The 1,153,433-nt window shown below is 43.4% G+C and overlaps 2 protein-coding genes across 3 annotated transcripts; one reads left to right on the forward strand and one right to left on the reverse strand.

Moving 5' to 3' along the window:
• Positions 1-193,379: 193,379 nt before the first annotated feature.
• LOC141264704 (uncharacterized) lies at positions 193,380-199,076 on the reverse strand. Its single transcript, XM_073676969.1, has 3 exons — positions 199,018-199,076; positions 198,178-198,279; positions 193,380-194,559 (listed from the first exon to the last, which is right to left on the reverse strand). The coding sequence occupies exons 1-3, from the start codon at positions 199,074-199,076 to the stop codon at positions 193,380-193,382; spliced, it is 1,341 nt and encodes a 446-aa protein (XP_073533070.1).
• Positions 199,077-309,645: 110,569 nt separating this feature from the next.
• On the forward strand, positions 309,646-807,259 carry LOC141264476 (uncharacterized). Of its 2 annotated transcripts, XM_073676751.1 has the most exons (26): positions 309,646-309,744; positions 331,914-332,093; positions 366,398-366,481; positions 369,145-369,312; positions 373,063-373,146; positions 375,735-375,902; positions 394,099-394,341; positions 395,503-395,733; positions 426,211-426,441; positions 428,282-428,404; positions 431,067-431,351; positions 460,689-460,935; positions 470,516-470,705; positions 476,032-476,185; positions 501,510-501,677; positions 515,334-515,501; positions 518,688-518,855; positions 522,721-522,852; positions 580,843-580,980; positions 616,633-616,695; positions 627,975-628,084; positions 682,235-682,309; positions 732,650-732,743; positions 736,904-736,965; positions 779,951-780,053; positions 806,164-807,259. In XM_073676751.1, exons 2-26 carry the CDS (start codon positions 331,932-331,934, stop codon positions 806,551-806,553), a joined length of 4,041 nt encoding a protein of 1,346 aa, XP_073532852.1. In that variant the 5' UTR covers positions 309,646-309,744; positions 331,914-331,931; the 3' UTR covers positions 806,554-807,259. The 2 variants fall into 2 exon arrangements, with proteins under 2 accessions (XP_073532852.1, XP_073532853.1); XM_073676752.1 differs by lacking the exons at positions 732,650-732,743; positions 736,904-736,965.
• The last annotated feature ends 346,174 nt before the right edge of the window (positions 807,260-1,153,433 follow it).

The raw sequence follows: 1,153,433 nt of genomic DNA on the forward strand, positions 1-1,153,433 counted from the left end.
AATTAAAAAGCTTAGAGCTGCCTCCACCACACGGGGGCTCGCTCGACCCACCAGCGGACAGGCACCAGTATTGGGAGAGGGGGGCTGGCCGTCAAGGTCCACCGCGGCTCTGGCACAAACCCGGCGACACGGAGGTGGCACGGGCAGGAACGGACTGGCCGTGTCAGCTTCTCACTTTTTGGATTTTAGAAGGGCATTACATGCCTATATCTGTGTCTCCCCCTCCTTTTACTCCTCCACCTCTTTTCTTTTCGCATGACTATATGTACTTGTCACTTTTCCATGTGTTAGTTATGTCTTCTGAGCAGTTTGTCAGCTTTTGGACACCTTTGAACGTGTTTTCTATGTGTTTCTATGTGTTTTTGTTTGCCTGCCATTGGTTTTAACGGTGTTCGAAGGTGTTCGACGAACCGAACCGAACTCGAACACTACGGGGGTGGCTCAACACTACTCCTAAGTTCCCTATACATAGGAACGCTCAGTTCACTTTGTCTCCTGGAGAACAAAACTATTGTGTGTTGGAAATTGATTTATAATGGATTCAAAGATGCAACATTGCTCCCCCAACATTATCTGTTGGGATAAACTTCAGGAAACCTGATATACATTGTCGGTTAATCTCGCCTATATTGTCAGATTCAGCCGACTTTAGCCTAATGTGTATGGGACACTTAAAAGTTTGAGCATTTGGAGACTGCAGACCAAAAGCTTTGGTATTCCTTGGCATGATGAAGTTATATCTGTTACTCACCTGTTCTGACTCCAGGGTCAGAGCTTTGTTTTTTCTCCCACCACCTTCTTTTGTAGAAGTCCACACCAGCTTTCTTAACTAACCCTGCAAACTACTATGATATCATCACCCTAGTCTTTTTAAGGCTGAGTCATGCAGGAGCCAGATGCCTGGATGTTAAGTAGCAATATCCACAGTTGCCTCAAGTTTGTCAGGAGATCGCTTCTAATTCACCTGGCTCAGCTCAAACCAGGTGTGTATAATTTCCTTTGTTAATCCTAAATCAATGCTATAACTAGAGATGAGCGTTGTTCTACTCGAACTGTTCGCCAATCTCAAATTCGAGCTGTTTTGGGCGGTGTTCGAGCCGTTCGGCGAACACGAACAATTTGAGAAAAATTCGGCTGTTCGAGGTTATGTTCGATAACTGTTCGTGCACCAAAATCATAACTGGATTTTTTCTCAGTAATGATGAAAATTAATGTTAATACGCAGTTTGAGTGTACAGCGGGGTGGGGGGAGGGGCAGGGGATGGATCTCTGCAGGAACAATGAAGATCTCCATTTTTTTTTCTCTTTCCTGCATTTGCAGTGGGGAGGTGCAATCTGTCAGCCTATCAGCAGCGCACACACGGAGCGAAGTGCTTTTTTTCACACAAACAAGGACATGTGTCATTGGCAGTGTATGTCACATGTCCTTGCCCTATAAGACCAAGCCATTTTCCCCGTCGCCACCATTTTCTCACTGCTGCAGCTGCGTGTTAGACGGCACCGCTGTTGCTGTGTGCGCTATACCTTGTTAATTTCAAGCCAATTTTCGCACAAATCTACAGATAGCTTGGGAGTAGGGAATAGTTGTGATTGCAGTCCTTTTAAGGACTAGGTTACAGCATTTCCTACGACTTTTATCAGGCAGGTCTGTGCTCTTAAATAGGTAGATTGTGGGAGTAAAGACTAATTGTAATTGGAGTCCTTTTCAGGACTAGGTTACATCAGTTCCTATCAGTTTTTGCCAGGCAGGTCTGTGCCAGTGCTGTGCAAGTTTTTTTCACAGCATTTGGCTGAATCTAGCAAAGCTAATCCTTTTTGGCCTATTGCAGAGTGTGTTAGTCAGTGGAGTAGCCTATCTGTGTTGCAAGATATACCACCTGTGTATAGAATACCAATTTTTTTACTGCACCTAGTGAAGTAAAATCTTTTGGGCATAGCATCATTCTATTAGTCCATCTATATTGACCTCCATCAGGTTGCAAATTGAATATAATTTTTTTCTGCATCTAGCTCTGAAAAAATATTGGGCTTCTAGCTGTGTGTGGGACTTGTTCTATTAATCAATCTATACAGACCTCCATCAGGTTGCAAACTGAATATATTTTTTTCTGCATCTACCTCTGAAAAAATATTGGGCTTCTAGCTGTGTGTGGGACTTGTTCTATTAATCCATCTATACAGACCTCCATCAGGATGCAAACTGAATATATTTTTTTCTGCATCTACCTCTGAAAAAATATTGGGCTTCTAGCTGTGTATGGGACTTGTTGTATTAGTCCATCTATACTGACCTCCATCAGGTTGCAAACTGAATATATTTTTTTCTGCATCTACCTCTGAAAAAATATTGGGCTTCTAGCTGTGTGTGGGACTTGTTGTATTAGTCCATCTATACTGACCTCCATCAGGTTGCAAACTGAATATATTTTTTTCTGCATCTACCTCTGAAAAAATATTGGGCTTCTAGCTGTGTGTGGGACTTGTTCTATTAATCCATATATACAGACCTCCATCAGGTTGCAAACTGAATATATTTTTGTCTGCATCTAGCTCTAAAAAAATATTTGGGCTTCTAGCTGTGTGTGGGACTTGTTCTATTAGTCCATCTCTACTGACCTCCATCAGGTTGCAAACTGAATATAATTTTTTTCTGCATCTACCTCTGAAAAAATATTTGGGCTTCTAGCTGTGTGTGGGACTTGTTCTATTAGTCCATCTATACTGACCTCCATAAGGTTGCAAACTGAATATAATTTTTTTCTGCATCTACCTCTGAAAAAATATTTGGCCTTCTAGCTGTGTGTGGGACTTGTTCTATTAGTCCATCTATACTGACCTCCATCAGGTTGCAAATTGAATATAATTTTTTTCTACATCTAGCTCTGAAAAAATGTTTGGCCTTCTAGCAGTGTGTGGGACTTGTTCTATTAGTACATCTATACTGACCTCCATCAGGTTGCAAATTCAAAATAATTTTTTGTCTGCATCTACCTCTGAAAAAATATTTGGCCTTCTAGCAGTGTGTGGGACTTGTTCTATTAGTCCATCTATACTGACCTCCATCAGGTTGCAAACTGAATATAATTTTTTTCTGCATCTACCTCTGAAAAAATATTTGGGCTTCTAGCTGTGTGTGGGACTTGTTCTATTAGTCCATCTATACTGACCTTCATAAGGTTGCAAACTGAATATAATTTTTTTCTGCATCTACCTCTGAAAAAATATTTGGCCTTCTAGCTGTGTGTGGGACTTGTTCTATTAGTCCATCTATACTGACCTCCATCAGGTTGCAAATTGAATATAATATTTTTCTGCATCTAGCTCTGAAAAAATGTTTGGCCTTTTAGCAGTGTGTGGGACTTGTTCTATTAGTCCATCTATACTGACCTCCATCAGGTTGCAAACTGAATATAATTTTTATCTGCATCTACCTCTGAAAAAATATTTGGGCTTCTAGCTGTGTGTGGGACTTGTTCTATTAGTCCATCTATACTGACCTCCATAAGGTTGCAAACTGAATATAATTTTTTTCTGCATCTACCTCTGAAAAAATATTTGGCCTTCTAGCTGTGTGTGGGACTTGTTCTATTAGTCCATCTATACTGACCTCCATAAGGTTGCAAACTGAATATAATTTTTTTCTGCATCTAGCACTGAAAAAATATTTGGCCTTCTAGCAGTGTGTGGGACTTGTTCTATTAGTCATCTATACTGACCTCCATCAGGTTGCAAATTCAAAATAATTTTTTGTCTGCATCTACCTCTGAAAAAATATTTGGCCTTCTAGCAGTGTGTGGGACTTGTTCTATTAGTCCATCTATACTGACCTCCATCAGGTTGCAAATTGAATATAATTTTTTTCTGCATCTAACTCTGAAAAAATATTTGGCCTTCTAGCAGTGTGTGGGTCTCATTGTATTAGGCCATCTATACCAAGTTCCACCAGCTTTTCAATTAATAATAATTTTTCGCTGCATCTAGCCCTGAAAATAATTTTTCTTCCCAATAGTGGTAGCAATAGAAATATGGGGCGCGCTCCTGGTTTACAAAAATATACGCTTCATAACAAAAAACACCAGCTTAGCGCACTGCATTAATAAGATGGCATCATCGTCTCTCCCAGTGCTAGGCCTACTACCCAGGCTAGCATTCCTGTGCCTAAAACACAATGTATAGGTCCGCGCTAGCCACTATGCTGAGGGGTCTAAAGCTGCTGCTAACGCTTTATAACAATTCAATTGGCAGATTTTCACAGAGCTCTTCCACAATGCCCACCCATCGGGACAACAGTTGCCCACCTTCCCTATGGGATCTAGTGGCGAATAGTTGATGCCATTAATCAGAGCGTCAGTTGCCCCGTCGACGTGGCAAGCATACGGTAAGGCATGGGAAGAGTGGACACGACTAGTAGCAGGCAGACGGGTTGACCAATGTGAACAAGCCAGATCACAAGTCACCATAGAATTTCTCCACCAGCTAATGATGAGGGGCATATCAGGGGCGTCAGCGCAGCGGTGTCTGACCGGAGTAGCATTTCACTTCCAACTACTGAATTGGGGAGATGTGACAAAGATTCATCATCAGACAATCCATAAAAGGGTGGAAAAGGGGTCAGCCAAGTCAGGAATGTAGACGTCCCGTCCCGTGTCACTAAAACTGATTTCTCACATCATATCCCTAACACCATTAACATGACACTCACAATTTGAAGCAACACTACTGTCTACTGCATTTGTGATCGCCTTCTTCGGGGCGCTATGCATAAGCGAATTAGTCCCTCAATCCAAAATTAGCACCAGTGGAGGCTTATTACACCAGGACGTAGTCATAGGCAATAATGCAATACGTCTACGCATACACAAATCGAAAATGGTTCCAGCGGGCAGGGGCACTTGGGTACTTCTACAACCCACAAACGGTACACTGAGTCGGGTAACAATAGTAAAACCATATCTAACCATCAGATCACAAAGTAATTTGTTCCTATCACACATTGATGGGACGCCATTATCAAGATACCAGTTCCAAGCTATATTTAATAAATGAATAACATCGGCAGGGAACCACCCCATAGATTACGGGACACACTCATTCCGCATAGGCGCGGCCACAGAAGCAGCAAGAGCAGGACTGTCAGAAACGGAAGTTCAGAGGATAGAGAGATGGTGATCCACGTGTTTGGCAAGATACATAAGACCGGACTTGTTATCCTAATGTGGTTTGTTTCTTTTACAGGTGACGCTAAGCCAACAGTGTGGGTGATAGGCCACTCGTATATATATTGGGCAGATTAAAGGGCGAAAGTCCGCCCAGGCGGGAGGAAATTAGAGTTTCATAACACATATTTCAACTGGAGAGGTATTAGAGGCCTGCTATGGCCACAGGTACTAATGGAGGTAATCAAGGTAGGGAGAGAGGCAAGATGTCTGGTCATCTTAGTTATACAGGCCGGGGGAAACAACCTAGGTCATCACAAGAGCGCATAACTAATGGCAATAATGAAACTAGACACTGAGTGCTTCAGAGAATTTTTCACAAAACTAGCTATAGTATGGTCAGAGATTGTGCCGATAGCGGTATGGCAAGGTGCGCGAGACATCACGGCCATCGAACGGACAAGGCGGGTAATAAATATTCGGATGGCAAAATTTAGAAGAGACAGAGGCGGTGTAGTGGTACGACACCGACAACTGGAAGGAGATAAAGCAGGCCTCATACGGCCCGACGGTGTTCACTTAATGGATATTGGACTGGACATATTCCTGTCAGGACTCCAGGACGGAGTGGAACAAGCGTTAAGAGAGATGGGTGGGGGTCAGAGTCCTGCATACGAGTACGCAGGATCCTCCGTGGCCTGGAAATAGAAAGGACATGTTGGAGAGTTACACTTGTTGGCCAAGTTGCCGGAGTGGAGACCCAGGGCATGCTACAACAAGCTGAATTATTTTAGAAATAAAATGTCTTTCTAATGGAATGAGTATAAAGAGTTAATAAAGCTGTGACCGATCCTCACGCATCCAGTTGTAAGAGTTACATTATTGTATTGTCAAGGAAAGGGGGGCGGTAAGGGGGCTGAGCGTCTGGGTTTGGTTGGGGGTCCCCACAGTCTGCCTAGGCTAGATGCATTTAAAAATTCTTATTAGATACACAGGCGGTGCAGCTTGCTTCGCAGCTGGGCTACTACGCCCAAAGTATTGCCTAGGCTAGATGCAGTTAAAAATTCTACGCTGACTAGCAGACACTGAAGATTTGGAGCAGACCTCTGAGTAAACAGCTCTTCAGACTCAATCATCTGTGTTACCCCAAGCCATAGTGTATGTAGTTTCTTACAGTTAAAAGGGGGGGGGGAGCGACCCAACCCACCTGGAATTGACGATGCCAACGTCACGTTAGACACAGCAAGGGGACTCCAAAAAGAGTTTCCATTTTTTCCCAAAATTGTGGCACAGACACCACTTAACCCTAGAACGCATACCTGGGGCCTCGCAGTCCCGCCCTGTTAATTGTTTTCTATTTTCTGCAAGATTACTTTAGTTAGAATTTTGAAACTCTAGGTATTCTTCATGTATATAGTTGTTTGTCATTTGAGTTTGAGTTATTCAATGTTATTTGCACACGGGCCTAAAAGGCCCCAGGTATATGAAAGTGTAGATTTTTATGGTCATGCGTTCTAGGGTTAAGTGGCATCAATTGCCCCACAGTTGCTTAAAACGGTTGGTGAGGTGATATTACCAAATCCTCAAGCTTTAGCCTCCCAAGGATAACACAGGATTAGAAAAGTCCTTGCGAATCCATGATTTGTTCATCTTTATGAACGTGAGTCTGTCTACATTCTCAGTGGACAGTCACGTGCGCTTATCTGTCAGCACACCATCAGCAGCGCTGAACACACGTTCAGAGAGAACACTGGCTGCAGGGCATGACAAGATCTCCAAGGCGTGAGTGGCGAGCTCCGGCCATTTTTCCAGATTGGAATACCAAAATGAGCAAGGGTCCAGTGACACAGTCATGGCTTCGATGTTCACTTGGAGATACTCCTGCACCATCCTCTCTAGGCATTGACTATGTGTCAGACTTCTTGTCTCCTGTGGCCTTGCAAAGGATGGTCTAAAAAAGTGGTGAAACGATTTCACAAAATTGCTGTTACCAGCAGATACTGTGTTACTGTTACGGTTTGAGTGATGAAGACTCGACAGTCCCGCGGTTGGCAAGTTAGAACTGTGAGATTCACTTCGTGCACCACTGGTGTTTTGTGGAAAAGCACATGTAAGATTCTGCAACAGCGTCTGCAGATACTCCTGCATGCGTCAATCCCTTTTTATGGCAGGAATTATTTCGGCAAATTTACTTTTGTACCGGGGATCTAAGAGTGTGGCAACCCAGTAGTCGAGATTACTTCGAATTCTGCAATCTGAGGGTCATGTTGCAGGTAGTGCAGCAAGAAGGCACTCATGTGTCTTGCGCATCCAGGAGGACCAAGTCCTTGTTGTGTTGGTAGCGAGGTAAGAATCATGCTCTTTCCTCTGCCCTCTCCCCCCAACCTCGCACAACAGAAATGTGATCAAGGTCTCCCTCATCTGATGAGTCTTCCATGCCCATCGCCAGTTCATCCTCCACTTCTTCCTCGGCTCCTGCACCTTCCTCAACAGTTTGGCTGCTACCATGCGCCCTGTTTAATCCCTCTCCCCCACCCTCCCATGCCTGCCTCCTTGGTGCTGCCAACCGTCTGGACCTTGGAGATGTTATCCCTTCCGCATACGACTCCTCCTCTACTTCCTCCACCTCCTCTTGTCCGACCACCTGACTCTGAATTCTGTTTAATGTGTGCTCCAGCATGTAAATCACCGGAATAGTTATGCTGATAATGGCATCGTCGTCAGCACTAAACATCTTCGTCGCATTTCAAAACTGTGCAGAAAGGTGTGTGGCGCCCCTGAGGGTGCAGTCACCACAGAGTTACTGCATCTCACCCAGAGGTGTGGTATCTCACCCTCAGGTAAGGAAGTCGTATGGCTCGGGACCCTAACACCTGCATCCAACACATACCCGCAGTGGGGTTAGGGCGAGATTGCTCCTAAGGGAGAGCACAGTCCCAGGTCCCTAGCTGGTGGGAGGATCCTATGTAGTGGGTGCTTAGGGGAGCAGCTTAGGGGAGCACATGACAGGGAGAGTATAAATAGGAAGCCATCTTAGAAAGAGCAAGCCAGTCAGAGGAGGAAAAGTGACAGGAGCAGAGGCTCGGCATGAGCTCTGCTCCGGAGGCGGGCCTAGCCTGGGAGGCCCAGGACTGAAGGAGAGAAGAGAGGAGTGGGAGCAGGAAGGCTCCAGGAACCGAAGGGACCCTAGGGCTACGGGCCGTGCAGAAGGCCACCTGTACTCCCGCTGCTACCAGGATGTAGAGGGGTCAGGCCAGATAAGGGGTACCGGTCCCTCAACTAGAGGAGAAACAGCAAGGCTCAACTAGAAACCGGAGGCTACAGCATTTCATGTACTGCAGGCAAAAGTCCACACCAGTCTCACTAAGAAGGTAGCCACATAGGACCCAGGGGACGGAACACAAGTCGCCCGCCAAGGCCCGAGGATACCGGATAGAAGTGTCACTGGGTGTGAGGTGCAGGGAGAAGGCCAGAGAAAGGACACACAGAAGGGGGTCCTGCTAAGTACTCCGGAGCTATCTGGGGGTGGACTGAGCCCCTCACTGAGTACGCACAGCACGACGGGTGAGATAGCTCTGGTACCTGTAATCTGGACTGCAACAACTGTGAGTAAAGATCTTGGGACTGCATCACACGGACTCTGTGTTCATTACTGACTCCCTGCACTACAACCACCATCATCCACCCACACTGCCCTGAAGCTACACTCTTCCTGTGGTGAGTAATAATACCATTGCAGCAAAACCACCAGCTTCAAAGGACTGTTCCGCAGTGGCGGCCCCTTTGGCCGCACTCCACAGGTGGCGTAGTCGGACATTATAATATCCATATATACAAATTACCGTTGGATTGACCGCCCTGGGTCACGGACCGGGTCACCGCCACAGTGACTACAACCCCCAGCGTCTACCGGCCCGGCTCCGGGTACCCCACGGCCCAGGGGGCGCGTCAACTTCATAGGTCCCTGATCTGAGACCACTCCTGCTGTGTGATTTGCCCCACCTCTGGATCTCGTTGGCCCAGGCTATACGTCAGAAACTATTGCACCAGGGCTTGTCGGTGCTGCCACAGTCGCTGCAACATGTGCAGAGTTGAATTCCACCGTGTCAGCACATCGCATTTCAGCCGGTGAACTGGCAGGCCCAACGACTTCTGTAGAGATGTAAGTCGTTGAGCTGCGGGATGCGAACAGCGGAAGTGAGCACACAGCGACCGTGCCCTCTGCAGAAGGCCATCTAGTCCGGGATAGTGGGCTAACAATTTATGGACAACCAGGTTCAACACGTGAGCCATACAAGGCACGTGTGTGACATTGCCCCGGCGATGCAGCATTGTCGCACACGGCCTTCCCTGGTTGCAGGTCCAGTGGAGACAACCATTCATGAAACTGGGTCTCCAGAGCTGACCACAAGTCCTCAGCTGTGTGACTCACATTTCCCAGACATTTCAAAGTAAACACTGATGCCGTTGAGCCCTGCTGCCAGCATAGTAAGGAGGTGCGCAGTTAGAAAGCAGGTGGCATTACCAGACAGGCTTTGGGTGCAGGTGGAGGACCGAGAGGTGGTTGAGGAGGCAGAAGCAGTGGAGGAACTTCTAGATAAAGAGGATTGACGTACAACTCGCGGGGACGGCAAGACTTGGACAGCAGCCCCTTGTCCTGCTGTCACCATAGTTACCCAGTGCCCTGTCAGCGACATGTAACGCCCCTGTCCATGCCTACTCGTCCAAGTGTCTGTGGTGAAATGCACCCTGTCACACACAGAGTTTCTCAAAGAAGCGGTGATGTTGTGTGCGACATGCTGGTGGAGCGCAGGCACACCTTACTTTGAGAAGTAGTGCCGACTGGGCATCTGGTACTGGGGCACTGCGACGGACATAAGGTCTCAAAAATCCACTGTGTCCTCCAGGCGGAAAGGCAGCATTTCTGTAGCCAACAGCTTGCAGATGGTGAAATTCAACCTCTTAGCTTTCTCATGGCTAGGAGGAAATGGTCTTTTACTTGTCCACATCTGAGGGACCGAGGGCTAGCTGTTGTGCTTTGACGGGGTTGAGTAGGGTGTCCCTGGCAAACTGCCGGTCTGTGAGGAAGATGCAGGCGGACATGTTAGGTTGCCTTGATCCAAAGGTGGTGCTCTCGATGTCAGAGAGCTCTCAACACCAGCAGGTGTTTCCACTTCCCAATGAACTGACGACCTGCCAATCACACTGGCTGTTGCAGGTAAAGAGGTGGCAGGTCTGCGTCCAAAAACATGTGTGACTGCTGTCTCCCCAGTCACAGAGGATGAAGAGGCCGCGGATGCACAAGATGGGGCAGACGGTGGTTGGCCCAGCCTGCTAGGCCGCATTGTAGCACAGTGAGCTTCCCACTGCAACTTATGCTTCATATCCATGTGATGGTACATGCATGAAGTACTCAAACTATGGATTTTTTGGCCTCTACTTAGCTTTTGGTGACAAATATTACAGATAACACGAGTTGGGTCATCCTTATCGATCTGAATAAATGCCCAGGCTATGCAAGGCTTAGAGCCCATGCGACCTGAAGAGCCACTACGACTTGTGGTCAGAGGCGGAGTTGTGGTTGAGGATGCAGTTGTTGACGTGCTTCCAGTACTCCGTCTCTGTCCAGGAAGGCGCAACCTAACCTCGTCGTCAATAGCATCTGTGACGCCCCGCTGCGCTTGGTATCACAGATCCTAGAAGAGTGTATTGATGGAATCCTCCACAAGAGGCCCCCATAAACATTCACACATCTCCACCTTCCACCTCAGACCAGCAGAGGGAGCCCGTTAGGGATATAAATAGGGAAGGTGGAGCTAGGCAGTTCAGTTCCTCTGAAGAGTTCCTGCAGTAGAGAAGCCTAAGAGAGGTCAGTCTGCAGTGGAGCTCAGTCTAGTCTAGAGAACTCAGTTAATAGTTCAGCAGTGGAGCACGAGGCTCCTGCTAGCTAGATTCAGGGAGCCCAGATAGAGCTTAAGGTGTGCCGGCGTCATAAGATCGGTGAAGCGCGGCAAGCTGCCGTTAGTGTGTATAGCCTATTGAGGGCCCGAGTAGGCCGAAGGCGAGTGGCGAGTTAGTACATAAGGGGCAGAGGAGCTTAACCAGCTCACCCCGAAGCATTTACCGGACACAGGATCCGAGCTTACCGGGATCTCTATGACCCAGTAAGGCATAACCGGAATCCCTGGAGAACTACAAGTCCCAGGATCGCTAAGGTGCTGATACGTAACAGAGCCAGGAGACGCTTAGGCCCCGCATACTGGGAGCGTGAACTTCAAGAGAAGGCCCTACCACAAGGTCAGCCAGCGCAGGACAGAGACAAAGTTAGGCCTAGCTCCAGGCAGGTCAGAAACTTACTGCGCAGAGGCAAGAAACAGGAGGCCCTACACCCGCTCATTGGGGAGGATCCTGATATGCACCCTTCACCCTACAGTGCTCCAGGATGTGCCTGAATTTCCTCCAGTAAAAGGTACTGAAGTGACTACCGTGTCGGTTTCCGTTCTTGCTCTGACCCAGCTGGGTCTCGCCTGTCCTGCATTCCCCCTGCATACGCTGCCCTGAGACCTAGCTCCACCTGTGGGGAGCTATACCATCGAGCTGCCTTATCACGGGCCTCAGTGGACTGCTGCAGCGCTGGTGCTTCTCACCAGATACCACAGGTGGTGTCACAAACTCTTATAAAATTAACAATTATCCACCCTTTTAACCCCTTAAGCCCCGCGGGTGGTTTGCACCTTAATGACCGGGCCAATTTTTACAATTCTGACCACTGTCATTTTATGAGGTAATTACTCTGGAACGCTTCAACGGATCCCCCTGATTCTGAGATTGTTTTTTCGTGACATATTGTACTTCATGATTGTGGAAAAATTTCTTCGATATCACTTGCGTTTATTTGTGAAAAAAACGGAAATTTGGCGAAAATTTTGAAAATTTTGCAATTTTCAAAATTTGAATTTTTAAGCCCTGAAATCAGAGCGATATGTCACACAAAAGAGTTAATAAATAACATTTCCCACATGTCTACTTTACATCAGCACAATTTTGGAACAAAATTTTTTTTTGTTAGGGAGCTATAAGGGTTAAAATTTGACCAGCGATTTCTCATTTTTCCAACAAAATTTACAAAACCATTTTTTTAGGGACCACATCACATTTGAAGTCACTTTGAGAGGTCTTTATGACAGAAAATACCCAAAAGTGACACCATTCTAAAAACTGCATCCCTCAAGGTGCTCAAAACCACATTCAAGAACTTTATTAACCCTTCAGGTGCTTCATAGGAATTTTTTGAATGTGGAAGAAAAAAATGAACATTTAACTTTTTTCACAAAACTGTTACTTTTGACCCAATTTTTTTTATTTTCACAGGGGTAACAAGAAAAAATGGACCGCAAAATTTGTTGTGCAAGTTCCCCTGGGCATGCAGATACCCAATATTTGGGGAAAAAACACTGTTTGGGCGCACTGTAGGGCTCGGAAGGGAAGGAGCGCCATTTGACTTTTTGATTGTAAAATTTGCTTGAATAATTAGCGGACACCATGTTGCGTTTAGAGAGCCCCTGTGTGCCCAAACATTGGAGCTCCCCCACAAGTGACCCCATTTTGGAAACTAGACCCCCCAAGGCACCTATCTTGATGCATAGTGAGCAGTTGCAACCCCCAGGTCCTTAACAAATTGATTCGTAAAAATGAAAAAGTGAAAAAAAAAAACACTTTTTCATTGTTACGAATCAATTTGTGAAGCACCTGGGGGTTCCAACTGCTCACTATGCATCTAGATAGGTGCCTTGGGGGGTCTAGTTTCCAAAATGGGGTCACTTGTGGGGGAGCTCCAATGTTTGGGCACACAGGGACTCTCTAAATGCAACATGGTATCCGCTAACAAATTGAATGGAAAATCGGCTCAAATTGTTAGCGGACACCACATTGCGTTTGGAGAGCCCCTCTGTGCCCAAACTTTGGAGCTCCCCCACAAGTGACCCCATTTTGGAAACTAGACCCCCCAAGGCACCTTTCTAGATGCATAGTGAGCACTTGGAACCCCCAGGTGCTTCACAAATTGATTCGTAATAATGAAAAAGTGAAAAAAAAAACACTTTTTCATTTTTACGAATCAATTTGTGAAGCACCTAGGGGTTCCAAGTGCTCACTATGCATCTAGGTAGGTGCCTTGGGGGGTCTAGTTTCCAAAATGGGGTCACTTGTGGGGGAGCTCCAATGTTTGGGCACACAGGGACTCTCCAAATGCAACATGATATCCGCTAACAATTTGAGCCGACAATTTGTTAGCGGATATCATGTTGCATTTGGAGAGTCCCTGTGTGCCCAAACATTGGAGCTCCCCCACAAGTGACCCCATTTTGGAAACTAAACCCCCCAAGGCACCTATCTAGATTCATAGTGAGCACTTGGAACCCCAGGTGCTTCACAAATTGATTCATAAAAATGAAAAAGTGTTTTTTTTTTCACTTTTTCATTATTACGAATCAATTTGTGAAGCACCTTTGGGTTCCAAGTGCTCACTATGCATCTAGAAAGGTGCCTTGGGGGGTCTAGTTTCCAAAATGGGGTCACTTGTGGGGGAGCTCCAAAGTTTGGGCACAGAGGGGCTCTCCAAACGCAATGTGGTGTCCGCTAACAATTTGAGCCGATTTTCCATTCAATTTGTTAGCGGATACCATGTTGCATTTAGAGAGTCCCTGCGTGCCCAATCATTGGAGCTCCCCCACAAGTGACCCCATTTTGGAAACTAAACCCCCCAAGGCACCTATCTAGATTCACAGTGAGCACTTGGAACCCCAGGTGCTTCACAAATTGATTCATAAAAATGAAAAAGTGTTTTTTTTTTTCACTTTTTCATTTTTACGAATCAATTTGTGAAGCACCTGGGGATTCCAAGTGCTCACTATGCATCTAGATAGGTGCCTTGGGGGGTCTAGTTTCCAAAATGGGGTCACTTGTGGGGGAGCTCCAATGTTTGGGCACACAGGGACTCTCCAAATGCAACATGATATCCGCTAACAATTTGAGCCGACAATTTGTTAGCGGATATCATGTTGCATTTGGAGAGTCCCTGTGTGCCCAAACATTGGAGCTCCCCCACAAGTGACCCCATTTTGGAAACTAAACCCCCCAAGGCACCTATCTAGATTCATAGTGAGCACTTGGAACCCCAGGTGCTTCACAAATTGATTCATAAAAATGAAAAAGTGTTTTTTTTTTCACTTTTTCATTATTACGAATCAATTTGTGAAGCACCTTTGGGTTCCAAGTGCTCACTATGCATCTAGAAAGGTGCCTTGGGGGGTCTAGTTTCCAAAATGGGGTCACTTGTGGGGGAGCTCCAAAGTTTGGGCACAGAGGGGCTCTCCAAACGCAATGTGGTGTCCGCTAACAATTTGAGCCGATTTTCCATTCAATTTGTTAGCGGATACCATGTTGCATTTAGAGAGTCCCTGCGTGCCCAATCATTGGAGCTCCCCCACAAGTGACCCCATTTTGGAAACTAAACCCCCCAAGGCACCTATCTAGATTCACAGTGAGCACTTGGAACCCCAGGTGCTTCACAAATTGATTCATAAAAATGAAAAAGTGTTTTTTTTTTTCACTTTTTCATTTTTACGAATCAATTTGTGAAGCACCTGGGGATTCCAAGTGCTCACTATGCATCTAGATAGGTGCCTTGGGGGGTCTAGTTTCCAAAATGGGGTCACTTGTGGGGGAGCTCCAATGTTTGGGCACACAGGGACTCTCCAAATGCAACATGATATCCGCTAACAATTTGAGCCGACAATTTGTTAGCGGATATCATGTTGCATTTGGAGAGTCCCTGTGTGCCCAAACATTGGAGCTCCCCCACAAGTGACCCCATTTTGGAAACTAAACCCCCCAAGGCACCTATCTAGATTCATAGTGAGCACTTGGAACCCCAGGTGCTTCACAAATTGATTCATAAAAATGAAAAAGTGTTTTTTTTTTCACTTTTTCATTATTACGAATCAATTTGTGAAGCACCTTTGGGTTCCAAGTGCTCACTATGCATCTAGAAAGGTGCCTTGGGGGGTCTAGTTTCCAAAATGGGGTCACTTGTGGGGGAGCTCCAAAGTTTGGGCACAGAGGGGCTCTCCAAACGCAATGTGGTGTCCGCTAACAATTTGAGCCGATTTTCCATTCAATTTGTTAGCGGATACCATGTTGCATTTAGAGAGTCCCTGCGTGCCCAATCATTGGAGCTCCCCCACAAGTGACCCCATTTTGGAAACTAAACCCCCCAAGGCACCTATCTAGATTCATAGTGAGCACTTGGAACCCCAGGTGCTTCACAAATTGATTCATAAAAATGGAAAAGTGTTTTTTTTTTTTCACTTTTTCATTTTTACGAATCAATTTGTGAAGCACCTGGGGATTCCAAGTGCTCACTATGCATCTAGATAGGTGCCTTGGGGGGTCTAGTTTCCAAAATGGGGTCACTTGTGGGGGAGCTCCAATGTTTGGGCACACAGGGGCTCTCCAAACGCAACATGGCGTCCGCTAACAATTTGAGCCGATTTTCCATTCAATTTGTTAGCGGACACCATGTCGCGTTTGGAGAGCCCGTGATGTGCATAAACAGTGGAGCTCCCCCACAAGTGTCCAAACTATACCCCTCAAGGATTTTATTAAGGTGTATAGTGAACATTTTGAACCCAGAGGTACGGCACAGAATTTGTTTACATTAGGTCATCATATTGAATAAGTTGTCATTATTCTTGAGCGCAAGTGCTCGCTACTTGAGTTTGCATCGGGTACTCAGGTATGCACCATGTACAGCGTGTGCTCGAGTGACATGCTCGAGTCCCTGCTCCGCATGTTTCACGGTTATTAGACACCCAAAAAAAAACATGCGGGGATCGCTCGTGCATGGCAGGCAATCCCCGTAAAGTTTTTTGGCCGCGAAGCATATGGGGCAGAGACTCGAGCATGTCACTCAAATACCCACGATACTCAATGCATACCAGAGCACCCGATGCAAACTCAAGTAGCGAGCACTTGCTCTCAACACTAGTCGCCATATCGTCATCTTTTTTTCTTACTTTTGAAAAAAATCCCAACCCCAGCCCTAACCCTAGCACAACCCTAGCCCCAGCACAACCCTAGCCCCAGCACAACCCTAGCCCCAGCACAACCCTAGCCCCAAACCCAGCCCTAACCCTAGCCCAATCCTAACCCAAGAGTTTATTTTTGACGCCGTTCCTTGTGCGGTATAAGTGATTAGACGACTTTATTCTACGGGTCGGTGTGATTACAGCAATGCCAGAATCATATGGGGTTTTTATGACTGACAGCTGTCACACACTAAAAGACGCATTTTTTGTAAAATCTAGTTTTTGCATCGCCATATTTTGAGAGCTATAATTTTTCCAGATTTTGGCAGACAGTCATGTGACGGCTCGTTTTTTGCGGGATGACTTGACGTTGTTATTGGTGCCATTTTCAGGCACGTGACATTTTTTGATCGCTTTCTATTTCGATTTTTGGAAGGCAGAATAAACAAAAACCAACAATTCAGGAATTGTTTTTTTTTTTTTTTTCTATTCTGTTCCGCGTGTGGTAAAATTGATGAGGTAGCTTTATTCTTTGGGTCAGTACGTTTACAGCGGTACCACATTTGTATCATTTTTCTATGTTTTGGCGCTTATACACAATAAAAGCTATTTTATAGAAAAAAATATTTTTTAGTATCGCTTTATTCTGAGAGCTATAACTTTTTTATTTTTCGGCTGATGGAGCTGTATGGCAGCTTGTTTTTTGCGGGACGAGATGACGTTTTCAGCGGTATCATTTTTATTTATATGCGTCTTTTTGATCGCGTGTTATTCCACTTTTTGTTTGGCGGTATGGTGATAAAGCATTGTTTTTTGCTTCGTTTTTTTTTTACCGTGTTCACTGAAGGGGTTAACTAGTGGGACAGTTTTATAGGTCAGGTTGTTCCGGACGCGGCGATACCAAATATGTGTACTTTTATTGTTTTTCTTTTATTTTTTTTATAATAATATTTATTGATGGGTACATTATATTTTTATTTTTGGTGTATTATTTTTTTTATTTTTTTATAATATTTTTGCACATTTTTTTTTTTTTTTTTCCACTTTCACACAGTTTATACACTTTATTACTTTGTCCCACTCTGGGACTTTCACTTTTTTTTTTCTGATCGCCTGCATAGCATAGGGATGGAGCACCATCCCTATGCCATGAAGGCTGTCAGAAGTGCACAGTGTGAAGATTGCTTGGAGATGCACTGCGCATGTCCAAGCAATCTTCCTGCTCTCTGGTGACCCGGATGTTGTCATGACGACATCGGGTCGTCATGGCAACACCCGGGAAGCCTTTGCAGACTGCGCTGGAAGCCGGAAGAGGAGGTGAGTATCGGCGATCACCTCCCCTTGCCCCCGCAATGCCGCGATCGACTTCGATCGACTTCGATCGCAGCATCGCGGGGGTTAATGTGCTGGGAACGGTGCAGGACCGCTCCCTGCACATAGTACCGGGTGTCAGCTGTGACAATCAGCTGACACCCGGCGGCGATCGCGCCCGCACAGCCTGTGTGCGCGCGCGATCGCGATGACGTACTAATACGGGTCTGGCTCTAAAGTCCCAGGGCACAGACGCCTATTAGTACGTCAGATGTCATTAAGGGGTTAAAGAGTGACCCCAGGGTACGGGCCAGGGAGCCGACCACCGCGACATCCCAAAGGCCAGGCAAAGGCCCGGGTGACCTCATCGACTGGCTGACTGTGGGTTGACAGTAAGTGGGATCTCCAACCTTGTCATCATCACCCTGTGTGTTATCACACCCGTCGTCCTCAAAGCCAACCTCTTCCTGCCCTGACCGAAAAGTGAAGTTGTCGCTCCAATCAGGTATTTGAGTCTCATCATCGTCTTCATCATTGTCTCCACCAACAGGAGTTACAGTTTGTGAACGAGGGTCTACATTATGCTCAGAACCTTCTTCATCTGGTCCTGGATCCGACTTATAAAGATTCTGGGCATCAGTGCAGATCATTTCCTCGTCTGGATTAACAGAAGCTCTGGAGCAGACCTCCGTTTCCCAGGCTATAGTATGAGTAAACAGCTGTGCAGACTCAACCATCTGTGTTACCCCATACTCAGACGGGCAGCTGGAGACTTGGGAGCTGTGAGGAAGCAAGTGCGATTGGGGTGACACCTCTGAGGACTGGAGTATTTGTGATGTTGAAGTTGAGGTGGAGGAGAGCCCACTTGAAGGAGCACTTGATATCCGCTGAAGCACCTGCTGTTTTTGTGCCTCATCTGGAATATGTAGCGATGGGCGTGTCCGTAACAAAGGGATCGTATCACATTGTCCACGAAAAGAAGTCGACATGTTAGTTTGGCTGGAAGATGGTCTTTCTTCTGCAGATGTTACTCCCCCCCGCGGGGGGCTCGACCCACCAGCGGACAGGCACCAGTATTAGGAGAGGGGGGCTGGCCATCAGGGTCCACCGCGGCTCTGGCACAAACCCGGCGACACGGAGGTGGCACGGGCAGGAACGGACTGGCCGTGTCGGCTTCTCACTTTTTGGATTTTAGAAGGGCATGACATGCCTATATCTGTGTCTCCCCCTCCTTTTACTCCTCCACCTCTTTTATTTTCGCATGACTATATGTACTTGTAACTTTTCCATGTGTTAGTTATGTCTTCTGAGCAGTTTGTCAGCTTTTGGACACCTTTGAAGGTGTTTTCTATGTGTTTCTATGTGTTTTTGTTTGCCTGCCATTGGTTTTAACGGTGTTCGAAGGTGTTCGACAAACAGTTCGACGAACAGTTCGGCGAACACACGGGTGTTCGATGAACCGAACCGAACTCGAACACTACGGGGGTGGCTCAACACTAGCTATAACCAACATTATTCCCAAACTCCGTCCAGCTTACCAAGTGTTGTCTACATCTACCACTCAGTAAACAATTAAGCAACTTATTGTATTGTATTGTAACTGTTCTCTGTGCTGTTCATACCTAACTTCTGCAATTAAGGTAAAACATCTCTTCAAGTGAGTCTCCAGTTTGCTTATACTTCACTGCTATTCTGCTATGAACTATTTCCTTTGCTACAAGTCCAAGTTTGGACTTATCAATACTATTAACTATAGTCCTGCTGGAACATACTATATTTTCTACTCTGTTATTCCTGTGATTAACTGCATCCTTGCTGGAATATACCAAATTGCATATGCATCTCTGCATTCTTGGGATTAATTGCATCTCTTCAGAAAGATGACTGTTTTCTATACACTTACTGTTCATACAGGTATCTGAATAACTGGTTCAGTTTTATCTGATACTGTCTGCTCCACTTGCTTTTCTGCCATTCTGTATATGCTGCTGCCCTGGTCCTGACTGATCTACATATCATCTGCTAAGACCTGCTCTTCTGCATCATTAAACACAAAAAGCAAAGCCACAGTAAGAAGAATTAAAATTTTCCCAAGATTCAAGAAAAAAAAATCTGAAACTTGGATCAGGCTACAAAATGTACAGTGGGTACAGAAAGTATTCAGACCCCTTTACATTTTTCACTCTTTGTTTCGTTGCAGCCATTTGGTAAATTCTAAAAAGTTTATTTTTTTCTCATTAAAGTACACTCTGCACCACATATTGACTGAAAAAAACAGCCATTTTCAGGTCTCTCCAGAGATGCTCAATTGGGTTTAGGTCAGGGCTCTGGCTGGGCCAGTCAAGAATGGTCACAGAGTTGTTCTGAAGCCACTCCTTTGTTATTTTAGCTGTGTGCTTAGCGTCATTGTCTTGTTGGAAGGTGAACCTTTGGTCAAGTCTGAGGTCCAGAGCACTCTAGAAGAGGTTTTCATCCAGGATATCTCTGTACTTGGCTGCATTCATGTTTCCTTTAATTGCAATCAGTCGTTCTGTCCCTGCAGCTGAAAAACACCCCCAGAGCATGATGATGCCATGTTTCACTGTTGGGACTGCACTGGGCAGAAGATGAGCAGTGCCTGGTTTTCTCTACATATACCGCTTAGAATTATCACCAAAATGTTCTATCTTCGTCTCATCAGACCAGAGAATCTTATTTCTCACAGTCTGGGAGTCCTTCATGTGTTTTTGAGCAAACGCTATACGGGCTGTCATATGTCTTGCACTGAGGAGACGCTTCCGTCGGGCCACTCTGCCATAAAGGCCCAACTGGTGGAGGGCTGCAGTGATAGTTGACTTTGTGGAACTTTTTCCCATCTCCCTACTACATCTCTGGAGCTCAGCCACAGTGATCTTGGGGTTCTTCTTTACCTCTCTCACGAAGGCTCTTTTCCCACGATTGCTCAGTTTGGCTGGATGGCCAGGTGAAGGAAGACTTCTGGTGGTCCCAAACTTCTTCCATTTAAGGATTATGGAGGCCACTGTGCTCTTAGGAACCTTGAGTAATGCAGAAATTCATTTGTAACCTTGGCCAGATCTGTGCCTTACCACAATTCTGTCTCTGAGCTCCTTGGGCAGTTCCTTTGAGCTCATGATGCTCATTTGGTCTGACATGCACTGTGAGCTGTGAGGTCTTATATAGACAGGTGTGTGCCTTTCCAAATCAAGTCCTATCAGTTTAATTGAACACAGCTGGACTCTAATGAAGAAGTAGAACCATCTCAAGGAGGATCACAAGGAAATGGACAGCATGTGACTTAAATATGAGTGTCTGAGCAAAGGGTCTGAATACTTATGACCATGTGATATTTCAGTTTTTCATTTTTAATAAATTTTCAAAAATGTCTTCATTTCTGTTTTTTTTCAGTCAAGATGGGGTGCAGAGTGTAAATTAATGAGAAAAAACATGAACTTTTTAGAATTTACCAAATGGCTGCAATGAAACAAAGAGTGAAAAATTTAAAGGGGTCTGAATAGTTTCCATACCAACTGTATATCAGAAGGTCTGAAAATGAGTAATTACCTAGCATTTGCTATTTCATTGCCCTTTTTAGGGAGGAGGATTTGCTTAAATCTAAACGAAAATTACACCAAATCTAGACATTTTACTATGCAGTTCTGTTTTAGCATACCCATTTAAGTTTGCCAATTGTAGACACATGCATGCCACACCGATATCATGGGAGTGCTGTTGTGGCAATAGACTTTTTGGCCATCATGAGTACCCTACCTAGCATTTCTAGTTGATGCCATATTTTTGCAGGGTTGGATAAGTGTGGTTATACTTTTTTTTGTAAACTTTAGAATTGTGTCCAAAATGTATGGTAAACAAAAAAATTCCAAGTGCAGTGATATTGTAAAAAAATGAAATTCTGACATTGTTTTTTGGGAACTGTTTTTACCATGTACTGTACATTGTTTAGTAAAAATGACTTTACAATATGATTCTCCTCATATTTTATTGGTACCATTTTGGGATAGGTATGACATTTTGATCACTTTGATCAGCATGTTTTGTGTGGTATTATAGCGACCAAAAAAAGGTAATTTGGGGGGTTCTTGATGTTTCTCCGTTTACGGTTATTACCGATTGGTTTAGTTATTTTTATATTTTGATAAATCAGACTTTTCTGAACATGGTGATACCACGTATGTGTATTTTTTATTTATTTATTTTTTAATGGGGAAAAGGAAGGGTGATTTGATCTTTCTTGTGTTTTTTTTCCATATTTTTTAAAACATTGTTTTTTCACTGTACTTGTTAGTCCTCATAGAGGCTTGAACCTGTGATCATCTGATCGCTTGTGCTATATACAGCAATGTCATGGCATTGATGTATATAGTAAAAATCATGGTCTCCTTTGAAACCCGGCTACAGGCTGGGTTTAGTTGTCACCACTAGTGATGAGCGAACGTGCTCGCCACTGTTCGGTACTCGCCCGAGCATCTCACTGCTCGAGATGCTTGGCGCTCTGCGAGTATTTCCTGGTTGCTCGGGCAAGAGCTCTGGTCCCCTCCCTGCATGTTTGGCGCTCTTTAGAGAGCCAATGAACATTCAGGGATTGCCTGCCACACACTGTATTGTCATAGCCATGTTGGTTGTGGCATTACAGTGATTGGATGGCCGCCCAGCGTCATCAGGTCTATATCAGACCTGGGCCGCCATGCTCGTCACAGTCTACCCCGAAATCAGGTAGAGTAGGGAGACGTGCTGCTGAGCCAAGGAGAGATTTGCTTCTTTATTAGTTAGTGTAGGTATGCTACCATACCTATATATAAATTCATCTGAACTAACAGTCCTTCTGAGGACTAATCCAGCTGCATCTATTCCGTGGTGACAGCAGGAGTTAGGCAGGCAGTGTATGTGGCAGACTGCAGTGCATATAGTGCAAGACCGTCCATTGAACGTCCTGTTAGTCTAGGTATTCCACAACATATATATATATATATATATATCAGAGCTAGGCAGGCAGGCAGTGTATGTGGCAGAGTGCAGTGCATACAGCACAAGAGACTCCATTCCAGTTCTATCTGCTGCTGATGTTACAGATATTTCTAGAAATAGCCCCAGGTATCAAAGGCCAGGGATATTTTTTTTTTTATCTTAATCCTGATTATTTGCTTAAGCAATCCAGAGAACACCGTTTTTCTGCTCCATTTGCTTATTGCCACTGCAGAATACAGCCAGCTCCTTTCCGTATTACAGCGGTAAAAATCGAGAAATTTGTAGTGTACGTGGAAAATATTGGCCTCCATTTAAATTTTGTTGCAGTATGTTAGTAAAGTTATTGACACCAGGTCGCTGTGAAAATAGTAATTTACAGGCCAGCTATTTAAAACTGTGGTTTTCCGTCACACGTATCACATACAAGTTCGATCTAAATTCAGACATTTCTAGACTCCATTTAAATTTTGTTGCAGTGTGTTAGTGAAGTTATTGACCCCAGGTTGCTGTGAAAAATAGTAATTTAGAGGCAAGCTATTTAAAACTGTGTTTTTTTGGCACATTATTTTTATTATTACATATCACTGCGGTTCAAATCAAGCCATTTGTAGTGAACGTGGAAAATATTGTCCTCCATTTAAAATGGGCAAGGCGCGTGAAAAGGGACAGGGAAGTGGTCATGATGGTAATGGTGCATGCAGAGGACAAGGCCGAGGCCGTGGGCAAGCTGAAATTGTGCCACAACAAACACCGCTCGACCTTCCTGTCCCAATTAATAGGGGAGCGCAGAACACCACTATTTAACACAGAGCAGTGTGAAAAGGTTATTGGTTGGATAGCAGATAATGTTTCCAGTCACTTAGCCACCACCACCCTTTTATCCACACAGTCAAGTCTCAGTAGCCATGAGTCTGGACCGCATATTCCTCACCCTGAACCTCCTTCCTCCCACCATGCCAAGTGCTCAGAGACAACTGATCCCACACTTGGACACTCCGAACAGCTGTTCACTTTTCCATTTATAGATTCGGGCCTCTCGCCCGGTCCACTTGAAGTGGGGCAAGAGGAGATCGCATGTAGCAAGGCCCAAATATTTGTGCAGCCACGGTCACATGAAGGCGATGGTGGGAAACTGTCACAAGAGGTGGATGATGATGAGACACAATTGCCAGAAAGTCAGGAAGAGAACCAGGGTGCGGAAGTGGAAGATGAGGTGGTGGACGATGAAGTCACTGACCCAACATGGCAAGGTGACCTGCACAGCAAGGACAACAGCACACGGGGGGGGGCGTAGTACCACAAGAGGCAAGAACAAGCAGTGTGGTGGCTGCAGACAGAAGGCGGGCAACCGTTCCCTGTAACATCAACACGACGGAATTTGCCAGTACAACTGTTGGGTCTTCCCGAGTCTGGTTGTTTTTTAAAGACTCTACCGATAACCCCAAAAAGTCCATTTGCACCACCTGCCAGGCCAGCATCAGCAGGGGTTGCAAAACTACCAGCCTGACCACCACCAGCATGATCAGGCACATGGCAACAAAGTACCCGACTAAGTGGGCCGAACCCCAGGGTCCAGCAACAGTGTCTGATGGTGACACCACTGCTTGTTCCGCTATTGTGCGTACACGCCAATCCCCTGTCCATGGCGCATGCCAAGATGCCTCCAGCCCTGCACCTGTCGTTGAACACTCTCAACTAGCACCATCAGCAAGCACGTCCACGTCTTTTTCCCAGCACAGCGTTCAGTTGTCCCTACCCGAGTCCTTGGAACACAAGCGCAAATACGCAGCTAACGCCCCACAGGCCACACTACTAAATTCACACATTTCGCAAATGCTTGCGCTTGAAATGTTGCCTTTTAGGCTCGTGGAGACGGAAGCTTTCTGCGACCTGATGGCGGTGGCCCGGGCTGGCTCCAGGTTTTTGTGGGCCCTGGGCGAAAGAGCCTCAGTGGCACCCTTTAGCTCATACCACGATTCATGATGCACAGATATGGCGGAGAAATATAGGTATACAATACAGGGCACGCGGCCATGTCTTGAAAGTGACAGCCCTGGGCCTGATTGGTGGAGCAGCAGCACACTGACCACACACTGCTGCTGCTGCATGAAGCAGAGCTAGGCTTGAACAGCACCAGCGGACCTGCACAGATCCCGGGGAAGCGGCCCGGGCCCCGATAACGAGTGGGCCCCCTGATGGTCCAGGGCCCCGGCACTTGCCCGGGTATGCCGGGTGCTGACGCCGGCCCTGGCGGCGGCCGTCCCTCGGTACTCGGTCCCCAGCCGCCACTATTTCTTCCGGTGTGCCATCCCCGCATTACACAAGCACGTGTCCCACAATATTAGTTGTTCCATCAACAATGCAGGTACTGGGAAAGTTCACCTAACCACAGACACGTGAACAAGTGCTTGTGGGCAGAAACGGTACATCTCACTGATGGCACACTGAGTTAACATAGTGGAAGCCGGGACCTAGTCGGACTTGGGATGGAACACATCCTCCCGACGCGAGGATTGTGGGCCCTGGGTCAATCAGGGTTGCCCCCACATTCTACAGCTCCTGCACCTTCTCCTCCTCCTCTTCAGCATTCATCTCCGAAATGACCACATCAGTCGCAAGCTGGAAGCACTGCAGCACTGCCTCGGCCAAGCGGCAACAGGCTAATATGACAAACCACACAACGCTGAAGAGTTGTAGACAGCTCTGAAAGAGCAGGCAGATCTCTGGCTGACACCACTGAACCTACATCCAGGCATGGTCGTGTGTGACAATGGCCAGAATCTGTTGGCGGCTCTGAGGCGAGGCGAGCTCACACACGTACCATGCCTGGCCCATGTGCTTAACCTCGTGGTTCAGCAGTTTCTCAAAACCTACCCGGATCTGTCGGATCTGCTTGTCAAAGTACGCCACCTGTGTGCCCATTTTAGAAAATTAGCTACAGCTTCCGCCACCCTTGCTGTGCTTCAGCAGCATTTGCCGCTTTCGGCTCATTGACTGGTGTGTGATGACCCCACGTGTTGGAACTCTACATTGCAGATGTTGGGAAGGATTTGTGAGCAGAAGAGGGCAGTTGTTGACTACCTGCATGAACAAGGCGGTCGGTATTCAGGTCAGACTCCACACATAAAACCTCAGGAGTGGACATAGATGTCAGTGTTGGAATATGTTTAATGCAACAACTTCATTCCTGTGTATGTAAGTGTTCTATTGCTAGGTTTGTGTATTGTCTATAAAGTTAAAAAAAAAATCATAGAGGCTCACACACAGAAAAGACCATGTGACTGTATCCAGTTTCCTGTGTCTGTGCAGGAGAGGAGAAGCAGCCTGCTGATGCTGCACAGAGACACTTAAGATATGTATATTCCTGATTCCACAAAGCCTATCATATCTGTACCTGTTTACAGCTAATTAAACCTTTGTTCTGTTGTCAACACGCTTTGAGAGTATCCTAAATGATCCGCTGCCAACAGGTTATGGGATCAGCGTGACACACAACCCCAGCGTGACACAGAACCCTAGCGTGACACAGAACTCCAGCATGACACAGAACCCCAGGATTGACACAGAAGAGTAATACAGCAACAGAAGCCCAAAGCAAAAGCAGCACAGAGCAACAGAGAAGATGTCCACAAGCAGGGATCACTGCAAGTTCTCAGTGCAAAGTCTCACCAATCAGAATTATCAATCTTGGACATTTAAGGTGAAAATGCTGCTCATAAGAGAAGGTACGTGGAAATATACGCAGGAACAAGTGCCTCATCCATTACCAGATGATTGGCTAGAGAAGGATCAGAGAGCACAATGCACTATCTCCCTCAGTGTAGATGATGATCTGATTGTGCATATATGCAAATGTGCAACTGCAAAAGAGATGTGGGATGAATTACAGAAAGTACATGAAAGACTAAATCTCAGCATTAAGCTTTATCTCATGAGAAAACTGTATCAGTCTAAGCTAAGTAATGGGCAGAATATGCAGGACTATATAGGAAACACCCTAGAGATTGTGGAGTGTCTCAGGGGCATTGGAGAAGAAATTAAAGACTTTCATGTTGCTGCACTACTATTAAGTGGTCTTCCAGAAAGTTATGACACACTTGTCACTGCACTAGATGCACGGCCAGATGATGAGCTCACACGAGAATATGTCAAAGGCAAGCTTGTAGATGAATTCAAGCGAAAAACACACAATGTAAGCAACAGTAATGAATCTAAAGGAAAAACAGAATTAAAGACACAGGACTTTACTAAAAATAAGAGCAATCTAAGGGAAACTCGTGAATGTTTTGTCTGTATAAAGCAGACTGCAGAATTTGGAAAGCAAGAATGAGTCAGCTTAAAAAGCAGAACAGTGATCAAAACAGGTGAAAACAGCTGTAGAGTAGTGATGAGCGAGCACTAAAATGCTCGGGTGCTCGAAGCTTGGGTCGACAACATTGGAATACTCGGGTGCTCGACCCGAGCAACGAGCCCAATGTAAGTCTATGGGAAACTCGAGTATTTTTCTGGTGCCCCCCCCCCCGGCGGTCTGCAGAATGTCAAAAATTGCCCAAATCGATGGGAACAGTACTAAATTAAACATCAGGCAGGCAGAATATATAGGCAGACAGGCAGGCAGGGTATATAGGAGGGTACATGAAAAACATAGCAGGGCACTCAGAACACACTAGTGTCCTCCGATTTTCATGCACCCGTCTCTTTAAAAAAGCCGGCCGGCAATTGATCAGTGGCATACACCGGTACTCGACAATTTAGAACAGAAAGAATAGAGCATCACACATAGATTAGATAGATAGAAACATTTCAGTCACATATATAATAAGTACAGTGACAGTGTTGGTTACTGTACTTGTCATTTAGTGTTAAAATAAAGGATTTATTAAAAAAAAAATTGGCGTGGGGTTCCCCATAATTTTAGTCTCTAGCGGAGGTTAAGCAGACAGCTGGGCCAGATGCTTGAAGCCTGGGAAGGGGGTAATACCCACGGAGCTTCCCAGGCTACTAATATCAGCCCCCAGCTGAATACCTAGCCTTTACTAGCTTTTAAAATGCCTGTGCTCCGCAGTGTCTCTGAAGGATGGCATGCTGGATGGTAGCGTTCTGCTACCATCCAGCCTGCCATCTCAATGCCATCCCAGTGTGGCAGAATTCTCCTGCTCAAGGAGACATGCATGAGGTGAGCTGAGTTCATTGGACATGAACTCAGCTTATCTGGATGCCGTCACAGCCAGACACTGAGGAGCTTCACTGAGGAGCTAGTGAATTACGGGGAACCCCACGCCAATTTTTTTTTTTAATAAATCCTTTATTTTAACACTAAATGACAAGTACAGTAACCAACATTGTCACTGTACTTATTATATATGTGACTGACATGTTTCTATCTAATCTATGTGTGATGCTCTATTCTTTCTGTTCTAAATTGTGGGGTACCGATGTATGCCGCTGATGAATTGCCTGCTTTTCATGTTTCACTGTGAGCACTGTTCCCATCGATTTGGGCAATCACTGTAATGCCACAACCACCATAGCTGTGGCATTACAGTGAGTGGCAGACAATCCCTGCATGATTGGTGCTTTAAATAGCGCTAAACATGCAGGATGGGGACCCGAGCTCCCGCCCGAGCATCGCGCAAGTACTCGGCGAGCTCCCAGAATCTCGAGTACTGAGATGTTAGGGCGAGTACCGAGCATGCTCGCTCATCACTACTGTAGAGGAAAAATCTGCATGTGTTGAAACTGCATTTAATACCAGTACAGGCTCATCTGCAAAGCATATATGGTGTATAGATTCTGGTGCTAGCAGCCATATGACAAATAGCAAGGATTTCTTCACTCTTCTTGATGAAAAGGTCCGAAAAGGTCATCTTAGCTAATGGTCAATATATGACTTCAGAAGGAGTAGGAGACGGCTACCTCCACTGTCCAGTTTCCTCAGCACAAAGCAGAAATGTGGCACCCCAGGTGTCCGGTTGCCACAGTGGCATTGCCTCCCTCACAAGAGGTGATGCCATGCCTGGAAGCAAGCAGGGGTCCCCTAGTCAGGTATACTAGCATGCAACACTTTCCTGGCTCCAGTCCTGCAAGGGGAGCTCCTCCCCTTAGCAACTGGGATCTGGATACGGGGTTAGTGAGAGGAGTTGAAGACAGGACAGCGAAGAGGAAAGACCTGGGGAGTGGAACTGCACGGCAGCTCACCCCAGAGAGGAACCGGACACTGGAGTCTGAGGTTGTGGGGCACTGAAGGCCCAGCAACAGAAACCGGAGGGCAGAAGAGTGCAGGTCTCCTGACCCCATCAGACGCCCGGAGGCTCCGCAGCACATAGGGCCCAGCACCGCCACGTGGGAGCGACACTCCAGGAAGGCCCGAGCTGCCTGCCATACGGGTGAGCACAAAGACGTTTTACTCAGAGACGAGGGCCACAGCACAGCTATAAGCAGCAGGGCCAAAGAGATTAGCGCAAAGGGAAGGCCTCCAACTTCACCTGGCAAGGAGGATTCCTCACTTGCTTCCCTGCCACCTGGACCTCTACTACAAGCTAGTACTCGTGCCCCGGTCTGCCTAACCACCGCAAGTAAAGATAAGAGGAAACCGCCATTAAGTTGTGGACTGGTTATTATCTGTGCCATCCCCTGCACTACACTGCATAGAAAGATCTATAACATCACCATTTCCTGCCCTGGAGCTAAGCCCTGCCAGTGAAGAGCTGTCCCAACTCTGCTGCGTCACCATCAGCTCCAGAGGACCTGCACCACAGCGGCAGCACCATATAGCCGCGTACCACAGGTGGCGTCACGAACATTAAACTATAAAAACTGTAATCTCCTTTTATTGACCGCCCTGGGTCACGGACTGGGTCACTGCCACTGTGACATCCCCTGCACCGACCGGCCTGGCACCGAGTACCCCACGGCCCAGGGGGCGCGTCAACTTGGCGTCACAAACAGGATTCACGAAGCCCGGTATAACCGGGTACTGTGCGCCATAGACTTTACTGAACGGTGTGATCATGTCATTTGCCGTCCGCCAAGGGGAAGCGAGAGGCTCCGATCCAGAACCGCTGGGTAAGCGATACCTCCTGCCTGCAGAGCAGCATACTGGTACGTCAGCAGAAACCCAGGACCTGGCTTAGGTTCACTAGGGGGGGAGGAAGAGGCCCAACCTGGGAGAGGATTCAGCCGCAGGCTGCTGTATATAGTAGGGGCAGCGTGGTTGCCCCAGTACTCAGGGGAGTCGCACACCCTGACCGACTTTGAGGAGAGGCTGCGCAGTTTGTTTAAAGTGTACCCCCTGTCTGAGGAGCAAAAATTCAGCATCCTCATAGGCCAGCTAATTGGTGCAGCCCAGAGAGAGGTGAAGTCCTGGCCTGGCAGGGACAAAGGCACTGTTAAGGAAATACTGGCCCGGTTGAAAGATACCTTTGACACCAGCACCGCAGCAGAGATTAAAATGAAGTTCTATGGGTACAAACAAAGGGTGCAGGACAGTGTGCGGGACTATGCTCTAATCCTGCAGGAGGCGCTGCGGGCCATTCAACAGGTAGACCCCGACAGTGTGCGAGACAAGGACAGATTGCTGACTGAGCAGTTTATTGAGGGGCTACTGTCCTACGCTCACCGGACCCAGCTGCGCATTATGGCTCTGCAAAACCCTGATCTGGACTTTGCACAATTTAAAGACCGAGCCATCCGGGTGCTATGAGAACCAACCCCAGGTGGCACTGCACCCCTCCAGCGCCCAGCTATCACCTACCACCAGGAGGTGGTGTAATTTTCCCCAGCACGTGTGGAGGCTGACGCGCAGACCCTAGATAGTTACATAGTTACATAGTTACATTGTTAGTAAAGCCGAATAAAGACTTGCGTCCATCAAGTTCGACCTGTTAGTTCTGTAATTGCTAAAGTTGATCCAGAGGAGGGCAAAAACCCCAAATGATTTAGCCAATCTTCACCTGAGGAAAAATTCCCTCCCGACTCTGAAACCAGCAGTCAGAATAAATCCCTGTATCAACCTACTATTTTATTCTATTTTTAAGTATATGCAGAAATCTGCCTGGTATCTAGAAATGCATCCAGTCCCCGCTTGAACTGGTTTAGTGAATCCGACATTACCGTCTCCTCACTCAGTGAATTCCATATTCTCACTGCTCTTACCGTAAAGAACCCCTTCCTATGCTGGTGCTGAAACCTTTTCTCTTCCAGTCTTAGTGAATGCCCTCTTGTTACCGTAATATCCCTCCTTTTGAACAAATCCCGGGCAAGGTCTCTATACTGTCCCCTAACATATTTGTACACATTTATTATGTCCCCCCTCAACCTTCTCTTTTCCAGGCTGAATAGTCCTAGTTTTGCCAACCTCTCTGGGTATTGCAGTCCCTCCATTCCCCTTATTAATTTTGTTGCCCTCCTTTGTACCTTTTCAAGCTCATTTATATCCTTTCTATATATTGGGGCCCATAACTGAGCACAGTATTCCAAGTGTGGTCTGACCAGTGCTTTGTACAGTGGAAGAACAATGTTCTCATCCTTTGCAGCTATACCTCTTCTGATACATCCCATTACCCTGTTTGCCCTTACAGCAGCCGCCTGACTTTGGGCACTCCAATTTAGTTTGCTATCAATCAAGATGCCCAAGTCCTTCTCCATCTCTGAATTCCCCAATGGTTTCCCATTCAGTGAGTACTGGTGACTTCCATTTTTCCTTCCCATATGTATGACCTTACATTTCTCCTCGTTAAACCTCATTTGCCATTTAATGCTCCACCTACCCAACTTATCCAAATCCCTCTGTAGGTCTTCACTATCCTCTTTTGTATTAATTGTTTTACATAACTTTGTGTCATCTGCAAATATTGATATTTTACTATTTATCCCGTTGACTATGTCGTTAATAAAGATATTAAATAACATTGGGCCTAGTACAGACCCCTGTGGTACCCCACTAGTGACGCTTACCCAATCTGAGTATATTCCATTTATAACCACCCTCTGCCTTCTATCCTTTAGCCAGTTAGCTACCCACTTGCAGACATTTTCCCCCAGCCCCATCATTCTCATTTTGTATACCAACCTATTATGTGGCACGCTATCGAACGCTTTTGAGAAGTCGAGATACACGACATCCACTGGTTCCCCCTGATCTACTCGAGAGCTAACCTCCTCGTAGAAGTCAATCAGGTTTGTTTGGCAGGAGCGATTCCTCATGAATCCATGTTGGTTTGGGGTTAATAGATTATTAGCATCAAGATGCTCCATGATTGCCTCATTAATAAAGCCTTCAAAAATTTTGCCCACAACGGACGTCAGACTCACCGGCCGATAGTTTCCGGCGTCACTTTTCGCTCCCTTTTTGAATATTGGCACTACATTCGCCTGTCGCCAATCAAGTGGCACAGACCCAGTCTCAACAGAGTCCTTAAATATAAGATATAACGGTCTGTCTATCACATTACTTAGTTCCCTTAGTACCCGTGGGTGTATGCCATCAGGTCCTGGTGATTTGTTTATTTTAATGTTACTGAGGCGTTTCTGTACCCCAGCTTGGGTTAGATTAGTCATACTTAGTGGAGGATTAAGTTTGTCACTTCTCATTTCGCCTGTTAGTTCTTTTTCCTTTGTGAAAGTTGACGAAAAAAATTTATTTAATAGATTAGCTTTATCCTCATCTTTCTCTATGATTTTGCCTTCATCACTTTTTATCGGTCCAATATTATTCGATTTAATCCTTTTACTATTTATATACGTAAAGAACAGTTTGGGATTTGATCTACTTTCCCTAGCAATACGTCTCTCTGTTTCCTCCTTCGCTATTTTTATTTGTTTTTTACAGGTTCTCGTTTTTTCCTTGTAACACATTAGTGCCTCCTTACTGTTTTCCTGTTTTAATCTCTTGAATGCCTCTTTTTTGCTATTTAACGCCCCTTTTACGTTCTTGTTCAACCATATTGGTTTCCTCTTATTACTGGGCCTTTTATTCCCATACGGTATATACCTCTCGCACTGAGTATTCAGAATTCTTTTGAAGGTTTCCCATTTACTATTCGTATTTCCTTGATTAAGAACTTTGTCCCAGTCTATAAGTTGAAGGTTTTCTTTCAGCTGATCAAACTTCGCCCTCCTAAAGTTTAATGTTTTTGTTGTTCCCTTATTGATAACCCTACTGAAGGGCATTTTGAAATTGATAATATTATGATCGCTATTACCTAGGTACCCCCCTATCTGTACCTCAGTTATTCTATCAGGCCTATTAGTCAATATTAAGTCCAACACGGCCTTCCCTCTCGTTGGTTCCTGCACTAGTTGGGAGAGATAATTATCCTTGATATTTGTCAAGAACCTTTTTCCTTTCTGCGATCTACAGGTTTCTGTTTCCCAGTCAGTATCCGGGTAGTTGAAGTCCCCCATTACAATCACCTCATTATGTTTTGCTACTTTGTCTATTTGTCCTAATAGCAGTTTCTCATTCCCTCTGTTATATTAGGTGGCTTATAGCAGACCCCCAGTAATATTTTATTATTATTTTTTGCCCCCTCTATCTCTACCCACATGGACTCGACCCCCTCTTCTCCCTCTCCTATATCTTCCCTTAGTCTGGGCTTTAGACGTGACCTTACATATAAGCAGACTGCTCCGCCCTTCCCCTGTTTCCGGTCCCTTCTAAATAAACTATAATCTGTTAAATTTACCGCCCAGTCATAGCTATCGTCTAGCCAAGTCTCTGTTATACCTACGATGTCATACCTCTCCTCCGATATAAGCGCCCGCAGCTCATCTGCCTTATTGGTCAGGCTTCTTGCGTTGGTCAGCATGCAAGATAAAACTTTGGGGTTATTTAGCATCCTATTCTTCTCTAATGATCTAACTGTACTATAATGACCCCTCTGCAGACCTACGCCTTCAAGTCCGGGAGCTGACCAAAAGTATGGCTTCACTAACCAAAACCATGCAGGCCATGCAAGTGTCTCCAAAGGAAAGGATCCAGCTGGCTTCTAGTCCAGATGACGTCCCGTGGCGATGACAGAGAAGAATTCCACCGACCAGAGGGAGCAACAGCAATCGCTACGACCAGGACGGACAACCCATCTGCCGCCGCTGTCAAACGGCGGGGCACTACACAAGATTCTGTAATTTAAATGAGCAACCCCTGGGGCAGAGGCCCAACCCCCAGGAGAGCAGTAAGATGACCAGGCCCACAAAGCTGGCGAGACAAGTACGTGGGAGGACGACCGGTCCTATCTGTCGTGCTTGATGGCATCCCGATGAACGCACTGCTGGACACTGGGTCCCAGGTGACAACGATGCCATATATCCTTTATAAACAATACTGGACTGATTCAGACATTACCCACCATCCAGATGAACATCTTAGCATCTATGCCAGCAATGGTCAGCCCTTGCCTCAGGTGGGGTATAAAGAGGTGACCATAAAAGTTGGCCGAGTAGAATTGCCATCACAAGGAATGATTATTGTTGATATTGATCACCGAGAAAGTCATCCTATGATAACTATAGGCACCAATGTGATAGAGAATTGTCTTGGGGAAATTATTCTTTTGTTGCAACAGGTCGCAGAGACTGCCAGTTCCAGTCATCAGCAAGTTCTGCAGAAGGAAATCAGAGCCCTCATGAAAAGACAACAGGTAGAGCTGTCTGGAGGAGAAGTTGGCAGTGTCAGAATGAGTGATCCATTCCCCATTTCAATGCTCCCTAGGAGTGAAATGTTAATATGGTGTCGGGCAGCAATCGGCCTCAGGGGTCAAGATTATCAGGCCCTGGTAGAACCTGTGCACTCTGATAGTAGGCCCACTGTAATGGGTCTGGGAGGTGGAACCTCTGAGCAACTATACAAAGGGGCAGTCCTTGTAAGGAAGCGGGTGGCTCCCAGGGAAGGCGGGCAGGTAGTCACGGCAAGTGACAGGGACAGTCTCTGGGTAGAAGGGCAGGAGGTAACGGCAAGTGACGGGGACAGTCTCTGGGTAGAAGGGCAGGAGGTCACGGCAAGTGAAGGGGACAGTCTCTTGACAGGCGGATGGTCACGGCAAGTGACAGCAGGATAAGAGTCTCTAGACCGGCAGGTGGTCACGGCAAATGACAGCAGGGAAAGAGTCTCTAGATAGGCTAGCAGGCAGGTAGCAGGTGAGCGCTCCCAGGTGAGCGGGCAAGAGTCTCTGGACAGGCAGGTGGTCACGGCAAGTGACGGCAGAGCTTCCAGGAAGGCTAGCAGGCAGGTAGCAGGTGAGCACTCCCAGGTGAGCGGGCGAGAGTCTCTGGACAGGCAGGTGGTCACGGCAAGTGACGGCAGAGCCTCCAGGTAGTCTAGCAGGCAGGTAGCAGGTGAGCGCTCCCAGGTGAGCGGGCAAGAGTCTCTGGACAGGCAGGTGGTCACAGCAAGGGACGGCAGAGCCTCCAGGTAGGCTAGCAGGCAGGTAGCAGGTGAGCGCTCCCAGGTGAGCGGGCGGGCAGATCCATAGACAGACTGACAGGTGTTGGAAGGCAGACTGTCGGACCGCAGGAATGCAAGCAGATAGACAGGAATCAGGTAGGTATCAAGCAGAGATCTGGCAGGTAACTGGCAGGTATCTGGTAACAGGACCTGAGGGCTGAAGCAGAGTTGAAAGGCTTTGCAACAACATTGCTCGGGCACCTCCATTTTGGAGGAGGTGCCTTATATATGGTGAAGTCCTCCGGCCATTGGCCGGGGACTCCTTAGGACGACGCGCGCGGCCCCTTTAAGAGAGGGGGAGCGCGCACGCCCTAAGCATAGAGGCCGGGAAGCAGCGCGCGCTGCCAGCAGAGCGGGAGGAAGCCGCCGGGCACGGAGCGGAGAGATGAGGGGAACGGCGTCCCTGCCTAGCAGGAGGCAGGGACGCCGATGCTACACCCACCATCTTGCCAGCCAGGGGGGTAGTCGATGTCCGCAAGGGGAGAGTACCGATACGCATCCTGAATTGTGGGGAGAAAGAGGTCCATTTACCTTGGTATGCTACCCTTGCTAAGCTATTCACTGTCAGTAACAAAGCAATAAAGACAATGGAACCCTTGCCTCCTTCCTAACCGGCGGAGGATAATGGCTCCAAGGGGCCGATGGAGGATTGGTGTCAGAAGCTACAAGTGGGCACTGACTCCACCCCTTTGCACCAAAAGCATGGAGTATGGAGTATACCGGGTGGTTCAAGAATATGAGCGAGTCTTCAGCAAACACCCACTAGATTTTGAGCAGGTAAAAAGGGTGCAACATCATATCCCCACAGGAGATCATCCGCCTATTAAAGAGAGGTACCGGCCTGTACCCCAAGCTCACTATTAATGTACCAAAGAAATGTTATGGGAGATGAAGGAGGCTGGGGTGATCAGAGATAGTTGTAGCCCCTGGGCAGCTCCATTAGTTTTTGTCAGAAAGAAAGATGTTTCAATGAGGATGTGTGTTGATTACAGGCAGATTAACTGCATTACACATAAGGACGCCTACCCATTACCCAGAATTGAAGAATCATTAGCAGCATTGAGATCAGCTAACTATTTCTCCACTTTGGATCTCACCAGTGGGTACTGTCAGGTTCCTGTGGCAGAGGCGGACAGAGAAAAGACCGCGTTTACAATACCAATGGGCCTCAGCGAGTTCAACTGCATGCCATTCGGGCTCTGCAACGCCCGAGGAACCTTACAGCGGTTAATAGAGTGTTGCCTAGGACACAAAAACTTCGAAACCGTCCTGCTGTACCTAGACGACGTAATCGTCTTTTCAAAAATATACGAAGACCACCTGGAGCACCTGGCCGAGGTGTTCGAAGCCCTATCTTGTTATGGCCTGAAGGTAAAGCCGTCCAAGTGCCACCTGTTGAAGCCCAAGGTGCAGTACCTAGGTCATGTGGCAAGCGCCGAAGGTGTAGCACCAGACCCTGAAAAAGTCACTGTGATCAAGGACTGGCCAAGACCCTCCACTATCAAGGAACTGCGGCAGTTCCTCGGGCTGGTAGGCTACTGCAGGAGATTCATCAAGGGTTTCACAAAGATAGCGGCACCCCGTGCAGGACCTCTTAGTGGGCCAGTCCAAGAAGGCCAAGAACCCGAAACCTCCGTTCAAATGGGGTAAACCAGAAGACGAATCTTTCACTCGACTGAAAATGTCTCTTACTGGAGATGAAGTCCTAGCCTACCCCGACTATGGCCAACCCTTTATACTCCATACGGATGCCAGCAACGTGGGATTGGGAGTGGTGCTGTCCCAGGTACGGCAGAGCAGAGAGAGAGTGATTTCCTACGCCAGCAGGAAGCTCAATCCTACAGAAAGGAACCCCGACAACTATAGTTCCTTTAAGTTGGAGTTTTTAGCCACAGTCTGGGCTGTAACAGAGTGCTTCAAACACTACCTCACCTCCTCCAGATTTATAGTCTTCACAGACAACAACCCGCTGACGCACCTGGAGACTGCGAAGCTTGGTGCCCTAGAGCAACGATGGATGGCCCGACTGTCTAACCACGAGTTTACCATCAAGTATCGGGCGGGACATAAAAACACCAATGCTGATGCGCTTCCCAGGATGCCCAACTTGCCAGATGGGGGAGAAGACCCAGAAGAGCTGGAGGAGATAGAACTACACGCTTTCCATCGCCATGGGGTGACCCTGTGCTCCCACTGTGTGAGGGACAAGCGCTCTGCCAACAGAGAGGCCACATTCAACCCATTGCCCCACCATGGATGGGCAGAGACGCAGGATAGCGACCCGGCTGTCCGCCTGATAAAGGAGTTGCTGACACAAGTTGACTCGTACCCTGATCCAGATGCTCCACAGGAGGTCCAACAGTTATGGAAGGAGAAGAGCAAACTTTTCATCTACGAGGGAAAGCTTTGTCGAAGAAGCATCAACTCCCGGACACACAAACTGGTCTGGCAGGTGGTGGTCCCGAGGCGGGATGTGCCAATGGTCTTAGAAGCGTACCACGATGGAGCAGGACACAGAAGTTGGAAGTCCTGCTACGTGAGCGATTCTACTGGGTTGGCATGAGGAAAGCAATCGAGAGATGGCGTCGAGAATGTAGTCCATGCACCCTGAGATGGAAAGACCATGACAGCCAGATGGCTCCCCTGAAGCCCATAATCACCAAACAACCACTTGAACTGGTAGCCTTGGACCACGTGAAGCTAGCCCCAAGCCGGTCAGGCTATGTCTACGCTCTCACCATAGTATACCACTATTCCAGGTTCTTGGTAGTAGTGCCAGTGAAAGATCAGATGGCTCAGACGGCAGCCAAAGCGTTTCAACAACACTGTTGTCACCCGCACGGTTACCCTGAACGAGTGCTGACCGACCAAGGTCCAGCCTTTGAAGCAGAAGTGTTCCAGGAATTCTGTAACTTGTACGGCTGCAAGAAAATAAGGACTACGCCGTATCATCCCCAGACCAATGAGTTGTGCAAGAAAATGAACCAGGTGGTAATAGACCTGTTGAAGACGTTGCCCCTTGAAGAACGTAGCCTGTGGCCAGAGAAGTTACTAGTTTTGGTGGACCTATATAACCACATCCCGGTGAACTCCACCAACTGTACACCCACTTACCTGATGAGAGCAAGATCTGGCAAGTTACCCATTGACTTAGACATGGGAGTCTTAACACCAGAGACAACATCACCAGATGCAGATTGCGATACATAGCGCCAGCAACAATACCGCAAGGTGAAAGAATGTGTGGAGAGAAGTTTGTCCCAGGTGAGACAGAAGCAGGAGAAAACTTACAATCAGCATGCACCTGCAGTTCCCTTATCACCTGGAGAACAGGTACTCAAGAGGAAGAGACGAGTCCATAAATTAGATGACCAGTGGCAGGTTGAGCCATACACCATCCTACCCTTGAATTTTGATAACACCAAAGTGTGCCTCATCAGTAAAGATGGAGGGGAAACTTCAGTGGCAGTCTCAAGAGACCACCTGAAGATATGCTCTGAACAGTTGAATCACAAAGAAGAAGACCAAGACAGCCCTCAGCCCATAGAAAAAGTGGAGGAAACGGTCCAGACAGTCCTTGGAGCATTTCCCCAGTCTTGGACGCAGGTGAACAGAGCAATTGTGGTACTGGTCTTGACCTTTCTCCAAGCGGCCTCACCAGAAGCTGCAGAGGCTCCAGAACAGCAGAGAGACCAATCGGCCCCAGAAACAAATGCCTCATCAACAGCAGATCAGGAGAATCTACCCTCTGCTAGCAGTGAACCTGTCGTACCCAGGGTGAGCCAAAGAATTCGTAGGAGATTACCCAGCCTACCGGTTTTACCTCAGACTACCCGTAGTGTAGTTAACACTGAACCCACCACACCAGGGGTAGACACTAGGGACCAGGGTAGGTCAGTGACAACAAATCTACTACGTAGATCGACCCGAAGTACTAAAGGTCAGCTCCCTGCCCACTGGAGGAACTAAAGTGTATGTTATATATAGTTGTAACCGTTAAATAATCTTGGATATATATAGTTGTTAAATTTATGGACAATCGGACCACAGGACTAGGTGTGGTCAGGACAATATTGAAATTAGTTAATAAGTGGCCTTGAAAATAAACAACAGGTGTGGCCGAACACCGGGCCCAATGACAGAGTGCCCTGAAGCCAAGCCCAGGGACGATACACAAAGTGGGTTGATGCGGTTCCCACCAGCCAAATTTCAATTATCCAGAAAAAGACAATCCCCGGATTGTGACGTAAAGACTAAGCGCCGCAGTGACTGCTATAAATTTTTGGTTGGGTTTTTTGGAATTTTTGACTTTGTAAACTATTTGTAATGTGAATTGTTATTATTGTTGACTGTTAATTCAAAAAAAGTATCCTCAGTCCGGGAGTACTGAATTTAACTAGGGGGGAATGTGGCACCCCAGGGGTCCGGTTGCCACAGTGGCATTGCTTCCCTCACAAGAAGTGAGGCCATACCTGGAAGCAAGCAGGGGTCCCCTAGTCAGGTTTACTAGCATGCAACACTTTCCTGGCTCCAGACCAGCAAGGGGAGCTCCTCCCCTTAGCAACTGGCATCTGGAGGCGGGGTTAGTGAGAGTTAGTAAGAGGAGTTGGAGACAGGACAGTGAAGAGGAAAGACCTGGGGAGTGGAGCTGCACGGCAGCTCACCCCAGAGAGGAACCGGACACTGGAGTCCGAGGTTGTGGGGCACTGAAGGCCCAGCAGCAGAAACCGGAGGGCACAAGACTGCAGGTCTCCTGGCCCCATCAGATGCCCGGAGCCTCTGCAGCACATAGGGCCCAGCACCGCCACGTGGGAGCGACACTCCAAGAAGGCTAGAGCTGCCTGCCATACGGGTGAGCACAAAGACGTTTTACTCAGGGACGAGGGCTACAGCACAGCTATAAGCAGCAGGGCAAAAGAGATTAGCGCAAAGGGAAGGCCTCCAACTTCACCTGGCGAGGTGGATTCCCGACTTGCTTCCCTGCCACCCGGACCTCTACTACAAGCTAGTACCGTACACCGGTCTGCCTAACCACCGCAAGTAAAGATTAAGTTGTGGACTGGTTATCATCCGCACCATCCCCTGCACTACACTAAACAGCAACATCTATAACATCACCATTTCCTGCCCTGGAGATAAGCTCTGCCTGTGGAGAGCTGTCCCAACTCTGCTGCGTCACCATCAGCTCCAGAGGATCTGCACCGCAGCGGCAGCTCCATATAGCTGCATACCACAGGTGGCGTCACGAACATTAAACTATAAAAACTATAATCCCCTTTTATTGACCGCCCTTGGTCACGGACAGGGTCACTGCCACTGTGACATCCCCTGCACCGACCGGCCCGGCACCGAGTACCCCACGGCCCAGGGGGCGCGTCAGAAAGATTCCAGTAAATGATGTTCTCTATGTTCCCAGTCTTGAAAGCAATGTTCTGTCAGTAAAGAAGCTTACACAAAAAGGGAATGTAGTTACTTTTAAAGATAACAACTGCATTATATCAAAGAAGGGTAACACTTTTGCAGAAGGAAAAATCCAAAATGAACTTTATCAGCTAAAATGCAAAGAAAGAGTGTACAGTGCTAGACAAGATCTGCATAAGAACTGTATCCATATATGGCACAGACGTCTTGGGCACAGAGACCCATAAGCAATAAGGAAGCTAGGTCAACTTGCAAATGGAGTGGAAATCAAGCAATGTAGTCAAATGATGAAGTGCACTAGCTGTCTTAAAGGGAAAATGTCCAGAAAATCCTTTCCTAAAGTAAGCACGACTAGATCTGCACAGCCACTGGATTTGATACACACAAATGTTTGCAGTACAATGAGTGTTCAAACTCCAAGCAAGAAGAGATATTTTCTCACATTTATTGATGACTACTCCAGATATACAGTCACCTACCTGCTTCACAGTAAGGATGGAGTTCCACAAAAACTTGAAGAATATCTTGCCGTAGTATATAACAAATTTGAAAGAATGCCAAAAGCCCTGCGTGGAGATAATGGGACTGAATATACAAGTGGTAAAGTGCAAACCATTTTGAAAAAGAATGGAATTGTGTTCCAGACTACCATTCCATACAACCCAGAACAGAATGGTATTGCAGTGAGAAAGAACCGCACTCTCTGTGAAAGTGGAAGAAGTATGTTGTTTGATGCGAATCTACCTACAACGTATTGTGGAGAAGCCATCACGACAGCTTGCTATCTTCAAAACAGACTGCCAGGTAAAGCCACAAATAAAACTCCATATGAGCTATGGAACTGTTAGAAGCCTAACCTGAAGCACCTAAGGATATTTGTAAGCAAAATGTTTGTGTATGTTCCCAAAGAAAAATGTGGGAGTCACATGCAAAGCAAGGAGTCCTGGTGGGCTATAGCGAAACTCAAAAGGGATACAGAATCTTGCACCCAGAGACCAACACAGTAACAATCAGCAGAGACGTAGTGATTGATGAGAACTCAGTTACACTCAAATTCCATGAAGTTACACCAGTTATTCAAGCCAAGAAACAAGAACAGGAATCTCAATCACCACACCCAGACACTGAAAAAGAAAACACTGAAGTCTGGATAAGCTCTGAAGCCAGCAAGGAAGAAACAGAAGAACCAAGTCAACCTCCAGTCAGGAGATCAGAAAGACCAAACAAAGGTATCCCAGCTAGACGCTTTTCTTATATGGTCAGAACACTTCCTGAGCCACAGCCACAGTCATGGCAAGAGATGAAAAAAACTGCCTGTCCGCGAGAAGCAGAAGTAGATAAATGCCGCTAATGAATAGATGGAGTCCCTTCACCAACTCCAGACATGGGAGCTTACAGAGCTACCACAAGAAAAAAAAGCTATCGGATGTAAGTGGGTCTTCAAAAACAAATATGACTCAAAAGGTAAAGTTCACCGGTTTAGGACAAGATGTTAGCTGATGGTATGACAAAACCATTGCCAAGAACCAAGTTTGAGGACTTCAGAACCACAATGGGGCTAACAGGATAAGTAGTTGTTGAGTGGGGGTGTTGGAATATGTTTAATGCAACAACTCCATTCCTGTGTATGTAAGTGTTCTATTGCTAGGTTTGTGTATTGTCTATAAAGTTTAAAAAAAAAACCTCATAGAGGCTCACACACAGAAAAGACCATGTGACTGTATCCAGTTTCTTGTGTCTGCGCATGAGAGGAGAAGCAGCCTGCTGATGCTGCACAGAGACACTTAAGATATGTATATTCCTGATTCCACAAAGCCTATCATATCTGTACCTGTTTATAGCTAATTAAAGCTTTGTTCTGTTGTCAACACGCCTTGAGAGTATCCTAAATAATCCACTGCCAAAAGTCAGACATATGTACCATCCTCCAAAACTTTGAGGACTCCACCAAGATGGTAAGCGGCGATGACACCATGAAGATGATGAGGTAGTACCTTGCCGACGGTATCAATGTCCTCCGTGATTCGTGTGCCTTATAATTATTGGGTATCCAAGCTGGACACGTGGCATGAAATGACTCTCTACGCCTTGGAGGTCCTGGCCTGCCCTGCCGCTAGCGTTTTGTCACATCGGGGTTTTTAGTGCCGCCGGTGGAATTCTAACTGACACACGCATCCGCATGTCAACTGAAAATGCTGACAGGCTGACTCTTATAAAAATGAACAAGGGCTGGATTGGGTCAGACTTCTCAAAACCTCCAAATGATAGCAGCATAACATAAACTCAAATTCAGTGTCTTTTTTTGGGGAGGTCTAACTCTATTCCCATGCACCTCTGTCTTCACACCCAGACATCGGTATACACTTCCTGATTTTGTCTATTTCCTCTTGTCCTCCTCCTTCTCCGCATCCTCATCCTGCACTAGTTATCACCACCATATGTACCATATCAACAAATCTACATCTCTTGCTAGGGGCATTGGAGTTCCTCCAAATTTTTGACAGCCATTGCTTTACTGCATAGGCAAACACTATGGGAGACGCACTTCCTAATAATGGGAACATGGTTTTTAGGAGGCTCTCTGACCTCTTCGTCTCTTGCAAAAGGCATTGGAGTGCCTCCAAATTTTTGGCAACCTTTGTAGTCACTGCATAGTCAGACACTATGAGAGACCCACTTTCTGATAATGGGAGCATTATTTTTAAGAGTCTCTCTGACCTCTACATCTCTTGCAAGGGGCATTGGAGTTCCTCCAAATTTTTGACAGCCGTTGCTTCACTGCATAGGCAAACACTATGGGAGACCCACTTCCTAATAATGGGAACATTGTTTTTAGGAGGCTCTCTGACCTCTTCATCTCTTGCAAGGGGCATTGGAGTTCCTCCAAATTTTTGGCAGCCCTTGCAGTCACTGCATACGCAATAACAGTATAGGAGACCCACTTGTTAATAATGGGAACAACAAAGCATAGCCGGCTGATGGCTCTCTAAGAATTGCGAGAGCCTACTGCTGACTCTTTTAGAATAGTAAGGGCCGCCTGATGGCCATATAAAAATAGTCTTTGTGACTTTCAGAGTCTCTCCATCATAAATGAAACAGGATGTGTCTGATGATGTGTCTCACACCACATGGCCAGATAAGGTTGTAATATGTTAAGATGAAATTTCCCAGTGAACGCATTTGTCTTATCAATGCAAAAGTGCAAAAACGCATAAAAAACGTTATGTGTGAACATAGCCCAAGGTGTGGAAGATCATCTTTGTTTTTGGTTATTTATTTTGCATTATATACAAGTCATTACCCTGGAAAAGATGTTCCCTAACATATTTCCCAACAAGACCCAACAAGAAGGGGGGCACTGCTAGACCTAATATTAACCAATAGGCCAGACCACATATCAAATATGCGAGTTGGGGGGTCACTTGGGTAATAGTGATCACAAAATAATATGTTTTCGTGTAACCTTTAATAAGATGTGTAGTAGAGGGGTTACAAGGACACTAAACTTCAGGAAAGCAAATTTCCAACGGTTGAGAGATGATCTTAGTGAAATAAACTGGGACGATATCCTGAGACATAAAGCTACACAAAGCAAATGGGAGACATTTATTAACATGCTGAATAGGACCTGTGCACAATATATACCCTATGGGAATAAACATGCTAGAAATAGGAGGAAACCACTATGGCTAAATAGAGCTGTAAGGGGCACAATAAGTGACAAAAGAAAGCATTTAGAGAACTAAAGCAAGTAGGTAGTGATGAAGCATTAAATAAATATAGAAAATTAAATAAATTCTGTAAAAACCAAATCAAGGCAGCAAAAATTGAGGCAGAGAGACTCATTGCCAGAGAAAGTAAAAATAATCCCAAAATATTCTTTAACTACATAAATAGTAAAAAATTAAAAAATGATAGTGTTGGCCCCCTTAAAAATAGTCTGGGTGAAATGGTGGATGAGGATGAGGAAAAAGTCAATATGCAAAATGATTTTTTTTCAACCGTGTTTGCACAAGAAAATCGCATGACAGAAAACATGATTAGTGATAACAAAAATTCTCCATTAAATGTCACTTGCTTAACTCAGCAGGAAATACAGCGGCGTCTAAAAATCACTAAAGTTGACAAAACCCCGGACCCGGATAGGATACACCCGCGAGTACTGCAGGAATTAAGTAACGTCATAGATAGACCATTATTTTTAATCTTTAAAGATTCCATAATAACAGGGTCTGTACCACAGGACTGGCATATAGCAAATGTGGTGCCAATATTCAAAAAGGGGACAAGAACTGAACTTTGAAATTATAGGCCAGTAAGCTTAACCTCTACTGTGGGTAAAATCCTGCTTGAAGCTCATCAAGAGAATGCCAAGAGTGTGCAAAGCAGTCATCAAAGCAAAAGGTGGCTACTTTGAAGAACCTAGAATATAAGACATATTTTCAGTTGTTTCACACTTTTTTGTTAAGTATATCATTCCACATATGTTAATTCATAGTTTTGATGCCTTCTGTGTGAATGTACAATTTTCATAGTCATGAAAATACAGAAAAATCTTTAAATGAGAAGGTGTGTCCAAACTTTTGGTCTGTACAGTATATTCATACATGTAAATGAGATCTTTTCTGACGCATCTTTTCTTCCAAGCAAAAGAAGCCCAACTTTTCCAACCTCTCATCATATGAGAGACCTTCCATCCCTTTTAAAAATCTAGTTGCCCGCCTTTGAACTGACTCTAACTTTTGAATATCCTTTTCAAAATGTGGATGTCACGGTTCCACCCCTCACTGTGTCTTGGACGCAGTTACAGACAGCTCAGCCGTCCGATCTTGTACAGGGTGGTGCTGGAGCTGTCAGTACTGTGATTGACAACTCGACCATCCAATCTGGTACAGGGGCGTGCAATAGCTGTCAGTGCGGTGATTCACAGCTCGGCTGTCCAACCTGAGACTGGGAGGCACTGGCTATCTTCAGGTGTTCATTATTCCAGTTGAATGTCTGGCTACTTAACTGAGCTGTTTACCCCAGATCTCTGCCGACATACAGCACAGACCAAAAGTTTGGACACACCTTCTCATTTAAAGATTTTTCTGTATTTTCATGACTATGAAGATTGTGCATTCACACTGAAGGCATCAAAACTATGAATTAACACATGTGGAATTATAAACTTAACAAAAAAGTGTGAAACAACTGAAAATATGTCTTATATTCTTGGTTCTTCAAATTAGCCACCTTTTGCTTTGATGACTGCTTTGCACACTCTTGGCATTCTCTTCATGAGCTTCAAGAGGTAGTCACCGGAAATGGTTTTCACTTCACAGGTGTGCCCTGTCAGGTTTAATAAGTGGGATTTCTTGCCTTATAAATGGGGTTGGGACCTGCTCTGTGGCCTCCCTTCTAACACTCTCGCACCCCTCCAATCCATCCTAAACTCTGCTGCCCGACTAATCCACCTGTCCACCCGCTATTCCCCGGCCTCTCCTCTCTGTCAAACTCTTCATTGGCTCCCCATTGCCCAGAGACTCCAGTTCAAAACCCTAACCATGACATACAAAGCCATTCACAACCTGTCTACTCCATATATCTCTGACCTAGTCTCCCGCTACATACCCGTACGCAACCTCCGATCCTCACAAGATCTCCTTCTCTACTCCCCTCTAATCTCCTTCTCCCACAATCGCATACAAGATTTCTCCCGTGCTTCCCCCCTACTCTGGAACTCTCTACCCAAACACATCAGACTCTCGTCGACCGTGGAAACCTTCAAAAAGAGCCTGAAGACCCACCTCTTCCGACAAGCCTACAACCTGCAGTAACCACCACTCCACCAATACCGCTGCATGACCAGCTCTACCCTCACCTACTGTATCCTCACCCATCCCTTGTAGACTGTGAGCCCTCACGGGAAGGGTCCTCGCTCCTCCTGTACCAGTCGCCGTCACATTGTGTTCAAGATTATTGTAATTGTTCTTGTATGTATACCCCTTGTTCACATGTAAAGTGCCATGGAAAAAATGGCACTACAATAATAAATAATAAGAAGAAGAAGAATCAGTTGTGTTGTGCAGAAGTCTGGTGGATACACAGCTGATAGTCCTACTGAATAGACTGTTAGAATTTGTATTATGGCAAGAAAAAAGCAGCTAAGTAAAGAAAAACGAGTGGCCATCATTACTTTAAGAAATGAAGGTCAGTCAGTCCGAAAAATTGGGAAACCTTTGAAAGTGTCCCCAAGTGCAGTTGCAAAAACCATCAAGCGCTGGACTGCAGAGTGTAGGCAAAAGGGCCAACAAGTGCTAAGCATCTCTGGGAACTCCTTCAAGATTGTTGGAAGACCCTTTCCGGTGACTACCTCTTGAAGCTCATCAAGAGAATGCCCAGAGTGTGCAAAGCAGTCATCAAAGCAAAAGGTGGCTACTTTGAAGAACCTAGAATATAAAACATATTTTTTTCTGTCTTTTGCAATGCTCTCTGCAGAGAATTAAAGAGGAGGCATTGCAGCCAGAGTATGATGAGATGGATCAAGAAGCCGTAACAGGCGATTACACACAGCCCAGCCTCATCTCATCACAACGTGCATTGGGGGACAATGAGGGAGAGGAGGAGGAGGAAGAACAGGAGCTGGTATCATGCGCTGTAGACGGTAGTACCTGTACAACTGTCATACCGTCGGTTCAGCGTGGGTGGCCTGAGGACAGGGGGGAGAAGGAGGAGGAGGAGAGCCTGGTCAGTCGTCTTCTTGGTGAGGACACGGAAGTCTTGCCCGTTACCAGTCTGGCACGCATGGCTGACTTTATGTTACCCTGCCTTAACCGTGACCCTCGCATTACCAAAATGTTGGGTGACAGTCATTACTGGTTGGTGACACTTTTAGACCCCCGCTACAAGGAGAACTTTCACTCTCTTATTCCTGAGGTTGAGAGGTCTACAAAAATGGGGCAGTACCAGAAGGCCCTTGCTGCAGAACTGTTAAAAAAATTCCCATCTGAACACGCTAGCGGCAGAGGTCACAGTTCGTTGCCCAACCAAGCCGTACAGGCGAGAGAGATGCAACTCCAATCCACCAGAGGCAGGGGAACACTGTCAAAGTTCTGGGACAGTTTTCTGAGACCCGCCCAGCTTACAAGTCCTGAGGCGCGGGGTACTCTCACAAGGAGTGGAAAGTTTTTCAAAAGATGGTGAGGGAGTACCTTGCCGACCATACCAGCATCCTCCGTGATTCCTCTGTGCTTTCAATTATTGGGTATCCAAGCTGGACACTTGGAATGAACTCTCTCTGTACGCCTTGGAGGTCCTGGCCTGCCCTGCCGCTAGTGTGTTATCGGAGCGTGTTTTTAGTGCCGCTGGGGGAATTATAACTGATAAATGCACTCGCCTGTCAACTGACAATGCTGACAAGCTGACCCTTATCAAAATGAACAGGGGATGGATTGGGCCAGACTTCTCATCACCACCAAATGACAGCAGATTAACATAAAGTCAAATCCACTGTGTTATTTCGGGAGGTGTATTCCCGTGCACCGCTTCACACCCACACATGGGTATACGCTTCCTCATTTCGGCTGTATTTTGCTCTTCTTCTTATCCTCAGCCTCCACCACTACTATACCACCAGGGTGACCATGGTCCATGTTGTCAGCATTGCAAGTTCCTCCGTCCTAATTTTTGGCAGTTATTGCTTGGAAGGCATAGGCCTAATAATGGGAATAATGTTTTTAATATGCTGTACTGCATGGCTCTTGTAAGGGGCATGAAAACCATCTTGTTAAACCACTCTGAACTCCACAGCTCTTCCAAGGGGCATTAAAACTGTCTTGTTAAGCTACTGTGACCTCCACCACTCTTCCAAGGGGCATTAAAACCGTTTTGTTAAGCTACTGTGACCTCCACCACTCTTCCAAGGGGCATTAAAACCGTCTTGTTAAGCTACTGTGACCTCCACCACTCTTCCAAGGGGCATTGATATTGTCTTTTTATTCCACTGCGACCTCCACCACTCTTCCAAGGGGCATTAAAACTGTCTTGTTAAGCTACTGTGACCTCCACGTCTCTTCCAAGGGGCATTAAAACCATCTTGTTAAGCTACTGTGACCTCCACCACTCTTCCAAGGGGCATTAAAACCGTCTTGTTAAGCTACTGTGACCTCCACCACTCTTCCAAGGGGCAATGATATTGTCTTTTTATTCCCCTGCGACCTCCACCACTCTTCCAAGGGGCATTAAAACTGTCTTGTTAAGCTACTGTGACCTCCACGTCTCTTCCAAGGGGCATTAAAACCGACTTATTAAACCACTCTGAACTCCACAGCTCTTTCAAGGGGCATTAAAACCGTCTTGTTAAGCTACTGTGACCTCCACCACTCTTCCAAGGGGCATTGATATTGTCTTTTTATTCCACTGCGACCTCCACCACTCTTCCAAGGGGCATTAAAACTGTCTTGTTAAGCTACTGTGACCTCCACTACTCTTCCAAGGGGCATTAATACCATCTTGTTAAGCTACTGTGACCTACACCACTCTTCCAAGGGGCATTGATATTGTCTTTTTATTCCACTGCAACCTCCACCACTCTTCCAAGGGCATTAAAACTGACTTGTTAAGCTACTGTGATCTCCACCACTCTTCCAAGGGGCATTAAAACCGTCTTGTTAAGCTACTGTGACCTCCACCACTCTTCCAAGGGGCATTAAAACTGTCTTGTTAAGCTACTGTGACCTCCACCACTCTTCCAAGGGGCATTGATATTGTCTTTTTATTCCACTGCGACCTCCACCACTCTTCAAAGGGGCATTAAAACTGTGTTGTTAAGCTACTGTGACCTCCACGTCTCTTCCAAGGGGCATTTAAACCATCTTGCTAATCCACTCTGAACTCCACAGCTCTTCCAAGGGGAATTAAAACGGTCTTGTTAAGCTACTATGACCTCCACCACTCTTCCAATTGGCATTGATATTGTCTTTTTATACCACTGCGACCTTCACCACTCTTCCAAGGGGCATTGATATTGTCTTTTTATTCCACTGCGACCTCCACCACTTTTCCAAGGGGCATTGATATTGTCTTTTTATTCCACTGCGACCTCCACCACTCTTCCAAGGGGCATTAAAACTGTCTTGTTAAGCTACTGTGACCTCCACCACTCTTCCAAGGGGCATTGATATTGTCTTTTTATTCCACTGCGACCTCCACCACTCTTCCAAGTAGCATTAAAACTGTCTTGTTAAGCTATTGTGACCTCTACGTCTCTTCTAAGGGGCATTAAAACCGTCTTGTTAAACCACTCTGAACTCCACAGCTCTTCCAAGGGGCATTGAAATGTTGTTTTTAATTACCTCTAACCTCCACAACTCTTCCAACGTGCATTGCGTTTCCTCCTAATTTTAGTCAGCTTTTGCTTTTCAATGCATAGGCGAACACTAACGGAGACCCACTCCCCAATAATGGGTAGAAGGTTTTTAGTATGCTGTAGTCCACATCTGTTTCAAGGGGCATTGCAGTTCCTCATAATTTTTGGAAAGCCTTCCATTCACTGCTTAGGCCAACAGTGTACAGAAGACCCAGTTGCTATAAATGGAAAAAACAGTTTAGTTAAGGCCCTCTGACCTTCCTGTCACTTCCAAGCGGCATTGGAGTGCCTCGAAATTTTTAGTAGGCATTGCACTCACTGTATGCCCTATAACTGTGTACCTGAACTGCTCCTTTTGGTACAGAAACATATCCTACAAGACATGTGTGGTTAACTGGCCTGATATTGATGTGAATGGTCCCTGTTCCTCCTGCTCTTTCTCCTTTGCCACCACCTCATCCATCATTCATCACCTGAAGCTTTGTTTTAACGGGAGTCATAGAACTGGGATAGTAGCAGGAAAACACCCAGCAATCCTCTGAGGAGGTAGGATATGCGCCAAAACGCCGACCACCTCAGGCCTAGCAGCTACTACATACATGTACTTGCATTCCAAGGAACAGAAAGCTAAGGAGATGGATGGCCTCATGATCATGAATAATTTACTCGTTGTGTAGGAGGCCAACCACTGCTGCTGTCTACCTTCTGAACTTTGTGTTGAAGCCTGATTGACCCAGGACCCGCAATCCTCTATGTCTGGAGGACGTGTTGCATCCCAGTGTCCAACTGTGTCCCGGCTTCCACAATACTAGCCCAGTGTGAAGCCATCAGTCAGATGGACCATCCCTGGCCACATTCACTTGTCCATGTGTTTGTGGTTAGGTTGTCCTTAAAATAGGGGTGGTTGGGGACCGTTTATGGACACCCGGCCGCCCCCAGGCGGCTGGGGACCGTGCTTGGGCACCCGGCCGCGGGGCGGCTGGGGACCGAGTATGGACACCCGGCCACCCCCTGGCGGCTGGGGACCAAGCGTGTACACCCGGCCGCCAGGCGGCTGGGGACTGAGTATGGATACCAGGCCGCCGACGCAGCCATGAAGTGGTGGCCAGATTCCGCCTCCACATGCCTAAAAGGCCCAATTTCAAGTGCAAGCAAGCAGTATGGTATTGCAGCCTGGGGGTGGGTGGGTGGCAGGCTGCATACTTGTGCTTGCATTGCAAGGAATGGGGGAGGTACAATTGAACACTGCCCTAGGACAAGGACTTGCACAGGGATAGTTGCAAGTCTGCATCTTCTGATGCGGCAAGGATCACTTCTGATGGGCACACTTTTAGACAGTGACCTGGGTGTCAGAGATGCTTCCAGGGGTCTTCCCCATGCTGTTCCCATGTCTTTTCAGCACTGTATGCATGTGTCACACAGCACATGGCCAGATAAGGTTGTAAAATGTTAAAATTACCTTTCCCGGTGAATGCATTTGTCACGGTTGAAAGCAATACAAAAGTGCAAAAATGCATAAAAAATGCTACTTGTGAACATAGCCCAAGGTGTGGAGGAGTATTTTTGTTTTTGGTTATTTATTTTACCTTATACACAAGTCTTTGCCCTGGAAAGGAAGTTCCTTAACATATTTCACAGGAAAACCGTTTCAGTTTCGTTTTTGAATGTTTAATTGTGAGCCCATAAAAGTGGCTTAATACCTCTGACCACGTTGTTGACAGCAGTGACCTGGGGGTCAGAAATGCTTCCTGGGGAGATCCCCATGCTGTCCCCATGTTGTTATGATCTGCTACAGGGACTAAGGAAAGACAGGAGAACTGTCCCTACAATAGAACTAAACTAGATCCCTACGATGTAACGGGTGTAGCGCCGGCGTCCCTGCCCTCTGCTAGGCAGGGACGCTGTTCCCCTCACCCCTCTGCTCCGAGCCCGGCGTCCTCCTCCCGCTCTGCTGGCAGCGCGCGCTCCTTCCCGGCCACTGTGCTTAGGGCGCGCGCGCGCTCCCTCCCTCTTAAAGGGGCCGCGCGCGCCGTCCTAAGGAGTCCCCGGCCAATGGCCGGAGGACTTCACCATATATAAGGCACCTCCTCCAAAATGGAGATGCCCGAGCAATGTTGTTGCACTGTTCACTACTCTGCTTCAGCCCTCAGGTCCCGTTGCCAGTTACCTGCCAGTTACCTGCCAGAAACCTGCCAGTTTGCTGTCTGTTTCCTGCCTGACATTCCTCCTACCTGCTTGCTAGCCTGAGGTCCGACGGTCTGCCTTCCTACCCCGGTCAGTCTGTCTATGGACCAGCTTGCCCGCTCATCTGGGAGCGCTCATCTGCTACCTGTCTGTTTGCCTACCTGGAGGCTCCGCCGTCACATGCTGTGACCACCTGCTTATCCAGAGACTCTCGCCTGCTCACCTGGGAGCACTCATCTGCATCCGCCTGTTAGCCTACCTGGAGGCTCCGCCGTCACATGCTGTGACCACCTGCTTTTCCAGAGACTCTCGCCTGCTCACCTGGGAGCACTCATCTGTCATCCGCCTGCTAGCCTACCTGGAGGCTCAGCCGTCACAGGTCGTACCTACCCTATACCCATAGACTGTCCCGGTCACTTGCTGTGACCTCCTGCCCGTTCACCCAGAGACTGTCCCGGTCACTTGCTGTGACCTCCTGCCCGTTCACCCAGAGACTGCCCCGGTCACTTGCTGTGACCTCCTGCCCGTTTACCCAGAGACTGTCCCGGTCACTTGCCGTGACCACCTGCCCGTTTACCCAGAGACTGTCCCGGTCACCTGCTGTGACTACCTGCCCGTCTTCCCTGGTCACCACCCGCTTCCTTACAAGGACCGCCCCCTTGTATAGTAGCTCAGAGGTTCCGCCTCCCAGACCCGTTACAGTTTGCTCGGGCCATGGAACCCGATGGTACCCAAGCTCCCTCGCTCTCGGACCTATGTCATGAACTGTCCCGTCAGAGGTCCCAACAGGAGTCCATCCTGGGTCACCTACGGAATGTCAACTCACGCCTGGACACTCTGACTGCTCCACCAGCAACCACCACTAGAGTCATGACTCGCAACCCGGCAGCGCCGCTGCCCACCAATACCATGGTATCCTGCTCCGGACCCCGGCTTTCTGCACCTCCTCGCTTCGGAGGCGACTCCGCTCAGGCTCGGGGCTTCATAAACCAGTGCACCCTGCACTTTGAACTCCTGTCCCACCAGTTTAATTCCGACCGGGCCAAAGTAGCCTTCATCATGTCCCATCTCACGGGGGAGGCACTGGCTTGGCTGAATCCTCTATGGGAGAGAGGAGACCCCCTGGTGTCCGACTTGCCTACCTTTCTCACGGCTTTCCGGAAAGTCTTCGACGAACCTAGACGGAAGACCTCATCCGCATCATCTCTGCTACGCCTCCGTCAGGGAAGTCTCACGTGGGCCAATATGCCATACGGTTCCGTACCCTTGCCTCGGAGCTGGCCTGGGATAACGACGCTCTGGTATCTGTCTTCTGGGAGGGTCTGTCCGGCCGTATTAAAGATGAACTCGCCGGTCGGGACATTCCTACCACTCTCGATGATTTAATAACTCTTGCCACCCGGATTGACCTATGGTTCCAGGAGCGTGCCAAAGAGGTCACCCGTGAGAGGAGGTTTCCACATCTAGCTCCTTCCTTCCAGAAACCCGTCACTCCCTCCGTGTCTCCCCAGGAACACCCTCCTGAGCCTATGCAGGTCGACCAGACCAAGATGGTCAAAACCCGTCAGGACTTACGCCGTGCCGAGGGGAGCTGCTTCTACTGTGGCAGTAAGGAGCACCGGATCCGTACCTGCCCGGAGAGGTCGGGAAACGCCTGTGTCTAGGTTCGCTCAGAGAGGTCGACCTAGACAAGTATAAATCCTCTCCATCTCTGCTGCTGTCAGTCTCAATCGTCTGCGGGGAGAACCGTTATTTCGAACTAGCCCAACTTGACTCTGGAGCAGCCGGGAATCTTATTTCACAGTCCCTGGTAGAGAAATACCGCATCCTCACCAAACCTCTGGCTGTACCCTTGTCTGTTGCTGCCGTGGATGGGGGCCTCTTACCACGTCCCATCCAACTCATCACCGAATCCATTACTCTACAGGTGGGAATGCTGCATTCTGAGAGTATCTCCTTTCATGTTCTGCCTGGACTCTCTCACGCCCTCTTGCTAGGCCTACCTTGGCTCCAGAGACATGCACCCGTGCTTGACTGGCAGACCGGAGAAGTCCTTCGCTGGGGGCAGGACTGTCATAAGTCTTGTCTGGTTCCCGTTCGTCCTTCTCCTACCCCAGCTAATCTACCTGGACTTCCGATTCCTTATTGGTCATATGCTGATGTCTTTAATAAAAAGGAGGCAGAGACACTACCCCCTCATAGACCATACGACTGCCCTATCGACCTGTTACCCGGTACTACTCCTCCCCGTGGGCGTATTTACCCATTGTCCGCTGCTGAGACCCGGTCTATGTCCGAGTATATTGAGGAGAATTTGGTCCGGGGATTTATCCGGAAATCTACCTCCCGGCGGGAGCAGACTTCTTCTTTGTTAAAAAGAAGGACGGCTCTCTCCGTCCCTGCATAGACTATAGAGGCCTAAACCAGATCACGGTGAAGAATAAGTACCCCCTTCCGCTCATTCCGGAATTATTTGATCGTCTGAGGGGGGCTAGAATCTTCACCAAACTGGACCTTCGTGGGGCGTACAACCTGGTCCGTATCCGTCAGGGGGATGAATGGAAGACGGCATTCAACACCCGGCACGGCCACTACGAATATCTGGTAATGCCCTTCGGTCTCTGTAACGCTCCCGCCATCTTTCAAGAGTTGGTCAATGACATCTTCCGGGACCTTCTCTACTCCTGCGTGGTGGTGTACCTGGACGACATCTTGGTCTTCTCTCCGGATCTCCAGACTCACCGGAGGGATGTTCGTCAGGTCCTGCTCAGGCTCAGGCAGAACCACCTCTTCGCTAAATATGAGAAGTGCCTCTTTGAGCAGACCTCGCTTCCGTTTTTGGGCTACATAATTTCTCAGACCGGCCTACGAATGGATCCTGAGAAAACTGTCTGCCATCGAGAAGTGGCCTCGACCGGAGGGGTTGAAGGCCATTCATCGGTTCCTGGGCTTCGCCAACTACTACCGCCTCTTCATACCGCACTTCTCTTCCCGGACTGCCCCAATTTCTGCGCTCACCCGTAAGGGCACTAATCCCAGAGAGTGGCCGCCCGAAGCAGAGGAGGCCTTTCTTTCCTTAAAACAGGCCTTCTCTTCCGCCCCGGTGCTGCATCGCCCTGATGGCAACAAGCAGTTCTTCCTGGAGGTTGAAGCCTCCTCCTCTGGAGCCGGAGCGGTACTTACCCAAAAATCGTCCTCCGGGAGAATGGTAACTTGTGGCTTCTTCTCCAAACTCTTCTCCTCTTCTGAGCGCAACTATTCCATAGGAGATCGAGAGTTATTGGCCATCAAGCTGGCATTGGAGGAGTGGCGTTACCTGCTCGAAGGGGCTCTTCGCCCGGTAATAATTTACACTGACCACAAGAACTTGGCTTACCTCCAGCATGCCCAGAGACTTAACCCGCGCCAAGCCCGGTGGTCCTTGTTTTTTGCTCGCTTTGATTTTGTTCTTCATTTTCGCCCGGCTGACAAAAACATCAAGGCGGATGCCTTATCCCGATCCTTTATGGTGTCTGATCTCGAGGAAGAACCGAAACACATCATCGATCCCGCCAGAGTAATGCAGGTGGCTCCCGTGAGTGTAAATTGTCTCCCTCCCGGTAAGACGTTCGTATCAGTACCTGATCGGGAGAAGATCCTACACTGGGGTCACTCGTCTAAACTAGCTGGCCACGCCGGTCAGAAAAAGACCCTCCAGCTTATTACCCGGCACTACTGGTGGCCTACCCTGCACAAGGACGTAATAGACTTTGTTTCTGCCTGTGTGTCCTGCGCCCGCAACAAGGTTCCGAGACATGTGCCAGACGGTCGCCTCCTTCCGCTCCCAGTACCTGCTGCCCCCTGGCAGCATATAGCAATGGACTTTATAACTGATCTCCCCGTCTCTGCCGGTTGTACGGTCATTTGGGTGGTCGCTGACCACTTTTCCAAGATGGCTCATTTCGTTCCCCTGCCAGGCCTCCCGTCTGCACCCGAGCTGGCTAAAGACTTTATTCGCCACATCTTCCGTCTTCATGGACTGCCCCTCCACATAGTGTCGGATCGTGGGGTACAGTTCACCTCACGCTTCTGGAGAGCCACTTGTAAACTGCTAGATGTCACCCTGGACTTCTCCTCCGCTTACCACCCACAGTCTAATGGGCAAGTGGAGCGGATCAATCAGAACCTGACCAGTTACCTCCGGCACTTCGTTAATGCCCACCATTCAGACTGGGTGGATCTCCTGCCATCGGCCGAATTTTCTTACAACAATCACGAGAGCGAATCTTCCTCCAAATCCCCGTTTTTTGTTGTCTTCGGTCAGCATCCTCGGATCCCATTTCCCGTCTCCACCTCGGTGGACAATCCGGCTGCGGAATCTCTTGTTAACAAATTTTCCTCCATATGGGAGAGCACCCGGTCCGCACTCCTTCTGTCATCCGAGCGTATGAAAAGACATGCTGACAAAAAACGTCTGGATCCTCCTCAATTCCGTCCAGGGGATAAGGTCTGGCTCTCGTCCAAATATGTCCGGCTCAAGATTCCTTCCTATAAGTTAGGGCCTCGGTTCATCGGTCCTCTGGAGGTCATCAGCCAGATCAACCCGGTGGCCTATAAATTGAAACTCCCAGCCAACTTGCGGATCCCTAACTCCTTCCATGTATCTCTCCTCAAACCTGTGGTACTTAACTCTTTTTCCAAGTCTACAGGTACGCCTCCTGCTCCGGTTTCCGCTGAAAAAGAATTTGAGGTAGAGAACATTCTGGCCACCAAAAGGGTAAGAGGGAAGACCTTTTTTCTGGTAGATTGGAAGGGGTTTGGTCCTGAAGAGAGAACGTGGGAGCCCCGGGAGAACATCCATGCCCCTCTCATCCTAGCTAAATTTCTCTCTGGCCTAAAAAAGGGGGGGCCTAAAGGGGGGGGTACTGTAGCGCCGGCGTCCCTGCCCTCTGCTAGGCAGAGACGCTGTTCCCCTCACCCCTCTGCTCCGAGCCCGGCGTCCTCCTCCCGCTCTGCTGGCAGCGCGCGCTCCTTCCTGGCCACTGTGCTTAGGGCGCGCGCGCGCACGCTCCCTCCCTCTTAAAGGGGCCGCGCGCACCGTCCTAAGGAGTCCCCGGCCAATGTTGTTGCACTGTTCACTACTCTGCTTCAGCCCTCAGGTCCCGTTGCCAGTTGCCTGCCAGTTACCTGCCAGAAACCTGCCAGTTTGCTGTCTGTTTCCTGCCTGACATTCCTCCTACCTGCTTGCTAGCCTGAGGTCCGACGGTCTGCCTTCCTACCCCGGTCAGTCTGTCTATGGACCAGCTTGCCCGCTCACCTGGGAGCGCTCATCTGCTACCTGTCTGTTTACCTACCTGGAGGCTCCGCCGTCACATGCTGTGACCACCTGCTTATCCAGAGACTCTCGCCTGCTCACCTGGGAGCACTCATCTGCATCCGCCTGTTAGCCTACCTGGAGGCTCCGCCGTCACATGCTGTGACCACCTGCTTTTCCAGAGACTCTCGCCTGCTCACCTGGGAGCACTCATCTGTCATCCGCCTGCTAGCCTACCTGGAGGCTCAGCCGTCACAGGTCGTACCTACCCTATACCCAGAGACTGTCCCGGTCACTTGCTGTGACCTCCTGCCCGTTCACCCAGAGACTGTCCCGGTCACTTGCTGTGACCTCCTGCCCGTTCACCCAGAGACTGCCCCGGTCACTTGCTGTGACCTCCTGCCCGTTTACCCAGAGACTGTCCCGGTCACTTGCCGTGACCACCTGCCCGTTTACCCAGAGACTGTCCCGGTCACCTGCTGTGACTACCTGCCCGTCTTCCCTTGTCACCACCCGCTTCCTTAAAAGGACCGCCCCCTTGTATAGGAGCTCAGAGGTTCCGCCTCCCAGACCCGTTACAACGGGGAACCTGATCCTGCGATCAGACCCGCTAAAGTCCACGGCTAGTCTGAACGAAGACCTATAGATGTGAGGGAGGGATCCCTACAAGAACTAGGGACTGGGATAAGTTGGACACCTCCTAGCAGAAATAGTAGAAGTCAAAGACAAACACACAACAAAAAGCATAGAGGTCAGAAGACCTAGCAAAACTAACAGAGAACGGCAACAGAGCACCAATCTAGCTCAAGAGTAGTAAATACAATGAAGTCCAGCAAGACCAGGAAGGCGGAGCCGGATTAAATAGGCAAAAATGGTCATGTGACCAGCAAACTAAAAAAAAACTAACAGGAGAGTTCTAACAGTACCCCCTCTTCTAAGAGGATCCTCCGGATCCCCTAGGCCCAGGCTTACCAGGAAACCTCCTGTGAAACGCTCTGACAAGTCTGGAAGCAGAAACATCATCCGCCCTCACCCATGAGTTATCCTCAGGTCCGAAACCCTTCCAAGCGACGAGATACTGCAAACTCCCTCTATACCGTCTAGAATTTAGGATGCGGGAAATTTCATATTCCCCGTCCTCCACCACCGGAGGAACAGTGGCAGAGACGTCACCATCAGACACATCAGCTTTTTTCAACAGAGAAACATGAAACACCGGGTTAATCTTCCAGGACGTAGGAACCTCCAACCTAACAGCAGATTGGTTAACTATCTGAAGCACCTTAAAGGGCCCTACGAACTTGGGACCCAATTTTTTAGAAGGAATCCTCAATCGCAGATTCTTAGAGGACAACCAAACCATGTCACCAACAGCAAACAAAACCTCTTGCCGTTTCCTATCAAAGTACCTCTTAGATTTTTTGTTAGCCTCCTGAAGATTACCACGCACATCCGTCCAAACTCTCTCCAAATCACCGGAAAAACTCTCCTCCTCAGGCACAGCCGAAACCAATTTGGAGAATGACCCAAAAGACGGATGTCTCCCAGAACAACAAAAAAAAGGCGAACACCCAGCAGAAGAGGATGTATGGTTGTTAAGAGCAAATTCAGCAAGTGGCAGAAACTCAGACCACCCCTCTTGATTGTCTGCCACAAAACAACGCAAGAACTGCTCAACATCCTGGTTCTTCCTTTCTGTCTGGCCATTAGACTCAGGATGATATCCAGATGAAAACGACAAATGAACTCCCAACCTGTCACAAAAGGCACTCCAAAAACGAGCCACGAACTGAGGTCCCCTATCAGAAACAATGTCAGTAGGAACACAATGTAGTCTGACAATTTCCTTGACAAAGGCCTTAGCGAGTGTCTTAGTGCAAGGCAGTTTGATGAAGGGAACCAAGTGACACATCTTGCTAAAACGGTCCACGACCACCCAGATGACCGTGAAACCTTCAGAGGGGGGAAGGTCAGTAATAAAGTCCATAGCCAGATGTGTCCAAGGTGCACTAGGAACCTCCAGAGGGCAAAGCAACCCCGCAGCAGGAGCATGCAAAGACTTGGATCTAGCACACACAGTACATTGGCGCACCCACTTAATGACTTCTTTCTGCCATCCAGGCCACCAAAAACTGCGACCCACAAGTCTCTTGGTCTCAGAAATTCCTGGATGACCTGTCAACCGAGACTCATGACACTCAACAAACAAATCTCTCCTAAAGGTCCTAGGCACAAACAACCTCCCATGGGGAGTGTTAGATGGGGCATTCTCCTGAGCTTTAAGAATCTCATCCTCCAAAACGGAGTCCAAAGCAGCAATCACAACACCTTCTTGTAAAATGCTCTCCTCTTCCTCCTCAACACCGAACATGGGAGAAAAGCTGCGAGACAAAGCATCCGCTTTAACATTCTTGGTACCCGGGATGTAAGTAACGGAAAAATTAAACCGCGAGAAAAAAAGTGCCCACCTAGCCTGACGGGCATTCAAGCGCTTGGCAGCATCAAGATAGACCAGATTTTTATGATCAGTGAAAACCTGAATGGGAAATTCAGCACCTTCCAAGAGGTGACGCCAGTGTTCAAATGCGAGTTTAATCGCCAGCAATTCCCCATTACCAATATCGTAATTAAGTTCAGTCTCAGAAAATTTTTTTCAAAAAAGGCACAGGGATGTACTCCATCCTTGTTTTACTGAGACAACACCGCACCGACCCCCACCGAAGAAGCATCAACCTCAACCAAAAACGGCTTAGTCACATCAGGCTGCATAAGGATGGGAGCAGAGGTGAACCTCTCCTTTAGAAACACAAAAGCTTCAATGGCCTCAGAAGTCCACTGAACCGCATTAGCAGCTTTCCTGGTGAGATCGGTCAGCGGTTTGACAATAATAGAAAATTTTTTTATGAATTTTCTGTAATAATTGGCGAAACCCAAAAACCTCTGTATCGATTTCAAACCAATAGGCCTAGGCCATTCCTGCACAGCTTGAACTTTAACCGGGTCCATCTCAAAACCTTCACTGGAGATAATGTAGCCCAAAAAACGAATTCTCTGTACAGCGAACTCACATTTCTCCAGCTTAGCAAAAAGCGAATTGTCCATTAATAACTGTAATACCTCATGTACGCTCCGCCAATGAGACTCCAGATCAGGCGAATAAATCAGAATGTCATCCAAATACACAACCACATTTTTGCCGATTAAAGGTCTAAGGATGTCATTAATAAGATTCTGAAAAAATGCTGGAGCATTGGTAAGACCAAAAGGCATAACCAGATTCTCAAAATGACCCACAGGAGTGTTAAAAGTAGTGTTGAGCCACCCCCGTAGTGTTCGGGTTCGGTTCGGTTCGTCGAACACCGGGATGTTCGAGGAACTGTTCGTCGAACTGTTCGTCGAACACCTTAGAACACCGTCGAACACCGTTAAAACCAATGGCAGGCAAACAAAAACACATAGAAACACATAGAAAACACCTGCAAAGGTGTCCAAAAGCTGACAAACTGCTCAGAAGACACTCTGTTTAAAAAAGCCGGCCGGCAAATTCAGCAGCGGCATACACCGGTACCCGACAATTTAGACAAGAAGGAATAGAGCATCACACATAGATTAGATAGATAGAAACATGTCAGTCACACATATAAGAAGCACAGTGACAGTGTTGGTTACTGCATTTGTCATTTAGTGTAAAGGATTTATTAAAAAAAATATTAGTGTTTTCATGCACCGTCTCTTTAAAAAAGCCGGCCGGCAATTCAGCATCTGTACCCGACAATTTAGAACAGAAAGAATAGAGCTTCACACATAGATTAGATAGATAGAAACATGTCAGTCACATATATATGAAGTACAGTGACAGTGTTGCTTACTGTACTTGTCATTTAGTGTAAAGGATTTATCAAAAAAAATAATAGTGTTTTCATGCACTGTCTCTTTAAAAAAGCCGGCCGGCAATTCAGCAGCGGTACCCGACAATTTAGAACAGAAAGAATAGAGCATCACACATAGATTAGATAGATAGAAACATGTCAGTCACATATATATGAAGTACAGTGATAGTGTTGGTTACTGTACTTGTCATTTAGTATTAAAATAAAGGATTTATTATTAAAAAAATTGGCGTGGGGTTCCCCTTAATTTTAGGCTCTAGCGGAGGTTAAGCAGACGGCTGGGGCAGATGTTTGAAGCCTGGGAAGGGGGTAATACCCACGGAGCTTCCCAGGCTACTAATATCAGCCCCCAGCTGAATACATAGCCTTTACTAGCTATTAAAATGGGGGACCCCCCCAAAAAAATGACGTGGGGTCCCCCCTAATTTAATAGCTAGCAAAGGCTAGGCAGACAGCTGGGGGCTGATATTAATAGCCCAGGAAGGGAGCCATGAATATTGGCCCCCTCCCAGGCTAGAAACACCAGCCCTCAGCCGCCCCAGAAATGGCGCATTCATAGGATGCGCCAATTCTGGCACTTAGCCTCGCTCTTCCACGCTGCCCTGGTGCGGTGGCAGGGGGTAATAGGGTTGGGGTTGATGTCAGCTTATAATGCCAGCTGACATCAAGCCCAGGTTAGTAATGGAGAGGCGTCTATAAGACACCCCCATTACTAACCCCATAGTCAAAGTTAAAAAAAACACAAACACCCAGAATAAAGTCCTTTAATTGAAATAAAGACACAATCCTTTATTGTTCTAAATTAAACCATACTTACCATCACGCCCATTCCAGCTGAAGCCAACGATCTCCTGCAATAAAAGAAAAATAATAAAGCAACCTCATCCTTACCTTTCCATGGTTCCCACGACAGCTTCAGCTCTGCTACATCGAGATGACAGGCTGGACCGCAGCAGAACGCTGCCATCCAGCCTCTCATCCCGCAGACACTGAGAAGCGCAGGCTTGCTTGCGCTGCTCAGCGTCTCTCTGTGACGACATCCAGATGAGCCGAGTTCATGTCCAATGAACTCGGCTCACCTCATGCACGTCACTGACAGCGTGGGAAAATTCTCACGCTGAAGCGGTGAGTGCAGGAGAATTTTCCCACGCTGTCAGTGACGTGCAGGAGGTGAGCTGAGTTCATTGGACATGAACTCGGCTCATCTGGATGTCGTCACAGAGAGACGCTGAGCAGCGCAAGCAAGCCTGCGCTTCTCAGTGTCTGCGGGATGACAGGCTGGATGGCAGCGTTCTGCTGCGGTCCAGCCTGTCATCTCGATGTAGCAGAGCTGAAGCTGTCGTGGGAACCATGGAAAGGTAAGGATGAGGTTGCTTTATTATTTTTCTTTTATTGCAGGAGATCGTTGGCTTCAGCTGGAATGGGTGTGATGGTAAGTATGGTTTAATTTAGAACAATAAAGAATTGTGTCTTTATTTCAATTAAAGGACTTTATTCTGGGTGTTGTGTTTTTTTTAAATACTTTACTAGAAATTCATGGCGGTCATGTCTAATACTGGCGTGACCCCATGAATTTTGGGCTTGGGGCCAGCTGATAATACCAAGCTGGCCCTAACCCCTTTATTACCCAGTGAGCCACCGCACCAGGGCCCTGGATGAGTTGGGTACAGCGCCAGAAGATGGCGCTTCTATGAACGCGCCATTTTCCGGGGTGGCTGCGGACTGCAATTTGTAGCGGGGGGGGGCCCAGAAAGCTTGGGCCTCCCTGCGCTGCAGATTCCAGCCCCCAGCTGCCTAGTTGTACCTGGCTGGACACAAAAATAGGGCGAAGCCCCACGTACTTTTTTTTTAATTATTTCATGAATTTCATGAAATAATTAAGAAAAAAAGGCCTTCCCTATATTGTTGTGTCCGGCCAGGTACAAATAGGCAGCTCGTGGTTGGGGGCAGCCCGTTCCTGCCTGCTGTACCTGGCTGGACACAAATATAGTGCGAAGCTCCACTTCAATTTTTTTAAATTATTTCAGGAAATTCATGAAATAATTTAAAAAAAATTGACGTGGGGCTTCGCACTATATTTGTGTCCAGCCAGGTACAGCAGGCAGGAACGGGCTGCCCCCAACCACCAGCTGCCTATTTGTACCTGGCCGGACACAACAATATAGGGAGGGCCTTTTTTTCTTAATTATTTCATGAAATTCATGAAATAATTAAAAAAAAAGTACGTGGGGCTTCGCCCTATTTTTGTGTCCAGCCAGGTACAACTAGGCAGCTGGGGGCTGGAATCTGCAGCGCAGGGAGACCCAAGCTTTCTGGGCCCCCCCCCGCTACAAATTGCAGTCCGCAGCCACCCCGGAAAATGGCGCGTTCATAGAAGCGCCATCTTCTGGCGCTGTACCCAACTCATCCAGGGCCCTGGTGCGGTGGCTCACTGGGTAATAAAGGGGTTAGGGCCAGCTTGGCATTATCAGCTGGCCCTAAGCCCGAAATTCATGAGGTCACGCCAATATTAGACATGACCACCATGAATTTCTAGTAAAGTATTTAAAAAAAACACAACACCCAGAAAAAAGTCCTTTAATTGAAATAAACACACAATTCTTTATTGTTCTAAATTAAACCATACTTACCATCACGCCCATTCCAGCTGAAGCCAACGATCTCCTGAAATAAAAGAAAAATAATAAAGCAACATCATCCTTACCTTTCCATGGTTCCCATGACAGCTTCAGCTCTGCTACATCGAGATGACTGGCTGGACCGCAGCAGAACGCTGCCATCCAGCCTCTCATCCCGCAGACACTGAGAAGCGCAGGCTTGCTTGCGCTCCACAGTGTCTCTCTGTGAGGACATCCAGATGAGCCGAGTTAATGTCCAATGAACTCGGCTCACCTCATGCACGTCACTGACAGCGTGGGAAAATTCTCCTGCACTCAGCGCTTCAGCGTGGGAGAATTCTCACACTGAAGCGCTGAGTGCAGGAGAATTCTCCCACGCTGTCAGTGACGTGCAGGAGGTGAGCTGAGTTCATTGGACATGAGCTCACCTTATGCACGTCACTGACAGCGTGGGAAAATTCTCCTGCACTCAGCGCTTCAGCGTGGGAGAATTCTCACGCTGAAGCGCTGAGTGCAGGAGAATTCTCCCACGCTGTCAGTGAAGTGCAGGAGGTGAGCTGAGTTCATTGGACATGAGCTCACCTTATGCACGTCACTGACAGCGTGGGAGAATTCTCCTGCACTCACCGCTTCAGCGTGAGAATTTTCCCACGCTGTCAGTGACGTGCATGAGGTGAGCCGAGTTCATTGGACATGAACTCGGCTCATCTGGATGTCGTCACAGAGAGACGCTGAGCAGCGCAAGCAAGCCTGCGCTTCTCAGTGTCTGCGGGATGAGAGGCTGGATGGCAGCGTTCTGCTGCGGTCCAGCCTGTCATCTCGATGTAGCAGAGCTGAAGCTGTCGTGGGAACCATGGAAAGGTAAGGATGAGGTTGCTTTATTATTTTTCTTTTATTGCAGGAGATCGTTGGCTTCAGCTGGAATGGGCGTGATGGTAAGTATGGTTTAATTTAGAACAATAAAGGATTGTGTCTTTATTTCAATTAAAGGACTTTATTCTGGGTGTTTGTGTTTTTTTTAACTTTGACTATGGGGTTAGTAATGGGGGTGTCTTATAGACGCCTCTCCATTACTAACCTGGGCTTGATGTCAGCTGGCATTATAAGCTGACATCAACCCCAACCCTATTACCCCCTGCCACCGCACCAGGGCAGCGTGGAAGAGCGAGGCTAAGTGCCAGAATTGGCGCATCCTATGAATGCGCCATTTCTGGGGCGGCTGACGGCTGGTGTTTCTAGCCTGGGAGGGGGCCAATATTCATGGCTCCCTTCCTGGGCTATTAATATCAGCCCCCAGCTGTCTGCCTAGCCTTTGCTAGCTATTAAATTAGGGGGGACCCCACGTCATTTTTTTTGGGGTGTCCCCTATTTTAATAGCTAGTAAAGGCTATGTATTCAGCTGGGGGCTGATATTAGTAGCCTGGGAAGCTCCGTGGGTATTACCCCCTTCCCAGGCTTCAAACATCTGCCCCAGCCGTCTGCTTAACCTCCGCTAGAGCCTAAAATTAAGGGGAACCCCACGCCAATTTTTTTAATAATAAATCCTTTATTTTAATACTAAATGACAAGTACAGTAACCAACACTATCACTGTACTTCATATATATGTGACTGACATGTTTCTATCTATCTAATCTATGTGTGAAGCTCTATTCTGTCTGTTATAAATTGTCGGGTACCGCTGCTGAATTGCCGGCCGGCTTTTTTAAAGAGACAGTGCATGAAAACACTATTATTTTTTTTGATAAATCCTTTACGCTAAATGACAAGTACAGTAAGCAACACTTTCACTGTACTTCGTATATATGTGGCTGACATGTTTCTATCTATCTAATCTATGTGTGATGCTCTATTCTTTCGGTTCTAAATTGTCGGGTACAGGTGTATGCCGCTGCTGAATTGCCGGCTTTTCATGTTTCACTGTTGGCACTGTTCCCATCGATTTGGGCAACCACTGTAATGCCACAACCACCATGGCTGTGGCATTACAGTGAGTGGCAGACAATCCCTGCATGATTGGTGCTCTAAATAGCGCCAGACATGCAGGACACGCTTTTGGTGCACGAACAGTTATCGAACATAACCTCGAACAGCCGAATTTTTTGCAAATCGTTCGGGTTCGTGGAACAACTCGAACACCGCCCAAAACAGCTCGAATTTGAGATTGGCGAACAGTTCTAGTCGAACACCGCTCATCTCTAGTTAAAAGCAGTCTTCCATTCATCACCCTCCTTCATGCGCAACAAATTGTATGCCCCCCGGAGATCAATTTTAGAGAACCACTTGGCCCCCACTAACTGGTTAAATAAATCAGGAATCAATGGCAGTGGGTAAGGATTGCGTACAGTAATTTTATTAATCTCACGAAAGTCCAGACAAGGACGTAAACCGCCATCTTTTTTTTTTACAAAAAAAAATCCAACAGCCACAGGAGACTTGGAAGGCCTAATGTGACCGGCGGCCAAGCTTATCTGTATGTATTCCTCCAAAGCCTTTCTCTCAGGAATAGTAAGATTAAATAAACGACTTTTAGGAAGAGTCGCTCCAGGGACAAATTGAATGGTACAATCATAGTCTCTATGGGGAGGCAAAATTTGTGACTCCTCCTCAGAAAAAACTCTCCAAAAATCCTGAATAGGTACAGGCAATTCCCCTTTATCCACAGCAGCAATACGTCCGTTACAACACTTGTCATAACACTTAGGGCTCCAGGACTTAATTTCATTGGTAGACCAATCCAGTACAGGATTGTGCAATTTTAAGCAGGGTAACCCCAATATTACTGGAGAAGGCAAATTATCCAATACCACCAAATCCAAATTTTCTTGGTGAATACCATTAATAGTGAGGGGAAATTCACAGACCTTATGAGTAACACTCTTCAAGGGAGAGCCATCAACAGAAACCACAGCAATAGGGGATGACAAAGTTTTAGGTTCTAATCTAAGTTTTTCCAAGAATCCCCCATCAATCACATTCAGAGTAGAACCACAATCCACAAATACCCGAAATTCAATTAATTCATCCTGAGCAGCAGTAGTGGCAGATAGGAATACTCCCTTAGAATTTAAACAGGCAATACGGGCATAACTGACCATTTTTTTTTCTTTCTTCAAACGAAGCACACAGTTCTTAATAAAATGACCAGAATTTCCGCAATAGAAGCACAAGCCTTCAGAAAGCCTGCGATCTTTTTCCTGAGAGCGGGGTGTCATCGCTCCAATCTCCATCGGCTCTCCATTGCCAGCACAGACCCTCTCAAGACTCGGAGCTGACATAGCAGAGGATTTGCTCTCATTAACCCTTGCACGCAGTCTCCTGTCCACCCGTATAGCTAATTGCATAGCCTCCTGCAAGTTTCCAGGTGTGGGATAAGCAATCAGTAAATTCTTAACCCTTTCACCTAGCCCTGCAAGAAACAAGCTTTTCAAAGCTGAATCGTTCCACCCCACCTGGGCAGACCACCGACGGAAGTGAGAACAATATTTTTCCACATTACCTGATCCCTGCCTCAAACGTCTTAATTCAGACTCAGCAGATGAGACACGATCAGGATCATCATACAACAAACCCAAAGCAGAAAAAAAACTATCCACTGATCTAAAGCACGGATCACTAGGTTGGAGAGAGAAGGCCCATCCCTGAGGATCTTTGCGCAAAAGTGACATTATGAACCCTATGCGCTGTGATTCATCACTAGAGGATCCGGGTCTCAAACGAAAATACAATAAACAAGCATTTCTAAAAGAAAAAAATCTTGTTGTTCGCCAAAAAATAAATCAGGCAGACGTACCTTTGGTTCCACAAAATGTGCTCCAGAACAGCTACTCACGTGTTGTTGGAGCTTGGCCACCTCCAGAGAGAGTCCCTGCAAGCGTTGAGCCAAATCTTGAACCGACACCATGATGGAAAACTGGAGGTCTTTCCTTAGAGAAATTATTTTTTTTCATTTAGGGCTGGACTTACTGTTATGATCTGCTACAGGGACTAAGGAAAGACAGGAGAACTGTCCCTACAATAGAACTAATCTAGATCCCTACGATGTAACGGGGAACCTGATCCTGCGATCAGACCCGCTAAAGTCCTCGGCTAGTCTGAACGAAGACCTATAGATGTGAGGGAGGGATCCCTACAAGAACTAGGGACTGGGATAAGTTGGACACCTCCTAGCAGAAATAGTAGCAGTCAAAGACAAACACACAACAAAAAGCATAGAGGTCAGAAGACCTAGCAAAACTAACAGAGAACGGCAACAGAGCACCAAGCTAGCTCAAGAGTAGTAAATACAATGAAGTCCAGCAAGACCAGGAAGGCGGAGCCGGATTAAATAGGCAAAAATGGTCATGTGACCATCAAACTAAAAAAAACCTAACAGGAGAGTTCTAACACATGTCATTTGAACACTATCGTTTTGGGCACTTTTTAGGCTTTCTACAGACTGCCGGGGGTGCCGCCGCAAAAATGCTCGGGTCTCCCATAGACTAACATTGGGCTCGTTGCTCGGGTCGAACACCCAAGTATCACACTGAGCTCGGCCCGAGCTTTAAGCACCCGAGCATTTTAGTGCTCGCTCAACACTAGTCTCTACTAATAACCAACTGAATTTATTTTTTGGTGTTCACTAATGCCTTTGGTTATGTATTATCATTCAGTATATTACAAAGTCTTGGTTGAAAAATTATCCTCATAAAAATATAAAAATCAATACAAACTAAAAATTTTCTTCTATTTATTATCATCATATACACATGTTGTAGATTAACGTCACATTTTAGAGCAATACTTAATATATAGTCACTAGAGTTGGCTAATCATCTCTTTACAATGACAGAAATTGTATTTATCAACTGGTCCAATTGTGACCTATATCATCTTGGCATTGATTTGCATCATAAAAAGAAGTGTGCTACAAAAATAATTGCGCCTTCTGCCCTTTGGTGATGGTAATAGGCTAAGAGGGTATGTAATCTGGTAATTAGCTTGTCAATATATGGCATTTGTTAACCGTGCAGTGTTCAGAATTGACCAATGTGTAAACAACGTCTGTGTGGTTGAGCAACAAAACTAAACTTACAAAGAAATATCTAGATATTGCAGATCATTTTTTTCATAACTGTATATGTAACAGAAGTATGCTTTTCTGCAGTATATTTAATCAATTTGTATTTTATTAATGTTTTTGAATATCATATATATATATATATATATATATATATATATATATATATATATATACAGTATATATATATGAGTACTGTAAAAAAAAATAGGCAAGTGTGAAAAAAATTAAGATACAGCAAGGACCAGGTGAGTGACAGTGAGGAGCAGAGGGGCCAGAGATGTGAGCGATATTGTGAGTTTAGGTTTTTTTATTTTTACATCTGACCTTTATTATGCTCTGGGTTTTGGAGTCTCTAGAGCCTATTAATGGATATAAAATTCACAGAGACTAACATGGAAATCCCTGCCAACAGGCAATTTGAATTTTGCCCAATCTGCTCATCTCTAGAACTGGTCTTAAAATCCTTCCAAAATTTATGGGCACCAACAACTGCTTCTGTAATATCATTCCTGATGTCTTTCCACCTTTGATTGTCTTATCACATCCCTGAATGCTCCTGGTCAGCAAAGAGTCAAAACTTCTGCTTTTATAGAGGTGGTTTCAATTGTTGATGAACAATTAACCTTTTCCTGACTGGGGAATTTCTCAGTTTTTGTGCTTTTGTCTTTTCCTCTCCTTTTTCTAACAGCCAGAATTTTTACTTGTCCGCTCATATAGACTTAAGGGCTTGTTTATTGTGGGACAAGATGTAGTTTTGAATAATCCTATTCCAACAAGCAGTGAAATTGGGCAAAAAAAAAATATTTTACAATTGTTTTTTGGATTCTATTTTTCTTATACGTTTTATTTTTTAAGTTGTGAAAAAATTCAGAAAATCATAAAAAAAAAACATTTATAATGCCATTATCCGAGATCCCTAACTTTTTAATTTTTTCATTGATCCTGCTGACCTGACATATGACGTAATACTATGTCATTTGTCGGGAAGGGTTTAATCAAGGTCACTTGATTGGCAGCACCCTTATTCTACTTACTATTTAAAATGTACATAAGGCTATGTGACCACGATGCAGAAATGCTCCGTTTTTTTTCCTGAGCATTTCTGCATCTCCCTGGCAGAAAAAATGCATGTGGATTGTACATGCGGATTGTACATGCGGATTGTACATACGTTTTCCTGCCAGGGACATGCGGATGTGAAGCGTTCTTCACATGCATTTCTGCATGCGCGTTGTCAAGCGCTTTCCAAGCGATTTTAGCATCACTTGGAAAGTGCTTGACAACTTGGTCACACTATATAAATCCATGCAACCGGCATGGATTTATATAGTGTGACCGTAAAGAATGGTAAAAAAGAAAAAATAAATCTATACTTACCTTCCGATGGCCCCCGCAGTCTTGCTTCGCTCCGTCCTCCCTTGCCGGCAGCTCGCAGTGCACTACACTGAAGGACCTGCTGTCACATGACTAAATGACGTCAGCGCAGGTCCTTCAGTCCACCGCGATCTGACGGCAAGCGAAGACAAGGAGACAGGGGGCCATCAGAAGGTAAGCATAATGTTTATTTTTTATTTTATTATTTTTTTTACAGGTTCTATGGTACCCGGGTCCGGAGGAGAGTCTCCTCTCCTCTAGACCTGGGTACCATCCCCACATTGGAACGCATGGATTCCGCATGTACAAATGCAGTGATGTGGAATCAAAGCATTCCAATGCAAGTCAATGGCGGCGAAAACGCAGCACTTCCGCAAAATAATTGGTAGTGTTGCGTTTTTTTCCACAATGATAATCCGCAACGGAAATTTCCGCAGCATGTGAACAGCACATGCGGATTATCATTGGGGAACATGGCAGGCCTTCTACCAAGCATTTTTTAAGCGTTTCTGCAGCGGAAGTGCCGCTGCGGAAACGCTTAAAAAACGCATCGTGGGCACACAGCCTAATTTTTCACACACCGCTACTGACATTTGGCCTAGTTTTTGCAATATAAGTCACCATATTTCTCTATGTAAAATAATAACATCCTGAACTCACTTCAAGTGCTATTAACAAACAAAGCAGCACACTGCAACGCTAAGTATGCGAACATGAAATATATGAAATTTGAATAGCATTACTGCTGTAGAAAAATAGAAATAAAATAGAAATCTTAGCGCATAAATTGGCCAATTCATGTTTACCTGGTAGCCACGGTAAGGCCTTTCTCAAAAATACCAGGACCCTTTCAATGTGATCTCCTCTCTAAGTGACTATGTCTGCTTGTGTGTGGGATAATAGAATCCTGTTGTAATTAAAATCGCCTGCGGCATAGAGGCGGTGTGCTCAGTCAAAGCTTATTCAGTACAGACCAAAAGTTTGGACACACCTTCTCATTTAAAGATTTTTCTGTATTTTCATGACTGTGAAAACTGTACATTCACACTGAAGGCATCAACACTATGAATTAACACATGTGGAGTTATATACTCAACAAAAAAGTGTGAAACAACTGAAAATATGTCTTATATTCTAGGTTCTTCAAAGTAGCCACCTTTTGCTTTGATGACTGCTTTGCACACTCTTGGCATTCTCTCGATGAGCTTCAAGAGGTAGTCACCGGAAATGGTTTTCACTTCACAGGTGTGCCCTGTCAGGTTTAATAAGTGGGATTTCTTGGCTTATAAATGGGGTTGGGACCATCAGTTGTGTTGTGCAGAAGTCTGGTGGATACACAGCTGATAGTCCTACTGAATAGACTGTTAGAATTTGTATTATGGCAAGAAAAAAGCAGCTAAGTAAAGAAAAACAAGTGGCCATCATTACTTTAAGAAATGAAGGTCAGTTAGTGTGAAAAATTGGAAAACTTTGAAAGTGTCCCCAAGTGCAGTTGCAAAAACCATCAAGCACTACAAAGAAACTGGCTCACATGAGGACCGCCCCAGGAAAGGAAGACCAAGAGTCAACTCTGCTTGTGAGGATAAGTTTATCCGCGTCACCAGGCTCAGAAATCGCAGGTTAACAGCAGCTCAGATTAGAGACCAGGTCAATGCCACACAGAGTTCTAGCAGCAGACAAATGTCTTCAACAACTGTTAAGAGGAGACTTTGTGCAGCAGGCCTTCATGGTAAAATAGCTGCTAGGAAACCACTGCTAAGGACAGGCAACAAGCAGAAGAGACGTGTTTGGGCTAAAGAACACAAGGAATGGACATTAGACCAGTGGAAATCTGTGCTTTGGTCTGATGAGTCCAAATTTGAGATCTTTGGTTCCAACCACCGTGTCTTTGTGAGACTCAGAAAAGGTGAACGGATGGACTCTCCATTCCTGGTTCCCACCGTGAAGCATGGAGGAAGAGGTGTGATGGTGTGGGGGTGCTTTGCTGGTGACACTCTTGGGGATTCATTAAAAATTGAAGGCATACTGAACCAGCATGGCTACCACAGCATCTTGCAGCGGCATGCTATTCCATCCGGTTTGCGTTTAGTTGGACCATCATTTATTTTTCAACAGGACAATGACCCCAAACACACCTCCAGGTTGTGTAAGGGCTATTTGCCCAAGAGGGAGAGTGATGGGGTGCTACGCCAGATGACCTGGCCTCCACAGACGCCAGATGACCTGGCCTCCACAGTCACCTGACCTGAACCCAATCGAGATGGTTTGGGGTGAGCTGGACCGCAGAGTGTAAGCAAAAGGGCCAACAAGTGCTAAGCACTGGGAACTCCTTCAAGATTGCTGGAAGACCATTTCTGATGACTACCTCTTGAAGGTCATCAAGAGAATGCCAAGAGTGTGCAAAGCAGTCATCAAAGCAAAAGGTGCCTACTTTGAAGAACCTAGAATATAAGACATATTTTCAGTTGTTTCACACGTTTTTGTTAAGTATATAATTCCACATGTGTTAATTCATAGTTTTGATGCCTTCAGTGTGAATGTACAATTTTCATAGTCATGAAAATACAGAAAAATCTTTAAATGAGAAGGTGTGTCCAAACTTTTGGTCTGTACTGTACATAGAAACAGAAAAAAACTGTCCGGCACTTCCAAAACAAGAAATAGGTGTGAACAGGTGCTTACTAGGAGCAGCCATCTCCATATACAATTAACAAACAAAGCAGCACACTGTAACGCTAAGTATGCGAACATGAAATATATGAAATATGAATAGCATTACTGCTGTAGAAAAATAGAAATAAATGAGAAATCTTAGCGCATAAATTGGCCAATTTTCTGTTTCTGTTCACTTCAAGTGCTGGCGCCATATCCTGAGACAAACCATTCCGAGTAGTTGACCACCCCCTTTAATGAACTGGGACTAAATCATTAACTTTTTTGTAATGAGGAAGACAGACTAGCAATTTTACTTAGAGAGTAATGGTGCTTTCAAGTAACTTTTCAGAAAAAGGTGTACATTGTGTGTACATTAGGAATACCACCATTTCTTGCCATTATGTGACGTACATTCTGTATCCACACCAGTTTTAATTGTTATATGCAATTTACTGTTCGCTGGGGGAAGGAGATAGCTGCTGTGATTTCTCCCGTAGATGGCACAGCACAGGGAGGGTAATATCTGCTCTTCATTCACTCTTTAGCTCACAGAGACAAGCTGAAGCAATATGGAGGATATTTCAGCAGAGCTGAGCTGTATTTATCTGAATCAAGCTCTGATGTGCCCTAAAATGCTTGTAACAGAGCTATGCATGATGTTTTTCTGTCTGTTCCCATCTCTGCTCCTCATTCAATTCTCACCCCTCTACATATAGGATAATTGACTGTGTCATATGACACCTGCAGTCTTTCTACTATGAGCAAGATGGACTTGAGATGATTTTTCATAGTGGATGGCAAGTTCAAGAGGTATGGTGGGGGTGGAAGAAGTGGGGAAGGAAATTGATTTCTCAGATAAGATACTTACAAAGTTTTTATTGTAATTGCCTGTAATATTATGTTATGCAAAGTTTGTTGAAAGTACAATAGTTGCATTTTAACCTTTATTTTTCGAACTGGCTTATAATTATAGGATGCCTTTTATGATGTTATTGAATTATAAAACAAATAGATATTTATGACATAATAATTTTTTTTGTATAGTTGGCTTATATTTCTTTTTAGTTTCTATACAAAACAAACTCCATTCTCCCGGCCAGAGCCCATCTAGTGGGCATGGCTTTGCTCCATACACTTATATTGAGTGAGACCGCGCCCCATCTAGTGATGCTGCCATCCAGTGGGTGTTGGTGGGTGGACTAGAGGGCACGGCCTCACTCCATACAAGTGTATGAAAAGCGAGGCCTCGCCCCATGGCAGGGAGTATGTATAACGCATACATCCCCTCCGGTCCCGGGTCAGAAACCGGTGAATCCCTGAAGTGCACAGTGCTTGCGCAGGGAGGATTCATAAGTCTGCAGTCACACAGAGTAACTGCAGACTTATCGATTTGGACCGTAAAACCCCTTTAATATAATGTGCATTTTAAAGCAGTATTGCACATCATATTGCAGTATTGTGCCAAAGCCAGTCTTGGTTCTTGAATTAGATTTACTTAGAGTGGGCTTCTTTTCTGTGAGTTGTGCTTTTTAATTGTGCCATTTAATGCATCATATCATATATTTAAAACAAAATAATTAAAAAATAGTGGTGGAATAAAAATACAGTGGGTACAGAAAGTATTCAGACCCCTTTAAATTTTTCACTCTTTGTTTCATTGCAGCCACTTGGTAAATTCTAAAAAGTTCATTTTTTTTCTCATTAAAGTACATTATGCACCCCATCTTAACTGAAAAAACACAGAAATGCAGAAATTTTTGCAAATGTATTAAAAAACAAAAGTTTTTCACACCTGGAATTGGGGATCCTCTGCCATTCTTCCTTGCACATCCTCTCCAGTTCCGTCAGGTTGGATGGTCAATGTTGGTGGACAGCCATTTTCATGTGTCTCCAGAGATGCTCAATTGGGTTTAGGTCAGGGCTCTGGCTGGGCCAGTCAAGAATGGTCACAGAGTTGTTCTGAAACCACTGCTTTGTTATTTTACCTGTGTGCTTAGGGTCATTGTCTTGTTGGAAGGTCAACCTTCGGCCAAGTCTGAGGTCCAGAGCACTCTGGAAGAGGTTTTCATCCAGGATATCTCTGTACTTGGCTGAATTCATGTTTCCTTCAACTGCAACCAGTCGTCCTGTCCCTGCAGCTGAAAAACACCCCCATAGCATGATGCTGCCACCACGCGGGATTGTATTGGGCAGGTGATGAGCAGTGCCTGCTTTTCTCCACACATACCACTTAGAATTATCACCAGAAAGTTCTATCGTCGTCTCATCAGACCAGAGAATCTTATTGCTCATAGTCTGGGAGTCCTTCATGTGTTTTTGAGCAAACTCTATGCAGGCTTTCATATGTCTTGCACTGAGGAGAGGCTTCCGTCGGGCCACTCTGCCATAAAGGCCCGACTGGTGGAGGGCTGCAGTGATAGTTGACTTTGTGGAACTTTCTCCTATCTCTCTACTGCATCTCTGGAGCTCAGCCACAGTGATCTTGGGGTTCTTCTTTACCTCTCTCACCAAGGCTCTTATCCTACGATTGCTCAGTTTGGCTGGATGGCCTGGTCTATGAAGACTTCTGGTGGTCCCAAACTTCTTCCATTTAAGGATTATGAAGGCCACTGTGCTCTTAGGAACCTTGAGTAATGCAGAAATTCTTTTGTAACCTTGGCCAGATTTGTGCCTTGCCACAATTCTGTCTCTGAGCTTCTTGGGCAGTTCCTTTGAGCTCATGATTCTCATTTGGTCTGAAATGCACTGTGAGCTGTAAGGTCTTATATAGACAGGTGTGTGTCTTTCCAAATCAAGTCCTATCAGTATAATTAAACACAAATGGACTCCAATGAAGGAGTAGAACCCTCTCAAAGAGGATCACAAGGAAATGGACAGCATGTGACTTAAATATGAGTGTCTGAGCAAAGGGTCTGAATACTTATGACCATGTGATATTTCAGTTTTTATTTTTTAATAAATTTGCAAAAAATTCTATATTTCTGTTTCTTCTCAATCAAGATGGGGTGCAGAGTGTACTTTAATGAGAAAAAAAATGAACTTTTTAGAATTTACCAAAAGGCTGCAATGAAACAAAGAGTGAAAAATTTAAAGGGGTCTGAATACTTTGGGGTTTTGTTTTTAAATTATGTCATTCACAATGGAGCTTTATTATTACTTCATTGATTTATATTGTCATCGTGCGGACATCTGCAACCTACAAATCTTTTGTACTAACATTAGTTATCTGATTATTGCCTCTCAGATGTATATTTTTTTAGACTGCTCTTTATCCTGCATGATTGCACTTTAATATTGGCATATAACTTACATCAGATTTCTTTTGAGATATCTCAAATATTATATCTTACTGACTCTGCATTTACTACCATGGTGTGGGCATTTGCTGTTTTTCAGTTTTTTATACTGACATACCATCATGATTATCATATATTCCTTCACAAGAACTTTAGAGTGACTGCACCCTACTATTTTACAAAGGACCCAGTGTGGTTGGGTCATGCCCCTGCTTGGATCTATTTGCTATTGCTCTTTTTCTCATATGTGTTTGTTATTAGGGTGAAATAGGGTCATCAAGGGAGAGCCGACGTGGAGCGGGAACACCAAACCGTATCGCTAGGGTGCTAAACGTCCACTGTCGGGTAGGGTTTCAGCATTGGAGGGAAACCTAGGGCATTTTTTTGCATGTTTCTTATATGTTGCCTCCCCTTGACCCATACTTCATTGCACTGGCACACTTTTTTAATGGTTTTTGTCCATCTATATTGATTAATTCTCTTAATGATATCTAATAAAAGTTACATTTTATATTGGGGTTGTTTTTGCTGTTATTGTCTGTTTTTGATTATACCCTAGTCTTTGTATTTTTCCTTTGGCATCAGGTTTTCTTTTGTGCAGCATAAGTGTAATGACAACTTTATTCACTGTGTCAGTGGGATTCCACCAAAACTAGTTTTATATAGATTTTTAATGTTTTGCTTTTTTAGCAGATTTTTCTGTGCAACAGAAGCAAAACATAAACAATCTATATACATTTGGTCTCATTGTAAATATTTTATTGCACTTACACTACATTACATTCACATTTCAACAGGTTTTGGGAATAAAAAAATGTATTGGGAGTGCTTTGTTAATTTTCAAATATAATAAAACATAAATAAAGCTATATGAATTTGGTATCGACAAAGTAAAACTGACCCACAGAATGAAGATAACATCTTATTTGTGCAGCATGGATAAACAAGGCAAACTTTAAAATATAAACTATTTTAGAATTGCTGTTTTTTTCTATGCCTGCCTATAAAAAGTTAATAAAAGTTGGCTAATAAGTTATATATGCACCCCGAAATGGTGCCACTGATAAATTCAACTCATCCCATAAAAAAAATTGCTCTTACAGTTAGATAAAATTAAAAATAAAAATATTACTGCTCTTTTAATGAGACAGTGAACTAAAGAAAAAGCTTTGTCTTGTAGACCCAAATTTGGTCAATTCTGGATGGGTTAAGTTTGTAGATGATAAATTATGTTTTTCTTTTTTCCTCACAACTATGTAGCTATTTATTTTATTAGCTGAACTACTTTCCTAGAGGCAGTCATATTGGAGGCAGCTTTCTTTCTGCATTGTCTGCAGATAAAATGATAGGAAAAAGACTTCCCCCTCCCCTCAAAGAAGAGATGGGACATGCATAAAGAGTTACATGGTATTTTTGTATTTAATATTAATAATAAATGTTGAAACTCTGCCTTGTCTGGGGCTCCAGAGGTACAACTGTCATTACTCATCCTCTAATGATAACGTGATGACTCCGCTCATTCTGTCCTAATCTACACAGTAAGGCTGACAAATAATCTACAGAAAATAGGAAGCATAAAACTACTGTTTATTCTTGCAGCCAGTGTAAAAACTAATATTTCAACATTTCTTTTCTATGACTAATGAGATGAAGAAATTAAAAAGTAAACCATCAAAAATGTTTTGAATAATAACTAGTATTAAATAATATGTCATTTTTCTGATGTTACATTCCCTTGAGAACACATGCGAAACATTTTGTCCACAGGTACAGTATAATTATCCTTTGAAAATAAGCAATTTTTTATTCCAGTGCTGTATAAAAGCATGATCTCCTTCCCAGATGTTTTTGTACACCCCATGCCATCTCTATTAGGCTGTCTATAGGAGCTGTTAACAAGGGCTGGCTAAATATTTCATACCACATTTAGAAAAAATATGCTCAACGTTTTCCTTTTTGAATTATTCGATTAACTTTGCTACAGAATAATGCATTCCATAAATTAATTTTCAAGATTACCTCATTCTTTTCATCTAGATTTTAAGAGCCCTTCATTTCAGATTAGAAATAGTGATAAAATCATTGCTTACTGAGGCAGATAGTCTATGAATCTAGCTATGCACATTAGGAAGATGTTACACACAGCATACTTTTAATAATGATCATTTAGAAGATAATTTTAGCATCCACACAAGGGAAAAATGGATTTTAGATGAGTTCTTGTATGACCATATGTGGTATTAGTCAGTGTGAGGTATTGCTAGCGAGCTCGTTGCTTTCAAAAATCAAAGTTAAATGGTTCATCTATCATCTGAATTTGTGTCTGGGCGACTTGTCTGAACATCAGTATGATTTATGGGTTGAATTGTAGAAGTCAACCATGCATGTTTCTTAGTTTATCGTTTTATGCTGTCTTCAATTAAATGTCTATAAACATAGTGATGGCTTTATGACGTTGTCCATCAATAAGGCCTTTCACATTTTGCATAAGAATATGTAAAACAGATACATAATGACCTTTTGACTTTTATGTCCCTCGTTACAGATGCAATACTGCATTGTGATTGAAGTTATCTTATTGGGAGTATTCAACAGTGTATTTTTCATTCATATGACCATAGTTAAGTTATATAATTTAAATATATATATTTATACACACACACTCTTCCATTACCTATTTTATTACAGCACCCATATACATCTGTCTATCTACTGTACTTATATCATTTATAAGATAAATCTGTGCCAGATTAGCAGGATATTAACTGATATTATATATACATATCTATATATACAGTCACGGCCGAAAGTTTTGTCACCCTTGAAATTCTTCCAGAAAATGTAGTATTTCTCCCAGAAAATTATTGCAATTACACATGTTTTGTTAAACACATGTTTATTTCCTTTGTGTGTATTGGAACAACAAAAAAAAGAAAAAAAAAAGCAAACTGGACATAATTTCACACAAACCCCACAAAAATGGGCTGGACATAATTGACGACACCTTTCCAAAATTGTGGGTAAACAACTTTTTTTCAAGCGTGTGATGCTCATTCAAACTCACCTGTGGCAAGTAACAGGTGTGGGCAACATTTTTGGGCATAACTGTGTATGTATATATATATATATATATATATATACATATACATTATATATTTATATATATACAGTACAGACCAAAAGTTTGGACACACCTCATTTAAAGATTTTTCTGTATTTTCATGACTATGAAAATTGTACATTCACACTGAAGGTATCAAAACTATGAATTAACACATGTGGAATTATATACTTAACAAAAAAGTGTGAAACAACTGAAAATATGTCTTATATTCTAGGTTCTTCAAAGTAGCCACCTTTTGCTTTGATGACTGCTTTGCACACTCTTGGCATTCTCTTGATGAGCTTCAAGAGGTAGTCACCGGAAATGGTTTTCACTTCACATGTGTACCCTGTCAGGTTTAATAAGTGGGATTTCTTGCCTTATAAATGGGGTTGGGACCATCAGTTGTGTTGTGCAGAAGTCTGGTGGATACACAGCTGATAATCCTACTAAATAGACTGTTAGAAATTGTATTATGGCAAGAAAAAAGCAGCTAAGTAAAGAAAAACGAGTGGCCATCATTACTTTAACAAATGAAGGTCAGTCAGTGCGAAAAATTGGGAAAAGTTTGAAAGTGTCCCCAAATGCAGTTGCACAAACAATCAAGCGCTACAAAGAAACTGGCTCACATGAGGACTGCCCCAGGAAAGGAAGACCAAGAGTCACCTCTGCTTCTGAGGATAAGTTTATCCGAGTCACCAGCCTCAGAAATCGCAGGTTAACAGCAACTCAGATTAGAGACCAGGTCATTGCCACACAGAGTTCTAGCAGCAGACACATCTCTACAACAACTGTTAAGAGGAGACTTTGTGCAGCAGGCCTTCAGGGTAAAATAGCTGTTAGGAAACCACTGCTAAGGGCAGGCAACAAGCAGAAGAGACTCGTTTGGGCTAAAGAACACAAGGAATGGACATTAGACCAGTGGAAATCTGTGCTTTGGTCTGATGAGTCCAAATTTGAGATCTTTGGTTCCAACCACCGTGTCTTTGTGGAACGCAGAAAAGGTGAACGGATGGACTCTACATGCCTGGTTCCCACCGTGAAGCATGGAGGAGGAGGTGTGATGGTGTGGGGGTGCTTTGCTGGTGACACTGTTGGGGATTTATTCAAAATTGAAGGCATACAGAACCAGCATGGATACCACAGCATCTTGCAGCGGCAGGCTATTCCATCCGGTTTGTGTTTAGTTGGACCATCATTTATTTTTCAACAGGTCAATGACCCCAAACACACCTCCAGGCTGTGTAAGGGCTATTTGACCAAGAAGGAGAGTGATGGGGTGCTACGCCAGATGACCTGGCCTCCACAGTCACCAGACCTGAACCCAATCGAGATGGATTGGGGTGAGCTGGACCGCAGAGTGAAGGCAAAAGGGCCAACAAGTGCTAAGAATCTCTGGGAACTCCTTCAAGATTGTTGGAAGACCATTTCCGGTGACTACCTCTTGAAGCTCATCAAGAGAATGCCAAGAATGTGAAAAGCAGTCATCAAAGCAAAAGGTGGCTACTTTGAAGAACCTAGAATATAAGACATATTTTCAGTTGTTTCACACTTTTTTGTTAAGTATATAATTCCACATGTGTTAATTCATAGTTTTGATGCCTTCAGTGTGAATGTACAATTTTCATAGTCATGAAAATACAGAAAAATCTTTAAATGAGAAGGTGTGTCCAAACTTTTGGTCTATACTGTATATATGTATATATATATATGTTTATATATATATATATGTGTGTACTGATCTTTGCTTTTTTCAACGGAGAAAAAAAAAGCCTCCATAGTTGTCAGTTTATGGCCAGTGGAGGGCAGCATCATTTTTACTGCTTAAAACAGGGGTCATTGTCCAGTCAAGGTCAGCAAGCTTTTGGAGCATTGGCCCAGAGAATTAGAGATGTGAGATAGGCAGCATATGTCTGGATATGTGCACAAAATGACATGAAAATAAATCTAGGTATGGCTTCAAGAGCCCAGCATTTTTAAATATCTTCTTGGCCAAGCAGGATTATTCTCATATCTATCTATCTATCTATCTATCTATCTATCTATCTATCTATCTATCTATCTATCTATCTAATGCTTCTGTATTTTTATTTTTTGTATATTATGCAGTCAAAGCAGCTTGCCCCTGTTCACACTTGCTTTATTCTGTTCGGAGGTGCTGGTCAGTTTTTTATTTTGTTATATACTATTGGAGGTGGTGACTGCCTCCATATTTGTCTAATCACTCCTCCTATCAGCCTAAGGCTGTTTTTAATTGGTGCTGGATCCTACCTGACCTTTTAATTTGTAGGCGCATTACCCAAAAGAGGCTTGTTTCATAAATATTAGGTTTAGGGTCCTATCAAACAAAAGTCGCCTTGTTGTGGCTCATGGGCTCTCATGAATTAGCCAATTTCTGCTCTAAATATCTTCATTTTTATATTTATATTCTATGTAGCAGAAATGCAGTCCAAATTTTATATATTCAATATATATGCATACATCTAAGCACTTACAGAGGCTGTATTATTTGATTTGTATCTATCTATCTATCTATCTATCTATCTACAGTATCTATCTATCTATCTAGAAACAAAATAATCTGATCAGCATCTCTTAACAGAAAAGCAAGTGTGAACAGGTGTAAGCTGCTTGTGACTGTACATATACTGTATACACTACCGTTCAAAAGTTTGGGGTCACCCAGACAATTTTGTGTTTTCCAGGAAAACGCATACTTTTATTTATCAAATGAGTTGCAAAATGAATAGAAAATATAGTCCAGACATTGACAAGGTTAGAAATATTGATTTTTATTTGAAAGAATAATTTTCTCATTCAAATTTTGCTTTCCTCAAAGAATGCTCCCTTTGCAGCAATTCCAGCATTGCAGACCTTTGGCATTCTAGCTGTTAATTTGCTGAGGTAATCTTGAGAAATTTCACCCCATGCTTCCTGAACCCCTCACACAAGTTGGATTGGCTTGATGGGCACTTTTTGCATACCGTACGGTCAAGCTGCTCCCACAACAGCTCAATGGGGTTCAGATCTGGTGACTGCGCTGGCCACTCTATTACAGATAGAATACCAGTGCCTGCTTCTTCCCTAAATAGTTCATGCATAATTTGGAGGTGTGCTTTGGGTCATTGTCCTGTTGTAGGATGAAATTGGCTCCAATCAAGCGCTGTCCACATGGTATGGCATCGCGTTGCAAAATGGAGCGATAGCCTTCCTTATTCAAAATCCCATTTACCTTGTACAAATCTCCCACTTTACCAGCACCAAAGCAACCCCAGACCATCACATTACCTCCACCATGCTTGACAGATGGCATCAGGCACTCTTCTAGCATCTTTTCAGTTGTTCTGCGTCTCACAAATGTTCTTCTGTGTGATCCAAACACCTCAAACTTTGATTCGTCTGTCCATAAAACTTTTTTCCAATCTTCCTCTGTCCAATGTCTGTTTTCTATTGCCCATATTAATCTATTCCTTTTATTAGCCAGTCTCAGATTTGGCTTTTTCTTTGCCACTTTGCCCTGAAGGCCAGCATCATGGAGTCGCCTCTTCACTGTAGACGTTGACACTGGCGTTTTGCGTGTACTATTTAATGAAACTGCCAGTTGAGGAGCTGTGAGGCGTCGATTTCTCAAACTAGAGACTCTAATGTACTTGTCTTGTTGCTCAGTTGTGCAGCGGGGCCTCCCACTTCTCTTTCTACTCTGGTTAGAGCCTGTTTGTGCTCTCCTCTGAAGGGAGTAGTACACACCGTTGTAGGAAATCTTCAGTTTCTTGCAATTTCTCGCATGGAATAGCCTTCATTTCTAAGAACAAGAATAGACTGTCGAGTTTCACATGAAAGTTCTCTTTTTCTGGCCATTTTGAGAGTTTCATAGAACAAACAAATGTAATGCTCCAGATTCTCAACTAGCTCAAAGGATAGTCAATTTTATAGCTTTTCAAATCAGCCAAACCGTTTTCAGCTGGGCTAACATACTTGTGTAAGGGTTTTCTAGGGTTTTTTAAACATCCATTTGCCTTCTTACACAGTTAGCAAACCCAATGTACCATTAAAACACTGGAGTGGTGGTTGTTGGAAATGGGCCTCTATGCACCTATGTAGATATTGCAATAAAAACAAGACATTTGCAGCTAGAATAGTCATTTACCACATTAACAATGTATAGAGTGTATTTCTGATTCATTTAATGTTAGCTTCATTGAAAAAAATGTGCTTTTCTTTAAAAAATAATGACATTTCTAAATGAACCCAAACTTTTGAATGGTAGTGTATATGCGACGATATATGCAAACATTGAATATGTAGAATTTAAACTGCATTACTACTATATAAAATATACCTAGAAAAATAAGGCCTAAACTACAGAAGGAGCTGAAAGGAGCGATATACTGCAGGTGGGAACTACATATAGATTGGATGAAAGGAGTGATATACTGCAGAATGGGACCATGTATAGGGAGGTGGAGTAGAATGATGTACTGCTGGATTGGAATATATATAGAGGGATTGAAAAGAGTTATATACTGCATGATGGAACTGTGTATTGAGGGGCTCAGAGGAGTGATATACTGCAGTTTAGTGCACCATCACACCTACTTGTTTTTAATCAGTCTCCACGCTTCTCTGACTCCTGTAAAGAAAGATCTGTAAATTAACAAATATGTGGGTTGAGATTGATGCAAAGCTATGTTTTGCCATGCCAAGGGTGCACTCAGAGCCTGTGCTTGGTTTGAACAGTCATTTTGTGCTGACAAACTCCTTGTAATCATTTCACTCTAAAGCTACATACAACTGATTACCTTAATTCCACAAAGGCAGACCACAATTTAAAGAGATTTTCCAACTGAAGGAAAGTGCACACCAAATAGAGAAGTAAAGTAATAAACAGAGCAAGTTCTCAGCCTACCCTGAACTCAGTATTTTGGCTGGAGCTGTGACAAAACATCGACATTGTACAGTACATTACTGCTGCAGCCAATCACTGAACTCAGTGGATTGTGCTGTCTACTATGACAATCAAAGAGCTTGCCAACATGTACTCCTTTCCCAGGATACCAGCCAGCTCTGACAGTCTATAGAGTTGGTCTGTAACCTAGGCAATGAGCAGTAAACAAGAGAATAAAAAGAACTGTTCTTGAGAACAATATTGCTTGTTTTTCCAAGCACTTTGCAATTTTTATCATTTATAATAAGAAGAAAACACATTTAAAGGTTTCCACTACTCGGACAACCCATTCTCCATCTTCAAGTTTCCCCTTGTAAAATGATAACACTTATACTCACCTCCAGTGCCAGTGCCATTCCAGTGCTATTGGCACTGGTTCTCTGGAGATTCTCATGATATTGCTATGTCATGTGATCTCTGAGGCCAGTCAGGGCTTCTTCACTTTCCCTGTCTTCAGATGTATCACATACATCTGGAGGAATTGAGAGAACAGCAGTTCACATTTCCCCCGGATGTATGTGATTTGTCCGAAGCAGGGAGAGGGAAGAAGCCCTGATTGGCCGTAGGGATGGTGTAACATGACAATGCAGTGACAGTACCGACACCGCTGGAATGGCCCTGGAGGTAATTATATAGTGTTATTATTTTACTAGGGGGCAAACATAGGGATTCAGAAGGGGTTGTCTGAGTAGTGGACAACTTCTTTTATGATCAGTATGGTGGTATTATTCATCCTATCCCCACACACTCATCTGGGTCTTCCATGCATCATTTTTTCTTTGCAAGAAGTCACCTGGTATAGCCCAATAATCAGGAGAAAAGAGGCATAAAATGCATTTTGGAATTACATTTAAATTAGGGTAAATTGTTTGTTAGGAAGGGTCATATTCACAATAGAGACTGCTTAATTATCTATCACTCTATATATCACATCTATTTTTCAATCTAATGATCTATCTAACATTTAGTATCTATCATATCTATTTTTCTATCTATTTCACATCTAGTATCTGTCTAATATCTATACATTTACCGAACTGTCTCATATCTATATCCACATATCTATATCAAATCCATAATCAATTAATCTATCCATCTATCTATCTGTTATAATAGTGTAGCAACTCACTCAGGAAAATAGGTAACACACTAAAAACTGCAACTGACCCTGCCAGGTCCTGTACAGACTAGAGATTCTGACCCCGCAGTCCCTAGTGGTTCCTGCTTAAGCTGAGAAAGCCCTAACCACAGATTAGACAATGGCAACCCAGACCTATGCTGCCTGAAAAGCTGTCGAGCGCTTCACTTTCCTCCTAAAGAACCAGAGGGCTGAGCAGAGTGCAAATTACCTACAGAAGGGAAAGTGTGCTAAAATAGAAAGAGATCCCAAAGTGAGTAAAACAAACCACGAAATACAAAATAAAGGATTAAGAACATACTGTTAAATAATATGCCGACTACTTCCTAAAAAGAAACAGAAGATAGGTGCAGGGTAAAGAACATAAACAGCAGAGAGATAAGCCCTAGCTGGTCTTTCACTGACTGGCTTAAACTACAGCAGTATGGCTGGACATCCAAATGAGACTATCATCAGCAATAAATACCAGCAGAGGGAAAGTATATAAAGCCACACCTGAAAGGTGATAGGGCAGACAAATGAGTAAATGAAAACATCTGTTGTCCTAAAATGACAGAAGCAAGGCTAACAAACACTAAACAACCAGAGAAAAGGTGTATCTTGTTTCGTTACAAATGTGGTAGTTTTTCAAGTCAAAAAGCTTGAAAAAGCTCCACATTTGGAACGAAACGTCGCCTTAATCAAATGGGTCAATAAACCACTGATACTTCTATATCTGGAGTGCTGCCTTCATTTTTTTGGGATATGCATTGAGGTTTGGTTTTGCCTGGTAGGCTTTGCACCCATCTATAAAAAATCATTTTGCCTTGCAGGTGCTGCACCTACAGGTCCTTCTCACAAAATTAGAATATCATCAAAAAGTAAATTTATTTCAGTTCTTCAACACAAAAAGTGAAACTCGTATATTATATAGAGTCATTACAAACATATTGATCTATTTCAAGTGTTTATTTCTGTTAATGTTGATGATTATGGCTTACAGCCAATGAAAACACAAAAGTCATTTTCTCAGTAAATTAGAATACTTTATAACAACAGCTTTAAAAATGTTTTTAAAATCCGAAATGTTGGCCTACTGAAATGTATGTTCAGTAAATGCATTCAATACTTGGTCGGGGCTCCTTTTGCATCAATTACTGCATCAATGCGGCATGGCATGAAGGCGATCAGCCTGTGGCACTGCTGAGGTGTTATGGAAGCCCAGGTTGCTTTGATAGCAGCCTTCAGCTCATCTGCATTGTTGGGTCTGGTGTTGCTCATCTTCCTCTTGACAATACCCCATAGATTCTCTATGGGGTTAAGGTCAGGCGAGTTTGCTGGCCAATCAAGCACAGTGATGCTGTTGCTTTTAAACCAGGTATTGGTACTTTTGGCAGTGGGGACAGGTGCCAAGTCCTGCTGGAGAATGAAATTTCCATCTCCAAAAAGCTTGTCGGCAGAGGGAAACATGAAGTGCTCTAAAATTTACTGATTGACGGTTGCGCTGACTTTGGTCTTGATAAAACACAGTGGACCTACACCAGCAAATGACATGGCTCCCCAAACCATCACTGATTGTGGAATCTTCACACTAGACCTCAAGCAGCTTGGATTGTGGCCTCTCCACTCTTCCTCCAGACTCTGGGACCTTGATTTCCAATTGAAATGCAAAATTTACTTTCATCTGAAAACAACACCTTGGACCACTGAGCAACAGTCCAGGTCTTTTTCTCCTTGGCCTAGGTAAGACTCTTATGGCATTGTATTTTGGTCATGAGTGGCTTGACACAAGGAATGCAACATTTGTAGACCATGTCCTGGATATGTCTGTGTGTGGTGGCTCTTGAAGCAATGACTCCAGCAGCAGTCCACTCCTTGTGAATATCCCCAAAATTTTTCTTTTCCTTTTCTTAACAATCCTTTCAAGGCTGCTGTTATCCCGGGTGGTTGTGCACCTTTTTGTACCACACTTTTTCCTTCCAATCAACTGTCCATTAATATGTTTGGATACAGGACTCTGTGAACAGCCAGCTTCTTTAGCAATGACCTTAACTTCCTTGCAGAGTGTGTCAATGACTGCCTTTTGGACATCTGGCAAGTCAGCAGTCTTCCCCATGATTGTGGAGCCTACTGAAACATACTAAGGGACCTTTTTAAATGCTTTGGAAGTCTTTGCAGGTGTTTTTTGTTAATTATTCTAATTTACTGAGATAATGATTTCTGTGTTTTCATTGGCTGTAAGCCATAATCATTAACATTAACAGAAATATACACTTGAAATAGACTCTGTTTGTAATGACTCTACATAGTATCTGAGTTTCACTTTCTGAATTGAAGAACTGAAATAAATTAACTTTTTGATGATATTCTAATTTTGTTAGAAGCACCTGTATATATCTTTATCTATCTATCTATCTATCTATCTATCTATCTATCTATTTGTCTGTCTGTCTATCCATCTATCTCAGACAAGCTATATGTATTAAGCTGCACTGAAGTACAATTTATATTTCTGTACAGTATTCCACTATACAATATGTATCTTGTCCAAATTTTCACCAGCTTATTTTTCATGAGCGAGACAGGGAGTGTATATATTAATATACAAAGTGTGTCTGTGTATTTAGACAAAATTAGTCTGGTAAAGTAATGTGGAAGTTAAAAGGAAAATAAATCATTCTGGTGGAAGAATATACAGTTGGAAACACACAGGCTTTCATTTTCTTCTGGGACATTGAAGAATGGTATGCTCAGCCTTCATATTTCTAAATGTATAGTGTGTTCATATGGAGGATGAATCATTTTCTGCATGGCTGTGTCATAATATGGCTTCCAGTGGCTGCGCCTTTATCGAGACAGAATTAATATTTGAAATACTTAGATTTGCCGCTTGCATACACAAAAAAGTGACATTATCACAGAAATTGACCCCACGAATCCTTGTCGTTCCAGTATTTAAAGATTTATGCAGAATTTTTAAGGAATTTTCCATTGACATCTAAACAATAAAATCCAATTCATTTCACATTGTTATAATTCAACTACTATGTTGTTTTAAAAATAAAATCCAGATTGTACCATGTGATACATCCTAAAATAATATATATACGGAAAACGCCCAATGTAAAATCCTATGTCTTGCACAGAGTTATGTAAGTGATATGCATTATTAATATACATTGTATACAAGTCGGTTATGCAATATTCTCCGTCATATTCAAAACAGATGTAGAATGTAGCTCATAATTTATGGATTGGGTTTACAAAATGAGAAAGTAGAATAAAATAGAAAATAATAAGTACAAAAAGAAAACAATGAAATTATTCTGAGATTTTTCTTGTGTTTAAAATCAAAATTTGTAATTATAAATGACTTTTTTATTAAAGGGAAATTTTTTTGTAAAAAAAAACAAAAAAAAACAAAGCTCCTGTCAAGTTTCTAGATATTTGATAGTGCTGCCTATAGAAACATACTCCCATAATGTACAACCGGGAAGATTTTCCATTCTAGTCTGAAGGAAGCTCAGTGACTGCCTTATTTTCATGCCATTTTCAAAAGAAACTTAGACTTTTACACTTTTCAACACAAAATACACAAAATATTCTAGTTCAACATAATAAAAATGCATAGGCCCATTGAATGTATCAACTCAAAAAATCATAATGAAAAAGGACAACCAAGAGTCCACACAGTACCATGGACTCTTGGTTCTCATTTTTCATTACTTTTCAACACAGGTCATCTAATATATATTGACAAACATATACAAAAGGATATTACTTTAGATACATCTGCCTAACAAAAATCTATGTACCGATTAAATCTATATGCCAAAAAGAATAAACACATTGCATTTCTGATATTATTTTATAAATACTCATTTTTGTTTAGGTTTTTTTTCAGCAACCAATTATTATTAATACATGTATTTATTAGTGTTGAGCGAGCACTAAAATGCTCGGGTGCTCGAAGCTCGGGCCGAGCTCACCGTGATACTCGGGTGCTCGAAGCTCGGGTCGAGCTCGCCATGATACTCGGGTGCTCGACCCGAGCAACGAGCCCAATGTTAGTCTATGGGAGACCCGAGCATTTTTGCGGCGGCACCCCCGGCAGTCTGTAGAAAGCCTAAAAAGTGCCCAAAACGATAGTGACAGTGTTCAAATGACATGGGGACAGCATGGGGATCGCCCCATAAAGCATTTCTGACCCCCAGATCACTGCTGTCAACAACGTGGTCAGAGCTATTAAGCCACATTTACGGGCTCACAATAAAACGTTCAAAAACTAAACTGAAACTGTTTTCCTGTGAGATATGTTAAGGAACATCCTTTCCAGGGTAAAGACTTGTGTATAAGGTAAAATAAATAACCAAAAACAAAAATACTCCTCCACACCTTGGGCTTTGTTCACAAGTAGCATGTTTTATGCGTTTTTGCACTTTTGTATTGCTTTCAACCGTGACAAATGCATTCACCGGGAAATGTCATTTTAACATTTTACAATCTTATCTGGCCATGTGCTGTGTGACACATGCATACAGTGCTGAAAAGACATGCCAGGTGTCCATAAACGGTTCCCAGCCACCCCTATTTCTCCTGGGAACTTCCCCCACACTTTTCTTAGCCTGGTCTGCTTTAGGACAGCATTGGACGAGCCCACCAGAGAACCAGACTCCTCCGGTGGGCCCTGGCTTCTCCATCAGGGGAGTTGAGAGTGCCAAGGTGAGGCGCATGATGATGATGATAGAAGTTAGCATCTGCTTTGTTTCCTTGGAATGCAAGCGTAAGTGTGCAACCTGCCACCCACCCACACCCAGGCTGCAATTCCATACTGTTAGCTTGCTTGCACCCGAAATTGGGCCTTTTAGGCATGTGGAGGCAGACGCCGACCACGATGTCATGGCTGCGTCGGCGGCCTGGTATCCATACTCAGTCCCGAGCCGCTCGGTGGCCGGTGTCCACGCTCGGTCCCCAGCCGCCAGCGGGCGGCCTGGTGTCCATACTCGGTCCCCAGCCCGCCGCGGCCGGGTGCCCACACACGGTCCCCAGCCGCCTGGGGGCGGCCGGGTGTCTATAAGTGGTCCCCAGCCACCCCTATTTCTCCTGGGAACTTCCCCCACACTTTTCTTAGCCTGGCTTGCTTTAGGGCAGCATTGGACGAGCCCACCAGAGAACCAGACTCCTCCAGTGGGCCCTGGCTTCTCCATCAGGTGAGTTGAGAGTGCCAAGGTGAGGAGCATGATGATGATGATAGAAGTTAGCATCTGCTTTGTTTTCTTGGAATGCAAGCGTAAGAGTGCAACCTGCCACCCACCCACCCACACCCAGGCTGCAATACCATACTGCTAGCTTGCTTGCACTTGAAATTGGGCCTTTTAGGCTTGTGGAGGCAGACGCCGGCCACCATGTCATGGCTGCGTCGGCGGCCTGGTATCCATACTCAGTCCCCAGCCGCCCAGCGGCCGGTGTCCACACTCGGTCCCCAGCCACCAGGGGGCGGCCGGGTGTCCATACTCGGTCCCCAGCCACCCCTATTGGAAGGACAGCTTAACCAAAAACACGTGGACGAGTGAATGTGGCCAGGGATGGTCCATCTGACTGACGCCTTCACACTGGGTTAATATTGTGGAAGCCGGGACACAGTTGGACACTGGGATGCAACACGTCCTCCAGACATAGAGGATTGAGGGTCCTGGGTCAACACAAAGTTCAGAAGGTAGACAGCAGCAGTGGTCGGCCTCCTACACAACGAGTAAATTATTCATAATCATGAGGCCATCCATCTAGCTTTCTGTTCCTTGGAATGCAAGCGCATGTATGTAGTAGCGTCTAGGCCTGAGGTGGTCAGCGTTTTGGCGCATATCCTACCTCCTCCGAGGATTGCTGGATGTTTTCCTGCTACTATCCCAGTTCTATGACTCCCGTTAAAACAAAGCTTCAGGTGATGAATGATGGATGAGGTGGTGGCAAAGGAGAAATAGCAGGAGGAACAGGGACCATTCACATCAATATCAGGCCAGTCAACCACACATGTCTTGTAGGATATGTTTCTGTACCAAAAGGAGCGGTTCGGCTACACAGTTATAGGGCATACAGTGAGTGCAATGCCTACCAAAAATTTCGAGGCACTCCAATGCCCCTTAGAAGTGACATGGAGGTCAGAGGGCATTAACTAAACCATTTTTTCTATTTATAGCAACTGGGTCTCCTGTACACTGTTGGCCTAAGCAGTGAATGGAAGGCTTCCCAAAAATTATGAGGAACTGCAATGCCCCTTGGAACAGATGTGGATTACAGCGTGCTGAAAAAGCTTCTACCCATTATTGGGGAGTGGGTCTCCCTTAGTGTTCGCCTATGCATTGAAAAGCAAAAGCTGACTAAAATTAGAAGGAAATGCAATGCCCTTTGGAAAAGTGGTGGGGGTCGCAGTAGCTTAACAAGACGGTTTTAATGCCCCTTGGAAGTAGGGTGGAGTTCGCAGTGGAATAAAAAGACAATATCAATGCCCCTTGGAAGAGTGGCGAAGGTCGCAGTAGCTTAAAAAGACGGTTTTAATGCCCCTTGGAAGAATGGTGGAGGTCGCAGTAGCTTAACAAGACTGTTTTAATGCTCCTTGGAAAAGTGGTGGAGGTCGCAGTAGCTTAACAAGATGGCTTTAATGCCCATTGGAAGAGACGTGGAGGTTGCAGTAGCTTAACAAGATGGTTTTAATGACCCTTGGAAAAGTGGTGGAGGTCGCTGTAGCTTAACAAGATGGTTTTAATGCCCCTTGGAAGAGACGTGGAGGTCGCAGTAGCTTAACAAGATGATTTTAATGCCCCTTTCAAGAGCCATGCAGTACAGCATATTAAAAACATTATTCTCATTATTGGGGAGTGGGTCTCCCATAGTCTTTGCCTATGCCTTCCAAGCAAAAGCTGCCAAAAATTAGGACGGAGGAACTTGCAATGCTGGCAACAAGGACCACGGTCACCCTGGTGGTATAGTGGTGGTGGAGGCTGAGGATAAGGAGAAGAGCAAAAAACAGCCGAAATGAGGAAGCATATACCCATGTGTGGGTGTGAAGCCGTTCATGGGAATACACCTCCTGAAATAACACAGTGGATTTGACTTTATGTTACTCTGCTGTCATTTGGTGGTGATGAGAAGTCTGGCCCAATCCAGCCCTTGTTCATTTTGATAAGGGTCAGCTTGTCAGAATTGTCAGTTGACAGGCGAGTGCGCTTATCAGTTATAATTCTTCCAGCGGCACTAAAAACACGCTCCGATAACACGCTAGTGGCAGGGCTGGCCAAGACCTCCAAGACGTACAGAGTGAGTTCATTCCAAGTGTCCAGCTTGGATACCCAATAATTAAAAGGCACAGAGGAATCACGGAGGATGCTGGTACGGTCGGCAAGGTACTCCCTCACCATCTTTTGAAACTTTCCACTCCTTGTGAGAGTACCCCGCGCCTCAGGGCCTGTAAGCTGGGTGGGTATCAGAAAACTGTCCCAGAATGTTGACAGTGTTCCCCTGCCTCTGCTGGATTGGAGTTTCGTCTCTCTCACCTGTACACCTTGGTTGGTGAACGAACTGTGAACTCTGCCGCTAGCGTGTTCATATTGGAATTTTTTTAACAGTTCTGCAGCAAGGGCCTTCTGGTACTGCCACATTTTTGTAGACCTCTCAACCTCAGGAATAAGAGAGTGAAAGTTCTCCTTGTAGTGGGGGTCTAAAACTGTCACCAACCAGTAATGACTGTCACCCAACATTTTGACAACGCGAGGGTCACGGTTAAGCGGGCGTAACATAAAGTCAGCTACGCGTGCCAGACTAGTAACGGGCAAGACTTCCGTGTCCTCACCAAGATAACAACTGACCATGCTCTCCTCCTCCTCCCCCCTGTCCTCAGGCCACCCACGCTGAACCGACTGTATGACAGTTATACAGGTACTACCGTCAACAGCGCATGATACCAGCTCCTGTTCTTCCTCCTCCTCCTCTCCCTCATTGTCCCCCAATGCACATTGGGATGAGATGAGGCTGGGCTGTGTGTAATCGCCTGCTATGGCTTCTTGATCCATCTCATCATACTCTGGCTGCAATGCCTCCTCTTTAATTCTCTGCAGAGAGCGTTGCAAAAGACAGACCAGTGGGATGCTGACGCTAATGATGGCGTCATCACCATTCACCATCTTGGTGGACTCCTCAAAGTTTGTCAGAATGGTACATATGTCAGACATCCAGGTCCACTCCTGAGGTCTTATGTGTGGTGTTATGAACGGCTACAAGCACTAAGGAAAGATAGGAAAACTGTCCCTACAATAGAACTAAGCTGATTCCCTACGATGCAGCGGGGGACCTGTTCCTTGTGAACAGACCCGCCTAAGTCCTCGGCTAGTCTGACGCAGACCTATAGATATAAGGGAGGGGTCCCTACAAGAACTAAGGACTGGGATATAGTTGGACACCTCCTAGCAGAAATTGTAGCAGAGCATAGACAAACAAACAAAAAGTACTAGTAGTCCAAGGACCAAGCAAACTACAGAGTTAGGTACAAGGCACCTGGCTAGTTTAAGAGTAACTGTAACACTGAAGTCCAGCAAGGCCAGAAGGGCGGAGCTGGATTATATAGGCAGAAAGTTATGTGACCAACGAAATAGAAAAATACTAACAGGAGGGTTCTAACAGTACCCCCTCTTCTATGAGGATCCTCTGGATCCTCCAGGCCCAGGTCTATCAGGAAACCTCCTGTGAAACGCTCCGACAAGTCTAGGAGCTGAGACATCATCCGTCCTTAACCAGGAGTTATCCTCGGGACCGAAACCTTTCCAAGCGACGAGATACTGCAATCTCCCTCTATGCCGTCTAGAATTAAGAATGCGAGAAATTTCATATTCACCGTCTTCCACCACCGGAGGAACAGAGACAGTGGCGTACCTATCAGAAACATCAGCTTTTTTCAATAAGGAAACATGAAACACCGGATTAATCTTCCAGGAGGTTGGAACATCCAACCTAACAGCAGATTGGTTAACTACCTGAAGCACCATAAACGGCCCTACAAACTTCGGGCCCAATTTCTTAGAAGGAACCCTCAACCGCAGATTCTTAGAGGACAACCAAACCATGTCACCAACCATAAAAAAAACCTCTTGGAGTTTCCTGTCAAAGTACCTCTTGGATTTTTTGTTCGCCTCTTGAAGGTTACAACGTACATCAGTTAAAACTCTCTCCAAATCACAGGAAAAATTCTCCTCCTCCGGCACAGCCGATACCAATTTGGAGAATGACCCAAACGATGGATGTCTCCCAGTACAACAAAAAAAAGGAGAACACCCAGCAGAAGAGGATGTATGGTTGTTAAGAGCAAATTCAGCCAGTGGCAGAAACTCAGACCACCCCTCTTGATTATCAGCCACAAAACAAAGCAAAAACTGTTCAACATCCAGGTTCTTTCTTTCTGTCTGTCCATTAGACTCAGGATGATATCCAGATGAAAATGACAAATGAACTCCCAACCTGTCACAAAAGGCACGCCAAAAACGAGCCACGAACTGAGGTCCCCTATCGGAAACAATGTCTGTAGGAACGCCATGGAGCCTGACAATTTCCTTAACAAAAGCCTTAGCAAGAGTCTTAGCGCAGGGCAGTTTGATGAAAGGAACCAAGTGACACATTTTGCTAAAACGGTCCACGACCACCCAGATGACAGTGAAACCCTCAGAGGCAGGAAGGTCAGTAATAAAATCCATAGCAAGATGCGTCCAAGGTGCACTAGGAACCTCCAGAGGGCAAAGCAACCCCGCAGTAGGAGCATGTGAAGACTTAGATCTAGCACACACAGTACATTGACGCACCCACTTAATGATTTCCTTCTGCCACCCAGGCCACCAAAAACTGCGACCGACAAGTCTCTTAGTCTCCAAAATTCCTGGATAACCTGCCAACCAAGACTCATGACACTCCACAAACAAATCTCTCCTAAAGTTCCTAGGCACAAACAACCTCCCATGGGGAGTGTTAGATGGGGCATCCTCCTGGGCTTTCAGAATCCCATCTTACAAAATGGAGTCCAATGCTGCTATCACAACACCTTCCTGTAAAATGCTCTCCTCCTCCTCGGTACCACCCATGGGAGAAAAACTGCGAGATAAAGCATCAGCTTTTACATTCTTGGTACCCGGGATGTAAGTAACAGAAAAATTAAACCGCAAAAAAAAAAGTGCCCACCTAGCCTGACGGGCATTCAAGCGCTTGGCAGCATCCAGATAGATCAGATTCTTATGATCAGTGAAAACCTGAATGGGAAATTTAGCACCTTCCAAGAGATGACGCCAATGTTCAAATGCGAGTTTAATCGCCAGCAATTCCCGATTACCGATATCGTAATTAAGTTTGGTCTCAGAAAATTTTTTTGAAAAAAAAGCACAGGGATGTACTCCATCCTTGTTTTCCTGAGACAAAACAGGACCGACCCCCTCCGACGAAGCATCATCCTCGACCAAAAAAGGCTTGGTCTCATCAGGCTGCATAAGGATGGGGGCAGAACTGAACCTCTCCTTGAGATACACAAAAGCTTCAATGGCCTCAGTAGTCTACTGGATCGTATTCGCACCTTTCCTGGTGAGATCGGTCAGCGGCTTAACAATTATAGAAAAATTCTTAATGAATTTTCTGTAATAATTGGCGAAACCCAAAAATCCCTGTATCGATTTCAAACCAATAGGCCTAGGCCATTCCTGCACCGCCTGAACCTTCACCGGGTCCATTTCAAAGCCCTCGCTGGAGATAATGTAGTCCAAAAAACTAATTCTCTGCACAGCGAACTCACATTTCTCCAGCTTAGCAAAAAGTGAATTGTCACTTAACAACCGCAATACCTCACGTACGCTCTGCCAATGAGACTCCAAATCCGGCGAATAAATCAAAATGTCATCCAAATACACCACCACATTCTTACCGATCAACGGTCTTAGGATGTCATTAATAAGGTTCTGAAAAAACGTTAGTGCGTTGGTAAGAGCAAAAGGCATAACCAGATTCTCAAAATGACCCACCAGAGTGTTAAAAGCAGTTTTCCACTCATCACCTTCCATCATACGTAACAAATTGTATGCCCCCCGGAGATCAATTTTAGAGAACCACTTGGCCCCCACTAACTGGTTGAACAAGTCAGGAATTAATGGCAGTGGGTAGGAATTGCGTACTGTAATTTTATTAATTTCGCAAAAATCCAGACATGGACGTAAACCGCCGTCCTTTTATTTTACAAAAAAAAATCCAACAGCCACAGGTGACTTAGAAGGTCTAATGTGACCGACGGCCAAGCTTGTCTGTATGTATTCCTCCAAGGCCTTTCTCTCAGGGATAGTAAGATTAAATAAGCGACTCTTGGGAAGAGTAGCTCCAGGGACAAAGTCAATAGTACAATCATAGTCCCTATGAGGAGGCAAAACTTGCGACTCCTCCTCAGAAAAAACCTTCCAAAAATCCTGAATAGGTACAGGTAATTCCCCTCTTTGCACAGCAGCAATGCGACTGTTACAACATTTATCATAACACTTAGGACTCCAAGACTTAATTCCATTGGTAGACCAGTCCAGTACAGAATTGTGCAATTTTAACCAAGGTAACACCAAAACCACTGGAGAAGGCAAATTATTTAATACCACCAAATCCAAATTCTCTTGGTGAATACCATTAATGGTGAGGGGAAATTCAAAAACCTTGTGAGTCATACATTTCAAGGGAGAGCCATCAACAGCAACCACAGAAATAGGAGATGACAAAAGTTTGGATTCTAATTTAAATATTTCCAAAAATCCCGTTTCAATGACATTGAGTGTAGAACCACAATCCACAAATACCCGAAATTCAATCAACTCATCCTGAAATGAGGTGCTTCCAGAAAGAAATACTCCTTTTGAGTTTAAACAAGCTATACGGGCGTAACTGACCTCTTTTTTTTTTTCTTTGTTCAAACGAAGCACACAGTTCTTAATAAAGTGGTCAGATTTACCGCGATAAAAACATAATCCCTTAGCAAACCTGCAGTCTTTTTCCTGAGAGTGGGGTGACATCGCCCCAATCTCCATCGGTTCTCCACCTTCCGAGCAGACCCTCTGAAAACTAGGAGCTGCCATAGCAGTAGATTTCTCTTCATTAATCCTAGCACGCAGTCTCCTGTCCACAAGTATAGCTAATTGCATTGCCTCCTGCAAGCTTCCAGGTTTTGGGAAGGCAAATAGCAGATCCTTAACCCTTTCACCTAGACCAGCAAGAAACAGACATTTTAATGCCGAGTCATTCCATTCCACTTCAGCCGACCATCTTCTGAATTATCTACAATAATTTTCCACATCACCTGATCCCTGCTTCAAACGTCTTAATTCAGTTTCAGCAGATGAGACTCGATCAGGATCATCATACAATAACCAGATAGCAGAAAAAAAATCTTCCACAGATCTAAAACAAGGATCATTAGGTTGTAGAGAAAAGGCCCATCCCTGTGGTTCTTTGCGCAAAAGTGACATTATAAACCCAATGCGCTGTGATTCATTCCCTGAGGATCTGGGTCTTAAACTAAAATATTATAAACAAGTGTTTTTAAAGGAAAAAAAATCTTGCTGTTTACCATAAAAAAAATCTGGCAGTCCTACCTTCGGTTCGACAAAATGCGCTCCAGAACAGCTACTCACGTGTTGCTGGAGCTCGGCTACCTCCAAAGACAGTCCCTGCAGGCGTTGAGCCAACTCCTGAACCGACACCATGCTGATATCTGGATTTCTTTCCTTAGAGTGTTTTATTTTTTGGGCTGGACTTACTGTTATGAACTGCTACAAGCACTAAGGAAAGATAGGAAAACTGTCCCTACAATAGGACTAAGCTGATTCCCTACGATGCAGCGGGGGACCTGTTCCTTGTGAACAGACCCGCCTAAGTCCTCGGCTAGTCTGAACGCAGACCTATAGATATATGGGAGGGGTCCCTACAAGAACTAAGGACTGGGATATAGTTGGACACCTCCTAGCAGAAATTATAGCAGAGCAAAGACAAAAAAACAAAAAGTACTAGTAGTTCAAGGACCAAGCAAACTACAGAGTTAGGTACAAGGCACCTGGCTAGCTTAAGAGTAAATGTAACACTGAAGTCCAGCAAGGTGAGAAGGGCGGAGCTGGATTATATAGGCAGAAAGTCATGTGACCAACGATATAGAAAAAAAACTAACAGGAGGGTTCTAACATGTGGAATCTGACCTGAATATCGATGGCCTTGTTGCAGCTGGTACTCCACAACTGCTCTCTTCTGCTCACAAATCCTTTGCAACATGTGGAGGGTAGAGTTCCAACGTGTGGGGACATCACACACCAGTCGGTGTGCCGGAAGCTGCAAATGCTGCTGCAACACAGCAAGGGTGGCGGAAGCTGTAGCCGTCTTCCGAAAATGAGCTGACAGGCAGCGTACTTTGACGAGCAGATCTGGCAACTCGGGGTACAATTTAAGAAACCGCTGAACCACGAGGTTAAGCACATGAGCCAGGCATGGTACGTGTGTGATCTCGCCTCGCCTCAGAGCCGCCACCAGGTTACGGCCATTGTCACACACGACCATGCCTAGATGTAGGTTCAGCGGTCTCAGCCACAGATCTGCCTGCTCTTTCACAGCTGTCCACAACTCACAAGCAGTGTGAGGTTTATCACCTAAGCTTATGAGTTTCATCACAGCCTGGTGCCACTTGGCTGAGGCAGTACTGCAGTGCTTCCAGCTTGTAACTGACATGGTGATATCTGAGATGGAGGCTGAACATGAGGAGGAGGAGGAGGATGATGCGCAGGAGCTGTACACTGTGGGGGCAACTCTGACTGACATAGGGCCCGCAATCCTCAGTGTGGGGAGGATGTGTTCCGTCCCAAGGTCCGACTGGGTCCCGGCTTCCACTATGTTTACCCAGTGTGCTGTCAGGGAGATATACCGTCCCTGGCCACAAGCACTTGTCCACATGTCCGTTGTCAGGTGGACTCTCCCAGTAACTGCGTTGTTGAGGGCACGGCAGATGTTTTGGGACACGAGTTTGTGTAGTGCGGGGATGGCACACCGGGCAATATAGTGTCGGCTGGGGACAGAGTACCGAGGGACGGCCACCGCCATAAGGTTGCGGAAGGATTCCGTCTCCACCAGCCTAAAAGGCAGCATTTCCAACGCAAGCAGTCGTGAAATGTGCGAATTTAGGACTGTGGCTTGTGGGGCGTTGGCCATGATTTTGCGCTTTCGGTCAAAGGTCTGGGATATGGACAATTGAACGCTGCGGTGGGACGTGGACGTTAATGCTGTTTCTTGAGAAACTGCCTTAACAAGTGAAGACTGAGAGGAGGGGGCATCTTTGCATGCAGTATGGACAGGGGATGGCCTTGCACACACAACAGGGGGTTCTCTTACATGCACTACAGCGGAAGAAGCAGTGGTGACACCCGCTGACACTGGTCATGGACCCTGGGGTTCGCCCCACAAAGTCGGGTGCTTTGCTGCCATGTGCCTGATCATGCTGGTGGTGGTCAGGCTGGTAGTTTTGTCACCCCTTCTGATGCTGGCATGGCAGGTGGTACAAATGGCCTTTTTTGGGTTATCAGTTGAGTCTTTAAAAAAATTCCAGACTCGGGAAGACCTACCAGTTGTCCCTCGTGTTGGTGTTACGGGGAACTGTTGCCCGCCTTCTGTGTGCGGCCACCACAATGCTTCTTCCTGCCTGTTTGGGTACTCTGCCTCCCTCCCCCTGTGTGCTGCTGTCCTCGCTCTGCGTGTCCTCCTGCCACGTTGGGTCAGTTACTAGATCATCCACCACCTCCTCCTCTTCCACTTGTGCACCACGATCCTCCTCCTTACTTCCTGGCAACTGTGTCTCGTCATCGTCCACCTCTTGTGACAAATTGCCAGCTTCGACTTCCTGTGGCCGTGGCTGTTCAAATATTTGGGCATCACTACATGGGTTCTCCTCTTCCACCACTTCAAGCGGAGCAGGCGAGGGGCACAAATTTGGAAATGGACCAGTGAACAGCTCTTCAGAGTTTCCAGGTGTGGGATCAGTTGCTGTCTGACGACACTAGGCATGGTGGGAGGAAGGAGCATCAGGGTGAAGAGGACTATGCGGTCGAGACTCACGGCTACTAAAACTTGACCGTGTGGAAGACAGACCGGAGGTGGTGGTGCCCAGGTAACTGGAAGTATTATCTGCTATCCAATTAATAACCTGTTCACACTGATCAGTTCGCAATACTGGTGTTGTAGTGTGCTTCCCTAGTAATTCGGTCAAGAAGTGAGAGCGAGAAGATGTGGCTGTTTGTTGTGGCACATTTTCACCTTGGCCACGGCCCCGTCCTCTACACGCACCATCACCAGAACGTCCAGTTCAACGTCCCTTGCCATGCGCCTTGCCCATTGTAAATGAAGTAAAATAGCTTACACTCGCACTATCAATGGAAAAAGGGTAATAAAAAGAAGATTAGAACCGTGGAAGAGGAAACCCACAGTTCTATTTCTCTGGCCTACACCAGACTCTTTTAAACAGATATACTTGTGTCTGAACAGTCAGGGAGACACTCTTACAGTTTTTTTTTTACGGAAAAAATGCCAAAAGCAGGATAATACTGAGATTTGATTAGCCAAACTGATTGGTCGTCGTTTCATACTACAGATGGACAATGACCCAAAACATAAAGCCAAAGCAACCCAGGAGTTTATTAAAGCAAAGAAGTGGAATATTCTTGAATGGCCAAGTCAGTCACCTGATCTCAACCCAATTGATCATGCATTTCACTTGTTAAAGACTAAACTTCAGACAGAAAGGCCCACAAACAAACAGCAACTGAAAACCACCGCAGCGAAGGCCTGGCAGAGCATCAAAAAGGAGCGTCTGGTGATGTCCATGAGTTCAAGACTTCAGGCAGTTATTGCCAACAAAGGGTTTTCAACCAAGTACTAGAAATGAACATTTTATTTACAATTATTTAATCTGTCCAATTACTTTTGGTCCCTTTAAAAACAGGGTGGCACATGTTAAGGAGCTGAAACTCCTAAACCCTTCATCCAATTTTAATGTGGATACCCTCAAATGAAAGCTGAAAGTCTGAACTTCAACTGCATCTGAGTTGTTTTGTTTAAAATTCATTGTGGTAATGTCTAGAACCAAAATTAGAAAAATGTTGTCTCTGTCCAAATATATATGGACCTAACTGTATATTTGTGTCTGAACAGTCAGGGAGACACTATTACTGTTTTTTTTACGGAAAAATTGCCAAAAGCAGGATAATACAGAGATTTGAACCGTGGAACTGCAAAACCACAGTTCTATTTCTCTGGCCTACACCAGACTCTTTTAAACAGATATATTTGTGTCTGAACAGTCAGGGAGACACTACTACTATTTTTTTTTACGGAAAAAATGCCAAAATTAGGATAATACAGAGATTTGACCCGTGGACCTGCAAAACCACAGTTCTATTTCTCTGGCCTACACCAGACTCTTTTAAACAGATATATTTGTGTCTGAACAGTCAGGGAGACACTATTACTGTTTTTTTTACGGAAAAAATGCCAAAAGCAGGATAATACAGAGATTTGACCCGTGGAACTGCAAAACCACAGTTCTAGTTATCTGGCCTACACCAGACTCTTTTAAACAGATATATTTGTGTCTGAACAGTCAGGGAGACACTATTACTGTTTTTTTTACGGAAAAAATGCCAAAAGCAGGATAATACAAAGATTTGAACCGTGGAACTGCAAAACCACAGTTCTAGTTATCTGGCCTAAACCAGACTCTTTTAAACAGATATACTGGTGTCTGAACAGTCAGGGAGACACTCAATTTTTTTTTTGGGGGGGGGGGGATACCAAAAGGTTAATAAGACGCGTTTTTGTACAGTCTGACTGAAGAAAAAGAAAATGCAGGATTTAGATGAAAAAAAAAGGATTTTTCCTGGCCCCTGAGACCGCGGGGTAAGTCTAGCAATTTGACTAACAGGAGCACACAGGACTGTAATGCAGCATTTGCTGGTATAACCACTGCATCTCCTATACAACCTGCCTGCCTGCCTGATATCTGGGATGGATATTAGTCCTGAGAAGGACTGTTTGTTTTATTTGGCAGGCTTTAGAGAGCCTACACTACCTATTTCGCACTATATATCTCTCCCTAACTCAGCAGCAGTCTCCCTACACTGTCTGATCCGGAGCGACTGTGTCCAAGATGGCGGTGCCTGGTTTTAAATACTCGAGGTGACGCTGTGCGGCCAGCCAATCACTGTAATGCCCCCAAACAACAAGGCAGCGGCATTACAGTGACTGGCTGGCAATCCCTGCATGTTCATTGGCTCTGTAAAGAGCGCCAAACATGCAGGGCGGAGACCCGAGCTCCCACCCAAGTAACCCGGAAATGCTCGGTGCTCGCCGAACATCCCGAGTAGTGAGATGCTCGGGCGAGTACCGAGCAGTGTCGAGCATGCTCGCTCAACACTAGTATTTATGGCAAATATTCTATAGGCTAATATTAGCACTGATGGTGAGATGTCTTGCCACAGGAAACACCTTTCATATAGGAGTCCAAGACACCTAGCAAGTGTCAAAAGAATGTGCAGTAGTAATATATGGTATCTATATAGCTGCCCTTACAGGATTTCGATTAAAAAAGCACTCATCCCATCAATGCTTTTATCCTCTTAATATAGTGCAATCATCATATTATACAGCGCTGTGAACTTACAATTGCTTGTTTTACCTTTCTACCCAGTTAATTCTTCTATTTTCCTTTAGTTTTATGACATCACATGGTTAAAAACAGACTGGCTGAATCCTTCTAAGTCTCTTTTTCCTTCATGAGTCATAATCAAAACTACAATTCTACATCACTGCAAAATCCATGGCAGGGGGGAGAAGCAGAGCAGCTGGGACAGGAATTGAAGAAGGGGATTACTTCTGCAGGGAAAAGAGACTTATTGTTTCTACAAGAAGGATTAAGCTTGTCTATTTTTAATCATGTGATGTCATAATGAAAAATGTGACACTAGTCACTACTCATGGACAAGCCGTGAGGTTTGGTAGTCAACAGGTCCAGGTTCAGATACCAAGAGGGCTCATCATAAACCAAGGTGAATGGCAAAGGCATAGTCAGGTCACAGTCTGAGGTCAAAATTCCAGGAATTTAGCAGATCAAGACAAAGGGGCCAGGCAAACGGATGGTCAAAGATGAGGTCCAAGGTCAGGCAACAAAGATCAAAATACAGGAACACAGAATACAGAGCAAGCACACACCACTTGAGCTAAGTTTCAACTGGCAGTAATTGGAGGCAGAGAGCCAGCTAAATAGCCATGTAATTACTCCAAACAGGAGACACAAGGAGGAAGCCCTGTCACGCCCTGACCTTGATTGGATGGCTGAACTGCCACTCAACAAAATGACAGTTCAGCCTGCCCCAGCCTCTGATTGGATGGCTGAGCTGTCCATCACCATACTGTCATTCACTGCGTCCAGGCACACTGAATCATGACAAAAAAATGAGTAATTGTACACAGTGCTATATAATATGATGATTACAATATATAAAGAGGATAAAAACTTTGATTTGAGTGCTCCTTTAAGGATCATAGAGGGGTGTCCCAAGCAAGAGAACCCCCCTATGTTGTCCATATACTCTAATAGGCTATGTGGACAATGGCTGTTTACTAAAACATCTTTAGTCACCCAATGAATAACCATAAAATTACCTTGAGCAGAGAAGTATCTTAAAAGGGGTTGTCTAATCTTGTCTAAACTTCTTTCTTTATTAGTACATGGAGATGAGCGAACCCAAACTTAAAGTTCTGGGATCGTACAGGACATTTAGTGACCGGTGATAAATGCCGAACACTGACTTCTCCCAGAAGTCCTTTGCAAAGTTTGGAGTTCCTGGGAAAGTCCATTGCAGAAAGAGAGAGAGAAGAAAATGTTTTCTAGATCCAGGTTTGGGATTCCATTGTTTTCAATGGGGTTCAGGTTCTGGTTCAAGTTTGGGTATAGTTCTGGTACCCGCAGCAAACTTTAGACTAAAGTTTGGGTTGAGTACCAGAGCTCGAACTTCCACGGGTCAGCTCATCCCTAGTAGCATAGTTGCTCACTCTTCCACTGCCTCCCGGTCTCTTACTTGTCACGGGCAGTGCCCTCCTAAAGAGTAACAGTTCTGACCAGTGGTTTGATTCTGCTGCTGGTTTTAACAGCTCTCCCATGGCTGCAAGCAGAGTCACAGTATCGGAGGAGAAGAGGATCACTGAAGAAAGCTGGATCTAGAAATCCCATCAATTTCAGATCTGCACTTTAAAGCTGTATAGCAAACAGCTTGCAAGTGTGCGCTTATTGCTTATTGCTGTCTCCTCTGATACACTGCAGAGGTGGCTGGTAACCTAAGTAAGGAGCAGTAAACTATACAATTAAAAATCCTTCCATTCTTGAAAATGGAGAGGATTTTTCATAAGAGGAAAATTTTCAAAGTTATTTGTTTTTACAAGTATTTTGCAATTTTATCCATTTTGATAAGCTGAAACAACTTTGTTAAGACACACGTGGGATATACTGGAAAAACAAGCCCAATACATGACCAAAATAATATTTTGATAATGTTTTAGTGCCAGATATCACTGGACACCTTAAGGAGTCTTGTGGTGCCCATGCCTCAATTAGTTATTAAGCACGTGGTTTTATGTTATAGCTGTGACAACATGAACAAATTAGTACATGGGCTCACCATGTTTTGCTTTGCATAGTTGGCAAAAAAAAGGAGTTTCACTCCAACATACCACATTAGGTCCAAAATTGGCTGTAACGAACCTAATATAAAGCAAAGCAATGTATCATAATGAAAAAAATAAATCCATGGCCGTCTGACTACTAACGACAGATCACATTTAGCATCCCGGTCTACACAAATGCTGAGCCAAGCGTCCAGCATCACAAATCCAAAGGGCATTTTCATACCATTGGTGATGATGACTATCATCAGCTGTTCCCCAGACTAGGAGAATTGTGGGAAAGCTCACTGAACATTTAATGTACTTTCCCAACTAACTCCTAAAATCAAAATGAGGAGTAGGGGGCCACTTTTCTGTCCTCAGCTCCAACAACCTGGACTTGTTCTAGCTTTTATTCTCAACAAAATGCAAAAAAATACCTTTTTTCGTTGCACACATTCTTCAGATGCCTTAAATATGAACAGAAATATATCATTTTAATATATATATGTCCTGTTACTATAAATATAATGTTATCAAAATATTGATATAGTTATTGCAACTCACGGAACACCAACATATTCTATAGCTCTGTACAGTCTCTGTTTTCACTAGGGCTCATAATCTAAAACACCTTTGTCAAAAATCATTTTCACACCAGGGATAGTGTCATTGGAAGCCATTTAACCTACAGTACACAATCAGTTTATTTTGCAGTATGGGAGAAAACCAAGCAATCCAGAGAAAACCCACCTGACCTACCAAACCAGACATACTAATTGCCCTATACCCAAGACTATTTGCAATATACCGTATTTTGCAGATTATAAGACGCACCGGTTTATACGATGCACCCCAAATTTTGGGGAGGAAAATAGGAAAAAATAATTTTTGTAATAAAATAGTGTGTGTTATAATCCGCTTTTGCGGTAGATTACCTGGGGGGCTGCGGCAGTAGAAGAGCAGGGCTCCAGGTGGCAGAGTTGCTGCTGGCGGCGGCAGGAGATGCTGCGGAGGTAGGAGATGCTGCAGGCTCCAGGCTGGTAGGATGGGGTGTTTGGCGGTGCAGGGGCTCCAATGACATTTTATGACAGCCCGGATTTTTTTTAAGCCATTTCTTGTGTAAAAGTAGCAAAACATAAAAAAACTGTACAAATTTGATATTTTCGTGATTGCATCAACCTGCTAAATAAATCTAAAATGTCAATTATACCTAAAGGTGGGTTGTATTAAAAAAAAAAAAAAAAAAAATTAATAAATACATTGGTAAATGCCAATGTATATATATATATATATATATATATATATATATATATGTTGTGACAGAGTCACTGGTGTGATGTACGAGGGAAGTTATGTGTCAATCAGGTTGCTAGCCTGTGTGAACTAAAACCTGAAAAAATTTCTGCCAGCATGTTATATGCTGAGGGTTAACTCACTAAAGGGTGTGTGGTTTTATGTGAATGGCAGAGAGGGTGGGAAGCCATTCACACAGCCTTCCCTCAGGGTGTGGCTGAGCAAGGTTTAAATGCTCAGTCACTATTTTTTTTTCTGTTGTGGAGTTTGGAGAGGTAAGGACTCCAGACTGGAAGGCCACAGCTCAGAGAGGTGCTGAAGGCTGGGACTGCAACCTGTGTGGGCGAGCCCCACACTGCTATGATCTGTGCTATCATTTATCTTTTGTTGTTTTGCCTGTAAGGCTGTGTTTATTTTCGCTGAAGCTGCAGGGCTTTATGCCAGATAATAAAGCCTGCAGAAAAAACACGGTTCCTGAGTCTACTTCTGGAAACTGCCGAGTAAGGCGTCTTGTCACAATGTGTGTGTATATACAGTACAGACCAAAAGTTTGGACACACCTTCTCATTTAAAGATTTTTCTGTATTTTCATGACTATGAAAATTGTACATTCACACTGAAGGCATCAAAACTATGAATTAACACATGTGGAATTATATACTTAACAAAAAAGTGTGAAACAACTGAAAATATGTCTTATATTCTAGGTTCTTCAAAGTAGCCACCTTTGGCTTTGATGACTGCTTTGCACACTCTTGGCATTCTCTTGATGAGCTTCAAGAGGTAGTCACCGGAAATGGTCTTCCAACCATCTTGAAGGAGTTCCCAGAGATGCTTAGCACTTGTTGGCCCTTTTGCCTTCACTCTGCGGTCCAGCTCACCCCAAACCATCTCGATTGGGTTTAGGTCTGGTGACTGTGGAGGCCAGTTCATCTGGCGTAGCACCCCATCACTCTTCCTCTTGGTCAAATAGCCCTTACACAGCCTGGAGGTGTGTTTGGGGTCATTGTCCTGTTGAAAAATAAATGATGGTCCAACTAAACGCAAACCGGATGGAATAGCATGTCGCTGCAAGTTGCTGTGGTAGCCATGCTGGTTCAGTATGCCTTCAATTTTGAATAAATCCCCAACAGTGTCACCAGCAAAGCACCCCTACACCATCACACCTCCTCCTCCATGCTTCACGGTGGGAACCAGGCATGTAGAGTACATCCATTCACCTCTTCTGTGTCGCACAAAGACACGGTGGTTGGAACCAAAGATCTCAAATTTGGACTCATCAGACCAAAGCACAGATTTCCACTGGTCTAATGTCCATTCCTTGTGTTCTTTAGACAAAACAAGTCTCTTCTGCTTGATGCCTGTCCTTAGCAGTGGTTTCCTAGCAGCTATTTTACCATGAAGGCCTGCTGCACAAAGTCTCCTCTTAACAGTTGTTGAAGAGATATGTCTGCTGCTAGAACTCTGTGTGGCATTGACCTGGTCTCTAATCTGAGCTGCTGTTAACCTGCGATTTCTGAGGCTGGTTACTCAGATAAACTTATCCTCAGAAGCAGAGGTGACTCTTGGTCTTCCTTTCCTGGGGCGGTCCACATGTGAGCCAGTTTCTTTGTAGCGCTTGATGGTTTTTGCAACTGCACTTGGGGACTCTTTCAAAGTTTTCCCAATTTTTCGGACTGACACCTTCATTTCTTAAAGTAATGATGGCCACTCGTTTTTCTTTACTTAGCTGCTTTTTCTTGCCATAATACAAATTTTAACAGTCTATTCAGTAGGACTATCAGCTGTGTATCCACCAGACTTCTGCACAACACAACTGATGGTCCCAACTCCATTTATAAGGCAAGAAATCCCACTTATTAAACCTGACAGGTCACACCTGTGAAGTGAAAACCATTTCCGGTGACTACCTCTTGAAGCTCATCAAGAGAATGCCAAGAGTGTGCAAAGCAGTCATCAAAGCAAAAGGTGGCTATTTTGAAGAACCTAGAATATAAGACATATTTTCAGTTGTTTCACACTTTTTTGTTAAGTATATAATTCCACATGTGTTAATTCATAGGTTTGATGCCTTCAGTGTGAATGTACAGCTTTCATAGTCATGAAAATACAGAAAAATGTTTAAATGAGAAGGTGTGTCCAGACTTTTATATATATATATACAGTGCCTACAAGTAGTATTCAACCCCCTGCAGATTTAGCTGGTTGACACATGCGGAATTTACTTGGCATTGTGACATTTGTACTGTAGATCAGCCTAGAAGTGGGAAATGCACTGCAGTCAATTTTTTTTTTTTTTTTAAAACGTAAAAAGTTAATTCAGAGTGTCATTTATTATTCAACCCCTCAAACCACAAGAATTCTGTTTGGTCCCCCTAAAGTATTAAGAAGTAGTTCAGGCACCAAGAATAATGAGCTTCACATGTGTGGATTAAAGATCTCTTTTGCCAGCCTTTTCTGACTATTTAAGACCCTCCCCAAACTTGTGAACAGCACTCAGACATGGTCAACATGGGAAAGACAAAGGAGCATTCCAAGGCCATCAGAGACAAGATCGTGGAGGGTCACAAGGCTGGCAAGGGGTACAAAACCCTTTCCAAGGACTTGGGCCTACCTGTCTCCACTGTTGGGAGCATCATCCGTAAGTGGAAGGCTTATGGAACTACTGTTAGCCTTCCACGGCCAGGACAGCCTTTGAAAGTGTCCTCCCGTGCCGAGGCCAGGCTTGTCCGAAGAGTCAAGGCTAACCCAAGGACAACAAGGAAGGAGCTCCGGGAAGATCTCATGGCAGTGGGGACATTGGTTTCAGTCAATACCATAAGTAACGTACTCCACCGCAATGGTCTCCGTTCCAGACGAGCCCGTAAGGTACCTTTACTTTCAAAGCGTCATGTCAAGGCTCGTCTACAGTTTGCTCATGATCACTTGGAGGACTCTGAGACAGACTGGTTCAAGGTTCTATGGTCTGATGAGACCAAGATCGAGATCTTTGGTTCCAACCACACACGTGACGTTTGGAGACTGGATGGCACTGCATACTACCCCAAGAATACCATCCCTACAGTCAAGCATGGTGGTGGCAGCATCATGCTGTGGGGCTGTTTCTCTGCCAAGGGGCCTGGCCATCTGGTCCGCATCCATGGGAAGATGGATAGCACGGCCTACCTGGAGATTTTGGCCAAGAACCTCCGCTCCTCCATCAAGGATCTTAAGATGGGTCGTAATTTCATCTTCCAACAAGACAACGACCCAAAGCACACAGCCAAGAAAACCAAGACCTGGTTCAATAGGGAAAAAGTCAAGGTGTTTGAGTGGCCTAGTCAGTCTCCTGACCTTAACCCAATTGAAAACTTGTGGAAGGAGTTCAAGAATAAAGTCCACATGAGACACCCAAAGAACCTAGATAACTTGGAGAAGATCTGCATGGAGGAGTGGGCCAAGATAACTCCACAGACCTGTGCCGGCCTGATCAGGTCTTATAACAGACGATTATTAGCTGTAATTGCAAACAAGGGTTATTCCACAAAATATTAAACATAGGGGTTGTATAATAATTGACCCACACTTTTATGTTTAGAAGGGATCGAAGAAATCGGAAAGGGGGTGGAGTCTGTCTATATGTAAAGACGTGTCTAAAGCCTACAATACGGGAGGATGTATGGGAGGGAAATGAGGAGGTCGAGTCCTTATGGGTGGAGATACATGGGGCAAAAAACAATAATAAAATTATCATAGGAGTCTGTTATAAACCACCAAATATAGCAGAAGCCACGGAAAGTCTATTAATGAGACAAATAGACGAAGTAGCAAAAAATAACGAGGTGATTATTATGAGGGACTTCAACTACCCCGATATAGACTGGAAAACCGAAAGCTGTAGATCTCAGAAAGGAAACAGGTTTCTGTCAATTATCAAAGACAATTATTTGTCACAACTTGTGCAGGAACCAACTAGAGGGACGGGCCTTTTAGACTTAATATTAACTAACAGGCCAGACAGAATAACTGAGGTGCAGGTCGGGGGGCACCTGGGAAATAGTGACCACAACATTATACAATTCCACATGTGCTTCAGTAGGGTGCCCAGCAAGGGAGTCACAAAAACACTGAACTTCAGGAGGGCAAAGTTTGATCAGCTAAGAGATGCCCTTCACCTTATAGACTGGGATAGTATCTTCAGTAATAGGAGCACGGATAGAAAATGGGAAATTTTCAAAACAGTCCTACATAGTCACTGTAGAAGGTACATACCTTATGGGAATAAAAGGGCTAGGAATAGGAGGAAGCCAATGTGGCTAAATAAGGAAGTCAAGAGGGCAATGAAAAACAAAAAAAGGGCTTTCGGTAAACTTAAACAAGAAGGCAGCGAGGAAGCGCTAATAACTTATAGGGAAAAAAACAAAATCTGTAAGAAACAAATAAGAATAGCAAAAGTGGAGACAGAGAGACTAATTGCCAAAGAAAGTAAAACGAATCCCAAACTGTTCTTTAACTATATAAACAGTAAAAGGATTAAAACTGATGGAGTTGGCCCATTGAAAAATAACCTGGGTAAAATCATAGAGGGCGATGAGGGTAAAGCAAACCTACTCAATAGCTTCTTCTCCACTGTTTTCACAAAAGAAAACAATTTATCGGAGGAAATGTAAAGTGATAAAGTAAACCCTCCGCTAAATATCACCCACCTAACCCAGGAGGAAGTTCAGAAACGCCTAAATAATATCAAAATAGACAAGTCACCAGGCACAGATGGCATACACCCCCGGGTACTAAAAGAATTAAGTAATGTGATAGACAGACCGCTGTATCTTATATTCAAGCACTCTTTATGGACAGGGACTGCCCCACTAGACTGGCGCCAAGCAAATGTGGTACCAATATTCAAAAAGGGGTCTAAAAGTGACCCTGGGAACTATAGACCAGTCTGCTTAACGTCTGTTGTGGGTAAATTGTTTGAAGGATTTCTTAGAGATGCTATTGTAGAATATCTTAATGATAATAACTGTCTAACTCCATATCAACATGGATTCATGAGTAGTGTTGAGCCACCCCCGTAGTGTTCGAGTTCGGTTCGGTTCGTCGAACACCCGTGTGTTCGCCGAACTGTTCGTCGAACTGTTCGTCGAACACCTTCGAACACCGTTAAAACCAATGGCAGGCAAACAAAAACACATAGAAACACATAGAAAACACCTTCAAAGGTGTCCAAAAGCTGACAAACTGCTCAGAAGACACAACTAACACATGGAAAAGTGACAAGTACATATAGTCATGCGAAAAGAAAAGAGGTGGAGGAGTAAAAGGAGGGGGAGACACAGATATAGGCATGTCATGCCCTTCTAAAATCCAAAAAGTGAGAAGCCGAGACGGCCAGTCCGCTCCTGCCCGTGCCACCTCCGTGTCGCCGGGTTTGTGCCAGAGCCGCGGTGAACCCTGACGGCCAGCCCCCCTCTCCCAATACTGGTGCCTGTCCGCTGGTGGGTCGAGAGAGCCCCCCTGTGGTGGAGGCAGCTCTAAGCTTTTTAATTTAAATTGTCCCTCTAATTTGAATGAATACACTTTAAATCCATTTACAAGGATCTATTGGAGGGCAAGTCTCATGCCAGCAGCCGCGTAATTCCAGCTCCAGTAGCGTCCACTAAAGCTGCTGCAGTTAAAAAGCTTTCATAAGGATCGAGCTCGGCTGTCCACCGCAAGGCATCCTAGTGCCAGTCCCAGCCCCTATGCCTTGGGGTGCCTCCTGATGCTCTTCACTAAGTATCCCGTGGTCCCGAAGCATTTCCTTTGAAAAAATTAAGTGTCCAAACTACAGGTGGTGTAGCTTGCTTAACAGCCGGGATAATCCGCTGACTAGCAGACACTGCTACTAGGCACAAAGTATTTCCTGGGCTAGATGCAGTTAAAAATTTGTAAGTAGATACTCTCGTTGGATGCTGAGAAAGCATTCCATAGAGTCTCCTGGCACGCCATATATGATTCTCTTAAAAAGCTTGGGGTAGGGGTCTAGGGGACCCTTTTATAGCCAAAATCACGGCCCTGTATCACAATACGTCACCTAGGCTGAAGATAAATGGAACTGTAGCACCGAGGGCTCGGTTGCTACAGACGTATTGCACCTCACCCAGAGGTGTGATATCTCACTCTCAGATAAGGATGGAGTGTGGATCAGGACCCGACACCTGCATGCATTACACCACATTGCCGTGGGGCAGGGCGACCAATATGCCCCTGAGATGGGCACGACAGTCCCTGTCCCTGGCTGGAGTGGGGGGAGGGAACACTGAGGAAGGGGAACCCTGCAGTGCAGGAGCAGGGAGGAAGCAGTTCCTGGGTGCATTGAGAAGGGAGTATAAAAGGTGGGCACCATCTTAGTTCAGTGCAGAGAAGTCTGAGCAGAAGTGGCAGGGAGCAGGGGCTCTGCATGAGCTCTGCTCCGGAGGCGGGCCTAGTAACCGAGGTCCAGGCCTGCAAGAGGGAGAAGGAAGGAAGAGGAGCGGAGAAGGCTCCAGGAACGAGGAATGAAGGGATCCCAGGGGTGCGGACGGGCGAGTCGCCACCGCACGCCCGAATCCACCTGCGTGGAGGGGTCAGGCCAAAGGGGGAGACCGGTCCCCGAACTAGTGGAGGCAGGAAACGACCCTCAGCTAGAAACCGGAGGCTCTGACATTTTATGTGGCGCAGCCCCTTGCTCCACCCGCTAGGAAGGCACCACATAGGGTCAGGGAAACTGGCGCCAAGTTTACCAAGAGGAGGCCCGAGGCAGCCGGACAGAAGTGTTGGTAAGAAAGGCCAGACAAAGGACACACAAAGGGGGTCCTGTGAAGCGCTCCAAAGTTATCTGGGAGTTGTCTGAGCCCCTCACCTGGTGAGCACAGTACGACGTGGGCAGCCGTTACCTGCAGACGTGGTCTGGATAATAAGAACTGTGAGTAAAGGCCCTGAACTGCATCACTGACTCCGTGTCGTTACTGCTGCTGCCCTGCACCATCACCCCCATCCTCCGCATACACTGGCCTGAGGCTATACTCCTCCCTTGGGGAGTTATGCTACGCTCTGCTGCACCCACAACACCAGCCTTAGCGGTCTGCCCTGTAGCGGCGGTTCACTCTGACCGCAATCCACGGGTGGCGTAGTCAGACATTTAAACATCAAAACCACATAAATAGTTCCGCCACTGGTTTGACCGCCCTGAGCCACGGAACCGGATCGCCGCCACGAAGACTACAACCACCAGCATCCACCAAAAAGGGTCCGGCTCCGGGTGTCCCAAGGCCCAGGGGGTGCGTCAGAACATTTTCATCACCTTTCACAATCACCAATGGGACAAGGCAGGGATGTCCTCTGTCCCCTCTCTTATACATCCTAGTGACGGAGCACCTGCTCTCATCAATTCGCCATAACCCCAATATTAGGTGGATTGAGGTGGGAGGCACCGAGTACAAGTGCTCTCTATTTGCTGATGATGTCCTAGTATATATCACTCAATCACATATATCCATCCCTGCTGTTATGGCTGAAATAGATCACTTTGTTACATGGTAAAATTTTAAAATCAATGCAGCGAAGTCTGAGGCCCTCGATGTCTCCCTCCCTAAATCCATATAGGATTCCATCCAGTCCAACTTTCCCTTTGCCTGGCCCTCACAGGGTATCAAATACTTAGGAATTCCTATTCATAGAGACCTCTCCCATCTATGTTATCTTAATTTTGGGCCCTTTATTGAACAATTCCATACAGACCACGGTTGGCAAGTTGGAACTGTGAGATTCACTACGTGCACCACTGGTATTTTGTGGAAAAGCACATGTAAGATTCTGCAACAGTCTCTGCTGATACTCCTGCATGCGTGCATCCCTTTCTATGGCAGGAATAATTTCTGCAAATTTACTTTTGTACCGGGGATCTAACAGTGTGGCAACCCAGTAGTCAGGATTATTTCTAATTCTCACAATTCGAGGGTCATGTTGCAGGTAGTGCAGCAAGAAGGCACTCATGTGTGTTGCGCATCCAGGAGCACCAAGTCCCTGTTGTGTTGGTGGCGAGGTAACAATCATGCTTCCTTCCTCTGTCCTCTCCCCCCAACCTCGCACAACAGAAATGTGATCAAGGTCTCCCTCATCTGATGAGTCTTCCATCAGTTCGTCCTCCACTTCTTCCTGGGCTCCTGCACCTTCCTCACTAGTTTGGCTGCTACCATGCGCCCTGGTAAAATCATCTCCCCCACCCTCACATGCCTGCCGCCCTGGTGCTGCCGACCGTCTGGACCTTGCAGATGTTAGCCCTTCCGCATACAACTCCTCCTCCTCTACTTTCTCCACCTCCTCTTGTGCCACCACCTGACTCCGAATTCTGTTTAACATGTGCTCCATCATGTAAATCACCGGAATAGTCATGCTGATAATGGCATCGTCAGCACTAAACATCTTCGTCGCCATTTCAAAACTGTGCAGAAGGGTGCATAGGTCCCTGATCTGAGACCACTCCTCCAGCGTGATTTGCCCCACCTCTGAATCTCGTTGGCCCAGGCTATACGTCAGAACGTATTGCACCAGGGCTTGTCGGTGCTGCCACAGTCGCTGCAACATGTGCAGAGTTGAATTCCACCGGGTAGGCACATCGCATTTTAGCCGGTGAAGTGGCAGGCCCAACGACTTCTGTAGAGATGTAAGTCGCTGAGCTGCGGGATGCGAACGGCGGAAGTGAGCACACAGCGACCGTGCCCTCTGCAGAAGGCCATCTAGTCTGGGATAGTGGGCTAAAAATTGCTGGACAACCAGGTTCAACACGTGAGCCATACAAGGCACGTGTGTGACATTGCCCCGGCGAAGGGCCGCACCCAGGTTTGCAGCATTGTCGCACACGGCCTTCCCTGGTTTCAGGTCCAGTGGAGACAACCATTCATGAAATTGGTTCTCCAGAGCTGACCACAACTCCTCAGCTGTGTGACTCACATTTCCCAGACATTTCAATGTAAAAACCGCCTGATGACGTTGAGCCCTACTGCCAGCATAGTAAGGAGGTGTGCAGGATCCCTTCTGCGCAGTTAGAAAGCTTGTGGCATGACCAGACAGGCTTTGGGTGCAGGTGGAAGACCGAGAGGAGGTTGAGGAGGCAGAAGCAGTGGAGGAAAAATGACATAAAGAGGATTGACGCACAACTCGTGGGGACGGCAAGACTTGGACAGCAGCCCCTTGTCCTGCTGTCACCATAGTTACCCAGTGCCCAGTCAGCGACATGTAACGCCCCTGTCCATGCCTACTCGTCCAAGTGTCTGTGGTGAAATGCACCCTGTCACACACAGAGTTTCTCAAAGAAGCGGTGATGTTGTGTGCGACATGCTGGTGGAGCGCAGGCACACCTTTCTTTGAGAAGTAGTGCCGACTGGGCATCTGGTACTGGGGCACTGCGACGGACATAAGGTCTCGAAAATCCTCTGTGTCCACCAGGCGGAAAGGCAGCATTTCTGTAGCCAAGAGCTTGCAGATGGTGAAATTCAACCTCTTAGCTTTCTCATGGCTAGGAGGAAATGGTCTTTTACTTGTCCACATCTGAGGGACCGAGGGCTGGCTATTGTGCTTAGACGGGGTTGATAAGGGTGTCCCCGGCAAACTGCCGGTCTGTGAGGAAGATGCAGGCGGACATGTTAGGTTGCCTTGATCCAAAGGTGGTGCTATCGATGTCGGACAGCGCTCAAGACCAGCTGGTGTTACCACCTCCAAAGAAAATGATGACCTGCCAATCACGCTGGCTGTTGCGGGTAAAGAGGTGGCAGGTCTGCGCCCCAAAACAGGTGTGACTGCTGTCCCCCCAGTCACAGAGGATGAAGAGGCCGCGGATGCACAAGATATGGCAGACGGTGGTTGGCCCGGCCGGCTAGACCGCATTGTAGCACACTGAGCTTCCCACTGCAACTTATGCTTCATGTCCATGTGCCGGTTCATGCATGAAGTACTCAAACTATGTATTTTTTGGCCTCTACTTAGCTTTTGCTGACAAATGTTACAGATAACACGAGTTGGGTCATCTTTATTGATCTGAAAAAATGCCCAGGCTATGCAAGGCTTAGCACCCATGCGACCTGAAGAGCCACCACGACTTGTGGTGAGAGGCAGAGTTGTGTTTGAGGATGCAGTTGTTGACGTGCTTCCAGTACTACGTCTCTGTCCAGGAAGGCGCAACCTGACCTCGTCGTCACTAGCATCTTCCTCCACCTCCTCTGCTGACCTCACCTCTTGGCTGACTGTGGGTTGACAGTAAGTGGGATCTCCGACCTCATCATCATCACCCTGTGCGTTATCACACCCGTCGTCCTCAGAGCCAACCTGTTCCTGCCCTGACAAAAAACTAAAGTTGTCGCTCCAATCAGGTATTTGAGTCTTATCATCGTCTTCCTCATTGTCTCCACCAACAGGAGTTACAGTTTGGGAATGAGGGTCTACATTATGGTCAGAACCTTCTGCGTCTGGTCCTGGATCCGACTCATAAAGATTCTGGGCATCAGTGCAGATCATTTCCTCATCTGGATTCACAGAAGCGCTGGAGTCGACCTCTGATTCCCAGGCTATAGTATGAGTAAACAGCTCTGCAGACTCAACCATCTGTTCTACCTCATACTCAGACGGGCAGCTGGAGATTTGGGAGCTGTGAGGAAGCAAGTGCGATTTGGGTGACACCTTTGAGGACTGGAGTATTTGTGATGTTGAAGTTGATGTGGAGGAGAGCCCACTTAAAGGAGCACTTGATATCCGTTGAAGCACCTGCTGTTTTTGTGCCTCATCTGGAATTTGTAGCGATTGGCGTGGCCGTAAGAAAGGGATCTTATCACATTGTCCGCTAAAAGAAGTAGACATTTTAGTTTGGCTGGAAGATGGTCTTTCTTCTGCACCTACCCCACGGACACAACCTTTTTTCCCCTTCCCAACACGCCTATACCCCTTTCCACCAGCAGCAGGCCTTTTTCCACTCATTTTGGTGGTTAACTAATTCACAACTCTGGAGTTGTTTGCACAAAAAAACAATGGATGGTAACCGAGCAGAGCTGAGTGGCCAAACTGTGGTATTAGGCCAAAACTATTGGCTGGGTTAGATGCAGAAAAAAATTATTTTTAATTTGCAACCTGATGGAGGTCAGTATAGATGGATCAATAGACCAAGTCCCACACACCGCTAGAAGCCCAAATATTTTTTCAGAGCTAGATGCAGAAAATTTTTTTATTCAATTTGCAACCTGATGGAGGTCAGTATAGATGGACTAATAGACCAAGTCCCACACACTGCTAGAAGCCCAAATATTTTTTCAGAGCTAGATGCAGAAAAAAATTATTTTTAATTTGCAACCTGATGGAGGTCAGTATAGATGGACTAATAGACCAAGTCCCACACACTGCTAGAAGCCCAAATATTTTTTCAGAGCTAGATGCAGAAAAAAATTATTTTTAATTTGCAACCTGATGGAGGTCAGTATAGATGGACTAATAGAACAAGTCCCACACGCTGCTAGAAGCCCAAATATTTTTTCAGAGATAAATGAAGAAAAAAATTATTTTTAATTTGCAACCTGATGGAGGTCAGTATAGATGGACTAATAGACCAAGTCCCACACACTGCTAGAAGCCCAAATATTTTTTCAGAGCTAGATGCAGAAAAAAATTATTTTTAATTTGCAACCTGATGGAGGTCAGTATAGATGGACTAATAGACCAAGTCCCACACACCGCTAGAAGCCCAAATATTTTTTCAGAGCTAGATGCAGAAAAAAATTATATTCAATTTGCAACCTGCTGGAGGTCAGTATAGAAGGACTAATAGAACAAGTCCCACACACTGCTAGAAGCCCAAATATTTTTTCAGAGCTAAATGAAGAAAAAAATTATTTTTAATTTGCAACCTGATGGAGGTCAGTATAGATGGACTAATAGACCAAGTCCCACACACTGCTAGAAGCCCAAATATTTTTTCAGAGCTAGATGCAGAAAAAAATTATATTCAGTTTGCAACCTGATGGAGGTCAGTATAGATGGACTAATAGAATGATGCTATGCCCAAAAGATTTTACTTCACTAGGTGCAGTAAAAAAATTGGTATTCTATACACAGGTGGTATATCTTGCAACACAGATAGGCTACTCCACTGACTAACACACTCTGCAATAGGCCAAAAAGGATTAGCTTTGCTAGATTCAGCCAAATGCTGTGAAAAAAACTTGCACAGCACTGGCACAGACCTGCCTGGCAAAAACTGATAGGAACTGATGTAACCTAGTCCTGAAAAGGACTCCAATTACAATTAGTCTTTACTCCCACAATCTATCTATTTAAGAGCACAGACCTGCCTGATAAAAGTCGTAGGAAATGCTGTAACCTAGTCCTTAAAAGGACTGCAATCACAACTATTCCCTACTCCCAAGCTATCTGTATATTTGTGCGAAAATTGGCTTGAAATTAACAAGGTATAGCGCGCACAGCAACAGCGGTGCCGTCTAACACGCAGCTGCAGCAGTGAGAAAATGGTGGCGACGGGGAAAATGGCTTGGTCTTATAGGGCAAGGACATGTGACATACACTGCCAATCACACATGCCCTTGCTTGTGTGAAAAAAAGCACTTCGCTCCGTGTGTGCGCTGCTGATAGGCTGACAGATTGCACCTCCCCACTGCAAATGCGGGAAAGAGAAAAAAAAATGGAGATCTTCATTGTTCCTGCAGAGATCCATCCCCTGCCCCTCCCCCCGCCCCGCTGTACACTCAAACTGCGTATTAACATTAATTTTCATCATTACTGAGAAAAAATCCAGTTATGATTTTGGTGCACGAACAGTTATCGAACATAACCTCGAACAGCCGAATTTTTCTCAAATTGTTCGTGTTCGCCGACCGGCTCGAACACCGCCCAAAACAGCTCGAATTTGAGATTGGCGAACAGTTCGAGTAGAACAACGCTCATCTCTATTCATGAGTAGTGTTGAGCCACCTCCGTAGTGTTCGAGTTCGGTTCGGTTCGTCGAACACCCGTGTGTTCGCCGAACTGTTCGTCGAACTGTTCGTCGAACACCTTCGAACACCGTTAAAACCAATGGCAGGCAAACAAAAACACATAGAAACACATAGAAAACACCTTCAAAGGTGTCCAAAAGCTGACAAACTGCTCAGAAGACACAACTAACACATGGAAAAGTGACAAGTACATATAGTCATGCGAAAAGAAAAGAGGTGGAGGAGTAAAAGGAGGGGGAGACACAGATATAGGCATGTCATGCCCTTCTAAAATCCAAAAAGTGAGAAGCCGAGACGGCCAGTCCGCTCCTGCCCGTGCCACCTCCGTGTCGCCGGGTTTGTGCCAGAGCCGCGGTGAACCCTGACGGCCAGCCCCCCTCTCCCAATACTGGTGCCTGTCCGCTGGTGGGTCGAGAGAGCCCCCCTGTGGTGGAGGCAGCTCTAAGCTTTTTAATTTAAATTGTCCCTCTAATTTGAATGAATACACTTTAAATCCATTTACAAGGATCTATTGGAGGGCAAGTCTCATGCCAGCAGCCGCGTAATTCCAGCTCCAGTAGCGTCCACTAAAGCTGCTGCAGTTAAAAAGCTTTTATAAGGATCGAGCTCGGCTGTCCACCGCAAGGCATCCTAGTGCCAGTCCCAGCCCCTATGCCTTGGGGTGCCTCCTGATGCTCTTCACTAAGTATCCCGTGGTCCCGAAGCATTTCCTTTGAAAAAATTAAGTGTCCAAACTACAGGTGGTGTAGCTTGCTTAACAGCCAGGATAATCCGCTGACTAGCAGACACTGCTACTAGGCACAAAGTATTTCCTGGGCTAGATGCAGTTAAAAATTTGTAAGTAGATACTCTCGTTGGATGCTGAGAAAGCATTCCATAGAGTCTCCTGGCACGCCATATATGATTCTCTTAAAAAGCTTGGGGTAGGGGTCTAGGGGACCCTTTTATAGCCAAAATCACGGCCCTGTATCACAATACATCACCTAGGCTGAAGATAAATGGAACTGTAGCACCGAGGGCTCGGTTGCTACAGACGTATTGCACCTCACCCAGAGGTGTGATATCTCACTCTCAGATAAGGATGGAGTGTGGATCAGGACCCGACACCTGCATGCATTACACCACATTGCCGTGGGGCAGGGCGACCAATATGCCCCTGAGATGGGCACGACAGTCCCTGTCCCTGGCTGGAGTGGGGGGAGGGAACACTGAGGAAGGGGAACCCTGCAGTGCAGGAGCAGGGAGGAAGCAGTTCCTGGGTGCATTGAGAAGGGAGTATAAAAGGTGGGCACCATCTTAGTTCAGTGCAGAGAAGTCTGAGCAGAAGTGGCAGGGAGCAGGGGCTCTGCATGAGCTCTGCTCCGGAGGCGGGCCTAGTAACAGAGGCCCAGGCCTGCAAGAGGGAGAAGGAAGGAAGAGGAGCGGAGAAGGCTCCAGGAACGAGGAATGAAGGGATCCCAGGGGTGCGGACGGGCGAGTCGCCACCGCATGCCCGAATCCACCTGCGTGGAGGGGTCAGGCCAAAGGGGGAGACCGGTCCCCGAACTAGTGGAGGCAGGAAACGACCCTCAGCTAGAAACCGGAGGCTCTGACATTTTATGTGGCGCAGCCCCTTGCTCCACCCGCTAGGAAGGCACCACATAGGGTCAGGGAAACTGGCGCCAAGTTTACCAAGAGGAGGCCCGAGGCAGCCGGACAGAAGTGTTGGTAAGAAAGGCCAGACAAAGGACACACAAAGGGGGTCCTGTGAAGCGCTCCAAAGTTATCTGGGAGTTGTCTGAGCCCCTCACCTGGTGAGCACAGTACGACGTGGGCAGCCGTTACCTGCAGACGTGGTCTGGATAATAAGAACTGTGAGTAAAGGCCCTGAACTGCATCACTGACTCCGTGTCGTTACTGCTGCTGCCCTGCACCATCACCCCCATCCTCCGCATACACTGCCCTGAGGCTATACTCCTCCCGTGGGGAGTTATGCTACGCTCTGCTGCACCCACAACACCAGCCTTAGCGGTCTGCCCTGTAGCGGCGGTTCACTCTAACCGCAATCCACGGGTGGCGTAGTCGGACATTTAAACATCAAAACCACATAAATAGTTCCGCCACTGGTTTGACCGCCCTGAGCCACGGAACCGGATCGCCGCCACGAAGACTACAACCACCAGCATCCACCAAAAAGGGTCCGGCTCCGGGTGTCCCAAGGCCCAGGGGGTGCGTCAGAACATTTTCATCACCTTTCACAATCACCAATGGGACAAGGCAGGGATGTCCTCTGTCCCCTCTCTTATACATCCTAGTGACGGAGCACCTGCTCTCATCAATTCGCCATAACCCCAATATTAGGTGGATTGAGGTGGGAGGCACCGAGTACAAGTGCTCTCTATTTGCTGATGATGTCCTAGTATATATCACTCAATCACATATATCCATCCCTGCTGTTATGGCTGAAATAGATCACTTTGTTACATGGTAAAATTTTAAAATCAATGCAGCGAAGTCTGAGGCCCTCGATGTCTCCCTCCCTAAATCCATATAGGATTCCATCCAGTCCAACTTTCCCTTTACCTGGCCCTCACAGGGTATCAAATACTTAGGAATTCCTATTCATAGAGACCTCTCCCATCTATGTTATCTTAATTTTGGGCCCTTTATTGAACAATTCCATACAGACCACGGTTGGCAAGTTGGAATTGTGAGATTCACTACGTGCACCACTGGTATTTTGTGGAAAAGCACATGTAAGATTCTGCAACAGTCTCTGCTGATACTCCTGCATGCGTGCATCCCTTTCTATGGCAGGAATAATTTCTGCAAATTTACTTTTGTACCGGGGATCTAACAGTGTGGCAACCCAGTAGTCAGGATTATTTCTAATTCTCACAATTCGAGGGTCATGTTGCAGGTAGTGCAGCAAGAAGGCACTCATGTGTGTTGCGCATCCAGGAGCACCAAGTCCCTGTTGTGTTGGTGGCGAGGTAACAATCATGCTTCCTTCCTCTGTCCTCTCCCCCCAACCTCGCACAACAGAAATGTGATCAAGGTCTCCCTCATCTGATGAGTCTTCCATCAGTTCATCCTCCACTTCTTCCTGGGCTCCTGCACCTTCCTCACTAGTTTGGCTGCTACCATGCGCCCTGGTAAAATCATCTCCCCCACCCTCACATGCCTGCCGCCCTGGTGCTGCCGACCGTCTGGACCTTGCAGATGTTAGCCCTTCCGCATACAACTCCTCCTCCTCTACTTCCTCCACCTCCTCTTGTGCCACCACCTGACTCCGAATTCTGTTTAACATGTGCTCCAGCATGTAAATCACCGGAATAGTCATGCTGATAATGGCATCGTCAGCACTAAACATCTTCGTCGCCATTTCAAAACTGTGCAGAAGGGTGCATAGGTCCCTGATCTGAGACCACTCCTCCAGCGTGATTTGCCCCACCTCTGAATCTCGTTGGCCCAGGCTATACGTCAGAACGTATTGCACCAGGGCTTGTCGGTGCTGCCACAGTCGCTGCAACATGTGCAGAGTTGAATTCCACCGGGTAGGCACATCGCATTTTAGCCGGTGAAGTGGCAGGCCCAACGACTTCTGTAGAGATGTAAGTCGCTGAGCTGCGGGATGCGAACGGCGGAAGTGAGCACACAGCGACCGTGCCCTCTGCAGAAGGCCATCTAGTCTGGGATAGTGGGCTAAAAATTGCTGGACAACCAGGTTCAACACGTGAGCCATACAAGGCACGTGTGTGACATTGCCCCGGCGAAGGGCCGCACCCAGGTTTGCAGCATTGTCGCACACGGCCTTCCCTGGTTTCAGGTCCAGTGGAGACAACCATTCATGAAATTGGTTCTCCAGAGCTGACCACAACTCCTCAGCTGTGTGACTCACATTTCCCAGACATTTCAATGTAAAAACCGCCTGATGACGTTGAGCCCTACTGCCAGCATAGTAAGGAGGCGTGCAGGATCCCTTCTGCGCAGTTAGAAAGCTTGTGGCATGACCAGACAGGCTTTGGGTGCAGGTGGAAGACCGAGAGGAGGTTGAGGAGGCAGAAGCAGTGGAGGAAAAATGACATAAAGAGGATTGACGCACAACTCGTGGGGATGGCAAGACTTGGACAGCAGCCCCTTGTCCTGCTGTCACCATAGTTACCCAGTGCCCAGTCAGCGACATGTAACGCCCCTGTCCATGCCTACTCGTCCAAGTGTCTGTGGTAAAATGCACCCTGTCACACACAGAGTTTCTCAAAGAAGCGGTGATGTTGTGTGCGACATGCTGGTGGAGCGCAGGCACACCTTTCTTTGAGAAGTAGTGCCGACTGGGCATCTGGTACTGGGGCACTGCGACGGACATAAGGTCTCGAAAATCCTCTGTGTCCACCAGGCGGAAAGGCAGCATTTCTGTAGCCAAGAGCTTGCAGATGGTGAAATTCAACCTCTTAGCTTTCTCATGGCTAGGAGGAAATGGTCTTTTACTTGTCCACATCTGAGGGACCGAGGGCTGGCTATTGTGCTTAGACGGGGTTGATAAGGGTGTCCCCGGCAAACTGCCGGTCTGTGAGGAAGATGCAGGCGGACATGTTAGGTTGCCTTGATCCAAAGGTGGTGCTATCGATGTCGGACAGCGCTCAAGACCAGCTGGTGTTACCACCTCCAAAGAAAATGATGACCTGCCAATCACGCTGGCTGTTGCGGGTAAAGAGGTGGCAGGTCTGCGCCCCAAAACAGGTGTGACTGCTGTCCCCCCAGTCACAGAGGATGAAGAGGCCGCGGATGCACAAGATATGGCAGACGGTGGTTGGCCCGGCCGGCTAGACCGCATTGTAGCACACTGAGCTTCCCACTGCAACTTATGCTTCATGTCCATGTGCCGGTTCATGCATGAAGTACTCAAACTATGTATTTTTTGGCCTCTACTTAGCTTTTGCTGACAAATGTTACAGATAACACGAGTTGGGTCATCTTTATCGATCTGAAAAAATGCCCAGGCTATGCAAGGCTTAGCACCCATGCGACCTGAAGAGCCACCACGACTTGTGGTGAGAGGCAGAGTTGTGTTTGAGGATGTGTTTGCTGACCTCACCTCTTGGCTGACTGTGGGTTGACAGTAAGTGGGATCTCCGACCTCATCATCATCACCCTGTGCGTTATCACACCCGTCGTCCTCAGAGCCAACCTGTTCCTGCCCTGACAAAAAACTAAAGTTGTCGCTCCAATCAGGTATTTGAGTCTTATCATCGTCTTCCTCATTGTCTCCACCAACAGGAGTTACAGTTTGGGAATGAGGGTCTACATTATGGTCAGAACCTTCTGCGTCTGGTCCTGGATCCGACTCATAAAGATTCTGGGCATCAGTGCAGATCATTTCCTCGTCTGGATTCACAGAAGCGCTGGAGTCGACCTCTGATTCCCAGGCTATAGTATGAGTAAACAGCTCTGCAGACTCAACCATCTGTTCTACCTCATACTCAGACGGGCAGCTGGAGATTTGGGAGCTGTGAGGAAGCAAGTGCGATTTGGGTGACACCTTTGAGGACTGGAGTATTTGTGATGTTGAAGTTGATGTGGAGGAGAGCCCAGTTAAAGGAGCACTTGATATCCGTTGAAGCACCTGCTGTTTTTGTGCCTCATCTGGAATTTGTAGCGATTGGCGTGGCCGTAAGAAAGGGATCTTATCACATTGTCCGCTAAAAGAAGTAGACATTTTAGTTTGGCTGGAAGATGGTCTTTCTTCTGCACCTACCCCACGGACACAACCTTTTTTCCCCTTCCCAACACGCCTATACCCCTTTCCACCAGCAGCAGGCCTTTTTCCACTCATTTTGGTGGTTAACTAATTCACAACTCTGGAGTTGTTTGCACAAAAAAACAATGGATGGTAACCGAGCAGAGCTGAGTGGCCAAACTGTGGTATTAGGCCAAAACTATTGGCTGGGTTAGATGCAGAAAAAAAATATTTTTAATTTGCAACCTGATGGAGGTCAGTATAGATGGACTAATAGACCAAGTCCCACACACCGCTAGAAGCCCAAATATTTTTTCAGAGCTAGATGCAGAAAATTTTTTTATTCAATTTGCAACCTGATGGAGGTCAGTATAGATGGACTAATAGACCAAGTCCCACAGACTGCTAGAAGCCCAAATATTTTTTCAGAGCTAGATGCAGAAAAAAATTATTTTTAATTTGCAACCTGATGGAGGTCAGTATAGATGGACTAATAGACCAAGTCCCACACACTGCTAGAAGCCCAAATACTTTTTCAGAGCTAGATGCAGAAAAAAATTATTTTTAATTTGCAACCTGATGGAGGTCAGTATAGATGGACTAATAGAACAAGTCCCACACGCTGCTAGAAGCCCAAATATTTTTTCAGAGATAAATGAAGAAAAAAATTATTTTTAATTTGCAACCTGATGGAGGTCAGTATAGATGGACTAATAGACTAAGTCCCACACACTGCTAGAAGCCCAAATATTTTTTCAGAGCTAGATGCAGAAAAAAATTATTTTTAATTTGCAACCTGATGGAGGTCAGTATAGATGGACTAATAGACCAAGTCCCACACACCGCTAGAAGCCCAAATATTTTTTCAGAGCTAGATGCAGAAAAAAATTATATTCAATTTGCAACCTGCTGGAGGTCAGTATAGAAGGACTAATAGAACAAGTCCCACACACTGCTAGAAGCCCAAATATTTTTTCAGAGCTAAATGAAGAAAAAAATTATTTTTAATTTGCAACCTGATGGAGGTCAGTATAGATGGACTAATAGACCAAGTCCCACACACTGCTAGAAGCCCAAATATTTTTTCAGAGCTAGATGCAGAAAAAAATTATATTCAGTTTGCAACCTGATGGAGGTCAGTATAGATGGACTAATAGAATGATGCTATGCCCAAAAGATTTTACTTCACTAGGTGCAGTAAAAAAATTGGTATTCTATACACAGGTGGTATATCTTGCAACACAGATAGGCTACTCCACTGACTAACACACTCTGCAATAGGCCAAAAAGGATTAGCTTTGCTAGATTCAGCCAAATGCTGTGAAAAAAACTTGCACAGCACTGGCACAGACCTGCCTGGCAAAAACTGATAGGAACTGATGTAACCTAGTCCTGAAAAGGACTCCAATTACAATTAGTCTTTACTCCCACAATCTATCTATTTAAGAGCACAGACCTGCCTGATAAAAGTCGTAGGAAATGCTGTAACCTAGTCCTTAAAAGGACTGCAATCACAACTATTCCCTACTCCCAAGCTATCTGTATATTTGTGCGAAAATTGGCTTGAAATTAACAAGGTATAGCGCACACAGCAACAGCGGTGCCGTCTAACACGCAGCTGCAGCAGTGAGAAAATGGTGGCGACGGGGAAAATGGCTTGGTCTTATAGGGCAAGGACATGTGACATACACTGCCAATCACACATGCCCTTGCTTGTGTGAAAAAAAGCACTTCGCTCCGTGTGTGCGCTGCTGATAGGCTGACAGATTGCACCTCCCCACTGCAAATGCGGGAAAGAGAAAAAAAAATGGAGATCTTCATTGTTCCTGCAGAGATCCATCCCCTGCCCCTCCCCCCGCCCCGCTGTACACTCAAACTGCGTATTAACATTAATTTTCATCATTACTGAGAAAAAATCCAGTTATGATTTTGGTGCACGAACAGTTATCGAACATAACCTCGAACAGCCGAATTTTTCTCAAATTGTTCGTGTTCGCCGACCGGCTCGAACACCGCCCAAAACAGCTCGAATTTGAGATTGGCGAACAGTTCGAGTAGAACAACGCTCATCTCTATTCATGAGAGATCGCTCCTGCCAAACAAACCTGATTGCCTTCTACGAGGAGGTGAGCTCACAGCTGGACCGGGGAGAGTCAGTGGATGTTGTATACCTTGACTTCTCCAAAGCGTTTGATACCGTGCCACACAAAAGGTTGGTATATAAAATGAGAATGCTTGGTCTGGGGGATAATGTGTGCAAGTGGGTAAATAGCTGGCTGAGTGATAGAAAGCAGAGGGTGGTTATCAATGGAGTAAGCTCAGGGTGTGTCAGGGTTACTAGCGGGGTGCCTCAAGGGTCTGTCTTGGGCCCTATATTATTTAATATATTTATTAATGATCTAGTGGAAGGGTTGCATAGTAAAATAGCAATATTTGCAGATGATACTAAACTTTGTAAAGTAGTTAACACAGATGAGGATAGGGCACAGCTACAGGAGGATTTAGATAAATTGGGGAGTTGGGCCAAAAAATGGCAAATGGGGTTCAATGCCAATAAATGTAAGGTCATGCACATGGGAAAGAAAAACAGCAGTCACCCATACATATTAAATGGGAAAACGTTGGGGAAATCTGACATGGAGAAGGACCTGGGCGTCTTGGTTAATAGCAAATTAAATTGGAGTGCCCAGTGTCAGGCAGCAGCTGCGAAGGCAAATAGAGTCATGGCATGCATCAGAAGAGGAATAGGGGCATATGATGAGAACATTGTTCTTCCTCTGTATAAAGCGCTGGTAAGGCCGCACTTAGAATATTGTGCACAGTTCTGGGCTCCGGTGCTCAGGAAAGACATATTGGAGCTAGAGAGGGTACAAAGGAGGGCGACTAAGGTAATAAAGGGAATGGAGGGACTAGAATACCCAGAGAGGTTGTCAAAATTAGGCCTATTTACGTTGGAAAAGAGAAGGCTTAGGGGAGACCTCATAAACATGTATAAATACATCAGTGGGCAGTACAGAGATCTCTCCCATGACCTGTTTATACCAAGGATGGTGACAAAGACGAGGGGGCACACTATGCGTCTGGAGGAAAGGAGGTTCCTGCACCAGCATAGAAGGGGATTCTTTACGGTCAGAGCCGTGAGACTCTGGAACTCTCTGGGAGAGGAAGTGGTGATGTCCAACTCACTTAATGAGTTCAAGAGAGGCCTGGACGCCTTTCTTGAGAACAATAAAATTACATCTTATGCTTAGTGATAGTTAATTAATCCAGATTGGTGTCGGGAAGTGAATTTTTTCCTCAATGATGTCAATTGGCCTATACCGCATGTTTTTTTTTTTTTTGTTTTGTTTTTTTGTTGCCTTCCCCTGGATCAACGCTGCGGAATAGCTGCAGTGCACAAGAAATAGGCTGAACTGGATGGACGCTTGTCTTTTTTCGGCCTTATAAACTATGTAACTATGTAACTATGTAACTATGTTTAAAATTTAATAAAATTCAACTGAGCAACATAACTTTTTGGTTTGTAAGATTTATGCTTCTGTTCATAAAACCTACTCTCGTTTGCAGTTTGAAGGCTCTAATTTATTTGCATCTTATCAAACCAACTAAATCTGCAGGGGGTTGAATACTACTTGTAGGCACTGTATATATATATATATATATATATATATATATATATATATATATATATATATATATATAAATACTTTATTTGAATAAACACTCCCCCACACTTTCTCTGGTTCACCTATTTATTTGAAAAAAAAACTTATTCAGGTCCAACGTAGTCCAGGGAATCCGATGTAGTCCACAAATGCAAACCTGAAAAACATAAAACGAGAGAAAGAAAAACAAGACACTGTCCCTCGTTCACCAATTTATTATAAAAAAAAAGTTCTGACATAGGTCTGACGTAGTCCAGCGCTTCTCAAGACGTTCCCCGAACCCAGCCCCGGCGACTGTGACATCACAGCTCTTCATAGTCTCCAGGTACTGACATCACTGCCCCTTTATAAATCACTGGTGAGGCCACATCTGTAATATGGGATCCAGTTTGGGCTCCACATTTTAAAAAGGATATTCAGAAGTTAGAGTCAGATCAAAGGCGGGCAACTAGATTATTACAAGGGATGAAAGGCCTCTTATATATGAGAGGATGAAAAAGTTGGGCTTGTTTAGCTTAGAAAAACGACGCCTTAGAGGGGATCTCATTTACATGTATAAATATATGTGTGGTCAGTACAAAGGACTGGCACATGACTTATTCCTTCCAAAGACCATACTAAGGACCAGGGGGCACTCATTACAGGTGGAAGAAAGGCAATTCCGGCACCTAGACAGGAAAGGGTTCTTTACAGTCAGAGCAGTCAGACTGTGGAATGCCGACCATAAGAGATAGTGATGGCCGACACTTTCAAAAAAGGGCTGGATGACTTCCTCGATACACATAACATTGTGAGTTACTGTTAAATTAGACAAAATGTTACACCTATAGTACTACATTTAGTATGGTAATAGTAATTACATACTGTATTTTTTGGACTATAAGACGCACCGGACCATAAGACGCACCTAGGTTTTAGAGGATGAAAATAGGGGAAAAAATAGTAAGCAAAAGATGTGGTCATGATGCAATGATGCACTGCAATGGGGTGGTGGCTGCTGACACTTTTATAGGGGTAATGTCCCCCAATTCTATACTAATATCCCCCATCCTGGTATATATGCCCCCCCATCCTAATATATAGATATGTCCCTATCCAGGTATACATGTCCCCCAATCCAATTATGTATGGATCCCATCCTAATCCTGGTATGCATGGCCCCCTCATCCCCATACTGGTATGCATGGCCCCTCATCCCCATCCTGGTATATATGACCCCCTCATCCCCATCCTGGTATGCATGGTCCCCTTATCTCTATCCTGGTATGCATGGTCCCCTCAAACCAATCCTGGTATGCATGGTTCCATTATTCCTATCCTGGTATATATGGCCCCCTCATCCCCTTCCTGGTATATATGGCCCCCTCCTCCCCATCCTGGCATACATGGCCCACTCATCCCCATCCTGGAATGCATGGCCCCTTTATTCCCATCCTGGTATATATGGCCCCCTCCTCCCCATACTAGTATGCATGGCCCCCTCACCCCTATCCTGGTATACATGGTCTCCTTATCCCCATCCTGGCATGCATGGCCCCCCATCCCCATCCTGGTAAGCATGGTCCCCCATCCTGGTATCAATGGCCCCCCATCCTCATCCTGGTATCCATGCCCCCCCATCCTCATCCTGGTAAGCATGGCACCCCCGTCACTGCACACATGAAAAAAATAAACAATTCTACTCACCTTCCTTCCCTCTGGTCCAGCGCTGCGTCCTGTTCTGCTGTAGCAGCAGATCTCAACCTGTGAGCAGCGCATGATGTCACTGTCATGTGCTTCCACTCGGAGAGATCAGCTGCCGGAATATTCACTCCTCTCCACGTCGCGACTATGGGCGTGGAGAGGAGTGAATATTCATGTTCTTTAATAGCGCGCACACTGTCAGTCTCAGCCATGGCTCCTGCTGTGGCCTGGCTATCACGTGCGTCCACTGTTAAAGAGAATGAATATTCACTCCTCTCCACTCCCATGAGCATGGAGAGGAGTGAATATTCATTTTCTTTAGCAGCGGGCACAAGAGATAGCTGGAGCAGCCGGCTACTACCGGTGACCCCCTGCTCAGCCTCCAAAATTTTGGAGGAAAAAAGTGTGTCTTATAGTCCGAAAAATACGGTAACTACACTGTGTGCAGAATTATTAGGCAAATGAGTATTTTAATCACATGATACTTTTTATACATGTTGTCCTACTCCAAGCTGCATAGGCTTGAGAGCCAACTACCAATTAAGTAAATCTGGTGATATGCATCTCTGTAATGAGGAGGGGGGTGTTGACTAATGACATCAACACCCTATATAAGGTGTGCTTAATTATTAGACAACTTCCTTTCCTTTGGCAAAATGGGTTAGAAGAGAAATTTGACGGGCTCTGAAAAGTCCAAAATTGTGAGATGTCTTGCAGAGGGAGGCAGCAGTCTTGAAATTTCCAAACTTTTGAAGCGTGATCACCGAACAATCAAGCGTTTCATGGCAAATAGCCAACTGGGTCGCAAGAAGCGTGTTGGACAAAAAAGGCGCAAAATAACTGCCCATGAATTGAAGAAAATCAAGCATGAAACTGCCAAGATGCCATTCGCCACCAGTTTTGTCATATTTCAGAGCTGCAACATTACTGGAGTATCAAAAACCACAAGGTGTGCGATACTCAGGGACATGGCCAAGGTAAGGAAGGCTGAAAAACAACCACCTTTGAACAAGAAACATAAGATAAAACGTCAAGAATGGGCCAAGAAATATCTTAATATGTAAAGAGAGGAGAGAACAAGGCGCAATGGGTGACTCAGTATTGCAATTTGTAGAGGGGTGTGGGGATGGCTACTAACCTTATGAAGTTGTGCACCTCTGCACAACCCCAGTGTAAAGCTCCACAAGCTCCGCTCTGTTGGTGGCTGTCATCTATTTCCAGCGGCGTTCACAGATCCTGATCTCTTGGTGGTATATCACGTGGTCAGGTTAGTAGCATGTAATGCCGAGATAGACGCCCAGCTTCACCAACACCCCCGGCAGCGTTCCGGAGGGGTTAAGGCAGCGCAGCTTGGAAAACCAGGGTAGTAATTTTAATTAAATTGCTCCCACAGGTGAAAAAACAATAGATTAAAGGCAGCTCTACCGCACCCCAACAGGGGGAAAAGGACAATCAGTGAATATGAATAGCGGTACCAGAGCGCCAATAACAGGGCAAAAATATTAAAAGGACTGATTTATTAATACACACACAACGCGTTTCGGTGGACACAGCCACCTTCATCACGTGTCTGATGAAGGTGGCTGTGTCCACCGAAACGCGTTGTGTGTGTATTAATAAATCAGTCCTTTTAATATTTTTGCCCTGTTATTGGCGCTCTGGTACCGCTATTCATATTCAAAGAAATATCTTAAGACTGATTTTTCAAAGGTTTTATGGACTGATGAAATGAGAGTGACTCTTGATGGGCCAGATGGATGGGCCAGAGGCTGGATCAGTAAAGGGCAGAGAGCTCCACTCCGACTCAGATGCCAGCAAGGTGGAGGTGGGGTACTGGTATGGGCTGGTATCATCAAAGGTGAACTTGTGGGACTTTTTCGGGTTGAGGATGGAGTAAAGCTCAACTCCCAGACCTACTGCCAGTTTCTGGAAGACAACTTCTTCAAGCAGTAGTACAGGAAGAAGTCGGTATCGTTCAAGAGAAACATGATTTTCATGCAGGACAATGCTCCATCACATGCATCCAACTACTCCACAGCGTGGCTGGCCAGTAAAGGTCTAAAAGAAGAAAAAATAATGACATGGCCCCCTTGTTCACCTGATCTGAACCCCATAGAGAACCTGTGGTCCATCATAAAATGTGAGATCTACAGGGAGGGAAAACAGTACACCTCTCGGAACAGTGTCTGAGAGGCTGTGGTGGCTGCTGCACGCAATGTTGATCGAAAACAGATCAAGCAACTGACAGAATCTATGGATGGAAGACTGTTGAGTGTCATCATAAAGAGAGGTGGCTATATTGAACACTATTTTTTTTTGTTTTTGTTTTTGCATGTCAGAAATGTTTATTTCTAAATTTTGTGCACTGATATTGGTTTACCTGGTGAAAATAAACAAGTGAGATGGGATTATATTTGGTTTTTATTAAGTTGCCTAATAATTCTGCACAGTAATAGTTACATGCACAAACAGATATCTTCCTAAGATAGCCAAATCTTAAAAAAAAACACTCCAACTTCCAAATATATTAAGCTTGGATATTTATGAGTCTTTTGGGTTGATTGAGAACATAGTTGTTGATCAATAATAAAAATAATCCTCTAAAATACAACTTGCCTAATAATTCTGCACACAGTGTAGTATCATAATTAGGTTTGATCCAGGGTTCTAGGCCTGATCGCAGTTTCTCAAGGTCAAGAAGGAATTTTTCCCCGTGACACAAATTGGCTGAATGTGTCCTGGGGTTTTTGCCTTCTCCTAGAATAACAGATTTAGCCATAGGGATTTGAGTAATACCATTATTAGAATCACAAGAGTAATACAAAATATAAAACTAATTAAAAAATTACAAACGGGTACATTTTTAATTGTAATAGTGCAGCAATAATAAAAATGGTAATACATTTGTGAGGCCAAGTCCCATTAAGTTAGTAAATTAGTGTAGTGTTAGTGTAGGGAGTATAATTGGGAGGAGGAAGGTTAAACTTGATGGACCTAGGTCTTTATTCAACCTACGTTACTATATTATGTTACTATGTTACTATTTTACTGCACACCAGAGTCGCCGGCTGCGATCAGCAAGACCCGGTGACTATGAATAGCGTGTGGCGTCTGTTTTTATGGCTCTCAGAATATGGTGACCCAAAAGCAAATTTTTTTTTTTGAAAGTGTGTATTATCTGTACAAAAGTAGTACAAAATAAATAAAACCATAGAAATTTGGTATTGCCATAATCGTGCTGACTCACCAAGTAACGTTAAGACTTATTTGTGCAGTATGGTAAATAGTGTAAAATTTAAAGTGCAAACTAACGGAGCAAAATTGCTGTTTAGTTTATATTCCTTCCCATAAAAAGTTAATAAAAGTTTGTTAAGCTCTATGTATCCTAAAATGATGCCACTGACAAACACAACTCATCCTTAAAAAAACAAGCATTCGCATATGTCGAAAGAAAAATTAAAAAGTTATTGCTCCTGGAATGCTACAATAAAAAAGTGGGAAAAAAATGGTCTGGCCAAAACTGGCTTTGATGCCAATGGGTTAAGAAACATTAGAGGACGTCAACCTCTTTGCATTTTGGACTTCAGTTTTTCACACTGAACCATCTGCATCTATGACAAATTAATTTCTGTCTTGGATCCTTCACTAATATAATTGTTCTAACACAAGTGTTAAAAGGCAACAGATCTTACAAAAATCAATTCTAAAAGAAATATTGTTGCATGCTAATAAGTGGTTTAATGCATTGAATTACTGAGGATTAATTTAATTCTGTAGATAAGTGACACCAAGGCAATTCACAACACAGCAGCCATGTTTTACATTATCTCTTGCAATCTATATTCTCGCTTTTTTAATCTTTAATAATTGTGGGCAGAAGTTTAAAACTGTTTGTATGCTATTATATTTTCTACTTTTATTAAACATTGAGCTTTTTTCAAATAGAATTGATTTTTTTATTATTCAAAACATATAGCAGCAAATTCATCAAGACTAGCATTTTATACGAGTTTTTCAGAAGTCCGCTGAAGTGAAAGGCGCCCAATGCACTTAGAGCCACACGATTTTTAGATATACGTAATGGAAAAGATAAGACATACATAAAAATGCAAATTGTCTCTTCAGAGAGGAAGAGGACTAGAACTCTACTGCCACCTACACCTATTCACTTGGCACTGACGAAGGGCCGTACCCCGAAACACAGTGTATGTAAATTGAGTTTCTGGTCTTGACTTTTTATCCTTCGTCATATGTAAAGGGTCACTATTAGCTTCTAGGATTGCTACTTCCTGTAGGTGGCACTAGAGTTCTAGTCCTCTTCCTCTCTGAAGAGACAATTTGCATATTTCGCAGAGGAGCACTGCGGCTTTAAAAGTCTCCTCACCTGACGTGCTTAACACGTCACTCTCCGCAAGGAGAAATATTACCCCTAGATACTTTAAAAAAACACATGGATATTGATGATAATTCAGCGATGGATTATGATTTTATCCTCTGATTTTCTTTGAGAATACCTCAGTAGGGACTCACGGTTTGTTTTGTTTTTTTAGCCCTGTTAAATGCTTTATGTAGTACATTACTTGGGTAACCTCTTGTTGAGAATCTCCGAAAGAGTTTATTACTTTCCTGACCAAATGTTTCTGCATCCGAACAATTCCGCCATGAACGACGGTATTGACTTACTGGGATACCTGCTTTCAGTGCTGGCGGATGCCAACTGCTCCAATGTAAGAAAGATTATTGATAGCAGTTGGCTTCCGGTAGATATTGGTATGTACCATACCCTTTGGATTGATTGATATTGTAAGATCAAGGAAATTTATCTCACTGCCTATTAATGGATTAAATTAAGTATTGCTGAATACCTATAAGGCTAGTTTGGATATAAATAGATATCTATTGTGATCCAAATAGTTTTCTATATATGTACCTGTATGACCAGTCTGGCTGTATATATAAGCAGTTTTTTCTTGCTACGTATAATTCCTCATACTAATTTCTTGATAAATAAGCCCTCATAATAAAGTGCATAGTGTCTATCGAGTGTGATTATATTAAGGACTCACTATTGGTGGTGATTTATTCTGAAGAATGACATATTAAATTAATATGCAGTCGATTTACAACTGGCATAATATAAGCATTAGCACTTTAAAAGTTCTGGGTCATATAACCCATTGTTGAGTTATCATCAATATCCAGTACCATGTGTTTTTAAAGTGTGTGTTATCTTTTCCATTACGTATATCTAAAAATCGAATTAAAAGTTATGTTTTAGATTTAGGTCTTTATTAAGGGATCTCTATTCGCCTTTGACAATTTGTACATTAAGTAAACCCTAAGCTGACCTCTGAACAGAATTTTTGTGTGTTTCACTTCTGTATTTTTCACCCACTCCTGGTTTTGGCTTACAAATGTTAAGGTAAAAAACTCCTCAAATACTCAACGTATGAACGTGGCCTTATGTAGGCTGTCGGTCATGCACATGAAGGCATGATTACAAGATCCTAGGCATGACTAGCCCAGGGAAGAGATACTGCACCAGAATAGTCCTGCAAAAGAGACACTGCACCAAATTAGTCCTGTCTCATTAGCCTATTCAATGATGCAAAATAAAACTTTATTCATCAAATATTTCAATGTTAATAAAGACATGAAACACCTTATATGAATAAAGAAATCTGCACCTATACTGCTATTGCAGCAGTTAGGGAGAGATCCACGGCAATGATGTATCAGAAACTGGCTATATGATTTCAGCCATATAAGTTTAACTCTAAAATGCTGCGACATTTCAGAGAAGAGCATAATTTAATAGCTGCCTACAACCAAGCCATAAGGGAAACTAGTCAGACAAGCAGATCCCCAATGGCTTCTCCCCACCTGGTGCCCTGGAGTGACAGGTCTCTCAGTATACACGCATGCAGGGAGAGACCTATCACTCAAGGGGAGTGGGAGGAGAGAAGCTGCAGGGACCCACCTGTCCAACTAGTCTCCTGTGCAGCTTGGTCCCCGGTAGCTACTGAACTATGTTTTTCTCTGACATGCTGCAGCATTTCATATTTAGATATACTGTATGTCTGAAATGATGCCAGCGTATGATACATGCTGCCTGCTGGGTCCTTGAAAATCTCATGTATGCATGCGACGTTCATCCAACCTGGCAGGGCATAATGCAACCAGGTGTATGTACCCGGCTTCATTGGGGCACTACCAGAGAATGTCAAGCGCATGCATGAGATTTGCAAAGAGCTGGTGGTGATGCTGCTCTTGCAAATCATGTTACGCCCACAGAAGCATGGTAATATGATTTGTGGGATGATTAGTCTGGGGGAGCACAATGCCCCCTTGACTACACACCCACTATTCTGTATATCCAGGGCCAAGTTGTAAAAATTATTTTAGGGAAATTTATTAAGCATGAAGCAACAAAAAGGTGCTTGTTTAAATCAATAATAGTGAAATAAAGTCGGTGCGGTGCGTTGGCAGACATGGGGAAGCTGTCAGGTTCCCTTTAACACATATGGGCAGTTAGAACATTCATCATATGTGTCATAGTATAAATAGGAATGGCTAGTTGTGTTTCAGGTACTAAGCAGATACCAGAGCCATATTACAAAATGGTGATTAGAGAAGATCGAATCATTTAGGTGTGAGTCGAATTCGAAGGTAATGACTGTTTATTTAAAATACTAAATAAAATTCACTAAAATTCAGAAATGTATCTGCCACTGTCCATCTTACATCCTTACACAACAAACCAATGCAGTGCCTCATTGCTGGTATTGTCTTTTTGGCCCAGTACCTACCTAACATTTAATTTGTCTTTTTTGGGAAAGGGATTGAAATCTGTTGAGACAACTGTGTATGTCTTTTTTTTGCTCAAGCATTTTACTAGTTCAATTTGACAACTGTACCCGTCCCGCCGCACCTGTACTGTGGTCTGCTGCACATTTATGGTTTCTGTACATGTACTTACCTACCTATCATTTCTTATTTCATGCTTTTTAGCAAGGGTTGAATAATTGTTGTTGAAAAGATCATCAAAAGTTAATTATCATGTTGAATAAAATTTTTGGTGAAAGAAAATGTGGCAATGGATGGGGTAGTGTAAAAGGAAAAAAAAACATACCACAGCTGAGAATGTGGGATCTGCTAACAGCAGCAGAAGTTCCACTATTACCACTGGCAACAGTCCTCTGGGCACTAGTACTATCAAACGCAGATCACAGTTAATCTTCTTTATGTATTAGTGGGGAGGATGTGGAGGATGTTAAGGTATATAAGGCACATTACTTGTCTCAGTCACAGCAGGATGAGGTTACTTGTTAAATCATACCATCAGTTTGAGTCTAGAAACCTAAATCTAATTTTTGGGAAAAATTTGCGAAACCTGGTGAATTTGAATTTCAGATTTGATTTGCTAGGCATATAGTGTACTGTGTATGGGAGCCTCCTGACCCTCCCTGATACATAATGTCAGGGGTTATAAGGGCCGTTTTGTTCTTCAGGAAATAAGCCACTGCCAGAGTTGCTAAAACGCTAAACATTCATGTATATGAGTCGGGAGAAATAGCTGATGTATGAATGAGTGTATAGCCATCAGCTATTACATGTGTATGGTCAGCTTTAGGGTCATAAACATCATATTAGTGAGGGTGTGACACCCGGAACCTTCACCTACCAGTTGTTGCTGCTCCAGCTGCGACAAGATGTAAACAGTGTATGGAGCTGGAACAGCACAGCTTAATATTCTGGGCAATGGCCATTCTTGGATACTGCAAATCAGCTTCAATTCACTTTCGGTGCCAGGTGTTGGATCCCAGCAGATCTAATATTATTGATTACCTATCCTAATTATAAATAATCAATGTCTATATAGTAGACAATCTCTTTAATTAGTATTAGTTTTATTTATAGAGATTGATCATATTCTGTACAATAAGGTACAAAACAAATATAAGCACAAATATCAATGAAAAAAAAAACTATCAAAAGATAAGATACATTAGGAGAGCTCTATCCAAACAAGTAGAAATTAGGAATTGACACTTATATGTACGTTTTTCACTTGTTTCCTATAATGTTTGGAAAAAAAAATGGAATGATAGTATAAGACCTGCACAAACCTCCAAGCCGTAATGTGTTTTCTAAGACAATGGAGAAGAAAATGAGTTGTCAAAGCACTAATTTCTTGATGTTCAGTGTGAAAACAAACTGATTTGATTAAAACAAATTTCAGCTTCACATTGGCCATGAATCAATAAAAATGACTTAATTGCAAAGCATTGAGATGACAAGGTAATAACTGAACTAGCCAGTATTGTATGAGCAAGACTTTCAGGTGCAGAGAGATGGAATTAGTGCAATAAAGACGTATAAATTAATCAATAGCATTCTGGAATGTATTTTCCATCTGGATAGAAGTGGGAATTTTGTTGTCGTTATTTCGGCCATTTTATCTTCTTAAATGAAAAGCTTGGTCAAAAAGCCATATGCTTTTTGATAAATTAGTGAATATCAGTATAACACAGCTTTGTACTTTGTGAATGGCAGAATAAGCTGTTTAGGTAGCAGAAAGAAAGCCTAAAAAGGAAAGTGGATCCTGTGGAAGAGGACGAAGGCCTTGTGGTTCCTGCTCAGTGTGACAAAAGATGTCTATAACTAGAACATATTTGCTACACTGTTAAAGGGAAATGTCACGTGAAAAACTGCTATTAACCTGCAAATATAGAGTTAATATGCAGGTTAATAGCATTCTAAACCTGCCTGGCGCCTGCACTGAGAGCCTCGCTGCCAGGAGAAAATTAACTTTATTTCTCCCAGTAGCATTCAGGTTAAGTCACGGCGGCGGCATGGGTTCAGTCACCACGCCCCTAGCACTGACTGACAGCCAGCCCTAATGCTGAGCAAGGAGACAGTCAGTGCTCGGGACATGGTTACAGCCGCCGCTCTCTATACACAAAGCAGTGACTGTACCAGCGCCGGCACCACCCCTGAGACTGAAACACAAACACTACCGAGAGAAATAAAGCTAATTTCCTCCCAGCAACAGGGTCTAAGTGCCGGCGCAAGACAGGTTCAGAATGCTATTAACTTGCAGATTAACCCCACCATCAGCAGGTAGATAGTGTTTTTTCCATGTGACAGGTTCCCTTTAAGTTGGCAAAAATTTGGGAAAAATTGTCAGATAAGCCTGGGAAAATCCTAAGGAAAAGATCAGAACCAGCGCGGGAAAGTTCCTTCTGAGGAGTCTTGCAGCTTGGAAAGGACATTGTATATTGCTTAACTGATTTGCAGTAAGACCCAGAGACTTTATATCCCAGCTTGAGCAGACACTAATCAATGTTCCTAAATCACCAAGTTTCTGCCATCTTGTAAACAGACTGTTATTACCTATTTTTCCTTGCAGTTGAATATTGAACTTAAAAAGTGAAACTTTTAGAGCATTTGTAATATACATATCTCTATTTGCCTCATTTGATTCTTAACCAAAAAGTCATTATTTTTCCAAACTCCAGTACAAATTATTATGGATGCACAGGTGGCCACAAAGGTATGATTAAACTATTTGTAACCTCCATCTATTATTTCAGAATGTGTATTAACTAGTGTTGAGCCACCCCCGTAGTGTTCGGGTTCGGTTCGGTTCGTCGAACACCGGGATGTTCGAGGAACTGTTCGTCGAACACCTTAGAACACCGTCGAACACGGTTAAAACCAATGGCAGGCAAACAAAAACACATAGAAACACATAGAAAACACCTTCAAAGGTGTCCAAAAGCTGACAAACTGCTCAGAAGACACTCTCTTTAAAAAAGCCAGCCGGCAATTCAGCAGCGGCATACACCGGTACCCGACAATATAGACTAGAAGGAATAGAGCATCACACATAGATTAGATAGATAGAAACATGTCAGTCACATATATAAGAAGTACAGTGACAGTGTTGGTTACTGTACTTGTCATTTAGTGTTAAAGGATTTATTAAAAAAAAATATTAGTGTTTTCATGCACCGTCTCTTTAAAAAAGCCGGCCGGCAATTCAGCATCGGTAACCGACAATTTTAAAAAGAAAGAATAGAGCATCAAACATAGATTAGATAGATAGAAACATGTCAGTCACATTTATAAGAAGTACAGTGATAGTGTTGATTACTGTACTTGTCATTTAGTGTTAAAATAAAGGATTTATTAAAAAAAATTTGACGTGGGGTTCCCCGTAATTTTAGTCTCTAGCAGAGGTTAAGCAGACGGCTGGGGCAGATGTTTGAAGCCTGGGAAGGGGGTAATACCCATGGAGCTTCCCAGGCTACTAATATCAGCCCCCAGCTGAATACCTAGCCTTTACTAGCTAGTAAAATGGGGGACCCCCAAAAAAATGACGTGGGGTCCCCCCTATTTTAATAGCTAGCAAAGGCTAGGCAGACAGCTGGGGGCTGATATTAATAGCCCAGGAAGGGTGCCATGAATATGACGCGCCCCCTGGGCCTGTGCTGTGCAGAGGATACCCGGAGCGAGGCCTTCTGTAAGATGCTGGGGGTTGTAGTCTCCGTGTGGCGGCGACCCGGTCCGTGCCCAGGGCGGTCAAACCAGTGGCAGTCTATTGGTATTGTAATTGTCCGACTACTCCACCCGTGGATTGCGGTCAGTGGAGACCGCCGCTGCACTGCAGACCGCTGAGGCTGATGTTATATGCGCAGCCAGGAATGGGATAACTCCCCATGGGAGAAGCATTGCCTCAGGGCAGCTAGTGTGGATGATGGGAGTGATGGTGGGAGCGTCCCAGTACTGATGGTGCTGGTGCGGCGATGAAACACAGAGACTTGTAATTGCAGTTTCCAATGCTTTGCTCACAGTTGTTATTCTGGTCACTTGTGCACATGAGGGACCGCCGGAGCCGTGCTGCGTTCACCAGGCAAGGGACTCGACCAACTCCCAGGCAATTCCAGAGCGTGGCACAGGGCTCCCTTCCTTTCCTTTCTCTGGCCATCCCCACCAGTGACCCACCTTTGTCCAGCTCCCTCGGGCCTTCTCTTGGCGGAACCTATCTCCGGTTTCCCTGACCCTATGCGGTATGCTTTCCTGGTGGATGTAGTGAGGGGTCGCACCAAGATGTGGTAACAACCTCCGGTCTTTGGCTGTGGAATCTGTTGCCTCCACCAATTTGGGTTCCGGTACGCTGCTCTGCCAACCCTTTACCCTGTATCTCCTGGGCATATGGGGTTCCTTCTGTCCTCGTGTCTCTGGGCCTTTTTCTGTGTTCCTTGCTTCCTTTCTCCTCTGTTCCAGTTCCTTTCTTATTTTCCTTTCCGTTCCTTCTCCTCTCTCTTTCTGCTGTTTCTGGCCTCCACTCCAGGCCTGCCTCTGTAGCTGGGCCCAGACTGAGCCACAGCTCCCTGTCAGCCCTCTCTGGCTGAACTCCTCTCTGAACTGAACACTGTCCTAAGATGGTGCCCACCTTATATACCTCCCTCTATGTGTGAGCCCAGGTGACTAGCAACCAATGGGCTCCTACCTATGCCCAGAGACCCACCCCTATCTGCTCCTACACCACTGGGTTTTCCTCCCCCTCCCCACTCCAGCCAGGGACAGATGCTGTCGTGCCTGCACTTCTGTCTAGTGGGAGCACCGTTGAGCTGTCCCTCGGAAATGGGGTGTGTGTGGTGCATGCAGCTAAACGAGTCCTGGTCCACACTCCATCCTTACCCGGGAGTGGAATATCACACCTCTGGTTTGAGGTGCAATACCCCTGTAGCAGCTGAGCCCTCGGGGTGCTACATTCCCCCCTGGTAAAGCACAGCACGTCCTCGGGCTGGAAAAGAATAAAACAATTTTCAACATACAAAATTTTTTTAGAATGCATTCGCATATAAGACATTTAACCAAAACTCATCCCTTTATGGGAGGTACTCTTTTCTTTCCAACGTTACTGGTATAAAACATTTTACTAATGCCACCGGAACTCTTTTATAAAATACTATATAAAACTTTGGCATTATTATTTTAGCAGCATATTAAACTTTTCAATTTAAGACATTTTCAAGTAATACATTTTCAAACAGATTCTTGAACTCTGGCCGCTGTGCAACTTGCGACCAGGAAAAGGTGCAACAGTCCATTTAATCCGCCTTGAGGTAGACGTTGCGGTTTTTGTATAAAACCAGTAGGGGGCGCTTTAAGAAGCGCAACTATTTACAAGGGGTTGGCCGCTCTCAGTCCTCGGCCAGTGGGGATAGGGGAATGGCTGCTCACAGTCCTCAGCCTGGTTAGGGATTAGGGGCACACATGTACAACAGTTTCAGCAACAGTTCTCATACCCCGACGGGTAACTATATACATTTCCACTTTACCGTTCACTGGTAACGGTGTCCTCTTTGCTCTTCTGGGTAGTCTTCAGGTCCGTCCGGACCCTCTGGGTAGACCATGTCTGGGCAGTACCGCAGTTCCTCCTCCGTTAGACGGTGGACATGGAGGGCGTACAGTCCCTTTGCGCCCTTGTGCCGAGTGTAGGTGACCACGTCGCCGGGGTACAGGTCACGGCCGTGATGTCCCTCTGGCAAGTGGCTTTCGACGTCCCTTCTTGTGACGAAGACGTCGATGTCAGCCTCCGGGTCTCTTATGAAGCCCCAGCCGTGCTCCAGCTGGAACTTTACTACGGTCCCGGTGGCTCGGGGACCGCGGGTGGCTTGGGAGTCCTGTCGGGCCCTCCTCTTCTGTTCCGCGCTCCTGGCCTGGAGTCGCTCCTCCCTGATGCGCCTCTGCCACCGCTCCCTTTCATAGGTGGCCAGCTGCTGACGGCAGCAGTCCAGGCGCTGGGCTGCTTCCGCCCGGGTCTCCTGGGTGAACCCCATGAGATTCTCGCCGGTGGGGTACCATGCAAACTGGGCATCCTCCGGCGGGGGTGGAGCGATGTTGGCAGGCTCCGGGGCTGGGATCAGAGGCTCGCTCAGGGGTTGTTCTCTCCGGAGACGGGGGTTGGCAAACTCCGGTGGCCACTCACAGGGCAGCCCGTCCGGGCTGGTATGGTGGGAGTACAGGTCCTCACCCAGGGGTGGCACCGCGGGCTTCGAACGGGTGGCAGCGCCCGGGGGCACTCGGCCTTGCGACCAGGCCGGTGGTCGCTTGTTGGTCGCGCCCAGGGGTGGCACCGCCAAGGTAGGGGGCGCTGGTGAGGCAGCGGCGCCCGGGTGCGCTGGGCCTTGCGTCCTGGCCTGTGATGTCTCCCGCTTTACGGCGCCCGGGTTCAGAGGGCACAGCGCGGGGCGGGGCGTGACGGTGACGTTTGCAGCCTGAGGCCTAGCTGGCGGCGGTGGAGGCATGAGGTCAGGTACGGTCCCCGGGGCTTCGGGTCCCGCAGTGGAGGGTGAGAGCAGGCTGGTGTTCCCAGGGCTTGGGGTGGTGGCGTCCCCATTACCTGCCTCGGTCTCCGTGGCCTCCTCCGTGACGTCGTCTGCAGCTGCCGGTCCCTCTTCTCCGCGCCCAGCGGTAAGCGCGCTGCCCGGTCCCGGCGGGGTCCTCCGCTGGCTGCCTTCGTGCTGCCGGGCCATCTCCTCCCTCCACCCGGTAAACACATCCCGCTGCGCCCGGACCATCCTCCTGTTTAGATCTTCCAGCGCTGCACGTGCATTGTCCAGGTCCCTGGGCAGCTGGGCTAGCAACTCAGTCAGGCTGCAGGGTGGCTCAGCTTGCAGCAGGCTGCGGGCCAGGGTGCTGGTGGAGTTCTCTGCTCCCTCCATCTCCGGGTGCAGCAGGTCAAGACTGATCCAGGCCGCGCCCGGCCCCTCAGTTTTCTTTCCTATCCGCCCCCATGGGGGGTGGTCTTGGAGGCATCTGCTGACAATCACCTTTAGGGGCAGCCCCCCCACGTTGATGGACATCTCCACTGCTGCATTCATGGCTGGTGGGGGCGGGCTCCTTCTTTGGCGCCATTCTGGGACCTGGCCCACGATGGGAGGTGGCTTCCTGCTGTCTTTTGGTGCGCACATAATGGCGTCCGCTCTGCCAGGGCAGGAAAAATGGATGAAGATGGCGGGAAATGGTCCAAGATGGCGTCTGATGGCGGGAATCGGCTCCGGATGGCGGGAAACGACTCCGGTCGGCGGGAAACTTCTGGAAATGGCGGGAGACTTCTTTTCAAGGTACATGTACAATCTTCTTCAGGCACGCAATACCCGCTTGTGGCGGGTTGGTAAAGATCCTGCCGACTACGCCAAAAGTTGACGCGCCCTCTGGGCCTGTGCTGTGCAGGGGATACCCGGAGACGGGCCTTCTGTAAAATGCTGGGGGTTGTAGTCTCCGTGTGGTGGCGAACCGGTCCGTGCCCAGGGCGGTCAAACCAGTGGCAGTCTATTGGTATTGTAATTGTCCGACTACGCCACCCGTGGATTGCGGTCAGTGGGGACCGCCGCTGCGCTGCAGACCACTGAGGCTGATGTTATATGCGCAGCCAGGAATGGGATTACTCCCCACGGGAGAAGCATTGCCTCAGGGCAGCTAGTGTGGATGATGGGAGTGATGGTGGGAGTGTCCCAGTACTGATGGTGCTGGTGTGGCGATGAAACACAGAGACTTGTAATTGCAGTTTCAATGCTTTACTCACAGTTGTTATTCTGGTCACTTGTGCACATGAGGGACCGCCGGAGCCGTGCTGCGTTCACCAGGCAAGGGACTCGACCAACTCCCAGGCAATTCCAGAGCGTGGCACAGGGCTCCCTTCCTTTCCTTTCTCTGGCCGTCCCCACCAGTGATCCACCTTTGTCCAGCTCCCTTGGGCCTTCTCTTGGCGGAACCTATCTCCGGTTTCCCTGACCCTATGCGATATGCTTTCCTGGTGGATGTTGTGAGGGCTCGCACCAAGATGTGGTAACAACCTCCGGTCTTTGGCTGAGGAATCTGTTGCCACCACCAACTTGGGTTCCGGTACCCTGCTCTGCCAACCCTTCACCCTGTATTTCCTGGGCATATGGGGTTCCTTGTGTCCTCTTGTCTCTGGGCCTTTCTCTGTGTTCCTTGCTTCCTTTCTCCTCTGTTCCAGTTCCTTTCTTACTTTCCTTTCCGTTCCTTCTCCTCTCTCTTTCTGCTGTTTCTGGCCTCCACTCCAGGCCTGCCTCTGGAGCTGGGCCCAGACTGAGCCACAGCTCCCTGTCAGCCCTCTCTGGCTGAACTCCTCTCTGAACTGAACACTGTCCTAAGATGGTGCCCACCTTATATACCTCCCTCTATGTGTGAGCCCAGGTGACTAGCAACCAATGGGCTCCTACCTATGCCCAGAGACCCACCCCTATCTGCTCCTACACCACTGGGTTTTCCTCCCCCTCCCCACTCCAGCCAGGGACAGATGCTGTCATGCCTGCACTTCTGTCTAGTGGGAGCACCGTTGAGCTGTCCCTCGGAAATGGGGTGTGTGTGGTGCATGCAGCTAAACGAGTCCTGGTCCATACTCCATCCATACCAGAGAGTGGAATATCACACCTCTGGTTTAAGGTGCAATACCCCTGTAGCAGCCGAGCCCTCGGGGTGCTACAAATATTGGCCCCCTCCCAGGCTAGAAACACCAGCCGTCAGCCGCCCCAGAAATGGCGCATCCATAGGATGCCAATTTTTTTTTTAATAAATCCTTTATTTTAACACTAAATGACAAGTACAGTAATCAACACTATCACTGTACTTCTTATATATGTGACTGACATGTTTCTATCTATCTAATCTATGTGTGATGCTCTATTCTTTCTGTTATAAATTGTCGGGTACCGATGCTGAATTGCCAACCGGCTTTTTTAAAGAGACGGTGCATGAAAACACTAATATTTTTTTTAATAAATCCTTTACACTAAATGACAAGTACAGTAACCTACACTGTCACTGCACTTCTTATATATGTGACTGATATGTTTCTATCTATCTAATCTATGTGTGATACTCTATTCTTTCGGTTCTAAATTGTCGGGTACCAGTGTATGCTGCTGCTGAATTGCCGGCTTTTCATGTTTCACTGTGAGCACTGTTCCCATCGATTTGGGCAACCACTGTAATGCCACAACCACCATGGCTGTGACATTACAGTGAGTGGCAGACAATCCCTGCATGATTGGTGCTCTAAATAGCGCCAGACATGCAGGACACGCTTTTGGTGCACGAACAGTTATCGAACATAACCTCGAACAGCCAAATTTTTTGCAAATCGTTCGCGTTCGTCGAACGACTCGAACACAGCCCAAAACAGCTCGAATTTGAGATTGGCGAACAGTTCTAGTCGAACACCGCTCATCTCTAGTATTAACCTCCTTTTTCCTGTATCTACCTTCACACAGGTTTTCTTCCTAATTTTTTTTTTTTGCTTTTGAAAAATGACTAAAAGGTTCCTAATTCATTTAAGACCTAACAAACGAGTGGCTACACAGCATTCATGTAAGAAAAACAGGTCTATTCTAGACCCCTAAGTAACGAACACATTTTGGCTGAAAGAACCAATAGCATTTTTTTTCTTTTGTTAGTCCTTTCTTATCCATATATACAGTACAGACCAAAAGTTTGGACACACCTTCTCATTTAAAGATTTTTCTGTATTTTCATGACTTTGAAAATTGTACATTCACACTGAAGGCATCAAAACTATGAATTAACACATGTGGAATTATATACTTAACAAAAAAGTGTGAAACAACTGAAAATATGTCTTATATTCTAGGTTCTTCAAAGTAGCCACCTTTTGCTTTGATGACTGCTTTGCACACTCTTGGCATCCTCTTGATGAGCTTCTAGAGGTAGTCACCGGAAATGGTTTTCACTTCACAGGTGTGCCCTGTCAGGTTTAATAAGTGGGATTTCTTGCCTTATAAATGGGGTTGGGACCATCAGTTGTGTTGTGCAGAAGTCTGGTGGATACACAGCTGATAGTCCTACTGAATAGACTGTTAGAATTTTTATTATGGCAAGAAACAAGCAGCTAAGTAAAGAAAAACGAGTGGCCATCATTACTTTAAGAAATGAAGGTCAGTCAGTCCGAAAAATTGGGAAAACTTTGAAAGTGTCCCCAAGTGCAGTTGCAAAAACCATCAAGCGCTACAAAGAAACTGGCTCACATGAGGACCGCCCCATGAAAGGAAGACCAAGAGTCACCTCTGCTTTTGAGGATAAGTTTATCCGAGTCACCAGCCTCAGAAATCACAGGTTAACAGCAGCTCAGATTAGAGACCAGGTCAATGCCACACAGAGTTCTAGCAGCTGTGAGTGACTTACCCAGTGACTCGAGATGGAAAACGACTCTACCGTACATACTGTACTCCACTGGGAAGCGGTGGTCTGTGATGGTCCAGGTACTGACCACCACTATACAAGGTATGATAATCCGTAAGATGTTGTAAGACATCATAGACACAGGCCATTATGGGGAGGCCTGGTTGTCAACACAGCCCGCTCTTAGATGCTTCAGCAGTGTGAGAGATTGTGCCGGGAAAGATTTTTTTTTGGCAAATCATGAAACAGATCTTAAAATATTCAAATTCACGTGAAACCATGAATTTAAAATCAAAACTTGATCCTATGCTGATCGATCCAATCATTCATAGTTCATTCTAATAAACTCATTGCACAACCCTTTATAACTATGAATTAATAAGGAACCATGCTCGTAATTGTGCGGACATTGATGTTTGCTTTCTCAGCATAAGTTGGGCATATCATAATTGATTATCAGTCCAGATTACCAATGCATCTCATGTCCTGTTGTTCTCATTTGGGTAAATCATTAGTCTTCTCAATGATTAAATAACATAAAATAATTTACATATGCAATACACAGAGAATAAAAACAATTGCTAATGCAAGAACAATACCTTGAAATAACGTTTTGAAATATATTTGGCACACCATAGAGACCTGGCTTATTAATCACCCTTTGTGGTTGTAGTCCAATTTACTTGTCAGAAATAATGCCTCTATGGTTGTGCCTTTTAACTAATGTGTGTAGATCATGGCAGCCTGCCTTACAATATATTGCTGAGGCAGACATTCGAATCATGTTACTCCATTTTCTTTATAAATCATTTTTATGTGGCACAATGCCATACTAACTGAAAAGTACACTTAATATAAACGTGCCTAAAAGTCCTAAAGCAATTATGTTAGCATATTTCACATGGGCTGGTGTATTTGGATATAAATGCTAGTCACATTTTAATAAAATCTGAAACATATTTTTATCATTTTTAACTTATTAGGCTCTCCTTAAAGTTTTGCTTTTAATATCAAATAACAGTTGTGTTTACCATCTTCTTTGGATGTTTATTGACTTGGCAATGTTTATGCGCTCAATGGGTGTTAAAAATGCAAGGGAGACAGGTTTATTCCATTTTGAAACTTTTACCATAAGCTGGAATTATCTTTTACACATTTGGGGAGTCGTAAAGATTGTCAAATGGAACCAACACATTAAAAAAAGTTCTTAAAGAACCATTATTCCAAGATGTTTATATTAGAGACTTATAGTTGGTAAAATTCATGAAATCTTTATGAAATATTGAATATGCCGCCTCTCAATTCATTTTTACCCTAAACTTCCTACTTTTGCCATGATGATATAGGTGGCGCTGAAAAATGTCCTTATACAGAAAATTTCTACTTCTACTCTCAACAAATAATTCAAGAATATTATAAAGCAAATTAATTTTTTTTTTTTGCAAAATTACAGTACTCATCTGTGAACCAGAAAGTCAGAGGTCCCAAGTTCCAATTCACAAATGCAAAATGTCGACCACGGATAGTGCAGAGGAAAGTCAGGAAAACCGGAGCGCTATCAAATGGGATAGACAATCTAGTAGAAAAATGAAAAAGCAAATTATTACAATAAAAATATACAAGCATTTCGAAACTGATCAAGTTTCTTCTTCAAGTATGAACAAAATGGAGATGCAAAATATGTAACAATGTTCTCACTTACAGCATGCCTTTTATTAAATTGGTATATTTCTTTGTAGCAAAAAGGAGGCTGGGCCCCCTCAGGCACCATGGCCAAAATATCACTACTTACCCTACACACTCTATAACTACACAGAATCTTTGAGTAATGTTACTACATTACCAGATCTTGCCATCAGTCAGCAAATTTACTGGAATTAACACGTTTGTATTATATAAAAAAATTCCTGGGAAGAAAGAGGGGGAAAACGGGAGCGTAATATTAAAAGTGTAACATCAAAGTAGGGTGTGAGCGATTAAACTCACCTCATGGAGTTGTGCAAGCGGGCACAACTCTGAAAGGTACCTGTCTCCAATATGGATCCTTGATGGTGGTTTGCTGCCAGTGTGGATGCCATGGAAGATTCTTGGCAATGGTTCCAACGTGGGGGGGTAGAACAAAGAAACAGAAGACCAGGCTATAAGTCGCTTTCACTCAGATGCATCAAAGATCCAGAGGTATAGATGGATTGAGATTTTTCTATTTTAAAAACCTAGCAAAAAGTTGCTAGATAAAATATGACAAATTTAAAAAACTTAATAAAACAAACACAACGCGTTTCAGCTGACTAGCCTTCATCAGGTGTAAATCTGTTATGATCCATACAGCCTATTTATACCTTTTCATTAGTATTGGTGGGAGGGGGATGGGAGCAGAGGGGCATACATATTATTACGCCTCACTGATCACGCCCGCACAGCTGACACCCGGTATTCTGTGCGAGGAGCAGTCCCACACCGCTCCTGGCACATTAACCCCGGAAATACTGTGATCAAAGTTGATCACAGCATTTCCAGAGCAGGCAGAGATAACAGAGACGCTCTTACCTTGGATGACGCTGCCAGAGCAGGGTCCTGATCATTTTCATGGTGACCTGATGTCGTCATGACGACATCCGGGCCACCAGGCATCAGGAAGTTAGTTAGATCATGCACAGTGCACGATCTATCTAACTTGTGCCAGTGCAGAGCTGACAACCTGCATAGCACAAGGATGCTGCTGCATCACTATGCTATACAAGGGATCAGCCTGCAAAAAATGAAAGTCCCATAATGGGACAAAGTGTAAAAGTGTCAGAAAGTAATAAAAAGTGAAAAAGAAATTGTAAAAATATTTTTTTTTAAAAATGAAAAAATAATCCCCAAAAAATAAAAATACACTATACCCATAAATAAATATTATTATGAGAAAAAAAAGGAAAAAAAATAGACATAATTTGTATTGCCGCATCCGGAACGACCTGACTTATAAAACTGTCACACTAGTTAACCCCTTTAGTGAACACGGTAGAAAAATAAAATAAAAAACAAAGCAAAAAATGATGCTTTATCATCATACCGCCGAACAAAAAATGGAATAAAATGCGATCAAAAAGAAGAATGTAAATAAAAATGGTACTGCTGAAAATGTCTTGTCCCGCAAAAAACAAGCCACCATACAGCTCCATCAGCCATAAAATAAAAAAGTTATAGCTCTCAGAATAAAGCGATACAAAAAAATATTTTTTCTATAAAATTGTTTTTATTGTGTAAAAGCGCCAAAACATAAAAAAACGTTATAAATGTTGTATCGCTGTAAACATACTGACGTGAAGAATGAAGCTGCCTTATCAATTTCACCACACGTGGAACGGCATAAAAAAACAAAAAACAATTCCTGTTTTGTTGGTGTTAGTTTATTCTGCCTCCCAAAAATCGGAATAGAAAGCGATCAAAAATGTCACATGCCCGAAAATGTTACCAATAAAAATATCAACTTTTCCCGCAAAAAATAAGCCCTTACCTGATGCCGAAATATGGAAAAATAATTGCAAAAACTAGTTTTTGCAAAAAAAAAGCATCTTTTAGTGTGTGACAGCTGCCAAACCTAAAAACCCGGTATGAATCTGGTATCGCTGTACCCAAAGAAAAAATTTGTCTAATCACTTATACAGCATGAAGAACGGCATAAAAAAGAAACTCTAGGATTAGTGTTACGGTTAGAATTAGGGTTGTGTTAGGGTTAGGGTTGTGTTAAGGTTGTGTTATGGTTAGTATTAGGATTAGGGTTAGGGTTGTATTAGGGTTGGGGTTAGGGTTGTGTTGAGATTGGGATTTTTTCCAGAGTAAAGAAAAAAAATGACGATATGGCGACTAGTGTTAAGCACAAGTGCTCGCTACTTGAGCTTGCATCGGGTGCTCGGGTATGCACTGAGTATCGCATATGCTCGAGTGACAAGCTCAAGTCTATGCCCCATATGTTTAGCGGCTGTTATACAGCCAAAAAAAACACGCAGGGATTGCCTTCCATGCACGGCATGTTTATTCATTAGGTGTCTAACAACCATGAAACATGCGGGGCGGGGACTCGAACATGTCACTCGAGCACCAACAATTCTTGGTGCATACCCGAGTACCCAATGCAAACCCAAGTAGCCAGCGCTCAAGACTAGTGACAATTTATTCAGCATGATGACTTAATGTTATCAAATTCTGTGTCATACCTTTGGGTTCAAAATGTTCACTATACCCCTTGATAAAATCCTTGAGGGATCTATTTTCCAAAATGGGGTCACTTGGGGGGGTCTCCACTGTTTAGGTGCATCAGAAGCTCTCCAAACGTGACATGGCGTCCTCTCTCGATTCCAGCCAATTTTGCTTTCAAAAAGTCACACAGTGCTCCTTCCCTTCTGAACCGTGCCGTGCACCCAAACAGTGCTTATTCCCCACATATGGGGTATCTACGTACTGAGGAGAAATTGCACAACAGTTTTTGGGGTCCATTTTCCCCTCTTACCCTTAATTGGGGTTAAAAGATCATTTTTGTGGAAAAAGTTCGATTTTTTTATTTTCACATCTCTACATTATAAACTTCTTTGAGCACCTGGGGGTTCAAGGTGCTCACCATACATCTAGATAAGTTCCCTGAGGCATCTAGTTTCTAAATGGTGTCATTTGTGTGGGGTTTCCACTGTTTAGGCACATCAGGGGTTCCCCACACGCGACATGGCATATGCTAATTATTCAAGCAAATTTTAGATTCAAAAAGTTAAATGGTGCTCCTTCCCAAACCAGCCGTGCACCCAAACAGTGGTTTTCCTCCACATATGGGTATCAGTGTGCTCAGGAGTAATTTCACAACACATTTTTTGGTCCATTTTTTCCTGTTACCCTTGCGCAAATAAAAAAATTGGGTCTAAAGTAACATTTTTGTGAACAAAAGTTAAATGTTCATTGCTTTCTTCCACATTCCAAAAATTCCTGTGAAGCACTTGAAGGGTTAATAAACTTCTTGAATGTGGTTGTGAGCACTTTGAGGGGTGCAGTTTTTAGAATGGTGTTACTTTTGGGTATTTTCTGTCATAAAGGCCCCTCAAAGTCACTTCAAATGTGATGTGGTCCCTAAAAAAAATGGTTTGTAAATTTTGTTGGAAAAATGAGAAATCGCTTATCAAAATTTAACCCTTATAACTTCCTAACAAAAAAAAAATTTTGGTCCCAAAACTGTGCTGATGTAAAGTAGACATGTGGGAAATGTTATTTATTAACTATTTTGTGTGACATAGCTCTCTGATTTAAGGGCATGAAAATTCAAAGTTTGAAAATTGCAAAATCTTCAAAATTTTCACCAAATTTCTGATTTTTTCACAAAGTAACGCAAGTCATATCAAAGAAATTTTACCATGATGTACAATATGTCACCAAAAACATTCTCAGAATCAGTAGGATCCGTTGAAGCGCTCCAGAGATATTACCTCATAAAGTGACAGTGATCAGAATTGTAAAAATTGACCTGGTCATTAATGTGCAAACCACCTTCGGGGGTAAAAGAGTTAAGTTTTTTAAATTTGTCATATGTTATCTAGCAACTTTTTGCTAGGTTTTTAAACTGAAAGATCTCAATCTATTAATACCTCTGGATTCTAGATGCATCTGAGTGGAAGCACCTTTTAGCCTGGTCTTCTGTTTCTTTGTTCTACCCCCCACATTTGTATTATATGGAAAACAAAAAAAGGATCAATTCTAAGCAAACATTTTGACTTTGATACCTTTATCATTTGAAGAAGATATTATGTTTTGAATATACATACATGTGGAAAATGAAAAGTAAAAAAATAAACTATATTTCGTAACAGTGTCCACACTTTGTAAACAAAATGTTTTATGTTTGTGTCAATACTTTCCTAGACCCATAACTTCTTTTTCAGTCAATTGATCTATGTGAGAGCTTTTTAAGGAGCATACAGTAGTTTTTAATGATATAATTTTGAAATAGATATACCATTTTGACTGCTTCCTTATTGCATTTTTTGAGGAGTTGTGGCAAAAAACTGCAATTCTGGAGTTTTGTTTTTTTTCACTTAACAGCGTTTACCAATTAGTTTAATTAATTAATTAATGTTATATTAAGATAGAGCGGACACGGCTATACCAAATATGTTTATTTTTAGTGATGAGTGAGCACTAAAATGCTCGGGTACTCATTGCTCGGGTCGAGCAAATTGGAATACTTGGGTGCTCGACCCGAGCAACGAGCCCAATATAAGTCTATGGGAAACTCGAGCATTTTTCAGGCGGCTCCCCCCGGCGGTCTGCAGAGGGCCTAAAAATTGCCCAAATTGATGGAAACAGTGCTCAAATGACATGGGAACAGCATGGGGAAGACCCCTGGAAGCATCTCTGACTCCCAGATCACTGCTGTCAACAACGTGGTCAGAGTATTACGCCACTTTAATGGACTCACATTAAAACATGCAAAACTGAAACCAAAATGGATTTTCCTGAGAAATATGTTAAGGAACATCCTTTCCAGGGTAATGACTTGTATATAAGGCAAAATAAATAACCAAAAACAAAATTATTCCTCCACACCTTGGGCTATGTTCACACGTAGCGTTTTTGATGCGTTTTTGCACTCTTGCATAGCTTTCAACCAAGACAAATGCATTCACCAGGAAATGTCATTTTAACATTTTACAACCTTATCTGGCCATGTTGTGTGTGACGTATCATCAGACTCATGCATACAGTGCTGACAAGACAGGGGAACAGCATGGGGAAGACCTCTGGAAGCATCTTTGACTCCCAGGTCACTGCCTAAAAGTGTGCCCATCATAAGTGATCCTTGGCGCATGCGAAGATGCCTCCCGCCATGCACATGTCGTTGCAGACTTGCAACAATCACCGTCCACGTCGTTGTCCCAGTGTAGTGTTCAGTTGTCCCTACCCCATTCCTTGGAATGCAAGGGCAAGTATGCAGCCAGCCATCCACCCACCCACAGGCTGCAATACTATACTGCCAAATTTTTGATAGCGGCTTGCACTTGAAATGTGGCCTTTTAGGCTCATGGAGGCGGAAGCTTTTCATAACCTTATGCCGGCAGCAGCATGTCCAATTCACATTAAAAAAAACAGCCATAGAGTGTCCAGGAACCTTCCCCCACACTTTCCTTAGCCAGGGCTGCTTCTCGGCAGGGTTGGACAGGCCCACCAGAAAACCGGAGACTCCTCCGGTGGGCCCTGGCTTCTCCTTCAGGAGAGTTCATAGTGCCGAGGTGAGGCCATGATGATGATAGAGGCCACCATCTGCTTAGTTTTCTGTTATTTGGAATGCAAGCACAAGTATGCAGCCAGCCACCCACCCACAGGCTGCAATACTAAACTGCCAGATTTCTGGACAGCTGCTTGCACTTGAAATGGGGCATTTTAGGCTCGTGGAGGAGGAAGATTTTCACAGCCTTATGCCGGCGGCGGCTGGGTGTCAATACTCAGTCCCCAGCTGTCACTATTTCTCCCGGTATCGTCTCCGCCTTCCACAAGCACGGGTCCCACAACATTACCCGTGCCCTCCCCAGTGAACTTACTGGGAAGGACCGCCTACCCACAAACACGTGGTCAAGTGAATGTGGCCAGGGACGGTACGGAGCCAGTCCACAGCTTTTTTGCTGACTTGTATTTCACCACAGCCATATACTTTAGCTTGGTGTAGGAAGCCTTCCCCAATTTCCTTCTCAGGAATTTTATTTGGTAGACTGAGTGGCTGCCCAAATACATTAGTTTCTCACAAAGGAGCTGAAGATAGAGAGGCAGTAGGTGCAAGTTTCTCGAGCCTGTTAGATATCAGAGGGTGAACAGCAGCACATTGGATTAGTGGTTAGCACTGAAGCTTTGCAGCGCTGGGATCCTGGGTTCAAATCCCAGCAAGGACAACATCTGCAAGGATTTTGTATGTTCTCCCCGTGTTTGCGTGGGTTTCCACCTCAGCAAAAAAGCAGCCATAGAGTGTCCGGGAACCTTCCCACACACTTTTCTTTGCCAGGACTGCTTCTCGTCAGGGTTGGACGGTCCCTGGCTTCTACATCAGGAGAGTCCATGATAGCGCTAACTTTGCAGCAGCTATGGGGCTCTTGAGCGGGGGAGAAAGGTGAGCCCTCAGAATAAAATCCTCTGATGGGCCCAATGTTTTTCAATCTGGAACAGCTTCTCAGTGGGAGTTGTATTTCACCACAGCCATATTCTTTAGTCCGGTGAAAGGACTGGCATAGAGGGAAACTCCGGCTGTCATTTCTCCGTCACCAGGTTCCGCCCATTGTCACACATGACCATGCCTGGCTGTATGTTCAGCGGTGAGAGCCACAGATCAACCTGCTGTGTTACAGCTTTCAACAACTCTACAGCGCTGGGCGGTTTGTCACCTAAGCATTAAGCATGTTATCTTCAGCACAGTCTGTTGCCGCTTGGCCAAGGCAGTGCTGCAGTGCTTTCAGCTTGTGACTGATGTGGTCATTTCGGAGATGAAGGAGGAGGTGCAGGAGCTGAACAATGTGATTACATTGAGGTTACATTGGCGACTCTGTTTTTATACTAAAGAAAGATCCTACTGTTTTTTACGTTAATTTTTAAGGCAAATGCATTCACCGGGAAATGTCATTTTAACATTTTACAACCTTATCTGGCAATGTGGTGTGTGGCACATCATCAGACACATCCTGTTTCATTGATCATGGAGGGACTCTGAAAGTCACATAGAGCAGGATCACAGTAACAAGTACGACATGTTCCCATTAGAAAGGAGAGAGTCTGCTATACAGTTATAGAGTATGCAGTGAGTCTAACGGCTGACCAAATTTTGAAAAATACCCACTAAGAATTTAAAGACACATAGAGCAGGGCCACAGTAATGACAAATTCCCATTAGAAAGGAGAGAGTCTCCCATAGTGTTGGCCTATGCAGTGAATGCAAGGGCTGCCAAAAATTTGGAGGCACTTCAATGCCCCTTGGAAGAGACGTGGAGGAGGGCCTCATAAAAAAATGTTCCCATTAGAAAGGTGCGGGCCTCCTATACTTGTAATGCCCATGCAGTAAGTGTATGGGCTGACAAACATTTACCCCTGGGGGATATACATGAATATACTGTATAAAAAAAATTTTTTACGGGCATCATAAACACCCTTTAAAAATTTATGTGGGTGTTGCATCACGGACCACGGTCACCCTGGTGATATGGTGGTGGAGGATGAGGAGAAGGAGGAGGACAAGAGCAAATAGCCAAAATCAGGAAGCGTATACCTATGTGTGGGTGTGAAAAGGTGCATGGGAATACACCTCCCAAGAAAAGACACTGGATTTGCGTTTATGTTACGCTGCTATCATTCGGTGGTGTTGAGAAGTCTGGCCCAATCGAGCCCTTGTTCATTTTTATAAGAGTCAGCCTGTCAGCATTTTCAGTTGACAGGCGGATGCGCTTATCAGTTATAATTCCACCAGTGGCACTAAAAACCTGCTCTGATAAACCACTGGCGGCAGGGCAGGCCAGGACCTCCAAGGCATAGAGAGCCAGTTCATTCCACATATCCAGCTTGGATACCCAATAATTATGAGGCACAGAGGAATCACGGAGGACGTTGGTACGGTCGGCAAGGTACTCCCTCAGCATCTTCCAAAACTTTGCACTCCTTGTGAGAGTACCCCGCGCCTCAGGGCCTGTGCGATGGGAGGGTCTGAGAAAACTCTCCCAGAACTTTGACAGTGTTCCCCTGCCTCTGTTGGATTGAAGTTTTGTCTCTCTAGCCTGTACTCCTTGGTTGTCCAACGAAGTGTGCCCTCTGCCGCCAGCGTTTTCAGATGGGAATTTTTTTAATAGTTCCGCAACAAGGGCCTTCTGGAACAGCCACATTTTGGTAGACCTGTCCGCCTCAGGAATAAGACATGTAAAGTTCTCCTTGTAGCATGGGTCTAGAAGTGTCACCAACCAGTAATGACTGTCACCCAAAATTTTGAGAATGCGAGGGTCATGGGAAAGGCAGCATAACATAAACTCAGCCATGCGTGCCAGACTACTAATGTAACATCCCTGGCGGTGTGCTGGCATGGCTTACCACCTCCCACCATGCAAGACCACCATCTTACCTATCAATCCAGGCTGCACACTTTGCTCCAGTACCTGCTGTGTCTCTTGTCTAATTGCTTAGGGCGGCGGCGAGGCTACTGCCTGATTCTTATAGTTATTGTGTGTGCACTCCTAATGCCTCCCCAGCCTATTGCTGTGAGTCACTGGATACTTAAACCCCCTCCACCCAGTAGGGGGTGCCTGAGCAACACTTTTCTTCAGTGTGTTCCTTGCAACTGAGTTGCCAGGTCCTGTCCTGTATCTTCATAGAATCATAGAATTATAGAATGGTAGAGTTGGAGGGGACCTCCTGGGTCATCTGGTCCAACCCCCTGCTCAAAGCAGGATTCACTAAATCATCTCAGACAGATATCTGTGACTTCTAGTCTTTCTCCGCCACCCTGGGGGCTGAGTTCCCAGGCTCATTCCTGTATCTTGTTCCTGTTTCAGTTCCTGTCTGGACTCTGTCCTAGCCCGTTACCTGTTTGTCTCTATGTCTGAACCTTCCCTTTTCCTGCAGTGTCTGAACCTGCATCTAACTCCAACTCGTTGTCTCTGAACTTCTGTTTGTGAGTTTTGTGTACACTTGCTACTTCATTGTAAGCACCTTGTGTGTATCTGGTTCTGCTTGTTCACCGCACCTGCGGTTTCGCTCTGCTCTGCTTGTTCACCGCACCTGCAGTTTCGCTCTGCTCTGCTTGTTCACCGCACCTGCGGTTTCGCTCTGCTCTGCTTGTTCACCGCACCTGTGGTTTTGCTCTGCTTTGCTTGTTCACCGCACCTGCTTTTTTGCTCTGCTCTGCTTGTCCACCGCACCTGCGGTATCGCTCCGCTCTGCTTGTCCACCGCACCTGCGGTTTCGCTCCGCTCTGCTTGCCCACCACACCGGCGGTTTCGCTTTGCTCCGCTCTGCTTGTTCACCGCACCGGCGGTTATGCTCTGCTCTGCTTGCTCACCGCACCTGCGGTTTCGCTCTGCTCAGCTTGTTCACCGCACCTGCGGTTTTGCACTGCTCAGCTTGTTCACCGCACCTGCAGGTTTTGCTCTGCTCTGCTTGTTTACCACACCTGCGGGTTTTGCTCTGCTCTGCTTGCCTACCGCACCTGAGGGTTTTGCTCTGCTCTGCTTGTTTACCGCACCTGCGGGTTTTGCTCTGCTCTGCTTGTCTACCACATCTGCGGGTTTTGCTCTGCTCTGCTTGTCTACAGCATCTGCGGGTTTCGCTCTGCTCTGCTTGTCTATCGCATCTGCGGGTTTCGCTCTGCTCTGCTTGTCTACCGCACCCGCGGGCTTTGCTCTGCTCTGTTTGTCTACCTCACCTGCGGGTTTTGCTCTGCTCTGCTTGTCTACCGCACCTGCGGGTTTTGCTCTGCTCTGCTTGTCTACCGCACCTGCGGGTTTTGCTCTGCTCTGCTTGTCTACCGCATCTGCGGGTCTTGCTCTGCTCTGCTTGTCTACCACACCTGCGGGTTTTGCTCTGCTCTGCTTGTCTACCGCACCTGCGGGCTTTGCTCTGCTCTGCTTGTCTACCGCATCTGCGGGTTTTGTTCTGCTCTGCTTGTCTACCGCACCTGTGGGTTTTGCTCTGCTCTACTTGTCTACCGCACCTGCGGGTTTTGCTCTGCTCTGCTTGTTTACCGCACCTGTGGGTTTTGCTCTGCTCTGCTTGTCTACCACATCTGCGGGTTTCGCTCTGCTCTGCTTGTCTATCGCATCTGCGGGTTTCGCTCTGCTCTGCTTGTCTACCGCACCTGCGGGCTTTGCTCTGCTCTGCTTGTCTACCGCACCTGCGGGTTTTGTTTTGCTCTGCTTGTCTACCGCATTTGCGGGTTTTGCTCTGCTCTGCTTGTCTACCACATCTGCGGGTCTTGCTCTGCTCTGCTTGTCTACTGCACCTGCGAGTTTTGCTCTGCTCTGCATGTCTACCGCACCTGCGGGTTTTGCTCTGCTCTGCTTGTTTACCGCACCTGCGGGTTTTGCTCTGCTCTGCTTGTCTACCGCATCTGCAGGTTTTTGCTCTGCTCTGCTTGTCTACCGCACCTGCGGCTCCATTCCTGTGTCCCAGTCTGTACTGGTCCCTATCCTGCCTGTGTTACTACCTGCCAGTACCCGCCTGTCTGCATGCCAGCCGTGCCTGCCAGTGCCCTCCTGTCTGCAGGCCAGAAGTGCATGCCAGAGTCCACCTGTCTGCATACCAGGCGTGCCTGCCAATACCCACCTGTCTGCATACCAGCTGTGCCTGCCAGTACCCACCTGTCTGTATGCCAGCATAACCTGCCTTTTCCCGCATTCCCCGGTGGGGGTCAACAGCTGTGACCAAGGTCTGACCTGGAGTAGCACCTGGTCCCTCTACTCGGTTCCTCCCTGGTTCACGGAGTCGACTGAGCTGCCGTGTGACCTTGGTCGGACCAAGTTGATACTTAGTTACGCCCCTCCAGGCACTCCTCGGTTCATGGTCCAGTGGGATCATTAATCATGCTCATGGCAGTCAGTCTGGGTGTGTGTATAACTACTAACAGGCAAGACTTTCGTGTTTTCACCAAGAGGATGACTGACCATGCTCTCCTCCTCCTCCTCTTTATCCTCTGGCCATCCACGCTGAACAGACAGTATGACAGCTGTGCAGGTAGTACCGTCTATAGTGCATGAAACTAGCTCCTGAACTTCTTCCTCCTCCTCTTCCTCATTGTCACCAAATCCACGTTGGGATGAGATGAGGCTTGGCTGTGTGTAATCACCCTGTATGGTTCCTTGTTCCATCTCATCGTTCTCCGCCTGCAATGCATCCTCTTTGATTGTGAGCAGAGAGCGTTTCAGAAGACAGAGAAGTGGGATGGTGATGCTAATTATGGCGTCATCGCCGCTCACCATCTTGCTGGAGTCCTCAAAGTTTTGGAGGATGGTACATATGTCTGACATCCATGTCCACTCCAGAGGTCTTATGTGTGGAGTCTGAACTCAATACCGACGGCCTTGCTGATGCTGGTACTCGACAACTGCCCTCTTCTGTTCACAAATCTTCCCAACATCTGCAGTGTAGAGTTCCAACGCGTGGGAACATCACACACCAGTCTGTGAGCCGGAAGCTGCAAACGCTGCTGAAACACGGCAAGGGCGGCAGAAGCTGTAGCTGACTTTCTAAAATGGGCACACAGGTGCCATACTTTAACAAGCAGATCCGGCAGCTCCGGGTAGGATTTGAGAAACCGCTGAACCACGAGGTTAAGCACATGGGCCAGGCATGGTACGTGTGTGAGCTCGCCTCGCCTCAGAACCGCCACCAGGTTCCGACCATTGTCACACATGACCATGCTTGGCTGTAGGTTCAGGGATGTGAGCCACAGATCTGCCTGCTCATTCAGAGCTGTCCACAACTCTTCAGCATTGTGCGGTTTGTCACCTAAGCATATTAGCTTCAGCACAGTCTGTTGCCGCATGGCCGAGGCAGTGCTGCAGTGCTTCCAGCTTGTGACTGATGTGGAAGAAGATGGAGGCTGAAGTGGAGGAGGAGGCTGAGGAGGATGAGGTGCAGGAGCTGTATCCGTGGGTGCAACCCTGATTGACCTAGGGCCCGCAATCCTTGGCGTCGGGAGGACATGTTCCGTCCCAGGGTCTGACTGGGTCCGGGCTTCCACTATGTTAACCCAGTGTGCTGTCAGCGAGATGTACCGTCCCTGCCCACAAGCACTTGTCCACGTGTCCGTAGTTAGGTGGACTTTACCGGTAACTGCGTTGTTGAGGGCACGGCTAAAGTTTTGGGACAATACTTGTGTAATGCGGGGATGGCACACCGGGAGAAATAGAGGCGGCTGGGGACCGAGTACCGAGGGACGGCCGCCGCCATTAGGTTGCGGAATGCTTCCATTTCCACGAGCCTAAAAGGCAACATTTCGAATGCAAGCAGTCGTGAAATGTGAGAATTTAGTAGTGTGGCCTGTAGGGCGTTGGCTGCATATTTGCGCTTGCGTTCCAAGGACTGGGGTATGGACAACTTAACGCTGCGCTGGGACAAGGACATGGACGTGCTTCCTGATGCTGCTACTTGAGAGTGTGCAACAACGGGTGCAGGGCAGGAGGCATCTTCGCATGCACCATGGACAGGGGATTGGCTTGCATGCACAACAGCGGAAGAAGCAATGGTGCCACCCGCAGACACTGTTCGTGGACCCTGGGGTTTGGCCCACAAAGTTAGGTGCTTTGCTGCCATGTGCCTGATCATGCTGGTGGTGGTCAGGCTGGTAATTTTGCCAACCCTGCTGATGCTGGCCTGGCAGGTGGTCAAATGGCCTTTTTGGGGTTATCGGCAGAGTCTTTAAAAAACAACCAGACTCAGGAAGACCTAACAGTTTTACTGGCAACTTCCTTCGTGTTGGTGTTACGGGGAACGGTTGCCTGCCTTCTGTCTGCGGCTACCACACTGCTTCTTCCTGCTTGTTGGGGTGCTCTGCCTCCCTCCCCCTGTGTGCTGCTGTCCTCGCTCTGCATGTCCTCCTGCCAGGTTGGGTCAGTTACTATATCATCCACCACCTCGTCTTCCACTTCCACACCCTAGTCCTCCTCCTGACTTTCTGGCAATCGTGTCTCATCATCGTCCACCTTTTTTTAAACTTTTCCACCGTCGCCTTCATGTGACCGTGGCTGCTCAAATATTTGGGCATCGCTACACGCGATCTCCTCTTGCCCCGCTTCAAGTGGACCGGGCTACAGGCCCGAATCTATAAATGGAAAAGTGAACAGCTCTTCAGAGTGTCCAAGTGTGGACTCAGTTGTCTCCAGGCACTCGGCATCGTGGGAAGAAGGAGGATCAGGGTGAGGAATATGCGGTCCATACTCACGGCTACTGAGACTTGATCGTGAGGAAGACAGGGTGGTGGTGGCTAAGTGACTGGAAGCATTATCCGCTATCCAACCAACAACCTTTTGACACTGCTCTGGGTTCAATAGTGGTGTGCTGCGGTCCCCGAGGAATTGAGACAGGAAGGTCCGGCGAGAAGATGTGGGTGTTTGTTGTGGCACAATTACAGCTTGCCCACGGCCTTGTCCTCAACCTCTGCATGCACTATCACCATCACGTCCAGTTCCCCATCCCTTGCCACGTGCCTTGCCCATTTTAAATGGAGGACAGTATCTTCCACGCTCACTACAAATGACTGAGTTTGGAGGGAACTTGTATGTGATCTGTGTGACGGAGAAAACAGAGTTTTAAATACCTTGGCTGTAGGTAAGTAGTTTGAACAGCAAACTGGTGTGAATTGCTTCACTGACACACTAAAGGAAATTTTTAATGGAGGCCAAAAATGGCAGTATTTTCTGACAACGTATATGTGATCCGTGTGACGGAGAAAACAGAGTTTTAAATACCTGGCCTGTAGGTAAGTAGCTTGAACAGAAAACTGGTGTGAATTGCTTCACTGACACACTGAAAGAAATTTTTAATGGAGGCCAGAAATGGCAGTATTTTCTGACAATGTATATGTGATCTGTGTGATGCAGAAAACAGAGTTTTAAATACCGGGCCTGTAGGTAAGTAGTTTTAACAGCAAACTGGTGTGAATTGCTTCACTGAGACACTAAAGGAAATTTTTAATGGAGGCCAGAAATGACAGTATTTTCTGACAACGTATATGTGATCCGTGTGACGGAGAAAACAAATACTTGGCCTGTAGGTAAGTTGTTTGAACAGAAAACTGGTGTGAATTGCTTCACTGACATACTAAAGGAATTTTTTAAGGAGGCCAGGAATGGCTGTATTTTCTGACAACGTATATGTGATCCGTGTGACGGAGAAAACAGAGTTTTAAATACCTGGCCTGTAGGTAAGTAGTTTGAACAGCAAACTGGTGTGAATTGCTTCACTGACACACTGAAAGAAATTTTTAATGGAGGCCACAAATGGCAATATTTTCTGACAACGTGTATGTGATCCGTTTGACGGAGAAAACACAGTTTTAAATAGCTGGATTTCTAGCGCTGTAATATGGAAAGGACCTGGCTGTATTCTGCAGTGCCAACAAGCAAATGGCACAGAAAAATGGTGTTCTCTGGATTGCTTTTTAAGCAAATAATGAAGATTAAGATCCAAAAAAAAATTATTCCTGGCCCCTGAGACCTGGGCCTTTTTATAGAAATATCTAACAGCAGCAGAAGGCAGAATTGGAATGGAGCCTCTTGTGCTGTATGCACTGCAGTCTGCTATATACCCTGCCTTCCTGCCTATATACACTGCCTGCCTGATATCTCTGCAGATGGATTAGTTAGTCCTCAAAGTTTGTTAAGATGGATATGTGTAATGTACGGTTTTTCTCTCTACACTACCTAATACACAAGCAAATCTCTCCCTGACGCAGCAGCACCTCTCCCTGCTCTGCCTGATTCCGGAGTGACTGTGACGAGCACGGCGGTGCCAGGTTTGATATAGACCTGATGACACTGTGCGGCCAACCAATCACTGTAATGCCACAACCAACATCGCTACGGCATTACAGTGAGTGGCACGCAATCCTTGCATGTTGATTGGCGCTCAAAAGGGCACCAAACATGCAGAGAGGGGACCGGAGCTCCCACCGAGCAACCCCGGAAAAACTCGGCGAGCGCCGAGCATCTCGAGCAGTGAGATGCTCGGGCGAGCACCGAGCAGTAGCGAGCATGCTCGCTCATCACTATTTTTTTTTTTTTTCTTTGATATCTTTATTTTATAGAAGAAGTGGGGACTGATGCAAATTTTTATGTTTTTTTATTTTTTATATTATTTAAAACTTTTAACATTCTTTTTAGTCCTCTTAGGGGACTTGAACCTGCCATCGTCCGATATACTATTTTTTTGGCCTGGAAAACTTAAAATGAACCTGTCAGGCCTGATTATGCTATTATGGAATAAAAAAGCTTTTACAAAGAACACCAGATAGAATTCGAAACGCGTCACTTTTTCTTCCACTCACCGTCTTTCTGTTATATTTTAAGAATATCCCAATTAGGAGAATATTTTCACTTTCGTCCAGGAGCTGAAGCAAGCAACTTTTCTTTCCCATTTTTACACATATAGCCTGAATGTGGTTCCGAGCATACTAGACTCTTATGACACAGTGGTGAGCTGGCTTTTTTCTCCATTTTTATATGGCTCTGATAATAGTATTAACCTGCAGATATGGGGTTAATCTGCAGGCTACTAGTGTTATGAAGGTGCCCTGGAGCAGTTCGAAGGTGCAGCACCCAGGAGAAAGTTATCTTTATTTCTCCCGGGAGCCACTGGCTTTCAGTCATACAGGCATGCCTGGAGCAATTACAGTCATCACTTACAGCACTGAGATATAAGCACTCCCTGACACTTACTGACAGTCGGCTCAGCAGTGCATCAGTACAGAATGGGCTGCCAGTCAGTGCCAGGGCATGGTTATATCTCCTTGCTGTAAGCACTGGCTATAATTGCTCCAGGCATGCCTACATGACTGAAAGCCAGCGACTCCCGGGAGAAAGAAAGGTATAATCAGTATTGCTGCCAGGCACCTTCATAACATTATTAACCTGCTTATTAATCCACTATATGCAGATTAATAGCATTATTGGACCTGACGGGTTCCCTATAACCAATAACCTCATATATTTTGGTAAGTTCATAACTAGTGTTGAGCGAGCACTAAAATGCTCGGGGGCTCGAAGCTCGGGCCGAGCTCACCGTGATACTCGGGTGCTCGACCCGAGCAACGAGCCCAATGTTAGTCTATGGGATACCCGAGCATTTTTGCAGTCTGTAGAAAGCCTAAAAAGTGCCAAAAACGATAGTGACAGTGCTCAATGACATGGGGACTGCATGGGGATCGCCCCAGGAAGCATTTCTGACACTGTCAACAAGGTGGTCAGAGGTATTAAGCCACTTTTACGGGCTCACAATAAAACGTTCAAAAACGAAACTGAAACTGCTTTCCTGTGAAATATGTTAAGGAACATCCTTTTCAGGGTAAAGACTTGTGTATAAGGTAAAATAAATAACCAAAAACAAAAATACTCCTCCACACCTTGGGCTATGTTCAAAAGTAGCATTTTTCATGCGTTTTTGCACTTTTGTATTGCTTTCAACCGTGACAAATGCATTCACCGGGAAATGTCATTTTAACATTTTACAACCTTATCTGGCCATGTGCTGTGTGACACATGCATACAGTGCTGAAAAGCCATGAGAACAGCATGGGGAAGACCCCTGGAAGCATCTCTGACACCCAGGTCACTGCCTAAAAGTGTGCCCATCAGAAGTGATCCTTGCCGCATCAGAAGATGCAGACTTTCAACTATCCCCGTGCAAGTTCTTGTCCCAGGGCAGTGTTCAATTGTACCTCCCACATTCCTTGCAATGCAAGCGCAAGTATGCAGCCTGCCACCCACCCACCCCCAGGCTGCAATACCATACTGCTTGCTTGCTTGCACTTGAAATTGGACTTTTTAGGCATGTGGAGGCGGAATCTGGCCACCATGTCATGACTGCGTCGGCGGCCTGGTATCCATATTCAGTCCCCAGCCTCCGGGTGGCCGGGTGTCCACGCTTGGTCCCCAGCCACCAGGGGGCGGCCGGGTGTCCATACTCGGTCCCCAGCCGCCCCTATTTGTCTCGGTGCACCTTATACACAAGCACGCATACCAAAACATTACCTATGCCCTCCCCAGTGCATTTAGTGGGAAGGACAGCCTAGCCACAAACACGTGGACAAGTGAATGTGGCCAAGGATGGTCCATCTCACTGATGCCTTCACACTGGGTTAATATTGTGGAAGCTGGGACACAGTTGGACACTGGGATGCAACACGTCCTCCAGACATAGAGGATTGCGTGTCCTGGGTCAATCAGGCTTCAACACAAAGTTCAGAAGGTATACAGCAGCAGTGGTTGGCCTCCTACACAACGAGTAAATTATTCATGATCATGAGGCCATCCATCTCCTTAGCTTTCTGTTCCTTGGAATGCAAGCGCATGTATGTAGTAGCGTCTAGGCCTGAGGTGGTCAGCGTTTTGGCGCATATCCTATCTCCTCCGAGGATTGCTGGATGTTTTCCTGCTACTATCCCAGTTCTATGACTCCCGTTAAAACAAAGCTTCATGTGATGAATGATGGATGAGGTGGTGGCAAAGGAGAAAGAGCAGGAGGAACAGGGACCATTCACATCAATATCAGGCCAGTCAACCACACATGTCTTGTAGGATATGTTTCTGTACCAAAAAGCTGCACAGTTATAGGGCATACAGTGACTGCAATGCCTACCAAAAAATTTCGAGGCACTCCAATGCCCCTTGGAAGTGACAGAGGGCCCTAACTAAACTGTTTTTTCCATTTATAGGTCTCCTGTACACGGTTGGCCTAAGCAGTAAATGGAAGGCTTTCCAAAAATTATGAGGAACTGCCATGCCCCTTGAAACAGAGGTGGATTACAGCGTACTAAAAACCTTCTACCCATTATTGGGGAGTGGGTCTCCCTTATTGTTCGCCTATGCATTGAAAAGCAAAAGCTGACTAAAATTAGGAGGAAATGCAATGCCCGTTGGAAGAGTCGTGGAGGTTAGAGGTAATTAAAAACAACATTTCAATGCCCCTTGGAAGAGCTGTGGAGTTCAGAGTGGTTTAACAAGACGGTTTTAATGCCCCTTGGAAAAGACCTGGAGTTCAGAGTGGTTTAACAAGAAGGTTTTAATGCCCCTTGGAAGAGACGTGGAGGTCACAGTGGAATAAAAAGACAATATAAATGCCCCTTGGAAGAGTGGTGGAGGTCGCAGTGGAATAAAAAGACAATATCAATGCCCCTTAGAAGAGACATAGAGGTCACAGTAGCTTAACAGATGGTTTTAATGCCCCTTGGAAGAAACGTGGATGTCCCAGTGGAATAAAAAGACAATGCCAGTGACCCATGGAAGAGACATGGAGGTCACAGTAGCTTAACAAGACAATTTTAATGCCCTTACAAGAGCCATGCAGTACAGCATATTAAAAACATTATTCCCATTATTGGGGAGTGGGTCTCCCATAGTCTTTGCCTATGCCTTCCAAGGAAAAGCTGCCAAAAATTAGGACGGAGGAACTTGCAATGCTGGCAACACGGACCATGGTCACCCTGGTGGTATAGTGGTGGTGGAGGCTGAGGATTAGGAGAAGAGCAAAAAACAGCCAAAATGAAGAAGCATATACCCATGTGTGGGTGTGAAACGCTGCATGGGAATACACCTCCTGAAATAACACAGTGGATTTGACTTTTTTATTACTCTGCTGTCATTTGGTGGTGATGAGAAGTCTGGCCCAATCCAGCCCTTGTTCATTTTGATAAGGGTCAGCTTGTCAGCATTGTCAGTTGACAGGCGAGTGCGCTTATCAGTTATAATTCCCCCAGCGGCACTAAAAACACGCTCCGATAACACGTTAGCGGCAGGGCAGGCCAGAGCCTCCAAGGCGTACAGAGCGAGTTCATTCCAAGTGTCCAGCTTGGAGACCCAATAATTAAAAGGCACAGAGGAATCACGGAGGATGCTGGTACAGTGGGAAAGGTACTCCCTCACCATCTTTTGAAACTTTCCACTCCTTGTGAGAGTACCCCGCGCCTCAGGGCCTGTAAGCTGGGCGGGTCTCAGAAAACTGTCCCAGAACGTTGACAGTGTTCCCCTGCCTGTGCTGGATTGGAGTTGTGTCTCTCTCGCCTGTACGCCTTAGTTGGGCAACGAACTGTAACCTCTGCCGCTAGAGTGTTCAGATGGGAATTTTTTTAAAAGTTCTGCAGCAAGGGCCTTCTGGTACTGCCCCATTTTTGTAGACCTCTCCACCTCAGGAATAAGAGAGTGAAAATTCTCCTTGTAGCAGGGGTCTAAAAGTGTCACCATCCAGTAATGACTGCTATCCAACATTTTGACAACGCGAGGGTCACGGTTAAGGCAGCGTAACATAAAGTCAGCCATGCGTGCCAGACTGGTAACGGGCAAGACTTCCGTGTCCTCACCAAGATGATGACTGACCATGCTCTCCTCCTCCTCCTCCTCCCTGTCCTCAGGCCACCCACGCTGAACCGACGGTATGACAGTTGTACAGGTACTACCGTCAACAACGCATGATACCAGCTCCTGTTCCTCCTCCTCCTCTCCCTCATTGTCCCCCAATGCACGTTGGGATGAGATGAGGCTGGGCTGTGTGTAATCGCCCGCTATGGCTTCTTGATCCATCTCATCATACTCTGGCTGCAATGCCTCCTCTTTAATTCTCTGCAGAGAGCGTTGCAAAAGACAGACAAGTGGGATGCTGACATTAATGATGGCGTCATCGCCACTCACCATCTTGGTGGACTCCTCAAAGTTTGTCAGGATGGTACATATGTCAGACATCCAGGTCCACTCCTGAGGTCTTATGTGTGGAGTCTGACCTGAATATCGACGGCCTTGTTGCAGCTGCTACTCCACAACTGCTCTCTTCTGCTCACAAATCCTTTGCAACATGTGGAGGGTAGAGTTCCAACGTGTGGGGACCTCACACACCAGTCGGTGTGCCGGAAGTTGCAAACGCTGCTGCAACACAGTAAGGGTGGCGGAAGCTGTAGCCGACTTCCGAAAATGAGCTGACAGGTGGCGTACTTTGACAAGCAGATCGGGCAACTCGGGGAACGATTTAAGAAACCGCTGAACCATGAGGTTAAGCACATGAGCCAGGCATGGTACGTGTGTGATCTCACCTTGCCTCAAAGCCACCACCAGGTTACGGCCATTGTCACACACGACCATGCCTGGATGTAGGTTCAGCGGTCTCAGCCACAGATCTGCCTGCTCTTTCACAGCTGTCCACAACTCACAAGCAGTGTGAGGTTTATCACCTAAGCTTATGAGTTTCAGCACAGCCTGTTGCCGCTTGGCTGAGGCAGTACTGCAGTGCTTCCAGCTTGTAACTGATGTAGTGATATCTGAGATGGAGGCTGAACATGAGGAGGAGGAGGATGATGTGTAGGAGCTGTACACTGTGGGAGCAACCCTGACTGACATAGGGCCTGCAATCCTCGGTGGGAAGATGTGTTCCGTCCCAAGGTCCGACTGGGTCCCGGCTTCCACTATGTTTACCCAGTGTGCCAACAGGGAGATGTACCATCCCTGGCCACAAGCACTTGTCCACATGTCCGTTGTCAGGAGGACTCTCCCAGTAACTGCGTTGTTGAGGGCACGGCAGATGTTTTGGGACACGTGCTTGTGTAGTGCGGGGATGGCACACCGGGCAAAATAGTGACGGCTGGGGACCGAGTACCGAGGGACGGCCACCGCCATGAGGTTGCGGAAGGATTCCGTCTCCACCAGCCTAAAAGGCAGCATTTCCAACGCAAGCAGTCGTGAAATGTGCGAATTTAGGACTGTGGCCTGTGGGGCGTTGGATGCGAATTTGCCCTTTCGTTCAAAGCTCTAGGATATAATAATAATAATAATAGTTTTTATTTTTATAGCGCCAACATATTCCGCAGCACTTTACAAATTTTAGGGGGGACATATACAGACTGTACAGAATAACCATATCTCATATTGAAAGGAGTGAGGGCCCTGCTCGCAAGCTTACAGTCTATGAGGAAATGGGGGAGACACAAAAGGTAAAAAGTACATATATTGTATAATGCAGCCTTGATATACTAAATAGGATAAATAATACATGGACTGGCCGCCTGCCAGTATGTGTACCGTCCTGACAGAGGCTATTGAGTGCATGGTTGGTATGAACCTGAAGTTGAAGAAGAATTTAATATGGGGGAAAACTGGGACGGACAGAGTGTGTTTAGGCGATACGCCAGTCTAAAGAAATGTGTTTTTAGAGTTTGCTTGAAACTGTGGGTATTGGGAATTAATCGAACTGTCCTGGGTAGTGCATTCCAAAGAATTGGCGCAGCACGCGAGAAATCTTGGAGACGGGAGTGGGAAGTTCGGATTATGGAGGATTTTAGTTTTAAGTCATTTGCAGAACGGAGGGCACGTGTAGGGTGGTAGACTGAGACAAGGGAGGAGATATAGGGGGGTACTGAAGCATGGAGCGCTTTGCGGGGAAGCGTGATAAGATTAAATTGAACTCTAAATTGGATGGGCAACCAACGCAATGACTGGCACAGGGAAGAGGCATCGGTGTAGCGGTTGGCGAGGAATATGATCCTGGCTGCTGCGTTAAGGACGGATTGGAGAGGGGAGAGTTTAGTAAGAGGGAGACCAATTAGTTGAGCATTGCAATAGTCAAGACGAGAATGAATAAGAGCTACAGTAAGAGTTTTTGCTGAGTCAAAGGAGAGAAAAGTCCTGATTCTTGAGATCTTTTTGAGGTGTAGATGACATGAACGAGCGAGTGATTTGATGTGAGGAGTGAAAGAAAGATCTGAATCAAAAATGACCCCAAGACAGCGGGCTTGTTGCTGGGGAGTAATGGTTGAGCCACAAATGGAAATGGCAATATCGGGCACAGGTAGGTTAGTGAAGGGAGGAAAGACGAGTAGTTCAGTTTTTGACAGATTCAGTTTTAGGTAGAGGGAGGACATAATGTTAGACACAGCAGTAAGACAATCACTGGTCTTTTGTAGTAATGCAGGGGTGATTTCCGGAGCAGAGGTGTATAATTGGGTGTCATCAGCATAGAGATGGTACTGAAAACCGAATGTACTGATTGTTTGTCCAATAGGAGCGGTGTATAAGGAGAAAAGAAGGGGGCCTTGGACTGATCCTTGAGGAACCCCGACAATGGACAATTGAACGCTGCCGTGGGACGTGGACGTGGATGTTGATGCTGTTTCTTGAGAAACTGCCATAACAAGTGAAGACTGAGAGGAGGGGGCATCTTTGCATGCAGTATGGACAGGGGATTGCCTTGCACGCACAACAGGGGATTCTCTTACACGCACAACAGCGGAAGAAGCAGTGGTGACACCCGCTGACACTGGTCGTGGACCCTGGGGTTCACCCCATAAAGTCGGGTGCTTTGCTGACATGTGCCTGATCATACTGGTGGTGGTAAGGCTGGTAGTTTTGTCACCCCTGCTAATGCTGGCCTGTCAGGTGGTACAAATGGCCTTTTAAGGGTTATCAGCAGAGTCTTTAAAAAAATTCCAGACTCTGGAAGACCTACCGGTTGTACTGGCAATGTCCCTCGTGTTGGTGTTATGGGGAACGGTTGCCCGCCTTCTATCTGCGGCCACTACACTGCTTCTTCCTGCCTGTTGGGGTACTCTGCCTTCCCTCCCCCCTGTGTTCTGCTGGCCTTGCTCTGCGTGTCCTTCTGCCACATTGGGTCAATTACTAGATCATCCACCACCTCCTCCTCTTCCACTTCCGCACCACGCTCCTCCTCCTCACTTCGTGGCAATTGTGTCTCGTCATCGTCCACCTCTTGTGACAAATTGCCAGTGTCGCCTTCCTGTGGACGTGGCTGTTCAAATATTTGGCCATCTCTACATGGGATCTCCTCTTCCACCACTTCAAGCGGAGCATGCGAGGGGCACAAATATGGAAATGGACCAGTGAACAGTTCTCCAGAGTGTCCAACTGTGGGATCAGTTGCTGTCTGACGACACTCGGCATGGTGCGAGGAAGGAACATCAGGGTGAGGAGGAGTATGTAGTTGAGACTCACGGCTACTAACACTTGACCGTGTGGAAGACAGACCGGAGGTGGTGGTGCCCAGGTGAGTGGAAGTATTATCTGTTATCCAATTAATAACCTGTTCACACTGATCAGTTCGCAATAGTGGTGCTGTTGTGTGCTTCCCTAGTAATTCGGTCAAGACCTGGGAGCGAGAAGATGTGGCTGTTGGTAGTGGCACATTTTCACCTTGGCCACGGCCCCGTCCTCTGCACGCACCATCACCAGAACGTCCAGTTCCACATTCCTTGCCATGCGCCTTGCCCATTGTAAATGAAGTAAAATAGCTTACACTCGCATTATCAATGGCAAAAGGGTAATAAAAAGGAGATTTGAACCGTGGAAGAGGAAAACCACAGTTCTAGTTATCTGGCCTACACCAGACTCTTTTAAACAGATATATTTGTGTCTGAACAGTCAGCGAGACACTCAAAATGTTTTTTTTTATTGAAAAAAAGGCAAAAAAGAGGATAATACAGAGATTTGAACCATGGAAGAGGAAAACCACAGTTCTAGTTATCTGGCCTACACCAGAATCTTTTAAACAGATATATTTGTGTCTGAACAGTCAGCGAGACACTCAAAATGTTTTTTTTTTATGCAAAAAGGTGGATTACACCCTGATTTGAACCGTGGAAGAGGAAAACCACAGTTCTAGTTATCTGGCCTACACCAGAATCTTTTAAACAGATATATTTGTGTCTGAACAGTCAGCGAGACACTCAAAATGATTTTTTTTTATGAAAAAAGGTGGATTACACCCTGATTTAAACCGTGGAAGAGGAAAACCACAGTTCTAGTTATCTGGCCTACACCAGAATCTTTTAAACAGATATATTTGTGTCTGAACAGTCAGCGAGACACTCAAAATGATTTTTTTTTATGCAAAAAGGTGGATTACACCCTGATTTGAACCGTGGAAGAGGAAAACCACAGTTCTAGTTATCTGGCCTACACCAGAATCTTTTAAACAGATATATTTGTGTCTGAACAGTCAGCGAGACACTCAAAATGATTTTTTTTTATGCAAAAAGGTGGATTACACCCTGATTTGAACCGTGGAAGAGGAAAACCACAGTTCTAGTTATCTGGCCTACACCAGAATCTTTTAAACAGATATATTTGAGTCTGAACAGTCAGCGAGACACTCAAAATGTTTTTTTTATGGAAAAAAGGCAAAAAAGTGGATAATACAGAGATTTGAACCATGGAACTGCAAAACCACAGTTCTAGTTATCTGGCCTACACCAGACTCTTTTAAACAGATATATTTGTGTCTGAACACTCACAGACACACTCAATTTTTTTTTTGTTTTGGGGGGGGGGGATACCAAAAGGTTAATAAGATGGATATTTGTACAGTCTGACTGAGGAAACAAAAAAAAAAAGAGGATTTAGACGAAGACAAAAAAAAGGATTTTTCCTGGCCCCTGAGACCTGGGGCTAAGTCTAGCAATTTGAAAAGCAGCACACAGGACTGTAATGCAGTGTTTGTTGGCATAACCACTGCGTCTCCTATATAACCTGCCTGCCTGCCTGATATCTGGGATGGATATTAGTCCTGAGAGGGACTGTTTGTTTGATTTTGCAGGCTTTAGAGACCCTACCCTACCATTTTCGCAGTATAAATCTCTCCCTAGCTCAGCAGCACTCTCCCTAAACCGTCTGATCCGGAGCGACTGTGTCCAAGATGGCGGCGCCCGGTTTTAAATACTCGAGGTGATGCTGTGCGGCCAGCCAATCACTGTAATGCCCACAACCAACATGGCTGCGGCATTACAGTGACTGTCTGGCAATCCCTGCATGTTCATTGGCTCTGTAAAGAGCGCCAAACGTGCAGGGCGGAGACCCGAGCTCCCACCCGAGTAACCCGGAAATGCTTGGTGCTGGCCGAACATCCCGAGTAGTGAGATGTTCGGGCGAGTACCGAGCAGTGTCGAGCATGCTCGCTCAACACTATTCATAACTAAAAAAAATAAGTTTTTTCATATATGTAAGTTTTTTCATACTGTAAAATAACTGTAGATTGGGAATAGAAAAAATATCCACATTTATTATCATTTCTTGTTTCATTGTATAGACTAAAAAGAACCAGAAAAGAAACCAAAATGAATTGTGTGTTTTACCTTGAAAGAGACGTTAATTACAGGTTATCAGAGATAGAATTTTTTACCATTTAATTCTGCTCCATTGCTCTAATTCAATCTTATATGGTTACATAAACATCTGTCCTCGGAGGAGTAGTCATGGATAGGAAAATGATCACAAATGACCTCAGCAAAAAATCCCAAGGTCATCTTACTACAACTTAGACACATGTCTCTGAAATAATTGTACACTTGATATGCTTATACACTTACCAGACATATGCAAGTTTATAGTCTATGCATATGAACCATTTCAGACATAGCCTGTAAATGCTGAATAGAGGAAATGTGTATCTTTTATTAGGCAGCAGATGAACATAGCCCAGAATTTTCCATGAAGCTACTAAACTGTTAGTTATTAATACTGCAAAAAAAATAAAAGATTGTGCTCTGCGCAGCAGATACTGTATATAGAGCCATGAACTTTAGCAAAAGATTACTCTGGTTAATCACTTCATTCTTATCCATGTACTTACATACATGTTGTTTAATAATTTGTTCAAATACCAGGAAAGATCTTTGAACAAATTATTAAACAACATGTATGTAAGTACATGGATAAGAATGAAGTGATTAACCAGAGTCAGCATGGGTTTGTAACTAACAAGTCATGTCAGACTAACTTAATTTCCTTCTATGACAGAATCACTGACTGGGTGGATCAGGGAAATGCTGTAGATATTGTATATCTTGACTTCAGCAAAGCATTTGACAAAGTATCTCACACCATCCTTATTGAAAAAATGACCAAGTATGCAATGGACCAGGCAACTGTTAGGTGGATTCATAACTGGCTTAGTGATCGGACTCAAAGGGTGGTTGTAAATGGCTTCACATCCAGCTGGATGAATGTCTCAAGTGGGGTACCACAGGGCTCTGTCCTGGGACCTGTATTGTTCAACATCTTCATCAATGATTTAGAAGAAGGAATTGAGGGTAAGCTGATTAAATTTGCTGATGACACAAAGCTAGGAGGGATAGCTAATACTAGAGAAGAGAGAGAGAGGATTCAAAAAGACCTAAATAAACTGGAGCAGTGGGCTGCAACCAACAGAATGTTTTTTAAAAGGGAAAAATGCAAAGTACTATATCTGGGCAATAAAAATGAAAAAAGCATATACAGAATGGGAGGAATAGAGTTAAGCAACAGTACATGTGAAAAAGACTTAGGTATACTAATAGATCATAGACTGAACATGAGTCAACAGTGTGATGCAGCAGCAAAAAAGGCAAATACAATTCTGGGATGTATTAACAGAAGCATACAGTGTAGATCACGTGAAGTCATTATCGGTCTTTACTCCTCTTTGGTCAGACCTCATCTGGAATACTGTGTACAATTTTGGGCACCACATTTTAAAAAAGACATAGACAAACTGGAACAAGTTCAGAAAAGAGCGACCAGAATGGTGACTGGTCTGCAAACCATGTCCTATGAGGAACGGTTGCAGGATTTGGGAATGTTTACCTTGCAAAAAAGAAGACTGAGAGGAGACTTAATAGCTGTCTACAAATATGTCAAGGGCTGTCACATTGTAGAAGGATCATCTTTATTCTCATTTGCACAAGGAAAGACTAGAAGCAATGGGATGAAACTAAATGGGAGGAGACACAGATTAGATATTAGAAAAAACTTTTTGACAGTTAGGGTGATTAATGAGTGGAACAGGCTGCCATGAGAGGTGGTGAGTTCCCCTTCAATGGACGTCTTCAAACAGAGGCTGGACAGACATCTGTCTGAGATGATTTAGTGAATCCTGCTTTGAGCAGGGGGTTGGACCAGATGACCCAGGAGGTCCCTTCCAACTCTACCATTCTATGATTCTATGATTCTATGATTAATGGTGGACAACTGACCAAGTTTGCAGACGTGAACATTAGACTGGTCCTATACACTAACCCTAAATACATGTAAAGATCTATAGAGATTATACAGCAAAAAATAGAAAATACATTTACACTGGCATGTAAAAGTTTTGGCACCCCTGGTCAAAATTACTGTTATAGTGTGCAGTTAAGCAAGTTGAAGATGAAATGATCTCTAAAAGGCCTAACGTTAAAGATGACACATTTCCTTTGTAATTTAGGCAAATATATATATAATATCATTTTAAAAATTACAAAAAGGAAAATAGGCCGATGCAAAAGTTTGGGTACTCTGCATGGTTAGTAACTGGTACCTATTGATAGTGAACAATCCATAACCCTAACAGTCTAATTAAGGACTGAAACTCTGATCAAAGTTATCTGAGCACACAAATCTCCATGGGTGCCCAAACTTTTGCATCAGCCCATTTTCCTTTTTGTAATTTTTAAAATGAAAAATATGAAAATATATATATATTTTTTTGCCTAAAATACAAAGGAAATGTGTCATCTTTAACTTTAGGCCTTTTAGAGATCATTTCAACTTGCTTAACTTTCTGTCTTCAAGGCTGAAGACTCCTGTAGGTTTACAGCTCACACAATGTCCACATTCAGACGCAGGCTGCTCAATGGCCTCACTGCATTGAAATGTCTGTGCCAGCTTGCTCTGTGTGCAGGGGAGAAGAAGACTTTGTCGCTTGGATCGGGTGAGTATTAACTTAATTTTTTGTGGTGGGTAGCACAAAAGTGAAATTATTACTTTTGGAGTGGCTATCATTACTTTTTAAGGGGGCAGTAAGGGGGTGTAATGGGGACACTCAAGAATACAGATGAGCGGATCTTTTGAAAATCAAATTCACTGACTTCGATGAATTTTCTCAAAAAATTAGATTTTTAGAATTTTTAGAAATTTAGAATTTGCAAAAATCTCAGTACTGGAAAGCTTGTATTTGCTTGAAAAATACACGTGGGAGAGAGCGAGAGAGAACCTCGCTGACTATAAAAGCTTACAATATAAAAGTGAGAGAAAGAGAGCGAGAGGACCCCGTTGACCACAAGAGCTGACACTCTACAGGAGAGAGGACCCTGCGGATCATAAGAGCTTACACTCTACAGGAAGAATGAGACTTTACCAGTATCCAGTGACACTGCAGATGTAAAATGACTTTGCCATACAAACTGTGCTCCACTGGGAACCACCCAGGTACCAGTGTACAAGGTGTGATCATCCTCTAGATGTCATAGCTACAGGGCATTATGGGGAGGCTTGCACAGCAACGCTAAATTACGTTAGCTCGCTCTCTGATGCTTCAACAGTGTGAGAACTAGTTCCGGCAGGTTTTTTTTCTTTGATCCATGGATCGAATCTCAGAATGTTTGAATTTGCGTGAAATCTCAAAATTTAGGAAATTTGATTTGAAAGTACTTCTGGGTTAGGGATTGCCCTAGCAAGCCCATGCTACAGCACTGGCTGCAACTTTATTTAGTGTCTACAGTATATAGGTACTGTAAAAAGCCAACTATATTTAACAGATAGAGGGGTTCAAAACTGCTGCAAAAAATCAATGTAAAGGACATTTTATATATATTTTAGGCTTGTAATTTCCTTTCTGGCCTGGTTTTCTTTGTAGCCCTCCGCCAGTCCAGACATGGGCTAATTCTGTTATGATCTGCAACAAGTACTAAGGAAAGAAAGGGGAAAGCTATCCCTACAGTAAGACTAAGCTGAATCCCTATGATGTAGCGGGCTGCCTGTTCCTTGTGAACAGACTCGCCTTAGTCCTCGGCTAGTCTGAACGGAGACCTATAGCATAAAGGGAAGGGGTCCCTAAAAGAACTAAGGACTGGAACAAAAATGGGACACCTCCTGAACAGAGAAGGTTGTTGCAGAACACAAAAAGATAAACTGACAAAAAGGTACTAGAGGTCCCAGAAGGACCAAGCGCACTGACAGAGATAGGCACAGAAGCACCTGGCTAGCAAAACAGTCAAACTACACTGAAGTCCAGCGCAGCCAAAAGGGCGGAGCTGGAATATATAGGCAGATGGTCACGTGACCGCAAAACACAAGATGGAAAAAACAAACAGGAGGGTTCTAACAAATTCACTATGGAGTTTAGAAAGGAGTCTAGTGTGTACACTTTAGATATAGTAAAACTGTCTGACGGGACAAGAAGTGTCTGTTCACAAAGCTCAGTTATTAAGGACTACTAGTCTCCAACTGGTGCTACTGGTGTTAGGTAACAACCTATTTGGGTGTTTTTTTTTGAGTGCTTGGTAGTAGGTCACCTGTACATTCAGGGAAGCTGATGTCCAGTTAGTGCTCACCAAAGCCGGGGGTAATGTGTGCTTTGTATCTGGGTGTAACGTTTTGCATTCATTTTGCACACTAGCATTACAGAAAAGAAGATGCCCTGTTCGAACAAAACTTCTGTGTCACATCTCTGTCTCCGTTCATCCCATTTTGCATACTGCCAAGCAACTAATCCTCTATATTAGATGTAAACATAGACTAAAGTAAAGCAACCTTCAACAAAACATCAAAGTTTTAGAGATAAAAATACGAAAAAAGAAATACTAAATAAATTAGATGAAGCATGGATCACTATTGACATTATACCTTAGAAAAATAAGAAGATATACTCTGATTGTCCATGTGAAGGCTCTCTGGATAAAACTACTTAGGCTGGTCATTGATAGTGTGGCAAAAACCATGAATGTATACATCACTCTGCAGAGAAAGGGAGGTATTACCATAAAACTGTGAGGCCATTGGTTCCATGCGGAATTTGCAATGTGAAAACCTTGCTTTATGGGGGTATTGTAGTGGAAATAATAAGCAGTTCTTATATACAGTTTTTGGATCCAGAGGTATAATGGCCAAATGTAGGATACCATTTTAGAAAATATTTATCCAATAAAGTCTAATATTGTAAGTCTGCTGGTACAAGTACATAAGGAAGCGCTTTGTCTCCCAACATCTATAATATAACCGGGGATGCATATCTCTGCCTGAAGCCTCGATAGACTGCGCATGCGTGAAGCGCAGTCTGGCTCCAGACAGAAGCAGGCATCCAGCCGTTACAGGTAAGAGGAGGTGTATGGTTCCGGAGATCGCGGTATGCGTAGGCACTGAACGCATACCACGATCTCCGGCGCCATACTTACATACTTACCTGACCGGAGGAGCGTTGCCGCGGCGCCTCTCTTCGCCGGAGACCGGGGCAGGAGTGAGGCGTCGGATCGGCACATGCGCATAGCGCTATCCGGTGCCATTTTACTGAAGACACATTTACAGTGTGTCTTCATCAAAATGGCGCCAGACAGCGCGGTGCTCTGGCGCTGCACTCCTCCCCCGACCACCGGCAGAACAGGATGCAGCAGCGCTGGCGCACAGAGAAGAAAAGTGAGTATAACTGTTTAGTTTTTTTGTATGTGTGTACAGTGTGAAAGGAATGAGGGGGCCACACATACCAGGATTGTGGGGTGAGGGGACCATGCATATACCAGGATTGTGGGGTGAGGGTCCATGCATACCCAGATTTGGGGGTGAGGGATACCACGCATACCAGGTTTGGGGGGTGAGAAGTACCACACATACCAGGATTGGGGGGTGAGGGGACCATGCATACCAGGATTGGGGGATGAGGGGTACCACACATACCAGGATTGGTGGGCGAGGGGACCATGCATACAAGGATTGGGGGGTGAGGGGTATCACACATACCAGGACTGGGGGGTGAGGGGACCATGCATACCAGGATTAGGGGTACCATACATACCATTATTGAGGGATGAGGGGCCCATGCATACCAGGAATGGGGGGTGAGGGGACCATGCATACCAGGATTGGGGATGAGGGGTGCCATGCATACCAGGATTGGGGATGAGGGTTGCCATGCATACCAAGATTGGGGATGAGGGGTGCCATGCATACCGGGATTGGGGATGAGGGGTGCCATGTATACCGGGATTGGGGATGAGGGGTGCCATGCATACCAGGATTGGGGATGAGGGGTGCCATGCATACCAGGATTGGGGATGAGGGGTGCCATGCATACCGGGATTGGGGATGAGGGGTGCCATGCATACCAGGATTGGGGATGAGGGGTGCCATGCATACCGGGATTGGGGACAAGGGGTGCCATGCATACCGGGATTTGGGATGAGGGGTGCCATGCATACCGTAATTGGGGACGAGGGGTGCCATGCATACCGGGATTGGGGACGAGGGGTGCCATGCATACCGGGATTGGGGATGAGGGGTGCCCTGCATACCAGGATTGGGGATGAGGGGTGCCATGCATACCAGGATTCGGATGAGGGGCCATGCATACCAGGATAGGGATAAGTAGTGCCATGCATACCAGGATTCGGATGAGGGGCCATGCATACCAGGATGGGGATGAGGGATGGGGTACCATGCATACCAGGATTGGGGATGAGCGGTGCCATGCATACCAGGATTGGGGATAAGGGGTGCCATGCATACAGGATTGGGCATGATTGGTGCCACGCATACCAGGATTGGGGATGAGGGGTGCCATGCATACCAGGATTGGGGATGAGGGCTGCCATGCATACCAGGATTGGGGGTGAGAGGTGCCATGCATACCAGTATTGGGGGTGAGGGGAGCCATGCATACCAGGATTGGGGGTGAGGGGTGCCATGTATACCTGGATAGGATGGTGGGGGCAGGATGGGGGCAGCACAAATACCAGGGGAGGAGCAGCACATACCAGCATGGGAGACCATATAGCAATAAAAATGCTCGCCACCTGGGCGTAGAACGGGTTCAATAGCTAGTGGTAATATAAGACTTATAATTTCCTTATATATTACCTTACGTGCCATATTAGCAAATTCTTTCTTTATTTCTAAATGAAGTAACAGAATGATGCTGAATTTGCCTTTTCCCACCTATTTGCATCCGGGAGCCAATTTCTTCAGAAAAGTCATGAGACAGATAAAAGATGAAGAATATATAACAAAGTCAGTTATTCTGGGAAAATGCATGCATAATATAGTGGCAACCTGAATATACCATGGAATAATGTTAATTCTTAGTGATGTACAGGTCCTTTTGTTCATTTCACTGATGAAAGTTTGCTGAAATAATTCATAGCTCACTCAAGGTAAGGAAAAATAATATGATCTGCACAACTTAGAAAAACTTATAGTGAAAGGAAATCAATTAGTGCATATCAGTCACAGTCGAATGTGAATCTGCAAGTATCTCCTTTATTTCAACTTTTGGAAGACTCTCATAAAGACTACCGTATTTCTCTTAAGATTAAAACAAAGTGCCAAAAAGTATAAGTTCTGGACCTGTTTCTTCTTGTAAACTTCTCCTACATGGCAAATCTTCCACTTTATATTTATATTTTTAAAATAATTAGAAAACCATTTATCATTTCCTTTATGCTTCCCAAATGCTTGCTACTTTGTGTTAATATATCACATAAAATCCCAATAAAATACATTTAATTTTGTGGGTGTAATGTGAAAAAATGTGAAAAAGTTCATAGGGTATGAAACTTTTTCAAGGCACTGTAGATATGTACATAGGCTGCTACCTTACTGCTGTACAATTAGACACATTTGACTTATATTGGTTGTCCCCAGGACCGGCTATTGGGGTATGTAGGACTGACATCAAATAGCTGGGTATACCAACAAAGCCCCACTTAGTTTCAAATGAGCACTTAGTGGGGTACTTAAAATATAACTTTTAATAGATCAATTAGTTAAAATATCAAGTATCAAATATATAACAAAGGAGAATCAAAAAAGACAGACAGCATATCTTGGAGTATCTTGTATCTTGGAGTGTTTCAGATCTGGCTAATTAATAGAGGTGCACCTCATGTTTTTATATGCTGTCTGTCTTTTTTGATTCTTCTTTGTTAGATATTTTATCTAATTGATCTATTAAAAGCTATATTTTAAGTACACTAGTAACTGCTATATCATATGTAAGACTGTCCTTGTGAAAAAGGTGACCACAGAAACCCAGGACCTTTAGGGTTGTAATCTTAAAATTAAAGAGATTGTCCGCTACTGCACAACACCAGGATCTGGACTCATATGCAATAAAAAAAACAATGCATACTCATCTCCTGAATGGCATCATTCCAGAGATGTCGGTGCTACTGTTCCTGGAGGAAGAAGACATTGGTGTGAACAGCATGAACAGCATCAATATTAGCTGAGATGGGTCCAGTCACTGGTACCTGTAGAAGTAGAGTTGAGTATGTATTTGCACCAGGATTCAAAGATCTTAGCTAGAAAGTAATTGCTGATTATTTGATACAAGGCAAAAATTTTCATGAGAGATGATTAGACAGCTGGGTGAAGTGGATGATAAGGCAAACTCCTGCAAAACACGTGTTAACTAGAAAGCTTAAAGGGGTTGTCCACTACTTTCACATTGATGCCTTATCCATGGGATAGGGCATCAATGTATGATCTGCCAGGGTCCCGCATAAGGCATCCCCGCTGATCAGCTGTTATCAGTGCCGGCGGCTGCCGGCCGGAAGTGCTTACCTGCGGTGCTTGGCCATCAAGTTGTAATGGACAGCGCTTGCTACTGCACATCCGCCTCCTATTCAATTCGATGGGAGGCGGATGTGCAGTACCCCGTGGCGGCCACTACAGATGGACGGCCAAGCACCGCAGGCAAGCGCTTCCGGCCGGCGGCCACCTGCACCGCTAACAGCTGATCGGCAGGAGTGTCGGGTGCAAGACCTACGGATAGGGCATCAATGTGAAAGTAGTGGAAAACTTCTTTAAAGCTCTGCTTTCTGAAAAGGCCTTGGGTGATGATGCTGGAGGTGTTTTCCGATTTACCAAAGAAACGCAGTTGGCCATAGGGAAAACAAACAATACCTGGTACTTAAGCCATGACAGGTGAGTAATAGTACCCCTCCTTTTATGACCCCTCCCATCAGACACTACAACAGAAAAAAGAGGATACTTGGCATGAAATCTGCTGTGTAAGTTTGGAACATTAATAACATTTATGGCAACTACATCTCTCTCCCAGACAGTATCCCTTCTGGTCTATCTAGTAGAAAATATTGCCATGCCCCTTCTTGCATTCCAGAATATGGTTGATCTCGTACTTTTTGTCAGAATCATGGAAAAGCAGGGGCTGTCTTGACAATTGGCGAAAATATATTGAAGACTAGAGGACATAGAAAGAAGATATGAACAGTATTTGGAATTTTTTAGAGTAGGAGGTAATTTCATATAGAAAGTGACCAAATTGGTTTTCTGGATAATCTTGGATTTACTGAAAAACTTAAGAGCCAGCTTCCTGCAATGAGTCTTTAAAAAGATTTTTTGGTGGAAAGCCAAACCTTATCAGCAGCACTCTTCTTTGCTTGAATTGAATCTCAGTCAAGATGTTATGAATGTCCTGAGAGATACTTTTTACAGCAGGAAGTTGACTTTTTTTTATACAATTGGCAGAGGAAGACGAGGCTCTCAACATTACACTGTGACAAGGGGAGGTTTCTCAGAAGACCTTGAAACTGAATTACTCAGCCCAAGGAAGAAAATCCAGCCAGTTATCTTGATTAGAATTATAGAAAAGATGTAAAAATATTGTTCCAAAGACTGATTGATCCTGTTAGTTTGCCTTTTACTTTGGGGATGAAAGGAAGAGAAGAAAAAAAATTATTTGAAGAACACTTGGGTGAACTATAGGTCAGATGGATGTACTAGTAATAGAACAAAATGACCCAGAAGATAGTGAACCCTTGTGCCTCAGGAACACCTGTAATAATATCCATGTTAGTCTGAGTCCAACGTTCTTGTGGAATAGGTAGAGACTGAAGAGAAACGAGAGTAGCTTGATGTGAACATTTTAACTATGCACAATGAAGACAAGATGTCAAAAACTTTTGAGATGAGAGGACATCCTTTAGAAGGAGAATTGATAGAAGAAGAAATAAAAGCAAAAATAACTTTAAATTCAATTATATGTCAGGGTGCATCTTCAGAGGCATCACATGGATCAAAGGATCTGGAAAGGGCACTGGCCTGTGTCTTTTCCGGGCTGTATGATAGGTGACAATGAAGTCAAACTTTAAGAAGAATAGCGCCAATCAAGCTTGATGAGGATTAAGCATCTGAGCTAACTGAAGATGCACCAGATTTTAATGATCTCTACAGATGTTCACCGGAAACTTGTAACCCTCTAGTAGATATTGCCAGAGTTAACTTTATGTCAAAGAGTTCTCAATTACCAATAGAGTAATTCCTTTTAACTAAAAATAATTTCTTGAAGAAGAAACTGCAGTTATGATTTCTAGATTCAGAATAATTTTGTGAAAAAACTCCCAAAACCAGAGAACTCCACTTTGTTACGCTTGCGCCCGGACTGACTGGTGTGAGCATGATTAGTGATCCCACTGTACCATGAAACGAGGAGTGCCTGGAGGGGCGTAACTAAGTATCAACCCGGTCCGACCAAAGTCGCACGGTGGCTCAGTCGACTCCGTGAACCAGGGAGGAACCGAGCAGAGGGACCAGGTGCTACTCCAGGTCAGACCCCGGTCATAGCTGTTGACCCACAATGGGGAATGCAGGAACAGGCAGGTTAGCTGGTATGCAGACAGGTGGGTACTGGCAGGCACGGCTGGTATGATGGCAGGTGGGTACTTAGCAGGCACTGCTGGTATGTAGGCAGGTGGGTACTGACAGGCACGGCTGGAATGCAGACAGGTGGGTGCTGACAGGCATGGCTGGAATGCAGACAGGCAGATACTGGCCGGTATGAACTCAGGCTGGATAGGGACCAGTACAGACTGGGATACAGGAACAGAGCCGCAGGTGCGGTTGACTAGCAGAGCAAAACCACAGGAGCGGTGAACAAGCAGAGCGGAGCAAAACCGCAGGAGCGGTGAACAAGCAGAGCGGAGCAAAACCGCAGGAGCAGTGAACAAGCAGAGCGGAGCAAAACCGCAGGTGCGGTGAGCAAGCAGAGCGGAGCAAAACCGCAGGTGCGGAGAACAAGCAGAGTGGAGCAAAACCGCAGGAGCGGTGAACAAGCAGAGAGGAGCAAAACTGCAGGTGCGGTGAGCAATCAGAGCGGAGCAAAAACGCAGGTGCGGTGAACAAGCAGAGCGGAGCAAAACCGCAGGTGCGGAGAACAAGCAGACCGAAGCAAAACTGCCAGTGCGGAGAACAAGCAGAGCGGAGCAAAACCGCAGGTGCAGTGAACAAGCAGAGCGGCACAACCGCAGGTGCGGTGAACAAGCAGAGCGGAGCAAAACCGCAGGTGCGGTGAACAAGCAGAGCGGAGCAAAACTGCAGGTGTGGTGAGCAAGCAGAGGGGAGCAAAACCGCAGGTGCGGTGAGAAAGCAGAGCGGAGCAAAACCGCAGGTTCAGTGAACAAGCAGAGCGGAGCAAAACCGCAGGTACAGTGAACAAGCAGAGCGGAGCAAAACTGCAGGTGCGGTAAACAAGCGAAGCAGAGCGGAACCGCCGGAACGGTAAACAAGCAGAGCAGAACAGAACTGCAGGTGCGGTAAACAAGCGGAACAGAGCGGAACCGCCGGAGCGGTGAACAAGCAGAGCAGAACAGAGCCGCAGGTGCGGTAAACAAGCGGAGCAGAGCGGAACCGCCGGAGCGGTGAACAAGCAGAGCAGAAGGTGAAGGCAGACAGGACAGGGCTCTGTCCACATAGAACAGACTGGAAAATACAGGAAGATGGTTAGAACACAGGAAGTAGATACGGAGGCAGGGAAAGTTGACAAGCAGAACCAGATACACACAAGGTACTTACAATGAAGTAGCGAGTGGACACAAAACTCACAAACAGAAGTACAGAGACAACGAGTTGGAGTTAGGTGCAGGTTCAGACACTGCAGGCAAAGGGAAGGTACGGACATAGAGAGAAACAAGTAACGAGCTAGGACACTGTTCAGACAGGAACTGAACCAGGAACAAGATACAGGAACGAGCCTGGGAACTCAGCCCCCAGGGTGGCAGAAACAGACTAGAAGTCAGAGATACAGGTAGCGGCCCTGGGTACTCAGCCCCCAGGGTGGCGGAAACAGACTAGAAGTCACAGGTACAGGAAAAGGCCCTGGGTACTCAGCCCCCAGGGTGGCGGACAGACTAGAGTCAGGACAGGACCTGGCACCTCAGTTGCAAAAGACAAACTGAGTGAAAGTGTTGTTCAGGCACCTCCTACTGGGTGGAGGGGGTTTAAGTATCCAGTGACTCACAGCAATAGGCTGGGGACGCATTAGGACTGTGCACACAGTAGCTATAAGAAACAAGCAGAAAGCCGCGCTGACGCCCTAAGCAATCAGACAAGAGACATGGACACAGCAGGTACTGGAGCAAAGAGTGCAGCATGGACTGACAGGTAAGATTGCGGTCTTGCATGGTGGTGCACCATGCAAGCACGCCACCAGGGATGTTACACGCTTCAAGGAAGAACATCCTGTTAACATCATGCTTGTACAGTAAAGGAGCAGTGAAAAAGACAAGACTCAAGTTGCTTAAAGGCTTAAACTGTGGAATCTAACCAGTTCCAAGAATTACCACCTTTCTGAATGAGGGTCTTAACGGAAGCTACCACAAGAGTAATTTTTAATAAACTGGCAGTAATACTTAGTAAAGCCTTAGAATCTTTGTAGAACTTTAAGACTAACAGCTTTACAGAGCTCTGTCAGTGGTCTCCCGGGAGCTCTAAAAATGGTTATCACAAACAGACAAGACAAGCCATTCCATTTACCAGATCCTAGGGATTGCCCTGGTCTTCAGCCTTTAGCATCTGTATAAGGATCTCGACTTACACAGGGCTCGCTGGGTTAAAGCCATGGAGTCAGTTGCTTGGTGATGGAGCAGGCTGACAAAAGTGATCAGGTAGATGGAGGCAGAAACAAAATGGCAGTCAAACTGCAAAATCAAAAGGCAAAAGAGTGTTCAGTTAAAGGGGCCATGGTGACAAAGCAGGAATACAAACAAGCTAAACAGGAGCTGAAGGCACAGTGCTGAACCAGAGCAGATAAATTCAGTGAGAGTCAGAGATCAAGAGTTTATATAGGAGACAGCTACACCAAGATCTGACAGAAAGGGGCAATCTAAACAGCCAGAAATTAACTCCCTGACTGAGCAGCACCAAACATCCTAGGAATTAAACAGGACTTCTGCTTTGATGTCCCAGGTCACCCACAACAAAGATGCAATGCCACCCAGCAACCAAAGTGGAAACAGAGCAGAAGGAAACTGGCCAGCATGTTATACTGGGCTATGGCTGATCAGGTATAACTGAAGCTTTCTCTTGGTCCATATACAGACTTCTAGAAGAGGCAATTCATGATGCTCAAAGAGACATTTCTCCAGCTTGACACGAAGATAATTTTGATGCAGTCTCTTGAAAACGAAGCAGACATGGAGATGGTGTGTGTTCAGATCTCTGGAGAAGATTAGAATGTCATTCAGATAAACTAATACATACTGAGAGAGGACACTACAAAAGATTTCATTAATGAAATGCTGGAATACAGTTGGTGTACAGCATAAGCCAAAATGCATGAGAAGATATTCATAATGACCATCATGGGTGTTTAACGCAATTTTCCATGTCTTCTCCTTAATTTATGCAGATTAGGTAGAGTAGCAGGCTTCCCGCATATCTCATTTGGTGAAGATGAAACAACCCTTAATCCGATCAAACAACTCTGAAATGAGGGGCAAAAGATAATGGTCTTTCAGAGTGATTTTATTTATGCATGGTCTCAGAGACACGTCTTACATTACAAAGAAAAAGTCTTCACCAGCTGGAGAGATAGACCTCCAGATGAACCCACTCTACGATATTCCTATTAATGTAAGAGGACATTGCTTCAGTCTCAGGAAGAGATAGAGGATAGACTCTGCCACTCAGTGTCTCGGTACATTCAAGAAAAAGTATGGCCTATTCAAATGTTCAATGTGGATGTAGTGTTTTGGCTTTCTGCTTAGAAAAGACATCTGCAAACAAGATGATCTCCAATGGGCAATAACCAGAGCATGTAGCACTAGCCATGGGAGTCTCTAGAGAAAAAGTGCATCAAAAAGTGGCAAAACTAAAAAAGGAGTGTCCTCAACTTGCAGCGCTCCAACCAGAAGACTTCGCCTTCTCTGTCCAAAATTGGATAGGGTCACCAGGAATCGTGGAGTCAATCATGGATATCAGTTCCAGAGCAAGGAAAAAAAAAACATTTTCATTGTGCATCTGTACAACCCACTCCTTTTTTCTTCTTCTTGTGTTGGGTAGTAAAAACCCTTACTTCCCTGTACCAAGCAGAACCAGATCAATTTTCATATTTGCAGACCTTGAACATTTATTTGCAGAGGTAAAAGTTTCTTAACAGACTGTGTAGTTGGCAGAGTGTGAAATGTATGGCATTACAGTCCATACATGCTTTACAATGACTTTTTACCTTAGATAACAAAATAGGATCTACAGGAACAAACGGTATGGAGGACAACCCAGTTATTTCTGCAATTTTTAAGTCACTTTATAATTACTGCTTCTTGCTATTGACAAGGCACCGGATTGATTTTGGTCTGGGTTTCATTTTCCCTGAATTACAGTTTTTCAGTCCAAGTGTAAGCTACACTATAAATGTTGTAAAATGAAAAAAAGTATGTTTACAACTCAGACATTTAAAAGCAAATTTGTTTTCCCATGTAGAAGTTTGTTAGGGAATGTGTATTCTTTATAGAACACGTAGCACTTAGTTACGTTTGAGATGTGATGTGAATATAACACAATATATTGCATCTGGACCCAGAATTCGTAATTTAAAGATTCTTGGCATTCTCCTTCTCTTTATGAAATACCCAACATATTTCTGTTAACTACTTAGAAAATATTTTTTTAATACTTATTTTTATGTAAACCATTTCTGAGATCTATGCAATCTGTCAGACTTGTAGTTTAAACAAAGTAGAATGCACATGCTCTGCATAGATATTGTTTAACTAAAGAAGTGGTTTTATAAAGAATCATAAAATTAAGTTTCACCCATTGTGCAAAAGGAGGCCCAACCTTATGGGGCTAAAACCACCAAATAAAGAGCAAGTATACAGTCCAGCAAGTACTGGAATTAATAAGTATTTTAGTTCTCGTTGCTTGTGGTATGTATCACCAACGTATTCCACGGCACTGTACAAAAGTTGTGAAGGTGTGGCATGCCACAGAGATAATGGCAGGAGGATGCAAGAGTTCCAATACAGTAAGATGTAGACTTTCCTTAATCAGCAGACACAGGATCATCATCCTAAGGCCACGGCCCCACTATCAGTATTTGGTCAGTATTAGGTCAGTATTTTTTCTCTGGAGTGGGAGACAAAACCAGGTGAGGAACAATCAGAGAAAAGGTATAATAGAAACAAGTCACCAATTCTGTATTTATCACCCACTCCTGGTTTTGGCTCCCAATCCTGAGAAAAAATACTGACCGAATACTGACCAAATACGGATAGTGGGGCTGTGGCCTTAGAGGCTGCATTTATAAGACTCTCATCCAGACCTGGGTACCATTGTACCTGTAAAAAAAAGAATAAAATAATAAAAAAGTTTATATTTACCTGTCCGGCGGCCCCTGCAGCGCTTCTCCTTCCAGGACCTGAGATGACGTCGCGGTCATGTGACAGCAGGCTGTCTCGCGATGTGCCGGCAACCCGGAAGAAGCCAGGACGAGCGCGACAGCACACGCGGCGGGGCATCAGGGGTAAGTATAGCTTTATTTTTTTATTTTTACAGTCACACTATATAAATCCATGCCGTTTGCATGGATTTATATAGTGTGACCTAGTTGTCAAGCACTTTCCAAGTGATGCTATTGCCTGGAAAGTGCTTGTCAGTCCGCATGCGGAAACACATGCGTTAACGCATGTGGATACGCATGTGAATCCGCATGTATTTAGCATGTATTCTGCAGGAAAAACGCATGCACAATCTGCATGCGTTTTTTCTGCCAGGGAGATGCAGAAATGCTGCAGAAATTTTCTGCTTCATTTCTGCATCGTGGGCACATAGCCTAAGGCTGGGTTCATACAGAGTTTTTTTGGAGGTGGTAAAATTTGATACATTTTTTAAGAGGAATCCATTTCAGGGAGCACTGCTTTTTTGTTTTGTTTTTGAAGATATTTTTCTTTTCCTGAAGTATTATATAAAGCATTTTTGAAGCATTTTTCCCACACAATGTTTTGCAGCTTTTTGACTTGACCTTGTTAAATTTGGAGCAGATTCCATGAAGAATCCGCCTCAAAGAAGCGACATGTCACTTTTTTTTTTCCAAGTTTTTTGGAAACCTTGTCAAAAAAGCCTAAAAAAAAACTTGCCATATGAACAGCAAAAATAGATTTTCCATTGATATGAATTGGATCTGAATTCAAAGAGTATTTGAAGTTGTTATTTATATGGATTTTGGAGTGATCCCCTATACAATCATCCCAAAAAAAACTTCTGGGTGAACCAAGCCTTTTTATATTTGCAATATACAGATGCATATGGCCACAGTCTTTCAGTATGAGGGCAATTAATATTTAGAAAATTTGTATAGTCCGTCGGATAGGAAACGCACATAAAAGGCATGCATTGAAATCACTTTAAAAACCCTGGAAATGTATTGGGTTTTTAAACTAGCCAAAAATAAAGCTGGAAAAAAAATCTGTGTAATGCTAACTCACACTAAACAACCTGGGTACAAAGTAAAGAGGACCTGTTACAACTCCTGACTATTACCAAATACCTTTTGTTTCCTGTATAATCACATGATTTGGGGGGGACAACCCACATCATGAAGTGCATCATGAAATGCATCACCCTCTTCCACCTCGTGACCGTATGAGATCAGTCACAGACCTCTGATTGGCCTGAACGCCGTATGAAGTGACAGAAGCAACGGCAGACCACCAAGGAGAACCAGTACAGTTGCGGAGGAAACTAATTGGGTGAGGAAAAGTGAGTATAATATTTTTGTATTTTTTTTTAACCCCTTCTACCCCAATCAAATTTTGGTAGATTGACTCATTTATACTCCGCATACCTGGGATTTCACAAAAACATTTGCCATGCTTCATCGCATTACCTATTCTGAAGCGGTACTCCCCTAGAAGCATTTATTTTAGGGGATATATCTGACATAATGCATTAGACAACACACATGGAGACCAGTATAGAGTCAAAGGGATTTTGCCACACAGTCTTCTGTACATTATTGCTGCATGCATAATGTTTTAATGTTCAACTTTTAATGGAGTTTTCTTCCATTTCTCAATTTGGCGATGCAGTGGGAGAAATTTATCAACCTAAATGCACCAGAATTTTGGTAAAAAAAAAACTGTCTTTATGACCTGCACCATACTTATGTGTATGTGCACATGATCCTTTTTTGGCAGCGCTTTGAACGCAGCATACTTGTGCTGCATCCAAAGCGCTGCACGCAGGTGAAGCCGCATGTGTTCATTGAATACATGCAGCTTCACTACATCCTATCCTTTGCACTATAGAATTTCTCTTGCGGAGACCAGCGTCTCGGCAAAAGAAATTGACATGCTGCGGTCTGTGAAGACGCACCGCATGTCTGTCTCCGTTGGTGAGACGCAGGAGAACGGGAATGCATTGTGGGCATGGGATTTGTATAAATTCCATCCACTATGCTGTAACATCTGGCCACTGCAGATTGCACGCAGCACAAGTGCGCTGCGTGCAATCCGCAGCGTTTACTTACCGTGTGCACATACCCTTAGACACTTTTTACTCCTTGCATGATAAGGGGGCATGACAAAAGAGGGAACTTATTGAAAAAGGGGCGATACAATGCACTAAGAAATGGTCCTGAATTGTGGCGCACATTTCTGGTACAAAGTAAACCAACTAAAAATGGCGTAAATTTAGACTTGACAGTGGGTACCTGTGAGTCATGGGGTTATTAGTAACCTTTTACTATAATTTTCCGTCCCCTTTTAAAATAAACACACCACACATTTTATGTTGTATTAAATTGGCCACAGCAGCCGTTTATTAACATATAAATACAAACATTATAAACCTCATCCTAGAGGGGTGGTCCTCGAAGCCCCAAACTATTTTAAACCAAGAAACCAATTGTGTCTTTTGTCTCAGGCCAGATTGCGTATTACCTCCAGCCGCTAAGCACCTGCTCGGAGGCACCAATTCAAACAGCCTGGCCAATGAAACATGCCCCAAACCACAGGCCCTCTGATCCACTCCTATGGGATCAACCACCCGAGACCACTGAATACGATGTAAGGGGGGTCCAGAACTTCCCGAGGTCCCACCCCCACTGATCCACAATTAACCATGATCACCAACTTCAAGGACCCCCCATGCCATGAGCACAAATATTCTGACACCTCAAATATTTGTGTCCCTCCATACTCTTAAACCTTTTCCTATGCCCTCCTGAATTGCCAGGCACCACATATTCGTACCGATTGTGTTTAAGTGCACCCCATCCCTCCTCCAAAATTCCCCTTCTCCAGACTCAAGTTCTATATGGCGTATAGCCAAAGCCCCATTTCTTACCATGAAACGCGTCTCCGCCCTATTTACTTTTATCCGGGCTCTATCGATTCCGTCATTTGATCGGGCCCCTCGCCAGACTTGTCGTGGAACAATGTTGGACCAAATTACCAAAACCTTTGGAAACATTGCCCACAATCTCAGTATATCAAATTTGATGTCTTTTATGAGTTCCCTACAAGACCTCTTACCAAGGTCATTGCACCCTAAATGTAGCACCAGCAAATCAGGGACCCGATCAAGCCTCACAAAGTGATGGAATTCAGCCAGGAGTTGCTGCCACACCATTCCCCATTTCCCAATCCACGGTAGAATGGCTTTGTCATCCAAGAATCCTAACTGACGGCCGGCCGGCCTCACCGCTGCCCGTAGTGCAACCCAGAAGACAAAAGAATGGCCCATGATCCATACGAGCTGGGGACCTTCCTCTGTGAAGTCAAACATAATACAAATCTAAGAAACGGTAACATCTAACAAGAACTCGGAACATTCTCTTGATTACAACAAAGCCGGGCGTATATAAGACCTAAACCGTATGGATTCCCATTGTCCGATCTTCTTGACTAACTCGTCACCCAGCCCCCTCCTTGCTGCCTCAGTGGCTGCCCCAATCCTGAAAGAGTGACCGCCATACTCTTTTGGCAAGATACTGCCAGCCTCAAGACACTTTTTTAGCACTGCTAAAAACTCGTAGCCAGATAAAAAGGAGCCATCCTCATGAACCAACAACGGTGATTTGTGCCCCCCTGGACCCAAACCAAATTCTCTCACACAGAGTACCAGACACATGTCAGACCCCGCCACTGCGAACAGCACCACTTTACACCCTTTCTTGAATTGATCCATCTTTGAAAGCCGAATGAATACCTCTATTCTATCTAAATATAAATTCACGTCCTCTTTTGAGAGACCCCCACTGACGAATCTTGATGGGCTAACCAACTCACCCAAATGTAAGGACCAGAAAAAAGCCAGAGAAAAAGCTAGCCGAAATAGTCCGATCTCCCATGGGGACTTACATACTGACGCGAGAAGCTCCCCCAATGTTAACAATAGTCCATATGAAATGGGCTGCCTCCAATCTCTCACCTTCCAACCCTTCCGCCAACCTTTTAGTGCTTGGCGAACCAATATTGCTTTAGTTACATCTGGAAGACCCCTTATTTTAAAGCTAAAGGCCAAACCTGCCATGAAATTATTTATTTTTGGCACCGACCAACCTTCCTCCCAGCAATGACCAACCAATAATAATAATAGGCTGTCGCTCTCTAAAGGGTCTCCCATAGCAAATTTCCATCCCTCCCACAACTGCCAAGCGACCTCATATGATGACCAGGTCCTCGTAGATGATGATTGACTGATCAGATTCCTTACAGCTCGAAGGGAAGATTCCATAGTTCTGGAGGGCATACCAAACCTGTCGATGACGCCTGAGGTGCCAGCAGCCGGAACTGATCCCACTGCGAATGAGAAATAGCATTGACGATCCGATTTAAATGAACCAACTTGAACTCCGCCACTATCCACATGTTCAACGATAAACTCATTAGCACCAGCCTTTGCAATACTTTCACCACCAATGGCGATGCGGCCAACAGAGAATTGATAGCAGACACTAACCCTTGGTTCTCGCAGGAAAAACAGATTTTTTTGTTCTGAAAATACTCTCCCAATAGAGCTAAAGAGACCACGATGGGGAAAAGGTTGATCAATGTATGATTACCCAACAGATTCCGGTCACGATATGTCGCTGGCCATTTCTCGTCAATCCAACTGCCTCGGAAAAAGATGGCAAAACCACGCTGTCCCGACACATCCATGAACAATTCCAATTCGCTGGCATTCACTACCGGAGCAATCCAAACCGACTTGCCATTATATGTCTCCAAAAACCAAGCCCAAACTCCCAAGTCGTCCCGCAACTCTTTACCCAACCTAATGAAGTGATGAGGTGATTTTGCTCCTGCCGTCGCTAATGACAAACGCCTACAAAATGCCCTGCCCATTGGCATAATACGGCATGCAAAATTCAATCTCCCGAAAATAGACTGTAATTCACGCAATGTAATTTTATGCAGCTTTCTAACTCTGGATACCTCTTCCAACAAATCAACTACCTTATCAACGGGTAGCCTACACTCCATTTTGACTGTATCAATTAAAATCCAGAGAAAACTCAAAGACGTCACCAGACCCACGGTCTTTTCAACTGCCAAAGGCACTCCAAACTTCTTAGCCACGCTCTCCATTGTATGCAACAACACAGAACAGACTGGAGAATTAGCAGGACCAACATACAAAAAATCAACCAAATAATGGATGCAGGAATTTAGACCAGAAACATCCCTAAAGACCCATTCGAGAAAGGTGCTAAAAGTTTCAAAGTGCGCACAGGACAGCGAGCAACCCATTGGGAGACACCGGTCTACAAAAAAGCTGCCGTACCTAGAGCAACCCAATAGGTGCATGCTTTCCGGGTGTACTGGTCACAGTCTAAAAGCCGCCTCTATGTCAGTCTTTGCCAAAAAATGCCCCTTTACCAAAAAACTGGACCCAACTAACTGCCATGTCGAAGGAAGTATAACTCACCGAACACAAATCTGGATCAATACAATCATTCACCGATGTGCCCTTTGGAAAGGAGAGGTGATGAATTAGCCTGTATTTACCCGGTTCCTTTTTTGGGACGATGCCTAATGGAGACACCCGCTAGTTCTTTATGGGCTTTGAAACTAAAGGACCAGCCATTCTCCCTAAAGCTACCTCTTTTGCCAATTTTTCTGCAACAACCTCAGGAAACTGTAACGCGGATTTAAATTTTTTTGCATTAAATTGAACTTCGCTATCAGTAAACAGTATCCTAAAACCAACTTCCAAACCTTCTTCTATTAGCGAGTCCGCCGCCCTGTCCGTGTATCTACTTAGGAATAGCTGCATCTCTGCCAGTTGTACCGGTGTCACCCCTCTTTTCACTACCCTCCTTGCTTCTGAACTTTCCTCCTCTGAAACATTTGGATGCGCTATGGCTGCCACCGCATGAGGAGCAGTCGTGTTTAAATTTACATTTATTTCCGAATTTACAAGATCCTTCATTGAAGAGAAAACATAACCCTTTTTGAACAGCTGCTGAGTGTCCCATCTGGCCGAGACCGCCGCTGCTCCCGAGAAACGACTGATTAGTTTGCCCACTTCTACTCGGCGCTGTTACCCTCAGCCATAAGGCAATATCCTTATGGTCCCAATGGATACTGGATCGCACAGCTTTCCTCTGACGAAATTGTTCATCATAACGTAGCCACCCTTGTCCCCCATACACCCTATATGCCTTCCCGATTGCATCCATGTAACAAAAAAGCCCCAAACAATTTTCTGGAGCTTTTTCGCCTATAACACTGGCTAGTATCGCAAACTCTTGTAACCAGTTCGTAAAGGTCCGTGGTATCAGACGGTACCTTCGTTTTTTTTCATCCTCTTTTTTGGAATCATCCTTTCTAGCCCTGTCTAGGTTAAAACGTTCCAATGGAAGTAACGAGAATATTTTTACATATTCCCCCTTCCATATTTTTTCCTTCCTCTCGGGCTTCAAATGTGCCCCAAAGGCCCCTCAAAACAAACATATACTTCCCCTTTTGCCATATCGTCTAGCCTTACATTGTCATCTTTATCCTTGTCGCCCTCGCCCCCCACAGCCTGTGTTGTTCCCGATACCCCCATGCTAGATTCACTCGTTGACAAATTTCCTCCCCCTGCGCCCACTGTATTAGAGCCCCTCAAAAACTCCATGTTACTGCAGCCCATCCCGCTATGTCCCAACTGGGCCAACTGAAAATTACCCAGCCACGCAGGGGTAGGCGACACTATGCCCTGCGACGCATTCGTCCCCACCCCCAGTAGTAAAGCTAAATCCCTTAAACCCTGCATCAGCATACCAATACCCCCGCCAACCCCCCCAGAAATGTCCTGACTGTTAAACGCTAAAGAAGGTAACGGGGGCCTGAAAGGAAAAATTAGCGACAACTCACCTGGCTGTCTAGGTGCTGTGAACCCAGCAGCCGTTGATCCTGAATCCTGATGCTGACGACCTCCATCCGATCCTTGTTGGCCACAGTGTGTCGTGAGAGGGAGACTTGAAGGGCCAGCTTGCTGCCCCGCTAACATCTCTGATCCTGACCCCACATCTTGCGGGGAGTGAGCCGACCAATGGCTGCCACCAGCCTGGCTAATGCCATGAACAGCCGTTATGACAGATATGGGGACTGGGCCAGCACTGTGCTGCCCGTATGCTGATGCCACCTCTGCATGTCCGCTGCTGCCTGTCCCCCCGTCAGCAGAGCCAGCCGCCTGCAGCCCGCATATAACATTCTGATTGACGGCCGCCGCGGCCGCATTGTGGGGGGAGCCAGCATTGTGGGCGCAGCTGGCCAGATCCTGATCGTCACCGCTCCCACACTGAGAGGCCCTCAGGTTAGGCCCCCGTCCTCTCGCTCTCCTCACCTTGTTGCGCCGAGCAGGCCCCTGCCACGGCCTGGGGTCTGCCGCACCTGGTCCCGCTGACTTTCTGCCTCGCGATGTAGAATAGGAGGCCAATACCTCCTCCTGTTGCAGGTCCCGGCATGTAGGTGGATTCCTCCCAGAGCGGGAAGTACGGGCCGCAGTAGTGCGGGCCCTACTCCCGAACGGAGGGTCCCAAGAGGGGCTCCTGACTCGACGCCGGACCCTGGGGGTTTCCTCAGGACTAAGGTGTGCCAGAGGCCTAGTCCTCTGCAGCCGGCGTGGTTCAGGAGCTGGTGAGGCATTACCAGCTCCAGTACCCCCAAGCAGGCTTTGAACTGATGCCTGCAGCCCATCAATGGCTTCCATACTGCTAAAGATAGTGTGAATGGGATGATGGCAACCTAAAATGGCTGCCAAATCCCAAATGGCCGTCCCTTATATAACCCACTCCTCCCCTACATGTGCCCCTGCCCCCAAAATACCCTCCCCTACATTCTACACCAACCAAATTAAATATAATTATCTTGCCCAAACAATAGTCACACTTCACCTCAGCAAGCCCTCCCCCCTTTATCCCGCACTAACCCTGTCATGCCGTCCTCCCTCTGAAGCCAGGGGCTGAGTACGGCCTTTCTAGACAGTCTTAGAATTAGATTTACTGAACCACATGAAGCATTGTGATAAAGCTGGCACATTTTAAGACTGTCTAATCTAATGTAAGTTTGCAGTCTCTAAGAACTAGGGTGCATTCAGACGTCCTTGCCAATCGGTCCGAGGGCGGACCGCTGATGCACGGACTGACCATGGCTCTCCCGACTGGAGCGTAATAGCCTCACTTATTTCGATGAGTCTGTAATGCTTATGTCGGGAGAGCCGCAGCCAGTCCATGGACGTCTGAATGAACCTTTAGAGAGTATTGATAAATATTCTTCAGTGTCTCTAATGAAACCATATAAATTATCTCAGTGTAAAATTCATGGGAAGAAAAGCATAAAACCTGTTCATTAAACATTTAGTTTGTAAAATGAACACATTTACAAAATAAAGAGGTCCTGATACCGCACACATCTTAGTATTTATCTTCCTGCTTTCATGATGAATCAAAAGAAACAGTAGTTTTCTGTTACATCTGTTGCCTGGTGTAACACTAGCCATGCAGATCTACTGTACAATGTGTTCTGTACTGAATTGCTTTGTTAATTCTGGGACTTGATGTTCATGTCCCGCTTCACCAAAACCATCATGTTACATTGCTTTTAGTTTAGTCTCCGATAAAGCAATGTACCTGGCTATAGATCAATTTTGTGTCTCATTAGTTAAACATGGACTAAGCAGACTGTTTACCAGTAGCACGTTGATGATACATCAAAACATTCTGGATCATCAACAATGTAGGCTTTTTTTCAGGCAAAAGTTCAATTTTAAGTTTTCACTGAAGAAATGTCTACAAAACCGAGAAAATAATTTGCATACAGTTGACCCAGCCAGAAAACAATAAACAGATTATAGAAATTAAAAGCACTATCTGACATTGCAACATCATAGCTCCTAACCGTCCCGGTTTCCATGGGACTGTCCCACTTTGAGGGCTCAGTCCCGTGTCCCGTCACAGCTCAGCTGTTTTCCCAGCTTCTATACTTACCTCTCTCCCAAGTTCTCATCTCTCTGTAGCTCCTCCTTCTCGGGGGTGGTGCCAATCATCTCTTCTTAGTGAATAAATTAAACATTCACCTGCTCTCACTCCTGTTATTGGTTTCACCCAGAAAATGAACTCACAATCACAGTGTCACAACGTGCTTCCCAACACTCGTAGGCTATGTGCTTTAACCACTGAGCTACATCCGATAATGATAAAAATATATATTTCAATGAATCCAGAAGCAGAGTATACATCTCCATAGAAATACATTGTATATATAACAATATATTTTTATGGTGGCTGTATACTGAGGTGAAGAAAAATATTTATCTTGGTCCTATAAGGCTATAAGCCCACGCTCCGTAATGGTAGCATTTTGGATACTGCTCACCAGCTTTGCATCCAAAATGCTGCGTTCTACATTAGAAGCACAGTGGATGGATTTATTGAAATCCCATGCCCACTGTGCTTCTATTTGACGCTGCGTACACTTGCCAGCGGCGCGGATTTACAAACCACAGCATGTCAGTTTCTGTTGCAGAGACGCTGGTCTCCACTATGAAATTTCTACAATAAAATGTCATTAGATGCAGTAACTCCACATGGTTCAGTGAACACATGCGGATTTACCTGTGTGCTTATAACGCAGCGTTTTGGATGCAGCGAGAGTGCGCTGCATCCAAAGCGCTGCTGTTCCTGATTGTGGTAATGTAGCCTAAAAGTATTAAAAATGATAAGCAATTAAAACTTTTTTTTTTTTTTTTAGTGTTTACTCTGGTCTTGAATAGTGATGAGCGAGCACTAAAATGCTCGGGTACTCGTTGCTCTGGTCGAGCAAATTGGAATACTCGGGTGCTCGACCCGAGCAACGAGCCCAATGTAAGTCTATGGGAAACTCGAGCATTTTTAAGGCGGTTCCCCCCCGGCGGTCTGCAGAGGGCCTAAAAATTGCCCAAATCGATGGGAACAGTGCTCAAATGACATGGGAACAGCATGGGGAAGACCCCTGGAAGCATCTCTGACTCCCAGATCACTGCTGTCAACAACGTGGTTAGGGTATTACGCGACTTTTACGGACTCACAATAAAACATACAAAAACGAAACCAAAATGGATTATCCTGAGAAATATGTTAAGGAACATCCTTTCCAGGGTAATGACTTGTATATAAGGCAAAATAAATAACCAAAACCAAAAATACTCCTCCACACCTTGGGCTATGTTCACACGTAGCGTTTTTGATGCGTTTTTGCACTTTTGCATTGCTTTCAACAAAGACAAATGCATTCACTGGTAAGTGTCATTTTAACATTTTACAACCTTATCTGGCCATGTGGTGTGTGACACATCATTAGACACATGCATACAGTGCTGAAAAGACATGGGAACAGCATGGGGAAGACCCCTGGAAGCCTCTTTGACTCTCAGGTCACTGCCTAAAAGTGTGCCCATCATAAGTGATCCTTGGCGCATGCGAAGATGCCTCCTGCCATGCACCTGTCGTTGCAGACTTGCAACAATCACCGTCCACGTCCTTGTCCCAGTGCAGCATTCAGTTGCCGCTACCCCATTCCTTGGAATGCAAGCGCAAGTATGCAGCCAGCCACCCACCCACAGTCTGCAATACTATACTGCCAAATTTTTGACAGCTGCTTGCATTTGAAATGTGGCCTTTTAGGCTCATGGAGGCGGAAGCTTTTCATAACCTCATGCTGGCGGCGGCCGGGTGTCCATACTCGGTCCCCAGCCGCCAATGTTTCTCCAGGTATCAACTCCGCCTTCCACAAGCACGGGTCCCACAACATTACCCGTGCCCTCCCCAGTGCACTTACTGGGAGGGACCGCCTAACCACAAACGTGGACAGGTGAATGTGGCCAGGGACAATATGGAGCCAGACCACAGCTTTTTTTGCTGAGTTGTATTTCACCGCAGCCATATTCTTTAGCTTGGTGAAAGAACTTGGGAAACCATATCTACCCAGCTGTCATTTCTCCAAGGAAGTCCTCTAAAGTTGCTTTCACTTGAAATGTGGCCTTTTAGGCTCATGGAGGCGGAAGCTTTTCATAACCTCATGCCGGCGGCGGCCGGGTGTCCATACTTGGTCCCCAGCCGCCACTATTTCTCCCGGTATCATCTCCGCCTTCCACAAGCACGAGTCCCACAACATTACCCGTGCCCTCCCCAGTGCACTTACTGGGAAGGACCGCCTAACCACAAACACATGGACAGGTGAATATGGCCAGGGACGGTACGGAGCCAGTCCACAGCTTTTTTTGCTGAGAGTTGTATTTAGCTTGGTGAAAGGACTGGCATAGAGGGAAACCGTATCTACTCCGGCTGTCATTTGTCCATCACCAGGTTCCGCCCATTGTCACACATGACCATGCCTGGCTGTATGTTCAGCGGTGAGAGCCACAAATCAGGCTGCAGTGTTACAGCTTTCAACAACTCTGCAGTGCTGGGTGGTTTGTCAATTAAGCATTAAGCATGTTATCTTCAGAACAGCCTGTTGCCACTTAGCCAAGGCAGTGCTGCAGTGCTGTCAGCTTGTGATTGATGTGGTCATTTCGGAGATGGAGGAGGAGGTGCAGGAGCTGAACAATGGTGACGGTGTTTTTTATACTAAAGAAAGATCCTATTGTTTTGTTTTTTTTACGTTATATTTTTAAGACAAATGCATTCACCGGGAAATGTCATTTTAACATTTTACAACCTTATCTGGCAATGTGGTGTGTGATACATCATCAGACACATCCTGTTTTATTTATGATGGAGGGACTCTGAAAGTCATAAAACCTATTTTTATAGGGACATCAGACTGCCCTTACTATTCTTAAAAGGCCAGCAGTCGGCCCTCACTATTGTTAGAGAGCCACCAGCCGGCTATGCTTTGTTGTTCCCATTATTAACAAGTGGGTCTCCTATACTGTTATTGAAACAGTGACTGCAAGGGCTGCCACAAATTTGGACACAACCCAATACCCCTTTGAAGAGACATAGAGGAGGGTCTCAGTAAAAAAATGTTCCCATTATAAAGGAGCGGGTCTCCTATAGTGGTAATGCCCATGCTGTGATGGCAAGGGCTACCAAAATATGGGAAAAACCCCACTAAGAATTTAAAGACACATAGAGCAGGGCCACAGTAACAAGTACAACATGTTCTTATTAGAAAGGAGAGGGTCTGCTATACAGTTATAGGGTATGCAGTGAGTCCAACAGCTGACCAATTTTAGGAAAAACCCCACTAAGAATTTAAAGACACACAGAGCAGGGCCACAGTAACAAGTACGATATGTTCCCATTAGAAACGAGAGGGTCTGCTACCCAGTTATAGGGTATGCAGTGAGTCCAACGGCTGAACAATTTTAGGAAAAACCCCACTAACAATTTAAAGAGACATAAAGCAGGGCCACAGTAACGACAAATTCCCATTAGAAAGGAGAGAGTCTCCCATAGTGTTGGCCTATGCAGTGAATGCAAGGGCTGCCAAATATTTGGAGGCACTTCAATGCCCCTTGGAAGAGACGTGGAGGAGGGCCTCATAAAAAAATGTTCCCATTAGAAAGGAGCGGGCCTCCTATACTTTTAATGCCCATGCACAAGTGTATGGGCTGACAAACATTTACCCCTGGGAGGTATACATGAACATACTGTATAAAAAAATTTTTTTACGGGCATCATAAGCACCCTTTAAAAAAATTATTTGGGTGTTGCATCACGGACCACAGTCACCCTGGTGATATGGTGGTGGAGGATGAGGAGAAGGAGGACAAGAGCAAAAAGCCGAAATCAGGATGCGTATACCCATGTCTGGGTGTGAAAAGGTGCATGGGAATACACCTCCCAAGAAAAGACACTGGATTTGATTTTATGTTACGCTGATATCATTCGGTGGTGTTGAGAAGTCTGGCCCAATCCAGCCCTTGTTCATTTTTATAAGAGTCAGCCTGTCAGCATTTTCAGTTGACAGGTGGATGCGCTTATCAGTTATAATTCCACCAGCGGCAATAAAAACCCGCTCTGATAAAATGCTGGCGGCAGGGCAGGCCAGGACCTCCAAGGCATAGATAGCCAGTTCATTCCACGTATCCAGCTTGGATACCCAATAATTATAAGGCACAGCGGAGTCACGGAGGACATCGGTACGGTCGGCAAGGTGCTCCCTCAGCATCTTCCCAAACTTTGCACTCCTTGTGAGAGTACCCCGCGCCTTAGGGCCTGTGCGATGGGAGGGTCTGAGAAAACTCTCCCAGAACTTTGACAGTGTTCCCCTGCCTCTGCTAGATTGAAGTTGTGTGTCTCTCGCCTGTACTCCTTGGTGGTCCAACGAAGTGTGCCCTCTGCCGCCAGCGTTTTCAGATGGGAAATTTTTTAATAGTTCCGCAACGAGGACCTTCTGGTACTGCCCCATTTTTGTAGACAGGTCCACCTCAGGAATAAGAGTTATAAAGTTCTCCTTGTATCATGGGTCTAGAAGTGTCACCAACCAGTAATGACTGTCACCCAAAATTTTGAGAACGCGAGGGTCATGGGAAAGGCAGCGTAACATAAACTCAGCCATGCGTGCCAGACTACTAACAGGCAAGACTTCCGTGTCCTCACCAAGAGGATGACTGACCATGCTCTCCTCCTCCTCCTCCTCCTCTCGGTCCTCTGGCCATCCACGCTGAACAGACGGTATGACAGCTGTGCAGGTAGTACCATCTATAGTGCATGAAACTAGCTCCTGTCCTTCCTCCTCCTCCTCCTCCTGTTCCTCATTGTCACCCAATCCACGATGGGATGAGATGAGGCTTGGCTGTGTGTAATCACCATGTATGGTTCCTTGCTCCATCTCATCGTTCTCCGCCTGCAATGCATCCTATTTGATTGTGAGCAGAGAGCGTTTCAGAAGACAGAGAAGCGGGATGGTGACGCTAATTATGGCGTCATCGCTGCTCACCATCTTGGTGGAGTCCTCAAAGTTTTGGAGGATGGTACATATGTCTGACATCCATGTCCACTCCGGAGGTCTTATGTGTGGAGTCTGAACTGAAAACCCACGGCCTTGTTGATGCTGGTACTCAACAACTGCCCTCTTCTGCTCACAAATCCTTCCCAACATCTGCAGTGTAGAGTTACAACGCGTGGGGACATCACACACCAGTCTGTGAGCCAGAAGCTGCAAACGCTGCTGAAACACGGCAGGGGCGGCGGAAGCTGTAGCTGACATTCTAAAATGGGCACACAGGCGACGTACTTTAACAAGCAGATCCGGCAGCTCCGGGTAGGATTTGAGAAACCGCTGAACCACGAGGTTATGCACATGGGCCAGGCATGGTACGTGTGTGAGCTCGCCTCGCCTCAGAGCTGCCACCAGGTTCCGCCCATTGTCACACACGACCATGCCTGGCTGTAGGTTCAGCGGTGTGAGCCACAGATCCGCCTGCTCTTTCAGAGCTGTCCACAACTCTTCAGCATTGTGCGGTTTGTCACCTAAGCATATTAGCTTCAGCACAGCCTGTTGCCGCTTGGCTGAAGCAGTGCTGCAGTGCTTCCAGTTTGTGACTGATGTGGTCATTTCGAAGATGGAGGCTGAAGAGGAGGAGGAGGCTGAGGAGGATGAGGTGCAGGAGCTGTAGACCGTAAGGGCAACCCTGATTGACCCAGGGCCCGCAATCCTTGGCGTCGGGAGGACGTGTTCCGTCCCAAGGTCCAACTGGGTCCCGGCTTCCACTATGTTAACCCAGTGTGCCATCAGCGAGATGTATCATCCCTGCCCACAAGCACTTGTCCATGTGTTCGTGGTTAGGTGGACTTTCCCGGTAACTGCGTTGTTGAGGGCACGGCTAATGTTTTGGGACACGTGCTTGTGTAATGCGGGGACGGCACACCGGGAGAAATAGTGGCAGCTGGGGTCCGAGTACCGAGGGACAGCCGCCACCATCAGGTTGCGGAATGCTTCCGTCTCCACGAGCCTAAAAGGCAACATTTCGAGCGCAAGCAGTCGTGAAATGTGAGAATTTAGTAGTGTGGCCTGTGGGGCGTTGGCTGCCTATTTGTGCTTGCGTTCCAAGGACTGGGGTATGGACAACTGAACGCTGCGCTGGGACAAGGACATGGACGTGCTTCCTGATGCTGCTACTTGAGAGTGTGCAACGACAGGTGCAGGGCAGGAGGCATCTTCGCATGCACCATGGACAGGGGATTGGCTTGCATGCACAACAGCGGAAGAAGCAATGGTGCCACTTGCAGACACTGTTCCTGGACCCTGGGGTTCGGCCCACAAAGTCTGGTGCTTTGCTGCCATGTGCCTGATCATGCTGGTGGTGGTCAGGCTGGTCGTTTTGCCAACCCTGCTGATGCTGGCCTGGCAGGTGGTGCAAGTGGCCTTTTTGGGGTTATCGGCAGATCCTTTAAAAAACAACCAGACTCGGGAAGACCTAACAGTGGTACTGGCAACTTCCTTCGTGTTGGTGTTACGGAGAATGGTTGCCTGCCTTCTGTCTGCGGCCACCACACTGCTTCTTCTTGCCTGTGGCGGTGCTCTGCCTTCCTCCCTCTGTGTGCTGCTGTCCTCGCTCTGCATGTCCTCCTGCCAGGTTGGGTCAGTTACTATATCATCCACCACCTCGTCTTCCACTTCCGCACCCTGGTCCTCCTTCTGACTTTCTGGCAATTGTGTCTCATCATTGTCCACCTCTTATTACACTTTCCCACCGTCGCCTTTGTGGGACTGTGGCTGCTTAAATATTTGGGCATCGCTACACGTGATCTCCTCTTGCCCCGCTTCAAGTGGACCGGGCGAGAGGCCCGAATCTATAAATGGAAAAGTGAACAGCTCTTCAGAGTGTCCAAGTGTGGGATCAGTTGTCTCTGGGTACTCAGCATGGTGGGGGGAAGGAGGATCAGGGTGAGGAATATGCGGTCCAGACTCACGGCTACTGAAACTTGACTGTGTGGAAGACAGTGTGGTGGTGGTGGTGGCTAAGTGACTGGAAGCATTATCCGCTATCCAACCAACAACCTTTTGACACTCCTCTGAGTTTAATAGTGGTGTGCTGTGGTCCCCTAGAAATTGGAACAGGAAGGTCAGGAGAGAAGATGTGGGTGTTTGTTGAGACACAATTTCAGCTTGCTCACGGCCTTGTCGTCAGCCTCTGCATGCACCATTACAGATACTGATGGTAATCATCATGTCCAGTTCCCCGTCCCTTGCCACGTGCCTTGCCCATTTTAAATGGAGGACAGTATCTTCCACGCTCACTACAAATGACTGAGTTTGGAGCCAACTTATATGTGATCCGTGTGACGGAGAAAACATAGTTTTAAATACTTGGCCTGTAGGTAATTAGTTTTAACAGCAAACTGCTGTGAATTGCTTCACTGACACACTGAAAGAAATTTTTAATGGAGGCCAGAAATGGCAGTATTTTCTGACAATGTATATGTGATCCGTTTGACTGTGAAAACACAGTTTTAAATAGCTGGATTTTTAGCGCTGTAATATGGAAAGGACCTGGCTGTATTCTGCAGTGCCAACAAGCAAATGGCGCAGAAAAACGGTGTTCTCTGGATTGCTTTTTAAGCAAATAATGAGGATTAAGATCCAAAGAAAAGTATTTCTGGCCCCTGAGACCTGGGCCTTTGTATAGAAATATCTAACAGCAGCAGAAGGCAGAATTGGATGGTCGGGCGAGCACCTAGCAGTAGCAAGCATGCTCGCTCATCACTAGTTTTGAACTTATAAGCTTCATATTAAAGATAGATGGGAGTTTGAGAGTATTGAGCCACAAACTCTAGTGATGTAATGAAGATTTCATGTACTTGATCTCTACTGCATAGGCTGATAGTTTTGATAGGAATACACTGCTGTATACAATGTATGTATTTTTATTCTACAAGGAAAATCAGGGTATGTGCCCACAATGCGTACCAGCCTGTGGGCCCAACTCTCCATAGTAGCTGCCGGCAGCTTCCGCTCAATATGCAAATGAGCGGTGCCATTTGTTTTTCCACATGCAGACTTTCCTCATAGAGGTTAGGTCTATGGGGAAAGCCCACATGCGGACCCGAAAGAGAAATTGACAAGTTGCGGGTCTGAAAGACGCACCACATGTCAGTTTCCGAGGGTGATCCGCAGGTGCACAGAGACGCATAGTGGATGTGGGATTTCTAGAAATCCATCCACTATGCTGTAACATCTGGCTGCTGCTGCGAGTTTGACGCTGCATGTTTAATGCTGTATAAGTCCGCAGCATCAAACCCGCAGCGGCTCCGGATTGTGTGCACATACCCTAAGAGATTTTTTCATCTTATAAAATTACTAAAAAAAATAACAATGAAAAACACTTGATAATGAAAAAAAAGTTATTTTTAATGCATTTATTTTTACAGTTCGGTTCGGTTCGGCGAAAACCCGTATGTTCGCCGAACTGTTCGTCGAACTGTTCGTCGAACACCTTCGAACACCGTTAAAACCAATGGCAGGCAAACAAAAACACATAGAAACACATAGAAAAAACATAGAAAACACTTCAAAGGTGTCCAAAAGCTGACAAACTGCTCAGAAGACACAACTAACACATGGAAAAGTGACAAGTACATATAGTCATGCGAAAAGAAAAGAGGTGGAGGAGTAAAAGGAGGGGGAGACACAGATATAGGCATGTCATACCCTTCTAAAACCAAAAAAGTGCGAAGCCGACACGGCCAGTCCGTTCCTGCCCGTGCGACCTCCGTGTCGCCGGGTTTGTGCCAGAGCTGCGGTAGACCCTGACGGCCAGCCCCCCTCTCCCAATACTGGTGCCTGTCCGCTGGTGGGTCGAGACAGCCCCCCTGCGGTGGAGGCAGGTCTAATCTTTTTAATTTAAATTGTCTCTCTAATTTGAATGAGTACACTTTAAATCCTTTTACAAGGATCTATTGGAGGGCAAGTCTCATGCCAGCAGCTGCGGTAATTCCAGTTCCAGTACCGCCCACTAAAGCTGCTGCAGTTAAAAAGCTTTTTTAAGGATCGAGCTTGGCGGTCCACCGCAAGGCGTCCTACCGCCAGTCCGAGCCCCTGTGCCTTGGGGTGCCTCCCCGATGCTCTTCACTGAGTGTCCCGGGGGGCCGAACCATTTCCTTTGAAAAAATTAAGTGTCCAAACTACAGGTGGTGTAGCTTGCTTAACAGCTGGGTTAATCCGCTGACTAGCAGACACTGCTACTAGGCCCAAAGTATTGCTTGGGCTAGATGCAGTTAAAAATTTGTAATTAGATACTCTCGTTGGATGCTGAGAAAGCATTCCATAGAGTCTCCTGGCACGCCATATATTATTCTCTTAAAAAGCTTGGGGTAGGGGACCCTTTTATAGTCAAAATCATGGCCCTGTATCGCAATCCGTCAGCTACGCTGAAGATAAATGGAACATTATCATCACCTTTCATAATCACCAATTGGACAAAGCAGGGATGTCCTCTGTCCCCTCTCTTATACATCCTAGTGATGGAGCACCTGCTCTCATCAATTCACGATAACCCCAATATTAGGGGGATTGAGGTGGGAGACACCGAGTACAAGTGCTCTGTATTTGCTGACGATGTCCTAGTATATATCACTCAACCACATATATCCATCACTGCTGTTATGGCTGAAATAGATCACTTTGGTACATGGTCAAATTTTAAAATCAATGCAGCGAAGTCTGAGGCCCTTGATGTCTCCCTCCCCAAATCCATACAGGATTCCATCCAGTCCAACTTTCCCTTTGCCTGGCCCTCACAGGGTATCAAATACTTAGGAATTCGTTTTCATAGAGACCTCTCCCATCTATTTTATCTTAATTTTGGGGCCTTTATTGAACAACTCTATAGAGATCTTACTTCTTGGACGGTGAAGGATTTTTCCTGGTTCGGCAGAATAAATATACTAAAAATGAACGTCCTATCTAAACTCTTATACCTCTTCCAAACCATTCCCGTGGTAATTCCCTCAAATTTTTGGAAAAGACTACGCAGTAGCTTTTGCAAATTTATCTGGGCAAGTGGGCGTCCACGCATTCGGGGGGATGTTCTGATCAGACACAAACAAAAGGGGGGCCTTAGCCTTCCGGATTGTAGAAGGTATTACATGGCAGCAGTACACGCTAGAATCCTGGACTTCTTCCATCATACGGAGGGGAAATTGTGGGTCAAAATAGCTCAATCCATTTGTCCTAACGCTCTTACCACTCTCCCATAGTGCGCCCATTTAATTGTCCCCTCTCTTGGCCTCATGTCATATAGTACTTATGCCACTGCTTTGGCTTTGAGATCCCAAAAAAAAAAGCCCCCTTAAATACACGTGTACCAGTGGGTTTAAACATCAGACATGATTTGATGTATCATTATGAATGATCATTTATAGATTATTATTTGTTATATATATGTTCCCTTTTTCTTCCTTTCTTTTTCTTTTGGATTATTTACATTTATATGCATTGTTTCTATGCTATACGATTTTAACATGGTATGTGTGTTTAAATTTCTGATTAACTCAGCCTTGAACAGGTGCATAGCAGGACATGACATATAAATACCACTTCCTTGCTGTTTTTTTGCTATGCAATGATTAAGAACCTTTAGTTCGAAACGCGTTTGCTGTTCTTCTCCAAGGTGGACTTTTAAAATATTTTTTGTATGACCCAATAAAAAGTGGATTTTAGAAGAATGGTTCAGCTGGATCTTCCTGGTTCCTCATGTTCGTCTGGTAGCACTCCTGGCTCCGTGCTGTTGATCTTCTAGGTGGGTGAGCTGATTTTTATCTTTCTTTTTCTGCCATGTGGCGATTGGTCATCCACTTTCGCTGCCCCTTACTCAACGAATTCACAAACATCTCCCGTCAGTTTGGGTCCCATTATGCCCAACCAAAAACATAGGCCCCACAACTAAAAAAAATCGTTCTTAGGCATCGAAATCGACATCACAGCAAGGTTGTTCCGCCTCCCATGGGAAAAAATACCAAAACATTACACCTGATCTAGGTTTTTTGTGCAGTATGGAAAGTAACACTACAGCAGATGCAAGTATTACTAGGTCTCCTTGTGTTTGCGAGCCGAGTGATGCCAGTCGGAAGAATTATTTTCTCTTCATTTATCGCCCGCAACAAAAGGGGCATCTAAACCGAGTCATACAATCAGAATCAGCAGGCAGCTACGGGCGGACTTAGAGGTGTGGAAAACCTTCTTGTAATCATTCAATGGTCACACGTTATTTATGTCAGCAGAACAGTCCAACATTCAACTAAGATTATTCACCGGGGCGGCATAATCAGGCGGATATGCAGCGATAGTAAATAACCAATGGTACACAAGCTTATGGCCTCCGTATTGGGCAGAACAAGTGCTGACAAAAAAACAGACAGTCCTGGAACTGTTTCCAATAGTGGTAGCAATAGAAATATGGGGCGCGCGCCTGGCTAACAAAAATATACTCTTCATAACAAAAAACACCAGCCTAGCGCACTTCATTAATAATATGGCATCATCGTCTCTCCCAGTGTTAGGCCTACTACGCCGGCTAGCATTCCTGTGCCTAAAACACAATGTATGGGTCCGCGCTAGCCACGATGCTGAGGGGTCTAACGCTGCTGCTAACGCTTTATCACAATTCATTTGGCTGATTTTCACAGAGCTCCTCCCCAACGCCCACCCATCGGGCAACAGTTGCCCAGCCTCCCTATGGGATCTAGTGGAGAATAGTTGATGCCATTAATCAGAGCGTCAGTTGCCCAATCGATGTGCAAGCATACGGTAAGGCATGGGAACAGTGGACACGACTAGTAGCAGGCAGACGGGTTGACCAATGTGAACAAGCCAGATTACAAGTCACCATAGAATTTCTCCACCAGCTAATGATGAGGGGCATACCAGGGGCGTCAGCGCAGCGGTGGCTGACCGGAGTAGCATTTCACTTCCAACTACTGAATTGGGGACATGTGATAAAGAGATTCATCATCAGAAAATCCATAAAAGGGTGGAAAAGGGGTCAGCCAAGTCAGGAGTGTAGACGTCCTGTTCCGTGTCACTAAAACTGATTTCTCACATTATATCCCTAACACCATTAACATGATACTCACAATTCGAAGCAACACTACTGTCTACTGTACTAGACACTGAGTGCTTCAGAGAATTTTTCACAAAAATAGTCAGAGATTGTGCCGAGCGCGGTATGGCAAGGTGCCCGAGACATCACGGCCATCGAAAGGACAAGGTGGCCATTAAATATTTGGATGCCAACATTTATTAATGACAGAGGCGGACAACTGGAAGGAGATAAAGCAGGCCTCATACGGCCCGACTGTGTTCACTTAATGGATATTGGACTGGACATATTCCTGTCAGGACTCCAGGACGGAGTGGAACAAGCGTTAATAGTGATGGATGGGGGTCAGAGTCCGGCATACGAGTACGCAGGATCCTCCTTGGCCTGGAAATTGAAAGGACATGTTGGAGAGTTACACTTGTTGGTCAACTTGCCGTTGTGGAGACTGGAGACACAGGGCATGCAGCAACAAGCTGAATTATTTTAGAAATAAAATGCCTTTCTAATGTAATGAGTATAAACAGTTAATAAAGCTGTGACCGATCCTCACCCATCCAGTCGTAAGAGTTACATGATTGTATTGTCAATGAAAGGGGGGCGGTAGGGGGCTGAGAGTCTGGGTTTGGTTGGGGGTCACCACAGTCTACCTAGGCTAGATGCAGTTAAAAATCATTATTAGATACACAGGCGGTGCAGCTTGCTTCGCAGCTGGGTTACTACGCTGACTAGCAGACACTGAAGCTTTGGAGCAGACCTCTGAGTAAACAGCTCTTCAGACTCAACCATCTGTGTTACCACAAGCCATAGTGTATGTCGTTTCTTACGGTTAAAAGGGGGGGGGAGACCCAACCCACCTGTAATTGACGATGCCAACGTCATGTAAAACACAGCAAGGGGACTCCAAAAAGAGTCTCAGTTTTTTTCAAAAATTTGAGTCACAGACACCACTTAAGTGGCATCAATTGCCCCAGAGTTGCTTAAAACGGTTGGTGAGGTGATTTTAACAAATCCTCAAGCTTTTACTCTCCCCAGGATGACAAAGGGGTAGAAAAGTCATTGCGGATCCATGATTTGTTCATCTTTATGAACGTGAGTCTGTCTACATTGTCAGTGGACAGCCTCGTGCGCTTATCTGTCAGCACACCACCAGCAGCGCTGAACACACGTTCAGAGAGAACAAGAATTATTATTAATTTGAAAGCTGGTGGAGCTTAGCATACATGGCCTAATAGAATGAGTATCACACACTGCTACTATGCCCAAAATTATTTTCCAGACAAGATGCAGCTAAAAATTATTATTAATTTGAAAGCTGGTGGAGCTTAGTATAGATGGCCTAATAGAATGAGTACCACACACTGCTACAGGCCCAAAATTATTTTCCAGGCAAGATGCAGCTAAAAATTATTAGTAATTTGAAAGCTGGTGGAGCTTAGTATAGATGGCCTAATAGAATGAGTACCACACACTGCTACAGGCCCAAAATTATTTTCCAGGCAAGATGCAGCTAAAAATTCTTAGTAATTTGAAAGCTGGTGGAGCTTAGTATAGATGGCCTAATAGAATGAGTACCACACACTGCTACAGGCCCAAAATAATTTTCCGGGCTAGATGCAGCTAAAAATTATTATTAATTTGAAAGCTTAAAATGGTTGGTGAGGTGATTTTAACAAATCCTCAAGCTTTTACTCTCCCCAGGATGACACAGGGGTAGAAAATTCCTTGCGGATTAATGATTTGTTCATCTTTATGAACGTGAGTCTGTCTACATTGTCAGTGGACAGCCGCGTGTGCTTATCTGTCAGCACACCACCAGCAGCGCTGAACACACGTTCAGAGAGAACGATGGCTGCAGGGCATGACAAGATCTCCAAGGCGTGAGTGGCGAGCTCCGGCCATTTATCCAGATTGGAAGCCCAAAAAGAGCAAGGGTCCAGTGACACAGTCATGGCTTCGATGTTCACTTGGAGATAGTCCTGTACCATCGTCTCTAGGCGTTGACAATCTGTCTGACTTCTTGTCTCCTCTGGCCTTGCAAAGGATGGGCTAAAAAAGTGGTGAAAGGATTCCGCAAAATTGCTGTTACCAGCAGATACTGTGTTTCTGTTATGGTTTGAGTGCTGAAGACTCGACAGTCCCACGGTTAGCAAGTTAGAACTGTGAGATTCACTACGTGCACCACTGGTGTTTTGTGGAAAAGCACATGTAGGATTCTGCAACAGTCTCTGCTGATACTCCTGCATGTGTGAATCCCTTTCTATGGCAGGAATTATTTCGGCAAATTTTCTTTTGTACCGGGGATCTAAGAGTGTGGCTACCCAGTAGTCAGGATTATTTCGAATTCTGACAATTCGAGGGTCATGTTGCAGGTAGTGCAGCAAGAAGGCACTCATGTGTCTTGCGCATCCAGGAGCACCAAGTCCCTGTTGTGTTGGTGGCGAGGTAAGAATCATGCTTCCTTCCTCTGCTCTCTCCCCCCAACCTTGCACAACATAAATGTGATCAAGGTCTCCCTCATCTGATGAGTCTTCCATGCCCATCGCCAGTTCGTCCTCCACTTCTTCCTGGGCTCCTGCACATTCCTCACTAGTTTGGCTGCTACCATGCGCCCTGGTTAATCCCTCTCCCCCACCCTCCCATGCCTGCCGCCTTGGTGCTGCCGACCGCCTGGACCTTGCAGATGTTAGACCTTCCGCATACAACTCCTCTTCCTCTACTTCCTCCACCTCCTCTTTTCCCACCACCTGACTCAGAATTCTGTTTAACATGTGCTCCAGCATGTAAATCACCGGAATAGTCATGCTGATAATGGCATCGTCAGCACTAAACATCTTCGTCGCTATTTCAAAACTGTGCAGAAGGGTGCATAGGTCCCTGATCTGAGACCACTCCTCCAGCGTGATTTGCCCCACCTCTGGATCTCGTTGGCCCAGGCTTTAAGTCAGAACGTATTGCAACAGGGCTTGTCGGTGCTGCCACAGTTGCTGCAACATGTGCAGAGTTGAATTCCACCGTGTTGGCACATCGCATTTTAGAGGGTGAAGTGGCAGGCCCAACAACTTCTGTAGAGATGTAAGTCGCTGAGCTGCGCGATGCGAACGGCGGAAGTGAGCACACAGCGACCGTGCCCTCTGCAGAAGGCCATCTAGTCCGGGATAGTGGGCTAAAAATTGCTGGACAACCAGGTTCAACACGTGAGCCATACAAGGCACGTGTGTGACATTGCCCCGGCGAAGGGCCGCACCCAGGTTTGCAGCATTGTCGCACACGGCCTTCCCTGGTTGCAGGTCCAGTGGAGACAACCATTCATGAAACTGGTTCTCCAGAGCTGACCACAACTCCTCAGCTGTGTGACTCACATTTCCCAGACATTTCAAAGTAAAAACCGCCTGATGACATTGAGCCCTGCTGCCAGCATAGTAAGGAGGTGTGCAGGGTCCTTTCTGCGCAGTTAGAAAGCGGGTGGCATGACAAGACAGGCTTTGGGTGCAGGTGGAGGACCGAGAGGAGGTTGAGGAGGCAGAAGCTGTGGAGGAACTTCAAGATAAAGAGGATTGACGCACAACTCATGGGGCGGCAAGACTTGGACAGCAGCCCCTTGTCCTGCTGTCACCATAGTTACCCAGTGCCCAGTCAGCGACATGTAACGCCTCTGTCCATGCCTACTCGTCCAAGTGTCTGTGGTGAAATGCACCCTGTCACACACAGAGTTTCTCAAAGAAGCGGTGATGTTGTGTGTGACATGCTGGTGGAGCGCAGGCACACCTTTCTTTGAGAAGTAGTGCCGACTGGGCATCTGGTACTGGGGCACTGCGACGGACATAAGGTCTCGAAAATCCTCTGTGTCCACCAGGCGGAAAGGCAGCATTTCTGTAGCCAAGAGCTTGCAGATGGTGAAATTCAACCTCTTAGCTTTCTCATGGCTAGTAGGAAATGGTCTTTTACTTGTCCACATCTGAGGGAACGAGGACTGGCTGTTGTGCTTAGACGGGGTTGGGTAGGGTGTCCCCGGAAAACTGACGGTCTGTGAGAAAGATGCAGGCGGAAAAGTTAGGTTGCCTTGATCCAAAGGTGGTGCTCTCGATGTCGGAGAGCGCTCAACACCAGCTGGTGTTTCCACTTCCAAATGAAATGATGACCTGCCAATCACACTGGCTGTTGCGGGTAAAGAGGTGGTAGGTCTGCGTCTCAAAACAGGTGTGACTGCTGTCCCCCCAGTCACAGAGGATGAAGAGGCTGCGGATGCACAAGATGGGGCAGACGGTGGTTGGCCCGCTAGGCCGCATTGTAGCACAGTGAGCTTCCCACTGCAACTTATGCTTCATATCCATGTGACGGTTCATGCATGAAGTATTCAAACTATGAATTTTTTGGCCTCTACTTAGCTTTTGGTGACAAATGTTACAGATAACACGAGTTGTGTCATCCTTATATATCTGAAAAAATGCCCAGGCTATGCAAGGCTTAGAACCCATGCAACCTAAAGAACCACCACGACTTGTCGTCAGAGGCAGAGTTGTGTTTGAGGATGTAGTTGTTGACGTGCTTCCAGTTCTACGTCTCTGTCCAGGAAGGTGCAACCTGACCTCGTCATCACTAGCATCCTCCTCCACCTTCTCTGCTGACCTCATCGACTGGCTGACTGTGGGTTGACAGTAAGTGGCATCTGCAACCTCTTCATCATCACCCTGTGTGTTCTCACACCCGTCGTCCTCAGAGCCAACCTCTTCCTGCCCTGACAAAAAACTAAAGTTGTCGCTCCAATCAGGTATTTGAGTCTCATCAACGTCTTCCTCATTGTCTCCACCAACAGGAGTTACAGTTTGGGAACGAGGGTCTACATTATGGTCAGAACCTTCTGCGTCTGGTCCTGGATCCGACTCATAAAGATTCTGGACATCAGTGCAGATCATTTCCTCGTCTGGATTCACAGAAGCTCTGGAGCCGACCTCTGATTCCCAGGCTATAGTATGAGTAAACAGCTCTGCAGACTCAACCATCTGTTCTACCCCATACTCAGACGGGCAGCTGGAGACTTGGGAGCTGTGAGGAAGCAAGTGCGATTGGAGTGACACCTCTGAGGACTGGAGTATTTGTGATGTTGAAGTTGAGGTGGAGGAGAGCCCACTTAAAGGAGCACTTGATGTCTGTTGAAGCACGTGCTGTTTTTGTGCCTCATCTGTAATTTGTAGTGATGGGCATGGCCATAAGAAAGGGATCGTATCACATTGTCCACTAAAAGAAGTAGACATCTTAGTTTGGCTGGAAGATGGTCTTTCTTCTGCAGATGTTACTGTTGCTTTAACACCTACCCCACGGACACAACCTTTTTTTCCCTTCCCAACACGCCTATTCCCCTTTCTACCAGCAGCAGGCCTTTTGCCACTCATTTTGGTGGTTAACTAATTGACAACTCTGGAGTTGTTTGCACAAAAAACGATGGATGGAAACCGAGCAGAGCTGAGTGGCCAAATTGTGGTACTAGCCCAAAAGGATTGGCTGGGTTAGAAGCAGTAAAACAATGCGCGGTCTCTTTAAGAGAGGGGGAGAGCGCGCGCGCCCTAAGCACACTGCCGGGGAAGGAGCGCGTGCTGGAAGCAGCGGGGAGAGAAGCGCTGGAGGACGCTGCGCCAGAAGCGGGGAGGTGAGAGGGACGGCGTCTCGGCCTAGCAAGGGGCAGAGACGTCGATGCTACAGTACTAGTGTTGAGCCACCCCCGTAGTGTTCGAGTTCGGTTCGGTTCGTCAAACACCCGTGTGTTCGCCGAACTGTTCGTCGAACTGTTCGTCGAACACCTTCGAACACCGTTAAAACCAATGGCAGGCAAACAAAAACACATAGAAACACATAGAAAACACCTTCAAAGGTGTCCAAAAGCTGACAAACTGCTCAGAAGACATAACTAACACATGGAAAAGTGACAAGTACATATAGTCATGCGAAAAGAAAAGAGGTGGAGGAGTAAAAGGAGGGGGAGACACAGATATAGGCATGTCATGCCCTTCTAAAATCCAAAAAGTGAGAAGCCGACACGGCCAGTTCGTTCCTGCCCGTGCCACCTCCGTGTCGCCGGGTTTGTGCCAGAGCCGCGGTGGACCCTGACGGCCAGCCCCCCTCTCCCAATACTGGTGCCTGTCCGCTGGTGGGTCGAGCCCCCCCGCAGTGGGGGGGGGGTAACATCTGCAGAAGAAAGACCATCTTCCATCCAAGCTAAGATGTCGACTTCTTTTCGTGGACAATGTGATACGATCCCTTTCTTACGGACACGCCCATCGCTACAAATTCCAGATGAGGCACAAAAACAGCAGGTGCTTCAGCAGATATCAAGTGCTCCTTCAAGTGGGCTCTCCTCCACCTCAATTTCAACATCACAAATATTCCAGTCCTCAGAGGTGTCACCCCAATCGCACTTGCTTCCTCACAGCTCCCAAGTCTCCAGCTGCCCATCTGAGTATGGGGTAACACAGATGGTTGATTCTGCAGAGCTGTTTACTCATACTATAGCCTGGGAAACGTAAGTCTGCTCCAGAGCTTCTGTTAATCCAGACGAGGAAATGATCTGCACTGATGCCCAGAATCTTTATAAGTCGGATCCAGGACCAGATGAAGAAGGTTCTGAGCATAATGTAGACCCTCGTTCCCAAACTGTCACTCCTGTTGACGGAGACAATCATGAAGACGATGATGAGACTCAAACACCTGATTGGAGCGACAACTTGACTTTTCGGTCAGGGCAGGAAGAGGTTGGCTTTGAGGACGACGGGTGTGATAACACACAGGGTGATGATGACGAGGTTGGAGATCCCACTTACTGTCAACCCACAGTCAGCCAGTCGATGAGGTCAACGGAGGAGGTGGAGGAGGATGTGACTAGCCCAGGGGATGGGGATGACTCAGTACCCGGGCCTTTGCCTGGCCTTGGGGATGTCGCGGTGGTCGGCTCCCTGGCCCGTACCCTGGGGTCACTCTTTAAAAGAGTGGATAATTGTTAATTTTATAAGAGTTTGTGATGCCACCTGTGGTATCTGGTGAGAAGCACCAGCGCTACAGCAGTCCACTGAGACCCGTGATAAGGCTGCTCGATGGTATAGCTCCCCACAGGTGGAGCTAGGTCTCAGGGCAGCGTATGCAGGGGGAATGCAGGACAGGCGAGACCCAGCTGGGTCAGAGCAAGAACGGGAACGGACACGATAGTCACTTCAGTACCTTTTACTGGAGGAAATACAGGCACATCCCGGAGCACTGTAGGGTGAAGGGTGAATATCAGGATCCTCCCCAATGAGCGGGTGTAGGGCCTCCTGTTTCTTGCCTCTGCGTAGTAAGTTTCTGACCTGCCTGGAGCTAGGCTTAACTTTGTCTCTGTCCTGCGCTGGCTGACCTTGTGGTAGGGCCTTCTCTTGGAGTTCACGCTCCCACTATGCGGGGCCTAAGCGTCTCCTGGCTCTGTTACGTATCAGCACCTTAGCCATCCTGGGACTTGTAGTTCTCCAGGGATTCCGGTTATGCCTTACTGAATCTAGTTAGCAGGAGCCTCGTGCTCCACTGCTGAACTATTAACTGAGTTCTCTAGACTAGACTGAGCTCCACTGCAGACTGACCTCTCTTAGGCTTCTCTACTGCAGCAACTCTTCAGAGGAACTGAACTGCCTAGCTCCACCTTCCCTATTTATATCCCTAACGGGCTCCCTCTGCTGGTCTGAGGTGGAAGGTGGAGATGTGTGAATGTTTATGGGGGCCTCTTGTGGAGGATTCCATCAATACACTCTTCTAGGATATGTGATACCAAGCACAGCGGGGCGTCACAGATGCTATTGACGACGAGGTTAGGTTGCTCCTTCTTGGACACAGATGGAGTACTGGAAGCACGTCAACAACTGCATCCTCAACCACAACTCTGCTTCTGACCACAAGTCGTAGTGGCTCTTCAGGTCGCATGGGCTCTAAGCCTTGCATAGCCTGGGCATTTATTCAGAATGATAAGGATGACCCAACTCGTGTTATCTGTAATATTTGTAACCAAAACATAAGTAGAGGCCAAAAAATCCATAGTTTGAGTACTTCATGCATGAACCGGCACATTGATATGAAGCATAAGTTGCAGTGGGAAGCTCACTGTGCTACAATGCGGCCTAGCAGGCTGGGCCAACCACCGTCTGCCCCATCTTGTGCATCCGCGGCCTCTTCATCCTCTGTGACTGGGGGGACAGCAGTCACACATGTTTTTGGACGCAGACCTGCCACCTCTTTACCTGCAACAGCCAGTGTGATTGGCAGGTCATCAGTTCAATGGGAAGTGGAAACACCTGCTGGTGTTGAGCGCTCTCTGACATCGAGAGCACCAGCTTTGGATCAAGGCAATCTAACATGTCCGCCTGCATCTTCCTCACAGACCGGCAGTTTGCCGGGGACATCCTACTCAACCCCGTCTAAGCACAACAGCCAGCCCTCGGTCCCTCAGATGTGGAAAAGTAAAAGACCATTTCCTCCAAGCCATGAGAAAGCTAAGAGGTTGAATTTCACCATCTGCAAGCTCTTGGCTACAGAAATGCTGCCTTTCCGCCTGGAGGACACAGTGGATTTTCGAGACCTTATGTCCGTCTCAGTGCCCCAGTACCAGATGCTCAGTCGGCACTACTTCTCAAAGAAAGGTGTGCCTGCGCTCCACCAGCATGTCGCACACAACATCACCGCTTCTTTGAGAAACTCTGTGTGTGACAGGGTGCATTTCACCACAGACACTTGGACGAGTAGGCATGGACAGGGGCGTTACATGTCGCTGACAGGGCACTGGGTAACTATGGTGACAGCAGGACAAGGGGCTGCTGTCCAAGTCTTACCGTCCCCACGAGTTGTGCGTCAATCCTCTTTATCTCGAAGTTCCTCCACTGCTTCTGCCTCCTCAACCTCCTCTCGGTCCTCCACCTGCACCCAAAGCCTGTCTGGTAATGCCACCTGCATTCTAACTGCGCAGAAGGAATCCTGCACACCTCCTTACTATGCTGGCAGCAGGGCTCAAGGCATCAGTGTTTACTTTGAAATGTCTGGGAAATGTGAGTCACACAGCTGAGGAGTTGTGGTCAGCTCTGGAGACCCAGTTTCATGAATGGTTGTCTCCACTGGACCTGCAACCAGGGAAGGCCGTGTGCGACAATGCTGCATCGCCGGGGCAATGTCACACACGTGCCTTGTATGGCTCACGTGTTGAACCTAGTTGTCCATAAATTGTTAGCCCACTATCCCGGACTAGATGGCCTTCTGCAGGGGGCACGGTCGCTGTGTGCTCACTTCCGCCGTTCGCATCCCGCAGCTCAATGACTTACATCTCTACAGAAGTCGTTGGGCCTGCCAGTTCACCGACTGAAATGCGATGTGCCGACACGGTGGAATTCAACTCTGACCATGTTGCAGCGACTGTGGCAGCACCGACAAGCCCTGTTGCAATACGTTCTGACGTATAGCCTGGGCCAACGAGATCCAGAGGTGGGGCAAATCACACTGCAGGAGTGGTCTCAGATCAGGGACCTATGAAGTTGACGCGCCCCCTGGGCCGTGGGGTACCCTGAGCCGGGCCGGTAGACGCTGGGGGTTGTAGTCACTGTGGCGGTGACCCGGTCCGTGATCCAGGGCGGTCAATCCAAGGGTAATTTGTATATATGGGTTTTATAATGTCCAACTACGCCACCTCTGGAGTGGGGCAAAAGGGGCCGCCGCTGCGGAACAGTCCTCTGAAGCTGGTGGTTTTGCAGCAATGGTATTATTACTCACCACAGGAAGAGTGTAGCTTGAGGGCAGTGTGGGTGGATGATGGTGGTTGTAGTGCAGGGAGTCAGTAATGAACACAGAGTCCGTGTGATGCAGTCCCAAGATCTTTACTCACAGTTGTTGCAGTCCAGATTACAGGTACCAGAGCAATCTCACCCGTCGTGCTGTGCGTACTCAGTGAGGGGCTCAGTCCACCCCCAGATAGCTCCGGAGTACTTAGCAGGACCCCCTTCTGTGTGTCCTTTCTCTGGCCTTCTACCTGCACCTCACACCCAGTGACACTTCTATCCGGTATCCTCGGGCCTTGGCGGGCGACTTGTGTTCCATCCCCTGGGTCCTATGTGGCTACCTTCTTAGTGAGACTGGTGTGGACTTTTACCTGCAGTACATGAAATGCTGCAGCCTCCGGTTTCTAGTTGAGCCTTGCTGTTTCTCCGCTAGTTGAGGGACCGGTTCCCCTTATCTGGTCTGACCCCTCTACCTCCTGGTAGCAGCAGGAGTACGGGTGGCCTTCTGCACGGCCCATAGCCCTAGGGTCCCTTCGGTTCCTGGAGCCTTCCTGCTCCCACTCCTCTCTTCTCTCCTTCAGTCCTGGGCTTCCCAGGCTAGGCCCGCCTCTGGAGCAGAGCTCATGCCGAGCCTCTGCTCCTGTCACTTTTCCTCCTCTGACTGGCTTGCTCTTTCTAAGATAGCTTCCTATTTATACTCTCCCTGTCATGTGCTCCGCTAAGCTGCTCCCCTAAGCACCCACTACATAGGACCCTTCCACAAGCTAGGGACCTGGGACTGTGCTCTCCCTTAGGAGCAATCTTGCCCTACCCCCACTGCGGGTATGTGTTGGATGCAGGTGTTAGGGTCCCGAGCCATATGCCTTCCTTACCTGAGGGTGAGATACCACACCTCTGGGTGAGATGCAGTAACTCTGTGGCGACTGAACCCTCAGGGGCGCCACACACCCTTCTGCACAGTTTTGAAATGGCGACGAAGATGTTTAGTGCTGACGACGATGCCATTATCAGCATGACTATTCCGGTGATTTACATGCTGGAGCACACACTAAACAGAATTCAGAGTCAGGTGGTGGGACAAGAGGAGGTGGAGGAAGTAGAGGAGGAGTCGTATGCGGAAGGGATAACATCTCCAAGGTCCAGACGGTTGGCAGCACCAAGGCGGCAGGCATGGGAGGGTGGGGGAGAGGGATTAACCAGGGCACATGGTAGCAGCCAAACTGTTGAGGAAGGTGCAGGAGCCGAGGAAGAAGTGGAGGACGAACTGGCGATGGGCATGGAAGACTCATCAGATGAGGGAGACCTTGATCACATTTCTGTTGTGCGAGGTTGAAGGGAGAGGGCAGAGGAAGGAAGCATGATTCTTACCTCGCTACCAACACAACAAGGACTTGGTCCTCCTGGATGCGCAAGACTCATGAGTGCCTTCTTGCTGCACTACCTGCAACATGACCCTCAGATTGTCAGAATTCGAAGTAATCCCGACTACTGGGTTGCCACACTCTTAGATCCCCGGTACAAAAGTAAATTTGCCGAAATAATTCCTGCCATAAAAAGGGATTGACGCATGCAGGAGTATCTGCAGACGCTGTTGCAGAATCTTACATGTGCTTTTCCACAAAACACCAGTGGTGCACGTAGTGAATCTCACAGTTCTAACTTGCCAACCGTGGGACTGTCGAGTCTTCATCACTCAAACCGTAACAGTAACACAGTATCTGCTGGTAACATCAATTTTGTGGAATCGTTTCACCACTTTTTTAGACCATCCTTTGCAAGGCCACAGGAGACAAGAAGTCTGACACATAGTCAACGCCTAGAGAGGATGGTGTAGGACTATCTCCAAGTGAACATCGAAGCCATGACTGTGTCACTGGACCCTTGCTCATTTTGGTATTCCAATCTGGAAAAATGGCCGGAGCTCGCCACTCACGCCTTGGAGATCTTGTCATGCCCTGCAGCCAGTGTTCTCTCTGAACGTGTGTTCAGCGCTGCTGGTGGTGTGCTGACAGATAAGCGCACGCGTCTGTCCACTGAGAATGTAGACAGACTCACGTTCATAAAGATGAACAAATCATGGGTTCGCAAGGACTTTTCTACCCCTGTGTTATCCTTGGGAGACTAAAACCTTGAGGATTTGGTAAAATCACCTCACCAACCGTTTTAAGCAACTGTGGGGCAATTGATGCCACTTAACCCTAGAACGCATGACCATAAAAATCTACACTTTCATATACCTGGGGCCTTTTAGGCTCGTGTGCAAATAACATGGAATAACTCAAACTCAAATGACAAACAACTATATACATGAAGAATACCTAGAGTTTCAAAATTCTAACTAAAGTAATCTTGCAGAAAATAGAAAAAAATTAACAGGGCGGGCCTGCGAGGCCCCAGGTATACGTTCTAGGGTTAAGTGGTGTCTGTGCCACAATTTTGGGAAAAAATGGAGACTCTTTTTGGAGTCCCCTTGCTGTGTCTTACGTGACGTTGGCATCGTCAATTCCAGGTGGGTTGGGTCGCTCCCCCGCTTTTTAACTGTAAGAAACTAGATACACTATGGCTTGGGGTAACACAGATGGTTGAGTCTGAAGAGCTCAGAGGTCTGCTCCAAATCTTCAGTGTCTGCTAGTCAGCATAGAATTTTTAACTGCATCTAGCCTAGGCAATACTTTGGGCGTAGTAGCCCAGCTGCGAAGCAAGCTGCACCACCTGTGTATCTAATAAGAATTTTTAAATGCATCTAGCCTAGGCAGACTGTGGGGACCCCCAACCAAACCCAGACGCTCAGCCCCCCTACCGCCCCCCTTTCCTTGACAATACAATAATGTAACTCTTACAACTGGATGGGTGAGGATCGGTCACAGCTTTATTAACTCTTTATACTCATTCCATTAGAAAGGCATTTTATTTCTAAAATAATTCAGCTTGTTGCAGCATGCCCTGGGTCTCCACTCCGGCAAGTTGGCCAACAAGTGTAACTCTCCAACATGTCCTTTCTATTTCCAGGCCACGGAGGATCCTGCGTACTCGTATGCAGGACTCTGACCCCCACCCATCACTCTTAACGCTTGTTCCACTCCGTCCTGGAGTCCTGACAGGAATATGTCCAGTTCAATATTCATTAAGTGAACAACGTCGGGCCGTATGAGGCCTGCTTTATCTCCTTCCAGTTGTCGGTGTTGTACCACTACACCGCCTCTGTCTCTTCTAAATTTTGCCATCCGAATATTTATTACCCGCCTTGTCCGTTCGATGGCCGTGATGTCTCGCGCACCTTGCCATACCGCTATCGGCACAATCTCTGACCATACTATCGCTAGTTTTGTGAAAAATTCTCTGAAGCGCTCAGTGTCTAGTTTCATTATTGCCATTAGTTATGCACTGTTATGATGACCTAGGTTGTTTCCCCGGGCCTGTATAACTAAGATGACCGGACATCTTGCCTCTCTCCCTACCTTGATTACCTCCATTAGTACCTGTGGCCATAGCAGGCCTCTAATACCTCTCTAGTTGAAATATGTGTTATGAAACTCTAATTTCCTCCCGCCTGGGCAGACTTTCGCCCTTTTTTCTGCCCAATACATATACGAGTGGCCTATCACCCACACTGTTGGCTTAGCGTCACCTGTAAAAGAAACAAACCACGTTAGGATAACAAGTCCGGTCTTATGTATCTTGCCAAACACGTGGATCGCCATCTCCCTATCCTCTGAACTTCCGTTTCTGACAGTCCTGCTCTTGCTGCTTCCGTGGCAGCGCCTATGCGGAATGAGTGTGTCCCGTAATCTTTGGGGTGGTTCCCTGCCGATGTTATGCATTTATTAAATATAGCTTGGAACTGGTATCTTGATAATGGCATTCCATCAATGTGTGATAGGAAGAAATTACTTTGTGATCTGATGGTTAGATATGTTTTTACTATTGTTACCCAACTCAGTGTACCGTTTGTGGGTTGTAGAAGTACCCAAGTGCCCCTGCCCGCTGGAACCGTTTTCGATTTGTGTATGCGTAGACGTATTGCATTATTGGCTATGACTACGTCCTGGTGTAATAAGCCTCCACTGGTGGTAATTTTGGATTGAGGGACTAATTCGCTTATGCATAGAGCCCCGAAGAAGGCGATCACAAATGCAGTAGACAGTAGTGTTGCTTCAAATTTTGAGTGTCATGTTAATGGTGTTAGGGATATGATGTGAGAAATCAGTTTTAGTGACACGGGACGGGACGTCTACACTCCTGACTTGGCTGACCCCTTTTCCACCCTTTTATGGATTGTCTGATGATGAACCTTTGTCACATCTCCCCAATTCAGTAGTTGGAAGTGAAATGCTACTCCGGTCAGACACCGCTGCGCTGACGCCCCTGATATGCCCCTCATAATTAGCTGGTGGAGAAATTATATGGTGACTTGTGATCTGGCTTGTTCACATTGGTCAACCCGTCTGTCTGCTACTAGTCGTGTTCACTCTTCCCATGCCTTACCGTATGCTTGCCACGTCGACGGGGCAACTGACGCTCTGATTAATGGCATCAACTATTCGCCACTAGATCCCATAGGGAAGGTGGGCAACTGTTGCCCGATGGGTGGGCGTTGTGGAAGAGCTCTGTGAAAATCTGCCAATTGAATTATTATAAAGCGTTAGCAGCAGCTTTAGACCCCTCAGCATAGTGGCTAGCGCGGACCCATACATTGTGTTTTAGGCACAGGAATGCTAGCCTGGGTAGTAGGCCTAGCACTGGGGGAGACGATGATGCCATTTTATTAATGCAGTGCGCTAGGCTGGTGTTTTTTGTTATGAAGCGTATATTTTTGTAAGCCAGGCGCGCGCCCCATATTTCTATTGCTACCACTATTGGGAAGAAAAATTATTTTCAGGGCTAGATGCAGCTAAAAATTATTATTAATTTAAAAGCTGGTGGAGCTTGGTATAGATGGACTAATACAATGAGTCCCACACACTGCTAGAAGGCCAAATATTTTTTCAGAGCTAGATGCAGATAAAAATTATTTTTCATTTGCAACCTGATGGAGGTCAGTATAGATGGACTAATAGACCAAGTCCCACACACAGCTTGAAGGCCAAATATTTTTTCAGAGCTAGATGCAGATAAAAATTATTTTTAATTTGCAACCTGATGGAGGTCAGTATAGATGGAGAAATAGAGAAAGTCCCACACACTGCTAGAAGGCCAAATATTTTTTCAGAGCTAGATGCAGACAAAAAAATATTTTGAATTTGCAACCTGATGGAGGTCAGTATAGATGGACTAATAGAGAAAGTCCCACACACTGCTAGAAGGCCAAATATTTTTTCAGAGCTGGATGCAGATAAAAATTATTTTTAATTTGCAACCTGATGGAGGTCAGTATAGATGGACTAATAGAGAAAGTCCCACACACTGCTAGAAGGCCAAATATTTTTTCAGAGCTGGATGCAGATAAAAATTATTTTTAATTTGCAACCTGATGGAGGTCAGTATAGATGGACTAATAGAGAAAGTCCCACACACTGCTAGAAGGCCAAATATTTTTTCAGAGCTAGATGCAGACAAAAAATTATTTTCAGTTTGCAACCTGATGGAGGTCAATATAGATGGACTAATAGCAGGGCTGGCTCCAGGTTTTTCTGGGCCCCGGGCAAAAGAGTCTCAGTGGGCCCCTTTAACACATACCACGATTCATGATGCAGAGATACGGCGGAGAAATATATATATATATATAGTACAATGCAAAGATTTCACTTCTTACATTACATGAGTGATATCTATTGTAAATTCTACAATAGCTCAGAAACCGGCGAGTCGCTCCACACAGAATACTGGCCCCCATATAAGGCTCCATACGGAATACTGGCCCCCATATAACGCTTCATACGGAATACTGGCCCCCATATAAGGCACCATACGGAATACTGGCCCCCATATAAGGCCCCATACGGAATACTGGCCCCCATATAAGGCTCCATACGGAATACTGGCCCCCATACGGAAAACTGGCCCCCATATAAGGCTCCATACGGAATACTGGCCCCCATATAAGGCCCCATACGGAATACTGGCCCCCATATAAGGCTCCATGCGGAATACTGACCCCCATATAAGGCTCCATACGGAATACTGGCCCCCATATAAGGCTCCATACGGAATACTGGCCCCCATTTAAGGCTCCATACGGAATACTGGCCCCCATATAAGGCTCTATACGGAATACTGGCCCCCATATAAGGTTCCATACGGAATACTGGCCCCCATATAAGGCTCCATACGGAATACTGGCCTCCATATAAGGCTCCATACGGAATACTGGCCCCCATATAACGCTCCATACAGGATACTGGTCCCCTTATAAAGCTCCATACAGGATACTGGCCCCCATATAACGCTCCATACAGGATACTGGTCCCCTTATAAAACTCCATACAGGATACTGGCCCCCATATAACGCTCCATACAGGATACCGGTCCCCTATATAACGCTCCATACAGGATACCGGTCCCCTTATAATGCTCCATACAGGATGCTGGCCCCCATATAATGCTGCATGCAGGCTGTTACCCCCCACATAATGCCCCATACAGGCTGTCCCCCCCCTTATAATGCTCCATGCAGGCTGTTACCCCCCACATAATGCCCCATACAGCCCTCCCCCCTTTTAATGCTCCATGCAGGCTGTTCCCCCCCACATAATGCACTGTGCAGGCTGCCCCCCCCCCTTTATAATGCCCCATGCAGGCTGTTCCCCACCTTATAATGCCCCATGCAGGATGTCACCCCCCCCTCTTTATAATGCCCCATGCAGGATGTCCCCCCCTCTCTTTATAATGCCCCATGCAGGATGCCTCCCCCCTCTTTATAATGCCCCATGCAGGATGTCCCCCCCTCTCTTTATAATGCCCCATGCAGAATGTCCCCCCCTCTCTTTATAATGCCCCATGCAGGATGTCCCCCCTCTCTTTATAATGCCCCATGCAGGATGTCCCCACCTCTCTTTATAATGCCCCATGCAGGATGTCACCATCCCCCTCTTTATAATGCCCCATGCAGGATGCCCCCCCCTCTTTATAATGCCCCATGCAGGATGCCCCCCCCTCTCTTTATAATGCCCCATGCAGGATGCCCCCCCTCTCTTTATAATGCCCCATGCAGGATGTCCCCCCCTCTCTTTATAATGCCCCATGCAGGATGCCCCCCCTCTCTTTATAATGCCCCATGCAGGATGTCCCCCCCTCTCTTTATAATGCCCCATGTAGGATGCCCCCCTCTTTATAATGCCCCATGCAGGATGCCCCCCCCTCTCTTTATAATGCCCCATGCAGGATGCCCCCTCCCTCTCTTTATAATGCCCCATACAGGATGTCCCCCCCTCTCTTTATAATGCCCCATGCAGGATGCCCCCCCCCTCTCTTTATAATGCCCCATGCAGGATGCCACCCCCCTCTCTTTATAATGCCCCATGCAGGATGTCCCCCCCTCTCTTTATAATGCCCCATGCAGGATGCCCCCCCTCTTTATAATGCCCCATGCAGGATGCCCCCCCCTCTCTTTATAATGCCCCATGCAGGATGCCCCCCCTCTTTATAATGCCCCATGCAGGATGTCCCCCCCTCTCTTTATAATGCCCCATGCAGGATGTCCCCCCCTCTCTTTATAATGCCCCATGCAGGATGTCACCCCCCCTCTTTATAATGCCCCATGCAGGATGTCACCCCCCCTCTCTTTATAATGCCCCATGCAGGATGCCCCCCCTCTTTATAATACCCCATGCAGGATGTCCCCCCCTCTCTTTATAATGCCCCATGCTGGATGTCCCCCCCTCTCTTTATAATGCCCCATGCAAGATGTGCCCCCCCTCTTTATAATGCCCCATGCAGGATGTCCCCCCCCTCTTTATACTGCCCCATGCCTCCATACATTAAAAAAAAAAAATCAAATACTCACCTCCCTTCTCCTCACCTGCTGCCCACTGCCCGCTGCTCGGGTCCGAACTCCAGTGTTGTCGGCGGTGTCCCGCTCAGCGCTCCCTGTGACGACTCAGGGGAGGGCGCGGTGTAAAGACGTCACCGCGCCCTCTGACCTAAGACGTCACAGGGAGCGCAGAGCAGGAAGACAGCGGATCTGCGGAGGCACGGGGAGAGGTAAGTATCCAGCTGCCGGGGCCCTGAGCAAGCGGCGGAGAAGGGCGGGCGCTGACACCGCTCTCCTCCGCCCATAGCCCAGCGGGGTGCGCGACCGCTAGTGGGCCCCTCTGCCTGCTCAGGGCCCCGGCATTTGCCCGGGTGCGCAGGGTGCTGACGCTGGCCCTGACTAATAGAACAAGTCCCACACACAGCTAGAAGCCCAAATATTTTTTCAGAGGTAGATGCAGAAAAAAATTATATTCAGTTTGCAACCTGATGGAGGTCAGTATAGATGGACTAATAGAGAAAGTCCCACACACTGCTAGAAGGCCAAATATTTTTTCAGAGCTAGATGCAGACAAAAAATTATTTTTAATTTGCAACCTGATGGAGGTCAGTATAGATGGACTAATAGAGAAAGTCCCACACACAGCTAGAAGCCCAAATATTTTTTCAGAGGTAGATGCAGAAAAAAATTATATTCAGTTTGCAACCCGATGGAGGTCTGTATAGATGGATTAATAGAACAAGTCCCACACACTGCTAGAAGGCCAAATATTTTTTCAGAGCTAGATGCAGAAAAAAATTATATTCAGTTTGCAACCTGATGGAGGTCAGTATAGATGGACTAATAGAACAAGTCCCACACACAGCTAGAAGCCCAAATATTTTTTCAGAGGTAGATGCAGAAAAAAATTATATTCAGTTTGCAACCTGATGGAGGTCTGTATAGATGGATTAATAGAACAAGTCCCACACACTGCTAGAAGGCCAAATATTTTTTCACAGCTAGATGCAGAAAAAAATTATATTCAGTTTGCAACCTGATGGAGGTCAGTATAGATGGACTAATAGAACAAGTCCCACACACAGCTAGAAGCCCAAATATTTTTTCAGAGGTAGATGCAGATAAAAATTATTTTTAATTTGCAACCTGATGGAGGTCAGTATAGATGGACTAATAGAACAAGTCCCACACACAGCTAGAAGCCCAAATATTTTTTCAGAGGTAGATGCAGAAAAAAATTATATTCAGTTTGCAACCTGATGGAGGTCTGTATAGATGGATTAATAGAACAAGTCCCACACACAGCTAGAAGCCCAATATTTTTTCAGAGGTAGATGCAGAAAAAAAATATATTCAGTTTGCAACCTGATGGAGGTCAGTATAGATGGACTAATAGAGAAAGTCCCACACACTGCTAGAAGGCCAAATATTTTTTCAGAGCTAGATGCAGAAAAAAAATATATTCAGTTTGCAACCTGATGGAGGTCAGTATAGATGGACTAATAGAACAAGTCCCACACACTGCTAGAAGCCCAAATATTTTTTCAGAGCTAGATGCAGAAAAAAATTATATTCACTTTGCAACCTGATGGAGGTCAGTATAGATGGACTAATAGAATGATGCTATGCCCAAAAGATTTTACTTCACTAGGTGCAGTAAAAAAATTGGTATTCTATACACAGGTGGTATATCTTGCAACACAGATAGGCTACTCCACTGACTAACACACTCTGCAATAGGCCAAAAAGGATTAGCTTTGCTAGATTCAGCCAAATGCTGTGAAAAAAACTTGCACAGCACTGGCACAGACCTGCCTGGCAAAAACTGATAGGAACTGATGTAACCTAGTCCTGAAAAGGACTGCAATTACAATTAGTCTTTACTCCCACAATCTATCTATTTAAGAGCACAGACCTGCCTGATAAAAGTCGTAGGAAATGCTGTAACCTAGTCCTTAAAAGGACTGCAATCACAACTATTCCCTACTCCCAAGCTATCTGTAGATTTGTGCGAAAATTGGCTTGAAATTAACAAGGTATAGCGCACACAGCAACAGCGGTGCCGTCTAACACGCAGCTGCAGCAGTGAGAAAATGGTGGCGACGGGGAAAATGGCTTGGTCTTATAGAGCAAGGACATGTGACATACACTGCCAATGACACATGCCCTTGCTTGTGTGAAAAAAGCACTTCGCTCCGTGTGTGCGCTGCTGATAGGCTGACAGATTGCACCTCCCCACTGCAAATGCGGGAAAGAGAAAAAAAAATGGAGATCTTCATTATTCCTGCAGAGATCCATACCCTGCCCCTCCCCCCACCCCGCTGTACACTCAAACTGCGTATTAACATTAATTTTCATCATTACTGAGAAAAAATCCAGTTATGATTTTGGTGCACGAACAGTTATCGAACATAACCTCGAACAGCCGAATTTTTCTCAAATCGTTCGTGTTCGCCGAACGGCTCGAACACCGCCCAAAACAGCTCGAATTTGAGATTGGCGAACAGTTCGAGTAGAACAACGCTCATCTCTATACAGTACCCCCCCTTTAGGCCCCCTCTTTTTTAGGCCAGAAAGAAATTTTTCAAGGAGAAGTGGGGCGTTGATGTTCTCCCTGGGTTCCCAAGTTCTCTCCTCAGGACCAAACCCCTTCCAATCTACCAGAAAAAAGGTCTTTCCTCTTACCCTCTTGGTGGCCAGAATACTCTCTACCTCAAAGACGTCTTCAGCGGAAACCGGAGCAGGGGGAGTACCTGGATTGTTGGAAAAAGAGTTAAAGACAACGGGTTTGAGGAGAGATATGTGGAAGGAGTTGGGAATCCGTAAGGTGGCCGGGAGTTTCAATTTGTAGGCCACTGGATTAATTTGCCTGAGGATTTCGAATGGGCCGATGAAGCGAGGACCTAACTTGTAGGAGGGTATCTTGAGCCGTACATGTTTGGAGGAGAGCCAAACCTTGTCTCCCGGATGGAATTGAGGCGGATCCAGACGTCTCTTATCAGCATATCTCTTCATCCGCTCGGAGGACTGAAGAAGTGCGGACCTAGTACTCTCCCAAATGGTAGAAAACTCGCTGACAAGAGACTGCGCGGCGGGGGTGCTGGCCATAGACAATAAAGAACGGGGATTTGGAAGAGGATTCGCTCTCGTGGTTATTGTAAGAGAATTCAGCCCAAGTGAGGTGGTCCACCCAATCAGAATGGTGGGCATTAACAAAGTGCCGGAGATAAATGGTAAGGATCTGATTGATCCGCTCCACTTGACCATTGGACTGAGGGTGGTAAGCGGAGGAGAAGTCCAGGGTGACGTCCAGCAGTTTACATGTGGCTCTCCAGAAGCGTGAGGTGAACTGAACCCCTCGATCCGACACGATGTGGAGGGGTAGGCCATGGAGACGGAAGATATGGCGGATAAAGTCCTTAGCCAGCTCAGGTGCAGACGGAAGACCAGGCAGGGGAATGAAGTGGGCCATTTTAGAAAAGAGGTCCGCGACCACCCAAATGACAGTACACCCGGCAGAGACAGGAAGATCGGTAATGAAGTCCATAGCGATGTGTTGCCACGGGGAAACAGGTATGGGAAGCGGCAGGAGATGACCAGCTGGTAAGTGTCTGGGAACTTTGTTGCGGCCACAAGATGAACAGGCAGAGATGAAGTCTACCACATCCTTACGCAGGGTAGACGACCAGTAATGCCGGGAAATGAGTAGGAAGGTCTTTTTTTGGCCGGCATGGCCAGCTAGTTTAGAAGAATGACCCCAGCGAAGAACCTTCTCACGGTCAGGAGGCGCCACGAATGTCTTGCCAGGTGGAAGACGAGTCAAATTCAAGGGGGCCACATTCATCACCTTGGAGGGGTCGATAATGTGCATAGGCTCCTCCTCTTGGTCGGAGGACAGGAAGGATCGGGACAAGGCATCAGCTTTGACATTCTTGTCCGCTGGGCGGGAATGAAGGATGAAATCGAAGCGGGCAAAAAACAAAGACCACCGGGCCTGACGTGGATTAAGTCTCTGGGCATTTTGGAGATATGCCAGGTTTTTGTGATCCGTGTAGATGATCACCGGGTATAGAGCCCCTTCAAGCAGGTAACGCCACTCCTCCAGCGCCAATTTAACGGCTAACAGTTCTCGGTCTCCTATGGAGTAATTGCACTCAGAGGAGGAGAAGATTTTAGAGAAAAAGCCGCAGGTTACCATTCTCCCGGATGAAGACTTTTGGGTGATCACCGCTCCGGCTCCAGAGGAGGAAGCATCAACCTCCAGGTAGAACTGTTTGTTGCAGTCCGGACGGTGCAGCACAGGGGCAGAGGAGAAGGCTTGCTTCAGGGAAAGGAAGGCCTCCTCAGCTTCGGGTGGCCATACCTTGGGATTTGCTCCCTTACGGGTGAGCGCAGATATGGGCGCAGTCCGAGACGAGAAGTGAGGAATGAAGAGACGATAGTAATTAGCGAAGCCCAGGAATCGCTGTATCGCCTTCAAGCCCTCCGGACGGGGCCACTTTAGGACAGCAGAGAGCTTCTCGGGATCCATTTGCAAGCCTGTCTGGGAGATAACATAGCCCAGGAATGGAAGAGAGGTCTGCTCAAAAAGGCACTTCTCGTATTTAGCATAGAGGTGGTTCTGCCTGAGCCTAAGCAGGACCTGACGAACATCACTCCGGTGTGTGGGAAGATCCGGAGAGAAGACCAAGATGTCGTTCAGGTATACCACCACGCAGGAGTAAAGAAGGTCACGGAAGATGTCGTTGACCAGTTCTTGGAAGACGGCGGGAGCATTGCAGAGACCGAAGGGCATCACACCGTACTCATAGTGTCCGTCCCGGGTATTAAATGCCGTTTTCCACTCGTCTCCCTGACGGTTACAGACCAGGTTATACGCTCCACGTAGATCCAGCTTGGAAAAGATCCTGGCACCTTTAAGGCGATCAAATAACTCAGAGATGAGCGGAAGGGGGTATTTATTTTTAACCGTGATCTGATTGAGTCCTCTATAGTCAATACAGGGGCGTAGCGAGCCATCTTTTTTTTTGACAAAGAAGAATCCGGCTCCAGCCGGGGAAGTAGACTTCCAGATGAATCCCCTGGCCAGATTCTCCTCTATGTACTCAGACATGGCCCGGGTTTCAGCCGCAGACAACGGATAAATATGCCCACGGGGTGGAGTGGCGCCAGGTACCAGGTCAATCGGGCAATCATATGGTCTATGAGGTGGCAATGTCTCTGCTTCCTTTTTACCGAAGACGTCAGCATAGGGCCAGTAAGGAGCCGGAAGACCGGGTAAATTAGCTGGGGTAGGTGGAGGACGAACCGGACGAACTGGAACCAGGCAGGTCTTATGGCAGACCGGCCCCCACCGGAGTACTTCACCGGAATGCCTGTTCAACACGGGTTCATGTGTCTGGAGCCAAGGTAGTCCTAGCAATAGGGAGTGGGAGAGTCCGGGCAACACATGGAAGGAGATTACCTCAGAGTGCAGCATTCCCACCTGCAGGGTTATGGGTTCCGTGACGAGCAGGATGGTCACCGGAAGGAGTCTTCCATCCACGGAGTCGACTGACAAAGGTTCAGCCAGAGGCTTGGTGGGAATACGGCATTTCTCAACCAGGAACTGGGAGATGAGGTTTCCAGCGGATCCAGAATCCAGGTGGGCGAGTTCAAAATGACGGTTCTCTCCCCAGGAGATAGATACAGACAAAGTCAGGGTTGGAGAGGACTTATTTTTGTCTAGGGCAACCTCTCCGAGTGGTCCTAGACACTGGAGTTTCCCGGCCTCTCCGGGCAGGAACGAATCAGGTGCTCCTTACTGCCACAATAGAAGCAGCTCCCCTCGGCTTGGCGTGACTCTTGGCGAGATTTGACCATCTTGGTCTGGTCGATCTGCATGGGCTTGGGTGAGTGCGCCCGGGGAGTGACAGAAGAGGAGACAGGTTTCTGGAAAGTAGGAGCTAGGCGGGGAAACCTTCTCTCACGGGTGGTCTCTTTGGTGCATTCTTGAAACCGGATGTCAATCCGGGTAGCCAGCGACACCAGGTCATCCAGGGTGGTAGGAATGTCCCGACTGGCGAGCTCATCTTTAATCCGACCGGAAAGACCCTCCCAGAAGACGGACACCAGGGCCTCATTATCCCAGGCAAGCTCAGAAGCGAGGGTGCGGAACCGTATGGCATATTGGCCCACAGTGAGACTCCCTTGGCAGAGACGTAGCAAAGAGGAGGCAGATGAGGTCTTTCGTCCCGGTTCATCGAAGACTCTCCGGAAAGCAGTGAGGAAAGACGACAGGTTGGACACCAGGGGGTCCCCTCTCTCCCACAGGGGGTTAAGCCATGCCAGTGCCTCCCCAGTGAGATGGGACATGATGAATGCCACTTTGGCCCGGTCGGAGATAAACTGGTGAGCCAAGAGTTCAAAGTGCAGGGTGCACTGGTTTATGAAGCCCCGAGCTTGAGCGGGGTCGCCTCCGAACCGAGGAGGTGCAGAAAGCTGGGGTCCGGGGCAGGATACCATGGTATTGGTGGGCAGTGGTGCTGCCGGGGTGCGAGTCGTGACACTAGCGGTGGTTGCTGGTGGAGCAGTCAGTGTGTCCAGGCGGGAGTTGACATTCCGCAGGTGGTTCAGGATGGACTCCTGCTGGGATCTCTGATGGGAGACTTCATGATATAGGTCAGAGAGCAAGGGAGCTTGGGTGCCACCGGGTTCCATGGCCCGAGCAAACTGTTACGGGTCCGGGAGGTGGAACCTCTGAGCTGCAATACAAGAGGGAAGTCCTTGTAAGGAAGCGGGTGACTTCCAGGGAGGCAAGCAGGCAGCCACAATAAGTGACGGGGACAGTCTCTGGGTAGACAGGCAGGTGGTCACAGCAAGTGACGGGGACAGTCTCTGGGTAGACAGGCAGGTGGTCACAGCAAGTGATGGGGACAGTCTCAGGGTAGACAGGCAGGTTGTCACGGCAAGTGACGGGGAAAGTCTCTGGGTAGACAGGCGAGGCGGATACCTGACAGGTAACTGGCGGGAGCTCCCAGGTGAGCGAGCTGACGGAGACAGCAGGTAACAGGCAGGTAACTGGTGGACGCTCCCAGTTGAGAGGTCAGACAGACGAGGCAGGTGACAGGCAGGTAACAGGCAGGTAACTGGTGGACGCTCCCAGGTGAGCGGTCTGACAGACGAGGCAGGTGACAGGCAGGTAACAAGCAGGTAACTAGTAGACGCTCCCAGGTGAGCGGTCTGGTGGACAAGGCAAGTAACAGGCTGGCAGGCAGGATGAGAAGTCAGGCTAGCAGCAGAACCTGAGGGCTGAAGCACAGGTGAGACACAGTGCAAACAACATTGCTCGGGCACCTCCATTTTGGAGGAGGTGCCTTATATATGGGAGGTCCAACGGCAATTGGCCGGGGACTCCTTAGGACGGCGCGCGCGGTCCCTTTAAGAGAGGGGGAGAGCGCGCGCCCTAAGCACACTGCCGGAAGCAGCGGGGAGAGAAGCGCTGGAGGACGCCGCGCCAGAAGCGGGGAGGTGAGAGGGACGGCATCTCTGCCTAGCAAGGGGCAGAGACGCCGATGCTACACCACACACTGCTACAGGCCCAAAATTATTTTCCAGGCAAGATGCAGCTAAAAATTATTAGTAATTTGAAAGCTGGTGGAGCTTAGTATAGATGGCCTAATAGAATGAGTACCATACACTGCTACTATGCCCAAAATTATTTTCCAGGCAAGATACAGCTAAAAATTATTAGTAATTTGAAAGCTGGTGGAGCTTAGTATAGATGGCCTTATAGAATGAGTTCCACACACTGCTACTATGCCCAAAATTATTTTCCAGGCAAGATGCAGCTAAAAATTATTAGTAATTTGAAAGCTGGTGGAGCTTAGTATAGATAGCCTAATAGAATGAGTACCACACACTGCTACTATTCCCAAAATTATTTTCCAGGCAAGATGCAGCTAAAAATTCTTAGTAATTTGAAAGCTGGTGGAGCTTAGTATAGATGGCCTAATAGAATGAGTACCACACACTGCTAATATGCCCAAAAGGTTTTACTTGGCTAGGTGCAGTAAAAAATTTGTATTACATACACAGGTGGTGTAGCTTGCAACACAGATAGGCTACTCCACTGACTAACACACACTGCAAGTTGCCCAAAAGGATTAGCTTAGCTAGATTTAGCCAAATGTTGTGAAAAACACTTGCACAGCACTAATACGGACAAGCCTGTCAAAAAGTGATAGGAACTGATGTAACCTAGCCCTCAAAAGGGCTGGAATTACAACTAGTCACTACTCCCAACCTATCTGTCTATTTAAGAGCACAGACCTGCCTGATAAAAGTGCTAGGAACTGCTGTAACCTAGCCCTCAAAAGGGCTGCAATTACAAACTAGTCCCTACTCCCTAAACCGTTCTGTCTATTTAAGGGAAAATTCGCTTGCAATTCACAGTTACACAGTATAGCGCTAACAGCAGCAGCAGTGCCGTCTAACACTCAGCTGCAGCAGTGAGAAAATGGTGGCGACAGGGAAAATGGCTGGGTCTTATATGGCAAGGACATGTGACATGCACAGTCAATGACACATGCCCTTGCTTGTGTGAAAAAAAGCACTTTGCTCCGTGTGTGCGCTGCTGATTGGCTGACAGACTGCACCTCCCCACTGTAAATGCGGGAAAGAGAAAAAAAAATGGAGATCTTCATTATTTCTGCAGAGATCCATCCCATGCCCCTCCCCCCGCCCCGCTGTACACTCAAACTGTGCATTAACATTGATTATCAGCATTACTGTGAAAAATTCAGTTACGATTTTGGTGCACGAACAGTTATCGAACATAACCTCGAACAGCCGGATTTTTTTCAAATCGTTCGGGTTCGTCGAACGGCTCGAACACCGCCCAAAACAGCTCGAATTTGAGATTGGCGAACAGTTCGATTCGAACACCGCTCATCTCTAATCTCTAGTCCCAACTGTCCCGGATATAGCGGACAGTCCTGGATTTGGGTCTACGCCCTGCAGTCTCAGGCGTCTGCTGAATGCAATTACCCAAGGTTTAGCTTTCCTTAACATACTTACCTCAGCTCCAGAGCTTCCACCTCCAGGCCCACCAGGCCTATCTGCTCCTACACCACTGGGTATTCCACCCCCTCCCCACTCCAGCCAGGAACAGATGCTGTCGTGCCTGCACTCTTGTCTAGTGGGAGCACCGTTGAGCTGTTCCTCGGAAATGGGGTGTGTGTGGTGCATGCAGCTTACTGAGCCCTAGTCCACACTCCATCCTTACCCGGGAGTGGAATATCACACCTCTGGTTTGAGGTGCAATACCCCTGTAGCAGCCGAGCCCTCGGGGTGCTACACATGCACAAGTGCTCTTTGATCTTCCCTTAGCAGGACAAAGTACTGCAATGCGCATGTGCCGGGACCGACCCAAAAGCACAGGTTTTCAGAAGTAAAGCCAGTTCATGCTCATTACAGCACTTGGAGAACACTGTGTGAATGACGTACGACACATCATCCACATGAAGAAGGACGGCGTTTGCAACCAGGGATGAGGCGCCAGAGAAAGAACACAGATGCCTATAAGACAGAACCGTGCTGTATGAGGGCATTATAAAAGATAATTTGGGGGCTGTGCAGAGGGGGTTGGAAACTCATATATTAATAATAATAATCTTTATTTTTATATAGCGCCAACATATTCCACAGCGCTTTACAGACATCATCATCACTGTCCCCATTGGGGCTCACAATCTAAATCTAAATCAGTATGTCTTTGGAGAGTGGGAGGAAACCAAAGAACCCGGAGGAAACCCACACAAACACGGGGAGAACATACAAACTCCTTCCTAGACATAGACTACATCTTCCTAGAATACTGTCAAACAGGGGATAAAGATGGTGGCAGTACTTTATATTGGAAAAACCTGATGACAGGTTCCCTTTAAGACATGATGTTATTATTTATCAAAATATTTTTTTCCATTGATTATGAGATTATTTTGCCAGCACATATACAGGTGCCATTTTTTTTTTTTAATTCTATGCATAAATTTTATATATTCCTGAGGTCTTTTAGGCACATGACTCTCTGAAGGGTTCCTTATGTGGGTGTCATAGTAAGGGGTTGGGTCACCGTTTCCTGACTTTACCCACTTTCTACAAGTATGTGCAAGTTACCACACATCAGTTCATCCTGCTAAATGTCTTCCAAATGGCATGGTGTGGGATCATAAGAAGGAACACTTTCACTGAGAAAAGAAAATGCAAGCAAGATGGCTGCCAAACATGAAAAAGTAGAAAACAAAGAAATGTTAATCTTTGTGACTGGACCAATTTTTGGTTTTGAGCTTTCATTTGCCTCCCCTTCTTCCAAGACCCTTAAAGGGGTTGTCGACTACTTTATATCCCCCCATGCATGCATCCCCCCAGGGCCCCTTAGACTTCTTGTAAATACCTTCTGTTGCTGATAATGCCTGTGAGCGGCGCTATCACTGGCCGCTCACAGGCATCACGCTGATGTCACGACAAGTGCTGGCAGCAGCCGGGGGTCACGATCTTCCTGGTTCCACGGTGGATGCCAGGCTGTGGTTACCCCCCACATCACACCCAGAATCCACCGTGCCCTCTGCCTCTCCCCATTCATTGGGAAAGCACGTGGTGGATGCCGGGTGTGACGTGGGGGGTAACCCCACCCACAATCCAGCAGCCACCGTGGGGACCCCAGTGCTGAGTCACGCCTCACTTGCCGTGACGTCAGCGTGGGGTCACGTGATGCCTGTGAGTGGCCATCGATAGCGCCGCTCACAGGCATTATCAGCAACAGAAGGTATTTACAAGTCTTAGGGGCCCCGGGGGATACATTGGAGGGGGGAAATAAAGTAGTGGACAACTTCTTTAACTTTTGTTTTTCATTGAGATAGCCACGAGGGCTTGTTTTTTGAGAGATAAGATGAAGTTTTGACTAATATACTTTTATTTACCATACAATTTACTTAAATAAATTGGGGTCTATGCAACCCTTTAATTGCTTTTTATTTATTTATTTATTTTTCGGGTGGGAGTTAAGATGGCCAAAAAAATAAAATTCAAGCATTTCAATTTTTTACACTTTGAAAGATTATATGTTTAAAATTGCAGCAATGCCAGATATGCTTATTTTGTAATTTCTGTATTTTCAGAATGAAAAGAGAGAGTGAGTCCAATTTTTTTTTTTTTAAGATTTTTTTTTAACATTTTAAACCATTTTGTTTCTTTTTTTAAAATTTTATATCCCCTTTACCTGACAGTAAGTTGTGAGGCTTGGACAGGGGCTTCTTCTACTAGCCCCTTGCTGCTATGGTAGCCCAACAGAACCCCAGTTTGCTGACACTCCTTTCCCCAACTTGCTTCACCGGCCAGCTGCTGCTATGTTGTGGACACCATCTGAGTGGCTCTGAAACCAGGGAGAAATCCCTGTACAAGGGTAAAAGGGTGAATACCAGAGTTGTCCTTCGGACCTGTAGTCTTGTGCAAAGTCTGTCTGTATCCAATATTAGTTGAAGAATTCATAACAATGTGACGTTGGTAGCTTGTATATGCGATTTTTAATATACTACTGAATATTTACTGTATATGTGTCCTTGCTTCCTAATCTATCCTCACATATATTCCATGTATTCATATATGATACATACTGTATGTCCATGTCTATGTCTAATAGTGCTTAATATGTTTCTGCTCCAAGTGATTGTTGTGATATCACATATAGGAAAGTGCAAAGCAATTTTACCTTCTTTTCTGCTTGAAACATACATACAATATAGATTCTTTACCTCCAGGGACAGGGCGCCAATGAAGCGCTGCTTTGTCTCATCTGGAAATATTGTGGCTGAGTCAGGTTTTTCGTGTTAGTTGAATAAAGGGGTAAATAACGGTATTTAGTGGAGCAGTTAATGTGTTAGTAGGATGGACATCGCTCCGTGCCTTAGACCATTAATGTTTCAGTGCATTGAAGTGCAGACTATATAGTCTACTGTGCTCGGCGTTTCTTTTGCACCTTTTTCGTCTTTAATGAGTAACGACAGATATCTAGTGCTCTTCTTGTTGGTCCATTACAATGACACTTCTGAGCTTCTCCCAGGAGGACAGTGCGGAATGTGATGAATTCTGGCTTTACCCACTTATTGATCAGCTGTCTGAAGACATTTCAGTGAGGGAAATGTATACACTACTTAGGAACAATAATCCAGAGATGGGTCTAGTCCTGTAAACTAAATAAAATACCTTACATGGTTCTACAAATCATCCAGTAATCCAGCTGTGCTTTAAACAGCAAACCGAGCTGTGGGCAGAGTTAATAGATGTTTCAGTTCTGTTAGCCTCTATTTTACCATTTTCTTTTTAATTGTCAGCCAATGTGAGAACTTTTTTTTCAGGATCTGTATTTTCTTTGCTTTTAGACCTTACATAGCGTCGCTGCGCTCAAAAAATAAACATTTTACTTGTAGATTTTCTGCAATTTGGTTTAACTTTTTTTTTTTAGGAAAAAGAAATTGCGATCCAGCACTTTGTTTAGTGAGTTAAAAATCTTGCAGCCTTTATTTCTAACATGTTAAAAGATCCATATAGACAGACAGCCAACTGGGTCTTTTAAGATGTTCACAAAACAGGCTGGAAGATTTTAACTCTCTAAATGAAGTGCTGGGTCACATTTCTTCCTCCACCGTTGTATTATAGTCCACCAGGATGGATCCATTCAGGTGTGTTGTGGTGAGCTGGTAATTGCTTTTTACCGAACTTTTTTTTTGTTTGTTACAGAAGTTCCAAGTAAAGTATGTAAAGTATTGATTATAATTAATGGTATTTATTATACTTGTTAACATTGTGCAGCATGTAAAACAATCTGTTGAATAGGAAGTGTCAGCAATGCAATAAAAACTCCCTGTAAGGCCACGTTCACACGGTCAGTATTTGGTCAGTATTTTACCTCAGTATTTGTAAGCCAAAACCAGGAGTAGGTAAAAAATATAGAAGTGGTGACTTGTTTCTATTATACTTTTCCTCTGATTGTTCCAGTTCTGGTTTTGACTTAAAAATACTGAGGCAAAAAACTGACCAAATCCTGAACGTGTGAATGTGTCCTAAGGCTGGTGGCTGCTGTCACACATCAGGTTTTTTTTTTTTGCACAGATGTGAAAAACAGTACCATGTTTTTTTCAGTGTGCTGAACCCATTTTTGGTCTGTGTTTCAGTTTTTACAAGCCTTGTTGCATCAGTTTTTTCTCATATGAATAAGATAATTTCTTAACGTCTTATAAACATGAAGCAGTAAATCGTGGGGCCATTGACTTGAATTGGTGAGTTTGATCTGCAACACGGATCAAAGCAGGACATGTTTGTTTTTTCTTTGTGGACAATTGGTCTGCAAAAAAATGTACATGTGCAAAGGGACATTGTAAGGAGTCCATGATTTATCAGTAAAAATAACGGCTAACACATGTACCAAAAAACTGATGTGTGAAACAGGTATCACCTATCATAGAACAGGTGATAACTTGCTGATTGCTAGGGGTGCGATTCTTGGGATTCACTGTGGAGCCCCTGTGTAAGTGGAGGTGCTGTCAAACATGCCCACAACAGCTCCATTCATTGTCTACGGGACTGCCAGAGAGAGCAGAATACAGGGTTTGGATTTCTTCACCAGTATCATTAAGAATGTATACAGCTGTGGTAGTTGCACTACTCACATGAAGAACAGCAGTGCTTTATTTTGGGGATTTTGGGGGGAGCCCCAGAAATCAGCAAGTTATTACCTGTCCTAAGTTAAGAGAACTTTAAAACTTAATACAACACCATTAAAGCATATCTGCAACTAGTCTGTAAGGAAACAAAACACTGTGGAACCAGAACAGTGAAGAAACGTAGAAGAGGGGACGAGATTACCCAGGACGCCGGGTCAAGTGTCATCAGAGAAATCAGCTCAGGAAATAAACAGCACATGCGCAAAGTCTCAGGTGATTTTGGCGCCAAGGATAGAGATGAGAGAAGCTGCGGCAGTGTACGGAGCTCCTGTCGGGAAGAGAAGTGCCGCGCATTCGCCCAGCTTAGATGTCAACTGTCAAGCCCTGAAGACCCGAGTGACACCAGTCTAGGTTCCCAGCCCAGTTGTTGACGGTCAAGCCCCAAAGACCCGAGTGACACCAGTCAAGGTTCCCAGCCTAGATGTCGAAGGTCAAGCTCCGAAGACTCAAGCGACTCCAGTCAAGGTTCCTCACCCCAGTGATGTCGGTCAATAGGACGGGAGCAGGTTACGGTTTTCAGATATGCGCGCCTGGGACAGAACATCGTAGAAGTTCTGGAGGTGTCTGATTGGTGATTCATGGTCCGGCCGTTAACTCTGGCAGAGAAATACAGTTCTGGGCACAAATAGATGGAGAGACAATAGTCCAACGGGGACCAGCAGACGCCAGAGCGGCATCGCAAAAGTGGATAACGGGTGACGGGGGAAACGGGCAGTGATTTGTGGCAGGAGCAGAGTACAACCAAGGCTTTCAAAGACTGCCCCTTGCCCGGTATAGTGAATGACAATCTAGTTCCCCTCCCCCTCAGTACTTCACTGTAAACTACCAGCCCCTGAATTCTAGTATATTCTGATAATTTATTCTGTTATGTGATTTCCTGCTTATTTTACTGTCAAACATTGCAAAGAAATTGTTACCATATAACATGTGTTTTACAATTAACATTAGCTTGTTAAATAAAAGAAATATACTGTTGTTCCGCCTGTGCCTCCGCTGTTGCATTCTGTTACCGGCATAAAAATTTCAAAGAGGCATTCAACGTGTATCTATTATATATTGTATATATTTTTAGAAATATTTTATACATAATGATCTTAAAGTCTGATTTATGTGGCTGTGTACATACAACACTACATATAGCAGGTCTATGGGGTCTACGATACCCCTGTATTCCAAACAAAAGTTCACAGAAGTTATTTTTATCAGGTCCTATTCATACTCGTCCCTGTCCAATCTGGAAAATTGCAATCTAATTTTTCTCTATAAGGTAAAACCACATTGATGCCAATATCATGGGACACCAATTAACATATCAATCACTCCACAAGTGAGTCGATGTGTTCAAGGTTGTAGTTAAAGTATTTCATTAACTAAAATCGTACAATTGTTACTTTCATCTACAGATCTCTTTTTTATATGAAGGAGATGCTGAGGACTTTAAGATTTAACATCAAACAAGGCCATCTGCTTGAAGAGACAACATAACTGCCCTGTCTGGCGCTGAATTTCCCACTACAAGTTGCTAATTTTAGTGACAATGAATGAAGTTGTCACTTTAAAGAATAACTATATACTTCTTCAAAGTGCCACTAGAGCTGTTTTTTAACACAAAAATGACAGGTCGTATGTTACTTGTGGTACTGTGAGCAACCTGTGTGGCATAAATGTGCGACCATGGCGTGCAGCGTCTCCGGACTTATGTTCCATTGAGCACATCTGGGACATCATTGATCGGCAATTGCAAAGGCAGCTGCCAGCAGTGGATCTTGATGATTTGCTTCCCAAATGCATTCAGCATGACAGAATATCCCTCAGACAACCATTAATATCCTCACTGATAGCGACCACTGTGTGTAAGTGCGGTGATTTCTGCACATGACGCTCATACTCAATACTGAAAATATTGAGATGTTTTGAAGATTTTATTTCTATTTTTTCACCATTTACATATCATTAACATGTCTATCTATCCTATAATCTCTTTCATGACTTTTCCTTCTTGATGTTGTAATTTCAATATTGAGGAGTATAGATGACAATTATTTTTATATTTATTGTATGGCAAATTGATATCAGGCACTATAGTTTCGCTTTACATCTGTGCTTCTAGATTCCATTATTCTGTTCTATCATAGAAGCAGAATAACTAAGTTAACTAAGTGCTTTTTTGTATGCACTTTTATTTGCTGGTAGTAGAGTAATGTTTGCCATATTAGACAATATGATGCACATTTGTAAAGACAGACATTTCTATGTTCATAAATGGTAGAAGACATTCACAACATGGCCATGTAAAAATTTAATTTATTGAGGTTTTTTATCTGTGACTTAATTTTTCTAGACCAGATAGTCATAAAATCAAGGCACTTTGGCTTACTTTCCTGTTGTGATGTTACTTTATTATTAAGCTCTGTAGGGAGGTTCACCTGCATCCCTATAAGACTCAGCCTCCGTTGCAGACTGACAAAGACTGGAGTAACATTTGTGGTGTAAAAAACACCGCCTTTTATTCAGAATTTGACTGGCAGGTTTTTATGCTAGTTTTCTGGTGTAAAAGCTTTATAGATTCACCTCCTATACTGTATGTTGAATATTGCACTATTTTGTCTGGTAAAATGCCTGACACCCTGGAGGAAACCTAATGAACCCCATTATAGTCAATGTGGTCAGTCGTGACCCACTGGTATAATTTCCGTTGATGGATTTCTCGCTGCCTTTAATTTCGTTCTTCTGCTTCTATGATGGAGCAGAACAATGGAATTAAGCAGCCATTTATGAACAGAGCCTACTTTGCTTGATATACATTTGCCATAAATAAAATATAGAAATAATTGTGATATACAGTAATTAATCCTTAGTAAGTGATGTCATCATTTAATCCATCCACTTCTCCCACTAAAATTATTTGTAGTGGGAAATGCAGCGCAAGACAAGGCAGTAATGTTGTCTCTGCAGGATTAACTTCAGCAAGCAGATGGCCTTATTTGCTGTTAATGGGGTTATCCGGGACTACTTTATTTTTTTACTATGGGCCAAAGAACTAACAGGCAGGTAGTTGCTAACTGTTAGACACCTGTCCTGGATCTGGGTTTTGTCCCCCTCAGCCCAGTCCGCTGAACTCAGTTGTGTTCCATGTTGGGCTTTGCAGGTGGCCCGGCGTGCTCCCATGTGATTGTCTGCTTTAGCTCATATAAGGGCGGCACGGTGGCGCAGTGGTTAGCATTGCAGCTCTGGGGTCCTGGGTTCAAATCCCACCAAGGACAACATCTGCAAGGAGTTTGTATGTTTTCCCCATGTTTGCGTGGGTTTCCTCCGGGTTCTCCAGTTTCCTCCCACACTCCAAAAGACATACTGATAGGGAACCTAGATTGTGAGCCCCGATGTGGACAGCAACGATAATGTATGTAAAGCGCTGTGGAATATGTTAGCGCTATATAAATATAAAGATTATTATTATTATATAAGGCCTACCAAGACACACTGCTGTGTATTGGTATTAAGACTTTTAGTATTCCTGAGTCCTATCTGCCTGCAACTTCCAGTACTTCTGCTACCTGCTTCCCAGTCTCCCGTCTGATGAGGCCTCCAGTATTTCTATTACCCATGTCCTTCAAGTCTCACCTGTCTTCTGCACCAATGCCCGTGGCCCGTGTGCCCACCCGGACCTTGGGCTTGAAAAATCCAAAAACGAAAAAGTAGGATATGAGTAAGAACTACGCTAGTTCAAAACGCTTAATCTTTTCTCTAATTTTTTATGCCCCTTATTCTAATTCCCCTTTAATATGTTTTTAATTTTTTTTCATTAAATTTGAAGCTTTAACATTCTACACTTTTTCTTTTGGGATTGCGGGATTTTTCCTATTGCTCTTGAAGAATCCACCTCACCAGGCGAGCCAAAATACTAACTATCTGCCTGTTCTGCCCGGCGCTGGCTCAGAGCAGTCATGGAGTGCTCCTGTCAGTGATTGTGCTGCTTAAAGTCAACAGAGCAGCTCTTGCTCTTCCGGGCTGCTTCATCAACAGGGCATGACTGCTGACATTATGCTGACTGACAGCTGACTTCCTGCAGTTAGGCAGCGGGGAGCCGGCTATCAACCAGCATGACATTGGCAGTCACACCCTGTCAACAGAGCAGAGTGGAAGACAAGCAGCTGTGCTACTGATATGACATCAGCGGAAGCCACAGAATCACCTCCAGTAGCCGGCAGAGATTGGCGGTGGGCAAGTTAGTTTTTAGGCCCATAATAAAAAAATAAAATAGTCCCTGATAACCCATTTAAATCTTCAAGTTATCAGCATCTCCTTTATATAAAAAAATTAGAAAAATCCAGATACACTAGTTTTGAAGATAGTGGTACTACTATAGCTAGAAAAATGGTTAGGTACAACTGTTCTCCCAAAACATCAATACAGCATGTCTACTAAAAGGCCTTATTTTTGAGAAGTAATGCTCTGGAAGTGAGAATGATACTTCTGCATTTTACATTTTTTTGCTACATTGCACTTCAGTTATAGCCATATATTACACATATGTTGGCATTATATTGTACCAAACTGGCATTTTAGTGCCTACTTGCCAACAGTAAATAAAAACTAAGATGCAATGTATTCCTAGATCACCCTGAAAAAAAATAAGAATGAATGTCAAAATGATGGTAACATATTTTGTGGGCTACTTACTCTGGCCTTGCCTGAAGTATTGTAGATGTATCATTGTTTTGCTAAAGTACAGTTCGGTCTATGTTTCTCCACATTTCTTATGGGAAGAATCCCTTATTACTCACCTGAGACAATATTAGCTGCACAAACTATTTCTCTTCCAGATTTCATTCTCAGATGCAGCTCTACCTAAAGATATAGTGCTTTGCAGCTAGAGAGATCAGTTGCTGGAGAAAAGGACCAGTTTATTGTACTGGGATTTTACTGATAGCGAAATTAAAGGAAAAGATCACAATTGTTTTTATTAGAGTGGTAACTATGCAAGCATTATTTTTGTTAATTATATCTATAGGATTGCAGTGGAGTGGAGAATCCTATGCAGGTTCAGACCTCACTTTCGCTAGGCCACCTAACCACTGTAATGTTATAAATCCAGCACTGTATCCTTCTACTTCCACATTCTCACTCTGTTCCTCATTGCATGGGGTTGCCATGCTGACTCTAACAGCACCTCGGACATCACACTCCCAGGCCTTATAAGCCAGCTCAGGTGGCAGAGCGCCGCTTGAGTATTGAGGCAGATGACGTACATGCTGGAGCTTTGAACTGAATTTTCCTGTCAGGATTGTCATTGCATTTGAATCTGCAGCATGTCAATTCTTTGTGCGTTTCTGTAGTGTTTTTAACCCATAAACTTGAATTGAGTCAGTCAAATCTGCAGCAAAAACACAGGTATAAATATATCTGCGGATTTTCTGCGGATGTTTGCTGCATATTTGATTGACTCAATTCAAGTCAATGAGTCAACAACGCGGCAAAAACGCACAAAGAATTGCCCGTGGGAGACTACTCCTCCCATCATCCAACGGCAGCTCCAGCTCACAATATTGGGAGCAGGCGCGGCTGAAAGGAGAAGTAGTAGTCTCCTCAGCCAGAGTCTGTGCGCAGTGTAAAAAAAAAAAATAAAGTAAATCAATATTAAAATAAAAAACACCTTATTCTCACCTGTCCGCCGTACCCCAAGTGTCCCACGGCGATTCGATCACCCGGCAGCCGGCAATACACTGACGGGAGCGTGATCACTCTCGGCAATGTATAGCGCAGAACTACTGAGACTGAGTTCACCAGAGTTCATTAGCTGAAGAATTTTATCACCAACACTGATGCAGTAAGTGACGTCACCGGAGCTCTCAACTGATCATCAGCTGATTGAAGTCTAGTAACCTCAGTCCTGCAGCACAGCATTATACACGGACAGTGATTACACTCCTGTCAGTGTATACAGTGCTGTCTTCAACAACAGTGACATCAGTGATTGCTGATGTGGCTACTGTGACCCGGATCAATGTGGGACACTGCATTACATCATCACAGCGGACAAGTGAGGGATATAGTTGTTTTTTTATTTTTGGTTTCTTGCAGGGGACGAGGGCAACAGGGATTAGGCATTAGGTGAGTATACAGTGGGTTTTTTTTATAAATAAAAGATTAAAACTGTGTGGAATTTTATTTAAAATAAAAGACTTTATTCTGGCTGCGTCTTTATTTCAAAAAAGTCAAAAACCTTACTACGGGGTTAGTAATGGGAGCGTCTTATAGACGCCTCTCCATTACTAACCTGAGCTTCATGTCAGCTGCCAATACAAGGCTGACAGGAATCCCGACCCTATTACCCCACTTGCCACTTCCCAGTGGCAAGAGCAGAGGCTAAGCACCAGATTTGGAGCATTTTATGGGTGCGCCAGTTCTGGGGTCGATGAGAGCTGATATTATTAGCCTCTAAAGGGGCTAGTATCCATGACCCCTTCCCTGGCTATTATATCAGCTCACAGCTGTTTGCCTAGCCTTTCCTGGTAAGATTTTATAGGGGGCACTACGTTAATTTTTTTCTGGGGTCCCCCCGTAATCTAGCCAGTAAAGGCTAAGCAAACGGCTGTAACATCTGGCCACTGCAGGTTTGACGCTGCATAAACACGCATCTTCAAACCCGCAGCATTTCTTGATCATGGGCACATAACCAAACTCACCTGCAGCATGTCAATTTCTGTAGCAGAGACACTAGTCTGCGCTGCAGATTTTGACTGATTGAAATGGCATTACATGAGGTGGATCTGCATGTACTGACAAAACAAGTGCAGCATTAGAACACAGCGTTTGGATGAAGCAAAAATTTGCTGCATCCAAAGCGCAGCTGGTTGCTGATCATGGGGACGTAGCAGCTAACCAAACAGCTGTGAGCTGTTATTAATAGCCAGGGAACATGTTGGCCTAATGAGCCGTTCCTAGGCTAAAAATTGCATCTCTCAGCTGCCCCAGAAATTACATGAATGGGAATTAATGCTAATGGATTTAGGGTTTACGGGATTAGGTGTCGCTGACACCAAGTCCTTTGTTTAGTGATGAAGAGGTGTTAACCGAACACCCTCATTACTAAAAAAAACCTGTAACTAAAGAGTTAATACTGCTGCTAACTCTGCATTGGATTCCTTAGCAAACTCAGCTCTGCTATATCACTAAGTCTACTTTGCCATTTAGTTATTCAAGTCACCTCTGCTCCACTGGTTCCTCATTGCTGAATCTCAACTCTGCTTCATCGGATCCTGTGATTCGTGTTTGCTCCTCCTATTGTGGTTCTGTACAGCTTCCTTTATTCTTTATGGATTTCCCTGCTGCACCAGCGTCAGCTCTCCGTGTTGAATAAAGACTGCTAATCTGGACCAAGGGCTTTGAAGATCCAAATCACTAGGTGAGACATAACAGCTACTCTCATAGTTATTGCCATTGCCAACAAGTACTATATGGAAGCAGGTTGATTTAGTTATACAGTGAAGAAACAATCCGGCACTAATGAGTTGCAGAAAAATAATATCAGATTTATTAGTAAAGCAATCCAAAAACAGTGATGTCACTGTTTTTGGATTGCTTTGCTAATAAATCTGATATTTTTCTACAACTCGAGTGCAGATTCTTTTTTCACTGAGTATATGAAGTAGTATCCTATCTTGGCACGGTATTTTTATACAGAGTGATGTACATCCTATCTATTGATTTAGGCTATGTCCCCACTATCAGTATTTGGTCAGTATTTTTCCTCAGTATTTGTAAGCCAAAACCAGGATGGGGTCAAAAATGCAGAATTGGTGCACTTGTTTCTATTATACTTTTTCTCTGATTGTTCCTCATCTGGTTTCGGCTTACAAATACTGAGGAAAAATGCTGACCAAATACTGAGAGTAGGACCATAGCCTTAGTTGTATAGTCATGCTGGACTGGAAATTTAGCTTTGTTGGCTTACAGAGTTTTAATCCTGGGTTACAATCCAACCAAGGGGATCATTTGAATGGAGTTTAATTTTCACATAGGTTTCATTCATCTGGGTACTTCAGTTTTGCTCCCACACTCCAAAAATACCAAGAGGTTACAGAGCATGCTATGAAATTGGCCCTAGTGTGTGTACCCTAAAAATAAGGAAAGTAGATTGTAACCATTTACATCAGTCCCTGATAGAACTCACAATTTCCTATGGGCACTGTGGAATATATTTGTAACTCTGCTGCCAGTGTCCCCGCATGGTTCCCCTTTCCTCTCCATGCAGGGATGCAGACATACTCACCACCCCTGCTGTGCAGTGTGTCTCTCGGCATGCTACCTGCTTCCTGGTTCTCTGGTTCATGGCAGCACACCTAATGCTTGCACTGGCCTGTTCTTAAAGGACCAGCGCATGCACCTGCTAAGATGCCACCAGCCAATAGTTGGGAGGCATCTTGTTTAAAAGGCACCCTCCCCAATAGGGAGGTGCTGAAGCAACATGTTTCATTAGTGTGTTAGTGGTGTCCTGAACCTGTAGTCCTTGGTCCTTGCGTGGCCAGTCCTGGATCTATAATTCCTGGTCCTAGTGCGGCCAGTACCTGAGCCAGTATCCGAGACTCGTGAGTCTGAACATTTGTCTATCCGAGTATTCAGTGTATCCGGACTGCTAAAATCAGTCTTCGAAACAGCCCTGCCTGAGACTCTGTGTCAGTAAAAGTTATGCAGAGGATCCTGAACCTAATAGTCTGAACGGAGCCCGAGTCCGTGTTCATGTCTGTAACCATTCTGCCAGTGGATTCAGAAAGTTGTGGTCTGAACAGAACCCCAGTCCTATCCGTGTCTGCGTACCTGACCCCCCTGGGGTCAGCAGCTACAGTAACCGGGAACTGCCTAGGAGTGGTAACTGGTGGCTACCTGTAGCTCAAGCCTGACTCCACCATCAGAAGCTCCAGTGAACACCAGGTTGCCGCTTAGCTACGCCACTCCTACACAAGCCTGGCCCCTTTCACAGTGTGTCCTTGAAGCATGTGCACCACCCGCGTGCATAACAATATTGCTGACATATAAAGCATGGGAAGGATAGAAGTAAGTGTGCCCCATCTTTTTTATGCTTTCACAATTTAGCATGCAACTACTATGTATAATTTGTATACTACCGAAAACATTTTTACCCCTCAGTAAAACCCACTTAAAAACTAAAGATATCCATTTAATCTTGGGCTAGTCACAATTCAACTAACTATAAGTTATGTATCAGCTGTAAATTTATCTTAATAGATGCAAGAGAGAAAAAATTGTTGTTTAGTTATAAGCTTTATTTTTTAGATCCATTATAAGTTTTCATTGCAAGGTCAAACGATAGCTTTGGCACACATATATTGTAACTTTGTGTTCAGTGTTTCAATGTTTTACAAACAGCAGTTCCATCAATCATTCTGACAGACTTGTCCAGTTTCAGAGGGTAGATTAAATTGTCACCGTATTATATAAATAGGTGAATAGCACCTCTTGCAAATTATAAAAATGAAAGAGTTCTACTTGTTCTGGTTTCAAAGACAAAAGGCTTTCAATCAGCCTCCTTGTTTTGGCTCTCCTTATAATTATTTTTGCAGTAATTGCAAGACAGGTAATAAAAAATCCTTAGTATGCAAAAAATAAGCCATAAAACTCGTATTACAAAAAAAAGGAAAAAAGGATTTTATACAACCCCTGGCAAAAATTATGGAATCACCAGGCTTGGAGGATGTTCATTCTCATGTTTAATGTTGTTGAAAAAAAGCAGATCACAGACATGGCACAAAACTAAAGTCATTTCAAATGGCAACTTTATGCCTTTAAGAAACACAAAGAAATCAAGATAAAAAATGTGGTACTCAGTAAGGCTAATTTTTTTCAGACCAAGCAGAGGGAAACAATTATGGAATCACTCAATTCTGAGGAAAAAATTATGGAATCATAAAAAAACAAACACACAAAAGAACACTCCAATACATCACTAGTATTTTGTTGCACCACCTCTGGCTTTAATAACAGCTTGCAGTCTCTGAGGCATGGACTTAATGAGTGACAAACAGTACTCTTCATCAATCTGGCTCCAACTTTCTCTGATTGCTGTTTCCAGATCAGCTTTGCAGATTGGAGCCTTGTCATGGACCATTTTCTTCAACTTCCCCAAAGATTTTCAATTGGATTGAGATCCAGACTATTTGCAGGCCATGACATTGACCTTATGCGTCTTCCTCCACAGTCACCAGACCTGAACCCAATCGAGATGGTTTGGGGTGAGCTGGACCGCAGAGTGAAGGCAAAAGGGCCAACAAGTGCTAAGCATCTCTGGGAACTCCTTCAAGATTGTTGGAAAATCATTTCCGGTGACTACCTCTTGAAGCTCATCAAGAGAATGCCAACAGTGTGCAAAGCAGTGATCAAAGCAAAAGGTGGCTACTTTGAAGAACCTAGAATATAAGACATATTTTCAGTTGTTTCACACTTTTTTGTTAAGTATATAATTCCACATGTGTTAATTCATAGTTTTGATGCCTTCAGTGTGAATGTACAATTTTCAAAGTCATGAAAATACAGAAAGATCTTTAAATGAGAAGGTGTGTCCAAACTTTTGGTCTGTACTGTATATATATATATATATATTTTTTTTTTTAGAATGTTTCTTCATATTGTACAAATTATGATATGTTGTGTTTATACATTCATTTTAAACCCCTCAAGGATGGGGCTACATTAATCCCTTGCCTCTGCAGCCAATTTAAATTTTTGCACTTTGTTTTTTATTCCCGTTCTTCCAAAAGCCATAACTTTTTTGCTTCTCTATCAACATAGCTGTATAAGGGTTTGATTTTGCAGGACAAGTTGTAGTTTTGATTGACACCATCCATTTTGACATACAATGTACTGAAAAATGGGAAAAAAATCCAAATGGGTTGAAATGGTGAAAAAAAATGCAAAAATTGGTTTGGGGTTTTGTTTTTACATCATACATTATTTGGTAAAATGACCTGGTAACATGATTCTCCAGGTTATCACAATTGCTTGTTTAGTTGTTTTTTTATTTAAGTAGTAAAAAAACATTCAGAAGTTTGTAAAAAAAAATTCTAGTTTGTGTCACCATTTTCAGAGACCCTTAACATTTTTATTTTTCCATCTATGGAGCTGTGTGAGGTCTTGTATTTTGTGTTGCGAGCAGGTGATTTTATTGATACCAATTTGAGATATATAAACCATTTTAATCACTTTTTTTTTGCATTTTTAGAGAGTTGTGGTGGCCTCCAAAAACCACAATTCTAGCATATTGATTTTATCTTGACGTCTACAATATGGGTTAATTAATTTTAGATTTTGATAGACTGGACATTTACAGATGCGGCAAAACCAAATACAAATATTTTGGGGGTTTTTGCTAAACTTTTAAAGGACGAAAACGGGAGTGAGATTGTTTCATTTTTTTTTTCATTTAATGTATTATTTAGAGAGTTTTTCTATGGAATAAGAATGTTTGGTGTTACTATACTGATTATGGTCTATGCTGATGATGATTTGATAAGTGGTAATACTGTACTATCCTACTGAAAGTGCTGTATATCATTAATAAGTTTCCAATTTCTTCTTGTATTCTCTCTATTATATTTTATTTGAAAGATCAAATAAAAATGATAGTTAAAAAATATTAATTTATTTTTTTACATTTTTTAACCTTGCCTGTTAGTCATCTTTGGGAACTTGAACCTGTGATCGATCACTTATACTGTATACTGTAATAGCACAGTTTTGCAGAATACAGTAAATATAAAAATATATATACAGGAGTATCAAAGGTGGTAGTGATGGGAGCCTTCAACAGGACTTCGGCTGCCATGGTAAGTAATTACATCAATTAAATGCCTTTGTTAAAGATTGATAGTGTCATCTAAATGGTTAACAACTCAGCTCCAGCCTTTGGTGTTAGACACAGTTGCTGGCTAAGATATGTGTGGTGAGAGTTCGTTTCCTGAGCCCTTTCTTCACACAGACACCACCCCCCCTACTGATGTACATGGGTTAAAGACGCAGGTTTTTTTATCTCCCAATTTATCTTTCCATGGACAAAGCTTATTTTGGCAGGATGAGTTGAATCTTATTGTAATAGCATAATTGCAGGGTACATATAAAATAATTACTGTAATTAATTTTGGGGTTTTTTGGGGGGGAGGGGAAGATATAAGAAAAACAACAGTTTTGCTATGTTTTGAAATATTATTTGCATGGGGCTCACAATATACTACATACTGTACATTATCTTTTTATACAGAACTTTTTATAATAGATTTTAACTTTATTCTACAAGTTTTTACAATAATACCTAATTAATACACATTTTTGTGTTTTACTACCTTTGCACAATACAAAATACTTAAAAAAGAACTATTTGTTTTTTTTTGTGTAACTGTATAGTAACACCCATAGCATTTTATTTTCACTGGTACCATTTTAGGGTTTATGACTTTTTGATGACATTTCCCTGGTTTGGAGAAGACAGATGAACTTAAAGCAAAAAGTCTATCATTGCCTTTACAACATTGATGAATGATAAATACTGTGTAAGGCCCCCTTCACACTTCCTGGTGTTTCCGGTACTGGAAAACCCAGTCCTCGTGAGATCCGTGGTCCATGTCCGTGTTTCATCCATATGTATGTGTGTGCTATCCATGTGACATCCCTGTGCTGTCAGTATTCGTGTGTCCGTGTGCTGTCAGGGTGCTTTCTCTGTGACATATGTGAAATGAAATGCCGCATAGAAATTAAAGAGTGTTATGTATTACAGATGTTCAAAGATAGAGATAGATAGCGACGAGGAACATAGAGGATAGATAGATGATGGATAGAGACAGAGAGCAAGAGATAGCCGGCAAGGTATTTACTGTATTTTTCGGACTATAAAACACACTTTTTTCCTCCAAAATTTTGGAGGAAAGTGGGGGTGCGTCTTATAGTCCGAATGTACTATACTTTTGCTGTGGATGACGGGGGGTATGGAGGGAGCGGCAGCGGCAGAGGAGCGGGGCACAGGAGGCAGGAGCCAGATGTTGCAGCCAACACTGTGCCCGCTGCTAAATAAAATGAATATTCACTGCTCCCCACGCCCATGGGAGTGGAGAGGAGAGAATATTCATGCTCTTTAATAGTGGGCACACGCGATCGCCCAGCCGCGGCAGAAGCTGCAGCTACAGTGTGCATCCGCTATTAAGGAGAATGAATAGTCACTACCCCCCACGCCCCTACTCCCATGGGGAGCAGTGACTATTCCGGCAGCTCATCTCCACGTGTGAGGGCGCATGGCAGTGATGTCATGCGCTGCTCACATGGTGAGATCAGCTGCTGGCAGCAGAACAATACGTACCACTGGAGCAGAGGGAAGGTGAGTACAACCCTTTATTTTTTTGTGTGCAGAGTGATGGGGGTGCCATGCATACCAGAATGAGGGGTGCCATGCATACCAGGATGAGGGGTGCCATGCATACCAGGATGAGGGATGAGGGGAGCCATGCATACCAGGATGAGGGATGAAGGGAGCCATGCATACCAGGATGAGGGATGAGGGGTGCCATGCATACCAGGATGAGGGGTGCCATGCATATGAGGATGAGGTGTACCATGCATACCAGGATGAAGGGTGCCATGCATACCAGGATGAGTGGTGCCATGCATACCAGGATGAGGGGTGCCATGCATACCAGGATGGGGATGAGGGGTGCCATGGATACCAGGATGGGGATGGGGGCCATGTATAACAGGAAGGTGGGCCATATATACCAGGATGGGGGATATTAGCACAGAATTGGGGGACATTACTCCTTTAACAGTGTCAGCTGCAGACCCCCTCCCTCATAACAGTTCATCATGACCACATTTTTTGCTTAATTTTTTTTCTATTTTCCTCCCCAAAACCTAGGTGCGTCTTATGGTCCGGTGTGTCTTATAGTCCGAAAAATACGGTAATAAGCTCTGTGGAGCTATTCTGGCAGCTTTCTAGGAATTAATGTAAAAAAATGACGTGGGGTATTTTGAATAACCAGCTAAGGCAAAGCAGACAGCTACGGGCTGATATTAGTAGTCTGGGAAGAGCCATGGATATCCGTGTCATCAGTGTGCATATGTGTGGCACACATTTCCTCCGTGCTGACAGAAAAAACGTATGGTATATATGCAATGTTCTAACTTCCATATTCTATATTTCATTTTATGATGCCTACTGTTATTGCCAAAATTAAAAAAAAAATACAGAATACTTAAATCTGTAAGAATGATCTACCCTCAAACTGTTTATATGCTCATGTTGCCGTCGTTTTGCTGTTATACACTGTGTGCACAGTTATTAGGGAACTTGTATTTGTACAGTGGACAAATTTTAGACTTTATCGACAGTGCTGTCAGTCAGTCCAAAAGGTCAATAAACTTTAAACCTGAATATTTGAAAAAAATCAAAGTAACTTTTTTGTCTTTCTTTGGAGAATATATATTTGTGCAGAATTAATGGTCAACTATTAGTGTGCAGAATTATTATGCAAATAAATAAAAAAACTAAACATTTTCCCATCTCAATTATTTATTTTCATCCTTTAAAGTCAGAATAATAACCAAACAACTCAAAATGTCCAAAAATACATTTCTGACATTTAAAAATAATATCAGTAACCAATATAACCTCTCTTCTTCTCAGTTACAGTCATAAACTCCATCCATGGAGTCTGTTGGTTTCTTGATCTATTGACAATCAACTTTTTGGGCAGCACCAACCACAGCCTCCCAGACACTGTTCATAGAGGTGACTGTTTTCCTTCATCATAAATCTCCCATTTAAGAAAGGTCCACAAGTTCTCAATAGGGTTTACGCCAGGTGTGGAAGGGGTCATGTCATTATTCTTTCATCTTTAAGGCCTATACTGGCAGCCGAACAGTGAAAACTTTAATGCTGTGATGGAATATTTTCCAGCATAAAAATCATGGCTTCTTGAAAGATGCAGACTTTTTCCTGTACCACTGCTCTAAGAAAATGTCTTCTAAAAACTGGCAGTAGGTTGGAGAGTTGAATTTGAGTCCATCTTCAACCCGAACAGGTTCAACTAGCTCATCTTTAATACCAGTCCATAGCAGTACCCCACCTCTGCCTTGCTGACATCTCAAAGTGTAGGTCTGTGCCCATAACTGATCCAGCTACGGGCCCATCATATGGTCTGTCAAGAGACACTCTCATTTCAACAGTCTATAAAACCTTTGAAAAATATGTTTTCAGATATTTCTGGACCAGTCTTGACATTTCCACTTCTTCGTCTTGCTCAGTGGTGGTCAGATTTCCGCCTTCCTTAACTCTCCCATGTCTCTGAGCACTGAGCACCTTGTACTTCTGTGTCTCCAGGGAGGTTGGAGTTCTGGAAGATGACAGCACTAGAGCATAACAGCTTCCTGGTCGCTTCACATTTGATTCTTCCCAAATCTTTGGAGGTTAATGTGGGTCTTTTTTTCTCAACATGTTTTTTGCGACCCTGTTGACTATTTGTAGAAAAATTTTTGGTGGTTCTGTGACCACGCCCCAATATCTTAGCGATATTAATTTTGATGCATATTTGTAACAGTTTTTGACTTTTCTTTGTAGCCTAAAGCCTCCCATACACTTTAGATAGCTGTCTGCTGCACAATGGCTATTTTGCCCAACTCTCCCATATATAAGAGTATTCGCTCTGCTAAATGCTCTTGCGTTCTTTATGAGAGACCTGCTGCCAGACATCTCTGGCGGTAGCTTATCGCTTAAAGAACTGATAATCCAAAGTACGATATGCCGGATCCTTGTCTCCCCAACAATATTTTGTCTGGGGCCCTTCTTACACATTAGACAGTTGTCTGAACCTCTTGATACCACCGAGCTTGGCCAACGTTAGCCTGCTGTGTATGGGGGCCTTAAGAGCAAATTTGAGCATAAAAAACTGTATAGGCAGACTAAGTTCTGTAAAGTGAATACAGTCTGTCATTTATCTAACCACAATGTACTGTGACATTTTTAGAAAAAAAAATATCCTTATGCAATGTCAATCCCGATCAATCTTTCTTGACGCTACGCAAAAATAAAATACATATTTTTCAAGTTAATTGTTAATCACAATAACAAGCTCAAGTAAAACAACAGGGAAATACAGTGCCTACAAGTAGTATTCAACCCCCTGCAGATTTAGCTGGTTTGATAAGATGCAAATAAGTTAGAGCCTTCAAACTGCAAACGAGAGTAGGTTTTATGAACAGAAGCATAAATCTTACAAACCAAAAAGTTATGTTGCTCAGTTGAATTTTATTAAATTTTAAACATAAAAGTGTGGGTCAATTATTATTCAACCCCTATGTTTAATATTTTGTGGAATAACCCTTGTTTGTAATTACAGCTAATAATCGTCTTTTATAAGACCTGATCAGGCCGGCACAGGTCTGTGGAGTTATCTTGGCCCACTCCTCCATGTAGATCTTCTCCAAGTTATCTAGGTTCTTTGGGTGTCTCATGTGGACTTTATTCTTGAGCTCCTTCCACAAGTTTTCAATTGGGTTAAGGTCAGGAGACTGACTAGGCCACTCCAACACCTTGACTTTTTCCCTCTTGAACCAGGCCTTGGTTTTCTTGGCTGTGTGCTTTGGGTCGTTGTCTTGTTGGAAGATGAAATTACGACCCATCTTAAGATCCTTGATGGAGGAGCGGAGGTTCTTGGCCAAAATCTCCAGGTAGGCCGTGCTATCCATCTTCCCATGGATGCGGACCAGATGGCCAGGCCCCTTGGCAGAGAAACAGCCCCACAGCATGATGCTGCCACCACCATGCTTGACTGTAGGGATGGTATTCTTGGGGTTGTATGCAGTGCCATCCAGTCTCCAAACGTCACGTGTGTGGTTGGCACCAAAGATCTCGATCTTGGTCTCATCAGACCATAGAACCTTGAACCAGTCTGTCTCAGAGTCCTCCAAGTGATCATGAGCAAACTGTAGACGAGCCTTGACATGACGCTTTGAAAGTAAAGGTACCTTACGGGCTCGTCTGGAACGGAGACCATTGCGGTGGAGTACGTTACTTATGGTATTGACTGAAACCAATGTCCCCACTGCCATGAGATCTTCCCGGAGCTCCTTCCTTGTTGTCCTTGGGTTAGCCTTGACTCTTCGGACAAGCCTGGCCTCGGCACGGGAGGACACTTTCAAAGGCTGTCCAGGCCGTGAAAGGCTAACAGTAGTTCCATAAGCCTTCCACTTACGGATGATGCTCCCAACAGTGGAGACAGGTAGGCCCAACTCCTTGGAAAGGGTTTTGTACCCCTTGCCAGCCTTGTGACCCTCCACGATCTTGTCTCTGATGGCCTTGGAATGCTCCTTTGTCTTTCCCATGTTGACCATGTCTGAGTGCTGTTCACAAGTTTGGGGAGGGTCTTAAATAGTCAGAAAAGGCTGGCAAAAGAGATCTTTAATCCACACATGTGAAGCTCATTATTCTTGGTGCCTGAACTACTTCTTAATACTTTAGGGGGACCAAACAGAATTCTTGTGGTTTGAGGGGTTGAATAATAAATGACACTCTGAATTAACTTTTAACGTTTTAAAAAAAAAAAAAAAAAAAAAAAATTTGCTGCAGTGCATTTCCCACTTCCAGGCTGATCTACAGTACAAATGTCACAATGCCAAGTTAATTCCGTATGTGTCAACCAGCTAAATCTGCAGGGGGTTGAATACTACTTGTAGGCACTGTAGCTCTGTACTTTTTTCCCCCACTTTACAGAATCTATATGATTATTTCTAGCCAACCGATGAATTATATTCTATTGATTTAGTCTGTTTCATGATGTCTCTGCTCTGCTTTTCATGTTATCTAGGCAAGCTGGGTGCAGCAAATCTCTAATTCTATATTCTTTTGTTGAAAGATTTTGAAACTGGAGCAGGCAATAATTGAACAGAGAAAGGAAATGAAACAACTCCAACATCTTTAGCAAGACACGCTGGAAAAAAATGGCCGATTACAGGCAAAAATTGAAACCCACATGATAACAGCTCAGAGTGAACAAGATGTACTTTTAAAAGAGGTGAATACTTTATTCTGTTAGTGACATGTCTTGAATTGTGATTGATTGCTTTTTGTCCTTTTGTGAAATTCATATGTTGGAATATAACAAAAATTTGTTCTAATGCTTTAAGATGTTGTGGCCTTGCGGATCTTATATAGGAAAAGAATACTGTAAAGTAAAAGTTCAGAAATGTAATATCTCAAGAAATGTTGAAAAAAACGCAAAACTATTATTTCCTTAAACCTCAGCTTATAGAGAGACATTTTGACTGTAGTTAAGCAGCTCTTTCAATATTTATCATGTCAGAAACTTTAGGGTTAAAAGATACCACAATATATTTTCTCTTTTATTGTACTTACTGTTTTACAATGTTTAATATTTGCTGACAGTGAAGGTAATTAAAATAAATACATTGAGGTGATGTTCTGAGAAATAAGGGAACTTCTCGGAGCAGTACAAAAAAACAGAAACAAAATTAATTTTTGATTTCCCATAGGTCTAGTCTTGATGCTTACTTGCTCCCCAATGGTCTGTACTTCCTCATTCACACTCACAAAGGTGACCTGCCAGAGCTAGCGATTGGTTGAGTGGGCATTTGCACGATTTCCTGGTTATTGAGGATGGCACAGGGAAGCACAAACTTGCATGGACTAAGTACAGTGGGGAAAATAAGTATTTGATACACTGTCGATTTTGCAAATTTTCCCACCCACAAAGAATGGAGAGGTCTGTAATTGTTATCATAGGTACACTTCATCTGTGAGAGACAGAATCTTAAAAAAAATCCAGAAAATCACATTGTATGGTTTTAACATAATTAATTTGCATTTTATTGTATGAAATAAGTATTTGATACAATAGAAAAAAAGAACTTAAATATTTGGTACAGAAACCTTTGTTTGCAATTATAGAGGTCAGATGTTTCCTGTAGTTCTTGACCAAGTTTGCACACACTGCAGCAGGGATTTTGGCCCACTGCTCCATACAGATCTTCTCCAGATCTTTCAGGTTTCGGGGCTGTCGCTGGGCAACATTGAGTTTCAGCTCCCTCCAAAGATTTTCTATTGGGTTTAGGTCTGTAGACTTGCTAGGCCACTCCAGGACCTTGAAATGCTTCTTACGTAGCCACTCATTAGTTGCCCTGGCTGTGTGTTTTGGGTCATTGTCATTCAGGAAGACCCAGCCACGACCCATCTTCAATGTTCTTACTGAGCGAAGGAGGTTGTTGGCCAAAATCTCACAATACATGACCCCATCCATCCTCCTTTCAATATAGTGCAGTCGCCCTGTCCCCTTTGCAGAAAAGCACCCCCAAGGTATGATGTTTCCCCCACCATGCTTCATGGTTGGGACAATGTTCTTCGGGTTGTACTCATTCCTTCTTCTTCCTCCAAACACGGCGAGTGGAGTGGATACCAAAAAGTTATATTTTGGTCTCATCTGACCACATGACTTTCTCCCATGCCTCCTTTGGATCATCCAGATGGTATTGGTGTACTTCAACTGGGCCTGGACATGTGCTGGTATGAGCAGGGAGACCTTGCGTGCCCTGAAGGATTTAAATCCATGACAGCGTAGTGTGTGACCGGTAATGTTTGAGGCTGTGGTCGCATCTCTCTTCAGGTCATTGACCAGGTCCTCCCGTGTAGTTCTGGGCTGATTCCAGACCTTTCTCAGAATCATCCTTACCCCACGAAGTGAGATCTTGCATGGAGCCCCAGACTGACGAAGATTGACAATTGTGTTTCTAACATTTTCTAATAATTGTGCCAACAGTTGTTACCTTCTCACCAAGCTGCTTGCCTATTGTCCTGTAGCCCATCCCAGCCTTGTGCAGGTCTACAATTTTGTCCGTGGTGTCCTTAGCTCTTAGGTCTTGGCCATGGTGGAGAGGTTAGAGAGAGTGATAGATTGAGTATGTGCACAGGTGTCTTTTATACAGGTAACGAGTTCAAACAGGTGAAATTAATACAGGAAACAAGTGCAGAGTAGGAGGGCTTCTTAAAGAAAAACTAACAGGTCTGTGAGAGTCAGAATTCTTTCTGGTTGGTAGGTGATCAAATACTTATTTCATGCAATAAAATGCAATTTAATTATTTAAAAATCATACAATGTGATTTTCTGTTTTTTATTTTTAGATTCTGTCTCTCACAGTTGCAGTGTACCTAAGATAAAAATTATAGACCTCTCCATTTTTAGTAGGTGGGAAAACTTGCAAAATCTGTAGTGTATAAAATTCTTATTTTCCCCACTATAAGTGCTAGGACCAGCCCTGCAGGTGATTAGGAAGGGTGATTATTATTTAATATTTTTTTTACCACTCAAATATCTTTAAAGGGGTTTTCTGGTCTAAAATGAAAAGTCTGCAGTCACTCTGTGTGACTGCAGACTTGTGAATCCTCCCAATGCATGCACTGTGCGCTGCGAGGATTCTCCATTGTCTGCCCTGGGAACTGCGGTTAAGTACACGATATGCATACTCCCGGGTGCGACTGTCTAATGGGCACATCCTCGCTCAATAGCAGTGTTTTGAACAAGGTCACACCCACTAAACAGGTTCTGCCCAAGAGAATGCATATCGCATACTTCACCACCATTGCCAGGGCATACAATGGCGAATCCTCACAGCGCACAGGGAGGATTCACAAGTCTGCAGTCACACAGAGATTATGACCGGACAACCCCTTTAAGCTATAATTTTTAATCCCAGGAACATCCTTTTAAGGCCACATTCAGACATGGAAGATTTGTAGCGCAGACTTCCAACCTAAAATCTGTAATAAATTACACTACAGTTCATGTAAATGGCGTTTTCAAAACTGAATAAGTGGAGAATTTAAGTGGGTTGTCCCCTTTTGGAAAACTGTGGGCTAAAATCTGCAGTAGTTATGAAAAAAGTAACTAATTGAGTAATACTTACCCTCCCAAGGTCCAGTACCAGCTCTCTACTCGCTGACCCAATCTCTGTTTTCTGTCTGCAGCCCAGAGATCACATAAACAGTGCTGTTGGATATTAACACAATCTTACCAGCTTCTGCCATCATCTTCACAAGGTCTTTTGCTTTTGTCCTTGGGTTGATAATGCACATGTCGGACCAAAGCAAGTTCATCTCTGGGACACAGAACCCGTCTCCTTCCTGAGTGGTATGATGGCTGTACATTCCCATGTTGTTTGTACTTGCAAATAATTGTTTGTACAGATGAACGAGGCACCTTCAGGTATCTTGAAATTGTACCCAAAGATGAGACAGACTTGTGAAGTCCATAATTGTCTTCCTTATATCTTGGCTGATTTCTTTAGACTTTCCCATGATGCTACACAAAGAAGCAGTGTATTTCAGGTGTGCATTAAAATACATCCACATGTGCGCCTCTAATTAACTCAGATGTTGCCAAAAAAACTATCCGAAGCTTCCAAACACATGACATCATCATATGGGCAGTCCAGAATTGTTTAACCACTTTACAACCCAAGGTGGTTTGCACGTTAATGATCAGGCCAATTTTTACAATTCTGACCAGTGTCACTTTATGAGGTAATTACTCTGGAACGCTTCAACGGATGCCCCTGATTCTGAGAATGTTTTTTCGTGACATATTGTACTTCATGATTGTGGTAAAATTTCTTTGATATCACTTGCGTTTATTTGTGAAAAAAATTGAAAATTTTGAAAATTTTGCAATTTTCAAAATTTGAATTTTTATGCCCTTAAATCAGAGAGATATGTCACAAAAAAAAGGTAATAAATAACATTTCCACATGTCTACTTTACATCAGCACAATTTTGGAACCAAATTTTTTCCTTATTAGGGAACTATAAGGGTTAAAAGTTGACCAGCGATTTCTCATTTTTCCCACAAAATTTACAAAACCATTTTTTTAGGGACCACATCACATTTGAAGTCACTTTGATGGGTCTTTATGACAGAAAATACCCAAAAGTGACACCATTCTAAAAACTGCACCCCTCAAGATGCTCAAAACCACATTCAAGAACTTTATTAACCCTTCACGTGCTTCACAGGAATTTTTGGAATGTGGAAGAAAAAAATGAACATTTAACTTTTTTCACAAAAATGTTATTTAGACTCAATTTTTTTTTATTTTCGCAGGGGTAACAGGAAAAATGGACCCCAAAATTTGTTGTGCAATTTCCTCTGAACACGCTGATACACCATATGTGGGGAATAATCACTGTTTGGGCGCACGGCAGGGCTCGGAAGGGAAGGAGCGCCATTTGACTTTTTGCATGTAAAATTTGCTTGAATAATTAGCGGATGCCATGTTGCGTTTGGAGAGCCCCTGATATGCCTAAACAGTGGAAACCCCCCACAAGTGACACCATCTTGGAAACTAGACCCCACAGGGAACTTATCTAGATGTGTGGTGAGCACCTTGAACCCCCAGGTGCTTCACAGAAGTTTATAACATTGAGCCATAAAAATACAATTTTCACATTTTTCCAACAAAAATGTTTTCAGCCCCCAATTTTGCATTTTCATAAGGGTAACAGGAGAAATTGCACCATGCAGTTTGTTGTACAATTTCTCCTGAGTAAGCAGATACCTCATATGTGGGGGAAAACCATTGTTTGGGCACACGGCAGGGTTCGGAAGGGAAGGAGTGCCATTTGACTTTTTGATTGTAAAATTTGCTTGGATAATTAGCAGACGCCATGTTGCGTTTGGAGAGCCCTTGATGTGCCTAAACAGTAGAAACCCCCCACAAGTGACACCATTCTGGAAACTAGACCCCTCAGGGAACTTATCTAGATGTGTGGTGAGCACCCTCAACCCCCAAGTGTTTTAAAGAAGTTTATAACTAGTGTTGAGCCACCCCCGTAGTGTTCGAGTTCGGTTCGGTTCGTCGAACACCCGTGTGTTCGCCGAACTGTTCGTCGAACACCTTCGAACACCGTTAAAACCAATGGCAGGCAAACAAAAACACATAGAAACACATAGAAAACACCTTCAAAGGTGTCCAAAAGCTGACAAACTGCTCAGAAGACACAACTAACACATGGAAAAGTGACAAGTACATATAGTCATGCGAAAAGAAAAGAGGTGGAGGAGTAAAAGGAGGGGGAGACACAAATATAGGCATGTCATGCCCCTCTAAAATCCAAAAAGTGAGAAGCCGACACGTTCAGTCCGCTCCTGCCCGTGCCACCTCCGTGTCGCCGGGTTTGTGCCAGAGCCGCGGTGAACCCTGATGGCCAGCCCCCCTCTCCCAATACTGGTGCCTGTCCGCTGGTGGGTCGAGCGAGCCCCCCTGTGGTGGAGGCAGCTCTAAGCTTTTTAATTTAAATTGTCTCTCTAATTTGAATGAATACACTTTAAATCCATTTACAAGGATCTATTGGAGGGCAAGTCTCATGCCAGCAGCCGCGTAATTCCAGCTCCAGTAGCGTCCACTAAAGCTGCTGCAGTTAAAAAGCTTTTATAAGGATCGAGCTCGGCTGTCCACCGCAAGGCATCCTACTGCCAGTCCCAGCCCCTATGCCTTGGGGTGCCTCCTGATGCTCTTCACTGAGTATCCCGTGGTCCCGAAGCATTTCCTTTGAAAAAATTAAGTGTCCAAACTACAGGTGGTGTAGCTTGCTTAACAGCCGGGATAATCCGCTGACTAGCAGACACTGCTACTAGGCACAAAGTATTTCCTGGGCTAGATGCAGTTAAAAATTTGTAATTAGATACTCTCGTTGGATGCTGAGAAAGCATTCCATAGAGTCTCCTGGCACGCCATATATGATTCTCTTAAAAAGCTTGGGGTAGGGGTCTAGGGGACCCTTTTATAGCCAAAATCACGGCCCTGTATCACAATACGTCACCTAGGCTGAAGATAAATGGAACTGTAGCACCCTGAGGGCTCGGTTGCTACAGAGGTATTGCACCTCACCCAGAGGTGTGATATCTCACTCTCAGGTAAGGATGGAGTGTGGATCAGGACCCGACACCTGCATGCATTACACCACATTGCCGTGGGGCAGGGCGACCAATATGCCTCTGAGATGGGCACGACAGTCCCTGTCCCTGGCTGGAGTGGGGGGAGGGAACACTGAGGAAGGGGAACCCTGTAGTGCAGGAGCAGGGAGGAAGCAGTTCCTGAGTGCATTGAGAAGGGAGTATAAAAGGTGGGCACCATCTTAGTTCAGTGCAGAGAAGTCTGAGCAGAAGTGGCAGGGAGCAGGGGCTCTGCATGAGCTCTGCTCCGGAGGCGGGCCTAGTAACAGAGGCCCAGGCCTGGAAGAGGGAGAAGGAAGGAAGAGGAGCGGAGAAGGCTCCAGGAACGAGGAATGAAGGGATCCCAGGGGTGCGGACAGGCGAGTCGCCACCGCACGCCCGAATCCACCTGCGTGGAGGGGTCAGGCCAAAGGGGGAGACCGGTCCCCGAAACTAGTGGCGGCAGGAAACAACCCTCAGCTAGAAACCGGAGGCTCTGACATTTTATGTGGCGCAGCCCCTCGCTACACCCGCTAGGAACGCACCACATAGGGTCAGGGAAACTGGCGCCAAGTTTACCAAGAGGAGGCCCGAGGCAGCCGGACAGAAGGGTTGGTAAGAAAGGCCAGACAAAGGACACACAAAGGGGGTCCTGTGAAGTGCTCCAAAGTTATCTGGGAGTTGTCTGAGCCCCTCACCTGGTGAGCACAGTACGACGTGGGCAGCCGTTACCTGCAGACGTGGTCTGGATAATAAGAACTTTGAGTAAAGGCCCTGGACTGCATCACTGACTCCGTGTCGTTACTGCTGCTGCCCTGCACCATCACCCCCATCCTCCGCATACACTGCCCTGAGGCTATACTCCTCCCGTGGGGAGTTATGCTACGCTCTGCTGCACCCACAACATCAGCCTCAGCGGTCTGCCCTGCAGTGGCGGTTCACTCTGACCGCAATCCACAGGTGGCGTAGTCGGACATTTAAACATCAAAACCACATAAATAGTTCCGCCACTGGTTTGACCACCCTGAGCCACGGAACCGGGTCGCCGCCACGAAGACTACAACCACCAGCATCCACCAAAAAGGGTCCGGCTCCGGGTGTCCCAAGGCCCAGGGGGTGCATCAGAACATTTTCATCACCTTTCACAATCACCAATGGGACAAGGCAGGGATGTCCTCTGTCCTCGCTCTTATACATCCTAGTGACGGAGCACCTGCTCTCATCAATTCGGCATAACCCCAATATTAGGTGGATTGAGGTGGGAGGCACCGAGTACAAGTGCTCTCTATTTGCTGATGATGTCCTAGTATATATCACTCAATCACATATATCCATCCATGCTGTTATGGCTGAAATAGATCACTTTGTTACATGGTCAAATTTTAAAATCAATGCAGCGAAGTCTGAGGCCCTCGATGTCTCCCTCCCCAAATCCATATAGGATTCCATCCAGTCCAACTTTCCCTTTGCCTGGCCCTCACAGGGTATCAAATACTTAGGAATTCCTATTCATAGAGACCTCTCCCATCTATGTTATCTTAATTTTGGGCCCTTTATTGAACAACTCCATACAGACCACGGTTGGCAAGTTAGAACTGTAAGATTCACTACGTGAACCACTGGTGTTTTGTGGAAAAGCACATGTACACTGTGTTCCAAATTATTATGCAAAAAGTGTTTAGGAGTGATAAGGGAAGAATTTGTTTGTTTGTCAGTTAAACTCATTGATGGTGATGTGTGTCAGGACTCTTTATATCACTGTAAGCAATTGCAGACACCTGTGCTAATTAGTTTGGCAGGTGTGTCCAATGAAAGGCAAGACTACTTAAGAAGGCTGTCTCACATTATTAAGCAGCCTACATTTTCTGCCAAAATGGGAAAGAAAAATGATGTGTCGGCTGCTGAGAAGCAACAAATTGTGGAGTGTTTAGGTCAAGGCATGACTAAAATCAACATTGTGCGATGATCAGGATGAAGTGTCTTGGCAATCAAGAAGTATGTAGCTGATTCACAGTACACACGTGTGCGTGCTGATAAGGGCAAATTGAGGACTCTTTCCTACAGGCAATTACGTCAGGTTAAAAGAGCAGCGGCAAAAAAGCCTTGTCATAGCAGCAGACAAGTTTTTGAAGCTGCTGGTGCCTCCAACGTCCCCCGAACAACAAGATGCAGGGTCCTTCAGAGGTTTGCAGCTGTGCATACGCCATCCTGTCGACCTCCTCTATCCACTTCACACAAGCAGAAACGGCTCCAGTGGGCTAAACCTTACATGAAGACTGATTTCAAAACTGTTTTGTTCACGGATGAGTGCCGTGCAGCGCTCGATGGTCCAGATGGATGGAGTGGAGGATGGCTGGTTGATGGACACCCCACGCAAACACGGCTACAGCGCCAACAAGGAGGAGGTGGAGTAATGTTTTGGGCTGGAATCATGGGGAGAGAGATTGTCGGCCCCTTTAGGATCCCTGAAGGCGCTAAAGATGAACTCCATAATGTATGTGGATTTTCTCAAACAGCACTTCCTGCCATGGTTCAAGAAGAAGAACCGTGTATTTCACAGCAAGATCATTTTTTTGCATGATAATGCACAATCTCATGCTGCACATAAAACATCTGCATCTCTGGCTGATATGGGCATAAAAGGGGACAAACTTATGGTGTGACCCCCATGCTCCCCTGACCTCTACCCCATTCAGAACCTCTGGAGCATCATCAAAAGGAGTGTCTATGATGGCGGGAGGCAGTTCACATCTAAGCAACACCTCTGGGAGGGTATTCTGTCCTCATGCAAAACAATTGAAGCAGAAACCATCCAAAACCTGACAAATTCAATGGACGAGAGAGTTCAGAAGCTCCTTTCGAACAAGGGGTCCTATGTGAAAATGTAACATCACCTAGAATAAAGTTTTGAGTTTAAAACTGTTTGATTTCAGTTTCTAATAACCTGCTAATGCTTATAATTTCAAAAATGACCATTTTTTTGGTCTTTATTAAAATGAAAAGGTTGATCGAAAAGTTTGGGGGATCTAAGAGTGTGGCAACCCAGTAGTCATGATTACTTCGAATTCTGACAATATGAGGGTCATGTTGCAGGTAGTGCAGCAAGAAGGCACTTATGTGTCTTGCGCATCTCGGAGCCCCAAAATTATTTTCCGGGCTAGATGCAGCTAAAAATTATTATTAATTTTAAATCTGGTGGAGCTTAGTATAGATGGCCTAATAGGATCAGTGCTGCACACTGCTACAAAGCCCAAATTATTTTCCAGCCAAGATACAGATAAACATGATTAGTAATTTTAAATCTGGTGGAGCTTATTATAGATGGCCTAATAGAATCAGTGCTGCACACTGCTACAAAGCCCAAATTATTTTCCAGCCAAGATACAGATAAACATGATTAGTAATTTGAAAGCTTAAAACGGTTGGTAGGGTGATTTTAACCAATCATCAAGCTTTTACTCTCCCCAGGATGACACAGGGGTAGAAAAGTCGTTTCGGATCCATGATTTGTTCATCTTTATGAACGTGAGTCTGTCTACATTATCAGTGGAGAGCCACATGCGCTTATCTGTCAGCACACCACCAGCAGCGCTGAACACACGTTCAGACAGAACGCTGGCTGCGGGGCATGACAAGATCTCCAAGGCGTAAGTGGCTAGCTCCGGCCATTTATCCAGATTGGAAGCCCAAAAAGAGCAAGGGTCCAGTGACACAGTCATGGTTTCAATGTTTACTTGGAGATACTCCTGTACCATCGTCTCTAGGCGTTGACTATATGTCAGACTTCTTGTCTCCTGTGGCCTTGCAAAGGATGGGCTAAAAAAGTGGTGAAATGATTCCGCAAAATTGATGTTACCAGCAGATACTGTGGTTCTGTTACGGTTTGAGTGCTGAACACTTGACGGTGCCACGGTTGGCAAGTTGGAACTGTGAGATTCACTACGTGCACCACTGGAGTTTTGTGGAAAAGCACATGTAAGATTCTGCAACAGTCTCTGCTGATACTCCTGCATGCGTTCATCCCTTTCTATGGCAGGAATAATTTCGGCAAATTTACTTTTGTACCGGGGATCTAACAGTGTGGCAACCCAGTAGTCAGGATTATTTCTAATTCTCACAATTCGAGGGTCATGTTGCAGGTAGTGCAGCAAGAAGGCACTCATGTGTGTTGCGCATCCAGGAGCACCAAGTCCCTGTTGTGTTGGTGGCGAGGTAACAATCATGCTTCCTTCCTCTTTCCTCTCCCCCCAACCTCGCACAACAGAAATGTGATCAAGGTCTCCCTCATCTGATGAGTCTTCCATCAGTTCGTCCTCCACTTCTTCCTGGGCTCCTGCACCTTCCTCACTAGTTTGGCTGCTACCATGCGCCCTGGTAAAACCATCTCCCCCACCCTCACATGCCTGCCGCCTTGGTGCTGCTGACCGTCTGGACCTTGCAGATGTTAGCCCTTCCGCATACAACTCCTCCTCCTCTACTTCCTCCACCTCCTCTTGTGCCACCACCTGACTCCGAATTCTGTTTAACATGTGCTCCAGCATGTAAATCACCGGAATAGTCATGCTGATAATGGCATCGTCAGCACTAAACATCTTCGTCGCCATTTCAAAACAGTGCAGAAGGGTGCATAGGTCCCTGATCTGAGACCACTCCTCCAGCGTGATTTGCCCCACCTCTGGATCTCGTTGGCCCAGGCTATACGTCAGAACGTATTGCACCAGGGCTTGTCGGTGCTGCCACAGTCGCTGCAACATGTGCAGAGTTGAATTCCACCGGGTAGGCACATCGCATTTTAGCCGGTGAAGTGGCAGGCCCAACGACTTCTGTAGAGATGTAAGTCGCTGAGCTGCGGGATGCGAACGGCGGAAGTGAGCACACAGCGACCGTGCCCTCTGCAGAAGGCCATCTAGTCTGGGATAGTGGGCTAAAAATTGCTGGACAACCAGGTTCAACACGTGAGCCATACAAGGCACGTGTGTGACATTGCCCCGGCGAAGGGCCGCACCCAGGTTTGCAGCATTGTCGCACACGGCCTTCCCTGGTTTCAGGTCCAGTGGAGACAACCATTCATGAAATTGGTTCTCCAGAGCTGACCACAACTCCTCAGCTGTGTGACTCACATTTCCCAGACATTTCAAAGTAAAAACCGCCTGATGACGTTGAGCCCTACTGCCAGCATAGTAAGGAGGTGTGCAGGATCCCTTCTGCGCAGTTAGAAAGCTTGTGGCATGACTAGACAGGCTTTGGGTGCAGGTGGAAGACCGAGAGGAGGTTGAGGAGGCAGAAGCAGTGGAGGAACTTTGACATAAAGAGGATTGACGCACAACTCGTGGGGACGGCAAGACTTGGACAGCAGCCCCTTGTCCTGCTGTCACCATAGTTACCCAGTGCCCAGTCAGCGACACGTAACGCCCCTGTCCATGCCTACTTGTCCAAGTGTCTGTGGTGAAATGCACACTGTCACACACAGAGTTTCTCAAAGAAGCGGTGATGTTGTGTGCGACATGCTGGTGGAGCGCAGGCACACCTTTCTTTGAGAAGTAGTGCCGACTGGGCATCTGGTACTGGGGCACTGCGATGGACATAAGGTCTCGAAAATCCTCTGTGTCCACCAGGCGGAAAGGCAGCATTTCTGTAGCCAAGAGCTGGCAGATGGTGAAATTTAACCTCTTAGCTTTCTCATGGCTAGGAGGAAATGGTCTTTTACTTGTCCACATCTGAGGGACCGAGGGCTGGCTATTGTGCTTAGACGGGGTTGATAAGGGTGTCCCCGGCAAACTGCCGGTCTGTGAGGAAGATGCAGGCGGACATGTTAGGTTGTCTTGATCCAAAGGTGGTGCTATCGATGTCGGACAGCGCTCAACACCAGCTGGTGTTACCACCTCCAAAGAAAATGATGACCTGCCAATCACACTTGCTGTTGCGGGTAAAGAGGTGGCAGGTCTGCGCCCCAAAACAGGTGTGACTGCTGTCCCCCCAGTCACAGAGGATGAAGAGGCCGCGGATGCACAAGATATGGCAGACGGTGGTTGGCCCGGCCGGCTAGGCCGCATTGTAGCACACTGAGCTTCCCACTGCAACTTATGCTTCATGTCCATGTGCCGGTTCATGCATGAAGTACTCAAACTATGTATTTTTTGGCCTCTACTTAGCTTTTGCTGACAAATGTTACAGATAACACGAGTTGGGTCATCTTTATCGATCTGAAAAAATGCCCAGGCTATGCAAGGCTTAGCACCCATGCGACCTGAAGAGCCACCACGACTTGTGGTGAGAGGCAGAGTTGTGTTTGAGGATGCAGTTGTTGACGTGCTTCCAGTACTACGTCTCTGTCCAGGAAGGCGCAACCTGACCTCGTCGTCACTAGCATCTTCCTCCACCTCCTCTGCTGACCTCATCTCTTGGCTGACTGTGGGTTGACAGTAAGTGGGATCTCCAACCTCATCATCATCACCCTGTGCGTTATCACACCCGTCGTCCTCAGAGCCAACCTGTTCCTGCCCTGACAAAAAACTAAAGTTGTCGCTCCAATCAGGTATTTGAGTCTCATCATCGTCTACCTCATTGTCTCCACCAACAGGAGTTACAGTTTGGGAATGAGGGTCTACATTATGGTCAGAACCTTCTGCATCTGGTCCTGGATCCGACTCATAAAGATTCTGGGCATCAGTGCAGTTCATTTCCTCGTCTGGATTCACAGAAGCGCTGGAGTCGACCTCTGATTCCCAGGCTATAGTATGAGTAAACAGCTCTGCAGACTCAACCATCTGTTCTACCTCATACTCAGACGGGCAGCTGGAGATTTGGGAGCTGTGAGGAAGCAAGTGCGATTGGGGTGACACCTTTGAGGACTGGAGTATTTGTGATGTTGAAGTTGATGTGAAGGAGAGCCCACTTAAAGGAGCACTTGATATCCGTTGAAGCACCTGCTGTTTTTGTACCTCATCTGGAATTTGTAGAGATTGGCGTGGCCGTAAGAAAGGGATCTTATCACATTGTCCGCTAAAAGAAGTAGACATTTTAGTTTGGCTGGAAGATGGTCTTTCTTCTGCAGATGTTACTGTTACTTTAACACCTACCCCACGGACACAACCTTTTTTCCCCTTCCCAACACGCCTATTCCCCTTTCCACAAGCAGCAGGCCTTTTTCCACTCATTTTGGTGGTTAACTAATTCACAACTCTGGAATTGTTTGCACAAAAAAACAATGGATGGGAACCGAGCAGAGCTGAGTGGCCAAACTGTGGTATTAGGCCAAAACTATTGGCTGGGTTAGATGGAGAAAAAAATTATATTCGATTTGCAACCTGATGGAGGTCAGTATAGATGGACTAATAGAACAAGTCCCACACACAGCTAGAAGCCCAAATATTTTTTCAGAGGTAGATGCAGAAAAAAAATATATTCAGTTTGCAACCTGATGGAGGTCAGTATAGATGGACTAATAGAGAAAGTCCCACACACTGCTAGAAGGCCAAATATTTTTTCAGAGCTAGATGCAGACAAAAAATTATTTTGAATTTGCAACCTGATGGAGGTCAGTATAGGTGGACTAATAGAACAAGTCCCACACACTGCTAGAAGGCCAAATATTTTTTTCAGAGCTAGATGCAGAAAAAAATTATATTCAGTTTGCAACCTGATGGAGGTCAGTATAGATGGACTAATAGAACAAGTCCCACACACAGCTAGAAGCCCAAATATTTTTTCAGAGGTAGATGCAGAAAAAAATTATATTCAGTTTGCAACCTGATGGAGGTCTGTATAGATGGATTAATAGAACAAGTCCCACACACAGCTAGAAGCCCAATATTTTTTCAGAGGTAGATGCAGAAAAAAAATTATTTTTAATTTGCAACCTGATGGAGGTCAGTATAGATGGACTAATAGAGAAAGTCCCACACACTGCTAGAAGGCCAAATATTTTTTCAGAGCTAGATGCAGATAAAAATTATTTTTAATTTGCAACCTGATGGAGGTCAGTATAGATGGACTAATAGAGAAAGTCCCACACACTGCTAGAAGGCCAAATATTTTTTCAGAGCTAGATGCAGATAAAAATTATTTTTAATTTGCAACCTGATGGAAGTCAGTATAGATGGACTAATAGAGAAAGTCCCACACACTGCTAGAAGGCCAAATATTTTTTCAGAGCTAGATGCAGATAAAAATTATTTTTAATTTGCAACCTGATGGAGGTCAGTATAGATGGACTAATAGAGAAAGTCCCACACACTGCTAGAAGGCCAAATATTTTTTCAGAGCTAGATGCAGATAAAAATTATTTTTAATTTGCAACCTGATGGAGGTCAGTATAGATGGACTAATAGAGAAAGTCCCACACACTGCTAGAAGGCCAAATATTTTTTCAGAGCTAGATGCAGAAAAAAATTATATTCAGTTTGCAACCTGATGGAGGTCAGTATAGATGGACTAATAGAACAAGTCCCACACACAGCTAGAAGCCCAAATATTTTTTCAGAGGTAGATGCAGATAAAAATTATTTTTAATTTGCAACCTGATGGAGGTCAGTATAGATGGACTAATAGAGAAAGTCCCACACACTACTAGAAGGCCAACTATTTTTTCAGAGCTAGATGCAGAAAAAAATTATATTCAGCTTTCAACCTGATGGAGGTCTGTATAGATGGATTAATAGAACAAGTCCCACACACAGCTAGAAGCCCAATATTTTTTCAGAGCTAGATGCAGAAAAAAATTATATTCAATTTGCAACCTGATGGAGGTCAGTATAGATGGACTAATAGAATGATGCTATGCCCAAAAGATTTTACTTCACTAGGTGCAGTAAAAAAATTGGTATTCTATACACAGGTGGTATATCTTGCAACACAGATAGGCTACTCCACTGACTAACACACTCTGCAATAGGCCAAAAAGGATTAGCTTTGCTAGATTCAGCCAAATGCTGTGAAAAAAACTTGCACAGCACTGGCACAGACCTGCCTGGCAAAAACTGATAGGAACTGATGTAACCTAGTCCTGAAAAGGACTGCAATTACAATTAGTCTTTACTCCCACAATCTATCTATTTAAGAGCACAGACCTGCCTGATAACAGTCGTAGGAAATGCTGTAACCTAGTCCTTAAAAGGACTGCAATCACAACTATTCCCTACTCCCAAGCTATCTGTAGATTTGTGCGAAAATTGGCTTGAAATTAACAAGGTATAGCGCACACAGCAACAGCGGTGCCGTCTAACACGCAGCTGCAGCAGTGAGAAAATGGTGGCGACGGGGAAAATGGCTTGGTCTTATAGGGCAAGGACATGTGACATACACTGCCAATGACACATGCCCTTGCATGTGTGAAAAACAGCAGTTCGCTCCGTGTGTGCGCTGCTGATAGGCTGACAGACTGCACCTCCCCACTGCAAATGCGGGAAAGAGAAAAAAAAATGGAGATCTTCATTATTCCTGCAGAGATCCATACCCTGCCCCTCCCCCCACCCCTCTGTACACTCAAACTGCGTATTAACATTAATTTTCATCATTACTGAGAAAAAATCCAGTTATGATTTTGGTGCACGAACAGTTATCGAACATAACCTCGAACAGCCGAATTTTTCTCAAATCGTTCGTGTTCGCCGAACGGCTCGAACACCGCCCAAAACAGCTCGAATTTGAGATTGGCGAACAGTTCGAGTAGAACAACGCTCATCTCTATTTATAACATGGAGCCGTGAAAATAAAAAAATCTAACTTTTTCCACAAAAATTATGTTTTAGCCCCAATTTTTTTATTTTCACAAGGGTAAGAGGAGAAAATGGACCCCAAAAACTTTTGTGCAATTTCTTCTGAGTACGCCAATACTGCATATGTGGGGAAAATACAGTGTTTGGGCGCACGGCAGAGTTCAGAAGGGAAGGAGCACTGTGTGACTTTTTGAACGCAAAATTGGCTGGAATCGAGAGCGGACGCCATGTCGCGTTTGGAGAGCCCCTGATGTGCCTAAATAGTGGAAGCCCCCCACAAGTGACCCCATTTTGGAAACTACACCCCTCAAGGATTTTATCAAGGGGTATAGTGAACATTTTGAACCCAGAGGTACGACACAATTTGATAACATTAAGTCATCATATTGAATAAGTTGTCATTAGTCTTGAGCGTAAGTGCTCGCTACTTGAGTTTGCATCGGGTACTCAGGTATGCACCATGTATCGTGGGTACTCGAGTGACATGCTCGAGTCCCTGCCCGCATGTTTCACGGTTATTAGACACCCAAAAAAAACATGCGGGGATCGCTCGTGCATGGCAGGCAATCCCCGCAAGGTTTTATTGGCCGTGAAGCATATGGGGCGGAGACTCGAGCATGTCACTCGAGCACCCGCGATTAGTGTTGAGCCACCCCCGTAGTGTTCGAGTTCGGTTCGGTTCGTCGAACACCCGTGTGTTCGCCGAACTGTTCGTCGAACTGTTCGTCGAACACCTTCGAACACCGTTAAAACCAATGGCAGGCAAACAAAAACACATAGAAACACATAGAAAACACCTTCAAAGGTGTCCAAAAGCTGACAAACTGCTCAGAAGTCATAACTAACACATGGAAAAGTGACAAGTACATATAGTCATGCGAAAATAAAAGAGGTGGAGGAGTAAAAGGAGGGGGAGACACAGATATAGGCATGTCATGCCCTTCTAAAATCCAAAAAGTGAGAAGCCAACACGGCCAGTCCGCTCCTGCCCGTGCCACCTCCGTGTCGCCGGGTTTGTGCCAGAGCCGCAGTGAACCCTGACGGCCAGCCCCCCTCTCCCAATACTGGTGCCTGTCCGCTGGTGGGTCGAGCGAGCCCCCCTGTGGTGGAGGCAGCTCTAAGCTTTTTAATTTAAATTGTCTCTCTAATTTGAATGAATACACTTTAAATCCATTTACAAGGATCTATTGGAGGGCAAGTCTCATGCCAGCAGCCGCGGTAATTTCAGCTCCTGTAGCGTCCACTAAAGCTGCTGCAGTTAAAAAGCTTTTATATGGATCGAGCTCGGCTGTCCACCGCAAGGCATCCTACTGCCAGTCCCAGCCCCTATGCCTTGGGGTGCCTCCTGATGCTCTTCACTAAGTATCCCATGGTCCCGAAGCATTTCCTTTGAAAAAATTAAGTGTCTAAACTACAGGTGGTGTAGCTTGCTTAACAGCCGGGATAATCCGCTGACTAGCAGACACTGCTACTAGGCACAAAGTATTTCCTGGGCAAGATGCAGTTAAAAATTTGTAATTAGATACTCTCGTTGGATGCTGAGAAAGCATTCCATAGAGTCTCCTGGCACGCCATATATGATTCTCTTAAAAAGCTTGGGGTAGGGGTCTAGGGGACCCTTTTATAGCCAAAATCACGGCCCTGTATCGCAATACGTCACCTAGGCTGAAGATAAATGGAACTGTAGCACCCTGAGGGCTCGGTTGCTACAGACGTATTGCACCTCACCCAGAGGTGTGATATCTCACTCTCAGGTAAGGATGGAGTGTGGATCAGGACCCGACACCTGCATGCATTACACCACATTGCCGTGGGGCAGGGCGACCAATATGCCTCTGAGATGGGCACGACAGTCCCTGTCCCTGGCTGGAGTGGGGGGAGGGAACACTGAGGAAGGGGAACCCTGTAGTGCAGGAGCAGGGAGGAAGCAGTTCCTGGGTGCATTGAGAAGGGAGTATAAAAGGTGGGCACCATCTTAGTTCAGTGCAGAGAAGTCTGAGCAGAAGTGGCAGGGAGCAGGGGCTCTGCATGAGCTCTGCTCCGGAGGCGGGCCTAGTAACAGAGGCCCAGGCCTGGAAGAGGGAGAAGGAAGGAAGAGGAGCGGAGAAGGCTCCAGGAACGAGGAATGAAGGGATCCCAGGGGTGCGGACGGGCGAGTCGCCACCGCACGCCCGAATCCACCTGCGTGGAGGGGTCAGGCCAAAGGGGGAGACCGGTCCCCGAACTAGTGGAGGCAGGAAACGACCCTCAGCTAGAAACCGGAGGCTCTGACATTTTATGTGGCGCAGCCCCTCGCTACACCCGCTAGGAAGGCACCACATAGGGTCAGGGAAACTGGCGCCAAGTTTACCAAGAGGAGGCCCGAGGCAGCCGGACAGAAGTGTTGGTAAGAAAGGCCAGACAAAGGACACACAAAGGGGGTCCTGTGAAGTGCTCCAAAGTTATCTGGGAGTTGTCTGAGCCCCTCGCCTGGTGAGCACAGTACGACGTGGGCAGCCGTTACCTGCAGACGTGGTCTGGATAATAAGAACTGTGAGTAAAGGCCCTGGACTGCATCACTGACTCCGTGTCGTTACTGCTGCTGCCCTGCACCATCACCCCCATCCTCCGCATACACTGCCCTGAGGCTATACTCCTCCCGTGGGGAGTTATGCTACGCTCTGCTGCACCCACAACACCAGCCTCAGCGGTCTGCCCTGTAGCGGCGGTTCACTCTGACCGCAATACACGGGTGGCGTAGTCGGACATTTAAACATCAAAACCACATAAATAGTTCCGCCACTGGTTTGACCGCCCTGAGCCACGGAACCGGGTCACCGCCACGAAGACTACAACCACCAGCATCCACCAAAAAGGGTCCGGCTCCGGGTGTCCCAAGGCCCAGGGGGTGCGTCAGAACATTTTCATCACCTTTCACAATCACCAATGGGACAAGGCAGGGATGTCCTCTGTTCCCTCTCTTATACATCCTAGTGACGGAGCACCTGCTCTCATCAATTCGCCATAACCCCAATATTAGGTGGATTGAGGTGGGAGGCACCGAGTACAAGTGCTCTCTATTTGCTGATGATGTCCTAGTATATATCACTCAATCACATATATCCATCCCTGCTGTTATGGCTGAAATAGATCACTTTGTTACATGGTAAAATTTTAAAATCAATGCAGCGAAGTCTGAGGCCCTCGATGTCTCCCTCCCCAAATCCATATAGGATTCCATCCAGTCCACCTTTCCCTTTGCCTGGCCCTCACAGGGTATCAAATACTTAGGAATTCCTATTCATAGAGACCTCTCCCATCTATGTTATCTTAATTTTGGGCCCTTTATTGAACAATTTCATACAGACCACGGTTGGCAAGTTAGAACTGTAAGATTCACTACGTGAACCACTGGTGTTTTGTGGAAAAGCACATGTACACTGCGTTCCAAATTATTATGCAAAAAGTGTTTAGGAGTGATAAGGGAAGAATTTGTTTGTTTGTCAGTTAAACTCATTGATGGTGATGTGTGTCAGGGCTCTTTATATCACTGTAAGCAATTGCAGACACCTGTGCTAATTAGTTTGGCAGGTGTGTCCAATGAAAGGCAAGACTACTTAAGAAGGCTCTCTCACATTATTAAGCAGCCTACATTTTCTGCCAAAATGGGAAAGAAAAAGGATGTGTCGGCTGCTGAGAAGCAACAAATTGTGGAGTGTTTAGGTCAAGGCATGACTACAATCAACATTGTGCGATGATCAGGATGAAGTGTCTTGGCAATCAAGAAGTATGTAGCTGATTCACAGTACACACGTGTGCGTGCTGATAAGGGCAAATTGAGGACTCTTTCCTACAGGCAATTACGTCAGGTTAAAAGAGCAGCGGCAAGAAAGCCTTGTCATAGCAGCAGACAAGTTTTTGAAGCTGCTGGTACCTCCAACGTCCCCCGAAAAAACAAGATGCAGGGTCCTTCAGAGGTTTGCAGCTGTGCATACGCCATCCTGTCGACCTCCTCTATCCACTTCACACAAGCAGAAACGGCTCCAGTGGGCCAAACATTACATGAAGATTGATTTCAAAACTGTTTTGTTCACGGATGAGTGCCGTGCAGCGCTCGATGGTCCAGATGGATGGAGTGGAGGATGGCTGGTTGATGGACACCCCACGCAAACACGGCTACAGCGCCAACAAGGAGGAGGTGGAGTAATGTTTTGGGCTGGAATCATGGGGAGAGAGATTGCCGGCCCCTTTAGGATCCCTGAAGGCGCTAAAGATGAACTCCATAATGTATGTGGATTTTCTCAAACAGCACTTCCTGCCATGGTTCAAGAAGAAGAACCGTGTATTTCACAGCAAGATCATTTTTCTGCATGATAATGCACCATCTCATGCTGCACATAAAACATCTGCATCTCTGGCTGATATGGGCATAAAAGGGGACAAACTTATGGTGTGACCCCCATGCTCCCCTGACCTCTACCCCATTCAGAACCTTTGGAGCATCATTAAAAGGAGTGTCTATGATGGCGGGAGGCAGTTCACATCTAAGCAACAGCTCTGGGAGGGTATTCTGTCCTCATGCAAAACAATTGAAGCAGAAACCATCCAAAACCTGACAAATTCAATGGACGAGAGAGTTCAGAAGCTCCTTTCGAACAAGGGGTCCTATGTGAAAATGTAACATCACCTACAATAAAGTTTTGAGTTGAAAACTGTTTGATTTCAGTTTCTAACAACCTGCTAATGCTTATAATTTCAAAAATGACCATTTTTTTGGTCTTTATTAAAATGAAAAGGTTGATCGAAAAGTTTGGGGGATCTAAGAGTGTGGCAACCCAGTAGTCATGATTACTTCGAATTCTGACAATATGAGGGTCATGCTGCAGGTAGTGCAACAAGAAGGCACTTATGTGTCTTGCGCATCTCGGAGCCCCAAAATTATTTTCCGGGCTAGATGCAGCTAAAAATTATTTTTAATTTTAAATCTGGTGGAGCTTATTATAGATGGCCTAATAGGATCAGTGCTGCACACTGCTACAAAGCCCAAATTATTTTCCAGTCAAGATACAGATAAACATGATTAGTAATTTGAAAGCTTAAAACGGTTGGTAGGGTGATTTTAACCAATCATCAAGCTTTTACTCTCCCCAGGATGACACAGGGGTAGAAAAGTCGTTTCGGATCCATGATTTGTTCATCTTTATGAACGTGAGTCTGTCTACATTATCAGTGGAGAGCCGCGTGCGCTTATCTGTCAGCACACCTCCAGCAGCGCTGAACACACGTTCAGACAGAACGCTGGCTGCGGGGCATGACAAGATCTCCAAGGCGTAAGTGGCTAGCTCCGGCCATTTATCCAGATTGGAAGCCCAAAAAGAGCAAGGGTCCAGTGACACAGTCGTGGCTTCAATGTTTACTTGGAGATACTCCTGTACCATCGTCTCTAGGCGTTGACTATTTGTCAGACTTCTTGTCTCCTGTGGCCTTGCAAAGGATGGGCTAAAAAAGTGGTGAAATGATTCCGCAAAATTGATGTTACCAGCAGATACTGTGGTTCTGTTACGGTTTGAGTGCTGAACACTTGACGGTCCCACGGTTGGCAAGTTGGAACTGTGAGATTCACTACGTGCACCACTGGTATTTTGTGGAAAAGCACATGTAAGATTCTGCAACAGTCTCTGCTGATACTCCTGCATGCGTGCATCCCTTTCTATGGCAGGAATAATTTCTGCAAATTTACTTTTGTACCGGGGATCTAACAGTGTGGCAACCCAGTAGTCAGGATTATTTCTAATTCTCACAATTCGAGGGCCATGTTGCAGGTAGTGCAGCAAGAATGCACTCATGTGTGTTGCGCATCCAGGAGCACCAAGTCCCTGTTGTGTTGGTGGCGAGGTAACAATCATGCTTCCTTCCTCTGTCCTCTCCCCCCAACCTCGCACAACAGAAATGTGATCAAGGTCTCCCTCATCTGATGAGTCTTCCATCAGTTCGTCCTCCACTTCTTCCTGGGCTCCTGCACCTTCCTCACTAGTTTGGCTGCTACCATGCGCCCTGGTAAAACCATCTCCCCCACCCTCACATGCCTGCCGCCTTGGTGCTGCCGACCGTCTGGACCTTGCAGATGTTAGCCCTTCCGCATACAACTCCTCCTCCTCTACTTCCTCCACCTCCTCTTGTGCCACCACCTGACTCCGAATTCTGTTTAACATGTGCTCCAGCATGTAAATCACCGGAATAGTCATGCTGATAATGGCATTGTCAGCACTAAACATCTTCGTCGCCATTTCAAAACTGTGCAGAAGGGTGCATAGGTCCCTGATCTGAGACCACTCCTCCAGCGTGATTTGCCCCACCTCTGAATCTCGTTGGCCCAGGCTATACGTCAGAACGTATTGCACCAGGGCTTGTCGGTGCTGCCACAGTCGCTGCAACATGTGCAGAGTTGAATTCCACTGGGTAGGCACATCGCATTTTAGCCGGTGAAGTGGCAGGCCCAACGACTTCTGTAGAGATGTAAGTCGCTGAGCTGCGGGATGCGAACGGCGGAAGTGAGCACACAGCGACCGTGCCCTCTGCAGAAGGCCATCTAGTCTGGGATAGTGGGCTAAAAATTGCTGGACAACCAGGTTCAACACGTGAGCCATACAAGGCACGTGTGTGACATTGCCCCGGCGAAGGGCCGCACCCAGGTTTGCAGCATTGTCGCACACGGCCTTCCCTGGTTTCAGGTCCAGTGGAGACAACCATTCATGAAATTGGTTCTCCAGAGCTGACCACAACTCCTCAGCTGTGTAACTCACATTTCCCAGACATTTCAAAGTAAAAACCGCCTGATGACGTTGAGCCCTACTGCCAGCATAGTAAGGAGGTGTGCAGGATCCCTTCTGCGCAGTTAGAAAGCTTGTGGCATGACTAGACAGGCTTTGGGTGCAGGTGGAAGACCGAGAGGAGGTTGAGGAGGCAGAAGCAGTGGAGGAACTTTGACATAAAGAGGATTGACGCACAACTCGTGGGGACGGCAAGACTTGGACAGCAGCCCCTTGTCCTGCTGTCACCATAGTTACCCAGTGCCCAGTCAGCGACATGTAACGCCCCTGTCCATGCCTACTCGTCCAAGTGTCTTTCTCATGGCTAGGAGGAAATGGTCTTTTACTTGTCCACATCTGAGGGACCGAGGGCTGGCTATTGTGCTTAGACGGGGTTGATAAGGGTGTCCCCGGCAAACTGCCGGTCTGTGAGGAAGATGCAGGCGGACATGTTAGGTTGCCTTGATCCAAAGGTGGTGCTATCGATGTCGGACAGCGCTCAACACCAGCTGGTGTTACCACCTCCAAAGAAAATGATGACCTGCCAATCACGCTGGCTGTTGCGGGTAAAGAGGTGGCAGGTCTGCGCCCCAAAACAGGTGTGACTGCTGTCCCCCCAGTCACAGAGGATGAAGAGGCCGCGGATGCACAAGATATGGCAGACGGTGGTTGGCCCGGCCGGCTAGGCCGCATTGTAGCACACTGAGCTTCCCACTGCAACTTATGCTTCATGTCCATGTGCCGGTTCATGCATGAAGTACTCAAACTATGTATTTTTTGGCCTCTACTTAGCTTTTGCTGACAAATGTTACAGATAACACGAGTTGGGTCATCTTTATCAATCTGAAAAAATGCCCAGGCTATGCAAGGCTTAGCACCCATGCGACCTGAAGAGCCACCACGACTTGTGGTGAGAGGCAGAGTTGTGTTTGAGGATGCAGTTGTTGACGTGCTTCCAGTACTACGTCTCTGTCCAGGAAGGTGCAACCTGACCTCGTCGTCACTAGCATCTTCCTCCACCTCCTCTGCTGACCTCATCTCTTGGCTGACTGTGGGTTGACAGTAAGTGGGATCTCCAACCTCATCATCATCACCCTGTGTGTTATCACACCCGTCGTCCTCAGAGCCAACCTGTTCCTGCCCTGACAAAAAACTAAAGTTGTCGCTCCAATCAGGTATTTGAGTCTTATCATCGTCTTCCTCATTGTCTCCACCAACAGGAGTTACAGTTTGGGAATGAGGGTCTACATTATGGTCAGAACCTTCTGCATCTGGTCCTGGATCCGACTCATAAAGATTCTGGGCATCAGTGCAGATCATTTCCTCGTCTGGATTCACAGAAGCGCTGGAGTCGACCTCTGATTCCCAGGCTATAGTATGAGTAAACAGCTCTGCAGACTCAACCATCTGTTCTACCTCATACTCAGACGGGCAGCTGGAGATTTGGGAGCTGTGAGGAAGCAAGTGCGATTTGGGTGACACCTTTGAGGACTGGAGTATTTGTGATGTTGAAGTTGATGTGGAGGAGAGCCCACTTAAAGGAGCACTTGATATCCGTTGAAGCACCTGCTGTTTTTGTGCCTCATCTGGAATTTGTAGCGATTGGCGTGGCCGTAAGAAAGGGATCTTATCACATTGTCCGCTAAAAGAAGTAGACATTTTAGTTTGGCTGGAAGATGGTCTTTCTTCTGCAGATGTTACTGTTGCTTTAACACCTACCCCACGGACACAACCTTTTTTCCCCTTCCCAACACGCCTATTCCCCTTTCCACCAGCAGCAGGCCTTTTTCCACTCATTTTGGTGGTTAACTAATTCACAACTCTGGAGTTGTTTGCACAAAAAAACAATGGATGGTAACCGAGCAGAGCTGAGTGGCCAAACTGTGGTATTAGGCCAAAACTATTGGCTCGGTTAGATGCAGAAAAAAATTATATTCAATTTGCAACCTGATGGAGGTCAGTATAGATGGACTAATACAACAAGTCCCACACACAGCTAGAAGCCCAATATTTTTTCAGAGGTAGATGCAGAAAAAAATATATTCAGTTTGCAACCTGATGGAGGTCAGTATAGATGGACTAATACAACAAGTCCCACACACAGCTAGAAGCCCAAATATTTTTTCAGAGGTACTGTAGATGCAGATAAAAATTATTTTGAATTTGCAACCTGATGGAGGTCAGTATAGATGGACTAATAGAGAAAGTCCGACACACTGCTAGAAGGCCAAATATTTTTTCAGAGCTAGATGCAGAAAAAAATTATATTCAGTTTGCAACCTGATGGAGGTCTGTATAGATGGATTAATAGAACAAGACCCACACAAAGCTAGAAGCCCAATATTTTTTCAGAGGTAGATGCAGAAAAAAATATATTCAGTTTGCAACCTGATGGAGGTCAGTATAGATGGACTAATACAACAAGTCCCACACACAGCTAGAAGCCCAAATATTTTTTCAGAGGTACTGTAGATGCAGATAAAAATTATTTTGAATTTGCAACCTGATGGAGGTCAGTATAGATGGACTAATAGAGAAAGTCCGACACACTGCTAGAAGGCCAAATATTTTTTCAGAGCTAGATGCAGAAAAAAATTATATTCAGTTTGCAACCTGATGGAGGTCTGTATAGATGGATTAATAGAACAAGACCCACACACAGCTAGAAGCCCAATATTTTTTCAGAGGTAGATGCAGAAAAAAATATATTCAGTTTGCAACCTGATGGAGGTCAGTATAGATGGACTAATACAACAAGTCCCACACACAGCTAGAAGCCCAAATATTTTTTCAGAGGTACTGTAGATGCAGATAAAAATTATTTTGAATTTGCAACCTGATGGAGGTCAGTATAGATGGACTAATAGAGAAAGTCCGACACACTGCTAGAAGGCCAAATATTTTTTCAGAGGTACTGTAGATGCAGATAAAAATTATTTTTAATTTGCAACCTGATGGAGGTAAGTATAGATGGACTAATAGAGAAAGTCCGACACACTACTAGAAGGCCAAATATTTTTTCAGAGCTAGATGCAGAAAAAAATTATATTCAGTTTGCAACTTGATGGAGGTCAGTATACATGGACTAATACAACAAGTCCCACACACAGCTAGAAGCCCAATATTTTTTCAGAGGTAGATGCAGAAAAAAATATATTCAGTTTGCAACCTGATGGAGGTCAGTATAGATGGACTAATACAACAAGTCCCACACACAGCTAGAAGCCCAATATTTTTTCAGAGGTAGATGCAGAAAAAAATATATTCAGTTTGCAACCTGATGGAGGTCAGTATAGATGGACTAATACAACAAGTCCCACACACAGCTAGAAGCCCAATTATTTTTTCAGAGGTACTGTAGATGCAGATAAAAATTATTTTGAATTTGCAACCTGATGGAGGTCAGTATAGATGGACTAATAGAGAAAGTCCGACACACTGCTAGAAGGCCAAATATTTTTTCAGAGCTAGATGCAGAAAAAAATTAGATTCAGTTTGCAACCTGATGGAGGTCAGTATAGATGGACTAATAGAATGATGCTATGCCCAAAAGATTTTACTTCACTAGGTGCAGTAAAAAAATTGGTATTCTATACACAGGTGGTATATCTTGCAACACAGATAGGCTACTCCACTGACTAACACACTCTGCAATAGGCCAAAAAGGATTAGCTTTGCTAGATTCAGCCAAATGCTGTGAAAAAAACTTGCACAGCACTGGCACAGACCTGCCTGGCAAAAACTGATAGGAACTGATGTAACCTAGTCCTGAAAAGGACTCCAATTACAATTAGTCTTTACTCCCACAACCTATCTATTTAAGAGCACAGACCTGCCTGATAAAAGTCGTAGGAAATGCTGTAACCTAGTCCTTAAAAGGACTGCAATCACAACTATTCCCTACTCCCAAGCTATCTGTATATTTGTGCGAAAATTGGCTTGAAATTAACAAGGTATAGCGCACACAGCAACAGCGGTGCCGTCTAACACGCAGCTGCAGCAGTGAGAAAATGGTGGCGACGGGGAAAATGGCTTGGTCTTATAGGGCAAGGACATGTGACATACACTGCCAATGACACATGCCCTTGCTTGTGTGAAAAAAAGCACTTCGCTCCGTGTGTGCACTGCTGATAGGCTGACAGATTGCACCTCCCCACTGTAAATGCGGGAAAGAGAAAAAAAAATGGAGATCTTCATTGTTCCTGCAGAGATCCATCCCCTGCCCCTCCCCCCACCCCGCTGTACACTCAAACTGCGTATTAACATTAATTTTCATCATTACTGAGAAAAAATCCAGTTATGATTTTGGTGCACGAACAGTTATCGAACATAACCTCGAACAGCCGAATTTTTCTCAAATTGTTCGTGTTCGCCGAACGGCTCGAACACCGCCCAAAACAGCTCGAATTTGAGATTGGCGAACAGTTCGAGTAGAACAACGCTCATCTCTACCCGCGATACTCAGTGCATACCAGAGCACCCGATGCAAACTCAAGTAGCGAGCACTTGCACTCAACACTAGTCGCCATATTGTCATCTTTTTTTTTTTACTTTTGAAAAAAATCCCAACTCTAACCCTAGCCCAACCCTAACCCCAACCCCAACCCTAACCCCAACCCCAACCCTAACCATACCCTAACCCCAACCCTAGAGTTTATTTTTTACGCCGTTCCTCGTGCGGTATAAGTGATTAGATGACTTTATTCTTCGGGTCGGTGCAATTATAGCGATACCAGAATCATATCGGGTTTTTATGATTGACAGCTGTCATACACTAAAAGACGCATTTTTTTGTAAAATCTAGTTTTTGCATCGCCATATTTTGAGAGCTATAATTTTTCCATATTTTGGCCGACAGAGTCATGTGATGGCTTGTTTTTTGTGGGATGAGTTGACGTTTTTATTGGTGCAATTTTCAGGCATGTAACATTTTTTGATCGCTTTCTATTCTGATTTTTGGGAGGCAGAATAAACAAAAACCAACAATTCAGGAACTGATTTTTTTTTACATTTTTTTTATGCTGTTCTGCGTGTGGTAAAATTTATAAGGCAGCTTTATTTTTCAGGTCAGTACGTTTACAGCGGTACCACTTTTATATCGTTTTTCTATGTTTTACACAATAAAAGCTATTTCATATAAAAAATTATTTTTTTGCATCGCTTTATTCTGAGAGCTATAACTTTTTTATTTTTTGGCTGATGGAGCTGTATGGCAGCTTGTTTTTGCAGGACAAGATGATGTTTTCAGTGGTACCATTTTTATTCATATTCGTCTTTTTGATCACGTGTTATTCCATTTTTTGTTTGGCGGTATGATGATAAAGCATTGTTTTTTATTTATTTTTTTTACCTTGTTCACTAAAGGGGTTAACTAGTGGGACCGTTTTATAGGTCAGGTCGTTCCGGATGCAGCGATACCAAATATGTGTACTTTTATTGCTTTGGGTTTTTTTTTCATAATAATATTTATTGATGGGTACATTATATTTTTATTTTTGGTGGATTATTTTTTTTCATTTTTTTACAAATTTTTTTTTTTTTTTCACTTTGACACTTTTTTTACTTTTATTCTTTGTGCCACTATGGGACTTTCACTTTTTTTATTCTGATCGCTGTATAGCACAGGAATGCAGCACCATCCCTGTGCTATACAGGCTGTCAGTGCTGCAGATGCAGAAGATATTTTGGTCATGCACTGCGCATGACCAAAATATCCTCCTGCTGTCTGGTGACCCGGATGTTGTCATGATGACATCGGGTCGTCATGGCAACATCCGGGAAGCCGCGGCAGACAGAGCTGGAGGCCGACAGGAGAGGTAAGTATCCCGATCACCTCCCCTTGCCACTGCAATTCTGCGATCGACTTCGATCACAGCATTGCGGGGGTTAATGTGCCGCTCCCTGCACATAGCACCGGGTGTAAGCTGTGACAATCAGCTGACACCCGGCGGCGATAGCGCCCGCACAGCCTGTGTGTGGGCATGATCGCAAAGACGTATTAATATGCATCAAGCTCTTAAAGCCCAGGGCTCAGATACATATTAATACATCTTGGACTTTAAAGGGGTTAAAGGCATAGTCTATAACATCCTTCAACATGTCTTTTTATTTCACAAGAGAAAGAATGGACTTTTGAGAAGATTTACTTTTTGACTTTTTTGTCCACAGTCTTATAAAAGTCCAATGACCTTAAAGTGACTTTGTCGATTTTACTACTGAAACTAGTGTTATAGCTCCTAGTATATGTCACGGTGTAGGGGAATGCTGGTGAGGAAATGACAGATACGGGCAGAGTGAGCAGGGAAAACTAGTCTGTCCCTAGACTGGGAACCCTGACCCCGAAGGTATCTCTGATGGTGAGAAGGTTCGGGTCTCCACCCTAAGCACTAACTCCTCCACAAGCCCTGCGCTAATCCCCCTCACCTCCCTCCACTGAAAAGGTACAGCAACTTCAAAGGAAAGGACTTCAGCGGCACCAACAAACAGGTCAGCACAGCATAGCTTCCAGGTATAGCGTGAAACACTATCAGCAGCACCACCTGGTGGAAGGAGAGGCTACTCAAAGGCAAGGGGGAGGAGACTCACACATTAACTCACATCCACCAGGACAGGGCAATAGAACTGACATGCAGTACTAGGGGAAATAACACAGTTAAAGTTACAACAGCATCTAGAATAGACCGCAGATACTTAGCGCTAGGCAGCGCGTGACAATATAGCAATAAAAAGTATTTTTGTATTTCCCACTTCCAGGCTAATTTACATGTGATTTCAAAGCTAGTTTTCTAGGCGCTAGCTCATCACATTACAAAGAGACAGGCATAGTGTTTATTGTTTCACTGGTAGGTATACAGCCATGCCATTAGTTTCACTAGAAAAAAGTCTTTTGAAATATTTCTGTCCATTTTTATTCCTGTACTCCTTTCAAAAACAAGAAAAAAATGATAAAAAAGGTCAGGACAGCCGTAGAAATTTCCATAGCTGTACTTCGAGAAGCCTGCTAGGTCCTTACTTAGTAATACCTCCCTGCAAACTCTTGAACATTTTGCAAAAAAAAAACTAAAAAATGCCTGAATTGTAGTTTTTCTGATGATGCAACTCTCCCCTAAGAATGCAATGAAAAGTGTTCAAAACATTGAATACAGCCCAAAATAGTATCAATATAAATGACGGCCTGCAAAAAACAAACCCTCACACAACTCCATCAAAGGAAGAAAAAAAAATTGATTGTAGAAAAGGGTGACCCAGTTCAGTTTTGTTTTCAAAGGTCAAAGTTCTGATTTTTTTTTAACCAGTTCAAGACCGTGCCATTTATCCCTGTTCACCAGGCACATTTTAGTTTTTTTATTTCTACGTACGGTTTTTAGCGCTATAAAATTTTTCCTTGTTTGGATATTCAAGTAAATTTTGTGCTGTTTTTTTTCGTGACACAAGGCTTCATTTTCATGTCACTGTCATATTCTGTCTTATTTTTGTCTGACATTGGTGGAAAAATAAAAGGAAATAAGTGTCTGCTTTTTCCCATTTTTTTATGACCACAAAGGATTACTAAAATACTTTTAAAAATGTGTTCCCCATTCTGTAACAAATATTTTTAGAGATCGGACAATTTTTTTTGACTAGTAACAGTAGTTTGGATTTTTATTTATTTTACACATTGAAAAAACAAGCCTTAAAATAACATTTAGGCATCTACTCAATATATCAAATGTAAAAAAAACATATATATCTAAGGCTAAATACACAATTTCTTAACTTCACTATACATTTTATGGTCTCCCAAGCAGAAGACTACGTACTTCGTCTCCAACAGCCTGATTTTGCTTTTGCTAATAACATGGTGAAGTCTGCTATTGATTCTTAAGGAGTACCACTTGACACAGAAGTTGCTTTATATTTTCAAGGTCTTTATATCTAATTCTTGAAGAAAACTATGTAATAGGACTGGTAATAGAGTACAGAATGACCTAAAGTAATTAATATATTTTTTTCATTTTTCAAGGTGAATGAGGGTTGGGTGAGGTGTGGGGTGCACACAAAATATCATTCATTTACATTTACTACGGGTCCTTCTACTAAGTACTGGAGACTCGTCAAGGAAAAAAGGTGATTGTTAAAGATGATATTAACACAGAGCTGTGTAAAGCATGTAAGAAAGTTAAGTGTTTTCTTGGGAAAATGCAGTTCAAGGTATGTTTAATTAAGTAAAGCCGAGAGCAGAAGAACAAATGCAAGGCCAGTGATAATGGACTCCGTGGAATATTGTGGGACTGAAAAGCAGCTTTTCCTATTGTTACATGGTAGTAATGCATATAGAGGTTCGCCTGGAATTCTTTTGAAGACTGTAACATTGCATGTTAAGTAAAACAATCTGACTAGTAAAAATATTTGCAGTCTTATAGCCTTGTTCTACTTCCATCATGCACCCAACACGTGGAGAATTATTTTTCAACGACAGTGGGCCAAGCAATTATTCCATAGAAACCTAAGTATTTGTAGTTATTTTATAAATCCAAGGCCAGGAGATATTCATTTAGTAAAATATTCTGTTTTAATGGTCCCAATCTCTGCTTCTATTATATTAAATGTTAATGTGTTCTGTAATTTTTAATGTATCCCTTCCATTTCCCAAAGTAAAACGCTGGTCTTGATGAATCAGATCCTATGATTTTCTTGGCATTTTTCGTCGTATTATTTATTCTAGAACTATATGTCAGTTGGCAGTCAATAGGGAATCATGAAACACAGCACAATCATTGCATTTTTTTGTGGCTTTTTATGCACTTTTTTAATGTTTTTGGAAAACGCAACATGCTTTAGATATGTTTTTCTATAGATTTTTGTATAATAAAAAGAAAAAAGCCTAATAAAGTGTGTGACCAAAACAAGCCACTAAAAAACTTTTTTTCCTAAATGCATGAAATTCGTTCACTTCCTTAAGGGTCTGTTCACATTAGATGTACTTGCGGTAGAATTTCCACAAAAAAATCTTGGAATATCCGCAGAAATTCTTTGGAAATTGCTGTCACTTCTACTGCACAAATTCTGAAATATATCATAGATTTCACCCTGACATTGCAGAAGATAGTGTCCGTGATGTATACCCGCAGTATAAATTGACAGACTACGGATGTCAAATCCACAGTGATGGCCACAATGTTGGAAATGTAAAACACTGCGGATTTTCGGCCTGGATTATTCAACTGCATATCCAAATCATGTGAACATACTGTTAAGGATATGTTCACATAAGCGTATTTTCAGCCCATGTATGCAGTGGACTGCACACAGATAAATTATATCCTATGTATTAGTGCAGATTATTTGTTCACCATACTAAAGCATATAAATAAAGGTGCTGTCAGATTACCGTATAAATTGGAGCGAAATCAGAACGTAATGCTCGGACGGGTCAGCGGCTCTCCTAACGTGAGTGTGACAGCTTCATGCATTTCTATGCAGTTGCTACTCTCAGGTCGGGAGAGCCACCAGCCAGTCCCTGCACTGCTTTACCATCTTCTATCAGGGTGTTGCTCACAGGTAATTATGCAAAACAGCCTAAAGACACGCCCTCTGAGTATATGAGCCACGCCCCCTCGTAAATACCATAAAAATTAAGACCAAATAAAAAGGCCCATATTTCTGGAACTGTATGGTGGATTTAAAATAAAATAAAATGGCACAATCAGAGATGCAGCAAGAATAAAATAAGAGCTAAAACTACACACTTTTGGCCTGGTAATAGGACTTCTTTAAAGGGAACACTAAGTTAGGTTACTGTGAGGCAGAATAAATCCATACCTTTGTTTTATCAATCCTTAATACCATTGCAGAGAAATCCCTACTCCAATATATATGCTAATGAGCAATGAGTGCAGGGGGCGTGGCCCTGCACTTCCAACTCTCTAGCCCTCTTGCTCATTCCTCGACCTCCACTTACCTCCTGTGACTGACAGGCCATTCTTTTTTCGTGACCTGCTACTCCATCCTAAATATTGCGCAAATGCCATCATTCCTGGGGATGGTGGATGCGCAGATTGATAATCCGCTGCCCCTTTCAGTGCAGTTGCACCAACCCATTTCTCAGTATAGAAAGTCGAAGATCCAGTAATGATGGAATTTCCAATAAAACATCACTTATGTCATATTGATGTAAAAACGTAACAAAAGAACGGGAGCCTCTGATCATGCCAACATGTTTCGTAATTAAGACTTAGTCATGGCTGGGTTGCACTCTATTTTCTCCACATTTGTGACTTCATATCTTTCCAAGGTTGAAGATCAGTTTGTGTATCTTTATGCCCCTAAACACATAATATTTACTTTTAAAATATACAGAAAATTCCAACAAAAAACACAGTAAAAAATATATATCTAATAAAAGCAACAATACACATACAAAACTCTTACTAGTAGTTCACATTCCCATAAATTATTCTTTAGACCAGTTAAGAAACATTATTCATATTGCTTCTTATAAAACTGACCTAATTCCTATAGTGAGGTGGCACATCTAATTAACGTTATTCTCACAGTCATGTGGTGTAGGTCTATATGTGTCTGTTCACACTTTAGAGACTCCACCACAAATAATCCAGCAGTTGAAAAATGGATTGCTGCAGATGGATAGAAGAATGCGTCTTTCACACGTCCACACGTACTGGAGACACTGACACACGTAGACCCATTCAAATCTATGGGTCTGCGCACATGTCAATGTGTTTCCATGGACCATGAGTCCGTGAGCTCCACACTCTGACATGTCCATTTTTGGAAGACAGCACGGATCATACGAACCCATTCAAGTCAATAGGTCCATGTAAACACGTGCCGCACATGGATGGCATCCGTGTGACAAGTACTGGTGCTTCGGAATCTGCAGTACAGTTAGCGCTGCTCCCAATCGCTGGGTGCTGAATGCTGCCCTCATCATGGTTCCCTGCCGGTGCTGCAATCAGCACCCACAGGGACAAAGATGAGAACACTAGTGTCTGCTCCAGCAGTGCACACCTGTAAAAATAAGATTAAAATAAAAAATCCTTATACTCACCTGTCCGAAGTGTCCCCCGCTGTAATCCATGCGACCGATCAGCAGAGGAGCTGGGGAGAATGACTCCTGCAGCGAGCGGCCACGGAGCTGCACTCAGTGAGTGACAGGACACCGCTCCTGAACTCAGCACAGTGCAGCAACCAGCTCGCTGCATCGGCTCATTCTCCCCAGCTCATCTGCTGATCGGTCGCATGGATTACAGCGGGGGACACTTAGGACAAGTGAGTATAAGGATTTTTTATTTCATTCTTATTTTTACAGGTGGACACTGCGAGAGCAGACAGTACTACTCGCATCATTGTCCCTGCTGGTGCTGATCGCAGAACCGGCAGGGAACCATGATCAGGGCAGTGTTCAGCACCCAGCGCTTGGGAACAGCGCTAACTGTACACTGATTCCCAAGTGCCGGTATGTGTGATCCTGATGCGGCACACGGGCGGCACATGGTTGCCACATGTGAGACGCACACAGATACATGGACACACGGGGCACGGATATCTCCGGTACCGGAAATATACGGATGTGTGAAACCTGCCTTAGGCCTCATTCACACATCAGTATTTGGTCAGTATTTTGCATCAGTGTTTGTATGCAAAAGCCAGGAGTGGATGTTACAGAGAAAAACTATAATTGAAAGATTGACACCTGTTCAGAGTTTTGGAGACACTCCTGGTTTTAGCATACAAATACTGATCAAATACTGATGAAATACTGATTTGTGATTAAAGTCTTACACAGCACAGTCATGTGACTCCAATATGTCGAACATCACTGCTTTATATGAATGCAGTACAAAGAATGGAAGGGAAGAAAATTCCACTTATATCTAACAACGTAGACCCATTCACTTAGCATTAGGCCAGTTTTACTAGCAACATGTTTTTCTTGTACATAAAAAATGGACAGTTTTTTTCCCCAATTTGCTAGATCCTTTTTTTGGTCTGTGCATCAATTTTTACAATTCTTGTGGTATCCTTTTTTTTTTGGAATGAAGCAAAAAAAAAACGTACTTCTCCTAGCCACTAAATAGTAAAATATAGACCTGTGTGCTGTTTTTTCTATCATGAGAACATTGGCTTGACTTGACGAGGCTGATCTGGAACACAGATCAAAGTAGGACATGTTTCTATTTTTTTTTTTTGAACAATTGGTCCACAAAAAATACAACAAAAATAAAATAAAATAAAAATAAGAACCAGAGAGGGAAGGAAAAAGGAAGAAATGAAACAAAATGCAAAATAAGAAACAGTAAGACAAGTACCTTATTTTGTGGACTATAAGATGCACCAGACCATAAGACGCACCCCAAATTTTGGGGAGGAAAATAGGGTTTTCTCAATGATGAGCCGAGATCCCAGACCTGTCCGCACCTGCCAGGAATGCTTAAGAAACAAGCATTCCTCACATGTGTTAAAGCCGTCAAACAGTCGCAAATCATGCACACAGGAGTGATTCAAACATATCACCGAGCACGCTGAGGATGCTCGGTACTCACCGAAGCATACTCGCCGAAATGGTTAACCGAACATAATCGCTCAACACTAGTTACTTCACACAGCAAGCAGAGGATAAGGAGCTCACTGCACGGCCTGGATTGGTGAGTAAGTTGGTGTCCCTGCATGGTGGGGGATGGGAAGCCATGCAGGCATACTGGCAGTGATGTTACAACATTCATGAGCTGATGGATTGCGTCTACTCATAGCAGTTGAAATTAACTGCGTGACACAGAAATGATGTGTTACGGGTCAAGGTGACATAAATCTGCCAGATATGGGGCATAAAAAAGACCCTGTCTGAGACAGGAAGTGTGGCATAAGTAAAATAACCAGAAATGGGGCACACATAGAACGGAAGAAAAAAAAAATGTATGTGACAGAGTGAATGAGAAAGAAAAAAAGCGACAGAGGGAAAAGATAAAAGGAAAATAGCACAAATAGCTATTATAGAATGAAAACCATATCAGAACGGGATATTATGCAACAATCATAGTATAGGTTGTATTAGAGAGAATAGTAAAGTACATTAACAAAGTTAATCGAATCACCATATACTGTAAGTAACCATAATAATATAATTCATACAGTAATTTAACAAACGTGAAAATATCAGAATAGTGGGAATTATTACTAAACCCTCCTAATAAGAAAATGTAACTAGTTGTATTAATTTTAGTAATAACTACAATAGTTATAATAGACAAATGTGAATATGTGACAATGATAATGACAGTGACCCATATTGGAATAAGAAACACACGCTACTGTCAAGACAGAATCACACCCCATTACAATAACTCCAATAGTTATATTAGACTAGATCGAAGAAGAAGAAGATGGAAACAATAATTGAATGCATCAAAAGTACAGGCACATGTCAATATTAGTTTAGAAGGTCACTTTCACAGTTAAGACCCTACAGAGAAAGGGTTTGTAGTCAATGAATCCAAAAGGATTCTCATAATTTCAGTTCAGCAATCCTGGTGCCAGCACGTCTTGAAGGCATGACTTGTTCCAGCACTTGGAAATGTAATGAATTTATATGATGATTATTAGAAATAAAATGATGACGAATAAGAAGTTCAACCAATTTATGTCTAATGATGCCATAATGTTTCGAGATGCAGTCTCTTATACGCTGGGTGGTCTCGCCAACATATTATACGCTGGGTGGTATCGCCAACATAAATGAGACCACAAGGGCATCTTATGGCATATACCCTAAATGAAGAATCAAATGTAAAGAATTTTTTGTGTGGTATATTGGTCCCATATATGGGTGTACAATTCAATCGCCCTTAAGAGCATTAGAACATTGACTACAGCTAAGACATGGGAAAGTACCATTCTAGACTGAAAATTTTTTTGTTTGCGTAATGGAGATTTCAAAGAGCGTATGTCAGCCCTAACTAGCCTATCCTGAAGTTTCTCACCCCATAACAGGTTAAGAAAGGAAGTTTGAACTTAGAAGTATGTGAATAATATATAGAGAAGATGAGTATTGTTCACGTAAAAGTCCATGTATTTTAGGCATCAGAGAGTGATATGTGTTAATGAATGGTAAATGGGGCATCGAATTATGTTGACTATTGGGATTAGAATGACTTCCTAATCCAAAAGCTCAGGAGGATAGTCTCCATTTTGAAAATGGGCAGACATCTATGTTCAGTCTAATGCAGAGATATGAAACTTAAACACACAGAGGGCCAAAACGAAAAACTTGGAAAAAGTCGTGGGCTAACCAGTGTACAGTATAATGGGCCCCATATAGACCTCCATACAGAATAATGGGCCCGACAAAGTCCTCCATACAGAATAATGTGCCCCACAAAGTCCTCCATACAGAATGTGCTCCACATAGTCCTCTACACAGAAAAATGGTCCCACACAGTCCTCCATACAGAATTATGTGCCCCACATAGTGCTCTATACAGAATAATGGCCCCACATAGTCCTCCATACATAATAATAGGCCCCACATAGTCCTCCATACAGAATAATGGCCCCACATAGTCCTCCATACAGAATAATGGCACCACATAGTCCTCCATACAGAATAATAGGCCCCATATAGTCCTCCATACAGAATAATGGGCCTCACTTAGTCCTCCATACAGAATAATGGGCCCCACATAGTCCTCCATACAGAATAATGGGCCCCACATTGTCCTCTATACAGAATAATGGCCCCACATAGGGGTGGCGATTCTGGTGTCGTGGGCCAAATTTAACCACTCTGCAGGCCAGATTTGACCCACGGGCCAGAGTTTGACATGTGTAGTCTAATGCATATAGTAGAACTGCCACTAATAATGCGAATTATCCTATGAAATTGTGATGGTGGAAATGCTGCTTTCGTGGCCTGAGGGCGATTGCCGCTGTACATTAATAGACTATTACGATCAGTGGGTTTATTATATAAGTCAGTGGATATATGTCCAGCTGCATCTTTTAATACCAAAACGTTAAGACATTTGATTTGTGTTGAAAATGTATGGAAAGTCTGTAAATCTCCATCCCAAATACAAAAAATGTGTTCAATATATCACAACCAAACAATAGCATGTGAGAACAGAAAACCCCTTAGTGACCGGACCAATTTTTTGAAATCTGACCAGTGTCACTTTATGTAGTAATAACTCTGGAATGCTTCTACATATCCCATTGATTTTAAGATTGTATTTTTTTTGTGACACATGATACTTTATAATAATGGTAAATTTAGGTTGATATGTTTTGCATTTATTTATAAAAATATCAGAAATTTGACAAAAATGTTTTAAATTGCAATTTTCAAACTTTGAATGACTATCCCTTAAATCCTAATAGTCATACCACACAAAACATTAATAAATAACATTTCCCTCATGTCTGCTTTACATCAACTTCATTTGTAAAGTGTTGTTTTATTTTGTCAGCATTTTAGAAGGTTTAAAAATGTAGCAGTAATTTTTCATTTTTTCAAGGAAATTTACAAAACTTATTTTTATAGGGACCTGTTCAGTTTTGAAGTGATTTTGGGCATCCTATATGTTGGAAACCACACAAAAGTGATATCATTTTAAAAACCGCACCCTTCAACCTTTTTTTTAAATTGCTTTCAGGTAGTTCATTAACCCTTCTAGTTCTTTTCAGGAAGTAATGGAAAGTGGCATGACAAGAATGAAAGTTTATTTTTACCGCCTAAATTTTGATAACTTCTGTACAGGCCACTATAGCCAGCAGACTCTAAGGCCGTTATTTGGCCATGAAGTGTATTGGCAAACATCAAGACCACACAATCAAGATCTCAGGGTTAAGGTTAAAGAGGAAGCCCCCACACTCAGTTAACCATTTAGATTCTGTAGTTACTATTGACAGCAGAATCTAAGGGGTTTAAAGTCCATGGCTGGTGCCAACACTGATCGTGTCTTATGCAGCAAGTTGTCAGCTATAGTGTACAGGTGACAGTTACAGGATTGTCACCTGTCGGGGAACGCTAGTCTCTTATATAGCAGGTCAGTAAAAAGACGTCTATTGGTCACTAAGGGGCTAAGAGTTTTACTTTTCAAGTCTGATAGTTATGATGCAGAGAAGGTGGCTGTCAACTGTTCCTCTATAGCATTAACCTGTTTCTTGATGTCATTAACACTATCACCGATGCAAGTTTCCTTTTGTACTGATTTACTCCATTTAATACTGCATGAAAAATACTTTGTGTTTAGTGACAATTTTTATCTTCAAAAGAATGGGACTGTTATAGGGTCGAATATGCCCCCCACTCCTCATGTGAATTGTTTCATGCCCAATTTTGAGGAAGACTGCGTATGTCCCCCACTATTCTCACATGCTGTTTGGTTACGAAATATTGACAACATTTTTTGTATTTGGGATGGAGATTTTATTTTTTTTCCATCAATTAACTCTAGTGATCCTGACATACAGTTCACTCTTCACACTGAAAAAACACAAATCAATTTCCTTGATGTTTTGATACAAAAAAAGCCACTGGACATATAGCTACTGATTTATATTAAAAAAAACTAATCGTAATAGCCTATTGATGTACAGCACATTAACACATATCACCCTATGGTGTTATTTATTTGCCTGTGTGGATTGGATGGGTTGTACACATCTGGTGAGAATTTCATGTCAATAGCACCTTTAGAAATATACACTACCGTTCAAAAGTTTGGGGTCACCCAGACAATTTTGTGTTTTCCATGAAAACTCATACTTTTATTTATCAAATGAGTTGCAAAATGATTAGAAAATATAGTACAGACATTGACAAGGTTAGAAATAATGATTTTTATTAGAAAGAATAATTTTCTCCTTCAAACTTTGCTTTCGTCACAGAATGCTCCCTTTGCAGCAATTCCAGCATTGCAGACCTTTGGCATTCTAGCTGTTAATTTGCTGAGGTAATCTTGAGAAATTTCACCCCATGCTTCCTGAAGCCCCTCCCACAAGTTGGATTGGCTTGATGAGCATTTTTTGCATACCATACGGTCAAGCTGCTCCCACAACAGCTCAATGGCGTTGAGATCTGGTGACTGCGCTGGCCACTCCATTACAGATAGAATATTAGCTGCCTGCTTCTTCGCTAAATAGTTCATGCATAATTTGGAGGTATGTTTTGGGTCATTGTCCTGTTGTAGGATGAAATTGGCTCCAATCAAGCGCTGTCCACAGGGTATGGCATGGCATTGCAAAATGGAGTGATAGCCTTCCTAATTCAAAATCCCATTTACCTTGTACAAATCTCCCACTTTACCAGCACCAAAGCAACCCCAGACCATCACATTACCTCCACCATGCTTGACAGATGGCGTCAGGCACTCTTCCAGCATCTTTTCAGTTGTTCTGCGTCTCACAAATGTTCTTTTGTGTGATCCAAATACCTCAAATTTTGATTCGTCTGTCCATAAAACTTTTTTCTAATCATCCTCTGTCCAATGTCTGTTGCACATATTAATCTTTTCCTTTTATTAGCCAGTTTGCCCTGAAGGCCAACATCCCGGAGTCGCCTCTTCACTGTAGACGTTGACACTGGCATTTTGCGTGTACTATTTAATGAAGCTGCCAGTTGAGGAGCTGTGAGGCGTCGATTTCTCAAACGATAGAGACTCTAATGTGCTAGTCTTGTTGCTCAGTTGTGCAGCGGGGCCTCCCACTTCTCTTTCTACTCTGGTTAGAGCCTGTTTGTGCTCTCCTCTGAAGGGATTAGTACACACCGTTGTAGGAAATCTTCAGTTTCTTGGCAATTTCTCGCACGGAATAGACTTCATTTCTAAGAACAAGAATAGACTGTCGAGTTTCACATGAAAGTTCTCTTTTTCTGGCCATTTTGAGAGTTTCATAGAACAAACAAATGTAATGCTTCAGATTCTTAACTAGCTCAAAGGAAGGTCAATTTTATAGCTTCTCAAATCAGCCAAACCATTTTCAGCTGGGCTAACATACTTGTGTAAGGGTTTTCTAGGGTTTTCTAAACATCCATTAGCCTTCTTACACAGTTAGCAAACACAATGTACCATTAAAACACTGGAGTGGTGGTTGTTGGAAATGGGCCTCTATACACCTATGTAGATAATGCAATAAAAACAAGACATTTGCAGCTAAAATAATCATTTACCACATTATCAATGTATAGAGTGTATTTCTGATTCATTTAATGTTAGCTTCATTGAAAAAAAAAGTGCTTTTCTTTAAAAAATAATGACATTTCTAAATTACCTTTTGAACGGTAGTGTATCTACTTAGAAAATTGGTGACGTGTTTACTACTAATTTCACCTGCTGTATATATTTTGTACGCTGTGAACAAGAGATCGTTAAATTCTCCGTACAGTATACTGCAATATGATCAAATGATCGCATGTTCAAGCCTTCTAAGAGGATTACAAAAAGTAATAAAAAAAAGTTTTTAGAAATGTAAAAAAAAAAATTACAATAAAAACCCATATTAGTCCTTTTCACAATAGAAAAAACAAAGAAAATATTTGTTATCGCAAAGTTAGATCTATCAAAATGTAACATTTTTTAATCTGTATGGTAAACGATGTAAAGCAAAAACTAATTTATACGCCAAACTTGTTTAACGGTTACTGCATCTTACCCAAAGAAATGCAATGAAAAGCTATAAACTCATTGTATATACCATAAAATGATAACTGTATATATATATATATTGTAGCGCCGGCGTCCCTGCGTGCCTCCACCTCCCTCACCTGGCTAACTCACTCACCGCTCCAGCCGCCCGTCTCCGGTCTCTGCTCCCGAGTGCCAGGGCCTGCGCACTCCTGGCAGATCTCCAGGGAGCAGCGTGCACTCTCGTATTGTGTCCCCAGCCAATAGCTGAGAGACACTTACTACTTAAGGCACCTCCATCTGTTGGGAGGTGCCAGAGAAACATTCTAGTTAGTGTGTTTCTCTAGCCTGCCTGATGGTAGGTCCCCCCTGTCTGATATTGTTACAATGTTTGCTAACCGGCATTCTGAGCCACACAGTTTGTAAATGTATCAACTGGCAGTCCTGTCTGCTATCCTTTGCCGCATGATCTGTACCTGTACTAAGTGGCCGTCCTGTCTGCTATCCTGACCCACACAATCTGTACCTGTACCAAGTGACCATCTTCCTATTAATTTTGCTGGAAAGAGTGGTGGCAGCACTCTGCACCACTATGAGAGATCACTCACCACTATGTGGAAGCTCTTTTGGTGTTTTTAAGCACTTTTGCAATTTTTAAGCACGGAGTCACTTATTTTCTATATAATACCCGTGCCCTCCCAAATGCCTAACATACTCCCCTGATGACTTCTCCGAAAGGAGAAAGAAACGCATCGGGAGGGTTTTTATGGGACTAAGTTGAGGATATACTTGGGTCCTGCCCTTGCAAGGGCAGGAGCCATTACCAGGGCACGACAGGGTAGAATAATCCAGGAAAAGAACTTATGAACATAGACGACTATCCCTGAGAAATGCATACCAGTGAAATGGGTGAGATCCACACATTTTCCATTTTTGTTATTTTTGACCACTTGTTTATGATAAAGTATGTTATCTAACCATCAGGACATTACATGTGAAGAGATATGACAGATATGACATTTATGAATATGAGTTTATTGTGTAAAATTTGCTGGAATAATTAACGGACTTCATATCGCATTTGGAGAGCCTCTGATGTGCCTAAACAGTGAAGACCCCCCACAAGTGACACCATTTTGGAAACTGGATCCCTCAGGGAACTTATCTAGATGTGTGGTGAGCACATTAAAAACCCCAAGTGCTTCACAGAAGTTTATAACATTGAGACGTGAAAATAAAAAAATCATATTTTTCCCACAAGAATATTTTTTTAGCCCTAAATTTTGCGTTTTCACAAGGGTAACAGGAGAAAATGGACCTTGTTGTGTAATTTCTCCTGAGTTCGCAGATACCCCATATGTGGTCGAAAACTACTTTTGAGGCATAGTGCAAAGCTCAGAAGGGAAGAAGTGCCACATTGGAGTTCAGATTTTGCTGGACTGGTTTGAGGGTGCCATGTCACATTGGTAGAGCCCCTGAGGTGCCAGAACAGCAGAAACCCCATATAAGTGACCCCATTTTACAAACTACACCTCTCATTGAATTCATCTAGGGGATCATATTGACACCACAGGTGTGTCACAGCATTTTATACCATTGGGCAGTGAAGAAACAATAATTACATTTTACAACCAAAATGTTTTAGCCCCAGATTTTAAATTTTCCCACTGGGAAATGGGTAAAAATGGCCCCAAACGTTGTCCCACAATTTCCGCTGACTGTAGAAATATCCATAAGTGGCTGTGCAGTACTGCTTAGCCATATGGCGAGACTCAAGAGACACAGAGCGCTTTTTGGCTCCTGAAGCGCAGATTTTCCAAGAATAGTTTGCGGACTCCATATAAAGAGCCCTTATGTGCTAGAAGAGCAGAATATCTCTCAAGTGACCCCATTTTGGAAATTATACCCCTATGGGAATTTATCTACAGGTGTAGTGAAGATTTAGACTTCATAGGTGTTTTCCAGAAACAAGCTGCAGTGGATGTTGCTAAGTGAAAATTGCAAACTGCCATTGTAATGACCAGTACATTGTAGTGACCAGTACATTATACCCAGCTCATGCTTCTGGAGACATGCACCCGTAAATTAGGCGAGCTCTCATCGGTACAGGAATGCCAAAAGTGTGGACGCTAACTGCGATTTAGGCACATTGGGTCCTCAGAAGGGAGGGGGACATTTGGATTTGGGAGCGCAGAATTTGCTGGATTTCTTTTGGAGGGCAAGGAGCCATTTTGTTTTTCCAGAGCCTTTGTGCTACCAGTAACACGGAAGCCCCATATATTTCCATTAACAGTTGACAGACCTGAGTGGGGACTTGCTTTTTTTGTGAATGGAGTTGAAGCTTTTATTGGGAACATTTTACATAACATTTTGGATCACATTTATCCTGCACTCAATGCTGAGCACTTATATCGAGGTTTCCATCTAAATCTCTTACTGACGTGATTCAGATGAAACCCCGCAAGGAATCCATTTACTATAATGAGGCAGAGAAAGCAGAGTACTCTGGACTCCATCTTGCCTCTGTTCAGCATCGTCCTTCTTTTCAGTAGTTCACAAGACTGTGGCCGAAGACACTTTCATGCATGCCGAATAAAAAAACGGACACCGCCGGATCACATGCCAGACGATGTCCACAGTGTCTCCATCTGCCTTATTATATGGAATCTTCAGCCTGGGTTTTTGTCTGAATCACGATTTCAGAGAAGTAAAAGAAACCCTGATATAACGGCTCAGCACAGAGCACAGGATAAATGTGAGCTGAGCCTTACTGCTATCTTTGGGAGGCAGAGTGAACAAATCAACAGAAGGTGAAGAATTAGTTTTATTTATTTATTGCGCCGTTCCTCGTGCTGTTTAAGTGATTAGGCGACTTTATTCTTCGGGTCAGTGCTATTGCAGCAATACCAGATTTATATTTTTATGATTGGCACACACTAAAAGACACTTTTTATTGTAAAACAAGTTTTTACATCGTCATATTTTGATAGCTATAATTTTTCCATATTTCTGCCGACAGAGTTGTGTCATGGCTTGTTTTTTTGCGGGACGAGTTGACATTTTTATTGGTACCATTTTCGGGCAAATGACATCTTTTGATCGCTTACTATTCTGTGTTTTGGGAGGCAGAATGAACAAAAACCAGCAATTTAGGAATTGTTTTTTGGGGATTTTTTTTATGGTGTTCCGTGTTTGGTAAAATTGATAACGCAGCTTTATTCTTCGGGTCAGTACGATTACAGCGATACCACATTTATATAGTGTTTTTATGTTTTGGCTTTTACAACAATAAAAACTATTTTAAAGACAAAATTATTATTTTTTCATCCCTTTATTCTGAGAGCTGTCACTTTTTTATTTTTCTGCTGCTGGAGCTGTAGGGTGGCTTGATTTTTTGCGGGACAAGATGACATTTTCAGTGGTACCATTTTTATTTATATATGTCTTTTTGATTATGTTTTATTCCACTTTTTGTTCAATGGTATGATGATGAAGCATAGTTTTTTTTCATAATTTTTTTTACGATGTTCAATGAGGGGGTTAACTAGTGTAAAAGTTTTATAGGTCAGGTCGTTACTGATGCGGCGATACCAAATATGTGTACTTTTTTGTTTCTTTTTTTTTAACACAAATAAATGTATTTATTGGATTAATATTTTTCTTTTTTTTGTCCTTTATTTTGTGATTTTTTTTTAAATACTTTATAATTTTTTTAAACTTTTTTAAAAGTTTTTTTTACATTGTCACACTATGGGACATCAACTTTCTCTGTCCTCATCGCTGATCTAATACTCTGCAGTGCAGAGCATCAGATCAGCGTCTGAAAGGCAGGAAGAAGGCGTCTCAGCTCCTGCTCTCTGAGCAGGTGCTGAGTGGCCACCTTCCTGCGGGACCCTGAAGGACCCCACAGTCATCTTGGGACTGGGGGTCACCATGGAGACCATCAGCTCAATGCGATTGCATTGCATTGTGCTGATGGGAGCAGACAGGGAGCTTACTCCCTCTGTGATGCTCCTCTATGTCGCTGTCACTATTGATCGTGAATGTTACTGTGAGGTGTCAGCTCTCGTATAGAGCAGACACCTGCACACAATTGTGTGAGCCCCCGCGATTGTGAAGCAGTATACATATGACAGTTTGCGGGAATGCAATTCCCACAGCGCTGTATATATACAGCTCATGTTGGGAAGGGGTTAATGGCCTTTCCCTCTCCAATACCACAGACCACACCTGAGCCAACCAGCTGCCTTTTATAGGACCTGCAAGCCCCAGACTGGAATGTGTGGTAGGGACCATTCCCACCCAGGCTCTTTTGGTCGCTCCTAAATCCAGGACCCAAAATCCAGTCCACTAAAAATCCTCTCATTAACTTACTGTTACTAGACAAATGACTTCCAGGACTTATATCACCGAGGCCAGGCACCGCAGTGACACATTGCTGCCATCCAGGACTTTACCTTCTGCTTTCCTACAAAATATCTATATACAGGTGCATCTCACTAAATTAATATATCATCAAAAAGTTAATTTATTTAAGCTCTTCAATACAAAAAGTGAAACTCATATATTACATAGAGTCATTACAAACAGAGTGATCTATTTCAAGTGTTTATTTCTGTTAATGTTGATGATTATGGCTTACAGCCAATGAAAACACAAAAGCCATTATCTCAGTAAATTAGAATACTTTATAACAACAGCTTGAATTTTTTTTTTTAAATCTGAAATGTTGGCCTACTGAATTGTATGTTCAGTAAATGCACTCAATACTTGGTCGGGGCTCCTTTTCCATCAATTACTGCATCAATGCGGCGTGGCATGGAGGCAATCAGTCTGTGACACTGCTGAGGTGTTATGGAAGCCCAGGTTGCTTTGATAGCAGCCTTCAGCTTGTCTGCATTGTTGGGTCTGGTGTCTCTCATCTTCCTCATGACAATACCCCATAGATTCTCTCGAGTTTGCTGGCCAATCAAGCACAGTGATACTGTTGTTTTTAAACTAGGTATTTTATTACTTTTGGCAGTGGGGACAGGTGCCAAGTTCTGCTGGAGAATGAAATTTCCATCTCCAAAAAAGCTTGTCGGCAGAGAGAAGCATGAATTGCTCTAAAATTCCCTGGTAGACGGCTGCGTTGACTTTGATCTTGATAAAACACAGTGGACCTACACTAGCAGATGACATGGCTCCCCAAACCATCACTGGTTGTGGAAACTTCACACTAGACCTCAAGCAGCTTGGATTGTGTGCCTCTTCACTCTTCCTCCAGACTCTGGGACCTTGATTTCCAAATGAAAATTGGAACTCTGGGACCCTGTGGAGTGTGTCAATGACTGCCTTCTGGACATCTGTCAAGTCAGCAGTCTTCCCCATGATTGTGGAGCCTACTGAAACAGACTAAGGGACCTTTTTAAACGTGTAGGAAGCCTTCACAGGTGTTTTTTTGTTAATTATTCTAATTTACTGAGATAATGACGTTTGTGTTTTCATTGGCTGTAAGCCATAATCATCAACATTAATAAAAATAAACACTTGAAATAGATCACTCTGTTTGTAATGACTCTATATGAGTTTCACTTTTTGTATTGAAGAACTAAAATAAATTAACTTTTTGATGATATTCTAATTTAGTGAGATGCACCTGTGTGTGCATCTCACTGACCAATTTATTTATTTTTTGTACAAAGTTCTCATTTTTTAACGACTAACATAATATGTATATACACTGCTCAAAAAAAATAAAGGGAACACTTAAACAACAGAATATAACTCCAAGTAAATCAAACTTCTGGGAAATCAAACTGTCCACTTAGGAAGCAACACGGATTGACAATCAATTTCACATGCTGTTGTGCAAATGGAATAGACAATAGATGGAAATTATTGCCAATTATCAAGACACCCTCAATAAAGGAGTGGTTCTGCAGGTGGGGACAACAGACCAAATCTCAGTACCAATGCTTTCTGGCTGATGTTTTGGTCACTTTTGAATGTTGGTTGTGCTTTCACACTCGTGGTAGCATGAGACGGATTCTACAACCCACAGAAGTTGCTCAGGTAGTGCAGCTCATCCAGGATGGCACATTAATGCGAGCTGTGGCAAGACGGTTTGCTGTGTCTGTCAGCGTAGTGTCCAGAGGCTGGAGGCGCTACCAGGAGACAGGCCAGTACACCAGGAGACGTGGAGGGGGACGTAGGAGGGCAACAACCCAGCAGCAGGACCGCTACCTCCGCCTTTGTGCAAGGAGGAACAGGAGGAGCACTGCCAGAGCCCTACAAAATTACCTCCAACAGGCCACAAATGTGCATGTGTCTGCACAAACAGTTAGAAACTGACTCCATGAGGGTGGTATGAGGGCCCGACGTCCACAGATGGGGGTTGTGCTCACAGCCCAACACCGTGCAGGACGCTTGGAATTTGCCACAGAACACCAGGATTGGCAAAGTCGCCACTGGCGCCCTGTGCTCTTCACAGATGAAAGCAGGTTCACACTGAGCACATGTGACAGATGTGACAGAGTCTGGAGACGCTGTGGAGAGCGATCTGCTGCCTGCAACATCCTTCAGCATGACCGGTTTGGCAGCGGGTCAGTAATGGTGTGCGGTGGCATTTCTTTGGAGGGCCGCACAGCCCTCCAGAGGTAGCCTGACTGCCATTAGGTACCGAGATGAGATCCTCATACCCCTTGTGAGACAATATGCTGGTGCGGTTTGCCCTGAGTTCCTCCTAATGCAGGACAATCCAGACCTCATGTGGCTGGAGTGTGTCAGCAGTTCCTGCAAGATGAAGGCATTGAAGCTATGGACTGGCCCGCCCGTTCCCCAGACCTGAATCCGATTGAGCACATCTGGGACATCATGTCTCGCTCCATCCACCAACGTCACGTTGCACCACAGACTGTCCAGGAGTTGGCGGATGCTTTAGTCCAGGTCTGGGAGGAGATTCCACAGGAGACCATCCGCAACCTCATCAGGAGCATGCCCAGGCGTTGTAGGGAGGTCATACAGGCACGTGGAGGCCACACACAATACTGAGCCTCATTTTGACTTGTTTTAAGGACATTACATCAAAGTTGGATCAGCCTGTAGTGTGTTTTTCCACTTTAATTTTGGGGGTGACTCCAAATCCCGGCCTCCATTGGTTAATAAATTTGATTTCCATTAATGATTTTTGTGTGATTTTGTTGTCAGCACATTCAACTTTGTACAGAACAAAGTATTCAATGAGAATATTTCATTCATTCAGATCTAGGATGTGTTATTTGAGTGTTCCCTTTATTTTTTGAGCAGTGTATATATTATACATATACATTATACATACACAAACTTGGAATCACTATAATTGTATCAACCTGAGAAAAAAAATGTTGCCAGCCCATTTTTATCTTGCACTAAAAGCAGTAACAACAAAACAAAAATGGAGGGAGTGTTTTTTTCATCATTTCACCGCACTTTTACAGTACATTAGATGGTAAAATGAATGATGTGTTGTTAAAAACTGCAACTCACTTTACGAGCGCGTTCACACAGGAAGGTATATATCGGAGGGATGCTGTGCGGTATTTTAGCAGCTAGCACTCAGACCAATGTTGCGCTATGGGGCAGTGCTGCTGAGCAGTTTTTTTTCTCACACCTATTAGCATGAGAAATAATTCCTTGGAATATATATTTCAAGCCTTTGTTTGTTCTTTTACTTCTAAAACAATAAAGAATAATCATAAAAGAATAAAGTTCATATAAAGAGCCGGTGATATCGGATCCAGAGCGCTGTAGTGAGGCTGTCACCAGCTATCTGCGTCCAGCACCACGCTCCCTGCTCCGGGACCTGTGCGCACAGTGTGACCAGCGCTGACTGCACATCTCCAGCACTGCGGCTTCTCACGTGTCCTCTCCTTCCCCCTCGTTCTAAACAAAGTATCAAACAATGAATTAGTTTCCACAAACAAGTGACAACCGTCCTCACACTGCGTGTAGCCAATCACGGAGCTTCTTACACAGGAGACAGTAGGGGGAACGGATGTTATCTGCACGCTAATTGGCTAGTTTCTCCCTGGAGCTGTGTGTGGGCGGGATGTGAAGTTCAGAGCGGCTTTCTGGGCTCATTGAGCGGTTACCGAGCATCTGTGCACCTGCAAGGTAACTGTGTATATATATATATGTATAATAGTATACCTGACACCCTGTATATATCTATACCAGCATATCTGACACCCTGTATATATGTGTAGTCTTGTAACTGAGCACCTGGCACCTTGTATATATCTATAAAACCTGACAGCCTGTATATATGTATAATATAGTAACTGAGCACCTGGCACCCTATATATATATATATATATATATATATATATATATATATATAATGTATATACAATATTATAATACCTGTGCACCAGACGCCCTGTATATATATTTATATATGTATTATATTATATACCTGTGCACCAGACGCCCTGTATATATATTTATATATATATATATATTATATAATATACCTGTGCACCAGACACCTTGTGTGTGTATCTATAATATACGGTATGTATAATATTATATCCGTGCACCAGACACCCTGTATATATGTATAATATAGTACCTGTGCACCAGACACCCTGTATAATGAAGATCCTCACCAAAATCCACAATTTTTATAAAAATCTGCCATCCCTGGTCCAGAGATTGTGAGACTTTTGAATTAGTGCTCATATCATTTTATCGTCTTTGCAAAGGGGACATTGCTCATTGCCTTTTAAAATTTTGCTGCTAGTGGCTATAGACAGATGAGTCTTGGGTAGGATGAGTTAGCCAGGCTAGAGACTTTCCTTCTAAGGACTCATTCAGATGTCCTTAATTTTTATTGTACATAAAAACGCAATCCTTTGTCCATCAATGTTTGGTCATTGTTAGTTTTTCCCATAAGCATACCTCTCAGCTTTTGAAGAACAGAAAGAGGAATAGATTATGCTGCGCACTATGTGTCAGATTTTGTTCACGCCCCTGGCTACTTTTTTGGTCATTCATTCACAGTCGGAGCTGCCAGAACTTTCTAATCTATATGTAGCTTCACTATACACCATCTTGCTTTTTTTTTATGTGAGTAAGGCCGTGTTCACACAGTGCAGAAATACTGTGTTCTTTGTTTTCTGCAGATGTCCGCTCCAAACTACACAATAACAAACTTTCCCCTTTATTTGATGTGTTTTTGGTGCAGATGTGAAGCCTCATTTTTAATGTGTTTTTTTTTATAGTACAGAAAAGCTTTGATTCTGCACTTAAAAAAAGTGTCTGCAGTTTTTTACATGTGTTATATTTAGGCTCCACATAGAAGACAAGAGAGAGAGAAAAAAAGACACCAAAAACGCACAGTTCAGCAGCGTCTTTAGACGCCCCCTGTGCGCAGTTCTCATGAAATCACATCCATTGCTTGGACAGTTAAACTCAACAGAATTTTTGTGCAAAACTAGCAGCAGAAAATACGCAGCATTTACGCTACATTAGAACAAGGTCTAAATTTCCAAGCAAAGTGTACGTGAGTCCATGAAATCTTCACCCTCTGTGCGTCTAAACTAAATTTAGACTCTGAGGTTTTGGTGCATTTTTTCTCTATAGGCTTCTGAAAAAAAAAAAAAACTTGAAAAATAATATAACGCTGTTGCCTTTTTAAACACAGAATCAAAGTTTTTCTGTACTATTAAGGGTTGAGTATTTAATTGCAGAAATTTCTGCCAAGTTTCTGCATCTCTAGGAGTTTGTTAGCAGCAAAAATTAAGTGGAAAAAAACGCACATTTTTGGTGTGTTTTTGCATGCGTTTTTATGCGTTTTTGTACAGCAATGAATGCTTTTTGGAGCTAAATAAAGATATTTGAAAAAAGAAACGTGAGACATCGCTTTAACCTTTGGATTAACGTCAGACTTGGGGTGAATATATTGGGTTAATTTAAAAGATTAAAGAATGTGTTTGTTTTATTTCAAATATAATGTTTTATTCTCAGTGTGTGTGTGTTTAACTCTTTACTTACAAGTTTATAAGTGTCTGGCTGACACCTTTACATTATTAAACCTAGGGCTTGGTGTCAGCAACAGCTGCTGACACCAACCCCTAATCCCATTACCCCAATGCCACTGCACCAGGCCATGGGGAAGAGCCTGGGTTAAGTGCCAGAATTCTCACTTCAAATATGAAGTGCCATTTCTGGGGCAGATAGGACTGGAAGGGGCCTAGGCCAACATGTCCTCTGGCTATTAATAACAGCTCACAGCTGTTTGGTTAGCCCTTACTGGTTAGATTACAGGGGGAAACCCAGAAGAAATTGGTGTAGGGTCTCCCTATAAAATCGAACTAGCAAAGGCTAAACAGACAGCTGCGGCTGATATTTATAGTCAGGGAAGGGGCCATGGATACTAGCACCCTCCAAGGATAATAACATCAGCCCTTAGTCGTCCCAGAAATTGTGCATTATTAAGATGCACCATATCTGGTGTTTAGCCTCGGCTCTTCGCACTTGCCCTGGTGCAGTGGCAAGTGGGGGTAATATGGTTGGGGTTCATGTCACCCTTATATTAGCAGCTGACATGAATCTCAGGGGTTAGTAATGGAGAGGCGTCTATAAGACACCCCCATTACTAACCCCATAGTAAAAGTTTGGAAATAAACACACAGCATGTAAAAAAATCCTTTATTTGAAATAAAAGTACACATGGTTTTACTCATTTATTTAAAAATAAAAAACACAGTTATACTCACATAACGCCTAATCCCAGAAGCTAATGTCCCCTGTAAAAAAAAACAGAAAATAAAAAAGCTAATTTATACTCGTCTAACACCTAATCCCAGAAGCCATTGTCACTTGTCAATCTCTGACTGCGGCATTTAATATCGCCGTGCCGTAAGGATGTCACGCTCATCAGCACCTGTGCCAGCGGTCGGCGTTCATAGCAAGTTAGCATTTCGGCTACACACAGGCGATCAGATAATCACAGGTTCTAGTCTCCCATGGAGACTATTGAAGCATGTGAAAAGTAAAATATTTTTTTTTGAAATATTAAAAAATATAAAAGTTTAAATCGCCCTTCTTTCGCCCTATGCAAAATAAACCAATACAAAAAAAAAAGAAATATAAACATATTTGGTATCGCCGCGTTCAGAATCATCAGATCTATTAAAATATAAAAAGAATTAATCTGATCATTAAATGGCGTAACGAGAAAAAAATCAAAACACCAGAATTACTTTTTTTTGGTCGCTGCAACATTGCAATAAAATGAAATAACGGGCAATCAAAACATCTACCCCAAAATGGTATCAATAAAAACATCAACTCGGTGCGCAAAAAATAAGCTCTCACCCAGCCCCAGATCCCGAAAAATGGAGAAGCTACAGGTCTCGGAAAATGGTGACTTTTTTTTTTTTTTTTTTAAAGCAAATTTTGGATTTTTTTTTCTACCACTGAAATAAAAAAGAACCTATACATGTTTGGTATCTATGAGCTCGTAATGACCTGGAAAATCATAATGGCAGGTCAATTTTAGTATTTAGTGAGCACTTTTTTTTTCAATTTCAGCGCACTTGGAATTTTTTTCCCGTTTTCCAGTATACGATATGGAAAAATCAATGGTGTCTTTCAAAAGTACAACTTGTCCCGCAAAAAATAAGCCCTCACATGGCCATATTTACAGAACAATAAAAAAGTTATGGCTCTGGGAAGAAGGGGAGTAAAAGACGAAAGAGCAAAAACGGAAAATGGCCCGGGGGTGAAGGGGTTAAAGCACCACTCCAGTGTTTTTTTTTTCTATTTCAGCGCTGGAGTGGTGCCACTAATGTAAAGTCCCTGACCCTAGTATTATGCTTACCAGCTGCCGTCATTAGCTTTTTTTGGTGCCGCCACCTTGTGACCGCAACTGCTGATTGACTGGAAGTCAGAGGTAACGGTCACAAGCTCTCAATATAAGTCTATGAGCGCCTCATTCTGGCTCTCATAGACTTACATTGAATTGTGACATCCGACTCGCCCGACAAACATTGGAGCAATCCGGCAAGTCACAAACTGCTGGAGACAGACCAAAGTGGCTTCAAAAAAAGATGAAGACACCGGCTGGTAAGTATAATGCTGGGGGCAGGGAACTTAGATTAGTAGCACCACTCCAGCTCTGCAATAAAAATAAAACGCTGGAGTAAATGGTGCTGTCACTGATGAAAAAATAAATAATTACAAAGTTTCTCCTATATATTAGAATGTTAAAACTTATATATTGTGGTATAGCGACAAGCTCGGTGGTATACGGAGGTAAACACGGGATACTGTCTCTTTAAATTTTTGGATTAGTTTATTCAGCAGGCATAAACTACCCGGTAGTCCATAAAGAAAAAAAAACAGCCCATTCTGCTCAAGAGACAAAAACAAAATGCAAAACTTGCAAAAGAGTATGTATCTTGGCCAAGGTCTGGCCACTCATGATTAGCCACACACAGGTTCAGCACAGCACGTGCTAGCTCCACTCTGGAGCAGGTTTCCCCAGTTACTGACCACACCTGAATATCAGGGCTGGCTATTTAAAGCCCAGACTCTCCCTGGATTGGAGATAGGGTGGATAACGTCCTGCCCTGCACTTCGTTATCCACTAAAAGCATGCCCTTGTAAACATGGTCCTGTTAACTCTCTCTGCACCGAATGTGCAGGAGACACTTCCATGTTTTCAAATCACTGAAGCGAAGAGTCTCAGTGACACATATCTCCCTTCCGACACACTACCAGTGACTTTTTCACATATTCCCCCCCCTCTGCCCAAAGTTGGGGGTTTTGGCACCTTCACTCGCTAGAAAGGGAAATCTGGACAGGGCATCAGCATTAGCATGCAGTTTCCCGGGCCTGTGCTCTACCAAAAAACTAAAGTCTTGGAGGGCCAGGAGCCATCTGTTCACCCGGGAATTTTTCCCCATCGGTTCTCTCATCCATCTCAGGAGGGCATGGTCTGAGACCAGTCTGAATTTGCGGCCTAACAGGTGGTACCTAAGGGTATCGTCCACCCACTTGACGGCCAGGCTCTCCTTTTCCACAATCGCATAATTCTTATCGCTGGCCGCCGACAGTTTTCTGCTCAGGTACAGAATTAGTTGTTCCTCCCTATTTACCTTCTGCGATAAGACTGCTCCTATTCCGACATATGATGCATCTGTCTGGAGCACAAACTCTTTACGGAAGTCAGGCGCTATCAAGACGGGCTGGTTACATAGGGCACGTTTCAGCTCCTGGAACGCTATCTCTGCCTCATAAGACCACTTAGCCATCGCCGTCTTTGTACCTCTAAGTAGGTTGGTCAGGGGTGCCGCTATTGTGGCGAAATTCGGAATAAAGCGCCGATAATACCCCACAATACCCAGAAAGGCCCGTACCTGTTTCTTGGAGGCCAGTTGCAGGCAATTCTGAATTGCCTCCACCTTGTTCATTTGCGGTGAGTCATTGGTGTGATATACGAGGGGAGGTATGTGTCACTCAAGTTGCTAGCCTATGTGAAATGAAACCTACAAAATTTCTGCCAGCATGTTTTATGCTGGGGGTTAACTCTCTTAAAGGGTGTGTTTTTTGTGAATGGCAAAGAGGGTGGGAAGCCATTCACACTACCTCCCCTCAGGGTGTGGCTGAACAAGGTTTAAATGCTCAGTCACTATTTTTCCTTTCTGTAGTGTGTGTTCTGGAGAGTGAAGTCTCCAGGCTGTGATGGGCTGAAGCCAGAGAGCAACACTGGAGGACTGGTGTTGCTGAGACTTCACTGTGCTACCTGGAGCTGGCAAATCCTTGCTGGCTAAAGGACTCTGTTATACTTTATCTTTTGTTTTCCTGTTAACTCCACGAGGGACTGTTGATTTTTATGGTACGCTGCTGGAGTTTATGCCACACAATAAACCTGCAGGAAGTTTACCCAAACCGTGTGTCCTGTGTCTGCCTCTGGAGAGCCGAGCAAGTCGCTTTACCACAGTTGGTGTGAGCGTGCTGGTAAGATTCCAGGAACACATGTACCTTCCATAGAGAACGGTGGATGTCCTGGGTGAAGGCCGTCAGCCAGCCAGAGATGTCCGGCAACATGAAGGAGCTTATTAAGCATTTAGTCCAGAGCCAGCAGCAGCAACATCAGCAGCAGCAACATTAGCAGCACCTGCAACAATTACAGCAACACCAGGAGCTACAGCAGCAGCAGATCTTGCAGCAGCAAGCTCAACAGGAGACGACCAAACTGTTACTACAACAGACTCAGTTGCAGCAAAAGGCGCAGCAGCAAGAGCAGATACAGCTTCTGGCAGATGCCATCCAGGGTAGAGCAACCGCCCCACCCCCAGGGCCGACTGATGACTCACAAGTCCAGAAGGCGGTAAGACGGGCCATGCAGAAGATGACCCCTGGGGATGATGTAGAAGCCTTTCTGACAGTCTTTGAGAGGGTGGCTGATCGGGAGAGACTTCCACCACAACAGTGGTCAGATGTTCTGGCGCCATATTTGTCGGGTGAACCCCGAAAGGCATATTATGACTTGGCACTGCAGGATGCCAAGAGATATGCCAAACTAAAGACAGAGATCTTGGCACGCCTAGGAGTAAATAAGGTGGTGAGAACCCAACGAGTCCACTACTGGGCGTATGCCTGTGACAAACCCCCTCGCTCGCAGATGTTTTACCTACTGCATCTCGCTCAGAAGTGGTTACAGCCAGAGTCCTCTACTCCAGCCCAGATGATAGAGCGGGTAGTGATTGATAGATTCATGCACTCACTTCCCAAGTTGGTACAGACTTGGGTTGCCCAGGGCGATCCCCAGAACGCAGATGACTTCATTGGCCTGATAGAGAGGTACCAGGTGGTTGAGAAATCCGGGAAACCGGATATAGTTACTTCCCCGTACTGGGATACCCAAAAGAAGGCAGGTTCACCACGGAAGGGGTTTAGAGCCACCACTGGGGGGTGTTCCACTTCCACAGAAGGTGCCGCAAGGACTGTTGTTAAGGATATAGTCTGTTGGCGGTGTCACAACCCTGGATACATAGCCCTCCGGTGTCATGTGTCCCTTGAGCCCATGGACTGCAGCCTCAGCAGACTGTGTTCCTATTATGCTTATCCAGCCTGCAGTGTGGACTGTCGACCGGTGAGGGGCCACAGGCATGTACCGTGTCCATTAATGGAGTAAAGGTGCTTGGACTGTTAGATTCTGGGAGTCTGGTGACCTTAGAGCTATCCTTCACCAACAGGTAGTCCTTTCCAAAACTGTTTGCGTTCGGTGCATCAATGAGGACGCCAAGGACTACCCCGTGGCCATAGTGACAGTGGAAACAGACTGTGGTGCCCAGTCCAACGAGGTCGGGGTGGTTAAGGACCTGATACATCCCGTCATACTGGGCCATCATTTTTTTTTTTTTGGGACTTTTGAGGAAAGGATACAGGATTAAGTAGCGTGGGCAAAAGCCAGGTTCCTGGAGAAGAACCCCCGATGAAGTCTCAAGTGGATGAGTTCCCACTGTGCGTCCTTGCCAGCTATGAGGGCGAGACGGTGACCGAGGAGGCCAACCTCCCTGAGTTAGATGGGACCTGACCTTAAAGGGGGCGTTTGACCAGGTTACTGTATGTAATGGGGTTGCCCAAGAGCTGGGGGCCGACACCAGGTTCCCCCACTTTGCAATTCAGGGATAGTTGTTATATTGGGTGGCCAAACTAAGTGGCGGTGAGATAGTGAAACTGCTGCTAATGCCAGGGCCATACAGACGGAGTGTACTATATATGGCCCATTCACATGTTCTGCGGGTACACCTAGGAGAGGATATTAAGAAGGTTTTATTGGTCAGGGTGTTATCGAGAAATGCTGAACTATTGTAGGTCCTTCCCCACCTGCCAAATAACTGCTCCTTCTTCCCACTTCCGTAGTCCATTAGTTCCACTACCAGTGATAGAGGTCCCTTTTGAGAGGATTGCTATGGACCAAGTAGAGCCCTTAGTCAAATCAGCCCGAGGTCACGAATACATTCTGGTGATCATGGACTATGCGACCCAGTTTCCAGAAGCGGTACCGCTAAGGAACTCTTCGAGCAAATGCATAACCGGGGAACTGGTCCATATATTTGCCAGGACTGGTCTGCCGAAGGAAATCCTAACGGATCAAGGGACCCCGTTCATGAGAAAGGTAATGAAGGAGCTGTGCAAGGTCCTCCAGATTACCCAGCTGCGAACCTCTGTTTACCATCTTCAGACAGACGGCCTAATAGAGCGGTTTAATAAGACCCTGAAAGCGATGCTCAAGAAAGTCATAGAGAAGGATGGACGTGACTGGCACTACCTGCTGCCGTTCCTGCTCTTCTCAGTAAGGGAGGTTCCACAAGCCTCTACCAGCTTTTCTCCGTTTGAGCTGCTGTATGGACGGCATCCGCGAGGGCTCCTGGATATTGCTTAAGAAACCTGGGAAGCCGAGGTTACGCTACACCGGAGCATCAATGAACATGTCACCCGGATGCAGGAAAGAATAGCAAAAATGATGCCGATCATGAAGGCTCACCTCCTCCAGGCGTAGAAAGCCCAGGCCAGGGTCTATAACCGAATGGCAAGGCTGAGGCAGTTTCAGCCCGGGGACCGTGTGTTGGTGCTAATCACAGTTGAGAGCAAGTTCCTGGCCAAATGGCAAGGTCCATACAAGGTGGTGGAGAAAGTCAGCGAAGTTAATTACAAAGTCCACCAGCCTGGCCGAAGAAAGCCGCACCAAGTATACCATGTGAACTTGCTCAAGCCGTGGAGGGTCCGGGACCCTGTGGAAACTCCTTGCCTGGGAGCTGCTTCCGAAGGCTAGGTGGAAGAGGTCGCTATAGCAAAGACTCTATCATCGGCCCAGAAGCAACAGTGTCGAGAACTACTACAGCGGTATCGGGAGCTGTTCTCAGAGTTGCTGGGGCATATTCAGGTGGTAGAGCATGACGTGCTAACAGAGCCACATGTGTGAGTGAATCTGAAGCCATACCGGCCGAGGTGAAGAGGAGGTTAGACCTCGGTGTGATAGAGGATTCAAAGAGTGGGTGGTTGAGTCCAATCGTCCTCATGCCAAAACCCAACAGAGCGTGTAGGTTTTGTAATGACTACTGCCGGGTGAATGAGGCGTCCAAGTGTGATGCGTACCTGATGCCCCGTGGCGACGAACTCATCGAGAGGCTTGGACCGGCGAGGTACATCACCACGCTTGACCTGACGAAGGGCTAGTTGCAGATCCCCATGTCCCAGACGGCCAAGGAGAAGACGGCTTTCTCGACACTTGATGGGTGCTTTCAATACACTCGGATGCCGTTCGGACTACAGGGGACCCCAGCCACCTTCCCGAGGGCTATGGATCGAATCCTAGCCCCACATAAGAAGTATGCCACAGCCTACCTTTTACGACATTGGGTATTTTGCTTGTCTTTGGTTTTTCTCTGTCTAGTGGCCTTATGTGAACATGCATTTACATTTTGCATGCACATCAATTTACATTTCAGTTCAGACTCCCAGGTTTTTTATTTGTAGTTTAGTGTGCTTCAGTGCATATATGGGTGTGGCTGCCCTTTGTCTGAGCTGAAAGGTTCATTCTGCCTCTCCTCTCAGGTCCATGCTTCTACTAGGAGTTCAGTCTCTCTGCCCTTTTCCATATGTATGTCACTTGACAAATGGTAAGGTTTTAATATTAGAGTTAGGACTGTCCCATAAGGGTTGCCATGACGTTGCGGGATGGCTTTTACATTATTTTGATCAAAATTTATGTTAACTAAATACCCTTTATTATTTATCATTATTTTTATGCACTGTGCGATTTATCCATTTACAGTACTTCCAGGTATTTGGGTATTTTGCTTGTCTTTGGTTTTTCTCTACCTTTACGACATTGTAGTCTATAGCCCAGACTGGGCTAGTCATCTACCTAAACTACAGATGCGCTAAGGAAGGCAGGATTTACTATAAATCTGAGATAATGTGCTGTCGGAAAAGAGGAGGCCAAGTACTTGGGCTATGTCTTCGGAAAAGGCAAAATAAAACCACAAGTCAATAAAGTGGAGGCAATCCAGACCTGGCCGCAACCCCACTCCAAGAAGCAAGTAAGAGCGAGAATGGTGGGATATTACCGGCGGTTTATACCAAATTTTACCATCATGGTCGCGCCACTTACGGATCTCCTAAAAGGCACCAGATCAACCATGGTGAAATGGATGGAGGAAACAGGGACTGCGTTTCAACAGTTGAAGTTAGCACTGTGTAAGCTGCCGGTCCTGGTCGCACCAGACTTTAAAAAAGTTTGTGGTCCAGATAGATGCTTCAGAGGTTGGTCTAGGAGCCGTACTCTCTCGAGATAAATGGGGGAAAAACATCCCATTCTCTATCTGAGCCGGAAGCTTTCGTCCTGCGAGAAGAACTCGCAATTGTAGAAAAAGAGTGTTTAGCCATAAAGTGGGCCATAGATGCCCTAGGATATTACCTACTAGGCCGGAAGTTTAAGCTGGTGTTAGACCATGCCTGCCCCATTATGATGGTTGAGGGAAAAGAGGGTTAAAAATGCCAGGTTAACTAGATGGTTCCTAGGTCTTCAAGACTTTAACTTTCACGTGGAGCATAGTCCCAGGAAGTTACACGGGAACGCTGATGCCCTTTCTAGAATTTCCTGTCTGGTATCGGACGCTGCCTAAACCCCTGGCTTTGGGCAGAGGGGGGCAATATGTGACAGAGTTACTGGTGTGATATTCGAGGGGAGGTATGTGTCACTCAGGTTGCTAGCCTGTGACCTGTGCCACTGAGGTTGCTAACCTACAAGATTTCTGCCAGAATGTTATATGCTAGCGGTTAACTCACTTAAAGGGTGTGTTTTTTTGTGAATGGTAAAGAGGGTGGGAAGCCATTCACACTACTTCCCCTCAGGGTGTGGCTGAGCAAGGTTTAAATGCTCAGTCACTATTTTTCCTCTCTGTAGTGTGTGTTTTGGAGAGTGCTGAGACTTCACTGTGCTACCAGGAGCTGGTAAATCCTCGCTGGCTAAAGGACTCTGTTATACTTTATCTTTTGTTTTCCCGTTAACCCCATGAGGGACTGTTGATTTTTATGGGACGCTACTGGAGTTTATGGCACACAATAAACCTGCAGGAAGTTTACCCGTGTGTCCTGTGTATGCTTCTGGAGAGTCGAGCAAGTCGCTTTACCACAGCGGTTAAATTTCGCTTCTTCCAACCACGTAGCCCAAGTATTTTGCCTCTTCCTTTCCTATGGCGCATTTTCTTTGGTTTATGGTAAATCTGGCATTTCTCAATGCATCCAATACTGCCTGGACCTTCTGCAGGTGGGTTCCTCAATCTGGGCTGAAAATCATGATGTCGTCCAAGTACGTGGCAGCGTATTGTTTATGTGAGCCCAGAATTCGGTCCATGGCCCTCTGGAAGGTAGCTGGGGCACCCTGTAATCTGAACGGCATCCTGGTGTATTGAAAACACCCATCGGGTGTAGAGAAGGCCGTGTTCTCCTTGGCCCCTGGGCCAGGCGAATCTGCCAGTACCCTTTTGTTAGGTCCAGCGTAGTGATGTACCTGGCAGACCTCTCAATAAGCTCATCGACCCGGAACATCGGGTAGGCATCAAACTTGGACACATCGTTTAGCTTCCTGTTATCATTACAGAACTGCCATTCTCCGTCCGGCTTGGGCACAAGAACAATCGGGCTGGACCAGCCGCTCTTCAATTCCTCAATTAACGCCCAGGCTCAACATTCTCCTCACCTCCTTGGAGATCACCTCGCAGCGGTCTTCGGGAATTCGATACAGCCTTTGGTTCACCTGTACATGCGGTTCCGTCAGGATCTCATGCTCCATAACTTGCGTACATCCGAGCAATTCTGAGAATAGGTCTTGGTTTGTCTGTAAGAGTTCTCGGCACTGTTGTTTCTGGGCCGGTGACCGTGTCTCTGCTACTGTAACGTCCCCGACCCTGGCTTCAGGATTTGCCTCTAGAGATGGAGCTTCCACTGGTTCCCTGTCTCGCCACGGCTTCAGTAAGTTGATGTAGTAGATCTGGTGCAGCTTCCTTCTACCCGGCTGGTGGACTTTGTAGTTGACTTCACTCAGCTTCTCAACTATTTCATACGGTCCTTGCCACTTAGCCAGGAACTTACTTTCGACCGTGGGCACCAACACCAACACCCGATCTCCAGGGCTGAATTGTCTCAGCCTTGCGGCCCGATTGTAGACCCTCGCCTGAGCTTCTTGTACCTATAGAAGGCTCTCCTTCACGATTGGCATTACCCTTTCGATCCGGTTCTGCATTTGGTCCACATACTCGATGACACTCCGGTGGGGTGTAACCTCTGCTTCCCAGGTCTCCTTTGCAATGTCCAGAAGTCTCCGAGGGTGTCGTCTTTAAGGTCTTGTTGAAATGTTCTACCAGTCTGTCCGTCTGTGTGTGGTATACAGACTTTCAGAGTTGTGTAATTTGGAGAGCCTTACACAATTCTCTCATCACCTTCGACATAAACGGAGTTCCCTGGTCCTTCAGGATCTCCTTTGGCAGACCTGTCCAGGAGAAAATATGTACCAGCTCTCTGGTGATACTTCTGGCAGAGGAATTTCTTAATGGTACCCTTTCGGGATATTGCGTTGCATAGTCCAATACAACCAGAATGTATTAGTGGCCCCAGGCAGACTTCACCAGGGGCCTGTCAAGGTCCATGGCGATCCGGTGAAATGGGTCCTCTATGATAGGTAACAGCACTAGGGGGCTGCGTAAATGGGACACGGGAGCCATTAGCTGACAGGTGGGACAGGATCGGCAGTAGTTCACAATCTTCCGTTGACATCCAGGCCAGTAGAACCTCTGTAGGACCTGCTCCCAAGTCTTATCTACTACTAGATGCCCACCCAAGATGTGAGAATGGGCCAGGCCTAACACTCTACGCCTATAGAGCAGTTGGTGGTGCCGGGACCCTATCACTTCCCATTTTGGGTTAGTGACCCTGTAAAGAAGCTCCCCATTAAGTGAAAAATATGGAAACCTGTTGTCAGCCCCAGCTCCTGAGCAACCCCATTGATCAGACACAATGTCAAATGCAGACTTCAAAGTGAGATCCTGCATCTGCGCAGTAACAAAGTTCCCCCGAGACACCCCCAAGTCTGGAACCTCGTCCTCCGGGGTCACCCCCTCATCTTTGTCCCCCACAAGAACACACAGGGGAAAGTCATCTACCTCTGACTGCGACAGTGATGCATCATGGGGTGACCGGCTCACACACTTGGTACCCCTGCTTTCCGCCATGAGTCCCAAAACAGACTGAAGTCCCGCCCTATTATCACCAGGTGGAACAGTTTCCTAACTACCCGAACCACATGGGACTCAGCTCCACAGTCAGTGTTTATTGTCACTCTGGCAATAGGATAATCCTTTGCGTCCCCTTGTATGCACCGCACACCCACGTTTCTCTCGATAAATTGGTGTGGGAGCGTGGCCCTTATGAGAGTCACCAAGCTCCCGGAGTCCAGGAGTCCTGCTACCAGTACCCCATTAACGGTCACAGGACATGACTGTGGCCCCTCACCGGACTGATAGTCCACACTGCAGACGGGGTAGGCATAGTAGGAACAGCGACGTCCCAGGCTACAGTCCATTTGTTCAGAGGGCAGCAGGCAGCTTCATGTCCTGGACCATGACACCGCCACCAAATAATCTCTCCCGAGGGGACCTTGGCCACCACTGCCCCCGCCCCTTTGGTCCTTGGACGCGCCACCCCCTTTTGGGCGTCAGCCCCCGACTGGGACCCCCAAAATGGAGTGGGCTGCTTTCCCACGGAAACCTCGACCAGTCCGACCAGTTCATCAGCTTTTCCGGAATCACCATGGGCAACCAAGTCTGTACCAACCTCGGTAAGGATTGCACGAATCGATCCATCACTACTCGCTCTATGTTCTATGGCGGGGTAGAAGATTACAGTTGCAGCCATTTTTGCACCAGGTGCAACAGGTCAAACGTTTGGGAGCGTGGCGGTTTCTCGCGGTGATGCACCCGGCGGTGGACGCGCTGTGCCCTGACAGTCATTGTTACCCCCAATCGTGCCAAAATTTCAGTCTATAATTTGGCATACTCTTTGGCATCCTGCAAGGCTAAGATTTACTTAGTTCCTTTTCAGGAAGGTTACTGTGCGTACCCACCTGGAATAATGTTGTGAGCACATATCCTAACCCCCTCCAATTATGTTACCTGTGTCTGTTTATGAGAAGCAGTTTGAGATGTGGCAGGTTCTTTTCTTTTCCTCAGTGCGCTGCTTTTTAGATTCTATTTACTAATCTATTTGCTTTAAATGACGCATCACTTAGTAATCTCTGAGAGTTCCTTTACATTAATACACATTTCCTGTGTCTTATTATTGCAAATAAAGCTGTGTTATTTTGGTCCTTTCAGCTTGTAAATGAAGCCTTTTTCTTCAGTCGCTGTAATTACATTTTAAAGATAAACCGCAGCTTTTTAACATGCTGTCATTTGTAAATTAATGTACTGCTTAAACTCCACAGAGACAGGCAGATGATTGCTAAGGTGTCTTGGTAATGAGCGCTTATAGTTGCTATTTAGTTTTTCTTTTCTTTATTTTTCATAGGAATTTATAAAGTTTAGAAATGTTAATATAAATATATTTTATGATCTATCAATCTAAGGCCCCTATTTATCAAGAAATCTGGCTACAGTAAATTTATCACTAACAATTATTGGCCTTATATGAAGAAGTTGTAACTTTGGTTTACCGACTCAACAGCCCGGTGATAGGTGAACATCGCTGTGTGACCTCCTATCATGTTACATTTCTAATTTTACTATTCATCTAGTACTATTTGTATAAGTCATTGATAAGCCAATTTCTTAAGAGTATCAAACGATTCCCATAAGTGTTTCATAGATAAAGGGGACAGGTCAGAATTTTTACCCCCCCCCCCCCAATCATTTATATGACTCTGTACGTGTAGCTTTTTAAAAGATAAGCCAGTCTATCCCTATAGGACCCCAAAGTGCTTCTCTAGCAGTGAGTAATCGCTTTTTGAAGTTGTCTCGAAGTGCACTGGGGCATAACGAGTCACTTCTTGCTTCTGAACCTTGTGCTGTATTTCTTTACCTAGCATGAATCTCCCTTGACTGACAGGTCAGTAGCCATGTACCAGAACATACAATTTGTCAATCAGCCAGGGGACGGTGCTGCTAGGTAGGGAAATATAGTGTTAGGCTGAGAAGCTAGAAGTGCATTGTCACTTCCCGATGTTCTAAGGGGCTACACATTCGTATTAAAGCAAAAAAAAAACAACCTATAGTATTATGATCTGGAAATGATTTTACAATGCTTAGCAATGACTAAGAGCAGCATTACTGGAAAAACACATTGGAAAGTAGGATTTTTAAATATGTATTAAATAAAGTTTTTGAATTTTTAAGTTTACCCCTGGTGCTGAATATTACGCCTTTTAATTCACTCCTCCCTTGAATTGTCATCAATCTGTGCACCCTCCTAGTATCTTCTCAGCTGTTGGCACAAGAGGACAATTTGTTACTGGTGATCTGACTGCTTCACTTTTTTTTATGTTTATAATAAAACGCTGGCATATTGCAGCTGCTTCATGTCCACTCTGAGTGGCTTTACCCAAAAGAAAAGATTAGTTATCAATCTGTATCAGGGAGAACACTGGAGAGATCACTCAGATCCCACCACTACCACCAATTTGTCAGGGGACGCAACTACGGTGCCTCCAATCGTCAGGACAATTATGCAATTGACTGACGAGTGATGGATGAGGCCGTGGCGGTTTTTCCTACTAGGCCAGTTTTTGGGGAACTCCTAGTGAGCGTATGGTATATACATCTCTGATTCAACCCCATGGAACATATATATACAGTGGGGAAAAAAAGTATTTAGTCAGCCACCAATTGTGCAAGTTCTCCCACTTAAAAAGATGAGAGGCCTGTAATTGACATCATAGGTAGACCTCAACGATGAGAGACAAAATGAGAAAACAAATCCTGAAAATCAATTGTCTGATTTGGAAAGAATTTTTTTTCAAATTTTGGTGGAAAATAAGTATTTGATCACTTACAAACAAGCAAGATTTCTGGCTCTCACAGACCTGTAACTTCTTCTTTAAGAGGCTCCTCTGTCGTCCACTCATTACCTGTAGTACTGGCACCTGTTTGAACTTGTTATCATTATAAAAGACACCTGTCCGCAACCTCAAACAGTCACACTCCAAACTCCACTATGGTGAAGACTAAAGAGGTGTCAAAGTACACCAGAAACAAAATTATAGCCCTGCACCAGGCTGGGAAGACTGAATCTGCAATAGGCAAGCAGCTTGGAGTGAAGAAATGAACTGTGGGAGCAATAATTACAAAATGGAAGACATACAAGACCACTGATAATCTCCCTCGATCTGGGGCTCCACACAAGATCTCACCCTGTGGGGTCAAAATGATCTCAAGAACGGTGAGCAAAAATCCCAGAACCACACGGGGGGACCTAGTGAATAACCTGTAGAGAACTGGGACCAACGTTACACAGGCTACCATCAGTAACACACTACGCCGCCAGGAATTCAGATCCTGCAGTGCCAGACGTGTCCCCCTGCTTAAGCCATTACATGTCCGGACCCATCTAAAGTTTGCTAGAGTGCATTTGGATGATCCAAAAGAGTATTGGGAGAATGTCATATGGTCAGATGAAACCAAAGTAGAACTGTTTGGTAGAAAACAATTCGGCGTGTTTGGAGGAGAAAGAATGCTGAATTGCATCCAAAGAACACCATACCTTCTGTGAAGCATGGGGGTGCCAACATCATGCTTTGGGGCTCTTTCTCTGCCAAGGGACCAGGACGACTGATCTGTGTACATGAAAGAATGAATGGGGCCATGTATCGTGAGATTTTGAGTGCAAACCTCCTTTCATCAGCCAGGGCATTGAAGATGAAACGTGGCTGGGTCTTTCACCATGACATTGATGCCAAGCACACCGCCAGGGCAACGAAGGACTGGCTTTGTAAGAAGCATTTCAAGGTCCTGGAGTGGCCTAGCCAGTCTCAAGATCTAAACCCTATAGAAAACCTTTGGAGGGAGTTGAAAATCCGTGTTGCCCAGCGACAGCCCGAAACATCACTGCCCTAGAGGAGATCTGCATGGAGAAATGGGCCAACATACCAGCAACAGTGTGTGCCAACCTTGTGAAGACTTACAGAAAACGTTTGACCTCTGACATTGCCAGCAAAGGATATATAACAAAATATTGAGATGAACTTTTGTAATTGACCAAATACTTATTTTCCACCAAAATTTGAATTTTTTTTTTTCCAAATCAGACAATGTGATTTTCAGGATTTGTTTTCTCATTTTGTATCTCATAGTTGAAGTCTACCTATTATGTCAATTACTGGCCTCTCTCATCTTTTTAAGTGGGAGAAATTGCACAATTTCCCCACTGTATATGTGTGTGTGTGTATATACAGTACAGACCAAAAGTTTGGACACACCTTCTCATTTAAAGATTTTTCTGTATTTTCATGACTATGAAAATTGTACATTCACACTGAAGGTATCAAAACTATGAATTAACACATGTGGAGTTAAGTACAGTTATATGAAAAAGTTTGGGCACCCCTATTAATCTTAAGCTTAATGTTTTATAAACATTGGTGTTTTTGGAACAGCTATTTCAGTTTGATATATGTAATAACTGTTGGACACAGTAATGTTTCTGCCTTGAAATGAGGTTTATTGTACTAACAGAAAATGTGCAATCTGCATTCAAACAAAATTTGACAGGTGCATAAGTATGGGCACCCTTATCATTTTCTTGTTTTAAATACTCCTACCTACTTTTTACTGACTTACTAAAGCACTTTTTTTGGTTTTGTAACCTCATTGAGCTTTGAACTTCATAGCCAGGTGTATGCAATCATGAGAAAAGCTACTTAAAGTGGCCACTTGCAAGTTGTTCTCCTATTTGAATCTCCTCTGAAGAGTGGCATCATGGGCTCCTCAAAACAACTGTCAAATGATCTGAAAACAAAGATTATTCAACATAGTTGTTCAGGGAAAGGATACAAAAAGCTGTCTCAGAGATTTAACCTGTCAGTTTCCACTGTGAGGAACATAGTAAGGAAATGGAAGAACACAGGGACAGTTCTTGTTAAGGCCAGAAGTGGCAGGCCAAGAAAAACATCAGAAAGGCAGAGAAGAAGAATGGTGAGATCAGTCAAGGACAGTCCTCAGACCACCTCCAGAGAGCTGCAGCATCAACTTCTTGCAGATGGTGTCACTGTGCATCGGTCACCTATACAACGCACTTTGCACAAGGAGAAGCTGTATGGGAGAGTGATGCGAAAGAAGCCGTTTCTGCAAGCACGCCACAAACAGAATCGGCTGAGGTATGCAAAAGCACATTTGGAGACGCCAATTTCTTTTTGGAAGAAGGTCCTGTGGACTGATGAAACCAAGATTGAGTTGTTTGGTCTTACAAAAAGGCATTATTCATGGCGTCAAAAAAACACAGCATTCCAAGAAAAACACTTGCTACCCACAGTAAAATTTGGTGGAGGTTCCATCATGCTTTGGGGCTGTGTGGCCAATGCCGGCACCGGGAATCTTGTTAAAGTTGAGGGACGCATGGATTCCACTCAGTATCAGCAGATTCTTGACAATAATGTTCAAGAATCAGTGATAAAGTTGAAGTTACGCAGGGGATGGATCTTTCAGCAAGACAATGATCCAAAACACCGCTCCAAATCTACTCAGGCATTCATGCAGAGGAACAATTACAATGTTCTGGAATGGCCATCCCAGTCCCCAGACCTGAATATCATTGAACATCTGTGGGATCATTTGAAGAGGGCTGTCCATGCTCGGCGACCATCAAACTTAACTGAACTGGAATTGTTTTGTAAAGAGGAATGGTCAAAAATACCTTCATCCAGGATCCAGGAACTCATTAAAAGCTACAGGAAGCGACTAGAGGCTGTTATTTTTGCAAAAGGAGGATCTACTAAATATTAATGTCACTTTTCTGGTGAGGTGCCCATACTTATGCACCTGTCAAATTTTGTTTGAATGCAGATTGCACATTTTCTGTTAGTACAATAAACCTCATTTCAAGGCAGAAACATTACTGTGTCCAACAGTTATTACATATATCAAACTGAAATAGCTGTTGCAAAAACACCAATTTTAAGAAAACATTAAGCTTAAGATTAATAGGGGTGCCCAAACTTTTTCATATAACTGTATATATATATGTATACACCCCAATACCATCACTGCACTGTCAACTCCACAATAACAAAAGGAACTACTAGCTGCCACCACTAATCTTTTATACAGGTCGATTGGTCACCTGTTACAGGTAGCATAAGGCTTCAGGGGTGCGGTTTACAGGGCAAGAGGAACGGAGTTATTAAATTTTTACATTTTAAATATTTCATTTGGAAAAGTAGGCAGTGTTTATAAAAAATATACAACGATGATACAAAAAGGGAACAAAACAATATGGTATATACAATCACATGGGATAAAATGGATAACAAAAGAAAAAGTACTAAACCTGTTTCACGGAAATGGCTCAGAGCTTAGCAGAGGGAGCACTGACAAAATAAATAATTCCAAACTCTGCTTCTTATTAGATCAAGGTTACGCCTACATACCTTCCCTTGGTAAGCTCATATGGGGGCTAGTCTGGTCGTGCGATGTGCTAGGTCTTTTAGAAGTTTATGAAATCCCTAACTTTCAGGATATCTTCACCCCTTCAGGTCCCAGGCTGGAGATATTGTCATGTTTCTTATCACCGGTTTACCTTTCCATAATGGTGAAACATGACATGGATAGCATCATCCATCTGATTAATGATATTAAGTTGGATGTGTTCAGCAGGCCTTACAGTGATGAGAGTGAATGGGAATGTTCCTCCCTTCGCTTCCACGCCAAAAATCTAGCTGCCATAAATATCGGATTAATGCGAACCCCAATATTCATCACTGATCACTGGCTCCAGTGTCTGAGGCAAGTTCTTTCAATAGAGAAAGCTCTTGCCTCAGAAGTGTTCTCTCTTCCTCTGAGTATGCATATTGTAGTCTTGTTGGCTGCCTCTCAACAGATCCCCTGTCATAATTACCTGTTCATGGCAGGAGGTCCTATTTCAATGGAGGTTGAAGTGTCAGCTCTTTCTCAATTACCCAGTTATAATTAATCCCATATGTTCAATGTGAGGGTGATATGTCCCCTCTGTGGAGATGTCTTTATGGATTTTGCAATTTTTCTCCACGACACTCTGCATGTGTATGAAGGGCTCCAGCACATGATTGTATTAAAGGGGTTGGACACTACTTGGATAACTCCTTCTTAAATGCCCGAGGCCTCCAAATTAAATAAAAAAAGCTTATACTCACTTCCTGCATTGGCACCATTTCAGTGATGTTGGCATTGGGTCTAATGGTGCTCACATGACATTGTTATGTAGCAATTACTATTCAGTCAAATTGGACATGTGCTATGTGGAATACTGATGAGCAGCAGGCAATCAGTGACCGCTGATTAGCTGCAGTGCTCACGTGACATAACAATGTCGCGCAATCTTCGGAAGACCCAGCGCCGGCATTGCTGGAATTGTCGGTATGGGAAGGGAGTATGAGCTTTTCTTATTTTACTCAGGAGACTCGGGCATTTAATAATAGGTTGTCTAAGTAGTAGGCAACCCCCTTTAAAACTTATATAAAGTGTAATACAGCAGCCATAGATGTCTTTTAATCCTTACTCTACTGTATGAAATGGTGGCATACATGTTTTTTTCGCTTTGGTTTCCATGTAACACCTAGAGAGAAAACGATGTGCCACAGGGAGCCCTGCTAGTAAAGAGCTATATACAAAATCTCATGTCTCCAAATCTCATAGTGCAGCTGTTTGGTAAGTTTTTTTAACATTTTTACAAGAATTGAGAGTAAGTTGTAGGTAGTTTAAATTTTCCACACACCCTATATGAAGAAGCATGCCCTGCTCATTAAGACTTCTGGACCACAAGGGACCAAAGGGCTGACATTTAGTGACAGTGAATGAAGCAATGTTTTGCACCAATCGTTCAAGGTAGGAGTGGAGGCCAGATATACTTATAATATGACTGGTATAACCTCTTCTAGAATGTATATGCCTTTTTTTTTTATCTTTCTTATGTTCTAACATTTCTTTTTTTGTAAAATATTAAACCCTCCTTCAAAAGATGCATTTTTGTTTGATGTCCTGATATTGATTAATCCTATTGGGGCATATGGATACCATAGATGTAGATGAGTTTGAGGAAGAACAATACATTGTTAATCCAGTTTCTAAAAATATAGGAATAAGTTAAAACGACCGGAATTTTTAACGTTATTCCTTAGACTGCGTAGATTCTCTAGTGGATCTCCCGGTCTTTGTATAAAAGTAGCCAGCAGTCAACTGCTACAGCTGATAAGTGGCCACTGGGACCATGTGTCCTACTTACTGACATCATAGCTTAGCCCTGGGCCTTGATGCCAGTAAACGGTTTCATATGACCGCTGTGGCCACCAAATGGCTGTAGTAAGGCTAAAGTAGAGGAAGGGAAGACCACAGAGCGCCTGCAGGAGATTAAAGAAATAATGACTTTTATCTGTTTAATAACATTTGCTGCTGTTTTTATTTTCTTTTAGAATATAGGAATCGGATTAACATAATTTGCAGCACTATTTTATAAAATGTATCTACACCAGTTCTTGATTAATACAAATAGAATTCAGAAATTACCTTGATTAGGTGGTCTGCGGTGCTAGGGTCCTATCTGCTAGAAGGCTTGGACTTCATAGTGTCGCTTGTTCCTTAACATCATTTTATGAAGTATAGTAGTTGGTTCAATTAATTTGTGTTTGGAACCCCTTCAAGCCACTTTTTATTTAGCTTGAAGGGGTTCCAAATGGAAAGATGTCTGCACAAGTAAACACAAATGTGGAAAACAACAAGGAGTCTTGCTTACAGGATGAGTCAAATGGTTCTAGTTTGTAATTAATGTGAAACAGAAGCTATAACCTCATATTCCAGCTACATTTTAGGCAAACACACAGACAGCCATCGTACATTCCAGCAGTACACTACTCGTCCATGCTCGGGGTTAGTTTGCATGGCTCCCATTTTCTGTAGCTATGTTCAGATGTTCTGTCAGACACATGGCTTTGTTAGAATCCCAATACCACAAACTAATTACGATTCTTTTTAGAAACATCTGTTTATAACGTCTTTCACTTCAGTGTATCTGACATCAATATGTTCCAGCTTAGCAGCACTGGCATCATGATGAATGGGCTAAACTTGGAAGTTGGAATCCTGAAGTCTGAATTGCATAAAAAGACCAGAGAGATGCAGGACCTGGAAGCCCAAATCCAACAGCAGAAAGAGAGTCTACACAGGGCGAGTGACAAACTGAAGGACACAAAAAGAGCTGCTGCAAACAAGGTAATTGGTGCAAGCACAGTGTTTTTGCTCTCTGAAAAGGTGAAATGGATCCCCTTCATGACCCTGTCCTTCCAGCCAGAACATGTTCTACAACTTGAATTTGGGGTTCAAAAAAGGCTTGCATTATCTAATATTACAACTTGTCCCCATGTAGACAGCTTTGGCACTCTCGTTGTCCAATGTTTAAAGGTTACCTATCATTTACAAAAGATAGTTATATATTCTATGGACAGCAAGGTGTTGCTGATTGGTAAAGTTCTGTGCTCTGAGACTGTCACCGATTGCTCAAAACACCACTTTGAAGTTTGCAACTCCTGCAGGAGTGGTGCACAGGCTCAGTAGGAAATGTAATCTTAGCTGCTTTGGTCTGGCATCCAGTCCTGTCTTCTATGCCCTACCAGGGCAGTATTATCGTACTTTTGTGGTCTGCATTCCCAGCCTTGGGATTCTTGGCGCCTTTTGAGCTTACTAGGCCCCTAGACATCATAATGTGCCTCGCTCTAGTAAGCGCATGAGGCACTCTGGATGCCAAGATTGCTACTGAGCCCTTAAACCCCTCTGTGCACCCAGTCTTGCATGAGCTGTACACTTCACAGCAGTATTTTGAGTGACTGAAAGGCTCAGGAGCTAGACCCCCATAAATTAGCAGCACTTTGCAAGCCATATGAAAAGTTTTTGCAAATTAGAAATACCCTTAATATCATTTATTGTGCATATATTTCGCTGAATATTAAGAAAAGTAATCATTGCATAGTGCCTTGAAAAAGTATTCATACCCCATGAACTTGACCACATTTTTTCACATTACCCCAACAAACTTATTGTATTGGGATTTTATGTGATATACCAACATGAATTGCCTTCTTTTCATGTTTCACTGTGAGCACTGTTCCCATCGATTTGGGCAATCACTGTAATGCCACAACCACCATGGCTGTGGCATTACAGTGAGTGGCAGACAATCCCTGCATGATTGGTGCTCTAAAGATCACTAGCCGGGAGAGCCACGGCCAGTCCGTGCATTGCAGTCCGAGATCAGACCAAAATCCATGGATGTGTGCATGAGCCCACAATGTTCTAATTGCTGTCTCCATTCTACGGAAGTTGAAGGTTAATCAAATATGCTAATTAATATTCTCAGTGCACCCTTGGCATTACCAAGATGCTGCTTGCACCTTTCCGCCCTCTGGTTTTGTATGAATCACCTCCCCCACTGGTTATTGCTGGCGTTGGCATGCCTGGAGCAAGTGCTGTCTTCATAGAAAGTGCTTGACATATGAATCTCACTCATGAAATTTTCTGCTATAACTAGAAGATTTAGCTTATATTTGGAGCAAAGGTCCCTAAACATTACCATTAGTTAGGAAAGACTTATCTTGAAGGTTTTTTCAGATAAAGTTTATACTTTTAAAAAGGTTTTCCAGTGTCCGGTTCTCCAGCGCTGTGTAAAAATAATAAAATCGTGTTATACTCACTCTCTTCGGGTCCAGCACTGGCTCTCTGCCCTTGTTTCATTCTCCGTAACATCAGTGCAGATGTGCGCTATACTTGTGACTTCACCGCTGCAGTCAAAGCAGAGTTTGGAGCAGTGGAACAGAGCCAGCTGTGGACCCAGGGAGGGTGAGTACCATCTCAGTCACACATTACATGGGTGAACCAGCTCTAGTGCTCCTTTCCCACTTGTCATTAGGTCTTCAGATTTATCGTTTGGTTTATTTAGATTTGTTGAATTTTTTTTTTTTTGCTCCTTTTTTTTTGATGGACCCATTGACTTGCAGCCAGGTGCGATCTAAATTGGGCATGCTGCATTTTTTTTTTTTCCTTGGACGTGCTCAGTTCGAGGAAAAAAAATCAGACATGTATGGCCCCATAGAATAACATTGATCTGAGTGCAATCCGATCCGAAAATACGGCTGTCTGCACGAGCCTTTATGCAGGTCTTCCATGATATTACAGATGTGCTAAATGAATCGATTTTAGTCACTGTGCAATCAATAGATTTTGTGAGACATATTGTACTCGTCACTTTACTTGCAATCTCACTCACCTTAGACATCTGCTCACGTTTTAGGGCCTTCTTTAGGCATTTAGCTTTAATCTTTTCATATTTGCTAGACTTGGATACGTCGTTGGATTAAAAATCAGGACATCGGCACAATCCTCATTTTAGGTTTATTTTATTATGTTAATTGTTTGCTGTTGTTGATTCTTACTTGATGGAAGAGACAAGAAACAAGTGATCCTTTTTTCGGTAGATGCACACTTTCCGGTTTACCGGGCTTGTCTTGACCCTCACCTTACTTGTTGACTCTTCCAGGAAGTTAGGAGAGCATTGAGAAAGATGAGTACACAGTGTACTGCTTCAGAGCATTGCTTCTTGATTTCTTCCCCGCTCACAGGACATTTTTAGATGTGAAGAATATTTTTCTTTCAAAGTCATATAACCAATTTTCACTGCAGTGTTATTTCTTGGAATTAGGGAAGTTTAGTTCAATTTGCAAGACTACAGTGCCTCTGAGTAATTTGGAGATGTGATACAAAACCTCTGTTGCATGTGATCTTTCCATGACCCCCCTTTACCAAGAACTTTTTACACACCGCCACTGCCAAGGAGGGGGTGATGAGTTTCTCCAGTTTGCAACAAATTAGATCTGCTCTTTGCTATGTCTTTTGAGTAGATAGTTACCATAATTGCACTTAAATTGGTTTCAGAAAAAAACAGATGTTACCTTTATAAAATCATTTTCATTTGTCGGACTGTAATTTGAAAAAAAAAAAAAAAAAAAAAAAACTTGATGTTCTTATTTTTCTTTCCTGGCTTCTGTCCAGATGAAGAATGAAATTGACAGAGACACAACTCTTAACCAAAATTGCTTGTGCTGATATATGTATCTGTGCATATCATATGCTATCTTTATACTGGCACCCTGTGGTCGTTAAATCCTGACTTGGCATTCATGCAAAATACAGTAGTTACGTACATAAAGGGAATCTGTCACCAGATTTTTGCTACCTAATCTGAGAGCAGAATAATGTCAGGGGGCAGAGACCATGATTTTGCGATGTGTCACATACAGGGCTGCATAGCGTCGTTTTTATATAATCACTGTTTGATCAGCCCGAGATTATTACTCGGACTACTTTGCTTGCAACCAGGTAACCAGATAATCCAAACATGCCCCTACCACTGATTGACAGTTTTCTGCCTATGCATAGTGTACACAGAAAGCTGCCAATCAGTGGTGTGGGTGGAGTTATACAGAGGTCAGCATTCAGAGAACTGCTAGATCTGCAGCAGAGAGAACTGTTTTTAATCAGAACGTCAGCACCCAGTAAAGTAAGTGACACATCGCTGGAATCAGGGCCTCTGCCCCTACTTCAGGCTGCTCTCAGATGAGGAAGCAAAAACCTGATCACAGATTCTCTTTAAAGGAGTTGTCACATCTCATACTTATGGATGTAAGTGATTTGATAGATATGGATCCCAATGACACTCAAATCTATCTTGAAAAACGGAATACATCATGCATCACTGTCAATCGAGAGGTGACTACTAGTGTTGAGTGAATGTGCTCGGAAAATGTGCTATCCGAGCACATGTGTTATCCGAGTATCTTCAGCGTGCTCTGCTAAAATATTTGCCTCCCTGCGGCTGCATATTTGGCGGTGGTAGACAGACACGACACATGCAGGGATTGCCTGTTTGTTATGCAATCCCCGCATGTGTTGCATCTGTCTAGGGCCGCAAAGCGTGCAGCCGCAGGGAGGCAAACATATTAGCAGAGCGCGCCGAAGATACTTAGATAACACACAAGCATGCTCGGATAGCACGATATCCGAGCATGCTCGCTCAGTACTAGTGACCACACATCCACAGCTCTCTCCATTCATTTGTGTGGGAGTTCTGAAATTGTCCAAGCGCTGATCTCCATCTTGGCAGACCATGTACATTTTAAGGCATATCTATGCCATGATGGGATGAGACTAACCTTTATACCCTTAATTACCAGGCCTGAAGGAACCTTAATGTCTGCCAATTATTTTTTTTATTTTCATTTTTGCTGCTCCGCTGTTAACAGCCGTAATTTTTTAAATATTTTCTGAGTTTTGTCAGAATGAGGCTGTCTTTTACACAGTACAAATTGTATTTTTTTATCCCTATTGTGAGATACATAAAAATTGCTATGTAATTTATATAAAAAAAATTTGCAAAGCAAATATAGAAAAATCAAGTTTTAATTTTGTTTTATATTTTATACTTTTCAAATATCACACCAAATAATCTACTGAATTAATTCTCCAGGTTATTTTGGTTGTGTGGATACCAAATATGTGTAGTTTGTCATTTTAAAATGTATTTTATATGAGAAAAAAAATCACATTTTTTTTCTACTTTTTTTTTTTGCAGCGGGGACTTTATATTTTTTCAAAATATTATTATTTCACTGGGATGACTGATCTGAATATGCTAAGACCCAGCACCTCTGCTATTTGGGATAGAGACATCATGCAATCATGTGATCACCAGGTCCTACAGAAGTATCAGCGGTGTTGATTCTTCTACTTACTACATAGCACTCATTGAGCGCCAGGTAGATTGCAAAGGAGAAAACAGGGAAGAAAACTGCTTTTTGCCTTTTCCCCAGGGTCTGCAGTTGTGTCTGGCCGTTTTGGACATCACCTCCTCCTGCCAGATTGCAGGAGCTTTAATCCTGAGTCTTAAATTTTTGGCATAAAACTATCCGAACTCATCTAAATAAATCCTGATTGCTCATTGGATTTATACTATTGCAGGTATGCTGGTGAATGTGACCTGCAATGATCCATTGACAGGAAAGTGGGAAAAAAACAGGAACTGTGCAAACGTTATATTGAACCCTTTGATCAATTCTACATGAAGATCTTCCTTTTGATCTTTAAAGTGGCTTTTTGGTTAACCAACAGTTTCTCCAGTGTTCTGCCATAGTTTGTATTTGTATAGTTTGTCAAAATCCAGTGTTTACTAGATTTCAGAAAGATTTCTTTACTTGTTTATTCAATCCCGCTGAGATGTTCATGTCCTGAGAGCAGATCACACCTTCTCTAAACTGCACTGCCCACAAAGCCTCGTGCTCCTGCACTGCCCACAAAGCCTCGTGCTCCTGCACTGCCCACAAAGCCTCGTGCTCCTGCACTGCCCACAAAGCCTCGTGCTCCTGCACTGCCCACAAAGCCTCGTGCTCCTGCACTGCCCACAAAGCCTCGTGCTCCTGCACTGCCCACAAAGCCGCGTGCTCCTGCACTGCCCACAAAGCCGCGTGCTCCTGCACTGCCCACAAAGCCTCGTGCTCCTGCACTGCCCACAAAGCCTCGTGCTCCTGCACTGCCCACAAAGCCTCGTGCTCCTGCACTGCCCACAAAGCCTCGTGCTCCTGCACTGCCCACAAAGCCGCGTGCTCCAGCACTGCCCACAAAGCCTCGTGCTCCTGCACTGCCCACAAAGCCTCGTGCTCCTGCACTGCCCACAAAGCCTCGTGCTCCTGCACTGCCCACAAAGCCTCGTGCTCCTGCACTGCCCACAAAGCCTCGTGCTCCTGCACTGCCCACAAAGCCTCGTGCTCCTGCACTGCCCACAAAGCCTCGTGCTCCTGCACCGCCCACAAAGCCTCCTGCTCCTGCACTGCCCACAAAGCCGCGTGCTCCTGCACTGCCCACAAAGCCGCGTGCTCCTGCACTGCCCACAAAGCCGCGTGCTCCTGCACTGCCCACAAAGCCGCGTGCTCCTGCACTGCCCACAAAGCCTCGTGCTCCTGCACTGCCCACAAAGCCGCGTGCTCCTGCACTGCCCACAAAGCCGCGTGCTCCTGCACTGCCCACAAAGCCTCGTGCTCCTGCACTGCCCACAAAGCCTCGTGCTCCTGCACTGCCCACAAAGCCTCGTGCTCCTGCACTGCCCACAAAGCCTCGTGCTCCTGCACTGCCCACAAAGCCTCGTGCTCCTGCACTGCCCACAAAGCCGCGTGCTCCTGCACTGCCCACAAAGCCTCGTGCTCCTGCACTGCCCACAAAGCCGCGTGCTCCTGCACTGCCCACAAAGCCTCGTGCTCCTGCACTGCCCACAAAGCCGCGTGCTCCTGCACTGCCCACAAAGCCTCGTGCTCCTGCACCGCCCACAAAGCCTCGTGCTCCTGCACTGCCCACAAAGCCGCGTGCTCCTGCACTGCCCACAAAGCCTCGTGCTCCTGCACTGCCCACAAAGCCGCGTGCTCCTGCACTGCCCACAAAGCCTCGTGCTCCTGCACTGCCCACAAAGCCGCGTGCTCCTGCACTGCCCACAAAGCCGCGTGCTCCTGCACTGCCCACAAAGCCTCGTGCTCCTGCACTGCCCACAAAGCCTCGTGCTCCTGCACTGCCCACAAAGCCTCGTGCTCCTGCACTGCCCACAAAGCCTCGTGCTCCTGCACTGCCCACAAAGCCTCGTGCTCCTGCACTGCCCACAAAGCCGCGTGCTCCTGCACTGCCCACAAAGCCGCGTGCTCCTGCACTGCCCACAAAGCCGCGTGCTCCTGCACTGCCCACAAAGCCTCGTGCTCCTGCACTGCCCACAAAGCCTCGTGCTCCTGCTCTGCCCACAAAGCCGCGTGCTCCTGCACTGCCCACAAAGCCTCGTGCTCCTGCACTACCCACAAAGCCGCGTGCTCCTGCACTGCCCACGTGCACATGCTCATGTGACTCTTCCTTCCATGATTGGTTGAGCGGCATCCAGCGTGACTCTCGTCTCCTCTTCTGATGCTTCATATCATAATGGTGCCAATTATTTGGCTGATTTACATGCTTTTGATTTTAATGCTGTGATTTCTAAACCTTTTTAGAAGCTTTTATAGAGATAATATAATGATCACAATTCCGTGTAATACTAGGCTCTATATTCTAAGATAGATCATTTGTGCATCATCTTCTTGCACATAATTGATGTAGTAGGAGAATAGATTTGGGGTCGCTGAGTCAGAAGCTTTCCTAGTGATATGAGATGACTGCTTACTTATGTACCCGCGTAACTGTGACTAGCTTGGGGAGGACTGGGCATGTGCAGCGCTATGCACATTTGCAGGCTTTGCGGCTGGAAGAGAAACACACTGCACATGCTCGATGTAGCATCGGCGTCCCTCTCACCGCCGCGCTCTCTGCCTGGCGTTCTCCAGCGCTCCTCTTCCTGCTGCTGCCGGCGCGCGCAACTTCCCGGGCACTGTGCTTAGGGCATCTCTTAAAGGGGCCGTGCGCGCCGCCCTAAGGAGTCCCCGGAAAATTACCGGCGGTCCTCCCATATATAAGGCACCTCCTCCAAAATGGAGGTGCCCGAGCAATAGTTGATGAACAGTGTACTTACCTCTGCTTCAGCCCTCAGGTCCCGCTGCTAGCCTGACTGCTAGTCCTGCTCGCCAGCCTGACTACAAGTCCAGTCCGCCAGCCTGACTACTCTCCTGCCCGACAGTCTGTCTTCCGTTCAGTCCGCCAGTCTGTCTATGGGCTTTGCCCGCCTGCTTACCTGGAAGCACCTGCCCGCTACCTGCCGTGCCTACCTGGGGGCTCCTGCTTGCTACCTGCCGTGCCTACCTGGAGGCTCCTGCTGTCACTTTCTGTGACCACCTGTCAGCCTACCTGGAGGCTCCTGCCCGTCACTTGCCATGACCACCTGACAGCCTACCTAGAGGCTCCTGCCTGTCACCTGCCATAACCACCTGACAGCCTACCTAGAGGCTCCCACCTGTCACCTGCCGTGTCTGCCAGTCCATCCACCAGGACCACTCGTCAGCCTGCCTGCTGTGTCCATCTGCAATACCGGTCAGTCCCTGCCATCTGTACCGTGGGAGTCACCTGCTCCCTTACAATGTCGTCCCCAGAGTAGCACCTGGTCCCTCTGCTCGGATCCTCCCTGGTCAAGGAGTCGATTGAGCCGCTGTACGCTCCTAGTTGATACCTACAGTACAGACCAAAAGTTTGGACACGCCTTCTCATTTAAAGATTTTTCTGTATTTTCATGACTATGAAAATTGTACATTCACACTGAAGGCATCAAAACTATGAATTAACACATGTGGAATTATATACTTAACAAAAAAGTGTGAAACAACTGAAAATATGTCTTATATTCTAGGTTCTTCAAAGTAGCCACATTTTGCTTTGATGACTGCTTTGCACACTCTTGGCATTCTCTTGATGAGCTTCAAGAGGTAGTCACCGGAAATGGTTTTCACTTCACAGGTGTGCCCTGTCAGGTTTAATAAGTGGGATTTCTTGCCTTATAAATGGGGTTGGGACCATCAGTTGTGTTGTGCAGAAGTCTGGTGGATACACAGCTGATAGTCCTACTGAATGGACTGTTAGAATTTGTATTATGGCAAGAAAAAAGCAACTAAGTAAAGAAAAACGAGTGGCCATCATTACTTTAAGAAATGAAGGTCAGTTAGTGCGAAAAATTGGGAAAACTTAGAAAGTGTCCCCAAGTGCAGTTGCAAAAAACCATCAAGCGCTACAAAGAAACTGGCTCACATGAGGAAAGCCCCATGAAAGGAAGACCACCTCTGCTTCTGAGGATAAGTTTATCCGAGGCACCAACCTCAGAAATCGCAGGTTAACAGCAGGTCAGATTAGAGACCAGGTCAATGCCACACAGAGTTCTAGCAGCAGACACATCTCTACAACAACTGTTAAGAGGAGACTTTGTGCAGCAGGCCTTCATGGTAAAATAGCTACTAGGAAACCACTGCTAAGGACAGGCAACAAGCAGAAGAGACTTGTTTGGGCTAAAGAACACAAGGAATGGACATTAGACCAGTTGAAATCTGTGCTTTGGTCTGATGAGTCCAAATTTGAGATCTTTGGTTCCAACCACCGTGTCTTTGTGCGACGCACAAAAGGTGAACGGATGGACTCTACATGCCTGGTTCCCACCGTGAAGCATGGAGGAGGAGGTGTGATGGTGTGGGGGTGCTTTGCTGGTGACACTGTTGGGGATTTATTCAAAATTGAAGGCATACTGAACCAGCATGGCTACCACAGCATCTTGCAGCGGCATGTTATTCCATCCGGTTTGCGTTTAGTTGGACCATCATTTATTTTTCAACAGGACAATGACCCCAAACACACCTCCAGGCTGTGTAATGGCTATTTGACCAAGAAGTAGAGTGATGGGGTGCTACGCCAGATGACCTGGCCTCCATAGTCACCAGACCTGAACCCAATCGAGATGGTTTGGGGTGAGTTGGACCGCAGAGTGAAGGCAAAAGGTCTAACAAGTGCTAAGCATCTCTGGGAACTCCTTCAAGATTGTTGGAAGACCATTTCCGGTGACTTCCTCTTGAAGCTCATCAAGAGAACGCCAAGAGTGTGCAAAGCAGTCATCAAAGCAAAAGGTGGCTACTTTAAAGAACCTAGAATATAAGACATATTTTCAGTTGTTTCACACTTTTTTGTTAAGTATATAATTCCACATGTGTTAATTCATAGTTTTGATGCCTTCAGTGTGAATGTACAATTTTCATAGTCATGAAAATACAGAAATATCTTTAAATGAGAAGGTGTGTCCAAACTTTTGGTCTGTACTGTAGTTACGCCCCTCTGGGTCCCTCCTTGCACCGCAGCACAGAGGTGCCACCACCCGGATCCGTAACATTCGACAAGCAAGAGCTTTTTGCCTACAGGGTTCATCCAGTAAGGCTATGTGCCCACGATGCAGAAATGCTGCATATTTTTTACGCTTCTCCCTGGCAGGAAAAACGCATGCGGTTTTTACATGCGGTTTTCCCGCCAGGTAGAAGCGTTTGTGAAGCGCCTTTGCATGCATTTCTGCATGCGGGTTATCAAGCGCTTTTCCAAGCGATTTTAGCATCACTTGGAAAAGTGCTTGACAACTTGTTCACACTATATAAATCCATGCAACCGGCATGGGTTTATAGTAGTGTGACCAAGTTAGTTAAAGAAAAGGATAAGAATGGTGAAAAATAAAAAAAAAATAAAGTTTATACACACCTTCCGATGTCTTCCCGGTGTTTTGTCTCCTCCGTCCAGTATCTTGCACTGCTCGCGGTGGTGTGAAGGACCTGCGGTGACGTCATTGAGCCATGTGATGGGTCACATGACTCAGTGACGTCATGGCAGGTCCTTCACAATAACGCGAACATTGCAAGACACTGGACGGAGCAGACAAAACACCGGGAAGACATCAGAAGGTGAGTATAAACTTTATTTTTTATTTTAAATTCTTTTTTTTTACAAGTTCTATGGTACCCAGGTCTGGATGAGAGTCTCCTCTCCTCCAGACTTGGGTACTATCCGCACATAGAAACGCATAATATCCGTGTGTACAATTGTACTGACACGGATATTATGCGTTTCAATGCAAGTCAATGGCAGCGATGACGCTGCGTGTCCTCAAAATTAATGGACATGCTGCGGATTGAAAAATCCGCAACATGGGCATTGAAAGTGCGGCTTGTCATTGGGGACCATGGGGGGCGGATTACCAAGCGTTTCCCAAGCGTTTATGTTGCGGAAATTTGCAGCATAAACGCTTGTAAAACGCTACGTGGGCACACAGCCTAAAAACAGATGAAAAACAAATGGCCAGATGGACAAATTAGATATTGTATAATAAGGCAAAGTATGCAAAATATCTGATTTACATTATATTATGTTGTTGTAGAACATTACCCTAAAAATTAACGCTGTTGTGAAATTCACCATACTTTCATGGCTGATATGAGCAATACACTGTGTGCAGAATTATTAGGCAAATGAGTATTTTGATCACATTATACTTTTTATACATGTTGTCCTACTCCAAGCTGCGTAGGCTTGAGAGCCAACTACCAATTAAGTAAATCTGGTGATGTGCCTCTCTGTAATGAGGAGGGGTGTTTACTAATGACATCAACACCCTATATAAGGTGTGCTTAATTATTAGGCAACTTCCTTTCCTTTGGCAAAATGGGTCAGAAGAGAGATTTGACGGGCTCTGAAAAGTCCAAAATTGTGAGATGTCTTGCAGAGAGATGCAGGAGTCTTGAAATTTCCAAACTTTTGAAGCGTGATCACCGAACAATCAAGCGTTTCATGACAAATAGCCAACAGGGTCGCAAGAAGCGTGTTGGCCAAAAAAGGCGCAAAATAACTGCCCATGAACTGAGGAAAATCAAGCGTGAAGCTGCCAAGATGCCATTCGCCACCAGTTTTGCCATATTTCAGAGCTGCAACGTTACTGGAGTATCAAAAAACACAAGGTGTGCGATACTCAGGGACATGGCCAAGGTTAGGAAGGCTGAAAAACAGCCACCTTTGAACAAGAAACATAAGAGAAAACGTCAAGAATGGGCCATGAAATATCTTAAGACTGATTTTTCAAAGGTTTCATGGACTGATGAAATGAGAGTTACTCTTGATGGGCCAGATGGATGGGCCAGAGGCTGGATCAGTAAAGGGCAGAGAGCTCTACTCCGACTCAGACGCCAGCAAGGTGGAGGTGGGGTACTGGTATGGGCTGGTATCATCAAAGATGAACTTGTGGGACCTTTGCGGGGTGAGGATGGAGTGAAGCTCAACTCCCAGACCTACTGCCTGTTTCTGGAAGACAACTTCTTCAAGCAGTGGTACAGGAAGACGTCGGTATAGTTCAAGAAAAACATGATTTTCATGCAGGACAGTGCTCCATCACATGCATCCAACTACTCCACAGCGTGGCTGGCCAGTAATGGTCTAAAAGAAGAAAAAATAATGACATGGCCCCCTTGTTCACCTGATCTGAACCCCATAGAGAACCTGTGGCCCATCATAAAATGTGAGATCTACAGGGAGGGAAAACAGTACACCTCTTGGAACAGTGTCTGGGAGGCTGTGGTGGCTGCTGCACGCAATGTTGATCGAAAACAGATCAAGAAACTGACAGAATCTATGGATGGAAGACTGTTGAGTGTCATCATAAAGATAGGTGGCTATATTGATCACTAATTTTTTTGGTTTTTGTTTTTGCATGTCAGAAATGTTTATTTCTAAATTTTGTGCACTGATATTGGTTTACCTGGTGAAAATAAACAAGTGAGATGGGATTATATTTGGTTATTATTAAGTTGCCTAATAATTCTGCACAGTAATAATTACCTGTTATGATCTGCTACAAGGACTAAGGAAAGATAGGAAAACTGTCCCTACATTAGGACTATGCTGATTCCCTACGATGCAGCGGGCAACTTGTTCCTTGTGAACAGACCCGCCTTCGTCCTCAGCTAGTCTGAACGCAGACCTATAGATATAAGGGAGGGGTCCCTAAAAGTACTAAGGACTGGGACAAAATTGGACACCTCCTTGCAGAAGTGGTAGCGGAGCAAAAAGACAAACAGACAAAAATACTTAGAAGTCCAAGGACCAAGCAAACTATAGAGATAGGTACAAAGCACCTGGCTAGATTAAGAGTCAAAGTAAAACTGAAGTCTAGCAAAGCCAGAAGGGCAGAGCTGGAATAAATAGGCAGCAGGTCACGTGACCACAAAATAGAAAAAAACTAACATGAGGGTTCTAACAGTACCCCCTCTTCTATGAGGATCCTCTGGATCCTCCAGGCCCAGGTCTATCAGGAAACCTCCTGGGAAACGCTCTGATAAGTCTAGGAGCAGAGACATCATCTGCCCTTACCCAGGAGTTATCCTCAGGACCAAAACCTTTCCAAGCGACGAGATACTGCAATCTCCCTCTATGCCTTCTGGAATTCAGGATACGAGAAATTTCATATTCACCGTCTTCCACCACCGGAGGAACAGTGACAGTGGCATCCCTATCCGATACATCAGATTTTTTCAACAAGGAAACATGAAACACCGGATTAATCTTCCAGGAGGAGGGAACCTCCAACCTAACAGCAGACTGGTTAACCACCTGAAGCACCTTAAATGGTCCCACAAACTTCGGACCCAATTTCTTAGAAGGAATCCTCAACCGCAGATTCTTTGAGGACAACCAAACCATGTCACCAACCGTAAACAAAACCTCTTGACGTTTCCTGTTAAAATACTTCTTAGACTTTTTGTTAGCCTCTTGAAGGTTACAACGTACATCAGTCCAAGCTCTCTCCAAATCACCGGAAAAATTCTCCTCCTCCGGCACCGCCGACACCAGTTTGGAGAACGAACCAAACGACGGATGTCTCCCAGTACAACAAAAAAACGAAGAACACCTAGCAGAAGAGTATGTATGGTTGTTAAGAGCAAATTCAGCAAGTGGCTGAAACTCAGACCACCCCTCTTGATTGTCTGCCACAAAACAACGCAAAAACTGCTCAACATCCTGGTTCTTTCTTTCTGTCTGTCCATTAGACTCAGGATGATACCCAGATGAAAATGACAAATGGACTCCCAACCTGTCACAAAAGGCACGCCAAAAAAGAGCCACAAACTGAGGTCCCCTATCAGAAACAATGTCGGTGGGAACGCCATGGAGTCTGACAATTTCCTTGACAAAAGCCTTAGCGAGTGTCTTAGCGCAGGGTAGTTTAATGAAAGGAACCAAGTGACACATCTTGCTAAAACGGTCCACGACCACCCAGATGACAGTGAAACCCTCGGACACGGGAAGGTCAGTAATAAAATCCATTGCAAGATGCGTCCAAGGTGCACTAGGGACCTCCAGAGGGCAAAGCAACCCCGCAGCAGAAGCATGTGAAGCCTTTGATCTAGCACACACTGTACATTGATGCACCCATTTAATGATTTCCTTCTGCCACCCAGGCCACCAAAAACTGCACCCTACCAGTCTCTTAGTCTCAGAAATTCCTGGATGACCTGCCAACCGAGACTCATGATACTCCACAAACAACTCTCTCCTAAAGGTTCTAGGTACAAACAACCTCCCATGGGGAGTGTTAGATGGGGCATCCTCCTGGGCTTTCAGAATCCCATCTTCCAAAATGGAGTCCAGTGCTGCTATTACAACTCCTTCCTGTAAAATGCTCTCCTCCTCCTCGGTACCAACCATGGGAGAAAAGCTGCGAGATAAAGCATCAGCTTTAACATTCTTAGTACCCGGGATGTAAGTAACAGAAAAATTAAACCGCAAAAAAAAAGTGCCCACCTAGCCTGACGGGCATTCAAGCGCTTGGCAGCATCTAGATAGATCAGATTCTTATGATCAGTGAAAACCTGAATGGGAAATTTAGCACCTTCCAAGAAATGACGCCAATGTTCCAATGCGAGTTTGATAGCCAGCAATTCCCGATTGCCAACATCGTAATTAAGTTCGGTTTCAGAAATTTTTTTCGAAAAAAAGCTCAGGGATGAACCCCATCCTTGTTCTCCTGAGACAAAACCGCACCGACCCCCACCGAAGAAGCATTAACCTCGACCAAAAAAGGCTTGGTCTCATCAGGCTGCATAAGGATGGGGGCAGAACTGAACCTCTCCTTGAGATACACAAAAGCTTCAATGGCCTTGGTAGTCCACTGGACCGTATTTGCACCTGTCCTGGTGAGATCAGACAGCGGTTTAACAATTATAGAAAAATTCTTAATGAATTTTCTGTAATAATTGGCGAAACCCAAAAATCTCTGTATAGATTTTAAACCAATAGGCCTAGGCCATTCCTGCACAGCCTGAACCTTCACCGGGTCCATCTCAAAGCCCTCGCTGGAGATAATGTAGCCCAAAAAACTAATTCTCTGCATAGCGAACTCGCATTTCTCCAGCTTAGCAAAAAGTGAATTGTCACTTAATAACTGCAATACCTCACGTACGCTCTGCCAATGAGACTCCAGATCTGGCGAATAAATCAAAATGTCATCCAAATACACCACCACATTCTTACCAATCAAAGGTCTCAGGATGTCATTAATAAGGTTCTGAAAAAACGCTGGTGCATTGGTAAGACCAAAAGGCATGACCAGATTCTCAAAATGACCCACCGGAGTGTTAAAAGCAGTCTTCCATTCATCACCCTCCTTCATTCGCAACAAATTGTATGCCCCCCGGAGATCAATTTTAGAGAACCACTTGGCCCCCACTAGCTGGTTAAACAAGTCAGGAATTAACGGCAGTGGGTAGGAATTGCGTACGGTAATTTTATTAATTTCGCGAAAGTCCAGACATGGACGTAAACCGCCGTCTTTTTTTTTACAAATAAAATCCAACAGCCACAGGTGACTTAGAAGGTCTAATGTGACCAGCAGCAAAGCTCGTCTGTATGTATTCCTCCAAGGCTTTTCTTTCAGGAATAGTAAGATTAAATAAGCGACTCTTGGGAAGAGTAGCTTCAGGAACAAACTCAATGGTGCAATCATAGTCCCTATGAGGAGGTAGAATTTGCGACTCCTCCTCTGAAAAAACCTTCCAGAAATCCTGAATAGGTACAGGTAATTCCCCTCTTTCCACAGCAGCAATGCGACCGTTACAACATTTATCATAACACTTAGGACTCCATGACTTAATCTCATTAGTAGACCAGTCCAGTAAAGGATTGTGCCGTTTTAACCAAGGCAAACCTAACACTACTGGAGAAGGTAAATTATTTAATACCACTAAATCCAAATTCTCTTGGTGAATACCATTAATAGTGAGGGGAAATTCAAAAACCTTGTGAGTAACACATTCCAAAGGAGTGTTATCAACAGCAACCACAGAAATGGGAGATGACAAAGTTTTAGGTTCCAATTTAAGTTTTTCCAAAAATCCCTTATCAATCACATTCAGTGTAGAACCACAATCCACAAATACCTGAAATTCAATCAACTCCTCCTGCAAAGTAGTACTCCCAGAAAGAAATACTCCCTTAGTGTTTAAACAAGCAATACGGGCGTAACTGACCTTTTTTTTTCTTTGCTTAACAGAAGCTCACATTTCTTAACAAAATGGTCAGATTTACCACAATAAAAACACAATCCCTTGGAAAACCTGCGGTCTTTTTCCTGAGAGCGGAGTGACATCACCCCAATCTCCATCGGTTCTCCGTCGTCCGAGCAGACCCTCTGATGACTAGGAGCTGCCATAGCAGGAGTTTTCTCCTCATTAACCCTGGCACGCAGTCTCCTGTCCACCCCTATAGCTAATTGCATGGCTTCTTGCAATTTTCCAGGTGCAGGGAAAGCAATCAGCAGATCCTTAACCCTTTCACTTAGACCAGCAAGAAACAAACATTTTAACGCCGAATCATTCCATCTCACTTCAGAAGACCACCTTCTGAAGTGTGTACAATAATTTTCAACATCACCTGACCCCTGCTTTAAACGTCTCAGTTGTGTCTCAGCAGAAGAGACTCAATCAGGATCATCATACAACAACCCCATAGCAGAAAAAAAATCTTCCACTGATCTAAAACACGGATCACTAGGTTGGAGAGAAAAGGCCCATCCCTGCGGTTCCTTTGCAAAAGTGACATGATAAACCCAATGCGCTGTGATTCATTCCCAGAAGACCTGGGTCTCAAACGAAAATATAATAAACAAGCATTTTTAAAGGAAAAAAAATCTTGTTGTTTACCATAAAAAAAAATCAAGCAGTCCTACCTTTGGTTCAACAAAATGCGCTCCTGGACAGCTACTCACGTGTTGCTGGAGCTCGGCCACCTCAAGAGACAATCCCTGTAGGCGTTGAGCCAATTCCTGAACAGACACCATGCTGATCTCTGGATCTCTTTCCCCAGGATTTTTTCCTTTTTCCTTTGGTTTTAGGCTGGACTTACTGTTATGATCTGCTACAAGGACTAAGGAAAGATGGGAAAACTGTCCCTACAATAGGACTAAGCTGATTCCCTACGATGCAGCGGGCAACCTGTTCCTTGTGAACAGACCCGCCTTCGTCCTCAGCTAGTCTGAACGCAGACCTATAGATATAAGGGAGGGGTCCCTAAAAGTACTAAGGACTGGGACAAAATTGGACACCTCCTTGCAGAAGTGGTAGCGGAGCAAAAAGACAAACAGACAAAAATACTTAGAAGTCCAAGGACCAAGCAAACTATAGAGATAGGTACAAAGCACCTGGCTAGATTAAGAGTCAAAGTAAAACTGAAGTCCAGCAAAGCCAGAAGGGCGGAGCTGAAATAAATAGGCAGCAGGTCACGTGACCACAAAATAGAAAAAAACTAACAGGAGGGTTCTAACATTACCTGCACAAACAGATATCCTCCTAAGATAGCCAAATCTAAAAAACCCCACTCCAACTTCCAAAAATATTAAGCTTGGATATTTATGAGTCTTTTGGGTTGATTGAGAACATAGTTGTTGATCAATAATAAAAATAGTCCTCTAAAATACAACTTGCCTAATAATTCTGCACACAATGTAGCTGAATGGAGTGGGTTCAGAAGCGGAGCCCTCTCAATACAGTGCGGATGCTGGCTGTATTATACAGTCAGCATCGGAGAGTAACTGCTGCGTTTGGAACTAGCTCTGATTGCAATAGTTTAACCTCTTAGCTGCCTGTACCAATTTGTGGCAGTATCATTTAAGAGATTAGGAAAGGGGGATAGGGGTTACAAGTTCAAGTCCATAAAAGGGAGTAATTAAAAATGTAGAAAAGCATAAAAAACCTCCACAATTACAAATGTGTAAATCATCCTCCTTTTTCCCAAATGTAAATAGCGAAATCTGAAATATGTAATTTTTTTAAGTATTTATCGCCGCTTCTGTAAATGGCCAAAAAAGTACAATATCAAATTATTTATCCCATGAAGTGAATGCCAAAATGGGAAAAAAATGCTGTTGTTTTTTTTTTTTTATTACTTTGGTTTCCCAAAGGAATGGATAAAAAAGGATCATGAAGTGTTTTGCATCCCAAAATAGTATTGATAAAAATTACTTGTCCCATTATATAACAAGGCCCGATACAACTCTATCTTCTGAACAATAGAAAACATTATGGCTTTCAAAATAAGGTGACTGACGCAGATTAGTTTTTTTAACCATACTGACCAGCAGAATATATATTTTTTCTTTTCTTATTTTTCCGTATATTATATGGCAAAATGAATGCCGTTATTCAAAACTACAACTTGATCGGACTGACTGACGTAGGTGTGATTAGTGATCTCACTGGACCATGAACCGAGGAGTGCCTGGAATGGCGCAACTAAGTATCAACTCGGTCCGACCAAGGTCACACGGCGGCTCAGTCGACTCTGTGAACCGGGGAGGAACCGAGCAGAGGGACCAGGTGCTACTCCAGGTCAGACCCGGTCACAGTTGTTGACCCACACCAGGGAATGCAGGAACAGGCAGGTTTAGGCTGGCATACAGACAGGTGGGTACTTGCTGGCATGGCTGGAATGAAGACAAGTGGGTATTGGCAGGCACGGCTGGTAGGCAGACAGGAGGGGACTGGCAGGCACGACTGGCATGCAGACAGGTGGGCACTGGCAGGCACGGCTGGCATGCAGACAGGTGGGCACTGGCAGGCACGGCTGGCATGCAGACAGGTGGGCACTGGCAGGCACGGCTGGTATGCGGACAGGCGGGTGCTGGCAGGTAGGAACGCAGGCAGGATAGGGACCAGTACAGACAGGGACACCGGAACGGAGCCGCAGGTGCGGTGGACAGCAGAGCAGAGCGAAACCGCAGATGCAGTGAACAAGCAGAGCAGAGCAGAACCGCCGGAGCGGTGAATAAGCAGAGTGGAGCTGAAACGCAGGTGTGGGGAACAAGCAGAGCGGAGCAAAACCGCAGGTGTGGTGAACAAGCAGAGCGGAGCAAAACCACAGGTGTGGTGAACATGCAGAGCAGAGCAAAACCGCCGGTGCGGTGAACGAGCAGAGCGGAACTGCAGGTGCGGTGAACGAGCAGAGCGGAACCGCAGGTGCGGTGAACGAGCAGAGCGGAACCGCAGGTGCGGTGAAGAAGCAGAGCGGAACCGCTGGTGCGGTGAAGAAGCAGAGCGGAACCGCTGGTGCGGTGAAGAAGCAGAGCGGAACCGCTGGTGCGGTGAAGAAGCAGAGCGGAACCGCTGGTGCGGTGAAGAAGCAGAGCGGAACCTCAGATGTGGTGAAGAAGCAGGGCGGAACCTCAGGTGCGGTGAAGAAGCAGAGCGGAACCGCAGGTGCGGTGAAGAAGCAGAGCGGAACCGCAGGTGCGGTGAAGAAGCAGAGCGGAACCGCAGGTGCGGTGAAGAAGCAGAGCGGAACCGAGCAGAAGGTGCAGGCAGACAGGACAGGGCTCTGTTCACATGGAACAGACTGGAAAATACAGGAAGATGGTTAGAACACAGGAGGTAGATACGGAGGAAGGGAAAGGGGACAAGCAGAACCAGATACACACAAGGTACTTACAATGAAGTAGCGAGTGGACACAAAACTCACAAACAGAAGAACAGAGACAACGAGTTGGAGTTAGGTGCAGGTTCAGACACTGCAGGAAAAGGGAAGGTTCGGACATAGAGACAAACAGGTAACGGGCTAGGACCCTGTCAGACAGGAACTGAACCGGGAACAAGGTACAGGAACGAGCCTGGGAACTCAGCCCCCAGGGTGGCGGAAACAAACTGGAAGTCAGAGATACAGGTAGAGACCCTGGGTACTCAGCCCCCAGGGTGGCGGAAACAGACTAGAGTCAGGACAGGACCTGGCAACTCACAGTTGCACAGAACACACTGTAAGAAAGTGTTGCTCAGGCACCTCCTACTGGGTGGAGGGGGTTTAAGTATCCAGAGACTCACAGCAATAGGCTGGGGACGCATTAGGACTACACACACTGTAGCTTTAAGAACCAGGAAGCAACAGCGCCGCCGTCCTAAGCCAGCAGACAAGAGACATACAAACAGCAGGTACTGGAGCAAAGTATGCAGCCTGGCCTGATAGGTAAGATTGCAGTCTTGCATGGTTGTAGATAGTAAGCCATGCAAGCACGCCGCCAGGGATGTTACATCTGGAAAGGCAAGGAGGAAAAAAACAAAAGTGTAAAAAATGAAAAATCTTCCTCCAAGGGGTTAACAGAGACGTGATTGTTTTCACCAGATGATCCAGTTATCAAATGATCGTTGTGACCTCCGACATCCAAAACTTTATGGTGCAATCCACCTTTATAGGCGGAGTATTCTTTTAAAGAATATGGTGCATCTACGGGTGTATGACGATTTCTCAAAAATTGAGGCTCAGTATTTGTGTGAAAATTTCAACAGTTTGTGATTAATGATGAGCGCAAGTGCTCGTTACTCGAGTTTGCCTAGGGTGCTCGCGTATGGACCGAGTATGACGGGTGCTCGAGTGACATGTTTGAGTCTCCGCGACTGCATATTTTGCGGCTGTTAAACAGCCACAAAACATGCTTGGATTGCCTGACAATCCCCGCATGCTTTGGGGCTGTCTAACAGCTGCGAAACATGCAGCCACAGGAACTCGAACATGTCGCTCGATTACCTGTGATACTCGGTACATACGCGAGTACCCTAGGCAAACTTGAGTTGCGAGCACTTGCACTCGTCACTATTTTTGATGTGAGAAACCAAAAGATCTTACAATATACAACATGTATGACTTACATATTAGCAAACAGGGTGGATGCTATCAATAATGGATATAAATAGCCAGTAACTTGATTACCCTTCTTACGCTGAGTGCAGATCTTCTCTCTGCTTATTACCGGTTCCACTTACCTGCCTCTCGTGAAATTTGTGACTTTATAGTTTGTGTTCTAAATCCTTTTTCTGGATGAAAGAGACCCATTGGGAAAAGGCTGTTCAGTCTCACAGAAGAGGAGAGCGCTGGAATATGAGGGTTTGCGGCTTGTGGTTGTAAGCAATACAAGTAATTGTCTTGTGGTTTACAAGTCTGACATTACCTTCCTATACATAGGATAGTAACACATCTGCTTAGGCAGACTCTCATGAATCTACTGCCTCAAGGACGGAGACAAATCTAAGTTTGTCTAGGAAATTAACATGTATATATCCATCTTTACTTTCCTGGCATGATGTCCTTTTACTTAATCACTGTTTAATCATGTTCACTTACAGATGCAGTAACAGAGCTCTTCATTGATCTTTTGTGCTCCTTTTCCCATACAGTTTGTATAGCCAGGTAACAATTTATACTGAAAGCCAATGAGCCTGGTCGGAAACGAAGAACATTTTCCCCTAAGCATAAATAATGTAACAACTAAGTGATACACTTATGTATACCCTTTCAATATTCATGCAAGTCCTTATTCACACTAGCATCATGCCTGTGTCATAGATCTGCTTTCATTCAAGTACAGACAAGTCGTGACAGATCACATTGATTTATAATGAGGTTTGTTAGACTACTCTTGGGATTTTTGATGGCAAGAATATGGCTGCTTATTAGGCTATGCCTTTCTTCAAAAATGCCATAAAACTGATGGAATTGTGAAAATACCGTAGTTATTTTTCAGCATGGTTCCCTAGGTCAGACCCCCAATGATCATACATTGATAACCTAGCCTAAGGAAGGGCTTGAATATTTAAAGAGGTAACCGTTGTTTTAATTGCTATTTTGTAAATGCATACGATTTCTAAAATAAATCTTACATTTTTATAATTTTTGTTCAGAAATCAAATAAGAAACTTTGTAATATATCTTATCAGAGAAATCTGCTTCTTTCTCTGCCAGGACTGATATTTATTTTTCAAAATTCTCAATTCTCAGGTAAAATCTGTATTCAGTGAAGACAGATTGTTATATTACTGAGATAGGAGATGGCAGTTGGTTTATGTAAGATTCCATGTAAAAAGGAGGAGGGATGAGCTCTGCATCTTATTCCTCCCTTCTCCTCTTTCCCATCAATATAGAAGCAGCTGCCATCTACTTTCTCAGTAATGTAAAAACCTGCCTTCATTGGATAGAGATTTTACCTGAGAATTGATGTACAATACAAAGTTATATTGTGGTACCGCGTTAGCCAGAAAAATCGATGTAAATACTTTTATGCCCAAAAATGACAAAAGTATTTTAGGAGTGATACCTTTAATGGAAAACCAGAATTAGTTTCTATTGTAACATAGAAACTCACATTTCACTATTTGCAATCACTTAATGTGATTAAACATTTATATTGAATGTAATCTCAGGCCCACTGGTGTTACAATATTCACTTTATATTTTGCACGGATTTTTTTATGGAACAACCGCTGCCATAGTAAAACATATATTTACACAGAATTGTAATCTGATATATCCTCTTTTTTCACGTTTCATTTACTTCAACGTAAAACTTCAATGCAATTATAGATTTTTTTTCTGGTTCGCCATTAAAGGTATCACTCCTAAAATAATTTTGTCATTTTTGGGCATAAAAGTATTTACATTGACCTGAGAATTGAGAATTTTGAAAATGAATGATCAGTCCTGGAGGAGGAAAGAAGTAGATTTCTCTGATAAGATATATTACAAAGTTGCTTATTTTCATGTGTACTATTGATATATAAAATATAAAAATTAAAACGATGGTTACACTTTGTATCTTAAAGAGAACCTGTCGCTTCATTTTTAGCTATTACACTGACCCCAGTATGCGGTTAGTGATGCAATGTGCCTCACTAACAAGTTTTTGCCCAAGAAAAGCTCCCAGTATTAGGTTTAAAAAAAGCACTTTATATCATTAGGGGATCCCCTCACTTGCCTTTTCTTTTAGTCATAGGGGTGGCGACTTTATCTTTTCAGTCACAGACTTTTGAAATAACGCGCACCCACAGCATTGCATTTCATTGCCTTGACTGGCCCGAAGTCCTGGCAACCACGCAGTATATCCCGCGAGTGCGTACTACTCATCCGCTCCCCGGGCATGCCCACTGACTGAGTGTACAGCCCCAGCTTCATGTCAGCTGTGCGCATGCGCTCAGAGTGGAGGAGGAACACAGTGACGCACATAGCGTGCACGCTCACACGTCATGTAGCCACTGGCACAGAGTGGCTCCGGCGCATGCGCACAGCTGACAATGAAGCTGGGGCTGTTCACCCAGAGTCAGTGTGCATGCCCAGGGAGCGGATGGGCAGTGCGCACTCGCGGGATTTGATATGTGGTATGTGAGGGGATCCCCTAATGATATAAAGTGTTTTTTTAAACCTAATACTGGGGAGCTTTTCTTTGGCAAAAACTTGTTATAACCGCACACTGGGGCCAGTATGCTGAAAACAAGGGGACAGGTTCCCTTTATAGGACCGCTTTAAGGAACCAAATAATGACCATGATTGGCACATACATCTACACTGTTAAAGTCCAATAATTTTACTTGTATATTTATACTGTGCTCAGTCTGCACTTAATACTTTAGCTTTCTTATGTACAAGATTGTTTATAATAACATTTTAAAGAGTATTAGCCTTTACCTTTCATTAGTACCTCAATCATTTTAAGAGCAGAGAGGGCAGAGTCATTCCATCTGTAACGTTGGCTAAACTGTTCATTTACATGTGGATTGAGAACAAAATTACAGAGTCTGTTTGAAAGCTGAAATTACACAGTAAATTGTCTTGAAGCTTGTAAATCTTTTCATATTCTTTTACAAATACTCGGGCTCCATGAAAGGCCATAATTTCAGATTTGCAGGATATCACCTTTGTTATTGAAGGATATTCTTGTTCCAGGAGATGACATAAGGCTCATCTATCTATTTTGTAATGTTTTCTGGGGAGCAGCAATCTTCCAACTTAGTTTCTATTGTAACATGGAAACTCACATTTCACTATTTGCATATCATTACTTAATGTGATTTAAACATTTATATTCAATGTAATCTCAGGCCCACTGGTGTTACAATATTCACTTTATATTTTGCAGGGACTTTTCATGGACATCCGCTGCCATAGTAAAACATATATTTACACAGAATTGTAATCTGATATATTATCTTTTTTCACGTTTCATTTACTTCAACGTAAAACTTCAATGCAAAACACACATACTATTTTCCACTGAAATAGATAAATGTGGGTCAAAATAGTGCCAAAAAAATCCCATCAAATACAATGTTTTTTTTTTTACCTTTGTCGAAATATGGCAGTTGACAAAACCATGGATAGCAGTGAAATGAGCTGATATGTCTCCTTTTTAATTATAAAGTTTTTTTTGTTTATGTCCCTTTAACCTCCATTGGGAATGTGATTTTTTTTGCAAAAATTGCCAGTAAATTGTTAACACAGGGGCTGATTTCTAAGGGTGGTAGACCCCGTTCTCATGAGCAAGATGTCTTCTACAAAGAGTTGTGCATTTCTACTTTTTTTCGAAGAGATCTAGTAAGAAGAAATGGCTGGTCAGATTAGGCAATAAGGGCTTGTGCGCACGACCATAAAAATTGGACAAGTGCTATCCGTCGTTTGGCGGATGGCACCTATCCCCATGTTATTCAATGGTGCCATGCACATGTCCGATTTTTTTTCCTCAGGCAAAAAAAGTCGATCCAAGGAAAAAAATGACAGCACGCACAAGTTACATTCAATTATCGGATGGTACTGGGCCATTCATATCTGAGTCCATGGAAAAAAATCGGATAACACTCTGATTAGACTTTGATCAGAGTATTATTATCTTAATCATACCGATTTTCTCGAATGAAAGAAAAACGGTCGTGTGACCTTTGTCTATCCTACCCTAGCCTACATCTGGATCATACTTGTGAATAAAAGTGTCTAGAGGAATAAATTGGCAGAGATTTGATACTATACATCTAATTTAATTAGTGTAGTCTACTTCTATGTCCTATAGTGTTCCATAAAAGACTAGCTGTTCTAGAGAAGTAATATAGATGTGCTCCTGAGGCACTCGCAAACATGAAGGGAGATGTCCATCAATAACGTTATTTGTCTCCAAAGGAGACAACATGCTGGTATTTTAGTGTGCTCTGTTTCGAGCAAACCCTACATACACTCCCAATACACACTGACTTTTACACAAGCTGATAATTGACCGAACAGTTATTCCAAAAAGTTTTCATTTCCTGATCATGTAAACTAGACTGTGATCAGCCGATGATCAGTTTGTTCAAGCATCGTGTGATGGAATCTTTTTATGTGACCTAAAAAATAATCATTGTCGAGAGCACATGTCCCTTGTGCAAACGGGTGATGTGATGTGAACAGTATACAAGTAAGCAATCATAACAACTATTATTTGTTCCCATACAGTCTGCAAGGATACAACATGTTTTATTGCTGATTGGCACCAGTTATGGACTGAAATCTGCCCTGTAAAAAAAACAAAAACCTTCTTACAGTAGAATGCACTCATTCTTTTTAAATTTTTTACAAAGGCCTTTTCTAGGAGTCTATCAGGATAAAATGATTGCTCAAATCAAGCAGAGGTGCTTGATGCACCCTTGGCTTGGCCTAGCAGTTCAGTGGACTTTCCACCTACTTGTTTTCCATCTATCTCCATCCCGGTCTTCGTTGTTGGACAGCTCTGGCTTTACATGAGTCAGAGAAAGGTGGAGATAGAAAATAAGTACGTGGAATTGGACAGTTCACATTTCCATATGCAGTGTTTGTGCCATTGCATCTTTATACATAGCCATATTAGGCTGCTAAGTGCTGTAAGTCCTTGTTCAGGTCATTAGTGCTCGTCAAACTTCCTCGTACACTTGTTTACGCGACATAGAAGTGACAGCGAGTGTGACAAGGGTAAAGAAAGCATCTGAATTAGGAAAAAAATGAAGGTTTCTAAGTGAAGACTTCTGACTATACATACAAGTGCGGGTAAATAACAGGTCCCAATGGAGTCTTTGTAATAAAGTGAATTTCCTTTGAAACCTACCTAGGCTACAATAAGGTCATTTAACGAAAGGCACAATTTTATAAAAACACTGGTTTAGACATCATTATTTATAAAGTCTGCAAAATAGTTTCAAAACTTAATTTTGGATGAAATCGCTGTAATTACTGGGCTGGTGGTTCAAGCAAATTATTATGTATAATGGAAAACGTGTTTAAAGAAATGTGCAGGCTGTAATTAAATGATAGGGTTTCATAAATGCCTGTACTTTTCGTGTTGAGTAAGCAGGGCGTGCTGTACAAATAACTTTCCTACTTTCTTTTTTTTTTTGTCTTGTTTTATATTTATTTGCTATACAAGAATGTTTAACCCTTTAACGCCTCCAGGTCTCGCGAGCGGTGAAGTGGTTAACCAGGTACACGATCCCGTTAACGTGCTACACTTTGAAAAGAAAACATAACTAATAGTTTCTGTAAAGATCACACGTCTCTCCAACATCTGTTTTGAGTCTACTATGAAAACTGTGTCTCTGATCTCATGTGTTGAACTTCTGTATCTTTGCCACTGTCTATTTCCTGCGAAAAAATACACTGAACAATAATAGCTTTTGTTCTTAACCTTCCAACCGCTGGAGCAGCTGAACAAATAGCTTCCATGCTTTCATTTGAAATAATTTATTCCACGTATATGTTTGCGCAAAGTCATTTCATTTATTGAATGTTTCATCATTTAAAAATCAAATTGTGGGATTGAAACTACTGAAAACTGCCATCTAATGGTTTCCTGATGCTTAACTCTCTTAGTAGCATTTTCTTGGAAATACATCATCCCGACTCGAGCCATAGAAAGTGTCCTCGGCACTTAGCAACTTTAATGTATTGTGCAAAAAAACACAATTTAACCACTGTTTACTTTTTCCGTGTTTCCTTCTCTGTCAGTGTTAATTATCGCTGACATTCATTTTGCTTTATAGTCGTCGCCGCTGCCAGATTTCGACAGAAATACCAACGTAGACATTTCATTGTATTAGAATGTGAAGTTCGAAATGACATGCAGTTGGATAAACATTTTTCAGGTTTTGAAATACTGGAATAAAATAGGGATTAGTGGAATGATCTGCAATGATCTTTTCTTCGTTCTGCTTTAAATAAGCAGAAAGCAGCTGACAGGCACATAATAACAATGGTGGCCATGTTCACTCCTTCTGCACTTCTGTTTAATGGAAGTCTCTTCTTTTTGGGGTGCTCTAAGCTGTTCAGACAAGGGGATGACTGTTTTACAGCGTGGTGTAGTAATTCAACTAGCTGGAAATCCAGGTTAAGGTCATTAATTGAAATGCTTCTTAATGTAGTTATGAGAATGGATAGTGATGCCACTTTTCTTGTTCTGTGGACATTTTAGGCTTCATTTATTTAAATTACCCGGTTTATACCTCACTAGAAGCATCATAGACCATAGTTCTCAGCCATAATTTGCAATTTCTTTTATTTTCCTATAAATAACAATAAATATAGCTGGTACTTTCTTCGGGACAAACTGGGCAACCAAGTTTCCGCTGAAATTCAAAACTAAAGGAAGAAGTTCTCCAATCCATAAAGTTTAGGCTGTTCACCAGGAGTTTTTTGAGGCATTCAGAAGTGCCCAGTTTTTTAAGTGGAAACCACTTCAAGAAATGCTTCTTTTTGGGGTAGTTATTGGATGAGTTTTTCTTTTCCTGAAGAGTTTTTTTTTGCAGCCTTTTGATTTTACAATGCCTAGTTTGGAGCTGATTGCATCAGGATTCCCTTCAGAAAAGTGACATGCAGTTTTTTTTTCACTAGGTGCTTTTCAAAACCTCAGAATACTTCTCATATTAATGTCAAAGGAATAAATAGGAAAAGTTTTCTAAATATTTTTGAAGTGATGTTTGAAGATTTTGGAGTGGATCTGCTCCAAAAACGTATTTAAAGACTGAGTGAGAAATTAGCCTTACATGGATTATCCAAATTTGACATGAGATGCAAGTTAACAAAAAAAAAGGGATTCACACCTCCTCTTTCTCCCGGACATCCATCTTTAACACTCGGGTGGGACCTCCCGGATTTTGTGAGCCGTGAAAACAGTAGTATGGTACGTGACTGCTATGGCCACTAAATGATTGCAGTGGTCACATGCTAGTCGCTTGTAAACAAAGACGGTGAGGACCGCCGTCAGAAAAAAACTTTCAGTGGTGAATCAAAATAAACCTTTGCTCGAGGTTTGTCACCAGTTTTGTTTTACTTTAGTTAGCAGTTCAAGGGTATCACATATTTAAGATTGTCTTTGTTTTATCTTCTTATATTTTTGGCCCTTAATGGACAGTTTTATTCATTGATATCCAGACAGTTGAAGTGTGCCTTCCACCGCCGCTTCCCCTCCCCCCGGTAAGCTACTGTAAATTTAGACTAGAAGGCAGACTCCCATTTTATTTAAAAAAAATGTTTTTCCTATCCAAAATTTGGGGTGTATCTTATTGTCCGGTGTGTCTTATAGTCCGTAAAATAAGGTAGGCCTTTTCATTTATTTTCTAGTCTTTTTGAAAAGGGCGGTGATCACTGGGTAACAATGCTGAACAGCCTAAAGACATGTCTTCAGAGAATTATGGGAGCACCGCCCTCTTAGAAAATAATATAAAAGTAGCACTAAATAAAAAGGCTTCAATCTTGGCAGAAGTATGGCAGACTTTAAAAAACAAACCAACAGATTACTTAAGGGAGCAGTGGGACGACTAAAACAAGAGCAGAAACTGGCCACTTCTGACCTCGTGACAAGTCTTCTAAAAAAAACAGAGTTGATCAAAAATCCTTTTATGATAGGTTGAAGGGGTTGTTCACTATTATTAATAATTGGCCATTCTATTTTTATGTTGAAAATAAGTATCTTTGTAGTTACTGTCTGTGAGCGCACTATCGCTGGCCGCTCACAGGCATCAGGTGACCCCCCGCTGCTGCCGGCTTTGACATCCGCTGATGTCACGTCAAGTTCCGGCTGCAGCCGAGGGTCTCTCTCTTCTGTGTTCCGCCGGTGGCTGCTGGGCTGTGGGTGGGGTTACCCCGCACATCACACCCGGCATCCACCGCGCGTTTTCCCTCTCCTGATGCATTCAGAAAGCGCGCGGCGGATGCTAGGTGTGACGTGCGGGGTAACCCCACCCACAACCCAGCATCCACCATTGGGACCGCGTCACTGATGTTACGCCTCACTTGACATGACATCAGCGGCAGGTCACATGATGCTTGTGAGCGGCCAGCGATAGCGCTGCTCACAGGCAGTAACTGCAATGCAAGGTATGTACAAAGATCCTTATTTTAAGCATAAAAATATATTGGACAAATATTAAAAGTAGTGGACAACCCATTTACCGGTAATTGCTATTTGGTTAGAACATCTTATGAGTAAGTAAATGAATAAATAAGTTATATTTCTTCCTAAACCTTTTATAAATAGTTATTATATCTTGTAAAACTGTATTTTAACCTCTTACGGATTCAGTCAATTTTCGTGCATTAACACGGGCGTATGAGAGATTGCTTTTTGTGGGATGAGGCGTATTTTTGAATGACACCATTTATATTAGCTTAATAAAGTAAAGTAAAATGGCAAAAAAAATTCCAAATGTAGTGAAATTGTTCCCCCCCCCCCCCCAAAAAAATGCAATTCTGTCATTGTTTTTTGGGTTTTATTTTTATTATGCAATAAAAATTACCTGGAAACATGATTTTTCACTTCAGTACAATTACGGAGTTACCAAACGCATATGGCTATTTTACTTTTTATTGGTTTAAAAAAACCTGAATTTTGTTGAAAAAAAAAAAATGTCGTTTGTGTCATTTTTTGAGGCCCATAACATTTTTGTATAGTACTATCAATGGTGCCACCAGGGGGCTTGTTTTTTTGTGTGATGAGTTGAGTTGATGTTTTTATTTTTACAATTTTGGGGTGCATATTGTGTTTTGATTACTAAATCTGGTATTTTTTAATTTTTCCTCTTTAAAGCATTTACTGATCGGATTAATTAATTTTATATTTTGATAAATATGGCTTTTCTGGACACATTGACACCAACTATGTACATATATAAATTTTTTATTCTTTACATTTTTTATTGATAACTGGGGAAAAGGGCATGATTTGACATTTGTATATTTTTTTAAAACTTTTTTCTACTTTTTACTTTTTTTGTTGGTCCCCTTAGGGAGCTTGAACTTGCAATTATTTGATCACTTGTACTATATACAGCACTACTATAATATTGCTTTATATAGTAAAATTGGCAGTCTTCTATGATGCTCATGGATGTCACAACAGAGATCACATGATAGGAACGGGGGGCCTTCAGCTGGTGCCAAGCAGTCATAGGAACCCATCGACTCCCTGCGATTGTGTTGCTTGGGGGCCAATTGGCACCTGAACAAATCCTTAGGTTGGAGCACAGCACTTAACTGCCGGTGTCAGCGATTGACAGTGGCATTTAAGATTTTAACTGGAGCAGTCCGCAGGCACACCGATCACTGCTGTTAGGAACACATCTGCCCTGTGTGGTGTGGGCTCGGCTTCTGAGCACGTTCCATAGTCCCTGACATGCTTCATGACGTGTATATCATGGAGTGTGAAGGAGTTGCGCTTATATTTAGCTGACGTATTACTATTTGCCTGCAGTTCTTTTCAACCAGATATAACATTAATTGTTTAAAGATATTGTATAATAATATAAAAATAAACTAAATCATATCGAGCTATGGCAAAGCAGCTTATTAGAGGCAGTTCATAATTTTTGGGTATGTGACAAATTAGTAAATATTTAACAATTATAGTGGTTCTGTTGGCTAAATTTCCTGCTCCATTTATGGTCCGCATACTGTTTTTCAGATAGTCCAAATTGTCTCTTCAGAGAGGAAGAGGACTAGAACTCTAGTGTCACCTATAGGAAGTAGCTATCCTAAAAGTCAATATTGACGAGCCTTGTCACATGACTTGGGATAAAAGCCAAAACCAGAATCTCAATTTGCAGACGTTGTGTTTCGGGGTACTGCCCCTCGTCAGTGCAAAGTGTGAGATCTGGTTTGGCTGAGTGAGAGGCGTCTGACTGGGATCCAAGGGGTAACATTTCTACTTGCGGAGAGTGACATGTCAAGCCTGACATGCCAAGGTGAGGAGACTTTTAAGCCGTAATGCTCATTCACTCCTATTAGCTTAAAGTGAGCCTTTCACCAGTTGAGTATGTTAATCTGGCAACATCCTGGAAGAGTAGATGCGGGGCTGAATAAAATGTAGTTTTTAATTTTTAATTTCTCCTTTCTGCTGTAGAAATATTAGCTTGTAAAATTTAATTATAATTTATGGTACACTGTAACTTTTTTCCCTTTATGACGTTGACCAATCATCAGCATGAGACATCATGCAGGGGAAAAAAGATCATGCTCCCAGTTGGTTAGAAAAACATTCTGTCTCTTGTGTGATGTAATGACATACAACTTTGCTCTCACCCTGATCACCAGCTTTCATCTGATGGCAGCTAATGTGCAAGAAGAGATGTACAGCTTAGCCGAGTGTCATAACAAACAGCTATTGCAGCTATAAGCAGCTCTCCTCTCACAGTGTTGTCAGCTCCCCAAACTGACTGCTGTAATATGAAAGCTGGTGGTGTTAGTAATCATCCTCAGGTCTGTTTTCTCACTCCACCTTCCCCCCACACTGCCTGCCGTTAACTTAGTTATATGTGTTTATAATAACACCCAGGTCTGCTGTACCCTACTTTCCAAAGACTGACTGCTGTAAGATGAATGCTGGAGGTGTTTGTAATGATACTCAGGTCTGCTTTCCCCCTCCACCTCACCCCACAACTGGCTGCCGTGAAATTAAAGTTATATGTGTTTGTAATAACACCCCACACTGAATGCCATGAGAAAGCCGGAGGTGTTTAAGACTCCCAGCTCTGCTCTACTCTATACAGTAGCTGAACAGAGATCAGGGTTGTTTTCTATTACATATCTCACACGAGAAAGCATGTTCTACTGACCTTCTGGGGATGTTCTTATTTTCCCCTACATGACGCCTCCTGCTTATTATTGGTCAACATCATGCAAGGAAAGAATTGCATGCCCCTCAGAGACGAATCTTTGCTAATGTCCTGTAGGGTTTATCATAAATTTGCCTTTCAAGTTTAGATTCTAATATCTCCGCAACGGAGAGGAGGAACCAAATAATAAAAATTGCTTCTGCAGTCACTATTTCATTATGTGGAAAGTTTAGGAAAAATAAAACATCCTCTCTAAGGGCACAGTTTTGTGTCATTTGACTGATCGCAGTGTGGAAGTGTATGAGTAGTATGCTGTACTAACATAATGCCGTATACACAGCTGAGAGATTCACTGACAGATCCACAATATTACAAAACTGGACTATTGTGAGAAAAACGAAAAAAAAAAAGTATTCAGCTTTTGCTGAACACTTTTTCAGCTGCAGTAGGGACACTGAGGAACTGTCAGTCAGGCTAGATGGGTGGAGATTGACTTTCAGAAAGGAATATATAGCTATTCTAACCAGAAAATTCAAAGTTAGCACACCAGTCTTATCCGGTCTAAGAGATCTATTTCAAATCTTGTGACAGATCAGATGGTGACCACATGCACTCCAGTATAACATGTCAGAGGTCTGGATACTGGATGATCTTTGCCCTGTAGACTTGTAAGTTAAAAAATATATTGATTTCAGTCAATTCCTTTAAAATAACATCTCACATGGAAGATAATTTTATAGGGGAGGTCCAGACAAATCTTAACCAGATCTGGATCCATGCTTCAATCATTGGTTGCCAGCAACCTTACATCTGATCCAGTATTTTTATATTGATTATCCTTGGGATATTGATTATCCTTGGTCTGACACCTGGAATCCCCACTGATCAGCTGTTATCACCTGTGGCAGCCGGATGTAATCCGTGTACGGAGTGGAGCACTGCAAATCCCTACACTGTTTAGTGGCCACTACAATATGCTGCATATCAGCTCCTATTAAAAATGTGAGCAACACAAACCATCTGCTATCATTTGTCCTTTTTGCATCCTTTATGCCTTTAGCAGTCACAACTATCCTAACCCATGCTTGCCGCTTACCTAGGGCTTTAGCCCATTATATGGACTATTTTGTCTTTGTAAGTAAATGTCCGGTTTGCTGCACTCTGCTGTTGGCTTTACTCTGTATTTTTAGATCACCCCCATCCCAAGCCACATTGCAGAGAGATGTGCCAAGAGCCTGTATATTCTCCTATATTTCAGGACCAATATGTTCCAGCATTAGACATATGGCATGACATGACACATTTAATATAGATGCCAGGTACTATTGCAATACTTTTTTTTTCAAGTCTTTTGTTCTGTTTATGCCATTTTCCTAAATAAGACCTGCAAAAAATAAATACATGAGCTCTAATTTGAAACAAGAAAATAACCATTTTTTCCCCACAAAAAAGAAATATTAACTAGACTAAGAAAAATAATGTAGTGGGCTCTACCTAATAAAGGGCACCTTGCATGAATGCCACTAAGTGCCTGCATCGCGGCCGCTGGTGTATTCGCCTCTTGCGTCGTGCGGTTTCAGTGGTGTCATTTTTAGTATACTAGTTAATAAACTTTTAGTTAAGTCTGTTATCTATGTCCTTGCTGCCTTTGTTTTTTGCATTGTGCATGTTACTATTGCGCTGTTATTTTCAAGGTGTTAGATTCTTTTCAATGTTAAACAAAGGCCGGGAGCTTGTTCCAGGCATTCCTTCTAACTAATATATAATTGGAATATATATTTTTGAAGGCAGTGACCTTGGCTGTTTGTAATGGCATCTAAAGCAATTATGTCGCTGATCGTGATGGAGAAAGATGGCAGGGAGCAGACAGAATTGCATGAATTAGTGTAAACAGCGAACGTTGCTAAGCAGTATTAGATGACAGTTAGCTTTTTAATGAGGGAAGACACACAGTAATTAAATGTTGACATACAATTATGAAAAATATCAGATAACAAATCAGCGCCGCAATAAGAGAATAGGAACCGACATTTCTGGCAAGAGGAAAAAAAACTGTCCCGTGCTCCGTCATCTGAAACTGTTTTTTATGAGCACAGGGTGAAGGTCAAGGAGGTATCTTAACTCCATCAATCCTTTGGACAGTTACAAATGACCTTTCACTTTCCATAAGACATTCAATATTCTGAATTGGAGAGATACATTTTTCTGTGTTTAGAAAATGATGAAATTGAAATCCTTCATATCGCGCAAGGTGCAGCAAATGTTGAAATCACATGAATGCCTCATTCACCCCAACGTGCATTCGTGCTCGCTCCCCATTAACATGGAGCCAATCACTTAACGCTCGCTATATATTTCCGTACCAATATGGCCGGAGTGCCCTCGCTCTGAAACCGTAAGTGTGTTCAAAGATCATGTGAAAAATGACTGTAAAATTGCACCTCGAGCAGCTGTTATTAGAGCCCGTCTGCGGCGGTAGAAATAACGGGTTTGACATTGCTCTATATTTCCTACTCTACCTTTAGTAATTTGGAGAGTAGAGAACTTGTCGTCGGCGCTGTTCAAGTTGTTTCCATTGAAATGTTTTCTATAACTGTTTCTCCTTAGATACACAACAAAGAAAGCAAATGTGAGGCCCTACAGAAGGAACTATTAAAAGCTCAAAACCAGTACTCTGCATGTTATGATGAGGTAATCAATTTTAATTGCCTGTTTTGTATTAACCTTTGCTTTTTATTTCCTTATTCCTTGGCAGTGTAAGTACCTAAAATATACATCTATAATTAGGGATCCTGTTGTGATTGTTTATGGTTTCTGTTACCTTTTGTAATGTCTACATGATGTGTGCCAAGTAGAAAAACCATTTTCCCTTCTGCTTCCAAACAGCCAAAAATGCATATTTTCTGTTTATAATAATGTGAGCGTAAGCACTAGAGAAACATGTATATGATACAGGAATCCAACCTGCTGGGCTACAAGTTTGATTTTTAACAATGGGGAGTTGAAAGTGTAAATGTAGACAGTCTAAACATGCACCAAATTAAGTGGCTCATGCTGGATGATAAATTTGATGCATATTTAGACTGTCTAGTGATTAATATAAAAATAGTAGACATCCCCTTTAAATTTCCTTTGTGATGGCTCTACAGAGAAATTGAGCAATTGCTGCAAAATTTTCACCCCTCCCTAAATTACAGCTGATCATCGGGGACAATCCCATAGGCCAAATTCACAACATGTTTTTTTCCAAGTTCATGACTGCTTTGAGGGCTTTTCGACCTACAAAAATTCCGGCCTTAAAGGTGTTTTCTCAAGTTTAAAAGTTATCCCCTGTCCACAGTATAGGTGATAACATTCCTATCGGTGGGGTCACCATTCCCAAGAACTGTGACTCTGACGAGCCCTGGTTGAATAAGGCGGTGGTCGATCATGCACACTACCTCTCCATTCATTCTAATGCTTTGCTCGGCAACCTTCGGTGGTCCCATTAATAATGAATGGAGAGGCATGGATAGGGGATAACTTTTGAACTTAAGAAAACATTTTTAAGACCAGATTTTTGTACGTCGAAAAGCTCTCAAAGCCGTCATTAACTTGGAAAATCTTGAAGGGAATCTGTGATCAGTAGTATTTCTTCATACCAGAATAAATGTCATCTAGGCCTTGGAAATACAAGGTAATAGATACTTGTATGGCCCCAAAGCCATACAATCCCATACTGAATATATATGCTAATGAGAGTCGAAGTGCATTTTTCATTACTTCCGATTTGCGCCACCTTCGTCCCCTTGAATTACAGCTTTGCCCTGTGTTGCATTAGTTTGACCAGTGGAGAGTAGAGCTGTCACTCAAGGAGAGGAATGGTGGCACCTTCTGGAAATTAATGAAGGAGACTGATGCACTTGCTGTTCATCGGCCCACCCTCCAATCCACTCCTACCCCTCTTTAGCATATGCTCTTACAATAACATTTCTCAGCCCCAGAGCAGGGCTTTGGGGCCATACAAGTAGCCATTACCTTGTATTTTCATGTCTAAAGTTGATGACGGCCCCATGTTCTGTTTGGGTAGGTCTAATGTTGACGACGGCCCTATGTTCTGTTTGGGTAGGTCTAATGTTGATGACGGCCCCATGTTCTGTTTGGGTAGGTCTAATGTTGACGACGGCCCTATGTTCTGTTTGGGTAGGTCTAAAGTTGACGACGGCCCTATGTTCTGTTTGGGTAGGTCTAAAGTTGACGACGGCCCTATGTTCTGTTTGGGTAGGTCTAATGTTGACGACGGCCCTATGTTCTGTTTGGGTAGGTCTAATGTTGACGACGGCCCTATGTTCTGTTTGGGTAGGTCTAATGTTGACGACGGCCCTATGTTCTGTTTGGGTAGGTCTAAAGTTGACGACGGCCCTATGTTCTGTTTGGGTAGGTCTAATGTTGACGACGGCCCTATGTTCTGTTTGGGTAGGTCTAATGTTGACGACGGCCCTATGTTCTGTTTGGGTAGGTCTAATGTTGACGACGGCCCTATGTTCTGTTTGGGTAGGTCTAAAGTTGACGACGGCCCTATGTTCTGTTTGGGTAGGTCTAAAGTTGACGACGGCCCTATGTTCTGTTTGGGTAGGTCTAATGTTGACGACGGCCCTATGTTCTGTTTGGGTAGGTCTAAAGTTGATTCTCTTTATATCTGCAAGTACAAATCACCTCTAGAGAATATAAGAAAGTTGATTAGATTTGATTTCCAAAATAACATTGTTCTTTTCTAAACCATTGAATTTCAATACTGCATATTCGCCCTACAGACCCCTCAACAGACTACATATACAAGCTGGCATAAAACAACCCATGTCCTGCCAATGAAGGCGCCCATTATCATTAGAAATTCCCTGCTGATGTAATCTCAAAGGATCAATGTAAATGGGTAATTCCAGTGATATCTGGAATAAATGGGAACGTTATTACTTTGAGCAAACAATATATTCAAGTCATTCTCCTTAAATAAATGATGCTATATGAGAATTATACAGAGGTTTAGTCAATGGGAAGAATTAAAAGAGCCTGCGCAGAACACAACACAGACGGCTCTGTATGATTATAAAACGATTGAAATAAAATCAAGTATTTCCTTTGTAAAAGCTGCTTACATCTATGGCCCAAGCAAACAGCTGTCAAAAATGCCATTTCTTTTCAAGTCTTTAGGAGTCTATGTACTTGCATGTTGTGAATATTCAAGATACAAGCAGCTTTTTGCTCAAATTAGATGCAATTCCTTCAGAGGATTAGGCTCCACTTTAGGGAACATAATGTGAAGATGGGACAGCAATATTTGAAATGAACCTTGCATTTATCTGTTTTACATCCAGTTGCTCCACCGGGACAAACTTCTACATAAACTTAAGGAAGAACATATTCAGCTGACAGAGCAAATCATGCAGCAGTCCCAGGACATTTCCAAGATGAGTGAAGAAAGGAAGAGACTGGAGCTAAAGCTGGCAGTTGTCACAGAGAGACATAAAACTGCACAACAAGAGGTGTGTGTCTGTGTGTGTTACAATACATTACCCCCTCCTCTCTTGTCAATTACAACTTTACAGTATATAACAAGGCATGTCATTTGTAACCTGTGTTCTTCACAAATAGCAACAGCGAATGCGTCATTACTTTTAAAAGTAATGCAACTCATTTTTCTTTCATGATCTGTTTGCAGCGTCTGTCAAGTCTTTACTGTGTTTAGTGCTAGATTTAGTTGGAGAAAAAAAACAAAGTTGTGACAGGTATTTGTAATGTGAAAAAAACCCAAAGGATATAAATTAGCAAATACTATTGGACTTTGTTCTTACTGTGAACATCTTCCAGTGCTTCCTTGAGCTACCTCATTACTGCAGCTAAAATACTGCTCATCAACACATAACCGATGCATATTATTGGTGATGACGTCATCTGCATCCCTAAGCATCAGCTGCCAGTGTATATGCTTCTTATTTTAGTGCCATTTTTATTCATTTTTGGATTTGTGTGTTATTCAGACTAATTAGCATTTTTCCGATATATCATTCCAAATAGTACATCCTAATTAACAAGGAATCAAGGATACTACCTTAGAGGGAATGTGTCATAAGAAAAATACTTTTTTATTTTAAACATATTTTTAAAAAGTAAGTCAAGTGTATTTTCTAACAAATAAAGTTGCACTCTGTTATCCTATAGCATGCAACCATAAAATATATGAAATTGTAATTGCATTACTGCTCTAGAAAATAGGAAAAAAACTAACATATTTAGCAGATAAATTGGCCAATTCATGTGTGCCTTGCAGCCAATCCCAAGGCGATCCCCTTTGCTGAGAACTTAACATGTACCTCTCCTGGGCTGCTAGCATGTAATTATGGGTAGGTAGAATCCTGCTGTGACTAAAACCTCTGTAGGCTGATAGGTGGAGTGTTCAGTCAGAGAGCCTATGCATACAAATATCAAAGACTGACCGTCACTTTAAAACAGAGAACAGGTGTGTACAGGTGCATACTAAGAGTATCCACCTCCATATATAACTAACAAAGTTGCACTATATACTTCTATAGCATGCAAGCATGAAATATATGAAATTATAATTGCATTACTGCTTTAGAAAATAGGAAATAAAACAAAAGCTACTTAGTACATAAATTGGCAATTCATGAGTGCCCAGCAGCCAACGACAAGGCGATCCTCTTTGCTGGGAACCTAACATAACATGTGCCTCTCCTGGGCTGCTGGCCCACAGTTATATGGGTAGGTAGGATCCCGCTGTGATTAAAACCGCCATAGGCTGATGGGTGGAGTGCTCGGTCTATTTTTTTATTATTTCATTTTCCCACAGGCATTGCACAGTTAATCATTTTTGTAATATACTTTATTACCTTTTTTCGTTTTCTTCTCTCCCCAACACATTGCTGGTGTGCTGTTTCAATCCCAATTCATGCACCTTCAGAGGCTCTTTTTAACTACTGCTCAGCAATATCTATACAAACAATCTGTGTACAGGACATTCCCTGTCTGAGTGTGGGGTTGGGAGCAGAGAGGCTCAGAAAGGGAAGTCCTGCTCACATGTAGTTTGAATATAGGGTAAAAATCTTGCTGAGCAGCATTTGAAAGGAGCTTCTGAAGGAGCAGGAGCTGGACATTCAAACAGCAGAGTGGCATAGTGGTTGGGAGAGAAGGAAGCAAAATTAGGTGATGAGTTGTATTAAAAATAAATCTGAATTTTCCAATGCCTTAAGGATAATTGCATTAAAAATAAGGCTTATTGACTCTCTAATGATTTTAACATGATTTTGTGAAAAATCTTATTTTTTATGCTATTATCTGTTTTAATTTTTTTTTAAATTTAGCAATTTGCAATCTGGTCACTGAGCCTCATAGTAGGCCGACATTGTTCTGTAAACATTATTTTCAGTAATTATCTTATTATCATCATAAGAAAGATAAAAAATGTAGGTTATAGATCACACATATATATTAGGCGATGGTATCACCTCCTTCCTCTCCCTGAATTATGACCTCTGCACAGGTGACGGAGCATGAGTAGAAACTCTGCCAAGGATCAAGACCATGTATTGTCTTTTTCAAGAAAGATGACTAGTAGTGTTGAGCGAGTATGTTCTATTAACCCTTTCGCCGAGTTTGCTCGGGCCGAGCTCCGAGTATTTACAGCTGCTCGGTGATATGGTTGAATCGCTCCCGTGTGCATGATTTGCAACTGTTTGATAGCTTTATTACATGTGAGGAATGTCTATTTCTTACACATTCCTCCCATGTAATAAAGCTGCCAAACAGTTGCAAATCATACACATGGGAGCGATTTAACCTTATCACCGAGCAGCTGTAAATACTTGGAGCTCGGCCCGAGCGTACTCGGACAGAACATACTCGCTCAACCCTAATGACTAGTCATTTCTCAAAGAGGATATGTGAGGTTTCTTAACATGTCAGTTTTAGTAAATACCTTTAATATAGATTTTCTTATAACTGTGCATTGTCCTGTTCCTGTTATTCTATCTAGTATTTTTTTTTAAAAATTGCCAACTGGGTGTCACAAGTTGTGGGTTTTTCCTTACACAGACTGATAGTATACAATCAGTCCTGATTGTAGAGACCCACCCATTGAATAGTAACACCCATTTATCTTTTTTTTTTCTAAAATGGCACAACGCATATTTTCAACAAAAGATACTTTAATCATTGTAATTTTGCGGTGTTACTAAAAGAGACATGTTAGACAAGCTAATAAAAAAGCAATCTATCCACAGTTTTAGCCATTTTTTGGGCAAGGATTTTAACAATGATATTGAAAAAAATATAATAAAATGTGTCCCTCAGAGTAGTATACTACATATCCTAGATTTCTGACTACTGATTGAATTAACACGCTGCAGGGTAAAGGGAACCTGTAAGCAAGTTTTTAGACCCCAAAGTAATATCACACACAATAAGGTACCTATAATGATGATTACTTCTATACCTTCCTGGCCCAGGAATGACAGCTCTGGCGCGGGATCTCTGGAAGGGAAGCAGGTCACAGACACTGAGATCTCAGGAAGGAAGCAGGTCACAGACACTGAGATCTCGCGCAATCGGAAAGTTGTAAATGCAAGCCAAGCTCTTTTACATAAGAATTTGCTGATGGATTATGAAACAACAGAGATATTAACTTATCTTATAAAGATATGGAAGTAATCATCATTACAGGTACTTTACGATGATGACGATACTTTGGGGTCTAAAAACCTGCTAGCAGGTTCCATTTAAGTTTTATGAAAAAAGGCAAAGGAGGGTACTAGTCATGCTTGGCCTGGCCACTCTCCATTTTTGTAACTATTATATGTAGAGAAACATTAGGATCAGATACAAAAAAAATACATGGCTTATCTATTTGCTCCCAAGAGACGAGCCCCCTTTCCTAGTAGATATGTCATTTGTATGGGTAGACATCTGCGGTGTCTTCTGTTTATCCTTGAAGAGCTCGTTGGTACGTGAAGGGGTTAAACTGGACAGTTTTAGTTCCTACAGCACTTTACAGGTTTGTCTGTAGTCCTGTAACGTGGTATTGCCCTTTGTGTGGAATATCTAAGGAATCGTGCATTGAAAGGAACCAGCAAGGAAAAGAGATGACACAAAGAGGTTGAGAGCACAATGCCTTGTCTTGCTCAAGTTAGTTTTGAATGAAGTTAGTTATTCATTCCGGTGTCCTAACTCTCGCTTATTCTCCATCTGTATTTAATTTTGATATTCTTTTTTTTTTTTAGGTTAATAACAGAGATCAAATCATTTTACAACTTAAAACAGACTTGAAAACATCACAGGAGAAATATTTTGGCACTCAAGAAGAAGTAAGTACTCTGAGAGTTTAGACTGAAACGTCTGTTCACAGATCATTCCTCAGTATCCGTAGCTGTTGGTAAGATGGAAATGCTCAGCTCCTTCTCTACCATTTCCTCTGTGCATGGCGCACTTAAATGTACAGTCCCCGAGATATTGGAATTAAAGGTTTAGTCCTTCGGAGGGGGCTTTGCTGTCATTGTTGACCTTTGTGTTGCCCATCGCACTATGTGCAACAATAAACAATTTCAGATTCATAGAAGGAAGTTGGGGTATACACAAGTCACTTGGTTTAATTCAGTGAGAGGCAAGCGCTGACCTTGTTGCATAGTAACAATCTAAATGATGAATATGTGCTGTCACAATGGGACGGCGCTGCTTATTATTGAAAATCTTCTATTAAATTAATGAAAATTATGCAATCTGGATTTTTAGTGGGTTTTGTAGCAGTGTAACCCTGAATTTATTACACCAGGTAGAGCACACCTCAGAAAACATTTAGTTCAGTAGCCACAATTTAGTATATTTACTGGCTTTAGATTTTCCTTTTGACTCTTATATTCTGGCTATGCTAAAAATGAAATAAAGATTTCTTTCAAAAGAGAAATTATTTATTTTTCCCTTTATTAGCAACCAATCAATATATGACATTAGGCGTCTGCTTTCTACCTCTGACCACGTAGAACAGTAGGGTACAGGGTCGCCTTAGAAATTGGTAATGCAATTAATGATTCCCATTTAGGCATTGCAGAGCAGATGTACCATAAAGTCCGACTGTGTGTTTTCTGTAGGGCAGGGTTCCCCAACTCCAGTCCTCAAGGCCCACCAACAGGTCATGTTTTCAGGATTTCCTTAGTGTTGCTCAGGTGATGGAATTATTGCCTGTACAATACTAAGGAAATCCTGAAAACATGACCTGTTGGTGGGCCTTGAGGACTGGAGTTGGGGAACCCTGCTCTAGGGCTCTTGGAGATTCAAGGCCCAGTTCTTAATGGTCCCATCCTCTTTGATATTAGGTAGTAAGACCAACTGGATAGAGGGTTTCCCTTTCCAGAGGAATTGCATTGCTAATTAAAAGGGTCATTCAAGACCAAGATATTGGTTATCCCTCTTCAAGATAGGTAATCGCTATCAGATCAATAAGGATCCAATACACAGCACCCCCATAACGGACCTGCTACCAGCACCTACGCAGTGTACAAAAGGAAGGTTCACAGCACAAATGGTTGTTTTTTTTAAGATACTTTGGAGTTCTGCAAACCTTCCTCTGTATGCTTTTACCATCCCTGGGACTGAGAGAGAATCGTTTTGCACTTATCTATTACCATCTGCCAAAAGTTGTGCTGCTAATCTTCATCCACATTGAAACTACTCAGTGTACAGAAGAGGACACCACTGCTCTGTACACTGTATAGTGGTTGTTCTTGGGTACTGCAACTCAGCTCCCATTCACTTCAGTACTCAAGAACAACCACTACGCAGTGTATTGAGCTAAATTGTTCTGGCTCTGTACACACTGTATAATTCTGGCAGCTACACAAGATAGTTAGTGCTTATTGGAAGGGGTGACAGGTGTCATAAACCCATAGATCAAAGAATAGGTCATCAGAATATCCATCTTAAAGCCTCGAATGAGTGGTTGGAAAATTTACTCAAGGGTCATTAGGGATGAATGGAGGAATGTTATAAACACTCACCCCTTCTGTTCTGGCATAATTCAACACCTAAGCCTAATTTGACCTTGCTATATGGCCCCCTTTATGTGCATTATTGCTCTTGTTTTGACTAATACTGTGTCATGAGATGGTGAATAACGTAACTGCTTCCAAGATGTCTTTCTTCTCCTTTACGAAACTGATGTTTTTGTCATTCATGCTTCTATCCAAGTACATCACCATTTGAAGGTATTGGGTGGTGAAACCTAGATATCACCTATCTACAGGATGGATGATGGCTTATTGATCAGTGGGAGTCCAATATCTTGAACCTGCAGTTATCGTCTGTACAGAGAATTTTTATACCCATTACAATGGAGTAGCAGTGTTCATGCTCACTCCCTATTGCGTGCGCGCTGATTTTTTCGGCAGCCACATAGAGAATGAATGGAGCAGTGGTGAGGCATGCGCACAGCCGCTCCATTCTAATGAGGATATACGAGTAAGTGCCTCCTCTGGCAAAATGGGTATTTTTATCCCCATCTATGCAACCGAGCATGCGCTCTGCCGCTTCATTCTAATGGGGATATGTGTTACCTTAGGGATAAAAATTCCCTATTTTGCCAATTAGTGCAACCAGGCAACTTCTTTAGGCTATATTCAACCTTGTGTCGGGGCCCCTGTTAGGAGGCTCCGTGTCAAGTCCTATTATTTTTATCAGAAGAAAAACAGAGAGTGCTATTTTTCCCATTAAAATAATTACAATGGAGTTTGTGTGGTTCTCTTTTTGTCCCTCATAGAATAGATCAGTTTCATTCTGAAGTTGTCATTTGCTATTTCTATAATTTAAACATTAAAACAAAACTTCGAACTTCAGTGTGAACTTAGCCTAAGAGACAAAAACATTTTTACATTTTTTTCTGTTTATTTTTTTTATTTCTTAGTTGAGTCTCCAAGAAGTTGAAGTTTCAAGGCTTCAGCAAAGGATTAAATCTCTACAAAGTGAATCTCGGGAATTGTGGGAAAAAAACAATGATCAGGAGGATAGACTGAACCAAGCTGAAAAGGCAAAGCAGCTGCTCTCTCACGAACAGGAGATCCATCTTGGCCAGGTAAATAGACCATATTTCATAAGAGGTTAATCAACAGATATTATATAAGATCTCTGCATAAGAGATCCAACAATTTTCTATGTTGTGTCAAGCAGATCTAGAAAGATGATCATGCTTAATTATTCAGTAATGGTAGATACTTGAACATTAAATTGCTTAACACTGAAACTTCTCATTTACACAGTTTATGCCCTTTAATGGGGGGAAAAAAATCTAATTGTTCCATCAACTGTACAGTTTTCCTTTTAAGCAGACGCCCCATTCATCAAGTTAAATAATAACATTGTGTGAGTGAAGTTGACAGGTTGGCAGATTGCTTTATGGAATTCAAGTTGAGCATTTACTCTTCCCAGATCTCTGCATGTTCTTGATTTTAGAAGTAGACGTGGGATCAAAAGCCATATATACATTCAAGCACGTTTTATAGTGTGATGAGATAATCTCTAAATTAGTAACTCCACGTGCTCCACTTACTGAACAGTTTAAACAAAGGCATATGATGAAAGGCCCACCTCCACCTCTATTGTTATCATGGGGCCAGTCTTCTCCTGTGAATATTCTGAATGTTACTATATTGGGGCTATACTGTGAGCTATAGTCATTCAATTCTTATTGTGGATCTGATGCTAAGACTAAGACCGGAGTCAAACGTCCGAGTATGGACTGTGATGCACAACCCAGCCACGGGTCTACCGAGCCAAACTCGACAGGCTCATGTATGCCTATGAGGCTGAGAAAAAAGGCGTAGGCATCAGCTCACCGGTGTAGGAGAGATTCCATTATGGGTGCGGTGCAAGAATAGCTCCAGTCCGGTTACTGGGTGAAATTAAACAGTAGGAAATAGAAAGAATCCACAGAATCAAGATAAAGATAAAACTTACATTTATTGAATCCATGACTGTGATTAAGAGCTTCTGCTCGAAACTCGTAAACCCGTTGTCTTCTGATGTATCACACCATGATTTTATATACACCCTGGTTTTAAACTTTTTTCAATAAATGAAAGTTTTATCTTTACCTCGATTCTGCCCTTGCAGGATCTCCTCAATTTTCTAATGCCTACGAGGCTGTCGAGTTCAGATCATGAGACCGTGGCTAGCCTGTGAATAGTGTTCCATTATTTGACCTTGAAACATGGATGTGCGTATTCAGGCCAAGGCTAAAGCTACACGGCAACTCGTGGCCACAAAATATTAAGATCTCAAATGTGACCAAGGAAGAAGATACTGATGTTTTGGAATTTGGTTACATAAAAATCCAGCTGGGTTGTATTACTGGAAACTGTAGGACCATGGCAACTTTCAAGTCGCAATGTAACAACATTCATTATTATTAGTTGAAATTTGGTAACTAGACCATGTGAACTTGTCTCTCCACTACAAGTCACAGTGTAACCTTAGCCTCATTGCTTACTAATTAATGCCTCTGATTAAATGGTGTTTAAAGGGAATTTGTCACCATGTTTTTGCAACCCCATCTAAGAGCAGCATAATGTAGGAACAGACACCCTAATTTCAGTGATGTCACTTACTGGGCTGCCTAGTGTAGTTTTCATAAAATCACTGTTTTATCTGCTGTACTAGTTCTGTGAGTGCTGATCTCTGTATAACCCCACCCACAACACTACACTGTTCAAAGGCAGAAAGCTGCCAATCAGTGGTGGGGGTGGGGTAATACATAGCTCATGAATATGGAGGACTACATGGCAGTAGGTTTAGTAGTCCACTAGTGATAATCTCCTGCTGATAAAACTGTGATTTTGTTAGAACTACATCAAGCAGCCCAGTAAGTGACACATCGCTGGAATCAAGGTCTCTTTCGCTACATTATGCTTCCCTTAGATTAGTTGGCAAAAACCTGGTGACAGATTCCTGTTTTTAGAACGATCGAGCCCCTCCCAAACTATATATATGGTCATATTGCTCTCAAAAATATAATGATAAATATCTTTAAAAGATAATGTGTTGCTGATTTCCAAAATGTTGAAATACTCAACACCCTTTGGCACAGCTCAGATATTTCTATCGCTGGAAATCTGACACAATGGATTAAACAATAAAGAAGTCAGTCAATGGCTTTTTGGTTAATAACCAAAATGTTATAGCCGTCTCTTAGGGTGCATGATAGTATACAGTATTTGCTAATAATCCTGGTACAGTAGTGTTCAAAATAATAGCAGTCCAATATGGCTAACCAGATTAATAACTATTTTTCGCATAAATTATATTACCACATGTCAAACAATTTACCAGTTGGTGCAGTAGATTCTAAGAAAACCAACAGACTCCGCATTCATGATCTGCATGTTTTTGAGTCTGTGTATTTGAATAATTAATTGAAAGGTGGTGTGTTCAAAATAACAGCAGTGTGGAGTTCAGTTAGTGAGGTCAATCATTCTATGAAGAAACAGGTGTGAATCAGGTGCATGCATTTCTCCTTGTAAGCCTGAGAAAGGCTATGTGCGCACGGTCAGGATTTGAAGCATAAATTTCTTGAGTGTTTCTGTATCTCCTTGGCAGGAAAAATGCTGCGGAAAACAACGCGCATTTTTTATGTGGTTTTTGAAGCATTTTTAAGTGTTTTTGTACATCAATGAATGCTTTTTGGAGCTAAATAAAGTTATTTGGTCAGACATTGCTTAAACCCTTTGATTACCGTCAGAACTGGGGTGAGTATATTGGTTAATTTAAATGATTAAAGAATGTGTCTGTTGTATTTCAAATAAAGTGTTTGCTCTCTGTCTGTGTGTTGATTTAACTCTTTAATTAGGTTTGGTGATGAAAGCGTCTGATTGACACTTTGTCATCACCAAACAAAAGAGCTAGGTGTCAGCTAATCCCATTCGCCCAATCTCATTATCATTTCCATTCATGTAATTTATGCGGCAGCTGTGAGCTGCTATTTTTAGCCTAGGAAAGTGCCATTTGCAAACATGGTCCCTGGCCATTATTAACAGCTCACAGCTGTTTCGTTAGCCGCTACGTCCCCCCGATCAGCACTCAGCAGCGCTTTAAATGCAGTGTATTTTTGCTGCGTCCAAAATGCGGTGTTCTAATGCTGCAGTTTTGTTGTCAGTACATGTGAATCCACCGCATATAATGACACTTCCATCAGACAAAATCTGCAGCGGAGACTAGCATGTCCGCTACAGAAATGGACATACTGCATGTGAGTCTGGGTACGTGGCCACGGTCAGGAGCCGTTGTAGGTTTGATGCTGCGTGTTTATGCAGCGTCAAACCCGCAGCGTCCAGATAGTACAACATCTTGGATGGGATCTATGCGTGCATCAGAGGCTGCGAATCACCCATGGACACTGACATGCGGCGCGTCTTTCAGGACTGCAGCATGTCAAATTCTCTTGCGGAGTTGCTAGTCTCTGCAACAGAAATGTGACCACTAGAAGGTATTGAATGCGGTAAATACGCATGGTTCAGTGAACACATGTGGATTTACCTGCGTTAAATAGAATGCAACATTTGCACGCAGCAAAAAATATGTGTCCAAAGCGCTGCTACATCCGGATTGTGGGCACAGAGACTAAAATAAAAAAAAAAGAAATAAAAAAAAAAATGGTGTGGGCTCCCGCGTCATTTTTAAAACCAGCAGAGGGAAAGCCGGGGAAGGGGCCATTAGCAAAAAATGTTCCCTGGCTGTTAATATCAGCCCACAGCTGTTTGTTTAGCCTTTACTGGCTAGATTACAGGGGGACCCCAGAAAAAATTGATGTTGGTTCCCTCTATAAAATCTAACCAGAAAAGGCTAAACGGACAGCTGCGGGCTGATATTAATAGCCAGGGAAGGGGCCATGAATACAAGCCCCCACCCCAGCTATTGATATCACCCCTCAACAGTCCCAGAAATATGGCACTTAGCCTCCGCTCTTCCCACTTCCCTGTAGGTGTGGCGAGTGGGGTCATGGGGTTGGGGTTCACATCAGCCTTGTATTGGCGTCTGATGTGAAGCCCAGGTTAGTAATGGAGGGCGTCTATAAGACGCCCCCATTACTAACTGCGTGGTAAATTTATCTCCGCCTTTTCAATAAAAGACAGAATAAAGTATTTTAATGAAATAAAAAAGTGTTGTAAAAAATTTTTTTTATTGTACTCTGTCCGTGAAGCCCTTAATCTTCAGTGCAGTGTACCGCCGGGAGGAGAACATCGTGGGCACGCTGGCTTGGCAGAGCAGACTAATGCTCCCGCTAGCCGAGCCACTTTCGCTGTTATCAGCAGGAGCGGCGGTCGGATGAGAGGAGTAGTAGTCCTCCTCTCCCGACCCAGTTACCACCCCCACGACATTTTCGCCGCAAATTCGTGGCTATTGGCTTTAATTGAAACGCAGCAAATCCTGCGGATTTGCTGTGGTTCAATTCAAGTCAATGGGTGCTAATTTGCGGCGGAAGCGCCCGAACAATGGACATGTTGCGTTTCTTTCCACAATGGTAATCCTGAGCGGAAATTTCTGCATCATGTGCACAGCACATCAGGATTACCATTGCTATAGCTGGCAGACCGATTGGCAAGCATTTTCGCAGTGGAAAAACCGCCGCAGAAATACAGTAAAAACGCTTTGTGTGCACATAGCCAAATATGGGTCGTTCAAGACATTGTTCAGAAAAACAGCGTACTTTGATTAAAAAGTTGATTGGAGAGGGTACAACTTATAAAGAAGTGCAGACAATGATGGGCTTGTTTAGCGAAAATGATCTCCAATGGTTTTAAAATGGAAAGCAAAATCAGGGAGACCTGGAAGAAAATGGAAGACTACAATTCAAATGGATAGAAGAATAGCCAGAATGGCAAAGGCTCAGCCAATCAGCTCCAGGATGATCAAAGAAAGTCTCAAGTTACCTGTGAGTACTGTGACAGTCAGAAGACACCTGTGTGAGGCTAATCTCTTAGCAAGAAGTCCCTGCAAACTTCCATTGTTAAAAAAACAAACAAACATGTACTGAAGCGGATACAATTTGCCAAAGTATCAACTTGCCTAAAGAGAAATGGAGAAACATTTTGTGGACTGATGAAAGTAAAATTGTTCTTTTTGGGTCCAAGGGCCTCAGACAGTTCGTCAGACGACCCCTAAACTCTGCATTCAAGCCACAGTACATTTTGAAGACTGTGAAGCATGGTGGTACATGCATCATGATATGGGCATGTTTCTCTTACTATGGTGCTGGACCTATTTACTGCATACCAGGGATCATGGAACAATTTGCATATATTAAAATACTTGAAGAGGTCATGTTGCCTTATGCTGAAGAGGATATGCCTTTGAAATAGATGTTTCAACAAGATAACGACCCTAAGCACTAAGTAAATGAGCAAAATCTTGGTTCCTGTCCAACAAAATTGAGGTCATAGAGTGGCAAGCCCAATCATTGGACCTTAATCCGATAGAACACTTGTGGGGTGACATCAAAAATGCTGTTTCTGAGGCAAAGCCAACATGTCATGCACAGTGTAGGAAAGACAAAGTGCAACACGAAGTGATGAGGGGAAGGGAGCCCAGACACTAAGGAAAGAGGGGGGGGTGGAGACCTCCTAGGCTGATCTGATATCACCCTGTCTTCCCTAACATCCCTATATTGATTTCTCACCAATCGCCAATCAGGAACCTAAAACTCTGTATCACCCTAGAGCTAGGCCCTGGCTAGGGAAGGGGGGGGGGATGAGTGCTTGTCAGTCCCAACTAACAACTAAAGACAGCAAGGGGAGACAGACAAGGGAGAAGTAACTTAGCTTGAGCCAACTTCAGAGAGATTACACACACGTCCTCCTAGCACCAAAGAGGAAGTAAGCAGACTGCAACAGCTCCAAGCCTTCACAGGGGGTCATGTGAATATCACCGGCACCTCCCTATAGCAAACAGGAAGTATTTAAACACCCAGGCCTGAGTGTCAATTAGCCGGAGGGAGGTAGCCTCTGGGTCCTAGAGTGAGGCAGATCTAAGAAGATGTCTGTAATGCCAAATTAAGAGATCTCCTGCAACAAACTGCAGGGCGACTGTCTGTCACATCTAACACACCCGTGAGAGTACCCCTTCCTCTACGAGTGGCCTCTGGACACTCAGGACCAGGTTTCTCAGGATAAGAGGTGTGAAACGAACCAAGAAACCTGGGAGCCTTCACGTCTGATGCTGAAACCCACATCCTCTCTTCTGGACCATAACCCTTTCAGTTCACCAAGTATTGTAGGGAACGACGTTGGAGACGAGAATCTACAATCCTCGAAATCTGAAACTCCAGATTACCATCAACCATTATTGGGGGCAGCGGTAGGTGTGAGGGCTCAAGAGGTTCCACATATTTCTTGAGTAAGGACCTGTGGAAAACATTGTGGACCTTAAGGGCCTGAGGATGCTCAAGACGAAACGCTGCTGGGTTAATGATTGCGGTTATTTTTATAGGGACAAATAAACCTAGGTCCCAGCTTCAAAGAAGGGACTTTCAACTTGATATTCCTGGTAGACAATCACAAAAAGTCATTCACATTCAGGTCCGGACCTGGCAAGTGTTTTCTGTCAGTCATACGTTTATACCTGTCTCCCATGATCTTTAAATTACTCAGACCCCCCCGCCACACCGAGGAGAGCAACGAAGCAAAACGTTCCTCCTCAGGAACTCCCGAAGCTCCTCCCCCACTAAAGGTAGCAAACTGTGGGTGGTAACCATATGCACCAAAGAACGGTGACCAGCTAGTGGATTCTTGATGATAATTATTAATGGCAAACTCTGCCAGCAGGATGTAGGATGCCCAATCCTCCTGATTTTCGGAGATGAAACACCTGAGGTAGGTCTCCAAATTCTCATTGACACTCTCGGTCTGTCCATTTGAATGAGGGTGGAAGGCAGAGGAAAAGGACAGCTGCACCCCCAGTCAAGAACCAAAAGCTTTCCAGAACTTGGAAACAAACTGGGTCCCCCGATCTGACACCACATCGGAGGGAAACCCGTGAAGCTTCACGATCTCATTTATAAACACCTGAGCAAGTGTCTTGGCATTTTACTGAACCTATCTACAACCACCAAAATCAAAGTTTTGCCTGCAGAAACCAGTAGATTAGTAATATAATCCATGGACAAGTGTGTCCATGGCCTACTAGGGATAGGTAGCCGAAGAAGAGTACCAGATGGACGGGTATGTGAAACCTTAGACTGCGCGCAAATACTACAAGCAGATACTTGTTCAATCACATCCCGATGGCACCACGGCCACCAAAATCTATGAGCGGAGAGGTCCGCGGTTGCCTTACCACCTGGATGACCAGCAAGCACAGAGTTATGATGTTCCTTAATTACTTTGCGGCGGAAATTAGATGGTACAAATAACCTTCCTGAAGGGCAGGAGGAAGGGGCGTCCCCCTGAACCTCCAACACCTCACCCTCCAGTTCAGGATACAATGCCGAAATGACTACCCCCTTCTGTAATATCGGGGCTGGGTTCTCATGGTCCCCACCACCGGGGAAGCTCAGGGACAAACCATCAGCCTTGACATTTTTGACCCCTGGAAGAAAAGTAACAATAAATTTGAACCTAGTAAAAAATAGGGACCATCTGGCTTGCATAGGGTTGAGACGTTTAGCTGACTGGAGATATGACAGGTTCTTATGGTCAGTAATAACAGTAATAGGATGTACAGCACCCTCCAACCAATGTCGCCATTCTTTGAATGCTAATTTGATCGCCAAAAGTTCCCTATTACCCACATCATAATTTCTCTCAGCCAAAGACAACTTTTTAGAAAAGAAAGCGCATGGACGCCATTTACCGGGGAATGGACCCTGAGACAACACAGCCCCAACCCCCACATCCGACGCATCAACCTCTACAATAAAGGGTTGGGAAACATCTGGTTGACTGAGTTTAGGTGCCATGGCAAAACAATTCTTCAAGGAAGAAAAAGCCTGGAGGGAGGAATCCGACCATTTGGAAAAATCAGACCCCTTCCTAGTCAGGTCAGTAAGGGGTATCACGATTACTGAGTAATTTTGGATGAAATTAGAAAAGCCCAGAAAACGTTGTTAGAGCCTTCAGGTTCTCGGGATGGTCCCAATCAAGGACTGCACAGATCTTCTCCAGATCCATCTGAAAACCCGAAGATGACAACAAGTACCCCAAGAACTGCACCTCCTGAACGGCGAAAACACATTTTTCTAGTTTGGCATTAAGTTTGTTATCCCTTAGTATCTGGAGTACCTGTTTAACATGCCCCCGATGTGTCTCAAAATCAGGTGAGTAAACCAAAATATCGTCCACATAGACCACCACAAACCTCCTTACCAAGTGATGGAAGATATCATTTATAAAATGCTGGAACACCGCAGGTGCATTGGTCAAACCGAAAGGCATAATCAGACTGTCAAAATGCTCTTCAGGGGTATTGAATGCTGTTTTCCATTCATCCCCTTCTCTGATTATAACCAGATTGTAGGCTCCCCTTAAATCCAACTTGGAGAATACCTTAGCTCACACAACCTGGCTGAACAAATCTGGTATCAGATGAAGAGGGTATGAATCCTAGATGGTAATTTGATTTATTTCCCGGAAATCTATTTCATATATAAACTTTTTTCTTCATGAAGAAGAACCCTGCCGCCACGGGCGAAGATGAGGGCCTGATGTGTCCCTTCTCCAGACTTTCCGCAATGAAATCCTTCATGGCTTGTCTCTCAGGGCCAGAAAGATTATACAGTCTAGACTTTGGTAGTTTAGCTCCGGGGGTCAGGTTAGTAGGACAGTCATATGCACGATGAGGAGGCAAATCCTAACACCCCCCTCTCAGAAAAAATATCCTCAAAACCAGACAGAAAAGCAGGTAATATTTCTGTAAAGACTGTAGCAAGGGAAATATATAAACAGTTCTCATGGCAGTAATCTCCCCATTCAATGATCTCCCCGTCTTGCCAATTCACCAACGGATTATGTTTCACCAACCAGGGGAGACCCAAAACAATTGGGGTGGGAAGACTGTCCAGGACATGGCAAGGGATTATTTCACAATGAACCTACCCCACCCTCAGTTTTACTTTATGTACAATCTAAGTTAATGCTTTCTGTGGAAGTGGCGCTGAGTCAATTGGGAAGATGGGATTTGGGTTAGCTAAAGTACAGCAAGCAACACCATGAATTTTCACAAACTCAGCATCAACCATGCTGACTCCAGCTCCACTGTCAACAAACACAGAAATTATCGGTTTTGCTCTCTAGCACCACCTCTGCTGTCAAGACAAACAGGGAACCTGCACCCCTTGATTATTCAACTCCAGACTACCAAGGATTAATCGAGTCTCCTTTTACTTAGGAACTGAAGGACAGGCCCCAATAAAATGTCACTTTCTCCCACAAAAAATAATACACCTTTTTTCTTGCAAATCTCCGGGGAAATGTATGATGCAGAGGCACCCCCCTAACTGCATGGGATCCTCCACCTCCCTGAGCACTGGTTCACCACCAGACCACTCCCCTGGCAGAGATACACAACCCCGACAAGAAGGCCCCAGAGAAGGTGGTCTCACCCGCCTATCCTGAAGGTGTCTATCAATACGTATAGTCAACAACATGGCAGCCTCCAAGGACTTAGGGGTTTCATATACTGCCAAAGCAGTTTTCAACCTTTCAGTAAGGCCCTCACAAAATTGGCTTCTAAGGGCTGAATCATTCCATTTAGAATCCGTTGCCCATCTACGGATTTCAGAACTGTACGTCTCCACTGACCAATTCCCCTGCTGAAGGCGACATAGCCTAGACTCAGCCAAAGCGACTAGGTCAGGGTCATCGTAGATGAGGGCCAGGGCCCCCCAAAAAAAACTCCATAGACTGGAGACAAACCGAATGCTGTGGTAAAGAAAAAGCCAAGGATTGAGGATCTCCCTGCAATAGTGAGATAATAATTCCCACTCATTGCTCCTCACTTCCGGAGGAGTAAGGACAAAGTTTAAAGTACAGTTTGCAGGCCTCCTTGAACACAAAAAAACTTGTCCCTACCTCCTGAAAACCTGTCCGGGAGGGCAACCTTGGGTTCAGGCTGGACAGGCCTACCTGCAGGGACCCCCACATTAGCGACCTGTAGCCGCTAATGCTGTTGCTGAACCTCACAGCGGAGGTCATTCACCTCCAGAGACAGACCGCGCAGCTGGTCTGCGAGCTCTGCAACTGAACCCATCATACCAAGGAGAAAGTAGGAAAAAAAAAAAACACAATTAAACCCAAGTGTCAGGTTTTTTTTTTTTTGTACAGCCGGTGATAATGTCACGCACAGTGTAGGAAAGGCAAAGTGCAACATGGAGGGATGAGGGGAAGGGAGCCCAGACACTAAGGTAAGTGGGGGTGGAGACCCCCTAGGCTGATCTGATATCATCCTGTCTTCCGTACCATCCCTATATTGATTTCTCACCAATCGCCAATCAGGAACCTAAAACTCTGTATCACCCTAGAGCTAGGCCCTGGCTAGGGAAGGGGGGGATGAGTGCTTGTCAGTCCCAACTAACAACTAAAGACAGTGAGGGGAGACAGACAAGGGAGAAGTAACTTGGCTTGAGCCAACTTCAGAGAGATTACACACACGTCCTCCTAGCACCAAAGAGGAAGTAAGCAGACTGCAACAGCTCCAAGCTTTCACAGGGGGTCATGTGAATATCACCGGCACCTCACTATAGCAAACAGGAAGTATTTAAACACCCAGGTCTGGGTGTCAATTAGCCAGAGGGAGGTAGCCGCTGGGTCCTAGAGTGAGGCAGATCTAAGAAGGTGTCTGTAATGCCAAATGAAGAGATCTCCTGCGACCAACTGCAGGGCAACTGTCTGTCACATCTGACACACTCATGTCACTACAAATGCCAAAAAATTGTGGGCTGTAGTCAACGCAACAGTTGTCAGGTGCCAGAAGTTGGTTGACTCTGCAACATAGATGTGGAGCAGTTCTAAAACATGTGGGCATACAACTAAATATCAGGCTAGTAATTCACAGGAATGCTAAATCCTCAAAAAAAAGAGTACATGTTGTGAGTTTGTAAAGACAAATGCAGACACTGCTATTTTTTAGAACAGCCCAATGTTAATTTTTTGTTATTTTCTGTAAAGTAGTTAAAAATTATATACATTTATCTTCATGCTTTGAATTAGAAAACAGTGTGCAATGTTCCCAATGTATGGAAATAAAAACTAGATATAAAGATTTTGTGCTTTACTCATGTTTTTTAACACACTGCTATTATTTTGAACACTACTGTATGTCTTGGATGCTCTCTGAAAGAAAGGCGACTTCTCAGATTCCTGGAATAGAAGGCACATATCCCGGGCACAACCGTAGAGTGTTTTTTGTTGCAACACCAGGTAGTAAAGAAGGCTGCAGGAACTGGTATCGTTGAGTGTTTGGTCTACACACTGTGTTTCAAAAGATTGGTCTAGAATCTGATTAATATTAGGAATTCTAGTCTAAGGAGTGCAATTAATCGGTATTAGTTTAAGGGGCTCTGGTTTAGGGGTCCATATTAGTTTAGGGCGTCTGATCTGAGACTGCATTTTGTGATATGATGGAGCAGAAAATATAAAAGAGTTGCATTTTCTGACAAGTACATAAGAAATATCATTGAAACATTTTGGTTGGATTTGTCTGAGTTAATAGGCCCTTACAGTCTATGATTAAATACTATTACCAACTCCTATATCCTGACTTATAATCAGATATTTCTATTTGCTTGTGGACTTGTAAAGAACAGTTTTGTTTCAGTGATTAGTACCAGTAGATTCTAGGTATACATACACAATCTATATTCCCAACACCATTTTCCTAGCTTATTTCCCGAAATACTCAAGGAACTTAACTTGACAAATGTTGGCTTTTGGCTTGCGATATCAAGCCTGCATAACAAATTAAGGTGATTTTACAAGTCAAATTGAAAGCAGTGAAAAAAAATGTGCTGAACTGCTTAGAATAAGCAGGATGTGGTATTTAATCAGCTCCTCTTAGAATAAAAATTAGTAACTAAACAATAAGCCTTTATGTGCCTTTCTAAAATCTGATGAACAGAAAAGTCCTTCTCTTTCGTGTCCTTCCGCCTTTGCCTTTATAGTCTGATCTCTCTTGTGTGCGTCCGTGTGGTAATATATGCAACATAGCTCCCCATGATCTTCATCCTTCCTTTCTATTTAATGGCATGCACATCCAGTTTTCCCTACTGCATATTAAACAGTATTTGTCTAGTTCGATGCTAATATCTGGCTACACTAGTTGTCATTGTTTGCCTTACTGTTACCACTGTTAGACCGATTTTTATCCCTGTTGATAATATTAGGTTACGTATTATTTTTAGTGTTGAGCCACCCCCGTAGTGTTCGGGTTCGGTTCGGTTCGTCGAACACCGGGATGTTCGAGGAACTGTTCGTCGAACTGTTCGTCGAACACCTTAGAACACCGTCGAACACCGTTAAAACCAATGGCAGGCAAACAAAAACACATAGAAACACATAGAAAACACCTTCAAAGGTGTCCAAAAGCTGACAAACTGCTCAGAAGACGCTTTCTTTAAAAAAGCTGGCCGGCAATTCAGCAGCGGCATACACCGGTACCCGACAATTTAGACAAGAAGGAATAGAGCCTCACACATACATTAGATAGATAGAAACATGTCAGTCACATATATATGAAGTACAGTGACAGTGTTGCTTACTGTACTTGTCATTTAGTGTAAAGGATTTATGAAAAAATATAATAGTGTTTTCATGCACTGTCTCTTTAAAAAAGCCGGCCGGCAATTCAGCATCTGTACCCGACAATTTATAACAGACAGAATAGAGCTTCACACATAGATTAGATAGATAGAAACATGTCAGTCACATATATATGAAGTACAGTGACAATGTTGCTTACTGTACTTGTCATTTAGTGTAAAGGATTTATTAAAAAAAATAATAGTGTTTTCATGCACCGTCTCTTTAAAAAAGCCGGCCGGCAATTCAGCATCTGTACCCGACAATTTATAACAGACAGAATAGAGCTTCACACATAGATTAGATAGATAGAAACATGTCAGTCACATATATATGAAGTACAGTGATAGTGTTGGTTACTGTACTTGTCATTTAGTATTAAAATAAAGAATTTATTATTAAAAAAAATTGGCGTGGGGTTCCCCTTAATTTTAGTCTCTAGCGGAGGTTAAGCAGACAGCTGGGGCAGATGTTTGAAGCCTGGGAAGGGGGTAATACCCACGGAGCTTCCCAGGCTACTAATATGAGCCCCCAGCTGAATACATAGCCTTTACTAGCTATTAAAATGGGGGACCCCCCCCAAAAAATGACGTGGGGTCCCCCCTAATTTAATAGCTAGCAAAGGCTAGGCAGACAGCTGGGGGCTGATATTAGTAGCCCAGGAAGGGTGCCATGAATATTGGCCCCCTCCCAGGCTAGAAACACCAGCCGTCAGCCGCCCCAGAAATGGCGCATTCATAGGATGCGCCAATTCTGGCACTTAGCCTCGCTCTTCCACGCTGCCCTGTAGCAGTGGCAGGGGGTAATAGGGCTGGGGTTGATGTCAGCTTATAATGCCAGCTGACATCAAGCCCAGGTTAGTAATGGAGAGGCGTCTATAAGACACCCCCATTACTAACCCCATAGTCAAAGTTAAAAGAAAACACAAACACCCAGAATAAAGTCCTTTAATTGAAATAAAGACACAATCCTTTATTGTTCTAAATTAAACCATACTTACCATCACGCCCATTCCAGCTGAAGCCAACGATCTCCTGCAATAAAAGAAAAATAATAAAGCAACATCATACTTACCTTTCCATGGTTCCCACGACAGCTTCAGCTCTGCTACATCGAGATGACAGGCTGGACCGCAGCAGAACGCTGCCATCCAGCCTGTCACCCCGCAAACACTGAGAAGCGCAGGCTTGCTTGCGCTCTGCAGTGTCTGGCTGTGACGGCATAAAGATGAGACGAGTTCATGTCCAATGAACTCGGCGCACCTCATGCACGTCACTGACAGCGTGGGAAAATTCTCACGCTGAAGCGCTGAGTGCAGGAGAATTCTCCCACGCTGTCAGTGACGTGCATAAGGTGAGCTCATGTCCAATGAACTCAGCTCACCTCCTGCACGTCACTGACAGCGTGGGAGAATTCTCCTGCACTCAGCGCTTCAGCGTGAGAATTCTCCCACGCTGAAGCGCTGAGTGCAGGAGAATTTTCCCACGCTGTCAGTGACGTGCATGAGGTGAGCCGAGTTCATTGGACATTAACTCGGCTCATCTGGATGCCCTCACAGAGAGACACTGTGGAGCGCAAGCAAGCCTGCGCTTCTCAGTGTCTGCGGGATGACAGGCTGGATGGCAGCGTTCTGCTGCGGTCCAGCCTGTCATCTCGATGTAGCAGAGCTGAAGCTGTCATGGGAACCATGGAAAGGTAAGGATGATGTTGCTTTATTATTTTTCTTTTATTTCAGGAGATCGTTGGCTTCAGCTGGAATGGGCGTGACGGTAAGTATGGTTTAATTTAGAACAATAAAGAATTGTGTGTTTATTTCAATTAAAGGACTTTTTTCTGGGTGTTGTGTTTTTTTTAAATACTTTACTAGAAATTCATGGTGGTCATGTCTAATATTGGCGTGACCCCATGAATTTTGGGCTTAGGGCCAGCTGATAATGCCAAGCTGGCCCTAACCCCTTTATTACCCAGTGAGCCACCGCATCAGGGCCCTGGATGAGTTGGGTACAGCGCCAGAAGATGGCGCTTCTATGAACGCGCCATTTTCCGGGGTGGCTGCGGACTGCAATTTGCAGCGGGGGTGGCCCAGAAAGCTTGGGCCTCCCTGCGCTGCGGATTCCAGCCCCCAGCTGCATAGTTGTACCTGGCTGGACACAAAAACAGGGCGAAGCCCCACGTCAATTTTCTTTAAATTATTTCATGAAATAATTAAGAAAAAAAGGGCTTCCCTATATTGTTGTGTCCGGCCAGGTACAAATAGGCAGCTGGTGGTTGGGAGCAGCCCGTTCCTGCCTGCTGCACCTGACTGGACACAAATATAGTGCGAAGCCCCACGTCAATTTTTTTTAAATTATTTCATGAATTTCCTGAAATAATTTAAAAAAATTGAAGTGGGGCTTCGCACTATATTTGTGTCCAGCCAGGTACAGCAGGCAGGAACGGGCTGCCCCCAACCACCAGCTGACTATTTGTACCTGGCAAGACACAACAATATAGGGAAGGCCTTTTTTTCTTAATTATTTCATGAATTTCATGAAATAATTTAAAAAAATTGAAGTGGGGCTTCGCCCTATTTTTGTGTCCAGCCAGGTACAACTAGGCAGCTGGGGGCTGGAATCTGCAGCGCAGGGAGACCCAAGCTTTCTGGGCCCCCCCCGCTGCAAATTGCAGTCCGCAGCCACCCCGGAAAATGGCGCGTTCATAGAAGCGCCATCTTCTGGCGCTGTACCCAACTCATCCAGGGCCCTGGTGCGGTGGCTCACTGGGTAATAAAGGGGTTAGGGCCAGCTTGGTATTATCAGCTGGCCCCAAGCCCAAAATTCATGGGGTCACGCCAGTATTAGATATGACCGCCATGAATTTCTAGTAAAGTATTTAAAAAAAACACAACACCCACAATAAAGTCCTTTAATTGAAATAAACACACAATTCTTTATTGTTCTAAATTAAACTATACTTACCATCACGCCCATTCCAGCTGAAGCCAACGATCTCCTGCAATAAAAGAAAAATAATAAACCAACCTCATCCTTACCTTTCCATGGTTCCCACGACAGCTTCAGCTCTGCTACATCGAGATGACAGGCTGGACCGCAGCAGAACGCTGCCATCCAGCCTGTCATGCCGCAGACTCTGAGAAGAGCAGGCATGCTTGCGCTCCTCAGTGTCTCGCTGTGACGGCATCCAGATGAGCCGAGGTCATGTCCAATGAACTCAGCTCACCTCATGCACCTCACTGACAGCGTGGGAAAATTCTCCTGCACTCAGCGCTTCAGCGTGAGAATTCTCCCATGCTGTAAGTGACGTGCATGAGGTGAGCCGAGTTCATTGGACATGACCTCGGCTCATCTTTATGCCGTCACAGAGAGACAATGTGGAGCGCAAGCATGCCTGCTCTTCTCAGTGTCTGCGGGATGACAGGCTGGATGGCGGCGTTCTGCTGCGGTCCAGCCTGTCATCTCGATGTAGCAGAGCTGAAGCTGTCGTGGGAACCATGGAAAGGTAAGGATGAGGTTGCTTTATTATTTTATTTTTATTACAGGAGATCGTTGGCTTCAGCTGGAATGGGCGTGACGGTAAGTATGGTTTAATTTAGAACAATAAAGAATTGTGTCTTTATTTCAATTAAAGGACTTTATTCTGGGTGTTTGTGTTTTTTTTAACTTTGACTATGGGGTTAGTAATGGGGGTGTCTTATAGACGCCTCTCCATTACTAACCTGGGCTTGATGTCAGCTGGCATTATAAGCTGACATCAACCCCAGCCCTATTACCCCCTGCCACCGCACTAGGGCAGCGTGGAAGAGCGAGGCTAAGTGTCAGAATTGGCGCATCCTATGAATGCGCCATTTCTGGGGCGGCTGACGGCTGGTGTTTCTAGCCTGGGAGGGGGCCAATATTCATGGCTCCCTTCCTGGGCTATTAATATCAGCCCCCAGCTGTCTGCCTAGCCTTTGCTAGCTATTAAATTAGGGGGGACCCCACGTCATTTTTTTGGGGGGGTCCCCCATTTTAATAGCTAGTAAAGGCTATGTATTCAGCTGGGGGCTGATATTAGTAGCCTGGGAAGCTCCGTGGGTATTACCCCCTTCCCAGGTTTCAAACATCTGCCCCAGCTGTCTGCTTAACCTCCGCTAGAGCCTAAAATTAAGGGGAACCCCACGCCAATTTTTTTAATAATAAATCCTTTATCTTAATACTAAATGACAAGTACAGTAACCAACACTATCACTGTACTTCATATATATGTGACTGACATGTTTCTATCTATCTAATCTATGTGTGAAGCTCTATTCTGTCTGTTATAAATTGTCGGGTACAGATGCTGAATTGCCGGCCGGCTTTTTTAAAGAGACGGTGCATGAAAACACTATTATTTTTTTTGATAAATCCTTTACGCTAAATGACAAGTACAGTAAGCAGCACTTTCACTGTACTTCGTATATATGTGGCTGACATGTTTCTATCTATCTAATCTATGTGTGAAGCTCTATTCTTTCGGTTCTAAATTGTCGGGTACCGGTGTATGCCACTGCTGAATTGCCGGCTTTTCATGTTTCACTGTTGGCACTGTTCCCATCGATTTGGGCAATCACTGTAATGCCACAACCACCATGGCTGTGGTATTACAGTGAGTGGCAGACAATCCCTGCATGATTGGTGCTCTAAATAGCACCAGACATGCAGGACACGCTTTTGGTGCACGAACAGTTATCGAACATAACCTCGAACAGCCGAATTTTTTGCAAATCGTTCGGGTTCGTCGAACAACTCGAACACCGCCCAAAACAGCTCGAATTTGAGATTGGCGAACAGTTCGAGTCGAACACCGCTCATCTCTAATTATTTTATCATACTCTGTTTGCAAACACCTGAGAGCCCATTGGGAACGGTCAGCTGTTGACTTTAGTGCCATAGCCACTGCGGTTATTATTTAAAGCAGTATCAGATTGAAGAACATTGGGCCCACCAGAGGATTTGATTCTGAGGGCCCACCTTTCTCCCCCACTCAAGAGCCCCATAGCAGCTGCAAGGTTTGCACTATGAACTCTCCTGAAGGAGAAGCCAGGGCCCACCGGAGGATTCTCCGATTCTCTGGTGGGCCAGCCCAACCCTGATTAAAAGGGTTGTCCAGGATCAGAAAAACCTGATTGCTTTCTTTCAGAAACCGCGCCACCCCTTCACATGCATTTTGACTCTAGGGAAGCTCAGCTCCATTGACGACAATAATACTAGCTACAAACTGTGGGCAGGTGTGCCATTAGTTTTGGACGTTTCTATGATCATCCTTTACATTGACATTGTTTTTTATTATTAGGGTCATTTTTATTAAGCTAATAATAACATTAATGACCTCTTTTATTGTTGGTTAGGGCCAAGTAAAAGGATCAAAATGGGCAGCTGATCAATGGTTAGCTCTTCATAATTAGTAGAATAAAGTTAAAGGCACTAAAGCATTTACAGATATAGGAAAGTGTGTTATTTTGTATTTCAGATCCAGAACTATGTGATGATTGTAGAGAAACTTCAGAATGACCTAGATCAAGCCAAACGTTCTCACACTGCTGACTTAGAAAGGTGGAACCAAAAAGCTTCCCTCATGCAAAAAGATCTGATCTCTGAATCTACAGAACATCAAGCAGATCTTCTGAAAATACAAGAGTGCAAGGATAAAGTACTATCTCTGGAAGAAGACTTGGAGTGTGCCGATCTCATGTACCAAGATGCCAGAAAGAAGGTAATGAGCCAAGCATGCATTTTATATTAACATGGTATAAGAATATGTAAAGATTTGACATGAAAGGCGAGCACACCAGCTATATGTAGATGATGCACACTAGTTTGGACATATTTAGCTTACTTTAAATCAAGTTTATCTCTAGTAGGATTGGATCCAACCTATTAGTTGACGATTGTGTAGAGGGTTTGAGGTGCAGCTAAGTGCTTCATAAAAGTTATATGGCTTTCCACTGTATTCTTAGAGGTTAAATCACTTTCCTATTGTTAAGTGCTGCTTGGTTTACCTATTTTATGGCTTAGAAGTAGAGGGCGAACTCTTATGACACATTTATGAAGCTTTTTTTACAAATGCACAACAAAGTGGCGAGACCAATTGTGGAGTTTTGGAAGAGGAATGTTTTCCCATTCTTGTTTGATGTAGGATTCTAGCTGCTCCATAGTTTTAGGTCTTTTTTTCTGGATTTTTTGTTTCGTAATGTGCCAAATATTTTCTGTTGGTGAAAGGTCTGGACTGCAGGCGGTCCGTTCATCCCTGAATTTTTGCTTTTGCAAAGCCATGCTGTTGTCATGGGCGCAGTATGTGGTTTTGCATTGTTTTGCTGAAATATGCAAGGCCTACCTTGAAATAGACATTGTCTGGATGAGAGCATATGTTCTAAAACCTCCATATAATGCTCAGCATTCATAGTTCCCTTCAAGATGTGTAAGTTGCATGTATTTCTATGCAGCTGTCATGCTTAAGTCAGAATGGCCGACGGCCAGTCCTAGGATTGCAATGCAATCCTCGCGCGAGTAATACAGCAATCTGACTGCACCCAAACTATCACTGATATTGGCGCAGAGGGGTGGACAGAATTATGGGCAGGGATAAGGGTGAATATTTACTTTCAATTTACATATGCGTGATTAGCCAGCGCATGACTCTGAATTTTCTGGAGCTTACAGCAAGACAATGGGGCAATGTACTGCAATAAACATTACATATTCTGAAAGGTGCTGCCCAAGCCTATTTCAGGATACTATTAGTATGCTATGAAAAGATCACCAGACATATTCCCTTCACATAATCGGACCCATAGTGTTATGTTTTTTCTAGAATAAAGGTGTATGCATGAAATATCAGTTTATGGCTAAAACTGGTCTACTTTTCTGCTTCTAGATCACAACTCAAGAAGAAACTCTAAAACGACAAAATACAGACATGGAACAGCAACAACAACAAGTCCAAACGTTGGAGCAAAACCTATTGGAAGTTCAGAAAAAGGCTAGAGCATCAGAGTGTGCTCTAGAACAGTATAAGAAAAAATACCTAGCCCTCAAGGATACTATGAAGTGTCTGGAGAAACATGTTGGTGCTCTGCAACAGCATGTGACAGAATCTACTAGTGAGGTAGGAAAACCATGTACTAAACCATGCATTAGGAACAGTATATACGCTTGTCATAAAAGGAAATCAGTTAGCATGGAGCTCTTTCAGAGTCAAGTCCAGCAATACCTTTTACATGACCAGTCTGTTCCTCCATTACTGAAAAAACAGTGTTTGAATTGATATGCAAATGAGGCTGAAGAGCTATTGTAGATCTAAAGCCTTTGTCATTCCAGCTCTATTCCATGCCCAGGGTTACCTCCTTCTGTTTGTCTAACAGTCTCTATGCTGTGTGACTTCCAACAAAAGGAGCCTTCAGTCTAGCAGATTTCCTTTAAAGCCGTTTTAAGTACATCTATAATATAACGCTACAAGCGTCCCTCTGTCTGAAGCCTTTATAGACTGCGCATGCGCGACGCGCAGTCTGGCTCCAGCCAGAAGAACGCATGGAGCCCTTACAAGAGTGTATGGTGCCGGAGATCGCGGTATGCGTAGACACTGAATGCATACCGCGATCTCTGGCGCCATACTTACCTGACCGGGAGGAGCGTTGCGGCGGCGCCTCTCTTCTCGCCGGAGACCGGGGCAGGAGTGAAGGCGTCAGCGCATCGGCATAGCTCTATCCGGTGCCATTTTTCTGAAGACACATTTGCCACACTCCTCCCCCGGCCTCCGGCAGAACAGGGCACCGCAGCATTGGAACACAGGGAAGAAAGGTGAGTATAAGTGTTTTGTTTTTTTTGTATGTGTGCAGCGTGAAAGGGATGAGAGGGCCACACATACCAGGATTGGGGGATGAGGGGTACCACACTTACCAGGATTGGGGGATGAGGGGTACCACACATACCAGGATTGAGGGGTGAGGGGTACCACACATACCAGGACTGAGGGGTGAGGGGTACCATACATACCAGGATTGAGGGGTACCACACATACCAGGATTGAGGGGTGAGGGGTACTACGTATACCAGGATTGAGGGGTGAGGGGTACTACGTATACCAGGATTGAGGGGTGAGGGGACCACGCATACCAGGATTGAGGGATGAGGGTACCATGCATACCAGCATTGGGAGGTGAGGGGACCATGCATACCAGGATTGGGAGGTGAGGGGTACCATGCATACCAGGATTGGGAGGTGAGGGGTACCACACATACCAGGATTGAGGGGTGAGGGGTACCACACATACCAGGATTGAGGGGTGAGGGGTACCACACATACCAGGATTGAGGGGTGAGGGGTACCACACATACCAGGACTGAGGGGTGAGGGGTACCATACATACCAGGATTGAGGATTGAGGGGTACCACACATACCAGGATTGAGGGGTGAGGGGGACCACGCATACCAGGATTGATGGGTGAGGGGACCACGCATACCAGGATTGATGGGTGAGGGGACCACGCATACCAGGATTGAGGGATGAGGGTACCATGCATACCAGCATTGGGAGGTGAGGGGACCATGTATACCAGGATTGGGAGGTGAGGGGTACCATGCATACCAGGATTGGGAGGTGAAGGGTACCACACATACCAGGATTGGGGGACGAGGGGTACCACACATAACAGGATTTGGGGATGAAGGGTACCACATATACCAGGATTGGGAGATGAGGGGTACCACACATACCAGGATTGAGGGGTACCACACATACCAGGATTGAGGGGTGAGGGGTACCACACATACCAGGATTGAGGGGTGAGGGGTACCACACATACCAGGATTGAGGGGTGAGGGGTACCACACATACCAGGATTGAGGGGTGAGGGGCACCACACATACTAGGATTGAGGGGTGAGGGGTACCACACATACCAGGATTGGGAAGTGAGGGGTACCACACATGCCAGGATTGGGAAGTGAGGGGGACCACGCATACCAGGATTGGGAAGTGAGGGGGGCCATGCATACCAGGATTGGGGGATGATGGGGGCCATGCATACCAGCATTGGGGATGAGGGGTACCATGCATACCAGGCGTGAGGGGTACCACACATACCAGGATTGAGGGGTGAGGGGTACTACGTATACCAGGATTGAGGGGTGAGGGGTACTACGTATACCAGGATTGAGGGGTGAGGGGACCACGCATACCAGGATTGATGGGTGAGGGGACCACGCATACCAGGATTGATGGGTGAGGGGACCACGCATACCAGGATTGAGGGATGAGGGTACCATGCATACCAGCATTGGGAGGTGAGGGGACCATGTATACCAGGATTGGGAGGTGAGGGGTACCATGCATACCAGGATTGGGAGGTGAGGGGTACCACACATACCAGGATTGGGGGACGAGGGGTACCACACATAACAGGATTTGGGGATGAAGGGTACCACATATACCAGGATTGGGAGATGAGGGGTACCACACATACCAGGATTGAGGGGTACCACACATACCAGGATTGAGTGGTGAGGGGTACCACACATACCAGGATTGAGGGGTGAGGGGTACCACACATACCAGGATTGAGGGGTGAGGGGTACCACACATACCAGGATTGAGGGGTGAGGGGCACCACACATACTAGGATTGAGGGGTGAGGGGTACCACACATACCAGGATTGGGAAGTGAGGGGTACCACACATGCCAGGATTGGGAAGTGAGGGGGACCATGCATACCAGGATTGGGAAGTGAGGGGGGCCATGCATACCAGGATTGGGGGATGATGGGGGCCATGCATACCAGCATTGGGGATGAGGGGTACCATGCATACCAGGGGTGAGGGGTACCACACATACCAGGATTGAGGGGTGAGGGGACCATGCATACCAGGATTGGAGGGGTGAGGGGACCACGCATACCAGGATTGGAGGATGAGGGGTACCATGCATACCAGAATAGAGATGAGGGGTACCATCATACCAGGATAGGAATGCAGGGTAACATGCATACCAGGATGAGGGGTACCATACATATCAGGATAGGGATGAGGGATGGAGTACCATGCATACCAGGATTGGGTATGAGGGAGCCATGCATACCAGGATGAGGGGCACCATGCATGCCAGGATTGGGGATGAGGGGTGCCATGCATACCAGGATTGGGGATGAGGGGTGCCATGCATTGCAGGATTGGGGATGAGGGGTACCACACATACTAGGATTGAGGGATGAGGGGTACCACACATACCAGGATTGGGAAGTGAGGGGGACCATGCATACCAGGATTGGGAAGTGAGGGGGGCCATGCATACCAGGATTGGGGGATGATGGGGGCCATGCATACCAGCATTTGGGATGAGGGGTACCATGCATACCAGGATTGAGGGGTGAGGGGTACCACACATACCAGGATTGAGGGGTGAGGGGACCATGCATACCAGGATTGAGGGGTGAGCGGACCACGCATACCAGGATTGGAGGATGAGGGGTACCAGGCATACCAGAATAGAGATGAGGGGTACCATCATACCAGGATAGGAATGCAGGGTACCATGCATACCAGGATGAGGGGTACCATACATATCAGGATAGGGATGAGGGATGGAGTACCATGCATACCAGGATTGGGTATGAGGGAGCCATGCATACCAGGATGAGGGGCACCATGCATGCCAGGATTTGGGATGAGGGGTGCCATGCATACCAGGATTGGGGATGAGGGGTGCCATGCATTGCAGGATTAGTGGTGAGGGAGCCATGCATACCAGGATAGGGATCAGGGCAGCACATAACAGGATGGAGGAACAGGATTGGGGAGCACAAATACCAGGATGGGGGCAGCACATACCAGCATGGGATACCATATATCAATAAAAATGCTCGCCACCTGGGCGTAGAATGGGCTCAATAGCTAGTGTGATATAAAGAGGTTTTCCTATTAAAGTAGTTTTTGTTTACTTTTGATTTACATATGCGTGATTTGATATTCTGTACAATCCCATTAACAGGTGGCTAGGAGAGACATGGTCACTCTCCATAAGAGTTTATGGGAGGTATATAAACAGCCAAGATCATACAGTATATAGGAAACTTCAAAATGTTCTCATTTGACTGAGCATAAATTACAATGGTGGGTGAGGGTGGCAGGGTGTGTGTGTCAAAAAAGTGTTCCTTGTGCCTTTGTTGGGTTGGTGTTTACCATTTTTTTCAAACTGTAAAGAATAGCTCAGCAGAAAAATATATATTTGGGATTCTATAGACCCAGAGATCCGCAAAGATTTGCAGGACCCTGGTCAAGTGGCTACATCGGTAGTCTGTGGCTTCTGGACCAGAGCCACGTGAACCTCCTACAGTCTGTCGACAACCTCACAACTCTTCTGATTTGTAGGCAATGGGGCACGCTATCGTGACACATGCATGATGCCATGGCAGGGATTGCGGCAGGTAACAGAAGGTTCATAGGGCTCTGGTCCGGCAGCCACAGACTATGAGATCTCTTTAATAATGTTTACAGTTAGTTTTGTGAAATTTGGTCACGCGTTTTCGTTAATATGCCTTGTAAGCTGGTATTAAAGGTGGAGCTTCACTATAAAAGGTTACACTTCTTTGTAAAGTAGAGTTCATCTTGCTTGTTCAGGTAGTTTGAACATTTCTGATTGAAATATATAAGTGCTAAAGTTTATCCCTGTAAAAGTTAATTTCAAATAAAAAAAAAGGTAAAATAAGTATTTGTGTCACGAACATATTTATATTGAACTAAAAAGAATCGGAACTTTTTTTTATTTAAGAAAGTGCTTTAGGACAACTGTAAATGAATGATGAAAGGCAGTGATGTTTGAAGAAAACAAAATCAGGAATTAATCATTTTTATCCGTAACAGATTAAAATGGTGTTTTTAACTTATTCTATGATAGCGCTCTCAGTAATACAGATCTTGTTCAGCTACATTTAGAACTAAAACCTATCTCTCAGGATGCCTGGTAGAAAAATAATTACTGGCCAAGATCAAAGATGACTTTTTAGAGAGAAAAAAAAAAAAAGTAACAGGAAAATGTGCCTTGTCGTTTTTACTTTGTAAGAAAATAATCTACTAATGACAAGGTAAAAGAGTGCACTTGTGCAACCTTCTTATACTTCCCCCCCACCTACCTGCCTTCATCATTGTCTATGATTTCCTAAAAATGAGCCAATTGTAGTTACTCCAGTTGATTTAGTACCCTGGAACAGTAATAAAATATATTATTATTTCTTTTCAAATTTTGTTTCATGCCATTTTCAATAATAAAATCCTGCTGAGTGAAGATCTGAACATTAAAAATAACATAAATGTATAATGAGAAGAAGAGGTACATATATGGAATACGTGGTAACTGAATTGTTTTTTGTGTAATAAAGTGAAAAAGCTTAAAACACATATTCAAATGTACCCCAGTTAGCGTTAAGCAAAACGATTCACAGGACCCTTGTACAGCGGCCATGTTCGCACTCCATTCTGTGCATTCTGATGACTGCTAATAAGTAATAAGTCATTTCCCTGCACTAGATCTTTTGGATTACAGTAGTCATCCGTCCTGATACAAATTGTATGTTAGTCATGATGAAGGGAGCAGTGGAGTAAGATGCACTGAAGTCTGAAGAGAATCGCTCCATTTAGCTGTTATGCACCGCCCGTATGAAATGTGCTCCGGTCAGATTAATGAGTGCACATCCGCCATAATTTATGCTACATTTGTAGTGTAAGTCATGATGAACTTGTCGGATGCGCTGGGCTATGACCCCACTGGCTAAGCTTCACCCGAAAAAAAAAAAAAATTGTAGAGCTAACCAGCCAAAAGTCAAATTTTTGAGCTGGACTTGTGCCACAAAGTTGTAAAATTTCAAAAAATTCTGGAACAAATTGTTTGATGAATTGGGGCCACTGTCTTAGAAATGCTAATAAAGAGGTACAATCAAGATAATGGAGGAGCAGACCCTGGTGGACCAATCTAGGCTTGCACAATAGATCATCCATCCGTCAAGTCGCCATGGCTTGAGATTGAACTGAAGGACGATAATAAATATAAAATTTTGGAGTAAACGGCCGCTAGTTCTATTCACTGTCTTGGTTCACAACATCGTCTGCCTTCAATCATAAAACTCGGCAGTGTTGTGCTTTTTTTTATTTGTTCTTTATCTTTTTTTACCGATGAATGAATGGTTGTAGAAATAGTATATCATTAAGAAGACACTGCCTAATTCATGGATAAAATGAGTGGAAAATCTCAAAAGCCTCATTTGCATGCATCTGTATGAATTGCTGCTGTTTGTTTCTTTTACCGTAAATGACTTTCCTCCTTTATTATGTTGAGTAATATAACCACTTTGCTACCAAAAGACCCAACAGGCTGCACATATGCCAGATCCCCCAGCAGCAAGATTTTTTTTTCCCTTGTCTCTCGCACATGGCACAGTTGTTTGTTTCTGAAATAATGCTGGCTGCCATCCAAGCCGTTCACTCCACACATGGAATGTAGAGCATGGCCACGTGCCAAGATATAGCGCGCCTTCTGTGTAATGAGCACTGAATTAAGCATCAGTGCCTGAGGAAGTGTGTTGTGGGGTAGCTCCGCTTGGAACATCGATAGGAACAAAAAAGTTAATTACTGTTCACTGCCATTGTGCAATACGTCATTACTTTTATATGCCTGCTAATTATAGCTAAAACAATTGAGGAGATCTTAGCTAATTAGAACACTCGAGGGACCAGAGACACATGCCAAGAATCACTTGGGCACTGTTAGAACGAGTCAAGAGAGTTGGCTTTGTTTCATATTGTCATGTAATTGAGACATCTGAAGAGAATAACAGGTTTTGGATAGTAAATGAGAGCTGCATAATTTTTGCTGAGTTCCTTTGTAGTGACGAATTTAATCAGATTACATTTATAACCATAATTAATTTTTATCAGCTGCTAACTAATGTTTCCAGGGCATCGTTGACAGACTATATTAGAAAGTAAAACAATCTATGTGGTATAGACAAAGCAATACAGCTTTTTTCTAACCTTTTCTTTAACAAGTTTCAAAGATACATGTACAGTGCATTGTGAAAGTATTTGGCCCCTTTGAACTTTTCTACCTTTTGCCACATTTCTGGCTTCAAACATAAAGATATAAAATTCTATTTTTTTTGGGAAGAATCAACAAGAAGTGGGACACAATCGTGAAGTGGAACAAAATATATTGGTTATTTGAAACTTTTTTAACAAATTTAAAACTGAAAAGTGGGGCGTGCAATATTATTCGGCCCCTTTACTTTCAGTGCAGCAAACTCACTCCAGAAGTTCAGTGAGGATCTCTGAATGATCCAATGTTGTCCTAAATGACTGGTAATGATAAATAGAATCCACCTGTGTGTAATCAAGTCTCCGTATAAATGCACCTGCTCTGTGATAGTGTCAGGGGTCTGTTTCAAGTGCAGAGGGCATCATGAAGACCAAGGAACAGACCAGGCAGGTCCGAGATACTGTTGTGGGGAAGTTTAAAGCCAGATTTGGATACAAAAAGATTTCCCAAGTTTTAAACATCTCAAGGAGCACTATGCAAGCGATCATATTGAAATGGAAGGCGTATCAGACCACTGCAGATCTACCAAGACCCGGCCGTCCCTTTAAACTTTCATCTCAAACAAGGAGAAGACTGATCAGAGATGCAGCCAAAAGGCCCATGATCACTCTGGATGAACTGCAGAGATCTACAGCTGAGGTGGGAGAGTCTGTCCATAGCACAACAATCAGTCGTACACTGCACAAACCTGGCCTTTATGGAAGAGTGGCAAGAAGAAAGCCAGAAAGCCATTTCTCAAAGATATCCATAAAAAGTCTCGTTTGAAGTTTGCCACAAGCCACCTGAGAGACACACCAAACATGTGGAATAAGGTGCTCTGGTCAGATGAAACCAAAATCGAACTTTTTGGCCACAATGCAAAACGATATGTTTGGCGTAAAAGCAAGACAGCTCATCACCCTCAAAACACCATCCCCACTGTCAAACATGGTGGTGGCAGCATCATGGTTTGGGCCTGCTTTTCATCTGCAGGGACAGGGAAGATGGTTAAAATTGATGGGAAGATGGATGGAGCCAAATACAGGACCATTCTGGAAGAAAACCTGTTGGAGTCTGCAAAAGACCTGAGACTGGGACGGAGATTTATCTTCCAACAAGACAATGATCCCAAACGTAAAGCAAAATCTACAATGGAATGGTTCAAAAATAAACGTATGCAGGTGTTAGAATGGCCAAGTCAAAGTCTAGACCTGAATCCAATCGAGAATCTGTGGAAAGAACTGAAAACTGCTGTTCACAAACGCCCTCCATCCAACCTCAATGAGCTCGAGCTGTTTTGCAAGGAAGAATGGGCAAGAATTTCAGCCTCTCGATGTGCAAAACTGATAGAGACATACCCTAAGCGATTTGCAGCTGTAATCGCAGCAAAAGGTGGTGCTGCAAAATATTAACTCAAGGGGGCCGAATAATCGTGCATTCCCCACTTTTCAGTTTTTAATTTGTTAAAAAAGTTTAAAATATCCAATAAATTTCGTTCCACTTCACGACTGTGTCCCACTTGTTGTTGATTCTTCCCCGAAAAATTAGAATTGTATATCTTTGTTTGAAGACAGAAATGTGGCAAAAGGTAGAAAAGTTCATGGGGGCCAAATACTTTCACAATGCACTGTATATACACTACCGTTCAAAAGTTTGGGGTCACCCAGACAATTTTGTGTTTTTCATGAAAACTCATACTTTTATTTATCAAATGAGTTGCAAAATGATTAGAAAATATAGTCCAGACATTGACAAGGTTAGAAATTAATGATTTTTCTTAGAAAGAATAATTTTCTCTTTCAAACTTTGCTTTTGTCAAAGAATGCTCCCTTTGCGGCAATTACCGCATTGCAGATCTTTGCCATTCTAGCTGTTAATTTGCTGAGGTAATCTTGAGAAATTTCCCCCTATGCTTCCTGAAGCCCCTCCCACAACTTGGATTGGCTTGATTGGCACTTTTTGCATACCATACTGTCAAGCTGCTCCCACAACAGCTCAATGGGGTTGAGATTTGGTGACTGCGCTGGCCACTCCATTACAGATAGAATACCAGTTGCCTGCTTCTTCCCTAAATAGTTCATGCATAATTTGGAGGTGTGCTTTGGGTCATTGTCCTGTTGTAGGATGAAATTGGTTCCAATCAAGCGCTGTCCACAGGGTATGGCATGGCGTTGCAAAATTGAGTGATAACCTTCCTTATTCAAAATCCCATTTACCTTGTACAAATCTCCCACTTTACCAGCACCAAAGCAACCCCAGACCATCACATTTCCTTCACCATGCTTGACAGATGGCATCAGGCACTCTTCCAGCATCTTTTCAGTTGTTCTGCATCTCACAAATGTTCTTCTGTGTGATCCAAACACCTCAAACTTTGGACAGAGGAAGATTGGAAAAAAGTTTTATGGACAGACGAATCAATGTCTGTGTTCTTTTGCCCATATTAATCTTTTCCTTTTATTAGCCAGTCTCAGATATGGCTTTTTCTTTGCCATTTTGCCCTGAAGGCCAGCATCCCGGAGTCGCCTCTTCACTGTAGACGTTGACATTGGGGTTTTGCGTGTACTATTTAATGAAGCTGCCAGTTGAGGAGCTGTGAGACGTCGATTTCTCAAACTAGAGACTCTAATGTACTTGCCTTGTTGCTCAGTTGTGCAGCGGGGCCTCCCACTTCTCTTTCTACTCTGGTTAGAGCTTGTTTGTGCTCTCCTCTGAAGGGAGTAGTACACACCGTTGTAGGAAATCTTCAGTTTCTTGGCAATTTCTCGCATGGAATAGCCTTCATTTCTAAGAACAAGAATAGACTGTCAAGTTTCACATGAAAGTTCTCTTTTTCTGGCCATTTTGAGAGTTTCATAGAACTAACAAATGTAATGCTCCAGATATATATATCTATATATACATACAGTGGGGAAAATGAGTATTTAATACAATGCGATTTTGCAAGTTTTCCCACCTGCAAAGAATGGAGAGGTCTGTAATTTTTATCGTAGGTACACTTCACCTGTGAGAGACAGAATCTTAAAAAAAATCCAGAAAATCACATTGTATGATTTTTACATAATTCATTTACATTTTATTGCATGAAATAAGTATCTGATACAATAGAAAAACAGAACTTAATATTTGGTACAGAAACCTTTGTTTGCAATTACAGAGGTCAGACGTTTCCTGTAGTTTTTGACCAAGTTTGCACACACTGCAGCAGGGATTTTTGCCCACTCCTCCATAGAGACCATCTCCAGATCTTTCAGGTTTCAGGGCTGTTGCTGGGAAATATTGAGTTTCAGCCCCCTCTAAAGATTTTCTATTGGTGACATCATTGAGGTCACCACTGGTCACAGGCTGCAGTTCCCATGGTCCGTTCAGTGTGAACCAGCCGTTAACATTAATGATGTCACCGCTCGCACTGTGAGAAATTTCTCACGGTGCGAGCGGTGACGTCATTAAGGTTACCGCAGTTCATCGGCCGGCTCACACTGAACTGACCGTGGGGACAGTAGCCTGTGACCGGTGGTAACATCAATGACGTCACCTCTGGTCACTGAATCTGTGTTCTCACACTCAGCGCAGTGTCTCCTGGATGCGCCGCTGAGCGGTCGCATCATGCCACCGCTCAGCAGTGCATCCAGATGTAGCTGAGTTGGGCTCTTCGTGGGACAAATGGATTATGGACAGGTGAGGAACACTGTTTTTTTTTTATTTTTATTTTGAAAATAATAAATGGGTAAAAGAGGGTGGGGAGTGTTTATTTCATATAAAGGACTCTGCGTGTTTATTTCTGTTAAAGGACTTTACTTTGTGTCTTTATTACATTTGACTTTGGGGTTACTAATGGGGGTGTCTTATAGACGCCTCTCCATTGCTAAACTCTGGGCTTGATATCCGTGGCCATAAAACAGTTGACATCAACCCCACAGCCATTACGCCACTTGCCACTGCACCAGGACAAGTGGGAAGAGCCGAGGCTAAGCACCAGAATTGGTGCATCTGATGGATGCGCCGTTTCTGAGGCGGCTAAGGGCTGATGTTCTTAGTCTGGGAAGGGATTAATATCCATGCCCCCTTCCCAGACTCTTAATATCAGTCCTCAGCTGTCTGCTTAAACTTTGCTGGTTAGTAAATATAAAGGGGACCTCACGTCATTTTTTTGGGGGACTCCTCTATAATAACCAGTAAAGACTAAGCAAACAGCTATGAGCTGATATTAATAGTCTGGGAACCTTTATCACTAAAGGGTTGCCTTTTTCAGAGACCACTCCATTTAAATGAGGACCTTGATCCCCAGTCCCCTACAAAAACCTGATTTTTTTTTTTTCAGGAAAAAACGTGGACAGCAAGTCATTTTCCATGCAACAGTCACTGCAAGGGAAATATAGAATCACTTGGCAAACATTACGGTATATGTCAATCCGTTAGTCAATATGTGGCACTCACCAAGTGATTAAAATTAATGATCTGAGTGCTATACTTTCAAAACTATTCATCCTTTTCCTGTGACTTCATTGAGATGAATGGGGGTCTTTGAAATATAAGGACAGGTTGAGTTCACAAAACCTGGAGCTGATCCTACTGGGTAGCTCTCCATTTTGTCTCAGGGGTTGTCTTGATCACACAACCCCTTAACATTTACCTCCAGTTTTAAATCATTTGCCAACTATGTCATCGTTTGCCCCACGCTTCTCTGGAAGATCAGATTCTAAATGTTATTTTCCACACGGGAGACTATTATGTTTTAAGAGTTAATGGTTGTTACCACTGTATTTATAGAAAATTTCATTTTTTTTGCTATACCCCTATTGACTGCCTTTTTTCAAAACGTTTTGATGATGGGTTATTCGCATTAAGTCCTGTTACTAGCTGTTATTTGAAGGTTTATTTCATAGCTTTGTAAATGTTATGTAACTATTTATGACATGCTACATGTGCAGGGGGATTGTTATACTAAATGAAGAATAAGCCATCATTGTGTTTTGTAAACCGTACTGTTGTGTTTTCCATTACCAGTCTTTACCCGTTTCTCTTTCTTCCCCTGGATATTTGCTTGTGTCACATAATGCAATCTATTATTAAAATGCATAAAACATTGAGCGATTAAAGTCCAAACAAATAATAAACTTTCAAATTTAAGTGCATGTAAAATAATTGCTTTTGAATCCCTCAGTCCCTCTCTTAGAGCATTATAATCATGATTCTCGATACATATCTTACTGTATTCAACTATGCCAAGTCCCCATTGTATCACTGATTAAAAGTTGTAATTAGAAGCACAGCTAGCACTCTTTTATTTCTTTTCATTGCTCGTAACTGAAATTATTTCCTTTTTAAATACCCGTTATTTAATAGATGTATACAGCTTGGAGTGGGGGACAATCATCTTTAGTAATATGTGGCGGTTATACAACCTTATTTATAACTTCGACTATAACAACCCAGGCGATCCCTGTGGGAACTCTTCCATTTTATGGTGCAGTTTTCTTCGTTGTAGTCAAAACCTTCGTTGATGGAAAATAATGAAGGATTTTCCCATATAGGAGAAGGGAAAGATAAAAATTGTGTGTGAGACCCTTTCTTTACTGCAGATTAATTTATAAATTAATTTTCCCTGTTGTCTTGGTTTATGTTCTTGAATAGGAGATATTAAAAAAAACTTGTTGGTAGTGCAATTCTCTAAGATTATGTTCAGGCAGATTTTGACTCAAATTCTGTGCCAAAGTATGCATGGAAAATAGTTCTGCACGGAAAAAATCTAAGAGAGAAAAAACTGTGACGCTCACACTGTGGCTAAAAAATTATCATTTATTAAATTATTACATATCTGACGGAGGATCCGGAAAGAACGAAAAGGGCGACGGCCGTTTCAGGCTGTCAAGCGCTTCATCCTGGCTTTATGAAGTAAAAAATATCCATAGCATGCTATTAAGGCGTCATTCAAATGTCAGTGATTTTTGTCATGTCTAAAAAAAAAAAAAAAAAAGACCAATCCGTGTTTTTGATCCAGTTTTCATCAGTATTTGGTCAGTTTTTACCATCAGTATTGCCTCATTGTATTTTCGCATATGATGAAATAAATAAATTGCAAAGCTTTTCCAGCCCATTGCAATGTTAAAAACCGACAGCACAGTTTGCACATGAATGAAAATGTCGTCTGTCAGTGATTTTTCACGGGCCCATAGACTTGTATTGGTAGTTTTCATCCATGACTCAGTTCAAAAACAAACGTGTCTCTGGGATATTTTTTGATTTTTACACACCTTCCGCAAAAAAAGAACGATCATGTGAACAGCTCCATAGATTATAATGTGTACATGTTCTATACAGATTGAGCACGTATGTGAAAAAGAGACGTGTGAATGAGGCCTTACTCATGGATTCTGCACGTTAAAAACTCCCAGATTAGCCAGAGGCACAACAACCTCATTGAATGAATCTGTGACATTATATAGTGCAAATTAATGGCAGAAAAGTAAGACCATGCTCACACATTGAAGAGAGTTTCTTCTGTGAATTTGGTTACAATTTGCACCCTTCTCCATTAGAAAACATTCTATAGGGTGAAATCCAAAATTAAAATGTTCACAAGAATGAGCATGCTGTAAATCTGAAAAATCTCAGCATGCTCTGATTATTGTGTGGAGTTTTCTGTAACGTGGTTGGAAAATGCCATTCACTTGTATTCAACTGTAAAATGATGCAGATTTGTAGTGTGGAGTCCGTAGCCACCTGTTTGTGTGAATGTACCCTGAATGCTGCTGCATAAAAGAGGTTATCTGTGACTGCAGACCTGTGAATCCTCACATCACGTGCACTGAGCACTGTGAGGATTATCCGGCACCAGGAGCAGGCAGTCTTGTGACCTCAAGTAGGCGATTTGCATACTTCCGACCACATTCCGACTAGACGGTGTCCGGCCCCCTCAATACACTTGCATTGAATGAGGCCGTGCCCACATGTATGTGTGGCACCTCAGGAGTCCGGTTGCCACAGTGGCATTGCCTCCCTCACAAGGGGTGATGCCATGCCTGGAAGCAAGCAGGGGCCCCTAATCAGGTATACTGACATACACTTTCCTGGCTCCAGACCAGCAAAGGGAGCTCCTCCCCTTAGAAACTGGGATCTGGAGGCAGGGTTAGTTAGATTTAGTGAGAGGAGTTGAATACAGGACAGCGATGAGGAAAGACCGGGGGAGTGGAGCTGCACGGCAGTTCACCCCAGAGAGGAGTGCAGAAGAACCGGACACCGGAGTCTGAGTTTGTGGGGCACTGAAGGCCCAGCAGCAGAAACCGTAGGGCAGGAGACTGCAGGTCTCCTTGCCCCATCAGACGTCCGGAGGCTCAGCAGCACCATAGGGCCCAGCACCGCCACGTGGGCGCGACACTCCAGGAAGGCCCGAGCTGCCTGCCATACGGGTGAGCACAAAGACGTTTTACTCAGGGACGAGGGCCACAGCATAGCTATAAGCAGCAAGGCCAAAGAGATTAGCGCAAAGGGAAGGCCTCCAACTTCACCTGGCGAGGTGGATTCCCAACTTGCTTCCAGGCTGCCCGGACCTCTACTACCAGCTAGTACCCGTGCCCCAGTCTGCTCTAACCACCGCAAGTAAAGATAAGAGGAAACCACCATTAAGTTATGGACTGGTCATTATCTGCGCCATCCCCTGCACTACACTGCACAGCAACATCTATAACATTTCCACTTCCTGCCCTGGAGCTAAGCTCTACCTGTGGAGAGCTGAACCAACTCTGCTGCGCCATCATCAGCTCCAGAGGATCTGCACCGCAGCGGCTGCCCCATATAGCCGCATACCACAGGTGGCGTCACGAACATTATATATAAAAACTTTAATTCCCCTTTTCTTTAAAACCCCTTTTATTGACCGCCCTGGTTCACGGACCGGGTCACCGCCACTGTGACATCCCTCAGCATCGACCGGCCCGGCTACCGTGTACCCCACGGCCTAGGGGGCTCGTCATATGCAAGTCATATACTTACGGTCACACGCCCGCTGCTCCTGACGACGGTATTGGAGAGTCCTCACAGCGTGCAGTGTGTACACTGTGAGGACTCATAAGTCTGCCGTCACCTAGAGCGACTGCAGACTTGTACCCTAGGGCTGGCAACCCCTTTTAAAGTCAAATTGAACCACCATTTTTTTTCTGTGAGACTGGACAATCATTTGATAGCAATATAGGAGCCTTTAGATTTTGGGGGAAATGAGGATCGAGCTGTTTAAATGTAAATGCTCTTTACTTTCATTCTCATTGGAGATAATGAACTGCCAAACACTGAGAACACATGAATGCTCAACATAGTCTAATGTTCATGTGTATGGAAGAGTTGAGAGAGATAACTGTTGGCCATCAGATAGCCTTCTCATGTGTATGGGTACCTTAAAGGGATATTCTCAAGTTCATAAATTGCTTGAATTAGTTAGGCAGCATGAAATAAACACGTTTGCACTTTATTTGCTTTTCCTATCTGCGGTCATTCTCCTGCAATTGCTGATTTTATCTTTTATAGTGTACAGCTTGTTTCCATGAAGCTGGCTGCAATCACGGCATTCCAGGAGAGGGGCCACCTCTTAAAGGGACTGCCAGCACAGTATGACTATTCAAACTAAGTACCGCCACTGGGTGCTTCACAGCAGGACCAATCATTGAAATGCACCTGCTTGTTTTCTCTCAATCTCTACCTCCCCTTTTCTTTGATTGACAGATCTGGCTTCATAGTGCTAGAAAAGGATGGAGATAGATGGAAAACAAGCAGGTGGGAAGGTGTTTACATTTTTGGCCACGCCATGAAGCACCGAGTGCCTGTACTTGGTTTGAACAGTCATCCTGTGCTGACAGACTCTCTTTAACATCCCAGTCACCTCTCTCCAGCTCATTGATTTCTATACCGCAGTTATTTGCTCACCTCCCTCCTCGCTCTCATGTTCTGAAGAGATGCAGTTATAAATCACCAGCCTGCAGGTTTTAGAGCAGGTCTGATTATCTTGGCTCTCGGCTCTCACTGTCCATAGCGGTGTGCTGGTTCAAATGCCCTGTTAGCTCTATGTGTAAATACAGTGATCGTGTAGACCACAGAACAAGCCACTGATGGCTGAATGTTTTACAGCAGAACTTGTGCTGGGCTTTATAGTTCTAGTAATACGACAGTTCTACTATTCACCAATGAAGGAAGAAGGAAAGCCCACCCTGCTAGAAACCAAGAAGTAAAAAATAGTGTGATGACCATGTATATACACCCTGCTGTACACATACAGATATGTGGGAGAGCTGGGTCTGAAGGAAGAGCTGGTAGAATTCACAGAAACAGATTGAATTCTGCTGAATGTAGCCCCACCCACTCGCATGATAAGTACCGCCCACCCACGAGGCATCCCTGCCCACTTGTGCCCCAAGCTCTGCCCACTTGTGCCCCAAGCCCAGCGACCTCACCTGTCAGTTTCCATGGCCTGGAAGAGATGGAGAATCTGATGTGACATCAGAGGAAGCAGGAGATTCTCAGCCACAGATATTTGACCACAAGAGCAGCTCGAGTTACAGCAGAATTTGGCAAAGCAAGGTATTTGGTGAAGAGTTTATATATGGGAATGACTTCACATGTAAGGGACAAGTAAAATAGTGGCCAACCACTTTAAAGGGCTATAGGAAGTAGACATGGTCCCTATCTCCCCGGAGCAGTGGGGTGAAATATTAGAGTCTCCGTGTCTGTTTTCAATAACTGTCCAATACTATTTAGTTAAAACCGCTACATGACCATGAAATAGGACAATTTAGATGATTGGATAGATATAGTTAAACCATTTTTTACTGTACCCACACCATTGTCTAAACCAATGATTATTTCAGAATGTCCCTTATGTGTATATTAATGTGGAGCCAGGGCTGGCGCTGCATTTGCCAGGAAGCTGAAGCCTTAATGTACATTTATAAACCACATTTATAAACAGCATCTTTAAAATATATTTTTACTGTAAAACTGTATGCCTGTGAAATCCAACCTCTTGCTACTATGCAGCCAGCTATAAGCATGTCTCGCTTTCATTCTGTTCTGCCAAATTGAGCCTAAATTAAAAGTGGGAACATCAGCAATGTTTGCAGCAGACACATCTCCAGTTATCTCTTGAATTAAAATAAATACTGTTCAAAGAGCCACAAATATTTTGAGTTCTTTCCATCTCTGTTTAATTTGAGTTAATCCCCCTTTAGCCCGATCCCCGTGAATAGTTCCTCTGTGTCAGTTTTCTTATGCACTTTAAACCATAGCAGTCATACACTCTCTTAGTTTTCCTTTTTCCATGAAATATAATTGCCTAAGCATTTTAGCGTAGCTCAGATTTCGCAGTCTCTTGGTCATCTAAGTTATATACTCCTACGCATGTAATTAGTCATACAGCTTCAATTAACAGTAATGGTAGACATGATGGTCAGCCATGGACAAAAAACAGAAATAGTATTAAAGGGAACTTGTCACTAGATTCTTGCTGCCCAAACTGCGAGCAGCATAAATCAGAGACTGTCTGCGCAATTGCAGCCCAGATATGTTTTACACTGGCCCCATTTCAAAGAAAACAAAGTTTGCAAAAGCCAGCCGAGGACCACACGGAGAGACCTGACTAGTCTGCCCCACAGCCCAGCCGACTTCACCCTACCTCACTCAAGTTGATTGGTAGGTCTCTCACTATGTGCACACATGGATGAGAGCTGTCCATCAACTGGAGTGGGGCGGAGAGAAGACGTGGCGGACTAGTTGGGTGTCTCCCTGTAGTCTCCGGCCACCTTTTCTCTGAAACACCAAAGCGTTTCAGAGTAAAACATACTTGACTGCAATCGCTCAGCCAGGCTCTGATACATGCTGCCAGTGGTGACAAGTTCCCTTTAACTTCACTTACGATAAAAAATAATTTGTGATTTTACTCAACTTTTGCTCTTTGCTACATTTTAATTATGAACAAAAGAGTTTAATAACTTGCAAAATTTAATTATCATATAATACAAATCTTTTTATTTTCTTAAAAGAGAGTTTCCATTTCCTTTTTTTCTTCAAATAACCATGCAGCAAGTTGCAACAAAATAATGATATTCACTTTACCGAGTCGCGTTATTTCTCATCTAACTTTCTGTGGCTTCTATCAATCTCCATACTTCTTTTTCCACCAAAGAAAAGCATAAGACCAATGCATAACATGACTCTATGAATAGAACTACCATAGAGATGGCTAATTGCTGACCACAGTGGTGTTGTGTTGGTCACCATTGCAGCCATTTCCTCTGCCAGCGGGGACCAGAAAAGTATGAGAAAACTAGCAGTCGTCATTGTAAGTTACATATTATTTTTTTAAGAGCCTTCTACATGGTAATTTTAAAAAAATCAAATGGAAAAAAACCCAAAACGCTCTAATTGTAATGTCACATGCTTGTTGATCTACCCAGCAATGGATATGTATGTCAATTAAAAGAAATATGTCACCATGTAAATGTGGCGCCCCTGAGGGTTTGACCGCCACAGGGATGCTGCACTTCTCTAATGGAGTGTAGTGTTCCTCCTCTGAGGTAAGAACAGTGTGATGGTCAGGACCCCACCTCCACATCCACATCCAACACCACACTTCTCCCCCCAGAGGGGGCTAGAAGGCACTAGGTGCTGCCCCTACTGGCACTCGGGAAGACAGGGGAACCAATTAGTGGGTGAGGGTGGAGGACTCACATTTTAGTGACACTTTAAATTTCATATTTAATACACAGCCATCTTGGTTCTAGCTTCTTTTTGATGGTTCTTTTGACTGTTCTTTATCATGACCTCCCTCCCTGAGTGTGGATCCTGCTTGGACCTGCAGAGGATGGAGGCACGGCCCTCTTACCCCGGCCTTGGGTCTAGGGGCAGGTTGCAGACGATGTATGTCTCAGCCCAGTCAAGGACCATGACCAAGAAGGCCCGGAGCTTAGGAGTGTAGCTCCACCGCAAATGGATCCCGGGGAGGATGCAGACGGAGCGGTACACGCCACCTGTCCTCACCTAGCTGATCTATTCAGAGGGATTCCGGCTGCAAGAGGGTTACCGGCCCCCGACACCTGACCTTGCTACTCCACGTCCTGGTCAGGGAAGCCCTGAGGATCCCACCGGGTAACGGAAGGAGCGGAGCTGCCACCTTTACCCTTTTTCTGAGTGAAGTTCAGAGGAAGACCCGGCCTATCTATACACACACACAGACAGGAAAGGACTCGGTCGGAAGTCTAGGAACACTCTGGTGCAGGGTCCTGATTGAACACTTGACTTACTCGGAGGTTGTCGGACCCCCGTTCCTGGTGACCGCAGAACTCCGCGAGGAGCAGGGAGAAGCCTTGCAGCTGTACTCTCCACCGTGAGTAAAAACCCTGGAAGTTAACCCCTATGGCCTCCGGACTCTTTATTCTGCATTACACCGCACTACGCAGCACCAGACCTCCTAGTCTACAACCCCCTCCATCCTGTCTCTCTGCCCTGAGGTCCTGCTCCGCCTGTGGGGAGTAGTAACAATGACAGCTGCGATAACACCACGCCTCAGCGGACTGCAGCAGCGCTGGTGGCCTTCACCAGGTGTCACAGGTGGCGTAGTCGAGATCAGCCACTCAACTCGGATAAGCCCATACCATCCTTTTTAATGTGACCGCCCTGGGCACGGAGCGGGTCCGGGCCACGGCTGCACCCCATCTATCACATAGGACCCGGCTCCGAGTCCCCCATCTCCCAGGGTAGGGCTTCCATCCAGCGAAGCGTCACATAAGGGTTGGTTTTGCCGAGTACACCAGGGCAGAAGCGACAGTTTGCCGCAGTTATCTGCTCTGACCCATACATGGGAGAAATGCAGGACTGAGCTGGATAAAGGCAGTCATAAACCTAAGAATAAAATACAAAATACAAATTCTATTAGCTTCTTTATATACACCTTAAAGGGAATCTGTAAGCAGGATGGCCAGTCCGTTCCCCACACCATGGCCATTTCATTCCCCCATTACTGAGAAATCAGCGTTTGAATTGATATACAAATATATATAGTATATCTGAATCCTCCGTCACTCCAGCTCTGTTCCCTGCCCCGTGCCACCACCTTTTACTAGAGCTGGAGTAACAGAGGCTTCAGATCTACAGTAGCTCTTCAACCTCATTTGCATATGAAATGAAACCTGATTTCTCAGTATTTGACAAATGGACTGGCCATGTAAAGGTATTGCCGGACTAGTTTTGAAAGCGCTATGTGCGCATATAAATACCCGAGGAACGGACCCTGCTCCACGCAACACTCTCTGCTGTGCCTCACCGCCGACACCGGGCATGCAGCATCGCACCCCTGGTATACCCATCCTCCTCCCACACAGGGCCCGCAGTATTGCCCCACTTCTGCCTTCTTCCTGAGGAAGGGACCATGCCTCCTGTAACCCTGCTCCACCGCCGCTGCCCCCCCCAATCAAGATACCTTAAATTCGGACTATAAGACGGACACCCATCTTATAAAAATCTTTTTTTTCTATTTTCCACCTCAAAATTTGGGGTGCGTTTTATAGTCCAAAAAATACGGTCGTTTTGGGGTGTGAAATCCTGCTGACAGATTAGATCAAAAGCCATGACAAATAGGACAGTGGAGTCCGTAATCCAAGGTATCAGACTCCTCTACATTTCCATTCTGTTGTACTCTTTGGGATCTCCACTGCAGAATCTGTTGTTTTTGACATGATCAAAATCTAATTTCTCTCATCAGAACAGGTTCCAAGCTATAGTATATGCAAGGGTTGCAGTTGCACCCGGGCCCTGGAGCCTATGGGAACCCAAAAGGTCCCTTTGGCCTATATGAAAAGACTATTACTATTAAAGATTTGTGATAATTGGGGGCTCTGTTGATTTTGCATTGGGGTCCATGAGCTTTGCCGCTGACAAGCTCCATGTTGGAGCTCTATGTACTCATTATACTTAGCTAGCTTATATTCTAAGTGAAAGTCCTAATGGTGTCCAGAGGGTTAAGCTGGTTCATATCTCTCTTGGGTAGACTTTGTAGGTCTATAACTATCCTGATACATTTTCTAGGCCTTGGCCCAGAGAGTCTCCTGGTGGAGAGGTTCAAGTTAACACTTATTTTTGGGAAACATTGGAATGAGGTTTCCTTGTTTTTCATACAATTCAGTCAAGGACTTTTTGAAGTATAAGATCATGTAGCATTGCAAAAGTATGCGTTTGCATCTTCGCATCGGCATGTTGCTGCTATATCTTTGGGAGTGCTATCTTTTTATAAGTTGGGACTGCCGGTACTGCAGTCAGCTTTCTCACTACAGATCTGTGCCGTACCTGAAGATCGTGTAGAAAGAAATAATGAATTCTAACTAGGACACACTATGTCATACATAATGAAAGTGAAGTCCTGAACCTGACCTGTATTATAGGCATGCCACTTTGTACTGCCTGATGGTGCCTTGTCTTTCTTCAGTACTTGTCTCCAGGTTTCAGTCTTTTCTCTCTTCCCTTGTTATATGTGCTATCAGGAACAATAGGTTTCTTTTCTACGTTATTTGTAGAAATGTTCTCTTATGCAAAGGGAACAATGTTTGAAGCCGGTGTATTCTTCTGTGTTTATGTTAAAGAACTCACTTTTGGCAGAAGCTTTTAAAGGGTCTTTTCAAGTGTACAAAGGCATTTTATGAGAAGCGTCTTTCAGCCAAGGTGGTGTCACTTGCATCATTAAGCAGCTTGCCCATCTAAGGCCATAGTCTGGCTGACAGCTATGTGCATGTGCCATAAAAGTTTGAATACAACCTTATAGCTGCTCGTCATGCGTGTCCAACATATGGGCTCAGCTGCCTGGAGACAGAGGAGAGCACATGCTAATATCAAGTGCACTTGTATTGTTTACCCGCAGCAGACATTTCTTGTTCTATGGATTTGTATAATCTTATAAGCAAATCTACATATTTGACATTTAAATGCCTGCAGAAGAATTGTGTTCGAACACATTTATAATGAAAGAAACAAGGAAAGTATAGTTACTTTACAGAAGGCTGTTCAGCTGAGATATGGTGATTATCCTGCAATTTAGCTGCAGGTTCTTACAATTCCTCCTTTCTATGATTGCGCTGATGTCTTCGGAAACTCTTTAAATAGAAACACGTCTAGTTTATTTTTCAGCTATTTAAAGGACATGTGACACGTGGACCTTTAACAATACGGAACCTGGCTATTTTCTGGTGTATTTCGTATGACCTTTCTTTGCTTTCTACTCTGTGATTAAAAGAGGATTAGAAAAAAGAGGCCTTTGTTTCCAGAAATAGTATCGCTAGTGTTCATGGGTATTTTGTGAAATTATGGGCAGCGATGCAAATGATCTCTCTTCCAGAAGGACGGAAGTTGTCTCTCTAGTGCTACCTAGGTCTAGGGCTGTGGAGTCGGAATCTGTATCCATTTTCGTGGAGTCAGATGGACCAACATAAATTGGGTACAGTAGTACAATGCAGGATGTGCTGTAAATTTTTTCATAAGAATTTGGGAAAGTTATGAAATGTCCTATAAATGTCTGTTCTGTCCCTGATCTTAGGATCTCGGCTTTTAGTTGAGATGAATCTGTGCTGCACTTTATGTACATGCTGAGTAGTGAGGCAGGGCTGTGGAGTCGCAGTCGGTGGTTTGGCTTACCGACTCCACAGCCCTGGTGGCTACCCTGTAAGGCAATTTACATTCATTAAAGAGCCTTGAAATATGACTAGGGTTATCAGCTAAATGAGGGATACCTATCTGTAGATTAGGGTAACGGCTGGCTTGGTTAGATGCTGTTGATGTAGCTCATGGAAGGTACTCCATGCTGAGATGAAGCTAGTGTAGTGAGTATGGGGACTTCTAGTTTGATATTACAGCCATCACTCAGAAATAGAGGGGAGGGATTATTGTGCCCTTAATCGATGGAGGTAAGTTCACTTCACCATTAGGGACCACTCAAAGCGAGTGTGGAGGAATCTGACTTCTCATTAAAAAACCTCCATACCTTTACAGGGTCAAGTCCTGACAGACTCCTTATAAGACTACTAATATGTTATGTAAAATATATCTTCATTCCACCTCTGGGATCCCCCAATATTCAGAATAGGATTTAGGGTGAATGAGATTATAAAGTCTTTTTGTGTAATCAGCGGCCGCTTCACTCTCCCCTCCTTCGAACATAGCTGACATTAGGAGGAAGTCAGAGCTGTGGCTGGTCCCTAAGCCCCTCCAGATGTAACTTACGTCTGAAGACCGAGGTGGCAGCACGATGGCTCAGTGGTTATCACTGCAGCCTTGCAGCGCTGGAGTTTGTATGTTCTCCCCGTGTCTGCGTGGGTTTCCTCCGGGTTCTCCGGTTTCCTCCCACATTCCAAAGACATACTGATAGGGAATTTAGATTGTGAGCCCCAATGGGGACAGCCATATCCCCAAGAATGTAAAGTGCTGTGGAATATGTTGGCACTAGATAAAAATAAATATTATTATTAGAGTAAAGCAGCCGCTGATTGGCTGCAGGGATCGCAAGACATAACAATGTCACACAAGCCCCGGGAGAGTGAGTGTTGACACTGCTGGAATAGCGTCTGCACTGGAGGTGAGTGTGGCTGTTATTATTTTACTTGGGGTAAACCATAGCCATTAAAAAGGGGTTGGGTTGTCCTCATAGTGAACAACTCCTTTAAGACCAGATGCGGTTCGAAACGCGTCAACCTTCCATGTGATTGTATCACTCTCTCCCCCCTATCTCCTCCCCCTCTCATTTTACATTTTTATTTTTTCTCAGTTTTTTTTTAAATAATTTTCTAATAAAATAAGATTTTAATCCCTGAGATTGCTGAATGAAAACTCTTTTTTAACTCCACTATTACCACTACTCATGGCGACACCTTTCTTATTTGAACCATTGGATCCAAAAGTCATTAAAAACCTGGAGGAGCTGATAAGTTTATTTTTTCTTTTACATAACTTATGTCCGGTTTAAAAACTAATTCCAGTTGGATCCATTTGTTAAATCCTTGAAGTCAAAGAGAACGGATCAGTTTGTCATAAGTTTGAAACCGATGAAGTTTCTTTTGTTTACTGGATTCCTTTCAAACAGATGATTACTGAACTTCGCCTTATAGTTGAGGAACCATCAAACAAACAGAAGTTATCCAAACCGGGCATCAATTAATGACTTTCAAGAGTTCACTTGGAACAATTCCATAATCATAATTTTTGCGTTCATTCTTTATTTTTTTCTTCCATGCTATGATGTGCAGCGTTCTTGTATAACTCTGGCAGCCGCTTACGTCAGGCTTCCCACATGATTGTAGTAGCAGTTCGGTTCAGCTAGATGTTGGCTGATTTCTTCATTAAAATAACAGCAAGCATTCATTCCTGATGTTTCATCATACTATATACATTTCACTGTAATCATGTATGCCATGAGCCTAACCATGTTACTAAGGGGTATATTTTAAACAAACTTGGAAATCCCAGTCGTCAAAGTTCATTTCATCAATTAGGGCTCTGCTGGGAATTCTAGCCATGCTTTTGCCTGAGCATCATTAAGTTCCCATCTATGGGATAGACCTTATGTAAAGGAACAATCAGATGATTGTGTTAATTTGAGAACCTGATTAAGACAGGAGAAATTAGAAACATCCACAGCAAAGCAAAATCTGGGCACATGTCCCAGCATAACTCCCGCAATGCTCAGGGGCAGCGCTGCCGCGATTGTTACAACGTTTCCATTCATTACACAGTGTAGCAGGGCACGGCGATGACAATCTATTTTATTTCTTCATTAAGTATTATGAATGTCTCATTTAAAATAGGAAAAAAAAAACCCTCTTAATGTAAGAGCGACAGTAGCTATTTTCAGTATGAAGCTTTTGAACAGCTTTTTATGAGACATCTCAAGGGAAAAGCCAAAGTGATGTAGTCACCGTTTTATTAAAAATCCCTTAAATAAGGACGTGTGCAAATATCACTTATTTAGCAATTTTATTTTATGTTTTTTTTTATGTGAACATTGAGGAATACATTACTTTTTCCTAATGTTCTATATATGTATTAAAGTAGTGTCAGTAAATATATACCATTGTTGTCTGTATCTCTTGTAGATTTGTTTCTCTTTAGTCTTGCTATACAGCAACCACACAGAACATATGGAGGGAGTGCGTAAGGCTATGTTCACACATGGTTTTTTTGGTGTCAATTTTCTGCAGCAAAACCTGATCTTCAAGGCCATTTTGTCCAGTATTTTTCTTGCAGTTTTCGTGCTTTTTTGATGCGTTTTTGGTGCATTTTTTTCACTGTCCTTCTGTCTTTTTATGCATGTACATAAAGTTCTGTGAAAAAAAAAAAAAAACATTCTATTTTGGCATCAAAAACTCTAAAAAAAACACTGATACTAATTTTGATGCATTTTTTCAGCGTTTTTTTCACCACCCATTACTTCCTATGGCTGAAAGAAGTGACATGTTCTGTTTTCCAAAAAACCCAGCGAGACCCAAATCCTGAACAAAAAAAAAAACCATGATGTGTGAACAGAGAATTTTGGTTTCTTATAGACTTTGCTGGTACTGCAAAAGGCAGCTGAAAATTTGCTTGAAAAACTGCATCAAAAAACTCTGAAAAAAACCATGATGTGTGAACATAGCCTTACTCTTAGATTAAGTCATCAAGGGTCAAATTGGCCCAAAATAACCTTCAGTAGCCCATTCCGGTGCGGTAATGGGCCCCCTAAGTACAGTACTTGCATATTCTTGTCGAGTTGAGATACCCATGCACAATAGTAACAGCTTTGCTCAGGATACAGATGAGACTACATTTGCACATATTATAAATATATTTTGGTTAGAGTCTCAGAATAATTTCTTCTGGTGAGCTCAAGGTACCCTAGCCCAACACTGTGCTTTCTTAAAGAAGCCCTCCCATGAATATTTTTTTTCATTAAATATGTGTATATGTATGGTGTGTAGTGTCAGTATATTAATATACTCACCTACCGCCGCTTTCCCCAGGATCCAGCGTCATCCCGTTCCTCTTCTCAGTGACGTCAATTTTGGCTAGTCAGCTCACTTTATGTGTGAGCTGGAAGCCTCTCTTACATTGACCAAGTAAAGAGAAAAGCCCTCCGTCCTTCTTAAGAAAACTCCGTATTTATTGTAACGTTATTCCATATGTGCTAAAACCGCTGAACACAGATCCTCAATAAGTACGGTAAGTTTACTTCCAAAATGTGCCAGATATTTGAGGATCTGTGTTCAGCGGTTTTAGCACATATGGAATAAAGTTGCAATAAATACTGACTTTTCTCAAGAAGGACGGAGGGCTGGCTTTTTTCTTTCTTGGTTATACTGATATGCTTACTCAAGCTGCCGAGCACCCTGGATGAAGCAATTCCAGGTGTAGTGAGCTGTTGGTTTTTCTTATGTTCTCTTTTACAATGTAAGCCTATGGAGCCTTGTTCTGACGCTCCATAGGCTAACACTGTAAAAGCCACTGGGTCACGCAGAACAGACTGGCACTGAATCACACTACACACCATGCACATATACACACATTTAATATCAAAAGTATTTATGGGAGTGCTTCTTTAAAGGGAATCTGTCACCAGGTTTTTGTTTCCCCCATCTGAGAGCAGCATAATGTAGGGGCAGAGACCCTGATGACAGTGATATATCACTTACTAGGTTGTTTGTTGCAGTTTTGATGTAATCTCTGTTTTATCTCCTGCAGATCTAGCAGGTCTCTGATTGCTGAGCTCTGTATAACCCCGCCCACACCACTGATTGACAGATTTCTGTGTACACTGCAAAGGAAGAAAACTGCTAATCAATGGTGGGGCGGGGTTATACAGAGCTCACGAATATGGAGGACGACATGACAGCAGGTTTACTAGTCCTCTGTTGATAATCTCCTGCTGATAAAACCGTGATTGTATCAAAACTACATCAAGCTGCCCAGTAAGTAGCACACTACTGGAATCGGGGTCTCTGCCCCTACATTATGCTGCTTTCAGATTAGGTGGCAAAAACCTGCTGACAGATTCGTTTTAAAGATTTCTTTTATTTCAGTGGAGAGTCACTGTGGATAAGTGGCAGCTACAATTTTGAAGTATAGATCATTGATTAACCTTAGATACTACAAGGTTCTTAGTTAGAGTATGGATTGCAGTGTCTGAACCGGCCACTGGTCTCCGTACCCGAACTCAACTGCCTCATAAGAATATTTGAGGCTCTTAAATTTGGGTTAGGAGACCCGCTGCTGGTCAAGATAGTGGCCCTCACTCAGCCTGTGAATGTTGGACATGTAAAACCGGATGAGGTGCCTTTATTAGCAAATTATATAATTTAGTAATTTGCAAGCCATGTTTCTCCAGTCTAGTGACTAGAGCTTACAATAGAATCACTGCTATGTTTTGCAAAGATTTGTAGTTTTAACCGCTAAAGAATATCAATAAATGTGTAACGTGGCACGGAGTGGTAGCCGTGGGCGAGGTACTCGTGCTTCACACCCCGACATGCTACATGAACACGGGAGGTCCTGGCTGGGTGTGTGGACGTCAGCTGTGATGGCAATACATCTTTGCAGACCGCATGGTGGTGTTGTGTTTGGCCCGCCAGGACCAGGTGTTATAAAGTTCAATGAGGCCATAGTTCACAAATAAATGTATTTTTACTGAACAATAACTTTTGATGAACGAAGTACAGCAGACAGTAAGCATTCATCTTCATGGACGCTTGTGATGACATGGCCATTATCACACACTTCTTCCTCCCTTTCCTGGAGTCACTCTTGCTTTCCACTTCACTTAGCTTTCTTCTTCCTCACCACAGCGCAGCACACTATCCCGGGAGCTTCCACATCTCCAATAATTGCACTAAAGTCTAGCAAGCAAGAATCCTATACTTCCACCCTCAGTTCCACATCTTTCTCCCCTTTAGGGAGTTTTCTATGCAAATATGGCCGCTACTTAGCTTTCCGCTTTATTCACGCCTCTGGACCACCACACGGGGCGTTTCCTCTCCGCCTTGCTTATTCCTTCCTTCTCTGTCCCATTACCCGACTGACAGACTACTCCATACTGTCCTGCTAGGTTTCCTGCCCCAGGCGCTGATGATGCTTACTTTCCTCTTTTTCACCCTGGATCGACTCTGGACTGTGACTCTCTTCTCTGTAGGATCTTACTATTCACTCAGTCGTCACTCTCTTGCCACAGGACACCCACTGCATGAGGTTCTGCCAACTAGTCAGACCTAAGGTCTGCGAATGGTGCGGGCTCATCCATATCTGATGATGTTGGCAGGAAACACTCTGCTGTCCCTTCACTTTAGCCCCTCCCACTCTGGGCTAGTCCCAGCCATTAACTCTAACTGTCCCTGTCACCTACCTGTGCATGGGCAGACCACAACTTCCTTATTAACAGTATTCAACGTTAACCTTTTCAAACACCATCACTGTACATATGTTCCAGGGGCAACGTGGGCAACGCTCCGACCTCCTTACATGAGCTTGGAATGCAACAGTGCAGAAGATAAGGACGCAGCAGTAACTTAACCAGAGATTATGTATTACTCTAACACAGTCATTTGAATGATTAGGATACAAAATCAAACAGGGTTAGCAGATTATTAGAGTGCAATAAAATTATTTTTTTTTACAATTTAAACTTAAGTCGCTTCTTTGAATTGAAGCAGTGGTAACAGATATAACAATTAAACCCTATCATTCAAGGCACTAAACATTTACAATAGATGCAAGCGTCTCTATTCTAGTACTCAGTTCTATGGTGCATCACAGTCAGTTGTGTACCCATCACTCTGTTGGTAATGGCACGCCGTCCAGTCCCTAACTGGAGTTTATGCTACTACACCATTACGCCGCAAGTCCCCTCTTGATAAGTCACTTCTAGCTCATGTTGCGCTGGCTGTGTCTGTTACCTGAAGCATGGCCCCTGTCCCCTTGTACCGTACTTCTGCATCTCATGTCGCGGATCTCACGAATGTCCCTATAACATTGTCTGCTTGCTTCTTGTGGCTCTAGTCCTGCTTGCTCGGTTCTGTTCACTTGGCTCTGGTCTCGGTCACTCTGTTCCTCTCTCGGTTTTGGTTACTCGATCCTTCTTTTCACTCGGGTCTGCTTTCGGGTCTTTTCACTCAGTTCTGCTTTCGGTTCTGGTCACTCGATTCTTCTTTTGGGCCTGGTCACTCTCTTCTACTTTCAGGTCTGGTCACTCGTAATGGCGCTATAAGCCAACCTTGCTGCACCACACGTCTGTCCTGCTACAGGTTCAGGCACCGACTCCCCCCTTTCTCTGCCCTCCTGGGCCTTTTATAATTCCAAGCTGTGGTACACCTATCAACTACCTGGTGTCTCCTCCAAACTCTTCCTCCAGGGAACATGCACTTCACTCTTCAGTTCTTGCCAATGTAATTCTCTCTGCTTTCCCTTTTCTATCATCTTTGACCAGCAGATGGCGTTGTTCACTTGCAGCCACTCTCTTCGGCATTAACTGTGTGACTCTTCTCACTTTTACTTCTCCTTACAAATGGTCAAAAACATTATCAATTATCAAAAACTGTCATAAAACTAAAACCATATTTTGCCGATTATAAGACACACCATATTATAAGACGTACCCCAAATTTTGGGGTGCAAAATAGGAAAAAAATGTTTGTTTGTTTTTTAAATAAAATGGTGTGCTTTATACTCCTTTTAACCTTGGGGGCAGTGGTGGTGGAGTGGGGGTCACACATACCAGATATTGGAGGCGGCTGCGGCAGGAGTTGGGTGATGCTGTTGGCCCCGTCCTCAGAAGAAGTGATTCAAGGCGGTGGTGGTGGCAGTGATAACGGGGCGATGCTGCGGCCCCGGTGGGGGGCGATGTTGCTGCCCCATCCTCAGAAGTCGGCGGTGAGCGGAGGCGAGGTTTCCTATACCGTACATAGCCCTGCGCTGGGCTTCGGTAAAATGGTTGCCGGAGCATGCGCAGATCGAGATCTCGAGAGATCTCGTCTCCCGAGATCTCAATCTGCGCATGCTCCGGTGGCCATTTTACCGGAACACAGCGCAGGGCTATGTACGGGATAGGGAACCTCGCCTCCGCTCACCGCCGACTTCTGAGGAGAGGGCCGCAGCAACGCCCCGCAACCGCTGCAGCCGCCACCAACCTCCTGTATCTAGGACCCCGATCCGACGCCGCCCCCCACTGGTAAAATACTGTAAGGTCGCATTATAAGACGCACCCCCTTTTCCCTCCCAAATTTGGGGAAAAAAGTGTGTCTTATAATCCCAAAAATATGGTACATACATTGCATAAAACACATTTTTAGCTTTTCATACATTTGCCTATCTGATCTTGAACTTTTAACAACCTACCTTATCAAGTCGTTCTAATTAGGCAATTACAATTATTACTGCAGTTATTCGAGAATGTAGTGCTGTATATACAGTAAGGTATGGAATGATGGAGCAGAAATTTCAGTGACTTTTTGTTGGTCTTTTTTTTCCCTTCTCCAACTTTTGTTAGAATGTGAACAAAAAGGAAATAATTCAGAGTCTCGAAGCTGAAGTATTGATTCTTCAACGTCAGAATAAGGAAAAGAGTGACCAGGTAGAAGCCTTTGAACACCTGATTGACCAGCTAACTGGAGAGCTGCATTCCTCTAAGGACGATGTTAAATTGAACAAAGAGCAGTGCCAGCAGTATGAGCAGCAGGTGGAAACGTTGAAAGAAAAGATTGATTTCCTACAAAAGGAGGTACAGAACTTTGTTACATGTATCAAAATGTTCTTATTATCATTGTACTATTGTTACTATGGTTTTTATTACTTTTTATCTTTTCTTTTTTAAAATGCAATGAGATGCTAAAATATTTAGCTTTTGAAGATGCGGAGGCAACATACTTGATTGCAAGTAATAATCACAACTTATAGAGAGACCTGTTCACCTTCAATAACCCTCCTAAAATGGAGTAGTTTGTATATAACTTCTAATGTGCTGATTTGGAATTTCAATTTCTGTGTTTCTACTCACTTACAATCCTTATCCAGTGCAGAGCATGCAAATAGGCTGTGAGCTGCCAGCTGATGCAAAGAAAGGACTCCTTTTATAGCATGGATTTATTATAGAGGGTTCCTACAACTCAGCCCGTGGCCTGTTTTTGGGGAATCCAAGTGGGTTGAAAGTTAAACATTTTGAACATGAACTAAGAGGTGATCCGCCTATTGAACTACCAGACACTCACTGAGAAATTTTGTTGCTGTTGCGCCCAACCTCAGAGCACCCAAGGACCTATGAACCCAACCCTCTCCCCCTCTGTGTGTGTGTTTTCTGTTTCTTTTGTGACAGTTAACGGAGCTATCCAGCCATAGGCTACAAGTCTGTAGTCACTCTATGTGACTGCAGGCTTGTGAGTCCTCATATCATGCGCACTGTGTGTTGTGAGGATTCTTTGGTGCCAGCGGTGGGCACGTGACCGCGAGTATGTGATTTTCCTACATGCGGTCACGTGCCAACTAGACAGGCGCGGCGTCACTCAATGCATGTGTACTGAGCGAGGCCGAACAAAGTCTAGTCGGAATGTGGCTGTAAGTATGTAAATTGCATTCTTGTGGTCACATGACCGCCTGCTCCTGGCACCGGAGAATCCTCACCGTGCACAGTGCATACAGTGTGAGGATTCACAAGTCTACAGTCACACAGTGACTGCAGACTTGTAATCTAAGACAACCACTTTAAATTTGTGTTTTACCTTTCAAAGGATTAGTTATGATTGAGTCTCGTTTTGCCATTCTGTACTTTTCTGAGACCTTTCCACTTTGCCTGAATGTTCCTTTGCCTTTAACTTTTGGATAACATCTTGTATTCATCTAAGGACTGACCAGGAGGAACCTGACCTTATGTCTCAGTCACTTTTGTATCCTCAGGACGTTACAAGATGCACCATAGTCATACTTAACTGATGTTTGCATTGCTCACATCTGTAATTTATCTGTCCATGCGAGTAATATATTAATTTTCTAAAAATTAAATATCAGGATCTTCTTTACTAGAGGTCTTCAATGGATCCAGAAACAAGTGGGATTATCAAAAGAGGCTTTCATTCCAAATAAAACCAAGTCCAGGTTACTTCTCCAATATCGTTAAAATATTTCCTTGTTTGTTGGTGCGTTGGAGACCTATACAAAATAAGTTTTTGCCTGGATCCCTCTAGAAGGTTTGTGTGTTGGATTACATGCTATATACCACACAGGTGTCAGGTGTTGGACCCCCACCGATCTTATATTGATGACGTGTCCTAATGGTAAGACATCAGTTTCATTGTAGCTGAAAATCCCTTTAGGTTGGCACAACGTCTTACATATTACATATTATTTCCAATAATATAATTATTTGAAACAATATTTTTTTTGTAGTTTCCAAATTTATCAAGACTAACCCATATGATATAAGAAGTCACATATAGTATGATTGTGCTGTCTGAACATGTACTGTAAATCTTTGTAGAACATTTCTTTGTACATTTCTACAGTATGTATTACTTTAGTATGCCATGCTAAGCCAAGTCAAGTTTTCTTAATTTTCTTTTTTGTTTCAGAGTCTAAAAAGCCAGGACGATGTTAATAAAATTTCTTCTAAATCAGAAGAGTACAAGTCCACTCACAGCCACTCAGACAAGGATTATGAAGCACTGTCGTTACAACTTCAGGAGAGCCAAAAAGTGAGCATTATATTTCTGTACATTAGGTACATGTAAGCCGCAGTGAGCTGAAAACTACATACTTTTTCACTTGCTGGAAAAGGAAAAAAAACTCCTTTTTGGAGCTCCTTGGTTCCTAGTTGTGTTATGGAGACGAGTAAGACGCTACATAACTTCACAACCACTTGCAACTATTATAAGTCGAAGCCCCCGATTCAACAAAGTAATTTCGCCAGAAGTTGCACAAAAATGTTGTGACTTTTGATGTTCTCACACCAGTTTCTCCCAAAGGGGGCAGAATGGTGGCATGGGGCTGCAGCTTGTCTAATTCAAACTGTGCCATTCCTTACGCCAGAAATGTTTCTCAAGTCGATGACTGGAGTAAGATTTCTGGCGTGGTGAACAAAGCTACATGTCACTCGTCAGATGCGGCGGATTCATTAAGACGTGTGCACCACTTAATGCATCAGGAGCGTGTGACTCCACCACGAGTCCTCAAGCCCGGCGAGAAAATTAATGAATCTCAGGGCCTAGATGTATACACTTCCCACTCCTCTACTGGAATATGGGCACAAATACTGAATAATAAGACCTGGTTTTCTGTGGAGCATTTCGTACCCCTCAAGCAATTCTTTTCTGAATTATAATTTTTTTTTATTATTTTCATCTTGCAGCTTTTTCTTGACTGCTACCATTTTCAGCAAATTTCACTTTTTCCACAACTAAAGGGCTCAGTCTAAACTGGTGAAACTTCCTTAGACCAATACATCTATTCACATGTACGGTGCAGGAACTGTTGTCCATTCATCAGACTAACAGATGAAGCCTTTTGTTCATGTAACGTGGCCGAGAGTGGTAGTCATGGCCGAGCTGCTGTCCGGTTATGCTCCGGCACTTTACAGGAGAACAGTGTCCCAGTCCCAGTGTGCTGTCAGGTGTGGGGGCATCACACCCGCTGTCTCCAGGCCTCCATCCTCAGGAGCCGCCGCACACAACTCGGGGGACAAAAAGTTCATAACAACAAGCAAACATTTACTGGTCAGTTCAAGTTCATTTATTGTAACACATCTTCAGCCCTATCACTCGTTCATCCTGGACTATCCCTAAGCCCACTGACTTCATAAACCTCAGGAATTTCCTGTCCACTTCACCAGTGCACCTGGGATCCATTACCTTCCATTTACAATGGTTCCGGTCCATTTTCCCCTGTAAGCCAGAGGACTTGATGCCTGGCAACCCCTTCATGTAGATGGCTTTTTTCAAACCATCCTTTCAGATATAGGGTACTACATTTGTGGTGTGGAATTTGCATAGCAAGTCTGTGATACATACAACTGAACATATAGACCATAAAGCTGATTTCTCAAGAGATTTCACTACACTAACTGCATACATTATTAAATAGGTCTCTTAGACCTGATAGTGATGCTGTACTTGTGAAAATCCATATCAGAACAGCTGTATAATTCCTTATCAAAGTCTATCTGAGTCTCACCCCACTTATCCTTATCCTCAGTGTTCTCCTCCTTGTTGCTGCTGAGGTCTCGCTCTGGTCAGTACAGGTTGCAGCCATCAGTCAGATTTGGTGGGTGGAGAGTGAATACACTTGTAGTAGACCAATGACCTATTTTATGGACTCATACAATTCTCATTTTAAAGGAGTTTTCTGTTTATAGAAAACCACTGTTCCAAGGAGCAGATTGCAAACTTTGCATTACTCGATCTCTCCAGGTCCATTGCTGTGTCTCTGCCTCTGCTCTCAGCACATGCTATTGTCTTCAGTGCTGACGTCAGATCGACAGAGCTGTAGCCAAACTGTGAGCCCAGAGCCCCTGCCTGTGGCTATGCCACCAGTCCCTCGGAGCTGCTGAGCTCAGTGATTGGCTGCTGCACTGCTGAAGTGATGTCAGCACCGCAGACAGATACTGCGACCAGTGGTAGCGACTTGGTGCAGGACCTGGGAAGTGTGAGTAAAGCACTGTTTGTTTTTTACAATAAGCTGTGCCTGGGAACAGAGGTTTTCTGTAACTGGAAAACCCCTTTTATATCAGAATTTTGCAGACAAGACCTGAATATATTCTCAAATCTGGTGACCAGTTTGCTTTAAGTTGGCCCTTGGGAGGACCCAGTGCACCTGGTCCTGTATTTCATTTTGTACATATCTGAAAACTACAGGAATATGTCAGCTTGGAAATGCAGTCTTTGGGCAGCATGTTATAACGCAGGATAAGCTGAGCAGATTGAGTATATATTTGTAAGTTTGTAGGAGAAGATGCAGTATAAATGTTATTTTATTCATTAAAATCCCTGTTCGTTCTGGGCTTATGAGTCAAGGGGTGTTTCTAATCAGTGACTGACAGCAGTCCGTGTACACAAATGTATACAGGGAAGGATCTTTCATTGAGTAGGACCGCCCACTTGACTCCTAAGCTGACTCGTCCCCTTTAATTAATACATAATTATGCGTATTGAAATTAATGGGCCATCCAAATAATGGGGGGGCTGAACGTCAATACCAAATCACAGGACCCCACTGGTGATAGCCGGCAATAGTGCTAACCACTGAGCCGCTGTAGTGATCAATGCTCTTATAAGAATGCTGATTGCAAAATACTCTTAATATAATAATTTACATGTCAGAACTGCTCTACCCATCTGATTGTGACTTTTGTGCACTATATAGGAGATAGAAGACCTAAACAGACAAGTCAGTGAAAAGACAGCAAAGGTAGAGGAGTGTCAGCAAATTATTGAGCGACAGAACGCTGAAGCTGGAAAAGCACTAGAGCAGCAGAGGAAGTATGCACAAGAAACCGAAGAGCTAGAAATCACCCTGCGTTCCCTCCATCTGGAAATCCTGACAGGCCAGCAGAAGCACAAAGCCGAAATTGTCCGGTTGGAACAGTCTGTAGCCCAACTGGAGGCAGAACTGAAGGATTCCAGGGAATTCTGTGTGCTGAAAGACCAGGTATGCATGAGATTTATTTATTAAGCCCGTAGTGACTGATCTGTTATATGCATGTGTAGTAATGGAAGCTCCTCTTATGGTTGTCATCTATCTGGAGGCCTGCTGGGGATCACATGTATGTTCCAGCTTTAGAAACCCCCGGCAATCAGCCGTTTTAACTGGGGGTCACCATCAGGCGGCTGCAGGTATGTCCTGCACCATAAAGGAGTAATGTGATGTGGAACCCCAGGGGTCTGGTTACCACAGTAATAGCAATATTACGTCTGTGAGCAGGTGGGTGGTCTCCTGGTCAGGAACCCTGAGCATGCCACACCTCCTGCCCAGTCCTGGGAGGGGAAGAACTTCCCCTATATAAACTGGGGCTGAGGTAGGGTTAGTGAGTAGAGAGTAGAGAAGAGAAGAAGAGGAGTCCCAGACAGAGACACAGTCTGGTCTGGAGTGGAGCTGATACAGGGAGAGCAAGATCAGGAGCTCTGTGGGAGCAGTGATAAAAGGGGTCAGAGACTGGAAGCTGTAGAGCTCGTCCTGACTGAAGAGATCTCACCGGACACGGAGTCCAAGGCTGTGGGGACTGTTCCATACCCAGCAGCAGAAACCGACCGGCAGGGGATTTCAGGTCCTCTGGCCAAGAAACCCGAAGGCACGGTCACACGCAAGGGACCAGCACCGCTGTCGTGGAGCGGAGGCTACCAGAAGGCCCCGAGTCACCGGCCATACGGGTGAGCACCACACGGTACACTCAGGGACGTGGGCTACTTTTACCCGCTTCTAGCAAGGTAGCCAAGAAGAGTACAGTTAGTTGGGGAGGCCTACAACTCCGCCTGGCCAGGGGAGATCCTGTCTGCTCACGGACTGACCAGGCCCCGATCGCTAGCCAGTACTCCCGGGAGGGTCTACCTTTGTCACCAGTAAAGACCCTGAACTACACCGCACCGTCTCTGAGTGGTTCCTGGTGCCTGCGTGCCATTCTACCATCCCTGTTATGCACACGCCCGGACTGACTGGCGTGTGCGGGAGTAGTGGTTCCACTGGACCGTGCCGGAGAGTGAATGCCTGGAGGGGCGTAACTAGGTATTCACCCGATCCGACCAGGGTCGCACGACGGCATACGACGCCAGTGCACCAAGGAGGAACCGAGCAGAGGGACCAGGTGCTACTCCAGGACAGACCCCGGACACGGCTGTTGACCCACACAGGGGAATACAGGAACAGGCTGGTTAGGCTGGCGCACAGACTGGTGGGTATAGGCAGGCACGACTGGCATGCAGGCAGGCGGGTATGCAGGCAGGGGTGGTACAGGCAAGCACAGCTAGAGTGCAGACAGGGAGGCACTAGCAGGTAGGAACACAGGCGGGATAGGACCCAGTACACACTGGGACTCAGGAACAATACAGGCAGAGGGGTACAGGCAAGCACAGCTAGAGTGCAGACAGGGAGGCACTAGCAGGTAGGAACACTGGCGGGATAGGACCCAGTACACACTGGGACTCAGGAACAGAACCACAGATGTGGCGGACAAACACAGCAGAGTGAGGCCGCCCAGAGAGGTGAGCGAGAACAGGGCAGGACAAGACCGCCTGGAGCGGTGAGCAAGAGTAGAGCAGGACAAGGCCGCCAGGAGCGGTGAGCAAAGGGTCAGAGCTGAGCGAGACTGCCGGAGCAGTGAGCAAGAGTAAAGCAGGACGAGACCGCCTGGAGCGGTGAGCAAGAGAGGAGCAAGACTGCCGGAGCAGTAAGCAAAAGGATAAGAGCGGAGCGAGACTGCCGGAGCAGTGAGCAAAAGGGTAAGAGCGGAGCAAGGCTCCCGGAGCAGCGAGCAAAGGAGTCAGAGCAGGCTAGAACCGCCGGAGCGGTGAGCAAAGGAGTCAGAGAAGGCTAGAACCGCCGGAGCGGTGAGCAGAGGAGTCAGAGAAGGCTAGAACCGCCGGAGCGGTGAGCAGAGGAGTCAGAGCAGGCTAGAACCGCCGGAGCGGTGAGCAAAGGAGTCAGAGCAGGCTAGAACCGCCGGAGCGGTGAGCAAAGGAGCCAGAGCAGGCTAGAACCGCCGGAGCGGTGAGCAAAGGAGCCGGAGCAGGGAGGACAGGGCTCTGTTCACACGGAACAGACAGGAAGAGAAAGACAGAGCCAGATACCCACAGGGTACTTGCAGTGAAGTAGCGAGTGGACCACAAACTCACAAACGGGAGTACAGAGACAACAAGCAGGAGTAGGTACGAGTTCAGACTCTGCAGAAAAAGGAAGGGAACGGACATAGAGGCAAAACAGGTAAAGGATAGGAGAGAGTTCAGACTGGAACTGAGTGTACGGAGGAGACCGACACTGCAGAGGGTTTACAGGAGCGGGTCTGGGAATACGGCCCCCAGAGAGGCGGGAGGAACAGGCAAGGAGCGTGTTCAGACAGGACAGACAAGATACAGGAACGGATCTAGGTAATCGACCCCTAGAAGGCGGGAGGAACAGGCTAAGAGCGTGTTCAGACAGGACAGACAAGATACAGGAACGGATCTAGGTAATCAGCCCATAGAAGGCGGGAGGAACAGGCTAGGAGCGTGTTCAGACAGGCCTGGAAATACAGCCTCCAGGATAGGCAGACAAGAGAACACAGACAGGACTCAGTTCAGACACGGGAACTGATACCGCAAGGCAGGAGACATAGACAGGACTCAGTTCAGACACGGGAACTGATACCGCAAAGCAGGAGACAAAGAAAGGGACCTGGCACCTTCAGAGTGCAAGCACACACTGAATGAAACACTATGCTCAGGCAGGGATAGATGGGAGCAGCTGAGCTATATACCAGGTGACAGACAGCAATAGGCTGAGGACGCACAAGGGGTGTGACCCACAGCAGGTACAAAAAGCAGGAAGTGATCGGGCGCCGCCCTTAAGCAGCAGAAACAGACACAAACAGACAGCATGGAGGGAAGCCAGAGAGACATTCTGGACTGGAGATCAAGTGCGCGCTCTTGCACAGTGGGAGATGGACCACCATGTAAGGACGCCGCCAGGTATGTTACAATCCCCATCATCCACGTCCGCTGCCCTGAGGCCATACCACTCCCGTTGGGGGTTATACTACCCACGCTGCACAACTGTACCACCGGCCTCAGCGGTCTGCCCTGCAGCGGCGGTTTCGTAACCGCATTCAACGGGTGGCGTAGTCGAACAATATCACATCTGCCACTAAAAACATCGCCACTTAGTTTGACACCCTGGGCACGGACCGGGTCACCGCCATGAGGACTACCACCCCCAACGGATCCGGCTCCGGGTATTCCACAAACATGGCCCAGGGGGCGCGTCAACTTTTGGCGTAGTCGGCAGGATTTCGTGCCCGCAACCACCGGGTACTGCGTGCCTGAAAAAGACTGTTAAACTTACCTGTGGTGAAGATTCCCGCCATCCGATGCCATCTTTTGCCTTCTTCCCGCCATCTGTGGAGTTTTCCCACCATCCGACGCCATCTTTTGCCTTCTTCCCGCCATCCGTGGAGTTTTCCCGCCGTTGGACGCCATCTCGAGGACGCCGCGCGGGAAGAAGAGGGGCGTGGACTCCGAAAGCGCGCGAGAACTGAAGCCCCGCCTCACGTCCGGACGTTGCGTAAGGTCCTGGAAGGAACCCAGCAGACGCCGACGTCACAGGAGCGCGACGGAAGGTCCTCAACCCTGACGATCCACTGCGGAGCCGCGGCCTACGGAAGAGGATCATCGCAAGGTAGGCCACGGTCCACTAGGGGGGAGGAGGATGTCGGATACGGAGGAGAGCTTCACTGCTGCAGCCACCGCCAGCACCACCGCTGCTGCGGTCATGCCTTTCACCATGCCCTACATCCCGGGGGCAGCCTGGCTACCCCGGTACTCAGGAGAGTCCCATACCCTAAATGACTTCAGAGAAAGGCTGGATAGCCTCTTCCAGGTGTACCCCCTCACAGAAGAGCAAAAAGTGAGCATCCTGGTGGCTCAATTAACAGGGGCAGCCCAAAGGGAGGTAAAGTCCTGGCCACTTGGGAGGAGGAGGACTGTCGCAGAGATACTAGCCCGGCTGAAGGACACCTTTGATACCCGTACCTCAGCCGAGATCAAGCTTAGATTCTACGGGTGCAAGCAGCGAGCACATGAGAATATAAGGGACTATGCACTAAACCTACAAGAGGCCCTGAGAGCCATTAAGCAGGCCGACCCTGACGGCGTTGGAAACGAAGACAAGCTGTTGACTGAACAATTTATAGAGGGTCTACATTGCAATGCTCACCGAACCCAGTTGCGAGCAATGGCCTTACAGGACCCTCATCTGGACTTTGCACAGTTCAAGGACAGAGCCATCCGGGTGCTCCGAGAACCGGCACCAGGTGGCGCTGTGACCCACAAACGCCCTGCTACCATTTACCACCTTGTCGGCAGGGCCTGTGGGAGCTGATGCGCAGGCTTTAAACAATGACCCAGCTACAGACCTGCACCATCAGGTCCAAGAGCTAACTAAAAGCGTTGCCGCGCTAACCCGAACTGTGCAGTCTTTACAGGTTTCTACTCCAGGGAAGATCCAGCTGGCATCCGGACCGGAGGATATACTGTGGCGCCGACCAAGGAGGACCCCACCGGCCAGAGGAAGACCTAGCGACCGATACAACTAGGACGGACAACCCATCTGCCGCCGCTGCAATCAACCCGGACATATGGCAAGGTACTGTCCTTTAAAACCGGCACAACCTGGGGTAGAGGGCCAACCCCTAGGAATAAGATCACCAGGCCCATCGAACTGGCGTGACAAATACGTGGGAGGACGTCCAGTCTTGCCTGTAGTACTGGATGGCATTCCTATGAGTGCTCTACTTGACACCGGGTCACAGGTCACCACCATCCCGTACGTGCTCTTCAAGCAGTACTGGAATGACTCGGATATAACCCGCTACCCAGACGACGACTTGAGTATCATCGCCAGCAATGGTCAGCCCGTGCCACAGATCGGATTTAAAGAGATGACCATTAAAATCGGTAAAGTCGAACTGGCAGCACAGGGACTGATCATTGTGGACATTGACAAGCGCGAGAGTCACCCAAAGATAACTCTAGGAACTAATGTGATTGAAAATTGTCTTGCAGAGGTGATTCTCATTTTACAGCAGGTTGCCAAGAACGCCTGCTCCAGCCAGCAGCGAGTGCTCCAAAAAGAGATCCGGGCACTGATGCGACGGCAACAGGTGGAACTCTCCGGTGGTGAGATTGGTAGCGTGAGAATGTGTGACCCTTTCCCTATTGCCATGCCCCCGAAAAGTGAAATGATGATTTGGTGCCGGGCAGCTATTGGTCTGAGAGGTAGAGATTACCAGGCAATGGTAGAACCAGTCTACTCAGATAGTAGGCCCACCATTTTGACGGCACGGGGGGTGGTTGATGTACGCCATGGGAGGGTGCCCATTCGCATAATAAATATCGGGAAGAAGTATACCTGCCCCGGTATGCTACGCTAGCCAAATTGTATACCATCAACCAAAATTCTGTACAGTCTGTGGAACCCTTGCCTCCATCTCATCCAGAGGAAGGTAACGGCTCTAAGCAACAAATGGAGGACTGGTGTCAGCAACTGCATTTGGGTACTGACTCCACACCCGCTCACCAAAAGCAGGGAGTCTACCGGGTGATCCAGGAATACGAGAGAGTGTTCAGTAAACACCCGCTAGACTTCGGGCGAGTAAAGGGAGTGGAACATCACATCCCCACGGGAGACCATCCTCCCATAAAGGAGAGGTATCGTCCCTTACCCCCTGCACACTACCAACACGCCAAGGGGATGCTTAGAGACATGAAGGAGGCTGGGGTAATCAGGGATAGCTGTAGCCCCTGGGCAGCTCCACTATTCTTGGTTAAAAAGAAAGACAACACCATGAGAATGTGTGTAGATTACCGGAAAATCAACCGTATCACACACAAAGATGCGTACCCCTTACCAAGGATAGAGGAGTCTTTGGCTGCTTTAAAATCTGCTAACTTCTTCTCCACTTTGGATCTCACTAGCGGGTACTGGCAGGTTCCTGTAGCAGAGGCGGACCGGGAGAAGACCGCATTCACCACCCCGATGGGACTTAGCGAGTTTACCTGCATGCCGTTCGGACTCTGCAACGCACCAGGAACCTTCCAACGATTGATGGAATGCTGTCTGGGACACCGGAACTTTGAGACGGTCCTGCTGTACCTGGACGATGTTATAGTTTATTCCAAAACCTACGAGGACCACCTGAAACACCTGGCGGAAGTGTTTGAAGCCCTGGCAAACTACGGTCTGAAGGTGAAACCGTCGAAGTGTCACCTGCTAAAACCAAAGGTGCAGTTCTTGGGACACGTGGTGAGTGCTGACGGAGTGGCTCCCGACCCTGATAAGATCACCGCGATTAAGGAATGGCCAAGACCCTCCAGCGTAAAGGAAGTGCGGCAGTTCCTCGGGTTGGTAGGCTACTACCGAAGGTTCATTCCCGGTTTCACCAAAAAGGCAGCTCCTATGCAGGACCTCCTGATAGGCCAGTCCAGGAAGGCCAAGAACCAGAAGCCGCCCTTCAGATGGGAGAAGCTGGAAGAAGAGTCCTTCCGCCAGCTGAAGATGGCCCTCACAGGGGATGAAATCCTGGCGTACCCGGATTACAGCCAGCCATTTATCCTCTACACCGACGCAAGTAACATCGGGCTAGGAGCCGTACTGTCCCAGATCCAGCAGGGGAGAGAACGGGTAATTGCTTACGCCAGCCGAAAACTGCGACCCACCGAAAGAAACCCTGAGAATTACAGCTCATTCAAGCTAGAGTTCCTGGCAGTGGTGTGGGCAGTCACCGAACGCTTTAAGCACTACCTCGCCTCTTCCCGGTTCACCGTGTACACGGATAACAACCCGTTGACACACCTGGACACTGCAAGACTCGGTGCCCTGGAGCAGAGATGGATGGCCCGCCTGTCCAACTATGAGTTCACGATCAAATACCGGGCAGGACGCTCCAATACCAACGCGGATGCCTTGTCCAGAATGCCAAACCTACCGGACGTAGGGGAAGATCCAGAGGAACTGGAAGAAGTTGAACTCCCCGCGTTTCACCGTCATGGGACTACCCAGTATTCCCACCGTGTAAGGGGTAAGCAATCCACTACGTTCAACCCCTTACCTCATTACAACTGGGTGGAAATGCAAGAGAGTGACCCCGCCGTCCGACTAGTGAAGGAGATGCTGACTCAGCCAGATGCCCGCCTTGACCCAGACGCTCCGGAGGAGACCAAGCAACTGTGGGCTGAGAAGAGTCGACTGTTCCTTTACAAGGGAAAGTTGTGCCGCAGAATGGTTAACTCCCGGACGCATGAACTGATCTGGCAAGTAGTGGTGCCAAGAAGAGACGCGGCTATGGTCCTGGAGGCATACCACGACGGAGCTGGGCACTTCGGATGGAAGAAGCTGGAGTTCCTGCTGCGTGGGCGGTTCCACTGGGTAGGCATGAGAGGAACCATCGAGAGGTGGTGCAGAGACTGTGGTCCATGCAACCTAAGAAGGAAGGACCGTGCCAGCCAGAAGACCCCCCTGCAGTCCATCGTCACCAGGCAGCCGTTGGAACTGGTAGCCTTGGACCATGTAAAACTGACCCCCAGCAGAAGTGGCTACGTCTATGCGTTAACCATCGTGGATCACTACTCCCGGTTCTTGGTTGTAGTCCCCGTCAAGGACTTAACGGCTCAAACAGCAGCTAGAGCCTTCCAGCAGCACTTCTGCCGTCCACACGGATACCCAGAGCAGGTGCTGACGGACCAAGGACCTGCCTTTGAAGCGGAAGTCTTCCAGGAGTTCTGCACTCTGTATGGCTGCCGGAAGATAAGAACAACACCCTATCATCCGCAAACCAATGGACTCTGCGAGAAGATGAACCAGGTGGTGATAGACCTTCTGAAAACATTGCCCCTGGAAGAACGCAGTCTGTGGCCTGAGAAACTGCCTGATCTGGTGGACCTATGCAACCACATCCCTGTAGGTTCTACCAACTGTGCCCCGGCTTACCTAATGAGAGCAAGACCTGGTAAGCTGCCTGTTGATCTGGATATGGGAGTCCTGACACCCGAAGACACTTCACCAGAAGCAGACTGGGACACAGAGAGGCAGCAGCAGTACCGGAAAGTACAGGAGAGCGTTGAGCGAAGTCTCCGTCAAGCAAGAGAAAGACAGGAGAAGACTTACAACCAGTATGCTCCCGCTGTTCCCCTGGTACCTGGAGAGCAGGTCTTGAAGAGGAAAAGACGGCTCCACAAGTTGGACGACCAGTGGGAGAAGGACCCGTACACCGTACTGCCATCAAGCCATGAAAACCCAAAAATCTGCACAATCAGTAAGGATGGAGGAGAAACCACAGCCATTGTCTCCCGAGATCACCTGAAGAAGTGTCCCGAGCAACTACGAAACCCTGAAAAAGATCACGAAAACCCTCGACCCGCAGAGGAAAGGGAAGAGATGGTCAGTACTGTACTCGGAGACTTCCCTCGGTCTTGGACACAAGTAAATGGCGCTGTTGTGGTACCCGTCCTCACCTTCCTCCAGCCAGCATTCCAAGTGCCTACGGAAAAACAGGTAGAGCTGGAAAAGCAGCCGGTCCAGGAGGCAGAAGACCCCACACAAGCAGACCAGGAGAATCGACCCTCTGCTTATAGTGAGCCTGCCGTGCCCCTAGTGAGCCAAAGAGTCCGTAGACAGCTGCCCAGCTTACCTTTGACAGCTCCTACACCCTGTAGCTCAGGACCGGTCAGTAAGCTCCGTAGGTCTACTAGGGCCACTAGAGGCCAGTTGCCCGTACGTTGGAGGATCTAAAGTGTTCAGACTGTCTTATTGGTATTTACCTGTTTACTGTTGCTTGTAAATAATTATGTTTTTCCAGTTATTTTATAGGTATCTTTTGTGGATTTACTAGAACTCTGTTGTATATATGTTTGGAGCGTAACCCAGGAACGGACTATAGACTGTTAAAGACTCGGGGCAGGAAAGACCCCTACCTGGTTACGGCTCCCTGTTCTTTGGTGAAATGGACACCCTTTTGCTTCAAAAATTGCACCCGGTTGCGGACACGCCGTGACCACTTTAACATGTTTTTCCTTATTGTATTGTTCCTGTTTATACCCTGTTATGTTTTCAAAAAAATATGTTTAGTCCCGGAGTACTAAATTTTACTAGGGGGGGAATGTGGAACCCCAGGGGTCTGGTTACCACAGTAATAGCAATATTACGTCTGTGAGCAGGTGGGAGGTCTCCTGGTCAGGAACCCTGAGCATGCCACACCTCCTGCCCAGTCCTGGGAGGGGAAGAACTTCCCCCTATATAAACTGGGGCTGAGGTAGGGTTAGTGAGTAGAGAGTAGAGAAGAGAAGAAGAGGAGTCCCAGACAGAGACACAGTCTGGTCTGGAGTGGAGCTGATACAGGGAGAGCAAGATCATGAGGTCTGTGGGAGCAGTGATAAAAGGGGTCAGAGACTGGAAGCTGTAGAGCTCGTCCTGACTGAAGAGATCTCACCGGACACGGAGTCCGAGGCTGTGGGGACTGTTCCATACCCAGCAGCAGAAACCGACCGGCAGGGGATTTCAGGTCCTCTGGCCAAGAAACCCGAAGGCACGGTCACACGCAAGGGACCAGCACCGCCGTCGTGGAGCGGAGGCTACCAGAAGGCCCCGAGTCACCGGCCATACGGGTGAGCACCACACGGTACACTCAGGGACGTGGGCTACTTTTACCCGCTTCTAGCAAGGTAGCCAAGAAGAGTACAGTTAGTTGGGGAGGCCTACAACTCCGCCTGGCCAGGGGAGATCCTGTCTGCTCACGGACTGACCAGGCCCCGATCGCTAGCCAGTACTCCCGGGGGGGTCTACCTTTGTCACCAGTAAAGACCCTGAACTACACCGCACCGTCTCTGAGTGGTTCCTGGTGCCTGCGTGCCATTCTACCATCCCCATCATCCACGTCCGCTGCCCTGAGGCCATACCCCTCCCGTTGGGGGTTATACTACCCACGCTGCACAACTGTACCACCGGCCTCAGCGGTCTGCCCTGCAGCGGCGGTTTCGTAACCGCATTCAACGGGTGGCGTAGTCGAACAATATCACATCTGCCACTAAAAACATCGCCACTTAGTTTGACACCATGGGCACGGACCGGGTCACCGCCACGAGGACTACCATCCCCAACGGATCCGGCTCCGGGTATTCCCCAAACATGGCCCAGGGGGCGCGTCAGTGACATGGTCACACTGTGTCCTCCAGAGTGGGAGTTCAAGTTAAAGTTTTCGAGATCTCAACTATGGCCAAATGGAGCACCAAGACAGGGTTTGTCCTGATGGAACAATTACTTTATATCTCTAAAACGGAATAACCAATGATGATAACAAAGATGAAAAGTCTTGAATTCTGACGTTGATAAGAAAAGTGCAATTAAGTGAATGCCTCTATTATATGGCATTGAATGTAACATGAAATGAAAACTTTGTCCCACATTTATCACGCAGATTACAGCAAATTCATCAAGGCTGGCATTTTGCACACCAATCTAAATGAAGGGGGCGCTGAAGTAAGATGCACTAAATTATTGTGAATTTTACGGACACACTTGGCCACGTTCCCATTACCGCTAAGCTCCACTTACTTCTCAAGAAGTTGGCTTAACTGGCTGGGACTGGCGCAAGAACGTCAAAAGTTGCAACTTTTTTTGCACAACCAAGAGATGCGGAAATAGTTTGCTACATTTCAAGCAGTTTTACCTTAAAACCTCTGTAAACTGGGGATTGTTCATTTTCATTAAAAGTTAATCCCCAGCTGCTGGCTAAAGAAACTAACTGTGCTGTACTTGTGGCACCCCAGGGGGTCTGGTTGCCACAGTGGTAGTAATACCATGTCTGGGAGCAAAACAGGAGTTTCCTGGTCAGGGAACACACTAATTGCAACACCTTCTGCTCCAGACCAGAGAGGGGAGGATCCTGCCCTATATAACTGGGTCTGGAGGCGGGGTTAATCAGTTCAGTGTCAGGAGTCAAGCAGGACACTAAGGAGCAAGAAGCCAGGGACTGGAGCTGTGCCGAGCTCGTCCTGGCCAGAGTAGATACAGAAGACCGGACACCGGAGTCCGAGGCTGTGGGACCCTTCAAGCCCAGCAGCAGAAACCGCAAGGCAGGAGATTGCAGGTCTCCTGGCCCCAGAAGCCCGGAGGCTCAGCCACACGAGAGGACCAGTACCTCCACAGAGGAGCGAGGAATACACGGGATCCGAGTCGCCAGTCATACGGGTGAGCAGCACGTTACACTCAGGGACGTGGGCTACAACACGACTATAAGCGGGATTGCCAAAAGAGTACAGTCAGAACAGCAGGCCTACAACTCCACCTGGCCAGGGGAATTCTAGGATTGTTACCAGACTGACCAGGCCCTCATCCCTAGCAAGTACTCCCGTTGAGGCCTATATAATTGCCACCAGTAAAAGATCTGGGACTGCATCATCTGAACTCTGTGATTCTTCTTGCACCGCGACACCCTGCACTATCACCACTATCATCCACTCAAGCTGCCCTGAAGCTACACTCTTCCTGTGGGGAGTTATACTACCTTGCTGCGCATATCACCAGCTTCAGTGGACTGCTCCGCAGCAGCGGTTACCAATAACCGCAATCCACAGGTGGTGTAGTCGGACATTGATATTAGCACACATAGACTACCCTGGTTTGACCGCCCTGGGTCACGGACCGGGTCGCCGCCATGGTGATTACAACCCCCAGCATCCACAAGGCCCGGCTCCAGGTATTCCCCACTGCCCAGGGGGCGCGTCATACTCACTCTACCCAGGTTCAAAGGTGTGTCTCGCCACTGGCCCCGGGGTCTAGAATTGGCTACAGCGCTGACATCAAGTCGACAGTTCCGCCTCCTAAAAAGTTAAAATTTGTTAAAAAAAAAAAAAAAAACACTTGGAAAAAGTCTCATACTGTTTTTCATTTTTGCACCATACTCACCAAAACTTGAAAAAGTAGCATAGAGTACCTGAATGGTGCGTGGCCAGCAACTTTTGCCGATTTCTCACTTTTTTTTTTTTTTTTTTTTTTTTTGAGTGTGCTGGATCCATTTGGTATCAGTCCTTGTTTCATCTTTTTTTTTTTAAATTAAAAATAAAAAAATAAGTACGGACACCAGATGACATCCATGTGTTACCCATTTTTTTCACGGGGCCATTGGCTTGCATAGGCAAGTTTTTAATCCTCAGTACAGATCAATATAGGATACGTCTCCATGTTTTTTTGTTTTTCTGCATTAAATTATATCATCGCACACTCATGAATTCTGATGCAGTGTTCATTTATTAACATTTGGCATAATATCAAACCGATCAAACGTGATTTGCGACAGTGATTGGCGACAGAGACGTTTCGGCCTTATCCAGGCCTTCTTCATTGAGTCGCACTACTAAAAGAGAGGAAATACGGTGTTAGGAGTAGGGATATAGGAAATCACATTGGTTAAACAGAAAGTCCATAATATACACTATTGAAGGACGAGAGGGGGGAAGGGGAAAAAAGGAAATGAGGGGGGAGAGGGGAGAGAGAGATAGAAGCAAAGGGAGGCAGAATAAAATCACAATTATACATATGTACATTATATACAGTGGAATCATCAAGTAACATAAAGTATACTGTGGGGTTACCTTAAGTGGGTTCAGATGAAGGTATATGCCATAAGAGATAGAATAAAAATCTTTAAATGGTGCTGTAATAGTAAGAAATGCATGTTAAGCGCCTGGAAAATCAAACAGGGTTTTTTTAGAGAAAACAGACCACTACCTTTAATGTCTCTTGGTTCACAGCCTAAAGGAGACTTTCATGCTGGTGTGACGTGAAGTCTCTACGTCTTGATACAGTGCTGGCGTCCTTGTTGTGGCTGTTTCATATAATAGAGAGGAGCGGTGTGGCCTTTTCCCTATATTGTTATTCATATAGTGTGGGGGACTGGAGTAGGGAGAATGTCCCAATTAGTAGGAGGGGTGGAAGAAGAGGGAAAGGGGAGGGCTCCTGGGAGCTGGGCACCTTGTTCCTGTTGGCTTCCGTTTCTGGCTGTGGTGCAGGAGTCCCAGATATGGCTCGTTGTTGCAGGGGAGGAGGAGGGCGGCGTGACCGTCTCCCAGCGCTGTGGAACGTGCACTGGGAGTCCTCATTTAAGTATGTGCGCACTGAGCGCTGGGGCGGAAGTGCGTCACAAAAGGGGGCGGGGAACCGGAAGTGACGTCACGCTAGTGGAAAACACACTTATGTGTGTTTTGGTTGCTATGGTGCGCTGTATACACTGATAGCTGGTTGGCTAATGCACATGCAGAGCGTGTACACTTCACAGCATATCGTGTCATGCCAGTAAAGGAGCATATCTCGCTGCTAGGGGTAAAAATACTCCAGTAAATCATCCATGAGGACTATATGATCCACAGAAATTGTGGTAGTGGAACAGGGTTAAGGTGACTAAACCTCATTCTTAAAGAAAGGAAATCTATGTGCACAAATTGTCCTGGATCCCTTAATACACTGTATGTAGTCATGGGTAGTACAGATAGTAATGTACTTGTAGTAATGTTGTCTATTTAGGGGGGGAAATGATAAGAGAAATATCATGGCATATAGATGGGCACATCAAAAAGTCAGATAGGATAACTTTTAGTCATGTAATCTTTAGGGGGAGGCAACTGGTAAGAGGGATATCATGGCATGTATAAGGGCACATCAATAGGTCAGAAAGGATCACTTTTAGTGGCAAAAGATAAGAGGGATCTCATGATATGGGCACATCTTTGTTTTTCTGGACAATTGGTCAGCACAAAAGAAAAAGGGATAGATGAAACATGTATATATTTGTGCATATTTCTTTTTCTAATTAATTTTTTCAGATAAAACGCCGTTGTATGCTTATGTGAAATCAGAGACATACAGTGGAACCATAGTGCATGTATGACGCTGTTCTTCATTCTTCTCCCCAATTCATCCTTTGCTTTTATTTTAAGCTACTTTCCTTTTTTGTCTTATAGTTCCCATTTAAAGGTGCCAAATTCTTCAAAATGGCGCTAACAATTCACAAAGTCAAAAATGTTCTTTTTGGTCTTGAACTAGTGTTTTTGCAACTATTTAGCACCAAAAGTTGCATGTTTTGCTAAATTATGTAAAATTGTGCTAAAATACTGGCAAACTCAAAAATACATGGGAGGGGACTTGAACTAGAACACAAAACTAGACAGAAAACTGGTGCAAAGGCAATGATGAATCGGGCCATAGGCTTCAAAGGTTGCTGTTATAGGGAGTGATGCATCCTTGTGTTCACCTACACTTTATATTAATGAGTCTTTATTATTGGCATAGATTGTTGTGCTGCATAGAAAAGAGCAGAGGCTTCTGCTGGTGACAGGCAGTTTGCACAGGGATTGTATTTAGTCAGGGTTCACCTGGTGCTCAAGCTGTGGATGTAAAAAGTTCTGTTTAAGCTGCAGGCATATGCTCAGGGGATAGCGGGAAAGTGGATGGAGGCAAAAGGTGATTCACTCCGTTCCTATTTGTATGTCACTGCCCAGAATCTCTGGCTTCAACTCTGCGCTGCTAAAAGTTAGAGAAGGGAATTGTATTTATAAGTGGTTTCCGTGAAATTTTATTCTCAGTGCTACCTGTCTGCTAATTTTTTATTTATTTTTTTTTTTAAAGGCAGCTCGACTCCCTGCTCAGAATAAACCTAGAGCTAGAAAAATAGAGCGTTATCGGAAAAGTTAAAAACACTCATGCACTCCTATTTAATGTAATATTGTAGGACAGCATTCAGATTGGGAACACTGACCTCCCTGAAGGGTAATAGTTGGATAATAATGTCATTAGGCAAAATAAGAGCACATGCTACGAGATTGGTATAAGGTATATAGAAAATGGCTCTGGTGGTTGTGTCTGATATGTAATCTAAGGGGTAAGGTTTCTCCTTGTGGAGAGTGACATGCCAGGTCTCGCATGCCAGTATGAGGAGACTTAAATGCCTTGCATGCTCCTCTGGGAAATTAAATATGCAAATTGTCTCTTCAAAGAGGACTTGAACTCTTGCAAAGCGTTTAAGTCATCTCATACTGGCATGCCAGACCTGGCATGTCACTCTCCATAAAGAGAAACATTACCCCTTAGATCCAAGCCTTAGCCTCTCACCCAGCCAAAACAGATTTCCAACTCTGTACTGATGAGGGGCAATAGCCTGAAACACTGTCTACAAATTGAGATTCTGATTTGGCTTTTATCCTAAGTCCTATTTCAAGGACCGTTAAAGGGCCAATAATGACAATGATCTTAATAATTGATACTTCCAATAGGTGTCACTGGAGTTCAAGTCCTCTTCCTCTCTGAAGAGACCATTTGCATATTTCATGTCTGATATCTAGGAATTCATTTCAATAAGGCTAGTGTCACACAAGCATATTTTCTCTCATCCAAGAGAATAGGGACCATTTTTTTTAATCACACTGTGATCAAACTCTGAACCAATTTTCTCGGATGTGGAGAAGATGGGAAAAAAAAGTCACCATCTTCTCCATTCTGTCAGTCCGTGAAAATTAGACTGAACTCAGATGTCATCCGAGTGTGGTCCGATTTTTTTTTTTTTGACAGACCTTTTGACTTGCATGGTGTGCATGGAGTGCGATCCATGCTGCAATTTTTTTTTTCCTCGGACAGACTTGATCCGAGGAAAAAAATGGACATGAGATCGGACCATAGGATAACATTGGTCCGAGTGACTCTGACCAAGAATACTGTCGTCTGTACGAGCCCTAACTTCTAGTGTCCAGTTAAAATAAAAATATGGCAGAGTACATTGGATTCTAGTCCACACATGCTGAATCATTTGAAACTAACTTGGTGAAACGTAACTGTATCTGTTTAGGAATTAAAGTAAGAATGAGTAAAAATTAAAGTGGAGGGTTTGAAGGGGTTGTCTCATGGCTGTATGGATGTGAAGGAGCTCTATGAGCCAGAATAGAGAACCTGTGCATCCAAGCGTTTCATGCAGGGGAAATGTACGGCTAAACACCGTTTTCCCTGGTGATAATAGTTGATCAATGAGGCTTTGAAAAGCTCTATGACTTACTTTTTTTTTTAAAAAGTTTTAGTTGTTAAAGGGGTTTTCCAAGTTTAAGCTAAATTCCTGCTGTGATTCTATGTGACTGCAGATTGTTGATTGCCTCGTTCACACTGTCCGGATTCCACTCATTTGCCAGACAGAACATGGAGAGAAGCGGATGAGAATCTAGCGACACGTGATCGCCCACTCTATTGAGCAGCTGAAGCCCAGATAACGTCTTTAGGGCTCGCTCAGACTGGCGAGTAGCCACCATATAGCTTGGATGAGTGCTATCCGAAGTTTCATCAGACAGCACTAATACTATGACGCATTGCCAACTAGCGTTTACTTTCTCATGCCGAGTCGTCATGAGAAAATTATCGCTGCTTACTGCGATTGGCAGTGTATATTGGACAGCACGTATGCATACGAGTCTATGGGTGCGTTCAAAAAACATGGGACTGCACTCACATGTCATCTGAGTGCAGTGTAATTACTGCGGACTCTGGCAATGGAAGAGATGGAGAAATTACTTTCTCTGTCTTCTCCGCACCAGTTCTTTAATTCTCTCACACGAGAGGATCGGAGCACAGAGCACTGTCACTCGGCCCACGCTCGCATCATAGTTTGAGCTGAGTGTTATTAGCATATCGCATCCTGAATGTGACCCCGGCCTTAATGGTGAGTCGGTTAGCACAATATTCATTCCAAGCTCAGACACTCAGTGCAGCTTTGGCATGGCTAAACAATTTCCTCAATCTCCACCATTCTCAGATGTCAATCAAGGGGGAAGGGGAACAGAGATGGATGCAAAAAGGTAGGTGGGAAGGTGCGCTGTACTGCTTGGTCATGCCAAGGGTGCACTGAGCACCTGTGCTTGGTTTGAACAGTTGAACAACAATGGAGCTAATCTTTGCACCTAGCCAGGGCAGAATTCCTAGGGTCATCCTCTGACTCTGATTTTTGGCATGGATAATAGAAATCTGATTTTAATCAGTTGTGTGAACATACACCATGCATCTTTTATCCCCTTGATAAAATTGTTTACTAATTTATGGGATTAGGCTGCGTTTTCAAGTTTCGATTGCTGCATGTGCCATAAGCTGTGTTCACATGTGGTGACCAAAAGATGCATGAATAAGGCATTGGCTCCCACATGTGGTTTTGTCATCCACAGTATGAAAACCAACACCAGATATTTGCAAAAGGATCAGTTTTTTATTTATTTTTTGGGGGGGGGGTCTTTAACGGTTACTTACACGTTAGCCTTCCAATAACTTTTGTCTAGGCACTGGCCACAGGAGGTGACACTGTAATGCAGGTGCCAGAATGCAGCGCACAGAGACACAAGGCGAGGACAGTCAGGGATGGATATAAACAGTTTAGAACACCTGTTATATATATATATATATATATATATATATATATATATATATATATATACACAAGCGAATAGTAACAGGGATTACAAATGGTAATTTGAAGTAATAATGCAAAGTCTCTCAAGGTAGTATGATGCACCCAATCGTGGGAGTCACCACATTAGTTCTTTAACTCTGTATATGGCCCTAGCGGGGGTCACCGGTTGTTCCCTCTAGGCTGCAAGTCTTTTCCTGACAAAGTCAATCAAATCAAGTTTAGCTTCTCCCACCCCAACTAGTCCCCTCCCAACCTGAGATCATAAACCCATCTGCCCCTGGTACCGTAGGTGAACAGTGAAAGTGATGGCCCTGTTCACTTGAGAAGCTCCTCTGCTTCCGCTGGCGTGACTCTCCTGGCTCAGTCTACTCCCAGCTACTCTCTGCTTGTCCATTGGGGGCAGTCTCTCAAGCCTTGGGTAGGGGGATTCAGACCTCGTCTGTTGGCGGGCGACGTTGGGTCCTGCGAACTCACTCAGCACCGCAAGCAGGTCCCGACTCTCCTCAGCAGGCGCAGCACTTGAGGCACCTCTGTGGGGAATCCGGAGTTCACCCACCGGTGTCCACCTGTTATGTGTCGCAAGCCTCTGGCTCAGGCCTGCCACGCTGGACTTCTCAGCACGTCGGGAGCGTGTCAGCTCCTCTCTGCAGCTTGGCGCCAATCCTCCCTCAGGCTTGGCACGCTGGACTTGTATATTCAGGAAATCCTTCCTGGAAGTCACCTGACCGGGCCCAGCATCTAAATCTGCTCCCCCTAACACTTTCCTAACACATCTTGGTTCCACTTGATTGTGTCTGACCAGCGGATGGCAATCTCTCCTCATCTTTGAAACATCCTACAAGAATTCTCCTGAAGGCTTTTTTGCTTCTACTACAACACTATGGAACAGTCGAGCGCGGAAATTAAAAGGGTTGTTTGGTGATCACTAGTGTTGAGCGAGTATATTCTGTTAACCCTTTCGCCGAGTATGCTCGGGCCGAGCTCCGAGTATTTACAGCTGCTCGGTGATGTGTTTGAATCACTCCCGTGTGCATGATTTGTGACTGTTTGACAGCTTTACTACATGTAAGGAATGTCTATTTCTTACACATTCCTCCCATGTAATAAAGCTGTCAAACAGTTGCAAATCAAGCACACGGGAGCGATTCAAACATATCACCGAGTAGCTGTAAATACTCGTAGCTCGGCCCGAGCATACTCTGAACAGAACATACTCGCTCAACACTAGTGATCACGTAATGTTTAGAGAGGGTCTGACCACTGGAATCCACACTGATTGGTAGAGCAGGGCACTATTAACTCCATTAGAATAGCGCTTTAGAGCGCATGTTCGACTCCTCTTCATCCCCCCCCTCAAAACAATTTATTACATTTGGCGTTGCTGAGTGCTGTGCACGGCTTTTTTTGGAGCCGCGGTGTGCACTGCTGCTCCAATCTAATGGGCAGAAATGTGCCTTTTTGAGGATCAAAGCTCCCTGTTCTGCCCCTCGGCACACGCTCCAGTGTTCGAACCCCCACTATGGATAAGTTATCAGCTATTCATTACTTGCATTCATCGGAGAACCCCTGTTATGAACTGACCTGCGTTGGAGTAGTGGTATTGCAACCAATCGGGGCTGCATCAGCAGGTTGCATAGTCAGGAATAGCCAGAGGACGATGCACAGGAGCAACTGTATAGTCTTGAAGGATAAGCAGGTTGCGTAGTCAGGAATCGCCAGAGGTTGGTACACGCTAACAGTAGTATTGTCTTGGATGAGACAGCAGGGAGAAAGGAGCGCTTGACTAAAGGCTGGGAGCTCAATAATCTCACAAGGAAGGAGGTACCAGGCTAGGTTTATATAGGGTGTTCAATCAGGAAATCAAAGGATGAAGCCACTCAGGAACAACACAGGTACTAGTATCTGTGTTAGCAAGGAACTGTCCAGTGAGCCGAATAGCTCAGAGGGAAGAGCTGCTACCTGGTGCACAAGAGCTGCTGGGTTCGAGTCCTGACAACCCCCTTAATGACCAATATGGAAACAGCACAGCGATCTGTGCTAACACATTTAAACATGCAACAAAGAAATTCTTATGACTTTTCTATCTGAATATTTCAAAAATTGAGTTTTTATGTTTTTACAAGTGTGAGCTGAAAAGCAGAATTTCTCTTATATATTTGACCTAAATAACCATGAGAACATGTTCCAGCACCTCAGCAATAGCAATAACCACAACAATAATAGTAATAATTGTAATGATAATGTGGATGGGACAGGGAGAAAGGTAATTGTATTATTATTATAATACTAGGACAAAATATATACTTATTTTATTTGCTGTCTACACCAATTTAACTTCTTCAATGAAGGATGTTTAACATTTGATCCGCAAAAAAACGAATTTCACGAATAATTAAAGGCTTGTGTTAAATACATAGACAGTCGTTTAAATTTAGATCTGCAATAACATTTACTATTATTCTCCAGGGCTTTGACTGCTTGACAGAAACAAAGTACTCTGGGATTAATTTCAAGAAATGGTGCCAACTGTGTGCAATTTGCTGTAATTAAGACATGAAAGAGTACTAAATATTCAGATTAAAAGAGCCATGATTGAATGTGATAGAGAATCAAGGTGTGGCAACAAGCCAATAAATACCAGTCAGTCATGATGAGTACAAAATATTAATTGATTTGAAACCTACGCCAATGAAATATTACAATAAAGCAAACCAGATTAAACTAATTACAGCCCGGAGAAAAGAATTAAAAAGAAAACATTTTGAGCGATTCCTAAAATGCAATTTTACTTGTTCAGTATTCAACATGGCAAGTAGGAAAAAAAATGGATTTGAGTAATTACTGAAGCAAGCTGGAGTTACCGTATGTATTTGCTGCAAATTTTTATCTCCTTGTTGATGACTTTTTAGAAAGTTCTTGTCTGCTTTTAGTCTCATATAAGAACTTTTTGAGCAATTGAATTAATTAAATAATTCATTTATTTACTTATATTGCTAAAGGGTGTTTGTCGGCCCAAACTGACAGTATAAACTGAGCATATAGCCTTGTAGGGGAAATAGCCCTTATAATAATCGCACCACTAGGGCTCGTTTATACGTTGTATTTTTGCTGTGTTTTTTATATGCATTATTGCCACGAAAAAACTCAGCGTTTTACGCAAACTTCTTAATTTTTTATCTTACAAATTTGAAGCAGTTTTAAATCTGCTGAATGTTAATTTTTTCAGCATTTTTCACCCATTCAAATGAGAGCCGCCCGCCACTTATCTTACCAGTAGAGTGCGCCTTGTCAGAAATATGCAAATTGCCTCTATAGAGAAAAAGATGACTAGAACTCTAGTGCCACCTATTGGAAGCAGCGATCCTAAAAGTCAATATTGACCCTTTAACAAGTCTTACCACATGACTTGGGATAAAAGCCAAACCAAAATCTGAATTTGCAGACACGGTGTTTCGGGGTATTGTCCCTCGTCAGTACAAAGTGTGAGATCTGATTTGGCTAGGTGAGAAGGCTAAGACTGGGATCTAAGGGGTAACATTTCTTCTTGTGGAGAGTGACAAAACAGGTCTGGGATGTTAGAGTGAGGAGACTTAGACGCCAATGGTCGATATTGACTTTTAGGATTGCTACCTCCAATAGGTGGCACTAGAGTTCTAGTCCTCTTCCTCTTTGAAGAGGCAATTTATATATTCAATTTCCCAGAGGAGCACTGCATGGCATATAGGTCTCCTCACACTGACATGCCAGGCCTGGCTTGTCACTCTCCAGAACGAGAAATGGTATCCCTTAGGTCCTCGCCAGAAGCGTTACTGAGAACTGAAACATTTTTCACGAAATGTATACCGCCACCTTCTTTGGTGGAGTTAGCTTAAGTGGAGTGAAAACGCCAAAAGTCACAAGTTTTTTGAGCAACTTTGCGTAGCACAAAAAAATTGCTATTTTTCAAAGAGTTTTACTCCAGAATTTGATGAATTGGTGTCAGTGTTCCTGATTCAACATTGTTGTTTCTCCATTTTTCTGGAGTAATTTTCCTTTTTTTTTAATGCCTTATATTGTAGAAAATTTACTCCATTTTTTTTAAGTTGTCTTTTTTTTATTTTTCTTCAACAACTTTGCTTATCTGTATTATTTAGTTTGATTCTTGATATGGGACTTTTTCAAATGTCACATTTTTTTGGTGGATTTCACTCCCGTTTCTACCTGGTGTAAGGCTTCTGGTGGATTTTTTACTTTGGTGCAGTTGAAGAATAAGACTTTGTTCCCACGATCAGTATTTGTTGAGTTTTTGACGTTGCAGAAATTCCGCGCCATTTCTGCACCTATTATGAAAATTAGGTTACTTGCGTTTTTGTGTGCGTTTTTTTAATATGCATTTTTATAATGTTTTTGACGCTGTGTTTTTTGTCTCTGGTGTGTCATGCTTTAACTAAAACTGCTTTGTTTTTGAAACTTCCTGGTATTTGACATTCTTAGGTGCGATTACATGCGTCTTTGATGTGTTTCCTCTGCGGAAAAGCACTAAAAACGCATATGCGCTTTTTACCTGCGGATTTTCCCCATCTAATGCAAGTCTATGGGGAAATTCCACACCGCGTAACCGCAAGAGAAATTGACAAATTGCGGATTGGAAAAACGCACCGCAGATCAGTTTACGCAGCATAAAAAAGAAGCACAGTGGACATGAGATTTCTATAAATCCATCCACTTTGCTGGTACGGTAAAACGTTGTGTTTTTGCAGGAGCGAAAATATGCAGCTCCAAAAACGCATTAAAAGCTCATCGTGGGCACACGGCCTAACTTGCAACATTTTCTAGGATTATGCACATTTTTAAACATTTGCAAAACCCATTAAGGATAAGAATAGAGAGCATTTTTTGTTTTATTTAGTTTATGAACCACATTAACCATTTTGATTAATTTGGTGCAAAACCAAAAACCACAAGACAAAACAAGAAAAGTGACATAAAAAAAATCACAAATAATGAATCACGCTTTGTGTGTTTAGCTTATACTGTCAGTTTGGGGTGGCACTATCAAAAAAATAATTATGCCGAAACAAATACATACTTGTAAATGTAAAACAGCAGCACAGATAACACTTGGCTGTAGTGCTGATACGTCCTGTAGTTGTGACGTCAGCTTTGCAGTAAATAATCATAGACGGGATCATTCGAGGGGGGCCGACCTGTGCCTGGGAGAGTGAGTACTGTCTGTGTTTATTGTTTTACAAGTATGCAGTCGTTTGGGCTTACGGGTTCTGAAGATAGAAAACCCCTTTAAAAGCTATGGACAACATTGACATGGAATTTTTTTCTTTTTACAGGTGTTAGTATAATTTTAGTAACTAAACATTACCACTACATTTCAGTCTACAATTTTCATTCCTTCATTCATTTTCAGACCCCCTGATAGGCAGTTTGCAGTCTGAACCAAGTTTCAGATTTTTTTTATGTGAGATTTTCTTTTCCTGTAATACATGCTGAATGTGAGGTCTGTGCGTATCCAGGATACTGCTGTCTTCACTTGTTTTCATTAATCCGTACAGCCCCTGGTAACCTTCTACAATAGAAATATATACTGTACTAGTGCTCAGTTTGTTGAAGGTGACCAGACAAATCTACCCTCACCCCAGATTGGTCCTGAGCAGCGTGAGCTCTGCTTTAAATCTGACTGACTTTTATTTTAGGCAAAAAGTCAGGCAGGCTGACAGGTTTATATACTTTCTTCTTTTCCTAGGGTAAGCAACCATTTATAGAATAACCATTGTTTTAATTTTTATTTCATAAATCAATAGTACAGATGAAAATAAGCAACTTTGTAATATATCTTATCAGAGAAATATGTTTCTCTCTGCCAGGACTGATCAATCATTATCAAAATTCTCAATTCTAAGGTAAAATCTGTATTCAGTGAAGACAGACTTTCCCATTACTGAGATAGGAGAAGGCAGATCCTACTGATAAGATTCCATCTAGATAGGTGGGGGAGGAGGAGCTCTGTCTCTAGCTCCTTCATCCTCATCTCCATAGTGACACCTAACTACAAGAGACAGTCCACACCTATCTGATTCCTCGAACTAGGGGCACCCTAGGCTATCCCTCTCTCCCTTATTACTCCAGATGGTGGAGACGCCAGGGTCTCTTACCTTGCTATGCTCCTATCTTTTTCCTCCCCCACCCAGGGAAGTGTGAGGCCAAAATGTATTGAAAACACTAACCATGCAGACAGCGATATACAGCCAGGGATAAAACAAAAATACAATCATACAAATAAACTCACAAATCAACAGAGTGGAAATCAAGAGAACAGTAGGAGGGGTAAACCAAATGGGAGAGGATTAGGATAAACACACAATACCAAATCCACACAGATATCTCCTGTAAACTACACCAGCCAACTTATACAAATTCAAAACTCTCCTTCACCATAAAATCAGAAAGTAGTAACTATCACTGGCAACTCCCAAGTGCCAGTGGGGAGCATATATTCCAGAGGGGAGTGGCCAACACAGAACAGCTGAAACAATTCAGGATGGAGAGTTCCAGGAGATCAACTGAACTGATTAACCCCTGCAATGACAGAGCAAGAAAAAACTGCATTGTTTAATAGGATGATGAAGGAGTTCTAGTCAGTGCAGAAGTTCGTGTAACCAGACGCCACAATCTTCAGGCCCCTCTCTGTTGCAGTATTCCTGTGACACATAAAATCTCATCAATAGCAGGTGCCATCTACTATATCCATAATGTAACAGTCAGTCTTCACTGAATTCAGATTTTACTTAAGAACTTTGATAATGACTAATCAATTTTGGCAGACAAAGAAGCAAATTTCTCTGATATAATTTATTATAAAGTTGCCTATTTTCATGTGTACTATTGATTTATGAAATAAAAATTAAAACGACGGCTACGCTTTAAGCCTGTGATCCCCTGGTACGGCTGCTGCACACCGCTGACAGTAACACCCACCGGCGGCCATGAATGAGAGTATGATAATGCGGTAAGGCTAGGTGTACACTATGTCTGTGCACTTAGCCTACAGTATACGTTGTAATTGACTCGCCCAGGGGATGGGGATGACTCGGTACCCGGGCCTTGGCCTTGGGGATGTCGCGGTGGTCGGCTCCCGGGCCCGTACCCTGGGGTCACTCTTTAAAAGGGGTGGAAATTTTGCTAAGGTTATAAAAGTTTGTGACACCACCTGTGGCTTCTGGTGAGATTCACCAGCGCTGCGCAGTCTACTGAGGCCGATGATGAGGCAGCTTAGATGGTATCGCTCCCCACAGGTGGAGCTAGGCTTCAGGGCAGTGTAGAAAGGGGAATGCAGGACAGGAGCGACCCAGCCGGATCAGGGCAAGAACAGGGACAGACACGATAGTCACTTCAGTACCTTTTACTGATGGAAATTCAGACACGTTCTGGAGCACTGTAGGGTGAAGGGTGCATGTCAGGATCCCCCCCAATGAGCGTTTTTTTTGCCTCCTGTTTCTTGCCTCTGTGTAGTAAGTTTCTGACCTGCCTGGAGCTAGGCCTAACTTTGTCTCTGTCCTGCTCTGGCTGACCTTGTGGTAGGGCCTTTTCTTGGAGTACACGCACCTTAGCTGCGGGCCTATGTGTCTCCTGGCTCTGTTACATATCAGCACTTTTAGCGATCCTGGGACTTGTAGTTCTCCAAGGATTCCAGTTATGCCTTACTGGGTCATAAAGATCCCAGCAAACTTCGGACCCGGTGTCCGGTAACTGCCTCGGGGTGAGCCAGTTAAGCTCCTCTGCTCCCTCTATGTACTAACGCTCCACTCGCCTTCGGCCTACTCGGGCCCTCACTAGGCTACTCACACTAACGGCAGCTTGCCGCGCTTCACCGATCTTATGGCGCCGGCACACCTAAAGCTCACTTCTTTGAGCTACACTGAGTCTCGATCTGGATAAGCTCCACTGCAGGATAGCAATTGCAGGAGCTGGAACAGGCTTTTGTCCTCTGAGGTCACTCCTCTCAGACTGTACTGGACTCACTGCTAAACCAGACTCTGACTAACTCACACCAGACTCACTGCTGCCTGGCTCCACCTTCCCTATTTATCTATCCCTAACGGGCTCCCTCTGGTGGTCTGAGGTGGAAGGTGGAGATGTGTGAATGGTTATGGGGGCCTCTTGTGGAGGAATCCTTCAATACACCCTTCTAGGATCTGTGATACCAAGCACAGCTGGGCGTCACATAAGCTTTTCCTGACGTATACTGTAGCGTTGGCATAGGCCACTGTTAACCAGACATAAGCAAAAAAAAAAGTGTTCTCCCAGCCTATATCTGGCCAGTATGCCATTTGTTGGGCTGTATAGGAGAATGCAGTACGCGGTGTGCCAATGTGTCTAGGGGCAAAAAATCTGACTATTTATTATTATTATTATTATCATAATTATTATTACTATTTTAGTGACTCTGGCTGCATAGTAAGATTGTTTGTTTCCTTTGGATGTGTCCACTCAGTCTGGCATACTTCTTTAAAAAATATTGGACTTAACGCATCCACTGGGGCACACGGACAAATAAATAAGCAACCCTCCCCCTCCTACATCCTCAAGGGAACGATTTGTAGCTCAAAATATAGTACAGTATTAGAAGACCATGTGTGCTCAGTTATATGAGGCATATCTATCCAAACCCGGGTGCTATCTGCACACAGATTTATATGTTCCTTGTGTGTGGTCTTCAGCCTCATGCATCACTTTACAGCTACTGTCTACAGTGAAATCCATATTATGCATTGCTTGCCTCTACAATATACGTGTGTATATATATATATACAGTACAGACCAAAAGTTTGGACACACCTTCTCATTTAAAGATTTTTCTGTATTTTCAGGACTATGAAAATTGTACATTCACACTGAAGGCATCAAAACTATGAATTAACACATGTGGAATTATATACTTAACAAAAAAGTGTGAATCAACTGAAAATATGTCTTATATTCTAGGTTCTTCAAAGTAGCCACCTTTTGCTTTGATGACTGCTTTGCACACTCTTGGCCTTCTCTTGATGAGCTTCAAGAGGTAGTCACCGGAAATGGTTTTCACTTCACAGGTGTGCCCTGTCAGGTTTAATAAGTGGGATTTCTTGCCTTATAAATGGGGTTGGGACCATCAGTTGTGTTGTGCAGAAGTCAGGTGGATACACAGCTGATAGTCCTACTGAATAGACTGTTAGAATTTGTATTATGGCAAGAAAAAAGCAGCTAAGTAAAAAAAAAAAGAGTGGCCATCATTACTTTAAGAAATGAAAGTCAGTCCGAAAAATTGGGCAAACTTTGAAAGTGTCCCCAAGTGCAGTTGCAAAAACCATCAAGCGCTACAAAGAAACTGGCTCACATGAGGACCGCCCCAGGAAAGGAAGACCAAGAGTTACCTCTGCTTCTGAGGATAAGTTTATCCAGTCACCAGCCTCAGAAATCGCAGGTTAACAGCAGCTCAGATTAGAGACCAGGTCAATGCCACACAGAGTTCTAGCAGCAGACACATCCCTACGACAACTGTTAAGAGGAGACTTTGTGCATCAGGCCTTCATGGTAAAATAGCTGCTAGGAAACCACTGCTAAGGACAGGCAACAAGCAGAAGAGACTTGTTTGGGCTAAAGAACACAAGGAATGGACATTAGACCAGTGGAAATCTGTGCTTTGGTCTGATGAGTCCAAATTTGAGATCTTTGGTTTCAACCACTGTGTCTTTGTGCGACGCAGAAAAGGTGAACGGATGTACTCTACTTGCCTGGTTCCCACCGTGAAGCATGGACAATGACCCCAAACACATCTCCAGGCTGTGTAATGGCTATTTGACCAAGAAAGAGAGTGATGGGGTGCTACACCAGATGACCTGGCCTCCACAGTCACCAGACCTGAACCCAATCGAGATGGTTTGGGGTGAGCTGGACCGCAGAGTGAAGGCAAAAGGGCGAACAAGTGCTAAGCATCTTTGGAAACTCCTTCAAGATTGTTGGAAGACCATTTCCGATGACTACCTCTTGAAGCTCATCAAGAGAATGCCAAGAGTGTGCAAAGCAGTCATCAAAGCAAAAGGTGGCTACTTTGAAGAACCTAGAATATAAGACATGTTTTCAGTTGTTTCACACTTTTTTGTTACGTATATAATTCCACATGTGTTAATTCATAGTTTTGATGCCTTCAGTGTGAATGTACAATTTTCATAGTCATGAAAATACAGAAAAATCTTTAAATGAGAAGGTGTGTCCAAACTTTTGGTCTGTACTGTATATAATTATTATTATTTATAATTGACGCGCCCCCTGGGCCGTGGGGTACTCGGCAGCCGGGCCTATGGATGCTGGTGGGGGGATACCCAGGGCGGTCAATAAAAAGGGGGTTTCTATTTATAGGGGATTGATAAAGTTTGTGACGCCACCTGTGGAATGCGGCTAAAGGGAGCCGCCGCTGTGGAGCAGTCCTCTGAAGCTGATGTTACTGCAGCAGGGATGGTGTGACTCTCCACAGGAAGAGCTAGCTCCAGGGCAGTGTAGATATTGTTGGTTGTGCTGGGCGTTGTAGTGCAGGGGGAAAGATGACGCAGCTGAAATAATGGCCGGAGGCAGTGCTGTGCAGTCATCCGAGTCTTTACTCACAGTTCTCATGTACGTTCCACTGATACACTGCGCGGGTGCCAGCCTCCCACGTCGTGCTGCGTTCACCAGACCGGGGGGTTCAGCTCTTCCTCAGGTAGGTTAGGAGCACCTGACGGAACCCCGCTTTCTTATGTTCCTCTCTAGACCGACTTCACGCTGGGTCTTCTCCCTCCTGCCCTGCGCTTCCCCACTCACAGTCCCGCTCGGGTGCTCTGAAGTCCCTCCTGTCTAACTGGAGTTCCCGGACCTACTTGACCCTCACAGTGATTAGAATGAGGCTTTGGCAACTGAACTATAAAAGCCAGAAGCCTCCGGTTTTTCCAGCCGAGACCTGGACTAACACGGCTGGTCCAAGGGCTGGTCCCCTTCTTGCGGCCTGATCCCTCTGTCTTCTGACAGATTCGGGGCATACGGGTGCCGTCCTGCACTCACTGTACCCCCTGGGATCCCTTCAATAGAACGGAGCCTTCCTCCTCTGCTCCCCTCCTGGGCCTCTAACACTAGGCCCTACTTGTGGAGCAGAGCTCCTGAAGAAACTCTGCTCCCAGACTGTCTTCACTCTCTCTTCTCATTGACTGCTCATTCTGTTCTGCCACCCTAAGATTGCTTCCCTTTTTATATACCTCCTGGAAAAGTGCTCCCCTAAACTGCTTCCTCCACCCACACCCACTACCGGTTCCCCCTACGTTTGGTTCCCCCCACTCCAGCCAGGGACAGGGCTCAGCACTGTGCACATGCATCTTGCCCTTCCAGCCGGCCTGGAGCAGTGTAGTGTTGGATGCAGGTGTTGGGGTTCCGGGCAGCACTCCCTCCTTACCTGAGAGAAGGAGACACCACACCTCTGAGTGAGGTGCAGTGCCTCTATGGCGACTGAACCCTCAGGGGCGCCACATTATCATAGTGGCATTTATTCCATGGTGCTTTACATGTGAAAAATGGGTATACATAGCAAAAACAATTACAATACTCTTGAACAAAAACGAGTCAGCGACTGGTACAGGAGGAGAGAGGACCCTGCCTGCGAGGGCTCACAGTCTACAAGTTATATATATATATCCATCTCTTTAGTGGGGCTGTATTTCCGGATTCTGTAGTATATATGAGAGACTTTTTTCCTGTCTGTCACACATACATGTACTAGCTTGTGTATAGTGTTTTCATTTTTTTTGTATGTTTTATCTTCACAGGCAATAAGCAAAAGAGATGACCTTCTGCGCAAATCGGAAGCCGATCTCCTGCAGGCAAGAAAAGGTATCAAAGAAAAGGCGGCGGAGGTAGAGCACCTCGACAGCGTGGTCAAGAAACTGGAAGAGAGAATCCAGGATGCAGAGAAAAAAAAGAATCAAAAGGAGAAGGAAAGCAGTGTACTCAGAGCTGAGATAAAGGACCTCGGTGTGGAGCTACAAGATGTGCATAAGCTGTACAGGGAGACAGGTAACATTGCTGAAGGGTACAGTAATCGCCAGTGTTCTATCTGCAAGGTCACGGCCAATAAAGCTTACACCTTCGATGGGAAAGTGTTCACATGTTCAGTGCTCAGCGTGTTCACATGTGCACACTTCATATCCCAGCCCCGACGACCTCAAATGCCTCCTGGATAGAGTCCTTTTTTCTTATCAGCTTCTGCTGTCGCACCCAGATGTTACATTTACATAAAAATAGAAGAAGTGTGATCCATTTCACTTTTTGGGGGGATTTCATTATGTATTCTTTCAATTATTAATTCTGGGTTAATTTATATATAGCAAGCTGTGAAATAATCACTTTTTCTTTTTTGTAAGCAGCCTTATGTATTCCAGTGTGTGTCATTTTAATGTTCTTTTTTTGTTAGTTTTTTTTTTTCATTTATTCACTTCATTATATAATATATTTTTTTTTTTTTGCTGAATCTTGTGGTTTTAGACGTGAGATCACTGGACAAATGTTCAACACAAAGATCCCATTACGGAGTGATTCATGGTTTCTATTTATTTATTTTTGCCGCATTCATAACTGTTTATCATCATTATTTTACCGTTTGCCAGAAGTGACTAAAACAATTGAATAAAATCAAAATAGTTTGGTTCTGAAGAAGAAAGTGGAAAAACACATGCAAGCTCCTCAGAGATTGATCTTCCTTTGTTTTATCATAAAGTGGGAGTTAGCAGATTTCAGTGCCCTGGCTGTCGCTCAAGTGTGATTCCCATTATATATGAGCATGGCTGGCGGAGGGGGATACAAGTAGTGGCTCGTTATTAGCAGCAGCAATTGACAAATGCTGCATATGAAGCACATGTTCACATAGAGAGAGCCTATCGTCTGTGTCTAGACGTGAATAAGAGACTCACACACATGTACACACACTCACATATAATATACACACATACATATACACATATGCATGCACACACACATATACACACATATACATACACACATATACTCACACATATACACATACACACACATATGCACACACGCACGCACACATATATACACACGTATACACACATACACACACTCACATATACACACACATATACACATACACACATGCACACATATATATACACACGTATGCACACACACACACACTCACATATACACATACAGACACATATATACACTCACATAAACACATACACATATACTCTTAAACATATACACACACTGACATATATATACACATATATATATACACACATACACTCACACATACACATACATACACACTCACACAGACACACATACACACACTCACATATATACACTCACATACATATACATATACACAAATATACACACAAAACATGACTGTATCATTACAACAGATACAGTGGAGCTGAGGTTGTCATGTGGCACAGCTGATATCACAATGTGTTTCTTATCTGTGGGTTTCCATAGCACTTTATATAAATCTTCTTCTTTATCTTAAGGGTATATTTACACCCTGCAGAGTTGTTGCAGAATATCTGTTCCATACATGTGCATTGGATGTTGTCTGCAGCATGGGCATGGATTTCTGCCAGCTCCATTCAAATGAATGAGACATGTACAGAAATATCTGCAGCAAATCTTCAACCTGTGACTATATCCTAATTAAGTAATAATGAACTAAAGAATTGGCAAAATGACAAATTCAACTCTGCTGTACTGACATATTCAATAAAAGCAGCACAGCCTTATTGACATTTCTGTGGCATCCAGTTCAGTTATCTTAATGATTCTTTTAAAAAAAGAGAGCTATATCTACAGGTATGTAAATATGTAAATGTTTTATCTAATATACGTAAAGTTTATTTTTCTAACAAGCCTCTACAGTAATTCTTTGCACTGTCACCACTTTTTTTTGGTGATTATTACGGTACTACCCATACATGTGTAACAAAAACGATAACTGGTATGGAATCATATCTAACAAAGGACCAAACCATGACCGTTCTTCATATGAGATGAAGACACTTTTTTTATTTTCTAAGTGATAACAAAAAATTGAAGAAAATTCCAATTTTTTCGCTGCTGATTTGCACACACGACACATCGACGCCGGCTGAGACGAGTGATATTGATACTTCTCACACATCTGGATCATTGAAGTCTTGATGACTTTCTCCTTTCTGCAGAACATGACAGAAGGGAACAATTAGAAAACCTTTTGTTTTTTGTCATTCAGACACAAATTGTGTGATATTTTACTACTTATGAATCGTGTGCTTATGTCTGCTATGAAATAGTTCATTTCTCTGTCGTCACAAAGGAGTGTTAATTCCAGGTGAATAACTCTCCCTGCCTGTCATACCTTGGATCTGCGGTGAAATGAAATCCCACAATGAGATCCTGCCGCACACCTTTACTGTCAGCCCTGTCTCCGCGCCTGTCACATGACAGCAATTCCTTCTCCGCCGTCTCTCCCTGCGCACCGTTTATAAAGGCTGACACTGGTGATCTAGCCATGCTGACGATTTCTACAGTTTTCAGTCAAACACTTTGCATCGAACCAAAATAAAATAGTTCTGAGCCGAGCCTAATGCATAGTTCTGAGCAGACCCGTATACGTAGGAATGAGCCGTGCCGTATACGTAGGAATGAGCCGAGCTGTATACGTAGGAATGAGCCGTGCCATATACATAGGAATGAGCCGAGCCGTATACGTAGGAATGAGCCGTGCCATATACATAGGAATGAGCCGTGCCATATACATAGGAATGAGCCGTGCCTTATACATAGGAATGAGCCGTGCCGTATACGTAGGAATGAGCCGTGCCATATACATAGGAATGAGCCGAGCCGTATACGTAGGAATGAGCCGTGCCATATACATAGGAATGAGCCGAGCCGTATACATAGGAATGAGCTGTGTCATATACATAGGAATGAGCCGAGCCGTATACATAGGAATGAGCCGTGCCATATACATAGGAATGAGCCGAGCCGTATACGTAGGAATGAGCCGTGCCATATACATAGGAATGAGCCGAGCCGTATACGTAGGAATGAGCCGTGCCATATACATAGGAATGAGCCGTGCCATATACATAGGAATGAGCCGTGCCTTATACATAGGAATGAGCCGTGCCGTATACGTAGGAATGAGCCGAGCCGTATACGTAGGAATGAGCCGAGCTGTATACGTAGGAATGAGCCGTGCCATATACATAGGAATGAGCCGAGCTGTACACGTAGGAATGAACCGAGCCATATACGTAGGAATGAGCCGTATACGTAGGGATGAGCCGAGCCATATACGTAGGGATGAGCTGAGCCGTATACATAGGAATGAACCGAGCCGTATACGTAGGAATGAGCCGTATACGTAGGGATGAGCCGAGCCGTATATGTAGGAATGAGCCGAGCCGTATACGTAGGAATGAGCCGTGCCATATACGTAGGAATGAGCCGTATACGTAGGGATGAGCTGAGCCGTATACGTAGGGATGAGCCGAGCCGTATACATAGGAATGAGCCGTGCCGTATACATAGGAATGAGCCGTATACGTAGGGATGAGCCGAGCCGTATACGTAGGGATGAGCCGAGCCGTATACGTAGGGATGAGCCGAGCCGTATACGTAGGGATGAGCCGAGCCTTATACGTAGGGATGAGCCGTGCCGTATACGTAGGGATGAGCCGTGCCGTATACATAGGAATGAGCCGTATACGTAGGGATGAGCCGAGCCGTATACGTAGGGATGAGCCGAGCTGTATACGTAGGGATGAGCCGAGCCGTATACGTAGGGATGAGCCGAGCCGTATACGTAGGGATGAGCCGAGCCGTATACGTAGGAATGAGCCATGCCGTATGCGTAGAAATGAGTCGTGCCGTATACGTAGGGATGAGCCGAGCCGTATACGTAGGGATGAGCCGTGTTGAATACATAGGAATACACTGGACCAGTCGTGTCTATACGGACTGCATGTACACCACTATATTTGTAGGTGACATCCCCATTGCTTTTAATCCTCACTATTAAAATAAAATCGATCTTGTTTATATATATATATATCAATAAATCACTGTATCATATTATTTAGAAGCCTAAATAATCCTTTACACCACAGACTATAGGAAATATCATGTAAATAATAACAATAGGAAAAAAATCCACTGGGCAAAAAAGAGGCTAAACCGTCCTCTAGTCAAATATTAATGAAGTCATTGGGAATGTTATAGACAGACAATGTCAGCACCTTCATTTTCCACTTCCCTATTCACAGCCCGGCCAGATACTTGATTCTAGATAAACCCCCTAGAGGTCTACTGCAAATTCTTTTTCAATACAGCCAGATCATTGCAGATAATTGTATTACACGGGATATTGATCCGAAATCACCGTTCACCGGAAAACCTGCTTGTACATACAGTGTGTGTGTGTATGTATATATATATATAGAGACAACGATTATTAGAAGAGTGTGGTTTATTGTCGGTGTATTATATAGTGGATTTTTATTATTATTTATTTTTTTTTTTTTTGTGTGTGATTCACCTGTACTGAAAAAAAGCAAGGTGGAAACATCAGAGAAATTACCACTTTACAAGAATCTATTGATCACTTTAAATCAAAGAAGTGTGTTTGACATGAGATTACCTGCCAGTTTGAACATTAGGTACACTATGTTATAGCTCGGGGCAGTTGTAAGTCTGCCAAAGGGATTGTAAATAAAGCATGCAGCTGCTAGTGCCTCTGGCCTGGGATCAACCGGAGCTCAGGACCAGGGCAGAGGTAAACGGCAGCGCGGTTAACCCTTCCCAGACGGTAGGAGGAGATCAGGGGCCAGATGTGGTCTCTATCTGACTCCTCGCCTTATTACAGCCGTGTCGTTTTGTTTTCCAAAATTTACACCTGTATCACAAATGTCATTGTTTGATTTCATTTTATGGTGTGTGACTCTTTGATCCCCTTTTGTGTAGTTTATTGGAGGGGGGCAAATTCTGAATTATACATATAGTAATGACATTTACAGGTTAAAGAAAATACTAAAATATCCGTACACATTATATACAGCTGCAGCAGAGCTAGATATGTGTTTAACTGTTATTTGACTGTATCTGGATGAGTGTATGTATATATGTATATCTATGTTTTTATATGTCTTTTGATAAATAATTATACATTTATTCTGAAATGTGTGTGTGTGTGTGTGTGTGTGTGTATATATATATATATATATATATATATATATATATATATATGTATGTATGTGAGTATGTGTGTATGAGAAAGGTTCTGTGAACCGAAACGTCCCCTTTGGGCTCATTAAAGTCCATTTTTTTTCAAAAATTTCTTGGAGTGCTGCCTCTTTATATTTTTTATATATATATATATATATATATATATATGCACGTATGTTTCTATTTGTGTTTGCAGGTATATCAAATATAATGAATAATTCTAAATATATTATACAGCGTATACAGGTGTATACATATATGCACATGTTTCTATTTATGTGTTTGCATGGATATATTACATAATAAATTCGAAATATATTGTGACACATGTATATGTGTATACATGTATGCATATATATTTGTGTTTGCACATATATATATAATTATACATAATTTATAATACATAATATATGTATGAACATATGTTTACATTGATGTTTTCGCACATATATAATAAATGAAAAATATATTGTAATAAATGTATGTGTATATATTTATGTGTTTCATATATATATATATATATACTTATATATTTATGCAAATTATGCATATTTTATAATACATGTATATGTGTATATATGTATGCACTTATGGTTATAATTGTGATTGCATGTATATATACTAAAGAATGATACATATGTTTATTTTAATACATATACATACAAGCGCATAAATTTACATATATACATGTTTAATAATACATACATTTATAATATTTAATGTAATACATAAATTAACATACACCTACAATAATGTCTGCTTTTAACATGGATAAGCTTTCTGAGATGTCAAATAACAGTTAAACACATATTTAGTTCTGCTGTGTCTATATATATATATATATATATATATATATATATATATATATATATATGTATGCAGATATATATACATTTTTTTTCTCTATATTTCATAATTATTTTTGAATATTCCTGTTCCGTTTCGAAGCATTCAGCTCCGGCGTTCTCTCTCCAGATCCTGGATTTTCTCAGCTATTTTCTATTACACATGTGAATATAAGATTCGCTGTGTATACTCTCGGGTTTGTGATTTCAGTCGATCTTTTTGCTGTGTGATAGGCTTTGTATGTGAATTATGGTCTTCGTGGTCTCATGGTAAAGAACATTCTTATTTGTGCGGATGGTTTGTATATAGTGATTCCAGGGAAGCTGCTCTTGATACATATATTCAGCGCACCGTCCGAAAGTATTTTTTTTTTTCACTAAAGGGAATGAAATCACCTTTTTCTTTTAACCTAAAGCATCCTGTCCGCCCTCCCTACTACTGTGCATGGCTGCTCTGGTCATTGCAGAGGCTGCAGTCCTGCATGGTCACAGGTATGGCTGCTCATGTCAAGGAGCTTTTCTCACCAATGCTTTCTACTGCTACCTCTCTTAAATTTTATTTGACCGCAGTACAGTCTCATTTCCCTAATTCAGAAACACACTTATATATAATATACATAGGTGAGCACAATATCCTGCTGGGAAACTCAGGAAAAGAGATTATTATTTTTTTTTGGAGCTGGATGTTTTCTGCATAAGCTGATACACACCTGGTAAAGGGAACAAAATGTTGCCTCATCTAAAACATTCGAGGCTTGACACTTACAAAGCCAAAAACATTGCTTTAGTGGTGGAGGCTGGGGGGAGGCTGATTTACTGTGTGATTACATTTCCTTTATTGGGTAATGGCAGCACGTTCCCCCCTCTCCCCTTTCCCCTTAGTGAGATTTTGTTTTACAGCCTGGAGGGTTTATCTTAGATTTTGAAAGGAGTCTCACTTGAAGTTGTTCATTAGATTGCGTCCGTATTTCAACACGTGTTGAAATTATTAAACGCTCCACTCATTTGCTCAAAGAGATGCAGATGTACTGCGGAGTTAACCCCTCATTGCCCATCCTGGACGTTCATTATTAGGCTTCATTCTTGTTCATAGACATAGGGTGTGGGTGTATATATACTGTATCATACATGTGTGTTTATGCCCATATATCCTTATTTATATGGACTCCAAAGTAACCCACCAAATACACACTGTATAGAATAAATATATGTGTATGTATGTATGTATATATATATATATATATATATAATATATATGTGTGTGTGTGTGTGTGTATATATATATATATATATATCTATGTATATGCATATGTATGCATACATTTATGTATAGAAATATATGTGTGTGTATGTGTGTATAAAATATGTATATGTGTGTATTTCTATGTATGTATGTATATATATATATATATATATATATATATATAAAATATACACACACTATAAATACACACACACACATATTTATATACACACACATGTGTATGTGTGTGTATATATATATATATATATATATAATGTGTGTGTGCATATATATTATATACACACACATATATACCCACATATACATCTATAAATATATATATATATATATATATATATATACAATTTCTATATGTATATGTGGGTATATAATATATACACACACACACATAAGTGGTGGCTCTTGTTTCTGTGCCCGCAGTTTTGCACCACGTGAAGTACCTGCTGCAGAGGTTACTGATGCCAATATGCGTATAGGGCATTAATTGAGCAATAATATGAACAAACGACGACACAGCCCCGTTGGCCAATATATTAAATGTCACCATTGTCATATGCTAATTGCGGAAATAAACAGGTTTAATGATTACGGAATTAAGCTAATTGGGCTGATTAATTAATGGTGACAGCCCAGAGCATAATTGTCAACCGAGGTGATAAATTGGTTGGAAATCCACTCAGTTTGTTGTATTTCCTAGAAAAACCTCAGACTTACAGCCCATATGTACTCACAGATGTTCATTATTTTCGCGTCTGTACCAGAAATATTAAGGAATTGGAATCTCTGCCAATCCCAAATGTTTTATCATTTGCACAGAGAATATGTAAGACTATTGTTTTGGGGTGTTTTTTCACAACGATTTATGAAAACCTTTGTTTGCATCAAATTTACCTACAATTGTAGTGAAATAGAGTACAGTATGAGGGTTTAACAAAAGTTTTTACGTCTCCACCGCTGCTCTTCTTATATATCTAACCTTTTAAATGTGATTGGCGATGCCATGTGATACTGTAAATCTGGAAGATACATAGTGTGCTCCCGTTCACCAGCAGATGTTGGAGATATCCAGCTATATGATATCCACCTTTTCAAGACAGATGATGATAATTCACTGAGTTAAGATGCTTGTCTCACGCCTTCGGGCAAGTTGAGAAAAAGAAGTGCAGGGCTTTTTGGATCAATATCAAAGTGTTTAGCACATTCCTATTGCATGTTAGTTCAAAGATGGTAGATTTCAGACTTCACATTTTTTACAATTAATTGTAACCTGTAATTCAGTAGCAGTATATATTTAAAATGTAGGTGTATACAGTATCTTTTTTTTTTAAATAGAAACTTTCATAAAAGCAAATTATCTATCTATATCTGCCTATCTATCTACATTTGTGTGTATGTACATATATGTATATTTGTATATATGTTTATATATATATATGTGTGTGTGTGTGCGTGTGTGTGTATATATATATATATACATTCACATATATGTGTCTATATAAATATTTAAGTGTGTGTGTAGATATAATATATATATATATATATGTTATATGTAAACACACTGTATATATCCATTTACATATATAGTTGCAAGTCATTATTTTAGTATTTCCTGATTTTATTATCATTTTTTTATTATTTTGATTTTTTTAATTAAGCCACCTTTCTTCAAGGCACAGGCAATATTTGTTTTTTGATGGTCAGAAAGTATTTTATTCAAATTGTCTCCACATATCATTTTGGACCGCGGTCAACAAAGAACAAAGGGAAATGTCTTTGTCTTAAAATCACTTATTTTTTCAGCAAAAAAAAAAAAAAAAAAAAGCGACCTACTAGTGTCTCCTCTATTTATTCTTGATCTGGTAGTAGAGCGCCATCTATTGGTTGACCTTGAAATCGCTTTCACAGCTTTAGAGCAGCATCCTATTTATTACATTTAGTGATTAGAGTCACTGAACAGTCCAATAAATGTGTGCGGTGCTCTATGTTCGGATCTAGAAGTAAACCCAATTTTATTTTCCAAGTCGATATATATGTCATTTATCATTTTAATATTAAAAAAATGCGGTTTAATTTGGTGGCAAGCAGATAATTAAACACATATTCATGTTCATTCCCTTTTTACATGAACAGTGAGTCTTTCACCATTTAGAAATAAAGCAATGCTGAAAAGAATAAAAACAGATCTTATGTATATGTATTTTTTTATTATTTTTTTCTGCCTACACTGCATTGTGTTTTTTTTTTTATCCTTTAGCACAAGAACTTGCCAGTCAAGAAGAAAAACTTCTTCTCCTAGAATCCAGCTTGAAAGCGACTCAAGAGCAGCTAAGTGAGCAAATAGCTGAAACCGTTCGCCAGGAACAGACCAGCAGAAAGTCCCAGACGGACCTGAAGACCCTTAAAGAACATCTCACAGCCTCCGAGCTAGAACATAGTGCAGACAAGTGAGTGACTCCCTAAGGAATCTCCATCACTGATCACCTTCCTTAAAGGTGTAAATTCTGATTAATATATGTCGCTTTACTGTTCTTGCGTGCTTTGTATGTGCATATATGTAGCATGTAACTTTCTTTTATGCTGTGCCTATACAATTGCATTTCTGTTTGCTAGATGACTGTAGAGAAGAAGGTGTCGGCATTTTTTTTTTTTTTTTTAGAAGTCTACGATGACTGAAAAATGGGGGCGAAAGTCTTAATTTTCCAACACTGGAGTGTACAAAGGTTACATATGGCTCTTGTTGTCTCCTTTTTCTTTGTCAAAGTAGCTGAGTTGATGCAAGATGGTGCCAAATTATACTTGAATACTCTGATTACATTGCTTTCCTGTTGGGCTGCGAAGAATAAAGAACGCTTGATGGTATTGGCCAGGGCTGGGTGTATTAGTTAGAAGGCCAAGGACTCGCTTCTCAGCAGATTGCATTAAAAGCTATTGCAGTTCTAGGTATTATTGAGAGAATTAGTATTAATAAGTAATCATGTCTGAAAATATTCTACAGGTGCTTGCAGGTTAGTCAACAAGATCCCTTAAATCTGTAACTGGAGCAATACAAGCCATTGATTATGCATTATGGATAACTCTTTGAGCTAAGGTAATGCACTAGGTTTATCTGCAGTCCTATGATAAACACTGGTGACATGTTGTAGAATCAGCGTCAGCGATACCAAACGACCGGCTCGGCTCTGCTGCATTTGTGATTTCAGGTAAATTCATTTAGGCCCCATGAAATCCCTGCGACTGACACAGTGTTTGAATTTTAGCTTTTCCGCTTTTGTTTCCTGATGTAAAAAGATGTCAGATTCAGATGTCTCTGCTACGACCACTTTACTGGAATCATTTCTGAAGAAGACCACTCCCCGGATTTGAGACCTTTTTCTTTTTTTAAATGCTCTTACTGAATAATACCTGATACATTGCTAAAGTTCTGTAGACGTTTCTGATGGCTTTTTCCAAGCTTTGAGGTTATGCATTTAAGCTGTAAGTGCAAATTAGATTTAAGGAATTTAATTGGACGGAAGAAGAGACTGACGCCTTCTGTAGCCATAACATTGTTGTGCAACAGGCAGCGCTGGACGAGTGAATAAAACTTAGGTCATGCGTTCTGCAGAACACTTAAAACTAAGCTGTGTGACTGTTCCTTAAAGTATCTGCAAAGTATTTGGAGCTCACCTCCTCCTGTGTGGATGGGGGCTAATCGTTCTGCATGTTCTAGCAGTCTTCTTATTATTCAGCCCTGGCCATGTATGCAGAAGAATGTATTCAGAATATGCATTAAAGCAATTGGATCTTTTAACTCTGCGAATAAAATTACTCCAAAATAAAAAAAATATTCATATTAGTAGTAATAAAAGTACCAATAAAGCCCCAGCATTACAAAGAGCAAATTTGTAAAGCAGGATGATAGTAATAAAAAGCATTCATTTTCTATTCATGCCTAATGGTTAGTCCTAGACATTGTGTTATTGCTGAAAAACATGATTTTTTTAAATTTTACATTTATTCTTTTTTATTTTGGATTTTTTTTTATATATATATATATTTTTTACCCTACTGCCTAATGAACAGTCCAGCCTATATATAGAATATGGCAAGGCCAGATTCCCAGCACAGACCTGCTCCATGTAAAATACTTGTCCAAAGCTTCTAGTGGGTGGCTGGAAATCGTAATAATTTGTTGCATTGATTTTTGTGCGGCTGTGCAGCTGAGGTCCCCAGTGAATAGATAGGAATAGACATTTTATTGATTTGCTTTTCATAGTTATATTTGCAAGGCTCCATTGCAAAATAATTTAGACTTTTAAACTCTGAACCGAGACATTATGAAAATGGGATTTTTCTGCCTAATCTCATGGCTACTTAAAGGTAAAACTCCTGTGCAGGTGTCACATTTCCCTTATCGTTGCCTTGTATGTAGTTATTGAGAAAAACCTAATTGATTACATAATTATCTATCTATCTATCTATCTATCTATCTATCTATCCATCTAATATTTATCTATGTAATGTCTATATATCTATCATCTATGTATCTATCTAATACTTATCTATCTAGCTATCCATATATCTAATATCTATCTAATATCTATCCGTCTAATATCTATCTATCTTCCTATCACATGTCTATCTATCATCTATGTATATATCTATCTATTATCTATCTAACTATCCATATATCTAATATGTATCCATTTATCTATCTCTCTAATATCGATCTATTATCTATCTATCTATCACATGTCTATCTATCTACCTATCTATCTAATAATATCTATCTATCACATGTATGTCTATCATCTATGTATATATCTATCTATTATCTATCTAACTATCCATATATTTAATATCTTTCCATATATCTAATATCTATCCATAGATCTATCTGTCTAATATCTATCTAATATCTATCACATGTCTATCTATCGGTCTAATATCCATCTATCACATGTCTATCTATCTATCTATCTATCTATCTATCTATCTATCTATCTATCTATCTATCTATCTATCTATCTATCTATCTATCTATCTATCTATCGTATCTATGACCATATCATATCATTGCCCTTTTTAACACATAATCAATATTTTTTTTTTTTACTTATTTTTATGTATTTATTTATTTTCTGTTAACCTCTTTTAGTTTATATTTTCCGTGACATTAAATTTTATAATAAGGCAATCTTGCCTTTGAGCTTGCGTTTAACAGGATTAAGTTTACTTGAAGTCGCCTTCTATAATCCGACTATTTTTATGGGCACTTTGTGTCCAGAGCTGCTTTATGTGCTCAGGATGCACTTGAAATCAGTAAACCTATGGGTAAAATCCAATTGATATGGTAAGTTTGAAAATGAGGATAAAATAGAAATAAACTCAATTGTTGCAGGAAGGTTATAGTGATAAATGTATAATATATATTTTTTTGTCTGGATGCTTTATGTATTGATTCAATTATAACACCAGCCACTTTAATAATTTGTCTTCTATTAGGGGATGGCTATGATTGCTGGAGGATCCTGAGCCTCATTTTTGACACCTGCCTCTGAAAAGAAAGGCCTTGATGTCCATGGCAACCAATCCGGGCCCATGTTCATTTTGCCAGTACAGTTTAGAAAATGAAAGGAGAGATTCTGGTTGTTAGGGGATCTAGACCACTGCTTGGTGGTTTTCACATGAGGCCTATAGACCCCTTTGTTCACATTCCGTGTGAATTCCTCCAACAATGAAACACAATCCCCTGTATACTTTGTGGCTTAGGTTTTTGTGGTTACCTACAGTCTGTTGTACTTTCATACACTTTAAAAATAAAAACTTATGCTGACAAATACCACCGAGGCCAAGGACAAATGGCCACTCTCGCTTCGCTTGTGTCAAATGAAAGGCAGCCTATGTCTACAGTTAGCTAATCATGGCCATTCCAGCTTCTCGAAACCCCTGTGACCAGTTGTCATCTACAAGCATTCAGAGATAAGGCTCTCAGCTCGTTAACGAGCGCCCATCAACTATATACATTCTATATATACTATATATGTACGTAGTCGATCGGCACTGGTTTACTGGCCCTTTTACACAAGCCAACAAGTAATGATGGGAACCGAACGATTGATAGTATGATCATTCTGTCCTCATAGAGCAGAGGTCCCCAACCTTTCTGACCTTGAGATCCATATTCAGCTCTGAGAGAGGGTCACTAGCCATATTCAGCTCTGAGACAGGGTCGTAGGCAGCATCCAGCTCCTGCCCCACTCACACTAGTGACACCCAGAGCCCCGATTACTGGTATAATGACAGCCAAAGCTTTTCCACTTAAATCACACCAAGGCAGTATGCCGAGCTCCAGGGTTTCTATGTTACCCTCAATCAGATCTGCTCTTCTGTGCAGGGCTACACACAAGTCACCATCTAGAGATCTGCTCTTAATAGCTGTTTGCTACTTTTGGTGCTAATTCACCAAGGTAGGGCAGACAGCCACGGGCCACACATCACAGGCCCACGAGCCACACATCACAGGCCCGCGAACCACTCATCACAGGCCCGCGAGCCACATGTGGCTCTCGATCTACAGGTTAGGGACCCCTGCCATACAGTATCATGTAATCAGGAAACCATCTCCTCTTTATACCGGGCATTGTGCAGCCAATAAGTATGGATTTTATGCCGGCACAAACTGTCAAATCACCTGAAGAATGATCATTTTACTCGCTCTGGTGATCGGCAGCATATTTAATCGGGACGATAATGAAGGATGTTACCTGGTTGTTGAACGGTCTAAATCCCCCAAAGTCACAAGTTTCCAGTCATTTTCCTGCAGCAACCATTATATTGGACATGTAGTGTCGCAAGGCCAATGACCTTGTATTTAAATGGCTGACCCTGTAACATACAGGACCGAGCTAGTGCAATTCTCTGCGGTGGCTCATAGAATGGAGCCTTGTGTGTGGATATATGCCTACTACACATAGATTGCAGTTGTTTTTATTTCAATAATGGTAACTAGGATATCTTAGGTCTCATATTTGCCTGCTAAGGTGCGTCAGTACAAAAAAACTACATGGATCAGTTGTGCTGCATCCTTTCTGGGCAATTTATTTTGCAGATTTTTTCCCACAGCGTGTGGAAGAGATTTCATGTAGTCTACCACCCTGTTAGTATAATATACTGCAGAATTTCCTGATAGAAAAGCCGCAGCATGTTCGACCCATGTGGATGTAGCCATAACGTTATCAGTTCATATTTATGTTTCATTTGTTCTATATGAAACCAGCAGAAAAAATGACCATATTTTGTGTTAATTTGAAAGACAAACTTTATTTTAGATGACCTATTCATTGGGTATTCTGGTGTCTTACCAGTTCCATAGTAACATGCTTTCTTGTAAAGAATAGATTGCAAAAGTGATTTATAGTGTATATAAAGTAATCTCTCTCTCCTTCCGGCAACATTCTCTTTTGAAAAACATTAGTCCTTTTGTGCCATTCAGAATTGCATGTATAGACAATATATATTCATGACCTGTTTGTGAGCTTGGGTCTATTATGTATTGCTGATGTGTGATGGAATTATTAGGAAATCTTCTCAAGATGTTTACAGTCTTTGGCTTTTCTGGAATATAAATAAATAAGGAATGAGAATACAAATGATGTTCTCTTCACACTACACACATACACCAGTGTTACATGACATTAAAACATGACTTTAATCAATATCGCACAGCACCATTTAGTTTTATACTATATATTAAATCCCCATATTAGTCTTTTCCCTTTGTTACTCCAGAGAAATGCTTGAAAATGTGAAAGCTGAATTAACCACATTAAAGTCACAGCATCAGATGACCGTTCAAGAAAGTCTTCAGCTTCAGCAGACCAACCACAAGTGTGAGATCGAGAATGCCTCGGTCCGAGAGAATGCCCGAAATTTACAGCAGCAGGTAATTTAATTGTAATAAGCAATGTAATATACGTCTATATATACAGTATCTATAGATATCTTTCTATCTAATGATAGACATATCTATCAATTGATACCAAATGCTTTACAATCTGAATACCTTTCATAGTCTTGCTATCAAAGGCCATGTTCATACAATGCATTCCCATGGCATTTTTTGCTTTAATTTTCTGAACACAAATAAAATACTCAATTTTTTAATAAAATGTTTAGAAAATTGCGGTAAAAAACACAATACAAATACATCATGTGAACACAGCCAAAGAATGCTTATTTGGAATGCAATTCAGAAGATTTAAAAGGGGGTTGTCCACTACTAGGACAACCCCTTCTTGATTTAGATGTTTGGCCCGAATAAAATAAAACAGCTTATACTCCCCTCTTGTGCCGGTGCCATTCCAGCGTTGTCGGCACTCGAGGTCCCGGGACTTTTGTACAGTTGTATGGCACGTAAGGCTGTCGCCCAATCAGCACTGGCGTCACTGTCCCCGCCTTCATACGAGATTGAACTTGAAGAGGAAGTCTGGGCTGCTGCTGATCTCTGACTTCCTCTCCATGTTCAATTCGTATGAAGGCGGGGACAGTGACGTCAGCGCTTATTGGCCGCCGGGCTCCACGTGTCATAACAGCCGCACCAGAGCCCCTGCTGGAGTCACTGCTGGAAGGTGAGTATAGACTTTTTTTTTATTTTATCGGGGCCAAATATTTAGGTCAAGAAGGAGTTGTAAACCCCTTTAATTTACTTTGCCTATTGATCTGTAAGCATATTTGCAGTTGAGTTGCAATGCAGAAACTCCATCGGCTAATACAATACCAGTGAAATTTTCGGTGCAAATTGTGAAATACACAGTATGTCAATTTTTCCTGTAGATGTTCATAGCAGATTTCACCTTTTGCAATGCAACAGAAAATCCACGGCCATGTATTCTCCATGCAGAGGTTTGAACAGAAGAGCTGGGCATTTTCTATCTACATATCCACTATATGAACAAAAATATCAGGACACATGTCCTAGTGATCGAATTCAGATTATTCATTCAGTCCCATTGCCACAAGTGCATAATATCCAGCCCCTCATCATGAAGTCTGCCCTTACTAACATTTCTGAAAGAATGGCTCTTTTTAACCGTAAAAGTACAGTAATGGGATGCCACCATTGCATCAAGTCAGTTTGTTAAAATTCTTCTCTTCTAAATATTCCACCATCACCTGTGACTGGAATTACTTAAACTTCTTCTGTGGAGTGATGATCCCTTGTTTTGGGTTTGACTATTTGCCATGAGAACATCACCTGCCTGACCTCATTGTGCCAACTGTAAGAATTAATGGTGGACAAATAATTCTATGGGGTTGTCCTAGGCCTGTAGTTCCTGAAGGGAAATTTTAAATACTTCAGCATACCAAGACGGTTTGGACACTTGTAGCTTCCAGCTTTAGGAGAACAGTTTGGGGATGGCCCTTTTCTGTTCCAGGATAACTGTGCCCCAGTGCACAACGTAAGGTCCATACAGACCTGGTTGAGGGAGTTTGTTGTGAAAGAACTTAACTGGCCGCACAAAGCTCTGACCTGAACCCAATCAAACACCTTTGGGATGAACTAGATTGGAGATTGAGAGCCAGGCCCTCTCATCCAACATCAATTTCTAATCTCACAAATCATCTTCTGGATGAATGGCCAAATATTCCCACAGACACTTCCAAAATGTTGTAGAAAAACTTCCCAGAAGAGAGAAAGTTGTTATTATTGAAAAGGCAGAACCGACTCCATATTAAAAGGGAATCCATCAGCAGGTTTTTGCCACCAAATCTGAGAACAGCATAATGTAGGGGCAGAGGTCCCGATTCCAACAATGTGGCAATTACTGGTCTGCTGGCTGTAGTTTTGATAAAATCACAGTTTTATCAGCAGGAGATTATCACAAAAGGACTAGTAAACCTGCTACCATGTAGTCTTGCGTATTCATGAGATCTGTATAACCCCGTTCCCACCACCGATTAGCAGCTTTCTGCCTATGCACAGTGTACACAGGGAACTGCCAATCAGTGGTGGGGCCAGGGTTATACAGAGCTCAATTAAAAAATTGGTAGATTTGCAGCAGAGAAAACAGTGATTTTATCAAAACCTCAGCAAGCAGCCCAATAAGTGACAAATCCAACTGCATTGGAGCCCTGGGACCGCGAGTGCTAAGGCCGCCGGAACAGCTCTGGAACGGGGGGTGAGTATAAGCTTTTTTATTTTATCGGGGCCAGATATTTAGATCAAGAAGAGGTTGTCCTAGTTGTGGAAAACCACTTTAATTCCCATGGATTTAGAATGGGATATCATAAATGTCCTTTGTCTCATGTGTAGATGGCCCAATACTGCTGTCCATATTTGTATGTGTGTGTATATATACAGTATATAGTGTATTTGGAGTTGAGGCATTAATTTAATTCAGGAGCACTTCAGCTCATGGACAGCATCTCTGAACATGCTATTGAATGACTACCCGAAGATCCAGAGGAGCAATATTCTGCTGCCAACTGTTCATTGTTATTGGCATCTATCCTAATATAAGTTTTAGTTTATTGGCAAACCGCTTTAAAAAGGCATTTTTGCCCATGCAGTAAAGGGATGACCATTCACACAAATGGCTGCCATATAATGCCACATTACCCCTGCATGGATAATGTATGCCTAACCGAGCCTTGCCCTTTCTGATATCCAAGGTTTAGTAAAGCCACATCTGCTCATAAGTTTAATAATTTGGCAATAATTATTTATTTTCCATTATTAGTAATGGACAGGTTGCCCATATTCCATTGACTATTGCTGTGTGTGATGGGTCATGAATATAAGGAAGGTAACATTTTGGATGCAGTCTTGTGTGAGGAATCAGAACTCTGTCTTATATTTTAAATGTTTTCTGGTGGAAATGCATTATACTTGCAGTTGAATATAAATTACCCTGGTTGATCTGTACCCGAGCAATCATCGCACACAATAAGGTATTGTAGAATTTCATCTTTTCCCTTCTGTCCGCGCACATTGTTGGCCACATAGAACAAGTTTTTTTTTTTTTACCATTTAAGTTAATTTTCTTTTACTTTTTATTTGTTCTTTTCGATGAAATCTTTTATTTCTCTATTTATTGCTCGAATTCCCTTTTTATTTTGGCAGTTAACCTATATCCTATTTTTAACACTGTGCATTCAGAGGCTGAAGGAGCAGTAATAATAGGAAGACTCCGAGCAGTAGTGATGAATATTTATTGCGCTATATAGTGATTGAACAAAAAAGGTCATTACCCAGTACCAGTTTGTACTCCCTCGGAATACAAATTGAGGACAACTTTGCAAGGAGGATTTAAGTTAATTTTTTGCCATTACGCAGAGAAATTCTGAAATGATTGAGCTCGCAAAACTGCATGCATTATTCTGTAACTAGAAATGCTTTATTAAAAAAATGCAGAAACAATTAGGAGAGAAAGAGATTGAGCCATGCAAGGAAAGTATAAATAAGTCTGAATTGAGATTGATTTCAACATAATGCTGTGTAGGAATTCCCGTCTATTGATTCGTTTTAGAGCCTGTGCACAGAACCTAAAAAGATAAAGTAAGCAAGGTCAGATAATCAAACCGTTTTTTAATAGTAAAAACAGCAACTGCCACTGTACACTATTAAAATAAATCCATAATACAAATTGCTTTCGAGAAAAAGTGGATGAGGAGCTGATCTTCCTATTGAACCTTTCTACTGTTCAATGACCACACTGGGTAAAGGATAGGTAAGGATGGCTGTAAGATCGATACTAAGTAAGATGTAACAAGGAATCATTCAGAACATTAAAGGCTTACAAGGGAGCATAGGAGTGGTGATGTCTGTTCCCTACGTCACAGAGGGAGAAGCATTTATTCCTCCTATCACTCCTTGTTTTCTGCCCTTGTCAATTATTTGTTAGACATCACCCCAAAATATTTTGTTTTTGCACTTGAGAATCCTTGCAGATTTGGATGCAAATATGTTTACTGGTAATTGTGCAGTTTGTTGCAGTGAATATATAATTATGTGCATATAGACCGATAGGATACCTATTGTAGGAACATATGGTGCATGATATGCCAGGATAATTCCCACCGAATAATAATTCCACTACATAGTGTTGCTCGCGGCATTGTGGTATCTTGTCTGGAAATACCTTTACGACATAGCAATTGAACTGCTGCTTCATGTGCTTCTTAGTTATAGCCACAGGCGCCGATACATCAAAGTGTTTACAATAATTTTCTGGTGTAAAACACTTTGAAAAGTCACAAAATATTCGCGTAACGCAAAGTTGTTAAAAAATGTTGCAACTTTTGGCCACTTTTCTCACCATTTGAACAATGCACTTTACTCATTAAGTTGAGTCTGCCTCTTAATGAATTGGGCTCCTCTAACTCTGCCACACCTTAAAGAAGCACTCCTCCCATCAAAGTTTTTATCCTCTTAATATATTGTTATCATCATATTATATAGCGCTCTGTACTTACAATTACTCATTTTGTTTTTCTACCCAGCTAATTCACCTCGTTTCCATTAGGTCTATGACATCACGTGATTAAAACAGACTTGCTGAATCCTTCTAAGCTCTATGAGGAAATAGGAAGTTTATTTTGTCTGCATGAGTCCTCATTAGAACTACAATTCTACTTCAATGCAAAGTCCCTTCCAGCCCAGCTCCACCTCCTCTTCAACTCCTGACCCAGCTGCTCCCTCCTCCTGCCGGGGACTTTGCAGTGATGACTCATGCAGGAAAAAGAGACTTCCTGTTACTACATAGAGCTTAGAAGGATTCGGCTAGTCCGTTTTTAATCACTTGATGTTTTAGCCCTAATGGGGAAGAGATGAATTAATTGGGTAGAAAGGCAAAATGAGCAATTGTACATACACAGTGCTATATAATATTATGACTGCAATATATTAAGAGGATAAAAACTTTAATGCCAGTGCTTCTTTGATGATTCAGGACCAATGCCGTTTTCTGACATACACTATCAGAGATTAGCAAATCTCCCAAAATTTGTTTCGGAGTGATTCACTGGCATTGGGTGTTAAATTTGATTTAATTCAGAATAAATAATAATAATCTTATCTCAATTGAATCTGCTCCTTAAAGACCTTTATTAAAGTCTGAGACCTCTCCATGCTCAAAACATAATAAACAGTGGGTAAGGAGACTACAATATAACAAAAAGATTAACTCTCCTATCTTGGCCTGCCCATCTCCTACCTTGCTGCTACATCTGTTAGGTCCGCTCCTGGCCCCCTTTGGTCTTCTGAATAAGCTCTGAATAAGCCTCACTGTGCCCCAAATGGCTGCTTGAGACCTAGTGAGTGGCAAAAGATCCGGAACGGAGAATAATACACTGGAGGGAGCCAATGGAGGACCAGACAGGGAGCTGCAGTGGAATAATGGGGGGAACTAGCACAGGTGAGTATAATCATTTATTTATTTATTTTTTTACTTTTTAACCACTCCCAAGCACTCAAAACAATCATGCAAAGGCCACAGTTTTGATGAGTTTGTGCATTTTGAATTTCCAAACATTTGGACAAATTCAGTTTGTTACTAATAGATTCCTTCATCTCTTTCCAAAATAATGCCCCCATATTTTCTACATGTCCTCTATCACAATACAGTTTTTACACACGTGGTCAAAATTGTTGGCACCTCTCGTTTAATGAAAGAAAAACCCACAATGGTCATAGAAATAACTTGAATCTAACAAAAGTAATAATAAATTAAAAATCTCTGAAAATGAGCATATGAAAGTCAGACATTGTTTTTCAACCCTGTTTCCACAGAATTTGCATGTTAAATCAAGTTGTGTCCACTAATTAGCATCACAGGTGTCTACAATCTTGTAATCAGTCAGTGGGCCTGTATATAGGGCTACAGATACTCACTGTGCTGTTTTGTGACATGGTGTGTACCACACTCAACATGGACCAGAGGAAGCAAAGAAAGTCGTCTCAGGAGATTAGAAAGAAAATTATAGACATGCATGTTAACCACTTCCAGACCGCCCACTGTACATAAACGTCAGCGCTGCCTGGGCTCTGTGCAGCGCCGACGTTTATGAACGGTCGGTGGTCCCGCAGCCCTCAGGACCCCCAGGGTCCTGCAAGTGCTGCGGGTGCGGTGCAGAGCGACAGCTCTGACAGGTGACATCATCGGGACCTGATTGTATCAGGTCCCAATGATGTTAACCCTTTGCTATCTTCTATATGCCGCGATCTATAGTGATCGCGGCATTTGGAAGATAGTGAGAGGAGAGGGGGTCGTCCACTTACCTCTCCGACGGCCCCCTGATGTCTTACAGGACCTGCCGTTGTCATGGCAGCCTGAGGTCACATGACCACCTCCGGATCTGCCATATATGGTGTCCTGCTAGGCTCAGCCTACAGCTGAAGTCTAGCAGGAGACAGACAGTGTGAAACTGTCAGCAAAGCTGTCATGCAATGCAATACATGTCTATTGCATTGCATGAGAACAGTGATTATAAAAATAAAAATTAATGTCCCATACAGGACTAAGTAAAAATGTAAAAAAATGTCTAAAAAATGTTTTCAAACTGTTAAAAAAAAAAAAAAAAAATCACAAAATAAATAAAAATAAATAAAATATTAAACCAATAAATCCGTATATTTATGCAAAAACAAAATAAGTACACATATTTGGTATCGCCGCATCCGAAACAACCCAATCTATAAAACTGTCACACTAATTAACTCCTTCTGTGCACACCGTAATAAAAATAAATAAAAAACGGAGCAAAAAACTATGCTTTTTCATCATATTGCCAAACAAAAAGTGGAAAAAATGCGATCAAAAAGCAAAATGGAAATAAAAATGGTAACGCTGAAAACGTCATCTTGTTCTGCAAAAAAAAGCCGCCATACAGCTCCATCAGTTGAAAAATAAAAAAGTTATAGCTCTCAGAATAAAGCGATGCAAAAAAAAAATTTTTCTATAGACTTGTTTTATTGTGTAAAAGCGCCAAAACATAAAAAAATTATACAGTAAATGTAAACATACTGACCCGAAGAATAATGCTGCCTTATCACTTTTACCACACGAAGAACGGCATAAAAAACCCCTCAAAAAACAATTCCTGAATTGTTGGTTTTTGTTAATTTTACCTCCCAAAAAACGGAATAGAAAGTGATCAAAAAATGTCACATCCCCAAAAATGGTACCAATAAAAATGTCAACTCGTCCCGCAAAAAACAAGCCGTCACATGACTCTGTCGGCTGAAATATGGAAAAATTATAGCTCTCAAAATATGGCGATGCAAAAACTAGATTTTGCAAAAAAAGCGTCTTTTAGTGTGTGACAGCTGTCAGTCATAAAAACCCGATATAAATCTGGTATCTCTGTAATCGCACCGATCCGAAGAATAAAGTAATCTCATCACTTATACCGCACGAGAAACGGCGTAAAAATAAATAAAACCAATTCTTCACCTGCTACTGATTTGTTTATTAGGTCTCCCAAAGATCGCAGTAAGGCTCTGCTCACATTTATCCTGCATTCTCCGCTGAGCACTTACACCAGAGTTTCCGTGTAAATCTCTGAAATACGTCATTCAGACGGAACCCATGACGGAAGATTCCCTGTAATGAGGCAGATATAGGCCACTGTGGATGCCGTCTGGCCTGGGATCCCACGGTGTCAGTTTTTTTTAGGCGTGCATAAAAGTGCGGTTGGCCACAGTTTTGTGCATTTCTGAAAAAAAGGACACCGCTAAACAGAGGCCAGACGGAATCCAGAGTAACTCTGCTGCTTCATTACAGTGAATGGATCCCGCAGGGGTTTCATCTGAATTACATCACTTGGAAATTTAGATGGAAACCCCGATGTAAGTGCTCAGCCTAGAGCGCCGGATAAATGTTACGTAAAATGTTCCCAATAAAAGCTTCAACTCAGTCCTCAAAAAAAGCTTGTCCCCACTCAGGTCCGTCATCTGTTAAAAATATAAGGGACTTCCAAGTTACTGGTAGCAGAAAGGCTCTGGAAAAGCGAAATGGCCCTTGACCCCCCAAAAGAAATTCAGAAAACTTTGTGCTCCCAAATCCAAATGCCTATTCTACAATAATTTGTTCTTCAATTGTCAAATAGCACTCTGTCCCTCCCAGATCTCGCCGTATCGCTAAGCGGTACGATACAGCCACTTATGGGGTATTGCCACTTTTAGAAGAAATTGTGTGACACATTTCAGCACCGTTTTTACCCATTGCCCTTTGTGAAAATGTAAAATCTGAGGGTAAAACAATTTTTTTTGTGGTAAAAATATAATTATGTTTTCTTCACTGCCCAATGGTATAAATTTAAAAACTAAAAAATACTCACTACTTCCCTAGATGAATTCCTTGAGAGGTGTACTTTATAAAATGGGGTCACTTGTGGGGGTTTCTGCTGTTTTGACATGTCAGCGACTCTTCAAATGTGACATGGTGTCTGCAACCTATCCCAGCCAACATAGCGCTCCTTTCTCTTCCGAACCCTGCCGTACACCAAAGCAGTGGCTTTCCCCCCACATATGGGGTATCGGCGTACTCAGGAGAAATTGCACAACAAATTTCATGGTGCAATTTCTCCTGTTATCCTTATGATAATGCAAAATTAGGGGATGAAAAACATTTTTTGTGGGAAAAATGTGAAAATTGTATTTTTATGGCTCAATATTATAATCTTCTGTGAAGCACCTGGGGGTGCAAGGTGCTTACCACACATCTAGATAAGTTCCCTAAGGGGTCTAGTTTCCAAAATGGTGTCACTTGTGGAGGGTTTCCACTGTTTAGGCACATCAGGGGCTCCCCAAATGCAACATGGCGTCCGCTAATTATTCAAACAAATTTTACGTTCAAAAAGTCTAATGGCGCTCCTTCCCTTCCGAACCCTGCATTGCGCCCAAACAGTGGTTTTCCCTCACATATGGGGTATTAGCGCGCTCATGAGAAATTGCACTACAAATTGTATAGTCCATTTTTTCCTGTTACCCTTGTGAAAATAAAAAAATTGGTTCTAAAGTAACATTTTTGTGAAAAAAAGTTAAATGTTCATTGTTTGCTTCCACATTCCAAAAATTCCCGTGAAACACCTGAAGGGTTAATAAACTTCTTGAATGTGGTTTTGAGCACCTTGAGGGGTGCAGTTTTTAGAACAGTGTCACTTTTGGGTATTTTCTGTCATAAAGGCCCCTCAAAGTCACTTCAAATAAGATGTGGTCCCTAAAAAAATGTTTTTGTAAATTTTGTTGGAAAAATGAGAAATCGCTGGTCAACTTTTAACCCTTATAGGTTCCTAACAAAAAAAAATTTTGGTTCCAAAATTGTGCTGATGTAAAGTAGACATGTGGGAAATGTTATTTATTAACTATTTTGTGTGACATACCGTACAGACCAAAAGTTTGGACACACCTTCTCATTTAAAGATTTTTCTGTATTTTCATGACTATGAAAATTGTGCACTCACACTGAAGGCATCAAAACTATGAATTAACAGATGTGGAATTATATACTTAACAAAAAAGTGTGAAACAACTGAAAATATGTCTTATATTCTAGGTTCTTCAAAGTAGCCACCTTTTGCTTTGATGACTGCTTTGCACCCTCTTGGCATTCTCTTGATAAGCTGAATGTACAATTTTCATAGTCATGAAAATACAGAAAAATCTTTAAATGAGAAGGTGTGTCCAAACTTTTGGTTTGTACTGTATCTCTCTGATTTTAAGGGCATGAAATTCAGAGTTTGAAAATTGCAAGATTTTCTGAATTTTTGCCAAATTTCTGATTTTTTCACAAAGAAACGCAAGTGATATCGAAGAAATTTTACCACTATCGTGAAGTACAATATGTCACGAAAAAACAATCTCTGAATCAGGGGAATCCGTTGAAGCGTTCCAGAGTAATTACTTCATAAATTGACAGTGGTCAGAATTGAAAAAATTGGCCTGGTCACGAAGGCAAAAACAGGCTCTGGCATGAAGTGGTTAAAGGTAAAGGTTGTAAGACCATCTCCAAGAAGCTTGATGTTCGTGTGACTACAGTTGCACATATTATTCATAAATTTAAGATCCATGGGACTATAGCCAACCTCCTTGGACGTGGTGCCGGAGGAAAATTGATGACAAATCAAAGAGACGGATAATATGAATGGTAACAAAAGAGCCCAGGAAAACTTCTAAAGAGATTAAAGGTGAACTTCAAGCTCAAGGAACATTAGTGTCAGATCGCACCATTCATCTTTGTTTGATCCAAAGTGGACTTCATGGGAGACGACCAAGCAGAACATCAAAAATCCTAAAAAAGCCAGACTGGAATTTGCCAAACTACATGTTGACAAGCCACAAAGCTTCTGGGAGAATGTCCTATGGACAGATGAGACAAAAAAGAAAGTTTTTGTCAAGGCACATCAGCTCTATGTTCACAGACGGAAAAATGAAGCATGTCAAGAAAAGTACACTGTCCCTACTGTGAAACATGGAGGAGGCTCTGTTATGTTCTGGGGCTGCTTTGCTGCATCTGGCACAAGGTGTCTTGAATCTGTGCAGGGTACAATGAAATCTCAAGACTATCAAGGAATTCTAGAGAGAAATGTGCTGCCCAGTGTGAGAAAGCTTGGTCTCAGTCACAGGTCATGGGTCTTGCAAAAGGGTAATGATCCAAAACACACAGCTAAAAACACCCAAGAATGGCTAAGAGGAAAACATTGGACTATTCTGGAGTGGCCTTCTATGAGCCCTGACCTAAATCCTATTGAGCATCTTTGGAAAGAGCTGAAACATGCTGTCTGGAAAAGGCAACCTTCAAACACGAGACAACTGGAGCAGTTTGCTCATGAGGAGTGGACCAAAATACCTGTCGAGAGGTGCAGAACTCTCATTGACAGTTACAGGAATCGTTTGATTGCAGTGATTGCCTCAAAAGGTTGTTCAACAAAATATTAAGTTAAGAGTACCATCATTTCTGTCCAGGCCTATTTCATGAGTTTAATTGTTTTTTTTAATTCTGTGGAAGCAGGGTTCAAAAGCAATGTCTGACTTTCATTTGTTCATTTTCATAGATTTGTAATTTATTATTACTTTTGTCAGATTCAAGTTATTTCTGTGACCATTGTAGGTTTTTCTTTCATTAAACAAGGGGTACCAACAATTTTGACCACGTGTGTATGTGTTTTTTTTTTCTTTAAATTTAGTTTAATATATTCTATTTTTTTATATATACAATATACAATGAAAGTGTTGGGTGGTGTCTAAGCTTGGATCACTTGTCAAGAAGGGGTGGACATATCATTGGTGCAACCTCTACAGCTACACAGGGGCCCAGGAGGTAAGGGGGGCCCATATCCACCTCCTAAACAGGTGGAATTTTGCATTATTATGAGCTGTTGGACTGGAAAGGGCTCATATATTTTTGCTCAGGGGCCCACATTATATCAATAGGGGTTGCCTATGATCTTACTGACAGCAAATTTATAATTGTGTTCAATTGTTGCTACATAAATCTGCATGTGGCATGCACACACCCTGCTGGTGTCTTCAGGCTGCTATAATTTAATCCCTGTGAAAAGAGAAGAGTGTTTTTATAGCCCTGTACATGAAAACATAGCCACATCTCTTGATATGTTCGAAAAAAATTGCAGCACTAAGTGTTTGACCTAAAAATTACATGGTGATCAAAGTCCCAGATGATCTTTAAATAGAGTAGGAAGGAACGTCATTAAGCTTCATTTAAAGCGCACCTGTTGTTTCACGCAAAACTTGTAGAAAAGCATAGTGTTGCTGGGGGAAACAAGTTAAAAATGCTTTTTGTTCTCATTCTAATTTAATATGTCCAGGAGCTGCCCAAGTTGTCACAGTTTATATCTTGCCATCTTCTTTTTTTTTTTAGTAAGTAGTTCCTCTTCATTTGTATTCTGCCAGTACTATAAGGACTTCATTTTTTATATTTCCAACAAGAATTGATTTTTCTTATTTGTGCAATTTCACGCAACATTAATTTTTTTTGCGTTTTCCAGTACTTTGAATAGTGTAAATAATGACATTGTTCAAAAATACAACTTGTCCCTCAAAAAAGAATCCCTCATGCATCTATGTGGACAAAAAGATAAAAAATCTTGTGGCTCTTGAGAGATGAGGAGGAGGATATGTAAGTGAAAAAATGGAAAATTGCCATATTGGGGAGGAGTTAAAGGGATATTCCCATCCTTAAATTCAGTTGGACTTCCAACCCCGCCACTCTCATCAATTCGGAGCAATAAGCTCTGAATAGAGACGTGACCAGACATGTGCACCACCGCACTATTTATTCTCTTTGGGACTGCCAAAGATTGACTTCTAGTGCAGAGACACACTGCCATATAACTCGTGCGATGATCGCATCACACTGAACGGACTGGCCGGCACCTCTCCTGACCTGAGCACTGAGCATGACAACATGATGTATTTCTATACAGCTTTCGAGCTCCGGTCAGGAGGGCAGACAGCCAGTACGAGGCTTACAATGCAATCCTCACACGAGTTATTCGGAAGTCTGTCTCTACCCTTACCGGCAGTCCCATAGAGAAAGAAGGAATCAGTGCTGCGCATGGCTAAACATCACTCCATTCAGAAGTGGCATTTCAGAGCCCCACTCCCGGGATTGTAGGAGTCCCAGTGCTCAGACTCCCTATACGTTGGCTAAATTATATTTTCTGAAAATGGGAATAACTTTCAGAGTCTGGGTGTAGTGTTATCATTTCAATTAGAAAGACACTGATTTTAAGCCTTTCAACTAGTCGATTCCTTCATCTTGAAACCTTTTTGAAAAGAAAAAAAGAGCTGCAGGCAGAAATCACCGTTTTTTAATTTTTTTTTTTATTACTTTTTTCAAATTCTGTGAGAAGAAACAGACTTCTTGTGGCATCAAGGGGCCGACTGACAATATTAAGTGTATGAAGGCCTGTAACCTGTCTTCCAATGATCGATTTGTCTTTGGGTGAAAATGGGATTGGTGTAGTGCATTTCAGGACCCCCAATCCTTTGTTCTAGTAGGGTCTGGCAGAGGCTTATTCCCTTCCTCCCATATAAAAGAACAGGCATGCATAGCTATAAAAGTATTCTACTTATTGATTTTTAATATAAAGTGTTTTTATTATTTTTGTCCCTTAGTGAATTCCCTTCCTATGCAACCTGCATTTTCAAGCAAATCCTTTGTACTTTAATATCTTTTTACCTCCTCCCCATGAATACACAAAAGACAGATGAAGTGTAATGTTATCATTCTCTCAGATGAGGCAAGGTTTTTTTTTCCTGATAAACAGGAATCAAGGGCATTCGAGAAAGTGTTAAATGTTTAACGCTATGTTTACAGCCAGCACAGACAACAAATTTCTGTATTTCCCGGCATCTGCCAAGCCACAAACAGGTCTGGAATTGTGTTCAGCTGTTTGTAAGTATACAGCCATTTGTTCTTGAAGTTACAGATGTGTGGAAACTAATAGTTTCTGAACCGTTCAAAATGTTTCTGTGACTTTTTTCTTAAAGGGGACTTTTTAAAAATGTTAGTGGTGTATTTTTTATAAGAGTGTATATGTCTCGATTCCTCCTCTCTGAGTCTCTGGATGCAGTGAATGACAGTTCTGCCTTCCCAATCTAGCAATGGGGCGTGCTGAGCTGTCAGTATGGTGATGGACAGCTCAGTCGTCCAGTCGGATATTGGGGCATGCTGAGCTGTCAGTGTTTGGACAGTCTCAGTGACAGTCTCTACTCACAGATGAGCCATGAGGCTGGGTAGTCAAGAGGGCAGAGGTCAAAAGCCAAGAGAGTACGTGATAGACACAGGGGTGAGATGAAAGTGTAGTCAGGAAACAGTCCGAGGTCGATATTCCAAGAAGGTAGCGGATCACGAGAAAAGGGCTAGGCAAACTGCTGGACAAAGGCACAGTCTCTCTGCCTTTGATTACTGTCAATTGTAGCTTTGCTCATGAGGTGTGTGCTTGCTCTGTGCTCCTTGTCTGGTATTCTGATCTTTGCTGATCGTCCTAGGATTTATCTTGACCATCTGTTTCCCCCTAGCCCTTTTGTCGTGATCCGCTACCTTCTTGGAATATTGACCTCAGACTGTTTCCTGACTACTCTTTTGTCTTACCCCTCTGTTTTTGACGTACTCTCTTGACTTTTGACCTTGGCCCTCTAGACTACTCAGCCTCAAGTCTCCTCCAACAGTAGTTATTAGTGTCACAGTATATTCCAGTTTTTGCATTAGACATTGGTGTGCACACACAACAGGTTGACATTCCCTGTTTTTGAAGCTCACATTTCAGCTTTATTGTGTAGACTAGGACAGTGCTCCCATTATCATTAGTGGCTGAATTATTTAAAGATGACATTAGAGTACTAAAATCCTAGAATCTGTTATGTTCCCATGTGGGGTGTCTCCTGCAGTAAAATTCACAAGAGTAAAATATTGGTTAGGAAAAGGTACAAATTTTATGCATATTTCACACTATTACAAAGAATGAAATGTGCACTGAAACCTGCACCATACATTAATATCCTGGAATTTCAAATTCACAGCACAGGATAGTTTCTGCAACGCAAGTATAAGATTTTCCGCAAGTGAGTTCACAACGGAAAATCCGCTTCCTTTACACTGTGTGGGAGAAGGCGCTCAGACTGCACAGTAACACTTTTTACACTATGCAAACAATTCAGACTTTGCATACATATCAGTGCCCTTTGCTATATTATTATGTCCATTAACACCGACTTATTCCTGCTGCCTTAAAGTACACACATACCGTGCTACACTGTCAGTTAAGGAAGAATAGGTGAATATCGCAGGTGACCATTTTAAAAATGTGAAAAACAAACCACTACAGCATAAAATCATAAGCAGATTATTTTTTACACACGTTCAACACTTTCTTGACATTTGCCTTATATGTAAGGCAGATGTCAGGGGCGCATGTGCGTAGTCGGGTGAGGAGTTGAGCCTGCTATATACACAGCAGTGGGTGGCCGCTCTCTTGTACAGATGTAACTTCTATGTAACTGCTGCAATTGGCGCTATTACCATTCATGATAGCTTAACCCTTAGATGCTGTCATCAGTAGCAATCGTGGTATCTATTTCATGTACACTGTGTGCAGAATTATTAGGCAAATGAGTATTTTGATCACATGATACTTTTTATACATGTTGTCCTACTCCAAGCTGCATAGGCTTGAGAGCCAACTACCAATTAAGTAAATCTGGTTATGTGCATCTCTGTAATGAAGAGGGGTGTTGACTAATGACATCAACACCCTATATAAGGTGTGCTTAATTATTAGGCAACTTCCTTTCCTTTGGCAAAATGGGTCAGAAGAGAGATTTGACGGGCTCTGAAAAGTCCAAAATTGTGAGATGTCTTGGAGAGGGATGCAGCAGTCTTGAAATTTCCAAACTTTTGAAGCGTGATCACCGAACAATCAAGTGTTTCATGGCAAATAGCCAACAGGGTCGCAAGAAGCGTGTTGGCCAAAAAAGGCGCAAAATAACTGCCCATGAATTGAGGAAAATCAAGCGTGAAGCTGCCAAGATGCCATTCACCACCAGTTTTGCCATATTTCAGAGCTGCAACGTTACTGGAGTATCAAAAAGCACAAGGTGTGCGATACTCAGGGACATGGCCAAGGTAAGGAAGGCTGAAAAACGACCACCTTTGAACAAGAAACATAAGAGAAAACGTCAAGAATGGGCCATGAAATATCTTAAGACTAATTTTTCAAAGGTTTTATGGACTGATGAAATGAGAGTGACTCTTGATGGGCCAGAGGCTGGATCAGTAAAGGGCAGAGAGCTCCACTCCGACTCAGACGCCAACAAGGTGGAGGTGGGGTACTGGTATGGGCTGGTATCATCAAAGATGAACTTGTGGGACCTTTTCGGGTTGAGGATGGAGTGAAGCTCAACTCCCAGACCTACTACCAATTTCTGGAACACAACTTCTTCAAAGCAGTGGTACAGGAAGAAGTCGATATTGTTCAAGAAAAACATGATTTTCATGCAGGACAAATGCTCCATCACATGCATCCAACTTCTCCACAGCGTGGCTGGCCAGTAAAGGTCTAAAAGAAGAAAAAATAATGACATGGCCCCCTTGTTCACCTAATCTGAACCCCATAGAGAACCTGTGGTCCATCATAAAATGTGAGATCTACAGGGAGGGAAAACAGTACACCTCTCGGAACAGTGTCTGGGAGGCTGTGGTGGCTGCTGCACGCAATGTTGATTGAAAACAGATCAAGCAGCTGACAGAATCTATGGATGGAAGGCTGTTGAGTGTCATCATAAAGAAAGGTGACTATATTGATCACTAATTTTTCTTGTTTTTGCATGTCAGAAATGTTTATTTCTAAATTTTGTGCACTGATTTTGGTTTACCTAGTGAAAATAAACAAGTGAGATGGGATTATATTTGGTTTTTATTAAGTTGCCTAATAATTCTGCACAGTATTAGTTACCTGCACAAACAGATATCCTCCTAAGATAGCCAAATCTAAAAAAAAACCACTCCAACTTCCAAAAATATTAAGCTTGGATATTTATGAGTCTTTTGGGTTGATTGAGAACATAGTTGTTGATCAATAATAAAAATAGTCCTCTAAAATACAACTTGCCTAATAATTCTGCACACAGTGTATATCTAACCAGTTTAACCCAGTACATCTTGCATAACTTCTACTATATGGTAGAGCCTCCTTGTCTTTTTCTTTCCCAGGCCTCTGTGAACACCACAATAAGGTTTTCTTAGAGACAAGACAGTGTGATCACTGATATCAGAAGTGATGTCATCAGATGCAGATAGAAAGTACATCAGGAAGAGCAGAAGAAGCTTCGGTATCTGCTACATAAGTCACGTGTTGTCTTTTTTTATTGAAAGTAGACTTTAAATAGAAGCTGTCAGCAGTCTGGGGCTGCCCTTTTTATTTATAAAAGATTGGGCAGGCCCAGACTGGTAATTTTCCTAAATATACTGTTGTTGTCAAAAGTGCTCTGGAAATTCTTTAATAACCCCCCCCCCCCAAAAAAAAAGAGCTCAACTTTCTAGCCAAGGTTGGGCTTGACCTTCCGGGTTATGGGATCATGGCATGCAGAGCAATATCCCTTAACCCCTCATGGCCCCTTTCAGAAAAGCGAGAGATCTTGGAACGGTGCTGCCCATCATTTACTAAGTGGTTTCCATACGGTAAGCGCTCTAAGGATTCTACTGTATGGTCACCGTTTAGTAAGTGTCATGCTCCTGGATTCGATCCCTTGAGTTTGTGTTCTGTGGTCAGCTTCTGTTTCTGCTCAGCCACAGGAGACACACCTTTTCTCTGGTTGCAGTCTGTCTAGCTTAACACAGGTGTTCTTCATTTCCTCTGTTTGTTTGTCCTATCACTTTTCGGGTGCAGCTTTAAATACCTTTCCTTACTGATGTTTCCTGCTGGTTATAGACTTTGTTGGATTCATTCACTTGGCTGTGTTGGTTGCAGTGTGATTCATTTACTCCTTAGGGAACTAATGCTCTAGCTATCCTAGGAGCTGCTAAGGACATTCAGGGTAAGCCGCCGTTGAGTGCGGGCGCTATTGCGTTATCTTAGAGTGCCATCCTACGCTGTCAGGCAGGGACAGACCAGGGTCAGAGAAGGGGGTTTTCTAGTCTGAACAGGGACTTTTCAGATTCAGGTGTTTGTCTCCCTGGTTTGTACATTACCCGTATGAATGTGCTTTGGCAGCCATAACAGTGAGCAATGTGGCAGTGCTGGAAGCTCAAAAAGCGAGATACCTGCAATAATGTGAGAGATGGACCATGGAGGGTTTAGGATCCCGCTCTGTATGCCGGGATGCCATCACCCGAAAGTTCGGGATTGCCCACTCTTTTATTTAAGGGAGCCTGTCGTGTCTGATAACGCTATAAAATACAGATATAGGGTTAATTTGCTGATTAATAGTGTTATGGAGATGCCCTGACGCTGTATTGAAAGTGCGTCACTTGAGAGAAAATGAACTTTATTCCACCCGGGCCTACCAGGTTTCAGCCATACTGGCATGCCGACGCGGCTACAGTCACCACTCACTATGCTGTGAGCAATGGCAGTAAGCACACCCTGGGACTTGACTGAAAGATGGCTGTGCATGCATTAATGCTGTGAGTGGTGACTGAAGCTGTTCCGGCACGCCTGTATGGTTGAAACCGGGAGAAATAAAGTTTATATTTTCCTGGGTGCTGCAGTTTCAGTACTGCGGCCAGGCACCTTCCTAATGCTATTTACCTGCGGATTGACCCTGTATCTGCAAGTTAACCGCGTTATCTGACCTGAAAGGTTGCCTTTAAGTAAAAAGGGTAGCTCCAGATTGGTGGCAGGTACTCTTTCAAGTCTGGTAACTCTGAAAGTAAGATCACCCTGAAGTGTTATCATAAATAAGAACGTGATTAAATAAAGTATTCAAGAGTGTAATTCAGATTTAATGTATAACATGATGTCCTTGTGTTGTTTTATTCCCACTATTTTTAAAGTATAAAAATAATTTTTGAAGTTTTATTAGCACATGCCGTTAAATTGTGTCAAATAGCAGTGTTTAGCCTGACAGCATAGCCGTGAATTCATTAGTGCTATGTGAACATTGTCATGAAAGCAAATTGCCACAATTTAACTTTAATTTGTACAAAAAGAATGTGTATTTTAATCCTATAATTTCACATTCATACTTTAATCACACTTAAGTTAATATATCCTGAAGTCAGTAAGTGATTACCTGTGATCATGATTGGCACAAATCAGTTAATTACATAGCAGCGCTCCCATCCAGAATGAACTACCATATCATATTTGATCTTTTTTTTGCATTACTTTTAGAATAAATTACTGTATAATACACAGTATCTGATTTTAAGAATATTCCACTCATTACAATCCTTTCAGATACATTTGAAGGTATCTTTATATTTTCTTTAAATATAATAAAAATATATAATTTTTCTATTCATTGCAATAGTTAGGAGTCAATGGACTTTTTGTTTTTGAAAAGTCACATATGTACATGAATGCTTTATCTAAATGGTGTAAGTAACTCATCTATACTTACAAAAAATTATCCTCCATTCTCCACTGTGAAAGCCTGTCATGTGACCACATCTTTCAATGGAAGTCACTTATGACTGCTTGCTGCTTTGTCTGGAGGGCATCATTTTTATTGAATTTATATTGGTGAGACCATATGCACTAAATAGCTCATATACTGTATATTTTTGTAATAATAAAACTACATTTCGAGGACACCTTTTTAATAGTAGGTTGTAGAGATGAATGGATATGACAAAATTCGAATTTGCCAAATCCCACGGATTTTCCAAGGAAATTCAATTCACATCTAAGCTATTCTCCATGAATTGAATGTCCCTTATTATGCTCTGGGGTCTGGAGAGACTTAAGATGTTAAGAATAAAAAATACTTATGCCCACCTCACCTCACCGTACCATCTCCATACTCTGCTTTCTACTGTCCCTCGTCTGGTCCTTTTTATCCCCGCAGCGAGAGCTGAAATCCCTGCTCTTCTTGCTCTGACGAGGCCCAGGATGGTTCTATGCATGCAAGCGTAAGGTCACGACATCACTACGCGACCTTACATGCGCATCTGCAAAACCAGGATTTCAGTGCTGGCGGAGACAGTAAGATGATGCGCCAGGAACCGGATAGGGGAAATTGAGGAGCGGAGGGGCCAAAGAGGGGAGCTGTAAGGTGAGTATAAGTATTTTTTTTTCGTTTTAACTTTTTGATGGCTCTTTACAGCTCAACAAAATTGCAGCCAGTGAATTCCAAAAAATCAACATTTTGGCAAATGTGTATTTTTGTAAAATTTGGGTAGAATTAAATTCCACTCTAATATATTCTCTTATCTTTACTTGTACGGACTATGAATTGTGCCTAATGACTGTTTGTACCATTATTCTTTATCATAACCAATGAACTGTAAACAGAGTACAATAGGGTGAACCTTTCTAAGTAAAAGAAAAAAAATAGTATTTGCATTTACTAGTGGTTTATACATTGGTGCCTCATACAAATATCCTTACTCATTTAGTTGTCTTTTTTTGTGTGAATTATTTGATGTAAAATACAAGATAAGTTTGATTTTAACTCTCTTATCTCAGTCTAATCATGATCTTGGATGTTAACTCACCAAGTTGAATATATAGTCGAATAAATGTTGCTTAAAAGGAACCTTTCACCAGTTTTGTCACAAAGCAGCTAAAAATATCACCTTATTCAGTGTCTGTGCTGCATTCCCTAAGTCCTTATAAACCCCCTGTCTCCCCCTGTATAGCCCCAAAAAACCTTTTTAATTTCTCCCTAGCTGTATGCTAACCGGGTCCATCTGGTCCAATGGGCGTGGCTTTGGTCCTCTCCACCCCTCCCCTCGGCTGCTGCTGCTCGCCGTCCTTGACGTGGATGATGCCTTTTGCATCATCCTCACCGCCATGTGACATCTCGTGTCGTGTCTCACGCCTGTGCAGTATGCTTTGCCCAACTGCAAAAAACAGAAGTTTGTATGCGCACAGCAATGGCTGTAAAATACTTCTAGTACATGAGCTGGAAAGACGTGTGCCAGCGCATGCGCACTTCTGTTTTTTATTTATTTATTTAAATAATTTGAAAAAATGTCATGGGGGCCTCACTATTTTTGATAACCAGCCAAGATAAACCAGACAGCTTAGGGCTGCAGACTGCAGCTGTCTGTTTTACCTGCGCTTGTTGTCAAAAAATAGAGGGGACCCCACATCATTTTTTTTTTTTATATGTATTTATTGATTTGTTTTTTTTACTTCTTGCGCCGGCCAATCACAGCTATGCCAATACTTGGCGTGGCTGTAATAGAGCAGGAAGTGCCCACACCGAAAAAACGTATTGATTGGCTGCCCTGCATCCTTTCAACAAGCTTTGTTTGGGCTGCTGAACCCGAACAATAACACAGACTTCCGGGAGAAGTCCCTGTTCGGGGTCCACTAGATGTCCGTAACGAACCCCGAATTTTACCGTTCGGGTCTGCCCATCCCTACTTGTGGGAGCCATATATTTGTAATATCAATATACTTAGTTATGTTTGAGATGTTCAGTAATCATAGTAGATTTTTCTTATAAAAGAGTTACATACATGCCACTAAATGAAGTTGTGACATTTGCAATTAAAACCTCCTTTGCCTATATTGCTGGCTGCATTCGGAGAAATGAAAAACCGTGTATAACACATATAAGGTTATCCAGCTCCTGCACGTTTGTAGATATAACTGTAGCCCTTTTAATTGAGTGCAATATATTAGGTACCCTTAGGGGGAAAACGCTTCTAAAAAGTGATAAAAGTAGTTAAGAGCCTAGTTTCTGCACACCAGGGTTGCAACAGTGGTTCATCCTCCATGTCCCTTGAGTAAAAGTTTATACCTGTATCATCATCCTATTTATCCCTTTACAATAGCTCTGTGTATCACCAGCAGTGGGGTTTAGCTAAAGCCAATCTTCAATTAACCTTTGTTTTTAAAGAACGCCGCTCTTGAGAAAAAATGACTGTGAATTTCGATGGAAACCAATTACCAAAGTGTTCCTCTAATATTTATATAAAAATTATGCAGAACTGCATCCACATGATGATTCGAGAGCCTCTTCAGACAAAAAGCTACGTGAATAAAAGAAATTCATTATGCAACCGAGAAGCTCATCATCCAGATATGTGCTTTCAGATGCAGAAAGTTCAGGCACTTGTTTTGTACAATTTTGATTTCCTCTTGCTGTTGTCAATTTTTTCTTTTTTTTAATTTTCCTATTTTTGAGTTTGATTCTTTTTTTCTCTCGTTATTGTTTTGCTTTTTTTTTTTTCCTGTTTGTAATGTGAATTGCTGATAACAGCAAGTTTAATGGCAAAAGTATGAAACAATATTCAGGCTTGTCAAGGAAAGGTCAAACTATTTGCATTCATTAGTAGCCTGCAGGAGCGTGCAGTGTGTGTTTCATTCTAAGGCTTATGGTTATTGATTTTCATACAGCTGTAGGAAGAAGATAATTAGAAGTATACTTCACTTATAGGTGATACAATTAGGAATAATTTGCCTATAACTACACAGGCATAGAGCTGCATTGCATCTAAGCGTCTTTTCCGGACAGCTGCTCTTCTCATAAATCTGACCTAGCACTGACTACATATGCAGTGGTTTGCCATGCTAATATAGTTTTATGGACCAGAGAGCATGGAAATCATCGCCTCTAAACAAAACAAAAGATAACACTCCAAAATCGAGTGTTACAGAGTTCAACAGAGAAAACTATAGTCTGGCTGCATGACACACAGCTAGATTGGAACACTACTTAGTTGTCACAATTCACTTAATAGCTGCTTCTCCATTCTTACGTGTTGTGATAGTAAAGGATGGAGTTTTGATGTTGTACCCCAGGGGTGAGGAATCTTTTTTTTTCTGCCATGGGCCATTTGGATATTTATACCATCCTTCAGAGGCCGTATAAAATTATCAACTTGAAAATGACCCTGCTACATTTGGTCAAACATTTAATTTACTCACCCTTAATGTGACTGCTGGAGCTGCTTCTCTTTGCTGCGGCTGTGGTATTAGGTGGTATGGATGATGTTGCTACTCATAGCCTCTTTTCGAGATTTGCGTTGGTAACTCTTTGCAATGATATGTTTTGTAAAGAACTTACAGCAGTAAGTCGTACTGAACACAGATGACTATTACACTGCCGATCTCCTCAGAGTGGGAAATTCATCACTGCTCTCATTACATTTATAGAACTCAAACAGTGGGAGGTATGCTTTATATACATCATATAGGGGACACTGAGACTGCTGTATACACATCGCATAGGAGACAATGAGACTGCTGTAAATAAATCACATAGGGGGCACCGTGACCGCAGTATATGCATCATATAGGGGACACTGAGACAGCTGTATATACATTACAGGAGACATGGGGCTGGGGCATAGACATCATAGGAGACATAGGGCTAGGGCATAGACATGAAAACAGCTGTATATACATCATGTAGGAGACACCGAGACATTGTATATACATTGCAGGAGAACTCAACGGGCCAGCGGCCATCAAAATGTAGCTGCCAGCCCTAGCACTGCAGTCCCCAGGAACCTTCCTGGGGGGAAGGGTTGGAGAAAGGGGCCTCAGGTTCTCCATCCCTGCTATACTCCATAGAAGTACTTAGTTTCAGGATTAAAAATTACCCAAACTATACAAATTAGACAAAACATTTCTGAACGGCAGTACATCTGATTTGCATCTACAGCAGCCTTAAAAGAGTTGCCAGTTTTTATCAAGTAGATAATACTTAAATTCTTTCAAATATCAAACTAAACAATGCTTACCAGTTGAAGCCCCCTGCCAATGTATCGCCACCTCTCCAGTGCTCCTGACCTGTCTTTGGTAATAGGGCTACAGCACTGGCGTCGTATCTACAGCACATGACTGCTGCAGCACTGTAAACAAAGATCACTGAAGAGCAGCATAGAAGTGGCGCTGCTTTGTCTTTAGCAGGTATTTAATGCTTATTTGGGTATTTTAAAACATTACCTACCTATGGCCCATTTTTTTAATGAAACGGGCAAACTTTTGAAGGGAGTTAGGATTTTTGTCTTCCTCCTATTTTTCTCCCCGCGTACAAATCCACTCCTGAATGCATAGATTGTGTCTATGAACTATTCAATTTACTTCAGAACTATACACGTTTGTTGGGAGTTTCAAATTTCATATCATAGATTGGAATGGTGGAGGCTGATAAAGACCCAGGGTCTAGGTCTGAATTTGTTGCTCACATGTCAATAAAGTCTATGGGCCTGATTCATCAAAACTTTCACTCCAGAATTCTGCAGTAAAAGCTTTGAAAAGTTGCAAAATTTAGGCACAACTTGTACTTGCGACAAAATTTTGCAACATTTAGCATTTTCACACCAGTTTCTCACAGCTCCAATAAAATGGGCAGGGCTGGGTTCGGACGGGGGCATGATGAGGGCTGGACAGTACAGGTCAGCTAATTGATCATTCGCTGTGGCGTTCCCTACACCAGAAATCTCTTTCCAGTACCTGACTGAAGTGAGATTTCTGATGTAGCGCACGAGGTGCACACCACTCGTCAGATGCTTCAGATTCATGAAGAAGCATGCACCTCTTCATGGATCAGGAACGACTAACTCCAACATTCCCCCTCATCAAGACTGGCGTGAACAACGCTGGTCTTGATGAATCAGGCCCTAAGTGCATATTGATATTCTCCATGTGATTTGCAGCTCTTGTGAAGTCTAGTTCACTACATTTGCAGCTCTTAGCATTGCGTCTCTGTGATTTCTTTGTTAGCATCCACTGTTCCCCCTGGCTCTGTTCCCCCTGGCTCTGTTCCCCCTGGCTCTGTTCTCCCTGGCTCTGTTCCCCCTGGCTCTGTTCTCCCTGGCTCTGTTCCCCCTGGCTCTGTTCCCCTGGGCACTGTTCTCCCTGGCTCTGTTCCTCTTCGTACTGTTCCCCCCTGGCTCTGTTCCCCCTGGCTCTGTTCCCCCTGGCTCTGTTCCCCCTGGCTCTGTTCCCCCTGGCTCTGTTCCCTCTGGCTCTGTTCCCCTTGGCTCTGTTCCCCCTGGCTCTGTTCCTCCTGGAACTGTTCCTCTGGGCACTGTTCCCCCTGGCGCTGTTCCTCTTCTTACTGTTACCCCTGGCACTGTTCCCACTGGCACTGTTCCCCCTGGCTCTGTTCCCCCTGGCATTGTTCCCACTGGCACTGTTCCCCCTGGCGCTGTTCCCCCTGGCTCTGTTCCCCCTGGCATTGTTCCCACTGGCGCTGTTCCCCCTGGCGCTGTTCCCCCTGGCGCTGTTCCCCCTGGCGCTGTTCCCCCTGGCTCTGTTCCCCCTGGCATTGTTCCCACTGGCACTGTTCCTCTGGGCACTGTTCCCCCTGGCGCTGTTCCTCTTTGTACTGTTCCCCCTGGCACTGTTCCTGTTGGCACTGTTTCCTCTTGGCATTGTTCCCCCTGGCACTGTTCCTCTTGTGTTTTATTTATATCAACGATTGGGAGTAAACTAATGTGTCTGCATTTAGATATGGCTTGTTCTGATGAGAGAACCCTTTTAATCACATTATCATGAAAAGTTATTTCTTATGTCCTTAATATCTTCAAGGCCTCACAGTTTTCAAAATTGGTGAATTGTTTTAATCAATAGATTACGATTCATTTTAACTGATTATTTGTAGAATTATCTTGTAGGTTGAAAACTATGAGAATCTAGTAAAAGGTTTACGTGAAGAGCAGAATCAGGGCCAGCTTCATCATCAAGATGGGCAAAATCTGATAGACAAGCTGAAGAAACAGACGTCCGACCTGGAATGTGAAGTGGAACATTTAAAGTCGAAAAAGAAGAGCGACTCTCAGCTGGTAATAATGACATTTATGTTGCTCTTTTGTTTTTTAGCATGCTTCTCCATTTGATCTGTCATTGGGGCACCCTGTGATGTTACAGAAGATTTTCGTACCGAGGGGGCATGCAGGGAAAACACAATCTGCATCTAATCTGTATGTGTCTGTAGACAGATCATTGGTAACAGTTGAGCTGTTACCATTAGGTCTCTGTTATCAATGATCTATATGTGATGATAGTAAGCAGCAAGAAATTATGTTCCCTGCTAATCTGGGCATCTATATATAAAAAACATCAATCAACATCAACACATTTATAGTAACTTATAAAATAAAGCAAATAAAAATATTAAAATTAAAAAAAATAAAATAAAAATAAAGGCATACTTGTGCAAAGTCCTGCATATTGGTCATTGCTGCAGTTATTTTGTGCATAATATAGATATATAATAATTGCCCCAATATCTATTCTACCTAGGCCCTGTCTGTTCTTTACCTGTACTCAGAAATGTCTGTACTTGGATTATTATCACCTATATGCAAATTCTGCATTTAAAGCTAGTTAGAAGATTCATGTTAGGGAAAGCATATTACTCAGTGAAAAAACTTTTGGAAAATTTGGAATGCAGGTAACATTGGTTGCTTGGGCCATCATGGTCCAAAATAGTCCTGTTCATTCAAATGGTTAAAATGCATAATTTTGCTTAAAATTACCCTGATCCAATCATCACCTGAGTGTCTTAACACGCGGCATATGTGTCCATTTAGATGGATGCATTATTCCCTTCTTAGAAGTGTTTTTTTTTTGGACCTAACACTGGGACCCCTGAACTTACAACATCATTAGAATGCAAAAATCAGTAAATGGGGAGATGTAGCAGTGTAAGCCAGCAATGGCGCTGGGAAATCTTCATTGAATATTTTCAAAAACTAATGGCTGTTATAACACACATCTGCACAGCAGTGATTTTTACAACTGGGAGATTACATGCTGAATGCAAAATTTAAAGAGGAGCTATCATTTAAATTTGTATGTCATTAATCAGGAGTACACATGAAAATAAGAAACTTTGTAATATATCTTCTTTCTAATTCTAATAATTAGCTTCTTTCCCCCCTGGATTGATCATTTATTTTTCAAATTCTTAATACTTGTTATGCACACGCCCGGACTGACTGGCGTGTGCGGGTGTTGTGGTTCCACTGGACCATGGACCGGAGAGTGCCTGGAGGGGCGTGGCTAAGTATCTGGCCGATCCGACCAAGGTGGCACGACGGCATACGACGCCAGTGCACCAGGGAGAAACCGGGCAGAGGGACCAGGTGCTACTCCAGGTCAAACTCCGGACACGGGGGTTGACCCACACTGGGATTACTGGAACAGGCAGGTTAGGCTGGCACAGACTGGTGGATGTAAGCAAACACGGCAGGTATGCAGATGGGTGGATACAGGCGAGTATGCAGGCAGGGAGGTACTGGCCGAAAGGACGGGCTGGAGCACAGAGAGGTTAAGACCCAGTACAGACTGGGTCACAGAACCGCAGATACGGTAGACAACCACAGCAGAGAGGGAACGCCCGAAGCGGTGGGCAAGAACAGAGCAGGACGGGGCTGCAGGAGCAGCGAGCACAAGCAGGGCAGGACAGGACTGCCGGAGCAGCGGGCAGAAGCAGGGCAGGGCAGAAACCGCAGAAGCAGTAAGCAAGATAAGAGCAGAGCAGAAACCGCAGGAGCGGCAAGCAAGGCAAGAGCAGAGTGAAAACCGCAAGAGCGGCAAGCTAAGCAGGAGCAGAGCGGACACCGCAGAGCGGTAAACAAGGCAGGAGCAGAGCAGAAACCGCAAGAGCGGCAAGCTAAGCAGGAGCAGAGCGGACACCGCAGAGCGGTAAACAAGGCAGGAGCAGAGCAGAAACCGCAAGAGCGGCAAGCTAAGCAGGAGCAGAGCGGACACCGCAGAGCGGTAAACAAGGCAGGAGCAGAGCAGAAACCGCAAGAGCGGCAAGCTAAGCAGGAGCAGAGCGGACACCGCAGAGCGGTAAACAAGGCAAGGGGATAGGACTCTGTTCACAAAGAACAGACGGAGAAGGAAAGGCAGAACCAGAAGCACGCACAGTACTTACATAGAAGTAGCGAGCGTACACTAAATTCACAACAGAGGTACAGAGACGACGAGAAGGAATTTAGGAGCGGGTTCAGACTCTGCAGAAAGACGCAGAAAACAGACATAGAGGGAAAAGGGAGACAAGGTTAAAGTAGAAACGAGGCATAGACAACAGGGAACAGAGGAACAGGAACAGAGACAGAAAGGCAGGAACACAAACAGGACTCTGTTCAGACGGGAACAGATACCGCAAGGCAGGAACACAAACAGGACTCTGTTCAAACGGGAACAGATACCGCAAGGCAGGGACACAAACAGGACTCTGTTCAGACGGGAACAGATACCGCAAGGCACAGACAGGCAGATCTAGGAATACGGCCCCTAGAAGGCGAAAGAACAGGCAAGAAGCGTGTTCACAAGAACAGACCACAGTTCAGACACAGAACTGGAAAACAGGCAGGAAAACAGGATAGGACCTGGCATGTCAGAGACAAAAAACCAACCGACAAGAAACAATGCTCAGGCGCCATCTTGAGGAAGAAGGTGGTATAAATACCCAAAGATGGACAGCAATAGGCTGAAGGTGCAACAGGGGCGTGTCCGCAGCAGGTACAAGAAACAGGAAGTTCAGCGGGCGTCGCCCTATGCAGCCAAAGTGGAGCAGAGCAGAGCACAAGGAAAGAAGCCAGACCAGGAAGCTGGGCGGGAGATGAAGTTTGCGATCTTGCATGATGAGAGATGGAACACCATGCAAGAACGCCGCCAGGTATGCTACAGTACCCCCCCCCTTACGCCCCCTCTTCTTCAGGCCTGCAAGGATCTTCCGCAGGGAATTTGGGGGCCAATCCCTCTCTTCAAGGAGATTACTTCTATTGTCCACAGTAGGAGACAAAACTGGTCTCATAATCTGGATGGCTAGGATGCGACTTCCCATCCAGCCATCTTCAGCAACAGATGAAACGGGTGAAGTACCAGAAACAGCACACAAAAAAGTCTCTCTACATTTATTTTTAGGCAGCACCCCAAAAAGTTCAAGAGACAACTGGAGGTCCTCTGCCGGGTTGGAGGGGTGCAGAGACTCGGGGGTAGCCTCTGCTTCGGGGTACATCTTGTCAAGCTCACAGGATGAAATGGGCAAAGTATCAGGTACAAGGTGTAGAGAAGACACTGCCTCTTTGTTATGTGGTGGTACCCTGGAGGATTCAGGAAACAACTGGGGGTCCTCCGCCAGGTTGGAGGGATACCGAGACTCGAGGGTAACCTCTGCTTCGGAGTACACAAGGTCAGACTCACTGGAAGAAGCGGGCGAGGTATCAGGTACCGAGTAAAGGAGAGTCTCTGTCCATTCGCTATCAGGTAGCACCCCGGAGGGTTCAGGAGACGACTGGAGGTCCTCCGCCTGGTCAGAGGGGTGTAGAAACTCGGGGGTAACCTCTGCTTCGGAGTACACTAGGTCGGACTCACTGGAAGAAGCGGGCGAGGTATCAGGTACCGAATAAAGGAGATTCTCAGTCCATTCGCTATCAGGTAGCACCCCGAAGGGTTCAGGAGACGACTGGAGGTCCTCCGCCTGGTCGGAGGGGTGTAGAGACTCGGGGATAACCTCTGCTTCGGAGTACACTAGGTCGGACTCACTGGAAGAAGCGGGCGAGGTATCAGGTACAGAGAATAGGAGAGTCTCTGTCCTTTCGCTACCAGGTAGCACCCCGAAGGGTTCTGGAGACAACTGGAGGTCCTCCGCCTGGTCAGAGGGGTGTAGAGACTCGGGAGTAACTACCACTTTGAGGCACCCATTGTCAGGCCCACAGGACTGAGCGGACGAAGTATCGGGTACCGGGTGTAGGGAAGTCTCTCTCCAATTGTCATTGAGTGGTATCCCGGAGGATTCAGGAGGCAACAATGGGTCCTCCGCCAGGTAGTAGAGGTGTACAGACTCGGAGGTAAACACAGCTTTGGAGCATCCTTGGACATGCACACTGGTTAAAGTGGGTGTAGAATCTGATGCCAGGTGCAGGAAGCTCTCCTGTGTGGACTCTGGATGGGTAGCAGTCTCTTCTGGCTGGAGAACTGGTGCACCACCCACGCACATCACCCGCTGGGGCTTCTCCGGGATACAGGAAGATGAAGCTTCAGTAGGGACTTCAAGGTTGGGGTCAGGAGGTCTCAGGGAGGACAGACCCTGGCGTGACGGCTTGCCTCTGCGTCTAGCACATCTGGACTGCCTCTTGAGGTTGGGAGCAGTATTCCCGGAGAGTGTAGTCATCCTGAGTGGATTCAGGGCAAGCAACAGTCTTTTCGGGCAGGAGAACTTGTGCGCTACCTATGCACATTACCCGTCGGGGCTGCTCCGGGATACAGGGAAGTGAAGCTTCAGCAGGGGCTTCAGGGTTAGGATCATCGAAAGCCAAAAGGAAGGCCACCAGGAAGGCCTGTAGGTCAAGAACGATAGGATCCTGTGCTTCCCATAGGGGGTTGATCCATTCCAAGGCATCACCCGCTAGGTTGGACATTATAAATCCCACCTTAACCCGATCAGAAGAATAAGCATTAGCATAGAACCGGAACTGCAGCAAGCATTGCCACACAAACGCACGGCATTGTTTTGGATCCCCGTAGTACCGTGGTGGATCCGCGGGAGCAGGTGCAGCTTCAGCAGGGACTCCAGGGTTGGGGTCATCGAAGACCATTAGGAAGGCCACCAGGAAGGCCTGCAGGTTAAGGACGATAGGATCCCAAGCTTCCCATAGGGGGGTGACCCACTTCAAGGCATCCCCCGCTAGGTAGTCAATTATAAATGCCACTTTAGACCAATCAGAAGGAAAAGAAAGAGGGTAGAACTTGAAGTGCAGCATGCATTGCTCCACAAATGCACGACTTTGTTTTGGATCCCCATAGTACTGGGGCGGATCCGCAGGAACGGGTGCAGAAAGCTCCATCTGGACGGGTGCGAAATTAGCCAGGAACTCAGCTAGAGAAAAAAAAAAAATTATTTATTTATTTTTAATGCACGTATTAGCTGGAAAACGTCTCAGAGAGCGAAGGCCGTGGGGCTCAACGGGAACCATGGCCTGAGCATGCTGTTATGCACACGCCCGGACTGACTGGCGTGTGCGGGTGTTGTGGTTCCACTGGACCATGGACCGGAGAGTGCCTGGAGGGGCGTGACTAAGTATCTGGCCGATCCGACCAAGGTGGCACGACGGCATACGACGCCAGTGCACCAGCGAGAAACCGGGCAGAGGGACCAGGTGCTACTCCAGGTCAAACTCTGGACACGGGGGTTGACCCACACTGGGATTACTGGAACAGGCAGGTTAGGCTGGCACAGACTGGTGGATGTAAGCAAACACGGCAGGTATGCAGATGGGTGGATACAGGCGAGTATGCAGGCAGGGAGGTACTGGCCGAAAGGACGGGCTGGAGCACAGAGAGGTTAAGACCCAGTACAGACTGGGTCACAGAACCGCAGATATGGTAGACAACCACAGCAGAGAGGGAACGCCCGAAGCTGTGGGCAAGAACAGAGCAGGACGGGGCTGCAGGAGCAGCGAGCACAAGCAGGGCAGGACAGGACTGCCGGAGCAGCGGGCAGAAGCAGGGCAGGGCGGAAACCGCAGAAGCAGTAAGCAAGATAAGAGCAGAGCAGAAACCGCAGGAGCGGCAAGCAAGGCAAGAGCAGAGTGAAAACCGCAAGAGCGGCAAGCTAAGCAGGAGCAGAGCGGACACCGCAGAGCGGTAAACAAGGCAGGAGCAGAGCAGAAACCGCAAGAGCGGTAAGCTAAGCAGGAGCAGAGCGGACACCGCAGAGCGGTAAACAAGGCAGGAGCAGAGCAGAAACCGCAAGAGCGGCAAGCTAAGCAGGAGCAGAGCGGACACCGCAGAGCGGTAAACAAGGCAGGAGCAGAGCAGAAACCGCAAGAGCGGCAAGCTAAGCAGGAGCAGAGCGGACACCGCAGAGCGGTAAACAAGGCAGGAGCAGAGCAGAAACCGCAAGAGCGGCAAGCTAAGCAGGAGCAGAGCGGACACCGCAGAGCGGTAAGCAAGGCAGGAGCAGAGCAGAAACCGCAAGAGCGGCAAGCTAAGCAGGAGCAGAGCGGACACCGCAGAGCGGTAAACAAGGCAAGGGGATAGGACTCTGTTCACAAACAACAGACGGAGAAGGAAAGGCAGAACCAGAAGCACGCACAGTACTTACATAGAAGTAGCGAGCGTACACTAAATTCACAACAGAGGTACAGAGACGACGAGAAGGAATTTAGGAGCGGGTTCAGACTCTGCAGAAAGATGCAGAAAACAGACATAGAGGGAAAAGGGAGACAAGGTTAAAGTAGAAACGAGGCACAGACAACAGGGAACAGAGGAACAGGAACAGAGACAGCAAGGCAGGAACACAAACAGGACTCTGTTCAGACGGGAACAGATACCGCAAGGCAGGAACACAAACAGGACTCTGTTCAGACGGGAACAGATACCGCAAGGCAGGGACACAAACAGGACTCTGTTCAGACGGGAACAGATACCGCAAGGCACAGACAGGCAGATCTAGGAATACGGCCCCTAGAAGGCGAAAGAACAGGCAAGAAGCGTGTTCACAAGAACAGACCACAGTTCAGACACAGAACTGGAAAACAGGCAGGAAAACAGGATAGGACCTGGCATGTCAGAGACAAAAAACCAACTGACAAGAAACAATGCTCAGGCGCCATCTTGAGGAAGAAGGTGGTATAAATACCCAAAGATGGACAGCAATAGGCTGAAGGTGCAACAGGGGCGTGTCCGCAGCAGGTACAAGAAACAGGAAGTTCATCGGGCGTCGCCCTATGCAGCCAAAGTGGAGCAGAGCAGAGCACAAGGAAAGAAGCCAGACCAGGAAGCTGGGCGGGAGATGAAGTTTGCGATCTTGCATGATGAGAGATGGAACACCATGCAAGAACGCCGCCAGGTATGCTACAATACTTGGGTAAAATCTCTACTCAGTAAAGACATATTTTTATGTCACTGAGGTAGGAGATGACAGTTGGTGCTGATAAGATTCTATGTAAGATATAGGAGGTGACGAGGGAGGAGCCATAAGTTTGGCTCCTCCCCCTCTGGTCAACATAAGACTCTTACACTAGTAACCGCCATCTCCTATCTCAGTAATGTAACAATTTGCCTTCACTGAATACAGATTTTACCCGAGTATTAAGAATATTGAAAATGACTGACTAATCCAGGAGGAGAAAGAAGCAGATTTCTTTGATAAGAAACACTTAAAAGCAACTTTGTAATCTAACAACAGTTATTCTTTAAGACACAAAATGATGGTCAATGTGATGACTATCATGTCTGGTCAACTTAAAGGGAATCTGTCACCAGGTTATTGCTACTCCATCTGAGAGCAGCATAATGTAGGGGCAGAGACCCTGATTTCAGTGGTGTATCTCTTACTGGACTGCTTGCTCTCGTTTTGATAAAATCACTATCTACTGCAGATCTACCAGTTATGTGAAAAGAGCCCTGTATAACCCGCCCACACAACTGATTGGCAGCTTTCTGCCCATACACAGTATACACAGAAAGCTGCCAATCAGTGGCGGGATCAGTATTATACAGAGCTCATGAATATGAAGGACTACATCGCAGCGGGGTTACTAGTGATAATCTCCTTCAGATAAAACAGTGATTTCATCAAAACTATAGCGAACATCCCATTAAGTGATACATCGCTGGAATCAGGGTCTCTGTCTTTAATATTGATATTGATGTCTCTAATGATAGGTTACACACACAATTATCTGTCAAGGTATTAATGTGTAAAAAAAAAAAAAGAATTTTAATTTTAAAAGCCTACAAGTGGCACTAAAAAAAAATCAAAACTTCCTTCACAGATCTTGCTCCCCCTTTGCTTCCTGTTCCCTCTACACCCATAGGAAATACCACTCAGACCATCCTTGATTAAGGTGGGTTACGGCTACCACATGTGACTGGCTGAGCAGATATTTCCTCTGTAAAAACGGGACCAGGAGTCCGGGACCAGTAAGGACCCAGCAATGTTGGAGCTGGAATGACAGAGGAAGCTGAGCTTTGCTAATTCTGTTTTGTTATGCCATTCTCACGATTTTTATTTTAATAAATTGGCCTGACTTTTTGAATTTTCTTAAAAAAAAAAAAAACAAGCCTCTCCATGTGCCGTGCCATAGTGTGATATCTCTTAAGTGTTGTCTTCTTCTCAGTCCCTTTTTTTTATAAATGGCCTGATGAAGGGGCCTCTGTGCAGTACTTTTCTGGTTACCTATTTGGCACATTACTCATATAATTCGGTCCTTTTTTGGCACAAGTGTGTTCCACATCATATAGATTTTGTTTTCTCACGTGGCACCTCGTACATTTCATATCCAATGAGATTAGACGGGTCACGCCATACGCTAGCTTCAACGCACGTCAGTGCCTCTACAGTAGTGGATATAATGCAGATAGTCATGGGAGACTTACTCATCGGATTGACTTATGATCTTACTTGCGCTTACATAAGTTTTAGTTTTTTTTTTACTGATGTGTCTGACTGCAGCGTTTATGCACAAGCTGAGTATGATAAAATGATGTGTAATCTCCAAATGACTGATCAGAAATTCTGGACAGAAGATAAGAAACGTATGAGATAGATATTTCTTTCTCATTATACTGTTTTCTTCAATATTTATCTGCATACTCACAGCTCCTTTGGGGAACAGTGATTTTATTTTAATTCTTTTTGGCATTCTATATGTGCATTACAACACACTTAGGTATTTATAGTGAAGCAGAATCATTCTTTTACTCAAAACTTAAATGTTATACTGTACTATTCAGCGTTTAATTATGGATCATACGATTTTTTTATGCAGATGTAGCAGCCGCCAAGTTGGCGGCTCTGGTGCGCTATCACTATATATTGTATATTGGTGCTCATCAGAGTGAATGACACAGAGAGCGTGGAGCACCGAGGTGTGCTACATTATTAACATAGGGGCGGCTGCTACATCTGTATGTATACTATATGATGTAACTTTTTATGTTGTTTTATACAGTTGCTAATTGAATTGAATAAAACTTGAGAAAGTTGGCACTGTTAAAGCGGTATTCCTATCTTTTCCACATAATCATCTATAAGATCTCTGATAAATTCCTTATGGATGGCTGTAACAGCTCTGGAGAAAAAAATTAGTCAGCTTTAAAGGGCACTTGTCAGCAGATACTGTACATGCTGCCCAAGCCATGGGCATCAAGTATCAGAACTTGGCTTTATGTTTGTAGCTACCGGGCACCGAGCTGCGCTATTGACTAGTCATAGAGGCGGATCCCCGATGGCTTCTCCCCGCCCGCTGACAGTGACTGACAAGCCTCTACTTATACATGCACGCAGGCAAAGGCTTGTCAGTCACTATCAGCGGGCAGAGAGAAGCTGCTGCCGTGGACCCGCTTGTACGACTAGTCAATAATGCAGTTCAGTCCACGCAAGCTATTCAAATTATGTTTTTCTCTGACACGCCACAGCTTTTCGGAGACAAACATACATGGCTGTGATCGTACAGCCAGTGGCTGATACATGCTGCACACAGTTGGGGCAGCATGCAATCAGCTGGCAAGTTCCCAGAAAAAGGGGGATCCTTGTGCATGGGTCTTTCAGTTAAAGTCTATGACAGCTGGGGACGAACTGAACGAACAGTGTTACCCAACTTTTCTTTGAAGACAATGCTGCTGGTGGTCGATTTGCATTGCAAGATGGGAATCAGGGCTTCCTTGTGCCCTCAGTAAGTGGGTGTCTCAGAGTTAAGAACTAAGGAATTAGATTGTCCGCAGCATGTTAAAGGGAGTCTGTCAGCGCAAAATGACTAAACAAACCAAGTATAGGCGCCCAGTGCACCCTTGGTGTGACTAAATAATTCAGTGCATCTTCCATCTCCTTGTTTTGCATTTATCCCTTTCTCCCTTCTTTCTTGATTGACTGCTCTGGCTTCACAGGAGTCAGGAGGAGGATAGAAGTAGATGGAAAACAAATAGGTGGGAAGATGCACTGGACTGTTTGGCTATGCCAAGAGTGCACCGAGCACCTGCGCTTGGTTTCAACAGTCATTTTGTGCTAACAGACGCTCTATATACAGCACTAGAAAATACTATGCAAGCACAAGAAATTCAGATTTTTCCAGGGCAATTCTTGTTTTCCACGTAGTACAGAAAGCAGCTGCAATACCTTGTATTTTATTTCTTGAACACTTTTACATCTATTAGGAAATAAAAACACATGGCAAATTGCACGCAGAGGGGCTAAAATCCAGGTCCGGTAATGAACTTTGAGTTATGTTCCCCAGCAAGCATTTTATCATTGTAAATGGAATAGCATGGCTTCCTTTGCTGTAAATCAGAATGTGTGTTTATAGGGCACTTTTTAATCCAGGCTTAATACACAATTATTTTTTAATAATCGCAGCCTTAGAACTGCAGCTGTGAGCTCACTTGCTTTACCAGCGGACTGGAGTAAGCCATTTTATGTTGCTAATATTGCTGGCCTTGTCAGGAGCGGAGAGTTATTTTCCTCAGGTGTGTTTGAGTAAGACTCCTAATTTCATTACTTTTAAAGGCAGTGTGAAAATAAAACATGTCATCTCCCTAGATATTGCAATGTTTGGTCAAATTGAAACGTTGTGTGATTACTTCCTACGTTCTCTCACCACTTTATAATGGCACATAGTTGATCAAACACAACTGAGCCTCCATTCTATACACAAGACATAGCTGGTCTTTGTAACAGCAGACTCATAAGTATTAACACCATTGTGAACCTGCTTGCAACATGTGGTCCATGGCAATATTCTGTTTTCTAGGGAACATGCATAACTACTCTATAAGGGTTTTCACTTTTAGTTCTGGGAAGCCATTGAGCAATATCATATCATAATGTGAGAAGAACCAGTTCACAGAATGGATGGGCTGCTGAGCTTTGTAACGCACCCAAAGCATGTTCTGAAATAGTATTTTCTCATTTGTTACAGTAATTTTAACTGGATTTGAAAACAAGATGGCACCATTTAATGGGTTATTCCCCAAATCACAAGGATGTGTTTTAATAATGCTCACATACTAATTTGGGCAAATATATCTAATTTTTGCAACTGCCCCATTTTGTACATATTACTCCCCTCCTCCCGGCTTTATTTCCCCTCCAGTTGCCAATGGAACCATCCAGGTGTAGTTCTAGTTCTATTGGTCGATCTTGCACAGAGCATTTTTCTCAGATTGATGCCGACCAGCAAAGCTTTGCTCTGGGACATGTCTGGAACTGAACTGCTCCAATGAGGGTGAAGTGTCCCACATTACTGTTCAGAAAGCTCATACCAGGAAGCAGCGGTGCCTCTGTGCTGATAACTAAGAGGAGGGATATTCTGCAGGATAGGCTGTATAAAGGGGGGCTGAGAGGAGTGATGTACTGCAGGATTGGGTTGTATATAGAGGAGTAAATTGAAGATATACTGCAGAATAGGGCAGTGTATAGAGGGGCTGAGAGTCATTGAACTGTCTGTTGCCCGATGTAGACTCCAAATGCTGTTCTGTTGATGCATATGAGAGAAGAAAATCTTTTGCCATATGCATCAGCACAGCAGCATTTTCAGTTTTACATTACTTACCTTTCAGCAGCAGGCAAAAAACACAACTTTGCACTGCCTAGTAATTATAAGATTCATTATGAAGAAGTGCAGGAGAGTTGAGCTCTGCTTTAAACCAGTTAAAGGGAACCTTTCACCATAAAAAAGCTATTAACCTGTAGATATGGGGTTAATCTGCAGGTTAATTGCGTTATTTAGCCAAACACAACGGGGAGAAAATTAACTTTTTCCCCCCGCACTGTTCCTGTTTCAGTCATGGGGACAGCGCTGATGCTGGTTCAATCACCCCACTCTAATTATACTGGGCGGTGGCTGTAACTGTGCCACCCCCGCACTGAGGCTCTGTATTGTGGCCGGCTGTCAGTCAGGGCCAGAGTTGCGGTTACAGCCACCGCCCAGTATACTCAGAGCGGTAACTGAACCAGCGCCGGTGCCACCCCCGTGACTGAAACCTGAACGCTGCCAGGGAGAATAAAGTTCATTGCCTCCCCACTGCGGCGTCCGGGTAAGTGCAGACCTGGGCAAGTTAATGACGCTATTAACCTGCAGATTAACCCCATATCTGCAGGTTAATAGTTTTTTTCTTTAACAATGACTTAAAACCACACAAGCAGCCATATTGATGTAGATTTGGAGAAGATGAAATCAGTCAGGCAAGTTACCCTACCGGGTCAGAGATTGCATAAGGTGAATTCTACACTTAGATTAGCTTTGTGATAACTCAGACATGTAGATACCCAGGAGAGGGTGGAGGGGTCTGCAGCACTGAGCAGAAGAAAGCGCTGCTGAAAAATGTTTTAGCAAGTAAGAATAGGATGGCTTACTCAGGTATGGGAAGATGTATGTAACATGAGGCAGATAGAAATGAATAAACACACAAAGGTACATGAAAGAAACTTTATGTTGGGCTCAGTCTGTATATTAATATTAAGTATACATCTACTGTGCTTTCTAAAATATAATGCAATTCAGGGAATAATCTTTTAATTGAACACTAAACCTTGAAATTAATGTTTGAATTAGACAAGTAATATAGTTGCTCTTACTATTTGTTAGTTTAAAGCATTATCTGCATAATTCTGCAGTTTGTATGGAAATCCTATAGAAAATAAAAGGATTTATCTCCCACGGGTCAGTTCCATTTTCAGGTGATGGTTAACTGAAGCCACTTCCCTTATCCAAAGGGCGAGATTCAGTACTATTTTATTCTCTTGCACTCAGGACACAGCAAGGAGGCTTCTTCTACAGCTATTTGTATTAGGCCATGGCCACTATCAGTATTTGATCAGTATTCGGTCAGTATTTTTTCTCAGGAGTGAGAGCCAAAACCAGGAGTGGGTGATAAATGCAGAATTGGTGACTTGTTTCTATTACACCTTTTCTCTGGTTGTTCCTCACCTGATTTTGACTCCCACTCCTGAGAAAAAATACTGACCGAATACTGACCAAATACTGATAGTGGGGCCGTGGCCTTACAGTCAATCACAAAATGAGGAGGAGGAAAGGGGCATAGCAGAGGCCAAGAGACACAAAGTTACTTGGGAATCTGTGGGAATTAATGGTGGGTCCAAGCTCAAACATTCCTTCCAATATGATGTCTTCTATGTGATTTTTAATTTACTTATAAATCGTAGTATTCCGGATATGACAGTCCAAAATGTTTTAGCACCTCACTATTGAAAAAAAAGCATTTCAACCAATTGCTTAACATTTGCCATTGAAAAAAGAAGGGAGTTGATTTGACTTTTTTTGAGTTTCAGTTTTTTGCTGCAGGATTTGTTTTTCTTTTTCCACTATAATTAAGAGTGAATCCAAATTAGAGGTAGTATTCTGGTAAGTAAAAAAGCTTTTCAGCTATATAATTTGTCTCTATGATTTCCAAGTTTCACCTTTAATGTGTTCACCTGTATTTATTTAAAAAAAAATACATATTCCATTATATTTTTTCAGATTAAAGAACAAGAAAATCGACTGATAAAATTGGAGGATGAAATTCACCATTTACAGGAGAAAAGTAGTTCTTCTCAAAATGATCTACTTCAAACCCAAGCACAGATGAAAATCCTCCTCCTGAATCTTTCTACAGGAGAGAAACAGATGAAATATTACACTACACAGGTATTTTTTCCATCTGGTATTAAATGTTGCAGTGTATGACGATGCCCCGTCTGCTCCATAGATCTTCCATTCTGATTCCCTATCATGGGATAACGAGAGGCAGGTAACAATTAAAGATCTAGTCTAGTTATAATTAATACATACGATAGATACTTTACAGGTCAACATTTTCTCAGTTTAAGGGTTCGCTCATACTAATGTATAGCAGCCGATAATTCTCTCATGCTATATGCAAATGAGCCTCGGCACAAACTCTGCTGCGAGCGTGAGCCGAGTGTCCTTTTACTGTGATCAGAGTCTCTCGCATACGTGTGGACAAGATGGAGAACTTAAAGGGAACCTGTCACCAGAAAAAAACGCCAGCAACCTGCAGATATGCAGTTAATCTGCAGGTTAATAGTGTTACTAACCTGCCCGGCGCCTGCACGCAGCCAAATGCTGTGGGGAGAAAATGAACTTTATTCTCCCCGGCAGCATTTGGTTTCAGTCACGGGGGCGGCACCGGCGCTGGTTCAGTCACCGCTCTGAGTATATAGAATAATGGCTGTAACTGCTCCCCCTTACTGACAGCAGGCCCCAATGCAGAGCGAGTATCCGTCAGGGCCGGGGTGCAGTTACAGCTGTCTCTCTGTATACTCAGAGTAGTGACTGAATCAGCGCTCCTCCCCATGACTGAAAAAGATTGCTGCCTGGGAGAATAAAGTTAATTATCTCCCCACATCGTTCAGCTACATGCAGGCGCCTGCAGATTAATCCCATATCTGCAGGTTAATAGTGTTTTTTCTGGTGCATTGTTCACTTCAATTTCTCCATCTTCTCCATTGTGTGAGTCGGGTTATATCGGACTGCACTCAGATAACATCCAAGTGCAGTCCGATGTTTTGCACACACCCATAGACTTTTATGGGTGTGCGCCTTCTAATATATGCTGCCAATCGCAGCATGCAGCTTTTTTTTTCTCATTCCAACTCGGCATAAGGAAAAAAAACACTATTCAGCACTGCTCCATAGTATAACATTGGAGCAAGTGGTATCTGATGAAATGTCAGATAGCACTCATCCGAATTATACGCTGGCTACTTGCCAGTGTAAGCGAACCCTAAGGGCTCGCTCACATTAGCGTGTAAATTGGACAAGTGCAATCCGATATCAGATTGCACTTGGACCAATGTTATTCAATGAGGCCGTGCAGATCAGTGTATTTTTTCTCAGCTGTATTCGGCATTAGAAAAAAACCGCAGCATGCAAAATCGGTACAATACAAGAAAGAAATCTCGTGCTATACGGACAATCAGTATGGCATTTGATTTTTTCGGATTCATTACAATTCTGTAGCATAGGAAACTGTAAATGGTCCTGTAAAAGATTAATAGCTGCTGAGTAAAAAAAACGGATTGTATACAGATCGCACACAGAAGACAAGTGAGAAAAAGTCGTCCCACTCTCCTGGATGTGAGAATGGAACCGACTTTTTTATATGCAAGTGTGAGTGAGCCCTCACAATGTTTTTGCATTTTCTCTAACCTAGAAAGTGCTTCTATCCATGCTCAGACAAAACATCCTTCCTTGGTGTTTCCATGGCTGGTTTCTTGCTGCTATTATTATTATTATTTATTGTTATAGCGCCATTTATTCCATGGCGCTTTACATGTGAATAAGGGTTATGCATGCAAAAACAATTACAATAATCTTTAACAAAACGTGACAGCGACTTGTTCAGGAGGAGCGAGGACCCTGCCCGCGAGGACTCAGTCTACAAGGGATGGGTGAGGATCCAGTAGGTGAGAGTAGAGCTGGAGTGGTATGGTGGAGCGATGGTTACTGCAGGTTGTAGGCTTGTCGGAAGAGGGGGGTCTTCAGGTATTTGTACAGCCTGCCTTCTGTGGTAACATCTTGTCTTATGTGACCACTTCTGCATTCACATAGGAAAAAAAACATCATCAGCAGTAAGATCTGAACCAAAGTTCACACATTTTAGTACGAAATTTTCCCATAATTGGGTCTGATGTTTTTTTTTTCTACAGAAAGCATGAACTAAGCCAAAAGCACTTGCCTTTTATATGCAGAATATTTTTTCCCACTTTCATAAACATTCATTATTATTCCTTATGAGATTGTTCTCATAGACCAATATATTGCTTTCGGAGGTCATCTCGATCACCCGGGCCGGTCACTTAATGTCCTGGCCGCTGTCCTTTTCAGGTGCGCAATTTTAAGGTTTTCATTGTTCCTTTCCTCTCGGAAGCATCTCATTTGCAAGCATGGAAATGCCAAGGTCCAGGCAATAGACAGGCAAGTAAGAGGGGTCATTGTAGACCGATCTAGATATAAAAAAAGGCAAATATAACTAAAGGCTAAATGTTTTTTATTTGATAGTGAGAGTTTTATTATATCCAAGATATTTAAAATTTCTAAACTAAATCTATGGGGAACAAGGGAGCAATGATATATTCAGGTGACAGAATAATCCTTCATATTGTAGCAGATTGTGTTTTGGACGCAATTTTATTATAATTCAGTGTGAAATATCTCGGTGGAAATTATTATGTATATAACGCTGAGAAGGAATATGAACGCCATTTTCCTAAAAGTAATCTGTGTCCCAGCTTTATTAAATCCCCCCCTTGTTGTAGGCGCATTGAGCAGTAGGTAAAATTGGTATTGCAATCTGAATTGTTCACATAAGTAATTTAACAGAGTATCGGAGCTTGTACAGTAATAAGGCTTGTTTTAATCCTCTGGTTGTGGCTCCTGACACCATGGAACTGCGCATTGCTTCTGTTTGCCCCTGTGGGGAGGTTAGATGACTGGAGGATTACAAAACCCGTGCTTTTTATTATTTGTACAGGCTCTATTCTCTGATAAAAGGAATGAAGAAAAATTGCATTCACACATTTGGCGAGGAACTCCTTACAACTGTATCTTCACACGCAGGTCAGGCATTGGCTGCTACTTTATGTGTGCCCCCGTCATCAGAATAGGAAAACTTAAGAGAATTGTTTAAAGATCTCGATCATAGTTAAAAAGCAGCTCTGGGCTGTAAAAAGGGCTCAAAGTAGCGAGCGCTTGCTTTTGCTTTCTACCGCAATCACATGGTGATCTTTAAATAATCTCCTAAATGCTATATGAAAAAAAAAAAGGTTTCTTAAAAGGTCTTCATCAAACTGCACATTTTTTATGTTCAAGGCTGAATTTTATGAGGAAATGATCGCGAAACTGCAAGAAGATTTGGAGCAGTCAAAGAGACACTGCAGAAAATGTTCAAAAAGTCTGGAGTCTGCTGAGCAGAACATTTGTGATTTAAGACTGGAAATAACTTTATTACAATCAAATCACAAACAGACAGTCGAACAGGTAACACTGCTGTATTCCTCTTACATCGGATTTTGTTTTCATGTTACAATGCCAGACATTATTTTTCTACAGTAGGTTTTATTTTTTGTCCTCGGTAGGTGAACAATAAAAGATTCATATTGCTCTTCTGCGCCTCTGATTTCCAAGTTTTCTCCCTCGCTTAGCAGCCTAGCATTATTCTTCTTATTGTCATCTATTGACATTTTAAATTGGCTGTCCACTACCCCTTCTTAACCGCTAAAGTGCACTAAATTAAATAAAAAACATTCATACATTAAAGACCAGCCCCCTTCCAGCAATGTTGTTGATGTGTTTCCCAATGATTCCATCTGATTACTGTTCCATCTGACGGAGGTGAGAAGGCTGCTGCCAATCAATCCTCACATGACTGGTGGGAAACAGTACCAAAATGTTGTCAGTCCTGAAGGTATATGTGTTTTTTATTTCATCTGGGGCACATTAGCATTCAAGAAGATGTCCAATAGTGGACATCCCCTTTTAAGCATGAGTGCATAGAGAAAAACAGTAATTCCATAAAATAAAGTAGTTGACACTACCTTCATGTCGACATCAGCTGAAATACGGACAGCCCTAATTACTGGATTGTAGTATTCGGCCGATGGTGCTCAGTATCAAAGTTCAAAGTACACAAAGAATAGGTAGATACTGCACTCACCAGCTGGATCTTACAGCACTCACTAGCTTGATCTTACGGCACTCACCAGCTGGATGTTACTGCACTCACCAGCTGGATGTTACTGCACTCACCAGCTGGATGTTACTGCACTCACCAGCTGGATGTTACTGCACTCACCAGCTGGATGTTACTGCACTCACCAGCTGGATGTCACTGCACTCACCAGCTGGATGTTACTGTACTCACCAACTGGATCTTACGGCACTCGCCAGCTGGATTTTACGGCATTCACCAGCTGGATCTTATGGTGCTCACCAGTGGAATCTTACGGCACTCACCAGCTGGATCTTATGGCACTCACCAGCTGGATCTTACGGCACTCACCAGCTGGATCTTATGGTAGTAAAAATAACTTTATTTGATGTCCAGTATGTGAAGAATCAGGTGAAAGGAAATGTGGAGCATATAACCTGCGGACATTTCATGCATTCTTACCTTGAGAAAGCACTGATTGAGTGAAACAGCCATGGGTTCAGGCTCAGAATTGCCCACAGGGGTACAGGAGAATCCTCCGGTGGGCCCCAGTGCATGAGTGGGTCCTCCACCCTCCTATTTGAGCACTACTTGGCATAATACACTTGATTCACTTTTTAAAGCAGGAGAAAGTGGAGTTTTACGGTATAAATATTAAAGTCTTTATTATTAGAAAAAACATAGCAAACAATTAATAGAACAAACACTTAACACACAATAAAAATATGTGAGTAGGACCAACAGAATACATTGATGGTTGACTATCAATTCATCATAAATAAATTCCTGTATGTACAGATGAATGACAGATATTATGGAGCAGATCAAGCTAAGGGGGTGAAACTGGTAACCATATTAGGTGATTGATTAAATCATGCATGAAAAATATCAGTAATTTACCAAGCATCTGTACCATGTTTCCCCATAGAGTAGTATGGAAAGTTCATAAATTAATAAATTAATATCTTTGTAAAGAAACCTGTTGAAGCGCCGGAGCACAAAACGGCCATTGTCCATATAGAGCGCCACATGCTCCCCTGCCTTGTCTTTTCTACAATGAAATAAGATTAAAGGATTCCTTTTATACTTACCAGTGAGTGCTACTCTTTTTTCTCTTTACAAAGACGTTACATTGGACTGTTTTTTACAGTAGCACCCAGTAAAATTTGGGACGAGGTATTCAATAGAATCTAATCGTTATACTGGTATACATTGGCACCTCTTACCCCAGTCTTGATATCAGGCTGCTAGATGAAAAGGTTTGGACGCTCCCCGACGCACGTTTTGCATGGATAATTCCTTGCTTTTTTAAGGGAAGTTGTAACCCTTGAAAAAGCAAGAAATTATGCACGTGAAACGTGCATCGGAGAGAGCCCAAACCCTTTCATCTAGCAGCCTGATATCAAGACAGGGGTAAGAGGTGCTAGACATATGAATTTACGAACTTTCTATACTACTCTATGGGGAAATATGGTACATGAAACACATGCTTAGTAAATTACTGATATTTTTCATGTATGATTTGATCATCTAATATGGTTACCAGTTTTCCACCTTTAGCTTGATCTGCTCAATAATATCTGTCATTTAACTGTACATACAGGAATCTATTTATGATGAATTGATTGCTGGTTGGATATTGATCCCACTCACATATTTTTATTGTGTAGTAAGTTATCTTTCGATTATTTATTTGCTACGTGTTCTTTCTAATACTTTTTTAATATTTATACTGTAAAACTCCGCTTTCTCCTGCTTTATACTGTTTTATTGGAGTGGTCTTTTGGCTGTGGTTCGCTGTGCAATGAACACCCCATAAACATGATTCTGGGTTACTGTACATGTATTTAATTAATGAATAAATTAATTAAAGAAAAAAATGGCGTGAGGTCCCCCAAAATTTTAATAACCAGCTGAGGGAAAACGGACAGCTGGGGGCTGATGTTTATAGCCTGGGAAGGGGGTAATACACATGGAGGTTCCCAGGCTAAGGCTATTAATATCAGCTCACAGCTGCATACTTATCCTTTACTGGTTATTAAAATGGGGGATCCCCCCCAATAATTAATAACCAGCAAAGGCTAGCTAGACAGCTGCGAGATGATATTAATAGGCTAGGAAGGGGCCATGGATATTGGCCCCCTTCCAGACTAAAAACATCAGCTTTCAGCCGCCCCAGAAATGGCGCATCCATAAGATGCACCAATTTTGGCGCTTGGCCTCTGCTTTTCCCACTTGCCCTGGTGCGATTGCAAGTGGGGTAATAGGGTTGGAGTTGATGTCAGCTTTGTATTGGCAGCTGACATCAAGCCTAGGGGTTAGTAATGGAGAGGCCCTCCATTACTATTCCCATAGTCGGATTGTAAATAAAAAACACCCAGAGTAAAGTCCTTTATTTGAAAAAATGACACAGACTCCTTTGAAATAAACACTCCCCCTTCCTCTTTTACTCATTTAATCACAAAAATTAAAAATAAAAAAGCAAACTTATACTCACCTGTCCGACGAGAAGATATTCTACTGAATCCTATGTCTTCTGTAAAAGACCAAAATTAATACGCCACCATATTCCTCACCTGTCCGGCGAGAAGATAATCCATTTGTCCCTTGACGAGTCTAGCTCTGCTACATCTAGATGTCTTCCTGAACGGTGGCATGATGCAACTGTTCAGCTTAACATCCAGCAGAGACACTGAGCTGCGTGTGCTAGTGCAGCTCAGTTTCCCGCGGTGACGGAAATAAGGTGAGCCAATGAACTCCGTTCACCTCACTGACCTCAGTGCAAGCGCTGTGAGAAAGTTCTCCTGCTCGCGCTGACGTCAGTGAGGTGAACACCACATCTCACTGGTTGAGCTGATGTGAGTCTTCTAAAGCACAACAGCTTTGCAACAAATTGATGCAGAATGGAAACCTGCATTGTTCACCTTGTAAACATGGAAGACTTTTGGGAATGGGTTAAACAAAAGCACTTGAGGAAAAGTTATCCATGTGTCTTTTTTGAGTGAAATGGACTAAATTTTTGACAACAAAAAAGGCAAAATCACATTTTGAAAAACATGCACCATTGACTTAATATGTGTTGGAACGGAACAGTAGCTGATTGGTTGCGTCAAACTATTATGAAGGACAGTAGTACACAAAATGTATTTTGTTTTTGTGGGATAACTGATTAATAGTATTTCATTTTGTTTCTAGCTGAATACGAAGGCAAAAAAGAACTTTGTTCTCTGTGCGGAGCTCGACAGGTTGAAAGAAGAGCTTTCTGAGTTTAAGCAAGAATCCAAAATCGAATTGTTGAAACTTCAGCATAAAAGTGCCGAAGAGGAGGTAACGCTGCCATAGACAAATGTTTACAATCATTGTATCAAAGTTACTAAAATGAAAAACACTTTTTTTTTTCTTTTGAAACAAGTGAATGTTTCAGACTAGATGGTTAGGAACTCTTCCATCTGTTATCTAATTAGGAGATACAAAGGTCGCAGAAAATTTGAGGAGCTTGCTTGAATATTTCTCTTGACTGAAACTATTAAGATTAAATTTCTCTCCCATGGCTTCAAAGATTTATTGTTCCCTTCTAGAGTTACCACTCTTGGTCTTGAAGGGGTTAAGTAACACAAGATGTTCCAGGGGGCAAGAGTGTTTCACCATTACCTTTGGAGCTGATACTGGAACCTTAATGACTCGTAATTATAACTTTTTCTTAAAGTCCAGACACTTTGCTTTTAACTCCTGACCTCCAGTGATTTTAGACCGTGCAGTGTTTTCATGACTTAATAAGCAACATTTTTGGGCCTCAGAGAATCGTAATACTGTAATGGGACACAGAGCAACACTTTTAATTGTATGAAAAATGAGAACTGACTTGCCGTAATTTCTTAAAATGTACCTTCTGCACGTACTTGTCATAACTAACCAAAAGCTTGCTAGTATTAATTGAGCTGAGGTCCTCTGTTCTCTTCTGGGGTATTTTTTTGGATATGTTTTTTTGCATTTCTGATTTCAATTATAAAACCTAAAATGTAATTGGTGTTTGTAAGCCAAGTCCTAAAACTTCAATTGTTTTTCAAGCTGTTTGCTTTGGGTAGCCATTGTTAAAATACATATGTTATTCAATGGCCTGAATTTATGTTCCTGTTAATACAAGTGCTTATAAAATATGAGCCTCTTCTATATAACTTGACTAGCTCTTGCATCTGGACGTTAAAGTATAGAGTAAAGGGAAAGTAGGGAGCAATGGATCTGTTAGTAACACAATGTCCACTTGTCATCTACTCTCAAAACTGCTTTGTAGGAAATCCTGGGAATAGTCCGTGTCATTGGAGATCCATAAGGAAGCTACTGGTATAAAACTTAGTGAAGTTTTACTTATGTATTGGGTATATGCTCTGCAAATCTAGCATACTTTTAATACGTCTCTGTATCTCAGTTTGGTTTTCTGATGCTACTGGGGAACTGTCAGCATGCAAACTAAATATGGATAATGTTTCTATGAAAACCCAGGGGCAGCTGCGCTTTGTAATTAGCAAATTCCTGATGCTCAGGAAGATGAAGGGATATTTATGCTGTCTGATTAACATATAGATGCTTAATAAGTGCATCAGGTATTCATGTTTTAATGATCAGGGCATGTTAAGGTGTTGAAGAGCCCATCAAACCCACAACCCTGTGTCAGAAATGCACATTCGAACACTTCACCCTTTTGTCGACTAATGACAAGTAGCTCTTCATGAACACTAGGCCATAACTGCATCACTGCAAGCAAACTTGTCATGCTCATTGTGCAGACACTGCTATACTGCCCATGAAGTCAGGAGGAGATAATACACACCTCTAACGGTGAAGTTCAGTGAAATCTCTGATCTACTGTTTAACTCTTTGTATTGATGGACCCTAAGGCTGTCTGACCTTATTCTCGTTGGACCTTTAGACTGATTCACTTAAAGGAACACTGTCAGTAAGATCAGCCCCCCCCCAAAATTATATATAAAGGTAGACAGGTATTTGAAAGGTAAATCCATCAACACCTTTATATTTTCTATCTGTTGCTGCATTCCCAAGCAATAACAGTGCTTTGGGCGTGACAGAGCACTTTCCGAGTTTCTGCCTTCCAAGGTTGTTTCCCTACCCAACTTCCGTCTCTTTAGCTCGATTAGCTTGATTGATGGCTCAATGTCTGTGTGATATCAGGAGCTAGGCAAGGAAATGTGACCGTGAGCTATCAATCAAGCTAAAGATGTTGGTGCTGGATGGGGAGCAAGCTCCTCCTTAAGTGGTCTGTGATGTGCAGAAGACTTAACGTCTCATTTGCATATAAATGAAAACGTTAATTACCCTCAAGTGCAGCAACAGATGTAAGACATAAAGGTAGTGATAGATTTACATTTCAAAGAGCTGCATGCATATATTTGCAGTTCATGGGAGGAGGGAAAGATCTTATTGACAGATTCCCTTTAAAGAGGACCTGTCTTCAATGTGCATGATCCAGTAATGGTATTTCAGGAGCTATTCTGATGTTGAACAACCACTATCCACAACAATAGATACATTTGTCGCAGAATATAAAGTGATTCCAGCTGAATAATTAAAAAAATATTTTTTATTGAATTAATACATAAAAAAGGGAACATGTAAAAAAAAGACAGGGCAATAGGCCTCCAAAAATAGAGAGACAGAGAGTATACCCTGAAGCCTATGTTAATCATGTAGATATATGCATACAAAACACTAAAGGCACCATTACTAAAAGTGCAAGTGCAATAGAAATCAAAGGAGAAAAACGTATCCTGCCTATATGGCTATTTGTGCATTAGTCCCACATAGATAACAGACCCAAGGTAACAGGCGTGAGACTCCAATAAATGAGAGTTGGTTGGAGTCTTATGCCTGGTACTAGTGTACAATGATTGGTGATGATAAAGTTTTCACAAATAGTTATTTTTTAACCCCTTTACGATCTATGACTTATAGGTACGTCATAGGTCGCCTTCCCCTCTTTGATGCGAGCTCTGGCGCTAAGCCCGCATGTTTTCAGGCACATGACAGATGGTTTGATCAGCTGTCATGTCCCCTAACAGTTGTGGGTACAGTCGCGATCAACCCACGGCTATTAACATTTTAAATGTTGCTGTCAATCTCTTACAGCAGCATTTAACATACCACGCACCGGAAGCGCGTCACTAACTCCGCCCATCGGCACCCGTCACGTGATCACGGGCCCGCTGATGTGCTGCATGTTATTGCCATTCTGTTATGAGCATCGTGCAGTGGCCGGTATTCATACCAGATGATTGTTTCTGCTGTCTGTAGCACAAGCGATCGGATGAACGCAGCTTTAAGTTTCCTAAGAAGACTATTGTTAAAAGTAAAAACAAAGGTTTTTAAAAATACTGAAAAAAAGGAAAAAATGTAAAGGTCAAATCACCCCCCTTTTGCCCTATTCAAAATAAAATAATGGAAAAAAAAAAACTAAAATACACATATATGGTATCGCTGAGTGCTGAAATACCCAATCTATCAATATATAAAAATTATTCATCTGATCGGTAAACGGTAATCGGTAAAAAAAAATCAAAACTACAGAATTAGTTTTTTTTGGTCGCCACAACATTGCAGTAAAATGCAATAACAGGCGATCAAAAGATTGTATCTAGCTCAAAATGGTATAAAAAAATCCCTTAGCTCGGTTCGCAAAAAATAAGCTCTCGCCCAGCCCAAAATCCCGAAAAGTGGAGACGCTGCAGGTCTCAGAATATGGCGCCATTTATTTTTTTTTTAACAACTTTGGATTTTTTTTTCACCACTTAAATAAAAAAAGAACCTATACATGTTTGGTATCTGCAAACTTGTAATGACCTGGAGAATCATTAATTTTGGATCAGTTTTTCCATACAGTGAATGTGGTTAAAAAAAAATAAAAAATTGTGGAATTGCACTATTTTTGCAATTTCACCGCGCTTGAATTTTTTTTCTGTTTTCCAGTACACTATATGGTAAAATCAATGGTGTCGTTCAAAAGTACAACTCATCCCACAAAAAACAAGGCCTCAGTCGGCCATGTAGACGGAAAAATTAAAATGTTATGGCTCTGGGAAGAAGGGGAGCAAAAAACAAAAACTGAAAATCCCAAGGTCGTAAAGGGGTTAACTATATTTTTTTTGCAATTCTCTGATGGAATGAGAACGATATTCAGCCACAGGTGGTAAAGGTAGGTGTATAATGTAAGTTGTGCCAATGGACAAAGTATATATGGATTAAGAGTTATTTTTTCTACAATGTGCTTTTTAGAAAGTTTGTATTAAACGTGTGCAAGCTGTAAAAAAGAGGAATAACATGGTGGTAATAATATAGTGGGGCATTTACAGGTTTTAGAGTGCCTTAAAAACTATTCTTTTTCTGGCTGCCTATGTCAAACTATTGCTTTTTTTTACCACAGGCATACGATCATCCTGACTTCTTATATTTACATGCTCTTTACATGTTCATGTACTGTTACTTATAATGACACCGGTTGGTCCAGTGGACAAAATCAGGACTTTATTTGATAAGGTCATTTTATATTTTTACAATTTTTCTTAGTGTAAAGCTGATTGATTAGTTCAAAAGTAAATTGAGGACATTACGCTTTTTTAGGTGTCTGTGGATATAATAAAATCCATTTTTCATTGTCAGAAAATTAGCATATATTCTGTTATAAGAACACAATGCATACATTAATCTCTATTATCAAAGTAACAAAGTGGAATTTTATCCTAGTACTAGCTGTACTACCTGGCTTCGCCCGGGTTAATAACTGCTGTTAGCAAAATAGAATGTTTTAAACAACATTTATTCTCCACACAAAAACCACAAAACAAATAGATAGAAAGTTCATTGGCTCTTCTGGAATCAGTTCTTGTTCTCTTGTCTGCAAGCCTTGCTTCCCTCTCCTCAGAAAGTTCATTGGCTCTTGAGGAAGCAGCTCTTCTTGTCATGTCTGCAAGCCTCGATTCCCTCTCCTCAGAAAGTTCATTGGCTCTTGAGGAAGCAGCTCTTGTTGTCATGTCTGCAAGCCTCGATTCCCTCTCCTCAGAAAGTTCATTGGCTCTTGAGGAAGCAGCTCTTGTTTTCATGTCTGCAAGCCTCACTTCCCTCTCCTCAGAAAGTTCATTGGCCCTTGAGGATGCAGCTCTTGTTCTCTTGTCTGCAAGCCTCACTTCCCTCTGCTCAGAAAGTCCATTGGCTCTTGAGGAAGCAGCTGCTGTTCTCATGTGTGTCAGCCTTGTTTCTCGGTCTTCACATTTTTCATTGGCCTGTAATGCAGCTTTTCTTTTCGCATCAGCTGACATTCGTGCCATGAAATTCCTTTTCTTATGAGGCATTATTGTGGTAAAAATAGTCTGTAACTGGCAGTTTCTATATCCTCTCACATAGAAGTAATGTAACTGACATCAGCCTTTCCACCAACACACCCTAACTGACATCTTATTACCTTACACAAGCTTTGTTATACTGAGAATGTCCTTTGTTGCCTATATTAACCAATCACAGCTCAGATTAATCAACTGTAGCAAAATAGAAGCAGAGCTGTGATTGGTTGCTATTGGCAGCCTGATAAATCTTTGTGAGATGAGTTTTGTGTGTGCTGAGGTTGGTATATGTGTTCATGCACGTGGTAGTGTGTGGCGCATTTTGTGTGTGTGTTAATATCCCCGTGTGTGGTGAGTATGAGTATCCCATGTCGGGGCCCCACCTTAGCAACTGTACGGTATATACTCTTAGGCGCCATCGCTCTCATTCTTTAATTCTCCCTTGTTCACATGTGGCAGCTGTCAATTTGCCTCCAACACTTTTCCTTTCACTTTTTCCCCGTTATGTAGATAGGGGCAAAATTGTTTGGTGAATTGGAACGCGTGGGGTTAAAATTTCGCCTCACAACATAGCCTATGACGCTCTCGGGGTCCAGACGTGTGACTGTGCAAAATTTTGTGGCTGTAGCTGCGATGGTGCAGATGCCAATCCCGGACATACACACACACACACACATTCAGCTTTATATATTCGATTTAGTTTAGGCTACAGCTGTAGAATAAAATACATGGACCAGACATCAAAATATACATAGATCTACTGCAGCTAAGCAAATTTTTCAAAATTGAACTCAAGGTTCTTCGTTAATAATTTACTGAGACTGAATAAGCCACTGCCATGTCATGGTGAACCTCTCAGTGGGTCCCTATCCTATGAAGCATATTTCTGTGTAGTTATTATAGCTGCAGGACACTGTGCCAGCAGAGGGAGCAATCCAGGTTCTCCACAGCACCCATGCGCCAAGCAAAGTCTCTACAGCGGCCCACCACCCCACAGAAACAACATCGCTGCAACAAATGCACCTCACCGCACCAACAGCAAGAGGACTGATCTTAAAATCCCATCTTCCATGTGGTCTCAGACAAAAAGCTGACCACAAAATAGGCAGGACTCTTGCTTGCAGTCAACATGTTACCTGAGAACCTCATGTTCGGTTTTATCAATTTTGCTCAGCTGTTGTACTGTGCTTGACACATACTTACATTTCTGTACAGGTTACTTGCTTAAAGAGAACCTCTCACCAGTCTGTAGTTGCCATTTTTATTTAAAAAGAGTGACCTTAAACAAACAAAAAAAAATGTATATATATATGTGTGTGTGTGTGTGTATATATATATATATATATATATATATATATAAAATATATGTATATATATATACAGTTAGGTCCATATATATTTGGAGAGAGACATTTTTCTAATTTTGGTTCTAGACATTACCACAATGAATTTTAAACAAAACAATTCAGATGCAGTTGAAGTTCAGACTTTCAGCTTTCATTTGAGGGTATCCACATTAAAATTGGATGAAGGGTTTAGGAGTTTCAGCTCCTTAACATGTGCCACCCTGTTTTTAAAGGGACCAAAAGTAATTGGACAATTGACTCCAAGGCTATTTCATGGACAGGTGTGGGCAATCCCTTCGTTATATCATTCTCAATTAAGCAGATAAAATGCCTGGAGTTGATTTGAGGTGTGGTGCTTGCATTTGGAAGGTTTTGCTGTGAAGTAAACATGCGGTCAAAGGAGCTCTCCATGCAGGTGAAACAAGCCATCCTTAAGCTGCAAAAACTGAAAAAAAACATTTGAGAAATTGCTACAATATTAGGAGTGGCAAAATCTACAGTTTGGTACATCCTGAGAAAGAAAGAAAGCACTGGTGAACTCATCAATGCAAAAAGACCTGGGCGCCCACGGAAGACAACAGTGGTGGATGATCGCAGAATAATCTCCATGGTGAAGAGAAACCCCTTCACAACAGCCAACCAAGTGAACAACACTCTCCAGGAGGTAGGTGTATCAATATCCAAATCTACCATAAAGAGAAGACTGCATGAAAGTAAATACAGAGGGTTCACTGCACGGTGCAAGCCACTCATAAGCATCAAGAAGAAAAAGGCTAGACTGGACTTTGCTAAAAAACATCTAAAAAAGCCAGCACAGTTCTGGAAGAACATTCTTTGGACAGATGAAACCAAGATCAACCTCTACCAGAATGATGGAAAGAGAAAAGTATGGCGAAGGCGTGGTACAGCTCATGATCCAAAGCATACCACATCATCTGTAAAACATGGGGGAGGCAGTGTGATGGCTTGGGCATGCATGGCTGCCAGTGGCACTGGGTCACTAGTGTTTATTGATGATGTGACACAGGACAGAAGCAGCCGGATGAATTCTGATGTATTCAGAGCCATACTGTGTGCTCAGATCCAGCCAAATGCAGCCAAACTGATCAGTCGTCGTTTCATACTACAGATGGACAATGACCCAAAACATAAAGCCAAAGCAACCCAGGAGTTTATTAAAGCAAAGAAGTGGAATATTCTTGAATGGCCAAGTAAGTCACCTGATCTCAACCCAATTGAGCATGCATTTCACTTGTTAAAGACTAAACTTCAGACAGAAAGGCCCACAAACAAACAGCAACTGAAAACAACCGCAGTGAAGGCCTGGCAGAGCATCAAAAAGGAGGAAACCCAGCGTCTGGTGATGTCCATGAGTTCAAGATTTCAGGCAGTCATTGCCAACAAAGGGTTTTCAACCAAGTACTAGAAATGAAGATTTTAATTACAATTATTTAATCTGTCCAATTACTTTTGGTCCCTTTAAAAACAGGGTGGCACATGTTAAGGAGCTGAAACTCCTAAACCCTTCATCCAATTTTAATGTGGATACCCTCAAATGAAAGCTGAAAGTCTGAACTTCAACTGCATCTGAATTGTTTTGTTTAAAATTCATTGTGGTAATGTCTAGAACCAAAATTAAAAAAATATTGTCTCTGTCCAAATATATATGGACCTAACTGTATATGTGTAATATATGTGTGTATATATATATATATATATATATATATATATATATATATAATAATAATAATAATAATAATAATAATAATATATATATGTGTGTGTGTGTGTGTATATATATACTCAGTGTTGCTACTACTGTCCAAAGCCAGTCTCCTTGCTTCCTTTTCCATTGGGAGTCATCAGGTCACGGCTGCAGTCAATCAAAAGCAAGTGATTGGTTGCCGCAGTCACGTGTAATTCGAGCTGAATGAGAGAGAAAGTAGACTATTTCTTCTATCTTAAGATGGCACATTCACCAAAGGAAAAGGAAGCGATGAGACAGATGCGGACATGGACAATAGTGTTGTGTCTCTTAGGAGAGCATATGTTTGTTTGTTTTTTTGTGTTAAAGACCACTATGACCTTATTTTTAAAATAAAAAAATGAGTGGACAACACCTTTAAATTAGTTGTATGGGAGAAGACAAAAAATGGGATGTTTTGCCTGGTATTAAAGTTCATCTCTATTTATGAGAATGGGACGGAGCTGAAACACTATACAACCTACCTGGCAAAAGTCATCGTTTCTAGTCCTGGAACCCATTTAAACGGCTTGTCCCCTTTTTGAAAATCTGATCTCTGAATGCAATTTTTGTAAAAAAAAACAAACAAAAAAAACACTTTACTCACCATCCCCTGGTCCACCACTGCGTCATTGCCCCTTTTCCCGGTGTTAATTGTTGGCTGCAGCCATGATGTCACATTGACAGCTCCGCAGCCAATCACTGAGCTGTGCTGAGCCCACTGATTGGCTGCCGCACTGTGGAAGTGACATCAGTGCTACAGCCAATATCAGACATCAGGAGTAGCAGGGGAAAATAAGTAATGGAGCTATGAACCGTGAATGAAGTGTATAGGGATTCTCTGAAAGGGACAACACCTTTAGGTTTCCACTTGCCTTCTGATTCCTCTGTTGTGTAATTTTTGGGCCCCGACCAGATTTTTCACAGTGAAGGAATTTCGACATTATAAATTAGCAGTCATAGAATGATTATCACCCTCTGAACTGTTTCACGTTTTACTGAAATTGAATATATATTGATATTATAGCAAGCGAGCTCCTAAATGCTGAGAGTAATTAGTTTAATTAATTGTAAGCACCAAACATAATTTCTATCATTGTGTATGGTATCCATTGATTTTTATCTTAGGCTCTTGAGTGATTTTCCTTTACTTCACAGCCCTGTTTTTCTCCCTTCTTGTAACACTTTAACAGAAGCTTCTTGTCACTCAATCCCAATACTCTTCACACTTGCCTACTGTCCCCTTAAGGTATGGTAGCAATTTTCTTCATTCAATTCATGCTATGTTTTGTTGGTATAGTATATTATAGGGACAGGCAGATGGAATAGACAGAAGCAGATTGACTGACATTATAACAGAATTACTGTATAGTCCTTGAAATTGCAGCCTGTACCGTGGTGATTCGGGTTTGATGAAAACATGATGAAAAAAGAGAGAGGCCATCACATGTCAACTAATTAAACACGGCTTTAGAGGTCTCCACGTTACCAGGCGTTTTGCACCCTGAATCACTAATCATGAGGATGTAGCCGATTAGTTGACTAGAAAGCCTAGAAATCACTGCCGGAGCTGCGATATCCCTTATATCACTGGATAACACTAGCTCCTAATTACCTAATATCCTACATATTGGTTCAGATCTAACTACATTATTGTATTAGAATGTAATCCTTTAATTTGGATTTTATAGCTCGCAACAAACTGCTTCTGGTGTAAGGAGTTGGCACTTTTTGGAAGTCCAGCATCAATGGGGTTCATTAAAGTGTATCTGTCTTTTAAAGTAGCTTTTCAAAATAAGCATTTGTGGGTGTACACGAGATCTAACATTATTTATGGCCATTATATGACTTGTATCCTGCATTTTCACCATTTCCAGACTTGCTGCTTTAATGTCTCCCATGCACAGGATTCCTGATTTTCCTTTTCCGTTTATGAAAGGGTCAAGCAGCAGCATAGAGGACATTATACTTTAGTACTGAGCACTGTAGCTGTGAATACAGTTCTGGGATCCGAGAAATCACTCCCTAATTGCAGAAAGATCTGCCCTGTTCTGACTCTGTTTTCTCACTTTTCCTCACACCTACTCCCTCACCTCTAGAAAATAATAGGAAGTGTAAATTTATCTTCTCACTATGCTTGACAGTTCCTCAGGGGCTGGAGGAGAAGTAGCTGATAAATGGAGAAACAAACATATTTCTAATATAATTAAAGCATAATTCTAATACATATTATAATTTAAAGTTTTTTATATTCATTTGGACTATTAAATTATGCAGGTTTTATTTAAATTAAAGGGAACTTGTCACCAGGTTTTCCCAACATAAACCATAGCCACCACCTTTAAAGGGGCTGTCCACAACTTAGACAACCCCTTCTCATTACTCATGTTTGGCGCCTTTAAAATAAAACCCCTATACTCACCTCGGGTGCTGGCGCCATTCCAGCAGTGTCTGCACTAACGTTCCCGGGGCTCATGTGAGGTTATGTAACTTGAGCCCTGTGCCCAAATCTGCGCTTGTGTCACTGTCCCCACCTTTGGACAAATCGAACATCAGGAGGAAGTCAGAGAGCAGCCACAGCACTGACTTCCTGTTTATGTTCAATACTTCCGAAGGCGGGGGCAGTGAATCCTCCGCTGTTTGGGTGCAGGGCTTGTGTGACCTAACAACCTCACGTAAGCCCCCAGAATGCAAGTCCCAACACCACTGGAACGGCATCGGCACCGGAAGTGAGTATAGGTGTTTATATTTCAATGGGGCCAAACACGAGGAATGAGAAGGGGTTGTCCAAATAGTGGACAACCCCTTTAACTGGTCTATTATCGTAGTTTATCAACCTGTACACAATCCCCCAATGCCCCCTGCATATCCTATAACATACCTATTGTAAGTGTCCCATGCCATAATCAGCACAGTCCGGTCCTGTGAGTGTCAGTTGTCTGGGGTCTGCCTCTCTTCTATCAACAGAATCACTGTCCTCCCGCCCTCATTGCTGTGGATGGCGCATCCTACGTCATCCACAGATCCACACAAATCTTGTGTCTACGTAGTTGAAGTACAGGCTTGCTCAGCCTCAATTTTCTCTGCCCTACTAATGTGCGCCTGCACAGGCCTGTGCTTTAACTGCAGAGGCACAGGATTCGCAGGGATCTATGGATGAAGTAGAATGCGTCATCTACATCAACCAAAGCAGGAGGCTTCAATTCTGCCAATAGAGGAGTGGCATTCCCCAGACCACCAACGTCCATCAGACCAGACAGTGCTGATTAGTATAAGGCACAAGAGACTTCTAATAGGTATTTTTTTGGAAATTCAGGATGATTTGCGGGCTTACGTACAGTTTGATGGACTGCGGTAATGGGCTAGTTAAAGGTGGTGGCTTCAGTTTATATTGGGAAACACTGGTGACAGTTTCCCTTTAATGTTTTATTGTACTTTCTACTGTTTCAACAGCAAGAATAATGATGCATGGTGATGCTCTTGTTGCTAAATGTTACAGCACAATAAAGTTTCCAAAGCAAATGTGAACATAACCTTAGGGATTTATGATATGTCCATCGAGATGATGCATAAGTTACCTGCCATCATATGTAAAACAGTAGATTTTATATTGTGATGTCATGATGAATGACACAACTTTGAGATTTCAGTGTTTTTTATCCATAGAGATTTAGAGCTGAGGCCCCTCTTAACTATGATACCGTGAGTAATAAGTGCAGATGTGTGGATAAATAGATGCTAGAAGTAATGATGTCTCTTACATACAGAAAGCACTTGCACTCATGTGCTCCTTCAGATGCATGAACTCCCCCAGAAGAATATTTTCCAGATTGTGAATATTATTTGAAGAAATGCTTTATGGCTGTGTTCTGAGCATCTGAACAGTTCTGGTAGAGACGCCAACATTAAACTACATTATGGTATATTAATCATTTCTTTATTGATTTGTGTGTTTTGCTTTGGAGTGAGGTAAATGTTTCCCTTGACAATTCATAGAAAGTGTATTTTTATATTAATATCAATGCAAGAAATGTGAAGAAACTTTTGGAATTCATCCCTGTTGTTTTTTACTAATATGTGACAATTGTTTATTTAGGAGTTTTTGCTGCCAAAACAATATACCCCCAGACATTTATCCTTACCTGTCTCTAGTCGTGATCTCATTATCAAGCTGTTAATCTATTTCTTTATTTAATGGGGTATTCTCAAGTTATTAAATTGCTTTAGTTAGTTAGAAAAAACTGTTATTTTCATATGCTGTCATTCTCCTGCAATGGCAGTTTTTATCTTTCATGTTGCACAGCTGGTTTCCATGGAGCTGGGCCACTAGTGCCTGCCCATTCCCATTCTCTGGACAAGTGTGCACATTAGTTACAGTCCAGGAGGGGAGATAACTCCTAACATACCAGCCACCGCTCTCCAGCCCATTGATTCTATTCAACTGTTATCTGCTCACCTACAGGTGCATCTCACTAAATTAGAATATCATCAAAAAGTTAATTTATTTCAGTTCTTCAATACAAAAAGTGAAATTCTTATATTATATAGAGTCATTACAAGCAGAGTGATCTATTTCAAGTGTTTATTTCTGTTAATGTTGATGATTATGGCTTACAGCCAATGAAAACACAAAAGTCATTATCTCAGTAAATTACAATAATTAACAAAAAACACCTGCAAAGGATTCCTAAGTGTTTAAATAGGTCCCTTAGTCTGTTTCTGTAGGCTCCACAATCGTGGGGAAGACTGCTGACTTGACAGATGTCCAGAAGGCAGTCATTGACATACTCTACAAGGTCCCAGAGTTCCAATTTTCATTTGGAAATCAAGGTCCCAGAATCTGGAGGAAGAGTGGAGAGGCCACAATCCAAGTTGCTTGAGGTCTAGTGTGAAGTTTCCACAGTCAGTGATGGTTTGGGGAGCGATGTCATCTGCAGGTGTATGTCCACTGTGTTTTATCAAGACCAAAGTCAGCGCAGCTGTCTACCAGGAAATTTTAGAGCACTTCCTGCTTCCCTCTGCCGACAAGCTTTTTGGAGATGGAAATTTCATTCTCCAGCAGGACTTGGCACCTGTCCACACTGCCAAAACTACCAATATCTGGTTTAAAAACAACAGTATCACTGTGCTTGATTGGCCAGCAAACTCGCCTGACCTTAACCCCATAGGGAATCTATGGGGTATTATCAGGAGGAAGATGAGAGACACCAGACCCAACAATGCAGACGAGCTGAAGGCTGCTATCAAAGCAACCTGGGCTTCCATAACACCTCAGCAGTGCCACTGGCTGATCGCCTCCATGCCACGCCACATTGATGCAAAAGGACCCCGACCAAGTACTGAGTGCATTTACTGAACATTCATTTCAGTAGGCCAACATTTCGGATTTTAAAAACATTTTTCAAGCTGCTGTTATAAAGTATTCTAATTTAATGAGATTATGACTTTTGTGTTTTCATTGGCTGTAAGCCATAATCATCAACATTAACATAATTAAACACTTGAAATAGATCACTCTGTTTGTAATGACTCTATATAATATATGAGTTTCACTTTTTGAATTGAGGAACTGATATAAATTTCCTTTTTGATGATATTCTAATTTAGTGAGATGCACCTGTACCTCCCCCTACTTCTCAGCTCCTGACAAGCTGCTTTCCTAATTATGGCTCTTAGCTCTTCCTGACCTTAGCTGTGTACTTGGTAAAATGCATTGTTATCTCTTTATATATACAGCTCGGGCAAAAATTAAGAGACCACTGCAAAATTTTCAGTTTCTCTGATTTTTCTCTTTATAGGTATATTTTTGTACATTTTTGTACATTGTTGTTTTAGTCTATAAACTACTGACAACATGTCTCCGAAAATTCAAAGCTAAAAATTTTGTATTTATTTGCAGCAAATGATAAAGCGTCAAAATGCTAAAAAAGAAACAGTGCTTTCAGACCTCAAATTACTCATGTTTTAACTCAGGAACCGTTCAGAAATCATTATTTGGTGGAATAACCATGATTTGTAATCACAGCTTTCATGTGTCTTGGCATGCTTTCCACCAGTCTTTCCATGCTTTCCAATAGAAAATGGTTCAGTGGTTTCTTAATTTTTGCCAGAGCTGTGTATGTGTGTGTGTATGTATATATATATATATATATATATATATGTATGTATTTATATGTATATATGTATGTATACAGTGGTGGCCAAAAGTATTGGCACCCCTGCAATTCTGTCAGATAATACTCAGTTTCTTCCTGAAAATGATTGCAATCACAAATTCTTTGGTATTATTATCTTCATTTAATTTGTCTTCAATGAAAAAACACAAAAAGAATTGTCCTAAAGCCAAATTGGATACAATTCCACACCAAACCTAAAAAAGGGGGTGGACAAAAGTATTGGCACTGTTTGAAAAATCATGTGATGCTTCTCTAATTCGTGTAATTAACAGCACCTGTAACTTACCTGTGGCACCTAACAAGTGTTCGCAATAACTAAATCACACTTGCAGCCAGTTAACATGGATTAAAGTTGACTCAACCTCTGTCTTGTGTCCTTGTGTGTACCACATTGAGCATGGAGAAAAGAAAGAAGACCAAAGAACTGTCTGAGGAGTTGAGAAACCAAATTGTGAGGAAGCATGAGCAATCTCAAGGCTACAAGTCCATCTCCAAAGACCTGAATGTTCCTGTGTCTTCCGTGCACAGTGTCATCAAGAAGTTTAAAGCCCATGGCACTGTGGCTAACCTCCCTAGATGTGGATGGAAAAGAAAAATTGACGAGAGATTTCAACGCAAGATTGTGCGGATGGTGGATAAAGAACCTCGACTAACATCCAAACAAGTTCAAGCTGCCCTGCAGTCCGAGGGTACAGCAGTGTCAACCCGTACTATCCGTCGGCGTCTGAATGAAAAGGAACTGTATGGTAGGATACCCAGGAAGACCCCACTTCTTACCCCGAGACATAAAAAAGCCAGGCTGGAGTTTGCCAAAACTTACCTGAGAAAGCCTAAAATGTTTTGGAGGAATGTTCTCTGGTCAGATGAGACAAAAGTAGAGCTTTTTGGGAAAAAGCATCAACATAGAGTGCACAGGAAAAAAAAAAGAGGCATTCAAAGAAAATAACACGGTCCCTACAGTCAAACATGGCGGAGGTTCCCTGATGTTTTGGGGTTGCTTTGCTGCCTCTGGCACTGGACTGCTTGACCGTGTGCATGGCATTATGAAGTCTGAAGACTACCAACAAATTTTGCACAATAATGTAGGGCCCAGTGTGAGAAGGCGGGGTCTCCCTCAGATGTCATGGGTCTTCCAGCAGGACAATGACCCAAAACACACTTCCAAAAGCACTATAAAATGGTTTGAGAGAAAGCACTGGAGACTTCTAAGGTGGTCAGCAATGAGTCCAGACCTAAATCCCATAGAACACCTGTGGAGAGACCTCAAAATGGCAGTTTGGAGAAGGTACCCTTCAAATATCAGGGACCTGGAGCAGTTTGCCAAAGGAGAATGGTCTACAATTCCAGCAGAGCATTGTAAGAAACTCATTGATGGTTACCGGAAGTGGTTGTTCGCAGTTATTTTGGCTAAAGGTTGTGCAACCAAGTATTAGGCTGAGGGTGCCAATACTTTTGTCTGGCCCATTTTTGGAGTTTTGTGTGAAATGATCAATGATTTGATTTTTGCTTCATTCTCTTTTGTGTTTTTTCCTTGCAAGCAAATTAAATGAAGATAATACCAAAGAATTTGTGATTGCAATAATTTTCAGGAAGAAACTGAGTATTACCTGACAGAATTGCAGGGCTGCCAATACTTTTGGCCACCACTGTATGTACCTTTGCCACATTTCTGGCTTCAAACATAAATATATAAAATTCTAATTTTTGGGGAAGAATCAACAACAAGTGGCACACAATCGTGAGGTGGAACCAAATTTATTGGATATTTTACATTTTTTTAACAAATTAAAAATTGAAAAGTGGGGCGTGCAATATTATTCTCCCCCCTTGAGTTAATACTTTGTAGCGCCAATTTTTGCTGCAATTACAGCTGCAAGTCGCTTGGGGTATGTCTCTATCAGTTTTGCACATCGAGAAGCTGAAATTCTTGCCCATTCTTCCTTGCAAAACAGCTCGAGCTCATTGAGGTTGGATGGAGAGCGTTTGTGAACAGCAGTTTTCAGCTCTTTCCACAGATTCTCGATTGTATCCAGGTCTGGACTTTGACTTGGTCATTTTAACACCTGGATACGTTTATTTTTGAACCATTTGATTGTAGATTTTGCTTTATGTTTGGGATTATTGTCTTGTTGGAAGATAAATCTCCGTCCCAGTCTTAGGTCTTTTGCAGACTCCACCAGGTTTTCTTCCAGAATGGTCCTGTATTTGGCTCCGTCCATCTTCCCATCAATTTTAACCATCTTCCCTTTCCCTGCTGAAGAAAAGCAGGCCCAAACCATGATGCTGCCGCCACCATGTTTGACAGTGGGGATGGTGTCTTGAGGGTGATGATCTGTGTTGCTTTTACGCCAAACCTATCGTTTTGCATTATGGCCAAAAAGTTCGATTTTAGCTTCATCTGACCAGAGCACCTTATTCCACATGTTTGGTGTGTCTCCCAGGTGGCTTGTGGCAAACTTCAAACGAGACTTTTTATGGATATCTTTGAGAAATGGCTTTCTTCTTGCCATTTGTGCAGTGTACGACTGATTGTTGTCCAATGGATAGACTCTCCCACCTCAGCTGTAGATCTCTGCAGTTCACCCAGAGTGATCATGGGCCTTTTGGCTGCATCTCTGATCAGTCTTCTCCTTGTTTGAGATGAAAGTTTAAATAGACGGCCGGGTCTTGGTAGATTTGGAGTGGTCTGATACTTCTTCCATTTCAATATGATCTCTTGCACAGTGCTCCTTGAGATATTTAAAACTTGGGAAATCTTTTTGTATCCAAATCCAGCTTTAAACTTCGCCACAACAGTATCTCGGACCTGCCTGGTGTGTTCCTTGGTCTTCATGATGCTCTCTGCACTTGAAACAGAATCCTGAGACTATCACAGAGCAGGTGCATTTATACGGAGACTTGATTACACACAGGTGGATTCTATTTATCATTACCAGTCATTTAGGACAACATTGGATCATTCAGAGATCCTCACTGAACTTCTTGAGTGAGTTTGCTGCACTGAAAGTAAAGGGGCCCAATAATATTGCACGCCCCACTTTTCAGTTTTTAATTTGTTAAAAAAGTTTAAAATATCCAATAAATTTCGTTCCACTTCACAATTATGTCCCACTTGTTGTTGATTCTTCCCCCAAAAATTAGAATTTTATATCTTTATGTTTGAAGCCAGAAATGTGGCAAAAGGTAGAAAAGTTCAAGGGGGCCAAATACTTAAACAATGCACTGTATACACCAAAACAAATTACTGATGAATATGTTACAGCAAAACTTGTACTGAGCTTTATAGTTCTATAATACTACAGTTCAGTTGCTCACCAGAACTGTTACTCAAGGAGGCGTGTCGGCCCCCAAGAAATGAGGAGAGACCACATAGCTCTGAGCTGCTCAAGAGACAACTTGAGAATAACCCTTTAAAACATACCTTTCATTTCAAGTAACTTAGCTATTGATTGTGTACATGAGTAATAACACGCTTGTCCTTTATTTGACTTGTATCCTACATTTTCACCAGTTTTCCCCTCTGGAGGTGATCGCTCTAATTTTCAGTTCCCTCTGAGTTGGTGGGTGGAGACTAACTTTCTATGATGTCTTCCATATGTAGTACACACAGAGAGATGGAGCCCCGCTCTTGTTTCTGTTTAGAACACTGACAAAAGCTGGTGCATGGATGACATTATACAGCATTTATGCTTGTGAATCCAGCTCTAAAGTGAAATACATTTTCTAGAAGCTACAGCTCTATCTACCCGTGTCTGCCTGGTCCATCAGTATGCTGAGATCTCCTCACTTTTATCTATCTCCCCTTTTTTTAGACTACAAGATGACAATACTCTGTGTAAGTAGACACTTGACTGTACTGGCTGTCCATCTTGCTTTTTCCTGAGTTCCAGAAGCCAATTTCTGTGATAAAGATATATTACAAAGTTTATTTTATTCATCTTTACTACTGTCACTGACAGATCACTGATTGGTGGAGCTTAGCAGTAGCTTCCTCCACAAATCAGTTTCCAGCCCTGCAAAGGGGGAGGAGAATCGCACACTCTTTCCTCTGAAGGTCCCGGCTGCTGCGGAGTACTGACTGAAGCTTACATCATCCGGGCCTACAGAGGGGGAGGACAGTCTCTCTCCTCTGCCTAACTGAAGGATTCAGTGGTGCTGTGCGCTGTCGCTATGATCAACAGCCTGGCCACTTCAGACTGCCTCTCCCTCCGCCTGCTTCACAGACTGCCGCTCCCGCTGCCTGCTTCAGAGCCCACAAGCTGCTTCACTTCACTGCCCATCATAAGCTTCCCCCGGGCCGTGGTGAATGATGGTGTGGCGCCCTGCTGCGTATGGTGCCACAGAACCCGGAAGGGTGCATGGACGGATTTCTCCACAAGAGGCCCTCACTACATGCAAACACCTCCACCTTCCACCTCATACCAGCAGAGGGAGCCCTGATAGGGATATATAAAGGGAAGGTGAAGCCAGGCAGCTGGGGTAGTCTACAGAGAGTTTAGAGTGTGCTTAGGATGTAGCAGCACGCAGGCTGCTGTGTGAGGCAAGCTAGGCCTCCAGCAGCCCTGAAGCCTAGTGAGGGCCCCGAGCATGGCCGAAGGCGAGAGGAAGGAACGAGTGACAAAAAGGGGGCTGTGGAGCATACCAGGCTCACCCCAGTATATATACCGGACACCGGGTCCGAACCTACAGGGATTCTTTACACCCAGTAGGGATCACCGGAATCCCAGGAGGACTACAGGTCCATGGCAAACCTGAAGCTAGACACATACAGGACCAGGAACCACGAAGGCCCCGACGTCCAGGGAAAGTGGTTACCAACCGGAGGTCCTACTTCAGAGCAACAGGTGGAGTAGAAAAAGCAAGACACATAAGCTAGGCACAGTTGCATGCTGGACAGGAGCTTACACAGAGGCAGACATGGATCAGGAGGCCTTATACCCGCTCCCTGGGGAGAAGTCCAAAAGTGCGCCCTTCACCTAGAGTATCCTGGACCGTATCTACCAGCTGTACCAGTAAAGGTAACGAAGCAAAACTCCCTGTCTCTGTCCATTACTCCTGCTGTGTTCTCTACCTGCACAACGCCCAGCGCACCCACCATCTATCTATCTACACTGCCCTGAGGCCCGCTCCACCTGTGGGGAGCTGTACCATCTTTAGCTGCCTTGTCACCTGCCTCAGAGGACTACTGCAGCACTGGTGACCTTCACCAGACACCACAGGTGGCGTCAAGAATTTCTCTGAACTTTATTAGTAATCGCTACCACTTTTGTGCACTGTCCACCCTAGGCCAGCCACCGTAATATATATATACTGTCCCCAAACAGTAAGGCCCCCGGGGGCGAGACAATAGCTTAGTTTGCACTTTCATGTAAATGTGTATGTTCACTTTATAAGACGCACTGGGCTTTTCCCCTCACGGAAAATACAGTATGTATGCGTGTGTGTGTGTGTGTGTGTGTATATGTGTGTGTATATATATATATATATATATATATATATATATATATATATATATATATATATATATATATATATATATATATACAGTCATATGAAAAAGTTTGGGCACCCCTATTAATCTTAAGCTTAATGTTTTATAAAAATTGGTGTTTTTGCAACAGCTATTTCAGTTTGATATATGTAATAACTGTTGGATACAGTAATGTTTCTGCCTTGAAATGAGGTTTATTGTACTAACAGAAAATGTGCAATCTGCATTCAAACAAAATTTGACAGGTGCATAAGTATGGGCACCTCACCAGAAAAGTGACATTAATATTTAGTAGATCCTCCTTTTGCAAAAATAACAGCCTCTAGTCGCTTCCTGTAGCTTTTAATTAGTTCCTGGATCCTGGATGAAGGTATTTTTGACCATTCCTCTTTACAAAACAATTCCAGTTCAGTTAAGTTTGATGGTCGCCGAGCATGGACAGCCTCTTCAAATGATCCCACAGATGTTCAATGATATTCAGGTCTGGGGACTGGGATGGCCATTCCAGAACATTGTAATTGTTCCTCTGCATGAATGCCTGAGTAGATTTGGAGCGGTGTTTTGGATCATTGTCTTGCTGAAAGATCCATCCACTGCGTAACTTCAACTTTATCACTGATTCTTGAACACTATTGCCAAGAATCTGCTGATACTGAGTGGAATCCATGCGTCCCTCAACTTTAACAAGATTCCCAGTGCCGGCATTGACCACACAGCCCCAAAGCATGATGGAACCTCCACCAAATTTTACTGTGGGTAGCAAGTGTTTTTCTTGGAATGCTGTGTTTTTTTGCCACCATGCATAACGCCTTTTTGTATGACCAAACAACTCAATCTTGGTTTCATCAGTCCACAGGACCTTCTTCCAAAAAGAAATAGGCTTCTTCAAATGTGCTTTTGCATACCTCAGCCAACTCTGTTTGTGCGTACTTGCAGAAACGGCTTCTTTCGCATCACTCTCCCATACAGCTTCTCCTTGTGCAAAGTGCGTTGTATAGTTGACCGATGCACAGTGACACCATCTGCAGCAAGTTGATGCTGCAGCTCTCTGGAGGTGGTCTGAGGATTGTCCTTGACTGATCTCACCATTCTTCTTCTCTGCCTTTCTGATGTTTTTCTTGTCCTGACACTTCTGGCCTTAACAAGAACTGTCCCTATGTTCTTCCATTTCCTTACTATGTTCCTCACAGTGGAAACTGACAGGTTAAATCTCTGAGACAGCTTTTTGTATCCTTCCCCTGAACAACTATGTTGAATAATCTTTGTTTTCAGATCATTTGACAGTTGTTTTGAGGAGCCCATGATGCCACTCTTCAGAGGAGATTCAAACAGGAGAACAACTTGCAAGTGGCCACTTTAAGTAGCTTTTCTCATGATTGCATACACCTGGCTATAAAGTTCAAAGCTCAATGAGGTTACAAAACCAAAAAAAGTGCTTTAGTAAGTCAGTAAAATGTAGGCAGGAGTATTTAAAACAAGAAAATGATAAGGGTGCCCATACTTATGCACAGGTCAAATTTTGTTTGAATGCAGATTGCACATTTTCTGTTAGCACAATAAACCTCATTTCAAGGCAGAAACATTACTGTGTCCAACAGTTATTACATATATCAAACTGAAATAGCTGTTGCAAAAACACCAATTTTTATAAAAGATTAAGCTTAAGATTAATAGGGGTGCCCAAACTTTTTCATATGACTGTATATATATATACAGTGCAGACCAAAAGTTTGGACACACCTTCTCATTTAAAGATTTTTCTGTATTTTCATGACTTTGAAAATTGTACATTCACACTGAAGGCATCAAAACTATGAATTAACACATGTGGAATAATTATAAGGCAAGAAATCCCACTTATTAAACCTGACAGGGCACACCTGTGATTTCTTGCCTTATAATTATTCCACATGTGTTAATTCATAGTTTTGATGCCTTCAGTGTGAATGTACAATTTTCAAAGTCATGAAAATACAGAAAAATCTTTAAATGAGAAGGTGTGTCCAAACTTTTGGTCTGTACTGTATACTACACTATACTATCTATATATCTATTCCACAATAGATATATAGAATAGATAGACATTCTGTAGATATATAATGTAATGTCACAAGCCCCCTACATATAATAAACTTGCAACCTATAGTGCCTTTTATATGGCATTTAGCCTTGGTTAACCTATTAAATAAATAAATAATTTAAAAAAATGACGTGGGATCCCCCCTATTTTTGATAACCAGCAAAGGTATAGCAGACAGCTGTGGGCTTATATTATCAGGCTAGGAAAGTCCCTGGTTATTGGGCCCTTCCCCGCCTAAAAATACAAGCCCACAGCCACCCCAGAATTAGCACATCACATTTGTTGTGCCATTTCTGGCGCTTTGCGCAGCTCTTCCCGATAACCTTGGTGCGGTGGCAATTGGGGTAATGGTAGTTCGGGTTGATGACAGCTGTGATTTATCAAAAATCACAGCTAACATCAAGCCCTGGGTTAGTAATGGAGAGGTGTCCATCAGACATCCACCATTACTAACCCAGTAATTAAAAATAAAATCGCACACACAGAAAAAACACATGTTGCTGATTTCTCTGTCATCAAGGCTGAGAAATACAGACAGCTACTAATACATCATGCAGTACCATTAAGGAGGTGTCTGGCCGCAAATTTATTCTGTAGCAGGACAATAATCCCCAAACAGACAGCTGTCATTAAGAACTATCCTCAGCATAATAAAGAAAAAAATGTCCCTGAACTGATGATATTGGACCCTCAGAGCCTTGGTCTCAACATCATGAAGTCTGTATGGGATTACATAAAATGACAGAAGGATTTCCACAATCCTACATCCACTCCAGATCTGTGGCTTGTTCTCCAAAATGTTTGGAACAACCTTCCTGCATAGGTCTTTCAAAAGCTATGTTTAACCATAAGGGAGCCTAATGGGTAATGTTTCTCCTTTTGGAGGCTGCCAAGCCAGTGCAAAGAGACTTATAGGCCATGCAATGCTCCTCTGGGAAATTAAAGATGTAAATTGCCTCTTCAGAGGGGCGATGCATGGCCTGTAAGTCTCCTTATGCCAGCTTGGCGCTCTGCACAAGCAGAGACATTACCTTTTAGACCCCTTTCAGAGACTCTCATCCAGCCAAATCAAATCAGACCTTTTACTTGGCATATAGTGTGTCTGGTTTGGCTTTTATTCTTATTCATGAGGTTTGAGGTATGCCTCTTTAAATGGTCGATATGGACTTTTAGGAGTGCTACTGCCAATAAGTGGCACTAGGGTTGCCATTGCCTCTTCCTCTCTGAAGATACAATTTGCATATTTAATTTTCCAGAGTAGCATTGCATGGCTTATAAGCCTCCTTATGCTGGCCTTGCACTCCCCATGAGGAAAGATGCTACCTCTTGGACATCTGTCAGAGGCCATTCATTCAGCCAAATCAGGCCTCTTGCTTTGCACTGATGAGGGTCAAACACTATCACCCACATGTCTTCATATAGAGTGCCTGGTTTGGCTTTTATCCCAAGTCATGTGATAAGGCTTGTTAACAGGTCGATATTGACTTTTAGGACTGTTACTTCCAATAGGTGGTACTAGAGTTCCTGTCCTTTTTTCCTCTCTAAATAGTCAATTTGCATGCTGTACCTAGAAGAATTGATGCATTCATGCTATTTTGAAGGCAAAAGTGTGGTCACACCAAATATTGATTTGATTTATTTTTCTCTTTTGTTAACTCATTTTGTATTTTATTAATTGTTAAAATAAACTCTTCTGTTTTTGAAATTTTTCTTACTTTGTAGCCTTTTTTTTCACACCTGCCTAAAACTTTTGCACAGTACTGTACATACTTACCAACATTTGCATTGGTAACTTAGGGATGTTTTAACTCAGTTTGCCTGATTCTATTCATTTTTGTTTTTTATAACCCTCTCCTTTAGCCCAGAACATTGCAAATTTGCTTCGATTGTTTCCAAAGAATTAATTTGCATATTAAATTTCCCAGAGGAGCATTGCATGGCGAATAAGCCTCCTTACCTTGACATGCCAGAGCTGGTGTGTCACTCTCCATAAGGAGAAAAGCTACCCCTTAGACCTCAGTCCAGAGCCTCTCACCTAGCCAAATCAGTTCTCATACTTTGCACTGACGAGGGCCAACAGCCCGAAACACCGTATCTGCAAATTGAGATTCTGATTTGGCTTTTATCCTAAGTCATATTGCACAACTCGTTAAAGGGTTGATTGTGACTTGTAGGATTTCTACTTCCAATAGGTGGCGCTATAGAGTAGAAGTCCTCTTTTTCTCTGAAGAGGCAATTTGCATGGTAAACTTGACAAAATTTGGGAGAGTTTGCAAAGATATATTAATATTTTCTATTTTTTTTTTGTTAAAGTAGAATTAACACAAATTTTCCCTTCCTTTCCAAAGTCATGCTTACCAAGGATCATGAATTATTGATAATATGATGTGCATTCCTAATGAATGAATGAGTTTTTAATAATATTTTCTAAAAACAAACTTCTGTAATACATCGCTTATGTTTGGGGCCAGACAAGGACAACTAGATTAACCATGTAAGGACAGAAACTTTTTTGAACAATAGGGTTGGGTATAATTCCCCCTGAAAATTAAGGTGTTAGAGGTACAATGGTTACAACGATAGTTGGTGGCTAAAAATTAATGGCACCATGTGTGGGTTGCGAATGGTGTTACAATAAATCTAGTCCTGTTAGTTGTTTCCAGTGGTGGTTGCATTGGTGCTGTTGGGTCACTATTTTGAAAACAAATGTATTTTGTTGAGATCTGACAATAAAGGTGTGGTCTTTGCAGTAAACAGTTTGTCATCTAAATGTAGTTTACTGGTGGCGTCTTACTATGTTAAAATTAAATATATGGCTTAAAGCTGTGCACTTTCTGAGAAACTCTGTGGCTGACTCACTTTCTCGCTTTCAGTTCGACAAATTCTTCAACCTTGCATCATGGGCAGAACCAGCAGGAGAAGATGCCCTGACTATTTATGGGGATTGATTTGGTCATAATTTTGAATCTATTACAGTAATCCGTAGCATTGGCTACTTGGAAAGGTTACGTATCAGTAAGGTACAGTGGTCCAAGTTCTGTGCTGGTAGACAGTTGGACAGGTTCAAAAGTTTAGAGCAGTCCGCCTTGATATTTTGCATGCATTTATTTTTGAAAGGACTGGCCTATTCCACAGTTGGAAAATATTAGGAGGTAGGTAATTTTTTCTAAAATTTTTTGGTTAACAGCCTTTGAATAGCTATTTTCTTAAAAAATAGCTTTTAAAGGGTTAGAAAAAGGATCATTGCCTTTGGGATGGTAGATGTCCTGTTATGCCAGATAATTTGAGAAATCTTTGCTTCGTATTTCAGTCATGCTATTTTAATGACTTAGTCATTAATTTTTTTCTACAGCATATTCGTAACTGTTTTTAGGCGCATTACGCAAGTAAAAAACGGACCAGGCCGACAGAGGTATCGGCCTTAAGTTAATGTGTCTGACAGTTTATTGCTTTTGTCCAATATGGTTATTTAAAAAGTATTAAAGTTCTCGTCCATCAGGTTGTGAACAGTTACTGATTCATCAGTCATGTTTGCCTATGACACAATATCAGTTTAGAGCAATCCTGCCTAAATGGTTAGTGCAGTTGGGCCTGGTTGTTAAATATTTTTCCACGCATTCTTACTGGTTCAGATCAGCAACGGAAGATTCCAGTTTGGATTTAAGCAAAGAATTAATTAAATGGTTGGGTAGATGGGAATCGGACTGCTATCAGCTATATAATAGAAAATAATGTATGGTATTAATTATTTTAGTTAGAGTTTCTACAGGCTAAACAGTTTGGATTCTAGTACACCCCTTCATACAATGGGCTGAAAATAGGGCGCAGTAACGCTATCACTGTCCGAATTTATCCTGGTCACTGGATCAAGTAAGAGTCTGCTGGCTTTGAATCAGAGGTCAACATTGGGATGGACTGATAGACTATACCTTCATGATGAGCGACAGGTTTCCGGATCCCGACGTCTTCATAATTCATCTTGAAGGGAATGACATTGGGAAAATGAGAACGGTAGAACTGCTATTTTAGATCAAGAAGAATCTGTCAGAGGTTATGAATTTGTCTCCTAGGTCTAAAATAGTTTTCTCTGAAATAATTTGCAGGTTGTTGTGGGTTATGTCTAATGAGCTTAAGTTTTGTGAGAAAATTAGGATCTAAAGGGTAACGTTTCTCCTTATGGAGAGTGACAAGAAAGGCCAGGCATGTCAGAGTGAGGAGACTTATACTCCATGCATGCTCCTTTTGGGAAATTAAATTAAAATTAGAATTCTAGTTCCACCTATTGGAAGTAGCAATCCTAAAACGTCAATATCGACTCTTTAACAAGCTTTTCCATATGACTTAGGATAAAAACCAAATCAGAATCTCAATTTTCAGACACAGTGTTTTGGGGTATTGTCCCTTGTCAGAAATTAGGAAACATTTGAATGGAAGTCTGTTTAAATTTATGCAGTCAATTGGGGGTCTTTCTTTTAGACACGTTGATTTAGAAGGTGGCGTGTCCAGCCTTTACCATGACGACATGGTACAAAGTAAATTGTGTCACTAAAACCCACAACTCATCCTGCAAAGAGTCTCACGATGGAAAAATTAAAAAAAATGATAGCTATTTCTTTTTGTTCTTTCATTATATTTATGCCTTGTTGTGTATTTTTACTAATAGTTACGTATTTCAATAATTCCTTTCCTGGCTTTAGAGGTTTGTTTGAATTTTGGTGAATTTGGCCACGTGTTCCGATATACTGGGACTGTGATCATTACATTGTGTTGGCTGCAAGCAGACCGCACTCCGAAAGGATTCACTTTATCAATTTGGTATTTATCAAGTCATTTATGGCTCCGTTTTGCTATGGAGTATGCTTTTTCGTGACTTCTATATTGCATATCCTAGCTTCATTTAGGGGTACTAATTTCACTGTGAACGGACGGCACCCCCATAACTCATCAGTACTCATCTGGAGCAGTAAGACCAAACATTTGTTTACAATGGTAATTACCGTAAATGAAATGTGTTTAAAATTCACAGTTAATGAAAGTTTTATTACCGCATCACAAATGAAATTAACGTGTTTGTTATCTGATATAAAGGATCTCTCGTTCTGACTGATTACATTAGGGATAAAATTCATCCCTGTGATACGTAGAAAAAACACAATGAAGTCCTATTTGCTGCTACTTATTTTATAGGAAGCTGAACCTAATCCATAGAGCACCATGATAATCTTTTAATGAAGCTATATGGTTATTAGGTCAGGGTCTGTAAATCCCTGAAGCTTATTTCTGCACCACACACACCAATATATAGATAGAAATGAACAAATATTCAAAATCAGCTCCATTTTTTTTAACTCTTATGTTATAGTTATTAAACGTAGTCTTTCCCCATTTCGTATGATTGACTGTTTCCTATAACAAAAATATAGGTTTAGAGTATGTATGAATCCTTCCAGATTGGGAATGATGGAAATTGCATGTGAGGGAATTTTTAAAGCATAAATTAAAGATAATCTCCTAGCTTGCCGTACTTTGAGTTTTAGTACACTAATGAGCAAAAGGGTAACAATGTTTTGAACTTTTGACTTTCAGGCTCCATGTCTCACCATACACAATTGCTTCAAACGTGAGACTACCATCATTTTATAGACAATCATCTTGGCTAGCTCATACATAAATTTGACTTGCAACTATTTAGCATATGATTAGTTATGCAGATTCTTGTTATATGACTGCATTGTTACTGTTTTGCTCCAAAAAAATCTAAATTTTAATTTTTATTATTTAGTTAGTATTTTGTAAATTCACCTTTGGCTTTCAACACTGCCTGAATCCTTCTGGGCATGCTCAAACATGTCTCGACCGAAATCTGATCCCAGGTCACGTTCCCAAAGTTGGTGATGGTAGTCTCACGTTCAAAGCAGGTGAGATACGGAGCCTGAAAGTCAAAAGTTCAAAACATCGTTACCCATTTCCTTTGTCAGTATTAATTCCTGTTTTTATAATGAAGTAACATTTTTGGATCATCTTTCCTTACAACTTGGGTTTTGCTGTTCCTCTTTTAGTCTTGTAGGAAAAATATAAATAAATTGATATCTGACAGATATAAACTCTGTCCCTACATGGTCCAACATGGTCAACACTGAATGGATAGTGTCACACGCCCCATTGGAATGACACGTGGTGCCCGGCGCCCAATCAGCACTGGCGTCATCTGTCTCCGCCTTCATATGGATTGAACATGAAGAGGAAGACAGTGATCAGCTGCAGCCTGGACTTCCTCTTCATGTTCAATCTCTACAAAGGCGGGGACACTGATTCCAGCGATAATTTGGCGCCGGGCACCACATGTCATTTCACTGCACCAGAGTTCCGGGATTGCGAGTGCTAACACCACTGGAACGGCATCAGCGCTGGAGGTGAGTATTAGCTTTATTATTTTATCGGGGCTAAACATTTATTTCAAGAAGAGGTTGTCCTAGTAGTGGACAGCCCCTTTAATGTGTGTAGAGACTCTAAGGCTCTGCTCACATGTCCAGTTGTCATCCATTTGTAAATTATGCAATATCCAGTATTTAAAAAAAAATGGATCCTTTACAAATAGAGTAAATCTAAAAGCAAAATGGAAACCATTCATCATGATCAGTTTTTCATAGATTGCAATATAAAAAGAAATGCATCCAATAATTATCCATTTTTTGGGGGGCCTGACAAAAAAGTTGTGCCAAGTGCGTTTTTTAATGCATTTAAAAAAAATATTGCACCTGGGGAGGAGGCAAGTAGAAGATGTGTTATGACACATCAAATGAATGGATTCTGTACTGCAACATTTTATTTCTGTTTTTATGATAAAAAAGAAGAAAGAACTACTGGACACGTGAGGATAGCCTACCTGGCAATGAATTGATCTATAAAAATTAACAAAACAAAAAAATCCAAGCAGCTTTGTTATGCTTCAGCTAGTCAGGAGGTGAGTAAAATCCCTTTAAGCTAGAGCCACTGCCACAGTATAATATGGCTATGCGGCAATATTGTGGACTATATGTAGCAAGCCTCTTTGCATAGTGTAGACTTGAGTCCCTTACATGGAGATTAAACCTGTATTAATTCTTATGTCCCGCTGTAACGGGTGCACACAGGAAGAAGCATGAGCGGAGCATTGTGCACAAGCAGATAAATGTACACGGTACGTAGTTTATCGAGAGATATGTCCCTGCCCGGCTCAGGGGAGAATTACCATGCATACAGTTGTCACCAAAATAAAAAGTGAAATATTGCTTTGTTTAAATTGAAATTAGAAGGCATCTCTTATTCACACAATGGATCTTTGTGGTGTGCGTGCGTCTCCCCGAATCGCAATGTAGACTTGCAGCGCTCTCTGCATGATGTTGTAATTGAACCATTGTTGTCGGTTTCAAAATTCAACGTTTGATCTCCTCCTCATAATAGTCAGTCTTTAATCATTTTCTCTCTGTTGCCTCATTTTGCCTTCTCAGTATATTACGCATGCTGAATACCATTATTGCCTTCAGTTATTAACTAGGGATGGATTTGGAAAAAGCAATTTTGTGCTAGCTTGATATTGCAGAATAAGCTGTCAAACATCATACCAGGTGACAGTGTGATGTCCTTCTACGGAGCTGTAGCACAGTGTGTATTACAGCTGGAAGCTTATAGGTAATCAGAGAGGATTACCAATGGCAGCTTTATTAAATATCTGTGCAGGTCTACTGTGACTGTGACCAGATAATGTGAGCTTCCAATATAGGAACAGGAAATTATTAATAAAACCGGATTGGCTGCTCAGAATGCCCTTGCAAAAGTTTATCTTATTATTATTTTCTAGGAAGATGAATGTCAAGTATTAGTTTTATTATTACTTAAGGTGTCGGCCTTCTCTTATTCCAAGTGTTTTGCTTTTAATTTCTGCTAATTCCCCACGGGTCTTGTAAAATTAACATTGCTTTAAAATAAAAATTCTGATATTTTTTATTTTTAGTGTATTTTTTTTTATTTCACATTGAGTTGTGCTAAGACTTAATGACCAATTGTTAGTGTTGGCATTATGTAGTTCAGAATCCCATCCCTATTTCTCTTAGTTTTCCAGTGCAACATTTGTAAGATTAAAGTCTCGTGTTATTTTCAGTAAAAGTACGAGCCAACAAAACATCGGATCGCACTCAGACCAATGTTATTCTATGGGGCAGTGCACATGTCCAATTTTTTCGCAGCATACTCTATTTGCATCTAATATTCAGATCGCACTTGGCCGTGCAAGTCAATGAGCCCTTGGAAAAAATTGGACGATATCTGATTGCAGTCTGATTTCCACGGACTGACACGATGGAGAAGATGGAGAATTAATTTTTTTCCATTCTCTCCTCATTAAAAAAAAACGAATAACATTATGATCACACGTGTAACGGGTCTGGGAGGCGGAACCTCTGAGCTACTATACAAGGGGGCGGTCCTTGTAAGGGAGCGGGTGGCGACCAGGCAGGCAGTCACAGCAGGTGACCGGGACAGTCTCTGGGTGTACGGGCAGGAGGTCACGGCAAGTGACCGGGACAGTCTCTGGAAGAACGGGCTGGAGGTCACGGCAAGTGACCGGGGCAGTCTCTGGGTAAAGGGTAGGTACGACCTGTGATGGCTGAACCTCCAGGTAGGCTAGCAAGGCAGATGGAGGATGTGTGCTCCCAGGTGAGCTAGCGAGAGTCTCTGGAATAGCAGGTGGTCACAGCACGTGACGGCGAAGCCTCCAGGTAGGCAAGCAGGCAGGTAGCGGAGAAGCACTCCCAGGTGAGCGGGCAAGAGTCTCTGGAATAGCTGGTGGTCACAGCACGTGACGGCGGAGCCTCCGGGCAGGCAAGCAGGCAGGTAGCGGAGAAGCGCTCCCAGGTGAGCGGGCAAGAGTCTCTGGAATAGCTGGTGGTCACAGCACGTGACGGCGGAGCCTCCGGGCAGGCAAGCAGGCAGGTAGCGGAGGAGCGCTCCCAGGTGAGCGGGCAAGCTGGTCCATAGACAGACTGACAGGAGTAGAAAGGCAGACCGTCGGACCTCAGGCTAGCAAGCAGGCAGGTAGCTGATGTGCGCTCCCAGGTGAGCGGGCAAGCTGGTCCTTAGACAGACTGACAGGAGTTGTAAGGCAGACTGTCGGACCTCAGGCTAGCAAGCAGGTAGCAGGAATAACTGGCAGGAAACAGACAGCAAACTGGCAGGACTCTGGCAGGAATCAGGCAGGTAACTGGCAGGTAACTGGCAACGGGACCTGAGGGCTGAAGCAGAGTAGAACAGTGCAACAACATTGCTCGGGCACCTCCATTTTGGAGGAGGTGCCTTATATATGGTGAAGTCCTCCGGCCATTGGCCGGGGACTCCTTAGGACGGCGCGCGCGACCCCTTTAAGAGGGAGGGAGAGCGCGCGCGCGCGCCCTAAGCACAGTGGCCGGGAAGGAGCGCGCGCTGCCAGCAGAGCGGGAGGAGGACGCCGGGCACGGAGCAGGGAGGTGAGGGGAACAGCGTCCCTGCCTAGCAGAGGGCAGGGACGCCGGCGCTACAACACGATGATCAAGCTCTGATCAGAGTTTGATTAGCATAATTGGCCCAATTCTCTCAGATGACAGAAAATACGGTGGTGTGACCTAAGAGAAACCACTACTGCTGAGCAAGACTGGGTTCCAGAGAGCATTGAAATTATTAGGCAGCTTCGTGCTTGTCATTATATACAGTACAGACCAAAAGTTTGGACACACCTTCTCATTTAAAGATTTTTCTGTATTTTCATGACTATGAAAATTGTACATTCACACTGAAGGCATCAAAACTATGAATTAACACATGTGGAATTATATACTTAACAAAAAAGTGTGAAACAACTGAAAATATGTCTTATATTCTAGGTTCTTCAAAGTAGCCAACTTTTACTTTGATGACTGCTTTGCACACTCTTGGCATTCTCTTGATAAGCTTCAAGAGGTAGTCACCGGAAATGGTCTTCCAACAATCTTGAAGGAGTTCCCAGAGATGCTTAGCACTTGTTGGCCCTTTTGCCTTCACTCTGCGGTCCAGCTCACCCCAAACCATCTCAATTGGGTTCAGGTCTGGTGACTGTGGAGGCCAGGTCATCTGGCGTAGCACCCCATCACTCCCTTTCTTGGTCAAATAGCCCTTACACAGCCTGAAGGTGTGTTTGGGGTCATTGTCCTGTTGAAAAATAAATAATGGTGCAACTAAACGCAAACCGGATGGAATAGCATGCCGCTGCAAGATGCTGTGGTAGCCATGCTGGTTCAGTATGCCTTCAATTTTGAATAAATCCCCAACAGTGTCACCAGCAAAGCACCCCCACACCATCACACCTCCTCCTCCATGCTTCACGGTGGGAACCAGGCATGTAGAGGCCATCCGTTCACCTTTTATGCGTCGCACAAAGACACGATGGTTGGAACCAAAGATCTCAAATTTGAACTCATCAGACCAAAGCACAGATTTCCACTGGTCTAATATCAATTCCTTGTGTTCTTTAGCGCAAACAAGTCTCTACTGCTTGTTGCCTGTCCTTAGCAGTGGTTTCCTAGCAGCTATTTTACCATGAAGGCCTGCTGCACAAAGTCTCCTCTTAACAGTTGTTGTAGAGATGTGTCTGCTGCTAGAACTCTGTGTGGCATTGACCTGGTCTATAATCTGAGCTGCTGTTAACCTGAGATTTCTGAGGCTGGTGACTCTGATAAACTTATCCTCAGAAGCAGAGGTGACTTTTGGTCTTCCTTTCCTGGGGCGGTCCTCATGTGAGCCAGTTTCTTTGTAGCGCTTGATGGTTTTTGCAACTGCACTTGGGGACACTTTCAAAGTTTGCCCAATTTTTCGGACTGACTGACCTTCATTTCTTAAAGTAATGATGGCCACTTGTTTTTCTTTACTTAGCTGCTTTTTTCTTGCCATAATACAAATTCTAACAGTCTATTCAGTAGGACTAGCAGCTGTGTATCCACCAGACTTCTGCACAACACAACTGATGGTCCCAACCCCATTTATAAGGCAAGAAATCCTACTTATTAAACCTGACAGGGCACACCTGTGAAGTGAAAACCATTTCCGGTGACTACCTCTTGAAGCTAATCAAGAGAATGCCAAGAGTGTGCAAAGCAGTCATCAAAGCAAAAGGTGACTACTTTGAAGAGCCTAGAATATAAGACATATTTTCAGTTGTTTCACACTTTTTTGTTAAGTATATAATTCCACATGTGTTAATTCATAGTTTTGATGCCTTCAGTGTGAGTGTACAATTTTCAAAGTCATGAAAATACAGAAAAATCTTTAAATGAGAAGGTGTGTCCAAACTTTTGCTCTGTACTGTACCTTATTTTTCTTAGATGACAGCCACACCCTTTTCAATGATAATGATGGACTGTTCTGCTGCGTTCCTACCCCTGAAGACAACAATCACGTTATGTGAATAAGTGTTATGCTTCTTTTACATATATTGCGATATATATTTAAAGTGTGATAAGTATTGATAGTATAATGTAATCCATAGTGTCTAGCAGTGTTTTAGGTAATGTTGGAAATGTGATAATGTAAGGCATTATGATGTATAGTGATGTGATGCATGAAAAACATAGGTTAGGACTTAGGACATGAGATAGTGTTTGCATAGAATGTAGGTTAAAGGGTGCGTTTCACCAGGATCAGACTGCAGGGTCAGGGAGAGAGTTTATGTTGGGACCAGCCCACAGGGAGAGGGCTTAGTGCTAGGACAAGTGACCTGCTTCCTGAGGTTAGTCAGATATGAGTTAGATTGAAAAAGTGAGTAGCGTGCAGAGCTGCCGTTTGGGTGAACTACAGCAAAAGAGACGACGGGACAATGAGGTAGCGTGACCAGGAACTGACAGAAGAGGCAGAGTGGCCTTCCACCTTAAAGGCGTCGTTGGAAAGGACGATGTGTCACGAGAAACCCTGAGCTTTATAAACGGCAAAGGTATGGACCTACAAAGGGCGAAGTAGGGCGAAACAGTGTGCTATACCGGCCCTGGAGTAGACTTCAGTGGAAGGAAATGCTGTCTGTGAAAAGTTTTTTTTCTGTGAATAAAACGTGTTTAAGACTGTGTACTCGCTATCCCTTGTACATAACCCTTATCAAGTTGAGTAAAGCTCCCATATTTGAACGGAAGTCTCCTTTATTAATCTGTGGAACTCTTGGTCCTGGCCAGCCAACACCATTGGCTACCGGTGGCCTGCATGGGCACAAGGCCCTCACAACACTAACACCCAGCCAGGACCCCCAATTGTCTGTAATGTGCCGGGTTGCTCTACACATGACACACTCCTACGGCTACCACACTGGGCACCATTACAAATGCAGAGGTTTTTGTCTTCTGAGAGCAAAGGTTTCGGAATAGTGAATTTGGAGCATCCTGTAGCCCTGTCAACTTTCCCAACCCATACCTCCGAAATCAAAATTCAATTGTAGATAAGTGACTAGAGCTTGTAGCTGAAAATGAGGGTACTTATTAGACATAAAGTTGCATAGCATAATAGTTAAGATCATTTATCTACAAAATGAGCTAGAGATTATTTGCACATTGTACCAAATGAAGGGTTAAAACGGAGCCCTAGCAAAGCCATGGGCTGAGTGAGTGTGCCATGACTCTGCTTTGTAGGGCCAACAGGGATTAAGTGGTTAAGTGCTTTGCACGTAGCACAGTTTTTGGGGTGAAAAGTTTAAGTGCATGGTCTAAAAGGGGAGGCCATCACTTAGGGACATATAAATGTTGTGCGTGAGGCTGAGGGGGCACTCAGGTCACAGTGGCTCAACAGAAGAAGGTCCCGCCCACCCTAATTTTATATGTTTGTGTCAGCTAGGCACAGTCCCGTGTTGTTCTGATGTCAATTCGGCTTGGTGGTGTGAAGGGGTTCTTGGAGTTGGTGGAAAATTGTTGTAGGGAGGTTGTACATCAAGTAGATGGCACCCTTCAGTTGTGTTTGTAATTTGGAAATGGCCTGGCGGAGTTTTGGGACTCTTCAGGGTGGGGTGCCTGGGGAGTCGGTGGCATGGTGAAGGTTTCCGCTGACTGAGGTGCCCTCGAGCTGATGGTCGTAGCTGGGGGTAATGCCGGAAGTTCATTTTGGGTAATGTCAGGCCTTTGGAGCTCCAAGAACCTCCTTCTGCCAAAAGTTATTATTATTGTACTTTTGTTATAATAAAGGCCGATTTGGACAATTTAATCCAACAATTGGGTCTGTCTTTATTTCATGGGTGGAAATAAGGGGGTGTTTATAAACCAGGTTTTATTGTGGAAAGAAGGCCTTTACAATACTCAAGTCATGGAGTACATAGCATGTTAATTGTTCATTTAAACGGGTTCTCTCATCCTGTTAAATGTAAAAATTGCAAAACACAAGCAACTTTGCAATTTACCTCTTATTAAAAATCTGCTCCATTCTCAAGAACAGAGAGGATTTTTAACTCTTTTGAGTACTGACATCTGCCTAGGTCACCGGCCACTTCTGCTGTATATCAGAGGTGGCCAGGTTCCTACACAAGGAGTGTGCTTTGCAAGCTCTGTTTTAGAGCTTGTAAGCTCCGCGCTGAAGCTTGTCCAGATTGCTGGATCTGGTCAGCTTTAGTGTCCTTGCGTTTCTCTTTTTCTTGTAGCTTGGAAAAGCACACAGTTTGGATCAGTTGCACGGCAAAGCCGCTGGTCCATCCTGTCAGTCTTCGGGAACACATTGCCACATGGCAAGCAGGAATTCAGGAGGGAGGTGAGGACTCCTGAAGACTTTTCCACTTTAACCTCTACAGTTGTAAATGTCTTTACAAAGGAATCTGAAAATTCATTAAAGCACCACTCCAGCAATTTTTATTTTATTTTACTGCTGGAGTGGTGCTTAAAATCCAAGTTCCCTGTCCCATGTCTGATACTCACCTTCCGTCATTTTCATCTGTGTTCTCCGCAGCTCCTGTCCGTCTCCTGCAGTTTTTTTCTTGTGTATTTCCGTTCTCAATAACGCCCGTTAACCTTAGACACCATGCATTAGTATTATGTAAAGTCACCATGCAGCCAAAATAATAAAAAAAAAGACCTCAATCTGGCTAATTGTTACACCTCCTTCAGATGTCTTTACTTGTCAGGTAGGAAACCTGGTATACTGTAGAGTATTAATAGACACTGTTTATCCTGGAAGTTTATGTAAGTGTATTTTCTCTGTAAATTTTTCCCGTGATCCAAAAGTGTTGTCTGTCAGGAGCCCAGAGAATGGATGATGTGCCGGGGGAAATGAAACAATCAGGAGGAAAATAGGACATTTCGAAATATGAAGCAGACAAAACTTTGAAAGATCTTTTTTTCTTTTTTTTTTTATTCTTTCCATTTTTTTTCAGTGTATTTGGATACACCTCCACTTTGATTTTCTGGCAGCTGATAAAAAGCACCCAGAGGTTTAGCACTGTGAAATTTGACAAGCATTGAAACAAAAAAGGAAGTGAAAATTTTACTAATCAAAACATCTGCATCGTGTGACCATTTACATCTTCCCATCAAGACATGAGAGAAATGTTAATTTCAGACGACTCTTTTTATGACCTATAATTACTGTCATTAAGAAAGCTCAGGAGACTTGCAGCGAGCTTTGACTGAAATACAGTTTGACATGTTCTATAATTAATGCTGAATTAACATGCCTTGGTATGTTCCACAGGAAAAAAAAAAAAAAATTATTTTCCTTACATACAAAAACATGATTCTTTCAAAAGGCTCAGAGCAGAAAGCCAAGATGTCTCTGCTGAAAGCTTCACGTATCTCTGCTAAAATGCAATAACTTTATGATAAATGGTAACTTTTAATTGTAGAAGGTACACGTGGCGCAAGCTGAAGGTTGACTGTCTCAAAGTAAATGAAATAAGAAAGGTTAATGCATTGTCTTGCCTTAGACGCTCTTTTTACCCTTCCTGTGTTCAACCTCCAAAATGAGTAAAAATGTAATCTTACCGACTAAGACTAAAATCTGACTGCTGTCAGAGTATCACTGAGAAGTAGAACAGTGTTCTTTGTCCTGGCAGTTTGTTCTGCCAACTTCTTCTTTCCTTAATTGTAGCAGATTTTGAAAGAAAAAATGTCATTTTCTTCAGTAGTTTCTTTTTGTAGATGAAAAAAAGTTAGTTTTTTTTTAATTCGACAGACACTTTTTGAAGGTCATTAAATAAGGATTGCTTAAAGGGGTTCTCCTGGAATAACACACTACATACATTGCAAAAAGAATACTTCTTTTTCTTTGGCTTTTGGAGTCGGTGTTCCTTACCCTGCCTGTCTCTGACTCAAATCGAGAAGTATACTCTTTATTTTTCAAGTTTACAAGGGATCGCTATATAATTCTATTTCACTGATGACATCACAAGCTCAACCGAACATTGCTCTAATACTGGTATTCCAATCTTCACAAACTCTCATCCCCCTGACTACTATGTCTGTTTTCTGCAAACGTTGTATAAGCTCAAGACTTCTGTTTCCCCTGCAGTTCCCAAGGGTTGCCTGTTTTTGGGTATAAATAAAAGCACTCCTAATTCATCTCATTGACTGAAAAGATTCCAGCAGCAACTTAAAGAGTAAGGGTCCGTATATGCCGACCAGTAAACTTTCACCAATCGGAGGTCATTTCATTGCCAGTTTACACAGGCAGACCAAAGTAAATGATGCTCACTGAACAATGTATACTAGATCACTCAGTGCACATAGGCTGCCATTGTTTTCGACAGTGCCAGTCTTGTTTACACAGGACCATACCCTGTTGAGAACAATGAGTTTTTGAGCTGCGCAAAAGATCATTTCACACGATGAACAAGTGTTTTGCTCATTCATTTGGTCAACGGCATCCTGTTTAAATGGCAAGATATTCGTGAATCGAAAGTTTTTAATGCTTGTTCATGATTATCTCCCAATGTAAATGCAGATTAACTAACCTTTTTTATAAATGTAATTATTGATCATCGTTTGCAAAGTTAAGAATTTTTGTAGTATACTTCATTACCTTCTAATACCTGCTTTTTCAAACACCATGCTTCAGGACTATTTTAACTGCCTAGCTCAAGCTCTTGAAGAATCTGCTTTCCTCTACTAGAATCCACACTCTATTTAGAATTAATTAGTGTTAGGGAATTTTCCCTGTCAGAGCATGGAAGAGGAGACGAGAGAGGCTCAGACCGGGAATTTCCCATACTCTGCAAATACAGTTGTACTCAAAAGTTTACATACCCCAGCAGAATTTTTGCTTTCTTGGCCTTGTTTCAAAGTATATGAATAATAACAAAAAAACTTTTTCTCCACTCATGGTTATAGGTTGGGTGAAGCCATTTATTGTCAAACTACTGTGTTTTCCCTTTTTTAATCTTAATGACAACCAAAAACATCCAAATGACCCTGATCAAAAGTTCACATACCCCAGTTCTTAATACCGTGTATTGCCCCCTTTAACATCAATGACAGCTTGAAGTCTTTTGTGGTAGTTGTGGATTAGGTTCTTTATTTTCTCAGATGGTAAAACTGCCTATTCTTCTTAGCAAAAAGCCTCCAGTTCCTGTAAATTCCTGGGCTGTCTAGCATGAACTCTGCACTTGAGATCTCTCTAGAGTGGCTCAATGATATTGAGGTCAGGAGACTGAGATGGCCACTCCAGAACCTTCACTTTGTTCTGCTGTAGCCAATGACAGGTCGACTTGGCCTTGTGTTTTGGATCGTTGTCATGTTGGAACGTCCAAGTACGTCCCATGCGCAGCTTCCGGGCTGATGAGTGCAAATTTGCCTCCAGTATTTGCTGATAACGTACTGCATTCATCTTTCCTTCAACTTTTACCAAGTTTCCTATGCCTTTGTAGCTCATACATCCCCAAAACATCAGCGATCCATCTCCGTGCTTTACTGTAGGAATGGTGTTCCTTTCATTATAGGCCTTGTTGACCTCTCTCCAAATGTAACGTTTATGGTTGTGGCCAAAAAGTTCAATTTTGGTATCATCACTCCAAATTACCTTCTTTCAGAAGTTTTGAGGCTTGTCTCTGTGCTGTTTGGCTTATTGTAGGCGAGATACTTTGTGGCATTTGCGCAGTAATGGCTTTCTTCTGGCGACTCGACCATGCAGCCCATTTTTCTTCAAGTGCCTCCTTATTGTGCATCTTGAAACAGTCACACCGCTAGTTTTCAGAGTCCTGAATTTCAGCTGATGTTATTTGTGGGTTTTTCTTTTCATCCCGAACAATTTCCCTGGCAGTTGTGGCCGAAATTTTTGTTGGTCTACCTGACCGTGGTTTGGTTTTTACAGAGCCCCTGATATTCCATTTGTTAATTGGCATTATCAATTCCTTGGATATTTTTTTGTATCCCTTTCCTGTGTTATACAGTTCAACTACCTTTTCCCGTAGATCCATTGACAATTCTTTTGCTTTCCCCATGACTCACAATCCAGAAGCATCAGTGACTGGATGAAAGATGCAAGAGTCAGTCTGGATTCCAGAAGCTCACTCAGCTTTTATGCACACACTGATTCCAAGCAAAGAGGTCACAGGTGAGGATGTTACCTTTAGTAGCCATTCAAACCCATTTGTGTCAAATTATGTGCATGTTATCAGGCCAAAATCACCAGGGTATGTTAACTTTTGGTCAGGGTCATTTGGATGTTTTTGGTTGTCATTAAGATTTAAAAAGAGAAAACACAGTAGTTTGACAATAAATGGCTTCACCCAACCAATAACCATGAGTGGAGAAAAAGTTTTTTTGTTATCATTCATATTCTCTGAAACAAGGCCAAGAAAGCAAAAATTCTGCCGGGGTATGTAAACTTTTGAGCACAACTGTAAGTATGGATTTTTGCTGAGCCTCAGTTCAAAGCATAATCTTAGGGAGCTTGAGCTATTCAGTTAAAACAGTACTATGCATTATGTTTAAGTGAGAAGGAGTCAATATAAGGTAATGAAGTATGTTACAAAAAGTCATAACTTGCAATGACAGATCAAAAAATTATTTTAAAAAGATGCACAGGATGCTGAGAGATTCTGCTGTTGCTTTTACTGCAAGTTGATTGATGATGCTGTTCATTTGTAGCGGATTGCACTTCATTCAAGGTTTTAATCTGATGCGACTATACACTGCGACTCTGCATCAGAGGTGCAAGAGTCATGTGAGCATGCCAGGACAGTTTCAGATTATAAGGAAATGAGTTTACAGTGGGTATTCAGACCCCTTTAAATTTTTCACTCTTTGTTTCATTGCAGCCATTTGGTAAATTCTAAAAAGTTCATTTTTTTTTTCTCATTAAAGTACACTCTGCACCCCATCTTGACTAAAAAAAAACAGAAATGTAGAATTTTTTGCAAATTTATTAAAAAAGAAACTGAAATATCACATGGTCATAAGTATTCAGACCCTTTGCTCAGACACTCATATTTAAGTCACATGATGTCTATTTCCTTGTGATTCTCTTTGAGATGGTTCTACTCCTTCATTGGAGTCCAGCTGTGTTTAATTAAACTGATAGGACTTGATTTGCAAAGGCACACACCTGTCTATATAAGACCTCACAGCTCACAGTGCATGTCAGACCAAATGAGAATCATCAGCTCAAAGGAACTGCCCAAGGAGCTCAGAGACAGAATTGTGGCAAGGCACAGATCTGGCCAAGGTTACAAAAGAATTTCTGCATTACTCAAGGTTCCTAAGAGCACAGTGGCCTCCATAATCCTTAGATGGAAGAAGTTTGGGACCACCAGAAGTCATCCTAGACCTGACCGTCCAGCCAAACTGAGCAATCATGAGAGAAGAGCCTTGGTGAGAGAGGTAAAGAAGAACCCCAAGATCACTGTGGCTGAGCACCAGAGATGCAGTAGGGAGATGGGAGAAAGTTCCACAAAGTCAACTATCACTGCAACCCTCCACCAGTCGGGCCTTTATGGCAGAGTGGCCCGACGGAAACCTCTCCTCAGTGCAAAACACATGAAAGCCTGCATAGCGTTTGCTCAAAAACACATGAAGGACTCCCAGACTATGAGAAATAAGATTCTCTGGTCTGATGAGATGAAGATAGAACTTTTTGGTGATAATTCTAAGCGGTATGCATGGAGAAAACCAGGCACTGCTCATCACCTGCCCAATACAATCCCAACAGTGAAACATGGTGGTGGCAGCATCATGCTATGAGGGTGTTTTTCAGCTGCAGGGACAGGACAACTGGTTTCAATTGAAGGAAACATGGATATCCTGGATGAAAACCTCTTCCAGAGTGCTCTGGACCTCCGACTTGGCCGAAGGTTCACCTTCCAACAAAACAATGACCCTAAGCACACAGCTAAAATAACAAAGGAGTGGCTTCCGAACAGCTCTGTGACCATTCTTGACTGGCCCAGCCAGAGTGCTGACCTAAACCCAACTGAGCATCTCTGGAGAGACCTGAAAATAGCTGTCCACCAACGTTCACCATTCAACCTGACGGAACTGAAGAGGATTTGCGAGGAAGAATGGCAGAGGATCCCCAAATCCAGGTGTGAAAAACTTGTTGCATCATTCCCAAGAAGACTCATGACTGTACTAGCTCAAAAGGTTGCTTCTACTCAGTACTGAGCAAAGGGTCTGAATACTTCTGATCATGTGATATTTCAGTTTTTCTTTTTTAATAAATTTGCAAAAATTTCTACATTTCTGTTTTTTTTCAGTCAAGATGGCGTGCAGAGTGCACTTTAATGAGAAAAAAAATGAACTTTTTAGAATTTACCAAATGGCTGCAATGAAACAAAGAGTGAAAAATGTAAAGGGGTCTAAATACTTTCCGTACCCATTGTAAATGCTTACTAAGGCTATGTTCACACATGTTCAGTTTTTCAGTGTTTTTTGCTGCCGTTTTTTATGCAAATTTTCAGCTGCGTTTTGAAGTACCAGCAAAGTCTATGAGAAGCCAGAATTCTCTGTTCACACATCATGTTTTTTTGTTGCTGCGTATTTTGTGCCCCGGTTGGGTTTTTGGAAAATATAACATGTCACTTCTTTCAGCGTTTTTTCACCCATAGGAAGTAATGGGTGGTGAAAAAAACGCAGCAAAAATGCACCAAAATTTGCATCAGCATTTTTTCAGCGTTTTTGATGGCAAAATAGAATGGGGTTCTTTTTTTTCACAGAACTTTATGTACAGCATAAATAGAGACAGAAAGACAGTGAAAAAAACGCATCAAAAAACGCAGCAAAACTTGTGTTTTTGACGCAGCTGATTTCCTGCCAGTGATCAGTTTTGCTGCAGATTTGACATTTAAAAAGCCCAACATGTGTGAACATAGCCTAATACTTAATTGTTACATTTTTCGCACAGTAGCTGTAATTATTGTCATGTTGTCAAATTGGTCTAGGTTGCAGGTTCTGTTTGTACCAGCTGGTTCGTGTAACCCTACCCCTATCAGTGCCTTCGTAATGACATAATTTAGAGGAAGCCTATCACCAGGTTTTGCTGTGTAATCTGAGAGCACCATAATGTCAGAGCAGAGATCCTGATTACAGCGATGTGTCACTTACTGTGTTTTTCTGTTTCAATATAGTGTATTTTCAGCAGGAGATTATCATTAAAGAACAAATGACCTCGTGCCCCCTAGCCCAACCATGGCCCCACCACTGATTTGCAGCTTTCGGTCACTATACAATGTACACAAAAAGCTGTGGTGTGGACAGGGTTATACACAGCTCAACAACCAATCTCTGCTAAATCTGCAGCAGAGAAAACTGTGATTCTATCATAACTGTTGCACCCAAAAAACATCACTGGAATCAGGGTCTCTGTTCCTACCTCATGCTGCTGTCAAATTACATAACAATCTCCCTATAATGCCCTGCAGCTACAACATCACGTGGTCTAGTGCAACCAATTATGGGGAACTATCACAGCCAGTATAAAAAATGGGGGCTTGCCAAGCTGCACCATTTTATGCTTTTATAGACAAGAAAAAGAGATCAGGGCACACAGCTCATTCCACATTGAGGCAGAAAAAGGCAGAAATTGGATTCTGTCAACGCAACTACTGAACGGTACTGAACTAGTGAAGCACATGGAAATTAGGAGTGATAGACTGTGAATAATATTTTCAAGTGAGATAGGGACATCGTGTAGCTGCATAATTAATATGATTGTGAATTCATTGATAAGTGATATACTGCTGTAACAGCGTCTTAATAATAGCAGGGTTTTTTATCTTCATACACTGCAATTGCAAACCAGGAAGGCAGTTTTATTCCCTGTGTCCTAATTTTGCTACTAAAGAAGAATCCTGAAACCTAGGCTTGTGTGTCACGGACAGAGAAGCCACATTTTTTTTTTGCCAATACAAATCACAAATCTCCAGAATCTTGAAATTTGAAACCATCTGTCTACCTCACAATAACTGCACAAAGAAACATTTTTTTCCATTTTTTTTTTTTACATAACCAAAACCTGCTGACAGATTCCCTTTAATACGTCACTTACTAATGAATAATAGCATGAAACACATTGCTGCAGCCAAAAACAGCAGAGGGTTTACCACAATTTGTCAGAGTTTAGTGATGCAGTTACTGAATATTAAATTGTGTTTCACCGATAATAAGAAACATGTAGCTAAATGCAGACAGTTTTGCCATGCGGTAAATAGCCAGGTGCCACATGAACCCGTCCAATGTTTGTTTGTTGTCTGAGTGTGTAGACATAGGTACTTTGGTTGGAACTGCTGATTTCCAGTGAACTAATCTGTTCACCATTTCTTTCTCCATGTGACCTCCATCCCATGCGCTTCAAGTATAAGTGTGAGTTAAAAGACGACTTTTCTTGGACTGATTGTTTGCAATGAAGTATGCATAATTCATATTTTTGATTACTGGCTCTTTTTTTACCTCTAAAATAGAAATTAGTAATCTGCCATGGAGACAAAGTTAAAATTGTCTTTCTTAATCCTCTTCTAAAAAAAAAATCAGCAACTGTTAAAAAAATTAACACATCAATTATATGAAGTAGATTCCTCTACCAGGAATGTTTTGTGTTAATTAAAGGGAAAGTGTCACCCCCTGGGCGATATCAGATCTCTACCATGGCCATACAGGGTATAGAAAAGTAAATCTATACATACCTGTGTAAGGTGCCCCAGCGAGTTGTAGCCCCTGCTCACTTTGACACCGTACAGACAATTCGTGTCCTCCCTCTGATGTGTGGCTGAGTATGTGACATTCTTCACTTACTTCAGAGCATCCGATCGCGGCTGTCTCCATGCCTTTCTCTTCTGGAACCCGGGCAGCAATAAATTCAGAGGACATGAAGTTCTTAACCATAACTTGGATTTTACTTGGGGGAGAGGAGTATATACAGTATTTACACTCTGGTACATTGGATAAGGCCCAACAGGTTTTCATCTCCCATACAGGTGCTAGAAAGCTCTTCAGCCCTGGTGCCCTCTTTGGGTGAAGCATCTCTCTAACTCTATTCTCTAGCTGAAGAGAAGTTTTCCTCACCAGCGACAGTGTATCCAGATCCTATGTCTCCCTCACGGCTTAGACTGGAGTCCTATCTTCCTCTGCTACCTGCAGACTAGACGTGCCCCGGGTCCTCAATACCTCCGTTGAGTTTCTCCGGCTGTCTGATGGGACTCCTGCGTGAGGAGATATTTACACTGTTGATCCACTATCTGAGAGTAGGAAGCTCCCGTTTACCCTAGCAGCCAATATCTCTGACTGTCCATAAGGCTTCCTATCACAACTCTGACAGAACTCCAACTGAGAAAATTCTCCAGACGTTACCTAGGATGCCCCACCCCTTGCAGCAGTTAATTCCTCACTGCCATTCTGGTAGCAGGCTCTCACTAACAGCTGCGCCCGACAGTGGCATCTTGTGGCCAATTAAAAGTACTACAGCCCCACAAGGAAATATATCCGGGACAAACTTTATACACACTTTATGCTTGATCATGGCACTAAGTTCCCCCTCTATTCTACTGGCTGGATCATCACAGCTACCCCCTTAACTGGACCTAACGGCAGCTCAGAGAGATCTAACTATGGGAACATTCTCTCTTAACTCTTTCAGTGCCAAAGAAAGGCTCCGTCCTTCCCCACTACTACACATGTATGACCCATAGCAGAGGTCTGATTGCAGAGAAAAGCACTTTAATCAATTATTTTTTCCACTGGCTTGGCAAGCAATCCCCGCCTATCTGCTTATTATTCCCCTAAATCCCCGCCTCTCTGCTTAATTATCATATCCCTCCCCTCCCCTGCACGTCACAGGGCCCTGTGACGTGCACTGTGCTCCCTGACTTCCGGGCATGTGCAAAGCACCGCTCCCATAGAGCGCTCTTTGCTTCATCCCGGCCCCGTCTACCTGTGCTCTGCGCCACAGGTTTCTATTGCGCAGGCGCCAGGGGGTCACTGTCACTTTCCGGCGCCTGCGCAATAAAAACCTGCGGCGCAGAGTACGGCGAGACTAGGCCTGGATGAAGCAAGCGCGCTGTATGTGAGCGGCGCTTTGCGCATGCCCGGAAGTCAGGGACCACAGTGCACTTCACAGGGCCCTGTGACATGCAGGGGAGAGGGGGATATGATAATTAAGCAGAGAGGCAGGGATTTAGGGGAATAATAAGCACCTAGGCGGGGATTGCTTGGCGTCCCCTGGATGCCAAGCCTGTGGAAAAAAGAATTGATTAAAGTGTTTTTCTCTGCAATCAGACCTCTACTATGGACCATACAAGTAAGTATAGATTTAATTTTCTATACCCTGTATGGCCATAGTAGAGGTCTGATATCGCCCAGTGGGGTGACACATTCCCTTAAATAAGTTGGGCTAGTTTACATTTCCGATGTGACATGTTTATGTTGACAGTAACATTTTGTTAGCCTACATATACAATAGGTTTGTCCCAAATTACTTTTTATCTAAGAAAAAAAATTAGAACGATTGAGAAACATATTTCTAAACAGATAGTTCTGAATTTCAGCCTGGCGTGCCCCAAACACTGGAAATACATATAATGGGTTCAAATCAAAGGGGTATTTCCATTTCCTAGATCCTATTGCAAACGTAGTAGGTATGATAATAGTATTAGCAAATACCTCCAATTAGAAATGTAGTATAGTTCTTCTCATAAGCTATGTCGATTACCCCATGTGTAGGACATTACAGTAGCTTAGGTATCCATGGTTACGACCACTAACAAGTAGCTAAATGTCACTATAATAATAATCGTAACCATGGATACCTAAGATACTGCAGTGCCCTGCACATGGGGTAAACAAGATAACTATACTACATTTCTAATTGGAGGTATTTGCTAATATTATTATTATTACACCTATTACATATTGGGATAGGATCTTGAAGATGGGAAAACAAAGTAGAAAATTCAAAGAAGCTGAGGCACCAAAACTGCAGGTTCTTGATAACAACTTGAACTTTATTCTATATTAGTTAATTGTTGGGTAAACAAGTATTTTTAATATAAAAATATCTATTACGTAGATTAGCCCTGAAAAGGGTTGTCCGTGACTTTAATTTGATGGCCTATTTTTAGAATATATCTGATCAATGTCTGATCGGTGGGAGTGCAACACCCAGCCCCTCTTCCCCTCTGCTGTTCCTGGCATTGGCGGTGGCTGCAACTGCTCAGTTGAGTTGCTGCACAGCTTCATCGATGAATTAGTGGCCATGGCTGGGTACTGCACATCCTCCCCTATTGATTTGAGTAGATGGTGTATGTGCAGTACCCAGCTATGGCCACTATACTGATGACAGCTGTGCTGTGCAGTGCTGCAACTGAGCAGTTCTGTCTGCAACCGATACCAGGAACAGCTGATCAGCGGGAGTGCCATGTATCTCACCACCACCGCTCAGACATTGACAACTTAACATAAGTATAGGCCATCAATGTTAAAATCCTGTACAACCTTTTCAATAAAAGATTGCATTTTCATTTAAGTCTTACCTTATGTATTTTACAAGATATGCCTTCGATTAAAGAGGACCTAACCGCTCACCTGATATGTCTAATAAATACTTGTATTACTCATAATATAATTATTCTAATCCATCTTAGAACTGTACATTGTGCTGCTCCTTTGTTATTCCTCCTAGAAATGTATGAACAAATAGATAACTGGTTTTACCATTTCCCTTGTCAAAGGGATGTGTCCCTACAAAGTCAGCGCTGATTTGACAGTGTTAGTGTATAGGGTTTTGTATTTCTAGGAAGAATAACTGAGGCATAGCACAACACACAGTTCTAAAAAATGATGCTCCATATTTGTTGTATTATGGAGAATACAAGTATTTACTAAACCTGACTCCGCTGCCAACTCCTCTTTAATGGAAGGTTCAGCTTGTAAAGTACCTACAAACTATGTTGTATTTGTCTGTGTGTTTATGGGTCTGATATGTACGTGATGTACCTGTACTGGATTGAACATAGGAGAGCTAAGTATAGACTGATGCTGTTGAGTTAAAATATAAGTTGTTTAATTGAGGAGCCTGTAACTATCAGAATACTTGCGCATAACCCCAATGTGGTGCAAAATATAACTGTAATAATGCCCTAAATTATCTTACACTGGTGCATTACTGCCATACAGAGTTATGTGAAAAAAGACAAATATGTATAATGTATGCAGATATTCACATACCACATTACGGTCCACATATATTACATACCAGAAATTATTGGATCAATCCCTGGAAAATTCAAGTTGAATTTCCTGAAATTTCCAGATTCCTGCAAATTCAAACAGTTTGCTATTCGATTCGCGTGGATTGGCCAAAAAGAAAAATGCCTGGTACCATTTCACACTCTGCTGAAAAGTCACAGAGCACACTAATGATGGCATGTACGGCCAGAAGGGCTTTCGCATTATACCCTACAGCTATCACATCACATGGTCTAGAGCAGCCAATTGGGGGAAATATCACAACCTGTATAAAAGATGGGGGCTGGCTAAGCAGAATTATTTTATGCTTTTATTGTCTGGAAATAGAAGTCATGGCACATAGCTCATTCCACATTGGGACAGAAAAAGGCTGAAATTGGATTGTGTCAAAACTACTGAACAAATTAAACCCCTTTAAACTGGGACTGGTAGTCTGTCTGTGAATAATAATGAAAGATTCAAGTGACTGTAAATTCATTGATCACTCAATGATCATTGTAAATTCAGTGATACACTGCAGTAACAGCACCTTAATAACCGCAGGTTGTTTTTGTCTTCATACATTGCAATTGCCAACCGGGAAAGCAGTTTAATACCTTGTGTCCTAACTTTGCTAGTAAAGAAGAATCATGAAACCTAGGCTTGTGTGTCACTGACAGGAAAGCCATAATTATTTTTTTTTCTGTTAATACAAATTACAAATCTCCACAATCCTGAAATTTAAAACCAACTGTCTACCTCACAAAGTGTCCTACAATAACTGCACAGAGAAACACTTTTCTTGCATATAATTGTTTTTTTTACTGCAATGTACAAAAGTTCACCATTTTATATATTCACCACATTCATAATGTCCTTCTGTAGAACTTTACACATTATCCAAATTCCATACGATCCTCATAGAAATGCTGATAGCTTGACTTTCTCAAAATCCATAGCAAAATGTTCACAGAAGCTGGAAATAACACGCCAATTTAGCTAAGTTTTGGAGGAAATGTATGCTTGAGAAAGGGGTCGTTTCCCCTGAAAGTTGGCCGGAGCAATATTATGGGCAAGTTGGTGTTGCATTTAGCCTTTTTGGCTGTCATGTGAACCCTGCCTTGCATTTGTGTTAGGGGACCTCCTATTATTATACACCTATTTTCATGGCAATTGGAGGCTTTGCAGTATTGCGATTCTCAGTAAATTGTATTCCTCGGGAAAATTTGGCAGAGCCGAAGAATTTAAATGACTCCATAATTTCTTTTACATACAGATCTAATGTATTAATGAGTTAACCTCCACTGGGTTGCTGTAGCTGAGTTTTCAGTTTATATTGTGATTGCTTCTATGAGCACCACATATTCTTGTTTTTATTCTACAAAATAGCGAGGTCTATATTCTCGTCAATAATACGTTTTCATGAAATTTAATCTTTATGGAAAATTTTGGGTCATATATTCATAGTGGTTATGCCTAAGACTGAGCAAAATCTTTTGATGTCTTACGACACTTAGAACATCTGTTACTTTACACTGTGTCACATTTTCTGTGTTTTTTATGTTACCAAGAAGTATAGCATTTCATAAAGACTAATAAAAAATGAGTTGGTCCCACGAGCGCGTTACTTTTAACATTATCTAATAAAGCTTGCGAGGACATTGTACTCAAAGAAGGTTTCCAGGTATTCTTTGAGAATTTTATGTGGTACCTGCCAGAAATTATGAAATGCAACAATAACGGGTTGGTTAATTGCCTCCAGATCCATTTATATATTTTTTTCTATTAATCTTTTTACTATTTTTGTGTGTTTTGAAGACCAATTTATTACCAAGCTTTAGAAAAAAAGTCTCCTTTAGTCTAAATGGTTGTTTGGTATCAGTTGAAAAGTCTGAGGTCACTCTAAGTGAGGGACTCCAAACTCTGCACACTGTCACAGTTCCCCCGTTTACATTGTGTGGGTGGTAAAGTTTTACACTCCTGGTTGGCTTATGTGGTTCGTGGACCCACTGTACCACAGACCGGACTTACCCTGGAGGGGCTTGACTAAGCAGCTACCTTGATGTTCACTGGAACCCCTAGTGGTGAGGTCAGGCTTGTGTGGCAGGTAGCTGCCAGGTGCCACTCCAGAGCAAGGTCAGGCAGTAGTTGCTGACCTCAAAGGGCTGAGACGTTACTTCAGATTCTCAATGGGGCAGGACGACAACTTGGGACGAGTTCAGACTTTGCCGACAGAATGGCCACTTGGGACAGGTTGTCACTTGTGCAGACAGGACGGCCACTGGGACAGGTTGTCACTTGTGCAGACAGGATGGCCACTGGGACAGGTTCACACTGTGTAGACAGGTTCATACTGTGCAGACAGGATGGCCACAGGGACAGGTTCACACTGTGCAGACAGGACAGCTCCTGGAACAGGTTCAGGAGAGCCATAGGGACAGGTTCAGAGTTCTGGCCCGGGTATTCAGCCCCCAGGGTGGCAGACAGGTACCACCGGTGCGGCCACGGGGTACAGGTACCGCAGACACAGTTTCGAGATTCGGACATCGGTGAAGCGGTCACAGGAAACAAGGACTAACTATGGCGGACTAATGGGACACAGGATACAGGATACCATAACAGGCTAGGGATGGAGGATCTGGCAACATACTGCTGCATACACACCAACCACCTAACACAGAAGTATAGGGGTTGCTTTGACACCTCCCAATTGGGTAGGGTGCCTTTTATACAAGATGTCTCCCAGGTATTGGCTGGGAGACACCTTGCAGGTGAACACACATTTAACTAAATGCCTCCCTGCCTTTGCTGGGAGCATTTACCATGTGCATGCGCTGCCCCTTTAAGAGCAGGGGAGCACGCATACGTGCCCTCTAGACACGCCGCTGGGACACAGTGTGGCAAGCACAGCAGAGGGAGGAGGCAGGAGCTCGCCGGGGACTTCGCCGCGGGCCGGGGCAGTGAGTAAGCCGGCGTCCCTGCATGGAGGGAGAAGGAGACACCATGCAGGGGTGCCGGGCATAGTGCTACATAAAGTGAACACACATGTGATCTGCATACTTCTGAACACGTGAAGACTAGTCTCACCCTGCTTCTCTCAGAAGGAGAGAATTGAGAAAACTGCAAAAAACTAGTTGACACAAGAGCACAAGTATGTTAATCGAATACATGTGATCATGTGAAACCCCACTCCCACACAGAGAATATAGGTGAATCATAATGTATGATTGTTCAAATATACATGAAAGGAGTGTCTTTTTTGGTATGCATATATACTTACTGTATATGACGCTATGCTCAAACTTTTTTGTTTTTCAGCTCTAGTGATAAATAAGCTCATAGAGAAAAAGCTTTCAATCACCCTCTATCCTTTCCTGACCTCCGATAAGATTGTTAATTGAAGTGTGATGATAGGGAATCCTAATGATGAGTATATTGTCAAGTATATTTTATTTTTCATTTTGGAGTCACTTTCTAACTCTTTGTAAAAGTCTTAAAAGTTTAGCGGATCATAAAATCCTGATTTGGCAGTTCCACACCTTCTTTAATAGGTTTAATTATTTGCAGAATTTAGGTTATGTCTGTGCCTATAGTGTATGCCTTAAGGCACAGCCGGCTCCATAAATCAGCTCTTCTTTTACTGATAATAAATAGAAGGAAGAATTTGCAGAAAAAGGTCCCAAGTCACATTATGAAATTCATATCTCTCAAGGGGAGGAAAAAAAATACATATTTTTAGGCAGGCAAATAGGTAAAAAGTATATCCATGTGTGCACTAAAAATAAATTGGAATGTTTTAAATCTAATGGATGTAGATGCATTTACCTCGTTGTGCCAATACCCCTTGAAGAAAGATATTTGAATCTGCATGGCTTTTGATACCTGTCTAATAAAAAACATTCTTAAGTGTGAGTAAATCTTTTTTTTTCCTTCCTTATACAACCATAAAACATTTTCCTTTCTGAAAAGTAGTAAAGGAGCGTGCACCTGGTCTTAGCCGACTAAGAAATACAGGATACATTTTTTTATTCTGTATTTTAAAATGCTTTTTCAAAGGACAGTATCAAAATGAAATGAAAGCTTAATGACTTGTACTAAAATGTTTGTTTTGCTTTCATCTAGTTTCTGGGTCAGTTTTCTCTGTTACCGCTGAGTAATCAGTAAGGAAACCTACCAAAAAAAACGTATGCACGGTAAAAACAGTGACTTTGTGAAGCACTATAGTAATGCTAGGAGTATTCTCTAGAATTGTGGAGCCATTTCAGCAAAAACTGTGCACACTGGCATCACAGTGTTAGAAATGGCACATTTTTTCTGCAACTCTCTGTGCAAACGTTGTTTGATTTTTGCTGCTTTTATACCAGCTTTGCCATCTTTAGTAAAGTGAACATGACGCGCCCCCTGGGCCGTGGGGTACTCGGCAGCCGGGCCGATAGATGCAGGGGGTGATATGTCACAGTGGCTGGCCCGGTCCGTGACCAAGGGCGGTCAACAAAAAGGGGGGTTTTCTATTTATAGGGGATTTATGAAGTTTGTGACGCCACCTGTGGAATGCGGCTAAAGGGAGCCGCTGCTGCGGAGCAGTCCTCTGAAGCTGATGTTACTGCAGCAGGGATGGTGTGACTCTCCACACACTAAGAGCTAGCTCCAGGGCAGTGTGGATGATGCAGGTTGTGATGCTGGGCGTTGTAGTGCAGGGGGAAAGATGGCGCAGCTGAAATAATGGACGGAGGCCGTGCGGTGCAGTCATCCGAGTCTTTCCTCACAGTTCTCATGTACGTTCCACTGGTACACTGCGCGGGTGCCAGCCTCCCATGTCACGCTGCGTTGACAAGACCAGGGGTTCAGCTCTTCCTCAGGTATGTTAGGAGCACCTGACGGAACCCCTCTTTATGTTCCTCTCTAGACCGACTTCACGCTGGGTCTTCTCCCTCCTGCCCTGCGCTTCCCACACACACAGTCACGTTCGGGTGCTCTGAAGTCCCTCTGGGCAACTTGGAGTTCCCAGACCTGCTTGACCCTCACGGTGACTAGAATGAGGCTTTGGCAACTGAACTATAAAAGCCAGAAGCCTCCGGTTTTTCCAGCCGAGACCTGGAGTAACACGGCTGGTCCAGGGGCCAGTCCCCTTCTTGCGGCCTGATCCCTCTGTCTTCTGACAGATTCGGGGCGTACGGGTGCCGTCCTGCACTCGCTGTACCCCCTGGGATCCCTTCAATAGAATGGAGCCTTTCTCCTCTGCTCCCCTCCTGGGCCTCTAGCACTAGGCCCCAACTTGTGGAGCAGAGCTCCTAAAGAGACTCTTCTCTTAGACTGTCTTCACTCTCTCCTCTCACTGACTGACCATTCTGTTCTGCCACCCTAAGATGGCTTCCCTTTATATATCTCCTACAATGGTGCTCCCCTACTCTGCTTCCTCCACCCACACCCACTACTGGTTCCCCCTACCTTTGGTCCCCCCACTCCAGCCAGGGACAGGGCTCAGCAGGAGACACAGTGCATCTTGCCCTTCCAGCCGGCCTGGAGCAGTGTAGTGTTGAATGCGGGTGTTGGGGTTCCCGGCAGCACTCCCTCCTTACCTGAGAGAAGGAGACACCACACCTCTGGGTGAGGTGCAGTACCTCTGTGGCGACTGAACCCTCAGGGGCGCCACAAACAGATTATAGCAGGGGCAGAAGTGTGTGGCTGAGCCAACAATTCATCATGATTTATTCCACAGAGGGCGCTTAAATTGCAAACAAAAAACAAAAAAGTACCAAGTACATGACTGGAGAAGATGTCTTCTGCTGGTGCACAACAGCTTAAAGATGCCCCAATTCACTACAGACACATGCCTTACTACAGCAGACTTTGTATCAAGACTGACTTACAAGATACCAGTCTTTTTAGACCGTGGTCATTTTAATAAACTGTAGTGATTGTTTAATTTATTTTATTTATTTATTTTTACTCGCTTATATATCACCATTAATTCCACAGCGCTTTACAGACAGCATCATTACTGTCCGTCCCCATTGGGGCTCGCAATCTACATTCCCTATCAGTATGTCTTTGGAGTATGTGAGGAAACCGGAGAACCCGGAGGAAACCCCCACAAACATGGGGAGAAAATATAAACTCCTTGCAGATGTTGTCCTTGGTGCTATTCGTGATTACTTCTTTAGTCAAAATGAGTATGATTTGCCAATTGAGGGTATGTGCCCACGATGCGTCCAGGCCTGCGGCACAGACGATGCGGAAGAGCCGCCGGCGACTTCCGCTCATCTGTGCAAATGAGTGGCGCCATTTTTTTTTTCCACATGCAAACTTTCCTCATAGAGGTTAGGTCTATGGGGAAAGCCTGTATGCGGACCCGCAAAAGAAATTGACATGCTGCGGTCTGGAAAGACGTGCCGCATGTCAGTTTCCGTGGGTGATCCGCAGACGTATAGTGGACATGGGATTTCTACAAATCCCATCCACTATGCTGTAGCATCTGGCCGCTGCGGAATTGACGCTGCATAAGTCCGCAGCGTCAAACCCACAGCGGCTCCGGATCGTGGGCACATAGCCTAAAGGTATTTAGTATTTTATTTATAATGACATGTTCTTCCTATTTTTTCTCTTTAAACACATTGGTAAATGGTAAATAAAACAAACCTGTCATCTCAAGTGACTTTCCAGAATAAGCTGTCACGTATGAGTGTACATGAGGAATAAAACTGTTTATGATCATTATTTGACTTGTATCCCACTTTTTCACCAGTTTTATCCTCTGCTATATCTGTAATTTTCAATTGCTGGTGTGTTTCCCATACACAGCACATAGACCCTTGAATGAGTCCTGCTTTTTTGTCTTTGTGTACCACACGTTCAGAAGCAATGAACCCTCACTGAACTACCTTGCAGCAAGAGACTTTTTTCCATCCACGCAGGCCATCTTCAAAGTGCTTTTATTCCCATTACGGAGAATGTTCAGAAGCAGCAGCAGCACGGAGGACATTGTATAACAGTACTAAGCAGTGTAGCTGTGAATTCAGCACTGGAGTGAAGTAAAACATTTTACTATATAGATGCAGCCTCTTCTCTTCCTCTCAGTCTCCTTTCTGTAGACTTACATAGACAGCTGCAATCTGATTCCTCAGTGAGATGGCAGTTAATCTTCTTTTGAGAAAGATGGATTTACATTTTTTTATAATGTGAATAATGAGTTCAAGAGGCAGGAAAAGGAGAAGAGATTGATTGTAATTGGAAAAAGAAGCAGAATTCTCTGATAAGATGTAATACAAAATTTCTTCTTATATTAGCTTGAACTATTAATTTATGCAAGTGAGTGTAACCATTTAAATTCTAAATAAAATGTAATATGTGAAAGCACTTATTAACACAAGGTTTTATTAGATCCTATTAAACAAAATGGCACAAAAATTGTGTGCTGTTTGGCTAATAGGAGTGATCAGAGAATAAGTGAGTGAAGTCCCCCACGTATGCACATATACAGCTGGCAGCTGTTAAATACCATCCCGAACAGTGGGGAGATGTGAGTGAATGCTCATTAGTACATCAAGCTAATTAACTATTTCCGGTATATTCTCTGATGGTTCCTGTAAGCCAAACCATTGTCTGATTGCCTTCACTAGTAATATATCCCCAACTTCCCTATAACTTGCTGGAGACTCTTTCCTTTAGGCTCTTGTAAGCCTGGAGGCCTTATTTTAGTCATTTGAGTTTATTGCCAGTGGACTCTAAAGGCCTACAAGATGGACCCGTCCCACTATTTTTGCATTTGTGCATGGTGATTATCAAATTGTTATTGGTTGAGTGGGCTCTTCTGATGTCTCAAGAGGGTTCCAAAAAGTAGAGACCAGTGGTGGCCAAGTAAGCTTCAGAAAAAGATCTGCAGGACATTGTGAGAGGGAAAGAATTCATTTTTTTTTTTTAAAACCAGTCTGAGCCCTTTTAAAAATAATTTTTATCCTCTGGAAAACCCTTTAAGGCACAAGTGTACGTGGTGCTAAGTATGACTAATCCATAAAGTTTAATGAGTACTTGGTACATTTTAATGAAGGGGGGAAGAAATGAAAAATTCACTGCTTCCCTTTCAACCGTTCACAAATTTTATGGCTGCATGTTTCCTTCTATTCACCGTCTTGGCAGAAAATTGTTCTCTGAGAACATTTAAAAATATATATTTTCTTTCCATAAAGATTTTTTTTGTTACCACAGAGGCAATGTTTTCATTAGAAACTGTTGAATTCTTTACGCTTTGTGCTAAGGGAAAAAAATAGAAATTGGTGTTTGTTCCAATCAGTCATATATATGCTTTAAATGTAAAACATATGTAATGTTCTGCTGCCTGCGCTGTCATATCCATATTACAGCCATATATGGGATGAATTAGGCATCGTGCATCCATACATTTGACTGAAACTAGAAGAGCTTTTTACAGAAACGTGATCTGTTCCCTCAAACGTTGCAGCAGTGATTGCTCTTAATGCTTTTTGTCTTTTTACTTTACATACGTTTTGTTATTGTAAGGAATCGAAAAATGTTAAGCTGATCTACCATCACTATATGCTGTAACCTTGGCTGATCTAGGGCACGTTCTTGTTCTAGATAATTGGTGATGCAAATATATAGAGAAGTGATGGGAAGTGTTGAAGGTTAATTGTCACTACGTTTAGTTTTCCTACCATTGGGCTGCATAAAGCGGCATTGACATTTATGTAAAGATGTCTTAATAAAATATGAAATATATTTCTCAGATTTATTAGAAATGTTCTTTGTTTTTGTTCTTATAAAACAGGATTAGAATTGCACATTTTGCAGAGCTGAATTTGTCAACTGATGGAGATAGCCTAGCCCCATAGTCTGTCAGTCCAACAGAGGCTGCAGATGAGCGTATGAGGAATCATCCGAGTTTCATCCAGAAAACTCGGACAATTTTTTTTCTAATTTTAATCTGCATTTCATTCGTGTCCATTTTTTTTTAAGTCCGTGTGATGTCTCTGTGACATCCATGTGCAATCCGTTTTCATACAACTACATTAAAAAATGTACAAAACAAATAGTTTCCTGGGTTTATAATAGAAATAAATCCACAAAAAGCTGATGCCACCTGGATGTTCCATGTGGGATCTTTTATTTTTTATGCATCCATAGTCATGAATGGGTGAGTCTCATCAGAGACTCAGGTCAAAGTAGTGCATGCTGCAATTTCTTTCTCACGGAGAGTCGGACTGAGAAAAAAATCGCCCATCTGAACAGCTCTATTGAATAACATGCGTACTGGACAGCACACATCTGATTTATACACTCGTCTGCATGAGCCCTAATACACAATGAATGTTGTGTTAGTGTACATGAGCAGCCATATAATTTTTTTCGTTCCTGATCTGAGCTAGGAGAGACTAGAAGTGATCAGTGGTGAGACCCCAAGAGATCAGACATGTATTACCTATAGTATAGATAGATGATAAATGTCATTTTGGGAAAATCCTTAAAGTGAACCTGTCAGCTGATTCATGCTGCCCAATCTATGGACAGTATGTATCAAGCACTGGCTGTATGATCTCAGCTAGATCTTCTTTACTCTGAAATGCTGCAGCTTTAAAGGGAACCTGTCACCAGCAAAAACACTATTAGCCTCCAGATATGGGCTTAATCTGCAGGTTATTAGCTTTACTAACCTGCATGAAGCTGAACTCTGTGGGAGAAAATTAACTTTATTCTCCCCGGCAGCGTTTGGGGTTCAGTCACCGCTCTGAATATATAGAGTGGTGGCTCCAGCACTGACTGACAGCCGGCCCCAATGCAGAGCGAGTGTCAGTCAGGGCTGGGGGCACGGTTACTGCAGCCACTCTGTCTTCTCAGAGCGGTGACTGAACCTGAGCCACCCCCGTGACTGAAAACCTGAATGCTGCCGGGGAGAATAAAGTTTATTTTCTCACCGCAGGTTAGTATCACTATTAACCTGCAGATTAGTCCCATATCTATAGGTTAACAGCTTTTTTGCTGGTGACAGGTTCCCTGGGGACCAAGACCATGCTGTAGTCTATTCGGGCAGGTAGGTCCCTGGTGGCTTCTCCCCACCCGCTGTCCTACGCTGTCATCGGGCGGGGATAAGCTGCTTCTAAAGTATGTATTTCTCTGAAACGTTTCAGAGTCAAACATACATGGCTGAGATCATACAGCCAGTGCCTGGTACACACTGCCCACAAAATAGGCAGAATGTATCAGCTGACAAGTTCACTTTAAATGTTAAAAATCGAGGGTGCACTGACTTGGGAGGGACCATGTGAGTGATGCTGAACCAGTGGGGTGGTGGGTGGGAGTGACTGATGAGGTGGTTACTACTAATGGGACAAGTGTCTTCTCTTCTTTAATCAGAATGCTTACTAAATAAGTTACCTTAGACGTCTTATTGATAATATTTAGACCTATTTGGTGACAATATTTACCATGTCCGAATAACTATGAAAATGTTCTGTACTATTTCCTCTTTTATTAGGTTTCTATAAAAGCAGAAACTAATTTGACATTCATGGATACATTTTCGAGCTATACTGATCTCAATCAGGAGAAGTTCACCGAGCTTGAAATGGAAAGTTTGAACCTTAAAGATAAGTTGAAGCTTAGTGTTCTGGAAGTAAGTAATAACAGAATAATGGTATTTTGTATTTTTCTAATGTGGCAAACCAACACACCACATATTGTATAATTCTGCAATAAGAGTTAGCTTTTATAAATTCAAATAGACAAGGCTATAAAGGGGTAAATTGACTATACTTCCAAATTGGGAGGTGAGCGGGGCCACTAATGTCACAACTACAGCGATATGCCGGCTCGGTGTGCATGTGCCAGGTATTGCACATTTGTCCTATTTATTAGAATTCGTCTCGCTTGTGTATCAGAAAGTAAGTGGGGCCGATTTTATTACATCTACAGATATCGCAACTCGCTTGTAGGTATCTTGTTGTTCTATATATTAGAGTAGGACAGACGCAAAATACCTGCCGCTCAGAAACACAATCCGGCAGATATCCATAGAGGTAAAGTCACCAGGCCTGCTCAGTTTCCCATACAAAAGTGAGCTGAGCCGGATTACTTCTTTACAGGGGTTGTCCACTAATCAGACAACTCCTTCTCAATCACCATAGTTCCCCGGTGTAAAATAATAGCAGATATACTCGCCTCCATTTCCAGCAATGTTGGCGCTTGCTCTATTGGGGCTTGAGGACGAAACTGGCACTTGGAAGAAGTGATAACTTGTTGGTGCTCTCTGACTTCCTATGATCATCAGTTTTGTCTGAAGGAAGTGAGAGGGGAGCGACCAATGATTGGCTGCTGGGTTTGTGGGACATAATAATGTAAACCGAGCCCCAGGAGAGCAGGCACTGACATAGATGGAATGGCACTTGCAACAGAGGTGGATATAACTGCTATTATTTTACGTGGGGGTATTATGGTAATTAAGAAAAGGTTGTCCAAGTAGTGGACAACCCCTTTAGGCCACGTGCGCACGTTCAGTATTTGACATCAGTATTTGTAAGCCAAAACCAGGTGAGGAGCAATCAGAGAAAAGGTATAATAGAGACAAGTCACCAATTCTGCATTTATCACCCACTCCTGGTTTTGGCTTACAAATACTGAATCCAGCAAAGTGGATGGGATTTATAGAAACCTCATGCCGACTGTTTATCAGACTTTTTTCAGCATGTTTTTTGGAAACCAATTTTTTAGGGATCATTTCTACCATTTTTGAAGACGCTTTAAGGGCCCTAAGGCTGTGTGCCCACAATGAATTTTTGGTCAGTTTTTGAGGCTGCATATTTTTGCTATGCACAAAACACTGCCTCTTACAGTTCCAGCAAAGTAGTCGGGATGTATGGAAATCTCATGCCCACTGAGTTTTTTTTTCGCCCAGAATAAAATGACCTGCGGTGCGTGTTTCAATTCCGCAAAATGTCAATTTCTCTCACAAGTATGCTGAGTATGCTGTTTTTCCCCATAGAATTGAATTAAATGCTGAAAATCTGTAGGTAAAAACCACATGAGTTTCCCCTGCAGAAACGCACTAAAAATACATGTAATTTGCAGATGACTATATCAATAAAGTTTTGACAAAGCCAAATACTAGGAATAATCAAAATCAAACCAGCTTTATTCAAAACATGACACACCACCAAGAGACAAAAACCGCAGCGTTAAAAACATGATAAAACATGTAAAAAAAACGTAAGTAATCTAAATAACTTAATAGGTGCAGAAATGCTGTAGAAAATTTGCATTATCCAAAACTCAACATTCTCACCATGAATTAATTCATAGTGGAATGAATAAATGAAAAAGGAGGGCTCACAAGGGAAGAAGAAGTAATTGACATTTGAAGCTCAGATTTGGCTGGAAAAGATTGCATGTGCCATGTCACATTTGCAGAGTCCCTAAGGTGTCAAAACAGCACAAACCCTTCACAAGTGACATCATTTTAGAAAATAAACTTCTTAAGGAATTCATTTAGGGGTGTAATGACCATTTTGAACCCATAGTTGATACACAGAATTTTATTACAATCGACCGTGAAAAGGAAAACTTACGGTTCATTTTTCCATTAAAATATTTCTTTAGCTCCAAATTTTTCATTTTTACAATGGGTCCTAGGAGAATACGGATAGCACATCTAAACAAAATTAAAAAATACTGTAAAAGTAAACCAAAAGGAAATTATGAACACTAGGAGAAGCAAAATGAGAATACAAATGTCCAACATTTGCAGGTCAATCTTTGCAATTGTAACCTCTGTAGAAGCCGAAATGATCTTAACATTTGAAGCATGCTTGCGTAATAATGAGGAGGTCACATACAGTTACGTCATGGGGAAAAACGCTCACCCTGTCAAAATACATGGTGACCAAGTAAAGATGGCCATAGTCCCTAAAATAATAATAAAATAAGCAATACTTCCCTACTCAATTTGCTTCTTCTCCAGCGCTGCATCTCCTGAGGTTCCTATAATTGCTGCAACCGTGATCTTACAAACAGTAAATTGTTCATGTGACCACTGCAGCCAATCTGTGCGTTTACATGAACAATGTATGTGACATCATAACTGTCCATAGTTCGATTTTTAAAAGTCCAGTACAACACCTTTAACGTATTTACAGTATTAGTGGTGATTTGTGGGATTGCCATTTTTATTTAGACTTGTTTAGTATTTAGTGTATTTTCTGAGTTTTTTTTTCTCTTATGCTTAGTTATGCCATTACTTAGATCTAAAATAGCATCCACAAACCAATAGTGCATACTGCATCTATTGGCTAAGGCTGCGGTCAGAAGGCCGTATGTTCTCTAATGCGAGAGAATTAGGCCAATTATGCTAATGTCACTTGGAGCAAACTCTGTTAGAGTGTGATCTGATCTGAGTGTGATCCCCACACTTATGGAGAAGATGGAGAACATAATTTCTCCATCTTCTCCATTGTCTCTGTCCTCATAAATCAGACTACACTCGAATGACATCCAATTGCAGTCAGATGTTTTACACACACTCATAGACTTGTATGGGGGTGCATGGTCCCATTATATCGGATGCCCTCGCCGAATCTGCATGAGAAAAAAAATCGCCGGTCAGCACTGCCCCATAGTATAACATTAGGTTGAGTGCTATCCGACAAAACATCGGATAACACTTGGCCGTGTTATACGCTCGTGTGAGCGAACTGTAATAGTGACAGAAATATAGTGACGGATCACGTGACCCTCCCCTATGCACCAATGGACCCCTACCTATTAGGACAATAGAGATCTCGAAGCGCTGTGGCTGCAAGAGAAACAAAGAGCAGAAGAAAGCGGTCATCTGAGCTCCTGCAGTTGCTGAGTCCTGTGACCACAGAGGGAAAATGCATTGTTACAGACAAAGCAGATTTAAAGACCATTGTAAGAGCGATGCAAAGAAGACATTTACCCCTTTTTCTGTACACAGGTTACATTACTCCACTTTACTGGTGAATCCCCTGCTGTACAGTCACAAAGCAGCAGAAGAACATTTAGCAGTTTTATGAGTCTCCGTATGGAAAAGGCACTGTATAAATCTCCACCTAATACGGCCATACACACAAGACTGCTACTTCTTTTGTAATTAAATAAGCAATCGGTACTATTTATTTTCCTCCCAATCCTGATACAAAGGCTTGTTCTACAGTTTTGATTAGTCTTGTAGTCTCCAGCACCTGCACCATGTATTCAGTAGACTAGTTAATAGCCGCTCATTGTAAATGGACATCACAACCCGTCATAAATGTTAATGGAATTTTTTACATTTATATTTTAGAGTTTTTTATGTATTTATTTCAGAAAAGGTGTTGTTGTATATGACATTGGTTGTATAGAAAGATACAATGACAATACCTGCACACATCTGACAAATCTGATACACTGTACAATAGATAATGCTTTTTTGCATAATTCTAAGTATTGCGCGTCCGCAACAGTGCGTGACTTGCTTTATAGCAGTTTAGGGAAGACTTGGATATGATATTACTAAGCAAGTTGTACTAAGTAGGACTTCAGAGGAGAATTGGGACTGAGCTATTTCCATTCATATTGTTACAGGTCCGGGTGGTGGAATCTCTGTGCTTCGGTGCAAAGAGGGACCAGAGGGGTGTGACTAAGTGCCTACTCGGCCCAACCAAGGTCACACGGCGGCTTAGTCGACTCTGTGAACCAGGGAGGAACCGGGCAGGTGGACCAGGTGCCACTCTGGGACCGACCTTGTGTGAGAGCAGGTGACTCCCACGGGTCAGTTGGCAGGAACTGACCGGTACAGCGGATGAGCTTGACAGGAAGGTTGACGGGTGGTCCGGGTAGATAAGCTGGCTGGTTCGGCAGATAGCCAGACGGGTGCTCTGGGTAGGCAAGCAGGCGGGCACGGCAGGTAACTGGCACGTGCTCCGGGTAGGCTGGCTTGCGGGCACGACAGGTAACAGGCAGGTGCTCCAGGTAGGCAGGCTGGTGGGCACAACAGGTAACAGACAGGTGGTCCAGGTAAGCAGGCTGGCGGACAGAACTGTAGACAGACTGGAGGACAGAACTGTTAGACAGGCTGGCGGGCTGGACTGACAGGCTGGCAGCCAGGACTGGCAGGCAGCGGGACCTGAGGGCTGAAGCTCGTGTTTAGCACACAGAACAACAACCTTGCACAGGCACCTCCATTTTGGAGGAGGTGCCTCATATAGGGGAAGGCCTCCGGCCATTGGCCGAGGACTCTATAGGATGGCGCGCGCGGCCCCTTTAAGGGAGGGAGCGCGCGCGCATGCCCTAAGCACAGCACCCGGGAAGCTGCGCGCGGTGTGCGCCACAGCAGCAGGGGAGCGGAAAGATGCTGGACCTGGACCGCAGCGGTGAGGGGAACGGCGTCTCTGCTCGGCAGGAGGCAGAGACGCCAATGCTACACATATTATAGAAAGGTTGCTGTTGCAATGGTATACAAGAGCTGCTAGTATATAGCTTCTATAGGGAGCAGCATTGTAACTGCACAGCTGGTCTCAAGTTTTGATATACAGTGGTGGCCAAAAGTATTGGCACCCCTGCAATTCTGTCAGATAATACTCAGTTTCTTCCTGAAAATGATTGCAATCACAAATTCTTTGGTATTATTATCTTCATTTAATTTGTCTTCAATGAAGAAACACAAAAAGAATTGTCCTAAATTGGATACAATTCCACACTAAACCTAAAAAAGGGGGTGGACAAAAGTATTGGCACTGTTTGAAAAATCATGTGATGCTTCTCTAATTCGTGTAATTAACAGCACCTGTAACTTACCTGTGGCACCTAACAGGTGTTGGCAATAACTAAATCACACTTGCAGGCAATTAACATGGATTAAAGTTGACTCAACCTCTGTCCTGTGTCCTTGTGTGTACCTCATTGAGCATGGAGAAAAGAAAGAAGACCAAAGAACTGTTTGAGGACTTGAGAAACCAAATTGTGAGGAAGCATGAGCAATCTCAAGGCTACAAGTCCACCTCCAAAGACCTGAATGTTCCTGTGTCTTCCGTGCGCAGTGTCATCATGAAGTTTAAAGCCCATGGCACTGTGGCTAACCTCCCTAGATGTGGACGGAAAAGAAAAATTGATGAGAGATTTCAACGCAAGATTGTGCGGATGGTGGATAAAGAACCTCGACTAACTTCCAAACAAGTTCAAGCTGCCCTGCAGTCCGAGGGTACAACAGTGTCAACCCGTACTATCCATCAGCGTCTGAATGAAAAGGGACTGTATGGTAGGATACCCAGGAAGACCCCACTTCTTACCCCGAGACATAAAAAAGCCAGGCTGGAGTTTTCCAAAACTTACCTGAGAAAGCCTAAAACGTTTTGGAAGAATGTTCTCTGGTCAGATGAGACAAAAGTAGAGCTTTTTGGCAAAAAGCATCAACATAGAGTGTACAAGAAAAAAAAAGAGGCATTCAAAGAAAAGAACACGGTCCCTACAGTCAAACATGGCGGAGGTTCCCTGATGTTTTGGGGTTGCTTTGCTGCCTCTGGCACTGGACTGCTTGACCGTGTGCATGGCATTATGAAGTCTGAAGACTACCAACAAATTTTGCAGCATAATGTAGGGCCCAGTGTGAGAAAGCTGGGTCTCCCTCAGAGGTCATGGGTCTTCCAGCAGGATAATGACCCAAAACACACTTCCAAAAGCACTATAAAATGGTTTGAGAGAAAGCACTGGAGACTTCTAAGGTGGCCAGCAATGAGTCCAGACCTGAATCCCATAGAACAGCTGTGGAGAGATCTCAAAATGGCAGTTTGGAGAAGGCACCCTTCAAATATCAGGGACCTGGAGCAGTTTACCAAAGAAGAATGTCTACAATTCCAGCAGAGCATTGTAAGAAACTCATTGATGGTTACCGGAAGCAGTTGTTCGCAGTTATTTTGGCTAAAGGTTGTGCAACCAAGTATTAGGCTGAGGGTGCCAATACTTTTGTCTGGCCCATTTTTGGAGTTTTGTTTGAAATGATCAATGATTTGATTTTTGCTTCATTCTCTTTTGTGTTTTTACCTTGCAATCAAATTAAATGAAGATAATAATACCAAAGAATTTGTGATTGCAATCATTTTCAGGAAGAAACTGTGTATTATCTGACAGAATTGCAGGGGTGCCAATAATTTTGGCCACCACTGTATGTAAGGACTATCACAGCAGCTGACCTGTTTTTATTGTTATTTTCTATATACACTGCTCAAAAAAATAAAGGGAACACTCAAATAACACATCCTAGATCTGAATGAATGAAATTTTCTCATTGAAAACTTTGTTCTGTACAAAGTTGAATGTCCAGCATATGAAAAGAGATAATAAGGCATCAGTCACACTATGCAGCTTTCAATTGTCGAGCACTAGTCACTGCACTCTGCATATGAAAGCGTGTTAGCCTGGAAACCACGTAGACAGGGCACTAGCCATGTGCATACGTGCCAGGTGGTGCAAATTCCATATATAGTGAAACTTGAGCCATAAAAGCTATAGAAATGGAACAGATAATGCTCTCACCAACAGTGTTGCTTGATAATAGTCCTGTTTATTCGGGATTACACATGCGAAGGGGTGGTGCTGGTTCTGGGGTGCGGGGGGGGGTAAGATGACACTATAATTTGAGTTTCACTTTTTGTATTGAAGAACTGAAATAAATTAACTTTTTGATATTCTAATTTAGTGAGATGCACCTATAGGTACAGTATGTACTGTATGAGTGTTTTATATATGAATACATATATATACAGAAAAGCGTTTTCTGTAGGAGTGTGTTTCATATATAGCTATACACTCATTTATTAATATCCCTTCTACTAGTTTTGAAAAATCTCTCCAGAGTTTCTAAAGTCTCATACACAGGAATTATCAGCCCCTATGCCTGTGATCTCAATGAAAGACCCACTGACAGAATCTTCATTCAATGGCTTCTCCAACATGGGAGAACAAAAAGATCGGCCAGATCCTTCTCTCCCCTGATATCATCTATCAGGAGAGAGTTGGGAGGCTTTTGCCATGAGACAAGATCAGCATCTCACCTCAGGTGGCGGCCTGAGCTGTCTCCTGAGGGTGGTATTTTGTTGCTCCCCTAGGAGTGGAACTCAACCACTTCTCCAAACCCGGTATTGCACTGACAGCCGGCTCAGAGGGAGACAACGGTTCCTGCTACTACAGTATGAAGAGCGGCAGCTTGTGGGAGACAGTGTGTAGAGTGGACAGTGTGGAGATAGGTACAGCATGAGGATAATTAGTGGAGAGGTGACAGCATGAAGTCAGGATGGTGTGGAGACCATAGTTCATAAGGGAGCAGTGTGGAGGGTATGATTCACAAGAGTAGTCAATGTGGCAGTTACAGTTCATAAAAGCAGAGAGTGTGGTCATTATAGTTCATAAGGGTGGACAGTCTGGCCGTTATAGCTAATAAGTGTAAACAGTGTGGCGTTTATAATTCATAAAGGGGACAGTTGTGGTCATCATCATTCTTAATGCAAAATGGTGTGAAGGCCATGGTTCATAAGGGGGGCAGTGGACTATGTCTCATCAGTACTGTGGTTCGTGTGTGGTCCGCAGTCTGATGATGACTGGTAACTCCTTACTGTATCTCCTTACCAGTGTTAAGAACATACTGGAAGTTGTAGGTTTATGATACAAATGTATATGATGGGGGCAGATTTGACATAGCAGTTGATCGCTGTATTAAAGGGGTTGCCCCCTTTCAGAAATTCCATTACCCAAGCGCAGTTTGTTATATAAAAAAAATAAACTGCACTTTACACACTGTCTTCAGGTCCAGCACTTAGTCTCCTGCATCGGTATCTGGAATCTGCTGCAGTCCTGACATCATGTCGACAGTTTTGCTGCCAGCTGCCAATTACTAAGTTCAGCGGCTTTGAATGGGGCTTTCTGTCTGTACTGGTAGAGATATCTTATTGGCTGCCACACTGTCTAAGTGACATCAATACTGCAGCCAATTCCAAACACCAGTGCAGCAGCTGAAACTCATCAGTGGACCTGGGAACAATGAGTAAAGTAGGGTTTGTTTTATAATTACAACCTGCGTGTGGGGACTAGAATGTTCAGTTTCATAGGTTAAAGGGACAACCTCTTTAAGCTTGGTGCCATATTTATGTACTGTGGATGATTCTGGTGCTATATTCATGTACTGATGGTGGTTCTAATTATGTATTTATGTACTGATGACTGATACAAGTACAGTCTATCAAAATATAAAACTAACATATGGTAAGGAAAAAAAAATCGAAATGACAACTGCTTTTTTTTAAAAAAAAAAATGCAGTAAAATTTAATCAAAATGTTGTATGTACCCCAAATTGGTATCAATAAAAACGTCAACTCAAAAATGTAGCCCCTCACATCTCCATGGACGGAACAATAAAAATGTAGCAGCTAGGTCTTTTAAAATAGCTTCACAAACGAAACCTTTATTTTTACAATAAGTAAAGATCTATTTGAAGTTTAGTATCGCCGTTGTTACAGGTCCGGGTGGTTGAACATCTGTGCTGAGATGCAAGGAGGGACCAGAGGGGCGTAACTAAGTACCAATGCAGACTGACCCTGGCCGCATGATGGCTTAATTGACTCCGTGAACCAGGGAGGGACCGGACAGGTGGACCAGGTGCCATTCTGGGACCTACTTTGTGTGAGAGTAGGCGACTCCCACGGGTCAGATGGCTGAAGCTGACCGGTACAGCGAATGAGCATGGCAGGTAGCTTGACGGGTAGTCCGGGTAGCAGGCAGGCGGGTTCGGCAGGTAGCCAGACAGGTGATCCAGGTAGGTAAGCAGGCGGACATGGCAGGTGGCCTGACAGGTGATCCGGGTAGACAGGTAGGCGGACACGGCAGGTGGCCTGACAGGTGATCCGGGTAGACAGGCAGGTGAACACGGCTGACAAACAGGCTGGCGGGCACGGCAGATAGACAGGCTGGCTGGCACGGCTGATAGGCTAGCGGGCACGGTTGATAGACAGGCGGGCACGACTGATAGACTGGCTGGCGGGCACGGCTAACAGACAGGCTGGCAGGTACTGGAACCTGAGGGCTGAGGAGAGTGTTAGCAAACAAACAACAACCTTGCACAGGCACTTCCATTTTGGAGGAGGTGGTTTATATAGGAGTGGTCCTCTGGCCATTGGCCGGGGACTCTTTAGGACGGTGTGCACGGCCCCTTTAAAAGGGAGGGAGCGCGCACGCCCTAAGCACAGTGCCCGGGAAGCTGCACGCAACAGCAACAGCAGCAGCAGCAGGGGAGCTGGAGGATGCCAGACGGGGACCGCAGCGGTGAGGGGAATGGCGTCTCTGCCCGGTAGGAGGCAGAGATGCCGACGCTACAGCCGTAATCACACTGACCTGGAGAATCATGTTCACAAGTCACTTTTACCATACTATGTATGCCATGAAATCACATCCCAGAAGATTGTGTTTATTCACTTCAAGTTTTTATTGACTTGCAGGGAGGTTTGCCATTTGAATTTTCATCTTGGGTATAGGTCATCTATGTCTGATTGGTGAAGGTGCCACACCCTGCATCCCGCCAATCAGCTGTTCTTGGTGTCATCATCGGCCGGAACTGACCCCTGTTCAAATCAATAGTGGGCGGATGTGCAGTACTCAGCCGCGGCCACTATGCAGTAGACGGAGCTTTACTGTTCAGCTCCGTAACCGGTCAGTTTCTGCCTCCGCCGACAACGAAAACAGCTGATTAGCGAGGGTGCCGGGTGTCACACCCCCACCGATCAGACATTGATGACCTATCCTACGGATAGGCCATCAATGTCAAAGTAGTGGATAACCACTTTAAGAATTACCACCCAAAACATCTGTTACCCAAGTAGGAAAATAAATATAGGCTGGAAACACCCATGATGTGATATTAAAATAGTTTTCCTGTACAAATACTTTATGTAAAAATATGAGGAAAAACTCCAGTTAGTAAATATTTTCTGTTCTAAGCATACAGCACACATGTACTCTCTCCTACCAGGTGCGAAGAGATGAAAGCGCTGATTATTAGGTAGATGAAAAATACTTCCCCTTTTCTCCTCTCTGTACCTTTGTAAAGATCTTGGGATTGCCATAGCATTTGCAGATAGCATATACTTATTAGAGCTTATATGCCCGCTCCCGTGAAGCTCATACAGAGCAGTGTAAATGACAGTGTGGATTTCTGTCAATCACGAGCAACTGATTACCCAAATTGCAGCCTACACATAATATTTATATAAGCTATAATGTGCTTCCAGCCAACAGTAATGAGGCCATAATGACACGCAGCATTTTGTAAGACTTATAAACAGCAAGACATAAAGCTGAGCGGTTTATAGACGGAGCAAAAAGATGCTTCCACGTGTGTAATTTGGCCAGATTTTGGTAAATCAGTAATTATAAAATTTCGCTCTTGCTGGAAGAAAAAGGGGTTTTGAGTGGCAGGTCCTGCCCGGTGGGTTTACAGTATATTAACAATGGATTTCTTTGTGTTCCTTAGATCTACACTGTGGTCTCAAGTCTGATTTCGCAGGCAAATACTGTAAAATATAAATCGGCACTTTTCCGAACGCGTAGAACACAATATGACTGAATTAATTTTCTTGTGGAAAGATAAATATTTGCCCACATCTATGCAATTCTGTGATTTTTAATAAGCGCGTTAATTATGCTGCATTCTTGATATCCTGCCTTGTGCCATCAGTACCCATTGCGCAGTGTATAGACAAGGTCTCAGTGATGTTTGGCATGCACACCGTGTCACAGGAGGCTGAAATAGCTGGACACAATGGTCAAGTGGCATTATGTCACTATGCATGCAATGTCACCAGAGCTTTCTAAGGTCTGCACAGACTATGTGGTGAACAGTGGCAGAAGTTAGTTGTACTTATTGTACTTTTATACTGACACTTGTATATACCCAATTAATGTAAGGTACATAGTTATTACAGGATTTGGCTTTGATTAGAAAATTCCATCTACTTTTTATCCAGAATCAATGCCACTCTTATCCATGAGCTGGATCTGGTAATGCAGCGCAGCCAAAGTCAAATCAATGGGTTTTAGCTGTGACACTGGTCTGTTTGTAAGGACAGGATGTGCTGATTCTAGAGAAAAAGATTAAAAAATATACAAATATAATATTCTTTTAAAATGTCTAACACCTAATTTATTTTGAGTCATTGCTTTCTGGGCTACATGAAAATGATTTACCTCTTGAGGTAAAGTGGCTTGCTCGGCTGTACATGGAGGTAGACACGGAACACTGGTTCTTTAAAGTTTGGGTTGGTTTATTAAAACGTGTCATAAACCACCCTGGAGTCCATAAAGTAAACACAGCTCATTCGGCATAATGGCAAAACAAAACAAAAAAAGATACAGCACAGTCCGTATATTGGCCGAGGTCCAGTCACTCAGGGTTAACTACACATGGTTCAGATTTAGCACAACACATGCAAGCTCCTCTCTGGAGCAAGCCTCTCCAGATATTGAACCACACCTGAGTCAAAAGGCTGGGTATAGCCCAGACCACACCCTGAGGTGGAGATATGAAGAACAACCTCCCTCCCACACTATGGTTGTTCTCCTAAAACACGCCCTTTAAACAAGGCTGATTAACCCTCTCTGCACCTACCATGCAGGAGAAGACTTCCATGTTTCACATCACTGAAGCTTCAGTGAAAAATATCTCCCCTCCAGTATTCTGCCAGTGACTTTGTCACACTCTTTTATCATGAATACCAAACTAGTGACCATAGAGTACCTATAAGGGTTTGGAACAATAAAAGGTAATTACAATTAGATACATTCATATTTATGTCGTATAGTATAGACTATTTAAGATGTGTTCCATTTTTTTCCTTTCTGCATCTTATGGACCACCTTTTCTATTTCAATCAGTCACATTGCCACAGCTTTATAAAATACTGTCCCAAGCCATGCAGTCTGCCTATGCAAACATGGTATTATTAAAAACTGGAAGCATTTAGGAAGGCATAGCAAGTCAGCCACAATGTGGGAGACCTCCTAAAGTTACAAAGTGGGGGTCTCAAAGTGCTGAGATGCCAACTTGCCTGACTTCATTGTGACAAATATTGCAAAAGTTTGGGAGTGGAATAATGTTATGGGGTTGTTTTCCAGGGCTTGGCCTAGGCTCCTTAGTTCTGTTGAAGGCAAATCTTAATGCTTCAGCATACTAAGACATTTTGAATAATAGTTTACTTCCAACTTTGTGGGAACAGTTTTTGGAAGGCCCTTTTCTGTTTTGCAGGTTTGTGCCCCAGTGATAAAGCAAGGCTGCTGAATCAGTTTTTTTCTTCAGAAATGCAACAGTGGCCTTGGATGTGTGTTTTGGATTATTGTCATGTTGAAAAAGTGCAAGTCTACCAAGGGCACGGAGTGATGGTAGCATCTTCTCTTTCAATATACTGTAGAACAGTACATGAATGAATGAAATGTAGCTCCCCGACACCAGCAGCATTCATGTAGCCCCACATAAGGACACTGCCACTACTATGTTTCACTGTGGGCACCAAGCATTTTTGTTTGCACTTTTCTCACCTTTGCAATGTCAGACTGTTTTGAAGCCATCAGTTCCAAAAACATTTATCTTGGTCTCATCACTCCAGAGCATGGGTGCACAACATTTTTTGGTCCAAGGGCCATACTGTCATACTGAACCAAGGGTCGCAAAACAATTTAAAGTGGTATTAACATGACTACATCTGTGGAACGAAGTTTTCAGTATTTGAGAAAAAAATTTGAGAGTTTCTGCTCCAAAAAAATCAATGTGAATAAACCCAAATTTTTGGAACTCCTTTAAATCCTCCTCATAATATCAAAACAAAATTTTGAGGATTTTTCAGTTTTAACGTAAAGGACGGTATGGATTGCCACATGATCAGAACTACTGACACTACATGAATACATCACCAAGCTTAGTACAGTGATCAATTGCAGTTTCAGTTAACAAACAAAGTAGCACAGAGTGCTACTTTGTTTGTTAATTGTATATGGAGGTAGCTCCTCCTAGTAAGCACCTGTTCACACCTATTTCTTGTATTGGAAGTGCTGTCAGTTTTTTTCTGTTTCTACAATTGCAGTTTCAGGTCAGCCCCATATACACTTGTATTATGTAAACCTGCAACTTCCAGTATGTCCTTAAAATGGTAAGAAGATACTGGGAGTTGTTACCAGCCATCAGACTGTGGACCATACAGGAACCACAGCACTGATGAGATGCAGGAAGGATCACAAATAAACATATACATGTAGGTACCTTATAGGTGACATCTTCTCTAATCGTTCCCACCTCCTTTGTCTCCACATAGTACAGATGCCATGATGAGATTGCATGCCTAGAGCTTGTTTCTGCAAACTTCCCTCATATTTGTCTTCAGCAGCACATCTCGACACAGTGCCCTTAAAAATAAAGTATCATTATACTACCCCATAAATATATTAATCATGCTGCATCCCTGAATAAATAATTGCCCCTTACTGTGCTTCCTGCACAAAATATTCCTCCCACACTGCTTCTCTTCATGATATTCTCCCCACACTGCCCCTTTCCATAATATTCCCCCCGCACTGCCCTTCTTCATAATGTCCCTCCCACACAACTCCTCTCTGTAATATTCCCCCCTTACAGCTCATCTCCATAATGTTCCCACACACAGCTCCTCTCCATAATGTCTCCACACCCAGCTCCTCTCTGTAATATCCCCCCACACAGCTCCTCTCCTTAAATCCCCTCCACACAGCTTCTCACTGTAATTCCCCTCACATAGCCCCTCTCCATAATATTCCCCCTACACAGCTCCTCTACTTAACATTCCCCCACACAGCTCCTCCCCATAATATTCCCCCCACACAGCTCCTTTTCATAACATCCCCCCCACATAGCTCCTCTCCATAATTTCCCCCCCACACACACAGCTCCTCTCCATAATGTTACCCACCCACACACTGCCCCTCTGCATACTGTGCCTCCTTCACAATCCTCTCCCTCGTTGCCCCATAATGTGGCCTCATAGTAACAGCAACCCCCCTACTCCTCCTCCTACAATAGGATGTTTGTTACACTCACGCCCGGACTGTTTGGCGTGAGCGTGGTTAGTGGTCTCACTGGGCCACGAACCGAGGAGGGCCTGGAGGGGCATTACTAGGGACCTCGCCAGATCCGACCACGGACACATGGCGGCTTAATCGACTCCGTGGTCCGAGGAGGGACATGGGAGGTGGCCCATGTGCTACTCCAGGTCAGACCCCAGTCACAGCTGTTGACTCACACTGGGGAATGCAAGAACAGGCAGGTTATGCTGGTATGCGGACAAGAGGGTATTGGCAGGCACAGCTGGTATGCAGACAGGAGGGTAGCAGGGCAGAGCAGAGCCGCAAGTGCGGAGAGACAGGACAGGACTCTGTTCACATGGAACAGACAGGGACAAGGAAACACGAGAAGATAGCTAGAACACAGGAGGTAGATACGGAGGCAGGGAAACGGGACATGCAGAACCAGATACACACAAGGTACTTGCTATGAAATAATGAGGGGACACAAAACTCACAAACAGAGACAATGAGTAGGAGTTAGGTACTGGTTCAGACACTGCAGGAAAAGGGAAGGATCGGACATAGAGACAAACAGGTAACGAGCTAGGACACAGTTCTGACCGGAACTGACACAGGAACGAGATACAGGAACGAGCCTGGGCACTCAGCCCCCAGGGTGGCGGAAATAGACTAGAAGTCACAGATACAGGTAACGGGTCTCGGTACTCAGCCCCCAGGGTGGCGGAAGCAGACTAGAAGTCACAGATGCAGGTAACGTGCCTGGGTACTCAGCCCCCAGGGTTGCGGAAACAGACAAGATTCAGGACAGGACCTGGCAACTCACAGTTGCACAGAACACACTGTAAGAAAGTGTTGCTCAGGCACCTCCCACTGGGTGGAGGAGGTTTAAGTATCCAGTGACTCACAGCAATAGGCTGGGGATGCATTATCACTGCGCACACTGTTACTTTAAGAATCAGGAAGCTCCAGCGCTGCCGCCCTAAGCCAGCAGATGAGACAAGCACTCAGCAAGAAAAGGAGCATAGTGCGCAGCCTGGACTGGTAGGTAAGTTGGCGGTCTTGCATGGTGGGAGATGGTAAGCCATGCCAGCATGCTGCCAGGGATGTTACAATGTTTTAATCTTCGGCTCCTCCTGGAGTGCTTATTTTTTCCTGTGCGTCCTTGCCTAGTTTGCACTGCGGCACCAGCAACAGCAGCAATGTGATGAGATCACAGTGTGGTGTGATGACCTCATCATGCTGCTGCATGTCAGGGCGGGGGCTGATGAGCGTCGCTCTGCTCTTCCCCAGTCCCAGCGCCAAACACTATTAACCTGCAGATATGGGGTTAATCTGCAGGTTAATAGGGTTTCTAACCTCCCCGGTGCCTGCACGTAGCCAAATGCTGCAGGGAGAAAATTAACTTTATTCCCCCCAGCAGCATTAGGTTTCAGTAATGGGGACAGCACCGGCACTGGTTCAGTCACTGCTCTGAGTATACCTAGTGGCAGCTGTAACCGCGCCCCCCGGCCCTAACTGACAGCCGGCCCCAATGCAGAGCCAGTGTCAGTCAGGGCCGAAGGTGCGATTACAGCCGCCGCTATGTATACTCTGAGCGGCAGCTGAACCAGTGTCGACATCGCCCCTGTGACTAAAACGGAATGCTGCCATGGAGAATAACGTTCATTTTCTCCCAACAGCATTCAGTTACATGCAAGCGCCGGGCAGATTAGGAACTCTATTAACCTGCACATTAACCCCATATCTGCAGCGTTTTTGGTGGTGACTAGTGTTGAGCATTCCGATACTGTAATATCGGGTATCGACCGATATTCGCGGTATCGGAGTTCCGATACTGAGTTCCGATTCTTTTAGAATATCGAATACTGGAATCGGAAGTTCCCATAATGCCTGCGCTCTACAGTGTCTCTGAAGGATGACAAGCTGGATGGCAGCGCTCAGCTGCGATCCAGCCTGTCATCAGAACGCCATCCCAGCGTGAGAGAATTCTCCTGATTGTTTAAGAGCCGGCGGGCGGTAAAAAGCCGGCGGGTGGTAAAAAGCCGCCGGCTTTTAAACAATCACACAGCCCCATACTGCTTCCCCGCAGCCTCCCATCCCGATCCGCCGCTCCCCCCGCCACCTCCCATCCCAATCGTAAGTTAGGACCGGGCGGGGAGCACAGCACCAAGGAGTGGGGAGCGAAGGACCCGGGCGGGGAAGCCGGCAGTGAAAAGACTTCACCGCGGGCTTTCCCGTTCTGTGCTGTGCTCTCCCGCCGGTTATTGATGCTGATCAGCTGTTCATTTGAAGTAGCCGCGGTGCCCTCAGAGGGTTCATGTGAGTTCATGCTTGACTGCATGAACTCACATGAACTTTCCCACGGCCGCACAGGTCAGCCACACCTCTCAGACCATCCCATCAATCCAGGAAGACGAGAATCCCATACCATTCCCGTCTTCCTGGATCATGGCTGAGCACCTGGGGTGGTACAAGATGATGGACCTGAATGTCCCGGTCATGATTGGTGTGTGCTCGGTGTTTGTGGGTGTTTGCGGTTGTTTTCGCGGTGTCTGTGGGTGTTTGCGGGTGTTTGTGGGTGTTTGCGGGTGTCTGCCTGCAGGCAGACATAGGCCGATGTGACACTACTACTCCCATCGGCCTATGTCTGTCCCCCGTCCACTCGTGCCAGCAGGATCAGCTCGATGGGAGCAGTTGTTCCCATCAGCCTGATCCTGCTATTTAAACTGCCCCATATGTTATTTTTGCCCCTATACACATGTTTTATTCTTTTAGGCCCCCATATTTTTTTTTTGTTTTTGGTCCCCAATAAATTTTAAATACATTTCATTGGTGGCCAGTGGTTACCTAAAATAAATTAGGTTATACATTACCTGTCCCCGCTGATCGCCACCTAAAATAAAGTAAAAAATAAAAAAATACACCTATACTCACCTAAACACCTAATTCCCTGAAGCCATCGATCTCCTGTAATAAAATATAAAATAATAAACCACAACCTTATCCTTACCCCTCCGTAGTAGTCCACGAGTGTCCCACGATGATCTCCAGTTTAGAGCAGCCAAAAAAAATGTGACCGCTCTAAACCGCTGCCGCCGCTAGAATGACGGGGCCGTAAAGCAGCCCCGTCATTGCATAAGCGGGTTCGCCGGAGTTCAGGCAGCGCTGCTCTGGTTAGCTCTTTTACGGCCCTGCTGTACCGTGAGAAATTCCCACGGTACAGCAGGGCCGTAAAGGAGGCCACCGGAGCAGCGCTGCCTGAATGCACTCCGGTGACCTCAGTCCAGGGCTCATGCTGCCGGGAGCGGACGTGTTCCCGGCAGTGTGAGCTTACAGCAGCCATGCACAGCTGTCACCATCTCCAGATGTGACAGCTGTGCATGGGAGATCAACGCAGGAGCGTGGACAGATAACTATTTTTTTTTTTAGTAAACTAAGAATTAAATAAAATGGTGTGTTTTATTTCAAATAAATTATTTTTTTCTGGGTGTAGTGTGTGTTTTTTCTTTTTAACACTTTGTTGGTTAGTAATGGGGGTGTCTTATAGACGCCCATCATTACTAACCTGGGCTTCATGAACCCCACCACTATTACCCCCTGCCACCGCACCAGGGCAGCGTGGAAGAGCCCCCCCTATTTTAATAGCTAGCAAAGGCTAGGCAGACAGCTGGCGGCTGATATTAATAGCCCAGGAAGGGTGCCATGAATATTGGCCCCCTGCCAGGCTAGAAACAGCAGCCCTCAGCCGCCCCAGATGTGGCGCATTCATAGGATGCGCCAGTTCTGGCACTTTGCCTCGCTCTTCCACGCTGCCCTGGGCGGTGGCAGGGGGTAATAGTGGTGGGGTTCATGTCAGCGCCAGCTGCCATGAAGCCCAAGTTAGTAATGATGGGCGTCTATAAGACACCCCCATTACTAACCTACAAAGTGTTAAAAAGAAAAAACACACACTACACCCGGAAAAAAATAATTTATTTGAAATAAAACACACCATTTTATTTAATTCTTCGTTTACTAAAAAAAAAATAGTTACCTGTCCACGTTCCTGCGCTGATCTCCCATGCACAGCTGTCACATCTGGAGATGGTGACAGCTGTGCATGGCTGCTGTAAGCTCACACTGCCGGGAACACGACCGCTCCCGGCAGCGTGAGCCCCTGACTGAGGTCAACAGAGTGCATTCAGTCAGCGCAGCTCCGGTGACCTCCTTTACGGCCCTGCTGTACCGTGGGAATTTCTCACGGTACAGCAGGGCCATAAAGGAGCTAACCGGAGCAGCGCTGCCTGAACTCCGGCGAGCCCGCTTATGCAATGACTGGGCTGCTTTACGGCTCCGTCATTCTAGCGGCGTCAGCAGTTTAGAGCGGTCACATTTTATGTGGCTGCTCTAAACTGGAGATCATCGTGGGACACTCGTGGACTACTACGGAGGGGTAAGGATAAGGTTGTGGTTTATTATTTTATATTTTATTACAGGAGATCGATGGCTTCGGGGAATTAGGTGTCTGGGTGAGTATAGGTGTATTTTTTTATTTTTTACTTTATTTTAGGTGGCGATCGGCGGGGACAGGTAATGTATAAACTAATTTATTTTAGGTAACCACTGGCCACCAATGAAATGTATTTAAAATTTATTGGGGACCAAAAAAAAATAAAAAATATGGGTGCCTAAAAGAATAAAACATGTGTATAGGGGCAAAAATAACATATGGGGCAGTTTAAATAGCAGGATCAGGCTGATGGGAACAACTGCTCCCATCGAGCTGATCCTGCTGGCACGAGTGGACGGGGGACAGACATAGGCCGATGGGAGTAGTAGTGTCACATCGGCCTATGTCTGCCTGCACGCAGACACCCGCAAACACCCACAGACACCCACAAACACTCACAGACACCGCGCAGACACCCACAAACACCCACAGACACCGCGCACAGACCAATCATGACCGGGACATTCAGGTCCATCCTCTTGTACCACCCCAGGTGCTCAGCCATGATCCAGGAAGACGGGAATGGTATGGGATTCTCGTCTTCCTGGATTGATGGGATGGTCTGGGAGGTGTGGCTGACCTGTGCGGCTGTGGGAAAGTTCATGTGAGTTCATGCAGTCAAGCTTGAACTCGAATGAACCCTCTGATGGCACCGCGGCTACTTCAAATGAACAGCTGATCAGCATCAGCTGATACCTCAGCTGTTCATTTGAAATAACCTGCGGCAGAGCGCAGCACAGAACGGGAAAGCCTGCGGTGAAGTCTTTTCACTGCCGGCTTCCCCGCCCTGGTCCTTCGCTCCCCACTCCTTGGTGCTGCGCTCCCCGCCCACTCCTAACTTACGATCGGGATGGTAGGTGGCGGGGGAGTGGCGGATCGGGATGGGAGGCTGCGGGGAAGCAGTATGGGGCTGTGTGATTGTTTAAAAGCCGGTGGCTTTTTACCGCCCGCCGGCTTTTAAACAATCAGGAGAATTCTCTCACGCTGGGATTTCATTCCGATATTAGTGTCCCATTGACTTGCATTGGTTTCCGTTATCGGAATCGGAGATATCCGATATTTTTTGGGTATCGGTCCGATCCAATCCGATCCGATATTTCCCGATATCGGAACGTATCGCTCAACACTAGTGGTGACATGTTCCATTTAACTGTATTCAAGGCTGAAAGACGCAAATACAGTTGAATATAGGTAGATGGGAACCGGAGTCTCCCGGTACTCTGCAGGCCGTAGATTGTGCAAGCCTGTTCCAGAGAATAAAGTGCCTCTTCAAATTTTTCAGCACGGGTCCTGGCACATTGTAGGTAGCTTTTTTGTGTATGGACTTCAGGAGAAGCTTCCTTTGTAGACGACACCCATGCATGCCATTACTCTACAGTGCACACCATAGCAGCAAAGCTGGCTTAGCTTTCTACTTCTTTAGTTAATGGCAGCAAACTTGCAAGTCAATATTCTACAACTCTTTTCAGCAGAAGATGCTCCTGTTAACTTCTGAAGTCAGGGACATCTCTCTGAGATGGTTGCAGTTCCAATCTAATCTTCTTCTAAACTTCACCTTTCTCAGGTCTTGTGACATTTCTCTTCCATGTGGTGCCATTGCTGACAGCATGCCCTTTTATAGTCAACTTTTTTTCTGGACACCTGTTTCATGAATGATTAGACTTACCTGTGATTGAATACTTGTTAATTAGAATTTTGTAGTCTAAATTTTAGCTTTGCTTTTGAATGACTTACCTTTTTGGGTATGCAAAATAACAAATCTTGTTAGCAATAAATGGCCCACATTAGAAACAGACTGGTACTGAAATTCTTGCCTGGCATTTCACACAGGTCCATGCTGTTCCCACCCTCAAGCCCCAGATGCACATATTTATTATTAATATTACCCTGCCTGTAGGAAATCAAGATTTACTAGAAAGACTAATTTTTTCTAATAATAGCACTATATAAGATTTAATAATACGAAAATTATAATACCGCAATAATAACATTGCCATATAATAGTCAAATATCATCAAACCATAACCAAATATTACAAGCATATACAATAGTGGTAATAACACTATATTAATCTTTAAAGGATTTGTCCAAGCTTGTCCAGTAAACTCACATGACGGCAGACTTCTGAATCCTCACAGCGTGTTCATAGCACGCTGTGAGGATTCTCCAGCATCGGTTTCATGTAAATATGATATTTGCATACATGCAGTCACAAATCGACTAGACATGCGTAGCCTCCCTCAATACAAGTAAATTAAAAGAGCCCGGGCACGTCTAGTTGGAATGTGACCGAAAGTATGCTAATCGTGCGTGCTGTGAAGATTAGGGAGTCTGCAGTCACATAGAGTAACTTCAGACTTTAACCTCAAGCCTGGATAACCCCTTTAACCAAAACTGCTGAACTATGACTGATATTTCCACCATACAGTGACCACATAATGATAATATCAGTTTTACAACAGGGCGCTGCAGACCATATATTTGTATTCTGTACTGATACTCTCCACTGATGTTCTCACTGATTGTTGTCATGCATTTCCCTTTTTCTTTTCCATTCAGCCCCAACCACCTTGACCATTTCTTCCATCTATAATTCATCCCTGCAAAATGTAACACACAGACATCTTTAGTTTACTGATTTATACTACCCTCCTCACATTCCCCACCTCTGCACAACCATACGGAACTTTTAAAGTCAACCTGTCACAAGAAATAACACTATTAACGGTTAATCTGCAGGTTAACAGCGTTATTATGCTGCCCGGTGCCTGCGTATATCCAAATGCATCAGGGAGAAAATCAACTTTATTCCCCTCAACAGCATTCGGTTTAGTCATGGGGGTGGGGGAGCCGCGGCTTCAGTCACCGCTCTGAGTATACAGACAACCGGCCATAGTGCAGAGCGAGTGTCAGTCAGGGCCGGGGGCATGATTACAGCGGCCTCTCTGTATTCTCAGAGCTGTGACTGAATCGGCACCGCCTCCGCCTCCATGACGGAAACCGAATGCTGGCGGTGAGAGTAAAGTTAATTTTCTTTCCGCTGCATTCAGCTGTCTGCAGGTGCTGGGCAGCATAATAACATAATAACATTGATAACCCTCAGATTAACTGCAAAGTTAACCCCTTTCTGGCTCAGGGCGTACTAATACTTATCTGTGCCCGGGGCCTTATGGGCCAGATACGTATTAGTACGCCTTGGCAATATCGCCCGCACACAAGCGTTGTGGGTGAGATCGCCGCCGGGTGTCAGGTGATTGTTACAGCTGACACCTTGTGCTATGCGCAAGGAGCGGTCCCGCACCGCTCCCGGCACATTAACACCTGAAATGCTGCGATCGAAATTGATCGCAGCATTCCGCTGGCAAGAGGAGGTAAGCGCGATACTTACCTTCTCTGCCGGCGTCCCTCGGCGTCTGAGTCCGGTCCCGGATGTTGCCATGGTGACCCGATGTCATCATGACAGCATCCGGATCACCAGGAGGCAGGAAGTTGCTTTGGTCTTGTGCAGTACACGACCAAAGTAACTACTCCCTGTGCAGCGCTGACAGGCTGCCTAGCACAGGGATGGTTCTACATTCCTGTGCTATACAGCCAATCAGGCTGCAAAAAGTGAAAGTCCCATAGTGGGACAAAGTGTAAAAGTAATAAAAATGTCAGAAAGTGAAAAATAAAAATAAAAAAATTGTAAAAATATAAAAAAAATGAAAAAAATAATAAAAAAATATATATATATTGTACCCATAAATAAATAATCTTATGAAAAAAAAAAAAAACGATAAAAGTACACATATTTGGTATTGTCGCGCCTGGAATGACCTGACTTATAAAACTGTCCCGCTAGTTAACCCCTTTAGTGAACACGGTTAAAAAAAACGAAACATAAAACGTTGTTTTATCATCATACCGCCAAACAAAAAATGGAATAAAACGCGATCAAAAAGACAAATGTAAATAAAAATGCTACAGCTGAAAACGTCACCTTGTCCCACAAAAAACAAGCCGCCATACAGCTCCAACGGCCGAAAAATAAAAAAAGTTATAGCTCTCAGAATAAAGCGATGCAAAAACAATTATTTTTTCTATAAAATAGTTTTTATTGTGTAAAAGCGCCAAAATATAAAAAAATATATAAATGCGGTACAGCCGTAAACGTACTGACCCGAAGAATAAAGCTACCTTATCAATTTTACCACACGCAGAACGGCATAAAATTTTTTTTTAAAAATTCCTGAATTGTTGTTTTTTGTTTATTCTGCCTTCTAAAAATCAGAATAGAAAGCGATAAAAAAATGTCACGTGCGTGAAAATGGTACCAACGTCAACTTGTCCCGCAAAAAACAAGCAGTCACATGACTCTGTCGGCCGAAATATGGAAAAATATAGCTCTCAAAATATGGCATGCAAAAATTAATCTTTGCAAAAAAATTTTTTTTTAGTGTGTGACAGCTGTCAATCATAAAAACCCAATATTTATCTGGCATCGCTGTAATTGCACCGACCCGAAGAATAAAGACGTCTAATCACTTATGCAGCTCGAGGAACGGCGTAAAAAATAAACTTTAGGGTTAGGGTAGGGCTAGGGTTAGGGTAGGGCTAGGGTTAGGGTAGGGCTATTGTTAGGGTTGGGCTAGGGTTAGGGTTGGGCTAGGGTTGGGCTAAGGTTGTGCTAGGGTTAGAGTTGTGCTAGGGTTAGGGTTGGGCTATGGTTAGGGTTGTACTAGGGTTAAGTTAGGGTTAGGCTTGGGTTAGAGTTGGGCTAGGGTTAGGGTTGAGCTAAGGTTAGGGTTGGGGTTGGGATTTTTTGCAGAAGTAAAGAAAAAAAATGACAACGATATGGCGACTATTGTTGAGCTCACTACTTGAGTTTGCATCGGGTGCTCGGGTATGCATCAAGTATAGCGGGTGCTCGAGTGAAATGCTCGAGTCTCCGCCCCAAATGTTTTGCAGCTGTTATACAGCCAAAAAACTTCGCTGGGATTGCCTGCCATGCACAAGCAATCCCCGCATGTTTTTTTTTTGGATGTCTAATAACCGTGAAACATGCGGTGCAGGGACTCCAGCATGTCACTTGAGCACCTGCGATACTTGATGCATACCCAAGTACCCAATGTAATCTTAAATAGCGAGCACTTGAACTCAAGACTAATGACAACTTATTCAATATGATGACCTAATGTTATCAAATTCTGTGTCGTACTTCTGGGTTCAAAATGTTCACTATACCCCTTGATAAAATCCTGGAGGGGTGTAGTTTCCAAAATGGAGTCACTGGGGGGGTGGTTTCCACTATTTAGGCTCATCAGGGGCTCCCCAAACGCAACATGGTGTCCACTAATTATTCAAGCAAATTTTACATTCAAAAAGTCAAATAGCACTCCTTCCCTTCCGAACCCTGCCGTGCGCCCAAACAGTGGTTTTCCCCCACATATGGGGTATCGGATAACTCAGGAGAAATTGCACAACAAATTGCTTGGTACAATTTCTCCTGTTACCCTTGTAAAAATACAAAATTGGGGGCTGAAAAACATTTTTGTTGGAAAAATGTGAAAATGTTATTTTTACGGCTCAATGTTATAAACTTCTGTGAAGCGCCTGGGGGTTCAAGGTGCTCACCACACACCTAGATAATACACACATGGGGTCTCTGCGTGCTCAGGGGAAATTGCACAACAAATTTTGTGGTCCATTTTATCCTATTACCCCTGCGAAAATAAAAAAAATTAGGGGCATACATAGAAGTCACTGGGCCTCATAGCTAAACTCCATTTTTTAAGAAACCGCGAAGGATAACTTTTACTGCCCTTCCAAAGTTATTTTGTCCATACTGAAGTCCCTTAGTGTTCAACCTACTATGATATCTTTTTCATGGCCCCCTTAGAGTGTAATGCCCCCACTCGGTATGATGACTACACAAAGTATGATGCCCCTCAGACCCCACACAATACCATCCCTCCATACAGTATGGTATTCACCTCAGCTTCCCATATACAGTATGGTGTGCACCACAGGCCCCCATACAGTATGATGTCCACCAGAGTCCCCTATATACTGTATGATGTCCACCAAAGACCCTCATACAGTATGATTTTCCCCACAGCCCCCTATACAAAGTTATATCCCCTATTGCCTCCATACATTATGGTCACCATAGCCCCCACACAGTTTACTGACCCCATAACTTCCACTTAGTATGATAACCTCCACAGCCACCTTACACAGTAGCATGGTCCCCCCACAGCCACCTCACACAGTATGATGATCCCCCCACCGCCACCTCACACAGTATGATGATCCCCCCACAGCTACCCCATGCAGTATTATGCTCTCTCACGGCCTACAGCCTCTCATACAGTATAGTGGTACACCACAGCCTCCCATAAAGTATGATAGTTCCCCTCACAGCACCTTATACAGTATGCTGGCCCTCCAAAGCCCTAATTTAGAATGTTGGTCCTCCCAAATCACCTATATAGTATGATGCCTCCAACAAAAAAATAAAGGGAACACTCAAATAACACATCCTAGATTTGAATGAATGAAATATTCTCATTGAAAATTTTGTTCTGTACAAAGTTGAATGTGCTGACAACAAAATCACACAAAAATCATCAATAGAAATCAAATTTATTAACCAATGGAGGCCTGGATTTGGCGTCACCCCCAAAATTAAAGTGGAAACACACTACAGACATGTAGTGTGGACAGTTTGATTTCACAGAAGTTTGATTTACTTGGACCTATATTCTGTTGTTTAAGCGTTCCCTTCATTTTTTTGAGCAGTGTATATATATATGTATGTATATATATATATATATATATATATATATATATATATATATATATATATATATATATACTACTGTTCAAAAGTTTGGGGTCATTTAGAAATTTCATTATTTTTGAAGGATAAGCACATTTTTTTTCAATGAAGCTAACATTAAATGAATCAGAAATGCACTCTATACCTTGTTAATGTGGTAAATGACTATTCTAGCTGCAAATGTCTTGTTTTTATTGCAATATCTACATAGGTGTATAGAGGCCCATTTCCAACAACCACCACTCCAGTGTTTTAATGGTACATTGTGTTTGCTAACTGTGTAAGAAGGCTAATGGATGTTTAGAAAACACTTGCACAAGTATGTTAGCCCAGCTGAAAACGGTTTCGCTGATTTGAGAAGTTATAGAATTGACCTTCCTTTGAGCTAGTTGAGAATCTGGAGCATTACATTTGTTTGTTATATGAAACTCTCAAAATGGCCAGAAAAAGAGAACTTTCATGTGAAACTCGACAGTCTATTCTTATTCTTAGAAATGAAGGCTATTCCATGCTAGAAATTGCCAAGAAACTGAAGATTTCCTACAACGGTGTGTTCTACTTCCTTCAGAGGAGAGCACAAACAGGCTCTAACTAGAGTAGAAGGAGAAGTGGGAGGCCCCGCTGCACAACTAAGCAACAAGACAAATAAATTTCTAGTTTGAGATATCGACGCCTCACAGCTCCTCAACTGGCAACTTCATTAAATAATACACGCAAAATGCCAGTGTCAACGTCTACAGTGAAGAGGCGACTCCGGAATGCTGGCCTTCAAGGAAAAGTGGCAAAGAAAAAACCATATCTGAGACTGGCTAATAAAAAGAAAAGATTAATATGGTCAAAAGAACACAGACATTGGACAGAGGAAGATTTGAAAAAAGCTTTATAGACAGACCAGTCAAAGTTTGAGGTGTTTGGATCACACAGAAGAACATTTGTGAGATGCGGAACAACTGAAAAGATGCTGGAAGGGTGCCTGATGCCATCTGTCAAGCATGGTGGAGGTAATGTGATGGTCTGGGGTTGCTTTGGTGCTGGTAAAGTGGGAGATTTGTACAAGGTTAATGGGATTTTTAATAAGGAAGGCTATCACTCCATTTTGCAACGCTATGTCATACCCTGTGGACAGCACTTGATTGGAGCCAATTTCATCCTACAAGAGGACAGTGACCCAAAGCACACTTCCAAATTATGAATTATGCATCAACTATTTAGGGAAGAAGGAGGCTGCTGGTATTCTATCTGTAATGGTGTGGCCAGCGCCGTCACCAGATCTCAACCCCATTGAGCTGTTGTGGGAGCAGCTTGACTGTATGGTACGCAAAAAGTGCCCATCAAGTCAATCCAACTTGTGGGAGGGGCTTCAGGAAGCATGGGGTGAAATTTCTCAAGATTACCTCAGCAAATTAAAAGCTAGAATGCCAAAGGTCTGCAATGCTGAAATTGCTGCAAAGGGAGCATTCTTTGACAAAAGCAAAGTTTGAAGAAGAAAATTATTCTAATAAAAATCATTATTTCTAACCTTGTCAATGTCTGGACTATATTTTCTAATCATTTTGCAACTCATTTCATAAATAAAAGTATGAGTTTTCATGGAAAACACAAAATTGTCTGGGTGACCCCAAACTTTTGAACGGTAGTGTGTGTGTATGTATACATATACACTGCTCAAAAAAATAATGGGAACACTCAAACATCAGAATATAACTCCAAGTAAATTAAACTTCTGTGAAATCCAACTGTCCTCTTAGGAAGCAGCACTGATCGACAATCAATTTCACATGCTGTTGTGCAAATGGAATAGACAATAGATGGAAATTATTGGCAGTTATCAAGACACACTCAATAAAGGAGTGGTTCTGCAGGTGGGGACCACAGACTACATCTCAGTACCAATGCTTTCTGGCTGATGTTTTGGTCACTTTTGAATGTTGGTTGTGCTTTCACACTCGTGGAAGCATGAGACGGACTCTACAACCCACAGAAGTTGCTCAGGTAGTGCAGCTCATCCAGGATGGCACATCAATGCGAGCTGTGGCAAGAAGGTTTGCTGTGTCTGTCAGCGTAGTGTCCAGAGGCTGGAGGGGCTACCAGGAGACAGGCCAATACACCAGGAGACGTGGAGGGGGCCGTAGGAGGGCAACAACCCAGCAGCAGGACCGCTACCTCCGCCTTTGTGCAAGGAGGAACAGGAGGAGCACTGCCAGAGCCCTGCAAAATGACCTCCAGCACTCCAGCAGGCCACAAATGTGCATGTGTCTGCACAAATGGCGGGTTCACACTGAGCACATGTGCCAGACGTGACAGTCTGAAGACGCCGTGGAGAGCAATCTGCGGCCTGCAACATCCTTCAGCATGACCGGTTTGGCAGTGGGTCAGTAATGGTGTGGGGTGGCATTTCTTTGGAGGGCCGCACAGCCCACCATGTGCTCGCCAGAGGTAGCCTGACTGCCCTTAGGTACCGAGATGAGATCCTCAGACCCCTTGTGAGACCATATGCTGATGCGGTTGGCCCTGGGTACCTCCTAATGCAGGACAATGCCAGACCTCATGTGGCTGGAGTGTGTCATCAGTTCCTGCAAGATGAAGGCATTGAAGCTATGGACTGGCCCGCCCATTCCCCAGACTTGAATCTGATTGAGGACATCTAGGACATTATGTCTCGCTACATCCACCAACGTCACGTTGCACCACAGACTGTACAGGAGTTGGCGGATGCTTTAGTCCAGGTCTGGGAGGAGATCCCACAGGAGACAATCCACAACCTCATCAGGAGCATGCCCAGGAGTTGTAGGGAGGTCATACAGGCACATGGAGGCCACACACAACACTGCCTCATTTTGACTTGTTTTAAGGACATTACATCAAAGTTGGATTAGCCTGTAGTGTGTTTTTCCACTTTAATTTTTGGGGGTGACTCTAAATCCAGGCCTCCATTGGTTAATAAATTTGATTTCCATTGATGATTTTTGTGTGATTTTGTTGTCAGCACATTCAACTTTGTACAGGGCAAAGTTTTCAATGAGAATATTTCATTCATTCAGATCTAGGATGTGTTATTTGTGTGTTCCCTTTAATTTTTTGGGCAGTGTGTGTGTGTGTGTATATATATATATATATATATATATATATATATATATATATATATATATATATATATATATAATTGTGGCACGGCGACTCCGGAGGCAGACACAGGACACACGGTTTGGGTAAGCTTCCTGCGGGTTTATTGTGCGGCATTAACTCCAGGAGCATCCCAATAAAATAAACAGTCCCTCTTAGGGTTAATGGGGAAACAAAAGATGCAAATATTATGGAGTCCTCTTAGCCAGCAAGGCCTTTGCCAGCTGCAGATAATCCTGTGAAGTGTCCGCAACATCGGTCCTCCGGTGTTGCTCTCTGGTGTCAGCCACCCACAACCTGGAGACCTCAGTCTCCAGACCACACACTCCACACAGGAAACAAACTGACTGAACACTTATACCCTGTTCAGCCACACCCTGAGAGGAGGTATGGGGAATGACTTCCCTCCCATCTCTATTTCATTCCCATAAAATCACACCCTTTTAAAGAGGTAACCCTGAGCATATAATATGCTGGCAGAAAATCTATTGGTTTCAGTTCACACAGGCCAGCAACCTGCGTGACACATACCTCCCCTCGCATATAATACCAGTGACTGTCACATATTCCCCCCCTCTGCCCAAAGCTGGGGGTTTGGGCACTTTCCAACTCCAGGCAGGGAATCCTAGAGAGGGCATCCGTGTTCCCATTTTACTGTCTGTCACAATATAAATATATATATTTATATAGTACAGACCAAAAGTTTGGACACACCTTCTCATTTAAAGATTTTTCTGTATTTTCATGACTTTGAAAATTGTACATTCACACTGAAGGCATCAAAACTATGAATTAACACATGTGGAATTATATACTTAACAAAAAAGTGTGAAACAACTGAAAATATGTCTTATATTCTAGTTTCTTCAAAGTAGCCACCATTTGTTTGATGACTGCTTTGCACACTCTTGGCATTCTCTTGATGAGCTTCAAGAGGTAGTCACCGGAAATGGTTTTCACTTCACAGGTGTGCCCTGTCAGGTTTAATAAGTGGGATTTCTTGCGTTATAAATGGGGTTGGGACCATCAGTTGTGTTGTGCAGAAGTCAGGTGGATACACAGCTGCTAGTCCTACTGAATAGACTGTTAGAATTTGTATTATGGCAAGAAAAAAGCAGCTAAGTAAAGAAAAATGAGTGGCCATCATTACTTTAAGAAATGAAGGTCAGTCAGTCCGAAAAATTGGGCAAACTTTGAAAGTGTCCCCAAGTGCAGTTGCAAAAACCATCAAGCACTACAAAGAAACTGGCTCACATGAGGACCGTCCCAGGAATGGAAGACCAAGAGTCACCTCTGCTTCTGAGGATAAGTTTATCCGAGTCACCAGCCTCAGAAATCGCAGGTTAACAGCAGCTCAGATTAGAGACCAGGTCAATGCTACACATAGTTCTAGCAGCAGACACATCTGTTCAACAACTGTTAAGAGGAGACTTTGTGCAGCAGGCCTTCATGGCAAAATAGCTGCTAGGAAACCACTGGTAAGGACAGGCAACAAGCAGATGAGAATTGTTTGGGCTAAAGAACACAAGGAATGGACATTAAACCAGTGGAAATCTGTGCTTTGGTCTGATGAGTCCAAATTTGAGCTCTTTGGTTCCAACCACCGTGTCTTTGTGCGACGCAGAAAAGGTGAACGGATGGACTCTACATGCCTGGTTCCCACCGTGAAGCATGGAGGAGGAGGTGTGATGGTGTGGGGGTGCTTTGCTGGTGACACTGTTGGGGATTTATTCAAAATTCAAGGAATACTGAACCAGCATGGCTACCACAGCATCTTGCAGCGGCATGCTATTCCATCCGGTTTGCTTTTAGTTGGACCATCATTTATTTTTCAACAGGACAATGACCCCAAACACACCTCCAGGCTGTGTAAGGGCTATTTGACCAAGAAGGAGAGTGATGGGGTGCTACGCCAGATGACATGGCCTCCACAGTCACCAGACCTGAACCCAATCGAGATGGTTTGGGGTGAGCTGGACCTCAGAGTGAAGGCAAAAGGGCCAACAAGTGCTAAGCATCTCTGGGAACTCCTTCAAGATTGTTGGAAGACCATTTCCGGTGACTACCTCTTGAAGCTCATCAAGAGAATGCCAAGAGTGTGCAAAGCAGTCATCAAAGCAAGAGGTGGCTACTTTGAAGAACCTAGAATATAAGACATATTTTCAGTTGTTTCACACTTTTTTGTTAAGTATATAATTCCACATGTGTTAATTCATAGTTTTGATGCCTTCAGTGTGATTGTACAATTTTCATAGTCATGAAAATAGAGAAAAATCTTTAAATGAGAAGGTGTGTCCAAACTTTTGGTCTGTACTGTATATCAGTGAGGAAAATAAGTATTTGATACACTGCCGATTTTGCAAGCTTTCCATGAACATAAAAGGTACCAGGATATACAAACTACAATGATCTGTAGCCCCACTGAGACAATAAGCGCGTCTACTTTTAAATACAAAGAATAGGTTTAGAAATAAGTATATTTGCAAAATTGAGTATGAATTAATCCGGTTGACCATGTTGAAAATAGCTCAACATTAATACTGCTATGATGAACAAAGTTAGTTGTATAGATTTTCCCCACCTACAGGATATTTCTCATTTTATTTTTTTTTCTATTTTGTTTTGTACGCAAAATTAATAAAGTATAAAGTTAAATTATCTCATACTTTGTATACGACATACAAGAATAAATTAGAATATTTTCTAAATAAACAAATATACATATATATACAGTGGGGAAAATAAGTATTTGATACACTGCCAATCTCGCAAGTTTTCCCACCTACATAGTATGGAGAGGTCTGTCATTTTCATCATAGGTACACTTCAACTGAGACAGAATCTTAAAAAAAAATCCAGAAAATCACAGTGTATGATTTTTACATAATTAATTTGCATTTTATTGCATGAAGTAAGTATTTGATACAAGAAAAAACAGAACTTAAAAGGGTATTCCCATCTCCAAGATTCTATCCCAATATGTAGTAGGTGTAATAATAATAATATTAGCAAATACTTCCTGTAACCTTAGGTAATCATGGTTACGACCACTAGCAGCTAGCTAACTAACGGTGACTTTATCAGTGGACTTAACCATGGATACCTAAGGTCCTGCGATGCCTGTGTGGCGCCCCTGAGGGTTCGGTCGCCACAGAGTTATTGCATCTCATCCAGAGATGTGGTACCTCACTCTCAGGTAAGGAAGGAGTATGGCTCAGGACCCTAACACTACATCTACTACACCACATTTCCAAGTGACAGGGCGACAGTGCTCCTAAGGGAGAGCACAACTGTCCCTGATCCCTGGCTGGAGTGGGGGGAACCACCTAGAGAGAGGGAACCATGTAGTGGATGGGTGGAGGAAGTAGTTAAAGGGAGCACATAGTGAGAGATATAAAAGAGAGTAGCTATCTTAGGACACTGTTCAGTTCCAGTCAGACTGACTGAGGTGAAGACAGGGAGCAGGGGCTCTGTATGAGCTCTGCTCCACAGGCGGGCCTAGTTAGGAGGCCTGAGCCTGGGAGGAGAGGGAGCTGAAGGCTCCAGGAACGGGAAGAGAAGGGACCCTAGGGGTACAGGCCGTGCAGCAAGCCACCCGTATGCCCGCTGCTACCAGTAGGTAGAGGGGTCAGGCCAGAAAAGGGGAACCGGTCCCCCAACTAGCACAGAGCTACAAGGCCCAACTAGGAAACCGGAGGCTGCAGCATTTCAAGTACTGCAGGCCACAAGTCCACACCAGTACACTAAGAAGGTGGCAGCATAGGACCCAGGGGACGGAACACACGTTGGCCGCCAAGGCCCGAGGACACCGGATAGAAGTGCTGCTGGGTGTGAGGTGCAGGGAGCAGGCCAGAGAGAGGACACATAGAAGGGGGTCCTGTAATATGCTCCGGAGTTACCTGGGGGTCGACCGAGCCCCTCACTGCGTGAACACAGGTTTCCGTGGGCCCCTACACTGGCCCTGTATCTGGAACTGCTATAATCGTGAATAAAAGACCCGGGACTGCACTATCTGACTCAGTGTCATTACTGACTACCTGCGCCATAACCACCATCATCCATACACGCTGCCCTGAAGCTCCACTCTTCCTGTGGGGAGTCACATCACCTTGCTGCACACACCATAAGCTTCAGTGGACTGCTTCGCAGCGGCGGTTCCCAATAACCGCATTCCACAGGTGGCGTAGTCGGACTATATATAACAGACACCCATAGACTACCCTGGTTTGACCGCCCTGGGTCACAGACCGGGTCACCGCCACGGTGACTACAACCCCCAGCGTCTACAGGCCCGGCTCCGGGTACCCCCACGGCCCAGGGGGCGCGTCACCTGCACATGAGGAAAGAGGCATAGCAAATCAAAAATACTATACTACATTTCTAATTGGAGGTATTTGCTAATATTATTATTATTACACCTACTAGATATTGAGATAGGATCTTGGAGATGAGAATACCCCTTTAATATTTGTTTGCAATTGCAGAGGTCAGATGTTTCCTGTAGTTCTTGACAACGTTTGCACACACTGCATCAGGGATTTTGGCCCACTCCTCCATACAGATTTTCTCCAGATCTTTCAGGTTTCGGGGCTGTAGCTGGACAACATCCAGTTTCAACCCCCTCCAAAGAATTTCTATAGGTCACTCCAGAACCTGGAAATGCTTCTTACAGAGCTATTCCTTAGTTGCCCTGACTTTTTGTTTCGGGTCATTGTCATGCTGGAAGACCCAGCCATGACCCATCTTCAATGCTCTTACTGAGGGAAGGAGGCTGTTGGCCAAAATCTTGCAATACATGACCCGATCCATCCTCCCTTCAATAAAGTGCAGTCATTATGTCCCCTTTGCAGAAAAGCACCCCCAAAGCATGATGTTTCGCCCACCATGCTTCACGGTTGGGATGGTGTTCTTGGGGTTATACTCATCCTTCATCTTCTCCAAACACTGCGAGTGGAGTTGATACCAAAAAGTTCTATTTTGGTCTCATCTGACCACATTACTTCTCCCATGCTTCTTCTGGATCTTCCAGATGGTCATTGGCAAACTTCAGATGTGCCTGGACATGTACTGGCGTGAGCAAGGAGACCTTGCTTGTCTGCAGAATTTTAATCCATGATGGCTTAGTGTGTTACTAATGGAAATGTTTGAGACTGGTCCCAGCTTTCTTCAGGTCATTGACCAGGTCTTCCCATGTAGTTCTGGGCTGATTCCTGACCATTCTCAAAATCGTCCTTACCCACAAGGCGAGATCTTGTATGGAGCCCCAGACAAACGAAAATTAACAGTCATTTTGTGTTTCTTCCATTTTCTAATAATTGTGCCAACAGTTGTTGCCTTCTCAACAAGCTGCTTGCCTATTGTCCTCTAGCCCACCCCAGCCCATTCCTGGTGTCCTTAGACAGCTCTTTGGTTGTGGCCATGGTGGGAAGATTGGAATGTGATTGATTGTGTGGACAGGTGTCTTTTATACAGGTATAGAGTTATTATTATTTATTATTATAGCGCCATTTATTCCATGGTGCTTTACATCTGAAGAGGGGTATACATAATAAAACCAAGTACCATAATCTTAGACAATAGAAGTCGCTGACTGGTACAGGTGGAGAGAGGACCCTACCCGCGAGGGCTCACAATCTACAAGTTCAAACAGGTGCAATTAATACAGGTAGTAAGTGCAAAGTATGAAGGATTCTTAAAGAAAAACTAACAGGTCTGTGACAGCCAGAATTTTTGTGGTTGGTAGGTAATCAAATACTTATTTCATGCAATAAAATGCAATTTAATTATGTAAAAATCAAAAAATTTTATTTTATGGATTTTTTTTAAGATTCTGTCTCTCACAGTTGAAGTGTACCTCCGATAAAAATTACAGACCTCTCCATTCTTTGTAGGTGGGAAAACGTGCAAAATCGGCAGTGTATCATAAACTTATTTTCTCCACTGTATATATATATACATATATGTATATATATTTATTTCGAAAATATTCTCATTTATCCTTGTATGTCATATACAAAGTATTAGATAATTGAACTTTATCCTTTATTAATTTTGAGAACAAAACAAAAAAGAAGACTGAGAGGAGACTTAATAGCTGTCTACAAATATGTCAAGGGCTGTCACATTGTAGAAGGATCATCTTTATTCTCATTTGCACAAGGAAAGACTAGAAGCAATGGGATGAAACTAAATGGGAGGAGACACAGATTAGATATTAGAAAAAACTTTTTGACAGTTAGGGTGATCAATGAGTGGAACAGGCTGCCACGAGAGGTGGTGAGTTCCCCTTCAATGGACGTCTTCAAACAGAGGCTGGACAGACATCTGTCTGAGATGATCTAGTGAATCCTGCTTTGAGCAGGGGGTTGGACCAGATGACCCAGGAGGTCCCCTCCAACTCTACCATTCTATGATTCTATGATTCTAAAATAGAAAAAAATTAAATTAGAAATATCCTGTAGGTGGGGAAAATATATACAACTAACTTTGTTCATCATAGCAGTATTAATGTTGAGCTATTTTCAACATGGTCAACGGGATTAATTCTTGCTCAATTTTGCAAATATGACTTATTTCTAAACCTATTCTTTGTATTTAAAAGTAGAAGCGCTTCACGTCTCAGTGGGGCTACCGATCATTGTAGTTTGTGTATCCTGGTACCTTTTATGTTTATGTCACAATGTGTGTTTTAATGTGTTTGTGTGTTTGTTATATTAGCTTGCCTTCTGTGCTAATTGATCTCTTTGTCTAATAGGTGGCAAACTTGCAAAGTGAACTGAAAACCTCAGAAAAGAAATACATTACTGCACAGAGGGAGGTAAGTTCAAAGAAAATGCTTAGCTATTAGTCAAGGTTTATTATAATCTAACCGGTCTTTTTTCTATTTTTTCTCTTTCAAACTAAAGTATAATACAGATGTAGGAATTCTCATCAGTGCAAAAATGAACCCATGAGACAATGATGCTTCTGGTAGTCCATATCTGAACTTGCTTTAGGAATTACTTGTTTGTATGTTAGAGGTTTTTTTATAGTTGAACCTGTAGTAATCACATGACACATTCAAACTTAAAGGAATTCTTCGGGAATAGAAAAATATATCACTAAAGGAAATGCTATATACCTGCATACCTTTGCTTTCATACTGCATCCGTCTTATTAACACACTGGAACAGGTTTCTGTCATTGTAACAAGACATCGACTATTTTAATTCTATGGTGATTACCTTCCTAAGAAAACTAGCCTGATTTGCTAATTAAAGATATTTAGGAATTTATTTATGATGCCATTTTCCTTAGATTGATATATTTTTTATTTTCCCAGAAAACCTTTTAATCTATTAATTTATTTACCCAGCATGAACATGGTGAGAGGCTGAGCTTCATTAGCAGTAGTGTAAGGCTGTGCCCACACGTTGAGGCTAGGGAGCACTGACGATAAGGTCGCTAACTTTAGCTACATAAGAGTATTTGCTGTCCAAGTGCGACCTCACAAAACATCTGATCGCACTCGGACCAATGTTAGTCTATGGAGCCATGCACAGATCCGATTTTTTTCTCGGGCAGAGACTGAGGTAAAAGATCACCACATACCCAAGATTGATCCTATATTCGGATCACACTCGGCCATGCAAGTCAGTGAGTGCATTGAAAACATTGGAGTGCATTTGGGTGACATCTGAGTCCAGTCCTATTTCCACACACTCACAGAATCGAAAAGATGGATGAATTGTTTTCTCCATATTCTCCTCATCCGAGAGAATTAGATCGCACTATGCTCACACTCTGATCAGAGTTTGATCAGAGCATCATTTGTATAATTGATCCGATGTTCTGCGATGACAAAAAATACGCTCTTGTGCACCTAGACTAAAAAGCAGCCATTCCGTTATTCAGCAAAATGGCAGTTGAACCCTTGGTAATGAAATTTCTTTTCTGTAGTCATTTTCAAACTACACTGATCTGCATGTCAGCTGAAGGTGTACTTGTGTCATCATGTGGCCCCAATATGTGATCCCAGCTTAACGAGGTTGTCCACTACTGTTACATTGATGACCTATCTTTAGGATAGGTTATCAATGTCTGATTGGCTGGTGTCCAGCACCCCTGTCAATAAGCTGTTATCGGTGTTGGCAGCGGCCGCCGGCCGGAAGTGCTCACTTGCCAAGCTGCTCGGTCTTCTTGGCTTCAGATCAATAGGAGGTGGATGTGCAGTACCCTGCAGCGGCCACTATCCGAAGACAGAGCAGTTCGGCAAGTGAGTACTTCCAGCTGACACCTATAACAGCTGATCGGTGGGGGTGCCGAGTATTCTAAGGATAGGTCATCAGTGTACAAGTAGTGGACAACCTCTTTAAGTCAATGGCAAAATTAAAAAAAAAAATGCTAAGTTAATCTTTTGTCTTCTGGACCAGATATAACATTAGAGCCACTGTCTGACTGAATATTCAAATATGACATCTTTGCTTCTACTGGTTCACGGTATTTTTCATTGTTAATTTCCTTAGGAGTCAAAGCAACTGTTATTGCTGTGATTTCACACCGCTGCTTCCTAGCCATGGAAGTATGGAGGAGCAGTAAGATGCTCCCTGCATTGTGGCGATACCTGCTGTATGATTGAATGGAGCACTCGGGCACACCTGGTGATGTCACCAGCGTCTGCTCAGTGAGTAGGGGGACAGTGGTGATAAGGTGGGTGTTTAATTGACCCCATGACAACCTAAAAAGTCTGGATAGTTGCTTTAAAACCTTAAGTCAACTATTGTTGAAGCAAATATTGCCGTATCTAAAGGCAAGACTCTGCATATTATCAATTGTCTCAAAATGGACTAGCCAACACCATATTACTTACAACGAAGTACCTGGGAGATGCATGTGGACCAACACAGAGCACTCACTTGCATCTTTTAGGTGCAGAATTTGAGGCTGGCACCAGGTAAGCATTAAGAGGGGGCACAGTAGATAGGACCAAATGGTCATACATGGTCTGTCACTGCTATAAAGGGGAAGTGTGGCTGTTTTGTGGGGTAAGACATCACGATAGAAGGCACTATGGTTGTCACTGTCCTATTTTAAGCAGCTTAAAGGAGCACTCTGGGTATTGCTGATTTACAGTGTGTTGGTGTTATGCCTAGTGTAGGGTATTGGCTAAAATAAAATATATATGGCAAAAATGATCCTTTTGTTATGGCTCTAGTTCAAGATGTCTGCTGATTCACTTCTTGTCCCGTGTTTGTTACAGGACATTGTTTCGTGTGTCAGCACATTACTCTAGCTAAGCTTGGCCCCTTCCCGATGCATGGAAACCATTTCCTACTTCAGCTCATGGTCAGAGTAGTGTGTGAATGTGGCTGGCTAACTTAATTTCAGGAAGTAATCCTGCCTCCTATGCTATCTATGCATCAGAGAGGGAGACTGGCTGAGTTATGGTAATGTACTGAGGAGCCAGCCCCCTTCACACACTGCTCTGGTCATTTGCTGATGCAAGATATGCTGTTCTGTGTTGAGGACAGGACCGGAAGTGCATTAGCAGGAATCCGCGATCAAAGAGGCAACAAACAGATTGGATACTAGAGTTAAAGGTTTATCTATCTTAATATTTAATGATCGTTTAGCCTTATTTTTTTATTCCTGTAAAACCCCTTTAATGTATATGTACGGTATGATTTGCATAAAGTGACTAAAATGTAAAAATACTTTCAACTTCTAAATTACAGATTGTAAACAGCCCCGTATATTAATTTAGTGCATGAAAGCACAAAGAACATCGATCTAATTTCCTTGGAAACTAAGAAATTAATTTTCTTATCACATTTTAAAGGTGCTTTTAGCGATTTATTGAGCAATATGGTGAAAAAGCAAATTTTGCAACAGAAAAAATGATTTCAAAATATATTGAACTTTGATGAATTTGCAATCTGATAAATGTATTAAGTCATTTCACCTCGCTATAATCTAATGCAACACCATAATGGGATATATGTGTATACAAAAGCAATTTAGGGTCAAGCCATTTGGTTTGCATGTGGTAATTGTATGTCAAAAGGAAACTCAGCTCTGGAGTTAGAGTATTCATCACCAAGTCCCTTTAGATACAAAGATTATAATTTGCTTCTCAACCTACTCACTAAATGAGATAATACTGCAGCTCTGAAATTTAAAAAGGAGATTGATATCTTCATTGAAAAGCCTTGCCTGGAAGGGACAACTCTGGCTACAACATGGTTTTTATCAATAAATTATGATCCAATAATCCCATTCCTCAATCCTTTGAAGATCCATCAACGGCTTGTCAAACTCTCAGAATGACTAATCATCTTAAGTATGAATTCTTCATTCCATCCACCAGCATATTCTCCACACTGTCCACAGAAACTAATTGATTACTGGGCTTTTCCCTTTCATCGGATAGGGCCGTAGCCAGAAGATAAAGGATATCACCTTCCCACTCCTCCAAGCTCATTTACTAACCTAGTGTTATAGAGTTGTGATTGTAAAAGTCATAGCTTTAATTCTTCCTATCCAACTCTGTGATACATTCTCTTTTTGCTTAGCCACTGCCTGAATCCCCCATACAAATGTACCTGCAGGGGATCTCGACCATTGCCAGCATCATCGTTTTTCCTAGACTGCGATTTCTTTGATGTACCTTGTGAATATGTATGATGTCATCAGTCATGCAAGGAGTGACACAGACAAGTGTCTGTGCGAGAATGCTTTCCATGAGGCGGAAGAGTATCCCTGCAGATCAGGAAAGGCATATGTGCAGTATTATAATCCTCCATTACTAGTGGGTGTCTACAGTAGCATGTGCCACATCTTCTTTCTAATAGAACATGTTTTTAATTACTCTTTAATATATGCCATGCTAGTAAAGCATATTTATAGAAAGGTAGGTTTAAAGGGGTGCTCTCAAGTTTGAAAGTTATACCCTTTCTACAGGATAGAGGATAACTTTTCGATCGCTGGCGGGAGTGATTGCCGTGGCCCCCTCCAGTCCCAAGACCGGTTAGGAGAGCTTTGGCTGAAAGGAGTGGAGGTCGATCATGTGCACTACTGCTTCATTCATGCTTAAAACACCACTCCAGCGCTTTTGTGCTTTAAAGTGGTGCTTTAAATCTAAACCTCCTGACCCCCGGTCATATTCTCGCCCTCCAGTGCCTACACAGTTTTTTCAATGCCGCTCCGGTCCTCCTGCACCATCTTGTGAGCGCAGCTTCTGACGTGACGTAGCTTCTGGCTTCCGGCCAAAGTGCCTAATGCGCCCCTCATAGACTTTTATTATAAAGTGACCTCCGCTCCATGAAACACCGGAGCAATAAAAAAAATACATTGGAGTGGTGCTTAAATGGGAGTGCTGGAGAATGCCGAGCGCAGAGCTTGTTTGATCTTCAGTGCTCCTATTAGAATGAATGGAGAGGTAGTGCACATGATTGAACTTCTCTCTATTAGAGCCCTGGTTGTTAGGATCGTTGAGGGGCATAGTCATTGGACCTACAACGACCGTAAAGTTATTTATTCTTTGGTATGGGATAACTTTCAAACTTGAGAACACCTCGTTAAGTACAGGCTTTACTCGAAGTGGTCTTCTCTCTGTGGTATCATATTATTACTAGAGATGAGCGGTGTTCGACTAGAACTGTTCGCCAATCTCAAATTCGAGCTGTTTTGGGCGGTGTTCGAGTTGTTCCACGAACCCGAACGATTTGCAAAAAATTCGGCTGTTCGAGGTTATGTTCGATAACTGTTCGTGCACCAAAAGCGTGTCCTGCATGTCTGGCGCTATTTAGAGCACCAATCATGCAGGGATTGTCTGCCACTCACTGTAATGCCACAGCCATGGTGGTTGTGGCATTACAGTGGTTGCCCAAATCGATGGGAACAGTGCCAACAGTGAAACATGAAAAGCCGGCAATTCAGCAGCGGCATACACCTGTACCCGACAATTTAGAACAGAAAGAATAGAGCTTCACACATAGATTAGATAGATAGAAACATGTCAGCCACATATATACGAAGTACAGTGACAGTGTTGCTTACTGTACTTGTCATTTAGCGTAAAGGATTTATCCAAAAAAATAATAGTGTTTTCATGCACCGTCTCTTTAAAAAAGCCGGCCGGCAATTCAGCAGCGGTACCCGACAATTTATAACAGACAGAATAGAGCTTCACACATAGATTAGATAGATAGAAACATGTCAGCCACATATATACGAAGTACAGTGACAGTGTTGCTTACTGTACTTGTCATTTAGCGTAAAGGATTTATCAAAAAAAATAATAGTGTTTTCATGCACTGTCTCTTTAAAAAAGCCGGCCGGCAATTCAGCAGCGGTACCCGACAATTTATAACAGACAGAATAGAGCTTCACACATAGATTAGATAGATAGAAACATGTCAGTCACATATATATGAAGTACAGTGATAGTGTTGGTTACTGTACTTGTCATTTAGTATTAAAATAAAGGATTTATTATTAAAAAAATTGGCGTGGGGTTCCCCTTAATTTTAGGCTCTAGCGGAGGTTAAGCAGACGGCTGGGGCAGATGTTTGAAGCCTGGGAAGGGGGTAATACCCACGGAGCTTCCCAGGCTACTAGTATCAGCCCCCAGCTGAATACATAGCCTTTACTAGCTATTAAAATGGGGGACCCCCCAAAAAAAATGACGTGGGGTCCCCCCTAATTTAATAGCTAGCAAAGGCTAGGCAGACAGCTGGGGGCTGATATTAATAGCCCAGGAAGGGAGCCATGAATATTGGCCCCCTCCCAGGCTAGAAACACCAGCCGTCAGCCGCCCCAGAAATGGCGCATTCATAGGATGCGCCAATTCTGGCACTTAGCCTCGCTCTTCCACGCTGCCCTGGTGCGGTGGCAGGGGGTAATAGGGTTGGGGTTGATGTCAGCTTATAATGCCAGCTGACATCAAGCCCAGGTTAGTAATGGAGAGGCGTCTATAAGACACCCCCATTACTAACCCCATAGTCAAAGTTAAAAAAAACACAAACACCCAGAATAAAGTCCTTTAATTGAAATAAAGACACAATCCTTTATTGTTCTAAATTAAACCATACTTACTGTCACGCCCATTCCAGCTGAAGCCAACGATCTCCTGCAATAAAAGAAAAATAATAAAGCAACCTCATCCTTACCTTTCCATGGTTCCCACGACAGCTTCAGCTCTGCTACATCGAGATGACAGGCTGGACCGCAGCAGAACGCTGCCATCCAGCCTCTCATCCCGCAGACACTGAGAAGCGCAGGCTTGCTTGCGCTCAAGAGTGTCTCTCTGTGACGTCATCCAGATGAGCCGAGTTAATGTCCAATGAACTCGGCTCACCTCATGCACGTCACTGACAGCGTGGGAAAATTCTCACGCTGAAGCGGTGAGTGCAGGAGAATTCTCCCACGCTGTCAGTGACGTGCATAAGGTGAGCTCATGTCCAATGAACTCAGCTCACCTCCTGCACGTCACTGACAGCGTGGGAGAATTCTCCTGCACTCAGCGCTTCAGTGTGAGAATTCTCCCACGCTGAAGCGCTGAGTGCAGGAGAATTTTCCCACGCTGTCAGTGACGTGCATGAGGTGAGCCGAGTTCATTGGACATTAACTCGGCTCATCTGGATGACGTCACAGAGAGACACTCTTGAGCGCAAGCAAGCCTGCGCTTCTCAGTGTCTGCGGGATGAGAGGCTGGATGGCAGCGTTCTGCTGCGGTCCAGCCTGTCATCTCGATGTAGCAGAGCTGAAGCTGTCATGGGAACCATGGAAAGGTAAGGATGATGTTGCTTTATTATTTTTCTTTTATTTCAAGAGATCGTTGGCTTCAGCTGGAATGGGCGTGATGGTAAGTATGGTTTAATTTAGAACAATAAAGAATTGTGTGTTTATTTCAATTAAAGGACTTTTTTCTGGGTGTTGTGTTTTTTTTAAATACTTTACTAGAAATTCATGGTGGTCATGTCTAATATTCGCGTGACCCCATGAATTTCGGGCTTAGGGCCAGCTGATAATGCCAAGCTGGCCCTAACCCCTTTATTACCCAGTGAGCCACCGCACCAGGGCCCTGGATGAGTTGGGTACAGCGCCAGAAGATGGCGCTTCTATGAACGCGCCATTTTCCGGGGTGGCTGCGGACTGCAATTTGTAGCGGGGGGGGGGCCCAGAAAGCTTGGGCCTCCCTGCGCTGCAGATTCCAGCCCCCAGCTGCCTAGTTGTACCTGGCTGGACACAAAAATAGGGCGAAGCCCCACGTACTTTTTTTTTAATTATTTCATGAATTTCATGAAATAATTAAGAAAAAAAGGCCTTCCCTATATTGTTGTGTCCGGCCAGGTACAAATAGGCAGCTGGTGGTTGGGGGCAGCCCGTTCCTGCCTGCTGTACCTGGCTGGACACAAATATAGTGCGAAGCCCCACGTCAATTTTTTTTAAATTATTTCATGAATTTCCTGAAATAATTTAAAAAAATTGAAGTGGGGCTTCGCACTATATTTGTGTCCAGCCAGGTACAGCAGGCAGGAACGGGCTGCCCCCATCCACCAGCTGCCTATTTGTACCTGGCCGGACACAACAATATAGGGAAGCCCTTTTTTTCTTAATTATTTCATGAATTTCATGAAATAATTAAAAAAAATTGAAGTGGGGCTTCGCACTATATTTGTGTCCAGCCAGGTACAGCAGGCAGGAACGGGCTGCCCCCAACCACCAGCTGCCTATTTGTACCTGGCCGGACACAACAATATAGGGAAGGCCTTTTTTTCTTAATTATTTCATGAAATTCATGAAATAATTAAAAAAAAAGTACGTGGGGCTTCGCCCTATTTTTGTGTCCAGCCAGGTACAACTAGGCAGCTGGGGGCTGGAATCTGCAGCGCAGGGAGGCCCAAGCTTTCTGGGCCCCCCCCCGCTACAAATTGCAGTCCGCAGCCACCCCGGAAAATGGCGCGTTCATAGAAGCGCCATCTTCTGGCGCTGTACCCAACTCATCCAGGGCCCTGGTGCGGTGGCTCACTGGGTAATAAAGGGGTTAGGGCCAGCTTGGTATTATCAGCTGGCCCCAAGCCCAAAATTCATGGGGTCACGCCAGTATTAGACATGACCGCCATGAATTTCTAGTAAAGTATTTAAAAAAAACACAACACCCAGAATAAAGTCCTTTAATTGAAATAAAGACACAATTCTTTATTGTTCTAAATTAAACCATACTTACCATCACACCCATTCCAGCTGAAGCCAACGATCTCCTGCAATAAAAGAAAAATAATAAACCAACCTCATCCTTACCTTTCCATGGTTCCCACGACAGCTTCAGCTCTGCTACATCGAGATGACTGGCTGGACCGCAGCAGAACGCTGCCATACAGTCTGTCATCCCGCAGACACTGAGAAGCGCAGGCATGCTTGCGCTCCTCACTGTCTCGCTGTGACGGCATCCAGATGAGCCGAGGTCATGTCCAATGAACTCGGCTCACCTCATGCACGTCACTGACAGCGTGGGAAAATTCTCACGCTGAAGTGCTGAGTGCAGGAGAATTCTCCCACGCTGTCAGTGATGTGCATGAGGTGAGCTCATGTCCAATGAACTCAGCTCACCTCCTGCACGTCACTGACAGCGTGGGAAAATTCTCCTGCAATCAGCGCTTCAGCGTGAGAATTTTCCCACGCTGTCAGTGACGTGCATGAGGTGAGCCGAGTTCATTGGACATGAACTCGGCTCATCTGGATGTCGTCACAGAGAGACGCTGAGCAGCGCAAGCAAGCCTGCGCTTCTCAGTGTCTGCGGGATGACAGGCTGGATGGCGGCGTTCTGCTGCGGTCCAGCCTGTCATCTCGATGTAGCAGAGCTGAAGCTGTCGTGGGAACCATGGAAAGGTAAGGATGAGGTTGCTTTATTATTTTTCTTTTATTGCAGGAGATCGTTGGCTTCAGCTGGAATGGGCGTGATGGTAGGTATGGTTTAATTTAGAACAATAAAGGATTGTGTCTTTATTTCAATTAAAGGACTTTATTCTGGGTGTTTGTGTTTTTTTTAACTTTGACTATGGGGTTAGTAATGGGGGTGTCTTATAGACGCCTCTCCATTACTAACCTGGGCTTGATGTCAGCTGGCATTATAAGCTGACATCAACCCCAACCCTATTACCCCCTGCCACCGCACCAGGGCAGCGTGGAAGAGCGAGGCTAAGTGCCAGAATTGGCGCATCCTATGAATGCGCCATTTCTGGGGCGGCTGACGGCTGGTGTTTCTAGCCTGGGAGGGGGCCAATATTCATGGCTCCCTTCCTGGGCTATTAATATCAGCCCCCGGCTGTCTGCCTAGCCTTTGCTAGCTATTAAATTAGGGGGGACCCCACGTCATTTTTTTTGGGGGGGTCCCCCATTTTAATAGCTAGTAAAGGCTATGTATTCAGCTGGGGGCTGATATTAGTAGCCTGGGAAGCTCCGTGGGTATTACCCCCTTCCCAGGCTTCAAACATCTGCCCCAGCCGTCTGCTTAACCTCCGCTAGAGCCTAAAATTAAGGGGAACCCCACGCCAATTTTTTTAATAATAAATCCTTTATTTTAATACTAAATGACAAGTACAGTAACCAACACTATCACTGTACTTCATATATATGTGACTGACATGTTTCTATCTATCTAATCTATGTGTGATGCTCTATCTTTCTGTTCTAAATTGTCGGGTACCGCTGCTGAATTGCCGGCCGGCTTTTTTAAAGAGACAGTGCATGAAAACACTATTATTTTTTTAAATAAATCCTTTACACTAAATGACAAGTACAGTAAGCAACACTATCACTGTACTTATTATATATGTGACTGACATGTTTCTATCTATCTAATCTATGTGTGAAGCTCTATTCTTTCTGTTCTAAATTGTCGGGTACAGATGCTGAATTGCCGGCCGGCTTTTTTAAAGAGACGGTGCATGAAAACACTAATATTTTTTTTAATAAATCCTTTACACTAAATGACAAATGCAGTAACCAACACTGTCACTGTGCTTCTTATATGTGTGACTGACATGTTTCTATCTATCTAATCTATGTGTGATGCTCTATTCCTTCTTGTCTAAATTGTCGGGTACCGGTGTATGCCGCTGCTGAATTTGCCGGCCGGCTTTTTTAAACAGAGTGTCTTCTGAGCAGTTTGTCAGCTTTTGGACACCTTTGCAGGTGTTTTCTATGTGTTTCTATGTGTTTTTGTTTGCCTGCCATTGGTTTTAACGGTGTTCGACGGTGTTCTAAGGTGTTCGACGAACAGTTCGACGAACAGTTCCTCGAACATCCCGGTGTTCGACGAACCGAACCGAACCCGAACACTACGGGGGTGGCTCAACACTAATTATTACTGTAAAAAAAATGGAAATGCAACAGGTGCTCATCAAGAAACGTATGACATTAAAAGTGCCAAGAGAGAAGCGGAAGAGAAAGCCGTTGATACATGATCGGGTGTATGCAAATCGCATATGAATTGGTGACGTGACTAGGGCTGGAAGTTAGGGTTTCACATGTTACAGTCCCTGTCAAGTTCTATAAATGTCGCTGCCAATTCCTCTAAGGCCAATTTCACTCGTCCGACTTTCAGCACAATTTCACTTGTGTTTCTCCATTTGATTCGTTATTAGAGGGACGATCACATTGTTTAGATGAAGTGTAATCGTTCTCCGTAAATTCTGCCCAGGTTCTGTTTGCAATGATTTTGAAGTTACACCTCAATGGCTAATAGCCTTTTCATGAAAATCACATCACGGTGCACACATTAACCTAAAACTACGCTTTAAACATTACAAGTTGCAGCGGCTCTTTTCATATTTCTTTTTTTTTCTAATATAAGCCTGATTTGAATTAAACAACCTCTGGAGGTAGAGTAATGCATATTATAGTAAACTGGTAAATGTAAAGCGTGGGAAAGGTTCAGACATTCCATCTCGCATATTGAATCAATTAATAGCATGTACGAGGAAACCATGATTATTTGAATGAGTGGAGAAAAATGACTTGATTCTTTACAAGTATTACAGACTATTATTAGTATTCCAGATAGCCCTTGTTCTAGTGAGTCCATCATAGTCTTTGATCTGTCTACATCCACAGCTGGAAATCCTGCGCCAAGCTCTAGAAGCAACACAAACTGACAACAGTCGCCTCCATAAGGAAAGTGAATTTGTGGCTGAAAATGTTAATCAGTGGATCAAAGAGCAAAAGTAAGTAAATTTGATAAATGCCGCACATCATTTTCTGCATTGTTTAAAGCATCTTTTTTGCCTGATTTATTTTAGTGACTTTTTTTTTTGTTTCTTTTTTTTTTTTTTCAGAAAGCCAAGTTAAAACATTTACTTTAGCTTGCTTTTCAAAATAATAGTTTATTTTTCATAATTTTCTGTGAATTATTCCAATCTGGGAAAGAATGTTAATTTGAAAATGATATAATTGGCCAAGTTATTTTTTATGTTTGGAAGAAAAATGTATTACGGAGGTGGAGTATATTTCCTTGTGAGCAGGCCCAAATATGCTGTTTATATACAGAGTTTTGTAACACTGTTTTTTTCTCTTTTTGGGCATGTGCACACATTCAGAATTTGCAGCAGAAATTTCTGCACCAAAACCCTGCAGTTTACAGAACCAGCAAAATGAGTGAGTTTTCTGAAATCTCATGCACATGCTCCTCATTTTTTCCTTGCAGATTTGAAGCAGTCTAAAATCTGCAGTATGTAAATTTTTTCATTGATTTTTGCAGCGTTTGTCACCCAATCCAATGAATAGGAAAAACGTGTTAAAAACACACATCGCTTTACATAGCTTTTGCCTGCCAAGAAATGCGTTTTGGTGCAGAAATTCCTGCGGCAATGACTTTATGTACACATACCCTTTTATCGGTTATCTTGACATAATTTACTTATTTTTAATGTATTGTTTAATGAAATGCCTGACTTTTGTAGGTCTTTTCCATATACCCCATAGACCAAGGGTTGGCAATTAATTTTCCCAAGGGGCCACTTGAGAGACTGTGACTGTTGTGGAGGTGGATCCAATTGGCTGAAATTAATTCTACTCAATGTTAATACTAACATATTAATTATAATTATTATTTTATATTAATATTAATTGTAGCACATAATATGAAACAGAATTAACTATGCTGACACCCACTATATACTGTATGAGCCTTCAGACAGCCCTTCCATATACTGTATGAGCCCACACACAGCCCCTATATAGAGTATGAGCCCCCTATTTACAATATGATCCCACACACAGCCCCCTATTTATAGTATGATCCCCCACACAGCCCCACTATATACAGTTTGAGTCCACACAACCACCTATATACCATACGAGCCCCCACACATTCTCCCTATATACAGTATGAGCCCACACATAGTTCCGATATAGATACAGTAGTTCCCATATATCTATCCCATATCCCATATATAGTTCCCATATATCTGCATCCTGCAGATAGCAATGATATCGGGGCACCAGGTGGGGAATGGCGGCTGCATGGTGTGGCCCGTGGGTCAGTGTTTTCAGGCCTTCAGCTGTCTTAGTCCACAGGTTGGACTGGAACAGCCAGATGTGGCCTGCGGGGCACATTTTGCCCAAGTCTACTATAGACGAGTGTAAGCCGTGCATCTCAGGGTTAAATGAAATTTGTGTTATATACCAACCAAGACTAACAAAATTGTCCAACTAAAATCTCATAATATTATACTTTATTGACATGAAAGATAAATAACAAAATAAAAAACAGAGTAACTGAATGGAGGGCTACACATGCAAATATAGGATGTTGCTTTTAAGCTTACAACATAAGACTCCCAGTGCCTATTATTATATAGATCACAATAAAGAATATAAAGTAAAGTATATAGTTAAAGGGAACCTGTCATGTCATTTGTAGTATCTAAACTGCCCCCATTGCGTTGTTAGTGATGCAATGTGCATCAATAACATGTTTTTTTTCATTAAAATCGGCAGTCTAATCATGTGCAAAAAGCACTTTATATAGTTATATCATACCTGATCGTTTAGTCAAAGGGGTGTGATTCATTACATTCAGTTAGGCTTGTCACCGCTCACGTCATTTGAATTTTGTTCCCGGGTTTGTGCTGACGTCACTAGAATCGGAGTTTAAATCCCGTGCTTGTGCAGTGTGTCATGGCCAGACGTGCTTGCACAGTGTGTATATTGGGCAGCCGCGCTTGCGCAGTTTGTCACGGCCAGCCGCGCTTGCACATTGTCAATCTGGGAGCTGCGATTGTAATGAAAAAAGCATGTTACTGATGCACATTGCATCACTAACAACGCAATGGCTGGCAGTTTAGATACTACAAAGGACATGATATGTTCCCTTTAAGAACACTTAAATCATGTGATGCTGAGAGGACCTAGCTGCAGTGTGGCCCTGGTGCCCCAATGTGCGTTTCACTCTATCTTAGTTAGGAGTCATGCCCCCTAACAAAGTTAGGGTGAAACATGCGTTGGGGCGCCAGGGCCACACTGCAACTAGGTACACTCATCATCACATAATGTAAGTGATCTTAACTTTATACTTTATATTCCTTATTGTAATCTATATGATAGGCACTGGGTGGCTTATATTAGAAAACTTAAAAGAAACATCTTAAATTTGCATGTGAAGCCCTCATTGAGTTACTCTGATTTTTATTTTGTTATTTATATATCATATCATTAAAGTATAATATTTTGAGACTTCAGTTGCACCATTTTGTTGATCTTGATTGGTATATTGTGCATGTGGGTGTGTCTTAGTCATGGTATTAATTACAAATAAACTCTGACTGTTGTTGGTTCTAATGTTATTTGTGTTATTGACGTCTTTACCGGTTGCACTGTCAGTGTTATGTGACCTACTCATTAAGGACAACACATCGTCCGTAGCTGCATTGATTACTTGATGTAACAGGATTTACAGGGGCATGTAAAAGCATGTATTTTGGCCACCCCTGGTCAAAATTACTGTTAACGGGAACAGTTAAGCAAGTTAAAGATGAAATGATCTCTAAAAGGCTTAAAGTTATAGATGTCATACGATGAAAACCTCTCCTGCGTCCAAAATCGTCATAAAACTAAAGGCAGATAAGTGGCATTAAATGTAAACTTTAAAGTTCAAAAGTGCTATCATGAACAAGGCCATGGAGTCGGTAAGCCAAACCTCCGACTCCAACTCCTTAATTTCCATGACACCGACTTCTACTCCGACTCCACGACTCCGACTCCCTCATACACGGCTCATGTTTAAGTGTTAAATTTACTGTAGCACAGATTAATCTCAGCTAAAAGTCTAGACCCTTAGATCAGGAATGTTACAGACATTTATAGGACATTTCAAATGCAAATTGCCTGTTCAGAGAAAAAGAGGACTTGAACTCTATAGCGCCACCTATCGGAAGCAGCAATCCTACAAGTCACAATCAACCCTTTAACTAGTCGTGCAATATGACTTAGGATAAAAGCCAAATCAGAATCTCAATTTGCAGACAGTGTTTCGGACTGTTGGCCCTCGTCAGTGCAAAGTATGAGAACTGATTTGGCAAGATGAGAAGCTCTAGGACATTTCATAACTTTCCCAAATTCTTATGAAAAAAATATTCCCCACAAACTGCATTGAACTACTGTACCCAATTTATTATATATTTTAAGAGTTGGAGTCGGTCCATTTTATACCAATTACGACTCCACCAAAATGGACACCGACTCCAACTCCGACTCCACAGCCCTGATTATGAAGGCTACATAAATATATGTGTGAAGATCTGAGGTTGTGGGTTTTAATAATCACCTAGGCAGGTTAACGATGCAACAATATTTTTTTCCTTACATCAAGGTTTTACAACAACTCCAGGTAAATGGCCAAAATACAGTTCTCTCAGTCCTCAAATTCCCACCTGGAATCAGTAGTTCCACTGTCTTTGTATCAGGTGATACTCATTGTCTCCCAACTTTTGGTTGGCTCACGATTCTCCAGTTGACTGATGAAACAATAGATGCTCAGGTATCCAGTAGCAAGAGTCTTTTAGGAAAGTTTATCTAATCCAGATGACAAATCCCAAAACTGTAGCACGTTTATCCAGCCCAGTCAGCAGACGATCTCTACTCCATATTCCATCGATCCATCCATGATCCAGGTCCTCACACTAGATCCTGTCCCTACAACATCATTTCACCAACTCCCTCACTAAACTTGTGTCTTCTTGTCCTGCCTCACTGGGGTCAGCCCCCCCCCCAAAGCTAAATGTGCATTAGTGAAGGTATTTTTTCTCAGGCCGAACACATCACCTGAGACTGCATGTGATCACCTGTGGTGACGGCTCCGCTAGGTCTTAGTAGACCATCCTCACAATTCGAGCAGCCCCGTCCCCCGAGGAGGAGGATATATAGAGTGATGAAAATGTCGGAGAGGTGAGTATAAGCCGGGAGAACAGCTGTGCCGTGACGGGGCACGGGACTGAACCCTCGAATTGGGACAGTGCCTCTGAATATGGGACGGTTGGGAGCTATGCAAGAGGATAGTATTACAGAATGACAAATCAAGCCTGTGATGTACATGAGGGTGCCCCAGACATAATAGATGCGGCATTTGTCATCTAGATTAAAATGCCCGTTTTAATTTTTAGTTAACATTCTTGTACAATTATCCCATATACAATGACATGTAAAAGTTTGGGCACCCCTAGTCAAAATTACTGTTATAGTGATCAGTTAAGCAATTTGAAGATGAAATGATCTCTGAAAGGCCTACAGTTAAAGAGGACACATTTCCTTTGTATTTTAGGCAAAAATATATATATATTCTCATCTTTTACATTTTAAAAATTACAAAAAAGAAAAATTCCAATGCAAAAGTTTGAGCATCCTGCTTGTTTAGTACCTAGTAGTACCCCCTTTTGAAAGTATCACAGCTTGTAAACACTTTTTGAAGCTAGCAAAGAGTCTTTCAATTCTTGTTTGACGGATTTTCATCCATTCTTCCTTTGGAAAATTCTTCCAGTTCTGGGAGATTCCTGGGTTGTCTTGCATTCACTGCTATTTTTGAGGTCTAGCCACAGATTTTCAATGATAATCAGATCAGGGGACTGTGAGGGCCATTGTAAAACCTTCAGCTTGCTCCTTTTGAGGTAGTCTATTATCCATTTGTAGGAGCCATCCTCTTTTCATCTTTTTTTACCGATGGTGTTATGTTTGCATCAAGAATTTGTTGAAAATTAATTTAATCCATTCTTCCCTCTACCAGTGACATGTTCCCCGTGCCATTAACTGCAACAAAACCCCAAAGCATGATTGATCCACCCCCATGCTTAATGGTTGGCGAGATGTTCTTTTTCTGAAATTCTGTGCCCTTTTTTCTCCACACATACCTTTGATCACTGTGGCCGAGGAGTTTAACCTCATCAGTCCACAGGACTTGTTTCCAAAATGCATCAGGCTTGTTTAAATGTTCTTTTGCATCTGACCCTGAATTTTATGGTGAGGATGCAGGAGAAGTTTTCTTCAGATGACTCTCACATGAAGGCAATATTTGTGCAGGTGTCTCTGAACAGTAGAACAATGTATCACAACTTCAGAGTCTGCTAAATCTTTCTGAGGTCTTTTGTAGTCAAGCGGGGGTTCTGATTTGCCTCTCTAGCAAACCGACGAGCAGCTTTCACTGAAACTTTGCTTGGTCTTCCAGACCTTATCTTGACCTCCACTGTTCCTGTTCACTGACATTTTTAATTACATTTCAAACTGAGGAAAGGGCAACTTGAAAACGCTCTGCTATCTTCTTATAGCCTTCTCCTACTTTGTGGGCCGCCACAATTTTCATTTTCAGAGTGCTAGGCAGCTGCTCAGAAGAACCCATGACTGCTGGTTTTTGGTACAAGGTTAGAGGAGGCTGGGTTTTTATAAAACTGGGAAATTTGCATCACCTGGTCTTTCCTAACGATGATAGAGAACAGGCCATAACCCTAACAGGCTAATTATGGTCTGAAACACAAATCAAACACAAATCTTTCAAGGGTGCCCAAACTTTTGAATCTTTTCATTTTCCTTTTTGTAAGTTTTGCAATGCAAAAAATGACAATATTTTATTTTTGGCCTAAAATACAAAGGAAATATGTCATTTTTCACTTAAGCCCTTTTAGAGATCATTTCATCATAAACTTGCTTAACTGTTCACAATAACAGTATTTTTGACCAGAGGTGCCCAAACTTCTACATACCACTGTATAACATTACCTCAGCATAGGAACATTTTTTTAACACATCCAATTGTAAAACTTATTTTTATTCCAAGATCTATTGATTAAAGTGTACTTTGTTCATGGGACAACCCCTTTAAAACTTTAGCCAAGTGTGGTAACTCATAGTATGAGGTATCCATAGAGATCCACAAAGACATTTCATATCCAAGCTAGCATGAACGGTATAGATGCAACCGCATCCCGGTTGCAATGCAACATTCCTAGTTAAGTCCCCCTTTCAACCAAATCTGCTTTTATTATGTCAAGTTCTAATAAGTCTGCCACCTCTGGTAAACCTTTGAATCCAACATAGCCATCAGACCACATTTAAGAGCTCTAAATAGGTTATCTCTTCATCATAAATGCGTAAAATTGCAAAATGCTTGTAAAAACTGCCTTTACTTACAGCATCGGAGGCACAGTGCACATGGGGACCAGTGGCGTCATGATGCTACTAATCCTAATTGTCAATTAACTAAGAGTGCCCATCTCCTGGCAAGCAGCAGGCAATAACTTCTAACATTTATATAGAACTTTTTAATCTCATGTACAGTATATTTAAGAGGTGAATGCAGGAGTTTTGTTTGATACATTAAAAACCTCACTGAAATTTTGCATGGTCTTCGAGACCTTATCTTGACCTCCACTGTTCCAGTTAACTGCCATTTCTTAATTACAATTCAAACTGAGGAAAGGGCAACTTGAAAACGCTTTGCTATCTTTTTATAGCCTTCTCCTGCTTTGTGGGCCTCCACCATTTTCATTTACAGAGTGCTAGGTAGCTGCTTAGAAGAACCCATGGCTGCTGTTTTTTGATACAAGGTTAGAGGAAGTGTGTAACTTTAGGCCTTTTAGAGATTATTTCATCTTCAACTTGCTTAAAGGGTTTGTCCACTACTTTATATCCCCCCCATGTATCCCTCCGGGGCCCCTAAGACTTCTTGTAAATACCTTCTGTTGCTGATAATGCCTGTGAGCGGCGCTATCACTGACCGCTCACAGGCATCACGTGACCCCTGGCTGCAGCCGGCTCTGACATCTGCTGATGTCATGACAAGTGCTAGCAGCAGCCGGGGGTCACGATCTTCATGCTTCCACGGTGGATGCCAGGCTGTGGTTATCCCCCTGCGCCACACCCAGCATCCACCGTGCGCTATGCCTCTCCCCATTCATTGGGAAAGCGCGCTGTGGATGCTGGGTGTGACGCGGGGGTTAATCCCGCCCACAACCCAGCAGCCACCGCGGGACCCCAGCTCTGAGTCACGCTTCACTTGTCGTGATGTCAGCGCGGGGTTACGTGATGCCTGTGATCGGCCACCGATAGCGTCGCTCTCAGGAATTATCAGTAACAGAAGGTGATACATTGGGGGGGAATAAAGTAGTGGACAACTTCTTTAACTATTCACAATAACAGTTATTTTGACCAGGGGTGTCCAAACTTTTACATGCCACTGTATAAAGAAGACTGGAGGCAGTCTTATCTTCCGGACAGCCTATACCCCATAGCCTGGAAGATAGAAGCTATAAAAGATGATTTTTACTAAACAAGGCATCATCAAGGAGGCATAAAGGTATGAATTTCAGCTGTATACAACCTGTATGCCCATATTATTAACTCAAAAAGCTCAAAAGGGTGACAGATTCCCTTTAAGAACTTTTTTTATTCAAATCTTTATGTTATGATATAAATAAATGCCAGGCTACGTTCACATGTTCAGTATTTGGTCAGTTCAGTATTTGTAAGCCAAAACCAGGAGTGGAAAAATCAGAGGAAAAGTATAAAAGAAACACGTCACCACTTCTGCCTTTTTCACCCACTCCTGGTTTTGGCTCCCAAACAATGATGTAAAATAGCGACCAAATACTGAACTTGTAAATGTGGCCTAAAGATGCCTACATACAAGTCACAATATTCAAGGGATCGTTAATATAGTTTTTCAAATATAATTTATGAATTCATAAATATTATATGGCTTCACCATTGTGCTCCTCTGAGTGCTTCAGTCTGATAGAGTTCAAAGGGGTTGTCTCCTACTTTTAATGTTCATGGACTCGAAGAGGGTTATTAAATAAAAGAAACTTATAATTACTTCCTCAGCCAGCACCACTCCTTCTTACTGGGTCCACCTCTGGCATCAACATCTGTCAGGTGGTATCCCATGCCCACTTCAGCCAATCAAAAGCTGCTGTTCCATAGCAGGCTTCACATTGCATCAAGAGCAGTTTCTTCTGATCTGATATAATGTAAAGACTGCAACCGATCAGTGGCCACTCATTGGCTGCAGCCGTCACGTGACTCCTCCCTTGCTTGCTGGTTGTTGATTCCAAGAGACAAAGTGTGGAGGATCAACACCTGTCCAGCTAGTAAATATGTGATAGTGTTTTTTTTTTATTTCATATCCCACCCTGAGATTTTAGCATTACTTTTTAAAGTAGGGGGACAGCCACCTTAAATGGAGCAATAGGGCACATATTTGGGCTCCTTTATATTAAAACTTTTCATAGCTGCAGCAGGATTAAGGACCATGGTCTCCCATTCTATCTATTGGTGGAGAGCTCAGTAGTTGGACCGCCACTAATCTAATAGCATCATCTTTTCAATGTAACTAAAATTATAATTGAACTTTGCAATTAGTCTTGATTAAAAATGTCCTTTCATTTTCTAAATACAGCATCCATGCAGTCCAATAGTTTGTGTCACTTCCAACTAAAACCTTTTTAGTCAAGTCTATTCGCAAAGTTACTTCATTTGTCAATTTCGATGCTTTGAAATATAAAAAAAATTGTTCATGATGGTGTACATACCTACCATTATATGCGGTAATTACGCACAAAGCATCTATTTTGTAGTTTTATTTTACAGCTGTTCTTTGTTGCAATCACACACACACATTTAGTTAATTTTATCCTTCTAAAAGTGAGAAATAAAAATGATTGATTGATCAAGAAACTTTGTTTAACTGTCTACATTTCCCTAATGATTTCATTATGCAATACAAGCCTGCTAAAAAATAGTTTTACTGACAGTCAAATCCCACATTTATCAATTAGGAGAGTCAAAAGTTTGAAATTTACAGTATAAGCCAACTTCTAGGCAAAGAATGAAAACTTGACAGTACTTTTTGTCTAGTCATTATGTACAGACACTTTTATCTACTAACAATTGCTGCCCCCCACTAAGATTTCATAAAAGTTTTTCAATAAGTTAAGTTACATCTACGGTGGGATGGCTTTTCCGCTTTTTTCTATCTTAGGTTTTGTCTGTTGAATGGCTAGTGTGAACATTCTCCTATATGTAGCACCCATACCAATTTATACTCCAGACCATTTTTATTGGTTTTCCTCCAGTAGATTAGACAGAATTGCAACCAGTCATTGTTGCTTGATGTTGACATTCAGGGTATGTTACCCTTCCTAGGCTACGTTCCCACGATCAGTGTTTGTTACATTTTTGACGCTGCAGAATTTCTGCACCTTAGTTTACTTGCGTTTTTTTCATTGTGTTTTTTTCATTACCTTTTTATTATTTTTTGTCTCTTGTTGGTGTGTCATGCTTTAAATAAATCTGCTTTGTTTTTGAAACTTCCTGGTATTGACATTTTTAGGTGTGGATGACATGCGTTTGTGATGTGTTGACACTGCGTAAATGCACTTAAAAAAAGTGCATTTTTTTTACCTGCGGAATGACCTCATCTAATACAAGTCTATGGGGAAATTCTGCCCAGAAAACTAAGCGTACCTGCTAGAGTGAAAAAAAGAAGCTCGGTGGACATGAGAGTTCTATACATGCCACCCACTTTGCAGGTCCTGTAAATTACTGCGTTTTTACCGCAATAAAAATACACAGCGTCAAAAACGCAATAAAAGCTCATTGCGGTAATGTAGCCTTAGGACTCATTCAAACATCTGGGATTTTTCTCATGAGTAAAAAAGTGTACAATTTAGACTATGTTCACACGCAGCAAATTTTGATGCTTTTTCTTTCTGTAACCAAAAATTGGTCTTTTGGCAGTAAAAAAAAATAAAAGCTGCATTCAAAGCATTTTCGCAGAATTTTTCGCTGTGTTGTTGACTCATTTGCAGCATTTTTGAGTATGGATTGCAAGTGTGCTTTGTTTACAGTACATGGTTAATAAAATTTGTTTTATTCGCCAAAAACACTGCGATAAATGTGTTACATTCTTTCCAGCATTTTTTTTCACTTTCTCATTACTTTTTATGGGTGAAGAAACACTGCAAAAATGCTGAAAACATTGACATGCTGCAGATTTCAAAACGCTGTAGTTCTCAAATTCTGTCAGGGAAAAAAACAAGCGTGTGCATGAGATTTCTGAAATCTAGTGGCTTTTGCTGGTGCTGTAAAAAGCAGCTTTTAATTTGCATAAAAAACACTGACAACAAAGCTTTTCTTCAGTGTTTTGTATCAATTTTTCTTCAGTTTAAGGCTATGTGCCCACGATCAGGAATAGCAACATTTTGGACGCATCTTACATGCGCTGCTTCCAAAATGCTGTGTTGTACAGTAGAAGCACAGTGGATGGGATTTATAGAAATCCCATGCCCACTGTGCTTCTATTTGACGCCGCGTAAACTCACTGGCGGCGCGGCTTTCTGAGCTGCAGCATGTCAATTTTTTGTTGCGGAGGCACTGGTCTCATTGTTCTATGAGCACATGCGGATTTACCTACGTGATTAGAACACAGCGTTTTGCAAGCAGCGAAAATACGCTGCTTCCAAAGCGCTGCTATATCCTGATTGTGGGCACATAGCCTTATGGTTGGGATCTCAGTTCTTACCATCAGTTTCACCAATGATTTTTTTGTATGAAATAAAAACTGAAGGACGTTTTTCAAGCTTCTCCCATCAAACTCTCGGCAAAAATCGGACAACACTATGACACAACTGGGATGGTATCCTTGTGCTGTCCGAGTTTTTATCCAGATCTCTAATCAAAAATGGACATGTATGGTGTTTGTTTTGCAGATCATTCAGGCCAATAATAATGGATATTTGTCCAGCCCTATAGTCTATAATCTGTACGAGTTCCATCTGTTAAATCACGGAGCGAACCTCTGAATGAGACCTTAAGTAGATTAGTTACAGTGCAGTTTTTCTTTTGTCAGATTTTATGCAATAGTACATGACATTGCCGCTGTATACCAGCTCACCATGGTGCATATAAATGTAATGTTTGGTTTTAAATCACCGAAACACTATTGCTTGATTTTATTTTCTTAAGGGCTTTGATTTTTTTTATGTATTATTTAGCATAGTATCAAATGTTCAACCAAACTGCAAAAGAGAAAACCTTTAAATACCACACATGTCACATATCCTATGTATACGAGTCCAAGTTTAGTCTGTGTTTTTATTATATTATGTGTTTGGCATCGGGACTTTCTTTTCCATTTTAAAGTGAGACTGCCAGACAGCCCTAGAAAACTTTCAGGCATCATATGAAATATTTATACATATCTCAATATTGCATTTTGTCAGCAGTTTTGAAATGCCTCCTTAATTGGGAGGCTTTCCCCCCACTGGGAAACTAGAGATTGCGAGGCTGCGAGATGGCTCCCTGAAGAGGTGGGAGACGTTTCAAAGTTAAATCTGAAGTGCCATTAATTCAGCATGGGTAAAATTGTGAACACGTTTTAAGTTGGGTTTTCCATTTGAATTCTCGTAGCAGAAGCCAGCGGAGTGCGTGGGCCGATGTATAAAATTAGAGGGCTGCACCTGGTAAAAGTCCAGTTTTGAAACTTAGCCACATTATAATCAAAAACTGTTCTTTTCCAATCCCCCCAAAGCTCTGATTATCAACATACAGAGGGACGGCATTTTCTTTCAGCGCAGCGACGTGCGTTAAATGTTTCCAGAGCCTTGCAACTGCAAGGGCAATCAGATGTATAAAGGAGCCGAGCGTAATTAATTAACCACTGAAATGTTTGCTGCTCTCGTATACCACACAAACAAAAATTGTAATTGTCCAAACGCGCCAGCCTTAAAAAGAGAAAAGCGGTCACGCTTCGTGCAAGCTTTACAACATCGAAGTTTTAAACAAATGTTTCTATTTTATTTCCTGGAGATATAATAAAGACTTTGCATAAGATTTATTGGGCATGAGGGCTTATTGTTAAGAAAACAGCTGGCCTGTATGGAGGATTACAGTGACAAGGGCTTACCCTAATGGCATCATGCATGATATCAAAGCAAAAAGCCAAAGTGTTCAGTATCTCTCATGGCTGCATGAGTTATCATTTTTAAAGAGGTATTACATATTCAGTAAATGAAGGTTATTTATTGGAGAAGGAAAGGTTCGACTTTTTACAGTGTTTTCTGTATTAATGCTTTAAACTTTTCCAGATCCCTTCTTGAATTCGATTTGAAGCTTCTCCATTTGTTTCCAAGTGATAAAAATGTTACAGATTTGTGATAACTGTACTGTAACGAGCCATGCACCTTTGTGTCTATTATATGGCATGGATAATCTTTTATCCACTGAAAGTAAATAATGAAAGGATCAAGCTGAATCACTTAGCAGAGAAATTAAAATTCACTCAAAACATCACCACAATTCAACTTTTTCTTACTGTGGAAATATTCAAATTCAAACGATTCCCGTCATTAATGACTAGGGTATTGGAAAGTGTTCTTGGCATTAATGAATAAAGACCTAACGCTGAGTGGTGATGGAAATATAAGTCTACAGCAGCCTTTATTAATAACAACATATATAAAAACACACCATTAGTTTCCTGTGGAGATCCTGGATGGCCCATTAACACTGGACAGTACCAGATACACCAATCCCCAGTTGCATCGCTCCAACTCAGGGTTGGCAAACTGTCATGGTACTGCCCATACAACAATTTCCTGTGCTCCGGGAACCGTCCCAGCGGGAACTAACCACCATTCGCAATGAAGGGTCACCATACCTCTGTTGTGACCCTGACAACATTACCTCCACAACGAGAAGGCGTGAACCCTTGCACCAGAGAGTCTAGCCACACCTTGACTGCTTTATCCCGCCTTCCCTTCCCTGGCAATAAATCACAAGTCATCCAATCACTACTTAGTCTTCACAAAAACCCAACCATTCCTTCCAAACCGACTTATAAGCTATCCTAGTGGCATTTCCTACCTAATGTATCATTAATTCAAAGAATAGGTGATTTGGACAAGGGGCGGTGTACTGCTGCTTCCAGAGACAGCAAACAAAGATGATCCCACTGAAAACGAAAAATGGAATCAGCTATACCACTATGCACACCTGCCATGTTCCTAGCGCAAAACCATGCATTTAATTCTAGTCCTCGTAATAGCAAATACCTAACCAGGTTAATGACCAGAGGGGAAGATGCGGACAAGCTCTTAATGACCTGTACCACCACCAGATTGCCGCGGCAGAATTTAACTCTCCTATTACGGAATAACTCGTCCCAAACTTCGATTGTCACCATGATGGGACATAGTGAGACCCTAAATCCAAACCACCTGCCCTGGAAAAATGCACCGAAGCCATGTGATCCTGAAGTATCAGTGAACAATTCCAACACTGAACTGTCCACCCATTCCTCCATCAAAACTGATCCACCGTTAAACTGATCCAAAAAAGGACAACTAAATTCTCAAATCAGCTTTGTGACTAGAAGACAAGCGAATAAAATAAGAAGGATTACGAACCCCTGCCATAGCCCTAGCTAGTCTTCTACAAAAAATTTGACTCATTAGAATAATTCGACACGCAAAATTAAGTTTGCCTAAGAGTGACTGAAGCTGCTTCAAACGCACCTTCTTACTCTCCAATGTGAACTTAACCTCCTGCCTCAAATTTTGAACCTTAGTCATAGGCAAACAACATTCCATAGCAACTGAATCTTAACTCTACACCCAAAAAAACGCATAAGGCTATGTTCACACGTTGCGTTTTTGCTGCTTTTTTACAGCAGGCAAAACTAGCAGTAAAGAAGCTACTTATAAAAAGCAGGTTTTGCTGAGTTTTTGCTGGGGTTTTTTGCTGTGCTTTTTTCAGGTACATTTGTCTCTTATGTCAGGTCCCATCTTAAACCTGATCTAGCTGCCTTTCGTTGTCAGAACTGCTCATCATAACGGAACCAAGCAGTTCTGCCAAAGTCTCAATAATTTTTGCCTATAGAGTCCATTTAACAAAATATTGGAGAACAATTCTGCGGGACCTTTTCGCCTATCACACTGGCAATAATAGCAAAAGCTTGCAGTCAGTTTGAAAAGGTGCGAGGTATTAAGCAGTACTGCCTTTTTTCTTCCTCCTTTTTATTACTGTCCTCTGATTTAATTTTATCCTGATTAAATTTTGCTAAGGGGCGTAAAGAAAAAAAATTACACATATTCATCTTTCCAAATATTTTCCCTAGTTTCTTGTTTTAAATTTCCCCCCAATGAGCCATATAAACAGACTTAAACTTCACCCCGAGCTGTGTCATTAAGCCTAACCCCCCCATGGTCTGCTGACCCTGAGGAACTGACACCTGGAAGGCTGATGCCTCCCTGTCCTCCAACCAAGGACTAACCCGATTAATCTGATCCGCCTACTGAAAACTGAGACACTACACCCCTATAACCCGCTAAAAACCGACCGATAAATTCCCCAAGACCCTATATACTAACCGAACTCCCCGAATTAACTGAGGTCGGCAAACGCTCCTCTAATCTGCAAGCACTAGCAACATTAGGAGAAGTACAGGATGAAGACAAACTACCGTTACACTGGAGTGCAGGCGTTAAACTTCATCCGGGACACCATCGCTGTCCTGGTCGTCGACACCTTCTACGGATGCTCCCTGACTTGGACAATCCGCTGCAGTGCCAGGGGTCTGCGCACTCATGAGCCCCTCCACCGGCCTGGAACTGCCTGTCGACTTTCTCCTCCGTTGTCCCCCAGTAATATGAAGAGGGTATGCTGTTGAGGGTGTTGGCAGAACCGGAAGAGGCAGAGCCAGCAGCAATCCATGCCCTCAGCTCCCCCTTGCCTTCACAATAGGGGGCGGAGCCAACAGCTCCCCACATACCTTTGCAGTACCCTGACACCCATGACTGGCTACCATAGACTGTGGCCTCCTTGTTATCTCATCGCACTGCAGGGCTCCATCATCAAAAGGCTCAGGCAAAATGGCTGCTGCATCATTAGAAGGCCCTGGGAAAATGGCCGCCGCATCACCAGAAGGCTTGGGGAAAATAGGCACCGTAATACCGAAAGCTCTGGGAAATTGGCTGCTGCTTATCCAGCTGCTGAAATCACTCAAGAAAAAGCAGGCGCTGGAAGCTGTGCCCGCTTCTGTGCTCTCTCTGCTGCCTCAAATTCTCTTTTGCTTGATGAATGTCTCATCTGATCCCTCACTGGAGGTGAAGGGGTCGTCGACGGGCTCTTCACTCTTCTTCAGCGGCAGTGAGGGACATCAGGGCTCAGACGTTCCGGAGAGTGCCAACGTCTGGTAGGAGGACGCGCTGTGATGCTGTGCACGCCCAAAAGAGTTCAGCTGCTACTGCAACCACTCGCAGCCGTGCTTCACCACAGCATCCCTTAAGGAAGACATCAAGGCTGGGTCCATGATATCCACCAGTTAATTCTTACCTAGACTCCAAACTCCTGTCATGTCCAGGTTTATACTAGCTCTACTTGTTCAAGCCCCATCTTTCTTAATTGTGGCCAGGCATTTCTTATTTGCTTTATGATCACTAAACACTCCCCTCTCCAATCCACTTTAAATGCAATAGCCAGGGCTCACCAATTCCTCCACCCTGTGCCAGTCACCACATTGGTTGCCCATTTGCTTTAGAATTTCATTAAAACTTATTTCTCATATGCACGCTGCTGCACTGCCCTATATCTCCTCCCCAATCTCAGTCTACCACCCTGCCTGCACTCCTCTTTATGCTCACAATTTAAGGCTGGAGTAGAAGAAATGGAATAGCAATAAGTGCAATAGGGTTTTATCCGAGTGACAATGGGGAGACCAAAGGAAATGGTACTAATCTGGTATAGTTGTAAACCCACAACCACTATGAGGCTCAAGGCTGCTGCAGACCTACAGCTAAGATAACAACTGAAATAGAATGATAGGGTTAAATCTGTGCTGCAAGTGTTCAAAGATAGAAGAGGAGAACGGTATCCAGGAATGCGGTTTATTTGTCAACGCGTTTCAAAGTTACAAACTTCCTCATTAGGACAAGAATTAACATACTTAATTAAATTCTTTTATTTTATACATTTTTATTTTTTGAATATTGCAATTTTTTTATATCAATAAGAATACGTTTTTTTAATTGTGTATATTAATTACAATGCATTTTAGAAAATGTCCTAAATGTTTTCCACCTTTTCAGCTTTTTTTGCACAATCCGCTATTCATGATCATATGACATCTGAAGTCCGTTAACCTATTTGCTTTTTTTTGAATGCCATTTCTATATATACCTGTCTTGTTTTGTTGTATTACTTACTGTAGTTTGTACTGGTGAAGAAGTTTGGAACTTCAAAACCATTGAGAAATAAACTGCATTCCTGGATACAATTCTCCTCTTCTGTTTTTGTACACCGGCAGCTCTGATTTAACCCTATCATTCTATTTCAGTTGTCACAATTGAAGACCAACATCCTTCCCTTTCCAAATTTTCCACTCCAATTTTAAAGACTTTTCATGTGCTGCACCAGTTCTTTGGAGTGCACTACCCCAGATAATCACTTTAGTTCCCAGCATCCAGAGTTTTAGCTATAACTTAAACACACATCTTTTTAAGCAGACCTTTCTCATTCTTTGCTGTGACCTCTTACCTCTCTTTGTACGTTATTATTCAGAAAATGATGATTTCATTCAACACTGCAGTATCCATTATGCCTAATGCACTTTATATCTGTCTAGAGATACTGGTTGATGACTGATTTATGCAGTTTTGTGTACATTTATTTCTTTTCTGTCAATGGAGGCTTGACCATTATACAGGTCATGCACTTTTTACATTTGTATTTTCCATAGTCTCCCAATAGATTGTAAGCTTATGCAATCAAGGTCTTTGTATTATTAAATAGTTTATTTCTCTGTAATGTCTGATTTTACTTGTAAATTTACATTCTGGATTATAAAGTACTGTGGAATATGTTGGTGCCATATACAAATTATTATTATTATTTACTAAGTAACCACAAAGAGAAAGTAAGAAAGTTTGTGAGGAATAATATTTTTAAATAAATCTTAATGGATCTAGTGTATTCCTTACCGGACTTTTTGGGGCACTTCTTTCACCGGTGTTGTAAGAAAGAAGCATTTTAGTATGTTTCTGATTTGTCAGAATTGTAAGAAATTGATACAGTGTCTTGAAGATTAAATGGTTTAAACAACGAAAAAATATTAGGGTAAATTTACTAATGTATTAAATGGACCCTTCAGTTGGCATGTCAAGGCATGTATAGCCAACATACCTGCTGCTCTTCTCGTGTCACCTCTTGTAGCGATTTCTCAGTACTAAAGCCCCGTAATATGCAATACAAAATGGTCACTGCTTTCTTCATCTTTACTATAAAATGTTAAATATTAAAGAAATTATAAAATAATCTAATACTTCCTTCCATCTCCTGGCCAACATCATTGTAAGGGATGTGTCTTAGATTTTCTAGAAGTGCTCTCCATAGCTCTCTTGGCAGAAGTGGTGTTGACGGTTTAGCGGAGGAATGATGAGCGCATCAGGTAGAGTATATTGTTTCAGTTGTAGTTTTCTGGCATTGGAAATTATGGGGGTTTAAAGGGAATCTGTCACCCCCTTGGATGTATATGACCTACTAATATGGGCATACAGGTGATAGAAATGTTAAACTAGTCCTACCTATATGCCTCATATTAATGGTCTTGTTGAGAAATCTTATTTTATAACTTTATGTTAATGTGTCATCCGGGCCCAGAAGAGATCCCTGAACCTCTCTTCATTACAATATCTCCCCCATTCCCTGCACGTCACAATGCCTTGTGATATTCTGTAGCGGCGTCGTAATCACGCGCCTGCGCTCTGCACTCCCTCCACAAGCTGTATCTCTTCCTCCCTTCTTTGAGCAGTGTATGCAGGGATCTTCTGCTCAGGCGCTAACAAGTCACTGCGAATACGCTCCAGTGACCTCTGGCGTGTGCAACAGTAATGTGCTCTCCTCTCTTTCTCCCTACATAGTCATCGCTAGGAACCATGTGTACATATGTATACATGTGTGTGTGTATGTGTGTATATATATATATATATATATATATACAGTAGGGATTTCTTGCCTTATAAATGGGGTTGGGACCATCAGTTGTGTTGTGCAGAAGTCAGGTGGATACACAGCTGATAGTCCTACTGAATAGACTGTTAGAATTTGTATTATGGCAAGAAAAAAGCAGCTAAGTAAAGAAAAACAAGTGGCCATCATTACTTTAAGAAATGAAGGTCAGTCAGTACGAAAAATTGGGCAAACTTTGAATGTGTCCCCAAGTGCAGTTGCAAAAACCATCAAGCGCTACAAAGAAACTGGCTCACATGAGGACCGCCCCAGGAAAGGAAGACCAAGAGTCACCTCTGCTTCTCAGGATAAGTTTATCCGAGTCACCAGCCTCAGAAATCGCAGGTTAACAGCAGCTCAGATTAGAGACCAGGTCAATGCCACACAGAAATCTAGCAGCAGACACATCTCTTCAACAACTGTTAAGATGAGACTTTGTGCAGCAGGCCTTCATGGTAAAATAGCTGCTAGGAAACCACTGCTAAGGACAGGCAACAAGCAGAAGAGACTTATTTGGGCTAAAGAACACAAGGAATGGACCTTAGACCAGTGGAAATCTGTGCTTTGGTCTGATGAGTCCAAATTTGAGATCTTTGGTTCCAACCACCATGTCTTTGTGCGACGCAGAAAAGGTGAACCGTTGGACTCTACGTGCCTGGTTCCCACCGTGAAGCATGGAGGAGGAGGTGTGATGGTGTGGGGGTGCTTTGCTGGTGACACTGTTGGGGATTTATTCAAAATTGAAGGCATACTGAACCAGCATGGCTACCACAGCATCTTGCAGCGGCATGCTATTCCATCTGGTTTGCGTTTAGTTGGACCATCATTTATTTTTCAACAGGACAATGACCCCAAACACAACTCCAGACTGTGTAAGGGCTATTTGATCAAGAAGGAGAGTGATGGGGTGCTACGCCAGATGACCTGGCCTCCACAGTCACCAGACCTGAACCCAATTGAGATGGTTTGGGGTGAGCTGGACCGCAGAGTGAAGGCAAAAGGGCCAACAAGTGCTAAGCATCTCTGGGAACTCCTTCAAGATTGTTGGAAGACCATTTCCGGTGACTACCTCTTGAAGCTCATCAAGAGAATGCCAAGAGTGTGCAAAGCAGTCATCAAAGCAAGAGGTGGCTACTTTTAAGAACCTAGAATATAAGACATATTTTCAGTTGTTTCACACTTTTTTGTTAAGTATATAATTCCACATGTGTTAATTCATAGTTTTGATGCCTTCAGTGTGAATGTACAATTTTCATAGTCATGAAAATCCAGAAAAATCTTTAAATGAGAAGGTGTGTCCAAACTTTTGGTCTGTACTGTATGTATGTATGTATGTATGTATGTATGTATGTCTGTGTGTGTGTGTGTGCGTGTGCGTGTGCGTGTGTGTGTGTGTGTGTGTATATATAATATATAATATATAATATTATATAATTCCTAGCCATGACTGTGCAAGGAGGAAGTGGGGATAGCACCTTATAGTTGCGCACGCCGTGGGTCACTGGAGCGGAAGTCACAGTAACTTGCCTGCACAGAAGATCCCTGCATACACTGCTCATAGAAGGGAGAAAGCGATACGGCTTGTGGAGGGAGTGCAGGGTGCAGGCGCGGGATTACGGTGCCACAACTGCACGTCACAGGGCACTGTGACTTGCAGGGAAGGGGGGAAATATTATAATGAAGAGAGGAGGTAAGGATCTCTTTCGGGCCTGGAGACTGGAAGAAACATTAACAAAAAGTTATTAAATAAGATTTCTGAACAACAACAAGACCACTAATATGATGTATACAGGTAGGACTAGTTTAACATTGCCATCACCTGTATGCCCATATTAGTAGGTCATATACGTCCAAGGGGGTGACAGATTCCCTTTAAGATATTTATTTCAAATGCCTCTACAACAATTTTTGACACAAACACATGCATCAAGAATAATTGGAGAGATTAAAGGATTGTCCAGTGAAAACAATTTATCGGTGGAGTTTGACCTCTGGGACCTGCACCAATCAGCATAACGGGGAACTTTTATCTCAGTTATAATGGAGCAGTAGCACATATGCTCGACCGCTGCTCTACTCACTCCCTGTGGGGCTGCGTTCGTCTTTTTGCAGCTGCTCTATAGAGAATGAATGGGGTAGCGGTCGGGTGTCTGACCTGTCACTCCATTTTGTAATGAGGATAAGAGTGCCTCGTTAGGCCGAACAACAAATTTTTATCTCTATCTGTGCTGGTCCCATAATAACAATAGAAATGAAAAAAAAAATATTATTATTATAGCACCAACATATTCTGCAGCACTTTACATTTTAGAGGGGAATTGTACAGACACAAAAGACATTACAGAATATCAATAATCACATACATTAGCAGATACCAGAGGAATGAGGGCCCTGCTCACAAACTTACAATCTATGAGGAAATAGGGGAGACACGAAAGATGGATGGTAACAATTGTTTGTATTGTATGGTCAACCATCAATGTAATAAATACATTGGTTAGACACTCACCCATTAGCAAGTTATCATGTATTCCGCCAACAATCTCTTTAAGCGTTTAGACTCTATTATCAAGGTTTTGATATATGTCAAATTCATCAGCAAGGCAGGCTGCCCTGGGGCAGAGTTTGTCGCAGTGCTCACATTTTGCGCCAGTACTGATAAATCTCCCATAACGTGACAGAATTTGTCTCCTTGAGTGATTAAAAGTGCGGGAATTGTTTGATAAGTTTGGTGCAGATCACATATGTCATTTTATGAACATAGTAATTTGCCCTAATATATCACAACTAATGTAAACACCCGCTTTTTGTCCAAACAGTAAAGCTTTAATTATTTTTCCTAAGCAATGTAAAAAATGAAAGCTATGCTCTGATTGGTTGCTCTCATCAACAACTATATTTTTGATAAATGAGGCCAATCTTACATAATATTTTAATTTGTGCCTTATGCACCCGGGAGTTCCTGGTGGGCCATTGGCACTCCAGTCCGACACTGTACACCAGTGTGTCCTAACTCCGGTCCTAGAGAGCCACCAACAGGTCATGTTTTCAGGATTTTCTTAGTATTGCCCAAAATGATGGGATTCTTGTCTGTCCAGGTGATGCATTTACCTGGGCAGTACTAAGGAAATCCTGAAAACATGACCTGTTGGTGGCTCTTGAGGACTGGAGTTCATGAACGCTGCGGTACACCATTGATGATAGCTAAAAGATAATGGCTAACAGGCACCTGAATTTTAATTGCTCTCTGCCATGAGAATATGATATTCCTAATATTGTACAGTTCACACTTTTAATATTAAGTGTTTACTGCCGTTTCATCAGTTACTACTGATTTCAGTACAGATTATTTTCTTTCCTGTAGTAAAGTTTTGATGCTAAATTAGCGTGCTAAATTTAACAAAACATTAAATCACTCTTTTTTCCATGGGCTTTGAAAGGTACTTGGCAAAGCTAAGTCATCTGATCAGCTTTCCCTTACCCCGTGAGATGGAATTGTTAATTTACTTGTAATATGGAAACCAAATGTGCAAACCTTTTCAAGCCTGTCTGAGCTCACAGAAGGGTTTTTTATATATCAAACAAAACTCCTTCATTCACCACTTATATATACGGTACATGAGATGAAAAAGTTCTATATAATTATTATAAGTTATTGCCTGCTGCTTGCCGGGAGGTGGGCACTCATGACGCCACTGGTCTGAATTGTACAGCCTGCGATGCTGTAAGCAAAGGCAGGCTTTACAAGCATTTTGCAATTTTACCTATTTATGATGAAGAGATAACCTATTTTACAACTCTTAAATGTGGTCTGATGGATGTTGGATTCAGAGGTTATCCAGAGGCAGCAGACTTATTACTTGAAGTAATAAAAGGAGATTTGGTTGGAAAAGGGACTTACCTTGGAATGTTGCATTGCAACCGGGATGCCGTTACATCTATGGTGTTCATGCTACCTTGGATATAAAATGTATTTTTGGATTTCTATGGACACCTCATACTATGAGTTGCCACACTTGGTGACAGTTGTTCCATGAATAAAGTACAGTTTAATCAATAGATCTTGGAATAAACATAAGGTTTACAATTGGATGTGTAAAAAAATGTTCCTATGCTGAGGTAATGTTATACAGTGGTATGTAGAAGTTTGGGCACCCCTGATCAAAATAACTGTTATTGTGAACAGTTAAGCAAGTTGAAGATGAAGTGATCTCTAAAAGACCTAAAATTAAAGATGACACATTTCCTTTGTATTTTACGCAAAAAATGTATATATTGTAATTTTTTGCATTGTAAAAATTACAAAAAGGAAAATGGGCCGATGCAAAAGTTTTAGCACCCTTGGAGATTTGTGTGCTCAGATAACTTTGACCAAGGTTTCAGACCTTAATTCGCCTGTTAGGGTTTATGGCTTGTTTACTATCCTCATTAGGAAAGGCCAGGTGATGAAATTTTCCCACCTTTATAAAAACCCAGCCTCCTCTAACCTTGTACCAAAAAACAGCAGCCATGGGTTCTTCTAAGCAGCTGCCTAGCACTCTGAAAATGAAAATGGTGGAGGCCCACAAAGCTGGAGAAGGCTATAAGAAGATAGTGAAGCATTTTCAAGTTGCCCTTTCCTCAGTTTGAAATTAAGAAATGTCAGTGAACAGGAACAGTGGAGGTCAAGATAAGATCTGGAAGATCAAGCAAAATTCAGTGAAAGCTGTTCCTTGGATTGCTAGAGAGGGAAATCAGAACCCCCGACTGACTGCAAAAGACCTTCAGAAAGATTCATTAGACTCTGGAGTTGTGGTACATTGTTCTACCATTTAGAGACACCTGTGCAAATATGACCTTCATGGAAGAGTCATCAGAAGAAAATTTCTCCTGCGTTTACCATAAAATTCAGCCTCAGAAGTATGCAAAAGAACATCTAATCAAGCCTGATACATTTTGGAAACAATTCCTGTGAACCGATGATGTTAAAATAGAACCCTTTATCCACAATGATCAAAGGTACCGTATTTTTCGGACTATTAGACGCACTTTTTTCCTCCAAAATTTTGTCTTATAGTCCGAATACTATATTATTGTATGGCCGTGTATGGTGGTGGGTGTGGGGGAGCGGCAGTGGGGGATCAAAGCGGGGCTCTGGAGGCTGCTGCCACTTGCTGCAGCCTACACTGTGCCCGCTACTAAAGAAAATGAATATTCACTGCTCCCCATGCCCATGGGCGTGGAGAGCAATGAATATTAATTTTCCTTAATAGCTGGCACACTGTAGCTGCAGCACGACTCCTGCTGCCGCTCTGTGGTCTGTGTGCCCGCTATTAAAGCTCATGAATATTCCCTACAACCCACTCCAATGGGTTGTAATGAATATTCATGGTCTTTAATAGCAGGCACACTGACCGCAGAGTGGCAGCAGGAGCCGCGCTGCTGTACAGTGCTCCGGCTATTGAAGAGACAAAATGGTCACTGCTCCCCAAGCACAGAGTCCCGGCATGGGGAGCAGTGACTGTTCCAGCACAGCACCTCTCTGTGAGGATGCATGGCAGCTACGCCATGTGCGCCCTGCCATGCGTGACTCACACAGTGAGAGTGTCGGCAGCAGAGCGGACAGCGCTGGAGGAGAGAGGAGGTGAGTATGATTGTTTGTTTATTTTTTTTGTGGGCAGCGTGATGGGGGCTCAAGGGGTGCCATACATACCAGGATGGGGATCCGGGGGGTGCCATGCATACCATGATGGGGTATCAAGGGGTGCCATGCATACCAGGATGGGTGATCAAGGGGTGCCATGCATACCTGGATGGATGATCAGGGGGTGCCATGCATACCAGGATGGGGGATCAAGGGGTGTCATGCATACCAGGATGGGGGATCAAGGGGTGCCATGCATACCAGGAAGGATGATCAGGGGGTGCCATGCATAGCAGGATGGGGGAAAAAGGAGTGCCATGCATACAAAGATGGGTGATCAAGGGGTGCCATGCATACCAGGATGGGGGATAAAGGGGTGCCATGCATACCAGGATGAGGGATCAATGGGTGCTATGAATACTAGGATGGGGATCAGGGGTGCCATGCATACCAGGATGGTGGATCAAAAGGGTGCCATGAATACCAGGATGGGGGATCAAGTGGTGCCATGAATACCAGGATGGGGGATCAAGGGGTGTCATTTATTCCAGGATGGGGGATCAAGGGGTGTCATGCATTCCAGGATGGGGATGGGGGCCACGTATACCAAGGAGGGGGGCCATACATACCAGAATGGAGGATATTAACAGAATTGGGGGACATTACCCCCAATACCAGTGTCAGCAGCAGAACCCATCCCCCATAACAGAGCATTATGACCATATTTTTTGCTTAAATTTTTTTTCCTATTTTCCTCCTGTAAAACCTAGATGCATCTTATGGTCCGGTGCGTCTTATAGTCCGAAAAATATTGTATGCGTGGAGACAAAAGGGCACAGCATTTCAGGAAAAGAACATCTCCCCAACCATTAAGCATGGGGTGGATCAATCATGCTATGGGGTTGTGTTGCAGCCAATGGCAAAGGGACATCATTAAAAATCTTTTGCTAGACCTCAAAACTTTTGCATTGGCCCATTTGAAAGATGAAAAGATAAATATATATATATATATACTGACACACACACACACACACACATATATATATATATATATATATATATATATATATATATATATATATACACATATACATATATTTATATATTGCCCAACATACAAAGGAAATGTGTCATCTTTAACTTTAGCTTTTTTAGAGATCATTTCATCTTCAACTTGCTTATAAGGGTATTCCCATCTCCAAGATCCTATCCCACTATGTAGTTGGTGTAATAATATTAACAAATACCCCCAATTAGAAATACCTACAAGAAGCAAAATGAAAATAAACCCTGCTGTAAATAAATAAAAAGCAAGTGCATTTAAATAAAATAGGGTTCTTAGTAACACTGTTTAAGATCAAAAATAGTATGAAAGCTATCCCACCAGCGACAAGGTGAACCCATTCGGGATAGAACCTACTCTGTCTAATATTAAAAACCTTACCATATGTCAAAGTTGACCTCTGTGTGAATAAGGGCAGACTGAGGCTTCCGGTCCCAAAGTGGGAACACAAGCCAAGGGAAGCTTTTAAATGTGTTATCCAGCTCTAGGAAGGGAGGCCACACCCAGGTTTGCACAGAGATTGAGATTGTTGATATTGTTCAACAATTTTGGTTCTCAAGTCCTCAGACAGTTCTCTTCTCCTCTTTCTGTTCTTCATGCTTAGTGTGGCACACACAGACACACAATGCAAAGATTGAGTCAACTTCTACCCTTTTTATCTGATTTCAGGTGTGAATTTCATATTGCCCACACCTGTTACTTGCCACAAGTGAGTTCGAACGAGCATCACATGCTTGAAACAAAGTTGTGTACCCTCAAATTTGGAAAGGTACCAACAAGTTTTTCTGGCCCTTTTTTTTTTCATGAAATTATGTTCAATTTGTCATTTTTCTCAGTTTTATTGTGTTGTTCCAATACACTCAAAGGAAATAAACATGTGTACAACAAAACATGTCTAATTGCACTAATTTTCTGGGAGAAATGTTTCATTTTCTGGAACAATTTTAAGGGTGCCAACACTTTTGGCCATGATGTATAATGTGTCACGGACACATTGGAGGTACTGTATGCATTAGGTGACAGATCTAGTATTCTGTACTCTTTAGTCTTTACAGTACGATGAATACTACATAATTGTATTTCTTGATTTTATAGGAGACTTATCCTCATTAAAACAAAATTTCTGAAGTAGTGATTTTTTTTAGATGTTCACAGGGTTTCTGTAAAAAATACATTGAACTCGCTGCAAATTATGGACAACACTGCTATCATTGAAATCTATCCTTTTTTTCAGACATTAAAGAGCCTGGTAGACTTTGTTTTTCAATAGAGTTAAAGAAAATACTGCTAGAAATATTCCTCGTATGTTATTAGTGGCTTATTTGTTTCACGGGGTGCAGTAAGTAATGAAAATGTTTTACTTTGTCCTGTGAAATTACACTTATTTGTGTTTAAACTTGTTTCTGAGTTTTTTTCTTTTTCATTATCTTACTTTTGTCCCTTTGGATCTTGAATACTTACATCTAATTTGGGACCATTTTCGCAACTCTTCGCTTTCGTTGATCCTTGATTGACATTAACTTTGCATATGTCAACCTTGGCCCGTAGTCATCAAAATAGTTTTGCTTTTGCATATTAGGTTTGTAACAAGCAAACATGATTCTTTATTTGTAAGGATTTGGAAGCGCAAGTATCGCTTTTCGAAATCACTGTTGCCTTTCGTGAAGCACAAATTAATTAAACCTTGGTATCTTCTGCTCCTGATTGGCAGACGTGCAATTACATCTCCTCTCTCATCAGTTGATTTCTAGCATTACAGGTTGCCACCGTAACTGCAAAATTATATATAATTTTCTAAGAGAGAAGCAGCATCTCTTAAATTTGTAGATAATTTTGTGCATATTAGTGCTGCACAGACATATGGTGCTCATAACGATTGATGGGTTAGATTTTACTGAACAGAATTATTATAGTCTATGATTAATATAACCGATTGCTCGTGTGTCTTTACACTTGTCGAAAGGAAGTTTAATATTTTAGAAAGAAAAAAATACTTCCTCACAATAATGAATGTGCTTAAAGGCATTTTTTGTACTTTTTAACCCTTTCACGACATGCGCCGTACATGTACGGCGTATGGCGTGTCTCCCCCTTTGATGTGGGCTCCAGCGCTTAGCTCGCACCTTTCTGGGGACATGACAACTGATCTGACAGCAGCATTTAACATAGCCGTGCCGGAAGCGTGTCATAAGGCCCGCCCTCCGGCACCCATGTCACATGACCACGGGTCGCCGATGGGTTGGCATTACAACCCGGGTTCTGCAGGAGACCCCTGCGGTTGTCATTGCTGGGATGTTATGGACGCTTATAGCAAGTGCGCATCTCTGCTACACACAGCTGGGCTGATGATCTCAGCTTCTAGTCTGCCATGGAGACTATTGAAGCCAGTGTAAAGTGAAAAAAAATGTTTTTAAAAATATTATAAAATTTAAAAAATATCAGTTCAAATCAGCCACATTTTGCCCCATTCAAAATACAATAAAAAAAATCAGATATACACATATTTGATATGGCAGCTTTCAGAATTGCCAAATCTATCAATATATAAAAAGATGTAATCCGATCGGTAAACAGCATAATGAGAAAAAAATGAAAACGCCGGAATTACGTTTTATTTGGTCGCCGCAACACTGCATTAACGGGCGATCAAAATATCGTATCTATCCCAAAATGGTATCAATAAAAATGTCCGTTCGGCACTCAAAAATTATGCCCTCACCCAGCCCCAGATCCCAAAAAATAAAGACGCTTCGGGTCTTGGAAAATGGCGACTTTTTTTTTTTTACAAATTTTGGATTTTTTTTCCACTAATTAAATAAAGAAAAACGTATACATGTTTGGTATCGACGAACTCGAAATGACCTGGAGAATAATAATGGCAGGTCAGTTTTAGCATTTAGTAAACATGGTAAAAATAAAACCTAAAAACAATTGTGGAATTGCACTTTTTTTTGCAATTTTACTGCACTTTTTTTCCCATTTTCCAGTACACGCTACGGTAAAACCAATGGTATCGTTCAAAAGTACAACTTATCCTGCAAGAAACAAGCCCTGACAAAGTTATATTGACCGAAAACTAAAAAAGTTATTTCTCTGGGAAGACAGGGAGCAAAAAATTAAAGCGCAAAAGTGGAACAGTGAAGTGATTAACTTGCAAAATACTTGATGTTGAGTTTTTATGTACAAAAATTGATGTTAAAGGGAATGTGTCACAAAACAAGGCTAGTCTTCCACACAAGTCATCATTGAACACCTCGAGTCTTTTGTTTCCTTTCTTCCATATGGCCACTATAAAACATAAAAAAAAAAGAAAAATTGAAATAGCATCATCAAAAAGCCTCTCAGGCAATTATCAAACCTCAATTATGAAGTTAAAAAATGGAGTCAGCACACCAAATAGAATTGAGAAAAAATAGGTGACTTAATGGCCCATAGTGATGGCGATCTTTCAGTTCAAAGAATGAGAACCTTTCTCAAGGCTTGAGGAACATTTTCATTCTTTGAACTGAAATATATCTTTCTAGCATATTGCAGTTCATTTTCTAATTTCCAAATTTACTAAATCAATATGGCATGCACTCATTAAGATCACTTAGGGTGCCATGGAGTTTCTTTAAAATAAATTCCATTAGCAATCTTTTTTGGATTAGAAATGAATTTATATTGTTAAGTTCTAAGTTATATGAATAGAAACTTTGATTGGAGGTGGTTGAAAAAAAAAGACTTATAAACGCTATTGCAGACTCTCCTAAAAATGATACCCGAGTATATGGGAAGTGGAAGATTGAGGGAATCCAGCATTTGCAATTCAAAAGGTTAAATCTTCACATTTACCAAAAAAAGGTTTAAAACCGGGATGTAAATAAAAACATGGTAATATACATCAAAAGACTCTGAGTCTATGTGTTTTCGAGCAGAGGCTCTTAATCATGACCGAGTATATAATTCAGTATATCTTAATTACAGAGATGGGACTTCGACCGTTTTTTCTACTTCTGACACACTATGGTCAATGTCATTGGAAGACAATTCACATATTTGCTTGTTTTTGTGAATGTAAGAAAACCAAGGTACCTTATACCTGCCAAAACACACACCACACTTTTGAAATACATGCCCCTCATCAGAATGTGCTGTGTAAAGGTGAGTCTCTGGTTTGGTTAGTATGAGTTACCTTGCATATTTTTTTCCAATGGAGAATTGCTTTGGAAACAAGTCTCCTTACTAATTTGGGTCTCTTCAATGCGAGAAATTATCCCGTCTCCTATGAATGTAGGAAGAAACTGGAGTTCCCTGAGAATATACTGTACATCTATGTCCTTTATTATCTTGATTTGACAACTCCAAAGATATCCCACATGAGATTGCCAGTTTTGAAAAACAAACAAAAATGACTTTGATACTCTGTCACAAGATGTACATACTAACTATATGTATGCGTGGCCTCCCAGTGATTGAGATGTAGATAGAAGCTTGCAAGAAAGTTCTTTATTTATGAGATGATGGAGTCCTTAAAGGGAACCTGTCACCTTGGAAATTCTATTTACCTGCAGATACAGGATTATTCTGCAGGTAAGTAGTGTTACAATGCTTCACCACAATGCTACAATGCTTACTGAAAGTGCAGCTACCGAGAGAAATTTAACTTATTTCTTCCTTGGAGCCACAGGCGTCCAGTCATAGGGGCATGCACGGAGTAGATACAGTTACTGCTCACTGTACTGTGAGTGGCGGCTGTAAGCACGCCCCAGCACTTTGATTGGCCGCTCGTGCTGCACTGATGTCCTGCAGAGCCTGCTGTCAACCAAATGGCTTATAGCACCCGCTCACAAAATAGTGAGCTGTGCTGTGATCGATGCTTGAAATTGCTCCCTGCACCGCCACTATAGCTGAAATCAAGTTATTCCTGGGTGGAAATAAGTTCATTTTCTCCTGGTAGCCGCACTTTCAGGAAGGTTGTCAGACAGGATTGTAACGCTATTAATCTATAGATTGACCCTATGTCATCAAGTAATTAGCATTTTTTATATCATCAGGTAATCAGCATATTTCTAGGTTTCGGGTTCCCGTTAACCAAGATTTTCTCTGTAGCATGTGAGATAATCTTCTTATCAAGTTCTATGTGCACATACCGTTAACCTTTTAATAACTAGAATTACAGTATTTTCATTTTTGCACTTTTGTTTTTTACTCTACTTTTTCCAACAGCCATAACTTTTTTAATTGTTCCGTTGACATAGATGTGTGAGATTTGTTTATTTGTTTTTTTGGGGGGCAGGCTATCGTTTTCAATGACAGCATTCATTTTGCCATACAACATACTGATAAATGGGGGTGGGGAATCCAAGTTGGATGAAATGGTGGAAAAAAATGGCGCCGCTATTCAACAAGCTTTTAGGCTGTGGGCACTTACAGAGCCATCACAGCCCTGCCAAGTGACTGGCCTGTATAAATGCTGGATCACGGGTGTCGCCGCCATTCTGCTCTGATTAGCGTAGGGACAGGACACAGCTCGAGTGAGGGACAGTGTTAGGTTCTGTGTGTGTGTACTCTGCACCCGTCTCTCTGGGAGTACTGTGCCAAAAAGCCTTTGTGTAGTCTGCACTTATCTCTGTGGGAATACTGTGCAAAAAAGCCTGCGTGTGTACTCTGCAAGCGTCTCTGTGGGAGTACTCTGCCAAAAAACCTGTGTGTGTACTTTGCACACGTCTCTGTGGAAATACCGTGACAAAAAACATGTGTGTGTAACTCTCCACCTGTCTCTGTTGGAGTACTGTGCCAAAAAGCCCCTGTTGTTAGAATCTATTTTGTTTTACTATTGGCCATCTTGTTGTGGTTTGCTTGCTTCTAGTCTTTTCCTCTGGTACTGGGTTTCTTGGTCACGTGATCTCTGCACTCTTTATTACCTAGCCCCATTCCCTGGTGGACATCAGTGTTGTAACGCTTGTGCTCTGGCTAAGTAGCCTTGTTTAGTTCTTCTTGCTTTTGACTATTGTTATCCTGGGACTTCTTGTTCCACCAGTTTTGTTTCCTTTAATTTTCGTTTCTGCAACTAGCTTTTCTGTTAGGAGGTCTCCTGCTTTTGCTCCCAGTCCTTAGATCTTTTAGGGACTCCTTTTCCCCTTCCTACAGGTCTTCGTTTGAGTTCAGTACAGGAGTTTCGGTGGAGCTATTCATAAGGAATAAGGCACCCACCCCAGCATAGGGTAAAGCGGAGTCTCTATGCAGGGACAGCTTTTCCCTCCTATTCCCTAGTTCCAAGTTGCAGATCATAACACCTGTGTGTACTCATTACATGTTTCTGTGGGAGTACTGTGTAAAAAAGCCTCTGTGTGTACTCTTCACCCATCTCTGTGGTAGTACTCTGCCAAAAAGCCTGTTTGTGTACTCTGCACGTGTCTCTCACTGTGGGAGTACTCTGCCAAAAAGACTCTTTCTCTTCTCTACTGTGCACTTTTTTGGGGTAGAAAAAATGAGGAGAGCATCAAATAGGGGACGTGCTGGTGTAACTGCTACTGATGGTGTAGCTGCTGCAGAGAGAGGATGTGGTTATTCTGTGCCTTTTACGTGCCAAAATGAAACACCTTCCTCTGGTGCACACAGGTGACAGGACATTTTGATTCAATTCGTAGGCCCAAGTACTGCTGCACAAATGGTGAAGCCAGGACATGTCGAAGCGGTGTTACATTGGATTGCTGACAGTGGCTCCTGTTCCTTTGCATTATCTTTCACCCAGTCCACTGCAGAAACCTGCGGACCATGGTCATCCGGCTTCCACCTCACCCCCTTGCAAATCAGCCAAGCAGTCTGAGAACCAAGTCATGCTGCAGTCACTTATGCTTTTTGATGAGTCCACTGGTTGGGGTTCTGTGGCCCATCTACGTGGTCTTACCCCACAAGTGGAGGAGATTGAGTGCACTGATGCCCAACCACTTATTCAGTTGGAGGATGAGTACGTGGGAGGATTAGTGCACACGGTCAGCTGACCACTACAGCACATGTCTGATGATGATGCCAAAACACAGGTGCCAAATGCTGCAGTTTTCTGCAGTGTGCAGGCCGGCAAGGTGGATAGGGGTAAGAAGTGGGTGGAAGATGATGCGGGGGATGATGAGGTACGAGACCCCACATGGAGAGAAGGCCATCCGAGTGACGTGCCCAGTTCGGAGGAAGAGTAGGTGGTCACGCTGCACAGTAAAAGAGGGAGCATGGAGCAAAAACACAGCATCCGGTTCCTAGCCATCTTCTGATACTGCCCACCACTCCCTGGCATGGCATTTCTTCAGTCAATGTGCTGATGACAAGATACGGGTGGTTTGCATGCTGTGCAGCTGGAGCCTGAAGCAAGGCATAAATATTCTGAACCTGAGCACCACCTGCATGACAAGGCATCTGAATTCAAAGCACAAGCTGCATTGGAGTACCCACCTGAAAATCCAGGAAAGATCTGAGGCTCCTCCTGCTCCCTCTTTTTTCCTGCTGTCTCATCCTCTTCCTCCTGCTCCCAATCAACAGGGCCACCTGGCTCACCGCAAAGAGAGGATCTGACAGCACCACCACCAGTAGTGTCACCAAGCATCTCCATACCGTCCCATGGAAGCGTTCAGCTGTCCATCCCCTAAACACTGGAAAAAAAGAGAAGTACCCCTCTACCCACCCATGAGCCATGGATTCTGAATGACAGCATTTAAAAATTTCTGGCCTTTGAAATGCAGTCATTCCGGCTGGTGGAGATGGACAGTTTTAAAAAACTGATGACTGTGGTCTTTCCAACAGTTTGTGTTTCCCAGCCGCCACTACTTTTCCATCCTTGACCTGCACAAACATGTTGCAGACAAAATCAGATGTGCACTGCACAACACCATCAGCGGCAAGGTCCACATAACCACCGATACATTGACGAGTAAGCACGGCCATGGACATTATATCTCCCTAACTTCCCACTGGATAAATGTAGTGGCGGCTGGGCCTGAAGCGAAAGGCGTTCTTGCGCATGTCCTACCACCACCAAGGATTGCTGGACTTTTATATGTCCATGTTGCCTCCTCCTCTTACTCCGTTGCCGCCTCCTCTTACTCCGCTTCCTCCACCTCCTCCTCATCTGGTCAGCGTAAGACCTGCACCACCAACTTCAGCACAGCCAGGTGGAAATGACAGCAGGCTATTCTGAAACTCATCTGTTTGGGGGAAAGATCCCACACCATGCAGGAGCTGTGGATGGAGATCAAACAACAGACCGATGAGTGGTTGGTGCCGCTGACCGGCCTGGTGGTGTGTGATAACAGGCAAAATCTCTTAACAGCTCTGAGCCTAGCCTATTTGATGCACATCTCTTGCCTGGCACGTGTTGAATTTGGTAGTGCAGTTTCCTTTAAAATGAACCTGATCTGTCAGATCAGCTGCAGAAAGTGTGGCCCGTCTGTGCGCACTTTTGGTGTTCTCACCCTACTGCTGCTTGCCTGTCTGCAGTTTCACTTCTGCCTTCCCGCCTACCGCCTCATATGCGACATACCAACAAGGTGGAACTCTACCTTGCGTATGCTGTAGACACTGTGCGAGCAGCAGCAGGCAATAGTGGAGTTTCAGATGCAGCACGCACAGGTGAGTCGCTCTGCAGAACACCACTTCACTACGAATGAGTGGGCCTCCATGCAGGACGTCTGGTTTGTGTTGCACTGCTCTGAGTACTCCCCCAGCATGGCCAGCACTGATGACGCCATCATCAGTGTTAAGATCACACTTCTCTGCTTACTTGGAAAAACGCTGTTGGCGATGATGGATCAGGTGGTGGCACAGGATGAAGAGGAGGAATGAACAGGGAACATTAACACAATTATCAGTCCAGTCATCCACACATGGCTCGGAGGGTGGGTTCCTGTATCAACAGCAGCCAGGTACCCAACTGTCCAGTCAGGGGACAGTTTTGAAGGATAAGGAGGAGGAGGAACCTTGTTCACAGCAGGATGGCTCTAAAAGCAGTTCTCGAGCATGGCTGGGGGATACAGAGGACCCAGACGTTGCATCTCCCACTGAGGACAGCTTGTCGTTGTCTCTGAGCAGCCTGGCATACATGAGTCAATACTGTACATGCTGCCTGCACATTGACCGGTTTGTTACCACTGCTGATTAGTGTATGGCCACACTGCTGGATCCCCGCTACAAGGACAACGTTCCATCTTTACTACCTTCACTGTAGCGGGATCAGAAAATGAGGGAATACAAGCGCACGCTGGTAGAGGCACTACTGACTGCATTCCCACCTGACAGCAGAGACTTGGTGGAAGCACAAGGCAGAGGAAGAAGTCGCCAAAGCAACTGGAGCACCGTCACCACCTCAGAAGGGAGGGTTAGCATGGCCGAAATGTAGAAAACCTTCCTTAGCATGCCACAACATCCTGTACCATTTTGTGATACCGTCTTTATTAGCAGGAGGCAGCGTTTCAACAACATGGTGGAAGAGTATGTGTCCACACGTCTCTACGTAATGAGTAATGGGTCTGCCCTATTTAACTTCTGTGTCTCCAAATTGGACACATGCCTGAGCTTGCCCTTTATGCTTTGTAGGTGCTGGCCTGGTCTGCGGCAAGTGTACTGTCGGAACGTGTGTTTAGCATGGCAGAGGGAGTGCTCACAGACAGGCGCATCCGCATCTCCATAGCCGACATGGGCAAGCTCACATTCATAAAAACTAACCAGCTGTGGATCCTACAGGACTTGTCTGTACCTTTGGCTGACTAGAGAAGCAGACCAGCCGCACCCAGCCATTGTTATACTCGACCGCAGTTTGTACATTCTATTTGTTCGTTCTATTAAAAACACAAAAACAGTGTAGGCTACCTCCTCTGCCTCTTCTACCTACACTACCACATCTACCTCCACATGGACGTCTGCCTCCTGGTTCTAGATTATGATTTACTTTTATATTCTATGTTCTTTTAAGTCAGTTCCATAAAAAAAACAAAAAACACAAAAACCGTGTAGGCTACCTCCACCTCCGCCTCTTCCATCTACACCGCCACGTCCACCCCACTTGGACCTCCACCTCCTGGTTCTAGATTGTTATTTTGTATTTTTTTTTTATTCTATGTTCTTTTAAGTCATATCCCTTAAAAAATAAACAAAAAACAAACAAACACAAAAACAGTGTTGTCTACTACCTCCTTTCCTACAAGAAGCAAAAATGAAAATAAACCCTGCTGTAAATAAATAAAAAGCAGGTTCTATCCCGAACGGGTTCACCTTGTTGCTGGTGGGATAGCTTTCATACTATTTTTGATCAAAAGCAGTGTTACCCATAACCCTATTTTTTTAAATGTACTTGCTTTTTATTTATTTACAGCAGGGTTTATTTTCATTTTTGCTTCTAGTAGGTTTTTCTGATTCATGGCCATTGTGAAACATGCATTTGTGCTGCATGTATACCATTTTAAACCAAGCTCAAATTTTGTGGGGTTTTTTTACCTCCTTTCCTGCCTCTTCCACCTCCTCCTCCATTTGGACCTCCGTCTCCTGTTCAAGAATATTATTTTTTATTTGTTTTATTCTTTGTTATTTTAAGTCATTTTCCTATCCACATTTGTTTGCAGGGCAATTATCCTGCTCTTACCCCCAATTTGCTTCCTTTTTCAGCCCCCTAGCCCTTCCTACGACCATTTTACAGCCATTTTACAGCACCCCATTGTCTTCTATTGGGATCGGGTTCGGGGACAAGTTCTGATGCCCAAAATGAACTTTGGGTTACAGTTCGGACAAACCCGAACATCCACGGGTCCGCTCATCCCTAATTACAAATAAACAATAGCATACAGCTTGATAAGCGAGGCATTGCTGAAACTTGTGTTTTAACCTCTACCTCATGCTGTCTTCAGATTACATAGCAAAAACCTGCTGACATATTCCCTTTAATAACACTGCCCGAAAGAGCCTTAATGACCAGCCAATTTTTTCTTTTTTTTTTTCTTTTCAGCAGCCATATCTTTATCATTTATTCACTGATTTCACTGCATAAGGCTTTATTTCATGTATGAAAAATTGTATAATTTATTAAGATATTTTTGGGGTACATATATATTACTGTGTAGTTTTTAGTTTGGGGTGTTTTTTGTGATGCAAATATAAAAAATAGACATTTTTTGTTTATTTTTTACTGTTCATATTTTGCAACAAATAACTTATTGAGTGAATTCTCCAGGTTATTTCAGTCATGTAGGTACCTAATTTCTACATTTTTTTTTCTTACATGTACAGTACAGACCAAAAGTTTGGACACACCTTCTCATTTAAAGATTTTTCTGCATTTTCATGGCTTTGAAAATTGTACATTCAAACTGAAGGCATCAAAACTATGAATTAACACATTTGGAATTAAATACTTAACAAAAAAGTGTGAAACAACTGAAAATATGTCTTATATTCTATGTTCTTCAAAGTAGCCACCTTTTGCTTTGATGACTGCTTTGCACACTCTTGGCATTCTCTTGATGAGCTTCAAGAGGTAGTCACCGGAAATTATTTTCACTTTACAAGTGTGCCCTGTCAGATTTAATAAGTGAGATTTCTTGCCTTATAAATGGGGTTGGGACCATAAGTTGTGTTGTCCAGAAGTCAGGTGGATACACAGCTGATAGTCCTACTGAATAGACTGTTAGCTGCTTTTTCTTGCCATAATACAAATTCTAAGTAAAGAAAAACGAGTGGCCATCATTACTTTAAGAAATGAAGGTCAGTCAGTGCGAAAAATTGGGCAAACTTTGAAAGTGCAGTTGCAAAAACCATCAAGTACTACAAAGAAACTGGCTCACATGAGGACCGCCTCCGGAAAGGAAGACCAAGAGTCACCTCTGCTTCTGAGGATAAGTTTATCCGAGTCACCAGCCTCAGAAATCGCAGGTTAACAGCAGCTCAGATTAGAGACCAGGTCAATGCCACACAGAGTTCTAGCAGCAGACACATCTCTTCAACAACTATTAAGAGGAGACTTTGTGCAGCAGGCCTTCATGGTAAAATAGCTGCTAGGAAACCACTGCTAAGGACAGGCAACAAGCAGAAGAGACTTGTTTGAGCTAAAGAACACAAGGAATGGACATTAGACCAGTGGAAATCTGTGCTTTGGTCTGATGAGTCCAAATTTGAGATCTTTGGTTCCAACCACTGTGTCTTTGTGCGACGCAGAAAAGGTGAACGGGTGGACTCTACATGCCTGGTTCCCACCGTGAAGCATGGAGGAGGAGGTGTGATGGTGTGGGGGTGCTTTGCTGGTGACACTGTTGGGGATTTATTCAAAATTGAAAGGCATACAGAACCAGCATGGCTACCACAGCATCTTGCAGCGGCATGCTATTCCATCCGGTTTTGCGTTTAGTTGGACCATTATTTATTTTTCAACAGGACAATGACCCCAAACACACCTCCAGGCTGTGTAAGGACTATTTGACCAAGGAGGAGAGTGATGGGGTGCTACGCCAGATGACCTGGCCTCCACAGTCACCAGACCTGAACCCAATTGAGATGGTTTGGGGTGAGCTGGACTGCTGAGTGAAGGCAAAAGGGCCAACAAGTGCTAAGCATCTCTGGGAACTCCTTCAAGATTGTTGGAAGACCATTTCCGGTGACTACTTCTTGAAGCTCATCAAGAGAATGCCAAGAGTGTGCAAAGCAGTCATCAAAGCAAAAGGTGGCTACTTTGAAGAACCTAGAAAATAAGACATATTTTCAGTTGTTTCACACTTTTTTGTTAAGTATATAATTCCACATGTGTTAATTCATAGTTTTGATGCCTTCAGTGTGAATGTATAGTTTTCATAGTCAAGAAAATACAGAAAAATCTTTAAATGAGAAGGTGTGTCCAAACTTTTAGTCTGTACTGTATGTATGAAAATGTATTTCATATTAAAAAATCAGTTTTTCTTTTTTTTTTCAATCCTTTTTTTTTGCACATTTTCATGTATATATTATTTTACTTAATTTGTTCCTAAAGAGATCCTCAAAAAATCCCTGGTGAAAATACAGAGGAAAACAGCCACCTGTTGTGCCCCACTTCACTCGCAGAGCTGATATGGATCGTCTTTGTTTTCCAGGTCCTGCAGAAGCATCGGAGGTGCCTTTGCTTCAGTACACTACATAGCGCTCAATGATTGCGGTGTAGGGGGCAAGATAGAAGACAGTAGATACAGCACCTGTCTTCTTCCCTGGGTCCCCAGCTGTGTCTAACTGGAGAACTGGCTTTCCTCTTGCTAGATTGCAGGAGTTTTAATTCTGCTCCATAAAATTTAAATTACACGGAATTAAAGCCCAGGACCAAGTGACGTAAATTTACCGCACCTTTTCTTTAGGGGGTTAAGCAGATGTATTCTTGCTGTTAAGAAAACATTGCCATAAAAGTATATGGTGGGTTTCGACTGCAGATTTGTGTGCGAACTATCCGTTGCCTCTTACCCTGGCGTTTTATGCATACATACCATTGCGTCAGCACGCTGCGACAAATGAATAAATGAATTCCAATATTACTAAAAACTTTCAAAACATAAGGTACTTAGTTAGCTTTTTTACTCAAAGAGCGCAAAAGCCATCTAACCATGTCAAGGTGACCTTTTAATATGGATGGTCCCTAATCACTATATGTCTTACCATTCCTTGTGCCAAACAGGCCCTCATCTGAAAAGGAAACCAGACTTTGCTTGCAATCAAAACCTTGTATGGGAAAGATGGGTGGATAAGGGTATTGCCCACAAAGCGTATTTGTGCACATATGCATTAATTTAATACTACAGGTGTGCAGGCCCTATTTTTGCTCTTTCTTTTTTTGTATTGTCTTATGCAGACTCCTAAGATGTCACCAATTTTACCCTTTGTAATGCAGTCTGAAATTTCCAGCGAATCTGCACCATCACTGAAGCCACTGGGATCTGGCTGTGTTCTTTAGGGTCTGTTTGGTCTTCATAGCTGTCGTTGGTACATTATGTACAGTAACATAAATAGAAAAAAAAGGCTTTGGTGTGAACAGAACCACAAAAATTAAAATATGAACTAATCTACAGTATTCATAGCTGTTTTCTATTTTGTGGCCCTCAGTTTCCTATTTTTCATATTATCAGAAATAAGGTTTTATCACGGGTCCTGTTTTCTCAATTGACGGCTGCAATTCGAAGACGCCTAATCTTATGAAGATGAGCTCCGTCTTGCTGTTCCATCATTTTTTTTCTTCCATAAAGAGAATTTTTTTTTCCTCTTTTGGTTGGAGACAGCTCTTTTCTTTTCATTTTATCCACCCACAATTGTCTATTAACGTCAAACTGTTGTCAAGAAAACAGTGTCAAAACGGGGTGAATTTTTAATTTTCTCATTCTTCTTTGTTGATATTTCAGTTCGGAGTCAAATTAGAGCTGGAGCAGTCAAAGCTATGACAAGAAGTCTAATCAGCTGCAGGTTTTCCCTGCCTCTCAACACACACAGGACAGCTGTTTGCAGTTCATCCCATACATCAAGATGACAAGAGTATCTCATGATGGCATTATGTGATATACTGTTAGGGTGGCGGCCTTACTCTGCTGTTTCTTTCAGAGAAGCATTATTATCATTTTTAATGCCTAAGTGGAAAACATCAAATAATCAAAGGCTTTTAAAGACATTTGGCCAATTCTTTTTTAATTTTGCGAATTTTGATTCCATGTGCAAATCATTGGGAAAATGTGTTTTTTATCCGGAAAAAAAAACACTGAGAAATTCATATGTCTACAGAGGCAGAAGAATTAAGTAAAAACATACAGCCAGCAGCAGATATAATGAGAGGTTATTTTTGAGAGCGATTGAACTTGATACTGTTATTTTACTCAGTTCTTTAATGGGGTATTGGTTAGCAGGACAATCGTCCCATATTACACAAAACCCTTTGCAATAATTCATAGATATCAGAATATAGTTCGGAGCATATAACAGAAGCTGTGTGAGTGAGGTCAAGGTTACATGAAAATGGCACACAACAGAGATATAGATTATGTCTTGTCGAGAGATGAGCAGATCAATCTATTGAGGATCAACTTTGAGACGAATTTCTTGAATTTGCAGGTGTCCATGAATTTGGACATCCTGCAATTAGTGAGGATCCGCCCGTAGCCATGTCACCCACTGCTGAGGACTCAGAGAGTGGGATAATGATATCAGGTGCGGTTGTGCAGGATTCCATATAAATGCCCTGCATCAATCAAATCACTTAGTCTAGCCCCGCCAACCAGAGTGGATTACAACCAGTATAAAGGATGTGTGATGGCCAGGCAGCCCAATTTTAGGATTTTTCAGCGTATCTACAGGAGGTGATAGGCATAAAAAAAGGCCTATTTTTTGTGGTGTGCTTCTTCAGTGTTGAATAATTTTGAAAATGGAAATGCTAGTCTCAGTCAGTGAATAATAATCCAAAGATTCAAGTGATATACAGGTGCATCTCACTAAATTAGAATATCATCAAAAAGTTAATTTATTTCAGCTCTTCAATACAAAAAGTGAAACTCATATATTATATAGAATCATTACAAACAAAGTGATCTATTTCAAGTGTTTATTTTTGTTAATGTTGATGATTATGGCTTACAGCCAATGAAAACACAAGTCATTATCTCAGTAAATTAGAATACTTTATAACAACAGCTTGAAAAATGTTTTTAAAATCCGAAATGTTGGCCTACTGAAATGTATGTTCAGTAAATGCACTCAATACTTGGTCGGGGCTCCTTTTGCATCAATTACTGCATCAATGCGGCGTGGCATGGAGGCGATCAGCCTGCGGCACTGCTGAGGTGTTGTGGAAGCTCAGGTTGCTTTGATAGCAGCCTTCAGCTCGTCTGCATTGTTGGGTCTGGTGTCTCATCTTCCTCTTGACAATACCCCATAGATTCTCTATGGGGATAAGGTCAGGCGAGTTTGCTGGCCTATCAAGCACAGATATACTGTTGTTTTTAAACCAGGTATTAGTACTTTTGGCAGTGTGGACAGGTGCCAAGTCCTGCTGGAAAATGAAATTTCCATCTCCAAAAAGCTTGTCGGCAGAGGGAACCATGAAGTGCTCTAAAATTTCCTGGTAGACGGCTGCACTGACTTTGGTCTTGAGAAAACACAGTGGACCTACGCCCGCAGATGACATGGCTCCCCAAACCATCACTGATTGTGGAAATTTCACACTAGACCTCAAGCAGCTTGGATTGTGTGCTTCTCCCCTCTACCTCCAGACTCTGGGACCTTGATTTCCAAATGAAAATTGGAACTCTGAGACCTTGTAGAGTATATCAATGACTGACTTCTGAACATCTGTCAAGCCAGCAGTCTTCCCCATGATTGTGGAACGTACTGTAACAGACTAAGGGACCTTTTTAAACACTTAGGAAGCCTTTGCAGGTGTTTTTTGTTAATTATTGTAATTTACTGAGATAATGACTTGTGTTTTCATTGGCTGTAAGCCATAATCATCAACATTAACAGAAATAAACACTTGAAATAGATCACTCTGTTTGTAATGACTCTATATAATATATGAGTTTCACTTTTTGTATTGAAGAACTGAAATAAATTAACTTTTTGATGATATTCTAATTTAGTGAGATGCACCTGTATAGTGCAGTATAGTCACTGCAACTGTCAATTGATTGATGATCTGCGATATACTGCGGTAAAAATAACACCTAAGTACAGCCTTTTTTTATTCTTCACATAGTGCAAACAAGGAGGGCCGTTTTATATCCCTCAGTGCTAATTTTGCTACTAAACCAAAATCCTGAAACCAAGGCTTGTGTCACAGAAAGTGTGATTCCTGCATTGTGAGATGGGCAAGTGTGCACCCCAGGGGTCCGGTTGCCACAGTGGCATTGCCTCCCTCACAGGGGGTGATGCCATGCCTGGAAGCAAGCAGGGGTCCCCTAGTCAGGTATACTAGCATGCAACACTTTCCTGGCTCCAGACCAGCAAGGGGAGCTCCTCCCCTTAGCAACTGGGATCTGGAGGCGGGTTAGTAAGAGTTCGTGAGAGGAGTTGAATGCAGCACACAGACGAGGAAAGACCGGGGGAGTGGAGCTGCACGGCAGCTCACCCCGGAGAGGAGCGTGGAAGAACCGGACACCGGAGTCCGAGGTTGTGGGGCACTGAAGGCCCAGCAGCAGAAACCGGAGGGCAGGAGACTGCAGGTCTCCTGGCCCCATCAGACACCCGGAGGCTCAGCAGCACATAGGGCCCAGCACCGCCACGTGGGAGCGACACTCCAGGAAGGCCCGAGCTGCCTGCCACATGGGTGAGCACAAAGACGTTTTACTCAGGGACGAGGGCCACAGCACAGCTATAAGCAGCAGGGCCAAAGAGATTAACGCAAAGGGAAGGCCTCCAACTTCACCTCGCGAGGTAGATTCCCAACTTGCTTCCAGGCCGCCTGGACCTCTACTACCAGCTACTACCCATGACCCGGTCTGCCTAACCACCGCAAGTAAAGATAAGAGGAAACTGCCATTAAGTTGCGGACTGATTATTAACTCCGCCATCCCCTGCACTACACTGCACAGCAACATCTATAACGTCACAATTTCCTGCCCTGGAGCTAAGCTCTGCCTGTGGAGAGCTGTCCCAACTCTGCTGCGTCATCATCAGCTCCAGAGGACCTACACCGCAACGGCGGCTCCATATAGCCGCATATCACAGGTGGCATCACGAACATTAAACTTTCAATAATCCCCCTTTTATTGACCGCCCTGGGTCACGGACCGGGTCACCACCACTGTGACATCCCCCAGCATCGACCGGCCCGGCTACCGAGCACCCCACGGCCCAGGGGACGCGTCATACTTGAGCGTCATGAACAGGATTCGAAGCCCGGTATAACAGGGTCCTGTGTGCCACTAAGACTGTGTATAACTGTATAAACTGCAGCCATTACTGTAGCACATGCAGAGTTAATGATCTGTGGGGTGTCTCATCGTGGACGGAGCCTTGGAAACGGCGCCAAAATAGGCCCCTCCCACTTGCATAGACTGTACCAGAGTTGTCTGTCACTTAGGCTGAACGGCGCCAGCCTTTCCCTTTGCATCAGACTGAGGGAGGAGATTGTCTCCTCCCCCTGCAGAGGGCTGTGTGATCTCATCCATCTAGCTGCCGCAGCTCTGTGCTGTGTGATCCCATCCATCCCATCCATCCCAGCTGCTGCTGCTCTGTGAATACAATACAAGTGTGAGAAGCTGTGCAGCAAGAGTGCGGCTGTACAGTGACTAGCAGAGCAGTCTCGGTGACCGGCTGTGCAAGGAGCGATGATATAAGCATCTGGAGCGTTGAGTCCTACCCCGGTAAGGGTGAACTAGGGGGGAAGAATGATGCCCACCTTAGGAGAAGCTCCAACAGCGGGTGCTGCCGCAGCCCTCATAATGCCAATGTCTATGCCATACGTCCCAGGAGCGGCCTGGTTACCACAATACTCAGGAGAGAGGGGGTGGTACACGCTTGATGTGCAGAAGGCGAGCGCAGAAGACATGCCCCTGACTTCTGGTGTCGCTGACCCTGGCCGTCCACAAGCAGCTTCTGCTCCGGCTGCAGCTAAGTACCCTGGAGATAGGGTCATCTACACCCGTCACCATGGAGAACGTGGGTAGTATGACGCACCCAGGGGATTGGGACGACTCGGCGCCCGGGCCTTGTTGTTGCCTGATCTCGGGGGATGTCGCGGTGGCCGGCTCCCGGGCCCGTACCCTGGGGTCACTCTTAAAAGAAGGGGGGAAAGTTATATGGGATAGGGGAATGTTCGTGACGCCACCCGTGGTGTCTGGTGAGGATCACCAGCGCTGCAACAGTCCTCTGAGGCCGGTGTTCAGGCAGCTTAGTTGGTGCAGCTCCTCACAGGTGGAGCGGGGCCTCAGGGAAGTGTAAGAGAAGGGATGCAGGACAGAGGGGACCCAGCCGGGTCAGAGGAAGGATAGAAGACTAGGCAGACACACCGGAGTTCACTTCAGTACCTTTACTGGTGGTGTTTCAGGCAAGATCCAGGGCACATTAGGGTGAAGGGTGCATATCAGGACTCTCCCCAGTGAGCGGGTGTGGGGCCTCCTGTTCCTTGCCTTTCCTTGATAAGTTTATGACCTGCCTGGAGCTAGGCCTAACTTGGTCTCTGTCTTGCACCTGCTGACCTGGTGGTAGGGCCTTCTGTTGGAGTTCACACTCCCTGGTCTCTGGGGCCTCTGTGACTCCTGACCCTGGTACGTAATCAGCTTTTGGTGTTCCTGGGACATATAGTTCGCCAGGGGTTCCGGTTGTTTCTGCTGGATGTAAGGAATCCCTGCAGACGCGGACCCGGTGTCTGGTATATGTTCTTGGGGTGAGCTGCTTAAGCTCCTCTGCCCCCTATGTAGCTTGCTTACTCCACTCGCCTTCGGCCACGCTCAGTGCCCTCACTAGGCTTCACTCGGGCAGTAGGCCTCGCTACTCTTCACTGCTCTTTTGGCGCTGGCACGCCCTAGGCTCACTAATCTGAGCTCTCTGAGTCTGAACTGAACTGACTGAGCTTCACTGCAGGCTAGCTTCTGCAGGAGCTCCTCTCAACAGACTGACCTTCTCACAGACTGTGGACTCCAGACTGCATACTCTAGACTGAGCTGCCTAGCTCCACCTTCCCTTTTTATATCCCTAACGGGCTCCCTCTGCTGATCTGAGGTGGAAGGTGGAGGTGTGTGAATGGTATGAGGGCCTCTTGTGGAGGAATCTGTCCATGCACCCCTCTGGGACGAACTGCTGGGGAGGAAACATCTGACGCGCCCAGGGGATGGGGAGGACTCGGCGCCCGGGCCTTGTTGTTACTTTTGGGGGATGTCGCGGTAGTCGGCTCCCGGGCCCATGCCCTGGGCCTCTCTTTTAAAAGGGTGGATAATTATATGAAAGTTCGTGACGCCACCTGTGGTGTCTGGTGAGGATCACCAGCGCTGCGGCAGCCCACTGAGGCCGGTGTTTTGGCAGCTAAGATGGTGTAGCTCCCCACAGGTGGAGCTGGGCCTCAGGGCAGTGTAGGAGAAGGGATGCAGGACAGAGGAGACCCAGCCGGGTCTGAAGAAGGATAGGCAGACACACCGTTCACTTCAGTACCTTTTACTGATGGAAGTTCAGGCACATTCCGGAGCACTGTAGGGTGAAGGGTGCATATCAGGATCCTCCCCAGTGAGCCGGTATAGGGCCTCCTGTTTCTTGCCTTTGTGTAGTAAGTTTCTGACCTGCCTGGAGCTAGGCCTAACTTTGTCTCTGTCTTGCACCGGCTGACCTTGTGGTAGGGCCTTCTCTTGGAGTACACGCTCCCAGCTTGCGGGGCCTCTGTGACTCCTGGCTTGGATACGTATCAGCTCTTTGGTGATCCTGGGACCTGAAGTCTTCCAGGTGTCTCCGGTTGTATCTACAGGGGGATATATGGCCCTGTAGACGCGGACCCGGCGTCCGGTATATGTTTTCTCGGGTGAGCTTGTACTGCTCCTCTTCCCCCAATGCTACTCACTCCTCTAGCCTTCGGCCTCGCTCGAGGCCCTCACTAGGCTATAACACTAGCGGCAGCTTGCCGCGCTTCACCGCTTTTATGGCGTCGGCACGCCTTAAGCTCACTATTCTGAGCTACAACTGAGTCTGAGTAAACTGACTGAGCTCCACGGCAGTATCACTTCTGCAAGGGCTCTCCTCAGACTGAACTGCCTAGCTCCACTCTCCCTAATCTCCCTAACGGGCTCCCTCTTGTGGTCTGAGGTGGAAGGTGGAGGTGTGTGTGTGCTATGAGGGCCTCTTGTGGAGGAATCCGTCCATGCACCCCTCTAGGATCTGTGGCACTAATGCGCAGCAGGGCGCCACACATCCAATTCCCGTAGTGGGTGTGGGTGGAGGAAGTAATTTAGGGGAGCACTTCAGAAGGAATATAAGAAGGAATGGAACCATCTAGAAGCAGCCAGTCCTGCCCAGGAAAGCAGTTGAGGAGGTCCAGACTCCTGGCTCCAGTACTTGGAGCAGGAGATGAGAGGAGTGGCGCCTAGCCTGAGAGGCTCAGGAAAGAGAGAGAGAGGACGGGAGCAGGGAAGGCTCTAAGAGGAACAGAAGGGATCCTAGGGGCATGGGAAGGGCGGATGCCACCCGTGTGCCCAAATCTGCAGGAACGTAGAGGAATCAGGCCGCAGAGGGGACCGGCCCCTAAACTAGTGGAGAACTGCAAGGCTCAGCTAGAAACCGGAGGCTGCTGTACTTGCAAGGTGCAGCTGCTAACCACCACAATTACATCGCTAAAAAGGTGGCCACAGAGGGTCCAGGGGACTGCAGGTCGCCTGACAAGATCCGAAACTACCAGCTTGGGACTCTGATTGTGAGGTGCAGGGCAGGAGGGTGAGAGCCAGTGCAGGAAGACGACCGAGGAAGGCACATAGAACGGGGTCCCGTTTAAGTACTCCTGAGTTACTTGAGAGATTGCTGAACTCCTTCCTTGGTGAACGCCGGACGACGTGGGAGGTTACTCTAGTACTGGTAACATGGAGTTCAACAACTGTGAGTAAACCTTGAAGACTGCACCCCACTGTGTCCTAGAATTATTATCTGCGCCATCACCTGCACTACGCTGCACAGCAACATCTACCTCATCTATAACATCACTGCACCGCCCTGGAGCTTAGCTCTACCTGTGGAGAGCTGAACCAACTCTGCTGCGTCACTATCAGCTCCAGAGAATCTGCACCGTAGTGGCAGCTCCATATAGCCGCATACCACAGGTGGCGTCACAAACATTAAACTATAAAACTATAATCCCCTTTTATTGACTGCCCTGGGTCACGGACCGGGTCACTGCCACTGTGACATCCCCTGCACCGATCGGCCCGGCACCGAGTACCCCACGGCCCAGGGGGCGCATCACAAGCCATATTAGTTTTCTTTTTTAAGACAGCTGTTTACCTCACCCAGTAAGCGTGTTGTAAAAAATATTTTGGATATTATGCACATTTCCTTATTGTAATAGTCCAATATTATACCCGTCCATATTACCCAAATGTGGTTGGTTATCGCTGGTTGCCATATATTTTTTCTTAGCTTGAAAAGTTGAGGCCACATTGTCCCAAAAAAAAAGCTGCGTTTGCATTAAAGAGCTCAAAATGAGTTAAATACACTCCTAGGAGAACTCCAAGTATTGTAAATGTATTTTCCGGTCAATTAGAGTATTGTGATTTGCGACAAATGTATTCACCACAAACGAAATTTGGGGGGGGGGAATTTGTGAAGCTGGCAAATTCAAATTTCAAACTATTCATCTAACTCTACTCTTGTCCTCATCAATGTTCCCTATGCATGTTCCACACATGAAGCGGATTCCGGCATTCAAGCTAGTGAGCTGCTCTTTTGGCATTTATACATGCATTGTATGGGTTACTGTATGAATATTGCTATATTAAACTGTCATGGTTGTAACTTGCATGCCTCTTCAGTGCCACCCAACTCACCGTGCCCATCACGTGGCTTCTACTCGCATCTGCTGGGCTCTCTAAGTTTTGCCTCTTGCAGCACTGCTTCATCTGTAGGTGTCTCCGTGTGGCTTATGGGGGCGTGGCCAGTCTCTGTAGGAATTAAACCCTGCTGTGTCCTGCAGAGATTAGATTCCCTGGTCTGTCCCATGCAAGCAGGCTCTTTCTCAGGCAGCTCCACTCACCATTCTTTGCCCAAACGTTGGTTCCTAACCTGTTTGTTCAACTAGTCTCCAGTTTGTGCTTTGTGTGTTTATTCCTCACATTTTTGACTCTGTTCGCGTACCACTCCTGTCTGCCCTCTCCACTTCGGATCTCAGCTACGTATCCTGAACCTGTGCTGTCTGCGCCGACCTCAGTTCATCTAACCAGGTCTTTGCCCTCCTATACCACATATTGGTGCCTCTGACCCTCCGGTCAGCTGCTGAAGTCCCAAAGACTGCCCTGGTGTGGCATCTGGTGTCTACCGGCAGCTCAGCCTATCCTCACCACCAAAGGCTCTAGTGATGACCCAGTAGGTACCTAGTCACGCCCCTCCAGGATTAGCCTGTCCCATGACGCAGCGGGTCCACATCCACCAGCGTTACATTTGCCCGCCAGCGTTACATAAACCAGGTCTAGTTCACCAGATTCTGGTTAGTGCATGATTTATCACTTCCAAAAATTGACAAAAAGTAAGTAGTTGTTGTTTTATGGCAGTGGGATGACATGTAAAAAAAACACACATATAGGGACGGCGTACACCATTTTTAAAGAGAATATGTCAGAAGGTTTTTGCTATTTAATCTGAGACCAGCATAATATAGGAGTAGAAAAGCCTGAATCTAAGGATGCATCACTTACTGGATTGCATGCTGTAGTTTTAATACAATCAGTGTTTTATCAGCAGGAGATTATCACTGCCAGACTAGGTCTCATGTGCAGGCCAGTCAGGCTAATCTATGTAACCCAGCCCCCACCAACACAGTTTGCTGACAATGTACACTGGAAGCTGCTAATCACTGGTGTGGGCGTTGTTATACACAGCTCAGCATTCTGACCACTGCTACATCTACAACAGACATAGCATACACCTAGCAGTCTAGTAAGTGATTCATTGCTGGAATCGGGGTCTCTGCCTCTATATCATGCAGCTCTCAGATTGCATAGCAAAAAATTCAGATTCCCTTTAATGGCACCGCTGAAGTAAGATGTACCGGGCGGGTACAAAAATTTCTGTGAGAAACATAATTGATCCGCTGGCTTTTTTGAAAATAAGCAACATCCTTGGCTCATAATATTCCGAAACATGAATCACTGCCCATTTTACTCCTTTTGTGGCCATTTTGAACTATTTTTTTCCTGTATGAAACAAATAGGTCTGACAAAGGTGGTCCTGGGTGAAAGTAATCCCTAACGGCACTTAAAATTTTGCTCACAGTTTCAGTTTGGTTTATGAAGGCACAATGCCATTTCTGTTATTGGCTTTGTAATCATAGGTGGTAGCAATATCAATGTCATTTCTCCTTTCAATTAGCCAGTAGTAGTATCTGGATTTTACCTTGTCTTATTTATTGTAGTCCATTTATGTTCTCTGGAAGTTCTGGTTAATTGTACAAAGTTTGAATTGTTGCATCATATAGTTTCCTTCTTTATGGGCTGACATCAGCTATTTTGTATTTGAAGGAATTGAAATGATGCTGCTCCATAACCCTCAGTAACTTTCACTTCACTGCAGTTTTTGCCGTAGGGTGGATTGTAAGTAAATTTAGCTCTGCATATGTGGCACCCCAGGGGTCTGGTTTTCCACAGTAATGTAATGTTATGTCTGAGAGCAGGTGGGAGGTCCTTTGGTCAGGGATCCTGTGCATGCCACACCTCCTGCCCAGTCTTGGGAGGGGAAGAACTTCCCCTGTATAAACCCTGGGCTGAGGCAGGGTTAGTCAGTCAAGGAGAGTAGAAACAGCAGAAGCTCAGTGGGAGCAAGATTACTACGAGTCAGGGGCTGGCAGCTGCAGAGCTCGCCCTGACTGAGAAGCTTTCTTACCGGACCCGGCGTCCGAGGCTGTGGGGACTAACTCTTACCCAGCAGCAGAAGCCGACCGGCAGGGGATTTCAGGTCCTCAGGCCCAGAAACCCGAAGGCACGGTCACACGCGTGGGACCAGCACCGCCATCGTGGAGCGGAAGCCATTAGAAGGCCCCGAGTCACCGGCCATACGGGTGAGCACCACACGGTACACTCAGGGACGTGGGCTACTTATATCCGCTTCTAGCAAGGTAGCCAGAAGAGTACAGTCAGTTTGGGAGGCCTACAACTCCGCCTGGCCAGGGGAGATCCCATCTGCTCAAGGACTGACCAGGCCCCATTCACTAGCAAGTACTCCGGGAGGGTCTATCGTTGTTACCAGTAAAGACCCTGAATTACACCGCACCGTCTCTGAGTGGTTCCTGCTACCCCCATCATCCACATCTGCTGCCCTGAGGCCATACCCCTCCCGTTGGGGGTTATACCATCTACGCTGCACCATCCATCCACCGGCCTCAGCGGACTGTCCTGCAGCGGCAGCTCCATAGCTGCATTCAACGGGTGGCGTAGTCGTCCTGCTTCTACCGCTGTTACATCGCCGCTCAGTTTGACTCCCTGGGCACGGACCGGGTCACCGCCACGAGACTACAACCCTCAAGAGATCCGGCTCCGGGTAAGCTCCCGCGTGTGCAACGCAGCGCGACACAGGCCCAGGGGCGCGTCACATACATAAAGGATACATTTCAAATATTATTAGAAATCGCCTTAGCTGTAAATGCTGTTTAACTGTTTGAAGATCTTCCCTATTCCTTTTTACCATTTCCTAGCACTTTTGATTTCTATATGGATAGATTTTAAATTGTGTAATAGTGTGGTCAATGGGTGGTGGTTCCAATATTAATGCACAAAGTATTAGAGTATTCAAAGACTCGTGGATATTGGAGTAGGACGATTATATTTCTACATTTTTTAAACTCAGTCAGTGTCTGTGGATATAGTTCCTGAGCAAGGGGAGAGTTCTGCTTGAATGTCTATGTACTTAACATATGCACATTCATGCTAGTCTGAGCCTGACCAGGCTGTATGCATATTCACTTCAATAGAATCAAACTTGAGACGCCAATAGAGACAATATTATAAAGTGTCAGCATTTACAGGAGTTGTCCACTACCTGGACAATGGTGAACATTGCACATAATTTCAAAAAACATCACAGTAAAAGAAAATGCCTTACCAACACCAGGTCAGATTACCATTGCACTGTAAGATGCAGCAAGCCTCCATGATAAAGGCAGGGGCAACACATGTGCAAAATAATCATGCAGACAGCCACTCACTAACCTACCAATTCATGGATGGGGTGGCTGTGTAGTATTATACATGCACAATGATGGAGTTTTCATAGGGCGCCAGTCACACAGACATCTGTGATGCACAGTGTCTGGCTTGCAGCCTATTGATGACACCCATACTATTAGATCAGTTGGGTTGCCCAGCACTATATACGTGCACCCCCACAGAACAGACACCCGAATTCACCCAGCCACCACTAAAGAGGCCTGGCCGCATCCTGCATAAAAATGTGCAAAAAGATGAAGAATAGTGTATAAGATAAATACACCACGTGAGGTATTGGTCGATATTTTGGCCAAAATACGCAAGCTCGCAACCTAACGTCAAGGGTCCCCATACTTGCGAGTCCTAACACTAAACATTAAAAATGGTGAACATTGGACATAATTTCAAAAAACATCACAGTAAAAGATAATGCCTTACCAACACAAGGTCAGATTACCAATGCAGTGCAGGATGCAGCAAGCCTCCATGATAATGGCGGGGGCAACACATGTGCAAAATACTGATGCAGACAGCCACTCACTAGCCTACTAATTCATGGAGGGGGTGGCTGTGTAGTATTATACATGCACAACTCTGCATATCATCACAACTTTATCATGGAGGCTTCCTGCATCCAAGAGAAGTGCATTAGCCCAATAGCTGTCATGGTTGCAGGGCTCAAGTGGCTCCTTTTACAAAGGGGGTTGTCCAGATAGTAGACAACAAATTTAAAGAAGCTGTAATGCTGGTGGGTGTGGACCCACTGCACCACGAGCCGGGCATATCCTGGAGGGGTGTGACTAAGTGTCTACCGGGTATTCACTAGAGCCTCTGATGGAGAGAATAGGCTGGGTCACCAGTAGACACGGGTACCACAACAGGGCAGTCTCCAGGACTGCAGCAACTGACCAGAGGGTCAGAGGCTCGGGTACATGGTACAGGTGGGAGAGACCAAAGTGTAGTCAGACAGTCTGAGGTCGGGGGAGGCAGCACAGGTTTAGAGTTAGTAGCCTTTGTTAGGAGCGGAGATCAGGATAAACAAGAAGACAAGTGTGACGACCCAGCTTATAATCTTAATCAGCCAGACGATTTGATTTGTTAAGCCAAGAGAAATACACTATTATCTTTGTGTTGACTTGTAAATATATGTAGATTTCTGGCTGGTCAAGAAGGACATACTATTATTTGTATAACCCTGATTGTTGTCTTCTATTGGTCTGTGGAACAATGAATGTTTGCAAAATATGTTGATTCACCATTGTGTGGACCCGGTGGCTTGTTGACTCACAAAACAAAAGGACAAACTACATAAATTGATTAAATGCACAAACAATGAGACCTGAGCCCTGTGAGTAATGCCCTCCCTAACCTCTTACCTGTGAATGTGTACTTGAAAGGACAATTGTAACTATTTTAAGGGACAAATGCTTTTGAAACAGAAATTGGAAAGAGACTTTACAGGGAGAATCAAAGATCAGACTCTCTGAGACCATCAGTTTGGAAGCATGGCTTTACCCAAAGGGACACAGATTTGGAATCTACATGATTCCGGCCTAAGGGTATATGGCCCTGACTGGAAAGATACGGATCTGCTCCACTGACCATCAGAGAGCCCATGGATACATTTGGGGAGACCAGGTTGGGACGATGAAGTCACCTGGCCCCATGGATATGTTGTTTGGGGTTGCCAGGTGGGATGCTCCAGTCGCCTGGAACCCATGGAGACATTCGGAGAAGCCAGATTGGGACCAGCCGGTCATCTGGCCCCATGGAAACTCTCGGAGAGGCCAGGGTGAGACCCTTGGGTCTCCTGGCCTTGCACCTTGATGGACTTCTAGCTTCCCAAGATTGTCGCTACCTTCTGTCTGTGGGGGCCCACCAGAAGCAGGGGGCCACTGGTTGAAGTAGTTGGCCCTGGAAGTCCCAAAGTCACAGCTGTTCTATCCCAGGCGGGCGGAGCAGAAGGGTGAGACTGTGTAATGTTATACCATCTTGGGTATTTGCTGGGACTGTTCTATGTGTTTATTGTCCATTTTGTGGTTCAATAAAGTATTTCCACACTGTTTTACCCTCACCCTGTGTTGTCTGAGTAGTATTACGCCCACGGAAGACTCTGTGTCTTCTCAGCAAGCCAGGTCGATAACAGGAGAGACCAAACTGGAATAAATCAATACAGGAACTAGAGACAGCTACGAAGAACCTAAGTTCAAGCGAGGAATGGAGGGCTGACTCACCTCATATATCACCTGCTGCCAGGTCATAGGCTGGGAAAGCAGATCTCTGCAGGACTGAATGGATACAAATTCCTGCAGAATTCGGCTGCGCCCTCCTATGACTTACAAACAACAGAACCGGAAGAAAAGCACCAGGCAGCTCAGAGTAATGGTCAGGTACTGGGTGGAGCAGAGCAAAACACATGGTGAGTAGGGCGGCACTTTGGTGTGCGAGTGGCCAGCGTAACAGAAGCAAACCCTTTTTTATCAACTGTCAAAATTCAATGATATTTTCATATACCTGGTATCAACTGGTGCAACATATAACTAAAAAGGGCATACTTACTTATGCAAGGGCAGGGTTAAAATATAACTTTCAATAGTGTGCAGACACTGTGTTTCAATATGGAGGTTGCACTTACTGATTACTTTACAATCAGATTACTACAATTCAGGAGAGGGTGACTGCTTATTTTAGTTGCACACAGATAAGGTTTGTTCAGGTGCCGGTTTTACATGTCGTATACTTCCCAACTCTCCCAGATCCATCGGGAAATTCCAGGATTTAGGAAGCCGTCTTTGAAGGTCAATGGCATGTCTGAATTGAAACTGTATTTGTGTCCGCTGGACACAAATACAATCGAATACAGTAGTGGAGCAGAGAGCCATCAACTCCCTGCTCCACCATTAAGATTGTGTCCTTTGTTTTGTTTTAAGCCTGGTGCAGCAGACGATGTATCTCTCTTTTCCGTCTTTCCAAAGTTAGGAGGCATGCAGTTGGGTCTATTGCACTATGCTTGCAAACAGTTTGTCACTATAGTGCAATATAAATTACCATTTAGTGCTAAAAAGCCTTGTGGAGTGAGCTGTGAGAAACCATCTGCATTGAGAAAATTATTTTATGTGAATATGTAAAAAGCTTTTTTTTTTTTTTTTTGCAGAATTTTTTATTTTCATGCTTACCTCACAAGTGCTGCTGAATTTTTTAAATCAACTATTTGGTTTATGTTAATGTTTTCTTTACTTACTCATCTGATATATTCTATACTGCTCCACATTGCTAATAAGAAGTTTCCACATTCTAAATGATTCTTCTTTTTGAACAGGCTTGCCAATGAAAACCTAGGTGAGAAAATCCATGAGCAAAACCAACTCCTGGCCCACCTGGCAGAGGAAAGAGAGTACGTAATTTTTTTTGTTACCACCTCAATATTCAGTGTATTTGCTTTTCTTTGGCGTTACATTACTGTAGTATCTACTATTGCCCTTGTAATATACGTTTATCAAGGCACAATATTCATTGTGGTCATATACAAGTCTAATTTATCTACCTGATGATTTAGTGCATATATTCATGCTGGTACTGAGGCTTCTCTGCAACATCATGTCTTTGCAGGACCTGCTAATCAAAAGAGGTGCTCAGGGTGGTGGTAGTTGGAGAATCACAGTGCTCTGGTCCAGCTGCTACAGACTGCTGACATGGCTACTGGACCATGTCCTGTGAATCTTTTTGTTTTATTCTATTAAGCAGAATTCAGAGTTGAAATCTCCCAGCATTCATTTGTGGCTAAGTGTATAGAGTTTTATAGTGCTTTACATACACATTACTTAACATAGAAATTGCGAGACGATGAAGGAAAAGTCATGGAGTTATGGAAATCCCAGGATGATGTTAATGATATGTGATAACTGATGAAAAAATGGAAACAAAATTTTCAAAATAATCTCGATTTAGTCAACGTTGATTATGAGTGCCAAGCACAGAAATTCCTGCACTTACACGCCTTGGCTGCTATCAATGAGGTTATTAATGGTTGTCTAAGTACTATTCTGCCATATAGAATTCACTTGGGAATGTAAATCATCAAGCTCCGCTGCTGGCAGCTTCATCTGCAATTGCCAACCAATGATGTCCCAGATGTGTTCGATGTAAGACAATTCCGGAGACACTGCAGAATATGGTACCACATTTAGGTCACGCGTACTGTTTACGGAAGCACGAGCAACATGTGGTCTGAAATTGCCATGTTGAAAGACAACTCCCGAGACACTTTGGAGAAATGGCCATTCCACTGGTTTCAGGACCAAATCAATGTAACGCCCGGCTGTTAGTGTACCTGGAATGAAGACTACAGGGGTCTGACTACCGTACATTATGCCACCTGTAAGGCAGCACTAGTCATCATAATGGGGGATACTCGCTGCACCGGGTAAATCAAAGCACACCAGCAATGTCCTTCCGGTATTTCTTAATGCTGCAGTTTATTATTATCATAAACCGCAGTTCACACAGTCCATCTTAGTCTGCCACCGGCATGTTTACACACTTAACATCCGGGAGTCTCTCAAGTAGCAGACAGGCCCAAGTGGCCCAAGTAACAGCCTTCAGCAAGGTAATAAAATAGCAATGTCCATATTAATGTCCATATAACACAGGGTATTACCTTTGCCGGGTTTAGCTGTCTCAGTCCATTACTCCGCCACCACTGTAGCTTTGCGGCTTCCCAGGTGGGGGACTCTAGCCGTCGTTCCCTCAAAGGCCACTGACATCCACACAGGATCCAGACTCTGCCTTTCAGGACTCTTACTCAAGCCTCTGCCTTCCAAGGCCACTAGCATCCACCCAGGATCCAGGCTCTGCCTTTCAGGCACCAGGCTTCACTCGGCCTCACTAGGCCTCACACGGTCGGTGTCCCACACACACGGGAACAGGCCTTACGCCTCTCTCACAGAACACACCTGTCTCCCATCAAGCAAGGTTTTTATATGCATCCCGTGCACACACACACATACTGACAGGACCTTGCTGATGTCACAGTCATGTGATCAGACAGACATTCTGTGCGCGCAGGACCTGAGCTATGTCACAGTCATGTGACTAGTCACCTGAGGGGGAAGGTACATGGTCAGGTAAAACACAACCTGGACCATTACCGTAATGCCAGCAAGTCGCTGCATTACACACCTTACACCATAATTGAGAAACTAGGACTGATGTGATGTTCAATGCCATGGAGAGGCCTTCCTGTGGGCCCATGTGGTCTCTAGACCAATTTCAATCTATTTTTTGCATCTAAGACAAAAGAGGGACTCATTCTTAGAGAAGATAGTCCTCAATTTCAGTCTCTGGTCTCTGTCTGGAGACCACATGGGCAACATCATGTAGAGACTTTCACGAGGGAAAGATCACAACAGTCCTACTCCCCCAATTATGATCCTGATGATTTGGGTGTCAGTCATCATGGCAGAACAGTTCTCAGACAACCAATATTAAACTCATTTACAGCATGACAAGGTGTGTAAGTGCATGTAGTTCTGCACGTAGTGCTCATACTTTATATATTTTTATTAGGTAATTATAAGTGTGATGGAACGTATCTTGCAAGAAGGGGTCACCAGGTATCATGAACCTGACCAAACCACATGCAAGAAATTTGGGATTTAAAGTGTACTGTATTAAAAATTACTCTTTTTTTTCCTGTGCAGTTTGTTGCATCCTCCCCTACCTACTGTATAATGCTACTTTAATATGATTTCATTTATTAATAATCTTTTTGCAATGTGTAATTTTATACGAGTGCATACATGATCCTCATCTTTCATAAAGCAGGTACAAGTAACACAATTAAAGATCTGAATGCTACTTTCATTCCATTTCTTGTATTTCAGTATTAGCCTTAAAAAAAACCTCACAGGTTAATGAAAAATTGAGATGCACGTAATACAATCTTAATAACCACATATTTACTTACATCTGAAGAGTTTGCTATTATTAGAATGTTTGCAGCAAAGGTTTTGTCAGAAATAAATTAGTCGTTCAATATCTAATTTATGATTTGGCCAGAAACCTTGTCATTGATAACCATTTATTGAATTGCACCATCATACAGTAAGACATAATCTCATGTTTTATCAATTATGCAATATTAAGAATTTAGAACACAATGTACAGATGTAGCAGAACTGAATTTGTTATTAAGGTCAACACTTGTCTCTAGCAAACAGAAGGTGCAAGATGGCAAGTTAATTCTGTACTATTTATTGCCATGTTCTTGTGTTAAAAACATTTTTTGAATAAGGTCACAAGGGGAAATTGTATCATCAAGTCTATGCATTAGTCACACAGCCGAGTGATTACCCAGTAAGAATTGTGTAATGACTAATCCCCCCCCCCAAACTATTTATATGTGCATGTAGCTCTTTCAAAGACGAGTCCAGCAATACCTTAGCATGGCCAGTCTGTTACTTTTTAATTGAGACTGAACAGCTATGGTAGATCTGAAGCATCTGCCACGCCAGTGCAATTCTTACCCCCCTCCCACTGGTGCCTTTTTCTGCTTGAATGACAATCTCTATGCTGTGTGAGTTCAGGCAAAGGAGACTTCAGTCAAGTAGAGTGTTACTTAGTGACAAGTGACTGTGAGCACCTACCCGATCCCTCGAACTTGGGGGGCCCAAGGCTTTCCCTGTTCTCCGGATTACCCTGCATGGTGGAGATGCCAGGGTCTGGTACCTTTCTATACTCTTATCTGTTCCCTCACCCACCCAGGGAGGTGTGAGGCCACAGTGTATAGGTAAACACTAACCAGACAGACAAGGGTAAACAAGGATAAAAGAAAACTACAATCATACAAATACACTCACAAAACAACAGGAGGAATAAGAAGGAAGAAACCAAATGGGAAAGGATAAGGATAAACATGCAAACCAACTTCATGCAACAATCTCTTGAAAAACTCCAACCCCCAACTCCAAACACTGAACTCTCTCCTTCAACTCTAAACCAGGTAGTGGTAACTATCACTGGCAAGGACAGAAGCAAGGAGGAGGGTTCTTATACCCGCTTGAAGTAACAAACTCATGACAACAGGTAACAGTATCCATGGGCCCTCCAATCCCTTCCCTGGGATTTAACACCTGTCACCTCTTAATACCACCTAGGGGGGTCCAGAACCTCCTGAGGTTCACCCCCCCTGCGCCAATCCACCATTAACCGGAAAACACCGACTTTGAGGATCTCCCCCCATGCTTGCTGCTATGGCAAAATTATACATAACGATTCTATAGTTAAACAACTTACATATTTTTTAAAGAGATGTTAAATGCGAGGTAGTGTGACCCGCTACCCTTCATCAAGGACCTAATAAGGGAGGGTGGGTAGGAGATCTTTTTAACGGCTTGGTGGTAACATAAAATGGCTACTCAGTTGCAAATGGCCATCCCTTATAAACCCTACACCTCCCCCTATTGGTGCCCAAACCCCTTGGCGACCGTGTCCCCACCTCTATCCCAGTTTAACCCCGACTCCCACAAATTCCACAGCTCCTTATACTCCCTCATTAAACCTGTCATGCTGACCTCCCTCTGATGCCAGGGGCCGAGTATGGCCTTTCGTGTCAGCAGGTATATGCGAGTCGTGTGAGCTTCCTCCAAACATGCCCCCCTTTTTAACCCCGTTTTTTCGATTCAGTAACCACGCAACACCTGAAAGTTAGTTTTAAATGGCCACAGCAGCCTTTTATTAACAAATACAATTAACAAATTATAAACATCCTTCTAGAGGGATGGTCCTTGAAGCCCCATACTTAAACAAAATAACAGGTTTGGTTTTTTGACCAACTAGGCTCAGATCTCATCTTACCTCCAGCCGCTATGCACCAGCTCGGAGGCACCAATTAAACAACCTGGCCAGTAAATGTAAAACAATATACATGGGCCCTCCAATCCCTTCCTCGGGATTTAACACCCTTCACTCTTAATACTACCTAGGGGGTCCAGAACCTCCCGAGGTCCTCCTCCCCCTCACCACTCCGCCATTAACCGGAAACACCGACTTCAAGGACCTCCCCCCATGCCATGAAGACAAATTTTTTGCAAACCTCAAAGATTTGTGCCTCTCCCCACCTTCAATCCCTTTTCGATACCTTCCAGTATTGCAGGCACCACATGTCAATACCTACTGCATTTAAATGGACACCATCCCTAGGCCGAAACTTGCCTTCACCTGTCTCCAACTCCGTATGTCGGACTGTCAACGCCCCATTCCTCACCATAAAATGAGTTACTGCTCTATTTACTTTGATTCTCGCTTTATTCACTCACTCAATTGAGCGAGCCCTACGCCAATACTTCCAAGGAGCTATATAGGACCAAATTGTTAGGATCTTAGGGAACATTGCCCACAGCCTTAGCATGTCAAATTTAATGTCCATAATTAGCCTACGACACGGTCTCTTACTTAAGTCATTACCCCCCAATTCAGTACCAGTATATCTGGTGCCCGGTCAAGCCTGACAAACTGATGGAATTCCGCGAGAAGTTGACTCCACACCATTCCCCTTTTTCCAATCCATCGAAGGGTAGCCTCTTCCCTTGACAATCCCATCTGTCGCCCCGCCGGCTGTACTACTGCCCGCAAAGCTGCCCAAAAGCCATGATCCACACAAGTAGCTGATTCCCATCTGTGGGAATAAATACAATATAACACACTACGTTAAAAACACAAAATGAGCACGCGGATCCTGATGTGTATTCCATTTTCCAACCATGTTGGACGGATATACGACTTGAACCTTGCGGATTCCCATCACCCGATTTTTCTTTACCAACCTATCACCTAATCTCCTTCTGGCTGCCTATGTGGTGGCACAGATCCTAAATAAATGATCACTTTAATCTTTTTACGGAATCCCCCCTACCTCCAGGCAGCATTTGAAAACCGCTAAAAATTTGAAAACGGGATAAGAATGAACCATCTTCGTGTATCAACAACGGGAAATTCTGCCCCCCAAGCCCTAAACCAAACTCCCTAAGGCACTGAACCAGACACATTTCAGATCCTGACACCGCAAAGAGCACAATTTTGTAGTCTTTTCTTGTCTCAACCGTTTTGGAAGACCGGATAAATTCCTCGATCCTGTCCCTATACAGACCCACATCCTCTCTCAAGAGGCCCTCCTTTTTAAATCTAGATGGGCTAACCAATTCACCTAGCCATAATGCTCGGATAAAGGCCAATCTAAATAAACCATTTTTCCATGAATACCTACAAACCGAAACCAAAAGCCTGCCCACTAGCAATAATAGTTCATACGATACCGGGCGCCTCCAATCTCTCACCTTCCAACCTTTATGCCACCCTTTTAGCGATTGAAGGACCAGAAATGTTTTTGTCTCATCCCGAAGCCTCTGAGCCTTAAATCCGAAGGCTAACCCTGCCATAAAACTATTCATTTTTTAAACCAACCACCATTTTTCCCAATAATGGCCTACTAACAATAGCAATAAACTTTCCTCTTCTACCAAGGACCCTAAAGATGACTTCCACTCCTCTCACACTTTCTAAGCAAGCTCGTAAGATGACCAAGTCCTGTCCGCTAACAACAAAGAAATCAAATTTCTTACCGAAGGGAAGATTCCACAACTCTTCAGGGCAAATCAAGCCTGTTGTTTTCTCTTGAGGTGCCAAGCTTCAAGACATTCCCACAGTGAATGAGAATTAGCATCAGCAATAAGATTTTTGCAACCTGGTTTGAAATCAGCCACCACCCACATGTTTAGCGATAAACCTAGCAACACCAGCCATTGTAACACTTTCACCATGGGTGGAGTCGAGGCTGATAATGAGTTAACTGCCACCACTACACCTTCATTGTTGCAATGAAATCTGATTTTTTTAATATAAATGCTCTCGCCTCAAACTGCCAATGATACCACGATAGGAAATAAATTGATTAACACCAGATTACTTACCAAACTCTGAGCCACCCAAGCCGTAGGCCACGTTTCGGCTAACCAACTACCTTGAAAATAGATATCGAAACCTTCCTTTCCTCCACATCAATAAACAGCTCTAAATCACTGGCATTCACCAGTGGTTCAATCCTGAGAGATCTGCCATTATACGCCTCCAAAAACCCAGCCCAGACTCCTAAATCTTCGCGCAATTCCTTTCACAGCCTGATAAAATGATGGAGGGCCTTTACGCCCATTGTCGCCAATGACAGCTGCCTGCAAAAAACCTTGCCCATTGGCATAATCCGACATGCGAAATTCAGCTTACCAAGGAGAGATTGCAATTCCCTCAAGGTAATTTTGTGTAACCTCCTGACCCTGCACATGTTCCCCAAGTCAACACTTTTCACAGCAGGTAGCCTACACTCCATCTCCACTGTATCGATCAGAATCCCAAGAATACTGAGGGATGTAACAGGGCCCATGGTTTTATCTGCCACCAAGGGAACCCCAAATTATTTAGCTACACTCTCCATCGTGCGTAACAATACAGAACAAACTGTTGAATCTCCCGGGCCGATGTACAAAAATCATCGAAATAGTGGATGCAAGAATTCAAACCTGAAACATCCTTAACCATCCATTCCAAGAAAGTGCTAAACATCTCAAAGTATGCGCAAGATAACGAACAACCCATAGGGAGGCAGTGATCAACAAAAAAACCCCGTCCCAATAACACCCCAACAAGTGTATGCTATGCGGATGAACCGACAACAACCTGAAAGCTGGCTCAATATCCGTCTTCGCTAGTAATGCGCCTTTTCCCAAAAACCGACCGTAACCATTCAATAGCCGCATCAAACGACATGTAAAGCACTGAACATAACTCTGAATCGATACCGTCATTCACCGACATGCCCTTTAGAAAGAACAGATGGTGAATCAACCTGAAATTATTTGATTCCTTTTTTTGGAACCACCCCTAGTGGAGCCACCCTTAAATTATCAAGGGGAGGGGAATTAAAAGGCCCTGCCATCCTGCCCAGTTCTTCCTCTTTTTTTAATTTTTCATCAACAGTCTCGGGAAACTGAATCACAGATTTCAAATTTCTTGTGGACAACCCAACCTTATTTTCAACAAACAGTATCTTAAAACCAGCATCAAATCCTTCCCTCAATAACAGAGCAGCTACCCTATCAGGATACCTACTTAGAAAGGGGTCCAGCTCTGCTAGCCGAACCGGAGTCACCCCTTTTTTCACTTCCCTCTCCTCCTCTCTGCTTACCCTCCTTGAAGCATTTCGATACACTACGACTGCCGCCACAGGTGGAACAATCGTGTTTAAATTTGCACTTGCTCCCAAATTTGTAAGCACTCTCGTTGAAGAGGAAACTCAGTCCTTTTTGCACGGCCACCAAGTGCCCCGACTGTCCAAGACCCCTGGCGCTCCCTGGAAATGACTGACTGCTGTGCCCCACTCTGCTAGGCGCCGTTACTCTCAACCATAAGGCGATATCATTATGGTCCCAGCAGATACTGGACCTTCCGCTGACGAAATTGTTCATCGTAGTGGAACAAACCCTGCCCCCCATATACACCATGAGCTTCCCCCGATCGCGTAACTATAGAAAAAAAAGAATTTTCAGGAGCCTTTTCGTCTATCACGCTGGCTAGAATAGCGAACGCTTGCAACCAATTAGAGAATGTCTGCGGTATCAGGCGGTACCTTCTCTTTTCTTCCTTCTCCTTCTTTGAGTCAACCTTTCTAGCCTTATCCAAATTAAAGTGTCCTAAAGGCAACAAAGAGAAAATCTCAACGTATTCACCTTTCCAGATTCTTTCCTTTGTTTCCTGCTTTAAATGAGCTCACAAAGGCCCCTCGAAGCACATGTAAACTTCCCCGTTTGCTGCATCATCTAGGCTCATTGTATCCTCTTTATCTTTATCCCCCCCGGGTGACTGAGCTAAAACTCATGCCCCATCACTTGCCCCACTTGATATTGCGACACTAGTCCCTGAGGCCACTACCCCTGTAATTTGCTGTCCGTCAACCGTTCCACTACCTCCCAATATGGCACAGGGATTACCCAGCCACGCTGCAGCAGGGGACACCCCAACTCCATTAAAATTTTCAGCCCCCAACAATAAAGCTATGACCCTTAAGCCTTGCAATACTAAACCCATACCACCACTAACCCCCCCAGAATTAACACCCTGACCACTAATTCCTGAGGTAAGTAATGGAGACCTGAAAGGAAAAGTTTCCGGCGACTGACCAAGCCTGTGTGCTGTGTTCCCAGCAGTTGACAATCCAGAATCCCGTGGCTGTACTCCTCTGTCTGATCCGTGCTGAAACTGAGTCGATGACGACGACTCCAAAGGGCCAGTCGATTGCTGCCCCCACTGCGGCATTATTTCTGCTGCTAAGAAGGGGACAGGGTCAACTTCCTCCTGCCCGTATGAGTCAGGCCTCACATAGTTAATGGCCGTTGCTATCGAGCTGGGGGCAGAGCCAGCTATCTGCTGCCCGTGGGGAGAAGGTGAATCGGGTCTCACATAGTTAAAGGCCGTTACGGCCAATCTGGGGGTGGGGCCAGCTACTTGCTGCCTGTGGGGAGAGGGCCTTTCATGATTTGAGGCCATTACTGCAGTGGTGGGGGCTGGGCAAGCTCCCTACTGCCCGTGAGAGGAAGGCCTCTCCTGACTTGCAGTCCTCGTTGCCATGATGTGGGCGGGGCCAGTCGACTGCTGCCAAGCATCAGGTTCCCACTGAAGGGCCTCATGGTTAGGCCTCCGTCCTCTCACTCTCCTCGCAACTCCATGCCGAGCGGGTTCCTGTCTGACAGGAGGACGCGCCGCTCCTGCTCCGGCATCCCCAGGCACTGATAAGGCTGGAGGGGAGACCGACGCCCCCCCCCTGCTGTGGGTCCTGCTATGTGGCAGGATTCTTCCTGGAACATGAGTGCAGGGCCGCCCCGCTCCTGATCGGAGGGTTCCGAGAGGGGCTCCTGATATGGCGCCGTACCCGAGGGGTCTCCTCTGGACTCGGGCAAGCCGGAGGCCTGGTCCTCCGCAACCAGCGTCCTTCCTGGGGAGGGTGAACTGTTCCGGCCCCAGCACCACCTAGCAGGCTCTGCACCGAGGCCTACAACCAATCTGCGCCGTGCAGACCAGCAGCGCTCCTAAGCTGCTGGAGCATGGAATCAATCACCTCCATTCCCAAGTGATTGGGAGATCTTCCTAACGGCTTGGTGTTAACCTAAAATGGCTACCCCAATGCAAATAGCCATCCCTTACAAACCCTACACCTCCCCCAATTGGTGCCCCCACTCCTTGGTGACCATGTCCCCACCTCTATCCCAGTTTATCCTCAACTCCCCCAAATTCCACAGCTCCTTATACTCCAGCTTTAACCCTGTCATGCCAGCCCCCCTCTTATGCCAGGGGCCGAGTACGGCCTTTCTGAACAGCTGATGCAACCCAAGACAGAGAATTCCAGGAGTTCACCTAAGCAGTTTAACCCTTGCAGCACCAGAGCAAAGATAGTAGAACTAAAAGGATGATGAAGCCGTTGTAAATACTTCAGGTGTATGTGTCACCAGACGCTATGATTGTCTGATCCCACTCTGTTGCGGTATCCCTGTGACAGGAGGAGGCGGCGCGCGGCAGAGAATAAAGCTGAAGTGACAGAACCTTAAAATCTACCAAAGCTTTTCAGCCTTTTTTTGCATAAATTCTGATTTCTCAGTAACAGAGGAACAGACTGGCCATGTAAAGGTATTGCTGGACTTGTCTTTGAAAGAGCTATAAGCACATATAAATAGTTTGTGATGTGAAATTCTGCTGACTTATTCCCTTTTATTATGTATTCAATATATATATTTATTGAGAGAGCCATGCTATGCTGTATGTTGTTTATTTTCTGCACATAGTCATGGTCAAAAGTGTTGGTACCCTTGAAATTGTTCCAGAAAATGAAGAATTCCTCCGAGAAAATTATTGCAATTACTCATATTTTGTTATACACATATTTATTTCCTTTGTGTGTATTGGAACAACACAAAAAAAACAGAGAAAAAAAGGCAAATTTGACATAATTTCACACAAAAGCCCATGACTGTATATAAATTCTTAACGTGTTTTCCACTGCCAGCATGAAATATTTCTATTTGCTTTTGATATATGTTGATTTCCTTTTTTCTGACATTTTAGGGCTTTGCATGCTCTGTGCGTGTGTCAGTTAATTATGACTTTCTGACATGACGAGTGATTTGCTCTTTGTAACCTATGTCTTAAAGATGTTTTACAATTTCTCATGTTCATCCACTGCACATCTTAGGTTTATCCACTGAGACATGCATATGGCATTTAAAATATTTTTTTGTAGCTAGACCTGTGTCATTTAAAGATTAACCATTATTTAAATTTTTATATTTGATAAATCAATAGTACATATGAAAATAAGCAGCTTTGTAATATATGTTATCAGAGAAATCTGCTTCTTTCTACTCCTTTACTCATCTTTCACTATGAATCCAAGGTTCAATGAAGACAGATTTTCACATTAGTGAGTTAGTTAGAAGATAACATGCGCCCATCGGTGCTCCCATGACGTGGTCACGGGGCACTGATGTGTTGCTATGATAGCCTCTCATCACTGAGCTGCTTTGAAACTCAACCAATGGCTATATGAAGCAATAATGTGGTATTGCTGTCTACAGTACAAGCGATCAGTATTTTCGGTCAGAGTACAATCTGACAAAACATAAGGTCGGGCTCTATTACATGCCACGGATTTGTGGTGCACATATGCCAGGTGACTTGACGTTATCATTGATGGCATTATAGCCTTACCTCAGCCTTGTTAGGATACTACTGTTCTGATTTTTACATCATTGATCATTTAATCAATCACAGTTACATGATATTTGTACCACCTGACCTCAGTCAGTTTCAATGCGTATGCTATACACTTATGCGGTTGTTGTTTGGGACGGCTTATAGGGGATTAGTCTCCTTCTCTTGCTCCATTTCATCTGCCTTATCTAGTTGTGCTTCTCACCGAAACCACTTCTTACTAGAAGTTATTTTTCCTATTTCTCTGATACTTGTTCTATTTAAGGTTTAATAAAATGTATAACTATTCAATGGTTTTTTTCTCTGGCTGCCTCTTTTTGGGATTGGGTGTCCATTACTTGGTTTGTTGATATTTCTCCCATACAATCCCCTTTTTCTTGGTTCTATGTGATGTACTATATATTTGGACCACTTTTGGTAGATTTTAATTACTGCAAACCGGGAACCCTCATGAATACCTGCTGTTTAGTCATCACAATTTGGCCCTTGTCAAATTCAACCATATATCCTTCTTCCAACACATCAACTTAAAGAACTAACTGTTTACATGCTGCCTTTTACATCCCAGGATAGAGTAATGCAAAACACCTTAAAAGGGTTGTCCACTACTCGGACAGCTCAATCTCAATCAGCATGTTTTCCCCCTTAAAATAACAACACTTCATTTTAATGCTTTGGTACCACACGCCAGATATTTTGCATAGCTTTTTTCCCTCCACATCTGACTAGTGTTGGAGGTGCTTGGGAGCAGTGGGGTCGCTACTAGTGTTGAGCATTCCGATACTGAAATATCGGGTATCGGCCGATATTCGCGGTATCGGAATTCCGATACTTAATTCCGATACTTTTACAATATCGAATACCGGAATCGGAAGTTCCCATAATGCCTGCGCTCTGAAGGATGACAAGTGGGTGGCAGTGCTCAGCTGAGATCCAGCCTGTCATCAGAATGCCATCCCAGCGTGGGAGAATTCTCCTGATTGTTTAAAAGCCGGTGCGCGGTAAAAAAGCGCCGGCTTTTAAACAATCACACAACCCCATTCTACTTCCCCGCAGCCTCCCACCCCGATCCTCCGCTCCCCTCGCCACCTCCCATCCCGATCGTAAGTTAGGACCGGGCGGGGAGCGCAGCACCAAGGAGCGGGGAGCGAAGGACCTGGGTGGGGAAGCCGGCAGTGAAAAGACTTCACCGCCGGCTTTCCCGTTCTGTGCTGCGCTTTCCCGCCGGTTATTTCAAATGAACAGCTGAGGTATCAGGTGATGCCGATCAGCTGTTCATTTGAAGTTGCCGCGGTGCCCTCAGAGGGTTCATGTGAGTTCATGCTTGACTGCATTGCATGAACTCACATGAACTTTCCCACGGTCGCACAGGTCAGCCTCACCTCCCAGACCCGTCATGATTGGTGTGTGTGGGTGTCTGTGCGATGTGTGCGGGTGTGCGCGGTGTCTGTGGGTGTGTGCGATGTGTGCGGGTGTGCGCGGTGTCTGTGCGATGTCTGCGGGTGTGCGCGGTGTCTGTGCGATGTCTGCGGGTGTGCGCGGTATGTGTGCGGGTGTGCGCGGTGTCTGCGAGTGTGCGCGGGTGTGCGCGGTGTCTGTGTGATGTGTGCGGGTGTGTGCGTGCAGGCAGACATAGGCCGATGTGACACTACTACTCCCATCGGCCTATGTCTGTCCCCCGTCCACTCGTGCCAGCAGGATCAGCTTGATGGGAGCAGTAGTTCCCATCAGCCTGATCCTGCTATTTAAATTGCCCTACTGTGTCCCCAATAAATGTTAAATACATGTCATTGGTGGCCAGTGGTTACCTACAATAAATTAGTTCATACATTACCTGTCCCCGCCGATCACCACCTAAAATAAAGTAAAAAATAAAAAACTACACCTATACTCACCTAGACACCTAATTCCCCGAAGCCATCGATCTCCTGTAATAAAATATAAAATAATAAACCACAACCTTATCCTTACCCCTCCGTAGTAGTCCACGAGTGTCCCACGATGATCTCCAGTTCAGAGCAGCCACATAGAATGTGACCGCTCTGAACCGCTGCCGCCGCTAGAATGACGGGGCCGTAAAGCAGCCCCGTCATTGCATAAGCGGGTTCACCGGAGTTCAGGCAGCGCTGCTCCGGTCAACTCCTTTACGGCCCTGCTGTATCGTGAGAAATTCCCACGGTACAGCAGTGCCGTAAAGGAGGTCTCCGGAGCAGCGCTGACTGAATGCACTCCGGTGACCTCAGTCAGTGGCTCCCGCTGCCGGGAGTGGACGTGTTCCCGGCAGTGTGAACTTATAGCAGCCATGCACAGCTGTCACCATCTCCAGATGTGACAGCTGTGCATGGGAGATCAGCGCAGGAACGTGGACAGGTAACTATTTTTTTTTAGTAAACTAAGAATTTAATAAAATTGTGTGTTTTATTTCAAATAAATTATTTTTTTCTGGGTGTAGTGTGTTTTTTCTTTTTAACACTTTGTAGGTTAGTAATGGGGGTGTCTTATAGACGCCCATCATTACTAACCTGGGCTTCATGGCAGCTGGCGCTGACATGAACCCCAGCCCTATTACCCCCTGCCACCGCACCAGGGCAGCGTGGAAGAGCGAGGCTAAGTGCCAGAGTTGGCGCATCCTATGGATTCGCCATTTCTGGAGCGGCTGACGGCTGGTGTTTCTAGCCTGGGAGGGGGCCAATATTCATGGCACCCTTCCTGGGCTATTAATATCAGCCCCCAGTTGTCTGCCTAGCCTTTGCTAGCTATTAAAATAGGGGGGACCCCACGTCATTTTTTGGGGGGGGGTTCCCCATTTTAATAGCTAGTAAAGGCTAGGTATTCAGCTGGGGGCTGATATTAGTAGTCTGGGAAGCTCCGTGGGTATTACCCCCTTCCCAGGCTTCAAACATCTTCCCCAGCCGTCTGCTTAACCTCCGCTAGAGACTAAAATTATGGGGGATCCCACGCCAATTTTTTTTTTAAATAAATCCTTTATTTTAACACTAAATGACATTTGAGGAGTTAATAAAGATGCAGTTCCTAAATTATTATTTATTTTTTAATTAATTTTTCCCAAAAATTTTGACGTGGGCTTTGCTATATTTTTGTATGCCAGCCAGGTACAGCATCCAGCTTCTATGAACGCGCCATTTTCCGGGGTGGCTGCGGACTGCAATTTGCAGCAGGGGGGGGCCCCATAAACCTTGGGTCTCCCTGCGCTGCAGATTCCAGCCCCCAGCTGCCTAGTTGTACCTGGCTGGACACAAAAATAGGGCGAAGCTCCACGTATTTTTTTTTTTAATTATTTCATGAAATTCATGAAATAATAAAGAAAAAAAGGCCTTCCCTATATTGTTGTGTCCGGCCAGGTACAAATAGGCAGCTGGTGGTTGGGGGCAGCCCGTTCCTGCCTGCTGTACCTGGCTGGACACAAATATAGTGCAAAGCCCCACGTCAATTTTTTTTAAATTATTTTAGGAAATTCATGAAATAATTAAAAAAAAATTGATGTGGGGCTGCGTCCTATATTTGTGTCCAGCCAGGTACAGCAGGCAGGAACGGGCTGCCCCCAACCACCAGCTGCCTATTTGTACCTGGCCGGACACAACAATATAGGGAAGCCCTTTTTTTAAAAAATTATTTCATGAAATAATTTAAAAAAAATTGACGTGGCGCTTCGCACTATATTTGGGTCCAGCCAGGTACAGCAGGCAGGAACGGGCTGCCCCCAACCACGAGCTGCCTATTTGTACCTGGCCGGACACAACAATATAGGGAAGCCCTTTTTTTCTTAATTATTTCATGAATTTCATGAAATAATTAAAAAAAAAAAATATGTGGGGCTTCGCCCTATTTTTGTGTCCAGCCAGGTACAACTAGGCAGCTGGGGGCTGGAATCTGCAGCGCAGGGAGGCCCAAGCTTTCTGGGCCCCACCCGCTGCAAATTGCAGTCCGCAGCCGCCCCGGAAAATGGCGCGTTCATAGAAGCGCCATCTTCTGGTGCTGTACCCAACTCATCCAGGGCCCTGGTGCGGTGGCTCACTGGGTAATAAAGGGGTTAAGGCCAGCTTGGCATTATCAGCTGGCCCTAAGCCCGAAATTCATGGGGTCACGCCAATATTAGACATGACCACCATGAATTTCTAGTAAAGTATTTAAAAAAAACACAACACCCAGAATAAAGTTCTTTAATTGAAATAAAGACACAATTCTTTATTGTTCTAAATTAAACTATACTTACCATCACGCCCATTCCAGCTGAAGCCAACGATCTCCTGCAATAAAAGAAAAATAATAAACCAACCTCATCCTTACCTTCCCATGGATCCCACGACAGCTTCAGCTCTGCTACATCGAGATGACAGGCTGGACCGCAGCAGAACGCTGGCATCCAGCCTGTCATCCCGCAGACACTGAGAAGCGCAGGCATGCTTGCGCTCCTCAGTGTCTCTCTGTGACGGCATAAAGATGAGCCGAGTTCATGTCCAATGAACTCGGCTCACCTCATGCACGTCACTGACAGCGTGGGAAAATTCTCCTGCACTCAGCGCTTCAGCGTGAGAATTCTCCCACGCTGTCAGTGACGTACATGAAGTGAGCTGAGTTCATTGGACATGAGCTCACCTCATGCACGTCACTGACAGCGTGGGGAAATTCTCAGGCTGAAGCGCTGAGTGCAGGAGAATTTTCCCACGCTGTCAGTGACGTGCATGAGGTGAGGTCATGTCCAATGAACTCGGCTCACCTCATGCACGTCACTGACAGCGTGGGAAAATTCTCCTGCACTCAGCGCTTCAGCGTGAGAATTCTCCCACGCTGTCAGTGACGTGCATGAGGTGAGACGAGTTCATTGTCGGCTCATCTGGATGCCGTCACAGAGAGACACTGAGGAGCGCAAGCAAGCCTGCGCTTCTCAGTGTCTGCGGGATGACAGGCTGGATGGCAGCGTTCTGCTGCGGTGCAGCCTGTCATCTCGATGTAGCAGAGCTGGAGCCGTCGTGGGAACCATGGAAAGGTAACGATGAGGTTGCTTTATTATTTTTCTTTTATTGCAGGAGATCGTTGGCTTCAGCTGGAATGGGCGTGACGGTAAGTATGGTTTAATTTAGAACAATAAAGAATTGTGTGTTTATTTCAATTAAAGGACTTTATTCTGGGTGTTTGTGTTTTTTTTAAACTTTCACTATGGGGTTAGTAATGGGGGTGTCTTATAGACGCCTCTCCATTACTAACCTGGGCTTGATGTCAGCTGGCATTATCAGCTGACATCAACCCCAGCCCTATTATCCCACTGCCACCGCTACAGGGCAGTGGGAAGAGCGAGGCTAAGTGCCAGAATTGGCGCATCCTATGGATGCGCCATTTCTGGGGCGGCTGACGGCTGGTGTTTCTAGCCTGGGAGGGGGCCAATATTCATGGCTCCCTTCCTGGGCTATTAATATCAGCCCCCAGCTGTCTGCCTATCCTTTGCTAGCTATTAAAATAGGGGGGACCCCACGTCATTTTTTTGGGGGGGTCCCCCATTTTAATAGCTAGTAAAGGCTAGGTATTCAGCTGGGGGCTGATATTAGTAGCCTGGGAAGCTCCGTGGGTATTACCCCCTTCCCAGGCTTCAAACATCTGCCCCAGCTGTCTGCTTAACCTCCACTAGAGACTAAAATTAAGGGGAACCCCACGCCAATTTTTTTTTAAATAAATCCTTTATTTTAACACTAAATGACAAGTACAGTAATCAACACTATCACTGTACTTCATATATATGTGACTGACATGTTTCTATCTATCTAATCTATGTATGATTCTCTATTCCTTCTATTCTAAATTGTCGGGTACCGATGCTGAATTGCCGGCCGGCTTTCTTAAAGAGACGGTGCATGAAAACACTATTATTTTTTTATATAAATCCTTTACACTAAATGACAAGTACAGTAACCAACACTGTCACTGTACTTCATATATATGTGACTGACATGTTCCTATCTATCTAATCTATGTGTGAAGCTCTATTCTGTCTGTTATAAATTGTCGGGTACCGCTGCTGAATTGCCGGCCGGCTTTTTTAAAGAGACGGTGCATGAAAACACTATTATTTTTTTAAATAAATTCTTTACACTAAATGACAAGTACAGTAAGCAACACTGTCACTGTACTTCATATATATGTGACTGACATGTTTCTATCTATCTAATCTATGTGTGAAGCTCTATTCTTTCTGTTGTAAATTGTCGGGTACCGGTGTATGCGCTGATGAATTGCCGGCTTTTCGCATAATACATTCTACATTATTCTTAGTTGTTTTACTTCATGTAGAATTAACCTACAAGGAAAGAAAGGGTTTATTTTCATTCCGATATTAGTGTCCCATTGACTTGCATTGGTTTCCGGTATCGGAATCGGCGATATCCGATACTTTTTGAGTATCGGTCCGATCCAATCCGATACGATATTTCCTGATATCGGAAGGTATCGCTCAACACTAGTCGCTACCACACACATATTCTGGGATTGTCCAATAATTTCTCCTTTCTGGCTGAAGGTGAGGGACCTGATCTCCCAGATCTTGGGTGCTAGGGTTCCTCTGGATCCTCTGACCTACCTGCTCAATGTATGCCCATACTCTATGGAAAACGACCTGCCCGGCTGCTCCTCTATATATTAACAGTGACTAAGTGCCTTATTGACTCCCATTGGAAAAAAAGAACTGCTCCCACCATTAAGGAACTCAGGTCGAGGATCGGGGAGTCTAGGCGGATGGAGAATCTCGCCGCGTGCATTAATAACCATCTTGATTCATTTAATCGTCTTTGGGCTCCATGGGATGACTTTGTCGCCAAGTTGGCTTAAGAAGATGTTGTATTTACCTTTTCACCCTTCCTCTTCTTTCTCTTCCCCCTCTTCCCTTTCCCCATCCACAGTTTTATTGATTGGCTATTGATGTTACATTGGGTAACCTAGAAATCACTCCATTCATTGCACATGGGACTTTTTTGTTTCGACAAGACTGTTAGTCGATAACTCATTGTCCAGTGTAATAACATTTTCTAAGTTCCTTTTTTTCGCTGATAAAATGCATATTGCATTGTTAAAAAAAAATTGTTAAACAATTCTAAAAAAAAAATAACACTTATACTCACCTCAGCCGGCGCAGTATCAGCAGTGGCTCTCTCTGGGCTCGCATTCACATTAAAGGAATTGTTCACTACCCCGTCTTAATCAGCATATTTGCCCCCATAAAATAAGAACACTTCTACTCATCTCAGGTGTCATTTCAGTGGTGTCAGCACTCTCTTTCCCCAGGCTCACGTTACATTGTTATGTCACACAAGCCCTAATCCCAATTAGCGCTGGCTTCACTCTCCCCGTCTTCGGACAAATCAGACATCAAGAGGAAGTGAGAACTACGGCTGGCCGCTCACTTCCTCTTGATGTCTGATTCGTCCGAAGGCGGGGAGAGTGAAGTCAATGCTGATTGGGCTCAGGGCTCACGGGACATAACAATGTAACTTGAGCTCAGGGAAAGTGAGTGCTGATGTGGCACCCCAGGAGTCCGGTTGCCACAATGGCATTGCCTCCCTCACAAGGGGGTGATGCCATGCCTGGAAGCAAGCAGGGGTCCCCTAATCAGGTTTTGCTAGCATGCAACACTTTCCTGGCTCCAGACCAGCAAGGGGAGCTCCTCCCCTTAGCAACTGGGATCTGGAGGCAGGGTTAGTTAGTCTGAGGAGAGCAGAGAGGAGTTAAATACAGGACGTCGACGAGGAAAGACCTAGGGAGTGGAGCTGCACGGCAGTTTACCCCAGAGGGAAGCGCAGAAGAACCAGACACAGGAGTCCGAGGTTGTGGGGCACCGAAGGCCCAGCAGCAGAAACCGGATGGCAGGAGACTGCAGGTCTTCTGGCCCCATCAGACGCCCGGAGGCTCAGCAGCACAATAGGGCCCAGCACCGCCACGTGGGAGCGACACTCCAGGAAGGCCCGAGCTGCCTGTTATACGGGTGAGCACAAAGACGTTTTACTCAGGGACGAGGGCCGCTGCATAGCTATACGCAGCAGGGCCAAAGAGGTAGTGCAAAGGGAAGGCCTACAACTCCACCTGGCTAGGTGGATCCCCCAACTTGCTTCCAGGCCGCCCGGACCTCTACTACCAGTTAGTACCCGTGCCCCAGTCTGCCTAACCACCGCAAGTAAAGATAAGAGGAAACTGCCATTAAGTTGTGGACTGATTATTAACTGTGCCATCCTCTGCACTATACCATAACAGCAACGTCTGCACTGCCCTGGAGCTAAACTCTACCTGTGGAGAGCCAAACCAACTCAGCTGCATTAACAACAGCTCCAGAGGACCTGCTCCGCAGCGGCGGCTCCCTTTAGCCGCATACCACAGGTGGCGTCACGAACTGTATATAAAAAGAACTTTAATTCCCCTGTAAATACCCCTTTTTACTGACCGCCCTGGGTCACAGACCGGGTCACCGCCACTGTGACATTTCCGCTAGCGACGACTGGCCCAGCACCGTGTACCCCACGGCCCAGGGGACGCGTCACTGACACCACTGAAATGGCACCCGAGATGAGCAGAAGTGTTCTTATTTTATGGGGGCAAACATGCTGATTGAGATGGGGTTGTCAGAGTAGTGAATAATCCCTTTAATTGGGTTTTAAAAAAATGGATTTTGAAAATCAGACAGCTAATTTACAGTTAATCTGTTGTCTGAATATGCTACTTTATTTACGGGTTTCTGATTGCAGGGTCAGGTCTGCTTTCCTTGAAGCCCAACGGTCATAGTAAGATATTGTTGCTAATATGAACCATCAAAGAATACAGTGGAGTCATAATTATGTGTCCAGTGTATTCATTAGGAGCGCTCCCCACCCTCCTGACATTGATGGCTGCCATGTATGCTATGCTGACAGGTGCAGGGTACCTTATTGTACTCTACTATGACATATTGCAGCTGACATATTTATAAAATGCACTTTGTCCTAAAACATATATTGCAGTCATAAAATTATTTGTAAATTAGTGTCATAAAAGAAGATGTACTAGATGGAACCCTGTCTAATTGGTTATCTGGGTCTGTAAAATCTGAACCTGTTTAGAGGGTCTTATGGACTGTAAATGTAGGAAACATTTTATCAAATACGGACAAGGGAAACCAACCCCGGAGCCCATTGCTTACAATGAAGGAGAAAGGTAGACTTCACAGCTTTGTGTTTTGAGCTGTATTGGCATGGAACCACCTACTTTTTTTTTTTTGCCAATGACTAAGATTTTTTTGCACCATTCTTGGTAACCCTTTGTCATATGACAGTTACATGCATTGTTTGTGTGTTCTGTTTTCCCCTCTTTATATTCTGGGGCATATCCATAAGGCTCGTAGGGTAGTTGCACCCAGACCCTGGTGCCTGATTGAAATTGTAGCTGGCAGATGGCGGAGGGGCTCGTACAGATTTTGCATTGGGGTCCGGGAGACATACGATATATTATGTCTTTGACTTGAAATGTAGCTACCACTTCTGCCCGTTTTGTCTCCATATATGTGAAAAGTTTTAAAGAACAATTGTCTTTTTTTACTGTTCTTCTAGAAACATACGGAAAAAATCTGTAGCATAATTTATTGAGCCTAATTTGCACAGTAAATCACGAGATGTTTGCTAACCTTGAGCTCTTAACAGCCTCTTATGAAAGTGTTTTTTTTTTCCCTTAACTTGAAAAATAAAATAATCAACAGCATAAAAGCAAACCAAGGGCGTGCAGGGTGATTATAAGCGGAGCTGCGGCATACATTTTAAAGTAACGCATTCTGCTATTTTGAGCAAATTTATTGAACCATTTAAATTGTTCTGCATTTACTTTTCTGTTTTCGTGACATTCGAGACACGGCGCAGAAGCCATTGTTAAGCCTAGCAACCATACCCCACAGATTTTTATGTAAAATTATAGATGTGTTTGTACTTAGGCACATTTTCCAGGCTCTTCCTAAGCATACCATATAGGTAAATACTTTTAGAGACAATTGAATAATGTGACTGCGTCGCTTGTGTAATTTTGCCTTTTTTGAGGTAGCTGAAATGAAGAAAATGGCTTACAGATTTCGCTGTATATGGAGTTTGAAAGTAACAACTGAAAAATGATGTTCATAATCTGAATTGCAATGAAACCAATTATCTGTACTGTGGCTGCTCGCAGGGGAATTCTCCTAAAGGTTTAGTATTTCTTAAAAGAAATTAAAAACAGCTGTAAAAATACCATAAAACAAAAATAGCAGCTGCAAAAGAGATTAACATTCCTTGATTTCATTTGAACCTGATATGTTATTTTTCTAACAGCAACCTATATGTATTTATATATGCATTATTTATGAAATCGTCCAGTAGAAGAATCCGATTTTTAGATGCTGTTAATCTCTTACATGGTAAATTAATTTTCTATTGTTTTCTTGGTGATTGCAGCCTTCCTAGTTGCGATAAGAATGACTTTAATTAAAGCCTTTACAGATTAATAAACACAGTAATAAGTAGTGGAACAATTGCGGCTCCTTTTTTTTCTTTGCTGCTGTCAGGAGCCATCTAATCCGAGTGACGTTCACTCTTTTTAAACCTTTCTGTAGGTTCTATTTTTTTTTTTCTTTCTTCCTTTTCCTTTCCATCTAGCAGTAGGGCACAAGCGAAACAGCCTTTAATCCATTTCATAAGTCTATTAAAGCTGGTACAATACATAAAACAGAGCTGGAGGTGGTGACAATATAAAACAGTTTGTTTTGTCGTGTTGGCCAAAACATATGGCAGCCAGTTTTTCAAGAGCTGAACCAGATGGCGACCACTAATCGATTCTTTATGTCGGGTAAGCGGCTGTTTACTCGTTCTCTTTCAAAGCACCGCTGCGTAGTAAATTAACAAATAATGTAATGACCCATGTATGTTGAGCTAATAGGAGAAAACTTTCAAACAGAAAACGGTTAATGCGGCAGCTGCACAAAAGGAAAGGGGGGAATGGAAGAATTGGCAAGACGATTTGATCATTTTTTGGAAAGTTAAATGTATTATTAAGCAACAATCTCATTACACTTTACTGTTAGTTGTTCACACCATAGCAGGTTCTTTACAACTTCAATGGTTCGTGCTCTGCTATAATGAGAAGGATCTCATTTTTTTCACTTTTTCAGGCCATGCCCATTTTAGATCAAATAAACGTCATGTGAGAATTTATGGATAGATCAGTGGGGGTCCAACAACCAGGTGTATATGTACCGTGAGGTGGGGCGGTCTGAAGAATCAGGCGGCAGCAGCACAGCATTTTCTCCTGCCCCTGTGTTTTTTGTGCTGGGCACTGTCTGACCGTATAACACTCTGATAGTCTCTCTTGAGGGACAGTTTCACTGCATATGTCTTAATCAGAATACTGTGATCAATGGTTTTTCCTCCTTTAACTCATGGTCAGTGTGAAGTATCGGAGGCAGAAGCACTGCATTGTCTCCTGCCCTTGTGTTTTTTGTGCTGGGCACTGTCTGAGGGTATAACACTCTGACAGTCTCTCTTCATTGACATACAGAGGGAGAAGAGCAACATTCTGACTGTATATGTCTTAATCAGAATACTGTGATCATTAGGTTTCTTCTCTTTTGACTCAGGGCCTTGGGGAGGGGGACCCCAGCATCTGTCTGTTCTCTGTCGCTACAGTCATGTATAGTTAATTAATTATTTGCTTTTCTTGAAGTGCGGCCTATACTGGGATTCAAACTCACAATGGCAGAAAGAAATTTTAGTATTGAGCCACAAACTGCACTGCTAAATATAGGAGAATTTTCTCAGCTTAAATATCTAAATAGTTTTTTCTTCTTTTCAGGCATGTTGTACTAATGCATAAAGATACATAGCTATACACCAATATATTAGGGGTAAAATAAACTTAGCGATTTTTTCTCCCCTATGAAATTACTAAAGAATAATAAAAACAACAATAATCACTTCTTATTAATCTGTTTAAAAAGTAAACTATAGAAATTATTAAATGACATATACATGTTTGGTATCCCTGAAATCGTAACAGCCAACAGAATACAGTACCAAAACAGGATAATAACATGTTTAAAAATTGGCTGCGCTGCTGGAAAGAAGTCTCTTGCCGCAATATTCTTAGAAGGTTCTTTATTATCCACTACGCTTTTTAATCCTGTACTGATCTCTATGTCAATTGTAAAAAATCAACCTGTTGGTTGCTGATCTCCCGACGGCAAGTGTGAAGGAAGGACCGGGGAGCCGCGCCGCCGGTAGGGATGCTTCTGCTGCGAGCAGCCGCTCATCTCCCGGCTGCGACCAGTCAGCGATATTGGCGCCAAATTTAAGCAACGCTCTGCACAGAGGTCAGCGGCGATGCAGCCGAAGTACCCCGACCGGCGGAGCAGCCGGTCATCTCCCTGCTGCTCGCAGCGGCAGTACCCGCACAGGCAGCGCCGCTCCCCGGTTCTCACTAATACGATTCGCTGATTGGTCGCGCCCGCCGGCCGCGACCAATCAGTGATTTTGGCGCCAAATTTAAACACCGCTCTGCTGATTGCGCCCGGTCGGCCGCATACATATTCTAGAATGCCTGATGCGTTTGAATCGGGCCACCATCTAGTCTCCTATATTATGGTTTTACCCTATTGTGCGCTTCTCCCTTCACAGTCACTGTTTCCTCAAGACACTACAGATTATTTGTGGTGATCAGTAAATGGCTTTAAAAAATGATGTGATTATTTTTTTTTTCTTTATTAAATCCATAAAAAAGTTAACGTAAATGTAACGCTTACGTACGTGTTTGGCAATGGTAAAAATGAGAAAATTATTGTTATAACAACTATAAATCAATGAACCAAAAATAAATAGCCTGAACAGGTGTACTACAAAAATATTATTGTGTATATGCATGTTCTATGTGTATGTGCATATTTTATATATGATTGTATGCATGTGTGTACTCTATATTGTGACAAGGTCATTGGTGATGTATGTGAGGGGAGATACAGGTGCATCTCACTAAATTAGAGTATCATCAAAAAGTTAATTTATTTCAGTTCTTCAATACAAAAAGTGAAATTCATACATTATATAGAGTCATTACAAACAGAGAGATCTACTTCAAGTGTTTATTTCTGTTAATGTTGATTGTTTTGGCTTACAGCCAATGAAAACACAAAAGTCATTATCTCAGTAAATTAAAATAATTAACAAAAAACACCTGCAAAGGCTTTCTAAGTGTTTAAATAGGTCCCTTAGTCTTTTTCAGTAGGCTCTACTATCATGGGGAAGGCTGCTGACTTGACAGATGTCCAGAAGGCAGTCATTGATACTATTTTCATTGGAAATTAAGGTCTCAGAGTCTAGAGGAAGAGTGGAGAGGCACACAATCCACAATCAGTGATGGTTTGGGGAGCAATGTCATCTGCTGGTATAGGTCCACTGTGTTTTATCAAGACCAAAGTCAGCTCAGCCGTCTATGAGGAAATTTTAGAGCATAACTTCATGCTTCCCTCTGCTGACAAGCTTTTTGGAGATGGAAATGTCATTCTCCAGCAGGACTTGGCACCTGTCCACACTGCCAAAAGTACCAATACCTGGTTTAAAACCAACAGTATCACTGTGCTTGATTGGCCAGCAAACTCACCTGACCTTAACCCCATAGATTTATGGGGTATAGTCAAGAGGAAGATGAGAGACACCAGACCCAACAATGCAGACGAGCTGAAGGCTGCTATCAAAGCAACCTGGGCTCCCTTAACACCTCAGCAGTGCCACAGGCTGATCACCTCCATGCCACACCGCATTGATGCAGTAATTGATGCAAAAGGAGCCCCGACCAAGTAGTGAGTGCATTTACTGAACATACATTTCAGTAGGCCAACATTTCGGATTTTAACCCCTTAATAACATCTGACGTACTAATACGTGTCTGTGCCCTGGGACTTAAGAGCCAGACCCGTATTAGTACGTCATGGCGATCGCGCGCGCACACAGGCTGTGCGGGCGCGATCGCCGCCGGGTGTCAGCTGATTGTCACAGCTGACACCCGATACTATGTGCAGGGAGCAGTCCTGCACCGCTCCCAGCACATTAACCCCCACGATGCTGCGATCGAAGTCGATCGCAGCATTGCGGGGGCAAGGGGAGGTGATCGCAGATACTCACCTCCTCTTCCGGCTTCCAGCGCTGTCTGAAAAGGCTTCCTGGGTGTTGCCATGACGACCCGATGTCGTCATGACAACATCCGGGTCACCAGACAGCAGGAAGATTGTTTGGACATGCGCAGTGCATCTCCAAACAATCTTCTCCCTGTCCGGCGCTGACAGCCTGCATGGCACAGGGATGGTGCTGCATTCCTGTGCCATGCAGGCGATCAGAGAAAAAAAAGTGTAAGTCCCAGAGTGGGACAAAGTAATAAACTATATAAGCTTCCAGAAAGTGAAAAAAAAAAAAATAAAAAAAATTGCAAAAATATAAATAAAAATAAATAAATAAATAATCCACCAAAAATAAAAATATAATGTACCCATCAATAAATATTATTATAAAAAAAAAAACAATAAAAGTACACATATTTGGTATCGCCGCGTCCGGAACAACCTGACCTATAAAACTGTCCCACTAGTTAACCCCTTCAGTGAACACGGTAAAAAAAAAAAAAACGAAGCAAAAAACAATGCTTTATCACCATACCGCCAAACAAAAAATGGAATAACACGCTATCAAAAAGACAAATATAAATAAAAATGGTACCGCTGAAAACGTCATCTCGTCCCGCAAAAAACAAGCCGCCATACCGCTCCATCATCCGAAAAATGAAAAAGATATAGCTCTCAGAATAAAGCGATGCTAAAAAATATTTTTTTCTATAAAATTGCTTTTATTATGTAAAAGTGCAAAACATAGAAAAACGATATAAATGTGGTACCGCTGTAAACGTACTGACCCGAAGAATAAAGCTACCTTATCAATTTTACCACACGCAGAACAGAATAAAAAAAAAAAAAAAAAAACAATTCCTGAATTGTTGGTTTTTGTTTATTCTGCCTCCCAAAAATCGGAATAGAAAGCGATCAAAAAATGTCACGTGCCTGAAAATGGCACCAATAACAACGTCAAGTCATCCCGCAAAAAACGAGCCGTCACATGACTGTCTGCCAAAATCTGGAAAAATTATAGCTCTCAAAATATGGCGATGCAAAAACTAGATTTTACAAAAAATGCGTCTTTTAGTGTGTGACAGCTGTCAGTCATAAAAACTCCATATGATTCTGGTATTGCTGTAATCACACCGACCCAAAGAATAAAGTCGTCTAATCACTTATACCGCACAAGGAACGGCGTCAAAAATAAACTCTTGGGTTAGGATTGGGCTAGGGTTAGGGCTGGGTTTGGGGCTAGGGTTGTGTTTGGGTTAGGGTTGTGCTAGGGTTAGGGTTGTGCTACGGTTAGGGTTGTGCTAGGGTTAGGGCCGGGGTTAGGGCTGGGGTTGTGATGGGGTTGGGATTTTTTTCAAAAGTAAGAAAAAAAGATGACGATATGGAGACTAGTGTTGAGCGCAAGTGCTCGCTACTTGAGTTTGCATCGGGTGCTCTGGTATGCATTGAGTATCGTGGGTATTTGAGTGACATGCTCGAGTCTCTGCCCCATATGCTTCGCGGTCAAAAAAACTTTACGGGGATTGCCTGCCATGCACGAGCGATCCCCGCATGTTTTTTTTGGGGTGTCTAATAACCATGAAACATGCGGAGCAGGGACTCGAGCATGTCACTCGAGCACACGCTGTACATGGTGCATACCTGAGTACCCGATGCAAACTCAAGTAGCGAGCACTTGCGCTCAAGACTAATGACAACTTATTCAATATGATGACCTAATGTAAACAAATTCTGTGTCGTACCTCTGGGTTCAAAATGTTCACTATACACCTTAATAAAATCCATGGGGGGGTATAGTTTCCAAAATGGGGTCACTTGTGGGGGAGCTCCACTGTTTAGGCACATCACGGGCTCTCCAAACGCGACATGGTGTCCGCTAACAAATTGAATGGAAAATCGTCTCAAATTGTTAGCGGACGCCATGTTGCGTTTGGAGAGCTCCTGTGTGCCCAAACATTGGAGCTCCCCCACAAGTGACCCCATTTTGGAAACGAGACCCCCCAAGGCACCTATCTAGATGCATAGTGAGCACTTGGAACCCCCAGGTGCTTCACAAATTGATTCATAAAAATGAAAGTGTTTTTTTTTCACTTTTTCATTTTTATGAATCAATTTGTGAAGCACCTGGGGGTTCCAAGTGCTCACTATGCATCTAGATAGGTGCCTTGGTGGGTCTAGTTTCCAAAATGGGGTCACTTGTGGGGGAACTCCAATGTTTGGGTACACAGGGACTCTTCAAATGCAACATGGTGTCCGCTAACAAATTGTCGGCTCAAATTGTTAGCGGACACCTTGTTGCATTTGGAGAGCCCCTGTGTGCCCAAACATTGGAGCTCCCCCACAAGTGACCCCATTTTGGAAACTAGACCCCCCAAGGCACCTATCTAGATGCATAGTGAGCACTTGGAACCCCAAGGTGCTTCACAAATTGATTCATAAAAATGAAAAAGTGTTTTTTTTTCACTTTTTCATTTTTACGAATCAATTTGTGAAGCACCTGGGGGTTCCAAGTGCTCACTATGCATCTAGATAGGTGCCTTGGGGGGTCTAGTTTCCAAAATGGGGTCACTTGTGGGGGAGCTCCAATGTTTGGGCACACAGGGGCTCTCCAAACGCAACATGGTGTCCGCTAACAATTTGAGCCGATTTTCCATTCAATTTGTTAGCGGATACCATGTTGCATTTGGAGAGTCCCTGTGTGCCCAAACATTGGAGCTCCCCCACAAGTGACCCCATTTTGGAAATTAGGCCCCCCAAGGCACCTATCTAGATGCATAGTGAGCACTTGGAACCCCTAGGTGCTTCACAAATTGATTCGTAAAAATTAAAAAGTGAAAAAAAAAAACAATTTTTCATTTTTACGAATCAATTTGTGAAGCACCTGGGGGTTTCAAGTGCTCACTATGCATCTAGATAGGTGCCTTGGGGGGTCTTAGTTTCCAAAATGGGGTCGCTTGTGGGGGAGCTCCAATGTTTGGGCACACAGGGGCTCTCCAAACACAACATGGCGTCTGCTAATTATGCAAGCAAATTTTACAATCAAAAAGTCAAATGGCGCTCCTTCCCTTCCGAGCCCTGCCGTGCGCCCAAACAGTGTTTTTTCCCCAAATATTGGGTATCTGCGTGCCCAGGGGAAATTGCACAACAAATTTTGGGGTCCATTTTTTCTTGTTACCCCTGTGAAAATAAAAAAAAAATTGGGTCCAAAGTAACATTTTTGTGAAAAAAGTTAAATGTTCATTTTTTTCTTCCATATTCAAAAAATTCCTGTGAAGCACCTGAAGGGTTAATAAAGTTTTTGAATGTGGTTTTGAGTACCTTGAGGGGTGCAGTTTTTAGAATGGTGTCGCTTTTGGGTATTTTCTGTCGTAAAGACCTCTCAAAGTGACTTCAAATGTGATGTGGTCCCTAAAAAAATGGTTTTGTAAATTTTGTTGGAAAAATGAGAAATCGCTTGTCAAATTTTAACCCTTATAGCTCCCTAACAAAAAAATTTTGGTTCCAAAATTGTGCTGATGTAAAGTAGACATGTGGGAAATGTTATTTATTAACTCTTTTGTGTGACATATCTCTCTGATTTAAGGGCATAAAAATTCAAATTTTGAAAATTGCAAAATTTTCAAAATTTTCGCCAAATTTTTTTTTTTTTCACAAATAAACGCAAGTGATATCGAAGAAATTTTACCACAATCATGAAGTACAATATGTCACGAAAAAACAATCTCAGAATCAGGGGGATCCGTTGAAGCGTTCCAGAGTAATAACCTCATAAAGTGACAGTGGTCAGAATTGTAAAAATTGGCCTGGTCATTAACGTGCAAACCACCCTCGGGGCTTAAGGGGTTAAAAAATTTTATAGCTGTTGTTATAAAGTATTCTAATTTAGGCTCTGTGCGCATGATGCATCATGCATGATGAAACAGAAATTTCCTGTGCGTTTCTGCATCTCCTTGGCAGACATGCATTTTTTACATGCGTTTTTTAAAGTTTTTTGGTACATCAATGAATGCTTTTTGGAGCTAAATAAAGTTATTTGCTTAAACCTTGGATTACCATCAGAACTGAGGTGAGTATATTGGTTAATTTGAATGATTAAAGAATGTGTCTGTTGTATTTCAAAAAAAGTGTTTACTCTGTGTGCGTGTGTTTAACTTTTTACTTTACTTTAATTAAGTTTGGCCATGAAAAAGTCTGATTGACACCATGTCATGTCCAAACAAAAGAGCTAGGTGTCAGCTCTCATTCGCCTAATCTTCATTAGCATTTCTATTCATGTAAGTAAGGTGGCTGCTGTGAGCTGCTATTTTTAGCCTAGGAAGGTGCCATTTGCAAACATGGTCCCTTGCCATAATTAACATCTCACAGCTGGTTCATTAGCCACTAGGTCCCCCAGATCAGCACTCAGCAACGCTTTGGATGCAGCGTATTTTTGTTGCATCCAAAACTCGGTGTTCTAGTGCCGCACTTTTGTTGTTGGTACTTGTGAATCCAACGCATATAATGACTCATCAATCGGTCAAAATCTGCAGCTGAGACTAGCGTGTCCGCTACAGAAATTGACATGCTGCTGGTGAGTTTGGGTATGTGACCACGGTCAGGAGCCGCTGCAGGTTTGACGCTGCTTGTTTATGCAGCGTCAAACCCGCAGCATCTAGATGTTACAGTATAGTGGATGGGATCTCTAGAAATCCCATGTCCACTATGCGTGCATCAGAGGCTGCGAATCACCCACGGACACTGACATGGGGTGCATCTTTCAGGACCGCAGCATGTCAAATTCTCTTGCTGAGTCACTAGTCTCCGCAACAGAAATTTGACCACTAGAAAGTATTGAATGCAATAAATCCGCATGGTTCAGTGAATGCAATGTTTTTGACGCAGAAAAAATATGCGTCCAAAGCGCTGCTACTTCTGAATTATGGGGTTCAGAGCCTAAAATGTAAAAAAAAAAAATGACGTGTGCTCCCGCGTCATTTTTATAGCCAGCAGAGGGAAAGCCGACCACTGTGGGCTGGTATTAGTTGCCAGGGAAGGGGCCATTATCCAACAATGTTCCCTGGCTATTAATATCAGCCCACAATTGTTTGTTTAGCCTTTACTGGCTAGATTACACGGGAACTCCAGAAAAAAATTGTTGTGGGGCCCCCCTATAAAATCTAACCAGAAAAGGCTAAACTAGGCAGCTGTGAGCTGATATTAATAGCCATGGATACTAGCCCCCTTCGCGGGTATTAATATGACCCCTCAACAGTCCCAGACATGGCGCATCCATAAAATGTGCCAAATCTGGTGTTTAGCCCCCACTCTTCCCACTGCCCTGTAGCGGTGGCGAGTGGGGTAATGGGGTTGGGGTTCACATCAGCCTTGTATTGGCGGCTGACATAAAGCCCAGGTAAGTAATGGAGGGCGTCCATTAATAACCGCGTAGTAGAATAGTCGCCGCATTTTCAATAAAAACACGGCTAGAATAAAGTATTTTAATGAAATAAAAAACACACTTTTTGTTTTTTAAAAATTATTGTATGCCTCCGTGAAGCCATTGATCTCCGAAAAAAACGTAAAATAACAAACAACCATATTCCTCACCTGTCTGCCGTCAACGCCGCAGTCCACGTACCACCAATGAGCGTCCCACAGCGATCTGGGTCACTTCTACAGCTGTGACATCAGCAATCACTGATGTCACAGCTGTAGAATACAGCACTGTATACTGACAGGGGTGTAAAATTACCCATATCAGTATACATGCTGCTGCAGGAGGTCACTGGTGTTCATCAGCTGATCAGCCCCAGTGAGCTCACCACTATGGGAGCCTTCTTCTGAAGGTTCCCACGGTGAGGTCACGTGAGCATCAACTGGTACTTGACATCACCGCAGGTCCTGGCAGCTCAGTATACTGCAAGGAGCGAGCCCGCTTCCCGCAGTATATCACCGGGAGCAGCGCATCGCCGCCGGGGTCCAGGGGGACAAGGGGGGCCGTAGGACAGGTGAGTACTTTTTTATTTCTTTTCTTTTACACCGCGGGCTGGGCAGAGCAGAATGCTGCTCCTCCCAAGCACGCAGCTCCTGCTGTTATCAGCCAGAGCAGCGGTCAGATGACAGGAGTAGTAGTCCTCCTCTCCCGACCTGGGTACAACACACACAGCTGGTTTCAGCCACAAATTCATGGCCATTGGGTTTAATTGAAACCCAGCAAATCGCAGGTAACCTGTGGATTTGCTGGGTTTCAATTAAACTGTGCTATACGTTATTTTTTTTACTGCTCGTTATGCCGGAAAGGCCATGTTTATTTTTTTTTTATCCCTGCAGTGGTTTATGCAGTGTCCTAATAAACCAGCAGGAGATTAACCCAAGAAGTCTTCCTGTGTCTACCTCTTTGAGTGCCGAGCGAGTCAATCTACCACAGTATATACTTGCATAATGTGTTAAATGAAATATGTCAGCAGGTTTATGCTATGTAATCTGAGGGCAGCATACTATAGGGCAGGAGAACCTAATATCAGGAATGTATCTAATTTTCTGGTCTGCTTGGTGCAGTTTTGATAGAATTCCTTTTTTATCGGTTGTAGTTGTAGCAGTGGTCAGAATGCTAAGCTATGTATGACCCCACCGACACCCCTGATTGTCAGATTCCTGGGTACACTGTGAATTGTCAGCAAGCTGCCATTCAGTGGTGGGGGCAGGGTTTCACAGATTAGCCGGACTGCCATGCATGTGACACCAAGTCCAGTGGTGATAATCTCCTACTGATAAAACACTGATTGTATTTAAACTTCAACACACAGCCTAGAAAGTGACACATCCCTGAAATCAGACTCTTTACCTTTACATTATGCTGCTCTCAGATTAAATAGCAAAGACCTACTGACGGATCCCCTTTAATGTGTGTAAAGTATTAACATGTTCATGTTTAATATATGTGTACCTGATGATAATAGGCATGTAAGTATGCATACGCCGGGAGGGCCTCATGGGGGCTGCCTTCATACAAGTCCTGCACAGGGGTCTTTCACTGTCAGTGTCGACCCCTGGCTCCCATGCTGATGCACACTGAGAGGAGCTTGTGGGATCTGTGACTTGTGACCATTACTAATTGTTTCTGATTGTGATGTACAGTCATGGCCAAAAGTATTGAGAATGAGACAAATAGTAATTTTTCCAAAGTTTACTGCTTCATTTTTTGTAATGGCAATTTGCATATACTCCTGAATGTCAAAGAGTGATCAGCTTAACAGCAATTACTGTACTTGCAAAGTCAATATTTGCCCAGAAAATGAACTTTAACCCCCAAAACACATTTCAACATCATTGCAGTCCTGCCTTAAAAGGAGCAGCTAACATCGTTTTAGTGATTGATCCATTAACACAGGTGTGGGTGTTGATGAGGACAGGGCTGGCGATCAATCAGTCATGATTAAGTAAGAATGACATCACTGGACACTTTAACAGGAGGCTGGTTCTTGGTATCATTGTTTCTCTTCAGTTAACCATGGTTATCTCTAAAGAAACACGTGCAGCCATCATTGCACTGCACAGAAATGGCCTAACAGGGAAGAGTATCGCAGCTACAAAGATTGCACCTCAGTCAACAATCTATCGCATCATCAAGAACTTCAAGGAGAGAGCTTTCATTGTTGTCAAAAAGGCTCCAGGGCGCCCAAGAAAGACCACAAGCGCCAGGACCGTATCTTAAAACTGTTTCAGCTGCGGGATCGGACTACCAGCAGTGCCGAGCTTGCTCAGGAATGGCAGCAGGCTGGTGTGAGTGCTTCTGCACGCACTGTGAGGTGGAGACTCTTTGAGCAAGGGCTGGTTTCAAGGAGGGCAGCAAAGAAGCCACTTCTCTCCAGAAAAAACATCAGGGACCGACTGATATTCTGCAAAAGGTACAGGGAGTGGACTGCTGAGGACTGGGGCAAAGTAATTTTCTCTGATGAATCCCCTTTTCGATTGTTTGGGACATCTGGAAAACAGCTTATTCGGAGAAGAAGAGGTGAGCGCTACCACCAGTCTTGTCTCATGCCAACTGTAAAGCATCCTGAAACCATTCATGTGTGGGGTTGCTTCTCAGCCAAGGGAATCGGCTCACTCACAGTCTTGCTTAAAAACACAGCCATGAATAAAGAATGGTACCAGAATGTCCTCCAAGAGCAACTTCTCCCAACCGTCCAAGAGCAGTTTGGCGCCCAAAAATGCCTTTTCCAGCAAGATGGAGCACCTTGCCGTAAAGCAAAGGTGATAACAAAATGGCTCATGGAACAAAACATAGAGATTTTGGGTCCATGGCCTGGAAACTCCCCAGATCTTAATCCCATTGAGAACTTGTAGTCAATCATCAAGAGACGGGTGGACAAACAAAAACCAACAAATTCTGGCAAAATGCAAGCATTGATTATGCAAGAATGGACTTCTATCAGTCAGGATTTGGTCCAAAAGTTGATTGAGAGCATGCCAGGGAGAATTACAGAGGTCTTGAAGAAGAAGGGGCAACACTGCAAATATTGACTTGCTGCATTAACTCATTCTAACTGTCAATATAACCTATTGATACTCATAATATGATTGCAATTATATTTCTGTATGTGATATAAACATCAGACAAACACTAATAAAAACCAGAGGCCAGCAGATCATGTGAAAATATAATTTTGGTGTCATTCTCAAAACTTTTGGCCATGACTGTATGCCTGAATAGATAGAATAACAAATGTGATTACCACTACAAATCTTGTTGAGTGCTGCTACCAGTATGTTTGCGGCAGTAAGTCACTTATGTACTAACATTGGGGGTTGAAGGATGATATTGCAATGCTTTACTTACACCAGGCTCATATAAGGCTTTTATGATTTTAGTATTAGTGGCTAATATGACCGGAGAAGATATGATTTCCCCTGCTGAAATACCATCAACCCCTGCCGAAGCTATTTGCACATCCGGAACTAATATTAGCCCCTCATATAAGTCGCTGATTAGGGATGGGTGGACCCGTGGATGTTCAGGTTCGTCGGGTTCAGCCGAACTTTATAAAAAAGTTTGGTTCGGTTACCAGAACGAAACCCGAACTCGATCCCGACCCCAGATCCTATTCAAATGCATGGGGGCCCGACCATCCGGTGGTTCCCCCACTGTCATCTTTGTGACAGCGCGGGAATCACCGGCTCTGATCACCGGTAACTTTTCTGACGTTACTGCCTGTCAGGTGTCAACTGATGACTACTACTCTGATCAGTCGGCGCCTGTGCATAATAAGAAATATGTCAGTGAGATAATTAGAGCAGTCCGTGTGTAGCTTACTGTATTTACCTAATGAATAAAAGAAAAAATAGCGTGGGGTCTCCCTTATCTTTTCTAACCAGCTGAGGCAAAGCAGACATCTGGGGGCTGGTGTTGTTATTCTGGGAAGGAGCCAATATCCATGAAGCTTCATAGGCTAATAATATCAGCTCACAGCTGTGTGCGTAGCCTCTACTGATTATTAAAATGGGGGGACTCCCCCAAAAAATGATGTGGGGTCCCCCTATATTTAAAAACCTGCAAAGGCAACAGACAGCTCCGGACTGATATTAATAGGCTGGGAAGGGGCCAGGGATAATGGCCCCCTCCTAGACTAAAAACACTATCCCTCAGCCGCACTAGAAATGGCAGTCTATTAGATGCGCCAATTCTCGGCACTTCCTGCTTGACCTGGTGCGTTGGCAAGCAGGGAAATAGTTTTGGGATTGATGTCAGCTTTGTAATGTTAGCTGACATCAAGCCCAGGGGTTAGTAATGGAGAGGTGTCTATAAGACACCACCATTACTAACCCTGTAATCAAAAGTAATAAACACACAGAGAAAAAGCCCTTTAATTGAACAAAACACTCCCCAACAAATCCTGTCTTTTATCCATTTGTTTACTTAAAAATAAAAGTAATCCTCACCTGTCCACCGATAATTCATAATAATGAGGTCCCATGACAATTCCCGACTCTGCTACATCCAGCGTATGGAGCTCCGTTCAAAGATCGCAGCTCCATACACTGGGGCAGCAGCAACTGCCGAGTGTCACGCTACGCTCCACGAGATCTGACTACTGTGCACTGAGATGACATCAGCGGCCAGTTCTAACGAGTGCAACCCCAACTCTGCTACATTTGGTTGCATTGCTGAGCAGAGACATCAGTAATGTGACTCAGACTCAGAATGATAGCGAGAACGGGGCTGCGTATCACCGGCAATAACCTTAATGACGTCACCGCCGGTCACACGCATCTGCTCAGTGGGATCTGGCTGCCGGGCTGAGCGGTAACATTACTGAGGTCACTGGGGATCGTCGTGGGACATCTTCATTATGGATTATTGGCTGACAGGTGAGGATTACTTAGATTTTTTATTTTTATGTTAATAAAAGCGAAAAAGAGGGGATTTGTCAGGGAGTATTTTGTTCAATTAAAGGACTTTTTTCTGTGTGTGTCTTTATTAATTTTCACTATGGGGTCAGTAATGGGGGTGTCTTATAGACACCTCTCCATTACTAACCCCTGAGATTGATGTCAGCTGACATTACAAAGCTGACATCAACCCCAAAATATTACTCCGCTTGCCAATGCACCTTGGCAAGCGGGAAGAGCCAGGCAAAGCACAAGAATTTGAGCATCTAATGGATGTACCTTTTCTGTGGTGACTGTGGGCTACTATTTTTAGGTTGGGTAGAGCCAAATATCCATGGCCCTTCCCAGCCTGAGAATACCAGCCCCCAGCTGTCTGCTTTAGCTTAAGCTTGGATGGGTATTAAAAATTGGGGGAACCAAAAATGGGGTCTCCTCTATTTTTGATCACCAGCCAAGATAAAGCTGAGGGCTGCAAGTCGCAGCTGTCTGCTTTACCTGCACTTGTTAAAAATAGAGGAGACCCCAATTTTTTTTTTTACACAGTGCTCCGGCCAATCACAGCCATGCCAACACTTGACATGGCTGTGATGGGGCCGGAAGTGCCCACACAGAGGAAAGCTTATTGATTTGCTGCCTTGCAGCCTTTTAACAAGATTTGTTTGGTTTACCAACCCAGACAGTAATATGGACTTCTGGGAGAAGTTTATCGTTTGAATTCGCCCATCACTATCGCTGATATGAAGTTTGTGGGAGTTAATTTGAAAGGTATGTCCTAACTTAATGTAATGTTGCCAGGGGGCTTGGATTCTTCAAAAAATGACAATCAATGATACACACTTGCAGTCACTGCCTGAATTCAGCCAGCAGCAGGTGTGACACTGTCACCAATGACCAGCCACAGGACCACTGCAGTCTGTAATTGGAGGCAGCAGTCAGGTAACCTGAACAACGTGTCATAAGAAAAACATCTGATGAATCCACTCTGCCAATGGCTCCAATGTTTCTGTCAGTGCCATAGATTAACTAGAGCAATAGTACACAACATATCTTTAACATTGCTTCAATAAATCATCTTATGCGGTTGAGAGGAATAAAGAACTCGATCACCCTCGTGCTACAAATTGTTGGGAGATCTAGTGGCTGGAACTAGAAACATTCACAAAACATTTCAGGACCATTCAATTTTCTGCTCATTTGCATAGTTTGCAACCTGTTTCAAAGGATAATCCCACAAAACAAAAAAAATTGATTTTGGGGTACACCTTTAGAATAGAAAAACTATTTAGTTCACTTAAAGTGTAAGCTCATCTTTGGCGACATTAAACCCTTACCGACCTATGACGTATAGGTATGTTATAGGTCGTATCCCTGCACTCCATGTGGGCTCCTGCGCTGAGCCCACATGTTTTTGGACACATGACAGCTGATCTGTACAGCTGACATGTGCCCGTAACAGCTGCCAGTAGAATTGCGATCCACCCGCTGCTGTTTACATGTTAAATGCCGCTGTCAAACTCCGACAGTGGCATTTAAAAAGGGCGCTTCACTAATCCTACACATCGGCGCCCCTGTCACATGAATGCGGGTTGCCGATGGGTTGGCATGAGACCCCTGCGGTTGTCATTGCTGGTATGCTATGAGCTCCAACTGTAGGCAAGTGCGCATTTTTGCTACACACAGCAGGGCTGAAGCACGTTGCACTCGGCACTTACCCGTTTTTGCACCCGTTTGGTGCTTGCCCTGTACGGTTGCTATAAATTGCACATTTCCCTGCTAGTATGCTACAAATCCACCATAATCTATACTCTGTCATAAGAGCGTCTTCAGAGACGGGCTTTTTGTCTCCTTTCCATCTTCATGGCTGTTGGCAGTGATTTTGATGATAACTTTATGTTAGGGATTCCCTAGTATACTGATATCCCTAATAACCTAAAATAGATACCAAATGTGGAGCTGAGCAGGAGTGATACTGGATTTGAGCTTATTCCGCCTTGATCTGTCTGTTCTGCATTACTTTCATACAATTGGTTTTCAGTTTAGCATGAGACAATATATACAAGATAAAACACAATGAATCCCAGTTTATACTGTCGATCAAAAGTCCACTGCCCGTGGTTGTTTAATAAATTAGAGGACTGCAGGCGAATCCCTTTAATATTCAAATCCTAAATATATATATATATATATATGTAATGTGCACACGGTGTAGGGAACCCATTTTGTCGCCGTCTGGTTTTGTCTTTTGTGATACAAATGTCATGGATTTCTAGTTGCCACTTTGCTTTTGTAGTCATAACTGAGGCTTTTGTTACACAGGATGAGATTTTGAATGAAAATAAGATGCGTGCATCACAGAAAATCAAATGAAAGGGACCAGTCTCCGGGGAAATGTGTAATCCTTTATTTCGAGCCTAGCTCTCCAGCAGCCCTTAACATATTCACAGCTTATAACAACATATGAAATGGTGTATGTTGCAAGGAAATATCCGCCCGAGCCGTCCTCCTTAGCATGTTTATTTTATGATGAGGCTCCTTTTGAAATGAAGCAGAAGTCTGATAATATGTGCATAGTCTAAATAGCTCGTGTTTATCCTTAGTAGTAATTCTACAGAAGTACAAAACAGAAAAGCTGACTTTTTTTTTCCCTTTCCCTCATATAAACCAGCAAGGGCAAATGACAGCCATGCCTGATGGCTGATATCTTTTATGGTACAGCTGTGACATATTTTATGCATCACAACGAATGATCAAAGATGTCTCTGGAGTCGTACTGTCATGGAATTTTACCCCGTACCCAGTGCATTGCTTTATACCAAGAAGAATAAAAACTGAGAATAGTTAGCTTCCTCTGCCTTCTGATAACACAGAAAGTGCAATATTTGATGGTTGTGTTTTTCTTCTTGTTTTTTCATCCGTGCCATGTTTATTCTGTCTTGTCTTTTGTAATCGTGAACCTGAGTTCACCAGTTCAGGGTACACAGCGATGTGTATCGGCATACATGCTTACATGTTTAGAGCTGGAGAATCACATACTAAACAGAGATAACTATTGCTTAGTTTTCTGTTTTTTATGTTCTGAGCATGCGGTGTGTCCCGACATTAAAGCAGAGACAAAAGGGGAAATGCCATTGAAGGAAGAGTCACCAAAATAGGCTTTTGGTGCCTTCGTTATGCAACCCATTAGAGATGAGTGAATTTACTCTTAATTAATTGAATTTGTTTGAATTTCTCAAAAATTTCAGTTCCTGGCTAGTGATGAGCGCTAGTGCTCCTTACTCAAGTTTGCCAAGTATCGCGGGTGCTCGAGTGACATGTTCTAATCCCCGCGGCCGCATGTTTCCCGGCTGTTAGTCACAAAACATTTGGGGATTGCACGTGTTTGTCAGGCAATCACCGCTGTCTAACAACCGCGAAACATGCAGACGCGGGGACTTGAACATGTCACTCGAGCACACGCGATACTCGGTTCATACCCGAGCACCCCAAGCAAACTCGAGTAATGAGCACTTGCGCTCATCATTATTTCTGGCAAATCTGATTTTTTGGGAATTCAATTCACAAGAATCTACCAAAATGGCAGCCAGCTGGTTGGCTTCCTTTCATGGCTGTGAAGACTTTTTTTTTATTTTACTACCAGAGTGGTATCATATAATAGAAGTTTCTCAGCAGGTGCATATTAACTAATAGTTAGAGCTCCATGGCTAGCACCTAATGACATTTATTGTAGACAAATCGCTAATCATACATATACAACGAAGGAAAAAATACGATCAAAGCTACACAGCAGGCAGTTAATCATAAAATCTAGCTTTTATTAAATATATGATATAAAAAGAATACATCTCATAGTATGGCAGAAACAGTGCACAACGTACATAACAAAAAATATCTTAAAATACCATCATGCTCAATGGACACAGAAGTCCACATGTGAAACACCCACCAAAATATAGTATAAACACTAGTGCTCCTGATCAGCAGATCTCTACTGTATAAGTCCAAGTAGTGTATCATTGGTGGTCAGCTAGTGCTGCCCAACTGTAAACAAAATACCCATGTCAGTAACCATATAATATAGAAGTAAGGACTACCTGGACAGAAGGCTGGCGGCAGGAATGCTCACATGTGGACCGCGCGTCCACCCCGACGCGCGTTTCGGCGTTACCTTCTTCAGGGGGCGTGGTTGCAAACCGGGGGTGTGTCTTTAAAAAGCTATCTCTGGCCAATAGGAGGGTGTGGGCGGACATCAAATGACGCGCCCGGCGTCTCCGCTGCCTCGGCAACCCGCGATGCCGGCGTCAAGCGAAGGACCTCCCATAAGTCACGCGGGCCCACGTGACCCGCAGGTCCTAGCATAGAGACGCCGGACAGCGCGAGCCAACCTCAGCAACCGAGAGCGCCTGCTCGTACCTGTCCTGGGTACCGCACCTTAGGTAAAACATCCTCAAGCCTAACTAGAGGTCCATCTAAATATTGCCACAGTATCCCAGGGATAGTAAATAAGGATATATGTGTTAAGATATCCAATTGTAGGATTAACCACATTCATCCAGTGGTAGAGCATAATGTAAAGATCTCCCATCAAAAGGAATACTTATATGCAACGCAATATATATCAATATAGGGACAATTTTACGCATACCATGGACCTCACCACATGTGTCAAATTGCTCCCGACATTGGCACATCATCACTGTATAAAATACCTATCAAAAATACATAATCATAATGGACAAAATAGCATTATATATTAGTACAAGGTGCATGATCACAGTAATGCTATGTCAATAAATCACAATAACAATGTTATCCAGCAGGTAGAAACAATAACCACACATATAGAGGACCCAACCACACACATCACAATACATAATCACCTAAAGGATGGGAATGATACAAGATGCAATAATTCATTTAGACAAAGTTCACAATATAAAAACAAGATATATAGGCCTTGGCGACTGCTGTACGACAATGTCATGAATCCTTCTTCTCCTCCACAAGCACTTATCGATAGTAGAACGAATATAGTACGGACACAACCCACGAAAGGAAAAGTTCACAGACCAAAATGATGGATGAACTGGAAATAATATATAATAAAAATAGAATAAATAAAAAACATAAAAATACAAATGATATGTACTAGGTAGAGGGAATATCAAAGAAACGGAGCGAAACTGAGACTCTCATTCAGCCCATGCGGGTGTACGGTGCCCAATTTCCAGATCCATCTGGATTCTAGTTGAGCTAGACGTTGACTAAGTCTACCTCCACGAATACCAATCCTCAAGGCGTCAATCCCCCTCACCCTCAGTAGTGAACTATCACAATTATGGCAGAGTTTGAAATGTCGTGGTATCGTCCTGAGTGTGGAGGGATCCATACAGTCGACTGCCGCCGAAATCCCCAACACATGTTCCCTAACTCTTACTTTAAGTTGCTGTGTAGTTAGACCCACATAGATTAGTCCACAAGGACATGTGGCATAGTAGATAATGAACCGTGAGGTACATGTAATACGACTTCCAATGACATAAGTCACTGTACCCGCAGCATTAGAAAAGGTATTAGTACATTCGATATTCGGACAGGCGACACAACGGCCGCATGGAAAACTTCCACACTCAGGACTAGAAGCACCAAAAATAGTAGCAGTCCCAGATTGAAATTGATAATGGCTGTGTACCAGACAGTCACGAAGATTTTTAGAGTGGCGCACAGCAATGGATGGACGATCTGGAAGAATTTTAGACAAAACAGGATCAGTCAGGAGGATAGGCCAAGCTTTAGTCAAACATTCCCTCATACGACCAAATTGGCCATGATAGTCAGTTATAAATCTTGGTCTATCTACTGATTTTGAAATTTTTTTCTTCTTATAGAGCAAATCGTGTCTGTTGGAATATTTGGCACGATGATATGCCCTTTTTACCATGCGTTTACTGTAACCCCTCTCATAGAATCTCTTTTTCAAATCTTCGGACTGTCTGGCAAAATCCATATCATCCGAGCAGAGTCTGCGTAGCCGCAGAAACTGTCCAATGGGAACAGACTGTATCACCCAAGGAGGGTGGGAGGATGACGCATGGAGTAGCATATTCGTGGAGGTATTTTTACGGTAAATATTTTGTTTTTATAAAATTGTCCTGATCTCTGGTTAGAGCCACATCCAAGAAATTCACTACATCCCTATCCCATGTATAGGTAATACGTATGTTCATGTCATTATCATTAAGGGACTGCATGAATCTCTTCAAGCCTTCAATAGAAGGTATCATGGTATCATGAATGTTTGTTCCCGGCTTATAGTACCCTTCTTACCAGCCATGTCTTCTGCTCCAGTCCTATTTTGCTAGCTATGTCCTATGTTAGGACACAGCTAGCAGAACATCGCTCCAATGTTTACTGAGCGGACCGGACGTCACTTCTCAATATAAGTCTATGAGAGCCAGAGCGAGACTCTCATAGACTAACATTGAGAACTTGTGACTTACTTCTGACTTTCCTTGTCAGTCAGGAGCTGCGATCTCAAGATGACTGAACAGGACCGGAGAGGCGTTGAGGAGAGCTGAAGAAGGCGGCTGGTGAGTATTTTACAAGGGGCTGTTAACAGACATTTGTGATACCACTCCAGCAGTGTAATAAAATAAAAAATAAATGCTGAAGTGGTGCTTTAAAAATAATAAATATTATATACTCACCTGTCCTTACACTGTTGCAGCTCCACAGTCCTACATGATAGGTAAGTATATAATGTTTATTATCTTTAACCCTTTGCCTCACCACCATTTGTTTTATGTTTTAGGGTTTGGTGAAACTTCAGAGCATAATAAACATTTTTCAGGGCATTTTTGATTTGGGTTGATTTTATTCGCACCAAATCAGTCTGCTCAAAATGATTATTGTGAGATTTGCTCATCCTTACAATCAGTTGATTGCTGTGTCTAAACAGTTCATAATGATTTTGGAGCCTGACTATGGCACTTTTTAAGCACCAAATACGTTTTTTAGGTCTTGTCTCCTTACAGCTATACCCCTTCTTCCGACTATCAGCAGATCATTGCCGGTTCAGGTTCAGAAACAGCAGCTATCCAACCAGTGACCTCTGCAGGAGAAATGTAGTATTACATGGATGGTATGGATTGATTTGCCTAGTCTGCAAAAGCAAGAGGAGCTCTTAGGAGCTCGCCAGCTTAGCTCAGAGGGCATGCAGAAAGAGCAGAGTCCCCATTATGATGTCCATATACCCTAATATGAAAAGAAGTTTTCTAAATGAGAATATCTGACTTTAATATAGGTCTCTGTAAAGCACCACTCCATCATTTTGTTTTTCAGCGCTGGAGTGGTGCTTTAAATGTAAGTCCCCTGCCCATGGTCACATAATCACCCTCCTACGTTTTCACCGTTTTTCAGCACCGATCCAGTCCCATGGTGCCATCTTGTGACAGTAGCCCGGAAGCCAGAAGCTACATCACAATCTCTCAATACAAGTCTATGAGAGCCAGAACGAGGTCAGGACAAGGCTCTCATAGACTTGTATTGAAACTGACTTCCACGCAGCTTCATGAAACACTGGAGCAGCCGGCAAGTAAATTTTTGCCCGAAACTGACTGGAGCAGTGGTGAAAACAGATGAAAATGCTGTAAGGTGAGTATCAGACAGGGGGAGGGGACTTAAATTTAAAGCACCACTCCAGCAGTGTAATAAAAAACGCTGGAATGGTGCTTTAAAATCCATCATTTTTAGGGTACATACTCTTGGGATAATACCACTGTGGACTTTCCACTGTGATCAATACTGTCCTGAAAAAGGTGAGGCTATGCCTCACCTCACAGTTCAATCCGCATTGATATCGGAGCATTAATTGACATGCTGTAGGTTTCAATGCTGTGGGCGCGATCTATTTATGCTGCAGATTTTCTCTGCAGCCTGTGGATGATATGTAGAGAAATCTCATTCACAATTCGTCATATCTAACAGTTTTTTCACAGTCAAATCCCATGCGTATTCGCCCTTACCCTAAAATGCTGAAATAATACAATGCTAACCCTGCAGCCCAGTGTCAGTCTGGAATGGGGAGGCTAAAGTGTTAAATTAATGAGCATCTGTTCAGAACTAATCTTTCTTCGCACTTTGCCTTGTACATATGGATGCACCATACTGTGTTCTCGGTCTGACTGTCTTCGTAAAACAACCAGAACACCATCCGTTTAATTTACTTTTCTCTTGGCTGCAGCCTATTGTGATGTATGTCAGCGGACATCCCATAACTACTTTCACAGGATGTATTCAAACATATGGATTTTTAGGGATATCACTCTTATAAATCAGGCTATCTCAGCTGGCAGGAATGCGCGAGTCCATGTGGCTGAAGGACAATATCGAAGTAATAGGCTATTGAAACAGGATGTTAGGAAAACATGAAACAAATAATGAATAAGCTGTTAATACTCAGAAGATGAATTTTACAGGTCCTACTTCATCCACTGCTATAAATGTTTCATATTTCGTGTTTAAGAAGGGGACCGCTGCAGTTTACAACAGGAAAGATTATGATGTCATCAGGTTTTATGGGGGCGCTTTGCCTGTGCTTAAGTGCTTTTATTAAAGTTCGTTATGGCTAAACTCCCTCTGTCACATTGGTTTTGGGACTTGGCGGAGCACACCATGCGAGCGCTGGGCATGGCGGTTTGTTACATAACTTTCACTGTTTGTTGAAAAAAAAAAAAAGAAAATGTAAAACAACAACCAAAGTTTACACAAAGAAACAAATGCGAGTGGTATAATACGACTGCTCCAAGGACTGGAGAAACCAGGGTCATAAATTATGCATTCGGAGAAGTGCTTCCAGCTTTTGTGTTTCTAATATACAGATCCTTTGGCCTTGTTTTTGATTTATAGTGAGCTTCAGATGTAAATAGAAAATACAAATAATACAAAGGAGGCTACATATGCAATATTTGTGACACTCGGCCTGCCTCCTCCTGCTGCTCTTCAGACTGTATGCATTTTTCATATTGGTCTGATGTTACTTTCCTATAATGACCATTGCATTTTTGCATTTTGCATTTTTTTTACGTTTCTCTCTTTTCCAGTTCTCTTTTCTTTTTGTGTATTACTAAATTCTGTAATATTATAATAATCAATCATTTATAATCTAATATACAATTTTTATTATTTATTTAAATTATTCAACATCTGTTACAATGCAAGTTTTATTTTTCATAATTATTTGTTTCTGAAAGTTTTGATAGCTAAGGTCCAATTTTATTCTTAAAGAGGTTGTCCACTACTCGGACAACCCTTTCTGAATCCCTGTGTTTTCCCCCCAGTAAATTAATAACACTAATACTTACCTCCGGGTCCCACGCTGTTCCAGCGGTGTTGGCACTGACCCAATGCTGGCTTCACTCTCCTCTCCTTTGGATAAATCAAATCACCTGGAGAAACTGAGAGAAAAGCCACAGCCTCCGGATGTCACTTACGACCTTAGAAGAGGAGAGAAAAGCCAGCGCTGATTGGCCGCAGGACATTGTTTTGCCCAGGTAAAGCCAGTGCCGACACCGCTGGAACAGCGCTGACACCGGAGGTGAGTATAAGGGTAAGGCCATGGCCCCACTATCAGTATTTGGTCAGTATTTTTTCTCAGGAGTGGGAGCCAAAACCAGGAGTGGGTGATAAATGCAGAATTGGTGAGTTGTTTCTATTATACTTTTGTTTGATTGTTCCTCACCTGGTTTTGGCTCCCACTCCTGAGAAAAAATGCTGATCGAATACTGAACAAATACTGATAGTGGGGCCGTGGGCTAATTATTTAACTGGGGAGGGAGAGAAACATAGGGATTCAGAAGGGGTTGTCTGAGTAGTGGACAATACTTTAAGTTTAATACAATCCAGTTTATATGTACTTTAAGTATGGTAAAGGTTAATGAACAGTTACAGGTGTTGACCACTTTCCAGTCAGAGTTTTGTTCTGATATAACCAATCAAATACCTTAATTAATTATCCCTGCTCTGCATTTTTATATCCTTTACTGCCCATGGAGCATGTGAACTGTGTTGATGTCCCTGTCCTAGGAATAATAGGAATACTGTGGCAGCTGAAGGACAGCAGGGGTGGCAGTCACATGAGTAAATACCAAGACCACCACTGTTGGGAGTCCTATGGATGGGGTCACAAAGCTTTCTACTGTTTACAAAGCTGGTTGTGTTGAAATGCTGTTTTTTTAGTATTTAGGCTATGATCACACAACACCTTTAAAACTCCAGCGAACCTACTGAGTTTATGAAGCAGAAGAAGCTTCAAGAAACTCTAGATTCCCTGAATCGTCTTTTATGTCTATTTTTTTTCAGTCTTTTCTTGAATATTTTTACATTTTTTGCCGCTGATTGTTTTTTAATTTGTTTTTTTTAGTTTTCCCATGGTTTTGAAAAATATTTAGATTTGAGAGTCCTCAGTGGTTGATACCTTTTAATGGCTAACTGAAAAGATGGTAACAAGTTGCAAGCTTTCGAGACTACTAGGGTCTCTTCATCAGGCTAGTATACCACAAAATCTGAAGAGTCACATATTTATACACTATAAGACACAAAAATAATGCAATAGATAAGACAGGTCATGAAAAGCAGAGTTATTATGGAAGAGATAAACAGTTCTGGCTATAAATATTTTAGCAGTTAATAGATAAGGAGTGTGAAGGTTTTATTGTCCTGTGACTAGGTCCAGTGTTGTGATGGCCTCACAAGTCTTAGGGGCACATTCCTTAGTTGATGTAGAATGACATAAATCCATGCAACACATTCATTCCTGCTCTGAAAGTGTTAAAGGTCACCATCAGTTTATATTCTGAGATTCTTCATTCTCTTTGAGATTTGAAGTTACCTTTTAATACCAACTAATTTCATGTCTTTTATGCTGTGATCAGGGGAACAAAAATGCTTGGCTACAGGTAGATCTATTCTTTTTTCTTTAATTGTGTGGCGATGATGATTCATCCTTGTCCTAAGTTTTTGCCCTGTCTCCCCTACATAAAGACCCCCAGCTGGACATTTGGTACATATAAATAAGTACACTACATTAGATGTGATACAGCTGAAAGTACCTGGGATCTTATAGTCCTGATGTGAATTGGGGATCTTTATCTTGTCTGTGGTCGTTATAAACGGACAGGTTTTACATGTTTTCTGGTTGCAAGGAACGGTACCTGTAGCTGGAGGTGATGACAGGGAGCTTCTGACAATGATGCTTCTTAGATTTGGGGACTGCCTGAAACACAGAAGTGGGGGGTCTGGAAATATGGATTGTAATCGGGCATCTTTTTGTAGTAAGGGTTGTAGTTTCCGTGCAGCTCTCCTTAGCGCCTCCAGATTTGGATTGTAGGTGACTACTAGAGGCACCCAGTTGCTTTCTTGTTTGGTTTTATAATGTAGGAGATGATTCCTTGATATCCTGGTGGCTCTTGTAATCTGGTTCTCAAATGTTCTTGGATGGTAGCCCTGATTCAAAAAGGTCTTTCTGAGGCCATCAAGGTGTTTGTCTCTATCCATCTGGTTGGAACATATCCGATTGTATCTGATGGCTTGGCAGTAGACAATAGAGTTTTTTATGTGTTTTGGATGGAAACTGTCCCATTTAAGTTATGTAGGACGGTCAATTGGTTTCCGGTACAAGGATGTCTCTATTTCATTGTTCTGTAGCTTGATGATGGTGTCCAAAAAGTTAATTTCAGTACAGGAGTAGTTGAGTGTTAGGTTGATAGTGGGATAAAATTGATTAAAGTGTTCATGGAACGTCTTCAGCTGTTGCTCAGACCCTGTCCAGATGATTAAAATATCATCAATGAAACGATAGTAGGCCAGAGGCCTGATGGGACTTGAGGACAAATAGTCACTTTCAAGCTTGGCCATGAAAAGATTTGCATACTGTGGAGCCATTTTACTTTCCATCACTGTACCAGTCTCCTGTAGATATATGTTGTTATCAAATTCAAAGTAATTGTGGGTGAGGATGAATTCTGTAAGTTTGACCACAGAATAAGCAACAATTCCTGTATTTTCCATGAAGTGATTTTCTTTTTTTACTGTCATTTTCCAGTAGTTTTTTTCACTCCATTATTGAACAATGAAGACACCACTTGTGATTTTTTTTTTTAAGCAAAAACAATCTAAATACACTCCAAAATTGTTTTGGGTGTCTTTTGAGGTTTTCCATTGGCTTGTGAGCTTTCTCATTGACTCGTATTGTAATGTCCAGAACGTCTTCCGAGCAGAAAACTGCAGAACAATGAACGTTTCACTTCTTTTAACCGCTTGATGTTTTTAGAAACCAAAAGCAGCCAAAAACGTTCACAAGTCTGGACATACAGTATGCATCGGATGTCGTCCTTATAAAGAAATTCATATGTCCTTTATTTTAAGCGAATTCTGGTGCATTCCATAGCGGAATCTGCCTGAAAAATATGTCCTGTGCACGTACACTTAAAGGGTTTTGGAAATTTAATTAGAAATTTGCTGAGGAGGAGGCTGGTAACTGTATAGTAAGCTAATTTAGAGTCCAATCTTTTTATGGATCTAATAAAATATCTTTAATCAGAAAATGCTTAAAGATGTGCATCTATGAAAATTCCATAAACATTTCACTAGCTGGCTTTTCTACCTCCTTCCATCTCTCTCTGTGTCACTCAGTGTGAGTTGCTCCAGTTAATACTTGTTCATATGCTGTATTTTTTCCCCATTTTCAAAGATAAAAAACGCTGCACATTACAATACCAGCAAAGTGAATTAAATTTCTGAAATACTCATGCTGCTTATTTTTTCCATGCCGATTTTAACCCTCAGGCTGAGTTCACACGATGCGTATTTAATGCGTTTCCGCGGCGTTTTTGCAGTTGCATAAACGCCGCGGAAATGCATGAAAAACGCATGGTAGAAGGGCAGCAATGTTCCCCAATTGAAATCTGCATGTGCTGTGCCCATGATGCGGATTTTTCCGCAGCGTAAACGCTGCGCTCAAAAATCCGCAGCATGTCAATTAATTTTGCGTAAACGCGGCGTTTTCGCCGCCATTGACTTGCATTAGAACGCGCCAGTTCCGCAAGACTGCATCTGTACTTGCGTTATTGGCGCATTCTAATGTGCGGATGGTACCCGGGTGTGGAGGAGAGGAGACTCTCCTCCGGACCCAGGTACCATTTAAAAAGCTGTAAAACAAGAATAAAATAAAAAATATATATATACTTACCATCTGTCGGCCCGCGCAGCGCTCCTGCTTGGTTCCCGGCACTTGCAGTGAGTTGAAGGACCTGCGCTGACGTCAGAGTCATGTGACGGGTCACGTGACGCTGACGTCGGCAGGTCTTTCAATTCAAAGTTGCCGGCAGCCGGGAGAACGGAGTGAGCAGGACAGCGCGAGCCATCGGAGGTAAGTATATACACTCTCTCGGGTCACACTATATAAATCCATGCCGGTTGCATGGATTTATATAGTGTGACCTAGTTGTCAAGCACTTTCCAGGTGATGCTAAAATCGCCTGGAAAGCGCTTGTCAATCTGCATGCGGAAACGCATGTGAATCCGCATGTGGATCCGCATGTATTCTGCAGGAAAAACGCATGCACAATCTGCATGCGTTTTTTCTGCCAGGGAGATGCAGAAATGATGCAGAAATTTTCTGCTTCATTTCTGCATCCTGTGCACATACCCTCAAGGCGTTTTTTGAAATCTGCAGAATGTCAATTCTTTACGCGTTTTTTTCAGCGTTTTTCACCTGTTCAAATGAATAAGAAAAAAACGCAAGTTAAAACATGTATTTTATAAAGCATTTTTCTTGCCAAAACTCTGTTTTTTGATGCAGAAGAATCTGCTGGAAATACTCAGCTTGTGCAAATACCCTTACACCCCTGAATCGATGAAAGGTTTAACTGTGACATCACTGTGTGGAACATCCTGGAAGGGCTATAGGGAAGATATAGTGGGGCAGATTTATTAGGGTCATTGCTGCAGAATTCTGGCTTGTAAATAGGGTGCGTGGAACCAAACTCTGACATTGTGAGCACCGAGTAGATAGCGTAGTTTAAGGCTGTGCTCACATGTAGTGACCACAGTGGTTTTTTTTTAACCATGATGATAATAAAACTGCAGCATTTTTACTATGATTTTTGAAAATTGTGGCAAAACAAAATGCAACATGACTAACATGTGAACACAGCCTTAGACTGTCAACCCCACTATAAGCAAGTAAATGGTAACATTCTGTTGTCAAGTTATCCATTCATGTCCAGAAGGAAAAAAAAGATGCCCAAGACCTATATCATTTAGAATGTCAGAAATTACTAACTGTATAATAGATTATTAATAGATTATGTATATATATTTAGAATAACATGCATATCGATTTTATTGCAGCAACTTCCAAAAAAGAGAAGAGATCTTGTCTGCGGTGGTAAACAGACTTAGATCAGAAATGGAAGAGACAAAAAATGAAAGCAAACATTTAAAGGTAGCGATGTCCTTGTAAATCAAGATGCAATGAATTGGTTTGACACTTCTTAAAAACATGTGAAATGGTTATTCCCATCTGCATTGATGAGATTGTTGGAAACTGCGTGTAAAAAAAAAGCACTTTTGTAGTTTACTACTTATTAAAATTCCACTACCTTCCCCTGATAAACATAATTTCTTTTTTGGTTACCTTATTGCCTAGGTTACCAGTCACCGCTGCAGTTTCGCAGTGGTGACTGACCAAGCACAGTACTTACAAGCTCTTTTCTATTGAGCATGTAGTCACTCCAGTAAAGCAGGCTGTCATTGCTCCAGCGCACTGTTAGCACTGATTCCAGCCCGCTTTAGTGCCTTTGTGCTTGTACAGCAGCATCAGGAGTGCCCAGTTAAAGGGGTCATCTGAAACTAACATTTATTATAATCCTAAAAGTCTATTTAGTGTAATAATCTAATCTCTTTTCTAATATATTTTAATTAAAAATTCTCCATCGTTCCCTCTGCTGCTTTAGCTATACTGAGCATGCGTCAGTTGTCAGTTTGGACATATGCTCAGTAGGATCTTGAATTTTTTTGTGATATTCTTTTTAATGCTCAGTGACAATTCGCTCCCTCGCCGGCTCTGATGAGAAGTCACAAGCCGGCAACAGAGTGCACCGTCAGTGTGCATTGCAAGAAGAGAACAAGCTAGCAGAGACCAGAGCCATCCTTGCAAGCGACGTCACTTGCAGGGACGGCGCTGATCTCTGCTTGCCAGGTTTTCTCCTTCAATATGCACTGACACTGACAGACTCTTGTTGGCTTGTAACTTTTCACCAGAACCGGCGAGGGAGCGAATTATCACTGTGCATTAAAAAGTATATTGCAAGAAATTTAAGATCCTACTGAGCATCTGTCCGAACTGACAGCCGAGGCATGCTCAGTAGAGCAGGGACTAGTCCAGCCTCTGAAATGGACATCACTGATGACACTTTGTTTCAGGGTGGGGATAGAGGCTGCGGCAGTGATCACAGCTTCTGCCCCCTGATGAAGTCTCATTTGAGTATGATGAAAGGTTGGAAAAGTTGGGCTTGTTTATCTTGTCTCAGAGGAGATCTCATTTACATGTATAAAAATTTGTCTGGTCAATACAAAGGACTGGCACACGACTTGTTCCTTCCAAAGACCATAATAAGGACCAGGGGACACTAATTATGGATGGAAGAAAGGCAATTCCGGCAGATAAATAGGAAAGCGTTCTTTACAGTCAGAGTAGTTAGACTGTGGAATGCCCTACCACAAGAGGTAGTGATGGCAGACACTATAACCGCTTTTAAAAAGGGCTGGATGATTTCCTCTGTACATTGTGGGTTATAGATAATTTAGTGACAAAATGTAAAATTGGAGGAGAAAGGTTGAACTTGATGGAGCTAGGTCTTCTTTCAAGCTTCAGTGAAGGAAATAATTATTTGATCCCTTGCTGTTTTTGTAAGTTTGCCCACTGACAAAGACATGAACAGTCTATAATTTTAAGGGTAGGTTAATTTTAACATTGAGAGATAGAATATCCAAAAAAAAAAAGAAAATCACATTGTATAATTTAGATAATTTTTTTTGCATTTCGCAGTGAAAAATAAGTATTTGATCCCTCTGGCATACAACACTTAATACTTGGTGGCAAAACCCTTGTTGACAAGCACAGCAGTCAGATGTTTTTTGTAGTTGATGATGAGGGTTGCGCACATGTCGGGAGGAATTTTGGTCCACTCTTCTTTGCAGATCATCTCTAAATCATTAAGATTTTGAGGCTGTCGCTTGGCAACTCGGAGCTTCAACTTCCTCCATAAGTTTTCCATGGGATTAAGGTCTGGAGACTGGCTATGCCACTCCATGACCTTACTGTGCTTCTTTTTGAGCCACTCCTTTGTTGCTTTGGCTGTATGTTTTGGGTCATTGTCTTGCTGAAAGACCAAGCCACAGCCCATCTTCAATGCTCTAACTGAGGGAAGGAACTTGTTGGCCAAAATCTCGCGATACATGGCCCCATCCATCTTCCCTTCAGTACGGTGCAGTCGTCATGTCCCCTTTGCGGAAAAGCACCCCAAAAGTATAATGTTTCCCTCACCATGCTTCATGGTTGGGATGATGTTCTTAGGGTTGTACTCATCCTTCTTCCTCCTCCAAACACGGCTAATTGAGTTAATGCCAAAGAGCTCAATTTTTGTCTCATCTGACCACAGCACCTTCTCCCAATAACTCACAGAATCATCCAGGTGTTCATTGGCAAACTTCAGACGGGCCTGCACATGTGCCTTCTTGAGCAGGGGGACCTTGCGGGCACTGTTGGATTTTAAACCTTTAAGGCTTAATGTGTTACCAATGGTTTTCTTGGTGACTGTGGTCCCAGCTGCCTTGAGATCATTAACAAGTTCCCCCCATGTAGTTTTAGGCTGATCTCTCACCTTCCTCATGATCAAGGATACCCCACGAGGTGAGATTTTGCATGGTGCCCCAGATCGATGTTGATTGACAATCATTTTGGATTTCTTCCATTTTCTTACTATTGCACCAACAGCTGTCTCCTTCTCACCCAGCGTCTTACTTATGGTTTTGTAGCCCATTCCACCTTTGTGCAGGTCTATGATCCTGTCCCTGACATCCTTAGAAAGCTTTTTGGTCTTGCCCATGTTGTAGAGGTTAGAGTCTGACTGATTAATTGAATCTGTGGACAGGAGTCTTTTATACAGGTGACTATGTAAGACAGCTGTCTTTAATGCAGGAAATGAGTTGATTAGGAGCATCTAACTGGTCTATAGGAGCCAGAACGCATAATGGTTTGTAGGGGATCAAATACTTATTTCTCACTGCAAAATGGAAAAAAAAATGTATCTAATTTATACAATGTGATTTTCTTGAATTTTGATATTCTATCTCTCAATGTTAAAATCAACCTACCCTTAAAATTATAGACTGTTCATGTCTTTGTCAGTGGGCAAACTTACAAAAACAGCAAGGGATCAAATAATTATTTCCTTCACTACGCCACAAAACAGAAATTACCGTAGGTAGAAAAAATAAAGCAGTTACGTAGTGTAGTGAGGGAACGACAGGGAATTTTTAATTAAAGTGTATTGGAAAAGAGATTAGATTATTATATTAAATAGACATTTAGGATTAAAGAAAATGTTATTTTTGCGCCACCCCTTTAAGGACAGTGGGGCATCAATATAGCTCATCAATCAAGCAGGAACGTTCAACAGAGAACTCACTGGCTTGAGGGTGAGGCACTCCTAAGAAGACCGCATGGGCCAACCCATTAAATAAACATTTTACAGTGAAAATAGAGATGTTATCAGCGTATTTACTATGGTTGCTGTTTCCAAAAAAATTACATTTACATTTGCAGTCAATAATGTGGCTGATGCTCTCATCTATGAAATATTATCTGAGCTTCTAGTTGCAAATGAGTTAAATAGTTGAAAAATCACACTCACGGCCTAAATCCAATCACTTCATTAGGAGCTGATCTGCAGTACCGGGAATGACCACTAGACTGTACAGAGCAGTGCTGATCATTGGTTCTTTACCTCTATTTACACATGGCTGCTGCCAGAGCTGATAATGGTGGGGTCACCAATATCGATTAGAGGACAACCCCTTTAAAGTGTCAGGGATCTGCTGAGAAATTGTTAGATCTACATGTAACTAGGACCTTTTTGTGTCTGAGGACCACAGTGAAAATGTTAATATCTAAGAAATATTTAATGGCTATATTACTGCTGGGCTTTGTTCATGCAGCTGTTTTTCAAACTAAAATGAGTTAATACAGTGTTTTAGTATTTCATTTAAAGAATGAATGAGGAAAACGACACTTTTAACAAGCAAATGGTGCAAAAGTAGAATTTTTGTCATTTGTAGCAAAAATCAGCTTTGCCTCCATCATATTCTTTATCTGTGCAAAAAAAAAAAAACATTTTTGTTTCATCATGCCAGGAAACATTTTTTAAGTCTAGAAATCAACATTTGGTGCATTTATAGACAAGGTAATATTTTTTTATTTCGAAATTGTGGAGATAAAAAAAAAAAATAAGAAAAAGCAGAGCAAACGTAACAATCTCGCAAGCTTTAAAATCTGTGTGTTTTAAATGCTGAAAGCAATTTCATGTTTTTCGGTTTGTATAGGAAAATGGTGTTGAACAGCGAGCACTACTTTCAGAACTTAAAAGACAGCTGGAAACACAAGAGTAAGTCCCTGCATGCTTTTATTTCATTTGATAGTCTGATCTGCACCGAATTTCATTCTAAAAACATCCCGGAGCATTGCTAATAACAGAGGATACAGTCAGAAATGCAGATCCCTTCCATTGTTACTGCCGTGGCTATGCAGGAGATCGGCAGCCCCTCGGCCATACATTTTCTTTTTTGAGGGGGGGGTGATTTTCTACAGGCAACAAGAATCACATTAGATTAAAGAAGAATACTGAGTAAGTAAACTCAAGATATCTATTGTAGTGCTAGCAATGGCGGCAGTTCTGCATGTATGTTATAGGCATGGAGTAGGTGACCACCTCGGTCACGTGTGAGTTTGTAATAGTCGCAATTTTAATAAATAATTAAAACAGTTTCCAGCGTTTGCAAGTATAAATAGGAATATTGGAGATTGATGTGGATCTGACAGCTATCATTGCCAAGGGTTAAGGGGCATATTGAAACCATTGCACTGGGCACCAAATGAGCTCATCCCTCTGCTAATTGCTATATTGGTTATGTTCAGTAATTGTGTGTCAACTATAATTAGTATGAATTAATTAAATAAGATCTGCCTCCTCTCCGGACATGGACATGTCTGTTTTAGTAAATGACTGATTTAAAAATTCTGGGTCTTCTTTCTTTGAACTGTATGTCGTGCCGTTCCTCTGTTACTCCTCTGGGTGTTACCAGCTGGGGGTGTATTCCTGCACAGCCAGACGCTGTCCAATGACTGCTAATATTGCCTGATTGTGTAGTCACACGCCCCTTCTACCAGAGACATTGTAACACCCAGTTGTCCATTTATTCATAAATTTCTAGGCGGAGGAACCGAGAAACAGTGCAGAGTTCTATTGTTCTATTTTGTGGGGACTGCATGTACTTACTAGACATGTCAAGGGAGTCACAGGTCTTTTTTCATGGGGTTTTCCAGCTTCTTAAAAAAGTTCCTGAAAGTACATATTAAAGGAGTAAAGGTGGTAAAACATTACAGAGTCAATCAGGAGGAGGCTGATCTAATCAGCAGTTAGATCGATCTCAGGTGACCTGACATGCATTAAGACTTCCTTATAACTGAAGAATAGATCTGACTGCTTTTATATACAAGTCCAAGGAGTAACACAGGTTCTCTCCCAATAAGTCTTCTTTTACACTGCGTTTACAATGTGCATTTTCCTGATGGATACACTAAATAGATCCATAGGCTCATTCACCAGACAGAGGCTTTTTGATCTCATTCTGTCTGGTATATGTCTGTTTTTTTTTCTTGGCAGTATAAAATAGCGATGCAATTCCATACAGAAGCATCCAGTAAAATGGTTGATGGATGGATCACAACTAACAAACTTTTAAAATATATTTCATGAACTTGTGTTAAAGCACCACTACCGGGTTTTTTGTTTTTTTTTCAGCTCTGGAGTGGTGCCTCCAGCCCCCAGTGATATACTCACTCTCAGGCATCTTCTCTGGTTTTCAGCACCGCTCGGATCCCGCAGTGCCATCTTTTGAGGGGGCAGGGGACTTACATTTAAAGCACTACTCCAGCTGTGCAATAACAAATACCGCTGGAGTGGTGCTTTAACGTATATTGTTTATGAATGACTATTGCCATTCAGTGGCATCCCTCAAACATGTTTAATCAGAGTTTTCATCTGAAAATTCCTGTGACTTCAACCTTGGAGGCATACTACAGACATGGTGCAAAAGTACCCTGGCCAACGTTTAAGCATGTGTACGTATGTAAATGTATATGCATGCTTGTTTATGTGTGTACATTTATATATGTCTGTATTTATATATGTGTATGTGTGTATTCTATGTACACAGCAGTAAATTAATGTATATATGCATCTATATGGATGTGTTAAAGGGAATCTGTCACCAGGATTTTGTTCCCTTATCTGAGAGCAGCATAATGTAGGAAAAAAAAAGCTGAATCCAACAATGTATCACTTACTTTACTGGGTGCAGCCGTTGTGGCAGTTGTGGTAGTTTTTAGATGTAGCAGAGCTCAGAAAGCTTCCCCCGCCCATACCAGGCTCTCTATGTACATTGTATATTGACAGTGAGCTGCTTATCAGAGAAGGGGGCGTGGTCGGTCTAAAAGTACAGTGAGACCTTGCCCAGCAGTGATAATATCCTGGTGATAAAACCTTCATTGTAAGTAAACAACAGCACAGAGCATGATAGGTAACACATCACTGAATTCAGTATTTTAACCCCTACATTATTCAGTTCATAGATTACATAGCAAAAACCTGCTGACAGATTTCCTTTAAGTAAGAATACAGTTTCTATATGCTTTAGCATTAAAGGTGTTGTCCACTGTAAACGAGTTATCGCTTATCCACAGGATAGGTGGTAACTTGCTGATCGGTGAATGCTGGGACCCGCACCAACTGGGAACTTTTACTCCTAATAGGGAATTTTCATCTCTGTGACAAAATGGTGTGACAGGTCAGAGACCTAACCGCTGCTCCATTTTTTTTTTTGTGGGGCTGCCAGAAAAAGCCTAGTGCATCCCTCGGCATCCCCATGAGGAGTGAATGGAGTAGCAAGTCAAGTATATATACTGCCGCACCATTCTAACGGGAACAAAAGTGCCAATCTGTGCAGGTCCCATCAGTTGGGATCCCACCTATCAACAGGTTATTGCCTTGACAAATCCCTTTAAGCCCAATGAGTGCTTCTTAGTCAATGGGTTTATGAAGTGCCCCAAAAAGTCCCAGGGGACAGGGGTTTTCAGAGTCCAAATTTGTAACATGAAAAAGGTTGTCCAGGATTAGAAAAAAATGTGAAATGGCCATCGGATGCTATACTGGACATAGCTCATGGGCAAGATTGGCGCTGTTTCTGGGGAAAGAAAATATTTTTTTTTTAATAACTGTTGACAACCCCATTATGTCAGCAGCCAGTTAAACCACTTTAATACTGTTCTGTTAGGGCTGCAAGATGAGGAGCTCATAAGTCATAGGAGCCTGCATTGTGATTGGACACAAAAAGCATCAAATAACTAAGAAATTGCAGTCCGGCACCTCGTTGCCTGCACTGAATATAGGTGATATTACAGAATTGAGTATTCTGCTTTTCTTGGGCAGGAGCTCAGTATCCCACTGCTCCAGTTACTCATCTCTACGAAATTACATTAAAGTTGCAGCTTTCACATAAATCATTTGAAAAGTGAGGAACTGAGGCTTGAAAATTTAATAGAATCTAATTGCGGGGTTTTCACACTGCACTTTAGTAAATTGTGATCTTAGCATAAAAACACAGTGGCCCGAGAGCACGGGATTTTATTATAAAGATGTCAGTGTTAGTCGGAAACATGCACATATTTTTTATTGGATATTAACGCTTCCAGTGATCAATGACAGCGTGCCGAGTACATTAGAATTTGTTTTTGATCAGCAGAATGCAATTATTCACCAAACTCAAAACAGAAGGCAAACTTGTAAGAGAAAGCGGAAGAGTTATGGCTTTCTTACAGCGCAGGTAATTTTAATATAGACGAGATTGGTCCAAGTCCTGCAGTTTGGACTGATAGATCATCTCACACAACTATCATTTCAATAATCTCAATGACAGTGCGGCACCGGATACTTGGTACACTATTATAAATTAAATTTACGGCAAATGTCATTGCCGAGAATATGGAGAGAAATCCGTCATTTGTGTTTGTGGAAGTTAAGATAGGGGGAAAAAAAAATTTAAGATTCTGTGACAAAACATAACAAAAATGATGTATATGTCGGGGGGCGATATTACCAGTTGTATGCAATTTCCTTTTTCCATTACAATTTCATTAATATACTGGAGTCACAACTGAGTGTGCTATACCAGCACAGCATGTTCTCAGAAGAAATAAGCACATACCTAGATGCCCAGCGATAAGACGAAATGGCAGGTTTGCTTCTTGAAGCGGAAACGGACGCTGCTTCATGTGACAAATTTGCTTCAGCTCGACACGGGATGTGTGGATGGCAGCCATGTTTATCCAGCGCTATTCTTTAAGGTTTCTAAAATACACTTTGGTAAGAAGTGTGAGGCAAAGCACAGCAGGTAGCAATAGGAAATGCTGCAGACATGTTGCAGCTCTGATTAGAACACGGCTGAGTTAAGCACGAGAGATGGAATATACATCAGTAGAAAGGAAATTCTCATCTCTGGAGCATTGCCGCATTGTTTTTTTTTCTGTTGCTTTTTTCCCCCTCTTTTAGGTCATTTTAGAATAATTGTTCTTTTTGAATTTTAACTCACAGACCCCTCTGTCTACTGCATAGACCCTTATCACATTAAAAGAAAAAATATAGCCATGAGGTTACTTAGGTTTCATGATGCCCAGAACTGGATCAGTGATGTCTCATGCCCAAGTCTATTTTTTATTTTGGACTACCACCCCAAACAAACCCAAATATCCCTTTTGTCTGGATTATGTGGTTTCATATTTTCATGTAATAATCATGGGGTAAGCGAATACTATATCATTTTTTTAAAGCACTTACGTTATACATAAGTATTCATTTTTTTAAGGGGACGTGTCATGTTCTTAAATGGTTTGAAATGCAAAGTGCTTTTAAAAACAAGCAACCTGTCCACTTTTTTCTTCTTAAAAATGTTCTCTGCTCTCAAGAACTGAGCGATTTTTAATTTTTATAGTTTACTGCTATTGTGTGAGGTTACCAGACACCTCTGCCGTGGTTGGTTTACTAGGCAAGGAGTGAGCACTTGCAAGCAGTTTGCTATACAGCTTGTAAGTGCTGTCCTGAAACTGTCCAGATCGGCAGATCCGGCCAACTTCAGATCCCCCGCGTTTCTCCAATGCTGCAGAGACTAAAGCAGTCTTTGCTAGCATTATTAAGCTCTTTCTGACATTTTACGTACTAATACGTATCTGTGCCCGGGCATATTGGACCAGATACATATTAGTACGCATCGGAGATTGCGCCCGCACACAGGCTTTGCGGGTGCAATTACCGCCGGGTGTCAGCTGATTGTCACAGCTGACACCCGGTACTATATGCAGGGAGCGGTGTGGCACTGCACATTAACCCCTGAAATGCTGCGATCGAAGTCTATCACAGCATTCCGGGAGCAAGGGGAGGTAAGCGCCGATACTTACCTCCTCTCTGGCGTCCGGCGCTGTCTCTGCCGGGTCCCGGTGGTTGTCATGGTGACCCGATGTGATCATGTGCAGTGTACGATTAAAGTAACTTCTGCCTGTGCAGGGCTGACAGGCTGTATAGCACAGGGATGCTATAGAGGCGATCAAACTGCAAAATATGAAAGTCCCATAGTGCGACAAAGTGTAAAAGTTAAAAAAGTGTCAGAAAGTGAAAAAAAATAAAAATAAAATTGTAAAAATATTTTAAAAAAGTGGAAAAATAATCAAAAAAAATAAAAATATACTGTATCCATGAATAAAGATTATTCAGAAAAAAAAAACAATGAAAGTACACATACTTGGTATCGCCACGTCCAGAACTACCTGACCTATAAAACTGTCCCACTAGTTAACCCCTTTAGAGAACACGGTAAAAAAAAAATACTACGCAAAAAACAATGCTTTATCATCATACCGCGAAATAAAACGCGATCAAAAAGACGAATGTAAATAAAAATGGTACTGCTGAAACAGTCATCAATAGTTTTTATTGTGTAAAAGCTCTAAAACATAAAAAATTATATAAATATGGTACCGCTGTAAACGTACTGACCCGAAGAATAAAGCTACCTTATCAATTTTACCACACGTGGAACGGCATAAATAAAAAAACATAAAAACAATTCCCGAGTTGTTGGTTTTTGTTTGTTCTGCCTTCCAAAAATCAAAATAGAAAGCGATCAAAAAATGTCACGTGCCTGAAAATGGTACCAATAAAAACTTCAACTCGCCCCGCAAAAAACAAGCCATCACATGACTCTGTCGGCCAAATTCTGCAAAAAATGATAGCTCTCAAAATATGGTGATGCAAAAACTAGTCTTTGCAAAAAAAAGCGTCTTTTAATGCTCGAGTCTCCGCCCCATATGCTTCTTGGCCAAAAAAAAACTTGCGGGGATTGCCTGCCATGCATGAGCGATCCCCGCATGTTTTTTTTGGTGTCTAACAACCGTGAAACGGTCGGGGACTTGAGCATGTAACTCGAGCACCCACGATACATGGTGCATATGACGCGCCACCCTGGGCCGCGTGGTACTCGGAACCGGGCCTTCTAGTGTACGGTGCTGATGGGGGTAGTAGTGGCAACCCGATCCCGTGGCTCAGGGTGGTCAAACCAGTGGCAGTCTATTTATGTTTTTTTTTTGTGGTTTAATGTCCGACTACGCCACCCGTGGATCGCGGTCAGGATGAACCGCCGCTGCAGGGCAGACCGCTGAGGCTGGTGTTGTGGGTGCAGCAGAGTGTAGTACAACTCCCCACGGGAGGAGTATAGCCTCAGGGCAGTGTAGAGTGATGATGGTGGTTGTGGTGCGGGGCATCCCAGTACTAGTAGTGCTGACGCGGTGAGAAAGCACATAGACAAGGTGTTGCAGTTCAGGTTCTTTACTCACAGTTCTCATCCAGGTCACTTGTGCACAGATAGGACCGCCCGAGCCGTGCTGCGTCCACCAGGCAGGGGGCTCGATCAACCCCCAGGCAATTCCGGAGTGTGGCACAGGACTCCCTTCTATCCTTTCGTCAGCCGTGCCCCACCAGTGACACTACTTCTGTCCAGCTGCCTCGGGTCTTCTCCTGGGAGGACTGGGTGTCCACTTCCCTGACCCTATGTGGTGTGCCTTTCTAGTAGGTGTAGTGAGGGGTCGCACCAGTAAATGATCACGACCACCGGTTCTTGGTTAAGGATTAGTCACCTCCACCAACTTGGGATCCGGTACCCTGTTCTGCCAACCCATCACCCGCAATCTCCTGGGTCCTTAGGGTTCCTTCTGCCTTCGTGTCTCTGGGCCTCTCTTGGTGTTCTGTTCCTACTTACTTTCCTTTCAGTTCCCTTCTGTTTCTGTCTTTTCCGCTGGCTCTGGCCTTCACTCTAGGCCTGCCTCGTGGAGCTGGGCCCAGACTGAGCCACAGCTCCCTGTCAGCCCTCTCTGGCTGAACTCCTTCTCTCACTGAACACAGAACAAAGATGGTGCGCACCACTTATACCTCCTTCTCTGTGTATGAGCCCAGGTGACTTGCAACCAATGGGCTCCTACCTATGCCTAGAAACCGTCCCCTCCTGCTCCTACATCACTGGGTTTTCCTCCCCCTCCCCACTCCAGCCAGGGACATGATCTGTCGTGCCTGCATTACTGTACTAATGGGAGCACCGTTGAGCTGTCCCCCCGAAATGGTGTGTGTGTGATGCATGCAGCTAACTGAGTCCTGGTCCACACACCATCCTTACCTGGGAGTGGGATATCACACCTCTGGTTGAGGTGCAATACCTCTGTAGCGACCTAACCCTCAGGGCACTACACATACCTGAGTACCTGATGCAAACTCAAGTAGCGAGCACTTGCGCTCAATACTAATGACAACTTATTCAATATGATGACCTAATGTTATAAATTTCTGTGTCTTACCTCTGGGTTCAAAATGTTCACTATACCCCTTGATAAAATACTAGAGGGGTCTAGTTTCCAAAATGAGGTCACTTGTGGGGGGTTTCCACTATTTAGGCGCATCAGGGGCTCTCCAAATGCGACATGGCATCAGCTCTCAATTCCAGCCAACTTTGCGTTCAAAAAGTCACACAGTGCTCTTTCCCTTCTGAACTCTGCTGTGCGCCCAAACAGTGTATTTTCCCCCACACAAAAGTTTTTGGGATCCATTTTCTCCACTTACCGGGCTAAAACATAATTTTTCTGGAAAAGGTTTGATTTTTTTATTTTCACGGCTCCATATTATAAACTTCTGTGAAGCACCTGGGGGTTCAGAGTGCTCACCACACATCTAGATAAGTTCCCTGATGGGTCTAATTTCCAAAATGGTGTCACTTGTGGGGGGTTTCCACTGTTTAGGCACATCAAGGGCTCTCCAAACGCAACATGGTGTCCGCTAATTATTCAAGCAAATTTTACATTCAAAAAGTCAAATGGCGCTCCTTCCCTTCCGAGCCCTGCCATGTGCCCAAACAGTGTTTTTCTCACATATATGGGGTATTGGCGTGCTCAGGAGAAATTGCACAACTCATTTTGGGATACATTTTTCCTGTTACCCTTGCAAAAATAAAAAAATTGGGGTCTAAAGTAACATTTTTGAGAAAAAAGTTTAATGTTCATTTTTTTCTTCCACATTCCAAAAATTCCTGTGAAGCACCTGAAGGGTTAATAAACTTCTTGAATGTGGTTTTGAGCACCTTGATCGGTGCAGTTTTTAGAATGTTGTCACTTTTGGGTATATTCTGTCATAAAGGCCCCTCAAAGTCACTTCAAATGTGATGTGGTCCCTTAAAAATTGGTTTTGTAAATTTTGTTGGAAAAATTAGAAATTGCTGGTCAACTTTATAACTTCCTAACAAAAAAAAATTTTGGTTCCAAAATTGTGCTGATGTAAAGTAGACATGTGGGAAATGTTATTTATTAACTATTTGTGTGACATATCTCTCTGATTTAAGGGCATGAAAATTCTAAGTTTTAAAATTGTGAAATTTTCCAAATTTTTGCCAAATTTCCTATTTTTTCACAAATAAACGCAAGTCATATCAAAGAAATTTTACCACTATCATGAATACAATATGTCACGAAAAAACTTTCTCAGAATCATTTGGATCCATTGAAGCGTTTCAGAGTTATTGCCTCATAAAGTGACAGTGGTCAGAATTGTAAAAATTGGCCTGGTCATTAATGTGCAAACCACCCTCGGGGGTAAAGGGGTTAAAGGATGCTCTGTTTGGGTCAATAGTGCAGCCATTTTTAGGAGCACAGTAGATCCCTCTTCCTCCTCTCCCCTATCCCTGGCAGTCAGGTACCTGGGAGATATGCTTCTCAAGAACAAACATGAGATAACCTCTTTAATATTTAGGTGTTACGATGGCATTCTTTCCACTAGAAGCAAAACAACTTTTATTTCTAAATGCAGCCCACAACAGAGCTAAATCAGTTTGCTAAGTAGTTTTAAAGGAATATTCCCATCTCCAATACCCTATTCCAATATGTAGTAGGTGTAATAATAATAATATTATCATAATAACATACCTCCAATTAGAAATGTAGTATAGTTTTTCTGATTCGCTATGTCTCTTTCCTCATGTGCAGGGCATTTCAGGACCTTAGGTATCCATGGTTACGACCTCTAGCAAGTAGCTAACTCACTATATCAGTGGTCATAACCATGGATACCCAAGATCCTGCAATGCCTTGCACATGAAGAAAGAGACATAGCGAATCAGAAATTATTATTACACCTACTACATATTGGGATAGAATCTTGGAGATGGGAATGTGTGGGGTACAGGGTGGTAGTTGTGGTGAGGGGCTGCTGCAGTGCTCCCACACTTTGACTCTCCACAAAGAATAAATAATGTTCAGTCTGTCTTATAGTTTGCGTGTACTGAATAACACTCACAGTTTTCCTTGAGAGTCCCATCTGCTCCAGGGTTCCAATCTCAGCTGCAGGCAGACAATCAAGCATACACTCTTGTTCCTTTTCCAACAGAATAGCTTTAATTAACTCTTCCAGTTATGTTTTGGACCCAGAACATTGTGATACAGCAGTCATAGTTTCAATAGAAGATAGAGTACAGCAAATGTTCTTTTGCTCATCCTGAGCTCTCCCTGCCTTCTCTGTTACTTCAGGCTCTGTAATGACTTCCTCTTCCCATACAGTTTTCATGCTTCCTGACCCACTCTTCTGCTGTTTTAGCATCCCACTGAACAAAGTAACGGACGTCCGCATACTGTATTTCCTACCCTTCAGCGTGCTCCTCATGCTTTCTCAGGCTCCAGGCCTAGTCTGCTTCTCCTGTGTCCTCTCTTCTCTCTCTGCATCACTGTCGACTTTCAGCCAAATGGCCCTGAACTTCTCTACTTCTCAGTTTCCTCCTGCTCATGCTTAAATGTTCCAACACTTTCAGCTATATTCCTCTGACTAAACGAGGAAGTACTCCTTTTATTTATAACTTCACTTCCTCTCCCAACTGGGATAACCCCTAGACACAACAACTACAACTTCTACCTACTCCTCACACTACAGTGCCCCCTGCCTTCTACTGAACCCCTGTACTCAGCTAAACTTATCTCTTTCCTATACTTATACCCTGTTCTTTCCCTATATTATTTTCCCTATATTATTTATATAGTCACAGTACATTAACACACATTCTCAATATTTCACAATTATATGCGTACTATACATTATACATGTACCTGTTTTATCAGGAAGAGATGCAGAGCTTGCACAGGCGTCCACACACCCTAACAGGAATACCCCTTTAAGTGGAGAGGTACCTTTTATTTGACCGTTAAGACATTCTATTTAAGGCTGTATGCCAATGGGATGCAGGCTAAAGGCCATAGTAAATACATTTAGTAATATAATCTAGTAATAGACTGGAATGGAAGCTGATGAGATTTTAGAGTTCCTTGGCTGCCTGAAATTTCTTTCATTCTTTTATTTTCAGGTACCAGCAATATAAAATATACTATTTTTGCAGATTTTAGGTATCCAAGACCATATTTGGATTCCATGTTTCTGCTCAGTGTATTCATATGCACACTTTTTCTTCAGGCCTACCTTTAGGCAGGTGTCTATTCTGCATTTAGACATGAGACATAAATTACAAGACTGTTTATCAAACCCTAAGGCCAGTCTCAAATTCAACAATTTTTTTTTTTACTATTTTATTGCAGATTATCTACCTATTCTTTAGCGCCAGCAAATTCCACAGCGCTGTACAGAGATTTTCAGCTGTAGTTTCACTTGTGGAAAATCCTCTGCGTCTTACAATATGGGGTTTGTGGATGAGATCTCACTAAATATCCATCCTGCAGAAACGTTCCTCGGTGGAAACTGAGCTGCGTCGCAGATTTGAAATCCGCAAAATGTCAATTTATGTTGCTGATGTCAGAGGGTTTCACTCTTTGCAATGCAACATGTGAAGAAACCCCTAGACACACATACACTAGGGTCACTCTCATAGGAAGTCAATTAACCTCTTACCCCGAGGAAACCACGGAGAACATAAAAAGCTTAGGCAGATGTTGTCCATGGTCAGATCCGAACCCAAGACCCCAACGCTGTGAGACAACAATGCAACATAACATTTTCACATAAACCTCTACGTATGTGTTACTGGCGAGCATACGGCTACATATTCCATCCCTACCATTACAATAGGATTGTTCTGCAGAGGTACTGGATCAGTCTTAATGAACTGTGATCACTTATGACAGTAAAATAGTTACATACAATAGATACGTATAGAAATGCATGCGTTTACGACATGTATGTTTTTGATACCTTGCTCAAACCCAAAGGAAACAGCAAGAGGATGGGAGCTGTAATTTAGCAGTAGCCCATGTACTGAGCGCGGCCTCCCTGCGGAGCACTTCTGATATATCTATCATTGTCTGTTTCTATGATTGATAGTTTAATAATGTTACTAGGAACAACAAACCCATGACACACAGGGGCCGTGAATCCAGATCTCAATAAGAGGTCTGCATTTTCCTAGTAAATTGTCTATAGGCACATTTTGGGCACACACTGTGTCTGTTGAAACATGAAGTATTGCGGTGGGTGGAGGGCACCCGCTGATCAAAGACAAGCTTCTCTAAACACTTAGGAATGGTTCCTTGGTAGTTTTACTACTATGGCTATGCAGACATTGACATCATTGCAAAGTATATTAATATATTTCATTAGTAAATGATTCTTTATGCACATCTGTAGTCCGTCCTGCTGACCTTTCTCAATGTGTGAGGAAACTGGAATGAAGAACTGTGATATTTCTGCATTTTGCTGAAAGGAGTATATCTATCTGTTATGGAAGAATATTGCAAAACTTTGGAAGAAGTCCAATCTCTGGAAGCCCTGATCATTGGGAGAACAAAAAGCCTGGCGTCCTTTCTGCATCTGTATTGCACAGCAGCACTCCCAGCCAACGAATGTGCAGAGAACTGCAGCACAGCTGTGCTCCATATCAACAATAACGCCTTGTTATCCCTCCCTGGAGGCTGGTAGTACCGCTATGCAGTGGAAATCCGCAATGGAGCAGAGCTTTTAAAGGGAATCTGTCAGCAGGTTTTTGCCATTACATCTGAGAGCAGCATAATGTAGGGGCAGAGAGCCTGATTCCCGAGATGTCACTTACTGGGTGGTGTGCAGCACTTTCATTATAATCAGTATTTTATCAGCAGGAAATTATCACTGCAGGACTAGGTGTCATGTGCAAGACAGGCTAATCTTTGTAACCCCGCCCACACCACTGATTGGCCGCTTGCTCACAATGCACAGTATAGGGATCTGCCAATCAGTGGTGTGGGCGGGGTTATACACAGCTCAGCATTCTAAGCACGGCCACATCTACAGCAGAGAAAACAGGGAATCTATCAAAACTGCACCAAGCAGCTCAGTAAGTGACACATCGCTGGAATCAGGGTCTCTTCCCCTACATCATGCTTCGCTCACATCCCAGAGACAAAATCTGCTGACTGATTCCTTTTAACTAGCCTGCAGCTTTTTTATATTCAGAAATTGTGGAGATCCAGGAAGTTGGATACCTAATGATCAGGAAACAATGACATATCCATGCAGTTTACCATCACTTTTCTTTAGCAGGAAAATACCTTTAAAAAGGAACTTATTTGATTATTTTTCTTTACATACAGGTGCATCTCACTAAATTTGAATATAATCAAAAAGTTAATTTATTTCAGTTCTTCAATGCAAAAAGTGAAACTCATATGATATAGAGTCATTACAGAGTGATCTATTTCAAGTGTTTATTTCTGTTAATATTGATGATTATGGCTTACAGCCAATGAAAACACAAAAGTCATTATCTCAGTAAATTAGAATAATTAACAAAAACACCTTCAAAAGCTTCCGATGTGTTTAAAAAGGTCCCTTAGTCTGTTTCAGTAGGCTCCACAATTATGGGGAAGACTGCTGACTTGACAGATGTCCAGAAGGCAGTCATTGACCCACTCCATAAGGTCCCAGAGTTCCAATTTTCATTTGGAAATCAAGGTCCCAGAGTCTGGAGGAAGAGTGGAGAGGCCACAATCCAAGCTGCTTGAGGTCTAGTGTGAAGTTTCCACAATCAGTGATGATTTGAGGAGCCATGTCATCTGCTGGTGTAGGTCCACTGTGTTTTATCAAGACCAAAGTCAGAGCAGCCGTCTACCAGGAAATTTTAGAGCACTTCATGCTTCCCTCTGCCGACAAGCTTTTTGGAGAAGGAAATGTCATTCTCCAGCAGGACTTGGCACCTGTCCACACTGCCAAAAGTACCAATACCTGGTTTATAAACAACAGTATCACTGTGCTTGATTGGCCAGCAAACTCGCCTGACCTTAACCCCATAGAGAATCTATGGGGTATTTTCAAGAGGAAGATGAGAGACACCGGACCTAACAATGCAGACGAGCTGAAGGCTGCTATCAAAGCAACCTGGGCTTCCATAACACCTCAGCAGTGCCACAGGCTGATCGCCTCCATGCCACGCCACATTGATGCAGTAATTGATGCAAAAGGAACCCCAACCAAGTATTGAGTGCATTCACTGAACATACATTTCAGTAGGCCAACATTTCAGATTTTAAAAACATGTTTGAAGCTGTTGTTCTAAAGTATTCTAATTTACTGAGATAATGACTTTTGTGTTTTCATTGGCTATAAGCCATAATCCTCAACATTAACAGAAATAAACACTTGAAATAGATCACTGTTTGTAATGAAACTATTTTGTATTTTGTAAATAAACTTTTTAATGATATTCTAATTTAGTGAGATGCACCTGTAATAGACTACGCCTTCCCCATGTACATGAGTAGAGTTTCTTTTTTTGCATTACTATTATATTTAATTTATTTTGTATTTTTTTATTAGAAAATGCACTTACAATGCATAGAGACCATTGCATAACAACAGCAAATATGGCAGCAAGGTGACCACTCTATCTATGCCTAGGATTGAAAATGCTCCACGTCTGGGACTTTTTCTAACTCCCTCTGTGACTCTGGAAGGTCTTCTTTATTTCTGAACGTTCTGGGAGAGATGGCAAGCATGGTTTTATTCCTCACTCAGAAAGCCATAATGTCGATGAGTTTTAGCATTTATGTCAAGTAATTTGTAATGGTTGCAAGTCTACCCACCCAAAGAAACAGCTTGATGGACCCCTATGATGCTGTGAGATTGGGTCATAAACTCCATGACCGTGCCGGGACTTGCAGCTATAACGCAAGGGATAAAACGTTCCTCTATTATGGCCATCTGAATGAGCTACGGCCGAGCCTGGTAGTGTTCTCTATTGTACAGTAATAATATGTTGCACAATGAAGTTTCTACTGCTACTGTGATGGTTACTGGTACCAGTTGCATTTTCTTTCCAGTTGATCCAATAATGAATACCGGTTGTTACGCACACGCCCGGACTGACTGGCGTGAACGTGGTTGGTGATCACACTAGACCATGAACCAAGGAGTGCCTGGAGGGGCGTGACTAAGTATCAACTCGGTCCAAAAGGTCGCACGGAGGCTCAATCAACTCCATGAACCAGGGAGGAACCGAGCAGAGGGACCAGGTGCTACTCCAGGTCAGACCCCGGTCACAGCTGTTGACCCACACCGGGGAAAGCAGGAGCAGGCACGTTAGGCTGGCATACTGACAGGTGGGTACTGGCAGGCACGGCTAGTATGTTGACAGGTGGATACTAGCAGGCACGGCTGGTATACAGACAGGTGAGTACTGGCAGATAGGAACTCAGGCAGGATAGGGACCAGTATAGACTGGGATACAGGAACGGAGCTGCAACTGCGGCAGACAAGCAGAACAGAGCAAAACCCACTGGTGCGGTAGACGAGCAGAGCAAAACCCGCAAGTGCGGTAGACAAGCAAAGCAGAGCAAAACCCGCAAGTGCGGTAGACAAGCAGAGCAGAGCTAAACCCGCAGGTGCGGTAGACAAGCAGAGCAAAACCCGCTGGTGCGGTAGACAAGCAGAGCAAAACCTGCAGGTGCGGTAGACAAGCAGAGCAAAACCTGCAGGTGCGGTAGACAAGCAGAGCAAAACCCGCAGGTGCGGTAGACAAGCAGAGCAAAACCCGCAGGTGCGGTAGACAAGCAGAGAAAAACCCGCAGGTGCGGTAGACAAGCAGAGCAGAGCAAAACCCGCAGGTGCGGTAGACAAGCAGAGCAGAGCAAAACCCTCAGGTGCGGTAGACGAGCAGAGCAAAACCCGCAGGTGCGGTAGACAAGCAGAGCAGAGCAAAACCCGCAGATGCGGTAGACAAGCAGAGCAGAGCAAAACCTGCAGGTGCGGTAGACAAGCAGAGCAAAACCTGCAGGTGCTGTAGACCAGCAGAGCAAAACCCGCAGGTGCGGTAGACATGCAGGGCAGAGCAAAACCCGCAGGTGCGGTAGACAAGCAGAGCAGAGCAAAACCCGCAGGTGCGGCAGAGAAGCAGAGCAGAGCAAAACCCGCAGGTGCGGCAGACAAGCAGAGCAGAGCAAAACCCGCAGGTGCGGTAGACAGGCAGAGCAGATACACAGAAGGTACTTACAATGAAGTAGCGAGTGGACACTAAACTCACAAACAGAAGTACAGAGACAACGAGTTGGAGTTAGGTGCAGGTACAGACACTGCATTAAAAGGAAAGATACGAACATAGAGTCAAACAAGTAACGGGCTAGGACACTGTTCAGACAGGAACTGAACCAGGAACAAGATACAGGAATGAGCCTGGGAACTCAGCCCCCAGGGTGGCGGAAACAGACTACAAGTCACAGATACAGGCAACGGGCCTGGGTATACAGCCCCCAGGGTGGCGGAACAGACTAGAAGTCACAGATACAGGTAAGAGGCCTGGGTACTCAGCCCCCAGGGTGGCGGAAACAAGCAAGATGCAGAACAGGACCTGGCAACTCAGTTGCACAGAACACACTGAAAGAAAGTGTTGCTCAGGCCCCTCCTACTGGGTGGAGGGGGTTTAAGTATCCAGTGACTCACAACAATAGGCTGGGGACGTATCAGGAGTGCGCACACAGTAACTATAAGAATCAGGCAGTAACCGCTCTGCCGCCCTAAGCAATCAAACAAGAGACATGCACACAGCAGGCACTGGAGCAAAGTGTGCAGCCTGGACTGATAGGTAAGATGGCGGTCTTGCATGGTGGGAGGTGTTAAACCATGCCAGCATGCCGCCAGGGATGTTAAACCGGTTTCTGTTGCTGCTGTGATGGTTACTGGTACCAGTTGCATTTTTTCCCGTTGATCCAACAAATAATACCGATTTCTGTTACTACTGTGATGGTTACTGGTACCAGTTGCATTTTTTTCCAGTTGATCCAACAAATCATACCGCTTTCTGTTGCTACTGTGATGGTTACTGATACCAGTTGCATTTTCTCCAGTTGATCCAACAATGAATACCGGTTTCTGTTGCTACTGTGATGGTTACTGTTACCAGTTACATTTTTTCTAGTTGATGCAACAATGAATACCGGTTTCTATTGTTATTGTGATGGTTACTGGTACCAGTTGCATTTTTTCCAGTTGATCCAACAATGAATACCAGTTTCTGTTGCTACTGTGATGGTTACTGTTACCAGTTACATTTTTTCTAGTTGATGCAACAATGAATACCGGTTTCTATTGTTATTGTGATGGTTACTGGTACCAGTTGTATTTTCTCCAGTTGATCCAACAATGAATACCGGTTTATGTTGCTACTGTGATGGTTACTGGTACCAGTTTAATTTTTTCCAGTTGATCCAACAATGAATACCGGTTTCTGTTACTACTGTGATGGTTACTGGTACCAGTTGCATTTTTTCTAGTTGATGCAGCAATGAATACCGGTTTCTATTGCTAGTGTGATGGTTACTGGTACCAGTTGCATTTTTTCCTGTTGATCCAACAATGAATACCAGTTTCTGTTGCTACTGTGATGGTTACTGGTACCAGTTGCGTTTTTTTCCAGTTTATCCAACAATGAATACAGGTTTCTACTGCTACTGTGATGGTTACTGGTACCAGTTGCATTTTTTCTAGTTGATCCAACAATGAATACCGGTTTCTGTTACTACTGTGATGGTTACTGGTGCCAGTTGCATTTTCTTTCCAGTTGATCCTACAATTAGTACCGGTTTCTGTTACTACTGTGATGGCTATTGGTAGCAGTTGCATTTTTTCCAGTTGATCCAACAATGAATACCGGTTTCTGTTACTACTGTGATGGTTACTAGTTGCATCTTTTCCATTTGATGCAATAATGAATACCGGTTTCTGTTGCTACTGTGATGGTTACTGGTGCTAGTTGCATTTTTTCCAGTTGATCCAACAATGAATGCCATTTTCTGTTGCTACTGTGATGGTTACTGGTACCAGTGCATATCTGCTTCAGACTTACGAATGTGGCAAATACACTATTCTGTCTGTGGTCATCCATTTATTTCTCTTCTTTATGGTATAGTACTGTGCACACTACAGCAGATTGTCATTACAGTTGGCCAACATGATCATCACACAGACTTTCACTGGTCCAGAAGTTATCGTGAAGAACGTCAGAGTGGCTCCTGTGACATTTAGAATCATTCAAGTAAAATTTCTGAAAAAGACACATGTCTACCCTTGTGTGTATAATTTCTCTGTATATCCTACGTCATCAAACTTTTTATTGTAACTTCCTATGTTCTTGTAAGCTGTATCATAAAGGCTGCATTTTACAGCACTCTACCATGACTGTGACAAGATGGAGGAGACTTGCAGATGGCACTCGGTGATTATTTTCTATATTATTAGATGTGGTACATTAAAGGATTAATGTCACCGCTGATAAGACGTCTTGTTAATATTTATTTATTCATAAAATATTTGCCGTTGGAGATAAAACAAGACATAAATGTTGTCTCCTTATGTGCCATTGTTGCGCCGAATTGAGAAATGGAGGCAGAGGGGAGAGCTGGCAATTATGAGCGGCGCTGTGTGCGTGCAAAGGTCGGGAAGTCTCTGGTAGAGTCAGATAAGCGCTCCTGGGCCACATGTCACATTGTACATTGTATTTGCCCTTTCTCCCCTTACAGTTACAGTAATAAGGCAAGCAGCAGGAAGAACCAGGCAGTAATTATTCATTTTTGTTGTCGCCAATCATTCACTGAGCCGGGTGTCATAGAAATTAAATCAGCCTGCCACCATAGGAGCAGTTCTGACTGTTGCATAGGTAATAAGCAGCACTCCACAATACCTAGGCGTACACAGTACCCGGCGTATTCATCACAATGTACCAGCTTTACATCACCTTTTCTAAACTATAGAAATAATATCTGCCTAAATACGGGAACTGCTAATTTTACATATTGACGGTTAGTTGAGTTCTTCATTTACATTCAGACATGTAAAAAAAAGTTACACGTTCAACCCAAGCAAACTAGGTGTTCTTTTGTGGCCTTTGACATTTTTTTGTGTGCCATAAATAATCTACTTTAATTAAATGCCGTTTTAATAATTATTGTTTCAATATATCTTTAGAACAGTCAGTATTTTAGTTGTTGTTAAATAAAAAGATAAAATGCTGGCTAATGGAGAAGGCAGGAGTGCTTCTTGTAGACAGTATTATCATTACGTTCACTGTAAAACTGTATGCGCTGAGCTCCCTCTACTGGTGGTTACACTCTTGAAGTTGTCTTCATATGCTTTGAGGAACAGAACTAACTTAGCACTTGTTGCAGCTTTTCCTGCATTATTCAAATATTCACACCTGAAAGGGCTTGTTCAGGAACAGTAAAATATGAAAAGAAATAGCACTTCATTTGGAAATGGGTTGTGTCTTGTGTTGCATCTCGGTTGAACTGAAATAAACTGGGCAATTTTGCATTACCAAACACAGCCTGTTGACAGGTATGACATTATTTGGAGGCAAAATTAGCATTTTTTTCCTAATTCTAGACAACTAATATAATACAAAGGTTTTTGCATCACTGCTGCAGTGCCACAGTTTACACATCCCAAAATGAGACATTTAAAGGTGTTGTATGGACCTAGCATATTGATGACTTGGGCATAAGATAAGTCATCAATATGAGGTCAGTGGAAGTCTGACACCTGGCACTCCCTCCAATCAACTGTTATCTGCTCCAGTGATGGTTGGATGTAAAGAATGTTCAGAGCTGATCAGTACGGCTTCATACATTGTGAGATAATGTGCAGCAACCAAGAGTGGCCACTAAATATTCACTTGAATAGGAGACAAGGTGCAGTACCTGGGAGCCGCTAATAAACAGTGCACAGAGCCGTGCTGTTTTGCTCCATACATTGCTTACATCCAGCCGCCATTGGAGCAGATGGCATGTGATCAGTAAAGTGCCAGGTGTTGGGCCCTACCAGTCTCCTGTAGAAGTGTTTCCCAAACTTCAGTCCTCATGCCCCCCAAACAGATCATGTTTTCAGTATTTCTCTCACCTGTGCAATACTAAGGAAATCCTGAAAACGTGATCTGTTGGGGGGCCATGAAGACTGAAGTTTGGGAAATACTGTCATATATCTGGATTCGAACCCTCGGTCCTGTGGTCGGCATCTCTTTCCGCTGAACCACAGCAGTTACACCTTTGTTTGGGTGTTTTAGTTCTGTTATCTTTGTGTCTGTCGGTTTTGGGTAACAGAAATTTCTCATTCTGTTTGTCTGCCCTATCAACTCTCGGGTGCAGCTTTATATACCTTCCCCTGCTAATGTTTCCTGCTGGTGATAGTCTTTGTTTGATCCATTCACTTTTTTGTAGTTTATGTTGGTTGCAGCTGTTTTGTGTGTGATTCCTTTATTCTTTAGGCAATTGGTAGTCTAGCTATACCAGGAGTTGCTAAGGACATTCAAGGTAAGCTGCCGTCGAGTGGGGGAACCATTGTGTTAATTTAGGGTGCCAACCTGTGTGGTCAGGCAGGGACAGACCAGTGTGAGAGGAGGGCTTTTCCTAGTCTGAACAGGGATCTGTCAGGTTCAGTTATTTGTCCCCCTGGTTTGTACCCATGTGAATGTGCTTTAGCACTCATAACAAATACTTTCTTATAGGATCGGTCATCAATATGTTAGTCCGGGACAACCCCTTTAAAGCCAGTTTCTGAACCAACCCCCCCTGATCCACACTGGGACATTCACTTTTGGATTGTGTTTTTATAAGTCAGATCATGGGACTCTACTGGCAGAATCAGCATTGCTGGTGAGCATGAAACACCCCACCTTTATTCCAGCTATCAGCTTCTTATTATTCTGCTTTATGTAAACCAGCCAATCAGAGATCCACGGACATCTCATTTCTGCAACTGAAATTCAGATACATATATTTTAATAAAAGTCTTACTGAAGTCAGTACATAGATTTCATATCATAAATAGGTCTCATCACACCCAATTCAGATGTATGGAACAGTTGTAGAAATTTCTGCAAAAAATCCGCTGCATTTGAATTTGCCCATATAGTCCCAATACCTCCTGCTATACTGGTGCACAACTCCAATCAAATAGCATAGACTTGGGAGATAAAAGACAGTGAAATGGTATAGTGTATCAATATTACCATTAATTTGTCATGTTGACAAGTTTCTATCTTACTTTACCATTGCAAATATGCTGATTTTTTTTTTTTTTTTTAATTCTGTAAAAATGTCATTGCATTTTTATTTTCTTAATGTGAATTTAATGGGTCTTCCCTTCTGGTCATTATAATAACATTAAACTCTATATACAATGTCAGTTGTGCACATATTGTAAGCCACACTATCACATGGTGCTTCGCTAGTGACTATCAATACTGATGAAGACAGCTCTCCAATCTACTCTTTTAATGTTCTTGATTCTGTATTCATTAAATACCACCATATGACCCAGAAGAAGAAGCTGCAATAGTTCCAGACCAAGATAAGCCCTTTATTAGTAATTATTGCCTTGCTTTGCTTATTAGTGATATATCCATATTTATATATATGATTAGCACATATGAAGATCAGCTTTTATAGTGACACTTCCGGGAACGAGCCACAGATTACCTAATTTTGTGCTGAGGATACATGGAGAAATGCAGGATGACATTAGATTGCAGAGTCGGCTTTTGTTTCACTGGGAAGAGAAACAGCTCCAAGTAATACATCAATATATATTTCTGAACAAAGGGATTTTTAAAAAGCGTGCTCGAGAACAAGCCATTGTCATATACCATTTCCTGTAGCGGAAAAAAAAAAATCTGCTCATGCTATTGATTAGTGCCAGTCACAATGAAAAAGAAATGCATTCAAAAAGGATCAGCTTTTAGAAACCCATAATTACATCTCCAGCAAGGAGAGTTATTTACCACTGCATCTCCACAACCATGATGCAGCTAATATTCCGCTCTTCAAACAGCAAATTGCAGGAGATTTTTTTTCTTTGAAATGCTGTTTTTGAATGTGTAAAATGTCTGCAGGATTTCATGTCGGTTTCTCCTAGGAAGAAATTTATTTGACTTTTTTTTTTACAGCTACATTTTTCTCCATGACGGTGAGCAACATTTATATTGTAAGGAAAGTTTATTACAGATGCACAATGTCTGAGGAAGGTGAAACACGTTAAAAACCTGATCCCAATGGCTGCCCTTGTGCAGTTCCCTACAGATGCACACATAGAGATCTGCAAATATGTCAAGTCCATAGAATAGACAAGTCTAAATCATACTGAACGCTATCAACTCTGCAGACGCTATCAACTCTGTATTCCTGAGTTCTCCCCTTTGGGTCAAAAAGCTGAAGAAGTAGTTCTAATGTTCAAGTGATAGTCACTGTAAAGAGAACCAGTGAACTTTTTCTACCAAGGGTTATTTATACCATCATTCGCGCGCTATACAAAATTATCAACTTGAAAATTAGCCTAATATATTTGGTCAAATATTTAGTTAACTCACCCCTAATATGATGGCTGCAACTGCTTCTCTTTGGTGACACTGTGATATTAGGTGGCATTGATTATGTTAGTACTCATAACTGCTTTTCCAGGTTTGTGTCAGTCTGGAGTGCCGTTGACTCTTTGCGATGAGGTTTTGAAAAGAACTGCTCGAAGCAGTAAGGTGTTCACAATACAGAAGCATATGACGCGCCCCTGGGCCTGTGTCGCGCTGCGTTGCGCACGTGGGAGCTTACCCGGAGCCGGATCTGTTTAGGGTTGTAGTCTCGTGGCGGTGACCCGGTCCGTGCCCAGGGAGTCAAACTGGCCGGCAGTCTGTTAGCGGTAGAAAATGGTTGATGACTACGCCACCCGTTGAATGCAGCCAGGGGGCTGCTGCTGCAGGGCAGACCGCTGAGGCCGGTGGAAGGATGGTGCAGCGTGATAGTATAACCCCCAACGGGAGGGGTATGGCCTCAGGGCAGCCGACGTGGATGATGGGGGTAGCAGGAACCACTCAGAGACGGTATGGTAGCGTTCAGGGTCTTTACTGGTAACAACGATAGACCCTCCCGGAGTACTTGCTAGCGAACGGGGCCTGGTCAGTCCTTGAGCAGATGGGATCTCCCCTGGCCAGGCGTAGTTGTAGGCCTCCCAAGCTGACTGTACTCTTCTGGCTACCTTGCTAGAAGCTGATGTAAGTAGCCCACGTCCCTGAGTGTACCGTGTGGTGCTCACCCGTATGGCCGGTGACTCGGGGCCTTCTAATGGCTTCCGCTCCACGATGGCGGTGCTGGTCCCACGCGTGTGACCGGGCCTTCGGGCTTCTGGGCCAGGGGACCTGAAATCCCCTGCCTGACGGATTCTGCTGCTGGGTAGAAGTTAGTCCCCACAGCCTCGGACTCCGGGTCCGGTAAAGAATCTTCTTAGTCAGGGCGAGCTCTTTAGCTGCCAGCCCCTGACTCCTTGTGACTCTGCTGCTTCCTATGCTGCTCTTGTCTCTACTCTTCCTGGACTCCCTAACCCTGCCTCAGCCCCGGGTTTATACAGGGGAAGTTCTTCCCCTCCCAAGGCTGGGCAGGAGGTGTGGCATGCACAGGATCCCTGACCAAAGGACCTCCCACCTGCTCTCAGACGTAATATCTCTATCACTGTGACAACCAGACCCCTGGGGTGTCACACATATTATACTGCAGGTGTCCTCTAAGTGGAAATTCAACACTTCTCACTTAATATTTATAGAATTCAAGCAGTGGGGGGTCTGCTGTATACATCACATAGGAGACACCAAGTTTGCTGTATATACATCACATAGGAGACACAGAGACCGCTCTATACATCACATAGGAGACACTGAAACTGCTGTATAGATCACATAGGAGACACCGGGACTGCTGTATGCATTGCTTAGGAGACGCCAAGACTGCTATATATAAATCACATAAGATACATCAATACTGCTGTATATACAGCACATAGCAGACACTGAGACTGCTGTCTACACATCACAGAGAAGACACTGAAACTGTTATATATATATCTCATAAAAGACACCGAGATTGCTATACATCTCACATAGGGTACACTGAGAATTCTGTATATAAATCACATAGGATACACAGAATCTGCCATATTTACATCATATAAGATATGGACACGTGGAGACTGCTGTATATAGGAGACTGCTGTATATACATCATATGGGAGACAGTGTGAATGCTGTCTACTTCACATAGGCCAGAGTGCAGAGAGTGTTGTCTCTGTTTACAAAGAGCTTCTTAATGCTGGCATTGGCCAGCTTTGGACTCACCTTAGTCCAGCATAGCGTGCGCTATACAGTCAAATTAAATGATTGACGCCCAGAAAAATGGAATCTGTCTAAGGGCTGGATCAAATGACATTGCGGGCTGCAAGTGGCCCTCAGGCTGGAGGTTACTTCCTATGCTCTAGAGCATACATGTCAAACTCTGGCCTGTGGGCCAAATCTGGCCCATAGGGTGATTATATTTGGCCTGCGACACCAGAACCACCACCCCTATGTGGGGCCATTATTCTTTATGGAGGACTTTGTAGGGCCCATTACACTATATAGAAAGCAATGTGGGGCCCATTATACTGTACAGAAGACTATGTGGGGCCCATTATACTGTATGGAAAGGACTATGTGGGGCCCATTATACTGTATAGAAAGCAATGTGGGGCCCATTATACTGTACAGAGGACTATGTGGGACCCATTATACTGTATGGAAGACTATGTGGGGCCATTATACTGTATGGAGGACTATGTGGGGCCCATTATACTGTATAGAAAGCAATATGGGGCCCATAATACTGTACAGAGGACTATGTGGTGCACCATTATATGTGTATGGAAAACTATGTGGGGCCCATTATAGTTTATGGAGGACTATGTGGGGCCATTATACTGTATGGAGGACTATGTGGGGCCCATTATATTGTATGGAGGACTATGTGGGGTCCATTATACTGTATAGAAAGCAATGTGGGGTCCATTATACTGTACAGAGGACTATGTGGGGCCCATTATACTGTATAGAAAGCAATGTGGGGCCCATTATACTGTACAGAGGACTATGTGGTGCACCATTATACGTGTATGGAAAACTATCTGGGGCCCATTATAGTGTATGGAGAACTATGTGGGGCCATTATACTGTATGGAGGACTATGTGGGGCCCATTATACTGTATGGAGGACTATGTGGGGCCCATTATACTGTATAGAAAGCATTGTGGGGCCCATTATACTGTATGGAGGACTATGTGGGACCCATTATACTGTATGGAAGACTGTGTGGGGCCATTATACTGTATGGAGGACTATGTGGGGCCCATTATACTGTATAGAAAGCAATGTGGGTCCCATTATACTGTACAGAGGACTATGTGGTGCACCATTATATGTGTATGGAAAACTATCTGGGGCCCATATAGTGTATGGAGAACTATGTGGGGCCATTATACTGTATGGAGGACTATGTGGGGCCTATTATACTGTATGGAGGACTATGTGGGGCCCATTATACTGTACAGAAAGCATTGTGGGGCCCATTATACTGTACAGAGGACTATGTGGGACCCATTATACTGTATGGAAGACTGTGTGGGGCCCATTATTCTGCATGGAGGACTATGTGGTGCACCATTATATGTGTATGGAAAACTATGTGGGGCCCATTATAGTGTATGGAGGACTATGTGGGGCTATTATGCTGTATGGAAAGCTATGTGGGGCCGGGCCATTATAGTGTATGGAGGACTATGTGGGGCCATTATTCTGTATGGAGGGCTATGTGGGGCCATTATACTGTATGGAGGACTATGTGTGGCCCATTATTCTGTATAGAGGACTGTGTGGGCCCATTATAGTGTATGGAGGACTATGTGGGGCACATTATTCTGTATACAGGTTGGCCTGTGACTTTGTCCAAGTATTTCATTTTGGTCCTCTGTGTGTTTGACATCCCTGCTTTAAAGGCTCAAAGGGAATGTGTCATCAGAATTTGACCTATTGTTTAAATCAGTTTTATGTGTTAAAATGTATTTTAAACATTTTTGGCAATGGTTTTTCCTATATCACAATTTTTCTCAAAAAATGAAATGAGAAATCTTGCCATTTTCGCACTGCCCAATTTTTGAGACTTGTGCTTCCTGTTGTTTCAAGAACTCAACATGTATATAACCACAATGAACAGAGTCTCATCCAATCTTTTGTACTGAATTATCTATTAACCGTGTGCAAAAGTCATTGTAAAGGGAGGATGAGTATTGTCAGCTGTGATTTTTACTTATTGTGATTGGAGGATCCGGTGTTAACAGCTGTGTAAGAGAGGCGTTAGGAATCATTGTACTCCTGTCTTGGAGATAAGAGGTATGAGTTTAAAAAAGCCCCAGTGGCCAGTGTAAAAATTGCAAGACTATTTTTTTTTTTTACTGAAGATCATGGTATGAAAATATTGGCAATTGTTTTACTTACAACTTTATAAAATAAATGTAACACATAAGATAAATAGTACTGGTTATGTCCCCAAATGCTGTTAACCTGCAGATATGGGGTTAATGTTCAGGTTAATAACTTCTCTGCCTCATATCAGTGCTGAGACGCCTGTCATTCAGTGTTGCAGGACGTGCTTACAGCCACCGTTTACTACTGTGTACCAGGCAGTGACTGTCAGCACACCTGTATGACTGAAAGCCGGAGGCTGCCGGGAGGAATGCAGTTCCCTTTCCCACGGTAGCCGGACTTTCAGTGCAGCGGCCGCACAGCTTTACAACGCTATAAACCTTCAGATTGACCCCACAACTGCAGGTTAATAGCATTTGGGGACATGACAGGTTCCCTATAAATTTGTAATTTTATGATGACACATTCCCTTTAAAAGATTATTTCTATCTCAGTAATTTATGGCATATCGCTAGTTATTCTGAGGTCATCTGACCTCTGAATCCTCTACCTGTTTCCGTCACAGTAGACCGCTGTATTCCTTTCCACCCATGAAAGCTCTGCTCCACTCACGTGACTATATCTCGCTGCAGTCTCATGCACATCTGGGTTGATGGAAGTGCCACTGTACACATAAAAAAGCTGTGAAGTTTCCCAATATCAGTTGCGGTCGCAGTGGTCGGACCAGAGTGTTGATTGTTGTTGTTGTTTTCATTTTAGTAAGTGCCTTCACATATTAACCTATCAATACTCGTTTGAAACTTGACTATATATGTGTACAGCTTTATACTGACAAATAGACCTTACCATTTCCCTGTTAACAGTATGTCCCGATGCCGTCGGACATTGTCAGCTCCAATTAGAAAGTTTCAAATTATCAAGGGACATGCCCTGTTGACAAGAAGAGTTCTAGCGCCCCGGATTTTGGTCTATTCATACAATTCGCTAAGGAATAACAGAGGCAAAATATGGAGTTCTAAGACTAAAGACCGACAAAATTATTAATTTATGGAATCAGAATATAATAATATACATGTCAGGAACACTGCGGCCCCGATTCAGAAAAGCTTTTATGGCGGAAAATTGGCATAAACAGTTTGAAAAGTTGCGAAATTTTTGCACCATGTTGAGGTGTACAATATTTATGCGACTTTTGCTGTTTTCAAAATGGGTGAAGATGGGGAGGAGACAGGATTGGATGGAGCATGGCTACGCCCGCACGTCATTTTCAGTAAAAGTGCCGACATTTCTTAAAAAGAAGGCTACACTAGTCCCTGGTGTGCACGCCATTGAGAAGATGCAGCAGATTCATTAAGTGGCGTGTGCTTCTGAATGAATTCAGTGCATCGTACTCCAGTGAGCAATTACAGTGGATTTCTCATGAAATTTCACAATACAAGCCTTATTCTTTATGAAATAGACCATTTAGACTTGATGAGGCTGCTGTACTCACTTTAAAAGTACCTGTCAAAATGGCTGGATTATTCTTTTTAAAAGTTTCCCTGCCTAAAAGTTAGTGCACCAGCCTTATCAGGTTTAGGAGCTCTATTTAATAATGTGAGCAATTTCTATTGTGAAATCTGATGTCAGATCCTCTTTAACCCCTTTCTGACATAAATGTACAGTGTATATCTATAATTGGAAAGGTGATCATGGATTATGATGTACAGTTACGTCATGGTGGTTTTGCGGACACAGGAGCTGTGCCTGCATGATCATCACCAGGAGTTCAGTTTAAGGCCACATCCCCACTATCAGTATTTGGTCAGTATTTTTTCTCAGGAGTGGGAGCTAAAACCAGGAGTGGGTGATAAATGCAGAATTGGTGACTTGTTTCTATTACACCTTTTCTCTGATTGTTCCTCACCTGGTTTTGGCTCCCACTCCTGAGAAAAAATACTGACTGAATACTGACCAAATACTGATAGTGGGGCCGTGGCCTTACTGTCAAGCTCCTGCAGTGACATCCAGGTTCAGTTATAGCACCATCTCTGGCAGTTTAACCCTCCAGATGCCAGAGCATCAAGAGGGTTGTGACAGGAAGGGGGCTTCCTCGCTCACCCCATTAGGGGGTACCAATGGTGGTCATGGCACCTGGAGGTCATTCTTTTATGACCAAAAAAGTTCAGCTAAGGGGAGCTCAAGAACGGGAAAAAAATACAGTTATAAACACTCCTGTAAGAGCAAGCAACTAATGGATTCTCAATAGTGTTGAGCATTCCGATACTGAAATATCGGGTATCGGCCGATATTCGCAGTATCGGAATTCCGATACTTAATTCCGATACTTTTGCAATATCGTATACCGGAATCGGAAGTTCCCATAATGCAATGAGCCATTTTCATTTTATTCAGCCAATGAGGATCCTAAGAAGTGTGGGCACATCCTGATAGGCATGTAGGCATCTTAACTAATGGCATGGCTGTGATTGGCTGCTGAAATGATGTCATGATGCACTATAAAAGCCGCCGCCGCCATTTTGAGCTCACTCTGCTGTGAATTCAGTTAGGGATAGGATGCTGTTGTTCTGAGGGACAGTTTTAGCTACCTATTTGGTCTATTCTGCTTTACCCAAGCTACTTTATAAATCGCTGTGCCTTGCAGTGCTAGTGCACAGTTCTCTGTGCTGTTCACCGCTTTCTGCAAGGTCTCTGTGTGTGAGTGCAGCTCACCCTGTAGTGTGTGCTTCAACCACGTCTCGTTGTAGTGCACTCAGTGTGTGTCACTGCCTCATACATTGTCCTTTTTTGCCAATTCATAATTTTTCCTGATATCTCCTATTAGTGTGGTGGTTCCATCCGTATTCAGCTAAATTGGTTCCAAACACACTATATAGGAGTAGATAGAGGAGCCTTTCTGCAGCATTGGGCCCTGCAGCCCCAGCCAGATTAGTATTAGCCTATTTTTTGCAGCCTCATCTATTGCATTGTAGGTTACCTTCCTACATTGTAATAGCTACAAAAAGTTTGTGATACTATCGTTATTACATCTTTAGGCACATCCAGTGTCTTTTTGTGACAAAAAAAACCTAAATAAAGTTCACCAAACACTCCACTTTACAGTTGTGTAGGCCACATTAGCTCATATTAAAGTCTAGTCCACACTTTATAAAATTAGTGTTTCTTATACCTGTTAGCAGCTGTTCAGGAATAAGCACACTAAGCCCTTAGTACTTTTCTGCCTATCTTTATCAGTCTACCAAGATGAAGAAGGCAGGGAGGAAGGCATGTGGGCGTGGGCGTGGGCGTGGAGTTTCTGCAGGGAGAGGACGTGAGGATTCTGTGCCTGCAGGGAGAGGACGTGGGGATTCTGTGCCTGCTGCGGGCACCAGTGACTCAGCATCCCCCAGTTTTACCAGGGAACAGTCCTTTATGCGCAGCTTTGTAGGAGCTAGCCGTACTCCACTGCTGCGCGAGGACCAAATTGAAGCCGTTGTCGGATGGATGGCAGCTAACGCATCGACTTCAATTAGTTCCAGATCCTCTCAGGTCCTGAGCACTGAAGAGCACCCATCTGTCTCTTCACCACCTGCCAAATTGCCCAGGCAGTCAGAGAGCCCTGGACAGGAGCCATCTCTACTTCTGTTCTCTGAATCTCTTGGCTTGGAAAGAGGGGGCCAGCCAAGCAGAATTCTAGAATTTGAAGAAGAGGTAGTATGCAGTGATGCGCAACCGTTTTGTCTTTCTGAATCTGAAGAGGCGGGTGGGCCAGTGCCTATGGTCAGCAGCACACCTTAGTACGCATCTGATGATGAGACTCAGGTGCCACTTTCTGGTGCGTACTGTGCTGTCGAGACTACCCAGGAGAAGCAGTTGTTTGAATGGGGTGGTGTAGATGATGAGGTCCTTGACCCATCATGGCGTGAGGGACAGGAAGGTGGTGGGAGCAGCTCTGAGGAAGAGATTCCCCGAACGGCCCAAAAAGGAGGGAGAGGGAGGGGGCAGACTTGGTTGCCTGTAGCCTCCACTTCGGCACCCATTAGGAGCATGGCTCTTCCAAAATCCAAAGCGGGCGCTCCCAAGACTTGCAGTGCCTGGTCCTTTTTTGACACAGTTGCAGATGACATTTGCTTTGTCAAATGCAAGCTGTGTAATCAGAAGGTGAAAAGAGGGAAAAGTGTCAGCAACCTCAATACCACAAATATGTGGAAACATGTGCGGACCAAGCATGTGGTGGAGTTACAAAAACACACTGAAGACCTAGGCCAACCTACAGCGCCACCTACCACCTCTTCAGCTCGTGTTGTAGCCTCTTCCTCCAGCTCACACACAGCTGGTTCGGCTTCCTCACAGGATCGCCATGGAAGAATCTCTGGCACTGTTGTACAGAGACACAGTGTAATTCCACCCACAGCACCACTTTCCCAGTCATCCTCACACTCCCAGGCCAGTCTACAGCCATCGTTAGCACAGGCATGGGAGAAAAGGCGCCCATACTCGGCAAACCACCCCCGAGCACAGGCTCTGAATGCTGGCATTGCTAAACTACTGGCCCTTGAAATGCTATCATTCAGGCTGGTGGAGACTGACACATTCCGTAACTTTATGGCATTGGCAGTCCCACAATACAACGTGCCCAGCCGCTTTTATTTCAGCAGGCAAGCCGTCCCTGCCCTGCAACATCATGTGGAGGGAAAAATTAAACATGCGCTACAAAACGCCGTCAGTAGCAAGGTCCACCTGACCACCGATGCGTGGACCAGTAAGCATGGACAGGGACGATACCTTTCCCTCACTGCCCATTGGGTAAATGTTGTGGAGCCGGGTACAAATCTTGAGAGTGGCGCTGTATGTGTTCTGCCAACTCCAAGGATTGCAGGAATCCAGTCTGTACACATTGACTCCTCCTCATACTCCAGTTCCTCTGAATCAGCGCTGCAGGAGCCGTCACGGTCTACCTCCACATCGACTCGTGAACGGTTACCTGTTATGATGACCGATATGAGCACAGCCGTGGCCAAACGTCAACAGGCCGTATTAAAATTAATTTCTTTGGGGAATCGAAGCCACACAGCGCAGGAGCTCTGGAATGCCATCAAGCAGCAGAGCGACGTGTGGTTTGTGCCAGCGAATCTCCAGCCAGGCATGGTAGTGTGTGACAATGGCCGAAATCTGGTGGCAGCTCTGGGCCTAGGCAACCTCACTCACATCCCATGTCTGGCACATGTGCTCAACTTGGTCGTGCAGAGTTTTTTGAGGGACTATCCGGATCTTGATGCACTGCTTCACAAGGTCCGCATAGAGTGCGCTCACTTGCGGCGTTCCAGCAATGCAAGATCACGCATTGCAGCTCTGCAGCGCCGATTACGTCTTCCGGAACATCGCATCATATGTGACCTACCCACCAGGTGGAATTCAACGTTACATATGTTGGAGAGGTTGTGTGAGCAGCAGGCAGCAGTAATGGAGTACCAGCTGCAGCAGGCGCAAACAAGTCGCAGTGTTCGCCGTTCACACTTCACCACCACTGAGTGGGCCTCTATGAAGGACATTTGCCACGTTTTGCGTGCCTTCGATTATTCCACGCGGATGGCGAGTGCAGATGATGCACTAGTCAGCATGACTATCCCCCTTATCTGCCTGCTTGAAAAAACACTGCAAGCACTAAGGGACGAGGTTTTGGAAGAGGTGGAGGATGAGGAGTCACAAATACCATCTGCTTCTCTACAGTCTGCGCAACGTGGTTCCTCACAAAGGCCTAGGCAGGGGACACTTTGTGAGGAGGATGAGGAGGAGTCAATGGATGAGGAAGACATCTGTCCAGAGGAGGGAGGTACACAATGCTCTAGTAGTCAGTATCTAGAGCGAGGGTGGGGTGATGCAGAGCAGGCAGAGATCACGCCTCAAGCAGGGGACAGTGTTTCTTGGCCAGTTGGCAGTCTGCAGCACATGGTTGATTTCATGCTGCAGTGCCTGAGAAACGACCTCCGCATCGCCCACATTCTCAACACGGCTGATTATTGGGTGTCCACCCTCCTAGATCCTCGCTACCGGGACAACTTACAAAGCCTCATAACACCGTTGAACCGGGAGCGTAAAATGCGGGAGTACCAAGACGCACTGGTGCATTCCATCATGTTCTCCATTCCAACCGAGAGCAGTGCTGCTAGTGCTTTACAAAGCAGCTCAGTGCGTCGAGGCAGTGGAGGAAGCTCTGCACAAAGAGGGAGCAGAAGCAGCGCCTCAGCACAAGGCAAGACCAGTATGGCCGAAATGTGGCAAAGTTTTGTGTCCCCGCCGCCACAAATGTCTACACCATCACAGACGGCTCCAGTCAGCAGGAGGCAACGTTTCCGTCAGATGGTGACAGACTACATGTCTTGCCCTCTTAGTGTACTCCCAGACGGCTCTTCTCCCTTCAAGTTTTGGGTCTGTAATCTGGATACATGGCCAGAGCTTAGTCAGTATGCATTGGAGGTGCTAGCTTGCCCTGCTGCTAGTGTATTATCGGAACGCGTCTTTAGTGCCGCAGGTGGTGTACTAACAGACCGTCGCATGCGACTATCCTCCGATAACGTTGACCGGCTTACTTTTCTCAAAATGAACAAGGCCTGGATCTCTCATGAATTTGCCAGTCCTCTTCCAGAATAAATAATTGGTTGGCAACAGTATCCAGGTCTCCTGTTCTGTTCATGTTTCTACCACCTGAACTGTAATCCCTGAGCTCCAACACCGCCAGTTGGCACTCGGAAGTGCCGTCTGCACAGTCAACACTTGCTGCCGTGTTATTGGGGTTCAGTAACGTCAGCTGTTCCCCTGCTGTGCGGACGGCAATTTCTCCTGCTCTGTCCACATTCTCACTACTACAGATTTGAAAGTTTCTCCAATTGCACCTCTGGCTCCTCTGTTTTCAGTATTATCCCTGAGCTCCAACACCGCCAGTTGGCGCTCGGAAGTGCCGTCTGCACAGTCAACACTTGCTGCCGTGTTATTGGGGTTCAGTAACGTCAGCTGTTACCCCGCTGTGCGGACGGCAATTTCTCCTGCTCTGTCCACATTCTCACTACTACAGATTTGAAAGTTTCTCCAATTACACCTCTGGCTCCTCTGTTTTCAGTATTATCCCTGAGCTCCAACACCGCCAGTTGGCGCTCGGAAGTGCCGTCTGCACAGTCAACACTTGCTGCCGTGTTATTGGGGTTCAGTAACGTCAGCTGTTCCCCTGCTGTGCGGACGGCAATTTCTCCTGCTCTGTCCACATTCTCACTACTACAGATTTGAAAGTTTCTCCAATTACACCTCTGGCTCCTCTCTTTTCAGTATTATCCCTGAGCTCCAACACCGCCAGTTGGCGCTCGCAAGTGCCGTCTGCACAGTCAACACTTGCTGCCGTGTTATTGGGGTTCAGTAACGTCAGCTGTTCCCCTGCTGTGCGGACGGCAATTTCTCCTGCTCTGTCCACATTCTCACTACTACAGATTTGAAAGTTTCTCCAATTACACCTCTGGCTCCTCTGTTTTCAGTATTATCCCTGAGCTCCAACACCGCCAGTTGGAGCTCGGAAGTGCCGTCTGCACAGTCAACACTTGCTGCCGTGTTATTGGGGTTCAGTAACGTCAGCTGTTCCCCTGCTGTGCGGACGGCAATTTCTCCTGCTCTGTCCACATTCTCACTACTACAGATTTGAAAGTTTCTCCAATTACACCTCTGGCTCCTCTGTTTTCAGTATTATCCCTGAGCTCCAACACCGCCAGTTGGTGCTCGGAAGTGCCGTCTGCACAGTCAAAACTTGCTGCCGTGTTATTGGGGTTCAGTAACGTCAGCTGTTCCCCTGCTGTGCGGACGGCAATTTCTCCTGCTCTGTCCACATTCTCACTACTACAGATTTGAAAGTTTCTCCAATTACACCTCTGGCTCCTCTGTTTTCAGTATTATCCCTGAGCTCCAACACCGCCAGTTGGCGCTCGGAAGTGCCGTCTGCACAGTCAACACTTGCTGCCGTGTTATTGGGGTTCACTAACGTCAGCTGTTCCCCTGCTGTGCGGACGGCAATTTCTCCTGCTCTGTCCACATTCTCACTACTACAGATTTGAAAGTTTCTCCAATTACACCTCTGGCTCCTCTGTTTTCAGTATTATCCCTGAGCTCCAACACCGCCAGTTGGCGCTCGGAAGTGCCATCTGCACAGTCAACACTTGCTGCCGTGTTATTGGGGTTCAGTAACGTCAGCTGTTCCCCTGCTGTGCGGACGGCAATTTCTCCTGCTCTGTCCACATTCTCACTACTACAGATTTGAAAGTTTCTCCAATTACACCTCTGGCTCCTCTGTTTTCAGTATTATCCCTGAGCTCCAGCACCGCCAGTTGGCGCTCGGAAGTGCCGTCTGCACAGTCAAAACTTGCTGCCGTGTTATTGGGGTTCAGTAACGTCAGCTGTTCCCCTGCTGTGCGGATGGCAATTTCTCCTGCTCTGTCCACATTCTCACTACTACAGATTTGAAAGTTTCTCCAATTACACCTCTGGCTCCTCTGTTTTCAGTATTATCCCTGAGCTCCAACACCGCCAGTTGGCACTCGGAAGTGCCGTCTGCACAGTCAACACTTGCTGCCGTGTTATTGGGGTTCAGTAACGTCAGCTGTTCCCCTGCTGTGCGGACGGCAATTTCTCCTGCTCTGTCCACATTCTCACTACTACAGATTTGAAAGTTTCTCCAATTACACCTCTGGCTCCTCTGTTTTCAGTATTATCCCTGAGCTCCAACACCGCCAGTTGGCGCTCGGAAGTGCCATCTGCACAGTCAACACTTGCTGCCGTGTTATTGGGGTTCAGTAACGTCAGCTGTTCCCCTGCTGTGCGGACGGCAATTTCTCCTGCTCTGTCCACATTCTCACTACTACAGATTTGAAAGTTTCTCCAATTACACCTCTGGCTCCTCTGTTTTCAGTATTATCCCTGAGCTCCAACACCGCCAGTTGGCGCTCGGAAGTGCCGTCTGCACAGTCAACACTTGCTGCCATGTTATTGGGGTTCAGTAACGTCAGCTGTTCCCCTGCTGTGCGGACGGCAATTTCTCCTGCTCTGTCCACATTCTCACTACTACAGACTTGAAAGTTTCTCCAATTACACCTCTGGCTCCTCTGTTTTCAGTATTATCCCTGAGCTCCAACACCGCCAGTTGGCGCTCGGAAGTGCCGTCTGCACAGTCAACACTTGCTGCCGTGTTATTGGGGTTCAGTAACGTCAGCTGTTCCCCTGCTGTGCGGACGGCAATTTCTCCTGCTCTGTCCACATTCTCACTACTACAGATTTGAAAGTTTCTCCAATTACACCTCTGGCTCCTCTATTTTCAGTATTATCCCTGAGCTCCAACACCGCCAGTTGGCGCTCGGAAGTGCCGTCTGCACAGTCAACACTTGCTGCCGTGTTATTGGGGTTCAGTAACGTCAGCTGTTCCCCTGCTGTGCGGACGGCAATTTCTCCTGCTCTGTCCACATTCTCACTACTACAGATTTGAAAGTTTCTCCAATTACACCTCTGGCTCCTCTGTTTTCAGTATTATCCCTGAGCTCCAACACCGCCAGTTGGCGCTCGGAAGTGCCGTCTGCACAGTCAACACTTGCTGCCGTGTTATTGGGGTTCAGTAACGTCAGCTGTTCCCCTGCTGTGCGGACGGCAATTTCTCCTGCTCTGTCCACATTCTCACTACTACAGATTTGAAAGTTTCTCCAATTACACCTCTGGCTCCTCTGTTTTCAGTATTATCCCTGAGCTCCAACACCGCCAGTTGGCGCTCGGAAGTGCCGTCTGCACAGTCAACACTTGCTGCCGTGTTATTGGGGTTCAGTAACGTCAGCTGATCCCCAGCTGTGTGTCCGGCAAATTCTCCTGCTTTGTCCACATCCACTGTACTACGGATTTAAAACCTCCTCCAAATACACCTAAGGCTCCTCCGTTTTTAGTATTTACCCTGGGCTCCAATACCGCTAGTTGCTGCTCAGAAGTGCCATCTGCACAGTCAGCGCTTGCTCCAGTGTTATTGGGGTTCAGTAACGTCAGCTGATCCCCAGCTGTGTGTCCGGCAAATTCTCCTGCTTTGTCCACATCCACTGTACTACGGATTTAAAACCTCCTCCAAATACACCTCTGGCTCCTCTGTTTTTAGTATTTACCCTGGGCTCCAATACCGCTAGTTGCTGCTCAGAAGTGCCGTCTGCACAGTCAACGCTTGCTCCAGTGTTATTGGGGTTCAGTAACGTCAGCTGATCCCCAGCTGTGTGTCCGGCAAATTCTCCTGCTTTGTCCACATCCACTGTACTACGGATTTAAAACCTCCTCCAAATACACCTCTGGCTCCTCCGTTATTAGTATTTACCCTGGGCTCCATTACCGCTAGTTGCTGCTCAGAAGCGCCGTCTGCACAGTCAACGCTTGCTCCAGTGTTATTGGGGTTCAGTAACGTCAGCTGATCCCCAGCTGTGTGTCCGGCAAATTCTCCTGCTTTGTCCACATCCACTGTACTACGGATTTAAAACTTGCTCCAATTACACCTCTGGCTCCTCCGTTTTTAGTATTTACCCTGGGTTCCAGCACCGCCAGCTGGTTCTTGGCAGTTCCATTTGCTCTTGTACCTTCTACTATCCATCCGGGTTCCAGTACCGTCAGCTGGTTCTCGGCAGTGCCTTTGGATTAGGTGCCTCCTTCTCGGTATCCAAGTTCCACCAACGTCTGCTGGTCCTTGGTAGTGCTTTCTGGCACAGGTACCTCCTGCTTAGTAACCGAGTTCCAGTACCGTCAGCTGGTGTTCGGCAGTTCCATTGGCTCTTGTACCTTCTGCTACCCATCCGGGTTCCAGTACCGTCAGCTGGTCCTCGGTAGTTCCATTTGCTCTTGTACCTTCTACTACCCATCCGGGTTCCAGTACCGTCAGCTGGTTCTCGGCAATGACTTTGGCACGGGTACTCCCTCCTGCCCAGCCTGGTTCCAGCACGCCAGCTGTTTCCGGGTAGTGTCAACGTCACTTTGCCTCCAATGCGTTGTCCTGTCGTGTTGCGGTCGGGTTAGCCGACTCTATGGTGCCTGCAGTTTAGGTGACTCCTATGTGGGCTGCGGGATCTGGCAATGAAGGCTGGTTCCATAGTGCCAATAGGACAAGCACCCCCTGTAGGACTGTGGGTTTTGGTAACTGCGGCCGGCTCGCGGCCTTGAACTTTTTTTACATGGGTACCTTCTGCTACCCATCCGGGTTCCAGTACCGTCAGCTGGTTCTCGGCAGTGCCTTTGGATTAGGTGCCTCCTTCTCGGTATCCAAGTTCCACCAACGTCTGCTGGTCCTTGGTAGTGCTTTCTGGCACAGGTACCTCCTGCTTAGTAACCGAGTTCCAGTACCGTCAGCTGGTCTTCGGCAGTTCCATTGGCTCTTGTACCTTCTGCTACCCATCCAGGTTCCAGTACCGTCAGCTGGTCCGCGGTAGTTCCTCAGCTTTCTTGTACCTTCTGCTACATTTCCAAGTTCAAGCTTTTTGAAATGGTTCTTGGTAATCACTCTAGATCTCCCTGACGAGGACCCTGAAGACGAGGACCCCGAAGACGACGACCCTGAAGACGAGGACCCTGAAGACCACCCCGAAGAAGACGAGGACCCTGAAGACCACCCTGAAGAAGACGAGGACTCTGAAGACCACCCCGAAGAAGACGAGGACCCCGAAGACGAGGACCCAGAAGACCAACCCGAAGAAGACGAGGACCCCGAAGACAAGGACCCCCGAAGACGACGACCCTGAAGACCACCCCGAAGAAGACCAAGAAGATGACCCTGAAGAAGTTGACCAAGAGGACAAAGAAGAGAAGACAAGCACCAAGATGCAGAAGAATAAGAGACAGAAAACCAAGAAGCAGAAATACAAGAAGCTGCAGAACAAAAAGCGGAAAAACATTAAGCATAAGACTAAAAATCAGAGCAAAAGATAATATCTAAATTATAAGCAGAAGATGACTAAGCAGTGTATGTGGGTGAGACCGTTCCTCCTCGTGGTGCCCCTGGAAAAGACCTGCTGCTGCAGGCCAAACTGAACGCGGACAAATCCTGTTGTAAATCTTTTGTGACGGGCAGAACGAAAGGTGTAATGTCCAACCTTTTAGAGATAACAACTACAGGAATGCCTGCCACAAATAAGAATATGATGAAGAAGATGAAGAAGTAGAATATGAAGAATGTAAAAAAAAAGAATAATACGAAGAAGGTGAAGAAGAAGAAGATGAAGAAGAAGTGGATGAAAAAGATGCTGATGCTGAGGATGATGAAGGAGAAAGTGTGGGAGAAGTAAAAAAGAAGGTGAAGAGCATGGAAGTAGTGAAACATAAATATCTGACAAAATATAAAAGTACTTAACATAGTCAATATTTCCGTAACTCAGAACGTCTTAAAAAAAATATTAATTCCTGCTATTCCATTTGATTGGGCTAAACCTCTATGCCTTTATTGTCTCCCCCACCTCCCCCAATACATTCTACATTATTCTTAGTTGTTTTCCTTCATGTAGAATTAACCTACAAGGAAAGAAAGGGTTTATTTTCATTCCGATATTTCTGTCCCATTGACTTGCATTGGTTTCCGGTATCGGAATCGGCGATATCCGATACTTTTTCGGTATCGGTCCGATCCAATCCGATCCAATATTTCCCGATATCGGAAGGTATCGCTCAACACTAATTCTCAATTAACTCATTTTTCATCCAGCAGTAGACAGTGCAACACAGATGCTATAGAAGAAAGACTGTACAAAATTTAAAGAAATCAAATTGTAAAAACCGATTGTGTAGCTGAGATGTGTAGCTGTGAAACCAGCACTGAAGTAAAATAAATTTGCCAGATGTTGCCGGACGATCTGCCTGTGTATGCCTAATCCTTCACTGTGCTGACTGCGCTTTACTCCTCCTTCCCCCTCCATTCTCCATCTATCTATATAATTGTCTTATCCTGTCTGTCTGTCTGTCTGTCTGTCTGTCTGTCCTGGAAATCTCGGGTCGCTGATTGGTCCGGCCGCGGCCAATCAGCGACGCGGCATTTCAGAAAAACATGGTGGCCGTTAGCAGCTCATGTGCGGCACGGAGGTCAGCGGCGATGCAGCCGGGAGATACAGCCGGCTGCTCGCAGCATAAGTCCCCCGACCGCAGGCGCCGCTGACCTACATGCGGCTATCGTCGGAAGATCAGCGGCTACGGCCGCTTATCTCCCGAAGACAAGTGTGACTCCCCTCCCTTCCTTTCCCCTCCTCTCCCCTCCCCTCTCCTCCCGTCCCTCCCCCCGCTCGATCAGGACCCCGGCACCCGGCGTCATACTTACCCCTCCCCTCCTCTCCCCTCCCTTCCCTCTCCTCTCCTCCCGTCTCTCCCCCCGCTCGATCAGGACCCCGGCACCCAGCATCATACTTACCCCTCCCCGTGCCTGCGCAGCAGCTCCTGTGTCTTCCGCTGCAGCTCTGTGATGTCTCAGGTCAGAGGGCGCGGTGACGTCTATACACCGCGCTCTCTCCTGACCGGTCACAGCGCACAGCGTGAAGATGCCGGCTGCGCTGGAGTCCAGAGAAGTAGTGAGGTGAGTATTGGATTTTTTTTTTTGTATGGGGCCATAGGGGACCTGCATGGGGCACTATGGGGGGATGGGACATCCTGCATGGGGTATTATATAGGGGGATGCGACAGCCTGCATGGGCCATTATATGGGGGGAGAGGTGACATCCTACATGGGGCATTATATGGGGGAACAAGTGACATCCTGCATGGGGTATTATATAGGGGGGATGTGACATCCTGCATGGGGTATTATATAGGGGGGATGTGACATCCTGCATGGGGTATTATATACGGGGGATGTGACTTCCTGCATGGGGCATTATATACGGGGGATGTGACATCCTGCATGGGGTATTATATACGGGGGATGTGACATCCTGCATGGGGTATTATATACGGGGGATGTGACTTCCTGCATGGGGCATTATAAAGGAGGGTCGGGAGACATATGCTAGAATACCCGATGCGTTAGAATCGGGCCACCATCTAGTAAAGTATAATAGGCTGTGTAACCTGACTGCTCACTTTGCTGACAGCCCGTCTTGCCTTTTTGAGCTGTTTTTTTTCTTCATCACAGTGAATGATGATTTCAGGAGGCATCAGATGCTGAAAGCTGCAGCACGATCTGCTTGTCTGCTCAGTCTCCCTCTGTGCGGAGTGCTCCCCACTCCTCATCTCCCTCCACTCCCAATAGATTTTATTAGAAGCTGTAATCTGACACTTCAGAATTCTGTCTGTCCATTTTGTTTGATTTGACCAAGATGTAATTGAGCTGTTTTCCAGAGTGGATGGTGAATTCAGGAGGCAGTGGGGAGGGAAAGAAGTGGCTCATAAGTGGAGAAAATATATATTTCAGCCATTTTGCCTATACTATTGATTTATGCAAAGTTGTTGACCTGACAGCTATGTATTCATTACATTCCTGATGATAATGCTCCCACACCCCTCTCACCAGAGACTAATGGACGCCATATGTTAATGTACAAGGTTCCCCTCAACCAGGGGCCGGATCAGTGTTCTCATGCTGTATGTGCATACTCTATTCTTTTTTAGATTCTATTAGTTTAGTGCAGTAGTAGAGCGAGCTGATTCCTGTAATATGTTATCGTTGAATAGATCAGCATAGAGAAAGATCTGCTTTAATGAAGTAGAAACCAGTGAATTTGTGGAGATCGATCCATTTATTTATATCTTTATGATTTTTTGCATTTGATTGATCCGATGGCAGATCACATAGGCATTTCTCAGTGCAATGAACAGGAACCAAATAATTTGTTGCATTAACTTTGGTCTTGAGCAGAGTCCCTCCAATTACAGAAATACAGATTATTCATTTTTTAACAACTTCAGTCTTTACTTAATTCCACAGAAGTCATTTCTTTTCTGTAGAAGTAGCGAAGAACATAATGGGATGTCTTGATAGTACGCTAGAACTGTTCATATGCAGAAGTCTGCAGCATTCATCACAGCCCTTCGTACCTAATGCATATTTAATCACAAATATGTTTGCCCTTGTTCATACTATTACAAACAAGGATGTGTTAAGTACTACACATCCTGCCATTAGCGCTACCCTTGAATCTTTCTTAGAGTTATTCTGTTACAGCGTCTCTCTTGACAGACTCCACAGGCAAGTTACAAGGAACTTTGATGCAGTCTGTGTCTATCACAAGGACAGGCTGTCAGATCTGCATGTCTGTATGCAATCTGCCTTTCTGACTGCTCTTTGATACCATGTAATGATTGTACGTGAACCTATTTGGGAATAATAAACATAATAACTTATTCTATGTAGTGCCTTGTTATTTTGCTGCTTAAATGTGTTTTGTTGGGGTTGTTTTTTTTTGCGAAACTTAACTTTTTCCCATTAAATATGTTTATTTGATTTAGCAGATATCTTTGCAACACTTAGACTAGTCCAATATGTGAAAGAAAATATTTTTATTGGCATGTCACATAAAAAGTAAGGTAAAATCTACAAAGATAGCATTTTTGTTGAATGTGTAACAAAAAGCAAAGAAAAAAGTTTAACTTAGTTGATAGTAGTGCCATGGCTTCAACTTACAGGTATAATGGAAGCCTGATGCTGTGACAAATGTGATGGATCATAAATGGTAACTAAAGGTACTTATTTAGATATAAGAGGTGCTTTTAGGATGTATATCATTATGACAGCAAACATAGTGCTGCATGCTGTGCTATTCTTCTCCCTGACAGAGGCTTAAAGAAGACCTTCCACAAGTTACAGTATGTCAAACTGGCCAAATCAAGGAATAGTGGCTGCAGAGTTGACTAAAATATGTTTTTTTTTAACCTCTCCCCTCTTTTCAGGAGCTATTAGCTTTTAAAGTTTATAATTTATGTTATGGTTCAACTGGGCATTACTAGAGATCTGGGGGCGTGTGCTTCTTCCTCTGCATGAGGTTGACCAATCTATAGCAGGCAGCATCATGTAGGGAAGAAAATAACATGACCGCCTCACCTCACAGATTTCTGCAGCTATGAGCAGGCCTGAGGTATGTATCATTACAAACACTTCTAGATAACCTCCCATGACAGTCAGTATGGGGGATGGGGCAATAACTAAAAGCTCCTGTGAGTTGCTCTGAGTAAGTGGAAGTGTTTGTAACTACATAACTCTGCAGATATTGTGTACAGATACACAGTAGAATTACAGTAGAGCTGAGTTATGTATCATTACAAACACTTCCAGATCTCATCTCAGTGCTGTCAACTCTCACCATTAGATTATAGAATAACTGAAACACAATAAAAAATAGCTACAAAAATGTAAAAAAAAATTGAAAAAAGTCCCCCAAAAATTCTCTTTATCAAATTTTTTGTGGAACTGGCTCTATGTAGGAGCAGAAAGTCCACGAAGAACTCTAAAGAAAGTCCATAAAGAACTCCACAGTAGACATAATAAAATAATGAGATTAGGGCCACTCAACACTATCACAGTCTGCATGATTTCATTAAAAAACTCACTGAATGACAACTTTTGCTTTTGTATTTTGTTCTGGCAGAATTTCTAAACTACATTTTACTTAGCTCTGCAGCCACTATTCCATGATGCAGTCAGTTTACCATGCTCAAACTAGTGAAATGTCCTCTTTAAGTTTGTTATCTTGTGAACAACTTTTATTACCTATCAGGAGCATAGGTAATAAACATATGATCACTGGTGGTCCAGTTGCTGAGATCCCCATTGATCACAAGAATGGTATCCGTAAGTGAGCAGGTGAGACCATTTACTCTTTATAACTCTTGTAGACTGTTAACAGGAATTTAATAGCTCTCAAACATAATAATGAAAGTCATTATATAAATCAAACTAGACATTCCAACAGTATTTTGTCAATGTTTCTGACTTTTTTCTGCAAATTTAGGCCATTTGTAAGACTAAAGCTAAGGAAAAAAAGAGAAATCTGATGTAAAAATGTCTTGTCTTCCATTTATATTAGGTTGGAGCACATGAACATGCTGAAGAAGAATTTAACCGCTACCGATGACATGCAAGTTCGGTTAAAGAACAATGTTACATCAATTCATTTTTTAAACCAAAAGGTAACCTGCATAATTGATCTTTTTGAAAACATAGGTTTACTTACAAAGCAAATCATGTAAAACATTTTAGTAACAAAAGAACATCTGCAAGGGTGAAAAAAATGCAGAAATGAATAAAAATAAAAAGAATCAAAGAATTAAGACTGTTATATCCTTTTCCTAATTATATTACTAAACTTTCCAAACTACCAGAAGTAACTTATGTTTAATAATATTGTATTTTGATTAAACTTGTTTCTACTAATCTAATTTCTTTTTAAATGATAGTAGGTACCGCCATGGGCACTGAGTTGGAGCCCTACATATACTACATAGGTGTGATCAAAACCTTATTTATTTGACTCTACATCCTGAAAGGTTGATCAGTTAGGTAGACTGCTAGACAGCACAGCCTTTGTGTCACATAGATATTGGTTAATGAAAATCAGTTCTTTATGCAGTTAAGGCTCCCAACCAGCCCCTGGCTTAGCCTAGACATGACCTCCTTCGTAACTATGTATATTGTATAGAATATAGCTACTATTAGATAAAGTGAATACATAGCACCAAATCTATAAGATGAAGTGGCTACATGACTGGCTTGTGTACTTGCAGACAGGGACTTATGCAATGTACAAACTACAAGACAGTTACAATGTCTACATAAAAACTCAACCAGAGACATGGGTGTTCCCATTGCATAAAGAAAGATTAACATTTAAAAAATAATCAGTATCATGAACAATTATAAGCACTTTAAAAATATGTCACGGCTAACTAACCCATTCATTGCATTATAACAGTACCATAGCACATGATGCTAATTAAAAGGGTTATCAAGTGTAGACGACAAAGAGCTTGACTTCTCTTGCCCTACACATCTTTGCCCATAGTGAAAAATACAGGACGCATATATATATATATATATATATATATATATATATATATATATATATATATATATATATATATCTTGCCGCTGTGTATGGAGAAGTGGACATGTATACATCACTCTCTTCATTCACTTTTCTCTATTCTGCTGATATGTCCTCAATAATCACAGTTATGAAAGGTTTGAGTTCCCCTGCTTCAAATGCTATATTGGAATTGACCACTTGATGTTGAGTTACTCTACAGATTACCACTGAAGTCTATTGGTAAGTGCAGTGGAGCACACTGTTATCAGCTTATTGTTATTGAAACCCTTTAAATAAAATAATTTCTCAAAGTGGACAATTATTCTAAGAAGTAAATAATGCCAAATAGTTGAGATGAGCAAATCAGTTCACAGTACCCTAGTCCAGCGTCCATGTCATTAGTCTGTGACCGCGAACCAGGAGCTTTGCTTTCCAACTCTAACCTGCTGGAAGCCCTGGTGCCTCTCCTGACTTGTAGGATCAGCGAAACATCATCCTTGCGGTATGATGCTTGCATGATGTCATCCCGGGCCTACTAATCAGGAGGGGCCCCAGGGATACTAGCAGGTAGAAGGCGATTCACAGGGCTTCTGTCCGGCAGCCAAGTACTGCTGACATGGCCACTGGGTCTTGCAAATCGATTCCCTCAGCACTAGCAAATATGCATTAATCAATAGTCCTTTTCTTTTAGGATTTTAATAAGCATTTAAAATTTATTTTTTATATATAATATACATAAATTTATATATTTACATATATTAGGATATTTCTTTTTCCCCCCTTTTAGGCTGTAAAACATTTGCTATTGCTGTTTTCATTTCGTAAAAAGCAGGGAATCTCTTGCAAGTCCTAGAAAACAGCAAGCAGTTTATGGTCAAGTTAAATGGTGGAAAAATTTTAAGCTACGTTCAGAGAAAGATCTTCAGTTCTACAGCAAAGACATGAAACATACAGTTGTGTACACGGTCATTAGTCAACTGGAATAGTGCACAACCATAAGAAGACAGTAACGCATGTGACATCTACAAACCATGCTCTGTACACCGCTTCCATAATAAATTTCACTGTTTATGCTAACCTGTCACTGAAAGTTTAGATTCCTTTTTGCAAACTTTTTGCATTCCATATCCTCTGGTGGATAGATCAAAAGAATATCCTCCATCTTATTTCAGTATTTGATATAATAAAACAGAGATTAATTCCCCTTTGAGTTCTTAACTGAATAACAAAGCACATTCGGTGTCATAATTTAAAGCTGCGTGCCAGCTCCTTAGTAATGGCCATTTTTCGTTTATTTTAATTTGTTGTTTTTTTCTTCCCAGAACTGATACCCATTACCACTTGTCCAATCTACTGAACATTAATATGTCTATCGCAGCATTATGTTTGTGTGTTTTTAATGCGTAAGATACATATATTCTTTAACTGAGGACAAAATAAAAATGAGCAAGTTGCAATGATAGTGGCTGATCATGAAAAGAAACCCCAGGAGCATAGGCACACTATAAAAAGCTCTTTCAGGAAGTCATTATGCTGTTGAGGGAATAAGAAAGTTAAGTCAGAGAGTTGTGAAATGTTCTCATTATGGGTCATCTTGGTAATTATCTGACATCTACAGATGGAGTCACTTCTTAATCAAAAGAATGAATCATTACTGATATTGATTCAGACCAAGATGTTTGAAATAATGAGTGTAGTAACTCAAGTATAAATTCAGCGGTAATTTTCAGCAACTTCTCCACAGAATTTTCATACTAAATAATAATGAAATATCTCATTTCATTTCCTGCTAATAGTCAGAAAATGGCCATGCCACTGCAAACTAAATTGTCCCTGCATAATCGGCATGTTCAGTCCTAGCTGGAGGAAGGTCGCTAATGTTTACTGTCTCATTGATGGTGGGCTATAATTACCCCAGCTGCTCGCAGGCCCGCTTTGCAGTACTTAATAGTGAACATTATTGTTTTTAACCATAAAACAGTTGATGTGATCATTACGATCCTCATGTAGGCAAAAAAAAGGAGCTGTTCCATCAGGAGGGCCTGCAGCTTGGAAGGAGTCTTTGTTTTCAAGCAACACCTGTCATTCTTCCACATTGAGACGTGAGAGATGGCTCAGATGTGTTTTTCACTTTGCATCAAGGATTTGTTTTATCTTATTTTTATTTATACATGTAATTGAAATTTTAGCTTTACAGGAGCCTAATTAGATGGTAATTGCCACATTAAAACAGTATAAACGTTTATTACTGATATGTGGATTCAGGGTGCAATAGGGGCTGCATCATAACCACATTTACTTGTTTTCTCTCTCAATTACTGGATTGATAATTAAAATAGTAAAAAGAAAATATTACTCTCAAATTAAAAATACCTCTGAGATTCTTTCAGCCCCCTATTTACAGCTATTATTAAAGGGGGTCTGGTTTAAAAAAAAATGTAGATGCCTGAATGTCATCACCAAAATATTCACCAAATAGGAATGTCATTGCTAGCGTTACGCCAGCCTTCCTCCATATGCAGAAGACCATTGTTAGAGATGAGCGGATCTGGCGAGATTCGAATTCACCAGATCACATAGATTTCACAAGAAAATTTTGCAAATTTATTCTTTGTGAATTGAATGTCCCTTATCATGTTATGGAGTCTGTAGAGACCCCAGGGCATAATAAATGTAAGATGTAGGAAAAAAATGACTAATGCGCAACTCGCTGTCCCCTGTACGGTCCTAGGCTTCTCGTCTTACTGCTACCACGTGCTGCATCTTCACTTTAAGCCTGTGATGACCCTGTGCATGCGTACACGGCTGTGAAGTCGGAGTCGGTGTCCATTTTGGTGGAGTCGATATAATATGGACCAACTCCAACTTATAAAATCTATATAAATAAAAATGTAAATGTTCGTTTGTTAAAAATCTTAAATGTCCGAAAGTTCTTCACCGATTGCTTTGAAATTTTGACACAACGTTGCATTTGAATACACGCATGTTTTTATATACAGTACAGACCAAAAGTTTGGACACACCTTCTCATTTAAAGATTTTTCTCTATTTTCATGACTATGAAAATTGTACATTCACACTGAAGGCATCAAAACTATGAATTAACACATATGGAATTATATACTTAACAAAAAAGTGTGAAACAACTGAAAATATGACTTATATTCTAGGTTCTTCAAAGTAGCCACCTTGTGCTTTGATGACTGCTTTGCACACTCTTGGCATTCTCTTGATGACCTTCAAGAGGTAGTCACCGGAAATTCCCAGAAATGCTTAGCACTTGTTGGCCCTTTAGCCTTCACTCTGCGGTCCAGCTCACCCCAAACCATCTCGATTGGGTTCAGGTCTGGTGACTGTGGAGGCCAGGTCATCTGGCGTAGCACCCCATCACTCTCCTTCTTGGTCAAATAGCCCTTACACAGCCTGGAGGTGTGTTTGGGATCATTGTCCTGTTGAAAAATAAATGATGGTCCAACTAAATGCAAACCGGATGGAATAGCATGCCGCTGCAAGATGCTGTGGTAGCCATGCTGGTTAAGTAAGCCTTCAATATTGAATAAATCCCCAACAGTGTCACCAGCAAAGCACCCCCACACCATCACACCTCCTCCTCCATGCTTCATGGTGGGAACCAGGCATGTAGAGTCCATCCGTTCACCTTTTCTGGGTCGCGCAAAGACACGGTGGTTGGAACCAAAGATCTCAAATTTGGACTCATCAGACCAAAGCACAGATTTCCACTGGTCTAATGTCCATTCCTTGTGTTCTTTAGCCCAAACAAGTCTCTTCTGCTTGTTGCCTGTCCTTAGCAGTGGTTTCCTAGCAGCTATTTTACCATGAAGGCCTGCTGCACAAAATCTCCTCTTAACAGTTATTGTAGAGATGTGTCTGCTGCTAGAACTCTGTGTGGCATTGACCTGGTCTCTAATCTGAGCTGCTGTTAACCTGCGATTTCTGAGGCTGGTGACTCGGATAAACTTATCCTCAGAAGCAGAGGTGACTCTTGGTCTTCCTTTCCTGGGGCGGTCCTCATGTGAGCCAGTTTCTTTGTAGCACTTGATGGTTTTTGCAACTGCACTTGGGGACAGTTTCAAAGTTTGCCCAATTTTTCGGACTAACTGACCTTCATTTCTTAAAGTAATGATGGCCACTTGTTTTTCTTTACTTAGCTGCTTTTTTCTTGCCATAATACAAATTCTAACAGTTTATCAGCTGTGTATCCACCTGACTTCTGCACAACACAACTGATGGTCCAAACCCCATTTATAAGGCAAGACATACCACTTACTAAACCTGACAGGGCACACATTTCCCATGACTACCTCTTGAAGCTCATCAAGAGAATGTCAAGAGTGTGCAAAGCAGTCATCAAAGCAAAAGGTGGCTACTTTGAAGAACCTAGAATATAAGACATATTTTTAGTTGTTTCACACTTTTTTGTTAAGTATATAATTCCACGTGTGTTAATTCATAGTTTTGATGCCTTCAGTATGAATGTACAATTTTCAAAGTCATGAAAATACAGAAAAATCTTTAAATGAGAAGGTGTGTCCAAACTTTTAGTCTGTACTGTACCTACTATGTTTTTATATACCAGCTGTTGGACGTAAAAACAACAGCGAGAGGGGGGTGTTACAGGGTCTGTCCCAGGCTGACTCTCCCCCGCCGCCCGGCATTCCACCCTCCCCCGTTGTGACATCTCATTCATAAACCCTTCTCCCTCTCCTTCATTCGCCCCAGCCGCTGACTCTGCTCCTTTCGTGTCCCCCTTGGGGGTTAGGGGAAAGGGGGATGACATGACCATCTGTTCGAGGCCGAAAGATGCTGCTGCTCATCAACACCACCACCTGAGAGGCGGCTGCCTCTGCTCTCCGGCACCGCCTTCTGTGGCTTCTTCTTCTCCAGTAGGTGAGTCTTATTTCTGACTGCACAACAACAAGCGGGGGAGGGAGGGAAGGAGAGAGGGATGCTGCACAGAGAAGCACAGGCCGCGGCCTCCGCTCTGGGCACTGAGCTGGGCCCAAGCCTCGCAGCAGTGGGCGGATAGCGAGCGAGTGCAAATCCCACTGCGCCACCGGCGGGAGAGGCGCTGTGATCTGGCCAGTACATGTCAAGCGGATCACCCCCTCCTCCTCTGCTGCCTGCATTCATCTCTGTGCCCCCTCCTGTCACATTCCCTCTGTACTAGGGAATTGCATAACTAGCAATCCCTGACATGATAGCTCCATTGTGACACCTGACAGCAAGTACCGACCTCTTTAGTGACCTCCAGGGGTCACAGGGTACAGGCTGCCACCATGCCTGCCTGATGGGCACAACTATCAACAGCGCCAGCATTGCCCCATCTGATATATATAAAAATGTGTTAGAAACGTGTGCTTTCTCTTTTTTTTCTTTTCCATTTAACCTGACTGAGCCACAGCAATGCGTGGCCGTGTACAGCTAGTATATAATAAATTGGGTACAGGAGTACAATGCAGGATGTGTTGTAAATTTTTTCATAAGACTTTGGGAAAGTTATGAAATGTCCTATAAATGTCTGTTCTGTTCCTGATCTAAGGATCTCGGCTTTTAGTTGAGATAAATCTGTGCTGCACTTTATGTACAAGCTCAGTAGTGAGGCAAGGCTGCATGTGCATCGCAACATCTCTGCGACCTTACAACATGCATACGCAAGGTCATCCCAGATCTAGTCATCGATAAAGTCTCAGCCTATCACTAAGGTACAGTGCATGATGGCAGCTGAGGAACAGAGAGGGGAGAGTGAACAGTGGAGGTGACCGGTGAGGTTATTATTAGGTTATTTGTTGTTTTTTTTAATTTTGCTGGACCTTTATGGTTCAGCTAACAAAAAAATCCCCTAAAAACAATATTCATTAAATGTATTAAAATACAACCCCATACAAAAAAACAAAAATCCAAACAACAAAGACAAAATTAATAAATATCACCCAAAGGTAACACTATTCAAACTACGATGTAAATTGACAATAGTCATGGATATCACTAAAATAAGATAGTTATCTCTAATTTAGACTGTGGTACGGTTATGATAAACAAGCACTCAATCTATATCACAGAGATAAGTAACCACACGACCAGTGCAATTAGTGTTCCTGCTAAAACAGTAGATGGCCCTATTATACCCTAAAGGTTGTGCTATAAATCAATTCTAACATATATATCAAGAGATGCAGCAAATAAATTATATATCACAACTATCACCCACAATCAATTTTAAAAAAATGTCGACCGGGTAAAGTAGAGCAAAGAGAGGCCAAGAAAAACAGAGGAGCAGAAAAAAAAGTCCACCAATCCACAGAGATGATGTATATAATGTAAATTACATTAACCATAGGCTTATTCCCACCTAGGCCGTGGAGGTTGGCACCCTAGGGATAAACGCAAAATGGCGCCCCCACTTAACGATGGCTATCCCTCTTACACCCTAAATAAATAGTTAACAATGGACCTTGAGAAATATCTTAATATACAATTGAATAGATAAATAGGGATTCCTTGATTAAAGGGGCTAATTAAAAAATACACTTAAAATTGTAGATCATCCAATGCAATAATTAGTCTTTACAAAAATACGGTAATTATCAACAAAAGTATATGTGTAAATAATCAATCATTGTCAGCACGACTACAGAAATACATAGAAGGACATGAAAAATAACAGGTACTCCTAGATATACATAATATGTGCCCATTATATCCCAAGGCCCTCATATTATACAAGTTATACTTATTCAAAAATAAATAACCAGTAAAAACAACATGTGTCATAGGAATACTCATCCGTCCAAATGAGGTGCCTCAAAGTGTTTCCCCACTAAGATGAAGGTTCATCAGAAGGGCATATTATGAAGGATGCAATGTATAGGAGTGGACGACCGGTTGATAGCGTTTCTTTATGGGTTAGCAAGATGACAGCCATCCGTCTTTAATTTTTCTGAGTCCGCGTGAAGCTAATTACAAAAAAATCTGCATTCTGGAGAATTTCTTTTTTTTTTTTTTTAATTCCTGTAGAATTCAATTCCACTCGAATAAATTCACCAATTTCTAATAACTGTGATCTAAAAGTCTCCTTGCCATTAAATCACTATTATTTCTTCTACATAAAGACTGGTATATTTTTTTCTGGCATGTTTGGGTCCATACTGAGCATCTGGAATAAGAGCAGATCTTTCTTCATACATGTTTAATTATATTCTCCTTTTTTTAGGAGCAGATCCTTCATGCATGTTTTACTATTTTAGGAGCAGCTTTTTCTTTATCCACGTTTCATTATGTTCCATTTTTAAATTGACCACATCCAACCTTGGTTATTGGTGTCTCTGGTGACATTTTTACTGATTCTAGATGATTAGCTTTCTTATACTTACATTTTTCTGTGACATTTTTGACATTGATTGTCACACTGATACATACTTTCCCTCTGTTGGACCTGGATGCCATCCAAATTTGTTCCAGAATAAATTCCAAGAATCTGCTCACCAGCAGTGAGATTATAGCACATTCTGCACTGTATCTTTCTTATTAAAGCTGTGTTAAACCAAATTGCATTAGTCTGTGTTTCATAGTTTTCTTTTCATTAATGAAGTGTACTTTAGTTATGATTTTAGCAGATTACAATGTGCAGATCGTACTTCAAGAACTAGGCCTTATCACCGAATATTATAAAAGAGGGAGCTTGTGTCAAATCCAGGCTTGTAAACATATGAACTATATGATTTGTTACTTTGTAGATGGTGTCAGATTCTGTAAGAAAATAAAGTTAGTGGCGTAACTAGAGTCCATTGGGCCCCGGGGCAAGATTTTGTCCGCCCCCCTCCCCTTCATCCTGGTGTATATATATATTTCCTCTATCCTGGTATATATCCCCCATCCTGGTATATACACTGTGTTCGAAATTATTATGCAAATAATATTTTCTCAGATTTTCCCAAATTACCTATATGAATTGCAGTCATTGTAATTTTCCAGTCAAATAACTATTAGAGTACAATTGAAAGGTTTTTGTACAAACTGCCTATGATAACAGTATATTTTTAAAAAAATTAAAAACTCAAACTGCACTCAAAATGCATGTTCCAAATTATTATGCACATCAGAGTTTTCAACCTTTTCATTTTAATAAAGAACAAAAAAATGGTCATTTTTGAAATTATAAGCATTAGCAGGTTATTACAAACTGAAATCAAACAGTTTTCAACTCAAAACTTTATTCTAGGTGATGTTACATTTGCACATAGGACCCCTTGTTTGAAAGGAGCTTCTGAACTCTCTCGTCCATTGAATTTGTCAGGTTTTGGATGGTTTCTGCTTTAATTGTTTTGCATGAGGACAGAATATCCTCCCAGAGCTGTTGCTTAGATGTGAACTGCCTCCCGCCATCATAGACACTCCTTTTGATGATGCTCCAGAGGTTCTCAATGGGGTTGAGGTCAGGGGAGCATGGGTGCCACACCATAAGTTTGTCCCCTTTTATGCCCATAGCAGCCAGAGATGCAGATGTGTTATATGCAGCATGAGACGGGGCATTATCGTGCATGAAATGATCTCGATGGTCCAGGTGGATGGAGTGGAGGATGGCTGGTTGATGGACACCCCATGCAAACACGGCTGTGGCGCTAACAAGGAGGAGGTGGAGTAATGTTTTGGGCTGGAATCATGGGGAGAGAGATTGTCGGCCCTTTTAGGATCCCTGAAGGGGTAAAGATGAACTCCATAATGTATGTTGAGTTTCTCAAACAGCACTTCCTGCCATGGTTCAAGAAGAAGAACCGTGCATTCCGCAGCAAGATCATTTTCATGCATGATAATGCCCCGTCTCATGCTGCACATAACACATCTGCATCTCTGGCTGCTATGGGCATAAAAGGGGACAAACTTATGGTGTGGCATCCATGCTCCCCTGACCTCAACCCCATTGAGAACCTCTGGAGCATCATCAAAAGGTGTGTATATGATGGCGGGAGGCAATTCACATCTAAGCAACAGCTCTGGGAGGGTATTCTGTCCTCATGCAATACAGTTAAAGCAGAAACCATCCAAAACCTGACAAATTCAATGGACGAGAGAGTTCAGAAGCTCCTTTCGAACAAGTAGTCCTATGTGCAAATGTAACATCACCTAGAGTAAAGTTTTGAGTTGAAAACTGTTTGATTTCAGTTTGTAATAACCTGCTAATGCTTATAATTTCAAAAATGACCATTTTTTTGTCCTTTATTAAAATGAAAAGGTTGAAAACTCTGCTGTGCATAATAATTTGGAACATGCATTTTGAGTGCAATTTGAATTTTTAATTTTTTTAAAAATATACTGTTATCATAGGCAGTTTGTACAAAAACTTTTCAATTGTACTCTAATAGTTATTTGACTGGAAAACTACAATGACTGCAATTCATATAGGTAATTTGGGAAAATCTGAGAAAATATTATTTGCATAATAATTTGGAACACAGTGTACAGTGGCATGTAAAAGTCTGGGCACCCCTGGTCAAAATTACTTTTATTGTGAACAGTTAAGCAAGTTTAAGATGAAATGATCTCTAAAAGGCCTACATTTAAAGATGATACATTTCCTTTGTATTTTAGGCAAAAAAAAACTATGTTGTCATCTTTTACATTTTAAAAATGTCAAAAAGAAAAGTGGTCCAATGCATAAGTTTAAGCACCCTTGCAGATTTGTGTGCTGAGATAACTTGGATAAAGGTTTCAGATCTTAATTAGCCTGTTAGGGTTATTGTTATGATCTGCTACAAGAACTAAGGAAAGAAAGGAAAACTCCCTACAATAGGACTAAGCTGATTCCCTACGATGCAGCGGTAAGCCTGTTCCTTGTGAACAGACCCGCCTTCGTCCTCAGCTAGTCTGAACTCAGACCTATAGATATAAGGGAGGAGTCCCTAAAAGTACTAAGGACTGGGACAAAATTGGACACCTCCTAGCAGAAGTTGTAGCGGAGCAAAAAGACAAACAGACAAAAAGTTCTTTGAGGTCCAAGGACCAAGCAAACTATAGAGATGGGTACAAAGCACCTGGCTAGATTAAGAGTCAAAGTAACACTGAAGTCCAGCAAAGCCAGGAGGGCGGAGCTGGAATAAATAGGCAGCAGGGCACGTGACCACAAAATAGAAAAAAACTAACAGGAGGGTTCTAACAGTTATGGCTTGTTCACTATCATAGTTAGGAAAGGTCAGGTGATGCAAATTTCCCACCTTTATAAAAACCCAGCCTCCTCTAACCTTATGCCAAAAACAGCAGCCATGGGTTCTTCTAAGTAGCTGCCTAGCACTCTGAAAATAAAAATGGTGGAGGCCCACAAAGCAGGAGAAGGCTATATGAAGATAGCAAAGCATTTTGAAGTTGCCCTTTCCTCAGTAAGAAATGTAATTAAGAAATGGCAGTTGACCGGAACAGTGGAGGTCAAGATAACGTCTGGAAGACCAAGGAAAATTTCAGTGAGAGATACTCATAGGTATGCTGGGGAGGCAAATCGTAACCCCTGCTTTACTGCAAAAGACCTTCAAAAAGATTTAGCAGACCCTGGAGTTGTGGTACATTGTTCTACTGTTCAGAGACAGCTGCACAAATATGGAGTTTATGGAAGAGTCGTCATAAGAAAACCTCTCCTTCGTTCTCACCATGAAATTCAGTTTCAGAGGTATGCAAAAGAACATCTAAACAAGCCTGATACATTTTGGAAACAAGTCTTGTGCACCGATTAGGTTAAAATAGAAGTCTTTGGCCACAATGATCAAAGGTATGTGTGGAGAAAAAAGGGCACAGAATTTCAAGAAAAGAACATCTTACCAACCATTATGCATGGGGGTGGATCAATCATGCTTTGGGGTTGTATTGCAGCCAATGGCACAGGGAAAATTTCACATGTAGAAGGAAGGTTGGATTCAATGACATTTCAACAAATTCTTGATGCAAACATAACATCATCTGTAAAAAAGCTGAAGTTGAAAAGAGGATGGCTTCTATAAATGGATAATGATCCTGAACACACATCAAAATCCACAATACACTACCTCAAAAGTTGTAAGCTGAAGGTTTTACATTGGACCTCACAGTCCCCTGATCTGAACGTCATTGAAAATCTGTGGCTAAACCTCAAAATAGCAGTGCAATCAAGACGACCCAGGAATCTCACAGAACAGGAAGAATTTTCCCTCAAACAAAGAACTGAAAGACTCTTGGCTGGCAACAAAAAGTGTTTACAAGCTGTGATACTTTCAAAAGGGGGTGCTACTAGGTACTAACCATGCAGTGTTCCCAAACTTTTGCATCCACCCATTTTCCTTTTGGTAATTTTTAAAATGTAAAAGATGACAATATACAGGTGTTTTTCACAAAATTAGAATATCATCAAAAAGTTAATTTTAGTTCTTCAATTCAAAAAGTGAAACTCATATATTATATAGAGTCATTACAAACAGAGTGATCTATTTCAAGTGTTTATTTCAGTTAATGTTGATGATTATAAAGATACAAAAACTACCGCACTCCTGATTTGTTCTTGGTGCACAGGTAAGGTACCAAGCCCAAAGTACAATATTAGAAAAACCCGGTACTCAAGGAATTTAGAAAAATGGGTATAAAGTTTTTAATGAAGTAGGTACAATCAAATAGACAAACGTTTCGGTCCCTCGGGACCTTCATCAGTGTACAAGGTACGGGTCATGAAGGTGGAAAAAGGAATCCACTAAGATTGCTGAGCAGAGAACTGGAACATATACCAAGGAGTATAGGCCAGGAATGGTACGTCAGTAGAGAAAGCTGGAGGCAGAAGTCCAGAGTGAAGTAAAGACGCGGTATCCACCGCTTGTCAAAGAGATGTAGAGGCGGTCGTCTTTTAAAAAATTGTTACCATTCTTAAGTAAAGTGGGTCTCCTATACTGGTAATGCCCATGCACTAAGTGCATGGGCTAAAAAACATTTACTCCTGCGGGGTATACATAAACATACTGTATAACATACAGAATGTTAGAAGTAGGCCTCTAAAAAAAATTCCTATGGACATCATAAACACCCTTAACTAAATTATGTGGGTGTTGCATCACGGTCACCCTGGTGATATGATGGTGGAGGATGAGGAGGAGGACAACAGAAAATAGACAAAATCAGGAAGCATATTCCCATGTCTGGGTGTGAGGAGGTGCATGGGAATAGACCCCCCCCCCCCAAAAAAAAAAACAACAAACACTGGATTTGACTTTATGTTCCACTGCTATCATACGGTGGTGTTGAGAAGGCTGGCCCAATCCAGCCTTTGTTAATTTTGCTAAAAGTCAACCTGTCAATATTTTCAGTTGACAGGCGGATGCGCCTACCAGTTATAATACCCCTGGTGGCACTAGAAACCCTCTCTGACAAAATGCTAGTGGCAGGACAGGCCAGGACCTCCAAGGCGTAGCGAGCCAGTTCATTCCACGTGTCCAGCTTGCATTTCCAATAGTTATAAGGCACAGAGGAATCACAGAGGACATTGGTACGGTCGGCAAGGTACTCCTTCAGCATCTTCCAAAACTTTTCCCTTCTTGTCACAGTACCCCGAGCATCAGGGCCTGGGCTCTGGGATGGTCTGAGAAAACTGTCCCACACCTTTGACAGTGTTCCCTTGCCTCTGCTGCATACTATTTGTGCCTCCCTCGCCTGTACTTTTTGGTTTTCCAATGAACTGTGTCCTCTGCCGCCAGCATTTTTAGATGGGAATTTTTTTAATAATTCCTCAACGAGGGACTTCTGTTAATGCACTATTTTATTAGACCTCTCCACCACGAGAAAGGAGAGATAGAAAGTTCTCCTTGTAGCTTGGGTCTAGAAGTGTGACAAACCAGTAATTACTGTTGCCCAAAATGCGTACAACGCGAGAGTCATGTGAAAGGCCGCAGAACATAAAGTCAGCCATGTGTGCGAGGCTGCCAACAGCCAAGACTTCCCTGTCCTGACCAGGAGGACGACTGTCCATGCTCTCCTCCTCATCCTCCTCCTCGTTCCACGCTGATTAAATGGTATGACTGTTGTGTGGGTATTACCGTCTGTAGCGCAGGAAAACTGCTTCTGTTCCTCCTCCTCTTCCTCCTTCTCATTATCTCCCAATCCGTGTTGAGATGAGATGAGGCTGGGCTGTGTGGCATCACCCTGCATAGTTTCTTGCTCAATCTCATTGTGCTCCGCCTGCAATGCCTCCTCTTTAATTGTGAGCAGCGAGCATTTCAGTGGACATTGAAGCGGGATGGTGATGCTTATTATAGCGTCATCGCCGCTCACCATCTTGGTGGAGTCCTCAAAGTTTTGGAGAACGGCACAGATGTCAGACATCCATGCCCACTCTTGAGGTCTTATGTGCGAAGGTTGACCTGAATACCGACGGGCGTGTTGAAGGTGGTACTCAACAATTGCTCTTTGCTGCTCACAAATCTTTCCCAACATATGCAAGGTTGAGTTCCAACGCGTGGTGACATCGCACATCAGTTGATGAGCTGGAAGATGCAAATGCTGCTGAAGCACGGCGAGGGTGGTGGAAGCTGTAGATGACTTTCTAAAATGGGCAGACACGCAGCATAGTTTGACAAGAAGCTCAGGCAGATCTGGGTAGGTTTTGAGAAACCGCTAAACCACTAGGGTGAGCACATGGGCCAGGCTTGGTATGTGTGCAAGGTTGCCAAGCGTCAGAGCAGCCACCAGGTTCTGGCCATTATCACACACGACCATGCCTGGCTGTAGGTTCAGCGGTGCCAGCCATAGATCTGCCTGCTCTTTTACAGCTGTCAACAACTCTTCAGTGGCGTTCAGTTTGTCCCCTAAGCATATAAGCTTCAGCACAGCCTGTTGCCGCTTGGCCTAGGCAGTGCTTCCAGCTTCCGACTGATGTGGTAATTTTAGAGATGGAAACAAAGGAGGGGGTGCAGGAGAATGTAGAGGCAAACCTGATTGATCCAGGGCCTGCAATCCTCGGGGTCAGGAGGACATGTTCCGTACCAGGGTCCGACTGGGTCCCAGCTTCCACTATATTAACCCAGTGTGCCATCAGCGAGATGTACTGTCTCTGGCCACAAGCACTTGTCCATGGTTAGGTGGACCTTCCCAGTAACTGCGTTGTTGAGGGTACGGGTAATGTACTCTGGCACGTGCTTGTGTAATGCGGGGATGGCACACATTACTTGGTCCCCAGAGAAATATTGACGGCTGGGGACCGAGTCCCGAGGGACAGCCGCCTCAATGAGGTTGCGGAATGATTCCGTTTCCACGAGCCTAAAAGGCAACATTTCAAGTGCAAGCAGTCTAGAAATGTGGCAGTTTAGCGCTGTGGATTGTGGGTGGTTGGTTGCATATTTGCGCTTGCGTTCAAAGAACTGGGGTAGGAACAACTAAATGCTGCGCTGGGACAAGGACGTGAACAGGGATGGTGATGGTGGTGGTTGCTAGTGTGCAACGACAGGTGCAAGGTGGGAGGCATCTTCACCTGCGCCATAGACAGGGGATTAGTGTGCATGCACAACAGCGGAACATGCAGTGGTGTCACCTGCAGGCACTGTTTCTGGACCATGCCGTTCGGCCCAACTAGTCGGGTGCTTTGCTGTCATGTGCCTGATCATGCTGGTGGTGGTCAGGCTGGTAGTTTTGCTGCCTTCTGATGCTGGCATGGCAGCAAATGGCCTTTTTGGTGTTATCTGGACAGTCTTTAAAAAAGAGCCAGACTCTGGAAGACCTAACAGTTGGACTGGCAACTTCCCTCGTGTTGGTGTTCTGGGGAACAGTTGGCTGCCTTGTTTCTGTGGCGACCCCACTGCTTGTTCCTGCCTGTTGTGGTGCTATGCCTCCTTCCCCCTCTGTGCTTCTGTCCTTGCTATGCATGTCACCTTGCCAGGTTGGGTCAGTGACTTTATCGTCCACCATCTCATCTTCCACGTATGCACCCTGGGCCTACTCCTGACTTGGTGGCAATTGTGTCTCATCATCATCATCCACCTCTTGTGACAGTAATTTCACTTTCCCACCGTCACCTTCGTGTGACCGTGGCTGCTTAAATATTTGGGCATCGCTACATGCGATCTCCTCTTGTCCCGCTTGAAGCGGACCAAGCGAGAGACCAAGGGTGAATAGGTTGAACAACACACAACTGGCAGACTTTAACTCGAGTGTAATATTTGGCACGCTCCAAAAAATGTGATTATTACCGCAGTAATATAAAATCACATCTGATGACCATGGTTTTAGGCAGTGGCCTTGTAGTATGGTATTGGTCAGCGACCAAGTGTGAATAGGTTGAACAACACACAACTGACAGACTTTAACTGGAGTGTAATATTTGGCACGCTCCAAAAAATGTGACGATTATTACTGCAGTAATATCAGATCACGTTTGATGACCACGGTTTTAGGCAGTAAACTGTTATTTAGGTTGGAGAGAATGTAGGCATTTACTTGTTATAAAGTCCTGGTAATTTTTCATGTATGTAATTAATTTTGTACTAGTACTAACTGCTGTTTTTACATTTGTCTGTGCACTTTCTGTTCACATTGCCACGGTTATACATTGACCATTAAATAAAGGCTTTTTGTCTTGATATTGAGTCCCACCCTTTTTTTTGTATTTATACATCTTATGACCAATTTGTTTGGGTCTTTCTTCCTTCAGTATCGAGTGTAATATTTGGCACGCTCCAATAAATGTGACAATTATTACCGCAGTAATATCGGATCACGTCTGATGACCACAGTTTTAGACAGTGGCGTTATAGATATAAATAATCAGGATTAAGACCAAAAAAAAAAAATTTGCCCTGATATCTAAGGCTATGGTTATCTGTAACAGCAGCAGACAGAACGTGCAATGGACCCTATTCTGCTGTATGCAGTGTCCATAAACTCTGCCTGCCTAACTTCTGCTATCACCAGTAATATATGCAGCTGGATTAGTTCTTAGAAGGACTGTTAGTTCAGATGTGTATATATAGCTGTGGAATACCTAATACCTCACTAATAAACCACCAATTCTCTCCCTAGCTTAGCAGCAGCTCTCCCTACTCTGCCTGTCTGAAGGGTAGACTGTGACGAGCTCAGGGTCACCGGGTCTAATATAGACCCAATGACGCTATGCAGCCAGCCAATCACTCTAATGCCACAACCACCATGGCTGCAGCATTACAGTGAGAGGCAAGCAATCTCCGCATGTTTATTCTCTGTTAAAACAGCGCCAAACATGCGGGGTAGGGAGTCGAACTCCCGCCAGAGCATGCCGGAAGTACGCACGCTCGCTCATCACTAGTCCCTTATCCTGGTATATGTCCCTTATCCTGAGCCCCATCCTGGTAATATGTGCTTTACCTGGTATATATGTCCGTTATCCTGGACCCCATCCTGGTATATGTCCCCTGTTCTGCCGCTGTTCTTTAACCCCCTAGTGACCGAGCCAATTATGTCGTTAAAGACCAAGCCAAATTTTACAATTTTAACCTGTGTCACTTTATGAGGTAATAACTCTGGAACTCTTCAACGAATCCCACCGATTCTGAGATTGCTTTTTCATGACATATTGTACTTCATGATAATGGTAAAATTTATTCAATATGACTTGCGTTTATTTGTGAAAAAAGACAGAAATTTGGCGAAAATTTTGAACATTTTGCAATTATCAAACTTTGAATTTTTATGCCCTTAAATCAGAGAGTTATGTCGCACAAAATAGTTAATAAATAACATTTCCCACATGTCTACTTTACACCAGCACAATTTTGAAACAAAATCTTTTTTTGTTAGGAAGTTATAAGGGTTAAAAGTTGACCAGCAATTTCTCATTTTTCCAAAACCATTTTTTTAGGGACCACCTCACATTTGAAGTGACTTTGAGGGGCCTTTAAGACAGAAAATACCCAAAATTGATACCATTCTAAAAACTGCACCCCTCAAAGTGCTCAAAACCACATTCAAGAAGTTTATTTACCCTTCAGGTGCTTCACAGGAGTTTTTGGAATGTGGAAGAAAAAAATGAACATTTAACTTTTTTCCCAAAAATTTTACTTTAGACCCATTTTTTTTATTTTTGCAGGGGTAACAGGAAAAAGTGGACCCCAAAATTTGTTGTTCAATTTCCCCTGAGCACGCAGATACCCCATATGTGGGGATAAACACTGTTTGGGCACATGGCAGGGTTCAGAAGGGAAGGAGCACCATTTGACTTTTTGAATGTAAAATTTGCTTGAATAATTAGCGGACGCCATGTTGCATTTGTAGAGCCCCTGATGTGCCTAAACAGTGGAAAACCCCCACAAGTGACATCATTTTGGAAACTAGACCCCTCAGGGAACTTATCTAGATGTGTGGTGAGCACCTTGAACCCCCAGATGCTTCACAGAAGTTTATAACATTTAGCCATAAAAATAACATTTTCAAATTTTTTCCACAAAAATGTTTTTCAGCCCCCAATTTTGCGTTTTATAAGGGTAACAAGAGAAATTGCGCCATACCATTTGCTGTGCCATTTCTCCTGAGTAAGCCGATACCTCATATGTGGGAGAAAACCACTGTTTGGGCGCACGGCAGGGTTTGGAAGGGAAGGAGCGCCATTTGACTTTTTGATTGTAATAATTAGCGGAGCCCCTGATGTGCCTAAACAGTGGAAACCCCCCAAGTGACACCATTTTGGAAATTAGACCCCTTAGGGAACTTGTGTAGATGTGTGGTGAGCACCGTGAACCCCCAAGTGCTTCACAGAAGTTTATAACATGGAGCCGTGAAAATAAATAAAATCAAATTTTTTCCACAAAAATTATGTTTTAGCCCCAATTTTTTTATTTTCACAAGGGTAAGAGGAGAAAATGGACCCAAAAAACGTTTGTGCAATTTCTCCTGAGTACGCCGATACCCCATATGTGGGGAAAATACAGTGTTTGGGCGCACGGCAGGGTTCAAAAGGGAACGAGCACTGTGTGACTTTTTGAACGCAAAATTGGCTGGAATTGAGAGCGGATGCCATGTCGCATTTGGAGAGTCCCTGATGTGTCTAAATAGTGGAAACCCCCCCCCCCCCACAAGTGACCCCATTTTGGAAAATAGACCCCTCAAGGATTTTAGCAAGGGGTATAGTGAACATTTTGAACCCAGAGGTACGACACAGAAATTGATAACATTAGGTCATCATATTGAATAAATTGTCATTAGTCTTGAGCTCAAGTGCTCGCTACTTGAGTTTGCATTGGGTACTCAGGTATGCACCATGTATCGCGGCTGCTCGAGTGACATGCTTGAGTCTCCACCCCGCATTTTTCACGGTTATTAGACACACCAAAAAAAACATGCGGGGCTCGCTCGTGCATGGCAGGCAATCCCCGTGAGTTTTTTTGGGCCGCAAAGCATATGGGGCGGAGACTCGAGCTTGTCACTCGAGCACCCGCGATACTCGGTGCATATCCGAGCACCTGATGCAAACTCAAGTAGCGAGCACTTGCACTCCATCCTAGTTGCCATATCATCATCTTTTTTTTTTTTTACTTTTTAAAAAATCCCAACCCTAGCACAACCCTAACCCTAGCACAACCCTAACCCTAGAGTTTATTTTTTTACGCTGTTCCTCGTGCGGCATAAGTGATTAGATGACTTTATTCTTCGGCCTTTGCGATTGCAGTGATACCAGATTCATATCGGGTTTTTATGATTGACAGCTGTCACACACTAAAAGATGCTTTTTTTGCGAAGACAAGTTTTTGCATAGCCATATTTTCAGAGCTATAATTTTTTCCATATTTTGGCCGACAGAGTCTTGTGACGGCTTGTTTTTTTGCGGGACAAGTTGACTGTTTTATAGGTACCATTTTCAGACGTGGAATTTTTTGATCACTTTCTATTCCGATTTTTGGGAGGCAGAATAAACAAAAACCATCAATTCAGGAATTTTTTTTGTTTTTGTTTTTTTTATGCCATTCTGCATGTGGTGAAATAGATAATGCAGCATTATTCTTTGGGTCAGTGCGTTTACAGCGGTACCGCATTCATATAGTTTTTTTATGTTTTGGCGCTTTTACACAATAAAAACTATTTTATAGAAAAAATAATTGTTTTTTGCATCGCTTTATTCTGAGTGCTATAACTTTTTTATTTTTTGGCTGATGGAGCTGTATGGCAGCTTGTTTTTTGCAGGACAAGATGACTTTTTCAGTGGTACCATATTTATTTACATTTGTTTTTTGATCGCATTTTATTCCATTTTTTGTTTGGCTGTATGATGATAAAGCATGTTTTTTTTTTTTTTTTTTTACCGTGTTCACTAAAGGGGTTAACTAGTGTAACAGTATTATAAATCAGGCCATTCCGGACGCGGCCATACCAAATATGAGTACTTTTATTATTTTGTTGGTTTGTTTTTCATAATATTATTTATTGATGGGTGCATTATATTTTTATTTTTGGGGGATTATTTTTTTCATTTTTTTTATATTTTTACACTTTCTTTTTTCACTTTCTGATTCTTTTTTAACTTTTACGCTATGTCCCACTCTGGGACTTTCACTTTTAACTTTCAGATCGCCTGTATAGTACAGGAATACAGCACCATCCCTGTGATATACAAGCTGTCACAGCTGCACAGGGAGAAGTTACTTTGGTTATGCACTACGCATGACCAAAGTAACTTCTTGCCTCCTGGTGAACCCGGATGTTGTCATGATGCCGGGGGAGGAGGTGAGTATCGCGCTTACCTTCACAATGTTGCGATCGACTTTGATTGCAGCATTGCGGGAGTTAATGTGCCGGGAGCGGTGTGGGACCGCTCCTGGCACATAGCTCCGGGTGTCAGCTGTAACAATCTGCTGACACCCGGCGGCGATCGCCCAGCACCGCTTGTGTTTGGGTGCAATCCCCGCTCGCGTAATAGAACGTAGCTGGCTCTATAGGCCCAGGGCGCAGCTACGTACTATTACTGACGAGGTCGGAAAGGGGTTAAGAGCTTTGTTTCATTTTTTCTTTACAGAAATGTATCAGGACTTGTTTTTTGTGTAACCAGCTGTAAATTTTATTTGTACCACTTTAGAATACATATACCTTTTTATTTTATTCATTTTTTTGTTTATTTTTTTATTTAACGTTATTCAGCAAACAGTATGAATAATTGTCTAGTTTTCTATTACGTGTCCGAACGAAATACAGCCAGTGAAATAAGTATTCAGTACGTCACCAATATTCTAAGTAGATATATTTCTAAAGGTGCTATTGACATGAAATTCTTGCCACATGTCGGTAACAACCCATCCAATCCACTCAGGCAAATAAATCAAACCACAGATGTCTATAAATTTAATTATGTTGTGAAGTGATCAATACTTATTTCACCTAATGTATATGTAATTTTTGCAGTTTTTTTAATGATTTTTCATAGTTAGAACTATGATTTTGTTATTTATCTTTACATTTTTAAAAAACACTTAAAAACGTGTCTGATAAAGGGACTTGTACATGTGTTCATTTGATCACATTGTTAATACACTGTACAATATATGATGTGCAGTGCTTTATCTAGCCTGTAAGTGTTTGACAGCCTACAAGGCCTCCAATCCCAGCGGGATCTGATTGGTTGAGCAAAAGGGTAGACCTAGAGGCCATAGTCATTTCTCCTGTTGTCTTGGTAATCGATTGGCACCCCGCGACAACTTTGCAGGGTTGTTGATGGGCTGAAAGAGTGATCTCTCTTTATCAAAGGGTTTAAAGTGCTATGTCCCATCTCGGCACATGCAGCCGGCTCCCGGTGCGGATGGTGCATGCACAACTGCTGACCCCATGCCATTCTTCAGGCATAGCTGTACTCCCAATTGTGGGAAATCACCTGCAGTCTGGACATACTGTTACGTCCATTTGTGTAAGAGTTAAATTCCCAGTTATTATGCAAATTGTCTCCTCAGAGAAAAAGAGGACTTTAACTCTATAGCACCACCTATTGGAAGTAGCAATCCTGCAAGTCACAATCAACCCTTTAACGAGTCGTGCAATATGACTTAGGATAAAAGACAAATCAGAATCTCAATTTGCAGACACGGTGTTTCGGGCTGTTGGCCCTCATCAGTGCAAAGTATGAGAACTGATTTGGCTGGGTACTGTTTTCTAATGCTTCACTTAATGGTTTCAACCATGATTTTTATTTCTATACTCCCGTGGCTTGCATAGTATAAATATAACAAATTGAGATTTACTAACCAATACAGCTTCTTCTCTGGCTCTCAGCCACTCGGTCTATGTTTACAGGCTGCCGCAATGACGTGACAACTACAGCACATGACCGCAGCAGCCAATCACTGGGCTGTAGTCATAATGTCACCGCTGCAACCTATCAAGGACAGTGGCAGACAGTTGTGGCTTGTGAATAAAGCTCTGTTTTACACTGGGCAAGTAAAGTAAAACAAATACATCTTGGAAAACCCCTTTAAGCCTTTTTCAATGGTTTTCCCCACTCTCCCCGGTCACACTATGGAAACTAGCTGAGCCGTTTAGGACAGACTGGGAGCCGCAGTCTGTTACCTATGGTTGTAACTAGTCTATCACAGACGACCTTTCACTCAAAGGTAAGATGGATCAGTAGCATAATGGGGTAACCCTTACAGCCATATTTATGCATGCATTCTTTTCTTTAGTTTTCCCAGCCAATGATAAAAAAATAAACATTTTTACAAAAATATAAATCTGAGAACTAGGTGCCATAAATAAAATCATTGTTGCTGTTTCCTCTTTTCAAATTATTAATTATTTTACGGCACCCGTAATTGAAGGCTGCTGTCCATATGATAAAGTGCAAATGGTTTACAGTACGTACCATATGTAAAACATAAGTGTAACCTAGATAGAAAATACACATGACCCACTAGTACGTGAGTAACTGGTACATAGGAATAGAAACCACTGTCTATGTGGGCTTACAATCTGCATGGAATGGTGGATGAGACAGTACGTGAGGGTAAAACCGCTTGTATGGTATTGTGCTAGCAGTGGAATTTTTGAAGGTTTCTAGGCTTTTCTGAAGAAGTGAGTTTTAGGTTGAAGCTTTCGAATGAGTGAGTGTCTCAACAGCTAGAGTCGTAAGTTCCAGATTATAGGGGTTAAACGGAAGAAATCTAGGAAACAGTTGTGTGAGGAGAAGGTAAAAGGAGAGCAGAGAAGGAGGTTTTATGAGAGCCAGAGATTGAGGGGCTCAAGAATGTTAATTGGGAAGTCATGGAGAAGGATGTTGTAGTCATCTAGATTGGAGTTGATATCGACATGCACTATAATTTTTAGTTAGTCGAAGTTGAGAAAAGGGTGGCTTTAGGAAATGTTTTTGAGTTGGAGCCTGCTGAAAGTGCTAAAGCTTCAATATGCAGAATCAAAGCTGTAGAGCTGTTAAAACGAGGCTATCATATCACAAGATTTTTTCTATATATTATAGAGTGTGCAAATTACTGCCGATCCATAGGGTTCCAGGTCCTGATATCCTCACCAATCTCTCAAAGCACCTCTTTGATGTGCACGTCCTGTGTGAATGCAAATAGAGCAGTGTACAGACTCAATAGATACTCTGTGGGTTCGTACACCGCTCTTACTATGGAGCATGTACCCTACTCTATAGGGACATACATGCAGGAGCTGCGCACTTTAGATTTATGCTGTGAGTGATCAGAGGGCATCTCAGGACCCAGGCACTCACTGATCGGCAGCACATATAAAAAATCTTTAGAATTGATAATTATCTTATAACTGTAATTGATAGGGTTGGTTGGGGAAAATGCAACATCCGGTGATTAAAGGAACTTACCAGGCAAACCTCATGTGGGGAGCGGGGGACTGTGCATGATGAGTATCTCTTTCATGTCCTTTAAATCAGTGTGTTGTGCGTTGCTTCTTTAGGCTTAGAAAAATGTTCAGGATTGAAAAAACATGGCGACTTTCATCTCATGGAATGGCGAGCCATTTTTTTCTGGTTATCTCTGGTATTGTAGATCTACTCTTTTAAAGTGAATGGGCCTGAGCAGACGCACCATTTATCTTTAGAATAGTGCAACCATATATTTCTAATTCTGTACAACCTCTTAAAGCATAACACGTACAAAATGTTCCCTCAGTATACAAAAAATGCATATTGTAACAATGATGCTAAAAGAAATTGTATTTGATTAACTTTTTTTCTAGGCAAATGTAAAAAATGGTTACATCTAGTAAACGCTGGAAAATGTGGTGTTTTTATCAATTTGTATTTTATGTTTATACTATTATTCTATATAAAAATCATTCTTTATGTCTTTGGTTCTCACTTAGGTTTATTGCCCCAATCTTTGGGACTCCTGTATAACGTATGAACGATTAATTTGTAAATTTACACTTAGTGCTTCATCTTGCCCTGAATGGCTGTTAGAAAGTGATAAATGGAAGTGGAAATTGTCTTGCTAAGATGAATAGATTTTGTATGAATTTCAGATAAAGATAAGTGACACTAAGCTTGATTCTAATTATTTCCATTTTAAAGTTTCCTAAAAGGGAAAGAAAAGTCTAAAAACCCTGCACACTAATCATGTCAAATACCTAGAAAGCTTTATGGACTACACATTATTGTCCATTATTCCAGGACTCAGATTCAATTGCCTGCATTTTATCATTTTAAAGCCAGAGAATGATCTTTTAATTAACACCCAAATTGCTAAATACAGCATTTGAGTTACAGCTAATGACTAGTTTTTACCTCTCCCTATGATTATTACAGCCATGCTCAAACTATAACATTATCACATCACAAACCAAGGTTTGAAATTAATTTATAGGTGACTTTAAAATAATGTTGGACTATTTTGTATTTTCTCAGTTTTTCATGCTACATTCCATTTTTAAATTGGTGCGACATATGCCCATCATACATAAGGCAGAGACCTGTCTCTTAATGAAAAATGTATTGTCAATAAAGTGATTAATTACCTCACCATTTATTAGTAATAATCACTGTATAATTTTTGTTACAATTCATTATCTGTGCCATTTTTGCATAGTAATAACCGCCTGGTTCTACCAAAGTGCAAGCACTTATACATTACATATATGTTGATCAGCCATAACATGAACACCTCCTGCCTAAAATTGGTTAGAAACCATATTACCAAAAGATCACTGTCCCCAAGAGTTGGGTATCTGACCCCAAGATGTTGAGATTAAAGGTCACATCTTGACAGTTCACCGATCTCATAATAAATTCTTTCCCTTGTTTCAAGTGCACGGTTCCATGAGCATGGAATTGGTATAGGAAGAGATGAGGTCCAGCACTTCAATTCCAGACTATAAAAAAGCAATTTCCAATGTAGAATCGCAATTCAACTTTGCAGTCTTAAAGAGGACCTTTCACCAAACTTTTTATGTGGAACTAGGCAAACAATGTAATAGTGGCTGTAGTGTGGAATAAAAATTTTTTTTTTATTAATTTCGCTTCTCCTTTGCAGAGATATTCACAATCAAATATCTGGCTCTTTATGAGTTAACTAATGAGTTAGCTAGTAGCTCCACACTTCTGAGCTGTATAATTTATCTTCAGTGCTTATTTAGGCTGCACACTCCGGCTGGCAGGACATGTGGACTATGGTTATGTGACCCTGATTACATCATCACAAGTCCTTCTGCACTTCTTTGTGGCTGCCTGCTTATGATTGGTCAGCATTATACAGTAGGCAGAAGTACACGCCCCCCAGTGAAAACTATCTAATAATACCCACTTGGAAACAACTAAAGTTATCTCATTGGTTGCCAAATATTTGATTGTTAATATCCCCGCAATGGAGAGGCGAAAAAAAAATGTTGAATTCCGCTCATAGCCACTATTTCATCATTTGTCAAGCTCAACAAGAAAAATGTAAATTAATGATGCCAAGATTAAGAACGCAAAGTCGAATGGCACTGGATTTTAATGCTGGAGATTGCTGTTTTACTTCATGTATGTACCTGAAATAAAGGATTTACAGTCTTGTATTTTGTGAGGTGAGGCCTTCATGAATTGGACTTGTTTTTTGAGCATATATCACAGATGCTTGATCGAATTGAGATCTCTGGAATTTGGACATTGGACCAAATGGTGGTGACATTGGACATAATTCCTATAAGTCGATGAGTCTTGTTTTTGTCAACCAATTGTGTTCAAACCAATAGTTTATATGTATTGACTTGATTTATGTATGCCATTCATATTTTTTTTTCCGATGTAGCTGACTGAACTAAATCAAGAGAATGGAGGTCTACGGCAGCGGGTGGAAGAGGAAACGCTTAAAAACCAGAAGCTTGATCTCCAGTTGCAAACTTACAGTCAAACCCTGTCAAATCTTTTCACTCATTTGAAGGTTGAAGGACCAAAGGACGTTCTCCACAAAGACACAAGCACTAACAGTATTTTATCCTGCAGCCATGTGAATCAACCATGCTTTGATAGACCATTGCAGATTCTTCCCCAAAGCCAAGAAAAAAAAGACAACTTAAATGGAATGTTAGAACAATTAGTCGTAAAAGATTCAGAAGACAAATCATGTTGTATGCAACACATTTTAGAGCTTTCTGCTCTTCTACAAGGAAACTACAAGGAGATAAATGGACAGAAATGAGATTTATGTTAATTTGTGTAGTCAACATTCATACATATTTCATAGTTTACAGACTGATTTTCCTTATTTTGGTGATGGTCATGTTTCACCAAAAAGTACATATTATGTGTTATAATCTATATAGTTTGGGTCATGATGGCATCATTATTTATTGTTATAGTTTCTTTAGATTGTTTTAATATCCTTTACTCATAGTTGTTTTTAATGCCTTCCCAACATCTGCTGTACATGTAGGGAGCATTTTAGGCCTCCATGTATGGAGCAGGCTCAAGAACTGAACCCGCACCAAAATGGGCAGCTGCTGGTTGTGTTACGCAGGCAACATCAACTTGTTACAATTGAAGTTATAATTTTGAACTATGACCAATATTAGAAAATGTTTTCATCTTTCAAAACCAGTGTCATACCTATTTACAGATTTCATCTGGCATTGTAATTTAATACTTTTCATTTCAATAGAGCTGAGCAACAGTGCAAGACATAACCCATGAACACGTTTGGTTCTGTTTGTGGAAGAAAGCAGACCTGTTTTTTTCTTGATTTGTTTTAATGCATATCATAGTGGTTAACTTCAGTTACAAATGCTACATGAAGTTTCACTCTGCTGTCTTCATTCCTGAAGACATTTTTCTGTTATGCAGTTTGCCCCATGCTCCTAGTTTTGGACTTATTTCTTGTGATTGTGAACCTCCCAGTAGTACACTAGTGCGCAAAAAGGTAACAATGTTTTGAACTTTTGATTTTCAGGCTCCATATCTCACCATTCCCTACTGCTTCCAATGTGAGACTACTATTATTTTATAGACAATCATTTTGGCTATCTCATGCATAAATTTGACTTTCAACTATTTAGCATATGATTAGTTTTGTCACTGCATTGTTACTGTTTTACTCCTAAAAGTTTCAATTTAAATTTTTATTATTTTGTTAGTATTTTGTAAATCCACCTTTTGGCTTTCAACACTCTCTGAATCATTCTGGGCATGGTCTTGATCAGATTCAAGCATGTCTTGACTGAAATCTGATCCCAGGTCCCTTCTACACATTTCCAAAGTTGGTTCATATTAGTCGACTCACTTGGGTATGTATACAGCTTTTTCTTCAACTCTACCCACAAGTGTTCGATTAGGTTGAGGTTTGGGCACTGTGGGGGCCAATCTAGCACCTCTACTTCATTGTCATTGAACGATTTCTTCGCCAATCTCGACGTATGATTCAGGTCGTTATCCTGCTGGAACACTATGGCGTCCATTTCATACCCATAGTTCTCAAGTGTACTAAGTAATTTATCCTGTAGGATACTCACATATAGCTCAGCATTGAGACCACCATTGATCCTGGGCAAGCATCCAATGCCTTTGGATGTAAAACAACCCCATATCTTCAGGCTTCCTCCACCAAACTTGACAGTTCCTTCAATTTCTCAATCCGTTAGCCCCTGTTTCTCTTGTTTCTTCCAGACCTATTTGCACCAAACAGAGCTTAGTCTATTGACTTTTGTTTCATCTCTCCAAATCACCCGATTCCAATCTTCTACTATCCACTTTTTGAACTTTTTTGCAAACTCAAGTCGATGCTAATTATGACTATATACAGCACTGGCCAAAAGTATTGGCACCCCTGCAATTCTGTCAGATAATACTCAGTTTCTTCCTGAAAATGATTGCAATCACAAATTCTTCAGTATTATTCTCTTCATTTAATTTGTCTTCAATGAAAAAAACACAAAAAGAATTGTCCTAAAGCCAAATTGGATATAATTCCACACCAAACCTAAAAAAGGGGGTGGACAAAAGTATTGGCACCCTTTGAAAAATCATGTGATGCTTCTCTAATTCATGTAATTAACAGCACCTGTAACTTACCTGTGGCACCTAACAGGTGTTGGCAATAACTAAATCACACTTGCAGCCAGTTAGCATGGATTAAAGTTGACTCAACCTCTGTCCTGTGTCCTTGTGTGTACCACATTGAGCATGGAGAAGAGAAAGAAGACCAAAGAACTGTCCGAGGACTTGAGAAACCAAATTGTGAGGAAGCATGAGCAATCTCAAGGCTACAAGTCCATATCCAAAGACCTGAATGTTCCTGTGTCTTCCGTGCGCAGTGTCCTCAAGAAGTTTAAAGCCCATGGCACTGTGGCTAACCTCCCTAGTTGTGGACGGAAAAGAAAAATTGACGAGAGATTTCAACGCAAGATTGTGCGGATGGTGGATAAAGAACCTCGACTAACATCCAAACAAGTTCAAGCTGCCCTGCAGTCCGAGGGTACAACAGTGTCAACCCGTACTATCCGTCAAAGTCTGAATGAAAAGGGACTGTATGGTAGGATATCCAGGAAGACTCCACTTCTTACCCCGAGACATAAAAAAGCCAGGCTGGAGTTTGCCAAAACTTACCTGAGAAAGCCTAAAACGTTTTGGAAGAATGTTCTCTGGTCAGATGAGACAAAAGTAGAACTTTTGGGGAAAAAGCATCAACATAGAGTGTACAGGAAAAAAAAGAGGCATTCAAAGAAAAGAACACGGTCCCTACAGTCAAACATGGCGTAGGATCCCTGATGTTTTGGGGTTGCTTTGCTGTCTCTGGCACTGGACTGCTTGACCGTGTGCATGGCATTATGAAGTCTGAAGACTACCAACAAATTTTGCAGCATAATGTGGGGCCCAGTGTGAGAAAGCTGGGACTCCCTCAGAGGTCATGGGTCTTCCAGCAGGACAATGACCCAAAACACACTTCCAAAAGCACTATAAAATGGTTTGAGAGAAAGCACTGGAGACTTCTAAGGTGGCCAGCAATGAGTCCAGACCTAAATCCCATAGAACACCTGTGGAGAGATCTCAAAATGGCAGTTTGGAGAAGGCACCCTTCAAATATCAGGTACCTGGAGCAGTTTACCAAAGAAGAATGGTCTACAATTCCAGCAGAGCATTGTAAGAAACTCATTGATGGTTACCGGAAGCGGTTGTTCGCAGTTATTTTGGCTAAAGGTTGTGCAACCAAGTATTAGGCTGAGGGTGCCAATACATTTGTCCGGCAGTTTTTTGGAGTTTTGTGTGAAATGATCAATGATTTGATTTTTGCTTCATTCTCTTTTGTGTTTTTTCCTTGCAAGCAAATTAAATGAAGAGAATAATACCAAAGAATTTGTGATTGCAATCATTTTCAGGAAGAAACTGAGTATTATCTGACAGAATTGCATGGGTGCCAATACTTTTGGCCAGCACTGTAGATGTCAGGGCTTCTTCACCTTTTTTTGGGCCACCATTCCAGACTTGTATAAAGTATTTTGCACAGTGCTTGCATGGACCTCTGTGAACTAACTATTATGAAGCATACGAGCCACCGTGACTGCTGTGTTTGTTGTGCCAGAACTGATACACCTTGTGATGAGCCGACTTGCCTCGGATATTTTGCCTGGATGTCCACCTTTTAACTTTTGAATGAATTGGACGGACTTTTGACAGTTTTCTTGACTGAGAGACCGCTGTCGATGAGCTGGATGATGCTGTTTCTCTTTTCTTGGGAAATCTTCATAGCTGCTTCTCAATTCGAACCAGTGACCTTTCGCTTGAAAATCAACCTAAGAATGTGAGAACAGGTTGTAATTTGTAGTATACAGGAAGAAAAATATGTTTCCACCACCAGAAGCAAAACAGTAACAATGCTGTGACATGACAAGAATCTGCATAACTAATCATATGCAAAATAGTTGCAAATCAAATTTATGAGATAGCCAAGATGATTGTCTATAAAATGATGGTAGTCTCACATTCGAAGCAGTAGTAGATGGTGAGATATGGAGCCTGAAAGTCAAAAGTTCAAAACATTGTTACCCTTTTGCTTGTCAGTGCACATGCTGAATGTGAGCTCTGTGTATCCAGGATGCTTCTGTCTTTACTAGTTCTTGTGGATCAGCACAGTTTCATTCCTGAAGTAATTTTCCCTTCTTTTGCTCATATAGGATCATGTGCTTTCCTCCTCATTTACAGCCTGAGTAAGCTGTCCTGCCTAATTACTGGAATGCTTTCACTCCTCTTTTTGATCTGCCTTATTTAAACTCCTGCTATCGCTAAGTGTATGATTACATTGGATATGCAGCCTAATTTCCAGATGCAGCGTTACCTGCAAAATATATTAACCAGCGATGCCAATTTGAAATCTGCAGGCTGTCAGTTTAAGCTAAGTATATTTCCTGCAGTATATATTTGCACCATTTGCACATAAAAAAACACTATCCACACAATTTTGTGCCGATATTTGCATTGCAGAATTTGCACAGCAATCATACATGGGAATGTATGAGAAGGGAAGGGGCAAGCAGAGATAGCTATCAGAGCCAGGAGCTTTGACTAATTTGTTAGAGAAAAATAGGGGAAAAAAAGGTAAATCAGCTCATCACTGCACTGAAAGAAATGCCCGTAAAGCCCCATGGGTCGGTGCACGGAATCCTCCAGGACCATAACCTCCAGCAAACAATAATGTAAAAAGCAGGAAGGGGGGAGTCCCAGCACCATAAATAAATACATTCGTGCCCGAAAATGTTGACATTTTTACGGAAAATGATGTTTTTCTCCCAGAAAATTATTGTAATTACACATGTTTTGTTATACACATGTTTACCTCTTTTGTGTGTATTGGAACAATACAAAAAACATAGAAAAATAGGCAAATTGAAAACATCATTTTCACACTAAACCCAAAAAATGGTCCAGACAAAATTGTTGGCATTTTTCAAAAATGTGGGTAAACAATTTTGTTTCAAGCATGTGATGCTTGTTCAAAATTACCTGTAGCAAGTAACAAGTGTGGGCAATATGAAAATCACGCCTAAAACCAGATAAAAAGGGAAATGGAATCAATCTTTGCATTGCGTGTCTGTGTGCACCACACTAAACATGGAGAACAGTAAGAGAAGCAGTTTGCAAAATTCCAGTTGAGAGGTTTAAGAAGCTTGTTGATGGTTATAGGAAGCTATTGATTGCAATTATATATCCCAAAGGGTGTGTAACCAAATATTAAGTTGAGGGTGCCAACAATTTTGTACAGCCCATATTTGAGTTTTAAAGTGAAATTATGTCCAATTTTCCCTTTTTCTCAGTTATTTTGTGTTGTTCCAATACATACAAAGGAGATAAACATGTATAATAAAACATGTATCCAAGGGGTAGCGTTTCTCTTTACGAAGAGTAACATGTCAAGGTGAGGAGACTTTTAAGCCACAATGCTTCTCTGGGAAATATGCAAATTGTCTCTTCAGAGAGGAAGAGGACTACAACTCTAGTGCCACCTATTGGAAGTAACAATCCTAAAAGTCAATATAGACTTTAATGAGCCTTGTCACATGACTTAGGATAAAAGCCAGAAGCAGAATCTCAATTTGCTGACACTGTGTTTCGGGGTACTGCCCCTCATCAGTGTTAGTTGTGAGATCTAGTTTGGCTGGGTGAGAGGCGTCTGACCGGTATCCAAGAGGTAACGTTTCTTCTTGTGGAGAGTGACATGTTAAGCATGTCAACGTGAGGAGACTTTTAAGACACAATGCTCCTCTGGGAAATATGCAAATTGTCACTCTCCGCAATGAGAAACATTACCCCTATTGCTACCTCATAACTTGGAATTTCACTGTTTTTTTTAGGGTTTGCATCAGTTCATGTAAAGAACATGCCTACAACTGTGAACATTTGATTTTATTTTTATTGTGAAGCAAACAAATAGAACAAGATAACTGAAAACTTCATTGTGCATAACTATTCACCCCCTTAAAGTCAGTACTTTGTAAAGCCTCCTTTTGTGGCAATTACAGCTGCAAGTCACTTAGGATAAGTCTATGAGCTTTCCACATCTTGCCACTTGGATTTTTCCATTCCTCAAGGTAAAACTGCCCCAGCTCCTTCAAGTTGGATGGTTTCCTTTGATGAACAGCAATTTTCAAGTCTGACCACAGATTCTCAATTAGATTAAGGTCTGGGCTTTGACTAGACAACTCCAAAACATTTACATGTTTCCCCTTAATCCACTCGAGTGTTGCTTTAGCAATATGATTGGTTCATTGCCTTGTTGGTAGGTGAACCCTCTATCCCAGTCTCAAATCACTGACAGACTGTAACAGGTTTTGCTCAAGAATATCTCTGTATTTCGAACCATCCATCTTCCCTTTGAGTCGGACCATTTTACCTGTTACTGCTGCTGAAAAACATCCCCACAGCATGATACTGCCACCACCATTTTTCACTCTGGGGATGGTGTTCTTGGAGTGATGAGCTATGTTGGTTGGGCGCCAGACATAGCGCTTACCTTGGTAGCCAAAAAGTTACATTTTGCTATCATCAGACCACAGCACCTTCCTCCATATATTTGAGGAGTCCCCCACATTCATTTTGCAAATTCAAAATGAGCCTTAAATTTTTTGTGTGTAAGTAAAGGCTTTTTTCTGCCCACTCCACCTCAATAGAGTGTACAGCTTATTGGAGTCGTATTGACAGATGTGCTTGGAAACTTTTCATCTCATTCAGGGTTACCTTTGGTCTCTGTGCTGCCTCTCTGATTAATGCCCTCCTTGCCCGGGCTGAGAGTTTTGGTGGGCGTCCCTCTCATGGCAGGTTTTGTAGTTCCATGTTTTTTCCATTGGATGATAATGGATTTTATGGTACTCCGGAGGATCATCAGAGATTGCGATATTTTTTATAACCCAACCCTGACTTGTACTTCTCAATAGCTTTCTACATGACTTGTTTGGAGATCTCCTTGGTCTTCATGGTGTTGTTTGGTTAGTGATGCCTCTTGCTTAATAGTGTTGCAGTCTCTGTGGCCTTTCAGAAAAGGTGTGCATATACTGACAGACCATGTGACATTTAGATTGCACACAGGTGGACTTCCTTTCACTAAGGATGTGACTTATGAAGGCAATTCTTTGCACCAGAAATTTTTAGGGGCTTCATTGCAAAAGGGGTGAATACATATGCACACCCCAATTTTTAGTTATTTGGGCCCATAAATTAAATTTTTGCCTATAATTTTCGCACTTCACTAACTTAGACTATTTAGTGCTGATGCATCGAACACAAATTGGATCACAAAAATATTTAAATAAAGGTTGTAATTTAACAAAATAGGTAAAAAGCCAAGGAGGTGACTTCTTTAGCAAGCAACTGTATATGGGGTAGTATTGGCAAATTATTGTCTGGAAAATGAGTGCATAGCTGGTTTAGGGCAGCTGATAATGTCCATGTTGCCTCCACATGTAAAAAAAAAGTTTGCCAATAATTTTGACCAAGGATACCTCTAAAACATAGGAATGTATATTTCAAGATGATCATGCATCAAAGTTGCTTTACTATAGAATCTACGTTATTCTCTTTTGTAGTAATGGATGAACATTTCTGCACTGTATAAACCTTTTTTTTCTCTGCTCCAATAGTGGCACTGTTTTGTACAAATAACCGGATCTATTTAAATAAAACGCTAATATATTTATGTAATTTATGTGAAGTACTTTAGCTTTGCACTCAGTTTGGATTGCAATTACCCAAGAAAATGACAGCTTTCTTTTTGTTTTTGTTTAATATTTTCCAATAGTACTTGAAAACAGGCATCCATTAGTAGCTTCAGGGCACAGCAAGGCTAAAGGAAATTAGCTGTCACCTATAGCTACTGAGACTTGTTATTTTATATGTGAGGAACTAAATTGTCTTTTGTGTCGAGCATCAGCACAGAGCCTGTAATTTTCATTAAAAAATGTAGACATATTTATTTGTTCTCTGTGATTTCCAAATATTAGGCTTTGAATTAAATTGGAGACTGTCTATGAAAAAAAGATGATTATCTTTATGCTTTTATCAACTGATTAAAGCGACAAGGATTGTTTTGTATGCTTTATTTTTTTTTCTATTATCTTTATATAAAATGCTACATTTTTTTTGAGATGAGTTCGTATTTTAACCATCAGCTGTTGCGCCTGTTACAATTTTTCATCTCATTGTGTTTCTTTTATGTATAAGAGTTTGCTATTCCAATATCTGAATAATAACTCATTGTCATACTGCTATTTATATACTAATAGTAAGTCACTCATTGTATGACTTAACATGATGTTAGTTGGGAAAGCTGGAAGACATAATACTGTTGGAATCTCAGGATAATACTGCTAATCCAATGATTTATACAATAGTATTAAAATGTTTTCCTTATATGTTTTGCTATTTTGTTTTATTTTTATATAGTATGGACATAGAGTGACCAAATTAATTACTTGTGTTCATGGTCAATAAAAATAGGGCAGCAGTTGATAAAGCCATTAAAGGGGTTATCCTGGATTTTTGTTTTTCCTTCCCTATGGGGCTAAGAACTTGCTAACTGTCAGCCAATTTGGTCTGTGACAATTTTTTTCCAGCTTAGTGCAGTCACGGACCACTCCTGCTGGCCATTCTCTTGCTTCCTATGACATTATGTTGACAGAGCAGCTCCTTGTCTTTTGCTCTGCTCTGTCGATGGGTCATCACTGCCAGCATCATGTTGATTGACAACCGGCTCCTCACTGCCTAACTGAGGGAGCCAGCTGTCAATCACCATGATGTTGGCAGTGATGTCCTATCGACTGAGCAGAATGAAAAAGAAAGAGCTGCTCTGTCGATGTGAATCCAAAGGAAATAGGAGAATCACCGCCTCGACGACATCTTCGAAGGGCAGAACTGATAGGTAGTTGGTGTCACGGGTGTGTCAGAAGTGACAGACAGTCGCCCTGCAGTTGGTTGCAGGAGATCTCTACGTTTGGCATTGCAGACACCCTCTTAGAGGCTGTCTCTACACTCCCTGACAGAAGTTATGTCACTTATCCATGTTATGTAAATAAAAGCTTATAACCTGACGTTAAATTCATCCATTGGTTTTATAAATTACTCTTTTGAAAGCTGAAACCCTCCCAAATTTGGTTTAGGTTAAGAAAATAAATTGGCATCATTGCTGAAATATTGATCATTTAATGAGCACAGAATGGTCAGATTTTGGCAAGACAAAAGTTTTGTCGCCCACAGAAAGTAATGTGATGTTCAAACAAATAATTATCTTACAATACAAATATATGCATAACATTGGGTGAATGAAGTTGTGGTGCTATTAGTCATATTTTTTATATTTTGTGTGACTTCCATGAGCGTGAAGGACTGCATCCGTGCGGTTTAACAATGATTCATACAATTTATTAATGAAGTCATCAGAAATAGCAAAGAATGCTGGCTTGCATGCCTCCCAGAGTTCATCTAGATTCTTTGGTTTTGTCTTCCAAGCTTCCTCTTTCATCCTTCCCCAAACATGCTCAATGATGTTCATGTCTGGTGACTGGGCTGGCCAGTCCTTGAGCACCTTAATCTTTTTTGCCTGGAGGAACTTTGTTGTAGACATGGATGTATGAGATGGAGCACCATCCTGCTGCAGAATTTGACCCTTTTTATGATTTGGAATGTAAGAGGTAGCTAATACTTCTTGATATTTTAGGCTATTGATATCGCCTTCCACCTTGCAAATGTTTTGCACACTCCCATACTGAATGTAATCCCAGACTATGATCTTTCCACCACCAAATTTAACTGTTTTCTGGTTGTAGTTTGGATCCATATGGGCTCCAGTAGGTCTCCTGCAGTATTTGCGGCGGTTGTGGTATAATTCTACTGAAGATTAGTGTTGAGCGAGCACTAAAATGTTCGGGTGCTCGAAGCTCGGGCCGAGCTCGCCGTGATACTCTGGTGCTCGACCCGAGCAACGAGCCCAATGTTAGTCTATGGGAGACCCGAGCATTTTTGCGGCGGCACCCCCGGCAGTCTGTAGAAAGCCTAAAAAGAGCCCAAAACTATAGTGACAGTGCTCAAAAGACATGGGGACAGCATGGGCATCGCCTCAAGAAGCATTTCTGACCCAAAGGTCACTGCTGTCAACAACGTGGTCAGAGGTATTAAGCTGCATTTACGGGCTAACAATAAAAAATTCAAAAACGAAACTGAAACGGTTTTCCTGTGAAATTTGTTAAGGAACGTCCTTTCCAGGGTAAAGTGGAAGCGATAAAGGCTAGCACTTAACAAAGTGGAAAGGCACAGTGCTAGTGAAGGGAGCCAGTGGTTCCGTCAGTAATAAAACATAAAAATCACTGCACACGTAGAGAGGTATGGTATGCTTTAGGTGAAACTTTATTTAAAGGGTGATGCTTCAGGCGACTAGTGGACGTTTCAGCCAACACTGTGGCCTTGATCACAATGTCGCAAGTGGATAGACGCATCCGGGAAAAAAAGGAGAAGAACTACCAGTCAAGAAGAAGTGAGGGGCAACACTTGTGCCCTGACAGGCTTGCCTACAGCGTTGACAGGTTGACAGCAATGACAGGTTCAGAACATTTAAGTGATCACGTTTAAATCCACACGGATTCCTGTACAGGCTTCTCTGGAGCACCGCACCTGCCGAGACCTTAATCTATGGGGATTTCCTTATCTAAGAATTGCCCCTCACTTCTTGACTGGTAATTCTTCTCCATTTTTTCCCGGATGCATCTATCCACTTGCGACATTGTGATCAAGGCCACAGTGTTGGCCGAAACGTCCACTAGTCGCCTGAAGCATCACCCATTAAATAAAGTTTCACCTAAAGCATACCATATCTCTCTACGTGTGCAGTGATTTTTATGGTTTATTTCTTTCCAGGGTAAAGACTTGTGTATGAGGTAAAATAAATAACCGAAAACAAAAATACTCCTCCACACCTTGGGCTATGTTCACAAGTAGCATTTTTTATGCATTTTTGCACTTTTGTATTGCTTTCAACCGTGACAAATGCATTCACCGGGAAATATCATTTTAACATTTTACAATCTTATCTGGCCATGTGCTGTGTGACACATGCATACAGTGCTGAAAAGACATGAGAACAGCATGGGGAAGACCCCTGGAAGCATCTCTGACACCCAGGTCTCTGCCTAAAATTGTGCCCATCAGAAGTGATCCTTTCCGCATCAGAAGATGCAGACTTGCAACTATGCCTGTGCAAGTCCTTGTCCCAGGGCAGTGTTCAATTGTACCTCCCCCATTCCTTGCAATGCAAGCGCAAGTATGCAGCCTGCCACCCACCCACCCCCAGGCTGCAATACAATACTGCTAGCTTGCTTGCACTTGAAATGGGGCCTTTTAGTTTGGAGGAGGCCGAAGCTAGCCACTACCTCATGGCTGCTTCGGCAGCGAGGTATCCATACTCAGTCCACAGCCACCCAGCGGCCGGGTGTCCACGCTTGGTCCCCAGCCGCCCCACGGCCGGGTGTCCTCACACGCTGCCCAGCTACCTGAAGGCGGCCGGGTGTCCATAAACAGTCCCCAGCCGCCCCCATTTCTCCTTGGAACATTCCCCCACACACTTTTCTTAGCCTGGCCTGCTTTAGGGCAGCATTGGACGAGCCCACCAGAGAACCAGACTCCTCCGGTGGGCCCTGGCTTCTCCTTCAGGGGAGTTGAGAGTGCCAAGGTGAGGATCATGATGATGATGATAGAAGTTAGCATCTGCTTTGTTTTCTTGGAATGCAAGTGTAAGTGTGCAACCTGCCACCCAACCACCCCCAGGCTGCAATACCATACTGGTAGCTAGCACTTGAAATGGGGCCTTTTAGTTTGGAGGAGGCCGAAGCTGGCCACTACCTCATGGCTGCTTCGGCAGCGAGGTATCCATACTCAGTCCCCAGCCGCCCGGCGGCCGGGTGTCCCCGCTCGGTCCCCAGCTACTAGGGAGCGGCCGGGTGTCCATACTCGGTCCCCAGCCACCCCCATTTCTCCTTGGAACATCCCCCCCACACACTTTTCTTAGCCCGGCCTGCTTTAGGGCAGCATTGGACGAGCCCACCAGCGAACCAGACTCCTCCGGTGGGCCCTGGCTTTTCCATCAGGGGAATTGAGAGTGCCAAGGTGAGGAGCATGATGATGATGATAGAAGTTAGCATCTGCTTTGTTTTCTTGGAATGCAAGCGTAAGTGTGCAACCTGCCACCCACCCACCCACCCCCAGGCTGCAATACCACACTGCTAGCTTCCACTTGAAATGGGTCTTTTAGTTTGGAGGAGGCCAAAGCTGGTCACTACCTCATGGCTGCTTCGGCAGCGAGGTATCCATACTCAGTCCCCGGCCGCCAGTGGGCGACCGGGTGTCCATACTCAGTCCCCAGCCGTCCTGCGGCCGGTTGTCATAAACGGTCCCCAGCCGCCCCCATTTCTCCTTGGAACATCCCACCACACACTTTTCTTAGCCGTGCCTGCTTTAGGGCAGCATTGGTCGAGCCCACCAGAGAACCAGACTCCTCCGGTGGGCTCTGGCTTCTCCATCAAGTGAGTTGAGAGTGCCAAGATGAGGGGCATGATGAGGATAGAAGTTAGCTTCTGCTTTGTTTTCTTGGAATGCAAGCGCATGTATGTAGTAGCGGCTAGGCCTGAGGTGGTCAGCGTTTTGGCACATATCCTACCTCCTCCGAGGATTGCTGGATGTTTTCCTGCTACTATCCCAGTTCTATGACTCCCGTTAAAACAAAGCTTCAAGTGATAAATGATGAATGAGGTGGTGGCAAAGGAGAAAGAGCAGGAGGAACAGGGACCATTCACATCAATATAAGGCCAGTCAACCACACATGTCTTGTAGGATATGTTTCTGTACCAAAAGGAGCGTTTCGGCTACACAGTTATAGGGCATACAGTGACTGCAATGCCTACCAAAAATTTCGAGGCACTCCAATACCCCTTGCAAGTGACATGGAGGTCAGAGGGCCTTAACTAAACCGTTTTTTCCATTTATAGCAACTGGGTCTCCTGTGCACTGTTGGCCTAAGCAGTGAATAGAAGGCTTTCGAAAAATTATGAGGAACTGCAATGCCCCTTGAAACAGACGTGGATAACAGCATACTAAAAACAATCTACCCATTATTGGGGAGTAGGTCTCCCTTAGTGTTCGCCTATGATTTGAAAAGCAAAAGCTAATTAAAATTAGGAGGAAATGCAATGCCCGTTGGAAGAATGGTGGAGGTCGCAGTGGAATAAAAAGACATTATCAATGCCCCTTGGAAAAGTGGTGGAGGTCACAGTAGCTTAACAAGACTGTTTTAATGCCTCTTGGAAAAGTGGTGGAGGTCGCAGTAGCTTTACAAGACAGTTTTAATACCCCTTGGAGAAGTGGTGGAGGTCGCAGTAGCTTAACAAGACGGTTTTAATGCCCCTTGGAAGAGACGTGGAGGTCGCAGTGGAATAAAAAAACAATATCAATGCCCCTTGAAAATGTGGTGGAGGTCACAGTAGCTTAACAAGACGGTTTTAATGCCCCTTGGAAGAGCAGTGGAGGTCACAGTAGCTTAACAAGACTGTTTTAATGCCCCTTGGAAGAGTGGTGGAGGTCACAGTAGCTTAAAAAGACAGTTTAAATGCCCCTTGGAAGAGACGAGGAGGTCACAGTGGAATAAAAAAACAATATCTATGCCTCTTGGAAGAGTGGTGGTGGTCGCAGTAGCTTAACAAGACAGCTTTAATGCCCCTTGGAAAAGTGGCGGAGGTCACAGTTGCTTAACAAGATGGTTTTAATGCCCCTTGGAGAAGTGGTGGAGGTCGCAGTAGCTTAAAAAGACGGTTTTAATGCCCCTTGGAAGAGACGTGGAGGTCGCAGTGGAATAAAAAGACAATATCATTGCCCCTTGAAAATTTGGTGGAGGTCGCAGTAGCTTAACAAGACGGTTTTAATGCCCCTGGGAAAAGTGGTGGAGGTTGCAGTAGCTTAACACGATGGTTTTAATGCCCTTTGGAAGAATGGTGGAGGTCGCAGTAGCATAACAAGATGGTTTTAACGCCCCTTGGAAGAGACGTGGATGTCGCAGTGGAATAAAAAGACAATATCAATGGCCCTGGGAAAAGTGGTGGAGGTCGCAGTTGCTTAACAAGACAGTTTTAATGCCCCTTGGAAGAGACGTGGAGGTTGCAGTAGCTTAACAAGACAGTTTAAATGCCCCTTGGAAGAGCCATGCAGTACAGCATCTTAAAAACATTATTCCCATTATTGGGGAGTGGGTCTCCCATAGTCTTTGCCTATGCCTTCCAAGCAAAAGCTGCCAAAAATTAGGAGGGAGGAACTTGCAATGCTGGCAAACAAGAGCCATGCAGTACAGCATCTTAAAAACATTATTCTCATTATTGGGGAGTGGGTCTCCCATAGTCTTTGCCTAAGCCTGCCAAGCAAAAGCTGCCAAAAATTAGGACGGAGGAACTTGCAAAGCTGGCAACACGGACCAAGGTCACCCTGGTGGTATAGTGCTGGTGGAGGCTGAGGATAAGGAGAATAGCAAAATACAGCTGAAATGAGGAAGCGTATACCCATGTGTGGGTGTGAAGCGGTGCATGGGAATACACCTCCCGAAATAACACAGTGGATTTGACTTTGTTACTCTGCTGTCATTTCGTGGTGATGAGAAGTTTGGCCCAATCCAGCCCTTGTTCATTTTGATAAGGGTCAGCTTGTCAGCGTTGTCAGTTGACAGGCGAGTGCGCTTATCTGTTATAATTCCCCCAGCGGCACTAAAAACACGCTCCGATAACACGCTAGCAGCAGGGCAGGCCAGGACCTCCAAGGCGTACAGAGCGAGTTCATTCCAAGTGTCCGGCTTGGATACCCAATAATTAAAAGGCACAGAGGAATCACGGAGGACGCTGGTACTGTTGGTAAGGTACTCCCTCACCATCTTTTGAAACTTTCCACTTCTTGTGAGAGTACCCCGCGCCTCAGGGCCTGTAAGCTGGGCGGGTCTCAGAAAACTGTCCCAGAATGTTGACAGTGTTCCCCTGCCTCTGCTGGATTGGAGTTGCGTCTCTCTCGTCTGTACGCCTTGGTTGGTCAACGAACTGTGACCTCTGCCGCTAGCGTGTTCAGATGGGAATTTTTTTAACAGTTCTGCAGCAAGGGCCTTCTGGTACTGCCCCATTTTTGTAGACCTCTCCACCTCAGGAATAAGAGAGTGAAAGTTCTCCTTGTAGCGGGTGTCTAAAAGTGTCACCAACCTTTAATGACTGTCACCCAACATTTTTACAATGCGAGGGTCACGGTTAAGGCAGCGTAACATAAAGTCAGCCATGCGTGCCAGACTGGTAACGGGCAAGACTTCCGTGTCCTCACCAAGATGACGACTGACCATGCTCTCCTCCTCCTCCTCCTCCCCCCTGTCCTCAGGCCACCCACGCTGAACCGACGGTATGACAGTGGTACAGGTACTGCCATCTACAGCGCATGATACCAGCTCCTGTTCTTCCTCCTCCTCCTCCTCCTCTCCATCATTGTCCCCCAATGCACATTGGGATGAGATGAGGCAGGGCTGTGTGTAATCGCCCGCTACAGCTTCTTGATCCATCTCATCATACTCTGGCTGCAATGCCTCCTCTTTAATTCTCTGCAGAGAGCATTGCAAAAGACAAACAAGTGGGATGCTGACGCTAATGATGGCGTCATCGCCACTCACCATCTTGGTGGACTCCTCAAAGTTTGTCAGGATGATACATATGTCAGACATCCAGGTCCACTCCTGAGGTCTTATGTGTGGAGTCTGACCTGAATATCGACGGCCTTGTTGCAGCTGGTACTCCATGACTGCTCTCTTCTGCTCACAAATCCTTTGCAACATGTGGAGGGTAGAGTTCCAATGTGTGGGGACATCACACAGCAGTCGGTGTACCGGAAGCTGCAAACGCTGCTGCAACACAGCAAGGGCGGCGGAAGCTGTAGCCGACTTGCAAAAATTAGCTGACAGGCGGCGTTCTTTGACGAGCAGATCTGGCAACTCGGGGTACGATTTAAGAAACCGCTGAACCACGAGGTTAAGCACATGAGCCAGGCATGGTACGTGTGTGATCTCGCCTCGCTTCAGAGCCGCCACCAGGTTACTGCCATTGTCACACACGACCATACCTGGATGTAGGTTCAGCGGTCTCAGCCACAGATCTGCCTGCTCTTTCACAGCTGTCCACAACTCACAAGCAGTGTGAGGTTTATCACCTAAGATTATGAGTTTCAGCACAGCCTGTTGCCCCTTGGCTGAGGCAGTACTGCAGTGCTTCCAGCTTGTAACTGATGTGGTGATATCTGAGATGGAGGCTGAACATGAGGAGGAGGATTAGGATGATGCGCAGGAGCTGTACACTGTGGGGGCAACTCTGACTGACAAAGGGCCCGCAATCTTCGGTGTGGGGAGGATGTGTTCCGTCCCAAGGTCTGACTGGGTCCCAGCTTCCACTATGTTTACCCAGTGTGCCGTCAGGGAGATGTACCGTCCCTGGCCACAAGCACTTGTCCACGTGTCCGTTGTCAGGTGGACTCTCCCAGTAACTGCATTGTAGAGGGCACGGCAGATGTTTTGGGACACGTGCTTGTGTAGTGCGGGGATGGCACACCAGGCAAAATAGTGTCGGCTGGGGACCGAGTACCGAGGGACAGCCACCTCCATAAGGTTGCGGAAGGATTCTGTCTCCACCAGCCTGAAAGGCAGCATTTCCAACGCAAGCAGTCATGAAATGTGCGAATTTAGGACTGTGGCCTGTGGGGCGTTGGCTGCAAATTTTCACTTTCGTTCAAAGGTCTGGGATATGGACAATTGAACGCTGCGGTGGGACGTTAACATGGACGTTGATGCTGTTTCTTGAGAAACTGCCATATCAAGTGAAGACTGAGAGGAGGGGGCATCTTTGCATGCAGTCTGGACAGGGGATTGCCTTGCACGCCCAACAGGGGGTTCTATTACATGCACAACAGCGGAAGAAGCAGTGGTGACACCCACTGACACTGGTCGTGGACCCTGGGGTTCACCCCACAAAGTCGGGTGCTTTGCTGCCATGTGCCTGATCATGCTGGTGATGGTCAGGCTGGTAGTTTTGTCACCCCTGCTGATGCTGGCATGGCAGGTGGTACAAATGGCCTTTTTGGGGTTATCAGCAGAATCTTTAAAAAAATTCCAGACTCTGGAAGACCTACCGGATGTACTGGCAATGTCCCTCGTGTTGGTGTTACTGAGAACTGTTGCCCGCCTTCTTTGTGCGACCACCACACTGCTTCTTCCTGCCTGTTGGGGTACTCTGCCTCCCTCCCCCTGTGTGCTGCTGGCCTCGCTCTGCGTGTCCTCCTGCCACGTTGTGTCAGTTACTAGTTCATCCACCACCTCCTCCTCTTCCACTTGCGCACCCCGATCCTCCTCCTCAATTTGTGGCAATTGTGTCTCGTCATCGTCCACCTCTTGTGACAAATTGCCAGCGTCGACTTCCTCTTGCCGTGGCTGTTCAAATATTTGGGCATCGCTACATGGGATCTCCTATTCCACCCCTTCAAGCGGAGCAGGCGAGGGACACAAATCTGGAAATGGACCAGTGAACAGCTCTTCAGAGTGTCCAAGTGTGGGATCAGTTGCTGTCTGATGACACTCGGCATGGTGGGAGGAAGGAGCATCAGGGTGAAGAGGAGTATGTGGAAGACAGACCGAAGGTGGTGGTGCCCAGGTAACTGGAAGTATTATCTGCTATCCAATTAATAACCTGTTCACACTGATCAGTTCGCAATACTGGTGTTGTAGTGTGGTTCCCTAATAATTCGGTCAAGAAGTGGAAGTGAGAAGATGTGGCTGTTGGTTGTGGCACATTTTCACCTTGGCCACGGCCCCATCCTCTACATGCTCCATCACCAGAACGTCCAGTTCCACGTCCCCTGCCACGCGTCTTGCCCATTGTAAATTAAGTAAAATAGCTTACACTCACAGTATCAATGGAAAAAGGGTAATAAAAGGAGATTAGAACCGTGGAAGAGGAAAACCACAGTTCTATTTCTCTGGCCCACACCAGAATCTTTTAAACAGATATATTTGTGACTGAACAGACAGGGAGACACTATTTTTTTATTTTTTACGTAAAACAGGCAAAAAGCTGGATAATACAGAGATTTGAACCGTGGAACTGCAAAACCACAGTTATATTTTTCTGGCCTACACCAGAATCTTTCAAACAGATATATTTGTGTCTGAACAATCTGGGAGACACTGTTACGTTTTTTTTTTACGGCAAAAAATGCCAAAAGCTGGATAATACAGAGATTTGAACCGTGGAACTGCTAAACCACAGTTATATTTTTCTGGCCTACACCAGAATCTTTCAAATAGATATATTTGTGTCTGAACAATCAGGGAGACACTATTACTGTTTTTCTTTACAGAAAAAATACAAAAAGCTGGATAATACAGAGATTTGACCCGTGGAACTGCAAAACCACAGTTATAGTTATGTGGCGTACACCAGACTCTTTTAAACAGATATATTGGTATCTGACCAGTCAGGGAGACACTATTACAGTTTTTTTTACGGCAAAAAATGCCAAAAACAGGATAATAAAGAGATTTCCCCCGTGGAACTGCAAAACCACAGTTTTTTCTGGCCTACACCAGACTCTTTTAAACAGATATTTTGGTGTCTCAACAGTCACAGTCACACTCAATATTTTTTTTTTTTGGGGGGTGGATACCAAAAGGTTAATAAGACGCGTATTTGGACAGTCTGACTGAGGAAAAAAAATACAGGATTTAGATTTAAAAAAAAAACAATTTTTCCTGGCCCCTGAGACCGGGGTGATAAGTCTAGCAATTTGACCAACAGGAGCACACAGGACTGTAATGCAGCGTTTGCTAGTATAACCACTGCGTCTCCTATACAGCCTGCCTGCCTAATATCTGGGATGGATATTAGTCCTGAGAAGGACTGTTTGTTTGATTTGGCAGGCTTTAGAGACCCTACACTAACTATTTTGGAGTATAAATCTCTCCCTAGCTCAGCAGCACTGACCCTACATTGTCTGATCCGGAGCGACTGTGCACAATATGGCGGCAGCCGGTTTTAAATACTCGAGGTGACGCTGTGCGGCCAGCCAATCACTGTAATGCCCACAAACAACATGGCTGCGGCATTACAGTGACTGGCTGGCAATCCCTGCATGTTCATTGGCTCTGTAAAGAGCGCCAAACGTGCAGGGTGGAGACCCGAGCTCCCGCCCGAGTAACCCGCAAATGCACGGTGCTCGCCGAACATCCCGAGTAGTGAGATGCTCGGGCAAGTACCGAGCAGTGTCGAGCATGCTCGCTCAACACTACTGAAGATTCATCAGAGAAATCCACCTTCCGCCACTTTTCCAGCGTCCATCTGTTTAGCAGGCTGTGGGACTTTGCAAATACCACACGTTTTTTTATTTGCCTTTTGTTTAGTGCTGGCTTCTGGGCACTGATTCGACCATGGAGGCAATTTCGAGACAGAATCCTACAAACTGTTCTAGTTTACAAAGGGACTTGAGGTAACCCGACCTGTTGGAGCTCTGCTGCAGTGGAAGAGAGGCATGCTTTGGATTTTCTAACTAACAAACGTTCCTCCTGAGCAGTTGTCTTGCGGGGTCTGCCGGACCTAGGCTTGTCAAACACATCTACAGTCTCTTCAAATCTTTTTTTTAATTCTTTGTACTTGATGCTGAGACACATTAAAGGTGCCAGCCACCTCTGCAGTGGATCTGGTCTTCAGCCTCTTGATAATCAAGGCTTTGGCCGCAGGGTGGATTTTTGGCATGTTGTCAGAGCTCAAGTTGCAGTTCAAGTGAAGTTCTGGGATGCTGGGTTTCTTTTTATACACATCCACTAATTAACCGATCATTTACTGAGCACTGGTGAGGATGTGAACTAGGATTGGGTGCATTATATGATCAGGCGACAAAACTTTTGTCTTGCCAAAATCTGACCATTCTGTGTTCATTAAATGAACAATATTTCAGCATTGATGTCAATTTATTTTCTTAACGTAAACCAAATTCGGGAGGGTTTCAGCTTTCAAAAGAGTAATTTATAAAACCAATGGATGAATTTAACGTCCGGTTATAAGCTTTTATTTACATAACATGGATAAGCGACATAACTTCCGTCAGGGAGTGTAGGACCAAGCAGCTACCTACCTCTGGCTAATTAACACCCTGGTCTGGGTGTATAAATACCTGCTGTGTGTCATGGAGGTGCCGGCGATATTCATTATTTCTTGTGAAGGCTTTAACAAGAGCAGTACTACTTTCTCTCTGGAGCTAGAGGACATGTGCGCATTTGTCTGGAGTCGTCTAAAGCTAAGGAATTTTCCCTTGTTTGTCCTGCCTTGTTGTCTTTAGTGTTCAGTGGGGATCGACTAGCGCTCATCCCCCTCCTTCCCTAGCCAGGGTCAAATGCCAGGAAAAAACAGGGCAAGGTACTCTTGTGGCGATTGGTGAAGAACCAATATAGGAACGTTAGGAGAGACAGGGTGATATTCTATCAAGCCTAGAAGATCTCTACTCCCCCCTTTCCCTTGAGTCTGGGCTTCCTTTCCCTCTTCCCTTTGTGTTGCACTAAGTCTTTCCCACACCTTGCGTGACATTTGGCAACTATCTGCCGGTAAATTTTTAGTCTAATAGGGGGAAAAAAAAGTCCTGGATAACACTTTGTTATGCACACGCCCGGACTGACTGGCGTGTGCGGGAGTAGTGGTTCCACTGGACCATGAACCGGAGAGTGCCTGGAGAGGCGTGACTAAGTATCTGGCCGATCCGACCAAGGTGGCACGACGGCATACGACGCCAGTGCACCAAGGAGAAACCGGGCAGAGGGACCAGGTGCTACTCCAGGTCAAACTCCGGACACGGGGGTTGACCCACACAGGGATTACTGGAACAGGCAGGTTAGGCTGGCACAGACTGGTGGATATAAGCGAACACGGCAGGTATGCAGACGGGTGGATACAGGCGAGTATGCAGGCGGGGAGGTACTGGCCGAAAGGATGGGCTGGAGCACAGAGAGGACAAGACCCAGTACAGACTGGGTCACAGAAACAGAACCGCAGATGGGGTAGCCAAACACAGCAGAGAGGGAATGCCCGAAGCGGTGGGCAAGAGCAGAGCAGGACGGAACTGCCGGAGCAGCGAGCGCAAGCAGAGCAGGACAGGACTGCCGGAGCAGCGAGCAAATGCAGAGCAGGACGGGACTGCCGGAGCAGCGAGCAGAAGCAGAGCAGGACGGGACTGCCGGAGCAGCGAGCAGATGCAAAGCAGAAACCGCAGGAGCGGCAAGCAAGGCAAGAGCAGAGTGGAAACCGCAAGAGCGGCAAGATAAGCAGGAGCAGAGTGGAAACCGCAGAGCGGTAAACAAGGCAGGAGCAGAGCGGAAAAAGCAGAGCGGTAAACAAGTCAGGAGCAGAGCGGAAACCGCAGAGCGGTAAACAAGGCAGGAGCAGAGCAGAAACCACAGAGCGGCTAAGTAGGCAGGAGCAGAGCGGAAACCGCAGAGCGGCAAACAAGGCAGGAGCAGAGCGGAAACCGCAGAGCGGCAAACAAGGCAGGGGCAGAGCAGAAACCGCAGGAGCGGCAAGCAAGGCAAGAGCAGGGCAGAAACCGCAAGAGCGGCAAGCTAAGCAGGAGCAGAGCGGAAACCGCAGAGCGGTAAACAAGGCAGGAGAAGAGCGGAAACCGCAGAGCGGTAAACAAGGCAGGAGCAGAGCGGAAACCGCAGAGCGGTAAACAAGGCAGGAGCAGAGCGGAAACCGCAGAGCGGCTAAGTAGGCAGGAGCAGAGCGGAAACCGCAGAGCGGCAAACAAAGCAGAGCAGGGGGGACAGGGCTCTGTTCACATGGAACAGACAGGAAGAGAAAGGCAGAGCCAGATACCCACAGGGTACTTGCAGTGAAGTAGCGAGTGGACCACAAACTCACAAACGGGAGTACAGAGACAACAAGCAGGAGTAGGTACGAGTTCAGACTCTGCAGAAAAAGGAAGGGAACGGACATAGAGGCAAAACAGGTAAAGGATAGGAGAGAGTTCAGACTGGAACTGAGTGTACGGAGGAGACCGACACTGCAGCGGGATACAGGAGCGGGTCTGGGAATACGGCCCCCAGAGAGGCGGAACGAACAGGCAAGGAGCGTGTTCAGACAGGACAGACAAGATACAGGAGCGGGTCTAGGTAATCGGCCCCTAGAAGGCGGGAGGAACAGGCTAGGAGCGTGTTCAGACAGGACAGACAAGATACAGGAGCGGGTCTAGGTAATCGGCCCCTAGAAGGCGGGAGGAACAGGCTAGGAGCGTGTTCAGACAGGCCTGGAAATACAGCCTCCAGGAGAGGCAGCAGGCAAGAGTACACAGACAGGACTCAGTTCAGACACGGGAACTGATACCGCAAGGCAGGAGACATAGACAGGACTCAGTTCAGACACGGGAACTGATACCGCAAGGCAGGAGACAAAGAACGGGACCTGGCACCTTCAGAGTGCATGCACACACTGAATGAAACACTATGCTCAGGCAGGGATAGATGGGAGCAGCTGAGCTATATACTAGGTGACAGACAGCAATAGGCTGAGGACGCACAAGGGGTGTGACCCACAGCAGGTACAAAAAGCAGGAAGTGATCGGGCGCCGCCCTTAAGCAGCAGAAACAGACACAAACAGACAGCATGGAGGGAAGCCAGAGAGACATTCTGGACAGGAGATCAAGTGCGCGCTCTTGCACAGTGGGAGATGGACCACTATGCAAGGACACCGCCAGGTATGTTACAGTACCCCCCCCTTACGCCCCCTCTTCTTCAGGCCTGCCAGAATCTTCCGCAGGGAATTTGAGGGCCAATTCTTCCCTTCGAAGATATCACTTCCACTGTCCACCGGAAAAACTGGTCTCCTCTGGGTAGCTAGGATGCTACCTCCCATCCAGCCACCCTTAGCAACAGACGAAATGGGTGGAGTACCAGGAACAGCACACAAGGAAGTCTCACTCCACATACTTTCAGGTGGCATCCCAGAGGGTACAGGAGACAACTGGAAGTCCTCCACCGGGTTGGAGGGGGACAGAGACTTGGGGGTAATCTCTGCTTCGAGGTACATCTTGTCAAGCTCACAGGAAGAAATAGATGGGTTATCAGGTACAGGATGAGGAAAAGTCACTGTCTCTTTGTTATCTGGTGGTACCCCGGAGGATTCAGTAAACAACTGGAGGTCCTCCGCCAGGTCAGAAGAGTGCAGAGGCTCAGAGAAAACATCTGCTTCAGAGTACACAAGGTCGGACTCACTGGACGAAGCAGGCGAGGTATCGGGTACCGAGTATAGGAAAGTCTCCGTCCGTTCACCACCAGGTGGCACCCCGAAGGGATCTGGAGACAACTGGCTGTCCTCTGCCTGGTCAAAGGGGTGTAGAGACTCACGGGTAACCTCTGCTTCAGAGTACACTAGGTCGGACTCACTGGACGAAGCAAGCGAGGTATCAGATCCAGGATATAGGAAAGTCTCTGTCCATTCACCACCAGGTGGCACCCCGAAGGGTTCTGGAGACAACTGGAGGTCCTCCGCCTGGTCAGAGGGGTGTAGAGACTCATGGTTAAACTCTGCTTCGGAGTACACTAGGTTGGACTCACTGGACGAAGCGAGCGAGGTATCAGGTACAGAGTATAGGAGAGTCTCTGTTCTTTCGCTACCAGGTAGCACCCCGAAGGGTTCAGGAGACAACTGGAGGTCCTCCGCCTCGTCGGAGGGGTGTAGAGACTCGGGGGTAACTACCACTTTGGGGTACCCATTGTCAGGCTCACAGGAAGAAGCGGACAAAGTATCGAGTACCGGGTGTAGAGAAGTCTCTCTCCATTTGTCATCGAGTGGTATCCCGGAGGATTCAGGAGTCAACAGGGGGTCCTCCACCAGGTAGTAGAGGTGCACAGACTCTGAGGTAACCACAGCTTTGGAGCATCCTTGTACATGCACACCGGTTAAAGTGGGTGAAGCATCTGATGCCGGGTGCAGGAAGTTCTCCTGTGTGGAGTCTGGATGGGCAGAAGTCTCTTCGGGCAGGAGAACTGGTGCACTACCCACGCACATTACCCGTTGGGGCTTCTCCGGGATACAGGGAGATGAAGCTTCAGTAGGGACTTCAAGGTTGGGGTCAGGAGGTCTCAGGGAGGACAGACCCTGGCGTGACGGCTTGCCTCTACGTCTAGCACGTCTGGACTGCCTCTTGAGGTTGGGAGAAGTATTCTGGAAAGCGTAGTCACCCTGTGAGGATTCTGGGTGGGCAGTAGTCTCATTGGGCTGGAGGACTATTGCGCTACCCACACACATTACCCGTCGGGGCTGCTCCGGGATATTGGGAAGTGAAGCTTCAGCAGGGGCTTCAGGGTTAGGGTCCTCGAAGACCATACGAAAGGCCACCAGGAAGGCCTGCAGGTCAAGGACGACAGGATCCCATGCTTCCCATAGTGGGGTGACCCATTTCAAGGCATCACCCGCTAGGTAGTCAATCATAAAGGCCACTTTAGCCCAATCGGAAGGAAAATAGAGAGGGTAGGCCTTAAAGTGTAGCATGCATTGCTCCACAAATGCACAACACTGTCTTGGATCCCCATAGTAGCGTGGCGGATCCGCAGGAACGAGAGCTGATAGATCCATCTGGACAGTACGTAATTCGCCTGGAACTCAGCTAAGGGAAAAAAAAATTTTTATCTATTTATTTTTAATGCATGTATTCACTAGAAAACGTCTCAGAGAGCGAATGCCGTGGGGCTCAACGGGAACCATGGCCTGAGCATGCTGTTATGCACACGCCCGGACTGACTGGCGTGTGCGGGAGTAGTGGTTCCACTGGACCATGAACCGGAGAGTGCCTGGAGGGGCGTGACTAAGTATCTGGCCGATCCGACCAAGGTGGCACGACGGCATACGACGCCAGTGCACCAAGGAGAAACCGGGCAGAGGGACCAGGTGCTACTCCAGGTCAAACTCCGGACACGGGGGTTGACCCACACAGGGATTACTGGAACAGGCAGGTTAGGCTGGCACAGACTGGTTGATATAAGCGAACACGGCAGGTATGCAGACGGGTGGATACAGGCGAGTATGCAGGCGGGGAGGTACTGGCCGAAAGGATGGGCTGGAGCACAGAGAGGACAAGATCCAGTACAGACTGGGTCACAGAAACAGAACCGCAGATGGGGTAGCCAAACACAGCAGAGAGGGAATGCCCGAAGCGGTGGGCAAGAGCAGAGCAGGACGGAACTGCCGGAGCAGCGAGCGCAAGCAGAGCAGGACAGGACTGCCGGAGCAGCAAGCAGATGCAGAGCAGGACGGGACTGCCGGAGCAGCGAGCAGAAGCAGAGCAGGACGGGACTGCCGGAGCAGCGAGCAGATGCAGAGCAGAAACCGCAGGAGCGGCAAGCAAGGCAAGAGCAGAGTGGAAACCGCAAGAGCGGCAAGATAAGCAGGAGCAGAGCGGAAACCGCAGAGCGGTAAACAAGGCAGGAGCAGAGCGGAAACCGCAGAGCGGTAAACAAGTCAGGAGCAGAGTGGAAACCGCAGAGCGGTAAACAAGGCGGGAGCAGAGCGGAAACCGCAGAGCGGCAAACAAGGCAGGAGCAGAGCGGAAACCGCAGAGTGGCAAACAAGGCAGGGGCAGAGCAGAAACCGCAGGAGCGGCAAGCAAGGCAAGAGCAGGGCAGAAACCGCAAGAGCGGCAAGCTAAGCAGGAGCAGAGCGGAAACCGCAGAGCGGTAAACAAGGCAGGAGCAGAGCGGAAACCGCAGAGCGGTAAACAAGGCAGGAGCAGAGCGGAAACCGCAGAGCGGTAAACAAGGCAGGAGCAGAGCGGCTGAGTAGGCAGGAGCAGAGCGGAAACCGCAGAGCGGCAAACAAAGCAGAGCAGGGGGGACAGGGCTCTGTTCACACGGAACAGACAGGAAGAGAAAGGCAGAGCCAGATACCCACAGGGTACTTGCAGTGAAGTAGCGAGTGGACCACAAACGGGAGTACAGAGACAACAAGCAGGAGTAGGTACGAGTTCAGACTCTGCAGAAAAAGGAAGGGAACGGACATAGAGGCAAAACAGGTAAAGGATAGGAGAGAGTTCAGACTGGAACTGAGTGTACGGAGGAGACCGACACTGCAGCGGGATACAGGAGCGGGTCTGGGAATACGGCCCCCAGAGAGGCGGAACGAACAGGCAAGGAGCGTGTTCAGACAGGACAGACAAGATACAGGAGTGGGTCTAGGTAATCGGCCCCTAGAAGGCGGGAGGAACAGGCTAGGAGGGTGTTCAGACAGGACAGACAAGATACAGGAGCGGGTCTAGGTAATCAGCCCCTAGAAGGCGGGAGGAACAGGCTAGGAGCGTGTTCAGACAGGCCTGGAAATACAGCCTCCAGGAGAGGCAACAGGCAAGAGTACACAGACAGGACTCAGTTCAGACACGGGAACTGATACCGCAAGGCAGGAGACATAGACAGGACTCAGTTCAGACACGGGAACTGATACCGCAAGGCAGGAGACAAAGACAGGACTCAGTTCAGACACGGGAACTGATACCGCAAGGCAGGAGACATAGACAGGACTCAGTTCAGACACGGGAACTGATACCGCAAGGCAGGAGACAAAGAACGGGACCTGGCACCTTCAGAGTGCATGCACACACTGAATGAAACACTATGCTCAGGCAGGGATAGATGGGAGCAGCTGAGCTATATACCAGGTGACAGACAGCAATAGCCTGAGGACGCACAAGGGGTGTGACCCACAGCAGGTACAAAAAGCAGGAAGTGATCGGGCGCCGCCCTTAAGCAGCAGAAACATACACAAACAGACAGCATGGAGGGAAGCCAGAGAGACATTCTGGACAGGAGATCAAGTGCGCGCTCTTGCACAGTGGGAGATGGACCACTATGCAAGGACGCCGCCAGGTATGTTACACACTTTTAAGTTAGCTTTTTAATCGACCATGACCACCTTCAGGCACAATGCACACAGTGATGACACAGTACAGGCACAATGCACACAGTGATGACACAGTACAGGCACAATGCACACAGTGATGTCACAGTACAGACACAATGCACACAGTGATGTCACAGTATGGGTATAATGCAGACTGATGTCACGCTACAGGAGAATGCACACAGTAATATCTTGGAGGAATAAGCATGAGGTCATAGTATAATAATAATGCACATAGTGTGTTGACAGTATAGGAATACTGCAGACAGTGATGTCACAAGACGATGATAATGCTCACAGTGGTATCAAAGTATAAGAATAATTTATACAAAAATGTCACCATACATAGTGACACTACAAAATATAATAAGAACGCAGAAATGTTACTACTCAACACAATTTAATCCTGTTGTCAAAGGATACTGGCCACAACTATCCTTATTTAAATCAGTCATTGGTCACTAGATCAGGGGTCAGCAACCTGCAGCACTCCAGCTTTTGTGAAACTCCAACTTTCAATATGGTGTGACAGCTGCAGGGTTTTAGCCAGCTGTCAAGGCATACAGGAAATTTAAGTTTACCATATAAAATTGGAGAAAGGTGGTGGAAAATCCGTGCTGCCAATAGTATAAGATGGAAAACCACTATAGGATTTTATTACTGTGGTTTGTCCTGAGGAAGAAGCAGGTGTGCTTCGAAACACGTTGATAAATAAAAAAACGCATTTACATCTTCACGATCTCCTACTATATACATACAGTTATATGAAAAAGTTTGGGCACCCCTATTAATCTTAAGCTTATTGTTTTATAAAAATTGGTGTTTTTGCAACAGCTATTTCAGTTTGATATATGTAATAACTGTTGGACACAGTAATGTTTCTGCCTTGAAATGAGGTTTATTGTACTAACAGAAAATGTGCAATCTGCATTCAAACAAAATTTGACAGGTGCATAAGTATGGGCACCTCACCAGAAAAGTGACATTAATATTTAGTAGATCCTCCTTTTGCAAAAATAACAGCCTCTAGTCGCTTCCTGTAGCTTTTAATGATTTCCTGGATCCTGGATGAAGTTATTTTTGACCATTCCTCTTTACAAAACAATTCCAGTTCAGTTAAGTTTGATGGTCACCGAGCATGGACAGCCCTCTTCAAATGATCCCACAGATGTTCAATGATATTCAGGTCTGGGGACTGGGATGGCCATTCCAGAACATTGTAATTGTTCCTCTGCATGAATGCCTGAGTAGATTTGGAGCGGTGTTTTGGATCCTTGTCTTGCTGAAAGATCCATCCCCTGCGTAACTTCAACTTTATCACTGATTCTTGAACATTATTGTCAAGAATCTGCTGATACTGAGTGGAATCCATGCGTCCCTCAACTTTAACAAGATTCCCGGTGCTGGCATTCGCCACACAGCCCCAAAGCATGATGGAACCTCCACCAAATTTTACTGTGGGTAGCAAGTGTTTTTCTTGGAATGCTGTGTTTTTTTGCCGCCATGCAGAACGCCTTTTTGTATGACCAAACAACTCAATCTTGGTTTCATCAGTCCACAGGACCTTCTTCCAAAAAGAAATTAGCTTCTCCAAATGTGCTTTTGCATACCTCAGCCGACTCTGTTTGTGGCGTGCTTGCAGAAACGGCTTCTTTTGCATCACTCTCCCATACAGCTTCTCCTTGTGCTAAGTGCGTTGTATAGTTGACCGATGCACAATGACACCATCTGCAGCAAGTTGATGCTGCAGCTCTCTGGAGGTGGTCGGAGGATTGTCCTTGACTGATCTCACCATTCTTCTTCTCTGCCTTTCTGATGTTTTTCTTGGCCTGCCACTTCTGGCCTTAACAAGAACTGTCCCTGTGTTCTTCCATTTCCTTACTATGTTCCTCACAAGGGAAACTGACAGGTTAAATCTCTGAGACAGCTTTTTGTATCCTTCCCCAGAACAACTATGTTGAATAATCTTTGTTTTCAGATCATTTGACAGTTGTTTTGAGGAGCCCATGATGCCACTCTTCAGAGGAGATTCAAAAGGAGAACAACTTGCAAGTGGCCACTTTAAGTAGCTTTTCTCATGATTGCATACACCTGGCTATGAAGTTCAAAGCTCAGTGAGGTTACAAAACCAAAAAAAGTGCTTTAGTAAGTCAGTAAAAAGTAGGTAGGAGTATTTAAAACAAGAAAATGATAAGGGTGCCCATACTTATGCACCTGTCAAATTTTGTTTGAATGCAGATTGCACATTTTCTGTTAGTACAATAAACCTCATTTCAAGGCAGAAACATTACTGTGTCCAACAGTTATTACATATATCAAACTGAAATAGCTGTTGCAAAAACACCAATTTTAAGAAAACATTAAGCTTAAGATTAATAGGGGTGCCCAAACTTTTTCATATAACTGTACATATATATATATATGTATATATATATACATATACACTACCGTTCAAAAGTTTGGGGTCACCCAGACAATTTTGTGTTTTCCATGAAAACTCATACTTTTATTTATCAAATGAGTTACAAAATGAATAGAAAATATAGTCCAGACATTGACAAGGTTAGAAATAATGATTTTTATTAGAAAGAATAATTTTCTCCTTCAAACTTTGCTTTCGTCAAAGAATGCTCCCTTTGCAGCAATTACAGCATTGTACACCTTTGGCATTCTAGCTGTTAATTTGCTGAGGTAATCTTGAGAAATTATCCCCCATGCTTCCTGAAGCCTCTCCCACAAGTTGGATTGGCTTGATGGGCACTTTTTGCGTACCATACGGTCAAGCTGCTCCCACAACAGCTCAATGGGGTTGAGATCTGGTGACTGCGCTGGCCACTCCATTACAGATAGAATACCAGCTGCCTGCTTCTTCCCTAAATAGTTCATGCATAATTTGGAGGTGTGCTTTGGGTCATTGTCCTGTTGCAGGATGAAATTGGCTCCAATCAAGTGCTGTCTACAGGGTATGGCATGGTGTTGCAAAATGGAGTTATAGCCTTCCTTATTCAAAATCCCATTTACCTTGTACAAATCTCCCACTTTACCAGCACCAAAGCAACCCCAGACCATCACATTACCTCCACCATGCTTGACAGATGGCGTCAGGCAATCTTCCAGCATCTTTTCAGTTGCTTTGCATCTCACAAATGTTCTTCTGTGTGATCCAAACACCTCAAACTTTGATTCGTCTGTCCATAAACCTTTTTTCTAATCTTCCTCTGTCCAATGTCTGTGTTCTTTTGACCATATTAATCTTTTCCTTTTATTAGCCAGTCTCAGATATGGCTTTTTCTTTGCCACTTTGGCCTGAAGGCCAGCATCCCGGAGTCGCCTCTTCACTGTAGACGTTGACACTGGCGTTTTGCGTGTACTATTTAATGAAGCTGCCAGTTGAGGACCTGTGAGTCATCGATTTCTCAAACTAGAGACTCTAATGTACTTGTCTTGTTGCTCAGTTGTGCAGGGGGGCCTCCCACTTCTCTTTCTACTCTGGTTAGAGCCTGTTTGTACTCTCCTCTGAAGGGAGTAGTACACACTGTTGTAGGAAATCTTCAGTTTCTTGGCAACTTCTCACATGGAATAGCCTTAATTTCTAAGAATAAGAATAGACTGTTGAGTTTCACATGAAAGTTCTCTTTTTCTGGCCATTTTGAGAGTTTCATAGAACAAACAAATGTAATGCTCCAGATTCTCAACTAGCTCAAAGGAAGGTCAATTTTATAGCTTCTCAAATCAGCCAAACCATTTTCAGCTGGGCTAACATACTTATGCAAGGGTTTTCTAGGGTTTTCTAAACATCCATTAGCCTTCTTACACAGTTAGCAAACACAATGTACCATTAAAACACTGGAGTGATGGTTGTTGGAAATGGGCCTCTATACACCTATGTAGATATTGCAATAAAAACAAGACGTTTGCAGCTAGAATAGTCATTTACCACATTAACAATGTATAGAGTGTATTTCTGATTCATTTAATGTTAGCTTCATTCAAAAAAAATTTGCTTTTCTTTCAAAAATGAAATATGTAAATGACCCCAAACTTTTGAACGGTAGTGTATATACATATATGTGTATATACATATATACATATATGCATATATACATCTTATACTATTGTCAGCGCGGGTTTACCTCCACCTTTCTCCAGTTTTACATGGTATACCGTTCTGTGGATCAGCAGCCGCCAAGTTATTCAAGCTAACACAGGGATTGTGACTTTCACAACCTTTGTAGGTGAGCATTTTCTCTGCCTCTGTTTCTTATTTTAACCCAGATATGACCCTATTGTGCTCATTATCTTTCCAGTTTTTATTACAATTGGATGTTTAAGTTTAACAACTTCAGTGCCACAGGTTGCTGAACCTAGCTAGTAGGGTTGGAGCATGTACTATTTATTTTGGAAAGAGGACCAGAGTCCAAAATTGGTGAACAGTTTATTTTAGATTTATTGATTTTTTTTTTTTTAATCATAAGCATAAATGAATGTAACCTCAACATATAGCACAATGCCGTAGTGCTCTAATTTCTCATTCCTGTACTTTGTTTGTACTTTGTTTGCCTAAAGTCGTACATGCAATGTCCTTGATGCACAGTGCACTGTATAGTCGTCACCAGGTACGTTTAATTCTTTAAGAATTGGGTACATGACTAAGAACTACTGTATATCCTACCTGCAGTTTGTTTCATAGTTGTTAAGGTTGAAAAAACAGATCTGGCCTTGGAAGTGAAAAAAACATGAGGGAGATGCTAATTTTCTATATTAACCCCTTCACCACCTTGGGATTTTCCATTTTTGCATTTTCATTTTTTGCTCCCCTTATTCCCAGAGCCATAACTTTTTTATTTTTCCGTCAATATGGCCTTATGAGGGCTTGTTTTTTGCAGACGAGTTGTAATTTTGAATAACACCATTGATTTTATCATATAGTGTACTGAAAAATAGGAAAAAATTCCAAGTGCGGTGAAATTGCGAAAAAAGTGCAATTCCACATTTTTTGAGGTTTTTTTTTTTTACCATATTCCATAAATGCTAAAACTGACCTGCTATTATGATTCTCCAGGTCATTACAAGTTTATAGATACCAAACATGTATAGTTTTTTTTTATTTAAGTGATGAGAAAAAAAATACAAAATTTGTAAAAAAGAAAAATGGCAGATGTTATCTGCGTGACAGCGTGGCGAATCAGGGATGTTCGTGGGTGGAGCCGATTTTTTGGCGCGAACAAGCCGGAACCACAAACACAAATTTGAAATGCCGAACAAATTCGCTCAACACTACACGTAACGCCGTGACCTCTCGTGCGCTTGTGCAGAACCTTTGAGATTTCAGCGCGAGCAGAGGCGATCTGAAGAGGTGGCAAGGACTGGACTGGTGACATGGAGGAGCCAGAGAGTGGGTATAAGGATCTTTTTTAATTAACATTTTGATGGCCTTTAACAGTTTAAAAAAATGTCTGTCATGTTGCTTAAGCGTCATGGAAGCAAATTACAAAAAATTTGAAAAAAATCTGCATTTTGGCAAAGGATTTTCTCTACCTATTCTCATTTGCTGCAAAATATGACTGTACCGCATATACATTATGTTATGTAACTGTTCCTATACTGATGAGCGCAATCTGCTAAGCATTCACTTTATAAAGGTCTGATTGATGTAATATGACAGAGGATTTGATGAACAGAACGCTAACTTGCCGATTTTTTGTTAAAAATAGTTTATTCATTCCAGAACTTATAAATCACCTTTTGCTCTTTTTATTATTCAGAATTATGCTCAGCCAGCAGAAAAAATCAAGTAAGCATGATATAGTTGTTTAACTACCCCTCTCGCAAAGATATGTAAATCAAAGAGGAACCTAAATCTTTTATCATAGTGGGAAATAGTGTAAATCCAGGGGGTCTTGTCAAGCGATTACATTTCTTTATTTCATTGTAAAGTCTTCAGCAGTCCTGATTACATCCCGCCTAGGGGTTTTGTCAATCACTTTTCGCACAATACAGATTTGCATTTGCAGTCAATTTTAAAGTTCATTTTCTTATGGGAGTTTTTTTCCCCTTTAAATTACGAATGTCATGTATTACCGGTGTTGCCTGAGAGATGTTCTGCTGGTCTCTTGTCTTCATTTAGCATTACGATGGGTCAAACACTTAACCTTCCCTAATTAAGAATAGTTGTATGTGGTCCAAGGTGGTGATCTTTAGCTCGTCCCTCGGAATGGCTCATTTTCTGATCCCGTAACACCAGACAGAATGGAGCATGTTTCCATGCCGGGAGGACAAGTATAAATTGGTTTGGTTAGTGTATTCACAGATATGGGTTCCTTTACTTTCTAATTACAACCCTGATCTGAACACCCTGTAATAATATCTCCTAATAGACCGTTGCATCTGACATGATTCCTAAGCCTTCTTATTTCGGTCTCACATGGCCAGGAGCCTGTTCTTCATCTTGCTCATGTTTAATCTTTCTGACTTTGATTGTTCCATAATCTTAGTATTTTATAAGCAAATGATAATAACTTCCCTCTTTAATATTTTAAATTTAATCATGAATATACAAAGGGAAGTCAATAGGCAAGGGAGGTCAACATTAAGGTTACATGTTCCTTCTGAGTAAAGACTGAACCTTGATTACAAGAGTTTAACGTGAAAAGGCTGCATTGTTTATTAGTAGGCTGCTAATAATCTAGTGATAAAAGTTCCTATACCTTGTTAGATCTCATGCAGTGTGATTAGGTAGTGCTACAGTATGTGAAGCTCCATGATCTTGACCTTTTATGTGCACATATTGCAGAAGAAGCCAATGTTGATTTCCAAACAGATGAGACAGAACATCTGGCTGCTGTTAACATAGGCGTAATCAGCTTAGTAGCCTGCATGGATCTTTTCCAGAGGTTAAGAGAATAATGCCTAATATGTACCGGTCTCTGTATATACCCCTGTGCTTAGCCTATCCTGGCGCAGAAAGATGGCTGTCTCTCTCCATGTATCTCTTACAGTAAATCTACTGTCCTGCTTGTTAAGTTAGGTGAGCAGACCTTTGTTCTATGTAAGAGTTTTTTTCCTATTTATTCTTAGTACTTGTTGAGGCAGCTACTTGCAAAAAGTCAAATAAGTTCCAGGTTGAAGCTATCTAATTTAAAAGATTCTGTACATAAAAGTAGTTCTCCCATTTAATTAATCAGAGCATGGCCCTCTCTCACCCCATATCGTGTATTTGCCACAGTCACTGCTCATACAAACATCTTGAAAGCATAGCAGGACCCCTCTACTTCATCCATGGGCCTTCTAAACATTATTCTTCCCCCAGCTTACAGGCTCAGTAGTGTCATGGCCAATGAGTGCTTGGGTGAGCACCTTGGTCAACTGTATCTATGATGGATAGAGCAGGTACCAGTAATGACGCTAACATTATTTTAGACAGGACACCATAACTTTTATCATTACTGTGTTCAGGTCCAGTAAGAGGGCAACATTACTGTTGGAGGGGGCAATAATATGACATCATAACTGTGTGGTGGCTACTCAAAAGCCAGTATTACTGTGTGGAAGGCAGAAAAAGGGCACTATTACAATATAGGTAACAAAGGGAGAACAAATATTTTAGGCAGCACAGAGAGGTACTGTTACAGTGTGAGGGACCCCACTATTATTTAGGGCACTATTTAGAGGAGGACTTACTGGTGCTCTTTTACCTCCTGGGGGACTATCTATTTTCTGCTATTATTCTTACTTGCACTATATTTGCAACAGAATGGGAAGTATAATTAAAGGGGTTTTCCGTTCCAAATCGATAAGTCTGCAGTCACTCTGTGAGACTGCAGACTTATGAATCCCCCCAGCGCATGCACTGTACACTGCAGGGATTCACTGGTTTCAGACCCGGGACCCGGAGGGTATGTATGAGTTATACATGCACCTGGCCTGTAGGCGCGGCCTCGCTTGTATGAAGCAAGGCCGCACCATCTAGTTGCCCATGCCCACTGGCCGGCCGCATTACTAGACGCGACGCGGACTCGCTCAATACAGATGTATTGGAGCCAGGCCTTATAAAGTAAAAAATGCATCAATAGAAACAGGGTCTCTGTCCCTATGTTATGCTGCTCTCAGGGTAGCAAAAACTGTGTAACAGATTCCCTTAAAGCAAACCTGTCACCAGATTTGACCAATATGAGATAGGGCCACCACCTTTCAGCCCTGAAATACAGCATTCTATAATGCTGTATATAAGCCCCAAATCTGACCTGCGAAGAAAAGAGCTTTTATTATACTCACTTGGCGGGGGTGGTTCAGTCCGTAGGGTGTAGCTCATCTTGGTCCAGCGCCTCCCTTCTTTTTGCGATGCCGTGCTGCTTCTTGCTTTGTGTGGCTGACGCGTCCCTACATCATCCACGCAGTCTCCCTGGCATTGCGCTCCTGCACAGGCGTACTTCCCTGCTCTGACTAGTGCGCAGGTGCCGGGGCTCTTTGACCTTTCCCTGCGCCTGCGCACTGCGGTACTTTTTTCTGCCCTCGTCAGGGCAGAGATCCTGAAGATGGTGTCCGAAAATTCATTATGTGAGAGAAGCGGTAATGAGAGGAAACCTCAACCTCAGTCACTTCTCTGGTTCTGTCTCATAGAAGTGAATAGAATGCTTCTGTACTATTCTGTTCACACATGAGACTACTGGACCCCCCCCATACTCGGGATTGTAGGGGTTTCAGAGGTCAGATCCCCAGAAATTATACATTTATCGCATATACTGTGAATAGATAATAAATGAAGTCAAAGGGAAAACCTTTTAATAATTTACTGCAATTTTTCAATACATTCCTTTGTTATTCTAGACATTTGGTGCATGTGATCCCAATTACACAAATTCTGGGAACGACTGTGGTGTTTGTGCTCGCAAAAACCTACAAAATAAATGTTAAACTGTAAGATTAATACACATCTCTGAAAATGATGCTTCAATCTAAGATAAATATGTTTTTGCCGAAATCAATCTTGTATTGAGATGTGAATACAAGCCTTGCCACGCTTTCTGGTCAAAAACATCTGTTTAGTGTATTCCCCTAAGCCATGTTCTACTGGCACCAAGCATGGTTGTGACAGCGAACCATTATTTTTACAGTTTTTTTCCCTGTTATTTCAATTCATGCATACGAAGTGTGATACAAAGATAATGTTCCTTTCTATTCAAAGGAAATGTGTTCCCCATGGTATCAAATTATTGAAACAAGAAGCACAACATAATTGCTTCAAGGAATTATGACATCGCAGTCCTGGATATAAAGGATGATGGACAGCTCTTCCAAAAACAATTAAGTAGGGCTGAATGTGCAAACGTTAATAAAGTTTTATGAAAATCTAAGAATATAGATGATAATCGTCCTATCTAAAATGAAAAAAAAAAAGTTACATGTATCTGGGATTTCAGCCTCGGAGTAAACGGGCTTTATGTAATGATTGTCGCAGATAATTTACATATATTATTACAATGCTTGTCCCTATTTTTTCAGGCTTTGCATATCGTAATTACAATACTAACAGTAATGGAGCTCAGACATGTATGTCAGGGATCTGGCAATTCAAAGGCAGATTATACAAGGTGATTTGGTGTGTTGGAGGGTTTAACACAGCAAAAGACTACAGGAGTGTTTCCTGCGTTCACGTAATTCATTCTAGTGCTAGTCTGTGCCACATTGTGTCGACTTAATTTATTAACTACTACGTGATGCAAACTACTAAAGTATAAAGTACACTAAAGTATAATTTTTTTCTAGTAACCCATGTGTCTACTTACGTGTTATACTAAAAGAAACAGTTCCTATTTTAGGCTGCGTGCACACGATGCGTTTTTCATGCGTTTATGCTGCGGAATTTCCGCAGCGGAAACGCATCAAAAACGCATGGTAATCCGCACCCCATGGTCCCCAATGGCATTCCGCAATGCCAATGCACATGCTGCGGATTTTTCCGCAGCGCTTCTGCAGGGCTCATAAATCCGCAGCATGTTCATTAATTTTGCGGAAGCGCCGCCATTGACTAGAATTGAGACGCATAGAATCCATGTCTGTACATTTGTACAAGCGGATTCTATGCGTCTCTATGTGCGGATGGTACCCAGTTCTGGAGGAGAGAAGACTCTCATCCAGACCTGGGTACCATTGTACCTGTGAAAAAAAGGAATAAAATAATAAATAAAGTTTATATTCACCTGTCTGGCGGCCCCTGCAGCGCTTCTTCTTCCAGGACCTGAGATGACGTTGCGGTCATGCTACCGCAGGCTGTCTCGCGAGATGCCGGCAAGCCAGGAAGGAACCAGGAAGGAGCGCGACAGCACACGCGGCGGCATCGGAGGTAAGTATAGCTTTTATTTTTTTATTTTTACGGTCACACTGTATAAATCCATGCTGTTTGCATGGATTTATACAGTGTGACCTAGTTGTCAAGCACTTTCCAAGTGATGCTATCACCTGGAAAGTGCTTGTCAGTCCGCATGCGGAAATACATGCGTTAACGCATGTGGATACGCATGTGAATCCGCATGTATTCTGCAGGAATAACGCATGCACAATCTGCATGCGTTTTTTCTGCCAGGGAGATGCAGAAATGCTGCAGAAATTTTCTGCTTCATTTTTGCATCGTGGGCACATAGCCTAAAGGGAATCTGTCAGCAGGTTTTTGCTATGTAATCTGAGGACAGCCTGAAATAGCAGCTCAGACACTGAATTCAATGATGTGTCACTTTTTTGGCTGTGTGCTGTTGTTTACTTACAATGAAGGTTTTATCACTAGGAAATAATCCCTCCAGGACAACAGCTGTGCATGAGACCTTGTCCAACCATGCACCCTCTTGTGATAAGCTGCTCAATGTCAATAAACAATGTACACAGAGCCTGGTGTGGGCGGGGACCGCTTTCTTAGCTGTGCTGCATACTGCATCTAAACACTCTGATTGTGTCATAACTGCTGCACTCAGTATACTAAGTGATACATCACTGGAATCAGTGTCAATTGCTCTATATTATGCTACGCTTACATTAAATAGAAAAAAAACTGCCGTCAGATTCCCTTTAATATACTCTACAGTGTGCCCAGAGCTTTTAGGGTTGTCAAATACTTTTTATTAGTTTAGAAATGGGTCCATGATTTTCTTAAAATCAAATAAAAACATAGACCTAACAAGTAGACTGCAGCTGCTCCTGAGGACTGCTGCCTGCCGTCCCCGCTGACCACTGATTGCCTGCAGCGATCACATTTAGAGATGGGCAGATCAATTTGTAACTGACAGAACAAAAATTTCAAATTTGCCCGAATCTGAAATTTGGGGAATTTCAGTTTATGTAAATCCAACAAAATGATAGCAAGGGTTGCTGATAAAGACTAAAAGATCATATTCACCTGTCGTAGTCTTTGTCCTTGCCCATCCTGCCAGCCACTGCAGCTCTCTGCCTGATCCACCACTCACTTTCGACTAGTCTTTGGTCTGGATCATCCAACTCTGACTAAGTCTTACTTCAATTATCATTGAAGTGCTCTGCACCACACATGAAGCCTAACGCGCTATGAAAGATACAGACAGAAGAGAAAACTGATCCGAAGAACGATCCAAAGCAAGAGGAGCACCAGGCGGGGAGCTACGGCAAGCAGAACAGTTGGGGGTGAGCCTAGGACAAGCGAGTATATATTTATTTATTTTTATCCCTTTCTAGCCCTTCATTTCTTATGCTTGGGGTCTGGAAAGATCTCAAAGCATAATGATCATCTTTTGGAGCAAATTTAAGGTGCCTGAAATTAATTTTGAGAGATCCGCTCATCTCTATCACTTGTCATCTGACTGAGGATACAAGCAGCAATATCATGAAACTGTGATGGTCTGGTAGGTGATGTGAATCAAAGGGGCTGACTTAATGCCTCAAGTCAATAATCAAGCTACCTTATCCATCCAAAACAACAAACAAAGACCTTTTTATTTATCCTGAGCAACCCCTTTAATTAGGATCCTATGCATTAAATGAAATACTGTATACAGTGGCATGTAAAAGTTTGGGCACCCTTGGTCAAAAGAACATCTAAACAAGCCTGATGCATTTTGGTGACAATTCCTGTGGATCGATGAGGTTCAAATAGAACTCCTTGGCCACAATGATCAAAGGTATGTGTGGAGAAAAAGAGCACAGAATTTCAGGAAAATAACATCTTGCCAACTATTAAGCATGGGGGTGGATCAATCATGCTTTGGGGTTATGTTGCAGCCAATGGCACAGGGAACATTTCACAGGTAGAGGGAAGAATGAATTCTATGAAATTTCAGCAAATTCTGGATGCAAACATAACACCATCTATAAAAAAGATGAAGTTGAAAAGAGGATGGCTTCTACAAATGGATAATGATCCTAAACACACAAGAAAATCCACAATAGACTACCTCAAAAGGTGCAAGCTGAAGGTTTTACAATGGCCCTCACAGTCCCCTGATCTGAACATCATTGAAAATCTGTGGCTAGACCTCAAAATATCAATGCATGCAAGACGACCCTGTAAATCTCACAGAACTGGAAGAATTTTGCAAGGAAGAATAGATGAAAATCCCTCAAACAAGAATTGAAAGACTGTTGGCTGGTTACAAAAAGCGCTTGTGACGCGCCCCTGGGCCAAGTTGGTGTAGCGTTGCGCACGCGGGGACTACCCGGAGCCGGGCCTGTTGGGGGGTAGTAGTCTCGTGGCGGTGACCCGGTCCGTGCCCAGGGAGTCAAACTGTGGCTGAGTATTAGCAGTAGATGTTGGACGACTACGCCACCCGTTGAATGCAGCTATGGAGCTGCCGCTGCAGGGCAGACCGCTGAGGCCGGTGGTACGATTGTGCAGCGTAGATGGTATAACCCCCAACGGGAGGGGTATGGCCTCAGGGCAGCCGACGTGGATGATGGGGGTAGCAGGAACCACTCAGAGACGATGTGGTGTAGTTCAGGGTCTTTACTGGTGATCAAGATAGACCCTCCCGGAGTACTGGCTAGCGATCGGGGCCTGGTCAGTCTTTGAGCAGATGGGATTTCCCCTGGCCAGGCGGAGTTGTAGGCCTCCCCAACTAATTGTACTCTTCTGGCTACCTTGCTAGAGGCTGATAAAAGTGGCCCACGTCCCTGAGTGTACCGTGTGGTGCTCACCCGTATGGCCGGTGACTCGGGGCCTTCTGGTAGCTTCCGCTCCACGACGGCGGTGCTGGTCCCACGCGTGTGACCGTGCCTTCGGGTTTCTTGGCCAGAGGACCTGAAATCCCCTGCCGGTCGGTTTCTGCTGCTGGGTAAGGATTCGTCCCCACAGCCTCGGACTCCGGGTCCGGTGATAATTCTTCAATCAGGGCGAGCTCTATAGCTGCCAGCCCCTGACTCCTTTTAGCACAGCTCCCACAGAGCTCCTGATCTTTCTTGCTCCTAAAGCTGCTCCACTACAGACCAGACTGTGTCTCTGTCTGTGTTCTCTGCTCTTCTTACTAACCCTGCCTCAGCCCTAGTTTTATATAGGGGAAGTTCTTCCCCTCCCAGGACTGGGCAGGAGGTGTGGCATGCATAGGATGTCTGACCAGGAAACCTCCCACCTGCTCACAGACGTAATATTGCTATTACTGTGGGAACCAGACCCCTGGGGTGCCACATTCCCCCCTAGTGAAATTTAGTACTCCGGGACTAAACATATTTTTGTAAAACATAACAAGTAAAAACAGAAACAGTACAATAAAGAAAAACACATTAAGATGGTCACGGCATGTCCGCAACCAGGTGCAGTCTTTGAAGAAAACTTAGGTGTCCATTTCACCAAAACAGGGAGACGTAACCAGGTAGGGGTCTGTCCTGCCCCGAGTCCTTATCAGTCTTTTAGTCCGTCCTGGGTTACGCTCCAACTATATGCACAAAGGATTCCCGGTAAATCCACCAAAGACTCCTACAAATAACTAGAAACACATAATTATACACAAGCAACAATAAACAGGTAAACATTAATAAAATAGCTTGAACATTTAGATCCTCCACCGTATGGGCAACTGGCCTCTAGTGACCCTAGTGGACCTACGGAGCTGGCTGACTGGTCCTGAGCTACAGGGTATAGGAGCTGTCAAGGGTAAACTGGGCAGCCGTCTACGGACTCTTTGGCTCACTAGGGGTATGGCAGGCTCACTATAAGCAGAGGGTTGATTCTCCTGGTCTGCTTGTGTGGGGTCTTCTGCCTCCTGGACCGGCTGTTCTTCCAGCTCTACCTGTGTCTCCGTAGGCACTTGGGATGCTGGTTGGAGGAACGTGAGGACGGGTACCACAACAGCACCATTGACTTGAGTCCAAGACCGAGGGAAGTCTCCGAGCCCAGTACTAACCATATCTTCCCTTTCCTCTACGGGTCGAGGGTCTTCTTGTTCCTCTTCAGGGTTCCGTAGCTGTTCGGGACACTTCTTCAGGTGATCCCGGGATACAATGGCTGTGGTTTCCCCTCCGTCTTTACTGATTGTACAGATCTTTGGGTTGTCGTGGCTTGAGGGCAGTACGGTGTACGGGTCCTTCTCCCACTGATCGTCCAACTTGTGGAGCTGTCTTTTCCTCTTCAAGACCTGCTCTCCGGGCACCAGGGGAACAGCGGGAGCATACTGGTTGTAAGTTTTCTCCTGTCTTTCCCTAGCTTGACAGAGACTTCGCTCCACGCTCTCCTGTACTTTCCGGTACTGCTGCTGCCTCTCTGTGTCCCAGTCTGCTTCTGGTGAAGTGTCCTCGGGTGTCAGGACTCCCATCTCCAGATCAACAGGAAGCTTACCAGGTCTTGCCCTCATTAAGTAAGCCGGGGTACAGTTGGTGGAACCTACAGGGATGTGGTTGTATAGGTCCACCAGGTCGGGCAGCTTTTCAGGCCATAGACTACGTTCTTCCAGGGGCAATGTTTTCAGAAGATCTATCACCACCTGGTTCATTTTCTCACAAAGTCCATTAGTCTGCGGGTGATAGGGTGTTGTTCTAATCTTCCGGCAGCCATACAGGGTGCAGAACTCCTGGAAGACTTCCGCTTCAAAGGCAGGCCCCTGGTCCGTCAGCACCTGCTCCGGGTATCCGTGCGGACGGCAGAAGTGCTGCTGGAAGGCTCTAGCTGCTGTTTGAGCCGTTAAGTCCTTGACGGGGACGACAACCAAGAACCGGGAGTAGTGATCCACGATGGTTAACGCGTAGACGTAGCCACTTCTGCTTGGGGTCAGTTTTACATGATCCAAGGCTACCAGTTCCAACGGCTGTCTGGTGATGATGGACTGCAGGGGAGTCCTCTGGCTGGCACAGTCCCTCCTTCTTAGGTTGCATGGGCCACAGTCTCTGCACCACCTCTCGATGGTTCCTCTCATGCCTACCCAATGGAACCGCCCGCGCAGCAGGAACTCCAGCTTCTTCCATCCGAAGTGCCCAGCTCCGTCGTGGTATGCCTCCATCACCATAGCTGCGTCTCTTCTTGGCACCACTACTTGCCAGATTAGTTCATGCGTCCGGGAGTTAACCATTCTGCGGCACAACTTCCCCTTGTAAAGGAACAGTCGACTCTTCTCAGCCCACAGTTGCTTGGCTTCCTCCGGAGCGTCTGGGTCAAGGCGTGCATCTGGCCGAGTCAGCATCTCCTTTACCAGTCGGACGGCAGGGTCACTGTCTTGCGTCTCCGCCCAGTTGTAATGAGGTAATGGGTTGAACGTAGCGGATTGCTTACCCCTTACACGGTGGGAATACTGGATAGTCCCATGACGGTGGAACGCGGGGAGTTCAACTTCTTCCAGTTCCTCTGAATCTTCCCCTACGTCCGGTAAGTTCGGCATCCTGGACAGGGCGTCCGCGTTGGTATTGGAGCGTCCTGCCCGGTATTTGATTGTAAACTCATAGTTGGACAAGCGGGCCATCCATCTCTGCTCTAGGGCACCGAGTCTTGCAGTGTCCAGGTGTGTCAACGGGTTGTTATCCGTGTACACGGTGAACCGGGAAGCAGCGAGGTAGTGCTTAAAGCGTTCGGTGACTGCCCACACCACTGCCAGGAACTCTAGCTTAAATGAGCTGTAATTCTCAGGGTTTCTTTCGGTGGGTCGCAGTTTCCGGCTGGCGTAAGCAATTACCCGTTCCTTCCCCTGCTGGATCTGGGACAGTACGGCTCCTAGCCCGATGTTACTGGCGTCGGTGTAGAGGATAAAGGGCTGGCTATAATCAGGGTACGCCAGGATTTCATCCCCCGTGAGGGCCATCTTCAGCTGGCGGAAGGACTCTTCTTCCAGCTTCTCCCATCTGAAGGGTGGCTTCTGGTTCTTGGCCTTCCTGGACTGGCCTATCAGGAGGTCCTGCATAGGAGCTGCCTTTTTGGTGAAACCGGGAATGAACCTTCGGTAGTAGCCTACCAACCCGAGGAACTGCCTCACTTCCTTTACGCTGGAGGGGCTTGGCCATTCCTTAATTGCGGTGATCTTATCAGGGTCGGGAGCCACTCCGTCAGCACTCACCACATGTCCCAGGTACTGCACCTTTGGCTTCAGGAGGTGACACTTGGAGGGTTTCACCTTTAGGCCGTAACTTGCCAGAGCTTCGAACACTTCCGCCAGGTGTTTCAGGTGGTCCTCGTAGGTCTTGGAATAGACGATGACATCATCCAGGTATAACAGGACCGTCTCAAAGTTTCGGTGTCCCAGACAGCAATCCATCAATCGCTGGAAGGTTCCTGGTGCGTTGCAGAGTCCGAACGGCATGCAGGTAAATTCGCTAAGTCCCATCGGGGTGGTGAATGCGGTCTTCTCCCGGTCCGCCTCTGCTACAGAAACCTACCAGTACCCGCTAGTGAGATCCAAGGTGGAGAAGAAGTTAGCAGATTTTAAAGCAGCCAAAGACTCCTCTATTCTTGGTAAGGGGTACGCATCTTTGTGTGTGATATGGTTAATTTTCCGGTAATCTACACACATACTCATGGTGTTGTCTTTCTTTTTGACCAAGACTAGTGGAGCTGCCCAGGGGCTACAGCTATCCCTGATTACCCCAGCCTCCTTCATGTCTCTAAGCATCCCCTTGGCGTGTTGGTAGTGTGCAGGGGGTACGGGTCGATACCTCTCTTTTATGGGAGGATGGTCTCCCGTGGGGATGTGGTGTTCTACCCCCTTGACTCGCCCGAAGTCTAACGGGTGTTTACTAAACACTCTCTCGTACTCTCGAACCACCCGGTAGACTCCCTGTTTCTGGTGGGAGGGAGTGGAGTCAGTACCCAAATGTAGTTGCTGACACCAATCCTCCATTATTTTCATAGAGCCGTTACCTTCCTCCGGGTGAGATGGAGGCAAGGGTTCCACAGACTGTATAGAATTTTGGTTGATAGTATATAATTTGGCTAGCGTAGCATACCGGGGCAGGTATACTTCCCTTTTCCCGATATTTATTATACGAACGGGCACCCTCCCATGGCGTACATCAACCACCCCCCGTGCTGTCAAAATGGTGGGCCTACTGTCTGAGTAGACTGGTTCTACCATGGCCTGGTAATCTCTACCTCTCAGACCAATAGCTGCCCGGCACCAAATCATCATTTCACTTTTCGGGGGCATGGCAATAGGGAAAGGGTCACACATTCTTACGCTACCAATCTCACCACCGGAGAGTTCCACCTGTTGCCGTCGCATCAGTGCCCGGATCTCTTTCTGGAGCACTCGCTGCTGGCCGGAGCTGGCGTTCTTGGCAACCTGCTGTAAAATGAAAATCACCTCTGCAAGACAATTTTCAATCACATTAGTTCCTAGAGTTATCTTTGGGTGACTCTGGCGCTTGTCAATGTCTACAATGATCAGTCCCTGTGCTGCCAGTTCGACTCTACCGATTTTAATGGTCATTTCTTTAAATCCGATCTGTGGCACGGGCTGACCATTACTGGCGATGATACTCAAGTCGTCGTCTGGATAGCGGGTTATATCCGAGTCATTCCAGTACTGCTTGAAGAGCACGTACGGGATGGTGGTGACCTGTGACCCGGTGTCCAGTAGGGCACTCATAGGGATGCCATCTAGTACCACAGGCAAGACTGGACGTCCTCCCACATATTTGTCGCGCCAGTTCGATGGGCCTGGTGATCTTTTTCCTGGGGGTTGGCCCTCTACCCCAGGTTGTGCCAGTTTAAAGGACAGTACCTTGCCATATGTCCAGGTTGATTGCAGCGGCGGCAGATAGGTTGTCCGTCCTCGTTGTACCGGTCGCTGGGTCTTCCTCTGGCTGGTGGGGTCCTCCTTGGTCGACGCCACGGGATGTCCTCCGGTCCGGATGCCAGCTGGATCTTCCCTGGAGCAGCAACCTGTAAAGACTGCACAGTTCGGGTTAGCGCAGCAACGCTTTTAGCTAGCTCTTGGACCTGGTGGTGCAGGTCTGGAGCCGGGTCATTGTTCAAAGCCTGTGCGTCAGCTCCCACAGGCCCTGCCGACAAGGGCGCCGCCTCCTGGTGGTAAGCGGTAGTAGGGCGCCTGTGGGTCACAACGCCACCCGGTGCCGGTTCTCGGAGCACCCGGATGGCTCTGTCCTTGAACTGTGCAAAGTCCAGATGAGGATCCTGTAAGGCCATTGCCCGCAACTGGGTTCGGTGGGCATTGCAATATAGTCCCTCTATAAATTGTTCGGTCAACAGCCTGTCCTCGTTTCCCACGCTGTCAGGGTCTATCTGCTTAATGGCTCTCAGGGCCTCTTGTAGGTTTAGTGCATAGTCCCTTATATTCTCATGTGCTCGCTGTTTGCATCCGTAGAATCTAAGCTTAATCTCGGCTGAGATGCGGGTATCAAAGGTGTCCTTCAGCCGGGTTAATATCCCTGCGACAGTCCTCCTCCCAGGTGGCCAGGACTTTACCTCCCTTTGGGCTGCCCCAGTTAGTTGGGCCACCAGGATGCTCACTTTTTGCTCTTCTGTGAGGGGGTACACCTGGAAGAGGCTATCCAGCTTTTCTTTAAAGTCAATCAGGGTATGTGACTCCCCTGAGTACTGGGGTAGCCAGGTTGCTCCCGGGATATAGGGCATGGTGAAAGGCATGACTGCAGCAGCGGTGGCGCTGGCGGGGGTTGAGGCAGTGAAGCTCTCCTCCGTATCCGACATCTTTCTCCCCCCCTAGAGGACCGTGGCCTACCTTGCGATGATCCTCTTCCATAGGCCGCGGCTCCGCAGTGGATCGTCAGGGTCGAGGACCTTCCGTCGCGCTCCTGTGACGTCGGCGTCTGCTGGGCTCCTTCCAGGACCTTAGGCAACGTCCGGACGAGAGGCGGGGCTTCAGTTCTCGCGCGCTTTCGGAGTCCACGCCCCTCTTCTTCCCGCGCGGCGTCTTCAAGATGGCGTCCAACGGCGGGAAAACTCCACGGATGGCGGGAAGAAGGCAGAAGATGGCGCCGGATGGCGGGAAAACTTCGCGGATGGCGGGAAGAAGGTAGAAGATGGCGCCGGATGGCGGGAAACCTCCACGGATGGCGGGAATCTTCACCACTGGTAAGTTTGAACAGTCTTTTTCAGGCACGCAGTACCCGGTGGTTGCGGGCACGAAATCCTGCTGACTACGCCAAAGTTGACGCGCCCCTGGGCCTACTTGGTGTAGCGTTGCGCACGCGGGGACTACCCGGAGCCGGGCCTGTTGGGGGGTAGTAGTCTCGTGGCGGTGACCCGGTCCGTGCCCAGGGAGTCAAACTGTGTGGCTGAGTATTAGCAGTAGATGTTGGACGACTACGCCACCCGTTGAATGCAGCTATGGAGCTGCCGCTGCAGGGCAGACCGCTGAGGCCGGTGGTACGATTGTGCAGCGTAGATGGTATAACCCCCAACGGGAGGGGTATGGCCTCAGGGCAGCCGACGTGGATGATGGGGGTAGCAGGAACCACTCAGAGACGATGCGGTGTAGTTCAGGGTCTTTACTGGTGATCAAGATAGACCCTCCCGGAGTACTGGCTAGCGATCGGGGCCTGGTCAGTCTTTGAGCAGATGGGATTTCCCCTGGCCAGGCGGAGTTGTAGGCCTCCCCAACTAATTGTACTCTTCTGGCTACCTTGCTAGAGGCTGATAAAAGTAGCCCACGTCCCTGAGTGTACCGTGTGGTGCTCACCCATATGGCCGGTGACTCGGGGCCTTCTGGTAGCTTCCGCTCCACGACGACGGTGCTGGTCCCACGCGTGTGACCGTGCCTTCGGGTTTCTTGGCCAGAGGACCTGAAATCCCCTGCCGGTCGGTTTCTGCTGCTGGGTAAGGATTCGTCCCCACAGCCTCGGACTCCGGGTCCGGTGATAATTCTTCAATCAGGGCGAGCTCTACAGCTGCCAGCCCCTGACTCCTTTTAGCACAGCTCCCACAGAGCTCCTGATCTTTCTTGCTCCTAAAGCTGCTCCACTACAGACCAGACTGTGTCTCTGTCTGTGTTCTCTGCTCTTCTCACTAACCCTGCCTCAGCCCTAGTTTTATATAGGGGAAGTTCTTCCCCTCCCAGGACTGGGCAGGAGGTGTGGCATGCATAGGATGTCTGACCAGGAAACCTCCCACCTGCTCACAGACGTAATATTGCTATTACTGTGGGAACCAGACCCCTGGGGTGCCACACTTGCAAGCTGTGATATTTGCAAAAGGGGTGCTACTAGGTGCTAACCATGTAGGGTGCTCAAACTTTTGTATCTGCCCATTTTCCTTTTTGTAATTTTTAAAATGTAAAAGATGAAAATATAGATATTTTTTGCCTAAAATACAAAGGAAATTTTTAACTTTAGCCCTTTTAAAGATCATTTCATCTTCAACTTGCTTAACCATTCACAATAACAGTAATTTTAACCAGGGATGCCCAAACTTTTACATGCCACTTTATATGTGTTATGTTAACCCCTTTCCGACGTGGTACGTAATTGTACGCACCACACCGAAACCCCCGGTTCAGCGCGGGCTCCGGCACAGAGCCCACACTGAACTGGGCACATGTCAGCTGATTTATACAGCTGACATGTGCCTGCAGCAGCCGCGGATGGAATCGCGATCCACCCGCAGCTGTTAACTAGTTACATGCCGCTGTCAATCTCTGACAGCGGCATTTAACTCACGCAAACCGGATGCGAGTCACTTACCCCGCCCATTGGTGACCCCGTCACATGATCGCGGGTCACCGATGGGTTGGCATGACAACCCGGGGTCTGCAGCAGACACCTGTGGTTGTCATGTCCAGATTGCAATGAGCGCCGCCCAGTGGTCGGCACTCATAGCAACTGAGAACATCTGCTGCATACAGGCGATCTGCTCATCACCTATATGCAGCAGAGCCAATCAGGCAAGTGCAGCTTCTAGTCTCCAATGAAGACTATAGAAGCATGCAAAAAGTTAAAAAAAGTATTTAAAAATATTAAAAAGTAAAAAATATATAAAAATTTAAATTACCCCCCTTTCGCCCCATTCAAAATAAAACAATAAAAAAAAAAACACATACACATATTTGGTATCGCCGCATTCAGAATCGTCTGATCTATCAATATAAAAAAAGAATGAATCCGATCAGTAAGCAGTAGTGTTGAGCCACCCCCGTAGTGTTCGGGTTCGGTTCGGTTCGTCGAACACCGGGATGTTCGAGGAACTGTTCGTCGAACACCTTAGAACACCGTCGAACACCGTTAAAACCAATGGCAGGCAAACAAAAATACATAGAAACACATAGAAAAACCTTCAAAGGTGTCCAAAAGCTGACAAACTGCTCAGAAGACGCTCTCTTTAAAAAAGCCGGCCGGCAATTCAGCAGCGGCATACACCGGTATCCCCCATTTTAATAGCTAGTAAAGGCTAGGTATTCAGCTGGGGGCTGATATTAGTAGCCTGGGAAGCTCCGTGGGTATTACCCCCTTCCCAGGCTTCAAACATCTGCCCCAGCCATCTGCTTAACCTCCGCTAGAGACTATAATTACGGGGAACCCCACGCCAATTTTTTTTTTAAAAATCCTTTATTTTAACACTAAATGACAAGTACAGTAACCAACACTGTCACTGTACTTCTTATATATGTGACTGACATGTTTCTATCTATCTAATCTATGTGTGATACTCTATTCTTTCTGTTCTATATTGTCGGGTACCGGTGTATGCCGCTGCTGAGTTTCCGGCTTTTCATGTTTCACTGTGAGCACTGTTCCCATCGATTTGGGCAATTACTGTAATGCCACAACCACCATGGCTGTGACATTACAGTGAGTGGCAGACAATCCCTGCATGATTGGTGCTCTAAATAGCGCCAGACATGCAGGACACACTTTTGGTGCACGAACAGTTATCGAACATAACCTCGAACAGCCGAATTTTTTGCAAATCGTTTGCATTCGTGGAACGACTCGAACACCGCACAAAACAGCTCGAATTTGAGATTGGCGAACAGTTCTAGTCGAACACCGCTCATCTTTAGTAAGCAGTGTAATGAAAAGAAAATTGTAAATGCCAGAATAACATTTTTTTGGATGCAATAACGGGCGATCAAAACATTAGATCTACCCCAAAATGGTATCAATAAAACTGTCAACTCGGCGCGCAAAAAATAAGTCCTCACCCGGCCCCAGATCACGAAAAATGGAGACGCTAGAGGTCTCGGAAAATGGCGACTTTTTTTTTTTTTTTTTTAGTAAACTTTGGATTTTTTTTCACCACTTAAATAAAAAAGAACCTATACATGTTTGGTATCCACGGACTCGTAATGACCTGGGGAATCATAATAGCAAGTCAGTTTTAGCATTCAGTGAACGTGGTAAAAAAACAAAAACAACTGCAGTATTGCACTTTTTTTGCAACTTCACCGCACTTGGAATTTTTTTCCCGTTTTCCAGTACACAATATAGTAAAACCAGTCATGGCGTTCAAAATTACAACTTGTCCCACAAAAAATAAGCCCTCACATGGCCATATTGACCGAAAAATAAAAAATAGTTATGGCTCTGGGAACAAGGGGAGCAAAAAAACAAAACGCAAAAACAGAAAATGCTCCGGTCATGAAGGGGTTTATTAAGCTTTTATAGCCCACATAGCTTGTGTATTTTCCCCTTTCCTGCATTTAGTTGTAGATTCACAATTTCTGCCTATAATTCTGCAGAGTAGATGGACTCTTTGTGTTGTAATGCCAGAGCTGTGCTCTGAGCTACTCAGAAGTCATTCCCACTATTCAGCGCTCCCTCTCACAGCATGAGGGTCATTTACACCTTAAAGGCCACCCCCCACCCACTCATAGGCTAAGGGTTCGTGCACTTGTGTTTATTTTAGGTCCTAGAGTGATCCGATAAAACATCGGATCGCGCTTGGACCAATGTTCTGCTATGGGACCATGCAGATGTCCATTTTTTTCCTCCGACAGAGTCAGTCCGGAGAAAAAAATGTATGCCTGAGTTTGATCTGACATTCGGATCACACTCTGTCATACGAGTCTATGGGTGTGTAGAAAACATCGGATGACAACTGAGTGCAATCCGATTTCCACGGATTGACAGAATGGAGAAGATGACATTTTTTTTTCTCCATCTTCTCATCCCAGAGAATCGGAGCTCACTATGTTTAGACTCTGATCAGATTCTGATCAGAATGTGATTTGCGTAATTGACGCTATTCTCTCGGACGAGAGACTATACAGTCATCTGCACCTGCCCTAAGGTAATAAAAATTCTAACAGGATCCTCTCCTCCCTGTCTGCTATTTAAGTTTGTATACTTAGAGTTTTTTGCTGACTGGTGAAGGTTTTTATATCTTTGGGTTACATGTTATGTATTTGGTGCAAGTAGTGTGCAGAAAATCTGCAGCGTGAGACAGTACCAGCTGAGTGAGATTTTAAAATTCTCATCTACTCGTTTCACATATTTTCCATGCGTAAATTGACCACATGAAATCTTTTACATGTTCAGATTCTCTGACAAGATACATTGCAAAGTTAAATATATTCACATGTATTACAGATTTCTGCAATGTTATAATACATACACACTTTTATCTCCTTTCTGTTTCATTCGCTGACAACTAGCAAAGATCCTGCAAATAATGATGAATTTAAATGCCGAGTGTATTAACAAACTTTTCATGATATAGTTGCTAAGTTTATGTAAAACGAGAAAACACCATTAAGCATTTCTATACATTACTCCCTACGTAGGAAATCATCCTAAACTTTTTCCTTCATTCCCGTAAGTCGGGTGATCAAACAAGGTTCCCTGATGTTTCCCAAGACACTTTATGTGACATCATTAAAGCCATTTATTCATATGGTACTATCCATTAAAGCGGATGCTTTTTCTGATCCAGTTGCGGAAACTTTTGATGATCTTTAAAAGGGTTTGGACTTCTTATGAAGCCCCCACAGCTGCATCATTCCAGTCACTGGTGGGGGTCTTAGATCATGGACCTCCACTGACATTACTCAAAGATATGTTCAGCTTGTTTTAAGATTTGTTTACTTGTGCATGGATTTCTGCTGATGTACCCAACAAGAAGATATCAGCAGCAGGGTACGCTCCCTACCCTAAACTTGTGAGGATGACACTAACCTAACCACCTGCTTTACTTGTTCTTTTGTGTCGTCAGAAAATGAGAAAATCAGATTTTTATGTTAAATGTAATGCAATTTTTTTCTTATTATTATTTACATGATCCAATTCTAAACTGCCCATAGACTTTATACGTCCGGGGCGATCCACATGTCACTCTGCACTGATGCTCTAAACCGTCAATGCCGAATAAGCAGCTTGCATTGCAGGAATTTGTGCGGGGGGTGGGGAGCTGGCTGTCAGACACAGCCGACTCCCCAAAGAGAAGGCAGGAAGGGTTTATTACTTCATCACTTTATACACAATGCTGAAAAAGCAATAAAAAGAATGTATTAATATGCTAAAAAACATTTGAAGGTCACAAAGTATAAAATGAATAAAAAAAAAAAATGAAACAAAGCTAAAAAAAAAGAGACACCGCAAGTCATTATTGCTGATTCTATCTCTGCCTCATGGAATGATATGTGCAGCATATAAAATGATGTCTACAGAAATGTCTTTTAGTGGTCTTTTTGTAATAGTAAAGAATTTTTTTTTTCAATTTTTGAAAAAATCAACCCATATGACCTAATTTTCTTAACATTTTCCCCTGATATCAGCAACACAAAAGATGGAATATGAAAATTATATAAAACTTAACAACCCATGTATCTCAAAAAAAGCCATTCAAAGCGCATGTATGATAAAATCCCAAAACATGCCTCCTCCAGAATAAGAGAAAATGGCCCGGTCCTAAACTGGTTAAAAAAAATACAGATTGTACAATTTTCATGCTGGCCATTGGGGCTTATTCTAGTTATGCTTCCCATTCTTTCAAGAAATCCACAAGTGCATTCACAACAGTAGACTGACTCAGACCCTATCTTGTGTATAGAAACATCAAATAAGAATTTGGAAATGTCATAGTGAAGGTAAGGTGAACAGGATCAGCCATGACATTACTTACTATGAATGGTGGATCCTGTGATATCAGCTGTATACAGAGGTGTTACCAGGGGCTTAACGATCATGGTAGCAGAGGGTGCAGCTGGGCCCCTACGGTAGGTGGACCCACTGATGACTGCTCAAATTTCACCTGGATGTGCGTCCTTGGATGCATATTCAGCTGAAATGTACTGTGGCACAGAGACCCACCGGCTCCCTGCAGTGTAATACAGGCCGCCGTTCAATCAGGATGGGGGAGATTATTATTAGAAGAGGCTATGACGGGGGACATTATTACAGTGGCATGTAAAAGTTTGGGCACCTCTGGTCAAAATTACTGCTATTATGAATAGTGAAGCAAGTTGAAGATAAAAATGATCTCTAAAAGGTCTAAAGTTAAAGATTGCACATTTGGTTTGTATTTTAGGCAAATATACAGTACAGACCAAAAGTTTGGACACACCTTCTCATTTAAAGATTTTTCTGTATTTTCATGACTATGAAAATTGTAAATTCACACTGAAGGCATCAAAACTATGAATTAGCACAGGTGGAATTATATAGTTAACAAAAAAGTGTGAAACAACTGAAAATATGTCTTATATTCTAGGTTCTTCAAAGTAGCCACCTTTTGCTTTGATGACTGCTTTGCACACTCTTGGCATTCTCTTGATGAGCTTAAAGAGGCAGTCCCTGGAGGTTCAGCGTTGGATTTGCCAAAATGTGGACACAAGAAAACTGTCACTAATGAAGAAACATCAGTGGCTGTCTTAGCTTCATTCAGCAAGAGCCCACAGCGTAGCACTCGCCGCATGTCACTGAAGAGTGGCATCAGTCGAACATCCCTTCGGCAGATACTAGCTACTCACAAATGGCACGCTTACAAAATCCAGCTGCTGACCCAGATCGGCGCACTGAATTTGCAGAATGGGCAAAACAAAAATTGGAACAGGACCCTCAGTTTACACAGAACATTATATTCAGTGATGAGGCAAACTTTTTTGTGAATGGTGAAGTTAACAAACAAAACCACCGCTATTGGTCTGACACTAACCCACAGTGGATAGATCCCTCCAAGACTGTTTGAACACAAAAATTTATGGTATGGTGTGGTATATGGGGTACAAAGATAGTGGGGCCATTCTTCATCAATGGAAACCTCAATGCTACTGGATATCTGAAATTGCTACATGATGATGTGTTGCCCTCTGTATGCACTGAAGATGGCATGTTCCCTGAGTTTTTCCAACAAGATGGTGCACCACCACATTATGGGTGTCAGGTCTGAGCATTCCTACATGAACAGTTTCCTGGAAAGTGGATTGGTCATCGCGGGCCAGTTGAATGGCCACCAAGGTCTCCCGATCTGACCCCCTTAGACTTTTATCTTTGGGGTCATCTGCAGGCAATGGTCTATGCTGTGAAGATACGAGATGTGCAGCATCTGAAACAATGGATACTGTAAGCCTGTGCTAGCATTTCTTCTGTGGTGTTGCTATCAGTGTATCAAGAGTGGGAGAAGAGAGTTGCATTGACAATCCAACATAATGGGCAGCACTTTGAACACATTTTATAAGTGGTCATAAACTTGTAAAAAACTCATGAAAGAATAAAGTTACGTTAAAACCTAGCACACCATTGTTTTTCTTATGAAATTCTCAATAAGTTTGATGATTCACATGACCCTCTTCCCATTGAAAAAAATAAAGCTGGATCCAAAATGGCCAACTTCAAAATGGCCGCCATGGTCACCACCCATCTGGAAAAGTTTTCCCCCTCCCATATACTAATGTGCCACAAACAGGAAGTTGATATCACCTACCATTCCCATTTAATTTAGGTGTATCCATATAAATGGCCCACCCTGTGTGTGTATATATATATGTATATATATATATATATATACATATACATACATATATATTCATTCCAACAAAATTGAAGACAGCACTCCTTTTAGAAAACATAGAAGAAGATTTTAATAAGGGGTAGTGGCGAGGTTTCGGCCTTTCTCAATGTGAGCCTCTCAGTGTGAGCCTTTAGGCTTGAGAAAGGCTCACACTGGAGCCGAAACATCGCTACTAGCCCTAATGGGTTTTTCTCTGAAATGCCACAGCGTTTCGAAGTCAAACATACCTTCCTGAAATCATACAGCCAGTTCCTGGTACATGCTGACCGTATCAACTGTCAGGTTCCCTTTAAAGCCAAGCTGTGATTGGTTGTTATGAGTAACAAATCTAGTTTTTCTTTTAGACAATTTTGATAAATGAGATCCATTCAATTTAGTGGATGCAACTGTCCCCATTTTATAAAGGTTTCTTTTTGTCTTTGACATCAATGCGAATAATTTTACGGGCATCCAAACTACAAACTTTTATTGTGACAAAATACTTTGACAACTTTTCCAGTGACATGTTGAAAAATATATATTTTTTTAATACCATGAGAGAAATAGGTTAGAGCTGCATGGGGAGTCTTAAGCATTTGACAGATGCATAGCTGACAGTAGACAGGTGAACAATATGCTGAGCTTGGAGTCTGCGTGTCGTCTGCTCATTTCCTTTGTTTTTTTTTTTTTACGTTTCTGCACTTTTCTGTAATTATATATATTGTTACACTAATACAGCTGACTAGTTACATTTTAATTATTGCTAATGGGATCTCTCTGTGAGTTATGTTAAAAATATGTTCTACCTAACCTTATTATTGGGTGTTACCACTGTAAATCATTTGCGTCCATCATTTATAATATTGCTTTAGAGAAGCTTTATAAATTATTTTATCGTGTATTTGTAACTCCGACTCTACAGATTTAACAATGGAATACAGTAGGAGATAGCATGGTCCGCGCTAAAGATGCTTAGATTTATTTTCCATATACATTGGCATGAAAAAGTATTCATATCTTGTTCATATCTTGTGAACTTTTACCAAAAATATTTTTACATTACACTTACAAACTTAAATGTATTTTATTGGGATTTTATGGGATTTTATGTGATATACTGACACAAAGTAGCAAGCATTTGTGAAGTGTAAAGGAAACGAGAGATGGTTTTCTAATTATTTTAAAAATATAAATCTGTGAATTGTGACATACATTTATATTCATCCCCCGGTATTCTGATACTTTGTAAGACCACCTGTTGCTGTAATTACTGCTGCAAGTCTTTTGGGGTATGTCTCTATGAGCTTCGCACATCTAGAGGCTGAAATGTTTACCCATTCTTCTCTGCAAACTCTCTCTAGCTCTGTGAGATTGGATGGAAGCGTCTTTGAACATCAATTTTCAAGTCTTGCCACATGTTCTCAATGGGGTTTAGGTCTGGACTGTGATTGGGCAATTCACACACATGAATATGTTTTATCTAAAATATTCCATTGTAGTTCTAGCAGTATGTTTTGGATTGATGTACTGCTGGAAGGTGAAGCTACGTCCAGTGTCAACAGGTTTTCCTCGTGGATTGCCCTGTATTTAGCGCCATCCATCTTCCCATCCACTCTGACTAGCTTTCCTGTCCCTGCTGTAGAAAAGCATCCTCACAGCATGATGCTCCCACCAACATGTTTGATGGTGGGGGTGGTGTTTTCATGGTGATGTGCTGATTTAGCTTTTTGCAACTGATAGTGTTTTGCATTTAGCCCAAAAAGTTCTACTATGGTCTCACCTTACCAAAGTACCTTCTTCCACATGCCATGTAGGGGACACAGCTAGCATGTGAAGCAAGCTGACATGTCCAGAGCAGGCATAGACTTGGCAGCTCCATAGACATATATGACGCTGCTTAGTTTGGGTCAGGAGACCTGTGGCCAGTTGGGATATTGATGGTCTGTACGTGGGCCTTGAATGTCGGACATGTGAAATAGCCCTTACTTTGGTTATAAGTTTTGAGCATTACTCTTATAGGAAATTGAGTTGGCTGAAATACCTTTGCATTAAACCCATTTTTGCCACTAAATTGTAACACATTTCTACTATGGATCTGTAAGCAGGGGTGGACATATCCTTGATGCAACCTGTGCAGCTGCACAGGTGCCCAAGAGGTAAGGGGGCCCATTTCTATCTCCAAAGCAGGTGCAATTTCGCATTTTTAGCAGCTTTTGGGTTGCAAAGGGCCCATATATTGTTCTTACACAGGGGCCCTTTTCTGTCTGTGTCCGCCAGTGTCTGTACGAACACTTTTTGTATCTTATGTTACTTTAGACAGGACAGAACTAATTTTGCTGTGAATTCCATGTTTTGTGTGCAAGTTTTGATGCAGAATTGATGTTGATTTCACAGCATTGCATAGGGTGAAATCTTCTATAAAAAAATAATTTACATGACATGGAATCAAAATCCTGACCGGATTGTATATCAGTTTCTACCTGAATATTTTTCCTGCAGTTTGTGGTTCTTCGCTGCTACTGTAATACAAGGGAGATTTTCTGCCTTTAATTCTGGATGGAAAATTTGAAGCATGTGAATATAACCTAAGGGTAGGTGCACACATGGCATGTCACCCATGAACTTGGCACAGCAGTAAATAACATTGTGGATTTTAACATAGGCAGCACTAGTCATGTTTTATGTTACAAATGCTCTCTGCAGCTTGTACTTGATATGTCTTAAAATCCGATACACAGCATGAGCACAGGACTATGCCTTGGATTTTCCGTCTGGAAGACAGAAAATCCACTGTGTACATGTCTCATGAGCACATCCCCTAAGGAGGCTTCATGTTACTTCTCCAGTTCTACCATTTCATTAATTCTGAGATGCTATAATTGTAACCTCTAGGCTGAACCTTACTGGCTATGTGCACAAAGTTTTTTGGTAAGTTTTCGGATCAGAAACAGAGCGAAAACCCTTAGGCCCCAATTCATCATTGCTGCTGCTCCATTTTTCTGGAGTTATGTGCTTCTTTTTAGTGGCTTTAGTATTTGCACCTTATTCTCAATAAGTTTTGAAACACTATTTTAGTTGCCTTTCTTTTTTTAAGCCTTTTTTTTTTTTCTTTTTAATTTTTCCTCGACGAGTTGACTTATCCAGATGTTTTAGAAAGATTCACGAAATGTGACTTTTACCAAATGTTGCATTTTTTTTGTCACATCTCACTTTGGTTCTTGCCTGGAGAAAGGTTTCTGGAGCAGTTTTCAATGTTATGTATTTTTGCAGCTTTTTAAAGGATTAGTGATTTTTGGTGATAAACATTCACAAAAACTTGTCAAAGACAAAAATTATAGATTTTATTGATTTTGCAACAAATTCATGAACCGCGTGCACCATTTTGAAAAACTTGACGCAAAAATTTCCTGCAAATACCACAAGACAAAAAAAGATAAGTGACTTCAATAAATTGCAAATGATAAATCAGGTTCAAAGCTCTTGAGACGTTTTTAATAGAGATGAGCGAATCAGGCAAAATTTGAATTTGCGTGTTTTTTTCCAGAGAAATTTGATTCTAATGTCTAATTCAAAATGAATGTCCCTTATTATGCTCTGAGATCTCTCTAGACCCCAGAGTAAAATAAACTTATTATGTAAAAAATAAAAAAAAATTATAATACTCACTTTCTACTCACCTCTCCGGCCCCTCTACTATTCACTGCCACCCATCTGGTTCTCACTACATCTTCTGATTCTCCGCTGCTCGAGTTGGAAGCTTTAGTCCTCACATGCTATGTGCTCCAGACTTCTGGGTATCATGTTGCTTAGGAGGGTTCTGCACAAGTGTGCGGGAGGTCAATGGTGTCATGATGACATGACATGCGCCATGACCTTCTGCGCATATGCGACAAGCGCCCGAAGTTGCGGCTAGAATCAGAGGAGTGGCAGGGGCCAGAGAGTGACATGACAAGAATCTGTATAACTAATCAAATGCCAAAGAGTTGCAAGTCAAATTTATCTATGAGATAGCCAAAATGATGGTAGTCTCACATTCGAAGCAGTAGAGGATGGTGAGATCTGGAGCCTGAAAGTCAAAAGTTCAAAACATCGTTACTAGTGTTGAGCGAGCACTAAAATGCTCGGGTGCTCGAAGCTCGGGCCGAGCGCACCGTGATACTCGGGTGCTCGACCCGAGCAATGAGCCCAATGTTAGCCTATGGGAGACCCAAGCATTTTTGCGGTGGCACCCCCGGCAGTCTGTAGAAAGCCTAAAAAGTGCCCAAAACGATAGTGACAGTGCTCAAATGACATGAGGACAGCATGGGGATCGCCCCAGGAAGCATTTATGACCCCCTGGTCACTGCTGTCAACAACGTGGTCAGAGGTATTAAGCCACTTTTACGGGCTCACAATAAAACGTTCAAAAACGAAACTGAAACTGTTTTCCTGTGAAATATGTTAAGGAACATCCTTTCCAGGGTAAAGACTTGTGTATAAGGTAAAATAAATAACCAAAAACAAAAATACTCCTCCACACCTTGGGCTATGTTCACAAGTAGCATTTTTATGCGTTTTTGCACTTTTGTATTGCTTTCAACCGTGACAAATGCATTCACCGGGAAATGTTTTTTTTACATTTTACAATCTTATCTGGCCATGTGCTGTGTGACACATACATACAGTGCTGAAAAGATATGGGAACAGCATTGAGAAGACCCCTGGAAGCATCTCCGACTCCAAGGTCACTGCCTAAAAGTGTGCCCATCAGAAGTGATCCTTGCCGCATCAGAAGATGCAGACTTGCAACTATCCCCGTGCACCCACCCACAGGCTGCAATACTATACTGCTAGCTTGCACTTGAAATGGGGCCTTTTAGTTTGGAGGAGGCCGAAGCTGACCACTACCTCATGGCTGCTTCGGCAGCGAGGTCTCCATACTCAGTCCCCAGCCGCCACTATTTGTCCCAGTTACCTTCGCCACACTTTTCTTAGCCTGGCCTTCTTTAGGGCAGCATTGGACGAGCCCACCAGACAACCAGACTCCTCCGGTGGGCCCTGGCTTCTCCATCAGGGGAGTTGAGAGTGCCATGGTGAGGAGCATGATGATGATAGAAGTTAGCATCTGCTTTGCTTTCTTGGAATGCAAGCGTAAGTGTGCAGCCTGCCACCCACCCACCCCCAGGCTGCAATACCATACAGCTAGCTTGCTTGCACTTGAAATGAGGCCTTTTAGGCTTGTGGAGGCAGATGCTGGCCACCATGTCATGGCTGCGTCGGCGGCCTGGTATCCATACTCAGTCCCCAACCGCCCGACGGCTGGGTGTCCACACTCGGTCCCCAGCTGCCAGGGGGCGGCCGGGTGTCTATACTCTGTCCCCAGCCACCCCTATTTGTCCCAGTGCACCTTATACACAAGCGCGCATACCAAAACATTACCTGTGCCCTCCCCAGTGCATTTAGTGGGAAGGACAGCCTAACCACAAACACGTGGACAAGTGAATGTGGCCAGGGATGGTCCATCTCACTGACGCCTTTACACTGGGTTAATTTTGTTGAAGTCGGGAAACAGTTGGACACTGGGATGCAACACGTCCTCCAGACATAGAGGATTGCAGGTCCTGGCTCAATCAGGCTTTAACACAAAGTTCAGAAGGTAGACAGCAGCAGTGGTCGGTCTCCTACACAACGAGTAAATTATTCATGATCATGAAGCCATCCATCTCCTTAGCTTTCTGTTCCCTGGAATGCAAGCGCATGTATGTAGTAGCAGCTAGGCCTGAGGTGGTCAGCGTTTTGGCGCATATTCTACCTCCTCCAAGGATGGCTGGATGTTGTCCTGCTACTATCCCAGTTCTATGACTCCTGTTAAAACAAAGCTTCAGGTGATGAATGATGGATGAGGTGGTGGCAAAGGAGAAAGAACAGGAGGAACAGGGACCATTCACATCAATATCAGGCCATTCAACCACACATGTCTTGTAGGATATGTTTCTGTACCAAAAGGAGCATTTCGGCTACACAGTTATAGGGCATACAGTGAGTGCAATGCCTACCAAAAATTTCGAGGCACTCCAATGTCCCTTGGAAGTGACATGGAGGTCAGAGGGCCTTAACTAAACCATTTTTTCCATTTATAGCAACTGGGTCTCCTGTACACTGTTGGCCTAAGCAGTGAATGGAAGGCTTTCCAAAAATCATGCAATGCCCTTTGATACAGACGTGGATTACAGCGTGCTAAAAACCTTCTACCCATTATTGGGCAGTGGGTCTACCTTAGTGTTCGCCTATGCATTGAAAAGCAAAAGCTGACTAAAATTAGGAGAAAATGCAATGCCCGTTGGAAGAGTTGTGGAGGTTAGAGGTAATTAAAAACATTTCAATGCCCCTTGGAAGAGCTGTGGAGTTCAGAGTGGTTTAATAAGACGGTTTTAATGCCCCTTGGAAGAGACATGGAGGTCGCCGTGGAATAAAAAGACTATCAATGCCCCTTGGAAGAGTGGTGGAGGTTACAGTGGAATAAAAAGACAATATCAATGCCCCGTGGAAGAGGCGTGGAGGTCACAGTATCTTAACAAGATGGTTTTAATGCCCCTTGGAAGAGTGGTGAAGGTCGCAGTGTAATAAAAAGACAATATCAATGCCCCTTGGAAGAGACATGGAGGTCACAGTAGCTTAACAAGATGGTTTTAATGCCCCTTGGAAGAGACGTGGAGGTCACAGTAGAATAATAAGACAATATCAATTCCCCTTGAAAGAGACGTGGAGGTCCCAGTGGAATAAAAAGACAATATCAATGACCCTTGGTAGAGAAATGGAGGTCACAGTAGCTTAACAAGATGATTTTAATGCCCCTTACAAGAGCCATGCAATACAGCATATTAAAAACATTATTCCCATTTTTGGGGAGTGGGTCTCCCATAGTCTTTGCCTATGCCTTCCAAGCAAAAGCTGCCAAAAATTAGGACGGAGGATCTTGCAATGCTGGCAACATGGACCACGGTCACTCTGGTGGTATAGTGGTGGTGGAGGCTGAGGATAAGGAGAAGAGGAAAAAACAGCCGAAATGAGGAAGTGTATACCCATGTGTGGGTGTGAAGCGGTGCATGGAAATACACCTCCCGAAATAACACAGTGGATTTGACTTTGTTACTCTGCTGTCATTTGGTGGTGATGAGAAGTCTGGCCCAATCCAGCCCTTGCTCATTTTGATAAGGGTCAGCTTGTCAGCATTGTCAGTTGACAGGCGAGTGCACTTATCAGTTGTTATAATTCCCCCAGCGGCTCTAAAAACACACTCTGATAACACGCTAGCAGCAGGGCAGGCCAGGACCTCCAAGGCATACAGAGCGAGTTCATTCCAAGTGTCCAGCTTGGATACCCAATAATTAAAAGGCACAGAGGAATCACGGAGGACGCTGGTACGGTCGGCAAGGTTCTCCCTCACTATCGTTTGAAACTTTCCACTCTTTATGCCCCAGGGCCTGTAAGCTGGGCGGGTCTCAGAAAACTGTCCCAGAACGTTGACAATGTTCCCCTGCCTATGCTGGATTGGAGTTGCGTCTCTCTCGCCTGTACGGCTTGGTTGGGCAACGAACTGTGACCTCTGCCACTAGCGTGTTCAGATGGGTATTTTCTGTAGTTCTGCAGCAAGGGCCTTCTGGTACTGCCCCTTTTTTGTAGACCTCTCCACCTCAGGAATAAGAGAGTGAAAGTTCTCCTTGTAGCGGGGGTCTAAAAGTGTCACCAACCAGTAATGACTGTCACCCAACATTTTGACAACACTAGGGTCACGGTTAAGGCAGCGTAACATAAAGTCAGCCATGCGTGCCAGACTGGTAGCGGGCAAGACTTCCGTGTCCTCACCAAGATGACGACTGACCATGCTATCCTCCTCCTCCTCCCCCGTGTCCTCAGGCCACCCACGCTGAACTGACGGTATGACAGTTGTACAGGTACTACCATCTACAGCACATGATACCAGCTCCTGTTCTTCCTCCTCCTCCTCCTCTCCCTCATTGTCCCCCAATGCACATTGGGATGAGATGAGGCTGGGCTGTGTGTAATGCCCGCTAAAGCTTCTTGATCCATCTCATCATACTCTGGCTGCAATGCCTCCTCTTTAATTCTCTGCAGAGAGCGTTGCAAAAGACAGACAAGTGGGATGCTGACGCTAATAATGGTGTCATCGCCACTCACCATTTTGGCAATCAGGCGATGAACAAGCAAAATACTTGGTTGATGGATGGTGGGAACATTTATGCAGGAATAAAAAAACATTTTAGATGTCACATCGTCATGTATAAGCTGATATGCTGCGGACAACATGCATATATAGGGACCGAACAATCATATCAATAATTGTTCTGTCCCCCTGCAAACAGGGGCCATAAATGAGTGTCGACTGACTTCTATATAGTCAATTGCCACTGATTTATGGGCTGAAGTCTGTAATAACATTTTGCATCTAATCTGTAACTGGCCATACATGTAACATTTGGTATTATCAGCTATGGACTAAATAGCATGTACAGCTATAAAACATTGATGTAAAGTTAAATGGACTTTCAGTATATGTCAATCAGGATGTTTTGTGCAGAGGAAACAACTGGTCATTAAACTTATTGGACAGGAAACACTTGGGTAATGAAATCGGTCTTTAGGGAAAGTAAATGTTAGATATGCAGTGATAAGGAATGTGTGCAGAAAACAATTAGACATTGCAGGATTTTTACTGCATTTCCTACTTGCAATTCTTTAGATACTATAATGCCACATATGTAAAGTACTTAGCATTTTTGCCTATTTTCTAATTATGTAACATAAAGCACAGATTACATATCATAAAACAATTTTAGTAACGTACCAGAAGCCACAGTCATCCGGCTACTGAATCACGTTATACCTGCATTATTTATCTGCGGTGCATTTATAATTTACAGAAACACAAGGAAGAGAATGTAAAACCCAGAACAAAAAAAATTAAATGTGCAAAACTAAATATCTAATTGCTATGCAATTTTAATATATTATATTAAATTGGACTTTAATTGCGAGCAGACAAGTATCTCCTTTAGGCTGTGAGCCCACGATGCGTTTTTTAAGCATTTCGGCAGCTGCAAAAATGCTGCAGAAACGCTTAAAAAATGCATGGTAGAAGGCCTGCCATGTTCCCCAATGATAATACGCATGTGCTGTGCACATGCTGCGGAAATTTCCGCTGCGGATTATCATTGCGGAAAAAAAAGCAGCAGTACCAATTATTTTGCGGAAGTGCTGCGTTTTCGCCGCCATTGATTTGCATTAGATCGCATGGATTACACATCACTGTATATGTAGATGCACATTCCATGCGTTCTAATGTGCGGATGGTACCCTGGTCTAGAGGAGAGGAGACTCTCCTCCGGACCCGGGTACCATAGAAACTGTAAAAAAAAAGAATAAAATAAAAAATAAATATATACTTACCTTCTGGCGGCCCCCGCTGCACTCGTCCTTTCATGCCGGCAGTTCGCGATGGACTGAAGGACCTGCGCTGACGTCAAAGTCATGTGACGGGTCACACGACGCTTACGTCGGCAGGTCCTTCAGTGTACCGCTGCCGGCAAGGGAGAACGGAGTGAAGCAGGACACCGGGGGCCATCAGAGGGTAAGTATAAATGTATTTTTTTTATTTTTTGACATTCTCTCGGGTCACACTATATAAATCCATGCCGTTTGCATGGATTTATATAGTGTGACCAAGTTGACAAGCACTTTCCAAGTGTTGCTAAAATCGCTTGGAAAGCGCTTGTCAACCCGCATGCGGAAATGCAAGTGAAGAACGCTTCACATCCGCATGTCCCTGGCCGGAAAGTACATGTACAATCCGCATGCGTTTTTTTCTGCCAGGGAGATGCAGAAACGCTCAGGAAAAAATCCTGAGCATTTCTGCATCGTGGGCACATAGCCTTAGAGGGTGTTGGTAATGGATCGGATGAATTCTGGGGGTCAAGGTTTGTCAGGGGGTCAAGCAATCCGGACAGATGAAGCAATTAAGCACAAGATAATTTAATACAAGTTAATAGTAGTTCTTCTGAAATTCTGTAGGTACAAATTATTCTATGAAACCGTAATAGAAGTGGCTGACATGAAGCAGTGGACGATCAAACTAATTAAAGAGGTTGTCCAACCCCAAAATCCAAAAAGTGTTTTTAAGCAAATTTGTGCTGTATTGTGATAAATACAGTACAGACCAAAAGTTTGGACATTTAAAGATTTTTCTGTATTTTCATGATTTTGAAAATTGTACATTCACACTGAAGGAATGAAAACTATGAATTAACACATGTGCAATTATATACTTAACAAAGAGTGTGAAACAACTGAAAATATGTTTTACATTCTAGGTTCTTCAAAGTAGCCACCTTTTGCTTTGATGACTGCTTTGCACACTCTCTTGATGAGCTTCAAGAGGTAGTCACCGGAAATGGTCTTCCAACAATCTTGAAGGAGTTCCCAGAGATGCTTAGCACTTGTTGTCCCTTTTGCCTTCACGATGTGGTCCAGCTCACTCCAAACCATCTCGATTGCGTTCAGGTCTGGTGACTGTGGAGGCATCACTCTCCTTCTTGGTCAAATAGCCCTTACACAGCCTGGAGGTGTGTTTGGGGTCATTGTCCTGTTGAAAAATAAATGATGGTCCAACTAAACGCAAACCGGATGGAATAGCATGCCGCTGCAAGATGCTGTGGTAGCCATGCTGGTTCAGTGTGCCTTCAATTTTGAATAAATCCCCAACAGTGTCACCAGCAAAGCACCCCCACACCATCACACCTCCTCCTCCATGCTTCACAGTGGGAGCCAGGCATGTAGAGTCCATCCGTTCACCTTTTCTGCGTCGCACAAAGACATGGTGGTTGGAAGCAAAGATCTCAAATTTGGACTCATAGTTACATAGTTACATAGTTTATAAGGCCGAAAAAAGACAAGCGTCCATCCAGTTCAGCCTATTTCTTGTGCACTGCAGCTATTCCACAGCGTTGATCCAGGGGAAGGCAAAAAAAAAAAAAAACATGCGGTATAGGCCAATTTACATCATTGAGGAAAAATTCACTTCCCAACACCAATCTGGCAGTCAGATTAAATCCCTGGATTAATTAACTAAGCATAAGATGTAATTTTATTGTTCTGAAGAAAGGCGTCCAGGCCTCTCTTGAACTCATTAAGTGAGTTGGACATCACCACTTCCTCTCCCAGAGAGTTCCAGAGTCTCACGGCTCTGACCGTAAAGAATCCCCTTCTATGCTGGTGCAGGAACCTCCTTTCCTCCAGACACATAGTGTGCCCCCTCGTCTTTGTCACCATCCTTGGTATAAACAGGTCATGGGAGAGATCTCTGTACTGCCCCCTGATGTATTTATACATGTTTATGAGGTCTCCCCTAAGCCTTCTCTTTTCCAACGTAAATAGGCCTAATTTTGACAACCTCTCTGGGTATTCTAGTCCCTCCATTCCCTTTATTACCTTAGTCGCCCTCTTTTGTACCCTCTCTAGCTCCAATATGTCTTTCTTGAGCACCGGAGCCCAGAACTGTGCACAATATTCTAAGTGCGGCCTTACCAGCGCTTTATACAGAGGAAGAACAATGTTCTCATCATATGCCCCTATTCCTCTTCTGATGCATGCCATGACTCTATTTGCCTTTGCAGCTGCTGCCTGACACTGGGCACTCCAATTTAATTTGCTATTAACCAAGACGCCCAGGTCCTTCTCCATGTCAGATTTCCCCAACGGTTTCCCATTTAATATGTATGGGTGACTGCTGTTTTTCTTTCCCATGTGCATGACCTTACATTTATCGGCATTGAACCCAATTTGCCATTTTTTGGCCAAACTCCCCAATTTATCTAAATCCTCCTGTAGCTGTGCCCTATCCTCATCTGTATTAACTACTTTACAAAGTTTAGTATCATCTGCAAATATTTCTATTTTACTATGCAACCCTTGCACTAGATCATTAATAAATATATTAAATAATATAAGGCCCAAGACAGACCCTTGAGGCACCCCGCTAGTAACCCTGACACCCCCTGAGCTTACTCCATTGATAACCACCCTCTGCTTTCTATCACTCAGCCAGCTATTTACCCACTTGCACACATTATCCCCCAGACCAAGCATTCTCATTTTATATACCAACCTTTTGTGTGGCAGACTCATCAGACCAAAGCACAGATTTCTACTGGTCTAATGTCCATTCCTTGTGTTCTTTAGCCCAAACAAGTCTCTTCTGCTTGTTGCCTGTCCTTAGCAGTGGTTTCCTAGCAGCTATTTTACCATGAAGGTCTGTTGCACAAAGTCTCCTCTTAACAGTTGTTGTAGAGATGTGTCTGCTGCTAGAACTCTGTGTGGCATTGACCTGGTCTCTAATCTGCTGTTAACCTGTGATTTCTGAGGCTGGTGACTCGGATAAACTTATCCTCAGAAGCAGAGGTGACTCTTGGTCTTCCTTTCCTGGGGCGGTCCTCATGTGAGCCAGTTTCTTTGTAGTACTTGATGGTTTTTGCAACTGCACTTGGGGACACTTTCAAAATTTGCCCAATTTTTTGGACTGACTGACCTTTACTTAGCTGCTTTTTTCTTGCCATAATACAAATTCTAACAGTCTATTCAGTAGGACTATCAGCTGTATATCCACCTGACTTCTGCACAACACAACTGATGGTCCCAACCCCATTTATAAGGCAAGAAATCCCACTCATTAAGCCTGACAGGGCACACCTGTGAAGTGAAAACCATTTCCGGTGACTACCTCTTGAAGCTCATCCAGAGAATGCCAAGAGTGTGCAAAGCAGTCATCAAAGCAAAAGGTGGTTACTTTGAAGAACCTAAATATAATACATATTTTCAGTTGTTTCAAACTTTTTTATTAAGTATATAATTCCACATGTGTTAATTCATAGTTTTGATGCCTTCAGTGTGAATGTATAATTTTCAAAGTCATGAAAATACAGAAAAATCTTTAAATGAGAAGGTGTGTCCAAACTTTTGGTCTGTACTGTATGTATCATTATGAAGGTCAGTGAATTTGCATCAATTCTGTACCACTAATATCCCCTCCCTCTTGGCATCACGCTTTCAATGGTGTCTGCATCCTGGATGTAGATATAGTTGAAAACAATGATGGCACACTTATCTATCAAGAGCGACCCAAAGAAACAATATTGCCAACGTTTCGGCTAATGCCTTTATCAAGGTTATCTAAATATAAGAAACATATAAATGTCAGGGTCATGATGATACCTGTAAACAAAATACTTATAAATATATGCAAGGCTCATTGAAAAATTGATAAATAAATACATAATTAATAGGAAGCACATTGAAAGGCATTGCAACTCCTATAAGGCAAAAAATGTGAGGTACATGAGAAATTATGACCATCGGGTAACCTGAGATCATGGGTAAAGTATCTACCTTCATAAGAAAAACAGATACCCCAAGTGAATGGAAAAGTGTATGAGGATTTGTGCACATATACGTAGATTCCACGATAGGAGCTAACTATTTAAGGGAGAAAGAGCTAAGTATGCAAGTAACTGGAAGATAATTACCTTGTCTGGTGTTCAGAGCTCATGTTCCATGTGGTGCCGTTAGTGCATGCGGTGTGTGCCTGCTTGTGAGGGAGAAAGGGCTTCAGTCATCGCAAAATGCACGTGTAGGAAGGCGGGGGCGGAAGTGTTTGTTATACCCGGAAGCAGAGCGTGCGCTCCATATGAGGGAAGTGACGTCGCACTGAAGTGAAGAGGAGGCTTGAATCCTAAACGGCAGTGCGCATGCGCCGTTTGCGTTCCAGCTGTATCACGGAGGCAAAGGTTGGCATAGATAGCCCGAAGAATAAAATAGAAAAGTTGAAAAGGTATATATACATAATGTGTGCGTTCTATGTATAAACATATGATGTAAAAAAGGGAAAGAAATGAATCACTGAAAGTGAAGTGAAAAAAGGGGAGGGGAAAGAAGATGACTATGTGGGAAATGAGTAAAACTATGCAGGCTAAGGAAGACCGTAGAAAAAGAAAAGAAAAGGGAAAAAAGGGGGAAAAGAAGAAATGAATCAAATCAAAGACCAAAGGAAGGTAGGGAACAAATACCTCATGAATCCCTATGGTACCTGCAATGGGAAAAGGAGAAAAAGAGAAAAAAAATAATAATGAAAATACACTAGGTCACTGGTCTGAAGTGTAATATAATAAAACATTGATAAAGCAGTGTGTCTAACCCATCTTTGATAAAATCATGTGATATAAGCATATAATGTTATAATATATCCCAGGTGCAAAACCCATACAGACGTTCAATATAAAATTTCATATTCACGATTAAGGCCATTTGGTTCAAGTGTGTTGAGACAAAATATCCAAAAGGCTTCTCTTTCTTTAAATTTTAATATACTATTTCCACCCCGTCTGGGAATTGGTATTGTTTCTATTATCTGAAATCAAATCTGGGAGACATTATGTCCAGCTGACAAAAAATGGGCTGGAATGGGAAGAACCGTTCTTTTGCATCTTATAGTTGACTTATGTTGAGATATGCGCTGAGACTCAGCTTAACCATACGATGGGGTGGGTGCCCTATTCCTTATGAATAGCCCCACCGAAACTCCTGCACTGAACTCAAATGAAGATCTGTAGGAAGGGGAAAGGGGTCCCTAAAAGATCTAAGGACTGGGAGCAAAAGCAGGAGACCTCCTAACAGAAAAGTTAGTTGCAGAAATGAAAATCAAAGGAAAGAAAACTGGTGGAACAAGAAGTCCCAGAATAACAATAGTCCAAAGCAAGAAGAACTAAACAAGGCTACCAGGTGCTAAGTAATAAAGGGTGCAGAGATCACGTGACCAAGAAACCCGGCACCAGAGGAAAAGACTAGAAGCCAGCAAACCGCAACAAGATGGCCGATAGTAAAACAACATAGATTCTAACAAAGAACTTTCCTAAGGCCCGGGTCAACATTGACACAATTAGTAAAATGCTTATTTTCTTAAAGATTCAAATGAATGTCTTGTGAAATCTAAATAAATTATTTGTTACAAATCTCTGGTCTGGCAAGCAAAGAGTTAATGAGGAAGAATATCTGGAAGATCTGGAAATGAACTCTGATTGTGGACCGACTTACGAAGTATACCGATGATGAATCAATCCTTATGTTTTTGAATATAAGAACAATAATGTCATGATACTGATTTTTTTTTTTGATTGTCTCAATAGCCACAAACCTCTGAGGATGATGAAACTTAGGAACCAGTAAGAACAAGCACTAATGCATTACATTTTTTTTCCAAACTTCTATATTAAATGATGCAGGCAAGTAGACATTATTGAAATTTTGTTTCCTGGTCTCTTTGTGACGGCAGACTGCTGAATCTTAACACCATGCACACACTGTAACAACATGCCATTTATTCCCTGTGTGAGTAGATGGTTTAGTAACCTTATGGAGGTGAATTACATACTCGAATTCAAGTGCCAGCTACCCTCACCATCTTCTCTCAATTATTTTGTATTCAGAAAAGCCACACCAGACTATTCACCACGTGACCACAAGTATGCAAATCGTCTACACGAGGTCATGTGATGAGCACTCACAAGAGGAATGCAGGGTAACTGTAAGAGTGTGCACTTTACACACTGTCACAATTTTGCAGTTTCCAGTAACATTGTGGGTCTTCCTCTAAGACCAGAATGCACCTTTTAACTTTTACACAGCAATGTAAAATGTAATGTGAATTTACTCATTAAACATTTTGACTATCAGTGGCATGTGAAAGTATTCACTCCCTTGGATTTTTACCTATTTTGTTACATTACAACCTTTGTTTAAATATTTGTGTAATCTGATGTGTGATGTATCAGCACTAAATAGTCTAAGTTGTTGAAGTGATATGACAAAAATATAGACAAATTAAATTTATGGGATCAAATAACTAAAATTGGCATGTACATAGGCATTCACCCCTTTTGCGATGAAGTCCCTAAAAATTTCTGGTGTAAGCAATTACCTTCATAAGTCACATGCTTAGTGCAAGGAAGACCATCTGTGTGCAATCTAAGTGTCGCATCGTCTGTCAGTATATACACACCTTTTCTGAAAGGCCACAGAAGCTCCAACACCATTAAGCAAGAGGCACCACTAACCAAACAACACCATGAAGACCAAGGAGAACTCCAAACAAGTAGTTGAGAAGTACAAGTCAGGGTTGGGTTATAAAGCAAAATATCCCAATCTCTGCTGATCCCCCGGAGCACCATCAAATCCATTATCATCAAATGGAAAAAACATGGTACCACAACAAAACTGCCAAGAGAGGGTTGCCCACCAAAACTCTCAGCCCAGGCAAGGAGCGCATTAATCAGACAGGGAGCACAGAGACCAAGGGTAACCCTGAAGGAGCTGCAGAGTTCCCAAGCAGAGAATGGAGTAGCAGTCCATATGACCACAATAAGCCGCACACTCCATAGAAGTGGCCTTTATGGAAGAGTGGGCAGAAAAAAAGTATTTACTTATGCACAAAAATTGTAAGACTTTTTTGGAGTTCGCCAAAAGACATGTGGCAGACTCCCCATATGTATGGAGGAAGGTGCTGTTGTCACATGAGACCAAAATTTAACTTTTTGGCCACCAAGGTAAACTCTATGTCTAGCACCAAACCAACACAGCTCATCACCCCAAGAACACCATCCCCACAGTGAAACATGGTGGTGGCAGCATCATGCTGTGGGAATGTTTTTTGGTAGCATTGACAGGGAAATTGGCCTGAGTCAAAGGGAAGATAGATGATATGGAATACAAAAATATTATTGAGCAAAACCTGTTTCAATTTCTCAGTGCTTTGAGACTGGGACAGAGGTTCACTTTCCAATAAGACAATGACCCAAACCATACTGCTAAAGCAACGCTCGAATGGTTTAATGGGAAACATGTACATGTTTTGGCGTGGTCTTGTCAAAGCCCCAAACTTAATCCAATTAAGAATCTGTGGTCAGACTTGAAGATTGCTGTTCAACCGAGGAAACCATCTAGCTTGAAGGAGCTGGAGCAGTTTTGCCTTGAGGAATGGCCAAAATTCCCAGTGGCAAGATGTGGAAAGCTTATGTGGAGACTTATCCAAAGCGACTAGCAGATATAATTGCCACAAAAGGAGGCTCTACAAAGTACTGACTTTAGGGGGTGAATAGTTATGCACACTTAAGTTTTTTCAGTTATTTTGTCCTAATTGTTTTTTGCTTCACAACAAAAAGAAAGCCAAATGTTCATATGTTCTTTACAAGAACTGATACAAACCCTAAAAAAAACGTGAAATTCCAGGTTGTGAGGTAGCAAAACACGAAAAATGCCAAGAGTGAAGGGGAGGGGTGGGTGGTTGAATACTTTTGTAATCCACTGTATTTAACTCTGTAACAGTGAATGGTAATGTTTAATGCAAAAGTCTCACCATTATTATTTTTAATACCTCCACATAAAATTAGATTTAGAACAAAATCCAAATTTTAAAAAATTGTCCATCACAATATCAGTTATATTGTTTAATTTTAATAATTTTCAGGGTTTTCAGGGTCTGCAGCAAAGAATACTCCAAAGAAATGATAAGGAGAATCAACTGGATCCATGGAACTTTCAAAATAATCTTCAGTGGGGAGAAAATGAAAAGCAACAACTCACAGTTCAAGATACTGAAGACAGGTTACAGAACACCAAGTGGTATTCATGTGGCAATTGTAAGCTAATGCTATGTCGTGAGGAATCCATATGCTGCCATGAGTTCCAGCAGATGGACCATTTCAGGCAGAGTATAAACTCCATTACAGTGTGTTCTGAATTTTTAGAAAAGGTAATATGCCGGGATTATCTATTTGAATATGTGGAATATGATGTTCGCATAACAGATAATTTCAGCATCAAATTATTTTTTACGACAGTTGTGTTTATCATTATCTCATTGATATACTGTACATATATATGTATGTAAAAAACCAAAGACAAAAGCTAAATACACTAATACCTAAAAGTAAATGGATAAATCGCACAGTGCATAGAAATAATGATAAATAATAAAGGGTATTTAGTTAACATAAATTTTGATCAAAATAATGTAAAAGCCATCCTGCCACATCACGGCAACCCTTATGGGACAGTCCTAACTCTAATATTAAAACCTTACCATTTGTCAAGTGACATACATAAGGATAAGGGCAGAGAGACCGAACCCTTAGTAGAAGCATGGACCTGAGGCAGAATGAACCTTTCAGCTCAGACAAAGGGCGGCCACACCCTTATATGCACTACTGCACATTAGACTACAAAGAAAAAATCCTGGGAGTCTGAACTGAAACGTAAGTTGATGTGCATGCAAAATGTAAATGCATGTTCACATAAGGCCATTATACAGAAAAAAAACAAAGACAAAAGCTAAATACACTAATACCTAAAAGCAAATGGATAAATCGCACAATGCATAGAAATAATGATAAATAATAAAGGGTATTTAGTTAACATAAATTTTGATCAAAATTATGTACACTGTGTGCAGAATTATTAGGCAAGTTGTATTTTAGAGGATTATTTTTATTATTGATCAACAACTATGCTCTCAATCAACCCAAAAGACTCATAAATATCCAAGCTTAATATTTTTGGAAGTTGGAGTGTTTTTTTTTTAGATTTGGCTATCTTAAGAGGATATCTGTTTGTGCAGGTAACTATTACTGTGCAGAATTATTAGGCAACTTAATAAAAACCAAATATAATCCCATCTCACTTGTTTATTTTCTCCAGGTAAACCAATATCAGTGCATAAAATTTAGAAATAAATATTTCTGACATGCAAAAACAAAAACCCCAAAAATTAGTGATCAATATAGCCACCTTTCTTTATGATGACACTCAACAGTCTTCCATCCATAGATTCTGTCAGTTGCTTGATCTGTTTTCGATCAACATTGCGTGCAGCAGCCACCAAGGCCTCCCAGACACTGTTCCGAGAGGTGTACTGTTTTCCCTCCTTGTAGATCTCACATTTTATGATGGACCACAGGTTCTCTATGGGGTTCAGATCAGGTGAACAAGGGGGCCATGTCATTATTTTTTCTTCTTTTAGACCTTTACTGTCCAGCCACACTGTGGAGTAGTTGGATGCATGTGATGGAGCATTGTCCTGCATGAAAATCATGTTTTTCTTGAACAATAGCGACTTCTTCCTGTACCACTGCTTGAAGAAGTTGTCTTCCAAAAACTGGCAGTAGGTCTGAGAGTTGAGCTTCACTCCATCCTCAACCCGAAAAGGTCTCACAAGTTCATCCTTGATGATACCAGCCCATACCATTACCCCACCTCCACCTTGTTGGCGTCTGAGTCGGAGTGGAGCTCTCTGCCCTTTACTGATCCAGCCTCTGGCCCATCAAGAGTCACTCTCATTTCATCAGTCCATAAAACCTTTGAAAAATTAGTCTTAAGATATTTCATGGCCCATTCTTGACATTTTATCTTATGTTTCTTGTTCAAAGGTGGTCGTTTTTCAGCCTTCCTTACCTTGGCCATGTCCCTGAGTATCACACACCTTGTGCTTTTTGATACTCCAGTAACGTTGCAGCTCTGAAATATGGCAAAACTGGTGGCGAATGGAATCTTGGCAGCTTCACGCTTGATTTTCCTCAATTCATGGGCAGTTATTTTGCACCTTTTTTTGGCCAAAACGCTTCTTGCGACCCTGTTGGCTATTTGCCATGAAACGCTTGATTGTTCGGTGATCACGCTTCAAAAGTTTGAAAATTTCAAGACTGCTGCATCCCTCTGCAAGACATCTCACAATTTTGGACTTTTCAGAGCCCGTCAAATCTCTCTTCTGACCCATTTTGCCAAAGGAAAGGAAGTAGCCTAATAATTAAGCACACCTTATATAGGGTTTTGATGTCATTTGTCAACACCCCTCCTCATTACAGAGATGCACATCACCAGATTTACTTAATTGGTAGTTTGGTAGTTGGCTCTCAAGCCTATGCAGCTTGGAGTATCATGTGATCAAAATACTCATTTGCCTAATAATTTTGTACACAGTGTAAAAGCCATCCCGCCACGTCACGGAAACTCTTATAGGACAGTCCTAACTCTAATATTAAAACCTTACCATTTGTCAAGTGACATACATATGGATAAGGGCAGAGAGACTGAATCCTTAGTAGAAGCATGGACCTGAGAGGCAGAATGAACCTTTCAGCTCAGACAAAGGGCGGCCACTCCCTTATATGCACTACTGCACATTAGACTACAAAGAAAAAACCTGGGAGTCTGAACTGAAACGTAAACTGATGTGCATGCAAAATGTAAATGCATGTTCACAGAAGGCCATTAGACAGAAAAAAACAAAGACAAAAGCTAAATACACTAATACCTGTCCCATAAGGGTTGCCGTGACATGGTAGGATGGCTTTTACATTATTTTGATCAAAATTTATGTTAACTAAATACCCTTTATTATTTATCATTATTTCTATGCACTGTGCAATTTATCCATTTACTTCTAGGTATTAATGTATTTAGCTTTTGTCTTTGTTTTTTTCTGTCTAATGACCTTATGTGAACATGCATTTACGTTTTGCTTGCACATCAATTTACGTTTCAGTTCAGATTCCCAGGGTTTTTTTTTTGTATATATGTATGTGTATATTTTCTGGTAGATCAGTTTACTCGACTGCACATGGAGGTAGACACAGGAACACTACCTCTTTAAATCTTCCGCTGAGTTTAGTAAGAGTAATGTATAAACCACGGCAATGTTAGCCAAAACAAACACGGCCTTCCAGGCCTAATATGAAAACAAAACATAATGTATGGCACAGTCCTTGTTGCTACGGGAAACCACCCGCTTCAGGAACAAACAACCCAAGGTTTAGCTTTCCTTCACATGGCAATACAACTCCAGAGCTTGTGCCCCCAGACCCACCCCACACCAAATGCTCTAAAAGGCTGGGAATTTATCCTCTGAACTCCCTCTCTACAGGTGTTTAATCACCCTAACACTAAATATGGCTGATTAACCCTCTCTACACTTCACATTTTTTCTGTTTATATTATTGGAGCTAACAATCTCAGTGCTACGAATCTCCCCTCCAGTACTTTGCCAGTGACTTTGTAATTTATATCCCCACTTTGCCCAAAGCCGTAGGTTTTGGCACTTTTATTCACCAAATGAGTCTTAACAGGATATCTGCATTACTGTGCAGCTTTCCAGGCCTGTGTTCCACATTAAAGATGACCTGTAGCCCTGAGTTTCAACTGGACCTTATGCAGACGACTTCCCCAGTCTGGGCTGAATATCACAATATCATCGAGGTAAGCTGTGGTGTACTTTTTGTGAGGGGCTAAGAGCCGGTCTATGGCCCTCTGAAAGGTAGCTGGGTCTCTTTGCAGCCCGAATAGGCTTCTGGTATACTAGAAGCAACCATCAGGTGTAAAAGAGGCTGCCTTCTTCTTGGCACTTTGAGAGAGGAGGATTTGCCAGTAACCTTTCTTTAGGTCTAGAGAGGTGATATACAGTTGAAACCAGAAGTTTACATAAACTATATAAAAAAACACATATGCATGTTTTCCTCAATATCTGACATGAAATCAGAATAAACCTTTCCCGTTTTAGGTCAATTAGGATTACCATAATTGACTTAAATTGACCAGTACATTGTAGTGACCAGAACATTGTGGTGACCAGTACGTTGTGCCCAGCTCATGTTTCTGGAGACATGCACCCATAAATTAGATGGGCTCTCATCACTACAGAAATACCATTTGGGGTGCAAGGAGCCATTTCACTTTTCCAGAGCCTTTGTATTATCATTAACATGGAAGCCCCCCTATATTTCCGATAACTGATGACAGACCTGAGTGAGGTTTTTTTTTGTGGATTAATTTGAAGTTTTTGTTGGAAACATTTTATATAACATTTTGGATCACATTTATCCTTCGCTCTACAATGAGCACTTACATCGAGGTTTCCATCTAGATCTCCAAGTGACGGAATTCAGATAAAACCCCTGAGGACTCCATTCACTATAATGAGGCAGCAGAGTTACTCTGGACTCCATCTGGCCTCTGTTTAGTGGTGTTCTTTTTTTCAGAGGTGAACAAAACTGTGGCCGATTGCACTTTTATGCATACCTAAAAATACAGATCACAGGCCAGATAGCGTCCACAGTGCCTCCATTTGCCTCATTATAGGGAATCTTCCACCGGAGGTTCTGTCTGAATCATGTATTTCAGAGATTTACACAGAAAGACCGGTATAAGCACTCAGCGTAGAGCGCAGAAGAAATGTGCGCGTGGCCCTACTAGAATTGTTGGGAGGCAGAATGAACAAATCAACAGAAGGTGAAGAATTAGTTTTATTTATTTTTAAACCATCTATCGTGCAGTATAAGTGATCAGACAACTTTATTCTTTGGGTCGGTGCGATTACAATGATGCCAGATTTATATCGGGTATGTATAACTGGCTGCTGCCACACACTAAAAGATAGTCTTTTTTGCAAAAAATATTTTTTGCATCGCCATATTTTGAGAGCTCTAATTTTTTAATACTTTGGTCAAAAGAGTCATGTGAGGGCTTGTTTTTTTGCGGACGAGTTGACATTTTTATTGGTACCATTTTTGGGCACATGACATTTTTTGATCGCTTTCTACTCCGATCTTTGGGAGACAGAATGAACAAAAACCAGCAATTCAAGATTTTTTTAATGGAAAAATTGATAAAGCAGATTTATTCTTCGGGTCAGTACGATTACAGCGATACCACATTTTTTTTTTTTTTATGTTTTGGCGCTTTTACACAATAATAATATTTTTACTACTACTGAGACAGTTTTATAGGTCAGGCTGTTACGGACATGGCAATACCAAATAGGTGTACTTTTTTTTTTTCATAAAAATATTTATTTATGAGTACAATATATTTACATTTTTACATTTTTTTTTTCAGTTTGTCCCACTATGGGACTTTCACTTTTTTCAGGCTGATCGCTTGTATAGTATAGGAATGCAGCAGCATTCCTATGCTATACAAACTGTCAATGCTGCACTGACAGGCAAACAGATCATGCACTCTGGGAGCGCAAAATCGCCTGGACGTATCCATACGTACAAGGTCGGTAAGTACCTACCGACATGGACGTATGGATACTTCCATGGTCATGAAGGGGTTAAATCATAGTCTTCTTTCAATAATATCAATTTAAAGAAAGGATTGCAATCATTTGATGTTTCTTCTACCTAACCTAGTCATTTAATGACAGAATTTACAAATGTTTACAATAATAATCTACTTTTATTTTTTCAGAATTTTCTGTTTAATGGCATATAGGAAATTTACTGCCATGGTGTACAATATCCGTGTCCATTCTCATAGACACCCAACCCCAGAGCAAAATTGGCAAAGTAGAGTCACATCCCGGAGAAGATGGTGAGGTTAGTCAGGTTGAAGTTAAGCTGTATGCATCAGATTCTTGGAATTCAATCCAGTATCTCCATATCATGAAGTATCTATCTATATCTGCAGGTGATAGGGCAATCAAGTGTTCCATCCTGTTGAGGAGGGAGACTTCAAGAACCCTTCTTTTAGGATAGGGGAGGAATTGCTCTTCCAATGACGAATGATAACATTTTTAGCTGCCTGTATGAGGTAGCCTATCATGGCCTTTTGTACCTGCTAAAGCTAATTGGGAACATGAAAAGCAAAAGAGCCTTGGGAGAATTGGGGATAGATAAACCAATCATCTTCCTGATGAGTGAGGGTACCGAGGTCCAAAAATTCTTTATTGCTGGACAACTCTACCATATGTGAATCATCGTCCCATCCTCCACCCCACACCTCCAACATTTGTCAGATACAGCAGAGTACTATTTTTCAAAAGAATATTTGTATTCTACATTCAATTATGGTGCTTGCATTGTTTTTGAGCACTTTGTTAGGTTTCTAATTTTATATGTATATATTTATAATTATTGTTCTTGTTTAGTGTTAACATGACATTTTTGGAGTATTATAAAGTTTTTCTTTTTTCTCTTAAAATTTGTCTGTGGTAATTTATATTCATAAACTGAATAATAAAATAAACAACAAACACAACACTGGCATCAAAAGATTCAATCCGTTTAATATGAAATCTCAAAGACTTATTATATCAATCACAAGTTTAGTAAACTAAAACCATTAAGAATGATTATTAAATTATTATTTTTATTATTATTATTAAATACTATTAAAAAGAAAAACATATTTTTTTCTTCATATAATGTCCGATATAGAGTGGAAACTAGTACAGTTAGTTTATATTACTCAATAGCAGGTTTCATGTTCCCTAATCAGTTTATGGCAATCAGGCTTTTCAATAGATGTAATATTCTTTAGCAGGTCAGGACGATTGGAGTACCATGATGTTTGTAGATCTTCATGCAGTATTTCCATCACAGCCTCTAGAATTCCACTCATGAACTCCAGTGACGATGGTTGAGCACCCATACTCTTCAAGGCTTTTGAAAACTCCACCTGGTGGTGTACAGTGCTCACAGGATCACTACTGGCATTTTCCTGTTCAACTACTGCTTTGACCCGGTTCACATTTCTGTTATGGTCAAGAGCTGCAAGTTGTGTACAGGCTATCATGGCATCCATGTAATAATGAATTCTTTTCTGGCAGTATTTTAGGCATTCACTGTGAAAGATACTTAGCTCACCAGTGTGCCAAAAATAGTTTATTTGCTCTTGGACTCTCAGTAGGAACTTGCTCTTGACTATGTCACTTATCATGTCCAACTCTGGTGATTCTGGTCCTAGCCATTTGCTATTTTGAAGGATTTTTCAGTCAATGGGAGATTTGCGCAAGCCTTATACTCAGCTGGTCCTTGGGTACATTTATAACATGTTGCATGAACAATTTCCAATGTAGTACAAGTTTTATTTCATCCTCTCCACAGGTTCTTGCTGACCACCATATGTGGTTCTTAATGGATTGCACTCAATGTGAGAGGATGGCTCTACCACGTGTTTTTGAGTCTGTCAAAACCTTGTTCCCAACAGACTTTCGAAGGTGCCATATATTGAACTGGTGGATAATGTTTGAGTACTTCTCTTGGATCAGCTTTCATGTCCACTCCTTTTTCTAGCACGTATTCCATAGTATGTTTAGTTTTTCCAAGTAAACTGAGGTCAAAGGTGGTATGACATGCTCCACGGAGAATGCACAGACTTTATGAGAGGCAAAGTCCATAAGTGAATAGAATGTTTTGCAGAGAAGCCATGATTGTCTGATTGGCCATCTCCTGCTAGAAATACTGATGCATTCTTAATGTCTGTGATGACTGTTTGTTGTTCCTGATACCATAGGTGGTCAATAGAAGCAAATAAATAATCAGCTTGGTTCTCGTAATGGCTTTATTTTTGTATTGAACACAATTAAAAAATGCTAAAGATTTGATGCATCTTGAGAAAACTGGATCCACTAAGTAAAACTGCAACAGACAGCAGCTCATTACCAGTTTGGTTTTTGTTCATGTTTGGGTTGATTTTCTCACAACTTAAAATGGTGCCCATTTTCGCATTTCTCATGCATGCTTAACAAACTGCCCACATTTTTTAATACCTATTAATTTTCCAGTACAACTGGAATTAAATTAACACGGCATCAACGAAATAATTCTTCGTAGAGAGCAAAAATAATGTATTTATTTCAGCTGCATGATTGTCACAGATGTCAGACAAGTTGACATAATCATCATTTATATCATACTCCTCATCACTGTACACTAGACAATTCTCTTCTTGTTCTTCTTCGTCTTCATCTGCCAGATGTAAATGTCATCATCTGGATCATGCTCAGTTGTTATAGTTGCTTCCAATGTATCCATGAACAAATCTGCAGGGTCCATTTCTCTATAGGGTTCACCATTTAAAGAGCTATAAATGTAAACTCTGCCTTTTAAACTAGTGACAAATTTTCTCTTTTGCAGTCTAATTTTGGTGTTGTTTCTTCCCCTCTGCTATTACAGATAGCAAAGTCATATTCATTGAGGGATAATGTTCTGGAATGTCTTTTGGCTACTTTATAAGGACGTTGATGTAGTTATGGGATGTAATGATTCTTGAAAAGCACCTGCAGGAAAGTCGTATTTTGAAGAGAATCTGTCAGCAGGTTTTTGCTATGTAATCTCAAGACAGCAGAAGATAGAGGCTGAAACACAGAATTCAGGGATGTGTCACTTGTCAAAGTGCGTGCTGTTGTTTACTAACTGTGAAGGATTTATCACTAAGAGATTAACATTGCCAGACTACTCCAGCAACTTAGCACCTTACTGTCTATGGACTTTGTACACAGAGAGCCTGATGTGGGCGGGGTTAGCTGTGGTATGGGTGGGGTTAGCTTTCTCAACTCTGCTTCATGCTATATCTAAAAGCTCTGATTGTGTCAGAACGGCTGCACCCAGTAAACTAACTGATATATTGTTGGATTCAGCTTCTCTTTGCCTATATCATGCTGCTCTCAGGTGAGGTAGCAAAACTCTGCTGACAGATACCTTTTAATGCCTTCAATGACAATGATCAGGAAAAGACGACTAGTTGTTAAGTGACCAGATCCTCCATAATCAGAAAAGAGGATGGCCACATGCCGAAGGTTAGTATCTAAGCAATGGTGCAGAATGCTGACATTGAGTATATTACAAATTGTCAGCTCTCTTCAGCCTAGGACAAACACATAAGTAAAGGCCTGACAACCTCTGTAAGGCCGTTGCAGATCGCCTTACTGTATAACATTTTCTGTCCAAATGTGTCTTAACTGGTCTCATTGTTTAGGGCATAATCTAACTTGTGTTATTGATATAAGTGGTGTACTAACCACACTATATCTGTCTAAACTTCTGAATTATTCATTTAGCCTCCTCACTAATACCATTGAAGGAAACCTGTTATGATGTCACCTTATATTTGGCTTTTACAGCATGAACGCACAAAAAATGGATATGTTCAAATGTAGTTACAGAAACCTTCTTCTTTACAAGCTCACCTTTGTTGTTATAGCTTTTATCTGGGGATACGAACAACTTGATATGACCCCTCACTTACTAGAAATTGAAGGGGGTGGTTGATTATGCATGATTTCCATCTGTATCTAGCAGCACTGGCTACCTGCCATATATAATTGATTTGTTCTATGGTTGTGGTATGAAAAGGGTTGGTCTCACTGCAATCCTCCCCTTTCTTGCTCAATCCCAATACTCTGTTATTGACAGGCGGCACAAATTTAAAATCTACATGTTAATTCTTTCTGCTGATCAGTTGCAGGTTTGCTGTCGATTTTCCACTTTAAATTTTATGAGAAAGTCAAAATCTAATAATAATCATAATAATAATAATCTGAACCAAACCTATATTGTTGCTGATTCTGCTGCCGATTACACATTGGCAGGAAAATCCACACGTCAAGAATAAAACAAAAATTTTCCCTAAAGTTTAAAGTAAAATATACTCACATCCCCTGTTGCTTATGTGGCTTCATTGTCTGGTCTCTCAATGACTTGGCCCACTGCCATGACATCTTGTCCTATGTGACCACTGCAGCAGCCACATTGGATGAGAAGTCATCATAGGAGGCCAAGTTTTTCAAAGACAAATAAGCATCCAGGCAAGGGAGCCATGAAAGCACCAGTGGAATTGAGCATATAGTGATTACTTTTATCTTGGATGCTTGGCGGTTTTCCGAAAGAAATCAGCAGCAAAATTTGTGCAATTTAGTTAAGATTTGTGAAAACGCCCTTAGAGATGGAATCAGAATGGAGAAGGCAGAAAACATTTTATCCTTTTTATTTGTATCTCGGTGTAGTGAGAATTTTGCGTATCAAGTTGTGACCTCTATACAAATATATTAATAAATTATTCAGCTCGGAACACTTTAATGTATTTCAAAGGATTGTTGGCAAATAATGATCCATGGTCATAAATGGATTGGTATTAAAGGAGTGGTAACTGGTGCAATAGCCTCCCCTAAATATCCAAAAATACCTTGTTTATTGCACTCTGTGATCCTTAGCAGAAGCTCGTATAGCCATGGAGTCCTGGCCCTGTTTCTCTTTTATATAATTATATACTGGCTGATCAGCATCTATCTACTGAGCATTTTGTTCTTCCTGAGATGTAACTCCTGTACTGTCGAAACATTTCAATCTATGGGCTACACCTTTTCCAAGGAATCTATAATCCCGGTGACAGTTTTCCTGATAATCACTTTGTTCTCCACAATAAAGAACACTTACAATATTATATGATGTTATCTCTTCCATCCCATCTCCTTCCAGATTTAAACCGGCAGTTACCACCGCAATAAATCTTCTCCTCATTGGCAAATTTACATTTTCCCCGCCACCACTACATATAAAATTTGTGAAATCCATCAGATAACATGAAGCGCTGAACAGCTTCACCTACATCTAGTTTCCACAATTTTCCCCTCATAAGTTGATTGAAGAGCATTTCATATAATTTAAAGACTCACGTTAAGCTAGACATATTTTTTGCTGTTAAGCTCCTGCAACCAACGCCCCACGGCTGCTTGTTAGTGAACTTCTGTCTCCTTTCTTGAGGCTCTGAGTGATCATGCAAATAGGCTTCAATAAGTAAAGAGTTTATGCAACAGAAAAATTAGAGTGCTTACAATCCATCAAGAAAAGCTGTCACAGCATCCTGCCGAAACACTTTGACAAAATACACATAGGGCTCATGTTGTAGTAATGATGAATGACAGTAAAGTGTACAGCAAATCCTTTTAAATATTCAAATACAGCATACATCATGCTGAAAACCCACAGAGTTCCTCGATGTTTGCAAATGTGTAGAGATTGCCCCAGTCAGGCCGGAAGATGAATTCCTGTGCATCTGATTTTCTGTAAAGTGCATTTAATTTTGATATTTACATGATTCTTGGAGAGAAGTAACTGGGAGTGATCTGGGCATTATATATCATATGTATCAGAGAGTAAGAGGAATTCATCTAAAACTCGCTCATGATTCCTGAAAAGAAGTCACTAGATGTGATCTGGGTATTTTACATGTCAGAGAGTAATAGGGATATATCTAAAACTCCCTCCTAGAAATGATCTGGGCATTATTACCTAGAGAGTAATAGGAATATGCCTAAATGATACCTGGAGAGAAGTAACTAGAAATGATCTGGGTGTTTAGGATATATCCTAAATATGAGAGATTGGTAGGACAATACCAAGTCATTAATACTGGCTTTGCACACGCCAATCTTAATGAAAGGCTTGTTGAAGAACAATCTGCCGAATTCCACTTGATGAATTTGGCGCATTTTCTCTGTGGTATGCACCTCCGTGTGACTCGTCTGAAATGCTACTGCAGTCAGTGACTAGACTAGCATTTCTGGCGTAAGAAGCACTTTTAATGAATTTGTTGGGCAGGTGTAACCAGGTCCCGTCCCACCCAGGCTCCTCCTCAGCTTTGCCCAACTTGGCGGAGCTGCTTCAAACTGTTCTGAATATGCCAGAAGTTGCAAAATTTTTGCACAATTTAGCATTGTCCTAAAATTATATGACTTTTCAAAGCATTTTATGAAAATTTTCTGGCATAAAAGCATTAATGAATTGGCCCCATATATGGACAAAAATATTGGGACATCTCTAGATTACATTTTCAGGGGCTTTTATGAGCTCCCATTCTAAATACGTAGACATTAATATAGAGTTGGATTTTTGTTTGCAGTTATAATTATCTCACAATCTTCTGGGTAGGCTTTCTACAAGATTTTGGAGGTGTCTGTGGAAATTTTTCTCCATTCATCCAGAAGAGCATTTGTGATCTCAGATACTGATGTTGGATGAGAAGTCCTGCCTCGCAATTTTCATTCTAATTCATCCCAAAGATGATCAATGTGGTTGAGGTCAGGGATCTATGTGACCAGTCATGTTCTTCACAGCAATCTTACACAACCATGACTTTATGGACCTTAGGGCATAGCTAGCTTCCATTCAGATTTATCGTCATTGGAACGAAGGGGCTTAAACCAACCTCTGAGAAACAATGCAGTGATTCTCACTTCATAGAACACATTTCCACTGCTCCAGAGTAAAGTGGTGGCGTACTTAAGACCACTCAATCCAATGCTTGGCATTGTGCTTAGTAATGTAAGGCTTTCATGAAGCTGCTCCTCCATGGAAACCCATGTAATGAAACACCAGGTGCACAGTTTATGTGCTGATGTTAATGACAAAGAAAGTTTGCATCTCTGCAGATTCAGCAGTGCGTTAGTAACTTTTATGCACTTGGTGACCTGCTCTGTAGCTTTACATGGCTGGCTGTTGTGGCTCATAAATGCTTCTATGTATTAAGTGGTTATCCAGGACTTTCTCTATTTTTTTTGCAATGGGGCTAAGATCTTACTACATGGATGCATCAGGTTTGACAGACAGTCATTCTGGATCCGGCTGTAGAAGGTTGCTGTGCTTGGCCTTGCAGACACCTTCTTGATTCTTTCATCATCCCTCCCTTTCTAGGACCCAGTGGTGATCTCCACGTTCCGTTGCTAATTAACACACCCTTGCTGGATCTTTTAATGTCTGCAGTTTCTCCAGAGAATTGCTAGTGATAAAGTAAATTCCTCTTTTCAGGTCTGGAGTTCTAGCAGTCGGCTAGATTGTTCTTGGAGTTCCTTTGTGGATTGTAGTCGTGATATCTCTGGTGTCTTCTCAAAGCTATGTGTATCCCCTTGTCTGTTTCCCTTGGTTGTCTTTAGTTGCAGTGGGGCTGACTAGTGCTCACCTCTCCTCCTCCCTTCCTAGGGCCTAGCTCTGGGGACTGCCAGGGCTAAGGTATCCTGCTCGGCGATAGGTGCAGGACCTATTTATAGACGATAGGGGAGTCAGGGTGTTGTTAGATCTGCCTAGGGGTCTCCTCTCTCCCTTTTCCAAGTAGCTGGGCTCCCCCCCTTTCCCGTCATTGTACGCTGGGTCCTTCCCATACCTAGCATGACACTTACAGGTAGATAAGTGCTAACTACCTGCCTGTTCTGCCTGGCACCAATCTCTAGAGAATCTGCCTCCAGGGTTTATTGTAAATGAATGGAGGCGTTACCATTGTGAACCATGTAGATCAGGAGAGCAGACTATCAGTCATTACATGTCTCACACTGGTAGCTTTCCTTTCATTTAAAATAAGTTTTGGAGGCAGGTTCTTAGGGTGATCGGTGTCCGTCTCATAGATCTTAACAGCTCATTTACATATTAAGAAAAACATGGATTTTTCTGGAATAAGACATCGGATTGCAGATATTAAGGTATCATTTTATTCAGCTTCCTATGACCTAGATGCCCATATAGACGGCTTAGGAGATTTTATCGTACGGACAGATTCACTTTAAGTGGGAAATAACAAGCACAACATACAAAGTATTTAAGAAACAATTTAACAGGAAACTTCAGCTTTTGATTATGGCAAAATTATGTTAAAAAGTTTTTACATTGTAGTAGTTGTACTGCTCTACTGCTATAGTGTTTGAATCCAGCCTTAATTGTAACTCATTGTGATATTCAAAGTATCATTGCACAGATAGCGAGTTTTTATATCCTTAGAGGTTTCTTTCTTTGGAAGACCCAAGATTTGTAAAAGCTTCATACAGATGAAGTCTCCATTATTGCACCTTTTGATGTGAAATGAAAGGCTATTTGGTGTGCTATATTTCTGGAATTGACTTGCAAAACAAATGAAGGGTTATTAGAGAAAATGTCACGTACTCTGCCTGTTCTGTAGAGATCTTTATACTCAAATGACACAGTAAATTCTACAATGTTTATGACACCATTATATGCATAAATTGATAGTGCACAAAGGAAATTGTGGACTAAAAGGACTGGATACGTTGAGTGACAATAAAACTATAAAGGATAATGAGCAGAATATTAATAGAAAGACCTGGAGTCTGTGATCTAATATTGTCTGCTGTCTGTGGATTATTGGTCATAGTGTATTATTTATTATTGCTTTATATGTCTTTCAATATAGTCAGTAATCATTTCTATAATGTAGTTCTTATTGGAATCTGTTATTCAAATTGTATTTAACATGGACAAGGTGCCAGGTCTTCCTGAGAATATACATATCACTGTATGTCTGGTTTTCCTTTTAGCTTGTGGTTCCAGATACACTGCCTGATATTCTATTCCCATTAGAAGTCATGTATTTTTCTTTGACAGTTTGTATTCATTCTCCCACTGATATATTATGGCATGAATTACCAGCCTTATAGACTATGTCCACAGTACCCATTACATTTCTGTATTGTCCTAATGCATCTAACATAAAAAATGAAGCAATGTTTCCAGTCTTAATTTAAAGGGGTTGTCTACTACTCAGGCAACCCCTTCTCAATTTCTTTGTTCCCCATTTATAAAATAATAACACCTACACTCACCTCCAGTGCTGTTCCAGCAGTGTCATCACTGACTCTCCCGGGGATAGCGTGACATTGTTATGTCACGTGATCCCTGCAGCCAATCAGCGCTGGCTTTACTCTCCCTGCCTTTGGACAAATCAAATACGTCTGGAGTAAGTGAGAGCTGCTGATCTCATTTTCTCTGGATGTATGTAATATGTCTGAAGACAGGGAGAGTGAAGTCAGCGCAAATTGGCCTCAGGGATCACATTCACATGACATAACAATGCTGACACTGTTGTAATAGTGCTGGCGCCGGAGGTGAGTATAAGTGTTATTATTTTACAAGGGGGAAGCATAGGGATTGAGAAAAGTTTGTCCAAGTCGTGGACAACCCCTTTAACAAAGTTCCTAAGTTCCTATTGTTTTGTACCTCTAGCTCTTGCATAGATGTATGTGTCTTCATAGAAACAGACTACAAATTCTGTGTAGTCTGATCCTCCTCTTCAAGTAGCCCATACTGCCTTCCATTATTCCTCTACATTACTCTTCTCTTCTTGCTAATGTACAATATTTTTTTCTGTAATGTACTGCTAAATGTCTTAAGACTACCGCATTGTGTCTGTGAATAACACCTGTGCTTTAGAGGTGAAAATGGAATCTTCCTCGAATTAAAAAAAAAATGAATATTCTCTATAATACAGATTTTTTTGTAATTTGCTGAACTGAAAAGGGCAAGCAAAAGGTTAAGATAAAAATATCTCACTGCTCACCTTTTCTGCCGCCCCCGCAGCCCGCCTTACAACCCACTGCGCCTCTGACATTTCAGCATATATCGTGCAGTGACAGCACACATTGTGGCGTCATGACCTATGACACCTGAGGCTCTGCCTAGGCCTCCAGTGACGCACTTCATTATGTTATGACCTCACGACATATGCAGTGATGGCATGGCACGTAGTAACATTAGAGGCCTCCTTGATGATGGGAGACCCGACATAAAGTAAAGCAGGGTGAAAAGGATGTACGCAATGAAGTAAGGTGAAAAGAAGAGGCGGACTTCAGGTGTGGCAGGACTCGTGACCAGTAATGTTGGAAGTAATATATATATTTTTTACATCCTACATGTATTATACTACGGTGTCTGGGAATATTCAATTTGCATCACATAACTTTAATCCAAATTGATTCTCTCTGTAAAATTAGAGTGATTTGGTGAATTCAAATCCTGACAGGTTCAATCATCTCTACTGTACATACTAACATGCACTGACATCTGTTATTAGGATATTTTCATCTTGGACATTTATATTATAAAATATTCAAAGGATGCAGCATAAGTATCTGATAGATTTGGGTCCCATCGCAAAGCCTACCCATGTCTCCAGAAAAGTGATTCCATGATCATATGTCCTGTCTGGAGCCTTAGTTGCTTAAAGGAGAGGTGTCTGCTCATGGGTGGATTTCTCCAATCACCTCCATAGAAGTTTTAATATTGACTTTAAAGAGTTCCTATCAATTTTTTTTTTAAATGATAGTTATATCGTAAGATGTGTAGCAGAGCAGTGGGGTCCAGGTTATGAGAGCCCCAATGATCATTCAAAAGGCTGCTCTGCAGCATACTGCTTTGCAGACAGAAGCACTGCCAAGCAGGCTAAATGCACTGACAAAGTGTTTTTGTGCAATTAATGGGAGTCTCAGGAACCAGTCCTCCACTGATCTGCTGCACATCCTTCGTAATGACTATCATTTAAAAAAAAAAAATACATGATAGTTACTCTTTATAGCATACTCTAGACTACGGGTGGGCAATTCATTTTCCCGAGGGGCCACATGAGAGACCATGACTGTTTTGGAGGCTGAACCAGTAGGCTGAAATTAATTCTGCTCAATATTAAAATTAACATATCAATTACAATTATAGATATTATTTTATATTCATATTATCACTTTGAGCAGAATTATGTATGCGGATGACGCGCCCCCTGAGCCGTGGGGTACTCGGCAGCCGGGCCCATGGATGCTGATGGGGGATATCACGGTGGCTGGCCCGCTCCATGGCCCAGGGCGGTCAACAAAAAGGGGAATTATTAATAGGAGATTTGTAAAGTTCATGACACCACCTGTGGAATGCGGCCAAACGGAGCCGCCGCTGCGGAGCAGTCCTCTGAAGCTGATGTAACTGCAGCAAGGATGGTGTGGCTCTCCATAGGAAGAGCTAGCTCCAGGGCAATGTAGATATTGATTGCGCTTGGCGTTGTAGTGCAGGGGGAAGACGGAGCAGCTAAAATAATGGACGGAGGCAGTGCGGTGGAGTCATCCGAGTCTTTACTCACAGTTGTCAAGTTCCTCAGGTTGCACTGTCAGCTCACAGCCTCCCACTTTGAGCTGCGTTCACCAGAACGGGGGTTCAGCTCTTCCTCAGGTAGATTAGGAGCACTTAACGGAACCCCACTTTCTTATGTTCCTCACTAGACCATCTTCACGCTGGGTCTTCTCCCTCCTGCCCTGCGCTTCCCCACTCTCAGTCCCGCTCGGGTGCTCTGAAGTCCCTCCTGTCTTGTTGGAGTTCCCGGACCTGCTTGACCCTCACGGAGATTAGAATGAGGCTTCAGCAACTGACTATATGAGCCAGAAGCCTCCGGTTTTCCCAGCCGAAACTTGGAGTAACGCGGCTGGCCCAGGGGCCGGTCCCCTTCTTGCGGCCTACGATCCCTCTGTCTCTGTCTTCTGACAGATTCGGGGTGTACGGGTGCCGTCCTGCACTCGCCTTACCCCCTGGGATCCCTTTAACAGAACGGAGCCTACTCCTCTGCTCCCCTTCTGGGCCTCTAGCACTGGGCCCTAATTGTGGAACAGAGCTCCTAAGGAGGCGCTGCTCCCAGACTGTTCTCCACTGAATGTCCTACTGTCTGATCTGCCACCCTAAGATGGCTTCCCTTTTTATACCTACTGTCCAAGTGCTCCCCTAAACTGCTTCCTCCACCCACACCCACTACTGGTTCCCCCTACCTCTGGGTTCCCCCCACTCCAGCCAGGGACAGGGCTCATCAGCTGCGCACATGCATCTTGCCCTTCCAGCCGGCCTGGAGCAGTGTAGTTTTGAATGTGGGTGTTGGGGTTCCGGGCAGTACTCCCTCCTTACCTGAGAGAAGAAGACACCACACCTCTGGGTGAGGTGCAGTACCTCTGTGATGACTGAACCCTCAGGGGCACCACTCTCCCCCCTGGTAAAAAACAGCACGTCCGCGGGCTGGAACAGAGTAAAACAGGGTATATTACAGACATGCAAATTTTTAGATGCATCACATATAAGATCATAAACCATAACAATTTCTTCCCTTTTTGGGAGGCACTTTTTCTTGAACGTTACAGGTTATTGTTACAATATAAAAACATTTTTAATAACATTCTGTAACAGGGTGTCATTTTTACTGGTAAAAGAGTGCAAAGGTAGCAGCATGAGGGACCCGTCCGCAAACCCTCAACGTAGGCCCTGGGCGTGGCTGCAGGGCATAGGTGATCCTGGTGCTGGACCACGTCTTCCGCCACGCCAAACGTGTTTTTCTTCTGAGGTCATGTGTTGCTAGTATAAAACCAATAGGAAGCACTTTAAAAAGTGCAGAATTATGTACACCATCAGTTTTTGGCTGTTCACAGTCCCCAGCCTGGAGTCTGTATACCCTGATGGGTAATTATGCACACACACTTTAAGAAAACATTATTCTGAACTTTAAACTACTGTACCCTTACGGGTAACTATTTACATAGTGTCCAGTCCCACTTGCCAGACTAGTAGTGGGGTCCCCGCCTGGGGTACTTCTGGTTCTTGCTGGACCCAGCCGGGTCATCAGCTATGTCCTGCGGGGGGGTGTCCTCCATCTCACGGTACACTTGGAGGGCGGACTACCAACGTTCCCCGTGGTGCAGGGTGTAAGTGACATGGTCACCGGGGTACAGATTCCGGTCAGGATGGCCCTGTTCCAGCTCAGGCTCGACATCCCGCCGGTTCACAAAGATGTCCCTTGCGAAGTCGGGATCTCGAATGAAGCTCCACCCAGCCTTCAGGTCGAACTTCACCACGAGTCCTTCTTCACGGGGGCTGGGGTGGGCAGAGTCCGCCTGCCGGGCTTGAGCCTTTGCGGCCTTGTTCAGGGCCTCGAGTTGCTCATAACGCGCTCGCAGAGCGCGCTGCTCCATTTCCAGCTGCTGGAGCTCCCGCCTGCAGAACTCCTTCCTCTGCAGGGCTTCGGCTTGGGTCTCCTGCGGGAACCCCATCAGGCCCCCCCCCGGTTATCCCAACTAAACTCTTCTCCACTGGCCGGGGCAGGCAACCGGGGGCGCTGGTGTCGGGAGTAGCGGGCACGGCTGCTGGTCCTCGAACTGGGCGGACCAATCGAAAACCGGCGCGCCGTACACCCACTCGGGTGCCGGAGGTGGAGGCTCCGGAAGGGAACCTAGCAGGAGGTTCCTGGCTTCAGTGCCCGGGAGTGGAGGTTCCGGGAGGGCATCAAGTAGAAGGTCCTCAGGATCAGCGCCCGGGGGTAGAGGCTCCGGGCTGAGAAGCTGCTCCAGGGAGGCCATGGCGGGGTATGGGGAGTGCTGGTGTAGGAGGCCCAGGAGCAGGTCGGCGCTTGCAGCGCCTGGGACTGGGGATTTCTTCCTACCTGCTCCTGTGCTGCACACGGCCTCCTGTTATTCAGCGGGCTCCACCAGGGCTGGGGTGCCGCTGCTGGCATCCGGTGCTGTTCTCCGCCATGCTGCCAATTTCTCTAGCAGCTCGCTCCTCCACTTGGTGACCGCTGCTTGCTGGGCCCGTTCTACTTGCTGGCTCAGCTCCAGGATTTCACCCTGGAGGAATTCCGCATCCTCCGGGGTCAATTTACTGGATTCCCCCTCCAGGGTGGGGGTGGTCGCTTGATGCTGCAGGCCAGAGGCGGAGGCTGGATCCTTGCTTCCATCCATGCTGGCTGCCGGGTGCGGTCTGTCTAGACTGGTTAAGACCACACCCTGTCTCCATTCTTTCTCTCTTCCTCCCCTCCCCTTTCAGGGGCGGTCCCATGGCAGCTTGCTGTCGGTCACTCCTTGTGACGTCCTCCCTACCTTGACGGACACATCTATGCGGACAGTCACTGTTGCAAGGGGCAGGGTGTGTTTTTGGCGCCATTCTGGGACCCGGCCCACGATGGGAGGTTCCATATTGTTGTTTTTCATCACATAATGGCGCCGGTTCTTCTGGGGTGGGCGCCACATTCAGTGTAGGAAAACAGTTCTTTAGGCACACAATACCCGCTGATAATGGTCCGGTCACGTATCCTGTTCGTGACGCCAGAAGCTGACGCGCCCTCAGAGCCGTGGGGTACTCAGCAGCCAGGCCTATGGATGCTGATGGGGGATATCACGGTGGCTGGCCCACTCCGTGGCCCAGACGGTCAACAAAAAGGGGAATTATTTATAGGGGATTTGTAAAGTTCGTGATGCCACCTGTGGAATGCAGCCAAAGGGAGCCGCCGCTGCGGAGCAGTCCTCTGAAGCTGATGTTACTGCAGCAGGGATGGTGTGGCTCTCCACAAGAAGAGCTAGCTCCAGGGCAGTATAGATATTGGTTGCGCTGGGCGTTGTAGTGCAGGGGGAAGACGGCGCAGCTAAAATAATGGACGGAGGCAGTGCGGTGGAGTCATCTGAGTCTTTACTCACAGTTGTCAAGTTCCTCAGGTTGCACTGTCAGCTCACTGCCTCCCACTTTGCGCTGCGTTCACCAGAACGGGGGTTCAGCTCTTCCTCAGGTAGATTAGGAGCACTTAACGGAACCCCACTTTCTTATGTTCCTCACTAGACCGTCTTCACGCTGGGTCTTCTCCCTCCTGCCCTGCGCTTCCCCACTCTCAGTCCCGCTCGGGTGCTCTGAAGTCCATCCTGTCTTGTTGGAGTTCCCGGACCTGCTTGACCCTAACGGAGATTAGAATGAGGCTTTGGCAACTGACTATATAAGCCAGAAGCCTCCGGTTTTCCCAGGCGAGACTTGGAGTAACGCGGCTGGCCCAGGGGCCGGTCCCCTTCTTGCAGCCTACGATCCCTCTATCTTCTCACAGATTCGGGGCACTACTGGTTCCCCCTACCTCTGGGTTCCCCCCACTCCAGCCAGGGACAGGGCTCATCAGCTGCGCACATGCATCTTGCCCTTCCAGCCGGCCTGGAGCAGTGTAGTTTTGAATGTGGGTGTTGGGGTTCCGGGCAGTACTCCCTCCTTACCTGAGAGAAGAAGACACCACACCTCTGGGTGAGGTGCAGTACCTCTGTGATGACTGAACCCTCAGGGGCACCACTCTCCCCCCTGGTAAAAAACAGCACGTCCGCGGGCTGGAACAGAGTAAAACAGGGTATATTACAGACATGCAAATTTTTAGATGCATCACATATAAGATCATAAACCATAACAATTTCTTCCCTTTTTGGGAGGCACTTTTTCTTGAACGTTACAGGTTATTGTTACAATATAAAAACATTTTTAATAACATTCTGTAACAGGGTGTCATTTTTACTGGTAAAAGAGTGCAAAGGTAGCAGCATGAGGGACCCGTCCGCAAACCCTCAACGTAGGCCCTGGGCGTGGCTGCAGGGCATAGGTGATCCTGGTGCTGGACCACGTCTTCCGCCACGCCAAACGTGTTTTTCTTCTGAGGTCATGTGTTGCTAGTATAAAACCAATAGGAAGCACTTTAAAAAGTGCAGAATTATGTACACCATCAGTTTTTGGCTGTTCACAGTCCCCAGCCTGGAGTCTGTATACCCTGATGGGTAATTATGCACACACACTTTAAGAAAACATTATTCTGAACTTTAAACTACTGTACCCTTACGGGTAACTATTTACATAGTGTCCAGTCCCACTTGCCAGACTAGTAGTGGGGTCCCCGCCTGGGGTACTTCTGGTTCTTGCTGGACCCAGCCGGGTCATCAGCTATGTCCTGCGGGGGGGTGTCCTCCATCTCACGGTACACTTGGAGGGCGGACTACCAACGTTCCCCGTGGTGCAGGGTGTAAGTGACATGGTCACCGGGGTACAGATTCCGGTCAGGATGGCCCTGTTCCAGCTCAGGCTCGACATCCCGCCGGTTCACAAAGATGTCCCTTGCGAAGTCGGGATCTCGAATGAAGCTCCACCCAGCCTTCAGGTCGAACTTCACCACGAGTCCTTCTTCACGGGGGCTGGGGTGGGCAGAGTCCGCCTGCCGGGCTTGAGCCTTTGCGGCCTTGTTCAGGGCCTCGAGTTGCTCATAACGCGCTCGCAGAGCGCGCTGCTCCATTTCCAGCTGCTGGAGCTCCCGCCTGCAGAACTCCTTCCTCTGCAGGGCTTCGGCTTGGGTCTCCTGCGGGAACCCCATCAGGCCCCCCCCCCGGTTATCCCAACTAAACTCTTCTCCGCTGGCCGGGGCAGGCAACCGGGGGCGCTGGTGTCAGGAGTAGCGGGCACGGCTGCTGGTCCTCGAACTGGGCGGACCAATCGAAAACCGGCGCGCCGTACACCCACTCGGGTGCCGGAGGTGGAGGCTCCGGAAGGGAACCTAGCAGGAGGTTCCTGGCTTCAGTGCCCGGGAGTGGAGGTTCCGGGAGGGCATCAAGTAGAAGGTCCTCAGGATCAGCGCCCGGGGGTAGAGGCTCCGGGCTGAGAAGCTGCTCCAGGGAGGCCATGGCGGGGTATGGGGAGTGCTGGTGTAGGAGGCCCAGGAGCAGGTCGGCGCTTGCAGCGCCTGGGACTGGGGATTTCTTCCTACCTGCTCCTGTGCTGCACACGGCCTCCTGTTATTCAGCGGGCTCCACCAGGGCTGGGGTGCCGCTGCTGGCATCCGGTGCTGTTCTCCGCCATGCTGCCAATTTCTCTAGCAGCTCGCTCCTCCACTTGGTGACCGCTGCTTGCTGGGCCCGTTCTACTTGCTGGCTCAGCTCCAGGATTTCACCCTGGAGGAATTCCGCATCCTCCGGGGTCAATTTACTGGATTCCCCCTCCAGGGTGGGGGTGGTCGCTTGATGCTGCAGGCCAGAGGCGGAGGCTGGATCCTTGCTTCCATCCATGCTGGCTGCCGGGTGCGGTCTGTCTAGACTGGTTAAGACCACACCCTGTCTCCATTCTTTCTCTCTTCCTCCCCTCCCCTTTCAGGGGCGGTCCCATGGCAGCTTGCTGTCGGTCACTCCTTGTGACGTCCTCCCTACCTTGACGGACACATCTATGCGGACAGTCACTGTTGCAAGGGGCAGGGTGTGTTTTTGGCGCCATTCTGGGACCCGGCCCACGATGGGAGGTTCCATATTGTTGTTTTTCATCACATAATGGCGCCCGTTCTTCTGGGGTGGGCGCCACATTCAGTGTAGGAAAACAGTTCTTTAGGCACACAATACCCGCTGATAATGGTCCGGTCACGTATCCTGTTCGTGACGCCAGAAGCTGACGCGCCCTCAGAGCCGTGGGGTACTCGGCAGCCGGGCCTATGGATGCTGATGGGGGATATCACGGTGGCTGGCCCGCTCCGTGGCCCAGACGGTCAACAAAAAGGGGAATTATTTATAGGGGATTTGTAAAGTTCGTGATGCCACCTGTGGAATGCAGCCAAAGGGAGCCGCCGCTGCGGAGCAGTCCTCTGAAGCTGATGTTACTGCAGCAGGGATGGTGTGGCTCTCCACAAGAAGAGCTAGCTCCAGGGCAGTATAGATATTGGTTGCGCTGGGCGTTGTAGTGCAGGGGGAAGACGGCGCAGCTAAAATAATGGACGGAGGCAGTGCGGTGGAGTCATCTGAGTCTTTACTCACAGTTGTCAAGTTCCTCAGGTTGCACTGTCAGCTCACTGCCTCCCACTTTGCGCTGCGTTCACCAGAACGGGGGTTCAGCTCTTCCTCAGGTAGATTAGGAGCACTTAACGGAACCCCACTTTCTTATGTTCCTCACTAGACCGTCTTCACGCTGGGTCTTCTCCCTCCTGCCCTGCGCTTCCCCACTCTCAGTCCCGCTCGGGTGCTCTGAAGTCCATCCTGTCTTGTTGGAGTTCCCGGACCTGCTTGACCCTAACGGAGATTAGAATGAGGCTTTGGCAACTGACTATATAAGCCAGAAGCCTCCGGTTTTCCCAGGCGAGACTTGGAGTAACGCGGCTGGCCCAGGGGCCGGTCCCCTTCTTGCAGCCTACGATCCCTCTATCTTCTCACAGATTCGGGGCACTACTGGTTCCCCCTACCTCTGGGTTCCCCCCACTCCAGCCAGGGACAGGACTCATCAGCTGCGCACATGCATCTTGCCCTTCCAGCCGGCCTGGAGCAGTGTAGTGTTGAATGTGGGTGTTGGGGTTCCGGGCAGTACTCCCTCCTTACCTGAGAGAAGAAGACACCACACCTCTGGGTGAGGTGCAGTACCTCTGTGGCGACTGAACCCTCAGGGGCGCCACATTGACATTCTCCTATATATAGCATGAGCCCACACACAGTCACCCTACGCCAGCATGAGCCAACACACAGCATCCCTATATTGCATGAGCCCCTAAAAAGCCTCCCTATATACAGCATGAGCCCCCACAAAGCCTCCATATATTCAGCAGGAACCCCCACACAGCCTCCCTATATACAGCATGAGCCTCAGGAAAGCTTCCATATGTACAGCTTGAGCCCCCACACAGTATCCCTATATACAGCATGAGCCTCCACAGTTTCTCTGTATACAGCATGAGCCAACACACAGCCTCCCTATATATAGCATGAGTGCCACACAGCCTCCAATTATAAAGCATGAGCCCCCCCACACAGCCTCAATCATACAGCATGAGCCCCCACACAGTCTCCCTATATACAGCATGAGCTCCCACATAGACCTCTATATACAGCAGGAGCCCCCTAAAAATCCTCACTGTATTCAGCATAAGCCCTCACACAGCCTCCGTATATTCAGCATAAGCCCACACACAGCCTCTCTATATACAGCATGAGCCCCCACACAGCATCCCTATATATAGCATGAGTGCCACACAGCCTCCAATTAAAAAGCATGAGCCCCCACAAAGCCTCAATCATACAGCATGAGCCCCCACACAGTCTCCCTAAATACAGCATGAGCTCCCACATAGACCTCTATATACAGCAGGAGCCCCCTAAAAGTTGTCACTATATACAGCATGAGCCTCAGGAAAGCTTCCCTATGTACAGCATGAGCCCCCACACAGTTTTCCTATATACAACATAAGCCCGCACAGTTTACCTATATACAGCATGAGCCCACACACAGCCTCCCTATATATAGCATGAGTGCCACACAGCCTCCAATTATAAAGCATGAGCCCCCACAAGCCTTCCTGTATACAATGTGACCCCCCACACAGCCTCCGTATATACAGCATGATCCCCCACAGTTTCCCTATATATACAGATGAGACCACACACAGCCTCCCTATATATAGCATGAGTGTCACACAGCCTCCCGATATACAGCATGAGCCCCCACACAGCCTCAATAATACAGCATGAACCCTCACAAAGTCTCCCTATAAACAGCATGAGCCCCCACATAGCCCTCTATTTACAGCATGAGCCCCCACACAACCTTCCTATATACAGCATGAGCCCCCACATAGCCTCCCTATATACAGCCCGAGCCTCCACATACCACCTATATACAGTATAAGTTCCCACATAGCCTCCTATATACTGAGTGAACCTCCACATAGCCTCCTATATACAGCATTAGCCCCAACATAGCCTCCTATATACATGTAAACATCCCATACACAGTCTCCCTATATATAGCCCATACACATACACAGTCTCCCTATATACAGCATGAGCCCCCACACAGCCTCCCTATATATAGAATGATTGCCCCACAGCCTCCTATTATACAGCATGAGCCCCAACACAGCCTCAATCATATAGCATGAGTTCCCACAGTTTCCCTATATACAGATGAGCCCACACACTGCCTTCCTATGTATAGCATGAGTGTCACAAAGCCTCCCGATATACAGCATGGCCCCCAAACAGCCTCAGTAATACAGCATGAGCCCCGACAAAGTCTCCCTATAAACAGCATGAGCCCCCCATAGCCCTCTATATACAGCATGAGCCCCCACACAGCCTCCCTATATATAGAATGATTGCCCCACAGCCTCCTATTATACAGCATGAGCCCCAACACAGCCTCAATTATACAGCATGAGTTCCCACAGTTTCCCTATATACAGATGAGCCCACACACAGCCTCCCTATGTATAGCATGAGTGTCACACAGCTTCCCGATATACAGCATGAGCCCCCAAACAGCCTCAATAATACAGCATGAGCCCTGACAAAGTCTCCCTATAAACAGCATGAGCCCCCACATAGCCCTCTATATACAGCATGAGCCCCCACACAACCTTCCTATATACAGCATGAGCCCCCATATAGCCCTCTATATACAGCAGGAGCCCCTAAAAATTCTCACTATATACAGCATGAGCCCTCACACAGTCTCCATATGTACAGCATAAGCCCATACTCAGCCTTCCTATATACAGTATGTGCCTCCACACAGCCACCCTATATACAGCATGAGCCCCCACAGTTTCCCTATATACAGCATGAGCCCCCACATGGTCTCAAACAAAGAGTATAAGTCCCAACACAGCCTCCCCATATACAGCATGATCCCCCACACAGACTCGATCATAAAGTATGAGCCCCAATAAAACCTCCCTATATACAGCATGAGCCCCCACTTAGCCTTCTATAATTAGGATAAACCCCCACATAGCCTCCTATATTCAGTATGAGCCTCCACATAGGCCTCCTATATCCATCATGAGCCCCAACATAGCCTCCTATATACATGTAAACATCCCATACACATATGAAAGAAATAAAAACTCATCTCACTCCTGTTCCCTCCCGGCACTCTGCTCCTGTTTCCTGTGGACTGACTCTCAGCAATACAGTAGCAGCGCGATGAATTGACGTCATCGCGTCTGCTGTCTCACACGCTGATTGGTGGAAGGAGCATGTGCCTGTCTACCAATGTATTCATTGCTGTCTGCATCCCAAGGATGTGGATAGCGGCGACACTGGGTGGCGGTGGACGGGCGGCAGAGGGCATGGTGCAGCCCATGTGCCACTGTTTTCAGCCCATTGGCTGTCTCGGTCTCCGGGTTGCTGGAAAAGCCCTCTCCCTTTTCTAACACAGCAACCATCATTGATCACAGTGTGCCAAGGATGAAATGTAAGGGATCTAACTTTTTTTTCTAACCATGGTCAATAGTGTAGCTGTCAGTCTTTGCTGTTCTCCCATGAGTGATCTCGTGAGCACAACGTCTGTCACTGCTGTATACATGTACACCTAAATGCAAAGAATGCTGCAGCTCCCACTGAGGAAGTACAAACATCATATATGCCTAGATAAGAGAACAGATCATAGGAGCTCATTTGTTTTAGGAATGCTGTGTTATGCGTCCTGCAGGGCTGGAGAGGGCGGTACATGACACAGTGATTCCCTGTTCTTTTATTTCTTGTCTGGGAGCCTAAAGGGTAAAGTTTCTCCTTGTGGAGAGTGCCATGTTAGCATAAAGATACTTATAGGCCATGCAATGCTCCTCTGGGAATGTAAATATGCAAATAACCTCTTCAGAAGTAAGAATATCACTGACACCACCTATTGGATGTAGCAATCCTAAGAGTCAATATCGACTTTTAAAGGATCCTAAGTCATGTGGCAAGAGTCGTTAAAGGGTCGATACTGAATTTTAGGATTGCCGCATCCGATAGGTAACACCAGAGATAAATTCCTCTTCTTTCTGAAGAGACTATTTGCGCATTTGATTTCTCGTGTCATGCACCATTTTAGTAGCAGACATGCTGTTTTCATATGGCAATGGTGTATTGTCCAACAGTGTATGAAATTCAATTACTACCAGTTGTGGTATGTTTGATAAAAAATGGAATGTATATGTATGATGCCATGAAAGGTAATACTCTCACTATAGATGGGAGACTCAATCCATTGGGCATGTCAGTAATCTGAGACTGCTGGATGGGAGACCTATGAATCTCCTTAATTCCCGGCATTCTCTTCTTTTGATTAGCCGGACTGGTGTGACGTCATAATTGTAGCCTAAGGTACGCATGACATTGCGCCAACCCGGCTAAGCAAAAGAAGATGCAGAAATGCTGGGAGTTGAGGAGAATCGCAGGGTTCCCGTGCAGTGGTCACAGATTACTGACTTGGACCATGGGAATGGATTTTTCCATCTCTAATCTAAAACTTCCCAGTGGTGATTTCTACTCTTCACTTAATATTTTGTAAAATGGATTAATCTACGAGCTGGAAATCATAAGTGGATATCTATTTATAGAGCATGAACTAAGGTTTCAAAAGGGATATTTTAAGGATGAAAATCTGTCTGTATAATCATTTTTATGGATAATTAAGAGATTTTTTTTTTCTTTGTTGGACTTGTGTGGTCTCTAGGAATATAATATAATATTTTCATTGGTCTCAGAAACTCATTCTTTCCAGGGTTAACCAGCAAATATAATCCAAAAACGTGTTCACAATTATATTTTGCATTAACTGGGAAAGAATATTCTGTACTCCAGCATTAAAATTCATTTTCCTCAGCTTTGTTCTTTAATAACTAGGTCATCAGTTTGGGTGCTGCCGCTTCTGCTGCGGCTGCTGCTTAAAATGCATTTAGCATCCATATGTATCCTCTCACCTAAAGGCTTGATTTTTTTTAATGAGATTATATCAAGGAATGTACAGACTGGAGACTGGTAACATCATTTCACTATGTAATTCCCAGAACCCTGATCAATTTCAGCAAAGCAATTAAGAATGCTGACTTCAATAAATGATACCAAGATTATACAGGGCTTTTTTTTTTATTTCCACTGGAGTGCAATGTTTAAAACATAGATCAAAACTACAGGGGAGATATATTTCTCTTTTTTTTTTGCTTACAATGGTCTTGTTTTTTTACAATTTTTTTCACATGCATACATGGAAAAAAACTGATCTGACATGATAGATCCAAATAAATAAAAATAATAAAAATAGACTACATCTATAGGTATATATGTATCTATGGAGTAATTGATGCAGTAATTATTAAATAGATAGGCTAGGTAGAAAGATTGAGATATATGTATGTGTATATATATATATATATATATATATACATATATATATATATATATATATATATATATAGTGAAGAATATATAAAAAAAAATACAAAAAATAATATCTATCTATCTATCTATATATATAGATATATATGATACATTGATAGCTAGGAAAAACAGTATCTATGTAAGTCTGTTTAAAAACTATGGCCGTTGTGGGTGACTTTTTAACCCCCTAGTCACCACAATCAATATTCTCATCTTCAATCAGGACAATAGAGATTAAAATAATATAAAAACGACCGTACATAAAAAAATAAATATATAAAAATCAAACTTTGTCATCTTGAAGAGTTAATTCTGAAAGAGAGATGACCTTTCTCCTTATACACTCACTCATTTTTTTTTATCAAGTCTCTCCAAGGGGACTCATCATATGCAGGACTCTATGAACAGTACTGTCCTTATCACCTTCTTCCAGAAAGTGGCAGAGTAATAGGACTTTGTAAAGCGAAATGAAGCCCAGTCTGATGGCTGCTGATTAAAAATTGACTCTGCCACATCAAAGAAGAGTTGAAGGTGAAAATGATGATCACTTCTCTCTCCCAGGGATCCTGCACTATTTCTTTTATTCAACCTTGAAAGGTTCTTTCTGAATAAGATAATATCCCTTGAGTCTATTCTAGCAAGGCAGCATGAAAAAATGTAGATCAGTATGTCTATTTTTTATAGAAAAATATGGGATTTTGTTAATGACGGAGCACTTTAAAGTGGTAGTTTGTATATGTTAAGTGCCGATAAATTAATTTGAAATTGATAGCTAAACTATGCAGATTAACTCTTCTGATTCTGTAATCATTAATTGGTGCCTCACATCTGACAGGTTCACAGCTCTTTATTGCCAATCTAAAAAAAATTAAATATAGGTTATACTCTTTACCCTAAATGTATCATTATGTGCATCTAATATTGCATACTTTGTGCCAAAATATTAACTACAAAATACATATAGACAACTAATCTTAAAGAAGCACCCTCATCAAAACTGTTAACCTCTTAATATATTGCAGTCATTATATTATATAGCACTGTGTACTTACAATTGCTCATTTTGCCTTTCTACACAGTTAAGTTTTCTCTCTTTCATTAGGTCTATGACATCAAGTGATTAAAAACAGATTAGATGAATAGCTGAATCCTTCTAAAATCATTGTAGGAGCAGGAAGTCTCTTTTCCCTTCATGAGTCATCACTGCAAAAGTCCCTGGCAGGGGGGAGGAATGGAACAGTTGGGTGAGGAGTTGAAGAGGGGGGTGACTCATGCAGGGAAAAGTGACTTCCTGTTTCTACATAGAGAAAAGAGAAGAATTAACTTGGTGTCATGCCCGCACGTGGTTCGTGGACCCACTGTGCCATAGATCGGACTTAACCTGGAGGGGCGTAACTAACAGCTACCTTCATGTTCACTGGAACCTCCTTTAGTGGTGAGGTCCGGCTTGTGCAGTAGGTAGCTACATGATGTCACTTCAGGGCGGCGTCCGGCAGTAGCAACTTGACCCCAAGGGTCAGAGATGTTAATTTAGATTCCTGGACAGAGCAGGATGGCCATTTCGGACAGGAACAGACTGCAGCATACTGGCTGATGGACAATTCTTCCTGATGCAGTCTGAGCAGGGAGGATGCAGTGAAGGAAGGACGACGAGATTTGTCAAATACCTTTCGGAAGGCCATCAGGAAGGCCTGTAGGTCCATGGTCACAGGATCCCCTCTCTCCCACAAGGGGTTAATCCATGCTAGGGCTTCTCCTGCAAGGTAAGACATCAGGAATCCCACTTTAACATGATCAGTTGGGAACTGATGGACCAATATTTCATACTGCAGGGTGCACTGGTTCAAGAATCCACGGCACTGTTTAGGGTCTCTGCTAAATTGTGGTGGATCCGAGAAGTGAAGTTTAACTCCTGGAGCATAGGTCGCAGGCAGAGTAGACTCGCCTGTAGCTGTGGCAACTTGAGCTGGAGCAGAAGAAGTGGCCGTGGTCAGAGCATCCAATCGGATATTCACAGTCTTTAAATATGACAAAAAATGTTCTTGCTGATCACGCTGATGTGAGTTTTTTTGATACAGGTCCGAGGTCTGGGGAATATTGGGATTAGTGGGATCCATGACCTGAGCAAGCTGTTATGCCCGCAGGGGGTGGATGTGGTTCGTGGACTCACTGTGCCACGGACCGGACTTACCCTAGAGGGGCGTAACTAAGCAGCTACCTTGGAGTTCAGTGGAGCCTCTAGTGGTGAGGTCAGGCTTGTGCAGCAGGTAGCTGCAAGGTGCCACTCCAGGGAGCCATCTGGCAATGACAGCTGAGCCCAAGGTTCAGAGACATTAATTCAGATTCCTGGAAAGGGCAGGACGGCCATTTGGGACAGGAACAGACTGTGCAGACAGGTTGGCCACTGGGACAGGTTCAGACTGTGCAGAGAGGACGGCCACTGGGACAAGTTCAGACAAAATGGCCACTTGGAAAACAGTTCTGGTACCGCCGATGCCGCCATGGAGTACAGATACTGGGGACACAGTTTCAGAGTAACGTATAACCTAGACACAACTACAGGGACAGTACAGAATAGGGACTCTCTATAATAGACTATGGGATCACAGGATACAGGAAAAGTACTAACAGACTCGGGATGGGGTATCTGGCAACATTCATTTGTACACACCAAACCACCTAACAGTAAACAATAGGGGTTGCTCAGGCACCTCCCAAGTTACTCCCAATTTATGCTAGTGCAGGAAAATGGAAGCCTCCTTAGCTTTTATCTTCCAGTGCTGTCTTCCTGACAAATTTGTTTACTTATTCAATGCAAATTGAATTTCCCAAGCAAATTTAAGCAAATCTGCTGATTTTGAATTTCAACAGATTCACTTATCTCTAGATAAAATCCTTAAAATGTCTGTTAAATATACAGTACTTTGCAAAAGTTTTAGGCAGGGGTGAAAAAAATGCTGCTAAGTAAAAATGATTTTAAAAATAGAAATGGTAATCGTTTATTTTAATCATTTAGTAAAATGCAAAATTAATAAACAAAAGAGAAACCTAATTCAGAACAATATTCGATGTGACCACCCTTTGCCTTCAAAACAGTATATATATTTCTAGGTACAATTGCGGTCATGGATTTTGTGGGACAATAGTCAGGTGTAAGAGTAAGCAATCATACCAAACAGGTGATAAAGATCATTTTCATAGATTAGTTCTGTCTGGGATTACATGAAAAGACAGAGGACTTTACACAAGACTACATCTACAGAAGATTTGTGATTAGTTTTCCAAGACGTTTGGAACAACTTCCCTGCCGAGTTCCTTCAAAAACTGTGTGAAAGTGTATCTAGTAGAATAAATGGTGTTTTTGAAGGCAATGTTTTAGTTATGCCAAATATTCCATTGATTTAGATTTCTCTTTGGCTCACTCACGTGATAAAAAATAAACTATTAGCATTTTTTTTAAATCACACCTGCATGAAACTTTTGCATAAAACTGTATATATACAACCCCTGGCAAAAATTATGGAATCACCGGGCTCGGAGGATGTTCATTCAGTTGTTTAATGTTGTTGAAAAAAAGCAGATCACAGACATGGCACAAAACTAAAGTCATTTCAAATGGCAACTTTATGGCTTTAAGAAACACTAAAAGAAATCAAGAAAAAAAAAAGTGGTATTCAGTAAGGGTACATTTTTTCAGACCAAGCAGAGGGAAAAAATTATGGAATCACTCAATTCTGAGGAAAAAATTATGGAATCATGAAAAACAAACACACAAAAGAACACTCCAATACATCACTAGTATTTTGTTGCACTACCTCTGGCTTTAATAACAGCTTGCAGTCTCTGAGGCATGGACTTAATGAGTGACAAACAGTACTCTTCATCAATCTGGCTCCAACTTTCTCTGATTGCTGTTGCAAGATCAGCTTTGCAGGTTGGAGCCTTGTCATGGACCATTTTCTTCAACTTCCACCAAAGATTTTCAATTGGATTGAGATCCGAACTATTTGCAGGCCATGACGTTGACCTTATGTGTCTTCTTTCAAGGAATGTTTTCACAATTTTTGCTCTATGGCAGGATGCATTATCATCTTGAAAAATGACGTCATCATCCCCAAGCATCCTTTCAATTGATGGGATAAGAAAGCTGTCCAAAATATCAATGTAAACTTGGGCATTTATTGAAGATGTAATGACAGCCATATCCCCAGTGCCTTTACCTGACTTGTAGCCCCATATCATCAATGGCTGTGGAAATTTGCATGTTCTCTTCATGCAGTCATCTTTATAAATCTCAATGGAATGGCACCAACAAAAGTTCCAGCATTGTCACCTTGCCCAATGCAGATTCGCGATTCATCACTGAATATGACTTTCATTCAGTCATCCACAGTCCACGAATGCTTTTCCTTAGCCCATTGTAACCTTGTTTTTTTCTGTTTAGGTGTTAATGATGGCTTTTGTTTAGCTTTTCTGTATGTAAATCCCATTTCCTTTAGGCAGTTTCTTACAGTTCGGTCACAGACATTGACTCCAGTTTCCTCCCACTTGTTCCTCATTTGTTTTGTCGTGCATTTCCTGTTTTGGAGATATATTGCTTTAAGTTTCCGGTCTTGACGCTTTGATGTCTTCCTTGGTCTACCAGTATGTTTGACTTTAACAACCTTCCCATGTTGTTTGTATTTGGTCAAGATTTTAGACACAGCTGACAGTGAACAGCCAACATCTTTTGCAACATTGCTTGATGATTTACCTTCTTTTAAGAGTTTGATAATCCTCTTCTTTGTTTCAATTCACATCTCTCGTGTTGGAGCCATGATTCATTCATGATTCATGAGTCCACTTGGTGCAACAGCTCCGGCCGCGACAAATCAGCAGTATTGGCGCCAAATTTAAACCTCACTCTGCTGATTGGTCGCGACCAATCAGCGATTTTGGCGCCAAATTTAAACACCGCTCTGCTGATTGGTCGCGGCCTGCGAATGCGACCAATCAGCGATATTGGCGCCAAATTTAAATATCGCTCTGCTGATTGGTCGCGGTGGCCGGCCGCGACCAATTAGCGATTTTGGCGCCAGATTTAAACACCGCTCTGCTGAATGGTCGCAGCCGGTAGTCGCAACCAATCAGCGATATTGGCGCCAAATTTAAACACCCCTCTGCTGATTGGTCACGTTCGCCGGCCGCGACCAATCAGCGATATTGGCGCCAAATTTTAACCCCGCTCTGCTGATTGGTCGCGTTCGCCGGCCGCGACCAATCAACGATATTGGCGCCAAATTTAAACACCGCTCTGCTGATTGGTCGCGGTTGCCGGCCGCGACCAATCAGCGATATTGGCGCCAAATTTAAACACCGCTCTGCTGATTGGTTGCGACCACCGGCCGCGACCAATCAGCGATATTGGCGCCAAATTTAAACACCCCTCTGCTGATTGGTCGCGTTCGCCGGCTGCGACCAATCAGCGATATTGGTGCCAGATTTAAACACCGCTCTGCTGATTGGTCGCGGTTGCCGGCCGCGACCAATCAGCGATATTGGCGCCAAATTTAAACACCGCTCTGCTGATTGGTCGCGTTCGCCGGCCGTGACCAATCAGCATTATTGGCGCCAAATTTAAACCCCACTCTGCTGATTAGTCGCGACCGCCGGCCGCGACCAATCAGCGATATTAGCGCCAAATTTAAACACCCCTCTGCTGACTGGTCGCGTTCGCAGGCCACGACCAATCAGCGATATCGGCGCCAAATTTAAACACCGCTCTGCTGATTGGTCGCGGTCGCCGGACGCGACCAATCAGCATTATTGGCGCCAAATTTAAACCCCGCTCTGCTGATTAGTCGCGACCGCCGGCTGTGACCAATCAGCGATTTTGGCACCAAATTTAAACACCGCTCTGTTGATTGGTCGCATTCGCAGGCCGCAACCAATTAGCGATATTGGCGCCAAATTTAAACACCGCTCTGCTGATTAGTCGCGACCGCCGGCTGTGACCAATCAGCGATTTTGGCACCAAATTTAAACACCGCTCTGTTGATTGGTCGCGTTCGCAGGCCGCAACCAATTAGCGATATTGGCGCCAAATTTAAACGCCGCTCTGCTGATTGGTCGTGACCGGCGACCGAGACCAATCAGCATTATTGGCGCCAAATTTAAACCCCTCTCTGCTGATTGGTTACGACCGCTGGCCGCGACTGATCAGCAGTATTGGCGTCAAATTTAAACACCGCTCTGCTGATTGGTCGCGGTCGCGACTAATCAGCGTTTTTGGCGCCAAATTTAAACACGCTCTCCAGTCCTCACTAACACGGTTCGCTGATTGGTCGCGGCCGCCGCCCACGACCAATCACCGATATTGCTGCCTAATTTAAACACCGCTTTGCTGATTGGTTGCGGTTGCCGGCCGCGACCAATGAGCAATTTTGGCGCCAAATTTAATCACAGCTCTGCTGATTGCGCGCGGTCGGCCGCATACATATTCTAGAATACCTGATGCGTTAGAATCGGGCCACCATCTAGTATGTATAGATAGATATAGATATATATATATATTTTGCTCCATTTTCTGCAATGCTGGAAAGAAATTCTCATCACTCACATTAGTCCCTTACCCCAACAGGGTATCAATTTGTGTTTTGTACACACATTCTGTAAATATAAGGAGAACATACAAACTCCATGCACCTGAATAAGATGACTTTATGGATGGCTTGCTCTTCAGTTTGTAGGGGTTTGTACTAACTGAGCCACGTTGGAGGTAGGCACAGGTTCACACAGTGATGCAGTCCGCAAGTTGAAACAAATTGGTGGTTTATTTAGTGTCCATACACCAGTGAGGAAACAAAAGTAACAGCCTTTTCCTGGCACAAAAAATGAAAAACAGAAAAAAGCTCAAAATAACAAGTCCATGCAGCATGGCCTCAGCTGTTTAAACAAAGTGCTTTTCTCTGCCTCCTGCAGAGACCAAGCAGCGCATGCAAGGTCTGCTCACCTTGCCCAACACACACAGACAGACTGAGAGAGGCGCAGCTGTCTTATATCAGCCTTCCAAGACCTGGACTGGAGGTAAGTGAGCAGCTGTTTCCCCCCAGCTCTTTCAGCTGCTCATAAAACCTGGCCCTGTAACCCAGGCCCATTAAATTCCTCTCAGCACTATGTGTGCTGGAGCCTGCTTCTCCGGGTCCTACATCACCGAAGCTTGGCACTTCAGGGACACATACCTCCCGTCCATGACCTGTCCAGCAGCTACATTACCTACCCCCCCCTGCCCAAAGCCTGGGGGCTTGGCACCTTCCGTCACCATACAATAAACCATTGACAAGGCATCAGCATTACCATGTTGCTTCCCAGGCCTATGCTCTATCCGGAAACTAAAATCTTGTAGAGCCAGGAACCACCTAGTCACTCTGGCATTGCTCCCCTTCTTTTCTCGCAACCACCTCAATGGGGCATGGTCTGACACTAACCTGAACCTTCTACCTAACAGGTAATACCTCAGAGTGTCTAACGCCCACTTAATGGCCAAACATTCTTTTTCTACAATAGTTCTTCTCACAAGTGGAGAGCTTCCGACTGAGGTATATTACAGAATGTTCTTCTCCATTAATCTTCTGGGACAAGACTGCTCCCGGCCTGACATCCGATGCATCCATCTGAACCACAAACTCCTTGGAGAAGTTGGGTGCCACCAAGATTGGCTGTTTACAGAGGACCAGTTTAAATTCATGGATGGCCGCTTCTGCTTCCGGGGACCACTTGGCCATAGCTGACTTCGTCCCTTTCAGGAGATCCATCAGCGGGGCTGCTATCAGGGAAAAGTTAGGGACAAATCTTCGATAGTAGCCCACAATGCCTAGAAACGCCCTGACCTGCTTCTTTGGAAGGAGCTGTGGCCAGTTCAAGATCGCCTCAACCTTATTTATTTGTGGTTTTATTTCCCTTCTACCAACCACGTACCCTAGGTACTTGGCTTCCTCCATCCCCATGGCACATTACTTTGGGTTGATAGAAAAGCCCGCCTTCCTTAGGGCATCAAGTATGGCTTGAACTTTGTCCAGATGACTTTTCCAGTCCTGGCTAAATATGACGATGTCATCTAGGTAGGCCGCTGCATACTTTTTGTGGGGTGATCCGGTCCATGGCTCTCTGGAAGGTGGTGAGAGCTCCCTGCAACCCAAACGGCATCCTGACGTATTGATAACATCCGTCTGGTGTCGAGAAGGCTGTCTTCTCTTTGGCCTCTTTGGACAGGGGAATTTGCCAATATCCTTTGGTGAAATCCAGAGTGGTGATGTACCGAGCGGGTCCTAGCCTTTCAATAAGCTCATCTACCCTAGGCATTGGGTAGGCTTCGAACTTCGAGACCTCGTTCAGCTTCCTATAGTCGTTGCAAAACTGCCATTCTCCATCTGGTTTCGGCACTAAGACTATAGGACTGGACCATCCACTTTTGGACTCTTCAATGACTCCCAGGTTAAGCATCCGCCTCACTTCTTTTGAGATCACCTCTCTGCGGGCCTAGGGGATCCGGTATAGTTTTAGATTGACGCGAACATGAGGCTCTGTGAGAACCTCATGCTCTGTGACCTGAGTGAGTCCTGGCAACTCCGAAAACAGGTCTTTGTTTCGCTGTAGCAACTCTTTGCACTGTTGCTTTTGGGCACGTGACAGTGACTCTGCCACCTTGACCTCTTTCACATTGGCCTCAGCCTCAGCCACTAAACAGGGAGCTTCCACGGGCTCTCTATCTTGCCATGGCTTAATCAAGTTAACATGGTAAATTTGGTAGGGCTTCCTCTTCCCCGGTTGGTGGATTTTATAGTTGACTTCCCCCACTTTCTCTACCACCTCATAGAGGCCCTACCACTTGGCCATGAACTTGCTCTCCACTGTAGGCACTAGCACAAGCACTCGATCTCCTGGATTGCACAATCTCACCCCGGCCGACCTATTATACACCGTGGACTGTGCCTCTTGTTCCTTGAGGAGGTGCTCCCTCACAATGGGCATCACGTGGGCAATGCTCTCTTGCATCTGGGCAACGTACTCCACCATTCTCCTATAGGGAGTGGTCTCAGCTTCCCACGACTCTTGCTCCACATCCAGGAGTCCTCGAGGGTGTCATCCATAGAGTAGTTCAAACGGCGAGAAACCTGTCGAAGCTTGGGGAACTTCCCTGATGGCGAACAACAGATAGGAAAGCAGACAGTCCCAGTCTCGGCCATCCTTTTCCACTGCTTTCCTCAGCATTGCTTTCAAGGTTTTGTTAATCCTCTCGACCAGTCCGTCCATCTGGAGATGGTACGCGGAGGTTCTCAGTTGCGCAATCTGCAATGTCTTGCACAATTCCCTCATGACCTTAGACATAAATGTAGTTACTTGGTCTGTTAGGATCTCCTTAGGCAACCCTGTTCTTGAAAACATGTGGACTAACTCCCGGGCTATACACCTTGTGGAGGAGTTTCATAGTTGTATGGCCTCCGGATACTGTGTAGCATAATCTAATACCTCCAGGCTAAACTGATGCCCTCGGGCGGACTTGACCAGAGGCTCCACTAAATCCATTGCTATGTGTTCGAATGGAACATCTATGATGGGGAGGGGCACTAGGGGACTGCGGAAGTGGGCCACTGGGGAGGTTATCTGGCATGTGGAGCAGGAAGGACAATAACTCTTTATTTCTCTATAGCAACCTGGCCAGTAGAATCTCTGGAGGATCCGTTTCTGAGTCTTTTCTGCACCCAGGTGACCACCCAACACATGAGAATGAGCCATGTCTAACACCCTGCGTTTATAGGGCCCTGGCACCAGCAACTGTTCTATTACCTCACCCCTTGGCTTGGTTACTCCGTACAGCAAATCCCCATTCACAGCAAAATGAGAGAACAGAGTGTCAGCCCCTGGTTCCTGAGGCACCCCATTTAACACAGTAACATTTTCAAAGGCCCCTTTCAGATTTAAATCCCTGAGTTGGGCAGTTCCAAAGTTTCCCTCGGACACCTCCAGCTCAGGGATATTGGCCTCAGGGGATGTTGCCTCATCCTCATCGCCCACAAACACACACATGGGAAACTCATCTATCATATTCTGCGGGTAAGTTTCCTTAGGGGCGATGTGGCTGTCGTCCAAGCAACCAGGTGTCCCCGCTTTCCCCCACATTTCCCAGAATAATGCAAAGTCACGTCCATTTATTATGGGATGCAATAGGTCCTTAACGACCGCCACTTCATGAGATGTGGTGCCACAGTTCGTGTTTACATCCACCCGGGCCACAGGATAGTTTTTAGCGTCCCCATGGATACACCGAACAATCACCACCTTCCCAGGAACCAATCGATGAGGGAGTGTGGCCCTTATCAGGGTCACCAAACTTCCTGAGTCCAATAGTCCAGAGACTTGTACCCCTTTTACTGACACTGAGCATGCCTGAGGGCCCTCGCCATGTTGAGGAACCGCGCTGCAGGCGGGGTAGGCAAAATAGGAGCAACGCAGGCCTATGTTGCAGTCCATTGGCTCAGAGTTTATGGGACACCGGGTGGCAATATTGCCAGGGGTATGACATCTCCAACACACTATATTATGGGGTGGGACCTTGGGCAGCAACTCAGACCCCTCCTGAACTCTAGGATGCCCCCCAGATGTGGCTCTAGCTCCCTTCTTTTGGGTGTCCACCGCCTTTTGGGAACTCCAATATTGAGAGGCTACGACCCCTTGTTTTCCCAACGGACTTTCAACCGCCTGGTATCTTTCCACCAATCCCACCAAGTCATCAGCATTATGGGGATCTCCCTGGGCAACCCAGGATTTCACCGACTTCGGGAGAGGGTGTATAAACCTGTCTATAACGACCTTCTCCACCATCTGTGCTGGGGAAGAAGATTCAGGTTGCAACCACTTTTGGACCAGGTGTAGGAGGTCGAACATCTGGGACCGGGGAGGTTTGTCACTGCAATAGGCCCAGTGGTGCACCCGTTGTGCCCTGACAGTCAGAGTCACTCCCAAGCATGCCAAAATCTCAGTTTTCAACTTACCGTACTCTTTTGCTATCTGCAAAGCCAAGTCATAATAGGCCTTCTGCGACTCGCCTGTCAAATATGGCGCCAGTACCTCCGCCCACTGCTCTGAAGGCAATTTCTCCCACTCTGCCACCCTCTGAAAGACCATCAGGAACGCCTCAACGTTATCACCCGAGGTCATCTTTTGTAATGCTTTTCTTACCGTCTTCCTGATGTGTGAGTCATCACCTGGATCTGAGGATGTGACGGTCGTCCAGCCATGGATCTGCTCTGTCAAGATTTCCATTTGTCTTTGATGCTGTTGGAACTGCTGCATCAGAAGTTTATTTGTTTCCTGCTGCTGCTCCCGTTGCTGCTGCTGTATGTTCTGCTGGCTCTGCAGGTACTGCTGCTGGAACTGCGCCTGCTGAGCCTACTGTTGCTGAAGTTGCTGCTGGTGCTGCATTTGTTGCAGCACTATGTGTACTGGAGCATGCTTCTCCGGGTCCTACATCACCGAAGTTTGGCACTTCGGGGACACATACCTCCCGTCCACGACCTGTCCAGCAGCCACCTTACAAGTAGCTCATCATACAGTGCAGCCTCCCCTATATATTTTTCTAACAATCAGTCAGTAATAGTAAGCAATTTATTCTAATAGACACCAGGAAAATGTTTGTAAAGTGAAGTTGCACATTTATGTCAGCCGATGCTCAGTTTAATTTCTTTGAGTATTGTAATAAATGGCTAGGCTGTTATTGGTTTCTCTAGGCACCAAGGCCAGTTTATATGACTGTTTTGATGAATGAGGCCCAATTTTCTGTAAAATTTTTAATATAGGACACTGTTTAGCAGGAAACAAAATACTAAAATGTGTGACTCATAATTCTAACAGGCAAATAAAGAGGGGGCTGCTGGTGCAATAAGGGGTCTTCTGAGTAAGTAAGACTGCCCTGTTGTTTCTTCAAATAGCATCTTCTGCAACTCTAGTACCCTTTAACCATGTGAGAATGGTGAATACACTTTTTACGTTTGCTATTACAAACCTTTCTCTGTATTGCTGTTTTTATGACACTGGAGAATAAGCTTTTGTCTAATGTCAGTTGTCTAATGGTCAGGATTGAAGGAACCTCTAATCCACACAAGTCAAACTCTGGCCCATGGGGCAAAATTTGGCCCTCAGGGTGATTATATTTGGCCCGCGACGCCATATGGAGGACTATGTGGGGCCATTATTCTGTATGGAGGACTATGTGGGGCCCATTATACTATGTGGAGGGCTGTATAGGGATCACAGTTCAGCATCATACTGTGTTGGGGTCACCATACTTTGCCAGGGGAGTTGAGGTGGTAGGGGACAATACACTAGGGTCATCATACCATATGTGTGGAGGGTACTGTGGAGGAATTCACTGTGGGGGTATCATACTGTGTTTGGGGGCACTTATGTTGGCATCATACTTTATGGTGGCAATGAAAGGGCAATCTATGGGCTTAAATAGGAGGAACATTACTCTATAAGGGCTGAAAAGTTGTGAGATAGGCTCTTCTGTGACCCCATTGAATATTAAAGTTTTTATTTTTTATTTTAATAAATATCAAGGTTGGCCCGCGACTTTGTACAAGTTTTTAATTTTGGCCCTCTGTGTATCTGAGTTTGACATCCCTGGTCTAATCTGATCCTACCCATTTACCCCTAGATGCTGCAGTCAATAGCAGTAGTTTAAATATCTCTGGTAATATCTCCATTGCTGTGATCACAGAGTTAATGTAGACACGAATGACATTGTGGAGGTATTCACGGGATTATAGAGGGAGCCCCTCACCCAGTAAAATCACTTGTGTGCCACGCTAATTATTTACAGTGGAATCTAATAGGTGAAATGACTGTGACCAGATTAACAGCTAATACCAGTTTCTGATGGCACACACTCAACTCCTGAGCCCAAGGCAACTCCGCTCTATACATTTATTTTACTCTGTTGGAAATACCTTCCAGCATTGTAAATGTATTGTCCAATGTGGACTGTAGTTAGCTACATTAGAACCTAGGTATTGTGAGGCTTTTTCTAATGAACAGCCTTGAATCCTTGATTGATGGGAGTCTCACCACTATAACATTTGTCTGTCATCAGAATAAAAGGGCGTTGGTGTTCCAGAGATAACCTCAACATTTTATTGTTCATATATGCCAAGGAAGGAAAAGGAGGTGCAGTGTCATCTGGACGCTGTTGTGTGGATGTGGAGGACCAGAGTCCGATTGTAGAAAAGCGTTTTATTGGACTATGCGTTTCGGAGATGATCCATCTCCTTCATCATGTACCTGAGGGAAGGAGACGGATTGTCTCTGGAATGTGTAGTCTAATAAAATGTTTTTCTATAATGTGACTCTGGTCCTCCACATCCATGGCAGGGCGCATCATTTCCTTCAATGGCATATCCTTACAATGCGGTAATCCATTGTGTTCAGACCTAATCGTCAGTGCAGCAGCTTCACTGTGGAATTGTTTTGGCTGTTCTAAGTGTTATGCCTACCCAACATAACTATATCTGGTGACCAGAGCTCGAATACTGACATTTCTTGCGAAACTGATTCACACATGGAGCGGTTTTCTTTTCCCTTTTCTCTTTGTTCATGCAGGCACAGTGGCTCATCTATTCATGCCTAGTATTTCGAGTAAATCCTATACAATTGAATTAGGGCTAACCTGCAGAACAAGACACAAATGTTCTGTTGATCGGGAAGGGTCACCGGGGTAAAACAACCACTAATCTAACATTGATGGCCTTTTAAGTCATTAATGTTTTAGTTCCATAAAACTCATTCAGCAGCAAAATAATTTTCTATTGGCCACAAAATTTGTCTATGGCAGGCTTTATTTTCGATTATTTGTCATTGTAAAAATAAATTTATAGAATGGTCTTCTGCAATTCTATAGAAAGATGGGTAAAGAGAAGCATCTGGCTTACTCTACCATGAATGTTAAAAAGCGTTAACTCACACTTTTAAGTATGCATGTCATACATGCTCATGAAATACTTATCTTATGCATTTTAATTAGTACATTAACAGAAGTGCAAGCTTATTAAAACGCAGATTATTAGAAGATAAAATAGTGTAATATGAGTACATTGAGTCGAAGATAATCTTTTCCTGGGGGCATGATTTATTAATTTGTTAAAATAATTTGACTGTGATGATTTGTGATTATAAATATATATGTATCATTTTATACATTGAACTAAAATATACAATTAACTGTTGTAAACTTTGAAGTATCACATAAAAATGAAAATGATGTTAGAAGTGGTAATATCATTGTATGGCTTTTATGAAGACCGTGAAATGGAAGAACACTGATGATGTCCATATCAAGTTTCAGGTTTCAAATTTGATCGGTTGCTGTTCTTATTTTGGGATTTAAATTTTCTTATGTTGTCTGTACTAATAATAATCTTATTGTCTAATTGAAGATTAAAACTAGACTAGTGATAATATTTAGCTCCCAATGTAATAGAATAATAGCTAATATTGTCATCAAGCCTTATTACAGATGTAGCCATAATTAAACTAACACCCAAGAAAGAAATCACGGCACAGAAAGTTACAGGTGCATCTCACTAAATTAGAATATCATCAAAAAGTTTATTTATTTCAGTTCTTCAATAAAAAAGTGAAACTCATATATTATATAGAGTCATTACAAACAGAGTGATCTATTTCAAGTGTTTATTTCTGTTAATGTTGATGATTATGGCTTACAGCCAATGAAAACACAACAGTCATTTTCTCAGTAAATTAGTATACTTTATAACAAAAGCTTGAAAAATGTTTTTAAAATTCGAAATGTTGGCCTACTGAAATGTATGTTCAGTAAATGCCCTCAATACTTGGTCGCGCCTCCTTCTGCATCAATTACTGCATCAATGCGGCGTGGCATGGAGGCGATCAGCCTGTAGCATTGCTGAGGTGTTATGGAAGCCCAGGTTGCTTTGATAGCAGCCTTCAGCTCATCTGCATTGTTGGGTCTGGTGTCTCTCATCTTCCTCTTGACAATACCCCATAGATTCTCTATGGCGTTAAAGTCAGGCGAGTTTGCTGGCCAATCAAGCACAGTGATACTGTTGTTTTTAAACCAGGTATTGGTACTTTTGGCAGTGTGGACAGGTGTCAAGTCCTGCTGGAGAATGAAATTTCCATCTCCAAAAAGCTTGTCGGCAGAGGGAAGCATGAAGTGCTCTAAAATTTCCTGGTAGACGGCTGCGCTGACTTTGGTCTTGATAAAACACAGTGGACCTACACCAGCAGATGACATGGCTCCCCAAACCATCACTGATTGTGGAATCTTCACACTAGACCTCAAGCAGCTTGGATTGTGTGTCAATGACTGCCTTCTGGACATCTGTCAAGTCAACAGTCTTCCTCATAATTGTGGAGCCTACTGAAACAGACTAAGGGACCTTTTTAAATGCATTGGAAGCCTTTGCAGGTGTTTTTGTTAATTATTCTAATTTACTGAGATAATGACTTGTGTTTTCATTGGCTGTAAGCCATAATCATCAACATTAACAGAAATAAACACTTGAAATAGATCACTTTGTTTGTAATGACTCTATATAATATATGAGTTTCATGTTTTGTATTGAAGAACTGAAATAAATTAACTTTTTGATGATATTCTAATTTAGTGAGCGGCACCTGTATTTATTTATTTCACTTGCTGATATAGAGCCATTAATTCCACACCGCTTTACAGACATTATCATCTCTGTTCCCATTGGGGTTCACAATCTAAATCCCCTATCAGTATGTCTTTGGAGTGTGGGAGGAAAGAGAAGTACATGGTGGAAACCCACTCAAACACGGGTAGAACATACAAACTCCTGGCAGATGTTGTCTTTGGTAGGATTTGAACTTAGGACCTCAACATTACCAGGCTATGCCATACTGCCCCCACAATACACTGTTTTGCAACGGAATATCTTTCCACATTGTGATATCAGTCATTTTAAGAATGAGTATACCTGTAGATTCTTAATATCATTAGCACCGAAAGATGTTCTCTTTACTATTTGGGTCTTTAGTTGGGTCTTAATGTTTTTTCTGGTGGGATTCTCTTGATTTCCATGACTGCTGGATGTCTTTTTCCTTTGATCATTCTATGTGTCACTGTCTTGATTTTTTATGCCAATGAACTGGGCCTGATTTTAAAGGGATTTTCTGTTGCTGACATTTTTTTCCCCTTTGTATTATACTACCCATTGAAAAGTCATGCATAATAACTTTTCTCTTTAGATTCTGTAACAAACTTTTCCACATCTTTAGGACAGGAATTTTTTTCTAGGTACTCCAATAGTTAAAAAAAGTGAATTATTACACTAAAGGGAATATGTCACTAAATTTTTGCTACCTCGTCTGAGAGTAGCATAATGTAGGAAAAGAGACTCTGATTCCAGCGATGTGTCACTTGGTTTACTGGGTGCAGCAATTGTGACACAATCAGAGTTCTTAGATGAAGCATGTAGCAAAGCTCAGAAGGCAAACCCCACCCACACCACAGCTGACCCTGCCCACACCACAGCTTCCTGCATACATTGTCCATTGACAGTAAGCTGCTTATCAGAGGAGGGGGTGTGGTCGGACCAGGGCTCGCGTGCACTGTGGAACAAGCAGTGATTATCTCCTAGTGATAAAACCTTCATTGTATGGAAACAACAGCACACAGCCTAATAAATGACAAATCACTGAAATCTGTGAGCCAGCCTCTACATTAGGCTGTCCTCAGATTACATAGCAAAAACATGCTGACAGATTCCCTTTGAAGCATATTCAAGGGTTGACATTAAACACTACATTCCCTGACTCGGTTTGTCTACCTTTCAATTTTATAAAAAATGTATAATTTACAGTTTCCAATTACAAATTCCATTTCCAGCTGGACTCTATGACAAAACGAAGGAGAAAGTTTTTTTTTTTATTCGTAATCAAATACCAGAATTTGGACAATTTTTATTATTGTTTGAAAGGTTTTTAAAGGTTAATGCAATCGAAAAGAACTATCGTTGTATGGTGGGACAAGAACCTAATAGGCACTTTGTGTGACACTGTAGGATGCCTCTATTAGGCTTTGTATTTTGCTCTTGAAGCAGTGCCTTTGGTGGAAAATGAGAGGAGGGTTGATCCTAATGGTGGATTACCTTTAAAGGTGTTCTGCTGCGGAGTTTGACTTCTGGGACACACTTTGATTTGGCCCCATGTGAAAGAAGCCAAGTCATCTTCTTTGTCTTGGGACTACCAGAAATAGCGGTACACTATAATCTCTGTTATTTACAGCCCTTTGACAGATCCAGATAAATTTGGTGACATAAGCAGACAATCTGGTGTCTGCAGTGGTCATGCCCATAAAGCTGTACATACACTTTGGACCATTCATTCAGTGACCCCTATTCTTCCGACCACTTGCACCATACAAATGCACCATGTGTTTCCTTAAATGGGGAAAGATGAAAAATAACATAAAAAATATATAAAACATGAGAATACTAGATCATGCTTTCTGTTATAGTTTTCTGGAAATACCAGACTTATCAATAGTAGAAATAAACTGCTAATATATTGTATGTTAATTTTACAAAAATATAAAAAAAATGTAAAACTCTAATAAAGTGAAGGTGATACCTTTATCTTCACCTTAAAATGTTCAGAAATCAAATCCATAAACTTTTTCTTCAGGAATGATTGAGTTTGGAAGCCAAAATCAGTCATTTTAATACACACATGGGTGTAATATGTCACATATACAATTAACATCTTTCACAGTTACATGAACTGGAAATGCAAATAGATAGTTCTGTATACTCAGCTAGATCTAAGAAATAGACCTAGTCTCCTTGAAATGTGAAATGTTTCTTCATTAGGTTTTCTACTTAATGGGAAAATCTTTGGAGGATTAGTATCTATGAATATTACTTAAGAGATGAATCAAATTTATATTAACTTTTAACTTCTACATTAGTTTCATTATATAGATGATTTTATTGAGTGCAAAAAGTTTGACTTGTTTTGTAAAGCGCTCCTGTTGCTCCACTGCCGGCAATAAAGAGATGTGGAGTAACTGCATGCAGGAAGTCAACGTCTCTTTCTTTATGATAAAGCCGGCACAATGACATCATCGCGCTGCCTGCGTAGTTCAGCATATACCCTCTGGCAAGAAGAGGAAGAATGAAGGGCAACGGGATCGCCATGAGGGATACGTTTTTTTTTCTTTCAAGTGAATGACCCGCAGTGGGGGTGTGGGATAGAGCAAAGAGTATGATAATGAATTGGGGGTGGGAGAGAGACTAAACAGTTTGATAATGAATTGGGGGTGGGAGACAGAGCAAACAGTACGATAGGATGAGTCTTATTTACAGATGATGACGCACCACATAGAACAATACTGCACAAAAGATCATTTTACTCAACGAACAAGCATTTTGCTCATTCATCGGGGGATCAGCAGCTTGTTTACACTGAAAGAATATATCTTAAGAACGCATGTTCAATGATAATTATCTTTCTGTGTAAATGCAGCTAAATTTGCAGAGAAGTGATGGGAGCAATACCCTTGTTTGCAAAAGAAACTCTTATGGCTCATGCACACGTCTGATTTTATCTGACGAATGCTATCAGTGGTTTTCACGGATAGCACTCAAACCTATGATATTCTATGGTGCCATGGACATGACCAATTTTTCACTCGGACTGAATGGTCCGAAGAAAAGTTCGGTGATATGTCCGATTTTGATCCTAGTGTCAAATGAAAATTGGCAATGCAATTGTATGGGTCTTTGAAAAACATCGGACCAAACTCGGATGGCATCAGAGTGTGGTCCGATTTGCATAGACTCTCAGGCTAAGTGCCCACGTTGCGGAACTGAAGCATATTTTTTACGCTTCTCCCTGGCGGGAAAATCGCATGCGGATTTTACATGCGGTTTTCCCGCCAGGTAGAAGCGTTTGTGAGGCGTCTTTGCAGCGTCTTTGCATGCATTTCCGCATGCGGGTTATCAAGCACTTCTCCAAGTGATTTAAGCATCACTTGGAAAAGTGCTTGACAACTTGTTCACACTATATAAATCCATGCAACCAGCATGGATTTATATAGTGTGACCAAGTAATAGTTAGAAAAAAGAATCAGAATGGTAAAAAATAAAAAAATAAAGTTTATACTCACCTACCGATGCATTCTCTGCCCCGTCCGGAGTCTTGAGCGGCTCACGCTGTTGTTTGCAGGACCTGCGGTGAAGTCATTGAGTCATGTGATGGGTCACATGACTCAATGACGTGGCAGGTCCTTCAGACAACAGCGCGATGGAGGGAAAACATCAGAAGATAAGTATAAATTTTATTTTATTCTTTTTTTTACAGGTTCTTTGGTACCCAGGTCTGGATGAGAGTCTCCTCTCCTCCAGACTTGGGTACCATCCGCACATTGATTCCGCATGCGGAAATGCAAAATTAATGAACATGCTGCGTATTTTTGACCGCAGCATATACGCTGCGGAAAAATCCGCAGCATGGGCATTGACATTGCGGAATGCCATTGGGGACCATGGGGTGCGGATATACATGAGTTTTACAAGCGTTTACGCTGCGGAAATTCCGCAGCATATGCACTTGTAATACGCAACGTGGGCACGCAGCCTCAGAATGGAGAAGGTAGAGAGCCTTTTTTTTCCTCCATCTTTGAGAAAAATGTATGCCACTCTGATCACATTTTTATCAAAGTCTCATCAGAATAATCAGACTGTTTTACTCAGGTGGAGAGAAAACGATCGTGTGCACCTTCCCTTATTATGTAAAGTGCTGTCTAGTGATGAGCGAATGTGCTCGCCACTATTCGGTACTCGCCCGAGCACCATGGTGCTCGGCGCTCGGTGAGTATTTCCGGGTTGCTCGGGCGGGAAATTGGGTCCCCTTCCTGCATGTTTGGCGCTCTTTAGAGAGCCAATGAACATGCAGGGATTATCTGCCACACACTGTAATGCCGTAGCCATGTTGATTGTGGGCATTACAGTGATTGGCTGGCCGCACAGAGTCATCAGGTGTATATCAGACCTGGCTGCTGCGTCAGGGAGAGATTTGCTTGTGTATTAGGTAGTGTAAGGAGAAAAACCATACATTACACATATCCATCTTAACAAACAGTCCTTTTGAGGACTAACTAATCCATCTGCAGAGATATCAGGCAGGCAGTGTATATACGCAGGCAGGCAGGGTATATAGCAGACTGCAGTGCATATAGCACAAGAGGCTCCATTCCTGTTCTGTCGGCTGCTGCTGTTAGATATTTCTGGAAATAGGCCCAGGTCTCAGGGGCCAGGAATAATTTTTTTTTGCATCTTAATCCTCATTATTTGCTTAAAAAGCAATCCAGAGAACACGGTTTTTCTGCGCCATTTGTTTGTTGGCACTGCAGAATACAGCTAGGTCCTTTCCATATTACAGCGCTAAAAATTCATCTATTAAAACTGTGTTTTCTCCGTCACATGGATCACATATACGTTTTCAGAAAATACTGCCATTTCTGGCCTCCATTAAAAAAATTTTTCAGTGTGTCAGCAAAGTTTTTGACACTGGTTTGCTGTTCAAAACAGTTACCTACAGCCCAGGTATTTAAAACTGTGTTTTCTCCGTCATATGGATTACATATACGTTTTCAGAAAATACTGCCATTTCTGGCCTTCATTAAAAAAAATTTTTCAGTGTGTCACCAAATTTTTTGACACTGGTTTGCTGTTCAAAACAGTTACCTACAGGCCAGGTATTTAAAACTGTGTTTTCTCCATCATACGGATTACATATACGTTTTCAGAAAATACTGCCATTTCTGGCCTCCATTAATTTTTTTTTCAGTGTGTCAGCAAAGTTTTTGATACTGGTTTGCTGTTCAAAACAGTTACCTACAGGCCAGGTATTTAAAACCGTGTTTTCTCCGTCACACGGATTACATATACGTTTTCAGAAAATACTGCCATTTCTGGCCTCCATTAAAATTTTTTTTTCAATGTGTCAGCAAATTTTTTGACACTGGTTTGCTGTTCAAAACAGTTACCTACAGGCCAGGTATTTAAAACTGTGTTTTCTCCGTCACACGGATTACATATACGTTTTCAGAAAATACTGCCATTTCTGGCCTCCATTAATTTTTTTTTTCAGTGTGTCAGCAAAGTTTTTGACACTGGTTTGCTGTTCAAAACAGTTACCTACAGCCCAGCTATTTAAAACTCTGTTTTCTCCGTCACACGGATTCCATATACATTTTCAGAAAATACTGCCATTTCTGGCCTTCATTAAAAAAAAAATTTCAGTGTGTCAGTGAAGCAATTCACAGCAGTTTGCTGGTCAAACTACTCACCTACAGGCCAGGTATTTAAAACTCTGTTTTCTCCGTCACACGGATCACATATAAATTTGCTCCAAACTCAGTTATTTGTAGTTAGCGTGGAAGATACTGTCCTCCATTTAAAATGGGCAAGGCACGTGGCAAGGGACGGGGAACTGGACGTGATGGTAATGGTGCATGCAGAGGCTGAGGACAAGGCCGTGGGCAAGCCAAAATTGTGCCACAACAAACACCCACATCTTCTCGCCTGACCTTCCTGTCCCAATTTCTAGGGGACCGCAGCACAACACTATTGAACCCAGAGCAGTGTCAAAAGGTTGTTGGTTGGATAGCGGATAATGCTTCCAGTCACTTAGCCACCACCACCACCACCCTGTCTTCTACACGGTCAAGTCTCAGTAGCCGTGAGTCTGGACCGCATATTCCTCACCCTGATCCTCCTTCCTCCCACCATGCCGAGTACCCAGAGACAACTGATACCACACGTGGACACTCTGAAGAGCTGTTCACTTGTCCATTTATAGATTTGGGCCTCTCGCCAGGTCCACTTGAAGTGAGGCAAGAGGAGATCGCGTGTAGCGATGCCCAAATATTTGAGCAGCCATGGTCACATGAAGGCGACGGTGGGAAAGTGTCAAAAGAGGTGGACGATGATGAGACACAATTGCCAGAAAGTCAGGAGGAGGACCAGGGTGCGGAAGTGGAAGACGAGGTGGTGGATGATATAGTAACTGACCCAACCTGGCAGGAGGACATGCAGAGCGAGGACAGCCGCACACAGGGGGAGGGAGGCAGAGCACCCCATCAGGCAGGAAGAAGCAGTGTGGTGGCCGCAGACAGAAGGCAGGAAACCGTTCCCCGTAACACCAACACGAAGGAAGTTGCCAGTACAACTGTTAGGTCTTTCCGAGTCTGGTTGTTTTTTAAAGACTCTGCAGATAACTCAAAAAAGGCCATTTGCAACACCTGCCAGGCCAGCATCAGCAGGGGGTGGCAAAACAACCAGCCTGACCACCACCAGCATGATCAAGCACATGGCAGCAAAGCACCCGACTTTGTGGGCCGAACCCCAGGGTCCAGGAACAGTGTCTATGGGTGGCACCATTGCTTCTTCCGCTGTTGTGCATGCAAGCCAATCCCCTGTCCATGGTGCATGCGAAGATGCCTCCTGCTCTGCACCTGTTGTTGCACACTCTCAAGTAGCAGCATCAGGAAGCACGTCCATGTCCTTGTCCCAGCGCAGCGTTCATTTGTCCATAGGCCACACTACTAAATTCTCAAATTTCACGACTACTTGCGCTTGAAATATTGCCTTTTAAGCTTGTGGAGACGGAAGCATTCCGCAACCTGATGGCGGCGGCCATCCCTCAGTACTCGGTCCCCAGCTGCCACTATTTCTCCCGGTGTGCCATCCCCGCATTACACAAGCACGTGTCCCAAAACATTAGCTGTGCTCTCAACAACGCAGTTACCGGTAAAGTCCACCTAACCACGGACACGTGGACAAGTGCTTGTGGGCAGGGACGGTACATCTCGGGGACGGCACACTGGGTTAACATATTGGAAGCCGGGACCCAGTCGGACCATGGACGGAACACGTCCTCCCGACGCCAAGGATTGTGGGCCCTAGGTCAATCAGGGTTGCCCCCACAGTCTACAGATCCTGCACCTCATCCTCCTCAGCCTAATCCTCCTCTTCAGCCTCCATCTCCGAAATGACCAGATCAGTCACAAGCTGGAAGCTCTGCAGCACTGCCTCGGCCAAGCAGCAACAGGCTGTGCTGAAGCTAATATGCTTAGGTGAAAAACCGCACAATGCTGAAGAGTTGTGGACAGCTCTGAAAGAGCAGGCAGATCTGTGGCTCACACCGTTGAACCTACAGCCAGGCATGGTCATGTGTGACAATGGCCGGAACTTGGTGGCGGCTCTGAGGTGAGGCGAGCTCACACACGTACCATGTCTGGCCCATGTGCTTAACCTCGTGGTTCAGCGGTTTCTCAAATCCTACCCAGAGCTGCCGGATCTCCTTGTTAAAGTACGCCGCCTGTGTGCCCATTTTAGAAAGTCAGCTACAGCTTCCGCCACCCTTGCAGTGTTTCAGCTGAGTATGCAGCTTCCGGCTCAGACTGGTGTGTGATGTCCCCACGTGTTGGAACTCTACACTGCAGATGTTGGGAAGGATTTGTGAGCAGAAGAAGGCAGTTGTTGAGTACCAGCATCAACAAGGCCGTCGGTATTCAGTTCAGACTCCACACATAAGACCTCAGGAGTGGATATGGATGTCAGACATATGTACCATCCTCCAAAACTTTGAGGACTCCACCAAGATGGTGAGCGGCGATGACATCATAATTAGCGTCACCATCCCGCTTCTCTGTCTTCTGAAATGCTCTCTGCTCACAAAGAGGATGCATTGCAGGCGGAGCATGATGAGATGGAGCAAGGAACCATACAGGATGATTACACACAGCCAAGACTCATCTCATCCCAATGTGGATTGGGTGACAATGGGGAAGAGGAGGAGGAGGAAGGACAAGAGCTAGTTTCATGCACTATAGGCGGTACTACCTGCACAGCTGTCATACCGTCTGTTCAGCGTGGATGGCCAGAGGACAGAGAGGAGGAGTAGGAGAGCATGGTCATTCATCCTCTTGGTGAGGACACGGAAGTCTTGTCTGTTAGTAGTCTGGCACGCATAGCCGAGTTTATGTTACACTGCCTTTCCCATGACCCTCGCTTTCTCAAAATTTTGGGTGACAGTCATTACTGGGTGGTGATGTGACGCTCGCAAGCCCTGCCCTGGGAAGATGGGGTACTCGGAGCCGGGTCTGACGTTGAGAACGGGGATGCAGTCGTGGCCTGGACCCGTTCCGTGCCCAGGGCCGTCACATTAAAAATTATGTTAGGGCTTTCCGGGTTGAGTGGTAATTGTCGACTACGCCACCTGTGGTGTCTGGTGATGCGCCACCAGCGCCGCTACAGTCCGCTGAGGCCCGGTGTCATGGCGGCTAAAGTTCTCACTGCTCGCCACAGGCGGAGCGCGGCCTCAGGGCAGGCAAGGCAGGATGAAGGGGGTAGTAGTAGTAGCGCAGGGAGTGCGTGCACCGCGTCGCGTGGTATGGTGCGTAATGAACAGTCCGGAGGCCATAGGGATGAATTTTCAAGGCTTTACTCACAGTTCTCATAAGCAGCGCAAGGCTTCTCCCTGCTCCTCACGGAGTCCTGCGGCCACCAGGGACGGGGGTCCGACTACCTCCGAGGAAGTCCAGTGTTAGGTAGCATCCCAACACCAGAGTGTTCCTGCACTACAGACTTTACCCTTTCCCGTCTGTGCGTGTGTAGATAGGCCGGGTCTCCCTCTGAGCTCCTCTCAGGTGTAGGGCTTGGGTGGCAATTCCTCTCCATCCGAAGCCCGCCGGGATCCTCAGGGCCTAACCGTCTAGGACATAGAGTACGAGCTCAGGTGTCGGGGGCCGGTACCCCTCTCGCAGCCGGAATCCCTCTGAATAGATCAGGTAGGCGAGGACAGGTGGCGTGCTCCGCTCCGTCTGCATCCTCCTCGGGACCCATTTGCTAGGGAGCCACACTCTAAAGCTCCTGGGCCTTCTTGATCCTGGTCCTTGGCCGGGTTGAGACCTTCCTCGTCTGCAACCTACCTCTCGTCCCATAGATCGGGGTACGAGGGCTGTGTCCCATGCCGGTGCAGGCCCACACAGGATCTGCGCTCCCGGAGGGAAGTCACATTACACACAGTAGTTTAGACCGCTTGACAGCCCAAGAACTGCCAAAGAACCAAGATCAAAGATGGCATACCATTAAATATGAAATTAGAAGTGTCACTAACTAACTGTTCCTCCACCCACACCCACTAACTGGTTCCTACCACTTTGTGTGACCCAGTATCCCTGTAACCAGGGGAGCAGCACTAGTGCATACTAGCTCCCTCTGGTGGAAATGTGGTGTTGGATGCAAAAGGCTGGAACACTACCATCACACCAGGCTTACCTCAGAGGAGGAACACCACACTCCATTAAAGAAGTGCAGCATTCCTGTGGCGGCCGAACCCTCAGAGGCGCCACAGTGACACTTCTAGACCCACGCTACAAGGAGAACTTTATATTTCTTATTCCTGGGGCGGACAGGTCTACAAAAATGGGGCTGTACCAGAAGGCCCTTGTTGCGGAACTATTAAAAAAATTCCCATCTGAAAACGCTGGCGGCAGAGGGCACACTTCGTTGGACAACCAAGGAGTACAGGCGAAAGAGACACAACTTCAATCCAGCAGAGGCAGGGGAACACTGTCAAAGTTCTAGGAGAGTTTTCTCTGACCCTCCCATCGGACAGGCCCTGAGGCACGGGGTACTCTCACAAGGAGTGCAAAGTTTGGGAAGATGCTGAGGGAGTACCTTGCCGACCGTACCAGCGTCCTCTGTGATTCTGCTGTGCCTTATAATTATTGGGTATCCAAGCTGGATACGTGGAATGAACTGGCTCTCTATGCCTTGGAGGTCCTGGCCTGCCCTGCCGCCAATGTTTTATCTGAGCTGGTTTTTAATGCCGCTGGTGGAATTATAACTGATGAGCACATCCGCCTGTCAACTGAAAATGCTGACAGGCTGACTCTTATAAAAATGAACAAGGGCTGGATTGGGCCAGACTTCTCAACACCACCGAATGATAGCAGTGTAACATAAACTCCAATCCAGTGTCTTTTCTTGGGAGGTGTTTTCCCATGCACCTTTTCACAGCCACACATGGGTATACGCTTCCTGATTTTGACTATTTGCTCTTGTCCTCCTCCTTCTCCTCATCCTCCACCACCAAATCACCAGGATGACCGTAGTCCGTGATGCAACACCCACCTAATTTTTTTAAAGGGTGTTTATGATGCCCGTAAAAAAATTTTTTATACAGTATGTTCATGTATACCCCCCTGGGGTAAATGTTTGTCAGCCCATACACTTAGTGCATGGGCATTACAAGTCTAGGAGGCCCGCTCCTTTCTAATGGGAACATTTTTTTATGCGGCACTCTTCCACGTCTCTTCCAAGGGGCATTGAAGTGCCTCCTAATTTTTGGCAGCCCTTGCATTCACTGAATAGGCCAACACTATGGGAGACTCTCTCCTTTCTAATGGGAATTTGTCATTACTGTGGCCCTGCTCTGTACGTCTTTAAATTCTTAGTGGGGTTTTTCCTAAAATTGGTCAGCCGTTGGACTCACTGCATACCCTATAACTGTATAGCAGACTCTCTCCTTTCTAATGGGAACAAGTCGTACCTTGTTACTGTGGCCCTGCTCTGTGTGTCTTTAAATTCTTAGTTGGGTTTTTCCTAAAATTGTCAGTCGTTGGACTCACTGCATACCCTATAGCTGTATAGCAGACTCTCTCCTTTCTAATGGGAACATGTCGTACCTTGTTACTGTGGCCCTGCTCTGGGTGTCTTTAAATTCTTAGTGGGGTTTTTCCTAAAATTGTCATCCGTTGGACTCACTGCATACCCTATAACTGTATAGCAGACTCTCTCCTTTCTAATGGGAACACGTCGTACCTTGTTACTGTGGCCCTGCTCTGTGTGTCTTTAAATTCTTAGTGTGGTTTTTCCTAAAATTGTCAGCCGTTGGTCTCACTGCATACCCTATAACTGTATAGCAGGCTCTCTCCTTTCTAATGGGAACATGTCGTACCTTGTTACTGTGGCCCTGATCTGTGTGTCTTTAAATTCTTAGTGGGGTTTTTCCTAAAATTGTCAGCCGTTGGACTCACTGCATACCCTATAACTGTATAGCAGACTCTCTCCTTTCTAATGGGAACATGTCGTACTTGTTACTGTGGCCCTGCTCCATGTGTCTTTAAATTCTTAGTGTGTTTTTTCCTAAAATTGTCAGCCGTTGGACTCACTGCATACCCTATAACTGTGTAGCAGACTCTCTCCTTTCTAATGGGAACATATTGTACCTTGTTACTGTGGCCCTGCTCCATGTGTCTTTAAATTCTTAGTGGTGTTTTTACTAAAATTGGTCAGCCGTTGGACTCACTGCATACCCTATAACTGTATAGCAGATCCTCTCCTTTCTAATGGGAACATGTCGTACCTTGTTACTGTGGCCCTGCTCTGTGTGTCTTTAAATTCTTAGTGGGGTTTTTCCTAAAATTGTCATTCGTTGGACTCACTGCATACCCTATAACTGTATAGCAGACCCTCTCCTTTCTAATGGGAACATGTCGTACCTTGTTACTGTGGCCCTGCTCTGTGTGTCTCTAAATTCTTAGTGGGGATTTTCCTAAAATTTTGGCAGCCCTTGCAGTCACAGCATGGGCATAACCACTATAGGAGACCCGCTCCTTTATAATGGGAACATTTTTTTTTACTGAGACCCTCCTCTATGTCTCTTCAAAGGGGTATTGGGTTGCGTCCAAATTTTTGGCAGCCCTTGCAGTCACTGGATATGCAATAACAGTAAAGGAGACCCACTTGTTAATAATGGGAACAACAAAGCATAGCCGGCTGATGGCTGTAGCGTCAGCGTCCCTGCCCCCTGCTAGGCAGGGACGCTGTTCCCCTCACCCCTCCGCTCCGAGCCCGGCGTCCTCCTCCCGCTCTGCTGGCAGCGCGCGCTCCTTCCCGGCCACGGTGCTTAGGGCGCACGCGCGCTCCCTCCCTCTTAAAGGGGCCGCGCGCACCGTCCTAAGGAGTCCCCGGCCAATGGCCGGAGGACTTCACCATATATAAGGCACCTCCTCCAAAATGGAGGTGCCCGAGCAATGTTGTTGCACTGTTCACTACTCTGCTTCAGCCCTCAGGTCCCGTTGCCTGTTACCTGCCAGTTACCTGCCAGTTGCCTGTCAGTTTCCTGCCAGTTTGCTGCCTGATTCCTGCCTGTCATCCGCTTTCCTGCTTGCTAGCCTGAGGTCCGACGGTCTGCCTTCCGACACCTGTCAGTCTGTCTATGGACCAGCTTGCCCGCTCACCTGGGAGCGCTCACCTGCTACCTGCCTGTCAGCCTACCTGGAGGCTCCGCCGTCATGTGCTGTGACCATCTGCCAGTCCAGAGACTCTTGCCTGCTCACCTGGGAGCGCTCATCTGCTACCTGCCAGTTAGCCTACCTGGAGGCTCCGCCGTCACAAGCTGTGACCACCTGCTTATCCAGAGACTCTCGCCTGCTCACCTGGGAGCACTCATCTGCATCCGCCTGTTAGCCTATCTGGAGGCTCCGCCGTCACATGCTGTGACCACCTGCTTATCCAGAGACTCTCGCCTGCTCACCTGAGAGCACACACCTGCCATCCGCCTGCTAGCCTACCTGGAGGCTCAGCCGTCACAGGTCGTACCAACCCTATACCCAGAAACCGTCCCGGTCACTTACTGTGACCCCCTGCCCGTTCTCCCAGAGACTGCCCCGGTCACTTGCTGTGACCTCCTGCCCGTTTACCCAGAGACTGTCCCGGTCACTTGCCGTGACCTCCTGCCCGTTTACCCAGAGACTGTCCCGGTCACCTGCTGTGACTACCTGCCTGTCTTCCCTGGTCACCACCCGCTTCCTTACAAGGATCGCCCCCTTGTATAGTTGCTCAGTGGTTCCGCCTCCCAGACCCGTTACAGTTTGCTCGGGCCATGGAACCCGGTGGTACCCAAGCTCCCTCGCTCTCAGACCTATGTCATGAACTGTCCCGTCAGAGGTCCCAACAGGAGTCCATCCTGGGTCACCTGCGGAATGTCAACTCTCGCCTGGACACTCTGACTGCTCCACCAGCAACCACCGCTAGTGTCATGACTCGCAACCCGGCAGCGCCGCTGCTCACCAATACCATGGTATCCTGTCCTGGTCCCCGGCTTTCCGCACCTCCTCGCTACGGAGGTGACTCCGCTCAAGCTCGGGGCTTCATAAACCAGTGCACCCTGCACTTCGAACTCTTGTCCCACCAGTTTATCTCCGACCGGTCCAAAGTGGCCTTTATCATGTCCCACCTCACGGGGGAGGCTCTGGCTTGGCTGAATCCTCTATGGGAGAGAGGAGACCCTCTGGTGTCCGACTTGTCAGCCTTTCTCACGGCTTTCCGGAAAGTCTTCGATGAACCCGGACGGAAGACCTCATCCGCATCGTCTCTGCTACGCCTCCGTCAGGGAGATCTCACCGTGGACCAATATGCCATACGATTCCGTACCCTTGCCTCGGAGCTGGCCTGGGATAACGACGCTCTGGTGTCTGTCTTCTGGGAGGGTCTGTCCGGCCGTATTAGAGATCAACTCGCCGGTCGGGACATTCCTAACACTCTCGACGACTTAATAACTCTTGCCACCCGGATTGACCTACGGTTCCAGGAGCGCGCCAAAGAGGTCTCTCGTGAGAGAAGGTTTCCCCGTCTAGCTCCCATCTTCCAGAAACCCGTTATTCCCTCCGTTTCTCCCCAGGCACACTCTCCTGAGCCTATGCAGGTCGACCAGACCAAGATGGTCAAAACCCGTCAAGACTTACGCCGTGCCGAGGGGAGCTGCTTCTACTGTGGCAGTAAGGAGCAGCGGATCCGTACCTGCCCGGAGAGGTCGGGAAACGCCTGTGTCTAGGATCGCTCAGAGAGGTCGTCCTAGACAAGAATAAATCCTCTCCATCTCTGCTGTTGTCAGTCTCAATCGTCTGCGGGGAGAACCGTTATTTTGAACTAGCCCAACTTGACTCTGGAGCAGCCGGGAATCTTATTTCACAGTCCCTGGTAGAGAAATACCGCATCCCCACCAAACCTCTGGCTATACCCTTATCTGTCGCTGCCGTGGATGGGGGCCTCTTACCACGTCCCATCCAACTCATCACCGAATCCATTACTCTGCAGGTGGGAATGCTGCATTCTGAGAGTATCTCCTTTCATGTTCTGCCTGGACTCTCTCATGCCCTCTTGCTAGGCCTACCTTGGCTCCAGAAACATGCACCCGTGCTTGACTGGCAGACCGGAGAAGTCCTTCAATGGGGACAGGACTGCCATAAGACTTGTTTGGTTCCCGTCCATCCCGTCCGTCCTTCTCCTACCCCAGCTAATCTACCTGGACTTCCGATTCCTTATTGGTCATATGCTGATGTCTTTAATAAAAAGGAGGCAGAGACACTACCCCCTCATAGACCATACGACTGCCCTATCGACCTGTTACCCGGTACTACTCCTCCCCGTGGGCGTATTTACCCATTGTCCGCTGCTGAGACCCGGTCTATGTCCGAATATATTGAGGAGAACCTGGCCCGGGGATTTATCCGGAAATCTACCTCCCCGGCGGGAGCAGGCTTCTTCTTCGTTAAAAAGAAGGACGGCTCTCTCCGTCCCTGCATAGACTATAGAGGCCTAAACCAGATCACGGTGAAGAATAAGTACCCCCTTCCGCTCATTCCGGAATTATTTGATCGTCTGAGGGGGGCTAGAATCTTCACCAAACTGGACCTTCGTGGGGCGTACAACCTGGTCCGTATCCGTCAGGGGGATGAATGGAAGACGGCATTCAACACCCGGGACGGCCACTATGAATATCTGGTAATGCCCTTCGGTCTCTGTAACGCTCCCGCCGTCTTTCAAGAGTTGGTCAATGACATCTTCCGGGACCTTCTCTACTCCTGCGTGGTGGTGTACCTGGACGACATCTTGGTCTTCTCTCCGGATCTCCAGACTCACCGGAGGGATGTTCGTCAGGTCCTGCTCAGGCTCAGGCAGAACCACCTCTTCGCTAAATATGAGAAGTGCCTTTTTGAGCAGACCTCGCTTCCGTTTTTGGGCTACATAATTTCTCAGACCGGCCTACGAATGGATCCTGAGAAACTGTCTGCCATCGAGAAGTGGCCTCGACCGGAGGGGTTCAAGGCCATTCAGCGGTTCCTGGGCTTCGCCAACTACTACCGCCTCTTCATACCGCACTTCTCTTTCCGGACTGCCCCAATTTCTGCGCTCACCCGTAAGGGCACTAATCCCAAAGAGTGGCCGCCCGAAGCAGAGGAGGCCTTTCTTTCCTTAAAACAGGCCTTCTCTTCCGCCCCGGTGCTGCATCGCCCAGATGGCAACAAGCAGCTCTTCCTGGAAGTTGACGCCTCCTCCTCTGGAGCCGGAGCGGTACTTACCCAAAAATCGTCTTCCGGGAGAATGGTAACTTGTGGCTTCTTCTCCAAACTCTTCTCCCCTTCGGAGCGCAACTATTCCATAGGAGATCGGGAGTTATTGGTCATCAAGCTGGCATAGGAGGAGTGGCGTTACCTGCTCGAAGGGGCTTTTCACCCGGTAATAATTTACACTGACCACAAGAACTTGGCTTACCTCCAGCATGCCCAGAGACTTAACCCGCGCCAAGCCCGGTGGTCCTTGTTTTTTGCTCGCTTTGATTTTGTTCTTCATTTTCGCCCGGCTGACAAAAACATCAAGGCGGACGCCTTGTCCCGATCCTTTCTGGTGTCTGATCTCGAGGAGGAACCTAAACACATCATCGATCCCGCCAGAGTAATGCAGGTGGCTCCCGTGAGTCTAAATCGTCTCCCTCCCGGTAAGACGTTCGTATCAGTACCTGATCGGGAGAAGATCCTACACTGGGGTCACTCGTCTAAACTAGCTGGCCACGCCGGTCAGAAAAAGACCCTCCAGTTTATTACCCGGCACTACTGGTGGCCTACCCTGCACAAGGACGTAATTGACTTTGTTTCTGCCTGTGTGTCCTGCGCCCGCAACAAGGTTCCGAGACATCTGCCAGCCGGTCGCCTCCTTCCGCTTCCTGTACCTGCTGCCCCCTGGCAGCATATAGCTATGGACTTCATAACTGATCTCCCCGTCTCTGCTGGTTGTACGGTCATTTGGGTGGTCGCTGACCGCTTTTCCAAGATGGCTCATTTCGTTCCCCTGCCAGGCCTCCCGTCTGCACCCGAGCTGGCTAAAGATTTTATCCGCCACATCTTTCGTCTTCATGGCCTGCCCCTCCACATCGTGTCGGATCGTGGGGTACAGTTCACCTCACGCTTCTGGAGAGCCACTTGTAAACTGCTAGACGTCACCCTGGACTTCTCCTCCGCTTACCACCCACAGTCTAATGGTCAAGTGGAGCGGATCAATCAGAACCTGACCAGTTACCTCCGGCACTTCGTTAATGCCCACCATTCTGACTGGGTGGATCTCCTGCCATGGGCTGAATTCTCGTACAATAACCACGAGAGCGAATCTTCCTCCAAATCCCCGTTTTTTGTAGTCTTCGGTCAGCATCCTCGGATCCCATTTCCCGTCTCCACCTCGGTGGATAATCCGGCTGCGGAATCTCTCGTTAACAAATTTTCCTCCATTTGGGAGAGTACCCGATCCGCACTCCTTCAGTCGTCCGAGCGGATGAAAAGACACGCTGACAAAAAACGTCTGGATCCTCCACAATTCCGTCCTGGGGATAAAGTCTGGCTCTCGTCCAAGTATGTCCGGCTCAAGATTCCTTCCTATAAGTTAGGGCCTCGGTTCATCGGTCCTCTGGAGGTTATCAGTCAGATCAACCCGGTGGCCTATAAATTGAAACTCCCGGCCAACCTACGGATCCCTAACTCCTTCCATGTATCTCTCCTCAAACCCGTGGTACTTAACTCTTTTTCCAAGTCTACAGGTACGCCTCCTGCTCCGGTTTCTGCTGAAGACGAGTTTGAGGTAGAGAACATTCTGGCCACCAAAAGGGTAAGAGGAAAGACCTTTTTTCTAGTAGATTGGAAGGGGTTTGGTCCTGAGGAGAGAACGTGGGAGCCCCGGGAGAACATCCATGCCCCTCTCATCCTTGCTAAATTTCTGTCTGGCCTAAAAAAGGGGGGGCCTAAAGGGTGGGGTACTGTAGCGTCGGCGTCCCTGCCCCCTGCTAGGCAGGGACGCTGTTCCCCTCACCCCTCCGCTCCGAGCCCGGCGTCCTCCTCCCGCTCTGCTGGCAGCGCGCGCTCCTTCCCGGCCACAGTGCTTAGGGCGCACGGGCGCTCCCTCCCTCTTAAAGGGGCCGCGCGCGCCGTCCTAAGGAGTCCCCGGCCAATGGCCGGAGGGCTTCACCATATATAAGGCACCTCCTCCAAAATGGAGGTGCCCGAGCAATGTTGTTGCACTGTTCACTACTCTGCTTCAGCCCTCAGGTCCCGTTGCCTGTTATCTGCTAGTTACCTGCCAGTTTCCTGCCAGTTTCCTGCCAGTTTGCTGCCTGATTCCTGCCTGTCATCCGCTTTCCTGCTTGCTAGCCTGAGGTCCGACGGTCTGCCTTCCGACACCTGTCAGTCTGTCTATGGACCAGCTTGCCCGCTCACCTGGGAGCGCTCACCTGCTACCTGTCTGTTAGCCTACCTGGAGGCTTCGCCGTCACGTGCTGTGACCATCTGCCAGTCCAGAGACTCTTGCCTGCTCACCTGGGAGCGCTCATCTGCTACCTGCCAGTTAGCCTACCTGGAGGCTCCGCCGTCACAAGCTGTGACCACCTGCTTATCCAGAGACTCTCGCCTGCTCACCTGGGAGCACTCATCTGCATCCGCCTGTTAGCCTACCTGGAGGCCGTCACAGGTCGTACCAACCCTATACCCAGAGACTGTACCGGTCACTTGCTGTGACCCCCTGCCCGTTCTCCCAGAGACTGCCCCGGTCACTTGCTGTGACCTCCTGCCCGTTTACCCAGAGACTGTCCCGGTCACTTGCCGTGACCTCCTGCCCGTTTACCCAGAGACTGTCCCGGTCACCTGCTGTGACTACCTGCCCGTCTTCCCTGGTCACCACCCGCTTCCTTACAAGGATCGCCCCCTTGTATAGTTGCTCAGAGGTTCTGCCTCCCAGACCCATTACAATGGCTCTCTAACAATAGCTAGGGCCGACTGCTGGCCTTTTAAGAATAGTAATGGCCGTCTGATGTCCCTATAAAAATAGGCTTTATGATTTTCAGAGTCCCTCCATCATAAATAAAACAGGATGTGTCTGATGATGTGTCACATACCACATTGCCAGATAAGGTTGTAAAATGTTAAAATGACATTTCCCAGTGAAAGCATTTGTCTTAAAAAAAAACGTTAAAAAAACAAAACAATAGGATCTTTCCTTAGTATAAAAAACAGCGTCACCAATTTAACAACAATGTAATCACATTGTTCAGCTCATGCACCTCCTCATCCATCTCCGAAATGACCACATTAGTCACAAGCTGACAGCATTGCAGCACTGCCTTGGCCAAGCGGCAACAAGCGGCTGAAGATAACATGCTTAATGCTTACTTGACAAACCGCCCAGCACTGCAGAGTTGTTGAAAGTTGTAAGACAGCACCCTGATCTGTGTCTCTCACCGCTGAACATACAGCCAGGCATGGTCGTGTGTGACACTGGGCGGAACCTGGTGACGGAGAAATGATAGCCGGGGTAGATACGGTTTCCCTCTATGCCAGTCCTTTCACCGAGCTAAAGAATATGACTGTGGTGAAATACAACTCCCACTGAGAAGCTGTTTCAGATTGAAAAACATTGTGTCCACCAGAGGATTTGATTCTGAGGGCTAACCTTTCTCACCCGCTCAAGAGCCCCATAGCAGCTGCAAAGTTAGCGCTATCATGAACTTTCCTGAGGTAGAAGCCAAGGCACACCAGAATATTCTATGGCGGGACCGTCCAACCCTGGCAAGAAGCAGTCCTGGCTAAGAAAAGTGTGTGGAAAGGTTCCCGGACACTCTATGGCTGCTTTTTAACTGAGGAGGAAACACGCAAACACAGGGAGAACATACAAAGTCTTTGCAGATGTTGTCCTTGCTGGGATTTGAACCCAGGATCCCAGCGCTGCAAGTCTTCAGTACTAACCACTGATCCAATATGCTGCCGATCACCCTCTAATATCTAACAGGCTAGAGAAACTTGTACCAACTGCCACTCTATCTTCAGCTCCTTTGTGAGAAAATGTATTTGGGCAGCCACTCAGTCTACCAAATAAAATTCCTGAGAAGGAAATTGGGGATGGCTTCGCTACTGGTACTGGGGGCAGTGCTAATACCATGGTGTCGTACCATAGTTTGCTGGAAATATTCCAGGCTGGTAGGAGGCAAGCAAATTCCCACAAAAAAGTACCGGCAGTAATGTTCAGGGACCCACACTTGTAGAAGACGGAGACAACACCGGGAGAAATAGTGACGGCTGGGGACCGAGTATGGACATGAGGCATGAGGCATGTGGTTGTGAAAAGCTTTCGCCTCCACGAGCCTAAAAGGCCACATTTCAAGTGAAAGCAGCTTTACAGGACTTCCTGTGAGAAATGACACTCAGGGTAGATAGGGTTTCCCTCTATGCCAGTCCTTTCACCGAGCTAAATACAACTGTCAGCAAAAAAAGTTGTGAACTGGCTCCGCACCGTCCCTGGCCACATTCACCTGTCCACGTATTTGTGGTTAGGCGGTCCTTCCCAGTAAGTGCACTGGGGAGGGCACGGGTAATGTTGTGGGACCCGTGCTTGTGGAAGGTGGAGGCGATACCGGGAAATATAGTGTCGGCTGGGGACCGAGTACGGACACCCGGCCGCCGCCGGCATGAGGTTGTGAAAAGCTTTGGCCTCCACGAGCTTAAAAGGCCATAATTCAAGTGCAAAAAGCTGCCCAGAAAACTGTCAGTTTAGTGTTGCAGCCTGTGGGTGGGTGGGTGGCTGGCTGCATACTTGCACTTGCATTCCAAGTAACAGAAAACTAAGCAGATGGTGGCCTCTATCATCATCATGGCCTCACCTTGGCACTCTGAACTATCCTGAAGGAGAAGCCAGGGCCCGCCGGAGGAGTCTCCGGTTCTCTGGTGGGCCCATTCAACCCTGCCGAAAAGCAGCCCTGGCTACGAAAAGTGTGGGGGAAGCTTCCCGGACTCTCTATGGCTGCTATTTTAATGTGGATCGGCCATGCTTATGCATGTTATTTCTCAAACCACATTACAGATCAGGCCATTGTCCAACTCTGTATTCAAGAAATTAAATGCGCAAAGAAAGATGTGTGTGTGTCAAAGCACCACCGACAAGGGCGAGTTGATGTTGGACGGGCTGCCATTGCTTCTGCAACAAGCTGCATTACAGGACTTCCTGTGAGAAATGACATGCAGGGTAGATAGGGTTTCCCTCTATGCCAGTCCTTTCACCAAGCTAAATACAACTGTCAGCAAAAAAAGTTGTGGACTGGCTCCATACCATCCCTGGCCACATTCACCTGTCCACATGTTTGTGGTTAGGAGGTCTTTCCCAGTAAGTGCACTGGGGAGGGCACGGGTAATGTTGTGGGACCCGTGCTTGTGGAAGGTGAAGGCGATACCGGGAAATATAGTGGCGGCTGGGGACCGAGTATGGACACCCAGCCGCCGCCGGTATGAGGTTGTGAAAAGCTTCGGCCTCCACGAGCTTAAAAGGCCATATTTCAAGTGCAAAAAGCTGCCCAGAAATCTGGCAATTTAGTGTTGTAGCCTGTGGGTGGGCGGGTGGGTGTCTGGCTGCATACTTGTACTTGCATTCCACGTAACAGAAAACTAAGCAGATGGTGGCCTGTATCAGCATCATGGCCTCATCTCGGCACTATGAACTCTCCTGAAGGAGAAGCCAGGGCCCGCCGGAGGAGTCTCCGGTTCTCTGGTGGGCCCATCCAGCCCTGCTTAAAAGCAGCTCTGGCTAAGAAAAGTGTGGGGGACGGTTCCTGGACACTCTATGGCTGCTTTTTTAATGTGGATCGGCCATGCTTATGCATGTTATTTCTCAAACCGCATTACAGATCACGCCATTGTCCAACTCTGTATTAAAGAAATTAAATGCGCAAAGAAAGATGTGTGTGTGTCAAAGCACCACCGACAAGTGCGAGTTGATGTTGGATGGGCTGCCATTGCTTCTGCAACAAGCTGCATTACAGGACTTCCTGTGAGAAATGACATGCAGGGTGGATAGGGTTTCCCTCTATGCCAGTCCTTTCACCAAGCTAAATACAACGGTCAGCAAAAAAAGTTGTGGACTGGCTCCATAATGGCCCAGGCAACACTGTCCTGTCCACGTGTTTGTGGTTAGGCGGTCCTTCCCAGTAAGTTCACTGGGGAGGGCATGGGTAATGTTGTGGGACATATGCTTGTGGAAGGCGGAGGCGTTACCGGGAAATATAGTGGCGGCTGGGGAACGAGTATGTACACCCGGCCACCGCCGGCATGAGGTTATGAAAAGCTTCCGCCTCCACGAGCCTAAAAGGCCACATTTCAAGTGCAAGCAGCTGTCAAAAATTTGGCAGTATAGTATTGCAGCCTGTGGGTGGGTGGGTAGCTGGCTGCCTGCATACTTGCGCTTGCATTCCAAGGAATGGGGTAGGGACAACTGAACGCTGCAGTGGGACAAGGACGTGGAAAGTGATTGTTGCAAGTCTGCAATGACAGGTTCATGGCGGGAGGCATCTTCTCATGCGCCAAGGATCACTTATGATGGGCACACTATTAGGCAGTGACCTGGGAGTCAGAGATGCTTCCAGAGGTCTTCCCCATGCTGTTCCCATGACTTTTCAGCACTGTATGCATGTGTCTGATGATGTGTCATACACAACATGGCCAGATAAGGTTGTAAAATGTTAAAATGAAATTTCCTGGTGAATGCATTTGTCTTGGTTGAAAGCTATTTAAAAGTGCAAAAACGCATCAAAAACGCTACGTGTCAACATAGCCCAAGGTGTGGAGGAGTATTTTTGTTTTTGGTTATTTATTTTGCTTTATATACATTGTACATGTCATGGAAAGGATGTTCCTTAACATATTTCCCAGGAAAATCCATTTTGGTTTCATTTTGGTATGTTTTATTGTGAGTCCGTGAAAGTGGCGTAATACCTCTAACAACGTTGTTGACAGAAGTGACCTGGGAGTCAGAAATGCTTCCAGGGGTCTTCCCCATGCTGTTCCCATGTCATTTGAGTACTGTTCCCATCGATTTGGCCAATTTTAAGGCCCTCTGCAGACCGCCGGGGGGAGCCCCTGAAAAATGCTCAAGTTTCCCATGGACTTACATTGGGCTCGTTGCTCAGGTAGAGCACCTGAGTATTCCAATTTGCTCGACCCGAGCAACGAGTACCTGAGCATTTTAGTGCTCGCTCATCACTAGTGCTGTCCCTTAGCAAAGAAGGCTTTATCTTGTTATGTATAGCCCCCTTCCTTATTACATAGTATCCTCTATTGTTATGTATTGCCCCGCCCCTTATTACACAGTATCCCTTATTGTTATGTATAGCTTTGTCCCTTACTACATAGTATCCTCTATTGTTATGTATAGCTTCATCCCTTATTACATAGTATCCTCTGTTTTTATGCATAGCCCCATCCCTTATCACATAGCATCCCCTCTTGTTATGTATAGCTTCATCTCTTATTACATAGTGTCCTATATTGTTACTGTATGTATAGCACTGTCCCTTATTACATAGCATCCTCTATTGTTATTTATAGCCCCATTCCTTATTACATAGCATCCCCTCTTGTTATGTATAGCCCCGTCCATTATTATATAGCATCCTCTCTTTTTATGTATAGCTTCATCCCTTATTACATAGTATCCCCTCTTGTTATGTATAGGTTTGTCGTTTATTACATAGTATTCTCTATTGTTATGTATAGCTTCGTCTCTTATTACATAGTGTCCTCTATTGTTATGTATAGCCCCGTCCCTATTACATAGCTTCCCCTCTTGTTATGCATAGCGTCATCCCTTATTACATAGTATCCCTATTTGTTATGCATAGTGACGCCCCTTATTACATAGTGTCCTCTATTGTTATGTATAGCTTCAGCCCTTATTACATAGCATTCTCTATTGTTATGTATGTATTCATCCCTTATTACATAGCATTCTCCTAATTTTTCTGTAAAGCCATGTCTCTTATTACATAGTATCCTCTATTATTATGAATAGCCCTGTCTCTGATTACATAGCATTTCCTCTTGTTATGTATAGCTTCGCCCCTTACTACATAGCATCCTCTATTGTTATGTATAGCTTCACCCTTTATTACATAGCATCCTTTATTGTTATGGATAGCTTTGTCCCTTATTACATAGTATTCTCTGTTGTTATGCATAGCCCCTTCCCTTATCACATAGCATTCCCTCTTGTTATGTATAGCTTCGTCCCTTATTACATAGTATCCTCTAATGTTATGTATAGCCCCGTCCCTTATTACAAAGCATCCCCTCTTGTTATATATAGCGCTGTCTCTTATTACTTAGTATCCTTTATTGTTATGTGTCGCTAATTCTGTCAGTCTCCTTACATCTGCAGATGTGCACCAGAGCACCTGTATGTTTATCACGTGACTTATCACATGACCTCCCAAAAATGTTATATGACATGTCGCATGTCGGGTGCTGGCCCATGCACTCTAAACTGCCCATCCAAATCTATATCCATTAAGCCACACCCACGCCCGTTCCCATTGGCTGCTCCCCCTTTCCTTTTTAAATCCCCCTTTCTGTGGATAGTGCTACCTGACGAAGGCAGGCGCCGAAACGCACGTCGGGCTGGACGCATCCTAGTGACAGATCACCATTGACCCTCTCTCACAGGTATAGTCTAATATTGTTATTGTTGCCATAGTATGGACAATTGGTACAGTCCTATGATAAACTCTATAAGAGTAATTGTCATTTACCTGTCATACTCTGCAGCAACCATGTGGGCTCTAGGCACCTATGCACCTTTGTTATCCTTGATCAATAAAGTTGTATTTAAGTATTTACACTTACCATACACTTCCAAATTTGAATCTCGGCAGATTAGCTCATCTCTACTTTACGCTCTGGGCAAATAGCCCATTTGTCAATTTTAGTTTTTCTATTAAGTTAAATACAGTTGTAGCCAAGTTTAGCTTGACAAATAACACATCATCTTGACAGCTTGTGAAAGAAGGTTATCTCATTTAAGAAGTTTAAGATAACAACTTCTCAGAAGCCATTGACCGATGTCAAGCAATGTGTGATACTACAACTTTTTTGTTTTGTGACATCCCAGTGCTGTGTTATCTTTGTTAAAGTAAATCTTGGCTACATCTGTACGTATTCCACCACACAATTCCCCATTAATACTCCCATACATTATCAACTCAATAGTATATATACAACAAAATATTGTTGTTGTGTTGTATAGCCTTTATAATATTTCTCTGCTAAACTCTCAGGTTGCGTCTAGGGATATTGTCCTTAGGACCCTCCTAGAAATCAAGGGTCTTGGGCAATTTCCCAGTTTGATAACCTGTAAAGACAGCACTGTCCTGCAGCTTTGGGGCCCATTTAGCCAATCATTACTGTAATTGATAGACGAAAGGGTATAAAAAGTAATGAACGATTGGATCACAGAAAGGTAAAGGCTCAGAGTGTAGTCTCGTAGTGACGGTGGAATAATAGCCTTATTTCAAGATTAGTTATTGGGCCCAAATATTTGTTGTTGGTCCTCAGGATGCACCTTAATTAATTTAAAATTTTTCAAGAAAAACACAATTTACTTATTTATATTTCTTATTTATTTAGGCATTTATTATTTATGTATTTACTTTTTGCATATTTTTTTTTTTTTTACAAATGACTTTATATTAATTGCTCTTTGATGTCACTTTAATAAACTCCCTGCTGTTCTCATTTGCTGACTTTGTTCCAAACTATATATTCTTAAAGGTAATTAAATTGAAATGATTTTCATGAGCATCAATTTAACTAGAAACTGAGTTGGGGAGGTGGAATAAAAAAAACCAAAAACACATATTACCAACAAAGCAGAAATGATTTTGCTAGAGGTAAGAGCACATGCGAGAATGTGTATGGTTTACTAATGAGCTTCATTTGCTTTGTTTTCCCATGTGGGCAAATAAAAAATGCTGATAGATAATTAGCTCTATAATTTTACAACTCGGCCCTTTGTGTGTTCTATTAAAAGAAACTGTGTCCAAATAGAGCCAAATGAAACTTCCAGGAATGAGAATGTCTCGTATTGTCTGTTGTGATTTCACCTCTTCTAACCCTCGCGTTCAGTATAAATAGACAAAAGTATGAAAATCGTTTTATGATTTCAAAAGTCTCAATTGTATGAGAAGCTTAAAATTTATCTTGCTACCAAATGAAAGAATGTCTCGTGAATGCTTCAGTGACTCTTATAATAACAGGGATTGGCCGGCTTTGTCAGTAGGGCAGAAAAGTACAGCGCTCTAAGACAAACATACAGAAGTTGTGTACACAATGTGAAGGAGCGGTATATGCATTTGATATCTCCACGACAAACCTGATGTGTACAAAGTCTGTCAACCTTAAAAATAAAAGAAACAATGTTACAATTGTAATTTTTCAAAGCAAAAATGTCAATTTTGATAATCAGAACACTAAGTACAGAAGCCTGCTCTGCTCTGCTCTGCTCTGTTCCTGGACTTTTTTCCTTCCCGATATTTTCATTGGCAAAGGAGCTGATGGACTAAATATTTTAAAGAGAAAATTAAAAGACACTTGATAGGAGACATGCTGGATTGTGGGAGATGAAATTAGGCCAGGTTGCAAATTTTATATATATGTTCTGCAAGAAAAAGCCAAATTGTGGATTTGTCAGTTTTCCAAGCTTTGTCTAGTGGGACTGAACAGTATGCAGGATTCTTGGTGGTCTGCAAATAGCATCTTGTTTCATTTGAAGAAGAAATTATTATGTGCCAATTTATTTTTTTTTTTGTGGTATGTATATTTTATTTTAAATTTCAGCCATTAAATCTGATATATAGTACAAACATGGCTGTTTAGGAAAAGTAGTTTCCAGTAGCATTTGGATAGAACTGATGTTGAAATATATTTAGATAAGATGTTCAAAACTCAAATGAAATAAAAATTATGATGAACAGACAGATACAATTATGTTTGTGTTCATTGGAGGGGATCATAGGGTAAAATAAATTCTTGATAATGGCAGTTTATTTCTATTTTCTGAAGAAGATATTTCTGTAGAATATTATAGTATAAACAGTAGACTTGGGGATTCTTATCAGGTCAGCTCAGGGTAACTAAGTACCATTTGCGCACATAAAGTAATGTGTGTAGCTTTTTCTATAACTTCTCTTGCCCTACTAAAGTCAGAGCTGTCTCCTTATGCCCCTTTCACATTGCGTTCTTCACCACATTCACTGGACCCATCAGGGCTTACATTCAAACACTCCACAAAGCAGGTTTCGGTCGTATGTGCTGATGGGGCCATTGGCTACAATGGTGCAGACAGAGTTTGCTCTGCCGTGTATAATATTCGGGCGTATACGCCTAATGGAGGTGGACACCCAAGACGTAAGTATACTGAGTCTGGGTATCCTCCTCCAATAGGCATATATGCCCGAAAATGATGCATGACAGAGCACACGGTGACTCCATCTCCATGATTATAATTAATGACCCCATCAATGCATGCGTCCAAAACCCGTTTTGCGTGGGGTTCAGATGTAAGCCTCAATGGGACAACTTCACTTAACCAAGTTCTCAACACTATTTGCTGTAATTAAGCCTTAAACTTGCAGGTAACTGCAGCCATGTTTCACTGTTCTCCCCCTTTCCAGTACATCACATGATAAAATGAATGATGTCATTCAAAAGTACAAGTCGTCTCTCAAAAAACAAGCCCTCATATGGCTACATCAACAGAAAAATTAAAAAGTTATGGCTCTTGGAAGAATGACCTTCTTAATTTAAAGCTAGGGCTTTTGGCACTGACCGGTGTAGTGCGGCGGTGTTCACACTGTGCGGTAATGAGGCAGTGACCCCGGACAAGTTAAAATCAAATGTCTTTATTCTCCAGAAACTCACAACGTAACGGTAATTGGTATCCTCCGGATCGCAGCAGGGCCATCAAAGTTCAGTCCATTTCCAGACCCGTTGCCGTGGGCGACTGCACCGCCGTATCACTCTGAGGTTTGCCAGAGTTTTGCCTTCTTGGGCTCTGTGTTCCTGTCACACAGGCCAGTATTTCAGAGCCTCCAGCTCTGCAGCTTGCAAACACAAAACTGACACACCTAAACCTTTGCTACAGGTTTTTAAGTGAAAACTGTGGACATGAGCCACATGTAAGCCCTGGGCTGGAGTGAGTGAACCGCCCCACTGCCATCCTGTAGTTCACTTCAAGAATAAAAGCCCATACCGGGTTTTCTTAAATCAGCCTTCGTCAAATAGCTTGAGCAAGTCCAAACTTACTTTTATTCTGCACTGCAATCACAGCTATGTCTGTGATTGTAATGCACTCCAGCGGGTTCAATATGCTTCTATGCGCATCCTGGGGAATCCATACCATCCCTTGCATATAATTCCCCTCACTGCCTCTCACCGGCCTCAGGTGTTGTGATATAATTTGTGATGTTGCAGTGCCTGTTCTGATGTGACAAGAGACATTGTGAAGAGCATCACAATGCCTGAGGCCTTGATGGAGTTGGAACCCATGACATCAAGTGAAAAAGGCCAAGGAGAATGTCAGAAAGAAGAGGCCAGAGCGCACAGAGGACTGGGCGGTTGGCAGTGGTGGAGGAACAGGTGAGTTGCAAGGCGAATATTAACTTTTCTTTTTACTTTTTTTCGCAGTCCTCTATAATTCTTCAAAATGGCAGCCAGATGGTCTTTTTTTGCTGAATTTGCATGAAGCAAAATTGAAGTTTTTGTAAAATACAAAGGGAATTCAATTCTCTTCAAATTAATTTGCACATCTTTTATAGGTTCCATTTGGTTGTGTATAATTCATATATTCAATCTGTTTTGAAATGTCTGATGATTGAGCCCCAATGTTGTTTAAAGCCAACTTGTACTGGTGCTCATGTCCTCTTCATATTCACCTTCGGAACTATTGCCAGTCTAATTTTTCTTTTTCTATTTTACCTATCACAGCCTTCTTAGCAATATGTGTTTTTATCACAACTTTTATGATTTTAGAATATCAACTTCTTTGTGCTCTTTCCTGCTGTGTAGCTGTGAGGGTTTTGCAGCTCTTAACCAAACTTTTTACATGTGTAAAAGTAAAATCTCCAACAATGATGTTCTCGTTGGTAAAATTTACAGTTACAAACACCTAAAACAGAGTGAAATTTATTTTCAAGTAGGCCCAGGGGTACAACAATCATTGTAAAAGTGTTGCAACTATTACATTTACACTTTAAATGTCAAAATAAAAATATTTTTTGTAACGTATAAATAGTCTTACTTTTTAGTGAATTTTTTATAATGACAAACTCAGTGCTAAAAATGAAAAAGGTACAAAAATAAGGAACAAAACACTCAGGGATGTGAAAACAAAACTTTTTTAGTAGAGCAAAGTTTGATTGCTACAGTAAGAAAAAATAGAAAACGTTTAATTAAACAAAAGCAAACACATCATGATTGAGTATAAAGATGGTTGAATCAATTTGTTAGACTCTGTTACATCGGCCAATCAGGATTCTCCACGTTTCAAAAAATTAGTGGCAAACACCACCAAAGTGGCATCAATTTCAGTACAGTAGAAATTGCAGAATTAGGAACGACACCTCTTCCACTACAGCCAACCCAGTAGATGGAGACCCAATCAGAATTCTCCACAAATCCAAAAATGAGTGGCAAACACCAGCACCGATTGCTGTGAACCACCCTTCCTTGGCACCCTGAGATGTCCCCTAGTGTATGACGTTAGTTGGCCGCTGGACTGGAGGAACATGAATCTTTTACCTTCTGGTGTCCCCAGTGTGAGGTTTGATTAGCCAGCCTGGCTCAATGTCATATTTGCAGCGTGAAGCACAAATGATGTTGCACCAGTCCATCTAATCCAAAGTTAGGGATCCTGGAAGATAAGAGATTTGTGAGCCTCCCATCTAGCATCCAGAGACTACTGACCAGACCGATGGAACAGACATTTGTAAATTGATCTCCCCATCTTTATTAGACAACACAACACTAATAGACCAATTTAAGGTGTATTTTGTATGTTTTGTTAATTACTGACTATCCTTGCATCTTCTTCTGGAAAAACAGGGTTGAGTAATGTACATACTCTTCAGTTTTGCTCATTTGTGCTCTTATGCACAATTGAAACATTGTAAACCTTAGGATTTTGATATTTTTTTTAATGTATATTTTAAGTGTAGCCATGATTTTAATTTTTATTTCATAAATCAATATCACATGTAAATATAAGCAACTTTGTAATATATCTTAATCTCAAAATGTTCAATTTACAGGTAAAGGCTGTGTTCACACATTGCGTATTTCCCTGCGTTTTTTTACGCTGCGTATTTTCTTGCTTTTTTTACCTGCGTTTTTTTAAGCAGGTAAAAAAAGCACCTCCATTCACACACTGCGTACAAAAGCACAGCAAAAAACGCAGTGAGAAAATGAAGGGTGACATGTGTACTGTCTGTGTCTGTGTGTGGTGTGTGTACTGTCTGTGTCTATGTGTCCTGTGCGTCTATGTGTCCTGTGTGTGTCCCTAGCAGTGTATGTACAGACTATGGATACTCACCTACCCGATGGATGAGAGACGCGTCTGCTCCGTCCCGCGCTTGCAGCATCTGCCGTGAAGCGATCAGCAGACTGTCAGCTGACCAGCTTGTAATCAGCTGACCGGAAACCGGTTACAAGCCGGTTAGCTAACAGCTGATCGGCTCACCGGCAGATGCTGGAAGCGCGGGATTGGAGCGGACCGGACCGGACGCCTCTCCCTTGACATCGGGTAGGTGAGTATCTGTGTCACCCTGGCCTGGATGCCACAAGTGTAATTAAAGCTGTGTCTGAGAGCAAGGGGGAGGTTCTCTAGTCAGGGGAACTTTAGCATGCAGTACCTCCTGTCTCAGGCCAGTAGGAGGAGCAGGCTGCCCCTATAAAAGCTGGTGCTGGGGGCAGGGTTAGAGAGAACTTGATGGCCTATCTCAGCACTGAGACTTGTTCCAGAGCAGAGCAGGGACAGACAGTTGCACTGCACCTAAGAGGAAGTGTGGCAGGAGGAGAGCCACAAGCCAGAGACAAGAGGCGAAGCAAGCCTGTCTTGGCAGATAAGAGACTGACTTTACCAGACTTTGGTGTCTGAGGCTGGGAGGATTCTACATCCTCCAGCAGAGAACCAGTCCGCAAGGGACTGTATATTCCTTGGCCTAAGAAGCCTGGAGGCCCTGCCACAACAGAAGGGACCAGCAAAGTCGTACAAGGCTGGGAGCAGAAAGGAACCCACGTCGCAGGCCATACAGGCGAGAATACACGGAAAGCTCGGAAACGTGGGCTGTTACCCTATAACGAGGAGATAGCCAGAAGGAGCGCAGAAAGCACGGTAGGCCTACACCCTCACCCTGACCAGGGCCAATTTCCCCGTTGCTCTCAGACAGTCCTAGCTGGGACTGTTTGTGGGTCAATTTACCTGTTCTAGTAAAGACCCTGGACTGCAACCTGTTGTCTGCGTGCTCCTTGCTCCACCAGCACTATCAGCACTGGGACTCTCACTACCATCACTCCCAACATCCATTATACTGCCCTGGGGCTGCACTCTTCCCGTGGGGAGTCACACTACCCTAGCTGCACACCTCATCAGCCCCAGCGGTCTGCATGCAGTGGCGGTTCCTAATAACCGCAATCCATGGGTGGCCTAGTCGGACATTATCAGCAGAACGTAGCAGACTACCATTGGCCTGACCACCCTGAGCCACGGAACCGGGTCGCCACTACTACCCCCATCGTTCCCCTACTGCCCGGATCCGAGTGCCCCACGGCCCAGGGGGCGAGCCATATCCATCCTGCGCTTCCGTAAAAAAGCGATGGAATTACGCAGTGTGTGAACACCGCTGTGTAATTCCATCGCTTATAATGGGCACAATAGAGAGAAAGCGCAGGACGCAGCTGCGTAAAGAATTGACATGCCAATTCTTTACGCAGCTTTGCTTTCCCGCTGCGTAAAATTACACAGTGTCTGAACGGCAAAGTGAATTTCCCATTCACTTTGCTGGCAGACACAAAGCAAATTGCGTATTTTCAAAAAGCGCGCGCAAAAGAGCGCTCGAAAATACGCAATGTGTGAACGCAGCCAAAGTTTGTCTTCAGTGAAGCAGACTTTCCCATTACAGAGATAAGAAATGACAGTTACTAATGATAAGATTCTGTGCATACCGGAGGGGGAGGAGGAGGGAGGAGCTCTAGCTCCTTCCTCCTCTCCTCTACATATAATCTCATCAAAAAACCAGACAATGTGAACTGAGGTCTAAGATGGCAGACATACAAGAAACAGAGGCATGTTCACACTAGCAAAAAAGAAGCAAGACAAAAATATATCTCATACCCTACCATAATTATATATAAATGTAAAGCAAAATTGCATAATAAATATAGGGTACTTAGTGAACTATTTTTGATCAAAAAAAGTATACAAGCCGTCCCACCAGCGGCAAGGTGACCCTAAATTGGGACGGTACCTATACTGCCTATATTAAAAACCTTACTGTATATCAAAGTTGAAGTAATGCATATAAAAGGGTAGACAAATAGGACCGGGTCCCAACTCCAGACCACCTAGGCTCGTGGTAAGCTACATATATACCAATCAGCTCAACAAAGGGCATGCCACACCCTTAAATTGCACAGAATGCAAACAAGTCAAAAAACCAGACAATGTGAACTGAGGTCTAAGATGGCAGACATACAAGAAACAGAGGCATGTTCACACTAGCAAAAAAGAAGCAAGACAAAAATATATCTCATACCCTACCATAATTATATATAAATGTAAAGCAAAATTGCATAATAAATATAGGGTACTTAGTGAACTATTTTTGATCATCAGTAGCAACTGCCATCTCCTATCTCATTAATGGGAAAGTCTGTCTTCACTGAATACAGATTTTACCTGTAAATTGAGAATTTTGATAATGACTGATCAGACCTGGCGGAGAAAGAAGCAGATTTCTCTGATAAAATATATAACAAAGTTTCTTAATTTTATGTGTACTATTGATTTAAGAAATAAAAATTAAAACAACTGTTATGCTTTAACTGTTGGCACTAGTGTCATCAATTTTTCAATGTTATTAGTTGATGAATGAAATCAGCAGATTCCTGTTTTCCTGAAAATTGTACCTCACAGCTATTTATGGCATGTTCTGAAAATATCCCATAAATGCTAAAGACTGAAATACTCCAGCTATTAAGGGGTTAAATAAAGATGGCGATTTTTTTGGATTAGCTTAGTCTAATTTTCTGACTTGCCAGAAAGCATTATGTAGTGTGATTGAGAATTACCTCCTTCCTGTTATCACTACTTTGCATTTTTCAGGCTATATGGAAAAGTAAGAATTAAAATCTAGCTGACCATAATGACAACCCAGTGTCTTTTGAAACAGAATGACCCATGTCCTAAGTTTGCAGAGACAACTTCAGACATGGCTGCATAAAAACAAGTCTAAACTCGTGCATTGTAGAAGAAGCAAACCGGGTTCCTTGCTGTCTTTATGGTCTTTGTATTCGTTTTTCCCTAGCACACGGTGTGACCCAAATCGGCTACAGTTCTGCCAGTGACCAACGTCAAGTCCTCAAATACAGTGGGAAAAAAAAAATAAAAAAATGAAGAAGTGAAAATAACTCAATGGCCTTTTATCTCCTTGTGGGGAAGATATTCCATAACAAAATATTTTCATACAAAAGTTTAAAAAATGTAAAATAAAATACATTGAAAAATGCTGCTTATTCCGACCTAAACCATTCGATTACCCCATTTACCCAAGACATCCCTTTGTGGCACAAAAAAAAAATGGAGCATAAATTATTTTGGCACCCAAAAAGAAATGTTATCTAATAGATATTTATGAAAAATCTGAATTTAAGTATTTTCAGTATATGAGAATGTTCTCTTTAATAATGAGGACTTGTACATATAATAAAGAATCTTCTATAACACACTACCAACAGTATATTATTTATACAAAGCCATTTCATGAGCGTCGACCACTTACAAGCCCAGCAATTTCGGATATGTATTTATGCAATCTAGGATGACCACTCTATATTAGTACCACTTGTTTAGGCATATTTATAAGTGCGTATAGTAAGAGTAGTATCAATGTCTATGTGTATAGTAAATAATGGTATTCCATATATGTATACAAACAGTAAATCCTTGGAGAGATATCAAGGTTGGTTCCATCAGTAACAAGTTTGCAATCTGCCAGTATAGTGCCAGATAAGTGCAGTAATGAAAACTGGAAAAATGTTATTAAATTTGATTTCATGTAAAGAGATGGAGCTCATTACTGCATTTATTTCCCAGTAAACACTTCCCTTCTATCCGTAATTGTAGTCTGGTCTTGTTGTTCTTGTGCATTGTGGCTCATAATCCCATTCGATGGTGTGATGTCTGCTAATTTGTATCTCTGTCTGGCTGCCGTTTGCTTTCTCTCACTTCATGTTTATTTTTGTCTTTCTAATTTTTCTTATAATGAATGTTACCTGGCATTTGCAACTGCTCATTCTTCACACCATAAAGAAAGGCTCGGTAAAAATTTGATTAGGCAATATTAATGGATTTAAAGGGAACGTGTCACCTGATTCATGGTGCCTCAACCACGGACAGGATGAATCGAACACTTGCTGCGTTATTGCTGTCAGGTATTTTTTACTCTGAACGGTGTTTCAGTGAAAACATAGTTTTAAAAGTTGTCAAAGGATTATAAGTCCTGGCTGACTAACCCTACACGGTGTTACGCTCGCGCCCGGACTGACTGGCGTGAGAGTGATTAGTGATCCCACTGTACCATAAACTGAGGAGTGCCTGGAGGGGCGTAACTAAGTATCAACCCGATCTGACCAAGGTCGCACGGCGGCTTAGTCGACTCCGTGAACCAAGGAGGAACCGAGCAGAGGGACCAGGTGCTACTCCAGGTCAGACCCCAGTCACAGTTGTTGACCCACACCGGGGAATGCAGGAACAGGCAAGTTAGACTGGCAAACAGGCAGGTGTGTATTGGCAAGTATGGCTGGTATGCAGACAGGTGGGTACTGGCAAGTATGGCTGGTATGCAGACAGGTGGGCACTGGCAAGTACGGCTGGTATGCAGACAGGTGGGCACTGGCAAGCACGGCTGGTATGCACACAGGTGGGCACTGGCAAGCACGGCTTGAGTGCAGACAGGGAGATACTGGCAAGCACGGCTGGAGTGCAGACAGGGAGGTACTAGCAGGTTGGAGCGCAGGCTGGACAGGGTCCAGTACAGACTGGGAGACAGGTACAGAGACGCAGATGCAGTAGACAAGCAGAGTAAAGCGAAACCGCCGGAGCGGAGGACAAGTCAGAGCAGAGCGAAAACCGCAGGTGCGGTGGGCAAGGCAGAACAGAGCGGAACCGCCAGAGCAGTGGACAAGGCAGAGCAGAGAGGAACCGCCGGAGCGGTGGACAAGGCAGAGCAGAGAGGAACCGCCGGAGCGGTGGACAAGGCAGAGCAGAGCGAAACCGCAGGTGCGGAGGACAAGGCAGAGCGAAGTGAAACCACAGGTGCGGTGTACAAGGCAGAGCAGAGCGAAGCCGCCGGAGCGGTGGGTATGGCAGAGCAGAGGGAAGCCGCCGGAGCGGTGGGAAAGTCAGAGCAGAGAGAAACCGCTGGCGCGGTGAGCAAGCAGAGCCGAACAGGGCTGAAGGTGCAGGCAGAGAGGACAGGGCTCTGTTCACATGGAACAGACTGGAAAATACAGGAAGATGGCTACAACACAGGAGGAAGATACGGAGGAAGGGAAAAAGGGACAAGCAGAACCAGATACACACAAGGTACTTACTATGAATTAGCGAGTGGACACAAAACTCACAAACAGAAGTACAGAGACAACGAGTTGGAGTTAGGTGCAGGTTCAGATACTGCAGGAAAAGGGAAGGTACGGACATAGAGACAAACAGGTAAAAGGCTAGGATGCAGTTCAGACAGGAACTGCTACTGCAATGAGATACAAGAACGAGCCTGGGTATACAGCCTCCAGACTGGCGGAAACAGACTAGAAGTCAGAGATAACAGGTCTGGGAATGCAGCCCCCAGAGTGGCAGAAACAGACTAGAAGTCAGAGATAACAGGCCTGGGTATGCAGCCCCCAGGGTGGCAGAAACAGACAAGATACGGGACAGGACTTGGCAATTCAGTTGCAAAGACAAACTGAGTGAAGGTGTTGCTCAGGCACCTCCTTCTGTGTGGAGGGGGTTTAAATATCCAGTGACACACAGCAATAGGCTGGGTACGCATTAGGAGTGCGCCCACAGCAGCAATAAGAATCAGAAAGTTACCGGGCCGCCGCCCTAAGCAATCAGACAAGAGACATGCACACAGCATGAACTGGAGCAAGGTTTGCAGGCTGGACTGACAGGTAAGATTGCGGTTTTGCATAGTGGGAGGTGGTGCACTATGCAAGCACGCCGCCAGGGATGTTACAGTACCCCCCCTTTACGCTCCCTCTTCTTCAAGCCTGCAAGGGTTTTCTGCAGAGAATTTGGAGGCCAATCCTTCTCTTCAAGAGGATTACCTCTTCTGTCCATTAGAGGAAACAAAACTGATCTCATCATCTTGGTGACTAGGATGCTTCCTCCTATCAAGCCATCCTCAGCAACAGATGCAGTGGGCGAAGTACCAGGAACAGCACACAGGAAAGTCTCTCTCCATTTGTTATCAGGTAACACCCTGGTGGATTCAGGAGACAACTGGAGGTCCTCCGCCTGGTTGGAGGGGTGCAGAGACTCTGGGTAATCACTGCTTCGAAGTACACTTTGCCAAGCTTACTGGATGAAGTGGGCGGCGTACCAGGAACCAGGTGTAGGAAAGTCTCTCTCCATTTATCAGGTAGCACCCCAGGAAATTCCGGAGATAACTGGAGGTCCTCTGCCTGGTTGGAGAGGTGCAGAAACTCGGGGGTAACCACCGCCTTGATGTACACTTTGCCAAGCTTACTGGATGAAGTGGGCGGCGTACTAGGTACCAGGTGTAGGAAAGTCTCTCTCTGTTTATCAGGTAGCACCCCGGGAAATTCAGGAGATAACTGGAGGTCCTCCGCCTGGTTGGAGGGGTGCCGAGACTCAGGGGTAACCACTGCCTTGACGTACACTTTGCCAAGCTTACTGGATGAAGTGGGTGGTGTACCAGGTACCGGGTGTAGGAAAGTCTCTCTCCGTTTATCAGGTAGCACCCCGGGGAATTCAGGAGACAACTGGAGGTCCTCCGCCTGGTTGAAGGGGTGCAGAGACTCGGGGGTAATTACTGCTTCGATGTACACTTTGCCAAGCTTACTGGATGAAGTGGTCGAAGTACCAGGTACAGGGTGTAGGAATGTCTCTCTTCCTTTGTTATTAGGTAGCACCCCGGAGGATTCAGGAGATAACTGGAGGTCCTCCGCCTGGTTGGAGGGGTGCAGAGACTCGGGGGTAAACACCGCCTTGAAGGACGTAGGACCAGATTTATTAGAGATGGAGGGTCCTTGCTTTAGGACAATCTTCAGACTGGTTTTAGAGATGACAAGTCTGTAAGGCGGGATGGTACCTGAAGTCAGATCATTGGTACAATCATCGAGACTGTGTGCTGACATCGCCTCCGCTTCTCTTCCTTCGGAGACTTCAGCACACAGCGAGTCAGCGACTAGCAAATCTGGTGAAGAAGAAGAAACTGCTGACTGTCCTGAAGATGTGGGGACTGGACACCCCTTGTACCTTAGCAGTCCCCCAGGATACACCATGCATGATCTCCAGACCTGAGTAGGCACTAGATCTCTCGGCTCTGGACGACCTGTGGGTAAGCCAGTCAGCACCTGGAATGTGAACTTCTTCACGTGTAATGCTCCAATCTGGAGCTTAATTTGTACAGACATATTTTGACTGTTTCTGAGTAGGACTCGTCCTTCTGCTGACAATGCCCAAACCGGCTTCTGGAGTTGTCGGACGGGAATCAGACACCTACTCTTCAAGGCTTTAAGCCTGAAACTTCCGATTAATCCGAGGCCTTCACTTGCCACGAAGACAGTCATGGTCATCTGTGGAGAGGAAACACTAACGCCAAGGGCAGCCTCTCCTACAAGTCTAATGTCTTTGGATTCTCCAACCTTCGCTGGACAAAGACCTTCAGGGGATTCCAAACCACCGCAGCAGGACCGCAATCCGATTTTGTGACTGAGTTCTGGCTTCTGCTTTGCCTGACTAACATAGTCATCCTTCATGAATTCTGTGTGGAAAGCTGCCTCTACAGGCTGGGGAGCAGGAGGTCTTTGGGAGGACAGAACCTGGCATGACGGTTTACCTCTATGCCTTGCACGTCTGGACTGCCTCTTGAGGTTGGGAAGAGAAGTATTCTGTGGAGCATAGTCATCCTGTGTGGATTCTGGGTGGGCAACAGTCTCTTCGGGCTGGAGTACTGGTAGGCTACCTACACACATTACCCATCGGGGCTGCTCCGGGATATTGGGAAGGGAAGCTTTAGCAGAAGCTTCAGGATTAGGGTCATCGAAGACCATTAGAAAGGCCACCAGGAAGGCCTGCAGGTCAAAGACGATAGGATCCCATGCTTCCCATAGGGGGGTGATCCATTTCAAAGCATCACCCGCTAGGTAAGACATCATAAATGCCACTTTAACCCGATCAGTAGGAAAATAGTAAGCATAGAACTTTAAATGCAGCATGCATTGCTCACAAATGCACGGCTTCGTTTTGGATCCCCATAGTACCGTGGTGGATCCGCAGGAGTGAGTGCTGATAGATCCATTTGGGCTGGTGCGTAAATCGCCTGGGCCATAGCTTGAGAAAAAATTTTTTTCTTGGTGCACGTATTCACCAGACAAGGATTCAAAATGTCTCTGAGAACGAAAGGCTGTGGGGCTCAACGGGAACCATGGCCTGAGCAAACTGTTACGCTTGCGCCCGGACTGACTGGCGTGAGCGTGATTAGTGATCCCACTGTGCCATGAACCGAGGAGTGCCTGGAGGCGCGTAACTAAGTATCAACCCGATCTGACCAAGGTCGCACGGCGGCTTAGTCGACTCCGTGAACCAAGGAAGAACCGAACAGAGGGACCAGGTGCTACTTCAGGTCAGACCCCGGTTACAGTTGTTGACCCACACCGGGGAATGCAGGAACAGGCAGGTTAGACTGGCATATAGGCAGGTGGGTAATGGCAAGTATGGCTGGTATGCGGACAGGTGGGTACTAGCAAGTATGGCTGGTATGCAGACAGGTGGGCACTGGCAAGCACGGCTGGTATGCAGACAGGTGGACACTGGCAAGCACGGCTGGTATGCAGACAGGTGGGCACTGGCAAGCACGGCTGGAGTGCAGACAGGGAGATACTGGCAAGCACGGCTGGAGTGCAGACAGGGAGGTACTAGCAGGTTGGAGCACAGGCTGGATAGGGTACAGTACAGACTGGGACACAGGTACAGAGCCGCAGATGCGGTAGACAAGCAGAGTAAAGCAAAACCGCCAGAGCGGAGGACAAGGCAGAGCAGAGCGAAAACCGCAGGTGCGGTGGGCAAGGCAGAGCAGAGCGGAACCGCCGGAGCGGTGGACAAGGCAGAGCAGAGAGGAACCGCCGGAGCGGTGGACAAAGCAGAGCTAAGAGGAACCGCCGGAGCGGTGGACAAAGCAGAGCTGAGAGGAACCGCCGGAGCGGTGGACAAGGCAGAGCAGAGCAAAACCGCAGGTGCGGTGGACAAGGCAGAGAAGAGCGAAGCTGCCGGAGTGGTGGGTAAGGCAGAGCAGAGGGAAGCCGCCGGAGCAGTGGGCAAGTCAGAGCAGAAAGAAACGACTGGCGCGGTGAGCAAACAGAGCCGAACAGGGTTGAAGGTGCAGGCAGAGAGGACAGGGCTCTGTTCACATGGAACAGACTGGAAAATACAAGAAGATGGCTAGAACACAGGAGGAAGATACGGAGGAAGGGAAAAGGGACAAGCAGAACCAGATACACACAAGGTACTTACTATGAAGTAGCGAGTGGACACAAAACTCACAAACAGAAGTACAGAGACAACGAGTTGGCGTTAGGTGCAGGTTCAGATACTGCAGGAAAAGGGAAGGTACGGACATAGAGACAAACAGGTAACAGACTAGGATGCAGTTCAGACAGGAACTGCTACTGCAATGAGATATAAGAACGAGCCTGGGTAAACAGCCCCCAGAGTGGCGGAAACGGACTAGAAGTCACAGGTAAAAGGCCTGGGTATACAGCCCCCAGAGTGGCGGAAACAGACTAGAAGTCAGAGATAACAGGCCTGGGTATGCAGCCCCAAGGGTGGCATAAACAGACAAGATACAGGACAGGACCTGGCAATTCCTTTGCAAAGACAAACTGAGTGAAGGTGTTGCTCAGGCACCTCCTTCTGGGTGGAGGGGGTTTAAATATCCAGTGACTCACAGCAATAGGCTGGGGACGCATTAGGAGTGCGCCCACGGCAGCTATAAGAATCAGGAAGTAACCGGGCCGCCGTCCTAAGAAATCAGACAAGAGACATGCACACAGCATGAACTGGAGCAAGGTTTGCAGGCTGGACTGACAGGTAAGATTACGGTCTTGCATATTGGGAGGTGGTGCACTATGCAAGCACGCCGCCAGGGATGTTACACACGGTCCCTGGCAGCCTCTTCCTGGGTAGAACATATATGGCTGCATAGCAGCCAGACTGTGATTCGTGCTGCATATGATAGAGGGGTCTGCTGCATATGGCAGAGGGGTCTGCTGCATCCTGCAGTGCATTAATATTGTGCCTTGGTGTTGGTTAATACGGCTGCCTTTTTTCTGTGATGTTTTATGAATCAGACACTGGCTGGATAATTGCAGCCATGTATGTTTTCTTCTAAGTGGCGTTACAGAAAAAACTTATTTTTAAATTACTTTATGTTTCGGCTATCTAGTCCAATGCCGTCCCTGGCAAAACATATACGACAGCTATAATGCAGCCTGATTCATGCTGTGTGTGGTTCAGTTAATCACATACAGTGTTGCTCACCATTATTGGCACCCCTTCATTTTTTTCATATACTGTGCAATATCTTCATAAATAAATGGAAATGTACCAAAGTTATATCCTCAGGATTTTTTAATTAGTGGTCCAAAGTAATACAACAATAAAACATTGTTTTTCAACTTCCAAGTTCCAATTTCAAAGAAGAAAAAGAATAAACAGCATGTGCAGCAATAAAGGTACCCCTAATTAATCCTTAGTTGCACAACCTTTGGCATTAATGACAGCCTCCAATCGTTTCTTGTAGCCATCTATAAGCTTCTTGCACTTCTCAGCTGGAATTTTCTCCTACTCTTCCTTTGCAGTTTATTTAAGCTCTTGAATGTGTGCGGGGTTCTTTTTCCCAATGGCAGATTTCAGCTCACCCCAAAGATTTTCATTGGGATTGAGGTCAGGATTCATTGCTGGCCATTTTAAAATGTCCATTTTTTTTTTCAACCATTCCTGTGTACTTTTGGATGTGTGTTTCGGGTCATTGCCGCACAGGAGGACCCATGATCTTTGACTCAAACCAAGTTTTCTTACGCTGGGTAGGACATTTTGCTCTAAAATCTCTTGATAATTCTCTGAAATCATGAATCCTGTGATACAAGTGAAGGCCTCCAGTACCAGACACAGCAAAGCAACCCCACAGCATTATGGATCCTTCACCATGCTTAACTGTTGGTAAGCTGTTATTTTCCTTATAAGCTTCATTGCACTGTCTGGAAATAAACTGTTGCTTGGAATTGCCAAAAGCTCTATTTTTGTTTCATCTGTCCACAGAACATTTTCCCAGAAGGATTGTGGTTTGTCAAGGTACTCTTTGTCAAAGATCAGTCATTCCATTTTATATGTTTTCTTCAGCAATAGTTTCTTTCTTGTCCTACACCCATAAAGTTCTGCTTGGTTTGGTTTAGTGTGCAGCATATGGTACTTGTTGAAACCATGACCCCAGACTGCTCCATGCTGGCCTTCAAGTCTTTGGATGTTTGACATGGTGTTTTTTTTCCACCATTCACACCAACCTACGAAGACATCTCTTGTCAATTTTCCTCTTTCCCCCATCTCCAGGGTGGTTCTTGATGGTTCCATGCTTGGCAAACTTCTTAATAACATTGTGCACTGTTGAAACTGGGATACCAAGGTCTTTGGAGATGGCCTTATACCCTTTGGTAGTCATGTGTCTGCTAATAATAGCAGTTCTGATGTCCTCAAACAGTTCCTTTTGTCTTCACTGTTGTGACAAAGGAACAGGGCCTACCATGTGACTTTTTAAACCACTGATGTCATCATTCATTGGCTAATTCATGTCATGGGCGCCGACAATTAATCACAGGTGAATCTCCTGTGATTTACCACAGGTGAATCAAAATATGTTGCCATACTAAATTAATGTTAAGGGTGCCAATGCCAGTGCACAGCAAGCTTTAGGTTTTTCTATTTCCCTCTCATTGTTTTTTTGTTTTAAATTATTGTTTATCATTTGCTCTTTTGTATTGAACATGAGTGCTCTATACAAAAAAACTGTTTCACTTGATTCTTTTTTTCAGGAGATATTCCACATTATGTACTTAAACTCCACAGATGCCAATAACGATGAGCAGGACTGTATGTCCCAAATTAAGATAATTAGTTGCTAGATACTTTATATACAACATATACACAAGATCCCTATCCACTTAAAAATTAGCTACTTTGATGCCTTCCCTTTCTTGTAGGTTTTTTCCTGCCCTGTTTTTTATCCCCTGAAGGTATTTTATCTTTTTTTTATTCAATAAACATTACATTTTATAACCAGCTAGAATCTCTTTAATCCTGCAGCAACATTTTTTGAGCTTCTAGGGATCTTGTGCATATGTGTGTGGTTCAGGCAGCATGAATCAATCACAGGTTCCCTTTAAATTCATTGATATTTTATATTAAACTTGCTGTCCTTGGTTTGGGCACCATGAATCAAATGACTTGGTCCATTTGACAGATTTATCTATAATTTATAAGACAGTGTATATATTACCGTATATACTCGATTATAAGCTGACCAGAGTATAAGCCGAGGCATCTAGTTTTACCACAAAAAACTGCGAAAACGTATTGACTCGAGTATAAGCCTAGGGTGGGAAATGCAGCAGCTACTGGTAAATTTCCCCATCCTGTTAAGCATTGCCCACTGATCCCCAATCCTGGTATGCTTTCACCCATCATCCCAATCCTGGTATGCATGGCACCCCTCATCCCAATCCTGGTATGCAAAGCACCCCTCATCCACAATCCTGGTATGCATGGCTCCCTCATCCCAATCCTGGTATGCATGGCACCCCTCATCCCAATCCTGGAATGCATGGCACCCCTCATCCCTAATCCTGGTATGCATGACACCCCTCATCCCTATTCCTGGTATGCATGGCACCCCTCATTCCTAATCCTGGTATGCATGGCACCCCTCATCCCGATCCTGGTATGCATGGCACCCCTCATCCAAATCCTGGTATGCATGGCACCCCTCATCTCAATCCTGGTATGCATGGCACCCCTCATCCCAATCCTGGTATGCATGGCACCCCTCATCCCAATCCTGGAATGCATGGCACCCCTCATCCCTAGTCCTGGTATGCATGGCACCACTCATCCCGATCCTGGTATGCATGGCACCCCTCATCCCAATCCTGGTATGCATGGCACCACTCATCTCAATCCTGGTATGCATGGCACCCCTCATCCCAATCCTGGTATGCATGGCCCTGTCATCCCCAATCCTCGTATGCATTGCTCCCCTCATCCGAATCCTGGTATGCATGGCACCCCTCCTCCCAATCCTGGCATGCATGGCACCCCTCATCCCCAATCCTGGCATGCATGGCACCACTCATCCCAATTCTGGCATGCATGGCACTCCTCATTCCAATCCTGGTATGCATGGCCCCCCTGTCCTGGTATGCATGGCCCCCCATCACTGCACACATTAAAAAAAAATAAACACTTCTACTCACCTTCCTTCCCCCTACTCCAGCGCTGCATCCTGCTCTGCCAGCAGCTCACCTCTGCATCTGAGCAATGCATGACATCACTGCCATGTGTCCTCAGAGGTGAGCTGCGAGGATATTTAAGGCCCCGTTGAACTTAGCAACGCTACAGTGATCCCGACAACTATACGACCTGTCAGGGATCGTTGATGCGTCGCTATGTGATCGCTGGTGAGCAGAGATGAGCGGTGTTCGACTCGAACTGTTCGCCAATCTCAAATTCGAGCTGTTTTGGGCGGTGTTCGAGCCGTTCGGCAAACCCGAATGATTTGAAAGAAATTCGGCTGCTCGAGGTTAAGTTCGATAACTGTTCATGCACCAAAATCATAACTGGATTTTTTCTCAGTAGTGCTGAAAATTAATGTTAATACGCAGTTTGAGTGTACAGCGGGGCGGGGGGAGGGGCAGGGGATGGATCTCTGCATAAATAATGAAGATCTCCATTTTTTTTCTCTTTCCCGCATTTACAGTGGGGAGGTGCAATCTGTCAGCCTATCAGCAGCGCACACACGGAGCGAACTGCTTTTTTTAACACAAGCAAGGGCATGTGTCATTGGCAGTGTATGTCACATGTCCTTGCCCTATAAGACCCAGTCATTTTCCCCGTCGCCACCATTTTCTCACTGCTGCAGCTGCGTGTTAGACGGCACCGCTGTTGCTGTGTGCACTATACTTTGTTAATTTCAAGCCAATTGTCGCACAAATCTACAGATAGCTTGGGAGTAGGGAATAGTTGTGATTGGAGTCCTTTTAAGGACTAGGTTACATCATTTCCTACGACTTTTATCAGGCAGGTCTGTGCTCTTAAATAGATAGGTTGGGAGTAAAGACTAATTGTAATTGCAGTCCTTTTCAGGGTTAGGTTACATCAGTTCCTATCACTTTTATCAGGCAGGTCTTTGCTCTTAAATAGATAGGTTGGGAGTAAAGACTAATTGTGATTGCAGTCCTTTCAGGGCTAGGTTACATCAGTTCCTATCACTTTTTGCCAGGCAGGTCTGTGCCAGTGCTGTTCAAGTTTTTTTCACAGCATTTGGCTAAATCTAGCAAAGCAAATCCTTTTTGTCCTCTTGCAGTGTATGTTAGTCAGTGGAGAAGCCTATCTGTGTTGCAAGCTACACCACCTGTGTATAGAATACAAATTTTTTTACTGCACCTAGTGAAGTAAAACCTTTTGGGCATAGCATCATTCTATTAGTCCATCTATACTAACCTCCACCAGGTTGCAAATTCAATCTAATTTTTTTCTGCATCTAGCTCTGAAAAAATATTTTGGCTTGTAGCAGTGTGTGGGACTTGTTCTATTAGTCCATCTATACTAACCTCCACCAGGTTGCAAATTCAATCTAATTTTTTTCTGCATCTAGCTCTGAAAAAATATTTCAGCTTGTAGCAGTGTGTGGGACTTGTTCTATTAGTCCATCTATACTATCCTCCACCAGGTTGCAAATTCAATCTAATTTTTTTCTGCATCTAGCTCTGAAAAAATATTTCGGCTTGTAGCAGTGTGTGGGACTTGTTCTATTAGTCCATCTATACTAACCTCCACCAGGTTGCAAATTCAATCTAATTTTTTTCTGCATCTAGCTCTGAAAAAATATTTCGGCTTGTAGCAGTGTGTGGGACTTGTTCTATTAGTCCATCTATATTAACCTCCACCAGGTTGCAAATTCAATATAATTTTTATCTGCATCTAACCCAGTCAATACTTTTGGGCTAATACCACAGTTTGGCCACTCAGCTCTGCTCGGTTCCCATCCATTGTTTTTTGTGCAAACAACTCCAGAGTTGTGAATTAGTTAACCACCAAAATGAGTGGAAAAAGGCCTGCTGCTGGTGGAAAGGGGAATAGGCGTGTTGGGAAGGGAAAAAAAGGTTGTGTCCGTGGGGTAGGTGTTAAAGCAACAGTAACATCTGCAGAAGAAAGACCATCTTCCAGCCAAACTAAGATGTCTACTTCTTTTAGCGGACAATGTGATAAGATCCCTTTCTTACGGCCACGCCAATCGCTACAAATTCCAGATGAGGCACAAAAACAGCAGGTGCTTCAATGGATATCAAGTGCTCCTTTGAGTGGGCTCTCCTCCACCTCAACTTCAACATCACAAAGACTCCAGTCCTCAGAGGTGTCACCCCAATCGCACTTGCTTCCTCACAGCTCCCAAGTCTCCAGCTGCCCGTCTGAGTATGGGGTAGAACAGATGGTTGAGTCTGCAGAGCTGTTTACTCATACTATAGCTTGGGAATCAGAGGTCGGCTCCAGAGCTTCTGTGAATCCAGACGAGGAAATGTTCTGCACTGATGCCCAGAATCGGATCCAGGACCAGACGCAGAAGGTTCTGACCATAATGTAGACCCTCGTTCCCAAACTGTAACTCCTGTTGGTGGAGACAATGAGGAAGATGATGATGAGACTCAAATACCTGATTGGAGTGACAACTTTAGTTTTTTGTCAGGGCAGGAAGAGGTTGGCTCTGAGGACGACGGGTGTGATAACATACAGGGTGATGATGACGAGGTTGGAGATCCCACTTACTCTCAACCCACAGTCAGCCAGTCGATGAGGTCAGCAGAGGAGGTGGAGGAGGATGCTAGTGACGACGAGGTCAGGTTGTGCCTTCCTGGACAGAGACGTAGTACTGGAAGCACGTCAACAACTGCATCCTCAAACACAACTCTGCCTCTCATCACAAGTCCTGGTGGCTCTTCAGGTCACATGGGTGCTAAGCCTTGCATAGCCTGGGCATTTTTTCAGATCGATAAAGATGACCCAACTCGTGTTATCTGTAACATTTGTCAGCAAAAGCTGAGTAGAGGCCAAAAAATACATAGTTTGAGTACTTCATGCATGAACCGGCACATGGACATGAAGCATAAGTTGCAGTGGAAAGCTCACTGTGCTACAATGCGGCCTAGCCGGCCGGGCCAGCCACCGTCTGCCACATCTTGTGCATCCGCGGCCTCTTCATTCTCTGTGACTGGGGGGACAGCAGTCACACCTGTTTTGGGACGCAGACCTGCCACCTCTTTACCCGCAACAGCCAGCGTGATTGGCAGGTCATTATTTTCTTTGGAGGTGGAAACACCAGCTGGTGTTGAGCGCTGTCCGACATCGATAGCACCACCTTTGGATCAAGGCAACCTAACATGTCCGTCTGCATCTTTCTCACAGACTGGCAGTTTGCTGGGGACACCCTTCTCAACCCTGTCTAAGCACAACAGCCAGCCCTCGGTCCCTCAGATGTGGAATAAGTAAAGGACCATTTCCTCCTAGCCATGAGAAAGCTAAGAGGTTGAATTTCACCATCTGCAAGCTCTTGGCTACAGAAAGGCTTCCTTTCCGCCTGGTGGACACAGAGGATTTTCGAGACCTTATGTCCGTCGCAGTGCCCCAGTACCAGATGCCCAGTCGGCACTACTTCTCAAAGAAAGGTGTGCCTGCGCTCCACCAGCATGTCGCACACAACATCACCGCTTCTTTGAGAAACTCTGTGTGTGACAGGGTGCATTTCACCACAGACACTTGGACGAGTAGGCATGGACAGGGGCGTTACATGTCGCTGACTGGGCACTGGGTAACTATGGTGACAGCAGGACAAGGGGCTGCTGTCCAAGTCTTGCTGTCCCCACGAGTTGTGCATCAATCCTCTTTATGTCAAAGTTCCTCCACTGCTTCTGCCTCCTCAACCTCCTCTCGGTCCTCCACCTGCACCCAAAGCCTGTCTGGTCATGCCACAAGCTTTCTAACTGCGCAGAAGGGATCCTGCACACCTCCTTACTATGCTGGCAGCAGGGCTCAACGTCATCAGGCGGTTTTTACTTTGAAATGTCTGGGAAATGTGAGTCACACAGCTGAGGAGTTGTGGTCAGCTCTGGAGAACCAGTTTCATGAATTTTTGTCTCCACTGGACCTGAAACCAGGGAAGGCCGTGTGCAACAATGCTGCAAACCTGGGTGCGGCCCTTCGCCGGGGCAATGTCACACACGTGCCTTGTATGGCTCACGTGTTGAACCTGGTTGTCCAGCAATTTTTGGCCCACTATCCCGGACTAGATGGCCTTCTGCAGAGGGCACGGTTGCTGTGTGCTCACTTCTGCCGTTCGCATCCCGCAGCTCAGCGACTTACATCTCTACAGAAGTCATTGGGCCTGCCACTTCACCGGCTAAAATGCAATGTGCCTACCCGGTGGAATTCAAGTCTGCACATGTTGCAGCGACTGTGGCAGCACCGACAAGCCCTGGTGCAATACATTGCGACGTATAGCCTGGGCCAACGAGATCCAGAGGTGGGGCAAATCACGCTGGAGGAGTGGTCTCAGATCAGGGACCTATGCACCCTTCTGCACAGTTTTGAAATGGCGACGAAGATGTTTAGTGCTGACGATGCCATTATCAGCATGACTATTCTGGTGATTTACATGCTGGAGCACATGTTAAATAGAATTCGGAGTCAGGTGGTGGCAGAAGAGGAGGTGGAGGAAGTAGAGGAGGAGTTGTATGCGGAAGGGCTAACATCTGCAAGGTCCAGACGGTCGGCAGCAGCAAGGCGGCAGGCATGTGAGGGTGGGGGTGATGGTTTTACCAGGGCGCATGGTAGCAGCCAAACTAGTGAGGAAGGTGCAGGAGCTCAGGAAGAAGTGGAGGACGAACTGATGGAAGACTCATCAGATGAGGGAGATCTTGATCACAGAGGGCAGAGGAAGGAAGCATGATTCTTACCTCGCCACCAACACAACAGGGACTTGGTGCTCCTGGATGCGCAAGACACATGAGTGGCTTCTTGCTGCACTACCTGCAACATGACCCTCGAATTGTGAGAATTAGAAATAATCCTGACTACTGGGTTGCCACACTGTTAGATCCCCGGTACAAAAGTAAATTTGCAGAAATTATTCCTGCCAAAGAAAGAGATGGCCGCATGTAGGAGTATCAGCTGAGACTGTTGCAGAATCTTACATGTGTTTTTCCCCAAAACACTAGTGGTGCACGTAGTGAATCTCACAGTTCCAACTTGCCAACCGTGGGACCGTCAAGTGTTCAGCACTCAAACCGTAACAGAAACACAGTATCTGCTGGTAACATCAATTTTGCGGAATCATTTCACCACTTTTTTAGCCCATCCTTTGCAAGGCCACAGGAGACAAGAAGTCTGACACATAGTCAATGCCTAGAGACGATGGTACAGGAGTATCTCCAAGTAAACATTGAAGCCATGACTGTGTCACTGGACCCTTGCTCTTTTTGGGCTTCCAATCTGGATAAATGGCCGGAGCTCGCCACTTTCGCCTTGGAGATCTTGTCATGCCCCGCAGCCAGTGTTCTGTCTGAATGTGTGTTCAGCGCTGCTGGTGGTGTGCTGACAGATAAGCGCACGCGGCTCTCCACTTATAATGTAGACAGACTCACGTTCATAAAGATAAACAAATCATGGATCCGAAATGACTTTTCTACCCCTGTGTCATCCTGGGGAGAGTAAAAGCTTGATGATTTGTTAAAATCACCACACCAACCGTTTTAAGCTTTCAAATTACTAATCATGTTTATCTGTATCTTGGCTGGAAAATAATTCGGGCCTTGTAGCAGTGTGCAGTACTGATTCTATTAGGCCATCTATACTAAACTCCACCAGATTTAAAATTACTAATCATGTTTATCTGTATCTTGGCTGGAAAATAATTTGGGCCTTGTAGCAGTGTGCAGTACTGATTCTATTAGGCCATCTATACTAAACTCCACCAGATTTAAAATTACTAATCATGTTTATCTGTATCTTGGCTGGAAAATAATTTGGGCTTTGTAGCAGTTTGCAGTACTGATTCTATTAGGCCATCTATACTAAGCTCCACCAGCTTTCAAATTAATAATAATTTTTAGCTGCATCTAGCCCGGAAAATAATTTTGGGGCCCCTAGATGCGCAAGACACATGAGTGCCTTCTTGCTGCACTACCAGCAACATGACCCTCAGATTGTCAGAATTCGAAAAAATCCTGACTACTGTGTTGCCACACTCTCAGATCCCCCACACTCTTCAATCAACCTTTTCCTTTTAATAAAGAGCAAAAAAATGGTAATTTTTGAAATTATATGCATTAGCAGGTTATTAGAAACTGAAATCAAACAGTTTTCACCTCAAAACTTTATTCTAGGTGATGTTACATTTGCACATAGGACCCCTTGTTCGAAAGGAGCTTCAGAACTCTCTCGTCCATTGAATTTGTCAGGTTTTGGATGGTTTCTGCTTCAATTGTTTTGCATGAGGACAGAATACCCTCCCAGAGCTGTTGCTTAGATGTGAACTGCCTCCCGCCATCATATACACTCCTTTTGATGATGCTCCAGAGGTTCTGAATGGGGTTGAGGTCAGGGGAGCATGGGGTCACACCATAAGTTTGTCCCCTTTTATGCCCATATCAGCCAGAGATGCAGATGTGTTATGTGCAGCATGAGACGGTGCATTATCATGCATGAAAATGATCTTGCTGCGGAATACACGGTTCTTCTTCTTGAACCATGGCAGGAAGTGCTGTTTGAGAAACTCCACATACATTATGGAGTTCATCTTTACCCCTTCAGGGATCCTAAAGGGGCCGACAATCTCTCTCCCCATGATTCCAGCCCAAAACATTACTCCACCTCCTCCTTGTTGGCGCTGTAGCCGTGTTTGCATGGGGTGTCCATCAACCAGCCATCCTCCACTCCATCCATCTGGACCATCGAGCGTTGCACGGCACTCATCAAGAGAATGCCAAGAGTTTGCAAAGCAGTCATCAATGCAAAAGGTGGCTACTTTGAAGAACCTAGAATATAAGACATATTTTCAGTTGTTTCACACTTTTTTGTTAAGTATATAATTCCAAATGTGTTAATTCATAGTTTTGATGCCTTCAGTGTGAATGTACAATTTTCATAGTCATGAAAATACAGAAAAATCTTTAAATGAGAAGGTGTGTCCAAACTTTTGGTCTGTACTGTACGTATATATATATATATATATATATATATATATATATATATATATATATGAAATTTTAGATTTCTCAGCAAGGAAATATTTTTTACATTTCAAGTGAATGATGATATTTTATAATAATTAATTAATTCTCAATATTTATATGTGTGAAATTATGTACTAATTACTGAATAAATTATAAAGTTCTGGCCTCCTTCAACCACCACTAGAGGGAGCTAAGGAGCTTACTGTTTACTTTTTATTAATGCATTGAAAAATGGTATGCCAGAAGCTACATCTAGTTGTGTCTGCAGCCAACCCAAAATTCTATTTTTTTTAAATGTTTGACCACCACTATAAATGTGTTCCTCGTGTCATTCTATATCACTTACTAATCCATTTGTGTTAATAAAACTCCATCAATGTGTCAATTTTACCAATACTTTCAGATCCCCGCAGGTTCACTTTTGGTCCCGCGCTTAACACATCATCAGAACCATGTATGACTTCTTAAAAGTTAAGTGTTGCAGTGTATAATATTAGCAATCATGCATCATACATGTTTAACCCTTTCGCGCCAGAGCCTGTTTTTGCCTTCGTGACCAAGCAAATTTTTTCAATTCTGACCTGTGTCACTTTATGAGGTAATAACTCTGGAACACTTCAACATATCCCAGTGATTCCGAGATTGTTTCTTCGTGACATATTGTAATTCATGATAGTGGTAATTGTTTTTTCGATATAGCTTGCTTTTATTTCTGAAAACATCGGAAATTTGGCAAAAATTTTGAAAATTTTACAATTTTCTAACTTTTAATTTTTATACCCTTAAATCAGAGAGTTATGTAACACAAAATAGTTAAAAGGGTTAAACGTTGACCAGCGATTTCTCATTTTTCCAACAAATTTTTTTTACGGACCACATCACATTTGAAATGACTTTGAGGGGCCTATATGACAGAAAATACTCAAAAATGACACCATTCTAAAAACTTCACCCCTCAAGGTGCTCAAAACCACATTCAAGAAGGTTTTTAACCCTTCAGGTGCTTCACAGGAATTAATGGAATGTGGAAGGAAAAATGAAAGTTTTACTTTTTCACACAAAAATTTTGCATTTACAAGAGTAACAGGAGAAAATGCACCATCATTTTTTTTGTGCGATTTTTTCCTGAGAACACCAATACCCCATATGTGGTGGAAAACTACTGTTTGGTCACATGGCAGGGCTCGGAAGGGAAGGCGCACGTTTGAGTTTTGGAATGTGAAATTGGCTGGAATCAATAGCAGACACCATGTTTCGTTTTGAGGGCCCCTGATGTGCTGAAACAGTGGAAACCCCAACACTTGACCCCATTTTGGAAACTAAACCCCTCAAGGAATTTATCTAGATGTGTGGTGAGCACCTTGAACATTTTATAATGTTGAGCTGTAAAAATTAAAAAAAACATTTTTCGTACATAAAATGTTATTTTTTCCCCAATTTTTTTATTTCACAAGAATAATAGGAGAAAATGTATGCCAAAATTTGAGGAGCAATTTTTCCTGAGTACGCCGATACCCCATATGTGGTGGAAAATGACTGCTTGGGCGCACGGCTGGGCTCAGAAGGAAGGAGCGGTATTTTGGCTGGAATAGGTTGCAGACACCATGTCCTATTTGAAGAGCCCCTGACATGGCAAAACAGCAAAAACCCAAGTGACCCCATTTTGTAAACTACACCTCTCAAGTAATTCATCTGGTGGAGTAGTGAGTATTTTAAACCTTCAGGCAATTCACAAACTTGTATAACATTGGGCTGAGTAACTGAAATATTACTATTTTTTCCACTAAAATGTTGCTTTGACCCCAAGTTTGCAATTTTCAAAAGGGATAATGGGAAAAAATAAACAGTTTGTTATGCAATTTCTCCAGAGTACATCAATACCCCATAATTTATCAAAAACTACTTTTGAGGCACAAATACTACCGCGCTAAGTAAACGCGGTGGTCTTTTTTGTGGCCCCCTGTACATCTCATACTTTGGGCTGTGACGTCACAGTGCCACGCCCCCACCAGCTCTGCGCTCTCGCGGCCAAGCTTCCGGCCGGAGCACGCCGCATTTGTATCAATGCTACAGAGTGGGTAAGAGGCACATTTTCGGGAGGACGCTCCCGCTTTACCCCGCCGGCTCATCAGTACAGACCCAGCTGGACGTATGGTAACAGCGCGCATTAACTGCTGAACTATTGCGCTCGGTCTGGCTGGCTGAGGACTTCCACACCACAACCAACAGCTGATGGCTGTGATTCTGCAAAGCCTGCCTAATCAACATACATTTCTATGGAAGTAGCTCATACTTCTCAGAGTGCTGCCACTTTTCCCTCTCTGTTTCTTTTTCATAGAGCTATTGTTGATTGTAGCTAGGATCGATGTGTGTATCCTCACTTTTATTTTCCTTTTTTTGTATTTATCTACATCCATCTAGTCAGAGCCACCAGCTCTGAGTGTACTTAGCGCGGTAGTATTTGTGGTTGTTTTATTATTATTATTATTATTATTATTACATTGTGCAGGTAGATACACACAGAGCCTGCTTACTACCAGCAGCTTTTATATCCTGTGTGAAGCGCCAGTGTGTTTTTTAGTTTTATATATTTTACTTTTGAGGCACATTGAAAGCTCAGAAGAGAATGAGCGCCATATTACAGTGCAGATTTTGTTGTTATGGTTTGCGGGTGCCATGTCACATTGGCAGAGCTCCTGATGTCCAAGAACAGCAGAACCCCCATAAGTGACCCCATTTTACAAACTACACCTATCAATGAATTCATTTAGGGGTGCAGTGATCATGTTGACACCACATGTGTGTCGCAGAAATTTATACCATTGAGCAGTGAAGAAAAAATTATTACATTTTTACCGCAAAATAATGGTTTTACCCTCAGATTTTACATTTTCACACCAGGAAATGGGTTAATATGGTGCCAAAATGTGTCACACAATTTCTGCTGAATGTAATGTAATACCCCATATATGGCTGTACAGTACTGCTTATCCACACGGCGAGAGAAGGAGCGCTATTTGACTCTTGAATAACAATTGTAGAATAGTTTGCAGACTCCGTACACAGAGCCCCTAAGTGCCAGAAGAGCAGAATCCAACCTCAAGTGACCCCATTAATGAAATTGCACCCCTCTGGGAATTTATTTACAGGTATAGGGACTATTTTGACTCCATGGATATTTTCCAGAAACAAGCAGCAGTGGATGTTGCTGAGTGAAAATTGCAAACTGCCTTTTTGACCAGTAAATTGTAGTGCTCAATACATTGTAGTGCAAAGATTGTGTTTCTAGAGACATGCACCCGTAAAATTGTCAAGCTCTCATCACTATAGAAATGGCAAACATGTGGATGCAAAATGTGGTTTAGGCACACTGGGTCTCAGAAGGGAGGAGGCATTTGGATTTGGGAGCGCAGAATTTGTTGGATTTCTTTTGAGGGGGGAGGAGCCATAGCGCTTTTCCAGGGCATTCATGCTACCAGTAACATGGAAGCCTTTATATTTCCATTAATCGGTGACGGACCTGAGTGATGACTTGCTTTTTTATGGATTGAGTTGAACCTTTTATTGGGAACATTTTATATAACATCGGGGATCACATTTATCCTGTGCTCTATGCTGAGCACTTACATAGGGAATTTCATCTAAATCTCTGAGTGACGTGATTCAGATGAAACCCCCAAAGGATCCATTTACTATAATGAGGCAGCAGAGTTACTCTGGACTCCGTCTGGCCTCTGTTCAGTGGTGTCCTTCTTTTCAGAAGTGCACAAATCTGTAGCGGACTACACTTTTATGCACGCTTTAAAAGATGGACACTGCAGGATCACAGGCTAGACGGCTTCCACAGTGTTTCCATCTGTCTCATTATAGGGAATATTCTGCCGTGGGTTCCTTCTGAATTACATATTTCAGAGATTTACATGGAAACCCTGGTGCATGCACTCAGCGCAGAGAGCAGGATAAATGTGCGCCGAATCTTACTGCGATCTTTGGGAGACAGAGTGAACAAATCAACAGCAGGTGAAGAATTGGTCTTATTTTTTTTTTTACGCCGTTCCTCATGTGGTATAAGTGATTAGATGACTTTATTCTTCGGGACGGTGCGATTACAGAGATACCAGATTTATAGAGTTTTTTATGTTTGGCTACTATCACACACTAAAAGACACTTCTTTTTTGCAAAAACAAGTTTTTGCATTGCCATATTTTGAGATCTATAATTTTTCCATACTTCTGCCAACAGAGTCATGTGAGGGCTTTTTTTTTGTGGGAAGAGTTGAAATTTTATTGGTATTATTTTCGGTCACATGAAATTTTTTTATCGCTTTCTATTCAGATTTTTGGGAGGCAGAATGAGCAAAAACCAACAATTCAGGAATTGTTTTTTTTTTTTTTTTAAATGCCATTCAGCATGTGGCAAAATTGATAAGGCAGCTTTATTCTTCAGGTAACGATTACAGCGATACCACATTAATATAATTTTTTATGTTTTGCCGCTTTTACACAATAAAAACAATTTTATAGAAAAAATAATTGTTTTTGCATCGCTTTATTCTGAGAGCTATAACTTTTTTATTTTTCCATTGATGTCTGGTGACTTGTTTTTTGCAGAACAAGATGTCGTTTTTAACAATACCATTTTTAATTCCATTTGAATTTTTGATCAGAAGGAGTTAACTAGTGTGACACTTTTATAGGTCGGGTTGGTCCGGACGCTGCGATACTAAATATGTGTACTTTTTTTGCTTTTACATGATTATACGTATTTATTGGTTTAATATTTTATTTATTTATTACTTATTTTCTGATTTTTTTTAATAGCTTTAAAACATTTCTAAACAACTTTTTTTTTACTTTTTTACTTAGTCCCTCTCTGGGACTTCAATTTTTATTTTTCTGATCACTGGTTTCATGCATTGCAATTTACATGTATTGCATGGAATGAGACCTGTCAGTGCCATGACACCTCCGGGTGACATGACAACTCTCGGCTCCCCCATGATGTGATCACATCTTATCACAGGGCATCGGAGAGGTAAACGAAGCAGTCCTCTCCGTCTCACTATCTTCTAAATTCCACGATCACTATTGATCATGGCATTTAGAACATAGCAATGGGTTAACATCATTGGGACCTGAACCAATCAGGTCCCGGTGATGTCACCTGTCAGAGGTACCACTCTGCATCGGAATCACAGCACTTACAGGACCCTGGGGGAGCTGAATGCTGCGAGACCGCCGACCGTAGACAAACATCGGCACTGCACAGAGTCCACCAAGTGCCGATGTTTATCTACAGTGGGCGGTCGGGAACCAGTTAAGTCCTAAAATGAGATAGAGAAAAATAAGAAATATACTTTTGAAAAAAGACATTAAAAAATACAGCCCGTGATGCAAAAAGAGACTTAATTTTGTATCTTGAGTTGTATTTTTTAATGTTTTTTTTTTTAAACTATTTTGTGGCTACATTGATGGCAAAATATTATATAGATTTTGGAATACAACTATTATTTATTATACTTAATCTTCCACCGCATTTTACAGACATGGTCATTACTCCTCACTTGACTCTTTTATTTATTTTATTTTACTCCGTTATATACCGCCATTAATTCCACAGCACTTTACAGACATTACCGGCACTGTCCCCAATGGGGCTCACAATTAAATTTTCCTATCAGTATGTCTTTGGGAGGAAACTGGAGAACCCGGAGAAAACCCATACCAACATGGGAGAACATACAAGCTCCTTGCAGATGTTGTCCGTGGTGTGATTAGAACCCAAGACCCCAGCACTGCAAAACCTTCGTGCTTCCCATGAAAAATTAAAAAAACAGTGCCATGAGGTTATGGAGCTACAACATACATGTGTTCTTAAAGGTTAAAATGGAATAATTAAAGTGTCCCTACACATTTTGTTTTTTACTAACATTTAACAGGGCATGAAATTCCATGCAGATCGGTGGGTGATCCAAGTCCTGAGAATCACACCGATCAGTTAAAATACTTGTCTGATGTACACTTCTCAGGAAGCAGGAGAGCTCTTCTCCTGGCTGAGCAGGCACATAGATTGGTGTTTTAAAATATCTATGAACCCATACTCCATTGTGTGTACAAGCTTAGGGACTTATTGGTCAGCCCGTACATTACTCTGCCTGAGCATTCCTGCTCCTTGAGCACATCTGACAAGACTTTTGAGTGATCATTGGTGGTATCAGGATCCATGTCCCAACTGATTGTCATACATTAGAAAACAAAAAGAAAAGACCCCCAGATGAAGCAGTGTGAGAAAAATGTGTAAAGCGAGAGTGACCACCTGGTCCTCTTGGACCTCTGCAGTAAATATTTTGAATTCTGGTATCTGATATCCCTTTACTTTTTATCACTTGGTAATGTGTTAGACTTTATTTTGCTATGAATATGTTGTAATATGGTGACATTGCATTTTCTGCCCTGATCAGGTGGCTACATGTTTTTCTATATTCTATCGTCTTTCATGCCTTTTCCCATGATTTTAGATTATGATGTTAATGGTACTAATAAAGATTAGCATGAACTTTTATTTATAAGTATCTCACACTTTTTTCTCTCCATCCTTTATAAAAAAAGTGAAAAAAATGTAGGTAGCTACTAGTGATGAGCGAGCGTGTACTGTTAACCCTTTCGGCAAGCATGCTCAGGTGCTCGCCGAGTATTTGCGGCGTGCTCAAATGTTATGTTTAAGTCACTCCATGTGCATGATTTGCGACTGTTTGACAGCTTTAAAACATGTGAGGAATGCCTAAGAAACAAGCATTCCTCATATGTATTAAAGCTGTTAAACAGTCACAAATTATGAGCACAGGGTGACTTATACATAGCATTCGAGCACCCTGAAGATGCTCGGAAAACACCCGAGCATGCTTGTAAATCTTCAGTAACGAGCATGCTCGCTCATCACTAGTAGCTACCCTTTAACTTCTAACAAAGCGCCTGTGTGTCCATCACATGATGGTGGATACATTTATATCATATGGAAGTAAACAGAAAAGAATGCCATTGAATGACTGCAAGCAATGATCTTCAAAGCCGCAGGAAATTATTGAGAAAATACGTTGCAAATTATATCATTTTTTTAATATTATGCTCTGGACAACTTATTTGCACAAACAGGAATATCCCTTTAATGCAACTCTATTTTATAGTAATAGATAATGATACGGCAATAGTTCATATTGTTATTTAGCATTTTACTGCCAAGATTAGGGACTCACTCGCATAAAACTTTCCATGAATGCAACAAGTATACGGTTGTGATATTAGCAATAAGTTTTGATCCACATAACCTATAAGAATATCAAATAGTTGCGCATTTCCCATTCATATAACCTTTAAAAATGCCAGAAAGGTGCAAATAAAAACTCCACGTGTGGAGGGAAAGGATATAACAATAGCAGACAGTCACCAGGAGAGACATTCAGAACCTTTATATGCAGCACCTGAACTTTCCTGATGGCACAAAGAGAATATTGTGGAAAATTCAGGGTTATATACAAATAATAATGAATACATTTCCTTCATAACCACAATAACTTGTTTTACCTAAAGATGCTAGATGGATTTTATTGTCAGTAGAACTAATGCTGGTTTTACTGTAGGTAAAAACATTTTATCAAGGGGGTTACCCAGGAGTTAAATAAAACTAACAGGCCAGTAGTTGCTTACTGTCTGTTCTATCCAGCAGCAGCAAAAAGTAGTCACCAACCGCTCCTGCTGATGATTCACCCGCTCCTCATCAATAGAGCAGCTCTTCCTCTTCTGAGCTACTCTTTTGACTGGGCATGACTGCTTACATCATGCTGATTGACAGACGGCTTCCCAAAGTTAGGCAGCAGGGAGCTGGCTGTCAATCAGCATGACATCGGCAGTCACTCCCCCATCAACAAAGGAGAGCGGAAGAGAAGCTGCTGATTTGTCAACGTGATGTCAGCAGAAGCCGCAGAATGACCTGCAACAGCGATCTGTGACTGCTCTATGCCGGCAGAGATCTGCGCTGGCCAGAAAAGGCCATTAATAAAGGGTTGTTCAGTAGAACCCTTTTAGGACCAAGTAGCACGTTTGTCCCATAGATTTAACCTAAAACTGATTTGCTTCAATCAATTTACCGCCCTTATAGGGTTAAATAAGAACAGGTAATCAAGGACCTGCTTGTCCATGATATGTGTCTGTTTCAGAACTAAATCTCATAATAATTTTGCACCTATAGTAAACTCCTTATGTGTATGTACCTCTGAGTGAGGATGTGGCACACACTAGGGCAGATTTATCTATACTATTTATTAGAACATACTGTTTTAAAACTTGTCAAATAACATGCAGAAAAATCTCCCCAAAAATGAGGCACTCCAGAGTCAATTAGTGAAAATTGATGAAGAACTGTATCTTGTTGAGTCACCTTAGCCAGAGAAATGGAGCCAATTTTCCCACCTGTCACATATTGAAAGCTACTCTGTATATACAGTGGGTACGGAAAGTATTCAGATACCTTTAAATTTCTTGCTCTTTGTTTCAGTGCAGCCATTTGGTAAATTCTAAAAAGTTATTTTTTTTTCTCATTAAAGTACACTCTGCTTCCAATTTTGAATGAAAAAAAAAACAAAAATGTAGAAATTTTTGCAAATTTATTAAAAAAGAAAAACTGAAATATCACATGGTCATAATTATTCAGACCCTTTGCTCAGTATTGAGTAGAAGCACCCTTTTGAGCTAGTACAGCAATGAGTCTTCTTGGGAATGATGCAGCAAGTTTTTCACACCTGGATTTGGGGATCCTCTGCCATTTTTCCTTGCAGGTTGGATGGTGAACGTTGGTGGACAGCCATTTTCAGGTCTCTCCAGATGCACAACTGGGTTTAGGTCAGGGTTCTGGCTGGGCCAGTCAAGAATGGTCACAGAGTTGTTCTGAAGGGTCATTGTCTTGTTGGAAGGTGAACCTTCGGCCAAGTCTGAGGTCCAGAGCACTCTGGAAGAGGTTTTAATCCAGGATATCTCTGTTCTTGGCTGCATTCATATTTTCTTCAATTGCAACCAGTCGTCCTATCCCTGCAGCTGAAAAACACCCCCATAGCATGATGCTGCCACCACCGTGTTTTACTGTTGGGATTGTATTGGGCAGATGATGAGCATTGCCTGGTTTTCTCCACACATAACGCTTAGAATTATCACCAAAAAAGTTCTATCTTTGTCTCATCAGACCAGAGAATCTTATTTCTCATACTCTGGGAGTCTTTTATGTGTTATTGAGAAAACTCTATGCGGGCTTTTGTGGCACCCCAGGGGTCTGGTTGCCACAGTGGTAGAAATACCATGTCTGAGAGCGAGCATGGGTTTTCCTGGTCAGGAGCACTGTTGCATGCAACGCCTCCTGCCCCAGTCCAGGGAGGGGAGGAACCTGCCCTTTATAAGCTGGATCTGGGGTGGGGTTAGTGAGTTAGTTCCAGAGGAAGGGACAGAGGAGCAGCAAGGAGCTCTGTAGGAGACAGGAGCAGAGAGCCAGGGATTGGAGCTGATAGAGCTCATCCTGGCAGAAGACAAAGAGAACCGGACACCGGAGTCCGAGGCTGTGAGGATATCCACATCCAGCAGCAGAAACCACCTGGCAGGGGATTTCAGGTCCTCTGGCCATAGAAAGCCCGGAGGCTCAGTCACATGCAAGGGACCGGCACCGCCATCAAGGAGCGGAAGGTACCAAAGGCCCCAAGTCACCAGCCATACGGGTGAGCACCACACGGTATACTCAGGGACGTGGGCTACTACACGACTACAGCAAGGTTTCCAGGAAGAGTGCAGTCAGACGGGAAGGCCTACACCTCCACCTGGCCAGGGTGACTCTTGTTCGCTCACAGACTGACCAGGCCTCTAATGTTAGCCAGTACTCCCGGCAGGGCCTTCTTCATTACCAACAGTAAAGACCCTGAACTGCACTGCACGGACTCTGAGTCATTTCTGCTGCGCCCATGCACCACAACCCTCACCATCTACACACACTGCCCTGAGGCTATACTCCTCCCGTGGGGAGTTATACTACCCTCTGCTGTGCACCCAACATCAGCCTCAGCGGCCTGCCCCGCAGTGGCGGTTCTCAGTGACCGCAATACACGGGTGGCATAGTCGGACATTTAAACATTAAAAACCAAATAAACAGATCCGCCACTGGTTTGACCAACCTGAGCCACGGGACCGGGTCGCCGCCACGGAGACTACAAACCCCCAGCATTACACAGAGACCCGGCTCTGGGTATTCCCCCACACACGGCCCAGGGGGCGCGTCACTTTCATATGTCTTGCACTGAGGAGAGACTTCCGTCAGGCCACTCTGCCATAAAGGCTCGACTGGCGGAGGGCTACAGTGATAGTTGACTTTGTTGAACTTTCTCCCATCTCCCTACTGCATCTCTGGAGCTCAGCCACAGTGATCTTGGGGTTCTTCTTTACCTCTCTCACCAAGGCTCTTCTCCCACGATTGCTCAGTTTGGCTGGACGGCCATGTCTAGGAAGATGTCTGGTGGTCCCAAACTAATTCCATTTAAGGATTATGGAGGCCACTGTGCTCTTAGGAACCTTGAGTAATGCAGAAATTCTTTTGTAACCTTTGCCAGATCTGTGCCTTGCCACAATTCTGTCTCTGAGCTCCTTGGGCAGTTCCTTTGAGCTCATGATTCTCATTTGGTCTGACATGCACTGTGAGCTATGAGGTGTTTTATAGACAGGTGTGCCTTTCCAAATCAAGTCCTATCAGTTTAATTAAACACAGCTGGACTCCAATGAAGGAGTAGAACCATCTTCACAAGGAAATTTCCACAAGGAAATGGACAGCATGTGACTTAAATATGAGTGTCTGAGCAAAGGGTATGAATACTTATGACCATGTGATATTTCAGTTTTTATTTTTAAATAAATTTGTAAAAATTTCTACATTTCTGTTTTTTTCAGTCAAGATGGGGTGCAGAGTGTACTTTAATGAGAAAAAAATGAACTTTTTAGAATTTACCAAATGGCTGCAATGAAATAAAGAGTGAAAAATTTAAAGGGGTCTGAATACTTTCCGTATTAATAGAGAACAGAACATTAAATACATTTCACAAGTTTTAGCGTGTTAAGAAAGCTACTTCATGGATTAATAGCAGCAGAGCTTAGTAAAATGTAGTTTTTATTTCATCTCTGGGAGCATGTGCTTTTTCACCTGTATGATGTTCACCCTTTATAAGCAGGGGCTACAAGGAAAGAGGAAAATTGAACATGTAATGACACAGAGCACTACTCTCCTCCATGATCTCACTATCGGCATCTACTGTGTAAAGAAGAGCAGAGCTATGTTCCATTACTAACACTTCTTGCAGCTTTCATCTCACAGCAATCAGTATGGGGAGGGAGTAATAGAGCAGAGTATTGAGATAAAAGCTGCAAGAGGTGGTTGTAATGACACAAAGCTCTGCTATATTTCCCATCTCCTCCACACAGATTGCTATAAGATGACAGCTGCAAGAGTATTTGTAATGACACAAAGCTCTGGTCTACTCCCTCTCCCCCACACTGACTGCATGAGCTGAAAGCTGTAAAATGTGTTTCTAATGACACAAAGCTCTGTTTTCCTTCCCCTCCCCTCACATTGACTGCTGTGAGCTGAAAGCAGCAAGAGATGTTTGTAATGAGTTTAGCTCTGGTCTGCTCTTCTGCTCTACAAAATAGATGCAGACATCACAAAGGAGAGCAGGGCTGTGTGACATTACGTCCGTCATGGGGGTGGGTGGGTTTGAGAAGATAATAGCTAGTAACGTTTAGATTCTAATTTAAGCTAAGACCAAGGGGGTGTAAGCGGAAAATGTACACACCCCAAGAGAAGATTCTCTGCTAGCATCCACTTGGTCTTAGCATACAGTGGCATGTAAAAGTTTGGGTACCCCTGGTCAAAATTACTGTTTGGCCTAATTCACACGTCCGTGTCTCCAGTACATGTGGTGACAGTTTTCACATGTACTGGAAACACATACACACATAGACCCATTCAAATGAATGGGTCTGCGCACAAGTCAGTGTTTCCACGGACCATGTGTCCATGGGAACAATACGCTGACATGTCCGTTTTTTGCACGCCGTGCGGGTAGCAAAATATTCCACACATGCACAGTAATGACACACAGATGACTGTTCCTGTTAACTTCCATTTCTTAATTACATTTTGAGGAAAGGTAAACTTGAAAATACTTCGCTATCTTTTTATAGCCTTCTCCTGCTTTGTGGGCCTCCATCATTTTCATTTTCAGAGTGCTAGGTAGCTGCTTAGAAGAACTCAAGGCTGCTGTTTTTTTGGCACAAGTTAGAGGAGGCTGAGTTTTTATAAATCTCGGAAATTTGCATCACCAAGCCTTTGATTTTGACCAGGGGTGCTCAAATTTTTACATGTCGCTGGAAATTAATATAATCTAAATTTTACAAGCTAATATCTCTGCAACAGAAAGGAGAAATTAAAAAATAAAAATTACACTTTATTTAGCTCTGCAACCACTATTTCATGATTTGGGCAATTTAACATGCTCCATCTGGTGAAAGGTCCTCTTTAATATCATCACAATTGTTACTGTCTCATGATCATATATTCAATAAGAGAAAAAAAATCGACATTTTTTTAAAATAATTTAGTTAATCTGGCATATTTTTTGATTGTGAGGAAATACCAGAGCAGCAGGAGCAAACTTAAAAGGGTGCTATATTCTGCATATGTATAAATATAAGTGTGAAAAAGTGTTTGCCCCCTTCCTGACTTCTTCTTTTGCATATTTCTCACACTTGAATGTTTCAGATCACAAAACAAATGTGCATATTAGACAAAGATAACACAAGTAAACACAAAATGCATGTTTCAAATGAAAGTCTTTATTATTAAGGGAAAAAAAAATCCAAACCTACAGGGCCCTGTGTGAAAAAGTCATTGCCCCCTAAACCTAACAACTGGTTTGGCCACCCTTAGCAGCAACAACTGCAATCAAGCATTTGTAATAACTGGCAATGAGTCTTTTACAATGCTCTGGAAAAGTTCTTACCCACCCATGTTTGCCAAATTGTTGTAAATCAGCCACATTGGAGGGTTTCCGAGCATGAACCACCTTTTTAAGGTCATGCATCAGCATCTAAATCGGATTAAGGTATGTACTTTGACTAGGCCACTCGAAAGTCTTAATTTTGTTAAGACTGCTGGTGTGTTTTGGATTATTGTCTTGCTGCATAACTTAAGTGCACTTCAGCTTGAGGTTATGAACAGATGGCCAGACATTCTGCTTCAGGATTTTGTGGTAGACAGCAGAATTCATGGTTCCATTTACCACAGCAAGTCTTCCAGGTGCTGAAGCAACAAAACAGCCCCAGATCATCACACTACCACCACCATTTTTTACAGTTGGTACGATATTCCTTTTCTGAAATGCTGTGTTACTTCTAAGCCAGATATAATGGGACATACAGCTTCCAAAAAGTTCAACTTTTGTCTCGTCATTATTCTCCCAAACGTCCTGGCGATCATCAAGATTTTTTCTGGCAAAACTGAGATGAGCCTTTATGTTCTTTTTGGTCAGCAATGTTTTTTGTCTTGGAACTCTGCCATGCATGCCATTTTTGCACAGTCTCTTTCTTACGGTGGAGTCATTAACGCTGACCTTAACTGAGGCAAGTGAGGCCTGCAGTTCTTTAGATGTTTTTGTGGGGTCTTTTGTGACTACTTAGATGAGTTGTCGCTGTATTCTTCGTGCAGGCAAATTTTAGTCAGCCAGCCACTCCTGAGAAAGCTCACCACTGTTCCATGTTTTCACCATTTGTGGATAATGGCTGTCACGGTGGTTCACTGGAGTCCCAAAGCTTTATAAACAGCTTTATAACCATTTTCAGACTGATAGATCTGAATTACTTTGTTTCTCATTTGTAGCTGAATTTCTTTGGATCACATCATGACATCTAGCTTTTGAAGATCTTTTGGTCTACTTCACTTTGTCAGGCAATTCCTATTTAAGTGATTTCTTGATTGAGAACAGGTGTGGCAGTAATCAGGCCTGTGTGTGGCTAGGAAAATTGAACTCAGCTTCTCAAAGATGTGATAAACCACAGTTAATTTATGTTTTAAGGGGGGGGGGGCAATCACTTTTTCACATGGTACCCTGTAGGTTTGGATTTATTTTTTCCTTAATAATGATGACCTTCATTTAAAAACTGCATTTTGTGTTACTTGTGTTATTTTTGTCTAATATTTAAATTTGTTTTGTGATCTGAAACATTTAAGTTTGACAAACATGCAAAAGAATAATATCAGGAAGGGGGCAAACACTTCTTCACATCACTGTAAATATATGTACAGGGTGGGCCATTTATATGGATATACCTAAATTAAATGGGAATGGTTGGTGATATCAACTTCCTGTTTGTGGCATATTAGTATATGGAAGGGGGAAAACTTTTCCAGATGGGTGGTGACCATGGCGGCCATTTTGAAGTCAGCCATTTTGGATCCAACTTTATTTTTTTCAATGGGAAGAGGGTCATGTGACACATCAAACTTATTGGGAATTTCATAAGAAAAACAATGGTGTGCTTGGTTTTAACGTAACTTTATTCTTTCATGAGTTTTTTACAAGTTTATGACCACTTATAAAATTTGTTCAAAGTGCTGCCCATTGTGTTGGATTGTCAATGCAACTCTCTTCTCTCACTCTTGACACACTGATAGCAACACCGCAGACGAAATGCTAGCACAGGCTTCCAGTATCCGTTGTTTCAGATGCTGCACATCTCGTATCTTGATGGAATGATGTGGTATATGGGGTACAAAGATAGTGGGGCCATTCTTCATCAATGAATACCTCAATGCCACTGGATATCTGAAATTGCTTCTTGATGATGTGTTTCCCTCTTTATGCACTGAAGATGGCGCGTTCCTTGAGTTTTTCCAACAAGATGGTACACCACCACAATATGGGTGTCAGGTCCGAGCATTGCTACATGAACAGTTTCCTGGAAAGTGGTTTGGTTGTCAGGGGCTAGTTGAATGGCCATCAAGGTCTCCCGATCTTACCACCTTAGACTTTTATCTTTGGGGTCATCTGAAGGCAATTGTCTATGCTGTGAAGATACGAGATGTGCAGCATCTGAAACAATGGATACTGGAGCATGTGCTAGCATTTCTTCTGCAGTGTTGCTATCAGTGTGTCAAGAGGTGAAGAAGAGGGTTGCATTGACAATCCAACACAATGGGCAGCACTTGGAGCACATTTTATAAGTGGTCATAAACTTGTAAAAAAACTCATGAAAGAATAAAGTTACGTTAAAACCAAGCACACCATTGTTTTTCTTATGACATTCTCAATAAGTTTGATGTGTCACATGACCCTCTTCCCATTGAAAAAAATAAAGTTGGATCCAAATTGTCTGACAGGAAGTTGATGTCACCAACCATTCCCATTTAATTTAGGTGTATCCATATAAATGGCCCACCCTCTATATATATATACTGTATATATATCACATGTAATTCGAATTCAGAGATGAACAGAAAACAATTGTATTTGGTAAAAATGATCTTGAGATATCAGGATTTGTGTCCTTTTTACTAATAAATGCCTATAAAAAGTGTACTAGAATGAGTATAGAAGGGCTGAACATATTTATAGTAGAAGTAATAAGTCAATTTATTTATTTAGATTTTTTCTTTATTTTTCAACATATTGATATGCATGTGTGGCATTCAACTCAATTTGATTATTCCAAACACAATCTTCTCCATATATTATTTCTATATAAATGTTGAATAATTATTTGTGATGATACTTTGGAGAATCCCTGGATGCGCCAATTAAACACTGCATGAATATTTAATAAGATAATTAATTTTAATTCCCATATTCCCTAGTGATAATGCTGCAGGCAGTCTTGCATGGGTATTGTCCAGGGAATAAATGAGCAGTTTTTCTTTAATGTAAAGAATTGTGTCTTTATCTTATATTAAAACTTCATTTATTTAGAATTGTCCTTAAGACCCCCTCCCATTTATTTATAACTATCTTTAATTAAATGTGTCTTCGCTGTTGGCTTCCATTTCAAGTCTTATTAAAGAATAAGTTTGTTATGGTGCCTGGACAATATTTGTAGAAAAAGAAGCAGTATTAAGAGCCCCACAATATACAATGTACTTACATAGCATAGATAATGGAGTACTCAACTTTTCTACAGATCTGATGCAGTTGGCACTTACGTGTTGTCCAGCTCTGTGCTGTCCACTCCAACAACTTGATATTTGCATCAGTATTAGGGCTCATTCAGACATCAGTGATTTTTCACATACGCAAGAAACAGTCTGAGTTTCTTATCAGGGTTTCATCAGTTTTTGTTTGATGGAAAATGAACTTATGGAGGTTTTTCTAGCTTCTCATATCAAACAGTCTGTGAAAAACAGACAACACATGGATGGCATTGTGGCACCCTGTTGTTCACAGGTACCACAGGACCCAGGGTGCATGGGTGGACTTCTCCACAAGAGGCCCTCACTACTTACAAACACCTCCACCCTTCCACCTCATACCAGCAGAGGGAGCCCGATAACGATATATATATGGAGGGTGGAGCCAGGCAGTTCAGTCAGTCAGTCAGACAGAGTCAGAGAGTCTGAGAGCGTGCTGACGCTGACAGCAGCGAAGACGCAGCACATCTGCTGCTGAGTTCTGAGGGCCCCGAGTGTGGCTGATGGCAAGGAGGAGAGGAGAGAGGAGTTGAAGGGGGCAGAGGAGCATCATAGGCACATACAAACCAGACACTGGGTCCGCGCCTACAGGGTCCTTTATACCCAGTAGGGACCACCGGCATTCCAGGAGCACTACAAATCCCTGACAGACCTGACGCTAGACCCATTACAGGACCAGGAACCATGAAGGCATCGGCGACCAAGGATAGTGGTTGGCAGCAGAAGGTTCCACTACCAAGCGACAGGTGAAGGAACAGCATGACACATAAGCTAGGCCCAGTTGCAGGCTGGCCAGGAGCATACAGAAAGGCAGACACAGACCAGAAGGCCTTATACCCGCTCACTGAGGAGAAGTCTTGAAGTGCACCCATCCTACTGAGTACCCAGGACCGCACCTGACATCCGCACCAGTAAAGGTATTGAAGCGAATCCCCTGTCTCTGGCAATTACTCCTGCTGCGCCATCCCGCCTGCACTACAAGTCCCAGCATCACCACCCACCAAACTCCACACTGCCCCAGGAGCTCGCTCCACCTGTGGGGAGCAGAAACACCTCAGCTGCCATCCCATCACCCCCCGGAGGTCTGCAGCAGCGCTGGTGAACCTTACCAGGTACCACAGGTGGCGCCACAAACTATTTACTTTATTTTTATCTCTATCCAAGTTTCAATCCCCTTTTTGGTTGACCGCCCTGGGCCACGGACCGGGCCAGCCACTGTGACATATCCCCCCCAGCATCCATAGGCTCAGCTGCCGAGTACCCCAGTGCCCCGGGGGCGCGTCAACTCCTGGCGTCATGAACAGGATTTCGTGCCCGTTGCCACCGGGTACTGTGTGCCGTAATTGAACTGTGTTTTTACTGTGGTGAACATCGCCGCCATCACCGCGTCGCCGCGCGGGAAGAAGAGGGGCGTAACCGCGGGAATTGGAGAGGCGTGACTGTTGGAAGTGCGCGAACCTCAAGCCCTGCCTCGCTCTCAGATGCAGCACCAGGAAGCGTCAGGTCCTGGAAGGAGACCGACGTCTGCGGAGCTGCGGCCTACCCGAAAAAGAAACAGGAGGAAGGCTATGGTTTACTAGGGGGGCGCAACCATGGCCGACAACCAGCAAAACGCCGGAGCACCGGTTAATGCTTCTGATGCTCAACCTGCGCCCGGCGCTGCTCAGGCCGGAGCGGCCACCCCACCAGCAGGGGTCATGACTCCATTAATACCCATGGCCCTGCCGTATATCCCCGGACCAAAATGGCTTCCCCAGTATGATGGCAAACCAGACACCCTGTCTGGATTCAAGAGAAAGATATGCGATGTATTGGACATGTATTCAATGACTGGTAAGCAGAGAGCCGCTGTTGTGCTGGGACAATTGACTGGTGCCGCAGAGCGGGAAGTTGAAACCTGGCCAGCCGCAGACCAGGAATCAGTATCCATTATCTTTAAGAGACTGCAAACTGTGTTTGAAAACCGCACTGAGACAGATCTCCGGATGAGGTTCTACCACTGTGCCCAGAAACCCGAGGACAGTATGTGGGACTATGCCTGGCGCTTACAGGAAGCCCTGCGGGCCCTAAAACCGGTTAGTCCAGCCAGCATACATGGTGAGGACAAAATGCTGACAGAACAGTTCATCCGGGGGTTGAGGTCCCAGGAGGAGAGCAGAACAGTACGGTGGTGGGCCTTAGATCATCCAAATGCCACCTTTGATGCCCTGAAGGACATGGCTATTAAGGGTCTGCAGCCCCTGGAACCGTCAGATACTGCTATCCAGCGTTACCAGGGTGGGGCCACCCCAGTGCCCGAAGCACCCACTGCTCCTTCATTAACGGCTGAAACAAAGATGCAAACAGTGCCCCCTAGCGAGCAGGACAGCCTACGCTCTGAAGTGCGTCAGCTAAGTAAAACCCTGGCCACTGTCCTGAGCACCCTGCAGCTACAGACGGAGCCCGAGCCAGAAGTCCTGAGGATGTCCCCTGGATGAGGAGAAGAAGGAGGACAATGCCACCCCGTGGGAGGACCAACAACCAACGTCGCCCTCCAGGAGACTTCATCTGCTACCGCTGCCACAAGGCAGGCCACACCGCGTGGAACTGTCCTTTAAACGGGCAAACCCTGGGGCCAAGGGCCGACACCCAGGAGTAGATCAACCAGGCCCATCAAGCTGGTACGACCGGTTTGTAGGAGGAAGGCCTTTTCTGTCCATTGTGATGGACGGCATAGCAACACCAGCATTACTGGGCACCGGCTCACAGGTAACCATCATACCTGATGTCCTCTACAAAAGGTACTGCTCCATAGATGAACTCCACCCGCCAGCCCCGAACCTCTCTGTGTATGCCTCTAACGGCCTTCCTTTTAACCTAGTAGGGGTTAAGGATGTGACAGTGAAGGTGGGGAGAGTGGAACTAAAGGACTAAGGACTAATTGTCATAGAATCTAACCCTGGTGATACCAATCCATATATGATACTTGGTACAAATATTGTTGGTAACTGTTTGGGAGAAGTGTTGTTTTTACTCCAACAGATTGCTGACACTGCCAAACCAGGGCAGAGAAAGGTGCTCCAGAGAGAGATTCGAGCCCTCCTGTACCAGCAACAGGTAAAAATAACAGGTGGTGAGATTGGTAATGTACGGGTGACAGACCTGATACCCATTGTGATTCCCCCAATGAGTGAAATGCTGATTTGGTGTAGGGCAGCAATAGGTCTCAAGGGACAGAACTACCAGGCGGTAGTGGAGCCCATTAGTTCAGAACACAGACCTACACTCCTATCTGCTAGAGGGGTAATTAATGTACGCAATGGGAGGGTACCTGTATGTCTCCTAAATTGTGGGGAGGAGGAAGTCAAAATGCAAAGATACCCCACTGTTGCCAGATTGCATACTGTGGATAATGATGCCATACACACAGTGGAATCCTTGACCCCACAAGATACATTGGAGGACAATGACTCCGAAGCTCAGCTGGAGGATTGGTGTCAACAGCTCCATGTTGGAACTGACGCCACTCCTGTCCATCAAAAACATGGTGTCTACAGAGTGGTTCAGGAATATGAACAAGTGTTTAGTAAACACCCACTTGATTTTGGAAGGGTTAAAGGGTTAACACCACATACCCACCGGTAACCATCCACCCATTAAAGAGCATTACCGACCCATACCACCAGCACATTACCAAAAAGCCAAGGAAATGTTGTATGACATGAAAAAGGCAGGGGTAATAAGGGATAGCTGTAGCCCCTGGGCAGCTCCCCTGGTCCTGGTCAGGAAAAAGGACGGTAGCATGAGGATGTGTATAGATAATAGACAGATTAATCGCATAACACATAAAGATGCATACCCCTTGCCCCGTATAGAGGAATCCCTGGCTGCACTAAAACCTGCCAATTACTTCTCTACATTGGATCTCACTAGCCGGTACTGGCAAGTCTCTGTTGCTGAGGAATATCAGGAGAAGACAGCCTTCACCACCCCAATGGGACTGTGCGAATTCAACAGTATGCCGTTTGGACTCTGCAACGCACCCGGAACGTTCCAGAGCTTGATGGAGTGTTGCTTGGGACACCAGAACTTTGAGACAGTGCTGCTGTACCTGGATGACGTTATCGTGTACTCGAGGACATATGAAGACCATCTGAAGCACCTGGAGGAGGTATTTGAAGCATTGTCCCGGTATGGGATGAAACTAAAACCTTCTAAGTGCCACCTGCCAAACAAAAGGTTCAGTACCTGGGACACATAGTCAGCTCAGAGGGAGTAGCACCAGACCTGGAGAAGGTCACTGCCATCCAGAAGTGGCCTGAACCGAGAAACATCAAAGAAGTACGGCAATTTCTGGGACTGGTCGGGTACTACAGGAGGTTCATAAAGGACTATACCAAAAAGGTAGCACCTCTACAAGACCTCCTGGTAGGACAGTCCAAAAGAGGAAGAGTCCCCCATTCCAGTGGGGCAAAGAACAGGCTGAATCCTTTGCAGTAATGAAGAAAATCCTGACTGGTGAAGAAATCCTGGCTTACCCTGACTACAGCCAGCCTTTCCTGCTGTACACCGACGCCAGCAACAAGGGACTGTGAGCTGTGTTGTCCCAGAAGCAAAATGGAAGAGAGAAGGTAATTACGTATGCCAGCAGGAAGCTACGCCCTACCGAGAGGAACCCAGAGAACTACAGTTCCTTCAAGCTGGAGTTCCTGGCCTTGGTCTGGGCTATCACTGAAAGGTTCAAGTTTACAGCTTTTACTGACAACAATCCCTTGACACACCTGGAGACAGCCAGTTTGGGAGCCATGGAACAGCATTGGGTGGCCAGACTGTCAAATTATCAGTTCACCATCAAGTACCGGGCAGGTCACAATGCTGATGCCCTGTCAAGGATGCCTCACCAGTCAGACACCGAGGAGGAAGTGGATGATTTAGAGGAAGTTGAATTACCTGCTTTCCACCGAAGCGGAGTGGTCCATAAGCAACACGTCACCAGAAGATGTCAGGGAAGGACGCTGAATCCTCTACCCCACCACAGTTGGAAGGAGACCCAGGACAGTGACCCGGTTGTCAGCCTTATCAAAAAAATGATCACCCAGGAAGGTTCTCACCTGGAGAAGGATGCTCCTCCACAAGCCAAACAACTGTGGAATGAATGAAGCCGGCTGTTCATCTGCAGAGAGAAGCTGTGCAGAAGATATGTCAACCCCAAGACCCATGAAATGGTGTGGCAGATTGTTGTACCCAGGATGGATATCCAGATGGTGCTAGAGGCTTACCACGATCAAGCAGGTCACTTTGGCTGGAAGAAGCTGGAAACCCTGCTGAAGGACCGGTTCTACTGGGTTGGAATGCGGAGCTCCATAGAGAGGTGGTGCCGGAATTGTGGGACCTGCAGCCTCAGAAGAAAAGACTATGGCAGCCAGAAAGCACCCTTGCAGTCCATCAAGACAACCCAGCCCCTGGAGATCGTCGCTCTGGATCACGTCAAGCTGTCACCCAGCAGGTAAGGCTACTCCTATGCCCTGACCATGGTGGATCACTATTCCCGGTTCCTGGTGGTAGCCCCTGTCAAGGATCTGACAGCAGAAACTGCAGCAAGAACATTCCAAGCATACTTCTGCAGACCCCTTGGATACCCGGACAAAGTGCTGACGGATCAAGGCCCTGCCTTTGAAGCCGAGCTGTTTAAAGAATTCTGCCACCTGTACGGGTGCAAAAAGATCCGGACTACGCCGTACCACCCTCAGACCAATGGTTTGTGTGAGAAAATGAACAACATCGTCATAGACCTGCTGAAAACCTTACCCTTGGAAGAAAGAAATCAGTGGCCAGACAAACTACCTGATCTGGTAGATCTGTGCAATCACATACCTGTGAGTTCTACTAATTGTACCCCAGCGTACCTCATGAGAGCAAGACCCGGAAAGTTGCCCATGGACTTGGAACTCGGAGTGGTAGAACCTGCAGTAGATATGTCCACTGAAGACTGGGATACAAATCGGCAAGAGCAGTACAGGAGAGTACAGGCCTGTGTCAAAGACAGTCTGAACAGAGTAAGGGAAAGGCAAGAAGAGCAGTACAATAAACATGCACCCGCAGGACCCTTGGCACCTGGAGAGATAGTGCTAAAGCGGAAGAGAAGAGGTCACAAGCTCGATGACCAGTGGGAAAGAGAGCCCTACACAGTGTTGGACTCCAAGTTTGATAACAGTAAAACCTGCCTGATTAGCAAAGATGGAGGGGAAACAACTGCAACAGTCTCAAGAGACCACCTGAAAGTGTGCCCAAGTCTACTGAAGACAACGGAAGAAGAAGTGCCACCTATAGCACTAGAAGAACCCAAGGAAGATGTGCTTCACACAGTTCTAGGAGATTTCCCTGCGGGCTGGCCTCAACTTGATGGAGCAGTGATTATACCCGTAATACACTTCTATCAGCCACAAGAAGAACCTGTGAGCACCCTAGAAGAACCTGCTCAGGAACAGGAAGATTCCCCAGTAAGAGGAGGATCACCCGTTGAGATGGAGCCTGAAGGCCCAGTGGACAGTGTACTTGCCAGTTCCATAGAGAGATTAAGGCAGTTCTATAATCTACCAGCATGTACACCTGCTAGATTATTAGAAAGGGTACGCACAGACACTAGTGACACCCCAGTGCTACGAAAGTCCACACGCAGCACACAAAGACAAATCCCTGCCCGGTTTAGGGAATAAGTATGAAGTGCCTAAATTGTAAATAGTTACCCAGGTGGGTATTGCCTATTATTTATTGTATAAACTGTCAACAATATGCGTGCATTTAGTTACCCGTCAGGGTACAAAGACTTGTAGGCTGAGGACTGTGAGCAGCCAAAAACTGTCCTTGTACATAGTTTGCACTTAAAGTGCCCTATAAATGACCACAGAACAAAAACCTGTTTGGCGTGGCCGAAGACGTGGTCCAGCACCTGGATCACTTATGCCATGTAGCCACTCCCAGGGCCTACGTTGAGGGTTTTCAGGCGGGTCCCTCATGTTTCTCCCTGTTACACTTTCATCGGTGAAATGGACACCTGGTTACGGGACATACTGTAACTTAATTGTTGTTATAATTATTTTTGTTATTGTTGTTAACCTGTTTTGCAAAAATGCTTCAGTCCAGGAGTACTGAATTGTACTAGGGGGGAATGTGGCATCCTGCTGTTCACAGGTACCAAAGGAGCCAGGGTGCATGGATGGACTTCTCCACAAGAGGCCCTCACTACATACAAACACCTCCACCCTTCCACCTCATACAAGTAGAGGGAGCCCAATAGGGATATATATATATGGAGGGAGGAGCCAGGCAGTACAGTCAGTCAGTCAGACAGAGAGGAGAGAGGAGTTGAAGGGGGCAGAGGAGCATCATAGGCTCACCCCGAACATACAAACCGAACACTGGGTCCGCGCCTACAGGGTCCTTTATACCCAGTAGGGACCACCGGCATTCCAGAACGACTACAAGTCCCTGGCAGACCTGAAGCTAGACCCATTACAGGACCAGGAACCACGAAGGCCTCGGCGACCAGGGATAGTGGTTGCCAGCTGAAGGTTCCACTACCAAGCGACAGGTGAAGGAACAGCATGACACATAAGCTAGGCCCAGTTGCAGGCTGGCCAGGAGCATACAGAGAGGCAGACACGGACCAGGAGGCCTTATACCCGCTCACTGGGGAGAAGTCCCGAAGTGCACCCATCCTACTGAGTAACCTGGACCGTACCTGACATCCGCACCAGTAAAGGTATTGAAGCGAATCCCCTGTCTCTGTCAATAACTCCTGCTGCACCATTCCGCCTGCACTACAAGTCCCAGCATCACCACCCACCAAACTCCACACTGCCCCGGGGGCCCGCTCCACCTGTGGGGAGCAGAAACACCTCAGCTGCCATCCCATCACCCCCTGGAGGTCTGCAGCAGCGCTAGTAAACCTTACCAGGTACCACAGGTGGCATCATGAACTATTTACTTTATTTTTATCTCTATCCAAGTTTCAATCCCCTTTTTGGTTGACCGCCCTGGGCCACGGACCGGGCCAGCCACTGTGACATATCCCCCCAGCATCCATAGGCCCGGCTGCCTATTGCCCCGGGGGTGCGTCAGCATCTGAGTGCTGTCTGATCTTTGGCGCAGACTCATAGACTTTCACTTTCCAGTTTGATATGAGACTTGGATCAAAATCGGATATACAGTGTATCGCCATGATTTTGTGCAGACCACTCTGCTTGCAAAAATACACGAACATGTGACCAGGTCCATAGACTATAATAGATATATTATGGATATATTATAATATATAGGAGTCCTAACTGTGAAAAACACAGATAAAACTTGTATGTGAAAAACTGATGTCTGAATGAGCCCTTACTTTGAATGAGGGGTTACACAAATGTTTTTCTTTCACCCCGGTTCCATGCTGAACTGGTAACTGGACCATGTTCATAATAAAAGTGATGTAAAGAAGACGAAATGCGCGTCTGTTGTATCTATATAATAAATTATATTATGTTATTAATGTATACATTTCTTGTAGTTTATTGGATATTCCATAACACCGTACACAAATTGTAGTAACTCACCATCATCTCCCACAGTGGGGTGCTCAATCTGATTTCTCGATCTGAGATACACAAACTCACATTGTACAGACATCACTTTGCTTTTGTAACTTGTATATGGGTATATGTTAGTCTGATACGGGGAGATACAATCTGAGGACATGGCCTTGATTGGCTCATTTAATTTGGATGTAAAATTAGTAATACTCAGAAGTTATGATGTTTTAAATGACTATGTGCCTTGTAGATTTAGCATGCCTAAAGAGCCAAAAATCCACTTTCATTAAGTACAACAAATGAGAGACATTATTCAATGTCATTTACCGTACTTAGTGTTGTCATTTTAAGATATAGTGCAAATAACGTGCTGCAAAGCCGGCATATTAATGTATTCAGAAATGACTGATTAGCCATGGATTACTTCAATCAGCAAATTTCAACAATTTGATTCAACGCTCCCTTGTGCCTTGTTATGTCATAATGCCATAATTATGTTAACGCTGGGATAGTGATTTACGGAGGTGTCCTCACATATATAGTCATGAAGTCCTCTCTTATCAACGGAAGAATCGGGAACATTGTCTGGAGGAGTTAAAGAGGTTGTCCACTACTTAGATGTTGATGAACTATCCATAGAAAAGTTTCCATACCCTGTGAAGTTACCTTTGTTGGATACTGCAGCTCAGCTCCTATTTACTTCAGCTGGAGCTGAGCTGCAATTAGCCACAGCATAGTGTACAGAGTTGTGCTATTCCGGCTCCATACACTGTTTACATTTGATTAGCGGCAGTGCAGCTAATAGGTGAATGTAGGGGTGTCGGATGTTGGACCTCCACCGGTCTGATATCAATGACCTAATTGTGGAGAGATCATCAATATCTAAGTAGAAGACAACCCCTTTAATCTCTTGACCCCAAAGCCTGTTTTCATCTACCTGACCAGGCCAATATTTTGAATTCTGTTTCTGACGAGTGTCACTTTATGAGTTAATAATTTTGGAACACTTCAACGGATTCCAGTGATTCTGAAATTTTTTTTCGTGACATATTGTACTTGATGATAACATTTCTTTGATATGACTTGCGTTAATTTTGCAATTTTCAAACTTTAAATTTTTATGCCCTTAAATCAGAGAGTTATATCACACAAAATAGTCAATAAATAACATTTCTCATATGTCTATTTTACACCAGCACAATTTTTGAAACATATTTTTTTTTTGTTAGGAAGTTAAAAGGGTTAAAAGTTGACCAACGATTTCTCATTTTTACAACAAAATTTACAAAATCATTTTTTTTCGGGACATCACATTTGAAGTGACTTTGAGGGGTTTATATGACAGAAAATACCCAAAAGTGACATCATTCTAAAAACTGCACCCCTCAAGGTGCTCAAAACAACATTCAAGAAGTTAATTAATTCTTCAGGTTCTTCACAGAAATTAATGGAATGTGGAAGGAAAATTTTTTAAAACATTTAACTTTTTTTCACCAAAAATTTCCTTTCAACCCACTTTTTTTTACTTTCATAAGGGTAACAGGAAAAAATAGACCCCCCCTCCCCCAAATTTGTCATGCAATTTCTCCTGAGCACACCGATACCCCATATGTGGGGGAAGACCACTTTTTGTGTGCACCACAGGGCTCAGAAAGGGCCATTTGACTTTTTTAATGTAAAATTTGCTGGTATAATTAGAAGATGCCATGTCACGTTTGGATAGCTCCTGATGTGCCTAAACAGTGGAAACCCCCCACAAGTGACACCATTCTGGAAACTAGACCTATCAGGGAACTTGTATAGATGTGTGGGGAGCACCTTGAACCTCCAAGTGCTTCACAGAAACTTATAATGTTGAGCCATGAAAATAAAAAAAATCACATTTTTCCCACAAAAATGTTTTTTAGCCCCAAATTTTGCACTCTCACAAGTGTAAGAGCAGAAATTGCACTATGTAATTTGTTGTGCAATTTCTCCTGAGTATGCCGATACCCAATATGTGGAGGAAAATTACTCTTTGGGTGTATAACTTGGAAAAGAAGGAGTGTCATTTGACTTTTTGAATGCAAAATTTGCTGGCATAATTAGAGGACGCCATGTCACATTTGGAGAGCACCTGATGTGCCTAAACAGTAGAAAACACCACTAGTGACATGATTTTGCAAACTAGACCCCTCAGGGAAATTATCTAGATTTGTGGTGAGCACCTTGAAACCCCAGGTGTATCACAGAATTTTATAACATTGAGCCGTGAAAATAAAAAAAAATCAAATTTTTCCCACAAAAATGTTTTTTAGTCCCAATTCTTGCATTTGCACAAGGATAACAGGAGAAAGTGCACAACAAATTTTGGAGTCCATTTTCTCCTGATTACACAGATACCCCATATGTGGGTGAAAACTACTGTTTGGGCACACAGCACGGCTCAGAAAGGAAGGAGTGACGTCTTGGATTGCAGATTTTGATGAATTGGTCTGCGGGTGTCATGTCGCTTTTGGAGAGCCCGTGATGTGATTAAACAGTGGACATTCTCCACAAGTCACCCAATTTTGGAAACTAGACAACTCAAGAAATTTATCTAGATATGGTGAGCACCTTGAACCGACAGGTGCTTCACAGAATTTTACAATGTTGATCTGTAAAATGAAAAAAAAATTTTTTTCCACAAAAATGTTGTTTTAGCCCCAAATCTTTTTATTTTCACAAGGATACCTGGAGAAAATGGACCCCAAAGTTTGTTGTGCAATTTCTCCTGAGTATCCCGATACCCCACATGTGGTCGAAAATTACTTTTGAGGCACAGTGCAAAGCTCAGAAGGGAGGAAGCGCCATATTGGAGTTCAGATTTTGCTGGAGTGGTTTGAGGGTACCATATCACATTGGTAGAGCCCCTGAGGTGCCAGAACAGCCAAACCCCACTTAAGTGACCCCATTTTACAAACTACAACTCTCAGTAATTAATCTAGGGATGCAGTGATCATATTGACACCACAGGTGTGTCACAACATTTTATACAATTGGGCAGTGAAGAAAGAATAATTACATTTTTAGCACCAAAATGTTGTTTTAGCCCCAGATTTTACATTTTCACACTAGGAAATGATTAAAAATGGCACCAAAATGTGCTGAATGTAGAAATACCCCATATATGGCTGTACAGCATTGCTTAGCCACATGACGAGACTCGGGAGGGAAAGAACGCTATTTGCTTCCTGAAGCACAGATTTTCCTACAATAGTTTGCGGACTCCATATACAGAGTCCCTAAGTACTAGAAGAGCAGAATACTCAAGAGACCCCATTTTGGAAATTATACATATTTGGAAACTTATCTACAGGTGTAATGACAATTTTGACTCCATGGGTGTTTTCCAGAAACAAGAAGTAGTGGATGTTGCTGAGTGAAAATTGCCAACTGCCTTTGAAGTGACCAGTATGATGTAGTGACCAGAATGTCGTTGTGAACAGTTTGTTGTAGTGCCTATACATTGTGCCCAGCTCGTGATTCCGAAGACACGCACCAGTAAATTAGGCAGGCTCTCATCGCTACAGAAAGCCAAAATGTGGACGCTAAATGTGGTTTTGACACACTGGGGCTCAGAAGGAATGGGGGCATATGGATTTGGGAGCGAAAAACTCATTGAATTTCTTTTGGGGGGTTAGGAGCCATAGCGCTTTTCCAGAGCCTTTGTACTACTAGTAGCATGGAGGCCCCCTATATTTCCGATAACAGATGATGGACCTAAGTGGGGGCTTTTTTGTGGATGGAGTTGAAGCTTTTATTGGGAACATTTTACATAACATTTTGGATCACATTTATCTGACTCTCTTACGCTGAGCACTTACTTTGGGGTTTTTCATCTATATCTCTGAGTGACGTGACGTGTTGTTGTCCTTCTTTTCAGAAGTGCACAAAACTGTGGACGACAGCACTTTTATGCATGCCTAAAAAGATGGACATCGCCGGCTCACAGGGCAGACTGCGTCCAAAATGCCTCCACCTGCCTTATTATAAGGAATCTTTCACCGGGGGTTCCATCTAAATCACGTATTTCAGAGATTTACATGGAAACCCAGGTGTAAGCGCTCAGAGCAGAGCACAAGATAAATGTGAGTCGGGTCTTACTACGATCTTTGGAAGGCAGAATGAACAAATCAACAGCAAGTGAAGATTGGTTTTAATTATTTTTTATGCTGTTCCTCGTGCGGCATAAGTGTTTAGACGACTTTATTCTTCTGGTCGGTGCGATTACTTCGATACCAGATTTATATTGGGTTTTTCTGTTTGGCTGCTGTCACACACTAAAAGACGCTTTTTTTTTGCAAAAACTATTTTTTGCATTGCCATCTTTTGATATGTATAATTTTTTCATATTTCGATCAACAGAGTCATTTGAGGGCTTGTTTTTTGCAGGACGAGTTAACGTTTTATTGGTACCATTTTTGGCCACATGACATTTTTTGATCGCTTTTTATTCCGATTTTTGGGAGGCAGAATGAACAAAAGACAGCAATTCAGGAATTGTTTTTTTTTTTTTTTATGCCATTCCTCATGTGGTAAAATTGATAAGGCAGCTTCATTCTTCAGGTCAGTACGATTACCGTGATACCACATTTAGATCTTGTTTTATGTTTTCGGGCTTTTACACAAAATAAACTATTTTATAGAAAAAATTTACTTTATCCTTCCCAGTAGCCTCCAGCTTTCGGTCATAGAGGTGCGGCCGCTGCTGCTTCACTCACCGCTCAGAACATAGTGTGCGACGGCTGTAACCACATCTCAGAACTGACATCCTAGAACTGAATGACAGCTCAGCAGTAGTGTTGAGCCACCCCCGTAGTGTTCGAGTTCGGTTCGGTTCGTCGAACACCCGTGTGTTCGCCGAACTGTTCGTCGAACTGTTCGTCGAACACCTTCGAACACCGTTAAAACCAATGGCAGGCAAACAAAAACACATAGAAACACATAGAAAACACCTTCAAAGGTGTCCAAAAGCTGACAAACTGCTCAGAAGACATAACTAACACATGGAAAAGTGACAAGTACATATAGTCATGCGAAAATAAAAGAGGTGGAGGAGTAAAAGGAGGGGGAGACACAGATATAGGCATGTCATGCCCTTCTAAAATCCAAAAAGTGAGAAGCCGACACGGCCAGTCCGCTCCTGCCCGTGCCACCTCCGTGTCGCCGGGTTTGTGCCAGAGCCGCGGTGAACCCTGACGGCCAGCCCCCCTCTCCCAATACTGGTGCCTGTCCGCTGGTGGGTCGAGCGAGCCCCCCTGTGGTGGAGGCAGCTCTAAGCTTTTTAATTTAAATTGTCTCTCTAATTTGAATGAATACACTTTAAATCCATTTACAAGGATCTATTGGAGGGCAAGTCTCATGCCAGCAGCCGCGGTAATTCCAGCTCCAGTAGCGTCCACTAAAGCTGCTGCAGTTAAAAAGCTTTTATAAGGATCGAGCTCGGCTGTCCACCGCAAGGCATCCTACTGCCAGTCCCAGCCCCTATGCCTTGGGGTGCCTCCTGATGCTCTTCACTAAGTATCCCATGGTCCCGAAGCATTTCCTTTGAAAAAATTAAGTGTCTAAACTACAGGTGGTGCAGCTTGCTTAACAGCCGGGATAATCCGCTTACTAGCAGACACTGCTACTAGGCACAAAGTATTTCCTGGGCTAGATGCAGTTAAAAATTTGTAATTAGATACTCTCGTTGGATGCTGAGAAAGCATTCCATAGAGTCTCCTGGCACGCCATATATGATTCTCTTAAAAAGCTTGGGGTTGGGGTCTAGGGGACCCTTTTATAGCCAAAATCACGGCCCTGTATCGCAATACGTCACCTAGGCTGAAGATAAATGGAACTGTAGCACCCTGAGGGCTCGGTTGCTAAAGACGTATTGCACCTCACCCAGAGGTGTGATATCTCACTCTCAGGTAAGGATGGAGTGTGGATCAGGACCCGACACCTGCATGCATTACACCACATTGCCGTGGGGCAGGGCGACCAATATGCCCCTGAGATGGGCACGACAGTCCCTGTCCCTGGCTGGAGTGGGGGGAGGGAACACTGAGGAAGGGGAACCCTGTAGTGCAGGAGCAGGGAGGAAGCAGTTCCTGGGTGCATTGAGAAGGGAGTATAAAAGGTGGGCACCATCTTAGTTCAGTGCAGAGAAGTCTGAGCAGAAGTGGCAGGGAGCAGGGGCTCTGCATGAGCTCTGCTCCGGAGGCGGGCCTAGTAACAGAGGCCCAGGCCTGGAAGAGGGAGAAGGAAGGAAGAGGAGCGGAGAAGGCTCCAGGAACGAGGAATGAAGGGATCCCAAGGGTGCGGACGGGCGAGTCGCCACCGCACGCCCGAATCCACCTGCGTGGAGGGGTCAGGCCAAAGGGGGAGACCGGTCCCCGAACTAGTGGAGGCAGGAAACGACCCTCAGCTAGAAACCGGAGGCTCTGACATTTTATGTGGCGCAGCCCCTCGCTACACCCGCTAGGAAGGCACCACATAGGGTCAGGGAAACTGGCGCCAAGTTTACCAAGAGGAGGCCCGAGGCAGCCGGACAGAAGTGTTGGTAAGAAAGGCCAGACAAAGGACACACAAAGGGGGTCCTGTGAAGTGCTCCAAAGTTATCTGGGAGTTGTCTGAGCCCCTCACCTGGTGAGCACAGTACGACGTGGGCAGCCGTTACCTGCAGATGTGGTCTGGATAATAAGAACTGTGAGTAAAGGCCCTGAACTGCATCACTGACTCCGTGTCGTTACTGCTGCTGCCCTGCACCATCACCCCCATCCTCCGCATACACTGCCCTGAGGCTATACTCCTCCCGTGGGGAGTTATGCTACGCTCTGCTGCACCCACAACACCAGCCTCAGTGGTCTGCCCTGTAGCGGCGGTTCACTCTGACCGCAATCCACGGGTGGCGTAGTCGGACATTTAAACATGAAAACCACATAAATAGTTCCGCCACTGGTTTGACCGCCCTGAGCCACGGAACTGGGTCGCCGCCACGAAGACTACAACCACCAGCATCCACCAAAAAGGGTCCGGCTCCAGGTGTCCCAAGGCCCAGGGGGTGCGTCAGAACATTTTCATCACCTTTCACAATCACCAATGGGACAAGGCAGTGATGTCCTCTGTCCCCTCTCTTATACATCCTAGTGACGGAGCACCTGCTCTCATCAATTCGCCATAACCCCAATATTAGGTGGATTGAGGTGGGAGGCACCGAGTACAAGTGCTCTCTATTTGCTGATGATGTCCTAGTATATATCACTCAATCACATATATCCATCCATGCTGTTATGGCTGAAATAGATCACTTTGTTACATGGTAAAATTTTAAAATCAATGCAGCGAAGTCTGAGGCCCTCGATGTCTCCCTCCCCAAATCCATATAGGATTCCATCCAGTCCAACTTTCCCTTTGCCTGGCCCTCACAGGGTATCAAATACTTAGGAATTCCTATTCATAGAGACCTCTCCCATCTATGTTATCTTAATTTTGGGCCCTTTATTGAACAACTCCATACAGACCATGGTTGGCAAGTTAGAACTGTAAGATTCACTACGTGAACCACTGGTGTTTTGTGGAAAAGCACATGTACACTGCGTTCCAAATTATTATACAAAAAGTGTTTAGGAGTGATAAGGGAAGAATTTGTTTGTTTGTCAGTTAAACTCATTGATGGTGATGTGTGTCAGGGCTCTTTATATCACTGTAAGCAATTGCAGACACCTGTGCTAATTAGTTTGGCAGGTGTGTCCAATGAAAGGCAAGACTACTTAAGAAGGCTCTCTCACATTATTAAGCAGCCTACATTTTCTGCCAAAATGGGAAAGAAAAAGGATGTGTCGGCTGCTGAGAAGCAACAAATTGTGGAGTGTTTAGGTCAAGGCATGACTACAATCAACATTGTGCGATGATCAGGATGAAGTGTCCTGGCAATCAAGAAGTATGTAGCTGATTCACAGTACACACGTGTGCGTGCTGATAAGGGCAAATTGAGGACTCTTTCCTACAGGCAATTACGTCAGGTTGAAAGAGCAGCGGCAAAAAAGCCTTGTCATAGCAGCAGACAAGTTTTTGAAGCTGCTTGTGCCTCCAATGTCCCCCGAACAACAAGATGCAGGGTCCTTCAGAGGTTTGCAGCTGTGCATGCGCCATCCTGTCGACCTCCTCTATCCACTTCACACAAGCAGAAACGGCTCCAGTGGGCCAAACATTACATGAAGACTGATTTCAAAACTGTTTTGTTCACGGATGAGTGCCGTGCAGCGCTCGATGGTCCAGATGGATGGAGTGGAGGATGGCTGGTTGATGGACACCCCACGCAAACACGGCTACAGCGCCAACAAGGAGGAGGTGGAGTAATGTTTTGGGCTGGAATCATGGGGAGAGAGATTGTCGGCCCCTTTAGGATCCCTGAAGGCGCTAAAGATGAACTCCATAATGTATGTGGATTTTCTCAAACAGCACTTCCTGCCATGGTTCAAGAAGAAGAACCGTGTATTTCACAGCAAGATCATTTTTCTGCATGATAATGCACCATCTCATGCTGCACATAAAACATCTGCATCTCTGGCTGATATGGGCATAAAAGGGGACAAACTTATGGTGTGACCCCCATGCTCCCCTGACCTCTACCCCATTCAGAACCTTTGGAGCATCATTAAAAGGAGTGTCTATGATGGCGGGAGGCAGTTCACATCTAAGCAACAGCTCTGGGAGGGTATTCTGTCCTCATGCAAAACAATTGAAGCAGAAACCATCCAAAACCTGACAAATTCAATGGACGAGAGAGTTCAGAAGCTCCTTTCGAACAAGGGTCCTATGTGAAAATGTAACATCACCTAGAATAAAGTTTTGAGTTGAAAACTGTTTGATTTCAGTTTCTAACAACCTGCTAATGCTTATAATTTCAAAAATGACCATTTTTTTGGTCTTTATTAAAATGAAAAGGTTGATCGAAAAGTTTGGGGGATCTAAGAGTGTGGCAACCCAGTAGTCATGATTACTTCGAATTCTGACAATATGAGGGTCATGCTGCAGGTAGTGCAGCAAGAAGGCACTTATGTGCCTTGCGCATCTCGGAGCCCCAAAATTATTTTCCGGGCTAGATGCAGCTAAAAATTATTTTTAATTTTAAATCTGGTGAAGCTTTAGTATAGATGGCCTAATAGGATCAGTGCTGCACACTGCTACAAAGCCCAAATTATTTTCCAGTCAAGATACAGATAAACATGATTAGTAATTTGAAAGCTTAAAACGGTTGGTAGGGTGATTTTAACCAATCATCAAGCTTTTACTCTCCCCAGGATGACACAGGGGTAGAAAAGTCGTTTCGGATCCATGATTTGTTCATCTTTATGAACGTGAGTCTGTCTACATTATCAGTGGAGAGCCGCGTGCGCTTATCTGTCAGCACACCACCAGCAGCGCTGAACACACGTTCAGACAGAACGCTGGCTGCGGGGCATGACATGATCTCCAAGGCGTAAGTGGCTAGCTCCGGCCATTTATCCAGATTGGAAGCCCAAAAAGAGCAAGGGTCCAGTGACACAGTCGTGGCTTCAATGTTTACTTGGAGATACTCCTGTACCATCGTCTCTAGGCGTTGACTATGTGTCAGACTTCTTGTCCCCTGTGGCCTTGCAAAGGATGGGCTAAAAAGGTGGTGAAATGATTCCGCAAAATTGATGTTACCAGCAGATACTGTGGTTCTGTTACGGTTTGAGTGCTGAACACTTGACGGTCCCACGGTTGGCAAGTTGGAACTGTGAGATTCACTACGTGCACCACTGGTATTTTGTGGAAAAGCACATGTAAGATTCTGCAACAGTCTCTGCTGATACTCCTGCATGCGTGCATCCCTTTCTATGGCAGGAATAATTTCTGCAAATTTACTTTTGTACCGGGGATCTAACAGTGTGGCAACCCAGTAGTCAGGATTATTTCTAATTCTCACAATTCGAGGGTCATGTTGCAGGTAGTGCAGCAAGAAGGCACTCATGTGTGTTGCGCATCCAGGAGCACCAAGTCCCTGTTGTGTTGGTGGCGAGGTAACAATCATGCTTCCTTCCTCTGTCCTCTCCCCCCAACCTCGCACAACAGAAATGTGATCAAGGTCTCCCTCATCTGATGAGTCTTCCATCAGTTCGTCCTCCACTTCTTCCTGGGCTCCTGCACCTTCCTCACTAGTTTGGCTGCTACCATGCGCCCTGGTAAAACCATCTCCCCCACCCTCACATGCCTGCCGCCTTGGTGCTGCCGACCGTCTGGACCTTGCAGATGTTAGCCCTTCCGCATACAACTCCTCCTCCTCTACTTCCTCCACCTCCTCTTGTGCCACCACCTGACTCCGAATTCTGTTTAACATGTGCTCCAGCATGTAAATCACCGGAATAGTCATGCTGATAATGGCATCGTCAGCACTAAACATCTTCGTTGCCATTTCAAAACTGTGCAGAAGGGTGCATAGGTCCCTGATCTGAGACCACTCCTCCAGCGTGATTTGCCCCACCTCTGAATCTCGTTGGCCCAGGCTATACGTCAGAACATATTGCACCAGGGCTTGTCGGTGCTGCCACAGTCGCTGCAACATGTGCAGAGTTGAATTCCACCGGGTAGGCACATCGCATTTTAGCCGGTGAAGTGGCAGGCCCAACGACTTCTGTAGAGATGTAAGTCGCTGAGCTGCGGGATGCAAACGGCGGAAGTGAGCACACAGCGACCGTGCCCTCTGCAGAAGGCCATCTAGTCTGGGATAGTGGGCTAAAAATTGCTGGACAACCAGGTTCAACACGTGAGCCATACAAGGCACGTGTGTGACATTGCCCCGGCGAAGGGCCGCACCCAGGTTTGCAGCATTGTCGCACACGGCCTTCCCTGGTTTCAGGTCCAGTGGAGACAACCATTCATGAAATTGGTTCTCCAGAGCTGACCACAACTCCTCAGCTGTGTGACTCACATTTCCCAGACATTTCAATGTAAAAACCGCCTGATGACGTTGAGCCCTACTGCCAGCATAGTAAGGAGGTGTGCAGGATCCCTTCTGCGCAGTTAGAAAGCTTGTGGCATGACCAGACAGGCTTTGGGTGCAGGTGGAAGACCGAGAGGAGGTTGAGGAGGCAGAAGCAGTGGAGGAACTTTGACATAAAGAGGATTGACGCACAACTCGTGGGGACGGCAAGACTTGGACAGCAGCCCCTTGTCCTGCTGTCACCATAGTTACCCAGTGCCCAGTCAGCGACATGTAACGCCCCTGTCCATGCCTACTCGTCCAAGTGTCTGTGGTGAAATGCACCCTGTCACACACAGAGTTTCTCAAAGAAGCGGTGATGTTGTGTGCGACATGCTGGTGGAGCGCAGGCACACCTTTCTTTGAGAAGTAGTGCCGACTGGGCATCTGGTACTGGGGCACTGCGACGGACATAAGGTCTCGAAAATCCTCTGTGTCCACCAGGCGGAAAGGCAGCATTTCTGTAGCCAAGAGCTTGCAGATGGTGAAATTCAACCTCTTAGCTTTCTCATGGCTAGGAGGAAATGGTCTTTTACTTGTCCACATCTGAGGGACCGAGGGCTGGCTATTGTGCTTAGACGGGGTTGATAAGGGTGTCCCCGGCAAACTGCCGGTCTGTGAGGAAGATGCAGGCGGACATGTTAGGTTGCCTTGATCCAAAGGTGGTGCTATCGATGTCGGACAGCGCTCAACACCAGCTGGTGTTACCACCTCCAAAGAAAATGATAACCTGCCAATCACGCTGGCTGTTGCGGGTAAAGAGGTGGCAGGTCTGCGCCCCAAAACAGGTGTGACTGCTGTCCCCCCAGTCACAGAGGATGAAGAGGCCGCGGATGCACAAGATATGGCAGACGGTGATTGGCCCGGCCGGCTAGGCCGCATTGTAGCACACTGAGCTTCCCACTGCAACTTATGCTTCATGTCCATGTGCCGGTTCATGCATGAAGTACTCAAACTATGTATTTTTTGGCCTCTACTTAGCTTTTGCTGACAAATGTTACAGATAACACGAGTTGGGTCATCTTTATCGATCTGAAAAAATGCCCAGGCTATGCAAGGCTTAGCACCCATGCGACCTGAAGAGCCACCACGACTTGTGGTGAGAGGCAGAGTTGTGTTTGAGGATGCAGTTGTTGACGTGCTTCCAGTACTACGTCTCTGTCCAGGAAGGCGCAACCTGACCTCGTCGTCACTAGCATCTTCCTCCACCTCCTCTGCTGACCTCATCTCTTGGCTGACTGTGGGTTGACAGTAAGTGGGATCTCCGACCTCATCATCATCACCCTGTGCGTTATCACACCCGTCGTCCTCAGAGCCAACCTGTTCCTGCCCTGACAAAAAACTAAAGTTGTCGCTCCAATCAGGTATTTGAGTCTTATCATCGTCTTCCTCATTGTCTCCACCAACAGGAGTTACAGTTTGGGAATGAGGGTCTACATTATGGTCAGAACCTTCTGCGTCTGGTCCTGGATCCGACTCATAAAGATTCTGGGCATCAGTGCAGATCATTTCCTCGTCTGGATTCACAGAAGCGCTGGAGTCGACCTCTGATTCCCAGGCTATAGTATGAGTAAACAGCTCTGCAGACTCAACCATCTGTTCTACCTCACACTCAGACGGGCAGCTGGAGATTTGGGAGCTGTGAGGAAGCAAGTGCGATTTGGGTGACACCTTTGAGGACTGGAGTATTTGTGATGTTGAAGTTGATGTGGAGGAGAGCCCACTTAAAGGAGCACTTGATATCCGTTGAAGCACCTGCTGTTTTTGTGCCTCATCTGGAATTTGTAGCGATTGGCGTGGCCGTAAGAAAGGGATCTTATCACATTGTCCGCTAAAAGAAGTAGACATTTTAGTTTGGCTGGAAGATGGTCTTTCTTCTGCACCTACCCCACGGACACAACCTTTTTTCCCCTTCCCAACACGCCTTTTCCCCTTTCCACCAGCAGCAGGCCTTTTTCCACTCATTTTGGTGGTTAACTAATTCACAACTCTGGAGTTGTTTGCACAAAAAAACAATGGATGGTAACCGAGCAGAGCTGAGTGGCCAAACTGTGGTATTAGGCCAAAACTATTGGCTGGGTTAGATGCAGAAAAAAATTATTTTTAATTTGCAACCTGATGGAGGTCAGTATAGATGGACTAATAGACCAAGTCCCACACACTGCTAGAAGCCCAAATATTTTTTCAGAGCTAGATGCAGAAAAAAATTAGTTTTAATTTGCAACCTGATGGAGGTCAGTATAAATCCTTTACACTAAATGACAAGTACAGTAAGCAACATTGTCACTGTACTTCATATATATGTGACTGACATGTTTCTATCTATCTAATCTATGTGTGAAGCTCTATTCTGTCTGTTATAAATTGTCGGGTACAGATGCTGAATTGCCAGCCGGCTTTTTTAAAGAGACAGTGCATGAAAACACTATTATATTTTTTAATAAATCCTTTACACTAAATGACAAGTACAGTAAGCAACACTGTCACTGTACTTCATATATATGTGACTGACATGTTTCTATCTATCTAATGTATGTGTGAGGCTCTATTCCTTCTTGTCTAAATTGTCGGGTACCGGTGTATGCCGCTGCTGAATTGCCGGCCGGCTTTTTTAAAGAAAGCGTCTTCTGAGCAGTTTGTCAGCTTTTGGACACCTTTGAAGGTGTTTTCTATGTGTTTCTATGTGTTTTTGTTTGCCTGCCATTGGTTTTAACGGTGTTCGACGGTGTTCTAAGGTGTTCGACGAACAGTTCGACGAACAGTTCCTCGAACATCCCGGTGTTCGACGAACCGAACCGAACCCGAACACTACGGGGGTGGCTCAACACTACTAATCCCTGGCCAAACGTCAAAAGTGACTCAATTCTATTGGGTCATCTTCCTGCTGTACCCAATATCATATTCGGACACAACATGAATCTGAAGAACCTTGTAGCTCCTAGCTGGATTCAATCATGTTATAAACCAGCCAAAATTCGAACGTATGGTATATTATTCTTTTTCCAGATTATGAGGGGTGCTATCATTGTGGGAATCCCAAATGCAGCTGCCGTCTGATCATTAAACATGGTTGTTTGACCTTTCAGTCAATGGTCACCAAAGAAATGTTTCATATCAACCATTTTTTTCATTGCAACACTTTTTTTGTCATTTATCTGATTGAGTGTGACTGCAATTTTCAATATATCGTAAGAACAATATTGCAGAATTAATAAGCACAGATATAATATAAAAAACGATGTTCTTATTCACAGTTTATCCAAACATTTTTTATCAAAACATACCAACAACAAAATAACAATTACAATAAAAATACAAATATTTAAATGAATTTAAGTTTGATTATGCTTGAGTAGATACAAGACCATGTCCCCAATATAAAAAATGAATCAATCGTGAATCTTATTGGATTTTTTATATACCCTAGTGTCCGAAAGGTTAAAGGAGACTATTGAGAACACACGGTGAATAAAAATAATTTTATTTCTATAGCACCAACATATTCTGCAGCACTTTAGAGGAGACTTGTACAGACAATAAAGGACATTACAGAATAACAATAATCATATACAGTGCGGAAAAAAAGTATTTAGTCAACCACCAATTGTGCAAGTTCTCCCACTTAAAATGATGAGAGAGGCCTGTAATTGACATCATAGATAGACCTCAACTATGAGAGACAAATTGAGAAAACAAATCCTGAAAATCACATTGTCTGATTTGGAAAGAAATTTTTTCAAATTTTGGTGGAAAATAAGTATTTGGTCAATTACAAACAAGCAAGATTTTAGGCTCTCACAGACCTGTAACTTCTTCTTTAAGACGCTCCTCTGTCCTCCACTCATTACCTGTAGTACTGGCACCTGTTTGAACTTGTTATCATTATAAAAGACACCTGTCTGCAACCTCAAACAGTCAAACTCCAAACTCCACTATGGTGAAGACCAAAGAGCTGTCGAAGGACACCAGAAACGAAATTGTAGTCCTGCACCAAGCTGGGAAGTCTGAATATGCAATAGGCAAGCAGCTTGGTGTGAAGAAATGAACTGTGGGAGCAATAATTAGAAAATGAAGACATACAAGACCACTGATAATCTCCCTCAATCTGGGGCTCCACACAAGATCTCACCCTGTGTGGTCAAAATGATCTCAAGAACGGTGAGCAAAAATCCCAGAACCACACGGGGGGACCTAGTGAATGACCTGCAGAGAGCTGGGACCAACGTTACACAGGCTACCATCAGTAACACACTACGCCGCTAGGTACTCAGATCCTGCAGTGCCAGACGTGTCCCCCTGCTTAAGCATGTCTGGGCCCATCTGAAGTTTGCTAGAGAGCATTTGGATGATCCAGAAGAGTATTGGGAGAATGATATATGGTCAGATGAAACCAAAGTAGAACTGTTTGGTAGAAACACAACTCGTCATGTTTGGAGGAAAAAGAATGCTGAGTTGCATACAAAGAACACCATACCTAGGGGGCAACATACCAGCAACAGTGTGTGCCAACCTTGTCATTTGTTTTTTTCACTTGAAAAAGATGTCAGTATGGCGTTGAAATGTGTTGTGAATAAAAAGCCTTTTCATCATCATCTCTAAAGAATTCATTTACTCCAGCAGCGCAGCCCACTTACGTGTTCATCCAACTGGATCCAAACTTAGGTCATTAGCAGAACAGAGGGCACAGGTAGGGTGGTTGGCAGAGACGAGAGAGGTGATGTAGGGTGGTGTTGAAGCGTGGAGAGCTATGTGGGTGAGAGTGATGAGCTTATATTGAACTCTATATCAGATGGGCAACCAGTGCAACACCTGGCACAGGGTAGAGGCATCAGAGTAGAGGTTGGCGAGGAATATGATCCTGGCTGCTGCATTTTGGACAGATTGGAGAGGGGAGAATTTAGTAAGAGGGAGACCGATTAGTAGAGTTGCAATAGTCCAGATGAGAATGAATAACAGTTTTTCGCAGAGTCAAATGTAAGAAAAGGTCTAATTCTATAAATGTTTGAGGTGTAGATGACATGAGCAAGCGAGTGATTGGATGTGGTGAATGAAGGAAAGATCTGAATCAAGTATGACCCCAAGACAGCGGGTGTGCTGCTGGGGAGTAATGGTGGAGCCACACACGGAAATGGCAATATCGGGCATAGGTAGGTTAATGGAGGGAGGAAGCACAAGGAGTTCAGTTTTTGACAGGTTCAATTTCAAATAGAGGCACATGGTGTTAAGAGACAGGGGACAGACAATTGATGCGCCCCCTGGGCCGTGGGGTACTCGGTGCCGGGTCGGTCGTCGCTTGGGGAGATGTCACAGTGGCGGTGACCCGGTCCGTGACCCAGGGCAGTCATTCAATAGGGGAATATTTACAGGGCATTTATGTACAAATTTTGTGATGCCACCTGTGGTATACGGCTAAAGGGAGCTGCCGCTGCTGTGCAGAACCTCTGGAGCTGGTATTAGTGCAGCAGGGTTGGTTCAGCTCTCCACAGGTAGAGCTTAGCTCCAGGGCAGTGTAGATGTTGTAGGTTGTGCTGGGCGTTGTAGTGCAGGGTTTGATGGCGCAGCAATAATCGCAGAGACATTGGAATGCAGTCCTCAGGGTCTTTACTCACGGTTATTGCAGTCCAAGTTACAGGTACCAATGTAACTTCCCTCGTCATGCTGCACTTACTCAGGGAGGGGTTCGGGCAACCCTCAGATATCACCGGAGTACTTAGCGGGACCCCCTTCTGTGTCCTCTCTCTGCACCTCGTACCTAGTGTCCCAATCCGGTACCTGCGGGCCTTGTCAGGCGACGTCTGTTCCGTCCCCTGGGTCCTCTATAGCTGCCTTCTTGGTGAGACTGATATGGACTGTTGGCTGCAGGACTTGAAATACTGCAACCTCCGGTTTCTAGTTGAGTCACAAAGTCCTCTGCTAGTTGAGGGACCGGTCCCCTTTGTGTGGCCTGACCCCTCCATCTCCTGGTAGATTCGGGCATACGGGTGGCCTCTAGCACTGCCTGTACCCCTGGGGTCCCTTCTTCATTTCTGGAGCCCTGCCTGCTCCTCCCTCCTTCTCTTTCAGTCCTGGGCCTCTCCTCAGGCCCTCTGCCTGAGCAGAGCTCCTGCAGAGCTCCTGCTCCCAACTCCTCTCACTGTAGACTGACCATTCTCACTCTCTCCTCAAACTGAACTGGGCTCTCTAAACAAGATGGCTTCTCTATTTATACCTTCCTTCTATGTGCTCCCCTAAGCTACTTCCTCCACTCACAACCACTACATAGCACCTCCCCTCAGCTAGGGAACTGTGCTCTCCCTTAGGAGCAATCTCGCCCTACCCCCACTGTGGGTACGTGTTGGATGCTGGTGTTAGGGTCCCGAGCTGTACTCCTTCCTTACCTGAGAGTGAGATACCACACTTCTGGGTGAGATGCAGTACCTCTGTGGCGACTGAACCCTCAGTGGCTCCACACAATCACTGGTGTTTTGTAATAATGCAGGTGTGATGTCAGGAGTAGAGGTGTTAAATGTAAGGAATAAAATGACTTCACTATGCAATCATCTTCCAATATAGCTATAGATTCAAGAAATTAGTTTTTTTTATAGAACTATTTCTAATTTATACATTCATTTCATGTGGTTTTATGTAGTTTTCATTGGTTTATATGTTTGTATATAAATATATATATATAAAAAAATTGTGCTTTAATTGGTTACAATTGCCACACCCTACCCCTATATAAGTGAGGGGTAATCAATTTGTGTATTATACCTGAAGAAGTTAATCCAACTCAGAAACATGTTGTTTTATAGAGTTATTATTTATGACTCTACAGTATATAATACTCGGGTGCACGTTGTTATTTATAAATAACTTTTTTTGTTGAATTCTAGGCAATAAACTGACACAATAGCAACAATAGAATTATAAACTTTCCTCCCATTAAAAAATGTCTAAGCAGATCATTACGGTTCTCTATTTTCGTGAATAGTAACCGCCCCTCCCATTTATAATAGTAAGAATTTTCTTACGGCGGTGATTAGGTGTTCGTGTTGTCCCGAGTCCAAGCAATTAAATAGAAGGGAGTGCATTATAAATCTATGTAGATGTACGGAAGGTTGTTCTACACAATGCTCTCTCCCCTTGCATCTATCTACAGTCTAATTGCAATCTGATATCAATGCAGCCTAGTTAACTATGAAATACCAGTGCTGGGAAGTAAAGCTCAGAGGAGATGCTGCTGTTTTATGATGGACCATTTGCCAAAAACGTAAAAGGTGAGATAATGCTCTCAGAGGAAGCATTGTGTAGCTTCAATCTATCCTGATAGGAAATTACTGGAGTAGCTTACAGTCAATTAAAGGGGCATTATCATAATTTCTTTTCCTATTTTGCAATGATCAGGTTATAACTTACAGTATGCTCCGGTGTGTGTTTAATTCAATAGGTAACATTGCTTCTTAAAATTACATGAACACCTTCTTTTCATATAGTAGCATTGTGGTCACAGCTACCAATCCAATATTTGCTGTAAATATATCACATTTTTGACTAATTAGACACTTTTCTGGCCTTTTCTAATTTTCTTGCTAGGTGATATTTCTGTTAGAACTCTCCTGCTAGTTTTTTTTTAGTTTGCTGGTCACATGACCATTTTTGCCTATTTAATCCGGCTCCGCCCTCCTGGTCTTGCTGGACTTCATTGTATTTACTACTCTTGAGCTAGCTTGGTGCTCTGTTGCCGTTCTCTGTTAGTTTTGCTAGGTCTTCTGACCTCTATGCTTTTTGTTGTGTGTTTGTCTTTGACTGCTACTATTTCTGCTAGGAGGTGTCCAACTTATCCCAGTCCCTAGTTCTTGTAGGGATCCCTCCCTCACATCTATAGGTCTTCGTTCAGACTAGCCGAGGACTTTAGCGCGTCTGATCGCAGGATCAGGTTCCCCGTTACATCGTAGGGATCTAGTTTAGTTCTATTGTAGGGACAGTTCTCCTGTCTTTCCTTAGTCCCTGTAGCAGATCATTACAATTTCCTGTTTTATCAGTGACTATAACTTAAAGGGAACCTGTCAGGAGTAGTGTTGAGCGAGTATGTTCTGTCCGAGTATGCTCGGGCCGAGCTCCGAGTATATACAGCTGCTCGGTGATAAGGCTAAATCGCTCCCGTGTGCATGATTTGCGACTGTTTGACAGTTTTATTACGTGTGAGGAATGTCTATTTCTTACACATTCCTCCCATGTAATAAAGCTGTCAAACAGTCACAAATCATGCACACGGGAGCGATTTAACCTTATCACCGAGCAGCTATAAATACTCGGAGCTCGGCCCGAGCATACTCGGCGAAAAGGTTAATAGAACATACTCGCTCAACACTAGTCAGGACTCATAATGCTATTAACTTGCATATATGGGCATAATCTGCAGATTATTAGCGTTATGAAGGTGCCTGACTCCTGTCCTGGAAGTGGGGCACCCAAGAGAAAATTAACTTTATTCCTCCTGAGAGCCATCAGCTTTCAGTCATACACACATGTCCGGAGCAATAACAATCAGCGCTCACAGCACTGAGATCGGTGTCTGTCAGCACACATTGTGACGGGCTGACTGCTCACTCTGCAGTGTATCAGTCCAGAGCCATCTATCAGTCAGTGCCGGGGCGTCCTTACAGCCGCCGATCTTTGTGCTGTGACTGGTGACTGAAATTGCTCCGGGCATACCTGCATGACTGAAAGTTGGCATCTCCCAGGAGAAAGTTCATTCTCTCCTGGGAGCCGCACTTTCAGTACTGCAGCCAGACACCTTCAGAACGCAATTAACCTGCTTATTAACCCCATATATGCTGGATAATAGCATTATCGGACATGACCGGTTCTCTTTAATTTGCACCAATAATGATGAGATCATGAACATACCATTGCAATGCATTTAGTAGAGGCAGTAGAAATATTTTTGTATTATTTTATATGTTCTGCAATGTTGAAGAAAAATAGACAGGAAAAAAAACCCTCATGAGGCAAAAACTGGCTTTCCGCATCAGAATATGTTCTTACTGCTCTTACAGTAAAGAATCCCCTGGTCACGATTCCAGGTGTATTTGAACTGACAGTTTACAAGTGACGAGCAAAACATGGTAAAAGACGATGGTCTTCAGGTTGTACACTGAAGTCAGACTGGTGGACTTCATAGCTGTGGATAAGGAAGGAATCAGTTAGGGTTCAATATCCAACAGTAGTGAAACGTTTACCAGAAGACAGTGAAACAGCAAACAGTCATGAGGTCAGCGTCAAGCATACCGGTAGATAAGGGAAGAATCCAGAAGCAGTGTAAGATAGCTAGATGGGTCAGAACCAAATGGCAATATACACTATTACAGAACTGAACCATGTATCCTAAACTAATAACTGGCAAAACATGAGAGTAGGATAGGTTAAAAAAAGCACTCTGATTGTCCTATAATTTGTTGATAGCACCGATTGGCCGAGTGCACAGTGGGGCGACTGTGAATACTGCATACATGTCATGTAGCATCCCAACCAGGCAGGAGGCAATTGTGAAATGTACATGATGATTCTAAATCTATACACAAGATCTGTAATACAGCTGTGCTCAGGTGCCTATAATAATAATAATGAACATTTTTATTTTTTTAGCGACAACATATTCCACAGCACGGTACAATTCAGAGGGTACTTGTACAAACAAGATAAGACATTACAGGGTAACAAATAGTTCAACATATACCAAGAGGAGTGAGGGACCTGCTTGGAAGCTTACAATCTATGAGGAAATAGGGGATACACAAAAGGTTGAACTAAAGTGCTTGTCATGTAAGGTCTAGCCATCAGTACAATAAATAGAGGCAGTCAAATAACAATGCATGAACCAGTTTATCAGCCAGAATCTGTACAAGTTCAGGTAAAAAGTGCTGTTGAGAGCATGGAAGAGAGATCAGGAAATAATTATATTAGTGGGGTGAGATACCAGTCTAAAGAAATGTGTTTTTAGGGCGTGCTTGATATTGTGGATACTGGGAATTAACCGGATTGTCTAAGGTAGTGTATTCAAGAAAACTGGTGTAGCATGAGAAAAACCCTGTAGATGGGAGTGGGAGGTTTGGATTTTAGAGGATATTAGTCTTAGGTAATTAGCGGAACAAAGAGGATGGGTAGGGTGGTAGACAGAGATGAGGGAGGAGATGTAGGGCGGTGAATAACTGTGGAGAACTTTGTGGGTGAGAGTGATAAGTTTCTGTTGGATTCTGCAGTGGATGGGCAACCAGTGCAACGAGTGGCGGCATCAGTGTAGTGGTTGGACAGAAATATGATCCTGGCTGCTGCATTCAGGATAGATTAGAGAGGGGAGAGTTTAGTAAGAGGGAGACAATCGGTAGAGAGTTGCAGTAGTCCAGACGAGAATAAATTAGAGCAACAGTAAGAGTTTTTGCCCAGTCAAAGGTAAGGAAAGTTTGAATTCTAGAGATGTTTTTGAGGTGCAGGTAATATGAACGAGCAAGTGACAGGATATAAGGAATGAATGATACTTTAAGAAATATTTAATTTCCATCTTCACACATACCACAATTTCTTTAAAATACAATAATATCATTCAATTCAACGGCAATACTAAAAATGTCAGAATGACAATGGTATTAATGGTTCCCTCTTACCAGTAATTATGGATACACTTAAAAAGTGTTTTGATTAAAGAAATTGAAGTTTTCTATAGTTGCAGCTGTGCATTAATTTCATCCCCAAAATAAAAGAAATGATTGAAATGGAACAATGGGCAGGGAGTAGACTAAGAACAATGGCAGATGTCTGCTCACTTAATGAAGCATAGTCATTTTTTAAAAAACAGTCTATCATATATTGTTACATCTATAAACAATCTGATTATATCAAGTCATCTACTCCAATAATTCCCGCTTTCCTATTCAATATAGTTTAGAAAATTCTTGCTGGAGAGCAAACAATGCATTACCTGAAGTAGAAAGGAGCTTGAATAAATACCATCAAATTCTCCTCATTACAATAATAATAACATAGATTCAGAATCAGGTTATAGTTCTAGCACTGTTCGTAGATCCTCTGTTCTCGGAAATGATTGCATAAAGACATTTTTATGTTAATACATTTTATGCCACTGAAGAACAAACATGATTATTGCAAAAAATACAGTTCTCTCGCTCTCTCAAGTTGGCCATAAGTCAGAAAATCTCCTCGGCCTCCTGACTGGCGGAATGGACTATGAATAAAGTAATTCGACATTAAGATGGTACATCATGGTGTAAATTGTTTTTTTTTTCGTAAGCGCATCAACTTGATCAAAAAGATATGTGAACGTCGTCCTGAAGAGTGTGACTTGACCTCAGATACGAGGCTGTCTAAACAAAAGCGTTTGTACTCAGACTTCAAACTTGAGAATGCCAAATAAAATAATAGCAGGAAAAAAGTGTTCGCCACACTAGAAACCATTGTTTATTAATCTTTAGTTCTTGAGAAGGAATTTTTGAAAACAGCCAGAAGGATTTAATTATTTTTAGAAAAATAAAGGCTATGGATTGACAGCTGGCAATAAAGCCTTTAATGCTTGTCTATGGAAGGTGTAATTGGAAATGATAGCGACTTCTTATTTTCATATAAGCCTAATAAATGAGTGTATCACCTCCAGCAAAACTAGTTCCCTAAAAAGAAGCTGTAGATAAGTATCATCATAATAATATATAATACTCCTACCCAAAAACTACAACTGTCATTGTCCACAAGAACATATTAGGATATGACTCCAAAAGTTTATTCATTAGTCTCAACAAAACTGACCACCAAGACCTAAAATAACATGAAAGACAAACCAGTGGACCAAACCAACCATAAAAAATCTCAAAAGAAGAGTAAAACTCAATACTAACCCCAATGACACATAAAAGCAAAGCCACAATAAGAGGAATTCAAATTCCCCAAAGATTCAAGAAAAACAGCAAAAAAGGGCAACAGTGTTTAACTGCCCAGGTCTCAGACCTAATGCACTACCAGGGTGCAACAAACCCATATATTAAAGATGGCGGCAACACAGGTACAAAATACTGATAAGACAACCACTCACAACCTACCAGTTCATGGAGAGGGTGATTGCTTAATATTAAAATTACACACGCAAGGCTTGTATAGGGTGCCAACACTGGTGGGCTTGGCTGCACCCTGGAATAATAAAGTGCAAAAAAATACATATATATAATATATGAGGTATTGGTACGCTTGTATAAGGTGATGTTCATGTATGAACAGCGCTCTATACAAGCCTTTTGTGTGCAATTTTAATACTAAGCAATCATCCCCTCCATGAACTGGTAGGTTGTGATTGATTGTCTCATCAGTATTTTGCATCTGTGTTGTCCCCATCTTTAATATATGAGTTTGCTTAATCCTGGTAGTGGATTAGTTCTGAGACCTGGGCAGGTAAACACTGCTGCCCTTTTTTGTTGTGTCTTTTCCCCATGAGACTTGATCCAAATTTAAAATGACTCAGACCATTAGATACGTTTCATGTCAGCTTCCTCAAGGGATCACACATGGTTGCAGTTATTCAGTGGTTGATGGTCTGTAAATGTAATATAAAATATACACATTACAATAATGTAAAAGCAAATCATGAAGTGAGGCTGGTTTCACAATTGCAGCATTCATGACTCGAGTATGAACTACAATGTCCAGGCCAGTAGTGGGTCTACTGACATGAATTTAACAGACTCACAGGCATATATGTGCCTCTGTATTGTATGGAACCATATCACACTGGATTTCTTCCCTGGAGGCAATGGTTCTTTAGTCACATAAATTCATAATACAGCATATGATGGCGCATGCCATTTGTAACTCTAATGCCGGCGACCCTGCATTGTTCTCCTTCCCCCTCCATGCAGAGACGCCAGCATATTCACTGCCCCACCTGTGAAATGTTGTCCCCGGCGTGTTCCTTGCTTTCTGTGTCTGTGCGGCGCACTCCCCTGCTCTTAAAGGGGCAGCATGCACATGGTAAAATGCACCCAGCCAATAGTTGGCAGGCATCTGAGTATAGAAGGCACCCTCCCCATTATGGAAATGCTTGAGCAACCCCTATAGTTTCCTAGTGTCTCTGAAGTAAGTACCTGAACCCTGGTCCTTGTGTGGCCAGGTCCTGAACCCGAACCCCTGGTCCTTATGCAGCCAGTTCGTGAACCCAAACACCTGGTCCTTATGCAGCCAGTTCGTGAACCCAAACACCTGGTCCTTGTGCAGCCAGTGCCTGAACCTGAACCTCTGGTCCTTGTGCGGCAGTGCCTGAACCTAAACCCCTGTTCCTTGTGCGGCCATTTCCTGAACTCGAAAACCTAGTCCTTGTGCAGCCTGTGCCAGAACTTACTCCCCAGGTCTATGTGTGGCCAATTCCTGAATCAGACTTGTGTGTCTGAATGAGTGCTTGTATATCCAGACTGTTATATCAGTCTCAAATCCAGCTCTGTTTGTGACTCTATGCCAGTATCCATCCTGCCCAAGGAGTAGTCTGAACGGAGCCCAAGTCCGTGTCTGCGTGCGTGACCCTAGGGGTCAGCAGCCGCAGTACCGGGGACTGCCTAGGAGTGGTACTTGGCGGCTACCTGCAGCTCACATCTGACTCCAACATCAGGAGCTCCTGTGAACACAAGGTAGCTGCTTAACTACACTCCAACTATGCAAACCAGGCACCGTGCACAGTGAGTCCATGAACCACGTGCGCCACCTGCGTGCGTGACACCATGAATTCTTTATATACCTCTATGCCTCCATATGCATAATTGGAGGCATGTAGAGGAGCAGCAGGAAACTATACAATGCTACAGGTATCATACTATGACTCTATACATGGAAGATATACACAGTCATAGTACTGCCAAGTGCATAAGGTATTTTATCTGTAGAGTGTGTTTCATTTTAAAAAACAATCCAGGTTAAGTGCCCATGGCAACCAATAATATTTTGTCTCTCAATTTAAACATTAAACAGACAGTTAAAAATGTAAATTCTGTGAGCACATGGTGTTTATATACGTTCGCTAGTTGTGTTACATTTTTAAGGCTTTGTGCGCCTTTACTTTCTCTTACTTCATATTTACAATTTTTTTGTAGCATCAAGGAACTGCAACGTCATATATTTCAACCTGCATCCCTTCCTAGTAACCTGTCAGGGCGAGTTTCAGTATGAAGAAATTCTGCTCAAGATGTATGTTTCAACTAACAGAAGAGCAGTATCATAAACACACATACTTCATTTATGGAGCAAGGCTGTGACAAGAGAAGAAATAAATATTCTCGCTGGCTGAGGACAACGGGGGTTTATCTCCGGCTTCATCGTACTCCAATCTTATTTGTATACCAGCTCTGCTGTGTCATACTGACAGCTTTTTATCAAAGGCATGAGAGACTGACTGTGCATTGAGGACTAAGGCTAGAAAAGAAAATCCTTTGTGCTCAGTTAGAGAGGAGATTTATTTATTCTCATGTCACAGCCCCTCTCCATGGTTGACTTAGATATCTGTTTTCACAATATTGCTCTACTGTCATTTGACAAGTGACTTGGATAGGTTGCAGTTTTAAATATGTGATGGGGTTCATTTCATCACATATAGATGGTCTTCTGTGGGACTGAAGAAGATGGACTGACTGCAGCATCTCACATGCATTTATGAGCCTTGTACACCAATAACCATGTTCCTGCTTAATCAGCTGCCTTCCTTTTGACTTCTATGCATTGTTACTAATCACTGTATACTGGGAACATCCAAAAATACCTGACATTTTGGAAGTTCCCAGACCCTTTTATTTATCTATCTATCTATCTATCTATCTATCTATCTATCTATCTATCTATCTATCTATCTATCTTTAACATTTTGACTGCTGCCGAACGTGCAAAGGTACTACTTATACTTACCCATTTTTCCTTTTTTATCCTTATCACATTCAAGCATTGACTATTCACTTATTGCTTTATATATCCCACCCTTTAGCTGATGCCAATGTAATGTAACAAGATAATCAATATTCACATCACATTTCAGTGGTTTTAATATTATGGCTGACTGGTGTATATACAGGGCAAATCTTGAAATGAATACATCCACTTCAGGTTAATATATGGAAAGTCCTATTCGCTCAGAATTAGTGAAAAATCTGTAAGTATGGCTTGTATTTGAAATGCAGATAAGTGCAGATTTTGTAACTAAGAACCTTGTGTTACATTTTAGATTTCCTTTAATCGGAAGTTCTATGAATAATGTACATTGGTGTTCATATAGTCATTAGTCAAGCAACGCTCACTACTCTCTCTGATTACCACCACCTCATTATGATCCTTTTTTTACTGCCTCTGGCTATAATCATATCAATACTTTCTGGCTCTTGAAATTATTGTTAATAAAAATATGTGCTTTGCACTAAATATTGCTGCTGGCAAATAATCTTTTGCAAAATGCCTTAAATCTGTAATTCCTGTCCACAAATCCACATATAAACAACAGAACGGCAAATCCTTGACAAGTTTTATTTTAATTATATTACTGAGTGCACAGGCTAAGGAAAAAAAAAAAAAGCCAAACCCTAACTCTATTTATCGCTGTTTACAATTTCAAGGCCTCAATCAGACGCCAGCTAGCAAATCGCTATTACAATTGTTCTTTGCTAAGTTTTTCTGTGAATTTTTTTCCTTTCAGTTCTGGCCCCTGCGGAGTGAATCAACATTGTCTCTGTTTTTCTTTTGTGCTAATGTTACAAAACTTTATATTAGGCAGAGGAATCATTTTTTTGTTTACTGTTTTGTGATTTTCTAAATGTTTATATTTAATATAACCTGATTGTAAAGCGTAATGAAATTAATTATTATAATATTCTTATTGGCTTTTGCATATAGATTTCTTTTTTAAAAAAAAAATAGGATTCTGACATTTAATGACAATACTCTGTGCATTATCTTTCAGAACCTTGGTACTGAATTGTCAGAATAGTTACCTGCCTTTCATTATCTAGTGAAAATATATTAAAAAAAAAGACTCAAAACAAAATGGATTTAAGGCTGGATTCACACAATTGGACATATTTATAAAGCTAAATAAAACACAATTCTGGAGTAATTTACACAAAAAAAAATTGTCTAAATTATTTACCTTATGTACAGTGCTATAGATAACAATACAGCAGTGGTGAGGAAACCCCACGCAAATGGCTCGCAATGTCCTTTTCTGTGTCCTCGGTGCAGATTCCCGGGGACCGCAGTACTCGGGCCAGAAGCTACGTTGTGCTCTTTAATTGCTCCGGTCACATCACACGTGCGCACATGCAGCATTCACTGCAGAACGCTGTGTCGCACATCATGAAGGATTACGTCTTGACTCTGGCCAGTGTCAGGGTCAGAACACACTTTACTGGCGGAGTCAGTGCACTCTGTGCTCCACCACCGACGACGATGACAGCAGTGGCAGCACCAGCTCCTCCTGTGATGTATAGATACCCCAGCACCTCCTGTGATGTATAGATACCCCAGCCCCTCCTGTGATGTATAGATACCCCAGCGTCTCCTGTGATGTATAGATACCCCAGCGTCTCCTGTGATGTATAGATACCCCAACATCTCCTGTGATGTATAGATACCCCAGCGTCTCCTGTGATGTATAGATATCCCAGCATCTCCTGTGATGTATAGATACCCCAGCGTCTCCTGTGATGTATAAATACCTCAGCCCCTCCTGTGATGTATAGATACCCCAGCGTCTCCTGTGATGTATAGATACCCCAGCGTCTCCTGTGATGTATAGATACCCCAGCGTCTCCTGTGATGTATAGATACCCCAGCGTCTCTTGTGCTGTATAGATGTGCCAGTGTCTCCTGTGATGTATGGATGCCCCAGCCCCTCCTCTGCTGTATAGATACCCCAGTGTCTCCTGTGCTGTATAGATCCCCAGCCCCTAGTGTGCTGCATGGATTCCCAAGCGTCTCCTGTGCTGTGTAGATGTCCCAGCATCTCTTGTGCTGTATAGATGCCCCAGCATCTCCTGTGCTACATGGATGCCCCAGCGTCTCACGTGCTGTATAGATGCCCCAGCTTCTCCTGTGTTGTATGGATGCCCCAGCGTCTGCTGTGCTGTATAGATACCCCAACATCTGCTGTGCTGTATAGATTCCCCAGCATCTCCTGTGTTATATAGATGCCCCAGCATCTCCTGTAACGTATATGCCCCAGCCCCTTCTGTAATGTGTATGCCCCAGTATCTCCTGTGATGTGTATATGCCCCAGCGTCTCTTGGTATGTATATGACGCGCCCCCTGGGGCCGTGGGGTACTCGGTAGCCGGGCTGGTCCTTTTCGGGGTGGTCACGGTGGCAGTGACCTGGTCCGTAGCCCCGGGCAGTCAAATAATTGAAGAAAAGGGGAATAAAGTTTTAGGGGATAATGTTCGTGATGCCACCCATGGTATGCGGCAATATGGGGCAGCCGCTGCGGTGAAGATCCACTGGAGCTGACGGTGACACAGCAGAGTTGGTTCAGCTCTCCACGGGCAGAGCTAAGCCCCAGGGCAGTATAGATGAGTTTAAGAGATAGATGTTGTCGGTGCAGTGTAGTGCAGGGCAGGTGATGCAGTAATTAGCCAAGGACACAGTGGGGCGCAGTCTTCAGGTTTTACTCACAGTTCTTAAGTTCTCCAAGTTACAGTTACCGGTGTGTAACCACCCACGTCATCCTGTGTCCTCCGGGGAAGTGATCCATCCAACTCTCAGATATCTTGGAAGCACTTGAACGGGACCCCTTTCTGTGTGCCTCTCCAGGTCGTCTCCCTGCACTTGCTCTCGCCCTCCTGCCCTGCGCCTCACACACAGTGTCCCAAGCCAGTGGCCGGGGGCCTTGTTGGGCGTCGTCCTCTCTGCCCCCTTGGTCCTATATGGCCACCTTTTCGGCCATGGTGTGTGGAATGTGGTTAGAGCACCTGAAATGCAGCAACCTCCGGTTTTCTAGCTGAGCCCTAAAGTACTCCACTAGGCTAGGGCCAGTCCCCTACTGCGGCCTGATCCCTCCACATCAGCGTGAATTCGGGCGAATGGGTGGCATCCTGCACTTGCCGTACCCCTGGGATCCCTCTCTCTCTCTTTGGAGCCCTCCTCACTGCTCCTGTCTTCTCTCCTCACTTTCTCCTCCTGGGCCTCCCTGCCTGGGCCCCTCTCCTCCACGGTCCTCCCTTCCTCTCTCAATCCTAGGACCAGACTGTACTGAACTCCTGCTCCAAGCGCTGGAACAGGAGACTGGACCCTTCTGGAACTTTCTACTTTCCTTTTATACTCTTCCTTTCAGTGCTCCCCTAATCTACTTCCTCCACCCACACCCACTACATGGTTCCCTCTCTTTTGGTCCGCCCCCCTTCCAGCCAGGGACAGGGCTCAGCAGTGACCAAGTGCATCTTGCCCTGCCTGCTGGTCTGGAGTGGTGTAGTGTTGGATGCAGGTGTGTGGGTCCCGTGTAGTGCTCCCTCCTTATCTGAGAGTGGGGTACCACACCTCTGGGTGAGATGCAGTACCTCTGTGGCAACTGGACCTGCAGGGGCACCACATATAGATGCCCCAGCAGCTCCTGTAATATTTATGCCTCAGCCCCTTCTGTGCTGCATGGAAGCCCCAGTGCCTCCTGTGCTGTATAGATGCCCCAGCGTCTCCTGTGTTATATAGATGCCCCAGCGTCTCCTGTGTTATATAGATGCCCCAGCCTCTACTGTAATATATATGCCCCAGTATCTCCTGTGATGTGCATATGGCCCAGCATCTCCTGTGATGTATATGCCCCAGTATCTCCTGTGCTGCATAGATGCCCCAGCGTCTCCTGTGCTGCATAGATGCCCCAGCATCTCCTATGCTGAATAGATGCCCCAGCGTCTCCTGTGTTGTATGGGTGACCCAGCGTCTCCTGTGATTTGTAGATGCCCAATGTATCCTGTGCTGTATAGATGCCCTAGCGTCTACTGTGCTACATGGATGCCCCGGCATCTCTTGTGCTGTATATATGCCCCAGTGTCTCTTGTGCTGTATAAATGTCCCAGGGTCTTGCATGCTGTATAGATGCCCCAGCATCTCCTGTACTGTATAGATGCCACAGCGTTTCCTGTGCTGTATGGATGTCCCAGAATCTCCTGTGCTGTATGGATGCCCCAGCATCTCCTGTGCCGTATAGATGCCCCAGCATTTCCTGTGCTGTATAGATACCATAGCATCTCTTGTGTTGTATAGATTCCCCAGCGTCTCCTGTGTTATTTAGATGCCCCAGCATCTACTGTAAAGTATATGCCCCAGTCCCTCCTGTAATGTGTATACCCCAGTATCTCCTGTGATGTGTATATGCCCCAGCGTCTCTTGGCATGTATAGATGCCCAAGCATCTCCTGTACTGTATATGCCCCAGCCCCTCCTGTAATGTGTATGCCCCAGTATCTCCTGTGCTGCATAGATTCCCCAGCGTCTCCTGTATTATATAGATGCCCCAGTATCCACTGTAATGTATATGCCCCAGCGTCTCCCGTGATGTATATGCCCCAGCATCTCCTCTGATATACAGTATAATAGGGAGATTTTTTACAAACAAGTGTATTATGCCCATATATCGGCAAATAAAGCTGCATTTACACAAATGCATTTAAATTTATGCAAAACACTTATTCATCTGTTGTGCGCAGCACAGAACATCATCATACTTGACGGTGCATTGTCCTGTGTAAACAGGAATCGCACTGCTGAGAACCATTGCGGCCTGTGTGCACTGAGCAATCTATTACAGATCTACTACAGATTGCTCAGTGCACATCGTTTACTACGGTCTGTTTGTGTAAACAGGCTATTAATGACTGATTGTCATTTAGTGTCACCAGTAGGTCTGTGTAAACGGAAACCCCTACAGTGTAAGTATAAAATCATAATTAGTGATTGGCGAACCCGTCACTGTTCAGGTTTTTTAAAAGTTCGGGTTCGGGTACCAGAACAGTACTCGAACCCCAAACCCGAACACGGACCCCATTCATTGGAATGGGGTACTCAAATTTACCTTATTTCCCGCGCTGTCATTTGCGTGACAGCACAGGAAACAAAGGCCCTGATTGGTGGTAATTGCATTACCGCAATCAGAGCTCTGTGACATCATGCTGACAGGTATCAAAAAGTTTACCGCGGGCCATAGGCACCGGCTGATGGTATTACTACCACCATCAGCCGGCGCCTCCTGCCATAGGAAACAGCGAGCACAGGCGCCGCTGGATGGAAGCAGTAGTCTCCCATCCGCCAGCGCCTGTGCTGTGCTGAATGTAAAAAAAAGTTACAATTAATAAAAAAATATTAAAATAAAAATAAAACACATTATACTCACCTACACCTTGTCCCTGATGTTCGCTGCCCCTGCAAAAAATAAAAAAAAACATATAACTCACCTTATACCTAATTCCCGAAGCCCACAATCACCTGTAATAAAGTTAAAATAATAAACCAACCTCATCCTTAACTTTCCGACACAGTCCAAATAACGAAGGTCCCACAAAGATCCTATGAACAGAGCGGCCACACTGTATGTGACCGCTCTGTTCATTTGCTGGCAATACACTGACTATTCCTGGCAAATAAGGTCTGCGCATGCGCAGTGAGTATTTTCCCACGCTTGCACTGAGTTGAACTCCAGATCTTCGTGGGACCTTTGTTATTTGGACAGCATCGGAAAGGTAAGGATGAGGTTGGTTTATTATTTTGAACTTTATTACAGGTGATCATGGGCTTCGGGGATTAGGTGTAAGGTGAGTATATGATGTTTTTTTATTTTTTGCAGGGGCGGCAAACATCGGGAATAAGATGTAGGTGAGTATAATGTGTTTTATTTTTATTTTAATATTTTTTTTATTCATTTTAACATTTTTGTGTTTACATTTAGCACAGCACAGGTGCCGGCGGATGGGAGACTACTGACACCTGTCAGCATGATGCCACAGCACTCTGATCGGGGTAAAGCAATTTCCGCCGATCAGAGCCTGTGTTTTCTGCGCTGTCACGCAAGTGACAGTGCGGGAAACACCCAAACCCGAGCCTGAACAGTAACACGGACTTCCATAGGAAGTCCGTGTTCAGGGTCCGTGACCGAACAGTAGGTGTTCGGTACGGACGCCGAACTTTACTGTTCGGGTTCGCCCAACACTAATTATAACTAACATCCAGTTATATACCATACCGCTGACGTCTTGTCTGACTACAGTCATTTTCTTTGTTTTTTCTCCATCTTATCAAATCTTCATGTCGACATCCTTATGCTGTGACTCAGTCACTGCAGAGTTTGCCACATTGCTCACCACACCCCTGAAAATGAAAAGGTCATATATATATATATATATACATATATATATATATAGATATATATATATATACATTTGTTTCCTAAATAAAAAATTCCCCACCTTGTGCCACTGAGTTCATACATGCATCCACCTTTAATGTATAATTAGCCCTTTTGTAACCGACCTTTCCAAATATAAATTGATAAACCAGCAATGTCCTACCCTCTAACTTTAACTATCTATTTTTTCCTTCCCAATAAAAATATAAATTAGCTAGACACTGTGCTCTTTCCATCAACTCATTACCTGTCACTCTCCTGCATTGTTGACCCACAACCACTGTGTTCCTCAGCTCCCCAATTCATTATAATTACATGCCCCCAATCCATTATACCATAATAATTAAAAGCCCCCAATTAATTATAATTACATGCCCCCAATACATTATACCATTATAATTACATGCCCCCACAATTCATTATAATTCCATGTCTTCCCCCAAATCATTATAATTATCTGCCACCCAAATTCATTATAACTATATGCCCGCCAATTCATTATAATTACAGGCCCCCACAACTGATTATAATTATATGCCCCCCAATTTAATATAATTACATGCCCCCAATTCATTATAATTATTTGTCTTTCTCCCAATTCATTATAATTGCATGCCCCCAGAAGTCATTATAATTACATACCTCCCAATTTATAATAATAAAATGTCCCTCAATTCATTATAATTATATGCCCCCCAATTTATTATAATTACACAATTACATAACCCTCCAAAATCATTATAATTAGATGTCCCCAATCCATTATACCAAAACAATTATATGCACCCCCAATTCATCATAAATACTTGTCCTTCTCCTAATTCATTATAGTTACATGCTTCCATAATTCATTATAATTATATGCCCCCCAATTTATTATAATTAAATGCATCCCAATTAAGTCTTATTAAATGCCCCCCCCCCTCAGTTTATATTTACATGCCCTCCAATCCATTATTCCATTATAATTAAATGTCCCCAATCCATTGTAATTACATGCCCCCTCAATTCATTACAGTTACACGTCCTTCCCTAATTCATTAAAATTACATGCCCCTAATTTATTATAATTATATGCCCCCCAAATTCATTAGAATTACATGCCCTCAATTCATTATAATTACATGTCCTTCCCTAAATCATTATCATGACATGCCAAAATTCATTAGAATTGCATGTGCTTCCCCAATTCATTATACCACTGTAATTACATGTCCCCACAATTCATTATAATTACATGCCCCCAATTCATTAATATTACATGCCCCCACAATTCATTACAATTACATGCCTTCCCAATTTATTCTAATTAGATGCCCCCCAATTTATTAAACTTATATGCCCCCCAATCCATTATGCCATTATAATTACATGCCTCCAATTCATTATAAGTACATGTACTTCCCCAATTCATTATAATTACAAGCCCCCAATTCAGAATAATTACATGTCCTTCCCCAATTCATTATACCATTATAAATACACCCCCCAATTCATTATAATTACATGTCCTTACCCAATTCATTATAATTACATGCCTCAATTCATAATAATTACATGTCCTTCCCCAATTCATTATACCATTGTAATTACATGCACCCACAATTCATTATAATTACATCCCCCAATTCATTATGATTACATGCCCCCCAGTCCATTATACCATTATAATTACATGCTCCCCAATTCATTATAACTCCATGCCCCCCAATTCATTATTATATGCCCCTCCCCAATTCATTATAATTACATGCCCCAATTCATAATTACATGTCCTTCTCCAATTCATTATACCATTGTAATTACATGCACCCACAATTCATTATAATTACATCCCCCAATTCATTATAATTACATGCCCCCCAATCCATTATACCATTATAATTACATGCTCCCCAATTCATTATAGCTACATGCCCCCCAATTCATTATAATTATATGCCCTTCCCCAATTCATTATAATTACATGCATTTATAGAAACAAAGATAATATTTAACTCTCCATACGAACCCTCTTATGACCGGTGTGTACATGCTGGAATGATGATGTCAACACGCCGTCGCCGGCTGCGTCACAGAGAAGGTGAAGAAAATTTTCTGTAGCTGTGGTGCCATTCTCTATTTCTGGCAGTGGAACTTCAGGAACACTCCTTGCCCTGTGATAAGCACCACCGATGGTGGCATAAAAAAATATTAGAATGAGTGAAATCTGGCTATGAAGCCCTCACCCCCAGACTCTTGTGCACCGGACATTAACCCAGATTGCCCTCCACATAATCCGCCCCCCGATGTTGTCTTGTCTTTTTGCTCATTGCTCTTCTTCTAGGAACTGTAAATTTTGATTGAACATGCACTATAATCTGCCAGGATCCTTGTACTTTGGCACGGACAGAAGCAAAAGGTATTTTTAATGTTTATGATAATAAAACAAGAACACAGACACGGCTCTAGAACATATTTTCATTACAGATCATAAAGTTGGATTTATCAGTTGGGGGAATGTCAAAGTCAGTATTTTTACTAGACTTAGTATATTTTAGGCAATGTGCTACAAATGAATGAAATATGCCCTATCCCTGTATTACATCAGAGTTTCCTTGGGACATTCGCCATTTTTCTTAAAGTAACTTTGTAAAGCTAATAAACCTCTGTACAGTACCATATTGAGGATGACAGAAAAGCATAGAAAATATGTTCATCACTGTTATTTGATAATAGTGTAGGATATAATATATATACTATATAGTGAAGACAGTAATTTTCATGGATTATGTAAGTTAAAGACAAAACTTAATTTATGTCTTAACCTTTTTTTTCATGTAATGAGAGTGAGGTCAGTGAGAGAGATAGCAGATTAAACTACTATCTGCACCAAAGTGTATTTAAAAGGTTTGTTTCAAGTTCTTAAATGGTTAAAATAGCAAATTACTTGTGAAAAAGGCAACCTTGCAATTTATCTCTTATTAAAAATCCTTGCCATAACCATGAACATAGGGATTATTATTTATACAGTTTACAGCTCGTTAGCTAGGTTACCGGCCACACTGCAGCCTTGGAGTGGCCGATTATCTGGGCAAGGAATATGCAACGATTTCAGGCACTATGTATTAGAACTTGCAGGTGCTATTCATTTACATCAATGCTGCTCACCCTGACCTATGGCTAAGTGAGTCTACCTCACAAGGAGAGACACTGTCTAAATTACGTCCCCACAAACTTGGAAGGATACAATTGTACAAATGTCTTAAAATACCAAAGTATTTCATTTTCCTTTAATGGAACTAAAGGGCCTAGGCAAAGCCCTGAAAAACATCCACATATCATTATTAGTGTTGAGCGAACATGCTCGACACTGCTCGGTACTCGCCCGAGCATCACGCTACTCGGGATGTTCGGCGAGCACCGAGCATTTCCGGGTTACTCGGGCGGGAGCTCGGGTCTCCGCCCTGCATGTTTGGCGCTCTTTACAGAGCCAATGAACATGCAGGGATTGCCAGCCAGTCACTGTAATGCCGCAGCCATGTTGTTTGTGGGCATTACAGTGATTGGCTGGCCGCACAGCATCACCTCGAGTATTTAAAACTGGGCGCCGCCATCTTGGACACAGTCGCTCCGGATCAGACAGTGTAGGGACAGCGCTGCTGATTTAGGGAGAGATATATCCGGCAAAAAAGTTAGTGTAGGGTCTGTAAAGGCTGCCAGATCAAACCAACAGTCCTTCTCAGGACTAATATCCATCCCAGGTATATCAGGCAGGCAGGCAGGCAGGCTGTATAGGACACGCAGTGGTTATACCAGCAAACGCTGCATTACAGTCCTGTGTGCTGCTCCTGTTGCTGAAATTGCTGGACTTAGCTCCAGGTCCCGGGGGCCAGGAAAAATCATTTTTTTTATCTAAATCCTCTTGTTTTTTCCTCCTTCACAATGTACAAATACCCATCTTATTAACCTTTTGGTGCCCCCCCCCCCCCAAAAAAAAAAGTGTGCCTCTGATTTTTCAGACACAAATATATCTGTTGAAAATAGTCTGGTGTATGCCAGAGAAATAGAAGTGTGGTTTTGCAGTTCTATGGGCCATTTGTATCTAAAAAAAACAGTTTGAGTGTGTCGCTCACTGTTCAGCCGCAAATATATATATATTTTAAAAAGCCTGGTATACACCAGTAAATTATTACTGTGGTTTTGATGTTCCACAGTAAAACATCTCTATTATCCTGTTTTTGGCATTTTTTGCTGTATAAAAATAATAAGTGTCTCCCTGATTTTTCAGACACAAATATATCTGTTGAAAATAGTCTGGTGTAGGCCAGAGAGACAGAAGTGTGCTTTTGCTGTTCCACGGTAAAAAATCTCTATTATCCTGCTTTTTGCGTTTTTTGTTGTAAAAAAAAAAAAAAATAGTGTCTCCCTGATTTTTCAGACACAAATATATCTGTTGAAAATAGTCAGGTGTAGGCCCGAGAAATACAAGTGTGGTTTTGCAGTTCCACGGTACAAACCTCTGTATTATCCACTTTTGGGCCATTTGTATCTAAAAAAAACAGTTTGAGTGTGTCGCTCACTGTTCAGCCGCAAATATATATATATTTTAAAAAGCCTGGTATACACCAGTAAATTATTACTGTGGTTTTGATGTTCCACGGTAAAACATCTCTATTATCCTGTTTTTGGCATTTTTTGCTGTATAAAAATAATAATAGTGTCTCCCTCATTTTTCTGAGACAAATATATCTGTTGAAAATAGTTTGGTGTAGGCCAGAGAGACAGAAGTGTGCTTTTGCTGTTCCACGGTAAAAAATCTCTATTATCCTGCTTTTTGCATTTTTTGCTGTAAAAAAAAAAAATATAGTGTCTCCCTGATTTTTCAGACACAAATATATCTGTTGAAAATAGTCTGGTGTAGGCCCGAGAAATACAAGTGTGGTTTTGCAGTTCCACCGTACAAACCTCTGTATTATCCACTTTTGGGCCATTTGTATCTAAAAAAAACAGTTTGAGTGTGTCGCTCACTGTTCAGCCGCAAATATATATATATTTTAAAAAGCCTGGTATACACCAGTAAATTATTACTGTGGTTTTGATGTTCCCCGGTAAAACATCTCTATTATCCTGTTTTTGGCATTTTTTGCTGTATAAAAATAATAATAGTGTCTCCCTGATTTTTCAGACACAAATATATCTGTTGAAAATAGTCTGGTGTAGGCCAGAGAGACAGAAGTGTGCTTTTGCTGTTCCACGGTAAAAAATCTCTATTATCCTGCTTTTTGCATTTTTTGCTGTAAAAAAAACAAAAACTAGTGTCTCCCTGATTTTTCAGACACAAATATATCTGTTGAAAATAGTCTGGTGCAGGCCCGATAAATACAAGTGTGGTTTTGCAGTTCCACGGTACAAACCTCTGTATTATCCACTTTTGGGCCATTTGTATCTAAAAAAACAGTTTGAGTGTGTCGCTCACTGTTCAGCCGCAAATATATATATATTTTAAAAAGCCTGGTATACACCAGTAAATTATTACTGTGGTTTTGATGTTCCACGGTAAAACATCTCTATTATCCTGTTTTTGGCATTTTTTGCTGTATAAAAATAATAATAGTGTCTCCCTGATTTTTCAGACACAAATATATCTGTTGAAAATAGTCTGGTGTAGGCCAGAGAGACAGAAGTGTGCTTTTGCTGTTCCACGGTAAAAAATCTCTATTATCCTGCTTTTTGCATTTTTTGCTGTAAAAAAAACAAAAACTAGTGTCTCCCTGATTTTTCAGACACAAATATATCTGTTGAAAATAGTCTGGTGCAGGCCCGATAAATACAAGTGTGGTTTTGCAGTTCCACGGTACAAACCTCTGTATTATCCACTTTTGGGCCATTTGTATCTAAAAAAACAGTTTGAGTGTGTCGCTCACTGTTCAGCCGCAAATATATATATATTTTAAAAAGCCTGGTATACACCAGTAAATTATTACTGTGGTTTTGATGTTCCACGGTAAAACATCTCTATTATCCTGTTTTTGGCATTTTTTGCTGTATAAAAATAATAATAGTGTCTCCCTGATTTTTCAGACACAAATATATCTGTTGAAAATAGTCTGGTGTAGGCCAGAGAGACAGAATTGTGCTTTTGCTGTTCCACGGTAAAAAATCTCTATTATCCTGCTTTTTGCATTTTTTGCTGTAAAAAAAAAAAAATAGTGTCTCCCTGATTTTTCAGACACAAATATATCTGTTGAAAATAGTCTGGTGTAGGCCCGAGAAATACAAGTGTGGTTTTGCAGTTCCACGGTACAAACCTCTGTATTATCCACTTTTGGGCCATTTGTATCTAAAAAAAACAGTTTGAGTGTGTCGCTCACTGTTCAGCCGCAAATATATATATATTTTAAAAAGCCTGGTATACACCAGTAAATTATTACTGTGGTTTTGATGTTCCCCGGTAAAACATCTCTATTATCCTGTTTTTGGCATTTTTTGCTGTATAAAAATAATAATAGTGTCTCCCTGATTTTTCAGACACAAATATATCTGTTGAAAATAGTCTGGTGTAGGCCAGAGAGACAGAAGTGTGCTTTTGCTGTTCCACGGTAAAAAATCTCTATTATCCTGCTTTTTGCATTTTTTGCTGTAAAAAAAACAAAAACTAGTGTCTCCCTGATTTTTCAGACACAAATATATCTGTTGAAAATAGTCTGGTGCAGGCCCGATAAATACAAGTGTGGTTTTGCAGTTCCACGGTACAAACCTCTGTATTATCCACTTTTGGGCCATTTGTATCTAAAAAAACAGTTTGAGTGTGTCGCTCACTGTTCAGCCGCAAATATATATATATTTTAAAAAGCCTGGTATACACCAGTAAATTATTACTGTGGTTTTGATGTTCCACGGTAAAACATCTCTATTATCCTGTTTTTGGCATTTTTTGCTGTATAAAAATAATAATAGTGTCTCCCTGATTTTTCAGACACAAATATATCTGTTGAAAATAGTCTGGTGTAGGCCAGAGAGACAGAAGTGTGCTTTTGCTGTTCCACGGTAAAAAATCTCTATTATCCTGCTTTTTGCATTTTTTGCTGTAAAAAAAACAAAAACTAGTGTCTCCCTGATTTTTCAGACACAAATATATCTGTTGAAAATAGTCTGGTGCAGGCCCGATAAATACAAGTGTGGTTTTGCAGTTCCACGGTACAAACCTCTGTATTATCCACTTTTGGGCCATTTGTATCTAAAAAAACAGTTTGAGTGTGTCGCTCACTGTTCAGCCGCAAATATATATATATTTTAAAAAGCCTGGTATACACCAGTAAATTATTACTGTGGTTTTGATGTTCCACGGTAAAACATCTCTATTATCCTGTTTTTGGCATTTTTTGCTGTATAAAAATAATAATAGTGTCTCCCTGATTTTTCAGACACAAATATATCTGTTGAAAATAGTCTGGTGTAGGCCAGAGAGACAGAATTGTGCTTTTGCTGTTCCACGGTAAAAAATCTCTATTATCCTGCTTTTTGCATTTTTTGCTGTAAAAAAAAAAAAATAGTGTCTCCCTGATTTTTCAGACACAAATATATCTGTTGAAAATAGTCTGGTGTAGGCCCGAGAAATACAAGTGTGGTTTTGCAGTTCCACGGTACAAACCTCTGTATTATCCACTTTTGGGCCATTTGTATCTAAAAAAAACAGTTTGAGTGTGTCGCTCACTGTTCAGCCGCAAATATATATATTTTAAAAAGCCTGGTATACACCAGTAAATTATTACTGTGGTTTTGATGTTCCACGGTAAAACATCTCTATTATCCTGTTTTTGGCATTTTTTGCTGTATAAAAATAATAATAGTGTCTCCCTGATTTTTCAGACACAAATATATCTGTTGAAAATAGTCTGGTGTAGGCCAGAGAGACAGAAGTGTGCTTTTGCTGTTCCACGGTAAAAAATCTCTATTATCCTGCTTTTTGCATTTTTTGCTGAAAAAAAAAAAATAGTGTCTCCCTGATTTTTCAGACACAAATATATCTGTTGAAAATAGTCTGGTGTAGGCCAGAGAGACAGAAGTGTGCTTTTGCTGTTCCACGGTAAAAAATCTCTATTATCCTGCTTTTTGCATTTTTTGCTGTAAAAAAAACAAAAGCTATTGTCTCCCTGATTTTTCAGACACAAATATATCTGTTGAAAATAGTCTGGTGCAGGCCCGATAAATACAAGTGTGGTTTTGCAGTTCCACGGTACAAACCTCTGTATTATCCACTTTTGGGCCATTTGTATCTAAAAAAACAGTTTGAGTGTGTCGCTCACTGTTCAGCCGCAAATATATATATATTTTAAAAAGCCTGGTATACACCAGTAAATTATTACTGTGGTTTTGATGTTCCACGGTAAAACATCTCTATTATCCTGTTTTTGGCATTTTTTGCTGTATAAAAATAATAATAGTGTCTCCCTGATTTTTCAGACACAAATATATCTGTTGAAAATAGTCTGGTGTAGGCTAGAGAGACAGAAGTGTGCTTTTGCTGTTCCATGGTAAAAAATCTCTATTATCCTGCTTTTTGCATTTTTTGCTGTAAAAAAAAAAAATATAGTGTCTCCCTGATTTTTCAGACACAAATATATCTGTTGAAAATAGTCTGGTGTAGGCCCGAGAAATACAAGTGTGGTTTTGCAGTTCCACCGTACAAACCTCTGTATTATCCACTTTTGGGCCATTTGTATCTAAAAAAAACAGTTTGAGTGTGTCGCTCACTGTTCAGCCGCAAATATATATATATTTTAAAAAGCCTGGTATACACCAGTAAATTATTACTGTGGTTTTGATGTTCCATGGTAAAACGTCTCTATTATCCTGTTTTTGGCATTTTTTGCTGTATAAAAATAATAATAGTGTCTCCCTGATTTTTCAGACACAAATATATCTGTTGAAAATAGTCTGGTGTAGGCCAGAGAGACAGAAGTGTGCTTTTGCTGTTCCACGGTAAAAAATCTCTATTATCCTGCTTTTTGCATTTTTTGCTGTAAAAAAAACAAAAACTAGTGTCTCCCTGATTTTTCAGACACAAATATATCTGTTGAAAATAGTCTGGTGCAGGCCCGATAAATACAAGTGTGGTTTTGCAGTTCCACGGTACAAACCTCTGTATTATCCACTTTTGGGCCATTTGTATCTAAAAAAAACAGTTTGAGTGTGTCGCTCACTGTTCAGCCGCAAATATATATATTTTAAAAAGCCTGGTATACACCAGTAAATTATTACTGTGGTTTTGATGTTCCACGGTAAAACATCTCTATTATCCTGTTTTTGGCATTTTTTGCTGTATAAAAATAATAATAGTGTCTCCCTGATTTTTCAGACACAAATATATCTGTTGAAAATAGTCTGGTGTAGGCCAGAGAGACAGAAGTGTGCTTTTGCTGTTCCACGGTAAAAAATCTCTATTATCCTGCTTTTTGCATTTTTTGCTGAAAAAAAAAAAAAATAGTGTCTCCCTGATTTTTCAGACACAAATATATCTGTTGAAAATAGTCGAGTGTAGGCCAGAGAGACAGTAGTGTGCTTTTGCTGTTCCACGGTAAAAAATCTCTATTATCCTGCTTTTTGCATTTTTTGCTGTAAAAAAAAAAATAAAATAGTGTCTCCCTGATTTTTCAGACAGAAATATATCTGATGAAAATAGTCTGGTGTAGGCCAGAGAAATACAAGCGTGGTTTTGCAGTTCCACGGTACAAACCTCTGTATTATCCACTTTTGGGCCATTTGTATCTAAAAAAAACAGTTTGAGTGTGTCGCTCACTGTTCAGCCGCAAATATATATATATTTTAAAAAGCCTGGTATACACCAGTAAATTATTACTGTGGTTTTGATTTTCCACATTAAAACATCTCTATTATCCTGTTTTTGGCATTTTTTGCTGTATAAAAATAATAATAGTGTCTCCCTGATTTTTCAGACACAAATATATCTGTTGAAAATAGTCTGGTGTAGGCCAGCGAGACAGAAGTGTGCTTTTGCTGTTCCATGGTAAAAAATCTCTATTATCCTGTTTTTTGCATTTTTTGCTGAAAAAAAAAAAAAATAGTGTCTCCCTGATTTTTCAGACACAAATATATCTGTTGAAAATAGTCTGGTGTAGGCCCGAGAAATACAAGTGTGGTTTTGCAGTTCCACGGTACAAACCTCTGTATTATCCACTTTTGGGCCATTTGTATCTAAAAAAAACAGTTTGAGTGTGTCGCTCACTGTTCAGCCGCAAATATATATATATTTTAAAAAGCCTGGTATACACCAGTAAATTATTACTGTGGTTTTGATGTTCCACGGTAAAACATCTCTATTATCCTGTTTTTGGCATTTTTTGCTGTATAAAAATAATAATAGTGTCTCCCTGATTTTTCAGACACAAATATATCTGTTGAAAATAGTCTGGTGTAGGCCAGAGAGACAGAAGTGTGCTTTTGCTGTTCCACGGGAAAAAATCTCTATTATCCTGCTTTTTGCATTTTTTGCTGTAAAAAAAAAAAAAAATAGTGTCTCCCTGATTTTTCAGACACAAATATATCTGTTGAAAATAGTCTGGTGTAGGCCCGAGAAATCCAAGTGTGGATTTACAGTTCCATTGTACAAACCTCTGTATTATCCACTTTTGGGCCATTTGGATCTAAAAAAAACAGTTTGAGTGTGTCGCTCATTGTTCAGCCGCAAATATATATATATTTTAAAAAGCCTCGTATACACCAGTAAATTATTACTGTGGTTTTGATTTTCCACGTTAAAACATCTCTATTATCCTGTTTTTGGCATTTTTTGCTTTATAAAAATAATAATAGTGTCTCCCTGATTTTTCAGACACAAATATATCTGTTGAAAATAGTCTGGTGTAGGCCAGAGAGACAGAAGTGTGCTTTTGCTGTTCCACGGTAAAAAATCTCTATTATCCTGCTTTTTGCATTTTTTGCTGTAAAAAAAAAAAAAAATAGTGTCTCCCTGATTTTTCAGACACAAATATATCTGTTGAAAATAGTCTGGTGTAGGCCAGAGAGACAGAAGTGTGCTTTTGCTGATCCACGGTAAAAAATCTCTATTATCCTGCTTTTTGCATTTTTTGCTGTAAAAAAAACAAAAGCTATTGTCTCCCTGACTTTTCAGACACAAATATATCTGTTGAAAATAGTCTGGTGCAGGCCCGATAAATACAAGTGTGGTTTTGCAGTTCCACGGTACAAACCTCTGTATTATCCACTTTTGGGCCATTTGTATCTAAAAAAACAGTTTGAGTGTGTCGCTCACTGTTCAGCCGCAAATATATATATATTTTAAAAAGCCTGGTATACACCAGTAAATTATTACTGTGGTTTTGATGTTCCACGGTAAAACATCTCTATTATCCTGTTTTTGGCATTTTTTGCTGTATAAAAATAATAATAGTGTCAACCTGATTTTTCAGACACAAATATATCTGTTGAAAATAGTCTGGTGTAGGCTAGAGAGACAGAAGTGTGCTTTTGCTGTTCCACGGTAAAAAATCTCTATTATCCTGCTTTTTGCATTTTTTGCTGTAAAAAAAAAAAATATAGTGTCTCCCTGATTTTTCAGACACAAATATATCTGTTGAAAATAGTCTGGTGTAGGCCCGAGAAATACAAGTGTGGTTTTGCAGTTCCACCGTACAAACCTCTGTATTATCCACTTTTGGGCCATTTGTATCTAAAAAAAACAGTTTGAGTGTGTCGCTCACTGTTCAGCCGCAAATATATATATATTTTAAAAAGCCTGGTATACACCAGTAAATTATTACTGTGGTTTTGATGTTCCATGGTAAAACGTCTCTATTATCCTGTTTTTGGCATTTTTTGCTGTATAAAAATAATAATAGTGTCTCCCTGATTTTTCAGACACAAATATATCTGTTGAAAATAGTCTGGTGTAGGCCAGAGAGACAGAAGTGTGCTTTTGCTGTTCCACGGTAAAAAATCTCTATTATCCTGCTTTTTGCATTTTTTGCTGTAAAAAAAACAAAAACTAGTGTCTCCCTGATTTTTCAGACACAAATATATCTGTTGAAAATAGTCTGGTGCAGGCCCGATAAATACAAGTGTGGTTTTGCAGTTCCACGGTACAAACCTCTGTATTATCCACTTTTGGGCCATTTGTATCTAAAAAAAACAGTTTGAGTGTGTCGCTCACTGTTCAGCCGCAAATATATATATTTTAAAAAGCCTGGTATACACCAGTAAATTATTACTGTGGTTTTGATGTTCCACGGTAAAACATCTCTATTATCCTGTTTTTGGCATTTTTTGCTGTATAAAAATAATAATAGTGTCTCCCTGATTTTTCAGACACAAATATATCTGTTGAAAATAGTCTGGTGTAGGCCAGAGAGACAGAAGTGTGCTTTTGCTGTTCCACGGTAAAAAATCTCTATTATCCTGCTTTTTGCATTTTTTGCTGAAAAAAAAAAAAAATAGTGTCTCCCTGATTTTTCAGACACAAATATATCTGTTGAAAATAGTCGAGTGTAGGCCAGAGAGACAGTAGTGCGCTTTTGCTGTTCCACGGTAAAAAATCTCTATTATCCTGCTTTTTGCATTTTTTGCTGTAAAAAAAAAAATAAAATAGTGTCTCCCTGATTTTTCAGACAGAAATATATCTGATGAAAATAGTCTGGTGTAGGCCAGAGAAATACAAGCGTGGTTTTGCAGTTCCACGGTACAAACCTCTGTATTATCCACTTTTGGGCCATTTGTATCTAAAAAAAACAGTTTGAGTGTGTCGCTCACTGTTCAGCCGCAAATATATATATATTTTAAAAAGCCTGGTATACACCAGTAAATTATTACTGTGGTTTTGATTTTCCACGTTAAAACATCTCTATTATCCTGTTTTTGGCATTTTTTGCTGTATAAAAATAATAATAGTGTCTCCCTGATTTTTCAGACACAAATATATCTGTTGAAAATAGTCTGGTGTAGGCCAGCGAGACAGAAGTGTGCTTTTGCTGTTCCATGGTAAAAAATCTCTATTATCCTGTTTTTTGCATTTTTTGCTGAAAAAAAAAAAAAATAGTGTCTCCCTGATTTTTCAGACACAAATATATCTGTTGAAAATAGTCTGGTGTAGGCCCGAGAAATACAAGTGTGGTTTTGCAGTTCCACGGTACAAACCTCTGTATTATCCACTTTTGGGCCATTTGTATCTAAAAAAAACAGTTTGAGTGTGTCGCTCACTGTTCAGCCGCAAATATATATATATTTTAAAAAGCCTGGTATACACCAGTAAATTATTACTGTGGTTTTGATGTTCCACGGTAAAACATCTCTATTATCCTGTTTTTGGCATTTTTTGCTGTATAAAAATAATAATAGTGTCTCCCTGATTTTTCAGACACAAATATATCTGTTGAAAATAGTCTGGTGTAGGCCAGAGAGACAGAAGTGTGCTTTTGCTGTTCCACGGGAAAAAATCTCTATTATCCTGCTTTTTGCATTTTTTGCTGTAAAAAAAAAAAAAAATAGTGTCTCCCTGATTTTTCAGACACAAATATATCTGTTGAAAATAGTCTGGTGTAGGCCCGAGAAATCCAAGTGTGGATTTACAGTTCCATTGTACAAACCTCTGTATTATCCACTTTTGGGCCATTTGGATCTAAAAAAAACAGTTTGAGTGTGTCGCTCATTGTTCAGCCGCAAATATATATATATTTTAAAAAGCCTCGTATACACCAGTAAATTATTACTGTGGTTTTGATTTTCCACGTTAAAACATCTCTATTATCCTGTTTTTGGCATTTTTTGCTTTATAAAAATAATAATAGTGTCTCCCTGATTTTTCAGACACAAATATATCTGTTGAAAATAGTCTGGTGTAGGCCAGAGAGACAGAAGTGTGCTTTTGCTGTTCCACGGTAAAAAATCTCTATTATCCTGCTTTATGCATTTTTTGCTGTAAAAAAAAAAAAAAATAGTGTCTCCCTGATTTTTCAGACACAAATATATCTGTTGAAAATAGTATGGTGTAGGCCCGAGAAATACAAGTGTGGTTTTGCAGTTCCACGGTACAAACCTCTGTATTATCCACTTTTGGGCCATTTGTATCTAAAAAAAACAGTTTGAGTGTGTCGCTCACTGTTCAGCCGCAAATATATATATTTTAAAAAGCCTGGTATACACCAGTAAATTATTACTGTGGTTTTGATGTTCCATGGTAAAAAATCTCTATTATCCTGCTTTTTGCATTTTTTGCTGTAAAAAAAACAAAAACTAGTGTCTCCCTGATTTTTCAGACACAAATATATCTGTTGAAAATAGTCTGGTGCAGGCCCGATAAATACAAGTGTGGTTTTGCAGTTCCACGGTACAAACCTCTGTATTATCCACTTTTGGGCCATTTGTATCTAAAAAAAACAGTTTGAGTGTGTCGCTCACTGTTCAGCCGCAAATATATATATTTTAAAAAGCCTGGTATACACCAGTAAATTATTACTGTGGTTTTGATGTTCCACGGTAAAACACCTCTATTATCCTGTTTTTGGCATTTTTTGCTGTATAAAAATAATAATAGTGTCTCCCTGATTTTTCAGACACAAATATATCTGTTGAAAATAGTCTGGTGTAGGCCAGAGAGACAGAAGTGTGCTTTTGCTGTTCCACGGTAAAAAATCTCTATTATCCTGCTTTTTGCATTTTTTGCTGAAAAAAAAAAAAAATAGTGTCTCCCTGATTTTTCAGACACAAATATATCTGTTGAAAATAGTCGAGTGTAGGCCAGAGAGACAGTAGTGTGCTTTTGCTGTTCCACGGTAAAAAATCTCTATTATCCTGCTTTTTGCATTTTTTGCTGTAAAAAAAAAAATAAAATAGTGTCTCCCTGATTTTTCAGACAGAAATATATCTGATGAAAATAGTCTGGTGTAGGCCAGAGAAATACAAGCGTGGTTTTGCAGTTCCACGGTACAAACCTCTGTATTATCCACTTTTGGGCCATTTGTATCTAAAAAAAACAGTTTGAGTGTGTCGCTCACTGTTCAGCCGCAAATATATATATATTTTAAAAAGCCTGGTATACACCAGTAAATTATTACTGTGGTTTTGATTTTCCACGTTAAAACATCTCTATTATCCTGTTTTTGGCATTTTTTGCTGTATAAAAATAATAATAGTGTCTCCCTGATTTTTCAGACACAAATATATCTGTTGAAAATAGTCTGGTGTAGGCCAGCGAGACAGAAGTGTGCTTTTGCTGTTCCATGGTAAAAAATCTCTATTATCCTGTTTTTTGCATTTTTTGCTGAAAAAAAAAAAAAATAGTGTCTCCCTGATTTTTCAGACACAAATATATCTGTTGAAAATAGTCTGGTGTAGGCCCGAGAAATACAAGTGTGGTTTTGCAGTTCCACGGTACAAACCTCTGTATTATCCACTTTTGGGCCATTTGTATCTAAAAAAAACAGTTTGAGTGTGTCGCTCACTGTTCAGCCGCAAATATATATATATTTTAAAAAGCCTGGTATACACCAGTAAATTATTACTGTGGTTTTGATGTTCCACGGTAAAACATCTCTATTATCCTGTTTTTGGCATTTTTTGCTGTATAAAAATAATAATAGTGTCTCCCTGATTTTTCAGACACAAATATATCTGTTGAAAATAGTCTGGTGTAGGCCAGAGAGACAGAAGTGTGCTTTTGCTGTTCCACGGGAAAAAATCTCTATTATCCTGCTTTTTGCATTTTTTGCTGTAAAAAAAAAAAAAAATAGTGTCTCCCTGATTTTTCAGACACAAATATATCTGTTGAAAATAGTCTGGTGTAGGCCCGAGAAATCCAAGTGTGGATTTACAGTTCCATTGTACAAACCTCTGTATTATCCACTTTTGGGCCATTTGGATCTAAAAAAAACAGTTTGAGTGTGTCGCTCATTGTTCAGCCGCAAATATATATATATTTTAAAAAGCCTCGTATACACCAGTAAATTATTACTGTGGTTTTGATTTTCCACGTTAAAACATCTCTATTATCCTGTTTTTGGCATTTTTTGCTTTATAAAAATAATAATAGTGTCTCCCTGATTTTTCAGACACAAATATATCTGTTGAAAATAGTCTGGTGTAGGCCAGAGAGACAGAAGTGTGCTTTTGCTGTTCCACGGTAAAAAATCTCTATTATCCTGCTTTATGCATTTTTTGCTGTAAAAAAAAAAAAAAATAGTGTCTCCCTGATTTTTCAGACACAAATATATCTGTTGAAAATAGTATGGTGTAGGCCCGAGAAATACAAGTGTGGTTTTGCAGTTCCACGGTACAAACCTCTGTATTATCCACTTTTGGGCCATTTGTATCTAAAAAAAACAGTTTGAGTGTGTCGCTCACTGTTCAGCCGCAAATATATATATTTTAAAAAGCCTGGTATACACCAGTAAATTATTACTGTGGTTTTGATGTTCCATGGTAAAAAATCTCTATTATCCTGCTTTTTGCATTTTTTGCTGTAAAAAAAAAAAAATAGTGTCTCCCTGATTTTCCGGACACAAATATATCTGTTGAAAATAGTCTGGTGTAGGCCAGAGAGACAGAAGTGTGCATTTGCTGTTCCACTGTAAAAAATCTCTATTATCCTGCTTTTTGCATTTTTTGCTGAAAAAAAAAAAAATAGTGACTCCCTGATTTTTCAGACACAAATATATCTGTTGAAAATAGTCTGGTGTAGGCCAGAGAGACAGTAGTGTGCTTTTGCTGTTCCACGGTAAAAAATCTCTATTATCCTGCTTTTTGCATTTTTTGCTGTAAAAAAAAAAAAAAAATAGTGTCTCCCTGATTTTTCAGACACAAATATATCTGTTGAAAATAGTTTGTTGTAGGCCCGAGAAATACAAGTGTGGTTTTGCAGTTCCACGGTACAAACCTCTGTATTATCCACTTTTGGGCCATTTGTATCTAAAAAAAACAGTTTGAGTGTGTCGCTCACTGTTCAGCCGCAAATATATATATATTTTAAAAAGCCTGGTTCACACCAGTAAATTATTACTGTGGTTTTGATGTTCCATGGTAAAACATCTCTATTATCCTGTTTTTGGCATTTTTTGCTGTATAAAAATAATGATAGTGTCTCCCTGATTTTTCAGACACAAATATATCTGTTGAAAATAGTCTGGTGTAGGCCAGAGAGACAGAAGTGTGCTTTTGCTGTTCCACGGTAAAAAATCTCTATTATCCTACTTTTTGCATTTTTTGCTGTAAAAAAAAAAAAAATAGTGTCTCCCTGATTTTTCAGACACAAATATATCTGTTGAAAATAGTCTGGTGTAGGCCAGAGGGACAGAAGTGTGCTTTTGCTGTTCCACGGTAAAAAATCTCTATTATCCTGCTTTTTGCATTTTTTGCTGTAAAAAAAAAAAAAAGTAGTGTCTCCCTGATTTTTCAGACACAAATATATCTGTTGAAAATAGTCTGGTGTAGGCCCGAGAAATACAAGTGTGGTTTTGCAGTTCCTCGGTACAAACCTCTGTATTATCCACTTTTGGGCCATTTGTATCTAAAAAAAACAGTTTGAGTGTGTCGCTCACTGTTCAGCCGCAAATATATATATATTTTAAAAAGCCTGGTATACACCAGTAAATTATTACTGTGGTTTTGATGTTCCACGGTAAAACATCTCTATTATCCTGTTTTTGGCATTTTTTGCTGTATAAAAATAATAATAGTGTCTCCCTGATTTTTCAGACACAAATATATCTGATGAAAATAGTCTGGTGTAGGCCAGAGAGACAGAAGTGTGCTTTTGCTGTTCCACGGTAAAAAATCTCTATTATCCTGCTTTTTGCATTTTTTGTTGTAAAAAAAAAAATAGTGTCTCCCTGATTTTTCAGACACAGATATATCTGATGAAAATAGTCTGGTGTAGGCCCGAGAAATACAAGTGTGGTTTTGCAGTTCCACGGTACAAATCTATGTATTATCCACTTTTGGGCCATTTGAATCTAAAAAAAACAGTTTGAGTGTGTCGCTCACTGTTCAGCCGCAAATATATATATATTTTAAAAAGCCTGGTATACACCAGTAAATTATTACTGTGGTTTTGATGTTCCACGGTAAAACATCTCTATTATCCTGTTTTTGGCATTTTTTGCTGTATAAAAATAATAATAGTGTCTCCCTGATTTTTCAGACGCAAATATATCTGTTGAAAATAGTCTGGTGTAGGCCAGAGAGACAGAAGTGTGCTTTTGCTGTATCACGGTAAAAAATCTCTATTATCCTGCTTTTTGCATTTTTTGCTGTAAAAAAAAAAAAAAAATAGTGTCTCCCTGATTTTTCAGACACAAATATATCTGTTGAAAATAGTCTGGTGTAGGCCCGAGAAATAGAAGTGTGGTTTTGCAGTTCCACGGTACAAACCTCTGTATTATCCACTTTTGGGCCATTTGGATCTAAAAAAAACAGTTTGAGTGTGTCGCTCACTGTTCAGCCACAAATATATATATATTTTAAAAAGCCTGGTATACACCAGTAAATTATTACTGTGGTTTTGATGTTCCACGGTAAAACATCTCTATTATCCTGTTTTTGGCATTTTTTGCTGTATAAAAATAATAATAGTGTCTCCCTGATTTTTCAGACACAAATATATCTGTTGAAAATAGTCTGGTGTAGGCCAGAGAGACAGAAGTGTGCTTTTGCTGTTCCACGGTAAAAAATCTCTATTATCCTGCTTTTTGCATTTTTTGCTGTAAAAAAAAAAAAAAAATAGTGTCTCCCTGATTTTTCAGACACAAATATATCTGTTGAAAATAGTCTGGTGTAGGCCCGAGAAATACAAGTGTGGTTTTGCAGTTCCACGGTACAAACCTCTGTATTATCCACTTTTGGGCCATTTGTATCTAAAAAAAACAGTTTGAGTGTGTCGCTCACTGTTCAGCCGCAAATATATATATTTTAAAAAGCCTGGTATACACCAGTAAATTATTACTGTGGTTTTGATGTTCCATGGTAAAAAATCTCTATTATCCTGCTTTTTGCATTTTTTGCTGTAAAAAAAAAAAAAAAATAGTGTCTCCCTGATTTTCCGGACACAAATATATCTGTTGAAAATAGTCTGGTGTAGGCCAGAGAGACAGAAGTGTGCCTTTGCTGTTCCACTGTAAAAAAATCTCTATTATCCTGCTTTTTGCATTTTTTGCTGAAAAAAAAAAAAATAGTGACTCCCTGATTTTTCAGACACAAATATATCTGTTGAAAATAGTCTGGTGTAGGCCAGAGAGACAGTAGTGTGCTTTTGCTGTTCCACGGTAAAAAATCTCTATTATCCTGCTTTTTGCATTTTTTGCTGTAAAAAAAAAAAAAATAGTGTCTCCCTGATTTTTCAGACACAAATATATCTGTTGAAAATAGTTTGGTGTAGGCCCGAGAAATACAAGTGTGGTTTTGCAGTTCCACGGTACAAACCTCTGTATTATCCACTTTTGGGCCATTTGTATCTAAAAAAAACAGTTTGAGTGTGTCGCTCACTGTTCAGCCGCAAATATATATATATTTTAAAAAGCCTGGTACACACCAGTAAATTATTACTGTGGTTTTGATGTTCCACGGTAAAACAACTCTATTATCCTGGTTTTGGCATTTTTTGCTGTATAAAAATAATGATAGTGTCTCCCTGATTTTTCAGACACAAATATATCTGTTGAAAATAGTCTGGTGTAGGCCAGAGAGACAGAAGTGTGCTTTTGCTGTTCCACGGTAACAAATCTCTATTATCCTGTTTTTTGCATTTTTTGCTGAAAAAAAAAAAATAGTGTCTCCCTGATTTTTCAGACACAGATATATCTGTTGAAAATAGTCTGGTGTAGGCCCGAGAAATACAAGTGTGGTTTTGCAGTTCCACGGTACAAATCTATGTATTATCCACTTTTGGGCCATTTGAATCTAAAAAAAACAGTTTGAGTGTGTCGCTCACTGTTCAGCCGCAAATATATATATATTTTAAAAAGCCTGGTATACACCAGTAAATTATTACTGTGGTTTTGATGTTCCACGGTAAAACATCTCTATTATCCTGTTTTTGGCATTTTTTGCTGTATAAAAATAATAATAGTGTCTCCCTGATTTTTCAGACACAAATATATCTGTTGAAAATAGTCTGGTGTAGACCAGAGAGACAGAAGTGTGCTTTTGCTGTTCCACAGTAAAAAATCTCTATTATCCTGTTTTTTGCATTTTTTGCTGAAAAAAAAAAAAAATAGTGTCTCCTTGATTTTTCAGACACAAATATATCTGTTGAAAATAGTCTGGTGTAGGCCCGAGAAATACAAGTGTGGTTTTGCAGTTCCACGGTACAAATCTCTGTATTATCCACTTTTGGGCCATTTGTATCTAAAAAAAACAGTTTGAGTGTGTCGCTCACTGCTCAGCCGCAAATATATATATATTTTAAAAAGCCTGGTATACACCAGTAAATTATTACTATGGTTTTGATGTTCCACGGTAAAACATCTCTATTATCCTGTTTTTGGCATTTTTTGCTGTATAAAAATAATAATAGTGTCTCCCTGATTTTTCAGACATAAATATATCTGTTGAAAATAGTCTGGTGTAGGCCAGAGAGACAGAAGTGTGCTTTTGCTGTTCCACGGTAAAAAATCTCTATTATCCTGTTTTTTGCATTTTTTGCTGAAAAAAAAAAAAAATAGTGTCTACCTGATTTTTCAGACACAAATATATCTGTTGAAAATAGTCTGGTGTAGGCCCGAGAAATACAAGTGTGGTTTTGCAGTTCCACGGTACAAACCTCTGTATTATCCACTTTTGGGCCATTTGTATCTAAAAAAAACAGTTTGAGTGTGTCGCTCACTGTTCAGCCGCAAATATATATATATTTTAAAAAGCCTGGTATACACCAGTAAATTATTACTGTGGTTTTGATGTTCCACGGTAAAACATCTCTATTATCCTGTTTTTGGCATTTTTTGCTGTATAAAAATAATAATAGTGTCTCCCTGATTTTTCAGACACAAATATATCTGTTGAAAATAGTCTGGTGTAGGCCAGAGAGACAGAAGTGTGCTTTTGCTGTTCCACGGTAAAAAATCTCTATTATCCTGCTTTTTGCATTTTTTGCTGTAAAAAAAAAAAAAAATAGTGTCTCCCTGATTTTTCAGACACAAATATATCTGTTGAAAATAGTCTGGTGTAGGCCCGAGAAATACAAGTGTGGTTTTGCAGTTCCATGGTACAAACCTCTGTATTATCCACTTTTGGGCCATTTGGATCTAAAAAAAACAGTTTGAGTGTGTCGCTCACTGTTCAGCCGCAAATATATATATATTTTTAAAAGCCTCGTATACACCAGTAAATTATTACTGTGGTTTTGATTTTCCACGTTAAAACATCTCTATTATCCTGTTTTTGGCATTTTTTGCTGTATAAAAATAATAATAGTGTCTCCCTGATTTTTCAGACACAAATATATCTGTTGAAAATAGTCTGGTGTAGGCCAGAGAGACAGAAGAGTGCTTTTGCTGTTCCACGGTAAAAAATCTCTATTATCCTGCTTTTTGCATTTTTTGCTGTAAAAAAAAAAGAAAATAGTGTCTCCCTGATTTTTCAGACACAAATATATCTGTTGAAAATAGTCTGGTGTAGGCCCGAGAAATACAAGTGTGGTTTTGCAGTTCCACGGTACAAACCTCTGTATTATCCACTTTTGGGCCATTTGTATCTAAAAAAAACAGTTTGAGTGTGTCGCTCACTGTTCAGCAGCAAATATATATATTTTAAAAAGCCTGGTATACACCAGTAAATTATTACTGTGGTTTTGATGTTCCATGGTAAGAAATCTCTATTATCCTGCTTTTTGCATTTTTTGCTGTAAAAAAAAAAAAATAGTGTCTCCCTGATTTTCCGGACACAAATATATCTGTTGAAAATAGTCTGGTGTAGGCCAGAGAGACAGAAGTGTGCCTTTGCTGTTCCACTGTAAAAAATCTCTATTATCCTGCTTTTTGCATTTTTTGCTGAAAAAAAAAAAAAATAGTGACTCCCTGATTTTTCAGACACAAATATATCTGTTGAAAATAGTCTGGTGTAGGCCAGAGAGACAGTAGTGTGCTTTTGCTGTTCCACGGTAAAAAATCTCTATTATCCTGCTTTTTGCATTTTTTGCTGTAAAAAAAAAAAAAAAATAGTGTCTCCCTGATTCTTCAGACACAAATATATCTGTTGAAAATAGTTTGGTGTAGGCCCGAGAAATACAAGTGTGGTTTTGCAGTTCCACGGTACAAACCTCTGTATTATCCACTTTTGGGCCATTTGTATCTAAAAAAAACAGTTTGAGTGTGTCGCTCACTGTTCAGCCGCAAATATATATATATTTTAAAAAGCCTGGTACACACCAGTAAATTATTACTGTGGTTTTGATGTTCCACGGTAAAACAACTCTATTATCCTGTTTTTGGCATTTTTTGCTGTATAAAAATAATGATAGTGTCTCCCTGATTTTTCAGACACAAATATATCTGTTGAAAATAGTCTGGTGTAGGCCAGAGAGACAGAAGTGTGCTTTTGCTGTTCCAAGGTAAAAAATCTCTATTATCCTACTTGTTGCATTTTTTGCTGTAAAAAAAAAAAAAATAGTGTCTCCCTGATTTTTCAGACACAAATATATCTGTTGAAAATAGTCTGGTGTAGGCCAGAGGGACAGAAGTGTGCTTTTGCTGTTCCACGGTAAAAAATCTCTATTATCCTGCTTTTTGCATTTTTTGCTGTAAAAAAAAAAAAAAGTAGTGTCTCCTTGATTTTTCAGACACAAATATATCTGTTGAAAATAGTCTGGTGTAGGCCCGAGAAATACAAGTGTGGTTTTGCAGTTCCTCGGTACAAACCTCTGTATTATCCACTTTTGGGCCATTTGTATCTAAAAAAAACAGTTTGAGTGTGTCGCTCACTGTTCAGCCGCAAATATATATATATTTTAAAAAGCCTGGTATACACCAGTAAATTATTACTGTGGTTTTGATGTTCCACGGTAAAACATCTCTATTATCCTGTTTTTGGCATTTTTTGCTGTATAAAAATAATAATAGTGTCTCCCTGATTTTTCAGACACAAATATATCTGTTGAAAATAGTCTGGTGTAGGCCAGAGAGACAGAAGTGTGCTTTTGCTGTTCCACGGTAAAAAATCTCTATTATCCTGCTTTTTGCATTTTTTGCTGTAAAAAAAAAAAAAATAGTGTCTCCCTGATTTTTCAGACACAAATATATCTGTTGAAAATAGTCTGGTGTAGGCCCGAGAAATACAAGTGTGGTTTTGCAGTTCCATGGTACAAACCTCTGTATTATCCACTTTTGGGCCATTTGTACCTAAAAAAAACAGTTTGAGTGTGTCGCTCACTGTTCAGCCGCAAATATATATATATTTTAAAAAGCCTGGTATACACCAGTAAATTATTACTGTGGTTTTGATGTTCCACGGTAAAACATCTCTATTATCCTGTTTTTGGCATTTTTTGCTGTATAAAAATAATAATAGTGTCTCCCTGATTTTTCAGACACAAATATATCTGTTGAAAATAGTCTGGTGTAGGCCAGAGAGACAGAAGTGTGCTTTTGCTGTTCCACGGTAAAAAATCTCTATTATCCTGCTTTTTGCATTTTTTGCTGTAAAAAAAAAAAAAAAATAGTGTCTCCCTGATTTTTCAGACACAAATATATCTGTTGAAAATAGTCTGGTGTAGGCCAGAGGGACAGAAGTGTGCTTTTGCTGTTCCACGGTAAAAAATCTCTATTTTCCTGCTTTTTGCATTTTTTGCTGTAAAAAAAAAAAAAAAGTAGTGTCTCCCTGATTTTTCAGACACAAATATATCTGTTGAAAATAGTCTGGTGTAGGCCCGAGAAATACAAGTGTGGTTTTGCAGTTCCTCGGTACAAACCTCTGTATTATCCACTTTTGGGCCATTTGTATCCAAAAAATACAGTTTGAGTGTGTCGCTCACTGTTCAGCCGCAAATATATATATATTTTAAAAAGCCTGGTATACACCAGTAAATTATTACTGTGGTTTTGATGTTCCACGGTAAAACATCTCTATTATCCTGTTTTTGGCATTTTTTGCTGTATAAAAATAATAATAGTGTCTCCCTGATTTTTCAGACACAAATATATCTGTTGAAAATAGTCTGGTGTAGGCCAGAGAGACAGAAGTGTGCTTTTGCTGTTCCACGGTAAAAAATCTCTATTATCCTGCTTTTTGCATTTTTTGCTGTAAAAAAAAAAATAGTGTCTCCCTGATTTTTCAGACACAGATATATCTGTTGAAAATAGTCTGGTGTAGGCCCAAGAAATACAAGTGTGGTTTTGCAGTTCCACGGTACAAATCTATGTATTATCCACTTTTGGGCCATTTGTGTCTAAAAAAAGCAGTTTGAGTGTGTCGCTCACTGTTCAGCCGCAAATATATATATATTTTAAAAAGCCTGGTATACACCAGTAAATTATTACTGTGGTTTTGATGTTCCACGGTAAAACATCTCTATTATCCTGTTTTTGGCATTTTTTGCTGTATAAAAATAATAATAGTGTCTCCCTGATTTTTCAGACACAAATATATCTGTTGAAAATAGTCTGGTGTAGGCCAGAGAGACAGAAGTGTGCTTTTGCTGTTCCACGGTAAAAAATCTCTATTATCCTGCTTTTTGCATTTTTTGCTGTAAAAAAAAAAAATAGTGTCTCCCTGATTTTTCACACACAAATATATCTGTTGAAAATAGTCTGGTGTAGGCCCGAGAAATACAAGTGTGGTTTTGCAGTTCCACGGTACAAACCTCTGTATTATCCACTTTTGGGCCATTTGTATCTAAAAAAAACAGTTTGAGTGTGTCGCTCACTGTTCAGCCGCAAATATATATATATTTTAAAAAGCCTGGTACACACCAGTAAATTATTACTGTGGTTTTGATGTTCCACGGTAAAACAACTCTATTATCCTGTTTTTGGCATTTTTTGCTGTATAAAAATAATGATAGTGTCTCCCTGATTTTTCAGACACAAATATATCTGTTGAAAATAGTCTGGTGTAGGCCAGAGAGACAGAAGTGTGCTTTTGCTGTTCCAAGGTAAAAAATCTCTATTATCCTACTTTTTGCATTTTTTGCTGTAAAAAAAAAAAAAATAGTGTCTCCCTGATTTTTCAGACACAAATATATCTGTTGAAAATAGTCTGGTGTAGGCCAGAGGGACAGAAGTGTGCTTTTGCTGTTCCACGGTAAAAAATCTCTATTATCCTGCTTTTTGCATTTTTTGCTGTAAAAAAAAAAAAAAGTAGTGTCTCCTTGATTTTTCAGACACAAATATATCTGTTGAAAATAGTCTGGTGTAGGCCCGAGAAATACAAGTGTGGTTTTGCAGTTCCTCGGTACAAACCTCTGTATTATCCACTTTTGGGCCATTTGTATCTAAAAAAAACAGTTTGAGTGTGTCGCTCACTGTTCAGCCGCAAATATATATATATTTTAAAAAGCCTGGTATACACCAGTAAATTATTACTGTGGTTTTGATTTTCCACGTTAAAACATCTCTATTATCCTGTTTTTGGCATTTTTTGCTGTATAAAAATAATATTAGTGTCTCCCTGATTTTTCAGACACAAATATATCTGTTGAAAATAGTCTGGTGTAGGCCAGAGAGACAGAAGTGTGCTTTTGCTGTTCCACGGTAAAAAATCTCTATTATCCTGTTTTTTGCATTTTTTGCTGAAAAAAAAAAAAAATAGTGTCTCCTTGATTTTTCAGACACAAATATATCTGTTGAGAATAGTCTGGTGTAGGCCCGAGAAATACAAGTGTGGTTTTGCAGTTCCACGGTACAAACCTCTGTATTATCCACTTTTGGGCCATTTGTATCTAAAAAAAACAGTTTGAGTGTGTCGCTCACTGTTCAGCCGCAAATATATATATATTTTAAAAAGCCTGGTATACACCAGTAAATTATTACTGTGGTTTTGATGTTCCACGGTAAAACATCTCTATTATCCTGTTTTTGGCATTTTTTGCTGTATAAAAATAATAATAGTGTCTCCCTGATTTTTCAGACACAAATATATCTGTTGAAAATAGTCTGGTGTAGGCCAGAGAGACAGAAGTGTGCTTTTGCTGTTCCACGGTAAAAAATCTCTATTATCCTGTTTTTTGCATTTTTTGTTGAAAAAAAAAAAAATAGTGTCTCCCTGATTTTTCAGACACAAATATATCTGTTGAAAATAGTCTGGTGTAGGCCCGAGAAATACAAGTGTGGTTTTGCAGTTCCACGGTACAAACCTCTGTATTATCCACTTTTGGGCCATTTGTATCTAAAAAAAACAGTTTGAGTGTGTCGCTCACTGTTCAGCCGCAAATATATATATATTTTAAAAAGCCTGGTATACACCAGTAAATTATTACTGTGGTTTTGATGTTCCACGGTAAAACATCTCTATTATCCTGTTTTTGGCATTTTTTGCTGTATAAAAATAATAATAGTGTCTCCCTGATTTTTGAGACACAAATATATCTGTTGAAAATAGTCTGGTGTAGGCCAGAGAGACAGAAGTGTGCTTTTGCTGTTCCACGGTAAAAAATCTCTATTATCCTGCTTTTTGCATTTTTTGCTGTAAAAAAAAAAAAAAATAGTGTCTCCCTGATTTTTCAGACACAAATATATCTGTTGAAAATAGTCTGGTGTAGGCCCGAGAAATACAAGTGTGGTTTTGCAGTTCCATGGTACAAACCTCTGTATTATCCACTTTTGGGCCATTTGGATCTAAAAAAAACAGTTTGAGTGTGTCGCTCACTGTTCAGCCGCAAATATATATATATTTTTAAAAGCCTCGTATACAGCAGTAAATTATTACTGTGGTTTTGATTTTCCACGTTAAAACATCTCTATTATCCTGTTTTTGGCATTTTTTGCTGTATAAAAATAATAATAGTGTCTCCCTGATTTTTCAGACACAAATATATCTGTTGAAAATAGTCTGGTGTAGGCCAGAGAGACAGAAGTGTGCTTTTGATGTTCCACGGTAACAAATCTCTATTATCCTGTTTTTTGCATTTTTTGCTGAAAAAAAAAAAATAGTGTCTCCCTGATTTTTCAGACACAAATATATCTGTTGAAAATAGTCTGGTGTAGGCCCGAGAAATACAAGTGTGGTTTTGCAGTTCCACGGTACAAACCTCTGTATTATCCACTTTTGGGCCATTTGTATCTAAAAAAAACAGTTTGAGTGTGTCGCTCACTGTTCAGCCACAAATATATATATATTTTAAAAAGCCTGGTATACACCAGTAAATTATTACTGTGGTTTTGATGTTCCACAGTAAAACATCTCTATTATCCTGTTTTTGGCATTTTTTGCTGTATAAAAATAATAATAGTGTCTCCCTGATTGTTCAGACACAAATATATCTGTTGAAAATAGTCTGGTGTAGGCCAGAGAGACAGAAGTGTGCTTTTGCTGTTCCACGGTAAAAAATCTCTATTATCCTGCTTTTTGCATTTTTTGCTGTAAAAAAAAAAAAAAATAGTGTCTCCCTGATTTTTCAGACACAAATATATCTGTTGAAAATAGTCTGGTGTAGGCCCGAGAAATACAAGTGTGGTTTTGCAGTTCCACGGTACAAACCTCTGCATTATCCACTTTTGGGCCATTTGTATCTAAAAAAAACAGTTTGAGTGTGTCGCTCACTGTTCAGCAGCAAATATATATATTTTAAAAAGCCTGGTATACACCAGTAAATTATTACTGTGGTTTTGATGTTCCATGGTAAAAAATCTCTATTATCCTGCTTTTTGCATTTTTTGCTGTAAAAAAAAAAAAAATAGTGTCTCCCTGATTTTCCGGACACAAATATATCTGTTGAAAATAGTCTGGTGTAGGCCAGAGAGACAGAAGTGTGCCTTTGCTGTTCCACTGTAAAAAATCTCTATTATCCTGCTTTTTGCATTTTTTGCTGAAAAAAAAAAAAAATAGTGACTCCCTGATTTTTCAGACACAAATATATCTGTTGAAAATAGTCTGGTGTAGGCCAGAGAGACAGTAGTGTGCTTTTGCTGTTCCACGGTAAAAAATCTCTATTATCCTGCTTTTTGCATTTTTTGCTGTAAAAAAAAAAAAAAAATAGTGTCTCCCTGATTTTTCAGACACAAATATATCTGTTGAAAATAGTTTGGTGTAGGCCCGAGAAATACAAGTGTGGTTTTGCAGTTCCACGGTACAAACCTCTGTATTATCCACTTTTGGGCCATTTGTATCTAAAAAAAACAGTTTGAGTGTGTCGCTCACTGTTCAGCCGCAAATATATATATATTTTAAAAAGCCTGGTACACACCAGTAAATTATTACTGTGGTTTTGATGTTCCACGGTAAAACAACTCTATTATCCTGTTTTTGGCATTTTTTGCTGTATAAAAATAATGATAGTGTCTCCCTGATTTTTCAGACACAAATATATCTGTTGAAAATAGTCTGGTGTAGGCCAGAGAGACATAAGTGTGCTTTTGCTGTTCCAAGGTAAAAAATCTCTATTATCCTACTTTTTGCATTTTTTGCTGTAAAAAAAAAAAAAATAGTGTCTCCCTGATTTTTCAGACACAAATATATCTGTTGAAAATAGTCTGGTGTAGGCCAGAGGGACAGAAGTGTGCTTTTGCTGTTCCACGGTAAAAAATCTCTATTATCCTGCTTTTTGCATTTTTTGCTGTAAGAAAAAAAAAAAGTAGTGTCTCCTTGATTTTTCAGACACAAATATATCTGTTGAAAATAGTCTGGTGTAGGCCCGAGAAATACAAGTGTGGTTTTGCAGTTCCTCGGTACAAACCTCTGTATTATCCACTTTTGGGCCATTTGTATCTAAAAAAAACAGTTTCAGTGTGTCGCTCACTGTTCAGCCGCAAATATATATATATTTTAAAAAGCCTGGTATACACCAGTAAATTATTACTGTGGTTTTGATGTTCCACGGTAAAACATCTCTATTATCCTGTTTTTGGCATTTTTTGCTGTATAAAAATAATAATAGTGTCTCCCTGATTTTTCAGACACAAATATATCTGTTGAAAATAGTCTGGTGTAGGCCAGAGAGACAGAAGTGTGCTTTTGCTGTTCCACGGTAAAAAATCTCTATTATCCTGCTTTTTGCATTTTTTGCTGTAAAAAAAAAAAAATAGTGTCTCCCTGATTTTTCAGACACAAATATATCTGTTGAAAATAGTCTGGTGTAGGCCCGAGAAATACAAGTGTGGTTTTGCAGTTCCATGGTACAAACCTCTGTATTATCCACTTTTGGGCCATTTGTACCTAAAAGAAACAGTTTGAGTGTGTCGCTCACTGTTCAGCCGCAAATATATATATATTTTAAAAAGCCTGGTATACACCAGTAAATTATTACTGTGGTTTTGATGTTCCACGGTAAAACATCTCTATTATCCTGTTTTTGGCATTTTTTGCTGTATAAAAATAATAATAGTGTCTCCCTGATTTTTCAGACACAAATATATCTGTTGAAAATAGTCTGGTGTAGGCCAGAGAGACAGAAGTGTGCTTTTGCTGTTCCACGGTAAAAAATCTCTATTATCCTGCTTTTTGCATTTTTTGCTGTAAAAAAAAAAAAAAAATAGTGTCTCCCTGATTTTTCAGACACAAATATATCTGTTGAAAATAGTCTGGTGTAGGCCAGAGGGACAGAAGTGTGCTTTTGCTGTTCCACGGTAAAAAATCTCTATTTTCCTGCTTTTTGCATTTTTTGCTGTAAAAAAAAAAAAAAAGTAGTGTCTCCCTGATTTTTCAGACACAAATATATCTGTTGAAAATAGTCTGGTGTAGGCCCGAGAAATACAAGTGTGGTTTTGCAGTTCCTCGGTACAAACCTCTGTATTATCCACTTTTGGGCCATTTGGATCTAAAAAATACAGTTTGAGTGTGTCGCTCACTGTTCAGCCGCAAATATATATATATTTTAAAAAGCCTGGTATACACCAGTAAATTATTACTGTGGTTTTGATGTTCCACGGTAAAACATCTCTATTATCCTGTTTTTGGCATTTTTTGCTGTATAAAAATAATAATAGTGTCTCCCTGATTTTTCAGACACAAATATATCTGTTGAAAATAGTCTGGTGTAGGCCAGAGAGACAGAAGTGTGCTTTTGCTGTTCCACGGTAAAAAATCTCTATTATCCTGCTTTTTGCATTTTTTGCTGTAAAAAAAAAATAGTGTCTCCCTGATTTTTCAGACACAGATATATCTGTTGAAAATAGTCTGGTGTAGGCCCAAGAAATACAAGTGTGGTTTTGCAGTTCCACGGTACAAATCTATGTATTATCCACTTTTGGGCCATTTGTGTCTAAAAAAAACAGTTTGAGTGTGTCGCTCACTGTTCAGCCGCAAATATATATATATTTTAAAAAGCCTGGTATACACCAGTAAATTATTACTGTGGTTTTGATGTTCCACGGTAAAACATCTCTATTATCCTGTTTTTGGCATTTTTTGCTGTATAAAAATAATAATAGTGTCTCCCTGATTTTTCAGACACAAATATATCTGTTGAAAATAGTCTGGTGTAGGCCAGAGAGACAGAAGTGTGCTTTTGCTGTTCCACGGTAAAAAATCTCTATTATCCTGCTTTTTGCATTTTTTGCTGTAAAAAAAAAAAAAAAATAGTGTCTCCCTGATTTTTCAGACACAAATATATCTGTTGAAAATAGTCTGGTGTAGGCCAGAGGGACAGAAGTGTGCTTTTGCTGTTCCACGGTAAAAAATCTCTATTTTCCTGCTTTTTGCATTTTTTGCTGTAAAAAAAAAAAAAAAGTAGTGTCTCCCTGATTTTTCAGACACAAATATATCTGTTGAAAATAGTCTGGTGTAGGCCCGAGAAATACAAGTGTGGTTTTGCAGTTCCTCGGTACAAACCTCTGTATTATCCACTTTTGGGCCATTTGTATCCAAAAAATACAGTTTGAGTGTGTCGCTCACTGTTCAGCCGCAAATATATATATATTTTAAAAAGCCTGGTATACACCAGTAAATTATTACTGTGGTTTTGATGTTCCACGGTAAAACATCTCTATTATCCTGTTTTTGGCATTTTTTGCTGTATAAAAATAATAATAGTGTCTCCCTGATTTTTCAGACACAAATATATCTGTTGAAAATAGTCTGGTGTAGGCCAGAGAGACAGAAGTGTGCTTTTGCTGTTCCACGGTAAAAAATCTCTATTATCCTGTTTTTTGCATTTTTTGTTGAAAAAAAAAAAAATAGTGTCTCCCTGATTTTTCAGACACAAATATATCTGTTGAAAATAGTCTGGTGTAGGCCCGAGAAATACAAGTGTGGTTTTGCAGTTCCACGGTACAAACCTCTGTATTATCCACTTTTGGGCCATTTGTATCTAAAAAAAACAGTTTGAGTGTGTCGCTCACTGTTCAGCCGCAAATATATATATATTTTAAAAAGCCTGGTATACACCAGTAAATTATTACTGTGGTTTTGATGTTCCACGGTAAAACATCTCTATTATCCTGTTTTTGGCATTTTTTGCTGTATAAAAATAATAATAGTGTCTCCCTGATTTTTGAGACACAAATATATCTGTTGAAAATAGTCTGGTGTAGGCCAGAGAGACAGAAGTGTGCTTTTGCTGTTCCACGGTAAAAAATCTCTATTATCCTGCTTTTTGCATTTTTTGCTGTAAAAAAAAAAAAAAATAGTGTCTCCCTGATTTTTCAGACACAAATATATCTGTTGAAAATAGTCTGGTGTAGGCCCGAGAAATACAAGTGTGGTTTTGCAGTTCCATGGTACAAACCTCTGTATTATCCACTTTTGGGCCATTTGGATCTAAAAAAAACAGTTTGAGTGTGTCGCTCACTGTTCAGCCGCAAATATATATATATTTTTAAAAGCCTCGTATACAGCAGTAAATTATTACTGTGGTTTTGATTTTCCACGTTAAAACATCTCTATTATCCTGTTTTTGGCATTTTTTGCTGTATAAAAATAATAATAGTGTCTCCCTGATTTTTCAGACACAAATATATCTGTTGAAAATAGTCTGGTGTAGGCCAGAGAGACAGAAGTGTGCTTTTGATGTTCCACGGTAACAAATCTCTATTATCCTGTTTTTTGCATTTTTTGCTGAAAAAAAAAAAATAGTGTCTCCCTGATTTTTCAGACACAAATATATCTGTTGAAAATAGTCTGGTGTAGGCCCGAGAAATACAAGTGTGGTTTTGCAGTTCCACGGTACAAACCTCTGTATTATCCACTTTTGGGCCATTTGTATCTAAAAAAAACAGTTTGAGTGTGTCGCTCACTGTTCAGCCACAAATATATATATATTTTAAAAAGCCTGGTATACACCAGTAAATTATTACTGTGGTTTTGATGTTCCACAGTAAAACATCTCTATTATCCTGTTTTTGGCATTTTTTGCTGTATAAAAATAATAATAGTGTCTCCCTGATTGTTCAGACACAAATATATCTGTTGAAAATAGTCTGGTGTAGGCCAGAGAGACAGAAGTGTGCTTTTGCTGTTCCACGGTAAAAAATCTCTATTATCCTGCTTTTTGCATTTTTTGCTGTAAAAAAAAAAAAAAATAGTGTCTCCCTGATTTTTCAGACACAAATATATCTGTTGAAAATAGTCTGGTGTAGGCCCGAGAAATACAAGTGTGGTTTTGCAGTTCCACGGTACAAACCTCTGCATTATCCACTTTTGGGCCATTTGTATCTAAAAAAAACAGTTTGAGTGTGTCGCTCACTGTTCAGCAGCAAATATATATATTTTAAAAAGCCTGGTATACACCAGTAAATTATTACTGTGGTTTTGATGTTCCATGGTAAAAAATCTCTATTATCCTGCTTTTTGCATTTTTTGCTGTAAAAAAAAAAAAAATAGTGTCTCCCTGATTTTCCGGACACAAATATATCTGTTGAAAATAGTCTGGTGTAGGCCAGAGAGACAGAAGTGTGCCTTTGCTGTTCCACTGTAAAAAATCTCTATTATCCTGCTTTTTGCATTTTTTGCTGAAAAAAAAAAAAAATAGTGACTCCCTGATTTTTCAGACACAAATATATCTGTTGAAAATAGTCTGGTGTAGGCCAGAGAGACAGTAGTGTGCTTTTGCTGTTCCACGGTAAAAAATCTCTATTATCCTGCTTTTTGCATTTTTTGCTGTAAAAAAAAAAAAAAAATAGTGTCTCCCTGATTTTTCAGACACAAATATATCTGTTGAAAATAGTTTGGTGTAGGCCCGAGAAATACAAGTGTGGTTTTGCAGTTCCACGGTACAAACCTCTGTATTATCCACTTTTGGGCCATTTGTATCTAAAAAAAACAGTTTGAGTGTGTCGCTCACTGTTCAGCCGCAAATATATATATATTTTAAAAAGCCTGGTACACACCAGTAAATTATTACTGTGGTTTTGATGTTCCACGGTAAAACAACTCTATTATCCTGTTTTTGGCATTTTTTGCTGTATAAAAATAATGATAGTGTCTCCCTGATTTTTCAGACACAAATATATCTGTTGAAAATAGTCTGGTGTAGGCCAGAGAGACATAAGTGTGCTTTTGCTGTTCCAAGGTAAAAAATCTCTATTATCCTACTTTTTGCATTTTTTGCTGTAAAAAAAAAAAAAATAGTGTCTCCCTGATTTTTCAGACACAAATATATCTGTTGAAAATAGTCTGGTGTAGGCCAGAGGGACAGAAGTGTGCTTTTGCTGTTCCACGGTAAAAAATCTCTATTATCCTGCTTTTTGCATTTTTTGCTGTAAGAAAAAAAAAAAGTAGTGTCTCCTTGATTTTTCAGACACAAATATATCTGTTGAAAATAGTCTGGTGTAGGCCCGAGAAATACAAGTGTGGTTTTGCAGTTCCTCGGTACAAACCTCTGTATTATCCACTTTTGGGCCATTTGTATCTAAAAAAAACAGTTTCAGTGTGTCGCTCACTGTTCAGCCGCAAATATATATATATTTTAAAAAGCCTGGTATACACCAGTAAATTATTACTGTGGTTTTGATGTTCCACGGTAAAACATCTCTATTATCCTGTTTTTGGCATTTTTTGCTGTATAAAAATAATAATAGTGTCTCCCTGATTTTTCAGACACAAATATATCTGTTGAAAATAGTCTGGTGTAGGCCAGAGAGACAGAAGTGTGCTTTTGCTGTTCCACGGTAAAAAATCTCTATTATCCTGCTTTTTGCATTTTTTGCTGTAAAAAAAAAAAAATAGTGTCTCCCTGATTTTTCAGACACAAATATATCTGTTGAAAATAGTCTGGTGTAGGCCCGAGAAATACAAGTGTGGTTTTGCAGTTCCATGGTACAAACCTCTGTATTATCCACTTTTGGGCCATTTGTACCTAAAAGAAACAGTTTGAGTGTGTCGCTCACTGTTCAGCCGCAAATATATATATATTTTAAAAAGCCTGGTATACACCAGTAAATTATTACTGTGGTTTTGATGTTCCACGGTAAAACATCTCTATTATCCTGTTTTTGGCATTTTTTGCTGTATAAAAATAATAATAGTGTCTCCCTGATTTTTCAGACACAAATATATCTGTTGAAAATAGTCTGGTGTAGGCCAGAGAGACAGAAGTGTGCTTTTGCTGTTCCACGGTAAAAAATCTCTATTATCCTGCTTTTTGCATTTTTTGCTGTAAAAAAAAAAAAAAAATAGTGTCTCCCTGATTTTTCAGACACAAATATATCTGTTGAAAATAGTCTGGTGTAGGCCAGAGGGACAGAAGTGTGCTTTTGCTGTTCCACGGTAAAAAATCTCTATTTTCCTGCTTTTTGCATTTTTTGCTGTAAAAAAAAAAAAAAAGTAGTGTCTCCCTGATTTTTCAGACACAAATATATCTGTTGAAAATAGTCTGGTGTAGGCCCGAGAAATACAAGTGTGGTTTTGCAGTTCCTCGGTACAAACCTCTGTATTATCCACTTTTGGGCCATTTGGATCTAAAAAATACAGTTTGAGTGTGTCGCTCACTGTTCAGCCGCAAATATATATATATTTTAAAAAGCCTGGTATACACCAGTAAATTATTACTGTGGTTTTGATGTTCCACGGTAAAACATCTCTATTATCCTGTTTTTGGCATTTTTTGCTGTATAAAAATAATAATAGTGTCTCCCTGATTTTTCAGACACAAATATATCTGTTGAAAATAGTCTGGTGTAGGCCAGAGAGACAGAAGTGTGCTTTTGCTGTTCCACGGTAAAAAATCTCTATTATCCTGCTTTTTGCATTTTTTGCTGTAAAAAAAAAATAGTGTCTCCCTGATTTTTCAGACACAGATATATCTGTTGAAAATAGTCTGGTGTAGGCCCAAGAAATACAAGTGTGGTTTTGCAGTTCCACGGTACAAATCTATGTATTATCCACTTTTGGGCCATTTGTGTCTAAAAAAAACAGTTTGAGTGTGTCGCTCACTGTTCAGCCGCAAATATATATATATTTTAAAAAGCCTGGTATACACCAGTAAATTATTACTGTGGTTTTGATGTTCCACGGTAAAACATCTCTATTATCCTGTTTTTGGCATTTTTTGCTGTATAAAAATAATAATAGTGTCTCCCTGATTTTTCAGACACAAATATATCTGTTGAAAATAGTCTGGTGTAGGCCAGAGAGACAGAAGTGTGCTTTTGCTGTTCCACGGTAAAAAATCTCTATTATCCTGCTTTTTGCATTTTTTGCTGTAAAAAAAAAAAAAAAATAGTGTCTCCCTGATTTTTCAGACACAAATATATCTGTTGAAAATAGTCTGGTGTAGGCCAGAGGGACAGAAGTGTGCTTTTGCTGTTCCACGGTAAAAAATCTCTATTTTCCTGCTTTTTGCATTTTTTGCTGTAAAAAAAAAAAAAAAGTAGTGTCTCCCTGATTTTTCAGACACAAATATATCTGTTGAAAATAGTCTGGTGTAGGCCCGAGAAATACAAGTGTGGTTTTGCAGTTCCTCGGTACAAACCTCTGTATTATCCACTTTTGGGCCATTTGTATCCAAAAAATACAGTTTGAGTGTGTCGCTCACTGTTCAGCCGCAAATATATATATATTTTAAAAAGCCTGGTATACACCAGTAAATTATTACTGTGGTTTTGATGTTCCACGGTAAAACATCTCTATTATCCTGTTTTTGGCATTTTTTGCTGTATAAAAATAATAATAGTGTCTCCCTGATTTTTCAGACACAAATATATCTGTTGAAAATAGTCTGGTGTAGGCCAGAGAGACAGAAGTGTGCTTTTGCTGTTCCACGGTAAAAAATCTCTATTATCCTGCTTTTTGCATTTTTTGCTGTAAAAAAAAAAATAGTGTCTCCCTGATTTTTCAGACACAGATATATCTGTTGAAAATAGTCTGGTGTAGGCCCAAGAAATACAAGTGTGGTTTTGCAGTTCCACGGTACAAATCTATGTATTATCCACTTTTGGGCCATTTGTGTCTAAAAAAAGCAGTTTGAGTGTGTCGCTCACTGTTCAGCCGCAAATATATATATATTTTAAAAAGCCTGGTATACACCAGTAAATTATTACTGTGGTTTTGATGTTCCACGGTAAAACATCTCTATTATCCTGTTTTTGGCATTTTTTGCTGTATAAAAATAATAATAGTGTCTCCCTGATTTTTCAGACACAAATATATCTGTTGAAAATAGTCTGGTGTAGGCCAGAGAGACAGAAGTGTGCTTTTGCTGTTCCACGGTAAAAAATCTCTATTATCCTGCTTTTTGCATTTTTTGCTGTAAAAAAAAAAAATAGTGTCTCCCTGATTTTTCACACACAAATATATCTGTTGAAAATAGTCTGGTGTAGGCCCGAGAAATACAAGTGTGGTTTTGCAGTTCCACGGTACAAACCTCTGTATTATCCACTTTTGGGCCATTTGTATCTAAAAAAAACAGTTTGAGTGTGTCGCTCACTGTTCAGCCGCAAATATATATATATTTTAAAAAGCCTGGTACACACCAGTAAATTATTACTGTGGTTTTGATGTTCCACGGTAAAACAACTCTATTATCCTGTTTTTGGCATTTTTTGCTGTATAAAAATAATGATAGTGTCTCCCTGATTTTTCAGACACAAATATATCTGTTGAAAATAGTCTGGTGTAGGCCAGAGAGACAGAAGTGTGCTTTTGCTGTTCCAAGGTAAAAAATCTCTATTATCCTACTTTTTGCATTTTTTGCTGTAAAAAAAAAAAAAATAGTGTCTCCCTGATTTTTCAGACACAAATATATCTGTTGAAAATAGTCTGGTGTAGGCCAGAGGGACAGAAGTGTGCTTTTGCTGTTCCACGGTAAAAAATCTCTATTATCCTGCTTTTTGCATTTTTTGCTGTAAAAAAAAAAAAAAGTAGTGTCTCCTTGATTTTTCAGACACAAATATATCTGTTGAAAATAGTCTGGTGTAGGCCCGAGAAATACAAGTGTGGTTTTGCAGTTCCTCGGTACAAACCTCTGTATTATCCACTTTTGGGCCATTTGTATCTAAAAAAAACAGTTTGAGTGTGTCGCTCACTGTTCAGCCGCAAATATATATATATTTTAAAAAGCCTGGTATACACCAGTAAATTATTACTGTGGTTTTGATTTTCCACGTTAAAACATCTCTATTATCCTGTTTTTGGCATTTTTTGCTGTATAAAAATAATATTAGTGTCTCCCTGATTTTTCAGACACAAATATATCTGTTGAAAATAGTCTGGTGTAGGCCAGAGAGACAGAAGTGTGCTTTTGCTGTTCCACGGTAAAAAATCTCTATTATCCTGTTTTTTGCATTTTTTGCTGAAAAAAAAAAAAAATAGTGTCTCCTTGATTTTTCAGACACAAATATATCTGTTGAGAATAGTCTGGTGTAGGCCCGAGAAATACAAGTGTGGTTTTGCAGTTCCACGGTACAAACCTCTGTATTATCCACTTTTGGGCCATTTGTATCTAAAAAAAACAGTTTGAGTGTGTCGCTCACTGTTCAGCCGCAAATATATATATATTTTAAAAAGCCTGGTATACACCAGTAAATTATTACTGTGGTTTTGATGTTCCACGGTAAAACATCTCTATTATCCTGTTTTTGGCATTTTTTGCTGTATAAAAATAATAATAGTGTCTCCCTGATTTTTCAGACACAAATATATCTGTTGAAAATAGTCTGGTGTAGGCCAGAGAGACAGAAGTGTGCTTTTGCTGTTCCACGGTAAAAAATCTCTATTATCCTGTTTTTTGCATTTTTTGTTGAAAAAAAAAAAAATAGTGTCTCCCTGATTTTTCAGACACAAATATATCTGTTGAAAATAGTCTGGTGTAGGCCCGAGAAATACAAGTGTGGTTTTGCAGTTCCACGGTACAAACCTCTGTATTATCCACTTTTGGGCCATTTGTATCTAAAAAAAACAGTTTGAGTGTGTCGCTCACTGTTCAGCCGCAAATATATATATATTTTAAAAAGCCTGGTATACACCAGTAAATTATTACTGTGGTTTTGATGTTCCACGGTAAAACATCTCTATTATCCTGTTTTTGGCATTTTTTGCTGTATAAAAATAATAATAGTGTCTCCCTGATTTTTGAGACACAAATATATCTGTTGAAAATAGTCTGGTGTAGGCCAGAGAGACAGAAGTGTGCTTTTGCTGTTCCACGGTAAAAAATCTCTATTATCCTGCTTTTTGCATTTTTTGCTGTAAAAAAAAAAAAAAATAGTGTCTCCCTGATTTTTCAGACACAAATATATCTGTTGAAAATAGTCTGGTGTAGGCCCGAGAAATACAAGTGTGGTTTTGCAGTTCCATGGTACAAACCTCTGTATTATCCACTTTTGGGCCATTTGGATCTAAAAAAAACAGTTTGAGTGTGTCGCTCACTGTTCAGCCGCAAATATATATATATTTTTAAAAGCCTCGTATACAGCAGTAAATTATTACTGTGGTTTTGATTTTCCACGTTAAAACATCTCTATTATCCTGTTTTTGGCATTTTTTGCTGTATAAAAATAATAATAGTGTCTCCCTGATTTTTCAGACACAAATATATCTGTTGAAAATAGTCTGGTGTAGGCCAGAGAGACAGAAGTGTGCTTTTGATGTTCCACGGTAACAAATCTCTATTATCCTGTTTTTTGCATTTTTTGCTGAAAAAAAAAAAATAGTGTCTCCCTGATTTTTCAGACACAAATATATCTGTTGAAAATAGTCTGGTGTAGGCCCGAGAAATACAAGTGTGGTTTTGCAGTTCCACGGTACAAACCTCTGTATTATCCACTTTTGGGCCATTTGTATCTAAAAAAAACAGTTTGAGTGTGTCGCTCACTGTTCAGCCACAAATATATATATATTTTAAAAAGCCTGGTATACACCAGTAAATTATTACTGTGGTTTTGATGTTCCACAGTAAAACATCTCTATTATCCTGTTTTTGGCATTTTTTGCTGTATAAAAATAATAATAGTGTCTCCCTGATTGTTCAGACACAAATATATCTGTTGAAAATAGTCTGGTGTAGGCCAGAGAGACAGAAGTGTGCTTTTGCTGTTCCACGGTAAAAAATCTCTATTATCCTGCTTTTTGCATTTTTTGCTGTAAAAAAAAAAAAAAATAGTGTCTCCCTGATTTTTCAGACACAAATATATCTGTTGAAAATAGTCTGGTGTAGGCCCGAGAAATACAAGTGTGGTTTTGCAGTTCCACGGTACAAACCTCTGCATTATCCACTTTTGGGCCATTTGTATCTAAAAAAAACAGTTTGAGTGTGTCGCTCACTGTTCAGCAGCAAATATATATATTTTAAAAAGCCTGGTATACACCAGTAAATTATTACTGTGGTTTTGATGTTCCATGGTAAAAAATCTCTATTATCCTGCTTTTTGCATTTTTTGCTGTAAAAAAAAAAAAAATAGTGTCTCCCTGATTTTCCGGACACAAATATATCTGTTGAAAATAGTCTGGTGTAGGCCAGAGAGACAGAAGTGTGCCTTTGCTGTTCCACTGTAAAAAATCTCTATTATCCTGCTTTTTGCATTTTTTGCTGAAAAAAAAAAAAAATAGTGACTCCCTGATTTTTCAGACACAAATATATCTGTTGAAAATAGTCTGGTGTAGGCCAGAGAGACAGTAGTGTGCTTTTGCTGTTCCACGGTAAAAAATCTCTATTATCCTGCTTTTTGCATTTTTTGCTGTAAAAAAAAAAAAAAAATAGTGTCTCCCTGATTTTTCAGACACAAATATATCTGTTGAAAATAGTTTGGTGTAGGCCCGAGAAATACAAGTGTGGTTTTGCAGTTCCACGGTACAAACCTCTGTATTATCCACTTTTGGGCCATTTGTATCTAAAAAAAACAGTTTGAGTGTGTCGCTCACTGTTCAGCCGCAAATATATATATATTTTAAAAAGCCTGGTACACACCAGTAAATTATTACTGTGGTTTTGATGTTCCACGGTAAAACAACTCTATTATCCTGTTTTTGGCATTTTTTGCTGTATAAAAATAATGATAGTGTCTCCCTGATTTTTCAGACACAAATATATCTGTTGAAAATAGTCTGGTGTAGGCCAGAGAGACATAAGTGTGCTTTTGCTGTTCCAAGGTAAAAAATCTCTATTATCCTACTTTTTGCATTTTTTGCTGTAAAAAAAAAAAAAATAGTGTCTCCCTGATTTTTCAGACACAAATATATCTGTTGAAAATAGTCTGGTGTAGGCCAGAGGGACAGAAGTGTGCTTTTGCTGTTCCACGGTAAAAAATCTCTATTATCCTGCTTTTTGCATTTTTTGCTGTAAGAAAAAAAAAAAGTAGTGTCTCCTTGATTTTTCAGACACAAATATATCTGTTGAAAATAGTCTGGTGTAGGCCCGAGAAATACAAGTGTGGTTTTGCAGTTCCTCGGTACAAACCTCTGTATTATCCACTTTTGGGCCATTTGTATCTAAAAAAAACAGTTTCAGTGTGTCGCTCACTGTTCAGCCGCAAATATATATATATTTTAAAAAGCCTGGTATACACCAGTAAATTATTACTGTGGTTTTGATGTTCCACGGTAAAACATCTCTATTATCCTGTTTTTGGCATTTTTTGCTGTATAAAAATAATAATAGTGTCTCCCTGATTTTTCAGACACAAATATATCTGTTGAAAATAGTCTGGTGTAGGCCAGAGAGACAGAAGTGTGCTTTTGCTGTTCCACGGTAAAAAATCTCTATTATCCTGCTTTTTGCATTTTTTGCTGTAAAAAAAAAAAAATAGTGTCTCCCTGATTTTTCAGACACAAATATATCTGTTGAAAATAGTCTGGTGTAGGCCCGAGAAATACAAGTGTGGTTTTGCAGTTCCATGGTACAAACCTCTGTATTATCCACTTTTGGGCCATTTGTACCTAAAAGAAACAGTTTGAGTGTGTCGCTCACTGTTCAGCCGCAAATATATATATATTTTAAAAAGCCTGGTATACACCAGTAAATTATTACTGTGGTTTTGATGTTCCACGGTAAAACATCTCTATTATCCTGTTTTTGGCATTTTTTGCTGTATAAAAATAATAATAGTGTCTCCCTGATTTTTCAGACACAAATATATCTGTTGAAAATAGTCTGGTGTAGGCCAGAGAGACAGAAGTGTGCTTTTGCTGTTCCACGGTAAAAAATCTCTATTATCCTGCTTTTTGCATTTTTTGCTGTAAAAAAAAAAAAAAAATAGTGTCTCCCTGATTTTTCAGACACAAATATATCTGTTGAAAATAGTCTGGTGTAGGCCAGAGGGACAGAAGTGTGCTTTTGCTGTTCCACGGTAAAAAATCTCTATTTTCCTGCTTTTTGCATTTTTTGCTGTAAAAAAAAAAAAAAAGTAGTGTCTCCCTGATTTTTCAGACACAAATATATCTGTTGAAAATAGTCTGGTGTAGGCCCGAGAAATACAAGTGTGGTTTTGCAGTTCCTCGGTACAAACCTCTGTATTATCCACTTTTGGGCCATTTGGATCTAAAAAATACAGTTTGAGTGTGTCGCTCACTGTTCAGCCGCAAATATATATATATTTTAAAAAGCCTGGTATACACCAGTAAATTATTACTGTGGTTTTGATGTTCCACGGTAAAACATCTCTATTATCCTGTTTTTGGCATTTTTTGCTGTATAAAAATAATAATAGTGTCTCCCTGATTTTTCAGACACAAATATATCTGTTGAAAATAGTCTGGTGTAGGCCAGAGAGACAGAAGTGTGCTTTTGCTGTTCCACGGTAAAAAATCTCTATTATCCTGCTTTTTGCATTTTTTGCTGTAAAAAAAAAATAGTGTCTCCCTGATTTTTCAGACACAGATATATCTGTTGAAAATAGTCTGGTGTAGGCCCAAGAAATACAAGTGTGGTTTTGCAGTTCCACGGTACAAATCTATGTATTATCCACTTTTGGGCCATTTGTGTCTAAAAAAAACAGTTTGAGTGTGTCGCTCACTGTTCAGCCGCAAATATATATATATTTTAAAAAGCCTGGTATACACCAGTAAATTATTACTGTGGTTTTGATGTTCCACGGTAAAACATCTCTATTATCCTGTTTTTGGCATTTTTTGCTGTATAAAAATAATAATAGTGTCTCCCTGATTTTTCAGACACAAATATATCTGTTGAAAATAGTCTGGTGTAGGCCAGAGAGACAGAAGTGTGCTTTTGCTGTTCCACGGTAAAAAATCTCTATTATCCTGCTTTTTGCATTTTTTGTTGTAAAAAAAAAAAAAAAAATAGTGTCTCCCTGATTTTTCAGACACAAATATATCTGTTGAAAATAGTCTGGTGTAGGCCCGAGAAATACAAGTGTGGTTTCGCAGTTCCACGGTACAAACCTCTGTATTATCCACTTTTGGGCCATTTGTATCTAAAAAAAACAGTTTGAGTGTGTCGCTCACTGTTCAGCCGCAAATATATATATATTTTAAAAAGCCTGGTACACACCAGTAAATTATTACTGTGGTTTTGATGTTCCACGGTAAAAAATCTCTATTATCCTACTTTTTGCATTTTTTGCTGTAAAAAAAAAAAAAAAAGTGTCTCCCTGATTTTTCAGACACAAATATATCTGTTGAAAATAGTCTGGTGTAGGCCAGAGGGACAGAAGTGTGCTTTTGCTGTTCCACGGTAAAAAATCTCTATTATCCTGCTTTTTGCATTTTTTGCTGTAAAAAAAAAAAAAGTAGTGTCTCCCTGATTTTTCAGACACAAATATATCTGTTGAAAATAGTCTGGTGTAGGCCCGAGAAATACAAGTGTGATTTTGCAGTTCCTCGGTACAAACCTCTGTATTATCCACTTTTGGGCCATTTGTATCTAAAAAAAACAGTTTGAGTGTGTCGCTCACTGTTCAGCCGCAAATATATATATATTTTAAAAAGCCTGGTATACACCAGTAAATTATTACTGTGGTTTTGATGTTCCACGGTAAAACATCTCTATTATCCTGTTTTTGGCATTTTTTGCTGTATAAAAATAATAATAGTGTCTCCCTGATTTTTCAGACACAAATATATCTGTTGAAAATAGTCTGGTGTAGGCCAGAGAGACAGAAGTGTGCTTTTGCTGTTCCACGGTAAAAAATCTCTATTATCCTGCTTTTTGCATTTTTTGCTGTAAAAAAAAAAATAGTGTCTCCCTGATTTTTCAGACACAGATATATCTGTTGAAAATAGTCTGGTGTAGGCCCAAGAAATACAAGTGTGGTTTTGCAGTTCCACGGTACAAATCTATGTATTATCCACTTTTGGGCCATTTGTATCTAAAAAAAACAGTTTGAGTGTGTCGCTCACTGTTCAGCCGCAAATATATATATATTTTAAAAAGCCTGGTATACACCAGTAAATTATTACTGTGGTTTTGATGTTCCACGGTAAAACATCTCTATTATCCTGTTTTTGGCATTTTTTGCTGTATAAAAATAATAATAGTGTCTCCCTGATTTTTCAGACACATATATATCTGTTGAAAATAGTCTGGTGTAGGCCAGAGAGACAGAAGTGTGCTTTTGCTGTTCCACGGTAAAAAATCTCTATTATCCTGCTTTTTGCATTTTTTGCTGTAAAAAAAAAAAAATAGTGTCTCCCTGATTTTTCAGACACAAATATATCTGTTGAAAATAGTCTGGTGTAGGCCCGAGAAATACAAGTGTGGTTTTGCAGTTCCATGGTACAAACCTCTGTATTATCCACTTTTGGGCCATTTGAATCTAAAAAAAACAGTTTGAGTGTGTCGCTCACTGTTCAGCCGCAAATATATATATATTTTAAAAAGCCTGGTATACACCAGTAAATTATTACTGTGGTTTTGATGTTCCACAGTAAAACATCTCTATTATCCTGTTTTTGGCATTTTTTGCTGTATAAAAATAATAATAGTGTCTCCCTGATTTTTCAGACACAAATATATCTGTTGAAAATAGTCTGGTGTAGACCAGAGAGACAGAAGTGTGCTTTTGCTGTTCCACGGTAAAAAATCTCTATTATCCTGCTTTTTGCATTTTTTGCTGTAAAAAAAAAAAAAAAAATAGTGTCTCCCTGATTTTTCAGACACAAATATATCTGTTGAAAATAGTCTGGTGTAGGCCCGAGAAATACAAGTGTGGTTTTGCAGTTCCACGGTACAAACCTCTGTATTATCCACTTTTGGGCCATTTGTATCCAAAAAAAAAAGTTTGAGTGTGTCGCTCACTGTTCAGCCGCAAATATATATATATTTTAAAAAGCCTGGTATACACCAGTAAATTATTACTGTATTTTTGATGTTCCACGGTAAAAAATCTCTATTATCCTGCTTTTTGCATTTTTTGCTGTAAAAAAAAAAAAAATAGTGTCTCCCTGATTTTTCAGACACAAATATATCTGTTGAAAATAGTCTGGTGTAGGCCCGAGAAATACAAGTGTGGTTTTGCAGTTCCATGGTACAAACCTCTGTATTATCCACTTTTGGGCCATTTGTACCTAAAAAAAACAGTTTGAGTGTGTCGCTCACTGTTCAGCCGCAAATATATATATATTTTAAAAAGCCTGGTATACACCAGTAAATTATTACTGTGGTTTTGATGTTCCACGGTAAAACATCTCTAATTATCCTGTTTTTGGCATTTTTTGCTGTATAAAAATAATAATAGTGTCTCCCTGATTTTTCAGACACAAATATATCTGTTGAAAATAGTCTGGTGTAGACCAGAGAGACAGAAGTGTGCTTTTGCTGTTCCACGGTAAAAAATCTCTATTATCCTGCTTTTTGCATTTTTTGTTGTAAAAAAAAAAAAAAAAATAGTGTCTCCCTGATTTTTCAGACACAAATATATCTGTTGAAAATAGTCTGGTGTAGGCCCGAGAAATACAAGTGTGGTTTCGCAGTTCCACGGTACAAACCTCTGTATTATCCACTTTTGGGCCATTTGTATCTAAAAAAAACAGTTTGAGTGTGTCGCTCACTGTTCAGCCGCAAATATATATATATTTTAAAAAGCCTGGTACACACCAGTAAATTATTACTGTGGTTTTGATGTTCCACGGTAAAAAATCTCTATTATCCTACTTTTTGCATTTTTTGCTGTAAAAAAAAAAAAAAAAGTGTCTCCCTGATTTTTCAGACACAAATATATCTGTTGAAAATAGTCTGGTGTAGGCCAGAGGGACAGAAGTGTGCTTTTGCTGTTCCACGGTAAAAAATCTCTATTATCCTGCTTTTTGCATTTTTTGCTGTAAAAAAAAAAAAAGTAGTGTCTCCCTGATTTTTCAGACACAAATATATCTGTTGAAAATAGTCTGGTGTAGGCCCGAGAAATACAAGTGTGATTTTGCAGTTCCTCAGTACAAACCTCTGTATTATCCACTTTTGGGCCATTTGTATCTAAAAAAAACAGTTTGAGTGTGTCGCTCACTGTTCAGCCGCAAATATATATATATTTTAAAAAGCCTGGTATACACCAGTAAATTATTACTGTGGTTTTGATGTTCCACGGTAAAACATCTCTATTATCCTGTTTTTGGCATTTTTTGCTGTATAAAAATAATAATAGTGTCTCCCTGATTTTTCAGACACAAATATATCTGTTGAAAATAGTCTGGTGTAGGCCAGAGAGACAGAAGTGTGCTTTTGCTGTTCCACGGTAAAAAATCTCTATTATCCTGCTTTTTGCATTTTTTGCTGTAAAAAAATAAATAGTGTCTCCCTGATTTTTCAGACACAGATATATCTGTTGAAAATAGTCTGGTGTAGGCCCGAGAAATACAAGTGTGGTTTTGCAGTTCCACGGTACAAATCTATGTATTATCCACTTTTGGGCCATTTGTATCTAAAAAAAACAGTTTGAGTGTGTCGCTCACTGTTCAGCCGCAAATATATATATATTTTAAAAAGCTTGGTATACACCAGTAAATTATTACTGTGGTTTTGATGTTCCACGGTAAAACATCTCTATTATCCTGTTTTTGGCATTTTTTGCTGTATAAAAATAATAATAGTGTCTCCCTGATTTTTCAGACACATATATATCTGTTGAAAATAGTCTGGTGTAGGCCAGAGAGACAGAAGTGTGCTTTTGCTGTTCCACGGTAAAAAATCTCTATTATCCTGCTTTTTGCATTTTTTGCTGTAAAAAAAAAAAAATAGTGTCTCCCTGATTTTTCAGACACAAATATATCTGTTGAAAATAGTCTGGTGTAGGCCCGAGAAATACAAGTGTGGTTTTGCAGTTCCATGGTACAAACCTCTGTATTATCCACTTTTGGGCCATTTGTATCTAAAAAAAAAAGTTTGAGTGTGTCGCTCACTGTTCAGCCGCAAATATATATATATTTTAAAAAGCCTGGTATACACCAGTAAATTATTACTGTATTTTTGATGTTCCACGGTAAAAAATCTCTATTATCCTGCTTTTTGCATTTTTTGCTGTAAAAAAAAAAAAAATAGTGTCTCCCTGATTTTTCAGACACAAATATATCTGTTGAAAATAGTCTGGTGTAGGCCCGAGAAATACAAGTGTGGTTTTGCAGTTCCATGGTACAAACCTCTGTATTATCCACTTTTGGGCCATTTGTACCTAAAAAAAACAGTTTGAGTGTGTCGCTCACTGTTCAGCCGCAAATATATATATATTTTAAAAAGCCTGGTATACACCAGTAAATTATTACTGTGGTTTTGATGTTCCACGGTAAAACATCTCTATTATCCTGTTTTTGGCATTTTTTGCTGTATAAAAATAATAATAGTGTCTCCCTGATTTTTCAGACAGAAATATATCTGTTGAAAATAGTCTGGTGTAGGCCAGAGAGACAGAAGTGTGCTTTTGCTGTTCCACGGTAAAAAATCTCTATTATCCTGCTTTTTGCATTTTTTGCTGTAAAAAAAAAAAAAAAATAGTGTCTCCCTGATTTTTCAGACACAAATATATCTGTTGAAAATAGTCTGGTGTAGGCCAGAGGGACAGAAGTGTGCTTTTGCTGTTCCACGGTAAAAAATCTCTATTTTCCTGCTTTTTGCATTTTTTGCTGTAAAAAAAAAAAAAAAGTAGTGTCTCCCTGATTTTTCAGACACAAATATATCTGTTGAAAATAGTCTGGTGTAGGCCCGAGAAATACAAGTGTGGTTTTGCAGTTCCTCGATACAAACCTCTGTATTATCCACTTTTGGGCCATTTGTATCTAAAAAATACAGTTTGAGTGTGTCGCTCACTGTTCAGCCGCAAATATATATATATTTTAAAAAGCCTGGTATACACCAGTAAATTATTACTGTGGTTTTGATGTTCCACGGTAAAACATCTCTATTATCCTGTTTTTGCATTTTTTGCTGTATAAAAATAATAATAGTGTCTCCCTGATTTTTCAGACACAAATATATCTGTTGAAAATAGTCTGGTGTAGGCCAGAGAGACAGAAGTGTGCTTTTGCTGTTCCACGGTAAAAAATCTCTATTATCCTGCTTTTTGCATTTTTTGCTGTAAAAAAAAAAATAGTGTCTCCCTGATTTTTCAGACACAGATATATCTGTTGAAAATAGTCTGGTGTAGGCCCAAGAAATACAAGTGTGGTTTTGCAGTTCCACGGTACAAATCTATGTATTATCCACTTTTGGGCCATTTGTGTCTAAAAAAAACAGTTTGAGTGTGTCGCTCACTGTTCAGCCGCAAATATATATATATTTTAAAAAGCCTGGTATACACCAGTAAATTATTACTGTGGTTTTGATGTTCCACGGTAAAACATCTCTATTATCCTGTTTTTGGCATTTTTTGCTGTATAAAAATAATAATAGTGTCTCCCTGATTTTTCAGACACAAATATATCTGTTGAAAATAGTCTGGTGTAGGCCAGAGAGACAGAAGTGTGCTTTTGCTGTTCCACGGTAAAAAATCTCTATTATCCTGCTTTTTGCATTTTTTGCTGTAAAAAAAAAAAATAGTGTCTCCCTGATTTTTCAGACACAAATATATCTGTTGAAAATAGTCTGGTGTAGGCCCGAGAAATACAAGTGTGGTTTTGCAGTTCCACGGTACAAACCTCTGTATTATCCACTTTTGGGCCATTTGTATCTAAAAAAAACAGTTTGAGTGTGTCGCTCACTGTTCAGCCGCAAATATATATATATTTTAAAAAGCCTGGTATACACCAGTAAATTATTACTGTGGTTTTGATGTTCCACGGTAAAACATCTCTAATTATCCTGTTTTTGGCATTTTTTGCTGTATAAAAATAATAATAGTGTCTCCCTGATTTTTCAGACACAAATATATCTGTTGAAAATAGTCTGGTGTAGGCCAGAGAGACAGAAGTGTGCTTTTGCTGTTCCACGGTAAAAAATCTCTATTATCCTGCTTTTTGCATTTTTTGCTGTAAAAAAAAAAAAAAATAGTGTCTCCCTGATTTTTCAGACACAAATATATCTGTTGAAAATAGTCTGGTGTAGGCCCGAGAAATACAAGTGTGGTTTTGCAGTTCCATGGTACAAACCTCTGTATTATCCACTTTTGGGCCATTTGTATCTAAAAAAAACAGTTTGAGTGTGTCGCTCACTGTTCAGCCGCAAATATATATATATTTTAAAAAGCCTGGTATACACCAGTAAATTATTACTGTATTTTTGATGTTTCACGGTAAAAAATCTCTATTATCCTGCTTTTTGCATTTTTTGCTGTAAAAAAAAAAAAAAATAGTGTCTCCCTGATTTTTCGGACACAAATATATCTGTTGAAAATAGTCTGGTGTAGGCCAGAGAGACAGAAGTGTGCGTTTGCTGTTCCACTGTAAAAAATCTCTATTATCCTGCTTTTTGCATTTTTTGCTGAAAAAAAAAAAATAATGTCTCCCTGATTTTTCAGACAAAAATATATCTGTTGAAAATAGTCTGGTGTAGGCCAGAGAGACAGTAGTGTGCTTTTGCTGTTCCACGGTAAAAAATCTCTATTATCCTGCTTTTTGCATTTTTTGCTGTAAAAAAAAAAAATAGTGTCTCCCTGATTTTTCAGACACAAATATATCTGTTGAAAATAGTCTGGTGTAGGCCAGAGGGACAGAAGTGTGCTTTTGCTGTTCCACGGTAAAAAATCTCTATTATCCTGGTTTTTGCATTTTTTGCTGTAAAAAAAAAAAAAAAGTAGTGTCTCCCTGATTTTTCAGACACAAATATATCTGTTGAAAATAGTCTGGTGTAGGCCCGAGAAATACAAGTGTGGTTTTGCAGTTCCACGGTACAAACCTCTGTATTATCCACTTTTGGGCCATTTGTATCTAAAAAAAACAGTTTGAGTGTGTCGCTCACTGTTCAACCGCAAGTATATATGTATTTTAAAAAGCCTGGTATACACCAGTAAATTAGTACTGTGGTTTTGATGTTCCACGGTAAAACATCTCTATTATCCTGTTTTTGGCATTTTTTGCTGTATAAAAATAATGATAGTGTCTCCCTGATTTTTCAGACACAAATATATCTGTTGAAAATAGTCTTGTGTAGGCCAGAGAGACAGAAGTGTGCTTTTGCTGTTCCACGGTAAAAAATCTCTATTATCCTACTTTTTGCATTTTTTGCTGTAAAAAAAAAAAAAATAGTGTCTCCCTGATTTTTCAGACACAAATATATCTGTTGAAAATAGTCTGGTGTAGGCCAGAGGGACAGAAGTGTGCTTTTGCTGTTCCACGGTAAAAAATCTCTATTATCCTGCTTTTTGCATTTTTTGCTGTAAAAAAAAAAAAAAGTAGTGTCTCCCTGATTTTTCAGACACAAATATATCTGTTGAAAATAGTCTGGTGTAGGCCCGAGAAATACAAGTGTGGTTTTGCAGTTCCTCGGTACAAACCTCTGTATTATCCACTTTTGGGCCATTTGTATCTAAAAAAAACAGTTTGAGTGTGTCGCTCACTGTTCAGCCGCAAATATATATATATTTTAAAAAGCCTGGTATACACCAGTAAATTATTACTGTGGTTTTGATGTTCCACGGTATAACATCTCTATTATCCTGTTTTTGGCATTTTTTGCTGTATAAAAATAATAATAGTGTCTCCCTGATTTTTCAGACACAAATATATCTGTTGAAAATAGTCTGGTGTAGGCCAGAGAGACAGAAGTGTGCTTTTGATGTTCCACGGTAACAAATCTCTATTATCCTGTTTTTTGAATTTTTTGCTGAAAAAAAAAAATAGTGTCTCCCTGATTTTTCAGACACAAATATATCTGTTGAAAATAGTCTGGTGTAGGCCCGAGAAATACAAGTGTGGTTTTGCAGTTCCACGGTACAAACCTCTGTATTATCCACTTTTGGGCCATTTGTATCTAAAAAAAACAGTTTGAGTGTGTCGCTCACTGTTCAGCCGCAAATATATATATATTTTAAAAAGCCTGGTATACACCAGTAAATTATTACTGTGGTTTTGATGTTCCACGGTAAAACATCTCTATTATCCTGTTTTTGGCATTTTTTGCTGTATAAAAATAATAATAGTGTCTCCCTGATTTTTCAGACACAAATATATCTGTTGAAAATAGTCTGGTGTAGGCCAGAGAGACAGAAGTGTGCTTTTGCTGTTCCACGGTAAAAAATCTCTATTATCCTGCTTTTTGCATTTTTTGCTGTAAAAAAAAATAAAAAATAGTGTCTCCCTGATTTTTCAGACACAAATATATCTGTTGAAAATAGTCTGGTGTAGGCCCGAGAAATACAAGTGTGGTTTTGCAGTTCCACGGTACAAACCTCTGTATTATCCACTTTTGGGCCATTTGTATCTAAAAAAAACAGTTTGAGTGTGTCGCTCACTGTTCAGCCGCAAATATATATATTTTAAAAAGCCTGGTATACACCAGTAAATTATTACTGTGGTTTTGATGTTCCATGGTAAAAAATCTCTATTATCCTGCTTTTTGCATTTTTTGCTGTAAAAAAAAAAAAAAATAGTGTCTCCCTGATTTTTCAGACACAAATATATCTGTTGAAAATAGTTTGGTGTAGGCCCGAGAAATACAAGTGTGGTTTTGCAGTTCCACGGTACAAACCTCTGTATTATCCACTTTTGGGCCATTTGTATCTAAAAAAAACAGTTTGAGTGTGTCACTCACTGTTCAGCCGCAAATATATATATATTTTAAAAAGCCTGGTACACACCAGTAAATTATTACTGTGGTTTTGATGTTCCACGGTAAAACAACTCTATTATCCTGTTTTTGGCATTTTTTGCTGTATAAAAATAATGATAGTGTCTCCCTGATTTTTCAGACACAAATATATCTGTTGAAAATAGTCTGGTGTAGGCCAGAGAGACAGAAGTGTGCTTTTGCTGTTCCACGGTAACAAATCTCTATTATCATGTTTTTTGCATTTTTTGCTGAAAAAAAAAAAATAGTGTCTCCCTGATTTTTCAGACACAGATATATCTGTTGAAAATAGTCTGGTGTAGGCCCGAGAAATACAAGTGTGGTTTTGCAGTTCCACGGTACAAATCTATGTATTATCCACTTTTGGGCCATTTGAATCTAAAAAAAACAGTTTGAGTGTGTCGCTCACTGTTCAGCCGCAAATATATATATATTTTAAAAAGCCTGGTATACACCAGTAAATTATTACTGTGGTTTTGATTTTCCACGTTAAAACATCTCTATTATCCTGTTTTTGGCATTTTTTGCTGTATAAAAATAATAATAGTGTCTCCCTGATTTTTCAGACACAAATATATCTGTTGAAAATAGTCTGGTGTAGGCCAGAGAGACAGAAGTGTGCTTTTGCTGTTCCACGGTAAAAAATCTCTATTATCCTGCTTTTTGCATTTTTTGCTGTAAAAAAAAAAAAAATAGTGTCTCCCTGATTTTTCAGACACAAATATATCTGTTGAAAATAGTCTGGTGTAGGCCCGAGAAATACAAGTGTGGTTTTGCAGTTCCATGGTACAAACCTCTGTATTATCCACTTTTGAGCCATTTGTATCTAAAAAAAACAGTTTGAGTGTGTCGCTCACTGTTCAGCCGCAAATATATATATATTTTAAAAAGCCTGGTATACACCAGTAAATTATTACTGTGGTTTTGATGTTCCACGGTAAAACATCTCTATTATCCTGTTTTTGGCATTTTTTGCTGTATAAAAATAATAATAGTGTCTCCCTGATTTTTCAGACACAAATATATCTGTTGAAAATAGTCTGGTGTAGGCCAGAGAGACAGAAGTGTGCTTTTGCTGTTCCACGGTAAAAAATCTCTATTATCCTGCTTTTTGCATTTTTTGCTGTAAAAAAAAAAAAAATAGTGTCTCCCTGATTTTTCAGACACAAATATATCTGTTGAAAATAGTCTGGTGTAGGCCAGAGGGACAGAAGTGTGCTTTTGCTGTTCCACGGTAAAAAATCTCTATTTTCCTGCTTTTTGCATTTTTTGCTGTAAAAAAAAAAAAAAAGTAGTGTCTCCCTGATTTTTCAGACACAAATATATCTGTTGAAAATAGTCTGGTGTAGGCCCGAGAAATACAAGTGTGGTTTTGCAGTTCCTCGGTACAAACCTCTGTATTATCCACTTTTGGGCCATTTGTATCTAAAAAATACAGTTTGAGTGTGTCGCTCACTGTTCAGCCGCAAATATATATATATTTTAAAAAGCCTGGTATACACCAGTAAATTATTACTGTGGTTTTGATGTTCCACGGTAAAACATCTCTATTATCCTGTTTTTGGCATTTCTTGCTGTATAAAAATAATAATAGTGTCTCCCTGATTTTTCAGACACAAATATATCTGTTGAAAATAGTCTGGTGTAGGCCAGAGAGACAGAAGTGTGCTTTTGCTGTTCCACGGTAAAAAATCTCTATTATCCTGCTTTTTGCATTTTTTGCTGTAAAAAAAAAAAATAGTGTCTCCCTGATTTTTCAGACACAGATATATCTGTTGAAAATAGTCTGGTGTAGGCCCAAGAAATACAAGTGTGGTTTTGCAGTTCCACGGTACAAATCTATGTATTATCCACTTTTGGGCCATTTGTATCTAAAAAAAACAGTTTGAGTGTGTCGCTCACTGTTCAGCCGCAAATATATATATATTTTAAAAAGCCTGGTATACACCAGTAAATTATTACTGTGGTTTTGATGTTCCACGGTAAAACATCTCTATTATCCTGTTTTTGGCATTTTTTGCTGTATAAAAATAATAATAGTGTCTCCCTGATTTTTCAGACACAAATATATCTGTTGAAAATAGTCTGGTGTAGGCCAGAGAGACAGAAGTGTGCTTTTGCTGTTCCACGGTAAAAAATCTCTATTATCCTGCTTTTTGCATTTTTTGCTGTAAAAAAAAAAAAAAATAGTGTCTCCCTGATTTTTCAGACACAAATATATCTGTTGAAAATAGTCTGGTGTAGGCCCGAGAAATACAAGTGTGGTTTTGCAGTTCCATGGTACAAACTTCTGTATTATCCACTTTTGGGCCATTTGGATCTAAAAAAAACAGTTTGAGTGTGTCGCTCACTGTTCAGCCGCAAATATATATATATTTTAAAAAGCCTCGTATACACCAGTAAATTATTACTGTGGTTTTGATTTTCCACGTTAAAACATCTCTATTATCCTGTTTTTGGCATTTTTTGCTGTATAAAAATAATAATAGTGTCTCCCTGATTTTTCAGACACAAATATATCTGTTGAAAATAGTCTGGTGTAGGCCAGAGAGACAGAAGTGTGCTTTTGCTGTTCCACGGTAACAAATCTCTATTATCCTGTTTTTTGCATTTTTTGCTGAAAAAAAAAAAATAGTGTCTCCCTGATTTTTCAGACACAAATATATCTGTTGAAAATAGTCTGGTGTAGGCCCGAGAAATACAAGTGTGGTTTTGCAGTTCCACGGTACAAACCTCTGTATTATCCACTTTTGGGCCATTTGTATCTAAAAAAAACAGTTTGAGTGTGTCGCTCACTGTTCAGCCGCAAATATATATATTTTAAAAAGCCTGGTATACACCAGTAAATTATTACTGTGGTTTTGATGTTCCACGGTAAAACATCTCTATTATCCTGTTTTTGGCATTTTTTGCTGTATAAAAATAGTAATAGTGTCTCCCTGATTTTTCAGACACAAATATATCTGTTGAAAATAGTCTGGTGTAGACCAGAGAGACAGAAGTGTGCTTTTGCTGTTCCACGGTAAAAAATCTCTATTATCCTGCTTTTTGCATTTTTTGTTGTAAAAAAAAAAAAAAAATAGTGTCTCCCTGATTTTTCAGACACAAATATATCTGTTGAAAATAGTCTGGTGTAGGCCCGAGAAATACAAGTGTGGTTTTGCAGTTCCACGGTACAAACCTCTGTATTATCCACTTTTGGGCCATTTGTATCTAAAAAAAACAGTTTGAGTGTGTCGCTCACTGTTCAGCCGCAAATATATATATATTTTAAAAAGCCTGGTACACACCAGTAAATTATTACTGTGGTTTTGATGTTCCACGGTAAAACATCTCTATTATCCTGTTTTTGGCATTTTTTGCTGTATAAAAATAATGATAGTGTCTCCCTGATTTTTCAGACACAAATATATCTGTTGAAAATAGTCTGGTGTAGGCCAGAGAGACAGAAGTGTGCTTTTGCTGTTCCACGGTAAAAAATCTCTATTATCCTACTTTTTGCATTTTTTGCTGTAAAAAAAAAAAAAATAGTGTCTCCCTGATTTTTCAGACACAAATATATCTGTTGAAAATAGTCTGGTGTAGGCCAGAGGGACAGAAGTGTGCTTTTGCTGTTCCACGGTAAAAAATCTCTATTATCCTGCTTTTTGCATTTTTTGCTGTAAAAAATAAAAAAAGTAGTGTCTCCCTGATTTTTCAGACACAAATATATCTGTTGAAAATAGTCTGGTGTAGGCCCGAGAAATACAAGTGTGGTTTTGCAGTTCCACCATACAAATCTCTGTATTATCCACTTTTGGGCCATTTGTATCTAAAAAAAACAGTTTGAGTGTGTCGCTCACTGTTCAGCCGCAAATATATATATATTTTAAAAAGCCTGGTATACACCAGTAAATTATTACTGTGGTTTTGATGTTCCACGGTAAAACATCTCTATTATCCTGTTTTTGGCATTTTTTGCTGTTTAAAAATAATAATAGTGTCTCCCTGATTTTTCAGACACAAATATATCTGTTGAAAATAGTCTGGTGTAGGCCAGAGAGACAGAAGTGTGCTTTTGCTGTTCCATGGTAAAAAATCTCTATTATCCTGCTTTTTGCATTTTTTGCTGTAAAAAAAAAAATAGTGTCTCCCTGATTTTTCAGACACAGATATATCTGTTGAAAATAGTCTGGTGTAGGCCCGAGAAATACAAGTGTGGTTTTGCAGTTCCACGGTACAAATCTATGTATTATCCACTTTTGGGCCATTTGTATCTAAAAAAACCAGTTTGAGTGTGTCGCTCACTGTTCAGCCGCAAATATATATATATTTTAAAAAGCCTGGTATACACCAGTAAATTATTACTGTGGTTTTGATGTTCCACGGTAAAACATCTCTATTATCCTGTTTTTGGCATTTTTTGCTGTATAAAAATAATAATAGTGTCTCCCTGATTTTTCAGACACAAATATATCTGTTGAAAATAGTCTGGTGTAGGCCAGAGAGACAGAAGTGTGCTTTTGGTGTTCCACGGTAAAAAATCTCTATTATCCTGCTTTTTGCATTTTTTGCTGTAAAAAAAAAAAAATAGTGTCTCCCTGATTTTTCAGACACAAATATATCTGTTGAAAATAGTCTGGTGTAGGCCCGAGAAATACAAGTGTGGTTTTGCAGTTCCACGGTACAAACCTCTGTATTATCCACTTTTGGGCCATTTGTATCTAAAAAAAACAGTTTGAGTGTGTCGCTCACTGTTCAGCCGCAAATATATATATATTTTAAAAAGCCTGGTATATCCAAGTAAATTATTACTGTGGTTTTGATGTTCCACGGTAAAACATCTCTATTATCATGTTTTTGGCATTTTTTGCTGTATAAAAATAATAATAGTGTCTCCCTGATTTTTCAGACACAAATATATCTGTTGAAAATAGTCTGGTGTAGACCAGAGAGACAGAAGTGTGCTTTTGCTGTTCCACGGTAAAAAATCTCTATTATCCTGCTTTTTGCATTTTTTGCTGTAAAAAAAAAAAAAAAAATAGTGTCTCCCTGATTTTTCAGACACAAATATATCTGTTGAAAATAGTCTGGTGTAGGCCCGAGAAATACAAGTGTGGTTTTGCAGTTCCACGGTACAAACCTCTGTATTATCCACTTTTGGGCCATTTGTATCTAAAAAAAACAGTTTGAGTGTGACGCTCACTGTTCAGCCGCAAATATATATATATATTTTAAAAAGCCTGGTACACACCAGTAAATTATTACTGTGGTTTTGATGTTCCACGGTAAAACATCTCTATTATCCTGTTTTTGGCATTTTTTGCTGTATAAAAATAATAATAGTGTCTCCCTGATTTTTCAGACACAAATATATCTGTTGAAAATAGTCTGGTGTAGGCCAGAGAGACAGAAGTGTGCTTTTGCTGTTCCACGGTAAAAAAATCTCTATTATCCTACTTTTTGCATTTTTTGCTGTAAAAAAAAAAAAAATAGTGTCTCCCTGATTTTTCAGACACAAATATATCTGTTGAAAATAGCCTGGTGTAGACCAGAGAGACAGAAGTGTGCTTTTGCTGTTCCACGGTAAAAAATCTCTATTATCCTGCTTTTTGCATTTTTTGCTGTAAAAAAAAAAAAAAAAATAGTGTCTCCCTGATTTTTCAGACACAAATATATCTGTTGAAAATAGTCTGGTGTAGGCCCGAGAAATACAAGTGTGGTTTTGCAGTTCCACGGTACAAACCTCTGTATTATCCACTTTTGGGCCATTTGTATCTAAAAAAAAAGTTTGAGTGTGTCGCTCACTGTTCAGCCGCAAATATATATATATTTTAAAAAGCCTGGTATACACCAGTAAATTATTACTGTATTTTTGATGTTCCACGGTAAAAAATCTCTATTATCCTGCTTTTTGCATTTTTTGCTGTAAAAAAAAAAAAAAAATAGTGTCTCCCTGATTTTTCGGACACAAATATATCTGTTGAAAATAGTCTGGTGTAGGCCAGAGAGACAGAAGTGTGCGTTTGCTGTTCCACTGTAAAAAATCTCTATTATCCTGCTTTTTGCATTTTTTGCTGAAAAAAAAAAAATAATGTCTCCCTGATTTTTCAGACAAAAATATATCTGTTGAAAATAGTCTGGTGTAGGCCAGAGAGACAGTAGTGTGCTTTTGCTGTTCCACGGTAAAAAATCTCTATTATCCTGCTTTTTGCATTTTTTGCTGTAAAAAAAAAAAATAGTGTCTCCCTGATTTTTCAGACACAAATATATCTGTTGAAAATAGTCTGGTGTAGGCCAGAGGGACAGAAGTGTGCTTTTGCTGTTCCACGGTAAAAAATCTCTATTATCCTGATTTTTGCATTTTTTGCTGTAAAAAAAAAAAAAAAGTAGTGTCTCCCTGATTTTTCAGACACAAATATATCTGTTGAAAATAGTCTGGTGTAGGCCCGAGAAATACAAGTGTGGTTTTGCAGTTCCACGGTACAAACCTCTGTATTATCCACTTTTGGGCCATTTGTATCTAAAAAAAACAGTTTGAGTGTGTCGCTCACTGTTCAACTGCAAGTATATATGTATTTTAAAAAGCCTGGTATACACCAGTAAATTAGTACTGTGGTTTTGATGTTCCACGGTAAAACATCTCTATTATCCTGTTTTTGGCATTTTTTGCTGTATAAAAATAATAGTAGTGTCTCCCTGATTTTTCAGACACAAATATATCTGATGAAAATAGTCTGGTGTAGGCCAGAGAGACAGAAGTGTGCTTTTGCTGTTCCACGGTAAAAAAATCTCTATTATCCTACTTTTTGCATTTTTTGCTGTAAAAAAAAAAAAAATAGTGTCTCCCTGATTTTTCAGACACAAATATATCTGTTGAAAATAGTCTGGTGAAGGCCAGAGAGACAGAAGTGTGCTTTTGCCGTTCCACGGTAAAAAATCTCTATTATCCTGCTTTCTGCATTTTTTGCTGTAAAAAAAAAAAAAAATAGTGTCTCCCTGATTTTTCAGACACAAATATATCTGTTGAAAATAGTCTGGTGTAGGCCAGAGAGACAGAAGTGTGCTTTTTCTGTTCCACGGTAAAAAATCTCTATTATCCTGTTTTTGGCATTTTTTGCTGTATAAAAATAATAATAGTTTCTCCCTGATTTTTCAGACACAAATATATCTGTTGAAAATAGTCTGGTGTAGGCCCGAGAAATGCAAGTGTGGTTTTGTAGTTCCACGGTACAAACCTCAGTATTATCCACTTTTGGGCCATTTGTATCTAAAAAAAACAGTTTGAGTGTGTCGCTCACTGTTCAGCCGCAAATATATATATTTTAAAAAGCCTGGTATACACCAGTTAATTATTACTGTGGTTTTGATGTTCCACAGTAAAACATCTCTATTATCCTGTTTTTGGCATTTTTTGCTGTATAAAAATAATAATAGTGTCTCCCTGATTTTTCGGACACAAATATATCTGTTGAAAATAGTCTGGTGTAGGCCAGAGAGATAGAAGTGTGCTTTTGCTGTTCCACGGTAAAAAATCTCTATTATCCTGCTTTTTGCATTTTTTGCTGTAAAAAAAAAAAATAGTGTCTCCCTGATTTTTCAGACACAAATATATCTGTTGAAAATAGTCTGGTGTATGTCCGAGAAATACAAGTGTGGTTTTGCAGTTCCATGGTACAAACCTCTGTATTGTCTACTTTTGGGCCATTTGTATCTAAAAAAAACAGTTTGAGTGTGTCGCTCACTGTTCAGCCGCAAATATATATATATTTTAAAAAGCCTGGTATACACCAGTAAATTATTACTGTGGTTTTGATGTTCCACGGTAAAAAATCTCTATTATCCTGTTTTTGGCATTTTTTGCTGTATAAAAATAATAATAGTGTCTCCCTGATTTTTCAGGCACAAATATATCTGTTGAAAATAGTCTGGTGTAGGCCAGAGAGACAGAAGTGTGCTTTTGCTGTTCCACGGTAAAAAATCTCTATTATCCTGCTTTTTGCATTTTTTGCTGTAAAAAAAAAAAAATAGTGTCTCCCTGATTTTTCAGACACAAATATATCTGTTGAAAATAGTCTGGTGTAGGCCCGAGAAATACAAGTGTGGTTTTGCAGTTGCACGGTACAAACCTCTGTATTATCCACTTTTGGGCCATTTGTATCTAAAAAAATCAGATTGAGTATGTCGCTCACTGTTCAGCTGCAAATATATATATATTTTAAAAAGCCTGGTATACACCAGTAAATTATTACTGTGGTTTTGATGTTCCAGGGTAAAACATATCTATTATCCTGTTTTTGGCATTTTTTGCTGTATAAAAATAATAATAGTGTCTCCCTGATTTTTAGGACACAAATATATCTGTTGAAAATAGTCTGGTGTAGGCCAGAGAGACAGAAGTGTGCATTTGCTGTTCCACGGTAAAAAATCTCTATTATCCTGCTTTTTGCATTTTTTGCTGTAAAAAAAAAAATAGTGTCTCCCTGATTTTTCAGACAGAAATATATCTGTTGAAAATAGTCTGGTGTAGGCCCGAGAAATACAAGTTGGGTTTTGCAGTTCCACGGTACAAACCTCTGTATTATCCACTTTTGGGCCATTTGTATCTAAAAAAAACAGTTTGAGTGTGTCGCTCACTGTTCAGCCGCAAATATATATATATTTTAAAAAGCCTGGTATAGATCAGTAAATTATTACTGTGGTTTTGATGTTCCACGGTAAAACATTTCTATTATCCTGTTTTTGGCATTTTTTGCTGTAAAAAAATAATAATAGTGTCTCCCTGATTTTTCAGACACAAATATATCTGTTGAAAATAGTCTGGTGTAGGCCAGAGAGACAGAAGTGTGCTTTTGCTGTTCCACGGTAAAAAATCTCTATTATCCTGCTTTTTGCATTTTTTGCTGTAAAAAAAAAAAAAAATAGTGTCTCCCTGATTTTTCAGACACAAATATATCTGTTGAAAATAGTCTGGTGTAGGCCCGAGAAATACAAGTGTGGTTTTGCAGTTCCACGGTACAAACCTCTGTACTATCCACTTTTGGGCCATTTGTATCTAAAAAAAACAGTTTGAGTGTGTCGCTCACTGTTCAGCCGCAAATATATATATATTTTAAAAAGCCTGGTATACACCAGTAAATTATTACTGTGGTTTTGATGTTCCACGGTAAAACATCTCTATTATCCTGTTTTTGGCATTTTTTGCTGTATAAAAATAATAAAAGTGTCTCCCTGATTTTTCAGACACAAATATATCTGTGGAAAATAGTCTGGTGTACGCCAGAGAGACAGAAGTGTGCTTTTTCTGTTCCACGGTAAAAAATCTCTATTATCCTGCTTTTTGCATTTTTTGCTGTAAAAAAAAAAAAATCGTGTCTCCCTGATTTTTCAGACACAAATATATCTGTTGAAAATAGTCTGGTGTAGGCCAGAGAGACAGAAGTGTGCTTTTGCTGTTCCACGGTAAAAAATCTCTATTATCCTGCTTTTTGCATTTTTTGCTGTAAAAAAAAAAAAAAAAATAGTGTCTCCCTGATTTTTCAGACACAAATATATCTGTTGAAAATAGTCTGGTGTAGGCCCGAGAAATACAAGTGTGGTTTTGCAGTTCCACGGTACAAGCCTCGGTATTATCCACTTTTGGGACATTTGTATCTAAAAAAAACAGTTTGAGTGTGTCGCTCACTATTCAGCCGCAAATATATATATCTTTTAAAAAGCCTGGTATACACCAGTAAATTATTACTGTGGTTTTGATGTTCCACGGTAAAACATCTCTATTATCCTGTTTTTGGCATTTTTTGCTGTATAAAAATAATAATAGTGTCTCCCTGATTTTTCAGACACAAATATATCTGTTGAAAATAGTCTGGTGTAGGCCAGAGAGACAGAAGTGTGCTTTTGCTGTTCCATGGTAAAAAATCTCTATTATCCTGCTTTTTGCATTTTTTGCTGTAAAAAAAAAAAAAAAAATAGTGTCTCCCTGATTTTTCAGACACAAATATATCTGTTGAAAATAGTCTGGTGTAGGCCCGAAAAATACAAGTGTGGTTTTGCAGTTCCACGGTACAAACCTCGATATTATCCACTTTTGGGACATTTGTATCTAAAAATAACAGTTTGAGTGTGTCGCTCACTGTTCAGCCGCAAATATATATATATTTTAAAAAGCCTGGTATACACCAGTAAATTATTACTGTGGTTTTGATGTTCCACGGTAAAACATCTCTATTATCCTGTTTTTGGCATTTTTTGCTGTATAAAAATAATAATAGTGTCTCCATGATTTTTCAGACACAAATATATCTGTTGAAAATAGTCTGGTGTAGGCCAGAGAGACAGAAGTGTGCTTTTGCTGTTCCACAGTAAAAAATCTCTATTACCCTGCTTTTTGCATTTTTTGCTGTAAAAAAAAAAAAAAATAGTGTCTCCCTGATTTTTCAGACACAAATATATCTGTTGAAAATAGTCTGGTGTAGGCCCGAGAAATGCAAGTGTGGTTTTGCAGTTCCACGGTACAAACCTCAGTATTATCCACTTTTGGGCCATTTGTATCTAAAAAAAACAGTTTGAGTGTGTCGCTCACTGTTCAGCCGCAAATAAATATATTTTAAAAAGCCTGGTATACACCAGTTAATTATTACTGTGGTTTGATGTTCCACAGTAAAACATCTCTATTATCCTGTTTTTGGCATTTTTTGCTGTATAAAAATAATAATAGTGTCTCCCTGATTTTTCGGACACAAATATATCTGTTGAAAATAGTCTGGTGTAGGCCAGAGAGACAGAAGTGTGCTTTTGCTGTTCCACGGTAAAAAATCTCTATTATCCTGCTTTTTGCATTTTTTGCTGTAAAAAAAAAAAAATAGTGTCTCCCTGATTTTTCAGACACAAATATATCTGTTGAAAATAGTCTGGTGTAGGCCCGAGAAATACAAGTGTGGTTTTGCAGTTCCACGGTACAAACCTCGGTATTGTCTACTTTTGGGCCATTTGTATCTAAAAAAAACAGTTTGAGTGTGTCGCTCACTGTTCAGCCGCAAATATATATATATTTTAAAAAGCCTGGTATACACCAGTAAATTATTACTGTGGTTTTGATGTTCCACGGTAAAAAATCTCTATTATCCTGTTTTTGGCATTTTTTGCTGTATAAAAATAATAATAGTTTCTCCCTGATTTTTCAGACACAAATATATCTGTTGAAAATAGTCTGGTGTAGGCCAGAGAGACAGAAGTGTGCTTTTGCTGTTCCACGGTAAAAAATCTCTATTATCCTGCTTTTTGCATTTTTTGCTGTAAAAAAAAAAAAATAGTGTCTCCCTGATTTTTCAGACACAAATATATCTGTTGAAAATAGTCTGGTGTAGGCCCGAGAAATGCAAGTGTGGTTTTGCAGTTCCACGGTACAAACCTCAGTATTATCCACTTTTGGGCCATTTGTATCTAAAAAAAACAGTTTGAGTGTGTCGCTCACTGTTCAGCCGCAAATATATATATTTTAAAAAGCCTGGTATACACCAGTTAATTATTACTGTGGTTTTGATGTTCCACAGTAAAACATCTCTATTATCCTGTTTTTGGCATTTTTTGCTGTATAAAAATAATAATAGTGTCTCCCTGATTTTTCGGACACAAATATATCTGTTGAAAATAGTCTGGTGTAGGCCAGAGAGATAGAAGTGTGCTTTTGCTGTTCCACGGTAAAAAATCTCTATTATCCTGCTTTTTGCATTTTTTGCTGTAAAAAAAAAAATAGTGTCTCCCTGATTTTTCAGACACAAATATATCTGTTGAAAATAGTCTGGTGTAGGTCCGAGAAATACAAGTGTGGTTTTGCAGTTCCACGGTACAAACCTCTGTATTGTCTACTTTTGGGCCATTTGTATCTAAAAAAAACAGTTTGAGTGTGTCGCTCACTGTTCAGCCGCAAATATATATATTTTAAAAAGCCTGGTATACACCAGTAAATTATTACTGTGGTTTTGATGTTCCACGGTAAAAAATCTCTATTATCCTGTTTTTGGCATTTTTTGCTGTATAAAAATAATAATAGTGTCTCCCTGATTTTTCAGGCACAAATATATCTGTTGAAAATAGTCTGGTGTAGGCCAGAGAGACAGAAGTGTGCTTTTGCTGTTCCACGGTAAAAAATCTCTATTATCCTGCTTTTTGCATTTTTTGCTGTAAAAAAAAAAAAATAGTGTCTCCCTGATTTTTCAGACACAAATATATCTGTTGAAAATAGTCTGGTGTAGGCCCGAGAAATACAAGTGTGGTTTTGCAGTTCCACGGTACAAACCTCTGTATTATCCACTTTTGGGCCATTTGTATCTAAAAAAATCAGATTGAGTATGTCGCTCACTGTTCAGCTGCAAATATATATATATTTTAAAAAGCCTGGTATACACCAGTAAATTATTACTGTGGTTTTGATGTTCCACGGTAAAACATCTCTATTATCCTGTTTTTGGCATTTTTTGCTATATAAAAATAATAATAGTGTCTCCCTGATTTTTCAGACACAAATATATCTGTTGAAAATAGTCTGGTGTAGGCCAGAGAGACAGAAGTGTGCTTTTGCTGTTCCACGGTAAAAAATCTCTATTATCCTGCTTTTTGCATTTTTTGCCGTAAAAAAAAAAAAAAAAATAGTGTCTCCCTGATTTTTCAGACACAAATATATCTGTTGAAAATAGTCTGGTGTAGGCCAGAGAGACAGTAGTGTGCTTTTGCTGTTCCATGGTAAAAAATCTCTATTATCCTGCTTTTTGCATTTTTTGCTGTAAAAAAAAAAAAAAAAAGTGTCTCCCTGATTTTTCAGACACAAATATATCTGTTGAAAATAGTCTGGTGTAGGCCCGAGAAATACAAGTGTGGTTTTGCAGTTCCACGGTACAAACCTCTGTACTATCCACATTTGGGCCATTTGTATCTAAAAAAAACAGTTTGAGTGTGTCGCTCACTGTTCAGCCGCAAATATATATATATTTTAAAAAGCCTGGTATACACCAGTAAATTATTACTGTGGTTTTGATGTTCCACGGTAAAACATCTCTATTATCCTGTTTTTGGCATTTTTTGCTGTATAAAAATAATAATAGTGTCTCCCTGATTTTTCAGACACAAATATATCTGTTGAAAATAGTCTGGTGTAGGCCAGAGTGACAGAAGTGTGCTTTTGCTGTTCCACGGTAAAAAATCTCTATTATCCTGCTTTTTGCATTTTTTGCTGTAAAAAAAAAAAATAGTGTCTCCATGATTTTTCAGACACCAATATATCTGTTGGAAATAATTTGGTGTAGGCCCGAGAAATACAAGTGTGGTTTTGCAGTTCCACGGTACAAACCTCTGTATTATCCACTTTTGGGCCATTTGTATCTAAAAAAAACAGTTTGAGTATGTCGCTCACTGTTCAGCCGCAAATATATATATTTTAAAAAGCCTGGTATACACCAGTAAATTATTACTGTGGTTTTGATGTTCCAGGGTAAAACATATCTATTATCCTGTTTTTGGCATTTTTTGCTGTATAAAAATAATAATAGTGTCTCCCTGATTTTTTGGACACAAATATATCTGTTGAAAATAGTCTGGTGTAGGCCAGAGAGACAGAACTGTGCATTTGCTGTTCCACGGTAAAAAATCTCTATTATCCTGTTTTTTGCATTTTTTGCTGTAAAAAAAAAATAGTGTCTCCCTGATTTTTCAGACAGAAATATATCTGTTGAAAATAGTCTGGTGTAGGCCCGAGAAATACAAGTTGGGTTTTGCAGTTCCACGGTACAAACCTCTGTATTATCAACTTTTGGGACATTTGTATCTAAAAAAAACAGTTTGAGTGTGTCGCTCACTGTTCAGCCGCAAATATATATATATTTTAAAAAGCCTGGTATACACCAGTAAATTATTACTGTGGTTTTGATGTTCCAGGGTAAAACATATCTATTATCCTGTTTTTGGCATTTTTTGCTGTATAAAAATAATAATAGTGTCTCCCTGATTTTTTGGACACAAATATATCTGTTGAAAATAGTCTGGTGTAGGCCAGAGAGACAGAAGTGTGCATTTGCTGTTCCACGGTAAAAAATCTCTATTATCCTGTTTTTTGCATTTTTTGCTGTAAAAAAAAAATAGTGTCTCCCTGATTTTTCAGACAGAAATATATCTGTTGAAAATAGTCTGGTGTAGGCCCGAGAAATACAAGTTGGGTTTTGCAGTTCCACGGTACAAACCTCTGTATTATCCACTTTTGGGACATTTGTATCTAAAAAAAACAGTTTGAGTGTGTCGCTCACTGTTCAGCCGCAAATATATATATATTTTAAAAAGCCTGGTATACACCAGTAAATTATTACTGTGGTTTTGATGTTCCAGGGTAAAACATATCTATTATCCTGTTTTTGGCATTTTTTGCTGTATAAAAATAATAATAGTGTCTCCCTGATTTTTTGGACACAAATATATCTGTTGAAAATAGTCTGGTGTAGGCCAGAGAGACAGAAGTGTGCATTTGCTGTTCCACGGTAAAAAATCTCTATTATCCTGCTTTTTGCATTTTTTGCTGTAAAAAAAAAAATAGTGTCTCCCTGATTTTTCAGACAGAAATATATCTGTTGAAAATAGTCTGGTGTAGGTCCGAGAAATACAAGTTGGGTTTTGCAGTTCCACGGTACAAACCTCTGTATTATCCACTTTTGGGACATTTGTATCTAAAAAAAACAGTTTGAGTGTGTCGCTCACTGTTCAGCCGCAAATATATATATATTTTAAAAAGCCTGGTATACACCAGTAAATTATTACTGTGGTTTTGATGTTCCACGGTAAAACATCTCTATTATCCTGTTTTTGGCATTTTTTGCTGTATAAAAATAATAATAGTGTCTCCATGATTTTTCAGACACAAATATATCTGTTGAAAATAGTCTGGTGTAGGCCAGAGAGACAGAAGTGTGCTTTTGCTGTTCAACGGTAAAAAATCTCTATTACCCTGCTTTTTGCATTTTTTGCTGTAAAAAAAAAAAAAATAGTGTCTCCCTGATTTTTCAGACACAAATATATCTGTTGAAAATAGTCTGGTGTAGGCCCGAGAAATGCAAGTGTGGTTTTGCAGTTCCACGGTACAAACCTCAGTATTATCCACTTTTGGGCCATTTGTATCTAAAAAAAACAGTTTGAGTGTGTCGCTCACTGTTCAGCCGCAAATAAATATATTTTAAAAAGCCTGGTATACACCAGTTAATTATTACTGTGGTTTTGATGTTCCACAGTAAAACATCTCTATTATCCTGTTTTTGGCATTTTTTGCTGTATAAAAATAATAATAGTGTCTCCCTGATTTTTCGGACACAAATATATCTGTTGAAAATAGTCTGGTGTAGGCCAGAGAGACAGAAGTGTGCTTTTGCTGTTCCACGGTAAAAAATCTCTATTATCCTGCTTTTTGCATTTTTTGCTGTAAAAAAAAAAAAATAGTGTCTCCCTGATTTTTCAGACACAAATATATCTGTTGAAAATAGTCTGGTGTAGGCCCGAGAAATACAAGTGTGGTTTTGCAGTTCCACGGTACAAACCTCGGTATTGTCTACTTTTGGGCCATTTGTATCTAAAAAAAACAGTTTGAGTGTGTCGCTCACTGTTCAGCCGCAAATATATATATATTTTAAAAAGCCTGGTATACACCAGTAAATTATTACTGTGGTTTTGATGTTCCACGGTAAAAAATCTCTATTATCCTGTTTTTGGCATTTTTTGCTGTATAAAAATAATAATAGTTTCTCCCTGATTTTTCAGACACAAATATATCTGTTGAAAATAGTCTGGTGTAGGCCAGAGAGACAGAAGTGTGCTTTTGCTGTTCCACGGTAAAAAATCTCTATTATCCTGCTTTTTGCATTTTTTGCTGTAAAAAAAAAAAAATAGTGTCTCCCTGATTTTTCAGACACAAATATATCTGTTGAAAATAGTCTGGTGTAGGCCCGAGAAATGCAAGTGTGGTTTTGCAGTTCCACGGTACAAACCTCAGTATTATCCACTTTTGGGCCATTTGTATCTAAAAAAAACAGTTTGAGTGTGTCGCTCACTGTTCAGCCGCAAATATATATATTTTAAAAAGCCTGGTATACACCAGTTAATTATTACTGTGGTTTTGATGTTCCACAGTAAAACATCTCTATTATCCTGTTTTTGGCATTTTTTGCTGTATAAAAATAATAATAGTGTCTCCCTGATTTTTCGGACACAAATATATCTGTTGAAAATAGTCTGGTGTAGGCCAGAGAGATAGAAGTGTGCTTTTGCTGTTCCACGGTAAAAAATCTCTATTATCCTGCTTTTTGCATTTTTTGCTGTAAAAAAAAAAAATAGTGTCTCCCTGATTTTTCAGACACAAATATATCTGTTGAAAATAGTCTGGTGTAGGCCCGAGAAATACAAGTGTGGTTTTGCAGTTCCACGGTACAAACCTCTGTATTATCCACTTTTGGGCCATTTGTATCTAAAAAAATCAGATTGAGTATGTCGCTCACTGTTCAGCTGCAAATATATATATTTTAAAAAGCCTGGTATACACCAGTAAATTATTACTGTGGTTTTGATGTTCCACGGTAAAACATCTCTATTATCCTGTTTTTGGCATTTTTTGCTATATAAAAATAATAATAGTGTCTCCCTGATTTTTCAGACACAAATATATCTGTTGAAAATAGTCTGGTGTAGGCCAGAGAGACAGAAGTGTGCTTTTGCTGTTCCACGGTAAAAAATCTCTATTATCCTGCTTTTTGCATTTTTTGCCGTAAAAAAAAAAAAAAAAAATAGTGTCTCCCTGATTTTTCAGACACAAATATATCTGTTGAAAATAGTCTGGTGTAGGCCAGAGAGACAGTAGTGTGCTTTTGCTGTTCCATGGTAAAAAATCTCTATTATCCTGCTTTTTGCATTTTTTGCTGTAAAAAAAAAAAAAAAAAAGTGTCTCCCTGATTTTTCAGACACAAATATATCTGTTGAAAATAGTCTGGTGTAGGCCCGAGAAATACAAGTGTGGTTTTGCAGTTCCACGGTACAAACCTCTGTACTATCCACATTTGGGCCATTTGTATCTAAAAAAAACAGTTTGAGTGTGTCGCTCACTGTTCAGCCGCAAATATATATATATTTTAAAAAGCCTGGTATACACCAGTAAATTATTACTGTGGTTTTGATGTTCCACGGTAAAACATCTCTATTATCCTGTTTTTGGCATTTTTTGCTGTATAAAAATAATAATAGTGTCTCCCTGATTTTTCAGACACAAATATATCTGTTGAAAATAGTCTGGTGTAGGCCAGAGTAACAGAAGTGTGCTTTTGCTGTTCCACGGTAAAAAATCTCTATTATCCTGCTTTTTGCATTTTTTGCTGTAAAAAAAAAAAATAGTGTCTCAATGATTTTTCAGACACCAATATATCTGTTGGAAATAATCTGGTGTAGGCCCGAGAAATACAAGTGTGGTTTTGCAGTTCCACGGTACAAACCTCTGTATTATCCACTTTTGGGCCATTTGTATCTAAAAAAAACAGTTTGAGTATGTCGCTCACTGTTCAGCCGCAAATATATATATTTTAAAAAGCCTGGTATACACCAGTAAATTATTACTGTGGTTTTGATGTTTCACGGTAAAACATCTCTATTATCCTGTTTTTGGCATTTTTTGCTGTATAAAAATAATAATAGTGTCTCCCTGATTTTTCAGACACAAATATATCTGTGGAAAATAGTCTGGTGTAGGACAGAGAGACAGAAGTGTGCTTTTGCTGTTCCACGGTAAAAAATCTCTATTATCCTGCTTTTTGCATTTTTTGCTGTAAAAAAAAAAAATCGTGTCTCCCTGATTTTTCAGACACAAATATATCTGTTGAAAATAGTCTGGTGTAGGCCCGAGAAATCCAAGTGTGGATTTACAGTTCCATTGTACAAACCTCTGTATTATCCACTTTTGGGCCATTTGGATCTAAAAAAAACAGTTTGAGTGTGTCGCTCACTGTTCAGCCGCAAATATATATATATTTTAAAAAGCCTGGTATACACCAGTAAATTATTACTGTGGTTTTGATGTTCCACGGTAAAACATCTCTATTATCCTGTTTTTGGCATTTTTTGCTGTATAAAAATAATAAAAGTGTCTCCCTGATTTTTCAGACACAAATATATCTGTTGAAAATAGTCTGGTGTACGCCAGAGAGACAGAAGTGTGCTTTTTCTGTTCCACGGTAAAAAATCTCTATTATCCTGCTTTTTGCATTTTTTGCTGTAAAAAAAAAAAATCGTGTCTCCCTGATTTTTCAGACACAAATATATCTGTTGAAAATAGTCTGGTGTAGGCCAGAGAGACAGAAGTGTGCTTTTGCTGTTCCACGGTAAAAAATCTCTATTATCCTGCTTTTTGCATTTTTTGCTGTAAAAAAAAAAAAAATAGTGTCTCCCTGATTTTTCAGACACAAATATATCTGTTGAAAATAGTCTGGTGTAGGCCCGAGAAATACAAGTGTGGTTTTGCAGTTCCACGGTACAAACCTCGGTATTATCCACTTTTGGGACATTTGTATCTAAAAAAAACAGTTTGAGTGTGTCGCTCACTGTTCAGCCGCAAATATATATATTTTAAAAAGCCTGGTATACACCAGTAAATTATTACTGTGGTTTTGATGTTCCACGGTAAAACATCTCTATTATCCTGTTTTTGGCATTTTTTGCTGTATAAAAATAATAATAGTGTCTCCCTGATTTTTCAGACACAAATATATCTGTTGAAAATAGTCTGGTGTAGGCCAGAGAGACAGAAGTGTGCTTTTGCTGTTCCATGGTAAAAAATCTCTATTATCCTGCTTTTTGCATTTTTTGCCGTAAAAAAAAAAAAAAATAGTCTCTCCCTGATTTTTCAGACACAAATATATCTGTTGAAAATAGTCTGGTGTGGGCACGAGAAATACAAGTGTGGTTTTGCAGTTCCACCGTACAAACCTCTGTATTATCCACTTTTGGGCCATTTGTATCTAAAAAAAACAGTTTGAGTGTGTCGCTCACTGTTCAGCCGCAAATATATATATTTTAAAAAGCCTGGTATACACCAGTAAATTATTACTGTGGTTTTGATGTTCCACGGTAAAACATATCTATTATCCTGTTTTTGACATTTTTTGCTGTATAAAAATAATAATAGTGTCTCCCTGATTTTTTGGACACAAATATATCTGTTTAAAATAGTCTGGTGTAGGCCAGAGAGACAGTAGTGTGCTTTTGCTGTTCCATGGTAAAAAATCTCTATTATCCTGCTTTTTGCATTTTTTTCTGTAAAAAAAAAAAAAATAGTGTCTCCCTGATTTTTCAGACAGAAATATATCTGTTGAAAATAGTCTGGTGTAGGCCCGAGAAATACAAGTTGGGTTTTGCAGTTCCACGGTACAAACCTCTGTATTATCCACTTTTGGGCCATTTGTATCTAAAAAAAACAGTTTGAGTGTGTCGCTCTCTGTTCAGCCGCAAATATATATATATTTTAAAAAGCCTGGTATAGACCAGTAAATTATTACTGTGGTTTTGATGTTCCACGGTAAAACATCTCTATTATCCGGTTTTTGGCATTTTTTGCTGTAAAAAAATAATAATAGTGTCTCCCTGATTTTTCAGACACAAATATATCTGTTGAAAATAGTCTGGTGTAGGCCAGAGAGACAGAAGTGTGCTTTTGCTGTTCCACGGTAAAAAATCTCTATTATCCTGCTTTTTGCATTTTTTGGCGTAAAAAAAAAAAAAAATAGTGTCTCCCTGATTTTTCAGACACAAATATATCTGTTGAAAATAGTCTGGTGTAGGCCCGAGAAATACAAGTGTGGTTTTGCAGTTCCACGGTACAAACCTCTGTATTATCCACTTTTGGGCCATTTGTATCTAAAAAAAACAGTTTGAGTGTGTCGCTCACTGTTCAGCCGCAAATATATATATATTTTAAAAAGCCTGGTATACACCAGTAAATTTTTACTGTGGTTTTGATGTTTCACGGTAAAACATCTCTATTATCCTGTTTTTGGCATTTTTTGCTGTATAAAAATAATAATAGTGTCTCCCTGATTTTTCAGACACAAATATATCTGTGGAAAATAGTCTGGTGTAGGACAGAGAGACAGAAGTGTGCTTTTGCTGTTCCACGGTAAAAAATCTCTATTATCCTGCTTTTTGCATTTTTTGCTGTAAAAAAAAAAAATCGTGTCTCCCTGATTTTTCAGACACAAATATATCTGTTGAAAATAGTCTGGTGTAGGCCCGAGAAATCCAAGTGTGGATTTACAGTTCCATTGTACAAACCTCTGTATTATCCACTTTTGGGCCATTTGGATCTAAAAAAAACAGTTTGAGTGTGTCGCTCATTGTTCAGCCGCAAATATATATATATTTTAAAAAGCCTCGTATACACCAGTAAATTATTACTGTGGTTTTGATTTTCCACGTTAAAACATCTCTATTATCCTGTTTTTGGCATTTTTTGCTTTATAAAAATAATAATAGTGTCTCCCTGATTTTTCAGACACAAATATATCTGTTGAAAATAGTCTGGTGTAGGCCAGAGAGACAGAAGTGTGCTTTTGCTGTTCCACTGTAAAAAATCTCTATTATCCTGCTTTTTGCATTTTTTGCCGTAAAAAAAAAAAAAATAGTGTCTCCCTGATTTTTCAGACACAAATATATCTGTTGAAAATAGTCTGGTGTAGGCCAGAGAGACAGTAGTGTGCTTTTGCTGTTCCACGGTAAAAAATCTCTATTATCCTGCTTTTTGCATTTTTTGCTGTAAAAAAAAAAAAAAATAGTGTTTCCCTGATTTTTCAGACACAAATATATCTGTTGAAAATAGTCTGGTGTAGGCCCGAGAAATACAAGTGTGGTTTTGCAGTTCCACGGTACAAACCTCTGTACTATCCACTTTTGGGCCATTTGTATCTAAAAAAAACAGTTTGAGTGTGTCGCTCACTGTTCAGCCGCAAATATATATATATTTTAAAAAGCCTGGTATACACCAGTAAATTATTACTGTGGTTTTGATGTTCCACGGTAAAACATCTCTATTATCCTGTTTTTGGCATTTTTTGCTGTATAAAAATAATAAAAGTGTCTCCCTGATTTTTCAGACACAAATATATCTGTTGAAAATAGTCTGGTGTACGCCAGAGAGACAGAAGTGTGCTTTTTCTGTTCCACGGTAAAAAATCTCTATTATCCTGCTTTTTGCATTTTTTGCTGTAAAAAAAAAAAATCGTGTCTCCCTGATTTTTCAGACACAAATATATCTGTTGAAAATAGTCTGGTGTAGGCCAGAGAGACAGAAGTGTGCTTTTGCTGTTCCACGGTAAAAAATCTCTATTATCCTGCTTTTTGCATTTTTTGCTGTAAAAAAAAAAAAAATAGTGTCTCCCTGATTTTTCAGACACAAATATATCTGTTGAAAATAGTCTGGTGTAGGCCCGAGAAATACAAGTGTGGTTTTGCAGTTCCACGGTACAAACCTCGGTATTATCCACTTTTGGGACATTTGTATCTAAAAAAAACAGTTTGAGTGTGTCGCTCACTGTTCAGCCGCAAATATATATATTTTAAAAAGCCTGGTATACACCAGTAAATTATTACTGTGGTTTTGATGTTCCACGGTAAAACATCTCTATTATCCTGTTTTTGGCATTTTTTGCTGTATAAAAATAATAATAGTGTCTCCCTGATTTTTCAGACACAAATATATCTGTTGAAAATAGTCTGGTGTAGGCCAGAGAGACAGAAGTGTGCTTTTGCTGTTCCATGGTAAAAAATCTCTATTATCCTGCTTTTTGCATTTTTTGCCGTAAAAAAAAAAAAAAATAGTCTCTCCCTGATTTTTCAGACACAAATATATCTGTTGAAAATAGTCTGGTGTGGGCACGAGAAATACAAGTGTGGTTTTGCAGTTCCACGGTACAAACCTCTGTATTATCCACTTTTGGGCCATTTGTATCTAAAAAAAACAGTTTGAGTGTGTCGCTCACTGTTCAGCCGCAAATATATATATTTTAAAAAGCCTGGTATACACCAGTAAATTATTACTGTGGTTTTGATGTTCCACGGTAAAACATATCTATTATCCTGTTTTTGACATTTTTTGCTGTATAAAAATAATAATAGTGTCTCCCTGATTTTTTGGACACAAATATATCTGTTGAAAATAGTCTGGTGTAGGCCAGAGAGACAGAAGTGTGCTTTTGCTGTTCCATGGTAAAAAATCTCTATTATCCTGCTTTTTGCATTTTTTGCTGAAAAAAAAAAAAATAGTGTCTCCCTGATTTTTCAGACAGAAATATATGTGTTTAAAATAGTCTGGTGTAGGCCAGAGAGACAGTAGTGTGCTTTTGCTGTTCCATGGTAAAAAATCTCTATTATCCTGCTTTTTGCATTTTTTTCTGTAAAAAAAAAAAAAAATAGTGTCTCCCTGATTTTTCAGACAGAAATATATCTGTTGAAAATAGTCTGGTGTAGGCCCGAGAAATACAAGTTGGGTTTTGCAGTTCCACGGTACAAACCTCTGTATTATCCACTTTTGGGCCATTTGTATCTAAAAAAAACAGTTTGAGTGTGTCGCTCACTGTTCAGCCGCAAATATATATATATTTTAAAAAGCCTGGTATAGACCAGTAAATTATTACTGTGGTTTTGATGTTCCACGGTAAAACATCTCTATTATCCGGTTTTTGGCATTTTTTGCTGTAAAAAAATAATAATAGTGTCTCCCTGATTTTTCAGACACAAATATATCTGTTGAAAATAGTCTGGTGTAGGCCAGAGAGACAGAAGTGTGCTTTTGCTGTTCCACGGTAAAAAATCTCTATTATCCTGCTTTTTGCATTTTTTGGCGTAAAAAAAAAAAAAAATAGTGTCTCCCTGATTTTTCAGACACAAATATATCTGTTGAAAATAGTCTGGTGTAGGCCCGAGAAATACAAGTGTGGTTTTGCAGTTCCACGGTACAAACCTCTGTATTATCCACTTTTGGGCCATTTGTATCTAAAAAAAACAGTTTGAGTGTGTCGCTCACTGTTCAGCCGCAAATATATATATATTTTAAAAAGCCTGGTATACACCAGTAAATTTTTACTGTGGTTTTGATGTTTCACGGTAAAACATCTCTATTATCCTGTTTTTGGCATTTTTTGCTGTATAAAAATAATAATAGTGTCTCCCTGATTTTTCAGACACAAATATATCTGTGGAAAATAGTCTGGTGTAGGACAGAGAGACAGAAGTGTGCTTTTGCTGTTCCACGGTAAAAAATCTCTATTATCCTGCTTTTTGCATTTTTTGCTGTAAAAAAAAAAAATCGTGTCTCCCTGATTTTTCAGACACAAATATATCTGTTGAAAATAGTCTGGTGTAGGCCCGAGAAATCCAAGTGTGGATTTACAGTTCCATTGTACAAACCTCTGTATTATCCACTTTTGGGCCATTTGGATCTAAAAAAAACAGTTTGAGTGTGTCGCTCATTGTTCAGCCGCAAATATATATATATTTTAAAAGCCTCGTATACACCAGTAAATTATTACTGTGGTTTTGATTTTCCACGTTAAAACATCTCTATTATCCTGTTTTTGGCATTTTTTGCTTTATAAAAATAATAATAGTGTCTCCCTGATTTTTCAGACACAAATATATCTGTTGAAAATAGTCTGGTGTAGGACAGAGAGACAGAAGTGTGCTTTTGCTGTTCCACTGTAAAAAATCTCTATTGTCCTGATTTTTGCATTTTTTGCCGTAAAAAAAAAAAAAATAGTGTCTCCCTGATTTTTCAGACACAAATATATCTGTTGAAAATAGTCTGGTGTAGGCCCGAGAAATACAAGTGTGGTTTTGCAGTTCCACGGTACAAACCTCTGTACTATCCACTTTTGGGCCATTTGTATCTAAAAAAAACAGTTTGAGTGTGTCGCTCACTGTTCAGCCGCAAATATATACAGTACAGACCAAAAGTTTGGACACACCTTCTCATTTAAAGATTTTTCTGTATTTTCATGACTTTGAAAATTGTACATTCACACTGAAGGCATCAAAACTATGAATTAACACATATGGAATTATATACTTAACAAAAAAGTGTGAAACAACTGAAAATATGTCTTATATTCTAGGTTCTTCAAAGTAGCCACCTATTGCTTTGATGACTGCATTGCACACTCTTAGCATTCTCTTGATGAGGTTCAAGAGGTAGTCACTGGAAATGGTTTTCACTTCACAGGTGTGCCCTGTCAGGTTTAATAAGTGGGATTTCTTGCCTTATAAATGGGGTTGGGACCATCAGTTGTGTTGTGCAGAAGTCAGGTGAATACACAGCTGATAGTCCTACTGAATAGACTGTTAGAATTTGTATTATGGCAAGAAAAAAGCAGCTAAGTAAAGAAAAACGAGTGGCCGTCATTACTTTAAGAAACGAAGGTCAGTCAGTCCGAAAAATTGGGCAAACTTTGAAAGTGTCCCCAAGTACAGTTGCAAAAACCATCAAGCGCTACAAAGAAACTGGCTCACATGAGGACCGCCCCAGGAAAGGAAGACCAAGAGTCACCTCTGCTTCTGAGGATACGTTTATCCGAGTCACCAGCCTCAGAAATCGCAGGTGAACAGCAGCTCAGATTAGAGAGCAGGTCAATACCACACAGAGTTCTAGCAGCAGACACATCTCTACAACAACTGTTAAGAGGAGACTTTGTGCAGCAGTCCTTCATGGTAAAATAGTTGCTAGGAAACCACTGCTAAGGACAGGCAACAAGCAGAAGAGACTTGTTTGGGCCAAAGAACACAAGGAATTGACATTAGACCAGTGGAAATCTGTGCTTTGGTCTGATGAGTCCAAATTTGAGATCTTTGGTTCCAACCACCGTGTCTTTGTGTAACGCAGAAAAGGTGAACGAATGGACTCTACATGCCTGGTTCCCACCGTGAAGCATGGAGGAGGAGGTGTGATGGTGTGGGGGTGCTTTGCTGGTGACACTGTTGGGGATTTATTCAAAATTGAAGGCATACTGAACCAGCATGGCTACCACAGCATCTTGCAGCGGCATGCTATTCTGTCCGGTTTGCGTTTAGTTGGACCATCATTTATTTTTCAACAGGACAATGACCACAAACACACCTCCAGGCTGTGTAAGGGCTATTTGACCAAGAGGGAGAGTGATGAGGTGCTACGCCAGATGACCTGGCCTCCACAGTCACCAGACCTGAACCCAATCGAGATGGTTTGGGGTGAGCTGGACCGCAAAGTGAAGGCAAAAGGGCCAACAAGTGCTAAGCATCTCTGGGAACTCCTTCAAGATTGTTGGAAGACCATTTCTGGTGACTACCTCTTGAAGATCATCAAGAGAATGCCAAGAGTGTGTAAAGCAGTCATCAAAGCAAAAGGTGGCTACTTTGAAGAACCTAGAATATAAGACATATTTTCAGTTGTTTCACACTTTTTTGTTAAGTATATAATTGCACATGTGTTAATTCATAGTTTTGATGCCTTCAGTGTGAATGTACAATTTTCATAGTCATGAAAATACAGAAAAATCTTTAAATGAGAAGGTGTGTCCAAACTTTTGGTCTGTACTGTATATATTTTAAAAAGCCTGGTATACACCAGTAAATTATTACTGTGGTTTTGATGTTCCACGGTAAAACATCTCTATTATCCTGTTTTTGGCATTTTTTGCTGTATAAAAATAATAAAAGTGTCTCCCTGATTTTTCAGACACAAATATATCTGTTGAAAATAGTCTGGTGTACGCCAGAGAGACAGAAGTGTGCTTTTTCTGTTCCACGGTAAAAAATCTCTATTATCCTGCTTTTTGCATTTTTTGCTGTAAAAAAAAAAAAAAAAATAGTGTCTCCCTGATTTTTCAGACACAAATATATCTGTTGAAAATAGTCTGGTGTAGGCACGAGAAATACAAGTGTGGTTTTGCAGTTCCACGGTACAAACCTCTGTATTATCCACTTTTGGGCCATTTGTATCTAAAAAAAACAGTTTGAGTGTGTCGCTCACTGTTCAGCCGCAAATATATATATTTTAAAAAGCCTGGTATACACCAGTAAATTATTACTGTGGTTTTGATGTTCCACGGTAAAACATATCTATTATCCTGTTTTTGACATTTTTTGCTGTATAAAAATAATAATAGTGTCTCCCTGATTTTTTGGACACAAATATATCTGTTGAAAATAGTCTGGTGTAGGCCAGAGAGACAGAAGTGTGCTTTTGCTGTTCCACGGTAAAAAATCTCTATTATCCTGCTTTTTGCATTTTTTGCTGAAAAAAAAAAAAATAGTGTCTCCCTGATTTTTCAGACAGAAATATATGTGTTTAAAATAGTCTGGTGTAGGCCAGAGAGACAGTAGTGTGCTTTTGCTGTTCCATGGTAAAAAATCTCTATTATCCTGCTTTTTGCATTTTTTTCTGTAAAAAAAAAAAAATAGTGTCTCCCTGATTTTTCAGACAGAAATATATCTGTTGAAAATAGTCTGGTGTAGGCCCGAGAAATACAAGTTGGGTTTTGCAGTTCCACGGTACAAACCTCTGTATTATCCACTTTTGGGCCATTTGTATCTAAAAAAAACAGTTTGAGTGTGTCGCTCACTGTTCAGCCGCAAATATATATATATTTTAAAAAGCCTGGTATAGACCAGTAAATTATTACTGTGGTTTTGATGTTCCACGGTAAAACATCTCTATTATCCGGTTTTTGGCATTTTTTGCTGTAAAAAAATAATAATAGTGTCTCCCTGATTTTTCAGACACAAATATATCTGTTGAAAATAGTCTGGTGTAGGCCAGAGAGACAGAAGTGTGCTTTTGCTGTTCCACGGTAAAAAATCTCTATTATCCTGCTTTTTGCATTTTTTTCCGTAAAAAAAAAAAATCGTGTCTCCCTGATTTTTCAGACACAAATATATCTGTTGAAAATAGTCTGGTGTAGGCCCGAGAAATCCAAGTGTGGATTTACAGTTCCATTGTACAAACCTCTGTATTATCCACTTTTGGGCCATTTGGATCTAAAAAAAACAGTTTGAGTGTGTCGCTCATTGTTCAGCCGCAAATACATATATATTTTAAAAAGCCTCGTATACACCAGTAAATTATTACTGTGGTTTTGATTTTCCACGTTAAAACATCTCTATTATCCTGTTTTTGGCATTTTTTGCTTTATAAAAATAATAATAGTGTCTCCCTGATTTTTCAGACACAAATATATCTGTTGAAAATAGTCTGGTGTAGGCCAGAGAGACAGAAGTGTGCTTTTGCTGTTCCACGGTAAAAAATCTCTATTATCCTGCTTTTTGCATTTTTTGCCGTAAAAAAAAAAAATAAATAGTGTCTCCCTGATTTTTCAGACACAAATATATCTGTTGAAAATAGTCTGGTGTAGGCCAGAGAGAGAGTAGTGTGCTTTTGCTGTTCCACGGTAAAAAATCTCTATTATCCTGCTTTTTGCATTTTTTGCTGTAAAAAAAAAAATAAATAGTGTCTCCCTGATTTTTCATACACAAATATATCTGTTGAAAATAGTCTGGTGTAGGCCCGAGAAATACAAGTGTGGTTTTGCAGTTCCACGGTACAAACCTCTGTATTATCCTCTTTTGGGCCACTTGTATCTAAAAAAAACAGTTTGAGTGTGTCGCTCACTGTTCAGCCGCAAATATATATATATTTTAAAAAGCCTGGTATACACCAGTAAATTATTACTGTGGTTTTGATGTTCCACGGTAAAACATCTCTATTATCCTGTTTTTGGCATTTTTTGCTGTATAAAAATAATAATAGTGTCTCCCTGATTTTTCAGACACAAATATATCTGTTGAAAATAGTCTGGTGTACGCCAGAGAGACAGAAGTGTGCTTCTTCTGTTCCACGGTAAAAAATCTCTATTATCCTGCTTTTTGCATTTTTTGCTGTAAAAAAAAAAAATCGTGTCTCCCTGATTTTTCAAACACAAATATATCTGTTGAAAATAGTCTGGTGTAGGCCAGAGAGACAGAAGTGTCCTTTTGCTGTTCCACGGTAAAAAATCTCTATTATCCTGCTTTTTGCATTTTTTGCTGTAAAAAAAAAAAAAAAAATAGTGTCTCCCTGATTTTTCAGACACAAATATATCTGTTGAAAATAGTCTGGTGTAGGCCCGAGAAATACAAGTGTGGTTTTGCAGTTCCACGGTACAAACCTCGGCATTATCCACTTTTGGGACATTTGTGTCTAAAAAAAACAGTTTGAGTGTGTCGCTCACTGTTCAGCCGCAAATATATATATCTTTTAAAAAGCCTGGTATACACCAGTAAATTATTACTGTGGTTTTGATGTTCCACGGTAAAACATCTCTATTATCCTGTTTTTGGCATTTTTTCTGTATAAAAATAATAATAGTGTCTCCCTGATTTTTCAGACACAAATATATCTGTTGAAAATAGTCTGGTGTAGGCCAGAGAGACAGAAGTGTGCTTTTGCTGTTCCACGGTAAAAAATCTCTATTATCCTGCTTTTTGCATTTTTTGCTGAAAAAAAAAAAAATAGTGTCTCCCTGATTTTTCAGACAGAAATATATGTGTTTAAAATAGTCTGGTGTAGGCCAGAGAGACAGTAGTGTGCTTTTGCTGTTCCATGGTAAAAAATCTCTATTATCCTGCTTTTTGCATTTTTTTCTGTAAAAAAAAAATAAATATTGTCTCCCTGATTTTTCAGACAGAAATATATCTGTTGAAAATAGTCTGGTGTAGGCCCGAGAAATACAAGTGTGGTTTTGCAGTTCCACGGTACAAACCTCTGTATTATCCACTTTTGGGCCATTTGTATCTAAAAAAAACAGTTTGAGTGTGTCGCTCACTGTTCAGCCGCAAATATATATATATTTTAAAAAGTCTGGTATACACCAGTAAATTATTACTGTGGTTTTGATGTTCCACGGTAAAACATCTCTATTATCCTGTTTTTGGCATTTTTTGCTGTATAAAAATAATAATAGTGTCTCCCTGATTTTTCAGACACAAATATATCTGTTGAAAATAGTCTTTTGTAGGCCAGAGAGACAGAAGTGTGCTTTTGCTGTTCCACGGTAAAAAATCTCTATTATCCTGCTTTTTGCATTTTTTGCTGTAAAAAAAAAAAAAAATAGTGTCTCCCTGATTTTTCAGACACAAATATATCTGTTGAAAATAGTCTGGTGTAGGCCCGAGAAATACAAGTGTGGTTTTGCAGTTCCACGGTACAAACCTATGTATTATCCACTTTTGGGCCATTTGTATCTAAAAAAAACAGTTTGAGTGTGTCGCTCACTGTTCAGCCGCAAATATATATATATTTTAAAAAGCCTGGTATACACCAGTAAATTATTACTGTGGTTTTGATGTTCCACGGTAAAACATCTCTATTATCCTGTTTTTGGCATTTTTTGCTGTATAAAAATAATAATAGTGTCTCCCTGATTTTTCAGACACAAATATATCTGTTGAAAATAGTCCGGTGTAGGCCAGAGAGACAGAAGTGTGCTTTTGCTGTTCCACGGTAAAAAATCTCTATTATCCTGCTTTTTGCATTTTTTGCTGTAAAAAAAAAAAAAATTAGTGTCTCCCTGATTTTTCAGACAGAAATATATCTGTTGAAAATAGTCTGGTGTTGGCCAGAGAGACAGAAGTGTGCTTTTGCTGATCCACGGTAAAAAATCTGTATTATCCTGCTTTTTGCATTTTTTGCTGTAAAAAAAAAAAAAAAATAGTGTCTCCCTGATTTTTCAGACACAAATATATCTGTTGAAAATAGTCTGGTGTAGGCCCGAGAAATACAAGTGTGGTTTTGCAGTTCCACGGTACAAACCTCTGTATTATCCACTTTTGGGCCATTTGTATCTAAAAAAAACAGTTTGAGTGTGTAGCTCACTGTTCAGCCGCAAATATATATATATATTAAAAATCCTGGTATACACCAGTAAATTATAACTGTGGTTTTGCTGTTCCACGGTAAAAAATCTCTATTATTCAGGTTTCGGTAGTTTTTTCCGTAAAGAAAAACAGTAGTGTCTCCTGACTGTTGTGACACAAAAATATATCTGTTGAAAATAGTCTTGTGTAGGCCCGACATCCCAGTGTGGTTTCGCAGTTCCACGGGTCAAATCGCTGTACTATCCAGTTTTGGGCCTTTGGTATCTAAAAAAAAAGCAGTTTGAGTGTGTCGCTCACTGTTCAGCCGCAAATATCTCTATTTAAAAAAGTGTGGTATACCCCAGCAAACAATAACTGTGGTTTTCCTCTTCCACGGTTCTAATCTACTCTTTATTACCCTTTTTCCATTGATAGTGCAAGTGTAAGCTATTTTACTTCATTTACAATGGGCAAGGCGCGTGGCAAGGGACGTGGAAGTGGACGTTCTGGTGATGGTTCGTGCAGAGGACGGGGCCGTGGCCAAGGTGAAAATGTGCCACAACCAACAGCCACATCTTCTCGCTCCCACTTCTTGACCGAATTACTAGGGAAGCACAGAACAACACCAGTATTGAGAACTGATCAGTATGAACAGGTTATTAATTGGATAGCAGACAATACTTCCAGTTACCTAGGCACCACCACCTCCGGTCTGTCTTCCACACGGTCAACTCTTAGTAGCCGTGAGTCTCGACCGCATACTCCTCCTCACCCTCATGCTCCTTCCTAACACCATGCCGAGTGTCGTCAGACAGCAAGTGATCCCACACTTGGACTCTCTGAAGAGCTCTTCACTGGTCCATTTCCATATTTGGGCGCTTCGCCTGATACGCTTGAAGTGGTGGAAGAGGAGATCCCATGTTGCGATGCCCAAATATTTGAACAGCCACGGCCACAGGAAGTCGACGTTGGCAATCTGTCACAAGAGGTGGACTATGACGAGACACAATTGCCAGGAAGTGAGGAGGAGGATCGTGGTGCGCAAGTGGAAGAGGAGGAGGTGGTGGATGATCTAGTAACTGACCCAACGTGGCAGGAGGACATGCAGAGTGAGGCCAGCAGCACACAGGGGGAGGGAGGCAGAGTACCCCAACAGGCAGGAAGAAGCAGTGTGGTGGCCGCAGACAGAAGGCAGGCAACTGTTCCCCGTAACACCAACACGAGGGACGTTGCCAGTACAACCAGTAGGTCTTCCAGAGTCTGGAATTTTTTTAAAGACTCTGCTGATAACCCCAAAAAGGCCATATGTTCCACCTGCCATGCCAGCATCAGCAGGGGTGACAAAACTACCAGCCTGACCACCACCAGCATGATCAGGCACATGGCAGCAAAGCACCCGACTTTGTGGGGCGAAACCCAGGGTCCACGACCAGTGTCAGCGGGTGTCACCACTGCTTCTTCCACTGTTGTGCATGCAATAGAACCCCCTGTTGTGTGTGCAAGGCAATCCCCTGTCCATACTGCATGTAAAGATGCCCCCTCCTCTCAGTCTTCACTTGATATGGCAGTTTCTCAAGAAACAGCATCAACGTCCACGTCCACGTCCCACCGCAGCGTTCAATTGTCCATATCCCAGACGTTTGAACGAAAGTGGAAATTCGCAGCTAACGCCCCACAGGCCACAGTCCTAAATTTGCACATTTCACGACTGCTTGCATTGGAAATGCTGCCTTTTAGGCTGGTGGAGACAGAATCCTTCCGCAATCTTATGGCGGTGGCCGTCCTTCGGTACTCAGTCCCGAGCCGACACTATTTTGCCCGGTGTGCCATCCCCGCACTACACAAGGTCCCAAAGCATCTGCCGTGCCCTCAACAACGCAGTTACTGGGAGAGTCCACCTGACAACGGACACGTGGACAAGTGCTTGTGGCCAGGGACGGTACATCTCTCTGACGGCACACTGGGTAAACATAGTGGAAGCCGGGACCCAGTCGGACCTTGGGACGGAACACATCCTCCCCACACCGAGGATTGCGGGCCCTATATCAGTCAAAGTTGCCCTCACAGTGTACAGCTCCTGCGCATCCTCCTCCTCCTCCTCCTCCTCATGTTCAGCCTCCATCTCAGATATCACCACATCAGTTACAAGCTGGAAGCATTGCAGTACTGCCTCCGCCAAGTGGCAACAGGCTGTCCTGAAACTCATAAGCTTAGGTGATAAACCTCACACTGCTTGTGAGTTGTGGACAGCTGTGAAAGAGCAGGCAGATCTGTGGCTGAGACCGCTGAACCTATATCCCGGCATGGTCATGTGTGACAATGGCCGTAACCTGGTGGCGGCTCTGAGGCGAGGTGAGATCACACACGTACCATGCCTGGCTCATGTGCTTAACCTCGTGGTTCAGCGGTTTCTTAAATCGTACCCCGAGTTGCCAGATCTGCTCATGAAAGTACGCCGCCTGTCAGCTCATTTTCGCAAGTCGGCTACAGCTTCCGCCGCCCTTGCTGTGTTGCAGCAGCGTTTGCAGCTTCCGGCACACCGACTGGTGTGTGATGTCCCCACACGTTGGAACTCTACCCTCCACATGTTGCAAAGGATTTGTGAGCAGAAGAGAGCAGTTGTGGAGTACCAGCTGCAACAAGGCCGTCGATATTCAGGTCAGACTCCACACATAAGACCTCAGGAGTGGACCTGGATGTCTGACATATGTACCATCCTGACAAACTTTGAGGAGACCACAAAGATGGTGAGTGGCGATGACGCCATCATTAGTGTCAGCATCCCACTTGTCTGTCTTTTGCAACGCTCTCTGCAGAGAATTAAAGAGGAGGCATTGCAGCCAGAGTATGATGAGATGGATCAAGAAGCCGTAGCGGGCGATTACACACAGCCCAGCCTCATCTCATCCCAATGTGCATTGGGGGACAATGAGGGAGAGGAGGAGGAGGAGGTGGAAGAAGAACAGGAGCTGGTATCATGCGTTGTAGACGGTTGTACCTGTACAAGTGTCATACCGTCGGTTCAGCGTGGGTGGCCTGAGGACAGGGGGGAGGAGGAAGAGGAGGAGGAGGAGGAGGAGAGCATGGTCAGTCGTCATCATGGTGAGAACACGGAAATCTTGCCCGTTACCAGTCTGGCACGCATGGCTGACTTTATGTTACTCTGCCTTAACCGTGACCCTCGCGTTGTCAAAATTTCGGGTGACAGTCATTACTGGTTGGTGACACTTGTAGACCCCCGCTACAAGGAGAACTTTCACTCACTTATTCCTGAGGTGGAGAGGTCTACAAAATTGGGGCAATACCAGAAGGCCTTGCTGCAGAACTCTTAAAAAAATTCCCATCTGAACACGCTAGCGGCAGAGGTCACAGTTCGTTGCCCAACCAAGGCGTACAGGCGAGAGAGATGCAACTCCAATCCAGCAGAGGCAGGGGAACACTGTCAACATTCTGGGACAGTTTTCTGACACCCGCCCAGCTTACAGGCCCTGAGGCGCAGGGTACTCTCACAAGGAGTGGAAAGTTTCAAAAGATGGTGAGGGAGTACCTTGCCGATCGTACCAGCATCCTCCGTGATTCCTCTGTGCCTTTTAATTATTGGGTATCCAAGCTGGACACTTGGAATGAACTCGCTCTGCACGCCTTGGAGGTCCTGGCCTGCCCTGCCGCTAGCGTGTTATCGGAGCGTGTTTTTAGTGCCGCTGGGGGAATTATAACTGATAAGCGCACTCGCCTGTCAACTGACAATGCTGACAAGCTGACCCTTATCAAAATGAACAAGGGCTGGATTGGGCCAGACTTCTCATCACCACCAAATGACAGCAGAGTAACATAAAGTCAAATCCACTGTGTTATTTCGGGAGGTGTATTCACATGCACCGCTTCACACCCACACATTGGTATACGCTTCCTCGTTTCGGCTGTTTAATCTTCTTCTCCTTATCCTCAGCCTCCACCACCACTATACCACCAGGGTGCCAGCATTGCAAGTTCCTCCGTCCTAATTTTTGGCAGCTTTTGCTGGGAAAGCATAAGCAAATACCATGGGACACCCACTCCCCAATAATGGGATTTATGTTTGTAATATGCTGTACTGCATGGCTCTTGTAAGGGGCATTGCAAGTTGCTCCGTCCTAATTTTTGGCAGCTTTTGCTGGGAAAGCATAAGCAAATACTATGGGAGACCCACACCCAATAATGGGACTTATGTTTGTAATATGCTGTACTGCATGGCTCTTGTAAGGGGCATTGCAAGTTGCTCCGTCCTAATTTTTGGCAGATTTTGCTGGGAAAGCATAAGCAAATACTATGGGAGACCCACTCCCCAATAATGGGACTTATGTTTGTAATATGCTGTACTGCATAGCTCTTGTAAGGGGCATTGCAAGTTGCTCCGTCCTAATTTTTGGCAGCTTTTGCTTGCAAGGCATAAGCAAATACTATGGGACACCCACTCCCCAATAATGGGACTTATGTTTGTAATATGTTGTACTGCATGTGACGCGCCCCCTGGGCCTTGTGTACACGTGTGTGGGATACCCGGTGCCGGGTCTCTGGGGTCTGTAGTCTCCGTGGCGGTGACCCGGTCCCGTGGCTCAGGCTGGTCAAACCAGTGGCAATCTTTCTTAGGTTTTGAGTTTAATTGTACGACTGCGCCACCCGTGGATTGCGGTCAGGGAGTACCACCGCTGCGAGGCAGACCGCTGGGGCTGGTGTTGTGTGCGCAGCATAAAATGGGATAACTCCCCTCGGGAGGAGTATAGCCTCAGGGCAGTGAGTGTGGATGATGGGGGTGATGGTGCACGAGCGCAGCAGGAATGACTCAGAGTCTTTGCAGTGCAGTTCAGGGTCTTTATTGATGATTATAAGGTAGACCCTCCCGGGAGTACTGGCTAGCATAAGAGGCCTGGTCAGTCTGTGAGCAAGCAGGAGTTCCCCTGGCCAGGTGGAGTTGTAGGCCTCCCCGTCTGTCTGCACTCTTCCTGGCTACCTTGCTGTAAGCGGGTAGAAGTGGCCCACGTCCCTGAGTGTACCATGTAGTGCTCACCCGTATGGCTGGTGACTTGGGGCCTTCTGTTAGCCTCCGCTCCATGACGGCGGTGCTGGCCCCTTGCTTGTGACTGAGCCTCCGGGCTTCTATGGCCAGAGGACCTGAAATCCCCTGCCGGCTGGTTTCTGCTGCTGGATATATAAGTCCTCACAGCTTCGGACTCCTGTGTCCGGTTCCTATTGTCTTCTGCCAGGGCGAGCTCTACTCAGCTTCCAGCCCCTGGTCTTTAGCTCCTAGCTCCTACAGAGCTCCTTGCTGTTACTTTCCCTTGCTCTCACTCTGACTCTGACTGTTCTCTGTTCTCTGACTCACTTAACCCCACCCCAGATCCAGTTTATAAGGGCAGAATTCTCCCCTCCCAGGACTGGGGCAGGAGGATGTTGCATGTTTAAGGGATCCTGACCAGGAAACCTCCCACTTGCTCTCCGACGTAATCTCTATTACTGTGGTGACCAGACCCCTGGGGTGCCACACATGGCTCTTGTAAGGGGCATTGCAGTACCTCATAATTTTTGGAAAGCATTCCATTCACTGCTTAGGCCAACAGTGCACAGGAGACCCAGTTGCTATAAATGGAAAGAAAGGTTTAGTTAACGCCCTCTGACCTCCATTTCATTTCCAAGGGGCATTGGAGTGCCTCGAAATTTTTGGTAGGCATTGCACTCACTGTATGCCCTATAACTGTGTAGCCGAACCGCTTCCTTACAGTAACATATCCTACAAGACGTATCTAGTTGACTGGCCTGATATTGATGTGAATGGTCCCTGTTCCTCCTGCTCTTTCTCCTTTGCCACTACCTCATCCATCATTTATCACCTGAAGCTTTGTTTTAACGGGAGTCATAGAACTTGGATAGTAGCAGGAAAACATCCAGCAATCCTCGGAGGAGGTAGGATATGCGCCAAAACGCTGACCTCCTCAGGCCTAGCCGCTACTACATACATGCGCTTGCATTACAACAAAACAAAGCAGATGCTAACTTCTATCATCCTCATCATGCTCCTCACCTTGGCACTCTCAACTCCCCTGATGGAGAAGCCAGGGCCCACCGGAGGAGTCTGATAGTCTGGTGGGCTCGGCCAATGCTGCCCTAAAGCAGGCCAAGCTAAGAAAAGTGTGGGAAAGGTTACCGGTACAAATAGGGGTGGCTGGGGACCGAGTATGGACACCCGGCCACCCCCTGGTGGCTGGGGAGCAAGCGGGGACACCCGGCCACCAGGCAGCTGGGGACTGAGTATGGATACCAGGCCGCCGACACAGCCATGGAGTGGTGGCCAGATTCCGCCTCCACATGCCTAAAAGGCCCAATTTAAAGTGCAAGCAAGCAAGCAGTATGGTATTGCAGCCTGGGGGTGGCTGGGTGGCAGGCTGCATACTTGCGCTTGCATTGCAAGGAATGGGAGAGGTACAATTGAACACTGCCCTGGGGCAAGGACTTGAATGGGGATAGTTGCAAGTCTGCAACGACAGGTGCAAGGTGGGAGGCATCTTCGCATGTACCATGAACAGAGGTTTGGCATGCACACACTACAGCGGAATAGGCTCTCCTTCCCACTAAATGCACTGGGGAGAGCACAGGTAATGTTTTGGTATACGCGCTTAATCTTATGTATACGGCACACCAGGACAAATAGGGGCGGCTGGGGACTGAGTATGGATACCTCGCTGCCGAAGCAGCCATGAGGTAGTGGCCAGCTTCGGCCTCCTCTAAACTAAAAGGCCCCATTTCAAGTGCAAGCTAGCAGTATGAATTGCAGTCTGGGGGTGGGTGGGTGGCAGGCTGCACACTTACACTTGCATTAAAAGAAAACATAGCAGATGCTAACTTCTGTCATCATCATCATGCTCCTCACCTTGGAACTCTCAACTCCACCGATGGAGAAGTCAGGGCCCACCAGAGGAGTAGGGTTCTCTGGTGGGCTCGTCCAATGCTGCCTAAAGCAGGCCGGGCTAAGAAAAGTGTGTGGGGGGATGTTCCAAGGAGAAATGGGGGCGGTCTGGGGACCGTTTATGGACACCCGACTGCCCCCAGGCGGCTGGGGACCGTGTGGACACTCGGCCGCGGGGCGGCTGGGGACTGAGTATGGACACCCGGCCGCCGGGCGGCTGGGGACTGAGTATGGATTCCAGGCCGCCAACACAGCCATGACGTGGTGGCCAGATTCCGCCTCCACATGCCTAAAAGGCCCAATTTCAAGTTCAAGCAAGCAAGCAGTATGGTATTGCAGCCTGGGGGTGGGTGGGTGGCAGGCTGCATACTTGCGCTTGTATTGCAAGGAATGGGGGAGGTACAATTGAACACTGCCCTGGGACTAGAACTTGCATGGGGATAGTTGCAAGTCTGCATCTTCTGATGCGGCAAGGATCACTTATGATGGGCACACTTTTAGACAGTGACCTGGGAGTCAGAGATGCTTCCAGGGGTCTTCCCCATGCTGTTCCCATGTCTTTTCAGCACTTTATGCATTTGTCACACAACACATGGCCAGATAAGGTTGTAAAATGTTAAAATGACATTTCCCGGTGAATGCATTTGTCATAGTTGAAAGCAATACAAAAGTGCAAAAACGCATAAAAAATGCTACTTGTGAACATAGCCGAAGGTGTGGAGGAGTATTTTTGCTTTTGGTCATTTATTTTAACTTATACACAAGTCTTTTCCCTGGAAAGGATGTTCCTTAACATATTTCACAGGAAAAAAGTTTCACTTTCGTTTTATTGTGAGCCTGTAAAAGTGGCTTAATACCTCTGACCACGTTGTTGACAGCAGTGATCTGGGGGTCAGAAATGCTTCCTGGGGCGATCCCCATGCTGTCCCCATGTCATTTGAGCACTGTCACTATCGTTTTGGGCACTTGTTAGGCTTTTAAAAGACTGCCGGGGGTGCCACCGCAAAAATGCTCGAGTCTCCCATAGACTAACATTGGGCTCATTGCTCGGGTCGAGCACCCGAGTATCACGGCGAGCTCGGCACGAGCTTCGAGCACCCGAGCATTTTAGTACTCGCTCAACACTAATCATTATCCCTCCTACACCAAATTTTACAGTTGGCAAAATGCAGTCATAGAAGGTAATGTTGCTGCTGCATCTCTATCCTATGAAGGTGATCAACCTGCAAAAAATGAAAGTCCCATAGTAAGACAAAGTGTAAAAGTGAAAAAAAGTGTCAGAAAGTGAAAAAAAATAGTAAAAATATAAAAAAAAATGAAAATATAATAAAAAAAAAAATATATATATACTGTACCCATAAATAAATATTATTATGAAACAAAAGCAAAAAACAATAAAGTTACACATATTTGGTATCACCGTGTCTGGAATGACCTGACCTTTAAAACTGTCCCACTAGTTACCCCTTTAGTGATCATGGTTAAAAAAAAACAAAAACAAAAACAAAGCAAAAAGCTATGCTTTATCATCATACCGCCAAACAAAAAATGGAATAAAACGTGATCAAAAAGACAAATGACTGGCCCCCCCAGGGCCGTTGGGTACTCGGCAGCCGGACCTCTGGTTGCCGGGGGATATCACGGTGGCTGGCCCGGTCCGTAACCCAGGGTGGTCAGTGAAAAGGGGGAACTTCTATTGTATGTGGTTTTTGGGATTTTTCGTGATGCCACCTGTGGTGTCTGGTGAGGATCACCAGCGCTGCAACAGTCCTCTGAGGCAGATGATAGGGCAGCTTGAGATGGAACAGCTCCCCACAGGTGGAGCAGGCCTCAGGGCAGTGAAGATGAATTGAGGTGCGCTTGGCGCTGTAGTGCAGGGAGGGAAATGGCACCGGCGAAATAAAGGAGCGGAGGGAGTTCAGTGCAGTCATCCAAGATTTACTCACAGTTCTTAGATAGTCTACAGGTGCACTGTACTGGTGCAAGCCTCCCGCGTTGCACTGCGTTCACCGGGCAGGGGTTCAGTCCTTCCTCAGGCAGTTCGGGTGTACCTGGCGGAAGCCCACTTTCTTATGTACCTCTCTAGTCCGACTTCACGCTGGGTCTTTACTACCTCCTGTCCTGCGCTTCCCACTGTGAATCCTGTTCGGGTGCTGCGAGGTTCCCCCTGTCCATCGGAGTTGCACAGACCTGCTCGACCTTACTTGGATTGAAGTGGGGGTTTGGCTCCTGGCTATAGAAGTCAGAAGCCTCCGGTTTTTCCAGCCGAGGCCTGAAGCTGCACGACTGGGCCAGGGGCCGGTCCCCTTCTTGCGGCCTAGATCCTCCTGCACTCGCCATACTCCCCTAGGATCCTTTCTACATAATGGAGCTTACTCCCTGCTCCCCTCCTGGGCCTCAGTCCTGGGCCCTCGTAGTGGAGCAGAGCTTCTACAGAGACTCTGCTCCCAGACTGTTCCTACTCCCACTCAACTCAACTCTCTCTACTGTTAAGATGTCTACCATTTTATATATCTACTATATGAGTGCTCCCATAAACTACTTCCTCCACCCACACCCACTACTGGTTCCCCCTAGCTTTGGGTTCCCCCCACCCCAGCCAGGGTCAGAGCTCAGCAGAAAACTACATTGCATCTTGCCCCTCCTGCTGGCCTGGGGTAGTGTAGTGTTGGGTGTAGGTGTTGGGGTTCCGTGCAGCACTCCCTCCTTACCTGAGAGATAGGGAGACACCACACCTCTGGGTGAGGTGCAGTACCTCTGTGGCGACCGAACCCTCAGGGGCGTCACATTCTCCCCCGATAAAACACAACACATCCGCGGGCTGGAACAAAGCAAAAACATGGAATAAATGACATGCAAAATTTTTGAATGCATTCGCATATAAGACAATAAAAACATTCTTCCCTTTATGGGAGGCACATCACTTTTAAACGTTACATTATGAAATATCATAAGAGCACTTATTCCTATAAAACACTTTTTATATAAAACATTTTCAAGAGCGTTTCTGCACCAGGGTGCAACAGCAGCAGAATCACGGACCCGTCCGCAAACCCTCAGCGTAGGCCCTGGGCGTGGCTGCAGGGCATAGACGATCCAATCCTGGACCTTGTCTTCCGCCACGCCAAACGGGTTTTTGATCTGAGGTAAAGATTGCACTTATAAAACCAATAGGGTGCACTTTAAGAAGTGCTAAGCTATTTATAATGGAAAGTTTTTAGGGAGATCACTGTCCTCGTCCCTAATGTCTTTTTACCCTGACGGGTACTTAGATAAACACACTATTAACCAAAAACGGTAAACACTGCACCCGGACGGGTGACTATATACAGTTATGTGCAGTCCTAGTACTACGTCTAGTATTGGGGACCCCTCCTGGGGTACTCCTTATTCTTCCCTGACCCAGCCGGGTCATGAGGGACTTCCTGCAGCGGTGCGTCCTTGCTGGCATGGTACACTTGCAGGGCATACCAGCCACGCTCACCATGGTGCCGGGTGAACGTGACACGGTCTCCCGGATACAGGTTCCGGTCGGGATGGCCTTCCTCCAGCTCAGGCTCCACATCCCGCCAGTTGACAAAGATGTCCCTGTTGAATTCGGGGCTGCGGATAAAGCCCCACTCAGCTTTCAAATTGAATTTTACAATAAGGCCCTCCTCATGGGGCTGGGGAGGGCTGTCTCTGCCTGGCATACTTGTGCCTTGGTGGCCTTATCATGGGCCTCCAGGCGTTCACTTCGCGCTTCCCATGCACGTCGCTCCCTCTCCAATTGCCGGAGCTCCCACCTGCAGAATTCTTTCCTCTGCTGGGTGGCGACCTCGGTCTCCTGGGAGAACCCCATCAGATTCCCCCCCCCGGTTGTTCCTGCATAATTCCTCTCTGCCAGGGCAGGCAACCGGGGGTGCTGGTATTGGGAGGAGCGGGCACGGCTGCTGATCCTCGAAGCGGGCGGACCAGTCGAAGACCGGCGCGCTGTAGATCCACTCCAGCGTCGGAGGCGGGAGGGCTCCCAGTAACAGGCCCGCAGCTTCATTGCCCAGGATCCAAGGTTCCGGAAGGACACTGTATGAGGGACCCTCCGGTGCAGCGCTTAGAGGTGGGGGTTCCGGGAAGGCTCTTGGTGGGAGGCTCTCTGTTTCCGCGCCCTGGGGTGGGGGTTCCGGGCTGCACAACGGTTCCGGCCAGAGCGCGGCAGCATATGGCGGGGGCTGGGGCAGGAGGCCCAGGAGCAGGTCAGCGCTGGCAGCACCCGGGACTGGGGATTCTCTCCTACCTGCTCCTGTACTCCACATGGCCTCCTGGTCTCCTGCGAGCTCCGCAGGGGCTGGTGTGTGGCTGCTGGCATCTGGCTTCACCTTCCGGCGTGCTGCCAGTTTTTCCAGCAGCTCACTTTTCCATCGGGCGACCGCTGCCTGCTGGGCTCGCTCCACTTGCTGGCCCAGCTTGAGGACCTTGCTCTCGAGGAACTCCACGTCCTCCGGGGATAACTTCTCCATATCCCCCTCCATGGTGAGGGGGGTGACTTGGTGCTGCGGCAGGCCAGAGGCAGAGGCTTGGCTTTTGCTCCCTTCCATCTTGGCTGCCGAGTGCGGTCTGGCTAGACGGTATGAGACCACACCCTGTCTTCATTCCTTTTCTCCTCCTCCTCTCCTCTTTTGGGGGCGGTCCCATGGCGATTTGCTGTCGGTCACTCCCTGTGACGGCCTTCCTGCCTTGACGGACACATCTATGCGGACAGTCACAGTTGCAAGGGGCAGGGTATGCTTTTGGCGCCATTCTGGGACCCGGCCCACGATGAGAGGTTCCATATTGTTGCCACGCACATAATGGTGCCCGTTCTTCTGGGGCGGGCGCAACATTCAATGTAGTAAAACAGTCCTTAGGCATACAATACCCGCTGATAACGGGCTGGTCATGCATCCTGTTCGTGACGCCAAGATCTGACTCGCCCCCCCAGGGCCGTGGGGTACTCGGCAGCCAGGTCTCCGGTTGCCCAGGGATATCACAGTGGCAGGCCCGGTCCGTGACCCAGGGTGGTCAGTGAAAAGGGGGAACTTCTATTGTATGTGGTTTTTGGGATTTTTCGTGATGCCACCTGTGGTGTCTGGTGAGGATCACCAGCGCTGCGACAGTCCTCTGAGGCAGATGATAGGGCAGCTTGAGATGAAACGGCTCCTCACAGGTGGAGCTGGCCTCAGGGCAGTGAAGATGAATTGAGGTGCGCTGGGAGTTGTAGTGCAGGGAGGGAAATGGCACCGGCGAAATAAAGGAGAGGAGGCAGTTCAGTACAGTCATCCAAGATTTACTCACAGTTCTTAGACAGTCCACAGGTGCACTGTACTGGTGCAAGCCTCCCGTGTCGCACTGCGTTCACCGGGCAGGGGTTCAGTCCTTCCTCAGGCAGCTCGGGTGTACCTGGCAGAACCCCACTTTCTTATGTGCCTCTCTAGACCGACTTCACGCTGGATCTTACTCCCTCCTGCCCTGCGCCTCCCACTGTGAATCCTCTTCGGGTGCTGTGAGGTCCCCCCTGTCTGTCGGAGTTGCACAGACCTGCTTGACCTTAGTAGGATTGGAGCGGGAGTTTGGCTTCTGGCTATAGAAGTCAGAAGCCTCTGTTTTTTCCAGCCGAGGCTTGAAGCTGCACGACTGGGCCAGGGGCCGGTCCCCTTCTTGCGGCCTAGATCCTCCTGACACTTGGCAGGTTCGGGGTGTACGGGTGCCGCCTGCACTCGCCGTACTCCCCTAGGATCCTGTCTACGGAACGGAGCTTACTCCCTGCTCCCCTCCTGGGCCTCAGTCCTGGGCCCTCGTAGTGGAGCAGAGCTCCTACAGAGACTCTGCTCCCAGACTGTTCCTACTCCCACTCAACTCAACTCTCTCTACTGTTAAGATGTCTACCTTTTTATATATCTACTGTATGAGTGCTCCCATAAACTACTTCCTCCACCCACACCCACTACTGGTTCCCCCTAGCTTTGGGTTCCCCCCACCCCAGCCAGGGTCAGAGCTCAGAAGAAAACTACATTGCGTCTTGCCCCTCCTGCTGGCCTGGGGTAGTGTAGTGTTGGATGTAGGTGTTGGGGTTCCATGCAGCACTCCCTCCTTACCTGAGAGAAAGCGAGACACCACACCTCTGGGTAAGGTGCAGTACCTCTGTGGCAACAGAACCCTCAGGGGCACCACACAAATATAAATAAAAATGGTACCGCTGAAAACGTCATCTTGTCTTGCAAAAAACAAGCCACTGTAAATCTACGTCAGCCGAAAAATAAAAAAGTTATAGCTCTCAGAATAAAGCGATTAAAAAAAAAATATTTTTCTATAAAATAGTTTTTATTGTGTAAAAGCGCCAAAACATAAAAAACATATAAATGTGGTACCGTTGTAAACATACTGACCCGAAGAATAAAGCTGCCTTATCAATTTTACCACACACAGAATGGCATAAAAAAAAAAGTTGCTGAATTGTTGGTTTTTGTTTTTTCTGCCTCCCAAAAATCAGAATAGAAAGCGATCAAAAAATGGTACATGCCCGAAAATGGTACCAATAAAAATGGCAACTTGTCCCGCAAAAATGAGCTGTCACATGACTCTGCCGGCCAAAACATGGAAAAATTATAGCTCTCAAAATATGACAATGCAAAAACTAGTCTTTGCCAAAAAAGTTTTTTTAGTGTGTGACAGCTGTCAATCATAACAACCCAATATGAATCTGGTATCGGTGTATTCGCACCGACCCAAAGAATAAAGTCGTTTAATCACTTATACCACACAAGGAACGGCGTAAAAAATAAACTCTAGGGTTAGGGTTTTGCTAGGGTTAGGGTTATGCTAGGGTTAGGGTTGTGCTAGGGTTAGTGTTGTGCTAGGGTTGGGGTTGTGCTAGGGTTAGGATTAGGGTTGTGCTAGGGTTAGGGTTGTGCTAGGGTTAGGGTTTTGCTAGGGTTAGACTTGTGCTAGGGTTAGGGTTGTTGTAGGGATAGGGTTAGGGTTGTTCTAGGGTTAGGGTTGTGCTAGGGTTAGGGTTGTGCTAGCGTTGGGGTTGTGCTAGGGCTGGGGTTGTGCTAAGGTTGGGGTTGTGTTAGGGTTGGGGTTAGGGTTGTGTTGGGGTTGGGATTTTTTCAAAAGTAAAGAAAAAAAAACGATGACGATATGGCGATTAGTGTTGAGCAGAAGTCCTCACTACTTGAGTTTGCATCGGGTGCTCGGGTATGCACCGAGTATCGCGGGTGCTCAAGTGACATGCTCGAGTCTCCTCCACATATAGTTTTCGGCTGTCATACAGCCAAAAAAACCTTACGGGGATTGTCTGCCGTGCACAAGCAATCCCAGCATGTTTTTTTTTGGGTGTCTAACAACTGTAAAACATGCAATTATTGCAATTACACATGTTTTGTTATACACATTTGTTTCATTTGTACGTATTGGAACAGCACAAAAAAAAGGCAATTGGACATGATTTCACACTAAAACCACAAAAATGGGCAGGACATTATTAAGTTGCAACTTAATATTTGGTTGCACACATTTTTGGAATAAATAACAGCAATCAATCGTTTCCTATAACTATCAACAAGTTTCTTAGACGTCTCAGCTCGAATTTTGGACCACTATTCTTTTGCAAACTGCTCTAGAGCTTTCATATTTGAAGGGTGCCTTCTCCCAACAGCAATTTTAAGATCTCTCCACAGATGTTCACTTTAAACTCTCCAGTGCTTTGTTTCCATCCATTTCTGGGTGCCTCTTGAAGTATGTTTTGGGTCATTGTCCTGCTGGAAGACCCATGATCTAGAACACAAACCCAGCTTTCTGACACTGAGCACTACAGTGCGACCCAGAATACTTTAGTAATCTTCATATTTCATTATGCCTTCCATACAGTCAAGGTACCCAGTGCCAGAGGCAGCAAGAAAAAGAAAAACATCTTTGAACCTTCACCATACTTGACTGTAGGTACTATGTTGTTTTCTTTGTAGGCCTCATTCTGTTTTTGCTAAACAGTAGAATGATGTTGTGGAGACACAGGGGTCTCCCTTTGGCAGAATACTACTCAGACAACACAGGATGATGGTTAAACAGTGTGGCAATACTTTATTGAACCACAAATGCTCAATAACATATATAACAGTCCTGTAAATACACAAGATGGTGCAAATTACAGAGTCTCACCCTTCCGCTGACTCGCCGGGATTAAAGGGGTTGTCCCACAAACAAAAGTTCATTTTCATCAATAGTTCTTGGAATGATAATAATTTCCACAATTGAATGTATTTAAATAAAATGCTCCTGTGCTGAGATAATCTTATAAATGTGCCCCTGCTGTGTACTGTGTAACGGATGTGTCTGACAATGTACAAAACACGGTCTGATCATACAACATCTCCTGGGCAGGGGAGGAAGCAAAAGAATATAAAGACAATTCAACAGGGGATCACAGATCATTAAAACATTTTTTAAAAACAGGCAGGGAAATATTTTACCTCACAAAAAGAATCAGCTGTGATCCCATGCTGGTCAGACACAGCCATTACACAGGGGAACATTTATAAGATTATCTCAGCACAGAAACATTTTATTTAAACACATCCAATTGTGACAGTTATTATTATTCCAAGATCTATTGATTAAAATTAACTTTCGTTTGTTGGAAAACCCCTTTAAGGACAGTGCAACTTTGGGGCTTCCCAGGCCAACTAGCCCCACCAGTGGCACCCCACTTTTGGTGGGCACCCACAGAGAGGAGGTAAAAACAATCTTAGGAAGCTGACAGTCTACGGAGGTACGTGACCAGGTGACTGGAAAGTCCCAACCTGACTTCTCCAAACATCTCCATGGGGCCAAGTGACCAGGTCCCAACCTGGCTTCTCTGAACATACCCATGGGTTCCAGGTGACTAAACGGTCCCAACCTGGCTATCCCAAACATATCCATGGGTTCCAGGTTACCAGGAGGGTCCCAACCTGGCTACCCCAAACATCTCCATGGGACCAGGTGACCAGAGCGTCCCAACCTGGTTCCCCCAAACATATCCCTGGGGTCAGTTGACCGGAGGGTCACAATTAGTGTTAAGCAAATTTGTTCGGTAAATGTTCGAAAGTTTCAAATTCGGCACGAATATGGCACATTCGGATTCATGACTGAAAAGGCGAGCAAATTTTCTTAAAATCGGAAAAATTTGACGAATTTGCGCAGGACCGCGAATACAGGGCAACCACAGCGTTTTGAACAGTTTTGTTAGCATAGTGCAAGTGTATGATGAGCGTTGACATGTGCCAGGTAAGTGTGGGAGCTGTGGAAAGCTTAGAACAGGTCAGATCAACGGCGCACTGTTTTTTTTTTTCCTGTGGGCGGTAACTTTAACTGAGGAAAGCGTGGCCAGCCAATCATAGCGCAGGAAGCATATATACTGTCCAAACATAAGGGCTTCTGCAGTTGGCTGCAGAAATCACAAGTCCTCTCAATATAAAAAGCAACCATGCTCCCTCAGCACCATAATATCCATGTCACTGCTGGAGGCAGACGCAGCTCCGTGTTCTCCTGTGTAATGAAAGATATTAGCTAGATAGATGGGGCTTGTGTGGTAGTCAGATAGTGTAGATAATTCTTGGCCTGTGTACCTCTGCAACCGCTGGTGCAGCACATTTTTGGTGTTCTTGTGCAAGTTCTGAGATTCTGACATAAACAGTTGGCCCATGCCATACAATAGTGCTGTGCACCACTGGTATAGGGCTCCATGTCTCAGTATACCTTGAATCTTTTTTTGCACTTGCTAATGTGATCAAGCTAGCGCAGTGCACCTTTATATTTAGTGGGGTTGAAATTGTGCTCTGCTCGGTCTGCAGAGCTTCTTATTGCAGAGCACAAAATCAGTTTTTTTTTTCTGTTGCTATTGTGACATAGAAAGCTGTGTGCACTAAAGTTTTTTTAGTATCAGATACTTTTTTAGTGGAGTTGAACTTCAGGTGGTTTCAGAGTAAAATAATAAATTTTTTCTCTTGCTACGCCCAGTCCAAAAAATATTTTTTCCTGTGCCAAAAGTCATACAGTTCCATAAGCCAGCTACTATGTCAGTGGAAGTCAAATTCAGCTTGTACGCACAGTGAAACATATATACAGTATATTTTTGGTTGGCATGCAGACTCCACCAAAGGTTTTTTACTGTGGCAAAGTTGACCCAGTCTGCTAAAAGGCAGATCCTATTTTAGTGGCGTTGAACTTGTCCTGGTTTCACAGTAAAAAAAAAAAAAACTTCTCTTGCTTGGCCTAGTCCAAAAAATATTTTTTCCTGTGCCAAAAGTCATACAATGCTATAAGTCAGCTACTACGTCAGTGGCGGTCAAATTCAGCTTGTACGCACAGTCAAACCCATACAGTGGGGGAAATAAGTATTTGATTGCTTGCTGTTTTTGTAAGTTTGCCCACTGACAAAGACATGAACAGTCTATAATTTTAAGAGTAGGTTAATTTTAACATTGAGAAATAAAATATCCCCCCAAAAATTAAGAAAATCACATTGTATAAATTAGATACATTTATTTGCATTTTGCAATGAGAAATAAGTATTTGATTCCCTACAAACCATTATGAGTTCTGGCGCCTACAGACTAGTGATGAGCGAGCATGCTCGCTACTGCTCGGTGCTCGCCTGAGCATCTCACTGCTCGAGATGCTCGGCGCTCGCCGAGTATTTCCGGGGTTGCTCAGCGGGAGCTGTGGTCCCCTCCCTGCATATTTGGTGCTCTTTAGAGTGCCAATCAACATGCAGGGATTGCCTGCCACTCATTGTAATGCCGCAGCCATGGTGGTTGTGGCATTACAGTGATTGGATGGCCCCACAGCGTCATCAGGTCTATATCAGACCTGGCGCCGCTGTGCTCATCACAGTCACTCTGGAATCAGGCAGAGTAGGGAGAGGTGCTGCTGCGTCAGGGAGAGATTTGCTTGTGTATTAGGTAGTGTAGGGAGAAAAAACATACTTTACACATATCCATCTTAACAAACAGTCCTTTTGAGGACTAACTAATCCATCTGCAGAGATATCAGGCAGGCAGGGTATATAGGCATGCAGTGTATATAGCAGACTGCAGTGCATATAGTACAAGAGGCTCCATTCCAATTCTGCCTTCTGCTGCTGTTAGATACTTCTATGCAAAGGTCCAGGTCTCAGGGGCCAGGAATACTTTTTTTTGGATCTTAATCCTCATTATTTGCTTAAAAAGCAATCCAGAAAACACTATTTTTTCTGCGCCATTTGCTTGTTGGCACTGCAGAATACAGCCAGGTCCTTTCCATATTACAGCGCTAGAAATCCAGCTATTTAAAACTGCATTTTCTCCATCAAACGGATCACATATACGTTGTCAGAAAATACTGCCATTTCTGACCTCCATTAAAAATTTCCTTTAGTGTGTCAGTGAAGCAATTCACAGCAGTTTGCTGTTCAAAATAGTTACCTACAGGCCAGGTATTTAAAACTGTGTTTTCTCCTGTTTGCTCCAAACTCAGTTATTGGTAGTGCATGCAGAGGCCGAGGACAAGGCCGTGGGCAAGCTGAAATTGTGCCACAACAAACACCCACATCTTCTCGCCCGACCTTCCTGTCCCAATTCCGAGGGGACCGCAGCACACCACTACTGAACCCAGAGTAGTGTCAAACGGTTGTTGGTTGGTTAGCGGATAATGCTTCCAGTCACTTAGCCACCACCACCACCACCCTGTCTTCCACACGGTCAAGTCTCCGTAGCCTTGAGTATGGACCGCTTATTCCTCACCCTGATCCTCCTTCCTCCCACCATGCCGAGTGCCCAGAGACAACTGATCCCACACTTGGACACTCGGAAGAGCTGTTCACTTTTCAATTTATAGATTCGGGCCTCTCGCCCGGTCCACTTGAAGCGGGGCAAGAGGAGATTGTGTGTAGCGATGCCCAAATATTTGAGCAGCCACGGTCACATGAAGGCGACGGGAAAGTGTGACAAGAGGTGGATGATGATGAGGCACAATTGCCGCAGACAGAAGGCAGGCAACCATTCCCCCATAACACCAACACGAAGAAAGTTGCCAGTACAACTGTTAGGTCTTCCCGAGTCTGGTTGTTTTTTAAAGACTCTGCCGATAACTCCAAAAAGGCCATTTGCACCACCTGCCGGGCCAGCATCAGCAGGGGTGGCAAAACGACCAGCCTGACCACCACCAGTATGACCAGGCACATGACAGCAAAGCACCCGACTTTGTGGGCCGAACCCCAGGGTCCAGTAACAGAGTTTGCAGGTGGCACCATTGCTTCTTCCGCTGTTGTGAGTGCAAGCCAATCCCTTGTCCATGGTGCATGCGAAGATGCCTCCTGACCTGCACCTGTCGTTGCGTACTCTCAAGTAGCAGCATCAGGACGCACGTCCATGTCTTTGTCCCAGCACAATATTCAGTTGTCCATACCCCCGTCCTGGAAACGCAAGCGCAAATATGCAGCCAACGCCCCACAGGCCACACTACTAAATTCTCACATTTCACGACTGCTTGCGCTCAAAATGTTGCCTTTTAGGGTCGTGGAGACGGAAGCATTCTGCAACCTGATGGCGGCAGCTGTCCCTCAGTACTCGGTCCCCAGCCACCACTATTTCTCCCGGTGTGCTGTCCCTGCATTACACAAGCACGTGTCCCAAAACATTAGCCATGCCCTCAACAACACAGTTACTGGGAAAGTCCACCTAACCACGGACACTTGGACAAGTGCTTGTGGGTAGGGATGGTACATCTCGCTGACGGCACACTGGGTTAACATAGTGGAAGCCGGGACACAGTCAGACCTTGGGATGGAACACGTCCTCCCGACGCCAAGAATTGCGGTATCTAGGTCAACCAGGGTTGCCCCTAGGATCTACAGCTCCTGCACCTCATCCTCCTCAGCCTCCTCCTCCTCTTCAGCCTCCATCTCCGAAATGACCACATCAGTCACAAGCTGGAAGCACTGCAGCACTGCCAAGCGGCAACAGGCTGTGCTGAAGCTAATATGCTTAGGTGACAAATCGCACAATGCTGAAGAGTTGTGGACAGCTCTGAAAGAGCAGGCAGATCTGTGGCTCACACCGCTGAACCTACAGCCAGGCATGGTCATGTGTGACAATGGCCAGAACCTGGTGGCGGCTCTGAGGCGAGCTCACACACGCACCATGCCTGGCTCATGTGCTTAACCTCGTGGTTCAGTGGTTTCTCAAATCCTACCCGGAGCTGCCAGACCAGCTTGTTAAATTATACCGCCTGTGTGCCCATTTTAGAAAGTCAGCTACAGCTTCCTCCGCCCTTGCCATGTTTCAGCAGCGTTTGCAGCTTCCGGCTCACAGACTGGTGTGTGATGTACACACACGTTTGAACTCTACACTGCAGATGTTTTGAAGGATTTGTGAGCAGAAGAGGGCAGTTGTTGAGTAGTGTTGAGCCACCCCCGTAGTGTTCGAGTTCGGTTCGGTTCGTCGAACTGTTCGTCGAACACCTACGAACACCGTTAAAACCAATGGCAGGCAAACAAAAACACATAGAAACACATAGAAAACACCTTCAAAGGTGTCCAAAAGCTGACAAACTGCTCAGAAGACATAACTAACACATGGAAAAGTGACAAGTACATATAGTCATGCGAAAAGAAAAGAGGTGGAGGAGTAAAAGGAGGGGGAGACACAGATATAGGCATGTCATGCCCTTCTAAAATCCAAAAAGTGAGAAGCCGACACGGCCAGTCCGTTCCTGCCCGTGCCACCTCCGTGTCGCCGGGTTTGTGCCAGAGCCGCGGTGGACCCTGACGGCCAGCCCCCCTCTCCCAATACTGGTGCCTGTCCGCTGGTGGGTCGAGCGAGCCCCCCTGTGGTGGAGGCAGCTCTAAGCTTTTTAATTTAAATTGTCTCTCTAATTTGAATGAATACACTTTAAATCCTTTTACAAGGATCTATTGGAAGGCAAGTCTCATGCCAGCAGGCGCGTAATTCCAGCTCCAGTAGCGTCCACTAAAGCTGCTGCAGTTAAAAAGCTTTTATAAGGATCCAGCTCGGATGTCCACCGCAAGGCATCCTACTGCCAGTCCCAGCACCTATGCCTTGGGGTGCCTCCTGATGCTCTTCACTGAGTATCCCGTGGTCCCGAAGCATTTCCTTTGAAAAAATTAAGTGTCCAAACTACAGGTGGTGTAGCTTCCTTAACAGCCGGGATAATCCGCTGACTAGCAGACACTGCTACTAGGCACAAAGTATTTCCTGGGCTAGATGCAGTTAAAAATTTGTAATTAGATACTCTCGTTGGATGCTGAGAAAGCATTCCATAGAGTCTCCTGGCGCGCCATATATTATTCTCTTAAAAAGCTTGGGGTAGGGGTCTAGGGAACCCTTTCATAGTAAAATCACGGCCCTGTATCGCAATACGTCACCTAGGCTGAAGGTAAATGGAACTGTAGCACCCTGAGGGCTCGGTTGCTACAGAGGTATTGCACCTCACCCAGAGGTGTGATATCTCACTCTCAGGTAAGGATGGAGTGTGGATCAGGACCCGACACCTGCATGCCTTACACCACATTGCCGTGGGGCAGGGCGACCAATATGCCTCTGAGATGGGCACGACAGTCCCTGTCCCTGGCTGGAGTGGGGGGAGTGAACACTGAGGAAGGGGAACCCTGTAGTGCAGGAGCAGGGAGGAAGCAGTTCCTGGGTGCATTGAGAAGGGAGTATAAAAGGTGGGCACCATCTTAGTTCAGTGCAGAGAAGTCTGAGCAGAAGTGACAGGGAGCAGGGGCTCTGCATGAGCTCTGCTCCGGAGGCGGGCCTAGTAACAGAGGCCCAGGCCTGGAAGAGGGAGAAGGAAGGAAGAGGAGCGGAGAAGGCTCCAGGAACGAAGAACGAAGGGATCCCAGGGGTGCGGATGGGCGAGTCACCACCCCACGCCCGAATCCACCTGCGTGGAGGGGTCAGGCCAAAGGGGGAGACCGGTCCCCGAAACTAGTGGAGGCGGGAAACGACCCTCAGCTAGAAACCGGAGGCTGTGACATTTTATGTGGCACAGCCCCTCACTAGTCCCGCTAGGAAGGCACCACATAGGGTCAGGGAAACTGGCGCCAAGTTTACCAAGAGGAGGCCCGAGGCAGCCGGACAGAAGGGTTGGTAAGAAAGGCCAGACAAAGGACACACAAAGGGGGTCCTGTGAAGCGCTCCAAAGTTATCTGGGAGTTGTCTGAGCCCCTCACCTGGTGAGCACAGTACGACGTGGGCAGCCGTTAACTGCAGAAGTGGTCTGGATAATAACTGTGAGTAAAGGCCCTGGACTGCATCACTGACTCCGTGTCGGTACTGCTGCTGCCCTGCACCATCACCCCCATCCTCCGCATACACGGCCCTGAGGCTATACTCCTCCCGTGGGGAGTTATGCTACGCTCTGCTGCACCCACAACACCAGCCTCAGCGGTAGTGTTGAGCCACCCCCGTAGTGTTCGAGTTCGGTTCGGTTCGTCGAACACCCGTGTGTTCGCCGAACTGTTCGTCGAACTGTTCGTCGAACACCTTCGAACACCGTTAAAACCAATGGCAGGCAAACAAAAACACATAGAAACACATAGAAAACACCTTCAAAGGTGTCCAAAAGCTGACAAACTGCTCAGAAGACACAACTAACACATGGAAAAGTGACAAGTACATATAGTCATGCGAAAAGAAAAGAGGTGGAGGAGTAAAAGGAGGGGGAGACACAGATATAGGCATGTCATGCCCTTCTAAAATCCAAAAAGTGAGAAGCCGACACGTTCAGTCCGCTCCTGCCCGTGGCACCTCCGTGTCGCCGGGTTTGTGCCAGAGCCGCGGTGAACCCTGACGGCCAGCCCCCCTCTCCCAATACTGGTGCCTGTCTGCTGGTCGGTCGAGCGAGCCCCCCTGTGGTGGAGGCAGCTCTAAGCTTTTTAATTTAAATTGTCTCTCTAATTTGAATGAATACACTTTAAATCCATTTACAAGGATCTATTGGAGGGCAAGTCTCATGCCAGCAGCCGCGTAATTCCAGCTCCAGTAGCGTCCACTAAAGCTGCTGCAGTTAAAAAGCTTTTATAAGGATCGAGCTCGGCTGTCCACCGCAAGGCATCCTACTGCCAGTCCCAGCCCCTATGCCTTGGGGTGCCTCCTGATGCTCTTCACTGAGTATCCCGTGGTCCCGAAGCATTTCCTTTGAAAAAATTAAGTGTCCAAACTACAGGTGGTGTAGCTTGCTTAACAGCCGGGATAATCCGCTGACTAGCAGACACTGCTACTAGGCACAAAGTATTTCCTGAGCTAGATGCAGTTAAAAATTTGTAATTACTCTCGTTGGATGCTGAGAAAGCATTCCATAGAGTCTCCTGGCATGCCATATATGATTCTCTTAAAAAGCTTGGGGTAGGGGTCTAGGGGACCCTTTTATAGCCAAAATCACGGCCCTGTATCACAATACGTCACCTAGGCTGAAGATAAATGGAACTGTAGCACCCTGAGGGCTCGGTTGCTACAGAGGTATTGCACCTCACCCAGAGGTGTGATATCTCACTCTCAGGTAAGGATGGAGTGTGGATCAGGACCCGACACCTGCATGCATTACACCACATTGCCGTGGGGCAGGGCGACCAATATGCCTCTGAGATGGGCACGACAGTCCCTGTCCCTGGCTGGAGTGGGGGGAGGGAACACTGAGGAAGGGGAACCCTGTAGTGCAGGAGCAGGGAGGAAGCAGTTCCTGGGTGCATTGAGAAGGGAGAATAAAAGGTGGGCACCATCTTAGTTCAGTGCAGAGAAGTCTGAGCAGAAGTGGCAGGGAGCAGGGGCTCTGCATGAGCTCTGCTCCGGAGGCGGGCCTAGTAACAGAGGCCCAGGCCTGGAAGAGGGAGAAGGAAGGAAGAGGAGCGGAGAAGGCTCCAGGAACGAGGAATGAAGGGATCCCAGGGGTGCGGACGGGCGAGTCGCCACCGCACGCCCGAATCCACCTGCGTGGAGGGGTCAGTCCAAAGGGGGAGACCGGTCCCCGAAACTAGTGGAGGCAGGAAACGACCCTCAGCTAGAAACCGGAGGCTGTGACATTTTATGTGGCGCAGCCCCTCGCTACACCCGCTAGGAAGGCACCACATAGGGTCAGGGAAACTGGCGCCAAGTTTACCAAGAGGAGGCCCGAGGTAGCCGGACAGAAGGGTTGGTAAGAAAGGCCAGACAAAGGACACACAAAGGGGGTCCTGTGAAGCGCTCCAAAGTTATCTGGGAGTTGTCTGAGCCCCTCACCTGGTGAGCACAGTACGACGTGGGCAGCCGTTACCTGCAGACGTGGTCTGGATAATAAGAACTGTGAGTAAAGGTCCTGGACTGCATCACTGACTTCGTGTCGTTACTGCTGCTGCCCTGCACCATCACCCCCATCCTCCGCATACACTGCCCTGAGGCTATACTCCTCCCGTGGGGAGTTATGCTACGCTCTGCTGCACCCACAACACCAGCCTCAGCGGTCTGCCCTGCAGCGGCGGTTCACTCTGACCGCAATCCACGGGTGGCGTAGTCGGACATTTAAACATCAAAACCACATAAATAGTTCCGCCACTGGTTTGACCACCCTGAGCCACGGAACCGGGTCGCCACCACGAAGACTACAACCACCAGCATCCACCAAAAAGGGTCCGGCTCCGGGTGTCCCAAGGCCCAGGGGGTGCATCAGAACATTTTCATCACCTTTCACAATCACCAATGGGACAAGGCAGGGATGTCCTCTGTCCCCTCTCTTATACATCCTAGTAACGGAGCACCTGCTCTCATCAATTCGCCATAACCCCAATATTAGGTGGATTGAGGTGGGAGGCACCGAGTACAAGTGCTCTCTATTTGCTGATGATGTCCTAGTATATATCACTCAATCACATATATCCATCCATGCTGTTATGGCTGAAATAGATCACTTTGTTACATGGTCAAATTTTAAAATCAATGCAGCGAAGTCTGAGGCCCTCGATGTCTCCCTCCCCAAATCCATATAGGATTCCATCCAGTCCAACTTTCCCTTTGCCTGGCCCTCACAGGGTATCAAATACTTAGGAATTCCTATTTATAGAGACCTCTCCCATCTATGTTATCTTAATTTTGGGCCCTTTATTGAACAACTCCATACAGACCACGGTTGGCAAGTTAGAACTGTAAGATTCACTACGTGAACCACTGGTGTTTTGTGGAAAAGCACATGTACACTGTGTTCCAAATTATTATGCAAAAAGTGTTTAGGAGTGATAAGGGAAGAATTTGTTTGTTTGTCAGTTAAACTCATTGATGGTGATGTGTGTCAGGGCTCTTTATATCACTGTAAGCAATTGCAGACACCTGTGCTAATTAGTTTGGCAGGTGTGTCCAATGAAAGGCAAGACTACTTAAGAAGGCTGTCTCACATTATTAAGCAGCCTACATTTTCTGCCAAAATGGGAAAGAAAAAGGATGTGTCGGCTGCTGAGAAGCAACAAATTGTGGAGTGTTTAGGTCAAGGCATGACTACAATCAACATTGTGCGATGATCAGGATGAAGTGTCTTGGCAATCAAGAAGTATGTAGCTGATTCACAGTACACACGTGTGCGTGCTGATAAGGGCAAATTGAGGACTCTTTCCTACAGGCAATTACGTCAGGTTAAAAGAGCAGCGGCAAAAAAGCCTTCTCATATCAGCAGACAAGTTTTTGAAGCTGCTGGTGCCTCCAACGTCCCCCGAACAACAAGATGCAGGGTCCTTCAGAGGTTTGCAGCTGTGCATACGCCATCCTGTCGACCTCCTCTATCCACTTCACACAAGCAGAAACGGCTCCAGTGGGCTAAACATTACATGAAGACTGATTTCAAAACTGTTTTTTTCACGGATGAGTGCCGTGCAGCGCTCGATGGTCCAGATGGATGGAGTGGAGGATGGCTGGTTGATGGACACCCCACGCAAACACGGCTACAGCGCCAACAAGGAGGAGGTGGAGTAATGTTTTGGGCTGGAATCATGGGGAGAGAGATTGTCGGCCCCTTTAGGATCCCTGAAGGCGCTAAAGATGAACTCCATAATGTATGTGGATTTTCTCAAACAGCACTTCCTGCCATGGTTCAAGAAGAAGAACCGTGTATTTCACAGCAAGATCATTTTTTTGCATGATAATGCACCATCTCATGCTGCACATAAATCATCTGCATCTCTGGCTGATATGGGCATAAAAGGGGACAAACTTATGGTGTGACCCCCATGCTCCCCTGACCTCTATCCCATTCAGAACCTCTGGAGCATCATCAAAAGGAGTGTCTATGATGGCGGGAGGCAGTTCACATCTAAGCAACAGCTCTGGGAGGGTATTGCGTCCTCATGCAAAACAATTGAAGCAGAAACCATCCAAAACTTGACAAATTCAATGGACGAGAGAGTTCAGAAGCTCCTTTCGAACAAGGGGTCCTATGTGAAAATGTAACATCACCTAGAATAAAGTTTTGAGTTGAAAACTGTTTGATTTCAGTTTCTAATAACCTGCTAATGCTTATAATTTCAAAAATGACCATTTTTTTGGTCTTTATTAAAATGAAAAGGTTGATCGAAAAGTTTGGGGGATCTAAGAGTGTGGCAACCCAGTAGTCATGATTACTTCGAATTCTGACAATATGAGGGTCATGTTGCAGATAGTGCAGCAAGAAGGCACTTATGTGTCTTGCGCATCTCGGAGCCCCAAAATTATTTTCCGGGCTAGATGCAGCTAAAAATTATTATTAATTTTAAATCTGGTGGAGCTTAGTATAGATGGCCTAATAGGATCAGTGCTGCACACTGCTACAAAGCCCAAATTATTTTCCAGCCAAGATACAGATAAACATTATTAGTAATTTTAAATCTGGTGGAGCTTATTATAGATGGCCTAATAGAATCAGTGCTGCACACTGCTACAAAGCCCAAATTATTTTCCAGCCAAGATACAGATAAACATGATTAGTAATTTGAAAGCTTAAAACGGTTGGTAGGGTGATTTTAACCAATCATCAAGCTTTTACTCTCCCCAGGATGACACAGGCGTAGAAAAGTCATTTCGGATCCATGATTTGTTCATCTTTATGAACGTGAGTCTGTCTACATTATCAGTGGAGAGCCGCGTGCGCTTATCTGTCAGCACACCACCAGCAGCGCTGAACACACGTTCAGACAGAACGCTGGCTGCGGGGCATGACAAGATCTCCAAGGCGTAAGTGGCTAGCTCCGGCCATTTATCCAGATTGGAAGCCCAAAAAGAGCAAGGGTCCAGTGACACAGTCATGGCTTCAATGTTTACTTGGAGATATTCCTGTACCATCGTCTCTAGGCGTTGACTATGTGTCAGACTTCTTGTCTCCTGTGGCCTTGCAAAGGATGGGCTAAAAAAGTGGTGAAATGATTCCGCAAAATTGATGTTACCAGCAGATACTGTGGTTCTGTTACGGTTTGAGTGCTGAACACTTGACGGTCCCACGGTTGGCAAGTTGGAACTGTGAGATTCACTACGTGCACCACTGGTGTTTTGTGGAAAAGCACATGTAAGATTCTGCAACAGTCTCTGCTGATACTCCTGCATGCGTGCATCCCCTTCTATGACAGGAATAATTTCGGCAAATTTACTTTTGTACCGGGGATCTAACAGTGTGGCAACCCAGTAGTCAGGATTATTTCTAATTCTCACAATTCGAGGGTCATGTTGCAGGTAGTGCAGTAAGAAGGCACTCATGTGTGTTGCGCATCCAGGAGCACCAAGTCCCTGTTGTGTTGGTGGCGAGGTAACAATCATGCTTCCTTCCTCTGTCCTCTCCCCCCAACCTCGCACAACAGAAATGTGATCAAGGTCTCCCTCATCTGATGAGTCTTCCATCAGTTCGTCCTCCACTTCTTCCTGGGCTCCTGCACCTTCCTCACTAGTTTGGCTGCTACCATGCGCCCTGGTAAAACCATCTCCCCCACCCTCACATGCCTGCCGCCTTGGTGCTGCCGACCGTCTGGACCTTGCAGATGTTAGCCCTTCCGCATACAACTCCTCCTCCTCTACTTCCTCCACCTCCTCTTGTGCCACCACCTGACTCCGAATTCTGTTTAACATGTTCTCCAGCATGTAAATCACCGGAATAGTCATGCTGATAATGGCATCGTCAGCACTAAACATCTTCGTCGCCATTTCAAAACTGTGCAGAAGGGTGCATAGGTCCCTGATCTGAGACCACTCCTCCAGCGTGATTTGCCCCACCTCTGGATCTCGTTGGCCCAGGCTATACGTCAGAACGTATTGCACCAGGGCTTGTCGGTGCTGCCACAGTCGCTGCAACATGTGCAGAGTTGAATTCCACCAGGTAGGCACATCGCATTTTAGCCGGTGAAGTGGCAGGCCCAACGACTTCTGTAGAGATGTAAGTCGCTGAGCTGCGGGATGCGAACGGCGGAAGTGAGCACACAGCGACCGTGCCCTCTGCAGAAGGCCATCTATTCTGGGATGGTGGGCTAAAAATTGCTGGACAACCAGGTTCAACACGTGAGCCATACAAGGCACATGTGTGACATTGCCCCGGCGAAGGGCAGCACCCAGGTTTGCAGCATTGTCGCACACGGCCTTCCCTGGTTTCAGGTCCAGTGGAGACAACCATTCATGAAATTGGTTCTCCAGAGCTGACCACAACTCCTCAGCTGTGTGACTCACATTTCCCAGACATTTCAAAGTAAAAACCACCTGATGACGTTGAGCCCTACTGCCAGCATAGTAAGGAGGTGTGCAGGATCCCTTCTGCGCAGTTAGAAAGCTTGTGGCATGACCAGACAGGCTTTGGGTGCAGGTGGAAGACCGAGAGGAGGTTGAGGAGGCAGAAGCAGTGGAGGAACTTTGACATAAAGAGGATTGACGCACAACTCGTGGGGACGGCAAGACTTGGACAGCAGCCCCTTGTCCTGCTGTCACCATAGTTACCCAGTGCTCAGTCAGCGACATGCAACGCCCCTGTCCATGCCTACTCGTCCAAGTGTCTGTGGTGAAATGCACCCTGTCACACACAGAGTTTCTCAAAGAAGCGGTGATGTTGTGTGCGACATGCTGGTGGAGCACAGGCACACCTTTCTTTGAGAAGTAGTGCCGACTGGGCATCTGGTACTGGGGCACTGCGACGGACATAAGGTCTCGAAAATCCTCTGTGTCCACCAGGCAGAAAGGCAGCATTTCTGTAGCCAAGAGCTTGCAGATGGTGAAATTCAACCTCTTAGCTTTCTCATGGCTAGGAGGAAATGGTCTTTTACTTGTCCACATCTGAGGGACCGAGGGCTGGCTATTGTGCTTAGATGGGGTTGATAAGGGTGTCCCCGGCAAACTGCCGGTCTGTGAGGAAGATGCAGGCGGACATGTTAGGTTGCCTTGATCCAAAGGTGGTGCTATCGATGTCGGACAGCGCTCAACACCAGCTGGTGTTACCACCTCCAAAGAAAGTGATGACCTGCCAATCACGCTGGCTGTTGCGGGTAAAGAGGTGGCAGGTCTGCGCCCCAAAACAGGTGTGACTGCTGTACCCCCAGTCACAGAGGATGAAGAGGCAGCGGATGCACAAGATATGGCAGACGGTGGTTGGCCCGGCCGGCTAGGCCGCATTGTAGCACACTGAGCTTCCCACTGCAACTTATGCTTCATGTCCATGTGCCGGTTCATGCATGAAGTACTCAAACTGTGTATTTTTTGGCCTCTACTTAGCTTTTGCTGACACATGTTACAGATAACATGAGTTGGGTCATCTTTATCGATCTGAAAAAATGCCCAGGCTATGCAAGGCTTAGCACCCATGTGACCTGAAGAGCCACCACGACTTGTGGTGAGAGGCAGAGTTGTGTTTGAGGATGCAGTTGTTGACGTGCTTCCAGTACTACGTCTCTGTCCAGTAAGGCGCAACCTGACCTCGTCGTCACTAGCATCTTCCTCCATCTCCTCTGCTGACCTCATCTCTTGGCTGACTGTGGGTTGACAGTAAGTGGGATCTCCAACCTCATCATCATCACCCTGTGCGTTATCACACCCGTCGTCCTCAGAGCCAACCTGTTCCTGCCCTGACAAAAAAGTAAAGTTGTCGCTCCAATCAGGTATTTGAGTCTCATCATCGTCTTCCTCATTGTCTCCACCAACAAGAGTTACAGTTTGGGAATGAGGGTCTACATTATGGTCAGAACCTTCTGCGTCTGGTCCTGGATACGACTCATAAAGATTCTGGGCATCAGTGCAGATCATTTCCTCGTCTGGATTCACAGAAGCGCTGGAGTCGACCTCTGATTCCCAGGCTATAGTATGAGTAAACAGCTCTGCAGACTCAACCATCTGTTCTACCTCATACTCAGACGGGCAGCTGGAGATTTGGCAGCTGTGAGGAAGCAAGTGCGATTGGGGTGACACCTTTGAGGACTGGAGTATTTGTGATGTTGAAGTTGATGTGGAGGAGAGCCCACTTAAAGGAGCACTTGATATCCGTTGAAGCACCTGCTGTTTTTGTGCCTCATCTGGAATTTGTAGCGATTGGCGTGGCCGTAAGAAAGGGATCTTATCACATTGTCCGCTAAAAGAAGTAGACATTTTAGTTTGGCTGGAAGATGGTCTTTCTTCTGCAGATGTTACTGTTACTTTAACACCTACCCCACGGACACAACCTTTTTTCCCCTTCCCAACATGCCTATTCCCCTTTCCACCAGCAGCAGGCCTTTTTCCACTCATTTTGGTGGTTAACTAATTCACAACTCTGGAGTTGTTTGCACAAAAAAACAATGGATGGGAACCGAGCAGAGCTGAGTGGCCAAACTGTGGTATTAGGCCAAAACTATTGGCTGGGTTAGATGCAGAAAAAAATTATATTCGATTTGCAACCTGATGGAGGTTAGTATAGATGGACTAATAGAACAAGTCCCACACACAGCTAGAAGCCCAAATATTTTTTCAGAGGTAGATGCAGAAAAAAAATATATTCAGTTGCAACCTGATGGAGGTCAGTATAGATGGACTAATAGAGAAAGTCCCACACACTGCTAGAAGGCCAAATATTTTTCAGAGCTAGATGCAGACAAAAAATTATTTTGAATTTGCAACCTGATGGAGGTCAGTATAGGTGGACTAATAGAACAAGTCCCACACACTGCTAGAAGGTGAAATATTTTTTCAGAGCTAGATGCAGAAAAAAATTATATTCAGTTTGCAACCTGATGGAGGTCAGTATAGATGGACTAATAGAACAAGTCCCACACACAGCTAGAAGCCCAAAATATTTTTTCAGAGGTAGATGCAGATAAAAATTATTTTTAATTTGCAACCTGATGGAGGTCAGTATAGATGAACTAATAGAGAAAGTCCCACACACTGCTAGAAGGCCAAATATTTTTTCAGAGCTAGATGCAGAAAAAAATTATATTCAGTTTGCAACCTGATGGAGGTCTGTATAGATGGATTAATAGAACAAGTCCCACACACAGCTAGAAGCCCAATATTTTTTCAGAGGTAGATGCAGAAAAAAAAATATTTTTAATTTGCAACCTGATGGAGGTCAGTATAGATGGACTAATAGAGAAAGTCCCACACACTGCAAGAAGGCCAAATATTTTTTCAGTGCTAGATGCAGAAAAAAATTATATTCAGTTTGCAACCTGATGGAGGTCAGTATAGATGGACTAATAGAACAAGTCCCACACACAGCTAGAAGCCCAAATATTTTTTCAGAGGTAGATGCAGATAAAAATTATTTTTAATTTGCAACCTGATGGAGGTCAGTATAGATGGACTAATAGAGAAAGTCCCACACACTGCTAGAAGGCCAAATATTTTTTCAGAGCTAGATGCAGAAAAAAATTATATTCAGTTTGCAACCTGATGGAGGTCTGTATAGCTGGATTAATAGAACAAGTCCCACACACAGCTAGAAGCCCAATATTTTTTCAGAGGTAGATGCAAAAAAAAAATTATTTTTAATTTGCAACCTGATGGAGGTCAGTATAGATGGACTAATAGAAAAAGTCCCACACACTGCTAGAAGGCCAAATATTTTTTCAGAGCTAGATGCAGAAAAAAATTATATTCAGTTTGCAACCTGATGGAGGTCAGTATAGATGGACTAATAGAACAAGTCCCACACACAGCTAGAAGCCCAAATATTTTTTCAGAGGTAGATGCAGATAAAAATTATTTTTAATTTGCAACCTGATGGAGGTCAGTATAGATGGACTAATAGAGAAAGTCCCACACACTGCTAGAAGGCCAAATATTTTTTCAGAGCTAGATGCAGATAAAAATTATTTTTAATTTGCAACCTGATGGAGGTCAGTATAGATGGACTAATAGAGAAAGTCCCACACACTGCTAGAAGGCCAAATATTTTTTCAGAGCTAGATGCAGAAAAAAATTATATTCAGTTTGCAACCTGATGGAGGTCAGTATAGATGGACTAATAGAACAAGTCCCACACACAGCTAGAAGCCCAAATAATTTTTCAGAGGTAGATGCAGATAAAAATTATTTTTAATTTGCAACCTGATGGAGGTCAGTATAGATGGACTAATAGAGAAAGTCCCACACACTGCTAGAAGGCCAAATATTTTTTCAGAGCTAGATGCAGATAAAAATTATTTTTAATTTGCAACCTGATGGATGTCAGTATAGATGGACTAATAGAGAAAGTCCCACACACTGCTAGAAGGCCAAATATTTTTTCAGAGCTAGATGCAGAAAAAAATTATATTCAGTTTGCAACCTGATGGAGGTCCGTATAGATGGATTAATAGAACAAGTCCCACACACAGCTAGAAGCCCAATATTTTTCTCAGAGGTAGATGCAGAAAAAAAATATATTCAGTTTGCAACCTGATGGAGGTCTGTATAGATGGATTAATAGAACAAGTCCCACACACAGCTAGAAGCCCAATATTTTTTCAGAGGTAGATGCAGAAAAAAATATATTCAGTTTGCAACCTGATGGAGGTCAGTATAGATGGACTAATAGAGAAAGTCCCACACACTGCTAGAAGGCCAAATATTTTTTCAGAGCTACATGCAGAAAAAAATTATATTCAGTTTGCAACCTGATGTTGGTCAGTATAGATGGACTAATAGAACAAGTCCCACACACAGCTAGAAGCCCAAATATTTTTTCAGAGGTAGATGCAGATAAAAATTATTTTTAATTTGCAACCTGATGGAGGTCAGTATAGATGGACTAATAGAGAAAGTCACACACACTGCTAGAAGGCCAAATATTTTTTCAGAGCTAGATGCAGATAAAAATTATTTTTAATTTGCAACCTGATGGAGGTCAGTATAGATGGACTAATAGAAAAAGTCCCACACACTGCTAGAAGGCCAAATATTTTTTCAGAGCTAGATGCAGAAAAAAATTATATTCAGTTTGCAACCTGATGGAGGTCAGTATAGATGGACTAATATAACAAGTCCCACACACAGCTAGAAGCCCAAATATTTTTTCAGAGGTAGATGCAGAAAAAAATTATATTCAGTTTGCAACCTGATGGAGGTCTGTATAGATGGATTAATAGAACAAGTCCCACAAACAGCTAGAAGCCCAATATTTTTTCAGAGGTAGATGCAGAAAAAAAATTATTTTTAATTTGCAACCTGATTTAGGTCAGTATAGATGGACTAATAGAGAAAGTCCCACACACAGCTAGAAGGCCAAATATTTTTTCAGAGCTAGATGCAGAAAACAATTATATTCAGTTTGCAACCTGATGGAGGTCAGTATAGATGGACTAATAGAACAAGTCCCACACACAGCTAGAAGCCCAAATATTTTTTCAGAGGTAGATGCAGATAAAAATTATTTTTAATTTGCAACCTGATGGAGGTCAGTATAGATGGACTAATAGAGAAAGTCCCACACACTGCTAGAAGGCCAAATATTTTTTCAGAGCTAGATGCAGAAAAAAATTATATTCAGTTTGCAACCTGATGGAGGTCAGTATAGATGGACTAATAGAACAAGTCCCACACACAGCTACAAGCCCAAATATTTTTTCAGAGGTAGATGCAGATAAAAATTAATTTTAATTTGCAACCTGATGGAGGTCAGTATAGATGGACTAATAGAGAAAGTCCCACACACTGCTAGAAGGCCAAATATTTTTTCAGAGCTAGATGCAGAAAAAAATTATATTCAGTTTGCAACCTGATGGAGGTCAGTATAAATGGACTAATAGAACAAGTCCCACACACTGCTAGAAGCCCAAATATTTTTTCAGAGCTAGATGCAGAAAAAAATTATATTCAATTTGCAACCTGATGGAGGTCAGTATAGATGGACTAATAGAATGATGCTATGCCCAAAAGATTTTACTTCACTAGGTGCAGTAAAAAAATTGGTATTCTATACACAGGTGGTATATCTTGCAACAGAGATAGGCTACTCCACTGACTAACACACTCTGCAATAGGCCAAAAAGGATTAGCTTTGCTAGATTCAGCCAAATGCTGTGAAAAAAACTTGCACAGCACTGGCACAGACCTGCCTGGCAAAAACTGATAGGAACTGATGTAACCTAGTCCTGAAAAGGACTGCAATTACAATTAGTCTTTACTCCCACAATCTATCTATTTAAGAGCACAGACTTGCCTGATAAAAGTCGTAGGAAATGCTGTAACCTAGTCCTTAAAAGGACTGCAATCACAACTATTCCCTACTCCCAAGCTATCTGTAGATTTGTGCGAAAATTGGCTTGAAATTAACAAGGTATAGCGCACACAGCAACAGCGGTGCCGTCTAACACGCAGCTGCAGCAGTGAGAAAATGGTGGCGACGGGGAAAATGGCTTGGTCTTACAGGACAAGGACATGTGACATACACTGCCAATGACACATGCCCTTGCTTGTGTGAAAAACAGCAGTTCGCTCCGTGTGTGCGCTGCTGATAGGCTGACAGACTGCACCTCCCCACTGCAAATGCGGGAAAGAGAAAAAAAAATGGAGATCTTCATTATTCCTGCAGAGATCCATCCCCTGCCCCTCCCCCCACCCCGCTGTACACTCAAACTGCGTATTAACATTAATTTTCATCATTACTGAGAAAAAATCCAGTTATGATTTTGGTGCACGAACAGTTATTGAACATAACCTCGAACAGCCGAATTTTTCTCAAATCGTTCGCGTTCGCCGAACGGCTCGAACACCACCCAAAACAGCTCGAATTTGAGATTGGCGAACAGTTCGAGTAGAACAACGCTCATATCTACTCCTGATACAGACTCTGCCTGCTGCATTCCTGATACAGACTCTGCCTGCTGCACTCCTGATACAGGCTCTGCCTGCTACACTCTGATACAGGCTCAGCCTGCTGCACTCTGATACAGACTCTGCCTGCTGCACTCTGATACAGACTCTGCCTGCTGCACCATCTAGTCTGTCCTCCTGGGTCTAGCTGCTGCGCGTCCGTTGGTCTGTCCTGGAGTGACATCGGGAGCCAATTCTAACCTCACCATTAGAGGCTCTAGTGAACAGTCTGGTGCTCGCTTAGTCAAGGCCCTCCAGGCTCTCTGGGGTCCGTGGCACAGTTGTTCCACAACCCACGTCCGTGACAGTGCGCCCTTGCAGGCAGGGTCCTCTCTCCTGCTGTACCAGTCGTTGACCCCTTTTGACATGTAAAAAGCAACTGAATAATTGTCGCTGTAACAGTAATAATAATTATAGTACTTGTACTCTGGGTCAATTGATGGCACTTCCCTGGTGTCTACACCTAATTTGATTTGTTTTTGCAGCTTTTGGTCCCGTTTCTAGGTGTTGTATTTGCATTTTTTTGGGCCCCCCATTGATTCCTATGGGATTCGGAAATGTTCGACGAACATTCGGCGAATAAATTTGGCGAACATCAATTTGTTCGGCGAACTTTTCCGAACCGAACATTGAAATGTTCGTTCATGCCTAGTCACAATCCTAGCTTCCCCAAACGTATCCATGGGTTAAGTGATATACAATGGAGCAGATCTGTGTTCTTCCAGCTGGAGCGGTGGACCCATAAGCTGACATCCTGTAGAAAGTCAAATCTGTGTCCTTCTTGATGGAGCCATGTTGTCCTAGCTGTTGCTCTGGCAAGTCACTCTGATTCTTCTTGCAGAACAATATAAATCCCTTTTTATATCCACATCTGTGGCTCAGGTCATCATCCACAGGTCAGAGGGGAGGTGGGATGTGTTTAACTCTCAATGTTTGACCATTTAATCGATCTGCATAGTTTGTCCTTCTCTGTTTTGCAGGTCAACAAGCCACAGGCCCCACACAATGGTCAATTAACATATTTAGCAAACATCCATTGTTTAACGACCCTGCGTCCCTGTTTTGCAAAGTTAGCAGACAATAAATTGCCGTAAATATCAACTCAAGTGTCAACATCCATGCTTATACAAATAATAGTTTGTGTTTCTTGACCAACCAAAGAAAAACACATAAATTCAAAAGTCAGCATAAAGATAATAGCCTATGTCTCGTGGCCTACAGAATTTACATCTGGATAATTAAGATTAAACGCTGTGTCGTCATAGATGTGCTTTACCAAACAGCTATATTTTGATCTCATCTCTCCACAAGACGCTTTCCCAGAAGGATTTTGGCTTACTCACGTACATTTTGGCAAACTGCAGTCTAGCTTTATTATGTCTCTGTGTTAGTAGTGGGGTCCTCCTGAGTCTCCAGCCATAGAGTTTTGTTTCATTCAAATGTCGACGGATAGACACTGATGCACCCTGAGCCTGTATGATAGCTTGAATTTCTTTGGAACTTGATTGGAGCTGCTTATCCACCATCTAGACAATCCTGAGTTGTAACCTTTCATCAATTTTCCTCTGCCGACCATGTCCATAGAGATTAGCTGCAGTGCCATAGGTTATAAACTTCTTGATTATGTTGTGCACTGTGAACAAAGGAATATCAAGATCTCTATAGAAAGACTTGTATAACGTTGAGATTGTTAATATTTTTCAACAATTTGGGGTCTCAAGTCCTCAGATAGGTCTCTTCTCCTCTTTCTGCTCTCCATGCTTAATGTGGCACACACAGATACACAATGCAAAGATTGAGACAACTTCTCCCCTTTTTATCTGGTTTTAGGTGTGATTTTCATATTGCCCACACCTGCTACTTGCCACAGGTGAGTTTGAACGAGCATTACATGCTTGAAACAAGTTTTCTATCCAAAATTTTGGAAAGGTGTCAACAATTTTGTCCAGCTTATTTTTGGAGTTTTGTGTGAAATGATGTCCAATTTGCTTTTTTTTCTCTGTGTTTTTGTGTTGTTCCAATACACAGAAAGGAAATAAACATGTGTATAACAAAACGTGTAATTGCAATAATTTTCTGGGAGAAATACTTCATTTCCTAGAATAATTTCAAGGGTGCCAACACTTTTGGCCATGACTGTATGTGTAGTCCACATCAACCTCTCAGCAAAGGTATCAATTTCACACAACTGTTCTCACATGGCCTAAAATGCAATCAAGGTAAGTCATCTCTTCAAACAAATCTCCAGTGCCTACACATCATTGCATTCCTATAATTAATCAATGCTCTGATGGAAGATACCAGATTGCATTTACTTCTCTGATAAATCACTGCTATTAGCCATTACACTGCTGGAAAATACCAGACTGCATTTATGTATCTGCTACATTGCTGCTATTAACCATTATCCTGCTGCAAAATTCCAGACTGCATTTACAGTATTTCTCTGTTACATTGTGGCTATTAAACATTACTGTGCTGCAAAATACCACACTGCATTTATTTCTCTAATACATTGCTGCTATTAATCATTACACTGCTGGAAAATACCAGACTACTTCTCTATTCTATTGCTGCTATTAACCATTTCACTGCTTTACTTTTTTATTACATTGCTGCTATTAACATTTGCTTTACCGAAGGTACCATCCTGCATTTACTTCTTGGTTACTCCTGTGTTAAGCCATTGCTCTGTTAAAAGCTACCCAATTGCATTCCTGTGATTTACTGCTTCCTTTCTGGAAAATATTAGTTTCCTATACTGCAGCTATCCCTGTGTGTATGCCTACAACTGGCTCTATCTGTGCTACCTGCTCTGCTTATTTGTCTGTAATACAGCATACTCCTCATTGATCCACATTATCCTTCATCACCTTCTCTGTTGCTCTGTCATATCTGGTCCGTGTTGCTTACCCAGAATCCACCTCACCATATGAGCCCATAACACCACACATGCATTCCAGCTTACTGACCAGAGGAAGTGTGAAGCTCCGAGCAATGTTCTGCTTAGAAACATCGGGTCTTTGGATTCATGTGGATTTTATTTTGACACAAAAAGTTCATACTTTGTTGTTTTAGGCCAAGTATACCCCCTTCATAGCAATGGTATTTCTTAATTGCAGTGCCATCTTTGTTCAGCAATGACAATGAGCTTAATGTCTTGAATTGTCTACCAGTTTCTCCAGTTCTCAGTCCAAAAAAAGTGTATTTGGGATGTGATTTAAAAACAAGCCTGATTCATGGTAGTTTTAGCTCTCAACTTTCAGAACTTAAAGAGAACATAACAGCTGATAAATGCTGCCCCACCTACCAGCAACATGTACTGTATCAGACACTGGTTGTATGATTTCAGCCATGTATGTTTGACATTGAACCTTTAAAAACCACGTGCGACCAAGTCGTAAGGAAGACTAATCAGAAAGGCGGGTCACTGGTGGCTTCTCCCCTCTTACTACAAATGACTGGCAGGTTTATTCCTGCATGCATGCGTACAGAGACACGCTTGAGTCACTGGTAGGGGGCAGGATAAATCTCTGGGGACCTGCCTTTCTAGCTAGTCTCCTGTGTGGCTTGGTCCCTGGTGGCTTTTAAAGTATGTTTTTATCTGAAAAGCCACAGCATTTCAGAGTCAAACATAAATGTCTGAAATCATATAGCCTGTGGTTAGGGCAGCATGTATAAGCAGTAGGGTTCTTTTTAATAGATCTGCTTTTAAAATCTTGGTGTTAGATGCCACAAGACACCTTCAAAGGTCTTGTGAAGTCTATGCCACAAGGGGTCATAACTTGCAAAGTATTAAGCAGCTGAATTAAATCTTATTACTAGCCTTGCATCAAAATGAGAAATTATCAGTGCAATCTCTTTCAAATAACGTATCTATGTAATTCAAACAATGCATATTTCCTGGTGATGAGCAGATTGTTTGAGATTTGAGTTTGCTGAATTTTCTCCCAAACAATATTCGACACAAATTGAATGTTCCTTTTTATGCTCTTTGGCCTCCCCAGACCTCAGATCATAATAAATGTAAGGTTTAAAAAACAAAAAACCTAATACCTCACAGCTCATTGCTCTGGCCTCTTTACTATAGGCTAGGATTTCAGGGCCAAATACTGTGTGTTGTAAGGTTGTGGCGCACGTCGTAACAAAATGACTTCGCTACGTTATGAAGTGCAGTGAACCCCAATGCCTGGCCACTGCAAGAAGTCAGCCTGTAATGAAGAGGCAAGAGATGCGGTGTGTATCAGAGAAGAAAAGAGGACTGGAAGGTAGACAGACAGAGAGCAGTTAGGTGACTGGAGAGGTAAACAGTGAGGAGAGTGTCCATTTTTTTTTAATTATTTTTTTTTACCATTTGCTAGCCCTTTACGATTTACCAAAAAGGCGATATTATCGAATCGCAAATTGATCGAATTCACGTAGAAGCGTGAATTTCAGATAATTAGACTTAAACTCGATCCTCCGTCTATTGATCTGCCCATCTCTAATAATACCTATAATATATCGCTCTCTAGCATTAATCTAATTGATAGATTTGTCCTCAATATTCCTTAAGTAAACCATCCTGAAGATCACAAGGTGGAACCTCCTGGGGGTTTATTCTGCAAATTACCATTGCTGTAATTGCTTTCAATTTGTCTCTTTCATGTTTCATAGTTTAAATAAGTCAATCATGTTACATTGTGCATATTTGTCATTGGGCGGGTACAATAATGTTTCATTTATTGTTTTTCATTTATCGAAGACTATTGTAAAATGTTTATGGTACAGTAATTTAAGGTGACTCAAGCAAGTAGAAATGCCGTCTCTGTAAGGTGCGAGATATATTGTTTCCTTCTCTTCTTTGCTGTAGTTCGTGTTGTTTACAGCAATTATTGTAGGAGTTTCTTAATCTTTTTGTTGTTGCTCGCTGGTGTTGATAATAAGTTCTTTCCACCTACGTGATTCTCAGCACTTTATAGCTCTTGAAATTTCAGTCACGCTGAGGGGAAAGCTAACTATTGATTTTTATACATATATATTTATATATATATATACACTGCTCAAAAAAATAAAGGGAACACTCAAATAACACATCCTAGATCTGAATGAATGAAATATTCTCATTGAATACTTTGTTCTGTACAAAGTTGAATGTGCTGACAAGAAAATCACACAAAATTAATCAATGAAAATCAAATTTATTAACCAATGGAGGCTTGGATTTGGAGTCACCCCCAAAATTAAAGTGAAAAAATACACTACAGGCTGATCCAACTTTGATGTAATGTTCTTAAAACAAGTCAAAATGAGGCTCAGTATTGTGTGTGGCCTCCAAGTGCCTGTATGACCTCCCTACAACGCCTGGGCATGCTCCTGATGAGGTTGCAGATGGTCTCCTGTGGGATCTCCTCCCACACCTGGACTAAAGCATCCGCCAACTCCTGGACAGTCTGTGGTGCAACGTGACGTTGGTGGATGGAGCGAGACATGATGTCCCAGATGTGCTCAATTGGATTCAGGTCTGGGGAACGGACGGGCCAGTCCATAGCTTCAATGCCTTCATCTTGCAGGAACTGCTGACACACTCTAGCCACATGAGGTCTGGCATTGTCCTGCATTAGGAGGAACCCAGGTCCAACTGCACCAGCATATGGTCTCACAAGGGTCTGAGGATCTCATCTTGGTACCTAATGGCAGTCAGGCTACCTCTGGCGAGCACATGGAGGGCTGTGCGGCCCTCCAAAGAAATGCCACCCCACACCATTACTGACCCACTGCCAAAAAGGTCATGCTGAAGGACGTTGCAGGCAGCAGATCGCTCTCCATGGTGTCTCCAGACTCTGTCACATCTGTCACATGTGCTCAGTGTGAACCTGCTTTTATCTGTGAAGAGAACAGGTGCC

The sequence above is a fragment of the Phyllobates terribilis genome, unplaced genomic scaffold (assembly GCF_046119375.1).
Source record: "Phyllobates terribilis strain yellow unplaced genomic scaffold, ASM4611937v1 Scaffold_4__5_contigs__length_816908805, whole genome shotgun sequence".
Taxonomy (NCBI): domain Eukaryota; kingdom Metazoa; phylum Chordata; class Amphibia; order Anura; family Dendrobatidae; genus Phyllobates; species Phyllobates terribilis.

What these genes read in the sequence shown, in the direction of transcription:
- LOC141264704 (XM_073676969.1), bottom strand. Translation starts at nt 199,076, where the DNA reads ATGATTGGCACCACCCCCGAGAAGGAGGAGCTACAGAGAGATGAGAAC. An exon ending in GATGAGAACTTGGGAGAGAG is followed by an intron (nt 198,280 to 199,017) that starts GTAAGTATAGAA and finishes TACTCTCTAAAG; the next exon opens with GTTCATTCAGACGTCCATGG. An exon ending in CTCCAGTCGGGAGAGCCATG is followed by an intron (nt 194,560 to 198,177) that starts GTCAGTCCGTGC and finishes TGGTCTCTTTAG; the next exon opens with CTCTATTGGGAGAGTATTTT.
- LOC141264476 (XM_073676751.1), top strand. Translation starts at nt 331,932, where the DNA reads ATGATGAATGGGCTAAACTTGGAAGTTGGAATCCTGAAGTCTGAATTG. An exon ending in CAGTGGATCAAAGAGCAAAA is followed by an intron (nt 628,085 to 682,234) that starts GTAAGTAAATTT and finishes CTTTTTGAACAG; the next exon opens with GCTTGCCAATGAAAACCTAG. An exon ending in CACCTGGCAGAGGAAAGAGA is followed by an intron (nt 682,310 to 732,649) that starts GTACGTAATTTT and finishes ATTTTATTGCAG; the next exon opens with CAACTTCCAAAAAAGAGAAG.